This window comes from Panthera onca, chromosome A2 (genome assembly GCF_046562875.1).
Source record: "Panthera onca isolate mPanOnc1 chromosome A2, mPanOnc1 haplotype 2, whole genome shotgun sequence".
Taxonomy (NCBI): Eukaryota; Metazoa; Chordata; class Mammalia; order Carnivora; family Felidae; genus Panthera; species Panthera onca.
The window spans coordinates 131314457-132411909 of record NC_138340.1 but is presented as its reverse complement, the minus strand read 5'-3'; the positions used below and the strand labels follow the sequence as shown (position 1 = coordinate 132411909).

General features: G+C 36.2%; 5 protein-coding genes, 4 long non-coding RNA genes, 1 other non-coding gene and 3 pseudogenes across 22 annotated transcripts in view; 7 read left to right on the top strand and 6 right to left on the bottom strand.

Annotated features, from left to right (window-relative positions):
• The window catches only part of FOXP2 (forkhead box P2), a 566859-nt gene extending 509139 nt beyond the window's left edge, over positions 1-57720 (bottom strand). For 3 of the 7 annotated variants that reach the window (XM_060632922.3, XM_060632934.3, XM_060632931.3), the window contains exon 1: positions 57398-57720. The gene's annotated coding sequence lies outside the window, so the exon portion shown is untranslated. Of the gene's footprint in view, positions 1-28720; positions 28784-31938; positions 32018-35266; positions 35364-56127; positions 57328-57397 lie in introns of those variants that run through there. The other 4 variants (XM_060632923.3, XM_060632935.3, XM_060632924.3 and 1 more) reach the window with 4 other exon arrangements.
• LOC132679411 (uncharacterized) lies at positions 55746-87906 on the top strand. Its single transcript, XR_009610147.2, has 3 exons — positions 55746-55835; positions 82817-82872; positions 87797-87906. It is a non-coding gene; the product is annotated as an uncharacterized LOC132679411 (long non-coding RNA).
• On the bottom strand, positions 79659-108444 carry LOC132679410 (uncharacterized). Of its 2 annotated transcripts, XR_009610146.3 has the most exons (7): positions 108302-108444; positions 95243-95376; positions 93525-93753; positions 89948-90084; positions 84280-84398; positions 81894-82068; positions 79659-79910 (listed from the first exon to the last, which is right to left on the bottom strand). It is a non-coding gene; the product is annotated as an uncharacterized LOC132679410 (long non-coding RNA). The 2 variants fall into 2 exon arrangements; XR_009610143.2 differs by lacking the exon at positions 89948-90084.
• A 13633-nt stretch (positions 108445-122077) lies between these two features.
• LOC132680011 (U2 spliceosomal RNA) lies at positions 122078-122187 on the bottom strand (annotated as a pseudogene).
• Positions 122188-150924: 28737 nt separating this feature from the next.
• PPP1R3A (protein phosphatase 1 regulatory subunit 3A) lies at positions 150925-192538 on the top strand. Its single transcript, XM_060632919.3, has 4 exons — positions 150925-151768; positions 184031-184089; positions 184203-184327; positions 186247-192538. The coding sequence occupies exons 1-4, from the start codon at positions 150981-150983 to the stop codon at positions 188638-188640; spliced, it is 3366 nt and encodes a 1121-aa protein (XP_060488902.3). The 5' UTR covers positions 150925-150980; the 3' UTR covers positions 188641-192538.
• Positions 192539-202967: 10429 nt separating this feature from the next.
• Positions 202968-284733, top strand: LOC132679405 (uncharacterized). Of its 2 annotated transcripts, none has more exons than XR_013552978.1 (3): positions 202968-203253; positions 279235-279334; positions 284620-284733. It is a non-coding gene; the product is annotated as an uncharacterized LOC132679405 (long non-coding RNA). The 2 variants fall into 2 exon arrangements; XR_009610139.3 differs by lacking the exon at positions 284620-284733 and adding an exon at positions 280314-280814.
• Positions 261909-818527, bottom strand: LOC132679404 (uncharacterized). 2 transcript variants are annotated; one of them, XR_009610138.3, is made up of 6 exons: positions 818416-818527; positions 797672-797806; positions 463644-463794; positions 403994-404094; positions 306210-306289; positions 261909-262082 (listed from the first exon to the last, which is right to left on the bottom strand). It is a non-coding gene; the product is annotated as an uncharacterized LOC132679404 (long non-coding RNA). The 2 variants fall into 2 exon arrangements; XR_013552976.1 differs by lacking the exons at positions 261909-262082; positions 306210-306289; positions 403994-404094; positions 463644-463794 and adding an exon at positions 785608-785735.
• Positions 381851-381957, bottom strand: LOC132679928 (U6 spliceosomal RNA). Its single transcript, XR_009610414.1, has one exon. It is a non-coding gene; the product is annotated as a U6 spliceosomal RNA (small nuclear RNA).
• On the bottom strand, positions 627872-628318 carry LOC132679402 (guanine nucleotide-binding protein G(I)/G(S)/G(O) subunit gamma-5 pseudogene; annotated as a pseudogene).
• Positions 693899-694673, top strand: LOC132679401 (thioredoxin-dependent peroxide reductase, mitochondrial pseudogene; annotated as a pseudogene).
• An 8-nt stretch (positions 818528-818535) lies between the features above and the next one.
• On the top strand, positions 818536-820448 carry SMIM30 (small integral membrane protein 30). The gene is made up of 3 exons (XM_060632921.3): positions 818536-818616; positions 818989-819082; positions 819553-820448. The coding sequence occupies exon 3, from the start codon at positions 819598-819600 to the stop codon at positions 819775-819777; it is 180 nt and encodes a 59-aa protein (XP_060488904.1). The 5' UTR covers positions 818536-818616; positions 818989-819082; positions 819553-819597; the 3' UTR covers positions 819778-820448.
• A 21927-nt stretch (positions 820449-842375) lies between these two features.
• Positions 842376-847800, top strand: GPR85 (G protein-coupled receptor 85). 4 transcript variants are annotated; one of them, XM_060632917.3, is made up of 4 exons: positions 842376-842669; positions 843127-843779; positions 843944-844058; positions 845169-847800. In XM_060632917.3, the coding sequence occupies exon 4, from the start codon at positions 845339-845341 to the stop codon at positions 846449-846451; it is 1113 nt and encodes a 370-aa protein (XP_060488900.1). In that variant the 5' UTR covers positions 842376-842669; positions 843127-843779; positions 843944-844058; positions 845169-845338; the 3' UTR covers positions 846452-847800. The 4 variants fall into 4 exon arrangements, with proteins under 4 accessions (XP_060488900.1, XP_060488898.1, XP_060488899.1 ...); XM_060632915.3 differs by having other exon boundaries at positions 843941-844058; XM_060632916.3 differs by having other exon boundaries at positions 843917-844058.
• Positions 847801-983335: 135535 nt separating this feature from the next.
• SAMTOR (S-adenosylmethionine sensor upstream of mTORC1) lies at positions 983336-1073756 on the top strand. The gene is made up of 5 exons (XM_060632913.3): positions 983336-983615; positions 999912-1000053; positions 1014497-1014667; positions 1058511-1058625; positions 1070506-1073756. Exons 1-5 carry the CDS (start codon positions 983456-983458, stop codon positions 1071133-1071135), a joined length of 1218 nt encoding a protein of 405 aa, XP_060488896.1. The 5' UTR covers positions 983336-983455; the 3' UTR covers positions 1071136-1073756.
• The last annotated feature ends 23697 nt before the right edge of the window (positions 1073757-1097453 follow it).

Genomic DNA, 1097453 nt, shown 5'->3' with positions numbered 1-1097453 from the left:
AGCCCAGCTAGAAACACAATAGTTCAGCCAAGGAGAGAAAACTGATATCTAGGAAAACCCCAAAAGAGGAAAGTGACCACCAGTGACATAAACCTTTCCAATTTTAAGAAGTGTAATGCTCTTTTTGTTGAAGCAGACATACGATAAAGAATAAACACCTATTTTAAGCACATATTAGCAAAGCTTCTTAAAAATTATGATTTGTGAAAAGAAGATGTATCTATTTATTAAGGAACACAATGCAGCCGAAAAAAAAACAATAGAGTAGCACTGTATGTACTGACACGAAATCATGCTAGGGTTCTGCCCTAAGTGGATAAAAGCAGGTGCCTGTGTTTATATTACCAACTCTGAAAACAACAACATATAGAGATACATATGTTTATATATACATCAACTACTTCCAGATAAATACCAAGAAATCAACTATTATGATTGCTTTTTGAAATGGGGAAATGTATATTTAAGATAGTTTGCTATGGCACATTGCAACAAATGGAGAGCCAGCTGTCCCAGGCCCAACCTTGCTTTGCTGGGGGCTAAAAACATAACATCTCTTCACACCCTTAAAGTAACTGAGGTACAGCAGGCTACAAGGTATTATGTATTATCTGTTTTTAATAATGAAATTAAAAGTGAACAAATCAAACTGACCATTAAAAGCTTATCATTGGAGAATGGAAACTTAATTCATCTGCCAAATCTTACTGCAATTTTTTAAAATAGTACGCGGTTGAAATTTTAACTGCACTTTATTTTTTAATGTTTACTTGTTTTTGACAGAAAGAGAGCATGAGCAGAGGAGGGGCAGCGAGAGAGGGGGACAGAGGATCTGTGCTGACAGCAAAGAGCCTAATGCAGGACTTGAACTCCCAAACCACGAGAACATGACCCAAGCTGAATTAAGCCACTTAACTGAATGAAACACCCAGGCACCCCTCTAACTGTACTTGAAATGGTAGTCCAGTAATCCCTCAATCTTTCTTATTTATAAGGGCTGTGGATACTTATAGAATATATAGCAAGAGTACTCAAACCAGAGTTCTTGGCAGAGTTGTACCAGGATGTTTACTGCATCCTTAGTATTCCACAAATTTCAAAGGAAATTATTTTTATGTGAGATAGGGGTACTAACGTGAAGTCAAGTTTTAGCCATGATTCTGTTATATTTTATCTTTCTAATGTTTATTTATTTTTTTATTTTTAAAATTTTTTTTTAACGTTTATTTGTTTTTGAGACAGAGAGAGACAGACACAGAATCTGAAACAGGCTCCAGGTTCTGAGCTGTCAGCACAGAGACCGATGCGGGGCTCGAACTCACAGACTGAGAGATCATGACCTGAGCCGAAGTCGGCCGCTTAACCGACTGAGCCACCCAGGCGCCCCTCTAATGTTTATTTATTTTTGAGAGAAAGACAGACTGACAGAGACAGAGAGAGAGAGAAAGAGAGGGTAAGTGGGAGGAGGGGCAGAGGGAGGAGACACAGAATCCCAAGCAGGCTCCAGCCTCCGACCTGTCAGCCCAGAGCCTGATGTGATTCCTGAGAAATGACCTGAGCTGAAGTCGGACACTTAACCAACTGAGCCACCCATGCACCCCTATTTTTAATTTATTTTTAACACATATAAAGAAGGTAAGTCAAAGGTCTCACTTGTTAGCTGAAGAAGCTCCAGCTGACATTCATTTTTATTTGACTGAAAAAAAATGGAAACATTTGATTACTTTAATGAATATAATTTGTTAGCTAGATAAAAAAAAATTTAAGCATGGTAAGAATTAGTAATGAAGAGAAATTCTTGGTGCTAGTGCTGCTATGTTACTCTAGCCTCAGCAAATTGTACATGTGTGCTAGAAAGCACTTATCTGTAAAGAAAATAAGATTTGAGTCTATTGCACCTTTCGGTCCATTTTAGTTTGTTTTCATGGTGAAACTATGTAATAGCTTTTTTATTAGTTGGCATGGAAAAGCTTTTGCTGCTAATCATATACATGTGGCAAATATTTTTTGTGATAGTATGTCAGATGATGGTGGTGTTTCAAGAAGAAAAAAAGTCAAGATCAGTATTCAGAAAGTAGCAGGTAAATGATTGGGATGCAGAAAAAAAGACAAGAAGAAGCAGCTCCGTGTGACTAGAAAAAAAGATGGATTCAGCACTTTTCCCATCAGGAGAAACATCTGTTATGCCCAGAAAAAATTAAGTAGGATTCAGTGGCATTGGGATATTTAGAGAGTTCTGAATACTGATTCCCATTCTGCCTCTAAGGCCTAATCACCCAGACAAAAATATTTGCATGTGCACCTTGTCCAGACACTGTGTTCAGCAAGTTCAGCACTAAGAACTCACTGATGCAGTCTCCTGCCTGTTTAAAAAAAAAAGAAAAAAAGGTAGTGGATGCACGGAACTGGTGAACAATTGGTGTCAAATATTAACGGCATAAGAAGAGGAATGAAAGACACTCTAGGCATAAAAATAAATAAAACACAGTAATCCAAATAAGAAAGAATGAAAATCTGAACTAAAACAGTGGCAGAGGAGAAAAAGCAAACATCTAAATGGTAGATATGTATTTGTTAGTGTCTGTTTCATTTTGTGATTGACTAAGATAAATGAACAAAAGAGGGAAAACTGAAAATGGCTTTCAGAGTTTTTGGCTTGATTATATGTGGTAGACGGCATGTCTTTCAACAGATAAAGAATACAGCAAGGAACACACTGTGGCGGGGAGAGGTTATACTTGTGGTGGTGACCTCTAAGAAGGCCACCAATGATCCCCAACTCTGGTTTCTGTGTCCCATGCAATCTCCTCCCCATGAGTGTGGGCTGGACCTAGTGCTTTGCTTCAAATGAACAGAATATGGTAAATGATGGGATAATCATTTCTACGGTTAAGTTTCAAAATAACTCTGACTTCTGTCTTTCTCATTCTTTCACGTGATCACTATGATGGAAGTCATTTCCATGTTGTGAGTTATACTATAGCTAGGCCCACATAAAGACGAAGTGATAGGCCCACATCTTTTGAGTGAATACCACCGAAAAACTAAGGAAATTTTCTTCCAACCTCTAAAAACTATAATCTGGCTCAGCAAAGGAGTCACTCACACAAATGATGAATTATGTTAAGTTCCAATATACCTGTTTGTTATTTCACTCACATCATTCCCCATAAAAACAAACTACTAGCCAATATTCATGTTGGAACTAAACTCATACACTCATCAATTGCAGCCCTAAGGTGGCTGCAAGCTGTAGAGTTCAGCAAAAATCAATGAAAACATTCAAAACCTCTGACATGGGGCTTGAGTGTTCTTGAGCAAAGGATAAAGTAGTTTATAGTAGCAAAGCAACATTCTTTATATATGTATGTGTTTCTGCCTTTATATTGGTTTATGTCCAACAGTGTATTGTTTCTGCAGAGTGGTGAGTTTCATTTGCTTTATAGCCAAAGAGTTAAGATAAGGTAAACCTTGTATCTTCTAGACTTAGTTGATTTATCTGGACTCAGAAACCAACCCATTTTTGACAGTAGATCTGTTCTAGATACGATAGAACCCTACTGTTAGTTGCTTAATGAATACATGTTGAATTGACAGCAATGGATTCCTCCGCTTTACCACCCTGATTGCTAGTAAGATTACAAAGCTCATCTCATATTTTCTTGGCTTATAATAGTGCTCTGCTCATATATTCAATGAATGAGTTTATAGAATGAGTGAGTGGATGAATGAATGAGTCACTCTATTAATCAGGACAAGCAATGGAAGATTGAGGAGGGTGTGATTGATGAACCCTGCACGGAAAAGGAAGGGGAAGGAATCATGGATATTGCTTTAGGGTATGTCATTCATGAAAGTAATTTTATTTTCACACCTTTTAAAATGAAATTTTGGCAGCATCTTTAGAATAGATTTGAACATTATAAAGGTCAGAAACTTCGGGATCACTAATTGTTAATATGACACTATGATATAAATTTGTCATGGCATATAAGGAAAACGATACTTATTGCCATTGCTGTGTGACAGGCAGGAAAAACAATAGACATGTTACTTGGCAACAGGCAGAAACAGCATCATTATCACCACCACCGAGTCATGGAATCTCGAATTGGAAAGGATCTTAAAGGTCATCCAGTCCAACACCAAGCTCGACAGATGGCCATCTAGCCTCTGCCTAACCATTTCTAATCATTGTTACTTGTCATGGTAGCCAGTTATATAGTTGGATAATCTTAACAGATAAGAAGCTCCTAAAATCCAGAAAAAAATCTGGCTGTTTAAAACTTCTCATTGTCCCTGACTAAAAACAGAATTTACATAAAATGTATTTTCTCCGTAGATGGAATGTAGAGAAAAAATGGCACTGGACATGGTATCTGAGGATTTGGATTTGTGTTAGAAAGAAGCCACCTATTAGTTTATTCTTAGTAAGGTCATTTAATTTCTGAGCTTTATACACATATAAGATAGAGTTGCGATGGGAATCAAAAAAGATAATATATGGGATAGTGCTTTGCAAACTGTAAAATCCTAAAAGGTACTGCTTTTCATTTAGACAACATTTTGTATATTAAATATACTGTTTGTCATCTCCCAATGCAACCACAGTTATCTTTTGTAGTGTGATATGGTTTTGTGCAGAGGGCAGAAAACACACCTAACTATCCAGACCAATATGCTAATTTAAATCCTTCCATTTTTAGGATTAATGGTAAACTATCAAAGGAAACAATCTTATAAGAATCTTATCAGTGCTTTATAATATCACTCTGATAAATTATGTCTTTAGAGTAGTACTAGAAATCATATTTTTGGGTAATATGCATACTTTTTTAAAATTTATTTTTAGAGAGAGTACACAGCATGGGAGATAGAGAGAGAGAGAGAGAGAGAGAGAGAGAGAGAGAGAAAGAAAGAGGACAACCTTAAGCAGCCTCCATGCTCAGGGTGGAACCCAATGTAGGGCTCAAATCCACGACCCTGGGTTCATGACCTGAGCCAAAACCAAGAGTCAGACGCTCAACTGACTGAGCCACCCAGGCGCCCCTAGAAAGCCTATTTTTAAAATGAAGATTCCTCATCATTTTGAGAATACTGTGGGACACAGTTTGATTTCTCTATCCAAGTTGGAAGTAAGCTTTTTAAAAACAGTATTTTAATTTTTCATTCAGAATGATTTGTCCATAAAGACACCTCATAGTTATATTTAATTTTTATCTTTCATCAACAGCCACTTGCCTAATACCTCAGCCTATAGATGACTACTACTCAACACAGAGAAAAGAAGAGAAGGGTACTTATTTGTTGAGACCCAACCATACACAGCAAATAGAGTGCTTTGAGTTAAGATGGATATAATATAACAAATGCCAACCAATTCCTTTTGAAGAGACTTTTTATGTTAACATAAATGGTATAATGCCATGTAAAATTTAAGCTCTTACTTTTCCAAACTTGTCTACTTGAAATGGACCTTCTGGAAACTATACTAAAGGTTTCTGGATACTTGAAATCTCATCCACCTCCTGCTTCAAAATTTGGAACATACATTTTTAAATTTCTAATAGTTCTTTGAAGTTTATAATAACAATAACAAAATTGGTATTTCTGCACAAATAATAGTTTCTGAAATATATGTGCTTCCTAACATTAAAACTATCCACCAAAGATAGAAAAAGAATCTGATTTTTTAAATGATTTTATAAAACACATGAAAATTTCCTAAGTCATTAGTTGGGAAAATTTCAGTTTCAGGTACTCTTTTGGGAATTAACACCTTTTTTGAGAGGCTCTACTAAGAACCCCTTATAAGGCCCTATTTCTCTGTTGTCACAGTATTTTACTTTTTTCATAGCTGTCCAGGTAATGATGGCACATCACTTAATGACACTGGCTGAAATGCTTCTTCCCCACTCACACGGTTTCTTGAGAGTTTGCAGGGAGCTCACTCACAAACCCCTGCGCATTCCTGGTCTTCATTCAGTGCCTCAATATGCCTTGCCAAGGAATGAAGAATGAATCATCTCTTTGGTACAAATGGGCCTCTCTTTTATTTCTCATTTAATTCAGAACCTAGGTAGGAAAGAAGGGCGATTTATTGGGCCGTTTACGAGAGACACCCCACCCAGCATAATGAAATTGTCCAATGGCAGTTCTGAACAGCAAGATTCAAATCAGTCTCAGAAACTGTAATGCTGTCTTCTAATAACCCAGGGTTTGGTATAACTATTTTTCTAAAAATCTCATAAAACATTTTGTGTCAACTTTTTACACCTGGGGAAGACATACCTTGGCATGTCACAGAACAAAGTGCTGAAGCACACCATGTGTCACAAACACGTTATAGGTATGCCAAGACGCTGATCCCATCTGCCCTCAGGGTGGCCAAAAGGGCCTGGGGCAGCCAGGGTCCTCAGGCCAATCACCACCAGCCACAGCTTAACCCAAGGTGCTCTCCAAATACCAGCACTTTCTATGTGTGTCACTGTAGAAGTAGTAGCTGAATAAAACTCTGAACCACAGCAGCTTAGTCACCTGCCAGGAGCACGGTACGTCTCTGGTCAGGATGTAAACGGGCTGCAGGTATAAAACAGCAGACAACTTTGCTGTGGGTTGCATTATAGAATTTTAATATAATTCACAAACAAATAAACACTGTAATAATTTTTCCATGTCCCAAAATAAAGAAGTCTCACTGGGTCCTCACTACTTACTATGTGGAAATCCAGGAACTAGACGGTGAGGCTATCCTAAAGATTCAAGCCAAGAGCAAAGAGTTCACCTCAACTGACAGAACACATTTTTTTCAGGGCAGATATTTGTCTCTCCCTATGAGCATCACCTCTACTTGGATTGCAATTATGTAAATATAAAATAATTTTTATAAAAATAATAAAATTGAGCTTATTTCCAGCTGGGCTCCAGAAAGCTAAGAATTGCCGGGAACTAACTTCACGTTATTTCTATGTCGAAGAAAAGCACAACAGAAGTCTGCAAGATTACATGTTTAGAGTTTATCATACGTAAACTTGTCATACAATCTTGACTGAGTATTCTTAGGGCTCAGTTACTTTATCTGTTATGTGAGGATTACAAAGCCAATAAAATCCAAATACTGTTATAAAAAAGGATGGATTTTTAAAAAGAGAAACACCTTTAACTTCTATCATAAAACAGTGATGTTTAATAATGGCTATTTTGCCTAAGGTATACTAACAGAGAGTATTTGCCTACTCATCAACCATCAACCACCAACCTGGATGTTTCAGTCAGTTAAGCGTCCTACTTTTGATTGTGGCTCAGGTCATGGTCTCATGGTTCATATGATCCAGTCCTACCTTGGGCTCTGCACTGACAGCAGGAAGCCTGCTTGGGATTCTCTGTCTCCCTTTCTCTCTGCCCCTCCCCCACTTGCACCTGTGCTTCTCTCTCTCTCTCTCTCAAAATAAATAAGCTTAAAAAAAAGAAGTATCAAGAAAATGAGCATGAAATAATCACACACCATAATCTAAAGAAATAAAATTTCTAGTTTTATCTAATTCATATATATAATATATATAGTTACATATATCGTATACTATAGTATACTATATATAGTATATAGTATATAGTATATATAGTATATATATAGTATATATATACACAATATTTTATATATATATGTATGTATATATATATATATACACATATATATATATATACACACACACACACACACACGCAATTCCCCCCCCCCCCCAAAAATAAGCACTCTCAATGAAGCCTAGTGGCTTTAAAGGATCCAGACCCTAGGTATTCATGCTTAACCTTGGACCAATTATTTAACCTTTCATTTCTTCAGCACTAAAACATGAGAATAGTAACACCCAAGAGTTGTTTTAAAAAATTTAGACATATCAAATACTTAAAAGCATGCCTGGCCTATAGTAAGCTCTAAATAGTGCTGGCTATTTCTATTATTCAACAGTAGCACAAATCCTTACCTGCCCCTAACCTCCCATCATACCCATTTAGCCATACTAAGTCTATAGATGCAGAAATTCTAACATTAATTTATTTTTTATTTATTTTTGAAAGAGAGAAAGTGTGAGTGGGGGAGGGACAGAGAGACAGAATCCCAAGCAAGATCCACACTGTCAGCACAGAGCCCAATGTGGGGTTCAAACCCACAAATGGTGAGATCATGACTCGAGCCAAATTCAGATACCCCCTAACATTAATTTTTTAAAACATTAACTAAAGTCCACATTTTGTTTTTATTTTCTTAGTTTTTACCTACTGCCCTTTTCCTGTTCCAGGATCCCATCCAGGATACCTTACATTTTGTTCCTATGTCTCCCTAGGGTTGCTCCCCTTGGCTATGACAGTTTCTCAGACTTGGTTTTTGATAACCTTGACAGTTTTGAGGAGTACGGGTCAGGTATTTTCTACGATGTCCCTCAACTGGGATCTGCCTGATGTTTTTTTTCTAAGATTAGACTGGGGTTATGAATTTGGAGGGGTGGGGAGGAAGACCATATAGGAAAATTGCCATTTTCATCACATCATATCAAGTATATATAATACGACCAGGATATACCACTGTTGATTTTGACCTTGATGAGCTGGCCGGGGAGGGATGTGTCAGGTTTCTCTAATGTAAATTTGCTCTTTTCCCCCTTTCCATACTGTACTCTTTGGAACAAAGTCACCATATATAGCCCACAGTTAAGGAGTGAGGAGTTACGTTCCATCTCCTTCAGGGAAACATATCTCCATAAACTACTTGGAATTCTTTTGTATAGGAAATGTCTTTTCTCCCATTTATTTATTCGTCATTTATTTATATAAGTATGATACAGACTCATGGTTATTTATTCCACATACTGTGTTTTTGCTTGAACATAGCTGTATTCTCTGGAATTGCAAGAGCTCCAGGTTCATCTTGTATATTTCCTGCCCTAATCCACGAGTAACTCCCATCTCTCAAATGATCCCTGGCTCTTTTATTAAAGAATGGTTTTATTCTGAGATATGGCTGAGATACGGCTAAGTAGTGCTTGTTACTTTTAGGCCCTCTTAGCTAACAAAGGATGGAAACATGTGGGTGTAACTGACCAGTGTATATACAACCAGCTACAAACATTTCTATACGTAGCCATCTGATGTACATTAAGCTAAAATTTTTTGTTTTTGTTTTTGTTTTAATTTTTGAGAGAGAGAGAGCGTTAGCAGGGTAGGAACAGAGAAGGAGGACAGAGGATCCCAAGTAGGCTCTGCATCAACAGCAAAGAGCTGATTTTGGGCTTGAACTCACAAACCTCAAAATCATGACCTGATCCAAAGCTGGACACTTAACTAACTGAGCCACATGGACGTCCCAAAGCTAAAGTTTTTATTAAGCTAAATCTAAAGCTGATGTCTCCAACTCTAACCCACCACCACAAGGTCATTCTAGCCTCCTTCCCTTGTTTACCTGTAAACTCTAAAATAAAATTTTGATTAACACCTTTTCCCATTAAAGTATTTCATAAATAAGAAATTTTTTGCACTAAACCTGTTTTGTTTTGTTTTGTTTTGTTTTGTTTTGTTTTGTTTTGTTTTAAAAAGAGAGAGAGAGAATCTTAAGCAGGCTCCACACTCAGCGCGGAGCCCAACGCAGGGCTCCATCTCATGACTTTGACTGAGATCATGACCTGAGCTGAAACCAAGAGTCAGACACTTAGCTGACTGCCACCCAGGTGCCCCTTCACTAAACCTTCTTGAATTTCTCTTCATTCAAGGGATGGCACAAATCTACGGGGACTGTCAGATTTTTGTGGGTGAAATAACACAGATCTTGCAGATAATCAACTGTTTCAAAATCAAAGACAGATTTAAAACATCACAGGTTTCTCTTCGATCTACTATATAACACTACTGGGGTCACTGAATCTATTGCTTTATGTATTTGAAATGTCAAAGCTACTCACATCTGTATTTACCAACAAACTATATATTATCAGATCATATTTAAATTTCTTTTTTTTTCTTCTAAGTAAGTAAACATTTATGTCTCCATCTTGATACTTTACTTTTAGCAAATAAAAATGAAAGTATGAAAAAAGCTGGGCAGATAGAGAATATGTATTCTAAAAACTATAGTGTTCGTGATAACAACAACCAAAAAAAAGACACCCATACCACACCTTGCATAGCCAACAGCAATGAAAATAGCACCTCTGATTTGTTATTCTGGTTCCACTTATGTTTTCTTTGTCTTTTTTTTTTCTTTTCAAGTTTGCCTTTATCTACAAAACAGGCTTTAATCCTAACTTGAAAAATGGCACAGAGGATCAGAACCACAAGATTAAAATGCTTTCATCATGAGTTAAGTTTCTAGTTGGTCATCAAATTAGCAGCAAGACTAAAAACTAACATCTGATTCTAGTGAAAATCAGTAAAATATCCATACCTTGCCAGAGGGATTAGAAATTTGTATAACTTTTCTGGAGGAGAAATTTGACAGTGTTCCCCAGGTTTTACTCCATAATTCTACCTTTAGAAATATATGCTAATGAAACAGTCACAAATTGGGCAGAAATGTACACACAAACCCTGTGAAAAATAGCTTTGTTTATACTGGTGTAGAATTGAGAACAATGTAAGATTATGGAGAGACTCAGGTAACTGTGGTATATATTTATACATTGTATGTTGTATTTGGTGTGTGTATACACACACACTTAGAGTGTATACTTAGAGCTTATTAATCTAAGAATATATTTATGATATGTTAAGGTTTTTTTTAAAAGGTATGGTATAGGAGAGAAGACTTTTAGAATCTTGGTGTGAGAAAGTACGGGAAAGCTCTCACTAAGAGGCATCTATTAAGCTGGTCAAAATTAGTAAAAGACATAATTTGTACAAAGTCTCTGGAGAGTCATCAAAAGAAGTGTAACAACAGAGAAACTTACTCAAGAACATCTATGAAAATTCAGTAAGAACAGTGGGAGTTTGTGGCTTTCCGGCCAGGCACTGCACCCATCCTACACAGCTCTTTATTTCTAGGAGATGGCGGCCAAGGAACAGTGCCCATCTCTCCCTTCTGTGTGGATTTAGACATTGGAGAATGCTGGTGATCTCATTTTTCACATTCTGTGTTGCAGAAAGCCTACGCCAATCATGTGGTGGCAGCTGGCTGGCAGTGTCTGCTCCCTGTAGGTAGGGAAGATTTGGGAGGGGCAGTAATACAGTGTAGTCCCCTGTCCCTACACAGCTCTGTACTGTAGGAGAGCAGCTTCTGGAGGCTTAGCAGAACTGCCTCACAGCTTCCAAATAGTAGGGGGGGGAGGGGAATCCTCATTTCTAAGGAACTGGGGATCAATTTCTTATCTTTGGAGTGAAAAGAGGGAAGGGGGAAATGGCAAGAAAAGGGACCAGACAGCAAGGCAAAAATAAAATAACAGAGTTTTGTAATTCCATACTAAAGAATATATTTTGCTCCTTGAACATTAGAAGCCACAGGAAAAGTCTAGCAAGGGGAATGGTATTATTAGATTTATGTATGGAATTATTGTTCTGGAAACAGAGTAAAAAAATGGTGAGAAGAGGTGATGATAGAGAGAAGGTAAGAAATCTGATGGGAGGCCACTGGATTGATGAACTAGAGAAAAGACAGTGGATATAAAGAACAGTGGAGATAAAAGATATTCATCGTGTGGTCGTGTAACTTATCCTCCAAGAGGTTTCCTATGTAGAGAAGGGGGCATTCTTAGTTACTGTGGGAGTGTTCTGGCACATTATGAGGTGCTTGACCTGCCAGACCATGGACTGCTTCTTTATAAACCCTCTTTTGGTCTTACCCAGCCTCATAGTTTCAAATAACATCTATGTGCCAACTTACAATGTTTGCCTACAGCTCACATCTGCTCCAAACTCCAGGGTCTTATAGCAAATTGTCTACTTAACATCTATAATCAGATCTCGAATAGAAATCTCAAACATGGCCAAAATCGAATTTTGATGTCCCTCCCCAAAACCTGTTCCTTCTATGCTCTTCCTCAAATTAGAAAAGGGAAAGACCATCCTGTCAGTTTTCAGGTCAAAAACCCTGAACTCCTCTCTTTGTCTCAAAAGCACATTCAATCTGTCAGGGAATCTTACTGGCTAAACTTTCAATATATCCAGAATTTGATCTCTTCCCTCACCGCCATGACTATCAGTATTCTCGATCAAGCCACTACCATCTCTCATTTGGATTCTTGCAATAAATTCCTAACTGGTTTCCTACCTCTCTGTGGGCTATTTCTTTCTTTTTTTTTTTTAAATATAAAATTTATTGTCAAGTTGGTTTCCATACAACACCCAGTGCTCATCCCAACAGGTGCCCTCCTCAATACCCATCACCCACCCTCCCCTCCCTCTCACCCCCCATCAACCCTCAGTTTATTCTCAGTTTTTAAGAGTCTCTTATGTTTTGGTTCCCTCCGTCTGTAATCTCTTTTTTTTTTTTCCCTTCCCCTCCCCCATGGTCTTCTGTTAAGTTTCTCAGGATCCACACAAGAGTGAAAACATATGGTATCGGTCTTTCTCTGTATGACTTATTTCACTTAGCATAACACTCTCCAGTTCCATCCACGTTGCTACAAAAGGCCATATTTCATTCTTTCTCATTGCCATGTAGTATTCCATTGTGTATTTAAACCACAATTTCTTTAACCATTCCTCTGTGGGCTATTTTCAACAGAACAGCCAGAGTGGTTAAGAGGTAAATTGTACTATGTCACTCATTTGTTCAATGCCTTAGAGTAATCCACAAGGTCCTATGTTCTGTATTCCTCAGTCCCAGTCTATCTCCCACTACTCTTGGCCCTTTTTTATTCTGCATCAGCTGCACTGGCCTGCTCACCATTTCTCAAACTTGCCAAGGATACTTCTGCTTCAAGATCTCTGCCTTTGCTCAGCCCTTTCCCTTCAGATAACAACACAGCTCTTGCCTTCAACAATTTCAGATTTTCGCACAAATGTCATCTTTTCAGTGAAGTCTTCCTTGGCCCCTATTTGAACCCCATTCCATTTCTCTCTCATCTCCTCTCTCTCTCTCTCTCTCTCTCAAACATACACACACACACACACACACACACACACACACACTTTTTTTTTCTCCATGGCTTTTACCACTTCACATTCTTTATTTTTTACTAATTCATTTTATTGTTGGCTTCCCTTTATGAGACTACAGCCTACATAAGAGAAGGGATTTTTATGAGTTTTGTTTTCTGCTATATCCTCAGTGCCTAGAGTGCATGAGAAGAAGTAAGTGAATGAATGACCGAATGAAACAAGGGGTCGAGAATGTTTCCAAGCTTCACTTTTGCAACTAAGTGAATGATGGTGTTAAGACAAAGACTGAAAGGAAAAAAAAATTAGGGAAGGCAGGATTATGTTTTTAAATTAAAGTAAGATAAAACCATGTATTATTTTTTAGAAATGTCAACTTTGCTCATGTTAATACACTTTAATATTTATTCTTAAGGAAACAAGGATAATTTTTGGTCATGGCAAGTTCTGATTTAATATTAGTTTAACAAAGCTGATGGAAATTGAAATGTCTTTTTAATTCTTTTAAATTTCTTTTTAATTTTTTTTAAATTTCTTTTTCTAAGAAAACATGGGATGAAGGCTACCATCTACACAGTCATACTCTCCAAGAAAACTGTCAAGCTTTATTTGTGAAAGTAATGAGCTTACTCTTCCATTTTTATAAATCATATAAAATATTTAATATGCCTTTCCCCTTAGTCCCATCCTACAGGTATCAGACAATGCTGCCAGGTGACCACAGACACCGTTACAGAAGAGGGCAAGTACAATGTCCCTCAATGAATGGCACCTTTCCTCTGCTGTGCAACTCACACAGCTCTGGAGACTCTTCACAACTTCAGTCCTCTTTCTATGTACATGTATATGAATACTTTTTTCCCTAGAATCCCAAAGTAGGCAAGTTTTTAATGTGCCTCTATTTAAGAGTAAACAGGGGAAAGTCCTCAGTTCCATGATCAGCTCCGCAATTCTGGTTCGAAACGGCAGAACGATGCTTTTCCTTTTGGTACATTTCTCTTTTTACACATCCTTGATAGTGGACTGTACTGATACAGTTACAATATTTTAGGGAAGTGAGTAAGTTAAGAAAAGTCACTAATGCTATCCCAATAACCTTTTCCCAAGAGGTCACTCAGATGTTGTTTTCAAAGTGTGAGTGTGTACCTGTGTGCGTGTCTGTGTGTTTCTGTGTGAGTAACTGAGCGTACACACACATATATTTGGTGGGGGGGCATTCATTAGGAAGTTAAGAGGAATTTCCATTTTTAGATGGTCAAACAAAATCAAGATCTTCCCAATTTTACTCAGCATAATACTTGGTCTTAATAAAGTGTAATTTGTACAGTACTGAAGCAAATGGACTCTTCTATACTGATGGGGATAATTAGAGTATAAGAGCCTTGCAGACTAGAAATTCTAATGCAGCCTTTTATCAAAAGCAGTCACTCTACCTCAGCCTGACAGTTAACAACATATGATCTGGTAAACAAATACTTTCACACAGAACAAAAGTGCCATTAAAGGCCAAAACTGTCAACACAAATTCCATTCTTAGAAGAGAAAAAATACGTAAACTGTTGATCACCTCTGGTTGTCTTAACTAGCATGGAGGTTGTCATGGAAACATTTCTGCGAAGTTCACAGTGATGAAATACAAACACTTCCAGTTTAATTGCTATTAGGTTTAGCATACCAGAGTTTATTTATACTCAGTGTGCATTATGATAAAATGTAATATAAATAAAGCTTATAATGATCTAGCATAACAATGCCAGCATTTCCTTTTAAAAAATTAAATGAAAATGAAATTCAATGGCAGTTTAAAATTTTTCCCCAGAAAAAAATAAACTCCCAATTTTCTCAAATACCTACTCTGATATATTCTTTTTCTGTAGTACATGATTTATTAAAATATTTCTATATTTTTACTTCTCCAGCATGTGATTTATAAAAATACCTACTTCACACACTAAAATTCAATTTAACATAAAAGTCCCAGAGTGGCAGAAATGTAAATATTCTAAGTTAATTTTCATATCAATAATATGCAATTATTCACATTTAAGAATTTTGTTTCATTTTGTGATAAAATACTAAGAATGCTTTGCCAAGAAATTTTGTTTTCCTTAATTCTGCTTTCTTAAAAAAGAAATCTATGAAAATACTGAGGAAAAATCACATTATAGACATGTATACAAAATAACATGTTCACAGAATCCAATTAAATACATACTTGATTGTGTGGAATTTTTAAGAGCTAATCTTTCTGATGTGTTCTACAGAGAGATTTTCTAAAAGTTTGAACAAATTTTTTTTCCTCAAGAAAAATATTTAAGTTTACTTTTACCTCATTTTAATGACAACCAAAAAATATAATTTAAGACTAAAAAGTAATTTTTTTAAGTTTTTATGAAATGCCTAACATGTGCCCAGAAGTAAGATAATTACTAGGTAGAATACAACAAAAATAAGAAAGTTCCTGCCTCGGCAAAACTTAAATTCTAGTTAATGATGGACAAGTGAAAGCATAGAAGGCAATTGCAGAAAAACACTAAGCAAAATACTATTAGGGCTAAATTAGGAAGTTCAGCCTCTTCCATAGTGTTAATCAGTAGTAAAAGAGGAAGGAATTGGCATAGGCTTCCAAGTATTCACAGAAAAAGTCAGATGGCATGATTTGCAGTTAGACGTTATCAAATTAAAGGATACTTACTTGAAATACTCCAAAAACACATGAGGAGTAAAACTTCAATTTTATTATAATTTTCTGAAAATGCATGTTTTTTTTTTTTTTAGTCTGAAGTTACCTGCCAGTCAAAATAAGGTCTGCCATATGGCACTGACCTAAAGTTGTCTAATAGCTAACATATTGAGTGTTTGCAATATCACTTTAATACCCGATAATCAATATGCGTGATCATGGCAAAACGCACAAACAAGTTGATACCAATTGTGTCTCCAGGTTTCAATAGATGGCAAGCAGCACATATGAGATAATAGCACTATACTGATTCACTAACAATAAAATAAAGAGCTTTCAGTTCAAACCTTTGAATTTTAGTCTAGGGTTTCCCACTGAATATCTGTGTAAACTCTGACAAGTCATTTCTGCAAGGCTGGGCTATGTTATTCCTAAGGAAACTTCTTGCTCTATAATTTAACATACTATGTACTTGGCTTCCTCCCATCATTCCCGAATGGAAAGGACAAATGAGAGTGGAAGATGTGATATCTCAAACACAACCAAGTCAAGAGGAAAAGGTACTGGCAGCCAGACATAAAGATATTTCAGGCAACAGAAGAAGCACAGAGTGTTTTTTATGTCCTAATAAGAAATGGAGAGGATGAAAACAGACACAAGACTAAAGTCGCTGCGAGGCAGGAAGCCATTTCAGAATACTACAGAGTCTTTAAAAAAACAGTAGTATTCTCTATTTGATTGTTTAAAAATTCTGGATTTCCCCAGAGGACTTTTAACTGGGTTTTCATCATCAGAAAGCATTTATTGAATGCCTAATTGTATGAAGTGCTACACAAAAAGACTTACATAGTAATGGTCCTTGTATCCCTGGGGCTTTTTAAATCTGGGTCAAACAACACTAAAATGGACATGTCCAAGAACATACAAATAGTAGACTAAATATATTTAACCAAGAAATTTTTTAAAATTCTAGTTTTGGACTATCTTCATCCCAGGCTACTTATTTGAAGAGGGAGGGGAACTTTCTGAACTAAACAGAAAGTAAAGTTTTTATTTTTGTTGTTAATGTTTATTTATTTATTTTGATAGAGAGATAGAAGGAGTGCCAAAGAGAGACGATAGAGAGAATCCCAAGCAGGCTCTGTTCTGTCAGTGTGGAGCCCGATGCAGGGTTCAAACCCATGAACTGTGAGATCATGGCCTTGGATGCTAAACCAACTGAGCCATCCAGGTGCACCCAAAATAAAGTTTTTAAAGTAAATTTCATAATAGAATATTTACACTGAAAATATAAGAAAAGACACTTGTAAGAATCTGCTTCATAAACAAAAGGTGAGTCATTATAAGGGGAAAAATGAGCTTTACAAGGGTCTATTTAATAGTAGTTTACATTCAGATAAGAGGTGGTGACCTAAAGTTGAATTCCCTGCTCTTCATGACTATATCTCTTTCATTTCAGGGTCATGTTGGGTAATGATCAACCACAGATTATTATGTTAACCAAAGACAATTATGTTACGCATTGATGAGGAACTGGAGAAAATCCCTTAGGTTTAGTTGCATATTAAAACCGAGGCCTTTTATTGCCTCTGATGGTAAAACAGCAACAATTGTTAGAATATTCTTAAACTGTAAAGGATATTAAGGAGCAAAATAAGCATAAGACAGTTTACCACATGCAGTTCCCTGATCATCATTTAAACTAACTTAATCATTAACCCAGTGCCCCGTCCCTAATATCACAATGTATACAGATAAGGGGGGTCATGCACCTATCAATTCTCATTGCCAAAACCAGCCACAAATTTTGTATCATTACTATTTTGTTATTCATCAGATATTTAACAAGAAATATGTTCATTTTATTTCCATATTTCTTTCACTTATTTTCTAGTACTGACTATAAACATATGCAGCTACTGTGATACATCAAATAAGGAATACTCTGGAAAGGGGAAAGAGAAAAACAAAAGTAGAAGAAACCATGATTTTAAATTCTCTTTAAATCCCAATAAAGTGGTAATTACAAATAATCACTTGGCAAAACATCTCCAAACACAACTTTCACTACTCTCTATGCAGTTGAAGCAAGGAATATTTCCGATAAAATTCATAAACTAAAAAAATTAAAATTGAAACAACTGTCCTTTTCTTAGCATGTTCTACCTCGTTGGAAATCACTTCTTTCTGTTTATCAATCCAATGTCTTCTTAGACTCTTTATATCCTCTGGATATTAAAAAAGGAAAAGATCTGATGTCATTTGCAATTGTTCATTGACAAAATTAACTGTTGATGAGTTACATACTTCTGAATTCTACACCTTTTATCTTTCATTATAGGCTAGATCTATCCTACCCAAAAGAAATTTTAGGAATTATAGCAGGAAGACCTCAATGATCTCCACTCTTGGTATTTATGCCTTCACAAAATCCTTTCCCACTGAGTGTGGGCAAGACCTGTGACTTGCTTTTAACTTAGTGGGTATCACAAACGTGACAGGTTGCCACTACCATGATTATGTTACATAAGACTTTAACTCCCATCTTGCTAGCGGACTCTGTGAATCCTCTCCCTTGTTGACTTGGATAAAAGAAGTTTTCATGTGGAGATACCCACATGACAAAAAACCGTGAGCATTCTCCAGTCAACAGCCATCAAGGAACTGAGGCTTTCAGTCCAACAACCCACAAGGAATTGGATCTTCCAACAACCATACATGATTGGAAGTTGATCCTCTCCCAGTTGAAACTTCAGATGAGACTATGGCCTTGACTGACACCATGACTGCAGACTTGTGAGTGACCATGAAGCAGAATACCCAGCTAAGCCATGCCCAGATTCCTGACCCAAAGAAACTGTGAGATAATAAAGGTGTCATCTTAAGCTACTACATTTGTGGTAATTTATTATGCAACAATACATACCTCATACAGCATCAACAAAAAAGCAGAGATTTGGGAAGAGGAAACTGGAAGCATCTAAAAGACTCGCTTCTAACAGTCAGTAGGTTATTTAGTTATTTTGGTTTAGAGGGTTATTTTGGCTTAATCATTTCAAGATGACATGAGTAGGAATACATGACCTCCACACAACTCCTTACTCATCCAGGCTAAACCAGGCAAAGCCCATTACTATCTGAACACTATACAACTGCCAAAGTACTGGACTTAGGAGCTTTCCTTGCAAAATTATGTATGTCCCTTCATGAGCAGATTATTCTCAAAATCTGTCAATTATTTAACCTTAGCACATGTCCGTGTGTCACTATAAGAACTGTACAAGTACTATTTAATAATGACTACCAACAGTTTTGGTTGCTGAACCCAACATAGAAGTCAAAATAATATTCCAGTAACATCAATTAAGAAAGAATTATTTTATAAATAAACCTTTCTATATTTTCACATTTTATGGAAACGGAAGTATTTTAGAAGAGTACATGCTAATCTCATTTGATTACACATTCACACACACGTATACACACATCTACACACACCATATGCATCACATTACACTGACCACATTTACATATAAGTATATACTATAAATTCGTACAGAGAATGCATGCTATTACATGTTTGAATACTTACATAAGTAAACCTATGAGGCATCTGTACATTATTCAGGATTCAGGTCAAATGTCATCTCCTTCATAATTTCTTTTCTGCAACTCATATTAAAATAGAACGTTCCCATAGGCTTCTGGTTATCTATTTAACACTTAATTCATTCGATCTTACATTATACTTAGCTATTTACACAAGCATCTCCCTCAGTATATTTTAAGTTCCTTGAGAACGGTGCTATGTCCTCTTCATCTTTAAATCCCCCAAAGACACGGCACAGTACCTTCCTGCATGCAGTGGATTTCTAAAGGAATTCATATGAAATTCAAATTAACTGTTATTTCTTCATATTAATCTCACTAAAGAAAGGTAACATTCTTCACTGGAACCAAATATCTTTCGTATGTACAACTTTCATAGTACATATTCATGAGTGTTTTGTGAACTATGGATAACACGGTAATGGACATGTGACAAAGATGGCACCTTATCAATGTGGAAGCAAAAGAGGAATCCCTCTACTAGATAATCTGCTCTAAAATTGAGATGTGATTGGGCTTTGCATAGAAGGAGAGAGTTGTGGGGAGGAAGGGCAGGAATCTTGATTCACTGAACACCAGGGATCCAAGCTATGGTGAGGTTTCGTAGTCTACAGCAACATCAGATAACCCAGAGAAGATTTCTGAAGGATTTTCAGGGGATTTTTAAGATCTCTGAATTCTTTACAGTCATCAGTTATTATTCTCTCTCCTGGAAACTTCTAGGCCATGGAAGTCTAGGATCCTTGGCTGCCACTATGGGCTCACATTTTAGATTAATATAATATACATGCACTATAATCCAAGTGCAGAAGAGAAGATTCACACTGCACTTAAAGTATACAGTTATTTAAGAAGACATAATAATATTGTCCAGTCATTAACTTGCATTCATTCTGCACAGTGAATAGGAAAACTTATGCATTTCTTACTTTTTAAAATATTGAATTAAAAGATCTTTGACTACTCCAAGGGCTACCCAATAAAATGCAAATATGATAACCATTAATTCATTCATCTACTCATTTATTAAAACTTTTACTTAGAGTTAGGTAGGAGGCAATTTGAGAGATGGTCAAAAAAATTAAATACTGGGCCATGCATGTTTAGTGACAGAAATCCACCAAATTAGCTGAAGACTGCCCTGTGATTCCAGGATTAAATTCAGCAGTGGCTGTGAGTATAGAATTACTCTGTGAGTACAGATATTAGACCTGGGTTTGAGTTCTGATTTCACTATTAGTTATGCCTCACTGGGAAAGTTAATGTTTATATTCTTGTTCATTCATCAATAAAATATATGCTTCATAGAGTTGTGGTAAGAATTATGGTAATCATTAACTGTAGCAATTATCACGATTTGCTGCACATACTCAACATACAAGATAATGAAGACAACAACGATGATGATGAAGAAGAAGAAGAAGAAGAAGAAGAAGAAGAAGAAGAAGAAGATGATGGAGGAGGGGGAGAGGATGATGACAGAGAAAAAGAAGAAACAGAAGAGGAAGAGAATGAAGAGGAGGAAAAAGAAAGTGTATTTTATTCTGAAACTGCCTTTAACAGGCCAACCACACTCTTAGCTCACTGTCTCTTTATGTACTACTTGGCCTTGGGAAAAAAAATGGTAAAACATAATCCCTGACCATGAAGATTTCAAAGTCTATTGAGAAAAGTCTGTAACAACAGATTGTGTCATGTTATAATATAGATTAAAATCAGAGTCCTTTGGGAGACTAGAAAAGGCAACCTACCAGTGCAACCAAATAACATATCTCCAGATATTACAAGAAACCCCAGGAACCCTGGGCATCCACTCCAAAAGAGAATTTGGATTTTAAAAAATTATAGAATGATTTTAATGAAATCATGATTAGAATAAAAGTCAATGCTTTTAACATGCTATTGTATCGCCACTTTTCAAATCACAAAATTGGCATCGATAGAGTTTGACATGAAAATGGCCCTAGGTTTATTAAGCACAATCGTGTTTATGGTTAGAAATAAGGGAGAATAGACTGTGTTCCCAGTACTATATTCCTCATAAATGTACTTACTCCCTGCGGCCAAATAATCCACAAACAACTACTCTACATGCAATCCCTACCAAAATTCCAATGATGTTTTTTTTAGAGAAGTAAAAAAAAAATCTCTTAAAATTTGTATGGAATCATCAAAGACCTCGAATAGCCAAAGAAATCCTCAGAAAGAAGAGAGCAGAAGGCATCACACTTCCTGATTTCAAGCTATACCAAAGCAATAATCATCAAAACAATATGATACTAGCATAAAAACAGACACATAGACCAGTGGGACAGAATGAAGAGCCCAGAAATAAACCCAAGCATACACAGTCAAATAATATTTCACAAAGGAGCTAAAATACTCAATAGAAAGACAGTCTTTTCATTAAATGGTGCTGGAATAGTTGAATGTTCACATATAAAAAAATGAAACTGGACCTGTACCTTAGACCACTCACAAAAATTAACTCATCACAAGGATAAGGCATTTTCCTTTTTCCTTTCTTTCCTTTTCATCGTATTTATCCAAGAAGACAGATGTTAACTGAACCTATGGTAGTAATCATTTCATATTATATGTATCAAACAATCATGCTGTGTGCCTAAACTTGCAATGTCTATTAATTATTTCTCAACAAAACTGGGAAATTTAAAAAAATACCTACTCTGGCTATGGTTAGAAGATATGTGTACATTACACAAATTTTACAAACACACACACACACACACACACACACACACACACAGGTTGGATAAAAATGGAAGAGAAGCCCATAAAAGTAAAATCAAATAAAAAAAATTGATACATCAGTTGCTAAGCATGTATGCTCACTCTGTAAATTCTCCTGTAATTCCAAACAGAAGACCAATTTCATCTTCTTAAAAAGCTTTTCAATGTATATAAATTTCCCAGAAGCAGGCATTCTGTTATAGCTTAACGTAATGTCAAAAATCTATTTAATAAGAAAATGCTCTGTATAGTAGAAAACTCAAATAGTTTACAGTGTTTTTAAAAACATTCTACAAACATTTCTGTACTTAATGATAAACACAAGACCTTCACCAAACTTTTATACTCCATACTGAATGTTTTGTTTATACACGAAGCCGAGAGAAGTAGCAAAGTTGTCTATCTAACACAAATGTGTGATACGTAACTACTAATGAACAAATGTGTGATACGTAACTACTCACAGAGAATCAGATTATGTTCAAACAAGCTACTGACACATTAAAAACACTATGCTATAAATCAGTCTATTATGATAAGGGATCTTATCGATACATTTTATTAAGTAAGGGATAAACTTAGAGTTGGCTTTTCCATATTTATACTTCTATCACCTTTTTAAAAAAAATCATTATTTTGGTTACTATGTAACATATGTAGTTGATAACACAAAAAGTGGCAAAGCCTCAGAAAATCTTTTTATTATAAAAAATATAGGTAAGTTGTTAATTTCTTACTCTACTGTAAACTGTAGTTTCCCTCAGTTCAATGCTAATTGTCAGATGCAAAATAAAGCAGAATAATAAGACATAAAAAAAACTTGTAGAAAAAAAATCAAGAAACTTACAACATTAATCACAATGTTGTTAGTTATGCTTACAGGAAAAATCATGAACGAATGAGTTATTTCTGTAACAAATCTACAACTGATGACTACCATACGACTCCTTAAAAATTATGTGTATTCAAATGGTACCTATACTATACCATATAAAAAGTCTTAGATCTGCTAAGCTTTCATGCTGATCCATCAGCTTAGAAAATGTTTGTAAAAATTTTTAAAATGCAGTGTAAACATTTCAGCCCTGAACCTTCTTTCTATGCCTTTGAACCTTCTCTTTCATGTGCAATACCTGACAGCCCACTGAGAATAGCTGCTGAAAGCCCCAAAGATGGTAAAACAGAATTTCTGACTCAGGAAATAAAGATCAGCTGAATAGGATTCCCATATGGCAATCCAGATCAATGGAAACGCAAGACCAGAAATTTACAGTATCTATCCTACACAGTACAGCATGAGGGTTGTATTTCATTGCTGGTAACAAAACTCCCAGTGGCCAAGAAAAAAAGTAGATACGAAGATTATAAATCCAGTAATGAGAAACTACACTTTATTTTGACATTTTTCTCTAAGTGCAATTAAAAACTCTGCCACCTTATTTGCAATCACTGATATGGTAAATAATTTCTGCAACTAAATAACTGAATTCTGCTAAAACAACTAAAACTATCATGAGAGGTGGACTAGTATTTATGGAAAATCCTTTACAAATTTCCAGCAACTCTCATGTTACATGATAATGACTTACGTATTTGATGCCTAGGAAAATGGCTTACTTCAAATTCAAATTTTATGAAGAAAAACTCAGAAAAGACCTCTAAATAACAAAAGTTGATAATTTATAATCAAATTAAAAAACAACCTAAATTATTTCATTACGTTGCTGTCAAGTCTGATGGACTCAGTAATCCATGCTAAGTAAGAATTAGCTGTACAATACCCCTTTTACATGACACTCCAATTGGTATTTCAATATCTGGTAGGCACTAACCCATTGGACAATCCTTTCCCATTTTGGACATCTACATTTCAACAACTTGTATCTGTTTGGTCCTATTCTGACTACTGAGGCTACATAAAATAAATTCCTATTCTATGTAACTATTCTTTAAAACATTGTGCACCAACAAACCTCCCTGTTTCCTGAATTCTGCACTAAATAAGCCAGCAGTTCCTTGCCCAATCTTTTTTTTAAATTTTTTTAATGTTTATTTTTTGAGAGACAGACACAGCGTGAGCAGGGGAGGGGCAGAGAGAGAGGGAGACACAAGAATCTGAAGGAGGTTCTGGGCTCTGAGTTGTCAGCACAGAGCCCCACGTGGGGCTTGAACTCACAGACCGCAAGAGCATGACCTGAGCCAAAGCTGGACGCTTAATGGACTGAGTCACCCAGGCACCCCCTTGCCTTTCTTACGACCTTGTTTCTCAATTCTTTCAAACTATGGTTTTCCCTAGATATATTTTAGTTTCAGTTAAAATGTAACACTGACAACTGAATATGGTACTACAGATATGATTTAACCATTTCACAACACTCTCTACACACTAACCTAGCCACCATGTTTTTTGATTTTACATTTAGATTTTTATAGTCAGGATCTATATACTCACTGCCTACTAGATATTTTCACTTGGATTTCCTACAAACTCCTCAAATTTCAAACGTCCAAAACTGAGTCAGTCTCCCCCTTCACATTTTTATTTCATCACACTCCAAACACGCTTCACCTCCTAATTTTCCTATTCCAGTGCCTAGACCAGAAATGGCTACAAATCTGCCAGAATCCTACATTCCTCCTTCTCCCTCGTATCTATCAGCCAACTGACCGTCACATTCCATGAAATGGACCATGGGTTTAAGAATTGGGCTCTAAGCCAAACTGCTAGGGTCTAAATTCTTGCTCGGCCCTTGCCAGCTATGTGGTCTTGGACAAGTAACTTAGCCTCTCTGTTACTTAGCTTCCTCATCTATGAAACAAAACTGAAATCAAAATAATACAGGCATACCTCAGAGCTACTGTGGATTTGGTTCCAGACCACTGCAATAAAGTGAATCATCACAATAAAGTAAGTCAAATAAATTGCTTGTTTTCCCAGTGCATATAAAAGTTATATTTACAGTATGCTATAGTCTACTAAATGTGCAATGGCATTGTGTCTAAGAAAAACAATGTACATAGCTTAACAATGCCTTATCATTAACAAAATGCTAACCATCATTTGCACTTCCAGTGACTCATAACCTTTTTGCTGGTGGGGGGGGTGGGGTCTTGCCCTGATGTTGATGGCTGCTTGATCAGGATGGTGGTTGCTCAAGGTTGGGGTGGTCGTGGCAAGTTTTTAAAATAGGACAACAGTTAGCTTTGCCACATAGACTGACTCTTTCATGAACAGTTTCTCTGTAGGGTTTGATGCTATTTGATACCCTTTTACCCACAGAACTTCTTTCAAAAAATGGGGTCAATCCTCTTGAACCCTGCCACTGCTTTAACAACTATGTTTGTGTAACATTCTAAATCTCTTGTCATTTCAACAATCTTCACTGCATCTTCCCCAAGAGCAGATCCCTTCCGAGAAACCACTTTCTTTGCTCATCTATGAGAAGCAACTCCTCATCCATTAAAGTGTTATCACAAGATTGCAGCAATTCAGTCACATCTTCTGGCTCCACTTCTCATTCTAGTTCCCTTGCCGTTTCCCCCACATCTGTAGTTACTTCATTCCTTGTCTTGAACCCCTCAAAGTCATTCATGAGTGTTGGAATCAACCTCTTCCAAACTCCTAATGTTGATATTTTGACCTCTTCCCATGAATCATGAATGTTCTTAAAGGCATCTAGAATGGTGAATCCTTTCCAAAAGGTTTTCAATTTACTTTGCCCAGATCCATCAAAGGAATCGCTATGTCTGACAGTTACAGCCTTATGAAATATATTTATTAAAGAACAAGACTTGAAAGTAGAAATCATTCCTTGATCCAAAGGAAAGACAATGGATGTTGCATTAGTAGGCATGGAAACATTAATCACATAGTACATCTCCATCAGAGCTCTTGGGTGACCAGATGCATTGTCAGTGAGCAATAATAATTTGAAAAGTATCCTTGTTTCTAAGCAGTGGGTCTCAACAGTGGGCTTAAATATTCATTAAACCATGTTGTAAACAGATGTGCTCTCATCTAGCCTTTGTTCTGCCATTTACAGAGCACAGGCAGAGTAGATTTAGCATAATTGTGAGAGCCCTAGGATTTTCAGAGTGGTAAATACACATGGGCTTCAACTTAAAGTCACCAGCTGCATTAGCCCCTATCAAGAGATTCAGCCTGTCCTTTGAAACTTTGAAGCCAGGAATTGACTTCTCCTCTATAACTACGAAAGTCCTAGATGGCATCTTCTTCCAGTATAATGAAACTCTGTTTTTTAGTACAGCCACCCCCATTAATGACTTTAGTTAGATCCCCTGGAGAACTTGTTTACAAACAAGTTCTTCTACATCAGCACCTGCTGCTTCACCTAGTACTCTTATGTGATAGAGACAGCTTCGTTCCTTAAACCTCACAAGCCAACCTCTGCCAGCTTCCAACTTTTCTTCTGCAGCTTCCTCACCTCTCTCAGTCTTCACAGAACTGCAGTTAGGGATGTGTTCTGGCTTAGGCTTTGGCTTAAGAGAATGTCATGGCTGGTATAGTTTGTGGCATCCCCAAAACAATTACAACAGTAACATTCAAGATGACTGATCACAGATCAGATCACCGCAACAAATAATAATAAAAACGTTTGTAACATCGCAAATATCACAAAAATGTGACACAGAGACACAAAGTGAGCAGATGCTATTAGAAAAGTGGCACCGATAGACTTGTTCGACACAGGGTTGCCACAAAGCTATTGTTTTAAAAAAAAGAGCAGTGTATGCAAAGTGCAAAAAACTGCACAAAGTATGTCCACATTTTCATCATAAGGCTGCTGTAAGCACTAAATTAATTCATATATGTAAAGTGCTTTGAAGAGTGATCAGCCATAACCACAGTGAGTGCATAATAAATTTTAGCTGCTATTATAATCATTATTGTCACCTCCTTAATATCTATCTCTCCAATCTGTTTATCATCCTCACCACTACTCATTGAGGTCAGGTCCTTTATTTTTATTTCACCTATATGAATGTCACAGCTTTAAAACTATGGTTTCCACTTCTCTTCTTACTATATTCTTGTTTTCATAACTTTGATCATGTCGTCCCCCCAGTTCCAGTGCTTCAATGGTTTATTACCACCCTTGGGATAAGTGCAAATTATTGAGTACAATATACAAAATCCTAGATAATCAGGCAAATCAAGCCACATCTATCCCCTCCGTTCTTCTGGTATGTGAGGTTTGAATCTCATTGATCAATTTGAACTAGTTCAAAACCAGAGGCTCTCAATTTTTCTTTTAAAGCAAGTTACGAAAGTGGCCAAAATTTGCTCTGAGACTCTGCTGCCCACCACCTATTCATCCCCACTCATGTTTGCTTACCTCCCCGTTGAAAAAGACTAAATGACAGGAGATGCCATTATACAGGAATATATGCACGGGTTTCCTACATGTCTGCTTTAGCAAGAATCTGTTCAGATCCATTCTTTTCAAAGTGTGGTTGGAAGATCAGCAGCATCAGCATCACCTGGGAGCTTGTTAGAAAAGTTAATTTATCAGGCCCCACACACACCTACTGAATTAGAATTTCTAGGGGTGGGCCCAGGACACCGTTTTGTAATAAGAACTCTGGGTGATTCTTATTCATGCCAATATTTGAGAAGGTCTGATGAAAATGATGCTGATTGAGGCTTCATTCTTACATGCAGGAGTCAAAAATACTACTGACACAAATACGAATTACAAAATGTATTAAGCAAAGGGTACGATCCTGAAAAAAAAATTATGATGAATCTAAATCCTTTATAATTCACATGTAAAACAGCAGCATTTACTTTTTAAGTAATTCCGTGTTTTTTCTTAGTGTTTATTTATTTTTGAGAGAGAGAGAGAGTATTAAGCAGGCTCCAGGTTCTGAGCTATCAGTACAGAGCCTGATGCGGGGCTCAAACCCACAAACCATGAGATCATGACCTGAGCCGAAGTAAGACACTTAACCAAGGGAGCCACCCTAGTGCCCCAAGCAGCAGCATTTTAAAGTTATGACCAATTTAAGATGTCTTGCCTATACACTGATAACAAAACATTTTGTAAGAAAATGTTGGTAATTTCGGACACCTGTTCTTAGAGCATGACCAGTTGGAGCTACAACTTACCAAGTATTTTGTAGCATTCTGACTTCTAATAGAATATTTAGAATCCTTAGTAGACTCCCATAATTAGCTGGAGTTTGTTAATGAATGCTATCTTTTAGTAAGCCTTAATAAGTTAGGGTGTCAAGTAAGTAGCTCTTAATTGTTCACAGAAGTAGAAACCTAAGCATGGTTTGTTTTTTTTTTCACTTGTGAGAACGAAAACACGAACTTGTATTCAAGGATCAATTTGTTTCTAAAACAGACTCTCCTTGTTCATCAGAAGGTGGCCAACTACTTTGAGAATATCTACTCTAAAGAGCAAAACAACCTTCATCTCTAACCTTTGTACCTGAGTCAAACTGCCCATAACAATCCAGAATTCTCCTCTGGGAAACCTCTCCCCTCCCCATTCCCCCATTCTGAGGCAGCTGGACCTTCTCTGTCTTCCTCAACCATCCCATGCAAACCTCGATAACCATACTTACGGTGCAGTGAAATAATATGTTAACTTCTGCGCTTGTCAAGATCTTTTCAAAGCTTGATTCTGACTGGGTAAAGAAAGGAGTAGTCAAAGGAATTCTAGGTTGATATATAACCAGTCATTTACTATACCTGTCTATTCTTAGCTTTATCACATACTTTTTCTATCTTCAGTCATTCTGAAAACCATTAATTTTTCCCATTTTGAAAATCATGCTTTAATGATGACAAATTTCACAGAGAATAAGAAATTATGCATAAGGACAGTATGAGTGGCATAAATTCTCTATTAATTCATTCATAATCTGGAATGAGAGCACAGTTTCTATTAAGACTTCACATTCTTTTTTGCCATTCTCATTCATAAATGTTACAAAACATTCAACCACGGTGAAGTTAAGAAATAGTAAGTGGAAATATGGTAACAGGCTATGGTAAGAAAAGAACTACACTGATAATCAAAAGGTTCTGGTTTTAATCTCAGCTTGACTAATAAATATCAGGCTAAAATATCTTAAATTATCAGGGCCTCAGATTCCCAAACTTCAAAATAGAAGTGAAAGATGATTTAGATCCCTCTCAGTGGGAATAATAAAAGTCTCATGGTGTAAACATTCATACAGCATTATTATAATTCTAGGATAATCAACAAGGTAATATAGGGGAAATGCCCCAAAGTACAATCTATATGTGTAAAACCAAAGTTAAAATTTTCCCTGGAGACTATAAAATTATTTTCACCTGCCTGGTTTAGGGAAGCGTTATTTGGATGCAGGCCCTTGCTGTGGCTGCTGTGATCTTCTCCAAGTGCATGTAATAAAAACAACTGAAAGGGGGGGTGGAAGTCCCAACTTCCAGGTATTCTCCAGAAGATCATCTTAGATGGAGACTTGACACTCAGAATATGTAGAGTGTGAAAGGCTGAGAGCCCTTGAGGAATCAAAGGCAAAAGGCCTAAAGCTTTTGGAGAAGCTGTAAAGACAACCCCTCCTCAAACTTCCTCACATCACCTCCACTCACTCTTCTTCCAAATGAATACTTAATCATAATTAGCTTATACATTTTAAAATTTTAATCTCATATGCTTTACTATTATTTTTGCTTATTTTATACTCTATTCTCTTGTCTCCCTTTTTAGCTTCAATTGTTTAAGCATCACACACTTATTCTTGTAACTTTTCACTCTTACCTTTATTTTCTGGCATTGTAGTCTCATCTTTTCTTGCCCTACCATTCTCGTTTATGGCTATCACATTCAATTTCTTTAGAGCTTCAATTTGAATGTCTTAAATGTTTTCAATTTTTTAATTCAAATTCTGATTTTAATAATATTAGAATCATCCTAAATTTCTTTTCCCTTGGTCATTTATTTTATGTAACCTGTATTTATTATGGCCAGCAAAAAGCAAGTCCAGAAAAGGGCTAAAAGTAAAGAAAGTCATCATAAGCCAAAAAGCATGTCAGTTTTCCTCCTTGTAACTGCTTTTTCTGCCACTCTGGTTCCCCAGTAGATTCACTGGTCCAGTCCTGGGTGGCTCTCCAAGGAACTTATGCACCCAGGGACAAAGCCAACCCACAGACCTATTCCCTCTCCCAAGGCCGTAAGGCTCACTCTGCAAATGGCATCTGGGTTTGCTCCAATGGTGCTACTTGTTAACTTCTCAAACTATCCACTGTGTGTATTTTAAAATTCTTAACTCCAAAACACGCAATGAACAGAATTTGGGTCATTCCCCTAAGAGAAATGAGGAGCTATTATAACCAAAGGGATGGTATGAAAATAAGTGTTTTCTAAACATCATTCTGGCTACTATGCCAGAGCACCTGCCAACAAAGTATAAAAGTGTCCGTGAAGAACCAATCCATTCGTTCAACAAATATGTATTAAGTAACTACCACGTGCCTGCACTCTGACAGGCACTGATACAGCAAGGGGGGAAATGATAAAATAGGAAAAAAAACATACCAGAAATATGTATAGTTAATACATATTTTAAGAGACTACTGCATTAGTTCAAGCAAGAGTTGAAAGTGTCTTAGACTCTGATAGTGGTCCTGGAGACAGGGAAAATTAGAGTGAATGTGGTAATATTTAAAAAGTAAAGTGACAATATTCAGTGATTCAAAACAAAACAAGTGTTATGTTATCTTCTGTTTCACACAAAATTTATAAATTTTCAATTGCTAAAAGTAGAGAACACAATTCACTTTTATTTCGGTTCTTCTTCCATGATTTGTCTTTCTATTTGGTTACTATTTTCAGTCTCTTATACTCTAATACAAGTCAAAATTTTAGAATTCTATGACTGCAGTATTTTCAGGCAAACAGACTCGAGACCACCAACCATTAGTACTGGGTTCTTTCTGGGAGCTGAACATCAATAACTAGAAGGCAATGCAGAGCTAGGAAGAACACAATTAACCTCCTGGAAATAAAGCATTACCTTACATTCCAACCAAAAAAATCAAAGAAGAAAGAATATTCAGCAAGAGATGCACAGTGCATTGTTGGAGGCATTTATCTATAGCACAAGGGAGAAGTTAGGGATTAAAAACATAAATTTGTAGTTGTTTCAAAGGATTTAACTGAAATGAAAATAAAGTCTCACAGGTAACTATGGAACGCTGAAATAAGGAAGAGTACTGTACGTCTTAGTCCCTCACACAATCAAGCTCAGAGTTGTGCTTTAATAATATATCTTTGGGTTTTACAGAAACAGACATAAGAGGATCCTTCAGAAAAATCTGTTGCTGGAATGTTGGCAAGGATACAGCCCTCTCTATTACTCATTACTCCCATGTAAGGCCTGACATGAGAAATCTCTTAGAATTTAGTCCACGAAATGACATTCCCTTTTCTGAAGAATGCTATTCTTCCCTCTTTTTCAAAATGGATATTCTGTAACTAACTACATTCCACTTTAACTACCAGGAATCTCAGAGGCAAAACAGGAGCTTAACCATAGGTCTCTATGTCTTCGGTTTTAGTAGTTGTCTCTCATTGTGTTAGCTTTTCTGTACTGCATCATGCATCTGGAGAAGCTCCTGAATCCTTTAACAACTGCTTCATAACAACCCCCAGTTTAGTGGCTTAAAAAACAATTTATTATTTATCATAATTCTGTGAGTTAGCAGTGTGGCTATTACACTGATGGGGTATGGGCTCGCTCAGGCAGCTCCATAGCTCCATTCACCTGGTAGGGCAACTGGGGGCAGAACTCACTTGAGCCAGCTGGGCCTGGAACTGTCCAGATCTCCCCATGTGGTCTTTCATCTTCCCAGAGACTGGACCAGGTTTCTTCCTATGGTGACAGCAGCATTCCAAGAAGGCAAGCTCCAATGTGCAAGCACTTAGCAACTCTCTACTTGCATCACATTTGCTTAAGTCCCACTGGTCAAGGTCAGTCACAGGTGCGCGCGCGCACACACACACACACACACACACACACACACACACACCAGAGTTACTATGGAAGGGTGTGGATACTGGAAGGGGTGATTCATTGCAGGCCATTAACTTAACAGTCTACGATAGCAGCTCCTAATGGGGCTATTACCTCTTCTTCCAATCCTTCTAATACTTGAAGCATGTTATTCTTTAACAAAGTTTCCTTCCTATCTGCCCCATATCTTATCTTTTTAAGGGCTAAAATATCCTTTATGGGTGTTCTAAGCTCATACTAGTCCAACATATCAGTGAATGAATGCTTATCTAGGATTCAAAAGTATTTTAAAATTTAAAATGCACCATATGCCACAGCAAATGCTCACTCCTAAATTCTTAAAGCTCTCATGGAAGGAATAAAAATTCCTTTAAATTTAAGTGCAAAAGCCTTTAAAAACATTAGTGCCAATTACTTCCCCCACCATGAGAAAATGCATCATTCCACTGTTGATGTCCCATACTCATGTTATTGAGATACTTTGTGTCTCTAGTCAATATTGAATGTATTATCATACAAGGGTCCAAAATGTCTAGAATCTTAAAGTTAGAAAGAGGACCATTATCTTCTGGTTTCTACACTAAGTACACCAAAGAGCAAGACAAGAAGATGCTGAGAAGTATAAAAATGTTAAGCTAAAGAACAATAATATAAACAAAAGAGCAAAAATCACCAAAGAAAGGGTAAAGGAGAAAGAAATTCATTAAACTTGTTTCATCTTGCAAGATGTTACTATTTTTCAGATGTCCTATGATAAGACGAAGATGAGTTGAATAGGAAAAAAATTAACTTTTAAAGACATGACTATACATCTTGTGATTTTTATCTGTACTTTTTAATCTCATTGACTTTTTTAAAAACACCAGTTCAAATTCAATTTTAGACTGTAAGTTTTTGTGAAATCAATGTGTTTTGGGAAAAGGTGTGTGTACATGTGACTTGAGGGTGGCTGAACAGGTAAGGTGGGTCTCTTTGGACACATAAGATTTGCACTATGACTAGGGATAGCACACATAACTATAAAAAAGTCAAGAGAGCCCTTCTGGCTGTGATTATGATGCCAAACAAGATGTTGTTCTGTGAATAGGTGGCAAAATGCTTCAGAGATTTTCCACCAGGGGAGACAAAATGTAGAACTTTACTTATGCACAGAAGACTTTTTTTTTTTTTTTTTTTTTTGTTAAATTAGGCCAACAGCAGAGTTATTTTTAGATTACTTACTTCACTTTCTCTTCTTAATGGGCTGGTATACAAAATAGGACAGAAAATGCACCATATGTCACAGCAAATGCTCAAATCCTAAATTCTTAAAGCTCTCATGGAAATAAAAGAGATCTCTATCTTAAAATATGAGATTTCCATTCAGATGAAATTAAGACCATAACTATTCTGACGGATATTTAACAGTTAACAAATAAATTACATACACCTTGTTTGAAAAAAACAGGATTTCAGAGAATTTTTCCTTTAATCATTTTTAGGAAAAACAAACTGTAAGAGAAGAGCTAAGGTGTGAATAAATGTGTTGATTTACATTTAAGACTTAAGGTTAACATTTAAATCATACAGCATTTTCAAATTCTATAGTGACTAACAGAGCTCTTGATTTCCTAAAGTTACAAAATTTAGATGACTCATCTACTTGCTCTTTCATAAAATCAATGTAAAGTCTGTTCAGGCAGCCTCAATTCTGTAGAAAGACAAACTTTCAAAACTTATTCTTTGCATTTTGACATAATGCATTCTCATTTATGATTGCAATCATGCTCTACAAATACTTATATTGTTATTTTGATTTATATTATTACAAATATGACAATGAGATAGAATGTATGACCTTAACGACATCTATGTACATAATATATGATACTAGAATAAAAAATATAACTGATTAAAGAAATTGTCCCCACTTTTATCAATGACATAGATATAATTTAAACTATACTAGGAAATAATGAGCTTATTTTAAAATAGATTAATAAAGTCAACAAATATCACACAGCAACATATTCACTATGTTTTTGGAATGTCTCGATTTTACTGAGTAAACAAAATTGAAGGACAACAAAAGTTTTGGCACCTGTTTGGGGTTTAAACCACTGGGTCACAGTTTTCAATTAGGATGAGGAAAAAAAAGTGCTTATTTCCTCAAAAAAATCAAGTAAAATCTCTAAAGTTTTGGTATTCTCTTGTTTATTGTTTTATTAAATTATAATCTTGTGAGTGCTTCATATGTTAAATGTGCAGGTCTATTTGTTTTCCCCAAAAACAAGGGAGACAAATATTACTAGATACAGTTCATCATTGTACATAACCTAGTTTTAACAAGATTATATGTACCAATGAAATAAAACATCTTTAAACTAATATAGGTATTTAGATATATAGAAGTTAATTTCTAAATAACACAGGTCTGCTGATAAATTGTAACTTTTCAACAAAACAATTTTAAAATATAACCTTAATAGATAAAATTATGATGTAAAACTAGGAAATTAAAGAATATTATGATGATTAATGTTGCTAAATTAATAGTATTGATAAAATCCTGTGTATAGAGACTACCTTAAATACACATTCTAATTTTTTTTTAATTTTTTTTAAACGTTTGTTTTTGAGAGAGAGAGAGAGAGAGAGAGAGAGAGAGAGAGACAGAATGCAAGTCGGGGAGGGGCAGAGACAGAGAGAAGGAGACACAGAATTTGAAGCAGGTTCCAGGCTCTGAGCTGTCAGCACAGAGCCTAGATGCAGGTCTTGAACCCATGAACTGTGAGGTCATGACCTGAGCTGAGGTCAGATGCTTAACCGACTGAGCCACCCAGGCACCTCTCTAATTCTTACGTTTAAAAATACACTTGAATAATCTGCATTTCGATACAATCCTATACACCTTAATTCTAAGATATAAACCAAAAGAATAATCAGGTCTAATGGCTGGAAGAAGAATGTTACGCTGAATACAAAAACTAGTTCTTAAAACTTGAAATAAATCATATTATCTTGCCAATAAAAGTATTAACCAAAGCAAAAAAACTGAAGCACTAAAGTCATAAATGGCTGCTTTTAGAGGAGAGCAGACTCCAAGCAGAGAAGAACAAACAAGTTTACCTGCATTCAGAACTTCACCACACTTTGTGCCAGACACTGGTCTTGGTCCTGAAATAAAAATTCTTGTCTAAATTGTAGTTAAGTAATACTTTATAAAGTCAAGTCAATTAAGTCTAAGGAGACCAACCCTAAAGGTAACAAAAAAGAGATGAGGTCGCAAAAATAAACATTATAATTCTGAACTTTTATTGAACATTCAACCGGGTTCACACTTTTTTTTTTTTTGGTCCAGTAAGTAAACATGGTAAGTATGTGGAAAAAAACTTTAAAGAAGTGGCAAAATATGTTGACATTTTTATCAGGTGATGTGGCTGTGTCTAAGTAGTTTTATTTTTATCTTTCTCTATTTGCTAAATCCACATTTAAATTAATTAACACTAATTTCACCATTTACCTACTTTAGAATTTTACTGACGATGACCTCTAAGTATGTACAATGGATTCCCAACCTTCCATATTTTATGAATAGATATTTTAGGGCTGGATTAGATATTAAAAAACACCATTCCAAACTATGTTCTTTGGTTTTAAATTGATCCATTATTCCCACTCGAAATGAAGCCCCTCCCATGACATGATATTGTTTAAGAATAGTTACTACACACACACAGTAACCACTTTTTGAGCATGTGCTTTTTATTAGAGGATCACTAACACATGCTCCCAACATCAACGAGCTAAAGAATATGTACTACTTGCCAAACCTTTCTTCCACTGAGCACATATCGCCTCTAAATAATTATTTCCAGACAAATGGGAAAAGGGATTGTGCTTCTTTGACTAAATTATCCAACATATTTTCCTAGCACTGAAGGAGACAGAAGACATATGAGTATGAAGTATCTTCCAAACACTCTTCCTAGTGCTTCCTTACTGCCTGAAACCCAGAAAGTCCAATATTTTCCAACTAATTTCCTCTGTGTGCATGTAAAATGACAGCTGACAGAATATAGAGGCTTGTGTATTAGAGGGCCACAGCAGCATGCTGTGAAGAGCTCACATCATAGAATACAATGATCTGGACCATTAGATGCAAAGGAGAAGATTCCATTGCCAATAAAAAGTGGTAATTAACTAGACTTATCACAAAAATAGAAAATTACTCCATTTCAGAACCAGGAAAATTAGCTTCCTAAATTTAAAACCAGGCCAAGTTTAGAGAAAATTCCCAGGCCCAGGACGAGCTTCCCGGAACAGGAGAGCAGCAACCCTGCAAAAGAAATTACCTAACATACCAGATTTAATTATATGGAAATAGCTTTATCCAAATCCATCAATGGAATACAAGAAAAATACTAACAGGGAGTCAAAATTATACCTGGAAAGGATGAATCTTTTAAATTTATTGTATAATATTGCTTACAAAACATATTCCTCCAGAAAATGAGACTTCAATGGAGTGATGAATTTATTAATCTAAAGACATGTTTAAAAGCCACTCAATAAGGTCTAAGGCTTTGATAAATATAAAAAATAATATAAAACTGAGACAATCTTAAAATACAATGGACATCTACTTTTGCCACATCTAATAGCTTCAGAGAACTTCATGAATAAACCATTGTAACCTCACTTGCAAATACCACAAACAAAATTCAAAATTAATTTGTAAGTTTCAGGTTTCAAGCTTCCAAGGATATACTGATTCAGGCAGAGATAATATCTGACTTCTGAGCACATCCACAAAGTCAGATTTTCCTCTCAAGAATATTCCTACATCAGCTGTTTTGAACTTAACTGCCTGACCAAAGGGGGCAAGAAAATGAGGAACATAATATATTTGCTTTTGGTAAATTGCATACTTTCCTTTCTTCCAGTTCCTCAAAATTCACAGGGGCAGATATGAGGGATGCTCTTTTAGCAGAAAGGGTTGCCCCAATCCTAAACCTTGGCACCGTTTTTTTTTTAAGTATATTTATTTTGAGAGAGAGAGAACATGGGCAGGGGAGGGGCAGAGAGAGAGAGAGAGAGAGAGAGAGAGAGAGGGAATCCCAAGCAGGCTCCACGCTGACAACGACCCAGGGCTTGAACTCATGAGCCATGAGATCATGACCTGAGCTGAGATCAATAGTCAGTTGAATGCTTAATCGACTGAGCCACCCAGGCACCCTAGCACTGTTTAAGATGAAAAACATACAAAGTATAGCTGACAAACAAAATATTCTTTCAAGGAAAAAAAAAGTGGAAGGAGGAGCTAGGAAAAAAAGGCAGTCATAAATAAGATCAGTGCTAAACACTGAAGAGAAGGCATCTACTATCTGGCAGCTGCTGTGTGGGGATCTTTAAAAATATTTTTAGTTCATACAAGTAACAGAATTTTCATCCATATTTTACAATGAAAAATTTAGGTTCAGAGATCAGATAATTTGCCCAAGATCACACAGCCAGCATGGGGCTGAGCCTAGGATTTGCTCTCCGTCTGTCTAATGCCAAGCCCTCCTCTTGCCATGATGTCAAACCCACATCTTAGTTGACAAATATTCCTGCTGGGCCTCCACTGTGTGCACTCATGCTACAAAGAACTACAAAAGGAATAGAAGACATTGCCTTTGCCCTCCAGGCAGTTAACATCTAAGAGGTATTCTGAAGATTCAGATGCCCAATCCATGAGAAGAAATGTGGTATACACAGAGGAAAGAGCAGTAGTCTAGGGAGAGGGAGATGACTCACTCTTGGCTTCACTATATAGTAGCTATATAACCTTGGGTAAATAATAATTGCTAGTATTTCCTCATCTACAGAGATCTTGTAATATAATATCTGCCTTAATTATCTTACAGAATTAGTTTAACGATCCAATTAGATAATATAAGAGCCTTATTAGCTATAAAATGTTTCACAAATATGAAATGCTAGTACTGCTATTCACGTGTCCATCGTCAGGTCATTACAGAACTTTGGGTAAGTATCTGAATTCAGCAATAAAAAGATTAGCAGACTCACTTTTGTTTCCCAGGCCTTTTGTTTGGCTTTGTTCTGGCTGGTTAAGAGAGTTTGTGCTCTTAGAGTGAGGATTATTAACCAACTGGTTCTGGCTCTTGATCCCTGCACTGCCCAAGCATTCCAGCTAGCTGTCTGCTGAAGATAGGGTCTGTGACCAAACCACTTTCCCCCGCTACAACTGTGACCCCAAGACTATGCAGGCAGCACGCTTACTGCTAGCCCAAAGGTAAGATAGTCCTTTTTCCATTTCCTTCCTCCTTTATTTCCTTTTCTACCTTCTTCATCAGCCATCCTATACAATTAGAACTTTGGGGTGTCTAGCTCACCCCCAAACCCAAAGCTGTACCTCAAATTACAAATTCTTTCTCTCTGTCAACTGTATGAGAAGACCCATTTCCTGAGGGAGGCTGGAGGAACTAGGTTCAGAAAGAAACCAGGTGATTAAGACCTTCTCTGAGGAGGTGGAGAATTTGCAAAACAAAAAACATCCCAGAGCTGGCTGGGAAGAGTTTCTTGAACTAGGCTGTACAAACCACAAGCATTTAAAATAAATAAGCTAAATCAATTCTCTGTATTCAAGACAGTATTAGAACACAATTTCCTATCAATTTTCCCATTGTAAATTAATCAATGTTTAGAATATTCTCTTTCTGTGAGAATTATTACTCCCAATTCCAAATAGCCAACTGACAAACTGTGGATGGCTTACTACGCTTCAAATACATTTGACTGAAAAAGACTTACTGAAATTCTTTAGATAATCTTCATTTTATTTTCTGTAATTTTAAGCCAACCACTTTGATAATGCATAAGTTGAGCTCAATGAAGCAAAAGCAAACCTTACTGCAACTGAAATGTCACGGAAGCAACTTACACACAACTTGACCAACATCCCAGGCTTTAAATGCGTACCCAACACAACTACTTCTACCTATATCTTTCTCTCTCTCTTACTCTCTCTCTTCCCCCCCGCCCTCCCCCCCCCCCCCGAACTTCTTTGTCTCTGTCTTTACAGGAAGTTAATAGTATTCTCTCCTTCCTACAATTTGTTTTCCGGATGTGACATTGTAGTTTTGTTTTCAGATGAGTAATAGTAATTCAAAATGCTCACTGGATCAAGAAAAATGCCAGAAGTAAAACTCTTCATTAGATCTTTAGAGATTATTAATGTACTCTCATAGGAATAGTTATATATTTTATATTCTAAGTCACAATTTTATTTCTGATGACCAGTAGAGTTTGGGTTTCATTTTGATTCCCTATATCCCCCCCCCCAAATGCTTTAGAAATGCCATGTAATATTTTACTCCACTGTTTCCAAAAGCATGGTCTTCATACCACCTTATTTAAATCATGTACGATATTTTCTAAAAATGCAGACTCCTAACCCTAACCCCTCTCCAGACTACTGAGTCAGAGTAATTCATGTCAGACCTGCAAATAAGCATTTTAACAGCTTTCCCCAAATAATTCTTATAACCAGCAAAATTATCTCAAACGAATGTTTCACTTACTTATACATTTATACATCTGCAACAGCTTCATCTAAAACATTTTATAAACTTACCACGTGCAAACATATTACATCTCTATTTGAATAAATGTTTCTATCTTCTAGCAGTAAAGACAATTTCCTCAACTAATAATGTACTTAGCTTGGTGTGTCCTACTTTACCTAGGTACTTGCCAGAGGAGCATTCAACTGCCACATTCAAAAACACTCTAAACTTACTTTAACTTTTACCACCACTTACTGAAATTTAAATTAAGAACTAGTCAAAATGACTAAACGTTTTGTTGAAAATGGGATTAAAAGCCACAAATAACAGTATAGCTCTTTATTTACAGAAATAAAGTCTACAAATATACATATTAATAGTTTTTTTAACTCAAGTTGTCTTAAATTTATATCATCTATGTCATCGAACAGTATTTTTTTCCTCCAGTTGTATTTCATCATTCGCAATTAACATTTTCAAAAAACATCAAAAGAACACCTCACTCTCTGAGGAAGACCAGAATAGTTCATTAGCGATGCATATCCCAGCAGCCCCCATACCTGGCTGCATTAGGTCTTTTTGCACTTTCCGTTTTTTTTTAGGTCACACAAATCCTGTAAGTAATGTAATGAAACCACAGGCTTGTCTGTATTTTCTCTTACAGCCAAGCCCTGGCTCATAAATATTTCACTTATTGTTGTCTTAACTCTAAAAGAGATTTGCCTGTATTTTTCTTGCTTTATTTGAAACCTCTCTCTTCTGAAAGTGATTCTGATGATGACTTTCGTAAAGCAGTACATTCTTTTCAAAAGGGCTCTCATTCAAGATGATGGCAACCACCTAGGCCAGCAAACCAAAAATTTTTAATACTCAGAAATATAACATTCATATAATTCTGAACTAAAATATTTCTCAAGGAAATACAGTATCATGAGACAGAGGAATGTTCTCTATGCCTTAAAATGGTAAGAAAAGAGTTCACATAAGTACCTTTAGGTTACAGAAAACAAGGAGAATTCAAGATGAGGTCACAGGGAAATGTTAGGAGGAAAGGGTATTTTGAGTTAGGTGGGCAACAAAAATCACAAACTGCTTATTCAAAACAGTGAACAGTGGAAACAAAAAAGCATTAAAATTCCAAGAAAAAAAAATAAAGAAATGATGTTGTTCAATACACAACTCTTTCATATGATAAAGCAACAAATGTTACCTCAAATCAGGCCTCCTGTCAAAAAGAGAGATGTGTATTCTGAAGGAAAAAAAAAAAAAGATTCTGGCAGTCTACTAGCTACTGAGATTTGTGGACTTGCCCATAGCAAGGAAGAAAGAACATCAAGGAAAAGAACTATTCCTCATTCTTAGTCTTTTCATCCATCTTCTCATCTCCTCCAACTGAAACTATGTAATCTACAAAGTTTACACCAAAAATAAGAACAGAAGCACTCCCCAAGACAGACTCTGCAAGATTAGCTTTAGTTAACTTAAAAAATACAAATAAAGAAATGCCAGAACACATAAGCAGAAAAACCTAGCTACAGGGTCACCATAAGTAAATATAATAGGAAATCCTCTTTACGCAAAGACACAGGAGCAAACCTAGTTAAACAGTCATCTGACTGATGGAGGGCACTGATGTGACCAGTTTTCAAATTTGCCACTCCAGCCAAAGACTTCACTCTACATCTAATCTGTAATCTAATCTACATCACTCTACATCTAACTGTATCCTCGCGTTTGGTCTGCCCATATCCTCACTTAGCAGTGTATAGAAAAGGTTCCGGTTGTGCCAAAGCTTTGTCTCAAACTAAAGTTGCCTCTACTAGTTGTGATTCTTCATGATTCATGACTCTTCTACCTGTCTCGGAACCTTCCTGACATCTTTGTTTTGCCCTGACCTCTGAAAAATGTGAAAGACATTCTTGGTTCACTACCTAGACCCTTTGATGACTCGGCTGGTCACTGTACTTTATTATCTAGATTTATACTGTGATACTAATAATGACAATATTGAGCACCTAATAAATTACTGACATACAAATAATTTCTTCTCTCTGAAGGCTTAAAAAGCAATGAGGAAAATTACTACTTTGACCTTAATAGCAATGAAAAGGGAAGAACTATCATGAAAGATTTTGTCACAGAACTCTTAGAAGTCCATGTCAATTTTAAGGTCATAATTCCAAGCCAGTGAATAAATGTGGCATGGACTTTTGTAACGGAAGTAAAAACGATAAGTCTATATTTATATGAATAACTGTGTGTGTGTATGTGTCTGTGTGTGTGTAGCAAAATATAGTCGATAGGCTAAATGTGACTCAGAGCCTGATTTTGGATAGTCTGTTAGGTAAGAATGGTTTTTTACAGTTTCAAATGGTTGAATAAAAATCAAAAGAATATTTTGTGAAATATGAAAATGATATGAAATATGAAACATGAAAATGCAAACTTTAGTGTATATAAACAAACCTTACTGTCACACAGCCACATTCTTATTGTTCATAACAATATTGTTCAATATTGTTCATATTGTTCATTGTATACTACAATGGGAGAGTTGAACGACTGCGGCAGAGACCTATGGCCCACTGAACTTATATTTACTCTCTAGTCTTTTACAGAAAAAATTTGCCAGCTCCTAATATATATGACAGCTTGGCAAATAAGAAACGGCTTGGGATAAATATCTACTGAAATTATGAATTACTGAAAGTGCACTTATGGCCCTACAGTCAGCCTGAGAAGGCACTAAAAAGAGGGAAAAAAATTAGAAAATAGCTAAAAAATCAGAGTTACACAGGCATTATTTGACCTCATAAGTAATATTACCATAGCAAGGAACAGTCCAGAAACATGACTCAAAGCTTTAATAAATACTTGAAATGGGCTGAAGCAACCCCCTCCAAACCCTCAAAAAATCTAAGAACACTTCATGATCTTATTTAGATACTGGAAAAAATGTTAAAGAAGACATGAGCCTACTGTCTGATGACAGTGGTATACTATCATATAACTGAGATGAATCTTAGGTGGTTTTTACATTCTCCACCAAAAAGGAATGTGTTGAAACCTAAAATGGAAAATCAAATATGATTAATAAAGAATCAAAGTTCAGGAATTAATAAGAGAACAATGAGTCACTGTAAATAAGTTCATGTATACATGACCAATGGATTACAATCTCAGGGTATTAAAAAGTAAATGTTATAACAGAATGATAGCTGATAACCTTGAAAGAGTTACAAATAACAGGAGAGAGGACATAGCACCTAAGAGGGGCAAATACTGTTTTATTTTTTTAAGGTAAAAGGATTCTAGAAAATGAAGATCAGTGATCTTGACATTATTCCCCAACAAAACTAGAACAGGTTACTAAACAGATGGTTTGTGAGCACTTAAAATTTTTTTAAAAAAACCTGCCATGGATTTGTTAAAAATAAGCCATGCCAAACCTTGTTTCCTTTTCTGACACGCTACTATATGAGTGAATCAAAGAAATACATTAGCTGTATAATAGCTGGACCAAGAAAAATATAGAGAAAAGTCTCTCATGGCCAACTTGGGGTAAGTCCACTTACTATTTGTGTAACTTTGGGGAAATTTCTTAATATCTGGGATAAGAGGCAAATTTCATGGGTCTCTGAAGTGTCTGCATGTTTTGTGAGCAAAGGCACTGGCAGTTTTTGTGCTGGACTGTCTTTCCACAAATGTTTGTATAGCAAATAGCCTTTGAAGACAGAAATAGTATCTCCCTATGGAACAAAAGAAAAGTTTACTTACAGCCCATTATAAAAGATCTGGGTTCCTAAACTTGGCATTCCTCATGGGTGATACAACTCACCAAGTGTGCAGCATGAATCTGAGCCACTCTACAGAACTCCTGTGGGACGGAGTGGGGCAGGGGGACAAGGAACCAAAACAAAAAACAAAAAACTCACACTGCTGACTGTACCAGAGGTAATAAAGCTCTGTCTCTGACCCCAAAGTTGTGTGTCTTCCACAAGCATCTATAAAGCACTGGCTGGCTAATTAGTTAACCTGCAAATAGAATAAAATTTCATATCCTCCACAACTCAGCTTTCCCATTTGTAAAATGGGAAAATAACAGTACCTCCTTATAGAAGTATCATGAAGATTAAATGAATTAATGCATACAAACTGATTAGAGAATGCTTATTGAAACTAACTGCTCAAAGAATGCTAGCCATTATTATGATTAATTTCAAATGTATATAGGTGGGTAAATAATCACATCCAAAGGATCAATGACAAGTGAAAGACTCCACGTTCACTAACTTTAGTAAAGGTTCCATTCTTAACCCTGTTCTGCTCAATATTTTTATAATAATTGAATAGAGCTATAAAATGTATTAATCAAGATTATGAATGACACAATTACTAACAAATATAATAGAATCAGGAATTTTTTTTTAGAGCCTGACATGTTGAATAACTGAACTATAAAAGAAGAATTTAAAGGGTGCCTGGGTGGCTCAGTCCGTTGAGCGTCCAACTCTTGATTTCCACTCAGGTCATGATTCTAGGGTCATAGAATCGAGCCCCGCATCAGGCTCCGTGTGCAGCCTGCTTAAGATTCTCTCTCTCTCTCTCTCTCTCTCTCTCTCTCTCTCTCTCCCCCACCCCCCGCCCTTCTCCCCTACTTGTGCTCTTCCTCTCTCCAAAAGAAAGAAAGAAAGAAAGAAACAAAGAAACAAAGAAAGAAACAAAGAAACAAAGAAAGAAACAAAGAAACAAAGAATTTAAAAGACATATAAATCCTATTTTTAAAATAAACTCTTCAAATTGTATATTCATGCAACTTATCTAAAATTAATTAAAAATTTAGTAACAATGTAACATGACTAAAAAAAAATGAATCGCTATTAGATTGGAGGAAAAAAATGGAGACAAATTTTCAATGTGTTCTATGTTGGTCAGGCAACACTCTTGGTTTGGTATTTAGCTCTAGGTACATTTTAAAGGAAAACTTTGGCAAACAGAAGCATACCCAGAGGAGAGTTATCAGAACTGTGAGGAATGAAATACATCCAAATATTATATAAGGTATAACAGAAGAAACTTGACTTCTTTAGCCTAAGAAAGGAAAGATTTATTAGAAATGAAAACTTTCAGACATCTACAAAGTTATCAACGTGAAATACTCTGTGTAAATCCAAAGGGTAGAGCTGGAAACAATGGCTAACTGATCACAATTCAACGTAAGGAAAAACTTTTTAACAATTAAAGTTTTTCAAATCTTGGATGTAAAGATAACAAACTTTTCATTCGTGGAAGTTTTTGAAAGCCACTTGCCAGGTTTATGGCCTTGGGGACTACCTCCTTCACATTCAGATGTCTTTTCACTGCTCACTTCTTGTCTGAAAAAAAGCCACTGCACAGGAAGCTACTCCAGGCTTCTTGTCTATTTTCACTCCTGTCTTTCACTCCCTGGTTTCTGTTCCATTTCAGCCCAGCTAGCCCCTTCAAACTGACAATTTGTTCTTAGCACCCAACCTGCCTCTCTGATTTACCTCTTTGATTGTTCCCTTTCCATACACTACAGTCCATTGGCAATTTGACAGAGGCTCCTGGAGAGTAAACCCTAGCCCCGTCTCCCATCTGACTTGGAAGGGAGAATGGAAAATGAATTTCATGATCTGAAAGGATCTTTTTATTTCTAGGATTCTTAGATTCTTCTTACTTCTTTTGCCATTTGCAGAAATTGGTGGATGATCAGTAACTGAGGAATAAACAAGTGAATGAATAAATGACAAAACATTATGAAACAACTGATGACAAACTTCTTTCTTCTTTAAGAACTAGCTACCTGAATGGATCTTAGATCTTCCAATCAAACAGATGACAAGGAGTGAAAAGACATGACCAGTGAACTCCTGTGGAAACAAGGAAAGCAAGTTTGAAAGCAAGAGAGACTGGGGGTGGGAGCAGGAATGAGGGAAGAGAACTATGGTAAAGACCCCAAAATTAATTTTTAGAAATGACCTCCCAGTGAAGTCTCTTACTTATAAGCCATGCCAACTTATAAGGCAAAATAAAATCTGAGGCTATATAAAAATGTAATTAAAAAAATAAATAAAAATATATTTGAATGAAAAATGAGAGAATTCTAAACTCAGAAAAAATTATGACAGGAACAAGCAACTGCATTATTGCAAAGGCAAACAAGATACACCACAACAATATAAATGAATCTCATATGCATTATTCATATGATATAATGGTCTATACCAATGATACCTTGGTCTATATGCAAGACCAAGGTATTATATGTGCATATATGCATTATGCATACAATTAAAGTGAAAGAAGCCTAACTCAAAGACTACACACTGTATGATTCTATTTATAAGATAGACTTGAATGTGGTATATGTATACAATGTAATATTATTCAGCCATAGGAGAGGAGGGTATCTTGCCACTTGTGACAGCATGGGTGGACCCTGAGCACATTATGCTAAGTGAGATAAGTCAAAGACAAGTACTGATTCTTACATACAATCTGAAAAAGTCACACTTACAAAACACCAACTAAAATGGTGGTTACTCTGGGATGGGGTGTTAGGGATTAAGATTAATGTCACTTAAGGGTACAAACTTGCAACTTGCTTATAAACAAGTCATAGAGATCTAATGTATATGGGATATAGACAGCAATGTGGCACTACAGTTATGTAATGTGATAAATGTCACTACAATGGCAATCATGTTATGATATGTAAACATATCAAAGTAACACACTAGACACCATAAATTTATACAGTGCAAAATTTGCCTTAAAAAAAAAAAAAAGCAGACTTGAGAGAACAAAACTATAGGGACAGAAAACAGATCAATGGTTACCAGGGCCTGGAAGATGAGGAAAAAAGGGTGACAAAAAACCATATGGAAAAATTTTGTAACATGATTTTGTTAAAATATACAGAACTTTACACTAAGAAGGGGTTAATTTTGCCATACATAAATTATCTTTAACTAAAAATAGAAACTAAAGAGCTTAAAATAATTTTATAAAGATAATTAAAATAGTGTGTCATTAATAAGACACAATAAAAGGAGAAAAAATTACCAGAATCATTTCTACAGTATGATAACCAATATCTTATTATTTTTTAAAATTTTATTTCATTAATTTGAGAAAGAGAGAGAGAGAGAGAGAGAGCACACGAGTGGGGGAAGGGCAGAGAGAGAGAAGGAGAGAGAGAATCCCGAACAGGCTCTGCACTATCAGCACAGAACCCAATGCGGGGCTCAAACCCACCAACAATGAGATCGTGACCTGAGCTGAAATCAAGAGTTGGACATTCAGCCAACTGAGCCATGCAGGTGTCCCACCAATACTTTATTTTTACAGTGAAATGTCAAATGTATAGCCAAATAGGTTTTTAAAAACAATCAAATACATTTTTACTTCCAATGAAGAGTTCACATGTAAAAGTAAAATTATTCATCCACATTCCATCTCTTAAATATACTCTCATAAGAAACATAATCCTAGAAATAAGAAAATAAACATTAAATATTTTTGTTAGTTATGTATTCATAGCTTGTTACCATATATTCTCTTTCATTGTACATCTGCACTTAAAATTTGATCTTATATAGTCAGAAAAACAAGTTGTCTCTCAAAATAAAAACAAAACTTGTAACAACAATGTTCCTTTTAATACAGAAATATGAGTAAGCATGTACTTAGTCATATTTTAGAATCTGGCACTGTTGCAGCCTAGTGGAAACAACATATTTTCACGATACAATCAGAAGGATACCAAAGAGAATAGATTTGTAAAATCAAATACCAATAGACATAACAAATGACATTGCCTTTCTTCTGTTTGTGGAACGGTAGGAGCAACAGACATGTAGGGCGTGGGATAGTTTGACATTCTTAAAAATTACAAAACAGCAAAGAATTAGAACTTCACTTAAAAGCATACTTTTCCAGAAAGAAAGAAATATTACAAATTGATCAAAATTATAGATTTAAAATTATGGTATATGGGACAACACAAAGTCAAGCCGTCCAATGAATTATATTTTTAGTTACAGGAATATGCATTCTCAGTAACATATGACAAGGTAGAATTGAAATGGGAACGTCTGCAAGCTTACATCACAGCTAAAACCTACCACAATTTATAATCCTTTACATTCAGAGAAGAATGCTTTGTTGCTGTTCTCCTTGTTCGTCTGCATAAAGACAAACCTTGATCGCCACAAGAAAAGCAGCCAGAATAAAGAAAGGGACCACACTTTGCATTGGATGGCACACTCCACGGGGTGTGTATAGTTGATATGATGTATGTACTGCACAACTGGGGGATGGGGCAGCAAAGCAATAGAGGAATGATCTAGATGAGGCTCTAAAAACTTTTTAGCAGTGCCCAGGAGAAGAAGAAAGACGCCTCAAGAGATTTGGGGCAAAACTTCCTATGTGGCACACTGTATAAAACCGTGTCACTCCCTTTAAGCCAAACTACAGCAAAGACATGTAGTATTCCTACAGCTGGGAGTTGTGTTTCCTTTAATGCCGCACAATGCATAGGCTGGACCATGTGGCAGCCCGACATTTTATGTGGGTTCTAAAAATGTATGTCTGTGTGTGTGAAGTCCATCAAAAAGGGGAGCTCTAATTTTAAAAGACAAAGTTTATCAAACAGCTTATCCAACTCCACATCTTATTTCTGGACTGGTGACACTTCGAGCTAAATATATGAATGAGCACAGGACCAGACAAAATTGTGAAGAAATTAATATTGGGGAAAGTTAATGACGCACCTCAGGGGAGAGAACGCCAGGTGGTTATTTATTCTTCTTAACCCAAACATGATCACCCTCACATGCACTCTGCCTTCTCTGCTGTGTGAGCTTTCTGGTTAAACAAGAGGAGGCTCCATTCCCGACAGAGATGGGGGGAAGCAGTGTGAAAATGCCCAATGCGCTACAATAGTAGAAAAAAATTACTCTTAAATTTTAACTGAGCCCCCCTGAGCTTCATAAGCAAAGTTACGTGTGGTAATTGTTGTTAGTTTTAATTAGTTTTAATTGTTTTTATTTTAGGAAGTGGTCGTTTTCTTCCATTCATTCTTATGTGTGTGTTTATGGTAGTAAAGACAAAACATGTTCATGGCTTCAAATTTGATTCTACATATTTCAAAAAAGATTTGAGTTGAAAGTAACCTAAAAACTAATTCATGCTCCTTTTCATTTTGGAGGAACTAACCCACCCACCATCACACAACAGTTACAGACAGACCAAGTACCAGAATGCAGGTCTCCTGGCACTTACCATGGAACTCTGCATAGTAAACCAAGCAGCTATTTTACTAGCTGTGGTAATAATTATACTTTCCAGAAGGATCTATCTTCATTCGCATTCTAAAATGCATTATTACTAAAGAAGTACTTTAATACAAAATGTCCTTCTCAAGACAAGGAAAGGATTGGAACTTGGAGTAGCCAAATGGCAGCATGGAGGGCACTGGGTGTCTAAGGAGCAGGAGAAGAGGAGGAGAAGTTAGTAATTTTTTTTAAAGGGGAAACTGGGGTAATCATGTAACAAAAGCCCACTTTGCCTAGCTTCACAGTTTTCCGAGGGCTACATATTCACTGATGGTATAATAAAATATCAGAATGATGTAGAAAGGTTTCATAATTCAGTCTGGAGGAAGGAAGAGAGAAAAAGAAAAATGAGAAGAGGCAAAGAGGACCTCCTCCTTTAACATCAATAGAAAAGATGATAAATGCCTTTCTCTATTCTCAAGGTATTTCAAATAAAATTGCTGAACGAGTTACTGCATATTCCAAACATGGACATAATATGTGGGAAGGAGATCTATAGAGCATTAGGTTTGGAAGAAAAAAATCAATGGGGATTATGGAGTATACTTGTGAGGAGCATTGGGGGCTGAATGGAAGTATTGACTATAGTGATACAGTACACCTGAAACTACTACTATACTGTATGTTAACTAAGTGGAATTTAAATAAAAACTTAAAAAGCAGAAGAATCTGTGAATCTGTATGATGTTTTATGGAGAGCTGTATCACTTATTCATACCTTAGTTATAGATGTCCAAAAGCAATTCGGGCAAGCTCAAAAGTGAGATTTTAACTTTGGAGAGATGGACCTTCCAAAACTCATAAGTACTCAATCTGCTCTGTTTAAGTGTAGATACTGAAAGAATGAGGCAAAAGAGAAGTTGTAAACTTATGGTGTGTGTGCCAACACAGAGAGGAAAGCCATCTAAATCTAAAGGTTTTCAGAAGAGACCTTCGCTTAACCCATTTCCTCCTATTCTTCCCCACAGACAATCTCAGAAATACTTGGTATGCCAATGTTGTGTCCATAACGTAGCCATTAGAAATACCTATAGACATTATTTATATTATTCATATTAAGATGTGATTATGAAATATATGATGAAACGTCATTTGGACTGTCCTAAGTATTATCACATGGAAGCACTCAACTATTGAGCATTTGTTGTTGCCCAGAAAGAAAAACATCCATTCACACGTTTCGAAAGCTAAGTATACTATTGTTTCTCAGATCAGAATAAAATAGAGATAGAAAATATTGAACTTGAAGTGTATCCACCTGAGAGGGGAGCCATGTCTTGGTCAATACAGTAGTGAACATGGTTTACCAAATGTGACATGGTATAAAATAAGTGAAAAGGAAAAAGGAAGGTGAAAAGTAATTGCAGCTACACAAAAAGTGAGTTAATGATATAGACAGAAGTAATTTCTTGGCCCTCTGACAACTCATCCATTCTTTCATTCAATATTTAGTTTTATAGCTGCTACCCAGTGCCAAGCACTGTTCTACACATTGGATTAGAACGGTGAACGCACAAAATCCTTGGCTCCCTGCAATACACTTTCTCATCAGGAAAACGTGATAAATAAACAACTTTTTAAAATGTCAGCTGATGATGGTGCTGTGGGGAAAATTAATGTTGGGTAAAGGTGACAATGCATGACCAATGAGTATTTGTTATTTTATATATGACAGTCAGAGAAGGCTTCTCTAAAAAGGGTATGTTTGAGCAGAGACATGAAATTCATGAAGATATCTGAGTGTAGAGCATTTCAGACAGAGAACACAGAAAAAAATCTGTGGTGGGAATCAGCTTATCCTGTTTTGAGAAATATCAAGGAAGCCAGTATGTCTAGAGTTGACTGAATAAGAGGAAAATGTTAGGAAAGAATGTCAGATAGGTAACAGGGGTCAAATAACATGGACTTATGTAAGGTCTTTGTCTTTTATTCTCAGGGACATAAGCTATTGGACGGTTTATAGAAAAGAGTGACATAATCACATATTTTTAAAAGATCACTCTGCTGTGTGGAGAACGGACTGTGTTGCCTAGAGAGAGAAGAAGGGAGATAAATAAATAGCTACTGCCAACAACTCAGGTAGGAGATGATGCTCTACCTGATCAGATTGGTACCAGTGATGGTACTAACTAGATGTATAAAACGAGCTTGGGGGATGAGGGGAGGCACTTACCTAAACTAAAGGCAGACTCAGAAAGGGGCGGGGGGGGGACGACAAAAAAGGAAGTGAAGAGTTAGCTACAGGCATACAGATATAGATCAACTAAATCCTGGAACATAACTTTGGGTGAAGTAATGGTGAGGAATAGTCCTTAAAGATGTTGGGGATCTTTTTTTTTTAAATGAGATGATTTTATGACAGTCTACATATGCTAAGATGTTAAGCTATTTGGATTAGTGTACTATAAGTTTCTCCTCGCTATCTGCCAGTGAGAAATTTTATAAATGCTTTCTCCGAAATATGTCTACCGCTGATTTTTTTTCTTACCCCCTAAAATTCACTTTAAGAAAGTTTGTTTTTTCTTAAATTGAGATAAAGTTGTAAAATGATGGCTGTAGCTGTGTATGTCTACCAAAATGATACAAAACTAAAATAATACAAAAAACTTTGACAGAAAATGCCATTATAAAAGTTAAGAAAGAAATGAATACCAGAAAAACTTTACACTATTTCTAGTAGTATGCTTTATTTGAGGAACTCAAAGTAAATTTCCTTAACTTCCTTTAAAAAAAAAAAGTGTAACATTCTCATGGCATAAATCTTTTAGGCTTATGTTAGATAGATCTTTAAAAAGAAACACTAAAAACTTAAATAAATTTTAAATCAACATTATCCTCCACATAGTATATTTTAAGCCTTCCAAGATAGAAATCAAGAGAAATTAAGCAACATTAATAAACTAAAACTGCTGAGAGCTTTTAAACCCCTGGGGATTCATTTGCTTCACAGCCATATACTTTTACAACATTTAAATTTTATTTGCCTTTGCTAATAAAAATAATTTGCCATAGAGACAGGAATGAAGACATATTTATCAATATAATGGGAAGGTATATTCTAGAAGTCCTTGGTGGATTGAAGGAAGAGGGAGGTATACAACTGAATGGGAAACAGACTTATATTGGTAGAGTATAGGTCCAAGAACACATATTTCAAATATCAAGGAATTTAAAAGGCTAAACCTGGCCCTTCATAGATAATTTACAGAGAAAATGCATTTTAAATAAAATTGTAGATAAAATTATATAAGCAAGTGTAATTTAGAATTTCAGTTGTTCATAGAAAGCAAGTTGACAGGTGAAGAAATACAGTAAGAAGTAAGCAAAGTTAATAATTACAAAATGAAAAAGTATTAGGGTTCAAAGTGAAACAGGGGTGATACCATTATAGGTCATTTTTGAGCCATGATACTCTTAATTTAGCTGCCTGGCAAAAACCTGTATAGATAAACACAAATTCCTAGTCACTCCAATTACAAAGTTAACATTATTCTCCTAAGAATTAGGCCAATTCTTAACAATGCCGCATTTGAGAAAACCCCGAACTGCTGAAGCATCTATTTAGAGAAAAAACAGTTTTAGTAAATACTGAAAATAGGTCACCACATATATATAGGTTTACTTTTCATTTTAATATGAATAGTGTTGGAACATTATGAATCTAAATCTTCTTTAAGGACCTCCCCCCAGTATCTCAATGTTCTAACACTAACCTCTTAATTAGTCACAATATTTCTTTATATTTCACCAACGTTATTCCCTTTTTTGTTTTGTCTAGAAATTTGGGGGTGGGGGATGGATCAATACACTGAGCAGAGCAAAAGAATATATACAAAAATACATCAGAGGTAATGACAAGACAAAAGTAAATCAGCAAGTGGAAGTAAATGCCCATTTATTTTAATACATAAGAATACCTACAAGGAAAGAATATTCTACAGGAAAAAAATATTCTACCATATGAGTATTTATGTAATTCAATAGTAATGAATTTTCACATAAACAATGTGGGACTCAAAAAAAAAGTAATGGTACTTTTAGACAACTCCCCAAACTATACTTAGTTAGGGCGCTGAAAAACACAGTAATGGGGTCCACCTGGAAGTTCTGAAAAACAAATGAGGATGCTAAATTTCTGGAACAACTCCATAGAAAAATCAATGAAAATGACTCAAGCCACATGGGGGAAAAAAACAAGACCTAAGAACTTAAAGTACTTTATACAGACTATGGAGGTTATAGGACTGGAAACCAAGTGTATTAAGAAATACACAGTTGGATCTAGGAAAATATTTATGTCATCTAAAGAAAAAATAGAACTAAACTATGGCATATAACATTTGAATTAGGCACTAGATTATCTGTGGATCGTAAATACTGGAGTATGTTTAAGGCAAGTTGTAAGCACCTGTATTGCTTTTGCAGACCCTTAAGAAAATAAGCAGTTATCATTTTGGGTTGGGTCTGATCAAGTTTGTTAGAACTCCACGAATTAGGGGGTACATAAGTAAGGTTACTTTGAAAAGTCTATATAAACCTTAAGCTCTCACTGGGCCTAATTTAAGAAACAGGCTTTCTTTATTTAAAGGGCAGTGTGAATCTGGGCACTGGTTAGAACATTTTGGATCCATTAATTTATCACTAAGAGTACTTCCATCTACCACAAAGTTAAAGGGAAAAAAAAAAAAAAGTGTGAGTGTGCCAAGAATTAGTATTCAGTAATTGCAATGAAATTGTTATTATTTCTGAATTCAGTGGTGGTTTGCAATTTTGTCTAGCAACAATGATGTCAAGAGAACTTCTCAGTGACATTCTCTTACAAGTCAATGGCTTCTTTCTGATTTAATTTAGAGAGGTAGAAAATACGTGACCACTTCCATCATTCAGTTTTCTATCAGTATTACAACTAATAGCTGATCTAACATGAGACTATCAACACAGAAATAGACAAGGGTGATGAGGCACAGCCAGCTATAAATCCTTAAAAATATCACAAATAATATGCCCTTTATGTAATTGAGTTCTGTATCCCTCACATTTTCTCTTGAAATAAAAATGTCTGGTAAATTTGTCTGGCTATGTTCATTATACTGTTATGTGCCCTATGAGTCTCAGTCAAACCATGAAGATATTTTCACATATTTAAATATACTTTCATAAAGTATAATTCTAATAGCTCTACAAAGAGAATTGGTTTGTGTTTTTAAATTTTTGCTTGTACAAAAGGAACAGAACTTCTCATTACAAGTTATCTGTAAATTTAATGTTCACCTTTTTTCCTATTTTTACAGTGTGCCACATACAACAATTTCCCCCTATTTAGGTTTCTAGAATATTACAAGGATTTATTTTATTTTACTTGTAAAAGCAAAACCACTGTACTATCACCAGTGCAAATAAATAAAACTTCAATGACAGTTTACTTAGATACAACCATTAATAAATCTAGTCATGTCATAATGTGATTAAAGGTCTCTCTCCACTCCAGAGTATGAACTCTATGAAAACAATATTCAATTCTAAAATGTCCATCACTCTAAATCTCAAAATGTAAGTTGAGGAATTTTGAAAAACAGTTAAGAATAGTTCATAATTGTTATTTGTATATAATTTCTTTTGATTATTCTATATCCACTGTAGTGCAATTGTAACATTTTAGTTATCTGTATATAAAAAGAAAGCATGTACTGCACTCCTTAAATTGAATTATAAAGAAAATACTCTTAAAAATTCTTGCATTCTTGTACTGAAACGTGAACTTTTGGATGATCTTTTAAAATGGAGTGTCCTCCCTCACTTACCTACAGTGATGTATCATCAGGTTTCCAGTCTCCTCTTTAAAAGTTAGTAACTCAATCACAATTAAACACTTATTCCACTCAGTTTTGGGTAACAATGAAATAGTGGGGTTCTTAAGGAAGTACTGAATTGAACAAGGACTGAACCTGGGTCTCCTTAAATAACAAAACTGGGAGGATGGGAGAGGGGAAGGAAAGAAGGAAAGAAAAAATGACTTTTAAAAAGCTTCTAAACTAAAATGAAATCTTAGGACCCTAATGATCATCATATACATAACTTTATACCCACTTTATTAATGGTATACACAAATAAATCCAAACTGTAAATTAACAGTATTAAACAAACACTACATTTTAAAATTCCAGTACACCGAGAATATACTTATCCATAACTCATAGTGACAGAAAAGATAAACAGGCCCCTTGACAACATAAAACATTTCCCAAGGTACCGCACGATGCAAGACTGAAGAGGAGAATATCTAAAAGCTCATCTTGGCTTCAGTGTTGACCTGTGACATAGACTTGCTATTAAACACACCCCTCCTGTCTCCGCGGCTGCCTAACCAAACTATTTGAGTTAGGAGAGCATGCAAAGAGGTGCCTTCCAGGCAAACTTTTGTTTTCTAAAAGTTAATCTCTCCAAATACTTCCAGTTGGAAAACGTCCACTTCAGCTACTTGCCACCAGGGCGTCACTTTCTCCCCTCGGCTTACCTGCTACTACTTAATTATTCTTCCAAATAGACTCTGGGCATGTTGCGGAGGTAGCTCTTTAAGCACTTCTGAATCCATGATGACTATATATGTACACATCTTACACACTCCCACAGGTCTCTCACACCCTTTTTCCCTCCGGCCAGTTCTCAGCACTCACCCAGGCCACGTCCGGAATGCCAGCCCACCTGGGAGCAAAGAGTACTCGAGGAATAATCCTCAAGACCAAGAAACTGACTGGACTGCAACATGTGGTGAGAGAAAAAGGGGGGGGGGGGGGAATAAGCATTACAGATAGCAGCTGTCCATTAAGTGGTTTAAATCTGTTGGTTAAAAAGCCGAATAAACAAATACACAGATGGGGTCTCGTTCCTTGGGGATTCCGGAGTCTGAGGAGCCAGTGTCCAGTTCGGCCTCCCTGGAGTCGTCCCTATGCAAAACTTGCACCGGTTGCGCTCTCAAAAGCCCCAGGCTCGCACGTGTCTTTACCCTCTGGTCCCTCCTAATCGGTGTCACCCCACGCGCCAGGTGCCCTGAGAGACTTACCTAAGAGATCTCAGAGTCTGAGGATAGTAGGGCAACTTCTCCTCCCTGCTCTAGACGGGCCCAAACGCCCTCAACAAGCGAGGGTCCACAACGACGCTCGCCCAGAGGTCGGGGTGTCGGGGCGCGTCCTGGCCTGCAGGGCGGGGAGACGCGCGCGGGAGGCACGCGGGCGGCGCGCCCGGCCACCCAGTAGGTCCTGCCGTGCAGCCGCCGCCGCACGTGAGCCGCGGCGAGCGCGAAGGGCCGTCGGGACACGAGCTCTGCCCGGGTTAAAGCCAACCCCCAGCTACCGACTGCCCTCCGCTCGCCAGGGGCCTCCACCGACTTACAGGTAAAAACCAAGCGAGAAGCCCTCCCTTTCTCCGCAAGGTGCCCGCGCCCCTCCCACATTCCCTCCCTAAAGAACCGGGAGGCGCGAGTTCACCCTAAACCTACGCCCAGAGTGAGGAGACCTTTCCAAAGCAGAGTAAAAGTAAGACTAGGACAGATCCCGGGTGAAGCGGGTCGTGCTGTGGACAGGGGAAAGAGCGTGATGGGGGCAGCAGTCAAGATGCACCATTATCCCGAAGCATCACTAGGGGCCAGGAGTTTCTTTACTGGAGAAACAGTTGTGTCCCCTCTCCGCCTCTAGTTCCCAGAAAAGTACTTCTTAAATGAACGCTGAAGCGCCTAACTTAGAGACGGACGAGCAGCATGCACTTGCCCAATTGAGTAAATAAAGGTCAGCAGTTGGATCAATAGTGTGCTTCCAACCGCCAGATGTTTTTACTGTTGTTTCTCCTCCCAGGGGGAAGGGGGGAAGGGAGGGGAAGGAAGAGACAACAAACAATAAAAATAAAAGAGTAAACAAACACACATCTGGTGTTTCGACACACATTTTCCTCCAGCCGCGGTCTCTCTGGACGAGGAAAAATTTTGCATATTCAAAACTAAAAATTAAACGTGAGCCAAAGGCAATCTCCCCTCTGTCGATTCTCCCTTCCCCCATCACAATGCAAAATGAAAAGGAACAACAAGTGGTGATGTTAGGTCCGGAAGGCGACCCCGACGCGGAGCCAAAATTTGACACATGTCACACCCGCCCCGCCGCACCAAGCGCAGCGGCTGGGGCTAAACTTTGCAGCCGCCGCCGCCGCCGCCGCCGCCGCCGCCGCCGCCGCGGGAGGAGCGCGCAGTAGAGTAAAGTCGCAGCCCGGCCCGGCGTGGAGGTGGCTGGGACGGGGTGGGGTGCGGAGGTGCAGCGCGCCAGAGTGAGGGCGAAGAAACTTACCGCGACCTGGGACGCCTGGGCAGCGTCCCGGGAGGTGGCACCCGCGGCGCCGAGGCAGAAGCCCCCAAACAACACACCCACGAGCGAGTCCCGGCAGCTGCTGCCACGAGTGGGGGGCGCGCCCTGGGGGGGGCCGGAGGAAGCCGCAGCCAGCAGACGCGGCCGCCGCATAAATAACCGGGACGGGCGCTCGCGGGCGGGCTGCGGGTGGCGCGGGGCTCGAGCCGGGGCGCAGCGGCCGCCGCGGAGCTGCACGCGCCGGCGTGTCTCGCGCTTTCTCGGAGGCTCGCGCTGTCTCGCGCTGCCGCTCCCCCCACCCGGATCTGTGTGTGTGTCTGTATGTGTGTCTATGTGTGTGAGTGTGCGCTGGCGGGCGCGCGCACCCGGGCGCGCGCGCGTGTTGTTGGCAATGCAAACTGTACACACACTGCGCGCGGAGCCGCCTCTACTCGGAGGGGCGGGGTGGGGGAAGGGACGCCTCGGAGGATTCTGAAGTACTGCCGGGCCACTTGTTTGTTTTGTTTCACTTTGCGTTGTTATTGTTGGTTGTTGTTGGTCCCCAAAGTGGTTTGGAACCAGCCGGTTAGAATGCCTGTCGCCCCCATCTACCTATCTCCCCCGGTCCCCCAACTTCTTTAAAGGAGGGGGAAACGCGGAGCAGAATATTGTTCGGCTTTGCAGTGGAGCCTCCTGGCTGACGTCAGGTCCACCTGCTATGTAAACAACTCGCTGGAGAACTTGTTTGTTCTGCGCCAGATCTTCCCCCACCCCCACCCTTCTCCCCACCTCCTGCTCCGCCTCCTCCCGCTCGGCCCAGACGGCGCGTCGAGGAAGGGGGTGGGGAGGGAGGAGAGAACAAAACCGTATGCTGTATTGGCAAAGCCGAGTTGTGTCTGCTGCTTCTTGGCAGTCCCCAAAGTACGTCCTCTCAGCAGACGGAGCTGCTGGCAAATGAAACAGGGGATTCCACGTGAAGTGCAGAAAGCCTCGAAGGGATCCAAAGCCCTCGGTGGCAGGGAGTTAAAAGTGCATGGTAGTGAGACAGGGAGACCCAAGCGTGCGTTAAAATGCTGATTGGCCTTTCTTTTCACGGTGTGCGCCTCCGCGGCCTGGGCTGGAGAGAGGCCGAGTGTCTTTCTCACTCTTCATTGTTGTCGTGGCTCCTGTCTCACTTGGGCCCAGGAGTTCTTGGGCTTCCTCGTGGTGGCTCCGTCCGGGTCACCGGCGTGGGGCTGGGCGGCGGGCCGGCCGGGGCGGAGCTTGAAAGGAAGGGGCCGCCGACCTGGGACTTTTAGGGTTTGAGGCTTTCGAGACGGGCCCTATCAGTGACTGAGGGTTGCCAAAGTACCCGGAATGAAAGGAAAGAAGAAACTGCCACAGCCCGCTCCGCGCGCACTTCAAAGCCAAGGCGCCGGCGCGGGGGATGCGCGGGCCCAGCCTCCACAGCACCCGGGTCCCAGCTCCCGTCCGTGGAGCACGACCCAGCCAGCTGGCCCACGCGGGACCAAGGGGATGACGAGGGAGAGACCGAGGGAGGACCAGACAGGCCTGGATGGGACGCGGGACCCGACTGGGGGATTCGTCCGTGTAGTCTCTTCCCCAAGCCCGCTCCCGGCAGGCGGTTCCTCCCCTCCGTCTCCCGCCAGTCGCTCCGCTGCCCGCTGGCTGCGCGACCCTCCACCCGCCGCCTTCTCGGCGAGCTGCCGCCTGAGCCCCGCCGCTCAGCTGACAATCAGTGGCAAAGCGTGGCGTTCCGAAAGGCGCTGAAACTTTCTTCCAAATAGCTGCAGCCGAGAGGCCATTGCGAATTAGAGCCTGGCCCCCGGCTTCTTCCCGGCCAACTTTAACATCTCCGGTGGCAGAAAGGGGGGAGGGTGGCTGGGGAGACGGGCGAGCAGCACTAAACTTCTGCCTTTGAGTCTTTCTTTTCCTCAAAGAGCAGCGCGCCCTTTCTCTAAAGGGCAGACGCGAGCTCACACACACACACTTGGCACCAACTCTTCCCTTCAGAACCCGCAGTTCTCCCGGGGAGGAAGCAGCCCTGGCACCCACATCTGTAAACACACCGTCAGCTTTTCTAGTGAAACCAATTAAGTCAATAAGCCAAGGGGCTGGTCGTGGGAAGACGGCCCCTGCCAGGAGCACGAGGAACGAGGCAGAGTTGAGCTTTGAATTGCGGTGCTTTCTGCGAGCTTTTAAACTCCAGGTAGTCCTTAAGTGCTCTGCTTATGAATTGTGTTCTCACTGTTTTTAAAACTGTCTTTTTCGAAGTGCAGGCTGAATAGTGGACAAATAACCCAGATCTTTTTTCTTTTTTTTTTTTTTTTTCTTCCCCAAGATGGGAGCAGGGAAAGAAGGAGAGAGCATTCTTTAAAATTAGGAAACGCCAGACCCAAATGGCCCTACCTCGCCCTTCTGAAAGATTGGGGATAATTTCATGTTAAGTAATCTGCGTCTGTGCTTCATTGGCAAACCTACATAAAAAGCGGATTCTATGAATTAACCTGAAACTATTTTGCAAAAGACAAGGAGCAAACGGTGTCGAAATCCTTGGAGAGCTGAGGATGTCTTTCCACAAGATTTGTGAAAAAAGGTAACAGAATAGTCAAGAGGTCTACAGAGTCCCACTTTCCCCCTTTCTTCTTCCTCCCCCGCAGACACCGACTCGATTTACTTCTCTGTCCAGGGGTCTGGAGGAAGTGAGTGGGAAAGGTTTATTAGAGAGGAGTCCGGGCCACTTGGAAGAGAAGTTCAAGTTCCCAACGAGGAGAAAGAGGGTTACGCTCCAAAGACTTGGAGAAGAGCGGGTTTAGTTAGCCTTTCTCTTTCCTGTACACAAAGACACGTTTTGGTGAAATTCGCCGCCTCTGACGTTTCTCTCCTGTGAATACAAATAGCCAGGAGCCAAGGGGTGCAAAAGGATATCTCAGTCCGAGGAGCACTTCTTTCTAAGTGGGCTGTGTCCCCTTGACACTCGTCTTTCTAAGCGGGGCTGAGCCCGCAGCCCCCGGATGCCCCCGCTTAACTTCGCCCCATTCTGTCCTCGCCTGCTGCCATTCCCCGGGCCACCAACCCTTCCCGCAGGGAAGGCGCCCAGGGAGTTGAGAAAGCAGGTCCTGCCAAGAGCCGCTGCCCCGGGCGGACCCCTAGCCCGCAGCCAATGGGCTGGGCCCGGGTTCGAGAGGTGAAAGTTCAGGCCCAGGGCTAGCGGCTCGCTGCCCCTCTGCGCTCGCCTCTCTCCCAGCCCCCGCCCCCGGCCACAGTGCAGACACAGCCCGGCTACCAGGGGCTGCCACGGTGGCACGTAGTTTGTTGATGGGTGGTCATAAAATATATTTATTTGCAATTCCTTTAACTCGCCCACCACCCCCGCCCCAGCATGGCCCGGAACACTGCGGGCTTTGTTCGCCTAGCTGCTGCTGGAGCCGGCCGGGGTTTAGCGCTCTGTGCTAACAGACTCCAAAAAAAGTTGAAGTGTAATAATAGGAAAACCGGGTTTCCGCAGCCGAGGAAAACGCTGAAAGGGCAAACAGCGAACGAATAGTTTTCTTTTGCACAAGTCACTGGTCAGCCCACTGGATCGTGGCAGCCTTGCAACGAAACACTGCCTAACAGAGAAAAGGGGAAAGCCAAATCCTGTCCCTGTAGTCGCCGCGCAGGGTCGCAGCCACAGCTCAAGCCTCCTTTGCAGCACGTGGGGCTGCAAAAGTCATTTAGAAAGGTTCCAGGGGAAAGTTACATGGGGCTACCGGGTACCTGGGGAGTTTCACCAACTGGACCTCGAAGTCTCTCACGAAAATTTATTTGATTGCAAGTTCCTTTTACGATGAAACCGCAAATCAACAAATTCCAAGCCCCTGCTCTGGGACGGTCGAGGCGAAAGATAAATTCGTTTGAGATGGTCTCTGCGAGCGCATCTTACGCGAAATAACCCACCTCAACTGAAACTAACCAAGGCCAGGATGAAGGAAAGCAACGTACGCGAGTGACACGTATCAGAAATGTCGGTTTCATGCTTCCCCGAGCGGACTGCTTCAATTTGTAGCCATTTGTTACAAAATAGAATTATTCATACACGTAGGGCTACTTTCTCCCAAACTTTCAGTTAAACAACAATTACAGGTTTGTTTTGGTTTTGTGTTTTCTTCAGAGCCATTTCACTGGGGTCAATTGTGACTGATACTTAAATTTGACTGACTTGAAAGATGGCTGGGAGAAAGGGTAAGGGGCAGGTTGTTATTAAATTATATTTTTCTTGCTAGGGATACCGTCTTCAAAGTTGTACTACTCACTTCAAATAGCTTGTGACAAAAGTCTTCAAATGCAAGGTGAAATATGTTCCCTTTTCCACCTAAGAACGGGCACCTATCAGGTTCCTACTTTTCCCCGTCCTCTACAGTTTTTCTGAAGATGAGCAAATAAACAGACTCCCCTTAGACATTCCGCTATCACCACTCTCCTCCCTGACACATTTTAGGAAAGAGAGAAAATTCTAGTTTCACGGAAGTCAAATCAAGGGTAATCTATGTTACAAAGTCAAATTGAATGTTGGTGGAGTTACACCACCATCTGTCGTTAAGCTTCGGGACTACAAAATTTGGGGCCTATAATAAATCTTAATGAGCTTTCCCAACTTTTTGTTTGTTTGTTTGAAATCACAAACTATACTTTTCGTTTGTATTTTTATAACATGTACCCTAAATTTGCCTGAGTCCTAAAGCAACACATAGGCGTTCATGAATTCATGCTGCTACCCGGCTTCTCCAGTCATCTCATCGTCAGAAAAAAATAAATACCCCACTTCTGCCAGCTTCCAGATAAAGCCTTTAGAAATCAACAGTGGGACTGCAGACTTCCATTACCCCTCCCCTTCCCTTGCTTCTAGCAGGCTACTGATAGAAAGAGCCTCTGCTATAAGGGCCACCCATGTCCTGGAGCCAATAGACTTCTAATTCTCTCATGAATTTAACCCCATCCTTTGTTAGTATATCTAATCTTGAAACCCATAAACACAGCATATCTCTGCTAAGAGGTCGGCTGTGTCTTTAAAAATTGCTTGAAAGACAGTTAATGTCAGGTTCCAGTTCTGGTTGATATCACTGCAGAGACAAAGATCAATTGCTCTGGCATAAGATCATGCCAAGGAAGGCTTTATCCAAATGAATATAGAAAAAAAGACAACTACTGGATAAAGAATTCTAATGCTCACCCAAAAGCCTCCATCAAGCAATGAGAACTCCATTTTTTTTTTTCACACAACACTGTGGTGGCACAGTATATATACATTAGACCTATTTTTTTTTAATGATCTCAAAATATCTCGCCCCTCTCTGTGTTAGAGACTTGACTACCAAATTTCTATTTTCCAGAAAATAATTACTTTTTTAAAAATGTAACAGCTTGCTTATGTTGGTATGCATTCCCTGGAAATAGTAATATTAAGTAGAATCATACTAAATTATCTACATTTGAGCAACTTTGACCACACAAATCACAATTTCACATGATTCAAATTCATAGGAACTAGATTTTTCTGAGAAGTGGTCTATCACTGTAAGAATAAGTATAGCTAAATTGTTAAATCCCTGATGTTTACTTCCTGACACATTGACTTAAATATGTTGAATTGCTTGGTGCAAGAGCCCTTTGCTTGATGATGTTTCTACTATTACATTAGTTTTAGAGTTTGTATGTCTCTGGATAGCAATGAAATTTTGGAGCTGAAGGAAACTTCAGAATACTCTAGTCCAGTCCCTTCATTTGAAAAATCACAAAGCAAAGATCCAGACATGACAGCAAGATTATACCCCTCATTAGTAAATCTGGTAATTATTATTGAACTACTTCATATTTCTAGACATATAATAATCCTCCTTCCTCATACTCCACAAAAGGCATTTTTGTCACACCATCCCCCCCCACCCCCTGCCCCATCTCTTTACATTTTCTTCACATCCATCGAAACCGATACGGCTCATTGATGGCAATACCTTTGGATGTCAGTACAGTATTAAAGATGGTTAACTGTCATGTCATGTCCACTGTAATACACAGGAGGAAAAAAAAGTCTGATGACTTGTTTCTCTTGAAAGTCAATTAAAGTCTGCAAGATTTCTTCAACAGTGTAAAGAGGTTCATCACTGTTGATTGCAAGTGTTCATTATAGAAAAACTGATGGCAAGAGGTGCTAACACAAACCACGGTTTATGATGTTTTTCAGGGTTAATGATCTTCAGGGACTCCTAGGGGGCGAAACCCATAATCTCAGTAGCAGCTTGTCTTCACTACACTCCAGAAATAAAGGCTAACATGAGGCTGTGAGAAAAATACAACATTGATTTTTTTTAAGCTATGAGCAAAAACGAACTATATCAGGATCCTGCATCGGTGTAGATTTTTATTTTGGTTTAATAACCATAGGGCTGTAGTAACCATAGTCGTTTACCCAAAAGATGTATTGAAGTGGTTAATTGTAACAAATCATATAAAAGTTCAGTTGTTCACCATCTCCCTCTCCCCCTTCTCCTTCTCCCTCTTCTCCTTCTGTGTCTCTTTCTCCTCCTTTTCCTTCTACTTTTTCCTCCCTCTACCATCGTCTACATTACCACCCTCACAATGAAAACTTCCAAACTTCCCCACAGATACTCATCTCCTAAGCTCCAGATGTGTTGAATCAATTGCCTGTTGATAGCACCATATGAATTGTGAAAACGTACCACTTGCCCTCTTTTCTCCTTGGGCAGCTACTCCTCATGCCGCCTGGTTAACAGTTAGTAGTCCCTCAATCCAACCAGTTACTGAAGCCAAAAGACCCAAGTCACATGTGCTACCTCCTCTGTCTTCTCACAATTCAAGCAGCATTAGGTTTTGTTCACTGTTACTATTTCCTCTCCCATTCTCTTCTTCCATCTATCCCAGTGGTGTTGCCTCACTTCAAGATTTCATCACTTCTCTCCTGGTCATTCTGGATAACTTTCTAATCACCTTCCGTACTTTCGGTTTCTTTTTGTTCTACGTCATCCTCCTCTCTGCTTTCTAGAACACGTCTGAAACACGTGTGAATTACACCAAGCTTCCCTTGATGGCCAGTGGAGTTGAATCTCAAGTTCTATAGTCCAATAGGACAAATATGGCTAACAAACACGAGGTATTTAATCATCTTCTTTGGAATGAATGAATGAATGTCATGCCCCAGACAGATGTATTTTAGATGTGAAATATTTTCTCTCAGAATATATATATATGTATATATATATATACATATTTATATATAAATAAAGATATATTTTTAGCTGTGTATCATTTTCAGCAGATCTGTAAGTCTGTTTTGTACCCAATCATCTGGCTAAAATAGTTGTAACTGAAGATTTTCATTATTTTTTCATATGAAAGAACTTAGCAGATAGATATAAAAGTATGTTCAATCTGGCATTCCTATTCCCAACTGCATTATTTAATGGATCAACAAATATTTATATACTAAGCACTGTGGTAGGTATTCTGAGAATTAAAGATGTATAAGATTAGGTCCCTGCCCAGAACGTACCCTCTAGTGAGAACTAGAAGATATATAAGTGGATTATTTCAATAAAACATGAATTTCAATACAGCCTAAGATAGAGGTATATCCAGGATACAGTGAGACCAGGGAAAATATTTCTTGAGGCTACACTAACAAGTTATGCAGCCCTATGTTTTCGTGTGTTTGTGATGATAGCTTTAAAAAATAAATCTAAGAATACATCTTTTATTTTTTAAAGTTTTTATTTAAATTCCAGTTAGTTAACATACAGTGTAATATTCGTTTCAGGTGTACAATATGGTGATTCAACACTTCCATACATCACCTCGTGCTCATCACAAGGGCTCTCCTTAATCCTGATCACATGTTTAACTCATGCCTGCACCCATGTCCCCTCTGGTAACCATCAGTTTGTTCTCTATAGTTGAGAGTCTGTTTCTTGGTTTACCCTCCCCACCTCATCTTTTAACCAAATGTTTAAATTTTCCAAACAGCAGCCTCAGAAAACTTATAACCTTTGAGCAAAAGCACAAAGTTGTGGTAAAAACAGTTATACCAAGGACAATGGTGGGTTTAAGGACTGTGAGGAAGTATGAGACAGTTCCCTGAATTATCTCAAAAGTACAGAATGCACGTTTATAAAAAGATTACTTCTAATTTGTCCTGATTTTACCACAGGAAAATACTTTCATAATAGGCAAGAACTGAAAAGAAAGTAAGAGAACATTTTAAAATGTTCTCAGTTTAGGGAGAGATTCGCATGTTTTTGTTTGTTTTGTTTTGTTCTTTTCCCTCAGCATCCTTTCTGGCTCTCAACTGAGGAAAGCAGTTATCCTGGCCCCACGGGGTCCCCTAGGGACAGTCATAGGATATTGCATTCTCCAATTTTTCCCCCATGTCAATCACCTTTTTCTGTCCCAGCAAGGCATGGTGGTCCCCTGCTATCCCTCCCTTGTTAACACCACCCCGAGTTCAGTAAATATAGCAGTAGGCCATACTTTCTCAGTTACATATTACCTCCTCTCTAAGTTCTTTCCTCCCTCTTCTGCTTCTTTTTCATTTAACTTACAAAAATGTTTCTCACTAATTTTGTGCCTCTCTCTTTTTCTGTCTCCCATTCTTCCCAGAAAACACACACACACGCACACAATCATTGTTGCTATGTTTAAGAGCAGAGCTAGTAATGTAAGAAATGAAGAAACATGGAAATGAACATGAAAATAGGAAAAAAATTAAAAATTAGTCCTATTAGCTTTTAAAACCTTCAGATCCCCAGATAAAGGAGCAGTGAAATACTCTTATACCCCTCTGTGAGTTAAATTGATACGATTCAATTGGAAAGCAATTTGGCAACTTGTGTTACAGCTTTTTAAATTAGTCCCTTAGCTAGACTGCAATCCAAAAGAAATTATCTAAAATGCAGATGGAAAAGCTTCATGCAAAAGCTGTTTATCATAGAATTATTTACAATAGTGCATATATGGAAGTGATTATAGTCAACAATATATAATATAGCCTAACCACTAAAATAATATTATAGGATGTTTTAATAACATATAAACTGCTTTTGTTATACGGTGGAAAAATAGTATATAAAAATGTATCAAAAAAAAAAAGACTAGGAAGAAATGTACCATTGTGATATCCCCCAAACTGGCCCATAATCATCTCTACTTCCTGGTAGCTACATCCTTGTGCAGTCCCCTCCCACATTGTTCCAGGCTCCATCTATATGGCAGAGGTGATGGTATGTCACTTCTGAGCTTAGGTTATAAAAGATTGTGTGACTTCTGTCTAGGGTTTTGGATCTGTCTCTTAGATCACTCGCTCAGGCAAGCTGCCATATTCTGAGCAGCTCTGTGGAGAGGCCAACATGGTGAGGAAGTGCTGTCTCCGGGCAACAGCCGGGGAAGAACTAAGGACTGCCAACAACCATGTGAGTGAACTTGGAAACAAATCCTCTTTTTCCCAATTGAGTCTTCTTATGATGACTGCACCCTGGCCATCAGCTTGATTCCTACATCATGAGAGAATCTGAGCAACAACCACTCAGCAGACCAATTCTGGGTTTCTGACCTTCAGAAACTATGAACTAAAATATGTGTGTTAAATTAAAGCTGTTAAGTTTTTTTTTTCTTTTTTTGGCGGGGGGTGTAATTTGTTACACAGCAATAGATAACTGTAAAAACATGATAAAAAAGGTTATATTTAAGTAGCTTAATTTCAGGTGATATTTTTTTCCCTTTCCTCTTGTATTTTAAGGTTTAAAGGTTTATTGTAATTGGATAAAATTAAATAATTTATTAAACAACTATTTTAAATTCTGTATTTGAAAAGACAGTGCCCTAGAGTGCTTTTTAGAATTGCCGCAAATTTAGTACCACCTCCCCCACCGATCGACATCCTCTAATAAAACTGGATTTATTTCAAGCATAACTTAAATACAAAATTATATTTCAACTTTACTTTTTAAAATTTACCTAGAAAAGTGGTGTTCCACATTTTTTGAATACAAATAAACAACATAGGCACATATGACATGTGCATTTCATGAACTAGCAGGGTATCTGAACACCATTTACAACATTGTTTCTGAGAAGAGCCGATTCCAAGTTTAGACAAATCACTTGCAAACCTACTGTATTGTAACGCAGCATCTTCCTATATAGGCCATTCAAGAACTCATATAGGTAAAAGGCCTTTTCTTCCTTGATTATATATAACAGGAAAGCTTAAATGATTTTGTCTTAAGTGAAATAAGTGAAGTGAATAAAACAAACTGTGAACTGATAAAGTAAAACTAGATTCTCACTTTATATTTAATCATAAGAAACAACCATTGTCTCTTGAGGTTTTCCTAATTAGGTTATAGCACAGTTACAGTAGTTGAGTAGAGAAGGTCAAAGCAAGTTCTAAATTAGTTTAGCAAAAATTAGCAAGTCAATAAGTGTGTTTTTCTCAAATTACAGTAAACATGCTAAAACAAACAGATTGCCTAATCTGTTAATAATAATGCCTTCTGTCTTCATATTATAAAAACCCAAAACATTGATTTTATGCTCAGTTGATTAAAAAATTAAGTCATGAAAAACCATAGAAAACCATTTCTGGATCCTGATAATAGTTTTTGTATAATCAATTTTTATAATATCTAATTGCCTTGTGAATTTCAAGTTGGTAAAATAAAATAGATATATAAAATAATTTTCATAACATAAAATATATTGTGAGTATGTTAATTATTTAGATTTTTCAGGTTATATTTCTAAGTAACTGTGAACACCAAGTGCATTGTAGAGTTTACTTCAGGAAACTTATATAGAATATTATCATTGAGTTCATGATCATAAATAAATATGGTTCCTCTCATAAGAATATATTGTATGTACTAGACAGATAAATTTCTGCTAAAGTAAGATTTCATTTCCCTATCCAAAGATTCTCACATTTTCTGACTTATTTTTTGAAGTTAAAAAATCTTTTCATTACTTCTATGATCCTTTGTCCATAGTGTTGTTGATTCATCTTCTATAACAATCCTCTTTTCCACCTCCTCACTAAATTCTGTGAATCAGGATCAAAGACAAAGATGTCTGAACTGGTGAAAGAAATGTATGATATTTTAACCAATTGAAGAAAACTCATTGATACCTTCCATGGTTTTTTCAAATAACTAGGTCATTAAGGATCATAAATCATAAAGTATCTTTCCTAGAAAAAAAATTGAATATATGTTAAGCAAAAATCCATGTTCGTTAGTCCCTGATCCTATATGCAATCAAGTTCAGGTAATTTATTTTTAGATAAGAGATACGAAAACTCTATGTTGGGACATAATAATATTGGAGAAAAGACACTCTAAAATGAACCACTGAAGGCAATTTGACCTCTAAAATATGGTATTAAGATGAGCTCTACCTCGCAGATTTTAGCAGGAAAATGTGGTGAACAAATGTAAGACTTTCAAAGGAAAGGAAGTTCATACAGCTGTTTGACTGTGAAAATTAGATAACCTGCGGTCATAAAACATAGACCCTTTTACTTCCTGAATCCAACTCAGTTCAATTCCAACAAATATTTATTGGGCCCATGTAATTTGTCTGTCAATATTTAATATCATAGAATCATAATCTTTAGGTTAGATGTAGGCTTAGAGGACACCTAATCCAAGATTTGTCCTGAAGAATTTGGGTATGGATTTTTGTTAAGAAAGTAGTATTTCTTGGAGTCTTTTCATCAAGAGTAGTCAGGAAATAGGGTCCAGAGGTGACTGGCTACCCAAGCTGTTTCCAAAAATTCTTGCATTTCAGAGTAAATGTCCTCAGTGCTTTTCTTGACTGAGTATTAAGCAGTTCACCTCTAGAAATTTGTAACTTAAACTGAAGCCAGACATACCTTGGAAGATGCCCTTTCTGCTTCCCCCTCCACTGCACCATCCTTTACACTGATTTTCTAAGGACAAGCCTTAGTTCTGCCATAATCAAGTTCATCAAGGATTCAATGCCTCACAAAGATGCCTGTAATATCAAGAGCTAACTCAGCTGGAAGAGAAAACAGAGCTGAGCACACTTACCGGAACAGGCTTACCGGTCCGATCCTGTTCTACGGCAGAACCTCAGGAAGAGCTTCCTTGAGAATATCCTGGGCTGCGGAGGTGTTACCTTATTACCTTGTTCCTTCTAAAGCAGTGCATGCCTTTTCCTAGGGCAGGCCCTGGCAAGAGCAGATCATCTTCAGGTGAATATATAGGACAACTAGGTACACTTGTTTCTCCACACATACCTTAGCCATTAAGCAGGAGATGAAGTTTATGAGGCTTGCAAGAAGCATGCTTTTGTGTGGATATTTGGTGGAGCAGGCTCAATTAAAAATGTTTCAGGTGAATCCTGTCTTTACCATTCGTATAACAGAATAGGTGTCACTATTACTTTGCCAACTATGGACCGACATTTCTAAAATGCAAACTGAAAAAAAAAAGCATGTGAGAAGAGACATGATTGACCATATTCATTCTTGAATATTGTTTTTTGGGTAATGATGATATAAACAAAAATAATTTGACTGTGAAAAATGGTTCACCTTAATTAGAGAGATGTGAGATTACCATATGATCACTATAAAAAATTACTGAAAAAAGTATTCATCAATTGATTTGATGTGGAAATTTTTCAAATCACACAAGGAAAGTATATTACTAATATATTTTTTCTTGTGTGTATTATGACATTTTCTATGGTAAAACAAATATATTTTCAGTTTTTAATTACTGATTCTGGTTTTGGTAGTTTTCTGATTTTCAAAAAGATAATAAACTTATGGGTGTTGAGTTTATTAATGCTTAAATGATAACACAGTTAATTTTGGTAATATTTATATAAAGTAACCTGGTTACTTATTAGATTAGTCCTTTTTAGTCTAGGTTTAAATTGTTTTATTTATTTACAAAGTAAACATTCGAAAAGTACCCAGAAAAGGGAAGAGAGTTATTACTTGAAACAAGTTTAGTTTATATTGCTTTATAAAGTAATATATTACTAAAGTAATATAAACTAAACTGATAGCTTATTATGTAAAACAAAAATAAATTTGTAAATTGGACTTCATCAAAACTTTAAAAAAACTTTTTCTCTGTGAAATACCCTGTTAAAAAAGGATGAAAAATTCAAGCTATGGACTAGGAGGAAATCTTGGCAAGCCACATATGTGAAAAAAAGATCTGTGTCTGAAGCATATACTCTCAAAACTTAAGAATTAAAAAAAAAAAAAGAAAGAAAACAATTCAATTAGAAAATTGGCAAAAGACATGAGACATGAATCAAAGAGGATACACAAATGGTAAATAAACACATGAAAAGATGTTTAACATCCCTAGTTACTACACACCTATTAGAACTGATAAAATTTAAAAAAAAAATCGTGGCAATGTCAAATCCTGGCAAGGATGTGGAGAAACGCTCTCTCATACATTGCTGGTGGGAATGTAAAATGGTATAGCCACTTTGGAAAAGAATGTGGCAGTTTCTTAAAAAAAAAAAAAAATGAAACATACACTAATATAACCCAGCAATTGCAATACTGGGCATTTATCCCAGAGAAATGAAAATTTAGTTCCACCAAATACCTATCCAAGAACTTTCATAGAAGTTTTATTTGTAATATTCTAAAACTTGAAACAACCAAAATATCCATCAACAGCTGAGTGGTTCAACAAACTGTTTTGCATCCACACCATGGATTACACTGCTAAAAAGGAATGAATAATTGATACACAAAATACTTTGGTTGGATCAAGGGCATTAAGCTGAGTGCAAAACGTCAAACTCAAAGGTCACACAGTATATGACTCCATGTATATAACATTCCCAAAATAACCAAATTGTGGAGATAAGGAACAGAATAGCGGTTCCTAGGATTAGGACCCTGGGTGAGAGGAGTTGGTGTGACCAAGGGGGTAGCCTGAGAGATCATTGTTGTGATGGAATAGTTCTGGATCTTGATTGTTGTGCTGGATACACAAACATATACATGATAAAATGTCGTGGAACTGTACAGACACGTTGTACACAAGCCAATGTCCGTTTCCTTCTTTTAATGTTAAACTATGGTTGGTAATATGTAACCATTGTGGGGAACTGGATGAAGAGTACATAGAACCTCTCTGTGGCATTTTTTTTAGAGTTTATTTATTTTGAGAGAGAGAGAGAGAGCGAGCGAGCAGAGGAGGGGCAGAAGAAGGAAAGAGAGGGAGAAAGAGAAGCCCAAGCAGGCTCCACACTGTCAGCGCAGAGCCCAACGTGGGGCTCGAACTCACCACGAACCCATGAGATCATGACCCAAGCTAAAACCAAGAGTCTGACATTTAACCAACTGAGGTATATCTGTAGTATTTTTTAATATTCCTGTAGTCATATAATTCTTTTAAATTTAAAAGTTGAAAAAATATGTACACCTGACATAGAAAGCCCAGACTTACAAGAAGAGATAATGGGTTGTCCTGGCACATACTGCAAAGGTCTATTTATGTCCCTGGATAGTATTTAAGAAAAAAAATCCTCTTCTTTTTTTATTTAACATAGTTAAGCTTATTTCATAATGTCTAAGCAAATTACAGGTTAGATTGTCTTGTTCTAGGACTTCGTATGAATTGACTCACATACATGTGTCTTTTATGCCTGGCTTTTTTTTGCTAGCATAATGATTTTTTTTTAAATTTTTTTTTCAACGTTTTTTATTTATTTTTGGGACAGAGAGAGACAGAGCACGAACAGGGGAGGGGCAGAGAGAGAGGGAGACACAGAATCGGAAACAGGCTCCAGGCTCCGAGCCATCAGCCCAGAGCCTGACGCGGGGCTCGAACTCACAGACCGCGAGATCATGACCTGGCTGAAGTCGGACGCTTAACCGACTGCGCCACCCAGGCGCCCCTAGCATAATGATTTTAAGTGCATCCATGTTGTATGTATCAATAGTTCATTCTTTTCTGTTGCTGAATGGTATTCTACTGAACAGGTGTACTACTGTTTCTGACTCATTCACTTATCTATGACTTTTTGGGTTGCTTCCAATTTGGGGATGTTAGGGCTGTCTGAATTTTTCATTTTTCAAACAGTTGTGCATATGTTACATTATAAAAATCAAAACAAAAAACTGCCAGGAGCAACAATTGTAATAACAAACCCCAAAGCAAAAAGAGAACTCTTGCGTCATTCAGGAATTCTTTTGCTTTTAAGCAATAGCATATTCGAACAACAGTGGTTTAAAACATAAGAACATTTATTGTGCCTCAAGAAATCTGCAGATGCATGCTTGCAGGGTTGGTCCAGGAGCTTAAACATGCTATCTGTGACCCAGATTATTTTTATTTTTTGTCTATCACCATTGGTGTAATTCTTCTCTTTGTATTTGCGACCTGATGCTTGCAAGATTTTCTGCAAAATTCCAGGTCTTATGTTCAAAGCAAGAAAAGGGGGTGGGGGTGGGGTGGGACAGTTTCAGAATGTTCTCTCCTCTGCCTTTTTATGAGAAAAAAAAAAGCTTTGCCGAAAGCTCCCCAGCAGACTTCCCCTCATGTCTCACTGCTCTGAACTATGCCACCACTAGCTCAAGAACAGCTGGGAAAGAGGCAAAATTTTAATGACTGGCTTCCCTGAAACAATCACATTTCATCACTTGGGGCTGAGTCCATTGCCAAGTGAGACAAATTAGGGTTCTGTTAGAAAAGAGATTAGAGGGAATGGCTGATATATTGGAAACGAAGAGTGCCACAATACCTTCCCTTGATCTTATTAATTTCTATTTCTTTCTCATTTGAGGTCTCTTTTAACTTCTATCCTCTCAAGAATTTTTGAAGAAGTGCACTTTCCAAAGGCACTGTTACCAGTATGGGCTATGTTACGAGCATATGACGAATTTTTATTCATTTGTTTGTTTTAAAAGAGACTGTAGATGAACAAAAGTCTACATTTTTGGCAAAATATAATTCATTTTTTTCCCTCTAATTTTGATGTCTTGTCCATATTGAAGAGATGCTCTAGAAATACAGATTCCATCCCAACTTTACCATGTCCCAGGAATAAATGCTCCCAATCCTCAGTTCAACTTTTCCATACTTTTTAGACCATCCTTTCTTGATATAACTCAAAATATTATATTTAATATATACCAGCTGTATAAGAGTAACCTTGAATTTAAGATATGATAGACTAAAGAGAAAAGCTTTTATCACAACTTCCTATGTACATTTTCATCAACTCATATGGTACACATCTGGGCCTTTGATAGCTACGTGTTAAAAAAAAAAACCTGATAGACTCAAAATTAATTTTAAAGTCCTGTGTTTTTCTTGATTCTAGTCATTTTAAAAGATAAATATTATTAACATAATCATAAAGCTACCTATGAAAGTAATTTGAAGATAGTGATATAGGCACATTCTTAGAATCTAAATGTTATACGTTAAAAAAAATCTTATTGAAAGAGAAGACAGAAAGAAACTAACAACTATTGAACACTTAAGATATTCCAAGCAATAAGCTTGGTGCTTTTACAATACCTTTGATTTAGTCTTTCCCAAATATCTGTGAACTAGATCTTATTTGCCATTTCCAAATGAGAAAACTAAGGCTCAGGGAAGTTAAGTAATTTGTCTTAGGTCACATTAAAAAATAAATTCAGTTCTATGGATTTATTATCCAGGTTTTAAAAACTAATAAAGGGTGGGCAACCAACCAACCTAACATCTCAGAGAAGCCCATCAAGGCAAACATTGATAATAGCAGAGAACTCTTTATTTATGTTGGGCAAATGAAAAATAGAATTTAGGAAACCCAAGAAAAATAAAATTCAAATGTGAACTATGTCTCCCACCTTGTCATTTATTGCCATCATTAGTAAGAAGTTTCTAGTGATCTAGTCTCTACCAGTGTTCACTTTTATTCCACTGAAGGCACATGCCAGGTGGATTTAGAAAGGTTTAATTGAAGAATATTTGTTAAATAATCAGGCAATTAATTAAAATGGGCAGGAAAAACACAGAGTACCAGGATAGCAATGTGAAAAAATCACGGAATTTTGAATCCAGTGAAAATGTAAAACAAATCTAAAACAAAAATGTCATATAATTTGGGCAGAGGAAGCACTTGAAGAAGAATCATCAAAAGATTTAACCCCAGTGAATTTTATGAGACACTGTCAGGCAAAAAGGAACTGTGATAAAAGAAGAGACAATAAGAGTAAGAAAAAGGGTGAAGGGGAGTGAGAGTATATGTTGAAAAAAAAAGAATAAAGGGACTGGGCTGTGTGTATAATAATGGAAAAATGAGACTTTTTCCTTACAGATGGTGATCAGCGGCCAGAGCCTTGAACACAAAGAAAAGAAGTGATGATGCAATTATAAAAAGAAAGTTACTGGATAGATGAGAAAGCCTGACTATGGTCCCAGTAACAGGAGGGCAAAGCCACCTGGGCAGAGGCCTGTACCCCAGTATATAGCCCAGGAGCAGGTCTGTGCCTTGCAAATTGAACAGCAAGTAACCTCTGGGCAGAAGTCAGTGTGTGTGCGTGTGTGTGTGTGTGTGTGTGTGTGTGGGTGGGTGGGTGTGTGTTTGCATTTTGGAGGATAACGGCATCTTAAGGCATAAAAGAAATAGGACACATTTTCCTGAAACCTTAATTTTATCATCTGGTAAAAAAAAACTGAAATATAATTGCTAATCGTCCTATGCTTTAGGTTGTCAAATTTAGGTGAATTTTTAAAGATAAATTACTTTTCCAGGCTTTACTGATGTATGATTGGCATATAACATTATGTAAGTTTAAGGTGTTCAAAGAGTTGATTTGGTACACTTGTATATTGCAAAATGATAATCAACATAAGGTTATTTAAAATTTCCATCATCTCACATAATTATAATTTATTATTTGTGATGAGAACATTTAAAATTTACTCTCTTAGAAACTTTCAAATATATAATAGGATATTATTAACTATAGTTGCTGTGCTGTGTATTACATCCCTGTGACTTATTTATTTTATCTCTAGTGGTTTGTACCTTTTGACCTATTTTACCCATTTTCCCACCCTGGTAACCACCAATCTGTGCTCTGTATCTCTGATCATCCCTTGATTGATGCTTAGGATGTTTCCTTATCCTGGCTATTGTAAATAATGCTACATTGAACAAGGCAGTGCGTGTATCTTTTCAAGTTAGTGTGTCATTTCCTTTGGGTAAATATCCAAAAGTATAATTGCTGGGTCATATGGTAGTTCCATTTTGTCTACCATAAAGGTTGCTCTGGGTTACACTCCCACCAACAGTGCACAAACGTTCCTTTTTCTCCACATCCTTACCGATACTTGTTATTTCTTATGTTTTGGACATTTTCACAATATTAATTCTTCTGATCCACGAACACAGGACATCTTTCCATTTGTGTCTTCAATTTCTTTTATCAACATCTTATGGTTCTTAGCGTCCAGATCTTTCATCTCCTTGATTAAATTTATTTCTAAGTATTTTAATGCTAAGGTGAATGGAATTGCACAAAGTAATATGTGTGCTGTAGTAATGGAAAGGTTTGAGATCTGGGGAACAACATGCATCCATCCTTCCATCCATTTGTTCATCTGACACATACCTTTGTGACTGAAAACAAATATGATCTCACACATAAGATATTGATTTATATGATACATATTAAAACCCAAATAGGTTGGGAAGGAATCGCTATCATGTTCAAAATTTTCCTATAGCTCTGCATAGATGCAGAATGAAATCTAAAATCTTCTGCTCATCCCAAAAGGCCATTGTGTCTGCTGCTTCCACCTCTGGTCTCAGTTTGCCTTTTTCTAAACCTTGTCCTTTCTTTCTACCTCCACACCCAGATTTCACTCTTCAACATTACTGTCCTGCAGTTCCCAGAATTTGCCATGTGTATGGTGTATGCTTTGCCTAGATTGCACTCCCTCCTTGCTAACCTGGGGGCAGGTTTGATTACTCCTCCCAAGCCCCCACTGCACTTTGTTTATACTTATTAAGGAAAATATCTTCGTGTATTTTTCTGAATAGTTTTCATTAGATTCTAAGCTCCTTTAAAGCATGGACCAATTCTTTTGTTTCTCTAGAGGCCACACAGATTGTGTATCGTATATGGACAGGACCTAATAAATATGTATTGAATAAATGCATTTTAATAAATGAATGAGGCCATTTAATACTATATCGGGTTATAAACATAGTAGAAAATTTATTAAATGAAACCTATTGCAGAAAAAAAAAGGCCACAATTCATTGAAGACATGTGCTGAAAGAAAAGGATTTAGGTTAAGAAGAAAATTACATAAGGATTAATCATATGCCACATTTCGGTCCAGAATGTTTTAAAGAATGTTAAAAAATATTTAAAGCAGCAGAATTTTTCCTTCAAATCAAATCCCACTGAGGAGTGTAAACAAATGAGAAAAAACTATAAAAGTTTCTTCAAATGCATGTAGGCGAGGTAGTTTTAGGGTTCCAAGAGCTTTTTTCCTGGGGAAAGCAAATGAGAAATGCACTGTCAAAGGCACAGAATATTAAGATCTTACTTACATGGGACTTTTCAGTTTATAAATTGCTTTGACATTGTGTTTTCTGAGCCTCACAACAACATTGCTGAAGTTGGCAGGCAGAGGAGATACTATCCCAATTAACTAAATCAAAGCAGACTTAAGGGACTTGTCCAAGTCTTGCCAAGAATTGCGCTCACTGATGTTATATATATTGTAGCTACTCATCAAAACAAGATCCTAGGACTCCACATATAACTTATCTTCTGGCATAGAATTGCCATTTGAATGGACAAACATGCATGCACACATAAATGTCATAAATGTCATTATAACCCTGGAAAGCTCCCAATGAAGTCCCTCAAGCATAATTGTATATCCTCTGGGTTTCCAGCTCTTTTTTTCTTTGCTCTACCGGTACAGAGTATGCTCAGACAAAATTCTAGAAGAGCGACTGCTTCCTAGCCTTGTTGACTCCAGGCTACGCCATGAATCTTTATGCTGGTGGGTTTTTTTGTTTGTTTGGTTTTTTTGGTAAGTTCTATACAGGCCAAATACCCCTATATAAATGCCTCAATGTGATCTTTTACTTAGGATTTTAAAGTCACCGATCTCACAATGTACCATGAAAATTTCATACATTTATCATAAATAATCACAAAAAATAAAGAATTCTGAGGAGGTAAAGCCAACTGTACAATTAGAGGGCACTGTTTCCAAGGCTACCTTCATTTCTAACACCAAATATATGATCAGTGTGTTCCCAATGTCGCTCTCAGTTTTTTTCAAAGTTTATTTATTTTTGAGAGAGAGAGAGAGTGCAAGTGGGGGAGGGACAGAGAGAGAGAAAGAAAAGAAAGAAAGAAAGAAAGAAAGAAAGAAAGAAAGAAAGAGGGAGGGAGGGAGAGAGAGAGAGAATCCCAAGCAAGCTCTGCACAGTGTAGAGCCCCATATGGGGCTTGAACTCACGAACAACAAGATCATGACCTGAGCCCAAGTTGGACACTTAACTGACAGAGCCACCCGGGCACCCCTCAGTTTTGATAATTCACTAGAAGTACTAATGGAACTCACCAAAAACTGTTACACTCTTAGTTACAGTTTATCGTAGAAAAATAATATGGATTGAAAGTATTAAAATCAGTCAAAGGAAGAGACACATAGAGCAGAGTCCAGTAAGTTTCCAGATATGAAGCCCTCACTGTCCTCTCCCCATGGAATCAAGATATATTACTGTCCCAGCACTGATGTGTGACAATATACATGAAGCATTGTCAACCAGGAAAGCTTAAACAAGCATTGGTGTTCAAAATCTTTATCGGGACTTCATTTTGTAGGTATGATTCATAGATTGTTTGATTGATTTCCCATGTGCTAGACTTTGGTCTCGAGGCTAATTGATACTGTGTGATCCAAAGCCCCTACTCTCAGTTACGTTGCTGGCCTTTCTGGCATGGCCAGCCTGCACCCTAGGATGTTGTTTGTGCCCTAGACCACACATTAAGATCCAGTGTGGCCAGTCCCCACACTAAACAAGGACACTTCTATCACTTATGACATAGATTACTTCCTAGGAACTGAAGGCAAAGGCCCGACCTTCAGGCCATGCCAAATTCTTTACCACACAGGTCACAACCAGCATTTGGCCACAGCTGTCTTAAAACAAAACAATTATTTTTGTCTGGGCATCTACATTTAATATAGCAGACACAGCAATAGTATCATTATAAATATGCCTAACATTTGGAGGAGATGATGTGGGGGTAAGGATAAATTTTAAGAAAAAGTTAATCCATCTTATAAAGCCATTACATACATTTTCATATTTTTGTCCTTAGATTTACCACTATTTTTATCTTGTGATGAATTTGTGTAGAATAATTTAGGGTAGGAATTTGCTGATGGTTAGCTAAATGCAGTTCTCTCTCAGGCCAGTCATTTTCCACAAGTATTACATGCTGAGGAGGCTTTAACTAGTTTCCCAACACCCTTGACCATCAATATCAGGACTACAATCCTACCAACAGTGCCAGTGTCACAGCATTTCACAGGACGGTAGTAGATATGAACTGAAAAAACTGGTCGAGAGATATTAGCACAATACTGGACTACTACTCAGTCATTAACAATTAGTCCAGTCCATCATTATATATTGTATGACCAAAATGTCTCCCATCTCCCTGAGATGCCACTCAGGTTTGCAGGCTTCTATTCACTCTTACAAGATTCCGAAAGCAGAAGTGGCTTCACCCTTTCAGATATTTGGCATAATTAAATTAGGAGATGATATCATCTCTTGCTATGAGCCTTTTATCCATTTGTTCATTCTCTTAGTGACTACTTTTCCTTCTGTACTAAATTCAAATCTAAATTTTTTCACCTTTGGGAAGGATGTTAAGTTCAGCCATGATGCCAGTCCAGATTGCAGAAGCAATACTGGCCATCTTAGTCCAACAAGTGCCTCCTGCTCAGCCTACTTCTTTTCATATAGAGTAAGGACAGAACTAATGGGCTATCTTGACCACTAGTCAACCCAGTTGACTGTCAACCCAGTTTTGTCTGATGGGATAAATGCAAAGTTCACCTCATCAAGCCCTAGAAATTCTGACATAAATTTTATTTTTTTTTTAATTTTTTAAATGTTTATTTTTGAGACAGAGAGAGACAGAGCATGAACGATGAACGGGGGGGGGGGGGGGGGTCGGAGAGAGAGGGAGACACAGAATCCGAAGCAGGCTCCAGGCTCTGAGCAGTCAGCACAGAGCCTGACGCGGGGCTCGAACTCACAGGCCGCGAGATCGTGACCTGAGCCGAAGTTGGATGCCCAACCACCTGAGCCACCCAGGCGCCCCCTGACATAAATTTTCAAAGGTATAGTTCCAGTTTCTTACTGAGGGATCATCGCTCTTTCCAGTGCCCACAGCGACAGCCCTGGTTTACTACTGCATCTGGTAGGAAAAAGGAAAGTCGAAGTACTTTGGGGGGAGAATAAGAAAAGTATCATCATCCCAATACCCTCCTCCTGTGGGAAGGATTATATAGTCCTGCTAGTGTCCTCCCCACCTCCTCTTCCTCATATCCTTTAGAAAGCTGAGGAATCTAATGGAGATCCGCTCTTAACCTTCCCTCCTACTGAGTGTGAGCACACACTTGTGAAGTTGTGTAAGCCTGCCCTTTAGGTCTTTACCTGCCCTCCATTTCAGAAAACAAATATTTCAGTTACCCTTTCTAATTTTCTATCAAACCATCACTTGAAGGATGACATTTCTTTGCCCGTTATTGGACACTTATGGGCTGTAAAGTGTGCTTCTAGGTCTGAAGAAATGTGACTCGGCCCAAAATGGTGCAGAATTTTCTGTTGGGTTCTTTCTATATTACCCTGAGGACTTGCATCTACCACCAGGTAAGCAAAGCCAGGTTCAGAATATGTGTCTGTTCCTGTCAAGGTCCATTTGTGGCCTCTGGGGACTATTGGCATTAGTCTGACTTGACACTGAAGTGTTGGGCCTTCTCTCTGGGGCATCTTCACCATCACCACCTGTGGTCTCTGTCTGTCTTGTTGTGAGACAGAACAGTTCTTATTGGCATTTTGTGCCTCAGGAGGTATTTAGATTCAGTCCATTTATGCACTGCTGAAAGTTCCCAAGTTCATTTTTATAAACCCAGGTAAGTAACTAGGTCAAGGGAGCACAGCAAGATATATGCTTTCTGGTTCCAATCACCTACCCATCTTGGAAGGGCATCTTCTGATTGGGCATCTCTGTACCCTACTTTAAGATATCTCTTACATTCCCATTATCAGAAAAAGTCTCATCCCGCCAGAGGAAAGAGCTGAAAATAGATCATCATTATTTGAGAGACTTGATACTCTCTGTGTCACACTTTTAAGGGTCCCCTAAGCAACAGCATCTGTATTCATATATTTTACTCACTATGGATTACGTAAAAATGTAGCAAGGTGGTTCTCAAACTTTATCAATATCCTGTGGAGAGATTCTGATTCAGTAGGTCTGCAGTGCAAACAGAATTTGCAAGTCTAAGTTCCTAGGGGATGCTACTGATGCTGGTCTGCAGACCACTCTTTGAGAGCCATAATAGCACATTGTTTTAAAAATCATCTGTTTATGTCTCTTTCTCTGCTGGAAGGTGAGATTTTCAATTGCAGGAACAGTTTTATTCATCAGTATGTTCCCATATCCTAACAGAACATCTAGGAAAAATATAAATATTTGTTGATTTAATGAATGGTAATGATGTTTCTTGCATTATGCTACTTATATTTATACTGCTTTTATTGGTAAAATCACCTGCATATTTGACGATGGTAATATGACTTTATTTTTCATACATGTAGAGTTAGCCTTTTATTATTAGTATAAATATTAATAATAGAACATTATTATATTTTAATAATTTCAACATGATACATGGCTAATAGTCCTTGCAAAACATTTTTTGCTAAATCACTAGATATATGTGTGTGTGTATGTGTGTGCATGTGCTTGGATGAGAAGAATGCTATTTTTCTTTTATTATATGTGAATTGGTGATATAAAATTATTACATGAAATATTTGGCAGCTGTATATACCTTGCAGGCAAAATTAATGAAAAAGAAAAATTTATAGAATCTAGGCTAATTTGAAAATGTGATGAAACATGTCTTCACAAATTAAAGTTTGGAGAATGGTGGAAAGTACAAAAATGCACTGATAGCCTTTCTGAAGATGCCCCCCTCCCTACCGCATTCTGTATTCTGCTCATTAATTGTTAAATTAATATTCATTTGGATTCTGGTTGGCCTCTTTAATGCCAGGTTCCCAAACTCAAGTGGAACTAAAGGCAAACTACCTTAATTTTGCCTCTTTTACATCACTCCTAAAGTTTCCAGACTAGCACTAGTAATTCTAAGAAATTAGCAAACCAACTTACCCTGGGCCATGATTTAGTCCAATCTCATTAGCTAAGTGAGTCCCAACTTCAGTGTCGCCTGTCTTACTTCAAATATGTAATTAAGAGGGCCAATGAAGGCCAAACTGTGTTTGAAGGTAAAGCAGGACTCATGGATGCAATAATGAGAAACTGTGGCAACTAGGATTATTTAATCCTGCAAAACAGAACATAAGTAAATAAAATTCAATTACAACTTAATTAAGCTAAAAATTCTATAAAAATCATAAAATATGGAGCAAAAGCTGATTAGTCTCTTATTTGAAACCATTCAGTAACATGTTGAAAATAGTCAGTGGAGGACATTGATGGCCTATACATTTAACACCAATAAAAAGAGATACGTATGTGTCCATATAGTACAAAATCAAACTATGAAGTTCTTAACCACTGAACACTGAGTGTTAGATTCCACAGTTGGGTTTTTTAAATGGCTTTAAAACTTTAGGTTTAGTTTGAATTAAAAACTCACCACAGACTTAAAACTAAGACTTAACGGGTATGTGGTAAGTTTTGTCAACTCAAAAGAACCAGTTATTACACTGAAGATATTATGGCTTTTTGATAATTTTAATGGAGGTGGAAATGCCAGTCATTACTGATAGATAAAAGCAATGTGAAATGTGAAATGTCCTGTTTGTGTCCTATTTAAGGAGGTGTTTACCAAAAATGTCTAAACAAAAATCCCTGATATTACAAAGTATTTTTTTCATTCTTGCTGGGTCTCCAATATTTAGACCCAATTTCACCAGGTAATTACAACCTCAGAAAATGAAAACCATACCAGAATTGGGAAGGTGTTTTGCAATCTGGTCCTAGTCAAAACTGTGGACTAGGTACGGTTTTTCTACGGGGCTAGCCCACTTCCCTTTGGTGTCTAATACAGTCGTCTCATTCTGTTTCAGGGTTTCCCACTTCTGGAACAGGCTTCCAAATCCTGCAGGGACCAGATCTCTAACAGGTGATGATTTGCTAATCCTGTGAAGTAAACTGTGCTGATGTGTATAGTTCCTACCAATTGGAGAGGGTGCTAGAGACTATGACTTCCTAATTCAGTTAGTGCAAATTGCAGTCTCTAAGGATTGTAGGAGCCCTTACGGGTAGCTTTCCACACAGTGCAAGAATCTCACCCAAGTACCTCTTCAGTGACGGTTCAGTAATGGGAAGTCCAGTACTTCACCAGGTGGGGCAGTTTTAGATGTTAGAAAGTTCTGTTTTATATTAAGCCAAAACCAGGAAGGAGCAGAGGTGTCAGAGGAAAGAACGTTAGCTTTGGGAAAGGTTCAAGGCCAAATTCCAGCTTCACCATTCTCTATCTGTGGGAATCTGAGTGTGTTTTTTAACTTCATGGAACTCAGCGCTCTGATAAAAAGGAATAAAAGAAAAAAATATCAAAAGAATCATAATAATATTAAATATTTGTAAAACAGCATACACTTCTGGGTACATAGTGAAGGTCCAATACATATGAATTTTGTCTTTTCTCTTATTATTCCTAGTCTAGTTCTTCCTATATGAAACATAAAATTGTTCTGTTCCTTTTGTTTGGTGACAACTTTCCAAATTATCTAAACCTAGGTGCCATGCTTCTCTTTGCACAATTTTCTTTTATAATCCAAATATCAGCCTATCTTTGAGCCATTCCTTATAGGGCATCTTCTTCCAACCCTTCACTATCCTATTTCTTTTGTATAAGTGCATTCTACTTTACAAAAATCCATATAGAGTTAAGGTGCCTATAATTAAGGATGGTTCTGTAAAAAATGAGCTAAGTAAAATAATTTTCAAAGTGTTAATTTGTATTTCCACTCCCTACATCATCTCATCTTCTCACGCCCTTTGCTGGGCTTCGTAGCACCCTATCATTATCAGAAGTATCTTCTTCATTAGTTAGCTAGTTAATTAGTTCAACAAGTATATGTGTGCTTATTATTTCTCTCTCTTAGTTGAATGTAAGTCGCATGATGGCAGAGGTCTAGTCTGCCTCCCTCACCCTTTTGTAACTGGCACTTAGTACAGCCTCTGGCACACTAGAGATGCTACTGGATATTTGAAAGTAATGAATTCAAAAGGGCCATGAGAAATTATTGAGGCAGAGATGATGATGACTGTATACATGGAATTGCTAACTCATAATTCTTGCATAAAAATTTAATTGCTTAGAATTTTATATTTGTCTTCTTAATAAGAATACACATACGATAGGAAAAGGAGAACATGGAAAGAAATGAACATATCTATCCTTGATTCCACTGATCAGGTCTTCCTTTTGTTTAGGCTACAGGGAGCTATTCTCTAGCCATAGAGATTCTCTTCACCCAGAGACAGAGGAATTCCCTCTGCACCCCCAGCAGTAACCCTTACCCACCATTGAGAGAATTCTCCTCCAACTGCCAACTTTGGTTGACAGATACAAGGGAAATTCCTGTGCCCTTGCATGACACAGAAAAGCACAGTTGTGGCCACTTGTCCTTTGTGAAATGGAGACTGCAAAACAAAACAAAATAAAACCATTTGTAGAAAAGTACCTTATAATTCAAGGAGGTCACTGTTCAAGGTATTAAGGAGATAATTTAGTATACAACAAACAGTCTGTGAGATTTTAAAGTGTCAGTTAAAATAGTTTTGGTATTTGTTATTTTAAATGAGTGTCAAGTTTAAAATATTCCATCGACTTCAGTGAAAATGTCTAATTCAAATATCTTCAGTTGAATCTGGTTTTAATTGATTCATTTGTTATATATAGAAATAAAAGTTCCCAATAAAATATTGGTCATACATCAAAACAATTTGTATCATCAGAAAAACACAAAAGAAGTGACTCTAAACTATTGATTAACGCATATATATTCTTGGGACGCCTGGGTGGCTCAGTCTGTTAAGAGTCCAGCTTTGGCTCGGGTCATGATCTCTTGGTTCAAGAGTCTGAGCCCAGCATTGGGCTCTGTGCTGACAGCTCAGAACCTGGAGCCTACTTTGGATTCTGTGTCTCCCTCCTCTCTCTCTGTTCCTTCCCTGCTCATGCTCTCTCTCTTTCTCAAAAATAAATAAAAAGCATTAAAAAAATTTTTAAAAAGTATATATATTCTTTGAAGGAATCATCTGATGATACCATGTTTTCCACTTTTGCAAATTAAATGTGTTTGGTGACCCATTGGATTAATGGAGAAAGCAAACAAAAGGTGAAATTTTAATTTAAAATATTAGATTAAAATTTTATATGCTAAGGAGTAGTCAACTCAGTGGTCAAACTGTCTCAGGGCTTTGGAGGAAATAGAATTGAGAAACTCAGGCCATCTCAGGGCAGATGGGGGAAGGCACACTCCGTGTAGGTGGTATAGCCCTGCTTTATGTAAGTGTGCTGACATCATTCCACTAAGGAATATAGACTTGGTCGTGCCAGATCTTCTGATTTTAAAGATGAGCTGGAAGTCTGTATTTTTACCTTAACCTCTTAACTTAATGTATGCATAATACAAATTATAATATGTATATATTATACATATATACATATGTGTATATATATATATATATATATATATATATATATACATACTCTTAGGCCAACATTCTAGGAATCTATTTTATTTTATTTTATTCTTTTATTTAATTTTTATTTTAGAGAGAGAGAGAAAACACAAGTAGGGGAGAGAGGCAGAGGGTGAGAGAGAGAATCTCAAGCAGACTGGAGGCTGACGCAGGGCTTGATCCCACAACTCTGGGATCATGACCTGAGTCAAAATCAAGAGTCAGACACTCAACCAACTGAGCCACCCAGACACCCCCTATGAATATATTTGAAACAAAGACCCACTTGTGTGTACAGGAGTAATATGTATTAGAATGTCACTTTCTGATTTATAATAGAAAAATAAAAGTGAAGACACCCTATATGTTTGTTGAGTAGGTAAGGAATTTGAAATGTGTTGCGTCCGAATGATGAAATGTTAGAAACAGCTGAAAAAAATGTGGAAGATTCCCAAGGAAGATGTAAGACATAGTTATTAAAAATAATATTGGAAGAATGGGTATAGTATAATTAAGAATACATGAAAATGGTATTTCTATTGTGAATGGGTATTTATGTTCAGTGATCGAAGGGGTACTAGGAGAAATGGGCAAGGTACAATTGGGTTTTCAGAAAATATTTCTATATGTGTGTTAGTTCTCAGCAACAGGATTGAAATGGCTTACAACAGAATTTTGACATATGTTGTCTTTCAAATGGGAACTCAGACTGGAGAAGTGAGAGGGACTTTGATCTTTTATACCTGCTGCTTAAATATTCTCCAATAAGGATATATTCATGAATTGTTACATAAAGAAAAGGAATAGTTAAGATGAAATGAAAATGAAGTCAGAAAAAGAGGTTTTCATAGTGATGAACAGTAATAATATGAAAAATAAGGCTTTACCTGTTGGTTAAAAACCTTAATTACTGGTATGAAAGCTATGCTATTAAATACAGAACTCTATCTTGAAATGATTTAAAATACAGCCTCTCTTATCTGAATGTCTGGGTTCAAATCTAAGACAGTTCAGCTGTGTGAGCTGGCCAACATTTGTGTATGTAATAAATCCCAACTGATAGTATCTTGCAAATAATAATAGATAACGGAGGTAAGATGCTCAGTCTGGTTTCTGATACATTGAGTAAATTTTCTAAAAATATTAGCCATTATTCTTGGAAATGAAGTTTATGAAACAAAACCAAGAGGATTTGCTTTAACCATCTCTGGATATGTTTTTAATGATATGTTTTCAATCAAAATCCATGTTATTTTTGTAGTGGGTCAACAACAGTGCACAGATATTTGGCTATGTGAAAGTGATGTATTCAAGATGATGTTTTTGTGAAATTCCCCCTCTGCCTTTTAGCAGCTGTCTTAGTATCAGGCGGTTCTACACATTATAGGTATAATATAGTAGTAAAGTATATGGTTTGCTTCTGGGACTACAGACTTCGCAACAGAACAAATTTCATCAGTTGCTTTCTGCATTTTTATACACATGCAATACATTATCTCTAATAACGTAGCTCTAGAGAGGGGTCAGTGGCCATTGAAACCAATGCTCGTTAACACCAGCATTCTTCACAGAACTAGAGCAAACAATCCTAAAATTTGTATAGAACCAGAAAAGACCCCGAAAAGCCAAAGTTATGTGGAAAAAGAAAACTCATTATCAGTTTTTCTGTGTCCGCTTTATGTGGAAACAGACGACGTCCAAACTGAAGCCTAACAGTCTATCAGCTGGGCAACCCTAACAAACATGAGGCAGAAGTGTTCAAGGATGTATCTTGTGGGTACATTTCCATCACTCCTGGAAAAGCAGTTGCTGAAAGACATTCTGGCTGAAGAAAATCAGGAAACCAAATAGAAAGCTATTTTTGATTCAGAAAAGAGAAAAATACAAGTAATGACAGACAGTGAAAGGAGAGATGATAGAAGCAGGTGAAACAGAAGGGGCTTTAGAGTAGGTGTAGACTTCTTTTGTAGGACAGTAACTTAAAAGACTTAATATTTGAAATTTATTAAAATACACATTGCTTTTGTTTATGCAAAAATTTCTTTCCATCTTAAAGTTCTAACCTTTGTAAAAGTCATTCTCACTGGCAGTAAAAATATCTGTTTATTGTCACTACCACTGATTAAAGAAAACATACCTCTAGTATAATTAAAGGAAGTGTGTACATATTAACATTTCATTTCTCTTACTGCTGTTTCCCCAGCCATTATTTTAAAACCTATTTTTTTAAATGGTAAATGTAGATAGAGCCTTTTAATTAACTAATGTTTAAAAGTAGGAAATCATGAAATCTTCCCCAGATATGCTAGATTCTGATCGGGAGAATATACCCTAATTGACCTGCTTTTCTTTTTCAGGATGTAGAAGAAATTTGAAATGCATGCCCCTGAAAAAGGCACAGATTTGAAATAGAACACCTGCTAAGCCCTTGTTTTCTTCTAATCAGTAGTTTCTGATTGAGAAAATTACGCACACACAATATGTATGTATTATGTGTTAAAAATATTCAAGATAATTTATTTTTACTTATCCATACTGAATTCAGTTACCAGGTTTTTTAGTTGCTTGAAATATAGGCAAGTTTATTATCTTGAGGTATTTACATTTTTCTTTATTTTATATTCTACCAAAGCAAAAACTTACTTGGAAACATACTGTGTAATTCCAATAAAAAACTTGTCATTCAATCCTATTGTTTATATTTGTTACAATTATCCACTTAATAACTGTAGTTTTATATAACTGCCTCAGTGTCTTGCAATCTCTTATCTTAATCATACTCAACATTCAACAAACCTTTGCTGAATGACAATCAGAAAGAACTACGGTACATTTAAACTGGTTTTATGCTATTCTGTTAATTTCAGTTTTCATAATTTTTGTAATAGACACCTACTGCTAGAATATTTCCATCAGCAGAGAAAACTGAAATGACCCTGTGTTCTGCTAGTCCCTGTCTCCTTCCTACACAAGTAAACACTATTTATACAATCTAAATTAAGGACCCACATTTTCAAAAAATTCTGATCATGAAGAATGGCAGAATGAGTTCTTTTCAAGCCAGAAAATGAGATTGAGTAGTAGAGTCCAGGACCTCTAACTTTGAGCTCATCATCCCATCTGGGACAACCTGGTAAATTCCTTTAACTGCCAGGCTAGGGAATGAGGACGTCATATAACTTACTTACAAGTCCTAGGCCATGGAGAGCTTTATAAATTAAAATGAACACCTAGAATGACTGTTGGAAGCCAGAGCTATGCACAGAGCATCCGTATAATGTGCTCTGTGTGGTTGGCATTGCTAAACAGACAAGCTGTCACATTCTGTACTAGCTGAATATTCCAGGGCTTTTCCTCTGTCAACCAAGGTAGAGGACATGGCAGTAGTCAAACCTTGAGGTGACAAAAACCTAAAGTAGTGTGGTGAGCCCTGTATTATAGAGGGAAATTTACAAGTGTAGGTGGGGAGAAGCATCTCTTGCCACAGCACCTATATCATAATCCAAATGCATCCTTAGACTGAGAACATCACTATTAAAATAAAGGCACATTCTGTAATGACAGGGATTACATTCAGCAAAACTAGATCTTAAACACACACGCACACATGTCTAGAATGGGCCATCTTACATATTTTAAAACAAAATAAAAAATGAGTATTTCTAATTCTGAAATCATTTAGTAGAAGAACACAACACCATATTTTGAAATCCAATGAATAATGTTACCATGAATTTATTAATAGGCTACATGAATGAATACATTTCAACTTATTAAAAAGGAATCATAGTAAATTTTATTTATTTAGAAAAAAAATAGTTTTTCCTGCTTTTTCTAAAAAAAGAACAAATAATTTGTTTTTAATTTTTATAAATTAGAAGCAAAGAATGATAGTTCTTAGATAGCCCGCCTTTGGTTTTAGGATAGTCTATGAATTGTGGCTATTTGGTGCCACCTAGTGTCAGAGGCCTTTTAAAATACATTTAAGTTACCTTTGCTTTTAGAAAATTTGTGATGAAAAATAATTTATAGATGGCTGGATTGTCACCTAAAAGATATAAAAATTAAAATAAAATTTATTTGGCACTTATAAACATTAACTAATATTGTCTCTTACCCTCAACTGTAGAGAGGCTTTTGGTTTGACAAAAAAATGTTTTACGACTCTAAAATAGAGATCTGGAATTGAGAGTGTTTAACTCTATTGTATTTTTTATTTTTTGTCGGGCTGGTTTGTTGGTTTCTGAAGTCAAGGTTATATATCTAGGATTGGTATAAACTTAGAGATGATATTCCATCTTGAAATTAATTATCATTAATTATAACATTACCAACGTAATAAAAGATATAATCATATTTTGTGGGCAAAGTGAAACCTTATAGCATATAGAAGGTTTAAAGTTGACAGATAATTGTTTTCAGAATTAAGGAATGATGGAGATTTGAATTTGAGTAGTCACATCATCATAGCATCCTGTACCTTTTTACAGAGAACCCATTCTACTCACAGCATCCAGAAGTAGATGCACAAGGCCAAGTGGCCATCCCTGGGGTACAGTTGATTGGATATGAATGGACTGGAATGACCAGAACGGAAGTATTTTGATGCTCTCTTGTGATCATTTGGGATGGTGGCACTGTGGGGCTTATGAACAAAGGTAAGGGTTTAATGTGAAGATTCATGATAAGCCAAGGATGATGCCAATACAATGCAACATTAAAACCATTTTCAAGTTATGGAATCTACACAGAAACAGAATAAGCCAGTTTTAGAGAAATCAGAATAGTAGAGACATATGCAGGGAAAATCAAACATGAGAGACCCTATACATTATAAGAGAAAAGAGGGATCTTAATTCTTGACTTACAGTTCCGGCCTTCCCATGCCCAAGCTTCTACCTTGCTTTTTTGCCCTTTCTTAATAATACCCTCAATAATACCCAATAATGCCTTCAAATAACTTCCTTTTACTTGACCTACGAGTTTTTGATCCTTTCAACCAAATGATCCAACACTATAAAGTTATGTTTCAAATTTGGTGAAATAGGTTTCATCAGATGGGAATGACATCTTTTCCAAAATACCTGTGAATATCAGATACCACTAGGAAATTATACAATGTTTGACTGAAATTTTAATTTTATACTGAATTTCTACACCTTTAATTGTGGCTTTGATAACATTTGATGACATGTACTTTTTCTCCTAGATTTTCCTTTCCCTTCCTCCCACTCTAACCTAACTTGCTGCCTCATAAGAAAGGTAGAGGGTGAGCGTAAACACTGCTGTTGCTGACTTGGGTTCCCAGAAGCCCTGGACTGGACTGTGTTTGAATGGGGGTATGGGTTTAGGATTTTATAGCACAAGCCCCCGTCTTGGCAAAACTTGAAGTGTGAAAGACTTTATCTAGTCTAGAAAAACTGATATTGAAAGTGGAGAAGAAAGAGGCTTGTGGACCTCTCCTGAAGACAGAGGGGCAGTGAAGCCCTGCTTATTGAAAACAAATCTGGGGGAGGAGATGGGACAGGGTGACAAGACCCCAAGAAGGAAATAACTGCGTAGTAATAGTATAGACAGAGGGGACCACACGCAGCCATAAAATGTCTTCCTGCCTCCATAATACTTCAAAAGAAGCAGCAAAGGGCTCTGAGATGTACAGGGCCACATGGCCAGCCCTAAAGACCTGGACTGATGACTGTAGCCAGATGGACCTCTTTCTTCCATCCTTGATCCTGTGTAAAAACCTAGAACTGGTCCACCACCCTGGACGGATTCCAGGAAGGGCTGACGTTAAGTCTTCAAGATCTAAGCAGAAGGGGGCTAGGAGCTAGAAAATAAGTTTTTTTATGTAAAACAATAGTTCTTGGACTCCTTGGTGCATGAATTGAGATCCCACATTATAATTCTAAAATATAAAGTGTTCCATTCTTGTTTCACATTAACCAATATTTAAGTTAATTTCACGAACTTGTTTGGAAAGACTTTAGTCTCTGTATTTAAGGGTATCTCTAAACACTAGCTTCTTTAGCATCACCCAAATGTTTATCAAATAAATATAGATTCCCAGACTGCACCCCAGGCATACCATTTCCCCATCATAGGGGAGTAGGAGAAACCTTTTAAAAGAAGTGCCCCAGATTTTCTGAATTGTAACAAACCTGGGAACCAATGCTTAGCTGAGTGTAGCCTTTAAGAATCACTCCACGGTTAAACCAGTCTTTACTATTTAAACCTCTTTTGGTTAAATATGTTCATTTGGAGGACTTTTTATATAAGAGAATAAAAATTGTTATTTTCACCAAATTCACTTTAAAATCACTGTGTAAATCATGTGTTCGTAATCTCAATTATTACAGGTAACAGTTATATGGCTACATGGACTTCTCTGACATACAACATTTTCTGAACTAGAGAAAAACTATTTGAAACACTTAAGCAGAGCAGGTGTAGATTTCTCCTTAGTTGTGAGCTTTCCCTTGCAACCTATCATTAACCTTGTCCCAACCTTGAGATTTGAATGGCAGGAAAGATGGGGTGTTAGTTATTCATGGTTCTAGCACTTTCTACCACTTACCTTTCAGTATTGTGGGTAAGAATAAGACTACACAAATGATTTGAGGGGTACTACTGGCTCAAGCATATCTTTGGCACCAGAATATCAAAATATATACCTTAATTTTTTTAACATAAATTACTAAATTAAGATAAATTTTTACCCCCGGAGAACACAAGTTAGGAAAAGAAGGAGAAAGATAAATTTTTACCCCAGGAGAGCACAAGTTAGGAAAAGAAGGAGAAAGAAAATAAGTTAGTTACCACCCCCCCCCCCATTATTGGCTCATGGAATATAAACTAAAAGTACAGCATAAGAACATTTTAGGATCAACGTACAGGAGTGGATGGGTCCTGATATGAGTCATTGGCAGGGTGGGTGGTTACTGCTGGCAATGATCTCAGAGTAGACTGCTCACAGCCCAGGCACAATGCAAAGCTGACTTAATACAGAACATGGATAACAAATGGGGACAGAAAGCAGCCTTTCAAAGTTTTGCTCCTAACCACAGGGACTGGGTCTTCTCATGCTGTATTTGTAACATCTGTAAGGTACCCAATAAAAGTCTACTGAATGAAGTTGAATATGGGAGCTCCCAGGAGAGCTCACCTTCCTGTGCCTGAGGTGAGAAGAAAGTATCAGTAGTTCTGGGACTCTGCTCCTGCTTCCAATATTCATCCAACAACTTTTGCTTTCTTTTATGTGTCAGTTTGGTTCATGTTCACATCATTTTATTGAGAATCTAGTCATTATCTAGGCACTTGAGATACAAAGATGAAAAATCCAGTTTCTGTCCCCAAAACAAACATCACCAAAAGTCTCCAATATAACTTTATGCATACCATGCTGCAGTGATACACAAAGTACTTTGGATGCGTACAGAAGGGCCACTAAGCCAACTTGAGATTTTTGGGAAATTATTTGGAAATGATGGCAAAGAGAAGTGAGTTATGGAATTGATCTGGAAAAGATAGGAGCTGGACCCATGTAAGGCATCTCTAGGACATAGGTCTATGCAGGGCACAGGGTGGAAATCTGACCCTGTGCAATCTAGGTGAGGAACACTCAAGCTAGTGCAGGTTTCAAATGATGAGGGCTCAAGTCACCAGTAATAAAAATGGGAAGGTGGATCTCAGAAAAATTTAGAAGGCAAAACTGGTAGACCTTAGTAGTTGGCTGGATATTGGGAGGAGAGTGGGGATATCTCAGGATGTCTTGTGATTCTGCCTTACAGAGATGGGAAATACTTGAGGACAAGAGAGAGATTTAAGGCCCAGACAAGAAGGCATATTAGATGAACCGCATGCAAGGTGCCTAAGGGCTACAAAAGCAAGGAACTGGATACAGAGGTCTAAAGTTCCAAATAGATGTCAGGGCTTCAGGTACACATTTGGAGATTTTAAGCAAAAAAAAAAAAAAAATCATGAGAGAGGAGGAGTTCATTCAAAGAAATTTAGAATGAGAAGAGCAGTGGGCAAAGGGGCAACATCTCAGTTTTCAGGAAAGTAGCTATAGGGTGAGAGGTCACGTACCTGTCTGCAAGGGTAATGAGATTCTCTTGGTCAGTGTTGGAGGTGGTTTTGGTCTGTACTTGGTCACTGTCTGCCTGCTTCTCTTGAACTCACTGGCGCCCCAGGCACCCTTGAGCTGCCAGGACGTGGTCTGGACCACCTAGGCTGAGTCTCAGCTTTATTTGTGCGACCTCTGGCTTCAGTCTCTTGACTTCCTAGAGTGGGCAGAATTGCAGGAGCCCAGGCTTCCCTGACAAATACAGGGAAAGACACATGGTGAAATACAGTGTTTTGTAAACTTTTTCTTTTTAATCAGTGGGATCACTGATTCAAATGAACTCTGATAGATGAGAGATACCCCAGGGCTGTTGTAATTAAAGCCAAGTGTTTGTCCCAGAACAATGCTTTCTCAGATCTGCCCTCTGGTCCCTGAAGCAGCCCCTTAGGCATCTCCTCAGAACTGTTGTAAACAGCAAGCCCTTTCTGGAAACAAGGGTTTAAACCCCGATTCTGTGGCTCAAAGGTTATTTGTCTTTGGACTGATTGTTCAGTTTTTGTGATTCTTATATTCCTCAGGTATAAAATATAATTACTTCGTGGGCTTGTTAGCATCAGATGAGATAATGTGTCAATGCAAAGCTCAAAGGTCAAAGTAGTCTCAATAAATGTTACTTTTCTTCCTTGCACCATGTCTAGGCCCCAGTGGACAATTTATGGAATCAAAATAAAATCATTGAGTCTTAGAATGGAAAAGGGTTGAGAGTCTTCTAGTCCAACCTCCCCAGGGAGCTCCTGCCAAAATGTCCACATCAGATGGTCCCTTAGTAACTGCCTGGAAATTGCACAGATAGTGGGAGATTTGTGCGTACGTGCGATAGATTCTGTTTTACTGCTGTACGCCTCAGACTGAGTCCAATATTTGACCCATTATTCTAAATTTTATTTTTCAGAACAATACACGCAGTCATTCAAGTTTTAAAGCCAGATTATCAAACATTGTATAAGTTGTGATCCTGTTTTGGTTAAAAGTTATATAAACATACTCACATATGTATGAATATGTTTACAGACCATCTGTAGGATTTATATAAAAATTTAATAGTGGCTGTATATTGTATTACAGAAACAGTTTTTCTTGATAAGAAATTCTATATTAGGTGCGCCTGGGTGGCTCAGTCAGTTAAGCGTCTGACTGTGGCTTAGGTCATGATCTCATAGTCTATGAGTTTGAGCTCTGTGTTGGGCTCTCTACTGACAGCTCAGAGCCTGGAGCCTGCTTCGGATTCTGTGTCTCCCCTTTTCTCTGCTCCCCCCCTGCTCCCATTCTGTCTCTCTCTCAAAAAGAAATAAACATTAAAAAATAATTTTTAAAAATCTGTATTAAATGCTTTTCCCCCCTCTTAATTAGCATGTGCTTTCAAAGATATGATTTTTTTACCTTTTTTTTTTCCTCTGGTCTTGAGCCTCTTAACTATGCTTAAGGACAGATAGAGGAGATGCTATCTCCATTCTTCACCAGCATGTGAGTGTGTGCACATATACACATCCACACATGCGCACACACACACACACACACACACACTCCTGGAATCAGAGGGATGGAATGATTTTCTGGGAGTGATTTTCTGAGGTTTATTGGGAATGGTGGAATAAGAATTAACCTCAGATTTTCCCTTTTTCTTCCCACTGCACCTTTTATGTTTGTTTTTGTCTCTTTTTAGTCTAAATGTTCCACTTACCTCAGCTCTGTCACTTTTGACATAAACCTCAGACTTCCTATCATTCAAGTCATTCTTTTCTGAATGCATTCTTGACTGTTAATATCCGAATTAAAATGAGGTGTATAGGAGTGTGTGTAATATTCAGGTGTAATCTGAAAAACACATAAAGGAATGTATTACCTTCCTTGATTAGGACATTATTAAACCAAGATATAACACTTTTATTAAATATGTATGCATTTCAGCTAATTTTAAAATAATATTTTATATTTCCATTGTAATATATGTTCACTATAGGACATTTCATAAGTAGAGAGAAAGAATTTTAAAAAGTCACTCCTATAACACCCATAGTTTCTCTAAGCAAAAATAAGTTCTCTAAATATTTTATGTCTTGTCCTACCAGAAAGAAAACTCTTTGGGGGCAGGATTTTTATTTCTTGTGTTCAGCACTCATTTTGTGCCTAGATTAGTACCTGGACTATATTAATGGGCATTTATTCAAACTTTGTTGAAGCAGGGAATAAAATATTTATGTATATACATTTATATTTTTGAGTACAGAATAGAATCAGTAAAAGTTTGTATCTTCATTTTTTAGTTCATATTAAGTTGTTGAAAGCATATGAATTTTTTGAAAATGTTTATTTATTTATTTTGAGAGAGAGAGAGACAACAAGCAGGGGAGGGGCAGAGAGAGAGGGAGAGAGAACCCCAAGCAGGCTCCTCTCTGTCAGTGCAGAGCCCATCGCAGAGTCAGATTCAGAGCCCGAGGCAGGGCTCCGTCTCATGAACTGTGAAATCATGACCTGAGCTGAAAGCAAGAGTCCGATGCTTAACTGACCGGGCCGGCCATGTGCCCCGCATTTCTATGTTATAATAAATTCTTCCTAACTACCATCATGATTGAATAATGCTCTGTGGAGTGTATATGCTGACTTTTGAGAGGCCACTTAGGTGCTTTTCAGGTTTTGTTGCAATGACCAGTAATGCTGTTGCAAACATCTCTTTGTACGTGTTTTTGTAATTTTTGAGAAATATCTTGCGTAGGCCTTTCCAAAGTGAAATTCTTGATTCGAAGATGTGAAGGGTTCAAAATAAACACTCTTCTCCCCTCCTCTCTCTGTTATTTAGAATTTGAGTACATGTTGAATGTGTGGTCAACCACTGTCATTGAACTTACAATTTTTTTTCACTTCAAAATCTCCATAGACACCAATTCATGCATCTTAGGTGTGTTTTCAGGCAGGTATGAATCCACGTGACTGCAAAGTCCATGGCTACCTTTCTTCGCACTGCCCGGTGCCAACCACTTATTTCTTCCTGGTCAGTTGAGTGGTGGGCACACTTGTTGCCTCCACCTTCTGAGAGATGAAATTGTCAGCAAGACAAGTCAAGACTCTGTCTGATGCTCAGATTTTTAGTGTAATGAGATTTCTAGCAGATGTCTTTATAGTGGAAGTGCCCCCGTTACTGTTATATCTTTTCTCTGTGACAGATGTTTAATCTGTGTTAGGAAAAGTGATGTCCATATCTTTTATCAGACTGGGCAGTCTTAATTTTCTCTGTTTTCAGATGGTTTCATCTTTCCCTGCCCATAGATATCCATTAGAAGCTATCTTGTTAAAAACAAACACACAAACAAACATAAACATTTTCCATAAAAACAAGGACATAATGCCTGTTTAGGCCTAATTTTACAGGTTGTGCACATCAACTGTAGAAAGCCTAGAAAATGATACAAAGTATAAAGAAGAAAGTGCGAAAAAACCCATAATCCTGCAATTTTATAGGATAGTACTTGTTAATATTTTGCCATATTTCTTCTAGATTTTCTTCTGGGTATGAGTACGTGTGTGTTAGATGTAACTGGAAGAGGACTATAAATTTAACTCTTATCCTGAGATTATATTTAACATATTATAAGCATTTTCTTTTTTCTTTTTTTTTTAAAGTTTACTTATTTTTTTTTTTTTTTTGAGACAGAGAGTGGGAGCAGAGTAGAGGGCAGAGAGAGGGGGAGAGAGAGAGAATCCCAAGCAGGCTCTGCACTGACAGTGCAGAGCCCAACTCTGGGCTAGAATTCACTGTGAGATCATGACCTGAGCCAAAATCAAGGGTCAGATGCTTAACTAACCAAGCCACCCACACACCCCAGCATTTTCTTTTGGCTTTAAAAACTTAAAAAAAAAGTTAGTTTAATGATTATGTAAGTGTTATCTTGGAAGCAGGCTATAGCTAATTTAATCATGTTCCTGTATTTTTCATGTTTCCATTTGTCTCTGATAAAGATAACACCTCCACGAGCATCCTAGTAAATAAATATACACATATACACTTGTGGTGACTTCCCCCAGATAGATTCCTCCATGTGGGTTTGCCTGGAGAATGTGCCATGATCGCTTCAGGCTGTGTTCAGTGGATCCTGTGTTCCTACCCCTTTGCCAACACTCAGCTTTTGTAATCTTTGCTCATTTTATAGGTGAGATCGAAGGCGTACCGTTTTAATACTCACTACACGATTTGTGAGGATGAATTCTCTCATCTTTTGGCCCATTTTTCTTCTTTCTTAACTTGAGATTCATTATCTTTACTGTGCTTGTTCTCCCCATGTAGGAACTTGCTATATCCTTCCGTTATTTATAGCTTTTTTGAATAAATTGATAGTTTTTAAGTTGATTTTTATCTTATCCCATTAATTCATGCCTGGTGTAAAAAGTCCAATTGTATTATAAGGTTGATCGCCAAAAGCAGCAGTCCTCAGCTCACTCACACCCATAGTCAATTCCCCTTTATCAGAGGCATCCATGTTCACATCTCATAGCTCTGTCATCTATTTTCTTCCATTTTTCTGAATAATTTGCTAAGACAGCTATTTAAAATATTTAAAATTCAGACATTATTGACTTGCCATTATGAGGTGAGCTATCTTCTACACTCCCCACCAATGCATATTTGTTCTCCATCCCACCTCTCAAATATAGTTATAACACGGTTTGGGCTAGAATCAGTACATGTTTTCACTAGTATGTCTATATACATATTGCTCATAGTTGATTATGTTCTTGCACAACTTACATTTTCCTGTTTGTTTGTTTTTTGTTTAGGTTCACGTTGTTCATCACTAACTTGTTCTCAAATCATCTGGAGCTACCAAACTCTTGTCTATATGATCAAACACACCCGATAATTGTTTATCTCCGTTCTCTTGGTGGCGTCCTTTGAGGGACCTCCTGGTCTCATGCTCCAATCAGAAGTATTCATTCTCTGGTCCTGCTACATGTCTGTCACCCAGAGGTCCTTTTGTCCCTCTCTTGCCTGGAATTCCATCTTTCTTTCTTGATTTACCTCCTTCAGCAGTTTCCAAGAGGCCAGTGTATAGGATATGAATTTTTTGTGATCATCTATACTGTTGAATTCACTCTTATATTTGAGAATTGTTTTTTTAAAGTTTATTTATTTCTGAAAGAGAGAGAAAGAAAAAGAGAGAGACAGAGAGACAAAGTATGAGCAGGGGAGGGGCAGAGAGAGAGAGATACGGAATATGAAGCAGGCTCCAGGCACAGAGCCCTATGCGGGGCTTGAACTCACAAACCGTAAGGTCATTGCCTGAGATGAAGTCTGTTGCTTAACTGACTGAGACATCCAGGTGCCCCAAGAATTGTTTGTTGTTCTTTTTCTTTAATTTTTTTAATGTTTATTATTTGAGAGAGAGAGACAGAGAGCAAGCAGGGAAGGGGCAGAGAGAGAGGGAGACACGGAATCAGAAACAGGCTCCAGGCTCTGAGCTGCCTGCACAGAGCCTGACGCAGGGCTCAAACCCACAGACCGTGAGATCATGACTTGAGCCGAAGTCGGCAGCCCAACCAACTGAGCCACCCAGGAGCCCCGTTTGTTTTTTTAATATAACGCTCTATTGGAAATAATATACCCTCAGAGTTGAAAAAAAAAAAAAAAAAAGTCCCCATTGTGATCCAGGATTGCTACTGAGAAGTCTGTCATGTTTCTATTCCTATTTTTTATATTCGACCTGTATTTTTCCTCTGCAGGTAAGTTCTAAAATCTATACTTTACTCCCAGTGTTCTGATATTTCATCCTTTATTTTTGGTATGGTAAATCAGCCACTCCTTCAGTGGTTCCTGGAATTCTGTGTCTTTAACAACTCCAGAAAGTAAATGTCCTATGTTCTTCCAGGTGGGAAGGACCAGTCATCTCCCCAAGGACCACTTGTTGGTGGTGGTTGTGGGGGCAGGTGGGGGGGGGGGATGCTGATTTCTTCTGAATTTTATTCATTTGTTTGTTGATTCTTTCACTTATTTGTTCAGTCATTCATTTTTGTGTTCAACAAACACATAAGTATTGGCAATGTGGCAAGCGGAACCTGGCAATGCAGATACAGAGACACATGTTTTCTACACTTGAGGAGTTTATAGTCAGTCTGGTTCCTTTTACCTTTAAAAAAATGTTTATTTATTTGAGAGAAAGGGGAGAGGAAGGGGCAGAGAGAGAGGGAGAGAGAGAATCCCAAACAGGCTCTGTGCTGAGCCCCGAGGTGGGTCTCGATCTCATGATCCATAAAATCATGACCTGAGTCAAAATCAAGAGATGGACACTTCAATGACTGAGCCACCCAGGCTCTGCTTCTTTTATTAGCATTCTGATTATGTTTTTCTGTGCTATTACTCAACTATTGCATCCTAATATATGCCTACGTTTTGATATTAGTTTTAACTTTACTCCAACCACTTGGTACATCTTACTTTTTTCCATAACCTGATTTAACATTTATCGGTAGCACACTGTGCACATTCAGTGCTTGGGATTGGGGATACACAGGGGAGCGAGGATGAAATCTCTGCCTATATATTGCTCTTTGGTTCTCTGTGTTTGCCTCTCCTGTGTGTCAGAGGCTGAGAGAACTCTGCAAGAGATTTCCTTTCCTCCAGGGCCGCTGAAAGTGAGCAAAGAGCAAATCTCTTCTTCTCTTAGATTCATAATCTTTGATGGGATTTTATTAACTCAGCCCTCTCTGATCCCAGGATTCCACCTGAGGGGGTCCTTTATTCCTCATCCTTCCCTGACCAGGTGCATATGGAGTGTGTTAGTGGTGCTCAGAAGGTGGGAAGAAGGATGGATGCCACCATAAACATAAAAATCTCCTTAGTGCTGAGGCAACTTAAGAAGGCAGACATTTGATAACTTAGCTCTCTATTCTCCCTTGAGATAACACAGGTCAGGTTCAACCATGACCATGGGAAGTGTCCCAGGGCAAAAGTCATTGTCAATATCATTAATCAATGACATTCCATTTTTCTCTTTCAATCACTCTCTCCAGTTTTTGGCCGTAGAATTGAAACATGTTTGTCAATTACTTTACCAGCTCTGACCTTTGCAATGAAAACAGCACTACAAAAATTTCTCTGATTCTTGCATTTTCATTCTTTCTTACATGCATAGAAGTTTTGGGGATTCTTGAATTCTTCTTGCCTACCAAAATTTAGAATGTTTTCTCAGAGAATTCTTTTGCATATGTGTTTCAAAGGCCATCTGAGTTAGGATGATCTCATACCACAATTTGTGATCATCTCCAAACCAAAGATTTGAGACAGAATATATTCATTCTCATCACAGTTCATACAATACACATTTAAAATAATTTATTTATATCTGCCAACATTTTTGTTTCTTGTAGAGTGTTTATTTTTTATAGGGTTAACAGTTCAGAAAAGTTTTAATTTCACCCTCTTATGTAAATGAATTACATAATTGATTAAATCATATTTAGCATCAACACTCATATTTTCAACTATTTTCAACTTCAAAAATCCCTTCTTTCATCATGGGTCTACGATGGGTTCATCAAAAAATAACAAAAATGCCAAAGAGAACACAAGTAAATTCCAGTTCACAGTTGTGAGTGCAGATACATACTTTGCATATTAAACCAGTGCCAACTTTTTTTAAATCCTTTTCTTTTCTTTTCTTTTCTGAGAGATAGAGATAGAGAGAGAGAGAGAGAGAGAGAGAGAGAGAGTACAAGCAGGGGAGAGAGAGAGAGAGAGAGAGAGAGAGAGAAAGGGAGAGAGAGAATTCCAAGCAGGCTCCACGCTGCCAGCACAGAGCCTGGCATGGGGCTCAAACTCACAAACCAGGAGATCTTAACCTGAGCCAGAATCAAGAGTCAGATACTTAACCAGCTGAGCTACCCAGGTGTCCCAAGCCATTGCCAACTTTTGCTAGTAAAATCTCCACAGAGATTTGTGTGTGTGTGTGTGTGTGTGTGTCATTTTTTTTTATTTTTGAAAGACCACACCTGTGTAAGCAGGGGGAGGGACAGGAGAGGGGGCAGAGGAGCCAAAGTAGGCTTCGCACTGACAGCACAAAGCCCAATGTGGGGCTTGAACTAAAGAGCCAGAGGAGACGCTCAACCATCTGAGCCACCCAGTGCCCTGTAGTGTGTCTTTCTTGACAGGACTGGGGATCACTTATGGGAACTTTAAAAAAAAAAAAATCTACACCCAATGTGAGACTTTATCTCAGGATGAGTTCAAGTCACAAACTCCATAGAGTTTGTAAGTTTGTAAACAAGGAGATGCTTTTTTCAATCTTGAATTTAGTTTAAGACATGTTTTTAAAAATGGACTTTATATACCAGTTAAAGAATTTTATATAATGTGAAATAGAATTAGGAGAGTTGAGACAATTTCAATAAAAATTCTTTACAAATTTAAATACGACTGCTTATTTTTACTTAATCTTTTTAAAGTACCTAATTATACAATATGATAGTAATGATTCTATATGCCATAAAGTGTTAAACATCTAAAATGTTAGCATATATGTCATGATAAAACACCCTTTGAAGACTGCAAACATAGAGAAATTACTTTTATTTTGTTTTTGCATTCCCTACAACTTCAGCCAGTTAATCTTATCCACTGCTTTAGGCAGTAGTGTTTGCCCAGAGATTCTCAAACATCAATGTTATCATTGCAACTGAACATGGTCTTATGACTACATTTGGAATCTATTTTTAAACAGTAACGTCTGTTATAGTCCTTCTTTGTAGCTCAATACATTCTCCCCACAATTAATCCATTTTCACTTTGCTGAGAAATTCCTAGATACTTAATTACTGCTTCTTTGTTGCATTTACTATTTACTCATTCACTCCAGTCATTTTAAAGAAGAAAATGTTCTCCAACGAATGAGACCTAAATGTATATTCACGATTTTGTTTCACAGACCCAATTATTATTTCACACTTCCTTCTTTGCTATGATCAATAACAAATGTGACTTTAGTAACCATTGACAAACATGGTCTTAAATGTGCCCAATATTATTTTGAGCCAATAATATTGTTTTCCATATTTTCTGTAATCCATGAAACCACTCCATGATCATGACTTGTTATATAGATCTATTTCATTACCACCTTCTTTTCTATGTGATTAAACTACCACTTTCAATTGTTTTACCTGTTTTTACATGCATTTCCAATACCCCAAACCTTCAATGGTTTGGTGATACTTAAAATAATCATATTCTACTGATCGTTTTATGCCTTTATCAACTTTTCTCAAATGGTTTCCTCAGACTGATGGTGATTTTTATTTTTATTTTTTTGACGTTCATTCATTTTTGAGAGATAGAGAGACAGAACATGTAGGGGAGGGTCAGAGAGAGAGAGGGAGATAAAGGATCTGAAGCAGCCTCCACACTGTTAGTGCAGAGCCCCCATGGGCCTGGAAATCACAAACCATGAGATCATGACCTGAGCTGAGGTCAGACTCTTAACTGAGCCACCCAGGCATCCCTGATGGTGACTTTTAAAATTCTGTTTGGTACCTGAATTTTCATGTTCTCCAGTTGGTTTCATTAACACTTTATAATTTTGAGAATGTTTTCTCGTTGATTATATTTGGGAAATACTGTTACATTTTAGTACCATACTATATTGGTTAGGACTCTATGGTTGAAAGTAACGGAAAACAACTTAATTCAGTTTGAGCAAAACAAAGCAATTTATTAAATGGAGATAGGATTGTCTCCCAGACCTCAAGGGTAGGAAGGGACTATAACTAGAAACTGAAATGTTGTTAAGAACTCAGATCTCTTGGCTTCACTTTTCCCCTTTTGTGATCATTCCTTCTTCTTTTCTTCTCCTTCTACACTCTGCCCTTCCTCCCCTCTCTCCTCTCATCTTTCTCTCTCTGTTGGCTTCTTCTATTTCTTTATTCACAGGGCAGAGTATTGCCAAGCCACATCTCCTGAGTGTGTGTGTTCCAATTCCAATCACATGCAGGACTGCTCCCTGGTTCTCAATTCCTGCTCCAAATTACCAGAAGTACCTGACTTGTCAACTTGGATCATAGCCAGGAGGGCGGGGTCAATGTACAAATATGGCTGTTAAGCACTCAGCCTTGGAAAATTCCAAGAAAAAGAATGGGGCATTATAGATTGAAAACCCAAAGGGTTATAGTAATACACAGCAATATAGCAATTTATGAATCCTTGATTTAAATATTTTCTATCATATCCAAAATTTCACCATTATTTCTTCAAGTCTCCAGAAAATATTTAGGTTATGGTGATAAGTCAAAAATAAAATCAACCCTGATTTTCATTAATTTGTATAAAAGCAATTCACTTCTTGATTTGAAAGTAAATAATTAACATAAATTAATATAATTTAAGCATTTAAAATAATGTCCTGCACATGATAAGCAACATACAAGTGTTTGCTCTTATTTTTATATTCTCATATTTATTTATTCATTCTGTGTTTCTTATGTGCCAGAAATTATACTAAAGGTCAGGGATATAATGTTACATAAGACTATTTTTTTCTATCTTCAAGGAATTCAGTTTAAAATACACCTAGAAATATGGTAATTAAGCTTTTGGCCCAAGAGATTTAAGTAATATACATCAGACTTTATAATTAATGATAGGTATGTTATTTGCAATGTAAGATGGGACTGGGCATTGTAAATTAAACAAGATTTACCTTTGATGTTTCTCGTGCCATCTTTCTGCATGCTGCCTTCTCTTCAAATCCTTCTTCCCCACTCTAAATACTAATTTTGTGGCTCCAAAATTGCCACGCATGGGACTTGTCTTCTGCCTAGCCCTTTAGAATCTGAACCTTTTCAGAAAGATTTTCTCTTTCCTATAGATTTCATGTGTCATTTTGAAATTGCCTGGATAAATTGCTGGCTAAACAGTCAAAAACATTTTTTTTTTAATTTTAAAGTGTTGGGGCCAGAGCACCTGGGTGACTCATTCGGTTAAGCGTCCAACTCTTGATTTTGGCTCAGGTCATGATCTCACAGTTCATGAGTTCGAGCCCCATGTCAGGCTCTGTGCTGACAGCATGGAGTCTACTTGAGATTCTCTCTTGCCCTCTCTCTCTGCCCCTTCCTCCCTCTCAAAATAAGTAAGTAAACTTTAAAAAAAAAAGGTTGGGGCTCATTGCTCTCTTCTCCCACATAGTGGGTCTGATGGGCTACGGGAAGAAGAAGAAAAAAGGTGGAAGAGTCTATCCAAGAATAGGTGATGCCATAGAATTGAAGCCAGAAGCCCAAGTGGTGAACTCGAGGGAGGAAAAACCGATGTACATCAAATCACTCCCTGGATTAATGTGGCAAATTGGTCACTTTTGCAAAGGAGATCCCTGGAGTAGGAGTTAGACATTCTAAACAACTGAAGTCAAGGTGAATACAGTATGAGGTAGTAGAGTGTGCTGAGCACAAAAAGGACTGAATATATGCCTGCTCAAGACTGAATTGAAATCCTCTAAATAATCTTCTGCTTCCCTGCAGAACTTTAAGGTACTTTGAAAACAAGTGGCTCTGCTACGTGAATTTAAGAATTTTTCATAAGGACAAGATGAGGCCTACACTGAAGTCCTTTAGTTAAGATGGAGGATGGGGGAGAGGCGAAAGTGGGTGATGGGCATTGAGGAGGGCACCTGTTGGGATGATCACTGGGTGTTCATCCTATTTTAATAGCCTCCCAAAGAGTTTCATATTTTAATTCCTTAAATCCATCCTTTCTACTGCCTTCATGACATATTTATAAGATTTAAATCTGTTATATTTATAGGCACAGGAGAATGTGTGATACTTTAAGTTAAAAATGATGCTACAAAAGGCTATGGACACAATAATCCCTCTTTGGGCAAATTGTATATTTTAATATGCATTTATGGAAGAAAAAGTCTAGAATGAGGAACACAAAATCAGAAATGTGAAGAATAATGATTATTGGGTATGGATTCAGGATGTTTGTTTGAAAATTATTTGTCTGTATACTTTTGTAAGAACACACTACTGGTTTAAACACCACACACATATATACCATATGTATAAATTAAATGTAATAATACAGTATGGTCTTCATTTTATTTGTTCTTCCTCTTCACTAAGAAAGATCAAAGCCTTCAGTCAAGACAATGTTTCATCCTGATTCTGTCCTAATTCTCTTCTGCTCTTCTGTCACTGTTGAGTGTCACTCTATGGCATTAGCATTGCTGACTGCTTCTTCTTGGTTCTGTCCTCAACTGCTTAAACCTCACACAGTAATCACTGGATCTCTTTTATGTACTATATTCCACTTAACCAACTCCCTTTCTGCATTCAAAAATAAATGAAGTATTCAAGAGTTCATATATACAGAATGATGAAATATGTAACGTGAAATTGCAAGTGTACCTTCCATTAAGCTAAAAAATAAAACATTGCAAATACAGTTTTAAGTTGTGTGTATTCTCTGAGCCCATCCCCCCACTCACTGTGCCTCCATTCTCCTAGATCTCCTTGTTACCAACACACCGAATGCGATGTTTATTTATGCACTGTTCTTTATGTCATAGCTAGATTGTATGTGCCCCCAGATGAAAAGATGGTATTATTTAGCTTCATTGATAACTGGTAGCAGTTATCTAATTTTCTGCAACTTGCTTTTCTTCCTCAACATTTTTCTTGTTAGATTAATTCCAGCTGATACTCATAGTGTAATAATGTGATTAGACTATAGAAATATTACTCACTTTTGCATAATATTTAAACATACTGCATTTGGTTCACCTGTTCTCCCCTTGATAGGCTTTTAGGTTGCTTCTAATTTTTTACTTTTATAAATAATAGCACAGGAAACATTCTTGTAGCTATCTCCTTGTATTCACTTGTAAGAGTTTCTCTAGAGTACATCCCAAAGAATGGAATTTCTGGGTTGTGGGGTGTATGTACCTTCAACTCTCCCCATCTTGTCAAATATCTCTCCAGAGTGTTTATACCTATTTACATTCTTACAGCATAGAAGAGTTCCTGTTCTTCTTCTTGTCAGATTGTTTGCCGATGTGATGGGTGTGAAATGGTGTCTCACTGAGGTTCAGTTTTGTATTTTCCTCATACTGAGCTTCCTTTCATATATTTATTTGGGTTTCTGCTTATATCTGTTTTCTTATTTATATGCTGTTAACACATATTACTTTTTTAAATGAAAATAACAGTACAGGAAAAAATGCAAATAGAATAATGTAAACTTTCTCCACCACCCCCAAGCCCAGGAGCCTTATCAGATCAGCCGACCTTCCCTGACCTGTGCTCTTCCTGGCTTTAATTTGGGCCTCTGTTTATGCATTTCCCTCTGCTTGATTGAACCTCCAAAAACTCTTTCAAAGTGTGCCTTCTTGGTGCTCCTGTAGAACTGCTCTGTTAGTGTATGAGGCACATTATAGTAAAATGAGTTACTTTCAGGATTATTCCATCCTTGCCTTTCCCACCTCCCAGGAGTGGACTTTACTCTCCTGGTTGCAGGGGTCAAATATAACTGGTTTTTGCTTTCCCAAAGCTCAATCCATGGCATTGAATATGAGTTAACTTTAACTCCATGAAGAGTTTCTAAGATCCTAGAAAAAAAACATGTACCTGCCCCACAGTTGTTCTTTGGTGGCCCAGCAAGGAATGTGTGAATAGTTGCCATTTAGTGATCCTACTGAAAGGGTAATGCTGAGTAGTTAAACTGTTCATAGAACTAAGATTGTTCTAGGACAGTGGTCCTCAGACCCGGCTACATATTCAAATCACCTGGGAGCTTAAAAAACACTAGTGTCTGAGTTCTACCTCCAGAGATTCACATGTAACTGGTCACACATGCACCCTTGGAATTGGGAGTTTCAAAAGATTCCCAGCCAATTCTAATGTGACCACAGTTTAAAACAAAACAAAACAAAACAAAACCCAGCAGTTGTTCTCAGGGCACAGGATGAGAATTGGCTACAGGAGAGGCTATCTGTAGCTGCAATCCCAAGGAACTGATCCTACTGCAGAAGAGGGAAATGCCTCAGAGTGGTTGCAGCCGTGACCCATCAGGGGAAGCAGACGAATCCCTTAGGAGATCCACCCCATCAAGGGGAATTGCTGCCACTAGGTGGCCAGATCTTATTCAGGTATCACCTGAGGTTGCCGCCATGGGCATAAAACTGGGGAGACCAATGCACCAAAGTTTCTTTTCCTCCTTTCCATTCCAGGGAATTACACATAGCAAAGAGGAAAGTCTAGAAATCACATGCTTCTCTGGTGGTGGCTGATCCTGAAATCTGGGGACTATCTGGAGAGGTGTTTGAAACAGTAAAAAAGAACTTAAATCATAAGTCAACCTTTAGCAGTCCATGGAAGAGGATGAGTTTGGGGAAAACAAAGCACATTTAGAGCAGATTCAATTTAAATTCTAACACAATTCTTCAATAAATGTATCTGGTAGTTTACCTATGGTTTATGACAAAATTATTTTCAAATACTTGGCTATAGGACCCAGTTTTAAGAACAGTAAAGTTAAACATGAAATATTCCTTTCTCCAATATCTCTAGGCCATGTGGTAATTTTCTCCTTGCCTTCACCTGTGTCTTCATGTAACAGATGGAAGGGGGACAGGGGTATGCTATATGATCAGTAAAGTAGCACTTTATGTTCTGGTTATATATTGCTGAATAACCACTCCAAAACTGGAATGGCTTGAAACCGCAGTTTATTATTTTCTCTCATGGTTCTATGAGTTATTGAGCTTACCTGGGTGGTTCTCATTTGGTGTCTCCTGGTTTTCAGTCAGTTTGAAGCTGGGGCTGGCGTCTCTGAAGGCTGTATAGGGCTGGATGTTCAGATGGCTCACTCACATGCTGGCAAATGCTGCTGGCTGTCAGCAGGGAGGTCAGCTGGGGCTGATAATAGAAATGCCAACCCATGGCCTCTCCACGTGACTTAGTCTTCTCACAGCGTGGCAGCTGAGTTCCGAGAGGGAGTATCCTAACGCTGAGTGCACCATGAGGCTGGGATCGGAAGCTGCCAGTACTTTTCAGACTTGGGTTTGGAGTTCTCAGAATGTCATTTTTACCTCATTTTATTGGTCAGAACCATTACCTTGTCCACTCAGGTTCAAGAGTAAATAGACATCCCCCTTGATGGGAGAAAGGCAAGGTCACGCCCCAAGCGGGCAACTGACCATCTTGGGAAACATACTCTATCACACAACAGCTCTGTAAATTTTTATTTCAGTTAATAACTTGACCAAATAAATGTCATAGAATTATGGAAGAGTTCAATACAAATGGTGAAATTCAATAAGTTATTATTAAGACAGTATATGAGTGTAATGTGATGAGTTGCCCTCATGTTGTTATAAAATCGGGAACAGTAATTCCTAAGCTTCAGAATTATATCTTGGGGTCGGTTTTTATAAGTGAATCTCAAGTAGATATTTCTTTTATTTACTGAACTAAACTAGAAATTAATTTCTTTTCAGCAACATTATTTTAAAAGCTATGTTTATTAGCTTTTAAATGTTCAGTACAATATTTGACACATTATGGTGACTGCATTATCTTTCTATGTGGGAATTGGGAAATTTGAAATGTTTGGTGGGAAATTCAATTTACTGCAAATATACTAGTTTTAAAGATGAACCAGTAATTATAAACTGATTTATCTTCAGGTCTTTAGACTCTTATAAAGTGAAATTATGGAATGGCCTCAAATATATCTTTTTTGGATGAAATATATATACACACATACATTTTTGGAGATAAGTCTTCTTGGTATGTAAGAACAAATTTGTTGGATTTATTAGGCCAATAATTACACCATGTAGTCAACTTACTAGTGCTCTGGTATTTTATAATTGATGGGAAGCTACAAAATCCCCACATAACGTTATGTTGTGATAAGGCTGCAAAATGAAATATGTAATTGTTCAATGGACATTCCTACTTGCCACATTTTTCTGTCAAAAGAAAAAATAATGTAACTAAACTTTATACTCTTTTTCCCACACATCTCTATTTTGTTGATCCTCATGAGCTGAAGACATTTTTGTTAGTATATGAGGGGATGGGAATAGCATTTTGGCTATGAATATGTCAAAATAATTGTGGTTAAAAAATGGCAGTTTATGAGACAAGTGATTATTCTCTGAAGTATTTGGAATAATCTGGGAATTGGGAGTAGATAGGTCAAGAAGTCTTTTGATATATGGCAGAAATAGAGCCATACTTAAAACTAAATGTATTTATAGGGTCTAGCACTGTGGGAAGTGAGGGGCCAACCATGAAAACAATGAAATGGGAAATATCTTGTCTTTCAAGATATTTTAATTTTATTATTTATTTACTTTTATATGCTTATTTATTTATTTTGAAAGAGAGAGAGAGAGAGAGAGAGTGAGAGAGTAAGAGAGTGCCCAAGCATGAGTGAGGGAAGGGCAGAGAGAGAGGAAGAGAGAGCGAATCCCAAGCAGGTGCCCGTGCTGTCAGTGCAGAGCACAACCCCGGGGCTCAAGCTCACCAACCATGAAATCTTGACCTGGGCTGAAATCAAGAGTCAGAGGCTCAACCGACTGAGCCACCCAGACGCCCCCAAATTTTACTTTTAGTTAACCCTCTTTTACTCAACTGATTTCTCATTTCTTCTTCCAGCATAAATAAGCTTCAAACCATTGTGAAGAGCTTCCGTTGTCATCCCTTGCATTGGATTTCCCTCGGTGGGGCACCCGTGTGAATACCTGAAAGCAAGATGCCACACAGATGCACATTCAGAGGTGTCATTCCTGCTTCCTATTTTCAGAAGAGAGAAAAGCAAACTTAGTAACAGGCAACATCCAAATAGGTGATAAGAAAAAAATCATCAAATTAAAAGTTTGGCAGAGAAGAACATTTCCCAATCAATTTAAATGGGGCTGAGTTAGAAAACTATTTATGTTTTTAAAACATTTCTAACTTTTTGGGGCGCCTGGGTGGCTCAGTCAATTAAGTGTCTGACTTCAGCTCAGGTCATGATCTTGTGGTCCGTGAGTTTGAGCCCTGCATTGGGCTCTGTGTTGACAGCTCAGAGCCTGGAGCCTGCTTCGGATTCTGTGTCCCCTCTCTCTCTGCCCTTCTCTCACTCATGCTCTGTCTCTCTCAAAAATAAATGAACATTTAAAATTTTTTTAAAAAGTTTCTAACTTTTTGAGATTATCAAAGTGAATTTTGTTCCTTAGTGTATTCAAGAGTATGTAAATACATTAAACTTTTAAAATTATTATTGGTTTTAATAATAGCTTTCTTGGGGCGCCTGGGTGGCTCAGTTGGTTAAGCGGCCGACTTCGGCTCAGGTCATGATCTCACGGTCCATGAGTTCAAGCCCCACGTCGGGCTCTGTGCTGACAGCTCAGAACCTGGAGCCTGTTTTCAGATTCTGTGTCTCCCTCTCTTTCTGACCCTCCCCCGTTCATGGTCTGTCTCTCTCTGTCTCAAAAATAAATAAACGTTAAAAAAAATTAAAAAAAAATAGCTTTCTTGAGATATAGCTCACAAACCATAGAATTCACCTATTTAATATTTACAATTAAATGATTTTTGACATATTCACAATGGTGTGCAACCTTCACTACCACCAATTTTAAAACATTTTCATCACCCTTTCTCCCAAAACTCATACCTATTAGCAGTCACTCCCTTCTCCTGGATCTTCTCGCCCAGCCCCAGGCTGGGATTTGTCTATTATGGACATTTCCTATCACTAGAGTCATACAACATGATCTTTCGTGATTGGCTTCTTTCCTGCTGCATAAATAACATTTCCAAGGTTCTTCTATATTGAAGGATGTATCAGAACTTCATTCCTCTTTATTGTGAAAAAGTAGTTAATTGTAGAGATATACCACATTTTATCATTTCGTGAGTTAATGCACATTTTGGTTTTTTCTAGTTTTTGGCTATCATGAATAATGCTGCTATGTACATTCATGTACAAACTTTTGTATGACATGTTTTCACTTCTCTTAGGTATGGAATTGCTAGGTCATATGTAATTATGTTAAATCCTATGTTATTGCTATCGTAGTTGGTACTAGGATAGAAAAAAGTTCAAAGTTGGGAACCTGTATAAGGTGGGTGGAAATACTTCTAGTGTCAATGATGGCTGTAAACGCACAAATGGTTGCACACACGGTGATAGATAGAGTAAGAGACAGAGCTCATGATATGTGAAGGGAAATTCTGGAACTGAAATTATTTCTGCTGGGTAAATCTTAACCTCAGCATCAGTAGACAGAGGTTTTTTGATTTATTTATTTATTTTTTAATTTTATTTCCTTTAGGAGCACAGGAAAAGTTTAAGGCCTGTATGTCCACATAAGCATAGGGAAAATGTCAAGGCTCATTTTAAAAAGCAATTAAGTTCATTCATTTATTCATTCATTCACTCATCTATATATTCATGAGCACCTATTGTATGGCAATTCCTTTTTTAGGTGATTGGGAGACATCACTGAGCACGGCGGACAAGAATGCCTGCCCGCGTGGAGCTTACTTACATCCTAGCAGGGACTGCAAATAGGTGTTATGCATGCATCCTTCCAAAATGGTGGCTTGGACAAACAACATAGTTTATGGAAATCAGTAAAAACAAACAAACAAACACCTTTAATCAAATATTCAGCTGTATATTAAATTAAAATTAAAAGTGTGCCATTCATATGATGTTTCCTTGCTCTTCTATTCCATTTCTCAGCAATGTTTGCTTCTTTATATTTTATGTGCCTCAATAAGTGTGAACCATTATTCCTTGATTCTAGGAAGTCACGAGTTATAAAATATACCATTCAAATACTAATTACTTTAGCCAAAAATAATTCAATAAAAGAGACAGGACCAGAGTAAATGTCCACACTGATCCCAAGACACACTTCAAGGGAAAAATGCACTTAGAATTTAATAAATGGTATATGTGTAACCTGAAAACACTCATGTTCTTCACCTTTATTCTATATAGTATAGGAAAGGCTGTTCCCTTGCTACAGTCATCCCAAACTCTTTCTCTATATTTCATTGTTGATTACCTCAAGCAATCTCTGCCTCCCATCCGTTAGTAAAGACGTAGTTAAAGCTTACTGGCCACTTTCTACTGGAAGCAATGGCTTTCCAATTGTCACGTTACGCTGGCAGCTAGGGTCTATTGACTTCCTCTAGAAATCACTTTTTTTTTTATCTCATTGGTTTTCTGGGGCTCAGTGTCCTAATGTGCTATCTCTTATAAGTCTAGGGGGGCAGTTATTACTACTTTGTAATGTAGTTTAAGAACCTCCTTTGATTCAACTTTATTATATTGAGGCCTAGAAAAAGAAGTCTAAGTTGTAGTCTGCTTTTAAAGTATGAATTTTCCTAACTTCCATATACAAAGTTTTATATTTGTTTTAAAAAACAGAGAATGGAATCATGTAACTTATTCTGCTCCAATGCACATATATATGTGAATATTTTGTGTAGCAAAATATTATGATCAATTACTTTATTCATTTTACTAGGTTGTGTAGTGTTTTATTGTATGAATAAGTAAAACATTAAGTAATAAATACTTAGGTTGTTTCTATTTTATTATTATTATAATATTGCTACAAATAAAGACATAGGTGTGTATCTTTGTACTCTAATGTGAGTATATAAGTTGGATAAATAAATATATTTGTTTGTTAAATGAATTCCTAGAGCTGGATCTGTTCGGTCAATGAATACAGATATTTTAAATTTTGATATTTTTCGCCAAACTATTTCCCATATAACTCTGATGGCAATTCCAAAGTCCTTGGGTGGAAGTCATAGCTGATATTGCCACTTGCTTTGAAATATTTGTCAGGGACAAGACATAAGGTGAAAAAACATGTTTAAATTTGCTTTCTTGGAATAGTAGTATATTGATGAAAAATCATGGTGAATCGATAACTTTGGTTTAGTGATTTGGGACATCCAAAAAAAAAAAAAAAGCATTCTATTGGTATAGGTTCCCATGTGTCTATATCTCTAAGACTAAAGAAATGTTATTGTCATGGAGAAGTATTTGATAGAGATGGATAATATCCAAATGGTGATTTGGGGCATGCCAATAGCCATCATGAATAAAGATTGAGAGGTCACATTTTAGCCACATTCCCGCTTATTGGACCTATTTTTATTGCGTTTGCTGTGATTGTATACTACTACAAAACTTATTGCTAATTCCATCTTTTTCTATTTTCAAGTAATGCTCTAAACATGCAGATAATGGCAAAAAATCAGCTTGACGGAGATGTCTGTGCTTTTGCAGTGCAGCATACGCATCAAGCTGACTGCTGAATTATTTCCTGATAAGATAATTTTCCTTCAAGTCTTAATACCACAGAGGTCACGTGGTCTGGTGAAATTCATGAGGGAACTGTCACTTTCAGGCTCCTAATATCAGTCACTCTTCGATCTATATTTGGTTTATGGATTCAGGAAAGTGTGATAGCAGTTATTAGCCGCTCTCGGAAAGTTCTCTTGCAAGAGAGATTTATTTCCTGATTAATGATGGAAATGATCCAGTATTAATTTCAGTTTTTGATATCAACAATTTCATGTTAACATCATTCTTGCTATGTTCACCTTTCAAATTACTGTGATCATTCTAATGATTAAAAAGCTATTATTTGATTTAGGTTCACTCTGCAATTACCAGCTGTAGCATTTCTGACATTTCTTACTAAATTTGGGTATGTGAGGTTGTACCTCAACTAACAAAAGATTATCCTATGGAAGCTTTTTTTACATGCATTTAAGTAAATTAAAGCATAGAAAACTCAGGAATTAGTATTAGTCATAAATGTTATCCTATCCAAACATAATTTCTGACAGGAGCAGTGGAATTTGTTTTATTGCTTTTTATGCATGAAATTAGGATACCTTATGCAATCTTTTATTTGTAGTCATAGGTTTCTCAACATTTATTTTACAACAACACCAACTTGCCTGTTCCATTACTCTATTTCCTAAGGTACATTGTTAGGCTGTTCAACTTTCATAGTTCATATTATCCATTATGATTAGAACTAGAGCTTTTAATTACAGCCTAAGAAAAGTATTCTCAACCAGTTCCCACAGAATGTAGTAATCACCTTAAGGGTTCTTCCTTTTGGGGGTGCCTGGGTGACTTAGTCAGTTGAGTGACCAACTCTTGATTTTGGCCCAGATCACTGACCTCCTGGTTCATGGGATGGAACCCCACATCAGGCTCCACAGTGAGCATGGAGTCTTCTTGGGATTCTCTCTCTCTCTCTCTCTCTCTCTCTCTGCCCTCTCCCATGCTCTCTCTCTCAAAAAAAAACACATAAACTTAAAATGAAAATAAAAAAGAAACAAATTCTTCCTTTTGGACATGTTCTGATGAAGTAAATCAATGAAAACAGTAAATAATTTAAAAACTAGAAAGTACCATAGAAGATTTCATAGTCCCTTTGCTTAGTAAATTCTGTAAGTGTGAGTGACAATGTAAAGATACTCTTGAAGTATCTTTACTTACTGCATTTCATGTTTATATTCTATTGCCAGTCCTTTTTTTTGTCAATACCCTAAATTCTTCTCCAATAAAGGGTCTCTTTTCTATTGGTCATTTTGTTAGGGCGAATTCCAGTTAAAAATGATTTTGTTTCAGAAATCTAAGGACTGCAAATAATAAGACTACTTTTTATGAATATCCTTGGGTCATTTGCACTTTACCAAAATTTTAATATTGGCATTTCTTTTGGATTTTCATATTCTAATTTTAATTCATTAAATAAACCATCTATAGTGAATCTTCAACATGGGAACATCTGGGTTAACTTGGATAGTTGGATAGTTGCATAATCATTGAATTGAGAATTTAGAGTTTACTTTATCAAGTTCCTTTGAGTATGAGTCTTGTGATTAGATGTCCTTAAAGAAGCAAGAAACTAGATAAGAAACTGTAACTGCATTGAAATAGGAGTAGAAAATATATTTTGGGTAATTTGTTATCTAAGTGTATTTCTGCATGACAGCAAATGAGCGTGTCCTCAATAATTATCCTTGGTTTTACTCAGTAGTATCAGTGCCATTGGTTGATAACCCCTGAAATATTCTCTGAATATTACATGAGAAGTCATTATTTGATAAGAACTGGTCTATCTATGGAGACACTGTATCAAAAAACCTTCACTTAAAAAAAAACAAACAAACTTATCTCAAAGAGAATTTTCCATTCATGAGCAGTAAAGCAAAGGTCGAACTTATACTCTGTCTTATTTGAATATACTTTTAATCCCCATATAGATTTAAAAAGAAAGTGAAAATAGCCATTTAGATCACACCATAGAGGACAATTTAGAAAAAAATGCTTATTTAGTAAAGACATTTCATATTCAGAATTCTCTTTAGAGTTGATTGATTTCTAAAGTCCAGATCCAGAAGACATTACCCGTCCTCTTACATTACGCTCAGTTTATTGACTCAAAAGAATGGAATTGGAAATGATTGCAAAAGGCTCATAAACTTTAATAGATGACAAGCTGGGTTAGCTACTTAGTGTTAGAAGCAACCCTGAGAATCAGTTTCCAGCTTCTTAGTCAAGTGTTCTATTACAAATGCTGCTTTGACGCTTTCTAACCTTCCTCTCGCATAAACCTCCCTGGTTTGTTTCACACAGTCCCCTGAATCTCCCTTTGCTTTTGTGTTTTATCCATAAGCATCTATCATTAGAAAATACATTGAATATTAAATTCCTCATGATGCTACTAAGGTCATTTCTTTCCTTTTTGAAACACTTTACAAAGATTGACAATTAATATAAACTCAAATCTCTTATCTTCCTTTTATTTTATGATCCTGAACTTGCTTCACATTGCTTTTTCTTTTAGGGATTTTGAAATAAATATAGGAATGTTATTTAATAACGCTGAGTATAAAATATTTCACTCTTCTCTTTTTCTTCGTAAAATATGTGTAATACAGGTACCAGCCCCACATGTATGTTTATGGTAACAGAGACTAGATTACATATAATGTATTTTTACTTAATCTCTAGAGTATACTCTGGTTTATAGATTTTCTTTTTAATTTTGCTGTTTTCTCTTGACAAGATGTCACAGATTTTGATTTATTTTAAATAAGTCTCATTTCCTTCTACCAACATTTTCACTTGGTCCATACTTTGTGCTTTTTCAGAGAAGCACTCTACCTAGAAAGCATTCCTTCTACTTTATATAAATCCAGTGTTCTTGTCAATTGCCGCATTAACCTTTACAGAAAACGTACTATCACAGACTCCTCTGGTGACTCTTTCCTCCGCTCACCCTTCCCTCAGAACCTATGCGTTCAATTCATGCTCTGTTACTTTGTACAGCTGGTAATGCTGCTCTACACGTATACTTTTCATTTAGATCGTATGAACATCTTACATGGCTTCCATCTCCAAGTATATTATAAACTTTTTTTTAAAGTTTATTTATTTTTGAGAGGGGGGGAGGGGCAGAGAGAGAGGGAGACAGAGGATATGAAGCAGGCTGCACGCTGATAGCAGAGAGCCCCATGTGGGGCTCAGACTCACAAACCCCAAGATCATGACCTGAGTCCAATGGAGAGCTCATGTCCTGAGCTGAGGTTGGACACTTAACCTACTGAGCCACACAGACACTCCTAGATTTTAAACTTTAGATTGAATAGTCACATCGCCACATTAGTTTCTCTATGTCCTTTCTCCACATCCACCCTCCTGTTCCTTGTTTCATTACTCAGACATTTGACTTTTCAGTTTATTGAAATGTAGCTAGGATTTTCTCATTGTAGATCACTGTAGTTTATTATTCCAGCTGACAATGAAAGCCAGTTCCAGATTTGGGATAAATTGCCTAGACTAGAAAGTAACCATAGCGATGAACTAAAACGAATTATATAAAATACCAAGAAAAAAATACAGAAACCACATAACTCTCTTTCCCTGATAGACAAAAAGACGCTACAGATTCTTATTTTTTAAGAAAACGTATATTACAAGAGCAGTTAATCTCTGTTTTAAATGTATGGTGTTATTTCATTGTATGTATTCAGCGTCACCAGTATCACTGCAGAAATAGAAAAGGCAACCTGCAGTGCTGGCTCATCAGAGCACAGACAACCTCAGCCACAGGGCCTGGCCCTCGTGTCGCAGACGTTTCATGTGGGTGACGCTGTGAGGGGGCGTCCGGTGCCGTTTGCGGCTGTGCTGGGCCCACGTGCCTTCCTCTGTAACGCGCTATTTCATCAGCCTCTCGCCAACCTCAAAAAAGTTGCCCACTCATTAAAAGAAAAGTTACAGTTGTCACAAGGCAAGTTTTAAATATTTTATATTTTATTAGATTTTACCACATTGATTTGCTCTTAAAGGCAGTAGTGAATATTCCTAGGTACTATTAAGTCAGCTGTAGTCTATTAAACAGCTTGTGGGTACAATTGGTCCAGGTTTGAGACTAATTTTTCCTGACATCAGCAACTGAATGGTAAGATAATAATGAAGAGAGATTTTAAAATGTTACCTAACTTACAGTCTAATGGTGTAACCACACTGTTTACTACATGTTTTATTTATTAAAATAATTTTTATGCATTTTATTGAACAATTAACAGCACATGTTCTGTGTAGGGGGATCTATTTGCTTGTGTGTGCTTGGAAAATGTTAATATTTAAAATTTAGTATTAATGTTCCTATGGCATGCATTAAATTGGACCCTTGTTAATGCTCTAAATAACAGCACAGAAGATATTGAAAATAATTAAAAGCTAAATGTAGAATCAAAAAAATTATCTTTATATCTTTATTTTGTGTTATCTGACAAAATGACAAAGATATTTGTGAGGAATAAATCCTTATGGTTATTGATTTTTATTTAATTAAAAGGAAATCATTTTATTTAATTTTTATTTCTTTGAAGTTTATTTATCTTTGAGAGGGAGAGAGAGAGAGTAGGGGAGGGGACGAGAGAGAGAGGGTGAGAGAAAGAGAATCCCAAGCAGGCTCTGCACTGTCCACGCGGAGTCTGACACAGGGCTCGAACTCAAACTGTGAGATCATGAGCTGAACTGAGATCAAGAGTCAGCTGCTTAACTGACTGAGCCACCCAGGCACCACAGGAAATCATTTAAATCAAAACTATTTAAATGAATTTTACTCTACAGTCAAATTTTTATTTCTCTACCTCATTTGTAACAAATGTTCCAAAGAGGTGTATACTGTTTGAATCTTAAAAGATGTATATTTACACATAGGGAACATAAGAAAAGGAGTACAAACAAGAAAAGACCTAAGAGTTATACTTGACTATATGATTAGATTTCCTATTAATTATGGTAGGAAAAGGTTGGGTGTTAGGTTATATAGTTAATTAAAACTTTCACAACAAACAGTTTTTCTCATCTTCAATGTCCAGTGCTAATGATGATAACTTTATTCCATATAAAATGTAGTTGCTGTTACATTTGAAATACGTATTTTAAAACGTTGTCATCTTAAAACACAATTAAAATAAGTTATTTTCACATAGGATTTGGGAATTAGGAGGGCACTGGTGAAATAAGTCCTAGCATATATAGAGCAAAATTTCCCTAGAGAACCAAATAAATCTTCCAAAAAGATTCACATTGTCATTGTTGTCTCCACTTTCTGGATTTTCTCTCACCTAAAAATCCCTACAGAGAAAGTCAGTAAGGTCAGCTGGCGGATATTCCAGTAATTCCTCTTCCTGTCTTTACCTCTTTCCCTGCTGATGAAACAGTCATGCAGGAGATATTGTGCCTTCACCGTCTCTCCATCCTTGGTGCTGGTTCGGGTAGAAGAGAATGTTGTGCTCAGTGTATGCAAATGGAAGCTAAATTCATTTGATTTGCAGGTCAGGTGAAAATGGCCTTTGAATTAGGCCAACATAAGACAGAGATGACTTTCTGACAGAACTTCCTCATTTGTGCTCTTTGAGAGATATTGCTTTGCAAAAGATTCAGAAATGACACCAATAGATGGGACTCCAGAAACCATTTGAAACTTCTTTTTTATGAACACCAACTGCCTTTTGATCATTTAGAAGTGTATCTTCAGTCATAATAGACCTTAATTATCTGATTATACTGGATTTTCTAATGGTATAAAATAAATTTCTCAGACAATTGACTGGTTGAATCTAAAATACTAAAGAAGTCAATTTTGAACACCAGTGATTTAGCAGTAAATCATCCTCTTTATATAAGTCTTAAGTCAATGTACTAAATAATTAGAACTGCTAATATTAAAAAAACACTAATTGGCACTAAAAATTAGATTACAGTGAGTATGAAGATAAACTATTTATAACATTAGCCTTTCACATTTTTTTAATCTTGAAAAAAATGCTTCAGAATTCTCCATTAAAATCTCATGATTAATGACAAAAGGATTATAGATGTATAACATTACAAAAGGATTAAATTCTTCATAGATATGTAGAACAAATGAAAACCATTGTTTCCATTTCTGTATTCTACACCTAGATAAACATGTGTTTAGGAAAATACACATTTGTTTTACATAGTTAAGAAAAGCCACAAGAAGGGGGCTTGGGTGGCTCAATCAGTTAAGCTCTGACTCTGGACTCAGCTCCGGTCAAGATCTCACAGTTCATGAGTTCAAGCCCTGCATTGGGCTCGGTGTTGACAACGCAGAGCCTGCCTGGGATTCTCTCTCCATCTCTCTCTGCCCCTCCTGCACTCATTCTCTCTCTCTCTCTCTCCCTCTCTCTCTCTCTCTCTCTCTCTCTCTCTCAATAAATAAATAAATAAATAATAAATAAATAAACTTTAAAAAGGAAAGACACAAGAAAGAAAATATTCTGTCAAGTCTGTAACAGTTGTTGATTAAACATAATGGAATAATTCCCTTTTCTTGTAAGTACTACTATCTTAGTGCTTAAGATGTGATCTACAAAGTGACCTGAACCATTGCTCTACATATGAAACATTTCTTGGAGAAATCAAGAAACAACTACTACAAACCTTATATACTTAAGTGGCATTTGGTTTTGGAGTTGGTAATACTTTAGGACAAGATATATGAGAACCAGGAGATACACACACACACACACACACACACACACACACACACACAGAGAGAGAGAGAGAGAGAGAGAGAGAGAGAGAGAGAGAGAAGAAGAGAGGGAGACAGATGGAGAGAGACAGAGAAAGGGAGAGGGAGGGGGAGAGAGCTGGAGAGACAGAGGGGGAAGAGAGATGAGAGGTATTGGAGCTTAATTTCAGTTTTTAATCTTGAGGAATTAATATCATCATTTCTCTCAACCTTGTCTATTTTGGCCATTGTTAAACATGTAAGTGACTCATATACTCTCTTTGCCCCCACAATCCTATCACCATACTACTTTGTGTTTTCTTTCTTTTAAAATCTCATATTTCCCTGGCTTTCTCTTTTATTCCACCCTAAAATTGCCCAATTCTTCCTAAGCCCCACTCAGCTTCTACCCCTGTTCCTCCTGAGGTGCTTTGAAACATTGAATAAACACCTAAAGACTTGCTTTTAAAACATTTTACAGTGTGGCTATTTCAGATTTCACTTAAGAAGAATCAGTAAGAGAGAGTTTGTTGCTTTCTTCCTCTAATTCATTTTTTAAATTTGTTTTAATTTTTATTTATTTTTGAGCAAGAGAGAAGGAAAGCCTGAGCAGGGGAGGAGCATAGAGAGAGGAGACACAGAATTTGAAGCAGACTCCAGGCTTGGAGCTGTGAGCACACAGCCCGACGTGGGGCTCGAACTCATGAACCTTGAGATCGTGACCTGAGCTGAAGTTGGACACTTAACTGACTGAGCTACTCAGCTGCCCCCTAATCCATTTTCCATATTGCTGCTGCAATATTTCTGAGATGCAAAATAACTTTATTCCTTTGCTTAAAATTGTCAAAGGCTCCCAATATTCATTGAGATAAAACCTAAACTCCTTAGTATGACCTTGGAGTCATTTACTCAACAAATACTTATTGAACACCTACTATGTCTAGTCACTCACTGTTCCTAGTGCTTGAGATGCACCAGTGAACAAAACAGGGAAAGATCTCTGCCCTCATGGAGATTACACTTTAGTGGTGGGAGAGAGATAATAAATGATAAATATGATACGTAAGTAACTTATCTGGCATATTAGAAGATGCTAGATGCCATAGGAAGGAAAGTAGATCAGAAATTCTGGGAGTGGCCGAGGCAGGGTGTGTTTGCATGGAATGGTCAGGGTCAGCCTTTCGAGATTTGAGTGCATGTCACCACCACATGCACCCTAACTTCCCACCATACTTTACTATCTTCATTTCCATGAATAGCCCTTGTTCTATCACCTATTAGCATTTTAGTTTGACACAAAATGTCCAATTTTCACAGAAGCCCTTTCTTTGCCCAACCCCTCTCTACTTTCGATTCCCCATTCTGCTATGGCATCATCCCCTGAGTTCCACTTTCCTCCCAGATAGAATTGGTTGTCCCTCTTCTTTATTAAATCCATCTCAAAGGGGTTCTTTTTACAATTATTTGTTTGTTTTGTATTTGTTAATTATCATTTTTTTTGCTAGGTTATGCTATACTACACTTGATCTTAGCCAAAAGGCCGAGAAGCGATTAGGTTATGCTATAGCAACAACAACAACAAAAATCCCTAAATTTTAGTGGTTTCTCACCTACATTTTGGTTGCAGCAAATTCTGAAAAACTGTGGCTCTGATTCCTGAGTTCCCTTCATTCCAGGAGTAACCTACATTTGGGACATGTCTTTTTCATGGCAGAAGGGAAAACGACTGGTCAAAACATTCAGTGTCTCTTAAAACTTCTCATGTATAGCATACATCACTTATGCTCACATCTCAAAGTCAGTGGGGCAGAAAAGATTCCTAGAGAGAGTGTCTCTGCAAGTTTCGTGATGATGGTTGGGCAATGGAATCCTCTTACAAAAGGAGAGTAATTGTGAGCAATACAATCTACCACACTTGTGTATCTCACACAGTGGACTCTGCATACCATGAGTTCAAGTTTTGTGGCTTTCATCAGCAGACGTGTTTCCTACTACACCAATGTGGCTTAACAAAATGTCTTAGTGAAATAAGAAAAAGAGGATGAGAACTAACATCTGGTTAGTGTCATTGTACCAGGCACCACCACACTTTGTTACCTCTGTGTTACAAACGAGGCAAATGAGATTCCTACCTGAAATAACTTGTGCATGACAACGGTTCTGAAGCAAGAGATATAGCCTCTGTGACTCTAAAGCTGCTTTCTACCTCACCATCCTGCCTTTAGAGACATCTGTAATATACAACTCTTACGCATTCATTTCTTACTATTAAAGCAAAGAGAGATAGGGCTACAAATGATGATTCTATTTCTGCAGAGTATCTTGCATTTAACCTGTTCTTATCATGTCTCCCATCATTTTTCTATCTCTGGCATTTGTTACACACCATTTAGAGTTCCATAATAACCCTTTAATTATCCTCCTCTCTCTCTAAGTTCCATTCTATACCTAAATAATGTTCCCAAAGCATGTCTTGTACCATGTCATTCTTCTGTTTGAAAGTGTTTCAAGGTTTCTATTTTTGTATATGTTTATTTATTGATTTTGAGAGAGGCATTGGTGGGCAGGGGAGGGGCAGAGAGAGAATTCCAAGCAGGCTCTGTGCTGTCAGTACAGAGCCCTATGGGAGGCTTGATCCCACAAATAGTGAGATAATGGCCTGAGCCAAATTCAAGAGTCAGACACTTAACCAACTGAGCCACCTAGGTGTCCCTGTTTCAAAGATTCTAATGATCTGTACCACAAACTTGAGTTTGTGCTGTTACCCTACATGGTCTCACTGTTCTTCCTGAAATCCCTCTGCTGAACTAGGGACATCTTTAGGACCTAATCTTCACTTTTCCAAATATAAACTGCTTTCTTTGCTCACTCACTCCACTGGGACTAACCCTCCTCGTGCCTTCATTTATCGAAAAATGTTTTTCAATTTGAAGTCAAATGCTGCTTATTCAATTCATATCACTCAGGTCCCCACCTGATAGAGGTCTCTCCCTCCTGTGTTTCCTTGGAGCTTTGTAGTGATAAGACAACTGAAGTTATTGAGGATGCTGAGAGTGGATGCCGATATGAAAACTATCATCAGATATTTGGAGGATGCTCACCTGGAAGAAGGATAGGCTTACTCTCTGAAGTTCTAGAGGGAAGAATAGAGACAAGCATAGATGCACTATGGGGGAATAGTTGCAGCCACTTCAGTATTAGCCCCAAGACAGAGTAAGTCTTTCTTCAAAGGAAGTGTTGAAGCAAAATCTGGGTGCCCCATGATTGTGGCTATTGTAGGATTTATGATTCAAACATCATCATTTATATTAGTTTGTGCACAAGGTGTTTTCTCTATTAGACTTTAGTTGTTTAAGAATAAAGACTTTTTTTGGGTGGGGGGAAGCACTAAAGGGGTAAGGGGCATTAAGAAGGACACTGCTAGGGATGAGCAGTGGTGTTATATGTAAGTGATGAATCACTAAATTCCATTCCTGAAGAAACAATATTTTGATTTTAAAAATTTAAAAAGTAATGAATTAGGGGCGCCTGGGTGGCTCAGTCGGCTAAGCGTCTGACTTCAGCTCAGGTCATGATCTCACAGTTTGTGGGTTCGAGCCCCACATCGGGCTTGTGCTGACAGCTCAGAGCCTGGAGCCTGCTTTGGATTCTGTGTCTCCCTCTCTCTCTGCCCCTCCCTTGCTTGCACTCTGTCTCTCTCTCAAAAATAAACAAACGTTAAAAATTTTTTTTAAAAAGTAATAAAAGAAAAAAAAAGGAAAAAAGCAAGTTGCAGGAGAATGTGTTCGATATGATGCCATTCATTAAAATTTAAACTCTCGCCCCCTCAAAATGAATAAGGACTTTTGTCTCATTTATATTTGTGTTTCTCATCCTATTTATTGGATTTGCTTTGTTATGCAAAAGTAGGGGGACATACTGCTAATATCACAGGGTATAGCTATAAAATTAATTTTACTAAGACAAAAACTTTTAAGCAAAAAAGTAGCAGAGTGCATATATTTCTCTAAATTCCCACAACCCCAATAGAAGTGGATTTTAGACTACCCAGTTTGAGTGCAGACACCCAGCTGAAGGGACTTTAGGGATAGAATGCCTTCTATTCAAGTGTAAATTCCCTGCTAGAGGAATTGGCCTCAGAAAAGAGGAGTCTCTGGATCTCAACCTCTGTTATCAACAGATTCTCCCTGAGCTAATTTCTTGCTAAATTATCAAAAGGGAGGGAATGAGTCACCAGGAACTCACATCTGTTTCTTCTTATGCTTACAATGTCTTTGCCTGAAGACAAGTACTCCCTAACAGGGGTAATAAAAGAGAAGGAAAGTAAATAGATCTCTACCATTTTCATGTATTTATTTGGCACACGAAAAGACAGTGGAAAATGGAAAGAAACCTTTGAACTTTTGTAGCCAGTTAGAAACTAACAGTTAATGTGCCCAGTGGAAAGTATGTCAATTCGTCATCAATTGAAAGAAACACAAACCAATGATTAGCTCACCACTGGGAAAAAAGGAAACGCGAAAGACTGTGGGAAGAAGGGCACCGGACAGAACAGCTGGGATGATTGGAGGACTGGGCTTGTCAGGTGCAGAAATCCAGGCAGGAGCAGAGGAATAGAAACAGAAAGCTAGGAGAGGGCTGGGAGTAAGGACAGGCTGGTCAGTATCAATCAAGGCTACAATAGGGATGGAACTTTAAAATATTATGCCAAGTGAAAGAAGTCACATACAAAAGGCCACATATTATATGATTCCATTCATGTGAAATATCCATCATATGGAAATCCAATGAGGCAGAAAGCAGACGAGTGTTTCTTAGGGGCTGGGGAGAGGGGAGGGTGGGCAGTAACTACTTAAATGGGTATGGGTATGCCTACTGCTTTTAGTGTAATGAATATGTCCTGGAACAAGACAGAGGTGATAGTCCTACAACACTGTGAATGTACTAAATGCCAGTGAGCTGTACACTTTAAAATGGTTAATGGTTAATTTTATGTTAAGCTTGTAAAATTTTACCTCAATTACAAAAAAGAATAGACTGGTTGGGACCACTCTGGGAGGAATGGAATTCCAATTATTCTTTGTTACTTTCTTTGTTTCTGTTTCTTTCTTTCTTTCTTTCTTTCTTTCTTTCTTTCTTTCTTTCTCTCTTCTTCCTCTTTCTTTTTTTCTTTCTTTCTTCTTTCTTTCTTCTTCCTCTTTCTTTCTTTCTTTCTTTCTTTCACTTCAGTTGTCCAAGATTACAACTTTTTAGTTTTTACTTTAGCCAAATTTAGGTCATACACTTTCCTTCTTGTTGTATGGAGGCAATGTAAGAAAGTATCCTCCGGGGCGCCTGGGTGGCTCAGTCGGTTAAGCGGCCGACTTCGGCTCAGGTCATGATCTCGCGGTCCGTGAGTTCGAGCCCCGCGTCGGGCTCTGTGCTGACAGCTCAGAGCCTGGAGCCTGCTTCGGATTCTGTGTCTCTCTCTCTCTGACCCTCCCCGTTCATGCTCTGTCTCTCTCTGTCTCAAAAATAAATAAACATTAAAAAAAAAATTAAGAAAGAAAGTATCCTCCCCTGAGTCTCTTAGTAGGAGGCAGGCCCCAGGATTTCATGGCCCACCAACATAACAGAAAATGAGAAATGCGTAATTTCCCAAAATTGATAGCAATGCTGTTAGGAACGGATAGTGGATATTGAGCATACGCGGTATCCCTAAAATATCCCTATTAGAGGCAAGAAAAAAATCTAATCAGGCATAAAACAGTCTTTGTAAGCAAAACTAGTAAGATGTCTTGAAAGAGCAAACAAGAATCTCTCAGACATATTTACTACTATTTTTAGAATTAAACGTTTTCTTTAAAGATATATGTGGTTGCTCTGTACATAAAACAAGTGCTTTGAAATATACAAATAGTTGAAATAAAATTCTGTTCCCTTTGAAGGCACATTGTGCAGAAGTCAGAGGATAAATAGAGCTGGCATACAGGCCTTTTGAAGTCAACTGGAATGCAACACATATTTTGAAAATGGTACAGGAGAAGAGACGTCACAACTAGTTCTCCCCTTTTCTTTAATCAAAGTTCTTAAGATTCTTTGTGGGATTATGCTCTTGTTAAGACTTGGGAGTTTAGATGAATTTCCTTGAGGTGTTTGACAGGTCTGAAGAGGAATTATTGAGACACAGCAATAATAAGTTGACACTTGATCTTTAGAACACAAAGCTGTTCACGCCTGGGTCTGTTCCTATATCCAACGTGTACAGTGTGCGATGACATTCGTTCTGTGTGGCAACTGAGAAAACCTGTGCCAGAGAAAGCATTTAAATGTGCAAAATTGAATAGAATCAGACCAACGGGGCTGTTTGATGTGTTAAGGAAATAGCTCGGTTAGTAAAGATTCTTCTTTTTGTGGTTTTTATCACAAAAGGAATTTACCCGACACACAAATGACCTGTGTTGTTCACTTTATACTAAAATAAAATATCAGGCGAATATTCTTCCTCAAATGGAGAAAGAATTAACTTCAACACAATTAATTATTTTTTTTTACTGGCACACAGGTAAAATGTACAGAGTTGGATATAATTATAACAAAGTAGAAAGATCACTGGGTACGGATTCTGAAGACCTGGGTTTGAGTTCTGACTGCCAGTCTTTGTGCACCCAGGCTGGTCATTTGAATTCTCTATAACTTAGTTTCCTGCCTTACAGCGATGTTGTGGAGAGTATCAAACAAATGTCATTAATATTTCCTTTTTTTACTTTACAAAATCTGTTACGAGAGGCCACTGTATTTTCTCATGGTTTTAATGCTGTTTGAAATAAAATGAGGGACTACAAAAGCCGGTTAATGTCCCAGGCTACCCATTTTAAGAGCAATCTTGTCTGCAAAATGCTGTCTTTCCATTGACAAATCATACATTGGCGGCCATGGTGGGGCAGTGTCATCCCACCACGAGTAGATTCAACTGCAGCTGCCTCTGTCAGTCTTCATCTCTCACTGTCTCTTCACATACACTTCAGTCCCGGTAAGTTGATTTAACACTGGATCTTAGTTCTAGCCTGCTCATCTTTGGTTACACAATCCCTGATATGAAAACCAAATAAAAGCCAAAAAAACAAAAGCAGCATGAAATCTGTAGGTAGCGGGGTACAGCACTGGGACAGTGGGTATGGAACTGGTAACACTAGCTAATAACACATGGACGGTGGTGAATATTCACTTCCTCTATGAGATGGTGAGGAATGGGGTGGGACTTGGCAGGTGTGCGGTAGAGGGAAGGGACGAACAATAAAGGAAACCAGAGAGACTGGCTTAAGGTGAGGAATGGGGGCACAAACAGTATCTGTATCTAAGCACAATTGGGTGTACTTAGATTCTATTTTAGATTATGTCAAATAACACCTTTAGCCGTGTAGTTACTGGGAACTGACATTTAATTAGTGAATGACGAGCGTGAAATAGCAGGGTGACATGGAGCCACTTAAGAATAAAGCCACCATTATTTCTCTTGCAGTTTATACCTGCTAAAGTATTGTTTTGCCCTTTATTAATCCTTCACAATATTACTGCGAGAAAGATAAATAACAAGAACTAGCTATTCACTCTTTCCTGTGGACTAAACAAAAGGAAATTGGTTTAAATTGTAGTCAAGTAAAAATGTCTTGGCCAAAAGGCCGATATCTGTGCTAAAAAGTATTTCCTAAATGGGTTACCCATTTTAGTAAATGTCTACGGAATTTACGAAGTTGAATTTTTATGACACATTAGCTTAAGCCAGGGTGATTACACTGGAAGACCCAGGGTTAAACATAAACATAGAAGGCACATTCAGCTCTCTACATGGGATGCTTAATACTCCCAGGCCCTCAAATTTTCTCCCAAAGGACTATCCCATTTCCTGAAATTTTCACATTACTGGTTCTTTGGGAGGAGTCACTGAGGGCCCCATAATGGAAAAGAGTATATGGATTGCACCTTACATTAATTTTAGCCATCTACACTCAGATATTTTTCTCAAAATAATTCCCAATTATCTAGAAAAATTCCAAGAAAATGGAAAATGGGACAAATAATTTTCAACAGAGTGGGAAAGTGATTCAAGAATCATTTAAGACACGGTTACTGGCAGGGGCTCCTGAGTGGCTCACTCAGTTACGCGTCAGACTTCGGCTCAAATCATGATCTCATGCTTCATGAGTTCGAGCCCCACGTCGAGCTCTGGGCTGACAGCTCGGAGCCTGGAGCCCATTTCGGATTCTTTGTCTCCCTCTGTCTGCCCCTTTGCTGCTTAGATTCTGTCTCTTGCATTCTCTCAAAAATAAATAAACATTAAAAAAATTAAAAAAAAAAAAACATGGTTACTGGCAGAAATTCCCTGGTGATGGCTTGTGAACACGCAAATCCCTAAGTGAAGGAGGCCAGCCATTGTGACAACAAAAGACCCATCTAGAAATTGATTATTCATTCAACAAATATTTATTGAGCCTATATAATAATGCAACAGGCACTGTCCTTGGTACTGGGGCTAGAGAGTTAATAAAACAGGCAAAAATCCCTGTCTTCAGGGACCTTAAATTCTAAAGGGAAACACAGACAATCAACAATGAGAAATGAAAAAAATCCACAGTATGTTAAATATTGACATGTGCTAAGGAGAAAAGGAAGGCAGGGAGGGGCGATAAGACGTGTGTGTGCTTCCCAGAGAGGAGGTTGTAATTTTTGATAAGAGGGCTATTTTACAGTGAAGGTTAAAGGAAGCTGGGGAATGAGCCATCAGGTATCTGGGCAGAAGGTCCTTCAAACAGAGGAAACAGTCAAAGGCACTGGACGATCTCATGGGTACCAAAAGAAAGAGGAAAAGGAAAAATGAAACACTGACATTGCTTCCTTAATAGTTTGGTTTAATAGCAGTCTTGCCTCTTCAAGCGAGCATGCAGATGGCAGCCTCTGAATGGGCTTCCCACTCCCTTTGCCACTCAGGTCTTTGATGCTTTACTCAAAGTATTGTTGTCTGCAGGCAATCTTCTAGAACTTCTCAGCCCACATCTTCATCTCCTTCTATTCACCATTTGACTCTTGATTTCTCCATCTCTGGAGACTGATTCCTCTGTCAACTTTTATGTCTCCACTACTCTCTTGCCAGAATCCTTGATTTCCAGGTCCCTTACTCTTCTGGAAGAATCAGTCTCTGTCTGCCAACTTTGATCAGCCCTATCACCCTCATCTTAGATGAGGTTTTCATCTATCATCTGACTTATGGTATTTTCCTAACCAACTCCTACTTCCATTCTCTCTCCAGCTGGTCCTGTCCCTTCTCCCCATGTACCTGCAGTGGGCACTAGATGCACACGTTGTATGTGTGTGGGATGGATGGGCCAGCTGAGAACCCTAGAATTGCTTCTTGTTGACACATAGTGCTTCTCCCACGCCTGGTCCTCTTCTGGGCGAGAAGCATGCAGGTCCTGCATGGTGTCAATACCAGCTGCCTCAGATCTTGGACTCAGAGTCTTAAAGGGAAGATAGTCTCACTCTCTTCCAGGAGGTTTGGAACTCTATTCCCAGTTTTGTTGGCATTTCCAGTCTTCTGGTTGATTTCAGGAATGCCAAGTTAGGGTTAGTTCCAGAATTTGATGCCTACCTGGGTACATACCCCTCAGAGGAAGGTAATATTTCCTTCTGAAACTCTCATATATTTTTATCCAGATAATGGGTTGCTTGCCTGCTTTATCAAGGGAGACTGCCCTCATGGGCCCCATGGTGATTTGTCTTCTGAGGGCAAGTCTAGGTAGGAGGACTTGTTCAAGGATACAGAGGGCGTTCTGTGGCAAAACTCTCAGTTGAGAAAATGAGAGAACAATTTCCCCTGTCCCCCACCCAAACATACAAATTTCATCTCTCCTAGGGTGCCCAGCCTCATAATAGTAAAAAGAAGAATCGTTCAAGGTTTTTAAGGAGTTTACAATCTAGTCGAGAAGATCAGGGTTAATTTACTGTAAGGGGAAGAACATTGTCTTACATTTCTTTGGAGTCTCATTAGCCAAGACTCTCAGTCATTGCTAAGGTTACTGTTATGTACAGTAACTAAGAGAAGATAATATATTAAGTTTCAGATTTGTAAAATGAATAAAAGACCGTTCAAGTGGAAACATTCAAATTAATAAAGATAAGTAAGACATAGATGAGCCCTTTTGATTTGAAATGCAGATTAGGGTGTTACTGTACAGTGATGAGAGAAAAAATGGAGTACACTGCTGTCCTAAAGGAAACTAGCTCTAGGTGAAGATGCTGCTGCATGACGTTTTGATACATAATAATGGTAATAATAAAATTTGTTATTTATTAACTCCCCTGAAATTATTTAAACCTCTCAACAATCTTATGGGGTAGATGGTATTATAATCTTTGTTTTACAAATGGGGCTTACAGTACATTGGTTGTTTTCCAACATCATATGGTAGATATTAAGGTATATGGTAGAGATCAAATTAAAACCTAGAAATTTGGACTTCAGAGCCTTTGCATTGAAGAAGACTAATAACTGGTTGCTTCTGCAATTTTGTGCATTCCTGTATTTTGTGAATTTGTTTTATGTATGTATGCATGAATGTATTTACATATATATATAAATATATGTATATATATGTAAGTATCTGTTCAGTTCTGCCTCTGATCCTTTAACTAACCTCATCCCTAGTCAGGGGAAATTTATAAGGTCCTAGTCTCACAGCGCAGAGATTTAACATTATTGTTGTCTATTCTTGATTCATTCAAGTCTTACACCTAATTTTAGGGACTGAGCTTTTGCCTTGTGATTCACTCCCAGAGCCTTTTTGTCCCTCTACATTTCCATTTTGGTTACATGGACAGCATTCCAGTTCTGTCTTTTGCATGCTGTTCTGTTACGAGATTAAAGTATTCAAGTTTGTGAACTTGAATGCTTGAAACTTCCAAGTATTCAAGTTCACACATAGCTCAACTTGATTTACCTCTTCACTATCTGAAAGCTTAAATTCAAGACACTTTTCAGATGGTAATATCTACTGGCTCTGGTAATTGATTGCATCAGGGGTGGGGGAGTACTATCTACATTGCTATAATCATTTTCTCTCAAGCTAGATAGATGGGGTATTGGACATAAACATGCTGCACATTTCTGGCCTAAATCGTTGAATGGTTGCTGATGCCTCCATATGGTATACAGAAAGAATTAATAATTGAAGATGAGGCCAAGAAAAGAATTAACAATGAAACCAGCCTGATGGCTGGCTGGCTCCTGGCGCCATCAACTAAAATAGAAAACCTGGGAGAGGAAAATGTTTGAGGGGAATGTAGTTGAGTTATAAATATAACTTTGGATACAGTAAGCTTAATATACCTTTGAGATTGAAAGTAAATGTATAACTCTTGAATTTAGAAGAGAGCATTAGAGGGGTGCCTAGGTGGTTCAGTCGGTTGGGCATCTGACTCTTGCTTATGGCTCAGGTTGTGATCCCAGGGTTGTGGGATCAAGCCCCATATCAGGCTTTCTGCTGGGCATGGAGCCTGCTTGAGGTTCTCTCTCTCTCTCTCTCTCTCTCTCTCTCTCCCTCCCTCCCTCCCTCCCCCTCTCCCTCTCCCTCTCCCTCTCTCTGACTGCTTGTACTATCTTTAGCTACTAAGGAAAAGTGTAATAGGATCTCTATGTTGAATATTATTAACGTGGCTTACTCTTTTGCTTTTGTGAGCTGTAGTCCATTGAAGAGATCTTTCTGATTTGATGTAGGTTAAATTTCTTCCAAAAGAAATGAAAAGAAAAAGATAGAAGTAATAACTAGTGTTCAAGAGTAGAATGTACAGCAAGGCAATAGTCCGGATTTCAGTGATTGAGAATTGGACTTTCCATATTCCATTATGTCTATCGTTAGCATAGACTTAGGGATCTAGAGTATAGATTTTTGCATAAGCTTTCTAGACAGGAAGAGGATGGAGGACAAAAAAAAAAAAAAAAAAAAACCGTGTCCCTTTCTAACCCTAGAGAAATGTGACAAGAAAAAAGAGAAGTGGGAGAATATGATGAATAGATCTATCCCTTCTGTGAGTCAAGATACCACCGTGCGGAGTGAAGTCTTGCCCAATTGAGACTCTGGGTGGAGGGCCTCTCATACTTTTTCTTGTACCATCCTGGCTGGGGCTCAGCCATAACAGAGTAATTTTGAAGGCACAGCCTGAAATTTTATTTTTCCAATTCACTCTTACCCTTTCCTGTGTATTATAGGCCCCCTGGGTAGCTAAGAGTCTGATTGGCGACTTGCCAAGACTTGGCAGTGTGATGTATTTCTGTGAGTGGACCACCTAGGCTGGTACTGAGTGGGATACTCAGCTTAGTGTTTATAGCAGCAATACGAGCAAAAGTGAGGCTGAACCTGCCAGGGGAGCGATCTGCATATTGGAGAACCCAAAAGAATGGTACACCATTTTCTTGCTCAGTTTTTAGCATGGGAGGACCACAGAGCATCCAGAAACTAGACCATTAAGGAGCATCACCAGGAGGCTGGAGGAGCCAGAAAACCCCACCAAAGGAATGCCCCACTACTGTGACCCTTACCCCACACCCAGGTGTCATGTTGAAGAAGAACCTGGGAGGTGGTACAAAGAGTAAGAAATCTGAGAGACTAAAGTTTCCCAGAGTTGCTGAACATTACCCAAAAGTGTTATTTCAATTGTCATATTTGACTAAGTTTTAAAATGGATTGGACAGTTAGTTAATGCTTCTCCTAATAAACCACAATGGGGTCTCCTGAAGACCGATTAGCTATAGATGAAAAACTTAAAAATTGTATATTCCCTAGGAATTACATTTTGTAACCCACTTTCATGTTTATTAAAGTAACAACATTTATCCTTCCCATATATCTGTGCATCTATTAGTTCTTTTCCTAGTCTTTTATAGAAAATGATACATGTATCTGTCTCTGTATTAGTCTGCTAGGGCTGCTCTAAGAGAGTACTATGGACGGGGTGGCTTAAGCAATAGAAATTTATTTTTATACAGTTATGGAGGCTGGAAGTCCAGGATCAAGGTGTCAGCAGGGTTGGTTTCTACTGAGACCTCTCTTTCCAGCTGTATACTCTGCTTCCCATTGTGTTTTCATGTGACCTTTTCTCTGTGCATGCACACCCCAATGCCCTTTCCTCTTCTTATAAGGACACCAATCCTATCGGATTAGAGCCACTCTTTTGACCTCACTTAATCTTTCCTTTATTAAAATTTTTAGTATTAATTTATTTTTGAGAGAGAGAGAGAGAGAGAGAACATGAGCAGGGGAGGGACAGAGAGAGAGGGGACACAGAACCCAAAGCAGGCTCCAGGCTCTGAGCTATCAACACAGAGCCCAATGCAGGGCTCAAACTCACAGACTGCCAGATCATGACCTGAACTGAAGTCAGACACTTAACCGACTGAGCCACCCAGGTGCCCCTGACCTCATTTAATCTTAACTGCTTCCTTAAAGACTCTTATTTCCAAATACAGTCACGTTGAGGGTTAGGGCTTCAAAATATAAATTTGGAGGAGATATAATTCAGTCCATAGCAGTCTTCATCACTGTATTTGTTATCTGACAGAGACCTTGTCATTATTTCCCTAATCTCTGCCTGGTGACTGATAGGTAGTAGTACTTAATAAATGATGGGTAGATACAAAGCAAAGTAATACATACATAATCTAGAGTATAGTATGGTGAGTAAAGGCACAGACTTTTGAGACTTGTGTTCAAGGTCCAGCTACACCTCTCATCCAGACCCAGTTTCTAAATCTGTAAAGTAGGCATAATGATAACACCTCTTTTTGTTGTTGTTGTTGTTGTTGTTGTTAGAAGATTAAATGCTTGTCTAGTAGATTTTACATACTCACTAAATGTTAGTTATGATTCTTAACATTTAACTGCTTCATTTGATCAACCTACTTTTATTTGCATATCAGCTTAAAATTGGCACCTTTCAGTCTGATCAGCAGGATCAGAGCATCTGGGTTATAATCAAGGGCTACAGACATAGGGGTAGAGTGAGCATGTCACAGAGCCATCATCCTGGGCAGTTGTTCTCTAGGGATTGTTTCTGTCTGCTTGGGGGTGATGTTTTGGCCCTCGTGATGGGTAATATTCTTAGTATTTTCAGGCAAAGTTAGGCTGAATTAATTTTAGAACTGACCCACTTACATATTTTTAAACTTTAGACTACGGCAGCTGCACAGCTAAGTTGGACAATTTACAAACTGTATTATGGCTTATATGGGGCAGGCCATTCTCGAAATAGGACCAAGAGGCTCGAGAGCCCAAGTGATTGGTTCTTGACAGATTCAAAATATCAATTAAATCCTTAACCCTTGGTCATCTGATGGAGTCTAGCAGTTTAGGGGTGGGGGTGGGGTGGGGAAGGAAACATATCATATAGTCTGGTATGGAATCAAACCCAAAAAATGAAAATTCAAATCTAAAATGCCACAGAATGGTTAACAAATAAGTACAAATTTGGGCAAGTTTCCATTACACTGAACTATAATTACCTGCCAAATTTTTATTTTATTTTTTATTAATTTATTTAAAAATTTTATTCATTTATTTTGAAAGAGAGAGCATGAGCATGGGAGGAGGAGGGGGGGGAGAAAGAGAGAAAGAAGAGAGAGAGAGAGAGAGAGAGAGAGAGAAAATCCCAAGCAGGCTCTACACCATCGGCACAGAGCCCAATGCAGGGCTGGAACTCACAAACCATGAGATCATGACCTGAGCCAAAATCAAGAGTCGGACGCCTAACCAACTGAGCCACCCAGGGGCCCCACCAAATTTCAATTTTAATACTTGGATTAACTTGGTAAACTTGCAGGATTTTCATGTGTTCAGGAAATGGTATAAGAGTAATTATTAACCTCAAAACAATATTTGTGAAGTCTTTTTACCATTTCCTTCATGAATCTTAAAATAATTGTTTGAGCTAAAATCCCCTCCCCTAAACTGATTAGAACTTGATCTGTGTACTCCTCATATGTTACTGTTATCATTCAGTGCATGATGGTTTGTTATACCTCTTCTTCCTCCCTCTCCCTGCTGCCTTCCTTGAATTCAACAGTCGTAACTGATTGATCTTTATATCTCTTGCAATGATGTTCAGAGTCCTACACATAGTAGGTGCTGAATAAATATTAAGGAAATCCAATGTAACCAGTATCTATTCAGAGCCCGCTCCCTGCTTCATCCTCTCATTCACAATTCAACCATAACGTTTTTCCTACTAAGTTGAACTTGGACTTACAATTTTTCTCAACACAGTGCTCCAGGGAGCTACTATCTGTCAGTTATGCTTGGTATGAGAATGAAATGACTTTGCTATTCTGGCCCTTGAGTTTCCAGCCAGAGATTTTGCCTTGAATTGTGGTCATTCATCTAGGCTCTTGTTAAGGATAAATGAAGTGAGGGGTTTTTTAATGAGGGCAAAGCTATCACTGGTACCTAAAAAATAACTCTTATATGCTATGTGTATTGATAATAGGTCAGGAACACTATTTTAATGTGGGAAAGACAACCAGCTCTTATCAATAGTTGTGACCAAATAAGAGTGTAAGAGCGAAATAATTACTACTAAGTATCCTGAGTCACATTAGGCCAAATCATTTGCTTTGATAATTAGATATAGAGATAGCCTTATTTCCATTAGTGTTTATTCAGTTTTCATTATTCAGTGCAATGTGAAAGAATTCCAAGACGTTGCCCTACCATTCTCACTGAAGAAGTCAGTTTATTGACCACTTTTCTTTTTTTTAAAGAGAGAGGGCACACATGCGAGCCAGGGCAGATAGAGAGAGTATCCTAAGCAGGCTCCACACTCAGCACGTAGCCCAATGCAGAGCTCGATCTCAGACCGTGAGATAGTAACGTGAGCCGAAATCAAGAGTCAGACGCCTAACATTTCATTGACTACTGTTTTAAAGATTATGGAGTTCTCCTTTATTATTACCTATTTAGTTTAAATTATTTTTAAAACTATTTGACACTATTATGAAGTTTCTAAGAGTAGTTATAGACATGGGGTGCCTGGGTGGCTCAGTCAGCTAAGCGTCCGACTTCGGCTCAGGTCACGATCTCACTGTCCGTGGGTTCCAGCCCCGCGTCGGGCTCTGTGCTGACGGCTCAGAGCCTGGAGCCTGTTTCAGATTCTGTGTCTCCCTCTCTCTGACCCTCCCCCGTTCACGCTCTGTCTCTCTCTGTCTCAAAAATAAATAAACGTTAAAAAAAATTTAAAAAAAAAAATAAAATTAAAAAAAAGAGTAGTTATAGACCTTTGCTTCAAAATAAATGATTTCGCTCTTTTAGAATTTTGGACAATACTTATCTTGGTATTTACTTCTATGTGCATGGAAGTCTGTTTCTCTTATGTCCACCTCAGGGAAAAGTTTGTGATCATGTGTGCATGACAAGGGGAATTATGAACACTTGGCCACACTCAAGGAGATACTGGGGAGGCAGCCCTTTGTGCACTAGACCCTGTGCTCTCTTTTGATCAGAGTTAAGAAGACTACTCATACTAAAATTCTTCTGGTCAGTGAGAGGCTGTTTGGAGTAAAGCGGAGAAGGCCGGAGAAATGGTCAGTTACATTCCCCATTATGTAATTAATGCCTTTTACATGTAGACACTAATGATATTGTATTTACTAGTAGCTTTGATGCAAGAAAGAAATAAAGACAAAAATTACTTGGTCAAGAAAGAATAATGAAACCAGAATAAATGAATGCTCACAGTCAAATCTCAAAGTAGTAGTATTTCTTCAAAGAGCTGAGATATATGCAGAAGGTTTTATCCATTTTTCTTAGAAGATATATTACAAAACATAACTATAATAACTACATGTCTAATATCACAACAAAGCACTATATTTAGAAGGAAATTTAAAGATATTAGAATTTCATCTCATCAACCAAACTAAAGAATAAATTAACATCATTCTAAGATTTATTTATTGGCAAATAGTTTCTTCCTGTCAAAATTCTATCAGGATCCGATTTTCTAAGCCTATTAAAAATAATAGGTAAATCAATAATAATTTGGTGAACTTCTTTCCACTTCAACCTCCTTCACATAAAATGAATGAAAACATTCCACTTAACCACTTATTGAAAGAGAAATAAAGTCATAATTTGTTGACATGGAATCAATGTCTCCTGTTTTGCCTTGGTCTTGCTTTTTTATCTAAGATGAGATACTACCTTGTGAAAATATTTTGGTTTAAGCACACATATTTTAAAATTATTTGTAAGCCTTTCTATTCAACTAAAGGCAAGTCATAAAAGGGACACTATGGCTGCCAACATTTTGCTAATAGTGGGTACTGTGGTTAAAAAACCTAAAGTCAAACAAATATTCCTCAATATTTATCAATAGTATTCATTTAATATCTGATTATGGATCACATTTTGATAGCATGTTATGGGTAACGGCTCTACATAGTTCTAATATCAAGTAAATTGCTTAAAGGATATGTCCACTTATGGCAATTTACTGTTTATTATCTATATTGTGTGAGAAACATTTCTAAAATATTTACCAATATAGACTAATAATATTAATCACCAATGATTGATGGAGAAAATTGACTAAAAGTTTGCACTTGTCAATGACAAAACAAAAATGCTATAATTAAAAAATGGAAGTATAAATGCATTCAAAATTGAAATTTCTAAAAAATTAATACAAACCCTTCTCCAAGGGTAGCCTGTTTTTATTCTTACTGGAGAAATCATGGGATAATAATTGACTTCTTCATTAAAATATCAGCATCCCACATCTTTTATCTCTGTTAGAAAAATAACTGAAAACTAAAATCCCACCAGTTCTCAACTTTGTGTTTCTGTAACTGTTAAAAAAAAAAAAAAAGTACTACATTACTTGTAAGGCTCATGAGACATTTTGAAAGTTTTAATTTATACTAGTTGTAAAGTTCTATTTGCTTATTATGCATGTTGTTTTTACAATTGTTTAGGTAGGTGAATGAAATGCATAAAAGGCAGAAGGAAACTAAAGGACTCTAGAACACCAACATTCAACTCCTCTATACCTTACACCTTGCCTTGCTCTTAGTCCCAATTCTATTTTCGGTTTTGTCTTTATTCTTAGGACATATTTCGAACTCCATATGAAGACCTTACGGGGAGTCCATGCATGGAGCATGCCTGCCACATGCTGGGGAAATAGAACACACTGTAATTATCTCCATTTTATAAGGGATGAAACTGAGATGCAGAAAGGTTAAGCCATTTGTGAGAAACCACATATAAGTAAGCATTCTTTGAGATGGAGATAGAAACCTTTAATCAAGAAGAGGTTAAAATGTCATGATTCCAAATCTGAAATAGATGGTCTGAAATGGCAGATTCTTAAGAGAGAATAATTAAAGGAGTTGATGCCTCATTGTCTTTAACGATATTCCTTGCTGTTCCATCAAACCATTGAATAGATAAGAGGTGAGCAGTAAGTTTCAAGCTGATCTTTTGTATAGCCAGATAATTTAGACGAAAGCTCATAGGGATGGTGTGGAAAGTAAATTCACCTACCTGGCCTCCCAACTCCAACTTCCAGTAAATGGTGAATGAGTGACACCTGGACACATGGAGCAGAATAAAATTATTCTGTATATTCTGCTTTTCTTTTTGAAATTTGCAGTGTCGGGCCACTGACCGTGCATGCTATGATAATTGTAGTAATTTGCGCCTTGGAATCAGAGATTGCTATGTCTCTCCTGAATTTTAGACTGGGCAAATGAACTTTATTCATATTCTATTTTCACTTCACCTATGCTCAGAAGACTCAACCTACAATTATGTAAGATGGTTCATCCTACTTCTTTACCACAGTGACCATGATTTCCAGTGTTTAAAAAGTGAAAGAGAATACCACCTTCCAGGTAGGCTAGCACCTATTTTTTTTCCTTCTCTCTCCATTCTGGGAAAGTTCAGGATCAGAAACCTTATCAGGCACCTTCTCACCCTCGATTTAAATTCCAATTACTCTCCTGGGGTAAGGAAATAGGCCATTCCTAAATTTAAAAAATTTGCAACCAGGGGCAAATAGTGAAAGTATGTATTTATCACATCTCCTGTAGTGATTCTAATTCTCTGATATCAGTTCTTAATGGATCATTTCCCTTACATCTTTATATTTTATATGAAACTATACTTGAAAATGATCTAATGTTAGTCTACTTGTTCATGAATTCATAACTCTTTTCTTTTGCACTCTATTGTTCTTTAAAGTTTTTTTTCAAGTAAATCTGTATAATGCATGATGAAAATTTATCCTAAAGGGCTTCTTATATAAATGAGTGTGATAAACATCTCACTATGGTGACTGCTAATACATTAAAACCTTTTCAGTTGTTCTTTTCAAGAGGTTATTCTGAAAGATACAAAGCACTCTTCTTTAGACTCCATAGAGGCAGTGGAGAAATCACCTCCAAGTGAGGAGAAGCAGAGAAATGATGATGTATTAGTGATGAAGGATTCCTTTATCAATTAGGAAGCACCTTTGGACTTTCCATTGTCAAGGAGTGTGATAGTGATCTCATTGCAATTGCTTGGATAAAGAGGATAGATACTGCTTCCTTTTAGGGGACTCGACTGATCCTCAGAGTCAGATTTTACATACTATCCCAGTCTTTATTATGGATACAACAAAAATATCCAGAAGAGTTTAGCTGCTTATACCCAGGAGAACAACTTCAGGAGTGGCAGGGGCCACACTTTAAGCACTTCTTTTAGTTATTAGACAAGATCTACTTAAAGAGTTTGAGGGGGAAGACCATCAAATTGTGAGCTGAGCAACGGCTGGCTTTGCCTATACTGCTAGTGCTCTGATAACAAGAGGGGAAAAAATTCCCTTCTTCTTGTAAACCTGCTTCTTTTACAATAAAATGTAGTACAGTGTCTACTGGCTTTCTAGAATCCCTTCCAGTTTAAATGTGCTCTAGTATACAAACGTCTTCTGGTAAGCCCTTCAATACCAGCTCTTATTTACTTCATCCTCTGTGAAAATAGTACAGAAAAATTAAGCTGAAATTTTGAGCCAGTCTTGCAATATTATGCAAGTAATGAAAGGACTCAATAATGTCTGATCTGAATTTGGTGATAATTATGATACTATCTTCATGGTCTAGTTCTAGGACATGCAGATTGCCTGTTAAGAGTGAAATGCCATTTGGCGTGCCTGGGTGGCTCATTGGGTTAAGCATCTGACTCTTGATTTCAGCTCAGATTATGATCTCATGGTTCATGAGATTGAGCCCTGGGTCAGCCTCTGAGCTGACTGCATAGAGCCTGCTTGGGATTCTTATTCTCTCTCTGCTCCTACCCTGCTTGGCTTGCGTAAGCATGCTCCCTCTCTGTCTCTCCCTCGAAAGAAAAAGAAAGAAAGAAAGAAAGAAAGAAAGAAAGAAAGAAAGAAAGAAAGAAAGAAAGAAAATGTTATTCATCACAGCAGTCTAGTGTGGTTCAGCCAGTTGTTTATGTGATGTAGGCAACTTACCTAAATTATGTGTAGAAAGCTATCAACTGAAATTTTTAAAATTAAAAGAAAGTCACAGTCTAATAAACTTTTAACGAAGTAAAAGGATGAACATTAATCATTGTATCTGAAAATATTTCTCTAATTCACATTGGAGAAGTTGAGTTACACTTCCTGTGATAAATTGTGGTCCCCTTAAAGGCAAGAGCACTTTCTCATTCACCCTGGCACAGGGTAAAAGTATTAATAAGTATTTACTGAAGTGAATCTTATGAAATAGAACTTTAGGGAGTTCATCGATTGTGTGTGTTGGGACAAGCACTTTTATACACACAATGAACAAACAGGCACGATTCAGTACACAAGTTTAAGCACATTGCAGTAAACTTCATGAGGTATATAGAGTCAGAATTAGAAAATTAAAAAGGACCTTGGGGATTATCTAATTGTTTTATGATATTGAAATTTTATTTTAATGAGAGAACATGACTAGAAATCACATTCTCATTCTCTGGGAGCTGGGAATGTGAAAGAATTTATATTTAGCCTTTCTGAGGGAATTACCAAGTTAAAATAAGTTTAAATTCCAAAAGTGTAGAAAGGAGAATATCAGATCCTTCCTATCCCCACCTGTTTACCCTTTAGGCCTCTAGGAACTTCCTGTCTTCTGTTGTGTTATTTTGGTATGGATTGAGGGTAGCAGTGATTATTTTTCAGATGGGCTGATGAGACTGGGGGTGGGAGATAGAAAGATTGGGAGCTGAAATATTCAATGGAAAAGATACAACAATTACAACTCTTCTTTTTCTTCTGTGGTTATTCCAGTGTAAAGTGAACACTGTAAGTTACCTTAAAAGGAAGTTACACAAGCAGAAAGAGAAGAAAGTGTTTATTATAAAAGCAATAATATCTAACGAATTTGTGCTTCAAAAATATAATATTTTATGCAAGTTTAAAGCAATATATTACCTTATGTTTCATTTCAGTGTATGTTACTATAAACCCAACACCTGCTGTTTGCTAGGCACCGTGCTTGACCTTTAAAAACAAGATACCATCTTGGGGCAACTGAGTGGCTCAGTCAGTTAAGCAACCAACTCTTGGTTTTGGCTCAGGTGATAATCTTACAGTTGCGTGAGTTCAAGCCCCACATTGGGCTCTGTGCTGACCCTGCAGAGCCTGCTTGGGATTCTCTCTCTCTCTCTTTGCCCCTCCCCTGCTCAGGCTCTCTCTGTCTCTATCAAAATAAATAAACTTTAAAAAAAAAGGTATCATCTCATTTAATATTCATGGCATTACTGTTATTATTTTTGCTTTACAAATATATAAAGAAAATGAGGATCCCTTAGAACAGTCAAATGTTTGCTCAAGGTCACAAGACGGTCAATGTATGAGCTATGTTTTAAATAGAATTTTCTTGACTCAAATGCTGTTTTCATAATGGGCTGCTCTCTCCCCAGTGGACATCAGTTGAACTGAATCTAGTGTAAAACGGCAGGTAGATGAAGGGTACTAGCTTTGGGACTAATTCCATCCTTTACTAACTAGCTGTGCTGAAAAAATTTAGTTCCATCAAAGTAAAGCTCAAAAATCAGAAAACTCATCAGTGGTGTGAGAAATCATGATAGTGGTTACCTTTGCGAAGTAGCCACTGGGAATGGATATGAGACAGATCTCTGGCTGAGCACTGGTGATCTATTTTTTTAGACCAAGGGGTGGTTAAATGGCTAGGTTCACTTTGAGAAAAATTCAGTGAGCTGTACACTAATGGTTTATGAACTTTTCTGCACGAACGCAATACTTTAAAAGTTTTCTTTCAGTTGACATAATTTTATGAAGAATTTGATTAGCACAGTAAGTTTTTATGAGAATATCAAATGCTGCTTCCACAATAAAAATAAAAATAGTGGTGCTGGGAAAACTGGACAGTGATATGCAGAAAAATGAATCTGGACCACTTTCTTACACCATACACAAAAATAAACTCAAAATGGATGAAAGACCTAAATGTAAGACAGGAAACCATCAAAGTCCTTGAGGAGAAAGCAAGCAAAACCTCTCTGACCTTGGCTGCAGCAACTTTTTACTCAACACGTCTCTGGAGGCCAGGGAAACAAAAGCAAAAATGAACTATTGGGACCTCATCAAAATAAAAAGCTTCTGCACATTGAAGGAAACAATCAGCAAAACGAAAAGGCAACCGACGGAATGGGAGAAGGTATTTGCAAACGACATATCAGACAAAGGGTTAGTATCCAAAATCTATAAAGAACTTATCCAACTCAACACCCAAAAAACAAATAATCCAGTGAAGAAATTGGCAAAAGACATGAATAGACACTTCTCCAAAGAAGACATCCAGATGGCCAACCGACACATGGAAAGATGCTCCACATCACGCATCATCAGGGAAACACAAGTCAAAACCACAATGAGATCCACCTCACACCTGTCAGAATGGCCGACATTAGCAACTCAGGCAACAACAGATGCTGGTGAGGATGCGGAGAAAGAGGATCTCTTTTGCACTGCTGGTGGGAATGCACACTGGTGCAGCCACTCTGGAAAACGGTATGGAGGTTCCTCAAAAAATTAAAAATAGAACTACTCTACAACCCAGCAATTGCACTACTAGGTATTTATCCAAGGGATACAGGTGTGCTGTTTCAAAAGGGCACATGCACCCCCATGTTTATAGCAGCACTATCAACAATAGCCAAAGTATGGACAGAGCCCAAATGTCCATTGATGGATGAATGGATAAAGAAGTGGTGTATATATACACAATGGAGTATTACTCAGTGACCAAAAATAATGAAATCTTGCCATTCACAGCTACGTGGATGGAACGAGAGGGTATTATGCTAAGTGAAATCAGTCAGAGAGGGACAAATACCATATGATTTCACCCATATGAGGACTTTAAGATACAAACCAGATGAACATAAGGGAAGGGAAGCAAAAATAATATAAAAACAGGGAGGGGGACAAAACATAAGAGAACAATCTCTCTTAAGTATGGAGAACAAACAAAGGGTTTCTGGAGGGGTTGTGGGAGAGGGGTGGGCTAAATGGGTAAGGGGCATTAAGGAATCCACTCCTGAAATCATTGTTGCACTATATGTTAAGTAACTTGGATATAAATTAAAAAAGTAAAAAAATAAATAAATAAAAATTTTTAAAAAAGTAACCCTGGGGTGGGGTTACTAATATAAATTAGGTTGTGGCACAAAATGACAAAGATCTTTTTCTTAAAATTTTTAAAAGTGAGATGTGCTGCCTTATGATGCAGTGAGTTTGCAATCACTAAATTTATCTAAGGTAAAGATAGAAACATTCCTATTAATAAATCTTAAAGGGGAGTCTTTAAAGGGTGGAGGTAGACAGAATAACTTCCAAGGAACTTTCTTACTCTAGGAGACATAATTTTAACCTTATCATGAACAAACACAAGCTCCTGAATGTGTTCTCCCAAATAATTTTCCAAACACTGGTCATCAGTGAGCAAATCATTTAAACTTTCAAGCTGATTCCACCTGAAAGAACACGTATTTCTCAGTTCCTTGTATTTTTGACAACTCTTTTGTTATATGATTTAAAAATATATATGACTAAACTACTGGTTAAGCAAGAGATTATGTCCAGATTTTTTTTTTTATTCTTAAGAAAAATCTAAAATAATCCCAAACAGTTGACTACTCTATTGGTAAAAGATGATGTGCCAAGGGAAAATTTTAAATGATGCTAAATATATCTATTCACTGTTCCAGGAGTGCCTTGTGAAAAATTGAGCAAGTTCTATTTATTTCTCCCCTAAATAAATTAGATATGCATAATGTGTGTATGTGTTCACATAAACATCATCATGTATTTTTCATATTATATAGCAAAGAGATTTTTATAATGGGTCCTGATTCGATTTGTGCCCAACTTTAGGTGCATGAAAGGGACAGACTGGTACATGTTCTACTTTTAATTTACAGGACTGCCTCCTCCTGACTGTCAAGTCATTTGTGGATCCCAATAATTCTTAAATATTTGGTTCAGAGACCCAGGAAGTAAATTTGGTATAGTCAACACAGTAAAATGGAGACACGCACAAATTTAACATATACTTGCAGAGAATTTTCAGATCCTTTGTTTTCCATCCACTTACCCTGCAATGTCAATAGATCCCAGGTTTCAAGCTCCTAGCCTGGTAAACTAATATGTGCAGTAGAGGCAACTAAGTAATGCTGACAATGTTGCTGACTTTGTTAGAATGTTAAACGCTGTTAGGCATTGCACCCTGCATGGCAAATTCAGTTTAAGGTTCTTTAAGCTGTTACCGAAGCATTAACTATTTATCCTCATCCAAAACTGTGCCAAGCATTGCATAAAGTGAATATATATCTTTAGAACTTCAGGAGAAACTCCTGGTTGATGCTACATTTTTGGCTATATTAAGTGACTCAAATGGGAGAAGAGCCATAAAGGTCAATTAATAATTTACTAAGAAATTATTAAGTTATACTGGTCTTTGAGAAATTTATGATCTATTTTTCTTCTAGGGCTAATACTGGATTCACCCCCAACCTGAGTTAAGAATCCAGTTGACCACTTAGATTTTGATGTTTTTATATGCAAAATGAAGGGGTTAATGCTTGATTGCTTCGCAACCTTAGAACTGTAGATTTTTTTTTTAAAGTTGTATTTCTATGTATTTATTTCAATCAAAGGAGTTTAAAGAACATTATTTAATCCATAGAAAATAAGCACTTGGTGCTTGAATATTATACTAGTTTTTCTTTTGTAAATTAAGCTAAGGAATGAGGATGCTGCCTTTGGTGGCAAACTCTTTTCCTGTAACATGATCAATTACCTACACTGAATCATTCATCTCTCCATGGGATAAATGACACATACCTTTAAAAATTTATCTTCACCTGGCAAAGTTTCCACTTTCTGCTGATTTATCTGCGTGTCCTCTGTTGGTAGATGTGCACATTTGCAGAGGATTTTTTCCAGTAATTGGCATCTGATGAGCCAATCTGTGTCTCAAACTATGTTTGAAGTAGTGTCCTTTAACTAATAGTCCTTTAAAATACCAAGTATCAATATTAGTTCTAAAAAGATCATATAATTCATTTTTATAACTTAGATCAGTAATTCCCAAATAGGAGTATAGCTGAGTCTCCGAGGGAGAGAGAGGACAGTGTAAGATATTATATTTACCCAAAGCAGCAAAGGTTAAAAAAGGTTGAGTGACTCTGTCATGAAGAAAAATTATCTGGACACTCTGGAGATCTTTCATCAAATGGAAAAAAGAAAGTTCACAAAAGTTAATTGATTTTAAAAAATAAACTGGATCTAGAACAAATGAATTTTAATGACTATTTTTCAAAAAATGATTACTTTGTTAATTCTGAATTGTAAAGCTAAAAGTTGGTGTATGTATGGGATAATATGGAGAACACCAGACAGAAAGCAAGAAAGAGCTGGGTTCAAGTTCCAGCTCGGTTACTAAATGATGGGGCTTTCACTATTCCAGGCTTCCATTTTCCTTTATGAAAGTGAAGGGACTAGCCTACGTGATTTCTAAATGCCTTAAAATTCTGCTACTCTGTAACTCTACTAAGTTTTTATGCCTTTTTTAAAATAAAACTATTGTATAGATTCTATGTCAAAAACAAAAACAAAAACACCTAATACTTGAGGGATGACAGCTATGATTCTTTCTAACCAGAACACAAGTCCTTGTCTCTCTGGCCCACAGACTCACAGATCATGTACCTTAACCGATCTATACCGGAATCACTTGTGCAGTGTCATCAACCTCGAAGCTCTTATTCAGTAGATCTAATGGTGCACCTGAACCTGTGTCATCTGAACACCTCTCAGTGATGCTTGGTTGAAAATCACTCTTTCACGTTCTTTTGACAAAATGTCTCTTGAGTTTAAGTTGCAAAGATTTATGACAACAAGGGAAACAGATACAAAGTTATAATCTCAGAAAAGAGGGTTTCTTTCTTTGCCATCTGTGGATAAACTCAATATTTCTTATTTATGACCCTCACCGGATCAGAGTTTACAGATGTTAGATATTTGAGTATTTTGCTGTGACAACAAATTATCAGGGAATAAGAATTTAGTTGGCATTGAGATAGACTATGTATAAGGCAAGAGGAACACACATACGTATTTTAAATTATATATGCTTAAATATAGTGCATAAGCACATAATGATAACTTAATAATAAACTTTTAATCTCTGATACCTTTGTCCCTCTAGCTCCATTTGGCACTTTTTTCACCCTTCTCTACCCAGCTTCTTTGCACCAGGAGACTGACCTGAATGAACTGTAATTGTCCCCAAAGCCTCTGGCCAATGCCTAATTCTGGTAGGACATCATATGAAAGGAGAAAAGTAAATTAAGTGTATTTTTGTTTCTAGATCTCTCCTGGAAAGGTCATATTTGGCTGGCTGTGTCCCTCAACCAAAGATCATGGTGCTCTTTGCTTTCAAGCTCTGATGATTACCCCTTTCCTCATCCATTGAGGGAAGGTAACCAACGCTGTTGCAACTGGCTCCCAGTTTGTTGCACTAGCCCTGTGGCTTTTCTGCATTTACACTTTATAAATAGATCCTTGTAAATAAACCCTCCTGGAATTATCTTATTTTGAGCATGACATTGATTTCCCACTTACTGGGATCCTGACTGATACAGATGTTAAAGGTGACTTTGAGACTCTTTGATAAGTATGAAGTGGAATATGTGAAAACTCGAGCTGTAGTTTGTTAAAAAAAAAAAAAAAAGGTATGCCTATACAGTTGAAGAACAGGGTGGTAAAAGTCATGTTAAAATTGAAGTAGTAGTGAATATGAGAAAATGGGACGTTGGTTTGACCTAGGATATTAAGAAGAAGCAAGGAGATGTGAATTTCAACTGAATACAAATATGAAATCACAAGGCTGAAACCGGTAGTGTTTCTGTACCTGCTCCAGAGACACCTGATCTGTGATTAACAGAATACTATGGGCAAGCTGGAAGGAGTTCCTAGAGGAGTAACAAAATGATAAAAAAGTGCTGGAGGACTGACATGTGAGAAGAGATTAAAAGGATGAAATCACCGGGCTTTAGCTAAGTGACTAAGGAGCAACATTCAACTGTCTCCAATCTTGTGAAGGTTATAGACTCCTAAAGAGAGGCAGTGATTACTACAGATCAAGGGAATAGTGCTCTGTGTAAAGAGACAACTTAAGAAGGGAAAAGTTTACCTCAAATAACAAGCCCGTTTTCTAATGTAGAGCTATTTTGTGTCTTATAAAACTATGTTACAGAGTTAAGTGTTACATATTATAGTCTTTGAAAAAGACAAAATCAAACAAATTACAAATTATTACTTAATATTCTATATGTAGGTTCTCTATAATCTATTATCTATTGATGTATCTTAGAAATCAGCCTTCCATAGCATATTTAGAAATAAAAATAATGCCTGCTATTATTACAGTAAGTTTTGTGTTAGACATTTAACACACAGCTCATTTAATCGTTAACATTGCATAACAGTTATAGAAAATGAGGGTTAGAAAATTTGAGCAAAATTCTGAGCGTTGCCCAGCTACTAAGTGGCAGAGCCCGAATACAACCCATGGGTCTTTATCTCTGTCTCTGCTTATCATCCTTCAATAGTTAAGTTACTTCTGTATATTATTGTATCTATAAATTTTCATTCTTCTATTGTTTACATGACTGTAAGGATTATTGACTAATTCTTTAAATTATTTTGTTACTATTTTCCTTGAATACCTAGTGATATATTTAGGTAACTTGGATTATGTCTACTCAAAGTTTATGGTCATGAACTTTGCCAAGGATAGCCATTTCCATAGCCATTTTCCATTCTTGCACAATCCGTGAGGTTACCACTCCTTCTTGTTTTATGGGTAAGGTAAGGCCCAAATAACTTAATTTCCTTATTCTAGATCCTACTCATTTTTAATTAAAAAAATAATTTCCTGAACCACTATTTTATGCAATTCAAATTGTCCAATAAGTTATAATATACTTACAAAGCTATGATATTAAAGAAATGCTATTGGACAGCCCGCCTTTTTTAATTAATCACCTCTCACAATTTAATTAATTGAGGGGCATCTGGGTGGCTCAGTCAGTTGAGCAACTGACTCTTGGTTTCAACTCAGGTCATGATATCATGGTTAGTGAGTTCGAGACCCACATCTAGCTCCATGCAGACAACAGGGAGCCTGCCTGGGATTCTCTCTCTCCCTCTCTTTCTGCCCCTCCCCTGCTCTCTCTGTCTCTCAAAAGAGATAAGCTGAAAATTTATTTTTTTATGTTTTTAATTTAATTCATTGAGTCAAAGAGATAGCGAAAGATCTTGCTCATGTCTAATATTTCAAAGAGTACAGAAGAATATCAAGTCAAGAGTCTCCTCTACCCTACAACCCTCAACCACTATGATCAGAGATAACCACTGCTAACAATGTCTTCTGTGTCTTTCCAGGAATTTTCTGTGCAAATATCTGTACACACTTTCTTTTCTCACTTAGCTATTTATCTTGGTTATCTTTCTGTATCAATATATAAAGAGCTACTGTAGCCTTTTAATGACTACAAAACATTTTATTGTATGGGTGTCCCAGTATTTACTTTCTTGTTGATGGATGTTTGTATAGTTTCTAGAGTTTTAAAATAATTCTGTTATGAATACACACACACACACACACACACAAATTTATCTTTGTATACTTAGGTTGTACTGATAAGGCAATTTCTAGCTGGAACATTCCAGGGCCAAAGCTTATGCATATTTAATTTTTTTAATAGGTATTTACCTGATTGTCATCCCCAAAGTGGGTTTTACACGAACACAAAAATTCAGTGGTCTAAAAAGGCTGCTCACATTTTAAAACTCACATCAAACTCCAAGATTTCATGGTATTAACTTCTGCTCTGTGGGCATGAAATGGCAATTTGCCAAAGATGAACATTTTATTCTACATAAATATTTCACTCCTGGGCCAGGCTTACCATTGCTCATATATATTTTCAAGTCAATAACATATCACTTGTGTGTATTTTTCCATAGCTTAATTAAAAGAAACTCACTAATGTTTAAAATAACGGATTTGACTAATTATTTGTTCTAGGCCTTGGCTTAGGCCATTTCTCCCACCTGGAAAATCCGCTTCACTCCAACCCTGCATGTCTGTATCCTACCTACCCTTCATGCTTTATTTCAAATGATGCCTTCTCCATCTAAATCATGTTTCCTGAGAATTCCCAGCACCTCTATTTAACCCTTTTATAGTTCACATTTTACACTCACTGTAAGGCCCTGTTAAATAGTAGCTACCATTATTATTAGGCACTGGATTTTTCCAGTTCTACAAATGTTCTTATTTTTTTCCGTCTGCCCTTGTCTGCTCCAATAGATTGATTTAGCTCAAACTACATATTAGTATTGTGGTTGTTTTTATTTTTAAGATCAACTGGTTATAACAATTTTTAATTGTAAAGCTTCAGATTTTTCAACACAGTAAAAAATGATCTAAAATGTCTTTTTAGAACTCAGCTCATAAACAAATGCAACTTTAAAAACTGAGAGTTAAATCTGAAACATACTGGTGAGAGTAACATGGATGCTATCATATTAAAGGCCTTTGGAGGCGAGCTAGCATAGTTTACACGCCATTGGACCTATTTATAGAGCTGACTCCTTTCTGCAATGTCAACTGTAACATTATACTTATTTTAAGCCTCAGTATCTCAAATATCAGCCTCTACTAGTTGTACAGTTCTCTCTTATTTGATACCAGAGAGCCCAATGGAGTCTTCTGAAGAACCTAGTCAGATTAGCAAAGATAACTTTTTAGAAGTTCCTAATTTGTCTGATTCTCTTTCTGAAGATGAAGAAGTTAAAGCTACCTTCAAACCTGGTTTCTCCCCTCAACCTAGTAGACGAGGTTCTGATTCTTCTGAAGATATGTACCTGAGCACTCCGTCTTCAGGTACAAGAAGAGTTTCATTCGCTGACACCTTTGGATTCAATCTTGTGTCTGTCAAAGAATTTGATTGCTGGGATTTACCGAGTGTTTCAACCAGTTTTGACTTAAGTAAGGACATTTTCCACACAGAAGAATATGTTTTATCTCCACTCTTTGAGTTGCCTTCTTCAAAAGAAGATCTTATGCAGCAACTTCAAGTACAGAAAGCAATACTGGAGTCAACTGAGTATCCTCCTGGGTCTACGAGTATGAAGGGCATTATTCGAGTTTTGAATATTTCTTTTGAGAAGTTAGTATATGTGAGAATGTCCTTGGATGACTGGCAGACACATTATGACATTTTAGCAGAATATGTCCCAAATTCATGTGATGGTGAAACTGATCAGTTCTCCTTTAAGATTTTATTGGTTCCCCCTTACCAAAAAGATGGCAGTAAAGTTGAGTTTTGTATACGTTACGAAACTTCTGTTGGTACGTTTTGGTCAAATAATAATGGCACAAATTATGTACTGATTTGTCAAAAGAAAGAACAAGAGCCGGAGCCTGTAAAACCACGGGAAGACGTTCCTAATAGACAAATAAAAGGCTGCTTAAAGGTAAAATCAAGGTAAGGATATGTCTTACATTCATTACTCTTCATAGTCTTAAAGTATTTTATGTCATTCTTCATTTCATGTGTTGTAAGAAATAGCCATTCTGTTTAAAAATATACTGCTCATTATATAGAAAACAACGGTGCTAGGCTTTAACAACGTCAGTGCTATTCAAATAATAGCACTGTGTTATCTCTCCTCCAAATGCAAGGAAAAATATGGGTATAATATAATAAATGGAGAAGCAGGGGAGTACAATGTGCATATTGCCCGCCTAATGACTTACAAATTGTTAAATTCAACCATGGAATGTAGATTCTTAACATGTAAAACTTCTTTTTGACATATATAGTATATTTACTTTCAGTGGCTTTTAAATGTCTATGCCATACTTCAAAACATTTCTGATTCTCACAAAACAGTGTTTCAATATGCTCTTAGTTCTCAGAAATTTGTAGGCTTCCCTCCAAACTTTTTAATGACTGATTAAGTCATATAGGGGTGTTTGGAGTGATACGTGTTAAGTAAATCCTAACAGTGATGACTTTAACGACAAACTAAGAGAAAGACAAAAGTATATGAGTTATGTATGAATCACATAGAAGTTTATAATTATAAACAAATATAACATTATAGAACACAAAGTAGCATAAGTTAGTAAAAGCAAATGGAGCAGAATTAAAAAAAAAAAAAAATGACCCAAATAGAAATAAGGAGATTCAGCTTTATAGATCAGAGATTTGGGATGTGACTCCTCATTAGTAACCCTGCTCTCCTGTTAATATGAAAAAATAAAGAAAACTGCATTCGGCTGTCTCCACTGTAGAGTTGGCTAATTTCCATGACACTAGGTTAGTAGATAAAACATCCAGGAGGAGATAGATTCCTTCTGATCCTCCAAGTGTCTCAGTGGGAAAGTCGACATTGCTCCACAAGTCACAGGCAAATGTTTGATTGTCCTTTGGGTGGTCCATCCTAACTGTTACTAGACCTAAAGATTCTCACAATTGCACCAGAAATAGTGTAATTTGAAGAGGGAACTGTATTAGGAATCAAGACACTGAGATTCCAAGTGGAATTTAATAAAAAATATAAGGAATAACGTTGGAAAAATTTTAACCTCTTTATGCTTTAATGTCTTGATTTATTATATGATAGTAAATAATAACACTAAATGTGTTAGTCTAACACATTGATGAACTAAATATAACATAGGTGGAAGCAATTCAATCATATAAAATATTTCTATTTTCATTATCCTTTAAAGTCATTTGAAAGATTGGCTTGCTCCACTTTGAGAAGTTTGCCAACTTTCTCAGTCCAAATAAAACTTTCTCAGATTTTAACTGATGCTGTTAAGAGAACAGTATAACCATAATCTCTACATGTGCTAAAATAATAACTTAGATGTTTATGAAATTACTTGGCAACATGTTACCTATATAGACAAAATAAGTTCAACACTATTTAACAAAGTAATGTATATACACAAACATGCACATTGAATACTTTACAATATCTATTAAACGTGCTGCAACTTGCTCTCTCTGTTAGTGAAAAGCAAAATTTAGAAAGGTCACAACCTTATTGTCAACATGCTAATAGAAGAAGCAGTGTTTAAGTCCAAGGTATTTTCTGAAGTTTAAGATGCAGCTTTAAAAATACAAGCAGTGAACTATGGTATAGATAGAGGATTCTTTTGATAGATAAACCCTGACTTGAAACCAAGAACAAAAAAGGGCAACTGATAGGTCTAATCTTCCACCCCAGTTATGATATTATTGGAACTTCTCCTAGTCTAAGATATGTATAACTATATACATCCATACACACATTTGTATTCAGAACAGTAATCATTGGATTCATAGCGGACACCATTCAAGTTTTAATATTGCTTTGGGGAAAAACCTGAGAAGAACTAAACCACAAAATGGTCTAAAGGCCTGTAAAGTTTCCTAATGAGTTATAAAAATGGAAAAAATCTCTCTCCTTCAAAACCACAAATACATTTTCTGCACTTCTATAACTTAAAAATGACCAACATAATTCAAACCACATTTTGAAAAAAGCATTTGCCTCTGGAGGAGGCCTTTTGTGCTGAGTTTCAGTCCAACATGAATTTTTACATCTGATTTATATACCACTCAAAATGGAGTGTATAAAGGAAATCCTGACAGATCCTTAGAACAGCATGTGCCGTAATAGAATATTTATACAGCTTTTCCATGATATAATTTATATGCAATGGGGTTTCAAATATTCCTAAAACTCACACAAGAGAGCATTATCAAATTTCTAAATGAATATTGCAGTTGGATTTCATTGTGAAGAATTTAGTTAGGGAAAAAGAGCACACCTTATTAGTGTTATTTTGCAAAACATGTAGTTGGCTAAAATAAAAGTGAACTAATACTTATTTGATCAAAAAATTATAGTTTCTAAAATATCCTTCTCCCTTCAAAGAGTTATGGAATCTAGATAGGTTTTTTGTTGTTGTTGTTGTTGTTGTTGTTGTTGTTGCTGTTTTTAGTGTTTCCACACTTCCTCCATAGCTTAATTTGGAGGGCACTTCTTCCATAGGATAAATACAGAAGAGAAATTTATGTGGATTTTTGCTCCATACATGCAAGCAATTGATAATACTGTGTTATATAACTCAGAGTTAAAGTGAAAATAAACTGTCCTGATGCAGACAGTAACATCTAGCTCCAATTCTTTTTAAAACCAAAGTTAATTTCCTATCAGGGTCCTGGAGATTGTATCTTCTGAAAGTGTCAATAATTCCTTCTAATAAATACAGAATGAACTGTGGGAACACATTTAGTGAGGTAGGATTTCTGTTATGTCAATCACCCTAGGCACTATGCTTTTCCTGTGGAGATTTTTTTCAGGTCAGAGTCTGAAAATCTCTACATTGATATGGCTGTCTATTTGATGTTTGTTAATCTATCCACTTTGACAGAAAGAATTATCTAGAGGGAGAGGAAAGCAGAGTTTGTAACTCTCAGGCATGTGACTGAGAGTGACCCAAAGGTATTTAATTGCACGGAAAGTCATGCATCATGAGATACTTGATAAGTGTCACCACATATATGGCACAGGTGTATGTGTTAGCAAACAAACTAAGCAGATTTCTGATCTGCATTCCTTGGGATTTATTTCAAAATAAATGACCAAAAGAAATAAATGACATTGATATAAATTACATTAAATTTACAGAGATAAATAAGCCAAAAATAGCATGCATAAGCAGTTAAAATTACAGGCTTCAGAGTTAAACATATCTGGCTTTGAGTCCAAGCTCTACCATGCTGGCTGTGTGACTTTGGGCAAGTTAAGTTTGGTTTCTTCATCTGTTAATTGGGAATAACAGTAGTACTACTATCTTCTAGGGGTTGAGATTTCTGTGGCATGATACATATTAACTTCTATGGCACAGTGTCTGGCCATGGTAAGTTTTCAGTAAATGTTAACCAGCATAAAAAAAGACAAGGCTAACTTTAGCTTTAGGTGGATCTCAAAAACCCTAGAAAGGCTCAACCTGCCCCAAAGTCTTGATACCAAGACTTTCCTTTCAGGGTTCCCAACTTTTCAGCTTTGGAGAGCCATTCCTTTGTCTGTTGCAGGATTTTAATCAATAAACAAAACTAATTCAATTGCAAATTTTCGTGAGAAATGTGTCACCTTATATCTGAAACACCCTGAAACTGGGTTTCTTAATGAGTATTAAAATTTCCACATTTACTAGATGACAAAATGGAGGAACAGAAAGGAAGGGGTAAAAAAAAAAAAAAAAAGGCATGAATTTCAACATTGAACAGACAATGCATATTAATCCCAGTAAAATATATAGTTAGTAGCTAGGTGACTGTGGACATATTACTTTACTTCTCAGCGCCTCAGTTTATTCATCTGTAAAATAGGGGTAATGATGCCTGATATTGTGATGATTCAATTACCATAAAATTAGATACTTTTAAGGCTTCTAGTAGAGTGCTGGCCACATACAGAGTAGTCATCAAAAGCAAAGCATATTCGCCATGATTATCAAATCTTGTTCAGCTAATTTCCTGATTCTTGGACTTGTATGATTTCTCTAGACCTCATAGTCTACCTTGTTCAGGTTCCAAAACTCATTCAACAAGTGTTTATTAAGGACCTGTGTGTTGTCAGACACCAGTATCCATGAGAAAAACATGGCTGCAAACATGACTCTGAGATGAGGAGAGGCCCCAAAGAAAAGGCCTCCCAGGGGCTGAGAGAAGAGAAAGGGAAAGAGAGAGACCATCAGCTCCGATTCTTTGGGTATACGATGGGATAAAAAATAAAGTAAGAACCATTTACATTATGTTTCATGTTTTCTAGAACATGTGATCTATCACTGATCTTGTGCAAGGGCTAGAGGAGTGACCTTTTTGTTCCCCCACCAGCTGCTAAATGTATGTTCCCAACTGTTGGGTACACAGACTGACTTCATCTGGTTTTCTATTTTATTAAGTGAACCCAATTTATTATTTTAAGTAAAGAAATGGCATGATATAGGTGTTGGATGGTATTTATAACTTGGCCAGGTGAATGCAAATAAATTCCTGAAAGATTTCAATGCCAAAGGAGAAAATTGATCAGTCTTCAATTTTTGTACCCGAGAATAGAATAAGGCACATTCAAGAAGGGAAAAGAGAGAAATATTTTCTAAAGCATGATTTTAAGATTACAGAGAGTTTACCTTTCAGGGTGGTATAAAATCGTCAAAATGAAGCCAAGAAAAGCATTGGAAAATGGAGCATAAGATATGGTAATGTTGCATGTTCCAGTCAGGCCCATTGGATCGTGAGACTTCCTTAATTTACACTTACAGTATAATCTGGGATCCTGGAAATAGTCCAAAGAGGTGTAAATAGCCCCATGAGGCCTTTAGGACTTAATGTATTCCATAACTAACTTGTTGTGAGTCCGTACTAATTGTGGAAGCCAGGTCTGGTTAAAGCGGGGGGGACCCTGGCAAGGCCATATGGAAACATAAAACGCAGCTGCACAGGACCTGTCAAGAGGACCGTTTAGAAGCTGCCAGCTGGTTGACAGCAAGGAGCCAAGTAGCTTAGTTTCCTTGGAGATCTACCAGGGCTTTGTGGCTTCCTGGTTTTGTATAAACCCATAGCCCTAGAAGCCTAGATTCCATGGAGTAGTTTTGGAGCCTTTTCTGAGAGAAGAAGAACATGAGAGTCTCATCATTCAAGGTGTTTCTGAAGCTCTGGTTGAAGGAAATCACTATGGATCCCGTTTCTTACATGGATCCTCTGGATCTCCATGAGACTTTACTTCCCACCCAAAGCCCATCTGCAAGTCTACGCAAATTCTGATAGGGCCCAAGCATTCTGAGCCAATAAGGCTTCAAGAAGAAAAAATGATTATAATTTGGGACATTTAGTTTTCCACCTTCTTCCAATTTTGCTGCCTGTGGCTCTTGTCCCTCTTCTAAGTTTTTACCCCAACACCCCAACAGAAATAATATAGGGGAAGTGACCTCAGGAGCAGACACCTGAGGTGGGCCCGACTCCTTAGTGCCCTGGCAGACGTAAAAGGTCTTCTACGCTCTGACACTTCACCTTGAAACCATGCCTGAAACTTTTACACACACACACACACACACACACACACACACACACACACACTTCCCTTCCTTAAATGCAGACACATCTAGGATGGAAGGGACTATCTTTATCTTACACCTGATTAAAGTCAGCTGCACAAGGGGGCTTTAAGTGTGGATTGAAACAATGGAAATGGATAATTTTAGAGCAGAGAGCATTATGGGATACAAGGCAAGTTTGTGTACGGAGTTGTAGTAAAGGCTCCATAGAGGCAAGAGGACTCGGGGGGGTGGGGGGGGGGTCTGGACTGTATGTGTGTATTGAAGGGAAAAGGTGGATTCCATAAACAATGAGGCCTAATGGAAATAGCATACCATTTAAAGTCGGGCAGATTTGAGCTGTCAGTATAACTAATTACTAACTGTGCAAACTTGGATAAATTATATTTTTCATCCTTTTCACTAAGGCCAAAATAGGGATAATAATTTCTACTTGGCAGAGGTGCTATGAGAAATACATGAGTTAACATATACAAGCATCTGTCTCAGTTGCTGATACTTTATATGCACTCAAAATGGCATTGGTGATAAATTCCACTTTTTAAAGTTTATTTATTTATTTTGAGAGAGATGCAGAGAAAGTGAGTGGGGGAGGATAACAGAGAGGGTTAGAGGATCTGAAGCAGGATTCGTGCTGCAGACAGCCTGATGCAGGGCTTGAACTCATGAACCTCAAGATCACGACCTAAGCTGCAGTTGGACACTTAACTGACTGACCCACCCAGGCACCCTGATAAATTCCACTTTTATAAATCTTGTATATGGCTAGTTCTATGCTCAGGATTAATGGAGGCATGCTTTTTTTTCTTATAATAATTTCTGCTACCAGGACCCAGGCTAATACAAAGAGTTTCAATTTTAGTTGTATTATAGATTCAATAAGCTTTTGGTCACCAATCAGGGACACCAATATTGATGCCACTGCTGCTATGAGGAAAATTATTTCCAAATTCCAGCAATTTCTGGGTTACAAAAAAAAAATCTGGATTGCCTGTTCATAAGTTGAACACTACTTACAAAAAACTACAACGTGTTTCTTTTTAAGGTAGTTCTTAAAATAGTTCTTTTGGACTAAATAAATAAAGTTACCTGCACACGACTTCACCTTATCACTTTATACCTATGAATAGAAGATGAAATTGAATTTTATGTAGTTCTTTTCCTCTAAGAAAATATATTATATACCATTGCATTTCAGTCATTTCTTTGTTTTAAAGCATTCTCCGTACCCTACCTCTATATAAAAAAGAAAAAATCTCCTCAGGACATATGTCTCGGATCTTTTCAGGCTTTTATTCTGCTTCTCTAATAGTTTTACTTGGGTAAATGCCATGGTAGTGTTATTATCTATTATATAAGTAATAACTGGTTTTGAAAGCTTAATCATATCACCCTGCTGTTTAAAGATTTTATGACAAAATAGAAATTGCTAGATTGGAATGCTATATGGCATTGTTTAGTGACAGAGACCAACTGTACATTAAACAAATCTGTCTCAGGAAATTTTGCTACTCTCTCCCCCTCAAGTGAAAGGGTCTGAAAATGGGGTGTGTTGCAAATAAGTACCATTTACGTCACAAATAGAAATGGGATTCAAACTGTCATAAGACAATGACTGTCCTATGTGTGGTTGTGGATTTGAATTTTATTTACCCCTTTTGAAATCTGTAGTAGTAAAAAAGACAAAATATCCCCCAATTCAGATTTGTAAAGCATGCCAAATAGTAGGCCCTTTTCTTAATTATGTGAAACAGATTTTATAGCCCATTTAACATTGATGGTATTCTGATTTGTTTTACAGATTTAAGCTATGATACAAATCAAATAGACTATAACTTCCTAAGTAAAACCCCAAGCTTATTTTCATTCTTAAAAATTACTGTGGATGTCCATACACAATTACAAATCACATAGAAATGTGTAGGTAAATTTCAGCTTCATAAGCCATGTGTGAAATGAAACTGGGAACAATACTCACGTTTTACTAATATCTCCCTTTGAGGATTAATACAGCTGATTTTATAATGTACTGTCATATGTTAAATCTTTTGGGTATTTACCAATAGAAGCATTGCACAGATTTTGAAAATCACATTCAGGTGCAATAGAAAATATAATCTTCACATATATTCTAAGTAGGTCTCTATTGTGTTTGGTGTAAATAAAGTTACAATCATTGTTTCCAATGTTAAAACACACTTGATTTCTGAGTAATTTTCAACAAGTCGTATTGTTTTAGAAAAGACCGCTTAATTCTTTTGCTTCCAGGCAGACTTATGCCAAAAACTACTCGGGCCGAATGGTTATATATTCTCTTATTAATCATCTACCGGGAAATTGTGCTCTTCAGTAATGTATTCTATCAGGAATTCCTTGTCTTTTATGTCCCATTCATATTGTTCTAGGTCTTTAATCTTGCCATTTGTTTCCTCGGTTTCCGTGACTGATTTCTATTTTCTTTGTCAAGTAACCTAACAGCTTTAGATTGTTACCCTGCAGGCCTAACTAGTAAACTAGTTGGTAGTATTCTAATGCAAAAATCAAAGAAGAAAAAAAACCTCCTCACCAACTAGATTTTCCGAAGGAGTGAAGGGTATCACTATTCCAAGGATGGCACTGTGGGCACTAACATTTCAGGTGTGGCAGGGAACAGAAGGCTGCTAAACAGCTCTCCCGATCCTGCCATTAGTAGCTTTGAGTTCTGAGTTCTGGAGTGATTGTTATTATTACTGTACTTCCTATGGGAGTCACAGAAGAGAAAGATACTTAATTTACAAAATTACAAAGTTAGAGGTATTTCAGAAGATTACTCAGTGTATTTCTCAATTCTACCTAAAAAGATAGCTGTTAGAATCTTAGACAAATAATGAATAGTTTAGAATAGCTATGTACACTATTTTATAGATATCTAATATTTTAATAAAATTTCACTCAAGAATATAACTGTATAAGACAATGAAAAGAAATTTTGAATAGGTTTATAAAAGTCAAATGTAGTCTAAGCCAGCTGAAATTTAAATTGTTAAGTGTATCCTTTTGTAGAAAGGTTAATACAATGTCTACAAGCAGAATTCATCTGAATAGATGTTAAATTTCTTGACTGTGTGTGTGTGTGTGTGTGTGTGTGTGTGCTATTTGCTTTAATGAATATATGCAGAGGACTGGGAAAGCTAATCCAATTCATAATTTATTTAGTAAATTGAACATAGCGAGCAGAAGTAATACTGTCCATCTATATTCAAATTATTCTTGACTCAATTCCTTTTTGTGGAAAAATATACATACACGTATCTGTTTTTATGGGCTTTTTACTTAAACCTTATCTTGTTTGTGTATATGTGTGTGTAATACATAAAGACATTCTTCAGATAGATCATATGTTTGCTAATCGTGTGCATATTTTCTGTATTAGTAATATCTCATTTAAAGCTAACTTTGGCAAACAAAGTTAAATTTTTAGATAATGCTCGTTATATGGACATTCAAGACATTTGTTTACCATTCTCATTAAACTCATGTAGTTCAAATAGGATCCCTTTTGCCCTTATATTGCTTTGGGGTTTTATTTGTGTGTTTGTTTTGTTTTAAGTTTAAGAGAGAGAAAGAGAGCAAGGAAGGCGCAGGGAGGGAGGGAGAGAGGGAGAGAGCGGGAGAGAGAGAGAGAGAGTGAGAGAGAATCCCAAGCAGGCCCCTCACCATGAGCGCAGAGCCTAACTTGGCACTCAGTCTCATGAACGGTAAGATCATGACCTAAGCCAACTGAGCCACCCAGCTGCCCCTTGGCCTCATATTTCTTTGTTATTCTTCCTTTAAATGACAGTATTTCTGGCCATATTCTTTCATGGAGTAGTTGCTTCTAGGGTACAAAAGGAAACAGCTTTCCTTAAATGAAAGGATTGCTGTTTACCGTGTTTGTATCTGATGTAATTTATTTAGAGAGAAAAATTAACATTTAACAGAAGACTTATTGCTTATCATATATTTGTATGTCTGGAAGGAAGAGGACTTCTGTCATAGGGCTCTCGGTATCTGTTTAGTCAGAATGTTTACAAAGGTGGCATTTACAGTGGTGGCCTTTTCCTGTACTTAAAGAAAAACTCACGTGTGTGCCATCTTCCCAACTGGACTGCAAGTTCCTTGAGGCCAGGAATGATATGTTTGTCTAAGCGTGATTCCTCACTGTAACTAATAAAAGTATTTGCATATAAAAAGCTCTTAAAGATATCTATTAAAGGCAACTGGTTTTCTCATTGATAACCCTGAGGCCTAGTAAAATCCAAAAGCAGCTTCTGAATAATTGAAGAATGAATTATGCTTGTTACAGTTTAATGATGAGTACGTTTATTGTTTTCACAATCTTTAAAACTCAGATGCCTTCTGGACATTTCCATCTGGATATCCAGGTGGCAAATTAATTCCCTTGATGTCTCACACCAAAGTTACATTACTCCTTAAATCATAACTCTTCTTCCTTTATTTTATATTTTGTTTAAAATAATAGACAACATCCCTGCCACGCATATAAAAAACTTAATAAAAGACAACATCCCTTAATAAAAGACAACATCCCTGCCATGCAAATAAAAGACAGAAGAACTGATTTCTCTTTTGCTGGTTCCTATTGATTCTATATCCATATTATATTTTATGGCCATGAGGTAATGATCGTGTATTTGATCAAAAATAAAAATTACTTTAAAAATTAAGAATAGAATATATAAAGACTATAAATACATATTATAAAAAACAACAGATGAAAAGCAAATTTGTCTCTGCAGTAACTTTCTCAACAATTGAGAAATAAATTAATATGGTCTACTATGGGATTGTCTACTATGATGGTCTTTTTTTCTATCCCGAGTCTTCCCAAGACCTGATTCATGGAGTCACCATAATATTACTTTGAAGTAATGTCAAATAATCTTATCTCAAATAAAATAAATATTCATCGGTTGGCCTTTGACTTTCTTTATACCACAGTCCAGACCAGTGGGACCAGAGCCAGAAAAATTTAACAGGCTGAGTAATGAAAGACCAAAGGCAGATATTGTATGTCTACTGATCAGAATTGGGTCATTCATTCTTTTTTCTTGCCAGGGCTAGGACCGAAGCCAATACTCAGATTAGTGCTACTGTTGCTCGTGTGCTGCTCCCTCAGCCTGACACCTGTGGATTCTGGGCCTGCCTGCTGTCCTGTTAGCTTTTCTTTATTTTATTGTCTTCCCTTGACTGGGCCTTTTGCCTCTCCTGGATGCCTCCTGTGTACCTAAAGCTCAACTGTATTAAGTTGTTTGGCACTTTCAGCTCTGTCTTGGGACTGCAATCTTGGTCTTCCCCTACATGAAATCAAAAACCAAAAATATTTAAGGGGACTAATGCAATGCATCTAAATGTTTAACCTTAAACCTACAAAGGTAGTGTGATGGATCTGCTACACTCTATATAATACTATTTACATTTTTTTGGATATAATTTTAGATTTAAAGAAAAGTTACAGGAAGAATAGGAAGACTTCCCATATTCCTGTATGCAGATGTTTTGAAACTATTTAACACAGGGGCCCATTTGCACTGATTCTTATAGGCAAGAGCTTTAACTTTTGAAAACTTTGAGCAATGGAAAGTTTCTAGTTTATAGCTAATTGCTGATTTTGCAGAACATAAAATACCTTGAAAATACTTGCTGAAAATGTTAACAAGCTCAAAGTGAAATAGTACGGTCATCATCAGACAGTATAAAGTTTTAATTAAAATTTTTTTAAACATTAAAAATTAGAGTTTTATGACAGTAAGATTTGTGAAACAAACATCTATCTTAGGAAACTAGCATAAATAATTATATATTTTTATGGCACAAATACTAATATACTCCCCCTACACTGACACAGTAATTAGTTCTTATATCATCACCCTCCACTGACACCCCATAGTTTTCATTAAGAGTTTTACTATAATTTTCCTAATATTTTAAAGAACTTTATTGTATAAAACCTAAAGTCTTGACCCAAAGTGAAAATGTATTATTGAGGGAGGGAACGCATGGCATTTGTAAATAGTTCTTATGTTATAAGAAGTTTTTAAGTGCAGTTAGGTAGAAATTAAAGTTTTATTATTTAAACTTGTTGTTTCCCAATTAACTTTTTAAAAATGTTTATTTATTTATTTTGAGAGACAAAGAATCTCTAGTAGGCTCCAGGCTCAGCACAGAGTCCAACAGGGAGCTCCATCTCACAACTGCAAGATCATGACTCAAGCCGATATCAACAGTCTGGTACATAACAGAGGCCGCCACCCAGGTGCCCCCAGTTAACTTTCAAAGTACAGGTGGAGATGGGTTCCCACTGAAAATGTTATTTGGGAGACTGAATTAAACATTTTCTGGGTAAGGCATCGTTGTTGAGAAAGTTGGGGGGGTATTTTTTTTAGTACAGTCCAATATAATGGTCTGTGATGAATTGTAACCTCTAAGGAAATTAATTTTTTGAAACCCCTTTCAAAATTATGTTGGCATGATTATAAATGTCAATTGTGTGCGTGTGTGTGTGTGTGTGTGTGTGTGTGTTTCTCTAATTCCTAGGGAATTCCTTGGCCAGTTATGGTAATTTTTGATGAAATTCCTTTCATTCTTTTAATTTTGTACCTAAGGATCTGTAACATTAGTTAGAACTTGGCTACAAAACGAGGCGGGACTTTCATATCATGTATGGACTATATCACACTGACAACTTTAATTCTATGATATTAATATTATGATATTACTACTTTAATAAGTTACCTTGTCCTTTCATTTAGAAATTTCTAATTATATAAGCTTAAAGAATATGTTTTAAATCTATCACATTTCTATAGTGATATAAAGTTATCTCCCATTAGATCACTTTTATACATTGTAGTCAGCAATACCACTTCATTTCATATAAGAAATTGGGCAAAAGGGATCTATTTGATCAAGTCCAGAAAATATTTAAGAGAAGTCAGGTTTGTGATTTAAGCTCTCTAATCTGCTATGGCTCTGAACCAAAATGCCTCAAGCAGCCACTTATTCATAAAGAAATAAGAGGGTTCTTGTTTTATGTAGAACACTACTAGGTAGCTTCTATCTTCAAGCATGGATTTGGTTAAGGGATAATATTTATATACCTGAAGAGTTAGTTATCAACATAGTATGTGCCAAATGGAATGATGTACTCGGAGAAAATCAATGGAGACACGGAGCAATAGGCATTCCAGAAAGGACTGTACTTGTAGGCTGCCCTCATTAGGAAGGGCATCTCAGAGGAATTGAGCTTGACGTTGAAACGGTAAACCCCGGTAGGTGGAGGAGGAGCAGGAGAGTATTTACATAGAGTAAAAAATATTTGTGGAAAAGACAGTGTGAAGGACAACGGGAGGATTTTGTTGGTCAATCAGACTGCCTAGAATGGACAGAATTGTGAAAGTCAAACTTGAAAATGAACTGTGCCCTCTTGCTAGGCTGAACATCTGAACTTGAGTCTCCCTATTCAAAGATAAAGTAGTATTTCAATTATATTAATTCAGAAAGTATTCAGAATAAATAAATGAAAAGTACGAACTGGGTTGCTAACTGTATGAAATGATATTGATTTAATTGTAAATGTTGAGCATAATTGCCCTCATTTTTTTCTCCTAACATGTTTCTACTAATCGTGTTTTATGGAAGATCCCTTACTGCCTTGAAAAACTGCTTATGGCATTTATGGACACCATTACACTTCTGCTTGTGTTTTGGGTGTCTCATGGTTTAAAATCTTTTTTATGTTATTAACCATTTTTTTTTTTACTGTGTCTTTACCATTTTTACTATTGGAATGGTTAAATATAGGTTTTATTCCTTTCTCGTTATCAATGTTAGTTGTTTCATTTTGCTATAGGTCATCCTTAATATAAAAAGCAGATATGTATGATGGCACACGTTTTTAGATATTTCTAAACCTATTTCATGGTCATGCCTGGGGAAATTTTCTTTTTATAATTAGTTGATCCAAATTCTTCCTTTAAAATCTAAGGGTTATGTTTTAACTGAGTGAGAAAGATTAGTCCAGGCGTCTCAATGTTTATCCTTGTGGTTGGGCATATGGAAATTACCCTAGTATGGTCCCTTCTATAACACCAGTGACCTCAAGATTGACAGAGTATGAGTTCTGGTTAACTTGAAAGAAAAAAAATCAGAATATCAGTAGCAAAGGTCTTACTGTGCTCTTCAGCTTGTGCATGGATAGGGAATAAACAAACAAAAGACACTAGTGACTGGAGAAATCAATCAAGGGTCTTCATACATTCAACAAGTGATATTCAGCACATACTACACGTGCCAGATACTATTCGAAACAGCAAGGGTACATTAGTGAAAAAATGACAGTCTCTTTCCTGGGTTAGCTTACATTCTAATGGAGGGAAAACTAATAAGTAATTAACATAACGAATAAGTAAGTTATGTTAGAAGATGGCAAATGCAGCTGAGAATATAAAACGCAAAGCGGCATCAGAAGAATTAGTAAAGACGGCACATCGCTGAGGAAATGACAACTGATCAGAGACTTGAAGAGAGTTAGTCATGAAGAAATCTGGGGGAACAGAGTCCCATGCTGAACAAAGCAGCTGGGGCAATATTTGAAGCGATTTTAAGTGATGGACCTTTCCCTTTTGTCTACTTATGTCTCCTATAGACCGTTGGGCATATTTTCCACAGGACCAGTCACAACCTCATCACAGGGTCCGTGACAGAAAGGGAAGCGTGCAGTAAAGAGAAAACAGTTTCTCTTTGACACCATACCTTTCTAGGATCCCTTTCTCCTTTTCCTGGCTGCTTTCTGGCTGCCCAGATTCTCATATCTTATCTTTCAAAGGTCCATCTTTTCTACTGAAGGACCAAGTTGCAGCTTTGTTTTAGTGAAGATGGAGTTGTGTTATAGTGAATCTAAACAAAGAAGAAATTTAACACTGGAGTTATTTGAATTTAAAAGCACTAAATAATTGTACCTATCATTTTTACTTTCACATATTTTGATTATCCTGATTATAGACTACTAGTATCATATATATATATAGTATTGTACAAACTCGCATAAGTTTATATAAAATGAGACATGTGAAAAGAATTTTTTTTTCATAAAATCAACACCATACATATACAAACAAAGCAAACCATTGCAAAATGCCGATTCTCAAAGACAGCAAGTATAATCTTCTAAGTGCCTTCACTTGCGTATCATATCAGGAAAAAAGAAGACCAGAATATACCTGGTTGTGGTATTTTTACATGAAACATTCTCTTACATATGATAAACCCCAAAAACATGAAGCTATTAGCATTATCCATAAACTTACATTTAAACTATGAAATTGAAAGTTCTGCCTTTTTCAACACTGTTTTACTAGTCTGGGTCTAAAATTTTACAAACACTATCAGTTTTATAATAGCAATATGGTTCTTAGTGTAGAAATTATGAATGTTTCTTACCCTAAACAACATGTAGTTTTCCTTTCAGTTAAAAAAAAATAAGTAAATTTAGATTCACTGAAGTATGGATGGGCAATCTCCATGATGAATGAAAATTAATTGTTTTATAGACATAACAGTAGCAGAAATACAACCTATGTAAAATTTATATTAATGCTAGCATATTTGATTATATGTTCCGTCTCCTCTTTCCACCCCACGAAAACTCCAAGTATTTTTACTGAAGGAATTAATTTCACACTAACCATACCTTCACAGAGCAGCCAGTGTAGTAGCGTAAACCAGGGTTTCTCAAGTGTGGCTGCACACAGGAAAGGGGAAAAAAAGGCACCCATACGTAGGCGCCATGACAAAGAAGAATTGCACTTGTCGGGGGCTGGGCTCAGGCGCAGGTATTTTTAAAAAGCTCCCCAGGTGTTTCTGTTATGCCCCAGGATTAAGAATAACTGGTATAATCTGAAGACATAAACACAGGTGTTCTGAGTTAACTTTTTAAAAAAAAATTGCAATTCATTTGGTCTCAGTATCCACTAATAGAGTTTAAACGAAAAGAAAGTAAATCTAAACGAAGTAACACTTTTACAGGTATGGCACGTGAGAGGGTTAAGTAATAGTAGCAATGTTAAAGATAAAGTTAATTACCATTTAGAATGAAGTAAATTTTAGAAGTTTTCTTTTACAAGGTTGTCTTTTTGAGAATTGTGTATTTTATAAATCAGAAAATCAAGCTTTTAAAAAGTGTCTGTAATCAGATCGCAGGATCTCCTCTTCCTCCAGTCTGATCTCTCTTTGCAAGCCCATGTATCTACACAGCCAGCTCCCTCCCCTCTTTGAGTTTGGGTTAGTGCTCCTAGTATTTTTTTCTGTAGGACCCCAGGCTTCCCCAGTCGTGAATGGTACAATTGTGACTTTTAAACTGCTGGTTTTATTTATCTTTCTTTGCACTGTAAACTTTATGAAGGCAGAGTTTGTTTAATCTTGGCTTGTGTTCGTGGTTTAACTTCTAGTATAATGTCTAGCAAATATTAAATATCTGTCCATCGAAAACACACTGAGTTGTGTCTGACATTCTGAATTAGCATGATGTCCAATAAATGGACTGAGTCCTTCAAGCCCACTTGGTAGTACGATTCTTCAGAGTATTGACTCCAGAATCTTCCTCTGCCTTGTTGAAAGTGTGGCCGAGATACCACCTTTGGCAATGTGGCTGCATCTCAGCAGAATTTGGCTCTTGCACCCGACTCCTTCAGCAATCCCAGTCTGTGGCCCAACTTCTTTAGTCACCTGCTCCTTGCCTTTTGACTCATATCAGGTTCTCAACTAGTCCTTCCAAGCACCATATTGCTCTTGTACTAATCTTCAACCATAGTCTATCTTATTGAGCCCTTCTCACTTCATCTTCTTAGGATTTCCTAGTAATAAACTTTGCTCTATTTAATCAGGGATCCAAAGACCTTCAACCGGGAGAGTCATCTTGGCACTGATGAACTCCTCCATGCTTACTCTATCTCTTCTAATGGTAGGCTCCAGACAAAATAACATGATGTTTGTACTGTGAGCTTCCTAAATCAGTTGGACTTCTTTCCTTAAATCTACATATTCATTTGGATCATTTCTGTATCTGTTTACAACTACTTCAGTCTAGAACCTAGGTAGGACCAATGACTGTTGGATGTTTTCTAGCATTTGGTATTGAAATTAGCATTAGTGAGAATGTGAAGTATAATTAGTTGCTTGTGATAATTATATTAATAAAGATTATTTATATTAAAAATAATATTTTTCCCTAAAGAGATTTAATCAAATAAAGTCTATATAGGAACTCTCCAAGGTAGCAAAGACTTTAGGGCTAATAAAAATTACAGCCATCATCCAAATTAAAAACTTTTGCACTTCAAAAGACACAGTCAACAAAGTGAAAAGGCAACACACATAATTGGAGAAAATACAAATCGTATATCTAGTAAGTGAGTTACATGCAGAAGAATTCTTACAACTCAATAATAAAAAGAGAACTCAATTTTAAAATAAACTAAGGGGTGCCAGGAAGGCTCAGTCAATTGAGCGACCAACTCTTGGTCTCAGTTCAGGTCATGACCTCATGGTTTGTGGGATTGAGCCCCATTGTGCAGAGCCTGCTTGGAATTCTCTCTCTCTCTCTCTCTCGCTGCCCTCCCCTCTCTCTGCCCTTCCCTCATTTGCACGCTCTCTCTCTCCCAAAATAAATAAATAAATTTTAGAAATTAAATAAAATGAAACAAGCATTTGAATAGATATTTCTCCAAAGAAGCTATTTTAATGACCAATAAGCACATAAAACAGTAGACAACTAATTAATCATTAGGGACATGCAAATCAAAACCACAGTGAGGTATTGCTTCACACCCACTAGAATGATTATGATGGATAAGAGATAATAACAAGTGCTGGCGAGGACATAGAGAGATTAAAACCCTCATGCACTCACTAATGGTGGGATTATAAAATAGAACAGCCACTTTAAAGGAAAATAATATGACAGTTTCTCAATATGTGAAACATGGAATTATCACAAGCCCAGCAATTTCACACCTAGGTTTCTTCCAAGGGAAACGAAAACATATGCCCACACAGATACGTAAATGTTCATAGAAGTACTGTCCACAGGAGCCAAAAGATGGAACAACCCAAATGCCCAACAACTGGTGAATGGATAAACCAAGTGTGGTGTATCTATATAGTGGAATACTATTAAACAACGAAAAGAAAGGAAGAACGGATACAGGCTACAACACTGATGAGCCTCAAAACATGATGCGCTGTGAAAGAAGCCAGACACGAAAGAACACATACTGCATAAATGTGTTTGTATGAAATGCCCGGATTAGGCAAATATATAGAGACAGGAAGATTAGTACTCCAGGGCTGGGGGTGGGGAATGAAGAGTGATTCTAAGGGACATGAACTTTCTTTTTGGGGTGTTGGAAATGTTTTAAGATTAGGTTTTGGTGATGGCACGACTCCATCATGTACTAAATATACTAAAATGTACTGAAAATATACTAAATATACTAAAAATTACTGAATTGTACACTTAAAGTGGGTGAGTTTATATACACATTATACTTCTATAAGCTGTTAGCTTAAAAAAATTACTGATTTTTTATGGAAATACGAATTTCATGATAAACAGACTTCTGTAGACCCACTGCAGAGTTTAGGTTTATGGAATTTAGAAATAGAGTCTGTTTCTCCTGAAATGCACTAGAGAAGCTATTGTATTTTAGACAAGGCTAGAGTAATAAAGTGCAAGAAAATGAATATGGGTAGTATATAAAGTCCCACATGACAAGGTATATTATAACATATTTTCTATACATGAAATATGGATAAGTTTCAAAAAATACTTGAGTATCTCTCCATGAATTCTGTATTTAATTCTGCTGTAGGAATAAAGAATATGTTTGATCCCTTCCTTGTGGTATGTTAATTCAAAGACAAAGACAGAACAACTTTCACTCCATAATATTTTTTCGTATTGTTTCAATAGGAAATGTGGATAGTACCTTCAACTTTTTGCAACATGCAAAATGCCAACATAATAATACCAGCTAATACTTACTGATTACTTGCTGTATGCTAGACATTGAGTAGTGTAAATCCATTTCTTCATTTAATGTATTACATTGGTATGAATAGTTACTCTTCTTGGTTTAATTAAATGTTTTTTTTTCCTTGTGTCTTCTTTCTTGGGCTTTTCTCGGCTCTCTGTTTCTCTTTCCCCTCCCACTTTCAGGACAAATGATACTATTCATGTTTCAGAGTCTCACTTTTTAAAAACGACTTTGTTCACATTGCCCTGCCTTTAGCCAAAAACCAATTTGACCTTGGAGAAATATCTCAAATCAGGTTTTATGCTGAATTTTTACTGCTTTATTCAAAATGTTCAAGCGATTTGTATATGTAAACCTGCATTAAATCCAAGAAACATGGGCTGAAGGGGAGGAGGTCTTTGAATGTGAAGTGATAGATGCCACGTGAGTGCAGAATCTTTTGTGAAGAAATCCGCAACAGAAGATGGAAGAAAGAAAATAGTTCACAAAAGGGGTGGGTGAAGGGTGGCAAAAACATGTAATGCAAAATGTGGACATTTGTGAGGGATGCCTCAGTGCATTGCATTAATAATTTGCATATTAAGAAGTCACGAGTCTTTGCGTTAATGAATCCCTAACTAGTCTCTGACACAATAGACTGAACCGTCCCTAGAGGAGTCATTATGGCCTATCATGTCAATGAGCCGCATATTAATGACTCTCTTACATGCTCATCAACAGGTAGCCTAATAGGCTTCCATTGAGTTCTTTTTCATTTGCTTTTTAAATGTATCCTCTCCTTCCTTCCTTTTGTAATACTATTGTGAAGAATTGACAAAAAGGTGCATTAAGATGATTTTAATGTGTGACGTAAGTTCACAAAAGCATTAAATTTAGAAATAATGCTTTAAGCCTTACTCAGTCTGCCTGGAAAACTTTTCAAATGCAGCTAAATACAAATCCACTTGGATAATAGGGTTCTTATTTGGATTTTAACATAAACCATCCAACCCAATTTACCATATTTCTCTTTTCCCTGATATATCAATTTCTGCTGTGATTAGCATAAGTAGAAGAGCTAGTTTGGAAATATGTTGGTGAAACTGAATTGCTTGAGAATGGAAGTGAATTACAACGGACTTCATATCATAAACACTCATTAAAACTAAAAAACAGTGGCTGATAATATATAAAAAATTAAAAACATAGAGGAAATAGACATGTATAATTCCATAGCAAGGAAGAAACAAGCTAAGAATGACTTTATAGCTTTTAAATTTAACAAAGGTAGTCACAGGAAGGCACCGTGTGTTGGAACTTTTCTAACTTGCTTTGTCATGCCTCTGCTTTTGTTGGTCCCAGTTATTATATTTAAGATATCTGGTGACTTTTTACAAACATAAAACCTGTGATCTCCTAGAAGAAATACTGCAGAATTGTTCTTTCAGTATTTCTACTGAACTGTATACCATCTCACCCAACTTACTATCCAGATGAAGGAAAGAGTATTGACACATGCTTGAAATTCTTGGTCAGGAGACAGGAATGGACAGAAGCTGGGAAAAAAGTTGGAGAAGTTTCTTAGCACTTTGTTCCCCATAAAAAAAAATGAATTACTACTTGTCAACACTGCTATCTTGAGACACAGTTGAGGGCAAAGATGCTCAGGTGAATAGTTGCAGGCTGGTGCTCTGACTTCATACCCATCACCCTTACTTCGCAACAATTCCTTCCCAGAGGTGTCACTTCTGGAATGATTGGATTTTCAAGTCTGGAAGTCTCATGCTCCTTTGTATTGACTCCGTCTCCCAACCCTTCCAAACATACACTGGATATATCGATTTACACTTTAAAGTACTTTCTCTCTTTTTTTCTGTAGAAATATTTATTTATTTATTTATTTTTCCAGTGCTTCACACATTTATTTTATTTACTTTTAAGAGGTATTTTGGTCACTGTAGGGATCGAAATTGCTTTTTCTTAAAACAGTTTCCAAACGACACGTAACACAAATGCTATAGAGCCGGGATGTCAAAGCTCTGGATTTAACAAACCAAATAGCTTAGGCAATGCTTACATGTAGATTCCACAAAGAAAACACGTTGAATCAGAATTTCTTAAACTGCAATTAGCTGGCTCAGTAGTCAGGACTCTGTGCATAATGACTTTTTACACCACCAGAGACAAAATCAGTATCATTATGAAAAAAATAATGCCTGCAATTTAGTATCTTCTGGAAAAAAAATTCACATGACAACACTCTGATAATTTTTGAAAGATGGAGATGGTATAAAGCTCTTAGCACTCACTTTGCTGGGGAATTGTGGAGAAGAAGAATGTCAGACTTCTGAAGTAGCAAGAGTCTCAGCTGAATAATCTCTAGTTTCTTGTCACCCACCTACTCCATGGGTGACAATTACTTCCTTTAAAACTCAAGTGAAATAAGGACTGTGGGCCAATAAGTTTAAGAATATTTTCTGAAATCTCTCTGATGTGTATTCTTTAGTTTTTCCAGTACCTATCGCTTACAAACATTCACATTTCTCCCCCAGTGGAGTATAACGAGTATAACTGGCAGGACGTGGCAGAGGCCCCCCCTTGGGCCAGGTTTACCTATAAGCCTTCTTCACTTAAAATTCATGGATTCTACTTATAATTACATCTCCTCCCAAAGCGACCTACAATTTTTGGTTCACACTTGGACCTCCAAGATCCTCCTAGATCCTCACAAATTAGTACCTCTTTAGAAAATACACATTGCCACAAAATGGCACATGTTGCCCAGATGCCATCACAGAATTAAATCTAAGTAGTTGTTGTTTTGTTTTGTTTTGTTTTGTTTTTGTCCTGATTCCTGTGAGGTGAAGTGAGCAAGAAAAAAAAAAAAAAAAGCACCTAGTGCTTTGACATAACAAAGCAGATTCGAAGGGGCAATCCTGAGTAGGAAAAAGAGTGACAAAATGAAGAAACTTTGGAAAAGAAACTTAACAAAGAATTTTTCAGCAAAAGTATGTTTTTCACTTATTGAAATTTCCCGCATCAAGAAGGCACAGTATCACTGTTTCCAGTACATATTCACGATCAAGCAGTGAGGCAATGGGCAATGCTCTAACTGAGAAATAGAAGTAGAGATTTTCAGAAATGTAGTAAATGGAAAACAGGTAAATGACTCTATAAAACCATCTGCTCCCTAATGTCATGGTATGTGTTTAGTTTCTTGAATGCTTGAGCAGTTTACTAGAGTTTACGCAAGGGGCATGTGGTTTGCCATGGTTTACGATTATATTTTAAAAGTAATAAATTAGCTTATATGTTACGTATTATCCAATACACTTATTTATCCCAACCAGTTTTGATACTGGTAATGTTCCATTATTTGAAACGTTCTACCTGGACAAAAGCCAAATAATGTGGAAATACATGATTCTGTCATCTTTATTACAAAGAATAGAAGATGAGCTCACACACTGTGCAGGTAGGATTTCTATCAATTTGAACTGATACTGCTGGTCATAAGATTTTATCAAAAGTTTATTTTTGACTGTATTACAATTTTAGGTTAACAGCTATTTCTACTGATTCTTCTAGCATTTTGATTTTTTTAATTAGTTTAAGAAATTTCCAAATTAAACATGTCAAAATTATATTCATAGATACTCCCATTATTTATATAAATATAGAACTCTAAAACTGGAAGGCATGCTACTTAATAGCAAAAGTGAGAAGAGCAAATTCATTCCAATTTGAACAATAAAGGGGTTGACAGGTGGTGGATGCCAGGCTGTGCGGAGAAGGTTCGTGGAGCTCAGTGGAGTCTCAGCAAGGAAATCCCTTGATGCGTTATCAGTGCTTGCCATGGATGCTAGAGAGGGAGGCCAGCATGAGGGTATTGTATTTGATATCCCTAATCTAATCCAGAGCTTTCGCTTTAAAGATAAGGAATGTGATGTCCACAAAAACCATGTTCCTTACCGTATTAGTTATTCATCTCCAGATTCAGCATCGAACGGAATATAAAGCCATTTAAAAATTTTGAAGTTTTTCTTTAAGATGATTTCCTGCTTCTTTCAATCCCTGTTAATAATGCAGAGCTGTCTTCCTTTTACTGTCCTTTCTTTATCATCAAGGAACTGAACGTAACTCGTCTTTCAATCTAAATCCCTTCTGCATCATGCCTTTAAATGTTTTTCCTTAGATACGTCTGTGCACAATTAGAAATTTATCTCTTTAATTCTCTCTCTTTTGATCATATATTTCGCTTCTGTTTTCAGTTTTATTCATGATTAAGAGAAGACTCCAGGTATTGTAACACCAAAGGAATAGATATTAAGCGCTAGTAGTTAGTTAATGTATTACAAACTTTACCTCTCATTAAGTACAAGCTTTTGCTTCCTTTCTTCCTCTAGTTCAGAAATGGCTAAAATAAAAATGTCTGAAAGTCTTTTTGGTATTTCTAGAAGTAGCCATTTGTCTGTGCCAATGTCAAGGCTAATGTACTCTTCTTAAGTGTCTTTTTTAAAAAATCTCAATTGAGGTACATATTTTTTTTTCTAATTTAAAAGCTCTCCATTCATTTATTTTCCTTTCTTTCTTTAAAGGAGGATGATAGAGGAAATAAAATGAGGTCCCCAGCTTTGAACAAAAGGACAGGCTGAACTTCTCAGTTCAACTTTTATTTACTCTTTAGCTGTTTATCTCAGAGTGGAAGTTTGATTCTCTTTGAGCAATGCCAAGCATTTTCAAGCAGTGTTAAGGAGACACAGAGACAAGTCATGATTCACTTTGGAAGTGATCCTTTTTTATGCCAACTTTTTTATTCCTCTTGGAAAAGAGTTACACTTTTGCTGCCTACAACCTAATCGTGACATTTACCCTGATTGGTTAGGTAATTCCATCACATCAGACGTAGATTGTGTGGAATGGGTCTCCGAGACGTTTCACTCCTATTTTAAGAGACATATGAACTTTGAGCACAATGGCATTACAGGACCTTAGGAAAACCGTATGATTACTTACACAAAACCTACTACATTTTGACAGTGTTAAAGCAGAAGGTCCATATACCCAGAAACTGCAGTAGCATTAACTCAGTGCCCAGATCTTGACACTGAATAAAACAACTGGGTGATAGAACAAAGTGTGAATTAACATTCCCATGCACACTGTATTTGGAGAGGACACTTTTAAATAAAAGGTTACTTTCACTGAAGATCTGGTGATTTTTCTTTGGAGGATGGTCCTCTAAGAAGGGCACACTAAAAACAACTAAGCAAGTATGCTATCATGGGTTGCAAATTTTACTCTTGAAAGTAGCTTGTGAATTAAAGATATGAGAGAATAGGGTAAACATTAAAAAAATACAGGTAAGTCCAAGTAAAAGGAAAAAGATGGGACTTGGGTGCTATGGTATTATAAAACATATTTACCACACAGTAGTGATAATAATAAACTTATCAAACACTTACACATATTGAGACTATGTTAAATAATAGCCCTATATAAAGAGGAGGCAATATTTTGGAGAAAGTTGAGGCATAGAGAGGTTAAGTATCATGTCTGAAGTCACATGGCTAGTAAGTGGTGAATGAGATGTGCATCCAAGCCTTTCTTTTTCACTCTGGTTTGACCCTCTGTGAGAGAACATTGGCATGGTGACCAAGAAATCTGAACATAGTTCTAGTTTACTTACTAGTTAGTGTGCGTGACTTCTGCCATATTGTTTCACTAGGCTTTAGTTTCTCTGTCTATGATATGATGGGATGGGACTATCCAAGTATGAGGCCTCTTACAGAACTGAGGTCCTATGAATCGGAGGAGTTTGGCAAAAAAAAGTAGGATAACATTTCTGAAGTTACATGAGGCTAAGAAGTTGAGCGTCTGTAGAACTGACTCAAGTTGTGAGTTATTAACTGCTGACTCATAAACACAAATTATTGTTTTCTTGTTAATTTATTAGATATGTTGCAAATACCTTTCAATTTCTACCTTATCGATGTTTCATCATTTTATTCTATAAGATACCTAGACTGGTCTGTTTTCCAATGTACTTATTTTCTGGGTATATGTGATACATAAACAGTTATTTTGTACATAGAGCTGCAGCCATCCTTACAGAATTGGATGGGACTTGCTGAAAAGTCAGAGACATAAGGAGCTACTTCCTGCATCACTTTCCTGGATTCTTAGAGTGTCTTCCTGCAGCCCTTATATGAGCAGTGAGACTAGATGTTTTCAAACACTAGAACATCTACTAAAAAATGAAGTTCTACTAAAAAATGCAGTTCCAACTCCCCACTCCAGACATGCTGATTCAGAACCGGTTTTGGGCCTTCAAAGCAGCATTTGTAATGAGTACCAGGTCATTTTTTGAAGGCGCTCAGTGAACCACATTTTAAGAAGCATTGTTAGGATTTTAAGTTTGTGCCTCTTGAACTGGCTGACTACTATTTGATACCTAGGGTTTTGATCTTTCATTCTTCCTATATTGTATCTTAAATCGCTTGACATATTTAAAATAGCTCTTTTTTACTGATAACATACTTGTACATGACACTTTAAACTTAGAATTGCCACTCCCCTCCTCCCTAACTAGCGTTACTTCTTATTTTCAACTTAGAGGCCAGATCCTCCTGGAAACTATTTCTACCCCATCTTCCACCCCACTGAACACACACTTATTACACTGTGATTTGTGTAAAAAGTATCTGTCTTCCCACGGGTTTGGGAGCTCTTTGAGGGCAGGAACTCGGTCTTATTCATTGTGATGATCTAGTACAATATTTGGAAATTTGTGGGCACTCGAACATTTGTTAAATGATGCTTGACTGAATGAATGAATACGGATTACTATATATTTTGTTACTATTACATTTCATAGGGATCATTAACTGGAAATCATTAATTTCTTTACACATCCAAAACATATTTATTATCTACTTGAGGCCATCACATAAAATTTCAGTACTATATCCCATTTCTCTGAAGTGGGGGAAAATTTTTAAATGTAAAGATGCTGCAAGCCTTTGTGCAATGGTATTATGAGAGGTAAAAGAAACATAATCTGGGCATTTTTCACTCAATAAGAACTAATTTTCATTTCCCATTTTGTCAAAAGCCCAAAGGCTTTCTAAGCCTAACACATTTCCTTCAGTGAAACCCATCTGCTTTCCTTCACCCTTGCTTCGCCTCCTGATTTCTCCATCTCAGGTGAGGGTAGTTCCATCCTTTGGAATTCTGAAACTAGAAACCTCTGCATTAGCCTTTATTTCTCTTTACCCATACGTGTTTTCTAAATAGTAGGAAAGAGTGTTACAAAGTCTTATCAAACTAACACGGAGTAAGGGAACTGGGTTTGGGGCCAGGAGGGCCAACGAAAGCAGAAGAATGACTCTCTCCACTGCCTATCACTAGGGAAGGGGCCACCTGCACAACAAGACCCAATGGACTCCGTGCACTGACACACACCATGTCTATATTGGGGTTTGCAAATCTGCCTCGCATGAGATCACTTTAGGAGATTACCAGTAATATCATTGTCCATTCCCCCCACCCCACCTCCATGTGCAGGTCTATTAATTTAAAACTTACAGAGATAGGACCTGGTGCTTCTGATGTGAAAGGAGACTTGGGGAACTGTTGTTGTATCAAGAGCTATAGTTTTTATGGGAAAAGAGAAGGACAAGGCAGCAGGGCTCCTGAACAACTGGCATGCTTAAAGTTCCGTTATGAGCTTGATCTCTAGTTCCTTAGAAATTCATCAAGATAGAATGCCCAAATCTAGCAAAACAAGTTGGCTCCAACCTAGAGGCTGACTGGTAACTACTTAGAATATTATGGGCCCAGGTGAACAGAATGGATGAAGAGGCATTTTCTTTTTCCCCAGTGAAGAACTAGAATAATACCCAGAAAACTAATAAGCATAACTTGAGGGTCCCCTATCTAAGCATGTGAGATTAGAGAGGAAGGTGCTTCTCATGGGTACCTGAGAAGCAGATCACCCAGCCCATAAGAGATCAGAAACCACCCTGGAGACTAATTCAACACCGTACTGACTGGTAGTGCAGGAGCCCCAGTTAACTACCAGACTTAACTCTCCCTTACTTAGGTCTTAGGAGGAAAAATAGTAGATTTCTAAATCTCATGAGTGCATTAGCTTTAGTCATTTTTTAAATCTATCTACAGGAATTGATCAACAATCATATTGTTTGCTACATCAAAAGGATGTAGCATTTCATTCCTCTCCTCTTTCCTCTTGGCCATCGCCTTTAACCCTCATCATTTTGTGCCTGAAATACTGTAGTCATCTCATGGCTAGTCTTTTTGCCCCACCATGGCTCATTCTATCCAGGTTCTCCTTAGAAAGGTCCCTTAATGTACCTCTAGAGACTGGTTCTGAAATGGACATCTGACCATGTCTCTCTCCCATTGAATTCCCTTTACCCACCATGCCCGCAGTGGCTAAAAACATGCTTAAAGAACTCAGATCCACTTCCCCGCATGCTAAGCCCTTTAAAACATGCTCAAAAACAAACTGATGGTTACTAGAGAGGAGATAGGGGCGTGAGGAGTGGGTTGAATAGGTGATGGGGATTAAGGAATGCACCTGTTGTGATGAGCACCAGGTGTTGTATGGAAGCGTTGAATCACTAAATTGTACACCTGAAACTAATATTACACTGTGTGTTAACTAACTGATATTTAAATAAAAACTTTAAAAAAACGTACTCAAACTAGCTCCAGTTCTGTTCCTTGGCATTCTTCCCCCCCCCCCCCAAAAATGCAATCCAAACAATCCGAACATTTCATTTCTGAACGTGTCTCGTTCTTTTGTGCCTTCTTAAATCCCTTAAATACCCTTAAATCTTTTACCACTTGTTATTGCCTCTGTCTGGAATGACCTTGCCATTCTTCTCTCATTGCCAGGCTCCTACTTTTCTCAATAACTCAGTAACTCAAAATGTTATTTCCTTTGTAAAAAATCCCATGATTCTCCCACAGAATAACCTCATTGTTTCTGTCCTCTCTTTTTTTGTCTTAGAGAATATGTATAATATTCTATAATTTATTATAATATTTATCACTTATTATGATTATAATTGCCTATTGATGCACCTATTTTAGTCATTACATTATAGCTTCCTAGAAATAAAAGGCTATAGTTTATTTATCTTGAATTTTCCACTGTTTATTGGAAGTTATGAGAGTGGGTGATCAAAATATCTTCTAGAAGAATCAATGGCCCTTTTTTAAAAAAGTGTTTTATTTTTATTTATTTTGAGAGAGAGAGAGAGACAGAGAGAGGGAGTGGGGCAGAGAGAGAATCCCAAGCAAGCTCTGCACTGTCAAGACAAAAAGGTAAAGACCAGGGAAGAGTAGAAAGGATGCTATGCGTTTATTGAACAACATTTATTATGCCAATATTATGGGCCAGGCAGTGTGTTAGTCACTGGCATTACAAATAAATAAGAAACTTGCCCGCTTACAAAGGGCTCAGAGAACATAAAAGGGAGACTAGAAACATCCAATAATGCTTTTCATTTCTATGAAAATTGTGTATAGTTCTAGCCCTATCATCATCAACTTGTCTTTCTCCTCAATTCTTCTAAAGTTGTTTTAATTATACTCTTTAGATGTAATGGTCATATGACTGATACTTTGAGTTTCAGAGTGGGATTTGATCTATAGACATCCTCTAATCAAAAGAGCAACTCATTTGTCTTAACAAATTATCTGAAACTAGAGTTTAAGTAGATATTTTAAATAATGTAATAAGCACCTGCAAAACTACCACTCAAAACAATAACCAACTCCTAACCATCTCGTTTTCTCATTCCTTACCCCAAATTGTCCCACCTAATATAACCATAATCTTGAAAATCAAGCCTTCTTGATTATTTAGCTTTTTAGTATATTCTGTTTTCCTTCATATATGTATTCAAATTATTTCAGTAGTTTTTAGCATATAAAAAAGAACATCCTCTGATGTAATGTTTTTGGACTATTCACTTAATGTTATGTTACTAAGATTTATCCATATTGTTGTATGAATCTTTGGTTTATTAATTCTGAGTGCTATGTAATATTCTTTTTTGTGATATGCCATAGTTTTGTGTCTACTTTTCTGTTGATGGGCATTTGGGTTGTTTCAAGATTCTGTAGTTGATAGCAATTTTTATCAATTAAATAGATATAAAAGAGTATCTCCTTGTGGTCTTGATTTACATTTCTCTGTTCTCTAACCATACTGACTACCCCTTTATGTGCATATTATAGGCTTATATGAAGTTTCTCTTCTATGAAATGTCTGTCCCTCTCCCCTGATTCTATTGAAATGTTTGTACTTTCTTATTGATTTGTAGGAGTTCTTTATGTAGTCTTGATACTTGTGTTGATTTTGCATTCTTTCCTAGTTTGTAATTTATACATTTCTCTTATAAATATGTATTTTAATGAACCAGTTTTAAATTTCAATATAGTTAGGCTGACAATCCTTTTTATAGCCACTTTTTTTCTTAAGAAAATGTTTCCTACTTTGAAGTCCATAAGATATTCACATGCATTTTCTATTAAGAATTTCAAGGTTGCTGGGGCACCTGGGTGTTTCAGTCAGTTGAGTGTCTGACTTCAGCTCAGGTCACCATCTCACCATTTGTGAGTTCGAGCCCCGCGTTGCGCTCTGTGCTGACGGTTCAGAGCCTGGAGCCTGCTTCAGATTCTGTGTGTGTGTGTCTCTCTCTCTGCCCCTCCTCCACTCACACTCTGTCTCTCTCTCCTTCAAAAATAAATAAACATTAAAAAAATTTTTTAAGAATTTCAAGGTTGTTGACATTTCAGATCTTCATCCATCCAGAGTAGATTTCTGAATATAGGTTGTGCCAATTTCATTTTTTTTTTTCTCATAATAATAGTCATTTTCCCTGTCTCCATGTATTGGGAAATCTCTTATTACCTGCTATGTGACATACTATGATTGTCATATACCCAAGTTATAGATATGTGAGAATCTTTACTAAGCTCTCAATCTTTGTCTGTCTCTGTGCCAACATAACTGTCTTTTTAAAGTTTGTTTATTTTGAGAGAGAAAGAGAGACGGGTGGGAGAAGGGGTAGAGAGAAAGAGAATCCCAAGCAGGCTCTGTGCTATCAGCACAGATATGGGGCTAGAGCTCATGAACCATGAGATCATGACCTGAGCCAAAATCAAGAGTCAGACACTTAACCAACTGAACCAGCCACCCAGGCACCCACAACATAACTGTTTTAGTAACTAAAACTTCATAAGATCTCTTGAAATCAGGTAGAGCAAGTTTTCCTCACAGCTACTTCTCAGAAATATTTCTTCTTTCTTCAGTCCTTTGTTCTCTTTAAAATCATATTTTCAAATTTTATAAAAGACTGTTGTGGAATTTTGATTAGAATTGGATTGAATCTGTGGATCAATTTGGGAAAGAATACTTTCATATATCTTCTTATCTATGAACATGGTATGTTTCTCAATTTTTCTAGGTTTTTAGTATTTCTTGGTACAATTTTATTCTTTTCCTTGTAGGAGTCTTACACATCTTCTATTAGTTTACTGCATAGATATTTGATATAATATTTAAATTTCATGTAGTTCAGCTTCTCTTTCTTGTATTTATTCCTGAATCTAAGATCCACACCCCCCCCATATTTCTGTATTTACATGTTTTGTAAGACACCAGTGTAATAATACACAGTTTAGTAACTAATTATCCCCAAAATGAGTTAGAAGCAGGTTTATTTCCTTTTGATGCACTTATTTTTTTAAAAAATTGAATTATCTTAGAGAATTAATTTAGAAAAATGATTGAGAGCATTTTGGTTAGTAAAAAACAGAAGGCTTTAAATGTCTATGATTTTCCCTCTACAAATGAGATTTTTCAACACTGTTATGGGAATAAAGAGGAAGCAAGAACAATCAAATGATATTTAATGGTTTGGGTTTTTTTTTTTTTTTTAATTTTTTTTTTTTCTTCAACGTTTATTTATTTTTGGGACAGAGAGAGACAGAGCATGAACGGGGGAGGGGCAGAGAGAGAGGGAGACACAGAATCTGAAACAGGCTCCAGGCTCTGAGCCATCAGCCCAGAGCCTGATGCAGGGCTCGAACTCACGGACCGTGAGATCGTGACCTGGCTGAAGTCGGACGCTTAACCGACTGCGCCACCCAGGCGCCCCAATGGTTTGGGTTTTTTACAGCTCCTATATATTAGGTGTGTGGAGAAAGGAAAATGCATCAATTTGCAGTTAAATTCCATAAAAATAAATCTTTGCATATTTACTGGCCTCAGTAAACCATACAGATTTATAGATTCAGTATCCACTATGTAAATGTTATATTTTTTCCAGTGATACTATATTTATATAGAAACTTTATTTTATTTAATGGGCCCACTGGAAAATACCAAATCTTTTTGGTGAAGTTACAATTAAGCATCATAAATATATACAAAACTGAATTTCTTTCTTGCATAGTCCAGATGGAAGAATTTGCAGTTTTCTCATGATTTGTTGAAAAAGACTGGCTTTCCTGGAAATTGGATCAACATTATCCACGTAATGAAGAGTAGACTGTATTATACAACTTTATCAGACATTGCCAACTCTCTACGTGCATTTTATTCAAGAAAAGTCATTGAGAAAAGTCACTAGAAGAAAATTCAGCTGAGACAATACAAGAAAATGTGGACACTGGGCCAATCGTTTCTGATAGATTGGCTTGTGACATAGCTATACACAAAATGGGCTTTTTCAGTAACATTTTTCTTGCTGAGTGTCATGGACAAATCTAAATCCTAATGATTCCACAAATAAAACTACAAATGGAGTACATTTGAAATAAAAACATTTTTACCTTTCTTAATCACAATGCAGAATATTATTATAAAGGAAGTATAACCCAAATAATTTTAAAGAAAGAAAATATATGCTTTCATATGAGCAATCTGAAGTCTTGGTTGTAAAATCAGCCTTTGGCAATACACACATAAAGTCTTTAAACTGAGTATAAGTTTAGCTGCCTTTCAGTTTTTTAGTAAGTTTGTTGTTTTCTCCTTTCCTGAAAGGAGAGTTAATGTTGTATCCATCCAAATGAAAGAATTTTGAGTAAAGTAGAACACAAAAAATTAATCATTAGAACATTAAAAAACAATTTCCATGACCACAAATGGACTGACAGTTCATAAAACTTTAGCATTTAAACCAAGAGAAAAATGTTCTCACTTGCAAATATTAAATTCATGAATGATGGAATAATCAACATTTACACTTATTTTTACTTTGGTTATGTAAGTTTTAATATAGGCAACACAATCTTATTTAGAAATATAGCATTATGGAAGTTGTTTTTAAATTTTTCTACTACTAATATTTGCTACTGAATTATTCTAAGAAATCAATTTTATTTATAAAGCATACAAAGTAACGCAAGAAAATATGAAAGGTTATATAATACTTATTTGGCTCGCTATTTGTTTGACTTTCCCCCTGTACAAAAAATACTTAGAAGATGTAGTCCCAGAAAACATGTATAACATTTTGTTTTAAATTTGACAGTAAAGAAGAATCATTATTGACCTCAGATGAGAATGACTTTGAGAATTCAAAGATTACAGGTACTATTTTTTATTTGATTTATTCAAATTAATTTTTAAACAAAGTCTGTGTCTTTTGTTAAAGCCTATGATGATAATAATCTCACATAGATACAATTGTATTAACTTTGCAGATACCTACATCCCAACAATTGTTTGTTCCCATGAAGACAAGGAAGACTCAGAAACCAGTAATCAAAATGTAAAAGACGTAAACAGGGAACATGATGAACATAATGAAATAGAATTAGAGTTGATGGTAAGTGTTCTGGTTGCCACGGTATTAGAGACGATGAATCCATTTATGCTTCAAAGATGCTGCAACGCCTGCCTTTCGATAGTTTCAACTAATATAATTTGCAAATGTGAAAGCACAGCCTATTCTGTCCTCGCATCTCTAGCTTGATCAACAAGGCACTTTGATTTCAGTATGTTGCTTCTGGTCTCTGCAGTGGTAAATTAATGACATTCATTTCTTATCTCTTTACCAGCGGCTCTGAGTAATAGTTTGTAGGAATTACAGAAGAGGTAGCACTATCCTGATGTGCATTTCTAATCTTTGTGACAAGTGCACACTTAGCATAAACTCATCTCTAAAATGAGAGGGCTGGTCTAGATGATTGTTAGAGTCTGTCCAGCTCTTCAAGTGTGATTCTTGCATTTAGCAGCATTTTTAAAAACTTACTTCCATCTTTATGAGACCCTCACAGTTCTATGTTGTTGGAAAGTATTAAATCACCAAATGAGGAGAAAATAGCCTGTGCTATATTTTTTAAACAGGAAACAAATCCAGCACTGTACAATTTAGTATTAAATTTGTTATCATAAATTTCACACTTGGTGAACATTCAATCTATTTGGAATTTTTGGGGGGATGGTTTAGATAGCATTTTTATCACAAAGGAAGAAATGGGAGTAAATGAGTCACATAATGCAATTTATCCTTTACTGTATTTGGTTGGAGCTCATATCATTAGGATACATGGATTCATAATCATCTAAGATTAAAATGACATTTGCCTCTTCAAGTGTCAGAGCTGGAAAAGAAAAGAAATAGAGCTCATCTCTTTCCCTACATTTCCTACCTTTTCTATAGTGATATGGAAGCTGCATCACTAAAGTATGCAATTTACTTTGCTCCAACTTTAAGAAACTACAAAGTTGTCACCCATTGTGAGAATTCTCACCAGCTGAAAGTTAACATCGCCATTTTTTTTTCAAACCACAGAATATAATGAAAGGGCCCTGAAAAATCACATACTTCACCAATACACCTCATTACAATGAGCAGACTCAAATATAAAAGTTTGTTTAGAAGTTACTGAGATTGTACATCCAATAAATGAACAGGGAGCTGTAATTTAGATGCTAATTTGCTCCATGCTGACGTTAATGCATAAAACAATGAAGCTCTATAATAGATGGAAATACAACCAAATCTGTGGAACCCACAGGCATTGGCTTACAAGACAGCTGTGCAGTTGACAAGTAACATGAGCCTTATGTGAGAAGAAGGGGAAAACGTAAGATTTGCATATAATTATTGAGATCATGCAAATGTCAGTTATGAGGAGAAAAAAAAAAACACAGGCATCTCACTGTTAAATCCTGACAGTTGGCATCACTGAAGAGCTCAAATACATTTGAGTACCAGTTGGCAGAGGGTCATTAAAACAGAATTTGCAGAGACATTAACTCCCTCACTTTTCTTTGAGTGACGTTTTGCTATTAATAGTTTGCAGAGGCTTTGCAGAAAACATATTAATAAGAGAAACTGTAATAGGGGCACCTACAGCAAGTGTAAATGCAGCAAGGGGCACCCAGGAAGCTGCTCTCTAATTGATTAGCATGGAGCTATCAATGTGTATATCCTAAGTGAGGAGAAAGTGCAATGACAAGCAAGAATAGTTGAATAATACAATGTGATATTTGGAAGCTGGGAAGGAGAGTGATTAATTTTGGTCCCTTTTCTTATTAATCTCATTCCCAAGTCATAGCCTACAAGGATCCCCCCAAAACATCCGGCTTTGAGAATTTATACAAAATCCATAAATGAAACGAGCCAAGGAAACCTACCGGTTAATTGCTAGCCCCGTTAATGAAATATATGGAGTTCATTTTGTATATTTAAAATCACTTGGTCATTATTTGTTTTGTTTTTGTTCTTTATCCCCTAAGATAAATCAATGCTTAATAAGAAGTACAGCTTCCAGAGATGAAAAGAATACATTTGCGATAGATCCGGTCAATTTTCCAAATAGAGCTGAGGGGTTAGAGAAGAAGCAAATCCATGGTGAAGTGTACACTGACATGTTTAAAAGGCCTTTGTCTCCAAGTTCATCAGCAGGAAGCTCCTTCAAGGGAGATTTTTACTTCAATGAAAAATACTCCTCAGGAAGTAAGTGTAGTCATCAACCTTCAGAGACAATTACTCCAGATATAGGAGAAATCAAGCCACCATTGGGAGATACTAGTAGTGATGAATTAGTGCAATTACACATGGGCAGCAGAGAAGTACTGGATGATAATGCTAATCCAGCCCATGCGAGAGGCAGAGTGCAAATATCTTGCCCCTCCTCAGATCAACTAGTCACAGAGAATCTCAATAAAAAACATGAAGGAGGAGCTGAGAAAATTGAAGTGAAAGATTGGGAATGTTTAAGAAGAGGTTTCTGTTTGGATTTCCATTCAGAAGAAGCAGTAGGAAAGGGATCTTCTAAGAAAGATCATGCCAATGGTAAGACTGAGGAGGGGGAGCAAAGAACACATTCAGGTGTTAACGAAAAACAAAGCAAAAATTTTCATTCAGTCGTACATGACCAAGAAAGGAAGCAGGGCCACTCTGAAATAAGTATGGAAGGGACCGGAGCTGGTAACAGAGACCTAGCCGTTCGGCTGAGTAAAGACACCACAATTCCCGACCAGAGAATCAGAGCAGATACGTTTCATTCACCAAGGATAAGTCTAAGTCGGGAAGAAGCTGGGTTAACTCCAGAGCATGGTCTCTCGACTAGTGACAGCACCACTTTTGGAGGGATGCCTGATCAGGTTTGTTCACGAAGAAATGGAAAAGTTTTGAGGAATGATTGTCTTTTCCAAGTTGAAGAAGAAAAATCAGGTTGGATTAATCCTGAAGATCAGAATAAGAACGCACAACACAAACAAAGTTGGAATGTTCTGGAAAGTCAGGGAAAAGCGAGAGAGAGTAAGACAAATAGAACAGAACAGATCAAGGAACAAGCAGATTGTGAAGACGTGTGGGGAAAGAGAGATAATACAAGGAGTTTGAAAGCTACTCCTACGGAAGAATTGTTTACCTGCCAAGAAACAGTGAGCTGTGAACTGTCTTCTCTAGCTGATCATGGTGTTACTGAGAGAGCAGAAGCAGGTACAGCTTATATAATTAAGACAACATCAGAAAGTACTCTAGAAAGCATGTCTGCTAGAGAAAAAGCAATAATTGCTAAGCTACCTCAAGAGACAGCACGAAGTGACAGGCCCATCGAGGTAAAGGCAACAGCGTTTGATCCACATGAAGGGAGAAATGATGATTCACATTATACCCTTTGTCAACGAGATACAGGAGGTGTAATCTATGACAATGATTTTGAAAAGGAGTCACGTTTGGGTATTTGTAATGTACATGTAGATGAAACGGAGAAAGAAGAAACCGTATCTATGTACAATCCCAGGAAGACACATGACAGGAAGAAACGTGGCATTGGAAATATCACATCTGTAGAAGAATCCTTACAGGTCATTACAGGCAATCAAAAGGCAGCCTCAAAACTGGATTTACATTTGGGAATATTACCAACAGACAAAAAAACATTTCCAGAAAACAGAGATCATAAACAGGTCCAAGAATCATCAAAGAGAACGCATCTAGAAGCTGTTATTCATTCTGCTTTAAATTCAGACACTAATAGAGCTTCTCAGAATGGCTCTCACGTTTCCAATCACCATGCTAAAACCTCAGTGCCATCTCATGAACAGGCAACTGCTGTAGAGAATATAATTACTACCATGACTCTCCAATCTATTTCTACTAAATCAGAATATAATTGTAATCCAACAAGTGAAATCCCGGGTACCGAGAAGCACCCTCATCCTGGGTCTACACCTGAAGAAGTTTCTAAAAGTTCAGGAGTAGTGACATCAGGTAATAGCAGAGAAAGATTGACAAGCCAGATTTTTCAACAAGAAGAATGCAGTGAGGAAAAATCTCTATGGCCAAAGATTTCCGTCAGTGAAGCTGTGGAGAACATGGAAGAGGCAAGGCATGGAAAAGAAGGATTCAACTCTGGACAATCACCGGGCTCTTCAGGTGACAAGGAATCCGAGAGCTCTTCTTCTGCTAGTCTCCTTGCCCAGGAAGGTCAAAGTGAAAGCAGTGAATCTCTGATTTCGAAATACACCAACTCTAAAATACCTTATTTCCTTTTGTTTCTGATTTTTCTTGTAACTATCTACCAGTATGACCTGATGATTGGCCTGGCATTCTACCTTTTTTCATTGTACTGGCTATCCTGGGAAGGGGGGAGACAAAAAGAGTCTGTCAAAAAGAAGTAACCTCACCACTATTATTATTTTCTCTTAAATGATAAGCTTTTTAGCCCCAAATATTTGGATTGGTGAAAGAGACTATTCATTGTTCAAAGACCCAGTGCAGTTTTTCTCTTGAAGGATCATTTAAAAAGGAATGCGTATGAAGTTTGCTCCTTCATATAAGTAATTATTCTATATAGGACCATTATGTTTGGATCATTAAATGCCTATATGAATATGAGATCTGAAGCACGTCAAGTTGAAATTAGGTACAGCTGTTGCTCCTTAGCAGGCTATGAAGTTGCAATGCTTCACGTCTCTTCACTACTTAAAGTGCCATTTCTTGCATTCATTTCTTTTGCAGTAAAGCTTCATTTTTCCCCCCGAGAGTATTTTTCCCTCTATGGTTAAAAAAAAAAAAATAGATAAAACATGAACAATGGCAGAGGACTTTTTTTTTTTTTTTTGGTCTTTTGGTATTGACCATGAAATTTGCATTTATCACTGTATCATTTATCAGCACGTTTTGATAGATCAAATCTTTCAACTTTGATTCCATATTTTTAAGAACAATACCCATGTATATTGAAATGCATAAACTTAAAGAAAGACCTTGTTTGTTTGAATACTTTATACACAAATCCTTTTTACCTCCTTCACACATTCAAAGAGCACTCATAAGCCGAATCTGACAGAGACTGAAGCAACTGGGAGATAATCTTGTAATCTACAAAATTTTGTGGGTGGCCCGTCCTTAAGCAATGTTTTTCTCTTGTATAAAGAGAAAGCATAACACAGCTGAACAATTTTAATGTCAATTATTCAAGAGTCGAGGTTTTAAAGTTGTACAAGCATTGCTTCAGAATGAATTTGTACTTATAAAGCATAAAGCATTAAATGATAATAATAATTAAAAAAAGATTTCCAAACGAACTATTTTACTTGGTAGTATTTTTTTGTCTTCAAAAAAATTTTTAATCGCTTTTGTTATAAGACAATGAGTTATTTCCCAAGGTGCATATAGAGAATGAACAACTAACCATTGGTGATAGTTATAATACCATTAGGTTATATATCAGATAATAACTCAGGCTTTTCTTTCTTTCTTTCTTTCTTTCTTTCTTTCTTTCTTTCTTTCTTAAATTAATTTATTTATTTGAGAGAGAGTGTGAGTGAGGGAGGGGCAGATAGAGAGAGAGAGAGAGAGAGAGAGAGAGAGAGAGAGAGAGAATCTCAAGCAAGCTCTGCACTGCCAGAGCACAGCCCAAGGCAGGGCTCGAATTCACAAAACCATGAAATTATGACCTGAAACCAAGGGTGTGACGCTTCACCCACTGAGCCACCCAGGTACCCCGATTACTCAAGTTTGAAATAGGCAACTAAGTAGATCTAGAAATCTACTCAGGGAGAAATCAATATCCAATATAGCAGTGACATTGGCTGCTGTTATTATCTATGGCTAAGTATGTGAAATCATGGAACTAATCATTTTGATCACATAAAGGTAATGCAAAGATTTTTATACAAGATTTCAACAACCATTTATTGAATGACTGCTAGATGCAAAAATCCTGTGCTCTGGTCTATGGCAAAGTACTTCCTTTGATACACTGAATGGCTAATTTTCCAGAAGGAGGCATGGGTATATAGTTTGATACTTTTGACTTGGCCAGAAATATGGAAGAGAGTCACACTGAGGGAATCCTTTTGGGTGATTTCTTTTTCATAGGAACTTCTTTCCTAGAGCATGTAACATTGGTCTTCAAAGAGAAAAGATAATCTGTTTATTTACCTGTAAAGGTAAATTCAATGAGTAAAACCTGATTATCTCATCCCACAGTTCTAAGAAACATGCATCTATGGGAAGAAAAAATGAGAATGAAGCATTTAAACTGACTTTAATGTGGTAGTAAATCATTTCCCTAATTTTCATTAGATACACAACTATTTCCAAATCCTTAATTGTGTGCTTGTCTCAAGTCCCATTGAAACTGAATGCTTGACCTTAACTTTTTAGTTGAACAAATACAAACATCCTGAAGTAGAACTTATGGCAAATATTTGATTGCTTGAGAAAGCACATTTTCAATAAATACAAGTGGAACACTGTAGGCTGTACCTAGAATATTATCTCTAAAACTGCTATCCTGATAATTTTGTTGACAGGTCTAAATTACAGTGGAAATAAGGTTAGTATTTCTTCAGATCTTAATGGCATGGTTTTTGCATTCTACCTTTAAGAGTTTCAGTCAATACGCCATATCTTATTAATGCAAAGAATACTACATTACTTTATGAACACAGGTGCCTGAACTGTAATTATTCCCTTATACATAAAAGAATGTAATTTCTTTTATCTCTTTTACTTGACTTTTGGTAACATTAACTTACTAAACCTTCTCATGCATATTTGTAATATGACAATAGAAGTTTGAAAGAATTTAAAATATTTAATTATGTATTTCTCTGCATGCAATGAAGAAATAATTGGTGATTTAACTGACTTTCCAAACATTTCTTATGAAGAATCTGAAATAAAACCATAAACGCTTAGGAAAGTATTGCTAGGTGGAGAGGAAGATTTTTGCAACCCATTTTGATCACAGCATTATGATAAGCAACAGAAGTGGATCTCAGAAAAAACTGGTAGCCTCTGGTTAATAAAGATTCAACTGTGAATCACCATGGTAAGGTCATATTTATAAGCATAGCTGCCCTCACCATGTCTCCTGCCCCATCCCACCCGCGAGTATTGATTAAGGGCCAAAAGAGGGTGTGGCACGAAAATAAGCAAAGAGAACTGCACTACACATCTACTTCCTAAAGTGGCTAAGAAATGTGATAAATCCCCACCACCTTTTATTTTGCTGGGCTTCTATTAGAAAGAATATTCTAAAAATTAGTTAGCAAGTACAGGTAGTAGAATCAACGGTCTTAAAAAAATCGTATCTGTATAAGCCATCAATATCCCAATAGATTTTTCCATGTAAAAGGAAATGAGTCAATGATATGACTCACTCCTCAACATTCAAGAACATTGGGTTAATGCAGTCATGCTTCCCTGGGGAGTTCTAATATTTTGATAATGAAACAGTGACTGTCACCATTTTGTGAGAGAAACAGGATCATTTTTGCTTGTTATCTTAAGCCAGTCTGCTGGGTAAATGGAAAACTTAAAGATATCCAGACCAAATTTGGGGAAATAAAGAAACTATTTTTCCCAAATAGTATTCGTGGGACTTTCTTAACAATTTTTTTGTCTTGAATATTATCTCATACCACCAGGCTTGCTGCCTTTTGTATTAGGCTGATTTTTGCATATAAAGAAACCAAAAAAGCAAACATAGCAAAACAACAAAAAACTAGCAGGAGAAATAAATAGCAGGCGGGAGGACTGTCACCCCCAGGGCCAATTCATCCACTGGTTTCTGTCATCAGGGTCTCTGATCTTTCAAATTTTTACAGAGTGAATACAGAAATTGAACAATGTAATGGGGGTTGTCTTTTGTTATCTGAATCCCGTTTCAGCCAGTTCTTGTGGAACTGAGAATGGGGTCACCTTTGATTCCACGACAAGGTATGAAAGAAATATTGGGAGGCCATGCTCCTCCACGGTCTTCATAGTGGTACCTGTGTGTGAAGAGACCAGCTAACAAAGTTACTTTTATTTACTTAAATGAATTTACTTATTTTTCTTCCATTTTGAGAAACAGTTCATAATAAAAATCATAGCAACATAATCTACTTTTTGTCTTTTAAAAATAGATTTGGTCATTAATCTGTTGCAATAACTTTACCCAAACCTCTTTAAATAGTAAATTAAATCTTCACTAGCCGAGCTTCGAAGGATCATATGTTTTTGAGAAATGTCATCATTGTATTATGCTAAAAACTTATTAAACAAATAACTCCTTAACAAGTTCAGCATTTTTGTTTTGTGTTATTTCTGTATTTGCTAAATGCGTATATATTACCTTCATTTTTCAACATGAAACAATATATTATGTGACAATTTAAGGAAAATTCCCTAAGTTTTCCCCTAATGTACCCAATTCTTTATATTCATGATACTAAAGGGTGGTATGGGTAAATCAACAGTGGGTTACAGTGAATTCATTTTTATTTGGCTGAGATGCCTCCAAACTCTGATTCTGTGGCACATTTCATCCAATGCCTAATCAAGTTATTGGTCTTGGTTGGAATTCACCCACCATCCTTATCACCCTACCTGAACCATGAAGCCTTATTCCTCACTACTCTCTGCCTTAAGTCCTCCGTCAGGAAAGCAAGGCACATTGTCCCCAGGACATGCCATGCACATCTGTTCCTTTGTGGCTGTTCATATACACCCCTCTGTCTAGGTCACTTGCAGATATCTTTATTCTTCCTATCTAACTCTGCACATTTTTCTACGTACACCTCAAGCCCCAATCATTTTGAAGTCTCCTACCAGTTCAGTTTGTGCAGTCTCCTCGTTCTTAGATCTCTTATGATGCTAACTTTCTTGCATGCAGTGGGCATTTCACTAATTATCCTAACTGGACTGCCTGCTTGTTCAGGACAGGGACAATGGCTTCTTCTTCCCTCCCATCACCTCATAAGGTCTTGTTCGTGGGAATCCCTCAGTCAATACTTGTGGATAGAATTGAACTGCAGCAATGTCTCCTGTCTATCTTATCTCTAAAACGTAGACAAGCTACTCTGAGGTCTGACTTCACAATGAATAAATTTTATCAGAACAAAGCTGGGATGGCCTAGTAAACTACCACAGACCAAATAGAAAGGGGCCAAGAGAATGAGAAGACAGAGCAATGCAGTGGATTTGGGATGTGGGGAAGAAAGAAACAATCCTTTCTTTCCACTTCTCTTGAGTTCAATTGATTTTCTGTATTTGTGAATTCTTCCTAGCACAAGAAACACCCCCTTCCTTCTGTTTCATGGAAAATAACATACTGATTATATATTAAAAGAATAATAATGCATACTTCAATTCACTGGCTAATGTGAAAATTGATAGAACAAGACCTGGTTTCAGATAAAGTAGTGCAGCAGTTTAAAAACCAACAAACATCACAAGGTATAAAGTGTAAGAAACTCAATCTTCTGAACTGCTGCCATGCCCTTTGAAAACGGCTGATCTCTCAATTTCACACCTGTTCTGCATGTCAACTTTTCGGGTGAAGCAAATAGCACAACCAGCAAAAATAGTCACTGGATTTTTTTAAAAGAAAACATTTGCCCTATTAACATATAAAAGAGTAATATGTATTATATAATCTATATTATATATGAATATATTGCATATATTCAAAAATACACTCACATAAGCACGCACACACACACACGCATGTGTGCATGGTATTCGAACATCTAATAAGTGACAGTAATGGCTGTGAACATAATCTGCTAACAGTGTGTAGTGACGCAGTTGGTATTATCCTTTCCTTGAAGACACTCATTTTATCATATTAGATACGAAATTAAAACGGTAACACAAAAATATGTCTATTTTTGAGGCAGAGTCTAAAGCAAAGCAGGATATAGCCTGGAAATGTAGTATGAGGTCACACAACAGCTTGAGACCATCTGCAATTAGTGTCTTAAGAATTAAGTAAGATACACATTTACTGTATTGTAGAATTCATCAGTGCCATGTATTGGTTGACTTTGTTCTGAGTGAAAACAGATCTAAAATTTCTTAAAGACACTATAAAACATAATATCAAGCAGCAAAGAGGTAGTGCTTAAAAATCAGTATAATAAAAGGTTAGACATTTTCTTTGTAAACACTGAAATAAACCATAATCTACTTTTAATAATTTTATGTAGGAGGCTTTTAATGTTCAATTTATAAAATATTTTAACATGGAGAATTTATGAAAATACCACACATTTAAATCATGTTTATACATACATTCTAAAACTGGTATTGATACCATGTTTTCTATACATTAAATGACACTTTCCAAGTATTCCCATGAATTTTGGGGAAATTCAATTGTCATTTTCATTATGCACTTAAGTCCCCCATGTTCATGTGAAAACATTCTGAAGGGAGTAAAGGTTAAAGAAAAGATAATTTATTTCCCACCTTTGCAGATATAAGTGAAAATATTTTAAATACATTTCTCTTCTTTGAAAGTTGGAAAGGAAAATAGGAAGTAAAGGTAAGAGATTATAAATATCCTTCATATTTATTTCATAGTCTTCAATATTTGGGGTAAATCTTATAGATTTCAATTTAATTAGTTACCTTCTCCCATGTGAATTATTTGGCTTACCTGGTCTTACTCCCATCCTTAAATTAATATTTAAGTGCAACATGTTGATTTTTCATTACAGGAATGAAAAATTCATTCTTGCTTGGTACCCAGTTAGCCGGGATATTTGAGTATAAATCTATACCTGTATCTCCTTTGATCTGTGCATGTGAGGTTCATCATTTAATAATAACAGTATCAATAATAATATTTATCACTGTTATAATTATTATAATAAGGGCGATTGTTATTATAACAACAGAGCAATAGCCAACACTTGAGCATTTACAATAACTGGGCACTCTTTTAAGCTCTTTGTGTGCAACAACTCATTTATGTTTACCAGTCCATGAGAGAAGTATTTACTATTATTCTCCCATTTTACAGATAGAAACAGATACACAGAGAGTCTAGTTTTTCCAAGGTCACACAGCTAGTAAGTGGCAAAGTCTAGAGTCAGACTCCAGTAGACTTTCTTCAGAGTCGACCCTCTTAACCATTATACTGTTACTCCTTTAATCCAGATATACCAAATTATATTATGAATCACAGTTATATACTAGCAAGCTACAGGGTGTGATTCTAGTATATAAGTCCATTACCTGTAACACACCATCTTTTCCACAGATAATTATACCTTTTTAAAAGTATATTTATTTATTTTGAGAGAGAGAGAGAGAGAGAGAGAGAGAGAGAAAGTGAGCAGAAGAGGGGCAGAGAGAGAGGGAAAGAGAAAATCCCAAGCAGGCTCCACAGTGTCAGTGAGTGCAGAGCTCAATGCAGGGCTCGATTCCAAGAACCATGAGATCATGACCTGAGTTGACACCAAGAGTTGGACACTTAACCGACTGAGCCACCCAGCTGCCCCCACAGATAATCGTATCTTTATTAATGCTCCTTAAAAAAAATTTTCCTAAAACTATTCTGTTCTTTTCAATGAATCAAATAACCTCACTTAACAAAATATATATCAATTCCCTTCCAGGCCACAAGAAATGCACCTGTCCCAGGTCTTACCTAGCTTGAGTATAGCAAAGGGGATGGAGATATAAACCAGCAGTTGCAGTATCTTGTGACCAATTCAGTAACAGAGGTAATATTTAGGAAAAGAAGTGGCACAAAGGAAGGAATGTTTGGTCCTATAAACACTTTGCTTCTTGGATTTCAGAGATGTGGAATCTTTATAACTCTATAATTTTATGCATCACGAAAACCACAGTAAAAATCCCAAATACTTCATTACAATTAAATTTTACAAACATAATAACTACAATGAAGATACATCTTGATGTGATTGATATAGTGCTTATTTTTTCCTGATGTCCCAGTGTAATTATTAATAGTACTCCTTTCACTTTCAAAAGTTACACAATTTGAATGAAAAATGGTAAGGTCAGCCTAAAAATCCAACAAAATATTCTAGCTAGTAGGTGTAAATCACCCTGTGTCACATGAATAAAAGTAGAAGCTTGCAATATGAACACCTCTATAGCTTGTAAAATTCTTGTCCTTAGCGTTGTAGAATATAATATAATATACCACCTCTTGATCAGCCTCAGTAAAGAAGTCTAACATTTTTTTCAGATTCAGTATGCTGAGGCAAATGACTAAAAAACAAAAAGCAGGAACTTTTTAAAAGAATGCACTGGTCAAAAACCACTGGAAAGAAGTCATTTACATTTCTGACACAAGATAATTTTAACACTGTGGAACCAGATACTATAGCCTATACCCTATTCAGAGGGCTCAGGACATGATAACTCCATTATCCAGGATAGCCAAAGTGGAACTATGAAGATAGAAGAAACTTTTGCCAAAGGAGTGATGGCCACTGTATTCTACTCAAAATTGTAATAGCATATGTTGCTGTAAGCTATGTTATGAGTATACATTCTGCTCATTATCTGTAAGAGGAAGAAAAAATTTTTGGAAAGAAATTAGATCATATTATTGGCATTTAACAAACATGGCGTAGGCCAATAGCATTACAATAGAAAAAAATAGGTGGCTCAGTCAGTTGGGTGTCCAAATTCAGCTCAGGTTATGATCTCACAGTTGGTGGGTTTGGGCCCCACATTGGGATCTCTGCTGTCAGACCAGAGTCCTCTTTGGATCCTCTGTCTCCCTGTCTCTCTCTGCCCCTCGCCCCCACCCTCAAAAATAAATAAACATTTAAAAAAATTTTTAGAATAGCAAAAATAAATTAAAATATAAATAAATAGCCCAAGATATTCAGTGAGAGACAAAGACATTTTAAGGCAGAACCAGTGTCTCTCCATCGAGTTCTGGCCTTTGCAATACCTTAACTTTTGGCCTGACTTCACATAGGTGTTCTGTGCTAAGACTGTGAATGGCAGTAGATCAGCATTTCCTTCACTTCTGCTTAGGATATGTGTGTTGGCAATATTACCCAAGGAACTACTATCACAATTTAAGACCACAAAATATGTACATGCTGAATGAATGACAAAGGCTAGCATAGTTGCCTTAAAACCTTTGCTCTGCCTTTACTGACTTCAACCCAACCTTACCCACATAAGACATAGAGGAACAGTTTTTAAATACTGGTCTTTTTATGTATACTCTTTCCTCACATAAAAAATACCACTGGGGTCAATTCTATGTATCTATAAAGCTGTTCTATCATTGAAGGTGTAGAGCTCCTATTATTTTATAAAGTTGGGCATCATCATTTTTAATTGTTAAGGCCCATGTAAATTTGGTAATAGTCAATCTCATTCACTCAAAGTGCTTTCTCTGGAAATAACCAAAACCCCTCAAAGTAGTTTAAGGGAAAAAAAGAACAACATATCATAAGGAAAAAAGACAAACTATTCCAGGGCTAGAAGTGAAAATAGGCATCAATAGGAATAGAAGCCAGGACATGAAAAGCCATCAGAAATGGAGGGTTTTTTTTTGTTTTGTTTTTTGTCTTTCATTTTTCTGTTTTGGTCAGTGGATTTTATCTTTTGGCATATATATATATATATATATATATATATATATATATATATATATATGTGTGTGTGTGTGTGTGTGTGTGTATGTATATGATTCCTAAAACAGTATTCTCCAATAGCAGTCTTACATCTTGATTATAAATGTCCAAATGTTAACTAGTTAGAATTTTCTGGGTATCAGTTCTAATCTCCTAGAAGGGAGAAATTCATTTGCTCTGTCTGGATAAGACGTTCATTCCGGATAGAGTCCATTGTGTCCCAGTAACTGGAGGCAGAGACTGATGAGGAGTTCCTGTAAAGGAAATGTTTCCAGGTTCTCAAGATTAGGTAGGGATTTATAATGTCTAATGCACCAATTCTCATATTTTTTATGAATATGTTTCTGCCTCTCTTTTTCCTTTTGTGGATCTATAAGGCCCTAATTTCTTTCTTTTTTTTTAAGTTTTTACTAAAATTGCAGTTAGTTAACACACAGTGTAATATTAGTTTCAGGTGTAGAATTTAGTGATTCATCACTTACATAGAACACCCAGGGCTCATCCCAAGTGCCCTCCTGTAAGATCTTAATTACTATAGATTTATACTAGATCTTGATATCAGGTGGGATAAGGTTCCTACACTTTGTTCTTTATAATTCTACAACTCTTGGCCCTTTGCTTTTCCATCTGAATTATAGGATCTTGTGAAATTTCATGAAAAACTTGATTTTTCATGGAATTTTACTGAATATGCACACTGGAGAAGAACTGACATTGTGAAAATATTAAGCCCATCCATAAGAATAGTGCATTTTTGTTCCCAACTATGATTTATAATACTCCCTATGAATACATTGCACATTTACTATTAGATTTATTCCTACGTGATTTATTAATTTGGTGCTATTGTGAATTAATTATATTATTCCTATTATATTTCTTTTGGGAAATTATTGATATATAATTTATAATTATAAAGAGTTTATTTCTACATGCCATTTTTTCAACCACTTTTTTGAACTCTCTCACTAGTTCTACTAGTTGTTAGTTTGATATTTTGGTAATTATGCCAATAATATATAAGAACACTATTGATTTTTACATGTCCTTTTATGCATTTAGCAATAACTCTTATTAGTACAACTAGTTTGTATTATTTTTAATTATTTTCTGTGTTTTAAAAAACTTTTTAATGTTTATTTTTGAGAGAGAGAGAGAGACAGACAGAGAAAGAGTGTGAGTGGGGGAGAGAGAGAGGGAGACACAGAATTCAAAGCAGGTTCCAAGCTGTTAGCACAGAGCCCAACACGGGGCTCAAACTCATGAACTTTGAGATCATGACCTGACCCGAAGTTGGCGCTTAACCGACTGAGCCACCCAGGCACCCCAATTTTCCTTGTTTTTTTGAGATGAATGTATACCTCATTTATTTTTAATCCTTTTTCTTAAAAAAAAGTTCATATAATACTATGAAATAAACCTAGCATTTTTAACTGCATTGAACTGGTTTTGAAATAATTATCTATATCTCAAAACATGTATATGTAAAATTTTCCGTTCACTTCTAAATATTTCCTGTTCCCGTAATTCCCACTGTTATTTAACATAAGAATGTGTCATTTAACAGGATAATTCTTTTGTGATCTTTGATTATTGGTGTCAAATTACATTAGACTATGTCATAGAATATGATTTATTGCCAATTACTTGAACTATGATAACACTTCCTTTGTGATTTACTACATTATCAATTTAATTATTATTCCATGTACACATGTATTTTTTGGGTATATAATTCTGTACATATTTATTAAGTTGAGTTTCCTAAGTTTGCTGTTCAAAACCATATTCTTACTAATATTTAGTCTGCTTCAACCAGCATTACTTGAAATCTACTAATATTACGGAAGTATCCATTTCTTCTCGCAATTGTACCTATTTTGCTTTAAGTATTTCAATACTTTAGTTCTTAGTTACAAATAAGTTCATTATTGCTAGCATTTCTTAAGTGGATTTTCTCCTTTATTGTTATCCATGATATATCTTGCCTTAAATTAATATTTTGCCTTAAATTCTATTCCATTTTATATTAATATTGTTGTAGTAGTTTTCCTATGGTTAGCATTCACAAAATACAGCTTTCCCCATCATTTTATCATACCTCTTGCTAGCAACTTATAGCTATATTTAAAAAGAATCCATTCTGTAATCTGTCTTTTAATAGGTGAGTTTGAGCCATTCACAGTATTTTATTAACTAATATATTTGAATTTACTTATTACCATGCTATTTTAAGTTTATATTTTATATTTTCTACCTCTTTGTTCTCTATATTGCATTGGGGAGGGACAGAGAGAGAGAGGGAGACACAGAATTCCAAGCAGGCTCCAGGCTCTGAGCTATCAGCACACAGCCTGACACAGAGTTCGAGATCATGACCTGAGCTGAAGTCAGATGCTTACCAACTGAGCCACCCCGGTGCCCCTCTATACTGCATTCTTAATGAATTCCTTAAATTATTCCTCCAGTTCACTGTTTTTCTCTTCTACTCTAATGTAGAAATTATTTTTCAAATTTTAATAACCATGGTTTTTATTTAAATGTATAGAATTTCTTCCCTCTCATGCCCAGAATTTTTTAAATGTATTTTTAAATAATTCCTTGCCATTTAAAAAAAAACAAATATTCTTCCATTTACCAATTTGAGAATCATAAACATAAATATTCAAGGTCTTTATTGGAAAATTTCATAAAATAAATTTAGCTTGGAATGAATATGCCAATTCTTGATTAGGTTAGCTTTATTTGGTATTTGGTTTCTTTATGTGCTTTAGAATTTTTGTTTATAAGCTCACTGTCACTTTCTTTTTCTGAGTTTATTTCTCCCTGTCTTGATCTTAATTTGTGGTTGTTTTCACCTGGCTTCTTGATCCTCACATGCAGCTGATCTTATCATCAGATTTGGGGGCTTCTGTGCTGGAGGGTAATATAAACATTGCAGATTCTGTCAACTGCAAAGTCAGTTGGTTGTTTTGTGCTATTCTTAGCAGGAAGGCTATGTCTTTATTCTTCTTGGACCTGGAGCTTGTTCAACCTGCATTCTAGGTTTTAGTCTGTTTTCTCATGAGAAAGGGAGCTCCACTCCAATTGTTGGGTTCAAATTGTGAACATGCTTTGAGTCACATTATCAAATGTTGTTTGTATTTATCTGAGTATTGTATGTGTCATGTCCTAGGAAATGGCAGGAGTGGGGCTTGGTGGGAGAAAAATTCAGTCCTGTGTATTAGCCAAAAAGAGTATTAAAGGGAGAGGAAAAATATGTGTACTGGCTGTCTCTGTTTTAATGATGTTTATCTCATAGCATAGTTTATCATAGCTGTTCAAAATCATCATAATGATGATTATCTCATAGCATAGTTTAGCCCTAAGAATGGCTTTGTTTAGAAGGCTTGATTTGTCAATAGCAACAGATCTTGGTTGAGTATGTTGTCTTTTATTCTCTTCGATGAGTGCTAAGAAATTAATCAAAAAGAATTTAGAATTTTATGTTTGTACTGGAATTAAAATTTAAAAAACTTAATGAAATTTCAAAATTAAAGAATTTAGAATTAGATCAGAGATACTGTGTGAAATTGAATTTTCAAAAATATTTATGATTTATCTGTAAATCATACTACCACATATCCTTTTATGGAATTCAAAATATGTTTGAAAATTATTATGTTAAAGAGAAGGAAGTGATTTGTTATTACAGGTTCCGAGACATTTGCTAAAATGTTTGTTTCATTGTAATCCAAGAATTCCCTAGGGCTTGAAAGGTCTATGTTCAAATGACTAATGGAATCGAACCTCCTTTGTTATGGAATGCTGGTACGTGCATTTGAAGTAGTTGATATTATTTTTCTCAAAGTCTCCACGCTTGTAGCAGAGACACTGAGAGTGGTCTGTAGAAGAGATCATAATCTCTTTGAGAGGCCTGAGAGAGACAACCTGGATTTCTAAGCTTTTTTCTTTTCCACCTGCATTTTAATGATAGTCTTTTCTACCTTAAGATGATCTCAGATACTTAAATATACTTAAATACTTAGTATGGGAGAGATACATCATCTCAAAAGATTTTAGGACTGGTTAGTGTTTGCTATGATCTCACTGAAGTATGATGCTACCAAAATATATAATAATCCTATTGTATTCTCATTAAATAACTAGACAAAGAAATAAAAACTTATTTTAGTGCTAAAAACCACATTAGTCAATGACTAATTTAGACTACTTGTCATGTTTCAATTTCAAAAGGCATGACCAAAACACAGCAATAACAAAGTACATTGCAACCACTCCTCTGGTTATTTGTGTTGCTCTCCTGAACCACATCATGGTGTATAGCTGACCTAACAAGCTATCAAGTCCTGACAAGTGTAAAATCCCTCTCATCTTATTCGGGGAAAATGCCTACTATATATTTACTTTTCATTATAGGAAAATACATCTTTATGTATTACCTCATCAAAAACATGCTTTGATATAACCTAGAAAATTGAGTATGGTTCCTCAGATACCAAAACAATTCTTGTATGGGAAAATATTGAATTAAATTGGGATTTTACTAGCATATTGAGTAAACACTTCATCTTTCATATGTTAACGCTACCTGGAGACCTTGAGAGGTTGTGCCTTCCAATTTATAAATTAGAATTCTGCTGTAGTTGTGACTAAGTATAGAGTTTTTGTTTTAAATATTCCTACTCAGGTCTTTGAAAGTATTCTGCCTACCACAAGAACAGTTTTTACATGTTTAGGTGGGTCAAAACACAAAAGGTTAGACAATCATTTCTCTGTTATCATGAGAAAAAGTTGGTAACTCCATAGCTATTTCTTACATTATTGCTAACCATAGCTGATCCTAATTATTTCCTGAAACTAACAGGTGTTATAGTTAGATGTAGTAGAAGATTAGAAGAGTACCATACTGTGAAAGAATAATCTTGATGACATTGGGAAGGACTTCACAGAGGAGTTGGCTCATGGGCAGGTCCTTAAAGCTAGAATAGAATTTTGATAGGAGGTGAGAAAGTAAGAAGTGTTACCCAAGAGGGTTGAATTAATTTAACTCAATAAATACTTAGAAAAAAACTATAATAAATAGAGTTAACTACTAATCAGCACTGCTATGTGCTAGGCACTACCCTAAATATTTAATGCAAATGATCTAACTCAATCTATTTTAAAACCCGAGGTAGACCCTATTAATATTTTCATTGTATAGATGAGGCTCCAAGGCACAGAGAGATCACTCAGTTAGTAAGTGGTAGAATCAGGATTCAGTCCAGAGCAGCTGACTCCAGAACCTACACGGCTAAACACAAGGATACTGGAGTCGACTGCCTGGCTTCAAATTCTGACTCCATCTAGAGCACTTAGGTTACTGCCTGCCACCGGGTAAGTGCCTAATATAAGTTATATATTTTAATTATGTTTATTATTATTACTAATAAACTGCTATGTCATTGCTACTTCTCTGTGGCTATGTGTAAGTTATTCAATGTACTGCAGATGATACAAATATGAGAAATTGAAGGTCTCAGTCCTCAATGAACTTGCAATTTTTGTAGGAGCAATAGATATATACCCCAGAGGTATAATAGGCTTAGTATGGGAGAGATTAATTCCAACTGGAAAAGATTAAGGAAGGCCCCAGAGGTGGTTTTTTGAGCAGAACATAGGATGGATAAGCTTGCAGTTGAAGAGATAAGAGGGAAGGCGTTACAGGGTGAAAAGACAGTATGCACAAAGGCAGAATGTTTTAAAAACGTTCAGAATGTTTTTTGGAGAATAGCTTGGTTTGTGTTTAGTTTACATAGAGGGAGGGAAGGCAGTGAGGGAAAAAAAAAAAAAAAAAAAAAGGCAGGAAAGCAGCCTGAAGTTTAGATTTCATGGAGACTTGAACAGGTCTTTAAACAAGTCAGTGATAGATCAAAGGCATTTCTGGAAGATTATTTTGGGAGCAAGGCATAAAGAGGAGGGCAGGAGGGCAGAGGTATTACTATAGGCATGAAAACCAATTCAGGCTTGTTGCCATAGTTCATTTTGCCTTCATAATTCTACCAGCACACTCTATCACTGATTTCTGTGTGTGTCGCCGGGCAAGTCCCTTACAATTGTGATCCTCTGTTTCCTCATCTATAAAATAAATATATGATCACCAGCTTCTAGAAGTCATGGACTTTCTGTGCTTGACTTTGTGCTTAAAACTCTCACAAATAATTTTTGTTCATGACGGTGGTTGGCAGATATGAATATCTTTCCTTAGCAAATTCTTATTTTTAATATTTCCATTCATTTGGCACATAGATACTATATTTTGATCATTACTTTTACCTTACTTGCATTTCTTCTCAACTAGTGGTAAATTGAAAGACCACATTTTATACTTTTATATCTAAACAAAAATTGGTATATCACATAGGCTCAAAAAATATTTACTTATTTAATTCATTAATGGCAGTATGAAGTTCTATACTTTGATTATGGTACTTTTCCAGTAAGTTGAAAAATTTGCCAGATTCAGCTTTTAGACAAATTTGATATATAAAATTAAAATGATGATTTGTTTTCCTAATCCCTGCTATGTAAACTAAAAAATTCATATTAATTTTTATTGTGCTATTTTTATATCTTATCTCCAAAACCAGAATATATACCACAAGAGTGGAAGAGGATTTTTTTTCCTAAAAATAAATATACAAATCCATACAGTATGGGACAGTTACACAAAGATTATTTTTAAGATTGTGAAAAATATAAAGTTAAATGGCTTCTACTTGGCAGCTTTTGTTGTGACTTTCACATATATTTTCAATTGCTCCTTGGACTACAGTAAAATATATCTCCCTTGATATTTGAAGCCTAAATGTCCCCTAGATACCTTAAGATGCTACGGCAAACAAAGTCCTGTTGGTCTGAGAAGCCACTAGAAGTAATCCTCAAAACTAATTATGGCTCTCCTGCTGAGAGTTTCTTTTAAAGAGCCACTTTCCAATTTCTGTCAAACATTTGCAGTTCTAGTACAAATACATTTTTTTTCCAGAATTCACTTGCATTTCAACTTCAAGATAGTGTTTGCCTTTCATTGTGAAATAGAGAAAGGTTATGAAGAAATTTCCAAGGAATTAAAAAATTAACTCTTAAAATCCCATTTTAATTTTGCAAAAACCTGATGGATCCAGTTCTAACAATCAAGGAGTCACACAATTATCTTATGGGTTTGAGATGGTCTCATTGCCAATTTCAGCTTTGAGTTAAAAAAAAAAAATCAGTTTCTTAAAAATAAGCTCTCTGAATTGATTTTATTGCTACTCTAAACTTTAGTGGAAAATTACCAAACTTCCTTTATTTCTTTGGCCCCATTAATTAGTTTATTCCCCACAAAAAAAACAAACACACCAGCAATGAATTCCCTGTACTGTTCTCTGACCAACACAGCGGAGGTAAGATTGCCTGTGGATGATCACTCTCCCCAGTCAGCAGTTGCATGGAGACTTTCTACATTGACGGTGTCTCCCTGGCTGACATAATTTTTGTTTTAGAAAAGGAAATGGATTGGATTTAGTCCAATTTGTCTCTAAACTCCATATCTTAACATTTATTCAAAGAAAAGAATCAGATCAACAATAAGTCTAATTGGGTCATTTTCACCAATTAAAAATTATTATTTGAAGATTATTTATTTGATACTTAGGTAAATACCATATATGAAAGAAATAGTTATATGAATACAAAAATTGAATTTGTATTAGATTATCAGATGCTAAGGTTTATTGGCACTCTTATAACTAAATAATTGATGCAAAGCATCTCTTATAGTCTCTATTATATTAACAACCTGAATGAAAAGAAGGCTACTATTTAGAATTTACTAACATACCTAATAAAATGTATAAAGCTACTTTCATTAACTAAGTTTATATAATGCATTTTTCTTATGACAATCATACCTTTTATGATATTCAAGGATATATCTATTTAATAAATTTTAAATGAATGATTCACTTTTTTTCTTGGTTCATTGTCATTTGACTGAACCCCATAATTATATCCGATAAGAAGTAAGTTAAAAATGAAGTTTCTGTCAACTATTTTCCACTAGCAAACATAGTGACTCACCTTCCAAATAAAAGCATATCAACATGAAAGTTTCCCAAGGGTATATTCTAGGTCATAATCTTTATGTTAATGAATTCCTTACTGAATAGTAAATCGTAAGAATATATTACCTTATTCCTCTAATACATTACCTGTCAGCAGGTAATTACCCTTCAAAACCTCAACAGAGAGGAAGATTGCCCTGTGACACCAGTGACCCCTACAGGTAAAGTTAAAGAAAAGAAGTACAGTGTAAGTGGATGAAAGATACCCACTGCATATTAGAATATGGCTAGCTAATGCCAAAGCATAACATGTATCAGTAACTCCAATGAGACTTGTTATTATTGCCTCATTGACATTGGAAATTTTGTTACAGATAGAAAAAATCAAGCATATATTTTGGTATTTTGGGCTAATTTTGAACACATTTACCTTATGCATATTACCTAGAATTTCTAGAAGACTGTGTCCAGATAGGCCTTTAAGAGGTGTTTGAAGTTATTTGATTAAGGAGCTAGAAGAGATCACAAATGGCCATCTGTTCTACAGTCTGCCTGATAATTAGCTTCAGTAACCAGCTAACTGGGTGCTTAAGATGTATGAAGTATTGCACATGCAGTCTCAGGAGCTCCCACTGAGATAAGTAACGTTATAGAAAGAGGTAGCTGAGTGGCAATAAGTGGCAAAGTTGAGGAGCATGCCCCCAACCCCCTAATTCTGGGCATTATACTACAGGGTGAAGGTAATGTTTAGGAAAGGTCACAAAACAGATACGAATAGTTCAGATCTCAATTTAATGGCATGTATTTAATGACTACTCGTTTGTTTAATATGTATGGAGTGCCTATTTGACATCATTATGGGCTGGGTCCTGAAGAGATATGAAAAAGAGCCAACAATTATCATGGGGAATTTTTTAAAAGAATAATGTATCACATTAATGGTTTAAACAAATGCAGTTTTAATACTCTGATGGTAATAAAGAGAGTAGCCACCAATTCAACCATTTCATATATATAATTGAGTCATTATTTGTAGTACTTATATAAACATTAAAATTCCCCAGCAACCTATGAGAGGTATGAATAATTTTTATAGCTAAACATTTTTCATAATGTCTTATATTGTTTTTTGGGAGGGATAGTTATATATTTTTAAATTTGTGCTTTGGAAGTCAGTATTAAGTTTGTCTTTGTCTTTTATATTCCCAATTAACCCATGTCAAGTATGAGGCACACACAGGACAATGATGATTTTTGTTACCCTTTGAATATAGTGATGGAAGTATAATATGGTCGAATATTGTCTTTAGAAGAGCTTCCAATTAGCTATAAAACTCCTAAAATCAATGTTGTCACTCAAATACATAACAAAAAGCAAACATAAAAGCAAAACATCCCATACCTTGGTATTTCCCTCCATATAATAGTAAGCAGACTGCCAAAACCAAACTTATTAAAAATGTACCAAGATTTCATGGGGAAACCAAGTATTAAATGCCTATTCATTTTTTTCCATAAATATTTAATGAACACCTAATACGTGCCAGGCAATGAGGTAGAAACTGAGTGTACTGTGGTTAACAAAACAGATATATTCTTTGCATTCACAGAGCTTAACTGTCTAGAGGGGGACCTAGCAATAACAGGTAAACAAACAATGAAGGGTGTTTAGTGCTCATAAGAAAATAAATAGAGCAGAAGGTGACATGAAGGAGAATGACATGGGGCAATCTAATGGATAGAGTAAACAAGGCAGCATCCATGAAGAAATGTTCCAAATATGAGCTGAGGCGTGAATAAGTAGGAGGAACAGCCATGGAAAAGCAGAGGGAACAGTGCGAGTGGAGGATCCGGGGAAGGAAAGAACCAGCTCTTGATGAGAAATTAACCCCAAGCGAGTTAGGGTGGAGAGTAACAAGCAGCAGCACAAAGGAAACGAGTTCAGACCAGGATGCATCTCATGAACCACGAGGAGGAGCTTGGGTCTCATTTAATGTGTAATGCGTTTCAGGTAGGGACTAACAGAATCTTCTCTTGCTGCCGTGTAGTGATAAATCACAGATGGAGATGATTGGAATGGGGAGTCAAGAAAGGAGGAGGGGCGCCTGGGTGGCTCAGTTGGTTGAACATCCGACTCTTGATTTAGGCTCAGGTCATGATTTCATGGTTCGTGAGTTCGAGCCCGGCATTGGGCTCTGCACTGACAGTGTGCAGCTTGCTGGGATTCTCTCTCTCTTTCTCTCTCTCCCCCTCTCCTCCTCTCACATGCACGCTCTCTCCATCTCAAAAATAAATAAACATTTAAAAAAAAAAGAAAGGAACTTTCAGTGAATAAAAGCTAATCTTACCATTAGAACAAAGTCAATTATTGCCTCACATTCCTGTAAATTGACCAGTACTAGGGATATTGTCTTAAAAATATCAAGTTGCCATATTAATATGAAAATAAAAAATGCTTGTAGATTGCATTGAATTCAATATTGGTTATACCAGGTAAACACATGCATTGTATTGTGATATTAATAAAGGGTTCAAATGTTGAGTCTGTGCTCTACAATTAAATAAAATTATATCCCTTTTAATTTAAAAAAAGCAGAAAAACAATTACCAGTCTTCAAAAAGACTAGTGGAAAATATCTTTCATAAGGTAAATTCAGGGTGATTTTTTTTCCCTCTCTGTAATAAGCAGAGGCCAAGTTTAAATAGTAACAGGTCAGTCTGTACATAATGCCAAACAACCAGCCAAGTCAGTGAGGAAAAGTTAGTCAAGCCATTTATATGGACATGGGAGAATTCAAAAGGGTGGGTTTTCTGCATTTAACACTTTGTAAGAAGTGACTGACCTCACATAACTATAATTACTTTGTTCATTTATATGTAAAATGGAAAGAATAATGCCAACATAATGGGATTTAGGGAGAGTTGTAGGAAAAGTGTCCCGCCCAGAGCCTGGCACATAGTTGGCATTTGGTTTATAACCAGAGTTGGGGTCTGTCTGAAGAGAACTGGAATCATAGATAGATTGAGAGGTTTATAGAAACTTTGCTGATTTGTTAGCAGTTTTGCAGAAGATTAATTTTAGCAGTTGGCAAAAGAGAATAATTAATTTAAACTTATTTTAAAAAATTCATCAGGCAAATCAGAAACTAGGAAACTCTGTTTTTCAAACATTCTAAAATTTTTAAAATCTGTTGAAGGGAGAAGAATGTAGTAATAAGACTGAAGGTAAGAGACTCCGTGAAATTCAACCTAACTTTAAGTACTCTTAACAATTTTGTTCCTCACTGGGATGTACTTCTCACTGTCTTACATGTAAATAAATCATCCAAAACATATTTGTTCTAGGGGAAAAAACAATTGAGAATTGTATAGGTTAAACTGTGTCTTTCAGGGGCGCCTGGATAGCTCAGTCAGTTAAGTGACAGATTCTTGATTTTGGCTCAAGTCATTATCTCGTGGTTGGTGGCATTGAGCCTCAAGTTGAGCTCCGAGCTGACAGTGCAGAGCCTGCTGAGGATTCTCTCCCCGCCTCTCTCTGTCCCTCCTCCACTCAAGCGTGTGTGTGTGTGTGTGTGTTCTCTCAAAATAAACTTTAATAAATACATACATACACATGGAAATCAATCAATCATGTCCTTCAAAACCATATACTGAAGTTCTAACCTTCTAGTACATCAGAATGTGACCTTATTTAGAAGTGTCTTTGCAGAGGTAATCAGTTAAGATGAGGTCATACTGGGGTGGAATGGCCCTTAATACAATATGACTGGCGTCCTTATGAGAAGAGGAGAATACAGAGGCAGTGACACTCAGGTAAAAGATGGCGATGGGACAGCAGAGGCAGAGAGTAGAGTGATGTGTCTACATGCCAAGGAGCACCAAAGACTGCAGGCAAACAGCCAGCTGCTAGAAGAGGCAAGGAAGACTCTCCCCTACAGATTTCAGAGGAAGGATGGCCCTGCCTGTACCTTCGTTTCAGACTTTTAGCCTCCAGAACCAGGAGACAATAAATTTTGGCTAATTTAAACCACCCGGTTTGTAGTACTGTGTTTCAACTGCCCTAGGAAGCTAATACAAGAGTATAGCCACACAGAAGCCCAGCTGACTGGAGTTTTCACTCTAATTTTTATCCCATCAACAAGAGAAGCTAAAGACCACATAGAATGAGAGGGTTCCAACAGCACTGCATTCTTAACCTTAATTTTGGTCTGGCTAATAGCATGCCTTATCAAAAACAAAACAAAACCAAACAAGAAGGCAAACAAACAACCCCCCCCCCACCCTGCATGTTAATTATATCTTCTCTTCTGAGTCATTTATGCCTCATTTAAGTGACAGACAAATGTTTATCACTGACAGACCTCCAGAGCCTCTACAGCGGTAGAGAAATAGGGTCTATTCCATTGACTTCATGCATCTTTAACAAGGGTGCCATTGTGGTTGAACACCTGAAATCTCTTTTATTGGTGATGATGTACGTGACTAAAAGAACGCGATCTGATTTTTTTTCAGACCCAGGTACACGAAATCGAGCTTACTGTGCTGCAAGTTAGGAAAACCTTGTTTTTAAGGCTGTAAACTGCATATAACTTTGTGAATGTATTCATACACATGATATTAAAATAGCTTATGTGTGCCTAAAATCCTAGACTATAAAAATAGCACCCAGCTAAAAACTGGATTTTTTTTTTTTTTAGTCGCTCCTCTCCCTTTCTGTGACCATTATAGTTTTCTGTGTCCTGTCTTTCCTGCACGGTCTTATTTGCCATCAGTCTTAATTCATTTTCACAAACAAATTAAGGCAGAGAGCCAGATGAGGTATGCAACTCTCCTCTCTATCATTCACTTCCTTATGCCTCTGTCAGAATCAATAAATAGTCATTCAAAGGAGGGGGCCTAAGCAACTCATTAATCCTCCAGCTCACTGCTTCCAAAATATGGGTGGCTTGTTAGGTGCCCTCTGCAATCCACAGAGCAAAGTGTAGCTCTTGAGCACTGTCAAAGACCCAGCAGTACAGGTGTAGAGCATGAGAAGAGGGACTTACTAGTAATAATTACACTGGTGTATGTGCGCTCAGTGATGCATCAACTCACAGCCTTTTCCAACTAATGTTTTTCTCTTCATACAGGATATAGGTTGTCTTTGTTTTCAGAGACTCTTCCAAGCCTGATGTCTCCTCATTGTTTAAATCTGTCCTTGAACATAAACAACACCCTGGAAATTTCCAATTTTATACAACACTTTTCAACGCACATAAAAAGAATGTTCTTTAAACTTAAAGAGTGAATAGTGATTGTTGACTTGTTTAGAGTGAATACTGAAGGAGGTGGTATGTAGAAACTCCTTCAGCAATTCATGTGAGGAATGTGGACATCGCCACCATAGAAATTCACATGTAACACTGGGGGTTACAGGCAAAGGCAGACCCTGAATGGATCTCTATGCTTAGGTTTATCACTCTCCATGACCTTAAAGTTAGAAGTGTGATATCTTGGGCTTACTCTTTGAAATCTTTTGTTGCCTCCAGTTTGGGAGATTTTATTGTTATTCCTCATGAATTTTCTAAGTCTAAGAGAAGTGATGTGAAAAATAACATCAGCCTGAACTCAGTAACCTACTTTATTTTATTTTATTTTTTTAGTTTGACTTGACTAAAAGCCATTATAGCTGCTGTTTATTATTTCAAAACACCATTAATACTTACTATGTGATTCATTTCCATGTAAATTTTTCTTGTAGAGAGCTTTGATTTAAAGCAATGTATGCATTAGGAAGAACACATCATATAATTATTTACTCAAAAAACAAGAGAGAGGAGGGTTGAAGAGAGCATATCCCATGAGATTTAAGACTGACAGATTAGCAGTAGAAAACCTTTTGTCTGGAAAGTAAGAAAATGATCCCAAGAACTAAGCACAATATACCTCTTATCTTGTCAAAACCAAAGAAGATGCTTTACATGTGCAAAATGTCCAATTGTCTATTCTCATACACAACTCACCCGGAAATACAACTGCCTAGGAAAATAACCAAACTGCAAGCAAAATCTGTAATCATAAACACTTTTATAGATAAAAAATAAAACTATGAGATATTTTAGAAGGAGGATTTTGCTGCTTCATACTTTCAAATATTTATTCTAGTGTATTAACTTCTTGATCAAGTACAACAGGGTGATAGTTTATCAGTTAGAGAATATGGAGCATCAAAACTTAGGGATAATAAAAATAAGAGCTACCACCTGCTAAGGACTCATAATATCCCCAGCATAATGCTAAACTCTTTATTTAAAATGTTCCCTCTAGGGGCGCCTGGGTGGCTCAGTCGGTTGAGCGTCCAGCTTCGGCTCAGGTCATGATCTCGCGGTCTGTGAGTTCGAGCCCCGCATCGGGCTCTGTGCTGCCAGCTCAGAGCCTGGATCCTGCTTCGGATTCTGTGTCTCCCCTCTCTCTCTGCCCCTCCCCCATTCATGCTCTGTCTCTCTCTGTCTCAGAAATAAATAAAATAAACATTAAAAAAATAAAATAATAAAATAAAATGTTCCCTCTAATCACCACAACGAACCTATGAAGTTCACAGTATTATTTTCATTTAAAAGATGAAGTATCTGAGAATCATCAAAGTTAACTAATTTGCCCAACACGACATAACTGAAAAGTGGCAGAATTAGAGGTTACATGCAGGTTTGTCTACCCTAACGTAAGTATACTGTCCACTATGCCCAAGCAGCTGTGCTAACCAGATATTAGAGGTGATAAGTCTTACTAATTCACTGGATTTCCCAAACTCAAAATTATTCCCCTCCCTTCTAATCTCTCTCTCTTTCTTCTTTCCTCTCTCCCTCCCTCCCTGTTCTCTCTCTCTCTCCCTCTCTTTACTTCCATTCTATTCAAAAATAATAATCTGAAAAGATATATAATGTAACACATATATAACAGGACTACTACAACTCCCCCAAAGATCATATGTTCACAAGCTTATGTGATATATAAGATTAAGTGTTAGAACTCCTTTTGAAACACAATATTAACAACCAGTTCCAACACCTTATCCATTAATTTAGTGTTCACTCATTCAATACAGTATATTGAGCTGCTTCTATGTTCTAGGGATTGTGAGAAGTCCTGGGAATGGGAAGATGAATATATTGCAGGCCTTTCCTTCATAACAGGTATTGTATTACAGACAATACCCACAGAGTAATGTGTAAAGTTGATGGGAATAGAGAGCCTAGATAACTGTGTTCAAAAGAGTTGAAAAGGTTCCACAGAGAGAGCATTTCAGTGGGTCATAAAGAATAACGAAAAATTTTCTAGGAGAGAGAAGAGAAAGGTATCAGTATTCCTATAAAAGGATGAGAAGGAGGCTTGACCAGCTCTGGAACTAAAGCATGTGGTTATTTCAGGGAAGTGGGAAGATATAAGGTAACACACAAAACTGGAAGGTTTGTGGATAAGATGCTAACTAATTTGAATGTGTACTAAGCTTTGTGTCATTTCTAAAAATATAATTTGGAACAATCTCCCATTTACAAAAAAGCACAAGTAAAGAACAATAGCAACAACAAACTTTTTTTTTCCAAACTACCTGAGAGAACATTGCTGATGTGACACCCTTTGTGAGTTCTTTACTCTGCATCTCCTACAAATAAAAACACTTTTCCGGGGCGCCTGGGTGGCCCCATTGGTTGAGCGACCGATTCTTGATTTTGGCTCAGGTCATGATCTCATGGTTCATGGGATGGAGCCTCATGTCAGGCTCTGTGCTGACAGTATGGATCCTGCTTGGGATTCTCTCTCTCCCCCTCTTTCTGCCTCTCCCCCACTCATGCTCGCTATGTCTTTCTGGAAAAAAAAAATTAAATGCATAGATATATATTTTCCAACCTAACCATAATACAATCTCAAAATTAAACAATCAACATTGATACAGGACTGTAATGTAGTTTTCAGACTCCATTAAACTGTTCTCATGGTCTTGGTAGTGCTGTTTACAGCAACACATGCAGTTCAGCACCACATGTTGCATCCAGTTTTCCTGGTCCTCTTCAGTCGGAAACGGTTCTTCAGTCTTTCCTTGACTTTGACACTGTAATAGGCTAGCTTTCTGTCATGATTTGATTCAAGTGATGCATCTTCAGCAGGAATATCACAGAAGAGGGGGCCACACTTTTCTCATTGCCTCCTAATAGGTGGTATGAAATTTTAATTTGTCCCTTTAATGATGATCACTTTAATCACTTAATTAAGACGGTGTGTGTCAGACTTCCTCACTGTGAAATTCCTTTTCTAGTTTTGTAAATCATATTTGCACGAAGAGGTAATTTGAAACTATGTACATATCCCATTCCTCACTAAAGGTTTTATATTTAATCCAATGGGTTATATAATCAGTTACTTTCATTATATTTTTTGATGTCCAAATGGTTCCAGAGTTGGCCAACTGAGCTCCTTTAAGCTGATCCCTGTATCCTTTTGGCATCTTTCATCATTCTTTTGATTTCTGTCACAACAACTGGTTCTAAAATCATCTTGTTCTTTCCTTAGCTCTTGAATCAGCTATTTCCCCAAGGATCCCCAGTTCCCTATAATGAATGAAGAGTGATATTTGCAAGTCAAGATTTGGTTTCTAGATGTACTCAATGCTGTTGAGTAGGGCACAGTTATTCTCTTCGGGCCTCTCATTAGACAGAATTAGGGAATATGCATATACGCATATATGTATGTGCATATATGTATATGTGTGTATACATGTACATATAAGTTGGCAGATTTCATCTTCCAAGATGGCCATGACAAGGTCTCCTATACCATATGAACTACGTAATTATTTTACAATATAAAGTTAATGCTTCTCCCATGTGAAAATGAGACCTATGCCTGTCTCCTACCTTGAATTGGAGTTCAGTGCACTGAATTGTGTCCCCTCAAATTCATATGTTCTGCTAGCCCCTCTGTGTTATGGTATTTGTAACGGGGCCTTTGGGAGTTAGTTAGGTTACAATGAGGTCTTGAAGGTAAGGCACTCATCATGCAGTTAGTTCCCTTATATGAAGATACTCCAGATAGCTTGCTCTCTATCTCTCTCTGCCATGTAAGAACATAGAGAGAAGGCAGCTATCTTAACAGAACCCAACTATGCTGGCATCCTGATCTGATCTTCCAGCTTCTAAAGCTGTCAGAAAATAAACTAAACTTTGGTTTTTTAAGCCATCTAGTCTTTGGTATTTTGCTATAGCATCCTAAGCTAACACTTGTGACTATGACAGAAATGAGACTAAGGGACTTTCAATATAGGTCTTAAAAGATTATACAGCTTCTTTCTGGTCCTTTTGGAACCCAGGAATCATCCTTTTAAAAAGCAGAGAGCCACAAAGAAAGGGCAGGTGTACACATTCCAGCAATAGCCTCAGTAGAGACCCCAGCTAAGAGCCAGCATGGAACTCTAGACATTGGAGCGAGTCTTTGGATGATTTTAGCCCCCAGGTGCCAAGTAAGGCCCATATTTCAAGTCTTCCCATCTGAATCCCCAGGGATAAACTCTCTCAATGTGCTTTTCTCAAGGTCCTGAGACACAGAAACCATGAGAAATAACAAAATGATCATTGTGTTTCAAACCACTGCATTTTGGGATGTAAATGCATCAATACATAACCAGACTTCACACCTGCAATTATAATACAGTGCCACTGGATTCATTCTAGTTGCATCTCTTTGTGTATGTGGAACTCCCCTCTCAAACACTGGGAAAATCGACTCCTATTTTCCTTAATATCTTTTACTTGTTTGATCAATCCTCCTGTATATAACTAATCTATAATTTACATTTCCCTTTCTGTGTGGATGCTCTCCTCACTCTACTTGGACCTTGTTACCTGAGAGAGATCTCACCCTTATCAGACTCAGGCACTCAATACCAGATTGTCCCCACGTCTGTGCAGATGTCTTACTCACTCTGCTTGGGCTTTGACTCTTCACTCTGAGCAACCTCTATGCCTGTCATACTCTGCCTCACCAGATGGCTTTGTCACTGACTAGTTTAGGAAAGGAAGGGAAAGAAAGAGAAGGGAAGGGGAGGATAAGATACAGAGAAAGAACCACTTAGATTTTATCTTGAGGGCAAAGTGGAAATTTTGGACATTTTAAACAGACGGCTAATGTGATCCAAACTGCATTTTAGAAATATCAGCAAGACTGTTTTCTAACAATTTACTCTGTTAGTAAGTTCTTTCTTATGAACAGCATATGTGATGACTGAAGAGAGTAACTGGCAGAAATAAAGAAAGTAACTAAAACTGTGGTCCCTAGGCTACAAACTTTCTAATAATGCTTAATAAGAAAGAAGTAGGAAGTATAATATTTTTATTTGTTTATCTCTGCTTCTTTTGGTTTGCTTTTTTTGTCAAATACATACATACACATAGGTCAGGTTCAAAAAAAAAAAAAAAAAAAGGCACCTTTGAACCTGTTCCCTAAATGCCACAAACTGTATTTCTGCTTGTTTTCTTCGATATGTACTACAATTAAGGTAGAATTAATTAAAGGAATACAATCTCTCAGTATTAAGTTTACTGCTTCATAGTTTTAGTACATACTGTAGTAACTAATATATATATAGCAGGCATTCAGTATATTTCTTGAATGAATGAGACAATATGGCAATAAGACTGTAGATCAGTGATTCTTTAAAGTTCTTCAAATGGGAAGGACATCAGAAATGCCATAAAGATACACTGCAGGACAGACTCAAGTCATATACTTCAGAAGACATTGCAGGAGACAGGAGTCTAGTGATAATAACCTTGAGAGTTAGAAGCACTTTTAACTCTTAACTGTTTCTAACAGTGGAGATAGCATACTTCATCTCTATTAACACACAGACCATTCTTGATTTATCTTTTTGAGACATCTATTCAATTCCTGAGAAGACTGATGAGAGTTTAACCGATGTGTGACCCTAATGCCTTCCCTCGCTCATTCTTCTAAATAACCATGTAGATGTTTTAATTAAATCAATGAAGAATATTTACAGCATTTAGTCTGCAAATATTGTGCACTATAGAGCCAAGTCTTCTAGTTCCATTTCTTTTCATTTATTGTTTTACTTTTTGGTTTTCATGGTGTTACTTTTTGCATTTCCCTTTTCTTACACTACCTGTCTTTGTTGTATACATTTTTTTCAAATGCTCTGTCATATCAAAAATTCTATCAGATAACGTTTTCCCCAAAAATTTCTTTCCAGTTTTCCTGCTACCATAGGACTAACTGCTTTCCAGGTTTGTTGCCTAGCAGTGCTCTCATTTCACTGTCTCATTCTCTGTTTCTCATTTCACTGTTCTCTGGGGCTGCATCCACTTCTCTTGGGTCCTATGTCTTTCTCTTTCTTGATTTCCATGTCACTGAACCTGCTTGCTAAGGTTAGGTATAGGAGAAATTAAACTTCTGAGATCTCACATGTATGAAAATTTCTACAGGATCGTCTTTACATAAAAATATAAAGTAATTACTAGGCCACTACATTCAAATACATGTGTAATAAAGCAATCGCTTTCCCTTAACCAGTTTGATTGAATTATGGGCAATATACTAGAGAAATATTATAACTACTTTTCAAAACCACAGAAATCATTTGGAATCATTTTTATTAACAAACTTGGGAAGCAAACTTTAATTAATATCAATGCTTTTATTATATATTAGAATTAATTCTCTCTAGAAATGGTTTGTATATCTACTTAGCATAAGTATATACTTATGTGCATATACCTATAGTACAAATCCTTAACTTAAAACTAATTTTCACGTAAAAATAGTTTCCTCTGGGGCAGCTGGGTGGCTCAGTCAGTGGAGCATCTGATTCTTGATTTCAGCTCAGGTCATGATCCCAGGTCATGGGATCCGGCCCCTCATTGGGATCCACACTGAGTGTGCAGCCTGATTAAGATTTTCTCTCTCTCTCTCCTGCCCCTCTCCCCAACTCACGCATGCTCTGTTTCTCTCTTTAAAAAAAAAAAAAAAAGTTGCCTCTGAGTCATCCTCATACCCTTCTCCCATTGGTTTCTTCCTCCCCAATACCACTGTCAAGAGAGTAAGTGTAGGAAAAATGTTGGAGTTTTAAAGTACTGGTCAGAGGTAAGAAAGTCATAGAACTTTGAAAAGCAGAATTAATTTAGAAGAACTAATCCTGGCTACACCTGTATATGTGGTGATTCCCAAGTCACTTTATTAAAATGACTTGACATTCTATGGATTAAAAGCTCATTTGGGTTCATATGAATTTCTTTTAAAAATGTGAACATTTCTTACAGAGCTTAGTAAAGTGATGTCAGATTGCCACACTTTAAAGAGAATTATCTCTACCTTCACCCCCTTGATGTTTCTCTGATATCTAGCTGGGACTATCAGCATTGGGTCAGAGAAAGTAAAGATAATTTTAGTGAATGGTAGAGCATGCTCAGGGCAGTTCCAAGGCATCCAAAGTGTGCACTAAGTTAATGTGACTCTGGCATCAGTACCAAAAGGTGAAATTTGTCAGGTAAACTCACAGGAGACAGAAGAGATTCTAAGAGGGTGATTGATAGTTGAGGCAGCTGCTTCATCACAATAAGATAATGGAAGGTGGCTAGAGGTAAACAAGAGCTAAACTGGCAGTGATAAGGCTAGGACATTTCCACATACCTCAGTGGCCTCGTACAGCCCTTAAAATAAATTCAAACTCTTTACCAGGACCCGTAAGGCTCTACAGGATCGGGCGTTTGTTTGTTTCTTCAGCCCCATCTCATACTACCACTTTCTTCTCAGCTCACTAAGTTTCAGCCACATTGGCATTCTAGCTATTTCTTGAACATGCTAAACTTGCTCTTGCCTTAGGCCTTTGCACTTAGTGCTCTCTCTGCTGGGAATACCCAGCCCCAGATCACCTGGTGTCTTTTCACATCATTCATGGCCCAGCTCAGATGTCACTTCCTCAGAAAGGTCTTCCAATTTAAAATAGACACTCTCCACTCGCACCAGCCCCCCTTCCTGGATTCTCTATCTCTTCACTCTATTTATCTTCCCAGCACTTATCACTTTCTGAAATTATCTTGTTTATTTATATCCTATTGCCTGCTTTTGCCCTGAGTCTCTAAGCGCTTGAGAGCAGAGACTTTGTCTTGTTAACTTTGTGTCCTCAGTTCCTAAAACTACGCCTGGATTGTAGTAAGTATTCAATAAATATATGTTGAATAAATAACTAAATAAATGAGCTGCAGAGATGATGGAGTACGAATTAAAACAGAACATCAGCTTTTTGGTCTGAAAGGATGGAAGGACTGGGGGTAGGGAAAAGCTATGATGTAGCAGACAATGTGTTAGGATGGATTGGCCTTCTGACATGGAAAAGTTACTTACCCTTGCTGAACGTCACTTTCCTCAGCTGTGAGATCAAGATAATTATTGTAATATGTCCAACTTAAAGATTCAGTTAGGTGAAATAATGAATATATAAATGTATACATAAAGAGTAAGGAACAGAGAAGGTACCCAATAAATAGTAGACATTATTACCATCAACACTGAGCCAAATAAATTTCTGCATGCTTAGTATGCTGACATCGAGGATGGGAAAGCTTAGAAACTCCCTATTCAATTTTCTTATTTTTCTAAAATACGCCTTTTTAGGGGCACCTGGGTGGCTCAGTCAGTTAAGCATCTGACTTAACTTAGGTCATGATCTCACAGCTTGTGAGTTTGAGCCCCGCATCGGGCTCTGTGCTGACAGCTCAGAGCCCGGATCCTGCCTCGGATTTTGTGTCTCCCTCTCTCTCTGACCCTCCCCTGCTCACACTCTGTCTCTGTCACCTCCAAAAATAAATAAACATTAAAAAATAAATAAATAAAATATGCCTTTTTATACAATTTATAATATGTTTATAAAGGTAACAGTAACTTTAGTGTATTTTGCATATCAAATAAAATATTCATATAGACTCGGTTTTCAGATGCAGCCAAATAATAAATTGGACCATAAAGTATGAATACTGTACCTAGTGATGAAATAGTAGTATACATGAATAGAAGAGACATAATGGTTGGTCATAAAATATGATTAACCTAGTTGAAACAAAAGGCCTTAGTACCTCACAAGTGGTGAACTCATTAGTGGGTTATAGGAGTTCCACATGAGTGAAGAAATCATGTATAATGGTTGCTCATTACATACCCTATTTATTCTTAGGGTGCCTTTTTGAAGCTTGTTTTTTCAATTAAGTTTAAGCAAGAAGAGAGAAAAGTATGATATAAGAATATACCAACTATATTTAAAAACAGTATTATTATTGGAACGTGGTCTGTATCAATCAAAAAAATCTTAACCCTTAATGATAAAAGTGAGTTTGGTCTGTATTCCGTGTATGACCACACCATTTAACACTGCTTTCAAATAAAGACTTTTATGAAGCAGAACCATTTGATGGGCTATTTCTATTCCCTCTCCTTTTTATTACCATTACTGCTTCTGTAGCCTGTTTCCTCACCACTTCTGTGACTTTGGGTAGTATAATTAACCTTGCTGGGCCTCAGTTTCTACATTTGTAATCAGATAAGAAGGACACCAATGTTGCCAACTGTACCTCATAACTCAAAACATGACAATACTTGTGAATGTTGGAAGCACTTTAAAATATCATATGCATGCAGTATGTGATTACAGAGCATTTAGTATAGTGCCTTTTATAGAATGGGTGGTCCATAAATATTAACTGAATGAACAGAACCATTGTGATAAGTGGCCCAACCTTGTTACACAGAGATTGGAGGGTTAGGAGCCTGACTTACGTCTCTTACATATGTTTTATATCTGTAAGTGCCGGGTAATAAACAGGAAACACACAAATGATTGTCTCATATTTCTCTCCATTAAAATAATTTGAGAATTAAACGTTGACTATATTTCACCAATGCTAAGGTTTTTTTGTACACAGTAGCAAATGTTTTAAACGTTTCTTCATTTGAAAACTTTGTACCCTTTAAACTGGTTTTCAAGTGTTTATTTAAATTCTGGTTAGTTAACACACAGTGGTAATATTAGTTTCAGGCGTAGAATTTGGTGATTCATCGCTTACGTACAACACCCAGTGCTCATCACAAGTAAACTGGTTTTCAATAGGAATTAGTAATTTAGTTAGATTTTTAAGTGTATTGAAACAATTTAATACACTGCAGTATTTGCTCAAAATGTTCATATTTGAATAAAATTTTGTGCTTGCACCTTTAGACAACACTATAGTGTCATGAGAATGCTATGTACTCAAATTTCAAAGGCCTTGTTAAAATAATCACAGGAATAATCTCTGATAGTTTATGACCAAAGGGCACAAATGATAGGCTAAGCTAATTAAATTAGTGATCAACTTTTTTTTTACCCAATGAAATAGATTAATACAGGCTGTTCATTTGATTAATGCAGACCAAAATATGTTACTGTTTCTCAAGAGCAAAATTTCAATCAGAAGCACCCAGTTACCAAAACTTTCTTTTAATTTGCCAATTAATTGCATCAGTCACTCTTATGTATCTTTTCAACAATGTTCAGGAGAGTAGAAATAGTTAAGAGTAGTCTTCACCTGGAAGAGGTCATAGCCTCAATGGCAGTACTAATGGGGGAAAAAATTATACCCAGTTGATGAAGGCAAAAAGACTTCAAAGATTAATTTTCAAAGTAGCTACTAAGCAAATTCGAAACATCTTTGGGTTGGGTTGCTAGCCTAACTCTATACCGACATTTTAAATGGCTTCATTTCATATAGGTGTTTAGTAAAAGGCAATATAGGGTAAGGTTGAGAGCATGGACCCTGGAGCCAGACATGTGGGTTTGAACCCTAGGTATAATACGTAGGAACAGTGTGATCTTGATCTTACTACTTAACTCACTGGGTCTCAATTTCTTCATCTGCAAAATGTGGATATAAGTCCTCACCTAACAGGCTGCAGGCTTTAACAGTCAAGCACTTAGACACAGAATAAATTATAAATGTATCAACTATTACCAGAATAAAGAAAATATTTACTTAAATGAGCCATGATAATTGTAATCATAATGTGATACATGATAATTGTATGTATTACATAGATGTATGTATAGATAGATACAGAGATGACAAATGAAGCAGTGTTGTAGTAGTAGTAAACTGAAAATTATGTCTTAGATGAGGAATATACTGCTCGTACTGAGATGGAAGCATAAACAAGACTTCCTCCTTTGCCTTCCTGCCAAAAATCAAAACTTTACCTTTTTATAATGGATATGGGTTGAAGCAAAGCTGCGTTGACTTGGATTGGCACATTTTCGGAATCACTATTGTACTCCTTAAATACTGAGGATACAGGAAGGAAAGATATAAGTCAAATAGAATAATTCCTAGCCATAGACGTTTATATTTTTAATAACTTGATTCTATAGGATTTATTATCTAGCACTACAACACTTAGATCTATTCATAGAGCTTAAAAAATAAGTTCTACAGCTCTGAATCCAATTTAGGGCATATGAAAATTCTTGATGTTTAAAAAAGCCCTCAGAAATAGAGAAGCCTCCCTTATTGAAATAAAATACTAAGTCTTCCATGATTTGAGTCAGGTAATGTTTTAGTTTTAATAAAGTTGGCCTTTGTCTGAATGGGACAAAATAAACAGATTGGCTAGTTCCTAAACCCTGTTACAGACAAAAAATATTTCTTAATACATGCTTAGGCCTTAGAGTTCAAGAAAGCAGGCATTCCTGGCAGTTAGTGGTGGTGATCACTGAGCACCTCTAAGTAGGAGAACATAAAGGTAAAAACAAAAGCTCAAAAGAAAGCATCTATCTTCTCAATGAACAATCTCCTGCTTGGTTCTTAATTGCTAAATTCTTATCAAATGTGATTTAACTTCTTATCAGGTGTTGTTGTAATAGGATAGACTTTCCTTAGAAACTTTTATTTTTAACTATATAAAATTCATAAAAGCATTATTATATTTGCATACCTTCTTACAATTTTTCAAGGTAATAATACATATTCTCTATTACTATATTTAGCTATGATTTTTTTCCTGCTATATAATATTCCACTGGGAGAATTTAACATAATTTTATTATTTTGTGGATAGACATTTGTATTGTTTCTAGTTTTTTCTTGCTTTTATATATAAATTTTCTGTAATAATAATGAAGGCATAATATTTACTGAATAAAAACAAGGTACATTTGTCTAGATGACGTACTTGCATAAAGCTCAAGAACAAGAAAAACTTTGTGATAACTTGTTTGGAAGTATATGCATATATAAAGAAAACTATTTTTTAAGTAACAAAATGTTAAACATAAAATGCATGACAGTGTTGCTGCGGATAAGATGGGGAAAAGCACACTGATGAAAAAGCATTTGTAATATTCTTTTATTTTTTTTACTTAAAAAAATTTTTTTTAACGTTTATTTTACTTTTTTTGAGACAGAGAGAGACAGAGCACGAACGGGTGAGGGTCAGAGAGAGAGAGGGAGACACAGAATCTGAAACAAGCTCCAGGCTCTGAGGTGTCAGCACAGAGCCCGATGCGGGGCTTGAACTCACAAACCGTGAGATCATGCCCTGAGCCGAAGTCGGACGCTTAACCGACTGAGCCACCCAGGCGCCCCTGTAATATTCTTTTAAAAATATATTTATGGTGAGTTCAAGAAGGCCCCTTCTTAAAAATATGCTTTCTAACTTATGTAATATTTTTATGTGTAAAATGTAAATTTTTTTTATATTAGAAAATATTATATTTGTTCTTCAAACCAACTCTATGAGGCAGGTGGAGTAGATACAATTGTCCTTTTTTTACAGATAAGGGAAATGATATTTAAGTAATTTACCCAAGGTAAAATTGATGGTAAATTTTGGAGGGGGACTAGAAACATCTTTTCATTAATCAATCAATTAATTAATTTAATAAGCATATCCTCTGTTACTCCTCCTCTCTGGGAGAGGCACTACCTTCCATCTATAATGACTCAGCTACAAACCTGAGAATCATTCACAACGCTTCCCTATTTCTACTTCTACAACTAATTAGTTACCAATTCCAACTAATATTATCTCCTTAATAGACTTAAGTCAGTTCCCTTCTCATTATTCCCAGGGTCATGACCTTATAGATCAATCTACCTTCATTTTACCCTCAGATTGAGACAACCATCTTCTTACCTTGTCTCCAGTCAATTACTAGTCTTATCTCAATCAAATCCACTGTCAGAGTGAAAACCAGAGTGCCTGTTTTAACATTTGACTCTGACTTCCATTCCTAATATGCTTTTAATGGCTCCATATTCCCTCCAGGATGAAGTTGATGCTTCTCATTATGGCACTACGAAGCCCTCCACAGCCTGGCTCCTGCTGATGCCTCTAGATTTGTTCCTTACTATGCCACCAGCTCATGCAATACTAACTACTTGCTGATTTCCAGGACACAGACTCTTTTAAAGACACAGGCCTGGAAATAATTCCTTTTGGAAATCTACATCTTATCAGACATATTACAGCAAACCCACGTTCCACATGAAAAGGAGCTTACAAAAAACTAGGATTTGAGCAGAGTTGTGGTTGACTGGTTGACATAATACCTCATTTTATAAAATGGAATGAATTTCATTAATTCATTCAATACTTATTAGGTGGCTACTACAGACTAGTCTCTATTTTAGGTCCTGAAATACTTCGGTGAACAAAATAGGTAAGTTCCTACTTTTGTGGAGTCTACATTCTATTTTTAACTATATTTTGCTATAATTATTGATTCACTTAATTTAAAAATTTCCCCCTTTACTATTTCAGAACAACAAAAAAAAGTTTTTTTTTTTTTGGTGTCAAACATTTTTGCCATCTTTTGAAAGCTCACTGGCCTTTAGCACAGTGCGTCTAGTACTGTCTACTGGGTAAATCAGCCCAGTTAAGATATTATCATCACTCCTGTCCCCAAACCTTACACATGCTGCTGCCTCTGCCTGCTGCAATTTTCTACTCCATTCTCTACTCTCTAAACCCAGTTGAATTTATTTACTTAGCTCTAATGTATCTTTCCAGAGTAAACTCAGTCAGCCATCGCCAGACATCTTTGCCTATCTAATGCACCAGCCCTCCCCCCAAGTGCAGAGCAAATCCAGTAAAATTGTATCATATTGATTTCTTGCTCAAAATCTTCCATTGGCATCCTATCATGCTTAGAATAAAATCCAGAGTCCTTACCATGGTTTTTACAAGATTTTATATCATTTGGCCATTGGCCAACTTTCCTAGTTCATTTCCTTCTAGTCTTCTTACTGCTCCCTCTGTTCCAGTTATGCTGGCCTTCTTGATGTTGTGACACATGCCAAATATGCTCCTGTCCCAGGACCTTTGCATATGCTGTTGTTCTCAGCTTGAAGTGTTGTTCTTCACATACTAGCATGACTTGCTTCCTTACTTCGTTCTAAAATCTGCTCACAACTTGCCTTTATGAAAAGTTTTCCCTAAACCCCCTACCTAAAGTAGGGCTTTCCTGTTACTCTCTTTCTTCTTTCCAGACTTTTTAATTTCTTTGTTGTATTTACCATTATTCTGACATTGCCTTACATATTTGGTTGTTTATTGTAGGTCCCACTCATCATAATATAAACTCTATGAACTCTTGTCTGTTTTGTTCACTGCTAAATCCCAACACCTACAAGTGTGTCTGATACATAGTAGGTGATCAATAACTGTATTTTGAATGAGTGAATGAATGAATGAATGGCACCAACCACAATAAGCTAGAGTCCCTATAGGTATTAAATCAGAGGGACATGTATTCCTCTATGTCCTCTTATAGCAGGCTGCATTATTGAAAACCTGTTTATTTGCTTCTTTTCCCCACTTTACTGTCACCTGCTAATGCACAGAAACTGTCTTATCTTAATGCTTAGTATACGGTGGGACTAGAGTAGGCGCAATTAACATTTGCCATGAGAAAATGCATTGAGTGTTCTTCACTGTGCAAGGTACTGAGCTAGGTGTTCGGAATTTAAATTTGTTATCAGTCTAGAATAAGCGCCAGTTAGCAAACCAGATAGCCTAATCACATTGACCAACTTCCCCCTTAATGCTCTCCAGTACTTTCCAGTGCTACAGAGCTTAATAATTCTTCCCTCTGTTGTTTCCCCTACACTGAGTTCAATTTCTCTACCTTATTGCAATAGTAATGATCCCTGTTATAACAGTCTTAAATAAAGCCTTCCTTGTTTAACTTTCTTGAGTGCAACTTTCCTTTGAAAGTTCCCATCATGTGTCTTTGTTCTCTCTTCAGTTTCTGCTGCTCTGTTACATAGTAGGAACCAATTTGTTCATTTCCTTAACCAAAGCTAGTCTCAAACCTGAGTCATGGTATAGACCCCTTTTAAAAGAGGGGTAAAAAATAAACTTCTTGCAGACCTCTAAACCTATGGAAACATATTTTTCTTTAAAATGTATACCACAGTGGGGCACCTGGGTGGTTCAGTCAGTTAAGCATCTGACTTCGGCTCAGGTCATGATCTCATGGTTTGTGAGTTCAAGCCTGCGGGCAGCTCAGAGCCTGGAGCCTGCTTTGGATTCTGTGTCTCCCTCCTTCCCTCTCTGCCCCTCCCCTGCTTGCACGCTGTCTGTCTCTCTCTCTAAATAAATAAACATTAAAAACATTTAAAAAAATTAAAAAATAAAATGTATACCACAAAAGATAACTTTTATAACTGGTATCTTTAAAAAGATTATCATCAAAATGAAAAAACAAATTTCAAACACTATTGTGGAAATTTTGACCCTGAAGTTGCATGTCTTCTTTCCTTCTAAGTTTTCCAGAGATCCTGGGAAAACAGTTTGAGAAACTAGTTAGAACCATGACCAATTTTCTTCCTGGTGAGATAACTATTTTCATGAAAAATATGTGGTAAGAGTTCACCTTGAATTTTAACATATATATATATATATATATATATATATATATATATATTATTGTTTATTTCTTTTTGAGAGAGAGAGACAAGAGCGTGAGTGGGGGAGGGGCAAAGAGAAGGAGACACAGAATCCAAAGCAGGCTCCAAACTCTGAGGTGTCAGCACAGAGCCCGATGTGGGGCTCGAACCCACAAACTGCGATATCATGACCAGTGCCAAAGTTTGATTCTCAACCAACTGAGCCACCCAGGTGCCCTGAATTTTAACTTTCTATTCTAAAGAAAGTGCTTTAAGAGCCCACCCCCAAAAAAACCCCAAAAACAAAAAATGGACAGGGAGAATCACTGGCCCACAAAGGAAGTTTCTATTAAAGAAGACTGACCTTTAACATGTAAAGCTATAACTGAGAATTTCCTTTATTTGTTTATTTTTAATATACTCTCCGGTGGGCATATTTAAAGGCCTATAATTTTGCCCTCTAAGTGTGTGAGGTTGGCCATTGATACAAACTGTTTATCAGCCTCTCTACTCTCCTTTTAGAAAGGACTGTTTAATGGCTTTGATGTGTAACAACTGGCAGGTGACAGTCTGGGATTGCTGCATGCTACTTAAACAAATGATTTGCCCAAATAGACCCAGGGATTCATGGTATTAAGGTAGCAACATTTACATGAATACTAGGAAAAAACTACAAATAGGTTGATTTTGCTTAAAATGATTTTGCTTTACAAGGTGCTTTTTCAAAGAAAAGTTCCATCTGCATCTTAATTGGTATTAACTTTTAAATACTACTAGGCAGTGTTTTCTTGCTTATCTGTGTATAACATGCAAATAATATGTCTGAAAATTTCCTAGGATGAACTATGTAACATATCGTAGGAACACATAAGACAGTCAAATTCCTTGTAGATCTTTTCTCCCTCAGATTCATGTTCATTCCTTTACAAAGCCAATTACTCAGACAGGTCCTGAACAACACAATAGAGATAACTATTTAATATTTTCCAGCTAGTATTAATAATTTATAATTTCAAAGAACTCAAGCATAATGCATACACTATTTACAGCAATCTGGATGGACATATGGAGGGGAAACTTGCAGAAGGGTATTCAGCACCTAGGACTTTTTGTCAGAAACAGCAGAAGCTGTGGTAGGCAGGCAGGTGGGGTTGGAGGAGAACAGGACCACAGGAAGGCAAGAGCAACTAAATATGTATATTCTGTTCAGGGTTGTGAAAGCCAAGAATGCAAGCTGAAGGAATTCCTGAGATACCAACTCCTGAAAGATTTGTGGATTTCAGGTTGTTGATATTAAATCTAAATATACCGGGATGAAATAGTTGGTAGAGTTGGGGTTTTTTTGTTTTTTTTTTTTTTTGTTTTTTGTCCTTTATGCAGGTTTTTTTTTTTTTTTTGGCACGTTCCTGGTTGATGCATATAGTATGTGATCCATAAATGTGGATTAACTAAAATACAAGAATCTTCTGGCTCTAATTCTATTGCAAAGCACACATATGTTAGCTTTTCTACTCTGAAGAGAAAGGTAAAATCAGTGTCGTTTAAGGCAGCAGAGGCTTTAATGAGGGTGAGTCATAGCACTCAGGGAGGCAAACCTATTTATTTTTATTACACAACATGTTTAACTGGGACCATTTTAAAAAGGCCAAATGACAGACAGGGGCCAAGATTAGATGCATCCTCAGTAGACAGCTGGCATGCCCTGCCAGAACAGGATTTAGAGGAGTGTAGCTGGTAAGAAATAGCCAACAATTGGGGGAAGGGGGAAGTGGAGAAAAATAAACTCCCTGAAGAAAGTAAAAAAAAAAAAAAAAAAAAAAAAAAGAAAGAAAAAGAAAAAAAAAGAAAAAAAAAGAAAAAAAGAAAAAAGAAACAGGTCACAGTAATTTCCCTCAGGACTAAAATGTGTGACATAGCTTTTGCATTAAATCAGAAATTTCAGAATAAGAGGAACTAGGAAAGAACCTAAACCATGGGGAATAATGTCGCTATTGTCTTTGGGAGGGCTCAAATAAAAAGTTACTGAGTCTTTTCCAAACCAACTAGCTTAATGGTGTGCTATTTCTCAAAAAGAACTTGCTTCTAGGAAAAAGGAATTAGGTGTGTTTTCCTATTTCACATTTAATTACACTAGTGAATTTGATAACTAATCGGCTAAGGTGCATATGGTGAAAAGAAACTTCCTTGCACTGTAGCAAAAATGTATTCCAACACTTACCAGGTGACCTAATATTGTACATATGACATCATGGAAGCAAATTAATTGTTGGCCATTCCCAAAAGTTATGATGCTGTTTCTAGCTTCCTCTAAAAATGACTGTCCTATCTATAGTCAGTCTTTCCATGGACGTCACTTGAATTTAAACTAAGCAGGGCGCCTGGGTGGTTCAGTTGGTTAAGCCTCTGACTCTTGGTTTCAGCTGAGGTCAGGATCTCACACTTTCATGAGTTCGAGCCCCACATTGGGCTCTGCACTGGCAGCACAGAGCCTGCTTGGGACTCTCTCTCTCTTCCTCTCTCTTTGCCCCTCCCCAGCTCATGCTGTCTCTGTCTCTCTCAAAATAAATAAACTTAAAAAAAAAATAACTAACTAAGCAATAGTTTAGTGCATGAGCTTGCATTTGGGCTTTGAGGATCTTCCCTTGAACACATTTTTTTTAAACTTTTTTCCAGAAGCTATACAAAAAAATTGTCCAAGCTTAAAACAAGTGAAGAGCTACCCAGAAATGAATGGTGTACTTCTGAGACGCATGAATCCAAGAGTCAGAGGTTTCATGTACTAAATAAACATAGAAAAGAGGCAAAGATGTCTTCTGGATCCGAACTACGGAAGTTTCAGGGGAAGTTGGAGTTGCACTGTATACCAGAACACTGCGAGAGAGAGACGGGGCTCTGTGCCCAAGTCCTGAGGGATACAGGGGAAAGAGGCGGTGCCTCTGTATTGTCAGAAACTCAATAAATTTTTGTTGACATAATAAGGATGACTTTTGATATGGCAGTTATGAATAATTCTGCACAGTACAAAAGTTGCTACAGAAAGTTAAATTTAACTATAAAATCATACAGAAATTTTCCAATAAGTTGCAAGTTGTGTAGTTGTAATGTCTCAATGCATTACATTTGGGGGGAGGATGGAGGAAACAAAATGGAGAGAACAATATAAAGTGATTTTTAAAAATTAAAGCATAAAAGATGACAAGTTTGTTAGATGTTATATGATGACTTTCTCATTCAGAACTACTTAAAGATAATTGTTTCTTTGATGAAATACATATTTTCCACATATACATATATATTTGATGTATATCCTCATGTATATTTTTCCTAACAGTAAACGAGTCTTTATAAGTTAAAAAAAATCTAAATATAAACAATATAATGCATTCCTAGCAAACTGTTGCTGTGAAATATGAACGGTATAGGTCAATGACTATATCTAAAAAACTAAGATTTTGAGAATATGTATCTATTTAATACATAAATCCATATACTTATGGCACAGAGCATTGATTTAAATGTGGGGAAAGATCTCTTTAAAGCAAATAATTTCAGGTCACTTTGTGTGTAGAAAGATGATTCTTAGGGCAGTCGCTCAAATAACAAGGAGAGAAAAAGGGAGATAATTTAATTAAGGTGCTTTTAAAAATTTTTCAGTTTCCTAGCATGGCTGCTGAGAGAGGAGCCCAGAGTAAGTAAACAGAAAGTAAGGAGGAGAAGCGTGAAGAATGTAGGAAAAGAGGACCTAGGGAGCTTGTCTTAGCCATTGGGAAATTGCTAGGGAACGTGAAAGAACAAGGGATTTCATCTTGAACTAGAAGTTGTCTGTTATGCAATCCTAAAAACATAAACCTTATCTTTGTCTTCAGATTTTCAGGGTTCGGTAGAGACTTTGTCAGTTTTTTATCACAAAAATATTTTGATATACACTATAGTAAATTGAGCTTCAGAGGGACAACTATATTTATTTTTAACATACACTGCTTTGACAGTCCAAAAAAGTTTTTATTATGGAAAATTTCAATAACGTAACAAGGTAGAGATTAATATAATTAACTTATCATCTAACTTAAAAAATGGTCAACTCATAGTTGATTTTGGTTTACAAAATCCACTACATCCTCCACTGCCTGCCTGCTTTGGACTATTGTGAAGCAAATGCCAAACATCGTATCATTTTATTCATAAATATTTCAGTGTATTTCTTTAAAATATAAGGACTTAAAAAAAAACTCATGATACCATTATCCTGCATAAATTTTTTTATCAATATTTACCAAATATTTCACCAATAATTTCTTTTCATAATCATCTAGCCACTGTTCAACTTTTCCTAATTGTCTCATAAATGTTTTTAACTCTTTCAAGTTCAGATCCATATAAGGTCCAAATTTTGCAACTGATCGATGTATGTCTTCTCCTTCTTTTACTCCAAACCTTTCCTTTCCATGTCTCTCTTTTAATTCCTATAAATTTACATTTTTATGAAAATGGGCTATATGTCCATTAGAGTCTAGATTGTGCATGACTAGTAAATTATAACAAAATTTTGAATTTTACCAATCTATTAGATGAGAAAATATATCTCAGTGGATTTTAACTTATTACATGTGATACTGAGCATCATTTCACATATTGGAGAGCCACATGCCTTGATTTCTTTTTTGTGATCTTACTACTCATATCTCTTGTCCATTATTCTATTGTGTTGTTGATTATTTTCTTCTCTACTTTTATAAGTCTTTTATGTATTAAGGATATTAATTCTTTGGGACATAAATTGCAAATATTTTTGTCCAAGTGTATCATTTGTCTTTTATTTTGGTGTGGTGGTTGTGTGTGTGTGTGTGTGTGTGTGTGTGTGTGTGTGTCTTGATATACAAATAAAAGTTTATTTTTATGTAGTCCACTGTGTTAGAGGCTACATAGCGTAAAGAGCCTGGCTCAAATCTCTCTTCTCCTAGAGCTAAGATATTATTATCTCTGAGTTTTTCTTCCTTTCCTTTTTAATCTCAGTTTCATTGAGGTATAATGAACAAATATAATAATAATAAATCGTGGTAATTTGATACATGTATACATTGTGAAAAGATTCCTCCCCACCATCTAGTTAACTAGTACAACCATCACCTCACATATTTATCTCTTTTTGGGTGTATATGAGAAGAGTTAGGTCTATTCTCATTGCAAGTTTCATTATACAATAGAGTGTTATCAACTATATATATTTATTTGTGGAATGAATTTGATAAGTTGATGCTATCTACTGTAGCACTTTTGTGAGCATGAAATAAGCCTACCTGTGTAAAACTCCATCACTTGCTGGCTATTATAAAATAGCTGTTCAGTAAATACTAGTTCTCTCTTCCCAACACCCTTTTCTATACTATATGTACACAGCCTAATGATACAGAATGAATCATGTCTTTGCCTTGAGATTCTAGGGAAGAATAGCTTTTCCTCAGGTAAGGTCAGTGGATGTCAAATACTGTCCCAGGAAGCTGAGCTGCATCTCTTAACCTTTTCCAGATTATAAAAAATCTCCTTGGATTGCCAAAATGAACTGGGATATTTACTGGCTCTTATGAAGCATGACTTATCAGGTTAATTTAAGAGCTCAAGTGTTTCAGAGGACATTCGTCAGTTGGATTAGAAACATCTTATTAACCAGCAGAACTTATCATAGCATTACCTGGCTCTATAATTAGAGGTTACTAGGAGTAATGGGGAGAAATTAATAAGGTAACAATAAAAATAACAATGAAGATTACTCTTCTGATGAATGCAAAAATTGATGTACCTTTCAAGGCTGCAAGAAGCTCTAGATGATTGTGTAGGGCGATGTCTGCTTCTAAGGAGACATAATATAAATGCCCACCATCCACTGTGTGGATGAGTTATGAAAATTGGATCCAGGCTGATCAGAAGAGTTCTGGGAAAATCTCTAGAAAGAAAGAAACGTTGAGATAAAACAAATTAATAAGTGAGACATATATATTTAACTTCAGAAAATAATTATTTAGGGACAGTTATTAACACATATTTAAGAATGATGGAGATGGGGTGCCTGGGTGGCTCAGTCAGTTAAGTGTCAGACTTCGGCTCAGGTCATGATCTCATGGTTCGTGAGTTTGAACCCCGCGATGGGCTCTGTGCTGACAGCTTGGAGCCTGGAGCCTACTTTGGATTCTGTGTCTCCCTCTCTCTCTGTCCCTCCCCTGCTCGCTTTCTGTCTCTCTGTCAAAATAAATAAACATTAAAGAATTTAAAAAAAAGAATGATGGAGATAATTACATATGAATCCCTTCTCATTAAATTAGGTTTTGAAGGACCTTTACTTGAAATCTTCTTGTTATCAGTTAGACAGTAGTCTTTATTTTAGCCATTTTATTGATCACCATAGAATTAACCCCTTAAGTAATAACTTACTTATTCCGGGTAAGTATGGATTTACATTATAAACTACAAAAGTTGGTCTACAGACATGACAGACATGGCAAAAGAAATTAACACTTCAAAACACTACCAATTTAGTGACCTACTTTTAAGGAACATTAACCTATAGTGAGGATGTGAAACTAAATTAAATTCCAGTTAAATACAAATATTTTTCTTCACATACTGAGTCATCTGATTCAGACCCCGCAGGGTGCAGTGTTACCTTGCTTGGTGAACTGCATAATTATTTATAGAGTTTCTCAGCATAAAGCTTACCCCTTATCTAACTTTACACAGGCAGTCTAGTTAGTGACTCTCATAGAGATACCCTGCTGCATAATATGGTCCCACATGGTAGGTCAGGGCCCGGATGCCCCTTCTTCCATTCTTTGTTGATGGTTTGAAAATATCAGGACAATGACTGCATGCCACATTGGTTTCATAATTCCTAATCTAATGTCTCTACAGGGGGCTCTAATTCCATATAATGTGTATAAAACACAGAGATAATTGTTACTTATTATTGAGAATGGAGGTTCAAGGACCTATTGTGAAGCTTTGTACTTATTGATGGAATTCTAAAACTAGGTTATAAAAAAGTCATTTCTTGATGAAACATTAATGATAAATAACAAGCCTTCAGGAGGCTAAAATACTTAACACTCAAAGACATTTCCATTTGAAGCATTTTAAGAATATGAACTAATGGAATGCAAATTGTATTTCTCATAGGGTACAATATTAGTTCTACGATGAAACTGATTCAGTGTTAATTGAATGAAATCTTTTAAGTTCTTAAAAGTAACAATTTGTATGTGTTTTAAAGAGAATGATTTTTGACTTAGATAATGTATATGGTTGACATTAGGCCAATTAGACATGTTTCTCTTGCTTAAGAATAGGGGAAGAGAAAAACTTCATAGAAACAGTGGTGAGAACATTTTCTTACTGCCTAAAGTAGAAATGAATCAGAAAAGAGAAATACGGGATGCTGTTGTCATCTAAGGGAAAGCCTCCTGGAGCCAGAAAGAACCTGATAAAGTCAAGATTAAGTTGCCCATTTTCTTTGAAGTTTGTAACATTATCCTAAACATAGCTTTAAGAAAATTCTGTAGAATAACTGGGATGCATGAAAGTTTGAGGGACTAACTCCAGGTTGTCAATGTATTAATTTGCAGTTAGAATGGGGACAATCATATGGGACTAGAATACTCAATTGTATTCTAGTATTGTATTCTCTGTCTATAATCAAGCTCTATAGTTAAAACTAAATCATAATCAAGAAGATGTTATTTCAGAGTAGAATCTGAACAAAAAGAGTTAAATGAATTAAATATGGAATTGCTTCATACTAAGGTGTCTTAACACTCCCCTCTCACGAAGTAAGGGGTTTGCCAATGGCACTGAAATCAGTAAAGTTCATCAGCTATCACCACCTCTATCCATCTACACTGGAGGAATAGCCTTGCCATTTGGATTGAAGATACCTGATGGCTAAGGGCTCTTTCTCTACCATACAGAGTGTTTGAATGGGCACTTCTAGCAGCAGCCTATATGACTCTCTTTCTATTTCTGTGCTGATGAGTTTCCTTGTTGATGGACACATTACTTTTGTGTGTGTGTGTGTGTGTGTGTGTGTGTACGTGTATGTGCAATGCACATGTGTATAATCAGACTGGAGTAAGCCTGGTTGTATGGCCTATCAGTCATCTTGTCTCTTTCCAGTGACTGCTTATATCTTTACCAATTTATTACTTGTTGCTTTTAAAATTTACTTCTCTGTGGACAAGTTCACTTATTTCCAAGATCTTTGAGGGACATCTCTGTATAGCCCCATACTTACTAATTAAATGTTATTCTATACTTTCTCTTAGCAAAATAAACAAAGGATAAATGGCTGTGGCATAACAAAATTCTGACAATTAATAAAACTGTTCTACCTCTTCAGCAAATGAACTTTTTTTTAGTAGTGCTAAACAAATTTCCATTTGATGGTACAATGATTTAGTATAATGAATAATTTGAATTATCTGTGGTTGTAACTATCTGTTGAATGATTTAAAGCATATGAGCACCACTCATATAAATCTTATAAAATCATCATATGAGCTGACATAACATCAGGGAAAAAATTCGAGATTTGTTCCCAAGCTTGGGCTCCATATTATCTCCACTTAGTCCTTTGTCCTAGTTTGTTCTGAATGTAAGCTTTATAACATTATTATGAACAAAAAAAAATGCTATCTTCTTATTGCATATAAAAGAAAAGTGGAGTCTTAACCTGTAAAAAACAACCTATCCCATCTAATTTTTTCACAAACTGTGATCCTGGGATTTGTATGAAAGTATCACTGGACGATGCTGAACAATACTGCATGAGCGAGGGCTTGCGTGTAGTACTTTGAATTACCTCATGATATTTGCTTTAAGAAGATCAACTCTGCTTTCTAAATTCTATTAAAAAATCAATTTGGTTGCTAAAATCAGGACTCTCATTTAAAATTTTTTCAAGACATTAGTCAATCCCTTTGTGAATAACTAATTCTTTATGGGCAATATCAGCACTTTAGAAGTTACCTTATTGAAACCACAATGCTAGCTGGCAACAGAGTGCTTTCTTGCATCACCTCTAGTATAGTAGATAGAATCCTGAGCTAAGAGTTAAAAGATCTAGATTTTAATCCTGATCAACCCTATGATTGCAAACAAATTATTTAATCCTTGTCTATTGGTCTCTGTTGAATGGGTTGAATTGTATCCCCTCAAATTCATATGTTGAAATCCTAAGCCTTAGTACCTCAGAATACGACCTTATTGGAGATAGAATCTTTACAGAGGAATCAAGTCAGAAATGAGGCCATGGGATAGACTCTAATCTGATAGGATGGATGTTCTTTTAAGAAGGGAAAATTTGAATAGAGACATACAGCGAGAACTATGCAAACATAAAACTAGGGCAGAGCCCTGGATCAGATCTTTCCCTCATGGCCCTCAAAAGGAACTGGCACTGACAACAACTTGATTTCAGACTTCAGAAATTTGAAACAATAAGTTTTTGTTGTTTAAGTCACTCAGTTTGTGGTACTTTGTTATGGCAGCCCTAGCAAACTAATACAGGCTTCTTTAATGCCAAGAGGTAACAATGAAATCCTTCTAGATCAGCCCTCCAGAACTTTTAGCTTCTCTTGTGCTTTAATGAAATTATTCTCCTATCTCTGTGCTGTTACAATCATATTTCTGAAATGCAGATCTGGTCTTGTCCGTGTCTTGCTTAAAGCTCTTCAATGAAACACCTACAGAGTTAAGTAAGATTCATTCCCCCACATATGGCAGACAGTGCTTTTCATGGTCTGATCCAAAGCCACCTTTTCAGGTAAGCTTTTTGACCCCTAAATGTCATTGTTGTCCATTTTCTCCCTGAAGAGTCCTGCCCTTTCCTTCAGTTTGGAGATGGTGACCAAGTGCAAGGGAATTTTGGGAACAGGAGCCTCGATAGTGTTGGAGATTACAAGGGAGAGGAGATGTGAAATGGGAGGAAGAAAGAAAAAATGGTAATATCACATAGTCTTTGTGTAAAACTTCACTGATTAATGTTTTGGTCCAAACAAAATGAATTTGAAGGTATATACTCAGATTTTTTGTGTTGTCAAAAATTTTCCAAACTTCCGGTGGCATGAATTGCTACTCTGTGAAATATTTTTAAAATTAAAATGTAACGTTTTATATATGAAGGCGGATACCTTAATAAAGCTTTTCTATGTGCCCAGTCAAGACTAGTAAGCTTTGCTCAATGTTGACCTAGTACACTGTCTAAACCTCTTCTCTTCATCATGCATCACAGGAGGCAAATACAGTCCTCCACCTCACAAGACTGTCAGCTATTTGAAGTCAAGGATCACATTGTAATTATTTCTTCCAATTTACTATATATAGCAAAATAAGTAACTTTAATATAATTTTTAAGATATTAAAGTATAAATAATTTTCTAAGAAATTACTATAGTATTGTCATATACCAGCTGTTCATATACAAGTCCAAAATTGCATGGAAGAATCAAAACCTATCTTTTAAATTTTTTTAAAAATTGATTTTAGAGAGAGATAGAGAGCAAGCAAGCGGGGGAGAGGGGAAAAGGGAGAGAGAGAATCTTCTTTTTTTTGACATTTGTTTATTTTTGAGAGACAGAGAGAGACAGAGCATGAGCAGGGGAGGGGGAGAGAGAGAGAAAGAGAGAGAGAGAGAGAGACAGAATCTGAAGCAGCCTCCTGGCTCTGAGATGTTTGTTAGCACAGAGCCTGATGCAGGACTCAAAGTCACAAACTGCGAGACCATGACCTGAGGCTAAAGTCGGACGCTCAACCAACTGAGCCCCCCAGGTGCCCTTAGGAGAGAGAGAATCTTAAGCAGGCTCCACTCGCAGAGTGGATCCCGACACAGGGTAGAATCTCATGACTCTGGGATCATGACCTGAGCCAAAATCAAGAGTTGGATGCTCTAGGCTCCATGCTGACAGCACGGAACCTTCTTGGGATTCTCTCTCTCCCTCTCTCTCTCTCTGCCCTTTCCCTGCTCACTTGCTCTCTCCCTCACTCTCTCTTTCCCTCTCTCAAAATAAATAAAAACTTTAAAAAAGGGGGTCAGATGCTCAACCGACTGAGCCACTCAGGTGTCCCCTCAAAATCTTTCTTTAAATATAAAAGTCCCTGCTACTGCTCACCTATGGGAATGAGCACAAGAGAAACAGCCCAATTGCAAGTCAACCCCTGGTTCTCGGGGTTCACTGTTGAAATCACTGTTGTTTTTTTTCTTTTTGCATAGCAGCCCTAAAGGCCCTACTTTCAGCTGCCATCTGTGGAAGACTGCCTACTCTTTGGGATGCCCTTTATCACCACCACTGGCCATGATACTCCATAATAATTTTGTTTGTACCATCCCAAACACACCTTCCAAATACATCTAGCCATTCTCCTGTGACCCAATAACCAATATAGACAGAAACTTTATTTTAGAGATAAAGATGATAACTGGAGTATATTTAGGGAGAGAAATGGCTTTGTTCACAGTCTATCAAGTCCTTTATATTTAGGATCATGTGACAATGCCTTTGGAATTTTAGGGGACCCAGTTAGTATGCAATTATATCAAAATGGAAAAGACTATCAGCAGCGGAAAGGAATTTAGGGATAGAGTTGGGGAAGTACAGGGTTGGGGAAGGATAGGGTTGGGGAAGATGAAAAGTGTGGAGGCTGTAAATGGAAAAAAAAAAAAAAAAAAGGCAGAGCTCATAATTCACCCAGGTCCTGTGTATATATTTCTTGACTGCTCAGATGAAAATTAAATTATGGGTGGGGGGAGGTTATATTGAAGCACAAACCCTCTGAATTTTAGCAGCTTAATTGGTAGCTTTTTAAAAACTGGAAAAAGTTTTAAAATTACAAATCCAAATTCTATGAAATAGAACCATTTTAGTGCTTCCAGACCCTATTAAGTTTTAACATTTTTTCCTGAACTAAGTGTGGAAGATTAAGGTAACATAATTTGGCTCCTGGGTCAGCCTTGGCATTCTTCACCTTGCCCAGATGTATATGATTACATTTTCTATTATGTGAGCCATGGGGACATATGGTATTTTCATCAAAAAGTGATGAAAGAAAACATCTTTAGGAAAGTTGAAAATATTGCTTAACTTAGGAAACAAGTTTCTGAGACTGTTTTCTTTCTTTCTCTCTCTTTCTTTCTTTCTTTCTTTCTTTCTTTCTTTCTTTCTTTCTTTCTTTCCTTCTTTCTTCTGCTTGGCTACCTGGCAGTCTTAGTGTAGCATGTGTGTGTGGAGTGTTGACGGATAGGGTACAGTTAGAGAATAAGCAAACAAATCAACCAAAAATACATAACTCACAAGACGTTGTTGAATTCTAGATTATGATTTACACAAAAGGAATAAGGAAGGAAAGAAATGAGTAATACATGTAGAAACTGACAAGTTTTATTTCTGAAAAACTTTGGCAAATGGTAAAGATACTTGTTAAAAAGTCAGATTACTTAGTCTTTTTCCAGTGTTTCTGGACTTAACCCTTGATTAACTGGAAAGCAGGCTGAAGACTACAGCTGTTCTCCCTGCTGCACTTTGGGCGAAAGTTAGGCTTACATTCTCCCCTCTACCTAATGAGTTAGGAGTATAAATTGATAGTGACTAGCTGTCGCTTCCCACAGGGAAGTTTGAGTTCAGTCTTGACTAATGCTTTCTAAGCTGAGCACACAGTCCGTAAATTTTGGTTGGATGAAGAATCACTATGTTCTCATAAAATGTTTGCTTTCCTTTTGGGGATTTTAGTGTATGCTGGCTTCAATATCTGTACCCACATTCTAAGAAAACAAAGCATAGCATTTCAAAAATCAAAACACCGAAATAATTAGAGTGGAAGGACAGTATTAAGACTATTTTAACCACATTTTTTTTTTTTTGGTCCCTCTACAGCTAGGAGTATTTTTCCCCCTGAAAGCAAAACGCAACTAAAAGTTGTATCAACAGTGTATCCATTTAACACAATTGTCTAGGACCAAAGAGATGATAATCTCATTTTCTAGGGAACAGCTTTCACTGAGAACACATTTTAAAGGATTGATACTAAAACTAATCCACATGGTAAAATTAATGTCAAGACATTAAATAGGAAATTTATCTTGATATTACAGGATTAAAAAATGTAAAATTTTTGCTTTGAAATCAAGCGTTTTCCTATGAAGGAGACAGTCATTAAGTACAATAAGAATATGGCTGAAGAAGTATTTATCTTAGCAATTATAATAATGCTTTTATGTTAGCTACAAACACCAAGCACATTAGCATTTGGATTTATTTATTTAAATAATCTAATGAAAAATCTATTTCTAGTACTTTAATAGGCAGGAGCCATTTCTAAATAGAGAATTGGGTCTTCAAAATGGAAATACTTTTTTGTGTGTGTGCAGACCACTCTGTTACATTGCTCCTGAAATGATAAAGTAATTAGAAATTCAGCCCAATACAAATATTAGAATGTGCATGAAAGTACTTACTCCAGATGGATGTGTTCTCTGGAATATTTTCTATCTTTGCCTTCAAAATACATTTTTTTTCCTAAGAAGCAAAATGCTAGAAAATAAATAACATTGGTTAGGAAATACATAAATAATATGCCAAGAAATACAGAAAGGCTTGAAAATCTTTTAGAAAATAAGCAGATTTAAAGACAATAACCAAATAATAAAAAATAATAGAGGAAAATAATTTTCAAGAGTAAATATAAGAGGTGCAGGGAATATATTAGTAATAAAATTACACTGAAAAAAAAAACAATAGTCATTCTCTATGTCCATGATGTATTTGTCTTTACTGTATTAAATTTTAGTGACAGTTCTTTCTTTAGTACTTTTGTGAAATGCTCATGCTCCTGTGGTCTGAATTTATGTTTGAGTTTATTTCTTGTTGATAGTAAGTGATACTTATAAGCATAAATAGGTCCTTGGCACTAGTCTCATTAATTAATGCATACAAAGGGTGCATCCGTTTTAATCTAATCATAATATTTAAACCACTAGTTCATGGGTATGGCTCTTTTCTATTCAAATGCCCTTCTTTATTAGTGATAAAATTCTCAGCGACATTCTTTTTGAATAACTTCATTCAAGGCATAAAATATGAAATAGTACAAAATATGGAAGTTTATAGTAAGATCCACTCTTTATATGAGATTGGTTTGTTTTAAGAAGGACTAAGTAAGGATGTGATAGTAACATTGAAGGAATAAAATACAAACTACAACAATTTTCTCAGCATGAAGTGAAATGGAAGTCTGGTATTTTTCTGGTAAATGTGACAAGGCAGAAATATCTACACATCTTGCTCTTTAAAGTATGTACCTAGGGGCACCTGAGTGGCTCAGCCAGTTAAGCATCCAACTTCAGCTCAGGTCATGATCTCATGGTTTGTGAGTTTGAGACTTGTGTCAGGCTCCGAGCTAACAGTTTGGAGCTGGAAGCCTGCCTTGAATTCTGTGTTTCCCTCTCTCTCTGTTCCTGCCCCACTCGCGCTCTGTCTCTCTCTCAAAAATAAATAAACATAAAAAAAAAAAAAAAAAGAATCCAACAGCTGGGATGCCTTTTCAACTCCTAATGGATTTAATTAGTGGTAAAAGTTGAATTTTACAACATCGACAAAAATAAGGGCAGAGGAGTGGATGAAGAAGAGAAGAAAGCAACATAATGAGGAGCAAAGAGAAGAAATAATTTCAAAAAATATGTCTTAATTTCTTCCTGACTTTTTAAGAGAGCTAGAGTTTTATAAATCAGCTAAAACTATCTTGCTTAAACTTCCAAGAATTACTGTTGTGGACTGAATATCTGTGGCCCCTCGCTCCAAAATTCATAGGTTGATATCTAACCCCCAGTGTGATAGGGTTTAGAAGTGGGGCCTTTGGGAGGTAATTCGGTCATGAGGCGGCGGCCATCATGAATGGAATCAGTGCCTTTATAAGAGGCCAGAGAGCCAGCTCTTTCTACCACTTGAGGATACAAGAAGTTAGCTGTCTGGAACCCAGAAGAGGGCCCTCACTGGAACCCCACCACTCCGGTATCCTGATCTTGGACTTCCATCCTCCAGAACTGCAAGAAATAAATTTTGTTTGCTTATAAGTAAAAAAAAAAAATAATAAAAAAAAATAAACTGTGTGCCGAATATGGTTTTAGAATGTATTTGAAATTGTTCTTTTTACCTCACACTACTCACTGATTAAAGTATTATTCTAGAGACAATTTCACAAGAAATGTTTTCAAAATATAAATACTTACAGTTTACACACTTGATTATTTTCTTGGAAACATTCTGCAATTCATATGAAAGGCAAAACTTCAGTGATACATTTTTTAAACATTTATAAAATTTAATTTATAAAATTAAATATATAAGTTACATTATATATCATTAATATATATTAATGCTTTATTCAAAAATATAAAAATATTAAAATAGTAATAATATTAAAATAAAGTATTTATTTATATATATTGCATTTTCAAAGCAAATAGATCACTAATAAACCTAAAAGCCATTTTTGATGTTTATTATTTTCACATCTTTATAGTGTTTCCTTTAATTTACCAGCTCCTCCTATGCGAAATGCTGGCTTCTATCACATTAGAACCCTTGTGGTTTTTTGCCACTGTTCATTGCCTTATTTATTTATTTATTTATTTATTTATTTTATTTATTTTTTTTATTTATTTATGTTAACCTACAGTGCAATATTGGTTTCAGGAGTAGAATTCAGTGATTCACCACTTACATAAACAACCAGTGCTCATCATAACAAGTGCCCTCCTTAGCACCCATCACTCATCTGGCCCATCCTCCTCCCCACTTCCTCCAACAACCCCTCAGTTTGTTCTCTATTTTTATGAGTGTCTTATTTTTTCCCTCTTTTTTTTTCCCCTTCTTCCCATATGTTCATCTGTTTTGTTTGTTAAATTCCACATACGAGTGAAATCATATGGTATTTGTCTTTCTCAGACTGACTTACTTCATTTAGCATAATACACTCTAGCTCTATCCACGTCATTGCAAATGGCAAGATTTCATTTTTTGATGGCTAAGTAATATTCCATTGTATATCTATCTATCTATCTATCTATCTATCTATCTATACATATACACTATCTATCTATCTATCTATCTATCTATCTATCTATCTATCTATCTCTACATATACACATACTACATCTTTTTTATCAATTCATCAGTCAGTGAACGTTTGGGCCCTTTCCATAGTTTTGCTACTGTTGCTAATGCTGCTATAAATGGCAGGGTGCATGTACCCCTTCGAATCAGCATTTTTGTATCTTTGGATAAATACCTAGCAGTACAATTACTGGATTATAGGGTAGTTCTCTTTTTAACTTTCTCAGGAAGCTCCATACTGTTTTCCAGAGCAGCTGTACCAGTTTGCATTCCCACCAGCAGTGCAAGAGGGTTCCCTTTTCTCTGCATCCTCACCAACACCTGTTATTTCCTGTGTTTTTAATTTAGCCATTCTGCCAGGTGTGAGGTGGTGTATCATCATGGTTTTGGTTTGTATTTCCCTGATGATGAGTGATGTTGAGCATTTTTTTCATGTGTCTGTTAGCCACGTGGATGTCTTCTTTGCTGCTTCCTCTTTTGTGAAACACAACATGCACATTTCAGCTCCTCTTTCTCTCTGACAGCTGTGCTCATTCTTGTCCCCAATTACCTTGGAAGCTTCTTTTCCTCTTCCTTCTCTGACCTGTTTATGTCCTAAGGGGCGCTCTTCCCTCTTTCTTTTCACACAACTCACTCCCCCTTAGTAATCTTATCACTCCTATCACAAGCCCTAAACTGTGGCTACCAACCCATCTTTTATGTAGAGTAGAGGATGGCAAACTTTTTCTGAAAGGGCCAAATAGTAGACAATTTAAGTCTGGCAGTCCATACGGTCTCTGTCACAACTACCCAACTCTGCTGTTGTAGCACAGACACAGCCATAGATAAGACATGAACAAATGAGCATGGCTGTGTTCCAATAAAACCCTGGAATTTGAATTTCATGCAAATTTCACATGTGATGACATACGTTAGGGGCTGAATTGTGTTCCTCCCAAATTTTTATGTTGAAGTCCTAGCTCCTAGTACATCAGGATGTGGCTGAATGTGGAAATTGAGTCAATGAAAATGAGGTCATTATGGTGAGCCCTGATGCATTATGACCGGTACCCTTATAAAAAGAGGAAATTGGGATAGAGAGATACAAAAGGAAGACCATGTGAAGATTCAGGGAGAAGACAGTCATCTGTGAGGCCTCAGAACAAACCAACCCTCCATCACCTTGCGGACACCTCAGACTTCTAGTCTCCAGAGTGGTGAGAAAATAAATTTCTGTTATTTAAACTACCTAGTCTGTGGTACTTTTTAATTGCAGCCCTGCAAGTTAATGCAACATATTTTTCTTGTTTTGATTTTCTTCAACCATTTAAATACGGCAAAACTAGTGTTAGCTCACAGGATGTACAAAAACAGGTAATAGGCCACATAGGGCTTGCTGGGCCCAGTTTGCTAAGGCCTGATCTGGAGGTCTTTTTCAAGCTTCATTTTATTTTATTTTATTTTATTTTATTTTATTTTATTTTATTTAAAATTTTTTTAACGTTTATTTATTTTTGAGACAGAGAGAGACAGAGCATGAATGGGGGAGGGTCAGAGAGAGGGAGACACAGAATCTGAAACAGGCTCTAGGCTCTGAGCTGTCAGCACAGAGCCCGACGCAGGGCTCAAACTCACAGACCGCAAAATCATGACCTGAGCTGAAGTCGGACGCTTAACCGACTGAGCCACCCAGGCGCCCCAAGCTTCATTTTATAAAAGCGACCACTGTGTTACCTCCTCAGATTTCTCACACTCAACCTGTCTCAAGTAATTTGATCATAATTTGGCTAATACCTTCCCTGCCTTTGTGTTCTCTGCTTTGTTGAGTACAACTATCCTCTATTCAGTCACCCACACTGTAAACCTAGTAGTTATCCTAGATTCCTCCCTTTCCTTCATTTCCCACATCTTATAAAGGACCAATTCTCACTGATTTCACTTTTTAACATTTTCTCATCTATGTGACATCTTCTATCACTTAATCTGTTGTAATACTGTGCAAATTTGTCCTGATCTTCCGTTTTACTGTCCACACTGCTGCCAGAGAGATTGTCTAAAATCTAAATCTAATTATATTGCTCCTCTGCTTAAACTCTTTCAAAGGTTCCCTGGTATCTAAAACCTGAGCTTCTGAACATGATATACACTGTATTCCATGAGGTCTTACTTCATCAAATTCAGTCTTTGATGGGTTCTGCTTTCAACAACAGTTCAAATGAAATACTTGCCATTTCCAGGAAGAGGCATAAGGTGACCTGCCTCTCTGCCTTTATTTGTGCCTTTCTTGCTGCAATACTTCCCCTCTCTCTCTTCACATGATGAACATTTGCTCCTTGATCATGGGAGCTAGTTTTCTTTTTCAGTTCTCACACAAGACTTAGCAAAAGGTAAGCTCTTCAAAAATATGTTAATGAATGGTGATCAGAAAAGCTGTGTAAGAGATGAATATATATGTATATATATATTCACTCATATATACATATTCACTCATATATATATTCGCTCATATATATACATATACAAGTATACATATATATATATATATATACATATATATGTGTATATATATATATGACACTAACATGTCTGCATGTTTCTGTATACAAACAGAATTTTTGTGTGTATTTATGCACACAAAAATCTCTACTTTTTGGCTCAGCCAGCAGTGGTATAACAGGTGTGGCAACTGTTAAAGCCAAGTTGAAGGACAACTGGACTCCAAAGAGTCTGGATCCAGGATTCCATAAGTTCAGGGTGCATCCAGAAACATCAAGAATCACTGTCCATTTCCTGCTTACTCCTTGAACTGTAGCTTTGTTAAGGCCATCTCCCCAAACCAGACATGCACTGTCCTCTGTTTCTAATTACTTAAGCCCTACATGTCCTCCATGGCTCCTTAGAGCTGTATTTCTTCAGGGATCCAAAAGCCTGCTGCCTCTGTTCCAGGATTTACTGACGATTCCCTTCTCTCCTATAACATTTAATATCCCTCTATTTAGCAGTAACGTTTAAAATTTCCTTCTGGTTCTGAGGACCTTTTTCCTTTTCTCTGTAAAATCCTCTGCTAGTGGTCATCTCAGCACATAGCCCAGTTCCAAGCACCATGTGGGCAATTGAAGAACCAGGGTCCGAAAGAGTCCTTTGTTTGGATCTCTCTTACAGCTCTGAGAATCTACTCTGTACTGCACACATGACTTTTAATATTTTGGGGTGTCACTGAACTTTTTGAGAATCCAGAAGATAGTATCCTTCTTCTCAGAAAAAATATGAATGTGCACACACACACACACACACACACCACTGACCCACACAATTTTACATTGAATTTTAAGGATTCATCAACCCCAACTTGCCAGGCTATACATTTCTTTGCCTACAGAAAACTTATTGTATTTTTCAATACTTTGCATGGTACCTAGGTGCTCAATAAATCTTGTCTGAGATAAACAGAACTGAACTCCAGCTTTTACCAGACTACATTTCCTATATTTGTATTCCATGCAGTACTTAGCACGGTGTCTTGGCAATAATAGTAATTTAATAAATATTTGTTGAATCAAATTGAAATGTGCTTTCTTTGTATCTCAGAGAAACATCAATTACAGTGATATAGGTAGATGGGGCTAAATAAATATTTAGAATGACTCTTTCAACACTTAATCTTATTGTTTTAACATCCTACAGCCTGGAATCCACTAAAGTAAGTACATTAGTGTTAATAGATACACTTTTAATCTTTTTTTCATGAAGTGTTTAAATTTTGAAGTATTTAGGTGTAAAGCAACAAAGTAGAATTTATTCATCCTTTTATAAATGTCACTACATTCTATTTTGAGAATAATGTGAATAAGGACCAGGTCTGAGAATTCTAAAAAGAAGCATTTCTACTAGGGAAGGAAGAATATGAGGCACCTTTTTCTTCCACAATCAACCCAAATGTCTCACCACTTAAAACAGATTCTCTTCTGCTTGGGTAGCAATCCTGTTCTTAGCAGTTTTTGGAATAATGAACAACCCTCTTCATAATGACAGAAGTTTGAGCCTTAAAAATAAAATAAATAATTAAAAAGGAGAAAGGAGAGCTGACTGATTGGAACGACACCAAATTTTTATTTTCAATGGCATTTGTAGCTGCTAGAAGTGACACAATTTGTGTCAGTCTAGGAACTTGAGGTAACCAAACATAAATTGTAATTGACCAAATTAAAGTCAGAAGAATTGTAATTAGTTCATTAAATAAATGGTGTGGAGAATTTCCCAACTTAGTGGTGAGATACAAAACAACAGACCATCTATTCAATAGAAAATAAGATAAAAAGGGATAAAACAAGAACAAAAACCTAACTTTCTCTTCAAAGGAAGCAAAGAAAAGACAATAGAAAGAAACATTAAAAAAGGAAGATTCAATTAGCAAGGAAGGAAAAAAGGAGAGAAATCCAAGTGGGATTCTCTGGGAGGGAAAAGAACGTGATGAGAGTTTAGATCATCATCTATAAATAGCCTCTTATTTTATAAATCCTTCATGTGATGCATAGATTATACGGTGAGCCTCCCTTGTCCTTAATATGTACAGTCTCCCGGCACATACCTTTTAAGGCAATCTGCAATAGTAAGCACAAAGAACTAGCTCTGGAAAATGACTTGGGCTTCTCTCTTTAAAAAAACAAGAAGAAAATTGATGAGGAGAGAATCTGGGAACATTGCACAAATTGTCAGGAGGGCACAGAAGGGATAAGTCTTAGTAGACTATGAAATAATTCAGAGGAATTGTATGCCCCTCTTCTTCTAACTTACCGGTGTGAGGGATAATGTTAATTACCATCCTATAATGAACCTTCCTCCAAATAACACAGGCAACCCCTTTACCTGTCATTCTTCACAGACGTGTCAGGTCTTGTGTTCTGTTGGTCTCTTCTCACCCCTTTGTTCTGACTTTCAATTCTGCAAGATGCTAGTGGTGGTCGGGCTGAGGATGGAAAAGCAGAGAGTATGAAAGGGCAGATATTTTGTAATTAATTTTTTAATGCTTTGTTGTGTTTTCAAGAACTCCCTTCCATGTTTCTAATCACTTGAATGGAAGGAGCAGTCTTTGTAATCCTATACCAAATTTAATACTCTTTTTCAGGTTTTTAGCAGGGCAAAGAATTGGCAAAGGTACCCATCATGATAGTTGGCACTTCTCTTGAATATTCTTTATTACTGGCCATCATTATTTTTTAAAGAAGAAAAAAACCTTATTTTTAAAGAGGAAATAAAATATATCTTGAGACACCCCCTCCCACCCTGCTGACATAGGGATATGTTACACACATCTGTGTTCCTAGCCTACTCTTCCCACCTGTCCGAGAGAACCAGAGTGGCTGAATTAAAAGCATTCATCTGTGGCTTGATGGGCATGGTCAGTGGATTTCCCCTTCCACCAGACAAATTTCAAGACATTTAAAAATCTATGCCATCGTTTTCTAGGAAGATAAATACATCTTCCCTCAGTCAATTATCCCGAGAATAACTCTCTCCTACACATTTCTTCTACCCAAAAAGATAATGTAGAGTTTTGTTTTGGTATTTTTGTTACAAAAGAAAAGTGTTGTATCTTGAGAATTAAAAAGATATATAATTTATACTTCCCATTGACAATTTTTCACCATAAATCTCTTTGTACTCTCATTGAGTTTTTCAAAATGTCCATGGAAACAATGACTTAAGATGATAATGAGTGCCGATAAGAGAGGCTTCATTTCTCTAAGGACTGTCATCTGTTCTAAAACTCACTTTTTAGATTCAATACCCCTCCTTTTGTTCTCTAAATCTCTCCCATTGGCTACAAAAAAACTGTTGTTTTGTACATTTCCATTTTGGGGATTTTTGTAATATTTCATATGATCTCGCTGGGGAACCTCATTCTGTACCATAATTTGAAATATTTTCTATCAACAGCTCCCAAACCTACACCTCCACCACAGCCCTCCCTCTTCACCTTTAATACTAGAGGACATATCCACCTGCTTATTCAACACGTTCCTATGGAAGGCTGTTTTTCCCCAGTAACTGAAACTAGACCAGCTCATTCTCCCAGATTCCATCTCTCATGATAATCACAATTGCCCTGGATGTCATTTTTAACACCTTCCATTAACTCACAGCCTCCTTTCTTCTCTGCCTCACATAGTGTCATCCAATGATTCATCAAATCCTGTGAATTTCCCCTTTGATGTGTCTCATGAAGTCATCCCATCATTGCTATTATTACTGCCAGGTGGTATTACAGTGTCTTACCATCTCTTGCCTAGATTATTGTAAGGACATCCTAAATGATCTGATTTCAATGTCATCTGTATATACTTTCAGAGTTTTTACAAAAATATGATCGTCTAAGTCCCTTCAATGAAGTTTCCTGCTATATCCTTTTTAAATTCCTTCTAAATCTGGCCTCTGCCTACCTTTTCAGCCTCATCTCTTACCATTTATAGCACCACTTAACTATTCTGTGCATAGTTACATATCAAATGAAATGCCTGCAAATTTTAATAGCTCATATTAATATCTACCAATTTTGCATTATATATATATGACAAAATTTCTAATCTTTACTATTACAAACTATTATAAACAATGTTCCAAAGACCATCCTTGTGCATAAAGCTCTTCATATTTTCATGTAATTATCTCCAAGTCCACAGGGTACCTACAAAGAGGACCATATGACACCTGAACATGCAAAGGGTTGCATGGGAGCAAAGAAACCCTGAGATTATTGAGTCTGGATCTTCTAACATGGCTGAGAAATGTGCCTGCTTTTGGCTTTGGAGGGAGACATTATACTGGAGAGCAAGGATGCTTGTCCTTTGTTCTGGAGAAAGATACTATTTTCCAAGACTGTAAGCAAGCCTGCTCTTTGCTCCAGATGGAGACATTATCTCTATCTTTCAAAGCTGTTCACTAGACAAACATTCTTGAAATGATAGTTTGGAGCAAAAGGCAGTCAATGACTCATTTTTCAAGACAAGCAAAAATGTGAGAGACCCATGGATAACTGTCTTCCTACAAAATTCATCCTTTGTTTCTAAGCCATTTTGGCTTCTGGCAAATATTCCCATGAGTATGTGACTGCATCAGCCACTCTGATCTGACCAACAGAGGCTGGGGCCAGATTCTTTCAATTTGTCTCAGATAGAATTTAATTCAGGTCGATATCCATAGGACTTTAAGCAGCAGGATGATGCTAGCTTGCAGGATTGACATTAACCATAGCCCCCCAAATCCCACACCATACCAGCTGAATAAATCCCACAAAAGCATCATGATCTACCTTAGAAAGCCAGGTGGCTTTCTCAAGGCTGTATTTTGACTTTCTCACTAGATTGAAAGCATTAATTCAGGTATATGGCTACATCTAGATCAAAATCTGTCCTCTATAACAGCCCTGACCAGTGGTGTGATTAATCATTTCAGCTGATGCCAGTGACAAATTTCATGCTGCTTTTTTAATTAGATGATGACTATTAAAGGTGTCTCCAGGGCACACACAATAATGTAGCATTAATCCCTCCAGAAGTTTCCCCAGGTAATCAAGGATGGCTAATTTTGAGAGATCTTTAAGTCATCTAAGGGCAAAATAATCTATTGGTGGTGTTTCTTTAAACATTTGAAGGTCTTATGACCACCCCTTAGGCACAAGTCACCATATTTTGGGGAGGGAGGCAAGGTAATGTCTGGTTTCAACACAGAGAGTATAGTCATAGAGGTGTGTGTGGTGTCCGTGGAAAAAACATGTTGTCTCTAATTGTCAGTCTCCATCAGTAGTACTTACATCAATTGTGAGCCCAGTTTGACAGTAATCAAATATGGCCTCCCACTGGCTGGTAACCCTTACAATTCCTGGTTCTGTTTGAATTTTTTAATCTAGTTCTCAGGCAGTTCTTCTGACCCACCCTATTTGTCCACAGCACCAACCAGGTGTCACTTATCTGTCCCATGGAATGACTGACAGTTACAGCAATGGAGAAAGGCAAGTACCCCGAGGTGTTGATGGATGTTTTGTGTGCTTGTTAGCTGAGGTGGGACCATAATCTGTTCTTTTCCATAGTTTTTTAAGCTGGGTTCCAGGAAAGAGCAATCATATCTTGGTCAGGCCCATCTGACAGGGCATGGCAGATCTAGCAGTCAGTTTTTCAAAGTGTTTGCAACAACTTAGGAGAGCCACACAAGATATTTTACCCCATGAATAAAGTGGCAGGGGTGATTATGAAAGAAAGAATTTATTAATGCTCTTTTTCCCTCATACCTTTTGGTGTCTGAACTGTTCTTTCCCCAGAGAATAGAGATGCTGTTTTCCCTCAACTACCACAAAATCTGTGTATAGCTATATCTTCACCTTTTTTCTAACCATCTCCTACTCATACAGAAGGATCAGGTGAAAGAGAGACATGGGAATTTTTATAAAAATTATCAAAACCCTTATGCTCCCCACTTTGACAAATTGGCCATTATCGGAGGAAACTTAAAGCACTGCACTTGACCAAGTAGTTATTATCCTTATGTTCTAAGCCCATGGTTATTCAATCAGATAAGCCAAGTGGCTGACCAAAATTAAGTTAGAATTCATTAGGTCCCCTTTTGGCTGGGCTGCCACCAAGAGGGTTACCAATCAGGCCATCCTGAGGTGGATTTTAGGGACAAAAAAAGTCATTATGCCTAGGAATATCTCAGAAATATTAATTTGCAAAATAGATCTATTTAACCCCCCTTTTGTCCTGATCATTATGACAATTATCCAGGAAGTGGCCAAAGTACAATGAACATTTATGTAGATAGCCATATTCAGTGACCAAATTGTCCTTAAACTGTGTGGACCAGGATGAGGTGGGGAGTTAAAGTCAGAGAGCTTTGAAGTCAATGTTTTATGAGGCCATTCTAAAAATCAATAATATCAGAGGATTGTGAATGGTCAAGTACATGGAAGATAACCAAAACCTTGCTATCACCCCTTATTCACTGGATTTTGTGATAAGAGCTGCATGACTGTCAAACTGCACATGAACTGAAAAGCTGAAAGCCTGACACCTATTAGTGGCCAGAGTTGACTGATTGGACTGGAAAGGCAACCTCATAACGTGAAAAGTGTCAATAGTGGTAAGGTGCCATGGATAACCCTAAGAGGGGGGTCAAGGACCAGTTGTAGCCAGTCTGTCAAAAAGATTCCTACACTCTTCCAGACTATAGTTTTACAAGTAGCAGAACAAACATCTAGGCAACAGTCCAAGATTCCTTCAATCTATAAGTAGGTTCATCAAGGGTAGTAAAGGCTAAAGCTATGAAAGTGTCTTAAGCTCTGCCCACAGAGAGGAACAACCAGTCATTTTTGGTTCTGTATGGCCAGCACTAAGGTTGAGGAGCCAGAGCTGATCAGTAGACACTGCTAGGTTTCTGCTTAATCTGAATCATCAATGAACTAGGCCCAGATATTTAGGGGAAACTCTGTGAATTCAGGGCACCACTCAGGGCACATAGTCAGTAGCTTTATTTTAGGCTGCAGAGATGTCAGAAAGAGATGATAGGAAGAATTTTATGTTTCCCACTAGCATTTTTCCAGATGTGCTCTTACTGATCAGAAAAATCCCCCTAGGACTTTATGAACATTCATAGTACAAGCATGTGAAACATTAATATCAATTATATATTCAGCAAGGGAAGCCACAACAATATAGTACACTGAAATAACCCAAAGAGTCCAATCCACAAGTTCATTTTAACTTCCTTTCTCCACTGCAAACCTTTCCCAAACCCTGTCAGTTGAATTTGGGCATCCCTTTCCTCACCCTAGGATCATATAGGACAGTAACTTTCTGCCTGTACCTAAAAGAGCTATAAAAATTTAGGTCCTTACCCTCTCCAAAGTTCTGCATGTTACTAGGATGAATAGGTATGGACTTCAGTCCCCCTTGGGAACAAGGAAACTTTAGCTTTTCTCCCTAATTATCTTTCTTTGTAAAGCAGCTAAGATCAGGCTAGTGAGGGAGGGAGGGAAAGGAAATGCAGAAGGTGAGAGTACTCTTGTGCTATTAAGTAAGGCACACTTACTGTAGGTCTCCAGTGACACAGTGGTTTTTCATGGCTCAACCAAACAAAATTCCCATGTTAGTGGTTCACCAAAGGCCTTTATCAACCAGGTTTATCATCACTTACACACATACTTCAGCTTTGGGGACCCTCTGATTCGGTAGCCCTAGGCACACTGCTTTGAGATTGTTGCTTTCAGGTTTGTACACTTTGATTCACTTGGGATTGATTTGAGCAATAGTCATCTTTTTTTTTTAATTTTTTTATGTTTTTATTTTATTTTATTTTGAGAGAGAGAGCAAGAGAGAGACAGTGCAAGTAGGGGAGGGGCACAGAGAGAGGGAGACACAGAATCTGAAGCAGGCCCCAGGCTCTGAGCTGTCAGCACAGAGCCCGAGGCAGGGCTCGAACCCACAAACTGCAAGATCATGACCTGAGGTGAAGTCGGACGTTTTACCGACTGAGCCACTCAGGCACCCCTGAACAATAGTCATCCTTTTAAATGGAATCTATCTTAATCTGTATCATTTGCTATCCCATGGCCAAAATAGTATACCTTAGGTTTATACCCAGTTTCAGTAGAAAGGCTAGGGAGTATTCTGTGGTGTCAGGGCTGACTACAAAAATTTATCTAAAATTCTTTGGGTCAATTTTTCATTCTCCAGCAAGTAAACTCCTTTGGTATTGTTAGCCCAATGAGGGAAGCAAGAGTCCAAAGTCTAGTCAATATCTCACCTGTGGCTTCTCAAGGGAATTTATGTGTCCAGGAAATCTCCCTGGGAGGGCCTAATTTCCCTTAGTGCAGCCATGACCCACTGCAAAATAAAACAAAAAAACAAAAAACAAAACAAAACAAAAAAAACCTTGTGACCTTTTACTGTCATCTCTGAATGGAACTAAGTTAGTCATGTTAAACTATGGAGAGACTGAGCCATGAAACTGCCCAGTTGTTGCCATTTTTTCTTAACAAGCAGGAAGTGCCTGGCTTCTCATCCCTTCATCTCTTTAGTAAACCAGCCAATGTTCTATAATTTGCCTAGATCCTGCCCATACTATTCATGGATTATCCTTCTTTCAGCCAAGTGGAGTGGACACTCTTTAGTTATTATCTGAAATGGGTTGGAAATTCTATTTACTTAGTATGACTCATAGTATTAGTTGCTAGTTGTTTCAATGGGGTTGACCTAAGACTGACTGCGGTATTGTCAAGGAATCCTCCTCCTTCAACATAGGAGAAAAGTTAGCAACAATCAGGCCACCATTCATGTGTCTGTCTGTGAGACTACTTCCTGGCATTTGGCCTACAAACAACTCCCTAATACTTCCTCATTAAGAGGTAAGAAAACAGAGGACCATTTACTGCCAGGCTGGCCATACAATTTGATTGCTATGTTTACTATAGGTAAAATTCCTAGGGGTTTCTCTCAAATACCACTAATTTCCCCATAAGGCCCTAACTTTTCCTCTTCCAGAAAGTGTATCTTTGTCAGTATCCCACCACCAAACTGTTGAGATCTGTGATGGGTCTGAGACTTTACTCTACTTGGGAGCTAGTGTGTTAGCCTGCCACAATTTTATGGGTGCTCGTCATAGATGTGAGACTCCTTTTTCCAACCCAAAGAACTTCATTACTCATAGCACAGCAACCAGCATGGAAGTCAACATATATTGTGTTGAAGAACTGAGACCAAGCTCTCCCAGAGCAAATAAAGAGGGTTAGATGATAACTGCATATGCAGTAGGTTGTGCTCTAGGAGATGAACTCTGAACCTGGGAACCCAAATCTTTTATAATGGGCAGTAGGCACACCTGAATATGCCTTGGAGGGAGACATTATCTTTATTATACTGGACAGTAAGCAAATCTGCCTCTTCCTCTGGAGAGAAATGACATTTCTATCTTACAAGGCTGTTTCTATACAAACATCCTTAAAAATTCAGTCTTAGAACAAAAGGCTTTGCTCCCAAGACAGAGAGAAACATGAAAGACCCATGGAGATTTTCTCTTATCACTTTTCATTCTATACATTCCACCATAGTTCAGGAACAGGGCACCTAATTCCAGGACTCAGAATGCTTCAATCTATCTCATCTCACCATAGTTAATATATCACCTGGATAATAAACATTTCCTTTCAGGACTCCTGTTCTCTTGGGCCATATGCCGGTTTAAAGATTAAGGCATTCAAAGCAAAGTTATTTTTCACAACATGAATCTTTATTCACTTTTCTAGTTTCCTACTTCTTTTCACTCTACCTCTTACCCTCTTCATGGAAAATGTTTCTTATTTGATGGATTATATTCATAAAATTAAAGTACTTTTTAAATAAACAAAATAGATTTTATTGTATTAAATATTATACTCAGTATGTTTAGAACATGACTAGCAAAAACACCTGCCCTATACTGGACAGCGACTTAAAAACCTAGAAAAATACGGGCTGTACTTAAATTAAATAAAGATGGAGACAATATTGTTAAGGTTATGAGAAATGAAGATTTACACTGTGCATAGGATTTAGTATTGTGATTTCCCCTCAAATATGAGAACCGCATTATAGGGCGAAGTTGAACAGTGAGCAATCTGCCTCACATTTCATTTAGCTGATTAAGTTTTATAGAGGAGATAAAATTTCAATTCAATAACTCTAAGATATGTTGTTTCAGCCCTTACCTTAATAGCTTTAGTCAGGTTCCATGTAAGATGCTTACACAAAAACATAATGGAAAACCAGGGTTTTGGTGTAAGATCAAAGTAAATGTCAGGATATCTATAGCAGAATGCACTAATGGTTCAAATTAATTCATTCCAATGGGATGCACTTAAACTACATCTCGCTCAGTCATAGGAAAACATTAGAAGTATGGAATATATGCATATATCCAGCAATGCATGATGACAAAAAATACTCTTTATAAAATGAATTGAGGGCAAGTTTCTCTTCACCATTATAAAAGTATACTGTATTGTAATTTAGAGAATTAAAAAAAATTCTAACTAGTTAATATCAACCACGTGTCTTTTGTCAAATCATTCATGAGTAGGATGCCCATTTACAGAATAACAAAGCTCTAGAATAATCTTTTTGCAGTTGTCTTTTTAATGAAGTATTACCATTTTTGAGATGGATATATGACTTTAGGAATACTGACTATTTCTTTAACGATGAGAAATCTCAGCATTTACTGACAGTGAGAGGAAGGAATTACATTTTATACTATAAAAGTTGCTTTCTTTTCTAGAATGCATGTGATATGAAAGGTGAGGCCTATGACACGTCCTTTAAAGACACAGGAAAGAAAGTCATGTCATTTCCCTCCAATTTTAATTGTTCTAGTCAGCAACAATTTTCCAGCTCCCTGTCAAGGAAGGGAAAAATGGTAAATTAAGTCCTTATGTACAAACCTGTCCCAAAACCAGAATTCTCTTGCCTTCATATGGAAACCACTGGATCATCACAGGGTTCACCTGAGTCCCATGGAAAAAACTATTTAAACTCATGTCTGGATTGCACAGGTGATCCCATCTGTCAGTCTTGTGAGACCCTTTCTTCTCTCTCTGTCCTTAATTGTTCTTTATTTTCTCTTCTGGCAAGAAAGCAGTAGTCAAGGCAAGCTGGGAACCAGAGTGTTATCAACTTGTTTGTGATGCTTTATTACCTGGCTTTGTGCAAAGCTCTAATAACAAGGAAAGGTGGTATTGGCCTGTTAATAATTAATAGCACCCAGTGCAAATGAAGTACTTCTGTCATAGGGCTTCATCAGTAAGGTCACGGTACAATAGGGGTTGCGGGTTCTGTAAGCATGAGTGGTATTTGCATATGTCAGAACAGACCGTGCATGCTAACAGTACAAACACTTCACATCTGCTTCTGTTTACTCCCATGCTAACACCCCAAAGTACAGGAGTCCCGTGTTAATTGCTCAGTTACATATTGACTGTTGATGTGTTCTCCACAGAGCTTTTCATAAGTGCACTGTTGCAAATAAACTGCTAATGACTTTGCTTATTCCAGCCAACCTTTTAAGGAAATCTACAACATACATGCAGATTAATGATTCCTCTATTTAGCAGTGTGTCTTGTGACTAGGTTTGCATAGAGGCAGTATCAATTAAGTAGCAATTATCTGCAAAGTGGAAAAAAAGAGGGAAGATATAAATAAGTAATGAGTGTGATGGTAAAATCTCTGAGAACAACTAGAATTGAACTCTGAGGCAAGGGCACCGACTAGTGAACATTTTTCCCCATATTTTCTTATACCTGAAACCCATGGAGCCCCCATGGAAACCAGAATAACAGACACTTAAGTTCTTAGGAATTTTTTATATTTGATTTTCAAGGTGATCACTATATTGAAACAGCAAAGAAACAAGGAAAAGCAAGGCTGAACTTAAACACTATTAACAAGACAGTTTATAAAGAAAAGAAAAGAAAAGAAAAGAGAAAAGAAAATGAAAAAAGGGAGAGGAAAGGAAAGGAAAGGAAAGGAAAAGAAAGGAAAAATTGGCCCTATAAATGTCTATTCTCTGAAAGGACGTGGCAAAAACATAACAGATTTTCTATGTATTTTATCAACAGAGGTCAGCACAGAGTCCTAATTTATCCTTCTATTCTTGTCAAACAATGGCCTTTATCAGTATCTCATAAGACTTATCTGGAAAATTCCACATTATCTGGTTATAAATGAAAAGACCAAGCTGGGTTCTGAAGATATGCGAAACACCCAAATTGGTAGGGTTAGTAACAAATTTTACAGAATCTACTTTTGTTTACTAATGTTGGTTTATAGCAACCAAATAGGTTCTTCCAGGTCAGGCTTCTCTCAGGAGATAGTCAGAGAGGCAGAGGACAGGGCCACTTGGCTATGGTCCTTGTTAACCAAGACAGTTTTGACCTCAACAGCAATGGACTGAACAGGATGTGAATTGGAGCAGAGAGTCAAATGTTTCAAGGTTTCTCCAGAAGATCTAGAGCCCAACAGTTCCTTTGATAGCTTTTCTCCTCAGGGCTGACTATCATAGGTCAAAAAAAAGAAGAAAAAATTTAACCTATCGTAATCATATTTTCCAAATCTTAAACAAGGACAAATGGTTTGACAAATATATATGGGTAAAGACCATTAGAAATGTGAACTGCAATGGCTAGCATACAGTTAGAGTCTGAGACAAAAAGACTCAATAAAACAGAAGTTTACACAACAACAAAGTATATTTTGCTGCAATATTCCAATCCTAAGTGAAGCTCCTGGCTTCTGGGCTGCTCTGCTCCATCTGGTAAGCCAGGAATTGTGGAGGCCACTGAGGTACACCACCCAGATTTTATTAAAGAAAATCTGCTGTGAGACTAGCTGCTGTAGCTTCAGATCTGTACAGATATTCATGTTGAGGCCACGCTAATGCCCAGGCTACTCCTAGCCAATGAATAAGCATGGCAGGGGCACCAGAGGCAGGCCATTTTTGTCCAAAGCAAGAATCCTCTAGTGGGAGATTTTGGTCAGGGACTCCACATTGCCTTGACTGAGACTTCTCAGAGATGCTCTGCAATCTGGAGCACACCCCACTCCCGCCTCCTTCCTCCCTGCTCTCCATCCAGAGGTTTCAGAACTGACTGTAGCCCAAAGGCTCTCCCCATATCTCCTTCTCCCTCTCTCCTTTGCCTTTCACAAATTTTCCCTTTAGTATTTGCTGTAGGTTCAGGCTCATTTAGGTGCAGTGTTTTCTTGTAACTAAAAAGTCTTGGGGCACCTGGGTGGCTCACTCTGTTAAGTGGCCTACTCTTGATTTTAGGCACCATCTCACAGCTGGTGAGTTCAAGCCCTGCGTCCGGCTCTGTGCTGACAGCAAGGAGCCTGTTTGAGATTCTACCTCTCTCTCTGCCCCTCCCTGGTTTGTTCTCTCTCTGTCTCTCTCAAAATAAATAAACTAGGGGCACCTGGGTGGCTCAGTCGGTTAAACGTCCGACTTCGGCTCAGGTCATGATCTCACGGTCTGTGAGTTCGAGCCCCGCGTTGGGCTCTGTGCTGACAGCTCAGAGCCTGGAGCCTGTTTCAGATTCTGTGTCTCCCTCTCTCTGACCCTCCCCCATTCATGCTCTGTCTCACTCTGTCTCAAAAATAAATAAACGTTAAAAAATTAAAATAAATAAATAAATAAATAAACTAATTAAAAAAAAAAAAAAAAGGAAAGGAAAGAAAGTCTTTGAACAACTGGAGGTACCCATTCCCCTATCTGTAATTCTTTGGGTCAAATGTGATTCTGAATTCAGAATAGGGTGCATTCTACCTTATATCATATACCAACCCCATTTGGGGCACTCCACAGTGACCATACAGTAAAATCCAAACATGCATGCAAAGTAGGATAAATAGAGGCTATACATGATCTAACATAAACATATACACGATTGCACAAATTTTTGCCAAAAATACATAGAGATAATGCTAGGAATTATCTCTGAATATATTACAAAACAAACAACAAAATAATTAAGGAAATAAAGCAAAGGTTTTTGGTTTTCAAAGCTTTATAGATTTCAGAATTGTAAACTATTTAATTTTTGTACTATTACTACTAGTTTCCCCCTCATCACATTAATCAGCCATTATATCCTAAGCTAATTATTCTCAAGCTTCAATATCAAAAAGGATCTCCTGGGGGCAGTTTTCAACTCTCAAATTTTTATTCAGTGTGTCTAGTGTAAGGCCTAGAATCTGCATTTGAACAAGCTGGTTAACCCCATCTTCACTTGTGATCCTGATACAGAAAGTTCTGAGATTCAAACTTTGAAAATATTGTTCTAGACTTTGAGTTCACTTTTCACTATGATAAACTACCAATATCACTAGTTCCAGGCTTAATCTCATGAATTTTGAAGTTTGTTGCTTTTTTGAACATAGAACCAGCAAGCTAGCTTATTGTTCTTCCTCTTTGACTCTATCTACATTTGCAGCTAAGTCATACAGCATTTACTTCCTCGTGTGGTATTAACTTCATCAATAATTCTTCAGGGCTATTTATCTCGGAATGACAGAAGTTAATACTTTTTTTTTTTTTTTTTTTTTTTGGAACTGAAATAGAGCTGAATAATTTCTACTTATCTTTGAATATCTTTCTCACCAGAGTATCAGCTTGAGCATATAGAGTTGTTCAAGGAGTCCCCTGTTCCCATGATAGTTGGAGTTATAGGTAGAAAAACTATAGACACCTCTGGTAGGTAAGTGAATCCACAATAGGAATAGCAGGACAACTGACATGAAATATGTTTGTAAGTGTACTCTCACTCAGTACTACTTTTTAGCTTGGTTCTCTTGCAGGAACAATTTTCTTTTGACCTAGTAAAGCAAGTAATATTTCTAAAGTTTCCTTTCCCTTTCCAAAGATATTCTTATTTCTGTTTTAAATTGAGTGCTTCCCAAAATTGAAGACTAATCAAAGACTGTAATGGGATATGTTAGAAGGAAAAAAACAAGGTCTGTAAAAGGGTCCAGGTATTTACTTGAGTAATATGTTTACTGCAAACAAATGTTTGCTCACTCCTGAGTAGGAATTTAAAGTCCTCTGCTGAAAACAGCTTGAATGGCCATTGATATTAATATTAATAAGGGGAACACAAGAAAACCTAAATCTGAAAGCATTCTTTAGAATTACATGAATACCATTACTTCCATAGGTTTCATGATTATCAAACTGGGGAATATGACATTTTGCTAGAATTTAACCGGAATTAGAGGTTAAATGTGGTGTATATCCCCAGTGAAACAATTTTAAGAAAATGTTAGAAAAAAATGAATACTTTTTATGCTAAAATAAGCAGAGACATTATGGTACAGAATACAAAGTTTGTGTGCTTTAATTAGTAAAACACACATCTCTTTAGAAATACCATAAATAAAAATGCCTCTTTAGACTAAGACCTCATAACATACAGAGGTCTGTCTTCTTTCTCAGTGATTCAGGGTAAGTTGGTGGGAAAGTTTAGGAAACACTACAGTTGATTGTGACATGTGGGGTTAGGTATTTCCTGCAAGGAGTGTAAACGTGCCTACTTTATTATTCTAGTGCCTGCTCTTGAATTCTCCATCTCAACTTGCAATATATGGAGTTGAAAGCCGTATGAAAATCGTGTGTTTTAGTTGTGCTACCAAGGATATGCAACAGGATGTTAAAATTGAACTATTTCTGACTCTGTTTTGGCTAAAGCCCCAAGACAATATTTGCCATATTCTAAAGTTAGACCACCTATGAAGGACTTGCAAGGAAATAGAGGAAATAGAGAAGGAACCCACAAGGCCCTTTTCCCCCTTCAGGTAACAACCTATAGCAGGCCAACTTGGGGTGAGGAGAAGCTCTGACTCAGATGAAGTTTGATTTTACACGGACTAGACATTTTAATTGCTGAAACGAGACTTTCCTTTTGTGACAAGAGGTGGTCGGAGGACCTTTTATTACCTAAGAATGACCAAAAAGTCATAGGATTTCCTCTCAATTTCATCTGAGCAGTAGAGCAAATAAACCTACAGAGTGGGTCTGAATGGGCAAGTGGAAGGAAAATAATGGTGTTTTTTGTTGTTTTTTTTTTTTTTTTTTTTTTACTATATGCCTGTTTGCCTGTGACTGGGACATGAATCAGGAAGAAAGAAGCAGTATAAGGAAACATTTAGAAATTTCTACTGATTCTTTTCTTTTGTGTTTGTTTGCTTTAAGGGGCTATTATGCTTATTTTTATGAACTCTAATTTTTTTTTTAACAAAATCAGGACTTTTCCTTTCCATTTTACAACACATTCTCTGCTTACCTCTGCTATATGCCCTGAGCTCATTCTCCATTCAATTCTGTTGTCAGTGTTCACTTTATCCATATTTTGCTTGCTTTAAAATATTATAGTGATATTGTGTATCATATTCTATAGGCTCTATATTTTCCCAATTTCCAGGTTTTATGGGAACTGTCTTCTGATTTCCAGAAATACCTGAAGCTGAAAACAGAAGAGGAAATTACATTGTAAAGAACAGAAAAATAAATAAATACTGGTTATAACTTCCCCCCCAAAGTGTTTATCACTTGGCCTACAAATTCCTGACCTGCTTACCAATTTATCTAATCAGGAGAAATAGACTGGCATCCAGGATATATAAATCAATCCAGTCCTATTATTATGAGAACACTGGCTTCAAAATCATAGGGCAAAATCATAGGACAAAGTGAGTAAAGAAAGAATTCATTTTACCATCAAGGGAAATATTTTTTTAAGGAAGTCTTAATTATATGAGAATTATCTTACTCTCTAAAACCAGACAGAGAGATTCATACTGAGATACTTGTTAAAGGTTAAATCTCAAATACTGAGCGGTGTTAAAAAATGGATCTTGAAAAGGTGCTAATAATAGGTGCAGATATTTATTGAGCACCTTTTAACTGTTAGGCACTGTGCTGGGTTCTGGCCACATACTGATAATGAATGGATGCTTCCTGATCTCTAGATGCTCAAAGGGTAGAAAAGAAAACACATATAAGTAAATTAATACTTAGAATTATACATACAATAAGAGGATATATAAAAGATAAACTGAGAGATGACCACGGGAAAGAGGGTTATCTCTGTTAGAAAGGGAGGCGGGGAGGCGCTTCTGGTCAAAGGTCAAGTCAGCACTGGCTTTTGAAGAATAGCCCAGGAGACGACGGGCACCTCAAATAGAAAAAGCAGAAAGCACAGAAGCTCACATGCAAAGCAGTGTGGCGTGTTCAGGAATCCCACTAGCAGGATCAAGTAAGTGGAACATTAAATGCACATGGACAGGAGTAATTAGGGCCAGTAAAGGAGGCAAAGGTGGTAGAAAAGGGCAGGTTATAAAAGGACTTTGCTAAGGAACTTCATCTTGAGGGCAGTAGGAAGTCAGTAGAAGATTTTATATGAGTGAGAGATGAATTGGTCAGTGATTTAAAAGAATTCGTGTAGGGGTGCCTGGGTGGCTCAGTTGGTTAAGTGTCTGACTTCGGCTCAGATCATGATGTCATGGTTCGTGGGTTAAAGCCCCGTGTCAGGTTCTGTGCTGACAGCTCAGAGCCTGGAGCCTGCTTCAGATTCTGTGTCTCCCTCTCTCTCTGCCCCTCCCCTGCTCATGCTCTGTCTCTCAAAAATAAATAAATGTTGAAAAAAGTAAAAAAATAAATAAATAAAAGAATTCATGTAGCTAAAAGCAAGACATGCAATAGAGGGAAGGGGAACCTACAAATAAAAATAAACCATATTCCTAGTGGCTGAAGAAGTAGAAAGAGGAGAGGAAGAACAAGAGAGATTTTAGAGGAAGAACACTTAGGGAGAGGGGTGGGGGTGGGGGAGAAAAGGAAAGAGAGAAAAGAAGAGAGAGAGAGCTGCAAACAAGAGGAAGATGAGAAAATGTAATGCAATTAAAGATAGTTTGCTTGAAATTTTTGAATCTAGGTGTATTAGGCAAAATTATGCCTCCCTTACCTGCCTTCAGAAGTTCCATTCTAATCCCTGGAATTTATAAATATGTAACCTTACTTGGTGGAAGGGACTTTGATGTAATTAAGTTGAGGATTTTCAAATGGGGAGATTATTCTGGATTAGCCAGGTGGGCCCTCTGTAATCATAGCAGCACAGTCACTTGAAATTTTTCCTCTGATAGTTCTAACATCTAAGTCTGGTTCTGTTGACTTACTTAAAAATTTTTAAATTTATTTTTATTTTAAAGAGAGGTTCAAGCAGGGGAGAGGGGCAGAGAGAGACAGAGAAGAGAGAGAGAGAGAGATCTCAAGTGGGCTCTACTAGCACGGAGCCTGACACGGGGCTCGATCCCACGAGTGTGGGACCGTGACCTGAGCCAAAATTGAGTTAGACGTTCAACCCACTGAGCCATCCAGGCGCTCCTGGTTCTGTTGATTTCTTTATGTCTTGGAAATGTTTTATATTTTCTTGCTTTTTGGGCCTCACTTCTTAAAACTGAATTCCTATAAATGAACAGTAGGAACCAAGGTAAATAATCTTTATGTTCAGAAATTGTTCATCTCTCCTTTCATCAGGCCGTTGATGTGGGTCTGACTCAAGGTGGTCAGTAGTTTACTTAGAATTTGTTGAACAGGCTTCCAATTATTCCAGTAGTAGACACCTACACCCCGTGTTTAGTGTAAGGACCGTGATTGCCAAAAAGTTTTTCTGTGTTCCTGCTCTTCGGACAGCTTTCAGGAGCCCCTGCACACCTGTGTCACATATTTCTCTCCTTGCTCGTGCCCTCCAAAGGCAGAGGTTGTTGTTGCTTGTCACTCAGGCACAAATGTACGGCTCTATGGAGGAAGAGGTGTTCTACCTGTCCTCCATCCTCAGTGTTCTAAGGGGCTTGCACCAAAGCCTGCTGGGTGGGGCTTTTGCAGTGTTCTAGTTCGTTTACTTTCAGTGGCAGACAGCTTCCTCCATCTTAGTCACTTCAGGTGGCTAAACAGAATACTATAGGGTGGGTGGCTAATAGATGACAAATATTTATTTCTTACAGTTCTGGAGGCTGGAAGCCCAAGATCCAGGTGCTGGCAGATTCAGTGTCTGGTCAGGAATTGCTTCCTATTTCATAGATGGCTGTCTTTTCACTACATCCTCACCTCGGGGTCTGGGTGAAGAAGGGCTCTGGGGTCTCTTTATATGGGTGCTCGTTCCATTCATGAGCACTCTACCCTCATGATCTAATCACTCCCAAAGGCCCCACCTCCAAATTCTCTCACACAGGGGATTAGGACTTTAACATAGGAATTCAGTCTATAGCTCCCTCCACACAGCATAGATTCTAGAGAGCATGCAGATTTCCTTCTTTTGTTTTTTTAATGTCTATTTATTTTTGAGAGAGAGAGAGAGAGAGAGAGAGCAGGGGCAGGGCTGAGAGAGAGGGAGACACAGAATCTGAAGTAGGCTCCAGGCTCTGAGCTGTCAGCACAGAGCCGGACGCAGAGTTGGAACTCACACGCCGTGAGATCCTGACCTGAGCCGAAGTCAGACACTTAACTAACTGAGCCACCCTGGTGCCCCTCCTTCTTATCTATGACAGCCTAACTGTCTTCTATGAGTGGGGTAGTTAGCAAGCATAAATTTCCTGCCCCTCCCCAGCAGCCTTAGATATACTTTTGTATCAGTGCAGGATCCTGGGCATACATTTATTTCCTGAGTCCCTCCCAGCAAAAGATGGTTTTTCCTAGGATCAGTGGAGGATGGATGGAGAGGAGTCAGATTCTCTAACTTCTTCACACTCGGGCAGCTGAATTTTTCTTGCAACAGGGAGTTAAGAGATTTTCCTGCCCCTGGGTAGCAGTAACCCCCGGGTTTTTAAGTACATTCGACTCTTGAGCAATGTAGGGGTTAGGGGCACTGATCCCCATACAGCCAAAAACCCACATATAACTTTTGACTTCCCCCAAAATTAACTACTGATAGCCTACTGTTGACCAGAATCCTTATTGATAATATAAACAGTTCATTAACACACATTTGGTATGCTATATATATTATATACTATATTCTTACAACAAAGCAAGCTAGAGAAAAGGTTATTTAAAAATCATAAGAGAAAATATATTTACAATACTTTACATATACTTTTTGAAAAAAAAATCCACATATAAGCGGACCCATAGATTTCAAACCCATGGTTGTTCAAGGGTCACCTGTATTGTATACCACTTTGGCCTACATTCCACTGGTCTGAACCCAGTCAGTCAGTCACATCTAGCTCTAAAAGGGAGAACTGGGAAATGTAGTTTCCTGTGTACACAGGAGGAAAATGAAAAGGTGTGTAAAACACATAGCATTGTCTCAGCCTTACCATGATAATGGGAAAGGGACTAAATTGAGGACTCCCTGCGGTTTTCAATCTCCTTAGCTTTGTAACCATGACTCTGGATAATCTGGCATCTGTCTACATCTCCAGCTTTATTTTCTCCCACATCCCACACATATCCTGTGGTGCAGGATAACTGTTTTCACTTATCTAAAAGACTGTGCTCTCTTGAGCTATGTCTTTGCATATGCTCCTCCCCCTTTCTTCACTGAGTTTCCCTTTCTACATCATAACTTCAGGGAATATTCTCCAGCCTTTCTTCTGTGACCCTATAAATCTCCACATTTTTCTATTCCAGCAGTTACCACGCTGTAGTATAATTGATTATAAGTTCTTTGAAGATAGGACAGGAAAATGCAGAGACACGAGGATGGGTAGCAGATTTCATTTGCATTCAGGATGCTGTAGGTCTAATGGTCTGAAAGCAATCTGTATACCCAACCCTGACTACAGTATTGACTCAACTCCTTTGTTTCTGCTATTCTCTCATTCTCCTGCTTTTGTATACACCACTACTCAGCAAGTGATGTTCACTATAACTCATATTCTTTTTTTCATAACTCATACTCTTTATAAAGAAATATTTTAATAATATATTAAAGGAGAGCAAAATATACCACCCCAAAACATGCCTCTTTGGCACAAGGATTATTTTGAGCTGGTTATTTTTTAAAACGGCAGACACTAGAGAAGCTTAGAAAACCAACCAGAGGTTACCCTTTTGTAAGAGACATTTACATTGATAAGGGAAACATCCATTTGTATGGATCTCTCTCTCTGTGTACCAGGAAGAAAAGCATGACCAAATCTCTAGAAACTTCTCAACTGAGAAGGCAAGAACTGAAATCTCCATAACTTTATCCTTGTTTACTGTGCCTTTCCTGATAACTTCTCATGATTGGCCTTCCTCTCTCTCGCCACCACCGCCCCCCCCCCCCCCCCCCACATCTTTTGTCCTTAGCTGAAGATCGTATTTAAGGTGGTAGGTTGGACCATTTTGGAGAGTTACTTAGTTTTCCTGGGTATCTCCCATGTATACTGAAGGTATAAGGTTATTAAACTTCTATTTTTCTCCCATTAATCTGTCCCTTATTCCACGGTGGGATGGGGGTTCTAGCCAAGAACCTAGAAGGGTAGATATACAATATATAATATAGTAGCTAATACTTACTGATAATCATTATTCTAAGTGTTTTACATGTATCAATTCACTTAATTCTCACAACTTTATGAAGGTATCATAATTATCTTATTAAAATAAATGAAGAAAAGCACAGGGAGCTTAAGTAACTTACTCAACCTGACAAAGCTAGCAAGAGTTGGACTTGGGATATGGAGCAAGGTAGTCTGGCTTTGTGGCCTGAGTTCTTGGGACCAGCATTCATCCTCTGTCAGTTAGCTGTGGCAATATTGGTATCATTATTTGGTACCAAGAATGTGACTATATCAGTCAGGATCCAGATGGAAAAGCAAATTTCAACATAGTTCATTTAAGAGAGAAATATTAATATAGAATGTTGGCTAAACAGCAAGTTTAGAATGTTGGAGGACAAACAATACAGAAGAGAAATATTACAGAGGTTACGCAGAGGTTGAGTTATTAGAATCTTTTTAAAAAATTTTTTAATGTTTATTTATGTTTGAGAGAGAGAGAGAGAGAGAGAGAGAGATTGAGCATGAGCAGGGAAGGCACAGAGAGAGAGAGAGAGAGAGGGAACCAAGGATCCTAAGTGGGATCTGATGCTCTCTGACAGCAGAGAGCCTGATCCGGGGCTCAAACTCACAAACTACAAGATCATGACCTGAGGTGAAGTCAGACACTTAGTTGTTTGAGCCACCCAGGCATCCCAATTATTAGAATCTTAAAGCTTAGAGAAGGGACCCCAAATTGCTGGGACTCAAAACGCTAAGGAGATATTGCCTGGCTGGGTCTGTACCTTGGGAGCTTGGAGAAAGTACATTGCAGAGCTAGGAGCAGGACTTTTGAGCAGAGTGGGTTACTTAGCTGGTGATAGTACCTCAACAAAATGGAGGAAAGATCCTACAGAGCTAAAATTCAGACCTCTGTGGAGGGAGAGTGATCTAGCTGGTGCTCTGTGCTGGTCGTCTATCTTAAGATCATAAAGGAGGCTGCCCCAGAAAGTGGAATTCAGAATTCTAAGAAAGGGTGCCTGCCAACTGGTGCTAGTATTCTGGAGGGATTACATGAGTCTATTTCAGGGAGTGTGGGAGAGACAAGAACCAACAGTCACTACCAGGGGAAGAACTCTTGTGGAGATGCAGAGAGGGACAAGCAAACAGGAGTAAGGAAACTTCTTCTCTTGTCATCTTAGCTGTTGAAATAACCTAACAGGGAGCCAGCTGACAAAGAAGAAACGTGGTTTGCAAACAAAATTAAATGAGGATAGGTTTACTGATCTGAGAACTTGGAAGAAAGATCTTGCAAAGCAGGAATCATAATATTCAGAAGGTATTACTTGAGTTAGTGCTGGTACCAACCCTGAAACAGAAAAAAAAAAAAAAAAGGAAGAAGAAAATATCAGAAAATCATGGTGTATTTGAGTGTAATAAGGATGTTTCTGGAGATCAGAAAAAATAGTTCGATAATGCAACACATTAACTTATATATGCAGAGCCTATTAGAAGGTGTCACTGCATTTGGGGATGATCTAATCAAGATTCTTAGAAGGAGCTGGTACTAGCAACAGATGTTTGAATTATTTGTCTGAAACACTTATGAGCTTAACTTCTCTCTTAATTTCTCTTAATTTCTTAATTTATCTATCTTAATTTATCTTAATTTCTCTCTTAAAACAACTAATGAATTTTAATTTACCCATTTATTAAACATATTCTGGATATCGTCTATACTGCACCTGCTTCTGTTTGTTAGGGCAGAGATGGGACAAACTCCACAAACGAAATATGGTGTAGGTGTAAAGCAGGTTCATTGATAAAATTTACAGGCAGAGGGACAAAAAAACACATGTAGTATCCCCAAGTCTCTCCGTCTAACAGAAAGTTGTCCATGGGTGTGGTGTAACTGGATGTGCAGTGGGGGTGCTCCTGAACAGGCTATGCCTCCTGCCATCCCTACTCCTACCTTACATACACTCTACATTTTCTGGAGAAATTGGGAGGAGGCAAAAAGAATCATCGGATGGATAGTCTAATTATGGTGTACTGGAAGGAGTCCAGCCAGGGAACAGAAACTGCACCAGTTATCTAAACAAAGAAATTTAATATAAAGAATTGCTAACCCAGTAGGAACTTGTTAACTAGAAAATCTACAGGCCAAAAGGGAATCCTATGCTGTCACTGAGCAACTAAGGGATGAGTAACTAAAGGGTAAGAAGGGAAGTGGTTTCAATCAATGAAATTTAGAAGAGGGGTTCCATAGAGTTGAGACTCAAGAGTATAGAAGACGGTCCCCATGAGCCTAAAACCCAAACGTTTGAAGAAGAGGTGTCATTCTGCTGGTTTTGCTGTTTCATGGTGGAGGAAGTGGTCCATGATGAATCTGGTTTTGCAAGTGTGTGAAAATCTACAAACCAGATCCAGCTGTTACTACAGGAAGGAATCATGACTATCAGGATGAAGAATCATTGCTAGGATGACGCTCAGAGGAATAGGAATCAAAACAGAAGAGACCAAGACTCTTCTTAAAGCAACCTAGCAGAATCTCTCTAGTAACCCCTATTGGCAGAGAACAGGAGCCTTCACCACGGAGGTAAAATGTAGAAATGTTCTTTGTGGAGTCCAAGCACTAGCATCACAGAGCCTAGCATAAAACAGTGGGTTTAGGCCAAAAGACAATAGTTTGATAAGCAGCACAAACGGAAGGTCTTGGGCTACGTGTTTGGAGGAAGGGGCTTGCTAAAGAGAGAAACCTTCTCATTTCCACTGTAAGTCGGAGGCCTGAGGAGTTTGCCCACCCGCCTAAATCTCAGTTGGTCACTGAGCAGTCCATCCTGGTGAGCCAGCTGTTGTGGAGGATAGCTCAAGAGCACCATTCCACAGATGGAGGAGTCCATCACTTTAATGTTTTTGTAAGTTTCAGAAAAAAAATAATAAGGTGAGGGTGGGATGTAATAAGTGCACTCTCTCACATACCAGTGGGTATTTAATCATACCAACTAGTTTAAAAAACTTTTGAGTCCAATTTCCTTTAAAGTCCCCTTTTCTTAAGCAACTGGTGAAAGATCTCTTGCGCCAAACAGTCCATTGGAAAGATTAATCTAACAGTGATGTGTTGGATGAAAAGGAGGAGGGAGACAGGAAGGCCAATTAGACAGTTAAGCCTATGATCTGACCTATCATTGTGACATGGGAACTGGAAAGACAGAAACATAAACATCATGTGAAAGGAAAAGAAAAGCAAGTAAGATTATAGCAAATGAAACTTATCACATTGTTTTATAGCCAGTTGTTAATATGTCCCTCTCTTTTGCTAGATTCTGAGCAATGTGCTTACAAAGACATTTTCTCATTTATCATTGTTATGGGAGGTGAAGGAAGGCAGACTCTAACAGAAGGACTGTAACAGTGTTTAAAAATTGAGAGAGCAAGACTTCTCTGAAAGCAGCTTGGTGAGAAGGGCACCACTAGTGGAGACGTGGAGCAGGCCTGCCAAAATAAGTGTGAGTGGTATTGGTGGCAACTGGACAGTAACCTGAGTGTCATTAGCAGGCTCCAGTTGTGGCAATTGGCAAAGTCATGAGGTCCAGTGTCATCAGCAACTGTCATGCAATAATAGCTAAATCCGTGAGGCTGTCAAGTGGATGGAAAGGAGCATGCATTTTTGCAGCATGCTTATGATGGCTGCCAAGAGGAAGGCATCTGAACGCTCCATAATCCTGTTATTGGAAGTAACCACCTTCCAATAAGGCAGTTAGAGTGATGATGATGGTGATAATGTAGCATCTAAACTTCATATAAAGTTCCTTCTGTGAGCCAGAAACCTTGTCAAATATTATATATACATTATTTTCTTGATACTTACAGACCAACTACAAAGTAGGTACTATTATCATTATGCCCACTCCACAAATTATGGAACCTGGGCTTAACAAATTAAAGTGTTGGCCAAGATCACACAGATTTAAATGGAAGACCCAGGTTTACTGTTCCAAAAGACTATGATATGAACTATGAGGTTTTATAAAGAAGTTCAAGACCAAAAATGCCATTTATTACTATAATTACTCCTTCCATTGCTCATTGTTACCTGCCAGGCTCACATGGACTGGAAGTTGAAGATTCTATCTAATGGCTTATAAAAATTATGAACCAGGCTTAAGAAAACCCAAATTCCTAAATATATTTGGAACTATAGTGAAAAATGTTTATAATTTGTCAGAAATGGTATCACAGGTATTTTAGAACCCAAGAAATTATGACATAAATTGAATATAAGTTATCTTTGTTTGGTTTTACATGCAGATATGTGTTACATACAAGTTATAAAGTTCAAATAAATGAAAAGAATGGTACTTGTATCTTACAAAGGCAAAGAATTGGACATGTTGGGAAATAGCTTTGGCGTCTTTTTTTTGACCCTCATAATCACTTGTGACCCTAGGATGGCACTAAGCCATCAAATATAAACTGATTTTCTCTGGTGTCTGATTGCAAGCTGTAGGCCTTCATTATGAATATGGTGCTGAATATATCATTTCTTATCATCATCTGTCAAAAAGAAAAAGCAAAGTAAGAATTAAAGAGGTCCTTAATGGATAGGCTTAACACTGATGATGTTTTTATTGCCTCAGATTTTCCATGTATAACATTATACATCCTGCAAAGGTGTTGCCATCCTGAAGAACAGATGTGATAGAACTGGGAAAAATTCTGAGTAGTGATAGGGACCTTATCACTGAATGTAATATAAATGGCACTTAACCGTGAGAACCAACAAATCGCTTTAATCAATACCTAACAAAGATCAGAATGTCTTTCTTAACTGGAAATCGTACAACCTCTCCCCCACATGAAACTCACCCTACTTAAGAATTATAGAAAGGATTCCCCTATAGTTTTGGAAACTTGGTTTGGGATAGCAGAGAGAAGAGTGAGATAAATTGGTGTTCTCTACTGCTTTCCTTTTCTTTCTCCCCCTTTTTTTCATCCCAACACTTGCTCTCCACAAGAGACTATGTGACCTTGGATAAATTATTCACTCTTGGTTTTAATTGTCTCCTTACTAAAGCTAAGAGAGCTGGATTTGTTCTTCTATTACTTCTTCTATATCCTCATGATTTCCTACTCTGCAAAGCTGAAAGTGGCTTTAAAAAAACCATAGAGGAGTAAAAGATAGAAGATAGAATAAGTATGGCAGCTTGTTAGTCCAGGAAAATAATTGTTATTTGTTAAGCAATATTTGTTTAAAACATAAAATATTTACATAAAATACAAAGACAAAAATATTTGCTTCTAATTTTTTAAATGTTTACGTATTTTTGAGGGAGAGAGAATGAGCATAAGCTGGGAGGTGCAGAGGGGGGTGGGAGGGACAGAGGATCTGAAGCAGGCTCTGCCCTGACAGCAGTGAGCCCGATGCGGGGCTTTAACTCATGAACCACCGTGAGATCATGACCTGAGGCGAAGTTGGAATCTCAACTAACTGAGCCACCCAGGCACAGTTTGTTTTTTTAAACAACTTGTTTTCTTAAACATTAAGTAGCTTCTGTTTAACTGCTCATTTTTTATAGTATAATACTCTCTTTGAGGATAGTAATTTTACTTATTTAAAAGTCCCATTCTAATTATTCTATTAATTCTGTTTCCACAGGTGTAAATTCAGGTTGTTGGCTTTATTGTTTCATCCTTTATGGCATAGGTGTTTCCAAATATTTGTGACTTCTGATTCCTGATTATGAACTTAAGTTTGTAACTAATACTTCCCACTAGATTTTCCACTGCTGATTTAAACTTGCTGTAGATTTTTGGTAGATGCACATTATCTAGTTAAGAAGCCCTGTGTAGTCTTAGATTGCTAAAATTTTATCATTAGTTGGTTTAGTGGTTTTAACATGGTGGTTTTAACATGGTGGTTTTAACATCACTGACAATATTTTCACGTTTAGAAGTTCTATTTGGCTGTTTTTCATTTGTTCCCTGTTTTTTCCTTTATTTCTATCCTTTATTAGATTTCTATTACTTTACTATAATTTTGTTTTTCATCATTTTAAAATTCAGGACTCAGCAAGACACTTTGCAACTTTCTCTGGCTGTTGTGACTGTGTTTTCAAGGCCTCTTTACATGACTGCAACTGCCTTCAGGGCTGTAACGTGTTTGCAGCACACTTGTTTCTAACTATTTTCCTTGCACTGGTTTAAAGGTACTCTCCTAGTCTCATCTAAGGGCAAGTAACTCATTCCCCACTTCTCTGGAGCTGTGTCGTGTCTGATACGCCTGTGCTCTGTCATGGCATCAGTTACATAGGTGTATGGCTTTGACTATATCCTTCAGGTTTGACACCAGGAAATTTCCCTCTCTTTTATTCTGTCCCTTCCTTTTCTTTCTCTCTCTCTTTTTAAGCTTGGCTGTGATTTATTTTGTTTTTATTTTGTCTAGTACCTTATGTATTTCCATGTTTCTGGAAAGCATTATAAGATAGTAATGTTATAATCACCATTTTTCCATGTGTTCTCTACACGCTAGTTTAATTTCTTTTCCTTAGAAGAAACTAAAATATATGAATCTTTTGGTAGAAAAAAAAGTCATTTGAGCTTCTTACATTTTTTCCAATTGTCATCCAGCAAGTACACTGATACTAGTAGTGTCTGATAATATCTGTTTCTCTAAATACATGCTGGTTCTTGAAGGTTGAATAAAAGTTAACCAAATGTAGAAGGGAAGAAATTCCTTCCAAACAGAAGGAACAGTAGGTGAGAATGCCAAGAAATATGAAAAATATGTGTTTGGGGGTTATAAGAGGTTCACCACGACATGGAAGATCATGGATTTACAAATTGTAAAGGATTAAAATCCTTGCCCTGTTGCTTTCACATCCTGGGAAAGTAAGTTCATTAACATCTTAGGCCTGATTTTTGTCTCCTATGACATAATAGTTTTCCACTTTTAGTTTTCCAGTGAATATTAAATAAAATACTGTTAGTAGTGCACCTAGTAGGTGTAGATCACCTAGTAGGTGATCAGTCAATAGTAAATTATATCCATACCTAGAACGATAGGTCCATAATAGCCAAGTGTTGAGGGATGGATGGAAAATGATTCTGATTCCACGGTATGAAAAGTTCATGAGGTCAGAAAAAGAAAAAGTTTAGATTTAAACTTTAAAAAGTTTAGTGGGCTATGTAGGGTAAAATAAAACATTTTCAATTGTTAAATCAGCCATGCATTTCAGGAATAAATCTTATTGGTAACATATTATCATTTTTATATATTGCTAGATTTTATTAGCTAATATTTTGTTGAGTATAAATCAATTTTCAAAAGGGATAATGGCTATAATTTTATTCTTCTCTTGAAGTTGATATATTTTTTTTTTCAATTTTAGAATCTGAAAATGCCAAAACCATAGAATACTTTGATATTCTATGTTCTGGATGGGCTTATTTAGAATTGGCAACGTTTTTGTTCCTCAAATGTTTGTTAGACTTCACCAGTAAAACCACCTGGACCTTGAGTTTTCTCTATGTAAAGGTTTTTAACTACAAATTAAGTTTCTTTAATAGACATGGGCTATTCTGGTCATGTTTTCCCTTTTGAATGAGTTTTGGTAGTTGTGTCTTTTAAGGAATTGGTTCATTTCAACCAAGCTGTCTAATATATTGGCCTAAAGGTATTAGTAATAATTTATTTTTTCATTTAAATATCTAAAGATTCTTTAGTGATACTACCTCGCTCATTCCTGTTGATAGTAATTTGTGATTTCTCTGTTTTGTCCCTGATCAGCTTGGATAGAAGTTTAGCAATTTTATTGATCTTCTCTCACAGGGCAATCTTTTGTTTACAATGATTTTCTCTACTATTTTTTTTGTTTGTTTGTTTTATATTCTATTGATTTCTGCTGTTAATTATTATGTATTTTCTTTTGTTTCCTTTGGTTTTAGTTTCATTTTATTTTGTAGTTTCTTAAGCTGGAAGATGAGGTTACTAACTTGAGAACAATCTTCTAACCTTTGTAGTTTAGTGCTATAAACCCTTTAGTGCTATAAATTACTGTGTTAGCAGCATCTCACAAATTTCGGCCTGTAGTGTTTTATGTTCATTTCAAAATACTCTCTAATTTTCTTTTTGCTTTCTTCTTTGTTCAATTAGCTATTTAGAAGTAACATACTAGTTTCTATGTTTTGGGGGATTTTAAAGAGATCTTTCTGCTAATGATTGTTCTCTGACCATTGTAATTAGAGAATATACTATGTATGACCAAAATTCTTTCAAATGTATTAAAATTTGCTTTTGATATGTTTGGTAAATATTCCATGTGTCTGCTGTTGTTGGATGTAATATTCTACAAATGTCAAATGGGTCAAATCAGTTGATGGGGTTGTTCAAGTCTTCTATATCCAGACTGATTTTCTGTCTAGTTTTTCTATCAATTATTGAGAGTGTGGGGTATTGAAATCTCTGTCCTTAATTGTGGATTTACCTATGTCTCCCAGTTTCCCCCTGCCCACAGGAATTTTGGGGCTCTGTATCAAATGCATAAATGGTTAGAATGGCTTTGTGTTCTTGATGAACTGCCATTTTGTCATTATGGAGTAACTTTGCTCTGAAATCTACTTTGCTTGATATTAATATGGCAATTCTGTCTTTTTAAAACTAATGTTAAAATGGTGTAACATTTCTCACATTTTCATTTTTAATCTATTTATGTCTTTATGTTTAAAGCGAATTTCTTGTAGGCAGCATATTAGTGGTCTCCCTGTTTTATTCACTCTAATAGCTTTTATCACTGAATTGGAGTGAGTAGGTTATATCCATTTTACCTGGATATTGATACGATTGGGTGTAAGCCTATTATCTTGCTGTTTGCTTTCTTTGTCTCATCTGTTGTTTGTTTCTCTTTTCTTCTTTTTCTGCCTTCTTTTAGATTACAGGATATTTTTTATGATTGCATTTTATCTCCTTTGGTGGTCTTCATTTGGTTTGGTTATTGCATTAGAATTTACAGTAAACATCTATAATCAGAGAGTAACTTCAAATGATATTATACCTCTTCATATATAGTAGAAGAGCCTCGTAATTACATACTTCCATTTTTCTCCTGGTCTTGTGCTTTTGCCATGTATTTTATTTGTACACATGTTACATACCTCACACAATATTGTTGTTATTTTTTAAGCACTCCATTATCTTTTAAGGAGACTTAAGGAATAAGAGAACAGCTCACTTTTAAACTTTTAGCCTTATTATTTCTCTTTGAGAATGTTCTAAAAACTATGGATTGTCCCCTTAGAAAGAGTATACATAGACACAAACTATACCCTAAATACTGCTGATAATTACAGGGGGTTTTCTGAAAACTGAAGCCCATGCACAGATCCCTGCTTTATAAAACAGAGCATTCATGTAAGCAGTGAGGCTTCAAAAATACTGGGACTGAAGGTATTAGTCTTAATACGATTTTATTTGCCATAATATTCGTGAAGCCTATGGAAATTCTCAGTATGATATATTCATACAATGTTACATTATATAGCCATTAAATAACAGCTTTGAGGAGAATATATCAATATAAGAAAATGATAATAAAATATTATGTGACAAAAATAAGATACAAAATAAGATACACACTGTGATCATAATTGTATATATAAACATATGTCATTTACAATGTTTTTTGGCTGGAGGTAACAGAATACCTGAATAAAAGTGGTGTAAACTAAGTGCCTCTTTTTTTCTCAATGCAGTAAGTATATAAGTATATACCTCATTAGAGACATATTGTTTCTAGAGACATGTTGGTTTGACAATGTCAGTGCTGTGTCAGTTTCTCTTGGCCATCATCTCCTGATCGTAAGATGCTTGAACATTTCTCATTTCAAATTTTCACACATCTCTATTTTAACAGGAAGTAAAGTATTTCCCAGACAACACAACTGCCTTTCCTTAATCAGACTATCCCTCAGCCCTTATTGGCCGGGACTGGGTCACATACCCTTGCTGCAAAGAAGTCTGAGAAAACAGACATTTGATATTTTCAAACCTCTGTTGTGGAAAGTCATTTCCTGTAGCAAGAAAGTAAGTTTGGGAGACAACTGAGAGTCTCTGGCACGATCAGCAAGAGACAATATCCTGGAGATAAATTCAGCAAGGCAATAATGCATACATAGCAGGTTATGAGTGATTTAGAACATTTGTTGCACATATCCCAAATTTTCAGAACTATGATCATGATAGTTTCATGAGTAATTTATTTAACTGAAGAATAATTATCTTAGATTGAGCTAGACATAATACTCTAGAATAACTCAAATTCTTCTTTTTTCCTTCTCAATATAATGAGGTCACACTGGTTGTCTGCATTTCAATTATCTAACATTTCTGAATTGACTAAAACATTGATTTCTTACATTAGAAGATTCAAATGAGCTAGCCATTTGAATAATACATTTATTATTATAGAATAATAATAATATATAATTATATAATAGTATTAAATATTATTAATATTTGGTGTTTAATAATTGATATTAATTATTTAATTATTATTTCTGCTCTACTGTTCACATATTATTTATTTTTTAATTTTTTTTTTTTTCAACATTTTTTATTTATTTTTGGGACAGAGAGAGACAGAGCATGAACGGGGGAGGGGCAGAGAGAGAGGGAGACACAGAATCGGAAACAGGCTCCAGGCTCCGAGCCATCAGCCCAGAGCCTGATGCGGGGCTCGAACTCACGGACCGCGAGATCGTGACCTGGCTGAAGTCGGACGCTTAACCGACTGCGCCACCCAGGCGCCCCTACTGTTCACATATTATTATGAGCACCTGGTACAAAATAATTTATTAATTTTTAAATCCCTGCTTTAGTGTTAATAAATTAAAATAAATAAATATTACAGTATCATTATGTTTAACTGTAAAAGGTACATATACTACATACTACTGTGTAATTCAAAAAAATCCTTGTTAAAAATTTATCAGATGATAAAGTTGAATGGAAAGTTCTCATTCTTGAATCATTTATGTTTTTTTCCCCCTTCATATGTCTTAGAGTCATTTTGGTGAATCTTAATGAAGGGAGGAAAGAAATATAGGTGTTTACTTACTTTACTCACTTTGAATGAGAAGAACATTGATATCTTTGATAAGGTACTTAGACAAGACAAGAAAATTAGGGGTTTTGTGGACACAACGTCAATAGACAGATTATTCTTCTTCTCTTCCATGCAGTCCTGTTGTGTTTTGTTTTTCTTTATCATTTCTATGTTTAACTAAATACATAATTTTAATTTGGGGTTAATTTTAACATTTGGAAGATGTTGTTTTAGTTTAATATGTTCCTTAGAGCAGTTATAGGTAGGATCATTTTTAAGTCAACAAAACATATATTGTAATTCAAGTTTTAATTTTTCCTACTAACCAGTGAAGACTGGGTGGGAGAAGAAGAAAATGCATTACAAATGGAGCATCAGTGGAAAAGTAGCATTTCAAGTCCACATTGTGCAGTTAATGCTAATATTTTGCCCATATCCAGTTCTTAAGTCATTTTTTTCAGTTCAACATCATTATTTTTACTGTCTAATCTTTTAGTGCCACCAATATATTTAAAAATGAAAGTTCATCAGATAATTTTTAAGTACATAATTAAAATGACAAGAAAGTACTTTATTAAAAATAAAGATTTCCAGTTATTAATAAGTAGTCATGAAACTATACTAATATTTCTGGAAAAAAAGGGAACCATCAAATTAGCCTCCACATTTATTCTTTTTGAAACGTTTAGTACATATGGTTTAAAGCAATACCATTATCTACTATTCAGACTTCTGGAAAATGCAGTTCTTTACACCTTTATAAGATAGTGAAATATAGTGAAAACTTACATATCATGACCCATTTTATATTCCCTGCGAAAGTGGAATTTGATATAAGACTGGTTTAATTTATGCTACATTCAAGCAAAGTCATTACTGTCAGGACAGGAAAAAAAAAAAAAAAGAATTTCAGAGTGGTGATTCTTCTTTAATATCAATCCCGAGATTATACTATGATAGCAAGATCCTATTATACTCTCGTCTCCAAATGGATAGTGCACATAAGTAATAACAGTGGTTGTATATTAATTCTAATCTATACATTCCATTTCAGAGCAAAAGATAGTTTTTCCCCACTTCTGCTATCAATTGAGATTAGAGAATCCACTCTGTTCTGAGACTGATATCCTGACATGATGATGGAAATAATCAAGGTAAAGGACTTTGACATGCCACTTTCCTTAATTCACTTGGGATCCTAGTCTGTATTAGGGATTAAGCCAGGCATTTGATATTCAAAATTAAGTACAACGCAGTTCCTAATCTGACAGATCTTAGTATCTAGAATAAGGGTAGACATGCAAATTATATATATCAATTCATATATTTCTAGTACCTGCTTCAGAACCTGGGATACAGAAGGCACTTTAATAGTAATAGGAGAAGTAACACCACTACTACTAGTAATACTATTATTACTAATGCCTGATATTTAGTAAATACTTACTAACCAGGAACTTACTTACCAGGAACTTTCATAAGTGATTTATTCATTTCGTAGCTCTTAAAAATGTAATGATATAAGCGCATTATTTTCTCATGTTATTGATGACAAAACTAAAACTCAGATAGATATCCATTGAGTAAACATATTGATTTGTCATCATGGCCAGCTCTACCTAGTGATTACAGGGAAAACATCACAGGTGTGCTAAACCCTGAAAAGAGAACACAAGTTGACCAGAATAAGAATCAAGCACGTGGAGAGGCAAAGGGGACAGTCAGTGTAAAAAAGCTGGAGGAATACAAAGCAGAGGAACTATGAGTATTTCAGTCAATCTCAAGTTTAAGGTCAAGATAGAGAGCAAAGATGAGTATTGAAGGGCAGAGACATGGCCAACCAATGGAAGAAAATGTTACTTGCAATACTAAGTATGAAGGGGATGAAGGGAAGGGATTAGATGTAGGAGATATTTCAAAGACAGTGGCCGCAGGACTTAGTGATATAACAGGCAAGGGCAAGGGAGAAATCTAAGGAACTCCAGGGTTCTGGCCTGGGTGTGTGGGTGGATCCTTCAGAAGGGCGAGGGGGTTCTACGAGAAGATGCAAATTTTTAGTTTTAGATATGGTGATTTTGAGTTGTCTATTAAATAGTCAGCTGATATACTCAGTCAATTTATATTCTAATCTAGAGCCCAGTAGGGAAAGCTGCACAGGAAGAACAGAGAAATATTCCTAATATATTATCTCTGAGCCAAAGTCATGGAAATAGATAAGAGCACCTTGAGGGAATGTGGGATGAGAAGAGAAGAGAAGAGGAGAGGAGAGGAGAGGAGAGGAGAGGAGAGGAGAGGAGAAGAGAAGAGAAGAGAAGAGAAGAGAAGAGAAGAGAAGAGAAGAGAAGAGAATGTGGGAATGTGGTGAGTGAGAAGAAGATGGCAAAGGAAATGAGCCAGCAAAATAGAATAAGAAAAGATAAAAACAATATAAAAGAAATAAAAATGAAGAAGCAAGAGAAAATGGTATTTCTGAAAGCAAGAGAGCATTTGTCTTCCCTTGGCCATATCACAACTAAATCGTCCCTCAGTATGAAAATAGAGTACCATTCTTCTAGTTTTGGAATGAATAAATCATGGGAATAAAGGCACAGCATAGGGAATACAGTCAATGATATTGCAGTAACGATGTATTAGGACAGAGGTAAACATAGCATAATGCATAGAGAGGTAGAGCCACAGTGTCATATACCTGCAAATAATGTAACATTGTGTGTCAACTATAAAAAATTAGAAACTAAAAAAACTTCCTCCCAAAAACAACAACAAAAAGAAAATACACAACCAGGTGAAAAAAGATAAACATCTCGGCAGTAACAGTTAACACTTAAACAAACAAACCTATGTTCTTGTTTCACCCTAAAATTAACTTCTTTTAATTTAAATTGTATTATTCTGGATTCACTGATGAAATCTACAATTACTTGAAAGCTGCCATTCTTAGATAAGCTATTAGGCATTAGACATGCATTTAAATGGATAGTTTTAATTTTTTATTTCTTAGTCCATAATGAAGTATTCTGGAAAGATAAACAGTAGTACATTCAGATGCTGCTATACACAGCACATGCTTTTGTCATAGATATTGTTCAAAAATGGTTTTTGAAGAATTAATAAATGAATAAAACAGGGGTCTATGACTCTAAATCCTTTGAGGGTAGTATTGATCACAATTGCCTTTTAAGTTTACAAAACCAATTTTAAATAACTTAATTTGGCCTTGGAAAAATAAAATGAATGCTTAAAGAATGAAACATATTTAGGGTAATATGGTTCCAGTCCCTACTTTAGAATGATGTAAATCAAATACCCTATTTAAGAAAATTTAAATCTCACAATTCCTTTAGAAGTCAGAACACCTGGGAACAATAACAAGGTATTATATATTTTTGTGTGTGACCAGAAAATCACATGCATTTTAAATTTAGATATCTGACAAGGAAGTGTTAGATGTCCGTGGCAGGATTAATTTTTGCTCTGTCAGAACTGACCTGGTGCTATAGTTATTTTAAGCTCTAGAAATAAGGAACTGTTATGGTTGCCAAATACGAGGTGCCATCTAGTGGCCATTGAGAGTTAAGACAAATGTTCAGAAGAACTCCAAAGTATTCTGATTATTTACATTTTTTCTTCATGGTGAGTTGTATTTATCACTTTCTGAATGATATGATCCATCTCAACCAGGTTTCAAATCCTTCAAGTTCATATTCCTACAAGTGAATCTTGTAGGAATCTGGTTAGAATCTTGACTGGTTTAATATTTCAACTTCGTGTCAAGAGGTTTTCTTACTTGATTTTAGTGTAAGAAATATTACCACCTACTACATTACAATTAAAATAAGTATTAGAGATTATATTGTTTTCCAAGGTTCTCAAATTTATTTTTTCCTTTTCTTTCGCAAATTAAAGTTGAATATAAATTGAAGATGCCCTACAAAGCTAGACTAAGGGTCAAACAGAAGTATTTGAGTGATATTAATAATTCTCATAGTCATTTTAAATGTAAAAAAGAACAATAGCTTTGGATTTATACAGAAGGTAAGTGCAAAGTATCATGAAATCCCATAAAATGTTAGAATTTCCATATTTAAAACAAAATAGAAATGTAGACAAAACATAGTTCTCATGAATGTTTAGAATTGTTTCCAAGAACTCATTGGAAATAAAGATTAATAAATTATAGTATATCCAATGTTATGACCTTGATAAACATGATAATGTAGTGATGTACTACTTGATATTGATGCTTATTCTGATCATAACTAATATCTATAAAGATATAGTAAATGAGATTATAGCTCATATTACCAGGTAAAAGTGAAAATTGAGGAAAATTAACATTATCATCATCTTGACATCCAGCATTTATATACATTTACTATGGAGTTTTGATCTAACACATTCATTTTATTTTGGCAATAGTTATCACTCATTTTTATTGAGCAGTCATTTCCAACTTGGGAAATTCTACATTAAGCACTTGATAAAGCAAAGATTTATTAAGGTTCTCTGATCTGGCCTGGAAGGACATCATTTCTGTGTAGCAATCCTGGTGAGCTAATGGGAAATGAAATAGTTAGAATTTATGAAATGTCATTTGTTTAGTAGAAATTATATATAAAATGTATGGCAAAGGTTACATTCAATCAGCAAATATTTATTAAATATCTATTATAAGCAAGGAGCTGGGAATATATCTATGAACAACATAGACAATGTTATCACTTTTAAGGGGATAAAATTATGAGTAATATTTAGAAGAGATATCTGATAGACAAGTAAAAAAATAAATAACAAAAGTTCAGTTAGTAAAAAAAATCAAAGCAAAATGGGTTGGAGAACAGAAGACTAGGTGCAAACTAGAAAAATAATTAAGTGTGCCCTTAATTATTTATTTGATAATTTGAAAAGGTTGGAATCTACTTATGTAGGCACTTCTGTAAGCAGTTAGAGATTTATATTCAGGCAGTAGTAGGATATTGGTGTAATATCCTTTTGGATTATAACTTGTGCCATTATAATGAGTTACCAGCTTTCTCTGAGTTTTAAAAATCAAATACTAATGAAAACAATAACCCATCACTACAACTGTGCCTCACTATCTAAAGCTTTGAATAGATTTGTATAACCAGGATGCTGAAATGTTTAACTCAGTAGGACATAACATGAAATTATTTTGCTTTTTTCATCCAACCAGGACTAAGTTAAATCTCATTTCCTTGATGAGCAGCACATCTTCTAAGAATATCTGAGCAGACTTCCTTAGCTTCCCAGTCATCTACAGTTATTAAAACCTCAGTCACTCATCATCCAGTTTATCTCCTCCTAGCTAGAACCTGAGTCAGGGAAAAGGGAAGAAAATTGTTTTGCTACTTTACTCTTTATCATGCCTCTGATTCTAGCTTCTTAAATTTGGAATCAGGAAGAATGGATTATAGAGAAAAGGCAAAATTATTTTTTCTTAACTGGGCATATGGTTAGAGTGCTCTGCTGGGCAATGCTGCTTTTTGGGGTATTACTGATTAACCCTGTATGAGAAGTGACCCATGCTGGTCCTCTTCTAGGGAATGTGCCTTAGCAGTAGCTCCAACTTAGCCCTGTCCAACTGTCTTCTACTTCCAAAATAAACTTCTAGTTCCAAAAGCCCACTCTTAGCTTCTTGCTGCTGGGTCCCAAAAATACAATTGAAATTCAAGTATCCTTGGCTGTATCCATTTAATCACTAGGAAACTGATGCATGCTTTCCATACCAGATATTGGAAGCAGAAGTTTTGATGGTTTGGAGGCTGTTGGACACAACAAATGCTAAATTAGAGAGTGCAATGGGGGTCTCACTTGAATACTAATAATTCCAAAATTAAAGGGAGAATAGTGGTAGTTAGGTATTGTGGTGGAGATTAGTCGATGTGACACATGCCCACTTTATGATCAAAGGACCTTTGACTCCCCAATATTCTTAGGCCTTTTTAATACCCATCATAGCCCAGGAAACACAAAAGGGAGTAAATAGTGTCATTTTAATTATTTAAGTTGAAGACACCAATTGTTTTCCAGGTTCAAGATACAATATAAAATATCTAGGAGGTAAGAGATGGGAAAATGTTGAGTGGAAAAGGGAGATCGTTGAACTGAGTTAAACAAGTTAAAGTATGTCACTAACACTAGTAGCTCATCATTTAAAGACACAACTTGTTATATAGATGCTGCTTTAGGAAACATTCCACACCCTTTAAAATCATTTCTATAATACTGAATATTTTTGTTACAAAATACAGTTACCTTATTAAAGAGGTGATGAATAAACAAAATCCCTCTTTGATATTGTACCTGTTTTCTCTTTTTTATGTCTTATTGTAGTTGTGAAACATGCATATTAAAACTATGTTTTGGGTTGGCTGGGTGGCTAAGTCAGTTAAGTGACCAACTCTTGATTTCTGCTCAGATCGTGATCTAACGATTCCTGAGATCAAGTCCCGTATCAGGATCTGCACTGACAGCACCATGCCTGCTTGGGATTCTCTCTCCCTCTCTCCCTCTCTATCCCTCCCCACTCATACTCTGTCTCTCAAAATAAATAAATAAACATTTTAAAAAATAATAAAAATAAAAATAAAACTATGTGTAGAAAATTTTTTGAGTTCCTTGAAGAAAATCAGTCTATAAATACAAGGGTCTATTATTACTATATAGTGTGTGTTAGACAATAAAAAGTCCACATGACTCAGTTGTATTTGCATGGCACTTTTATTAATTTATTTTTAGCTCAATTGTCTTTATAATAGCATAAGGTGCCATTGTGTGAATAATGCTCTATTTATTCAGAGCCCACAAAAATCTGTGTGAATAATGTATTTAGCACTCTAGATCACACCTGATTAATGCCAGTATAAATTAAATACTGTTCTATTGCTGTGAGAAATATTGGCTCTACTTATTTATCATCATGTTTGTCTTTTTTTATTATGGGAGCAAAAGAAAAGAAGTTTGAATATGCATGATTATGGAGAGTTTGCTGGTCAAATATTTAAATTTCTATTCTCATTATTGGTATACTATCTGGCCAAGTGAGGAAACACATTGGTCTCTTTTTTCTGAGATGTCTGTCTCATTTGGGAACAAAGAAATGACAAGCTCACCTAAATGATATTTACAAATATGCTATGAAATACTACTCACTTTGTCTCTTTGGTGTATATCCTTCTAAAGTGGATTATACACATTCCAATATTCTTAAGACTAGATAAATACAGTTACATTTGCTTGAGACAAAAGCAATATAAAGTAAGATTACTAGAAGTAGTTATTGAAAGGAGAAAATACATTCCAGGAAGCAAAAAAGAAATACAATAAACTTAAAATTATTTAAAACAAAAGCAACTTAAACTTAGTGGAGATAGGTGCTAGGAAGGAAGAGGCATATACCAAGAAGTACAGGAGTAGTAGGGGAAGACAGGCAGGAGGTATTGAAAAAAAGACTTCCTCTTTTAAAAGTTTTCATACCCTCCTCTTTATTTGGGGACTAGATAGAAAGTACTGTATTTTAAGGCTACCATTAGGAAGGTTTAGGTACATTGGTTTTTCCCTTTAAAAATGAAATTACAGCATCTGCTTAAGTATAATAGACTAGCTTCTTCTGTTTATCTCCTATAACTACTCAAACTCCATTAAAGTTAAAGTAAAGAAATAATAAAGTATTAGACAAAAAAGAAAAAGTTGCAGAAAAGGTGAAAAATGAATGAAATTTTCCAACACAGTTTTGAAAGATGGATATCAGAAGGATGATTGGTAACTAACTTAAGGTAGAATTGAGGCAGTCTTAAGGTAAAACAAAAGAGAGAAAGCAAATCAGCACAATTGCTCCCAAGAAACCCTGAAAAACAGTGATTAAAAGCATGAGCTATGACAGGAGATGGAAAATAAGATGGTGGTCTTATTTAGAGCAACTAGGTCCATGGGGCTCCTGATTCTTCCTGTGAAGCTCGCTATGATAGCCTTTATCCCTAAAGGTCACACTCCTTCAAATATGGTGAATGAAAACAGACCCAGGACAGGGCACATAAGACATTTCAGGACACCATAAAGATTTTCTGAATAAAGGAGACCAAAAGAGTGGTGGACTCAAGACAGGTCACCAACAATAACTGAAAAACAGAATATAGTTCAGATTTCCTCAAGAATAATGCTGGAAATTAGAAAACAATGAAGCAGTATTTTCCAATTTCTGAGGGCAAATAGTTTAATATTTGGTAAAAATAACCAGCCAAACTATCCATACCCAGCAAAAACTATCAATCAGGTATGACAGTAGAATAGAGATACTTTCTAATGTCCATGGGCAAAAATATATATGCCCAGTATATCTTTTCTTAGGAAGCTAATAAAGGGTAAGTATCAGCAAAATATGGAAATAAACTGAGAATAGGGAAAATCTAGGATTTAGGTAATGGGTGATCCAACATAGAAAATTGTCAAAGTCCAAGGATGACAGTTTTATTCTAGGCTGAGACAGAATCAGTCCAAACTTGACAGAGGATGAAGATATAAGAGGAAAATCTTTCCCAGGAAAGGCAACGGACCTCAGATGAGATTGAACATTTGAAAAAATATTTTAGGTATTTGGTAGATCTTTGAAAGACTGGGTAAAAAAATTAGTGATAACTGCATCACTCATCATTAAAATTAAGAAGTACCTAGATAACTAAGCAAGTGAAAAAAATTAAATATAGCTTGTGAAAAAGATATTCTAATTCATTATTTTGGTCGGTTCAGCAAAGAAAAGAGTTGCACAGTCTTGACTGTATACACTGAGTATTGTTTAACCAAATATACTGAGAACAAAGAGGGAGCAGAGGTGAGGGAGGGAGGTGTACAGTAGTTTAAAAACATTAACTAATTAACTAGCCATATATTGAGAAATTAAGCTGGCTCTGTATAATATTGATAAATTAAGCATAGCTATATAAATATATTATTTAGGAATATTTAAGTTAATGCTTGAAGAAAGAGCTAAAAATGTTAAAAGATCTTGCCTTTAGGGAAGAAGTCTGGTGGTGGCAGTGAAAAAGTTGGGCAGAAAACTGACATTTTTGTAAATATAAGCAATTTAGTTATTGGTGACTTGTTAACTCTGTATTGGCACCTCTTTGATCAAAATACTTCATGCAATTACAATTCCTGATTTGAGCATCTCTATTTGGGAGCTATTTCAACCACAAACTCAATGGGATGTTATCTGTATATGTGAAAGCTTTCTAGTTTAGGCATTAAACATACCCACATAGAGCAAACGGCCAAACGCCCAGAATGGCAAAGTATTAGGCAATGTGTTTAATAATGTCATTGGGATTTTCTTCCTACACCTGGGAAAGTTCCATGAAGTAGACCTAGTCTATTTTTAGATTGATAACTTTGCCTGAAAATGCAATCACTTTAGAAGACTTCTTGATTGCCTTCTGGATTTTTTATCTATTCCTATTACTACTGGAGAAAACTAAGAAGTTAGTGTGAAAGAAAGGAGGTAATATTTAAAGATATGTTACACCTCAGGCTTCCCAAGAATTCCTCAAATTCTTGAAGATCTTATATGTCTCTGTTCTATTAAGTGTTTTCTGAGCATATATCGTCAAAATCCTCTGCTAGGAGGTAGGCTTAGGATACGCTTTATGGTCTAGAAATATGTTCCAAACATCACACTAGCTTGAAGAAAACCTCATTAAAAATATTAAAGAAATACAAATAATGTTTGAAATGATAGAATAAAGATGATCCTTTTGTTCCAGAGAGCTTACAGACTGATTTTTGTTAAGTTAATTAAACAAGGAGACCATTAGACTAAGGTGGCTCTAATGCCATGGCAACCTACTAAGCAAACCAAACTCTAAGCCTGTAAATAAATACAAAATCAAAACCTTGGGGCACCTGGGTGGCTCAGTCGGTTAAGCGTCCGACTTGGGCTCAGGTCACGATCTCACTGTCTGTGAGTTCGAGCCCCACGTCGGGCTCTGTGCTGACTGCTCAGAACCTGGAGCCTGTTTCAGATTGTGTGTCTCCCACTCTCTCTGACCCTCCCCCGTTCATGCTCTGTCTCCCCCTGTCTCAAAAATAAATAAAAAGTTAAAAAATTAAAAAAAAAACCTAAGAATAATCAATAATAAACCATCAACTAGGTTTTAAGATACAACCAATCAAATAGTTTCCTTGCTTTGCTTCCACCTTTTCTCTATGAAAGTCTCTCCCCAAGCCCTTGTGAATGGAATGCTCTTAGCCACTTCTTTGGCACTGCTATATTACAATCACTTGTTGCTCAAATAAACTCTTAAAATGTTTAATATGCATCACTTTGTCTTTTAAAATTCAATGAATTTCAGCTTGGTCAATTTTAATTTAGAATTTACATAGTTTGGAAAATAGTTCTTTGAAACTTTGAAAAAATAGTTACATTAGATACATCAAACTATGCAAAAAGGAAGACTAGTTCAAAAACTGTATGCGATAGCTAACATTACTGTTCTGTCACAATTCAGAAGAAAGCCTGGTGTCATATTTTTGCATCACTGTTCCACTGATAGATCTACTCGGTCCTAAAATATTAATTTGTTAGCTCATAAAACAATATATTTTTTTCTTTTTGCAGATAAAATAGCTAATCAGTGGGAAAACAATGCAGAATTTTGTGTAAGAGAAGGCACAGGTTGATTCAGAAAGATTCAAAAGGGTTATTTTCCAGAACAACCTTGGAAATAATTTATTTAACTGCCTTATTGAGTGGATGTAATGAAATTTTGGAGTGGTAGGAGGGTTTGGAGCTGACAGCCAAGAAAGAATTCTTGAAGACATCTTTGGTGCAAAAAGGTGACTTTATTAAAGCATGGGGACAAGACCCATGGGCAGAAAGAGCTGCACTGGGGTTGTGAAGAGTAATTGGTTACATACTATGGAGTTGGGGGAGGTAAAGTCAAGAGGAAGTTTCTTAAAAGGATTTTCATATACTAAAGAATATTCACAGGATACTGGAGGGCTAGCTATTGTCAAGCTAAGGTTGTTTTTCCCTCTAGCAAAGCATTACCATTAAAATAGTAGGGAGTTCCTGGAGAAATGTATACTCTGCATTTGCTTCAAGTATTTGTCAAGGGCTGTAGCTTATACGGAAATTTATTTTTACCTGCTATTTTCTTCTTCCCCATATCACTATAGAGGGGAAGGTGATGTTGGGGCTCCAGGAAATGGAGTCTACAGGTTTCTGGAGATTAGGCTATTGATAAGATTGCCTTTTTCTTGAAATTTACTAAGATATTTGTAAACTGAAGGAGACTCATGTCCTGCAGGACTCTAATCTCTATCAATCAACCATTTGTTTTCTTTCCTTTCCTTTGTTTTTGGGCAGCCAGGAGTTCCTGAGGAATATTACACATATCTCACCTTGGGGAGGGTGAGGGCAGTGTGCTAGCTTGTAGTTTGCCCTCAGCCTGCCTTATGCTCTCTCATCATATGCATTACTTTGGATTAGCAAAACATAGGGGTAAATAACCAATGAATAGTCAAAAAAATGTGGTAAGGCTAAAAATTTTTGCCATTTTGACAGTTGACTCAAAACATTCTCCTTAGAAAGGCGTTTTACCTGGTTATTGAGTAGCTTCTCTTAAGTATGCTAAAATGTTTGATTTTTAATTTAGTGCTATTTCTTTTTAAATAAGAGCCCACACAGAGTGAATGTAGGTTGTCACTTTCTGGGGCATTGTGTTAATTTCATAATTACATAGTCTTGTATGACCGTATTTCAAAAGATGTCAGAGTGATTTATTTTTTGTATTTCTGGTCATTGAGAATGTTCATTGCTTATATGAAAGACCTTAATGACTACAGCCAACTTCCAATAGAAAGGCAATAAATTCTACAGGTAGTTGTCCCTCCAACTCTGAATTATCTTTGTGTCAGTGATTACTTCTAATATACTTGCTTTATTTCAACCCACGTGTCCCTGATCTAAATCACTTTAAGAATCTCATTGGTGGAAGGGGCCTTGAAGGCCACCTCATGGAATTTCTATGTGAGACAGTAATCTCCTCTATCCAAGACTTATGTCTATGGAAGACAACTGGGACAGCTCACCTATGACGGAATGCCCCTCAGATGAAGGGGTTTTTGTTCATCCATTTCTCAATTCCTTTATTCACTCAATCATTTATTTAAGTGTTCAGTCTTACATTATCCAAGTCTCTTTAGAATTTTAAATTTAAAAGAGTAATTAAAAACAATCATGATCTCACAGACAGGTGATCCTGTTCACAAACCATCTTAGATGATGAGATTATGGTATGTATATTTTAGGAGCAAATACAAATTAAAAATAAAAAGCTAATTTTCCCTGTTAAAGTTAAGGGAAGATATGCAGCCTACCCATTTCTTAGGGCATTTTTATCAACTTGTAATTGTAAATTCTTTCTCTGCCCCTTTGAGAAGTATGTAACTCTTTTAAAAAGCCTCTTGCCAGTTTTACAACTCAGGAATGCCTTCCTCAAAGGTCTGCTAGCCATCCTTTTGGAATGTAAACACCAAGGCCTACAGCACCCCACCTCCCAGTTTTTGTGGGAGGTGGAGTTTCTGTGGGAGGTGGGAGCCTAGCTCCAAGTTGCAAAACTAATTGCCCCTCATAAAGATGTGAGGAATTCTTTTTCCTTTGTATAAACCCAGTTACCAGGTGAATTTAGGATAAACTGTGTGTGACAAATAGTGCTGTCAAGTTCTCTTACTTGAGGACTAATTATTGTTTATATTGAAAACATGCATGAAATGAGTTGTATCAGTAGGGCCATATAAAATGGCGAGATTTCTTTCTGTCTTTGAATCTCTTAGTGGGTTTCCTGTGATGTGCATCACATTCCGGTCTAATGCTTATTCAATAATAAAATTGTTTTCTTTCTCTTCTATCTTTGTGGAGAGGCTTTATGAAATGGAAAGATTTTGTTTTTAATTATATTATTTCCCCTACAATATTCGAATGTTTCCCAAATACAGCTGTGAATATGAGTCATTTGAGGGACTTAAAAACTAATTCCTTCCACAGATCTGCTGAGTTAGAATTTCTCAGGGCCTAAGAATTTGCGTTTAAAAATAAATGCTTCTGGTGATTCTGACGGATGGGTATTGAGATCTTGGACTAATTTGATTATTTGTATTGACTTACATAAATAACTACTAAGTTTGGGCATAGGAGACATTTTGTGTAGAACAAAAAGATAAATTCTTTGAGAATAGAGGCTCTACTTTATTTGGATCTTGACTCCTATACGCAATTAGGTGGTAATGGCACTTGGCATATAGCCGTGACTCAATAAATCTTGCTTTGTTTGTTGGCATTTTGAAAAGCCAAGAGGAAAAAATTCTATAATCTCTCTCATAAATTTATTCTAATTTCTCTCTTTTTTATCCATCCTTAGCTATTTATCTTAGATTCCCGATGTTCCCCTTAAAGTCCCATCATCCTTTGTTAGTATACTATTTAGCCTCCCATATTATAAACTTAGTAGTTTTCAAAACTTAAATTCTACCTTGAATTATTATTATTTAGGTCAATCTAGTTCATTCATACTTAAGTACATAAGAAAGCCAAGAAAAACAAAATTAAACTTTTGAATCATTGTCAATTTTCTTAATTATCACTTGTGAAAAGTGATAGTGCTATAAAATATTTTCAGTTGTATGGCATCTTTTATTAAAAAATTCACCCATTTATTAATGTAATATCATAGTTTGTGAGATTCATAGACACTATAATCATTTTAAGAGTAGGTAAATTTATTTTGCAGAGTAACACAGCTGTGCAATATTTTTCTTTAAATATTTAAACTAATTAAAACATTTGAACTGCCAAATAACTGTCAATACTCAAGTTTATTTCTAAGTTTTTCTCTGTCACCCTAACATAAGCCTTATTATGACAAACTTTTCCAAGTTAATGTATATGTTTATGCCGGGATTTATTATCAACAATATGCATTCATAATTCTGCCCCAACTCTTTATTAAACAATGGGCAACTGAATCTTATAAAAAGGATTGAAGTGTCACAACCATTTGTTAATTGTAAATAAACTACATTATGTAATTTTTTGTGGTTTCTTTAAAAGATTTCCTGGGTTGAGCTCATCAGAATTACTCATTGTTAAAGTAGCACCTCAGGATTTAGTTCTTAGACTCTATTTTATAAATATAAATATAAATATAAATATAAATATAAATATAAATATAAATATAAATATAAATATAAATATAAATATAAATACAAATATACATATAAATATAGTTATTTAAAACTTGGTTTCATTTGAAGTAAATGATAATTATCCAATTTTTGGCTGATATGTGTGTGTATGTATGTACGTGTTTTTATAAATTGTGTTTGTTTATGCAACTTCCAAAAAAATCTTCAAAAACAGTATTACCAAGTTGAATATTATCTAATTAACCAACAAGGTCTGTCTGACAGACTGGGAGGTTATCAGGAGATAATCACAGCCCTCAGGTGCTGTGAGGCATTGGGTGCAGCTAAGTGCCTCTAATTCCCCAAGGGCATGATTAGCTCATGATAACAATGCTCCCTTGAGTTGTTTTATTGCTTTTATAAAAAGCCTTTGTTATGGAGAAAATGTTTATTTTTATTCAGGAGGAGGATGGAGTTGACAGTTTAGACTGTTGAAGGAATAGCAGTTACTTCTGACTTATGGTACATACCTTGACAAATCTGCTCATTTAAAATGTTTCCCAGCCAGTCTGGATATTTTGACTACCTCAGTAATTCTGCAATACAGCCCAACTTCCATTTTGGACAGTTGTAAATTTGTGGTTTCAAGTTAATAGTATGGGCTCTCTAAAATTAGAAAGTGACCCATTTTGTAGAATAACTGCATATGAAAATTTAGCCAATAATTTTTGCAGAAAATCAGAAAAATATTGGGGGTACTCAAATGAATGGTCTCAAACTCCATGATCAAAGAGATTGGCTGACACAAATGAATGCAGGTGAAATTGTGAGACTGACATCAGAAAGCTTTACTTCTCTTTGATGCCTCTCTTTTCTCCCCAGAAATGCAACCCTGGTGCCTTTCCAGTTCAAGTAGAACAAAATCCAAACTTTTCATTATGATCTGGACATGAGCTAGTCCCAAAGGCTTCTCATATTCAATCTCTTACCTCCTTCATGACGTTGTAGCTCTGCCAGTCTTTCTCTCACTTGAAAAGGCCAAGCTTGTCTTGGGGAATTTGCACTTGCCTTTCTCTCTGAAATGGAACATTCTTTCCACAGGTCTTCACCTGGCTGTCTCTTGTGACCATTCCAGTCTTAACTAAAATATCACCATCTCAGAGAGGCCACCTCCCTAAAATGAGCATCCCCCATTACCCTGTTTCAGTTTTTTTGTTGCACTTATTGAATATTAAAGTTATTTTAATTTCAGTGTCTGTATTTGCCAATGAATGTAAGTTTGTGAAGGCAGAAACTTTCTTACACTAATAGACATGTGGATGTATGTTTAATATATGTCCAATTTTTACCATAATATACATTTTTAATTGCCTATTTTTCATTCATTCTCCTTTCTTCTTCCTAACAGAACTCATAGATTTTACCTTTTGTCCTCTGCCCTCCAGCTGACCTGTGTCATGATAAGTTGGACCAATGCCAGCTCCAGGCAATGCATTTCCTTGAACAGTGAGCAAGGAATGGGTAGGTGACCCAATTTGAGCCAATGAGACTTGATGACAGATTTGGTAGAGACTTCTGAGAGAGCCCTTTTTCACTTTGTGTAAGAACTTCAAGAATAGCTTTATTTGTGTTCCTCGGATCATTGTCAATGGGAATCACAGGATTCACACATGAATGAGTGAAAAGAAACTCCTTCATTTAATGAAGAGCTGTTTATATCATATACTGGATATAATTTCATCACAGCGAGGATAGTGAAACAGTTTTTGTGGGAGTATAAATTTGTTGTACGGTTATTTTATATACCCTCTAGGATGCTCCGATTTAGAAAAGCAAGGAGCGATCTTACCTAGAAGGTCATCCTACATGCTCAAACAAAACCAGGCAAATCAGATCATAAAAGGATGATTATATGTCACTATTTATTTATGTGAACAGTTCTTGTCATCCCAGTCTGTAAACTCTTAATGAGTTTATTTATATTTTGATTTCCCATTTTTATTAGCAGCATGGATTACTAAATAAACTATTTAAGAGTACTAAATAAACAGCTTTAACTGCTATGGTATACCAGGAATAAATATAAAATTCTCCAGGTTTTTAAGCCAACTTTTGAATCTAAAAGTCAATATTAACAGGGAAAGTTTAGGTATCAAGAGGCCTGATATCTGAAAACTAAACATGATGTGAATGTTGGTAAAATAAATGAGAACTGAAAGAAGAATGTATTTGGAAAAATAAATATGAACTCAGTCTTAAAATAGGAAACTAAGCATTTAATTTTGGGATATAGGGAAATATATATATATAATAAATGATATAAAAAAGGCTAAGCAAACTATGTAAGAGTACTTTTATTTGTATAATGCCCCTTTTCCCTTAAAAAGTTCTATGCCTTATTTGTCCACACTAAAATGTGACACATAAAATATTTACTAATAAAGTCTTGTAGCTTTGAACAATAATGATAGTAGTTAATAATTATTGAATACTTACTAGGTGTTGTTGTTTTAGGGTTCTATGTGCAATAGCTCAAAATATGTAGAAGGGACGTGACTTGGCAACTCGAAGGGGAAGGGCAAGAATTTGAACCCAAGCAATCTGGCTCCGAAGTCTACCTGTGTGACCAAATTGTGTGAAACTCAAGGCTTATTTGTAAACAACAAGTAACAAAGCAGATTATCAGCCAATGAAGAATATAAATGTGTCTTTGGACATGATCCTTACCATCTATCAGTCCAACTTCAGCAATTATTGCATTTCTCATTACCTTTTTCCTGATGCAGAGGCCACTCTAGTGAGAAGACTCATTGAACCTCGGTAGCTTATAAATAATAGACAGAATACAGTGGTCATTGATGTTATTTATTCTCAACTGAGTTGAAAAGAGCCACAGATGTCAATCAGCATGGCAGAGATGTCCAATTAAAATAGCATAAAATGACTCTAGCTTTTTTAACAACGATTCTCATAATTTCTTAGATCCTGTTAATATTCTGTTTGGTCCATAAAACTGTCTTGACTCCTTTTCCAACTTTTTCATTTATTCTTTTTAGGCAAGAAAGGCCAAGAACATGACTATAGCTTGCATACCCAGAGAATTATACCACACAAATAAGCTTCCCGTGGAAACCAATTTAAAGTAAATTTTAAAAGAAGGAGTTGGCCTCATACGATTAAATGAGAAGGGCACATCCGTGCTATGCTTCCCTCAAACCCCAAAGCCTTAATCTAGTCATGAGAAAATATCAGACAAACTCAATTGAGAGGCATTCTATAAATAAAAAACAATGACTCTTCAAAGCATCAAGGCCATAAAAGATAAGGAAAGAAGGAGAAGTCATCATAGATTAGAAGAGACTAAGGAGGTATTAAACTAAATACAATGTGGTAATCTGAACTAGATCCTGCAACAGAAAAAGATAATAGTGGAAAACTGGGAGAAATATGAATGAAGTCTGTAGTTCAGTAAATAGTGTTGTATCAATGTTAATTTCTTAGTTCTGATAAATAAAAGATTGTTATAAAAATGTCAAGAAAGTTAGAATGTAAATTTCACTATGTGATTCTGACATCCTATTTGTTCAGGACCTCAGTGCACATGCAATTGCGTATGACTGAATAAAGAGAAGTCGCTCTAAGAAACAAAGTCAGAGAATGCTTTTTATTTGCTCTTTATGTATGCACTTGATTTACATGGCAATGATTTGATTATTTTTTCTTGTTGTTCTTAAGGATCTAATGATAATACTACTCCTGGATCCTCCATAAAGTGGCTATAAAATCAGATTTGTTCATTCATATGACTTAAATGTTGGTAATACTGAAATACAGGCCTTTTTTTCTTCCTCCAACAACATCTCACTATCTAAATTGCATACTTCTGCTAAATTTACCTTACATTCCTTCTCTCCCACTTCATATCTATGTTTTTTCTGTAAGAAATCATTTGGCAAAAGTAAACTAAGAATACAACTTTCACCTTTGACTTTGATTTTATTGTTCATTTCCTTACACTTATTTTCTTCTTGTAATACCTAAGAAGAAATCAAAATATCACCTAATCACTTAAGAACTAAAAACTATCAAATAAAAATAAAATGCTATACATTTATTTTCAGGTAATAAGGGTTCAATGTCCAAATCCCATCAAGTTCTCATTTCTGAAATGCTATTGCTGAGAAACTCTTTCCTGCACTATTGTTAAGTGACCCTGTTTGATTCATGATTAGTCACAATTTACATCTCTTCCCAAAATGGCATAAAATAATGTGCAAATTCTCTAATGCATTTGCAAGAAAAATATTATTTTCTAATGACTCCTAATGAGCCCCTGTTTTATGCAGGGTGTGAAAAGTTGCCAAGATGTGTAAAACAATTAGGATGACAAAAAGCATGAGTTTTAAAAGCCATTTTGCTTGTGCAATGTGTGTGAAAATCCAGAATAAGTCCTACGGGAAAAATTAATTTTAATAACCTTTTCTTCTTGCTTGAGGACTGTGTAAATCTAAGGCACAAAGAACTGTGTATTAATGGGTCAGGCATAATAATGAGAGTTTGATCTCAGAATAAATCTATTTCATCATCAACCTGTTACTTTATACTTGAACTGTAAGGACATTTGGTTATTTACTAGAATAACTATATATTATGTCTCCTACAGGTGCAATACTAGGTAAAAAGCAAAAAAGATGAAACCTTAAATAGTTTTTCTTCATGTGAATTTATTTACTATTATGGAACATTGTTTATGCCATAAACTCATTGATAATTGAAACCTAATCTTTGAAACTAGTACCTTCATAGATTAAGAGATTGGCATGTGTTAAAAGTGCTTTGATTCCAAACCTTTAAATATAAATGGAGTATCCCACGAAGACTTAAGGATCTAATTCTAGATAGCATTTACTAATTACAAAGCTTGAAAATATTCCAGAAGGTACAATACATGATCTTCTCATTCAACAGTTATTCCTGTAACTAAATATCATATCTAAGAGGAAGTTTTTATATTATCTTAATATTAAAAATTAAGGATGTAGTCCATCATCTAAGGTGTAAGTCTTCATTAAAACTTCCAGAATATATGATTTTACTGGGCACATCATTTCCAGCAGCTTTCTTTTTTATCTTTGCTTCTACATTTAAGTTCCAAAAGTATCAAATGATGGAAGCAATTTTTACAATGAGCCACTGAATGTGAAACGATCGAAGCAAAATAAAGGAGAGAGTTTCAACAATATCAGATCTTATTGGTATCTGTGGAAGAGTGTGAGAATAAATTTGTGGTTAAGAATTTACACTTTAGAATCAGATTAATTTGCACTCTACTCCCTACTCTGCCACTTGTTAACACTAAGACTTTGGCCAACTCATTTATCCTCAGTTTCCTCAGCAAATGTGGAGTGATTACAAATAGTCCTTATTTTATTGAGTCATTTTGTGATTCCATATCATGTGTGGAACTTAGTTAAAACTGTCTTCACAGTGGCTATGAAATGGTTAAGTCTCAAGATTTTTAAGAGGCTAAAGGATAAGGAGTTTAATGCTGCTATATAATAAGAAAAATCATCATAGAATTCATAAATTGAGGAAATCATATCTTATCCTGGATTTCAAATAGAATGTTCTCTCCTACCAAAAGTCAGGGAGGGCATATAGCCCCTGCCAGTGTTGCACAGCTTCAGAATGAACATAGAATAGGGTTACCCTTGGGGCAGGTAGAAATGGTGCCTGGAAAGCAGCATGGAGCTCTCCTAATGTTCTGCTTCTTAATCTTGATGATGGTTATATAAATGTGTTCACATTGTGAAACATACATTAAGCTGTGCACTTATAATTAGTGCACTTTTCTGCATTTATGCTATACTTTTGTAAAGTTTACAGTTTGTACTCTGCAACTAAATTTTCCCATTCTTATCCCAACTTGTTTACCATTTTTTCCTCCTGGCATGTAAATTCCAAATCTTGGATTTTCTTGTCTGCATTGTCTGGTTTTTTGTTTTGAGTTTATTTGTTTTGAGAGAGAGAGAGAGAGAGAGAGAGACTGTGTGCATGTGTATGCATGAGCCGAGGAGGGGCAGAGAGAGAGAATGAATCTAAAGCAGGCACCTTGCTGTCAGCACAGAGCCTGACTCAGGGTTCTGTCTCACGAACCCTGAGATCATGAACTGAGCTTAAATTAAGAGATGGATGCTTAATTGAGCCACACAGAAGCCCCATTTGTTTTGTTTCTGATCAGATTCTGTGTCCAACCAATTAGGTAGCAGGGCAAGATCTAGACTGAAAAACCAAATACTGAGTCAACTGGTTTTGAGGCTCTTTAATACAGCTGACCCTCTTATTCAATCACTGATCACCAAACCCCATATTAAGATGTTATTTTTGTTTTCTAATATTGAAAATTCTTTTTTTAATGTTTATTTATTTTTGAGAGAGAGAGAAACAGAGCATGAGCGGGGAGGGGCAGAAAGAAAGGGAGACACAGAATCGAAAGCAAGCTCTGGGCTCTGAGCTGTCAGCACAGAGCCCAACTCGAGGCTCAAACTCACGAACCATGAGATCATGACCAGAGCCAAAGTCAGATGCTTAACTGACTAAGCCACCCAGGCACCTCTCTAATATTGAAAATTCTTAATGGGTGTAGCCTGCTAAAGCAGAGACCTAGGGAACAGGATCACAGGAGAAAGCATGAAGAGTTGGGTATTAAACATGGGGTGTGTTAAGGTTACCTGAACATAATGTGGTCCAATATAAACAGAAGAGGATGGACACATAAAATAACATCCTCTCACAAAGCTGAATGACATGAATTTCTTTACTTTGTTTTGCATTCTTTTTTTTTTCAAGTTTATTTATTTATTTTGAGAGAGAGAAAATGTGAGCAGGAGAGGGTGAAAGAGACAGGAGAGAGTGAGAATCCCAAGCAGGCTCTGCACTGACAGCATGGAGCCCTGCGTGGGACTCGAACCCACGAACTGTAATATCATGACCTGAGCTAAAGTCAGACGCTCAACTGACTGAGCCACCCAGACATCTCTGACTTGTATTCTTTTTGAGAAAGTACTTTACTGGGAAACTTCCTTACTAACTAACATTAATATTTAAATATTATATAGTATTCAAAACAAATTTATTGAGAGCATAAATTCAAATTAGAGTATTTTACTAATAAATTTGAAAAGATAAAGAATGTCACCATCAATGTAATTATTCATTATACTCTAAAATAGTGATGGGATGCAGGACATACTACCTTAAAATATGGCACTGTGCAATATTGAATAATCTAAGCTTAAGGAGTTTGAGAACATGGCAGAAGCCGAAAAGTTCACCTATCCATATCATCCTTCCCTGAAACAGGCCATAAAATCCTCCTGTGAGAGGTGCCCTTGTATTTACAGAGGAAAGGAGCATCTTTTTCTTCAAAGACAAAGGGACCCCAAGAAGAATCTTAACAGGACTGTCTAAATTTCCCCCAATGTAATGTATAATTACCTCCTACTCCTTTACCCAACCAACTCTCCACTCCCCATCAAACCTAGCATAAAAAGACAAGTCTGTGTCTTTGGGACTTCATTTCCTTTTGAAGGCTGCTGTATTATGTAAAACTTAAATGTATATGCTTTTCTCCTCTTAATCTGGCTTTGTCAGTTTAATTTTAAAACCTGACCCAGCATGCTAAGAGGGTTGAGGAAAATGTTTTCCTCCCTATATCAGCTAAAATCTAGCATGTATCAAGCACCTCCTAAAAGCCAGAAGCGGTGTTAATTGCCAGCATTTATTTAATTTTATTTCAGCTTCCTTGCAAAACTGTAGGACAGATATATCATTCTATCTGAGAGGATGAAAATAAGACCTATGTAGGATTAATGACCAGTCTATGGTCACATGGTAAGGAAATGGTATGATTACTATCCCATTCTCAAGCTGTCTAATTGTAAATGTACCTGTCCTTACAATACTGTTCTATAAGAGCAATAATATACATTAATTCAAAACAATATTCTAGACCTTCAGTGTGGCCTGAGGTAAAAGATTTTTCTTGAACTCAGGAAAATACAAGAGTAAAAATTTTTTTTTTTTTAAATTAAAAAAAAAAACAACTTTATTTGTTGAAATGTAATATTCCTATACAATAAAGTATATAAATCTTTAGGGTCAGCTTGATGTACTTTTTTTTAATTAAAAAAATTTTTTTTAATGTTTACTTATTTTTTTTTTATTTTTTTTTATTTTTTTTTATTTTTTAATATATGAAATTTACTGTCAAATTGGTTTCCATACAACACCCAGTGCTCATCCCAAAAGGTGCCCTCCTCAATACCCATCACCCACCCTGCCCTCCCTCCCACCCTGCCCTCCCTCCCACCCCCCATCAACCCTCAGTTTGTTAAGAGTAAAAATTAAAAGCAAAGAATTTATAGACATGTAGAAGACTAAATTAGGATATTTCTTTGTAACTTCTTATGCTAGTAACTTCAAAAATGTCAATGAAAAAGATGATTTGGGGGAGCTATACATTACATAAGTACATGTATTTTTACTTCGTATATCCCAGATTTGGAGCTGAGTTAGCAGATAACCTGGAAATGCCAAAGGATGCAGACAAAAATAGCCTCAAGGAAAGCCTGCTCTCTCTAGCCAATGGCCAGGGAAGGGGCAGCCTGGCAAGCAGAAAGCTTTTAGAAAGTAGTTGCTCTACTCCAGCTACACACGCTAATAAACACCACTAATAAAATGGTAGCTCCATTTCTACCTGCACTAGCAAAGGCCATGTGGGGAGCCTAGAATTCTACCCATGCCAAGGCTTACTGAGGTGTCCCAACTCCTCCCCAACTAGGGTGGTGTCAGAGAAGGCCAGGAAGGGAGCCAGGAATTTGACTACTGTCAGGGATGAGGCCTCCCATTGTGGAGTCAGTGGAAACCAAATGGGGAGCTGGACTTCCACCCCCACCAGCATAACTAGGTGCCCCTTCTCATCCTCACTGGGGTGGTGTCAAAGGAAGCCTAGTGGAAAGTCAGGCCATTCACTATTGCCAAGCAGTAACCACTCCCCCACGGTGTCAGTAGAGGTCACAGGGAATAGTAACAGAGGTACTCCTATCCCTCCCAGGTGGGGAGATATACGGGAGGCTGTGGCAGTTCTGTTTCTCTTGGACTGGTGGATGGTGTCAACCTAGAGATATAAAAATAATATTTAAGACTTTGCCTGCTCGTCAGATGCTAGAGACTGAGACTACTGGGGATCCGAAGCTTCTGACCTCTCCTGTCCCAGCTGCTGTGTAAGGGAGCCATACCTTAGGAGACAGTGCCAGTACTTGAAAACATTTAAACAACAACAACAGCAACAAACCAACACTTAGGAATCAGGAGTATGTGGCAAATCTTCCCAACAGTGACTTTTATCCGGATCTTCTGCTTTTCCTACCCATTAAAAACAATCTAACGATATATCCTTTTGCTGCTAAAAAGAAACCGTCTAGAAGAATGTAGCTTTAGAGCAGTGGTTCTCGAGTGGTAATGATACTGTCTCTCAAGAGAAATCTGGTGACATCTGGCGACAATTTTTGGTCATTACGAACTGGTGAGGGGAGAATTAATAGTGACATCTATCACAGAGAGGTCAGAGATATTACTAAACATCTTACAATACACAGAGAAATCCCCCCAAAAATAATTATCTGTTGATGTTGAAAAAACCCTGCTGAGAGGGAGAAACTGCAATATTGTTGAAGGCTCCATGTGTCTATATGATTTTTACATTTACATGTATACAAACTCTGAATCGGTTTCCCTGGTTTTCATGCCTCAGCACAAACACACAGACAGACACACACACACACACACACACACAGACACACGCACACACACACAGACACACACACACACACACCTTGGTTTCTTTTTAATATGTAGCCACTGGCACAGAGAAGTCCTTTAAATGAGGTTTTTTTTGTTTGTTTGTTTTTCTATTGTTTACATTTTAAAGCAATACTTGGTTTTAATAGAGATAGGAGAAATTCACAAATGTATAAACAATGATAGACTTGAGTAGTGGACATCCAGATATTTTTCTTTGTTTTTATATTTTTTCCTGAATTTTCCCAATTGGAAATTATACTGATTAATTAGTCACCTTTTTGCCATATTATTATTCTTTAAACCATGATTTTTATGGCTATATAATGCCCCATTACAGAGGTACTCATAATTTATTTAACAGATGTCATATTTTGGATATTTCTGTTGTTTTCAATCTACCCCCCTCCGCCCTAGAAATAGTGTTGTATTTATATCTTTTTGTGTCTCTCCTAATATTTCTTGAAAACAAAGTCTTAGATGTTGAACTTATGGGTCAGAGATTATGAAAAAATTGGAAATCTTCTTGTTGCTTATTACCAATTTACTCTGTATAAAGATTGTAGTAATTTAAACTGCTATTGAAATATGTGAAAATGGCAGTTTTCTATACAACTAGATAATAATATTACTGTAAAACACTCCTGAGCTGATGAGAGAGATCAAAGAGTAGACTATGATAAAAAAGATTAGATATTAGAAGTTTGCTTTCATTTCAGGTTGCATTTATTGGAGGTCGGCACTATTTCAAAATAAAGCAGGCTCAGAAGTCACCAGCTCAAACTTGTCAGGGGTCAGGCCGGCAATTTATGGATTGAGGAGGCCTTGGGCAGAATGAGTGCACCTGGCGCCTCTAGCGGGAGGAAAGGTGAAAGTGAGAATGGAAATTGACTGAAGTCAAACTATTTTTTCTCAATTCTGTTTACAGTATTCTCAACCCCAGAACTTTTGAATAGCAGGAAATTTTAGATAACTTAATCCAACTACTTCATGTTACGAACAAAGAAAATGAAATCCAGGAAACTTCAGAAATTATCAAAATTCTCAGTTAGGTAAGGGTAGAATTACAATTGCACTGTGGGCTGGCTGACTCACAGCTCTGAACGTTTTTCACTGGATAATATTTTGATTTGGCATTTGCTCTGAATTGTGAAAATAGGCAGTCACCACAAACCCAGAATATAAAAGGGTTCAGAGAAGCCCTGAAGGTAATCAAGTAGTTTACTTCAATAAGTTATTGCTAGTAGTCATTTACTGGTTTCCTCAAAAATATACTTGCATGATTTTTCTTTTCTCTTGACCTGGTTGAAGAGCCAAGACAGAGAGAAATGGGAACCATGGTGAGAGGTAACTCCATAAGTGGGTTAAAGAAATGGCCATGCTGTTTAAGATAAAGGCAATATATATTCCTAACTCATCAGACACATAGATTCATTACATAAGATCAAGTTAAAGGGCATCATTCCTTTGAGCAATATCAACTTTAGCCAAGAGACAATTTATGTGGAAAGAAACATATATAATATAGATATATGCTACCTGTAATTTAATACAGTTGACCCTTAAATAATGCAGGGATATGAGCATTGGCCCCCTAGCAGAGTTGATAATCCACATAAAGCATTTGACTCCTCAAAACTTAACTACCAATAGCCTACTATTGACCAGAAAGAAGCCTTACCAATAACATGAAAAATTAACACATATTTTGTATATGTATTATACACTGTATTGTTAGAACAAAGTAGAGAAAAAATGTTATTAAGAAAATCATAAGGAAGGGATTATACACCTATATTGTACTGTATTTATTTACAAACTTCCACATATTAGTGGACCTTTGGAGTTCAAACCCATGTTGTGCAAGGGTTAACTGTATATACCATATATAATATCTACAAGCAATGTGCACGCACACACACACATTTTTTCCTCTTCTTGCAGACAGAAATAATATAAGAAAGAAATGCCTGAACGAGATATAAGTAGAACCTAACAGCAAAACAGAGAATTTTTTGGCAAAGTCCTAGTAACCATTACTTTATCCTGTGGAAAAAGCTCAAGGGTGTTGCAGAGACCTCCAAACTTGTAGGTCAAAGAAACTAACAAGGGAAATGTTAAATTGCTTTGCTCTCATCTGCCCTAAATTACTATTCACCACACCCCACAAGAGAAAACAGTTATTAATAAGATTTTTCCATTATTTTCAAAATAGCTTAAATATGTATTGGACTGTGTTTGTCAAGTTAAATAAGGCTATTTTTGGAGGTGTATTAGACAGAAAATAGTTTAACTCTTTCAGTAAAAATTTAATGATCATGAAAGAGTCAAAATTGTTTCAGATTATAAAATGTTCTAAGGAGGACACCTAAATGGAAGCAGATTAATAATTCAAGAAATAGCTTAGTTTAATTTTTGACTATAGCACTTAGCCTTTTAGTGTTTAAATAATGGAACTATTATTGTCCATTAAACAAATCCTCATTAACATTAAAAATTTTTATCTGACTATGCTGTAGTTATATATCAAGTTTATTTAGGCAATCATATAGCTACAAATTCAGTTAAGCCAATTGATGGATACCTAGACTAAACATAATATGTTAATTAGGGTTTCTAAAATCTTGCTAAGTGAAAAATAATCTTTTAGGTAGTATACATAATTTATGCGAACATAACTGAAGGATGAGTCTCAATTTGTTATTGTCATAAGCTAGGACAGGGCTGTTCTGCTGTTGATGATAATCAAGGACAGACAGTTTGGTGATGACAGTACCTGGAGAGAATGGATGTGGGTTCAGACATATTTAGTATCAGGTAGCAGGAAGATAAATATCAACGGTGGGGATAAACTGTGGAAACTAACCTATGGTGAATTAGGACTAGAGAAAACTTTGATAGTTGCCTAAATCATGAAGGCTTTTAAAAATAACTGTAGATAATCGTGAGAACAGTAGAACTAGGCATAATAGGTAAATGATGAAATCTGCAAATATGAAAGCAGATTTTTAGATAATCATGGGTATACATGGTTGCATATACTGTTCCTGGATTAATTTTGAGAAAAAAATCAAATAATTGATCAATACTATCAAACAATGACTTTCAGAGATTATATTTGGTAATGAAATTATTTGAGTATTTCTTTTTCTTCTGTGGGGGATGCAAATTAATAATGAAATGGCCATTATTCAGGAGAAGTAAAAGGCAAACTGAAAAGACCAAACTATCAACTGAATCTTTGAAAAATAAAAATATGACCAGGATGGCAAGAGTAGTCATTTATCATGTCAGCTCAATTCTAATAGTTATATCTGTGAGTTAGAATGTTAAGGTCACCATTTGATATAGAAGAAATTGGAAACCACCAGCGAGAGCAAATGTTCAAGAGGTCAGTGCACATTAGATTTAAAGGTCTTTAACAACCATGTGCAGATCGCACGTACAAGGTGATGTAATATCATCCCCCAAGAGGTTACATTAATAAAGAGAGTCAACCACAAGTTGAGAAGCAAAACTTCACAGTGATATTTCAGAAATTGTAATGCCAATTCATCTGTAAGAGATTCACTGTGTTATTAGCTACATTTTTTTCTTTGCAATTAGTGCTGCTGATTATTTGTGTTGAAGGTTTTTAAGAGCATGTGGGCTTTTCCTTTTTCACTCAGCTAATCTTTTGCATGATATCGAGTCTGACCTCACAGGTTTCTGGCACTATTTCAGAAATAGGTATCTCTTCTAAATAGGTTGTCTGGATGGAAAGCCTCTATTAAACAAGTGGTTTAGATTGGAAACTCAAAAAAAAAAAAAAAAAAGAGTTACAGACTGATATTTTAGAGTCTCGATGGCTTTTATGAGTTTTTACCTTAAAAATGTCAGATTATTTCATATCCTATGCATTTTTAAAGTTGGTCATTCATAACAGGAGATTTAATACAATTTTTTCCCCACAAATGTTGAATGAGTACTTACAGGTCCAAGGCTCAGAGTAGGAACTTTAAAGATACACCAAAGGAATGAGAAAAAATCACTTCTCTCATGACGATCACCATCTGAAGAGGTAAGAAAATAAGACAATGCAGAAATACTTATATGCAGGGTAAAATTGGGATATTTGAGATTCTAACAAGGTTTATGTGTTTCACTATTGTATAGTGATTTTGGAGGCATCTTCATGAATGCTTTGATCAAAATTACAAAATAAGACACCTAACCAAATATTAAGTATCTAGGTCTCGGACTAGGAAATATATGTAAAATTCAAAATAGTGGAGAATTGGAAAACTGTTTATACTGGGTAACAAAATAATTTTGATTCATATGTATAAACAGTCCTCTTATACCCACTCTAAGAATGGATGAAACTCCAAACAAGATTTCACAGCCACGTCATAATACCCAACCTATAAGACACTGAATAAGTTGCCCTGGTGTTTCAACTTCCCCAGCTGCTCCTCATTCCATGATAAAGAGAGCAACAACTTTGATATCCATAGTATTGAAAGTGACAATATATGATCAACTTTGTGGTTTAAAAAGCCGTGAGAGGTTTGAGCCATAGTTTGCATGGGATAGTTAAAGAAATTAAATGCCAAGGAAAAGTGTCAATATACTCATAATTACATTTCAATAATATACAAAGGAAAAATAAGACTGTAGCAGACCTTGTGCTATGAACCATCTTCTCTTTGCAAATAACTTAAACATCCCTATCCCAGGAACAATATAATTTACCAAACTGCCAAGATTGGGCCAAACACATTTTTTTAATGCATGAGAATATTTTGCTTCATGTAGAATGACATGTAACTTTAATTTAGCATAAACAAAAATATTGCTCAAGTCTTGTTATTTTATTTAAATGACAAAAAAATTTACCCAGGGTAGAATTTTAGAGCTGTTATAAAATAGGCAAACAAACAAATTTAGGAAAATCTTAATGTTTATCATCAGAGAAAATTATATATGCCTACTTTAACCAAGGAGGGAATCTAGTGAGCCCCCCACCCTGAATAACAGACTAAGAATATTGTTTTAGTTTCATTTATTGCTGAAGTAATCTTATAAGTATGGATGGATTGATTCTACAGTGACTGACTTGATGATTTTGAAACTAGAAAATGAATTGAGGGTTTCTTTGAGGGAACTATTCATAAATGATAGAGAACAGGATCCCAGTGAAATAAAAAAAATAAGAAAAATGAAGGAAAATTAAAATAGCATATTTTAATATTTTTATTAGATAGATTTCAATTAGAGAGGTGGTAAAAAATAAACAGAATGGTGGGGCACCTGGGTGGCTCAGTCAGTTAAATGTCCAGCTCTAGATCTGACTGTTTATGAGATCAAACCCCACATAGGACTCCGTGCTGACAGTGCTGAGCCTTATTGGGATTCTCTCTCTCTGTGCACCCCCCCCGCAACTGCCCCAACTCATGCACTCTCTCTCTCTCTCAAAAATAAATAATTAAACATTAAACAAATAAACAGAATGAGATTCAATAGAGAAAGATATCACAAAGTCAAAATAAACAAAACGTTGTAGGAGTAAAGTTAAAAATTACAAGGTAATGCACAAAGATCCAGACAATACTTACCAATAATATTCAACCACTAGTCAACAATTTAGCCAGCTTAGATAAAAAGGTAAAATAAAAGAAGGAGCAAAGTTATTATTTTTTATTATTAATTTAGAAAGAGAGAGAGAGAAAGAGACACTGTGTGATCAAGAGAGAGGTGCAGAGGGAGAGAGAGAGAGAGAGAGAGAGAGAGAGAGAGAATCCCACGCAGAATCCCTGCACAGCACAGAGCCCATGCAGGGCTTGATCCCATAATCCTGGAATATGCCTCGAAATTGAGAGTTAGATGCTCGATTGATTAAATCACCTAGGCGCCCCAGGAGCAAAGGTATTTAAATAATAAAACTTTCTCCTTATTACTTCCAAGTCGATTGGGGGTCCATTCCTTCATGCACTGTAACAAACAATGGGACTATAACAGTGGATGAGACCAACACGGCACCTCTATTCATGGAGCTGATAGTCTACAGAGAGAAACAGTCAATAAAATAGTAATCAAATGAATACTTACGTAATTAAAAATACTGATGGGTACTATAAAGGTAACAAAAAGTAGGTGTTAGGATGAAGAATAACAAATGGCTGCCTATTTTAGCAGAGAGACAAGGGAAGACCTCTCTGAGGAGGTGATAGTTAAACTAATATCTGAATCAGAAAAAGGAGCTAGAAATTTAAAAGTCCATAAAAAAGGAACATTTGGGGTAGAGGGAAGAGCAAGGGTTAAAGCCCTGAGACAGAAACTAGATCGGTTGCTACAAGTAGGAAGAATTGCTATAGCAGAGTATGTATTTGAGTAAAAGGGAAAGCAGTTTTTTTTGGTAAGACGTAATTTACAAGAAAAAAACATAAAAGCCTACCTATGGGTAGGAAGTTATTAATACAGATACAATTAATCCTAAAAGTTGTCTAGTCTTCCCCTTTCTACTTAGTCCAGATCTCGTTTCTCCTATATGAGTAGAAGAATAATCTCCTGTGTCAAAGAACTGGATTAGATAAAAGAATTCTTGCAAGAGGGTATTTGTGTGTTTGGTTTTCTGTGTGTTATACAAAATCAATACCATTTAGTATTTCTGAAATTTATATTTTGTGTGAGGCACTGAAAGACCAGAAGCCTGTGTTACACAACTTCTTCAGATTGCATAAAATGTCAAAAATTGTTATTGGTTCTCAAATTTCCAGAGATGACTCACCAATTTGGGTGGCTATATCATATCAGACTTTCAAGGAAGTAGCCCAGGGTTCAGGGATCACATATTTTATTTTTATTAAAATTTTTACTTGACCATAGTTTAAGTGGTCTTATTATTTTTTTTTTTTTAGGTACTGAGGCCGGTGGGACTGTATTGATTTGCCAGTATGTCCTACTTAAAGCTGATTGCAGAAATAAAGTAATTTGTTACATTTTTAGAAACTAGGTGAATCTGCAGAACTGGGCCAGTGCAGAGTAAAATAAATGACTAATCAAAGTAAAACCAAAATAAATAGAGAAAGTGTGTGTGTGTGTGAAAGAGAGAGAGGAAGAGAGGAGAGACAGAGAGAGAGAGAGAGAGAGAGAGAGAGAGAGAGAGAGACCCCATTAACAAATTAGGATTAAAAAAATTAAGATCAGTGCTTGTCCCCCTTATTTCCCATGCCCCAACAGTCTCATCTGTGGTAATAATGTAGTAGGCTGCCTTTTTCTTCATATATATATACTCAAAAAGGAAATGCCTGAAGAGCAGGGACTTTAATTTCTATGTAGAGATTGAAATATTAGTATCCTGGAGTCTTGGAGTAGATGGCGTAGGACTGTCACACAGATGAACCCCCTCTTCCTTTAAAACAGTTGGTTTCAATACATCAGAGAAGAAATATTTTTAGAGACTACAGTCTTCATCGAACCTGTATTCTATTGATTTCTATTCTTTGGCAGAAGTTTCAGTATGTTACTAATAAGAGTAAATGCCACCAAAATTTCCGGCACTATGTTTCAAAGGAAAACCTTCAGAATCCCAGAGAAGGTTTATGAGATGGTGATGGGTAGTTAAGACTTGCAAGTGTCTCCCCACGCTATTAAGGAGGGTGTCTGTACTCTCCAGCAGTGGGACACAGAGCATGCAGCCATGGCTGCTGACTGCACAGGTTTCAAAGATAAAGTGGAGCATGTGGACATTTAGGCGCTGACTCCAGCTAAATTGGTTAATGACTAGTATCATCTAAATGAGGTAGCAAGCTGAAAGACTCATAATCTCTCCCCGTGCACAGATTTTAATTAAATAATTATAATGTCCTTGTTGTAATTATTTATCAGTAACTGTGCTCTTGAGTATTGCCTGTTTCGCCTTCATCTGTTCTGTCAGCTCAGCTGAACAATGAAACATTCACTTGGCGAAGATGAGGGGAAAATGAATGATTCTTATTCACCACAAAATAGCACTTGAAGAATTGTCAGCGAGGCAAGATTCCAGGTTCTGCATTTATAATTTTGTTTTTTGGAGAGGAAGCCCAGGGCCTGATCTGGGATATGATATGATTAGGCGTGATGCAGACTCAGTTTCTCTTCTAACATTCAGACATCGAGGCCCCTGAGGGGTTTTAAGAATATGAGGAGAAGGCATGTTTTCTCAGCATCTAGAACTTAACATTACACACTGAAACACACCTCTCAAAGAACAGCATTTAAAAATATGCTATTTCCTATTTGGGGACTGTAGAATCTATAGTCTATAACACGGCATGTGTCTCAAATAGCACAAAACCCAAAATTGACTAAGAAACAGCTTTATATTAATGATACCCATAATGATTCAGAAGACAAGTGACTGAAAAGATTCAGTAAGCAGTAAGGCTGATTCATGAGTCAAAAATGGGGTCGCAGTGGAAAACAGAGGTGGATTTAGACCATGTGAAAGGAAGCAAGATCTTCATAGCAGACTTCCCTTAAGGAACTTGCTTTAATAAAGCATCACTTTTCTCCATTCTTCTGGGAGTTCAGAAAGAAGAAAAAGGTTTTAATTGCCATATGAGAGGTTTAATTTTAATAAAAGGAAGTACACTGTGAGTGTGAATAGGGTTTGTAAGGCACTATAATACAACATTTGTCTTTTTATGTCCCCCCTCCTGTAATCTGCCCATCCTGCCTCCTCCCATTCTGCTAGGACCTTCCTTAACAGGCATTAGTAAAATGTACCTTCAGATTCCATCCACTGAAGAGATTTTGATTTAATGTGGAAATCTTAAAAATGAAAATGTTTCAGCAGCCAAAAGCAGATTTGGGAATAGTGATTTTTGAAAAAGCTGAGTAAGTTACATATTTGTTCAAGGAAGTGCTTTAAATTTGAAAGAACTTGTCACCAAATCTGACTACAGATATTTAAGACAAGTCTGACTTAGACGGTTATGGGCAATAAGGAAAACACAAGGCAAGTTATGAAATTTTATTTCCATGCATATTATGGATGTGTGTCTGTATGAGGCTTAGGACAGGAAAGACGTAGCTCCTTTAATCTCTCCTAATAATATCTTAAACTTTTTTTGTATAGAGTCTTATTTATCCTTTGCTAGGATTATTCCTAAATTTCTTTATTTTTAAAACTGTTACATATGGTATCTCAACATTTTCATTTTCTAATTGCTTGTTCCTGATAACTTTTTTTTGATGTTCCATAAAATCACCATGAACATTGAATTAGTGAATACTGAACCATGGCTCCCCTTGGGAAAAGAGTCAGATTTCTGTGAGCCTCCGTCTGGTCACATTTTCATCAAGCAATCAATGCATAACTTTGTTTTATTTATGTTTCTGCTTAAAGAAATCTTACTTAATATATATAATTGATTCATTAACACTGAATTCACAGTCAGCAGCATTATAACTCATGACTGAATGGAGTGTACCTAACACACATATTTTCTCTCTAAGGCAGATCACAGCCTTCTTGAGCATATGAGTACAGTACAACACTTCAGCTGCGAGCTCACTGGGGCTCATTTTAAACAGCAACATCACCAACAAAAAGTACAAAATGTGTAGAACTTGTGCCACAAAATGGACTGTCATTTATAGTGTGAGAGCTGAAATAAGAAGGCAGAATAGCACCTTGTTTGACCTCAGCTGGGAACATACACGTTGGGCAACTCAAATTTTTCACCCTCTTGTGCATGTTCACAAATGGTTATGAAAGTTTTCTGGGTATTGATTTTGGCATCACAAATCAATTTTAACAAATAGAAGAATTCAGGAATACTGAATTCATAAGTAATGACGATCAACTCTAGTGACTTTGCCATATTTTCTTGCTTATAATAGTTAAATTTTTTTGAATATATAATAGTGAATACAATTGTGAATATTAGCATTTTCTTCCCTTTCCAATCTTTATCAGTTTTACTTCTTTATCTTGCCTTACTCCACTAGATAGGAACTCTGATGCAATATTGAATATGGGAGGTGAGAGCAGGCATCCTCTTCTCAGGTCTAAACTCAGAAGGAAAACATAATATTCTATCATAAGTCTGGTGTTTGCAATAAGATTTATTGTAGGTCCCTTTATCAGATTAGTAAAATTCCCTTCTTAGCTTACTTAGTTCCATTCTTAGCTAACTTAGAGTTCTATTATGAATGAGTATTAAAATTATCAAATATATGCAACTGTAGGCATGTATATATATATATGTATGTATGTATATATATGTATATGTATGTATGTATGTATATATACATGTATATATGTATATGTGTATATATATGACATATATATGTGTGTGAATGTATGTGTGTATATAAAATGTATATTTTAGGGGCGCCTGGGTGGCGCAGTCGGTTAAGCGTCCGACTTCAGCCAGGTCACGATCTCACGGTCCATGAGTTCGAGCCCCGCGTCAGGCTCTGGGCTGATGGCTCAGAGCCTGGAGCCTGTTTCTGATTCTGTGTCTCCCTCTCTCTCTGCCCCTCCCCCGTTCATGCTATGTCTCTCTCTGTCCCAAAAATAAATAAAAAACGTTGAAAAAAAAAAATGTATATTTTATATATGTATATAAAATATATTTATACATATAATATATACAATGTATATAAATATAAATATATATACAATATATATTTTCTTTTGAGAAAGGATTTTATTTACACATTTGTTTTCTTAACTTGACCCAGAATTATTCAGATTTCTTGATTCTTCCTATTTCAGCTTTCATAAGTGGTATTATTTCAGAAGTTCTTCCTTTGCAAAAAGCCTCAGATTTCTTGGATAACTGTATTCAAGTTATCATTTTAGTTGTATCCCACAAGTTTTGAGAGATGATTTTTACATTATCTTTCAGTCAAAATATTTTCTAACGTTCCCTGTGATTTCTTCTTTTACCCAATGGTTATCCAAAAGTAATTTTTTAATATCAAAACATTTGGATCTATTTCTATTTGCCTTTTTTGTCATTGATGTTCAATCATATGTATGACTTCAATCTTTGCTTGAGAATTGTAATGTTTAAATTTTATTAAGTGATTCATATGCTCTCAAAAAATATTCTACAGTTGCATTCAGTGTTCTCTTAATGTTCATTATAGTCAAATTTATCGTTTTTAATGTTTAATCTACATGTTCTTTCAAATATTGAGGAAGGTCTTAGAATTTCTGATAACTTGACTGTAGATTTCACTGCTTTTCATTTATGTTATTTTCTTATTTTATATATTTTTAAGCTATTATTACGTGCATAAAAATTTAGAATTGCTATCCTTTCCCGGTAGAAAATAACACTAGGACATGAACTTTTTTATTTTTAGTAATTCTTCCTGCTTTAAAATCTACTTTTCCTGGGGTGCCTGGGTGGCTCAGTCACTTAAGCATCCAGCTACGCTCGGGTCATGATCTTGAAGTTCGTGAACCCGAGCCCTGAATCGGGCTCTGTGCTGACAGCTCAGGGCCTGGAGCCTGCTTCGGATTCTGTCTCCCTCTCTCTCTGTCCCTCCCCCACTCATGATCAGCCTCTCTCTCTGTCTCAAAAATAAACAAACATTTAAAAAATTAAAGAAATCTACTTTTGCTGATATCAATAGAGCTACATCAACCTTCTTAGGTTTCGTGTTTACAGAGCACAGCTCTTTCACCCTGTTACTTTAAATCTTTCTGTACTCTTATATTTAGGGTGTGTCTCTCATAAGTAGCATGCTTTTGCATTTTTCATCCAAAATAGCAACCTTTGTTTTTTTAATTGGAGTACTTATTTCCATTTTTTTAGTGCATTAGGATGAATCATATGCAACTGCCATCTTCACAAACACCTGAAATTTTATGTGACTAAATCTAATAATTACTAATGTACTTGCACTTAAATCTATCATCTTACTTTGTATTACTATTTTTATAAACTGTTTTATGTTCTTTAATTTCCAGAATCTTATCTTTTTTTTGGATTACTCTATTTTAATTATTTTGTTTTTAATTTTTCTCCTATATGAATGTGTTACTTACACAGTCTTTTCTTTTCCTGGCTAACCCAGAAATTACAAATGCTCCCTTGACTTTTAGATATCTAATATAATACTTTTACCACTTGTGAGATGAGACAACATCCTAGAAAACTCTGACTTTATTTATACACTTCCTCATCATCTTGTGTGCTGTTTCCCAGTAGTTTACATATCTTTTTGAGCATTTAAATAAACTTTTATTTTGGGATAGTTTTAAATTTATACAAATGTTGCAATAATATAAAGGTTCCATATATTCAACTGCCCATTTCCTTTTTTGTTACCATCTTATATTATTATGCTATTTTGTTATAACTAATTAACTGATATTGATACACTATTATTCAGATTTTCTTAGTTTTTACCCAACGTTGTCTTTGTGTTCCAAGGTGCTACCAGGATTCACATCTTTATTTACTTGTCATATTTCTTTAGGCTCCTCTAAACTGGAACAGTTTCTCAGGCTTTCCTTATTTCTGATGACATTGAGGATTTTGAGGAGTACAGGTCAGGTACTTCAATTTGGATTTGTCTGATATTTTTCTTATGGGTAGAGGTGAGTTTTTGGAAGGAAGATCACAGAGGTAAAGTGCCATTCTCATTACGTACCAAGAGTGTGAATTATAACTGACAGTGACAACTTCAAGTTTGTCACATTTCTACAATGTAAAGTTACTCTTCCCACCCCGCCCCCTCGCCCCCATACTTTTTAGAACTAAGTCACTATGCTCAGTCCACACTTAAGGAGTAGGGAGTCATGCATCACCTCCTTGACGGTGGAGCCCCTATGTAAACTATTTATAATTCTTCTGTATGGGAAATTTGTTTATTTTCCCCCATTTAGTTATTTATTCAACCATTTATTTATACACATACATAAGTATGGACTCACTGGTATTTATGTTATACTTCAGATCATAACTTAAAATTTCATTATTTTTAGTGCTCAAATTGTTCCAGCTTTGACCATTGGGAACTCTTTCATTTGGTTCTTGTGTCCCTTTGACATAACCCCATTATTTAGTGTTTTGAATAATTCCTTACTTTCTGGCACTACAAGATTATCCAGACTCTTCTTGTATATTCCCTGTCCTAGTCTAGAAATAGTCATTCTTCAAGGATTCCTAGTTCCTTTTATTGGAAAGTGCTATTAGGAATCAAGATCTAGACCCTAAGTATAGTTGTTGCTCCTGAGGATTCTGTTCCTCCCAGCAGACAGTGCTAGAAAATATATGTGGTGTACTAACCTATGTATATAGGTGTGTCTTTAATTATTTCTATATGTAATCATCTGTACCTATATTAAGCTAAACATGAGCTTATACTGAACTCTTTGACTCTCATCCAGCATCATATTGTTCATTCTAGCTTTCTTTCTTATCTATAACCTCTCCCTCTAGTTGTAAGAAACCTTGCTCCCGCTACCCATCATCTATTTGCATATTTTATTTGCTCAATCCTAGTATACATGTATCAGAATTGTTAGCCTATATACCCATGGGTATACCTATACACCCATGGAAAACATCTATATTAACTACAGCACAGTGCTGTATTAGTTCTTTTAGTCCTTAGTCTTATGGTGCCTACTCATCTCCTAAGTTAGGTAAATATTTCCCCCACTTGTTCCAATGTGATTGTCATACATCTGTACCACAGTATATTTTGTCACAATCTGTATTCCATCCTGAAGCCCACAATATGCTAATTAATTTTTTAAATTGAATTCATTTAAAGTCTTGGTCTTTGTGTCTTAAGGTTAAGTTTCGACAAATGCATGGTCCCAGTCTTTTAATTATACATGTATTTAAAATCCCACAAGATATTAGCATTATTTTGTATATTTGATATTCATTTTCATTTAACCACCTACTTGTACTCTCCCTTGTTCTTTATTCTTTATTGAATTTCCTTGTTTCCAGTTGCGATTTTTAATTTTCTGCCCGCCCCCACTCAATTCTTTTAGTATTTCCTTTAGTGCTGTTTTGCAGATGCTAATTCCTTAGGTGTTCCTCTTGCCATGTCTTTATTTCACTTTCATTTTTGAAGGCTATTTTTGATAGTTTTACTACTAGGCTAACCCCTCAGGGTTCTCAACTAAAACCCTGGAGTAATTACCAGGGTGCCTCTTTGTTCCTAAGATCTGTATTTCAGTTTTTGTCTCTCTATCTATAACTGTGAGTCTTCTGTAAGCTTTGCTCAGCTTCTTAGCTATTTAGGAATTGGTGTACTGCCTTGAAGGAAAAAGGAAAGTCAAATGTCAGACTCACCTCTGTGCCCCTCAAAACCTTTGTTGCTGCTTTGTGAACTTTCCAATTATCTGGCTTTTCTAATTGTTCTCAGTAAGAGTTATAACAACTAGTCTGCCATATAAAAATTCTGGAATAGCAATTTAAATTTCCTCTTGTGTAGAAATTTCTGTCTCATACTAAGCAGGGTTTGAAGTGTTGGGAATGTCACAACATAATCTTACTATTTACCTATGTGATGTCATCCTCAATTAGTTTGACGATAAAGTACTACCCTACTTATTAATTCAATACATATTGTTTAATATTATTGCATCATCAGTATATTTTTATGAGAGGAGAATGTTTGTGGAGACTATATCTTTTTTCCAGGATAAAGAGTTAAATTAAAATATTAATTTAATTGATATTTTATCTTCTGGAATATCTGGTTGTTTTTTCATTACACTTGGTTTGAGAATCTTTTCAAAGGTTGGACCCTGAGAGCCTCAGCCTTGGAAAAAAGGAATTCATTGGTTTTATCTCTTTTTATTTTCAAGGTCATATTGATCCTCAGTGCTTTGAAGATTAAAAGATATTATAATGGTATCTGTAGTGAAATCAATTAGGCAATGTTGACATACACAGCCACCCATTTCTCCCTACATATGTGGCCCCTACTTCTCTACGATTGAACTTAGTTTTGTAGGACATTGCCTAGAATGTAGGCTAGATAGTACAAACACATGATTGTGGTTGATGGCCATAGTAGAGATAATACCTTGATGTTAAAAAGATTTTTGGCTTTAAAAAAAGAAACACTTCTTTTTCCGTTTCTTTTAATTTATTTAATTTATATTTACTTAAGGGAAAAAAGTAATATATAGTGGACAGTTTTACATTTCAGATTACTGGAGCGTCTAAAGTAATTTTGCTTTGCTCTGAATTAGCACACTTAAAATTAAATCATCTGATTTTGAACTATTTTCAGCTTCTACTAGGATATGACTGAAAAAATTAGCTATGTTCCAAGAAACATAGTATTACAGATTAATCTTTGCTATCGTGCACTGGCCTGTTGAGCCTGGTCTATATGTTAAAATATTCTATAAACATAAAAAGCTAATTTGTTAAATATAGCCCAAATTTAATAAATATGGAGGTTGAAATACTGTTAGGGGCTGAAAGTATAGCACAATTTTGTTTTTAAAAAAATAGTGCCTATATCATAATAAGAAGACTACAAATATTAATATCGATGTGAATATTCTAATTTCAAGAAAAGTTCCTATTCAAATGATACTTTTAGTAGAATATTACAAATATATGTTGCAGCACCATCTAGCAAATTCCTAGTGTATTTACCATATCACAAATATTTTGTTCTTTTTCCAGTAGTGAACATACTTTTCTGAATATATGTAGAGTCATGGAAAATCACAGCTTTTAAGAAGCAGGGGGAAAAAAAAGAAAAACCTCAAATATAAATCATGAGAAACACATTCTATATTTATATTTTTAAATGCTGTTTATTATATATATACCTTTCATTAGAATAAAATTTACGTGCTTTTCTTCTTAAACAAAACTCCTTGAATATAATTTTAACATATGCCATTATTTGATATTCTCAGTTGTTCATTCCATAGGTCTGTAGACAAAATAAAATTAAAGCCTTGTCTATTATATCTAGGCAATATGATAAAAAAGGGAACAATACCACTATTTCTGCAGACAGTGCAGCCAGATTAATAAATGGAAGCAAGTGTTGAGAGTTTTGGAAAACATGAAGTTAGAGATAAACCCACTCACTACTTTTATGACCCTAGGAAAATTACATAGCCTCCCTGGATCTTAGTTTCCTGAACTTCAACACACCAACGATGGCAACACCAACAATAATAGAGCTATAGGGAAGTGCTTTGCACAGAATATAATTTAATAGATTATTCTTCATAATTTATCTCATAGTAGATCTGTGTTTGACTATTTGACAGGTTAATCTGTTGAGGAAGCAAACTGAAAAATATCATTTATCAAATACACAATTTGTTTTGACTGGCCTGGCTCATTTTGCATGAGCTCAGACAAAAGTTTAACCCATACTGCATAGCAACATAACCATTGGCAAATAGTCATTTTTGTCAGTTGAGAAAATTAGTTGAAAGTTTTTATTTAGAAAAAGCACCTATTTGATTAATTGAATTTTTCTATCTTTTCAATTGGTCAGAGTCTAAAATTTTTTCTAGATGAACATTTTGAAAGAAAAAAAACCTGATTCTAACAGAACATGTTGAAAATGATCAAAACTCAATGAACTTGTTTGATTTCACTGATTTTTAAAAGCATAACTAGCTTTACTAGTGAAAATAGTTTCCTGTCAAGCAAATGTACAAACAGTTTTTTATGTATAGAAACTGTTCTTATTGTTTGGATTGATAGCTGATTCGAAGCTTGGGTCTCAGGCTGGGTCACAAGCATCATAATGTCAGGCCGTCAACTATCACATTTCTCAAACACAGCATCCCATTACTTTGAACAGGGACTGGCCTGCTGGAACCTGACAGTTTAGTCACTGCCAGAAGTCTTATAATAGCTGAAAGAAACTGCACACAGTAACCTTTTCATTTAGCACTGACAAAGATTCTGTCCAGAAACCCAAAGTATGGGAGACACCAAAAGATATTTAGCTCAAGTCAGTTAAAGTTCTACTTTTATTTTATTTTATTTTTATTTTATTTTAGATCTTCTTTTCTCTTAGAAAATTAAAGGATATTTGCGACCAAGCAGACCATTTATAAACAAAGAACCCTGAAAGCAGAAGTCCTATGATTAAAGGTCCTGTGTCAACTGCTATGCCTCAAGCATTAACATCTAAATAACACCATTTTGATGACATAGGAATGAAAGGGTACCCTTTTATTACTGGACTATATAAAAGTGACAGAAAGAAATTAGCAGTAAAGGCTTTTCAGAGAAGGTTGGCCTCTTGGGTATAACTAAGCAACCTCTGAGAAACAGAGAGTGGTATTTCAACACTTGAGTACCATGCCTTGCTAGGGTTATTTCAGACATTACGAGTAATGTATTGTTTAGTTGTACCCATGTACACCATTAAAAGCATCACAGTGTGGCAGGGATTCAGCAAGTTTTAGTCATAACATGCCAGCTGGAGAATATTAAGGGGGAAAAATCCGTTTTCAATTTCTGCTTAATGTTCTGGTGAAAATAATGTAAGTCACTTCTGTGAATGTATTTACCTTCCAAACACATAGCTACTCTTTGATATATACTTACTAAAATAGATTTTTCAGTAATGTGGCATTTGCTCACTCTCTCTTCCTTACTCAGTTTTTGCATTCCTTTCTTACTCTTCACTGATGCATATAAGTTTCAACATGTTTCTTTTACTTCTAGAGTTAATTAACCTTAACACAAGACTGACATTTGCAAGGTTTACGGAGCAACAAAAGTGTCTTTGTAGGCAAGAATTATACAAACATCATGACTGTATTTCCCAATTGTTTTCCTAAACATTTTATGACTATTAAAGCCTCGTGGTCTTTCACAATAATTATGGAAGGCTATGAAAAAAATGTGTAATTTTCATTTTTGTCATAAAAGTAATTTTCATTTGCTTTGCTGCTCCAATCATTAAAATCTACCCAGAGGATTCCTCCTTGTCTACTGAGCAGGTCTACTAAGTACTGCTCCATATTTAACTCGCTCTTAGATCACACCATGGCTTGAGAATTCTTTTAATCTCTTTTCCATTTATAACTGTACTGCTTGACCTTTTTTCAGCAAGGTGTCTTGTATATAAAATGTCAGTGAGAGGATTACAGACATGGGACAAAGATATAGTTTAATTAAAAAAGGTCCTGTGAGATTGAAAAAGGTTACTGGCCTAGATCACAAATATTTAATGCCAGATGACTATTTATAAGGCTGAAATAAAAAAAAAAAGACAATCATAAAAGAAAAGATTTACTGGCCATTTGTAATTGGCCAGCCATTAAATTTGCAATAATGAGATTATACTCTGATTAAAATTTTTGCTTTGTATTTACAGTAAATGAAAACATTTAAGGTATGTGCTTCTAAAATGAAAATTAATTTAAGTTCCCCATAAGTGATACAATATAACAGGTCTATAGACATGGTTAGTTTTGATGTCAAGGTGTGACTATTTGAGAAATTCAGTTCATTGTTCAGAAGTCATATATGGGTTGATTCAACCAGCTGAATGCATGCAACAAGTGGCTTTCCCACTCATTTATCCTTCCATCCAACCTCATGTATATGTACAAACACGCAAGTCAAAATATTGAACAACCAAGTTATTTAACCACTGACTTGACAAGGATGCCAATTCTTCAGAAGGGATACCCAAACAATTAAAGAATACTACTATTAAAAGCTAGCTGGCTAAAATGTTTGGGACCATCAGAATACTGTCTCTCTCTCTCACACATAAACACAGACACACACGACCACACACACACACACACACACACACACACACACACACACCTATCAACATGAAGCTGAAGCCAGTATAAGATGTCACCAACTAGTAATGAAGCAAGGAGGATCGTTCTTTGACTTCAGAATTTGGTATAGAAATTTACATCCCTTAATGACTATGGTAGTACATAGGGATTTTGAAGAATGCCAGAGAGAGGTACCAGCAGTTTCATTTAAGCTCTAACATTAACAGTTTCATAATATTTTGTTATAAAAAGTAGAAACTTCTCATGCTATTTCTCTAAAATTCATTCATTTATTTATTTATTTATTTATTTATTTTTTTAATACTTATTTTTGAGAGACAGAGAGAGACAGAGCCTAGGTGGGGGAGGGGTAGAAAGAGAGGGAGACACAGAATCTGAAGCAGGCTCCAGGCTCTGAGCTGTCAGCACAGAGCCCGAGGCAGGTCTTGAACTCACAAACCGCAAGATCATGACCTGAGATGAAGTTGGACACTTAACCGACTGAGCCACCTAGGTACCCCAATTTCTCTAAAATTCAAGAGCTTCCTGGCACCAAACATCTCACTTGAACATTAAGACAACTCTGGCCTGCAGTCTTCCAACTTGAAATAAAGATCAAGTTTCCTAAAACCATGAATTAGAATCTCATTCCAGTTTGCAACAACCTCATGTCATTCACTCTGATCTAACCTTTCTCCATGAAGAGGAGAGTTTGCAATTCCTTTACTGGAGAAACTCATATACTTTGTGGACTTATAAAAGGCAACTTTTGGTGTTTTTACATGACTCCAACTACAAATTTTCAAAAACTCAGAAACTCTATAATTAGTAATATATCTTTATTTGGATATGTCAGGTATTTGAGTGTTTTAGCCATAGTAGCACCAATAATAGCAGATGTAGGAGAGAATAAAAAAGTTTCAATAATTCTGATCTATTCAATATCTGAATGAAACACATCCAGGAGAAAATTTTTCATGATTAGCAGGGCAGAAGGGTGTATTTATTTGCTCATTCATTTGGTCTACAAACATATTTAATTTAAGTGAATGACTTCTATATATCTGGCACTGTGCCAAGTGTTAGGGATTAAGTAGCGAACTAAAAACATATATTCCCTGTTCTCATGGAGCTAAGAGTCTATTGAGCGTAAGGGGGGTCACGTATTTTTGTCAAGTAATCGTACTAATAAAAGTATAATTACAAACTCAGAGAAGTGATATCAAATAAATAGTACTCTATGAAATTTTATAATTATGAAAGTTGATCTAGATGGCGGAGTGAGGAGTGGATGGGAATCAAGAGCAGTACACGGAGCCAGTGGTCAGAGAAGGTCCAAGAACGAGACATTTAGCTGAGAACCACAGAAACTCCTAAGACGTCAGGAGAAGCAACATTTGTAGAGACATTTTTATAACTTAAGAATCACAAGTCTTCAACAAAAAACCAACGCACTTCTATGAAGAATCAAACCATGATGAAGACTTAGCGGAGGCAACACAAGAAACTTTGCTCCTCCAAATCTGGATATGATCACATCTAAAAAATATCTCACAGCAACATCTAGACTAGTGTTTAACAAAACAAATGGGCACCTTAGCATAATCACATTAACACGTAAAATTAACCATCACAATGAATAAATATTAAGATACGTGGAAGATAAAATGAGAAAATCCTATATCTGTCTGAAAAGTATGCTAGGAGAGGTAGAGACTAGGAGTGAGTCAATATTTGCAGACTTATTGCTCGAAAGTTTGTCACAATTGTCACATGAGATTTTAGATTAAATTGACACAAAGATCCAGAGCAACAAAATAAAGTTAAATCTACAACTAGTCATGGTGTTGTGAAACTGAAGAACATAAAAGATAAAAAGAAAATAATCAAATATTTCAAAAGAAAAGACGGATCACCTAGTAAGGAAATGTAATCAGAATGACAAAAGATTGTTTATTATCATCAAAAGCTGCACAAGGTAATGGAAAGATACCTTCAAAAGGCTCAGGAGAAATGAGTGAACAGATTGGCTTTAATACTCAGCTAATTTGGTTAAGAGATTAGTTAAGAGAGATTGGTTAAGAGAGAAGGTAAAATAATTTTTTTTCAGATTAAGTTTGAGAGCTTTTTCAATCTGTGGACTTTGCTGAAATAAATATTAAATTATGTATTTCATTACAAAAAAGAGTATTCTGAGGAAAGAGCTACAATTCAAAAAGGAATTCTCTCCAAAGAAATGTTAAATATTTCGGTAAAACTAAATAAGCTTTAATTGCAAAGAAAACAAAAAGAACCCCCCCCCAAAAAAAACCACCTTATTTTGACGAGTTTAAAGAAAGCAGAATCTAAAATACTATACTATACAACTAACATAAAAGAATGAGAAGTGTGTTGGAAATTAAACTGTTCTAATCTTTTTTAGAGGACAGAGATATTCTTTAATTCTAGATTTTATGTTAGGAAAGGATATTAAAAATAAAAGGACAAATGTTATATGTAACTAAATAGAACACATGTCTAAACTAGTAAGGACTAAAAAGCAAATTAGAAAACTTGAGCAGAAAAGTTAAATGAAAAAAAAACATGTAAAATAGTAAACAAAATAAGGTGATGGAGGTAAGTCCATGTATATCATAATCACAAAAATGTGATTGGATTTGTTTAATTAGCTTTGCCTCATGACAATATCTCAACATCAAAACACAAAGGTGGTAGGCACCTGGGTGGCCCAGTTGATTGAGCATTGGACTTCAGCTCAGGTCATTATCTCCAGGTTCATGAGTTCCAGCCCCACATTGGGCTTGCTGCTGTCAGCTCAGAGCCTGCTTCAGATCATCTGTCTCTCTCTCTCTGTCCCTCTCCCATCCATGCTCTCTCTCTCTCTCTCAAAAATAAATATTTTTTTTAAAAAGTTAAAACAGAAAAGTTTAAAACAGAAAAGGAGAAAGAAAGATACAGTAAAAGATACACTGGAAAATACTAAACAAAGAAAGCTAGTGTTGCTGAGTTAACTTCCAATAAAATAAATGTTAAGCTAGATCCTAGAATAACTCACCCCTTGAATTATCATGAGTACCCATATTTATATTCACTGGAAGAGAACTAGTAGCTGAACTTACTAAGCTGTAAACTTCTAGGCTCTCTCTCTGAGAGGTTCTCAGGAAAGCTTCAGAACAGTATCTTAAGGAATGTCATTCTGTTTCTAAATATTTTTATATACCAAAATATACCCAGAAATAGCATTGCTCTGAGACACTCTGATACATTTGGGTGTCTTCTCAGTCTTTTAAAATCTTCTTTTATTAGCTTCTAGGACTCAGTCCTTAGTGTCTGGTTTGGAGAACTGAGATAATTTTTAAAAATTATAATTAAAAGTAAGAAGGAAAGGCATATTCAGGTTTTTGTATAGTATGAGAGAGGTATCTTGTGCCTGAGACATTTGGATAAATGTCTCATTGATGCGTTTAGTAATTAAGTTTTATGGGAATTCTGAATGTCATTCAGGTTACTTACCACCGAATGGCACGTTGCCTTTTTCCAAAGAGCAAGTGTCTCAGAACTATCAAATAAGCAACTATAAGGTGGCAAGTGGCATGGGGTGCCTGGGTGGCTGACTTCAGCTCAGATCATGATCTCGTGGTTTATGAGTTCAAGCCCCACATTGGGCTCTGTGCTGACAGCTTGGAGCCTGGAGGCTGCTTTGGATTCTGTGTCTCCCTCTCTCTCTGCCCCTCCCCCCATCTTAAAAATAAATAACATTAAAAAAGAGAGACTCTAAAAAACAAGGCAAGTGGCTTAATAGAAAGAAAGGTAATGAGAGAGAAAGAGAGAGTGATAGAGATAGTCTACCCATCAGTAGAATAAATATGAATGAAATGTTAGTTATGTACTTAGAGTTAAAGGCAACTATAATTATAATATCAATATAGTCTAATTAAAAGAGATTGGACTAGGGGCACCTGGGTGGCTCAGTCTGTTAAACGCAAGTTTGGCTCAGGTCATGATCTCACAGTCTGTGAGTTCAAGCCCTGTGCTGGGCACTGTGCTGACAGGTCAGAGCCTGGAACCTGCTTCAGATTCTGTGTCTCCCTCTCTCTCTCTGCCCCTTCCCTGCTTGTGCTCTGTCTCTCTCCCTCTCAAAAATAAATAAACAATAAAAAAATAAAAGAAAATGGACTAAAGAATAAAGGCTCTAGACTCTTTGCTCTGCTACAGTGTAATTTTTGGAGGAGTCAAACTTAGAATTTAAGTTCAATTTACTGTTTTACAAACCTATTTTAATTTTTTAGAAATTCCAGATATTTGGCAACCATAGTCTATGTTAGTTTAATCCACGCTTGGGTTTATAAGTTTTTTTGTTTTTTGGTTTTTTTGTTGTTTTTTTTTTATCTCTTAGTGCCAAAAGCCAGTTCAAAGTCTGTCTGAAGATGAGCTCTGGTGAGCAGTTTGGCAGCTTATTGTGAGATCAAAGACTTTGTGGACCCTTGGAATGCCCTGAGGCTACCCCTTCTCACAAAATTTGCACCCTCACTGATGTTTCTGAGGTGAGGATTCTATCCAGTCAACTAGCTCAGCACATATTTGTCCTTGCCTCTTCCATTTCTAGCATTTCTACTTTTACTCCAAGTCTTGACCTGGACAAATCACTTGCTTTCATTGAATCTCTGTCCCTCATCTGTAAATTAGAATTAATAGAACTTGCCTTTCATGGTTATGTGAGAACTAAAAGAGATAATATATGTAAAGCACCTAAAACATGGGCATAAGTGGACATATACTTTACAGAATTAAATTTCTTCAATTTTGGAGGAAAAAGTATTCAGAGAGAATATGAAATTCAGATGACACAATCTCAGACAAGCCTGATTAGGAATTAAGGTGAATACCTAGCAATGCTAGTGGGACTACTCAACTCTCAGAGGAGCTCAGAAATGAAAGGACCAGGAAAACTTGTTGCTGTAATATTTTAAAATAGAATGAAGTAAGGCTTGAGGAGAAAACTAGGAGTAAAATACCATTCAGCTGAACATTTGAAAAAGACAAAATTAATTAGATGATGATGAATACTAGTTATCAGGGTGATAAAGCTGACCAACAGGCTGTTACTTTAGACCCTATTAGAAGTAGATTCTATAAGGGAGATGCTAGTCCTAATCTATTTGGCTCAGGTCACCACTCATTCAGTTAAAGGTACAAACACTATCAAAAGATTACTGGCTGTCATATCTTAGGACATAGACACCTATAACCTGAATGAAGGGGAGGCAGGGGATTTCACGGAAATAGGCCAATTGGGGATGTGAGAGAAAAAGTCCAGTTTGAAGGTCATGGTTCATTATTTGAAGGTCCCAGAGAAGATCAATAGTCAAAACTGGGAAGTGTGTAAGACTTTCAGATAAAATATAGGATACCCAGGCAAATTTGAATTTCTGAATTAAAAATTATTTGTTGTAGAAGCGCCTGGGTCATCAGTTAGTTAAGCGTGTCTGACTCATGGTTTCATCTTAGGTCATTATCTCATGGTTCCTGAGATAGAGCCCCACATCAGGTTCCACACTGATAGTGTGGAGCCTGCTTGGGATTCTCTCCCCCTTTCTCTCTGTCCCTCCCTTGCTCTCTCCCTCTCTCTCTCTCTCTCAAAATAATAAATAAGTAAATAAACAAACAAACTTAAAAAAATATTTGTTGTTTATCTGAAATTGAAATTTAATTGGAAATCCTGTATTTTTGTCTGCTAATTCTGGCAAACCTATAGATGTGATATAAGAAAAGGGGTGCTTAACAGGCAGAAACACAATGGCAAGGATTTCAGAGGTTAAAATTCATAATAATTAATGCAATACTGTAGCAAAATAGCAATATGTCAACATTTAATTGGTATTAACATATTTTATTATTGACTTGTCAGAATTTTTAAAATTAAAAATTATTGACATTTAATATATTTTAAGTATTAAAACTTTTGAACATGAGAAAAGGTTCCTTTGCTGGGACCAGCCTGGCTATGTTCACTTATTCTTCAGTTTCCTGTGCGAGGGTGTATTCTAGCTGGGTATCCACAGAGCACAAAGTTGGGCTCCCCCTACTTCCCACTCTCTTGAACTCCCTTGAATAGAAAGAGACTTTGGTAACACTGTGCAAGGACAGCCAGCACTCTCTGGCACCTACTCGGCTGCCTGTCTGACAGTCTATCCAGCCTGGAACCTTTCTACTTACCTTCCCTAGACAAGATTGGAGAGACCTCTGAAGCTTACACTCAGTACTGGCCAGGTGAGTGGTAAAGCAGGAATGAGGGGCTTTGAGATTAAGATGCCAGTATTGTAATTGAGGCAGGGAGGCAGGAAAGGGGTTGAGAAAGAGATTGTACCAAACCACTGAAGATGAATGAAACTGCTAACTGATGTATGAAATGAAGATTCATGACAAGAAAAGTGAGCATTACACTATTATAAAATGTATGGAATCCTGGGATACCAGAGCACTAAAAACACACAGACATTTAGTATCCCAAAACTCTGAGAGTGAAGTATAAGACACTAACAAGTAGCAACTGAGAGCTCTAATGGTGACAAATTTTACAACTAAAGATAAGTGCTACAAGTACACAGATACACATATCTGTGTAGGTATATTAGGCAGGTTCTCCAGATAAACAGAACCAATCTCTACCTAAAGAGATTTGTTATAAGGAATTGGCTGTCATGATTACAGAGGCTGAGAAGTCCAAAATCTGCAATTTAGGCCAGCAATTCCCGAGACCCAGAGGAACCAATGGTGTGGATAAAGCCCAAAGTGTGGACTCCAGCCCAAAGCCCTGGAGACTGAGGACAATCAGTGGTGCAATTTCAGTCCAAAGGTCAGCAGGCAGAGATCCAGGACAGGTGACAGTGCAGATGAAGACATAAGGCAGTCTGCTAGAGGATTCTCTTTTGCACACAGAAACCAGTCTTTTTGTTCTGTTGGGACTTTAGCTGATTGGATAAGGCCTACCACATTATAGAGGGCAATCTGCTTACTTAAAGATCACCAATTTAAATGTTAATCTCATCCAAAAACCTACTCCAAGTTGACACCCTGGTCATCACAGTAGATACATACCACATTCTGTTCATCTGTGGATGGACATTTGAGTTGCTTTCACCTTTTGGCTGCTATGAATAATGCTATGAACATAAGTGTACAAATACCTCTTTGAGTCCTTGCTTTCAATTATTTTGGATATAAATCCAGCAGTGGATTTACTGGATCATATAGTAATCCAATGTTTAATTTTTTGAGGAACTGGCATAGTATTTTTCACAGCAGCTGCACCATTTTATATTCCCACAGGCAGTGCACAAGGGTTCCAGTTTCTCTAATCTTTGCCAATGTTTGTTATTTTTTGCCTTTTTAAAATAACAATCATTCTAATAGCCATCTTACATAGGACTATCTTACTGTGGTTTTTATTCTCATTTTCTTAATGTTAGTGATGTTGAGCATCTTTTTTGTGTTCATTATCCACTGGTATATCTTCTTTGGAGAAATGTCTATCCAAGATCTCCGACCATGTTTTAACCAGATTAATTTTTGTTATTGAGTTGAAGTTCTTTATATTTTCTGAATATTAGTCCCTTATCAGATACATGATTTAAAATGTTTTCTCCAGTTTTGTGGATTTCCTTCTTGTTCTCTTGATAGTGTCCTTCAAAGCCCAAAAAGCTTTTATTTTTGATGAAGTCAAATTTACCTAGTTTTTCTTTTGTCACCTGTACTTTGGTATCTTATATCTCATTCAAAAATGTCATAAAGCTTCCCCCTTATGTCTACTTCTAAGAGTTTTGTAGCATAGGGTCAGATGTTTAGAGCTTTAATCCATTTTGAGTTAATTTTTATATATGATATAAGTAAAAAGTTCAAATCTTGTTCTTTTGTATGTGGATATCCAGTTTTCCCAGGACCATATTTTGAAAAGACTCTTCTTTCCCAGGGTTGGGTTTTAGGAAGAAAACTCAGGAAGAAAATTAACCTGAGGTTAGGCTGAACCAATTTTCAATGCATAAAAGATCCCACTTCTCTATTACATCAGAAAACTGATTTATTGTTAATTGCTTTCCTCAGTCAAAAACAATCACATATATAATATAAATTAGTGCCAATTTTATATTGGATATTATATTTATACTCCTGTCTTGTGCTAAAATAGCTATAGGTAATATTGTATGTGTTTTCCTAAATTATTATTACTATTGTTTACTTAAGTAAATACTTCTGACTGTTCTTTTTGTTACTTTTTAGATGACCTTATTTTAGCTCATTTTTTCAATTAATCTTTTTCGTATCAAATTCATTCTTTTAACTTCTCAAGGTCAATTAGAATAGTTTTCTCATTTAACTGGCATAACTGGTAGGAGTGAAACTCCTACCTTTAGATTATGTGCAAGTGAATTAATGGGTTATACTCCCTCTCCAGAGTCAGTAAGGAAGATGCTAACGATGATTATTTTAGGAAATAGATAAGCCCAATGAATGATGGATATACAAAAGCTCTCTAATGCTGACGATATTTAGTTCTAGCAAAAGCTTATTAAAGCCACTGGTCAAAAGTTGAAGTTTCCCCTGATGTGAGGATTGGAGAGGTGTGGATTCCTTAAGATTAATTAAATTTATTCCTTAGACATTTGTATCTCAATCTCACTTTAGGATATGGAGTTGAGCTAGTCTTATTACCAGATTTTTTCTGCTCAAAGACACCAGAATGATTGTGTTTGTTCCTGTAACTTTATCCTCACTGAACAAAATGACTTACCATATTGTTAATAATGGAGTCCCATCATAGTTAATAAAATAAATGACATCACAAGTGTCTTGCCTTTTGCTATGCTTATTGGTTCTAGTGTATTTGAAAACAGAGTGAAAAAAAAGGAGGCCTAAAATTGTGTACATTATTTCAGCTGCTTAACTTTTTAAAAACACATCCACTAAGTCCCTTCATAGAAATCTGAAAAGTTCATTTCAGTACAATTCACCTGCATTTATGATTTCAGAGTAATCATACTTTAAATAGTTAATAAAGGGTACATATAGCCAAGAAGTTTGAGAAGCATGTATGTGTATGAATCTAACTCTGCAATCCAATGAGAAGTGCAGTCGTTAGAAATGGGGCAAGGTTCATCTATTCAGGTTTTGAAAAATCTATCTAATATACAGAGCAACTTAAAATTATACAATGCAAATTAGAGTTGAAACTTGTAGGTCAAACTCTTCATGGATGAAAACTGAAATATATTTTGGGGGTAGGGGTGTCCATATTCACGAAATTTCTATTATAGAGAGGAATCAGCAAATAAGAAATCACATGTGCACATATTTAAAAGTCAGCATTACTATATGCCAAATGAGTGTTTCAGAAACCTCAAAACTTTTTTTTTAATTTTATTTTAAAACTTAACACAGAAAGTCAAAATCTTACTCTAAAATTTTAAGCAACATAAATACATGCATAAAAATAAGAGCCAGAAATATGCTACAGCTCTTCTGGAATCATGACACAGTAGCAAATAAATCAGATATATAGCTACATTAATTCGGGTTGCAGTGATTAACAGATTAAGTACATGAATATTACGTTATAAAATTATTGGCACAAAAATTAAGTATTTCAATAGTCAGAAGGGGATACAAGCTAATTTGCAACTCATAGTAATGAGTTCGGAATTAGCTTTATCATGAGAAAGCATATATGCACTAGAAAGGCAATGTAATATAATAAAATAGTGACACAGGGACTCCCTGACATAATAAATCAATGGAAGTGATAGGCACAGTGAGCATTTATTATAAAAGGCTTGTATCCAGAAGAAAAGAGTTAAGCATACTCCAACAGTTTGTTAAATAAATAATAATTGTATAGCAAGTTAAAAAAATCTGAATATGAGGTATAATCTTACATCTGATTCTAGCTTATTTAGGTTTGTTATTTCTATTGAAATGTTGAAATGCTCACAAATTTTAAGTGTATATTAATAGTTGAACTAGAAATTGGAGGACTTAATGGGGATTTAAAGTCAGATATATTTAAAAGCGGATAATTATCTATTTTATTTCTATTTAAACTAAATCAAAGGGAAGGTATGTGCACCATGACTTGCCCTAACAGCACCATACATTGTACATAGCTGACATTCAATAAACAAAATATATTAACTGAATGAATGGATTAAAAAACAGTGCTTCTTTTCTAACACAATTGTATAGCTTTAAGGTTAATGTAGAAATTAACATATATTCTTAATATCTGGCTAGCCCAGTAAAATAAGTATTATTAAAAAGAGTGAACGTTTCCCTTCATTTTTTTTTTTTGCCTCACTCCCTTCATTCTCTTAAATCTTAACCCCTGCCATGCAATGGAGATAGATTCTCATGTTTTGGTTAATCTCTGTTAGCTGGCTATTTGACCTGAACTAGTATTAATTAAAAAGCAAATAGAAAGTAACCTGTTTGTTTTTACAAATGTTTTACAAACATTGTCCTGACGCTGGACAATTAGGAATACTCATAAGGTGACAGGAGTTGAAAAACAGCTGTGAGAGACAAGTAACATTTACTATTTAGCTCCATTTTTTGGTTACCCATCCCAGTTTAGAGTGGCAGCTTACCAGTGTTAAATAAGAACTTATCTACATCGAATTTTGGTTAGCAGTCTGAAGTCAGTATGCAGATGTGTTTGTTTGATTGAAAAACAGACAAGAAGAGGAAAGGAAAATAGACTAAAGCCTAAGATTCCCTCTTTTCTTCCTCTCTCATCCTTCTTGTAAATTTAGTCTAGTTCTCAACTTAAAGATCATCACCAAAAACATCTTGGATTTCTAGTCTGAGGTATAAAAGAAAAACACAAGTAACTTCTCTTGTTATAACAAGTTCAAATAAACCAAATACAATTAGACAATGATAGAAGATAATTATGGACAATACTGTCACTGTGTAATTTTTCACAATTTTGTCCCATGAAGTTCATCCTGAATTTCTTTCTGTGACAGCTATTTTTTTAAAGCAATGATTTCCAAAATGCAAGAAAGATCATAAAGTCACTTAGATCTGCTTAAAATATTTCTCCATCCTTCTTTCCTGGTTTCACTGATTTTATCAACCAGTCACGTTCAACAGACTTATTTTCTACAGAAATATCTTAAGCGCTTATTTTTTTAAGTCTATTTATTTATTTTGAGAGAGAGAGAGAGAGAGAGAGCGAGAGAGAGTGCCCAAGCAGGGAAGGGGCAGAGAGAGAGAGGGAGAGAACCCCAAGCAGGCTCTGCACTGTCAGCACAGAGCCCAACGTGGAGCTCAAACCCATAAAATGTGAGATCGTGACCTGAGCCAAAATCAAATCTTAATCTACTGAGCCAGACAGGCACCCAGTAGCTTATTTCTCTAACCCAACCAACTAGTATTCATGATTGATAAAGGATTAACCTTTGACTATGTATCAAAATCTATGGCAAGTGAATAAAAATACATAATTATTCTTCAAATAGGAAATCTTTGTCTATATTCAAAATAAAAGGGGCAAACTAACAATCAGGAAAGTAAATTTGATGCACTTAGAGAATTTCAACTGTTAATATTTTAAATTTTGGAAAAATTTAGACCTTTGTTTTAAAATCCAACTAAGAGAGGTGCATCATTATTTAAAGGAATATTGATTAAAAAAGCTTTAATCATTTGTTATGGAAATTGAAATGTGATACTTGGAATGGAGGAAAAACACTAGTCAATAATGCCAATTGAAATATTAGCATAAATTATAATATCTTTTATTTTGCTATTATATCCTGGTGCTATTATCCTGAATCACACATTCGTGAGGCACAATTTATCTTTATGGAGGAGTATGAATTTTCCTAAAATTACAATGCATGTGTTATGATGAATTCTGTCCTCCAGAGGGCAGTGCAGTACAAACTCAGAGGACACAGAGTGTATTAAAAAAAAAAAAAAAACCAAAACCCTAAACACCAAAAAACTTAGACACCAAATGTTAACCAATTTCATTTTATTCCAGCAATGAGGAAAGCATAGCAAAAACTTTTAGGATCTGCTATAATGCTGAAAGTCCTGGCTGTAAGACAGAAAGTATTGCCAATTATCCATCAATTACCCAATTATTTTGACCATGTATTATTCAATTCAATTTCATTAATGGAGATGGTTTTAAAAAATAAATTTATTGATTAAATTGATCTTCTATTAGTTGGATATATATCAGTAGATTTTATTTAAGAAGACAGTTGACATAAATAAGTTCTGAGACTCTGCAAAACTTTGCTTCAGGTTATATGAGTTCCTTAAAAACAAATTATTCCTCTCTATTCCCCCAACACAATAGAAAGTACATACTTGATTTTATGAACTTATTTTTTTCCTGCTTATGGGTCACCAAAAACCTTTTCAAAGCTAAGAGTTAAATCTACTTACAGCAAATTATAAAAGCAAATATAATTTTATACCCTCAAAGATAGTTATTGCAAAACTAAAACCTTTGTACTACTACTGTTGGGACATATTTAACAAATGCCAAGTGATATTAAACTTCAAACTCTGAGCATCCTAGGTGAGAACATTAACCAAGTTCTGATATCATGCTAAAGAATTAACATACTTGCCAGATGCTTTATATACATTATCTTATTTGATCCTTACAACAGTCCCATGATTGGGTACTAGTACCTCCCCATTTTCTAGGTGAGGAAAATGAGTCATAAAATTATACAACATGGTTAATGTTTCATAGTTATTTGGTGGGAGAATTAGAAAGGAAATCCTGGGGGTACCTAGGTGGCTCAGTGGGTTAAGCATCTGACTTCAGTTCAGGTTATGATCTCACGGTCCACAAGTTCAAGCCCCACTTTGGTCTCTGTGCTGAGAGCGCAGAGCCTGGAGCCTGCTTCAGATTCTGTGTCTCCTCTCTCTCTGCCCCTTCCCTACTCATGCTATGTCTCTCTCAAAAATAAATAAACATTAAAACAATTTTTAAAAAGAAAAGAAAGCCTGATCTTCTAATGTGAAGCAACCTTTTTTTCTGAGTATAGTTGACACACAATGATACATTAGTTTTAGGGGTACTACAACATAGTGATTCAACTATGTTCACTGTAAGTATAGCTACCATCTGTCACCATACAATGCTATTGCAACATCATTGACTGTATCCTCTATGCTGTGCCTTTTATTCCAGTGACTTATTCATTCCATAACTAGAAACCTATATCTCCCACTTCCCTTCACCCTTTTGCCCACTGCCATCCCCTTCCCTCTGGCAACCATGTAGTTTGTTCTCAGTATTTATAGAACTGATTCTGATTTTTGTTTGTTTATTCATTTGTTTTCCTTTTTTAGATTTATACATATAAGTGAAATTATATGGTGTTTGCCTTTTTCAGCCTGACTTTTTTCACTTAGCATAATACCATCTAGGTTTGTTCATGTTATTGCAAATGGCAAGATCTCATCCTTTTTTGGATGGTTGCATAATATGCACACATATGTGTGTGTGTTGTGTTGTGTTGTGTGTGTGTGTGTGGGGAGGGGGAGTTATCCATTCATCTATTGATGGCACCTAGAATGCTTCCAAATATTGGCTTTTGTAAATAATGCTGCAATAACATAGGGGTGCATATATCTTTTTGAATTGGGGCTATGCTTTTAACCCTTATGCTATTCTGTCTCTCAGTTTGGAGTATTAGTCTTATGGTGTGACTAATATTATACTCCAATCAGTTTTGGTAAGTCCAGTCAGATAAACTTTAATGAAGACATATCACTCTGAAGGTAAATGAGTCACATGTACTGTACCAATTTGTGTTCATAGAAATTTGTGTTTAACAGTGGTTCTCAGAGTGCCATCCCGGTTCACAACATCCTGGGAACTCATTAGAAAGACAATGTATGGGGATGTCTGGGTGGCTCAGTCAGTTGGCTCAAACCCCAGCTGTCTATTCCCCTCTTGCCCCATCTGGGCAAGCCATTAGGGAAGCCAAGACGTAGCAAGTTCAAACTACTCAGCAATAATCCCTGTCCTCTAACTACCCCCTAACTATAATAAAAGCAAAACTAGTGTCTCACCTTACTCTGTCAAGTTATTTTCAGTGTACTGGAGAGTCTACCCTGCTGTTCCCTGGAAAGTCCCATTATATGCAAAATAAATCTCTTCATACCCTCAGGGTGTGCAGCATTATCAACATAACATATTTAGATCAAATTTTGGGTGGGTTATTGATCCCCTTCCATTCCAGGCAACCACAGACCAGGTTTGAGATCTTTCTGATAGACTTCTCCAAATTCATTCATTTGCTACTTGTGAAACAGAAAGTTCACCTGAGATATATGGAAATTAAATTTTTGTTATTTTTTAATCCAATTATCTCCAAAAGTATGACAATACTATAAACTGGAGAGAATTAAAAATTTTAAGGCAGAGCTTATAACAAATATAATAATAAAATATTTTATATATCTGATAATAAAAATATTTTATATACCTGATAAGGGGTTAATATCCAAAATATAGAAAGAACTCATATTTAGTACACACATACTTAACAATAATAAAAAAACTGTTATAACAAAATGGACACAGGATGTGAATAGAAATTTGTCCAAAGAAAACATACAGACGGCCAACGGGAACATGAAAAGATGTTCACCATAACTAATTATTAGGGAAATGCAATGTAAATTAAAACCACAATGAATCCTCATACATATTACAATGGGTATTATCAAACAGACAGGAAATAACAAGTGTTGAAGAAAATGTTGATAAAAGGGAACCCTTGCACACTGTTGGTGGAAATGTAAATTGGTGCAGTCACTATGGAAAACATTATGGAGATTCCTCACAAAATAAAATCTACCATATGATCCCGCTATTCCATTTTTGGGTATGTATCTGAAGAATATGCACACTAATTCAAAAATACATATACACTCATCTATTCATTGCAGCATTACTTACAATAGCCAAGATATGGAAACAACCTAACCATGGATGAATGGGTAAAGAGGAGATATCTCTGTATCTATCTATCTATCTATCTATCTATCTAATCTAATCTAATCTATCTAATGAGTACTACTCCCCAGTAAAGAAAAATGAAATCTTGCCAATTGTGACAACACTGATGGACCTTATGTGTATTATACTAAGCAAAATAAGTCAGATGGAGAAAGACAAATGCCATATGATTTCACTTATATGTGGAATCTAAAAATAAAAAAAAAAAATGAACAAACAAAATAATACATAACAAACTCATAGAAGACACTGATGGTTACCAAATGGGAAGGGGATTGGGAGTCAGTGAAATAGGTACGTCAATAGGTAGGAAAGAGGGTCAATTTTATGGTTACGGATTATAAGCAGACTATTGGGGGTGATCACTTTGTAGTGCATACAGATATCAAGTTATAATGTTATATACTAATTTATATGTTATGAAATTTATGTTACATTCCAATTTTAACTTCAATAATAAAAAAAAGGATCAAAAATTTCTTTAAAGAAGCCTCACAAGAATCCATTTTCACAGCTAAATCTTCTAGTAAGCTTTAAATATTCTTTGATAGAAGACTCCCATCCTAATTTGCCTCCATTTTCAGAGATTTACTTTGTGGATAAGGACTTAGAAGACAGAGAACCAAAGTGAAGAATTCTTGCTGAAAGACTTTGACCTTGAATCTAATCTCTGCATCTGACCATAGACTTAAATACAGGAACTAGAAGAGGAATGTGTTAAAGAATACCACAAGAATATTCAAATTCAGAATGTGGGAAATTTTACAGCACAAATGACCCAATTTATTCAGCAAACACTTGGCATTAAAAGGAGAGAGGGAATTGTTATCAATCAATATGTAGTATATACAGATAATGAAGTATTATTCTACCTTCAAAATGAAGGAACTCCTGCCATATGCAACAACATGGATGAGCCTTGAGGACATTATAACAAATGAAAAGAATCAGCCACAGAACAAATACTACATGATTCAACTGATAACAAGTATCTAATGAAGGGTAGAATATGCCACCCTGAAAAATACATCATTGGCATAAGGATTACTTATGATTATTTTGAGAAACAGCAAATACAGGAAGGAGAAGCTCTGAAAACAGAATAGAAGTTACCCTTTTTTAAGGGAAGTTTACATGTATAAAGCAAATCTCCATTTCTAAGGATGTCTTCCTTCATGCCAAGGAAGAGCAGACTCTAAATCCTAGGAAAAATTTTTTAATGGAGAAGGCATCAATCTAGATCTGCATAACAAACCTTGCTTTTGTTTCTATAATTTTCTTGGTAACCTCCAGGTTACCCATAACTGGGTTTCCTGTCCTTCTCCCATCCAATCCTTCTCTCCCAGTTTTCCTTTTTTTTGTCTTTAGCTGAAGATAGTATTTAAGATGATGGATTAGGCTAACTCTGAAAATTACTTATTTTTCCCTGGGTCTCTCCCATGTGTACATTAGGTACACATGTTAATAAACTTCTGTTCAATTTTCTATTGTTAATCTATCTTTTATTACAAGGGTATAAGCTAAAAATTCAGGAGGGTAAAGGGAAAATTATTATTCCTCCTCATACACTAAAAAAGTCAAAAACTGAGGGTAGAATAGTGGTTGGCAGAACTTAGTTTGGCAGGTGGGTGGGTATTACTATCCAGTAGGTATAAAGTTTCAGTAATGCAAGATGATTAAATTGTAGAGATCTGTTCATTGTACCTATAGTTAACAAAATGGTATTATATATTAAAATTTTGTTGAGGCGCCTGGGTGGCCCAGTCAGCTAAGCATCCAACTTCTGCTCAGGTCATGATCTCACTGTTTGTGAGTTTGAGCCCCTTGTCAGGCTCTGTGTTGACAGCTTGGAGCCTGGAGCCTGCTTCAGATTCTGTGCCTCCCTCTCTCTCTGCCCCTCTCCCACTTGCACTCCCCCTCTCTCTCTCTCTCTCTCTTGCTCTCAAAAATAAAAAAATATTAATTTTTTTTAATTTTGTTAAATGAGTAGATTTCATGTTAAGTGTTCTTACCACAACTTAATCTTATATATATATATATATTATTGCCAGAGGGAAGGGGATGGCAGTGGGCAAAAGGGTGAAGGGAAGTGGGAGATATAGGTTTCTAGTTATGGAATGAATAAGTCACTGGAATAAAAGGCACAGCATAGAGGATACAGTCAATGATGTTGCAATAGCATTGTATGGTGACAGATGGTAGCTATACTTACAGTGAACATAGTTGAATCACTATGTTGTAGTACCCCTAAAACTAATGTATAATATATATATATATAAAGGGGCACATTAAATAAATGCTATTTGCATCTTGCATGAATTTTTATTTAAACTAGCCAACTGTAAGAAGATAATTTTGAGACAACCAGGAAAAATTGAAAAGGGACTGAATATTAAATAATAAGAATTATTGTTGTGATAATGATATTGTTTTTTTTAAATCCTTATCTATTAGAGATTCATAGTGAAGTACTCATAAATGAAATAACAGTATGGTGAGACTTGGCTTAACATATTCTATTCAAATAACAAAGAGAGATGAAGGATGTTGATCTTTTTTGAGGCTGAGTGAGAAGTATGTGGATTTTTATCATTACCTACTTTTGAATATGTTTGAAAATGTCCATAATTAGAGATTAAACAAACAAACAAACAAAAGACCCCTGGTTGACAGAACTCTTTGTAAATATGGCAAACTTATTAAAAAATGAACTATAAGTATGAACTTTATCGACAAAATGTTCTCAGTATATCATATCATTCCTAACGTCTAGTGAATTCAAATAATATGAAGGTGCAATAATTAAAAACTTAAAGTAGACTTATCTTTGTTCACAAGACAATGGAAATGAGCAAAACACACGGAGCTGATGTTAGTAAAGTAATAGTTTATTCCAAGTCACGGGATTTGAGAATCTAGATGAGAAAGATTGTTAAATTCAAAATTAGAAGCCATTATTACCACAGACAGTCTGCTTCTTCTCTAAAAACAAAAGGAGGAGAAGGGGGGATGAAGAGAGGAGAAAAGGAAAGAGAAGCAGAAAAAAAAAAAAAAGCTGGCATTACAAAGCCATCTGTTCATATCCCAAGCTGTTTACCTGGCTTTTTGCACTGCTTGTCAGAAAAGCATTTGTGTATTCGCACCATGGTGTGAGGGTCAGGCTACCCACCTGGTGTTAGTGACCCCATGGTTATTTGTCTTCTGTAGCTAAATTTTTAGCTCATATCAACTTGGGACTTGGAGAATTCGGCTATCCAGCCTCGCTATCTAAGCCATCTAGCTCCTTAGGGAGACATCCCCTCTTCCATGTCTCAGGTCCAACTCTGGGGTTCTTGCTAATTCAGAACTGACAGTACAAAATGTTGATTTGCATGTTACTCATAAATAACTTAGCCAGTATATTTTATATGTTTACTGATACGCTTCAGTATTTTCTATACATCAGCCTGAATTTAAAGGGCTGAAACTAATTCCAGCCATACAAAATTTATTGTTCTTATAGTTGTTATTGTTTCTGTTGGCTTGACCGTTTCTTTTTTGGTGGGATGAATACTAATGGATATTGTCCAAGATAATGTTACTTTAAATCTAATTCCATGCTTTACTAAGTCTTATTAAAATAAATACCCATGGGTTTATTTCTTTGCCAATTCAATTCAGTGCTACTGCAAAGAGTACCTCATACACACCTAACTTGGTACTAAGTTAATAGGAATAAGATTATTGAGACATGATCTCTCTTGAGAAGCTTATAGGTCATCTTCTTGGGATCAGGTTGATGGTGGGACATGGTAGAAAACAGCCATGTAAATGTTGGAGAAGAAGAATTTTACTTTCCCCTTCAAGGTTCTTCTCCCTGGTCTAAATGAAATTAGCACGAAACAGATTAACAGGAAAAAAGTCTAATTACGTGTGTATGGATGCCCAATAATAAAATTGAGACCCAAGAAATGACCAAGGCATACAGTTTATATAAACTTTAGAGAAAATAAATCTGTGAAATATTGACAGGAGAAATAAAATTATGTTATGCAGCTTCAATTAGTAAGGAATTCTAAACAGAATTTGGACTGGGATAGTAAATCAATAAAAGTAACAAAGTTTGTTCACATAGGTTTCTTTGGCCTTGAATTCCCTATCTTTGATAACAAGGATGACTCTCTATCATGTGGTACATGGTGGGTACTTTTCACATGTGAGATTTCTTTCCTACTTTCTGGAGACAAAGGAGGGTGAAAAATGTCCTGTTTACTTGGCTGTTTAAGTAGTCTTCAAATAATCAATATGCCAAAGTGGCATTTTGGGGGCAGCCTGCCCTGAGCCCCAACATAAACAAACAACTGTAGTAGAATACAAGAAGTATGTCCCAGGAATAGTGCAGATAATATATAAATAAATACACAAGATTTACAAGAATCAATGTATTATAAAGATCCTATAACCTTTGGCAAATGAGGTAAAAAGAACAAATGTCCCAAAGCTTCAGAAGGCATACATTGTTCCCATAAATACATTTGAATAAAAAGTTACAGCTGTAATGTAGAATATGGTATCCACTGGCCATATGTGGCTATCTAAATTTAAATTAATTAAAATTACATAAAATAAAAAGATTAGTTTCTTATTGGCACTAGCCATATTTGAAGTTCTTATAGTTATATGCAGTTATTGGTTACCGTACTGAATAGCACAGGGAATTTCCATCATTGTACAAAGTTCTATTGGACAGCACTCGTTTACAGTGCCAAGATTTGTAACAGTTGCTCTCAGAGTCTAATGTACATATGAATTACCTGGGTATCTTGTTTAAAGGTTAATTCTGATTAAGAAGGTCTGGAGTGGGACCTGAGATTCTGCATTGCTAACAAGCTCCAGGATGACACTGACATTACTGGTACATGCACCATACTTTGAGTAGAAAGGGTCTACCTTATTCCATTAGCACTAACAAAAAATGTAATGTGCCAAAGGGACTGTTTCAGCCCTCCTTTGCTCTGAAGGAATATTTCTTTTGATACATGGAAAACGTTAGATGATTACCATGCTCTTAATAGAAAGAGTTTTTTCCTCTAAAGTCTTCAAGGTTATAGTCTATAATTCAATCATATCCATTATAAGGTCTAGAAGTCCCTACATCTAAAAAAACTTTAGTCTTGAAACATAAAGTGTAACAAAAATATCTGTGCTTTAACTACACACAATCCATATCCTTCCCCTCTTATTCTTGGTATTCATGAATCTATAAACAAATCAAACAGGTCCCAAATCATTTTCAAATTAAATTAAATTGAAATTTACTTATCCATTTGTAAATAATTCTACTATATTTAACTACTGCTCTAATAATGCCACATGCAGTTTTTTCTTTTGATTGCTTCATTTCAAAGCTTTCCTTCTCTAAGTATTTTTTCTAGTTATTATAACTATAAGGGATTTCACAAGAAAAAATAATTTAAACTTAAATAGGGGACTCACTCTTGTTCCAATAAATAGGGTTGTTATTATTATTTAGGACAGCATGAAAAATGAAAATAGCCCTAATTCCTTGATACTAAAAGAATGTATGCCACTTCAATTCCTGTTCCCGTTTACTGTCTCATTAAATCCAACTGGGAAGTACCATTCCAATGTCAATTCAATACATCCCTTTCCCTAAAACAGATCAGGCATAATGTCAGTCCTCTATTTAGTATTTCAGTGCTGACATTGCTCTCTGGAAAATTCTTAATTACAGTTTGATGTTGCACATGAAATGTTGCCTCTAATCCCATGCAAAAACAAAAACAAAACAAAAAAAACAAACAAAAACACACAAAAACAAAACAACATGATCAAAACTGGGAACCTTTTCATTCTTTTTTTTTTACTTTGAAAGTATGTAAACATTTAACTACTCCATAATCTCTTAGAGACATTCTAGTTTCCTCACATTCGGCCTCAATGACTTGACATTATTAACTTAAATAGCCCATGTAATACTATATGCCTAAGGAAAAATAGTTTTACTAACCATTGAATCACAGGGAATTTATAAAGTTGTATTATGTGTTTCTCATCTCTACTGAAACTATCCAGATTAAAAAGCTAACACAAAAAGGAATCTTGTTTCCTACGAATACGCTTAAAAGATAATCCATTAGCCACTCTTTCAAATTGCTAACTGGCCAGTTAGAATCTTTCTGGTCCTATAATTTACTGATTTGGGCAGAATACTCTGAAGAGGAAAGAGTGAGTGTTCAGTTGAATAGCTAGACTGGGGAAGGTTAGGAAGTTTGCAGACCAAACTTCCTATGCTTATATTTGTCCACCTGAAACCATGGCACAAAGAGTTCCACTTTATTTGTTTCTGAACAGGCCATCTTAGTATGAAAATAAGGGGGAACAGTGATAATGGCAAGGCATAATGGAAGAGAGACCAGAGGTGGTGGGGAGCAAGCAAGCAAGCAAGCAAGCAAGAAAACAAACAAAACTCCTTGAAAAGTATATCTTTGTAGGTGAAAAAAAACAAACAAACAAACAAAAAACAACAACTGAGAATCAAGTGATTTACTAAGTTAGGTTCCCTGAGTAGTATGCTTTTTGTTCTTGAGAATGGGTAAAAGAGAAGGTCTGAAATTGGTAGAATTCCCCTTCTCTACCTGTGTTTGCTTGCTATTGTTTCAATGCATATTAATCATTTTATAAAACAAATAATTCTTGAAAGAGTATAATTTTAAAAACGATTGACTGTAATTTGTGATGCAGGGAGATGCTCTGTCAAGTTGACTGACTCACTAAAGGAGGTAAGGGTTCTTTACAATAAATTGTTATCAGAAAGCAGAACATGCAACAAAATGCTTCCCTCCTTCAGTGAATGACCTGGTTTGACAACCAGAGAACATAGAACAAGTGTGGATCAGCAATGACGATTTCCAGTATGATCTAATAATTTTTATATTAAGGGTACTTGTGAGCTACCATATTGATAATTTGGGGATTACAGTTGTCTTTTTTTTTCCTTGAGAAATGCCAGCTAGTAGGTTTCATAGCTGGTTCTTCTATGCAACTTAGCATCTGCACATAGTTTGATTTGAAGAGTTTCTCACGTTTCTACCTAGCCAAAAGGAATTTTCCTACTTATCTATCAAGGTGCTGCTTTACTTCCCCATTTCAGAAGTTTCATGATAAAGGAAAAGTTTACTTAGAAAACAAGGAGGGAGGCTCTCCATAGATATGATGAGATAGCCAAGATGTTTGGTTAAGATCCTGAAGCCAAAACCTATGTTTTTGAGAAAGATAAGAAAAGAGAAGAGTGGGTAAAAACCTTTTTCTTTATTATTAGCAAAGGGCTTTAACCCAAACTCCCATATATTGATAACTGGCTTAGATCACTTGAGAGATACCTGGTTTACATTTACTGATATGTGTTTTCAGTTCATTAACTTGTGCCTAAAAGACTTGGATGGTGACTTCTTTTTCTTGAGTGACAATCTGAATCCTGCCTAGCTTTCTCAAAACAGGCAGGAAGCCTCTCCCAAATAGGAAGTAGTAGCCTTAGTGTACTTTCACCTTACCTTACCAAGAGAGTGTAAAAAAATGTAATGAACAGTCATGTATAAATACTTTTTTGGATATACATTTTAACTTACTTAGGCAAACATCTAGAAATGGAGATGCTGGATCATATGGTAAGTATATATTTAATCTTTAAAAGATACTGCCAAACTGTTTTCTAAAGTCATTGTGCCATTTAATTAACCTCATCGGCAGTGTAGAGAGTTCCAATTGCTCCATATCTTCAACAACACTTGTTATATTAAGTGGTATTTGGCAACAGATGAATGATTAGACACATTTTGTATATTTATATAATGACAACTAGTCAGTAACAAAAGGAAATAATCTACTGAAACAAAACAACATGGATATATCTAAAAAACATTCTGCTAGATGAAAGAACCCAAACACAAAGGGACACACAGTACATGATTCCATATCTTTGACGTATTGAAACAGTCAGAACTAATCTATAGTAACAAAAAGCATATCACTGATTATCTGAGGCAGAAGGTATGTGGTGCATGGAGGGGAGGGGATGACTGGAATGGAAGGGCACAAGGGAACTTGGGTTGTTAAAAATATTCTGTATCTTGAACGATACAATAGTTACACAGGGACACACAAATGTCAAAACTTAATCAAACTGTATATTTAAAAGCAGCATATTAATTTATATACATTATATCTCAAAAAAGTTTTTAAATATCTAAAGAAAATCAATCTAGATCTGAAAGTAAAAAATGAGAAGCCAAAAGAAAAAATAAGTGTCAGAAAAAAAAAAATGCTTCATCTTGTAGCAGAGTGGGCCCCAAGGACCCTTGAACTTCCTCTCCTCAAATGTGGTATGGGGAAGGGAAGCCTAAGCTGTCACGAAGCCAACTCTGTCAGTATCAGTAGACAAGATGGTTGCCTTTGGCTACTATGGTAGGGAAGGCTCTAAGAAGGGTAGGAGGGAAAACTACGAAATCAGCTTCCTCTAGTTCACACATTTGCTTTGTCTGAACCTAGTGGCATTAAACTCTTCCACTGGCATTGTTTGTTCTTTTTGGTTTTAAATATTTAAAAACTTATGCTACTTGATTCCACACTGCTGTTCGCATTGTTTGGACTAATCACTTTAACCAGTATCTCTCCTTGGTCCTTTTTTTTTGTGTGTGTGCAATTTCTCAATTTGTCTTTTGGGATATGACAAAAGATCCTTGAAAATCTCTCTGCCATTAGTATATTCAAATGTCTATTTTCCTAAGGTGCCGATAATGCAAATCTAGTAATATACATTTTTACTATGACTAAAAACAAAAATTAGGGCTTAAGATGAGGGAATTTACAGTTACAGTCTTGAAATCATTCTTACCTTTAGCTAGAAAATATTGAGAAATATTTAGTTGTATACAGTTCAGAAATGCCTTTTCAGAAATACTCTTTCAGAAATAAATCTTAATTGAACACAGAAAATGAAGTTAAACAGATTTATATTTATTATATCAAGAAACAAGTATAAAATATTGACCATATATTTATATATTCACTAAAGGATACTATTTTCTGTGTCATTTGTGGTCTATTTACTCAAAGCACATGTGTGTATATGTATAAATATTCTTTTTGCATTTGTAAGTATCTAAATATGGACACATTTCCAACATAACATTATTTGGACTTACGATTATTTTCCAGTGTGCCTGGAAAATTACTTAAGATTAGAAAAAAACACTATTGATCCTTGTTCTCCTACTTCAGATTCTTAATTTTTCCTTGCATAATACATCAAGTAATGAAGTGAAAGGAAGAATTATTTTAGTTTCAAGCTCACCCTATTCAAAGAATTTTAAATCTAAGAATATCTAATTATTAAAACTCATCTTTAATAACTCTATGTATTTTTATATATATATAAATCTTATAATTATATATATAATATATATCTCTTATAATTTTGTATATATAATATATATACATATATGTATACAAATATATACAAAATATATATATATATATACATATATATATATATAAATTATATATATATTTTATACCAGTTCTCATTTTTCTTAAATGACATATAAATATCAAGTGATTGTAGTGGTGCCTGGGTGGATCAGTGGGTTAAGTGTCTGATTCTTGATCTCAGCTCAAGACATGATCTCACAGTTCATGAAATCAAGCCCTGCATCAGGCTTTTTGTTGTCATGCAGAGTCTGCCTGGGATTCTCTCTCTCCCTCTCTCTCTGCCCCTTCCTCCCTCTCTCTCTCTTTCCCTCTCTCTCTCAAAATAAATAAACTTTAAAAAGTTTAACTTTATTATTTATCAATTATTTGCTAAATAAGGTGGTATTGCTTGCATTATTTATTTCTAGTTCTGTCATTTTTCTTGGAAAGTCTAAGACTTGAAGAAATAAAAAAAAGAGAAACGGTGTATTTTCCCCCTCTACCCAAATACAACCCAGTCTTGATGACCGCTTAATGTTGAACCTGTTTTATGTACATATTATTTAATTATTTGAGCTTTGTGGGGACATTGAAGAAGAAGAAAGAAGGAGGAAAATATAAAGACAACATATAACCACAAATAAAGAAAACTGAGTCAACCATCTTTGCGTAGATCAAAGAATAAGAAATTTACCACCTAGACATGTCATTAAACTACAATGATTAAGAAATAGAAGAATTGGAGGGAGGAGCCAAGATGGCAGAACAGCATAGAAGTTTTTTGTGTTTCGTGTCGATGAAATACAGCCAGACCAACACTAAACCATCCAGCACACCTAGAGAACTGATCTGAGGATTAACACAACAATCTGCACAACCTGAACCATAGAATTCAGCAGGTATGCGGCATGGAGAGGTGAGCTTGAGGAGAGAGAGGCTGCAGTGGGCAGGGAGCCACTTTTGTGGGTGGAGAGAGGACGGAGACCAGGGGAAGAATACGGGAAAAGCACCCCTTCCCAAAAGCAGCTGGACATAAAGTAGAAAATTGGAAACAGCCATAGGGACTAAACTAAAAACGGAGAAAGGAGAAAGGAGAGGGTTTAAATTCCATTAAGACTGTAAACATGGGGAGCACAGAGTCTGCAGCTCTGCAGCTTGATACCTGGAGATGCTCTGCTGGGAAGGGAAAATCCCCAGGAGCGGAGTGGGGTCCAGGAGGTTCTTGGGTCACACGGGAAAAAGCGGTTCCCCTCTTGGAAGGACATTTGGTAGAGACTGTTGAGGCCACCTGGTCCCAGCAGACCCCAGAGAACAGCCACATTCGCTGGTGCTGGAACAAGGTCATTAAGGGTGAAGCCTGGTGTCAGATGTGTGTTGTGATTTTCCATAATCCCTGAAACGCTGCTGCTATACTTTTTCTCAAACTTTTTCTGGGGCTAGCTGGCACCTGGCCGCAGTCTCAGGGCACTGGCAGCAGCAGGGTTCAGCAAGCGTTCCTGGGTACAGCCGACATTTGGCCATTGCTCAGTGAGACCCCCCTGCAGAGGGTCAGAAAAGGTCAAAGCCACAGTCCTTCAGAAGTAAGGTGTCGGGGGAGGGGGGGAAAGAAGTAAGGGGCCAGGGAAAACAGCCACATCTGAGACAAAACTTGGGAAAGAGGTACTGCCTGTGGCTTGGTCATGGACAGTGAAAAAGTGGGGAGTGGACAAAAGCTGAAGACAGAGGACAGGTGCAAAATTGCTGATAAGGGAAAACAGAGTTCTGATACTAGAGATTGGGTAGCTGGGTGACGCCATTTTCACTGCTCCAGTGCATGCACATAAGCACCTAGGAGCACCACAACACTCCACCCCAGTAGGCTAGCAGCTCCATCTAGTGGAGAACGGAGCCATTACACTAAGCCCCCCCCCCCCCCCCCCCCCCCCCCCCGCCAACTGGGCCAACCTTGCTCTTGAAGAACACAGGTCTCACCACCTGCTTAGTTTATGGACTATAAAGTGCTTCATAGTCTGACTTCTGGGGAAAACGAAGTAATTTCAGTCCTATTTCAATCTGTTAGTAGGTCCATCTATTCGATTTTCTTTCTTTCTTTTTTTTCTCTTTTTCACTTCTTTTTTTTTCTTGAGTACAGAAAGAGAAAAAAATCATATTTTTAAAATTTTTATTAAAAATATTTTTCTTTAATTTTTTTCTACTACTCCCATCATTTCATTTTAGTCTACTTCAGTGTATTCAATTTTTCAAATTTCAAATGATCTCCTTTATTTTTCCTTTCCCCCTTTTTTCTCTAATCTATCAAATCACTTTCTACATCCAGACCAAAACACACCTAGCATCTAGCATCATTTATTTGCTTTTTTGTGTGTGTGTGCATTTAATTTTTAATATTTTTTAATTTTAATTTTTTTAATTTTAAAATTTCTACCTCATTAATCCCTTTTCTCCCTTCAAAATGACTAAATGAAGGAATTCACCTCAAAAGAAAGAGCACGAAGAAACGACAGCCAGAGATTTAACCAACACAGATACAAGCAAGATGTCTGAACCAGAATTTAGAATCACGATAATAAGAATACTAGCTGCAGTTGAAAATAGATTAGAATCCCTTTCTGTGGAGGTAAAAGAATTAAAAACTAGTCAGGATGAAATAAAAAGTGCTATAACTGAGTTGCAATCACAGATGGATGCCTTGGCAGCAAGGATGGATGAGGCAGAACAGAGAATCAGTGATATACAGGACAAACTTATGGAGAATAATGAAGCAGAAAAAAAGAGGGAGATTAAGGCAAAAGAGCACGATTTAAGAATTAGAGAAATCAGTGACTCATTAAAAAGGAACAACATCAGAATCATAGGGGTCCCAGAAGAGGAAGAGGGAGAAATAGGGGTAGAAGGATTATGTGAGCAAATCATAGCAGAAAACTTTCTTAACCTGGGGAAAGACACAGACATCAAAATCCAGGAAGCACAGAGGACCCCCATTATATACAACAAAAACCAACCATCAACAAGCATATCATAGTCAAATTCACAAAATACTCAGGCAAGGAGAGAATCATGAAAGCAGCAACGGAAAAAAAGTCCCTAACCAAGAAGGGAAGACAGATCAGGTTTGCACCAGACCTATCCACAGAAACTTGGCAGGCCAGAAAGGAGTGGCAGGATATATTCAATGTGCTGAATCAGAAAAATATGCAGCCAAGAATCTATCCACGAAGGCTGTCATTCAAAACAGAAGGAGAGATAAAAAGTTTCCCAGACAAACAAAAATGAAAGGAGTTTGTGACCACTAAACCAGCCCTGCAAGAAATTTTAAGGGGGACTCTCTCAGGGGAGAAAAGATGAAAATATAAATAAATAAATAAATAAATACAAAAGCAACGAAGATTATAAAGGACCAGATAACACCACCAGAAACTCCAACTCTACAAGCATCATAATGGCAATAAATTTATATCTTTCAGTACTCACTCTAAATGTCAATGGACTCAATGCCCCAATCAAAAGACATAGGGTAACAGAATGGATAAGAAAACAAGATCCATCTATGTGCTGTTTACAAGAGACCCACTTTAGACCTAAAGACACCTTCAGATTGAAAATAAGGGGATGGAGAACCATCTATCATGCTAATGGTCAACAAAAGAAAGCTGGAGTAGCCATACTTATATCAGACAATCTAGACTTTAAAATAAAGACTGTATCAAGAGATGCAGAAAGGCATTATATCATAATCAAGGGGTCTATCCACCAAGAAGACCAAATTGTAAACATTTATGCACCAAATGTGAGGGCACCCAAATATATGAATCAATCAATCACAAAAATAAAGAAACTCATTGATAGTAAAACCATAATAGTAGGAGACTTCAACACCACACTCACAGCAATGGACAGATCATCTAGTCAAAAAAAATCAACAAGGAAACAATGGCTTTGAATGACACACTGGACCAGATGGACCTAACAGATACATACAGAACATTTCATCCTAAAGAAGCAGAATATACATTCTTCTCCAGTGCACATGGAACATTCTCCAGAATAGACCATATACTGGGACACAAATCAGCCCTAAGTAAGTACAAAAAGATCGTGATCATACCGTGCATATTTTCAGACCACAACACTATGAAACTCGAAATCAACTACAAGAAAAAATTTGGAAAAGTAACAAATAGTTGGAGACTGAAGAACATCCTACTAAAGAATGAATGGCCTAACCAACAAGTTACAGAGGAAATTAAAAAGTATATGGAAGCCAATGAAAATGATAACACCACAACCCAAAACCTCTGGGGTGCAGCAAAGGCGGTCATAAGAGGAAAGTATATAGCAATCCAGGCCTTCCTAAAGAAGGAAGAAAGATCTCAGATACACAACCTAACCTTACACCTTAAGGAGCTGGAAAAAGAATGGCAAATAAAACCCAAAACCAGCAGAAGACAGGAAATCATAAAGATTAGAGCAGAAATTAACGCTATTGAAACCAAAAAAAAAAAAAAAAAAAAAAATAGTAGAACAGATCAATGAAACCAGAAGCTGGTTCTTTGAAAGAATTAACAAAATTGATAAACCACTAGCCAGTTTGATAAAAAAGAAAAAGGAAAGGACCCAAATAAATAAAATCAAGAATGAAAGGGAGAGATCACAACCAACACTGCAGAAATAAAAACAATAATAAGAGAATATTATGAGCAATTATATGCCAATAAAATGGGCAGTCTGGAAGAAATGGAAAAATTCCTAGAAACATATATACTACCAAAACTGAAACAGGAAAAAATAGAAAATTTGAATAGACCCATAACCAGTAAGAAAATCAAATTATTATTCAAAAATCTGCCAAAAAACAAGAGTCCAGGGCCAGATGGCTTTCCAGGGGAATTCTATATATGAAACATTTAAGGAAGAGCTAACATCTATTCTCTTGAAGCTGTTTGAAAAAATAGAAATGGAAGGAAAACTTCCAAACTTTCTATGAAACCAGCATTACCTTGATTCCAAAACCAGACAGAGACCACACTAAAATGGAGAACTATAGACCAATTTCCCTGATTAACATGGATGCAAAAATCCTCAACAAGATATTAGCCAATCGGATCCAACAATACATTAAAAAAATTATTCACCACAACCAAGTGGCATTTACACCTGCAATGCAGGGCTGGTTCAATATCACAATTAATGTGATTCATCACATCCATAAAAGAAAGGACAAGAACCATATGATCCTCTCAATAGATGCAGATAAAGCATTTGACCAAATACAGCATCCTTTCTTGATAAAAACCCTCAAGAAAGTAGGCATAGAAGGAGCATACGTCGAGATCATAAAAGCCATATATGAACGACCCAATGCTAATATCATCCTCAATGGGGAAAAACTGAGAGCTTTCCCCCTAAGGTCAGCAACAAGACAGGAATGTCCACTCTCACCACTATTGGAAGTTTTAGCCTCTGCACTCAGACAACACAAAGAAATAAAAGGCATCCAAATCAGCCAGGAGGAGGTCAAACTTTCACTCTTCACAGATGACATGATACTCTATATGGAAAACCCAAAAGATTCCACCAAAAAACTGCTAGAATTGTTTCATGAATTCAGCAAAGTTGCAGGATATAAAATCAACACACAGAAATCAGTTGCATACCTATACACCAACAATGAAGCGACAGAAAGAGAAATCAAGGAATCAATCCCATTTACAGTTGCACCAAAACCCATAAAATACCTAGGAATAAATCTAACTAAAGAGGTGAAAAATCTACACACTGAAAACTATGGAAAGTTTATGAAAGGAAGAATATACAGAAAAATGGAAAAAGATTCCATGCTTCTGGATAGGAAGAACAAAGATTGTTAAAATTTCGATACTACCCAAAGCAATCTACATATTCAATGCAATCCCTATCAAAGTAACACCAGCATTCTTCACAGAGCTAGAACAAATAATCCTAAAATTTGTATGGAACCAGAAAAGACCCCAAATAGCCAAAGCAATCTTGAAAAAGAAAACCAAAGCAGGAGGCATCACAATCCCAGACTTCAAGCTATACTACAAAGCTGGAATCATCAAGACAGTATGGTACTGGCACAAGAACAGACACTCAGATCAATGGAACAGAATAGAGAACCCAGAAATGGACCCACAAATGTATGGCCAATTCATCTTTGGCAGAGCAGGAAAGAATATCCAGTGAAATAAAGACAGTCTCTTCAGCAAATGGTGCTGGGAAAACTGGACAGCAACATGCAGAAGAATGAACCTGGACCACTTTCTTACACCATACACAAAAATAAACTCAAAATGGATGAAAGACCTCAATGTAAGACAGGAAGCCATCAAAATCCTTGAGGAGAAAGTAGGCAAAAACCTCTTTGATCTTGGCCACAGCAACTTCTTAGTCAACACGTCTCTGGAGGCAAGGGACACAAAAGCAAAAATGAACTACTGGGACCTCATCAAAATAAAAAGCTTTTGCACAGCAAAGGAAACAATCAGCAAAACTAAAAGGCAACTGACAGAATGGGAGCAGATATTTGGAAATGACATATCAGATAAAGGGTTTGTATCCAAAATCTATAAAGAACTTATCACTCAACACCCAAAAAACAAATAATCCAGTGAAGAAATGGACAAGAGACATGAATAGACACTTCTCCAAAGAAGACATCCAGATGGCCAACTGACACATGAAAAAATGCTCAACTTCACTCATCATCAGGGATATACAAATCAAAACCACAATGAGATACCACCTTACACCTGTCAGAGTGGCTAACATTAACAACTCAGGCAACAACAGATGTTGGCAAGGATGCGGAGAAAGAGGATCTCTTTTGCATTGTTGGTGGGAATGCAAACTGGTGCAGTCACTCTGGAAAACAGTATGGAGATTCCTCAAAAAACTAAAAATAGAACTACTGTATGAACCAGCAATTGCACTACTAGGCATTTATCTAAGGGATACAGGTGTGCTCTTTCGAAGGGACACATGCACCCCCATGTTTACAGCAGCACTATCAACAATAGCCAAAGTACGGAAAGAGCCCAAATGTCCATCAATGGATGAATGGATAAAGAAGAAGTGGTATAAATATACATATATATATATATATATACACACACACACACACACACACACACACACACACACACACAATGGAGTATTACTTGGTAATTAAAAAGAATGAAATCTTGCAATTTGCAACCACGTGTATGGAACTGGAGGGTATTATGCTAAGTGAAATGAGTCAGTCAGAGAAAGACAAAAATCTTATGACTTCACTCATATGAGGACTTTAAGAGACAAAACAGATGAACATAAGGGAAGGGAAACAAAAATAATATAAAAACAAGGAGGGGGACAAAAAAGAGACTCATAAATATGGAGAACAAACTGAGGGTTACTGGAGGGGTGTGAGAGGGGGGATGGGCTAAATGGGTAAGGCGCATCAAGGAATCTACTCCTGAAATCATTGTTGCACTATATGCTAACTAATTTGGATGTAAGTTTAAAAAAATAAAAAATAAAATTAAAATAAAAAAGAAACAGAAGAATTGAGTTAGCACCTTGGAAGTCAGATTTCCTCAAGTTATAATTATTTTTTGGTTCCCCAATTATGTATATTAGATTATTTATAACAGGTCAGCCAGGCAATAGTTTTGAAATAGCTGTCATTGTGGGGCGCCTGGGTGGCTCAGTCGGTTAAGCGTCCGACTTCGGCTCAGGTCATGATCTCGCGGTCCGTGAGTTTGAGCCCCGCGTCGGGCTCTGTGCTGACAGCTCAGAGCCTGGAGCCTGTTTCAGATTCTGTGTCTCCCTCTCTCTCTGCCCCTCCCCTATTCATGCTCTGTCTCTCCCTGTCTCAAAAATAAAATAAAAAATGTTAAAAAAAAAATTAAAAAAAGAAATAGCTGTCATTGTTATCAACATGTGTGATCTTGACAGGCATTCTAGGTGGCAAAACAGGACTGATGTAATACCTCAATGTTTTGAACAACAAGCGTGTAAGGTATGTGTTAGAGAAGTAGGTGCACGTGCTGAGAGTCTTACAGTCTATGAAGTGTATTCTGTTTTCTGGTTTTAAAAGGAAGAAAATAAATATATCACAATATGATTTTTGCATTATTCTTCAGTATTTAATATGACCTAAAATTAGTGAATAGATTAATGTTTTTTTTTAAGTTTTTTCCTCCATTTAAACCATACAATTTAAGCATAAGGGTAATTTTAATCAATCTTTGCATATTTTTTAATTAGCTCATCCTTCTCTAATTATTACATTACCTGAGGTTCTCATTAAAGTCTTCCTGCTCCTTATCTCTGTAGGACAGTGTCATAAGGAGGGTGAAGGACACTTAAAGGACTAAGGAGATAGTAATTTATAACTTATAATTTAATGTGACAAGCTGATATTTCATTTATTATTATAAAACCCTTTTGGAAATAAGGAGAACTCACATTAAAAAAATACATATATATTAGTAAGTGCCATATGTATTAGCAAGTAAATTTTAAAAATTGTAAGTTAATACTATTATGATTTGTATATTCCCAAACTCTTAAGCCTTAGTGAAGGGTAAGGATACTCTGCTTAGTACTCAGCTAAATCTCCCAAGTCTCCATCTGTGTGATGCCAGAAGTCCAATGCTGTATTTTATCAAATATTTGTTCACATTTCAGTATCATTGAAGTAGGATGTGTCTTACAGTCAATGGAATCTTGCAATCATTAATCATTTTCAGCCAGGCAACAGTTATAAGATCACTATCACTGTCACCACCCATGTGACTTTGGTAGATATTCCTGATGGCAAAAGCGGCCAATGTAACATGTGAACATTCTGAACATTTGAATGTAAGAACAATTTAAGGGAGGATCATAAGCTCTGTTTTGGTACAAAATCTTTCTCATGAGTTCCATAGCATGATGAAGAAAGCACAGTTTCAAAACTACTATCGTTGCCCTGAAAGAAAATTCCCAAATCAATAGTAGAGCACTCTGAAGATATGCTGCATCACTAAGATGGTGGTGGAAAAAACAAGGTATAAATGACTCTGAATTAAAAAACTGACTCAGAAGAGTCAGACTTATAAAAAAGAGATATAAAAATATAAAGAAGCTTTATTACTATCTTACTCATTTTGTTTTCTTGTACCTTTATGTAGGTACAGGAGTGATATGTAATAAAAATCTATGTTTAAATAAATCTAAAAGGGCTTTTCACTTAAGTATAAAATGAAAATATAAGTTATAAGAAAACTTTAACATTTATTTATTTTTGAGACAGAGAGAGACAGAGCATGAACAGGGGAGGGGCAGAGAGAGAGGGAGACACAGAATCTGAAACAGGCTCCAGGCTCTGAGCTGTCAGCACAGAGCCCGATGCGGGGCTCGAACTCACAGACCGTGAGATCATGACCTGAGCCGAAGTCGGGCGCTTAACCGACCAAGCCACCCAGGCGCCCCAGTTATAAGAAAACTTTATAGGGTAGTTGGCAATATGCTTTTCTGTCTTTGTGGCACAAAAAATAATGGTGCACCTTAAAATGATGACATCTTAAATTCAAAGCAATATATTTCTAGGAATTTCAAAGGAGTCATTTCATACTGTACCAATTAGTACTGACTATTGCTTGTCATCTTTCTTTTTAAAATTTTTATTCATTTTTTAAAAATAATTTATTGTCATGTTAGATAACATACAGGGTATACAGTATAGTCTTGGCTTTGGGAGTAGCTTCCCATGATTCATCACTTATATACAACACCCAGTGCTCATCACAAAAAGTGCCCTCCTCAATGCCCATCTCCCATTTTCTCTGTCCCCCCAACCCTCCACTCCCATCAATCCTCAGTCCATTCTCTGTATTTAAGAGTCTCTTATGATTTGCTTTCCTCTCTGTTTGTAACTTACTTTTCCTTCCCTTCCCCCATGGTCTTCTGTTAAGTTTCTCAAATTCCAGATATGAGTGTAAACATACGATTATCTGTCTTTTTCCGACTGACTTATTTCACTTAGCAAAATACCTTCCAGTTCCACCCATGTTGTTGCAAATGGCATGATTTCATTCTTTTTCATCACTGAGTAGTATCCCATTGTATATATAAACCACATTTTCTTTACCCATTCATCAGTTGATGGACATTTGGGCTCTTTCCATAATTTGTCTATTGTTGATAGTGCTGCTATAAACATTGGGGTACATGTGCCCCTGTGAATCAGCACTCCTGCATCTTTTGTATAAATTCCTAGTAGTGAATTTAGGACCTCCACACTGTTTTCCAGAGCGGCTGCACTGGTTTGCATTCCCACCAATAGTGCAAGCTCATCATCTTTCTAATGGTGCTTGCTTTCACATACATCATAGGGCCACTTCTCAAGGTCTGTGCCTCTTCCGTGGTGCTTTGTCATATGGGACACCAAAAGCAGTGTTGACATCAAGCCATGGCATTAAGAAACTTTTACTGGAACCTTGTGAATATGAGGGAAAATGTAAAGCCATACAAGAAATTTCAATTTGGAAAATTTGAGAGCATTGTGTTTAGAGTCCTTTGCCCAGATTCTCCACATAGAGGTCTTTTTTAGCTTTCTCCTAGGTTTTGCTTCTTGCCTTGGTTACAAGAAAGAAATATATTTAGCCTTACTGGAACCCTACTGATGTTTAAAAACCTTATTTAGTTTCCTCCCAGTTCAAAATAAAGGAGAGTAATTCTTTTGGAGAGTAATTACTATGGAGAGAATTAATTTTCTTATTGGCTAAACTTTCTCCCATCTAGTATAGCATTTTTGTTTTTATTTTTCATGACTAAAAATTTGTTAAAATGTGAGGTATGTGTTTTCCAAAATAAAAGACCATTATTGTCCTAAAGATAAAATTCTACTTCTACTAAAACAATAGAGAAAATCCTGAGGCATCTTGTTAAAATAGCAGCTTGTTCCTGATATATAAAAAATTTGCTGGAAGAGAACATAACCAGAAAAAAAAAAAAACTAAACTAAAATCTCAGACACCTGATGACTTGACTCTTGATACTATATTTGTACTAAAAGCTTAATAACACAAACAAATAGGTATGAACACATACTGATATCCTATGAAGCCGCAAGGGAGTGAAACAGATTTATAAATGGAAGTTGGTGAGACTGCAGCACAAACTCCACTCCCAAAGTCTTCAGAATGAAATAAATGAACGTTAGGCAGAATCACGAATTATTCAACATGATTAATAAATACTATAAATGAAATATAAAATATAAGCTACAAAGCAGCAGTTTTCAAACTTTAGTGCATCAAGCTTTAGAGAAAAAACCTTCTCTCCCAAGGAGACTGTTAAAAACTAGAGAGTTCTAGATCCTACCTCGTAATTATTCTGAGTCAGTAGGTCCAAAGAAGGTCTATAAATTTGCATATTTTGCTTACAAAAACATCAGGTGATTCTGATGCAAATAGTTCAAGGCATTACATTAAAGAAAAAACACTGCTATAAAGCCTATATCTCAAATAAGAAAAACAAAATCCAGTAGCATGCCACAAATGGTTTGACCATTTGCCTGGATATGTGAATACATAGTCCAACAATTAGAAGATTTATGAAAAAAATAATTTATAAAACTTTTGGGCACCAAAATATCCTTAATATTTAGTGATCTTCAGAGAGAAAAAAAAAAACCTCAGTATAATAATTTGATTACATTGCTTGGGAAATGTCAGTTATTTAAAATACATGTAAGCAGGGGCGCCTGGATGACTTAGGTAAGCGTCTGACTTCGGCTCAGGTCATGATCTCACAGCTTTTGAGTTTGAGCCCCACATTGGGCTCTGTGCTGACAGCTCGGAGCCTGGGGCCTGCTTCAGATTCTGTCTCTCCCTCTCTCTCTGCCCCTCCCCTGCTCACACTCTGTCTCTCTCTCTCAAAAAACAAATACACATTAAAAAAAATACATGTAAACAGAACATCAATTTTGGTTTATACATTAAATTTGGTGTTCAGTGGAAACTGAATTTCAATAATTATTATCATTAGAAAACTAAAACATTGTAGAATTGACTTTTCAGAATTATCAGGTCATGTTCGATGCATATAGATAATGTCATTAACATACAGTGTGTTCTGAGGAATTACATGTTTTTAACATTGAAAGGTATGTGCTACCATAAAAACATGTTAAGAATTTTATATATCTTTTATCCATTTATGTAATAAATAAACAATTCCATAATTATTTAATGTTTTCAAATAAAAGAGTAAGGTACACTATTTTATTCAAAATTATGGGGTACCTGGGTGGCTCAGGCGGTTAAGCGTCCGACTTTGGCCTGGGTCATGATCTCACAGTTCGTGAGTACGAGCCCTGTGTCGGGCTCTCTGCTGACAGCTTGGAGCCTGGAGGCTGCTTCGGATTCTGTGTCTCCCTCTCTCTTTGCCCCTCCCCAGTTCATGCTAGCATTCTGTCTCTGTCAAAAATAAATAAACTTAAAAAAAATTTAAAAAAACTTCAAAATTATATTTAAAAATTTCTTTTCTCAGTTCTGCATCAATATCAGTTTCCATATTTATTCATCAGGCTAATTTATTCAATTAGCCCTTTCTATGTGCAAGGCTCTGTGGGAGAATCTATAATGGATAAAATATCTTTGCTTATAATATAGTAGAAAAGAGAGGAATTTCAACATATAGAACAGATATTATGCTTGGCTTCTATAGTTTCTTTTTCTTATTTCCTTACATATAAGAAGTATAATTTTTAGAACATGAATTTGAAATTAGGAATCAATTAACCTTTTAGTCTCTCTATTACTTTATCTGTAAAACTGGAAAAGTATTACCTACTTCATAAGGTTTTTTGAGAATAAATGAGACAATGCATGTGGCTCATAGTACTATTGTTCCCGTTATTGTGTTGACTATTATTACTTTTATGTTCACAGGATATTTTGTGTTTTTATGTTAAATGCCAGGATTTAGGACTGCAATCATCTCTGGAGGAAATATGTGCAGTCTCTGGAAAATTATTCTTAGATTTCGAGAGGGTCAGTACAAAGTGGATTAATGAGTTGAGACATGAACAGACCTCTGAAGTACAGTCTTTATTTTATTTTATTTTATTTTTTTAACGTTTATTTATTTTTGAGACAGAGACAGAGCATGAATCGGGGAGGGTCAGAGAGAGGGAGACAGAGAATCTGAAACAGGCTCCAGGCTCTGAGCTGTCAGCACAGAGCCTGAAGTGGGACTCAAACTCACGGACCGCGAGATCATGACCTGAGCCGAAGTCGGCCACTCAACCAACTGAGCACCCAGGCGCCCCCGAAGTACAGTCTTTAAAAGGGAAATCTTAATATGTGCATTGAACTGTGTCACTGTGAAAAATGGCACAGTATCAAAATAAATTCGTTGCCCATGGGTTCATCAGTTTTGTTTAGCATTAACCAAACTTGGGGAGTTAATTTCTCTGTGCTGAGCCACTGTATTAAACTTCTAACCAATTCGCATTTTATAAAATGTAGTCTTAAAATAAATTATTCAGATTTCTGACTGATGGATATAGTATACCCTGATTAAAACACAAGAAATAATTTCTGAGTGTTAGCTTATTTGATACTACTTTTATATAACAAGAGGAATCATGTGGATTATAAATTATAACTTCGTCCTCATTTCTTAAGATACAGAATTGAAAGACAACTAATATTAAGTCAGTTTCAATGTTTTGGGAGACAACCTCTGGGAACTGTTGTCTGTAACCATTTCAGCTCCCACATTAGATTCCTATTAAGGACAACCCTGGTGTTTGTTGTTTCCCAAATGTAACACTGCTTAATAAATATTTCTTTTTCCTTTTTTAATTTTTTAAAATTTTAGTTCCAGGATATATAGCTAACCTACAGTGTTATGTTAGTTTCAGGTACACAATATATGATTCAACAATTCTATGTATTACTCAGTGCTCATCAAGATACGTGAACCCTTTTTTTTAAATGCTTATTTTTGAGAGAAAGAGAGAGACAGAGCACGAGTGAGGGAGGAGCACACAGAGAGGGTGACACAGAATCCGAAGCAGGCACAGGCCCTGAGCTGTCAAGCAGAGCCTGATGTGGGGCTTGAACTCACGAACTAAAGATCATAACCTGAACAGAAGTCGGAAGCCTAACCAACGGAGCCACCCAGGCACCCCCTAAGCTTTTGAGTATTTTAACTATGGTATCAAATATTTATATACTCATGCCCTCCCCCAAGGTGGATCCTTTTAAATCTCTTCTTTGGGAATATGGGCCTTATAACTGTGGATGTTTATATTTGGGCTGTTATTAACAGGACCTAATTCCTGTATGAGTCCAAAAGCAACTGAGAGGGTCAGCATAAAAATAATTGATTGGTTTATTGTGATAATAACAGTGCAGTTGACAGAAATAGAGAAACCAGGAAAGAGAACTGATGGTGGGGAGAAGATGGCAAGGGGGTTAAATGTAATGATTAGTAGCTGACTGGATTTAGCAGCAATGCTTAAGGAGGACAGACTGGAGTTTGGGACAAATTGCATTAAACAAGGCATCCAGCATTTAGCTAAGCTACTCCATGATATTGCTGCCTTGGCATCCATTTTGTTTAGCCAAGTGACCTTCAGGGGCCTTAAACCAATACCAGCTCCTCATGCAAGCACATCCCCTGATAACAGCCCCAGAGTTGCAAGCAAAGGTAAATTCTGGATTGACTTTCTCAACAGTTCGTATGGCCATCAGCCTTCTGTGCTTCCCAGGGCCTTGCCCTTGTGTGCCCCTTAGATAAAACCTCTGTGGAGCTTACTGAAGTACTCTATCCACAGACCCTAATAAAGGCATGTGCTCCGGGTCCTACTCTGTGTCTGCACTCTGTCTTGACCTCCCTGTGTGGCCCCCCTGCACTTCCTCCAAAATGTGTAATAATGAACTTCTCTATTTCAGGTTCTCTTGCAGTCTGTTGTCGACACTTGACTCACTATATGGCACCTTGTGCTCCACCTAACAAGTGTTAATTTAACAAAGTCATAACACAAGGTAAGGCTTTTTACCATTTTAAGAATCTTCCAGAATATATTCTGGAATATATCTACCTTGATCTATTCTACTATGTGTATTTATACCATAGTCATTAAACTTCATCTGTCTGAGTTTCAATAAATTTTCCTTAATATCTAACTCGAAGGCCATGATCTCTGACACCAGCAACACTGCTGTTGTACCAGACAGAAGTATAATGTTCTTGGCAGTTAATATTTTATCTTTTCCCAAAGTTTTATTTAATAATACTCTTCACTTTGGATCAGAATTAAAACTTCTTAAATTTTTTTTCCAACCTAACAATTCAGTTATTAAAGAAATTTACAATTCTATGGCACAGTGAAATGTAACTCTATCCTAAATACATACACACATACATACATATATACATACATACATACATACATACATACATAAAACACTTTCTCCTTTTTTATATTTAGGCTCACTTCATGTCTGCTCCATTGCTCCCAAATTCCTTGGGGTTTTTCCAAGGTTGTAAGAGGAGACTTGCTGATGAGTACACAATGTAATTATACTGTAACCACACATCTGCCCTCCCACTGCCTGAAAAGCAGACAAGGAGGAATGTCAAGAATATGCATAAGAGAGTTCAACTCATCATTCATGTACCTAGAAATATAAAGTTCCATATATACAGCATTACAGAGCTCATATAAATAAATACCTATAACAGGGCTACAAAACAAACAAAAACAGCAAAACAAAACAACACAACACAACACAGGAATTCATGTCATTTGAGAGGAGTTAAAGGACATTGCTGCTCCCAGCAGCTCCCAGCTCCTTCAACCCCTCCCTTGATTTTGCTGATTTGATGGATACGGTAGAGAGAAAATTGAAAGAACACTACAGTTGGAATTGCTTTATATTGGAAAAGGCATGGAGGTACCACTGGGAGAGAGGAGAGTGAGAGGGTGGGAGGACAGACATCAAAGAATGGGTGGAGTAGAGAGAGTATGCTTGACTGCAAGCATGAGAGGAAGAGAGCAAAAGAGAAGAAACTGGAGCTGGCAAGGGAAACGGAATTTGGGTGGAGAGATAAATTTGTATCACTGTTTTTAATTATATGACTGGATCATAATTTATTACTAAAGTGGGATATTTAGGTTGTTTCTCTTTTCCATACCCCACATGTTATGGAATTCTGTCTTCTTTTGGATTTCTCTAGAAGAAAACTCTGGATTTAAGGGCAATTAATTTATTTGGGTGCTGCAGCACAGTAGGAATTTAGTCAGGAAGTAAGAGCCACTAATTAATGGTATGTAACAAACCAAATACTACTGTAGTCTACTGGAGCTTAAATACACTCCACTCCATTTTGGAAGTGAGTGTAGAAATGGGCCAGAGTGATATTTCACCTGAAGAGTGAAGAAGCAGAAGAATCTCTATACCAAATCCAGATGATCATCAACTGAGGACTATTCCATGCCCTTTCCAACCTACTTCAGGGCTTCCCTGACAAAGAAAGTTCTCAGGCAAAGAAATACAGTCCTGGATGATGTAAGTCAGGCCAGAGTGTACATAAATGGTAACAGTGCAAAGACAGGAGCACAGTATCAGAAGCATCTGTGACAGTCAACCTCTCATACTACAAAGATCCACTCATGTGACACATTCATTTCATTCTATCCTGTCATAGATTATCTAATTTGGTGGCCAGTCACAATTCTTGAATAAAGAATGCAACAAGGAGGCCAGTGGTACAATTTACGGTCCTCACCACTACAACTGGACCTGAGACCACAATTGATATTCATTATCTCTGTCCTCAACTTCCCATTCTAGAATCTCTTCATTCTTGGCCAACACTTTCACTGATCCAGGGGGTTACCCAAAATCTTTATCTCTGAGGGGTTGGGGGTCCTTACATTTTATGCTTTAACAGAGTCATGGCTACTATTGTTGACCATTTACTGTTATTACTGGGTATACAAGCAACAAGAGGCACCTTAGTGAATCCCCTGAGTTCCAAACATACTCCTACCTGCTCTTATTATGTAGTAGTAACCCTATCTCCCCAGTATAGTTAGAGTCAGTTTCTCCTTCCAGCATAGTAACTCCTTTCTTTGCCTGTTAGTCTTTTTGGACAAGGAACCTAAAATGACCAGGTGGCATCTGTAACTTTAAGTTTGGTGGAGTTTATTTCTTTTCTTGGTAGAAGTTTTCCCCAATTCCTCCTCTGAAAACCAGAACATCTAGCCCAGAAGAGCACAAATTTAAGGGGATGAAAGTAAAAATTCCTCCAGTGGGTCACTGAGCAATATAGTAGGAGATGCCACTGTCATTTTAACCCTTTTGTCTCAAGATCTGTATATTTTATCAGTTAGGGACATAGTACCAGTAATAGTTCAAAGTATATACTATATCCTGAAGTCTCCTCAATATCCAAGAGTATTATTACTAGGCTGGTACCACTTAAATACTTATCAGGCCAGCAGTTTCAAGGCAATGAAATATATGAAAGAAATAGTGAATATCATATGCTTACTGTTGTATCTCCTTTGCCTTAAGAGAGGTTCCTTGGTACTAGGCAATATATTGTGGGTTCATACATTGATAAATTAGACACTCTGAGCCATTTTGAGTAGTGGTGATGGCCAGGGAAAGAAAGGTACACTGATTCTCAGAAAACATAAAACCCAGTAAGGGAGAATTGCTGCCTTCTTAAGAATAGAAGTGGTCAAAGAAAACCAAAACTGGAAGCATCACAATTCTGGATTTCAATTTATATTACAAAGCTGTAATCATCATGACAATATGGTACTGGCATGAAAACAGACATATAGATCAATGGAACATAAATGAGAATGCAGAAATGGATCCACAAATGTATGAACAACTAATCTTCAACAAAACATTGTAATGGGAAAAAAGACAGTCTTTTCAGCAAATGGTTCTGGGAAAACTGGACAGCTACATGCAGAAGAATGAAACTGGACCACTTTATTACACCATCCACAAATATAAATTCAAAACGGATGAAATCTCTAAATGTAAGACAGGAAAACATCAAAATTCTACAGGAGAAAATAGGCAACAACCTCTTTCGCCTTGGTCACAACAACTTCTAAAAATTTTTAATGTTTTATTTATTTTTGAGAGAGACAGAGACAGAATGCGAGTGGGTTAGGGGCAGAGACAGAGGGAGACACAGAATCTGAAGCAGGCTCCAGGCTCTGAGCCATCAGCACAGAACCCAATGTGGGGCTCGAACTCACAGAGCTGTGAGATCATGACCTGAGCCGAAGTCAGATGCTCAACCGACTGAGCCACCCGGGCGCCCCCACAACAACTTCTTACTAGACGTGTCTCAGGAGACAAGGGAAAGAAAAGCAAAATGAACTATTGGGACCCCATCAAGATAAAAAGCTTCTGCACAGGAAATGAAACAATCAACAAAACTAAAAGGCAACCAACAGGATGGGAGAAGATAGTTACAAATGACATATTGAATAAAGGGTTAGTATCCAAAATATATAAAGAATTTATCAAACTCAACACCTCAAAACCAAATAATCCAGTGAAGAAATGGGCAGAAGACATGAACTGACACTTTTCCAAAGAAGACATCCAAGAAGGCTAACAGACACATGAAAAGACGCTTAACATCACTCATCATCAGGGAAATACAAATCAAAACCATAGTGAGATACCACCTCATACCAATCAGAATGGCTAAAATTAAGAATTCAGGAAACAAAAGTTGCTGAGGAGGTGGAGAAAAGGGAACTCTTTTGCAGTGTTGGTGGGAATGCAAAATGGTGCAGCCACTCTGGAAAACAGTATGGAAGTTATTCAGTAAGTTAAAAACAGAACTACCATACGACTCATCAATTGCACTATTAGGTATTTATCCAAAGGATACAAAAATGTCGATTTGAAGGGGCACATGCACCCCAATATATATAGCAGCACTATCAACAGTAGCCAAATTATGGAAAGAGCCCAAATGTCCATCAACTGATGAATGTATAAAGAAGATGTGGTGTGTGTGTGTGTGTGTGTGTGTGTGTTCCATACACACACACACACAATGGGATATTCTACTCAGTGATCAAAAAGAATGAAATCTTGCTATTTGCAACAACATGGATAGAACTAGAGTGTATTATGCTAAGAGACATAAGTCAGTCAGAGAAAGACAAATACCATATGATTTCACTCGTATGTGGAATTTAAGAAACACAACAGATGAACATAGGGGAAGGAAAGGAAAAAATAAAATAAAAACAGAGAGGGAGGTAAACTGTAAGAAACTCTTATGTACAGAGAACAAAAACAGGTTTCCTGGAAAGGCGGTGGATGGAGGGATGGGCTAAGAGGGTGATGGGCATTAAGGAGGGCACTTGTTGGGATGAGCACTGGGTGTTATATATAAGTGATGAATTACTGGGTTCTACTTCTGAAACTACTGTTACACTCTTAGTTAACTAACTTGAATTTAAAAAAAAAAAAAAGAATAGAAGGGTCCAGAATAATCATCTAATAGCTGGATGATCTCATTGAAAAATGTTATCTTATTTACAGTTCAGCATTGGTATCTAATGAAGATAAACTGGATGTTAAGCAATCGCAATAGCTAGGTCACCCTTGCTGAAAATAAGCCCATGCTTTAGGGCCTGTGCATAGTATCCATCCTCAACATCATTGTGTAAGCACTATGTAGCTATAGACAACAAGCTAGCTGACCTCTACTTAATGAGTCATCCTATCCAACTCATTTGGTGTTTCTTCTGAGTCCCTACAATCCACACACTTTGAATTTACTCCCATAGCTCTAGCTAAATGCTTTTTAAGCTCATTCCAGACCCCAACAGACCAATCAAGTCATTCATCTCACCTCAGGCTACTTCTACATTCATACAAAGATGATGACCAAAATACATTGGTTGAGGCCATGCCTATTTAGAGGATGTTTCTGCCACTGTTGTCTTTAAGAGTCAATCTGATTGAGGCTATAGCGTGTAGCAGTGCTACATATCTGGTTCTTCATCTCATCCAGCTTTTCTGTTAACTCATTAAGTATAGTTAAAGTGGCAGTTTTAAAGTCTTTGTCTGTTACTTCTAACCTCTGACTTTGTTTACTTGATCATTTTTCTGTTAACTGCTTTTTCCTCTTGGGTACAAGGTACTACGAGTTTGGAATGCTTATTGTAATTTGGCTTGCAAAGCTCATTTAGTTAGTAAGTTTATTTATTTCAGTTTACAAACGCCAGTTGCATCTGGTCCAAGTGTTGAAGATGGAGAATTAAAAGTTTACAAAAGTTGCTCACCAGTATGTCTTCATTTATAGTTTCATCAAAATATTAAAATTTTAGTTGCTTACTAAAATTTTAGAAGGCCATTGTATACTAAAGTCAGAAAATGTGGTTCTAGCTCTTGCTCTGAACTTTAATAGTCACGATACCTCTGTCAAGTCTTTTAGCTAGGCAGAATCTCAGATTTTTCATTGCTAAAACTGGACATTTTATTCATTTCTTAGAGTTGTTTTGAGGGTTAATAGCTCTAAGATGGAAAAGTACTTGGTAGTGTGATTTCTTACATGGTAGGTGTTCATTAATATTAACCAAATTTGTATTAGGCAAATCCCAATGACAACACTACTTAACCTGCAATAATGTCATAATGAAACTGGATTTCATATGTAATTATTGAAAAATTGGGGAGTTTTAACAATATTTTCAATTAACTTAAACTAAAAAATTAATATTAAAATATTTCCCTTTTTCTAGTTGTTATAATTTTTATATTAAAAATGCAAATATTTTACAGTAACTTTTAATTAAAAATGAGGCATACTTTATTTCTTTGGTTAACGATCTATTACAAAAATGACCAAAAATGGTTCATTTATTTTTAAACTTCTGCTGCATTTCTAACTATAAACCACAAGTTGAAAATATTGAGCAATATTTTTCAGAAGAAAATTTATTTTTTTAAACATTTGTGTCTATTTTAATCTAATTTTTCTCTTTTACTGTATTGATTTGCAATTGAGAATCAGTGGCTCCCGGTGGTATAGAGGACTATGTAAATTATTTCCTGGCAGGCCTTGGTAGCACATATGCTTCTTCTAAGAATAACTAAGAAGCAATCTGCTGATGAATATAGTTTATATCCTTGCATCCAAGTCCTTCAGGAACATTCAATATCTGTGCCACCTAAATAGAACAAATACTCTGACTCCCAGCTACTCATTCTCGTTTCTCTTATATGCCATTAAAAATCTGTAGGACATAGGTGTATTTAAAATAAAAATAAATTGCTTATATTTGTTTTGTACAATACAATAATTTTAAACCAAGTATGAGTGGTTTTTAAATATCCACAGAGAAATTAACTTAATCTTAACAATAAAACTTAATAGTAAAGCTACTAAAATTTTCTGTTCACATAAATTAAACAAAAATGAATGAAAATATTACCCTATAAAGCTGAAAGAACACCAGCTAACTTCACCTTGAATATTATCTTAATTTATGTTTGTCATAGCAATGGAAATCATAACTTTAAGAAGAAAATGTTTTATGGATCTCTTAAAAACCATTTGATGAACAAATATTTGTCCAGCAAATTAAGGTGATTTTATTAGACATATTTAACCATGTATCACTAAATGGCATTTTCAAAATCACAAGAAGTAGCAGCATCTTATTTATGAGGGCCTCAGTTTGCCTTAAGATAAAAATTTTTATTAGTATATTTTTTTACACAGAGGTGCTATGTCTATCACATAGGTTCTTTTCTTTCATTTCTAAAGATTTTAGAACTTCAGAGAATAAAACATCCTCTCAGCACATCTGGTAGATTATCCATTTGTACTGTCTTCTCCAACAATGAGTACAGATGTGCATTTCTTCTCATCATAGTTTTAGTAAGATTTTTATACATTTCCTCTAAAATTCCACTTTTAGTTTAATGAAATAGTTCATAAATCTTATTAGCACTTAAAATATACATAGTATCTACAGTTGTATCTTCTTTCTTTATATCTAATGTCAAGAATTTGTACCACCTTCTCATATTTTTTTTCACCATCTCTGCCAGGCATTTATAAATTGTATCAGTGTTTCTAAGAGATGACATTTTGGCTTTGTAAAATTTTATATTACATATTTGTTTTCTCTTTTACTTTTTATTACAACTGTAATGAAATAAAATTGAAGTACACTAATTAAAAAAATTTTAAAAGCATATTTAAAAGCATATTTAAAAAGCAAATTTGATCACTTTTAGTATATGTACATATACACCTATGAAGTAATTGCCACATTCAAGATAACCATTTTTTCACCTCCACATGTTTCCTCCTGGACCTTTGTGAAACCCATTTCTTCCTCCATCCCCATCCCATACTATCACTGTTCTAATTTCTGTTAAACTACAAATTTCTTTTGTGGTTTTTGTTTTTTTGTGTTTTGTTTTGTTTTTTTGGCCTGGCTTATTTCACACAGAATACTTATTTTTGAGATTCATCCATGTTGTTGCCTGTATCGGTAATTCATTCCTTTTGTTGCTGAATAATATTCTATTTTATTGGTAAATCACAGTTTATTCCTTTAATCTTTCTATGTTCTGATATTTAAGATCATGTCTTATAACCAATATACAGTTGGGTTCATCTTAATCCAATATTACAATCTTGTTATTATTACTATTTCCTTTGTTTTTTAAATTTACCATTTTACTATTTTTCTAATTAACTCTTCTTTTCTTTTTCTTTTTTTCCTTTTTTTTTGATAAATTATACACTTTTTATTACTCCAAGTTTCCTTTCTATTGGTTTGCTAGTTTTATATACATAAAAAAATCTTAATGATAGGTTTCCTGGAGATTATACCATGCCATTTATGCTTGATATATTGATTATGATTAATATTTTTCCAGCTACCTATTCACCTGACTTTCTATGTGTATTCCTACTGATTTATACCTTTCATTCCTCTTCATTTATTCCTTCCTCAATCTCTGAGCTTCCTTCTAGTGTTCTTTTCCTTCTACTTGAAGAATGTCATTTAGAACTTTGTCTGGGTCTGCTGAAGGAGAATGGTCTAAGCTTTGATTTTTGAAAATGTCTTTGCTTCTCCCTTTTTTGGAAGGCTATTTTTACTAATTCTTGAATTTTAGGTTAGGAGCTATTTTTTTCAACCTTTAAACATGTCATTATATTATCACTGACTTCATTTGGGTTCTTCTATTGATAAGTCACCTGTCAGTCTCCATGTTGCATCTTTACCAGTAATACAATTAATTATTGCCAGATTTGGGTGCTTTATAGATTTTTTATTTGTCTTCATTTTTAGTACATCCCCAGTGATGTGCCTAACTATGATATTCTTTATGTTCACAAAGCTTTGAAGCTTTGGTATCTGTGATTTGATGTCCTTAATTGTTTTTAGAAAATTCTTTGTGATTATCTTTTCAAATATTGCTTCTTTTGCAGGACTTTCCCAACTTCCTTTAGACTACACATATCTCATATGTAACATATGCCCCTTTCTCCATTTTTCATCCTTTGTCTCTGTTTCCATCTGGATATCTTCTTCTGACCCATGCTTTGTTCACTACTTCCCTTTTCAACTTTGTCTAATCTGCTGGTGAACACACCTATTGGTATTCATTTTAATTCTTATATCTTTCACTTCTAGGACCTTCTGGTTGGTTTTTATAGTTCCCAGTTTTCTGTGCAAGCTTCCATATTTCCATTTAATCTTGTCAGTAGAAACATTAACTATAGCTATTTTAAAGTATAGCTCACTGAATCACTGCCTGCTTAAACTCCATCATGATTTTCCAATTACACACACACACACAAGCCAGAATCTTTTCCTTGGCTTAGATGGCCATGTGTGATTCTTCAACTGCATCTATTATGACATTCCCCAATGCCTATTCTTTATGCTGTGTATGACTTGGTAGCTGCCCTAATCTTTTCCTCAAATTAAGTCTTCCTCTTCCTCAATATTTTTGCATCTTTCATGTATCATATTATTAGTGACTCCTCTTAGACCACTGTCAATATTTGCCATTCCCCCTTTCCAGCCCACTCCTCATTTATGATGACATTGACTATATTTTCTTCCCGTTGTAAATCCAAGCCCGAACACATTACTTGGCACATGATAGCCATTACATACTTGTGAATTGATTCAGTAAATGAAAGCTATATTTCTCTTGTTTATCTGTTCTCTTAATAGTAAAAGGATGAAAACATCCAGTTCTTCACTTTATCTCATTCATCTTTTTATCTCCCAGAGCACTTAGAATATATTATGTGATTGTGTAATACATTTGACAAATTGAGTTGAACTGTACAATGCTCATGGCTATAAAATTCATAGAGAATATGAATAGATACATGGTATAGATATGGAGACATATATCTATATTATATATATATGAACTATATGATCATACCTATTACTGTGACAAAACTATTACTAACATTCTTAAATACTTACATGATTTTAACAAAGTAGTGAATTGACTTTTCCCTGATTTTCAACAATAACTTTTTCTACAATTTTGAATATCTATAATTATGGTAACAAAAACATAGTTTGACCATGATCCAAATACAGAAGCAGAGAGGAGATGTTTGATTTGTAAGAATTATTTTAAGATGCTATTTTCAAACCAGTTTATTTTTAATATATATCAAATATTTCTTTAAAACACCTACAAAAATTACTTAAATAATTAATAATTTCCCTTTGTCCAAGAGGGGGGTCAAGCTGGCAATTTCTGATACTGACTCTCCCAACATTTCCTGTGAACTTAAAAGAAAAAAGTGAAACCAGAATGGCACCAAAAACTAAGACTTGAAAAGCAACCTGGTACTAAAATCTAGATGGAACTTCTATTTAACAAAAACATACCAAGGAGTTTGGCTTGCACAAATCTGGCTTATACATTTTCTGCAACATAGTGGCCTACTCGCCAAGAAGTAGGTAGATGGAAATTTTCACTATTCTCTTTCTCTAGATGTCATCTTAGAATAGATATATTTGGCTGATTGTCCTAGACTCTGGGTCTGGAGTTCTCTCTTGTCCAGCAAGACAGCAGGACGCAGGATTGAAAATGCAAGAGAGGCTAATGTCTGGAAGGAGACAAGAGCCCTGAGTAAGGGTCCTTGGTCCATTTTTATTAAGATCAGAAGGCTTACAAGTGTGATGGATGTGCACAAAGAGACAATGAAACCGTGTACGTTAACTCATAGGCATGAGGAAAGGGGGTTTTGAAGATATGCAGTGTTAGGGGTTTGGATCAATACAAAACAAAATTCTGGTGCTACGTGGAAGGTTGTTTACATTAAACATGAGGAGCCACCTGTTTACCTGAACTGGCCTAGGGCACAGAAGGACAGAGCATGCTACCTCAGGGTCAACAAGGCACCTTTCTTTTGCTAATTAGCTCCCCTCTGGGCAACTTCACCCTGCTGTGGCTGAAAGTCCTGTTTTCCTATTTACCTATTTTTGTCCTTCCTTCCTGTGAAAGCTGCTTTCTGCTATTGCACTAAATTGTGGGGCATTTCCGCCTTGAATACTTAATCTTGTTTACCTCATCTCAGATGTTTTCATCCCGACATTCCTTATTCCTATATCTTTGTCCTATACTGGGGGCCTTAGCCCCATTTACCTAACCTAATCTTGTTTACCCAAACTTGTGTGTGTACATCCTATGGTTTTGTAATTCTTCATGCCTTCTTAACCCATCGGTGCAAGCTCAGGAAATTCCTAAGCGTATTCCCCATAGCTTATGTATACCAAGGAGATGACTGCCTCTCCTATTTAAAACTGCATGAATTGCAGAAAGAATGGGTTTACACTTGCACTCACCTACACCACAGTATTACTTTACTATTCTGTTTCTCTTCAGATACTGTGCTTGTGAATGAATGGTGAGGAAATTTGCCAGAAATGGCATACTACACTTTTAGAGGGTGGTCAGCTTAAGTGAGGGAAGAGACAGAAACCTGGTAGCAGCACAGTATGATGGGAGTGATAAATTTTTACCTATTGGACTGGCTCAACGCGCCCAAGAGCCTTGTCATGTGGACAGCAGGGGATTCCATCCGATTAGTCAGGGCATAGCAGTGAATGCCACTAGACACTGGAAAACCTGAGTACTGTCTAACAATAACAACCATTGTCCATTCCATCTTAGGAGTGAGGATCTAGCAGAATGATGCTAATAACCACAAAATGGAGACTAAGCTGGAATAAGAGTATTACTGACATAAAACAGGTTTGTTGGGAAACACCAGAGCTGAGATGCAAAGGCAAAGATGAATATGAAGCTTGTTGAAATAAGGTGAAGCTTCATGGATAAAAGAATACACTCTCAAAATTAAAACCTGCTTTCGGAGGTAATAAATAACAGTACTGATGTAGGAAAAAAAGAATCAAATATTACAGAATATAAACAACCAAAAACACCTCAACCAGAAGACGGAGGGAAGATAGTAAGTTTAAACAGTAATAAAGAATAGTGTCCATAGGAAGGCAATTGAATAGATTCTAACCTAAAATTAATTATTTATGTCTTAAGGAAGAAGCCAAAACACTTAAATAGAGTAAGTATTTAAAACATAATTGAAGAAAACATCCTGGAGGTGAAACATGCCAAACTGCACAGATGAAAAATGTTCACCATGGTTTAGGCAAAATTAATACAGAAACTAATGACAATCCTGAAAAAGAAATTTAATAACAAAATAAGAGAAAATAAACTATAGGTTTGCAGACAGAAAATAAACTAAGAGATCTGACTAAAAACCAAAAATCAAACTGGCTTAATGCTTCTCTCCAACCCTAAATGTTAGTACACCATGGTCAACATGTATAGCATTTTGAAGACAAAGCATCTTAACCCATGAATGACATTTTTAGCCAAACTGCTATTTATGTAAAACAGAGAGTAAGATACTCTCATAAATACAAGGAATTAAAAATATACCAACCATAAATTCTTTCAGAAAATAACACCATCAAAGACTTCACCAGCCATTCATGAAGTATATAAAAATTAAAAATTGAAGAATAGGGATTTGTGGTACAAATTGTTAGTAGCATTCACTAAAATCATTTAAATAGTAATTCAAGATTGTGAATATATAAAAACAGTTTTTGAAAGGAAACCTCAAGTTGTAAAAGCATCATTTAATAAGAATAATTCAATCTATAATTCAATCTATAATTCAAGATGTATAAAAAAGATGAAAATTGAAAATGCAGGGAGGGCAGATATTTTATTTTAAAAAGCCAATAATATTCTATTACACGGGGAGATGTCAGAAGACACTGTTTTATTTTTTTGATACTGTCTTATTTTGACTTGGGTAATTAAAAATTTTCATATTAAGGCATTTATAAAAAGATGAATTATTTCAAACATTCAGGAAAGCATACAGAGTGATAAAATATCCATGTACCTACCACCCAGATTAAAGAGATCTTGTTATCGATGCTTCACATCTCTTCTCCCCCCCTCCCCATTTTATTATTTTCTTAAACAAAAAAATACCATGAAGCAGATCATGGCACTTATTCCCCTCCCACCTGTTCAATCACCCCACTTTCTAGTTTCCACCACAATCCTGAAGTGTATCCTGCCTGTTTTGTTTCTATGGTTACCAAACATGTTTTCATCTTTCACCAAAGTGGAAAACTGATTTATGTGTTTTAAAATTCTACAGAATGTATCATGATTTACGTATCATTTTAAAACAATATTGAGTGAAAAATGCAAACTGCAGAATTATGGAAATCCTACAGCAGTTAAAATGAATGAACTTGATTTATATGTACTAACATCAATGAATCTTTTTTTTTCATAAATGAATCTGAAAAACATATTATACAGCATAAAAGCTGGGTTTTGTAATAATCTAGTGTTGATACATATAAATCAAATTTAATAACTCTTGCAGCTGTGTGGCTTTCTGCCATATAAATATACCACAATTTATTCATCTACTTTTTTATTAAAGGATATTTAGCTTGTTTCCAGCTATTTCCTATTACAGGTAATTATATAATGGACATCTTTGTACATATCTCTTTGTGTGATTACATGAATGATTCTTTAGAGTATATACCTAATAGAGGAAGTGTTGGAACACTGAGCATGTACATTTTCAGCTTTTATAGGTATTTTCAAATTATGCTCCAAAGGTGCTGTACTGGTTTACACCAGTTATATATGAGAAGTCCTACGTATGCATTTACTCACATTCTCATAATACTCTGCAGTGCCAGACTTTTATTTTTTATTTTTTTTAATATTTATTTATTTATTTATTTATTTATTTATTTATTTATTGTGAGAAAAAGAGAGAGAGTGCATGTGGGAGGGGCAGACAGCGAGGAAGAGAGAGGATCCCAAGCAGGTTCTGTACTGTCCGTTCAGGGACTGCAGAGCTCAATCTCACCAACCATGAGATAATGATCTGAGCTGAATCAAGCGTCGGACACTTAAGGACTGAGCTACCCAGGTGCCCTGTGCATTGTCAGACTTTAAACATTTGCCTCTCCCTCACTGCGGGGTGAAGTTCAATATCTTTTCATGTGTTTAGCCATTTTAGTTGATGTTCATGTTTATTCTTCTGTAATTCATATGTATGTGTAAAATATATATCATATGTATCATATATATATTGTATGTATTTGCCATTTTAAATTGGTGTGTTTGTTGTTGTTTTTTTAAATATAGCTTCCAGGAGTTTTTCTATGATCTGGATATCCCAAATTTATCTGTTATATATTTTGAAAATATCTTTCTGCTGTTAATATATTTTCACCATTTCTCTTATTTCTGTTTTATTTATTACTGCATTCTCTTTGTAATCCATGTTTTCTTGTCTTGTTTGATAAATGTGTCTGTACTCCAAAGTCACAAATATTTTTCTACATTTTCTTCTAGAATTTTTAATTTGTGCTTTACATTTAAGTCTTTAATTAGGGAAACCATGTGTCCCATTCTGCTAAACAGGGTCTCAAGTGTTTTAGAATTTATCCAAGATATTTCACTGTATAATGAAATATTGTGATTAATAGTTACATTAAAATAACCCATTATTTCCTTAGCAGACTTCCTCTTTAGATTTCCAACTTCTGCCAGGGTCTTGTCTGATAAGTCTTTTCTACTGTAGCAATGGAGTTCAAACTTTGAGTCATAATTAAATCCAAGAGATGGCCAATGATTACCCTTCTCTATTCCCAACCTTTTCCAGGTATAATGTTAGCAATTTCTCCTTTTCAAGGATAGTGTACAATGAGTGCTCTCCAATGTGAAGAAACAGGAACAACTTGCTCCCAGTGTTTTGTGTTTGTAAAAGTATTACTCTCCATCATCTTGCCAGCTACTTGGTGCAGCAGCCAGGTGTGCAATGGCCTGTGAGACCCAGTATCTCCACACTGCTATATAATAGGAGTTTATGAAATATACATATGGGAGACAGAGGTTGAGCAATTTTGCTCTGGTACATATTGAGAGTAGTCTGAATTCTCTTGCTTAAGTGGCTTTATAATATATCACATATTACAAATCTACAGTATTTGTTTATTGTTTGGTCATGCTTTTTAATTTTGCAATAAACCCTTTTGCATCAGTGAGCTGGGTATAAAAAGTGCATGTTTAATAAAAAAATAAGTATTAATTCCTATTTCTCAATAAAGTTGATGAAGACACATGATTTGAAGGACTATGGAGGCCCTAGTAATAACATCAACCACAAGAAAAACAGAAGATATAAATCTATTGAAGTATCAGTATCTACTTCAAAATGAGCAGTTAATTGGAGAAGATTAAAGATGATAATTTAAGATATGTAGATGCAGAAGGTGGATGATGTACAACTCTGTGAACACTGACTTTTCCCTTAGATCAAACGATTACTCTTCTAAATTAATTTCACTCATGTTCAAGCCAAGTTGTTTTCATGTTATGTGTGAAAAGTACATCAATATAACTGTTAATGTGTTACTTTAACTGGCAGAAGTAAAATATTAAAGAATTAAATGATAAGAGTTTTTTTTTCTTTCCAGTGTTATCAAATGCCTTAAATAGAAGATCACTTAATTCAACTTGAACCACATCTTAATTTTTCATCTTGTTAGTGAAATCAAAGTGAAGTTTTTGGAAATTCATTCTATCTGAGGCAAACAACAGATCTTACTTATATTCCTATTATGAATGCAGTTAAAATAATAAGCAGTGAATATAAGATTATTTATTTTGTGATAATAACATAAATAAAAATATTTCTGGAGCACAGAATAATGTAAAAAAAGTTATTATTAAATTAAGCACACTGTTCGTAGGAATGTAAAAGGGTGCAGCCTCTATAGAAAACAGTATGAAGGTTTCTCAGACATTAAGTATAGAACTACCACATGATGCAGCAATTCCGTTTCTGAAAATAATCTGAAAATAATGCGAAAACTAACTCAAAAAAGTATCTACAGTATCATATTCACTCTAGCATCATTTGCAATAGCTAAGATACAGAAACAGCTGAAGTGTCCATCAACAGATGAATGGATGAAGAAAATGTGGTGTATACAATGAAATACCCTTTAGACTTAAAAAGGAAGGAAACCTTGCCATATGTAATAACATGGATGAAGCTGGAAGACATTATGCTAAATGAACTAAGCCAGTTACAAAAGTCACAAAAGCAAAAAAACAAAACAAAATGAAAAACTGCATGATGCCACTTATATAAAGTATCTAAAATAGTCAAACTCATAGACAGTAGAATGGTGGTTGCCAAGGACTGACTGAGAGGGGAAAACAGAGAGGTGCTATTTGACTGGTGTCAAGTTTCAGATACACAAGATGAAATTCTACAGATCTGTTGTACCACTTAATGCCTATAGTTAATAATACTTAAAAATCGGTTGACCAGATGCCATATTGTGTTCTTACTACAATAAAAGAAGCTTATAAAAACATTAAAAATACACTTACAATTAGTTGTAGTGCAACAGTAAATGAATCACAAAATGTGATGAAGTCAATATTGAATAAAGCAACACTTCATACATAATTTATCTCACTGTTAACCATCATAAAATGAATTTTATAGGTATTAAAGCTTTAAATATCTACTTTCTGAACAAACTAGATGTCCTAAAATTGGGGGGGGTGGGGGATTTAATATGAATTTGATATAAAATTTAATATGAATTTGTCTTGTAAAGTTTGGCTATATTTTATTCAAAATTCTTTGGAAATCTTCAAAGTATTCCACAAAACGAATGCTAAACTTTAGGTTCTGATGATATAGGTAGATTAAAACTTCTAAAAACAGAGCTTGCAAAGAAGCTCATCTTTATAAGACCTATGGAGTACTCATTGAAAGAAATGTGACCTCCAATGGCATATAAGATTTATTTTTTCAATATATGAAATTTATTGTCAAATTGGTTTCCATACAACACCCAGTGCTCATCCCAAAAGGTGCCCTCCTCAATACCCATCCCCCACCCTCCCCCTCCCTCCCACCCCCATCAACCCTCAGTTTGTTCTCAGTTTTTTAAGAGTCTCTTATGCTTTGGCTCTCTCCCACTCTAACCTCTTTTTTTTTTTCTTCCCCTCCCCCATGGGTTTCTGTTAAGTTTCTCAGGATCCACATAAGAGTGAAAACATATGGTATCTGTCTTTCTCTGTATGGCTTATTTCACTTAGCATCACACTCTCCAGTTCCATCCATGTTGCTACAAAGGGCCATATTTCATTCTTTCTCATTGCCACGTAGTATTCCATTGTGTATATAAACCACAATTTCTTTATGCATTCATCAGTTGATGGACAGTTAGGCTCTTTCCATAATTTGGCTATTGTTGAGAGTGCTGCTATAAACATTGGGGTACAAGTGCCCTGTGCATCAGCACTCCTGTATCCCTTGGGTAAATTCCTAGCAGTGCTACTGCTGGGTCATAGGGTAGGTCTATTTTTAATTTTCTGAGGAACCTCCACACTGTTTTCCAGAGTGGCTGTACCAATTTGCATTCCCACCAACAGTGCAAGAGGGTTCCCATTTCTCCACATCCTCTCCAGCATCTATAGTCTCCTGATTTGTTCATTTTGGCCACTCTGACTGGTGTGAGGTGATATCTGAGTGTGGTTTTGATTTGTATTTCCCTGATAAGGAGCGAAGTTGAGCACATATAAGATTTATTTTTGAAATATCTTTAATTATTCTGATTTGTGGGAAGAATATTTTGATGAAGCACCTTTAAAAAAATAGATACCATTATATTCTCTGGGAATGAAATAAAATTGATAAAATCTATAATTGTGAAAATCTTAATTTGCTGAAAAATTCAGAATATTCGTCAATTTAAACAACTTATTTCATAATTTAAAAGGTGTTTGTCATGCAGCTACTCCAAATGGAGGTAAAAAAAAAATAGCATGAAAATACTCAGGCTAAAATTTTTTTATATTGTAATGAAAAAAAAAAAGAAAGTAGTTATTTTGTTGATCATATAAGCTAAACCAATGAATATACAAAACTGGGCTTATTGTATGTGCTAGGCAAGGGACATCATTTTGACAGCGTTTCAGTCTGTCTTAAATGGGGAAGTTAGGAAAGGGTTTCAGGAACTGGAGTTAGTTATGGATGGTTTTATGGCAGAAGTGAGCAAGCACGGTCTAGGCAAAGATTTGTCAGATTTATAAATAAGCAACTTGCTGGAATAGTCAGTGGCCTTTGAAATATAAGGATCTGTGAGCTATTAGTGCTACTGTTATCTTAGCTTGATACATGAGTCCTAAAATGCTACAACATTGTATTTGCACTTAAATTGTGTTGCAGTGTATCTGTTTGCAAGTCACAGTTGTTTTTTTCTTTCTTTCTCTTTCTTTTCTCTCTTTCTTCCTCTCTCTCTCTCTCTCTTTAATGTTTCTTTATTTTTGAGAGAGGAAGAGAGAGAGACAGAGTGCAAGCGGGGGAGAGCAGAGAGAGAGGGAGACACAGAATCGGAAGCAGGCTCCAGGCTCCAAGCTGTCAGCACAGAGCCCAATGCAGGGCTCGAGCCCACAAACCTTGAGATCATGACCTGAGCCAAAGCTGGATGCTTAACTGACTGAGCCACCCAGGTGCCCCTCTTTCTTTCATTGTCATGTTCTGCTTCAAGTTTCATTTCCATACCAATAAATATACTTCTACACACACACACACACAAAATTCTGACAGAATAACATTCTAAATGTTTGAATAAACCATAACTTATTTAACCAATCCACTATTATTGAGCACACAGGTGATTTTCATTTTGTTAATGTTATACAATGTTTATCCTTGTACATATATCAGTGAGCATTTGCCCAGTTATTTCCTTAAGATAAATTTTTAGAATTTGGATTGCTGGTCAAAGAAAGGAATTTAAAAAAAGGTTTCTGATAAAAATGATCAAAGTACTCTACAGAGGCTCTGTCAGCTGTGTATTGGCTTTTTGGTTTCTCTCTATCAGATCAAGACTAACTCATTCATTTATTAATTTAACAAATATTCTTTTAATGCCTATTACGTGCCAGGTACTAAGTAATACTGGTGTTTATGATTTATACAGTCCCAGTCTTAATGAATCATGATAGTAGAGAAGTTGGAAGGGCTTAACATGTGCCCTTAGAATGTGGTGGCTCCACTGCACTCAGTGAAGTGTGGAGAGGTCTGGCTAGAGCTGCCAATAACGCAGGAGATGGAGAGAACCACACAATGAGCAGCTGGCACTTCTACTGGTTAGCGCAGGGGGTTTGATATTTCCTGTGAGCCATACAGACACTGAAGAAGGCCAAGAGCTGTCTCAAGGATTGCTTGCATGGCTAAAAGGAATATAACAACAACAACAAAAAAGACTGGAGGAAAACTACCAGAGGTGGGAGCAAAGCTAGGATGGGAGTAGGAGTTGTATAAACTCAGGAGAGTGACTGTGTGCTTCAGGGAATGGCATAAAACAGTACAAAGCCTGCAAAGGGAATCTCAGAAGAATCCACAACAATATCTCTTGAAAGAGAGTTGGCTTGTGGATGCCTGACATGAAAGAAGGTACCACCAGCCAAGTTACAGCAGCCTCTGTCTCTGCCCACTCCCCCCCACCCCCCACGAGGCTGGAAGAGCAATGTGGGGAGAAGTGAAAAGGTGACCATGCCCCCATTCTTCACTGCATGTCACCGACCTGAAAGTCGGCCTGAGTTGGGGAGGAAAACAGTTTTGAATTAAATGAAAGTTTGAAATTTTAATTTCGTTGAGTCTAAAATTTTTGTTACCTGAAGTTGAGGTGATTTCCATAGCTGGGAATGAATTTAAAGCTACAGAATCTGCCTGCGGTATAGCCAAAGGGCAGTGAAAGAGATCTAGCAGAAGACATCTGATGGCAGTAAATAGGTAGAAATAAAGCTGTTTTACAATTGTATTTTAACAAGTTGAGTCTGTGCAATAAACTGGTTAAATAGGCAATTACAGTAAGATCAACAATCGCTACTGAAGTAAAGTCAGCTTTGTCAGCTATATATAATCAGCTATACAAGCAGGGTACTAACCTGGACTTCAAAGCCCATGAAGGGTCCTGTGAAATGTAATTTTGCAATTTAATTGAAAATTGAAAATGCAATTGAAAGCAGCCTGACTGTAGGAACTGGCTACTTTTATAGTAGATAGTGAACACGCCTCTTCTTTTTTCTGGGAAGTGACCAGCAAAGCAGGAGTGAGAAATGTAGTTCTTCAATGTAACATCCACATTCAAGAATTTCCAGATGCTTGGGTCCAGTTAACAGGAATAGATTAGGCCACTCACTTTCTTTGTTACCCTGACTGTGTTTCTACAATAAAATGAAAAAATGCATCATAAGCCACCTACTTCTGTAACTCTTTCATCCTAGTGTGGTAAATAGGATATGAGCAAAGAATTACAAAAAAAAAAAAAAAAAAAAAAAAAATGCTGGAGGAATGAACAGCAACTAGAAAATGAAGGCATTGAGACCCATATTTAAAGAATGCAGATGTTATCTTGAAGACCACAGGAGTCATTAGAAGATTTTAAGCATGGGAGTTGCCCTGATTACAATGAGAAAGTTGGAGAAAATATCAGAGGCAGAATGACCACTTAGGAGGTCATAGCAATAATGTGATTGAGAAATTAAGAGAATCTAATGTAAGGATATAACTGTGCCTACAATTGGAAGTAGAATCGCCAGGAACCTACGTGGCTAGCTAGAGATGGAGAATGCTTATAAGGCAACACTTGGCAGCAGGGTGCTTGAGGGGGTTCTGCTACACCTTACTCATCCCATGGCACAGAGTCAACAAAAACCACAAGGAGAAAGCCACACATTAATTTTTAACATAGTAATTCCTTCCACTTGTAAATATAGCCATATGGTGCCCTGGAATTTGACACAACAGAGTAGTATCCTTCTGTTGAGAGGATTAAGAAGAGGAAAAAGGGAAGATCTGGGAGAGCGAAAGAGGGTGTTTGAGGAAGGAAGTATGATGAGAGGGAGCTGTTTGGGAGCATTGCTTTCCCTGTGGTTCTCTGTTAATCCTTTCAATTACCTGCTTAGATCAAGTTTAAACCAGTTTCCAGGATATGAAACCTGGAATCATGTCATGACCAATTTTGTATTAAATTCTCTACTAGATTTTCTTCAACATCATAAGATATTCCTGGGAAAGGGGGTGGGTAGGGCTGTATGCACTGTGGGTGTGGTATGATCATGCTGTCAGAAGAGACCTCAGAGTAGAGGTCACAGTAGTCTGAGGTACTGATATCTGTCAGCAATGACCTGTGATGTTCTGCAGGTCTGTGATATAGGAGGAAGGAAGATGGTGAAAGGCATTGATAAAAGGGGCTTGTACTTGGATCCAAACATTGGCACTAAGTTTTGACCCTAATAGCAATGGCCACTTTATTATCTTTTTTAGAGACTCCATGAATTAAGCAAAAATTGTGGAGCGTGAGTGGATAGTTCAGGGTCCCTTGACTGTGAGTGTGCTCATTGATGAAAAAGGCAGGTTCCAGTCCTGTCACCTCAGCTCCAGATGCTATAGCCCATGTAAGTTGAAGGGCCAAGTTCAGGCTGGAAATGGTTAGGTTTGTTTCTTTAGTTTGTAGATAGACTATAAGCACTATTGGATGGGATTACATGCATTAATCACTCAGGATTCTGTGGGTACCTAAGAGCACTAACAGAAGGCTGATGCTGGCCCTGAGATTAAAAAAAAAAAATGCTCTTTTACTGTTTGTTTGTTTTTTTTTTTGGAAATATGGAATGCCTCATGAATTTGCATGTTATCCTCATGCAGAGGCCATGTTAATGTTCTCTGTATCATTTCAATTTTAGTATATGTGCTGCTGAAGTGAGCATCTCTTTCACTTTTTAATCAAGAAGTTGATTGGCTTTGTTGTCTTCATTTGGTTTTTTGACTTTCAGGCGCAATTGAAAAAAGTCAAAATATGTTTATGGCTCATTTTCAATGAATGAGAACAATGAACTTAAGTATTTCACCCTAATTTATCTATCTATCTATCTATCTATCTATCTATCCATCTATCGAGAGAGAGAGTGGGGGGGAGAGAGAGAGAGAGAGAGAGAGAGAGAGAGAAAGTGAGCACACTGGAGTGGGAGAGGGGCCATGGAGAGGGAGAGAGAATCTCAAGCAGGCTCTATGCCCACTCTCATCATCATGAGATCCTGGCCTGAGCTGAAATCAAGAGTTGGATGCTTAGCCAACTGAACCACTCAGGTGACCCTTTTATTTTATATTTTATTTAAAATTATATATTTACATAAGCATAGATAAGTTTTTTGGTGTGAATTTTAAATTTGATAAAAGAAGGAATCAAATCTTTTTATTCTGCAAAGCTGATTATATAAACCTCATATTAAACTTATAATTTCATTGTTTGCAAGGAAGCAGCTCACACTGAAGCTCCTATTGTTTTTATTTCTTTGCCAACTAAAAGTAAACAGGTTCTGGAATTATTTTTAGGTGCAATTTGCACATCCTGAAAAACAGTGACTAAGGAAAACATGCATGAACAAGCAAACAACAACAACAAACAAGCATGAAATAAGATTTCAATACTCCAGAAGTAAACTATCTCACAGGTCTTAGTTCATGACTTTTCTAATCATCACCTCTGCCAATAAAATCTTTTATTAGTCATTATCATTACATTATACCTTATATGTCTTCAAATATGAACAGTTTTAAAGTCTCTGAACTCTATCCTTCACACTTTACATATTCTTTTCTTTGGGACATCACATTATTTAATTCAAGAAAGAGTCACTTTGAACTTTATTATGAGCATACAGAGCTGTGATTCATGACTCATGAATCAAAATTCTAGGATCCTCTAACTGAGCTGTATAAAATCTTAAAACATCCCAAGATAATATCGTATGTTGCCAATTGGTTGAGGAGTGCCTTATTGATATTTTCATTCTACTTCTCCAGTCTGTCTACAGTGCCTTTTGCAATGGTTAAATTTATTGTTAAAAGTGTCCATGGATACCCACCAATAATAGGAAAACACATAGAATTTGGGGGAAAAACGGTAATATAACTGCTAGGTATGTTTTTATGTCTGATTGCATATTCTTTTCTGTCTGTAAATGTTATTGTAGGCTTATTATATTCTCAGTGGTTCACTAGGTTATATGTATGTGCATAAGAAATTAAAGACATGACATTGATCCTTCAATTGTTTAATATTTTATTTGCATAGACGAATACACAAGGATAACTATGTACAGTGACATATGTTGATATGTATATTATATCAACATTTAGGTTGAATGTTATGCATTACAGGTGTAGGCACTGATAAGAACGAATGATCAATGAGGGCAAGAGAAATGAAAGGAGGCTTCATTAAGAAAGTGAAGCTTGGGATGCCTGGGTGGCTCAGTCAGTTTAGCATCCAACTTCGGCTCAGGTCATGATCTCACAATTCGTGAGTTCAAGCCCCGCATTGGGCTCTGTGCTAGCAGCTCAGTGCCTGGAGCCTGCTTCAAATTCTGTCTCCCTCTCTTCTGCCCCTCCCCCACTCGCACTCTGTCACTCTGTTTCAAAAAAAACTAAAGCAAAAACAAACAAAGAAACCAAGGCTTAAAATTGACTTTGAGGAATGGATAGAATTTATGCAAGCAGAGTGACAATGGTTTATCAAGCAAGGAATCAAGCAAGTGCAAGGTGCTTTTATGGAGAGGCAAAGAAACCAGTCCACCTGTGGGGATGACAGTTATAGGCATGGTGGGAAATAACATCTAGAAGAATGAGGTCACATGTCCATATTGCTGCTAGCTCTGAAAAACAGGACTGAATACATTCTTTTCATCATTCAACTCAATAGACATTATGTACCTATGAGATAGGGCAATGTGTTAGGCAAAGGGAATATATGTGAGACAATGTGGGGGAAATGGTTAAGTAGTATGGCAGAATCAAAATGGTGTGTAGAACAGTTTTGCAAAATTAGCCTGCAGAAAATAGATATTTATTAAGAAATCATCACATAGAGCAAGTTTCTAGAAGGAACAAAAACATTTTAGAGTCTCAAGTAATGCACTGTACTAATCAGGATGATTTGTCATTTTTAGACCATATGAAGGTTCTCTAACAATTTATTCTCACTTCTGAATCATCCCTGCTCTCAGACTGCTCTCACTTGCTGATTTGTATGGAGTGAGTTATGCTCACAAATATATATTATGCTCGCAAATATATATTACTTTTCTTCTAGGGAAGGCTCCCTGGCCAACTATTTCTTTATCTTTGATTGTTCAGCTGTCATGTCTTCTCATTTTCTAATTTACATTTTCTCAAAAAAAAAAAAAAATAGAGGAGCATTCTCTTTCTATTGCTGAGCAAATTGTAAGTTTCTATTATGTTCAGGAATGTTTTTTTTTTCTTTTATATTACAAAGCTTTTCAAAACCGAGAAATAATGCAAACAAATGTATTTTCCACAGTCAGTGGAAGTAAGGATGAGGAAAGGGTGGAAGGGGTTAGAAAATATATTTACACAGCTGAAGCAAAAGTGCTTGAGATGCATAAAATATAAAGTAAGGAATCCAATCCTTCTTCAATTATATTTGTTAAGATCTTTTTCTTTTCTCATGAATAGAACTAGGAATGGAAGTGTAAGTTACAGAAATAGTGGAGCTATACCATTGCCCATGTTTTAGATATAAGTAGTAGTAAGTATGATTTCAGAAAGAATTTTCTCTGACATTCTTCAACAGTGCAAATATATCATGTATCAGGTTTCAATATTTCTTGATATTAACAGTGACCAACTGGGCATTTGTAGGTTTATTATAAGAAAATAAAATTTAAATGGCAGCCTAATAGCTACTGAGATACAACCTTAGAGGTTAGCAGGTGATGGGTTAATTTCTTACAGGAAAGAACTGCTTTCCATTTTTATTCACCTAGGGAGATGGGTCAGAGTAATTGGACAAGTCTGTAGTCCCTGGGCTTTGCAAGGGGCATAGGTGAGAATATAATTTGTGAAAATTGGAAGCTAATTATCTTCAGCAATGAAATAGTGACCAGATGTTTTCTTCTGCATAAAGTGAGAATTTGGGGACAGCTTAATAGTAAATAACACATTTTTAAAGGCTATACAATCCCCCAGATTATGCTGATTTGGGTTATAATTTCTAATTTGATTGAGATGTTCTTGTAAAATTTTTAAAAACTAGTAAAGTTAAACATCTAAAAATAACACACTTGCTTTAAAAATACTCTTTAGCTTTTAGTAATTTAGTAATCTCTGCATGAATGAACTATGAAATTGGTACCATTTTCATTGGCTAATTTATAAATTACTACCGCTGGATACTGCAAAATGAAAATAATTTTTGTTATACTCTTCAGGGTATTTTGTAGGAAAGAAGCAAAGGTGAAGCACCATTTCATTTAATGTTTGACCAAAAGGACCACTTAATGTGGCACTGTTACAGATCTTAAAGGAACTGGGTAAGTGAATTTTATAGCATAGTACAATGAGGAAACTTAGAATAACTTGAATATTCCTTTTCTAGTCATGTTGGTCATCTTAAATGGGCAGGGAATGAACAAAGACTTTTAAGAATAAGAGTTCCAGGCACCTGGGTGGCTGTTGGTTGAGCATGCAATTTGATTTCAGCTCGAGCCCAGGGTCATGGGATTGAGTCCTGGATTTGACTCCACACTGAGCATGAAGCCTGCTTAAGATTCTCTCTCTCCTGCCCTCCTCCCCCACTCACGCTCTCCCTCTCTCTAAAAAATTAAAAGAAAAAAAGACTAAGTTCCATTTAGGAAGGCAGAGAAGGAAAATAAAATTGACACATAAAATATCCTAAAATTAATATGTTTTATTTTTTATTTTTTTTAAATTTTTTAATGTTTTTATTTATTTTTGAGACAGAGAGAGACAGATCATGAGCAGGGGAGGGGCAGAGAGAGAGGGAGACACAGAATCTGAAGCAGGCTCCAGGCTCTGAGCTGTCAGCACAGAGCCCCACGCGGGGCTCGAACTCACGGGCTGTGAGATCATGACCTGAGCTAAAGTCGGATGCTTAACCAACTGAGCCACCCAGGCGCCCCAATCTAAGTGTTATAATTACATCTTTTATGAGTAAAAAATAACTAAATATATTTTGCAATAATTTGGCTTGAAAGTGACCAATTTGGGTGTAGTTATTAACTTTGTCCTATACCCATTAAAACAGTGATGTATCATTAAAAAAAATCAAAATCAGTTTTTGGGATCATAAAGGCCACCAAGTCTATTACTGATTGCTTTCCAAGTTGGAATTCTCTTCTCTGTCAATTTCTGTGTGACATTAATTAAATTTTTCTGACATTCACACATTTCAATTATCCATATAGGTGAATATGATGTTTAAAAATCCTGTTCTCATTAATATAAAACAAAATGTGAGTTCTGAAATGATTCATTAGCAGAGAGATTCAGGAATGGAAAAAGTACAAGCAGTGTTAGGGTCATGCGAACACATTTATATATCAAATATCAACTATTAATAATGCTTTTAAGGTTACTTTTATATAAATGAGGTACTGCCATGGAGGGAGACATACCAAAGTTCTCAAAAGATAATGAACTCCAAAATTCTTAGTCTAAAGGCTTAGTTTGCATTACCTAAATAAGTCAATAAGTGTACTACCAGTTCATTTGGCTTTCTAATTTGCAAAGTCTATATAAATGCTATTATCACTTCTTTTCACCTATTTGATTGGATATGATGTGATTGAATTAAGGAGGATTCAGCTTAATCATCACTTTCCTGGCTCTCTTGGCTTGTGGGTCCACATTTGCCTCAGTCTCTCACCCCTAAATGGAAGAAATCTAAATATCTTTGGTTTTATTACTCAATATTAAATCACAATTCTGTTGCATGTTTTATTCTTTCTTCCTTAGTTGCAATGATAGATTCTCCGTCTTATTCCTTGCAGATCTGCTTAGAACTTTGGATGTTGAAATTGTTCTTCATGGTTGTATTTTTGTATTATATACCCAATGCTACTTTGTATATTGAATATTTAAAAATCCATACATTACTGTCATAAATTCTATCCTTATTTTTATAGATGTCCCTTTATACTGTCTCTCATTTTATGCTATTTTCACAATATTTCTGTCTCATCTAGCAAAGGGGACAATTATTTTTTTAATGTTTATTTTTCAGAGAGAGACACAGCGTGAGTGGGGAAGGGACAGAAGAGAGGGAGACACAGAATCTGAAGCGGGTTCCAGGCTCTGAGCTGTCAGCACAGACCCTGACATCAGGCTCAAGCCCACAAACCGCGAGATCATGACTTGAGCTGAAGTCAGATAGATGCTTAACTGACTGAGCCACCCAGAAGCCCCACAAAGAGGACAATTATAAAACAAATATGCAAAATGCACAACTTTCCTACAAGCAACAGAACAACTAGTTAAAATACTAATGTAAAAGGTTAAAATATATCCATCATATAAAATAATAGCTTATTATCATTAATATATAAAAAGCACACTCATAATTTGAAAAAAGCCCAACCAAAAATAAGCAAAGAATAACAAAAGTAAGTGACAAAAGAAAAAATATAAAGCCACTAAAGATATGTTAAATTATGAACTGTTAGTTGGTGAGGGTTTTTTAAATGGTCAGTCTAATGTATTTCTTAGGAAAATGTAAATTGAGACAAATATTTTCTGAGGTGATTTGCAAAATATAACAAAAATCTTGAAAAGATCCATAAAATTTGATGAAATAATTCCATTTATGGATTTTTTTTGCTAAAGAAACCATGAATGCATACAAGGAATTCTGTATAAAAGCAAGAAAAATGTAAGTCTAAATACCCAAGAAAAAAGTATAGAATTAATACATAATATTGTAGTAGAGACTAGTACAACAGAGGAAAGGGCAGTAGAATCAGAATGCTTAAAATTAAATCTGAATTTCTCACTTATGAACTGTGCATCTTAGAGTCTTCATATAATCTTTATTTACCTTGGATTTGTCATCTATGAAATGTGAATAATCTCAAAATATTAAGAGGAATAATCTCAAAATATTGACAGGATTAATGAGATAATACTATAAGCACTTGGAACAATGTCTACCATGTAGAGGCACTCAGTAAAATTTATCTATTGCTGTTTGATGAAATATTATGAAGTCATAAAATCATGTTGTTAAATATTAGTAATATGAAAATTATGAGCATTATGTTAAGTAAATAAGTATGAATCATATAATATTTCAATATAATGAAGTCAATATTTTTGAACTATCTCCTAATAATGTTCCCTTCCTGTAGTCTAGTTTCTTTCCCAGCATCCCTTTTTCACTCATAACTTCAGAAAATGGGAGAGTGAATGCCACCAGAGAAACAGAAGCACAGGCATGTACTGATATGACAGAATTCCAGTTACCACAGTTTAGTTAGACAATACTAGCTCCCAAACCAATGTGGTTTAACTTTCAGTGATAATGGTATATTAACTGTGAGTAAGTGCATAAAGTATATACTCCACCACTAGTTCTGTAGTCCACAAATCACTATATAAATAATAGATATAAACTATGATCAGTGACCAATCACATAACTTCTTTCAAAGTCTGTTGATGATTTGTTATTGTGCAAATGTTAGTTCATGAACAGAGAGCAAAGCATGTAATTGTGTTGCCTCCTTGTGTCCAGATAATAAATCCATCTGACATAGCTTTAGCTTACATAAGCTTACTCCTGACTTCAAAAGCCACCTTGGGATGGAGGGAGGGAAAACATTTTAAAAGGGACTGACAGGGAGTTTAAATTTTGAATATACCGAACTCTTACCAGAAATATTTTAAAACCAGGATTGGATATAGGTTTTATTTTTGTACACATTTTTTTACATATTACATATGTATAACATTTGACCTCTCTATGATTATATAAAAAGGACCAGAAGAGCCAAAGTGATATTGAGGAAACAGAACAAAGCTGGAACCATTACCCTTCCCATTTCAAAATATATTACATAGCTATAGTAATGAAAACAGTTGGTACTGAATAAAGACAGACATATAGAACAAGAGAACAGAATAGAGCCCAGAAATAAGCCTACACATATACAAATCAATTGATCTTCAACAAGGGAGCCAAAAATAAGCAGTGGAAAGAGAATAGTCTCTTCAACATATACTGATAGGAAAACTGGATATCCACAATGCAAAACAATGAAACTGAACCACTATATTACATCATACACAAAAATCAACTCAAAATGGATTAAAACCTGAAATTTTAAAACTCCTAGAAGAACACATAGGGTAAAGCTTCATGACATTGGTTTTGGCAATGAGTTCATGAATATGACATTTAAAGCACAAGCAACAAAAGCAAGAACAAGTGGAATCACACCAAATTCAAAAGCTTTTGCATAGCAAAGTAAACACTCAACAGAGTGAAAAGGCAATCAACAGAATGAGACAAAATACTAATAAACCATATATCTGATAAGAAGTTAATTTCCAAAATACGTAAGGAATTCCTACAGCTCCAGAGCAGAAAAAAACAATTTAAAAATGGATAAAGGACTTGAGTACACATTTCTTCAAAAAAGACACACGAATGGCCATTAGGGCCATTTTTCAAAGGTGACCAACATCACTAATCATCAGAGAAATGCAAATCAAAACCACAATGAGAAATCACCTGGCACCTGTTATAATTAGCATATATATATATGATAATGATATATATACATAACTACATATGGTGTGAATACATATCATTATATATACACACACACATATATATACACATACACATACACATACACATACATATACATATACATACACATATACATATACATATACATATACCATGCAAACAATAACAAGTGATGGCCAGATTGCGAAGAAATTCTAACACTTACAAAAGAACTCTTAAATAAGAAAACAAATGACACAGTTAAAAACTGGGCCAAATACCTTAGCAGATACCTCACCAAAAAAGATATAAATACGGTAAATAAACACATGAAAAAAATGACCCATGTCATGCCATCAGGGAAATGCAAATTAAAATGACAATGAGATACTACCACACACATATTAGAATGGCTGTCACCCAGAACACTTGTCCATGCCAAATATTGGCAAGGATAGAGAGCAACAGGAGCTCCTCTTCACTGCCAGAGGAAATGCAAATATTGCCCCTTTGGAAGACAGTTTGGCCATTTCCTACAATAATAAACATACTCTCACCATATGATGCAACGATCTTTCTCCTTGGTATTTACCTAAAGGAGTTGAAAACCTAAATGTCTGCACAAAAACCTGCATGTGGCTGTTTATAGCAGTTTTACTCAAAATTGCCAAAACTTGAAAGACACCAAGATGTCTTTCAGTGGGTCAATGGATAAATAAACTGTAGCACATCCAGACAATGGAATATTATTCATTGTTAAAAAGAAATGAACTGTCAAGCCATGAGGAGACATAGTGGAGGCTTAAATGCATACTAAGTGAAATAAACTAATCTGGAAAAGCTACATGCCGTGTGACTTCAACTATATGACAGTCAGGAAAAGGCAAAATTATGGAGATGGCCAAAAGATCAGTCATTGACTGTGGTGGAGGAGGAGAGGTGAACAGGCATAGCACACAGGATTTTTAAGACATTGAATATGCTCTGCAAGATGCTATAATGATATTTGTCATTATACATTAACCCATAGAATGTACAACACCATGAGTGAAACCTAATGGAAACTATGGATTTGGGGTTATTATGATATGTCAGTGTAGGTTCATCCTTGGTTAAAAAAAAAAAAAATGCACCAATCTGGTTAGTGATGTTGATGATGGGGAAGGCTATGAATGTGTGGGACCAGGAAATATATGGGAAATCTCTGTACCTCTCTCTCAATTTTGTTATAAACCTAAACTGCTCTAAAAAATAGGTCTTTAATAATTTTTTTTTTAAAAATGAGGGAATAGATTTCCCTCCCCTCCTTTCCTTTAGGACATTTACTTTAGAAAACTTGAAATTGCTAAGTACTTTCTCCTCTTTTTGAAATGTATATAAATTCTTTTGAAAGCCAAGTAGGCCTTTTGTCAGCTTTATAACCAGGCATGTCTCTCTCAAGTACTTGGAATCCTTCTCTGTGAAATATAAGGATCAAAGGAGGTAATACCATTATCTCTGGATCTCTGTGGAAAGGTTGGTGCCTAACATATGTGGGCATCTTGCTTCAAGTTACAAAACTACCTCCTGTCATAAAGATATGAGAAGTTTGCTTCTCCTTTGGGTAAAGTTAATTAGCTAATCTCAATCACCAGGTAAATAAATTGAACTAAGTGTGAGAAATGGTTTTGTTAAATCTTACTAGAGGACTGGTTATTGGTTATCTTCACAACATGTGTAATGGATTGGATATGCTTGGTTATATAAAAGGTTGAGATTTCTTTCTGTTTTTGTAATCTCAGCAGATTGCCTGTAATGTGCATCACATGCTGATTTAATGATTACTCAATAACAAAAGTGTTCTCTTCTTCTATTACTTTTGTGGAGTGGTTTTCTGGGTTGGGAGATTTTTTTTTTTAATGTTTATTTATTTTTGACAGAGACAGAGACAGAATGCGAGTGGGTTAGAGGCAGAGAGAGAGGCAGACAGAGAAGCAGAAGCAGACTCCAGGCTCTGAGCTGTCAGCACAGAGCCAGACGCGGGGCTCAAACTCAGGAGCTGTGCGATCATGACCTGAGCTGAAGTCGGCTGCTCAACCGACTGAGCCACCCAGGTGCCCTGAGATTTGGTTTTAATTAGATTTCTCCAACACTACAAAATATTCCCCCACAAATGTTATAATTTAAATGATTTTGTTTGATTTGAATCTAAGTTACTTTCAAAATTTCACTAGTAATAACACTGTGATAAAATATAACATTAATATTCATCTGAATTTCTAGTTTTTCAAACGGCTTCAAACAAAGAAACTGAGGCAAAGATTAAACTTTATTTAGCTCTTTATAAATGTACAGTAGTCTCATGTACTATGTGTTCCTGAAAATATATATAAAAGTAAAACACGCAAAAATCAAGCAATAAATTTACATGTTATAATGGGGGTTCCATTCTCAGATCATTAGAAAAAGATAATATTCCTACTTGTTGTCAATGGTTACTTTCTTACTCCTAAGAATTAAGAAATGTGTACATAGTTATAAAAACATTAAGTAGATAAAGCATTAAATCCCAATAGGTTCATTTTCTGAAATAAATTTTACCTTACATTCTCACTTTTCTGCCTTCCTCAAAGTGACCCTTAATAGACAGATAACTTTTTAAAATGTATAATAGAAGGGCGGGCTGATGGTGATTTTTGCAAAGGAATAAAGAGCAGGAGATTATAATGCTGATTTTGATGCTATTTTATCACTTTTCCTAAAACTTTTCAAGTAAAGATTTAATGAAATGCTTGCTAAAAGTGCTGTTGTAACCAGTATTCATAAAAAAGCTCTAGGAAACTATGCATTTTCATCTTACTGAGAGCTATTAATTCTTACCATTTTATTATAGGAAAGTCAATCAAACTCAAAAGTAGAGACAACAGTTTAATGGACTCTCATATACTCAGCTTCAGCAATTAACAATTCTTACTTCACCTATACCTATACCCTACCCATTAAGCACCCCAAAAGTAGTTTTTCACTTAAAAATATTTCAGCATATAACTCTAAAAGATCTCTAAAAGAAATCTTTTACCAATGTAATCATATTGCCATTTTACTATATTATTATTTTCACATCCCATAATATTAAAAATAATTTCTTAATGTAATTAACATCTCCCTGGTTATCTTTTCTAATTTTTTAAAAATTTGTTCACATTGGAATCCATATAAAGCTCACATATTTTAATTGGTATATCTTTTAAATCACTTTTTATCTGTTGATTCTCTCTGCCCTTTTTCTTCCCTTAGCGTTTATTTGTTGAAGAACCCAGTTCATTTTTCTGTAGAGTTTTTTCTGTACATCCTACATTTTGCTGATTGTATCCTTGTGTTATCAAATTAACATACCACTCTGCTCCCTGGATAGCCTATAAAATGGTAGTTAGATCTAGAGGATTGTTGAGACTCAAGTTTGATATTCTAGGGGTTCTATACTTCCACCAGAAGATACATAATGCCTGATGTGTGTATGTGTGTGTGTGTGAGTATGTGTGTGAGTGTGTGTGTGTGTGTGTGTGTGTGTGCGTGTGTGTGTATATGTCCAAGTGTGTGTGATGTCAGCAGCCTTTGGTGATCATTATCTAGATCATTTAATTCAGGTTAAAAATTATGATTATCTTATTCTATAATTTCTGCTTTCATGTCTTAGCTAGAAGATTTCTATAAAAAGAAATTTTATGAATTATTTGATTATAGTAATATACAGTTCATATAGAAAAATTAAGCATAGATTCATTTATTTTATTTCCTGTATGATTGCTTCCCTACCATGTTCCAAAGGTGATCAGTGAACTTGTAGTGTTTATTTTATTTTGTGCTATTATCCTAAACTTACAGATTTAAGAACATTAAAAGAGTTTCAATACATTGCAATCAATATTCTTGCTAATGTTCAAAGATAACTGTACTTAACTATTCAGAGTCTCCTGGAGTTCGTTTTCTGAGTCCTTTGACAGAAAACCAGCAATCTGATACTTCTTTGTTTTTTTTGGCATAGTAAGATGTTCTCGGTTCAGTTTGCACACTTTTTGCTCTCAATCTAGAATCAGTCATTTCTCCAAGGAACTCTGGTTCCTTTTATGAGAAAAATATATTGGGGGCACCTGGATGGCTCACTAGGTTAAGCTTCCAATTCCTGGTTTTGGTTCAGGTCATGATCTCATGGTTCCTAAATTCGAGCACTCCCACATCAGGCTCTGTGCTGACAGTGCAGAGACTGCTTGGAATTCTCTCTCCCTCCTCCCTCTGTCTCAACACAAATGAATAAACATTTTAAAAAATGATTCTCTGTCTCCCCCTCCCTTTCCCCCTCCCCCTCTCCCATTGCAAGTGCACACAATTTCTCTCTCTCTCTCAAAAAAACATTATACACACACACACACACACACACACACATACACACACACACACGACGAACTCAATCTGGATACCAGGGATTCTCATTGCAATTGGATTATATATCACTTAAATATTTTCATACTGATTGTTACTTCTTAATTGTATCTCACCTTTTAGTCAAAATCTTTGAAAATATTTTTAGAATTTGGTATACTTTCTTTGGATTTTTTTCTCTATAAGTTAATATATAATATAGACTGAGATCTTGCAAGTCTCTAATTTTTTTGTATTGCATTAAGTTTTAGAAAACAGAAGACTAAATACAATCAAGTATTAGAGTAAATAGCACAAATTCCTTAAGAAATCCAAGTCATGAAATTTTCTTTGCAATAAGACACATACCTAGGTAATTGAGGGAATCAATTTTAGTACTTTTGATATGCAAGACACAGACTAATTACTCTTTAATATGATGCTTGATTTATTCACCATTACAATCCTATTATGAGGTACTATTATTTTCCTTTTGTTCTAGTTGTTGAATCTAAGCCCTGAGGGTGAAATAATTTGTCCATCATTCTCTAAGAAGTCTTTTTTAAAAATCATTGTCATACTGTTTAGAGATAAATATTACCAAAGTATAGTCTAAATATCTGGTAATTAGCTGATATATGAACGTCCAAATTTGATATAAGAAAGCATTTTGTGCTAATGATAAGACAGGATGGGTTCTCAAAATATATTATGTAACTTGAAGGTATGATTGGCTATATGTAGGTCTGCTGTATTGAAACTTGGAGGCTTGATAATGTAGTAAGAAATGGAAAGTGGTAGCAAGCAACTATAATACAACACTTTCCTTATATGAAAATAGAGTTAACAGAATTGGTCCTTGAGTACTAACGGGGTTTTTCTTCCAACCTAAAAATTAAAAAATAAATCATAAAAATAAACACATGGAGATAACTGACTGACTGACTGACTGACTGACTGACTGTTTGTGTGACTTCTGGTCTGTTAGATTCCTCACTCCCTAAGGTTACTAAAAGCATCCAACTTTAGGTCCACTTCAAACGAACAAGGCAGGTAGAGAGACACCAAGGAGACATTCAGGCACATTCTGAGTCCAGATACTTTTTGAAGACCTTATTTCTGGACTGATAACGACTAAAATGGCAATGGCCTAAGGTGATTAGCAGTTATCTTTCTTCCAATACCAGAACGTGGACCCATTTCTGTGGGCTGACTGGACAGAATGGACGGTGTAGCTCTTGATTTGACAGATAGCTCTAGCACCATATGTAAACGCCCATCTCACCAAATTCTCAAAACTGACAATTATGACTTTAATACCTAAATTTCCTTCTTTAAAAATATTCACAAGGATTATATTAATCAGTGAAAATGCTTATAAGTAAAAAAAAACAAAAACAAAAACAAAAACAGACTGCTGTATTAAGCAGTATTGATATGTAAAATAAACCTACATGCAGAGAACTGCTGATTCAACAGCAACCAAATTATCTACATTCTTTTTTTTTTATTATTAGCATGAAAATAAATGGTTGATATATTTTTGCTGGAAAGTTGAAGAGCCAATTATGTAGGGCAGTGGTTTTCAAAATGTGGTCTCCACATGAGCAAACTCAATATCGCAGAACAAAATCAAGTATAAGTAATCAAGAACGCACATAAACAAAAAATATTAAATGGCAATATATGATAGCATTTAAAAAAGAATGATGTTTCATGGCAATTAAATGGCAATATATGATAGCATTTAAAACATAATAATAATGTAATAAGACAGTGTGGAATAGAAAGTGGCATTGAACTATGGTAGGAAGAACGATGGTGTGACACCCTGGGATGAAAATGTCATAGTAAGCGCAAAGATCCTGAGGTTGGAATAATCCTGGCTTTTAAGGAAAGGGGGAATATTGGTGGGACTAGAATAGAACAAGCAAATGGAGGAGAGTGGCCAGGTGCTGATAAGGGGCAGATTATGCCCTTATTTTCCACAGGAAACAATGTTTTCTTCTAAGTACTTTGGGTTATAGCCCTAATAGCTTACTTTTTATCACTCCTATCATCTTGTCCAAATCACCATATTCTCTCTTTGTTAACTACTGTGATAATTACTTAACTGGCTCCCCTGTATCCTCTCTTTCACCCCTTCCAAGCTCTGCATTGCAACTACAGTGATATTTATATATGTAAATTGTATGTGTATTATGTCTCCTCTACTTAAAATCCCTCAGTGACTTCCTATTGTGTTTAGAATAAGTTCTAACACCTAATTGTGACCGGGGTAAAGGTCAAGTGAATTAACAGATATTGGCCACTAAGAGCAGTGCTTGGCATATGTGCAGGACTCAGGGAATGTGAATTAAATGTTTGCCTATACAAATATGGCATGGCATTTTTCTCCATGTCTAGACTAACTCCTCTTTTTCTCTTTTCTAGTGCTCTGTTAGTTACAAACAACCCAACTATGGAAGACAGCTGTGATACCTGGATTACAGGGCCCAGAACGGCAGTGGAAAATGAGCTAGGTTGGGTTGTAAAAAAATAAGGGATAGCTGGAGACTGGGAAGTTGGAAGATATAAGTAGAATTAAAAGGGTATTGCTACTACTGTATACAGTTCCAACTGAGTATTCCCACTGGGAGAGCTGTCCCATGGTTGAGAGATTTTTATTTTTTCCAAGGGAAGTAGAAATCATACTTTTATAAGAAATGTCTGAATCTAAGCTTGTAAATACTGGCATTTAATTAAACTTTTAACTGTACAGGCACAAAAGAACTCATCCACATGCCAGATTCAGCAGCTGGCTGCTAGTTTGAAGCTTTTACTATTATGGAAGGGGGGATATAAGACCAATAAGTTTTGATGAGGATATGAGAAAGAGATTTGGATCATCTAATTTTGTTCAAGAAGAATAGAGCCAAGGTCTTGAGCTATATATCAAATAATTCTGTTTGGTTTTTCTCAATAAAGATCACACATTTTCAATGCATACATAGGCCAGCTACTGTTCTTAAAGTGTTACACATATTAATACTTAAAACTACCCGAGAGATGGATACTATTTTTATCTCTCATTAGTGATGGAGAAATTGAAAACCAGATAAACTAAGGATGTGCCAAGGACCTCAATTCAAGAAAGAGATGGAAAAGGACCATAGAGGAGTGTACTATGAGGCTCTAGGTAATTTTGCCTGGGATCTGCTTTACACAGCATCCACTGATGATTACTAGTCCCAGCAGACCATTTCTAAGAATTTCAAAACATCACATAATGTGTCTGTCCCAGCTTTAATAGTAAATAGGCCAGCTTGTTCTGCAAATGCTTATATATATTTTCATCTTTCTTCCCTCATCTTCATGCTGTCCACACCAGCCCACCTGTTCCATCAACCCTCAAACAAGGGTGTTACTCCTTCCTTGGGGAATACAGCCACCAATACTGAAGCACAAGAATGCAATGACATAATGGTGATTGCTTTTTTTTTAAATCAAATTTACACAGAAAATGCATTGCCAGCAAGATCTCTGTCAGGTCACAGCTGTTTCACAGTGAGTCATCCATCACTCTCAGGACTATCCCACATGGACCAAAGCAATGAGATCCCACGCACCAGGGAATAAATAAAGTTATGCTAACTCAAGAATGCCTCTCATCTAATATTTGCAGGAATCTTTTATACTGGTTAGGTGAAGAGAATGCAGCATTGCTGCATCAACATACTATAAGTATTTTTAGTGAAACTCTAATATTAGAATTTTGAAAATGAATGATTACCTCTGCAAAGAGAGTACTGCATTCTACCAGAGTTTTGGGAATTTATACACTTTCCTTTGCCAAACAAGAAAAAAAATCAAAAAGTTAAATTGCTTTTAATAGGACCCACCAATAGGCCCTTAATAGGCCCAGTAGGAGAAATAGACAACTGTCCAATAGTAACATTTGAATTTGGTCCAAAACTTCTGATATTCACAGAATATATCCTCCAATTGCCTGTTATAAAGCCTGAAATTTCCATTCTATGCAATGAAGTATCATGCCCATGAAATAGTAATAAATGGTCATGAAATATTTGCAGTGATTGACTTATTCTCTTGCAAAGATAAAGCCTTTGTGTGGAGCTCCAAATGGAGAGCTTGGGTAGCCTAGGCATTAAATATACTGTCAAAAGTAGATAGGATATCACCAAGAGAGAAAAAAAGATGCCAAATAAAACACCACTTTGATAAATATGACCAGGGCTGGCCATGCTGCTCTATTTCCTTGGAAAACAAAATTAGGAAAACAAAGAAATAGAAAAGAAAGAAAGAAAGAAAGAAAGAAAGAAAGAAAGAAGGAAAGGAAAGGCAGTGATCAAAAACCAACCAACCAAGCAAAAAACAGAACAAAACTAAAAATATCAAGAGCCAGTAATATGTTTAACAGTTTGACTTGGAATGCACATGCTACCAACTTCTCTTATAAGGTATCGGTGTAGGTAGACTTAGTCCTTTGAAACCAGGAAGTTTATTAGAAAGTTTTTAGAAGATGAGTACTCATTTCTCTATTACCTATTACTATTTTATTTTTATGTATTTTTTAAACTAATTTATCTAAACCACTATCATCTCAATAGGTAGTTAATATAAAAATTTATCAAGTTGAAATTTATCTTTTTTTAACATACTAAATCTTCAAATCTTGTTTATGTTTTACACTTATAGCTCATTCTAATTGTAAGCTACATTTTCAATGGCTAAAGTGAAGTCAGTCCCATGAAAGCAATAAAGTTGTATTTAATGGAAAAATATTATTAAATAATTCATTTTTTCAAATGCAAATTAATTACAGTTAAATAGAAAATTAAGTTATTTGCTTGTTCCAAACATATTATAAGTTTTCAATAGATATTTGTTGGTTACCATAATGAGTAGCACAAATCTAAAGGATTGGGTCATGTTGAAGGGTTTACACATAAGATAAATACATTAACATCTCCCAGTAGACTGAAAGAAAAACATTGAAGGAAAAATTCTAATTCAAATTCAAACCATAATCAAAATGAAGCACTTCTGTGGGAGAAAATATCTGTCAGGACAAAGATCCTTCTATATGTCCAAGCTGACATATAGAAATGAAGACTACACCAGCTTTTTATTTAGACTATATGAGAATATTAGTTCTTCCATTCATTGTCTGGAGTGTCAATATTGGTAATGAAAAAGGTTTGCTCTTGAAAATCTAATTAGACCTACATGTTCTACCTATGACACTGGAATAAAATCAAGGGAAATTTATCTCTAAATGATAATAAAAACATCAATATGTTTATCATTAAAATAAATGGAGAGAATAAGTTATAGTATCATTTATAATGCCCACTTAGGTTATTCATATAATAATTTACTTAATCTGATTTTCAAAGTTTGAGGATAGCCATGTATAGAGATCACTGATTCAGTGACTTTATAATATTGATTCTTCTACCACATGAAGAAATAAATATATAAGCTTGTGTTTAGTTAAAGGGTATAACGGTATTTCTTGCAGTCACCATACATTTAGAGTGCAGTTAATTCTTCCCTATGAAATTACAAATAAACAAATCATGGTTGACCAGAGAAAAGATAAACATTATGCCTTAAATATTTACCCAGAGCACATCAACTGAAATGCTGTGGGAAATACATCCTCTGTTGTTTTAACCCAGACATTTCTTTCCCCTCTATTTGCAAATTGTCAATACCTGCTATGCATCCACATTCTCAACTGAAGGCATTACTGCTAACTTCATTGAAAAAATTGAAGTAATATAAAAAATTTCAATAGCCCTGACCACTATATCTACTCTCTGATGCATATTTGTACCCATTTACTCTATGTGAACATCCTGTGTTCCTAATGAAGGCTGACTTTTTCATTTTTACATTAGATTCCATCTTCCTTCATCTACTCTCCAGCAATTAATTCACTTTTTTATTATTAATATTTCTCTGACTAGTAATAAAGTTTCATTAACCTATATTTAATATCTTCTCCCATCTTAAAAGAAAAGGTCTGTCTTGACACAAACACCCCTATGGCTATTTCCCTATTTCACTGCTGCCCTTTACTGAAAACTTCAAAAAAAGTTATCCAGCCTCACTATCTGCAAGTCTTCTCCTATTCCTTCCTACTCTCTCGAACACACTTGAATGAATTTCACCCCATCACTTCCCCTGAAACTTGTCTTTTTTGTCAGTGACCTCTATATTGATCAATCTAATGATCAGTTCTCAGTTAATACCTTTCTGAGTTAGATTATTTCTCTTTTCTAAAACATTTCTTTTTTCAGGAAAATCACAATGTTCTTGTTTTCCTTCTATCTCAAATATTCTTCTCCTGATATCTTTACTTTTTCCCACACTCTGAACATTTGGCACACATTAGGACTGAATCAATGGAATTATAATTGAACATTAGAATTCAGTCTTTAGAACTATTTTACAATCAGTTGCATGATTTCTTCTAGTTTCAAGGCTTTGAATGTTGTTACTTTGTGGGCAACACGTGCCTTTACAGCTCCAGTCTGGAACTTTTTCCTATCTCTGGGCTCATACATCCCAACGACAAGTTGGCTTCTCTACTTGGATATCTTATAGGCATCTCAACTTAAAACCAGACTCCTTGGGGCGCCTGGGTGGCTCAGTCGGTTAAGCGTCCGACTTCAGCTCAGGTCACGATCTTGCGGTCAGTGAGCTCGAGCCCCACGTCGGGCTCTGGGCTGATGGCTCAGAGCCTGGAGCCTGCTTCCGATTCTGTGTCTCCCTCTCTCTCTGCCCCTCCCCCGTTCATGCTCTGTCTCTCTCTCTGTCTCAAAAATAAATAAACGTTAAAAAAAAAAAAAAAAAAAACGAAAACCAGACTCCTTGTCTTTCTCCCTGGGATGTTTCCCATGTTATCAATCACTAATCATTCTTCTACTTGTTCAGGTAAATAACCTCAAGAGTAATCCTTCACTCCCATTTCTCTCCTGCCCTGTATCCAAGTTGTTTTGTAATTTTGTATTTATCTGATTATTAAAGAGTTGACTATAATTCTAAATATATATTTACTTTATATTTTATCTATTAAGTGTTCACATCTTTTATCCATTTTCATTTTGGAGTGCTGCTCTTTTAGTTATTTTTTAAAACCTTTTAAAAAAATGTTTATGTATTTATTTTGAGACATAGAGAGTGCAAGCAGGAGAGGGGCATGTTTTTCATGCTGCCTGCACAGAGCCTGACGTGGAGCTCCATCTCACTAAGTGAGATCATGACCTGAGCCGAAATCAAGAGTCAGACGCTCAACCAACTGAGCCACACAGGTGCCCCATGTTTTAGTTATTCTTTATTGGTATGTACTACTAGTTCTTTTTGTCTAGAATAGAAATTGCCTTATTGCATTGTTCTAGAGTTTATAAATAGTATAGTGTCATTGTTTGAAAAGAGATGAAAAATACATAAATATAAAGCAAATTAATTATAATCTAAAATCCTACCACCCTGAGAAAAATACCATTAATATTTCAGCGATCATCTTTTTAAAAATACCTCTGATTAATAAAGATAATTTTAATAATAGGACCATAGCACATCTGAAATCCTTGCATTTTATTTTATTTATGTGTTCCCACTGGCGACATTTACCTAAAGCAGTTTCTTTCTTTTCTTACCTTCCCTTTTTCTGCTCCCTTCCTCACATCATCTCCTGAAAGAGTCACCCTATCTCCTACTGCAGGTATACACTGTGAACAAGCCACTGAGTATTCTTACATAGCTCTCTAGGCCAATATAATCAAGCCTCACGAAGGCTATATAATCTTTTTCTCTCTCTCTCCCACTCTCCCCCAACACAGAGATTTTTAATAATGACTGATTCTTGTCAAATACATATATAAATAAGGTACATCCAGAGAAGTTCTCTGTCTCGTCTTCCCTTGACCCCACTTAGGCAACAATTTTTCTTCACTTTTTACCTCATCCCCATCCTTTTTTTTAACTATAAACAAATATATTAATTGTCATTACTTCCTTCCGTCTTTTCTTAGATGCATGGTAGTATATTATACACATTTCCTCCAACTTGCATTTTTTTCGTCTAAAAAAGCTGTCCTGGATACCACTATGTAGTATGTAATATATAAAGTTCTACCTCCTTTCTTTTTAAAGGACCCTAAAACTTCATTGTGTGGATGTATTCTAATCATTCAACTACTTCTTTGCTGATGGACTTTTGGCAGTAATTGGAGTTGTTTATATGTTTTTTAATATTTTTATAGTGTATCATTCTGTTATATTCCTAGGAATGGTATCAATAGGTAAACTCATATATAATTTTTCTAGATATGGAATTTCACATTTCCACTGACATGAGAAAACTTTTTTTCAAATATTGTCGGCAAGTATTGTTTTGTAAAATATAGCAAATACCTCAATGTAGTATCACCTATTCTTATGAGTGCCACTGAACTCATTTTAATATGTTCAAGGGTCATTTGTATTTTTTCCTTATAAACTGTCTTTTGCTTATTTTTATATCAGGATGTTGTCCTTATTTTCTTGCCCTCTGCTTCTTCTTACATAGTTATAAATATCACTGGCTTCTTGCCACTCTCAGTGGCTGGACTCCATCCAGTTATACCTTATACTTTTGGGGATTTTTCATCTAATTTATTTGCTTATAAACGTTTTATTTTTGTATAATTTCAAATTTATAGAAAGGTTGCCAAAAATAGCACAATGAATTTTGTGCTTTACCTAGATCATCAGTTGGTATATTTTGCCTCATTTATTTGCTCTATTTCTCTCCAATTATCTATATATAAACACAAATACAAACTACTTCAGTATATATTTCTTAAGAAGGAGGAGGACATTCTTCTGTGTAACTGTAGTACAACTGTCAAAAATCAGAAAATGTAACATTGATATAATGCTATTATCTAATTCACAGTACATGTTTAAATTGTGTCAATTGCCCAAATATCTACTTCTTTTTTTCCACTTCAGAATCTAGTCCAGAATCATGCATGGCAGCTAGGTGTCATGTCGCTTTAGTCTCATTTAATCTTGTACAGCTTTTCAGTCTCTCTTTGTTTTCCTTGATCTTAACATTTTTTGAAGAGTATAGGCCAGTTATTTTGTACAGTCTCCCTCTATTTAATGTATCTGACATTTCCCTGTTAGATTCATCTTATGCATGTTTAGCAAGAATACCACAGAAAATATGCAGCCTCAGCATCAGGAGAAATATGAGGTTGGTTTGTCCTACTGTTGGAGTTGTTACCTTATATATTTACAAAGTGTCCACTAGGTTTCTTCACTGTAATATTACTTTCCCCCTATATAATTAATGTTATTTGGGGGAACATATATTATATAAATATCCTGTTACTCACCAAGCTTTCAACCACTAGTTTTAGTAACCTCTGACGATTTTCTAATTGAATTTTTTTCTTCTATATCTTATTAGTTGACATTCTGTTAAAGGAAGAACTTTCTTTTATAACCCTTTAATTTACTTATTTATATTCTTATTTATATAAGCATGGACAAATGGATTCTTATTTTATAATCATTTGTATCATTATTTCAATATATCCTCAAATAATCCCAGATTTTTCCAAAGGGAGACATTTAAGCTGGTTTCTTTGCCCTTTGATTATATCCCCATCATTCTTTTAACATTTTGTTATCCTTTAACAGAAAAAGATGTTGCAGATTCATCTTTTATCCTCCATGATCCATACCTGGAATCATTTCTTTTTCTCTGAAGTACCCTCTGGTGACCAAAGAGACCTACCTGCTTAGTCCATGACTGCAGAGAAATTCCAGAGCACTTCAGTAAGGGCTGTGGATATTTTTCAAAGAAGTTCCACCTGAGCTTTAACCTTCCGAGGGCCCCTATTGGAGAATAAAAAGAAAAAGTGAAGATAGGTGTCTTGGGGAAGAAAATAGGTTTTCCTGCCCAAACTGGGAAATGGATCTGACTCTATTAGCTTTTTAGAAACTCCATAAAATTTGCTGAATTTTTATTGTCATAATTTCATAATTCTTATTTTTATTTTAATTATTTTTATATTTACGTCTCTCATTTTGTGACTTGCTTTTACATATTAAAAGTATTATTCGTTTTCCCTACTTTTTCCTATATATTTATTATTCAATTTCTTGCTTTTTGATTTTGGCCATTTTTGTGAACTGGGGTATATTAAACCAACCCTCTTACCAAGAATAACTGTTAAATCTGTGTAAAACATTTAAAAAAAATCTATCGGAAGGCATTAGAAAAATTAAGAAACCAGCAAGAACCAGAGAATTAAATGTTCCAGAAAGGATGGACATGTAGATGAGTGAATCCAACATTCTACTCCTTGAGGCATTTTCCAATCTATAAAACATAGCTGAGAGATGGAGAAGTTGAGCAGAAAATAGTAGCTAAGAGGCCGAAAAGCTGAATAAAGCTTTTGGAAATCTTAAGAGACCACAAAAACAAAAATCAGAAATTAGAAATCACAAGGAGAAAGAACAATGATAAACAGCCCAGGATTCCACTGGTACCACTGAAAATTTGCAACTTGGAGACAGTAAGGGCAAACCAGAAATAAAACAGCCTTTACAAATATTGAAATTTTTGTTTGAATTAGGTTAATACCCTATTTTAAGAGTATCAACTCCTGTATTAACTTTTGACCAATAAAAAGGAAATCTTAGGTGGAGAATTATAACATCATCAGAACCTCAAATGATCTTTATAAGAATTCATGATCAGTGTTTTTTATTCTAGCAAACAACTTTGGCATACCAGACAACACCAAATGTCCAAAACAAAACAAAACAAAAATATAACATAAGAAAAAATTATTTGATCCAGAAATTGGATTTAATTATACACTAAATCTAAAATAAATAGTATATTGAAATAACACATTTGATAAAATAGCGAACAAGACGGAGAATTTCAGCTGAGAACTAGAATCTCTGAAATAGACTCAAATAGAAAATTTAGAAATAAAAAAACAAGGTAACTAAAATTAATACTCAATACATTGATTTGACAGAAGATGACCAAAAGTAAGGATTAGTGAAATGGATTGATAATAAGGATATAAATATCCATACTGGAATACAAAGAGAAAAAATTTGGAACATGTAGAAAAAAGTACAAGAGAAAGAGGAGAGAGAAGATGTGGTGTTACCAGAGCTTAGAACCCCAGGAGGTAGAATCAAAGTGAAGACTACCTGTAGGAAAGGGAGGTCCAAGCGGGATCAGGAGTCAGATATGATCTCTACGCACTACAAAGATGTCATACTGAGCAGACCTATGGTGGCTTCTATTTATCTTCCATCATCCAATATTTCACATCTCCAACATGGAAGCAACTGTACAAGAGAAGATGGGAGATGGAACTCCCTATGTTATAGAGTACAGATGTGAGGGTAAATGAATATGAAAGCAAATCATCAGTTAACCTCCACAGATGCCAACTTTTCAAGTTTCCAAGGATGAAGCTGATTCTCCTGCTCCTATTTTCTTACTTATCTTTGACCACTTTAATAGAAAACCAAAGAAAAGAGTTTAATGCCTGTGACTAGGATGATGGTTCATCCAGATTTCCCAGATAGAAGCTAATTTGAAAAAAATACATACATTGAGATTAGTCCAAAAACTACCAGTGAAACAAACAATTCAAGAAAGATAATGAATTAAAGCACTCTTTGACTATCTCAGTACTAGGGAGTAACATTCTTCTTTAGCAAAAATATGCAATCTAGTTTCTGTTCCTAGATACAATATACACTCAGTCACATCTTTCCTCACCAAAGGAAGTTACATTTATCTTAGCCCTTGGTTTTTGCTTTGTGGAATAGGATGCCTGAGAACATGTGGCTTCTCAGCCAGGCCTGAGAACAGCCATAGGAAAATGGCTCATTGAATTCTAAAAGGATGTCTTCAAAACTTTATTTCATAAATTATATAACATCCTCTTTAGTACTGATTATTAAATTTTAGGTACAAAATTAAATATCATTCAGAAATATTTGGCTTGAAAACTTTGGAGAAAATATTTTAAGTGAAATTGCTTTTCAGGTAGTAAAGAAATGGAACAAGTTCGGGAATTAACAAAATATATTATTTTTATCAAGTAATAAGCTCTAAAATAACTGGTAATGAAAAATCATGTCTTCCTGATTTTTGTGTAACTGTGCCTAGTTGTTAGTAGGTAAAGAGTTTGACAATGTTATCTTTGAGCTAGGACCAGGATTATAATCTTACAATCTAACATTGAGTAAAGAGTAATTATGTTCTTAAATTTTCAAATTTATTCATGAGTCCTACCATGTACCCATCATGGTACTAAGCATGAGACTTATGAAGAAGAGTATGACAGTTTCATTCTCAAATTGAACACAATCTAGTGGAAGGGGTAGATTATTAATAGACATTTTATAAGAAATAATTAGTACATTTTAATGAAAGATGTGTAAAGAATATTATGAGATTTTTGGTTAAGAAATTCTTTGCATAATAATAGAATTATTATAGAATAGTTATTAAAGAATAGAATAATTTCATTGTATATTAAGTAGAAAGCAAAGGAATGAAAATTAGATTCATAGCTTATTTCTTTTAAAAAATTTTAATTCCAGCATAGTTAATATACAGTGATATATTAATTTTAGGTTACAATATAGTGATTGAACAATTCTATACATTACTCAGTGTTCATCAAGATAACTATATTCCTAATCCCATTCACCTATTTCACCCATTCCCCCCACCCACTTTCCCTCTGGTAACCATCAGTTTGTTCTCTATTATTTCAGAGTCTATTTCTGAATTTTATTTTTTCTTTGTTTGTTTGGTTTCTTAAATTCCATGTATGACTGAAATCACATGGTTTTTGTCTTTCTCCGACTTATTTCACTTAGCATTATACTCTCTAGATCCATATGTATTGTTGCAAAAGGAAAGATTTCATTATATATATACACACACACACACACACACACACACACACACACACATATATACACAAACTTATTTATCCATTCATCTATTGATGGACCCTGAGGCTGCTTCCATAATTTGGCTACTGTAAATAATGCTGCAATAAACATAGGAATGCATATATCCTTTCAAATTAGTATTTTTGTATTCTTTGGGTAAATACTCAGTAGTGAAATTACTGCATCATATGGTAATTCTGTTTTTAACTTTTGAAGAACCTCCATACTGTTTTTACAGTGGCTGCAACAATTTGCATTCTCACTAGCAGTGCACAAGCGTTCCTTTTCTCCACATGCTCACCAACACTTCCTGTTTCTTGTGCTAAAAATCTTGTGTCACATCTTAGCTATTCTGACAGGTGTGAGACGATATCTCATTGTGGTTTTGATGTGCATTTCCCTGACGATGAGTGATGTTGAGCATCCTTCCATGTGTCTGTTGGCCATCTGTGTGTCTTCTCTGGAAAAATGTCTGTTCATGAACTTTGCCCATTTTTTAACTGGATTATTTGAGGTTTTGGTTGAATTGTATAAGCTCTTTATATATTTTGGATACTAACCCTTTTTTAGATCTGTCATTTGCAAATAGCTTCTATTGCTATTTTGTGATTTATTTTGTGATTGTTTCCTTTGATGTGCAGATGTTTTTTTACTTTGATGTAGTTCAAATAATTTATTTTTACTTTTGTTTTGATTGCCTCAGGAGACCTATCCATAAAAATGTTGCTACATCAAATGTAATAGAAATTACTTCCTGTGTTCTCTTCTAGGATTATTATGGTTTCAGGTCTCACATTTAGGTCTTTAATTCATTTTGAGTTTATTTTTGTGTGTGGTGTATGAAAGTGGTCCAGTTTCATTGTTTTGCATATTTCTGTCCAGTTTTCCCAGCACCATTTGTTGAAGAGACTGTCTTTTTCCTATTGCATATTCTTATCTCCTTTGTCAAAGATTAATTGACCATATAATTGTGGGTTTATTTCTGTTCCATTCATCTATGTGTCTATTTTCGTGCCAGTACCACACTGTTTTGATTACTACAGCTTTGCACTATATCTTGAAATTTGGAATTGTGATACCTCCAGTTTTGTTCTTCATTTTCAAGATTCCTTTGTCTATTTGGGGTCTTTCATGGTTCCATACAAAGTTTAGGATTATTTGTTATAATTATGTAAAAAATTCTGCTGGTATTTTGGTAGGGATTGCATTAAATCTGTAGATTGCCTCGAGTAGTATGGAGATTTTTAACAATATTTGTTCTCCCAATCCTTGAGCATGGAATGTCTTTCCATTTCTTTGTGTTGTCTTCAGTTTCTTTCATCAATGTCTTATAGCTTCACCTCCTTGGTTAAGTTTATACCTAGGTATTCTATTATTTTTGGTGCAATTGTAAATGGAATTGTTTTCTTAATTTCTCTTTCTGCAACTTCATTATTAGTGTATCGAAATTCAATGGATTTCTGTATATTGATTGTGTATCCCATGACCTTACTGAATTCATTTATCAATTCTAGTAGTTGTTCAATGAACTCTTTAGTCTTTTCTGTATATAGTACCATGACATTTGCAAATAGTGAAAGTTTTACTTCTTCTTTGCCAATTTGGATGACTTTTATTCCTTTGTTTTGTGTGGAGTCCCAGTACTTTGTGGAGTAAAAGTGGTAAGAATGGACATCCTTGTCTTCTTCTTGACATTAGGTGAAAGGTTCTCAGTTATTCACCATTCAGTAAAATGTTAGTTGTGGGTTTTTCATACAATGTCTTTGTTATGTTGAGGCTCCCTCTAATATATTATAATATATTATCTCTAATATATAATTTAATAATAATCTCTAATATTCCCTCTAATACACTTTGTTGAGGGCTTTTATCATAAATGGATGCTGTACTTTGCCAAATGCTTTTTCTGCATCTGTTGAAATGATCATATGATTTTTTACTGATACTGTTGATGTGATATGTATCACACTGATCAAATTGCGAATACTGAACCAACCCTGCATCCAGGGAATAAATACTACTTGCTCATGGTGAATGATTTTTAATGTATTGTTGGATTCGCATGATAATATTTTGTGGAGGATTTTTAAATCTATGTTAATCAGAGATATTGGCTTGTAGTCTCTTTTTTGTAGTGTCTTTACCTGATTTTGGTATTAGGGTAATGCTAGTCTCATAGAATAAATTTGAAACTTTTCCTCCTCTTCTATTTTTTTTGGAATAGTTTAAGAATAGGTATTAACTCTTTAAATGTTTGGTAGAATTCACCTGTGAAGACATCTGGCCTTGCACTTTTGTTTTTGGGAGTTTTTTGATCACTGATTCAAATTCAATTTCATTGTTGATAATTGGTCTTTTTAAATTTTCTATTTCTTCCTGCTTCAGTTTTGGAGGTAATTTGTATCCGGAATTTAACCATTTCTTCTAGGTTGTCTAATTTGTTGGCATTTAGTTTTTCATAATATTCTCTGATAATTTTAATTTTGTGGTGTCAGTTTTATTTCTCCTCTTTAATTTCTGATTTTGTTTATTTGACTCCCTTCTTTTCTGTTGTTTTCGAAGAGTGGCTGAAGTTTTATCTATTTAGTTCATCTTTTCAAAGAATCAGCTCCTGGTTTCATTGATATGTTCTATTGTTTTTTTTTTTCCTATTTTGTTTATATCTGCTCTAATCTTTTTTATTTCCTTTCTTCTACTGATTTCAGGTTTTGTTTGTTCTTCTTTTTCTAGCTCTTTTAGATGTAAGTTTAGGGTGTTTATTTGAGATTTTTCTTCCTTCATAAGCCTATATTGCTATAAACTTCCTTCTTAGAGCAGCTTTTGTTACATGCCAAAGATTTTGGACCATTGGGTTTTCATTTTCATTTGTCTTTGTGTACTTTTTTATTACCCCTTTGATTTCTTGGCTGACCTATTCATGTTTAATAGCATTTTATTTAACCTCCATGTATTTGTGCTCTTTCCTGATTTTTTCTTGTGGTTGATTTCTAGTTTCACAGTGTTTTGGTCAGAAAAGGTACATGGTATGATGTCAGTATTTTTAAATTTGTTGAAACTTTATTTATGAACTAGTATTTTGTCTATTCTGGAGAATGTTCCATATGTACTTGAAAAGCATTTGTATTCTGCTGTTTTATGGTGGGATGTTCTGAATATATCTGGTAAACCCTTCTGGTCAATATGTCATTCAAAGCCACTGTTCCCTTGTTGATTTTGTTTGGATGATCTACCCATTGATATAGTGGGGTGTCAAAGTCCTCTACAATTATTGTATTACTATCCATTACTTTCTTTATGTCTGTTATTAACTTTTTTATATATTTGGTTGCTCCCATGTTGGATGCATATGTATTTACAATTATATCTTATTGGATTATTCCCTTTATCATTATATAATGTCCTTCTTTGTCTCTTGTTACTGTCTTTGTTTTAAAGTGTATTTTGTCCAATATAAGTATTGATACTATGGCTTTATTTTCACATCTATTTGCATGATAAAGGGTTCTCCATCCCTTTGCTTTCAATCTGTGTGTCTTTAGGTCTGAAATGAGTGTCTTGCAGGCAACACATATATGAGTCTTACTTCTTCATCCATTCCATCACCCTACTTGATTGTAGTCCTTTGTTCCTTTCCTGTGCTCTTCTCTCATGATTAGTTGGCTTTCTTTAGTGGTATACTTGGATTTCTTTCTCTTTATTTTTTTGCCTATCTATTATTATTTTTTTTATTTTTGGTTACCATTAGGTTCATACATAACAACTTCTGCATATAGCAGTCTATATTAGGTTGATGGTATCTTAAGTTTAAACCCAATATTTCCTCCCCTCCCTGCTTCCCATGTTTTAGGTACATGGTGTCATAACTTACATCCTTTTATTTTGTAAGTCTCTTGACTGATCTTTATAGATATGCTTAATTTTACTTTTTTCATCCTACTTTTTCTTACTCCTACTGATGATTTTTCCTTTCCACTCAAAGAGTCTCCTTCATCATTATGAATTCCTTTAACTTATGTTTGCCTGGAAAACTCTTTATCTCTCCTATTTTGAATGATAGCCTTGTTGGATAGAGCATTCTTGGCTGTAGATTTTTCCCATTCAGTACTTTGAATATATCATGCCACTCCCTTCTGGCTTGTAATATTACAAGCTGAGAAAAATCAGCTGATAGCCTTATTGATTCTCCCTTGTATGTAACTATTTTTTTTCTCTTGCTGCTTTTAAAATTCTGTATCAGTACTTTTTGTCATTTTAATTACTATGTGTCTTCGTGCAGACCTTCTTGGGTTGATTTTGTTGGGGGGCTTCTCTGTGCCCCCTGGATCTGGATTTCTGTTTCCTTTCCCAGATTTGGGAGATTTTCAGCTATTATTTCTTCAAATAAATTTTCTGCTCCCTTTTCTTTCTCTTCTCCCTCTGAAATCCCTATAATGCAAATGATAGTATGCTTCATGGAATGTTGCAGAGTTCCCTAAGTATATTTTCATATTGTATTTTTTCTCTCACCTGCTTAGCTTTATTGATTTCCATTACTCTGTTCTCTAGGTTGTTCATCATTCTTCTACTTCATCTAGGCTACTATTTATTCCATCTTATGTATTTTTAATTTCATTTATTGAATTCTTCATCTCTGATTGGTTATTTTTTATGTTTTCTAACTTTGTAAAGGGCCTCACTTAGGTCCTTCACTCTTTCCTCAAGTCTAGTGAGTATCATCATGATCATTACTTTAAATCCTCTATCAAGCATAAGCTTTCTATCATTTTCAGTGTACATCTTTTACCTCTTTTGTTAGTTTGATTCCTAAGTATCTTATGTTTTTTTGGTGCAGTTGTAAATGGGATCAATTCCTTTATTTCTCTTTCTGCTGCTTCATTATTGCTGTATAGAAACACAACTGATTTCTGTACATTGATTTTATATCCTGTGACTGCTGAATTTACGTATCAGTTCTAGCAGGGTTTTTTTTTTTTTTTTGGTGGAGTCTTTGGGTTTTCTATGTAGAGTATCATGTCATCTGCAAAGAATGAAAGTTTGACTTTTTCTTTGCCAATTTGGATGCCTTTTATTTTCTTTGTTGTCTGATTGCTCAAGCTTGGACTTCCAGTACTATGTTGAACAATGGTGGTGAGAGTGGATATCCTTGTTGTGTTCCTGATGTTAGGGGGAAAGTTCTCAGTTTTTCCCTATTGAGGATGATGTTAGTTGTAGGTCTTTCATATATGGCCTTTATGATGTTGGGATATGTTCCTTTTATCCTTACTTTATTTAGGGCTTTTATCAAGAAAGGATGCTATATTTTGCCAAATGCTTTTTCTGCATCTATTGAGATAATCATATGGTTCTCATCCTTTCTTTTATTAATGTGGTATATCATGTTGATTGATTTATAAATATGGAAGAAGCTCTGTAGCCCAGGAATAAATCCCACTTGACCATGGTACATAATTCTTTTAATGTACTGTTGAATTTGATTTGCTAGTATCTTGTTGAGAATTTTTGCATCCAGGGTGTTTGCATCAGGGCTATTGGCCTGTAATTCTTTTTGGTGAGGTCGTTGTCTGGTATTGGAATCAAGGTAATGCTGGCTTCATAGAATGAGTTTGGAAGCTTTCTTTCCATTTTTACTTTTTGGAACACTGTATGTTAACTAACTTAAATTTAAATAAATAAATTACGTACTCAAGAAAGAAAAAGGAAGCATTAACAAACTCATTAAATGTAATCTCGAACTCTAAAAAATAAAAAAATACAAGAGATAACATGCTGGTGAGGATGTGGAGGGAAGGAAACCCTTGTGCACTGTTGGTAGTAATGCAAACTGGCACAGCTACTATGGAAAACAGTACAGAGGTTCCTCAAGAAAGTAAAAATCGAACATATGAGACAGCAATCACACTTCTTAGTATATAATCCAAAGGAAACAAAAACATTATCTCAGAGAGATATCTATACTCCCATGCTCACTTAAGGATTATCAACGATATCCAGGGTGCAGAAACAACCTAAGTGTCTGTGGACAGATAAGCAGATTCAGAAAATATGATGTATACATACAACTGAAGAAGTTTCAATCTTAAAAAAGGAAATCCTCCTGATTGGGAAAACATGAATTAACTTGGAGGGCATCATGCTAAGTGAAAAACAAACAAACAAACATCCAGGCAAAGACAAATATTGCATGGTATCACTTATATGCGAAATTTTTTAAAAAAGTGGAAATCACAAGAAGAGAGTAGAAAAGTAGTTGCCATGGGCTGGGAGTGTGGGAAATAGGAAGAGGTTCTGAGAATATATGTATAATATCATGAGCATAGTTGATAACACTGTGTTATGTAGTTTAAATGTGCTGAGAGTTGAACTTAGATGTTCTCTCTCTCTCTCTCTCTCTCTCTCACACACACACACACACACACACACACACACACACACACAACTAAATTTAAAAAAATACACTATTGGACCCAAAAAAGTTTTTTTTTTTTAATTCTCTATCAGGCATATTACTTATCTCCATTCAGCTTAGGTTACCTTGCTAGGTTTTGTCCTGTTCTTTTGTTTGGAACATATTCCTCTGTCTCCTCTGTCTAACCTTCTGTGTCTGTTTCTGTGTGTTAGTTATGTCAGCTACATCTTTCTCTTGAAAGTAGTAGCCTTAGGAAGAAGAGGTCCTCTAGTGCCCTGGAGGACGTGTTGCTTCAGGAGTGTCTCCTATATGTGTTGTGTGCATCCTGCTGTTGTGGCTGAGCCACATTTGCCTTCAGTCCAGTCATCTGCAATGGCTCTCTTTGCCTGTTGTGGGCATTGTTTGGTTCCTGGGCTGTTAGTGGCCCAGTCTGGAGCTGCTTTGAACTTGTGTTGAGTCAGACCAGGCATTTGCCAGAGATGCAGTAACACTAAACATCAGGGTGCTTTCCCTGTTTTGTCCTCGAGAAGCTTTCATTGGTCAGTAGAGTTCTGCAGTCAGATCATTTATCTGCCCCAACCCACTTCTAGGGCCACAGTGTGACTGGTGTGCATAGTTATCTTTCCCTCTGTCCAGGGCATGCATCACTTTGGGATGGTGCTGGCCCCTGTGGGAGCTGCTCGTATGCTGCCAAGCTTGCGGTACCATTTTGGATGGGCTCCTGCCAAGAGTTTACTGAAGGCAGTAGATCTGCAGAAGCATGTGGGAGCAGTGTGGGGGCGGGGGTGGGGTAAGTGAGACAGTAGCAAAGTTTGTACTGGTATGTTGGAGGAAAAGACCTGGAGCTGAGACCTGGCTGGAATGGGCATGTCCACAGGGGATATGTAGGTGGGGCACACGCTAGCAAATTAGGCATTGAGTTTCAGCCCTGTATGGAGTGCTCAGGCTGAGGCGCAGGGTGGGGGGAAATGGCTGTGGACAGCTCCTGTATTCCTGGAGAAGTCTCCCAATGATCCCTGATGCTCCAGCACAGGCTCCGAGATTAGTAAACAAATATCCCTCCTATATACCCTATAGGACATTCAAACTACAGCTTCTGTGCTGCATCTCCATGGAGATGTTTGTTATGCTGTCTCTTTAAGGGTGGGAACTCAGTTTCCTCTCCTCTTCCTGCCTTCTTGGCTCTCCCAGAGCTGAGACTACTGATTTTTAAAGTTCTAGGTTTTAAGTCCTGCAGGTTTTAAGAACTGGTGAAATATAGCCCCTCTGGTTTTCAAAGTCAAATTATATGGGGATTCGTCTTTCCCATGTGGGCTCACCAGCGTGAGAGTCTGTTTCTCTTCCCTCTCTGCACCTGTGCTGTCCCTTCGCAGGGACAGTCTCGAGGGGCTCTTTAGCTCCCATCCATGTCTCTGTCCTTCCACCCTCTTTGATGTGGCTTCTTCTCTTCACTTAGTTGTAGAGTTTGTTCTGCCAGTCTTGAGGTTGTCTTCTGTGGTTATAAGTAATATAGAAAAACATTCCCATATTTTCAAGTTATTTTCTTTGTTATCTTCCACAGTGATCATATATTAAATTTTTAAAAAATGTTTTAATGTTTATTTATTTTTGAGAGATAGAGAGAGGAAGGGGCAGAGAGAGGGAGACACAGAATCCAAAGTCGGCTCCAGGCTACGAGCTGTCAGCACAGAGCCCGATGCGGGGCTCAAACCCACCAGCTATGAGATCATGACCTAAGCCGAAGTCATTGGCTCAACTGACTCAGCCACCCAGGTGCCCTTCAAATATTAAATTTTAATTAGAAAAAATAGCAGCTATTTAAAGATGAATTTATCGTTCACAAAAATGTCATTTCTTTTGTTCTAAGGCAGGAATTGGCAAAGAAGACAAGTAGGCCAAATCCTGACTGTAGCCTGCTTTTGTTTTATGGCCCTTTGTGGATAAATTTTTCCAAAACTTGCCCTAAAGAGTAAAACCAATGAATGTGTATTTCATCAAGACCCTTTACTTTCCTCTAGTTATGAGAAGAGCCAGGGGGAAACCATCAAGATACACTACAAATTATTTAGAGTTCAAAAATTGCCTCAAGGTCACTTATTCAGGCTAGAGGTAACCTTTTGAACAGCACATTATGTCATGAAGTTTATGTAGATTGATTGGATTCAATTTTCAAAACAATATTATGCAGTATATTTTTTATTCTACTTTTATTGATAATCAAACCAAGGCATGGAGAGATCATACCCATAGCAAGACACAGAGCCAAAATATAAGTGCAGCCGAATGATTCCAGGACCCCAGTACAGCCTTCCCCCATGTAAGAGAATCTGAAATGGCACACATCTCTTAAATGGAATGGAAGTTGGCCTTGAAATCAGCCTTTACAAGGTGATTTTCTAGGAAGCCATCACCAAACTTCTATCTCTAATTGGAAATAAAATGCAGTTAAAATCACCTCTATAGATCAAAACTTCCATCTAAGGTTGGCTGCATTCTCCTGGTAGATGGACTTGGTAGTGTACTCTGAGATGATGGAATATAAATAAAGATGAGATATTTTTTCACCCTGGAGATTTTCAATTTGAAGTAGTTCATAAATTACAAAGGCTCACAAATCAAAATTATTAGAACTATTCTCTCATTAATAATTCATGTCTGATTAATGATAATAGAGAAAAGAAATTAGCATGATATTTAGTGGCTACCACATGCCTTTCCATGGAGATTTCATCACCTTTATTACAATCAACTGTAATAATAATGTGACTTTAAAATCCTTTGCTTACTATTTCTATACGCAACTTTTGAATTAAAAATATACTAGACTAATGCAAATCCACGGGGAGGTCTCACATTTCCTTGCAAAACCTTTTTTTCTAAGATCCCACCAAGATATGAGATGACTAGAATTATACCATAATATAGACAAATATTTTTTAATATGAAACCATAGTATGTTACCATGTTATGAACTCTCAGCTGACACAGCAGAAATAGAAAAGAGTTTTAATTTTTTTACATAATTTAAATTTTTCATATAATCCAATATTACTCAGTATAAAGTAAGCAACTAAGATGCTTCCATTTAGGTTACAGAACTTTCTTTTTATGAAGTGTGTATATGTTATGAGCCAAAGCATTTAAAATTTTTTTTCCCCACATTTTATCAGGCTATACTGGTATCATAGACAAACTATATCCTGGATATTCCTTAAGTATGCTCCATGATTCTTTTATGGGTGAGAGATACAGTTTGGCATTAAAGTGTAAAGTCATGAAAAAGAATTATCTGCTCCAAGGTTTAAGAAACATCTTTTTGAAACATTGTTAATATAATTTTTGCAACACATAACCATCTTCAAAAGTATCTAAGCTACAAAATTACCAAGACATATACTTCTCTTTCTTATAGTAATTTACATGGTGTTGTTATTGTCATACATTTTTAGCCATGTGAATGATGTAAAAGCCAATAAGACAATATGCCAAATTTCTGTGAATAGCAATAAATTGCATTAAGAAATGTTTTCTTCTAATCTGGTGTAAGAAAGTTGTACACCTTGGTTCTAGGGCTTTCTTTCTTATGATATATATCCACGATAAGTTCTGTCCCTATATTCTAAAAATATTGAGGGGTAAAAAATTATCAAAAGATTTATGTTATCAAAAGAATAACTCTTTGGTTTCCAAGCCAGTTTTCATAGGTTATAAATGACCTCACAAAAATAACATACGTTTGCTTGCTTGCTTGCTTGTTTGCTTGCTTGCTTAGCTAAGACAAATGATAATTCTGACACCCACTAATGATATTTTCAGATGGTCAAAGATTTATTATTATGAATAGAGCAGAGGTTGAGATTTCAAATGAATTTTACTCAGTTCTTAAAATCTATTTTTTATCTTAATAATCATAATCCATCTTATGTTCTTATTAAATTTTTATCATTACATTAGGATACAAGTACACACGTACACAATACACCTATCAGAGTGGCTATTATTTTCTATTATATGTTTACTTAAATATTTGACTTTTTAAAGTATGTACATTTGATACTTTGATAACATAAATTAAAGAAAAACTAGCAGTCTTAGATTCTGGTAATAAAGTCCAGATCACAGGAAAAATTAAGACTAAAAAAATGCCAGTTATTGTTTTGTTGAAGGTTTTATTTATTCCACAAGGGATAATTGCTTTGTTACCAGAGACTGCTACCTTCCTAAAAACCTTAGTTTTATAAAATAGAAATTTGTTTTTAATTCTTTAAATGTTCAAGGAGCATCATTTCATCCGTATTGCTGAAGCAATTTCCCATCTCCTCAACTATTTCAATAAATTCTTATTGAATGCCTCCCTTGTGCAAAGCAATTGGGAGAATACAAAGATGAATAGGACATAGCCTATTTCCTTAAAATGCTTAGAGGATAGCAGGTAAGATGGGTTCACAATAACTAGGATAGAATGATATATGATATGTTGTACATCAAGGATAAGAAGAATGAGGTACCTACAGATGTCTTAATGAAAAAAAATGTGTGAGTTGAGTAGGAAAAAGGCAATGGGGAGGAGTGGAGGCTATAGATGGACTGGTGTATCCATGAACTACACAAAGCCTTTCAAAGACATTTTGATAAACATGGTACCAGCCAGACAAACATAACTAAAAATTATTAGTTATGTAGCTACAAATCTACAATGTTTAAGGAAGAGTATGGGTGATTGTATTCTTACACTTACATACATATGTGTGTGTGAAATGTAATAAAAAAGCATTTTAAGACATAACTTGCACTTGAGTTAGTATTTATAGCACTTTGTAGAAGTGGCACATTATATATGGATCATTATTTTTATAATAAAACAGAAAGTGTAAATTTAACTCATGGATAACAAGATATTTTTCTCTTCCCAGAATATTTTTATGGAAATTATTTATAACATTACTAAGGTAAAAAAACAGACTTATTTATGGATTGATAAATATAGACTACAATAATCAGTAATGCTGATTTTACTTATAATGTTTAAATTAAACTCTTGGTATGTCCTTTACATGTTCCATCTAGCAATACAGAGTAATCCAAATCATTGGCAAGATTTATAATGTACCTGACATCTGCGGTCTCTGCTATTCAAAATATTTTAGGGATTTTACTGATGCTTACATGAAGTGCTATCCCACTTTTAAATATGTACAGTATTTGCCATCACAGTAACTGAAATACAACAAAATTGAAAATATTTTCTTTATATTAATAACATATAATACTAAAATTGGAATTTCTTGAATATATTATACAAAAGAAATGGTCAACAGTAACATATCTTAAAACTTTTTTAAATAGCTGGTTCAGACTCAAATACACCATAAAGTTCTCAAGAACAATAAAATAACAATCATAAAAAGAAAATAATTCTTCTAAGAGAAATTGGTGATTGGGAATTTTTAAAGTCTGATACTCTAACATTGTTGTTTTCAGGAAAATGTAAAGAAATATCCATTATATCAAAATACTATTAACTTTCTCCTTTTTTTAAGAACAACTCATTCATTGTCATTCATCCAATATCATTCAACAATTCACTCAATTTATTTCTGTCAGTTTATAAAACTATATATATATACATATATATACATATAATATATAATACATATAATATATACATATTATATATATGTACATATAATATATACATATTATGATACATATAATATATAAATTATTATGTGTGTGTGTGTGTGTATTCTCTGCCCCCAATTCCTGGCACAGAAACTCCTAAAATCCTTGTAATTTCCTAAGTGAGAGGAGCACCAAGAACAACTTTTGTTCTAATATTTGGTCTTTGATCTGGGTTTCTGACATAGCTCCTAAATCTCTTAGAATTTCCTGGGTGATAGTAGTGTCTTTGTTCTAATGAAGGGACTCTTGGTGGGCTCCTGAATGTGGGTAGTCAACAGAAAGAGCAAGCTGTAATTAGAAGCTTGGGATTTTTAGCCTCCCCATTCTCCAGAGAGGGAAGAGGGACTAGAAATGGAGTTAATGTTTGCTCATGCCTATGTAATGAACCTTCCATAAAAATTCCTAAAGTACAGGGTTCAGAGAGCTTCCAGGTGGGTGAACATATCCATGTACAGAGAAAGTAGTGTATCCCCACTTCTCAGGGAAAGAAAACTCCTGTGCTCAGAACCCTCCCAGTTCCCACCCTATGTATCTCTTCATTTGGCTGTTCATCTCTATCCTTCATCATGCACTTCATTACATAAGAAACTTGTGAATGCAAGTGTTTCCCTGAATTCTGTAGGCTGTTCTAACAAATAATGGAATCCAAGGGAAAGGAGGTCATGGGAACCCTGGGTCTGTTGGACAGAAGCTATGGGTAACCTAGGGACCTACTACTAGTACTTTCTATTGGCATTTGAAATGGGGGGGGGGGTTACTTTCATGAGACTAAACCCTTAACCTTTAGGATCTGAGCTTATCTCCAGGTAGATAATGTCAGAATTGAATTAAACTGTAGGACATCCAGCTTATGTCATAGAGAGTTGCATGGTGTTGAAGGGTTGTGAATGTGGTAGCAGTGTGAGAGTAAAGGAAAAACATGTAGGAGGAAGACTGAAATTTTCCTACCCACAAAGTATATATAATTGACATTTCCACCATTAATGTTCCTAGAAGAGTAGATCAATTACTATCAAGAAAGACACTGGGACAGGGGCGGCGGGGGAGGGGTGGGGATGTGTAACAGTAATTTTTAGTTGACCTTGACACCTGAGTTTGTAGAATTGGAAGTATGCACAAAAATGGTGAGGTAGAATTTCTCATAAAACACTGTTTTAATGTTCCCAAACCATCTTAGATGTCTTCCCATGCCAATGTAAACAATCATATGTACTACTCTTAAAGTATGGCTCTTGTCGTGGTGGATTATTCTATTGCCAACTTGGTGAGGCTGGCAACTACATTTTCCAGAATCCCCTTCCCTGTGTGGGTTTGGGTCTGAGTTGGCCAAAAGAGAAATCTGCATGAGCTATGGAGGCAAGAGCCACCAGTCTCATACTGGTGTATCTGTGTGTCATTTTTTGTCATTTCCTTTCCTTTCCTTTTATTTTATTTTATTTTTTGGAATAAGGGTTTTTTTTTTTTTCTTTTTACCCTTTTTCTCTTTTCTTCTGGTTTTTTTTTTCTTTCTTTTTCCTGGAATCAGTCTTATAGTTTTTGATTCTCTGTTTTGTTGTTCCCTTTCCTTTTCTCTTTCTATGGGATCAGGTTCCCTAACCTGCCATTTTTTTCCAAGATTACTTCAACAAGCAACTCAAAACATACCTAGTTAAAGGTGTAAACACTCCACCACTGCAAGCATGGAGGAGCTCTGCAGAGGAATAACCAGTGGGAAAAGGAGCCAGAACCAACAGCAAAGTACACAAAGCATACGCCAGAAACACTTCCTGGAGTGCCAGGGCCTGGACAGTGTATGACCTTTTTTAATATTGTAGTATTCTCAGGTGCAGGAAACATAACAAGCTTTTAAAGCACACAAAAGACAGAAACTTAGACAAAAGGACAAGACAGAGGAATTCTCCCCAAAAGGAAGGTCAAGAAGAAATCACAGGAAGGGACTTGCTCAAAACAGACGTAAACAATATATCTGAACAAGAATTTAGAACAGTCATAAGACTACTGGCTGGGCTTGAAAAAAGCATAGAAGACACCAGAGAAACCCTTGCTGCAGAGATCAAAGACCTAAGAACTAGTCAGGATGAATTTAAACAACGCTATAAATGGGATGCAAAATAAACTAGAACAGTGACAACAAAGACTGAAGAATCAGAGGAGAGAATAAGTGAAATAGAAAATAAAATTATGGAAAATAATGAAGCTGAAAAAAAAGAGAAAGGAAGTTACTATATGAGGGGAGACTTAGAGAACTAAGTGATTCCATGAAATGAAACATTATCTATATCATAAGAGCCCCAGAAAAAGAAGAGTGAGAAAAAGGGACAGAAAGTTTATTGAACAAATTTAGCTGAGAACTTCCCTAATCTGGGGAAGGAAACAGGCATCAAGTCCAAGAGACACAGAGAACTGCCTTCAAAATCAACAAAAACAGGTCAACGCCATGACATATCATAGTGGAACTTGCAAAATACAAGGACAAAGAGAGAATTCTGAAACCAGCTAGAAACAAAAGGTCCTTAACCTACAAGGATAGGCACATAAGATTAGTAGCAGATCTGTCCACTGAAACTTGGCAAGGCATAAGTGAATGGCAGTAAATATTCAATGTGCTGAACAAGAAAAGTATGCAGCCAAAAAACCTTTATGCATCAAGGCTGTCATTCAGAAAAGAAGGAGAGATAAAGACTTTCCCAGAAAAACAAAAACTAGAGTCTGTGACCACTATGCATAGCCCTGCAAGAAATTTTAAGGGGGACTCTCTGAGTAGAGGGAAAAAAAAGCAGCAAAAACTTTGTACAAAGGACCAGGGAACATCACTAGAAACATCACATTTACAGTTACACAATGGAATTAAATTCATATGGTCAATAATCACTCTGAATGTAAATGGACTAAATGCTCCAAGTCAAATGACATAGGGTATCAGAATAGATTTTAAAAAGCAAGCTCCATCTACATCCTGCCTACAAGAGACTCATTTTAGACCTAAGGACACCTGCAGATTGAAAGTGAGGGGTTGAAGTACTATCTATCATACTAACAGAGGTGAAAAGAAAACTGGATTTACCATACTTATATCAAACAAACTAGATTTTATAACAAAGACTGTAACAAGAGATGAATAAGGGTATTATATTATAATTAACAGGTCTTTCCAAAAAAGATCTAATAATTATAAATATTTATGCCCCCAACTTGGAATACCCAAATATGTAAATCAATTAATCATAAAGAAACTCAGTGACAATAATACCATAATAGTAGGAGACTTTAATAACCCACTTACGACAATAGATATATCATCTAAGCAGAAAATCAACAAGGAAACAATGGCTTTGAATGATTCAGATGGACTTAACAGATATAGTCGGAACATTTCTTCCTAAAGCAGTGGAATACCCATTCTACTCAAGGGCACATGCAACATTCTCCAGAACAGATCACATGCTGGGTCACAAATGAGCTCTCAATAGGTACAAAAATATTGAGATCATCACATGCATATTTTCAAATTACAACACTATGAAACTTGAAATCAACCACAAGAAAAAATTTGGAAATCCCTCAAATACAAGGAGGTTAGAGAACATCCTACTAAAGAATGAATGGGTCAACTAGGAAATTAAAGAAAAAAATACACGGAAACAAGTAGAAATAAAAACATGATAGTCCAAACCTTTTGGGATGTAGCAAAGGCAGTTCTAAGAGGAAAGTACATTGCAATTCAGGCCTATCTCAAGAAGCAAGAAAGGTCCCAAATACACAACATAACCTTATACCTAAAGAAGCTAGAAAAAGAGCAGCAAATAAAGCCCAAAGCCAGCAGAAGAAGGGAAATAATAAAGATTAGAGCAGAAATAAATGGTATAGAAACAAACAACAACAACAAAACAGTTGGAGAGATCAATGAAACCAAAAGTTAGTTATTTGAAAGAATAAACAAAATTGATAAACCCTTAACCAGATTTATCAAAAAGAAAAGATAAATGACCCAAACAGATAAAATCTAGAATGAAAGAGGAGAGATCGCAAACAACACCACAGAAATACAAATAACTATAAGAGAATACTATGAAAAATTACATGTCAACAAACTGGACAATCTGGAAGAAATGGACAAATTTCTAGACACTCACACACTACCAAAACTCAAACAGGAAGACGGAGGAAATAGAAAATTTTAGCAGGCCCATAACCAGCAAAGAAATTGAATCAGTTATCAAAAATAGAAGTCCTAGACCAGATGACTTCCCAGGGAAATTCTACCAGACATTTAAAGAAAAGTTAATACCTATTTTCCTCAAACTGTTCCAAACAATGGAAATGGAATGAACACTTCAAAATTAATTCTATGAAGCCAGCATTACTTTGATTCCAAAACCAGACAAAGACTCCACCAAAAAGGAGAATTACAGGCCAACAGCCCTGATGAGCCTGGATGCAAAAATTCTCAACAAGATACTAGCAAATCAAATTAAATAGTACATTAAAGAATTATTCACCATGATCAAGTGAGTTTAATTCCTGGGCCACAGGGCTGGTTCAATATTCACAAATCAATCAGTGTGATACACCACATTAATAAAAGAAAGGATAAGAACCATATGATCCTCTCAATAGATGCAGAAAAAGCATTTGACAAAATACCGCATTGCTTCCTAATAAAAACCCTCAAGAAAGTCAGGATAGAAGGAAATACCTCAACATCATAAAAGCCACATATGAAAGGCTCACAGCTAGTATCATCCTCAATGGGGAAAAACTGAGAGTTTTCCTGTTAAGGTCAGGAACATGACAGGGATGTCCACTCTCACCACTGTTTTTCAACATAGTACTAGAAGTCCTAGCCTCAGCAAGCAGACAACAAAAAGAAATAAAAGGCATCCACATTGGCAAAGAAGTCAAACTTTCACTCTTTGCAGATGACATGATACTCTACATGGAAAACTGAAAGACTCCACCAAAAAACTGCCAGAATTGATACATAAGTTCAACAAAGTTCCAATTTTTGTTTTGTTTCTATATAGTAATAATGAAGTTTCAGAAAGAGAAATCAAGGTATTGGTCCCCTTTACAATTGAACCAAAAACCTTAAGATACCTAACCAAAAAGGTAAAAAAGCTGCACGCTGAAACTATTGAAAAGTTACAAAAGAAAATGAAGAAGAAATAAATAAATGGTAAAACATTCTAAGCTCATGGATTGGAAGAACGAATATTGTTAAAATGTCTATATTACCCAAAACAATCTACACATTTAATTCAGTCACTATCAAAATAATACCAACATTCTTCACAGAGTTAGAACAAACAATCTGAAATTTGTATGGGACCAGAAAAGACCCCAAATAGCCAAAGTAATGTTGAAAAAGAAAAGCAAAGCTGGAGGCATCACATTTCTGGAAAAGCTGTATTACAAACCTATCATCATCAAGACAGTATGGTACTGGCACAAAAACAGACACATAGATAAATGGAACAGAATACTGAACCCAGAAGTGGACCCACAAATGTATGGCCAACTAATATTTGACAAAGCAGGAAAGAATATCCAATAGATAAAAGACTGTCTCTTTAGCAAATGGTTCTGGGGAAACTGGACAGTGACATTCAAAAGAATAAAACTGAACCACTTTATTATAACATACACAAAAATAAATTCAAACTGGATGAAAGACCTAAATGTGAGACAGGAAACAATTAAAATTCTAGAGGTGAAAACAAACAACAACCTCTTCGACCTCGGCCGCAGCAACTTCTTACTAGATGTGTCTCAGGGGGCAAGGGAAACAAAAGCAAAAATGAACTATGAAATCAAGACAAAAAGCTTCTGCAAAGGTAAGGAAAAATCAACAAAACTTACAGACAACCAACAGCATGGGGGAAGATATTTGCAAATGACATGTCATATAAAGGGTTAGTATCCAAAATCTATGAAGAATTTATCAAACTCAATACCCCTATAAATAATCCAGTGGAGAAATGGGCAGAAGACATGAATAGACACTTTTCCAAAGAAGACATCCAGATGGCTAACAGACACAGGAAAAGATGCTCAGCATCACTCATCATCTGGGAAATACAAATCAAAACCACAATGAGATACCACCTCACACTAATCAGAATGACTAAAATCAAGAACTCAGGAAACAACAGATGTTGGAGAGGATGCAGAGAAAGGGGAACCCTTTTGCACTGTTGGTGCAGCCACTCTGGAAAACAGTATGGAGGCTCCTCAATAAGTTAAAAATATAACTACCCTATGATCCAGCAATTGCACTACTAGGTATTTATCTAAAGGATACAGGAGTGCTGATTCAAAGGGGCACATGCACCCCAATGTTTACAGCAGTGCTATTAACAATAGCCAAATATGGGAAGTGCCCAAATGCCCATCAACTGATGAATGGATAAAGAATAAGTGGTATATATATACAATGGAATACTCAGCAATCAAAAAGAATGAAATCTTGGATGGAACTAGAACTTATTTTGCTATGTGAAATAAGTCAAGCAGGGAAAGACAAAATCCTATGATTTCACTCATATGTGGAATTTTAGAAACACAACAGATGAACATAGGGGAAGGAAAAGAGAAGATAAAAAAAGAGGGAGGCAAACCCAAAGAGACTCTTAAATACAGAGAATAGATTAGGGGCTGCTAGAGGGGAAGTGGGGGGGGGGAGCTAAATGGGTGATAGGCATTAAGGAAGGGACTTGGGATAATCACTGGAAATGTAAGTGATGAATCACTGGATTCTACTCCTGAAAGCAATATTGCACTATATGTTAACTAACTTGAATTTAAATAAGTAAATTAAAAAAAAATTATACTATACTTATCTACTCAATAAAGTCTTTTTCCACCACCCAAAAAAGGATAAGATTGCATTTTAATAGAACTAAGCTGCATACAAGATGCATACTTTTATTTCTATATTATAGTCACTAAAAATTACCAATAACATTAACATTTTTTATCCTTAACTTTACATAGAGAACTGTTCACTCTCTGTTCACTCACGGGGAAGGTTATGATCAATAAAATTCATCCCTTCCCCTTAGGAATCTCATATTCTATAAAGGGGAGTAATGCAATTAATACATACATATCTTAGAAACTACTCTGTATGATACTATAATGTTAGATATATGTCATCATATATTTGTCAAAGCCGTTAGAATGTACCATGTCAAGAATGAACCCTGATGTAAACTACGGACTTTGGATGATAAGGTGTCAATGATGGTTATAGATTGTAACAAATGTCCAACTCTGGTGTGGAATGTTGATAGCAGAAGAGGCTATGCATGTATAACATACATACTCTACATGCATATGGGCATGGATAGGGCCAGGGATTATATGAGAACTCTCTGTACTTTCTGCTCATTTTTTTCTGTGAACCTAAAACTGCTCTAAAAAAAGTCTATTAAAAGTACATATACAATGTTATATAAATGCCACCAGCAAAATTCTGTGAGGGGTTGGTCACTTTATGGGAGGAGGAGTTGAAAAGAGTTTGTGATGGATGGGTAGGACTGACAGGTATTCCAGTTAGGGGAAACAGGATGAGCAAACCTTGGCAGAGAGAAATTTAAAGGACATTTGGGTAGGAACAAGGGTTCTTGTACCTCTTACCCTCAATCCTTCTGAGGTAATGGCCTGTGGAATATACAGACAAGGATTTACACTGAAATGAGAACTAAAGCACATTTTATTAATCTGAGCACGCATCTTAACAACTCAGAAAATGCAGGCCTCCAGTAAAGTGTGTTGGAAAAAAATGAGTGGGTCTTGTTTTTACACCTACTCTGTCCCCAGTTGAATTATCAACCTATTTGGAGGCAGAAAATATGAAACAAGGGGCTCGTACAAACAATTGTTCATCTCCAAGTACGTGATCCTGCCCTCCAGTGGCAGAGAAACCACTGAGCACAAGGCTCTTTCAATGTCCCTTCAACACAGTCAGGTGAATTCACTTGTAGAGAACCTCTGCGCTCCTCATGGATTCAGGCAGAAGCAAGAAGTCAAATGAAGACTAGATCTTCCCAAGATCATACTCCCTTCCACCTTGACTCTAATGACTCAATATTTAATTTCATGGTAATCTTGCAGAATATAATAATTTTTTTTGTGCTTACACATCTATTCCCAATATTGATATATGCTTACCTAAACTTATTTATGTTCATTTTTAGACTTAACCTTAATAGAAATTTCCATTTATACACTAAGATAAACATCCAGTTTATCCTTTTGCCTTATAATCATTGCATTACTGAATTATTTTTCTTAATATGGGAAAACAATATTAGCGAAACCAAAAATGGCTGTTTTTTTTTAAGTCTGGTTATTCTGGATTCTAGACATGAAAGAATCTTACACAAAAATAATGCACCTTGATAAAGATACTTTTTAGGGTTAGAGCAAAATGAAAATAATTGTAAGGTTGAAAGTTAAGGCATAGAGAAGCAGCAAGTTGGGACAGAGAAATAGAGATGAGCATGGATTTTTGTTTCAAAGAAAAAGTCTGTAAGAGGGCACAGAGAATTGAATTAGAACAAGGACAGTTCTGAAACAAGGTTTTAGTGTGGAAGAAATGTTATTGCCTGGATTTGGAAGAGCTGAAAAGATCTGGGTAACTGAGAACATTCAAAAGCTATTTTAATAACATCAGCCACATGCACACTAATAAAAATGCCATTGAGAATTTGTTTTCCTACATGGATTTGTGAGCCAAAAATTAGTAGGATATAAGTTTCAACATACCCCAAGCTCCTTTGCCCTATTCCCCCAAATTCATCCAATCAAGCACCCAGGCTCCTAAGCAGCCTGCAAAATTTAGGATAATGATCCTTTTTTTTCCTTCCTGTACAGACACTATGAATATTCTAAACAAATAAATTCGATTGTTAAGCAAGTGAATGTGTTCATTTTAAAAATAAGTATTTTTAATACATACAGATGAACAATTTAACTTGTAAAATATTACAGCAAAAGGCTGTTTAAAAATTTGCAAGCACATAAAGATTAAACAAGCTGGCACTAGTTCAAGTATTTACCAAAACACAATGCAGATACAGAAATCAATGAAGGTCCATTAACTAAATCCTGTAAAACTACAATTCTGTGGTCAAGTAGTCTGGATAGCCTCATGTGTCCTCTGGAGCTACAGTGTATGGAATGGAGGGATGATACAGAAGACATATGGAGACAGGGTAGGTGCCCAGTGTGTGGAAGTCAGGAGAAATCATAACCAGGAAAGATTCTAGGGGGAACATCCCAAGCAGAGAAACCCTCATTCTTAACACTTACCTCCAATATCTTAAAAAGACCAACTAAAGAATAAGCCTGATTAGTGAGACAGACAAACATTACCCAGAGGTATCTGGCTTGCTGCATTTTCTATAACTGAGCTAGATAGGTTGATGAGTACTTTCACACCCACACATGCACACACACACACACACACACACACACACACACACACACACACACACCATCTTTATGACACTTATCCCCTCTCATCCCCACATACAATATATTTTCCCTTTTACACATGGAATCTAAAATGGAGGAGGCAAGAAAACAAATGCAGGGTTGCATAACACTAAAACTAAGACCAGGTAGAATGGTTCATTCAGCGTGGGTATGGGGGAAAAAAAGGTGAGTTTTGAAAAGTGTTTTACAATAATTGAGCTAGATGTGAAATCTGCTAGGGTGCAGAAACGGTTTTGATGCAGTTAAACAATACACCCATGAATGTTACCTTTAGGAGTTATTGCCCTGCATTTGCCTCATCTGAGAACTACTAGAGACCTGGCATACCTTCGCCTTCCATCTGGGATTCCCTTCTCCTCCTCTTCATCCTTCCTCATACTCTTTCTATTTAGTTTCTTCTAATCTGGAAAGGCCTTTACATTTCCTTTGCATCACTCTGTGTATTTGACCATCTCTACTTTGAGGACATGAATTTGAATTAATATAGAGGTCAGGAAGTTCAGCAATTCATTCTATTCCCCATCAATATTAATGGCATCTTTATTTTGCCCCCCGTTGCTCCACAGTGTAAAAGTAACATGCTATGGATTTAAAAAAAACACTAGGCATAAACATAATGTTTTATATCCTGCAATTTTTAAAATAATTTTTAATGGCTGTCAGGTTTTCCAGTATATTCATGTATTGTAACTCAGATCATAATGCCCCAAAATCTTATTGCTATAATATTATAAAAACATCTCTAGGTTTGGATTGTAATAATTATTGATTTACATCTCTCACACTAGAAAATAATCATAAATAATTATCCCATTTGTTTTTTCAGAAAAAAAGATCTTTCCCATCCAGGGATAGCTATAATATTATTCAAGCTTGCACAATGTTAGAAGGCATGTTGGGGAGTGAGGGTGAGGTCATGAGGTATACCAACTGAGTCTTTAAACCAGCAATTTCCAAATGGCTCCCAAGTCTCCCCAAGTGTTATAAGAACATAGCAGTGTGATGGCTGGAAAATATTTTTAGTATTTCAAAAAACTTAAGCAGAATATACACATGCCTACATAAAGGCAATATGATCTAAGTAAAGTATTAATTATTTTTGGCTTTGCTGATGCTACTTAACTCATGTTGTTTAGAATTTATTAGCACTTTTATATGAGTAGTAAAATATTTTTATAAGAATTGCTTAATTAGTTTGAGGTAGACAAACATCAAGTATCATAAGTCCATGCTGACACAGTAGCAAAAAGGTTCTTGATAATGAAAAGAAATTATTAGGAGTTACTAATTTAGGAAGATTTCTAAAACAAATATTCAGGTTTTAGCTCAGCCTTTAAATATGTTCCTTTGTGAAAACCTGGTTTAGATATTCTCTTGGGCCTCTTGCAGCAAAACTTAGAATGCATTTAGCCACCTGGTATAGCAGAGATACCATGAGGAATGGTACTCAAGAAAAAGGATGTGGAAAAGAAAAGCACAAAAAGTTGCTTGGAATAAAAAAAAAATATTAGTCAAGTCCTGGTGGACTTGTTCATATTGTCATTGAAACTCAAATGATTTCAGGGCAAAGATTGTTACATCCTTGAAAGAGAAGTAATCAACCAAATAACAGTAAAGTGTAAATGCTACTGTGGAAAGAGCACTTGGTCAGGTTAAATTCTAGGTTCTGAAATTAGGGTAACTGGGATTTTAACTTCAGATCCATCACTTACCAGTAATATGGTTTGGGGAAATTTATGGATTCATTTTGTTCTAAATAACCCCATTTAAAAAATGTAGATAATATATCTGATTTATAGGGTTCTGCTAATTTTAAATGTGTGCTTGCATATGTTAACTATCAAAAAGTTATTATCATTTGCTGGATGACCTTGGGAAAGTCACTTAATGTTCCTCATTTTCTAAATGTAAAATGAGAGACTTTGTCTAGATGATCTATCTGTAACTTCTGAGACACAATTACTGCATTATTTTAGAATGCTTATGGTTTAAAAATATTTAATAAATGAGAACATACTAAAATTGAAGTCCAACATGGATTAAGCTTGCAAGACTAAGAACTCTCATTATCTCAGTGCCCTGAGATTTATTTCCTTTTTCCTCGCTAGTGTTGTGTTTTGGGCTTTGAATCCCACGATTACAAATTTTTTTATAGATGGGTCATTTGTATCATTTTTCTGATTTCAAAATATCAGTCTTAGATAGTCAATCTTCCCCCCTCCTTAACCACCCAAAGTGGCTACATGTTTATGTATACAAGTATATAAGATGTACCAGTTCTTTTTTTTAAAATTGAAACCTTGAAACCTTGGATACAACAGCTGTCAAACAGAGATTAGTAATTGCTAGGTCAGGCTCATCTAGTTCCTAGAGACTGTCATAAACAACTCAGTTAATGTTAGCACAGTGAGAAAGGGGACTGATCCCTCTGCTTTACATGAAATAAAAAAAAGTCAATAGTGAGTCAGTAGTGTTATCTCTCTTTAAAATGACCAGCATATATTTTCCTGTTTAGTTCCATGACCTAAAAGTGTTTTCAGCCAGGTGAGACCCTAACAAGTCATGGACCATACACAGGGTAGTCATCAATCCTTCTTTTACTGTCTGAATGTTAGATTCTCAAACCTCTCCAGCAGAATAAAAGGTGAAATAAATTGCTAGGTTTAAATTTAACACCTAGCTCCCATGTTGAATAATTTGGCTGTGTTGGAAACCTTGATAGAGTAGCAATGAGTGGCCCAATCTATAATGTGTAATGTATCAACTAAAATTTTATACTGGATTCTTCCAGCACACTTGGCTCCTATGTGGCTGTGAAAGATGAAAGGCATTTGGCACAAAAACCTGAATACTAAAGTCTCAGCAGACTTCTTCCCCAAATATACACAACACACACACACACACACACACACAGACACACACACACACACACACACACACACACACAGAATAATAGAACAACATGATTTTGTTGAGAAAACATAAGCAAACTTAAATGAATAAAATGATTGACAGAAATGTAGACAAGGAGAACTTGTACATAGGCTTTCAACATAAAAGAGAGAAGAAGCAATACATAAATAAATAGCATTTTGAAATCTCCTGCATTTATACTCTGAAGCCAGTCTCATCTTGACATTCCTCTGCTTAAAACTCTTTAGTGGCTCTCCAGCACCATCAGAATGTTTAATTCCTACAACAAGCCGTGATTTCCCATCTTGTATGTCTGTAAGCGTATGGGGCACTTATAATGTACTAAATCATGAGCTAAGAGCTAGGACTGTAATGGTGAACAGATACACAATCTGTTTTCCTATATTTTAATCTACTCTACTGGGAATAATAGATACTCATCAAATAATGACCCAAAAATGTGAAAGTGGATAGTAGTCAGTTCTTTGAGAGATACGTTGTGCGTTTAATGTGGGGCATTCAACACAGTCTAGAGTTTTAAGGCAGAAGAAAAAGCAAATACAAAAGCCCTATAGCAGGAAGGAACATAATACATTTGAAGAATTGCAAAATGGATATTGGAATAAAGAGAGGAGGAAGGTATAAAAGAGACAGTGGTAGGAGACAGAGAAGTATATAGGGGCTAGATCTAGAGAAACCTCTGAATTATGTTTCGGTATTTATCCTGAGTATTAGGAAATCATTAATTTGTTTAATCAAGGGATTCTTTTATGAATTTGATATCTTAAAACAAGAGTTGGCAAATATGTTCCTCTGGTCCAATCTAACTTACTGCCTGTTCTGTAAACAAAGTTTTATTGGTCACAGCCATATCCATTTTTTAATACATTCTCAATGGATGTGTTTGAGCTATAATTAGAGTTGTCTAGTTGCAACAGAGAATACACGTCCGACAAGCTAAAAATATTTGCCATCTGCCCCTTTACTGAAAAATTTTGCTAACCTTTGCTCTAAATTATTACTATGGCTTCTGTGTAGAGAATAAACTTGAGGAGGCAAGAGTGGATATACAAGGATCAGTTTAAAGAATTTTGACTTTAGTAGTACAGGCCAGAAATGGTGGCATGAATTAAGTGGTACTGATGTTAGAGATACAGAACTACTGATGGATTTGAGAAAGATTTAAGAAATAAATTGGGTAGAAATCAATGATTTATTGGATATGGTGCATGAATCAGAGAAAAGTTTTAAGGATAAATTTTATGTTTATGTCTTGTACTGCTAGATAAATAGTAGTGTCATTTACTGGAAATGTACCAGATTTATGATGAACATTGTAAGTTTAATTTTGGACATGTTAGGTTTGAGCTATCTTTTAAACAACCAAGAAAAGATGGAATGTTTTCAGTTGTGTTTGGAGCTCAGATAAGAAATCTGAGGTAGGGATAGAAAGCTGTGATCATATGTGATTAGGATTCATGGGTGTAGATGGGATTGTCTAGAAAGATATCTTTACCTAGATAAATATAGTATAAGCCTTGAGAGCTCCAATGTTTCAAAGCTAGGTACAGTGACATGACCTGCAAAGGGAAATAAGGGAACATGTTCAAAGATAGAAAGAAAAGGTTATTATCAGGGAAGTCTAGGAAGAAGAAAGTTTCAAGAAGGGCAGGATGGTCAATAGTAGATGAGAACTGACCAAACAGTGCCTTGGATATATGACAATAGAAATCATTGGTAGCCTAAGGAACATCTGCTAAAAACAGTGATGGATGTTGGAGCCAGATGTAGAAAATATCAAAAGTTGGAATTGAAAATATACAGGCAATTCTGAAACAGTTTGTGAATAGGGAAAGAATGTTACTTGATATATCCCTCCACGAAGGCTAAGTGGTAAGATTAGACATCCCTTCTGCAAAGATTTCTCTGACACTCCACCTACTCCTCAAGACTGTATTAAAACCTTCTTACATAAATTCTCATATTATTAATTCTAACTGTGGCACATATTACACTGTTTTGCCACTGGCAGTCTCCTCTTATTAAATTGTAATCCATTTGAATGGCAGAGTTGAGTTTTATTTTACAATTGTACCCTCGGCACTTAGCTCTCAATAAGTAGCTTGCTTTTAAGAACAGAAAAACAAATAATGTAACAGACTTCCCAGAACTATATATAGGATAAATATATATGTTTTTGTGTATGTATGCATAGGTGTGTATACACAAAACACACATACATTGTATTTTGAATTAAAAAAATACACTGCTAAATCATAGGGATTATTATTAGTGTAAAATTTTTTTGTCTTAACAAAAACTTTATTAAAGAAATTCTTTTTTTTTTTTTTTTGCTGCTATGGTATCAATTTAAAAACTTAAAATTAACTGAAATTTAAATATTTAAAATTTAAAATACACAAAACATGATAATGGATGGTGATTATGTTTGGTTAACTCTATGTAAAGTATTATATTTTCCAGTGGACCTAGTTATTGGAAACAGAGGTAGTCATAAATATGTTTTAATTAACTGAAGACTATACATTTTTCCCAAATGTAAAAATTAAGTTAATATGTGAACATGCATTCTCTAGACTCTTTGAGCTGAGGTCAAGGTATTAAAAGTCAATATAAAAATGTATTTCATGAAAATCTAGAAGTAAAAATACAGAAAGAAGTATCTTTTAGTGAAATCTTACAAATTGCCAACCAAATACTAGTAGAGATGCGGTTCTGTTATTTTTGAAAGCAAGATGTTTTATACCTAAGAATAACATGTTGTTTTTCTTTTTACTGTAGGAAATACACTTCCTCATACATTAGAGGAATAGAAATCATCTACCCGTCAGCTGTCACTTCAGATGTGAGGCAGCATAATGGGCTCCCAGGCAACTGCTGAAAATATCTCAGAAAGGGCTTTTCAGAAGTTTGTGGCCTGATGCATACACAATGCAGTGGTGTGGCTGTTAATATTATTTAGGAGTAAATTAGTAATTTTTCCACCACAGAACAGCACTGGAAAGCTAGAAAGCAACTACAACTTTCCTTGACGTTGGTGAACATTCATCATTGCCTTATATATTTTTAGCTTTTAAAACACTTCTATTAAAGACTTTATTTTTTACAGAAGCTTTAAGTTTACAACAAAATCAAGAGGATTTCCTCATTCTTAGATGTAGATTGTAAATTTTGTCAGGAATATCACATAAGTGGTTTTGTGTTCTTCCCAGTACAATTTATCAGGAGGTACATGATGTTGATTTGCCACAATGCTGTTAATTTTAACCTTGATCAGGTAGTGTCCTCTAGGTGTACATAATGTAAAGTTAGTATTTTTCTATTTTGATTAAAATTTATTCATGGAAGATGTTTTAACATGATATAATGTTCTTCATAAAACTTTCCTCTACTATTAATATCTAGTGATTTTCTAGCTCCATCATTCCTTTCTCATTCAGTAGTATGCTTTCTAATACACATAGGAGTGTTTACTTGTTGTTTATTTTAGTCTGTGTATCTTTATGGATTTATACTTCATTCACTAAATTATAGTCCATTAGTCTCATTATTTATGTTAATGTACAAATGTCCCAGATGTGGGAAGCCAAAGTCCCTTCAATTGTGTCCCATTTTCTTTTGACATATTCCCATCATTGTTTGAGTTATTTCCTATTTTCTAGCACAATAAGAGTTTTGAGGCTCATTCTGAAATTTTCATGTCCCTAACTTTGGAATCAGTTATATCCCCCAGGGTTCTGATTCATTTTACTTAAGAATAATACTTAGAAATCAAGGTCTGCACAATTTAGTGTGGTACTTTTGATTGGTTCTTTAAGTGTGCTCATAACTAATGCTTCTAGATCCTCTTTGTTAGGAAATACACACACAAACATACATACTAAAACATACATTTACACATATATAATACCTATCATCTATTTATTATCTATCGTTCTCTCTCTAGGTATGTTTCAATTGATACTTCCATTGCCAATCCAACACCATAGCATATAATCTATTCCTCCACATTTTCTTATTTGTAACTTAAGTGTGGTTTTACCATCTTATACTCCAACTTGAATGTTTCAGAGTTCCAAATGTTCTACATCCTTGCCAATATTTGGTGCTATCATTCTTTTTTGATTTTAGCCATTCCAGTAGTTAAATAGTGGTATTTTATGGGGTCTATTTGGCATTTACCAATGACTAATAACATTGATATCCTTGTTAGTTTTTTATATATCTTCCTTTATGAAATGTCTGTTCATGTTTTCTCCCTTATTTGTTCAGTTATTTCTTTTTTTTTGATTGTGCTGTACAAATCCATTATACATTCCATATTCTGTATAATGTTCTTTGTCAAATGTGTCATGGATTTTTCTTACAGCTGTTGGCTGACCCTTCCAATTTCTTAGCACTGTATTTTGCTGAATGGAGAATTTTTTTAAATTTTGATAAAGTCTAATTTATCATCTATTGTGTTAACCTTGCAGATTATTGTTATTTGTGTTCTGTTCGAGAATTTTTTGCCTCCATCTGCCCCCACCTTATTTAAACAGATATTTTCCTTTTTTTCTTCAGTTTTTTTATGTTGATATTTATGATCCACATCAAATTATTTGGATAAGATATAAGATAGGGGTTGCTTTCCTTTTCCCCATATGGATGTCCAGTTGTTTCAGCACCATTTGTTGAAAAGATTTTCTTTTTCTCCATTGAATTGTTATGGATCTTTGTCTAAAATCAATTGACCATGTATGAGTACATTTCTGAATTCTATCCTTGTGTGAACACTACACTGTCTTGATTACTTTATTTTTATTCTTTAAATCAGGTTACTTAATTCCTTAAATTTTGTTTTTCAAGATTATTTGGCTTTCCATGTCTATAACATTTCTATAGGAATTTTAGAATCATCTTGTTAATATCTATTTTAAAAGTGATCTTTCTGGATTACCTATTATATTTCATTTTCTAAGAAGAGCAACAACAAGAAGTGAAATAAAGACAAATTTTACTTGTATCTAAGTTTAGAAAAAAAATATTTTTTCAATGAGTCCTGAGTCTTTTCAATGAAACTTCTTTAAGCTTTTCAAATTTATGTACTAATAGAGATATACATTCATTGGAAAATTTGAAGGTAACATAGAATTTCTAAATTCCATTAACAGCCATCTGTAACTTATAGTTCCTCAAAATAATTTCAAAGGTACAATACATTCTGCCATGATCACTTCAAAATTATATTGAAAATTTAGAGAAAAATGTTTGAAAACTCTTTACAAAATGGTTTTTGTGAAGTTTTTCAATAAAATTAATATTGAGCTAGCATACAAAAATTCACTCTTTAGAATTTTTAAAGAAGCTAGTCAAATAGGTAAAACAAGAAAGTAGCTAAGAAAATAGCTTCCTAATATAGATAACCTTGGAATCTCAGTATTCCCTCTTGGTTAATAGCTAAATCTCAAACCATATAAGCAAAACAAACAAACATAAATTAACACCAGTTCCTTATTGGTAATTACCAAAGTTTATAAAAGAACTACCTATGATATGTTTTACTTGACATGATCTTTTGCCAAAACCCTCTCTGTTCCCAATACTGCTTAGAAAAATGTCTTTTAAGTGAGGGCCTGAAAACTGAGATCAATACTTCAAAGAGATAGGGATGCTAACAGCACAACTTTATGGCATGGCAACTTTAAGTCCTAATCATCCCAACTAGATCTTGCCTTTTATTCTATCTTGTTACTGTACTGATAGTTCCAGGGTCATGACATCACAGGAATGGGACAATGAGGACTTAAAAATCATGCAGTTTGTAATTCCAAATCCTGTCTTCAATGACTTCTCCATGATAAACTTTGTTGGAGCCACAGAGAAAATGAGAAAAATTAGAACAAGGTGGCAAATGTTTCATAAAATTAAATTTATTAATCTTTTTATCCCATGCCCTTGTTGCTTTTATATTAAAATATCTTCTACTTTATGAAATTATATGCTATCTACATATAACACACACTTATTTAGTAAAATGAAAAACTGGTTGTAGGTCACTAAATTTAGGAGAGGAAAGCTCTAGAACTTCTGATTTTAACGCAATCTTTCCCTTCCTTCATTGAATTCTAGAATGTCCCTTATAATAACCATGACAATATTAGGTAGTTTACAATCTTAAAAATTTAAGGTTTATCTTAGATATTCTTATGCTATGAAGTAAGCTTATATAAGTATTGTGATAATTCTACCAGAGTTCACTTGACTGTCCAGAGTCCATCTAATCAATCATGTGTTTCATGAGCCAGATAGTCTCTAGGTAAGACACTCTATGGGTGTGTCATAAACTACAATTACTGAAACAGGTAATTCAGTTTTTAAAGAAATTAACCTGATATGTAAAAGCCTTAGCAAAATAGGAGAGTAAGAAGTCATCTCCAATCAGTCTAAGAAACAACTCAGCCCAAGGTAAGTGTTCTAAGACAAAGTGATTTTAAAACTAGAAAGAGAAACTAGAAAGTTGGAACCTGGGTAGTGATAAAGTAAGGCCAAAAATTTAGCAACGGAGAGGGAAGAGGGAAGGGGAAGGATAGGGTCAGAAATTAAATTTCTTTTTCTCTTCTAAGTAGCAACATTCTTCTTGGCAGGAAATTCTTTTATTATTAAAGTATTTTGAATCTTTGAAAGATGATTTCCCACTCTCCACTCACAGCATGGTTCACTTTGGAAAGGGATGTCAAAATAATGAGAGGACTATACATTTCTGCTTCAGAAAAGAAAGAAAACTTGGGAGAAGAGAATATGGGGAATAACATGAGAAATAGAGCAGGTATTGAGGTATGAAGAAGTGAGAATGTGAGCAACATGATGGCATATAGGCATCCACTGAAAATCATATAATAGCCATCATGGTCAAACAATTTTTAAAAACAAGTTCTATTTTAAGTAGTTTACATTGTGATGGTATTAAATAACTATCCTTTTTTTACCTCCATATCTCCAGTTTGAGGAAATGAAGACAAACAAGATAATTTCAAATCTAAGTTGCCACAGAGTGGAAAAGGACTAAAATCTTTCTGTCCGCTATCCGAAAAATTGACCTTTGGTTAACTCTAGCTTTGTTTCCTATAGTAACCAAAAAAAGGAGTATCTTTGTCAACCGTACTTCTGGGGTTGGTTATGATAGAAATGACATATGTTTGTTAAATTATGTCTAAACATGAAGAAACTATAAATGTGGTGACAGTCCTTTCCTCTGGAACATGTTCATATAGCAACACCTTTATCTCTTAGTTGATCAGAGTAGCTGACTTCCTCCAACAGGTACTTTCAGTTCCTTTTGACTTTAAGTCTTAGGGTTTCTAGGAAATAGAAAAGCCTTTCTATGTATTGAACATGATTATACAAAGAATCTGTTAAATTGGGCACAAGACATGGTCTGGGACCCAAATTCATAGGCCTGGCAAACAAATTTAATGTGACAGATACTATGCTTATTTGTAGGCATCATTTTAGTTTTTATAATGCTAGTGGTATTGTTCCACCTTAACCCCATAGATTGCTAAATCTTAGCCAAGGAGTTTTCTCCAGTTTGATTCATTCATGCTACTTTTTCAGAGGACAGAGGCTCATAGGAATCTACAAATACTTATATAATTCCTGGACAACAGTAGAAATAAGAACACCTTTTTTCCCTAACCAAGGCACTCTAATATATCAAAAGTGGGAATTTCACATATTGAAAGAGTTTTCTAAAAATCAACTTTTGAGGAAAGACTTCAGGCCATCCTGACATCATACATACCAGTAGACAAAATCTTTTACTTTCCACAGGCATGTATTCTATAAAAGCCACTGCCACCAGGTTCCTGGGAGATTTGGCTGGGGATTCCTGCATTTACCTTGGGAGTGCCCCATTAAAAAATTCTTCTGAGAAATAGCATATTTTTCAAAATACATTGTGAATCATTTCATCTTTTTGTTAGGCACAGTAAGAGTCTAATAATGCCTTTAATATCCCTCTTTTATTCAGATGATGTCATTAATACCATCACAACATTAACCAAGCAAATAAGTACTATGAACAGGTATTACTTCATTAGGTAATTCCCATGGTCCAAATTTCTTCTAGCCTCTTTTATAATTGATTTGTCCACTTCATTTTGTGAAGTGTGCTTTTGGAAACAAACAAGGCTTTCTTATTGTGTTAAAGAGTAGAGCTTTGAAGTTCAGAGTCTGACATGTTTTAACTACAACTTTTGTAGCTCTGTCAGCAAAATGAACTACTAATCTGAGCAGGCAGTTGTAAAGTTTCTAACAAATAAGGTATTAATTTATCATTAGTTAATTTTTAGTTCTTATTGAAATTAAAACTCTACTTTTAAATTTTTGCATGACAGACACTATATATTTATTTGTAGTAAATATATATTATGTATTTAAGTCTAACCAAGAATCATTCCTCTAGTAATTGCCATTAATTCATTTGCCTATGCAAATTTAATTCTAGACAAAACATAAACTTCCAGTGTCTTACAATAAATCATTACAGCATAGAAGGGTTTAAGTTGGCCATTTTCCCCAAGTACATGACACATCAGTAAACACTATCAAATATGCAATATGAAAAGGAGTATCAAGTAATTCCACCTGGGTTTTTCAAATTTTGAAATTCTGAGAGCTGGAAGGGAGACAATAGCAATTTCACTTGTTTAAAAGCCTCTTTAGATCCTAGGGACAGAAACAGATCCTAGGAAGAATTGTCCTGTATTTGTTTCATCAAAGATTTGGTCCATTCTGCAAAATCTGTAATCTTGTCTATAATGCTGTACTAGACCCAAAAATTGTCCAAGTTTTGTGTGTGTGTAGTAGTAGTAGGCCACTTTATCTGCAAAATTGGATTATTCCCATATTGTAACACTCTGTGGCCTATAACTGACAACAGGTGCCCTACATATTTATCTCAGATAAGTAATATTGCAATTTGTCTATTGAGGTCTTATGCATTTGTGAATCAAATAATTTTAACAAAGCCAAAGTATTAGTTTTGCATTGTTTTTTTAAAGTTTTGGAGGCTACTAGAAAGCATCTACATTTTGAATAATTATAAATGGCTTTAGTAGAACAAACTTCTCTAAGTTATCCTGTAAATGACTAGAGACAATAGTGAGGGAGTCTTGAAACCCTCGAGTAATTCTTTATCATAAATATTGAGGTGCTTTTAAGTAAAATCAAACAAAAATCTCAATTGGTCCACTAGAGGGACAGAAAAAGTAGAACATAGATCAATCATAGGAAAAGACTTTGCAGATAACAGTACTGAAATCAGAATAGTTGCAGGGTTAGGAACTACAGGGGTTAATGAGTTTTCTAAGATCTTGTACAGATCTCTATAGTGGCTAACCAGTCTCTCTTAGCTTTTTTTTTTATGGAAACATGGGAATATTACACAGTGAATACTCCCTTTTTAAATTATCTGTTCTTATTCTAGTTCTTTTTTACCTAATTTTATTCTTTCTAATTGAACATCTGACAATGGATTTTTATTTACCTCATGGCCATACCTTATCTTTTTGGAAAATTATTTGTATTAGCTTTATATTTTTAATTAAACCAGAATCATAGTTCCCTAGGACCCAAAGCTATGCATACAATTGTCTCAGCTCAGGGTGCTTTTTTAGAACAGTGTAAGACTGCCACTCTCTGGTATATCCCTTTTATTCCAGAAGTCAGAGAATAACCAATCCAAGTGCGTTTTTCCTAAGGTAGCTTCACAAACATTCCAACTGGAGTATAGAATATGAGCCTTTAATTTGCACAGCAAAGCTTTCCCCCAGTAGGTTTACAGGAGATTCAGAACAAAGAACGCCTGTTTCTCAATCAGAGCAACTATCTATAAGGGAATTGTGGAGGGCAAGAAACAAATAAAGGATGATCCAAAACAGCTACAACCTGCTCTGTTGCCAAGTGGAAAGTGAGAAATTTCCAAGGAAACTGCAGAATAAGTAACACCAGTAGTTATCAGAAAAGGCAAGGATAGATTAGCCTGAGAAAAAGTTATTGACACGTGGTTCACTAGTTCCCACTGTCAAGATTCCCTCCACGTTTCTATCTACTTTAAGCCATTTGCCAAGTATTTCCTAGCTGAGGGTTGTCCCTTAAACTCTTTTGATTCTCTTATCCTTATAATCCCTACATCCTTCAGAGTCTCTTTCTGCAATCCCCTTCCCAATTCCCTGGCTTTTTGCAAAAAGGACATAGATTTACTGTCTCTTTTCTTGCTTTCTTTCCTTCATAGGTTGGCCAGAGTAGGGATTATTCCCTTTAGTAGAGTTCTAACTGAGCAGCCAACAGAGCTATAAGGTTGTACAGTGTCTATAATGTTGCACTAGATTATTCTCAAATAGTAGCTACTGCTAACATATGAGTAAGAGTCTGTTCTTGCCATCTAACCACCTTTTCTGTAAACTGGGTTTAGATAATGGGCATGAGAGCCAACACAAAGGTAGTTAGGCCAGGAGGCAATTTTTCTCTCCCTGGGATCTATGAGGATAGATTTTGAGAAAATTCCAACAAACCAATGAAAGATATCAGCGGAACCTTACCCATCTTCTGAGTATACTGCTGCAACTTCTCCCAACTCATCTTTACCAGAAAGATATCAAGTAAGTGGCTGTTAGCAAACCCTCTCAGTGGATCTCTATTGCTCTTAGCTCATCCATATTTTGGGAGGAGGGGAGGAGCAGATAGTTGATTTCCCTTGGCCACCATACCCCTTGATGTGGTGACTGTCTGCACCCCAACATTTGCACTATCAAAGGATGAAATTACCAGTTTTCTAAAGTAAATACTCTAAGAAAAAGGATGGGGAGGAGTCTCTTCCCTTATTTTCAACAGGGATAATTAAGCTTCTTATTATTTATTTTATTTGCACTTACTATATACAGGGTTATTTTTTTGCAATAAAATAGAATTTTCCCATAACATGTAAATAGGAAATTTCACAAATTTCACTGAAATTATTTGTTATTGAATTATGTTGTATAATTTCTTTTCTCATCTTTACAATAGCAAAAACTACAGAGATGCTTGTGTATGTTAACAATTTTACTCCTCTGTGCATAGAGAAAACTGATAATCAACTTGATAGACTTAAGGAAAATGGCCTCCATGGTTTATAATCATCATTGCCAATTATTAAATTCTTATTCTAAATAGCTGATAACCAATGGCACTGTTTGTAACAGATCTCTTTCCCCTGTGCTGCTCATTATTCTCATCATCACTGCATGGACTATAACATGTACTCAAGCTTTGTAAAACTTGTACTGTCCCTATCCACAGCCATCCAACTAATTAATTCTCTTCAATCTCAACATTACTCATAGAAGCAACATATTTCACTGATCATAGTGGTTAACTCAGCCAATGATTCAATTGAAGCTGCTAAGGGAATATTTAATTTTTGAAAAGAGATCCTCCATGCAGCAAACTAGCAATATCAGAAGTACTTATATCCATATGATATTCTCTAGTGCTTTTTAACTTTGGAAAGCTTTCCTGGACTTCACAGCACATTAAGAAAAATGAGTGTGACATAAGGGAAAATTACCACAGGTTTCAATGTTTTGTAAGATGTAATGATATATTTTATGGCAATGCAGAGATTACTATACTCACTAAAGGGAAGTTATAATACGGTCACATATTTTTTGATGGATTGAAATAAATTGCATTAGATAGCCAATAATTCCTAAAAATTAAGTTTAGTATTTTTTAAAAAATAATATAAACTTGTTATAATGTGAATATATCTGGTCAACACAGACAATAGTCTAATCTTTTAGCCATTCATTAATTCATTCTGACTTGGTTATTACTTAGTGATATATAGAACACATGGCCTCTACCGAAACCACAGGGTGAAGGGTGTTGTCAGTGGTGCTAACTGGTAGTGAAAGTCCTGATTGCCCACCAGTCTTCTTCAGACACAATCCCAGGGAGTAGTAGATAGGGTAGAGCAAGAGGGCTAGTTGGAGGTGGAAGTCCAGACTCCTGACATGGTCTCCACTAACGCTGGGGGTGGGGCTTTAGAATACATTGCGAGGTTGAAGCCCCACTCCCTTACTTTTATGTCTTTGACACCACTCTAGCAGAAAGATTGGGTCCCCACTTGTCCTTGCCAGAATGGATGGGGGTCAAGGCAATACCTTTTCTGTAGTATTTTGCCTGAGTAAAATGGTTATTATATACAAATTTTTGGTCTTGCTAGTTTCTATCTTTCCTGGTGCTTTGATTAGAGACTGCAGGTTCTGTTGTTGTTTGTTTTGTTTTGTCTGTGTCCATTGGAATTTCTAAGTTGCCCACTTCTTGAACTCTAATCATGGGATATATGAGAGAAAAAGTATGGAAATATTGAATCACTATATTGTACACCTGAAACTAATATTACACTGCATGTTAACTAACTGAAATTTAAATAAAAACCAAAAAAAAAAAAAAAAGAAAGAAAGAAAAACCAAGGCATTCACTACCATACTGGTCAAAAAAATTAAATTTTGGATTATTTTGAGAATACCTTCTTGGAAATGTTTAATTTCTCAACTAAGAAAAATATAGGCTATATATAAATATATAATATTCAATATTTTATAATACTGAAGTATAAAACTTCAATTTCATTTATTTAGTTCCCAAGGTTAGTTACCATTTTTTGTAACAGCAAACCAGTCAGGAAACTTAATCTTTACCAGAGCAATTTTTTTTTCTCCTGGAAGGTGGCATGCTTACTTTCTTGAAATAATATTAAGTCATATCATTTCTCAATATTTACTGCTCATATGAATAACTTTATATGTTCTAAAGCCTGTAACTTATAACACATATAGTAGTGGGATATTGGGCCAACCATATATTGTGCTATAATTCAGGAAGTGAATATGAACAGAAATATCTGCCTTATGAGAGACCCTCCACCCAGCACCTTTACATGACTTCTCTAAGAAAACAAGGTATTATTAAGCTTCTTAATACACTTTTAGTTTTTTTTTTTTAATTTTTTTAATGTTTATTTATTTTTGAGAGAGAGAGTCAGAGTCTGAGCAGTGGAGGGGCAAAGAGAGGGAGACACAGAATCCGAAACAGGCTCCAGGTGCCGAGCCATCAGCACAGAGCCCAATGTGGGGCTTGAACTCACAAACCATGAGATCATGACCCGAGCCAAAGTTGGACACTCAACCGACTAAGCCACCCAGGTGTCTCTATACACTTTTAAATGATAGTAAAAGTAGAATAGATAGTCACTACTCCTAGTGCAAATGAAATGACTTGATGTAGAAATTGTTCAGTCTACTGAGTTTCAAGAACTGGCTTGAATATGTCACTGCATAGATGAGATGATGCCAGCTTGCTAGTTTCACTTCAAACTTCTCAAATAGATGCTTCATTTTAGCTGATGCCAAGTCATATGAAACGCCAATGTTTGGATTCTTTTAGATCTAGTAAATTCACCAGACTGTCCCTCCAATTACTAAGATTCCTCATCTGGAACATGTCTGGATAGTGTCCAAAAGAGAAATTAGCTCTTCTAATAAGTTTTAATAGTAACAACTGCTTTCTTTATTTTTAAATCATATTTGAGTTTTAAATATATTTTTTTCTCCAGCTAAAAATTAATAAGTCTTGATTTAAAAGAATGGCCACACTGATGTCTGTCAAGCTCACCCAAATAGCCACTTATCACCTATGAAATTAACATGTCCCTCCAAATCTTGTTTGTGTCCCTGATAAAATGTATATAAAACCTGTCCCTAAATTTTGATCACTACTCCAGAAGTGTTTAGATCTGTGCTTATATGTATTTATATGTCTTGGTTGTTTTTAAGTCTCTACTTATTCTATATTTCTTGATCATGCATAGAAGAACCCTTTGGTGAGTTGGATGAAGCCCTATTGAAAGTGTCTGTGAAATCAGTCATGCCCTTTGAACTATTTATCATCCAACATATAGATCAATTTTATTGGAAAGGTTTGATTAAATTTATTTCAGTGGAAGTTTATGGGAATCCTGAAATAGGATTTTATTTTTAGATCACAACATACTTAGCCTTATCATGCTTGCATTGGGTATTCATGACTAGGAGAAAATTGTCATTTTCTGTCATCTCTTCCTAAAAAACTGGAGACAAAAAAAGCATGCTGATGACATTGTTTTATTGTCAGATGTAGAAGTGGATTCAATAAAAACTGTTCTAGCTAATTACTGTCAGAATAATTTTTAAACTCAAATGATCATTTTTTGTAACTATATGCTAACATTTAATTGGTATATATTTATGAATCCTAGAGTAAATAAAATTGTTGAAATACTTGGAGACAGATTTTGAAATTTGGCCACCCATGGGTACTATATTAACCATATTAATGAGTGCATTGGGTATTTGAAATGCTTTTGACATTTCAAGGCTAAAATGTTCATGTAATACTTATAGCCCTAAACTTTGAAGTTTTGATTGCTACATAGTTAGTCTAGTATTTGAGCAGCTTTAGCATTACATTTTGAGGAAATACTGGCCTGCTCAAAGATAGAGCCTTGTCTTAATCTTGTACCATAAGTGAAATGGCTCTACACAGACATGTATCCTGACTAGGGCATCCTATTTTCATAAGATTTCAATACAAACTTCAATAAATCAACTGTTTGCCAAAGCAAATGCATGTGACCTGAATTGTCAGTTTAGATTATCTGTAATTAAGTTTCATGGAAAACTGCCTAAAGGAAAAGCAGTACATTTGTTCTAGGCATTTTAACTTTTATCCTTGAATCAAATTGTGCCTTCAACAACCTACAATCCTGAACTATGCAATCTGGATGGCATATTAACTAATTTCCATTAAGATATATCATATGTAAGATCCAAGTGTCACCAGTTCCTACAAAGGATATCATACATTGACATAAATTTCTAATTTTGCTGGCTATCTTAGTAGGCTTAGCTAGCCCAGCAACAGGTTCTCCAGCCCCTGCCAGTATCACTTTCGCAGTCTATCCTTTATCAACAGGTAAATCTTAGAGTATAGAGAAGGTGTGCTACCTATGCTGTATCCCAATAGCTGTGCCACTGCCAGGAGCTATCACTTACCAGGTATTATTCTGGCCATCACAATGCCATAGTTTCTCTGTTTGCTCCAGCAAACACAGCGTTTCTGTTTGTGTCCTGTGCCATCAGGTCCTCTATCTTACCCCTTCTGTTCCACATTAGGTTGCCAAAGCTGATGGGTAGTCTATAATACAGTACTAGAGAAAATGAGCCTCCTTTTTATGTCTTACATCATGTTAGAGGAATATCAAGAAGTATTGTGTGAACCACAACATATTACATAAATAGCTATTTGCTTTATTTACAAACTCCTATATTTTTAAGACATACACCCATGTTGATGTGAACAGGAACATTATTTTCAGTGTTTTTTCCACTTCAGTCACCTTGACAATAGTGTTGGCTGACCACTTGCAGAGTCATGTCTCACTTCTGTAGTAGTTTCCTATACACTCAGTGGAAACACTATTCTTGCTTCTCCTCTGGACTCTATACTCATTGTGGCAAAGCTTCCCTACAGCATGATGTGCAAGGCAGGGAAGAACAGATGGCTCTCTCCTTAAGTACTTGTTATGAAACCTAGAATTACTAATGCTTGTTCCCATAATCAAATGAAGTCATTTATGAACATAGCTCATGTGTATGCTGCTAACTCATCTCCATATCATGCCCCCAAAACCAACTCAAGAATGAGACAGTAGCTATGCCTTTCATCCTCCCTGTTGGTCTTACTGGCTGGTGTTCCTGCACCAAAATAAATCTCTTCCTAACCTCACAGAAACAAAAGCACCTAAGCAGAACACCACATGCAAATCAATACCAGCAAGGTCACAGACCCAAAGGCTTCCAGAAATAGTAATTCATTTTGGGCTCACTTAGAAGTCCAATCCTTGGCCAGAACACATAAATTGCCAAGTAGTGAATAAAGAAACCATAGTATGATGTCTGCTAATCTCGACATTAGCTGGGCCTGTCTCTCTGACCTCCTATTTGTTGTAATCCCATGCTTACTTGTGGAACCTACTGCTTTAATTTCTTTTTCCTGGTTTAACATTTCTCAGGCAATGCTCTCTGCCCGTGAATCTGCCTACAGGCTTCCCACCCCCCCCCTCCAACCCCGCCTGCACTGACCCAGAACTGCCCCCTAGAGGACACAGGGGGGCATTGCTGGGCCAGTCAGGCTTTGGAAGTTTCATGATCAAACCTGAAATGGCCCACACATAGTAGATGCCTGATGAATGTTTGCTGATGATTCTGAATTCAGTACCAATAATAAATTACTTTATTACAGTATCTCACTGCTCTGCAGCTGTTTCTCATCCATTTTTGTCACACTATATCATTGAGCCACATTCCCCAAGGCTTCGGCTAAGCTACAACTTGATTGTAAATTAGACATCTCTGGAAAAATGTGTTAAAATTTTTCATAGTTTGTTTTGTGGGGGTAGGTAGTGGGGACTGTTGTTGTTATGTGGCGGGTTTTGTGTGAAAATGAATACAGCTTTGCTAATATAAATCCAAGTTATGTGGCTCAAAATGCCAAACTCAGTGTGTGGTAAAGGCTAAGCCAGCACTGCACATAGCCAAAGGCTTTCCTAGATCTAGCTAAGTGCATTAACCAAAAAGTAGCTTACCTGGAAGAAATGTACAAATGAGAATTAAATCTATTCTAGTTAAAATCAAACATACTTGAGTCTTCAAATATGAATGACATTTCTATGTACTGCTTCTTAGAAGAAGTATCAATTACCCAAGAGTTATCAAAATTTACTTTTCAAAGAATAGTCTTTATATTTTGAAACCTGGTTGTAGACCTAACTAAGTATTAGTATACCTTTTGGGGGTATTTGCATCAACTGCAGACATGAAAAATGTCTCCATTTGTGCTATGGTATTAACAAATTCTACTATCTACAGGACAGTGGCAGCTGACCATTTTCCCTATGTAGACTTAGGCACTGCACACCCGTCAGAAATACTCCCCGCCTGAATTTAAATGGACCAAAAGCACTTAAGAATGTTAGGCAATGTCAGCATATACTACATCTCTAATTATAAACTCCTCAAGGACAAAGTCATTGTTTCCCACCCCTCTGTTTTTTTCACTCAGGCACCTACAACAGGATTATTCATTCATCAGTCTCCTAATAAATAGTGATGACTGTACTCCTTCTGAAACATAACACTTACCCAGATTAGGTATCTTCTAGTCGATTTGTCAAACACCATAAATCAGGGGTTCTTAAACTGAGAATGTAAGAAGATATGTGTTCTCGTATGGGAAAAGGCTAAAATTTTTATTTTCATAAATCCAACCTCTACTGAAATTTAGCATTTCCTTCAATTATGAAGTAACAGCACAGAATAGTATTAACGGTATCTATGACTATAAACAATAGAATTCAGAGGTGATTTTAAACCATATTAATTTTTGATGTTTAATTTATTTTATACTCATAATTATCTGAAATGGCATGAGTGATTGGGCAAGCCACTAAATCACACATGATTAGAGCTGTCTATTCATGGGCAACTCCGTGCCTGGTGATCATTCAGGCACCCAACAATAAAGGTGCATGTGTTTTCATCAGTGATTCAACGACATTACTTTACAGTACTCCATATCTACAGGTGTTTTTTCTATTCTTTTTAACACTTATTTATTTATTTTAAGAGAGAGAAGAGCAGGGGAGGGGCAGAGAGAGAGAGAGAGAGAGAGAGAATCTCAAGCAGGCTCCATGCTGCCAGTGCACAGCCCAATGCACTCTTCTTCTATAAAGAAGTATATATTTTAGTATATCACAAAAATTTTAAAACATCTTCTTAACTCTTTTGGTATGGCACAAAGCTTTCAATGAAGATGTCTTATGTAATAGAAAATAATGAAATTTAAAGTATGTCCAGGTATCTCATGTAAGTGATCACTGATTAGTAAACTTTTTTATTCTTCTTTCTATCTTCTAACTGATTAGTTTGTCTGCAATGTAGTAAAACTTTGTATTCATGTGTCGGTATAGTGCCAAAGAATTCCACGAAGACTCTCTTTTATGCTACTACAAAGATTTTCAATTTGGGGAAGAAGGAATTGCTCTTGGAACCTATTAATCTTTCAAAAAAGACTAGAGTAGTAAATGGTGAAAATAAAGTGTAACTAAACGAAGTATTTGACTTATGGACAAAAGAAACATTTTCTCAAAGAACTAAACCAAGTGAAATCAATTTGTGGGTATAGATAGTTTTTATGATCATTTTTATTGAATACACATTTAAAAATCCATTATTCAGGGACTCATTTCCAAGGTCTCTTTATCATAATAATATTTATAATTTTCCTAGTAAGAATTATCATTTATTCAAGCGGAATCTTTGAACTGAATTGACTCCAATGCTCTAAGAAACAAAGTCACACTTAGTAAAAGTCAACTGCTGAGCAATCAATGGAAATAGAAACTTAGTGTATGAGACCATTGATCATTTTGCTATTGGGCTGGATAGAAAAGACACTACTATAAATGGAAGATTTGGTCATACCTTATGGACATGATGGTTCTGTACAGTTATCGTGACAACAGACTTTGCCATAAATAAACAAAAAGGCAATTTATCTGAGGTATTAAGCTTCACCCCAGTAGAATACTGCAATTATGCAGTTTTTCTGTGACAGAATTGCTTTCATGAACTCTGAAATCTATTATGCATCATTTCCTATAATATTGCTTTCCCATAATTTTCCTTGGCAGGTAAGATCTCAGCTATACACTTAATGTAAACTGTGATAACAGCATCTACATTACTAAGAAGTTCCAATTAGTCTTTGAAGATTATAGAAAGTAAATAGAACTTATAATAATATTTTTAGTTATGGACTTTGTTTCTATTTTACCAAATGACTAGAAATAACAACTGGACTGTAGATTGACAGATTTTAGAAAAATATTCACAATGAGAACAAATTTTATCTTAGTATTTCTTGTATTTAGTTTCATTTACAATAACATGCCAGTTTAAATTACATCAATTTGGCTCATTTCACTTAATTTCACACTTAAGAGACAATGCAAATTTGGAAATCACACTTACATGTGGCATAGGCCTACACTTTAAATTTCATGCTTGTGTTCTTGTTTATTTGATTTCTTTCGAAGCTCCTGGCAATTAGCAAGCCATGGAGGAAGTAGTTTAAAGACAGAGCTCACAGAGTCGCCTAACAGGATGTATGTGGGATATAAGAGAAAGTGTGGAATACAGATGACTACACATTTTGAATCTAAGAAAACTGGATTTCCAATAAGGAAGATGAAGGAATGAGATTTAAAGGCAAAATCAATATGCCAGTTTTAGGTACCTTTAGATGCCTATTATATATCCAAGTAGAGATGGTAAGAGGAAATTCAATTCTAATAGTCAAAAAAGAGAGACCCATGTTGGAAGCTCACAACACATAGATATGATACAAACCATATCGATGGATAGGATCTCTTAGAAAGTGAGTGGTGAGACAGAGGAGAACAGGTTCCAGGCCTAAGATAGAGACCACTAGAAAATTTAAGAACTGAAAAGGTGAGGAATTTCTAGCAAAAGATACTGGGAAGGAGTGGTAATTGTGTTGAAACAAAAATCTGTTAGAATGTGATGTGAAGAAATGTTTAAGGAGGAAAGATGAAATCAAGAGTTTCAAATGCTATAGACAGGTCAAGTAATAGAAACTAAAATTTGCCCAATAAGTTTAGCAACAAGGAGGTCACTGGTAACCTTGATAAGAAAGATTTCAGTGGAGTAATTAAAAATAAAGTCTGATAGGAATGGGTCAATAGAGATTAGAAAGTAGGACGTTGGAGAGGGGGAATATATACAACCCTATCTAGGAGTGCTATCACAAAGAAGAGAGAAAGGAGAAGCCTGTAGGAAGATGAAGGTTTAGCATTTGTGCTTGTTATGGTTGTCTTAAAATGGGATATATATATATATATATATATATATATATATATATATAATGTTTGCACTGTGATGGAAATGTTCAGTACAGTGAAAAAGAAATTGATGATTTAATGAGTATGAAGATAATTGAAAGATAAAGGTCTTAAGTAGGTGATAAGGGATAGAATCCAGGGCACAAATAGAATGACTGTGGTTGGGGGGTTGGGTGGAAAGATTGTATTACGTATAAGAAAAGGCTAGATGTAGAAGTATACATAAAGGTCATGTGCAGGAAGATGTAAAGATTCTTTTAAAATTGATTCAATTATTTTGTTGAATTAATAAGACAGCTCAACATCTGAGAGTAAAGATGAAGGAGGGATAACAGATTAAAACAGAGTTGACATGATATGAAATAGTATTCTTAGAAAATAGGGATACAAACTGATTATGAAAATGTCACAGAAGCACAGGGTAGTGTTGGGGTTTCATTTGAATTCTGTGATTTAGAATCTGAAATGAGACCAGTCAGCTTGGCTGCATTTTCTTCAGCAATGTTGCTCTGATATACATCTGGAGTAGGCAGAGAGTTTGATTTAACAAGCTTTGGAGTTTTGCCAAGAGGAAGGGAGAAAGAATAAAAAAAAGAATTATGGGTATATGCAAAAGATTGATTAGAATAGTGAATCATGGAATCTAATTCTTTGTAAGAAAAGAAATAAGGACATAACATGGGTGACAGTGAAAAGCTAATAGAATGAATATATTGGAGTCTGAGTCAGGTCAAAGAATAGTTAGAAATAGGGTGCTAGAAAAATAATGGAAAGATGGAGTTGGTTGTCAAAGACAGGGATACTTGTGATAAACAATTTAGATGAGTTGTAGTTATTGCACACAACAAGACCTGGAATACATTAGAATATATGGCTGATATAAGAGGAGAAAAAATCACTAGAAGTCAGCAGGTTAAGAAACTAATAAGTCAGGGCGCCTGGGTGGCTCAGTCATTGAGCGTCCGATTTTGGCTTGGGTCATGATTTCGCGGTTTGCGGTTTGTGAGTTCGAGCCCTGCGTTGGGCTCTGTGCTGACAGCTTGGAGCCTGGAGCCTGTTTCGGATTCTGTGTCTCCTTCTCTCTCTGCCCCTCCCCCACAGTGCTCTGTCTCTCTCTATCAAAAATAAATAAATGTAAAAATTTTTTTTAATAAAAAAGAAATTAATAAGTCATTGTTGAATGTATTATATAGATAATATACACGGAATTGAAATTACTCAGACTGAGAAGAATGGTGCAGAAAAATATATTGAACCAGTATCATCAATAAATGAAGGCAAGTGACCATAAGTGATGAAGATGACTGGAACAGAAGGTGATAGCATGAGAATCAAAACTGGGCTTTTGATAGTGGCTGAAGAAACAATATCTGGAAGGAGCAATGAAGAAAGGTGAACTTACCACACCTCTAGTAATATGTGGGATGCCACCACCTGAGAAGGCTGTAAGAAAGCTAGCTCCCAATTAGAGTACAAATGAGAGCCCATTTATAGAATATGCAGAGCAATGTAGAAAAGAGATTCTGGGTAATGAGAGATGTCCATGCACCTTAGACTTCCTAAGTCTGTTGACTGAAGTAAACAGAAATGGGAGAAATCATGGATTATTTTCTTAGTGAGTAGTTCGATGTTAGTTTTCCACCTTGGGATAGTTATCAAGTAATTTGTGGTGGTAAATCAAAGTGTACATGATACTGATGAATATCCATCTTACCAGGAACATGGAGTAGTCTCTGTCCCTCTCCAGCTCTGTAAAGAGGGACTGTTAAGAGTAGGGACAGCCTTGCTAGGAGCATAAAATTTCAAAGGTTATAAAATATAGCATTTATGGCTCAAAACTCATCAGATCCCATGGGACTCTGCAATGACATTGAGGTGCTCTAGCAGAATATGGTGAAGATCTGTTATTGAATTTTCCATGAGAATTCTTAATTGTTAAATCAAAGGTTGCTCTTTTATGGAAAATAGCAGACTTCTGCAAAAGGAGGTTGAAATAAACTTCTGTTAGTAAAATTCATACTTTTTAATTACTGACTATAAGGTATAACTAAATATTTAGTGGAGGTGGCAGGAAGGAAATAGATGACCCCAGAGGAGAGTGAAAAGGCAACAAAGAAATCACTGTCCTAGAGAAAAAGGTGATTTGTATGCACAGAAATCAACTTCTGCCAAAAAAAATGCGATACTAAAATAAAAATTATTTCAAAACCTAATAATATGTGACTTAAGAAAATGTTACCAAGAATAATCTCTGACAGCAATGTACACAGTCTACTTCTCTTTGAACCAAATGACAAACTACAAGTCTAAAAACATGTCCAATGCTCTGTACCAATCTGCAGAAAGATTATCTAATATTGGATAGATCATAACAGATGAGGTACGACTATCAATCAACTGGATTTGTTGTTCTTAAAAACATCTGAACCTATTATTCAAGAGCTGGGATTTCTGTTTCCATTACTATCTTTCTGCCTACAGGTCTGTGTTGCTTAGAATACAAAATGTGCATTACAGAGAAACGCCCAGTTTAGAGAAATAGCATCATCTTCTCTCTAACTGTCTAGGAATAGGATGACAAAATTATCAGCAGAACATAGGGTTTAAAATAAAGTCTTACAAGCTTTATTTCTATCATTTATATAAAGAAATCCTATAATTTCTTTACTAAATAATTTTCCTAATTTAATTACGTATTCATGCATTCACTCACTTATTTTATTAGTGTCTACTCTGTTACTCTGTACCACACACTGTGCTAGGCCCTGTGAATATAACAGTGAATAAGACAGAGAGATAGCTACAAGAGAAATAGCTACAACAAATAGACATAATGAATACATAAATAATTGGAAGCTATAATTAATAAATAAAATAAATACCAGGTCCTCACAGAGACTATAATATTATGGGAACAAAGTTTAGATTGTAAAGTCAAGAAAGTGATATCTCTACAATTTACTTGTTATCTACAATGGGAGAAAAGATATCTTTCTAGTGGAGAAATCTGGCAGATTCTATCTAAGAATCAATAAAGTTATCACCACAAATATGCAACAACTAAAGTGGTACACTGAGATAGTATTTCTATAGTATTCCTGTAAAAAAAAATAATAACCTAAATCCAACCATCAGGCAATCATTAAAAACAACAACAACAACAACAAATAATTGGCTTGGACTTTTCAAAAATGCCAAAGTTGTTAATGTCAATGAAAGGTTGAGGGACTGTTTCAGATGAAAGGAGACTAGAGAAATATGAAAACCAAATGTGATGGAAGTCTAGATTGGATCCTAGATGGAAAGGTAAAGTTGCTATAAAAAACATGGAGTCAACTAGCAGATTTTGACCATGGAGTACATACTAAACAAAAGTATTTTATTGATATTAGTTCTCCTTAATTTGAAAAAAATACCATAGTTACATAAGAGAATGGCCTTACTCTTAAGAAATAGATGCTAAATTATTTCGTGGTGAAAGATCAAGGATCAAGGTGAGTGTAGATTAACCTAAAATGGTTTAACATAGACAGAGATGGGTAGAAACAGAGAGAGAGAGAGAGAGAGAGAGAGAGAGAGATACACATGGCGGTGCCTGGGCAGCTCAGTTGGTTAAGCATCCAACTTCAGCAGCTCAGGTCATGATCTCACGATTTGTGAGTTTGAGCCCAGCATTGGGCTCTGTGCTGACAGCTCAAAGCCTGGAGCCTATTTCTAATTCTGTGTCAACCTCTCTCTCTGCCCACCATAGCTCATGTTCTGCCTCTCTTTCTCTCTCAAAAATAAACATTAAAAAAAAAAAAAGAGAGAGATACACATAGAGAAACAGAGACAAAGAGAGAGACTGACAAAATATACACAAATGATGAAAATATTTACAAATGGTAAATGTACATTGAAGTTGAATATGTGTTCATTGTACTATTCTTACAAATTTTCTATTGTTTTAAATTTTTCTAAATAAAATCAAAAGCAATTTAAACTTATACCCGATGGAAGAAAGAATGGTATTACCTATATGGTAATATAGGTAATAAATTTCAATATGGCAAAGAAAAAAGATGTTCTGAGTTCAAAGTTCTGAGGCAGGAAAAAGAAAAGAAAATGCCATGCAGTCTAGCTGAACTAAAGAGGGTTAAGTTCTTCCCTGAGTTCAGAGAGATTCCTCTACTGGTGTTGAAGAAACAAGCCACCACAAACTGTACAGCTGCAAGGGAATGCATGCTGAAAATCAGCATGTGGGATTGGAAGAGGATCCTGATCCTAGGACTAAATTGATCCCAAGCTGACACCTTGATTGCAGCCTTTTGAGAACCTGAGCAGAGTACCCTGGACTCTGACTTGCAGAAATGATGAGATAATAAGTGGCATTATTTTTAAGTTGCTAAGTGTGTGGTAATTTGTCACACAGCTATAGAAACTAATACAGTTGACCCTTAACACAGGTTTGAAATCCATGGATCCACTCATACACAGATATTTTTTCAGTAAATATAGTACAATACTATAAATGTACTTTCTCTTCCTTAAGATTAATAACATTTCTTTTCTCTATAATAGGAAACTATTATAAGAAAAAGTATATAATACACATGACATATAAAATATATGTTAATTGACTGTTTATGTTATTGATAAGTCTTTCAGTCAACAGTAGGCTATTAGTAGTTAAGTTTTGGGGAGTCAAACGTAACACATGGGTTTTCAATTAGGTGGGGATTGGCTCCCTCAACCCCTGTGGTGTTCAAGGGTGAACTAACTGTACACTATGCAAATGACTTAGCACAATCTTGGAAAAGAAAAGTTGGAAGACGCTACCTGATTTCAAGACTTACTATAAAGTTTAATTAATCAAGACAGTATGATTTTGATGCAAATAGAGATAAACAGATCAATGAAACAAAAATAGAGAATCTAGAAATAATCACAAAAATAGACAACTTATTTTTGACAGTCACTAAGGCAATGCAATAGGAGGAAAACCAGTATTTTCAAGAGATAATACTAAAAACATTGAATAAACAAATAGGAAAAAAAATCAGCCTCAAACCTTATTTCAACACCAGGCATGAAAATTAATTCAAGTTGGATGACAGTTCAAATTTTAAAGCTAAATCTATAATGCCTCTAGAAGAAAACATAAAGGAGTGTCTTTATGATCTTAAGACAGGAAAAAGATTCTGTTTTTACCTTTAAGGTTTTAAAATTTTAATTCTAGTAAACATACAGTGTTATATTACTTTCAGGTGTACAATATAGTGATTTAACAATTCTATACATTACTTAGTGCTCATCATGATAAGGGTGCTCCTAATCCCTTTCTCCTATTTCACTCATCTCCCCACCCACCTCTACTCTGGTAACCATCAGTTTGTTCTCTAAAGTTCAGACTATGTTTATTGGCTTGTCCCTCTCTCTCCCCCCCTTTTTTTTTCCTTGCTCTTTTGTTTTCTTAAATTCAACACGTGAGTGAAATCATATGGTATTTGTCTTTCTCTAACTGACAGATTTCACTTCTCAACATACTCTCTAGATGCATCCATGTTCTTGCAAATGGCAAGATTTCATTCTTTTTTATGGTTAAATAATACATTGTATATACATATCACATCTTTATCCATTCACGTATTGGTGCACAGTTGAGCTGCTTCCGTAATTTTGCTATTGTAAATAATGCTGCAATAAATATAGGGGTGGATGTATCCCTGTGAATTATGGTTTCATATTTTTTGAAAAACACTCAATAGTACAATTACTGGAGAGTAGGGTAGTTCTATTTTTAACTTTTTGAAGAACCTCCATACTGCTTTCCACAGTGACTACATCAGTTTGCATTCTCACCAACAGTATATGAGGGTTCCTTTCTCTTCACATCCTCACCAACACTTGTTTCTTCTGTTTTTATTTTAGCCATTCTGACAAGTATGAGGAGATATCTCATTGTATTTTTTTATTTGTATATCCCTGAGAATGAGTAATGTTGAACATCTTTTCATGTATCTGTTGGCCATCTGTATATCTTTGGAAAAAAGTCTTTTCATGTCTTCTGCCCATTTTTAATTGGATCATTTGTTTTTCTGGTGTTGAGAAGAACTGTTGTATCAGTTCTTTTTTTTAAATTTTTTTTAAGTCTATTTTTGAGAGAGAGGCAGAGAGTGAGCAGGGAAGGAGCAGAGAGAGAGGGAGACACAGAATTCAAAGCAGGCTCCAGGCCTGTCAGCACAGAGCCCGATGCAGGGCTCGAACTCACAAACCATGAGATCATGACCTGAGCCGAAGTCGGACACTCAACTGACTAAGCCACCCAGGTGGCCGTAGTTTTATCAGTTCTTTTTATATCCTGGACACTAAACCTACATTGGATATGTCATATGTAGAGTGGGAGAGAGCCAAAGCATAAGAGACTCTTAAAAACTGAGAACAAACTGAGGGCTGATGGGGGGTGGGAGGGAGGGGAGGGTGGGTGATGGGTATTGAGGAGGGCACCTTTTGGGATGAGCACTGGGTGTTGCATGGAAACCAATTTGACAATAAATTTCAAAAAAAAAAAAAAAGGATATGTCATATGCAAATTACTTCTCCCATTCAGTAGATTGCCTTTAGTTTTACTGATTGTTTCCTTTGCTGTGCAGAAGCTTTTTATGTTGCAGTCCTAATAGTTTATTTCTGCTTTTATTTCCCTTGCATCAGGAGACATATCTAGAAAAATGTTGCTAAAGCCAATGTCAGAGAAATTGCTACCTGGGCTCTCTTATAGTATTTTTATGCTTTCATATGTTACATTTAGGTCTTTGATCCATTTTGAGTTTATTTTTGTATATGGTCTAAGAAAGTGGTCCCGTTTCATTCTTTTGCATGTAGCTGTCCAGTTTTCCCAGCACCATTTGTTGAAGAGACTGTCTTTTTATCATGGGATATTCATTTCTCCTTTGTCAAAGATTAACTGACTAAATAGTTGTGGGTTTATTTCTGGCTTTTCTATTCCATTCCATTGGTCTATGTGTCTATTTCTGTGTCAGTACCATACTGTTTTTATCACTACATCTTTGTAATATAACTTGAAGTTCAGAATTGTGATGCCTCCAGCTTTCCTTGGCTTTTTCAAGGTTTCTTTGACTATTCAGGGTCTTGTGTGGTTCCATACAAATTTTAGGATTGTTTGTCATAGCTCTGGGAAAAACGATGGTATTTTGAAAGGGATTGCATTAAATGTGTACATTGCTTTGGGTCGGAGGGACATTTTAATATTTGTTCTTCTAACCCATAAGCATGAAATGTCTTTCCATTTCTTTGCATCATCTTCAATTTATTTCATCAGTGTCTTATATTTTCAGAATACAGGTCTTTTATCTCATTGGTTATGACTATTCCCAGGTATCTTATTGTTTTTGGTGCAATTGTAAAAGGGATTGTTTCTTAATTTCTTTTTCTGCTGCTTCATTATTGGTGTATAGAAATACAACAGATTTCTGTACATTGAGTTTGCATCTTGTGACTTTCTTAAATTTGTTTGTCATTTCTGGCAATTTTTCAGTGGAAGCATTTGGGTTTTCTATACAGAATATCGTGTCATCTGCAAATAATAGAAATTTTACTTCTTTCTTGCCACTTTGGTGCCATTTGTTACTTTTTGTTGTCTGACTGCTGTGGCTAGGACTTCAAGTAATATACTGAATAATGGTGGTGAGAGTAGACATCCCTGTTGCCTGGCCTTAGAGGAAAAGCTCTCAGTTTTCCCCCATTGAGGATGATGTTTGCTGTGGGTTTTTCATATAAGGCCTTTATGATGTTAAGGTATGTTCTTTTTGAGCCTACTTTGTTGAGGATTTTTATCATGAGTGGATGTTGTACTTTGTCAAATGCTTTTCTGCATCTATTGAAATGATCATATGGTTCTTATCCTTTCTTTCATTCATGTGGTGTATCATGTTGATTGATTTGTGAATACTGAGCTACCCCTGCAAACCAGGAATAACTCCCACTTACCATGGTAAATGATTTTGTATTTTATTGTTGGATTCAGTTTGCTACTATTTTATTAAGAATTTTTGTATCTTTGTTCATCACAGATATTGGTCTGTAGTTCTCTTTTTTAGTGGAATCTTATCTGGTTTAGGTATCAGTGTAAATTGTTCTTATAGGATCAATCTGGAAGTTTTCCATCCTTTTCTATTTTTTGAAATAGTTTGAGAAGAATAGATATTAACTCTTCTTTAAATGTTTGGTAGAATTTGCCTGTGAAGCTGTCTGGTCTTGAATTTCTGTTTGTTGGCAGTTTTTGAATTCTGATTCAATTTCATTCCTGATAATTGCTCTGTTCAAGTTTTTGATTTCTTTCTGTTTCACTTTTGGTAGTTTATATGTTTCTAGGAATTTATCTATTTCATCTAGGTTGTCCAATTTGTTGGCATACAATTTTTCATAATATTCTTTTATAATTGTTTGTATTTTTGTGGTATTGATTATTTTTCCTCTTTCATTTGTGATTTTATTTATTTGGGTCCTTCCTCTTTTCTTTTTAATAAGTCTGGTTAGAGGTTTATCAATTTTATTAATTTTTTTCAAAGAACTAACTCCTAATTTCATTGATCTGTTCTATTCGTTTTTGTTTTTAGTTTCAATGTCATTTATTTCTGCTATAAACTTTATTATTTCCTTCTTTTTTCTGGCTTTAGGTTAGGCTCAATTCATTATCCTTTTTCTAGTTCCTTTAGGTGTAAGGTTAGGTTGTTTGAGATTTTTCTTGCTTCTTGAGGTAGGCCTGTAGTGCTATCTACTTCCCGCTTAGGACCACTTTTTTCTGTATTGTAAAGGCTTTGGACCACTGTATTTTCATTTTTATTTGTTTCCATGTATTTGTTTATTTCCCCTTTGATCTCTTGGTTGATCCATTCATTGTTCAGTAGCATGTTATTTAACCATATATTTGTGCTCTTTCTAAATATTTTTGTTGGTTGATTTCTAGTTTCATAATGTTATTTTCAGAGAAGATGCATAGTATGACTTCAGTCTTTTTGAATTTGTTGAGACCTGTTTTGTTTCCTAGTATATGGTCCATTCTAGAGAATGCTCCATGTGCACTTGAAAAGAATGTGTATTCTGCTGTTTTAAATCCATCTGGACTAGTGTGTTATTCAAAGTTGTTTTCTTGTTGACTTTCTGCTTGGATGATCTGTCAATTGATTTAAGTGGGTGTTAAAGTCTCCTACAATTATTGTGTTATTATCAATTTATTCCTTTATTTTTGTTATTAATTGTTTTTATATATTTGGGTGCTCTCTTCTTGGATGCATAAATATTTACGATTGTTAGATTTGGTTGGATTGTCTCCTGAATGATTATATAGTGTCCTTCTTTGTCTCTGATTACAACCTTTGTTTTAAACTTTTATCCAAAATAAGCATTGCTACCATGGCTTCCTTTTGACATCCATTTGCATAATAAATATTTTTCCATCCCCTCTCTTCCAATCTGCAGGTGTCTTTAGATCTAAAATGAGTCTCTTGGGGCTCCTGGGTGGCTCAGTCGGTTAAACGTCTGACTTCGGCTCAGGTCATGATCTCGCGGTCCGTGAGTTCGAGCCCCATGTCGGGCTCTGTGCTGACAGCTCAGAGCCTGGAGCCTGTTTCAGATTCTGTGTCTCCCTCTCTCTGACTTTCCCCCATTCATGCTCTGTCTCTCTCTGTCTCAAAAATAAATAAACGTTAAAAAAATAAATAAAATAAAATGAGTCTCTTGTAGGCAGCATACAGATGGGTCTTTGTTTGCTTTTTTTATTGAATCATCTTTTGATTGGACCATGTAGTCCATTTACATTCAAAGTAATTATTGATAGGGACACCTGGATGGCTCAGTCAGTTAAGTGTCTGACTTCAGCTCAGCTCATGATCTCATGATTTGTGAGTTTGAGCCCCATGTCGGGCTCTGTGCTGACAGCTCAGAGCCTAGAGCCTGCTTTGGATTCTGTGTCTCCCTCTCTCTCTCTGCCCCTCCCCCCACTCATGCTTCATCTCTCTCTCTCTCTCTCTCTCTCTCTCTCTCTGTACGTTTCAAAAATAAACATTTAAAGATTTTAAAAAGTAATTATTGATATATACATATTTATTGTCATTGTATAATTTGTTTTGTGGTTGTGTTTGTAGTTTTTCTATGATAGTTTCCTCTTTTGCTCTCTTTCATAGTTTGTTGGCTTTCTTTAGTGATATGCTTGGATTCCTTGCTCTTTATTCTTTACATATCCATTACTGGGCTTTGATTTCTGGTCACCATAAGGTTTGTATATAACATCTTCTGCATGTAAGTTGATGTTCACTTCTATATTAAGTTGATGTTCACTTGAGTTTGAACCCATTCTTTTCTCCTCTCCCTCTTATGGTTTAGGTATATGATATCATACTTTACATTCTTTTATTTTGTGAATCCCTTAACTGATTTTTACAGATATACTTATTTTTACTGCTTTTGTGCTTTCTACTTTTCACATTCACATATGTCTCTCCTTTCCACAAAAAGAGTTCCCTTTAATATTTTTTTGTATGGCTGCTTTAGTTGTCATGAACTCCTTTAGTTTTTGCTTGTCTGAGAAATTTTTATCTCTTCTTCTATTCTGAATGATAGCCTTCCTGGATACAGCATTCTTGGCTGCAGACCCATTCAGCACTTTGAATATATCATGCCACTCCATTCTGGCCTGCAAATTTTCTGCTGAAAAATCCACTAATATCCTACAGGGTTTCCCTTCTATGTAATCATCTTTTCTCTTCCAAATTTTGAATTATTTATATATCACTAATTCTTTGCCATTTTAATTACTATTTGTTTTGGTGCGGACCTCCTAGGGTTGATTTTGCGGGAGGCTCTCTGTGCCTCCTAGATCTGGATATTTGTTTCTTTCTTCAGATTAGGGAAATTTTCAGCTATTATTTCTTGAAATAAATTTTCTTCCCCCCCCTTTTCTCTCCTGTTCTTCTGGGACCCCTATAAATACAAATGTTATTACACTTGATGGAGTCACTGAGTTCTCTACATCTATTCTTATTTTGCATAATTCTTTTTTCTATCACTTGTTCAGCTTAATTACTTACCATTACTCTGTCTTTCAAGTCATTAATTCATTCCTCTGCTTTCTTTAGCCTGCTATTTATTCCATCAAGTGTATTTTTTATTTCATTTATTGTGTTCTTCATCTCTGATTACTTTTTTTTATCTCTTTATTAAGGGTCTCACTGATATTGTCCATTCTTCTAAAGTCCAGTGAGTAATGATGATTACTTTAAATTCTCTTTCCAGAATATTACCTATATCTGTTTCACTTATGACCCTTTGCTGTGGTTTTGTCCTGTTCTTTCATTTGGGACATATGCCTCTGTCTCCTCAGTTTGTCTAACTCTGCGTCTGTTTCCATGTGTTAGGAAAGTCAGCTGCACCTCCTACTCTTTTTTTTTTTCTATATATTTTTGAGAGAGAGAGAGAGAGAGAGAGAGAGAGTACAAGTGAGCGAGGGGCAGAGGGAAAGGGAGAGAAAGAGAATCCCAAAGTGGGGCTCAAGTTCACCAGAAGTGGGGCTGTTTGTTATGCTGTCCCTCTCAGGGTGGGGACGCCACTTCCTAACACCCTTAGGGCTCTCCCAGAGCCAAACTTGCTGATTTCTTAAAATTCCAGAATTTAAGTCCTGCTGTTTGTAAGAATTCAGACAATTTGTCCCCTCTCACTTTCAAAGCCAAATGTTATGGGGATTTGTCTTCCCCATGTAGGCTCCACAGTATAATAGTAGAATACTTTTTTTTGGCCTTCTTCCCACCTTCAGCTCCCTCCCCACCATGGATGGCCACTGTCTGTTTCACTCCCAAACCACATCTTCACCCTTCCTACCTTCTTCAGTGTGACTTCTTCTCTGCCTTTAGTTGTGGAGTCTGTTCTGTCAGTCTTCAGGTCATTTTCTCAGTTATTTATACTGATGTGTTATCTAGTTGTATCTGTGGGACAAGGTGAGCTCAGTGTCCTCCTATTCCACCATCTTCCCCTGCCAACCACAAGGAAAAGATTTCTTAGATAGGATATAAACTGCATTGAACACAAAAATGTAGTAAGTTGGGCTTTATCAAATAAAATATGCTTATGAAAAGACTCCATTAAGAGGATTAAAAAGGCAAATTGTGGCCTAAGAAAATACATCCAACCAATACATAAATAATCACAAAGCAATAATAAAAAGACAAAAATCTAATAAATAAGTAAATAAATAAACAAACAAATAAACAAACAGACAACAGCAAGGTACTCCCAGATATTTTCTCAAGAGAAATAAAAATATATGTCCAAAAATAGCCTTGTACAAAATGTTCCAACATCTTTATACATAAGATCCAAAAGCTGTAACAAAACTAAATGTTCATCAACATGAAAATAAGCAAATAAGGTACTAATACATGCAAAAACATGGATGGATTTCAAAAACATTATGTTAAATGCAAGAAGTCAGAAAAGAGACAACATATTCTAAGATTCCATTAATATAAAATCCAAATACAGGCCAAAACTAAATTATCTCCACAGAAATCAAAATATCTCCATCCCCAGTGGGCAATGGAAATAAGCACAAGGGAACTTTCTGGGTTATGAAAATGTTTTATATCTTCATTATAAGTGTCAGTTTCACACAGAGGCATACATTTGTCAAAACTCAGTGAATATACATTGATCTGTCCATTTTACCGAATGTGAATTTTACCTCAATAAAAATGTATTAATGAAAGTGATAGAATACGATATATTTAAAAGTGCTAAGAAAATATGATCAAAGACATTAATTCTGCTTGAGGAGATTAGGGAAAGGTTAATAGTAGGAGGGGCATTTGTGCTCCTGCTTTAAGAATAAATAGGCAATGCCCCGGCAAGCAAAGTTGACAAGGAAATGAAAGGGATTCGCTTGAGAAAGGCTGAATGCTATGCAAGTACATAGAGTGGGAGCTCCATGCAATGGTACAGAATTTGATACAGTTAAACTGTACACCAGGGGAGGTATCAGACTGGAGAAAGTATAGGTAGAAAGTTAGGCAGAAGCAGGTTATAAAGGGAAGTTTACATTTTGCTAATAAATTTCAATTTATTCTACTGTGAATAAATTATTAGCAATGGCATTTAAGTAAAGCAAAGTACTGAAGAAAATTAATTTGTATTTTAGAAAGGTAAGCCTGTCAGTATCCAGTATAGTTGGGTTATTTTATATGGAGAAGAAGCAGTGAGACCAAATAGGAGATGAGTATTATAATTCAGCAAGAGTTAATAATAATCTGGATTGTGTCAATGGTTATAAAAGAATGACAGGTATCAGAGATGTTTCAGATACACGACTATAATGATTTGAGGATGAAGAGTCAAACAATTTCAATTAACATGGGTTGAACAACCAGATTTTACATTAACCAGATGTAGGTGGAAAGGGGGTAGATTCAGGGATGGAAATTAGTTCAGTATTAGATGTGATAATTTCAAGAGGCCTATAAAGGAGTTCTAAGTGGAGTTATTTGATGCGCATTTAAAATGGCCCCTTGTTGGCTATAAAGCAGAGTTGAGCTATAGATTCATTTGCCTAATTTTTCCTATGCTAATCTTTAATAAAAAGAGAGAGTAAATAATGTAACCCAGGATTGCACCTGGCACTAGCTTTGGCACAAAGTATGGAGGTTTAGTGTTCTGGGCATAGAAATATTGAAATAGATGGCTATTAGGTGCTGAATGTGGTAGCAGCACAGATAATCCATGCGGAGAGGAAAAAAAAAAAAAAAGACCTGCTTGAAATGAAAGGATTAAGTGATTAGAAATTGTAGTGCAGGTATGGAGAAGATCTTTAAAGGAGGAATAAAAGAATGCTTGGCTGAATAAAAGAATGCTTGCTTAGGGATACACTAAGATAACTCACAAAGATCAAGTTGATGTTACCTTTTATGGCTAATAAGGAGCTTGTGATGTAAACAAAAAGGCAATAAATACACAGACTGGTAAATCCTATAGTAAGAGTAAATTGTGGATATTATGTGAGAATGTAGGAGTCCATCTAACCTAGTCTTTTATAAGTCATTTTTCTCATTGGAGAAATAGACTGCTTAGCTAAGTCCACATAAGTGGCTAATATATGTCAGAATGTAAAATCAATTTCCTCAGCCCCACCACCCAAAATACACCAAATCTAAAAAACAGTGGTAGTAAGGCTAGTTCTAAATTTTCACAGTTCAGGACTTTGTGTACCACTAAAAAATTTTGGCTACAAAACTCCTATATATTAAACTAATTAAAAAAAAACACTTCATCTTTAATACATAGCTAAAATGTCCTTGATTTCTGATTCTTTATTGTTAATGGTTTAATGACCAGGGCATATGAGCATCCAATTTACTGAATTAGACTCTAAATATATTTCTCATGAACATTAAAATGCAGCTTTCCTGTGAATTTTCTATTTTAAAAGTTAACTTTCTATCCTATCATAAAACAAAAATATTCTAAAATATGGCCTGATTCAGTGATTGATTTTAGTTTTCAGGTACTTTTTTAAAAAGGAAAGTCCTCTCTCTCTTTTCTCCTCACCCTCATAAGAGTTTAACTTAATACTAAAGATTCTACTAATCACATCAAGAGTACACAAATCAACTAAGATGCTATGGATACAACCATACCACACTTTGAGATGAAATTGAAACTCTAATGGGCAGAGTGGGATGAACTATTCTCATGCAATCACTGACCAGTTTTGGTTGCAGTTAAATAATTTTTAAAAAATCGTCAGATACTAGTTTTAATATTGACTTCAACCACTTGTCATTTGTGATATCATGATGTATAATAAAAGACACATATTTTGGTTTTGTCCCCCACTTCTGCACAGATATTCCAAAGCCCTTCGAATTTCCTAAATGAGAACAGTGATAAAGGTGTCTTGATACTCATAATAAATTCCTGTCAACTACACTTGAGTTTATGTTAATGAGATAGTTTTTAAGGTTAGGAAAGCACATAAGGATGGGGGCTAGTTGCCAGGGGAATCAACCATGTGACTGGAGGGTTGAACTTTCAGTTGTACCTCACTGACCTCCAGAGAGAGGAGAGGGGCTGAAGATTGCATCCATCAACAATGACCACTGATTCAATCAATTCTGCCTACATAAGGAAGCCTCATAAAACCCAAAAGGGCTGGACTCAGAGAGCTTACAGGTTGGTGAACATGTGGAGGTACTTGGAGAGTGGCATACCTGAAAAGAGCATGAGAGCTCCATACCCCTTTCCCCCATACCTTGCTCTATGTATCTCTTCCATCAGGCTGTTCCTGAGTTATACATATTATAATAAACTGGTAATATAGTAAGTAAAATATCTCCCTGAGTTCTGTGAGTCACTGCCAAGGAGGGGGTCACTGGAGCCTCCAACCCATAGACCTCCAATTAGAAGCATGAGTCATAACCTAGACTTGCAACTGCCATCTGAAGTTTGGTGGGTGGATGAGGCCGACTTATAGGACTGTGCTCTTCACCTGTGGGATCTGACACTATCTCCAAACAGTGCCAGAACTCAGTTGAATCGTGTGCCAGAAAATTACTTGTGGAAAACAACATACATTGTAATTGAGAGAATTATAGTATTATATATTCACATCCAGATTTTTATGTACCTGAACCTACTACCTAGTTGTGTCAATATTTTTTCATGACAATATTTATTTACATATGAGACTATAACCTTCACCAGAGAAGAGTCTATGTTTACTTTACACAAGAATGATTCCTGGTATTTGGTAAGAATGTCTGGCACATAGTGAACAGTCAGTAAATGTTTATTGAATGAATGATTTATATTTAAAAAGAAATGGAAGTATACAGTTACCAACAATAATTATTGAAAAAAATCTCAGGCCGGTATACTGAGTTTTTTCCCAAATGACTGGTCTATCAATATAAAGGAAATGCAGGACAAACTATTATGCATGACACAGTTATATAAGAAGCTGAACTTGAAGGACTAGTCTTCTTAGATAAAATATTTAAAATAATGACCACAAGAATGGGGTCAACATGTGCCACGGTTCCTGGCATTTGATTTTGGGACGTTTTCAGGCTTGTTGCCTCCTACAGGAAACAAAACTACTTGTGAGTCAACTCTCCTCAGAAATGTGTTCCATTTCAATTCATAGGCTGATTATTTTCCAAACTTTCTTTTACATTTACAACCCAAATTCATATTGATGACCTATATGTTACCCAACGACACTTTAGAATAATAATTCCAGACCTGAGTGCCACAAAAAAGCGTAACATGTCATATATTTGAGATTCTGCTCTTAGGTTGCTCCATGGTAGTTTTCAAATAATTGTCATTAGGGAAGGGGGTCCAGATGGCACCAGGAAATACACACATATGACAAAGACAGTAAGCAAAAGAATGAGTAGTTGAGAGAAAATCAAATTACTATACATTATAAACAGCAAGAACAATAGAAGGTGCCATGAAAAGAAGAGAGTCATGATCACCATAGATTTGTCAAGGCTTCAGATGCCAAACCATCTGGTCTACTCTGTCATTTAAGTAAAACACATTATCTTTATAACTCATAGAAGTCTCATTAAAGTTTTTATTAATTTTACTAAATTTCTGACCAAAATGGCAGGATGTTTCTGGACTCCTATGGACATGAGCTAAAAGAACAAAAACTAGAAATAAAATAGAAAGTCCAAAAATCAGAAAACAATCATACTTCAATTGGAATATAACAATGAGCTAGCATCCTTAGCTAAATGGTGCACTGAGACAATCTACAAACTCTCAGGTGAAAACTGCAGGTAAATTTGATCAAAGCTCACATACAGAGAATGTCAATAAAGAAAAAGATCATGAACAAATTCCCTGAAAATGGCTCAAGGAAGGAGCCAGAAGGAGAAAGAAAGAATTCAAATAAAATTAGTAAAATTAGCAGTGTTTAAAAGCAAAGAGTGAAAAGACATCAAGAAACTTGCAGGGATGAATATGTTTGATATCTTGATTGTTGGTGATAATCTCAAAATTTACTAGATTGTACACTGTAAATATATTCAATTTATTGTTTGTAACTATACCTCAGTAAAACTTTAAAAATCAATACATTTGTATCTTCTTCTATCACAGAGACTTTACTTGTGAAACATTTGGCATAAATTCTCTGTCTCCTCTGCAAAGCAAGTCAATACTTTAAAAATGCCATAATTCTAATGAGATAAAAATCTATGCCTTTTAGAGTGAGAGCTCTCATGATGGCTGTAGATTGATAGCCTGAAAAGTTACAGAGTTGCAGGAAAATATTCTTTCCTTAAGCAATCTTCAGAAAGTTATGCAAAAGAAAAATAGAAATGTGGTTCACGAAGTTACCTCAGAAAAATGTGTTTAAAGATAATATCACAGACAACATTTCAGATGAAAATTATGGAGTTTTAATTGGTCTGCAAGCTTCCAAAATTCCCAGTAGGTAAAATGCAATAGCAACAGATGGCAGACAATTTGGAAATCACAGTGGAAAGCAGAGCATCTTAAAATGTAGATGTATACCTAGAAAAAATTTCAAGAGAGCCTTATATGTAAGCACTCCGATCCAAGGCACGTGTTTTAATATAGATTATTTATCACTGATAAAGTCACTTTAATGTGGACTTATACAAGATAAGCTTACATCATTATTCTTTCTGATTCTTCAGGAAAAAAAGTGTCTTTGTACATTTGGTGCCTTTCATGATGATGAGTAATTCTTGATGTGGAAATTTTCGTTTTCTTGGTTTATCACTTAATCAGAAGCCCTGAAAGAATTTTTTAAAAAGCTAGCTCTATATCACTTGCAAACTGACCAATGACCCACTGAGTAATTAAATTGCCTGACTTTTTTAAGATGACATCTGAGATAATTACAATGAAGCTCACTGATTCATTCATTCACATATTCCTACAATACTGTTGAGTATTCAATATATATCAAACACTAGAACAGACAGCGAGGATTCAAATAAGAGCCAGAAAGGTCCTGTGGCAAAGCAATCTGCTTTCTATTGTGAATTTAGAAACTAAATAGAAAATATTATGTGATAAGCACTATGACAGAATTCCTGCACATAGCATTGAGTAAACGCAGCCAAGTGCACCTATCCATGGACTGGGGGGAACTCAGAAAAGTTTTTCAAAGAAGTCATATTGGAATTAATGAGGCAAGGAAGGTGTGGTAGAGGATAGAGAACATGCAAAGGCAGGAACTGAGTGAGCATTTTCTCTCTCTTTACAGTGAAATTTGGCTGATTTTATACTAGTTTTTCTATATTGCTTACAGATAAGCCAGTGAGTAAGTTGAGCTAAACTTAAAAGCGGCTGATACATCCACTTAGACTACTTGGTCAAAACTTCATTGACAAAGCAATATAAGACATGTTGTGTCTGAATGATTAAATAGATACGCATTTAAAGCTTAGGGCAGAGGACATTCTGGAACTTCTTTATCTCATATTCACTTCAATCAATTCTCAATGAGATCCCATCATATTTCCTTCAATGAAGCATGTCTTGAACATGGGCTTTGGAGTCAGAAAGACCTGGGTTTGTCCCCAATATTGTGTTTGTACACAATAACTAGCTTGAATTTGGGTTTAATTTCAATCAGTCTCAGTGTTCTCATCAGCCCTGCAATGTGAGTTTTAGCAGTATCCACTTCACGTTGCTGTTCTAAGAACCAAATGAGGTGAAGTTTGTAAAATACACGAGAGGTTATTTAGTAAGAACTCAGCGAACAGCAGTAAAAATACATACTCTGCAAAATGCACAGCTGCATATCCCCAGCCCCAAAGCATGTGTTTTCACATAGTATTTTAAAATTCAGATAAAAAAGAAATCACTTGAGAATCTTTTCCCTGAGGTGGAAGGTCCAGCCTAAGGAGTTTGCTGTTTCACAGGGACATTTAGACTTCCACCTGAAACATCTGAAGCTCCACCACATTTGTGCCAACCTAGAAAAACTGCATTAACTTGACTCTCTGCCTGTGCTGAAGATCAGTAGTGCAGCTTGTAAGAATTAATTTATCATGTGTTTCTAATCTACACGAAATAAGTGACAAAATCAAGGCAATATCATAATCAAATGCACCCGTGTCAAAGTTCATCCTTCCACCCCAGCCAATGCCCTCTCCTGGGGCTTGAGTGCCTACCTAGTCCTTATATTTCATCAAGAGAAGTTATTTGTGAAAGAAAAGAAGTTTCCTTAACCAGAGTAATTGTTCTACAATGTAGAGTGAGGATGCAAATTTAATTCACACTACAATCTGTGTATTTCAAGAAAAAGCAAATTCCTTTATTTTTTTATAGATTATCTGTACTTCCATACAAGTCCACCCAACCTTTAGCAGGGAAAAATTCACTAAATGCCTAATATAATTAACATTTATCATATTTTAAATAGTAACTAAGGGAATGTAAGATTTCCTAGGATTAACTCAGTTCCTCAGGTGGTCTTCTCTCCTTGCCTCTCTTCTAAGATGGCATCTCAGAGCATGCCATATAGAGGAATGTGTGATTCATGAGATCACTAAAAAGTGAATTCCTTGAGGTCTCTTTGTATGGTATTTTCTGACCTTTTATGTGATGCTCACATATGATCTCTGAGCTCAAGATTTGTATATCTCTGAGTTTACTGGCATTTTATATGACTATATAATAAGTACCACAAACTAAAATGTTCAAAACAGAACACAAGTTTTATTCCTGTCTGAATCCTCCTCATTAATATAAATGATCCCATCATCACCCATGTTCTCTTGGCAGTCAGACTGATCTTGAAAATGTTATTCAAACCTTCAATCTCCTTCAAAACCATTGACTGTTCCCATTGCTTGTAGTATGCCTTAGAGCCTTTGTAATTCACTGTTCTGTGTGCCTAGGTTTCTGGCAAGCAAAAATGTTACTTCAACAGAGACATTTGTGACCACATTGTCAAGAGTGGCAAGAATTGAGTTCTCTGCTTTGTATCACATAGCTTTCTTTGGATTGCATTATTTTTTCTAATGTATAATTTTTATCATTAATTAAGTAATGTTTTTTTTTTACTAGTTTATAGTCTCTTTTCCTTGGTTGTAAACTCCCTATAGGACTCTATTTGCACTGTTATCATCATATCTCTGTCACTTAATTTACTGAGCAGAATAGATTAATGAAATCACTGTATGCAGCAGTTTGATCTACATTTAGTTATGCTTAAAAATTATTTGCCAAGTTATACAAATTCTTTCATAGTTGGCATATTATGGCTTCAGTCATTTTAAACTACTATTATTATTACCAATACTCGACTATGTTATCACTATTACTACTGTTGCCTTTTAAACATTCCATAATGAAATAACTGATGTCTCCTAACATACTTAGAAACAAGAGCCTAGTGCTTCACTGGGAAGACCGGGTAATAATTACTGGAGCGTTGGCCATATCTGCCACTATCACTTTAGGACTCTGCCAGGAGCATTTTAGAAGCTAGCGATGATGATTGCCTTGAAGATTCAGTCATTTGAAAAGTTCAGATAACCTACATTCACTTAGAAGAAATGTATAGCTCCTATACATAAATTGTTAACTTCTCTGGAGTGTGTGCCCTTTTCTGTAACCATGCAGATCTAAATTTTATGCCCAAGGTTCTGATAAAACACATAGTCCAGTTATCCTTTGCATTTCTATGGTCCTGGGCCATGAAGCATGATATTGCATGAGACCAGTATCACCCAGAATTATCACTTGTCCTGAGGCCTGAAAAGACCTAATGAAATTTAATTTGTTTTGCTGGGAGCATTATTGGCTCAAGCATATTGCATTCATCTGGAAGCTTATCTCTGAAAACCTAGAAATAGCTGCTTTGACATTAACTTTTTCCTTCTGTTTTGTATCATCGTGAGTATTGTGGATATCTGCAGAAATTACTCAAATTTGTAGCCATGGTGGTTGAAACTGTACATTAGACTTTACAAACATGTGAACTTTCCTTAAATTTATGCACAGAAAGAAAATTCAAGAGTCTTTCTCCCAGGAAGCTTTCTTAGAAAATCCTTTTAAGTTAACCAATAGAATACTTGTCTTCTCTTTTATTAAAAGTTCTCAGAATTAATTTCACAGACATTTTCCACCTTTACCTTTTGCTGAAACTTTTTTCAAGTCTGATAAATATGTTAAATCGCTCAAACTAGCTGATACTAGTGTTGAAACTTATATCCATCAGCCCTAGCTCCTGTGTTTGCTGTGTTCTGTGTGACTTTGGCCAAGTTTTTTGTTTTTGTTTTTGTTTCTGTTTTTGTTTTTTAACCTTGTTAAGTCTCTATTTTTCCACTGTAAAATAAGAATACTAATGACTTATATTGTATATGATTCTCCAGGGTTAAATTAGATAAAGCAGTAAAAGGCCTTAACCAGGGGCTTGGCACTGTTGTCAATATATGGTAATTACTATTAATAGCTACCTTGATGGCTATTTCTTCTATCTAGATAATTCTTTGTGTCTAACATATTTGGCTGAAAATTAATTATTTACTTCTGCAGAAAGTTTGTTGTGTTTTCAATGCTTAAGTGCCATAACTATCCATTTTACTCACTTCCCCCCATTTTTCTTATTTTACATTTTACCTCTTAAATAGGTAAAATATAATTACAGTAAAAACTTGGATTGTAAGTAACTTGTTCTGTAAGTATTCTGCAAGATGAGCAAACATTTCTAATAAATTTTAACTTGATAAGCGAGCAATGTCTCAGAATATGAATAGTATGTAACACCAAATGTCACATGATCACAACTGAGCCAATGGTTCTCGAAATTCACTTTGACGTACAAGTGCTTTGGACTACAAGCATATTTCTGGAACAAATTATGCTCACAAACCAAAGTTTTATTGTATAAGGGCATTATATATTTTGAATGTCTTTATTATGCTTGGCTAAATTTTTAAGACAACTCTCAGTATCACTGCATTGAGTACGGTTGTCTAACAGGGACCATTCTTCCTTTTGTTCATGTTTCGGCCTTATAAAGCACCTCTGCTATTATGAGAATAGATGTTTCACACCTTTTTCCCACTTAAAGGCATATTACAGAGACTTCTTTCAACACTATATATGATCCCTTATTAACTCCTCACCAAAGGAGGGTTGGTGATATAATTGATTAGAGTCTGAGACAGTCTTTGTGCTTTCCAAATGATAGTGTTACTGTGCCTTGAAAAGCAACCACATGGGAGCCTCTCTTCCCTTTCATATCATCTGCCAAGAGGATTTACACCTTCTTTTCGTTACAACATTTATCTTGGTTTTTTTTTTTTTTTTGGTTTTTTGTTTTTTGTTTTTTATCCCCCTTGTAGAGAGCAGACACGAAAGTGTTTCTCACCAAGGCAAAGATGCCGATACAGGCCCTCTCTGTTTTAGTGTCTCTCCCTGTGGATTGGTGGGTACCTCCAGCTCCATGAGAGCGACTGGGCAAGGAAATTTAGAGTCTGTCTGAAAGACTCAGGTGTTCTAAATCCCAGGGAATAGTGAGTACAAAGCTTCTGGGTCTAGCTTTTCAGGGAAACTCTGATTTCAGAAAATTCTAGCTTGTCAAGGAATTAAGAAATGTATTTGGCTATTGTTTCTTGTGTATGGTATAACTTCAAAGGATACCCACAAAGACAGAAAAAGTGAACAAAAGCTTTAAGTCATCTACAATCCTTAGTGTTATGCCCCTTCTTTCAGAACAATTCCAGGAATCGTTTCATAATGTAACATAAAGAATTATAAAAAGAGAAGTCAGTCCATTGGTATTCACAGATTTTCACTAAATATTTTCGTTTTCACTATTCATTTTTTCCCTTCAATTCCACCTAGAAAAGGTTTTCAGAGTGTAAAATTTTGTTAAAAAAAAAAGACTCCTAACTGTGAAATAAACACTAGTTCTAAAAATAACCTTTATGTTCTTTAGAAAAAGGCAGCCACAATCTCAAGAACCCAGTCGTGTAACTTGACCATTATTTGATGTCACATGGACTTGCAGGACCTATTTATATAAATTGGCAGACGCTGAAATGGTTTCAAATATATCTCTAAAACCCCACATAATCCCATACTTGTGTGCTATAAATTCACAATCTCATAAGGAAAAAGAAAATCAATTTTAATTTCAAAATTAAACTTGGAAGAAACCAACAAATTTAGTAACAATAAAAAATGTTTGACTTGGTGTTCCCAGAGTTTTTAGTAAGAAACTACTAAAAAAGCTTATTTTTAATATGAATTTTGGGGAGCAAACTACCACTCCAGTGAAATCTAATGATGAAGTGTTTAAAATAAAGGCATAGGCTCTGGAGTGAAACAGAACTGGGTTTGATTCCTTAGCTAGGTGAACTCAGATTTTTATAGACTTAAGTTTCCACCTGAGTAGAAAATGAGTGAAAACTCCTTCCCCATAGGGTCATCGTAAGTATCAATGATAAATTTGTCAAGCACATAGGATAGCAGTAATCTACTAGATTACTAATCAATCTGGTTAGTGACTACTAATCAATAAGTAAACTCAAAATAGAAGTGGGACAGTACAAGAATATTTTTATTTTCATTTTAACACATATTTTATAGCTGGCTGCAAGATATTTAAAAAATATTTTCATTTTTATAAAAGGAGAGAGTAATAGTGTAACCAGATATTTATTTGGACATATAGGGATATTAAATGAAATTAACAACCTAATTTATTTCCCAACTTCTGTGTTGTCATTCTCTCTCTGATTGAGAGTTCTGCTGAATTAATCTTTCTAAAGTATAATTACCATCTTGTTACTCTCTTTTTTTTTTTAATTTTTTTTTTCTTAACGTTTATTTATTTTTGAGACAGAGAGACAGAGCATGAATGGGGGAGGTCAGAGAGAGAGAGGGAGACACAGAATCTGAAACAGGCTCCAGGCTCTGAGCTGTCAGCACAGAGCCCGACGCAGGGCTTGAACTCACGAACCGTGAGATCATGACCTGAGCCGAAGTCGGACGCTTAACCGACTGAGCCACCCAGGCGCCCCCATCTTGTTACTCTCTTGTTCAAAAATCTTCACAGATTCCCCACTGACCACTGAATAAAGTCCAAACTTCTTATCGTGCTTTTTAATACACTCCACAAATGTAATCCTAATTTATCCTTCAGATATTACTCCCTACTATTTTCCTCTGTAAATCTTATGCTTAATTCCTCAAATTCAGAGATCTTCATTTATTCATCTTTGCAACCCTACCATCCACTCTACTGCAATGTGTACATGCCCTTCCCAGTCAGTACCAATATGGTTGTTTCCAGGTTTGTGATTCTCACCTCCTCCAAAATTTACATTGTGATTTGTCATCATTTTGAATGCTGTTTTGGTCTTTTGAAATGTTAGTGATTCCCACAGAACTCTAGAGCACACCATTTCAACTGCATCATCAAATGGTTATTTATAAAACTAAGATAGATGATCCCTTCTGGGAAATATATCACTTCCAGTATAATGTTGATGCCTTCTTCATTTGGGACCTAACCCATGCCTTCACCATCTGAAGATATGACTATCAAAGACATTAAAATCTTTTGCTTAGTTCAGTGTTACAGAGAGTAGATGTTCAGATGTTATTAATTTTTTCTTTTTAAAATTATTCTTAGATGTTATTTTTTGAATAAAGAAATGAATTGAAGTTCTCAATGAAGGATACAGGCTATCTACTTTTTCTCACTAGTCTATAGTATGCCACTATTGCAAAGAAAGAACATAGTCAATACAAATATTGTCCTAAAGGCCATAATGCTTTCCAGCCAGTACACTGTGATTCTTCATATGATTACACATTAATTTTTCATAGACTTGTTATAGCTTCTTACCAAGAATGGAATGTCTATAATTGTCCTCTGTTTTCTTTAAAATACTGAGAGCTACCATCTTCATTCTGTTGCTCAAGCACTCATATTGTTACTAGCAACTAACAAATATTACTTAGAATCCCATATGCATAGAGCACCTTGTTAGGTACTATAACAAATAGTTAAAACAATAATTCTCAAGAAATGTATCTATACTTGATGCCTATACTCCCTTATGACCATTCTCTTCTTCACTCACCATACATGGGCCTTGGGCTGCTTAAGCACTCTGCTAAAATCACTGTTGTCAAAGCCAATCACCTCTCTCTCACAAAATCTAACTCGTATCCCTCTTCTCATCTAGGCAGCATCTGCCACAACATAGTCAAGAGTCTCTTGATCTCCCCTGTGCCCACCTTTCTCCAAACATTTCCCTAATTCTTCTTTGGCTCAATAAAAATCACTGCCCTATTATTCAAGAAAAATTAGAAATCAGTCTTATTTTTTTTCTTCGTTCACTTGCTGCATTCAAACTAATAGAACCGAGTTGTATTAGTCTTCCTACAGAATATATTCTGAGTCTATTTCCCCTCATCTCCACTGCAACCATGTTAATGACAGATTCACATAAAGTGTACTCCATCTGTGACTGAACTACTACCATTACAATATCCTTCTAATTGGTCTCCCGCCATGTCTCAACCCTCTTATAATAGATTCTAAAGGTAATAAAAACTTCTCACTTCCCTCCTTAAAATCTTCTAGAAATTTTCTACTGGATATAGAACAGCACCCCAAAACCTTACCATGGTCTTTGTACAAGGCCTCCACGAGGTCCTGCCAACACTAGAAATCTCTCTTATCTCTTCCTCTACTAACAAGTTACTTATATAAAACAATCGTCTTCACAGTACAGGGCCTTTGACTTGCTTCTTCCTTCTCAGAGAATCTTTCCCTGACCACCCAATATTAAAGAGAATTCTTAGTCCTTTGCTGTTATATTATCCATTTCATTGGCTTCACAACATTTGCATTTACAACAGCAATGAAATGGGTCATAATTCTGGTCATTTATTGATATGCTTCTTTATGTTTTGCATAAATTGTCCAAATTACAAGTTATCTGGGGGCCAGGAATTGTCTTCTTCTTTATAGGTCTAGCACACAAGTTAGCAAACAGTTGCTTCTGAGCCAACCCAGACACTGCCAATTTTGTAAACACAATCTTATTAGAACACAGCCACACCCATTGATTTAAGAATGGTCTATGGCTGCTTTCATACTATAAGGATAGAATCAAGTAGTTGCAACAGAGACTGTATGACCCCCAACCAAAAATATTTACTATGTAGCCATTTCCAGATAATGTTTGCCAAGGATTTTACTTCAATTACAGAAAGCCAAGGTGGTTGGATCCGTTATAAAAAAACAAAAAAACAAAAAAAACCCAAAAAACAAAAAACAAAAACCTTACCAGTTATCTAGCCAAGGACTTAACAAATTTTGGAGCCTGAATTAGGGTATTTGTAGTAAAGTCTGAGAGAAGTAAAGAAATCATTCAGAGAGAGCATATATAGATTTTGACACCTGCCGGAGTATAAGGAATGAAGGAAGAGAATGGCATGACTCCAGGGTTTTAAGTCTGGGTACCTTAGAGAATGTTGATACCACTAATGAAAACTGGGATGTAAGGAGAAGGATGTGATCTGGAGTGAGGACAAAAATATGATAATGGACATGTTAAATACAGTGCTAGCAGCACCTTGGAAGTTAGTGGAAGAAGCTGAGAAGAGGGATTGAGATGAGAGAACTGCATTTCAGACTCATACATACGTGAGCAATAACAATATTTGAAATACTTCATGGAGATAAAGATTCAGAGAGAGAATCTTTTTAAGCAAGAAGATACTGAAGGACAGAACTTTAAGAAATATATATATGTAAGGGTGAAAGAAGAAACAAAGGAGAAAAAATAATCATCTAAGAAGGAAAATTACAATCGTTTCCAGAAGAAATGGTTTTTGAGTCTTAACTGCTAAAAAAAGAAAGTTAGAAATGTAAAAGGAAAAGCACAAAATAGGAAAATTTTTTGCACATTTATAACAAAAAATTATTCATATACTTCATGGAGATGTATAAATAAAATTATATGCATACACACATACAGAATTCTTATAAATTAAAAACCACAATTCAAACACCTTATATTGGTAAGGATAAAGGCATCATGGTTACGCGAGCTGATCAAATGACAGTGACTTAAGAAATATAGAAATTAACTTCTTCCTCATGTTGCAATCTGAGCATGAGCATATCAGAGCTGACATAGCAGCTCCATGGGATGGTGGTAAGCACCAGGCTCCTTCTAGCTTGTGATTCTATTATTCTTAACATACATCTTCTATTTTGTAGGCTATAATGGCTGCTCCAGTTTCTGCCATAATGCCCTTATTCCAGCTGAAAAGGAAGGGGGAAAGACAGTAGACAACACCTCACTCTTTTTATGGACCCAGACATCACACACATCAATACTGATCATATTCCATTAGCCAGAAAACAGTCACAGGGCCACTCCAGCTACCAAGAAGCCTGGAACTTGTTTTTATCTCAATAACTATGTGTCCAGATAAAATGTGTGGGCTCATTCCCAACTAAAGAAAGTGAAAAGATACCAGTAATAGCTGGTAGTTTCTGTCCAACACCGCCTCAAATGGGGGGAGGGGAGGAAAGACACAGAATATGAGAAAAAACACAAAGAATATAAATAGCCATTAATGATCATCAAAGAAATAAAAAATGTAACAAGATACCAGACAATTCTATGACATTAACAATAACCAAAAAAATGCTAATATTTACAGGTAAACAAGCCTAACCATCCATCCCTGCCTAAACCCAGACCAGACCACTTCATTGTCACACCTACACTCGTACAATTGCCTCCTAATTTACATGCTCCCTTCAAATCTTGTCATTCTCAATCAATCCTCCAAAGTGCTCTTAAGTGATCTTTAAGAAAACCCAAATCTTCATCAGCTTACTTTTTCCATAGGGAGAAAAAAAATCCAGGATTCTGACCTGGTATTAGACCTTACAGATCTTCACCATTACTCTACATGCCAGGCATGAGGAAATGCTGACAGTTCCCCTAATGGACTTTAATAGTTCACACTTTTGCTGATTCTGCTTGCTCAGTCTGGAATGCTTCCTTCTGGCCTCCCTGGCAAATGCCTACTCATCTTTGGACTCAGCCCAAATGCATCTTCTTCTGAAAATTCTGATATCTTTTTACCACATATAGAATTGATTTTCTCAGCTCTGCCCAGACTGCATCCTGTATATATTTGTACTACTTTATCATGAATTTTTGTCTACTTCTGTCACTAAAAAATTAAGCTTTTTAAAACACAGGATTGCATCATCTCTTTCTTTGATCTCCTTTAAATACCTTAACTCCTGTCACATAATAAACCTTCACTAAATGTTATTGGTGAAGGTACCGGCACCCATCCTTCTAATAACAATGTCTCTTAAATCTTGGACTTGAGTAGAAGGGACAAATCTTACCTGAAGGCTGACAGGAAATTTTATTAGACATAGATGTCCCCATACCTTGACACTTGAATACTGTCCTGGCCTAACCTTGCATAGAAAAAACCAAAACCAAAAAACAAGACTTTTCTTTCTTTAAGTTTTAAGAGGCCTCCATTGCAATATCTTGCTGTCTGTTCTCAAATGTCAACCCCTCCCTATTCTGTGGAAGCACAATGAAAAGAGGAATTAAGTTGTTTATGTTGTTTATGTTCCCAGAATCTGGTCTCCACCTCTGATACTCATTTTTTTTTTAACATTTATTTATTTTTGAGACAGAGCGAGAGCATGAACGGGGGAGGGTCAGAGAGAGAGGGAGACACAGAATCCGAAACAGGCTCCAGGCTCTGAGCTGTCAGCACAGAGCCCGATGCGGGGCTTGAACTCATGGACCGCGAGATCATGACCTGAGCCGAAGTCGGCCGCCCAACCGACTGAGCCACCCAGGCGCCCCTCCACCTCCGATATTCAAAATAGACAATGGATAGATTCCTCCATGACCTAAGCTATTTATCAATTACAGGAAAAACCTACATTAATTTTCCATTTGTTGCCTTTCTCAATCCATAGTCTCTTTGGGGGAGGGCACATGGGAAATTTAAAATTAACTAAATAATAATATTCCCAAATCTAAGGAGATTTTTTCTTTAATTCCATTTTTAATGTTTATTTATTTTTGAGAGAGAGAGAAAGAGAGCGTGTGTGTGTGTGTGTGTGTGTGTGTGTGTGTGTGTCTGTGTCTGTGTTTGAGTGGGGGAGGGATAGAGAGGGAGACCCAGAATTCAATGTAGGCTCCAGGCTCTACATTGAACTGTCAGCACAAACTTACAAATGAGATCAGGACCTGAACCAAAGTTGGACACTAAACTGACTGAACCACCCAGTTGCCTCCAAGGAGATATTTTTTAATGGCATTGAAATTAAAACCAGGAGAGCCATCAGTCAGTTCGCTGACCAGTCATAACTTCTTTCCCAAGGATGTAATGTCAGATGTTTAGTATTGAATCTGGGATAAGGAAGATTCAGAATCCCTAAGAATTTTTCTGCCACTCTTGAGTTCTTTCTGATTTCATTTGTATATTCAGCTGCCACATGACTAATATAGGTCTTTATACCATTAGGCCTCTGGAACACCACTACTTGCTAATGCTTCTCAATAAACTAAAGAATGATAAACAAATTTGTATGGCAGGGTAGAGGATAAGAAGGAGGGCATGTCAGGAACAAATGACTAAGATCTCTACCAGTTTTTCCAACTCTAACCAAATTCAATTAGAGAAATTATATTATACTTTATTATCTCGTAATTCATCTGTTCACTTTAAAAATTTTTTGTTTAATGTTTATTGATTCTTGAGTGAGAGAGAGACAGAGTGTAAGTGGCGAGGGGCAGAGAGAGAGAGAGAGGGAGACACAGAATCCGAAGCAGGTTCCAGGCTCTGAGCTGTCAGCACAGAGCCCAATTCGGGGCTCGAACTCATGAACCATAAGATAATGACCTGAGCTGAAGTCAGACGCTTAACCGACTGAGCCACCCAGGTGCCCCCATCTGTTCACTTTTTTAAAAAGTAATGTACTGTTTCTTCATAAAGTCATTAACTTTCTTTAAATTAAAAAAGTTAGAGAGGGAGGGAGCCAAACCATAAAAGACTCTTAAAAATTGGGAACAATCTGAGGGTTGATGGGGGCGGGGGCGGGGGTGGGGGGGTAGGTGGGTGATGGGTATTGAGGAGAGCACCTGTTGGGATGAGCACTGGGTGTTGTACGGAAACCAATTTGACAATAAACTTCATATTTAAAAAAAATAAAAATAAAAATAAATAAATAAATAAATAAATAAACATTTAAAAAAGTGTATCTTTCTGTTTTTTGGAATTACAGTTTTCTTTACAGTGACTTCTAAGCATCACATAGGATTATAAACTAATAAAATATTATCTCTCAGAATAGAAGCATAATCTGAATCTTTACTTTTGCGTTTGTCAATATTTGCTCTGGCCCAAGGCATTTTTAAGTGACTAGTCAGAGACCATTCCTGTTCTCTTTTTCGTTTGCTTTTTCCTTTGAATATTTCCCAACTGAAGTTCAGAGAGAAGCATCTTTCCTCTCTAGATACAAAGCTACATAAGGGAACTCTGGAGCTCCTGGAGGGCAAAACCTTTATTTTATGGCAAAAACTGACTTAGAACTGAAAACACAAGAGGAAAAGAGCTAGGAGTGGGAGGTGGGAGAATGGGAGGGAGAAAGAGGATGAGAGCACAAATCCTGAAACATACAAATTCCTTGTTCCCATCATTCCCTACAGTGACTTCATTCTTGCTCTTTTTATAATTTTATTATGTGAACCACTTATTTCCGTTTCGCCAAATCTGCTTTGAGTTTAGTTTCTATTCCTTGCTTGAGAGAGTTGAGAGAGTACTAATAAGCACTAACCAGTCTCTGACCATGATAATAAAATTCCAAATTTTGGTTTTCTTCTCAGAATTTATGGATGCAAGAGGATTAATTCAGAAATGAATGAAGAATTCCCTTGGTTTTATGAATTCAAAACATGTTAGCCACTTCTCTGCCTACTGCTTTGAGAATGACTATGGAGGAAGTAAAACTGGGGAGAAAATGTATGACCACCTTCCTTCCATAATCTTAAAATTTGCTGAAAGTGTTAAAATTTCCCATGTAAAACATTTCCCATTTAAAAAGTAAAATTTAGAAAATGTCTAACTCTTGCTATTCTGCTTTCTGGTAGGAGCTGGCACACAGCTGTATATGCAGAAGCTGTGAGGAGGACATTCATGTCTTTGCCTAATTAATGTGCAGCTTGGCTGGACTTTTGTCCAATCCCTGACAATGCCAACAGTGATAAGGGACCATTAAAGTCTAATGAGCTTGGAAAAATTAGAAATCTGAGTCTTCTGTAGAATGTTAAAGCTGATCTACTTGTGTGGGGGAAGAAAAAATCTTAAGACTTTCGTTCTATTCATTAACAATGTCCTTTTGAATTAGTAAAGAAATGTTCTTATCATTTAAAGCTCTATTATGTAAGTGTTTCTTTCATTTTTTAAGCTGCAAACTGTGTTGACTAACTGCAGCAGGGAGAACAAATAAATTAAATCCTTCTTTTCATCAGAAAGCAAAACTGAGTGTGTCTAAATCAAGTTTTTTGTCTTAATAAATAAAAGGTTCCTAGAGGAAGTGTTATCTGATCTTAGCAATCTGATGTAAAAGTAAAATGTACACAATTTTGTGCAATGTGAACACAGATTAGTTACTGATGTTCACTGCTAGTCCATTATTAATTCACATGTTTCATTAATACTTAAACTATTACTTTTAGTTGGAAAATTATAGAGGATGCCTAATAAATTTCTTAATTCTTCTTTATCCTTGACTTCAGCCATCATAAATTGAATTCATCCATTCTCCAATTAATGTATGTTCATACACATGTGCATATTACAGGATCACTTTAATACTATTAGTACATGAGTACATTAGTAAACAAGACAGATACTATCTCTACCTCTACCCTATATAGGAAAGCCTTTATGGAAAGTCTTCTTGTAAAATACTTTTTAATATAATGGATTCATGCAATAAGTAATATTGTGTGTTACTATGATATACTCCATATTCTAAGCCTCCTTGAATAGATCAGAAGAATACCATTGCTAGCCTGAAGTCCATGTTATAATGAATATTGTTATAATGAAACTTCTGTTTGCTTCCAGAAGATGAATAACATTCAAATTAGAGAAAAAGGCTTTCCTGGAAATGACCTAACAAGACATTTAAACTCACCATCACTTCTGCATTCTGAGGTATTTTCCTCAGAAGTTCACATACAAATCATTAAGGTCTATATATCATTCCCATTTATGCAAAGGACAGTGACAATACAAATCAGTCATTTTGATCATCAGTAAAAATCAATAACGACACACTCACTGCCTGGATATTTGTGTAAAAATTTGTGATTTTTTTTCTTTCTGAATCATTTCCCCTGAGCTGTTTCTACTGACAGAGTATGTCTACTCACATTAGTGACAGGAAGACATAATTAACTGTATGTTGTCACTAGTGATTGGATGATCCATGAAGTAGGGCACACTAAGTGGGGCAGATGAAATCCAGGCTATCCTTCCCCACATCTGCTGAAACAGAATTAAGAAATAATCTCTGAAACATTTCCACTTCTCATTTCCAAAGTTTATGAGGATAAAAATGATGATAATCTATATTTTATAGGATCTGTAAGGGGAAATATCCTACTCTACTCTCAGAATGTGTCTGAGATAAAGATAAATCTATGTAATTGTAATTAGGGTGAGATCTTAATAACTGGTAAATGTTACTATGCCTGATTGTTAAGTGTGAATTGTTAGTAAAAAAAAAAAAAAAAAAAAAAAAAAAAAATGAAATCATTATATGGTTCCTAATCATTCACTCAACAAATATTTAGTAGGTGCCTTCCATGTATCACAACTTTTCAAACAACTGAGAAAAGAGAGAAGATTAAAATATAATTATTCTCCTTGGAGTAATATCAGCCTAAAGGAAATTAGAAAATTGATGCTTAAAATAAAGCAGTATCAAAGCTATAGAAACAAGAAGGTCACAGGAGAAGGATTAACAGATGTGAGGAAAGGGGCCTCAGAAAAGCTCCAGGAGCATGTAATACTTGATCTGAACCTTCTATGATACTTGGAAGATATCTAAAAAACTAAGAGTAGAGGAGTTTACAGGAGTTAGGTAAAATGTAGCAACTAATATATAATTCCAGAAAAAGGCCACCCAACAGCAAAGTCAAGTAGATGTGAGGTCTTAACACTGGTGGGAAGAAGCAAGTAATATGGTTTATTTGGAGAGAAGGGAAAGGAAGGAATATTGTAGAAGGTGAGCCTAAAAGAGACAGCCTAAGGTCAGATCATAAAAGACCTCAAATGCCTCCATGAGGACTTTGAATTTTATTCTCAAGTTTGTAATAAAAATTTCCAAACATGGCTAGTTTTGTATCTTATTTTTATTTTATTTTATTTTATTTTATTTTATTTTATTTTATTTTATTCTATTAAAAATTTACTTTAGAGACAGTGAGAGCATATGCACAAAGTAAGGAGAGGGTCACAGGGAGAGAGAGAGTAAGACTGAAGGCAGGAGATCATTTTGGAAGAGATGGAGCAGGAATGGAAGATGTCCCTCTCATATCAGTTAGAAAACTAGAAAGATGGCTGTGCTTCTTCCCAAAAACGGAAACAAAGAGGAGTTTCCTTCTTTGAAAGGTAAATGATAAAGGAAAGCCCAAGTTCAATTTGGATATTCCAGTTTCAAAGGCATGTACAACATATGAAGTGGGCAGTGGAATAGAAAGAGGACAGGAGCTTAGAAAAACTATGGGTGAGAAGTAGACCATGGGCAGTATAATCATATGGGTATTGGTTTCATCGGTCCTGGCAACCTCCTCTTCGATAGGCGCATGCTGCACTGGCTATTGTTATAGGTTTGCTCACCTTCACTGATGATAGCCTTAAGTATTCATTAAAAGAATTTTTAAAAAGAAAAGAAGATATTTCCAGCTCTCTTCCCAGAATGACTAAGAATCTTCAAGGAAAAGGTTGGAGGCCTGTTTGTCTCATTTTGTTTTAAAAATAATACCCTTAGAGGATTCTTACTGGCATGGAATTCTAGGATCTGCTAATCTAGCAGCAGTATTTGTTAAGCACCTACTATGTGTTAGCATTCTACTCTAAGCTTTGTGCACATATAGTCTCTAGGCCTTACAATAATATAATACAATAGATATTATTATTGCCATTTTAACATGAAGAAACTGATGTTCATGGTCTTGCTCAACGTCTCAAAGCCAATGAGTGGAAATAGCAACTTCTACAAATTCCAGTATCTGTACACTTTACATTAAAATATACCTTGCCCTGCTTTGTTTTGAAGAATGCCCAGAATTACATGAAAGGTATTTTATTTTGGTAATGAACCTACAGCATTGGAGAGAAAATGAAGAAAGTGCCAACAATATTATCTCTACGAGTCTAACACCAGACCATCTTTAGTGTTGTCAATCCCAAACACATCTTTCCTTTCTTGCACCAATATTGCTTGCTAAGCAGCAACTGTAGGTGCTTAGGTGCATAGCCTCACACCCTTTAAACATGTTCTCTATTATTTTTTCTTTTCTTCCTCTTTTCTCTTCATTCTCTTGCCTGAAGATAGAAACCACTACCCTCTGAATTCTGGCCAACTTTGAGTCAAAAGATGACTGAACAAAATGAAGATAATGAGAAGGGAGGCTATCCAAGTGGGAATGGCAGGTGGGAGGAACAGCAGTGATATCAAATATAAATAGAGTATAAGAGTAAATACAAAATGCTTGATTAAGCTATATTTCAATGGTAAATACTTTTTTGCTACATTAGTCTTGTGTTCAGCAAGTACAAATACATTTTCCTCAACTACAGGTGTCCTACTCTGACAATTAATGATCCTAGGATCCTCATCCAAAATCATGTGCCCTGCGGGTCCTTGTGGTGCTAACAATTGGAAAGGTTAAGTCATTTTTTAGCCTGCTATTCTTCCTGAGGTTTACAATGCAGCAAGCTTTTCTGTATATGACCATCAGTCAACCACTACTTAATAAAGGCCCAAAGGATGCAGCATCATACAGAATCCCATGCCATGGTAGATTTAAGAAAGCAAAGATAATAACTGATAGGCTTCAAAATAGATGATACAGAACACATCCAAGCAGGGATACTGGAAGCACAAAGGAGGATCCAGAAGCCGGTGAAGATAAAGTTAACTAAGCATTATGATGTCCTTGTAGAGACAAAGGGTATCATAAAGGGACAGCAAAGGCCAAGAAGTTCCACAATACAAACTATGAAGCCAATGAGTGAAACATCTTACAGTGCAGGACAGTAATATAGTACTTAAATAAGAATGGAAACATGTCAAAAGATCATAAGAGTCAGCTTAAAAGTGTCCCACTAATTAAATCTGGGACAATTAAAGCATCAAAATAATTGCCTTAACAAGTTAAAACCCATTAAATAAGAATCCATGAGTATATGCTGATATTAATCAATCAATTAAACAATATGAAAGAAATGCTCTTTCTTATCATAGAATGCCAGCCATTAAATGAAAAAGGTATGATAGAAAATCATTTGGCAACCATCAACACAATAATTGAGTCAGGCAAAAATCGTCAATGGATGCTAAAACTAGGGGGTGAAAATTTAATGGGGAACAGGATATTTACATAGCCTCAAAGTATCTCATACAAGATATTTATTAATTACAAACTGAAAAACAGTAACTTGAAATGTTGTTTATTATATTATCATTAATAAAAAATGGTTCTATTCTAATTTTATGTCACTGTTCTATAGGAAAAGTCTTTAATTAGTATGTATTTGAACTAAAAGTTAAATTGAAGCCAATTTTTCTGATATCAATTTATTTTGCTGTCTTCTCTCTAACTCCTCTAACTATTGCAGGGAAAGAATTCTGGGTAATTGGTTTTTCTAATCAGTTGCATTTTTATCGATCAAGATTTTATTGACTTTATGGTCCTAATTTCAGTGAATTTATAAAAATTATCCATCATTTTTCTTTAACTTTATAGTTATGGTATACTCTCTCTCAGAACAGATCTCTTAGAGGTCTATAAGGAAAATAGCACTTGGAAATCATGTTGTCAGAGCTATGGAGAAATGATCTGGGTGAGACAGATGAGAAAATTATTCTCAACCCCACATGCACCATACTGGATAGAGAACCTATATTTAGCCTGAGCTCAGCAGAGCGGGAGGGATTGGTGCTCAAGGAAATGAAAGAAACAGATGTAGCACTCTCATGAAAAGGCCATTCAATCATAGCACTTTAGAAGGATTATTTTCATTCTAGCCTTGGTGCATTTAAAAGAAAACACTTCTTTCAAGTACTGTACAGCATAGCTACAGGGGCTTCCAAGTCATAGTATTATGTTTGGCCTGTCCCAAGTGAATTCCAAGGAACACAAATCCTATAAGATGCCAACACATATTCCAAAAAAGGTGGTATCTATGGTCAAATAAACTTGGAAAAAATTGGGTTAAACTAGGTTAACTGAATTCTTTTACCACACAAACATTTTGAGAAACTCTTAGTTATTCATCTGTGTAGAATGCCAAATTTCCAGAAGCTGTGTGATACCCTACACATTCAAAATTATTTGATTGTGAAACCTCCCTTCTTTCTTGCAGAGCTTCTTACAGACCTTGTGTTCCAGTAAATAAGAAAGAAACACAAAATACCAAGAAAGTTTGCCCTTTACATCAAGGAGAGAAAAACAGGCCTTCCCTGAATGATTGAGAACAAATTCAACAAAGAAATGGTAATTGATGCATGGAGAATACCTTTATAAAAGTTCTACAAGACTGTATTTAAAATAACTTGTTCCATCTAGCACCCAATCTTAGTTTCTCCTATAAAATGACGCAGGGCTCCTTGGAAAACTGACTAATTCTAGAGTTGGGGCAGGAAAAGTACAAGTTGACCCTGGCCATCATGTAATGACAGAAAAAGAAAAAGTGCTAAAAAATTAAAAACACAACTATGGATACATGTCAAAAGGATATAAGGTGAGCTGAAAGAGTTCCCTGTGGCCAAAGCCATAACAATTTGAGCAAAAAAAAATGAATAAATTTGTACTGGATTATAACCCAAAGTATAAAATAAAAAGACATGAGTTAATATTGATATAAATAAACAAGTGAATAAATAAATAAATGAGGAGAAAAGACAAATAAATCTTTCTTACAGAATTCCAAATGGTACTTTCTACCCAGAAGGTGGAGCCAAACTCTCCCTCAATCCACTCCTGACCCCTCCTGTGTGGGCTACACTTAGTAACTTCCTTCAAAAGAACAGAGAAGGAAAAAGCAATTTACTACAGAGAAACTAGAAAAAAAAAAAAAAAAACTACCTGGGGTAAAAAATCATGGTTCACATCATCAGTGGTAAGATAGGTTGATAGTGTATTACCTGTATTGCTCAGGCTGCCATAACAAAATACCACAGATAGGGTGGCTTAAACAACAGAAATTCATTTTCTCACAGTTCTGAAGCCTAGAAGTCTAAGATCAAAGTGTCAGCATGTTTGGTTTCTTCTGAGGCTTCTTTCCCTTGGTTGGCAGAGGGCTGACTTCTTTCTATGTCCTCAATCTGTATTGTCTGTGTCCTGATGGCTTCTTATAAGGACACCAGTAATACATCACAGCCCACCCACATATAAGGAATTAGATTGTAATAGCAGTAATTTATTAAGGCATAAGGAAATATGGAAGGAAGGAGTAGAAGAAAGAAAGCAACACATTATGAATGGGATAAACCAAGACCAGTCTGTATGTTCTGAAAAAAGACACAACAGTATTATACAGTGCTATACTCAGCACAGGTGTCAAGTATGACACTGATGTAGTAAGATGGACAACACTCAGGAGAAAGGAATAGGAGGCGAAGCAAGTGTAAAAGAATTCACCTCTCCATCTTTCATGGAGAGCTATCCAGACCAAGGGTAGATATGGAATTTAAAATGCTTCATACTTGGGGCGCCTGGGTGGCTTGGTTGGTTAAGCGTTCGACTTCAGCTCAGGTCATGATCTCACGGTCCGTGAGTTCGAGCCCCGCGTCGGGCTCTGTGCTGACAGCGCGGAACCTGGAGCCTGCTTCAGATTCTGTGTCTCCCTCTCTCTCTGCCCCTCCCCCACTCATGCTCTGTCTCTCTCTGTCTCAAAAATAAACGTTAAAAAAAATTAAAAAAATAAAATAAAATGCTTCATACTTACATATTTTTCCATATTATTTTCTTCTATTTTAAATAATTGAAAATACTTTGGCAAAAAGAAACATTTGTCTCAAGTTTAATAATTCCTTCAGTTCTGCTTGTTTCTTGTTCTGTTACATTCAAATAGAATTAAACATTAATACTTTTTATTTTTAAAACATGTAGACTATCATTCAATTATTATAAAATTATATTTGGCTCCCTTTCTCTTTCCTTCTGTGTATACATAGACAGATATATCTGGGGAAATCCTTCCCAGATGTAACACTGGTCATTTCAAGGTGATAAAATTCTGGATGAATTGTCTCTTTGTGTTTCTCTATATTGTTGAATCTGTTTAAGAAGAGCATGTATCACTTTATGTAGAAAAAAATGCTGTTATCTTTAAAAAATACAGTTACAAGGAAGAAAGAAATATTTATTCTTTTTTCTACTTTTTTCAAGGCTTTGAAAGGGGGAAAAAGCAGTGAAATAAAGGGAAAGGGAGTTTACAAACTGGTTTGAGATGAGAAAGCCAATTTCTTTGAGAAGAAGGATTCGTTATCTGATGAGTGCTGAGTCCTATCTGAGAAAGCCACACAATGAAGCACTCTCAGGGTAAATAAGCAACACTTAAGGACACCATATGGGCTTTTTATGCCAAAAACTAAAATCAACTTCTTGGGTGATGATGAATGAACTGAGAGTGGAGGTTCTATACTACTTAGAAAGATGAAGGAAAAAGATTAAAATCAAAACAAAATAAAAGGTAAGCAATAATTGATAGATAATGGGCAAGTTTAATGGCAAACTGTACTTAAAGTTATCAAGAACCAGTATTTGAAATTTATTGCAAAGAGATTTGTAATTTTTATTAAGAATTCCAGTAAACCCTAGACTTCTGGGTAATGTGAATCATTGAGAAGGAATCTGCTATTTTCAGGCCAAAATCTGATCTTTTAATGATGTAATAAGGTCAACAGATCATGAAGTCTCCATTAACTTACCTTATATTGAACTCTTTAATGACTTTGAAATGTATGAATTGGGCTCTGTCAAAGATTGGATGAAGATTATTACAGTTTTGATTGCCCCACTCTTTTATTAAGCATTTAAGGTATATCTGTACACTGTTTTCACAATTCTCACCTTTCTTCCCAACAATCCATTATCCCTCTACACTCCCTCTCCTTAATAGAATGACTTGCATTCTCTTCACATACAGAAACATCAGTATCTATTCCTGAATAATCACAGGAAATACATTCAAATAATTGCCTAGTTGAGAAAATCCCCTTTTAATAATCTAAGAAGGACTATTTCAGTTGTCTTCTAATAAAACTGAACTAAATCTCTGCTAACGGAAGGTTGCTTTCAGTACTAAGACTAATTCTTTCCAGATCAATTCCACTAGATATTTTGTGCAAAAATGATTTGATGGCCAAATAGATCTAGGGGGAAAAAAATCATTCCATGCACTTCCATTGATAGGCCCTAAGGCACTATAGTATATTAGAAGCTTTGAAAAATTCTCAGGAAAGACATAGTTATGATTTTGTTCAATCCAGTGTTTCTTGCACTTGTTTCACTGGGGAACTATTTCCCTGCTCCCACTTCCCACACCATTTTAGCAGCAGAACATGTTTTGAAGTTTCTTGCTCTAGGACTTTATTTTTCCATGTTGTTATTTTTTGTTGTGATAATTTTTATTTTTCAGTTTGTATTTTCTGTTCATGATGAATGGTTTAGAGCTAATATTCTGCCTTTCAAAGGGAATCAACTGTCAACATGGCTGAGCTTTGTCTGTTCTTTTGACTTGGTACTAACAAAGAGTTTTTGCTTAATAAGGCATATTCTTCATCACTTCTTACTCTATCTGAGCCAATGCTCTTATTTTATGTAAATTACCAAACACTTCTTTTAGATTGATATGATTGTGTCTGTTTTTAGAGACAGAGAAAACATTATCTGGGTCATAAGGATCGAATCACAATCTTCTCTAAGCTCCAACTCAATGTGAGATCTTGTTAACACTTAACATTTCTACCATTTAAAAAAAGTCTCTAAGTCACCAATACCAATTTTTATTCAATCAATTCATTCAGACAACAAAAAAATTAATAAGCTTCTAAGGTGTACCAAATATCCCTTTACTACTCAAACATTTATGAAACATTTGCCATACTGCAGCCACTGTGCAAGGTGCTGGGGATAACACAGTAAAACGAACATATAAGGCCCATATCATTACCATCTAACATGGAAGATAAACAGTAATTATAAAAAAGTAAACTATTATGAGGAAGTAGAGAGGGCTACAGGCCATATAATGAGTAGATCTACTATGGCTGCAAGAATCATAGGCTTCTTGGAAGAAATGATGTTTAAGTTGAGAGTGTCACTCATTTAACAAATATTTATTAAGTACTTACTCTGGTACCATGCTAGAATTGGAGATGCAATATTGAAGCAACCACTGTCTTCACGGAGCTTAAAACTTTGTGAGGAAGACATAACATGTAAGCAAATAAATTACAAGTTGGCAGCTATAAGAAGTGATAGGTAGTGAATAAACAAATTACAAGGAAATCTAGATCTGCTAAAGGAGGTCAGAAGAGTATTCTCAAAAGAGCAAAATCCAAGCTGTGAACTGAGGAATAAATATCTAAACATTTTTATGTTTGGAGAAGGGAAGTTCCTGGCATAGGAGTAGCAAAGGCAAAGACCCTGAGGCAGGGAATACATGGGTCTGCTCCAGGAACTGAGAAAACATGAGCATTATTAGTCTAGTGAGCAAGTGATGGAAAGAGTGGAGTTGGATGAAACTGGAGAGGTTATATCCCTACAAAGATCATGGTTAAAAAAATGCATATTTTACTCTCATTGGGGAACTACTGTAGGCCTTAATAGGAGTGACATAATATGACTTGGGTTTTAAGAAGGTAACTTCAGTTTTTGCATGGAGAATGGAGAGGAGGAAGCCAAGAGGAGAACAGGAAGGCCAATATGGAGGATGTTAAAGAAATCGAGGAAAGACCATAGAAAATGAGATGGAGAGAATTAGATGAATTTGAAATACCTTTGGCATTAGAACAATGAAATTTCTAGGGTTCTGCTTTAGTAATTGGGTGGATGATGATTTCATTTGTTGAGTGAAGAAAGTCAGGGATATCAGGTTTTCTGGAAAAGAGAACTAAATAACTGTTTTTGACCATGTTAACTTTGAGTATGTCTAAAACATCCAAGTGCAGATGACATGTAAGATACTATACTTTTAACTTTGGATCTTAGAATAGATACTTATGGATGAAGATCCTCATCTGGTACTTTAAGTCGTGAACATTGCTGAAATAACCTATGAGAAACCATAATAAGAGAGGAAAATGGGACCAAGCACTCAGTCTTAGAAAATTCCAGCAAATAGATTTTGGGGTAAAGACAGAACCAGAAAAAGAAGTCAAGAGAAATGGCCCATGAGGTAGGAGGAAAAAAGAGTATATATTTTTTTTCAGAAAAAAAGATAAAGATGTTTAATAAAATTACATATTTTATTAAATATTTCTAGGAGATCATGATGAGGGCAGAAAAGTTTCCATTTGATTTGGTCACATGGAGGTCTTTGCTTATCATGACAGAGGTGCATATCTGGGAAAAAAAAGTATGAACAGTAGAGGTGAAAAGAAGAGCAAGAAAACATTACAATCAAGAGAAATACCATATATGAAAGTGTTACATGGGAGAAGAAGGACAAGGACCAGAAATCCTGTATGGTTGAAACATGGGCACAAAAGAGAGCAACAGGACAGATAGGAGGCTAGAGAGGAAGAAAGAAATTTTATTAGGTGCTGAAGATATAAATGTCAGGAGAGTACAGGCTTTGTTAGTATAAATGGCACTAACAAAGAATTAAAAATTCACCACGTAGAACTGTGGTTGTAGAGGAATCAGGGAGGCTATTCCAGAGAAAAGTTATGCATATACAAAAGGCCAAAGCTAAGGAGTAGTATGCTACCCTTGGAACAATGAAATACTTAGCCATGCTGAAGTAGAGGGTTTCACAGCATTTAGGGGGAAATAGTTAGAGATCAATCATGAGGGGCTGTGTATGGCATGCTGAAAGTTGGGCTTTGTCCTGCAGACAGTGGGAAGACTGAGGAATTCTAAGTCGATAGATATGATTTACGATGATTCATGCTTTGAAAAAGTAACTCTGGTAACAGTATGGAAAAGAATTGGTGAAGATGACTTGAAGTAATAGACCCAAATTAGGAGACTACTGTAATAGCACAGGGAAGAAATGTTGTGAGGAGGGAAAAGACAAGTTCTCAAGATTTTAAAGAGGTGGAAATGAAAGAATTTAATGACATTTGGAGGTAAGGGACTTTGGAGAGAGACACTTAAGATTGTTCCCAGGTCTCAGGCTTGGGTGATAAGAGATCTTGATGTCACTTTACCAAAATAGGAAATGAATCTATAAAGTAGCAAGTAAATAAAATAAAGCATTCCATGAGGTCAAAGAGCAGATATAATAGGAGATTAAGTGATGGCAGTATAAATGTTTGTAGTCTGAAAGTAGGATAATGGAATTTGGAGTTTTAAAGTGGGAGCTTCCATAAGGAATAAAATGGATCAAGATACATTACAGAACAATAAAAAAGGCAGAAAAATTAAATGCAGCCAAATATAAGATTAGAATAAAAGAATTATGAGATGTCAAATGGCTCTGAACATATGTTCAAGATGGTTGATAATTTGACTCGAAGCTTTCCAGAGGATAGACTGAATCAGTACAATGTTCATAGTGTCTATTCCAAAAAGCTGTTCCTCAGAAGTCTGGCTTTCCATCATTATAGGACATGAAAAATTTTTCCCCCATGAGTTCTTAAAAGAGGACAATGCCTTTGCTTTTAAACTGGATTGTGCTTACCTCTGAGAGTTATGCTAAGGGCTTGGTGGTACTTAAATCCTAGGATAAACAGTTTGTCTCTGTGGAATTTTAACTTTATTTGAAAATTTAAATGAGAATAAGAATCATTATTTGTAAAATCCACACTGATATGTATATAATGGCAAAATAAAACTCAGTGAGCTTTTAAGATAAAATATGAGTCTATAATTAATTTCTACACTTAACATTATATTCCAGAAACTGAGAGACATTAATGTATTCTCATCTACCTTTTGAACGTTATAGAGACTCAGTGCTTACCATTTTTTTCATTAATTTAAATACTAGATAGGTAAGAATATAATAGTAACTATAATAATGACTTTTATATAGATTTTGTTCTGTCAATGGAAGCTGGTGATCTAACGTTAATAAAAGTAATGCTCTAGGGGCCAAAACTATGCAGAATGTTACTCAGCTCTCTTTTGGTCTGACCTGATCCAAGAATAAATTATACTAAGGATTGAAATGATACATTTCACATAGTCCTTCAAGACTATTATTTATTTTAACACAGTTTTTATAAATATTAGATGGCAGAGAGATCAAGATAGCATTATTTGCTAGGTATCTGGAGTGTAATTATCTTATACAGCTAGTTATACTTGATTTATATTCACTAATGATCAAAATTTTAGATATAAATTTAGGTTAGCAGAATCTAACACATAAAGAATATGTGACTGAAAAGAAGGACATATTAGTTCTTCAAGGAGATGAACTGAGGCATAACAGAAAGTTCAATTTAGTGTAAATGATTCAGTAGGTAACCATGAACAGAGATGAGCTATCCCTGGAAAACAAGTTTGCAACCATTCCAATTTATAAATAAATGGATAATCAAGTTTCCAAAGGATATATATCAAGAGCATGGCTATGATAATTCTAAAATGGAAAAATAATTTAAATAAGTGCTACTAAACACCTGTTATAGACATGAAAAAAATACCAAAGTGTTTCTAATGGCTATTTATATTTGGATCAAGTGACTTCCTTCATGACCCTCTAATGTAAACTGATTGCACAAGGTATTTGTAAATAATGAGCAAGCTGGCATGCTGAATACAGTAGTTACAAAACCTGACTTTGCCTTGGCATCACTTGAGAAGATTTTCTATATCACAAATCCTCAGGTCCTACTCCAACACATCCACTAACTGAGAATCTCTGTAGATGGGTTCAAGGAAACCGTATGCCTAAAATGCTTCCTAAGCAATTCTGACACATCAAAATTTGGAGAACACTACAAGCCTGTTCACTACAAACTGGATGAAGACTAGATGTTCATTACTAAAAATGATTACTCTCTTGCAATGGTTGATGATTAGCCATTCTATCTGACATTAATTAGATAGTACTTCTAACACCGTTCCTAATTTGTAACAGTAAAACAGTGTTCCCAAAATACACAAAAGAGATTGTTTTTATATTCTTTCTAGCTGGAGAGCCAGTGGGTATCTATGCCAAACTACTCAAAAAGAATATCAAGTTATTAAGTAACTAGTTGAAAAGGAAGGATTCCAATACACATCTCTGTTTTACATGCAGGAAATTATTATCTGACTCATCAGGAGACTATTTCTGAGTGAAGGTTATATCAAAGCTGCTGGCCTATAACATATTCATTTTATTAGACGTATAGCTGATTCATGGATTTGGAGTCAAAGGTTATGAAAGATCCATAAAAGCTACATGCAATCCTATGTTGTTCCTGACAAATTTGTCCCAGAGATGATAAATATAATAATAGAGCCCAAATCATCATCTGCCCCTTTCATAAAACACTGTTCTCAATAGCTTCAGTTTAACTGTAAGCCTAAAAACCTGAAATTCAGACAGTAAAAGTTACCCACTCTTTTTGTTTGTTTTATTATAAAGACACTCTATATTAAAAGGAAGACAATAACAGAGCCCAGAGTGGTTAATAAACTGACATGGGATTTAAATATAAAACATAATATTTTTTTTCATTCATAAACCTGTGGAAGTAAAGGTACAGCTGACAGGCACTTAGGAGGCATAATGGAAGATGACGTGGAGAAAACAAAGGGACACTAAAAATCTCATCAAATAGGGCGTGAGTGGTCAACAGATGCTGTCTGCAACTTTATGGAACAAGAAACAGTTTTTTACTCAAGACTATTTTTTAAAGCAGTTTCAGCATTAAAGTAAATGGGAGGATACAGAGATATGCCCCTTACCCCTACACAAACATGACCTCCTCCATTATCAACATCCCCTACCAGAGCAGTACATTTGTTATAACTGATGAACCTACATTGACACATCATTATCGCTCAAAGCCCATAGTTTACATTAAGGTTCACTCTTGGTATTGTACATTCTATGAGTTTGGATAAATATACACTACAATGGCATATATCCATCATTATAGTTTCATACAAAGTATTCTCACTGTCCTGAAATTCTTCGGTCCTCTGTGTAGTATGCCTCTGCCCCATATCCCCCAACCCCTGACAGTCACTGATCTTTTCACTGACTCCATAGTTTTGCCTTTTCCATAATTTTGGGATCACACAAATGTAGCTTTTTCAGATGGCTTCTTTCACTTAGCAATGTGCATTTAAGATTCCTCCATGTTGTTTCATGGCTTGAAACCTCATTTCTTTTTAGTACTGAACAATATTCTATTGTATGGATGTACTACAGTTTATTTATCCATTCATCTAATGAAGGACATCTTGGTTGCTTCCAGCTTTTGGCAATTTGAATAAAGCTGCTATAATCATTTGTTTGCAGGTTTTTTAGTGAACGTAAGTTTTCAATTCCTTTGAGTAAATACCAAGGTATGTGACTACTGGTAATATGGACAGAGTATATTTAGTATTGTAAGAAATTGCCACTCTTTCAAAGAGGCTGAACCATTTTACATTCCCACCACCAATAAATGAGAGTTCTTGTTGCTCCATATTCTCACCTGCACTTATTGTTGACAGTGTTCCAGATTTAGCTATTCTGATAGGTGTGCAGTGGTATCTCATTGTTTGAATTTGCATTTCAGGAGTTTTGTGGAAGTTTTTTTAGTTTTGGGTTTTATATTTAGGTCTGAGTTATATCCATTCTGAGTTAATTGTTGTGAAGGGTTGTTAAGATCTATGTCGAGATTCATTTTTTTGCATGTAGATGTCAGTTGTTCCAGTACCATTTATTGAAAAGACTATCTTTCCCCCCATAGTATTGCCCTTCCTCCTTTTTGAGCTAATGCTGAAGTTTCTATAGGGAGGCAAAAGACCCAGAATAACCAACCCCATATTAAAGGAGAAGAACAAAGATGGAGGACTGTCACCCCTCAACTTCAAACTTATTACCCAATTTCAAGACTTATTATAAAGCTAAGTATTCAAGACAATGTGGTATTGGCAAAAAAACAAGATAAAACAAAATAAAATAAAATAAAATAAAATAAAATAAAATAAAATAAAATAAAATAAAATAAGCAAGCAAATGGATCAATAGAACAGGACAGAGAACCCAGAAATATATTCCTGTAATACAGTCAACTGATGGTATTGAGTTTAACTGTGTCCTTACTAATATTCTGCCTGCTAATCTGTCCATTTATGATGCAGGGATGTTGTAGTTTCCAAGTATGATAGTGAATGCATCTGTTTCTCTTGCAGTTCTATGAGTTTCTGCCCTAAAACTCTGACACTCTGTTGTTAGGTGTATACATGCCCAAGACTGCTATGTTTTCTTGGAGAACTGACCAACTTTCAGCATGATGCAATGCCTTTCTTTATCCCTTATAACTTTCCTTACTTTGAAATTTGCTGTCTGAAATTAATATAACTACTCCTGCTTTCTTTTGATTAATGTTAGCATAGTATACATTTCTCCATTCATTTACTTTTAATATATATGTGTCTTTATATTTAAATTGGGTTTATTGTAAGTAACATATAGTTGGGTCGTGTTTTGGGATCCACTTTAACAATCCGTCTTTAAATTTGTACACTTAGTCTACTGGTATTCAAAGTGATTATGGATAGAATTAGAATAATATCAACCACATTTTTACTGTTTCTATTTGTTGCCCTTGTTCTCTGCTCTTGATTTTGTCTCCCACTGTTTTTCTGCCTTTTGTGGTCTTCATTAAACATTTTAAATGATTCCATTTTCTGTCTTAGCATATTAGTTATACTTCTGTTTTTTATTTCTTCTACAGTCCTCTGCTATACCAGCTGAGCTATCGAAGGGTGCTATACTTCTTTTTAAAAAAACTTCTTTTGGTGGTTGCTCTGGAGTTGGCAATTTACAACCAATGCAAGGCCACTTTCAAATAACAGTATATTGCTTCACAAGTGTTTGAGTAGCTTATAATAACAAAATATTCCTAATTCCTCCTTTCTGTCCTTATATCAGTGTTGTCACTTACCAAGCATGCATAAACATGTTTATATATACAGATGATATATACATAAGCATACAATACTAAATACAATGTTGGTATCATTATTTTTTTTTCAATATATGAAATTTATTGTCAAATTGGTTTCCATACAACACCCAGTGCTCATCCCAAAAGGTGCCCTCCTCAATACCCATCACCCACCCTCCCCTCCCTGCCACTCCCCATCAACCCTCAGTTTGTTCTCAGTTTTTAACAGTCTCTTATGCTTTGGCTCTCTCCCACTCTAACCTCTTTTTTTTTTTCCTTCCCCTCCTCCATGGGTTTCTGTTAAGTTTCTCAAGATACACATAAGAGTGAAACCATATGGTATCTGTCTTTCTCTGTATGGCTTATTTCACTTAGCATCACACTTTCCAGTTCCATCCACGTTGCTACAAAGGGCCATATTTCGTTCTTTCTCATTGCCATGTAGTACTCCATTGTGTATATAAACCACAATTTCTTTATCCATTCATCAGTGGATGGACATTTAGGCTCTTTCCATAATTTGGCTATTGTTGAGAGTGCTGCTATAAACATTGGAGTACAAGTGCCCCTATGCATCAGTACTCCTGTATCCCTTGGGTAAATTCCTAGCAGTGCTATTGCTGGGTCATAGGGTAGGTCTATTTTTAATTTTCTGAGGAACCTCCACACTGCTTTCCAGAGCGGCTGCACCAATTTGCATTCCCACCAACAGTGCAAGAGGGTTCCCGTTTCTCCACATCCTCTCCAGCATCTATAGTCTCCTGATTTGTTCATTTTGGCCACTTTGACTGGCGTGAGGTGATATCTGAGTGTGGTTTTGATTTGTATTTCCCTGATGAAGAGCGACGTTGAGCATCTTTTCATGTGCCTGTTGGCCATCCGGATGTCTTCTTTAGAGAAGTGTCTATTCATGTTTTCTGCCCATTTCTTCACTGGGTTATTTGTTTTTCGGGTGTGGAGTTTGATGAGCTCTTTATAGATTTTGGATACTAGCCCTTTGTCAGATATGTCATTTGCAAATATCTTTTCCCATTCCGTTGGTTGCCTTTTAGTTTTGTTGGTTGTTTCCTTTGCTGTGCAGAAGCTTTTTATCTTCATAAGGTCCCAGGATTCATTTTTGCTTTTAATTCCCTTGCATTTGGGGATGTGTCGAGTAAGAGATTGCTATGGCTGAGGTCAGAGAGGTCTTTTCCTGCTTTCTCCTCTAGGGTTTTGATGGTTTCCTGTCTCACATTCAGGTCCTTTATCCATTTTGAGTTTATTTTTGGGAATGGTGTGAGAAAGTGGTCTAGTTTCAACCTTCTGCATGTTGCTGTCCAGTTCTCCCAGCGCCATTGGTTAAAGAGACTGTCTTTTTTCCATTGGATGTTCTTTCCTGCTTTGTCAAAGATGAGTTGGCCATACGTTTGTGGGTCTAGTTCTGGGGTTTCTATTCTATTCCATTGGTCTATGTGTCTGTTTTTGTGCCAATACCATGCTGTCTTGATGATGACAGCTTTGTAGTAGAGGCTAAAGTCTGGGATTGTGATGCCTCCTGCTTTGGTCTTCTTTTTCAAAATTACTTTGGCTATTCGGGGCCTTTTGTGGTTCCATATGAATTTTAGAATTGCTTGTTCTAGTTTCGAGAAGAAGGCTGGTGCAATTTTGATTGGGATTGCATTGAATGTGTAGACAGCTTTGGGTAGTATTGACATTTTGACAATATTTATTCTTCCAATCCATGAGCAGGGAATGTCTTTCCATTTCTTTATATCTTCTTCAATTACCTTCATAAGCTTTCTATAGTTTTCAGCGTACAGATCTTTTACATCTTTGGTTAGATTTATTCCTAGGTATTTTATGCTTCTTGGTGCAATTGTGAATGGGATCGGTTTCTTTATTTGTCTTTCTGTTGCTTCATTGTTAGTGTATAAGAATGCAACTGATCTGTACATTGATTTTGTATCCTGCAACTTTGCTGAATTCATGTATCAGTTCTAGCAGACTTTTGGTGGAGTCTATTGGATTTTCCATGTATAATATCATGTCATCTGCAAAAAGCGAAAGCTTGACTTCATCTTTGCCAATTTTGATGCCTTTGATTTCCTTTTGGTGTCTGATTGCTGATGCTAGAACTTCCAACACTATGTTAAACCACAGCGGTGAGAGTGGGCATCCCTGTCGTGTTCCTGATCTCAGGGAAAAAGCTCTCAGTTTTTCCCCATTGAGGATGATATTAGCTGTGGGCTTTTTATAAATGGCTTTTATGGTGTTTAAGTATGTTCCTTCTATCCCAACTTTCTCGAGGGTTTTTATTAAGAAAGGGTGCTGGATTTTGTCAAAGGCCTTTTCTGCATCAATTGACAGGATCATATGGTTCTTATCTTTTCTTTTATTAATGTGATGTATCACATTGATTGATTTGCGAATGTTGAACCAGCCCTGCATTTCAGGAATGAATCCCACTTGATCATGGTGAATAATTCTTTTTATATGCTGTTGAGTTCGATTTGCTAGTATCTTATTGAGAATTTTTGCATCCATATTCATCAGGGATATTGGCCTGTAGTTCTCTTTTTTTACTGGGTCTCTGTCTGGTTTAGGAATCAAAGTGATACTGGCTTCATAGAATGAGTCTGGAAGTTTTCCTTCCCTTTCTATTTCCTGGAATAGCTTGAGAAGGATAGGTATTATCTCTGCTTTAAACATCTGGTAGAACTCCCCTGGGAAGCCATCTGGTCCTGGACTCTTATTTGTTGGGAGATTTTTGATAACCGATTCAATTTCTTCGCTGATTATGGGTCTGTTCAAGCTTTCTATTTCCTCCTGAATGAGTTCTGGAAGAGTGTGGGTGTTTAGGAATGTGTCCATTTCTTCCAGGTTGTCCAATTTGTTGGCATACAATTTTTCATAGTATTCCCTGATATTTGTTTGTATCTCTGAGGGATTGGTTGTAATAATTCCATTTTCATTCATGACTTTATCTATTTGGGTCATCTCCCTTTTCCTTTTGAGAAGCCTGGCTAGAGGTTTGTCAATTTTGTTTATTTTTTCAAAAAACCAACTCTTGGTTTTGTTGATCTGCTCTACAGTTTTTTTTAGATTCTATATTGTTTATTTCTGCTCTGATCTTTATTATTTCTCTTCTTCTTCTGGGTTTAGGCTGCCTTTGTTGTTCTGCTTCTATTTCCTTTAGGTGTGCTGTTAGATTTTGTATTTGGGATTTTTCTTGTTTCTTGAGATAGGCCTGGATTGCAATATATTTTCCTCTCAGGACTGCCTTCGCTGCATCCCAAAGCATTTGGATTGTTGTATTTTCATTTTCGTTTGTTTCCATATATTTTTTAATTTCTTCTCTAAGTGCCTGGTTGACCCACTCACTCTTTAGTAGGGTGTTCTTTAACCTCCATGCTTTTGGAGGTTTTCCAGACTTTTTCCTGTGGTTGATTTCAAGCTTCATAGCATTGTGGTCTGAAAGTATGCATGGTATAATTTCAATTCTTGTATACTTATGAAAGGCTGTTTTGTGACCCAGTATATGATCTATCTTGGAGAATGTTCCATGTGCACTCGAGAAGAAAGTATATTCTGTTGCTTTGGGATGCAGAGTTCTAAATATGTCTGTCAAGTCCATCTGATCCAATGTGCCATTCAGGGCCCTTGTTTCTTTATTGACCATGTGTCTAGATGATCTATCCATTTCTGTAAGGGGAGTGTTGAAGTCCCCTGCAATTACCACATTCTTATCAATAAGGTTGCTTATGTTTATGAGTAATTGTTTTATATATTTGGGGGCTCCGGTATTCGGCGCATAGACATTTATAATTGTTAGCTCTTCCTGGTAGATATACCCTGTAATTATTATATAATGCCCTTCTTCATCTCTTGTTACAGCCTTTAATTTAAAGTCTAGTTTGTCTGATATAAGTATGGCTACTCCAGCTTTCTTTTGGCTTCCAGTAGCATGATAAATAGTTCTCCATCCCCTCACTCTCAATCTAAAGGTGTTCTCAGATCTAAAATGAGTCTCTTGTAGACAGCAAATAGATGGGTCTTGTGTTTTTATCCATTCTGATACCCTATGTCTTTTGGTTGACGCATTTAATCCATTTACATTCAGTGTTATTATAGAAAGATACGGGTTTAGAGTCATTGTGATGTCTGTATGTTCTATGCTTGTAGTGATGTCTCTGGTACTTTGTCTCACAGGATCCCCCTTAGGATCTCTTGTAGGGCTGGTTTAGTGGTGACAAATTCCTTCAGTTTTTGTTTGTTTGGGAAGACCTTTATCTCTCCTTCTATTCTAAATGACAGACTTGCTGGATAAAGGATTCTCGGCTGCATATTTTTTCTGTTTAGCACACTGAAGATATCGTGCCAGTCCTTTCTGGCCTGCCAAGTTTCAAAAGAGAGATCAGTCACGCGTCTTATAGGTCTCCCTTTATATGTGAGGGCACGTTTATCCCTTGCTGCTTTCAGAATTTTCTCTTTATCCTTGTATTTTGCCAGTTTCATTATGATATGTTGTGCAGAAGATCGATTCAAGTTACGTCTGAAAGGAGTTCTCTGTGCCTCTTGGATTTCAATGCCTTTTTCCTTCCCCAGTTCAGGGAAGTTCTCAGCTATTATTTCTTCAAGTATCCCTTCGGCACCTTTCCCTCTCTCTTCCTCATCTGGGATACCAATTATGCATATATTATTTCTTTTTAGTGTATCACTTAGTTCTCCAATTTTCCCCTCATACTCCTGGATTTTTTTATCTTTTTCTCAGCTTCCTCTTTTTCCATAACTTTATCTTCTAGTTCACCTATTTCTCTCCTCTGCCTCTTCAATCCGAGCTGTCGTCGTTTCCATTTTGTTTTGCATTTCGTTTAAAGCGTTTTTCAGCTCCTCCTGACTGTTCCTTAGTCCCTTGATCTCTGTAGCAAGAGATTCTCTGCTGTCCTCTATACTGTTTTCATGCCCCACAATTAATTTTATGACTATTATTCTAAATTCACTTTCTGTTATATTATTTAAATCCTTTTTGATCAGTTCATTAGCTGTTGTTATTTCCTGGAGATTCTTCTGAGGGGAATTCTTCCGTTTGGTCATTTTGGATAGTCCCTGGAGTGGTGGAGACCTGCAGGGCACTTCCCCTGTGCTGTCATGTATAACTGGAGTTGGTGGGCGGGGCCGCAGTCAGACCTGATGTTTGCCCCCAGCCCACCGCTGGGGCCACAGTCAGACTGGTGTGTGCCTTCTCTTCCCCTCTCCTAGGGGCAGGATTCACTGTGGGGTGGTGTGGCTTGTCTGGGCTACTTGCACACTGGCAGGCTTGTGGTGCTGGGATCTGGCGTATTAGCTGGGGTGGGTAGGCAAGGTGCACGGGAGCAGGAGGGGCAGGCTTAGCCCGCTTCTCCTTAGGTGATCCACTTCAGGAGGGGCCCTGTGGCAGTGGGAGGGAGTCAGATCCGCTGCCGGAGGTTTGGCTCCGCAGAAGCACAGAGTTGGGTGTTTGCGGGGAGCAAGCAACTTCCCTGGCAGGAACTGGTTCCCTTTGGGATTTTGGCTGGGGGATGGGCGGGGGAGATGGCGCTGGCGAGCGCCTGTGTTCCCCGCCAAGCTGAGCTCTGCCGTCTGGGGGCTCAGCAGCTCTCCCTCCCTTCGTCCTCCAGCCTTCCCGCTTTCTGAGCAAGCTGTTAACTTATGACCTCCCAGATGCTAAGTTGCGCTTGCTGTCGGAACACACTCCATCCGGCCCCTCTGCTTTTGCCAGCCAGACTCGGGGGCTCTGCTTGGCCAGCAGGCTGCCCCTCCGCCCGGGCTCCCTCCCGCCAGTCCGTGGAGCGCGCACCACCTCGCCGCCCTTCCTACCCTCTTCCGTGGGCCTCTCGTCTGCGCTTGGCTCCGGAGACTCCGTTCTGCTAATCCTCTGGCGGTTTTCTGGGTTATTTAGGCAGGTGTAGGTGGAATCTAAGTGATCAGCAGGACGCGCGGTGAGCCCAGCGTCCTCCTACGCCACCATCTTCCCTATTCTCCAGCACTATCGTGGTATCATTATTTTGAATAAACTACTAGATCAGTTAAAATAAATCAGTTGAAAATAAAAAATAAAAGTTTTATCTTATTTCCACTTATTCCTTCTTGGATGTTCTTTCTTACTTTATGTAGGTCTGAGTTTCTGGCCTATATTATTTTCCTTCTCTCTAAAGAACTTCTTTTAAGATACCTTGCAAAGCAGGTCTACTGGCAACAATTCTCTCAATTTTTGTTTGTCTGAAAAAGTCTTTATTTCTCCTTCAATTTTGAAGAAAAATGTTACTTAGTACAGAATTCTAGGTTGTTGGGTTTTTTATTCTTTCAACACTTTAAATATTTCACTCCACTCTTTTGCTTGCATTTATGAGGAGACAGATGTCATTCTCCTCTTTGTTCCTCTACAGGTAAGGTATATTCCTCCTCTGGCTTCTTTCAGGATTTTTTTTCTTTACCTCTGATTTTCTGTTGTTTGAAAATGATAGATGTAGGTATAGATTTTTGGGGGGTTTTATCCTGCTAGTGTCCTCTGGATCTGTGATTTGGTGTCTGACATTATTTTGAAAAAATTCTCAGTCATTATTGTTTCATATTCCTTTCTCTCTTTCTTCTCCCCTGGTAGTCTCATCACATGTATATTACACTTTTGTAGTTAACCTCATGATCCTTGGATATTCTGTGTTTTTCTTTTGGTTTTTGTTCTCTTTGCTTTTTTAGTTTCCAAAGTTTCTATTCATATATACTTTAGTTCAGAGATTCTTCTCTCAGTCCACTAATAAGCTTATCAAAAGCATTCCTTTCTGTTACAGTGTTTTTTATCTCTAGCATTTCTTTTTGATTCTTTCTTAGGATTTCCATCTTTCTCCCTACATCATCCATCTGTTCTTTCATGCTACATTATCCATTAGAACCCTTGGCATATTATTCATCGTTGTTTTAAATTTCCAGTCTGATAATTCCAACATCTCTGCTATGTCTGATTCTTATCTTGATTTCTCTGTTCAAACTTTATTTTTTGTCTTTTAGTCTGCATTGTAATTCTTTCTTGATATTTAGACATGATGTACCATGTAAAGGGAATTATTGTAAGTAGGCCTTAGTAATGTGATGGTAAGATGTGAAGGGAGGCAAAATATTCTATAGTTCTTATGATTAAATCTTAGCCTTTAGTGTAGCTATGACTCTGGACTGTAGACTTCAGAAGTGTTACTCGGGTTTTTTTTCCTCTCCTTGGATGGCTAGAGTTGGCTGGTATTGGGTATTTCCCTTCTGCCAGAGAAGTTAGCCTCTGATAATATTCCAGCAGATTAGACTCTGGTTTACTAGTTTCTCCTGAGGGCAGGCCTTCTTAAGAACAGAATGCTCTGGCATATATCAAAATGATTCTTTTCCCCCTCTCCCTGTTGGAAGTATAGAGGATTTTTCTCTAATATTTTCTCTAAAAATCTTGTTGAGTTCTAGAAGGTAAAACTCACAAAAGTTTAGGGGATACCCCCTCCAATTTGACTGGGTCCCCTTGGAGTTTTTAACTTTCAGAGTTGTCCACATTAAGTCCCAAGCAATTTATCAGTTATAGTTCAGATTTTCCTACCTTGACACTGGTTCCCCTGGCAAAGTTTCCACTTGTGAGTCTTTGCTTTGGGAAGCCATGACTCCTTGTACTGGCCTGTCTCTCCAATCTTGAGGGCAGTGTGTTGTCCTGTGTCCTTCCCTCTCTTATGGATCCAAGAAGAGTAGTTGATTTTTAGAATAGTCAGCTTTCTACTTGTCTTAAGGAAAGAGTAACTTCCAAGATCCTTACAGGTTGAACCAGAAACTGGAAGTACAGAAACTTAGTTTTAACATTACAAAAGAAGCCAATACACAAATGAAAAATTAATACCTATAAAAATAGAGAGGATTTCATTGAAATAAATCTTCAATTTCCATAATGCTGAATCAATAAAAATCTTAAATTGATAAAAATAAAATTATGTCTATGATTTTGTTGCTTGGTAATAACTGGTATAAAAGTTAAAAGGAGGTTGTTTCTTTCTGGGAGGCAAGACAAGTCTCAGTATAACTTGGTGGACTGAAGTGAATGGTAGACAGTGATTCCTTATTATTACCTCTTCTGCACTATTTGACCTTCTTAACCATATGAAAGCATTACTTTAGAAAAAATTACAAGGGGAAAGAGAAACAGGCCTGAATTCTATAAACGTTATCATTGGTTTTGGTTTATACAATAAGCATAATTAAGCATAATATCAATTCAAGAAGTGGCTCAGTCAGTTAAGCATACAACTCTTGATTTTGGCTCAGGTCAAGATCTCAAGGTTCGTGAGTTCAAGCCCCACATCAGGCTCTGGGGGATTCTCAGAGTGAGAGGGATTCTTTCTCTCTCTGCCCCTCCCCGATTCTCTCTCTCTCTGTCTTTCCCTCTCTCTCTCTCAAAATGAATAAACTTTAAAAAATATCAATTCAAACTCAGGTTTCAATGACCTCTCTTACAAAATTCAGGAAACTGAGTCTTAAAATCTTCCACTTAAGCTTCAACTGCAATATTGAGTTTGTTATTTGTTTTTGAGAATATAATGTTCTTAATACTTAGTTTAATAAGCTCTAATATGGCCTCTTTGGAATTTCATTTTCTACATTGCTTTTCTAATCACTAGCATTTTCTTTTGATAGCTGAAATTCCATTTCAGAATAACAGAAGGGCAAACAGGTGATTTTGTGATGATCCTCCCCAATAAGTGTAATCATCTAGACAAGAGCAAAAATGGATGGCTTAGATGGAAAGACATGTCCCTAATTAAGGAGGAAATTCCTTAATTTGATTGCTGAGTTTCCTACATAGTAATTTTTGGTATCTCCTGTTTTAGGCTGTTAAATATTCTTTCCTGAAGTCCCTGTGGTTTACACTCCTGTGCATGTCACCTGTGATTCTGCAGCACATTATTCTGGATGATGCCTCAGCATCTGTTGGAATTCCTTTTAATGAGGTTTTATGAAGAGATGTTATAAATCCATAATTAGAGGGTTTTGTAAAATCTAAACTACTTAATTATACATCCCAATATATGGTGTTTCTGTATGACCAGACCATTCCTACAAATCCCCTTAAAATTTGAAAGTAACTTAAAGCCTCAGGAAAAGGTGAATCAGCCACCATGTTTAATTGTACCCTACTAACCTCACTCTCCCAATTCTGAATGATTTTATATTTCAATGGCAGTAGAAAAAAAGAGACTATAGGAAAATCATATTACCAAAACTTAGGTGAAGGGTGGGGAAGAGAGAAGGAAACCTGGAAGAAGCTTAAATTCATATTAGTAAGTGAAAAAAAAGCCAATCTGAAAAGGATACACACTGTATGACTAATTATATGACATTCTGGAAAAGGCAAACTATGGAAACAATAAAATGACCAGTGGTTGCCAGAGGTTGGGAGGAAGAGAGGGATGAATAGGAAGATTTTTAGGGCAATAAAACTGTATGTGTAGACATGATACTACAATAATAGATACATGTCCTTAGAGTTATAGAATATACAATGCCAGGAGTGAATCCTAATGTTAGGTGATAATTATCTGTCAGTGTAGGTTCATCAATTAAAACAAATGTACCACTATGGTATAGGATATCAATAGTGGAGGAAGTTGTACATGGGTGAGGACAGGAACTATATGGATACTTTCTGCTCAGTTTTGGTGTGAACCTAAAGCTACTATAAAGAATTAACTTTATTAATTAAAAAATAAAAGAGGGGCGCCTGGGTGGCTTAGTTGATTGAGTGTCCGACTTCGGCTCAGGTCATGATCTCACTTTGCGAGTTGCATTGGGCTCACTGCTGTCAGCGTGGAGACTGCTTTGGATCCTCTGTTTCCCTCTCACTGCCCCTCCCCTGCTTGCTCTCTCTCTCTCTCTCTCAAAAATAAATAAACTTTCAAGAATAAATAAAAATAGGGGCTCTTGAGTGGCTCAGTCAGTTAAGCGTTCGACTTTGGCTCACGTCATGATCTTGCAGTTTGTGGGTTCGAGCCCAGAGTTGGGCTCTGTGCTGCCAGCTCAGAGCCTGGAACTTGCTTCGGATTCTGTGTCTCCTTTTTCTCTGCCCCTCCCCAGCTTATGCTCTGTCTCTCTCTCTCTCTCTCTCTCTCTCTCTCAAAAATAACATTAAAAATTTTTAAATAAATAAAAATAAATTAAAAAAATAAGAGAGTAATTAGTGATAAGTTACTATTAACATTTTAAGATAAATTTAAGAGAAAAGTTGCATGTAAAATACCATAGAAATATTGTTTTTACTTATTCAAATTTCCAACCACCCTTTCACTACATGTTTGGCCAATGTAATTGCTTCCTGGCCTACAGGAAGCATTCTTAATACTCATTCTCCTTATTGAAATTTTATTATTTACCATTCTACACAGCTCAACACTGTGAGTATCAGTTATGGTAAAAGTACAAACAGGTAAATATATGTGCAAATGGCATGTTTCTCAGCAATTAGAATAGGAGGAAATGGGATTCTGCTTTAGCCATTATGAGTGAGACCTCAGCTACATAAATGTTGGGTCTCAATTTCTTTCTTAAACAGAATCAGAGGGATGGACATGAATATTTTATTTCTAAGGTGCTTTCTAACCTATTATTTAAGTCTTCTATAATTTTTACATTTCTTCTATACAAAATTCCTTCATTGAATGAAAACAAAAATTGCCTTTGGGAGCGCACCATCAGCCAATGTTTTACAAACAAACTGACATCCCATTTACTTGAGTGAGGATGGCCCTGCTTCCTTGTTCCAAATATTTTAAAGCCAATAAAAGTTGTGGCTCAGGTATGTTTAGATAGACTGAATTTTCTCCATGCATCCCTACTCTGAATTCTCTGACTACAAGACTCCATGCGGGCATGAGCGGTAGAGAAAGCATATTTAGGGTTGTCAAGCATAGCTGTGGTAATCAAAGATATCACTTGAAATGGAGAGCGGAAAGTCAGGTATGAAAAAAGTTTAGGAAGCAGTGTGAATTCTATGGGTAAAGAGTCAGAAGGAGAGGAGATTTTCCCTTTCCACAAAGCAAGCCAATGTCATTGTGTCCTGCTGCCCCAGGCAGAAAGTCTGTGTAACCAAAAGATCCCATTACCTGTTAAGTAGAAAAGTATGTTACCCTTGGACAATTTTACTAATTTAACATGTTATAGCAAAGCCTATATAAGACATTTCTTAAATCCTTATTTTTTTTCATGACTAGTCAAATCTATAAACCTATGGTTTATATCTTACATAAAACATTTTATTCCTCAAACAGTTCCTTTCTTGGTTCTTTCAAAATTACAGTGAGGGGGCTTCCAGAGACTTGATTTTGCCTTTACTGAGGAATTAATTTCATGCATGAAGGGACTATGCAATATCCCAGCAGGGCAGATCATCACTAATAGTGCAGCTACAAGTCCTATAGCAGTGGAAAAGAGTAAGGGACTCACTGAAGCTTTCTGGCTTGGGATTTTTTCTTTTTAAATAGAGACTGAGAGTAAGGATTCTGAGCCCACTAGTGTCACTCATCCTTAAGCTTTCCACTTGCTGGTAGAATGATTTATGGGGGAATGAGTAGGCGTGGGAGTGAACTTGGGTTACCATACTTGTGCATTTCACACCTATATGGTAAAAATGTCTTTGTCATCTCCTTGGAAAGAAACAAAATTGACAGAGACAGATGGAAGCTTCGCCTTCTTTCTCTGAGGAGGCGAATTAATACAATTAAAATGAGCGATGTGCTTACATTGACTGGCTTGCTAAATAGACTAGCCTTGATGATAACCACAAGTATATTTAAAATACAGATAAATATTTATAGAGGTTCAATATTAAAGGGAAAAAAACATCTGGGTTGATGAAAGTGGGAAGGGAAAAGATCCTCACTAGGTTTCTAAATACCAGTGAGATATTCATTTAAAAACACAGCTATAACTTAATTAACTAAAGGACAAACACTAACATTTAGTAAAACAGAAATAAATAACAGAGAGCTCTAACAACAAGAAATAATTAAATCACTCAGCAGTGGGGGCGCCTGGGTGGCTCAGTCAGTTAAGTGGCCGACTTCGGCTCAGGTCATGATCTCGTGGTCCGTGAGTTCGAGCCCCGCGTCGGGCTCTGTGCTGACAGCTCAGAGCCTGGAGCCTGTTTCAGATTCTGTGTCTCCCTCTCTCTGACCCTCCCCCATTCATGCTCTGTCTCTCTCTGTGTCAAAAATAAATAAATGTTAAAAAAAAAAATAAAATAAATCACTCAGCAGTAAATGAAATTAACAGCATTTAAAAAATATGTTTAATGTTAACATAGAAAATAAGGTTTGCTGATAAAGATAATAAGAATAAAGCCCTCCTTATTAGTAAAAATGTAAAACAAAATTTTAATAAATGAACGGTTATTAGGGAGAGATGAATTCTAGCTTCTTAAAGTAACATCTTAAAGAGGAGAGTTAAAAATTAAACTCTATTTCAAATGTCAGAAATTTGAAATATGTAAAAGCCTTCTTTTGCATAAATGGGACATTAAAGATGAATGTCTTGTGTGTTTACCTAATCTCTTCAAATATACAAACTACAGTTTTAGGTGTAAATTATGAAGCTTTAAAACATCATGGGATGCCTGGATGGCTCAGCTGGTTGAGCATCCAACTCTTGATTTTGGCTCAGGTCATGGTCCAGGGTCATAGGATCGAGCCCCACATCAGACTCCACACTGAGCATGGAGATCTTCTTTTACTTTGCTAAGCCAGATAGATGTACCTGGGTCCCTAATCCCATCAACACTAGATTTTTAAAAACTGTAATTTACAGTTAAATGTTATTTATTAATTATCTGAATCTAGAATAGATATTTAATATAAGCATACTTCAACATGTCTGGTGTTGCAGAGGGAAATATAATAGGTCTTTGAAAATTAAACAAAGCAGGGACACATGGGTGGCTCCATTGGTTGAGCGTCCGACTTCGGCTTGGGTCATGATCTCACGATTCGTGAGTTCGGGCCCTGCGTTGGGCTCTGTGCTGATGGCTCAGAGCCCGGAGCCTGCTTTGGATTCTGTCTCCCTCTCTCTCTGCCCCTCCCCCAACTCATGCTCTGTCTCTGTCTCTTTAAGTAAACATTAAAAAAAATTTTTTTTAAAAATTAAAGCAAAAACAAAACAAAACTGAAATGTGATTCTATAAGAACACATTTCCAAATCAGTTTAACTTTCTTCTGTTAAGAAATATTAAATAACCTTCATGAATTCCTCAATAAGTGGATATTTATAGAGTTACATTATATCTGTAATGTTACATAAAATAAGTTACTTCACTGAAAGTGATAACCATAAATCAATTTATATAATACAAACATACTGCAATAAGCTCTTTCTCTATTATCTATTTAGTAAGCAATAAAACTGTCTAATGCATTTGAGTTTATATATTTGTTTTTCTACTTATGAATACTAAAGACATGCATACCAGTGATTAAATGAGCTTTGTGCAGAAAAGTAATTCATAGGTATATCAAATAGGTAAAACATTATTTAGAAAGGAGTATGATTATGAATAAAATTCTTTTAAATAAGCACTGGTAAAATGTTCTTACTCATTTAAGTTTTCTTACTCTTTTTTTTTTAATTTTTTTTTTAACGTTTTTATTTATTTTTGAGACAGAGAGAGACAGAGCATGAACGGGGGAGGGTCAGAGAGAGAGGGAGACACAGAATCAGAAGCAGGCTCCAGGCTCTGAGCCATCAGCCCAGAGCCCAACGCGGGGCTCGAACTCACAGACTGCGAGATCGTGACCTGAGCTGAAGTCAGATGCTTAACTGACTGAGCCACCCAGGCGCCCCTAAGTTTTCTTACTCTTAATTTATTATTATTTCATTTCAGGGGGTAAAGATTTTCCCAATTCTTTTTCCCTCTTCTTTTCACAATCTCCCAAATGAAATGGTTATGAAACAGAACTCAGTATTTCTATTTCCCCTATAGCAGTTTTCTTGGAAGAAGTGGACAGATCTTAAATTTATGATGATAGTGAAGGTTCTACCTGCCTAAAATATACTGGTAAAGCCATTATTGTGACACTACTCTCTTTGCACTTTCTGGGTCACTGAAAACAGGGCAGAAGGCTCTAAGCTATGTGCTCTAAGTGGAACTGTTTTGTTTACATGCACCAATGCCCCATTTGTAGGGAACCACAATGTAACCAGAGAAAGGTACATAAAGGATAGATTTATTTTATAGCCTGGCTTTAAAACAATAAAGATAAGCCCTCTCAGTTTCAAACATTTAATTTGTTTCATCAAATGCTAAGAACTATATTGCTCAATGGTTTTTATCATGTTTAGTGTCCATGAAGGACAGAATTCAGGCGATGTCTTCTCCTTGTCTGTTTAGTAGAAGTATTCAATACATGACATATAATTTAAATACACTATTCAATAATAACGAGGTTCTTGTAATGATTTCACACAGATAATATTCTTGAAAAAATGTTAAAATATGGTAAAAATATGCATCATTAGAATAATAGCTATTTAAAGAATACCATATGACTGAATTTTGTCTTATGCAAATAAGGAAAAAGAGCCACTCCAAAAGAGAAATAGATTTATCCAAGTGCATGCAAGTAGTTGTATAAAAAGTCATCTAATTCTGCAACTGGTATTCTTTCTATCACACTTCATTGCAGACAATGAAATGTAATATTTACTTTTCTAGATCTCTAATCTCTATCCTGAAGTCACATTTTCATGTAAACTAAAACATGAAGAAATGCACTAGTAAATAGGGTCAGCTTAAGTAAAGGTGCAGTTTTCTACATGGTGTGTTTTTAGACCCACCGAATGAGCTCACAGTCCAAAACTATTCTCCACATCTATTGAGCTATATGAATATACTGTCATTATGGCCACTGTTAAAAATTAAGTCATAAGTGGTATTATGCATATCAAATTGCATAATATGCAAATTTGTTTATTCCCCCATTACAAAGCATAGATAAGATCCGTTCAATAGTGGCAAGAGTGTAACAGAAAAATTCTGATTATAAAATATGATGTTCATGGAGGTTAAAAACAGGGGCAGGGTTTAGGGAGTTGGGAGGAAGGGGTAATTCAGTCAACAAAATAAGGCAGAGTGTACCCAAGACTGGTTGGCATGAAAGAAGAATCAAAGAGTGTTGAATAAAACTATCTACCAAATTACTCTGCCTAGAGCCATCAGTGCTCTGTACATATTTTTAAGCTTCTTTCCCTGAAAGCATGTGTTTTTCAAATTGTTTCACTCCTCTGTGCCCTATTATATGAAGGGATAATTTTCAGTCAAACCTTTTTGATATGTATCCAACCTCAACTTGCTCATTTTGCAAAGATCTAAAATACAAAGTCATGGGATCTAAACATTTGCCTTTAGAGTTATAATTCCTTACTACATGTGTATGTGGTTAACTGTCTTTAAAATACTCCCAATTTAGGGGAGCCTAGGTGGCTCAGTCAGTTGAGTGTCCGACTTCAGCTCAGGTCATGATCTCATGGTTCATAAGTTCGAGCCCCACGTAGGGCTCTGTGCTGATGGCTCAGAGCCTGGAGCCTGCTTTGGATTCTGTGTCTCCCTCTCTCTCTGCTCCTCCCCCACTTGTGCTCTGTCTCTCTGTCTCTAAAAAATAAATAAATGTAAAAAAATTTTTAAAAAGACTCGCAATTTAATAAAAAAATAATAAAATAAAAGACTGCCAATTTAAGATTCCTTATCTGTAAGCCCATTTCTCTCTCCTCTACCCTGATTTCCAATTAACATTTCACCAATGGGTGCCTGGGTGGCTCAGTCAGTTAGGCATCCAACTCTTCATTTCAGCTGAGGTTATAACCTTAACAGTTTGTGAATTTGAGCTCCTCATCAGGCTCTGTGCTGACAGTGCAGAGCCTGCTTGGGATTCTCTCTCTCTCTCTCTCTCTCTCTCTCTCTCTCTGTTACCTCCCCATATGTGTTCTCCCTCTCTCTCTCTCAAAATAAATAAATAAACTTAAAAAAATTAAAAACAAACAAACAAACAAACAAACAAAAACACTTTTCACCAAAAGGCCAGAGACTATAACAGAATACTGCCACATGGATAAGGTAAAGGCAGGTCCTCCTCTTCTGGTCTGAAGGTATTAAGAGAATAACAGAGAAAGAAGAAAGAGAGAAAATAACATACATATGTTTTTATGAAGAAGGACAGGATTTAGCTTTCCTGCACTGCTCTTGGGTTGCTTGTGTCGCGGACAAGACCCAGAAGTTCTCTGATCTTAAAAGGAGCAGCCGAAAGCAGCTGTTTTGTGAGCTAACAGGCTTGCCGTGGGATTTATTAGGCCACAGGAAGGATGGAGGACATGGCAGAGGTTCAGTAGGTGAAAGGCAATGGTGGGAGCCAAGTGAGGGAAGGCTGCCAAGCTCTGCCCATGCCAAGAGAGGCCAGACCAGATGTGTATACTGATCCCCAAGTTCAGTCCAAGTGCTGGCAGGCTGATCAGAGCACAGGCAGATGAGAGACATCTGCATAGTCCAGAAAGACCAGGGGACTCCATGGAGAGCACCAGCTTCCCCTGCTGCAGCAAGGACGTGGTCTGTTCCCCACATTCCCGGCAGATCAGTAAGTAGAAAGAGAGGCTTGTGGAAGATTGAGTGATTTGACAAATGAAACAAAGTGAAAACTAAAGGGATCACTTAAATGACTAAGTTGGACTAAATCATAAACTGAAATGGACTACATGTATTTTGTTTTTGTTTTCTTGCTGTCCAGATCATTTACATGAGTGAGGTGTAGGTAATCTGCAATGCTGCCACACATACACACTCAGTCAGGATGACTATGGATTCATTGAAACAGATTCTATCCCTATTGTTTAATAAGGCAAAACGGTTATCACATTAATTTGTACCTTATGGCCCCTCAGTGCAACACTAGGATGATTGTGCCCCTAAAAGAAAGCAACAAATGGAGGTAAAGTATATTTAATTAATTCTACCTATTTAAATTGCTTTGTTTACATAAACTCTAAAATAGGCATTTCAGAGCATATTCTAATTAGAAATGCTATAAATCAGATGTTCCCAAACCTTCTTAGTTCAAAGCATCCTAAGAGTCTCACTAACATTTTTTAACAAGTTACCAAGATCAAAACAAAGAAACAAAACAAAACAATTGGATAAAAAAAAAATCTAATGGTTCTTTTTCTTACGTAGTTAGGTACAACTTAAGAAATTTTATACTCTAATAAAACCATTGTTATTTGAAAAAGTAATGCAAAAAATTTGAAAGAAAAAATTTTTAATTTTATCTTTAAATAGTTACAATTATTTACTCCTGAGATGTTTATCTCTGCTGAGTACTGAACAATTTCACAAATCGTGCAAACTGGATATGGCCAGTCACCCTCTTTATGGGCTTTTATTTTTAAATGAGAACTTTTTTTTAGTTGAAGCATACTTCAGAATACATGGTTCTAAAAGATATATATAAAACATTCCATCCAACAAAAAGAGAATACACATTTTCTTCAAGTGCATACAGACAAAACCCCTGGTTAAATGACATAAAAAGAGACATAACAAATTTTACAAATTAAAGAGAACATAAATCACATAAGAAGGTTAAATCACATAAAAAGAGACAACAAATTTTACAAATTTACAAAAATTAAGAAATCCTACCAAATATATTTTCCAACCACAATGGTACAAAACTAAAGATCAACAATAAAACAAAGCTAGAAAATTTACAATGTAAATATTAAATGTTTAATATGCAAATATTAAACAACACACTACTACACAAGCAATGGGTCAAAAGAAATCAAACGGCAAATCAAAATATGTTTCAAACAAAAGAAAAAGAAAATGCAATATTTTGAAACATATGGGGGTGCAGCAAAAGTGATGTTAGAATGAAATTCATGCTATAAATGCTTGTGTTAAGAAAAAAAAGTTCAAAAACAAAAAAGCTGCTGGGAGAACTGGACAGCAACATGCAGAAGAGTGAAACTGGACCACTTTCTTACACCATTCACAAAAATAAACTCAAAATGGATAAAGGACCTGAATGTGAGACAGGAAATCATCAAAACCCTAGAGGAGAAAGCAGGAAAACACCGCTCTGACCTCAGTCATAGCAATGTCTTACTCAACACATCCCCAAAGGCAAGGGAATAAAAAGCAAAACTGAACTATTGGGACCTCATGAAGATAAAAAGCTTCTGCACTGCAAAGGAAACAATCAACAAAACTAAAAGGCAACCAATGGAATGGGAAAAGATATTTGCAAATAAAATATCAGACAAAGGGCTAGTATCCAAAATCTATAAAGAACTCACCAAACGCCACACCCAAAAAGCAACTAATCCAGTGAAGAAATGGGCAGAAGACATGAGTAGACACTTCTCTAAAGAAGACATCCAGATGGCCAACAGGCACATGAAGGAGGAGCTCAACGTCGCTCCTCATCAGGGAAATACAAATCAAAACCACACTCAGATACCACCTCACGCCAGTCAGAGTGGCTAAAATGAACAAATCAGAAGACTATAGATGTTGGAGAGGATGTGGAGAAACGGGAACCCTCTTGCACTGTTGGTGGGAATGCAGACTGGTGCAGTCACTGTGGAAAACAGTGTGGAGGTTCCTCAAAAAATTAAAAATAGATCTACCCTGTGAACCAGCAATAGCACTGCTAGGAATTTGCCCAAGGGATTCAGGAGTGCTGATGCATAGGGGCACTTGTACCCCAATGTTTATAGCAGCACTCTCAACAATAGCCAAATTATGGAAAGAGCCTAAATGTCCATCAACTGATGAATGGATAAAGAAATTGTGGTTTATATACACAATAGAATACTACTTGGCAATGAGAAAGAATGAAATATGGCCTTTTGTAGCAACGTGGATGGAACTGGAGAGTGTGATGCTAAATGAAATGTCATACAGAGAAAGACAGATACCATATGTTTTCACTCTTAGGTGGATTCTGAGAAACTTGACAGAAGACCATGGGGGAGGGGGAGGGGAAGAACAAAAAGAGAGGGAGGGAGGCAAACCATAAGAGACTCTTAAAGACTGAGAATAAACTGAAGGTTGATGGGGGGTGGGAGGGAGGGGAAAGTGGGTGATGGGCATTGAGGAGGGCACCTGTTGGGATGAGCACTGGGGGTTGTATGGAAACCAATTTGACAATAAATTTCATATTTAAAAAAAAGAAAAATATTCCAATAAACATCATTATATCACAAGAAACTAGAAAAAAAAGAAACTTAGCTGAAATTTAGTAGACGAAGGAAATAGCAAAGAAAAATCAGAAATTAATAAAAGACACTAGAATAAACAACATAACACTGAAAGTAATGACCAGGTTTTCAAAAACAAATAAACAAAGTTGGCAATGCTTTAACTGCATTAAATAAGAAAAAGGAGAAAGAAGACTCAAAAACCAAAATGAGAAATGAAAGAGAAAACAATCCAATGGATAACCACAGAAATATACAGTATAAGAGATTACTATAAACAATATATACTAACAAAGCAGATAACTTAGGAAAAAAACAGATAATTCCTAAAAATTCCTAAAAAATATATGATTTTAATCACAATTTAGTGCAAACTAATGTCAAACTGTGAAAGTATCTCAAGCTAGTATTCATACAATGTCTCATAGTTATTGGGTAACACTATGTTTCCCTTAAAAAGCAAATATGTCCTGGGGCATCTGGGTGGCTCAGTCAGTTAAGTATCTGACTTTGGCTCAGGTCATGATCTCATGGCTTGTGGGTTCAAGCCCCAGAATGGGCTCTGTGCTGACAGCTCAGAGCCTGGAGACTACTTTGGGATTCTGTGTGTGTGTGTCTCTCTCTCTGCTCCTCCCACACTAATGCTTTGTGTCCCTCTCTCTCAAAAATAAACATTATTATTTTTTTTTAATTCTTAAAAGCAAATATGTCCCATGTTTCTCTGAGTTTGCTGTGGTGCCTGAGGGCACCTTGGTGCATAGTTTGGCAACCACTGGTATAGCAGTTATGTTCTTTTAGCTCATTGATGTAAACTGTATATGGATAGGGGGATTAATATTGTCTTAAAAAATTTTAGGGGCACCTGGGTGGCTCATTTGGCTAAGTGTCCAACTTCAACTCAGGTCTGATCTCACTGTTTTTGAGTTCAAGCCCTATATCAGGTTCTGTGCTGACAGCTCAGAGCCTGGAGCCTGCTTCGGATTCTGTGTCTCCCTCTCTCTCTGAGCCTCCTCCACTCATACTCTGTCTGTCTCTCTCCCTCTCAAAAATAAATAAACATTAATTTTTTTTTTAATTTTAGAGCACTTCACAATTGGTAAGAACATTTATTACAATCTAATAAGTGGTACCTACAACAATTACTACTTCTAAGTAAGACTTTACTGGAAACCAGCATATTTTAGTGATCAAATGCTGAGCTTTTGCTTCATCTCATTTATGGAAAGATATCCCTCACTATTCTTTATCCAATGATCCTAGCACTTGGTTCACATACCTAGTGTAGTCGTTATAAAGAGCTGAAGTGTCTTTATGTCTGACTCTATTTATAAGCAGATCAAGGGCAAAGAACACTCTTTTTAAAAAAAAAAAATTTTAACGTTTATTTATTTTTGAGACAGAGAGAGACAGAGCATGAACGAGGGAGGGTCAGAGAGAGGGAGACACAGAATCTGAAACAGGCTCCAGGCTCTGAGCTGTCAGCACAGAGCCCGACGCGGGGCTCGAACTCACAGACCGCAAGATCATGACCTGAGCCGAAGTCGGCCGCTTAACCGACTGAGCCACCCAGGCACCCCATAGAACACTCTTGTTCATCTGACATCCCACTGTGCTTGGCATATGCACTTTGCTTGGCATAAAAATATGTTACTAAACATGCATTGAATGAATCAATGGTCAAATGCAGAATAGTAATCCTCATTGGTACTAAGTACTGAATCATAAAGAACATGACATATTTAATTATCAAAAACCACTCGATGTTGTAAAGAATCTTTGTGTGAAGAGTTTTTGATCTTAGAATATGAGGTCTGACTTACTGAGACTAGTCATCTAAAAGAAGATCATACCCAGAAAAATGATTTAAGCTTCCAGATTGTAGCACTTAATTTTTTTCTAGAACACTAAAGAAATCAATATGCTTGTCATAGTGATCTTTATGTGGTCATATCAAGTGTTAGGATCCCTAAAAATCTGAGTATTAAGAATTTCATAAAATATAAACTCAGCTCTAGAGAATGTGATAACTTGGCTCAATATACTTCTGAGGTAAAAGATATGCTTACTATACTATCTACCCGCAAACACTTGCTCAACTCAGGTCAAGGAATTTAACTAAGGATTTTCATTCCAGGCATGTTCAAATTTATAAGGTTTCCCCAGGAATTTTAAGTAGAATGTTTTTGATGCTCATCTAAACTGAGTTTGACATAGTCAATCTTTGATAAATATTTCTTGGTATTATTTAATAATAAATTTTTTGAGTAGATGAGGAACATAAAGCTAAATATTGCTCAATTTATTTAGTTGTAAAAAATCTGTAAGTGAAATATATCAAAGTGAAGTATTTTTTTTTTTTCCTTTTGGAAAACAAATCTGGCACAAAATTGCTAGGAAGTTTTTTAAAATTATTTTTGAATCCAATGGTGATACAACAAAACATTAAACTAAACCAATTTTAATTTTCAACTGAAATGTTTGAGCTCTCACTCGAAACTATTGTCAATAAAATAATGACTCAGTGAGGGAACATAGATGAGAGGATTATGGAAGTGGGAATTTGTATCCTTATTTTCTAAGGATACATTGTACACTTCCACACAGTATATAGTCAGAAAATACATGTTGAAAAATATTATAAAGATCAAAGAATAAAAATAATGGATATTGGAAAATAAATCTTCCCACTAGAATTAAAGGTCTATAATAGATTGGAATTTAATGGTATATGAGCTGTTTTAGAAGTTCTTTTAACTTTCAACTAATGATGCCCAAGTAAGTATAAATAACATCATCATGTATTGTTTCGGGGTACACAGAAATTGCAAAGTTTATACTAGCAAATTGATGTGGTTCTCTCTTTAAGTTGCTAAGCATTTTTCACATATCCTGAAAAATGAATAAAGCAATAAAACCAAAACAATGCCTAATATAGACTTAAAGTATAACCATGAAAATAGTATTGTATGGTGTGTTTGTTCTTTGTGATTTAATATTATATTGTTATGAAAATAGTGATTTTCTAAACACTTTAAAATTCTACTGGTATTTTTTTTAGTAAAATATCATTTACTAGGTTTTTCTGCTTGCGACTTTGTTTTATTTTTAAAGCATTCTGGTTTTAAAATATATTCTTTGATTTAAGAATTTTTAGATGAATATGTAGGTATTAATATAATTGTAAGATTCAATATTTGAATCAATAAATATATGGCTAAAAATTAGTAATTTGGATAGGATAAATGCCTTTATGTTTGCTGGAAAAATTCACTGTTATTTATAAATAATATAATATTGTAGCATACGGTAGCAGATAATGTTAGAGAACCCAAATGTTAGCTTATTGCCTTGCATTTAAAAAGGCCTATAATTTCATAAAAATAAAATTCGTAATATGATTGACTATCTAGAAAGTCTCTATTGATGACAAGATATTTAGCAATTATTCATGAATCCTGAATCACTAGGTTATAAAGTGACTGGGCAATAAGAATACCCCAGATAAAAGAATCATTCCTTCCCTTATCTTTAGAGCTTCTTTCATTACATAGCTAACTCCCTGGAATGGGCTGGACGTAGAGCTGAGCTAGATTGATTCTGGAAAAGCTGTGAGAACCACAGAGCTCTGACTTCCCCTTAGTGCAGAAAGTCCTTAAAACCCCATAATCACACAATCTTTATAAGTCATCTTAGAAAGCCATAGACCTGATCCTCCAAACTGAGGGATGTATTTAGGCATTTCAGGATGTCTCCAGTTGTGGGGATCTGCCAACTACAATTATTCACTTCCAGGACAGAATGAAGAAAAATATTCCTTTGACTTGAAGAATGAAGATGTACTTTATCCCACAAATTATATGGTTGCTACACTCCTAACATAGTAAGAATAGTATGAGTGATTTTAATGGCTAGATCTCATGCCAAGTCTTTGCCGCAGATACTTCTAGAAGAGTGGCACATAATATGCATGATAATCGGGTTTATGGTTCTGCAGCCACAAAGAAGTGGAACCATATCATGTTGGATAGCCAACCAGCTGGATTCCTTCCTCTTTGCCTCATTATAGGACATACATCCTAGTGAATTAAAAATGTTCCCTACATGCTCATGAAAATCACCAATGTGTGTAACAAATTTGCAAGTTTTTACCAAAGGAAAGAAAAATTAATGTTATGTTAGTTACTGTTCTTACTTTTGTTTTTGAAAAGACACTTATCTGAAGAAATGCTATAAACACTGAAGTTAATTCTTAGAAAAATCGACCCTCTCAGACAAAAATATTTTTTAAATACCTTAAAATACCTGAACAATGAGGATAATCTAAAATTAGAGACAGCTTTGTGGAGCAGATGACATAAGATAGTTCTTGGAAGATGGGTAGAAATTTGACAGGTGGAGATAAAGAATAAGGATATTCTGGGCTAAGAAACTGACATGGAAAATGCAATATGTTCAGAAAATGACGAGTATACTGCTATGCAAGGAATGTAGGGCATTTGGGGTGGAGGAAGGAATATATGTGTGTGTATATATATATATATGTGTGTGTGTGTGTGTGTGTGTACATATATATGAATATATAGAATATTATATACATACTCAATATACATAAATAAAAGAAGCACAAATAAATTAAATACCCAGCTTTTTCAAACTTTCTACACATTTTTTCAGTAAACATTTTTGATACAGAATCATCTGTAACAAATTGAAACACACACTTACTATTGATAGTGTTTGCTCAGATATTTGAAGATGAAACATATAATTACCATGTAATACAGTGTCAATCTGCACTGAAATAACCAGGTTAGCATCATCATCTTTTCCTCCACTAAGCAAATACCAATACAGCAAAATGACATACTTTTTTAATTGCCTATATTTTTTACAAACTTATTTAAATCTCAATAGCTGATTGCTTTTCTTGAAAAAAAGAAAACATTTCTTAAACAGCTTTTAGAAAATAACTATTGAAAGCCTCAAGTTTCTATAAAAATACTAAATATAAGCAATATATTCTGAAAGACTTAATTTGAATATAATGGACTCTTGTCACTAAAATAAGTGGCCAAACATTGTCTTTACATTTACTTAGACTCCATCATATCTCATTTGTTTCTACTTTTCCTATATTCCTATTTTCTGTCGTTTTCTTTTTTTTTTCCTTGTTTTTTTTTTAATTTAATTTAATTTTTTTATTTTAGAGAGAGAAAGAGATTGCACAGTGGGACAAAATAGCAGAGGAAGGGACAGATAGAATACCAAGCAGGCTTCACACTCAGTGCAGAGCCCAACGCAAGGCTTGACCCACAACCCTGGGACCTACGTCCTGAGCTGAAATTAGAGTTAGACACTTGATCGACTGAGCCACCCAAGCACCCCATATTTCCTGTCATTTTCTAATTACTGTTTTTCACATTCCTTCCCATTATTTTTCTTATTTCTTCTTTATGCTAGGTTAAAAAAACAATGTATGGAAGGAGAAAAAGCACTTTTGTAATATATAATTTTTAAATGTGATATGTGTACTTTGGAAAACTACATTGGAAAATTCAGAAAAATAAAGAAGAAAATAAAAGCCAATCATTCTCCCACCGCAGAGCCATATAGAGACAACCACCGAGAATATCTGACGTATCCTCCTAGAATATTTTTTTTAATGTATGAATGCATGTAATATTTTACAAAATCAGAATAACATCATATTTTATCTGCTTTTTTAAAGTTTATTTTGAGAGAGAGAGAGAGAGAGAGAGAGAGAGAGCGTGAGCAGGGGAAAGGCAGAGAGAAAGGGAAAGAGGATCTCAAGCAGGCTCCGCATGTCAGCACAGAACCTGACAAGGGGCTTGAACCCATGAACCATGAGATCATGACCTGAGCCAAAATCAAGAGCTGGACGCTTAACTGACTTAGCCACGTAGGCACCCCTATTCTGCTTTTTAAACTTGAAAAAGTATCAAATGTTTTATCAATATTTAATCACTAAATATTTGTGAAATGAATTTAAATAGTTTAAGCCTTCTGCTTAATAGACATTTATAATTGTTTCTTCTTTTTAATAGATAATTCCAATTATTCTGTAATAAATCTTTTATAAATATTTTATTAGTTAATTTAACACCTTAAAAAATTGTCCTAAACTTCATAAAATGTTACATACATTTTAAAATGATAGTGATTATTTTATGTTACAAAGAAAATATATTTATCATAAAATAAAATATAAAAGGCAAAATAAAATAATAATAGTCAAAGATAAAAACTTATAATTTTGCATATTTCCTTTAGGTCTTTTTTACATGCATATTTTATACATATGGTTTGCATACTGCTTTCTTGATTTTACATTATTTTAGGATAGTTTTCCTATAGCTATCTATTACCTAAAAACATGATCAAAGTGGAAAAAAACATAGAATTTACTATTACTTATAATTCCTTTAACTTGAGGTACCATTTTTACTGTGATACACATCTTCATAGACTTTTCTTTCTTTCAATTTGCACAGATTTAGCAATAAAAATTAAAATGCTAGTATACTGTATTCAAGGATTTTTTTCTTCCATCTGTATGTGATCTCATGTGTGACTTTTAATAGCATCTATGTACTAAAGTCTCCAAGAGCTATAGTTTCAGATTTCAGAAATGCCTCTGTCCCTCATAAATTTTGAAAGAATATCTCTGAGACATATATAATATATAATTATATACATATAATTTTACATATATATGAAATAATATATGTGATTATGATATAGAATCAGAAGTTAGTTTTACTGCATTCTACTAGATTGGTTTCCCAAATTGCTATGCAATTGTATATGCCCAAACATGCAAAAGGACCCCACCTTCCTACATTTTCACCAACATTTGGTATTGAATTCCTTCCTAGCATATTCCAATTCAGCCTGCCTATTTGGCCTGTGCAGAAGTTAGATGACTCTTGGAGAATAAAGTGAATTATCATAGGTACAATCAGGTGATGGTGACTCAAACTATAGCTATAGTTCCAGATGTGGTTTCATTGCTTAAACAAATTAATATATCCCCTGACACCCGGTATGCAACTATTGATCACATCAAGGCTTTTTTACGCTTGTTCTAATGGTTTATAAAGATCATCTGAAGGATTTTTCTTTCAGTTGGCAAGGCCAGCAATATACCTTCAATGTGTTACCAAAGAGGTATATAAGCTCATCAGACTTATGTCATGTAGTCCACAGGGAAGAAACTTGATCATCTTTTTCCTCCTTCACTTTCTCCACTATACTGCTCCAAAACATTGATGATATTCGGACCTGGTGAGGAGGAAGGAGCCACTACTCTACATACATTGGCAAGATACTTGCAGTCCAGAGGGTGAAAATAAAGCCCACAAAAATTTAGGGAGTTAAATTTCAGTGATCAAGGAATTTAAGAATAACAAAGACAATATTAAAATTATAAAAGTATATAAAGAAAAAAAGTAGATCACCTACAAACAAATAAAAGATCGACATCAAATATCTCAATAACACCACTGGAGGCAAAAAGAGTAGTATATTTAAAATACTGATAAAGAAAACTTTATATTCTCAGGCATATAAAGTCTCAGATATTTTGCCACATATAAAGCCACATGAGAATACTCTTGGAAGAAGAAATAAAATAAAAATGATGCAAATCAACATAATGAGTGTACCAAGAAACAGGGTATGTGCTAGATGCTTTATAATATTTGTTGAATACAGTATTGAAAGTTTAGATGAGTATAGTACATCCGTGTTTTAATATAATCTATCCTGGAGTCTTTATGGCACTGTTTTAATTATCGTAACATTATAATGTGTTTTAATATAATGAATTGTAACACTATACCTTTTTGTTTTTCTTTAAAAATCTGATTGGGGCACCTGGATGGCTCAGTCGGTTAACTGTCCAACTTCAGCTGAGGTCATGCTTTCCCGGTTCATGAATCCGAGCCCCATGTCAGGCTCTATGCTGACAGCTCAGAGCCTGGAGCCTATTTCAGATTCTGTGTCTCCCTCTCTCTCTTCCCCTCCCCTGCTCACACTCTGTCTCTCCCTCTCAAAATTAAAATAAAACATTAAAAAAAATTTTAATCTGATTAACTTCTGTTTCAAATAATGATGGGAAAGCGAATATTGGATTTACCCCTTACATACACACATTCTATGTAACTATGAACTTAAGAAAACATATGAAACAATAGTTTCTAGGCATTACACAATAGGCAGGATAGAACTTGAAAAAAGGGAAACCAACAAAGTGAGGTAAACACCATACTCACTTAGGCTCTTTGCCTGGAAACACACTACCTACCATAGCTAAGACATATGGAATGAAAGTAGAGAAGCACTCTTGCTAAACTGAGGAGGCAGAAGTTGGGGTTAGGGCATTTAAAAAAAAATATATATATATATATATATATATATATATATATATATATATGAGATGCACAGATGTGCATATATATATCTCATATATATATATATATAAAAATATATATATTTATATAAAATATATATATATAAAATATATATATATTATATAAATATATATATAAATATATAAATATATTTATAAATATATAAATATACAAATATAAATATATATATAAAATATATATATATAAATATTTATATATATATATTATATATATATAAAATATTTATATATATATATATATATATATATATATATGAGATGCACAGATGTGCATATATATATCTCATATATATATATATATGAGATGCACAGATGTGAGACCTGGAAGTCATGGAGATTACTCTTGAGTCTTTCACCAAAGTCTAAGCTGTACACCTACAGAGAAAGATTTCAAAAAGCCTATTAGAAAGCTTCAAAACTAAGAGATGAAAAAAGAGGACACCTGAAGTTTTGCAGTTCTGGGATATACTGGAGTACTGGCTATGTCAGGGTAAAGAGATCTCATTTAACCCTTCAGGCATTCAACTGAGACCCCAGAAATGGAAAAAATAGAAGCAAACATCAAGTACTAGAAATAGGACCACACCCTGAGATTAAAAGATAAAACAGAATCAAAACAAAACAAAGTTTAAACAAAACATAAAGCTAAGAGTGAGAGATTCAAGAAGATCTAGTAAGTTAACTGCCAGCCAGGACAAAATTCAATATTCTTAAAAAGAAACCAATATTATCAAGAATCCCTACATTCTGTCATCCACAACATCCCCCTTATAATCTAAAATTATTGTACCTTCAAAGAGCAGAAAAACAGAAAACATAATTAGATAAAAAGTAGTCAATAGAAAAAAATACTTGAGATAACCTAGATATTGAAATAATCAAATAAGAACTTTAAAATAGCTATTATAAATGTGATTAAAGACATAAGAAATGTATTGATAGAATAAATGAACAGATGAAGTCTTCCAGAAGAGAAACTGTAAATATACATAAATAGCCATATAAATTTCTACATGTGAACAATATATGAAATAAAAAAAATTCACTGGTTATCTTATCAAAAGTGTGAATATAGAAGAATAAAGGGTCAGTGAAATTTAAAAAAAATCAATAAAAAAATACCCAAACTAAAGAACAGAGAAAAAAGAAAAAAGATTGAGGGAAAAAAACAGCCTAGTTTAACAATATATGATATCAATCAGTCTAAGAAACATGATTCAAGTCACAAATAAAGAGGAGGGAGAGAGAATTTATGCTTCCAAATGTTGACCCAAATCAATAAGAGGAAGTACAAGCAGTACATTAAGCAATGTTAGTAGTATTCCTCAGGGTGTCCTCCATTTTTGTCTTGGGAGTACAGACTCATTTTCTTGTAGTGAAGTGGTTGGGTCAACCTACAACCATGGCCACCAGTCTTCACCTGTCTGCTACTTTCATGGACTTTTCCTAGTTTTCAAAGATGCTACATGTTTCTCCTTATTTCCATATTTTGTTGATCATTGCATTAGCAGTGTGAGAAAGAGATAGTGAAAATCCTGTAATCACACTGACGCTGAATTCAGAAATCTTTGTATCTCTTACCTCAGACTTTTCTTCCTCATTTAAAAGGAAGTAGAAATAATAAAGCAATCAAGTTCACCAGCCAGTGGACAATGCACTCGGCCACGTGCTTGTGGCTGACAAAAAGAGATTTAGTTCCAAATTAGGATCCAATGATTGACCATATATTACGAAAAGAATGCTATAGGACAAATAGCATTGGGGAATTCAATGTGGAAACTGTCCTGCTAAAGTGTTCTGGGTGAGGGGATTAGCATGGACTCTAGAGATGGTCAATGGTGTGATGATGCAGATGTTACTGTCTACTAGTAATTGCTTCTCACCACAGATGTGTATGGTACATATCTATTCTGAGGCATAAGGAGCAGTGAGTACCTTTCAAAGTCTTCCCATCAAGATCTTTGATGGAAGTCTAAGCTTTTCAGCCTATACATTTTAGACATCTTTAGATATGCAATATTTTTCCTCTGAAGTACACTAGACATTTATGATAGCTTTTAGTCATTTTTAAACAAATAGCCTTTTTCAAACCCTTAGGCTTTGTATTTGTTTTCATTACTGCTTCTACTAAAATATAATACATGCAGGAAAGTGCACAAACCACAAATATACAGCTCAATGAACCTCGACACACACACACACACACACACACACACACACACACACACACACACGTAACCAGCCTCCAGATCAAGGCATTTACTATTACCAGTATTCTAGAACCCCCTCATGCCTTCTTCTAGGTACTATTTTCCACTTTGACTTCTAACATTCTAACATTAGGTTTAATCTGCTTTTGAATTTTATGTAAATAGAAGCCTACAGTTTATACTCCATTGAGTCCAAAATTGTTGAGTCTAATAGCTTCTTTTTCTCAGCACTTTATACTATTATATATAATATTTATATGTATCTATTATATATAATATTTTCTTATTCATTCTACTACTGATAAACATTTGATCCACTTCCCAGTTTTCAGATATAACAATGCTTCTATGAATACTCTTGTGCATGTACTAATAATCATAGGTAGTAAGTATTTCTGTTTAGTATATGATTGTTACATCAGAGAATATGTATATGCTGAGCTTTAATAGATGCTGTAAAACAGTTTTATAAAGTGGTTTTACCATTTTCTATTTCTACCAGCTGTGTATGAAATTTGTATCTGCTCTAAATTCTCATCAATACCTGCTGCTGTCAGTCATTTTCATTTTAGCCCTTCTAGTGGATATGTAGTACTAATACACTGTGAGCTTAATTTCTATTTCCTTTATGGCTCACAAATATATTCATCTTTTCATGTGCTTTTTGGCTTCTTGGATATCCTCTTTTGTGAAGTGCTTGTTCAAATGTTTGCCTGTTTATTCACATAAGTTATCTGTCCTTTATGAATTTATAGGAGCCCTTTATTCTATATAGGAGTCCCTTGTTAGATGTGTGCTTTAAAAATATCTTCTTCCTTTCTATCACTGCACTTTCTCTTTCTTAATGATGTCTTCTGATGAGCATACATTCATAATTTTAACATATGATATACTTAAAGGCAAAATATTGAAAGATTTACCCTCAAACTGGAAACATGACAAAGATGCTTATTATCACCATTTCTATTCAACATTGAACTGGACCTTGTAGCCAGTCCATAAAGGTAAGATGAAAAAGGAGGGAAGAGGAAGAAGAAAATGAACAGGAGAAAGGAGGGAGGGCAAAGATGGAGAGAGGGAGAGGGAAATAAAAGTTATAAGAATTATAAGAATTAAAAAGAAAAAATAAAAGCTGTTATAATTCAAGGGCAAAAATAATAATGTGCTAGAAGGTCCAAAAGAGTCTGCAAGCTATGAGATAATGGGTGAATTTAACCAGGTCACTGAATGCAAGGTTAATATTTAAAAAGTCAACACTTTTTCTCTCTCTATAAGCCATGAGCAATTATAAAATGAAATTTTAAAACAATACTATTTATAAGAGCTTAAATAACAGCAAATAGAAATAAATCTAACACAAAAGATGTGTAAGACCACTATATTGAAAACTACAAAAGGTTATGGACAGAATTTAAAGTACAAAATAAATGGAGGAAAATGCCATGTTCATGCATTTAAAGACACACTATATAGAAAGGGCAATTATCACCAATTAAATGTAATCTACAGATTACATTTCAGACACTCCAACTGGAACCTGGTAAGTTAATTCTTTAAATTTTTTATTAAAATGTAAAGGACCAAAAATAACCAAGGTAATGTTAAAGAAGAGCAAAGCTGGAGGTTGCAAACCTTGAACTTTTCTAGTATAGCAGAATTGTATCACTGCTGCATTTACTTTATCAGTGTGTTCCACTTGGCTGAGATAAACTGCTGCATGGCCTAAAGCCCTCCAGTTGCTTGAACTGAGTGGTCCTGCCCCTTGTTACTACAGATCTCTGAAGAACTGTTTATCAGAGAGTAGTTGACATCAGGATTATAATGGGGGACCCAACCCTTCAGGAAACTAGACACACCAGGAGCTTTGTTTTAGGCACAAATGCCTTATCTGCTTTTAGTGAGTTTTCCTTTTGCTTTTTTTTTTCTCTTATAATCTCTAAGCTTTTTGCCTTTCCTCTAGCCTTTAATCTTAATCTTTTAACTCTCCCTTAATACATTTAAATCCATTGGCTGCTAACCTTTTTTTTCTTCCTTTTAAAGCCCAGCTACTTTGTAGCATAATTATTTTCAACCCAAAATTGGGGAATGAGAAGTTTGCTTCCCTGTGGGCTATTCTTTCAGTTACTAGTTCCCACCAAACTCATCTGTAAACAGAACCTTGTGGAGCTGAATGGTAAACAGTTTAATTGAGAAGTCTTATGCTCATTAAGGTGTAAAAATAGAGTGGTTTATTTCTCAATATCTGCAGCCTACTGCATACTACATAACCTCCTCCCTGCTGAGTAATGAGAATTCTAATTATTCCTGTACTTCTCTGGTCAATATTCAATCAATCAATTTAAAGTATTAGCAATACCATAGATGTTCCAATTCCTTTTCTTAACTGCTTTAGTTCACAGATAAGGAAGCTTGGGCTAAGAAATTTGGCCAAGATCTAGTAAATGACACTGTTTGAATGCCAGCAGTATGGCTTTAGAGCCAATAACCCTTATAAAAAGCCCATTGAGAGGAAAAAATTACTTATGTAAGATAGCTCTGAATATACTCAGTACATTCTTCATCAAGGGCTCTTAAACAACATACAGTGAGAGACCATATAAAATCCCTAAATCTGAAGGCAGATTTGGGGTATATACAGTCAATTTTTGATACTTGCAGCAGTTATATTTTATAATGTCACTGAGAACACAGAATTAGTGAATACTAAATCATTGCTCCTAAGGAAGATGAAGAATTTCTATCCTTGGGAAAACAGTGATAGATTTCTGCAAGCCTGTGGTCACAATTTTTTTGTCAACCAATTAATATATAACCTTGTTTTATGTGTTTCTGTTTTTATTTAATATATATATGTATATACATATATATATATATAATTAATTCATTAACACTGAACTAATGACCAACATCACTATAACTTATGCCTATATTAAGTGTATCTAATACACATTTTCTGCATATCATGTATCACTGCCTTCTTATGCTTAGAAAAGCAGTTCAGCACTATGCTTGGGACCATTTTAAACAGTGAAACCACAAAAAAAAAAAGCAAAAAAAAAGTGAAAAACATGACCTTGAATATACTGTGATATTGATACTTGTTTGCAGTATGAAACCTGAAATAAGAAACCAAAGCTTGGTTTTACTAACTTCAGCTGTGAATGTCTACATCAGGCAACACAGATTTTTCATTGCTTTGCATGGGCACATACCTGAGAATGACCAGGAAAGGACTTGAAATGCTGACTTTGGGGTCACAAATTCTTCTACTGAGTAAGCAAAACCATAAATTTGGAATTTGTGAGTAATGATGCCCTATATATTATTTTCTAGGAAGATGCTTAGCTATGACCAGATCCTCAAAAACAGTCTGTAACCTCTTAGAATAACCAAAGAAAGAATGAAGACAGAGAATAATTTAAAGTTTATCTCTGACTCAAACCCCAACAAATTGAGACCGACACTGAACAATGTGGTATTTGCCCATTGTATGGTTGTTTCTACTGCATTTTGGTGGACATCAATGATTCATGCTGAAGCCTGAGGAACCACCTTAATACACGCTGAAATTCATTAGAAAGAAAGAAAGAAAGAAAGAAAGAAACTCTAAATGATCCAGTGACCAAATGACCTAGTATATTAATGTTACTAATTGAGCCTAAATTTGATCAACAGAACATTTGTCTTCATTGCAACAAAAATGATGAGAGATGTTATTCTCAGTGTTATATAGCATCATCTTTGAAAGTAAACATATAGGAAGTTCTCCTCTGATGTCAGGATAGGGATAAGTATTTTTATCTGAAGCACCTGGCTTGTTTTCATCTCAGGAGCACTATAAATCTTATCATGATTTTGTTTCCCTGTTCACTGCTAGAAAGCTTAGCCAAATTTATAGCTCAACATCAGCATAGTACATATGTACATTACCCTTTTAATTTTATCTTTCCAAACAGTATTTTACTCATGTTCTAATTTTTTCACCTTCTTTCCATATTTTTATATTTTCTTTCATTGCACCTTAAATCACTTCTTAAATAATAAGTTTACATAAATAATAAATGCTGAACATATAATTTTTTATTTATAATCTTTTCAAAAAATTCCAATGGAAAATGAGAAGCACCAGTAAAAATGTAGATGCAGATAATTTCTGCCCCCATAAAAGACAAGAGTTATTTTTCCCCAAAAGTCCTTTCTATACCCTATCACAGCTCCTTTCAAACTGTGGTCTCTGGACCAGCAACATCAGTTTAAACCCGGAATGTTAAGAAATGCTAATGCTTAGGCATCACTCCAGACCTTCTAAATTAGAAACTCTGAGCGAGGGGACAGCAACGTGGGTTTCAACAAGCCATCCAGGTGATGAGGATGCACACTCCACACTGCTCGACAGGAAATTGTGTCACATGAAGCCCACTTATGCTCTCTTTTGCCATAATGATGCGCTTATAACCTTACACTTCTCAAATATAACTGTACTGGAATCCTACAGGAAGATTTTTATAATCACGAGGGGTTAGGACCAATTTATGGGTATTCTTTATACCTCTCTACATATCCTGATAAGCAAATGTGACAACGATTCTCTAAGTCTAAAGACAGGTTCAGTCATGAAATCAGTGATTACTCCTCACATCTTAGAGCATTTCAGGCTAAATCTTGTTCCAAGAAGTTCAAACTAGTATATTGCTACAGTATCATTTTGAGAAATCAGTAAACTGGGTTCCTGTCTTACTGTGTACACCAAAATAAATATCAGATTAAGTCCAAGATTTAAATGTTTAAAATGTCAGTCTATAAAAATACTAGAAGAAAATGCAGATTAAATTCTGCAAAATCTTGAGGTGAAAAAGACTTTAGAATAACCATGACCTAAGCCCAGAAGCAAGAGCAGGAGGATGGGCAAGTTTTTCTACATAAAAATTGGTATAGGATGACATCGTTAAATGTAAGTAGGTAGATTATTTCCTGTGCTCCCTTTGCACTACTGTGTCAATCTAAGCATTGACGCAAAGAAGAAAGACAACCTTAGGGTAGTCAAAGAGAATTGTGTCAGTTTCTTGGCCTTTGTATGGACCAGTTTGAAGACAAAAAAATATGGAGAACAATAAATCAATTTTTGTTTTCCCAAAACAAAATAAAAATTCTCTGAAGGGTAGGAGAAAGAAGGTTAGAAAAGACCTGTACCTCGCTTCCTATCTGGAAGTCTAAGCAGGAGAGTTCTTCACAAGAGTCCTAGTTGGCATCACCACAGTAGAGTGGGAGCAACTGGGATGCCTGTATGGAGAAGCTGAGGCAATCCCACCAACTTTTTGTAGCCCCGGAGAGTAAAAGAGATTAAATTACCCTGAAAAGTATATAGCTGTAAATTCCTAGAGTGAGCTAGGGGACCTGAAGAGGTCTCACAGTTGTAACTAGAGGAAACACCAGCAGATGGCAGCATGGACTATACTGTACAACTGGGGACCACAGCCATTTTAGTGAAGCCAACCATCAATAGGTGTTAATAGCCATCACAAAAGATGCAAACATGAACAGAACCCAACTGAGGGACTAATCACATTCTGCCAACACCATGACCCTCTAGAAGATCCCCAGAATTTATATGCCTCTTTAGGGACAAACAGGTAAGGGAGTGAAGTCCCTGAGTTGCCATAATTTAAACTTGAAGTAACTGGATTTATACAAGTGAATAAAATCCACCTGTTATCACGTGGAACAAGACGGGTGCAGAGGGGTTGCTGGAAAGGTAAATATTCAAAAACAAAGGAAAATATTACTATATTTTTATTTTTTGCACTCATGAGTATAGCTTAAGAAAATTATACATTGGAAATTTCTGCATGGCAAAAAAAAATTGTAAACAAAGTCAAAAGATAAGTGATCAAGTAAGAGCAAATAAGGAACTTATTTGCCAAACAAGGGGCTAATTTCCTTGATATACAAAGAACACTTAGTACCAAGAAAAAGTTCATTTTTATTAGACAAAGAGAACTATACAATAAGAACTGCAATTCATTCACCTGAAATGTGCAACCCTTACTGGAATTTTATGATGGGATAAAAAGAGGGGGGAAATGTGGTAAAGAATTACCTTGAATAAAGAAAAACTTACAATTAACTGACATATTCATTATTGAAAATGAGTTTATTGGATGATTTGAATCTATGATATATTAGTTAAAATCTAGATAGTCAATCATTCTTGCTTTTACCATATTGCAATGTCACAGGATCCACATTATCAGCTGCCCTTTCTTTCCACAGGCCCCTAGGAACTCTGAATATAGATCACTCACTGTTCTCAGGAATTTCCTCTCTAATAAGGCTGACTACAAAGCCAGACCCATTCTAACTAGCCCTCCTTCACTTTTCTCCCCATGTATAAACAATCCTATTTTAATGTTAAAGGCTTACCTTCAAATTAATTGTGGGAAGCAGACAAAAACTAACATGAAGAGAACAGAACTATCAAAGCCACTACTCCATATTCCAGGCTTCAGGGCACCATTTCTAAGTGAGTATTTTCAACGTAGGATAATTACTACATATGAAAAAAAAATTTGTTTTAGTGTATGTGGTGGCTTTCTTATGTATAGTAAACTTGGAAATTATAGAGAGGTAGAAGAAAGAAAAAGTGTCACTTGTAGTTCTCCCATGTAACATCACTACAGTCAACATTTTGCTTCATTTTCTCTAGCCTATAGCACCTCATTTTTAAAAAATGTATGTTTCCCATTTTTATAATTTACATTTTTACATAACAACAAAGGTCTTTCCAGAGAACTTTAAAATTTCCTCAAGTATCCTCTTTAATGATGCAGAATGGATAATTTACTTGAATATTCTTCACTCTTATGACAGGTTATTTCTACTTCTGACTTGCTGAAAGTATTGCAGAAATTGATATTTTTGTAACAGATTTGAGCATTTTTTTTTCTGGAACTGAAAGTTCTTCAGGAGAGTTGCCCAATGGAGGAATTGTTAGATTAGAAGCATGTACATTTTTAAAGCTCTTGATTTATTCTGCAAAACTTTCTTTCCTCAAGTGTTCAACCTATCTGTCACTGAAAATGCACAACAGTATTGGCAGTTCGATGTCACTCTCAGTCACACTGGGCGTCTCCTTTTGTTTTAATATTTTGGTAAGTTAAACGGTATCTAGTTATTGTTTTATTTTAATTGATATATCTTTCTTGAATTTGCTTGTCATTTGTATGAAATATTTGCAACCTCTCCTTTTCCCCCCAATGTGACCCTATGCTCAGCCAAACCCATTCGGTTAAATATATTATGTAACAAGTATTATGTGTCAGGCATTGTGATATATATTGGCAACACATTAATGAAACTAATTTGTAGCTCTCTAATTTGCAGCTCTCTCAGCACGTGACACCTTTACTTGTTCTGGGCCTTTGCACTTGTTATTGTTGTTACCTGGAATGTTCTTTCTTCTCTGGATAACTCCCACTTGCCTGTTGGATCTCAGCCTAGGTGTATTTAGAATTTCAGCGTACATGTGTTCCCTATGTCTGCCCATCCTTTTCATGTGTAGGCATTATCACTTTGAACTATAATTTCATATTTACGCTGTACCTTCCACTGGATTGGCAGCTCCCTGAGAACAGACAGTGTTTCATGCTTATATTTGCATACACACTATTTAAAATTGTTGGGTACATAGTAACGAACTAATGAACAAACAAATACATTTCAGTGTTGAGTAGATGGATTACTAGCCATGCAATTTGCTCATTTTAACTCAGTGTCTTCATGTGTATGAGTGTGTGTGTGTGTTTCCAGTTCATTTTCCCTTCTACTTAATTTTTGGGGGAAGTGTTAATTTTGTATATTTTGGTAGAATCTACCCAGTATATCTCTTTTTTCCTTACCATGTTTAATTATAAATTCAACAGATGTTTCTGTTTAAAACTTCAAATAGCACACAAGGATCCAAAGTACAAGGTAGACACTCTCTCACCCTCCCTCTATGTGATCAATATAAAGTTTTTTGTGTATTTTCCCAAAGACTTTCAATGTATATATACAAAAATGTTTATGTGTCCTTTGTTTCTTTAAATAAGTGAGATAGTACTATGAATATTGTGTTCTGAAACTTGCTTTTTGTTCCTTAATCTTGGTCATATATATTTATGAATGGTATGTTTTGGTCATGGTAAGACATTTGTACTCATTATTTAGAACATTAGATACTATTTAATAAACTTACCATAATTTATCCAGTTATCCATCAGATATTTAACAGGTATGCATTTTTTTCTCATTAATGTACATATAATACTTAAAAAAAAGAATTACCCTTTCCTTACCTATATTAATCTATTCTATTTTTATCTTATTTTAATTTTTTCATATAATCATAAATCTTTTTCATGGGATGAAGATAGTCCTATTTTGCCTAACATCCCAGCCACCATCAGCATGTTCAAAGACTTTGCCCCTATTATGTCTTCTCTCTTTTGCATCATTAATTCTTCCTTCTTTTATGGATCATTCCCACCACCACCACCACCACCACCAAAAATCATGCTATAATAATTCTTTTCTTAAAAAAAGAGAAAGACATAAATTTATCCACCACTCACTGGTTGCTCCTTTTTATTGCAAATCTACTCAATATAGTTGTTACTGTTCATTTTCTACCTCCAATTTTCTTTTGAACCCACTCTGATAAGATGCTCATTCATACTACTCCACCAAACCTATCCTGGTCAAATCCACCCATCACCTCTATATTAACAAATCCAATTTTATGTATGCATTTATTTGAGAACGAATCTCTCTCTTTAAAAAACATTTCCTGCTATAAATATCGGGGTGCATGTATCCCTTCAAGTCAGTATTTTTGTATCCTTTGGGTAAATACAGAGTAGTGCAATTGCTGGATCCTAGGGTAGTTCTATTTTTAACTTTCTGAGGAAACTCCATACTGTTTTCCAGAGTGGTTGCAACAGTTTTCATTCCTACCAGCAATGCAAAAGTGTTCCCCTTTCTCTGCATCCTTGCCAACACTTATTGTTTCTTGTGTTGTTAATTTTAGATGTTGAACATCTCTTCATGTGTGTTAGCCATCTGCATATCTTTTAGTTTTGTTGATTGCTTCCATGGCTGTGTAGAAGCTTTTTATCTTGATGAGTTCCCAATAGTTCATTTTTGCTTTTGTTTCCCTTGCCTCCAGAGATGTGTCTAGTAAGAAGTTGCTACTGTAGATGTCAAAGAGGTTGTTACCTGTGTTCTGATTTTGATGGTTTCTTGTCTCATATTTAGGTCTTTCATTCATTTTTAATTCACTTTTGTGTACGGTGTAAGAAAGTGTATGGTCCAGTTTCATTCTTTTGCATGCTGCTGTCCAGTTTCCCTAACAGCATTTGTTGAAGAGTGTCTGTTTCCCACTGGATATTCTTTCCTGCTTTGCCAAAGATTAATTGACCATAAAATAGTGGGTTTATTTCTGGATTTTCTATTCTATTATACCAACTTTTTATTCTTTCAAAGTACCTTTAGAAACATTTTGTCAACATGGAAAATATTCATTGGAATTTTCATCAAAACTATAATTGATTTGGGAATGATTGATACCTTAAAGCTATTTATTCTTCTTAGTATAAGCATCTTTTTATTAAAAAACCATATAGTTATAGAGCGTTATAGTTCTCTTCATATAAGCTTCACATATTTTTCTAACATTAAGGCTATTCTTTTGTAGTTTATCTCTTCATTGGAGTTGAAAATGAGATTTCCAAATTATATATTTTTTACTTAATTGTATGTAGGTATGCATGTATTTATAGTGGTGGAATATAGAAAGGCTATTGATTTTGCATTTAAAAGAATACTCAGTTGTGTTATCTTCATACCCTGAGCTAAAGTCAACCAAAGAAAACACAGTTTAGTCATGAAATATATATTTCACAGATGAAGCCTATTTTAAAATCAACTTTCTGATGACAAAATAACAGTGGTAACCTCTGCAGTTTAGCAAATGTAACAAAACAGAATTCAGTTTTGGAGCTTTATATATTTTTTTCTTAAGATGTTACATAATTAAACAGGATTGGACTGGTCTTTTATATCATAAAAAAAGTTCATATCCATAGTCTAAATGACTATTTTCTGGATTATCTGAAGAGTCTTTCTCACATTTCCCCCTTCTCTCCTTCTCTACCTAAAAATTGGTTACCCTCTCTCCTAATGATTCTGCAGCCTGATTTACTCTCCATGATTCCAAACTAAAGCCACTGTACCTGGGGGTAAGTGTGCTAGAAGTGAGTGGAGGTTAGGAGTTGTGGAAAAACAGTAGGTGCTTTTTGGTAGGTTCATCTTCTCTCTGATTCTTCTTCAGTGAAAGGATAATCTAGGCTTGACTGTTACTAAGGATGTCCCTTCCAATGATAAATGTTATTTATTTACATGGAAAAATATATCTTTACATTTGTTTTCCAACATTTAAATAAATCATAACTTTCACAACAATGTAGAGATAAGGGGCCAACACAGCCCTCAGCAGCAACACCAACTTAACCCACTGGCATTCATTAAGACACATGAGTTTAAGCCACAGCAATAGTTGTAATCTTGTGACAATAACAACAATAACAGCAACAGCAACAACAAAAACAAAAACACATCAGATGAAATACATTAACCAAACTAACCATGCATTAAACATCTCTTAATCTCAGTTCAGTTTTACTAAACAAACCAACAGTAACTAGCTTAGTCCCCTTTAAGAAAACAAAGCAGCAAAATTTCAATGTGCTAGGTCAATCAGTTACTATGTGCTTTTTATTCATGACTACCACATCATCATTATGTTGTGTGTGTGTGTGTGTGTGTGTGTGTGTGTGAGAGAGAGAGAGAGAGAGAGAGAGAGAGAGAGAGAGAGAGATACACATAGGAAAGGGTAATTTGAAGGAAAGACCTGGGAGACATCATCAATCATCAATTTATTTTTAAACATTATTAAGATAAATTTAATCTCAAGATATAATAGATTCATCAATCCAATGTTCCATTGCTTGCATGCTGCCTCTACAGGGAGATTTTCCTTATAATTACCCCAAGGGTAAAGAAAGAAATCCCAGAGGAGCTGTGACTAAAGCAGAAGTTGAATTATTACTCTGCATTGTCTTCCTCACATAAAGAAGCTATCATAGCCTTAATTATGTCCTCCATTAATATACTGAAGCCATACACTACCCCCCCCCCACATGTGGCTGTATTTGGAGATAGCTCCTTTAGGAAGGTAATCAAGGTTAAATGAAATTAGGAAATCAGGGCTCTAGTCCAACCGCATTGGTGCTCTTATGAGAAGGGCAAGAGACACCAGAAATGGATCTCATTCTCTCTCTCTCTCCCTCTCTCTCTCTCTCTCTCTCTCTCTGGATCTCATTCTCTCTCCCTCCCTCCATATGAGTACAAAGGAAAAGCCATGTGAGCACATAGCAAGAAGGCAACTGTCTACAAGCCAAGAAGAGGGCTCTCACCAGAAATTAAATTTACTGGCACCCTAATCATGGACAGAACTGTTAGAAAATAAATGTCTGCTGTTTAAGCTGCCCAGTATGTGGTGTTTTTATGGCAGCTTGAGCTAGCTAATACAGAAGTTCATCATCTTTTAATTGTTATTCTCCTACAGTCTCTGAACTTCACCTGCAGTGTCCTACCATCATCCATCAGTTAACTTCAGTGTCCTCCCAAGGTGAGGAACTGAGAGATTTAGACACTGTTCATGTTTCTGTCTGTGATGTATTTGTAAATGTGTTTTATTGATTTATACAACATGTGGCTTATTATTTTCTGCTGGCCATTAAAACATACCTACTTTGGATCCATGTTTTCTGGTTTTGCCTCTGGTCGTGCTGCTTCCACTGTTGTCAGAGGTGCCAAATGCAAGTTGGACTGTAAATGTGTATTTATTTTTCTCACTGGGATTGTAACTGGAAGGCTAGAACACCACAGATTAATCAAACTCCCCTTTTGCTTCAATACGGTGCCAGGTTCTTCACTTTAAAACATGCATTTGGTCCGTCAGATTGCCAAGTTTTAGGGTGATGGTGACGATCTTGATGAAGGGACCTCGGAATTTGAGCTTGCACTGTGGTTTGATGCTCAGGACACGGTCCATCTTTACCATATTCATCCACAGCAGTAGCATCACTGGCTGGGAGACTCGTGAGAGACCACATTTGATGCTGCTGCTGATGATAATAATAATGCCTGTGTTCCTGGGTCATTTATGAGGTGAGAGGAGGGGGCTGTGTATTCATCTTGCATCAATACATTTCATTTTACTTTCTTGTTAATTCTCATAGTTCTCCATTTCATCCTTTTCTGCGTTTCTCTGTATATAATTATACCATATGCAAATAAAGATAATTTTGCATTTCCCTTATAATAATGATGCATCTTATTTTGGTTCCATATCTTATGGCTTTGATTAGCACTTCCAGAACAATTAGATAACAATGAAAATAACAACATTTTTGTTTTCCACCTGATTTTAACTGGATACTATTAAGAATGAAGTCAGCCATTGATTTGAGATGTTATAGAAACAACACATGTTAACGCAAATTCATATGTGATTTTGGAAAGATTTAAAAAAATATGAATGTAAATTTTTTTTCTAGAATTTCTCTAATTTTATTGAAATTACCAAATGTTTTTTTTTCTTTCCTGACCTATTGGTAGGAAGTAGTATACTACTTGTTTTCCTAATATTGAACTAACTTTGTATAATGCACAAGATTTTGAGTCAAGAAAGTAAACCAGACCACCCTCTGAGGAATGTTTAATCACTAAACACGTTGTACACATTTCTGTCCTATAAAAGATTCATGTTCAACTATGATCCCAATCAGCAACTTTCTCTTCCCACTAAAGGGAACAAATTATAACCCTTTCCACTGCTGCAGTAAACAGCAAACAGATTGCTGATTATACAGAAAGGGAAAAAACAGACATAGGACAGAGCATACAGATTAGAAAGAAGCCATTCCATCCTTAACACTAAGTAAATAACAGACATTTTGCAAAGTGCATTAAAGGGAGCAGACTGCTATAGAAATCAATTAATACAGACTTGTTAACTGAGAGCAAACTATGAGCAATTATATTATCAAGTAAATAGAATAATCTGTAAATAGCAGTAAGGACCCCACAACAAAGAAACCACATGAATTGGCAACCTTTCCTTTTGTGTCCATAGCCTTCTGAGCTTGTCTCTCTAATTCAGCAGTATATCTAGTATTGGAAAGGAAAAAACAGAACAATAGGACTTATGAGAGGCTGTTAGGAGAAGTAACTCAATGGCATTAAACAAGAAGTGCCCTGACACTGTACAGTGGGAGAAAATTTGTCTCCAGCTGAGACTCCAGCAAGTAAATGACTATTCTTGCCCAGAGGAGATCTATTTAACTCTTCCTGTATTAAAAGCATAAAAGAAACTCTGGACAGAAAGAACTCTCATTGTGGTCAAAATGCAAAGGGCAGAAACATTGAGTGGAAGGTGACCTATCTGGCAGTTATTGGAGGTTCTCACATGGGGCTGGCACCCTATAGAAAGTACTGAAAACACCAATCTGATAAGAAACATGTGATAAAGATTTGGGAGGAGATATCCTGTAGTGAAAAGATGGTGGGAATTAACAGCAGGGAGCTAGATCTTGCTCAAGATATTTGCCATGTGGCCATGAACAGTAACACAAATTCTGAGACAATTTTTCTTCATCTGTAAAATGGAGATATTAATACCCACATGGAAAAGATATCAGAACTAGATGAAATGTATATGTATAGCATAGAGCAACACACAGTAAATATTTTAAAAGATGGCTTGTTACTTTATTAGTTTTGGAGCAAACCTTGAGAAATATAACAGAAACTTGGAAATATATTTAAGATACAAATAAAGACCCTAACACAAAGACAATTTCATGACAGAACACTGTGGGGCAAGAATTATGTGGAACACATAAATATATTAATAAAACTTAGGAAGGAAAATCTCCATATGCACATGGATGGGAAGGGAGACTACCCCCTAAGCTCTATCAACTGTCAATCAAAAATAGCTCCTCAAGGAGGAGAATGGGAAATGTTTATCAAAACACAACACATATACTTTACAGGTATTTGGATTTATGTTCAAGTTAAGGCATAGTAATACAGGCACTGTTTCATTTTGAAGGATGGATCTTTCATCCATCTTTGAAGGATTCTCAGTGAATCCTCTTTTGGTCTTTATAAGATTCCATATTAAATAACCACATACAGAGATAACTTCACAGGGGACTCCAGAAATTCTGGAGTACAACTTGGGCAAACCAAGTTGGCAGTACCTCTTACAGAATCATGTTTTAACAAACTTCTTTTTTGCCTGGCTAGATTATTCATCTTAACACTCATCACACTGTATTTCACATGTTTGTTTCAGTATTTGCGACTCTTATTCGACTGCGAGCTCCCTGAAAGCAGGTATAGTTTTATTCACCTTTGTGTTTCTTAGGACCACATACAGATATAGAGCTGCCTTAATGTCACTGTAAGACTGAGAAACTTCTTAGAGGCCCCACTCCATGTCATCTGAAACATGTTAAATTTTAGCAGTCACACTATGGCTCATTTTTACTGTATTTTACTGTAAAATTTTAAAGATATTTGTAATTTTTTTTGAAATTTGGTGATAAGCCAAACACTTTATGATTAGCTCTAATTTCTCTAGTCTCAGCTCATAATGCACATCCAGGAATTCTTGCAAAGTAAAATAATCTAAATTACAAATTGTTTTCAATGGTCATAAAATTTTAATGGACATGATGGACATGAACCTTAACAATGAACAAAGCTGGAGCAATATTAACTTTTGTAGACATTTAAACATTTATTACTTTACAATTTTCAGGGTTTTTTTCTTTTTATATTTTAGAATCAATGGTTTGTGGTTTTTTTGTTTTTTTTTTGTTTTTGTTTTTGTTTTTTTTTGCTTCTTCAGTTCTTAAATGTTGTCAATGGCCTTTGAAGAGCAAGAAGGCCTAGGCACCAGGCCTATTGGCACACCAGGGGTTAATCAACCCCAAGTGCATACAGTAGATGGTCAAGTAGTGTTTGTGGATTTGATGGGTAATTTGAGAATATGCACATGCCACGGGTATGTAGCACAGTTTGTGATGCAGCTTTATTTTACTAGTGGCACCACTAAGCCATTTTATACATAGCAGTGGCTGGCTACATCAGTCATAATGTTGGAAGTTGAGAAAGAGGCATTTTCAGAACTGAAGGGTTAAGTTGGCTGTCAGAACAGGCCAACAGCTGAGATCACCCCATAGTTATCAGCACAGAATCTCAAGCAGACAAGTGGAAGTCAGACAACCTTAAGACTTCAGAGAGATGTTGGGCTTCACAGACATTGGCAATACCACGGTCAGGCCTTACTGCTGATATTCATGAAGGGAGGGAGACTGGCAGATGAGTTCACGAAAATAGATTGCTCTGATGCCATCTTTTCTAGGGAAGCCTGACTTCACAAACACTGTTCTCCAGACTATGTGTGAATGACTGCAATGAGCAGATGCTCCTGGGCTCAAGGGGCAGTCATTCCTCAGATGTATTATGGCAGAAAGAAAACAACTTTAAATATGGTAGTTGAGAAAGGCATTCAAAAGAGCAGTTGGATGGGACCCCAAGTTGAGATGGCTCATGTGTGCTTAGTCATCACCCCAGTGGCAATTACACCTGACACACCTGGACCTCTAGGTCTCAGTCGAGGTACTATCTGCCATGGTTTCATGGCTGCACTGTAATAGCTAAGCAGGATGGGAAGAGAGTTGAGAGTTTTAAAGTCTCAGTATGGATAGATATGATTCCTAAAAACCTCTGAGATTTCCACATCAGATTATTCTTTCAGGACTTCTCCAGGGTGAGAATCCTAAATGCTAGACCTTGGTAGACAGTTATTTACAATTGAAATTTCCATTTGCCTTAATGATTCCCAAGCATACTTGAACTATAATTGAATATCTAACTCTGAATTATGCTTATATTTTCATCAATTATTCAACTTTTTCCTTAAAATATGTTGGGTATAGAATCTTTGGCATAACAATTAACAGCTGCACAAAACACATCTCTTTTAGCCATATTGCCTCCAGGAATTTGATGATCATATTCATGTTTGGATGCTCTCTCTTACAAAAGGTTTTTGTAAGATAGACAAATGACAAGTATCATGTTATAGCTACTTTATTTCAGGGAAAATGACCATGCACTGCAGCAAAACTAACTAACCCAAAGGCACAAAAGTCTTAGAGAGGAAGGTTGGGAGCTAACACATAATGAGGATCTATTATGTGCTGAGAAGTTTGTATGTATACATATCTTTTAGTAAGCATTGCTTCACAATTCTGTTTATCAGATCCATAACTCTGACCATTTTCAAACAAAGTCTGGTACCATGAAAAACGCAAAGAGGGCTCTACATGACTTTGGAGCATTTATTCACTTGCTTAATAACCTTCAGTGACTCCCTATCTCCCACTAGGTCAATTTTATAATTCTGCTTGCTTTTCAAGATCTTCACTGGTCTCCCTACTAGCCTACCTTATTTTTTCTTTCTTCCCACATATTCCCTCTGAGCAACATAGGTCAGTATTTTTACTAACCTACAAACATACTTTGTTCATTGCCTGTTCCAAGCATCTTTCTTTCCTCTTCTGCCACCTATGTAAATGTTACCGATTCTTCAAGGATCCCTTCACAGCTCATTATTTAGCAGAGTTCAGGGACCAGAAATGCTACAGAGACTTTGTTAAACACGATCTTAACTATAATATGGTAATTCGCAAAGCACAGACTTAAAACAATGATGTGATAATGTAGTTAGTGCACATTTATTTATGGTGAAGGGAGCTCTGAGGTTTCATCTCCTTGGAATAAAGCAAAGTGCTAGCTGATTCCAGCAACTTCAAACTCTAAGTCCCTTGGAATATAAGAGGTGGCATTTTTCATGGGACCTGAGTTCAGTAATATAGTTTTTAATCCTCCATTGAACTACTTGAACATAAGCTTGACAAATTTCATTTTTAAAGTTATCAGGCTCTAAAGTACATTCCACAGTATTTGAATTTGCAGGGCTACCACTTCCATAATAAATACGAGACTTAGGATAAATAGGATGCCCACCTTCCTTTTCTTTTCATGAAGGGAGACTGCTCTATAATCCAGAATGGAACTCATGGAGACTAAGTATAACAGTTCATATTTTCTTTATAGGCAATACAAGAAGCTTAACTATCAAAGTCATACAACCTTTTAGTTTTGAATGACATTGTTCAGCAGAGGTTTTCACACTATCGTTTTATGAACATAGGCAGTTGTTAGAATTCTTTAAGGAAAATTTTTTATATTTAAGAATGTTTAAACACAATTTTTAAAAGTATCACTTTAAAGAGATTTATGATAATGGAAACTAAATGATACGCCCATTCCAAGAGTAAAGAGAACAATACAGTGCATTAAACATGGTCAGGTCAGAATCTGCTGCTTTTGATATAAGGTTGTTGATCTGGTAAAATTTTCCTTCTAAATACTCTAAAGTTACTATTCAGTCAATAAAATTTAAGAAGTATGCACTAAGTATTATTATATGTGAGCCCTGTGCTATGTACTAAGTGGCCAAAATCAGACATAGTTTCTGTCTTCATGGGAGCTTTCTGTTTGTGGAACAGACAGACATGATTGAAATGATCACTCTAATGACTGTATAATTACAAACTGAGCTAAGTTTTCTGAAAAAAAAATGAAGTGTCCTAGGAAACTTAGTTCTGAGATTCCAGGTTCTCTTCCAGATATATAATAGCCAAAATAGACATATTTCTGCCCTATAAGAACTAGACTACAGTTAGGGGGATAGGCATTATGTAAGTAAGTAAGTAAACAAATAAACAAATAAATTCAAATAATACTTGGTCTTATGGAGAAAACAAGGTGTACAGTGATGAAGAACAATAAGGAATGGGGCTGATTAGATAAAGAAATAAGAGGTACTTTTCTTAGGAGAGATACGTATGCTGAAGACTAAGGAATGAGAAGGATCCTGCCATTTCAAGGAGTATTGGGGAAGACAAAATCATGTATAAAAGTCCTAAAACATAAAAATAGATTTGTTTGTGAAAATATCAGAGAGTATGCCACAGTGGTTGGAATAGAGGAGGGAAGAGAAGAGAGACATAAAATAAGGTGATAAAAAAACAGGTAGCAGTCCAATCATTAGAACCATATTGGAAATATCAAGGGGGGTTTGGATTAGATTCTAAATGCAATGAGAGAGCATGAAAGAGGACAAAATGATTTAAAGTTCAAATTGTTCCCCTTGGTAACTAAATAGACTATGACAGAAGGAATTGCAGTCAGACACTATTGCTGTCCTCCAAGGAAGAAGGGGTTATATTGTACCAGAGTCTTGGCAGAGAAGATGAATAAAAATACAGATTTCAAGATATTTTGAAGGAAAACTCAAGGAATCTGTTGATGCATTAGCTGGGGGAAGGCAGGAAGATTAGGAAAAGTAAATTAAGGATGACTCCCAGGTTTCTGACTTGAGCAACTGAATGGATACATCAATAGATGTGATGACATCTCCTAAGTTGGAGAAGTGCGAAAGCAGAACAAATGTGAACTTAGGTGGGGTGGGGTAAGGTGCAAAGGAATTTGGTTGCAGCCACATAGATTTTGATATGCCTGTAAGACATCCTAGTTGAAAGGTCAGGTGGGCAGTTAAATATGTATATGAGGAGACATTTGAAATGGACATAATTGAGGGATCTTCAGTCTGTAGATGATTTATAAAGTAATGGTTATAAACAGTACCACCAAAAGAGAGAATATAAAGAGAGAGGAGAAGGGGATCCAAGACCAAGTTCCAGAGGAAAATGTTCTAGGGAAAACTAACAAAAGAGATTGGGAAGGAGTGGTCAGTGAAATCTTGGACACTAAGACATGAAAACTAAAAGATAAGAGTGTTTGAAGAAATGTGTAATGTTATTGAGAAGTCAGGTACTCTTTTGGCTTTTACTCATTTATTAATTAATATCTGTGATTTTATTTTTAAAAAAGATAAATGTATCAAAATAACATCATGTAAAAATAATAATCCATAACAGAAAGAGTTGGTAAAGTAGTTCTATACACATTATCTCACTTGATCCCAACAATTAAATATATTTTATTACTGACTGTATTATACACTCAAAAACACTGGAGCTTATAAAAACAAGTAATATTTAATAATAAAGTCAACATTTATTAAACAAGTATGGTGAATTTCTCCTTTGAGAGGCATGTTCTAGCCTCTGTGGATATAGTTATAAACAAAAAAATCGTATCCTTGAATTCAAAATGCTTACTTTCCAATGAATATTGTACTATACTGATTACAATGTAGCACACAGGGCTTAGAAAATTATTAAGAGGTACAGAGTTTTAGTAATTCAAAAATATACATTCTCTCCAATGTTTATTGCAGCATTATATACAACAGCCAAGACATGGAAGCAACCTAAGTGTCCATCAATAGACAAATGGATAAGGAAGATGTGAGATACATGCGCGTGCACACGCGCTCACACGCGCACACACACACACACACACACACAGTGGGATATTATACAGCCTTAAAAAGATGAGATCACACCATTTGAGACAACATGGATGGACCTAGAGGGTATTATGTTAAGTGAAGTAAGTCAGACTTAAGAAAGACAAATGCCATATGATTCCACTCATAAGTGGAATCTAAAAACAAACAAACAAAAACAAATAAATAAACAAAAACAGAATCAGACCTATAAATACAGAGAACAAACTGAAGGTTGCCAGAGGGGATTGGGATTGGGATGGGGATGGGCAAAATGGGTGAAGGGGAGAGGGAGATACAGGCATCCAGTTACAAAATGAATAAGTCAAGGGAATAAAAGGCACAGCATAAGGAATACAGTCAATGATACTGTAATAGCAATGTAACAGGACAGATGGTAGCTATACTTGTGAACATAGCATAATGTATAAACTTGTCAAATTACTAAATTGTACATGTGAAACCAATGTAACATTGAGTGTCAACTATATTCAGATTTCGAAAGTGCAGAATTTTGACCCGAGAGGTTCACTTTTTAAAAAATCTTAATTACTCATTAAAAAAAATTTTTTTAATGTTTTATTTTTGAGAGAGACAGAGAGAGAGAGAGCACAAGTGAGCAGTGGGGGAGGGGGAGAGAGAGAGGAGACACAGAATCCGAAGCAGGCTCTAGGCTCTGAGCTGTCAGTACTGAGCCAGACATGAGGCTCAACTTCATGGACTGTGAGATCATGACCTTGGTGAAGTCTGACACTTAACCGACTGAGCCACCCAGACACTCCTTAATTACTCATTTTTTTAAGAGTTCATTAGTATTGGGGAGCCTGCGTGGCTCAGTTGGTTAAGCCTATGATTCTTGATTTCCACTCAGGTCTTATCTCCCAGTTCCTGAGATAGAGCTCCACATGGGGCTCTGAGCTGACAGCTGAAGCCTGCTTGGGATTTTCTCCTGCTCACTGCCCCTCCCACACTCATCCTGTCTCTCTCTGTCTCAAAATGAATAAACATTTAAACAAACAAAATAAAACAAGAGTTCATTAGTATTAAGCATACACATATTGTTGTGCAAGAGGATCACTTTTTAAAATTCCTGCCAATGTTATAAATCTAAAAATAGTACTTTTTTGAATTTGAGGTAATACTATCTTTAGTAAACTAAATATACATGTTTACTCTTTGTCTATATTGACATATTGAGGGGTCTGTATCTTAAAACTTTTCAAAACCTTACCTACGCTCTGAGATTTCTTAATAATATTAATGCTTGCCAAGAATTTAAAAAGCATTAAAATCTGTACTGTTTGTGTCTAACCAAGTCTTTATCCATTTGGGCATTGTCCTGATATTCTACCAATGTAGTCACTGGAGCATATAGGCTTCCTGATATCCCATAAATATTGTCTACTTTGTTTTCATGGATTAAGTGAGTCTTAGAACCACCTTGACAAAATAGAATGTCACTAAGTTTGTGCTTTTTCAAACAATACAGAAAAAAGAAATTTCAATGTATTTAATAGCATACACTTTATCTTCTTTTTCTTATCCTCTTTTCCTCTAGGAATTTATTCCTGTCTAAAATAATCTATGAATGCTACAAAAAATGTGGCATCTTATCTGTGAAAGAGTCAGATAACATTAGTCCTTGGTAGATTTATCAATATGTCTGGCACTTAGGAGATTTATGTGTGGGTCATTCTGACAGGACATATGTAACATTGATTTTTTGGCTGGATTCGTGCTAACTGGACTTGACTGTATAATTTTGTGTTAGAGCCACTGACCCTCTGAAAAACTGCTTTGCATTTGTACTTTTGTTTTGGATAAAACCCGGTTTAGATTTCTTTGGCCTTCAAAATGACCACGATGGTCTCTATGGCTTTTTCTTTTTTTTTCTTTTTCCCTTCTGGAATTTACACTGGCCAAAGAACACTTTTCTTTTTAAAAACTGACTTTCACTGTTGCCATGGCTGAATCATTCTTAGAGCAACTTCAGTTTTACAGAGAGATTTTTGTTTAATGTCTTCTCTGGCATTTTATAAGGTTAAAGAGGCACTTAGCAATAACCTTCGTGTGCAGTACATATAGTCTGCAGTCATTGAAACATGAGTGCAGATGAATAGCTATGTTATTCCCACTAAAGAAAAGAGGAAAAAAAAGACTTAAATTCTATTGAAGCAAGTGACCAATGGTTCTCCATGTGGTAGTACCTCCTTGTAGGGTGTGTTTTGGGAAAGCATGGGTTATTTGGGGTTGTCACAATGAGGGTAGGCTCTAGTTTTTCAACAGAGATAGCCAAAGATATGTTCTACAGCATGCAAAGCAGTCCACTAACAAAGAATCGTCCCACAGCCCACATGACTTTCAAACATCCCACTGGTCACTTACACAGATGAAAAATCTGTTTATTATCTGAGCCTAGAAGCTAACTACATTTTATAGTAAGCACAATGTGTTTCTGTATGGTTTTCCCTGAGGTACTTTTTCCAGGAACGCCAGTACTAAGCAAATAGTGGGAAGATTTTATTTTGTTTTTTCTGGACTTTAACCAAAAGTTGCCTATAATTTTATAAAATCATGTCCTGATAGCACTGTCACTTGAGAGATTCAAGTCACCAGTACAACCAATTCAACATACCTGTATCATCTGCACTTACAACAGTCATATGTTAGGAATTCTAGGTATATACATGAAAACATCTCACCACTTCATTTTATTTTCTTCTGTAGTCATGACTGAGTTTTTTCATATTAAACGTATAATATTTCATTTTATTCTTTCTCCTATTATGAAACCAGATCATTGTACTGATTAAAAAAAAAAAAATATTAGGGGTACGTGGGTGGCTCAGTCAGTTAAGCAACCAATTTTAGATCAGGTCATGATCTCACAGGTCGTGAGTTGGAGTCCCACGTTGGGTTCTCCGTTGTCACCATGGGGCCCACTTCAGATCCTCTGTCTCCCTCTCTCTCTACCCCTCCCCCACTCTCTCTCTCTCTCAAAAATAAAATAAAACATTAAAAAATATATTATAACATAGGATATACTATCTAAAGTGTCATTTTAGGATAAAAAGGGAACATTATAAAACATTTCTTATAAAAAGAGTTATTGGCTGAACACTAGAAAGAACAATTAATTTCTGACTTCTGAAACTTAAGAGAGAAGGGGAACTATCTCATCTCTTCTCTGGGGGGTTTTAGATGATGTTAATCTGGACAAATCACAGAGGCTTTCCTGGCAAGCATTTTGGAAGCACTGACCAGTTATGTCAGACAGATATAGACAAGGAATTCACCCTTTAGCATCACTGTTTATGTGGTATAATAGTCTATTTCATGATAGCCCTTAGCATGAGAGCCCTAACCTCAATCTCTAGAATCAGATCATAGCCTGATACAGTAAGTAAACATATCAGAAGCAAAACACTGGCCCTATTTATTCAGACCTGCCTTGGTCCTTGATTTGTACTTATCCCCTATATAGCCTGAGGGTCCTACTGCCTCAGAGAAGCCAACAATAAAGTCTTTCCCCATAGATGTACATCAAAGCTTTTTTCCCCCAAGAAATTTTATCACTGATTTGTGAACTTTGCAGTCTGGCCGACACTCCCTCTGTGGTCCAACCTAGTATTAGAGCCCGAGGAAAATTCAGGTAGGCTGTGTGTCCTTAGCTCCTCTCTGCCCATGCCCTACCCCCTCCTTCCAGAGGCTTCCAGGACCATATGCAAATATGTCCTCTAATGGTTGATGATCATCTTTTATTATTTTTTGACATAGGCTCAGCTATTTACTGTAATCATTGAGCTTTTAATGATCTGAAATGGACATAATAAAAAGTAACTAACTTTACAAGGTTGTGATAGAATCCTAGGCACAGGCAAGAAGAATTTTTTAAAAAGTTACCCAAATACACCTAGGTACTCAGGTGTGATGGTTTTTTGTGAAGAATCTATACCCACCATTCCCAGGTTCAAATGCCAGCTATGCCATTTACCAGCTCTGTGACCTTGGTCTAGTTATTTAACCTCTCTGGTTTAGATCTTCTGTACAATGGTGATAATAATAGTACATACCTACCACACAGGATTGTGATGAGGATTAAAGGAGTTAATGTATGCAAAGTTCTTAGGACAGCGCTTTGCACATAGTAAGCACTCAGTAAACACTAGTTATTAGCCCTAGGATTGTGTTTCTGTTTCCAGAGAAAATAAATGCAGACATTTATTTTCCCAGGTGTTCAAGTTAGAAAGAGAGCCAAACGCTAATATGTTTGTTCATCCTCAAGTTTCTCTTGTGCTTTAAAAAAAGGTAGGAGTCCTTTCTTTTTCCAAATCACAAGTATGTGATAATTAAAATACATTCCCATGACCTCATGTACTTAAAAATGTGCATTATATCTTTCTTGTAATATGTGAACCAAGAGGTGCTTTGGGCAAAGGTGGTTCCACTTAGGGGCTTAACCAGCAGGTTTAATTCTGATCCTAATGTTCCCTAGCTTCATCTATGAATCTAGTGACACAACATAGAATTCTTGCAACCATACAGCTTTTTCATTATTCTTTTTTGAATATTTGGTTTTTCCCTGTTGGAAAATAAAATTTCAAACCGCTATTCACATTGTTACTCCAATATGTCTAATGTGTCTTCATTACTGTTCACAGCACCAGTGATTACCACCGCGCCCAAACATCAATTAATGCCTGATGATGATTATGATGTTGATGTAGTCAGAACAGAGGAGCCCTTGATTATTCTCCATCTCTGTGTCAGATCTTCAGTGTATATCTAAATATAACCCCAGATCATCCATTTGGACTGAATTGCTTTATAATCAGTAAAACTGAATTTTCCCCCTGAATTTACTGAAACTTTTTGTCTCACATAGGAGTCATAGCCTAAAGGTTATGAAGATTCTAGCCTTCTCTGCTTGTGTAAATTAATAATACCAGGATCAACATTTCCTTCTATTTATTTATATTTAAAGCACCTGACATGAGAATTTAGGGGATTCACCCAGATTTAATCCTTTATTTCAATAGTTTACATTTCTTTACTTTTACTATTTTTTTTCTTTTTCTATAGCAATCACTTTGTGGTTTTTATTATGTTATGGCTGGATTTTATGATATTAATGGCCAGATTCCAGCTGATTGGTTAGAAGGGGGAAAGGTAATGATGACAGGTAAAGATGAGATCTGCAGGGCTTGAAATCCTGTTCTCAGCAATTTTTTTTCTCTTTTCTCCTGGGATCCATTGTAAGACAGCACCATTTCATAAAGTGTCAGGTAATTGTTAACACTAGAAATATGTACTTAAATTTTCAAAGAACTAGAATAAATATTCAATCCATACAGACATAATTAGAATGATACATTTTATGTCTACCCAATTCCCTTGGATACATTTGCTCTATTTCCCAATAGAAAAGAAAACACATCCTATGAAATCTGTCAGGGAGTTGCCAAAGGACATTCTGCTGCTTCCATTAAAAGCACTGAACTTAAGAGAAGCGTATAGCTGTCCGTAACTCAAAGGATTCCTTGTTCAAAGACTAATGGCACCGCGGCTGCACATCATTGTGATTTTCTTTCATAACAGAGGATTCAAAGGTATTAAAGAGGCCTCAGTAAATTAGCATGCTTTTATGATCAATTTTAATTAATCATTTGAGTAAGACAATGTGTCACTACATACATCATATGGAGGAATTTATCACAGTGTCACTTGCTTATAATAAAAAATAACCCTTATTATCATAAAAGCTCCTTAAAATGGAGGAGGAAAAGACATTAAAAGTGGCAGGATAGAGAAAAGAAAGGAAAAGAGATGGATGGAAAGAAAATAGATAATAAAGACAGAGAAGCATTGTAATATTTAAATGCTAACAGTGAGTCTATCTTTGTTAACTTATCGTGTTTGGCAGTACAAATGAACAACAGAGTAGGGAAAGGCACGATATGTTAAATTATTATGGGTATGTCAGATAAGCATTTTGTCTGATGTTTCCATCTCTGCTGGAAGGCTGGCTTAAAACTGTGTGACCTATTCTCCAGGGAGTCAAAGATAAACACCAGCAATTGTGTAATTCCTCCCACTCTGATAAAGATAAATATGTTCATATTTTTCCCAGCTAATCCTCCTTGTTGGATGATAACATAAGGCTGCATCCATGTGACATACAGAGATTCAAGATATCTGCACAAGCATCCAGCTATCTGTAATACTGTCTGCCCACTAGGTCATCTTGTTATCAGGGGCCCTTTCAGATTAAACAAGTTTGTGGTAAATTAATGCAAAAATAAATCTATAAACCTGAATCTAAGGCAGTGGTACCAGTCTTGTGTTGCACAAAATTATTGTAGGAAAAGTTTTTTTAAAATGATGTTCAGGCACTATTAAAGACAAATTAAATACGTTTCTTTGGGTTTGGGGTCTGGGAATCTGTAAAAGCTTCCCAAATGATTCTAAAAGTGCAACTTGATTTGAGAATAGTATTAAAGCTTTTGAGAATAGTAAGTATACTCAAATCTTGTCAGATTTCAACCAAATAAATATCAGCCTTCCTAATTTGAAAATATGACAGGGTTATTTTCATTGGCTCAGACTGCAACAAAAATATATGTGTTAAAAAGTGACACGTTAAAACCCAAAGCAAAAGTAAAGGGATTGTGGAAGAAACAACTATGAAGATAGGAAGTTGAACTCAATTCAACAAATGATTATATGAGCAACTCATAAGTGTAGCAGGTCTTATTTTGGTTAAATAATAAATGGAGGTAAATGAGGTAAATAAATGAAGTCACCAAATAGGATTACTTAACCAAGGATAGTGATTGACATTTACATATACTTTCTGAACATAGGATGAAATGAGAAAAGTGTATATCATAGGGAAGTGTTAAGGTAGGCAAGTGTTAAGGAAAACATTTTGGAAGTAAGACCCTCAGCTCTTAAATAAAAAAATACTGAGAACTGTGACTCTCTTGAACTGGAATGTTTAAAAATCAAGTAGACTTGCATCTGTCTAATGGAGTCACATTGTGTTATACTTTTACCATCCTATGTTTTTTATGTGGCTTCTCTATTCCTGCCTTTCTCCAAGTTCCCCGATAATCTATTGTTGACTCTTCATAATTGAGAGGAAATTCTACTTTTTAAGTCTGACTCAGGATTCTGTGTTATGCCCTTATCTCTGTACTTCATGTCATTAGCTTCAGTACATTTTAGCCCTGAACTACAGCTAGCAGGGTTTTTGTTTTTTGTTATTTGGATTTACCTAAGAGAATGTATTTCTACATATTGTTTTTTATATAATATTTTTACATAATATTTTATGTAAAAAACATTTTATAAAATGTATAAATGTATAAAAATACATAATATTTTTAAAATCGCTTGAAGAACCCAACCTATAGTTTCATCTTCAAATTAAAGTAGTTTTCATAAAGTATGATGGGAAAACCTTAATTGCAAATGAGGTATTTTTGTCTCCCATTTTTATTGAGTTCTTAAGAACCTTATAGATGAATTAGTCCTTAGGAAGTCCCCATAGAAAGGAGAGTATAGACGTCTCATTTTATCTTATTATGTGCTTTGTTCTCATAAATCACTCATTAAAAAGAAAATAAAGCTAAGCTACTAATATGTTCCAGAAACTGTGCTAGGTGCTGAAAATATCACCATGAAAAAAATATTCTAGGGAGAAGAGACAGACTATTAAAACATAAATAAATATTTTCAGTTGGAAATAAGTCCAGTGATTAAAAATAAGCAAGGTGCAGGGATAGAGAGTCAGGGTTGCAATTTTAACTGCAATGAACAGGGAAGGCCTCAATGAAACTGTGACTTTAGGGCATAGTTTTGAAGAAAGTGAAGAGGCAAATCAAGCACTCTTCTACCAGATATTTTCAAGAACTAGGTAGAGAAAAGAGCAAGTATGCAGACCTGAGGCAGAGAAACACTCCATGTATTTGAGAAAGAGTGAGGAAATGAGAAGGCTAGAGAAATGCTAGGAAGAAGGCATGTATGGAGGAGGGGGTAGAACAATTCTTTTCTCAAACATACTTATGATGAAATCAGTTATCCCTCCTTCTATGCTCTGCACTTTGAGTCCTGTCCCTAAAAGTAGGCATTTGAGGAAGACTTGGAGCTCCTAATTTTGACAGAGTCTGAATAGAAGGAGAATTCATGCATTAATAAGGGCCCTGGCAAGAAACAAGGTACACTCAGGTAGGATTGCTAAGAGGATTTAAGTAAGGGAATATTTATAGAGGAGTGGCCAGCAGCTAGCAACAGCAGGAAACCATCACCTGAATGGTAAAGGGAGAAAATTAGGTTAAAGAATTTAGTAGGAGCTATAGTCATGCAAGAGGAGTCGCTCACCATGAGCTGTAGACATGGATTGAGCAGCCTCTGACAGATTGGAGACCCAAAGAGGGAGCAGTGCAAGTAATGCCTAATTTCTCTCTCTTTCTATCCTCCTATCTTTTGTCAATGGCTCGCATTGGCCCAATTCACTTGGAACCAGAAGGCAAGGAACCCTGGTAACTTACTCTATAGGGTTCAATATCCTCAGGCACAGAGAAGAGTAGAAAGTGGATTAGGGAGAGAAGCAAATACAGAAAAACCAGCACACTATATAAGACTGCATTTCATTCACATTTTATTGAGTGTTTAGTCCAAAAGCAATTACAGCAGTATTGGTTAATAAGAATCAAAAATGTTAATATACTTTGACTTACAAGTAGTCGATAATTTACTGCTATTCATTAAAAACTGAAATGCCTATGAAGCTTCAAAGCAATTTAGATATTTTTAATCTACTACTCCAAAAAGGGGTTTTTGTTCAGGTAAGGATCATGTAATTTTTTTAAGTCGTATATGTATCTATGTCTATCATATTGTCTTGAAGGTTTGAAGAAACTGCTATTCTGTTCAAGTGAGTCATCTTCAAAATTACTTGTTGATCTTTATTCTGGACATCAAGCACTTTTTGGAGGGCCAGATGCATACAATTGAGCCTCCCTCTTGTTACATAGCAAGAAGCCATGTATCTGGCTACCCTGTGCCACACAGAGATCTCTGCATATTTCCGACTAGCCTTCAAGGATGCTGTGTTGCCTGAGATTGTGCTTGAAGCTGTCATATTCCACTCTCAAAACACTTATACGGAGGCTACTGAAAAATAGAGATGATGTCAAGTGATGTATATTCACAATATTCACTAGAAAGGATTCTGGTTGACAAGAATTTGAACTGAATTGTGTTATTGTATCTTATACTGCGATTTTAACCAGACAGCATAGAACCTGTCTTGGCAAGAAAGTATCTATTCTCCTAATTCTAATAATATCCTTCTAATATTCTTCCAATATTGTTACAAGCCTCTAGGTAGATGCTAATTCAGATGATTTGCTGGACTGTTTTCCATCATGAGAGGTTCCATTTATGCATTCTTTAATGATTATGCAGGATATAAAAAAAAAAAAGACAGTGAATTGTTTCCTCAATAATTTTCCAGAGTTAAGGAACATCTGAGATGAGAACACTAACCTCCTCCCCAGTAACAGGACCAATATTATTGGCAAACCCTAGGAGTTAGGAATCATCAATACATTCATGGCTCCATTGCTTTAAGTAATGGGCCTCCTCACTCTGGGGTGCATACACTCAAAGGCAGAAGAAAAAAATATCTAAAGAAGAAAATCAGAATTGAATGGCAACTTAGTCATTATCAATCTGCTTCAAGTATCAAAGATATCATCATTAAAGAATCCACAGAACATCTGGATCAGAAAGGACCTGCTGATAGAAAAAACCTAATGCTTTTGCCTCTCCTAAAACTAAAATTTTAGAGCTCATTTTACTAGGAAGGACACTGAGGCTAGTAGAAACCAAGCATCTGGGGTGTGCGTGTGTGTGTGTGTGTGTGTGTGTGTGTGCGCGCGCGCGCATACTTATATATCACAAAGTTAATACATAATCAAGCTAAATTAGGTTGGCCTCCCTAAAGGCAGAGCCTGAGACAGAGATTTGATGCTTGGAATTTACTGAGGGAGCGCTCTCAGGAGATACTTGTAGCTGCCTGAAGGAAGTGCAAAGAGCCCAGCAAGGATGTGTCACAGGTAAGTCTAACCTTGGCCTGATCCATGAGGGTAACTGAAGCATTAAGCACACTGATCTCAACCTTGGGCAAAGCTGCTAAAGTTTGGTACACATTGGTCACTGCATGTGAGCCACCTGGAGGTGGAAAACAGACATAACTTCTTGGATGAGGCAGCTCTCTGGGGCCTGCTGTGAGCCATTTGCAGCCAACTCTGAAACTGAGGGGTGGAGTACCAGTCTAGTAAGATGGTTCCAGCATCTTCCATGGAATCAAAATTTGAATTCAGATCCCCAAACAACTACATACCTTCTTTTCAGTATGTGATGTTGACTAGAGCCTACCTATCGCCCCCCATTCAGTGTACCATAACTCATTCTCTAATGTTTTCTTCTCTCTCATTCTAAAAGTAAATAAGGTAAGACAATAAACTCCCAAAATTATTTCATCCTGCCCCTTTGTTTCTTCAGTTATTCAGATTTGTGAGAAGTGGTGTCAATGTCTGTGACAACATGAGGGCATTGCTTTGGCATGCTATACTATTTCATGCCCTTGAATTAGTATGGATTTTTGTATTGTGTCAATAGTGATAAATCTAAAATTCACTTTCTAAGCCTAGGTACCCAATCTACTACTTCTTCCTTAGCAGAAGGCACTGAACAAAGTATTTGCACCAAATGAATCCACTTAAAAGGAACAGACTGAAAATGTAAGGGTAATGGAAATAAAAAGCTAGACCACAGGGGGAAGATTCAAGTGATCACACACCTTAAATAATAGAAGTCTGTGAATTCATGCTGGCAGACCTAAGTAGGTCACCTAATCGGTTGTTTACTGTGCTGTTGGATATGAAGCATGATAAAGTAAGCAGGAAAGAAACTGTATGAGCTTCATCTCCATAACAACAGAGAAGAGAACAAGAGACCCTGGCCAACCACCTCCACAAAAGCAGTTTTAACCTCAGAGCAATGAGGAGTGACATAGCAAACTGCTGCTAATGTCTGAATAACACAGGGCATTGAGCCAGGTAAAAACTTTCCCTTTTCAGAGGACTGAAGACTTTGATCCATGGACAGATTTGCTGAACTAGCTGAAACCTTGAAAGACTGAGCTAACTACTGCAGGAATAATGTAAGATAGTAGTAGAATGAGAGTTTATTAAAAGTAATTTAATTGTAGTATATACTATAATAATGTAAGACAACAACACATACTAGTAAATATTAAGAGATTGGTGCACTGTCAAAACTTATCTGTATTATGAAGAATACATCTTGTCTTAGACATGGTACTGTAAATGATAACTTGTTATTATGGCCTAAATAACATTTTGAAATAAGCGTTTTTTCCTTTTCTTTATCTTACTGAAATAAAAATTACACTAAATTTAACCTTTAACTTCACTTTTTCAAGGCATGACTGAACAAGTATTCAACATTCTCTTCAATAACCTTTTCAAAGCAATCTAGACAATTTTCTTATATTTATTATCATTTTTTAATGCATTGAGGAACTTGTTTGGGAGATTTGTTCACAGAGATTTTTGCCAGTGGATTAGAATTTTCATCTCTCAGCATAACCAATGGATCCGCTTTTTAGAAACTATAACCCTGGGACATTTGAACCTGATCTTTGATTTTACATTTCTGGACATTCTCCAGATGACCAAGTAATTCTCTAAGAAATTTTAAATCTGGATTTTTTTTTTTGCCAATATAGAATATATTTGAAAGACTTGTTAATAGCAAATCCAATGTATCAGTAATTATATCTCAGCACCTAATAAATTCTTCCCAACAGAATTCAAACTTCTGAGAGTTCTTTTCTCCCTACTTCCCTCAGACCCCAGTTCTTTATCTCTTGAGTGTCTATAGGCATGGAAGTTCCACTGTGTTGAGCAGCAGGACTGGATATCTTAGACTGCAGCCACATTCTACAGACCATCAATAGAAATGTATGTAAAGGAGTAGAAAACAGCATTCAAAAAAATCTTTGCTGGTTTGAGTGGACATAGCCAAGATTTGGATGCCTCTCTTTGCAAGTCAAAATTTATGCCAGAAAGCTCTAATGAAAATTACTCTGCTTAACAAATCTACATGTAAAATCCTTCTAAACTCTGAATGAATTCATTCGCAACATGTGGAACATTTTTCATTTCTCTTTCTTCTTTGCAACATACATAATTAATTTAAGAAATTATGATTTAGGTCAGCCTATTATAAAGAGACAATTTAATGTAAGCAGTCTTTAAAACAGACCTGTTTCTAGTAACTTTTATTGCCCCTTCAAAAACATTAAAACAGTATCTGGAGTGGTTTAAAGCACAGCCTGTGATGTTGGGCTAGAAGCCTAGCACAGCCCCCAGCTACCACTAGCTGTGTATGATTTGGGTGAGTTACTGAACATCTTGAAGCATTGGTTCTCTTATCTCTAAAAAGAAGTCATAACAATAATAATTACCTCACTGGGCATTAGGGAAATCTGATGAATTAATGTGAGCAATAACCTTTCCCTAGTGCCCCACACAAGTAAGTGCTCAACAAACAACTGCTTATTGTCATGTTTGAAAGAAAGCTGCAGAATATTTTACTATATACTGCTCTGTTACCAAAATGTAACTGTGTAATTAATGTTGAATGGAAATGCTCCTATCAGTGAAGACTTCTGATATTTCTAGAATATAAAGCTGATTCTACTTCCTTTCATAAAATCCTTTTGTGATTTCCCATAATCTTGCTAATAATATGCAAACCCTTGTCATGCACGATACACAAATTCTCTCATCATCTTCTCCCTCCTTGCTCCACATTTCCTCAATTTTATCTACTACCACTTCTGGCCTCAATAAACCCAACAGTCCTACAAAACCACTCACAGCCCCTGAATATGCATGTCGTGCTGTTCAGGCCCCTGTACCTTTGCCTATGCTGTTTCTTCTATCTTAATCTTATTTGTTTTAATTATAAGACATTAAAAGAATGTCTTTTTTTTTAAAAATAAAAGCATGTGTTTATACGTCTGCCTCCATTAAGCTACGAGTTTACTGATTACAGGCATGGACTTTGTCCTGTTTACTATTTCTCCAGCAGAAAATATTCTGTTTGGTTCATGTACCTGCTCACTAAAATTTGTTTTAATGAGTGAATTACTGACCAAATGTATTCACTGACATTTTTACCAGTTTTCACCACCTCTGTTATTTCACCCTGATTCAAATTGTCTTTGCCTCCATTCTGGTTTCTCTGCATCCATCGGCTTTTCTAGAGTCTGTTCCAAACAAAGTAGCCTGTGATAACCAATAGCCTCCAATAGTTTCTATTTACTTCCAGAGAAAGTCCAAAGTCCTTACAATACTTTAAACAGCATGAAGAATCAGGGCACCATTGTCTCATGAACACTTTTTCCTCCTACTTTTATCCTCTACCACATCAGTATATCCATATAGTGCATTTCTTTAAACACAGTAAGTAAGCATGCACTTGCCTCAAGGCCTTTGCTCTATCTGGCAAGTCTTCACTCACCTATCTGTACAGTTCTTTACCTCACTTTGTGTGAGTCTTGCTCCAATATCAATTTATTTTAGAAACCCATCTGGTCACTACATATAAAATAATAACAACATATAAAATAATCCTACAACCAACAATCTTGCCCCAGCTTTCGCAATCCCATTATCTTCCTTCTGTACTTTTCTTCCTAGCACTCATCTCCATCTTATTTATATGCATATGTTTACTTCTGCATTTATTTATTGCTTGCCTTTCCCACTTGTATTTAACAATTGCAAAGTATGTATTTAATAAATTAATATTACATTTAGTGTTATGCCCATTGTAGAATAATATTCTCTTTTTCCTGGCTAATTAATAGTCTAGGTTTACCTTCAGCCACCCCTATTGCTTTTCTCTGCTTTCCTTAACAAGGAAAGAAGAAAACTTAGAATGTATGTTTTCCTTAATGGCCAAAAATGAGAAATATATTTAAGTTGAAGAGCCATATTTAGGAGGTTATTCTGTGCATAGCATGGAGGCAGGGGGCCTAAGGAAACTTTATAAAGTAGGCAATTGGACTTTGAACCTCAGTTCTTTATTCTTTTTTTTTTTTTTTTTTTTTTTTTTTTTTTAATTTTTTTTTTCAACGTTTTTTATTTTATTTTTGGGACAGAGAGAGACAGAGCATGAACGGGGGAGGGGCAGAGAGAGAGGGAGACACAGAATCGGAAACAGGCTCCAGGCTCCGAGCCATCAGCCCAGAGCCTGACGCGGGGCTCGAACTCACGGACCGCGAGATCGTGACCTGGCTGAAGTCGGACGCTTAACCGACTGCGCCACCCAGGCGCCCCAGTTCTTTATTCTTATATACATTACCTTCCCCACTCATATCATCTGCCTTTCTCATTTCAAGTAGTCAGTACTTTGTCTTCTTTCTCCCCAATTTGGAATTCTGAGTGACTCTCCATTCTGATCACTGACCCCTTTCTTCTATATTAGACACTCTCAAGGAAGGGCTTCTTGCTTTCTTCCTACTGTAGAGACTTTTCTCATAAAGCATTAGAAACTCACGCAAGCTAAATCCTGAGAGGATTTGAATTTTGCCAGAGATTAAAGTCTTAAAATAGAAAACTGAAATTCGACTGTGGATTATGAAACACCAGCAGGAATGAGCAGAGGCTAAATTTTTTTTTATATTAAGTCTTGTTAACCCTGAAATAACACTTCTAAGAGGTCACTCCCCAATGCTAGGTCCTAGGCAAAACAGAAAACTAACCAACCTTCTCAAGAGTTGAGACCTAGCTTTTGTTAAATATCTAGAACTGGAAGAATATACAGCATGTAGTGGACACTATGTAGACATGTATTATTTCTTTAAAGATTTTTGTGACTTAGTTGTAATCTAATAAACTTGAAAAGAGATAGGGGCACCTGAGTGGCTCAGTCAGTTGAGCGTCCAACTTCGGCTCAAGTCACGATCTCACGGTTCATGAGTTTGAGCCTCACGTCAGGCTCTGTGCTAACAGCTCAGAGCCTGAGCCTGCTTCAGATTCTGTGTCTTCCTCTCTCTCTGCTCCTCCCCAGCTCACACTCTGTCTCTTTCTCTCTCTCTCAAAAATAAACATTAAAAAAAATTAGAAAGGGGAATTTTACAAGGTTTCTACAATTATAGTTTTACTAAATTGCTTGCTTTACAGCTTCCTTTCTATCTTCCCAATGTTTTTCATGTCTTTTCCTGGTCCAGAATGCCTAGCAATTTCTAAGTACGTAGACCATAATAAATTAACACCTTCTCCATGCCCCAAAAGGACATTTTTATAGAACTTTCAGAAGTTCTTTCACATGGTTACCCAAGTTTCTCTTGGCCCTCAATAGAGAAGTTAAGTGATTCGCCCAAGGTCACAGAGCTGATGGGTGATAAAAGATGGATGAATCATATCCAATGACCATGAGGGAGGGTTCTTGGTGCTATATTATCCTCATATACAAGGATGATGTTACTGACCTACCATTGTCACACTCACATTTTAAGTTGCTATACTAATGACAATGATGGATTTGCTTTGATCCACCCATATATTCCTATCTTCATTCATGACCTACAGAGTATGTTGTTGTTTTTTTAAATATTCAATTAATTATGTAAGATCCAGCAATTACATAAGATGCAGGAGTGGCCAATTTTTAAATCTCTACAATAAGATTCTCTAACCAATTGATTGATTTTTAGAGAGAGAGTATGCAAGCAGGGAAGAGAGGCAGAGGGAGAGAGAAAATCTTAAGCAGACTCCATGCTCAGCACAGAGCCCAATCCAGGGCCCTATCCCATCATCCAAGGTGCATGACCTGAGCCGAATCAAGAGTCAGATGCTCAACTGACTGAGCCACCCAGGCACCCCTCTAGCCAGCTAATTTAAATAGAGACCTGTCATGGTGGACATCAATCAACAAGGCACCAAGTAATTAGCTCCAGGAATATTTATATAATGAGTCAGGCCTGGGCCTAAGTCTTGACAGGTGTTCAGTCTTATTTGTATTTTGGTAATGCTATTTGTTGTTGTCTAATGTTTTAATGTATTTTTATTACACAAAGGTTTCTTGGTGAAGGGCATGGATTTTTTAAAAGCAATTAGTAAATTATGAATCGTCTGATACACATTTTATGATGACTGAAGTGACCAAGTCAAAACTACATTTATGTATCATGTGTTTTTAAAACAAACATTTTATTTAATTATTTTTTATTTCTAATCCACTGAGAAATCTAAGAAAAAAGCATGAAGGGACATAGGAACAGAAGCAGAAAAGGGCAATCAATGTTAAAAGACTTGGACTGGATTACTGAACAAAAAGCATTTGGACTGAATCACTGAACAAACCAGAGGTACATCTTTTTCCTTTCCTAATCCTCCCTTTGCACTTGCCATTTGGTAATGTGGATCACTACTATCACATTAACCCCTGTGGGTTATAAGTGGTATCAGCAGGCTGAATTAAATTTCTATTAAATGCATTTGGAGATTTGTGTCATATGTCTTCAGTTGCAGTTAGATATATACCTGTGTAATTTGGGGAGGTAAGGATCAAAATGGTCCTGAATATGTTTTTACTTTAGGTAATGAATTATAGACAGGATATGTATTTGTTTAACCAGATCTTAAATTCTCAAAATGCAAGAATCACATAGAATATTTGGAGGAGGAATATTAATACCAATACTCAAAATAAATCGCTACATGTTTTTCTTTATTATTCTCTGTTCTCTTTACATTCAGAAATCAGGAGGAGATTAACAGTCTACAAGTACATTTTTTGATCATTGGTAAAAGATAACTTCAAATTAAGCCAAGCTGTTCTTTTCTTACTCCTATGGTACTTAGTTGACATGTCGCCTGACACATCATGTATTAGAACCTCTTTAGGAGATGACATTGTAGAGGAGACTAAGCATTGAACACTGTAAAACAGTGTTTTAAAAAGTGTGTTCTGTGGCGCCTGGGTGTCTCAGTCTGTTAAGCGTCCGACTTCGGCTTAGGTCATGATCTCATGTCTCATGGCTTCAAGCCCTGCATCCAACTGTGTGCTGACAGCTCAGGGCCTGGAGCCTGCTTCAGATTCTGTGTCTCCCTCTCTCTCTGCCCCCTCCCCAACTCATACTCTGTCTCTCTCGCTCTCAAAAATAAATAAACATTTAAAAAAAAGTGTGTTCTGAGGAGCAACAACAGAATTACTGGAGTGGTTATTAAAGTGCCAATTTCTGGGTCCCAGACTACGCCTCCTAAATCAGATTTTCCAAGGCCAGAACCCAAAAACCTGACTTTTCAGTAAGCTCCAGAGTAAATCACATGCTAGAGAATTAGTGACTTACTGGAGGCTAATTTCTAACTCTCATACAGCTCATTCCCTTGGTGAGAAGTAAAAAAAAAAAAAATGAGAATGGAAAAGTTGGTAAAGAAATAAAAAAGCAATTGATCATTGATCTCATATAGCAGAGATAACTTCCCCTACACAGTTTTAGTTTTGCTTTGTGTAGATCATGAGTCTACACGAATGTGTTTTAAAAACTGTATTTTTCCTGAATTTGTAATCTAAATTCCTAGCTGTGAAAATAATTAATTTTTAATTGGGATAATTCACCAAATTATATCTTGAGTTAGTGTAACATAAATCCTTAGACTGAGTTAGGATGAATTTAAACAGTGTGTACAATAAGAACAAAAAAATGGTATGAAGGGGAAAGAGAAGGAGGTAGAAAGAGATATAGATGAAAGCAGATGAGTAACTCTTCTTGGAAATCTACTTCACACCTACCTGGCAAGAGATTATAGAGTATCATTTTCCAAGAATGAAACAGTCCTCTTAAATATTTTTCCATATTAGACAAAGGGATTATGCAAAGGAAAACAGTACCTATGTGCCTCTGAGATGGGGGTGGCCAGAAAATATTTAATAGGATGAAACATTCCACTAACCCTAAGCAATGACTGTAATAAAACCTTGGCACTTATGAATTTCACATTCATGATTTTCACTATTGTAGAGTGACCTGGGCTCCTTGCATGCAGTAATCTGTAATTTTGATGAGGCACAATTTGAACTGCATGTGTTGAAAGGATAGGATGTCAGAGGGAGTCCTTCAGTCTGTCAGGGCACCTGGGCAGTAGCCTGGCAGTGGAGATGTGACCACTGTTACATATGTGCAATAAGGCTTATGCATCATCTCCCACCACCCAAAAGTTAGCTTTTAGAGCTGTTGATAGAAGTAGGGAAAAAGTCAAAAAGTCAAAGAAACAGACATTTTTGAAAAGGCAGAATTTTAAAATTAAAGAATGGCGTATCATTGATAAGAAGAAACTCAGTTTATGCTCCTTATGAAAGAGTATAACATAATGGTTAAGCCCATGAACTTTGAAACTAGACTTCTTGCATTCTAATCAAATGGATTTCTAATAAAGTCCCAGCAGTGCCTGCCTCAGTTTTCTCATCTGTCAAGTGAGGGGTAATTATAGTGTTGTTCTCAAAGGATTATCATGAGGGTTGAAATTAGTAAATATTTATAAAGGGCTTACAACCGTACTATATCAATGTTTGTTTAAACAAATTTCAGTAAAATTAGCATATTGTTTCAGGGTATGTTCAAGCCAGGAGAGACAGAGCTCATCAAGTGAGAAAGTCTTAGCAACATGTGAAAAGACCTTTTGCATAAAAGGCATGTGTACCTGGATGGAAATACAACTTCTAGGAAAGCCAGGACTGTATAAACAATACTGCTTTGTGATTCTGGAAAATTTTTTACAGGAGCATCATGTCTCAAAAGTAAACACCCACTATATTGAGCTGATAAAACAATAAATGATTTCAATGGGGGAAAGCTTCGCGTGAATATGGAAACAACTTCATCTAATACGTAACTGATTTAAAAAAATAATGAAGGATATCTGTCTGAGGACTCATAGAAGCTTTATTTTCCTGTAGTAACATCATCTATGAGACAGGCATATTTGTCTTGATCTTCCTTTTTTCACTTTGTCAAGTGTATTCCTTGGCAGTTGGCAAGTAAATGAGCAAAACCATAATCATAACTTCTCTGTATATAGTCCATTTCCTCAAAAAGCTGTATGAGCATAAAACATACATTCTCCTCCTATATCCTGCCAGAATGTCAGTGAGGCTGGCCTTCAAATAGGACTCTGGTGCATTCCAATTTACAGATAAGCATTACTTATTGTTGGGAATGCACTGTAAGGATGAAGAATGCAGGAACTGCACTGTTAGGAAGAATAAAGCAGCTTTCAAAGAATGGTGACATCACCCAGCAAACTTGCTGTCACTAGAATGAAATACATGGGAGAAGTTCAATTAAACTCACAGTCTGAAAGGTAATTTAAAGGCCTCTTTCTCCAGATTGGTGTGCATAAATGCCCAATTTTCATTCTTATCTTTGCTAGGATCAGTAACATCAAATACATAAATAGAATTGGCAACTAACAGCTTCATTTGTTCAGGGCAGAATCTTTCTATGATTCTATACTCACAAACCACTCCACCCCCATGTCAAACTGCAATTTCCCTTGCAAGTAATTCACCTTAAGATAATTATCTCCCTGCAGTTGTGTTTAAATTCCAGTTTTAACAGGTGCATGTGGCTGGTTCTAAAAAAAAAAAAAATTGTAACTTGAGATATAAATGATACATGGTAGCTGATCTCACTTATCTTCATAACAAAGGTATCTCATTGTTCTTTACAAAGAAAAATAAATGTCATATGAGACCAGTTACCCTAGATTTTCCTCAGTAGTCATCGGATGCTTGCTATTACTACTCTTCTCTGGAACCAAAATACTTTTAGGAAATTATACTGAATGACATACAATCAGGAGGTATGATTGTATACATTCAATGCCCTCCATGGCTAAAACTGCCCTCCATGGCTAAATTCCTGTTGCCACTTCTATGCAGTTAAATGATTAGCCAATGGCTAATGGCTACCAGCTCACTGGGCTGTCGGCTGCCCACCTGGTTCCACCACTGCCAGTGATGTGCTGCTCTGAAACACCAAAATGGCAGCTGCCATCTTGTCCTTTGAGATTTAAGTAAAATTCAAGGTTAAATGTAATGCCTTCTCTACGTTTCTGAGCATTTCAGGGACCTAAATTTTCATTGCAATTTCCTGCTCTGAATTTCTTCAGTTCCCAGTGGATTCTAAGTCTTTGATCTTGCAGCCATTCTCTTCCTGGAATCTGCTCTGTGAAGGCCTAGAGAATTTAGGCCTTTCTCTGATTTATCCCAACCTATTCACCCTTCACTAGAGATAATCACATGGAGCACTCAAGGTCTGGAGCACAAGGATTTTTTATTTTTTGTTTATATATTTATATTACATATAAATATACATATATATGTTATATATATTTAGTAATTAGTAAAAGTTTATTGTGCATACACAAAAAAGACAGTTTGCAAAACCAGGAGCACTGAAAACAAAAATGTTTTATATATATATTTTAGAGAGAGAAAGAGACAGAGAGAAAGAGAGAGAGAGAGAACAAGCAGGGGAGAGAGGCAGAGGAAGAGAGACAATCTTAAGTGGGCTCCACACTTAATGCAAAGCCCGACATGGGGCTCCATCTCACCACCCTGGAATCATGACATGAGCTGAAATCAAGAATCAGATGTTCACCCACTGAGCCACCCAGGTGCCCCAATTAGACCCTGCTCAGCTTCTGCTCTTTTCACCTTGTAGACACCCTTTATTTATTATGTATAGTAACTGAGCCAACCATTGTCAACTCACTCCATGGTCTGATACCAGATGTCTGCAAATCCTGCTAAAGTAAGGGTCCTCGGCTCTGGCCCTCATTGTTCACTCAGTAGCACAGAGGAACCAATGAATGGTTTGAGGTTTTACAATTTTCTTTTTCCCATAATAGTCTCTGTGTATGCTTCCTTAACACTCACACTCTTGTGTATATTCAAATCCTATCATTCACACTGGGGTTATTAAGTCACACTCTCTGGGGCCAGTTGGACTAACACAGTAATTTGACTCCTTTTATTTACCTGTTGAGTCTGTTAAAAAAATATTTGAGATGGTCCAAAACTAATTAAATGAATCAACCAAACAGCTAATTTGGTCTGTTTGTCTTTCTCCTAGCCTCCCTTCCTTCCTTCTTGCCATGATGGCTACAAACCAATTTGCAAAAAAATCATTCTACTTTGTGATAGAGAAGGAAATCTGGGTCATATAAATTTATACCTATAATTTTAAAGCTCCCAGATCCCTTCAAGAGTATTACTGTTAATATTTTTCTCTAAATGCATAAAGCCTAGAGTTGGATATTGTGTTATGTATCTTTGTGAATTGAACTTTAATCTCTAAGTCCAAATAGGTAAAATAGAATCTGAATTGTTCATGAATACAAATAAAGTATTCAAGATTGCACATAAATTAAATGTCTTATACCCTTCGTTTGCCCAGGTCATGGACAATAAAATAGGGTCACAATTACATAGGCAAAAATAATATTCTCTAGTTCTACTTCAGTTTGCTTGATAAAAAAAAACTCCAGGCCTCTCAAATCCCTTCTAAATAATTCTGAAGTCATGTCTTACCTTTGTTCTCAGCAGCCACCAGACAGGGAATATTTTTATCCTTTCCTGCTCAGGCCTTGCTTCCTAAAGCAATGGCTGCTGTTGAGGATCCCAATGTTAGAAACAAAGGTGTCACGATTTGTGCCTGGACTCCTTGCTCTGTTTTATTGTTTCTCAATTTCAAATGTAGATAAGCATGGTTTCCTGTTCAGACGTCTGTCATCTGTCCTCAAACAGTACCCCTTCTCTGATCTTGAAGTGAATCTTTATGACATAGTCGACAAGTAAGGTTTATTGCCTTATGCTTTTTCTCTCTTAGTGTGATTTTAGTAAAGCAGTTCTTTTTAAATTCTCAAATGTAATTTCCTCTCTCTCAGACACACAGTGCATTACAGGCTGGGATCCAAGTACAGATGTTATACTCACCTCCAACTGGTTCACTGCTTACCTTTCTCCTTATTTAGGTAAGTCCTATGCCTTTCAGAGCTCCCCAGAGATCCTTCCCCTCCATGAGACTTTAAAAATGCCCAGACCTTGAATCAATATAGCAAAGACTCAAGCCCAGCTTCAGCAGATTTGTCAACAGGTAGGTATAGGAGAGGGCAGAATAGAAGCTAGAGATCAAGTCTTTCACTTACCCTAAGTCTCTAAATTTCTAAGTCTTGGAAAGAAGAAAGCTATTTTTGATTCTTTCCCTCACCCTATCCCTCATTTCTTTCTTTCTGATTATCTGTGCTGCAGGGTACTGGCTTTTACATACTTTATCCAAAAAGTAGGGATAGGTACTAAACTAAACCTGATCAGGAGAAAAAGGTACTAAATCAGGATTAAAATTCTGAACCTGAGGAGCACAGAGGGTCTTCATAAACAACTTTGCTGTAGTTTCAGTTCATGGTAACAGCCCTGCAGTTTAAAGGAATCTGTATGTTTAAAACCATGTGTTAGTGATTCGTAGATAATCACTATTTTTGTAATTTCCACATTAACATTGGTATCTCGTAAGAATGTAGGTGAAGGTGACAGAATAAATAAAAATAAAATATCATCTGTGCAGGATATTTTTAACCCCTTAAAATTACTCCCGAAATACAAGATAGCATTTGACTTCCATTATTGCCAGGCTCTGGGGTGAATGGCTAGAAGGGCTAATTGCCTTCTTCCTCACCCCTTTGCCTTTTGCAATGGAACGAACTTCTTCTGAGAACTGCAAGCCATCTGGCATGCTGCCCTCCTTAAGGTTAAAGTGGATCCTTAACTGTCAGGTACTGACTGGTGGGTTTGAAGCTAGGTGACATTTTGAACAAATTAAAAGGTGATCTGCTAATGCACACCTTTCATACAGGTTTTTGAATTGTTTCTTTTTATTCTTTTTGATTTCTCCCTAAATATTATGTTTCTTTTGATCTACTCCGAGGAGAGTTTTTCTTCCTAGGGTCTCTTGATTACCTGTCCACAACCTCCCCCTTCAAATGAACCCTCAGATTAAGTCTTGACTACCTTTAGCACTGTGAACTTAGATAAAATGGTGAGAAGGGGAAGTTGCCTAGAATTAAAGCTTTCAAAATGCTTCTTCACATCACCTTGGCACCATTATGGCCTATTTAAACCATGGAAATTATGTGTATCACTGAAATGTATCTATTTTTCTTCTTTACTGTCAATATGTATTGTAAATGTATTTAAGTAAGTAAATGTCAGAATTATAGAAATGTTTATACTTTTTCATTCTTTTCTGTTTTCCTCTTGGCAGTCTAACAGGTGTGGTCTCTCCACATTTACAACATTCCTGCTTTTTTCTTAAGAGTCCCAAGAGACTATAGTGGAGTCTGTGTCTAACCACACCTAAACAAGTGATAGATTAAAAGACAAATATTATCAGTTGTTTGGATACCTTGTTTACCCTTGCCAAAACTAACTGATTAAATGGCTACGTATTTAAGAGAAAAAAAGAGGTAAAGTTAAAACAAAGTTAAGAGAGTAATAAAGGACTCATTTTTCATTTCCAAACATTGGTCTATATAGATAGGCAATGTTGAATGTGTCAAAAGATTATGCCTATGTAACATCTTTCAAATGCTAATCAAGGGATTATATGCATATTCTATTATTTGTATGTTCAGGAGGCAAAGGATATTGTCTACACATTATGTGCTTTTGTCAATGTCATTAAAAGTAATCTCTTCCTTGGGGCGCCTGGGTGGCTCAGTCGGTTAAGCGTCCGACTTCAGCTCAGGTCACGATCTCGCGGTCCGTGAGTTCGAGCCCCGTGTCGGGCTCTGGGCTGATGGCTCAGAGCCTGGAGCCTGCTTCCGATTCTGTGTCTCCCTCTCTCTCTGCCCCTCCCCCGTTCATGCTCTGTCTCTCTCTGTCTCAAAAATAAATAAACGTTAAAAAAAATTTTTAAAAAAAAGTAATCTCTTCCTATTCACTTAACATGACTACTAATTTCAGGTAGTTAGATAATAACTATTGTATCCTATATGAAACTCTTGTATAAAAGATACACAGATTTTAAAGTGTATGAGTAAGAGTAACTTTACAGTGGAGAAACCTGGTAGACAACCCCTTAACCAAGTAAAAAGTCATTTTGATAGCACCTCCACAGGGTGTGACGACACGAGCACATCATGTCTGTGGTATTCTTCCCCAAACTCTGCAACTTCAGTCTATTCATGAGAAAACATCAGGCAAACCTAAACTGAAGGACATTCTACAAAATACTTGATCTCTACTCCTCAGAAGTATCAAGATCATGAAAGACAAGGAAAGAGCAAGAGACAGTCACAGATCAGAACAGACTAAGAACACATGATGCCTAAATGCAATGTGGTATCCTTTGTACCCAGAAAAATAACATTACCAGAAGAACTGTGGAAATTTAAATGAAGGCTATAGTTTGGTTTGTAATATCATACCAACATTCATTTCTTAGTTTTTTGTTTTTTTTTTTTATAAATGTACTGAAGAAATATAAGAAGTTAACAAAAGGAAACTGGGTGAAGGGTATACAGAAACATTCTGTGCTATCCTTGCAACTCTTCTATAAAGCTAAAATTATTTTGAAAGAAAAAGTTTATCTAAAAATGAACTTGTAACTCTGAGAGCTTATTTATAAGTTTGTTAATTCAACATACTTAAATAAAATAGAGCAGAGCAAGAAGTTCCATTCTGGTATATAGCTATATCTAAAGATCGTTATCTATATTTATATCTGTATCTTCATCTAAATATAGAGATAGGCACACACAAATACTCACACACACACATAAGCACACATACACATAAGCACACATACACATTAGCTTTCTCAGTAAGGATAAGATGACAGGGATGAGAAGTGTATTCTGGTTTACTGTAGACAATAAGATGCACAGAAACTATCAAGTCCCAATGAAATCTGGGATTTGTTTAATATTCATATCTCTTTCTCTCCTAAGCCCATTAGCTCACTTCTCCATAATGCATCAGTTCATAGTGACATCTATAAAAGTGTTTCTTGCCAGTTTGTTCCTTCTAAAATTCTTACTCCTTTTCCCATCTGGCTTTGCAAATACATAAAATATCTGTGTTGCATCACATTATTTAAAGCAGCCTCCAATGATATACAGTGACTTCAAGCGTGGCTTAACGGTTCCAATATCTGATGCAAATGGCTTCTTTAATACTCCTCAGATCAAGCCACCCAACTTTGGGCCTAACTGTTGTTTATCATCATCTGTGTAGCAGTCTGCTCTACTTTTCTTCCGTCTGTTCAGGCTTAGGCAAGCTTACTGTTGAGCAATTGCATTCCTTACTATTGCCAAAACAGGTTTTATTTTATGTAATTTTACACAGCCAAACTGCTCCCCTGACAGTAGCCACCCTGCTAGATGCAAGCTCATCAAGCTCACTGGTAATAGCATCCGAGGAAATATAGTCAAGAATCATTTAAGTGTTGACGTCAGGAAACAAAGAAACAAACTTTCAGGGTATATGTTTCTGATTGTTTACCATCCAGGACTGGATGACCAATTCAAAAAAGTAGAGGTATCTTTTGATCTTCTATGATATTTATTCAGTGAAATTTAAAATGCCATTAAGTAAGTGATCTTGACCATAAGTGCCATACATCTACCTATGCTTTGGGACTATGAAATTGTAATGTTTTTTAAGAAGACATACAAATCTCTTGATAAATATCAAGTTGAGTCTGTGTGTGTGTGTGTGTGTGTGTGTGTGTGTGTGTGCACGCGCGCGCGCGCGCGCGTGTGCACACACGTGCACGAGCACCCCTCTCTCTTTTTGGACAGAGGATGGAAGTGACTGCTCACTTTTTGCATTACACTTTGAAACTTTCAAAATGATTTGGTAATATGTATATAGGCATACAAAGAATTTGGGAATAAAATATTTTCAGAATTTAGCAAATGACTAGCAGCTCTGAGAGAACATATTGATGTATAGATACTCTGTTGTACTAAAGATATTTAAACGAAGAAATATGGAATAATCTCACTTTCTTCTCTGAGACAGGGAAGGAGACTCCACTTTATTCATATTTTTTCTTTAACAAGATGTAGTAATAAGTGTGAGATCAGAAAAAATATAGTGTTGTCATCTGTAAAATATTATTCTTTCCCTTTGTCTACATCATATCTGAAAATAATCATGCTGTACATGTCATTTGTTTTGTATTTTGTCTCACATTTATACTTAAATTCTCATATAAGAGATTTTATACTTAGAATCTCATTTTATGTTGATAATAAAAATATAATTCAGACAAATAAACCAATGATAACATAAATTTCATCAAAATGAACATATGATACTTTATATATGACTCAATAACTTTCTGGGAGAACACAGAAATATTTCCATGGGCACAGATTCTCAATCTTAGGGTAAACGCTCATGTAACTGGAAGGCAGAATAAGAAATACAGCAGGGATGTTCTTGTGGAAGAGAATGTCCCAGCAGTGTGTGCTCTTACTGAGTTGGCCTATCTTACCCAAAGGAAGTGAGCTAAAATGGGAATGGTGTACCCAATACATTATTCATTAACAGGGAGCACTTCCTCTCCATCTATGCCAAAAGCAGAACCAACCAATCTGCCTGCCATTCTTTGCTATGCCTTTAGAAGGAAACAGAAGCAAAGTACTCATCAGTCCTATAAAGAAATCATATAAAAGATTTCTTTAAGGACATAATGTAAAGCAATTGGGGAATTAGCATTATATAAAAGAAGCTTAATATGGATAATTTTGTGATGCAGAGATCACATTAGAGTATGAAAGTGAATACTTTTATTATACTATTGGTCCATGTGGCACACAGATGGCTAGAGTCCAACAATGTTTTAAGCTCACATTGGAGTAAGAAAACGAATATTTCTATTATACTATTTATTATTGATTAATACAACAGAGATAGCTAGTGTTCACCAAAATGATGCTCCCCTTCCATATGGAAGATTCAGTATTATGAGCCACTGACTCACCTAGGAACTACATTTCCCTGATTCCCCTTTAATGTAACAACCATATACCTAGTTCTCACCAGTAGATGTGGGAAAATATGTTTGTCACATTCATGCTAGAATCTTTTAAAAGCAAATGTTAATTTTCCACTGTCTCTTTGTTTTTGACCTAAGAGCCCCAAGGGATGTCAAAATCACAAGACGGAGGGGCTCTTGGTTCCAGAATTACCACATGTAAGAAACTTCCTCCTCACCACGAACATTGATAGAACTATTAAGTTTGTGGGAAATAAATTTTCATCACATCAAAACTAAATTAGGGGTTAGTTGTTCAGCAACTAGCATTATCCCATATTACACAGTTGGTCCATTATCACATGAAAATAGAGAAGTAGAAAGAATATCATCAATAATTATGCCTTACAAAGGCATCAGATTAAAGGAGATACAACAAATAAAAGACTAGCTCTCTTAGCCGAGTTTGGGTTTTTATACCTGATATTCTAAGTAGAAGAAAATTAGCAGACCTGAAAAACACTCAAAAACAATGTTCTTTCTGAGACAGAAAAGATAACCAAACATGAAGTTTTTAAAGGAAATAAATTAGTTACATTAGAAATAATGGTTCCCTATACTATGAAAAATTATATGCCAACAAACTGGACAACCTAGAAGAAATGGACAAATTCCTAAACACCCACACTCTTCCAAAACTCAATCAGGAGGAAATAGAAAGCTTGAACAGACCCATAACCAGCGAAGAAATTGAATCGGTTATCAAAAATCTCCCAACAAATAAGAGTCCAGGACCAGATGGCTTCCCAGGGGAGTTCTACGAGACGTTTAAAGCAGAGATAATACCTATCCTTCTCAAGCTATTCCAGGAAATAGAAAGGGAAGGAAAACTTCCAGACTCATTCTATGAAGCCAGTATCACTATGATTCCTAAACCAGACAGAGACCCAGTAAAAAAAGAGAACTACAGGCCAATATCCCTGATGAATATGGATGCAAAAATTCTCAATAAGATACTAGCAAATCGAATTCAACAGCATATAAAAAGAATTATTCACCATGATCAAGTGGGATTCATTCCTGGGCTGAAGGGCTGGTTCAACATTCGCAAATCAATCAACGTGATACATCACATTAATAAAAAAAGAGAGAAGAACCATATGATCCTGTCAATCGATGCAGAAAAGGCCTTTGACAAAATCCAGCACCCTTTCTTAATAAAAACCCTTCAGAAAGTCGGGATAGAAGGAACATACTTAAACATCATAAAAGCCATTTATGAAAAGCCCACAGCTAACATCATCCTCAATGGGGAAAAACTGAGAGCTTTTTCCCTGAGATCAGGAACACGACAGGGATGCCCACTGTCACCGCTGCTGTTTAATATAGTGCTGGAAGTTCTAGCATCAGCAATCAGACAACAAAAGGAAATCAAAGGCATCAAAATTGGCAAAGATGAAGTCAAGCTTTCGCTTTTTGCAGATGACATGATATTATACATGGAAAATCCAATAGACTCCACCAAAAGTCTGCTAGAACTGATACATGAATTCAGCAAAGTTGCAGGATACAAAATCAATGCACAGAAATCAGTTGCATTCTTATACACTAACAATGAAGCAACACAAAGACAAATAAAGAAACTGATCCCATTCACAATTGTACCAAGAAGCATAAAATACCTAGGAATAAATCTAACCAAAGATGTAAAAGATCTGTATGCTAAAACTATAGAAAGCTTATGAAGAAAATTGAAGAAGATATAAAGAAATGGAAAGACATTCCCTGCTCATGGATTGGAAGAATAAATATTGTCAAAATGTCAATACTACCCAAAGCTATCTACACATTCAATGCAATCCCAATCAAAATTGCACCAGCATTCTTCTCGAAACTAGAACAAGCAATCCTAAAATTCATATGGAACCACAAAAGGCCCTGAATAGCCAAAGTAATTCTGAAGAAGAAGACCAAAGCAGGAGGCATCACAATCCCAGACTTTAGCCTCTACTACAAAGCTGTCATCATCAAGACAGCATGGTATTGGCACAAAAACAGACACATAGACCAATGGAATAGAATAGAAACCCCAGAACTAGACCCACAAACGTATGGCCAACTCATCTTTGACAAAGCAGGAAAGAACATCCAATGGAAAAAAGACAGTCTCTTTAACAAATGGTGCTGCGAGAACTGGACAGCAACATGCAGAAGGTTGAAACTAGACCACTTTCTCACACCATTCACAAAAATAAACTCAAAATGGATAAAGGACCTGAATGTGAGACAGGAAACCATCAAAACCCTAGAGGAGAAAGCAGGAAAAGACCTCTCTGACCTCAGCCGTAGCAATCTCTTGCTCAACACATCCCCAAAGGCAAGGGAATTAAAAGCAAAAATGAATTACTGGGACCTTATGAAGATAAAAAGCTTCTGTACAGCAAAGGAAACAACCAACAAAACTAAAAGGCAACCAACGGAATGGGAAAAGATATTTGCAAATGACATATTGGACAAAGGGCTAGTATCCAAAATCTATAAAGAGCTCACCAAACTCCACACCTGAAAAACAAATAACCCAGTGAAGAAATGGGCAGAAAACATGAATAGACACTTCTCTAAAGAAGACATCCGGATGGCCAACAGGCACATGAAAAGATGCTCAACGTCGCTCCTTATCAGGGAAATACAAATCAAAACCACACTCAGATATCACCTCACACCAGTCAGAGTGGCCAAAATGAACAAATCAGGAGACTATAGATGCTGGAGAGGATGTGGAGAAACGGGAACCCTCTTGCACTGTTGGTGGGAATGCAAATTGGTGCAGCCGCTCTGGAAAGCAGTGTGGAGGTTCCTCAGAAAATTAAAAATAGACCTACCCTATGACCCAGCAATAGCACTGCTAGGAATTTACCCAAGGGATACAGGGGTACTGATGCATAGGGGCACTTGTACCCCAATGTTTATAGCGGCACTCTCAACAATAGCCAAATTATGGAAAGAGCCTAAATGTCCATCAACTGATGAATGGATAAAAAAATTGTGGTTTATATACACAATGGAATACTATGTAGCAATGAGAAAGAATGAAATATGGCCTTTTGTAGCAACGTGAAAGGAACTGGAGAGTGTGATGCTAAGTGAAATAAGCCATACAGAGAAAGACAGATACCATATGGTTTCACTCTTATGTGGATCCTCAGAAACTTAACAGAAACCCATGGGGGAGGGGAAGGAAAAAAAAAAAAGAGGTTAGAGTGGGAGAGAGCCAAAGCATAAGAGACTGCTAAAAACTGAGAACGAACTGAGGGTTGATGGGGGGTGGGAGGGAGGGGAGGGTGGGTGATGGGTATTGAGGAGGGCACCTTTTGGGATGAGCACTGGGTGTTGTATGGAAACTAATTTGACAATAAATTTCATATATTGGAAAAAAAAAAAGAAATAATGGTTCCCTACTCATTAGAAAATTTTCTAAAGACAAAGATAATAGAGAAGAATTACAGAAGAAAAACCAAACCTACAGTGATTTGCCTATATGTGCATCCCTACAGATTTCACTCCCTACACTCATATATTTCCAAGGCTGAGAGAGGTGTGCAATGTAAAAGGGCAGGGAATCATTCACACTCCTCTTAAATTCTCTCAATCTTAGTCAAAGACACCGTACTTCTCTGTTAAAGTATCAGTTCATCAGTGAAGCATTCCTAATTTCTCCGTATGTTCCCTCCCCCTGTCCACTTTGGGCTCTTTTGGCATCCACAGAACTTTGTGTAAGCCTCCATTCAGCACTAATGAATTATGGGTGGGCTGTTTCTCTAGGAGTGCTCTCTCACCCAGCAGTACTGTCACCCAGCAGCTTGAGGACAGAGGCCTTGTCTTATTCTTCTCTGTATCCCCAAGAGTCATTTATTCATCAAATATTTATGGAGAATTTATATTGTGCCAGACTCTATGATAGGTACTGAAGACAAAGACCCTATGCTAGGTACTAAAGATAGAATGGTGAACAAGACCAATAAGGTTTCTGGAGATTACATTCTATAAGAAAGAAAAGAGAAGAGAAGAGAAGAGAAGAGAAGAGAAGAGAAGAGAAGAAGAAGAGGGGCGGGGAGGAGAGGAGAGAAAATAAAGCGAATTGGGGGAGAGGGAGGAAGTGAAGAGGGGAGGGGAGGGTGGAAGAAGGAAGGCAGACATTGAATTATCTCAAGTAATAATAATTTCTATGGTAAAAAAGAGGCAGGAATAGGGAATGACAGAGAAGGGCCTTCTTTAGGTATAACAATCAAGGAAAGTTACTCTGAGGACAATTAAAAGATGAGACTTAAAAAAAAAAAAAGAAATAGCTACCTATGCAAAAAAGATGGGTGGGCATCTCAGAAGAAACAGTATGTACATACGCTCTGAATCAGAAAAGACTTGGAGTATTTACATAATAGGCTAATGAGTGTGAATGTAGTGAGTAAAGGAAGCATAGCCTGGCATAAGCTGGGGAGGTAGACAGTCTTCGAAACTTGGATTTTATTCTAAGTAAAAGAGAAAACCATTTTTGTGCTATAAGCAAGAAAGTGACATTACCTAACCTGAATTTTGAGAAGAGCACTTTTGTGCAGGGAATGGACCGGTATGAGGGAACAACTTAGGTTATTTAAATGAACCCAATGAGAGATGTGAAGAATTGGACTCTGATGAAGGCAAAAGATATGGAGAGAAGGTGGCAGACCCAATATGTATTTTAGCTCTTAACTTCACAGAATGTACTTAGAGCTTAAATGTAAGCATTGACAGAGAAATTAAGGAATACAGGATGACTCTCGGGCTTGAGAAACTGTGAAGATGGAGACAATGTGTTGGCATGGTGGAAGGTACAGATGGGTGGTTGAGAATGGTGGAGTAAGAAGAAGTCAAGATTTCCATTATAAGGACCTGACCAATATACAAGATCTACAAGAGCAGATGCCAAGAAATACATAGGCTAGTCTGGAGCAGAGAGGAAATCTGAGTGGAGTGGAACATTTGGGGTAACCAGCATAAGGTATAATTAAATCTATGAGAATTACTCAGAAATAGAGCATATGAAGAGAATTCAGTACCTTTCAATGTACTTCCTGTACACTTGTTGAATAAGGACAAGAATCCTGACCTAATTTCCAGTGCTCATGAGTATAGAGTGCCTCTACACCCTGCCTACTGCACCAAATTCCACCACCCTTCTTTTTCAATGCCAATTGGCTATTCCTGCCTAACTGCCCAGATATTCCATCCATTCAGCTCAAATTTCTCATACCACATCCTAAGGAGACCCTGTAGAACACGCAGCTTTATTCCCTACTGCCAGAATTCCTATCCTTCATATTTTGATCTGTCTTGCTGATAGTGGGTTTTTTACTCTGATAACATAAACAAAAAAATATATGTCCAGATGGTTCCCAACACTAAGGGAGATGGTGAGATCCATTAGCAAGTATGTATAAGGAAAGAAAAAATAATAATAATAAAGAAAAACAGAGTCTAGAATAGCCTGAGCATTAGTATGTGCTTGGATATTTAGGGAAAAAAACCTTTATAGGTAGAAAACATGATTGAATATACCTCAAAAACTTCTGTACATATTCCATTAGGAAAAAGTCACATTGCATATTTCTTAATTATGTGACTCTGTGTTTTTTTTTAATTAAAGATTTTCAGATCTTAAAGGTTAGACTCTACTTCCCAAACATACTACGTATTTAAAGAAACAAAATATGATGTATGAGTTATTTAATATAAAAGAACATATTATTCTTTACTGGCATTATAGTTCTTGTTAAAAACTTCACTGTAAGTGATCTGAATTTTTGAACATTAGCTTTACCTCATTACCATAAAATCATGATCTTTTAAAGGCAGTTGAGAGTACAGCTAACCTTAAGAAAAGGATGTCATCATTTTCTGATTGATTATCTCTGCTTTCAAGAGCCAGTCACCCAGAACTTGTGTTTCTAATAAAATGTGATTTTTTTTTCAGAAATGGGATCAGATCTGTATTTTCTTGGCTTTCTGAATACAAAACAGACTTTGTGGGATGCATGTCTAATGAGTCATCCTTGTTTTTCATGAAAAACATGATTTTCCAGTACTGTAGCATTTTGCTCTTTACTGATGCATTTGCATAAAATGAATATATTACAACTTGGATGTTGTGATTTAGTTAATTATGACAGTCACACTGATGCCTTGGTGATTTCATGAATCTGGAATGAACCTGAGTTTTTTTTAGGGGTCTTACCTCTAATATAAAAAAAAATCCTGTAGAGCAAAACTCTTAATTGTATTTGATTATCTTAATAGTCTCTGAGTCTTAGAATGGACACATATTTACCATGAATAAAAAAAAAAAGTACAAGGTCTTTTACCATGAATAAAAAAAAAAGTACAACCATGATTTAATACTTATTCACTGGTTTTCACTTTAAGAAAGCTTCAAATTAGTTATCAATTCACAATTTCAGTGTTTTTATACCAGATATGTACATAGGCACATACAAAGTAAGAAGTTCTGTCACTGACACAGTTGCTAAAATCATCAATATGCTCAGAATATCTCCACAAGCTCCAACTGCCTCTGTGCTTACACTCATTCACTTATTCATTCCATTCTTGAGTAGAGACTATGTTCTAGGCACTGCCTTATGGATTGAGGATACAATAAAGATAAGGCAGCTAAAATAGTTGCTCTCATGCCTCTTCTAGTGGAATAGACCAAAAAAAAATTCAATAAATTAACTAATAATTACTTTCATAAATATTTGAAATAACTGGAATCCTGTGATACAGTGACCGAGCATAATGGCAACCAATATTGCCTTAGCACTCCCCTCAGTTTAACCAAACTTTAGACAGGTTTTTTTCCAGACTACAGACCCCTGAATTTCCTTTTCTTAGAGGATTTACTTTAGAAAATTTGCAATTGCCAATATTTCCCTGACTCCTTTACATGTAAATCTTCTCCTAGCTTCTGACCAGTTTTACAATGCAGGAATGTCTTTATCAAGGACTTGGACCATCCCTATGAAATACAATCATCAAGAAAGAAAGATAGGACCCCTTTCTTCCAGTCTCTTTGGGAAGGTAGGAGCCTAACTTCACCACTTATTGAACACAGCTGGCCTAACTGGCAATCTCACTGTTAATGTCTCCAGTAGTTTTCTACTACCTGAATCAGCACTTAAATACTCTCCTGCTTTTTGTTTTAGTGGGGTTGAGTTAAATATCCCTCCTTTACTGCAATAGACTTGAGCGAGTCTTTCTTGTCCGTTTAACTTGTCATTGCAGTTTTTCGCTGACAATAAAGGGAAACTCCATCATCTACTTTAAGTAGAGTGAAGGAAAAGTGCCCATAAAAGAGATGGCATTTAAGCTCTAATCTAAGTAATGAAAAGTAGCCACATTGTGTAAGACCAGAGATGATCACTTCAGGTAGATGGAGTAGGGGGCATCAAAACTCTAAAGCTGGAAAGAGCTTGCCATGTTCACAGAAGACCAGGGTGACAATGACATGGGGATGAGGGGACGGTGGGGGGCAGACTGATGGGCACACAGAGACCACATCATGCTGCACATTGTAAGCCAAGGTTGAGAGTTTATATTTTATTGCAGGAGTACTGGGAAACCATTGAAAAGTTTTCAAAAAAAGGAAAAATATGACCTGCTTTAGGTTAAAAAAAAAAAAGTGCACCAGTTCTAAGGAAGATAAACTGGACAGGGTTAAGAGTGGTCCACAGTTATGGAGTCAGCCTTTCAATCTCACTTTGGAAAAAGTGTTTTCAAAGAATCCAGATCTGAGGAGTCTAGATTAGGTTCCTGGGAGTTTAGAGAATTGGGAATAAATGTAAGATTTGAATTTCTCCCTGAAGAAAATTCACTTTGCATTTGGTCTTCTAAGATAAAACTACAGAGAACTTAATTAAAATTAAAGTTTCTCTGACTGTATTAAACCAAATACAATGATAAACTTTTCCAGTTATTATCTAGAGCACTAAACAGGAGTTAACTCAAATGACTCTCAGTATTGATGGGGTTCTACTGGAACATTTATGGACCTGACTCACAAAATTGTGCCTGGCATGAGAATCAGACACTCTGTTTTGTTTCCAATTTCCCCCTAAACTTTATCACTAACCTACAGCTAACAAAAAATGAAGGGGGCGGTGTTGTTAGCAGGATAGATCTACATAACTTATTCATGAATTTGAAAACTGTAGATAGCCATCCAGCTAACACTTAAACTGAGTTAAACCTATGGTCCACATTACCTCATACTGCCTTTCACAGTCTCACTCAAAACAATTTGCAAAGGGCAAGTTTTCCTCTATAACAACAACTCTAAAATTTAAGCCTGAATTTGACCATCCTAATTTCTCTAGCTAGGACAAAAAGCCATAATTGCTTACACTAGGCATATAATGAATGTCAAATGATTAAATGAATGAGTAAAATAAACAATACCCTCCAGATACTGTGAGTGAGAACATCCAGATCCTCTACAATTAGAAATTGTGAACCAACATCTAAACAAGGTTTTGCAGAAGTAGCCCACCCCAAAAGATGTTTTAATTAAACATTAATTATCCACTGCAGGTTCAGCAATTTTTTTCTGCAAAGGGCCAGATAGCAAATATTAAACTTTGCCAACCATATGGTGTCTGCTGCAACTACTCAACGCTGCCATAAATGACTGTATCCCAATAAAACTTTATTTATGGACACTGAAATCTAAACTTCATATAACTTTCACATGCTGTGAAATATGTCATGTCTTCTTTTGATTTTTTTTCAACCATTTAAAAGTATAAAAACAATTTTTGGCTTGCAGGCTGTACAAAGCAGGTTTCTGACTAGATTTAGTGTGGACCATAGTTTGCCGACCCCTAGTCTCCTGCATATCAGGCATGGGAGAGACCAAGGTGAGGAAGATAGCTTTGTAAAGGTGTTCATGATGAGACTAGGTACTCACCAAAACCAGTGAGTAAGGATTACATTTAGGTAGACCAGTCAGATATAACCTCAAAATGTTTGCATTAAGTTCATTCTTGTCTTTCATGAGGTTATGAAATTCTTGATGACTAACAAGGAGAAGTTGGAGAATAATCATTTCAGTGTATTTAAGGGCTGTTATGGGGAAAACATTATAAAATAAATCCATTTTTATATAAGAATGATGTAGAGTGAAGGAAAAGCTTAAGTCTTCAGGCAGTTCCATTTGTGAATGAAACCATTCTACCATCTGTTCAACTCCTTTGGCTCTGGCATCATGCTCATCAGAAACTCTGGTTTCCAATTCAGTTTCCCAGGTACTTTACAAAGGTACTGCTCTAAGTAGCAGATATAATTATTTCTACCATTAGAAATAAAGTTCCTCCCTATAAATGCATAAACTGGTAAGCTTAGTTTCAATCAATTCCCCAGAGTCCAAGGTACAAAAATAACTTTTGAACATGGAATACAGAGAACTAGATCCTGGCCCCTTACTGAGCCCACCAAAGTAGTGGTGTCCCTTGAGGCCCTGCCTACACAGCAGGCACATAGCTCTTAACTGCCAAGTTCTCAGTCAAGCATTATGTTTCTCTCCTGTAAAACTTTCTCTTAAACACTTTATGAATCTATTTATATTTATTTTTCATTTTACTGTGAATATTTCAGTATGTGTCTCTATAAGGACTCTTTTTAAACATAAACACGGTGCTCTTATGTTTAAAATAAATTAATTCCACAATATCAATGAATAGCCAGCTGGTGTTTAATTTTCAGCCTCATAAGTATTTTAAACTTATACTTTTCTATTTTATTTAGTGTATATATCTCTTTTAATTATTCCATATCTGCATATATTTATAGAGAGGCAAATGATTTATTTCTATTGTAGAAAATAGAGCTTTTTAAAATTCAGTGTAATGCTCATCTTTCCATCCTCAATAACAGCCTTTCTCATAGTAAACAGGCTGCTGACTGAGAATTAAAAGATCAGGTTTGGGGTCTTTCACTGCCACTTAATATATGAGATTAGGATATCACCAAAACTTCTCTGTGACACATTTCTTCACCCCATGAAATGAAGAGGTTGAATAAGCGGATGCTCTCAAAAATCCCATTCCACACCAAAGTTCTTGGGCTATACAATTCTGTAAGAGCACTTTGTCTATACCATTTATAAATATTCAGATAGGTGACACTCTCAAGTCTAGGATTTCATCTATTGAAGAGTGACAAATTGTATCCTCAATCTTTAAATGGAAAGAATTATGTTCATTTGACAATTTAAGTAATTCACATAGACCACATATCTTTTCTAATATATTGGATGATTCTTCTTACTCGTTTGTTTAGACAGCACAGAAAGAGCTAATCTAACCAAAACATCAATGTTAATGGTTAAAATAATTGGATCTTTTCCTAAAAACTAAAGAGTCTTTCAGCATGAGAAAACAAAAACAAAATTAGTATTGGACAATATGCATTTTTAAGTCCTTCCTTTCTTTGAACTTTAGTAAGCTAAATAAATAGCAGCCAATTGTATAAACAAGAACAAGATATATGATGCAGCTTTACAAGAAACTGTATTTTCTGCATGTATATTTAATATAGAAACCTCAACTTGAAGTTTCTCTTTTATAGTTTAATATATTTCTCTACCACATTCTTCTTAGAAGGTAAAGAAAATTCTCTTTTAAATGTTAAGATCAATGATAGCCCAAAGGCTTCAAGAAATCAATGTTCCAGTGATAATTAAAGGTTACAATTTAAAGGAAGACTCACAATATAATAAGTTGAAATCCAATAATGAAGGCATAAGAAGTGGTCTAGATTATCAAAGCTAACATTTATAAATGTAACTAATAAAAAAACTTTCTAAACAGCTTCTTAAGATGTTAAAAATTTTATTATAATTTAACATTAGATATGAAGCCCATAAGTCTGCTCCAATTACTAACTGAATTACACAATTACTTAAAAGTGATTTTAGCCAACTGTCCATGCCTATCTCTGTGTTTCATATAGAATTAAAGAATCTGATCTTACTCCCTTGTAAAAGATGTATTTTTTTCTTCTTTTAACACAGTTCTTAAGTTTAGAAAATAAGTGCTATAGAAATTTGACAAAAAAGTAATTTGGTAAATTTGGTACAACATAAGCAAGACTAAGGAAACACTCTAAATATAGATAGATGATATGGATATAGATAGATATAGACATAGATGATGATATAGATATAGACAGATATAGACAGAGACGGAGACGGAGACAGAGACAGAGACAGAGACAGAGACAGAGACAGAGATAGAGATAGAGATAGAGATAGAGATAGAGATAGATACAGATGCAGATAGAGATAGATACAGATGCAGATAGAGATAGATATATAGACACACATGTTTGTGGAAAGGAATTCATTCCCTCCTACACTAAAGAAGGCTGGATGGTGGTAGACTGGCTATATTCTCCATCAATCTATACAAAAATATCTTCTTCAATGCCCTGCTACAACTACATCTGGGGAAATGTTTATGATACAAAAATGTGGCGATCAGAGACAATTTAAGATTAGATGGACAGGGCCAAATGGGCTTCAACAAATGAATACCAAATTTATAATTCCATAGTCATGTTGGCAGGGCAAGAATTCAGAGTGAAGTTATTTCATTCAACAGCACAGCTCTCAAGCAAATGAAATGTTAATAAAATGATGAAGTTCAAAAATGTTCTGAGACTTATTGCTCAGCCTCTCAGTAGATGTCATAGTGTCAACCCTATGCACACCTTCTGCCTATTTCCATATTCTCTATCATATTATTCCAACTCTCATCACTACTGCTAAGCATAGGTGACCACAGGGAGGTTGAAACCTAATCCAAAGGAAGTTATTATATGGGTTGATGGTGACTTATATCTTAAAGTGTATACCCTAGTATAAAAACCTGACTAAAAAATCAAGTTTTCTCAGTAATCAAAAAATTGGGATACTGAGGCAGTTAGCAGTAATGGCATAAGCCAAAAGATTACATCCAGTGATACCATGCAATAGATAATGCATAGCAGCAGATGATGCCATGCAGTAGATTCTGCCCTGAATGAACTAGGACAATCCAGAGCCATAAGAAAGATAGAGTTCTTTGAAGTCCATGTAGAACACTAGTCCCTGGAGTTGCTCCTCTTCTGATGATTTCACTTAAACAGCTAGAGTGTCTGTTCCCAGCAATTATATAAAACTGACACCCACCAAAACTGTCCCACTCAAGGTCACCATTATCTCTAGCTTGAAAAATCCAATAATTGCTCTATCTTTATTTTGCTTAATCCATCAATAGGTTTGATCACTCCTTTCTCTTGCAAATATTTCCTTCACTTGTCTTCCAAGACACTACATTTTTTTGGCTGTCCTCCTTTCTTGTAGTAAGTTTCTTCTCAGTCTACATTACCAGTCTCTCTGGCTTTTTAACAAGAAATTCCCAAGGTTGGATCCTACACCCACTCACTTGGTGATCTCACCTAATGTCATGGCTTCAAGTAGCATCTATTGGCTCAAAACTCCCCAAATTATACCTTCTGCCCATTTCCCTTGAATCCCAGACCCTTATTTTCAAATGCCTACTTGGTATTTATACAAATATACATCTAAAAATCATATCATAATATTCAAAATTAATTCTCAAGTATCCACCTGAAACATGCTGCAGTGGCATTCTTCCCCTTCCAGTAAGTGGAAACTTCTTTCTTTCAGTTGTTCATACCAAAAACTATGGCACCATTCTCTTTTTTTTTTAATGTTTATTTATTTTTGAGAGAGAGAGGCAGAGAGAGAGGGAGACAGAGAATCTGAAGTGGGTTCTGCACTGACAGCAGAGTCTGATGAGGGGTTCACACTCATGAACCACGAGATCATGACCTGAGCTGAAGTCAGATGCTCAACCAATTGAGCCACCCAGGTGCCCCATAAAAACTATGGCATCATTCTTGACTCCTTCTCTTGACTCCACATCTTCAGTCCATCATAGAATTGTGACTTAATCTCCAAATACATAACCAAAACCTGATCACATTTCACTACATTCAAACGATCACTTTGATCCAAGTGATGTGTCTCAGTGCACCAGTTTCTGAACCGGTCTCTGCGTTTCTGCCATTGCCCACAACATTATATCCTCAACACAAGCAGCCAGAGTATTATTTTAAACAAAGTTTGGTCGTATCATTTCTCTACTCTAAACCCTCTAATGTTCTCCTATCTTATTCAGAGTAAAAGCCAAAGTCCTTATAATTATGCCAAAGGCTCTGTACCCTCTGGTCCTTCCATCATTTATCTCCCTGACTCACTCTATTTCAACCACATTGCCTCTTTGGTCTTCCTTGAATACACTATTTACACTCATGTCTCAAAATCTTTGCATTTGCATTTGATTTTCCCTGTATATGAAATACTTGCCCCTGTATATCTACATGGCTGGCTCTCTCGCCTTCTTCAAGTCTTTGCTTCAGGTTACATTATTAGTGAGGACTCTCCAAAATAAACTGTTTAAAAATTTACCCATCATCTTACGGTTCCCCATCTTTCTTCTCAATTTTAATTTATTTAACTTATCACTTATTTATTTTTATTTATCTGTCTCCACTCCCTATAGTATCAGGTCCAAAGGGCAGGGATTATTTTTCCTCTTGCTCATGTAATTCTGTACAAAGAACATGCTTAACACATAGTAGGAACTCTATAAGCTTAATGGGCCTATTCCAAGCTCTGAGGGACACTCTATACCATACATACTACTTATTTTAATTTCCCATAGTCCATATTTTCCTTTTAGATAGATTATTGGTCCTTAGACTACATACAGTGGCTAAAACATAAAAATATGCAAATGCTTTTCTGGTTACCAATCCATTTGTTCTATTCCTAAAGGTATTGCCAAGTATACACTGGACAATTCTTGACTCCAAATCTCTACTTTGACCCTGTGCAGAAAAGAGCTAACATGGGCCTGAGACTGTGATCTTTCTAGGGGACTGCTTGCAAGGTTGATTCTCAACTGGCATCTGAGAACTTAGATATTGAGATTTCACCACACTGATAAGAGTGACTCACTGTGCCTAACTGATTGTGACAATAATATGCTTTATGCTAAACACCTGCCTTCCTTCTAGCAGTCTGAAATGCCAGGCAAGGGCTAAGTGACCAATCCTCAATTAGAAAAAAACTCTGGAAACTGAGTTTAATGAACTTCCCATTTCACATGTGTTGTCACAACTCATTCCTGGGACAATTAAGCACATACTGTGTGACTCCATTAAGGAGGACTCTGGAATCTTGTACCTGGTTTTCTCCACATTTTCCCCCATGCACCTTTTCCCTTTGCTAATTATGCATTATATTATTTTAATGTAAACAATAATAGCAGTGAGTAAAACTATATACTGAGTCCTGTGACCCCTCTTAGCAAATCATCAAACCTTGGGGGAGGGTGTCTTCGGAGCCTCCGATCTGGGCACTCATAGAACTCTTACTGAATGCCTTATATATGCTGAACATTGTGCTTCAACACTAGTGACCTGAGATAGAGCATAAATGAGCTTGTGGGCTTTATTTACTTATTGTTTTGCTCTAAAAACATGTTTTTCTTTTTTTTTTTAACTGAAACAGCCTATATCCTGCTCTAGGATTCCTTCTCCAGAGGCATCCCTTTATCAAGAAGCATTTCCAGGCACAGACACATGACAGAAATAGTGAAGAAAGAAACCCTGTGGAAAAGAAAGATCCACAATAGCAACTGGGTTCCAGTGCCAGCTCCAATAATTTCATTGCAGTTTTCCAAAATGAACAAGTGAGAGGCCCTGACACAGACTAATGTGTGCCCTGTATAAGCTGTACTCCTGGAAAGCTAAAGGAAACCCTACTAACTCTTTCCAGTTTGGGATCACAGGGCTTTTTTTTTTTAAGACATGGAGTAAGGCGGTATCTTATCAAAGCTTCAATGCTGATTTTTAGAATCTGCCATTAAATCTAGTATTTGAACTTGAAACACTCAACTATACAGTCTCATGAAGAAAGCTTATTTATATGGAACATTTCCTATGAAAAACACAATAGTAAATGTAAAAATATTATCTTTTATAGTAAATATAATAGTAGATGTGCTTTTGGTAGGAAGAAGTCTGCCACTTATACTAGACATAACCTTTTAAAATCTCATTTCTTTCTTTACTTGAGAAAGACTATTTTTCTTTTGTACAAAATCCTGACTTGTGTATCACATGCATTCTTGTTCAAGTCTAATCATTGTTCTTCAAGAAAAATATTTTTAAAAGACCACCTAGTCGAAGGAAGATGGCGGCGTAGGAGGATGCAGGGCTCACCGCGTCCTGCTGGCCACTTAGATTCCACCCACATCTGCCTAAACAACCCAGAAAACCACCAGAAGACTAGGAGAATGGAGTCTCCGGAGCCAAGCACAGACGAGAGGCCCACGGAAAAGGGTAGGAAGGGCGGAGGGGCAGTGTGCGCTACACAGACTGGACTGGCGGGAGGGAGCCAGGGAGGTGGAGGGGCAGCCAGCCCACCTGGCAAGGCAGACCCCCAAGTCTGCTTTGCAAAAGCAGAGGGGCTGGACAGAGTGTGTTCTGACAGCCAGTGGAACTTAACACCTGGAATGTCATAAGTCACCACCTCTGCTCCAAGAGCCGGAGGGCTAGAGGACAATGGGAGGGAGAGTTGTTGAGCCCTGGAGGTCAGAGCTCGGCTTGGCAGGGAACAAAGGCGCTCACCAGCGACATCTCCCTTGCCCATCCCTCAGCCAAAATCCCAAAGGGAACCAGTTCCTGTCAGGAAACTTGCTTGCACCGCGCAAACACCCAATGCTGTGCTTCTGTGGATCCATCCGTCCAATGAGTCTGCCTCCATCCCAGTGCCACAAGGCCCTCCCGAAGTGAACCACCAAAGGAAAAGCAAGCTGAGTCTGTCTCTCCCGCCCCCGTGCACCTTGCAGATCCACCACGGCTAATAGGCCAGATCCCATCGAAATAGCACAAGCCTGGCAGTGTGTAAGTAGACCAGACAGGGGCCACACCACTCCACAGTGAGTCCTGTCCCGGGAGAGGGGAAGAGAAGGTACACACCAGTCTGACTGTGGCCCCAGCGGTGGGCTGGGAGCAGATATCGGGCCTGACTGTGGCCCGCCCACCAACACAAGTTACTCTGGACAGCACAGGGGAAGAGCCCTGCAGTTCCACATCACTCCAGGGAATATGCAAAATGACGAAATGGAAGAATTCTCCTCAAAAGAAACTCCAGGAAGTAGCGACAGCTAACGAACTGATCAAAAACGATTTAAGCAATGTAACAGAAAATGAATTTAAAATAATAGTCACAAAAATAATCGCTGGGCTTGAAAAAAGTATAGAGGATAGCAGAGAATCTATTACTACAGAGATCAAGGGACTAAGAAACGGTCAGGAGGAGTGAAAAAATGCTATAAATGAGGTGCAAAATAAAATGGAGGCGACCAGAGCTTGGATTGAAGAGGCAGAGGAAAGAATAGGTGAATTAGAAGATAAAATTATGGAAAGAGAGGAAGCTGAGAAAAAGAGAGATAAAAAAAATCCAGGAGTATGAGGAGAGAATTAGAGAACTAAGAGACACAATTAAACGTAATAATATATGCAGAATTGGGATCCCAGAGGAGGAAGAGAGATGGAAAGATGCTGAAGGTGTACTTGAAGAAATCATCACTGAGAACTTCCCTGATCTGGGTAAGGAAAAAGCACTGAAATCCAAGAGGCACAGAGAACTCCCTTCAGACATAACTTGAATCAATCTTCTGCATGACATTTCATAGTGAAACTGGCAAAATACAAGGATAAAGAGAAAATTCTGAAAGCAGCTAGGGATAAACATGCTCTAACATATAAGGGGAGACCAATAAGACTAGTGACGGATCTATCTACTGAAACTTGGCAGCACAGAAAGGAATAGCAGGAAATCTTCAATGTGATGAACAGAAAAAATATGCAGCCGAGAATCCTTTATCCAGCAAGTCTGTCATTTAGAATAGAAGGAGAGATCAAGGTATTCCCAAATAAACAAAAACTGAAGGAATTCATCACCACTAAACCAGCCCTACAAGAGATCCTAAGGGGGATCCTGTGAGACAAAGTACCAGAGACATCACTACAAGCATGAAGCCTACAGACATCACAATGACTCTAAACCCATATCTTTCTATAATAACACTGAATGCAAATGGACTAAATGTTCCAACCAAAAGACATAGGGTATCAGAATGGATAAAAAAACAAGACCCATCTATTTGCTGTCTACAAGAGACTCATTTTAGACCTGAGGACACCTTCAGATTGAAAGTGAGGGGATGGAGAACTATCTATCATGCTACTGGAACTCAAAAGAAACTGGAGTAGCCATACTTATATCAGACAAACTAGACTTTAAATTAAAGGCTGTAACAAGAGATGAAGAAGGGCATTATATAATAATTACAGGGTCTATCCATCAGGAAGAGCTAACAATTATAAATGTCTATGCGCTGAATATGGGCGCCCCCAAATATATAAAACAATCACAAACATAAGCAACCTTATTGATAAGAATGCGGTAATTGCAGGGGACTTTAATACTCCACTTACAACAATGAATAGACGATCTAGACACAAGATCAATAAAGAAACAAGGGCCCTGAATGATACATTGGATCAGATGGACTTGACAGATATATTTAGAACTCTGCATCCCAAAACAATAGAATATACTTTCTTCTCGAGTTCACATGCAACATTCTCCAAGATAGATCACATACTGGGTCACAAAACAGCCCTTCATAAGTATACAAGAATTGAATCATACCATGCACACTTTCAGATCACAATGCTATGAAACTTGAAATCAACTACAGGAAAAAGTCTGGAAAACCTCCAAAAGCATGGAGGTTAAGGGACACCCTACTAAAGAATGAATGGGTCGACCAGGCAATTAGAGAAGAAATTAAGAAATATATGGAAACAAATTAAAATGAAAATACAACAATCCAAACGCTTTGGATGCAGTGAAGGCAGTCCTGAGAGGAAAATACATTGCAATCCAGGCCTATCTCAAGAAACAAGAAAAATCCCAAATACAAAATCTAACAGCACACCTAAAGGAAATAGAAGCAGAACAGCAAAGACACCCCAAACCCAGCAGAAGAAGAGAAATAATAAAGATCAGAGAAGAAATAAACAATATAGAATCTAAAAAAACTGTAAAGCAGATCAATGAAACCAAGAGATGGTTTTTTTGAAAAAATAAACAAAATTGATAAACCTCTAGCCAGGCTTCTCCAAAAGAAAAGGGAGATGACCCAAAGAGATAAAATCATGAATGAAAATGGAATTATTACAACCAATCCCTCAGAGATACAAGCAATTATCAAGGAATACTATGAAAAATTATATGCCAACAAACTGGACAACCTAGAAGAAATGGACAAATTCCTAAGCACCCACACACTTCCAAACTCAAACAGGAGGAAATAGAAAGCTTGAACAGACCATAACCAGTGAAGAAATTGAATTGGTTATTAAAAACCTACCAACAAGTAAGAGTCCAGGACCAGATGGCTTCCCAGGGGAATTCTAGCAGACATTTAAAGCAGAAATAATACCTATCCTCCTCCAGCTATTCCAAGAAATAGAAAGGGAAGGAAAACTTCAGACTCATTCTATGAAGCCAGTATTACTTTGATTCCTAAACCAGACAGAGACCCAGTAAAAAAAGAGAACTACAGGCCAATATCCCTGATGAATATGGATGCAAAAATTCTCAATAAGATACTAGCAAATCGAATTCAACAGCATATAAAAAGAATTATTCACCATGATCAAGAAGGATTCATTCCTGGGCTGAAGGGCTGGTTCAACATTTGCAAATCAATCAATGTGATACATCACATTAATAAAAGAAAAGATAAGAACCATATGATCCTGTCAATCGATGCAGAAAAGGCATCTGACAAAATTCAGCAACTTTCTTAATAAAAACCCTCGAGAAAGTCGGGATAGAAGGAACATACTTAAACATCATGAAAGCCATTTATGAAAAGCCCACAGCTAATATCACCTTCAGTGGGGAAAAACTGAGAGCTTTCTCCCTGAGATCAGGAACATGACAGGGATGCCCAGTCTCACCGCTGTTGTTTAACATAGTGTTGGAAGTTCTAGCATCAGCAATCAGACAACAAAAGGAAATCAAAGGCATCAAAATTGGCAAAGATGAAGTTAAGCTTTCGCTTTTTGCAAATGACATGATATTATACATGGAAAATCCGATAGACTCCACCAAAAGTCTGCTAGAACTGATACATGAATTCAGCAAAGTTGCAGGATACAAAATCAATGTACAGAAATCAGTTGCATTCTTATACACTAATAATGAAGCAACAGAAAGACAAATAAAGAAACTGATCTCATTCACAATTGCACCAAGAAGCATAAAATACCTAGGAATAAACCTAACCAAAGATGTAAAAGATCTGTATGCTGAAAACTATAGAAAGCTTATGAAGGAAATTGAAGATATAAAGAAATGGAAAAACATTCCATGCTCATGGATTGGAAGAATAAATATTGTCAAAATGTCAATACTACCCAAAGCTATCTACACATCCAATGCAATCCCAATCAAAATTGCACCAGCATTCTTCTCGAAGCTAGAACAAGCAATTCTAAAATTTCTATGGAACCACAAAAGGCCCTGAATAGCCAAAGTAATTTTGAAGAAGAAGACCAAAGCAGGAGGCATCACAATCCCAGACTTTAGCCTCTACTACAAAGCTGTCATCATCAAGACAGCATGGTATTGGCACAAAAACAGACACATAGACCAATGGAATAGAATAGAGACTCCAGAATTAGATGCACAAATGTATGGCCAACTAATCTTTGACAAAGCAGGAAAGAATATCCAATGGAAAGAAGACAGTCTATTTAACCAATGGCGCTGGGAGAACTGGACAGCAACATGCAGAAGGATGAAACTAGACCACTTTCTTACACCATTCACAAAAACAAACTCAAAATGGATAAAGGACATGAAATGTGAATAGGAAACCATCAAAACTCTAAAGGAGAAAGCAGGAAAACACCTCTCTGACCTCAGCTGCATCAATTTCTTACTTGACACATCCCCAAAGGCAAGGGAATAAAAAGCAAAAATGGACTATTGGGACCTCATGAAGATAAGAAGCTTCTGCACAGCAAAGGAAACAATCAAAACTAAAAGGCAACCAATGGAATGGGAAAAGATATTTGCAAATGACATATCGGACAAAGGGCTAGTACCCAAAATCTATAAAGAGCTCACCAAACTCCACACTTGAAAAACAAATAATCCAGTGAAGAAATGGGCAGAAAACATGAAGAGACACTTCTCTAAAGAAGACATCCAGATGGCCAACAGGCACATGAGAAGATGCTCAACGTCACTCCTCATCAGGGAAATACAAATCAAAACCACACTCAGATATCACCTCACACCAGTCAGAGTGGCTAAAATGAACAAATCAGGAGACTATAGATGCTGGAGAGGATGTGGAGAAATGGGAACCCTCTTGCACTGTTGGTGGGAATGCAGACTGGTGTGTCCGCACTGGAAAACAGTGTGTAGGCTCCTCAAAAAATTAAAAATAGATCTACCCTATGACCCAGCAATAGCATTGCTAGGAATTTACCCAAGGGATACAACAGTGCTGATGCGTAGGGGCACTTGTACCCCAAGAGCCTAAATGTCCATCAACTGACGAATGGATAAAGAAATTGTGGTTTATATACACAATGGAGTACTATGTGGCAATGAGAAAGAATGAAATATGGCCTTTTGTAGCAACGTGGATGGAACTGGAGAGTGTTATGCTAAGTGAAATAAGTCATACCATATGGTTTGACTCTTATGTGGATCCTGAGAAACTTAACAGAAACCCATGGGGGAGGGGAAGGAAAAAAAAAAAGAGGTTAGAGTGGAAGAGAGCCAAAGCATAAGAGACTCTTAAAAACTGAGAACAAACTGAGGGTTGATGGGGGGTGGGAGGGAGGGGAGGGTGATGGGTATTGAGGAGGGCACCTTTTGGGATGAGCACTGGGTGTTGTATGGAAACCAATTTGACAATAAATTTCATATTAAAATAAATAAATAAATAAATAAATAAATAAATAAATAAAATATAAATCTTTATTAAAAAACAGCTAAAATAATCAAGGAGGTGGATGCTTTTCTGCATGCAAACAGACTAAAGTGATTAGGATCCTTGGGCCTAGAAATACAAAGCTTTAACAAATATTTTAGTGCTATGAATAATTCATTTACCAAATCCCTAAGTCATCAGTAGTGATCACTTAAATTGAAAATAATAGTAAGTTTTAAATAGAAAACAGCCAAAATTATTTTCTATAGTGTGGTGTACATTTTAAAATTCATCACAATAAGCAACACAGACTGAAAGTTTTCTGTCTGGTTGTTGTTGTTTTTGTTTTTGTTTTTTTTAAATCTGTGTTAGTTTCTTACTGCTGTGTAACAAACTACCACAAACTTGGCAGCTTAAAACAATACCCATTTCTTTTTCCCAGTTCTATGGGTCAGAAGTCTAGGAGTACCTTGGCTGCACTTGCTGTTCATGGTGTTAGCCAGGCTGTGATTTTATCAGACTCTGGAGAATAATCTGCTTCCACAATCATTCTAGTTTTTGGAAAATATAATTCCACACAATTGTAAGGAGGTCTGAGGTCCTTATTTTCTTGCTGGCTGCAGTCTAGCAGTCATTCTCAGCTCTTAGATATCACCCCAGCATTCCCTGCCACATAGTCCCCTCCATCCTCAAAGCCAATAACAAGAACAAAATCTCTTTTGCTTCAAATCCCTCTCACACTTCCAATTTCTTTGAAAGAAGAGTCCAGTTCTTCTTAAGGGCTCATGTGGTTATACCCACTACTTATAAACTCCCAATCCCAAGAACATCTTAAGATTTGGGACTTTAATTACTTCTGAAAAATATCTTCCCAGCAGCACTTAGATTAGTGTTTAATTGAATAACTGGGAGGAAGTGTGTATATAGCAGGGTACTGATAATCTTAGGGGTCATCTTAGAATTCTGCCTACCACAAATCCTAATGCACAAGTCTCATAAAGTTGGGATTATGTAAATGTTTCTAATCTTTGAGATTAATATAAAATAAGAATATTCTTTCTCATCAGAGCATAGCTGTTTGTGCCCATGTTAAAAATAGAATTTGGAAAAAAAAAAATAGAATTTGGGCTGGGGCACCTGGGTGGTTCAGGCAGTTAAGCATCTGACTCTCGATCTGGGCTCCAGTCATGATCTCACAGTTCATGTCAGCCTCTGTACTGACAGTGTGGAGCTTTCTTGGGATTCTCTCTCTCCCTCTCTCCCACTCATACTTTCTCTGTCTCTTAAAATAAATAAATAAGCATTTAAGAATTATTATAATTGTGGCTAGGGGCACCTGGGTGGCTCAGTCAGTTGGGCCTCTGACCTCGGCTCAGGTCATGATCTCACAGCTTGTGGGTTCAAGCCCCACGTCCGGCTCTGTGCTGACAGCTCAGAGCCTTAAGCCTGCTTCAGATTCTGCATCTACCTTACTCTCTGACCCTCCCCCACTCATGCTCTATCTCTCTCTCAAAAATAAACATAAAAAAATAATTTAAAAAAATAGAATTGTGGCTAGATAAAACATAAGTCTAAACCAGAATGGCAATCATTTTCATGTTCTAAAATTTCTAACTTTAATAACTATTCTTCAGATTTTTCTCATTTGCTTAATCATATCACCAATAGTTGATCTCTTTTTTATTTTTTTATCCTTCTTTCCCCAGGCTTAATTAGTAATCAAACCTACCTGATCAAAATCCATATGGATAGACTTCTATTACAAATAAGCTTTGGGGAGACACACTGTCAACCAAAATAAATGTGTGATGTCCTCAAAAAGTTCTCTATTGAATAGAAAAAGCAGAACATGAGAGAAAGATACACAAAGAAATGTACAGAAATCCCACTATCAAATGTCATGCACTGACAAGAGCAATTTCTTCATGGGCTACAGGACTAAAAAAACACTGCCTTGAGGTAGATTTACCCTGTAATAAGAAAACAGCCTTTGGGGGTGACAGACTTGCATCCTTTTCTGCTTATTTCACACTTATCTCACTCAATAATTATGTGAATGGCAAAACGGTTCTGACTTCTTGGACCCTTAGATTCATCATCTGTAGAAATGAGATCAAAAATAGTTCTAGCCCCCAAGTTAATGTAAGATTTAAATGAAATAATGCACATATGGCACTTTGTAGTGTACCTTTACTTGGTCCTTTACATACAGTAGATGATAATATATGTCCAGGATTATTATCATCATTTGCCTAGAGTAAATTATGGAAAGTTTCATGAAAAGCATTCTTTCTCTGTGTACCATAAAACTTAATAAGGTATAATTTTCTTTACTCTTGTCTCTCCCTACTAACAAACTGGCCTTCTGAAAGACAGACTCTGTGTACTCCTCTTTCTGTTATCTATCTATCTATCTATCTATCTATCTATCTATCTATCTATCTATAATTGGATAGAAGGACTGCATAAATTCTTACCAGTATTTTCAAAAGTGGAAATCGTTAACCTTGGCATAAGATAGGGAAGAGCAGCTATGGTAGACAGTAAAGAAGATATATCCAGAGATTAAAGGGAACAAGTAGCTTCCTTGTGGGAAATGCCAATCATCAATGAGGATAAGTGATGTGTTACCCACTAGTTTCAAAGAGGAGTTTCAGGTATCAAGTTTTGACAAATTTATAGAGTGATATTGGGGAAATACCCAAATGCCAACTTTCTTATTTTAAAAAAGAAATCAGTTCAATTTTAATACTTCAGTTAGGTCCGATCCATGTTTCCTGTTTCTAACTGTGTCAAATGGATTTATCCCCTTTACTATCAAGAAACATCAAAGACAAACAATTTGAGTTGAGTTCTTTAATCCATTCAATCTCCATCACCTTTAAATCTTTAGTAAAAACAAAAATATTCAGCACAGTCTGACCCAACAGGAAACATATTCTTTTTACCTAACTTCAAATTGGTCAGTCAAAAATTAAATTAAATAGTTTGTCAATTGTTTAACATCTATCCTGCTATATCAGATGTATAAAATTTAGTTACATTTTGATTTCAGTTTAATAGAAGCCAAAAATTATTTTAGAAGTTAAATTTTAAATATCTGCCTTATAGATAAATTCTCACATGCCATGGTAAAGCCTAAAGCAAAAATACACTGCCAAATTTTAAACTCTTCAAGGTAGCCTCCTTTGATAGACTCTAGGTCACAGAGTAACATTTTGTTCTACATCTTCCCTTTTAATTAAATGTCCACAGCATAAACTTCAAAAAGGACACTTGTTCCTAGAATAGGTTATGTTCTGCAAAGCAAAGCAAAGCAAAACTCAAGGGTGAGTGATTTCTGGAAGCACAAATACGCAAAACCAGTACTGTAGTTGACCCAATTATTTTAAATATTAAGAGAAGAGGCCTGATGCTACTAATCTAACTTCCTAAAACTTTCACAAAGGAAGAACATGGAACTTAGGGTCAGATATTCCTGCAACCACTGTGACAGGGACCAGTTTGCTTAAATTTCATCTGTAAAATGGAGATAAAATCTCTTATACACTGATATTGTGGGATAAAATGATATACTACATGTAAAATTCTTATTGTAGTGTGTGGCACAGTATAAATGCTAAATAAATGATAAATATCATCATGTCGTCAGTGAAGAAAATAACTTTAGCAAATTGGCACATAAGCTACTATGTTTTGGAGAATAGCTAAATTTAACTGTACTGCTGTGTTATGACCAGTAGCCTAAGTTTTATAAGGTGAGCTGCCATTTTTCCTGAGCTTGTGTTTTCTTAAGGGTACACAGATCTACTGATAATTTGTGGGCTGATAATCTATGCTGATAATTTGCTATAGACAATAAAGTCAAGTCAATAATTCAGTCAGGGAAAAGTAGGTCTATGCAGGTTGAAGTTGAAGAAGCTGTTTTGTTACCCACTCACTGCACGTAGAACGATCATCTCTGTGAAAAAGCTGTAGTCCTTAATTCTGTCCCAGTTTATAATTTCACCATGTAATTCCTTATATTATTCTATTGTTGCTATAGCAAATTACTAAAACCAGGTGTCTTAAGCAACACATATTTATTATCTTGCAGTTCTGGAGGTTCAAAGTCTGACAGGGGTCTCACTGGTTTAAAGTCAAGCTGTCAGCAGGGCTGGTTCTTTCGGTTTTGGTTATGCTAATTTTGGAATTGTTTGCTTTCTATAAACAAATATCAGCTAACAGGATAGAGCTGTTTGCTGAACTTTAGAGGGAGCCACACTTGGGCTAAACATTTACTAGGATACTTGGGTTAATTCTTTCAAATGTATAGGCTAACAACCATATCATTTCAGTAGAAGAAATTGATTTAAAAAAAAAAAATCCTTGTGCCTGAGAGTAGCATACTTGAACTATAATCATTACCTTCAAACTATAATCATTACTCTGCTATTTTTCTCTTAATTTACAAAAGGGATTGTCAAATCTATAACTTTTTTTAATGTTTATTTATTTAGTTTGAGAGAACCCACATGCATTCAGGGAAAGGGGTTGACAGAGGGGAGAGACAAAATCCCAAACAAGCTCCACGCTCAGGGCAGAGCCCCACTAGGGGCTGGATCTCATGACCATGGGCTCACCACCTAAGGAGGTATCAAGAGTCAGACACTCAACCAACTGAGCCACCCAGGCACCTATCAAGTCTATAACTTTGATGTTAGACTCCTTCTTCTCAACTACAGCTGAATTGTTACATTTATTTGTGAACACTACATACTAAAGATATAAACATAAATACAATCAAGCTTATGCAGCAGAGTATTAACAGGAACATGAAAGATTTGGAACAAAATCATATGTGGAGCAGTTGGAGGAATTTGGATTATTAAATCAAGAAAAAAGTACTTGATGGGTCTAGAAAGCAGGGAAGGATGGAAACAAGTTTAAAATGATTTAATATAAGACTTCTTAAGTGCTTACTATGAGCCTGGACAGCACTAAGTGTGAGAATACTCTAATGAAGACCCATACTCTTCCCTCTATTATCAGTAGACCATACTTTCTTTTCTCTGGACCCTTGCATATTCCATTACCTCTGTCTGCAAAACTTTCTCTTTTCTTTGCTTAGATATTACTGCCTTCCTTCAAAGAGTTTGAAAGACATTACCTGTGATTGCCCCTACATTGCTTTTCTCCAACGCAGGGCAGAAAACATGTTTGTCCTGTGCAATACTGTGTCTCTGGCGCTTAGTATAGCTCCTGGAAATTTAATATGTGTATAATATATATAAAATAAATAAATTGATAAATATGAACTCAAAAGATAAAACCAAAAATTTATAAGTTTATATTATGACAAATTCACTAACTTTATTAAGAGAAGTAGATTTTCTCGGACAATTGAGTTGTCCAAAGTTCACAGGAACAAATAAAATTAATTAATTAATCAACAGGATGTAATGAGTTCAACATTATAACTGTTGCTGCATACCTGATGATATTACATATTACCTAAAGGCACCGAGAGTACAGAAAGATCTTTCTCTATTATGAATTGACTTTTCCTAGTTAAAAATGTATTTCTCTGTATTATGTGTCTTATAAAATGAAATGTTTGCTAGATGGATGAATACATTTTAAAATTTTACAGTCTGTCTCCAATTATCAATTATATTTATTTATATAATTGTAAATATCCAGACAGTAACAGAAAATCTTCAGCTGGCCCTGTGTAGTTGTCAAAATTTTAAGTACAGTAGCCTTATTAATGCAGAAAATGTTTACTACATCTTAAAACTGGTCCCTAGAAACATGGACAATTATAAATGAAGTTGTCTGAGCTCTAAGAAGTTCTAAAGTAAGAGAATAAAATCTTTTTTTTATATGTTTACTTATTTTTGAGAGTGACAAAGACAGAGCACAAGAGGGGGAGGGGCAGAGAGAGACACAGAATCCAAAGCAGGCTCCAGGCTCTGAGCTGTCAGCAGAGAGCCTGACTTGGGACTTGAACTCATGAACCACGAGCTCATGACCTGAGCGGAAGTCGGATGCTTAACCAACTGAGCCACCCAGACACCCCAAGAGAATAAAATCTTTAAAAATTTTTTGCCAGGTGGGGATAAAAGTTGGAGTAGCCTTTGTCCCCTTGTGATAATCAAAATAGTTCTATTTCTTCCTATACTTATATTAAGAAATCAGATATTTTCAAAAAGAAAACAATTAGATAAGTGAAAATCAGACCAGAGGGAACAGGAAGGCCAGGCTCTAAAGTAATCTAAAAGAACAGGTTTTATGCATGTTTAGCAGCAATTACTCTAATTGACAGGACATGATTTTAAAAGTACTCCTGCAATTTTTCTTCTATATAATACTATGTTGAAAAATTATTTACTTATGTTAATATGTTCAGAAGATAACACAAGTTAACAATTTGCTTGCAAGGATCAAAAAGAGTAGACACCTGGGGTACCTGGGTGGTTCCGTCGGTTGAGCATCCAACTCTTGGTATTTGTATTGGCTCAGGTCATGGTCTCATAGTTTGTAGGTTTGAGTCCTGTGTCAGTGCAGAGTCTGCTTAGGATTCTCTCTTTCTCCCCCCCTCTCTCTCTGCCCCTCATTTGTTCCTTCTTTATCAAAACAAAAACATAAACATTTAAAAAAAAGTGAACACTTAAGGAAAATATCATTTTCAAACAGAAAATGTTATTTTCTCATTCTCAAGAAAATAGAATAGCTCACCCTACCATTGCTATGCAAAACTAAGAACACACTGACTATTCTTCAGCATAGAGGTCCTATATCTAAACAAGAAACTTGAATATTTTTATTCTAGAGAGTCAAAACACATGCCTTTAAAAACTCCACAGACTTAAATATATGTAATCTTTGAAAGATGGAGAGAATCTTCCACTAGTCCAAGCTTTGGTTCAATAAAAATAAATAAATTTTGCTTTCAGAGAAGCAGTATCTTCGGGGCAGTCAGACCTACATGGGTGTAAATCATAGCCATTACCCCTCTCACTGGCTCTGCAGGCAGAACTTGTAAGTCTCATGTTGGCAGACAGTAGTCCTTGAGGTCCCTAGCAAAGGGATGCCGGTGTTTACTTCCTCTGGAGTTGATGGCTAGAGAAGAAAGAGAGAGTATGAATACTGACTCTGAAGGTCCTTTAGAGGGCAAAGTCAGCAATCAGAGAAAGGTAAATGAATCAGAGAAACAGCCAAAATGTTGGAAGAAAAACTTCTCAATTTCACCTATGGCAACACAGACACAGAGCAGACTGTGGAAGGCTGTCACTCTTAAAAGTGAAATGTGCAGAGAATAAAGAGAAGAGTTGAAGCTGAAAGTTCCTGACTGTCTAGAAGTGAATGTACAATGATAACACTGAGGGTGCTGACTTAAACAAAAGCATGGGTTATGAAATCACAGAGGGATATGGAAAAATGAAAGGTAAACAAATGGGGAGGGTAATAAGTACATTTAGTATACATATCCTCTAAGACATGCAGGTAAATCCCTAGGGAACAGTAATATTTCAGGGGTGGTAGGAGGAATAATAGAAACTAGAAATAATTAAAACTAGAATAAAATAAAACTAGAAAAATAGAAGCAAGTGCGGACAGTGGTTAAGATAGGCATGCTTTTAAATTTCAGCAGAGAAACCACGTAAAAAGTTTGTCACTAATATGCAGAATCTAAAAAATCTGAACTCAGAGAGTAGAGTGGTAGTTATCAGGGTCTGGAGGTAGGCAAATTAGGGAGATGTGGTTAAAGAGTACAAACTTGAAACTAGGTGAGTAAGTTCTGGAGATCTAAGGCAAAGTATAGTGATTATAGTCAATAATACCATATGTATACTTGAAAGTTACTAAGAGACTAGATCTCACTATTAGCTAATGCTATGATGATAACTAATAATACCACAATATATAAATGTATCAAATCATCATGTCATAAACTTTAAACTTACACAATGTTATATGTCAATTATATCTCAATTAAAAAAAAAAAAACTGCCCAATGCAGCAGAGAGAACTGGCAGATTTCAGCTTATAAGACACCTTCTAATTTGATATAGGCTGATCTCTGGTGACTTGTGAGAGCAATGACAGGACAGTGATGGGGCAATCAATCACACTACGGTATGGAGCAAAGGAGATGTGAGAAAATAGAGGCAAAGTGTGTATAAGCCCCATTAAGATGGTTGGCAGGAAAGAAAAGGAAGGAGTTGCCTTGGTAGCTTGAGTTATAACAAAATTAGAAACATATTTCTGAAGATTGCCAAAAAGTCTTGAGCAGCTTTTAAAGCTGTAAATTTTTAAAAAGGAAATTTAAGGTGCAAGAATATGATGAGAAAGTTTCAGAGAATTATAGAGATTGGTATCAAGAATCTAGGAAATGAAGTCAAAACAGAATTAAAATAGGTGAAGTTCCTACCTTCAGACAAGATATAAAAATGTAAATAAGTTTGTAGGATCAACCTCTCATTCTTTAGAATGATTCACCAGTAATAAAGAATACCTACAATGTTTACTTGACTTAACTCTTTCGTTTATACTTTTATTAACTAAATTCTATTTAAGACATATAGATTTGAAATTTTATAAGGCTGCCATAAGGTTAATCTTCCAAGATAAATAATCTTCCTGGAAACTTTGTAGTAATTTTTATCTCAATAGTTCAAGGCTCTTAGAAGATTTTACCAACTATCTCTTAAATACAGTGTTATTTTGCCTATTAACAGAATAAGACCTTAAAAATAGAGGAAAAATAGCTTAATTTCCATGAAAATTGCAAAACCAATTTACTCATTACTTATGACCATTAGAAATTTTCATTCTATTTCTTAAATTAATATTTTCCCAATAAAAATACAGACCATGAGCAAGACTTTGTTACAGAGTGTAAATATCAAGAAAACAACCTAAGGCTGAACTCTACTCACTGCTATGTAAATTTATTCAGCTTTGGATAAATAACAGATGGTTTTTCTATATTCAGTGTTTATTATCCTATAATCCTTGCTAAAATGAATAAGTATTTTATATAATATTCCATCTAGAAATATAACCAAAAGGTAACAATTCATTCAATTTATAGTCTAATTAAAATTCCTTATTAACATGCATCATTTTTAAAGGAAAATGAGCATTCTGAAATCTAAATGGATTAAGACTAGCATGTTTTTTCCATACATGTTTTTGTACATGTTTGTTTCATAGACAAAATACTATGTAAATAGATTATATAAAGCATTTTTAAAGTACCTACTTACTACTGGGCATTTTGCTGATTAACTCATTTATTCCTCATGACAACCATCTGAGGGAGAACCTGCTATCTTTATTTTACAGATGAAAAAGTGAGAAAAGAGGTTAAGTAATTTTCCCAAAGTCATACAACTACTGGATGACAGAGTAAGGATTCAAACCCAGACTGTGTGGCTACCAAGTGTGGCACTGTGGATGCTGTGCTATTCTGTCTTCACTGGTTTTGACTATGGATTAAATACCTGGCTTGGATTAATCGCAAATAACACCAAAAACAATTCACTGAAAAACATGTATTCAATAACTAAACAATCTTGTCTATATAATTTGAAACAGGCTATTTGAATTCAGTGAAATTATTGCATATTCTGAAATTGTGTAGACAAGCCCTTTTCTAGGCACAAATAGACAATCACTAAAGGTTAGCTTCTCATTTCAGTAAGCAACTATTGGGATTTGAATTCATATTCCTATGAAGATTGCATTAACTCCTTCAAGATCTAAGAGTTATCACTTAATATGTTAATGTATTGGGGGGCGCCTGGGTGGCTCAGTCAGCTGAGCGTCCAACTTTGGCTCAGGTCATGATCTTGCGGTCTGTGACTTCGAGCCCCGCATCAGGCTCTGTCCTGACAGCTCAGAGCCTGGAGCCTGTTTAAGATTCTGTGTCTCCCTCTCTCTCTGCCCCTCCCCTGCTCATGCTCTGTCTCTCTCTCTCTGTCAAAAATAAATAAACATAATTTTTTTTTAATATGGTAATATATTGGAGAAGTTATTTATCTTGCCTTTCTCCTTAGGAGTATTTGAATAGAGAATCTAACAATTTTTTGGGTATCTATACCATATTAACCTCTTTCTGGAAAAAAAAAAAAAACTGTGAAATTCTCTAGGACTATCCACTTTGATAGCAGATTTTTTCATGTACCCAAAGAAATATCCCAGCTCATTGCTGCTTTGGTAACCATGGACTCCAGAGCAAAGTATTCATAAACAGGAAGCTGAGTCTCTGTGGTGTCTATCCCCTGACTAGCCAGGCAAGAGATAAGCTCTCTTTAACAAACAGCCTTCCTGTACATATGGTTGGAGAGACATGAGCAACCCATTTTTATACAAGTTCTTAGCCAAACAGACCTAACTTGAACCTCTATTAATCTTGTATGTATGTTTTATTATTCAATTTTTCAAGGGTTCTAAACAAAACCATTTTCATTAATCTTTATTTAAGGAACATAGAAAGAGCTTTCATGTGTCACAAACTCTAAACCATTTGATTAAATTCCATTGATTGATTTTGATTGAAGGCTTTTTCTCTTATCTTTACCGATCATAATCTAACATTGACAGTACTGTAACTTCAATTAATACTATTTAATATAGATACAAGTGTTATTTGAATCCATCAACTACCTGTAGTAATTTTCTCTTTCTTTGGGGGAAAACATAATTCGTATCAATGGGAAAACCTCTATATGCTCCTTCTCTTTGTAGTGATGAGTGAGAGAGACAAAAGTTAAGACTCAGGGTTAAAGGGAAATTGCTTAATAAAGCATTTCACTAAATTTTTGGATATAAAATAGAAGTCCAAAACTGATCTTAGACTGGGCTAGAGGACTCTGAGTTACTCTGATGACAATTAATAAAGCTAGAGACAAAGTTAGCAACAATGACTAAAACACTCCTTTTAGGAAGAGAAATGTCTTATATTCAGTTACAAGTCTCTTGCCCTGTGGTTTAAAAACATTCTCATTGCTTCAAAACATCAAGGTTCACTCTTTACACCTGAAAACTTGGTCTACTGAGAATGTGTGAGTGTGAGTGAGTGAGTGAGTGTGTGTGTGTGATTTAAGGGATGGAGATCTGTCTAGGCATGTCATGAAACAGAAAAAGGAAAGCATATGTGACATTTCAAAGTGATCCAGAAAGAGACCAATCTGCCAATAAAGAAAGTGCAGCCCAAGATGTCTAGGAAAAAAGGTAAACAGCCCCATTCAGCCACACTTCATTTGGATTTTAGGAACCAGTGCCCCCTGGCAATCATCTGAGTAACCCCAAAAAACCTTGGTGTCTGTAGTGTTACTGTCACACCTGCTATAAATTTGAACTATACGAACACTTGTGTACCCAATACCAGGATGACAAGAATATATATTTTATTTATATTCATCAATTCTGATAGACTATTTTGTTAAAAGAAAATCCTTTAATATTATTTAAGAATGAAAAATAAAGTCATGCTAAATTTATTTTCACATTTGTCCTTCTTCTAGCCTCTAATATTACTTTTCTCTTGCATATAGAGAGTTAGAAATCAGAAACAAATGATCAGTCCTAAATTATATAATTTTAGTGATTTAATTACTTTGAGACAAACTAAACATGTTCATTCTCAACCTTCACTTAATTCAATTTATGAACCATTCATTGAAAAATAAAACTAAGAGTGATCTATATAACAATAATCCCAACCCTAATTTTATATCCCTTCCTTCTTTTATTTTCAGAAATATTTGTTAATAGCATATCACGTGTCTGGAACATTATACACCAGTGGGAAAAGATCCAGAATAGGGTGTAAGTATGTACAATCAAGGGAGGGCTTACTCCTCAGACCATCTTAACCTAATGAGCTCCAGCCAAGTGGACATCACACCCTCTACACATCAATCTCATATTATTTTTCCTGCACTTGTATTGTTTTAGGTTTCTACAAAAATCTCTCTCAAAAGAGTACATCAGGTGCCTAAAATTCTTTTTTCCCTCGCTTTTCAAAAATTATGATGAAGATCTAATTGGTACATTTATATTTAGTCTTTTAGAATGAGTGCCCCTCCTATGGCATTGACTTCATAGGGATAGAATCAAATGTTCAAATTTGATTCCAAAATTACTGAATTATTTTAGTTTTTCCTTTCCAATATCATTTCAAAACTGAACAGCAATAATAATATCATCACTCTATATGTTCATATGAAAATTCCACTTAAAAACTTTGGGCTATATTCCTTCTAGACAATGGACAAACATAAAACTCATTAATCCTGTTCTACAGAACACTGTCATTAGAAGCGCTACAATGAGTTGCCATAGTGGCAAAGAAATATTCAAGGTTTTTTTGAAAATACCAATTCTAAGATATGTTGAATCATCTCTAAAACACTATTTGGGGTATTTTCAGAATATTGAATGTGTTCTTGTTCATACAATTACCTGAGGCAAGTGCTTCCTTAGTGGTCTGGTGAACACAATTCTGTCACATGAATGGGATGATTCACATTCACAGGTCTCTTAAATCAGAAAAAAAGCACGACCTTTTACAAATCCCAATCACATACATTTTCCCTCCATCTGGAAATTACATATCCTGTACCAATACCCTTTGCTTCTAGTCATTGTTAAGAGAAGTGACAAATCATTCTCTTTATGATTTATATGGCCTGGAAGGAACGATGATTATGTTTCTTCCCTAGTTTAACTCATCAAGATGGATTTAAAAGTGCCTGTGCTGAAAGTGAATACTACAATGATGTCACAAAATGAAAACAAAACCCCCATAGCAGGGATGATAATTTAAAAGAGGAATTTCCTTCTTAGATTTAGTCTTTTTTATCTTTTATAAACACACATTTCAAAATTACCATTGTGACAGACAGAATAATGGCCTATGAAATTGTCCACATCCTAGTCCCTGAAACCTGTGAATATGTTACCTTACATGGCAAAGGCAACTTTGCAAATGCAATTAAACTAAAGACCCTGATATGGGGGGATTATCTTGGATTACTCAATGTAATCACAAAGGGTCCTATAAGAAGGAAGCAGAAGGATATGTCACAGAAGGAGATGAGACAATAGCTGCAGAGCTTGGAGTGATGTGGGTCCACTCCAAAGAACGCAGGCAGCCTCTAGATGTTCTAGACATTATAAAAGCAAGGACAAAGATTTTCCCTTAAAGCCTCCGGAAGGAATGTAGCCCTGCCAATCCATTTTAGATTTCTGACCTCCAGAAACACAAGAGCATAAATGGGTGTTCCTCTAAGCCACTAAATTTATACTAATCTGTTACAGCAGCCGTTAGAAACTTATGAATCCATATTTCGCATTTAAAAATAAAAGAATGAATTCTGCTGTCACATTTGTAGGAAAATATTATAGTTTTAATATATGTGACAAAATACCTAGAAGTATCATCTTAGATAAATTGGTTTTACTTAATTTAATAAATTCTCAGACCATCTGTATCAGTCATATAAATAAAAAGTCAATCTACACCATTTTCCTCCCTTTTAAGAAGAAATAATAGAAGACTAAGATGTTGTCCAACCTTTAAAAGGGAGACTTTCCAATGGCCTATTCTTCTTCAACCTCTAATAGTAATAAAAGATTTTCCTTTAAAGTGAGGGTAAAATTTCTTGCTCCATTGGGGAAAACATAAAAGCGTTTGTATATTACCACTTATTTCTTTAGAACAAGTGTAATAGCATTTCATGAGCAGAGTAAATGCATAAATATGTCTTGACAAAAGGAACCGAGATTGGTAGTCCTTCAAAGAAACTTGCATTCATTTTGGTGGCAGTAAAATATTGCATACCCTCTTAAAAGCTGAAATAATAATGTCTGAAATATGTACGTGAAAGCCCTTTGAACATGCATCACATGGAAGGGATCACAACCACAAAAACAGACAGCATTCAATTCTGAAGTGCTCTGGGTTTTGCAAATAAAAAAAAGAAGAGAATTTATTTTTTTAATGTTTTTATTTATTTTTGAAACAGACAGAGACAGAGGATGAGCAGGGGAGGGGCAGAGAGAGAGGGAGACACAGAATCTGAAACAGGCTCCAGGCTCTGAGCTGTCAGCAAAGAGCCCGACATGGGGCTCGAACTCACAGACTGTGAGATCATGACCTGAGCCAAAGTCAGACACCCAACTGACTGAGCCACCCAGGCACCCCAGAAAAGAGAAGAGAATTTAAAATTTTGAATGTATGCAGACCTTTTTCAGGGAAGCACTGGAAAATGTTACAATGCTGATGCATGTGAACAGAGATGAGATAATTCATTGTCATTGGTAAGCGGAATAAAAGGTACTATATGAAGAAAAACAAATATGTTTCCCAAAGCAAGTAATAATTCTAAAACTACATAGTCAAACTGGTAATCATGACCAGAACTAACTGCAGGTACCAGATAGAAAATTAGTAATATTTTGAACTCCTACTGCCTTTTTCTGATTGCCCACCCCCATTTTAAGTACATACATATATTAACCTTTTATAACTTTATTTCTTTTGTAGTAAACTAACTGTTGCCCTGCAGAGGAATGCCCTTATCTTCCTGCAAAACAAAACTTCTCTCTCATAACTAAAGGAACAGCCAATCTTTAAGATCCTTTCTTGGACTGCTATTCTAAGGCACCAGTTAAGCAAAGAGCATCTCAACTGAATTACATCATCCTGGTAAAAAAAAAAATATAGTTTGGGAGTGTAAGTTCAAAACAGGCTTAGCTAGATATACTCTTTTTCAAGCATTTACTATAGAAAATGGCTCCTCCTTTTGTGCCTAGTCCGTACTAGAAGTTAATGTAGAGATAATAAAGACATTCAGTATAAATGTAGAATTCACATGGAAGCCAATTTTAGAGAGAAGGGGAAAAAATCCAAATATCTTTAATCAGCATATCACCATTAGAACAACTGTTTGCAACCCTGACAGAATTATAAATCAATTACTGGGAATTCTCTCAGTTTACCTCTGATGAGCATATGCATGTGAAATATAGGAGAGTAGACCAAGCTGCTAAAGATAATTGTTCACAAAGCATTTTAACCTACATTTCAGCTGATTATTATTTCAGCTGATTCACATAACCACCTTCTTAAATGTATGTCACTAAACTTAAAACAGACTAAGGACCCAAAGAACTTAATTCAAAGTCACATATCCAGTAATTATAATGATCTAGAGGCAAACCATACATGTGGACTTCAGGACCCGTTTTCAAATTTCAATTATTTATTCATTGTATTAGTAGGCTGTTTTAACATAACCAGTGCTGTCAAATTAAAATGCCAAAATAACTATACAATCCCAAAGTTGCTAACCCTTACAGAAATATTGCAAGGAAAATTAAACAAAAAGCATGAAAATGTATTGAATATTGCAGTACCTAACAGAGTAGCCCAAATGTTGGATGGACTCAAGGTCAAAAGCAGAAAATTAGATTGAATAATAATGACAGGTTGCTTTTTCATAAGTGACCCGAGCACAATGCTATATTCTGGTATCATAAATAGTTCTGCAGTATAACAGCCGTAAGCCTCATCCATGACATTGATAATGACATTGGAAAGTGATAAACAACAAAAAAAAGTTGATTTTATGGAAGGACACATTCTATTGAGTTGGCTTTATGTTCTGTTATTAATATTTCATTGGAAGATAGGATGGATCAATTGTGGAAAATTTTGCTGTGAGCCAATGCCAAACCTGCCAGGTAATGTTTAGTGATCAGGGAGCTTCACAGAGGGGGTGGAAACTGTGATGAGGGTTGCAGGAGAACTATATCCTTTAAAAATACAGTTCCATAATCCATTTTGTCTCTGTTCATTGTCAGGATCAATAAAAATGAATGTCACAATCAGTTTGACTCAACTAGTTTTAAAATAAACTCTCCATTCTAAAAATACTTACAGAAGAAGTCTGCCAGTTATAAAACAGAAAGAGAGAGAAATTAAAAGGATCATTTGATACAAAAGCATTGCAATAATTATCACAATGCATATCATTATCTTTTTCATTACTAATCACTGTTCATTTTGGCTGGTTCACTTAACTGACTATTTTCAATCACTACATTTTTTCAAATTTAATTTAACTAAATGTAGTGATGTCAATTATAAGCAGTGAATCAAGGAGAAACTAATGATTATAGATAATGCAATTGTCCTGGTTAGTTGCTCCAGGAGAATGTGCTAAAGCTTTATGAAGAGGAAAGCACAAAGCCAAAAAGCAGTTAATATGAGTACAGTAATATTTCTTCTTTCAAGTCTCTTGTATTAACATTGATTAAATACCTAGAATGTACTAGCATCTGGTTAGATCATGTAAAACTTCACTGTTTTCACCACTAAGGGCATTAAATAAGGGCCATAAAGATCTAAGTTACAGATAGCTACTGATCCTGAGCTTTCATCTCTAAAAGTAAAAGTTGTTAAAAATGTCTATTAGGGATGATATTATGCTAATCACCATTAGCTCAAGGGCACAGTTATCTTTAGCATAAGGGTATTGCATTATTTACAATACATGTAAGATATTATCAATTAATAAGAGGATCTGACCTGATTTTTTTTCTGGTTAAAAAAAGAATTTAGGCACTGACCTTAGTTACCATATTCTCTATTCTACTAGCTCAATAACTTGCCTCAAATCTCAGTGTAATCATTTAATAAATTGGGTAATCCCAGAACCCCGACATTCCCCTAATGTTTTGCCAAAGCTAGAGGTGAGGTTGGCTAAGAGTCCTCTGCAAGTTAGGTTCATTCATATATGTTGGCCCCAATAAAGGCCCCTCAGTTTAGGTCATTAATAATGTCATGTTCTTTATATACACAGCTGCAGTTCTGATTATATATCAGCAGTGCATGCTCTCAGGATTGATTTTCTAGTAGAGGCAATAGATTTTGTATTAACCCCAACTGTATTTTCTCTCCTAAGCGAGACAGCTGACCTGGGTTGGAAATGCAAATTGTGGTTCATATCAAGCCAGCAAATATGTTTTGACTCAAGTGCCAACTGAAATGTCTCAATACTCAAGCTCAGTTGGAAAATGCTCTGTAACTGATAATCATTATCTGCCAGGAGCTCAGGAGGGGACAGCAATTGCAAATGCACAGCACAACTTATTTATCATTCCTGCTGAGAACCCAAACTGTTAAGCTAATCTTATTTTTATATTGTTTTAATCAGTTGAACCTACCAGTAACATCAAGAAATAACCAACTAACCAATAAAAGTGGTCTCTGTAAACACTGAAAAACTAACCGGGGAATTTTTGAGATGTTGATTTAGCATTCCTCTTCACACGCCTCCCCGCCACCACACACACACACACACACAATATAGGGACATAGAACTTTAATTTTTTCTTAGAAATACTAGGGGAGAAGAATAAATTTGATCAAATTGAAAGAACAATAAAATTTAGTCCTAAAGGTTACTACTTCATTAACAATACTAGCATTACTAAATAAATCTGTATGCCTGTTTGTGTATATGTATTTTGAACTTCAGATTATCACAAGGAGCACGCATCATAAAGTATTATAATTCCATCCTACATAATGATTTAGAATTCTTAGGGATAAAACGCTGTCACTACTATTACTATGCTTTAAAAAATTATACAACCTAATTTGGAGTAATATGTCTGCCATCTAAGGGTAGTTTCCCAAATATAAAATTATTCCTGCACCAAAATATAGTGAATAAAAATAAATTTACTTGCCTATTTTAATTTAAATCTGGGAAAGGGAACAGAAAATGGTGTTTTATTTAAAAACAATGAGACAATTGGGGATTTAAAACTTTCTCTGCCTTCTGCCTTTGTTGCAACATGTATAAGGAGTAGCTCTGTGTTTTATTTTTTAGTAATCCATTTTTTTCAGTCTCCAAAGCCCCATACAGTTGCTCAAGGCAAACAAGATGTTTGTACATCCAAACAGATCTCATTCTCAGATTTTACCCCTAAGGCTATCATACTTAAAATCTGCAGTAAGAAGACCTAAAGAATTTGCTAGTACCACAGTTCATTTACATGAGTGATTACACCAAAAATAAAACCTAAAAATTTGTATCATATCTCTGATGACAAGAAGGCAGTAAAAGCACATTTAGTAGAAAATATGCAAATAACGCTAATTGCATTAGCGTTCCTGTTTTTCTTCATTTTATATTTCTTAATGTGGCTATATTACATATACAATGAAAATGTTATGCAATTGTTCTAAAAATGAGTCTTAGAAATCTAAGTTACTTGATACAGCTTTACTCTTTTTAAATCATTCTTTCAAGAAGGTAAGCTGGTCCCAGCCTGCTACTCCCAAACTGAGGTACCTAAAAACCATAAAAGGATTTTAAGGAGGAGAACATGTCAAAATCCAGCTGATGAACCAGAAATGTCCATTACAAGTGGCAAGATTAGTTCCTTATTAAAGACCACATATCTTACAATTTTTTTACTAAATATATCTTATAATTTCCTAATAAGAAAGTTATATCCTAGAATTGAAACATGGCAACCTTTTTCTTTTCATCAATCCTATGATGTATTACCATAAAATGAATATTCCAAGAATTTGTTTAGGTATATATTCTTGTAGCTCTCAGCTGGTAATACACCCATCCCAGGAAATGTAGCAAACTTCTTAGTTCAGATATTTTTGAAATTTGCCTCTGGAAATAGATGATTTTCTAAATGATGTCAGCTGTGATGAGCTTTGAAACTGGAGGCCTGGAGTTCATCACCAATATTGTCAACAACTCAAATCAGTACAAATAACTAAACAACTCCTGTGATCAGGTATTTCCTACCTGCTGGGACATAAAGAAGTATGAGACACAGACTCTGTTCTACTTGCTGTCCGTTTGGGAGTTGTCAATTAGGCTCTTTTCATTTGCAAGAATCAGAAAACTCAAGATTAAGATAGTTTATTAATTAATATCAATGGAGCGTATACAGATAAATGAATTTCAATTTTGATTAGGTATCTAAGTTGACTTAATTCTCATGCTGCCTTTTCTTACAGTGGTAAAATGGCTGCAGTGTCTCCAGGTTCATATCTGCACACCACAAGAAAGAGAAGGGCTTCTTCATACTCAACTATCAAACAAAGTCCTATTTGGACCAAACCAAAATAATCACTGTGGCTATGAAAATATCAAGTAATTAGTTAGGCTTCAGTTACAGTCCATCCTTGAACCAATCAATAAGATTATATTGACTGGCAATTATCAATAGAGTCAACCACCGAGGCTGAAGATAAAGTTCATATCATCCATATTCCGTGGATACCATACAAAGGCAGAAGACTGAAATATATGCTAGGGAGGAAACTTCAAGTTTTATTAGAGTGGTCAATATGGTAATAATGACAAGTAGTAACAAGAAGTCAATAGAGTAATCTAACGAAAATATTGTGGACAATTTTGGAGTATAAAGTCTTAACATTTGTTTTGTTTTTTTATATGAATATTTGTTGAATTATCATTCACTGAATTTAATTCACAATTAATTGCTAATATAATAATAAAAAAATATTTTATATTTCAGAAAGATAAAAGGATATCTGTTAGTTGTGGTAATTCTGGAAAGGCACCTGAATAAAAGGTCTTGAAGAGGTGAAGGTTAAAGATACTCTGGCTTGTGTAATTGAGAAGGCACCCTAGTGGAAGGAAAGGCTCCAGCAAAGAGAGGTGTGAAACAGAACATATTTCCTAGAATAATCTAACCTAAAATAATAAATTGCAGTGCCTTGTTCAAGTCTTATATTTTTAAAGTACCTATGTACATTGACTCCTATTTTTGGAAGATGCTACAATAACCATTAATGGAGACTTGCAGTTTTTGCTGCAATTATACCTTCTTACCAAGACTGAATTAAATTCAAACTACACAAACTACACACACACACACACACACACACACACACACTTTTCTATTTTTACGATAGTTCAAAAGGAGATTTGAGAACATAGTCACATTGGCCATCTCATGTAATAATTTTAACCAGACAATATAGAAGAGTAACTGAATGTAACTCAAGAAAACCTGGGACTCTCTAGTTGCAAGACTATGCTACCCAGTGTATTTTAAATTGTAAAGTATATTCTAGGTAACGTTATGTTAGAAAATCTTGTCAGGTGGAGTGCGTCTGAGTTTCTTTTTCCTATTTATTCTCATATCAAAAGGAAATGGCAAAACCTGAAACTCCTGTACTCTCTGACCTCATCATTTAATATTATTCCTTCTACACAAACCAATGTTGACAAAGTTACCAGCTTCTAACTAGAAAATTATTGAGTTCATTGACTCCTCAGATAAACTCTTCCTAGAAAATAGGATAAATCTGTAAGTTTCAATTAACTACAGTCTAACTATAAAGAATCCTCAACCAGAGGATCTCTGTATGGTGTATAGTTTATTGAGGGGACAAGAGAATTATGAGGAAACAAGTTTTCATAACAGATCAAGGAACTACATCACTTTCAAAGTAATGTCCAAGATAATTTACTCAGGCCTCCATTCATTTATTCAACAAATTGTTTTTGAAAGCTTACTATGTATGTGCTAGGTATCATGCAAGATATTGGGTGAACACAAAATTAAGATTGATATGGATTCTGCTCCAAAATAGGAGAGATTAGCTGGGAGAGACAAACAAATTGGCAATAACAATACCATAAGATGCATGAAATAATGGGAGCAAACAGTATAGGTATCTAGCTTGGAATTACAGAATTAAAGAAGCCATCCTAGAAAAAAAATTTAAATGCCTAAGCTGAGAATTAAATGATTACTAAAGTTATCTAATCAAGGAAAAGGGATCAGAAAGAAATAATATGCAAGGGCCTAGAGGCTAGAGAGGATGCTACAAACTCTAGAAACTAAAAGACCTCATGAAAGAGAGCTAGCCAAGTATTCATGATATATAGCGAATTATGGCCTGATAAATTAAAAAAGAAAAAAATTAAAAGGAGGAGGAGGAGGAAGAGGAGGAGCAGGAGAAGGAGGAGAACAACAACTAGGTAACCATGCCAAGGATGTACAGAACACCCAACTTTTGCATATCCCACTAACTAGTACAAATAGGGGTCTTTATTATAGAAGTAATTTTTCATTGGTTCAAGAAATAAAAGGAAATAGACTGTAATTGTTTAAGAAGAGACCAAAGCTTGAGCAAGTACTAAAGAATGACAAGACAGCTACATCTATAATCACCCCTTAACCAAAGGAATCAAGTCCTACTGGTGTTCTTACAATTCTAATGCAGAAATCTGAGAGATACACACCAACTATAAACATTCTTGAAGATAGATTCATTCCTTTAAATGAGCAGATTCATTCCTTTAAAATACTGGAATGTCAAAGATAATTTATTTAGGCCTCCATTCATTTATTCAGCAAATTCTTTTTGAAAACTTACTATGTATGTGCTAGGCATCATGCAAGATATTGGGAGAACATAAAATTAAGATTGATATGGATTCTGCATATTGAGATTTACATTCTCGAAGATCGATTCATTCCTTTAAAATACTGGAACCCTTAGAGAATCACTGAGCCAGTCCACTAACAAATAACTAGATCAGTTTAAGAGGTCTTATTCCAAACTTAGCTCTCAAATAAGAAAGAGTAAGTCCTCTTTTCTCCTCTAATATTTTTGATCACAAAATTATACAGAATCTATAGAATTCTAAGATTAAGTATATTCAGATTCTAAAAAGTTATCTCTATTCTAAAATCATTTACAAAATAAGATAACAAGCCCAATGTAAGGGAAAAAATAAATATATGTCTTTATTGAACATTAAAAATAAGATATGATATATTGAGATACAATTTAAGACTTATTTTGAGTTTCAATTATCTCATTTTTTTCAAGTTTTTATTTAAATTTTAGGTAGTTAACATATGGTGTAATATTAGTTTCAGGTGTAGATTTAGTGATTCAACACTTACATACAACATCTGAGGCTCATCACAAGTGCACTCCTTAATCACCATCACCTATTTCACCCATCCCCTCACCCACCTCCCCTCTGGTAACCATCAGTTTGTTCTCTATAGTTAAGAGTCTGTTTCTTGGTTTTCCTGTTTTCCCCCGTCCCCATGTTCATTTGTTTTGTTTCTTCAATTCCACATATGAGTGAAACCATATGGTGTTTGTCTTTATCTAACTTATTTTACTTAGTTAGTCTAATACTGTCTAGCTCATTCCATGTCGTTGAAAATGGCAAGATTTCATTCTTTTTTATGGCTGAGTAATGTTTCATTTTATATAGATAGATCTCACATCTTCTTTATCCATTCATGAGTCGATGAACACTTGGGCTGTTTTCCATAATTTGGCCATTGTAGATAATGCTGCTATAAATATCCGGGCTCCTGTCTCCCTTTGAATTAGTATTTTGTATCCTTTGGGTAAATACCTAGTAGTGCAACTACTGGATCAGAGGGTAGTTCTATTTTTAACTTTTTGAGAAACTTCCATGCTGCTTTCCACAGTCTGCATTCCCACCAACTATGCAAGACTTACCATTGCATTTTGCAATGGTTGGGGCATTTTAAGGAACTGTTTCTAGCTAAAAGGACTGGTATCCTTCCAAGTCTAGCACTTGGGGTATGGAAAATTGTTGTGGTGTGCAGTAAGGTTTTTGTTTTGGTTTTGGTGGTTTTTTGGTTTTGTTTTTGTTTTGCTTTTGCGTTTTCTTTTTCTTTTCCTTTGGTCTCCTCGTTTTTTCCTAACCCCTTCTTTTCTCCTACATTGGCCAGCTTGGGCCTTCTCTCCATGTCATCCCCTTACAAAGGCACCCACACCCCACCCTCTGTTTGCCTGTAGCATGCATCCAAGGCCAGAGCTCAGGACTGCCTCCTCTGTCTTAAGGGCATGGGAGCTAGGGAAGGGGCTTTTACAAAATAACAAAAGGAAAAAAATAATAAAGTCTTCAGCAGTTTCCACCTACTCAGATCCTCAAAGGCTGCAAGGTTTTGATGATCTAGATTCATTAGGAATGTCTCCTTGCCAGCTAGGACCAAGCCCCAGGCCTGCTGAGAGCCAAAGGCCCTCCCAGTGCCTAGGTTTCCACCACCCCAGGGACCTTGTCTTACAGAGGCCCAGGACTGAGGATGCAGAAATCTGGGGCAGGTACCATCAAGAAGCCCATCTTAGGAGCCAGAACTCCTTTGCCAGCATAGATTCAAGTCAGGATTGCATAACTAAAGCATTTGCAGTTTTGGGGTTTTTTTTTTTTGTTTTAGTTTTTTTCCCAAATATAATCTGTAGTTGTGTGTGTAGTGCTTTGCCCTGATATGTGTGCTCTACAATAAAAACCAAATCTAATATATTTAGAAACAGTTGTCCTTTTCCCTACATACTTGAAAATACCTGTTGTTTCTTGTATTGTTGATTTTAGCCATTCTGACAGCTGTGAGGTAATACCTCATTGTAGTTTTGATTTGTATTTCCCCGGTGATCAGTGATGTTGAGCATCTTCTCATGTGTCTGTTGGTCATCTAGATGTCTTCTTTGGAAAAGTGCCTATTCATGACTTCTATCCACTTTTAATTGGATAATTTGTTTTCTGGGTGTTCAGTTTTATAAGTTCTTTATAGATTTTGGATACTAACTCTTTACCAGATATATCACTTGCAAACATCTTCTTCCATTCCATAGGTTGCCTTTAGTTTTGTTTAGTTTAGTTCCTTTAGTGCTTCCTTCACTATGGAGAAGCTTTTTATTTTGATCTACATATTTAATGCAATCCCTATCAAAATAGCACCAGCATTTTTTTGCAGAGGTAGCAAACAATCCTAAAAATTGTATGGAACCACAAAAGAGCCCCAATAACCAAAGCAACCTTGAAAAAGAAAAGCAAAGCTGGAGACATCACAATTCTGGACTTCAAGTTATATTACAAAGCTGTAGTGATCAAGATAGTATGGAATGGCATACAAATAGATACATACATCAATGGAATAGAATAGAAAACCAAGAAATGAACCCACAATTACATGTTCAGTTAATCTTTCACAAAGCAGGAAAGAATATCCAGTGGAGGGGCGCCTGGGTGGCTCAGTCAGTTAAACGTCTGACTTTGGCTCAGGCCGTGATTTCATAGTTCATGGGTTCCAGCCCCGCGTTGGGCTCTGTGCTGACAGTTTAAGCCTGAAGCCTGTTGCAGATTCTGTGTCTCCCTCTCTCTCTGCCCCTCTCCTGCTCATTCTATCTCTCAAAAATAAATAAACATTAAAAAAATTAAAAAGGAAAGAATATCCTGTGTAAAAAAGACAGTCTTTTCAACAAATGATGTTGAGAAAACTGGACAGCAACATGTAAAAGAATGAAACTGGACCACTTTCTTACACTATACAGAAAAATAAATTCAAATTGGATTCAAATTATTTTCTTACTGTCTAAGGCTTCCCCCACACACATTATGCAATATGGAAAATATATGACAATAGTTAAGGCTAAAAACCTTGATTCTCAGGTTTATTTTTTCAGAAATTGGCTAATGTGATTATTCCAAAATTTTATGATTTCAACCTATGTTTACCTATAATTTTTAAATTAAGCCACATAACTACCTATGAAATACAAGTTGGAAAAAGAACACTGACCTTTTTGCCAGCATGCAGAGAATATGTATATATATATATATATATATATATATATATATATATATATATATATGAGCGTGTGTGTGTATACATATATCTTCTTCTAAAGCCATAAAATTCAAACTTGGCAGGTTTACAGATTTCAGTAAGGAAAATCAAGCCAACTTTTAGTAAAGCAGTTGAGCAATTTTTAAGCAACAAAGTTCTGAAACAAGAATATGAACATATAAAACTTTTCTGCAAAGGTTCAAGGGAAGTTGAGTAGATATAGCTATTGCTGCTCAAATAAACATTATATGTAACAACCCAAAATATAGAAAGCCAGCTCTCCAGCTCACCTGGACTCAGGTTAGATAGAAATGCAACAAATGAGAGAAACAAGGCTTCACTGCTTTACTTCCACCCATTCTTCACAAAATCAGCCTATAGTTTTGAGACCAAACTATAAAGGTCAAGTCCAATAGAAGTGTACCAATTGTTAGAATTAGCAGCCTTAGAAATTCTCTGGGAGATGAATTACCCCTAGAGTACACTGAATAAAAGTTAAATGCTTTGCTGCCCATGATATCAAGGGTTCTTTTTCCTACATGAAGAACTTCAAAGATGGGTTTCTAAAAGCATGATGCATTTAAATAGCCACACCTACACTGCAGTCCTGATAATGAATGAACACCTCAATATATATTAGTATTCAATAACTCCCTGTGAGACACATTTGGCACCCACTATCTCATTCCTCTGTACATCTTGTTAACCAGGAAATGTCCAGGTATTTATAGCATGTCTTTATAAAGGCCATATAAATATATAGGAGGAACCTACTCTACTAATAAGTCCATCAAAGGTTATTCTTCATTTCTCTCACTGTATTTTTGATCTCTAGCATTTCTTTTTGATTCTTTGTCAGGATTTCCATCTTTCTGCTTACATCACCCATCTGTTCTTGCTTGCCATCTCCTTTACCCCTTAGAGTAATTAGCATATTAATCATAGATGTTTTAAACTCCTAATCTGATCGTTCCAATATCCCTGCCATGTCTGGATTTGGTGCTTGCTCTGTCTCACTTAATTGTATTGTCTTGCTGTTTAGTATGCCTTGTAACTTTCTCCTGATAGCTGGACATGATACCCTGAAAAAAAGGAGCTATTGTAAATAGTCATTTAGTGATGTGATGGTAATCTGTTGAGGGAGGGAAGCAGTCTATAGTCCTATAATTAAGTCTCAGTCTTTTATGAACTTGTGCCTCTGGATTGTGGACTTCACACATGCTTCTCATTACCTCCCCCCCCCCCCAACTTAAATAGGACAAGATGGCTAGAGTAGATTAAAGTTAGATATTTCTCTTCTCTTATATGGAATCTAGATCTGATTGGAATTATTTCCTCCCCAGCCAAGTAAGTTAGGCTTTCATAAAACCCCAGCACAATAGACACCAGATGATTAATTTCTCCTGAGTGCTCTGGTGTATTTCGAAATGGTTCCTCTTCCTTGTCCCCTGCTAGAAAAAGGAAGGAATTTTTCTCCAATATTTACTGTTGAGAACTGGTCAAGCTCCTGGAAGTAATATTCACAGTGACCTAGAGATCCCCCTATGACAGGGTCGACCTGGAGTTTTTAACTCTCAGAGTTGTCCACACTGAGCTTCCAACAATCTGTCAATTACAGTTCAAGTTTCCTACCCTTATACTTTCCACTGGTAAGTCTCTGCTCTGAGAAGCCATGATCCCTGTATCCACCTGCCTGTCTCTCCAATCTTGGGAGCATCATCACAGGGCACAGTGATTTACTCTGTGTTCTCCCATCTCTTACAGATCCAAGAAAAGTTGCTGACTTTTCAGTCTTTACAGATTTTTACTTCTTGTTATGATAGAGTGGCGACTTCTAAGCTCCTTACATGCAGAAAAGGAGTAACCGAATCGGAGGATGTTTCAATACTTGTATGCATGACAGCATTGTTTATAAAGCAGAAAAATTGGGGAAAAATGAAGAAAAAAACAGAAAAATTGTGGTCTAATCATAAAATAGAAGACTCTGGGGGCGCGTGGGTGGCTCAGTCGGTTGGGCGTCTGACTTCGGCTCAGGTCACGATCTCACAGTATGTGAGTTCGAGCCCCGCGTCGGGCTCTGTGCTGACTGCTCAGAGTCTGGAGCCTGTTTCAGATTCTGTGTCTCCCTCTCTCTCTGACCCTCCCCCATTCATGCTCTGTCTCTCTCTGTCTCAAAAATAAATAAACGTTTAAAAAAAAATTAAAAAAAAAATAATAAAAAAAAATAAAATAGAAGACTCTGAATAAGTTAAAATGAATAAACTAAGAGGTATATGTATAATCATGCATTAACCTTAAAAATATTTTGAACTTAGCATGCCATTCACATAACATTTAAAATTTTAAAAATGATCATATATGATTTTGATACAATAGTTTATGGAATAAATTTATTTTTTAAAAATAATCTTGCACGAGGCTAACAAATACTGAATTCTTAGTTTTTCCTTCTAGGAAGTGAGGGAATTAGGATCAGGAAGAATTCCCAGAAGGCAGTAACTATAACTATATTTTCTTTAATTTGATGATGTTAAACAAATGTAGTTACAATATTAAAATTTCTTAAGCCTGTGCGTGAGAGTGAAAATATTCTATATTCTTGTTTCTGCATGTGAAATATTTTATCTTAAGAATTATTAAAGCTGTGTTAGTTTTGGAAGCTAATTATTCATTATTCCTACATACTATCATTTAGTCTTTTGGCCAAGAGAGCCAGTATAGCTTTATGATTAAGAGTCTGTACTCCACACTTGTCTTGATGAACAATGAGTAATATATAGAACTGCTGAATCACTATCTGGTACACCTGAAACTAATACAACACTGTATGTTAGCTACACGGGAATTAAATTTTTTTAAAAATGGGCAGAGGGGAAAAAAATGAATCTGTACTCCAAACTAAAAACACCAGAGTTCAAATCCCAGTTCTACACCTAAACATTTTTGTGTCATTAAGCTAGTTAACTAAGATAGCTAACCTTCAGTCTATATGTAATTCTGGGAAAATAATATATCTTATATTCTATGGTTGTTAAAAGTGCTACGAGAGGCAGTAAATGAAAATACCCCTTCCTTCTTACTTGAAAAAAGCATTTTAAAATGTTGACTGATATTAGGGACAATTTAATGTGTATTTCAAACCTTCCTCTTTTCCTTTCGTCATCACAATCTAATGTATCTTTATAATCTCTTTAGGAAAAAGATCTCTTTAATCACGAGTAAGTATATATTTTCTCACTTCTTTCAATACATTCTTCATACCAGCTGACCATGTATTTATCTTGCTGTTCCCAATCTGCTCAGTTTAGTCTATGAGGCTATGATCATCCTGTTTCCTCTACCTTTAAAATTTTCTTTCTCCATGGATTATCTCTTATTTTCTTTGCAGCCTACATCAAGACCAACTTCCATAATGAAACTTCCTGAAATCTTACCAGTATACCTTGCTCTAAACAGCCATGTCTGAATAAAAACATATTACTATCAATGACAAACAATAATTTCAGGGTCTCACATTTTATGACACTCTACAGTTTAAAATCACTTACACATTATGTCACTCATATGACATTCAGGTGAAGTAGAGCTACTGTGCAGAACTAATTTTATATCTGCTGACTCTAAGTTTAATAGTTTGCATCACTTCATGTATTTAAGTACTAAGATCTCTTCAAAAAGTTCACAGTTAAAGCTGTACCTCACTACTACTTTTTATAAATACTTTCCCTATATAAGGCCTGTTAAGAAACTGTCAACCAGAAGATGTGTTAGCTACAAGCATAAACTGACCAGTGATAATAAAAATGAACCATCAGCTATCTTGTAATGTCTTGCCGGAGTAATGTGTTCAGAGACCTACCTATCCAGATTCATGCCCAATAGTGGGTTAACATGTAACAGAAATATCCCATTAAAAAAAACATGGAGAAGGGAAAGGTGGAAAGTTTGAAATTATATTTATGCTACATAATCCCTCTAATAGAAATCCCCATCCAAATTGGTTGCAAGTATTATAGATAGAAGGATCCTACATAGAAGGATCCTATACAAAAGACCCTGACTCTCCAAGGAAGACCTGTTCACACTTCAATCAACTCATTGTCCATAGGGTAAACATCTCATAACAGCCTAAAAAGAACTAAACCTCTGCCTACATAGTGTTCCTATTTGTTGGATTTACATGACCAAAAGGCCTGACCTTGAGGAGCCCTATTGGCCTAGGATCAAGGAGTAGGGGGATAGAAGTCTGGGGATGATGAGGAAAGCAGAGTTGTACTCTTTCTTTTTCACTAATGAAATCTTACATAGAAGCTTTGGTTTTAAAGCCTGAATGTTAATTAAATGTTAATTCAATCAATTCCATGCAAGTGAAGGCATACATTAGAAATTTCAGCAAGAGAACTAAAAATTTCCATGTCAACAAAAACCTACCCAGGAGCCATTTCTTCATAGTATTTGGTCCTTATTCTGCTTTATGTTGTTTTTCTAAATTAATGTGCCTGCTTTCTTATATTTCTGATTAGTTTGCGTATTACTCAACAGTAAGTCATGTAGCATATTTCTTTAACATCCCTCGTATTGCTAATGTAAAAGTAGCTTAAAATGTATAAATTTTTAAATGCTTATTTTTTTATACAACTTGGACTACAAGAAGACCATGATAATTTTCATTGTCAAAACCTATTTCTTGGGGCACCTGGGTGGCTCAATCAGTTAAGCATCTGACTCTTGGTTTTGGCTCAGGTCATGATCCTGGGGTTGTGGGATGGAGCCCCATATCAGGATCCACGGTGAGTGCGGAGCTTGCTTAAAATTCTCTCTCTCTCTCTCTCTCTCTCTCTCTCCCTTTGTCACTCCCCCCTCCCCCCCCCCCCCCGCTTACACTCTCTCTCTCCCTAAAAAAAAATTTTAATTAAAAAAACCTATTTCCAAATGCTAATTTGTGATAATTGAGAGACTGATTGGAAAAAGAGAAAATAAGTGGATACCATGTTGAATCCATGTCCCAGTAAAGGGGATAAAGTAAACAATACAGAAAAAAAGAAGAAGAGATAAATCAGGAAGAAGGAAAAATATAAAGAGTAGTTTAGTCAAGCAGAATTGACTACAAAAATAGATGCAGCCAGGTTAAATGTAAATATAAACTGGAAACTGAAGAAAAACTAGGCAAATTATTCATCTTGAAACATGAAAAGTGGATCCAGTTATGTCCAACACACACACATATAGTTGGACTCTGCCAATAAGTTAATAAGGCTTTATAAACTATAGATCTCTGTCAAAAACCTTAGAGACTGTAATGCAGATAAAGACATTATGTATGTAAAAGACATACTTCACTGCCAACATGACTTGGAGTGCAAACACCTAAGAGAATAGGCTTTCCTTGACATTCGTGGGTTAAACTCAAGGTAAAGTCAAGAACGTAAACTGGATGTTTGAGGATCCACAAAAATTCTGACTGAGAGCTCTCATTTATAAGAACATGGATGGACCTAGAAGATATGATGCTAACTGAAATAAGTCAAACAGAGAAAGACAAATACCATATGATTTCACTCATGTGGAATTTAAGAAACTAAACAAAGAAACAAACAAGCAAAAAACAGACTCTTAAAAACAAAACAATCTGGTGGTTGCCAGGGGCATGGGGGTGGGGGATGGGTGAAATAAAGGGGATTAAGACTCTTATCTTGATTAGCAGTAAGCAATGCATAGAATTGCTGAATCATAGTCACTATATTATCTACTTGAAACTAATATAACATTGTGTGTTAATTATACTGCAATAAAAATTTTTTCAAAAAAGCAGGGTTATCAAGGCTGACTCTATCTTTTTACACTCAGTACTTTATTGAATGCTGCTGCCAGTGTGTATAAAAGAATTACCCCTGTGAAATAGAAATTTATGAAAATTTAAAGTAGATGTTAAGGACTGATAAAAGTAGAAGTTTGTATAGTATAGCATGTGTTATAGGGATAAGCTTTTGTACAGGCTTCAAATTTAGTCCTCTTTTGAATATTCACTGGTTCATGAAAAGTGGTTTAGAAAACCATCCAAAGATTCATACAAAAATGAACAGACATTCTGGAGTCTGAAGAAATTTATACTTGAAGATACTCCAGTCAGCAGGGGGTCATGTTGAGCATTCTGCAGACAGAATTGTTTCAAATCTGTAGCTGCCTAGGAAACCTTCACGTGGTTGAGCCTGACTAGGCTACCAGTTAGAACTGTTGAACCATTTTCTTCATGGTGGTGATGGTGGAGGAACCAGACATTGTGCTCCAGAGAGCCAGTAGATTCATCAGTGGTGGACACATAGGTCAGGCAAGGCTGACTCTCTATCAAAGGAAGCCAATGACTTCAACAACACAAAACTATCCATGGTTCTGAATTTCCAGCCTCTACACCTGATTCACCAAGGATGATTAATTGGGGAGCTAGAAATGAAAAGACTGAATTTCAGAAGTTAACAAATAAATAAATATGACTACTTGTGAGAATTTACGTATGAATGTGCTCAAAGCTTAAATAGAAAATACAGGTAGGCATACAGTAAAATAAGCTCCTCCTATATCAAAAGGCAATAATTTCACTATAGAATTTTGGGGGTTAGCAAAATTTTTCTGAGCAGAGGGATACCAAGATGGAGGTAGTACTTAAGAATTTTAATTTATGTTGGTATAGAGTGAAAATTGTGCAAATTATGTTTTAAATCACTGAATCCATAACAACATAATCCAATTTCATTAGGACCTTTGTCAATGCTTTGTCCCTAATGACTCAATAATAACCAGAAAGAATATAAATGCTGGACTTTAGATATAAGACATTTCAATTGTCTTCATGCAGCGGAATTAGTGTAAATTGAGCTTTCCTTGGAATTCATACACAAATGTTAAGTTTCCAAATGATTCATTTTAATGATATTAATACCTATGAGTTCACAGATCACATATGACCAAAGATATTTATACTTAAAGATATAGAAGTTACTCACATTGGTTATATGGGATTATTACAAAATTCTCAAGGGTGTATTGACTGATACAAAGATTAATAAGAGCAAAGACAAATAGATATAAATCAGATGCACACACAATGTTCCTTATAAATGAAATAAGTAAACTACTTTTTAAACCATTATTTTTATCTTTTCTTATCTAAATTTAGATAAACATCAAGATATTTTTGGTAAGGTTAAGAAACAATGATCACAAATATCTCTGAAATAAACTCTATTTATCTTCTAGTGACATATTTCCCTTAGCAATGGAATACTCTCTTTGGGGGGAGACTCTCAATTTAACAAAATTTTCTTTTCTCATTTAAAATTGAATACTAACTCAACTAATCTGGACACTAGGGATGATGTGATGTCTTTAATTTTTTCATATAATGATATGTATGTGTGGTAAGAAATACATCTTTGCTAAACTTCAAGTTTTGTTTCAGAAGATAAAAGTTTATTTGGGCACTGTTCCCAGAAGTTCCTTTGGGGGAAAATGACACATTTCAAAATTGCTGAGTTCCAATTGCATTTGGTTAAAATAATAACTTTGGAATAATAATTTTTTGTGTCTCTGTTTAAAGAACTGTCCTGTGTACCTGAGTTCAGATTTCAGAAATGGCAAAGTATGTGGACTCCAGGATGTAGAAAGTCATAGCTAATAATAAGCTTAAGTGTTGAATTGTAACATCAACCAAACATACTCACATGTCTTTCTTTATTTGAGTTTAGGAACAGTGCTCTCCTCATCAAAAATAATGAAAACCAGATACCTCGGTAGCACAGCTGGGTTTAGGACAAACATGACACTAAAAAATATCTACTTCTATCCTGAAGCAGAAAATGATGTCTTCTTAAAAATAAAATCCTCTTATGGCAGCAAGATATACAATTATATTGTAGTGTTAGTTGCTACATCCACTTCCATAAGTAAATTAAGAGAGACAGAAATGATCCCAGAAGAAATATAAGGACTGAGTCTGGTAGGGCTGAAGGATGTAATTGTCTTTCCACATGACACTAACATTTTTCACAGAAAAGACAATATTGAAATATTTGCCCATGATAAACAATGTTAGTTAGAATTCAGTGGTTGACAAAATATCAGTTTTAAAAGTTGCATATAGAGTCAGGGCACCTGGGTGGCTCAGTGGGTTAAGCATCCAACTCTTGGTTTTTGCTTAGGTCATGATCTCACAGTTCATGGGTTTGAGCCCCACATCCGGCTCTGTGCTGACATGTGGAGCCTGCTTGAGATTCTCTCTCTCTCTGCCTCTCCCCTGCTTATGCTCTCTTTCTCTCTCAAAATAAATAAATATTTTTTTTTAAAGTTGCATATATAGTCAAACATTTCCTAGCGAAGGTATAAGTAGGATGTTAGGAACACTCTTGAAGGCTTTTACTCTCCAGATATAAAAGCCACTTAGAATGTATTATAAAACTTTGAATTCTTAACATTTTCCAAATAAAACAAAAATGGCAAAGCATTAGATTCATTTTTATGCCCACTTAGTCAAAATTCAGTAAAAAATCTATTCTCCATTGCCAAGAGAAAGATGTTGAGGAAAAGGAGTGCATAAGTCATGATGTTTTAATGAAGTGTTTGCTCCTGGGAATTTTTTCTTTTTTTTTAAAGGGATATCTGAGGATTAAAGGGTTAGATCAAACTCATAGTACTAACAGTGTTTAGCTTTTCTGTTAGGGATTCTGGTCTAACATTAGTGATGTTGTTTTCAATGGAAAATTAAGTTATTACTGACATTAAAGAGAAAAATATAACACTTTAAAAGAGTTCAAGTATTCTGTTTGAAATAATGCCAAAATAATTACATTCTATACATCTGTATCTAAAGCACACAATACAATCAAAATATTAACTGTAAATGTCAATAACTCATTCAAAGATTTTTTTCCCCAAACTCAACGTCAACACCAATTCTTATTCAAAATACAGACTGCACATGAAGATCATTTTTAAATGCCTATCTGTTCAACTTTACTATTTTCAAAATAAAGAACATATACCTTGTTTCAAACAAAATTTGGCTTTCATTATTTTATAGCTGTGAAAAACTAATTTCAGTTGTTTCTTTTCTTTTTCATTTGTACTACAGGTCTTTGAAATATATTTTTTCAACCTTTCTAATAGCTAGAATATCTACAAAAGATCAATAAATATCAGATTGGAAACCCTGTCAGTACAGGCTAAAAATATCCTATACTTTCATCTTCCTAGTAAGCCCTAGTATGACAGAAAAATCTATTTCTTAGTGAAATTCTAAATGAAGATATTTTTATAACTACTCACATTAGAATCAATTAGAACACATTATGTTTGGAGTAAAATTTGGTATAAGTGAAATTGTCATGAACATTATGATAGTTGAACAGTCTTTGATGTGCCTTACCATTAAGGAAATACAAAATGAGTAAGACATAGTCACTACTCTCAAGGTGTTTAAAATATTCTAAAGACATACAGAAGTACAAATAACTTTTAAAAAATAAAGTTAATTTCATTACAGGGTATTTTTACTTGACGTGGCCAAACATTTTAGACCTGGAAATAGCAAGATTTCTTTGTGTTCCTAAATATTCAGATACAGTTCTTTCTTTTTTTTTTTCAGATACATTTCAAACATATCTAGGAGTGAAGTAAAATAGTGGTCATCAGTTTTGTATTCTGACATCATTTCTAAATTATTTAAAAAAAAACAAGGAAAATTTTTATATAGGTTTATTCTTTTTTTCTTCACCACTATTCTCCTCAAATAAGACAATAATTCTAATGGGAACACATTACTAAACAAAAGTTCATTTACTATATTATTGTTTATTCCCTTTTATTTGCATTTTAGTTTATAAATATGAACTTTGACTTTTGGAACATTTCTTGAAATCACTTAAGTAAAATCATGCTAAGAGATTTTAGTCTTCAACCAACGTATTCATGACCATCCAAATGATAATGCTAATAAAAACTAGCAATGTGTCAACTAGATAAACCCATTAAAAATGAATACCATATGAATACTGTGTTATCTATATATCCACATTGCTGAACCTGGATTACCTAAAGCTTTTTTTTAAAATCCTGCACCCCCTTTTTTAGTAAGAGTGAGCAGGGGAGGAGCAAAAGGAGAAGGAATCTCAAGCAGGCTCCACACCCAGCACAGAGCAGGACAGAGGGACTTGATCTCAGGACCATGAGATAATGACCTGAGCTGAAATCAAGAGTTCCCACACTTAATCAACTGAGCCACCCAGGTGCCCCTGAAAGCTTTTGAATTAGACTTCTTGAACTGGATAAAAGTTAGAGGTTTTTTCCTCCTCATTTTCACCACAAGATGACTTTGTAACTGAACGCGAAATTGTTACTTTTTTTTTATTTTTTATTTTTTATTTTTTATTTTTTTTTTTTATTTTTTAATATATGAAATTTACTGTCAAATTGGTTTCCATACAACACCCAGTGCTCATCCCAAAAGGTGCCCTCCTCAATACCCATCACCCACCCTCCCCTCCCTCCCACCCCCCATCAACCCTCAGTTCGTTCTCAGTTTTTAGCAGTCTCTTATGCTTTGGCTCTCTCCCACTCTAACCTCTTTTTTTTTTTTTTTTCCCTTCCCCTCCCCCATGGGTTTCTGTTATGTTTCTCAGGATCCACATAAGAGTGAAACCATATGGTATCTGTCTTTCTCTGTATGGCTTATTTCACTTAGCATCACACTCTCCAGTTCCATCCATGTTGCTACAAAAGGCCATATTTCATTTTTTCTCATTGCCACGTAGTATTCCATTGTGTATATAAACCACAATTTCTTTATCCATTCATCAGTTGATGGACATTTAGGCTCTTTCCATAATTTGGCTATTGTTGAGAGTGCCGCTATAAACATTGGGGTACAGGTGCCCCTATGCATCAGTACTCCTGTATCCCTTGGATAAATTCCTAGCAGTGCTATTGCTGGGTCATAGGCTAGGTGTATTTTTAATTTTCTGAGGAACCTCCACACTGCTTTCCAGAGCGGCTGCACCAATTTGCATTCCCACCAACAGTGCAAGAGGGTTCCTGTTTCTCCACATCCTCTCCAGCATCTATAGTCTCCTGATTTCTTCATTTTGGCCACTCTGACTGGCGTGAGGTGGTATCTGAGTGTGGTTTTGATTTGTATTTCCCTGATAAGGAGCGACGTTGAACATCTTTTCATGTGCCTGTTGGCCATCCGGATGTCTTCTTTAGAGAAGTGTCTATTCATGTTTTCTGCCCATTTCTTCACTGGGTTATTTGTTTTTCGGGTGTGGAGTTTGATGAGCTCTTTATAGATTTTGGATACTAGCCCTTTGTCCGATGTGTCATTTGCAAATATCTTTTCCCATTCCGTTGGTTGCCTTTTAGTTTTGTTGGTTGTTTCCTTTGCTGTGCAGAAGCTTTTTATCTTCATAAGGTCCCAGTAATTCACTTTTGCTTTTAATTCCCTTGCCTTTGGGGATGTGCCGAGTAAGAGATTGCTACGGCTGAGGTCAGAGAGGTCTTTTCCTGCTTTCTCCTCTAGGGTTTTGATGGTTTCCTGTCTCACATTCAGGTCCTTTATCCATTTTGAGTTTATTTTTGTGAATGGTGTGAGAAAGTGGTCTAGTTTCATCCTTCTGCATGTTGCTGTCCAGTTCTCCCAGCACCATTTGTTAAAGAGACTGTCTTTTTTCCATTGGATGTTCTTTCCTGCTTTGTCAAAGATGAGTTGGCCATACGTTTGTGGGTCTAGTTCTGGGGTTTCTATTCTATTCCATTGGTCTATGTGTCTGTTTTTATGCCAATACCATGCTGTCTTGATGATGACAGCTTTGTAGTAGAGGCTAAAGTCTGGGATTGTGATGCCTCCTGCTTTGGTCTTCTTCTTCAAAATTACTTTGGCTATTCGGGGCCTTTTGTGGTTCCATATGAATTTTAGGATTGCTTGTTCTAGTTTCGAGAAGAATGCTGGTGCAATTTTGATTGGGATTGCATTGAATGTGTAGATAGCTTTGGGTAGTATTGACATTTTGACAATATTTATTCTTCCAATCCATGAGCAGGGAATGTCTTTCCATTTCTTTATATCTTCTTCAATTACCTGCATAAGCTTTCTATAGTTTTCAGCATACAAATCTTTTACATCTTTGGTTAGATTTATTCCTAGGTATTTTATGCTTCTTGGTGCAATTGTGAATGGGATCAGTTTCTTCATTTGTCTTTCTGTTGCTTCATTGTTAGTGTATAAGAATGCAACTGATTTCTGCACATTGATTTTGTATCCTGCAACTTTGCTGAATTCATGTATCAGTTCTAGCAGACTTTTGGTGGAGTCTATCGGATTTTCCATGTATAATATCATGTCATCTGCAAAAAGCGAAAGCTTGACTTCATCTTTGCCAATTTTGATGCCTTTGATTTCCTTTTGGTGTCTGATTGCTGATGCTAGAACTTCCAGCACTATATTAAACAACAGCGGTGACAGTGGGCATCCCTGTCGTGTCCTGATCTCAGGGAAAAAGCTCTCAGTTTTTCCCCGTTGAGGATGATGTTAGCTGTGGGCTTTTCATAAATGGCCTTTATGATCTTTAAGTATATTCCTTCTATCCCGACTTTCTCAAGGGTTTTTATTAAGAAAGGGTGCTGGATTTTGTCAAAGGCCTTTTCTGCATCGATTGACAGGATCATATGGTTCTTCTCTTTTTTTTTGTTAATGTGATGTATCACGTTGATCGATTTGCGAATGTTGAACCAGCCCTGCATCCCAGGAATGAATCCCACTTGATCATGGTGAATAATTCTTTTTATATGCTGTTGAATTCGATTTCCTAGTATCTTATTAAGAATTTTTGCATCCATATTCATCAGGGATATTGGCCTGTAGTTCTCTTTTTTTACTGGGTCTCTGTCTGGTTTAGGAATCAAAGTAATACTGGCTTCATAGAATGAGTCTGGAAGTTTTCCTTCCCTTTCTATTTCTTGGAATAGCTTGAGAAGGATAGGTATTATCTCTGCTTTAAATGTCTGGTAGAACTCCCCTGGGAAGCCATCTGGTCCTGGACTCTTATTTGTTGGGAGATTTTTGATAACTGATTCAATTTCTTCGCTGGTTATGAGTCTGTTCAAGCTTTCTATTTCCTCCTGATTGAGTTTTGGAAGAGTGTGGGTGTTTAGAAATTTGTCCATTTCTTCCAGTTGTCCAATTTGCTGGCATATAATTTTTCATAGTATTCCCTGATAATTGTTTGTGTCTCTGAGGGATTGGTTGTAATCATTCCATTTTCATTCATGATTTTATCTATTTGGGTCATCTCCCTTTTCTTTTTGAGAAGCCTGGCTAGAGGTTTGTCAATTTTGTTTATTTTTTCAAAAAATCAACTCTTGGTTTCGTTGATCTGCTCTACAGTTTTTTTAGATTCTATATTGTTTATTTCTGCTCTGATCTTTATTATTTCTCTTCTTCTGCTGGGTTTAGGCTGCCTTTGCTGTTCTGCTTCTATTTCCTTTAGGTGTGCTGTTAGATTTTGTATTTGGGATTTTTCTTGTTTCTTGAGATAGGCCTGGATTGCGATGTATTTTCCTCTCAGGACTGCCTTCGCTGCATCCCAAAGCGTTTGGATTGTTGTATTTTCATTTTCGTTTGTTTCCATATATATTTTAATTTCTTCTCTAATTGCCTGGTTGACCCACTCATTCGTTAGTAGGGTGTTCTTTAACCTCCATGCTTTTGGAGGTTTTCCAGACTTTTTCCTGTGGTTGATTTCAAGCTTCATAGCATTGTGGTCTGAAAGTATGCATGGTATAATTTCAATTCTTGTAAACTTATGAAGGGCTGTTTTGTGACCCAGTATATGATCTATCTTGGAGAATGTTCCATGTGCACTGGAGAAGAAAGTATATTCTGTTGCTTTGGGATGCAGAGTTCTAAATATATCTGTCAAGGCCATCTGATCCAATGTATCATTCAGGGCCCTTGTTTCTTTATTGACTGTGTGTCTAGATGATCTATCCATTTCTGTAAGTGGGGTGTTAAAGTCCCCTGCAATGACCACATTCTTATCAATAAGGTTGCTTATGTTTATGAGTAATTGTTTTATATATCTGGGGGCTCGGGTATTTGGCGCATAGACATTTATAATCGTTAGCTCTTCCTGGTGGATAGACCCTGTGATTATTATATAATGCCCTTCTTCATCTCTTGTTACAGCCTTTAATTTAAAGTCTAGTTTGTCTGATATAAGTATGGCTACTCCAGCTTTCTTTTGGCTTCCAGGAGCATGATAAATAGTTCTCCATCCCCTCACTCTCAATCTAAAGGTGTCCTCAGATCTAAAATGAGTCTCTTGTAGACAGCAAATAGATGGGTCTTGTTTTTTTATCCATTCTGATACCCTATGTCTTTTAGTTGGCGCATTTAATCCATTTACATTCAGTGTTATTATAGAAAGATATGGGTTTATAGTCATTGTGATGTCTGTATGTTTTATGCTTGTAGTGATGTCTCTGGTACTTTGTCTCACAGGATCCCCCTTAGGATCTCTTGTAGGGCTGGTTTAGTGGTGACAAATTCCTTCAGTTTTTGTTTGTTTGGGAAAACCTTTATCTCTCCTTCTATTCTAAATGACAGACTTGCTGGATAAAGGATTCTCGGCTGCATATTTTTTCTGTTTAGCACACTGTAGATATCGTGCCAAGCCTTTCTGGCCTGCCAAGTTTCAAAGGAGAGATCAGTCACGAGTCTTATAGGTCTCCCTTTATATGTGAGGGCACATTTATCCCTTGCTGCTTTCAGAATTTTCTCTTTATCCTTGTATTTTGCCAGTTTCACTACGATATGTCGCGCAGAAGATCGATTCAAGTTACGTCTGAAGGGAGTTCTCTGTGCCTCTTGGATTTCAATGCCTTTTTCCTTCCCCAGTTCAGGGAAGTTCTCAGCTATAATTTGTTCAAGTACCCCTTCAGCACCTTTCCCTCTCTCTTCCTCCTCTGGGATACCAATTATGCGTATATTATTTTTTTTTAGTGTATCACTTAGTTCTCTAATTTTCCCCTCATACTCCTGGATTTTTTTATCTCTCTTTCTTTCAGCTTCCTCTTTCTCCATAACTTTATCTTCTAGTTCACCTATTCTCTCCTCTGCCTCTTCAAGCCGAGCCATCGTGGTTTCCATTTTGTTTTGCATTTCGTTTAAAGCGTTTTTCAACTCCTCGTGACTGTTCCTTAGTCCCTCGATCTTTGTGGCAAGAGATTCTCTGCTGTCCTGTATACTGTTTTCAAGCCCAGCGATTAATTTTATGACTATTATTCTAAATTCACTTTCTGTTATATTATTTAAATCCTTTTTGATCAGTTCATTAGCTGTTGTTATTTCCTGGAGATTCTTCTGAGGGGAATTCTTCCGTTTGGTCATTTTGGAGAGTCCCTGGCGTGGTGAGGACCTGCAGTGCACTTCCCCTGTGCTGTGGTGTATAACTGGAGTTAGTGGGCGGGGCCGCAGTCCGACCCGATGTCTGCCCCCAGCCCACTGCTGGGGCCACAGTCAGACTGGTGTGTGCCTTCTCTTCCCCTCTCCTAGGGGCGGGATTCACTGTGGGGTGGCGTGGCTTGTCTGGGCTACTTGCACACTGCCAGGCTTGTGTTGCTGGGGATCTGGCGTATTAGCTGGGGTGGGTAGGCAAGGTGCACGGGGGCTGGAGGGGCAGGCTTAGCTCGCTTCTCCTTAGGTGATCCACTTCAGGAGGAGCCCTGTGGCAGCGGGAGGGAGTCAGATCCGCTGCCGGAGGTTTGGCTCCGCAGAAGCACAGAGTTGGGTGTTTGCGCGGAGCAAGCAAGTTCCCTGGCAGGAACTGGTTCCCTTTGGGATTTTGGCTGGGGGATGGGCGGGGGAGATGGTGCTGGCGCCTTTGTTCCCCGCCAAGCTGAGCTCTGCCGTCCGGGGGCTCAGCAGCTCTCCCTCCCTTTGTCCTCCAGCCTTCCCTATTTCCGAGCAGAGCTGTTAACTTATGACCTCCCAGACGCTAAGTCGCGCTTGCTGTCGGAACACAGTCTGTCCGGCCCCTCCGCTTTTGCCAGCCAGACTCGGGGGCTCTGCTTGGCCGGCGAGCCGCCCCTCCGCCCCGGCTCCCTCCCGCCAGTCCGTGGAGCGGGCACCGCCTCGCCGCCCTTCCTACCCTCTTCCGTGGGCCTCTAGTCTGCGCTTGACTCCGGAGACTCCCTTCTGCTAATCCTCTGGCGGTTTTCTGGGTTCTTTAGGCAGGTGTAGGTGGAATCTAAGTGATCGGCAGGACGCGCTGTGAGCCCCGCGTCCTCCTACGCCGCCATCTTCCCTCTCTCCCTCGAAATTGTTACTTTATTTAGAGCAAAATGAGCCCATTTTTCCTGACTTTACTTTTGATTTTATACAGTAAATAACTTTTCTTTACTGAAACTCTGCACATATTTTTGCTAAATAATCAGAAGTTAAAACATTGAGCAATTAACATGTGGCAGAGATTGTGAATTGTCTCAATGAATTCTTAAAACCTGCCTATATATAGGTAGCATTTCACTCCCCATTCTAAATGTAAAGGAACTGAAAGCAAGACTAGGTGGTAACATTCCTAAAGTTCAAGCTAACAAATGGCGTATTCAGGATTGGAATCCAAGCCATCTGAGAGCTGAGACAACACTCTTAGTCACTATTATATGACAGTTTCCAAAGGACATAAACATGACTTTAATTTAACAAATATTAACTACTTGCCAACATGCCATATGGGAACAGGCCTTGCTCATATATCATCAGGTATTGCCCACCTTGTATATACAATTGCTACAGAATCTAACCCATCCAGGTAAGTTGGTAAAAGATTACTTGGAATATCATTTAAAATTTTTTAGTTATGAAAAACAGAATCTACACACTAAAATCTATATTTTGTAATTTTTATACTATATATCTTAAATGCATATAGATAGACATAATAAAATTTTAAAAATCACACATATAAAATACAGTTGTTAGAGAAGAAACAACACACACACACACACACACACACACACACACACACACACAGTAATATAAAAAATAATAGGCCATGATTCTGTTCTGAATCACATATCCCCCACCACTGACCAGAGAAGCTTATAAAATGTCTGCTCCATGTTGGAGATTTCTCTGTGACAGCTGTTTCTACACTACGCCCTGGCCCACTTTTAGTATAGCACCCCAGTCCATGGCTCATTGTCATCTCTGCCAGTTCAGATCTTATTATTCAGTTGTATCAGGCCTCCAACTCTAACTTCAGTGCGGTATCTTTCCACACCTTTGTAACTGCTCAAAATTAAATCTTTAAATAAAGACCTCAAGTACTTCTATTCCTATTTGAAGATTCATACCAATGAAATAACCTTCAAAAGTGTGACTATTTTTCAACTCAAGTCTTGAAAAATACTTACTATGAAAATATTTTTTCTGGGTACACCTGCGGTGAAAAGGTTTTTATAAATCTTCCAGATTGGGATGTAACAGAACAAATTCCAGATTGAATACTACCTGAGAGTTCCTCAGCACTCTCAACTCAAGTGCCACGACAATCTAGTTGCTATAATTACTTGTGAGGCTTGCCACACATAATATGTTGTTTACAGCAATGAAAGTTCTAAGAGTGTCCTTCCCTGACCATTCCAGCTACAGCCCTTTCTTTCATTGAGTTTCTAATTTCTAAAGGGTATATATTTGCTTGGTTTTTGTGCACCTCACTCCACTGGAGTGTGTTATTCTTACACTCCTAGGGCTTCACACAGTGCCCATTCTCTAACACTGCTCAGAGAATATACAAGGAATGAGTAAATCTTGCCCCATATGGTTATATCTACCACAGTGAAAATACAGTTATATTTTTGAAATGCCAATCAAATCCTATGATTTATCTTAAACTTTTCAATGGCCACCTACTTTCTAAGGTAGAAGCCTAAACCTTGGAAAATCTTTGACTACTGGGCCTATTCCAATCTCCAGCCTCCTTTTCTTCCATCTCTGCACTCAAATTTCTGCTCCATGAGTCCAGAAATACTGGAAGTTCCCCTAATGCTTCAAACTTCCGTATCTTCTCAGATTTTGGACATGCCATTTCACACAACTTAAAAACTCTGCTCTCCATCCAATCCTTAGCCCCTGATAAGTGACTAGCAAGACTACTCCTTCTTTCAGGGGTTATTCAAGGGTTCTGTATACTTTTTCAAGGATGTCTCTCCTAATACTTCTCAATACAATTAGGTTTTCCTTTGCCTGTGCTTTTGCTGTATTATGTCCACACCCACATTATAGCATTATTTTATTGTACTCATTATTTACTTTAGCTTCTGATTTTCTATCAGACTAAAATTATGACTATATAATCATTTTATAGTCAGGAATTACAGGTTTCATCTATGTGTTATCAGTATCTAACAGCGCGCCTATATTAAAAGAGGAGGGCACTTGTTGGGATGAGCACTGGGTGTTGTATGTAAATGATGAATCACAGAAATCTACCCCCGAAACCAAGAGCACACTGTGTACACTGTACGTTAGCTAACTTGACAATAAAACATATTTAAAGAGAGAGAGAGAGAGAGAGAGAGAGATCTTCTATAGAGATAAAGTGAATGACTGGAAGAATGGAGGTCTCACTATTATTTAATTAATATCCATGTTAGGATGGCTGAAAAATCTTTCCATACTTTGTGTGTGTGTGTGTGTGTGTGTGTGTGTGTGTGTGTGTATTTGTTTGTGGTTTTGTTTTGTTTCGTTTTTTTCTCTGCAGGATGGAAATAAACTCAACCTAACTCAGAGTATTATTCTAAGTGGATATAAACATACCCGCTAAACTGAATGTTCTACAAATGATTCTTCAAGACATTTACATATTAAAGGCGATTTATAGGCATGAATTCTAAATCAGAGAGCTTACAAACAGTATGATTTTAAGTTGTTCATCACACTGCACAAGAGAGAGAAGATTCTTTTTTTTTTCCAGGAAGCATGTTACAAAGACTATGAAGGCTTACCATATCTCACCATTCTTGGTTCTATGCTAGGGAACTGCCATATAGTGATACTTCAGTTAGAAAATCTTTTGGGACAGAATCTAAGACAGATTCACCATATACTAAAGGCCCCTTTAATAACTGATACTAAAGACTCATTGAATTTTAAAGCTGGAGGTTGCTATGAGAGAATAACAAGTTTCAAGTATATATATATATATATATATATATATATATATATATATATATATATTTGTCATAAGGCAATTCAGAATTTTAAGAAAAAAAACAAAGATAACTATAACGTCTTTATCTGGTTCAGGAGTGATGAATATAAATACCCTGAAGTAAACGTTGAGAATTAACTGAGTATTTCAAGGTCTTTATCACCACTACCAGCTCATCTACATAAAGATGACTTTGTGGCAACACATTTCTCCATTATTTCTATAACAAAATGACTGCAAAGAGGGAAATGACACTGACTGCATTTTTGAACTGTGTAGCACAAACATGAAAGTATAATAGATTTTCATAGCACTTAAAAGACATTTCTCTTCGTGCTAAAAGCAAAGTTCAGAAAAAAATATTTTTCCTGGGGAAAAAAACGTACTCAAAATCCCACCATTCAGTAATAATCTCCCCTTAATGTTAGATTTTCATTTTTAATAAATGCTGTTGAAGAGCTAATGATGAATAACAATGCTAATAATGAACAGCCTAATCAAAATGCCAGTCCCTTTCTCCAGCTCAGACATTAAGAGAAATGAAAATTTTCCATTAGTACCTTCAGAGAAGACAATATTACACTGTTTCTAGAAAACTTTGATTTTAGAAACAAAATTAAAAACATATGTAGAATGTTTCCTATTCTAGAAGGTCCTCTGAAATAATACATAAAAGTCTTTTTTTTTAATTAGATGAAAAGTAATGTTATTTGTTGTCCTGCCTTTAGTCAAATTAGTAAAATTCGGTGTGTTTCTTAAATGGGTTGGGAATTATATATGGTTATTATAAAGCTTTAGTGATTGTCCTTATATATTTAGCAAATATTTAAGCATATAGTTTTACTATCAATTTTAAGACTTAATCGGTATTATTCCAGTGGCATAAAAACCTAAACACCCTGAAGACCTTTCCACTGAAAACAACTAAAATTCTGAATAAAATAAGAAGAAAATGTTTAATGCTTAAGATAGCATGAAAATAAGAATCTATCATAATTAGTTTGGTTTCACTTAGGACAAATGTAGAAAGCCACAAGAGAATGTTGCTTTCACACTAATAATAAGAGAAAGACAAATAATCTACAAAATCATAACTTTTCCAGAACCCAGAAGAGAACTGGGATTTCCATGCAACCAAAGAAACTAAATTCTACAGAGTGACAACCCTCTTAGAGACAGAAGACATAAATCATTTCACCTATGTAAGGCACAGAAGAAAGAGATGGCCTTCAACAAGCAGATAAAAATAAATAAGCTAAAATTTTAACAAAATTTTACAAGACAAATATATTCCAACCATTGGATAAATTTGAAGCTTATATTGCACTGAAGGGATCATAAAAAAATCAAAACTCTGCTCAATTCCTGACTAGATTGATTCGAACCAAGGATTTGACCACAGAAGAGACATTTCTGTCATAAATACTACTAACCTCAGTCTCAATTATTCTACATATAATAAAAGCATTCAATAAAAAATTATGAGACAAGCAACAGAAAAAAGCATGAACAATGACTCATTGTGAAGAGACAAAGCAATCAATAGAAGCATACTTAGAGTCAATCCATAAGTTGGAACTATCAGACAAGAACATAAAAATAACCATGACAGATACATTAAACGATCAGAAGAAAAGATAGATAATATGTATGAGCAGATAAGGGATTTCATCAGACAGATGAAAACTATGAGTCTAATGGAAATGCTAAAATAATAATAATAATAATAGTAATAACAACAACAGAGTAACAGAGATGACATATTCCTTTGATGTACTCATTACCAGAGCAGAAATGGCTAAGTAATCAGTAAACTTAAACATGAACCTAAATAGATCATCCAAACTGATTTTTTTTTTTAAAAATGACTGGAAAAAAACAAAATAAAGAATTCAAGAGCTGTGGGAAAACATCCCCAAAACAATATGACACAAAACTGGACATACCATAGTCAAGCTGCTGAAAAATAAAGAGAAAAACTTGAAGCAGGCTGAGAAAAATGAAACATTTCATAGAGGGAAACAAAGATAAAGTTTACCACAAACTCCTTACCAGCAGCTAAGCAAGTCAGAATACAACAGCATGGTATCTTTATAGCACTGAAAGAGAAAAAATCTGATTCTGAATTCCATTCCCAATATAAGTATTTTTCTAAAATGATAGCAAAATAGTTTTTTTTCCAGATCAGCCAAAGATGAATTCATTGTCAACACACACACACACACACAAGAAATGTTAAAGGAACTTCTTCAAGCAGAAGAAATGTGGTACCAGATGCAAATGTCAATGTACACAAAGAAACAAGGAGCCCTAGAAATGGTAAAACGAAGGTAATCATAAAAGACCTTTTCCCCTTATTTTCACTCACTTTAAAGATAACTAACCATGTGAAGCAAAAATAGTAACACAAATGTGGGTAAGATATGAAGAAGTAAAATGTGTGACAAAATATAAGATAAAAATGAGAAGGAGCAAATGTAAGTATAGTGTTGTAAGCTGCTTAAATTATACATGGAGTGACATGGTAATATTTTGTGGTTGACAGTGATTAAGTTACAAATATACACTGCAAATCCTAGAGCATTCGCTAAAAAATGATTTTAAATGTATTAGTAACAATCCATAGTGGAAACTGTAAAAATCACACAAATAATTTAAAAAAGCAAAAAACAGATGGGACAGACAACAACTAGGTGGCAGATTTAAAACAACGTAAGTAACTATAGGTACATTACAATTAAATGATGTGAAAATCCCAATTAAAAGGCAGCATTTGTCAGATTGGAAGATATAAAAGAATTAATTATTAAACCTGCAAAACATTTTTAAATATAAAGGCATACATAGAGTAAAAGCATAGAAAAGATATGTCCCATAAGTACTATGTAAAAAAAGCTGAAACAGATAAAAATAGATTTCAGTAACAAGGAATATTACTAAGACTTACATAATTTTAAGGAAAGCTATTTATCAAGAATTAATGAATTATATAGATTCACTGCCATTATACAGATCATAACAATCTTAAATGTTTATGTACCCAAAAGCAAAACTTCACAATACATGAGGGAACGCTGATAGAACTGAAGAAAAATAGACATATCCATAGTTATAGTTGGAAACTTCAACACTGCACTCTGAGTAAATGGCAGAAAAAGTAGATAGAAATTCATAAAGATATAGCCAACCTGAAGAATACTATCACACTAGTTGATATTTATAGAACACTCTCCTAATCAGAGCACAATGAACATTATTTTCAAATACAATGTTCACCAAAACAGACCACATTCTGGGCCATGAAACAAACCTCAACAAACTTTGAAAAGAACTGAAATTGTACAAGGTATATTTTCAGATCACAGCAGAATGAAACTACAAGTAAAAGAAAGACATGTGAAAAAAAACAAATATTCAGAAATTAAGTAACACATCTACAAATAACATGATTCAAACAGATAAAAGGGACATAAGAAAATATTTTTAATATAATGAAAATATAAATCTAATATATCAAAATTTGTGGGCTGCTATAAAAGCATTAAATTTAGGGGTGCCTGGGTGGCCCAGTTGGTTCAACGTCCATCTTTGGCTCAGATCATGACATCACACTTCATGAGTTCATGAATTCCAGCCCTGCATCAGGCTCTCCAGTCTCAGCATAGAGCCTACTTCAGATGCTCTTTCTCCCTCCCCCTCTCTTTCACTACCTCTTCCCACACACGTGCATGCTCTCTATCTCATAAACAAACATCTCTTTAATGTTTATTTTTGAGAGAGAGAAATAGAGCATGAACAGGGGAGGGGCAGAGAGAGAGAGGGGGAGACGCAGAATCCGAAGCAGGCTCCAGGCTCTGAGCTGTCAGCAGAGCCCAACATGGGGCTCAAACTCACTAACTCCGAGATCATGTCCTGAGCCAAAGGCAGAGGGTTAAATGCCTGAGCCACTCATGATCCCCTGTTTTTTTTAAAGGAAGAACAAATTTGAAGAACTAAGTTTTCACCTTGAGAAAGAAGAGCAAATACATTCAAATTAAATACAAGAAATAATAAAAAGGATAATAAAAGGATAAAAACAGAAATCAATGCAATACCAAAACCAAAGCACAAAGAAAAAGTCAGTGAATCATATGTGCCAGAAAAATAAATTGTTTCAGTGCCATAATACTTAAATCAATCTTGTACTTTATAATTAAAAGAAGATAAATATGATATAATGCTTAGTAATTATATTTTTCACATGTAACAGAATATGCTATTTCTGCAAGATCTATGTTTTAGCATTGTCTAGTGACATTTTTCCAAACAGTTATTTTAAAGAAAGGGAGTACATCTAGGTAATTTATCTTTTATCAGTTTCTTTACACTTTTTCTAAAATTATGGTGGGAAGTAGTGCTGAGAAAGGCATGCAGCCTTTTGGCACTCCCTCAGCCAAATAAGACTGGGCATTGGAACACTTCCTTACAAAGAGATAACCCTCATGATTTCTTTTGGGCTTATAACCTTGTGTGGGAATATATTTCCCCTTTATAAGCCCAATATATGCTCTTTTGTTCTGCATAAGCATATGGTACCTGGTATATCTGCCCTCTGTGGGGAGTGTACAGAGTCCTTCTACTCGGTCATGAGAGGGGTGAACATAGGCCAACTGCCCCGCATCTGTTGCAGGGAGAGAGAGACCCATCAGCCATGGAGGACCGATGGCCACTACTGAAGTAACTTCTCCAAAGTAAGGTAATATAAGTTACTTCCATTTTTAAAAAAATAATTGACTAGTAAATGTATTAAATCTAAATGAATTAAATCTAAATCCTTAAGTAAGGAAATGTGATATTTATTAATAATCTATTATGTGCTGTACATTTAGCAATGCCCATCCATAAATCTCATTCCAGAATATATCCTAAAATTAAAGGCCATCTACAACTGGCTGTTGACTTTCCTTTCTAGCTTTATCTTTAGCTGCTTTCACTCTTGAAGCATGACTTAAAACTAGACTGGAGTTTCTCCTCACCAAATTCAACTCTGTATCTTTTGGACTCTAATTAGAATTCAGCCCTTCAAATTCTTACCCATAATTAAATGTTCAGATTAGTGTGTCTACACTTTCCTGTTTATTAATCCATAATTAACTTCTATCTTTTTTGAATTCCCAAACCACATTGTTTAATAATGACTATCACATTCTTCTTTACCTCATAGTCATTCTTCAAAATGGCTTATATTTTCTTTGTGGAAATATACTCCCCGCCTACGTTCAATAATATAATCTTTGAATAGGCTTCCCATCTAAATACTACTTTCTCATCCTCCCTTGAATGTAGGTGTTGTCATATGACAAAAATCTCATCAAGGGTATGCAAGCTTAAGTGATATGAGTAATTTCCATATTGTGACCTTAAAGAGAGTGATATGTTTTCCTTCCATCCCTTCTTCTGGCATTCTATCATCCAGATGTGACAGTGTTTGTGAAACAATTTGGTCCTAGGAATAGTAAAGCAACTAGATAGACAACTAGAAGATACCTGGGTCCTTGACATCATGGATGCACCATATCAACCCTGAACCACTTATACTAGATTATAGCTTGAAGAAAAAAAAAAAAAAAAAAAAACAACTACGTTATCTTATTTAAGCCACTACTATTTTGGGTTTTGTTATAGTATATAAATCTTCATCAAAATTAATATGTCCTACAAGTTCCTTGGGAGCAGGAATCACATCTTCTTTACCTTTATTTATTTTTGAGAGACACAGACAGACAGACAGACAGAGTGTGAGCAGGGGAGGGGCAGAGAAAGAGGGAAGCACAGAATCTGAAGCAGGCTCCAGGCTTTGAGCTGTCAGCACACAGTCCAACGCAGGGCTCAAATTCATGAGCTGTGAGAACATACCTGAGCCAAAGTTGGATGCTTAACCAACTGAGCCACCCAGGTGCTCTACCTTTGTAGATTTTGTATTCATACCTTGCTTAGCAAAATGCCTTATAGTTAATAAGCAAGTACTCAATAAATATTTATTGCATTGAACATACTTTCCAAAATCTTCATTGGATAACATCTTTATACAACACACACACAGCTTAGCATGCACACATATATTTCATTGCTCTGTTATCTGAGTGGATCTAGAAGCAATGACACCCCAGCAGCAATGTACACCCAGAACCCAGATTTTGGTTTCAAATATACTCTTCAGTAAAGGGAGTCAGAATTAACTGGAGATATGGCTGATCCTTGCACTGGAGAAAGAACCATAAAAGATGAGCCTAAAGAATGTTACAGTGTCAAAAATTAAGAAAGTGTTCTCTCACTTGCTCTCTCTCTTGCCCACCTACACACACACACACACACACACACACACACACACAGTGGTATGTCAAAGGAACTAGTAGACAACTTAAAGAGTCCCCAATGGTTAATGCTGAAACAACTGAACAAAAAAATCAGGTATTATTGGAGTTTAATCCAAAGTATAAAATATCCATGAGTCCATACTGATATACATAAATGATAAACAGAGATACAAGACAAATATCCCATAGAGAAGAATTCCAAATAATTTGTATAGATACTCAACCCTTAAGGAAGTAAGGCATAACTCTATACTCCTTAAATGTGGGCTGATCGTTGTGCCTTTCTTCCAAAGAGTATAGTGCAGAAAGGGAGAAAAAAAAGAATAAGTTTACAGTAGGGAAATTTAAAAAAACTACCTTAGCCAAATGATTAATTTTAACATCAACTATGATAAATAAGTTCACTGTATGTACCCTTGAGGTAATGTAATGAAAACTGCACTGTACCTCCCCAAAATGGGAGGTATTCCTCCGGAAAACATGTAACTCCAGTCTAATCATGAGAAAAACATCAGACCAATCCCAACCAATATCCCAAGAGTGACATTCTTCAGATTAACCAGTACTCTTTAAAACTGCCAAGGTCATCAATGAAAGTCTGAGAAACTGTCACATCTAAGAAAAGTCTAAGGAGACATTACAATTAAATGTAATGTAGTATCCTGGATGGGATCTTGAAACAGAAAAGGGAAATTAGGCAAAAACTAAAGAAATCTGAATAGACTATGAACTTTAGTTAATAGAAATATATCAGTATCAGTTCATTAATTGTAAAAAATGCACAATACAAATAGTTAAGATGTTAATAATATGGGAAAGTGGGTGTACATATATAGAAACTCTGTATTCTTTATAATTTTGCTGTAATTCCAACACTATTCTAAAACTGAAAGATTATTATTAAAATATTACAATCATTCTCGTCTCCTTTCTTACTCTCACATCTAACATCTAACCCGTAAGAAAAATCCTGTTCATTCTACCTTCAAAATATAATCATAATCCAACTAACTCTCCCGCCTTTCACAGCTTCTACCCTGACCAGATCACCTTTCTCTTACTCCTGATTATGGAAGTATTTTCCTATTGATCCCTCTGGTTCCTCCATTTATTCCTCTTTGGTCTATTTGAAGCATAGCAATAATGGTAGTTTCTCTAAAACTATAAGCAAGTAATGTCCATGGACTACTCTAAACCCTTCAAAACCGTATCTGCCAGAGCAAGAACCACAGTCATAAAGGTCTACAAAGCCCCATGAGATTTGGCACAGTTTCCTCTAGATCCCATTTCCCATTGCCTTTTCCTCTCACTCACCCTCCCCCTAGTGATGACTCTAACATTTCTAGTAAGCTACCATCTCAAGATCTTGGCTCTTGCTGTTTCCTTTGCTAGAATGTTCCTCCCTAAGAATTGATATATTTCATTGTCTCACCCCCTTTAAATTTTTACTCACTTACCCTGTTGGTGAGTCCTTTCCTTATCCTCTAAACACATTTGCTCTTCCCCTTCCTTACCTTACTTATTTCTTTAGCCCTTATCACCATCTAACATAATATTTTCATTTGCTTATCTTGCTTATTTTCTGTCTTTTCTCATTAGAGAGTTGGGAATGTAAATTCAATGACAGTAGAAAGTTTGTCTGTTTTGTCCACTCCTTTATCTTCAGTACTCAGAATAGTGCCTGTCACCCAAGGGCCATTATTAATATTTACTGAATAAATGAATGGATATAAATATATATTTGGAAGGAAAGGTGTGCTTAAGTTCACATGGCTTACAAGGTTAACTACCCCAGCCAAGACAGTTTATAACCAGTATTATGCCAAAAATGTTTTCCTAGAGATTAATGTTTCATCAGTTTTTGTAGATGGAGATTGTTTTCATTTAAAAGGAATTCATTTTTAAGAACAGTCAAATCTCATTAATTTGCACAATACTAATGTAAGATTTATGATCACTAAAACTGGGGCGTATGCTATGAAAAAGCAATTGTTTCAAATTAACAGTATAAACAAAATTTTGGGAGATGACATTAGATTCCTAAATAACCTAAGAAGAATTATTTATAGATTTTTAACAAATGTTGATATATATATATGGATGCTCTTAATTATAAGTCAGTCTCATTAAATCTTTAAATAAAGACCCATAGGAGTTCTGCTTAAAATGGTTTGAGAACAATTTGTTTAAATAACTGTGTGTACCTAAGAAAAACAAGAATGTATGTCTTCAGAAATAGCCTATTATTCAGGCTTTTTATGAATTCAGGCTAGTCTTTCCTTCTATTAGTCTGAGATGTAGAGTCTTAAAACATGTGTCTGGTTTCAGTTTCTCTGTTACATATTTTTTTCAATTTGCTTGGGTTGTAAAACAAACCTACTTGTACTACTTTAATGACATAAGACCTCAACACCTCTCAAGGTATTGGAAGGTTCTAGAGCTGATAGAGAAAAATTATATCTAGCATAACTTTTTTTTTCATGTGCTCTAATTGCCTTTTACTTCATATTTCCTCAGAACAAAGTTTGGAAACTATTTTCAATCCTTCTTTTAAAATTATTTTTCATTATTTTTAAATTATTTCAGTTATTTGAGTCCACTTTTTACTCTGTTGGGTGAATCTTACAGAATGTAAATATCAAAAAAAAAAAAAAAAGCCACAGCTTGTTTGATGTTAATGGTATACCTTCTTAGTGTCTACACTATTTTTAACCAGTTTTCATGTTCTACAAAGCAAAATTGTTTTAGAAGATAAGCTACTCAATATGGAACTGTGACCTACTACCATAAAGAGGGATGGGTTTACCCTGTATGTAGGTATTGTACCTCAATTTTTATGAGTGGATTTTAATGCTACACTTTTCATGGTTGGTAACAATTAAATCTTTCCTTTAACTGACAATATAGAATCTGGCTGCAGTACACCAGTAATGAAACAGCTATTTATTATGACCAGTATCCATTCCGATTGTTCTACCTATTTGGATTAGTATATGCCAGTGAAATACTATTTGTTAAATATTTTTAATATCATGCCTATATAAAACATATTTGTTCTAGGTTCTTTCCAAGGGGTTCTTGATAATTTTTAATTATCTTATCAGAAAATCCTAAGCAAAAGGCTATTTTAGAGAAAAAATATTTATAAATAATTCCCCTAAATCAGGAGTTCTTGGTATCTGGGACATACATCCTTTCAGAATCTAATAAGAGGTTTGTATCATCTCCCTAGAAAACTTCACAGAGGCCCATAGACTCAAAATTAAAATCTCAAAAGTTTTGAAAGCCCTTTGATTGAAGCCCAGGTTAAACTCCCCTGAATATATATGCTAACATTGACCCTTCAATCAAGCTTCAGAGAGATGCATACTTAGATGTCATTCTTATCACTTGTAGAATTTTTTATATTATCTAATATTATGCCTTTCTACTCCCTTTTCTACTTCTCTCCTCTCTCCTCTCCTCTCCTTTCTACTTCTATCCATCTTTAGCATTCTAGTCCAAGTCACTAGTGTATCTTGCCTAGACCCCTGAAGCAACTTTCTAACTTTTTTCTTCCTTTTTCCCCCCTTCAACTCTATTACAAATAGCAATCAAAGTGAGATTTTGTAAGATTACACTACCATTTATGTGGAACCATTTGAAATTTTTCCATTGTCTTCAGAACAAAACTCATTCCTTACAAGGTCAGCCAGGTCTTAAATGACCTAACTCCCAATTTTTCCTAGTTTCACCAATGGAAGTCTCCCCATTCCTACTACACTCCAATGATACTGGTCTTATTTCAGTTCTTCAGAGGTATCAAGTTTTCTCCTACCTTTATAGACAATGGTCTTTCTGTCTGAGATGTTCTTTCTTACCCTTTAAGATGGTGAGTTCCTTCTCATCAGCTTAAATATCACTTTCAGAGACAGGGTTTTCCTGAAAAACTCTGCAATATAAAATCAGTTCCCCATCCTGTAATTGTCATTTATGTGTATGAGTATTTACTTCTGCATTTCTCCCCAACTAGACAATAAGGTCTAGGAGAGTGAACATTATTCATGCAATACAGATACTAACACATTGTCTAACATATGTGATTTTTCATAATTTTATAAATATAAAAAAGTAGTTAATGAAATAGTGACATAATCTAGGAACAAAAAATACACAATTCATTACTGAATAATTACAGAGATAGGATGCTATCTACTGCAACACTTAGTTTTCTATATATGAAGAACATTGGATAAGACATCTGATCAATATGCTTGACATGTCATGCTCCAAACATATAAAAATGTTAGATAAAATGTATTAAAAATATTTCTAATATATGGTCAAAAGAAGGAAGGAAAGAAGGAAAAAAAGAATGGAAAACCCAATGTTCCAGAAACAAGAAGTATGCAAAGCAGTAATTTGAAGCAAATGTCAAATAGTTCATCTGGATCAAAGTATATAGTATATATAGGATCATAGTATATAGATCTTAAGGGCAAGGGCTAAGAATTTAAAGCTTGCACATGAACACAGCAGAGGTATCAGGAAAATATTAAGTAGAGAGGTGAACTTTAAGCCCAAATATTATTTCAGTTCTTCAGAACTGAACATTTCTTTGCCCATGAATAGGAACTAGAGAAATTCTGTCCTCTGGTTCTTTAGGCATCATCAAAATTTGATATCATTATTTGATAACATCAAAATTTGTTATCTATTCCCAGCATGGGTGAAAACAGATTTCCAGGAGCAGAGAATTGAATAAAATACCACCAGACTCATGCTTCTACAGTACATGACACAAGTCCTCCAATAAAATTAACCACTGTTAAAAATGAATACTAGCAAGAAGAAGGATGCAAAACAATACAAACAGGAAGATTCTAATTTCAAGATCTGAATAAAATTAAATAATATACCTGAAAAGTTAATTTTAATTTGTACATATAAATTTCAAAAAGATGAACAATGGGGCACCTGGGGGCTCAGTTGGTTAAGCAACTAACTCTTGATTTCAGCTCAGGTCAGGTTGTGAAATAGTCATATCAGGCTCCACACTAAGCTAAGCATGCAGCCTGCTTGAGATTCTCTTCTCTCTCTCTCTCTCTCTCTCTCTCTCTCTTTCTTCCTCTGCCCCTCCCTGCCACTCTCATACTCTCTCTCCTTCAAAACAACAACAAAAAAAGGATGAAAAAAGAGCTCAAACTTTTATAAAGCAATTAGTTATGAAAAAATAGCAGACCGATTTGAAAAACGGTCAAATAGAAATTCCAAAAATTGCTTATTTAATTAAAAAATAAATTTAATTTATTTTTTTTTAATTTTTTTTTTAACGTTTATTCATTTTTTGAGACAGAGAGAGACAGAGCATGAACGGGGAGGGTCAGAGAGAGGGAGACACAGAATCTGAAACAGGCTCCAGGCTCTGAGGTGTCAGCACGGAGCCTGACGCGGGGCTCGAACTCACGGATGACGAGATCATGACCTGAGCCGAAGTCGGCCGCTTAACCGACTGAGCCACCCGGGCGCCCCAAAAATAAATTTAATTTAAAAAGTTAAATTAAATTAAAAAAAAACTAATGGATGTATTCAATGGTTGGGTTAGTAACTAGAATAGGAGGCTAAAGAGGAAATAAGGTAAATGGAAGTTATAACTGAAAAAATGATCCAGAATACCACACGATAATTTAAAGAGATAGAAAATATGAAAAGTAGGTTAAAAGTCATGGAGGGTGAATTCAGAGGAAACAATTCAATGTCCAATAGGAATTCTGAAATAGGAAAACAGAGAAATAAGGAGAATCATTATTTAAAGGAATACTGTATTAAGATTTTTCCAAAATGAAAAATGTTTTTAAAAGAATACATGCTCAGATTGGAGAAAACCACCACATACTTAGCAGAAGTGATGAAAACAAAACACAGAGAATTTAATGGAATTTAAAGAATATAAAGTATCTGAAAACTATCAAGTACAAAGGGATATTGTTAAAAAATCGTATCTGCAGGAAAAAGATACATGGTGTGTCCATGCTTCCAATGGACAGAACACTTTTTATTAGTATCAAAAGAAATCAGAAGGCAATGAAATGTCTTCAAAACACAAAAGAAAAATCACTGCTAAAACTAGAATTATAATCCCAGGTAAAAAAGAAATTCACAGAACAGCCAAAATAAAAAAATTTTTTGACAAACACACTATGAACACTTTCTGATATACTAAAAGACATATTCAATAGGAAAGAAATTGATCCCAGATGGAAAGAGTAGAATATAAAAATTAGTAAGAAGATTAGTAGATCCAATTAACTATGTAAAATATATAAAAATGGTTAAATGGGGAGAGACAAAAAAAATCCAAGGTGGCATGACGACAATGGCACAAAAGGTGAAAGTGTTATAAAGAAATATATAAAACATTATTGAGAGCAAAGAAGTTTTAAATAAATTAAAGGATATGTTAATGTTCATAAACTGCAAAATTCAATTTGGTAAAGATTTCAAGTCTCCCCAAACTGATCTACAAATTTAATGATTTTTTATTCCAATCAAAATCCTAGCATGACTTTTTTTTTTTTAAACTGGCAAGATAATTCAAAATTTAGGTGAAAACATAAAGGGGCAAGAATAACCAGAAAATTTTTTTTAATTTTATTTTTTATTTTTTAAAATTTACACCCAAATTAGTTAGCATATAGTGAAACAATGATTTCAGAAATTCTTAAATAATACAAGAACAAACTCGGTCTCGCTAAAGCTAGAGTAATTAAGGCACTGTGGTATTGGTGCGAGACAGGCAAAAAGATCAAAGAACAGAAGAGATAGTCCTACATTTATACAGGCACTTGATTTATGAAAAAGATGGCACTACCGCACAGAGAAGAAAAGGATGACCTTTTCAAGAAGATGAAGCTAGATTAATTGGATATTCGTACTCAAAAAATAAACTGGAGGCGCCTGGGTGGCTTAGTCCATTAAGCGTCCAACTTTGGCTCAAGTCATGATCTCACAATTCCAGAGTTTGAGCCTCACGTCGTGCTCTGTGCTGATAACTCAGAGCCTGGAGCTTGTTTCAGAATCTGAGTCTCCTTCTCTGTCTCTGTCCCACCCCAACTTGTTCGCTGTCTCTCTGTCTCTCTCTGTCTCTCTCTCTCTCTCTGTCTGCCTGTCTCTCTCTCTCTCTCAAAAAGAAATAAACACTAAAAACATTAAAAAATAAAATAAAATAAATTGACCCATGTTGAACATCATGGAGAAAAAAAATCACTTCCAGGTAGATTGTAGACCTTAATGTATAAGGTAAGACAACGAATTCTCTAGAAGATAAAAATGTTGGTTTGTCTATGTAAACAAAACAAAATGATAAACTGGATTACTTAAATAAAGAACTTGCTATGAAAAGATACCATTAAGAGAATGAAAAGGCAAGGCACTAACTAGGAGAATATATTTGTAACATATTTATCTGAAAATGGACTTGTATACAGTATATAAAACTTCAAGAAATCAATGATTAAAAAAACACAATATATAAAACAGGCAAAACACTTTAAAATAGAGTTCAAAACAAAAGATAAGCAAATGGCTACTAAGTATTTAAAAAGGTATTCAATGTTATTATTCATCAGGGACAAGCAAATTAATAGCACAATGAAATACAACTATATACCCACCGTGGCTAAAATGAAAAAGACTGGAAATACCAAATATTGGCAACGATCTGGTGCAACTGATATTCTCAAACACTTTATGTAAGAGTGTAAATTGGAATAATCACTTTTGAAAAACTGGTTGGCAAAGTCTGGTAAGTTGAACATATGCTTCCCTATGTTATAGTAATTCTACTCCAACAGAAAAATGCACACATATATGCAACCAAAGACATATGTAAAAATTTTCATAGCACTTTCATAGCATCAATGGTATCATACTGGAATAGCTGATATTAGTATCAGCTAAATACTGGAGACAATCCAAATACCCCTCAGTATTAAAATGGATAAATATATTCATACGCTTTACAACAATAAAATAAACCCACTGTCACATACAAAAATATGGATAAACCTCACAAATAATACTGAGTAAAGATGCCAAACACAAAAGAGCATTTATTACATTTTTTTAAATTTATTCTACTTAAATAAAGTTCAAAACCAAAACTTAGTCAAGCTAATCAACAGTCAAAACTGTGGTTACCTTTGAGAGAGGTAATGATAGAGTATACAAGTGTCTCCAGAATGCTATTCTACTTCAGAAATATTCTATTTCTGATCTTAGTAGTGATTACTCAGCTGTGTTCACTTTGTAAAATCTCTGCAAACTTCACTGAGCTGGAACCTTAAGTCTATTTTTCTCTGTGTGTATTATACTAGGAAGGAGGATGGGCTATATGGGTAAGGGGCATTAAGGAATCTACTCCTGAAATCATTGTTGCGCTATATGCTCACTAACTTAGATGTAAATTTTTAAAAATAATAAAATAAATAAAAATCCAAAAAAAAGTTTATTTTAATGAGACAGCTCAGTAGGTTAAGTGTCCGACTTCAGCTCAGGTCATGATCTCAAGGTTCATGAGTTCAAGCCCTGTGTTGGGCTCTCTGCTGTCAGGGTGGAGCCTGTTTCAGAATTTCTGTCCCCCTGTCTCCCTGCCCTTTCCCCATTCCTGCTCTCTCTCTCTCTCTCTCTCAAAAATAAACATTAAAAAATAATAAATAAAAGTTTATTTTCATAAAAAAGGTAGCACTTAAAATGCTAAATAAAAATACATGGAAAATAGGAAGAGAAGATTTACAGTTATAGTGATCTAATGGGCTTATGTTATTCTAAATGAGGACAGAAAGAGTAAGATATTGTTAAGAATGCATATTAAAATTCAAGGGTAACAATGACAACAAAAAAAATAGTAATCATATGTTAACCTTCCAAGCTAGAACTGTAAAAATAGAAGAAAAAGAGAAAATCCCTACATGTATAATGGAAGAAAGAAGATCATAGTACAACAATCTGTAAGTGAACATGAAGGACATCATGAGACAATAATTTGGAAAAGGTAAAGACCCTCAATGTTACAATCTCAATGAAATGATGAACTTAAAATATGTACCTACTGGCAAAAGTCAGTGGCTGGAAAACTCTTCTGTCTCCTCCCAGACTTTGAATTCTGGGGTACTGAGGGAGCCAAAAGTCACTCTTGGTAATTTTAGCAACAGATTCATCCTTAATGATAATTCATTTAAAGGGCCTCAGACTGGGGGTTTTCCAGGGTACCTGGCTGAAGGAAACTAAAATCCTTTTCTACAGGAATTATCTCATGTTAGGTCACTGAATCAGACCAAACTGAACATATACTTACATTCCAAAATTACAAAATGTATGAAGAAATAAGGCACCATGAGGAAGAAACAGCTGAAAACACATGTTACAAAACCTCAAAGAATCAGATATATTTTTATCAGACATTATATTTTCAGATTATTCTGACATTTCAGAGTTATTCTGATAATTACTGAATTATCAGAAACAATTTTAAAATGTGTTTAGGGGCACCTGGGTGGCTCAGTCGGTTAGATGTCCAACTTCAGCTCAGGTCATGATCTCACCATTCGTGGGTTCAAACACCACAATGGGCTATGTACTGACGGCTCAGAGCCTGGAGCCTGCTTTGGATTCTGTGCTTCTCTCTCCCCTTCCCCCACTCGCACTCTGTCTCTCAAAAATAAATAAACATTAAAAAATTTTCTTTAAATGTGTTTAAAAGTATTTAAAATAAAAGATGAATTTGAAAACATGAGTAAGGAACAATTTTTTTTAATGTCCGGCAGATTTGAAAAAAGAACTGGAATTTCTAGGAAAAAATCATAACTGTTGATATATAACATACAATAGACAATTTAAGCAAGCATAAGAAAAGCAAATGAAAAGATAATTAGTAAATGAGACAATGGGACACAGGGAACCAGAGATGGAAGCAATACAAGAGAAGTTAAAAAAAAAAAAAAAAAAAAACAAGAAACAAAAAACTGAAGAATATACTAAGAAGGCCAAACATATTTAATCAGAGTTTATGAGGAAAAGACAGGATTGGAAATTGACACTCTTCTGTTGGGATTTTATGCACTTAAGTAAACGTGATAGTGTTGAAGAGGGAAAGAACCAAGAGAATGCCTGCCAAAGTATCTATACAAGCCATAAAAGCTGACAAGAAGACACAAGACTCTCGGGTCACAGAAAAGAGATTACAGCAAAAACAATATAAGGATTATCAGTCTAGTTGCTATTGTGGTTCAATGAACCCCAAAACAAAAAGCCACAAGGAGGGCTTGTAAGGATGTGCTACAGGAGATGAAGCCTGAGTTTAGACAATTCACCATTTTTTATAGCAAGGGATTTGTAAATCAAGACTTCTTTGTCCAGAGGGACAACTAGTATGGACAAAAACCTTACTTTTCAAGATTATGTTCAGGAGAAAAAACAAAGAAGTTGGTCAGTAAAGGCCTTACAATTTTGGTGTTTTTGGTCTAGCAAGACTCAGCAAGACAACAAGATGCACAAGAGGCCCAGAGCAGACAAACTCTCAACATCTCATCCCAACATAAAAGTAATTTACCAGAAAAGAGCAAAGACACCATTCCACTAATGCAGCAATCACAATGAATCCAGGAATTCCTGCTTTTATTTCATTTTTGACTTCTGCAAATTCCTAAGTTTCTTTGTGATATCAATTCATTTTAAAGCATTTTTTGTCTAATCACCTTAAAAAAAAACTTTTAAGACTATTTTTGAATTTACAGAAAGACTGCTTACAATCTAGCAATATAGGAGAGAGGCAATAAACAAGATGATTTCAAATTGGGATAAGTGATGGAAAGAAACTAAACAGAATGATATGAGAGTATGACTCTGGACTATGGAGGCACTTAGGTAGGGCAGTCTGGAAATAACTCCCTGAAAAGGAAATATTAAGGAAAAGTCCTTAAAAGATTTAAAAAAAAATCAGCTATTATAAAAAAGAGAAAAAAAAGAGGAAAGAACTTTTTAGGCAGGGCTACAACAACAAAACCCAAAAGCTAGGAAGACGTTGAATATTTGAGAAACAGAAATGAAGCAGAAATGACTTTGACATATTTGAGGAGTCAAAAGAAAGCTAGTCAGCAGTGTTGGAGTAGAATGGGCAAGGAAGAACAGTTCACGAGACGATAGGGACGGTAGACAGGGCAAGATGTCACAGGGCCTAGGAAGCCATGGTAACATTTGATTCTATTCTAAGTACAATAAAAAGCATTTTGAGCAGAGACATTAAATGATGACCTTTACTTCTAAATGATCCTTGTATGGAGAACAGACTAAAAGCAAGAATAAAAGCAGAAACCAGCTACAAGGCTACTAAAGGAGTCCAGGCAAAGCTGATGGTGGCTTTTATGAGACTGGTAGCAAAGAAATGAAGTGAAATATTTATTACATGTCAAAGATGAGATTAAAAGAACTCAATGGAAGGGAAAGAGCTAAATCAAGGATGACAGGTTTTTTGGGGTTTTTTTTTTGGATAGACAGTGGTTGAAATGAGAAGACAAAGGAGCAGTTTTGGGTATTTTAGACATGTTAGATTTGAGATGTTTAAGAGAAATCCAAATAGAATTATTGAGGAAGCTATTGAATAAATGATTGTGAAGCTAGAAAGACTTGGATTGGAAAGATATTTTGGAAGCCTTTGGTACATCGATAATATTTTAAGTAATGGTGATTGGGGCGCCTGGGTGGCTCAGTCGGTTGGGCGGCCGACTTCGGCTCAGGTCATGATCTCGCGGTCCGTGAGTTCAAGCCCCGCGTCGGGCTCTGTGCTGACAGCTCAGAGCCTGGAGCCTGTTTCAGATTCTGTGTCTCCCTCTCTCTGACCCTCCCCCGTTCATGCTCTGTCTCTCTCTGTCTCAAAAATAAATAAACGTTAAAAAAAAAAAAATTAAGTAATGGTGATTAATGCAATCACCCAAGAAGGACATGTTGTTCACAAAGAGGAACCAGTATGCCCCCCTTCCAGCATTTGGAGGTCTAATAAGGAGTGCCAGCAAAGAACATGGTGGAAGAGTCACTAAAAGAAGCAAAAGGAAAACCACAAGTGGTTGATGCCCTCACAACTAAGAAAAAAGTGAAGAGGGGTCTGCTGTATCTAATGGTACTGAAAGTTTCTATTGTATTCAACAATCTAGAGTTCACTGGGGCCCCAGACAAAAACAATTCAGATGAAGCTGTAGGGCCAGAAACTGCAGTGCAACAAAGTGAAAAGTGGCCACTGTAAGAGAATCACCAATAGCTCTTATCTCTTTTCATCTTTTCGTGTACTTTATATGAACTTTTATGTTTTATACTCTGTTTGAAAATTTATAACTAGGTGCCAATACCACTGTACTGAATATTAAAACTAGAAATCTATGACAAGTTTTTTTTAATTTCAAAATGCATCTCTTTCTGAGAATTCTATTTCTTCCTTTGGTGAAGTTTATAATTGTAAATTAAAAGAGATGTTCATGGAGTCCACTTAAATTTTATTCTATTTCAATTCCATTTCTATTCTAATTAGAAGTGTTGCTTCTTCCTGCAAGGGGTAAAAAAAAAAAAAAGATGTAGTAAATTATTCTGAAATCTAGCCAATCTGAAATTCATAATCACTTCACTTGTATGACATTAAAGCAAATATTTTGGTATGTTAAAAAAAGTCATTTTTACTTTTAGTAAGGAAAGCAATAAACTAATGCTGAAATTAATTAAGAGCAGAAAAGAAAGTGAAACATTTAATCAATGTCTAGTGTACTTTAATGTGAATTATTCCAAAATGATTGAGATCATGTGAACCATACAATGGAAAAAATACTCTTGATCTAGAAAAGTCAGAATACTGTACACTGCTTTACCAGGATATACTAATGATTTCGAAGTCTGATTGTGTTTCCTTCTCTTGCTGATGGGACAATAATGGGATGATTAGAAGCTGTGGATCTCTTCTCTGAGTCTCCTGCAGAGAATGGAATGGAATCCTCATTCCTATGCCACTTTATCTTGCATAAACCTAAATCCCTTATTTAATCTTTCTGAGCCTCAGTTTCTTCAGTTAAAATAAGGACTGACTGATTTATGTAATATCTACATCATAATACCTATGTCATAGGGTCACTGTGAGAATAAAATTTCCTGGCTCAGAGTTAATACTCAAGCATCATATCACTTCTCATTTTATCCTACATCAGGGTCTTGGCACTTGCTGTTTCTTCCACCTGTAATACTGTTCTTCTCCTTACTTCTCAGTTTTGCCTGCTAACTAATGTATCCTCATGTCAGCCTTGCCTGTCCCTCTCATACTACAGGAGGTCCCTCAGTTACACAATCTCCTAGCACCCTGTGCTTTTTCTTCATAGAGTTTATCACAATTAGAATTATTTGGGGGATTATTTGTTTATTGTCTGCCTCATCACTATTTTGTTTACACTGTCTAGCACATTATTGGACACCTAGAAGGCAATTAATAAATATTGTTGAGCAAGTGAATGAATTGGAATTTCATTACAGGAAAGGATGAAGGGGATAATTCAAAGATGATTCTAAGATTTCTAGACTGAATAATCTTATCATTAATACAGAAAATAGTAGATAAGGAGAAAAGATAATGAGTTTCTGTTTTAAACATGTTGGAATGAAAGTGCCTGAAGGGCATCCAAGGGAAGACACTCAGGAAAACGGAACTGTGGTAAAAGATGAGAACTCAAGCTAGAAGACCTCATATGGTAGGTTAGCCTTAAAGATAGCCAAGGAAGGCCAAAAACAACATCCTAGAGAAAATAATAAAGTACACATGTAGGGCTGTGTGATGGTTAACTTCTGGGTCAACTTAGGCCATGGTACCAAGACAGTTGACCCAAACATTATTCCAGATGTTTCTATAAAGATATTTTTTAGATAAGATGAACATTTAAATCAGATTGCCCTCCATAATGTGAGTGGGACTCATCCAATCAGCTGAAGACTTTACTAGACAAAAACTGGCCTTCCCTGAAGAAGAAAGAATTCTGCCAGAAGACTGCCTTCTGACTGAAACTGCAACTCTTATTCTCTAGCCTCCTGGCCTATCCTACAGATCTTGGATCTGCCAGCCTGCACAAGTTCATGAGCCCATTCCTTAAAAACAAAACAAGACAAAACAAACAAACAAACAAACAAACAAAAACACACACAAAAAAACCCAACCGATAGATACATACGTACGTACGTACGTACGTACATACATACATACATACATCAACCTATAGTTCTGTTTTTCTGGAGAACCATAACTAATACAAACTGATTGAAAAAGAGTAAAAGGGATTATTAATTTAATATAATTCCAAATCACAAAAGAGGCAGAAAGTAAAATTTAAAATATTGACAATCAATCCTCTGTGGACTTTCTTAAATAAATTATGATTTTTCTACGCACATTTACCTATACTTAAAGTGCTTTTACTGTTAATGCTTTTTAGATCATTTAACATACATTGGCCTAATCTCTCAAAACTGTAAAACATTATAAAAAGCATGAGCAACAATATTAACAGGAAATAGAACTGTGATTGCTCAGGAATCATAGTCCTTTCAAAAGCAGAATGGCATTTGGAAACTTTCTAATTTTTACCTTTGGGATAGATTACTGTGGTTCAGAATTTTGAATTGTTTATGTTGTGTTTCTGTGACATTAGTATGTAGTTTCTGTGACAAGTCTTTCATGAAAACAGAGGAAAAAAAAAAAAGAAAGGGTTAGTTTAGGTATTGGTTTAACTGATAAAATATTTACTCATAACTCTGCAAGCCTCAGGCGAAAACAAGCAAGAATCCTGACGACCAAAATAGAAAGTACTTCGTAACAGAACCTGTAATATGAAGATAAACTGGACAACAAAGCCAATGATGGAGATGATCTCAGTTCCATTTAGCCACATGCAAACAGGAAATGTGGAGTCCTAAGGTCTTTTCTGTGCCTGCTGTCCCAGATTTCAATACAAAGAAGGAGCAGTGTGAATGTGGTAAAACAGTGGAGGACTGGATTGAACATTAAAAATCATCTACTCTGATTCCTTTATGTTTCTATAGAGTACACTAATATTTCAGGGAGGTTAATTGAATAACTAAAGATCATACAGGCACGATCTTCAGAAATAAAAAATATTACTAGCAGATTTTTCACAAAGCAGTTTTGTACCACTAAAACCAAATTCAGGTAGTCCCATAGAACTGGAAGAACTTATTGAACATAAAGTATTAAATCTAGAGCTCCAGTGCTCTGACTCCAGTCTAATGAATGACTCTAGTCCACTCATAGATGAAGGAATATCATTTTCCACTTCACAAAAGATTTACAATATAAATTTTAATCTCACAACATCCTGAGGTAAGATATGATGATTCTCTAAAGTCACACAGTTTGTAAGAGCTGAACGGGACCCAGATTTTCTGACCTTTTTAGCATCCTTTTTGACACACTCATAAGGTCATACAATTAATCCATATGAGAGGATAAAACCTCACGCTTGAGCAATGTAAACAAGTGGTTTACTTTCCTGACGGACTTGATAAGAACCTCTAGCCAGTTTTATCATTTTGGTTTTGAAGTCTTCCAACACCATCAAACTTTAACCAGCAAAAGCCAACCCTCTGTGTTTCTGAGTTATAAGAAACTAAGAAGTAACATTTTTTAAAAAGAGCAATGGCTAAAGGCAGAACAAAATATGTGTAATTGAAGCACATGTTTATTATTGCAGTCAAAATCTCATTCCAGGTTATTAGGAAATATAAACTCATTATTTTAAATTTTTTATTTAATTTAAGTTCTTCCTGTGGTTCCTAATGAAGCAATAAATCCTTTGGGACCAGGCATACCCACAGATTGTGACACATTGCCTTCAGACTCACATAGCATTCTGATAAATCCGTCAGTATGTGCAGTGATGACAGATGTGATAAAGAGATCATTGTGGCTCTCACTGCCTATATTTTATTGTTTGTTACAGCCATCTTCTATTTCTGGAAAACATTCCCAGCTGCCTGCAGCAGAGCAAGGAGCCAGAGTTGGAAAAATATGTTGTTTTTCTCACAGTTTACAACCTAACTTGCCTACCACTAATTATGCAATATAGATAGGTAGAAATAATACTAGAAAACATGTCTTGAACACTTGTTTCATTATCTGGTTTTATTATAATAACCTTATTTCTGATCTTTCTTAGTTCGGGGTTCCAAAAGACTCATTAAAAATGTTTTCTCCGCAGTGTTTTATAACCTTTTGACATTTTCTTCTTACACCAGTCACGGCAATTTTTTAAGTCTATAAATAGGAAGGTTGAGAGGGAAGAAATGGACACATTAACCCCCTGTACATTTGCAGCCTGACAATGAGATTCAAGGTGGGAAGGTTATATCAATACCTTGGTTTTTATTTTCTTTTGAGGATATACTGTGAGATAACTAAAGTATTCTGTATGCATTCTGTTAGCTATCTTAATCATCATTGAAATACACATGCATTTCATATATAAACTATTTACAAATTATATAAAAGTAATAGGGAATTGTGTTCTTTTGCATGAATTTCTGAGGACAATTTTGGCTGCTTTCAAAGCAGTAAAGAATTTTCTTAGTGGTTGGTATGAACTGCAATTATTTTATACTCTTCAAGGGACAGAGAAGATGTAAGTGACACAAAGCCTGTATCCTTTGATCATTTATACCTAAGCACAGTTTAACCCTAGTTCATTAATTATCATTGTTATTTGATATGTCCATGTTTTAGTTATTTTACCTTGTATAAAATGACAAAAAGCACTATAATACTATGCTTTATATATTATTTGTATATTTATTTGTAAAGCTTATAAATTCCATATAATAGACTATTTCATAAATAACCTATAAATCTAATATTAATCAATCAATATTTAAAAACCTCTAAGCACTCATCCTTTACCATAACTGTTCTCAACTTTGAAAATATGTTGCCTGCCTTGTCCACCATTTCTTACAGGTTATATTTGATCAAACAAATGCAAGAAAGAAAAATAATGAAGTAAAATACTTCATACACTAATTGGCCCTAATTAAAAAGTAACTATCATAAGAAATGTATTAACTGAAAATTCACATCTATTATTAGAGTAATCTCTGACTATCAAATGCTCTTCAAAGATCATTTTACTCATAGAGGAATGGTGCATTTTTGTATATCTTATAAATTGTCCTTCTTGATAAATGTATTATGATAGAAGATACCCATAATGATGCTTTATAGAGAAAGTTTGACATTTAAGATTAACTGACAGTAACACATCAAAAAATAAGTTGGAGAAGCTGGAGTAGAGAGGCTTACTGAGTGTACTATTTAAACCATTTGATGGGGCGCCTGGGTGGCGCAGTCGGTTAAGCGTCCGACTTCAGCCAGGTCACGATCTCGCGGTCCGCGAGTTCGAGCCCCACGTCGGGCTCTGGGCTGACGGCTCAGAGCCTGGAGCCTGCTTCCGATTCTGTGTCTCCCTCTCTCTCTGCCCCTCCCCCGTTCATGCTCTGTCTCTCTCTGTCCCAAAAATAAATAAAAAAAACGTTGAAAAAAAAAAAATTTAAACCATTTGAACTGTTGCCTTCACTGATGGAGTAGGCATTGCTTACATTAGCAAAGCTACACCAAACATCACTTTTGTGGTGGAAAATAGAAGACATTTCCATTAAACTAGAGGTCTGTAGCTATTTAAATGTCTTTAATACAAAAAATAACTGATAAATTAATTGTACAAAAGACTCCTATCTAAAATTAAGGTGTAACAAATAAATGAGGCTTCTTGTGTATTTAAAATAAATTCTTCAGGGGCGCCTGAGTGGCTCAGTTGGTTAAGTGTCCGACTTCGGCTCAGGTCATGATCCCATGGTTCGTGAGTTTGAGCCCCGATCGGGCTCCAGGCTGATAGCTCAGAGCCTGGAGCCTGCTTCAGATTCTGTGTCTCCCTCTGCAGCTCTACTGCTTGCACTCTGTCTCTCACATTGTCTCGAAAATAAATAAATGTTAAAAAAAAAAATTTAAAAATAAAATAAAGTAAAATAAAATAAAATAAATTCTTCAGAGCCAAACAAGGGCAAGAAAGAAACTGATTACTGATTTGGACTCCAAAAGAGGGTATCATTTAATATGCTCTAATAGGTTTTATTCCTCCAAACCAACTATATAATATGTTGTAATCATTTCCAGTGCAGCATCTAAAAATTTTCAAGTCAAATAAACTTGTTACTCTTCCTAGATTTATAAAACAATGGGGATTAACACAAAGCATTATGAAATGCATAATTTAACCTCAGGATGCCTCTTAAAGAGATATAAGCTTCCACTTATATGATGACTGAGACAACATATCGACTTCATTTATTCATTCCTTTCTAGGGGATCCTTGAATCTGAGTTGGTATTCACTTTTCTTATAATCCTGTGTGACAATTCAAATAGCTAGCTGACACAGGTGAGCAGTCGTTTCTTCAGAATTTACAACAGTATTTTAGGACCAAATTCTTCCAGTATCTTAATAAGACAAAGTGCATTAGTTTAGTAAGGCTGCCCTAACAGAATGTCACACACTCTGGGTGGTTTACACAACAGAAATTTATTTCTCACAGTTGTGGAAGCTGGAAGTTCAAGATCAAGGTATTGGCAGATTTGGTTTCTTCTGATGGCCTCTCTCCTCATCTGGCAGATGGCTGCCTTCTTGCTGTGTTTACACATAATCTATCCTCTGTGCACAAACATCCCTGGTTTCTGTTTATGTGTCCTAATCCTTTACAAGGACACCAGTCAAGTTGGATGAGGGTCTACCTTTAAAGTCTCATTTTAACTTAATTACCTCTTTAAAGGTAGTCTCTTACAAAGAAAGTCACACTCTAAGATACTAGAGATTAGGACTTTAACTTATGAATTTTGAGGGAACTCAATTCAGCCCATAAATACAGTCATATCCAGTAATAAAAGTTATATTGCTTTCAAAATACCTCATCAACTATTTTTCACATTAATAAATAGTGTGTATGTAAAGGTGTTCCTTAATTCTTAAAGTACAATAACTACATATGCCACTAGAGTCAAAATGAAACATCACACAAGCAATATTTTCATCAAGTTTTTAATTCGAGTGAAAGCTCTATTTCTTCATGTTTTGCTTATTTGTTTATTTTTGCTCATTCCAATTAGAGAATCATTCCCAAATTATGAAGTCTTTTCTAATGGTCAAGCATTATGAGTTCTTACATTTTTTAATTTTTTTTTATTTAGTTTAAAAAATATTTATTTATTTTTGAGAGAGAGAGAGAGAAAGAGAGAGAGCAGGGTAGGGACAAAAAGAGACACAGAATCTGAAGCAGGCTCCAGGCTCTGAGCTGTGGGCACAGAGCCTGATGCAGAGCTCAAACTCATGAACCATGAGATCATGACATGAGCTAAAGTCAAATGCCTAACCGACTGAGCCACCCAGGTACCCCGAGTTCTTAGTTTTTCTTAAAGATGCAACAGCAATCAATCCTGAGCATTCTTTTGACATTTTTCAGAATGCCTTTATACCTAACCTATAATAATGGAAGTCATTCGCATAATATGCAGACAATACTCCTTGCCGCTGTGCTTCCTGTGTGTGATAATTTTTCAGCGACACTCTTTCAGATCAGAATTGTTAGACCACCTTATTCACCTGGCCTGCCTGCTTTGAGCTGCTTTTTCAATGGAGCCCTATGAAATTCACAGGTTATTATAGCAAAACTACATTATGTGAATGAAGTCAAGATCACAAGTGTAACATTAAACTATTATACCGAAAAAAGAATATTTCACTGATAGGGAAACCAGATTAAACCATGCTTAGCTGAAGATGCATATACATTGAAAATGTAGGGGCGCCTGGGTGGCTCAGTCGGTTAAGCGTCCGACTTCAGCTCAGGTCACAATCTCACGGTCCGTGAGTTCGAACCCCGCGTCGGGCTCTGGGCTGATGGCTCAGAGCCTGGAGCCTGCTTCTGATTCTGTGTCTCCCTCTCTCTCTGCCCCTCCCCCATTCATGCTCTGTCTCTCTCTGTCTCAAAAATAAAAACGTTAAAAAAATTAAAAAAAAAAAAAGAAAATGTACGTGAAACCATAAAATATGTCCTTTATATATTATTTACAATGAGTTATTTGTGTATGATATAAAACACTTAATAGTACTTACCCCTATTTAAAAGATACTGTTTTTTTTAATTATTTCTTTGCTTGAAACTTCAAGAATCACATTTGTTTCACCTGCAACCATGTGACAGTGAAGTACATAATTAATAACTTTCCAAAGAGCACCATAACAATCACTTTGAGAGTTAATGCCTAAATCCAGAGAAAAAGATAGAAAAAAAAAGTATTAAATTTCTATCTGGTTTGTTTTCTACTAGATTACCTTAACTTCAGGAGAGATCTGCAAGAAGGCTAACTGACAATGACCCTATATAACAATGCGGTACCACATGTTTGTCACATATGTTTTTCATGCAGCTTTTGCCACTTGAAAAAAAAATGACTTCCTCCTTAGGTATTAAATGATAAATTCTCCAAACATCATAAGACAAAGTACTTTTTATGAGGACAATAATTCCTCTGAATGGTTATGTAAGTGTACAAATCGCAAGGGACTTCAAAAATATTGGTTGGAGAATGCAGAGCCAATAGTCTTTACACAATAAGAAAAACATTTTAAAGATTTTTGCAAGTTCTAGTTTCCTTGCCCCAAGAACAATTAAAATGTTTGAGAAAGCAAGGACAATAAACAAGGAGCAGTATGTGCATTAAAGAGATACATTTTAGAAGCTAGAACTTGGTTCCATTTCTGCCTGAAAGAATTCATTCTGGCTGAATAATCAGGAATTTGCAACTTAAAAGGGACAATTCTGTTGTGATCCATTTGTTGATTTTTGGTTTTGGTTTTTGACTATGTGTGATCAGAAGCATTAAGTTTTACTTGGAACCACAAATCACTGCAAAAGTAATGCATAGCCAAGCACATCATAGTTTGAAAGGTGGCTACTAGTGCTTCCCAGATCAATGATTGATGAGAAAAAAGAATTCTCACTAGCATTTCAACACACCTAATATGCCTAGAATGACTTAGATGATTCTCTCTGTACTATTTCTATAACTTAAAAAAAAATCTCCCTTGAGTTCTTGCTCAAGTGTTAATTAGTTGCCAAGAATTAACCATTCCAACTATTCTCCATAGTAATGAACAGTTTTTGAACAACTGTAAGTTGATTTGCTCTTTAGGAAAACTTCCAAATTTGAAAATTAACTAAAAATTCATTAAGGGTATACCTTTTATATTTTCATACACAGGACTCTTTTAATCCAAATAAATGAAAAGATCTCAACTGATCTTCCTTTTGAAAGGATCAGATTTCCCATAAGAATATCCCAAAAAGATAAAAGATGGCTCAGGAAGGGCACAAGCCTTTTCACCTCTATTTCAGTGTCCCTCCTAGTTTCTCTGTTTCCCTCTATTTATCTGCTCTGTTTTCATTTAACTACTCAAGTTCTTCATAAGCCTGTTATCCCCTATTTCTTACCCTGTGTTAGATCAGAGACCTCAGGTGACAGCCATGAGCATCCCTGAAGGATCATATAAACTTCTGCACATACATAGTTTTAGGAGTTCATTGGCCTTACTAGATCTAACCAATGAGTCCCTCTTACTATATCCCATAATAGGTATAGGCCTTTGGAGTCAATTATCTATAGTAAGAGACATCTTCTGTGTCTCAATTCAAGATTTTGATCACGAGGCAGCTCCATCCAGTTCTTCTTTTCAAACCATATCCTTAAAATTCAAGATTTTGAGCAACTTCATAGATTACTCCATAGGTCAGGAGTTCACCTCTAGCTCAACAAACTATCCCACAGTGTAGGGTCACATGGTACTCTACCAGTTCAGCAAGGGCAGTGGTAGGGATTTTTCAAAATGGGGGGAGCAGGGAGTAGAGTGGGCAGTACTGGCATCTAACAGATATTATACAAAGACTTAAAAGTTACATAAATTTTTATTGCATACAAAGGAACACAGAATAACGAGGTTATAAAACATGGCAATAAAATAAACACTCATGAATTCACCATCTAACTTAAGAAATGGAATAGTACAAATAAAATAGAAAATGCTTCTTGATCTCATTTCCTAGCCTCCTTATCTCAAATTGTGTCTTAATCCATCTTCCTTAGTAAGGCATCAATTAACAAGACCTAATACCAAGTCTAATAACTACTGCATTTTGAAGCAGTAGAGAATATAAACATAGTGAGATATATATACCAACTATAATGTGATATGAAAACATCTCTGATTTATAATGTTGACAAAGTCATAAGTACTGCTAATATTACCATGATTTATTACTTTCATTCATAATTAAATAATAAATGTCAGAGTATAAAAATAAAGATTTTTTTTCTATAGGAATTCTGTATCTAGCCCCAGGTTAAGAACATGTGCTCTAGGGGTGCCTGGGTGGCTCAGTCGGTTAAGTGTCCAACTCTTAGTTTTGGCCCAGGTCATGATCTCATGGTTTCATGAGCTCAAGCCCTGCGTCTGGCATGCTGACAACATGGAGCATGCTTGGGATTCTGTCTCCCTCTCTCTCTCTGCCCCTCCCCAACTTGCGCTGTCTCTCTCTCAAAATAAATAAATAAATAAACTTAAAAAAAAAAAAAAGAACATGTGCTCTAGATAGAGCAGAACTAGTAAAATGCCAGCTGATAAAAAGAATTTAATCCAGAGATTTGACTTCTTTGGACACCAGAATGTACCAGTGTTGAAAAAGAAGTACATTTCTTATGCCTCTAAGTGGGTCCTTCAGACTCCAGTAATAAGCACACCACTCCCTATTTCATAGGATGCCTTCTCTACTGAGCCCTCTATATTTCATATATGAGGTGTGAGAGTCCTGCTCCAGAACAATTTTATAGTATTCTAGAAGGAAAGGGTGTCCGGTTATAACAGAGAAGGGAGGCAGCCTGACAAAAGCAAGTAAACACACATAGAATAATGTTAAAAGGCTGAGTAGAAGTTCAAAATGCTATTGATTAAAGAGACAAATGATCTTTCCTATGTCAATTCGTTAACAGAAATAAATTATAAACAAAAAATTTTAAGCATTTTAACTTAAAATAGCACAGAAAACTTTAGAAAACATTGAACATGTAAGTCTATTATATCAACATTAAAAATTCTTTTACAATTTGTCCATATTTATTTAAATGATGGCAGTCATTATATACATAACTTTCATATTTTACTTTTATCCCTTATATTTTATATTTCTCACTTGTATTTATTACAAAGAATAATAAATGGAAAATCAGAAACAAAAGGGAAGTAAAACTTCTATAAAGTTAAGAAAATAAAGCCATTGGTTGAACTCAGTTACATTTCCTGAAAGAAACCATGCAGAGTTAAAACCCACTCTCCCTTTGTGCCCAAGGCTGTCACCAACGATTAAAAATATGGTCCATTGGTTGTCCTACAAGGAGTAGGTATTTATTTATAATACAAGGAGGTATTTATTTCAAATTAGGGTTTGATTCTAATAATGGTAACAGAAACAAACATTTTTTAAGATAATGGAAATAAAAACAATACTGGAAATGATATTGAAAAATATCCACAACCTCAATTACGTTGGAGGGAGCCAAATATTTATTTAGTATCTACTCTAGATCAAACTATTACAAACTTATGATCGAATCAACTGTACCATACTGCTGTTAAGTAACAGAGTTGGGATTATATTTATATGTTATGTTGGGGTCCATTCATCTGACTCTAACATCACTTAAGAACAGAATGCTTTACTTTAATAACTATAGGCAATGGAGAAAGAAAAAACAAGATACAGTCCTGTACTAAGTCCATTATACTATAGATAGAGAACAGTCATATACACAGATCCTTTCAATGTATGCTCAAGTTGCTATGGGAACAAAGAACTTCCATATGGTTCTCCAAAGTCCTCTTTCTCTACATTATGTTGCCATTCACCAGAGAATATGCCTGCTAATGTATGCACTACAGTCTACAAAGAATAAAAATAATTATGCTTCAATCATAAGGTTCCTCCAGAAGGTGCTATTCTTCTTAAGACGATACCAGTAGTGATACAAAATGGAAGATATATACATTTTCATTTATCCTATGGTCATGACTAAATTCAATCAAATTTCTAATAAACTTGGAAATCTCAGCAATGTTAGAACTATAACACATTTGCTAACTATTTTCCTATATTGTAGTAATCACCTAATGGTCTCTCTTCAATCATGACAGATGTAATTTTCAAAACTGCACTTGATTACATAAAGACATAATCTTTTTTGACATATCTTCATATAGATTGTTTCCAAGACAGATGTCACATATGGAATCCCAAGTAACTTATATTCTAGGTATGATGTCTGATATTGTTATAAATATACGTATTTCCATCTTTAATTTAAAAATGTTCTACCTTTGCTTTTTCCCATTATAAAGTCTTCAGATGGTTTGTCCTTTTCTTGTTGCAGTATTCCAAATGGTATTTTAATTGATTTTGTTTGGTATGTGTAATTTAAAAAAAAGAAAAATGTACTGGCATTTGTTGCAAATTGTCTTTGATCTGAGCATGGTATCAGTTTCTTTGTTCTAGCATGGCACTGAATTAAATTGAATGATTCAGAAAGCATTACAATAGGAATAAATTTTTACATACTTTTATTATAAATAGGAATAAATTGTGATATACCAATAGGAGAGATTGCCTAGCCAATGCATTTTTTCAATTAACTAGGAACTATCTTTTAATTAATATTTCCCTAGTTTTCACCTAATGTTCTTTTTCTATTCCAGGATACCACACAATATTTTGCTGTCATCTCTCCTTAGGTTGCTCTTGGCTGTGACACTTTCTCTGGCTTTCCTTGTTTTTGATGAACTTGACAGTTTTGAAAAGTATTGGTCAGGTAATTTTTAGAATTTCCTTCAATTGAAATCGCTCTGATCTTTTTCTTATGATTAGATTTGGATTATGGGTTTTACAGAAGACTGCAGAAGTAAAATGCCATTCTCACTACATTAAAGCAAGGGTACATACTATCAACATGACTTATCATTGTTAATTTTTAACCTTAACCTCTGGCTGAGATAGTGGATTGTCAAGTTTCTGCTCTGTAAAGTTACTCTTTTTCCTTCTTTTCACTTTGGAAGAAAGTCATTATCTACAGCTCATATTTAAGCCATGGGCGGTCATGTGACACCTACTTGAGGGTGGAGTATCTACACAATTATTTGGAATTCCACACAGAGATGTCTCTATTCCTTCCCCTTTTAAAATTTTATTCAATCACTAATTTATATCAGGGTGTACCTATGAATGCAGATGCGATTTTTATATCATAGTTTCCACAGAAAAGAGTGATTTGAAGTTTAAAAGTAAATTATCCTTTAAAACACAAACTGATACCAATAACAAATTCAATTTTTAAAATACTGAAAGAAAATTTTGAGGAAAATGTAAATCTACTAACTCAGAAGAAAATATTTTGCTACAATTTAACATTTATAAAATATAATAAGAAAGTGAAAAGATATAACATGCATAGCCTAAAGTGGAGATTTAAAAATTATCTGGCAAATACTAAGAACAAACATGATTGCCAGAGGGGAGGTGGGTTGAGGGATGGGTGAAAGAGGTAAAGGAGATTAAGAGTACACTTATCATGACTTCTAGGGAAGATGGCAGAGTACGAGGCTCCTAGACTCACCTCCTCCCCAAGTGACACCTAAAACAACATGCATATCAGAATAAATAAACCAGAAAACGACCTGAATACTGACAGAACAGATTCCACACAGCTAAATGTAGAGAAGAGGCTATATTGAACAGGGGAGGAAGAGTGGAGATCCAGGGGAGGTCAAACTGCCCTTTGACCACTGGAGGAAGGGACACTGCAGCAGGCATGGAGAGAAGATAGGATCAAGTCCTACACAAGACACCCCAGGCACAAGGGACTCACACTGGGAAGATGAAACCCCATAACATTCTGCTTGGAAAACCACAGGGGTCTAACTTTGTGAGTTCTTACAATCTGTGGGTCTTAAAACCTGGAACTTTTATTTTTTATTTTGTTGTTGTTCTTTTCCCCTCTTATTCATTGTTTTTACTTAAATTCAAGTTAGTTAGCATACAGTGTAGTATTGGTTTGAGGAAGAGATACCAGTGATTCATCACTTCCATATGTTCATCCAAACAAGTGCTCTCCTTAATGCCTGTCACCCATTTAGCCCATCTTCCCACCCAACACCCCTCCAGAAACCCTCAGTTTGTTCTCTGTATTTAAAAGTCTCTTATGGTTTGCCTCCCTCTCTGTTTCCATATTAATTTTCCATCCCTTCTCCTATGTTTATCTATTGTGTTTCTTAAATTCCACATGAGTGAAATCATATTTGTCTTTTCTGTGACTGACTTATTTCACTTAACATAATACACTCTAGTTTCATCCATGTTGTTGGAAATGGCAATATTTCATACTTTTTGATTGCTGAGTAATATTCGTGTGTGTGTGTGTGTGTGTGTGTGTGTGTGTGTGTGTGTGTATCTCACATCTTCTGTATCCATTCATCAGTTAGCTGGTGGAAATGCAAACCAGTGCTGCCACTCTGGAGAACAGTATGGAGGTTCCTCAAAAAATTAAAAATAGAGCTACCCTACAACCCAGCAATTGTGCTACTAGGTATTTATCCAAGGGATACAGAAATGCTGATTTGAAGGGGCATATGCATCCCAATGTTTATAGCAGTGTTATCAACAATAGTCAAATTATGGAAAGAACACCTGGAACTTTTCCAATAAGTAGCTGGGCTCTGGGAGAGCCAGAGGGCAATGGGAAACTGAGTCCCTGCCCCAAAAAGGAAAGCACAACAAACAGCCTTGCTGAGATAGAGCAGAGAAGCAGCAGATGGAAAAACATCTCGGGTATCCTGGAAGGTGATTTATTTACTAATGTGAAAGTGTGTGCTGGAGGGGCTAGGATCTTTGGGATCTTTGGCAGGGACCCTTCAACCCCATAATCTTCTACAGACCAAACCCTCCATCTTGGCAGGGGTTTTCCAGGACACTGGCAGGTTCCCTCCACCAGCAGAACGGTACGGACCTTGTTGTCCACCATTCAAACAGCCCCTCCTTATTCCTGCAGACATGCCCCTTCCAACATGACCTTGGCAGAAGGCCACCCAAAGTATCACCACGAGCCTGGAAGAGGGCAAGCAGCCCTGATAGGGGCCATTACCACTCCAAAGTGACTCCTGCCCCAGGAAGAGAAGAAGGTAACCACATACACCAGTCAGACTGTGGCCCCAGACCACCAATGATAGTTTCTCAGAGGACATCACTGGGAAAGTACCCTTCAGTTACCTGCAGTATTACTGCAGCTCTGGCAAATGCCTGATATGACTAAACTCAAGCCCAAAGCAGCCTCAGACTGACCCCACGTGCAATAGGCAAAAAGAGCCATTGCAGATGACTGGACTGAAAGCAAACAGGTCTCAGCCACAACAGCAGGCCACAAGCAACACACATAGGAGATACCTCTGAAGCACCACGTTCTGGTGACCAGGGGACATTGCACTACAGGGCAGTACAGGGCCTTTTCTGCATAAAACCACTACTTTCAAGAGCAGGAAATATAAATGGCATCCTAACACAAAGAAACAGGCATATGGAGTTGGACAAAATGAGTTCACAGATGAATATGTCCCAAATGAAAGAAGAGGACAAAATCACAGCAAGAAAGGAAACTGAAATGGAGATAAACAATATGCCAGATAGAGAATTTAAATTAATAGTCATAAAAATACTCACTGGACTTGAAAAGAAAGTGGAGTCTCAATAATGTGATAGAAAATACAAAACAGATCCAATCAGAGATAAAGAATTCACTGAATGAAATTAAATATACACTACAGGAAATAAACAGTAGACCAGGGGAAGCAGAAGAACAGATCAGCAACATAGAGGACAGAGAAATGGAAAGCAATCAAGGTCAACAGGAGAAAGAAAAACGAATAATAAAAAATGAAGAGTAAGGGAACTCAGTGACACCACCAAATATAATAACATTCACATTATAGCGACTCTACAAAGAGAAAACATTAAAAAGAAGGAAGAAAATTTATTTAAAGAAATAAGAGCTGAAAATTTCCCAAATCTAGGGAAGGAAACAGAAATACATATCCAGGGGGCAGAGAGAGCCCCCAATAAAATCAACCCAAGGGGGTCCACACCATGACACATAGTATTAAAATGGCAAAAACGTAAGGATAAAAAAAGAATCTTAAAAGTAGCAAGAGAAAATACAACAGTTACATACAAGGGAAATCCTATAAGGCTTTTAGCTGATTTTCAGCAGAAACTATGCAGGCCAGAAGGAATGGCATAATATATTCAAGGGGCAGAAAGAAAAAAAAAACTGCAACCAAGAAGACTCTATCCAGTAAGGTCATCATTCAAAATAGAAGGACAGATAAAGAGTTTCCCAGACAAAGGTTAAAAGAATTCATCAACACTAAACCAGCCTTATAAGAAATGTTAAAGAGTACTTTGAGTGGAATAGAAAGACCATAAGTAGGAATAAGCAAAATAGGAAACACAAAAGCAGTGATATTAAATATAACTATAAAAATCCATGAAGAGATTCAAAAATAGTATGATGTAAAGCATAACACTATATACCTAAAATGAGACAGGGGGTAAAGAACAGGTTTAAACTTAAGCAACCATCAACTTAACATAGACTGCTATATGCAGAAGCTTGATATACAAACCTAATAGTAACCACAAATCAAAAACCAGTAATAGGGTCACCTGGCTGGCTCAGTCAGAGCATGGGATTTTGGATCTAAGGATCATGAGTTCAAGACCCACGTTGGGCATAGAGCTTACTTAAACAAACAAATAAACAAACAAAAAACAGTAATAGATATGCAAAAAATAAAGATAAAGGAATCCAACCAAGTTCTAGGATCACTAAAGAAATTCAGCAAATTGTAAGAGAAGACAGCAACAGAAAAAAGGAATAGCGGAAAACTACTAAAACAACCACAAAATAAGTAACAAAATGGCAATAAGTATATACCTATCCATAATTATTTAGAATGTAAAATGAACCAAACACTCCAATCAAAAGACATAGGGAGAAGGAATAGATAAAAAACAAAACCCATCATATGCTGTGTACAACAGACTCATGTCAGACATAAAGATACATGCAAATGGAAAGTAAAGGGATAGAAAAGCATTTATCATGAAAATGAAAGTAAAAAGAAAGCCAAGGTAGCAATAATTATACTGAACACAACAGACATTAAAACAAAACAGTGAAAGAGCCTGGGTGGCTCAGTCAGTTAAACGTCTGACTGTTGGCTTCACCTAACGGTGTGTGAGTTCAAGCCCCACATCGGGCTCTGTGCTGACAGCTTGGAGCCTGCTTGGAATCCTCTGTCTCTCCCTCTCTCTCTGTTCCTCCTTGCTCTCTCTATCTCTCAAAATAAATAAATAAACTTAAAAAAATAAACACAGATCAAAGACTGTAACCAGAGAAAAAGAAGAACACTATATAATCATTCAGAGAAAAATCCAACAAGATATAACAATTGTGAATATTTATGCACCCAACATGAAAGCACCAAATACATAAAGCAGCTGATAACTAACATAAATAAAGTAATATATAGCAATAAAATAACAGTAGGGGACTTTAGCACCCCACTTACATCAACTGATAGATTACCCAAACAGAAAATCAACAAGGAAACAGTGGCTTTGAATGACACATTCAATAAGATGGATATGACAGATACATTCACAACATTCTATCCTACAATAGTGGAATAAACACTCTTTTCAAGTGCACATGGAACATTCTCCAAAACAAACTACATGTCACCCTGAAAAACAAGTCTCAATACATTCAAAAAGACTGAATTTTGCATCTATTCTGACCACAATGCTATGAAACTAGAAATCAGTAAGAAAAAAATCTGGAAGGAGCACAAATACATGGAAGTTAAAAAACAAGCTACTAAACAATTAATGTGTCAACCATGAAATCAAAGAAGAAATAAAAAGTTACATGGAGACAAATGAAAATGAAAACACAATGATCCAAAATCTTTGAGATACAGCAAAAGCTATTCTAAGGGGAAATTTATAGCAATACAGGTCTACCTCATAAAGTAAGAAAAATCTCAAATAAACAACATAACCTTATACCTAAAGGAGTTAGAAAAAGAAGAACAAAACCCAAAAAGAGTAGATGGAAAGAAATAATAAAGATTAGAGCAGAAAAAAAAACAACAAAATAGAAACTAAACAAAAATCATGCACACAACAGATCAATTAAACTAGGAGCTGATTCTTTGAAAAGACCAGCAAAATTGATAAACCTTTAGCCACTTAAAAAAAGAGAGAGAGAGAGTACTGAAAAAAATCACAAAGAAAAGAGGATGCAAAAACAATAGACAATACAAAAATATAAAGGATTACAGAGAAATATTATGAAAAATTGCATACAACAAATTGGACAACCTAGAAAACAATGGATAAATTCCTAGAAACCTATAACTTCCCAAGACTAGATCAGGAAGAAATAGAAAATTTGATCAAACCAATTACCAGCAATGAAGTTGAATAAGTAATCAAAAAAATAAATAAATAAATAAATCAGTTTAAAAGCAAAAACAAAACAACTCCCAACAAACAAAAGTCCAGGACCAGATAGCTTCACAGGTGAATTCTACCAAACACTTAAGGAAGAGTTAATACCTATTCTTCTTAAACTATTCCAAAAAAATAGAAGAGGAAGGAAAACTTTCAAATTCATCCTGTGAGGCCAGCACTACCCTGATACTTAAACCAGATAAACATTACAAAAAAAGAGAACTACAGGCCAACATATCTGATGAACATAGATGCAAAAATCCTCAACAAAACACTAACAAACTGAATCCATTAATACATTAAAAAAATCATTCTCCAGGATCAAGCGGGAGTTATCCTGGGATGGAAGAATGGTTCAATATTCACAAATCAATCAACATCACACATCACATCAACAAGACAAAGGATCAAAACCACATGATCTTCTCAATAGATGCAGAAAAAGTGTTTGACAAAGTACAACACCCATTCATGATAAAAACCTTCAACAAAGTAGGTTGAGAGGGAACATACCTCAACATAATAAAGACCAGCTATGAAAAACCCACAGATAACATCATACCTATGGTAAAAAACAGAGAGCTTTTCCCTTAAGACCAGGAACAAGACAAGGATGTCCACTCTCACCACTTTTATTCAACATAATACTGGAAGTCATAGCCACAGCAATCAGACTAAGAAAAAAAAAAAGGCATTCAAATTGGTAAGGAAGAAGTAAAACTTTCACCATTTGCACATGACCTGACTATATATATAGAAAACCAGAAAGACTCCATGAAAAAACTACTAGAACTGATAAATTAATTCAGTAAGTTCGCAGGATACAAAAATCAATGTACAGAAATCTGTTGCATTTCTATACACCAATAATGAAGCAGCAGAAAGAGAAATTAAGAAAACAGTACCATTTACAATTGCACCAAAATAATAAAATACCTATGAATAACTTAACCAAGGAGGTGAAAAACCTGTACTCTGAAAACTATAAAACAATGATAAAAGAAATTGAACATGACACAAATGGAAAGCTACTCCATGTTCATGGATTGGAAGAACCAATATTGTTAAAATGTTCATACTACTCAAAGCACTCTACAGATTCAAAGAAATCCCTAGCAAAATACCAACAGCATTTTTCACAGAGGTAAAAAAAATAACCCTAATATTGGTATGGAACCACAAAAGACCCCAAAGAGCCAAAGCAATCTTGAAAAATAAGAACAAGGCTGGAGGTACCATACTCCCACATTTCAAGATACACTACAAAGCTGTAGTAATCAAACCAGTACGGAATTGACACAAAAAAAGACACATAGATCAACAGAACAGAATAGAAAACCCAGAAATAAACCCACAATTATATGGTCGATTAATCTTCAACAAAGGAGGAATGAATATACCATGGGAAAAAGTCTCTTCAACAAACGGTTCTGGGAAAACTGGACAGATACCTACAAAAGACTGAAACTGGACAACTTTCTTATACACAAAAATAAACTTAAAATGATTTAAAGACCGAAATGTGAGACCTGAACCATAAAAATCCTAGAATAGAGCATAGTCAGTAATCTCTCTGATAGAGGCCATGGTAACGCATTTCTAGATATGTCTCCTGAGGCAAGAAAAACAAAAACAAAAATAAACAATTGGGACTATATCAAAATAAAAAGCTTCTGAACAGCAAAGGAAACAATCAACAAAACTAAAACACAACCTACTGAATGGGAGAAGATATTTGTAAATGATATGTCCAATAAGGGATAATATAAAAAATATATAAAGAATGTTTACAACTGAACACCAAAAAACCCCAAATAATCCAATTAAAAATGGAGAGAAGACATGAACAGACATCTCTCTAAAGAAGACATACATATAGTTAATAGACACATGAAAAAATGCTTAACATTATTCACCATCAGGAAAATGCAAATCAAAACTACAGTGAGATTTCACCCTATACCTGACAGAATAGCTAAAATCAAAAACACAAGAAACAACAAGCGTTGGTGAGGATATGGAGATAAAGGAACCATTGTGCACTGTTGATGGTACGCAAACTGGTGAAGCCACTGCGATGAACAGTATGGAGGTTCCTCAAAAAATTAAAAACAGAACTTTCCTACAATCCAGTAATCATACTACTGGTTATTTACCCTAAGAATACAAAAAAAAACAAAAACAAAAAACACCACAACACTAATTCAAAAGGATATATGCACCTTTGTATATGTTTCTTACAGCATTACTTACAATAGTCAAATTATGGAAGAAACCCAAATGCCCATCAACAGATAAATGGATAAAGAAGATGTGATAGATATATACAAGGGAATATCATAAATCAGCCATAAAAAGGAATAAAATCTTGTCATCTGCAACAACATGGATAGAGTATAATGCTAAGTGAAATAAGTCAGTGAGAGAAAGCCAAATACTATATGATTTCACTCATATGTGAAATTTAAGAAACAAAACAAATGAACAAAGGAAAAAAAGAGAAACAAAAAAATCAGACTCTGAAAATATGGAGAACAAACTGATTGTTACCAGAGGGAAGATGCGTGGGTGCGATGGGTGAAATAAGTGAAGAGCTTTAAAAGTACACCTATCATGATGAGCACCAAGTAATGTGTGGAATTGTTTAATCACTATATTGTACAGCTGAAGTTAACAGAACAACACTGTATGTTAAATTTAAAAAGGACAAAAAGGCAAATAAATACCTATAAATTAAAAAATATATATCTGCCAAATCCAATCAGTAAGAAAAGCACATGATTCAAGGGTCAGAATGAAGGTTTGAGCCTCCTTTTGCCTATTTATTGATCAAGTTAATTTATTAACTGCTAATTATAACAATTATTTGTACAGAGTGCAATAGTCCTAATTCTACCTCATCATATTCAAATACAACAAAACGTCACTGAATCAGAAAAGAATACATCAAACAATACGTACATGAAAAAAATCTTAGAAAACTCTAAACTATTGTGATATTATTTATTTCAAATACAGCTGATAAAGTACAAATGCATATTATGGTGTAAAATGACATAAATTAATGCAAAATTACAAGTGCCACTTGTTCCAAAGTACATAATCATGTATCCTAAAAGAGAAATATCTTAAAAAATAGAAAAGAGAATATTAATTGCTTCACTTAGAATTTGAAATTACATTGAAGGCATAATTAGACTGTTGACCTTTTTTTTAAGCTACAAATGTTAGCCTAGTTCTCTTTTATGATCAAAATACCAAAATTTTGAGAAGAGAGACATAATCTCTATTTTCCTGCTAAATAAAATTGCATGTTGAAATCAAATTAGAGATAGGGTATCTTTTTTAATGAAGAGACATGTGAATGACTAAAATGTGCCCAAAACTTAGGATTTATACTTTACTATACATGAGAGTGACAGTTTGCTTGCTTCTATTTTAATTAATTTAAATCAAGTATTACTAGAATACTGTCTACTTCCACAACCACTTGAGGAGAAATATGCCAATGTAAACCTCAAAAGCAATATTGAGTTTCTGTGAATACTAGATGCTATACATTACTCCAGCTCTTTTTGCCCTCAAAACACTTGTTCGCCAATACCACAGCATAAAATGGATCCCTTCTCCAGATCCTCAAATTCTCCATCGGCCTCCATCCATGAAAATGCTAATTAGGATTTTATACCCAAATGTCTTCAAGTTACCCTATCTGAAAAGCTATTTTTTTTTTCTTACCCAAGATCTTGAGGACACCACCACTCGGGTCTTTTCTCACAAAGCTTAAACCAAAAATTGGCCTAAATATCCTTTTCTATGTCCATCCTGTTAGGCATCATCATACCTTTGTCTCTCCAAAACTCTGACTCTCCAAAACTTACCACTCAAATGAGAAGGGGAGAGAAAAGAAGCGTAGAAAAGTCTTTCTTCCTACCTACCTTTCTTCTTTCCTTCCTTCCAACCTTCCTTCCTTCCTACCTAAGTCTCACTCTGGATGTTTTTTTTTCTTCTTGGTCCTCACTTTTGTCCCACTTGAACTCCAAGATGAAGATAATTTTTTCAAATGGGAAGAACCATTTCTCAAACATGGTAAAAACTGTTTAAGAAGGTATATCGCCTTAGCCATGAAAAAAAAAAAATCACTTTAAAAAAGACCCACAAAATGTCTAGCTTCCACCAATGTAACTTCCTAGTGTGTCTTCCAAGATAAAATGATTGCACACTAAATTAAATATCTTCCTAGAGCAGGGTTCTTGTGTGATGTCTACCAAAAAGGATTTCTTGGTTCAAAGTTTATCTGTGGTGCTCTCAGATAGTATATAGGAGAATGTTAGTTTTTCTATTCCTTAAGTCAACAAATATTTTATATTTAACAAGAAAAATAACCAATAATTTAAAAATAAGATTCTTTTGATATAGTTTTGAATTCTAAATAATTTTTGGAGGAGACAATTTCCTATGGGAATGTGCATGTAATATAGGTCTAGTGAGATATAAAACATTTATAGTGGTATTGGCATAAAAACAGACACATAGACCAATGGAATAGAATAGAAACCCCAGAACTAGACCCACAAACGTATGGCCAACTCATCTTTGACAAAGCAGGAAAGAACATCCAATGGAAAAAAGACAGTCTCTTTAACAAATGGTGCTGGGAGAACTGGACAGCAACATGCAGAAGGTTGAAACTAGACCACTTTCTCACACCATTCACAAAAATAAACTCAAAATGGATAAAGGACCTGAATGTGAGACAGGAAACCATCAAAACCTTAGAGGAGAAAGCAGGAAAAGACCTCTCTGACCTCAGCCGTAGCAATCTCTTACTCGGCACATCCCCAAAGGCAAGGGAATTAAAAGCAAAAGTGAATTACTGGGACCTTATGAAGATAAAAAGCTTCTGCACAGCAAAGGAAACAACCAACAAAACTAAAAGGCAACCAACGGAATGGGAAAAGATATTTGCAAATGACACATCGGACAAAGGGCTAGTATCCAAAATCTATAAAGAGCTCATCAAACTCCACACCCGAAAAACAAATAACCCAGTGAAGAAATGGGCAGAAAACATGAATAGACACTTCTCTAAAGAAGACATCCGGATGGCCAACAGGCACATGAAAAGATGTTCAACGTCGCTCCTTATCAGGGAAATACAAATCAAAACCACACTCAGATACCACCTCACGCCAGTCAGAGTGGCCAAAATGAAGAAATCAGGAGACTATAGATGCTGGAGAGGATGTGGAGAAACGGGAACCCTCTTGCACTGTTGGTGGGAATGCAAATTGGTGCAGCCGCTCTGGAAAGCAGTGTGGAGGTTCCTCAGAAAATTAAAAATAGACCTACCCTATGACCCAGCAATAGCACTGCTAGGAATTTATCCAAGGGATACAGGAGTACTGATGCATAGGGGCACCTGTACCCCAATGTTTATAGCGGCACTCTCAACAATAGCCAAATTATGGAAAGAGCCTAAATGTCCATCAACTGATGAGTGGATAAAGAAATTGTGGTTTATATACACAATGGAATACTACGTGGCAATGAGAAAAAATGAAATGTGGCCTTTTGTAGCAACATGGATGGAACTGGAGAGTGTGATGCTAAGTGAAATAAGCCATACAGAGAAAGACAGATACCATATGGTTTCACTCTTATGTGGATCCTGAGAAACATAACAGAAACCCATGGGGGAGGGGAAGGAAAAAAAAAAGAGGTTAGAGTGGGAGAGAGCCAAAGCATAAGAGACTGTTAAAAACTGAGAACGAACTGAGGGTTGATGGGGGGTGGGAGGGAGGGCAGGGTGGGTGATGGGTATTGAGGAGGGAACCTTTTGGGATGAGCACTGGGTGTTGTATGGAAACCAATTTGACAGTAAATTTCATATATTAAAAATAAAAAAAAAATTAAAAAAAAGTAAAACATTTATAGTAATTTATGCAATTATGATGAATATATAATATGTTATGTACTTTGAAGAAACAATATGGAATTCTATGATGTAGTGATAACAGAGAAGGAAGGAATTACTTTTACAACTCATTCAACTATGGCATAAGTATAAATTAAAAAGAAAGTCTTGACCATGTCTCTATTTTAACCTATTAGAAATTATGATCTGATTTGTCAAAATACCATCATTATTGACCTTCACTTTAGCATTACCCTATGACTCAGCAATTGCACTACTAGGTATTTACCCAGAGGATACAAAAATGCTGATTTGAAGGAGTACATGTACCCCAATGTTTACAGCAGCACTATCGACAACAGCAAATTATGGAAAGAGCCCAAATGTCCATCGAATGATGAATGGATAAAGATATGGTATATATATGCAATGGAATATTACTCAGAATTCAAAAAGAATGAAATCTTGCCATTTGCAACAACGTGGATGGGACGAGAGTGTATTATGCTAAGTGGAATAAGTCAGTCAGAGAAAGACAAATTTTAAATGATTTCATTCATATGTGGAATTTAAGAAACAAAACAGATGAACATAGGGAAAAGGAAGGAAAAACAAGATGGAAACAGAGAGAGAGGCAAACAATAAGAGACTCTTAATTAAATACAGAGAATAACTGAGGGTTACTAGAGGTGCATTGGGTGGGAGGATGGGCTAAATGGGTGATAAGCATTAAGGAGGGCACTTGTTGGGATTAGCACTGTGTGTTATATGTAAGTGATAAATCACTAAATTCTACTCCTGAAGTCATTATTACCCTATATGTTAACTAACGTGGGTTTAAATTAAAAATTATATGGAAAAAAATTTTTTAACTGACAGCATGGAACCTGCTTGGGATTCTTTCTCACTCTCTCTCCCCCTCTCCCTCTCTCTCTCTCTCTTCCCCTCTCCCACTCTCCCACTCTCACTCTCTCCAAATAAATAAATAAACTTTAAAAAAATAGTGCAGGCTCATCTAAGCATTATTAATACTTAATAAAAAGGAGGTCTGTACTGTGTTCACCACTGCATCCTATAAACATACTCAAAGCAAAGCTATTAAACCTTTCTTTTATTATTAACAGTGACTGACAATTATTTTTTATCTTCTTGCTTGTTGTTTACCAAATTAGATCTTAAAACATGGCACATCTTTACTCATTCAAATATATTTTCCAGTAAATGTATATTTAATGTGAAAATTATTTCCATTATTTTTAGTTTCCTCAGTTTAAATTCTGCCTTTTTCTTTGAAGAACATGCAAGTCCCTTTTATTATTAATCTGTTTAAAGGATTATCCTCCCACATGTTTACTAATAAAATCATCTGTAAGTTTCTTCCAGCTTCTCTCTAAACTAAAGCTGCATCTACACTAACAAAATTGCTTAACTGAGTTGGCCGGTTGGAATAATTTGGTGTTATGTCTTTAGTAACCCAACCAGTCAGTTTATAATTCATAGATAGGGGCTTAAGCAGAAATATGAATTTTGTGCCTACATATATAAAAAGAAAAAGAGAATTGAGGCAACATGATTTTTACCCCAACAATGCAGTTATAAGGGAAATACTGAGTTATTCAAGTAGAAATCTCTTTTATTTTAATTCAAAAGAGACACCTAAAATTATCTTAGTATATCTTTAAGAAAGTTCCACAAGTATGAAAGATATGGAATTAACGACTCCTAAAGGGAGCTGTTTTCATTCACCATGCTTTCAAATCTAAAACATGATGAATTAGCAGATGTTAAGACTATATATACAATGATCAAAGAAACAATATAACATGATGTCTTTCTAATACTTGCAATGTGAAACACAAAACATAAAAAAAAATTTATATCAGCCATTTTAAAAGTACTTCTTATTGAAAATAGCAAATCAACTTTCTCCAGTTAAAACCTTGAACTTGAGATCAAACCAAATGGTCTGAGAAATAAAATATGCTTTAATATTCTATTAGATTTTTAAAAAATTTTTTAACGTTTATTCATTGAGAGACAGAGACAGAGCTTGAGTGGGAGAGGGGCAAAGAGAGAGGTAGACATAGAATCCAAAGCAAGCTCCAGGCTCTGAGCTGACAGCACAGAGCTTGACCACAGACCTCAAACTCACGGACCATGAGACTATAACCTGAGCCCAAATTGGACATTAACCGACTGAGCCACCCAAGCAACCCAATATTCTATTAGTTTTAAGTCAAAACAAAAAGTATATATCAGAAATAAGAAAAAAAAAACTCTGTACTTTTAGGATTAAATGAACATTTTCAAATTTTGCACTGAATTAAAACTTAGATATAATATATTCAAAGGAGTTTAGATTTTTCATTTAAATTCATCCTGTTTGAATGCAGCCTTACTTCTCTGCATATCTTTTTTCTTCCCCATGAATGAGTTGGTTGGAATGCCACATCCATTCTGATTAGCCAGCAGATAAGTAATATGAAAACTGATTTAAAGTCTCTACCACTAGAGATGTCAAAACAGATGTTACTTTCCTACCGGATGACAGCACTGGGCCTGAGATGTCAAACATAATTAAAAATTTTATTTTCAAATGTACTCCACAGTTTATACATACTAAAAGTATGTCTTACCTTTTGAACTTGTAGAGTGCTGTGCTCTGCAAAATCGAAGAGGCTTTATTTTAGTTTAGACTCCATTTGGGAGTGAAATCATTTCATCAATCGGTACCCAGAGGTTTCCTTCAGGATTTGGCATGAAAAGACTGGCATTTCATTAAAATGTGCTGACAACTGAAAGAGCGATTCTAGCAGGACTGATTTCTCTCACCCTCCTATCTATGACTATCAAGGTTTGCTCCTAGATTATCCAAATCAGAGAATAAATTAAGGAGTCTTTCTTTTTTATGATGATATTGCTCATTTCATTGTTTGAAAGAGTAGAGGGTCAGAAGTTGCATGTTACTTAGTCATATTTATTTATTATTTACTAAGTTTCTCCCAAAGTCTTTCCCTTGGCAACAGAAATAATAAAATGCCTGGGGGCGGTGGGACGAGTCCCGTTGCCTTTTTTATGATATGCACTCAAAACAGATTAAAAGTTCAGAACTCACCATATACTTCAGAGAATATCATGTCCATAGAGGGAAAATACAGAATTCCAAAAGCATGGCTGCTCCAAAGAAGGTCCTTTGCTTCCACATCCCTGCATGTTATCTGAGGAGCCTTGACCTACCCACAACCATAGCCAAGTACCCTATATTCACCTTTGAAGTGTAATGGTTATTCACGTGTATATCTCCTCTACTACAGATTAAGTCTCCTGAGGGCAAGGAAAGTGTCATATTCATGTGGTTATCAACTACAGAGGATTCAAGATGCCATGTGTAGATGACTTTCAGTATATTTTTTGAATCAATTTAGTTGGAGAGTGAGAAACCCAACATGGAACATCTGCCTTCTAAAGACCAGAGCAGTGCAGCATTGTACATGAGTAACAGATTGGGCACTCAGCTGCTCGATTTTGAATCGCAGCCCCACCATTTACTAGCTATGTGAGTTAGGCTCATCACTGAGCCTCTGTTTCTCCATATGTAGCATGGTTATTGTGAGGATTAAATGAGATGATACATATATCATCAGAACAGTGCCTGGCACATGGATAAGCACTCAATAAATATGAACTACCACTATCACCTTCCTTTAAGGTGTCAGTGATGTGATAACTTATTGAAAGACTCATTGCTGTAATGTTAGTGATTAGGAGTTAGTGACACCTGCGCCCCCTAAGTATATGCATAAATGCTTGTTAACTTCAACAGATCTCCAGGTAGTGGAATTTCAGGCAGTGATTACTGAGTTTAGGAATTTGGAGTTACCTGCTGAAAATCTGAGTGATGCAGAAACTTTCATCATTCTGGATTATAGAGATTTGCTACTGTTTGTAAGGGGTTCAGGCAAATTTTCTTCTAGTTGCTTCTCAAAAACTGACCTCAGAAATGTTCATTTGATACTAGCTCCTGTAGAACCCTTGTTCCTTCTTTAGACATGCATACTGATGTTTCCTCTAACCCTAATTATTACCAGAGGATTTAGGGTGTTTCTTAGTAGTAAACCAGATTCCAACTAGTCTTTTTCCTGATTTTACAGAAATTACTTCTTGGAGTCCACTGTTATATATGTGCCCTGCTGGTTTCTGATGCTCCTTAGTCTATTAAGGGAGTTTTCTTCTATTCTTAGGTTACTAAGAGTTTTTATTAGAAGTAGACCTTGAATATTATCAAGTGCTATTTTGGATGGCTATCAAACTAATTATGCCTTCACCTCTTATTAGAGTGTATTGCAGTAGTAGACTGCCTATTATTGAGCCACACGTGCATTAATAGCATAAAGGGTCTTGGTAATGGTGTATATTCCAATATACTACTGTGTTCTATTCGATAACACCTTAAGATTTTTCACATTAATATTCCCAAGTGAAATTAGAACCAGGCCTAGTTTTCTTTTTTTGGATTATCATAGTCAAATATAAGTACCAATATTATGATGATTTTTAAAAACACATCAGAAGGTTTTCTTCTTCCACAATACTTGCAAAAGATTAATTATCAGAGTTATCTCTTCTTTGAAGATTTAAAATAAATCACCTATAAAATCATCTCAGTCTGTTATTTCTAAGGTATAGTTTTAGAAAATGTTCTCAACTGTCTATGATTATTTATATATGTCACTTCTTTCTTTTCTTGAACCAATCTTGGTATTTTTATTTTTCCTTATCTTTGTATATTTTATTAACATTTTCAGTTATTAGTATACAATTGAAAATTTTATTTTATAAATCTTATCATTTCCTCTTTATCTGTAGTTATTTTTCCTTACTCAGTTTCTACATATGTACATTTGTGGTGTTTTTTTTGGTTGTTGTTTAACTCTAATGGTAATTAATCTGGTGAACTGTTCATTTGTCATATTCCATTTTTTTAAACCAGATCTGTGCCTAGTGTATTAATATTAATTTTATCAACTTACCTTTTTTTCTACCTAATAAAAAAATCTCCTTCTCTTTTTACTTCATATGTTATCCTACTTTCCTCAGTTTTAATTCATTGATTTCTGCATTTATCCTTGACTTTTTCCTACTGCTTTCCTTAGATTTATTTTGCTCTTGGGGCACCTGGGTGGTTCAGTCTGTTAGGCAACCAACTTTAGCTCAAATCATGATCTCATGGTTCGAGAGTTCAAGCCCCGCTTTGGGCTCTGTGCTAGTGTTTGGAACTTGGAGCCTGGAGCCTGCTTCATATTCTGTGTCTCCCTCTCTCTCTGGCACTCCCCCACTCATTCTCTCTCTTTCTCTCTCTCTCTCAAAAATAAACATTAAAAAGCTTAAAAAAGATTTATTTTGTTCATTTTTAACTTCTAAAATTGGATGTTTAATTCATTGTTTTCACTCATTTTTTATATATTGAAGATGTCAAAAGTTATAAATACTTCAAGTATAACTGTAGAAATCTCATATGTTATGATAAATAGTGCTCTTATCATTAATTTCTAGATATCATAATTTACATTTATTTTACTTACAAGTTGCTTAAGAAGTTTTTAAAAATTTATATTTATTTAGTTTTCTAAATGTCTGATATATTTATTTTTGTAAATGTTATTTCCTTTTTCAATATTTAAAAATTTTTTCACTGTTTATTCCTTTTTTGGTCATGGACTTTTCTTTTTATTATGGACTTCTAATTTTTATTACACTGTGATCAAAAGACATCATTGCATTCCTTCCACTCTAAAGTATTTATTAAGGTTTTCTTTGCGACCTAATGTATGGTCATTTTTGTAAATGTTTCATAGCCCATAAAATAGCTGGTTTCTGGGGTTTTTTTAAGTTTATTTAGATTTTGAGAGAGAGAGAGAGAACAGGGAGGAATAGAGAAGGAGAGAGAGACAGAGAGTGAGAGAGAGAATGAATCCCAAGGCGGCTACACAGACAGCATGGAGCCAATACAGGTCTCAATCCCACCAATAGTGAGATCATGACTTGGGTCAAAACTAAGAGTCAGATATAACCTACTGAGACATCCAGGTGCCCCAAAACTAGTTGGTTTCTGTCTGAAAGGCACTAAATATGGAATATTCTATTAATTAGTATATAACTGTTCAAGTCATTGTCTACTTTTTAAATCTTCTTGCTCTGTGGGCTTACATTACTGATGTAATACAGCTCTCTACAAACAAGAATGCAATTGTTATCATTATTTAAACAAAAGCTATATAAGATAAAAAGACTAACTATATGCTAACAAAATGGTGAGAAGAACAAAAATAGACATTTGCTAATTCTTCATCTTTTATATGAGGGCGGTCAATATATGCCATTTCATTTCTTAAGCTGTAATATAAGAATATTTAAATTAATGGAGATAATTACTAATAGACCTAAAAATATGCTGCAGTATATATTTTCAAGTTACTGAGATATGATGAAGGACTTGGGAGGAGGCATAAAGGAAAGAGATATCATATATCAACAGAAAGGAAACAAAACACAGCAAGAAAACCAAAAATAGGATCATACATAAATAAACACTGATACAAGAGAATTAAGTCTAAATATGTATCATAGAAGTTAAGATAAGAGAGATAAAAACCATGTTCTAAAATAAATTGACTCCTAAATTGAAAGAGGTAAAAGAAATAAGTTCCAATCACATACTGTATCCAAGATGATATAAAACAATGTAATCTATAGCTTTAGTATAAAAGGGTAGGCAAAGGAAAATGAGATTTACACAAATAAAAACATAACAAATACAGCAATATCAATGTTGGGCAAAATAAACACAATACACAGAACATTAAACAAAACAGAGTTATTCTTTTTTTGATGAAGTTTTCCTTGTTCAGGTAAGTTACTTAGAAAGAACACACAGATGATATATTTTAGGATCCCTTGCATATTTAAGTTTATTTTTAGGTTGCCTTCATACATAAATGAAAACATAGCTGACATGAAATATTGGGTTCACATAGCTTACCCATAGGACTCTTTGTGTATTGCTTGGTTGACTACTGGTATCTAATGCTCCCAAGAAAATACTGAAGCCACCTTGATTTTTTTTTTCCTAATACTTTTGACTGACGTTTATCTTCTGCTTGGATACTGCATCTTTATGGCATAATTTTGTTGTTGATTTATATCATATGCCTGGCATACATTACTGCCATTAATTCTTAGAACAACTCTGTAATATTTGAGGTTTATTGAAATCCACTGAAAGTGATCAGTTCCAATGTTAGTGATGGGAAGGCAGACTTTATAGTATTTTAATAAATACCCCTGAACTGTTGTAACTCTAAGGCACTCTCTTAGGCAAATTCCAAGAAATTTGTTAAAACTCTGCTGCTAATTTATAAAGATCTTCTTGACATTGCATTTTATCAGAGTTCATAATATCAAGCTTATATGAATATATCAAGATAAGACTTAAGACATATCATCCCAAAAGCAAGTTCTTATCTACCAATCAATTCTTCTAGAAGATTATAGTCACTCCTTTTAAATATTATGATGTATCCAAACATACAGAAAATTACAGTATAGCAAATACCAATGTAACTGCAATCCAGGATTAACAATATGCTAAAAAATTTTACTATGTTTGCTTTAGGTCTTTTTTAAATTATTATTAATAAACTAATCATTCCAGACTTTAAGTCCCCTTAATACATCTCCGAGGTCTCATTCTGCTACCTCTCTTCTCAGAGACAACCACCAACCAGCTCATCTGGGTTTCTACATTTTATTACATATGTTTATATGTATACTAAGTTTGCACTGTCTGATTTTTATTAATATATATTGTCTTGTTCTATACTTTGTATCTACAACATTTTGTTTTTAAAATCTATCACTTTTGAAACATGTTAACATAATAGAAAACATTAATCTTTCAGTACTTGAAAAGAATGTGCCTTCTCTATTTGTTATGGTCAGGAACTATATGTATCAGGTCTCACACATATCTCATATCTATTAGATAAAACGTGGTAACTGAACTGTTCAAACCTGTATCCTTGAAAACATTTTGTCTATTTATTAGTTACTAAAAAAGGCATATGCATATTTCCTGCTGTAACTATAGGTTAGTCAAATTTTCATTACAACTGTGTCCATTTTTGCTTTAAATATTATTTCTACAAAATTTTTTTCTTGTGATAAGAACTTTTAAGACCTACCCTCTTAGCAACTTTCAAATATAGAATACAGTATTGTAAATTATAGTCACCTTGCTGTATATTACATCCCCAGGACTTATTTATCTAATGATTAGAAGTATGTACCTTTTGATCACCTTCACTCTTTATTTAATATTTAAATATGCTTTAAATGTTTTGAGGTAATGTTATAAAAGTTTTAATTTTATTGCTTCTTGGTGGAATATTCCTTTTATATCTATATTGCATCCCTTTTCATTCCTATTAAATCCTTTGCATGTTAAATATTTTTTGTTTATTAATCAATAAGCATTTACTTGACTAATATTTTATGGTACATTTTTCCAGAAATATATTTTACCTTTCTGGGTCATGATACAGTGTTTTGTGTCTATTTATAAATGAAATATATCTACATTGTGTTTTTTGACTAATATGAGTCTCTTTTACATATGTGAATTTACTATGTTTATTTTTAGAATGACTCAGATTGCTAGGGCACCTCCCAGTCTGTGAGTAGTTTTTCTAGCCTCTATTTCAAGGACTAGACAACATTTGATGGTTCTAAGCTTTATGTAGAAAGCTCCCTACAAGGCACAGACTTAGATTTCATCTCTGATTTGAGTCTAGATCTTGGAACCTTAGCAGCAGTAACACATGTCCAGTTCTAAAACCACTCAGCTTCAGCCTCCCTCACTTGCAACTATGGCTTTACAATATTTCTTTATTTCTAGTTCTTAGGGCCTTTCCACGTACTTTCAAGAATTGACATGTATTTTTGAAAGTTTATTGTTAAATTCATCAACATGTGTTTCAGATAGGAGTATGATTTTCTACATCAGTTTAGCATACCGTATTGACCAGAAATCTTATATACTATTCCTTGTCTTTGAAATTCAGTAACTTCCCTAAATCTTATCTTAATGTGGTTATCCTCTGTTAGTTTTTCCTAAAACATAATTAGCCTTACTGATTTGCTTTAATTTAGTAAATACTGAACTATGAATTTGAATGTTGATTCTATTACCACTAGCTCCATTCTCTACTTAAGTATTTCATTTGCTACATACTGTATTTGTGTTTGTTTTCTAATTTTCATATGTATCATCTTCTTTCAGGTGACAACCACTTCTTTATCAATGGTAATTCTTTTCACCCTGTCCTCAGTAACCTTGAGTTGTGTTTCTGCTGTGTCAATGTTACCTCTAAGACCGGAGTAAACAATTATCATGTAAATGTACTTAAGTATTCAATTGTTCAGAGGTCAATTCTCCTCCAAATTTATCAATGAAATCCCAGTCTGCCTCACAAATCCAGTGTGCATTGAAGATGGCAGCCAAAGTGGGAAGGTTTCTCCAGGCTTGGATTACCCAACATGTGAGTGCTATTCCTTGGGGGCATCTATGCCTCTGCAGCTTTAGACCTGCTGTTTCCTGAAGGACAGCTTGACAAATGTGTTATGATTTGGTTCTGGTCAAGTAAAGTTTGCTCTTGGCACCAATTCCTCATACTATGCCCTTGCCAGCACGTAGCACACACCCTATTTAAAGGGTATTGCAGTTGTAAACAGAGAGTTCCAAGACCTAAGGCTTGATGACTTTAAGGGGAAATATTGGCGCTGTTCTTCTATCCTTCGGATTTCACTTTTGTTTGTCCTACAGAAATTGATGCTGTTAGTGACAAAGCCAACGAATTTCATGATATAAACTGTGAAGTTGCTGCAGTTTCAAGATTCCCACTTCACCTATCTTGCCTGGATAAACACACCAAGGAAGAATGGCAGTTTGGGCAACATGAACATCACACTCTTGTCAGATTTGACTAAACAGATATCCTGAGACTACAGTGTACTGTTAGAAGTCCCTGGTGTTGCTTTAAGACATCTATCTCTTCATAACTGACCCCAGTAAAGTCGTCAAGTATCTGAGCATCAGTGATTTCTCAGTGGGCCAAAATACAGAGGAGACCCTCCACTTGGTAAAGCCATTTCAGTTTGTGGAAACCCAATGAAGAAATCTGCCCTGAAAACTAGACACTGGATTCTCCTACAATCAAGCCAAACCCAATTGCTTCCAAAGAATACTTTGAGAAAGTAAATCAGTAATCATCCCATGCATACCTGTAGCTTCTCACATCAGAAAAGAACCACAGTTGGAACTCACTTTTAGCATTTGAAGACATTATATAGCATTTGAAGCATTATATAGCATTATATAGCATTATATAGCATTTGAAGACATTGAAGACATTATAGAAGACAGAAAGCAATTATGCTTGTACTCATAAATAATATGCTAAATGTTTTGTTTTTGTAACAGTGGCTAAGGCTTTTAAATGTACTCATATACATCAAGAGTCTTTTCTTAGTAACTTCTGGAGGGCTAGCTAGTTTATGGAATGCTAGTTTCCCTATTTCTTGGATTGTATCTTTAATGGGAAGAGGAAACACTCTTCTTTATTAGTATAACTTAAACTTTTATGTACACCAGAGTAGTACAACAATCATCAAAAGCTTCTGATCAAGGGTCCTGAAATTTTCTTCTTGAATTTCTTTGTACTGAACTGAATTTTCTTTTAAGATAACAAAGATCATAGTTTTAAGGTGTTAACATCAGCAGTCTAATTTAACTCTTACAATGGATGTACACGTACTTGAAACAAATATGAATCATGTTTTTCTAAAAAACAGGGTGATAAAGTGACTTAAGTGATCATGCATGTTTCTCATCCCTGAGATTAATATAGCTATTTTACTTGTTAATTGTCTTAGGGTCTACATACAATTCTAGATATTGATTGGATGTAATCATAAAAAATATTTATTGAATCCAGGAATTGTATTTTGAAATCATTGTAATTATTCTCTTTTCTGAAGTGCTCAATGTAAAGTACATAATAAACATATTTTAAAAGAAAAAAAGATTCAACGAAATCCCAATAAAATTCCTAGTATACTTTTTTATGGAACTTGAAAAGCTGATTCTGAAAATCACATGGTAATATAAGGGATCTAGAGAATCTAAGAAAATTTTGAAGAACAAAGAGGATTTACAGCATCACATTTAAGATTTACTATAAAGCTACAGTAAATAGGACAGTTTGGTATTGATGCAAAAGAAAATATACAGATCAAGGAAAAAGAGAGATAAAAATACCACATAATACATATGATCAATTCCTTTTGACCAATACAATTCAGTGGTTGGGGGGTGGCTTTTTCAATAAATTATTCTGAAACAACTACATATCTGAGAGAACCTTTATACTTAATCTAATGTTATATACAAAAGTTAATTTGTGAAGATATGGTGTACATTGCTTTAACATGCAGTCTACTCTAAAGCCTTTATGAGAATATTTTCAAGAACTTGTCATGCATTATAATTCATTGAGAAGGATACAAAAAGCATTAAACATAAAAAGAAAAAGTTAAGTTGGACTTCGTTAAAATGAAAATCATTTTCCCACAAAAAAAATACCATTAAGAACCACAGACTGAGAGAAAAATAGTGTCTATGTATTGATCCAACAAAGAATTCATATTCACAATATATAAACAACTAGTGTACATCATTAAAAAAAGACACCCAAGTTTTAAATGAGCAAAAGAACTGTATAGACACTACACAAAGGAAGATACATAAATGGCCAATAAACAATAAAACAGTGCTACAGATCATTACACTCCCTGTGTGGTTGGAGGTTTGTGAGGCACATCTCACTGCTGCCATAGTCCAACTTTTATGCTATTCCCACAGGCCTCCCTTCCTAAGGAGAAACCCAAAAGAGGGAGGTCAGTGGCATGAACCACAGTCCCATCACTCAGTTGATCTTAGGACCATATTGTCACATATGTTCTCCCTTCTCCAAAATCCATTCTAAATTCCCCTCACCCTCAGCTAACACCTCAGTTGGCCTAAGTGGTGGTATGATCCAAACATTCAAAAGATACCATTACAGGAATAAAAAGACAAGCCACAATGTGGGAAGTGATGTTCCTAACACATGAAACTGATAAAAGGCTTGTAACCAGAATACATAAAGAAAGTCTAAAAACTAGTAAGAAAAAGAAAGACAATCTAATAATAATATGGGTAACAGACTTTAACCAAATACTTTATTTTTAAAAAGATATCCCAAGGGCCAATAAACATATGAAAAAGATCAAATTCTTTAGTCATTAGATAATTCAAATTAAATCTACTGTGAGATACTACAAACTACATACCAGAATGACTAAAGTGAAAATAAGAGACAGTGCCAAGGATTAATGAGGATATGGAGCAACTGGAACTCTCTTACATTGCTGATAGGAGTAAAATTGATACAGCCACTTTGGAAACCTCTATCCAATATCTATTAATACTCAAACTAGCAAGTGTACTTCTAGATATATATTCAACAGAAATACATACATGTGTTTCCTAAAACACATCATAGTGGAAATACTTGGAATAGCCAAAACCTGGAAATAATCCAAATGTCCATTATAGAATGGACAAATAAATAGCAATGTTTTCACCTGTGCTATCTCAGTTATCTGTTGCTGCATAACAAATTAAACTAAAACTCAATGACTTAAAACTACAACACATTATTTTCAGAAACTGTAGGTTGGCTAGGGGTTTCTTCTACCACTCTGTCTGGATTCACTCATGTGGTTATGGTCATCTGATGTTTCCCCTAGATATGCAGATGCAAGATGGTCTCTGGAACATGGTTCTGGCTATCACTGGGCTCACTATTACTCTTCTGTCATCCTACAGAGCCTTTCATCTTTAGTAGGCTACTTTAGGCTTCTTCAGAGCATGATAATAAAAGGACATAAGAAGGCAAGAGAGGAAACTGCAAGTACTCAGGGATAAGAAGCACTAGAAGATGCATAATATCATTTCCACCAAAATCTAAGTCAAAGAATTTATAAAGTCAGCCCAGACTCAAAACAGTGAAAAAACAGCCTCCATCTTTTGACAGAAGAAGCCAACAGCACATTACAGAGGGCATATACACAGACAAGCATGATTTACTGGGAGCTATCACTGCAGCAATCTACCACAACCAATATATAACAATGACAATGAATGAATTACTGCTACAAGTAACAACAGGAATGAACTTCATGAGTACACGATGCAAGTAACAAGAGGATATATGCATCGTGTTCCATTTATATAAAATACAAAAATCTGCAAAACCAATACATGGTGTTAGAAGTCAAAAGAGAGTCTAAGGAAAACATCTTGGCACTACAAATGTTTTATCCCTTGATCCATGCAATGGTTACGTGAAATTTTTCACTTTGTGGTCATTTCTTGATTGTTTTGTTCTTTTGATTTATGTAATTTCCTACATGTTTGTCATACTTCAACAGAATTTTTTTTTAACCAGAATAAAAATGAAGACAAAACTAAAATATAATGGAAGTGAATTTTCTTCAATTCAGTTCAGTTACCTGAGTGGTGTTTCATGCCTTTTCTGGAATATCTGCTGATGTTACACATTTACTACTAAAGGAATAAGGAAGATTCCAAGTCTATGCTGGGGAACTCTGTCTCTGTTCTTCTGTCTTATTTTGTTTAAACTCCTACATCAAGGGTCAGTTCACTGGTCACCACTTTTGTTTGACGTGCAATTATTTTCCTCTGCTCAGATTCCTCTGTTTACTGCTGCCAGTCCTAATAATTGGCTAATACAATTATTCCTAGGAGATTGTGTCTTCCTGTTTCATCTGTTGCAAGGTTGGGTAGCATCCCAGTCCCAATCTTTAGTCCTGCTTATCGAAACAAGTGAGGAACATTTTTCATATTTTTTTTCCTGGTAAGCCAGATTCTTCATGTTCTCTTAAATAGAAAATACGAATAAGATTTTTCAGGGCTTCCTCCACTTACCTTGCTGTCATACAGGGCAATTCTTCTCAGAAATTCAAACCACTTGGTATATAGATTATATTGTATAGGAGTTAACAATGTAGATGCTGGAAACAAAATGTCCAAGTTCATATCCTGACCTTGAGTTAGGGCAGATTATTTCCCTTACTAGTCTCAATTTGCACATTTGTAAAATGGGAGATGACAAGAAGTACCTCTTAGGGCTGTAATGAGGTCTAAATAAATTAATCCATGTAAATTAAAAATGTGCTTAGCCCTTTAAGTACTCAAAAAATATTCTCATTATTATTAAGCATAGTTATTAACAGGGCAGAATGTTGACACATTTCCATGATTATTAACACTGATGATTTTATAGCCTTTGATACGTTAATTATCTTTTAATCATTTCTATCGGTTTTATAACCCTGAATTTATACCATCATTTGGGGGAGGTAAGGATATCTGTTGCCCAACATTCTAAAAATGAAATACCAACTTTTAAGAAAAAGATTTAATGATTACATTAGCATTATAGTTATAAGGAAATATTACACAGCCATAAAAAAAGATGAGACTGTCCCATCTGAGATAACATGGGTGAACCTATTTGGTATTATGCTAAGTGAAGTAAGTCAGCCAGAGAAAGACAAATACCATATGATTCCACTCATAAATGGAATCTTAAAAAAATGAATGAACAGGGGCGCTTGGGTGGCTCAGTCGGTTAAACGTCTGACTTTGGCTCAGGTCATGATCTCACGGTTCATGGGTTTGAACCCCATGTCAGGCTCTGTGCTGACAGCTCAGGACCTGGAGCCTGCTTTTGATTCTGCGTTTCTGTCTCTCTCGGCTCCTCCCCTGCTCACATTCTGTCTCTCTCTCAAAATAAATAAAGAGTCAAAAAAATTTTTTTTCATAAATAAAACCCCAAAGACTTAAAAAAAAATGAACAAAAACCAGAATCATAAGTATAAATACAGAGAACAAACTGAGGGTTATCAGACAGAAAAGAGGGTAGGGGATTAAGCAATATGGGTGAAGGGGAGTGGGAGACACAGGTCTCCACTTATGGAATGAGTGAGTCATGGAAACAAAAAGCAAAGCATGAGGAGTCAATCAATGATACTATAATAATGATATAATGGGACAGATGGTAGGCATACTTGTGGTGAACATAGTAAAATGTATAAACTTGCCAAATCACTAAGTTATACACCTGAAGCTAATGGAACATTGTCAACTATACTCAAAACAAACAAACAAACAAACAAAAAAAAAAACCAGCATCATATGGTAGTATGGGGATGGGAAAAAAAGAATTGGAGGTATATGTAAATGATAAAAATGTATTTGCATTTTCTCATATTCACCCCATTTTTGATCTAATCATCTGCATTTAAAATCTAAAACCTCTCCAGAGATAACTGTTTGCTCCCAGTCCTTCCAGGTACAGTTCTGCTAGTTATTGCACAGGCTAAATGCAGGAGTGGAGAGAAAGGCACAACATCATCTAACAGGAGTCAGCCCTGAAATCATCCTTCTAAATCTACTCTCTCCCTCCTCAAGTAACTGCATATATCTTCAATTGCTAACTTTACATTTCTTGAAATGGGGGTGCAGGAAGAAGAGTTTCCAGGAAAGCCATCAGTATAAATAAGAGTTAAAAAATTAAACTGGAGGGGTGTCTGGGTAGCTCAGTCAGTTAAGTGCTAATGTCAGCTCAGGTCATGATCTCATGGTTCATGAGTTCGAGCCCCATGTCAGGCTCTGTGCTGACAGCTCAGAGCCTGGACCCTGCTTCAGATTCTGTGCCTCCCTCTCTCTCTAGCCCTCTCCACTCGCACTCTGTCTCCCTCTGTCTCAAAAATAAAAAATAAACATTAAAAAATTTTTTTAAAAATTTAAACTGGATCCATAGTCCATGGGCTTCTCTAAAACTCTTTCCTTCTCTTGCCTCTATTACTATTCCAATTCCCTAAACCACTCTAGATATGGTTCAAAAAACTGAAAGTTCCTCTGATGACAGGAATTCAGCCTTGAGTGTTTTTTTTTTAACTTTTGACTGGTTTTATTAAACGATGATTCAAAAAATAACCCGGTGTACATTTTTGACATGTTAAGAATAAGGGGTACATCACACGGTTCAGGTAAGACTTAAACAAACTGCATTCCATAATTCTGATTAAATGCAATCATGGATTATAATTTATCATGCAAGGCAGAAAGGTTAATTACACAGACTATGTAAGCAGCATATAGCTGCATGTTTATCAATTCAGATTTTATCTGGTGTATGTAATTTATAAGAAGAAAAAAAGATTGATTTATAAGAGTGGGCTGAATTTACCACTTTGGTCCCCTATACTCTAGTTAAATAGAGCTCCTCTCCTCAAAAATAATCTCAATTTGTCCTGGTTTGACAGATTATAATGAATATGCTCTTTCTTGTGCTGTTTGAGAATTATCCCATTTGGGGGGAAACAAATGCAGTATGGCAGTGAATGCTAACTTTAGATACAAACTAGAACCACTTGAGAAGCTTTAAAAAAAATCCCATTGTTCAGGCCATGCTCCATGTAGTCAAATCAAAATTCCTAAAACTAAAGCCACAGCATGAAGCATTTTTTTAAAGGTCCCTCAGGTGATTCAGAGGGCAGCCAAGGTTAAGAACCACTGAGGTGGAGCTTCTACCTCCACTACCAACCTTGACAATGTTCATACAGGTTATTGATATTGATCAGTTACTAGTCAATCACCTCAATTGACTAAAATGGTCATGCAGGCAAAATTTTTTAATTATTAAAAATACTTTGTTAGGGGCACCTGGGTGGCTCAGTCAGTTAAGCGCCCGACTTTGGCTCAGGTCATGATCTCACCATTCCCAAGTTCGAGCCTCACTTTGGGCTCTGTGCCTCCCTCTCTCTCTCTGCCCCTCCCCTGCTTGTGCTCTCTTTCTCTCTCAAAAATAAATAGACATTAAAAAAAATTTTTTAATACTTTGTTAAGTGTCTGCACAAGAAGTGTTTGCTCAAATCTGCTTAAGTAATTTGAAGAAGCAATTAAATATATATTTGCACATACATATACACAGATTTATAATATATAGATTATATATATAATTCAATTCAAATATACAGGTATTATTATTTAAAAGTTCAATTCATTACTGTAAACATAAGAAACCATAATTTGTTAATACAACTTCCAGGAAAAGAGAACTTTTGAGTGTTTCAATTAAATTTATCCTTTACCATGTAGGTTCAATCCCCTTTATGCATATTTAATATTTTTAATAAGAACATACGCCTTGGATAAAGGATTTTGAAATCAAAAGAAATATATATACTAACACTGAAATACACACAGTAAAACCTCTTTTATAAAAGCTGCTTTAGAGAACCGAATCAGTATGCAGAGGGCAGATGTTCCTTTAATATAGCTCTGTGGTTCAGGACATCTCTAAAACCCTGGATCTATTTGTAAAAAAAAAAAAAATGTGAAGTGTGTGTTTCCACATAATTCCCCAGTAACATGCATTTTTGTTGAGAGGAATGATGGCTTTGATGAGGTACCTAAAATCAGTAAGAGGAATCTACTCTGTTAAGGGCAGAATGTCATTCTGCAATTGCAGGTGTTACACATTATAGGATGGCATTTGACACACAGCATATCTCCCATCTCTGTGAAGACAGTTGAGCATAGTGGACTATATCTGGATTCTGACAACTTGGATTTGAGTTTTAGCTCTGCAATTTACTTGCTGAGTAAATGCAGCTTTTCAAGTTTCAGGTTTCTGGTCTATAAAGTGATAATAATAATGTGTCCTACCTACATAATAGAATTGTTAAAAAGTTTTAAATCAAACAATTATTTGTAAATTCTAATCCTCAAATAAAAGACAAGAAAAGATTCAGCATAAAAAGCAAGCTCTGCTTTGAGTAGACTGTTAGCTTCCAGGCCAACCTTCATGAACTCCTATGTAAGTAAAAAAAAAAAAAAAAAAAGATGCTCAAGCAAGATGCTGAAAAAATGTTTATGCATGATTTAAGTGAGTTTGGGGGAATAAAATTGACATGTCTGAGACTTTTGTGACAAGGAATGACACATAGATTTGTGTGCTTGGAGGTATCTTTCCCTCTTTAAAAGAACAACTTCAGTTGAGAGAGATCCTGGTACAGTGGTGATTAACAGATAATAGTAGGAAACAAACCAAGAAGCAGGGAGAGACCAACACTCCTTCATGAATCTTCTTGGTGAAATCTCCAAAAGAAACATGGACCAAAAGAAAAAGAAACATGTAGTCACTGAGAGCATCTATTTGGGAACACTCATAAGATTCTCTCTGGGGACTTCCAAAAACAGCTGAGGACATTTTAGGTGTATATATGGACTAGTGGTGAAGTTTATACTCTCTTAGCAGGAAATATGGAGGGAGCAAGAAACCCTGCTACATCTAATATCATCACTGAAGAAACAACAATGTTATAATGCATTCTGCTCTATTTTTCTTCTACTTCATATCATGGGTGCTTGTTTGTATGCAAAAATTCTAAATAAATTCAATTGTTTATATACTTCTGCTATTTGTAGTTTAACCAATTAAATAATTACTGTATTTTCATATAGAATGAAGCATATATCCCTGTGAAGATTATGCATGTTATATCTGCCTGATATGTCCTTCTTAAAAGAGTATTTCTAAAATCTCTCTTTCCCATTTCTCCCTCCCTGCCTTTCTCTCCCTTTGTCCTCCCCCCCACCACACTTGAATAAATATTAAAAGTCTTAAAGATTGATTTGACACTTCCTAGATTAAAGAAGGATTTGTTAATTGCCATACTTTAGACAGTATCTTGTTCTACCATAGCATAAAAGCCACAGGTTGAATGAGGTTTACCCCTTACTCCTTATTTTTAAAACTGATTTGTGCTTTTCTTTCAGGAAGAGATTTTATTTAACAGGATTATTATCAATGTTATAAGTACCTTTTTTCTAATGTCTGATGACAAAAGATTTCCTGTTTGTAGATACTTTTATAAGGTTTTGGTCAAAACATTGTAGTATCCATGTATATAACAATCAAAAATGTTTTCAAGGACAAATGAATATGACTTGAAATCTTAGCATTGTCTTTAATACCATTTTCTCCTTCTTCCAAACTCTAATTTTTCATCAAGCATTTAGTTTTCTCCTTGATTTCTTGCCTGCCTCATCTCTGTGTGCACACAAACCACAATGCTCCACATTGCTGTGCCTCACACTTCCACTTCATCTTCCATGATTGATATCTCCCCTTTGCCCAGGGAACTGTCATGATTAAAGCAAGTTCAAGCATTATGTCTTTTATGAAGGTTTCTTAAATTTCCATCTTCACTATCAGGTAAAATTAACCACTCCTTTATCTATGCTTCTTTGCAACTGCCTGATCAGTCTTCTTCCCATGTACGGACAAAAACCTCATGAATTCCATAAAATGTCTGGTATCCAGACTGGAACATGTGCCAACCAGCAATTTGATACTTCATCAAACTCACATTGTTTAATATTTATTTTAAAATAATAGGAAGAAATTTCCATTAATTAAACTGTATATACTTTATGTTCAAAATAAAGACTTATGTCATATGCACATAACATTTTAACTCATACATAATTGGAATTGTTTCTTTAAGCCTTCTCATCACTTATAATTGAATAGCATCAGGCAACATGTTTACATGTTCAGCAAACTTCTGTATCTTCCTAATTCTTGCTTCCTTTTGTTCAATCATTTAATAACCAGATTTTAGCCAGGCATTATATTTCTTAGACTGGTATACATATAGATATATGGCTTAGACTGGCTACATATAGATATAACAAAAAGCCTTGTCTAAAATATCCTATTAAAGTTTTTGTTCTGGCTTTCATTATGTTTCATCAAAATACTTTCTAATGAGTCTATGGTTTTAATAGTTGCACATCCAGATAACACCACCAAAGAATATAAATAATTATCAACAGGATAAATAGTCACTCTTAATTTTAAATATGTAAAAAGCTATATATGACATTATTTTCAAGATTCTCGATGACCATTTAGATATTCACAATAAAATATATTTCATACTTTATGTATTTCTAACTGTTTAGGTTTTTATTAAAGAAGTTTTTAGCATAAAATTCAAATGGTATCAGTATGGAAATAAAGTCATTCTAAGATAGCCAGTTCTTTTTTTTTTTATTTTTTTTTTTTATTTTTTAATATATGAAATTTACTGTCAAATTGGTTTCCATACAACACCCAGTGCTCATCCCAAAAGGTGCCCTCCTCAATACCCATCACCCACCCTGCCCTCCCTCCCACCCCCCATCAACCCTCAGTTTGTTCTCAGTTTTTAACAGTCTCTTATGCTTTGGCTCTCTCCCACTCTAACCTCTTTTTTTTTTTTTTTTTTTTTTCCTTCCCCTCCCCCATGGGTTTCTGTTATGTTTCTCAGGATCCACATAAGAGTGAAACCATATGGTATCTGTCTTTCTCTGTATGGCTTATTTCACTTAGCATCACACTCTCCAGTTCCATCCATGTTGCTACAAAAGGCCACATTTCATTTTTTCTCATTGCCACGTAGTATTCCATTGTGTATATAAACCACAATTTCTTTATCCATTCATCAGTTGATGGACATTTAGGCTCTTTCCATAATTTGGCTATTGTTGAGAGTGCCGCTATAAACATTGGGGTACAGGTGCCCCTATGCATCAGTACTCCTGTATCCCTTGGATAAATTCCTAGCAGTGCTATTGCTGGGTCATAGGGTAGGTCTATTTTTAATTTTCTGAGGAACCTCCACACTGCTTTCCAGAGCGGCTGCACCAATTTGCATTCCCACCAACAGTGCAAGAGGGTTCCTGTTTCTCCACATCCTCTCCAGCATCTATAGTCTCCTGATTTCTTCATTTTGGCCACTCTGACTGGCGTGAGGTGGTATCTGAGTGTGGTTTTGATTTGTATTTCCCTGATAAGGAGCGACGTTGAACATCTTTTCATGTGCCTGTTGGCCTAAGATAGCCAGTTCTTAAACATTGCCTTTGAGAGATGCGTTTTTCTAATTGAATTTAACCTGAAGTGTTGATAATCAACCTAACACAAATCTAACTGTAATCAGAAAGCTCCCTCTATTCTGATAAGTTTCTCACTTCACACTCCTTTGATGACCTTGGTCTGCTCCATCTCTAACATAAATCTTGCACTTAAATAACCTTGTGACCAGGTCATGAAGCTAAATGGCATACTGGAACAGGGGAGCGGGAGAGTTCAGCAAACTTCTGTTATCTTCCTAGTTCTTGCTTCCTTTTGTTCAATCACTTAATAACCAGATTTTAGCCAGGCAGTATATTTGTTAGATTGGTATTTTCAAACTTACTCCTATTGCTTTACTTTTCCCAATTTAAACAAAAATTAATGTAATGTTTAATAATGTTACATATTTAGTATCCATAGTCCTTCAAAATATAGATTATCTCTCTCCACATGTAAGTCCATCATTTTGATAGTTAACAGTTACAAGTCCTTAGTGGCATGGCTGGCCACACATTTGGCACAGATCCTGAAAATCCCAGAACTGATGCAATGGAAAACTACCTAAAGTTCAAAAGTACAAGTTATAGAATTCTCATATGTGCCTTAAAGCTTATCTAGTACAATTCTATAGGATATTCTGAGGGCATGTGGTGGGCAGTGTCTGTGTTGTTATGAGACTTTGACAAGGAAAAGAAGGGAGTGGTTGGAACATACAGTTTTGGGAAAGGAGATTCTAAAATTACAAAGTATTTTTAGTCACATAGCATTTTTTGGTCACATCACATTTCTTAAAATACCAAAATAACATTGGAGTAAGACATAAAATGTCTGTTTATTTTTAGAGGTTTTTTTAATTAGTTTTAAAGTTCAGTTATTTCAGTGATCTGGTTTAGACTCAATAATTTTCATAGATCAAGAGACTAGACTAAGATCCTGACCCTCTTGAGTGATGTAAGAGTCACAAACAGAACAGCTAAGCACCTAGGCACCAAGAATTACTGAGAGATTTCTGAGGAATGAAATGCCTCTTCACCTCTCAAAAATTCTGATGAATAGTTAAAACAGATAAGATTTTACAGATTATACACTGTGGCTGCAGTGCACATAGATTGTTGGTATACTCAGAAAACTGGGAACATGGCCAAAATTAGAACTGAGATATACTTTCTGCTATAGCATACTTTCCCAATATAAGAGTTAAAACCACATACTGTTTCAGCATTTATACTAGAGGAAGATTTTGAGGTAAAAATAATTTATTATTTCCCATTTTACATATAACAAAATATAATCTCAATGGATGAATACATAAACAAAATATGGTATATACACTCAATAGGATATTATTCAGCCTTAAAAAGGAAAAAATCCTGTCACATGCTACCACATGGTAAACCTTGAGGACATTACGCTAAGTGAAATAAGAAGCCAAATATTGAATGATTCCACTTATATGAAGTATCCAAACTAGTCAAATTTATACAAACAGGAAGTAGAATGGTGATTACTAGGGGCTCAGGAGATGGAGAAATGAAGACTCCATTTAACAACACTAAACTACACTTAAAAATGGTTAAGGTGGTAAATTTCATGGTTTTTGTCACATAAAAATAAATTCAACCTCAATGATATACAAAACTAGTTAGTAACTGACAGTTAAGACTTGGACTGTGATTGAAAATCTCGAATTTTTTTACCCTGGATTCCTCTGTGCCAATTATTTCTCCAGTAATCTCTGTGTGGCTGACTATATTGCCTACATGACTGTAAACCTGTGTCAACCATGCATCAGCATTCCTATGCAGGACAATCAGAAATGGGCAAATGCCCTTGTAGAACAAAACCTGAGGAAGCAAAACCCCCATCTTGCCATACTTGGAACCCAACATTCCAAAGGAAAACATTAAAACTATCTTTTTTTAACACTGAAAACAAGTGATCAGTATGGTGTGATCACAAAAATAGGTCATTGGTCCACTGACTTGACCATTTCATTCCCTTTTATAATGGTTACTTTCTGTTATGGAGAAATAGCCATTAAAAGGTAATGCTTGGTAGGTACACAGCCATCTCCAGGAAATGAGGCCTGAGGACATGCTTTACTCATGGGGTGAGAAAAAGTTAATTTTCACAGCCCTCCACTCAAACCAACATTTTATCTGTTGGCATGTTTACAAGGAAAGTTGGAAATCAAATAAAGGATAATTGCCCATTCTCAACAGGATGTGGCAACTTTCATCTATGATCCTTTATTTTCAGGCTTCAGCAAGGCTTCCCAAATGAGCTAAATGAGGAAGGATTCTGATGGAGGAATGATGTTAAGACCTTAGTCTGTGTTCCTCCCAGATGCTAGATTAATTGCTGTAATATAAACGCGCAGCACAATGTGTTCTCCACTGATTTCATCCACTTATCTAGGGCCTGTCTGTGATGATTTCCACTAATAGCCAAACAGTGCCCTGAATAACTCACTGAGTTGTACAAGATTGATCCAAATTTGAATAAAGCTTGTATCTGGTAAAGTTAAAAAAGTATTAGGATCATTCCAATAAATGCTGATAATTTTCTCCACTAGATAGTAGAATATGACATTGTTCAATCTTTCTTGAGTGCTTAGTAACATCACTTTTCTTACAAGGATTTGTCTTTGGGGTACACAGGTTTTCTAATAAGGGAGTAGGCATACCTTTCATGAGGACACAAGTATTGCTACATTGTGTGTTTTTGCTGTTGTTATTGTCATTACTGTTTTCTTTTAAATAATTTCTGTTTATGATATCCAACTTCCCTTGGAAATTTTGCCTCACTCCATGAGGTTGGGCTACAGGGAAACTTGTGTGGCATGCCTAAGCTACATCCAAAATCAGATTTCTTTTCCAATATTGACCAATATTGATCTTTGGATCAAGCCAGGGGGCTGAAGTTCTTTTTAAAACTGAATCTGTTCCTTTGAGAAACTCGATTCCTCAAATAAATATAACAATACTAGATCCACCCTGCCAGGCCCCTGGGTACAAACACAAGAATTCTTTCAAAAGCCTTCTACATAGGGATGTAGGACCTAACTCTGGAACCATTGGGAGGCTGATGACTTTTTAAGTAGAAGGAATCTAACAGCAGAAATTAGAATGGATCAGAAAGGGAAAAGTTTGGAGGCAGCGAGGCAACTTAGTAGGCCATAGTAATCGCTCAAGAAAATGAGGTCTTGAACTAAAATAGTGACAGTGGGAATGGAGAAGAAGAGATGGATGAAAGGGCAATCACAGAGATAAAACTGGCAGGTTGTGCCAAACTAGTGAATGTAAAATACAGAGTAGGAGGAATTTTATCAGTCATCTTCCTAAAGTGGAAGTAAAATCATATTCCTCATCTGCTACATCCCTGCAATAGCTTCCCAATACACTTGGAGTCTAAAAGTCTTAAAAGGCTTAATATAATCTGGCCCCAGCTCATTTATTCAACTTCACTGTTCCTCAACTTCATTGCTGTCCAATTTTTTTTTATATATAAAGCTCTAGCATCACCGGATTTTCTTTCCTATCTCAGTGCCTACGCACTTGCTAGTCCTTTCTGCTTGGAACTCTTCCCCTAGGCTTTTGCATGACCATCATTTTCTTTCCACTGAGATCCCAACTCAGATCTCTTTCCACCTCTTCAGAAAATTATTCACTGTTATACATCCACATCCCAATAGTCACTTTTTACATTACCAGATTTGTCCTCTCTAGAGAACCTATGTACCTGAAACTATCTTGTTTTTGACATGATTATTGTCTGTCTCTCCATACTAGAATGTCAACTCCCTTGGGACAGGAATCCCCTTTATCACCAGTGCCTACCATGTGATAGGTTCTCAAAGAATACTTATTACTGATATACAGATATACATACACATATACATATACACTTAACATATGTGTAAATGTGCATGTGCACACATACCATATTTTTAAATATACTTCACGGTAAAAAGTTATAGCTTGATATTAAAACTATCAGACTCAGATAGCTTGTGAATTCTAAGTGTGATTCCTGTACTGAGGTAAGAAGTATTAATTTATAAGTCTAATAATATAATCGTTACATATTGAACTCTACAAGAGCTAAAAATACTTTTGATAGAGGAGAATCTGATTGAGATAAAATACTCATCTAGAAACAAATTTCTAACCCAAAGCATCTAAAGAGAAGCAAAACGAATCTCAATCTCAATTTTAGCCCAATAATTTGTAAATTAAAAATCATATTTTGGAGACATGAAAATAAGGGAGGTGGCACGTTCAAACCACCCATGACCATATTATTCTGCTGGATTATTAAGTAATAAAATTAATTTCTCTAGTAGCAGTAGTAGGTAAAATTCAGATAAAACTAATTTTTGCAGAGGACCTTATTACTCCAACTAGATCTGATAGAGTCTATTTTATGAGGCAGAGGAAAGGACGTTCAGGTTCTATAGCCCAAGCCATGTTCTTTATATACATCACAGGGCTATCAAAAGAGTTAAATGAGTTAATCATTTTTTTTATTCTTAAAAAATTTTTTAATGTTTTTATTTATTTTTGAGACAGAGAGAGACACAGCATGAGCAGGGAAGGGGCAGACAAAGAGGGAGACACAGAATCCAAAGTAGGCTCCAGGCTCTGAGAGGTCAGCACAGAGCCCGACGTGGGGCTCGAACTTAACTGCAAGATCATGACCTGAGCTGAAGTCGGACGCTTAACCGACTCAGCCACCCAGGTGCCCCAATGAGTTAATCATTTTATATCAACTTTATACCCCATTTTCAAATAATTTTTGATTTGAAGTTTCATTGACAGTCCAACATGGATCATTCTGAGTTCCACCTATCATCAGCAAAGTTCCAGGGACCTCAATGATTACTTTGTGTTAAAAGTAGCATTGGATGTGCTGGGGACATGGGGTAATTGATCATGACTGAACAATGTGAGCGCTACACAGTACCCACATTTTCTTCCTAATTTAGAACTCAATCATTTGAAAACAATTATATTAGTTGGGGGAAAAATGGCTCCTACTCAAAGAAAATGTATTCCATCAAAAATGGACTGGGGCGCTTGGGTGGCTCAGTCAGTTAACTGTCCTACTCTTGATTTAAGCTCATGTCATGATCTCTCAGTCCTGAGTTTGATCCCTGCATCTGGTTCCTGCTGTCAGTGCAGAGCCTGCTTGAGATTCTCTCTCTCTCCCTCCGTTTCTCTGCCTCTCCCCTACTCTCTCTCTCTCTTTCTCTCTCAAAATAAAAAAAAAACTTAAAAATTTTTTTAATGGACTCCAGACGGGGCACCTGGGTGGCTCAGTGGGTTAAGCTTCCAACTTCAGTCCAGGTAATGATCTCATGGTTCATGAGTTTGAGCCCTGCATCAGGCTCCGTGCTTATAGTGCAGAGCCTGGAGACTGCTTCAGATTCTGTGTCTCCCTCTCTCTCTTTCTGCCCCTTCCCCGCTCACACTCTGTTGCTCTCTCTCTCTCTCTCAAAAAAAAAGTAAACATTAAAAAAAATTTTTTTTTAAATTGACTCTGGGCAATAGAATAATTGCTCATCAGATCTATGGATCTCACTACTGGGTCGACACTTTCCAATGCTGCCAAAATTGGATGGGCACATGACAACACCGACCAATCCTATTGCTTTTCTTTACCATGGTGCACCTCTGCCTGCAGGGCTTCTTCAATGATCTTTGACTTACCGAGGCTGTGGCAGCAATGGCATGAACATTAAAGAGAGGAATGGCACCTGTCCTCAGGGAGACTTCAATGAAAATAAGCCTCTTGAGCTCTGTTTAATGGTACTTTCTATTTCAGCGCCAGTAAACATACACTAAGACTATGAATTCTGAGAAATATAACTTACATTGAAGCAACTTGAAGATGAGGTAAATCATTCCAGTGATGTAGCATTAAGTTCAAATGAGGAAAATATACAAGGTTATTAAAGAAGTTTTTTTTTCAAAGAGTCACAGAGGTAACCACTTTGAGTATTTGATAATCATTTGAACCAAAATTCAATTCCATCATGGACTAGAAACACAGTTTCATTAAAATAATATTACAGTGATGCTTTTGTATAAAATGTTAGTTTATCACATATCAAAAGTAAAGCAGTAATGTCACAATTGTTTGCAAAAAAAAAATATTTTCTTTACAAAATCTTTGCAGAGGCTGGCATTTTATTCAAAAATGTATTATTTCAAGTCAGTCATTATAAAAGCAATTTACTCTTCAGGATAAAGAATTACAGGAATATTAAAATAATTTAATACTTTTAAAAATATTAGTGAACTATCCTCGTATGCTCATATTATCTTATATGTGAACATATGTTTACATAATTTATATAATAATTCACACATTTTCAGTATTATATATTTTACCTAACATTACTCATTTTCAATAGTTTTATGTAATCTTCATAATTTTAATAGCTCCATGCTATTTTATTCTTCAAGTTTTTCTTTTCATATATGTTGTCCTTTTCTAATATGGTTTTGAAATATAGATCATATTCTCTTTTGATGTTTTAGAATGAATTGAAATATTTAGTATCATTCAGATTAATATAACATCTGATAGGCATTACTCATTATTTATTAACTTATAACCACATTATCAACCACAAACTTATTTTTGTTCTCTTTATTTAAATAAAAAAATTCAATTGGGGATTTTTGCATCTGAAACCCATTCCACTCCAAGCTTACTACTTTGTGGTAGGTAATAAAGTTTAGTATTTGCATAATAAATTTTTTATCTCTTATGTTCTGCTTTTGTTATAACAAATAAGTGAATCAGAAATAATTCCTTTCATTTACTAGGGTCATGTAAGTAAACATTAACTCACACATACATACACCTTTTATCATGTTATCTCTAAAATGAATGGTTGTTTTCTTTTGTAATCTTAAAACCACATTCCGGCAACCTTCCTAATCAAAATTTTTCTTTCCCCTTCTCCACATACCCAACTACCTCAACCTCACCTCAATTTCACTTTTCTTCTGGAATTCTAAGATTTCCTTTAAATAACAGCCACCAAAAAAAAAAAAGATATGTATATAGTAAGTATTCTGAAAGTTTTTAAGTCAGAGAATCTGTTTCACTAGTCCTCACCAGCTGAAGAGCTTTATTGGAATACGCTTTTTCCTTTAAAGGTTTTTTTTTCTAAAAAAATTGTTTTTAATATTTATTTTTATTTTTGAGAGAGAGAGAGAGAGCACAAGCTGGGGAGAGGCAGAGAGAGAGGGAGACACAGAATCTGAAGCAGGCTCCAGGCTCTGAGCTGTCAGCACAGAGCCCAATGCGGGCTCAAACCCACGGACTGTGAGATCATGACCTGACCCAAAGGTGGACGCTCAACCAATTGAGCCACCCAGGTGCCCCTTTCCTTAAAGGTTTTAAAGTTATTATTCCATTTTCACTTTTACTGATTGGTGAAGAGAAGAAATACAACATTTTCTTGACTTTGGTTCCTGTGATGGTCATTTGGTTTCTTCTGTACAAAAGCGTAAATGATGATTTTGTATTTTAAGTTTAGAAACATTTAAAGACTGCATTGCTGGTGAGATACTTATGTACTTATCTTCTTAAAGACCCATGTTTAGACAATGTCATAAACTTATCCCACCTGCTCAAAAGAAATTAACTGATGATCACAGATATCTACAAAATATGACAGGGCTTTTATTAGTAACTACCTTCACTGCATTATATATGCAAAGTTTTGGTTCTCTGTCAATGAAGGTATCTTCTCAAATACTTTGTACGGTTTCATAGTTTCTTTTATTCCCACTTTTTGCTCCATATCTTCCCAGCTTTTGTGAGATTGAGGAAATACCCTTACAACAAATACCTCTACAAGTAGAGGTCTACAGCTTTATTTCTCTTAATGAGTAATAAAAACAGACATAGAGAAATGAAGAGCAAGGATGAACCATTGGGTTACATACCAAGGAGAAAAGACCCAGCTGTTAAAAGGACCTATTGATTAAACCATCCACAAATGAAGAGATCAGTGGTCCAGGGTCAATGTTTTGTGTCCCAGACACATTATCATAGGCAGAAATGCTTTCTTCGCTACCAATTTTGCTTTTGTTGATTTTCTCCTCCACTGGAGAAGCTAGAATAGAGGGGCTACTTTAAAGGTTGGTATGGTCAGAGGTGCCTGGGTGGCTCAGTCAGTTAAGCATCTAACTCTTGATTTCAGCTCAGAACATGATCTCACAGTTTGTGGGATTGAGCCCTGCATCCAGTTCCACATTGACAGCATGGAACCTGCTTGGGATTCTCTCCCTCTTTCTTCCCCACTCTCCTCCTCTCTGTCTCTCTCTGTCTCTCTCTCTGTGTCTCTGTCTCTCTCTAAAAATAAGTAAACTTAAAAAAAAAGGTTGGTAGGGTCATTAAAGCCATCTACAATAGCCTTAAAAACCTATATGTACATTATCTCTTTTCCTCACAAAGTCTAAGTCAAGCACAGAAACTCTTGAATAAGAAATTTTCAGTAGGATAAGAGATCATAGTACTGCCTACTTCTCTCATTAAACGATTACAGGAAAAACTGAGCACAGAGGTCTGAAGAGGTAATTGAGACATTTCTCTACAACTGAGATGAAAAATATTCAGTGTGACCTTCAATGCTTTTCTGGAAGACTTCTGAATTTCCTAAATACAAAACATATTACAATATAAATATAATGCACTTGCCCAAAGTTCCCAGAATTATAGGGGTTCAAGTAAAAACTGTAAGATTTCAGGTAGATTTCATTTTCAGTTCACCTAGTCTTCTCTAACTACCATCAAGTCTTGCAACAATAATGTGGATATGTCAAGCCAAAACATTTATTAGACCAAATCACTTATATTTCATGTATATTTCCCATGTACTCAGTAACAACTGAAGGTGTCGCTGAAGCAGAAAAAAAGATTTAAACATCATTCTAGTTTTGAATCCATTTTGGGGGAGAAAACTGTGATTGGAAGAGAGGAGTAAAAGGAAGCTGGGGGTACCTGGACCTGAAGAAACTGGAGAGAGAAAGGAACTACCAATAAAGGTTCCAGTAAAGGAACAGGATCTTTGGCCACAAGACCCAAAGGGTGAGTGGAAGAAGCTCCGTACTTGGAGATGCTTGAGAGTGAACCACCCTAATTATTGTCTGAAAGCCACTCAGTGTCCAATAGTCCTGGATACTTGTAAGTGCCCCACCGTGAAGGCACAAATGCTTTGTATTAAGATGGGAGCTTGAAGAGAAAATCTTTCCCCTGTCCAAGGTAGGTAGAAGTTAATACCATTTAAGAAACTTCCTGATGGTAGAAGAAACCATGGACAAATTGCTACATTTTCAAACACATTCAAACATTTTTCATAGTTGAATCTTTATTGTATATATATATTTTGTGTACTTTTTTAAAAAATAAACACCTTTTCTCACTATCAAAATTTCTTCCTATAGCATGCCTAGTGGCCATATAATGTTCTATTCCATCAATTACTAAAAACTATTGCCTTATTTGGCTATTAACGAACATAAAAGCCTGAGATGAACACTTTAAAACATAAATACTGGAAGATTTCTCCAAGGTAGGTTTTGGAAATTTAATTACTGGTGAAAGAGGATGTACAACTTTATACTTGCCAAAATGTTTTCTAGAAGAGTCTTAAGAAATTCTTCTCCCATCAGGGCCTATGTGAATGACCTTATCCTATCAACATAAGCACTGAATACCAGTTTCTTTTAATATTTTTTATTAAGTCAAAATGGTATTTCATATAGTTTTAATTTATAATTATTCATGAGATTGAATATTTTTCATACATCCATTATATGTGTGTATATCTTTTCTGACATGTTTCTGCACAAAGAATCTCTTATTGATTTATGTGAGTATATCATATATTAAAGGATAGAAATTCTTTGCCTATTTTTTGTTATAACATTGCCCCATTTATTGTTCAAACTTTAATTTTATGACGGTTTGACATCAAAGAGTCCTTTATCCCTTGACATTTTCTCCTTTTGTTTCTTTCCATTATACTCAGACACCAAGTAAATGCCTAAATAATTATTACCCATACAGAAATCAAATAAATACCTAAATTAAATAACAGGCTTTGCTATTTTTTTCATGCTGTAACTTAATTTACCTGGATTTTTTTATGTATTAAATACTGTTGTATAACAAACCACACCAGGGTAACTCATCTCTGCTCCAAGTAGAACAGCAAGGCAGCTAAGGAGATGCACTACCAGGATCCTGTTTTCAAAGGATTGGCTACCCAGTTGTGGGTTATGCAGTCAGCAGACACCTCCAGCTGTCAGCTCCTTCAGAGTCTACCTCAGGTATAGAAAACTACTTTATGTGAGGTCACATCCTTTCCAGAACAGCTCAACCTGATGACTGAGCAAGGGAAGGACCTGAAGGTCTGGCCATTTTAGCTCTATCATGAACAAATTTGATGGGCAAAACTCACTATAGAGTTTCACATTTCATTGGCAAAGGCTTCATCAGATCTTTGCGGTAGTTTAGATTCTTCCTGTGCCCAAACCCCCCTCTCACACAGATGCTGAACTCTACTAACTACCTGCAACATTAATTCTATTTTGGTGTATGCTTCCAGAGAACCTAACCAGCAGCAGGCAGCTCAACTGAGTGTGGAAGATCCTCTTTTAAGATGGCTCACTCCTGTGGCAGATAAAGTAAAGCGGCTGATAAAAGAGAGCTCAGCTGGACCTGAGGACTGAGAGCTCTAATTTCTCTTAATGTGGTCTCTCCAAGGGCTGTTTGGGCTTCCTATGGCATGGTGGTTTGTTTTTATAAGACACAATATGAAAATGCATATTCTGTTTTTGTAAAGTACAAAGCTGAAGTATTTTTCATCACTGTATCAATTATATTGTCCAAAATCTCTATACATTTTTGGCTGCCCTGTATAAAAGAGAGAATTTCTGCTTTTCAGCTTTAGAATGTATTTGATATGTATATTCCCTACGAATGTATATTTCCTACGAATGATACCCATTTGATGACAAACTGAGCCCTTTGACACAATACTATAAAACTAAAGTAAAACTGTGTTTGTGGCAGTTATCTCCAGTTACATGCATAATTTTTATTTAAATCTTCACCTGTGTTAAATAATTTTAATGAGTTAATGGCAGAGAATGAATGTTTATTTCATATTTAATATTAAATATAAAATTTCCAAAATGGGTATATAGGTTTTTGTAATTGTCACAAATCTTTGAAATCCCCGAGCATGTGTAACTGAAATCAAATGAATATTCAGCAACACACCTACTACACACAGATTGATAGGATGGGAATACTGCTCTTAACACACTAGAGGTATTACAAGGAAAAGAATGAAGTCCTTCGTCTTCACATGGGAATGTCTCCCCAGTACAGTGACTGTCATATTATTATGATTAAAACATAAAGGATACTTTATCTGCATTGTAACCAATATTATAATTCAGAATTTGAGATCTCAGCTTATGTATGCTGCCATTATTTATGAAGAGTCTTAATGGGCACAATACCTTCAGGAATCTTTCAGGGAAGATTCATGAAATTGAAATATCAATGGAGTTTTACTTCTTTAGCTCATAACATAGTTTTCAAGTTATCTCATATAATTATATCATTTAGCATGAGGTAGACTATAACCATAAATGTTACTCACTACACTCGTTTTTAACATCTCCTGGGGAAAATACTCTGTTTTCAAAAGACACCATGTTGCTAACTAATGGTAGCTTATGTAATTCATTATGACTTATAGATGTTTTTCGAAAAAACTCGGATCTAGCTCCTCATTATTCATTTTATATTTTATGATGTGGTTTTTGTTCTTTGAGTGTACTAGAATGTCCTTATATTTGTTTCTTGCTCATCAAGGTCTTTTAATTCTGTTCCCAGTCTCCAGGAGGCTGATGCTTCTGCCCACCACCACCCATGCATTCCATCCTACCTTATCATCAAGATGTTCTTTCATGTAAAACTTAATGAAGGTGCTGACTTACATGCAAGTCAGCCTAACAATGTCTTTGAAGTACCTGCTGGGTATACAGCATAGTACTGAAGTTAAAAGAAAATACAAAGGAAACAAAGGATATAGTTCAGCTCTTTAAAAAGACTGTACTTGAGATGAAGAAAATAACAGAAATTGAAGCATATTTTCCCAAGGCAACAACTTCATCCATTATGTCTAAGTGCAGATTCCAAGTGAAAACTGAGTATACATTAAATGCTAAGAAATTAATGGTATCATATGTGAGATCTGTCAGGGGAGGTCAAAATGCATATTACTGATGAGGGTGTTGAAACTAAGACAGGACTAATTCCTTCTTTAAAAGCTACTTATTATGCCCCGTTTCATTTTGACTCTGAACAATAAGTTGCAATCCTTTTTGTCTAAAGCCTACACAACTGTGCATCTATAAAACTGTTCTTCAAGATCCTCATGTGCTATAGAAAACATGCATATATTATATGTATGTATATATAAAACTAAAGTGGATAAGTTAAGAGAAATAAAGAACTAATTGTGAAAATTTCCATACACTATCCTAATTCACTAGAATAGATTGTATAATATTGATACATTCTATAACAATTAACTGTAATTTTAGGCATTTGGAATGTTAAAAAAACATCTTAACAGTGCTTGTCCTGCTGAGGTTTCTGAGATGCCTCCTCCAGCTCAGAATTTAATGACTGCATCTTCATGTGCCAAATTCTGTTAAAGATTCAATTCCTAACCTAGTAAACTCCCAGACTATACAGTTTGGATTTGGAACTGTTCTCACCTCTAAGACAGAGGCCAACCAGTTCTCACTGGATTATATGTTGTATATCAGTCTGTGAATGAAAGGTTTTGTGCCCAGATAATTCTGGAATCTGTGAATGAAAGGTTTTGTGCCCAGATAATTCTGGAAATGCTAAGTACAATATTTTTCTCTTAGAGAACTTTAGCATTTAAAGCTCTGACAAGCAACTCAGCTTTTAAAAAATGTATTTGACTCTGTTTAGCCCAGTATTTTCCAAACGTCTTCAGCCAAAGAACTCCATTTAGTATAATAACTGCTGACATTCTACAGAAACAGAGTTCCAAAGGATATTCATAGGGAAATATTGATCTATCAAACCTCCACTTAATAAACACTTAGTAAGCATTTTCTTCATGAAGTTAGTGTTTTTTTTATCTATGCCATGGAGGCAATTAAGATGAGTTAGGCATCACCTGTGTCTTCAAGAAACTTTCAAAGAGATGGAGGAAACGGAAGATTAAAAGCTAACTGCACTCTCAAGAAGAAAAAGTTCAGGGCCATGGTAGAGGTCCAAAAGAGCATGCAGTTGGATTCCAAAGAAGGAAGCAAGTCCAATGAGATCAGAGAGAGCTTCAAAGACAATGTGGAATTATGAGGTCGGCCTCATAGGAAGATAATATTTTGCTATGTGGGAAGGTGATCCTACAAGGAGTTGATACCACGGGGAAAAGCCAAGAGGTTTTGGAAGGGTCAAAGAACAGATGCACTGGAATGTGCATAGAAGGGAATGAAGTAAAAAGTGAAACTGAATTAAGGTCAGATTGTTTTGGCACCCAATTTTCATATTTAAGGAGCACCTACCATATAACAGTGACTTTTGGGAAAGCAATAGTTGAAATCAAGACTGACCATGTAAGCATAGTAGGTCAATAATTAAATCAAGATTTACAACACATTTTGATAAGATTTTACAACAGGCAAAGACTAAAAATCCTTAAGAGCAGGGAACCTTTGTACCACACACAGTGTCAAGATATGCATCCTAGAAGAATTCATAGTTGAAAAACGGAATGCTGAATTTTATTCTGTCAACCATGGAAAGCCATCTTAAGTTGTTTGTTTGTAAAGGGGGCAATTGGATTAGATCTCTCTTTTCAGAAGAACTCAGGGGCAATGTGAAAGACAGACTGGCAGAACAGACAGGAGGAAAAAGACCCAATTAGGAGTAAGCTATTGCATTACCTAGTAAAGTTTCTAGGCACCGAAGTTAGGGCAGGGTCAACAATTGAGAAGAGGAACAGATACATATAAAAGAAGCTCACCATGTTCTAATGACCAATTAGATGCAGAGTTACAGAAGAAAGGAAAAGAAACATTTTCCAATTTCCTATCTGTGATAATCAATTACAATTAATTTATTATTAGAAATGCATCTGATATATCAGAACAAAATATCAGTAGACATGGAATACAAATGGTCTAAAGATGCATCAATCACTTAATTTCATTCAGAGACACATTTTTTCCCACACACACAGACATATTATTTTGTGTAAACAGTTACTATAATCCAGAAAGCCAGTCTGGTCATGATGAAGCAGAAGAAAACAATATAGTAGTTTCAATGAAATGCCCCAACAAGTTTTATTATCTCTGACCTGTTATTGAAAATCCATGAACCTCACTAGATACCTTTAGCTAAGAATATTTTCCTTTCAAATGCCATCAATTGATCACTGCCCAACAATTCCTAGGTACGTTTAATTTTGTGAGTGTCACAGCTTTGTAGAATATTTTATAATGTTTAATTTTCAGCTTCTCTATCTTCATCCAATTTTTTCTGTTAAATGTATATAAATTTAGATTCTTGTGATCTCTTACATGTAAATCATCTCCTCTTTCTACTCAACTAACCACGAGCATTAACTCATTTAATGAATATTTATTATGATTCACTAGAAATATAAAACCTATTTAACAACTTTATTTTGGAATCAGACTGGTTCAATTCACTTAATCACAATAGTGGTTTTAGGACATCAAGGGTCAGAAATCTGTTAAAATTAGAATTACATGAGTTAATGCTTATAAAGGCACAGCCTCTGACAAATAATAAACAGTCCTTAGGTGTTAGCTATCCCCTATTCAAGACTATACTAAGCAATTAAGCACTGCTTAAACTGTCTGTGTAGGGTAGGGTTTCTTTCAACACTCAAATATCCAGGAAACCAGAGCTGGCATAGCTCATCTGAACAAAGGGGCATTCACAGCAGAGCTTGCCTAAAGCTGGTAGTTGAACTCCATGAACACAACTAAGCAACTTAGAGGGAGAGTGTCAAATGACCCTTTTTACTACCTTACCAAGACAGCAATAGAGACCTGAGGTGATATCTAATCATAAGTCTCTTACTTCATTTAGGACATTAAGAGAGAATTCCCTCTCTTAAAATTTTTAATCATCAAGTAAGCATTATTCCTGAGTAAAGAAGGATTTCTTCTACAAATTTGGCAGGCATTACAGTTTTTCCTGTCTTACTACAGGAAGGGGCACACACAGCTTTGCAATATCTTGCTTATGAATAATGGCCCCACTTCTATTATGACTTATGAGAAGCAAGAATTGCCATATGCCAATGCTGAAGAGCTCCTAGCCCCTTAGATTTTCTGAAAGATTTTCTATCACATTTCACTCCCTTGTGTCTTCCTATCAGCTGGATCAAATGAATTCAGTAGTCTCTGAAAAGTCATAATCCTTCATGCAAAGTTAAATAGAAGTAAGGTGTGTGGGCTAGGCACTGTCTTCCTTGACAAGAGCTGGGAAAACAACCCACCCAGTAATCATGAAAAGGCATGAAAACCCAAAATTGTGAACAAGTTTAGATTTTCCTCAGTGGTACAGAAACCATCAATCACACATTTCACATTGGTCAAGAATGTGTACGATACATATGCCTTGTCTGTTTTTAATTTAAGCATGTCTACCTGATCTTTAATTAATTTTTTTGCCTAATGTCAAATAAGATGGAACCATTTTAGTTCAATCAAAATGACCAAGTTCACAAATTAAGGAAGATTCCAACCTATCTCACTGTCTTTCAAGTATGATAATTTCACCGTTCATAAGCTTTGTCCTCCCAAATTTATGTCCCTTTGTGAGAGGGCCTTTAAAAAGTAAACAAAGTTAGGGTCTTGGTGTTCTTGTGTGCTGGAGCCCTTATGAGTTAAGTTTTTTGACTTGTTTAGTCATTCTTGGCGAACTAATTCAGTGATAGAACTCAGTCTTGTTTTCCCCTCTTATAGTTCTAAGAGCATGTTTCAAATTATTTTTATGGTCATGGGTTCCAGTTTATAACTGCTGTCCTTTAAGACAGAATGACTTGTTTGACAGTTTGGCCCAATACAGTCACATGGTTTCATGAAGGTGCCTCACAGGCTGGGAGAAAGAAAGAGAGGGAGAAAGGGGCAGAGGGACTGAAGGAAGGGTGGGAAGTGAGAGATGGACAGGTTCTCACCTTTTTTTAGCAGATTTTCAGGTAAAAATTTTTGTTGGAAAAAAAGATTCTAAGAATGAAACAGTATACAGGCCCATTTATAAGAAGAATATATTTCCTTGGCCCCTTCTAGTTCTAATGCTTGGTTATTCTGTGGTTCTGTGATACTCTCTCTAGTGTATGATTCTCAGTGTAGCATAGGAAAACACATGTTTCCAAGGTAATCTGTGTATAATTCTGTAGTCTGCTCCTTAATCTGGGTATTTACCAACTGGTCTTTTCAGTTGATGGTTGTGTGTGTGTGTGTGTGTGTGTGTGTGTGTGTGTGTGTGTTAACATACATAAAATATTCATATATCTATAAATATTAAGTTGTCTTTTTTATCGTGAAAGAAATATGGGTTCCTATCTGACGCCTTCACATCTTAGGGATTTGTCATTGTTCAGTTTCAATAAAGGGTAGCAGGGTAACAGCATCCCTGGAGTGATTTAAAGTGCTTTCTTAAGTAACCCTGGATATAGAGGATCCATGTATGCACATCTGAGTGGAACTAAGGTAATCAGAAAGTATTTATCCATTCTTCACTGTTGTAGCTTGTTTGCCCTGAGGTTCAGAGCCATGTTCAGTCTAGTTTAGATGACAGATTTCAGCTCTCCCTGATAAAAATATTAAAGTCTTTTTAAACATTAAAAAATCCTTAATGCGCTGTTATTGGCTCTTTTCCCTTTGTTAAGAAGAAAATATATTCCCTTATTATTTTTCTTTATGGAGTGGCCTACTTACAAGTAGTAAGTTCCCCAGAGCTACAAAAGTTCAATTTGTGGGTGGATGATCAGTTTCAGCAATGTTATAAAAGGAATTCCTGTATTATATAATGAATTTTACTTAATAATCACTAAGATCCCATTTGTTTTATGATTCTATTATCCACCTTTTGTTTCTGGAAGTTCAAAAACTCCCACTTTCTCTCCATAGGTTGCATCTCTTCTCTCACTCAGATATTAAAACTCTGTAATTTTATACTTTATAGTCCTCAGTGAAGACAGAGCCTCACTCCTATTTTAACTACTTTTTTCAACTGTACTTGATTTTTACTGATTCTTTTTTTTAAGTCACCTTCTATACCGTAAGGTATAATATTAGATTTTTTCCAACATCCTTAATACTTTTTTCTTTGTTTTCTTGGATTTTTTTACCCTAATGTAATTCTATATCATGAGAACCACATGATAATGTGGGAAACCCCATGAGATGTGCTGGAAACTCTGCCAAAAAGACTGAAAGGAGTAACTTATTCTGAAAATAACTGACTAGCATAAAGGCCAAGCCCTTGTCCCAGGCATGCAAAAAGTTACTTACACATCCCAAAGTATTTCTCACAGCATCTGCAGGATATTATCTGGGTATATGGCTAGAGATACAAAACAATAAACAATGCTCAATATTGGATGAATGTCTTCATCCCAATTGTGAAAAATAAATTATTTCTGAACAAGTCCCCAGCCAACTGCAGAAGTACTGAAAATAGGATTCAATGGCAAACATCAAGAAGTGTGTTGAAACAACAGCTAAAAATGAAGGGCTCTCATCCTAGCTGGAAACCAAAGAAGGTAATCCAATGAAGGCAGAGGCAATACAGGGAAACAGTGTGATCTGTTGGGCACAGGGTACACCAGTGTCACCCCAGGTATCATGAATATGATCTATCTAATTCCAACCAGGCATCCCATGCTCATCATGCATTCCCTGCCCTGGTAGAACTGACTCTGGGCACTGCTCATGTCTGAGCCTGGAATGAAAAACATCTGTGACTATAACTTTGCAAAATGTTTAAAAAAAAAAAAAGGATTGAAAGTCTGCCCTATAATTTCACATGTTTGCCAAAATCAGCTTTCTAAACACTCATTTTATTTTTCAGGATTTTTTTAGGCCTTCTCTCAGAATCTCTAATTCTGCCAATTCATGATTGCTTATCTGAAGATTATGTTCCAATTTTAAATCCTTAAGCATTTCCCTGTTTGAGAAAATGAATTTAGGAATGACATCTGGACTAGTTGGCACTTCTATGTGGTCTTTGCTGCACTGCAGGAATTTACTGACAGGATTTGTGACCTGGGGCATCGATTTTTGACAAATGTTCATATGGTAAAAAAAACTCTCATCAGCACCAAGTTCTATGCTGAAGAAGTCTCAACAAGCTTCTCTGAAAAGGCTGGCTCATTTTTTCTCCCTTTATAGTTTTCCAATTAATTATAAACTCCAACTACAAAGTTACCCATTCTCTCCTCTCTTTCCTACCCAGAGTGGAATTCTCTAAAGTTACTTCTCTAGTCTTGATATAAAAAATCATATTAATAAAGGTTTATATTCTTTTTTAACCAGACATTTCAGTACATCTTCCATTTTTGTACAGGAATGAAACATCAGACTGTACATTCCTTATTAAATTCTTTATGTAAAAATTTATAACTATTTTCCTAAAATTATTGTTAGTATGATGTTTAACCTCTATAAGTCTCAGCTTTATGATCTGTAAAGTCAGAATTTTGTAGTCGTACCTATCTCCAAGAGTTGTTGTGAGCATGAAATGAAATAATGTATGTAAAAAGGCTTAGCTGTCTATAATCTGTAGTATTACCATTACTACTGGTTCGTTTATCTCTAAAGTATGAACTAATTGGTTTCTCCTGCTATTGTCCCTCTTCCCAGATGAAGCATGAGAGTGGGTTACCAAAACAGTGTGATGCAGCTATCCTGCATAAAAAGAAAGTAGCACTTCATGGCTGATGTTGGGAGGCTCACATGCAGGGCCAAAAATCTGAGACTCTTCTTAAAGGGTCATAAACCCAGTCCTAAGTGGCACAAACTGAGAAGAGCAAACAAAAATGAGAAAGCAAGAAGGTCCAGCATCATGATGAGCTGATGGGTTTTGCTAAGCCAAGGAGAAAATAGACAACGTTCTTATAGAGTCTCTGCTCACAAGTGAACATCCATCCTATATCATCCCTAACACTGAAAGATTAGAAAATTCCTAGGACTTCTTTATCATACATAGAACAACAGTAGAAACATGTATAACCTAGAATAGACAAGGCCAACTTTATGTTCTTAGCTAACCTTGACTCTTGGAGACATATACTCTTTTATCTTTAAACTTCTACTTTATTCAAGCAAAACTTGAGTTTTGAAAACTGGAGATTTCAGAAGCACTCAGCAGGCCTGAGGCTTGTTGATAGATTTCAAGATCTTGTTGAGTACTTCAAACTGCAATTAATTATAACTCACTGTTCAGAAATTGTTATAAAACACCATTTTGTAATTGAATTGTATAAACATATATCCAATTTGCATTATGTTTGTTTTTAATGGTCTATAAATACTTAAATTCCATACATTTTCAAAGGTTTTACCTAAAACCTTAGTATCAATTCATCCATACTAATGTTTATAATCTGAAAGTTGTTGTATATACACCATCTAATGGTATTTGATTGTGGTTATCCCCTACTTACCCATGACCAAACCTTAAACGTTGAAAGGTTACTTTACTAACTGGCCGGAGAGTCAACATTAGAACCAGACAAAAATAGCCAGTCTTTTTCCTGAGTCCCATTTATTTTCTTTTCATGTTCAAATATTACTTATAATATGAAGAAATTTTAGTAATAAATGTAGTCAAGCAACTACCATACCATATTGTAAATGTCTATCTCTTGTCCACTGTCCCACTGCCCTGTGGGATATTTGAAGTTAGAGTTTTACTCCCTGGGCTTAGCATCATACCTGAAACTTAGTCATTATTCAACTAATTAATTAGGAAATTGAAAATACAGAATTGCTTCTAAACTATTAAACATTTAAACATTTTGAAATTTAAAACCAATTTATAATATGAACTCTGGAATTGGCATGATATCAAATGATTTATCTTAAATTTGTATTGCTTATGTTATATATACTCATATATGTAAATAGGAAAAAATATTTATTGGAAAATACATTTAAATGGAAAAGAGTTATAAATCTTTTAAACAACTCAAGAAGTTTTCATTTTTCACACCTTTCCTCCCATTTTTTTCCATAAAAAAAAAAATCTCGAACAAGGTTAGACAGAAAGGCACAGATAATCCAAAGATAGCCTCACTATTCTCTGTACAGATAATGATAGCAAGGAAGAGAGAAGAAATAGAATCTCTCTGTTGATATACCAACCCAGTCTCAAGGATTTTTTAAAAAAGATATCACTAGGTAGAGAAATCAGTGCTTTTAAATTCAAAATCTGTTTTACCAGGATTGATTTAGATCAGAACAGAACTTGAAATGCCATAATATAGATTTCTAACACTTAGCACTATCTTGGCATAAAATGTGTCTTTTCACAGAGGAAACAAATAAGGGCCTTTTAAAAATTGTGTAAACAATTGTTAAGAAAACTGTCCCTGTAGGTATCTTCTGTGACTGTAAGCAGGAAAGCTGACTACAGTGTATCCACATGCTCATCAGGGCTGCCTTGATGGGGCTAGACAGAAACTTTTCCCCATGGGAAGCTGAGGAAGGCCTCTTGGGTCACTGCTCCCTGGAAGACTTACTGAGACCTCTATCACAACTACATAACAATCTTGGTCATTCCCTCTGCCCAACCTCCTTCCCTCTGTGACAGGTGCTATTCCCAGGGCCCTTCTCGGTAAACCCACTGTACACGGGTCTCCATCTCAAAGTCTGATGCAGGAATCCACCCTAGGCCACCTGGCAAGCCATGTATTTCCTCCCACAGGTAATATTGTTCACTCAGCACTCTAGAAAGTAACAATTTGCCTTGTATGAGCCTGATAAGGCTCTGAAAAACTTCATTTTCTGGCATTAAAAGGCAGACATGAACAATTACCTAAGCATTTTGGCAAGAATCAACAAAAACATTGCATTAGTATTGACACTGCTGTCAGCATGTCAGGGATTTGCTTTTTAACATTTTGAAATTAAGCAACTTTGGAAAAACTTTTGAGTGTCTTTGAAGGAACTAATAAACACAGGGCAATATCATTCTCAGGAGATCACATGTAAACTTGCTGATAATAGTGTTCATCAAACTTAGGAATTACAGCAAGACAAGTTTAGACATTCTTCCCATGGCATAAATGCTTTTTTATTTTCTGCATGGTTTATAAATGTCCTCCTGCAATGTGGCATACCATCTATAACATTAGGTAAAATGCTACACATTGGAGACTTAGTTCTCATTATGGATGCATTGCATTTACATACAAATGGAAATAATTTGGCTATGTCTTCCAGCTATTGCAGGACCCTATCAGCTCAGCACCAAATGATTATAGCATCACAGCTCTTTATCTAGACAGACTCCACAGGGTAAGATCCTCTGGAAATATTCTGGAAGGCAAAAGAACTAAAGGCTGTTTGTGGTCCCTGTGTCTTTGCCCTATGTCTTTGTTGGTTTAAAATAAACAAAAAAACAAGCACTCTGGAATTATCCACTGCCTTGTGAGATGCCCCACTTATGGTTCAGCTTCCCTCTTCCCCAACCACATGACTCTACCACAGACACACTTTTACCTGTATTTATAACTTCTATGTAGCCTGTTCTTCCCCCCCGCCCCCCCATTTATCTCTTAGCTTTTAATATTATGGGACTTTGCTTTACTTAGTGGTATAATACTCTTAGATTTCATATTAACTGAGACTTTTTAATATTAAAATATCATCATATATGTAAAGGTTACTCACATTTTATTAAAATATTTTTTAATGTTTATTTATTTTTGAAATAGAGCAAGAACACAAGAGGGGTAGGGGCAGAGAGAGAGTAAGACACAGAATCTGAAGCAGGCTCCAAGCTCTGAGCTGTCAGCACACAGCCTGACACAGGGCTCAAACTTACAAACTGCAATATCATGACCTGAGCCGAAGTCGGACATTTAACTGACTGAGCCACCCAGGCACCCCTTATTAAAATATTTTACAAGTACATTTTCCCAATTTTCTAATTTCATCTTGCAGTTTTCTACTAACTTCAACATTTATGTATCATTTTCAACCTCATTTAGTTTATTACGTTCTTTTCTTTTATACTTCTACTGTGTCTTATAATTTTCTTTCCTTTAATTCTCAATTTTCTTCTTAACTGTTAATTTTTAGTGTAAGGCCATCTTAACCTTTAACCTGGCAAATTTCCATTTGCTTTTCTGATAACCTACAAGGATTCAGACTGCAGGAGCACAAATACTGGAGGACTGGATCAATAAGAGCTGGAAGCCTCTGCTGCAACTATAGTATGACACAGCAGGACCACCCAGGCTGCCTCTGCCCCAGAATCTCTGGTCCCCCTAATCAATGGCCTTCTGAAGTCAAAGGAGGTATTCCCAGAGACTCGTCTCTGCACACTCACATTCCAGGCACCTATTCTGCTACCTTACTGGCTGAAAATGGTTGTAAGAAACAGGAGAAACACCCTATCAAAACATTTTTAAGAAAAAGGAAATAACAACTCTACAGTTCTACTTTCCCTTCATAGTACTTAATTTAATCATAATCATATAGCTATGTGTGCCATTATTTACTTAAAAATTATATCTCTTATGTTTCTCTTCATCACTGCTGAATGCCTAACCCAAGGTTTTATGCAAAGTACAGTATCAAAAAATACTGTTTAATGTGTAAATGAACAAATGAATAAACTAAATGTCAAATATGCTAATTAGGCAGTAAATTAACTGATTATTTTCTTACCTTTGGATTTTTTTTTATTATTGCTGACTTTTACTTGGCACAGTGTCTTAAACCAAAATTTTGAAGTCAGTGACTATTTACATACAGTTGTAGTGCAATGGCTTAAAGAATAAATTTAAAAATAAAAATAAAAAGGAAGGAAGGAAGGAAGGAAGGAAGGAAGGAAAAAATAAATAAGGTGAATTTTGTTCTACAACTTTCTTTAAAACAATACTTTGTCCAGAATTGTATGAGCAATAAACTGAGTACCCGTGCCCCCTCAAAATTTGTGTTGAAATATAACCTCCAGTGTGATGGTATCAAGAGGTAGGGACTTTTGGAAGTAATTAGGTCATAAGAGTAGAGTCCTCATGAATGGGATTAGTGCTAGTGCCCTTTATAAAGGCAGCTGCAGTGAGCTCTCTAGTCCCTTTGCCACGCGAGGATACGATGAGAAGTTGGTAGTCTACAGCCTAGAAAAGAGCTCTTACCAGAACCCAACCATACTGGCACCCTGGTCTCAGACTTCTGGCCTCCAGAGCTGTGAGAAATAAATCTCCTTTGTTCATAAGCCAGTCAGTCTATGGTATATTTGTTATAACTGTTCAAACTAAGACAGATTGTTCACAATGTTATCTTGGTTTGGTGTTTGCTTCTTAAGCTAAATTTGGAGTCTCTTTTTATTTCTCCTGTTATATTTTTTATCTCTGTGTTTTTATATTAAATGCTTAGACAGATAATCAGACTATTTCATAGTCCAAATGTTGGTTAATATTTTAAAATTGTTCTATTCACTTTCACATTTACCTCCTGCAAACATACTGTTAGATAATTTGAGAATAGTATGTCATTTGTCTTGACATAACTACAGATCAAACTTTTAATTAATGAAAAAACAGAGAGCCTTATAATACAATGTAATTCATTTTAACTCAGAACAAATGTAGGATTTCTGCTTTTAGTACATCTTCAATTTAAACTCCTGAATGTCTCTTTATTAGGAATGAATGCCAACATGCTGTTACACAGTGTTTTTTTTTTTTTACTTTAAGCCTTTATTATTAGATATAGGAGAATATTTATATTAACTCCATTTGGGGGAAATATAAATAAAGTGAGCTGCATTTTACCTTCTTGGAATCATGGTTGAATAAGATTGCAATATTTAATGAAAAAAAAGTTTCAAAAGATACTTGCCCCACGAAGAAATGAGTGAAAAAAATTTTTTAATGTTTGTTCATTTTTCACAGAGAGAGAGACAAAGAAAGAACATGAGAGAGGGAGGGGGGAGGGCAGAGAAAGAAGGGGACAGAGGATCCGAAGTGGGCTCTGTGCTGATAGCCCAATGCAGGGCTCAAACTCACGAACCGGAATCGTGAGATCATGACCTGAACTGAAGTCAGACGCTTAACCAACTGAGCCACCCAGGTGCCCCATGAGAGTTTCTTTTTACATGAGGTATTCAAAATAACAACCTATATATGCAAAATCCTAAGAACAGATCATTCTCAATATTTATTTTTTTTAAATTGCAACATAATGCCCACAATAACTGACATTTAGTCCCTTGCTTTAGGAAGAAAGAGCTCTTAAATTTAAGATAAGCATATGGTAAAAGAAGCTCTTTATATGTTTGGAAAGCTTTGCCTCTAAAATAAAGGTTTGGGCCTGAGGTCCTACACACATTTCTTTCAATTATATTGATTACATATATTGATTACATAGGTTAGAACTTTGCAATCAAATGTTTTCTGTTTGGAATAGCAACAAAAACTCTGTGTGTGGTCAGTCACAAAAATATTAGTAGCCACTATTTTCTTGCATTCTTAGTTTTCAGGCAGGGCTTGAGGGGGAAGTGAAAAAGAAAGTGGGAGGCTAAAGAACCCAGAGGAAGATGATGGTGACAATTAGCAAGTCAATATCTACCTATATTATCATAGTAGTTATAGCATTATATAAACTACTTCTGGTCCTCATTAATTTAGAATAGGTATCTTAAAACAATTTGTAGCATATATATATATATATATATACACATATATATATATATTACATACAATTCCTAAAATATATTTTGATAAGTCAATATCTACATAATTATCAAGTCAATATCTACCCAAATTATATAGTAGTTATAGCATTACATAACTACTTCTGGTCCTCATTAATTTAGAATAGGTATCTTATAACAAGATATATATATATTATATATATAAAGTATATATGTATATATATATTATGTATGCATATTATATATATATTATATATATGTATATTGTGTGTGTGTGTGTGTATATATATATATATATATATGGGTTTATATATATATAAAATACATAATATTACATACAATTCCTAAAATATATTTTGATAAGTAGGATATACTGTTAAAACATCAATATTTGTGCCAAAGTTAGTATCATCATATTATTATATGAAGGAATTCATACTTCCCCAAACTATCAAGTAACTGAAAAATGCACGCTCTAACCTTATAATCCTATATAGTGTCAAAGAAAAATTGCACTGAGAGGAGTTAAATGGACAAGGAAGACTTTATTCAAGTACACTGCAATAGAGGTCAAAACTATCACAATAGAGGGAGAGATTAAAATCTACTCCTCTAAAACAAAAGTTGGGATGGTTTTTAAGCACTGGGGTGAGCTAGTGAAAAAGTACTGGAGGATGTTGTCAATGTGAGTAGGCCATCTATGTATGCTAATTGACTATAGAAGTTAGGCTCCTATCTTCCCATAGGGGCTCTGTCTTCCTTGATGATTACTTTCAAAGGGAGAGCTCCCTGAGAAAGACATTTCTGAGTTCTAAAACCAGCAAGAGACTGGGAGAAGATTTATATCTCAAAAAACAAAATTTACAATTGTAAGTTTAAAATAAATGTTCTAAGAAAGGGAGGTCAGGAGCTGGTACGAAGAAACCCGGCCAAAGTTTAGTCAACCTGAGGGGAACATTAAAAGAGGCCATGTTGGTCAGTAGATAAAAAGAGGACTGTGGTAAAACAAGCTGCAAGGTGCAATGCCACAGGAAGCAGATGTTGGTGGAAGGCAAGGAAAATCTGTGGATACTTTATATTAAAACGATGGGGTTCCTACTGCAATTCTCTTAGCAACAACTCAGTAATTCTTTATACTGATTTCTAAAAGGTGGTTCTGGTGGAACTATTGAAAGAAAGGCAGGTGAAGGTCAAACTTGACCACTTATAGGTTGTATCTGTCAGGGTTCAAACAGAGAAACAGAAAAAGATATACATTAAGGGATTTATTGCAAGAAATTGGTTTACAGGATGTGAGAGGCTGACTAGGCAACTATGAAATCTACAGAACAGACTGTTAGGGACGGCAGGCCAGAATAAGAATGAACTCAGTCTAAGGCATGAGCAGAATTTCTTCTTTCTCCAGAAAATCTCAGATCTGTTCATAAGGCCTTTCAATTGATTGAAGCAGACCACCCTGATTATCTAGGATAATCTCCCCTACAATTGATTATGAAAGTTAATCACAGCTACAAAATACCTTCAACAACACCTAAATGACTGAATAATTGGGTACTATAGCCTAGCCAAGTTGATATAATAAACAGATTATAAAGTCATAAGGTTGAATTCAGGCAATATCAGAAAGATACAACCAAAAAACATCACCAATTAAAACAAAGTGGTTGGTCATAGGGTCCAACTGGGTATATGTGCTTAACTTAGAATATTTTAATCAATTAATTTAGAACATGAGGGCATATATGCCACATGGTTTTCATTGATCCCAGGGCTTTATTCCCTAGGGGGGGAAAAATGTATGTATGTGTGTGTGTGTGTGTGTGTGTGTGTGTGTATAAAATATTGTATATATGTTAATATTTTCTAAATAACAATTTTTAAAAATGTTTGTGCAAATCTATAGAGTCAAATGTTGAGCATTTTGTTTATTTGTGCAAATCTATAGAGTAAAATGTTCAGCATTTTAGGTTCTAATCTACATCTTAACTACAAAAAACTATAGTGTGATACTTAAATCAAAAGTTTGTTATAAAAATGATGATTAGCTACGAGGGCATCACAGAAGAAATGATACCCAACATTCACTTTACAACAGCAATCAAAATTACTGAACATTTTCTAAGTGAATTAAATATATATTTAAATATTTATTATCTCATAACAATAAATTACTTTAACACCAATTTCTTAATCATATTGCAAATTTTTCATGAGTTTGACTAAAATTTTAATGACCATTTTCATGATTCTGTATTTTGTTTTGCATATGATTTCTGCAACCTAATTTTTATGATTTTAAGATGTAAAAATATGATTGAATTGAGATTCTTAGTTTTATGTATTTTTTAATGTAAATAAGACTTCTCTTCTCTCAGTCTCTATTACCTCAGTATAATCCCCAAGACTCATAAACACGTGAGTAGCACCGACACTAGTGACATGCTGTTAACAAGAAAACCACTAAGAGATGTTATTTAATCAAATGCGCTTAGCATATAAGAAGTGTTATCCTAGATCTCCTGGCCTTCACTGCCTGCTATAGTGTTCTTATCTGACACATTCCAAAAATGAATATTTTATTATGATTAGGTTTCAGTGAATACTATTTTCTCCTACTCTTGCCTAGATGTGAAAATTGTCATCTGCCATGAGCTAAGGTTAAAATAGTCACATTTCTGATAAATAGAATTGGCCCTTCTGTTAAGTGTTGCTTTCAGCAAGCTTCTTGGATTTCATGTTTCATTTCTATTTTATATTCTTCAGTCCAGAGCATGGAAAACCTCCTAGATGTGTGTGAGGTATGAGAAGGGTGTATAAAGCAATAACCCCCCCACACACACACACAGGCACACACACAGAATCCCACACACACTTAACAGAATAGGTTCCCGTGACTCTGGAGAAGGGTAAGGAAAAGAGTAGGTTCGCTTAAGATAGAAGCAAATAGTCACATGAAGGGGATGACAGCAATAGCTGTGAAGCTGAGGTAGCATTCATTCTGACACTCTAACTCATTGGAAAGTTGCCAGGGAAAACTAGGAATTCCATCTGAATCACTTTAAACCTCTCAGAGGAAATGTGCTATAAAAATTCAAGACAGTGTTGCCATTATTAAAGCTATTATTGCTAACATTTCTCATTATGAATACAAAGTCAGGAAGGGGGAAAAAGGCTGGTAAAGAAATCAGACAGAAAATAGGGAGGAAGGCTGACAATTATTATTCACATAGGTAATGAATTTTGTAACGTCTAACCTATATAGTACAATGGATCTGTTACAATCTTTCCTAGATTGTGAGAAGTAACAATTTTTAATATAAATGTAGGTATTTAAAAGAAATTACTATCTCCAAGGCTTAAATATTAAGCCTAGGTCTCATATATGTGTGCTATACTACTGTATCAATCAGTTTGTGCTGCCATAACAGGCAACCATAGACTATATGGCTAAACAACAGAAATTTATTTCTCACAGTTATGGAGACTGGTAAATCCAAGATCAAGATGCCAGCAGGGCCCATGTAATTCTGAGACATTTCCTCTTGGGTTATGGGTAGCCACCATCTCCTATGTGCTCACATGACCTTTCCTTTGTGAGTATTCAAGGAGAGAAAGAGCAAGCTCTCTAGTGTCTCTTCTTTTTTAGATGTTTACATATTTTTGAGAGAAAGAGAGAGAACGGAGGAGGGGCAAAAAGAGAGGGGGACAAGGGATCCGAAGTGGGATCTGTGCTGACAGCAGAGAGCCACATGCAGGGCTTGAACTCACGAACCATGAGATCATGACCTGGGCCCAAAGTCGGCAGTTAGCCGACTGAGTCACTCAGGCACCCCTAAAAATTAATTTTTTTTAATGAAGCATAGCTGACATACAACATCACATTACTTTCAGGTGTATAACCTAGTGATTCAACAACTCAATTATGCTATGCTTAGAACTATAGGTACCATCTGTCACCACACAACTATTACAATACCAATGACTATATTCCCTATCCTATATCTTTCATCACATGACTTATTCATTCCATAACTGGAAGCCTGTGTGGCCTATTCCCCTTTACCTCTTTTTGCCCATCTCCATCCCCCTCCTCTCTGGCAACCACCAATTTGTTCTCTGTATTTATGGGTATGTTTCTGATTTTTGTTTGTTCATTTGTTTTTTATTTTAAAGTCTACATATAAGTGAAATTATATGGTATGTGTCTTTCTCTGATTTATTTCACTTAGTATAATACCCTCCAATTCCATCCACATTGTTGCAAATGTTAATATCTCATCCTTCTTTATGGCTGAGGAATATTTCAGTGTGTGTGTGTGTGTGTGTGTGTGTGTGTGTGTGTGTGTATGTGTGTGTGCGCGCGTGTATGTGTTTATACACACGTGTATACCACATCTTCTTTATCCATTCATCTATCAATGGACACTTAGGTTGCTTCCATATCTTGACTATTGTATTATAATGCTGCAATAAACATAGGAGTGCATATATCTTTTCAAATTAGTGTTTTTATTTTCTTTGGGTAAATACGCAGTAGTGGAATAACTAAAACATGTTTTATTTTTGTATTTTAAGAAACTTCTATACTGTTTCCATAGCGGTTACATTAATTTGCATTCCCACCAACAATGCATGAGGGTTCCCTTTCCTCTACATCCTCACCAAAACGTGTTACATCTTACCTTTTGGATACCAGCCAATCTGACTAGTGTAAGAGCCCACTGTAGTTTTGATTTGCATTTCTCAGATAACTAGTGATGTTGAGCATCTTTTCATGTGTCTATTGGTCATCTGTATGTCTTGTTTGGAAAAATGATTATTCAGGTCTTCTGCCCAGTTTTAGGTTAGATTATTTGGGTTTTTTTGGTGTTGACTTGTATAAGGTCTTTATATATTTTGCCTATTAATTCCTTAACAGATATATCATTTGCAAATATCTTCTCCAATGCAATAATTTGGCTTTTTGTTTTGTTGATAGTTTCCTTCACTGTGCAAAAACTTTCTTTTTATTTTTCTGTAGTTCCAATACTTTATTATTGCTTTTGTTTCCTATCTCTGACAGAACATATCTAAAAAAATGTTGCAAAGGCCAATGTCAAATATATCATTTCCTATGTTTTCTCCTGAAATGTTTTATACCTTCAGGTATCACATTTAACTTTGATCCATTTTGGGTTTATTTTTGTGTATGGTGTTAGAAAGTGATTCAGTTTCATTCTTTTGCAGGTAGAGGTCCAGACTATCTTTTCCCCATTACCTCCTTTGTCATATATTAACTGACTGTATAATGTGGGTTTAATTCTGGGCTATCTATTGTGTTCCATTGATTAATGTGTCTCTTTTTCTGTCAGTACCATACTGTTTTGATTACTACAGCTTTGTAGTCTATCATGAAATCTGGGATTGCGATATTTATCAGCATTGTTCCTCTTTCTCAAGATTGCTTTGGCTGCTGAGGGGCTTTGTGGTTTCATGCAAATTACAGGATTATTTGTTCTAGTTCTGTGAAAAAATGCTATTGATATTTTGGAAGAAATTGCACTGAATCTGTGGATTGCTTTGAGTAGTATGGACATTATAATAATATTAATTCTTCCAATCCGTAAGCATGGAATATTTTTCCATTTACCATGTCATCATCAATTTTTTTCATCAGTGTTTTATACTTTTCAGAGTAAAAAGTCTTTTACCTCATTGGTTAAGTTTTTTCCTTGGTATTTTATTCCTTTTGGTGCAACTGTAAATAGAATTGTTTTCTTAATTTATCATTCTCTACTACTTCATTATTAGCATATACAAGCAGATTTCTGTATATTAGTTTTGTATCCTGCAACCTTATTGAATTCATTTATTATTTCTAATAGTTTCTGGTATCTTTTCTTATAAGGGCACTTAACCCATCAAAAAGGCCCCATATTCATAACCTGATCTAATTATTTCCCAAAGGCCACTTTTCTACCATAACACTAGGGCTTAGGGCTTTCCCATATGAATCTGAGAGGGACACAAACATTCAATCCATAGTAAGTACTATATATACAGTTTCCAGGTTAAAAACATCACTTATTTGGGCGACTGGGTGGCTCAGTCGGTTGAGCATCCGACTTTCACCCAGGTCATGATCTCACAGTTCATGGGTTCGAGCCCTGCATCAGGCTCTGTACTGATGGCTCAGAGTCTGCAGCCTTCTTCAGATTCTGTGTTTCCCTCACTCTCCGCCCCTCCCCCGCTCACCCTCTGTCTCTCTCTCTCCTTCAAAAATAAACATTGGATGCTCAGAAGATAGCACTGTAGGAGGACACTGGGCTCACCTTGTCCTGCTGATTGCTTATATTCCACCCACATCAGTGTAAATGACCCAGAAAACCACCAGAAGACTAGGAGAATGAACTCTCAGGAGCCAAGTCTAGACAAGAGGCCCACAGAAGAGGGTAGGAAAGGCAGAGAGGCAGCACATGCTACACAGACTGGCGGGAGGGAGCCAGGGCAGTGGAGGGGCAGCCCGCCGGGCAAGGCATAGCCCCCGAAGTCTGGCTTGCAAAAGCAGAGGTGCTGGACTCCATGAGTTCTGACAGCCAGCAGGACTTAACATCTGGAACGTTAAAAGTCAACAGCTCTGCTCTCGGAGAGCTGGGAGAGTGAGAGGACACCAGGAGGGAGAATTATTGAGTCCCAGAAGGACAGAGCTCAGCAGGGGAACAAAGGCACTGACAAGCACCATTTCCCTCTCCCATCCCCCAGCCAAAATTCCAAAAGGAACCAATTCCCATCACCAAACTTGCTTGCACCACACAAACACCCAATGCTGTGCTTCTGTGGATCCATCCCTCCAACTTGCCTGTCTCCCTCCCGGTGCTGTAGGCCACCCCCCACCCCCCACTGCAGGGGGCCACCAATGGCAAAGCTAGCTAAGCCTGCCCCTCCCACCCCTGGGCAGCTTGCGGATCCACCCCAGCTAATACCCCCTTGGCCAGATCGCATAGAAGCAGCACCACAAGCCTGGCAGTGTGCAAGCAGCCCAGACAGGGCGACACCACTCCACAGAGAGTCCTGCCCCTGGGAGAGTGGAAGATAAGGTACACACCAGACTGACTGTGGCCCCAGTGGTGGGCTGGGGCAGACATCAGAATGACTGTAGCTCGCCCACCAACACAAGTTTCTCTGGACAGCACAAGGGACATGCCTTGCAGTTTGGAGCCACCACAGGGACTACCCAAAATGACGAAACGGAAGAACTCTCCTCAAAAGAAACTCCAGGAAGCAGAGACAGCTAAAGAATTGATTAAAAACGATTTAAGCAATATAAAGGAACAAGAATTTAGAGTAATAGTCATAAAATTAATCGCTGGGCTTGAAAAAAAGCATAGAAGACAGCAGAGAATCTATTGCTACAGAGATTAAGGGACTAAAAAATAGTTATGAGGAGGTAAAAAATACTATAAATGAGGTGCAAAATAAAATGGAGGCAGCCATAGCAGAGATTGAAGGGGCAGAGGAGAGAATAGGTGAATTAGAAGATAAAATTATGGAAAAAGAGGAAACTGAGAAAAAGAGACATAAAAAAATCCAACGGTATAAGGGGAGAATTAGAGAACTAAGTGATAAAATCAAATGGAACAATATCCTTATCATAGGAATTCCAAAAGAAGAAGAGAAAGAGAAAGGGGCTGAAGGTGTACTTGAACAAATCATAGCTGAGAACTTCCCTGATCTGGGGAAGGAAAAAGGCACTGAAATCCAAGAGGCAGAGAACTCCTTTCAGACGTAACTTGAATCAATCTTCTGCACGACATTTCATAGTGAAACTGGCAAAATACAAGGATAAAGAGGAAATTCTGAAAGCAGCTAGGGATAAACGTGCCCCAACATATAAAGGGAGACCAATAAGACTAGTGACAGATCTATCACTGAAACTTGGCAGCACAGAAAGGAATGGCAAGAAATCTTCAATGTGATGAAGAGAAAAAAATATGCACCGTGAATCCTTTATCCAGCAAGTCTGTCATTTAGAATAGAAGGAGAGATAAAGGCCTTCCCAAACAAACAAAAACTGAAGGAATTCATCACCACTAAACCAGCCCTACAAGAGATCCTAAGGGGGATCCTGTAAGACAAAGTACCAGAGACATCATTACAAGCATGAAACGTACAGACATCACAGTGACTCTAAACCCATATCTTTCAATAATAACGCTGAATGTAAATGGACTAAATGCTCCAACCAAAAGACATAGGGTATCAGAATGGATAAAAAAAACAAGAACCATCTATTTGCTGTCTACAAGAGACTCATTTTAGACCTGAGGACACCTTCAGATTGAAAGTGAGGGGATGGAGAACTATCTATCATGCTACTGGAACTCAAAAGAAAGCTGGAGTAGCCATACTTATATCAGACAAACTAGACTTTAAATTAAAGGCTGTAACAAGAGATGAAGAAGGGCATTATATAATAATTACAGGGTCTATCCATCAGGAAGAGCTAACAATTATAAATGTCTATGCGCCAAATATGGAAGCCGCCAAACATATAAAACAATTACTCAGAAACATAAGCAACCTTATTGATAAGAATGTGGTAATTGCAGAGGAGTTTAATACTCCACTTAAAAACAAGGGATACATGATCTAGACACAGGATCAATAAAGAAACAAGGGCCCTGAATGATACATTGGATCAGATGGACTTGACAGATATATTTAGAACTCTGCATCCCAATGCAACAGAATATATTTTCTTCTCAAGTGAACACGGAACATTCTCCAAGATAGATCACACACTGAGTCACAAAATAGTCCTTAATATGTATAAAAGAATTGAGATCATACCATGCACACTTTCAGACCACAATGCTATGAAGCTTGAAATCAACCACAGGAAAAAGTCTGGAAAATCTCCAAAAGCATGGAGGTTAAGTAACACCCTACTAAAGAATGAGTGGGTCAACCAGGCAATTAGAGAAGAAATTAAAAATATATGGAAACAAATGAAAATGAAAATACAACAATCCAAATGCTTTGGGATGCAGCGAAGGCAGTCCTGAGAGGAAAATACACTGCAATCCAGGTCTATCTCAAGAAACAAGAAAAATCCCAAATACAAAATCTAACAACACACCTAAAGGAAATAGAAGCAGAACAGCAAAGACACCCCAAACCCAACATAAGAAGAGAAATAATAAAGATCAGAGCAGAAATAAACATATAGAATCTAAAAAAACTGTAGAGCAGATCAATGAAAACAAGAGATGGTTTTTTTGAAAAAATAAACAAAATTGATAAACCTCTAGCCAGGCTTCTCAAAAAGAAAAGGGAGAGGATCCAAATAGATAAAATCATGAATGAAAATGGAATTATTGCAACCAATCCCTCAGAAATACAAGCAATTATCAGGGAATGCTATGAAAAATTATATGCCAACAAACTGAACAACCTGGAAGAAATGGACAAATTCCTAAACACCCACACACTTCCCAAACTCAAACAGGAAGAAATAGAAAACTTGAATAGACCCATAACCAGTGAAGAAATTGAATCATTTATCAAAAATCTCTCAACAAATAAGAGTCCAGGACCAGAGGGCTTCCCTGGGGAATTGTACCAGACATTTAAAGCAGAGATAATACCTATCCTTCTCAAGCTGTTCCAAAAAATAGAAAGGGAAAGAAAACTTCCAGACTCATTATATGAAGCCAGCATTACTTTGATTCCTAAACCAGACAGAGACCAAGTAAAAAAAAAGAGAACTACAGGCCAATATCCCTGATGAATATGGATGCAAAAATTCTCAATAAGATACTAGCAAATCGAATTCAACAGCATATAAAAAAAATTATTCACCATGATCAAGTGGGATTCATTCATGGGCTGAAGGGCTGGTTCAACATTCACAAATCAATCAATGTGAACATCATATTAATAAAAGAAAAGATAAAAACCATATGATCCTGTCAATCAATGCAGAAAAAGCATTTGACAAAATTCAGCATACTTTCTTAACAAAAACCCTGGAGTATGTCGGGATAGAAGGAATATACTTAAACATCGTAAAAGCCATCTATGAAAAGCCCACAGCTAATATCATCCTCAATGGGAAAAAACTGAGACCTTTCCCCCTGAGATCAGGAACACGACAAGGATGTCCACCCTCACCACTGTTTTTTAACATAGTGTTGGAAGTTCTAGCATCAGCAATCATAAAACAAAAGGAAATCAAAGGCATCAAATTTGGCAAAGATAAAGTCACGTTTTCACTTTCCGCAGATGAGAGGTACTATGCTATCGGGAAAACCCAATAGACTCCACCAAAAGTCTGCTAGAACTGGTAGATGAATTTAGCAAAGCCGCAGGATACAAAATTAATGTACAGAAATCAGTTGCATTCTTATACACTAATAATGAAGCAACAGAAATGCAAATAAAGAAACTGATCCCATTCACAATTGCACCAAGAAGCATAAAATACCTAGGAATAAACCTAACCAAAGATGTAAAAGATCTGTATGCTGAAAACTATAGAAAGCTTATGAAGGAAATTGAAGAAGATACAAAGAAATGGAAAAACATTCCGTGCTGATGGATTGGAAGAATAAATATTGTTAAAATGTTAATACTACCCAAAGCTATCTACACATTCAATGCAATCCCAATCAAAATTGCACCAGCATTCTTCTCAAACTTAGAACAAGCAATCCTAAAATTTATATGGCACCACAAAAGACCCCCAAATAGCCAAAGTAATTTTGAAGAAGACGCCGAAAGCGGGAGGCATCACAATTCCAGACCTTAGCCTCTACTACAAAGCTGTAATCATCAAGACAGTATGGTATTGGCACAAAAACAGACACATAGACCAATGGAATAGAATAGAGACTCCAGAATTGGACCCACAAAAGTATGGCCAACTAATCTTTGACAACACAGGAAAGAATATCCAATGGAAAAAAGTCTCTTTAACAAATGGTGCTGGGAGAACCGGACAGCAACATGCAGAAGAATGAAACTGGACCGCTTTCTTACACCATTCACAAAAATAAACTCAAAATGGATAAAGGACCTGAATGTGAGACAGGAAACCATCAAACCCTAGAGGAGAAAGCAGGAAAAAATCTCTTTCACCTCAGCAGCAGCAATTTCTTACTTACATCTCCAAAGGCAAGGGAATTAAAAGGAAAAATGAACTATTGGGACCTCATGAAGATAAAAAGCTTCTGCACTGCAAAGGAAACAGTCAACAAAACTAAAAGGCAACCGATGGGATGGGAAAAGATATTTGCAAATGACATATCAGACAAAGGCTAGTATCTAAAATCTATAAAGAACTCACCAAACTCCACACCTGAAAAACAAATAATCCAGTGAAGAAATGGGAAGAAAACATGAAGAGACACTTCTCTAAAGAAGACATCCAGATGGCCAACAGGCACATGAAAAGATGCTCAACGTCGCTCCTCATCAGGGAAATATGAATCAAAACCACACTCAGATATCACCTCACGCCAGTCAGAGTGGCCAAAATGAACAAATCAGGAGACTATAGGTGCTGAAGAGGATGTGGAGAAAAGGGAACCCTCTGGTACTGTTGGTGGGAATGCAAACTGGTGCAGCCACTCTAGAATACAGTGTGAAGGTTCCTCAAAAAATTAAAAATAGACCTACCCTATGACCCAGCAATAGCACTGCTAGGAATTTATCAAGGGATACAGGAGTGCTGATGCACAGGGGCACTGGTACCCCAACGTTTATAGCAGCACTTTCAACAATAGCCAAATTATGGAAAGAGCCTAAATGTCTATCAATTGATGAATGGATAAAGAAGTTATGGTTTATATACAATGGAATATTACTTGGCAATGAGAAAGAATGAAATATGGCCTTTTGTAGCAACGTGGATGGAACTGGAGAGTGTTATGCTAAGTGAAATAAGTCATACCGGGAAAGACAGATACCATATGTTTTCACTCTTATGTGGATCCTGAGAAACTTAACAGACCATGTGGAGGAGAAGGAAAAAAAAAGAAAAAAAAGGTTAGAGAGGGAGGGAACCAAAACATAAGAGACTCTTAAAAACTGAGAACAAACTGAGGGTTGATGGCCAGTGGGTGGGAGGGGACGGTGGATGATGGGTATTGAGGAGGGCACCTGTTGGGATGAGCACTGGGTGTTGTATGGAAACCAATTTGACAATAAATTTCATATTAAAAAAAATAAAAAAACAAAAAAAACAAAAATAAACGTTAAAAATTTTTAAAAACATCACTTATCATCAAAGAAATGCAAATCAAAATCACAAGATATCACCTCAAATCTGTCAGAATGGCTAGAATCAAAAACACATGAAACAAGTGTTGGCAAGGATATGGAAAAATGAACCCTTGTGCACTGTTAATGGGAATGTTAATTATAGCAGTCACTATGGAAACAGTATGGAGGTTCCTCAAAAAACTAAAAATAGAAATACCCTGTGATCCAACAATTCAACTAGTGGGTATTTACTCAAAACAAACAACAACATTAATTTGAAAAGATATATGCACTTTTATGTTTGTTGCAACATTATCTGTAATAGCAAAGATATGAAAGCAACACAAGTGTCCAACAATAGATGAATGGATAAAGATATGGTATGTATATATACATACATATACCTACAATGGAATATTATTTGTCCATAAAAAAAGAATGAGACTTCGCCATTTGCAACAATATGCATGGACCTAGAGGGTATAATAATAAGTGAAATAAGTTAGACAGAGAAACAGAAACATCAGATGATTTCACTCATGTGGAATCTTAAAAACAAAACAAATGAACAAACAAGGAAAAAAAGAGACAAAAAAGACTCTTAAATACATAGAACACACTGGTGGTTGCTGTGTGGGAAGGTAGGTGTGGAGGTAGGTGAAATATGTGAATGGGATTAAGAGTCCACTTATCATCATGAGCACTGAAAAATGTACAGAAGTGCTGAATCATAATGCTATATATCTTAAACTAATATAATACTAAATGCTAATTATACTTCAAGAAAAATTAAAATAAAGAAAACTCTAAAAATAAAGAGAGCTTGAAAAGTGTACTTTGCCCTGTGTATATATGCAAACACAGTATTTAAAAATAAAGAGACAATCCTATGTATCAGTCTACTGTACCTCACTGGAGTCACAGGATTTATTAGATACTCTTCTTATTATTAAACAAAACCTGTACATATATAAAATAACTCAAATGTTTTATTAAAATATTTAATTTTGAAGATGTATTTGAGGATACTTTAATAGCAAATAAAAATTTAGAGGAAAATAAAATATTTAAAGGGGAGGAAATAAAATATTTTATAAGTACAAATATATACATGATGACACTATGAAGACAAGGAAGACTGGGGGAAAAATCGTCACACTGGAGTAATTAAGTCACCAGGTTTAACCAGGTAAAAACCCCTGTTGAATAGCTGCCCAAACAGAGTTTATTTATCTGTTCATCAGGTCCAGTTTTTCCCAAACAATCAGATAGCAAACAAAAGAGGTCTAAAGAGGAGTGGAAAAAATATCACTGATAGCTGAGGACTCTGTTTCTAGTTAACAATTTTGAAAATTTAAATCACCAACTTGCCCATTCACCTTTTTTCCCCTAACAAAACACTTTCTCGTTACAAAATTAATAAACCTGCATTATCACTCATCCTCAATAAATCTCTATTTCTAGATCACTTTATATCTAAGAAGGATGTGCTTGCTCATCAAGGCACATCTTGAAGAGCCTTGTCATAAGTAGTAAGAGAGGCAATGAATCAAGTGCAAAGAGAACAGGCATTTCAATCATATGGAGCTAGATACAAATTCTACCTCAGCCACTTACTACACTGGAGATCTTGGGTAAATATATAATCTTTCTTTATTATGATAGAATACTCACAATGATTATTACTCCATTGTATTTTCTAACACCACAGAAATACAAAGGATCATGAGAGACTGCTATAGACAATTATATGCCAACAAATTGGATAACCTAGAAGAAATTAATAAATTCCTAGAACCATACAACCTATGAAGACTGAACCAGGAAGAAACAGAAAATCTGAACAGGCCAATAATGAATATGGAGATTAAATCAATAATGAAAGACATCTCCACAAACTAAAGTGCAGTAGCAGATGGTTTCACTGGTGATTTTACTAAACATTTAACAAAGAATAATATGAATCTTTCCCAAACTCCTCTAAAAACCAAGAAGGAGAGAACACTTCTAAACTTAGTTTACAGGCTAACATTACCCTGATACCAAAGCCAAGCGGAACACTACAAAAAAAAAAAAATAGTAGTAAGAAAGAAATAAAGAAAAAGAAATATTGCAAACCAATACCCCTCATGAACACAAATGTAAAAACTCTCAACAAAATACCAGCAAACCAAATTCAAAGCACATTGAAAAGATCATACACCATGATCAAGTGGGATCTATTCCTGGGATGCAAGATGTTTCAACATATGCAATCAACCAATGTGATATACCACATTAACAAAATAAAAAATAATGATCTTATGATCATCTCAATAGATTCAGAAAAAGCATTTGACAAAATTGAACAACCTTTCATGATAAAGAATTCCCAACAGTTTAAGTAAAGGCCATATATATGACATGCCTACAGCTAATATAATACTCAATGCTAAAAAGCTGAGAGCCTTTCCAAGATCAGAAACAAGACAAGGGTGCCCACTCTAACTACTTCTATTTAGTCTAGTACTAGAAGTCCTAGCCAGGGCAATTAGAGAAGAAACAGAAATAAAGAGCATTCAAATCAGAAGACAGGGAGTAAAATTGTCTCTGCTCGCAAATGACATGCATACACACACACACAAACACACACACTAATTTATTTAAATTTATTCATGGGATTCATGAGATCAAGCCCTGCATCAGGCTCCATGCTGACAACCAAGGGTCTGTTTGGGATTCTCTCTCTCTCTCTCTCTCTCTCTCTCTCTCTCTCTGCCCTCCCCCAACTCATGCTCTGTAAATAAACAAACAAACTTTAAAAAATAAATAAATACACACATACACCTCCCTAAAGACTCTACCAAAAAATGTTAAAACTAGTAAATGAATTCATTAAACTTGCAGAATAATCAACATAAAGAATCAGTTGTATTTTTGTACAAAAATAATAAACTATCCAAAAAAGAAAACAATCCCATTTATAATAGCACCAAAAACAATAAAAATACTTAGGAATAAATTAAACCAAGGAGGTGAAAGATCTTTATAATGTTTTATCAACAAAACATTGATTACAGAAGTTGAAAAGGACACAAATAATTGTGTTCCTGTGTTCATGCACTGGAATAATTAATATTGTCAAAATGTCCATACTATCCAAAGTGATCTACACGTTTAATGAAAAATGCCTATCAAAATTCCACTGGTATTTTTTTCAGAAAAGTAAAAAAAATAATCCTAAAATGCATTTGGAGCCACAAAAGACCTCAAATAGCCAAAGCAATCTTGAGAAAGAAGAATAAAGCTGGGGCATCACACTTCCTCATTTCAAATTATACTACAAAGCTATGTTACCAGCATAAAAACAAATATATAGACTAACAGAACAGAATTGAGAGCCCAGAAATAAACGCACACATTATACGGTCAATCTTTGACAGAGGTGTCAAAAATACATAATGGGAAAAGGATAATCTCTTAAATAAATAATGATAGGAAAACTGGACATCCACATGCAAAAAGAATGTAACTGAATCCCTACCTCATACCATATATAAAAACTCAAAATGGATTAGACTTACTGTAAGATCTGAAACTTTTCCCTGTAAAGCATAGGGAAAAAGATCTTTGACGTTGGTCTTTGCCATGATTTATTGGCTATGACAACAAAAAATATAGGCAAAAAGACATAAATAAACACATGGGGTTACATCAAACATAAAGCCTTCTACACAGCAAAGGAGACAACAAAATGAAAAGAGAATCTACAGAATGGGGGGAAATACTGGCAAATCATATATCTGATAAGGGGTTAATAACCAAACTACATAAAGAACTCATAAACCTCAACAGCAAACAAATAATCTGATTTTTTAACATACAAAGAACCTAATAGACATTTTCCTGAAGAAGACATACAAATGGTCAACAGGCATTTGAGGCATCAATGTTACTAATCATCAAAAAAATTCAAAACAAAACCACAGTGAGAAATCACCTCACACTTGTTAGGATGGCTATTTATCAAAAAAACAAGTGTTGGTGAGGATATAGGGAGAAAGGAACTCTTGTGTACTGTTTTGTTAGTGGGAATATAAACTGGTACAGCCATTGTATAAAACAATATAGTGGGTTCTCAAAAAATTAAAAATAGAACTATCATATGATCCAGCAATCCTATTTCTGGATATTCAAGGGACATAAAATCACTATCACAAAGAGATATCTACACTCCCACACTCACTGCAGTATTATGCATAGTAACAAAGATGTGCAAACAACCTAAATGGCCACTGATAGATCAATGAATAAATAAAATGCAATATATATATGATGTATATAAAATATATGGCTGTATAAAATACACATATATACATATATTTACAATGGAATATTACTTAGCCATAAAAAAGAAAATCTTGATACTTGTGACAACATGGATGGATCTTCAGGGCATTATGATAAGTGAAATAAGTCAGAGAAAGGCAAATACTATATGATCTCATATGTGGAATCTTAAAAAAAAATGATACAGAGAATAGACTGGTAGTTGCCAGAGCCAGGAGCAGGTGGGAGGTGGGTAAAATGAGTAAATAGGGTCAAAAGGTACAAACATCCAGGTATAAAATAAATAATTCATGAGATGTTACATACAGCATGGTTAGTAATACTGTACAGCATATTCAAAAGTTACTATGAGAATGAATCTTGAAAGTTCTCATCACAAGAAAAAAATCTTAAGTATGTGTGGTGATGGGTGTTAACTAGACTTATCATGATCATTTTACAATATGTACAAATATTTAATAATTACGTTGTACACCTCTAACTGATACATTGTTATATGTCAATTATATCTGAAAAAAAAGAGAAACAAATCCTGTCATTTGTGACTACATGGATGAAAGTACAGAACATTATGCTAAGTGAAATAAACCAGACAGAGAAAAACAAATACTACATATGATCTCACTTATATGTGGAATCTTAAAAAAAAAAAAAAATCAACTCATAGTAACAGAACAGAATAATGGGGTTGGAGGATGGGAAGAAAACGGACACAGGATACAAATTCCCTTTCCATTTCCCCCGCCACTCTCTGTTGTAAACATCTCATTTTAGACATTGTGTCCTCTGGGATACCTGTCTGGTCTACATGTCTGAGTTCAGTCACCCTCTTTTCTGCTTGTACTTTGTTATACTTCTCCTTATTAACCAATTACAAGTACTTATTTATGCAACTACTTATTTATTTCTGCATATCTCCACTAGAATGTAAACTCTATGTCTTGTTCATTCTACTAGGCACTTAATGAATATTTGTTGATAAATAAAAAAAAAATGATTTCACATTTAAGGATGTCTCTTTGAAACCCTCAAAATGTAGACTTTCTACCTATGCACTTAGTTTTTGCAACCTTCTCTCTCCTTTACTCTTGTGTAACTAGGCTAATTTCTTGTTTATTATTTCATTGAATTGTCTTACTTTTTCCAATATGTCGTTTCAAAACATACTATGCTTTGTAAATCTTAACATTGACTATTAGGAGGCCAGGAAAAATTATGATAATCAATAACTTGATGATTTTCAGTGTGGTGGAACAATCACCTAGATTGTGAGTAGCAGTCCAACTCCTGTTGTTCATGACTAAAATAGCCTATCTGACCCAGGCTTCAAAAGACAGAAAATCAATCCCATGGAATTATTTTGGTGGTCAGTTCTAAAATAGATCCGTTGTTTGGACAAAGAACTGTTTGGCAATCAGTAGTCTGACAGATTTAAAATTTTAATAAAGTAACTGAAATGTTCCAGAAATACAGAACATAAAATGAAAGTTAGTCCTCATGTAACAGACTCAGGAAGATTAAGCCAGAGTAAACAAAACTAAGTAGACTAATGGCAAAAGTAGACTTCAGGACTTAATGACATTTGATTCCGTTTTCTTCCCATGCCAATGTTATAGCAATAGTTAACATTAGTTCTTGTAGTGATGCAGTCTTTCCAATCTATCAAATCCATCATCTGCTCCTTTCATGTTTCTATTAACAGGTTTGTATCAACACAAATTCCTCCGTGGCAGGAAACATACTTAATTTTGTCCTTCAGTCCCTAGCCATATAGGCACATAATAAACTCTCAGATAATGAAAGAATAAGACAACTCCATCAGTCAATCTCTCTTTTATCTATCTATTTCCCCATCCAACCAGGTACAGGCAAGCCTTCTTATCACAGAAGAGATACAAAAAAAAAAATTTACTCAGAAATCTGTTCTTAAAAGAAAACTGATCTTCCAGATAATCCTATTCACTCCATTCTCCAGCATCTATCTCTTACAACCCATGTGAACCAGTGCCCTCAACACCAGAACCACTTGCCAAATCAAGGAACTGTTTTTATTTTCATTCACATCGAAACAAACTGGCACTTTTCTGGGTCGTTATTCCCTCGATCAAAATTTAGTTTATAATACACTAAAATTCATGTTAGATAGACAGATAATGCATTTGAGATTTAAGTTAGAAGGTTGTATACATGAAACTAATGTAACATTGTGTGTCAACTATACTCAAAACTGTTTTTTTTAATGTTTAAATGAGAGCCATGTGGGTATTTGTACAATTAGTTTTGTGTACCTACTTAAAACTCCCTATGTTAGTCTAGCAAATATTGGATGTTGTATTCAATCCTATTAAGTTCTTGGTCTTTTTGGATTTTGACATACTCACTATTATTCCCAGGTTTGTGTTATCTGCATATTTGATAGGCATGTCCTAAATGCCTGCATCAAAATAACTGATGATAATGTTGAACAAAAATAAATTTATGTTTTATAAACTTTCAAGGATAGATGCTAGTCACCAAAGAGAGGAGGAAGAATTCATCCATATCACTGATCTAAGAAGACAGTGATTTTAAAAAAGCTTGCCTTTTCTACAGAGATATACTTTTTAACTTTAGGTTGATTAAAACTTTATTAGTCTACATTTTATAATACAATTTTTCATTATTCAATGAATTCAACATTTTTTTCAATCATATCTTCAATAAAATATATTCCTCACATTTCCTTCAAAGATAGCATATGGCCATCCTGAAGAGCTGCCTGCAATCCTGAAGTTGAAGATTTCCACACCTTCTGAAACTGAGTGCTCAAAACTATCAAACTTCTTAGGGCAATCTCCCTGCGAAATCAGAGATTACCAGGAACAGGGCCCAATATGTACTAACCCAGAATATTATCAATAGTGTTTTCATGATTTTTTCCCCTCTGAACAAATATTTATTACATCCTTATTGCATACTAAGCACTGTTGGAATGTAAAATGTATATAAATATTAAAAACATGTCCCCTATCTTCAAAGTTTTCTCAATGTACTTAGAAACACAGAAAGACATGTAGATAAACAAAATAATAAATAATGTACATACAAGTATTCACATGGTACAGAAAGTGTACAAGGTGAAAAATTATCAATTGCCTCAGAAAATATCAGAAAAGGATATATAGAAACAGCAACACTTTAATCAAGTTTGAAATAATAGCAATAATAATAGTGCCAAGATAAATGAAATATACATGCTTATCTCAATCCTCTTTTGAAAGTTTTTATTTAATTTAAGAGAGAGAGAGAGAGAGAGAGAGCATGAGCATGGGGAAGAGGCAGAGAGAGGAAGAGAATCCCAAGCAGGCTCCACGCCCATTGCAGAGCCTGATACAGGGCTCAATTTCACAATCATGAGCTCATGGCCTGAGCTGAAACCAAGAGTCGGATGCTTAACCAATTGTGCCATCCAGGCACTCCTCACTTAATCCTAACACTATGTATGGTAGGTACTCTTATTATCCCAGCTTTGCAAATTAAAAATTTAGTAACAGTACAAGCAATAAACATTAACCCGTTGCAAGTAAACAATGGAACTAAGATTTTAACCCAGGGTTTTCTGACTCCAGAGTTGACATTCTTAAGTATTGTACCATCAGTATTTCATATGACACTTATATTCTAGGAGAGGGAAACTTAGGAAAGAAATCTAAAGAGAGCGTTGGGGGGGGGGGGGTGCACCTGGGTGGCTCAGTCAGTTGAGCATCTGACTTCAGCTCAGGTCATGATCTCACAGTTGGTAAGTTTGGGCCCTGTGTCAGGCTCTGTGCTGAAAACTCAGAACCTGGAGCCTACTTCAGATTCTGTGTTTCCCTCTCTCTCTCTCTCCCTCCCCCTCCCCAGGTTGTGCTCTCTCTCTCTAACAAATAAAAAATTTGAAATAAAAAAAAAATGAAATAAAAATTAAAAAATAAAAAGAGAGAGAAACATTTAAGAAACTGGAAGAGGTTAGAGGCACCTGGGGGGCTCAGTTGGTTAAGCATGTGACTTTGGCCTAGGTCATGATCTTGCAGTTCGTGAGTTCAAGCCCCGCATCAGGCTCTCTTCTGATAGCTCAGAGCCTGAAGCCTGTTTCAGATTCTGTGCCTCCCTCTCTCTCTCTCTGCCCCTCCCCCACTCATGCTCTTCTCTCTCTCTCTCTCAAAAATAAATAAACATTAAAAAAAAGAAACTACAAGACGTTAAAATAGCTATAATAATTTCTAGAGCAAAATGAGGAGAGCAATGAGAAACGAGACCACAGAACTGGACAGAAACTTCAACATGATAGGGTTTTTTTGCATATAATACCTTCTCCCTTTAGACTGTAGCTGATAACAATTCACCAAAAGGGGCCAATTGATTAAAGGAGATAAGAACAAAGAACTAAATATAATGCCAGATACATGGCTTGGCTCTGATTGCATGGTAGTATCCTTCACAGAACATGAAATATAAAAAGGGAAGCAGTTTTTGTTGTGAAGAGAAGAAAGACAATGTGCCCAGTTTTGATCATACCGAATTTTAGTGTCTGTGAGATATCCAGGGGCAGTAGTTAGGAGACAGAAAATATGCAGGTTAGAATTTAGGAGACACACTGAGTTCAGGCATGGGGCTTACTCTCCAGGTTCTAGATGTGTCTTACCTGCATACAGATTCGAACTATGCAAGTGGTTAAAACCATGTTTCCAAGAAGAATGTACAGCAAGAGAAGAAGAGCAAGAATAGGGATATGAAAAATATCACTATTTAGACAAAATTAGAACAGTAATTAAAAGTCCCCTTTTATGAGCTTCACAGTCTCTGTATACCTTCTCCTTACAATGTTATCATTGGCATGAATTTACAATTGTTGACTTCTTATTTGAATATTGTCTTATCCTCAACGAGACAAGTCCCTGGTAGCAGAGCTTTGGCTAACCATTGTATTCAAGTACCAAATCATGATGTCAGCACATAGTAGGTGTTCAATATAGAATGAACAAACCAGGCAAAGAAACAGACAAAACTCATCATAAATGTGGAAAGAGAGGAAGGAGAGTGCTGTCAAGGGATTCCATGAATAGAGCATAAAATAAGAAAAGAAATTAATCTGTGAAAACTGTTTGGCATCCTCACAATAACACAAGAAGGAACACTGTAACAAGGGAGCCAAAGCCCTAAAAGGCACTAAACTAGATGAAAATGAAAAAGAACTAAATAAAATAAAAGTGAGAATTAAAAGAAAACTAAAAATACAACACAAGTTCAATATTTCTATTGGGAGCAATAAATGGAAGAACAGACACTGCAAAAAACTGGAACTGAAATGTACAGGTAAACATGAGAAGTTTCATCAAAAATATAGAGGAAAAAGAAAAGCACCACATCTATGCAAATAATAGGAATTAAAAAATGTACATCTAACATAGTAATTGCGGCTATTTCTTAAAATAAGCAAAACAATTAAAACCAAAGCAATATCAAAAATACAATTGATGAAACTTTTCTGAACCGAAAAAAAAATGAATATATGCAAGCAGATGTGACTCACCAGATCTAAGTAAAATCAAAAGTATTCTACATAAAAATACTCCTGGCAGGGGCACCTGGGTGTGTCAGTCAGTTGAGTGTCCAACTCTCGATTTTCGGCTCAGGTCATGATCTCAGGATCATGGGATCAAGCCTTCTATCAGGCTCTGCTCTGAGCATGGAGCCCACTTGGTATTCTCTCTCTCTCTCTCTCTCTCTCTCTCTCTCTCTCTCTCTCTCTCCTTTTGTCCCTCTGCCCCTCTCCCCCACTCATGCTCTCTCTCTCTCTCTACAATACAATACAATACAAATACAATACAAATACTCCTGGCAAATTCCTGTATTGCTAAATAAAAAAACCCTCTGATAATCCAGAAATGTCCTTCAAGTGGAACTGAAAAAAAAATTTTTAAATAAAATGAACATAATGAAAAATACATAAATTAATGATGATAAACTGTATCTAATCTCTACCGTATCAACTGGATGTGTAGTGAGGGGAGGAGGAGAGTGTTTCAGATGGAACTTCAAAAAGTTTAATCAAATTCTGCATCTCACTCTCAGGAAATCTCACAAATCCCATTTCATTCTTGACTCTGATAACTTTAAAGAAACCCCCTCCCAAACAATTCCAAAAAGCAGAAACTACACAGTTTGATTATAATTCATGACAGCTTGGAACTTTTTTTTAACATTCAATGGAGAAAAATTATAACTTATAATTGAAAATACTCTAACACTCTCCTAAACAGCCATTAGTTCAAAGCAAAACTATAATGAGAAACTATTTTAAAATAATAAGAATGAGGCCATCATATAGAAAACCTATGACTGATTTCCAGATCTGATTTCAGACATAAGTTTAAAGGTTTAAATGTCTTTTTAATGTTAGTTATAATACTAAAAATTATAAACAACAATCAAGCAATAGTTATTATCCAAGTATTAAAAGTCATATTTTTTATATATTTTTAAATGGCATAGAAAACAGTTCCAGCATAACATTATATGAAAAATGTAGTATCCAAAACTAAGTATATTACTATATGTGGTTAAATGAAAGGTGATATGCAATAATAACTCCTCTGAAAATTTGGAGAGAAATAAGAATTAAAGGAATAGAATAATAATGGCATAAACACATGTAAGAAAAGCAAAATTTGAAGACCAAATATACTTTCTATGTGTCAAACCATCTTTTAAAAATAGTTTAGATCTGACTGATATATAATTTAAATGTATTACCCTCAATACAATTTTCTAAGTAAGCATATCAAAGTTTTAGTACTCAATGTGTTATCATTTTCTTTCCAATATGCTAAAATTAATCTATCATTATGACCAATCTTAGGAAAAATCATACATCTAATCTCTATGGAGTTGTAACATGGACAAATGATTTGATTTTCATGGACACTGCATATTCTCAAGACAAATTTTAAGAACAATAAGTAACAATGGGTAGGCCATATTAAGCCAAATCTCACTATAAGTATCTCTAAAAAAAAAATCTATGTATGAGACAAAAGTGAAAGTTAATAGTAATACATGAGTAAAAAGAGAAATTGGATTTTCTAATGAAATAGAATTCTGCAGTTCATATCACTTGTGGTAATTATCTCACTTCAACCTAGTAGAAAGCCTTTGGCAACCCATAAATTAGATATGAAAATTAGTGCTATCATATAAAGAATCCAGAATTCACAATAATACAGGCTTTTAAAAAACACACCAAGCACTGAACACAAAGGTCAATGTCAGCTTTTATCCATATAAAGCTGAAAACTAAATCAGTTTTATTAGAGATCTATGTCAATAGCATACTTTGTGCCTGACCAGGATTTTCAATGTTTATTTTTCTCTTCAATGGGTAACAGCATCATTATTGCTAAGTAAATAACGTATAGCAAGGCATACATAAAACAGAATATGATTACAGAGTACAGTATTGTGAAAGTTCATAATTTGTAACACTTTTCAGGAGTATATGTAGATTTTAGTGACCACAGCAGACAAATGTTACTTCTGAACTATTTGCATGAAACTTCACAAAGACTCAGCCTATGAAGAAAAGCTTCAGAAGCATGAATTTCTTTTCACTGGCATTATGTCTTCTTTTCCAATTATTAAAAGAAATGTCCTTAAAAGAACTCACAAGAAAAAGACCATCACCTATCTATATACAGTAGGCAGATAAAATTCACTAATACTGATTTCTTCTCCCTTCTGAGTGTGACAGGCTGAATAACTGCCACACAAATAGCATATCTAACTGTGAATATGTGAAGTTATACAGTAAAGGGGAATTAAGGTTGCTAAGCAGGTGACCACAAAATGGAGATATTATTCTGGATTACCTGGGTGGGCCCAATATAGTCACAAGGGTCCTTGTAAGTGATACAGAAAGGCAGGAAGGTCAGAGTTAGAGAAACATTTGAGGATGCTATGCTGCCAGCTTTAAAGATGGATTGGGAGCATGAGCCAAGGAATGCAAGGAGCTGAAAAGACAATGAAATAGATTAACTGCTATAGCCTACAGAGAGACTCAGTCCTACCATCATCTTGATTCTAGCTCAGTAAGACATGTGTCAGATTTCTGACCTCCAGAACTGTCAGATAGTAAATCTGTGTTGTTTCAGCCAGAGTTTATTGTAACTTTGTTACAGCAGCAATAGGAAGCAAAGTAAGGGCCACACTTAAGGAGAGAACTAATAAAAATCCTAAAGAAATTTCCATTAGGTTTCCCTTCTCCTCAAACAGAAACTATGAAAAAAGAATGGGTGTTTCTTAGAGTTATGGCTATTTTGGAAAATTAATAAGTTTATAATTTTATATGAGAAATCAAGTAGTATAAAAACATTTTATTTTAATTATCAGTGTATGTATTCAAATCCAGGGCTTATCTAAGGTTAAACTTCACATACAGGGTCACATTTATAGATAAATGGATTGCAAGTAAAATTTTGAGGTACCTTAAATAAATTGTTGCTCTGTTTTAAAAATTTACTATTTTGTAGGTTTCTGTATGAAAATGTTGTCTTTACTTTCCCTCTATATTTTTGTGCCTTCTCCCATGCCTTCTCTTGTGTCCTTGCTCCCAAATTTTCACCCCAAGACTCCATGCCCATATCTCCTGAGACTTTATTTACACCAATAAACTTCTCTCTTACAGTTTCGGACTTCCCCTTTTACTTCATACTTCCTGCTCATGTTTCCCTGATCCTGCATGCATCCCTTTGGCATCAAACATGGTTCTCAGTTTTGGTCAACCAATAAACAAACAAATTTTGACAGATTTAAAGAGAAACAACTTATCAAAAATGTATGATCAGAGATAATACCAAGTGTTGGTGAAGATTTTGAACAACTGCAGCTCTCCTTGGAGGGGAGGTATTAGTTGGTAGAAATATTAATTGGTAAAATCACTTTGGCAAATTGTTTAGAAATATGTTTGTAGGCTATGAAGGAGAAACAACATCTAAAATCATGCGGAAAAGCTACTCCTATGAAGACACATCTGTCATTAGCCCTGGGTAGCAACAGGAGAAGCTGCAATACCACCACTAACAACTCAGCATTCTAGAAACTGTCCATGAAACAAGAGTCATTGCTGCTCCTGAGGCCTGCATGTAGCTACTGCCTCTAACACCATCTCACCAATGGTCCCAGAGACTGCCCCATAAGAGACTAGCACAAGAAGGAGTTTCAGAAGTCAAGTAATCAAAAAGCAACTAAATGTTCCATATTTCTCCTACCACATCTTAAATATATTCTGCGACAATCTCAGGGTAGCCATCTTTCTACCTCAAAAATTTATTCCTCATAATCTTATGTGTCTTTGCAGAATCAATATGTACCTATATACCAATGGCTCACAAATCTGTGCTTCTGACCTGCCTATCATAGGCAGAATATTGGGACTTCAAGCAAGTTTCAGTGTGGGTTCTTTTTCAGATCAAATATTGCTTTCTTTGAAAAAACCAACAAGTTCCCTGGCCCCGCTCACAGATGGTCGTTCCCACACAGGTATATACTGACCCTCTACAGAAGCAAAATATAAAGACTTTTCCTTCACAAGATGTCTTGGCCACTCATACAAATATCTAGAGGACACGAATTTCCTTTCAATTACAGAGATCACCTGCACTTCAGTTCTTGCTGGAGACCTGAGTCATGACTAACCTGCTACCTGACTATTTTCCAAAGACTGGCTGAGACAACTAGTATTTGAGAAAAACATTCTGAAGGGTAGACAATATTTATTCTTCAAGATTCTTCAGACTTCATCTTTATATTAAACTACCTATCGAAAGCAATGACATTCTGACTTCCTAAAGAATTGTGTTTTTCTTAATTTATTTATTTAAATTCAAGTTAGTTAACATACAGTGATAGTATTGGTTTCAGGAGTAGAACCCAGTGATTCATCCCTTATATATAACACCCCGTGCTCATCCCAGCAAGTCAAGTGCCTTTCTAAAGAATTGTTTTTAATTAGACAAGACTGATTTGATAATAATGACAACAACATAAGGAAATTTTTTGTTAAAATTAATAAATTTATTCCATGCCCTTATATAAAATTTCTCATGATAAATTTTTCTCAGAATGTCCAGGAGTAAAGGTTGTTTCTTGTGATAAAATTTATGCTTGTTACAACACAATGAAAACTATGCAACCCATTTATTCTAATTGCCCATTTTTGTACTCAGTTGCATTTAGTGTTCCTCACCAGTTGTGGTGTTTGTATCTCCTGCTCTACCTTTATTTCTTAGTTACTATTTTTTAATTTTATCACTTAATGAAAAATATTTACTGTACTATTATAATAAGCCAGCACCCCTCTAGCTGTTAAGATACAACAGGTAAGAAATAATAGACTAAAATCCCTGCAAATGCAGAATTTACATTCTAGTACGGTGAAAGACTGAAAACAAATATGTAAGATATATATAAGATGTGGGGATGCTACGGAGAAAAATAAAAGCAGAAAAGGATGAATGAACATATAAGAGCTGAACAAATTTTACACACGGTATTCAACTGAAAGGTAACAACAGAAAAAAGAACAGTATGTAGGAAAGGAGAGAGCAAAAACTAGAGTGGAGAAAAACATGAGGGCCAGATCACATGAGGTCTTCTACTCTGTGGTGGGAAACCAAGGGGGTTTTGTACAGAAAAATAATATGGTAAAACTTGAGTTTTAAAAGAACACCATATTGAAAACAATCAGTGGCACATGGAGACAGATCAATTAGATGGCCACTGCAAATCAACAGTGGCTTAGATAAAATACCAGGATATTATCAAGAGGACAGTTGAATAAAATAAAAAATAATGAATGCAAAATTTAAGGACAAGTGAGACTTGGAGAGAAGGGAAATATCAGAGAACCAGAATAGCATGAGATTTCTCTACAACACTGGATGTAAGAAGAAAATGGAGAATGACTTCAAAATTCTAGAAGAATTTTTTTAAAACTAAACCCAACCCAAAAGCAGAATAAAAGATACCTTTAATATGGTAGAACTGCCTTGCAACCCCTCTTGGAGAATGTGCTTTAGCAAAACAGGAGATCAAACCTAGAAAGTAGAAGACACGGGATTCAGGAAATGATGGGAGAATGGGAAAGAAGACCCATAGCTTCACAGCAGTGCAGCACAACAGGCCCAGAAAGCAACAAGGCCAGATTCAAGCAGGAGGAAGAAAATCTCTAAGGTCAGGTTTACAGGAAAAATACCAACTTGATAAATAGATACGATAAATGATATAACATATATGGAAAAATAAAAATACATATTTTTAAATTAGGCAAATAAAAATAAAGCAACTATTAGTGCAACTTTACTATAGTTCTTAACTCAACAAACAGTATTTACATTGTCATAATGACATAAACACGGATTACTGCTTCTACTCAAATGAGTGTAAGAACTGCATTAGGACAGGGAAAGGGAGGTGGAAGTCCAAGGAAGTTAAACATACAAATAATAAAAAATTGTCACTGCATAACAACTAAAACGAAATCACCAAACAACAAAACAGTAAAAACATTATACAGAAAAAGATGGATATCACAGGAAGAAAGAGCTAAAAGCTGTTAACCGTGAAAACTGAAATTGGATGGAAGTAAAGGCATATACCATTTTTCATTATAATCACTTTTGGGATTATTTGATTTTTAATAAAACAGTGTGCATTCATTAATTAAATAAAATTAAGTTTTTAAATTAAAAATAGTAATATCATATAGTCCAAATGTTTCACTACTGGGTATTTACCCAAATAAAATGAAAACATGAATTTGAAAAGATATACACACCCCTAGGTTTATTTATAGTGGCCAAGATACAGAAGCAACTCAAGTCTCCATCGATAGAAGAATGAAAAAAGAAGATGTAGTATAGATATTGTGATAATGTGGAAGGACCTGAAGGGTATTATACTAAGTGAACTAAGTCAGAGAAAGACAAATACCATATGATTTCACTGATACATGGAATCTAAAAAAACAAAACAAAGGAATAAACGAAAAAGCAGAAACAGACCTATGAATACAGAGAATAAAATGATGGTTGCCAGAGGGGAGGAGAGTAGGGGATGGGCAAATGGGTGAAGGAGAGTGGGCAATACAAGCTTCTAGTTATGGAATAAGTCACCTGGGATAAAAGTACAGCATAGGGAATATAGTCAATGGTATTGTAATCATTGCATAGTGATACATGGTAATTACACTTGAGGTGAGCATAGCATAACATATAGACTTGTAAAATCACTATGTCGTACACCTGAAACTAATATAACATTGTGTATCAACTATACTTCAATAAAAATTAAAGTGTTGATGTGTATATACACATACAAATTCACACACATACACACTTCTAGGTAAGCTACTTAGCATAATTGTTGAATCTTGGGGTAGGGGAATACTATTATCATATATATATATAGATAGATAGATAGATATATACACACACACACACACATATATATACACACACACTATATATATATATATGTATGTATATAATGTATATATATATAATGTATATAATGTATATAATGTATATATGTATATATATGTATAAATGTATAATGTATATATATATATATATATATATATATATATATATATATGTATAAACTGAACAAATGGGTTTGATACAGATTTTCCCCTGGTAGCCACCTCTCCACAAGAAAATAATAGTTTTCCTACACTAAAACCTGTAAGTTATTTTTCATCTCCATGTGAATTTTCATTACCCTAGTATGAAATATTGAAAATGAGACATTATTATAGAAATACTACATAACTTTCTCCTATCCAGCAGTGTTTAGAAATTTCAGAATGATTTTTGAAAAAAGATGTGATATTAGGTCAGCAAACTCAGTCATCTGTTGAATGCAAATGCGACTAAAAAGCCTTGCATTCTCCCTTTATGCTATGAAGGCAGACATTCAGCAAACCTCGGTAACACATCTTAATATCATCAAAAGCAGACTTGGAAAATTTCTCCTTTCCTATGGAAAATTAATCCCCTCCAAAGAGATCCTGTGGGTTTTCACATGGTGGTTTTGTAAATGTTAGAACAGCACAGGTAAGAGTAACAGGAAATCTAAAAACAACAACAATAACAAATAGCAACAATAAACTGACTTATACAATGAGAAAATGTATTAGTTCACATACGTAAAGGTCTAAAGACTGACAAGGGTCAGGATAAACTAAACATAAATTACTCCAACCTGTTGTGTTGCGATGCTCTTATATCCACCTGCCTTCCTGACCCAGCTTCATCCTCAGGATGGTAGCAAGACTGTGGCACCAGTTCTAATTCTCACATCTCCAAAGACAGAGAAAGGGCAACACTTCCACAACTGTACCAGAAGCACCAGGAAAAAGCATTCAGATGCCTTGTCATTTTATTAATCATGTGTTTTTGATGCTTTGCCATCTGACACAATGCTGACCTTGGAGGGTACTAGCTAATTCCTGAAGATAGCAAAAGACTGGCCTGCAAGTACTTTTTACATACAAACCAACCAATCCTAACCCCTACCCTCAATCACCTCTTTTACTGAGCTCTTCCATTCAAGGCCATTATTCCCCTGCCCTGATCACCCCAGGGCTGCTACAGGACAACTAAGGATAGACCCTAATGCCCTAGCACCCACTAAAATTATTCAAACTGGCCAATCCTAAACCTGCTTATACTGCCTTGTCTGTTCCTCCATATGGAAATCACAATAAAGGATCTTGCTCACATTTTCCCCCTCATTCCCTCTGCCTGACCAAACCTGATGCTTTCCCCATGTGGTCCCCCATGGCAGTGTGTGCCCCCTCCTCTTGGTATCTGTAAAATAAACTATCTTTTCAACAATCTGTTGGCCTCACCACACAGGAATAATAATTTAAATCTACATTTTTTTAAAAGGTCACTATTTCTGCCTTAGTTGCTAAAATTAGACCACATACCTACTCCTGAACCAATCCTTAGCAAAGAGTACAGAATTACACATAGACATGAGTGTACCAAAACTGTGTGAAAGAGCACTCCTGAGTAAACCCAAAAGGGTACTACAATATATTTCATATTTTTGATAGCAATACAGGGATACTCAACATCTGCAGGACACCACATAAACTGTTAGCTCAAGGTAATTCACTAGTTCAACATTACATCCCATTACATTCTTTTCAATGATGTCATATCTTTGAGAAGCTGGGTTCTTAGCAGTTACTGTTGTAAGAAAAACAAGTATGGCATGAAAATCAATACAGCTGAGGTAATGAAGGTGGTGATATATAATCTGATTCCAGGTTGAAGAAGCTGTGCTTGGAGCTGTGAGGTATTCTTTTCTGCCTAGAGACATTATGATAAAATTACTTAGATACTAAGGGCCCTGGGAATCAAGAAATTTGGGAGTCTCTAACTTAGACAAACAAGACCCAAGTTTGGTTGGGGTGAAGTCAACTTCCCCTCAGGAGCATGGGCTTCATGGAGCACATCCAAAGAAAATTGTAGTTCTGTCAAGGAGGAAGAAATAAGTGTCTACAACAGTGTTCTCCTTATGGAATTACTATTATTTCTCTTCAAATTATCAGGTCTGTTTCCTCAGCTAAATTGTTATGAAAGAAAGAAAGAAAGAAAGAAAGAAAGAAAGAAAGAAAGAAAGAAAGAAAGAAAGGGAAAGAAAGAAACCAAACACTTTATCCTTATAGTTTAGGTTGCTTAAAACAGTCTGAAACTTTTCTAGAAGTCAAAAAAATTTCAGTTATGCTTTATTACATGCCAATTATATGCAGATACATTATATTACCTCTAATGTCAACAATAATCCTAAGAAGTATATATTGCCACCATTTTACAGATAAGTAAAAACAGCCAAGTAAGATTAAAGTCATTTAGCTAGTAAATGTTGGGGCAAGTCTTCCTGGTTCCAAATACGATGTGATGCCTTCCCATCTTAATTAGTACATTTTTGAAGCACTAGTTCACTTTTTTGCTTCAGATTTTACCAATTCCTCTGTGAATGCCCTCCCCCTTTATCCTATGTGACCGCAAACTCTTCTGATTGGTTCTCACTTTAAGCCTGTTTTATACTGTCACCTTTAATGTTCTATTCAAAATACCCCCATACCTATTTTTATGGTCCTCTTTCTACTCCATCCCCCAAATTAAGATTTTCCTTAAAATTCATCCCCACTTTCTTTTTCATTTCTGTGTTTGTAATTCTCAAATCTCTAACTTCTGTCCTACTATATTCCATACTTCTAACCGAACATTTCCATTTGGATGTCACACTTTTACACAGAATCGACATGTCTACACTGATCCCATCGCCTTCCTTCCAAAACCTGCACTTGTCCTCAGTCTCCCTTTTTATGATCACATTTATCCCAGACATCTATTCTTGAAACCTCAAAACTAGAGTCAATATTCCCTTGCCTCTCACCCTCCCCAAGTTCATCCTCACTATGAATCCATCAAGCTTCCCCTTAGAATCAACTTCTCCTTTATTCTTCTTTATAGTTTTTATTTATCTTAACAATTTTATTGTTAACATCATTATGAATTATGGATTATTTAATTTATAATTGACTAAATATTTCCTTTATTTTCTCACTTACTAAAAGAAAACAGGTTAATGCTTAGTACCTACTTCTAGGGTTCATAACAATAGGGTATAATGGTGCCATGACTCTCAAAATAGGTAATAATGCTATATTGGCATGAACTATAATGAAGAACAGTTTAATTTCCTTATAAAGTAAAACTTTCATATAGAGGTATATAGGTATAGAAATAGAGATGGTACTCAATTATATGTTAAAAGAATGACAGAATTAATTTAAAATAGTTCCCTTGGGGTGCTTGGGTGGTTCAGTCATTTAAGCTTCTGACTCTTGATTTTAGCTCAGGTCATGATCTCACGGTTCAATGAGTTCAAGCTCTGCATCAGGCTCTGTACTGACAGTGCAGATTCTGTTTGGGATTCTCTCTCCCTCTCTCTCTGCCCCACCCTTGCTTACACTCTCTCTCTCTCTCTCATTCTCTCTCTCAAAATAAATAAATAGATAAATAAATAAATAAATAAACAAACAAACAAACAAAAACTAAAATAAATTGGTTCCCTTGTTTTCTTTAAAGGACCTTCAACTATTTGAATTATTACATTGTATTATTGTTCTCTGCTTTCCTCCCCAATATTATTTTAATAAATATAATTGCAATGTTTGAAGTGTGATTTTAAATCATCTATAGAAAAAAATTTAGTGAGTCTACTTCTGTTTAATTGATAATGTTATCTTTTGTCAGATTAGTTTTCTGCATTATATTTCCATTTTTGAACTATCAGCATTTTAAAATTCCCCCAGTAATTAAATATCTATTGGATTACTGCCTTACAAAAATATGTATTTGTTTTTCTTACCTCACATTTACCACTCATTAGGAAAATGGATGCTGTATATGATACTGTATATGATCTAATCTAGAAATTAGAGTAGATTATTTGCTTTTTACAAATCTCCCACAATGCACCTCATTCTGGTTATGGCTAAGTAGTATTTCCCTCAATTCTGTCATTAACCAGAGGTGCAAAATTAGATAATATACAACTTCAGAGGGCCTAGGCCTCTTGAATTATAAAATGAGTGTACTTTTTAATCCTAATGACATTTTTGGAATGAAGGCGCTGGAGGAGAGCTCTCTTTCAAGCTCTAACAAAGTCTTAATTAAATGAAATAAAATTTAATGTCACTTTATTAATGACATATGATCCATAATTTAAAACTCTAATATAAAGAGATATTCTTTTGAAGAAACCAGGTATCATCAGACTTTCTCTTTAACATTACCTGTGCCCTTTTAAATGCCTTCAAATTTTGACTTCCAAGACTAACATGGTTCTTTTAGGATTCTTCTGTACTGATCAGATAATTATATTTTGGCTTTTTCAGAGTATAAAGACAATGGACTTTGAGGTCAAAAAGACCATGTTTTTAATCCTAAACTTTCCATTTAGCAAGGTGCTGATGAATTAGCCTCTATGAACCTCACTTTCTTCGTATATAAAAATGAGAATAATATCTACTTTCAAGGGTTTTTATAATTAGATAAAAAACAAACAAACAAACAAACAACTCATGACACAGGAAGGCACCTAGCTCTTCTGGGTACTCAGTAGACATGTCATAAGTATAACACACCTGAACAGATTACTGGGACAAAATGTGAAATGAGGTTACGACATGGAGCTTTTGTAAAGGCCACAAGAAGAGCATAAAGCCAAAGTTATACAATTCATCTTTGTCTGTTTTTATCTATCCATTGCAATTAGTCAATAATTTGCTGAGTGCCTTATGTGTGTAAGACTGGGTGCTAGTGCTAAAACTCCAAAGATAATATATAAAGAAGAAAAAAAGTAGTTGTAAGAACAAATGCATGAGAATAAAATTATAAGAAAATGTAGTAAGAAATTCTTATTCTGGATACTTCATTACACTGACCAGATATTTTGGCCTTATGTGGTCATTTTTCTATTCAAAAATCACCTAATCACACCTCAAGACTTATGTGTACATTGTACAGACTTCTGGTTTTCAAACTGAGGTCCTAAAAGTCAGTATTACTCTAAGGAACTACAAAAAGGATAAGCAGGTAGGAATCTGGTTCCTCACTCCTCACTCCATCCCACTGCAACCAAAGCAGTCCCAATTTTATCGTTTTTACATAATAGGGTTCAATAGCTTATTGACAGAAAAGGTTGTCCAGAGGAAACAAATAAAGCTTGAAAGTCACTGATAAGAATAGTTATTTCACTAAAGCAAAATACTCGAGTTAAAATACCATATAATGGTGCACATGTAATTTTTGAATTTTAACAAGAGTATAGTGAGAAGATCTCTCTGCACAAGTAACATTTGCTCTAAGACGTGCAGAATGAATGAAAAGAAATAACTATTTAAGAACTCAGGGAACAGCACTCCAGATGGAAGGAATAAACAGTACAGAAGCTCTGAGTCAATAAAAGGTAGAAAATAGTTTCAAGGAGAAAATAGGCACCCAGTCTGGCTAAAGCATTATAGGTCAAGAGGACAGTGGGACAAAACCATGCTGGAGAATGAGGTAGGTTTGAAATCAGGCAGGACCTTGACAGCTACTGTAAAGATTTCGAATTTTTTCTACAATGAGAAATCACTGAAAGACACAAACAGGGAAGTCTTTTCAAAAAATTACTGTGGCTTCTAAATGATAATGGATTAGAAAGGAAGAGAAGGAAGGAAAAAAAAAAGAAACAAGGTTAGAGTACTGGTATAGTTAAAAGGGGAGAACATGGCATCTTGGATTAGGGTGATAGTAATGGAATTGCAGGTATATATCTTGAAGGTAAAATCTTCACAAAAATTTTGATTAATTTTGGTTAATCCAATTTTGGCAATGGATATGGTGGGTCAGGAAAGGGAGGAATCAAAGATAATTCATCTAACTTTGTGAGAAATGGGTAGGGTGTCATTTACTGAGATGGTGAAGACTGGAGGGGAGACAACTACAGGGTGGGAAATCAAGAGTTCTGGTTTGGCTATATCAAGTATGAGATGCCTGTTTGACAACCCAGTAGATCAAGTAGATAAGTAGATATTGTAATAATAACATTTCAGAATTATTGGGTACTTCTTCTACATATGAGGTACTATTCTAAGTGCTTTGTATATGTCATTTACATTATGATTTACCCGTCAATACTTAAGAAGTACTGTTAATATTATCCTTATAATAAAATAAAGATTTATTTTATAAATAAGAAACTCAGATGCAGAGATGCAGAGAAAGTAAGTAACTGGATCAAACAATGGGTATATGGTAGAGCTGAAAACCAAACCCAGATGGTCAGGCTCCAGGGCCCATCATTTTAACTTCTACCCTCTATGGCTTACATGACTGAGGCCCAGGAGAGTAGTCCCAGTTGTAAATAGATATTTATGAATTCTTTATTAATGTATAAACTTTTTCATTCATTCAACATGTACTTATTGAACACCTGCTATGTACCAAGCTCTGTTCTAACGAATAAAACAGATGTTCAGATCATATATTCAGATCAGAAGGCTCGTAATACATCAAATGGTGATATGTATTACAAAGAAAACTAAAACTGTATAAGGAATATAGGAGTACCTGGAGCTTATATAGCATGACCAGGAACAGGCTCTCTGAAAAGGTGACATTTGGGCAGAGAGATGAAGGAAGTATAGGTGTGAGTCATGCATATATCTGATCGGTAAAAGCATCACAGACAGAGAGAACAGTCTCTCTGTCTTAAGTGCAAAGGCTCTAGGTAAGAATTAAAAAGAATACAGAGAATGAGACTGGTCCCGGTGAGTGAACTTGTTCTCTTAAGCAGAGATGACCTAAAGCACATAGAACCAAAACTTGAAAAAAAGCTGTTTTCCTACCATTGTTTGACCATGTGTCCCTCCAAAGAGAGAAATGCCAATCCAGAGTCCATGTCTCCCAGATATAGATGTAAGAGAGCCAAGGAGACATGGGAAGCATTCTCCATTGTACCTCTCCATGGCTGATGGGGCAGCTGTTGGTAAGAGGAACTGGGAGTGTAGTTTCCAAATCGGAATTACTACAAACCTGTGGGAGAGGAAAAGCATCTAAAGAGAGAAAAAATAAATGGCCACAGATACTTTGAACAACTCATGCCTAATTTTCTGGAAGGAATAAACAAGAGAATCCATGCCCATCTGTGCTCTGTTTTCAATTCTTTTGAAAGTTCTACTTTCTAGTACTATGATCTAATGAGGGCCCTTAAACTTGTTCTATCTCTTTAAGGGGGAAGAAACAGTTTGGGAGCTGGGAGTTTAGGGACAAGTGGAGAGTATAATAGAAAAGAGCCACAGGCTCCCCCTAGAGGTATGCATGCCCCAGTTTGCCTAACCAGTTTTCTGCCTTGTTCTATAATGACTCAGTATTGATCTTAAAAATATTCTTAGAACTAGAAATATGCCACACTCCCTCCATTGTTTTCCCTTTCCACCTGACCAAGATTAAACTTTCCCCTACAATCCAGCTCTGAAACCATGCCTTGCTCACTTCAAGATTTGCTGGCAAATTTCTTGGATGCCAACTGCCTGCCTGCCCGGACATGCGAGATTAGTGATCTTGAATTATCTCTCACTGCACGTTCTCACTGATCACTGTGTTAGACTCTCCAGAAATGACTGTTTGCCTACTTGTTGCCAGAGATTCCAGATATCATTTTTGCCTCATAGGCTGGATTTCCTCCCAGCACCTGCAACTCTTTTTGTACCCCAACACCTGCTCCACTCCAATTGTTGGATCTAATTTCAGATTTCTGTTCCTCCTATACAACACCATCCTGTGGCAGTGGATGAGCACTAACTGGCCATATCCTAATCTGCATCTATCTCTATTCTTGGAATTGATTTGAATATGTTATTTACCATTAATGAAAACAGTATAAAGCAACTATTACTTTAAATTGTGAGACCCTGGAAAGCAACGTTATGTTCTAATTGCCTTTAATCTGCAGGACCTAGCCCACCACCTGGGATATAGCAGATGCTCAGTAAACATCTTTGGATGAACAAAACAAATGAATGACATTTCCAGGCATGTACAGACTAAGCTAAATGTCATGGGAATAATAGCACAATCCTGACTATCTGACTTTATTTTTGAAGTAATTAATATTAGACCAGTGATTTTTCCAAATTTTAATCCATCAATCTAACTTACTAAAGGCTTTTGCTACTGCCCTTTCTCAAGAAAAAGCAAGAATGGTCAACGTATAATTTAGAGGTTCAAGGGCTTATATGGTCCTTGAGAGAAGAGAATTTATTTTTTTAATTTTTTTTTACGTTTATTTTTTTTTGAGACAGGGAGAGACAGAGCAGGAACGGGGGAGGGTCAGAGAGAGAGGGAGACACAGAACCTGAAACAGGCTCCAGGCTCCGAGCTGTCAGCACAGAGCCCGACGTGGGGCTCGAACTCACGGGCCGCGAGATCATGACCTGAGCTGAAGTCGGACGCTTAACCGACTGAGCCACCCAGGCACCCCAAGAGAAGAGAATTTAAAGGAATGAGGCTCCGGGCACCTGGGTGGCTCAGTCGGTTAGGTGTCCGACTTCGGCTCAGGTCATGATCTCACAGCTGGTGAGTTCGAGCCCCGTGTCGGGCTCTGTACTGACAACTCAGAGCCTGGAGCCTGTTTCAGATTCTGTGTCTCCTTCTCTCTCTGACCCTCCCCCACTCATGCTCTGTCTCTCGATACGGAATAAATGTTAAAAAAAAAAATTAAAGGAATGAGACTCACATAGCTTTGAGTAAACAGAAAACTAGTTGCAAATGACGTACAGTATCATTCCATTTTTGTGATAAAAAGAAACTAACAAGCTTGTGCTGGTTTATGCTTAGAAGAAGTCTAGAAGGATACTGATGAACCATTAAGGAAGACTCCCTTTGAAAAATGAGACTGTGGCATGACAGGGTAGGAACAGGGCTATCTGCATTGTTTCATTTTTATAAATGACTATTATTTTACATTTTTTAAACATTCTAACCATTCTTTTCTTCTTCTCTACCAACAGAGAAGAAAAAATTTTTAATTTGATAAGAAACTGAAACCACATGCTAAAAAGTACTTCTCATAATCTTCAGGCTATACATCTCTGCACTGATGTACACATGTAAAGTCTCTGCACTCAAGTGCCATGCTTTGAGAATTGTGAAGAGTTTATTGCTGCCTCGTTTGCACTTTGAGAAAGTTGTATGGCATTTCTCAACATGATCACTACAAATTGACTAACAACACTACCACAAACCTCCTTGGGGCGGAGTGAGGGGAGAGGGATACAACATAGCACACAGCCAGGTAAGAATATGGAGAGAAAAGAACATCTGAAAACATACCTGAAACGGTGGTATCCTGTATAAGCATTAATTTATTCACAAATGCTAGGCTATATTTAACCATGAAAATTAAGAAATGAACAACTCAGGACACCTGGGTGGCTCCGTTGGTTGAGTGTCTGACTTTGCCTTGGGTTATGATCTCGCAGTTTGTGAGTTGGAGCCCCATGTAGGGCTCTGTGCTGACAGCTCAGAGCCTGGAACCTGCTTCAGATTCTGTGTCTCCCTCTCTTTCTGCCCCTCCCCAACTCCGTCTCTCTCTCTCTCTCTCTCTCTCTCTCTCTCTCTCTCTCTCTCTCTCAAAAATAAACATTAAAAAAAAAAGAAATGAACAACTCATGAACTTAAAATTGTGTGAGAAGAACCCATTTCCATATAGGAACAAATATGCACAAATAATAGAATTGTCTTTAAATCTTCATAATTTTCCTCTTCTCTGTTATTTTAAGCTTTCCTACAGACATTTTCAGACAAACAGATCTCTGTTGTATAGAAATCTAAAGGAAATGTGGCTGTCCTTTGAATCTTAACACTTACTTTAATTTAATTAAGAATTCTTTGTCTTCATTACATTGTAGATAGATTTTTTTCAGTCCTAACCAATTTGTGGTACGGTGTTCATGTCTTGATCTACATTTGTCTTGGTATTTTGACTGAGAAACAAGTGATTATGCCAAGAAAACTCTAGAAATCAAAAAGATTGGAGTTAAAATCTCGACAGGGTATCTTTTAGCTGTGTATTTCAAACAATGAATGTATTCAAGTCTCAGTTTCCTTGATTGTTATATACTTAATAGTAGTGCCTACTTAATTGGGTTGCTATGTGGATTCCCTGAGAGAATACAGTTAAAGGGCCTGGTGTGCAGGAAATGTTTACTGCTAATATAACTACTCCCCTCAACTAGAGAATGTAACTTTTGTATATGTTTATTTCTTTGGAGAGAGAGAGTGAGCAGGGAAGGGCAAAAAGAGAAGGAGAGGGAGAGAGAATCCCAAGCAGGCTCTGCACTGTCCGTGCAGGGCCCAATGCAGGGCTGGAACCCACAAACTGTGACATTATGACTTGAGACACAATCAAGGGTCAGATGTTTAACCAGCTGAGCCACCCAGGCACCCCAGGATAATGTAATTACCTAATGTTCATTAGTTCACACAGGGATATTATATTGGTTAGTCTTCATCTTAAATAAGTAATGCAAAACATATTATACAAAAATAAGAGTTTTTTTTTTAAAAAAGAAAAACTTTAGCTAATTGTTTGAATGCTTTAAAATACCAGAGAGAAAGAAAGAAAGAAAGAAAGAAAGAAAGAAAGAAAGAAAGAAGGAAGGAAGCCTAGAAATACTTGCTTCTTAAAGTTTAAATGTTGGCAAGAGATACATAGATGAATCACTGTCTCTGAAGAGGCAATAATATACCTCCCCTTTCATTTTGACTGATTTACTATGATCCAGGCTTCTGAGATATCTACTCCTTCCCAGCAGGCCCCCAAATCTGTTCTCAGTGGATCTAAATTAGAAAGAAACAAATAAGACAGGCAAATGTAAACAAAATTAGATGACAGGGTTAATTTCCATTTCCCAAGCCTGGAAATAGTCAGCTGCCTTGTTCACATTCTCCTCCACAGGCAGCTATGTCCTCAAGAATGGGAGAGAAATTAGAGTTTCCCTCCAGCAGTTGGCCCAGCTGCACTCCCCAGGATCTGCTGTTTCACTGTTCCTGAGGTATGGAGTGAAATGTTATACCCTACAATGGGAGCCACAGCCAAAAATTTCATCAACCAATTTGATGTTACCAAAGATTCGATAAGTAGGACACAAAAGACCCCAGCAACCTTATCCTTTTGAAGCATACTTGAGGAATTTATACACAAACACATTTCTGATTTGTGGAATTCTCCTTTTAAGATTATAACAAGATGGCTTTTGTGAAGTATTTTTTTAGGCTGCTAGATATTTTTGTCTAGAAGTAATCACCTGTAAGATCTTAAGGTGGGCAAATTTATAAATTTCTTCCTTTAGCATCTTAAAAAAAAGTCACGTGTTCTTTTTTCAAATTCCATAAATTGACAGGCACATTGTTAAGTTAAATAACATCAGCCTTAATAATGTGCTTGTCAACCATAGGATTATTATTCTAAATTTTACTTTCTTCCTGAGAGCATCATGAGTGATCAGTACAATATATCTGGTGTCCAGAAGTTTACTATCTTCCAGGATTTTCTTCGATATTCTATACAAATTATTATAAAAATAGTAATAGTGGCTAACATTTATTTTGCAATTACTGAATGTCAAATACTATTATAAGCGCTTTATATAAATTAGCTTATTTAATCTTCATAACAACCCTACCACGTAGGGACCATTATCATTCCCATTTTACAAAGGAGAGAACTAGGCACAGAGAGTTTTAATAACTTCCCACAGTTACCCAGCTGGTAATTGGGGAAGCCTGAATTCAAAACCCAGAATCCTGGTTCTAGAGGCTGCACTCCTAAATTCTAGGCCATGCTACCTAGCTATCCACAAACAAGTCGCATGTGTGACCAGACCAGGGTCTGAGGAAGGTGAGCCGTATAGTGTTGGTATTTGGTACATCACAAGCTCTGCTAACCTCCACTTCCACATGACTCAGTCCCAAAAATGAGCAAAGAAGAAAATAAGAGTGCATTTCAATGATGTCTACTTAAAAACTCTAACATTTTCTGAATAGTATATGGTTTTGCCATTTTGATTCACATATCTACCTTCTAAGAATATAGCAGTCAGACAAGCATTCATTTTTTAAAAAATTATTCTGAATTTTGTAAAAGTCCAAGATACAACACTTTATCCAACATATTTTGAAACCATAAAAATAGCATTAATATTTAAGATCAATTATTCTGATTCATACTAATGCTCAGAGACCTGAGGCTCAGCATACACTCTTCTCAACATTTCAGGGAATCTCCAAATCCTTGGAATCTTCCAAATCAGAGGTTGCTCACATGCACACCCACAGGTTCCAGACAGGTAGGTTTAATATATAAATTCTGTGAAGTATAATATAATCAGGAGTGGGGGAACCTGTGATCAACTGGAGAGGGCACACCCTTCTCAGAACATTCAAATTCGATTTTTTTTAAATATTGTGTCAGTTACATAAAATACGACGGAGACTATATTCTGCTCTAAATGGAAGAGCATAGCAATGTGCCTCCTGACCTGTCCAATCTTGTCAATACATCTGAAATGATGTACTTTTTCATTGTAACCATTTGTTTATTAGTTATAAATTCCCCCAATGTAAGTTTCCTGAAGGTAGGGGCACAGTCTCTCTCTTTCATCCTCACATTCATTTAATCTTCAAAAAATAGTCTCTGAGCTCCTAATAAATACTATTATTCTAGAAGCTGGGGACCAACAGTGAACAAAGCAGGCATACTCTCTGTACTCATGCCCTGATGATCTTATTTTAGTAGGGAGATAGAGAATAAATTAATAAATAAGTAAGGAAAATTAGAATATGTTCAATGGTGATAAGAAATATAGAATATAAAGTAAATAGGGCAGAGGATTGTCTTGTGGGAGTGAGGGTTGGTATTTATAAACAATAGCAGAGAAGACCTCACCAAGAAGGTGACTTGCGACTAAAGACATAAAAGAAATGGAGAGTAATACATGTATATATCTGGAGAAGAGCTTTCTAGACCAAAGGAACAATGAGCACATATGTCCTCAAGTAGGAAAGTGCTTTGCCTAACTGACAGCAAATAGGCCAGGGTGGCTAAAGTGGAGGAAGCAAGGTGAAGAATGAGAATGCATAGAGAAAAGTAAGAGAAAAGGGTGCCATTCATTTAGGTATTATGATGATTTTGGTTTCTTCTCTTAATGAGATGGGAAGCCATTGGAGGAGGTACATGATCTGGCTTATGTTTTAATATCACTCTGGCTATTATGCTGAGAAGGAAGGTAAAGGTATAGACCAAGGGGACCAATTAGTTAGGAGGGCACAGCCATAATGAAATGTGAAAAAAAGGATGATGGAATGGACCAGGGTAGTATCAGATGAGATGGCAAAAGGCTATGAGATTCTCAATATGTATTTTTTAATATATTTTAAATGTGGAACCAATGGGATTTGCTGATGGACTGGATTTAAGGTGTGAAAAATGGAGAGGAGTCAAGATTTTTGGCCTGAGAAACTGGAAAAAGGAAGTTGTTAATTTACTGAGACAGAGAAGACTATGGGAAAAATAGGTTTGTGGTGGGAAGGAAAGGAAGAATCAAAGCTCAACCCTGCACAAAATTCACAATGCTATTAGGTGCCCACTGGGGATATCTAGAAGCAATTGAAAATTTATGACTCTGAACTTCAGAGAAGAGGTCTTAACTGGAGATATCAATTTAAGATTGTTCAGAGCATAGGTGGTATTCAAAAACACAATATAGGAGGGACCCCTGGGTGGCACAGTTGGCTAAGGGTCCAACTTCGGCCCAGGTCATGATCTCTTCACTCGAGTGAGTTCCGGCTCCACGTCGGGCTCTGTGCTCACAGCTCAGAGCCTAGAGCCTGCTTTAGATTCTGTGTCTCCCTCTCTCATTCTGCTCCTCCCCCGCTCATGCTCTCTCTCTCTCTCTCTCTCTCTCTTTCTCTCTGTCTCGGATAAATAAACATTAACACACACACACACACACACACACACACACACACACACACACACAATAGGTTAGAATTACCAAGAATATTATTGTAGAAGGAAGACAGGTCCAAAGACTCAGAACTTGCCAAGGTTTAGATGTCTGGGAGATAAGGAGAAACCAACAGATAAAACTGAGAGGGTCAAAGTAAGTATAGTACCATGGAGATGCACCACCCAAATTTTCCTTCAAGGAAAGACTTGTTTCCCAGTTTAAGAAAGTACAGGCAACAGACAGTCACAGCTATCAGATACTTTAGGATTAGCTCAGCAGCAGTGACCACCTTGGCCAAAAGCATGTCCTTCTCTGACAAGCCTACTTGAGAAAACAATATCTTCTTTATTGAAAGCCTATTTTGGAAATTTTTCCTTAAACAGTCCTATACTTAGTAACATTGAAGGACCACCAGATGAAGAGATTTAAATAATAACCCCTAATCAAATTCAGCTCTCTTCCTTTTATGAATTGTAATATCTTTAAATAGCTCTTTAATTCCAGTAAGCTTTACATTTTATATTTAATTAGTAACTATAAGTACTTCCCTAAATATTTGGGAGGTTCTATCACTTCCCCGGTCATGCAATTATAGCAACAGAAGCAAAAATGCAGATAGGAAAACTTCAAATAGTTTATTTTACCCAATTGCAATTATTTGCTAATTCGTCTATATTTCTGATACACAGTCAAAAACTATGCATCTTTGTATCTATGGTATCTAAGCATGTGCTAGTTCTTGGTTTCTACTTAATAAACCCTTGATTGATTGACTGATTGACTAATTAATGTGTCCTTACAGAGCAACTGAGAAGAAAAAGAATTTTAATTTTACTTTCTTCTCCTTCTTTATAATAGAATCTAATAAAGAATGAAATGGCAGAAAAATAAAAAAAGAGGGGCAGGAAGCATCAAGATAATATACAGTTAATTAATGGTTGATTATAAGATTATCTCTTTCACACTTTCTCACTTACATATAATCCTAAAGTGATGCATGGTCAAATAATTTGTGAAACAGAGCACAGTACACCACCAGTATATGCACCATCCACCAGAATTTAATCACAACTGTTGGAATGTTTCCTTCACTTTTGAAAAATTGTGTTTCACATCTATAACTTCACACATTTTTATATTAATTGAAGTTATGTATTTCTAATTGATCTTTTCTACTCTTCACATTTTTTATAATTTAAAATGCATTAGTTGCCATGGAAAAAATGTCATCAAGTAAGAGCAAACCTTGGTGATATCCACACATGAAATATGAAATCAATTAATAAAATGGCTGTGCAATTTATAATAGTTACTTAGAATGGGCTACCTGACCTAATGTGAAATAAATATTATATAGGGGAGAGGGAGGGTATAGCCACCCACCAGAGTTTTTTCTTCTAAAATCTCAGGTGAGTTCAATCATCATACCTTTGTAATATATAAGCTTATTTTGGTTTTCTTGTTTTGTTTTTTCAATTTGTTTTATTTACTGGAGGAGGGGAGAGGGAGGGAGAAAACACATGCAAGCAGAGAAAAGGGATAGAAGGCAAGAGAGAAAGAATTTTAAGCAGGCTCCATGCTCAGTCTGGAGCCTGACCCAGGGCTCAATCTCACAACCCTGGGATCATGACCTGAGCGGAAATCAAGAGCTGGAAGTTCAACCAAGTGAGGCACCAAGGCACACCTATAATCTTATTTTGGATACATTTTGCCACATGAATCATCTCAGAGATGGTCCATAGTCTCAGTTAACTTCAGAAAAAAGGGAAAATGAAATTAAGCAATCCAAAGACCATGTAGAGCTCCTCTGTTCCAGGATCTTTGTCTCCTTCTAACCGTGCCTTACACTGAAGTTCTTTTCTCCATCTGATGACTCCTTTGCAGATGCATCTCACTCAGCTCAGTAGAAGCCACAGGTAGATAACTACTCAGGTGATAAGACTTTAAGGCATCAGGAAGATCTCTATATAAAAATATTGTCTCTCACCCCATGGTCTCTTGTGCATGAAATTCTACCATTTACTTCCATTTTTTTTTTGAGCACCATCTTCCCTAGAAGATCCCTCTTAACCCAACAGATCTGAACTGCAGAAATTTGAAAGCAGAACACATCCCAGAGATCCTAATAGTTTAGAGATGAGTAAACTTGAACCCCTAAGTGAGGAAATATTTTTGCTAGTATCAAAATCAAGTAAAAAAGCTGAGCTAAAGGAGAATCCCTGTCTCTTAGCATGATAATAACCCTGGAGCCCTGGAAGCCTGAAAAAGGAGTGTGCAGAGAGGAGAAATGAGTGAAAGTAATTTATTTGCGAAGTGATTCCAGTGAATAGGGGTGAGGAACGAGGTAGAGTAGGAAAGAAAAGAAAGTCAATATAATAACCCTTAGTGAATGGTTTGATATGGAATACCACACAGCAGTGAGAAAGAACCAGGCACTAGCCTCCAATATAGGTGAACCCCATCGGCATAATATTGAGTGTAAGAAGTCAGACTCAGATCAGGATATGTATCTATATAAAATTCAAAAACAGGAGGAGCAAAAGCTAACCTTCTGAGGTGCTCAGAATATATCTTGAACTCGGTGATGGCTACACAGATATATACATACATAAAATTCATAAAGCTATACGCTTAAGATTTGTGAAGCTTGAATAGAGACTTCTCCAAACAAGGCATCCAGATGGCCAATCGACATATGAAAAAATGCTCAACATCACCCATCATCAGGGAAATACAGATCAAAACCACAATGAGATACCACCTCACACCTGTCAGAATGGCTAACAGTAACAACTCAGGCAACAACAGATGTTGGCGACGATGCGGAGAAAGAGGATCTCTATTGCATTGTTGGTGGGAATGCAAGCTGGTGCAGCCACTCTGGAAAACAGTATGGAGGTTCCTCAAAAAATTAAAAATAGAACTACCCTACAACCCAGCAATGGCCCTACTAGGTATTCGTCCAAGGGATACAGGTGTGTTGTTTCAAAGGGACACATGCACTCCAATGTTCATAGCAGCACTATCAACAACAGCCAAAGTATGGAAAGAGCCCAAGTGTCCATCGATGGATGAAGGGATAAAGAAGATGTGGTATACATATACAACGGAATATTACTCGGCAATCAAAATGAATGAAATCTTGCCATTTGCAACCATGTGGATGGAACTAGAGGGTATTATGCTAAGCAAAATTAGTCAGAGAAAGACAAATATCATATGACTTCACTCATATGAGGACTTTATGACACAGAACAGATGAACACTAGGGAAGGGAAGCAAAAATAATATAAAAACAGGGAGGGGGACAAAAATATAAGAAACTCTTAAATATGGAAAATAAACAGAGGGTTACTGGAGGGGTTGTGAGAGAGGGGATGGGCTAAATGGGTGGGGGCATTAAGCAATATACTCCTAAAATCATTATTGCACTATATGCTAACTTGGATATAAAAAATAAAATTAAAAAAAAACAGATTTGTGAAGCTTTATGTCAAGTGTGCTTCAATTTTTTTTAAAGAGAGAGAAAGAGACCATGAGCAGGGGAGAGGGCAGAGGGAGAGAGAAAGAATTTTAAGCAGGCTCCACACTCAGCATGGAGCCCGACACGGGGCTCAATCTTATGACTGGGAGATCATAACCTGAGCCAAAATCAAGATTTGGATGCTTAACCAACTGAACCATCTAGGCACCACTGCTTTAATTTTTCTAGGTCTTTTTTAAAAAGAATGCTTTATTGGGTTGACCAACACTGTTATTTCATTGTGTTATTTAGAATGAACCTTAAAAGTGCTCACCTGAGGGGAACCTGAGTGGCTCAGTCAGTTAAGTGTCCGACTCTTGGTTTCGACCCAGATCATCATCATCTCATTCATGAGATCGAGCCCTGTGTCAGGCTCTGTGTTATCAGCCCAGAGATTTTACTTGAGATTTTCTCTCTCCCTCTCTCCCTGCCCCTTCCCCACTCACTCTCACTCTCTCTCAAAACAAATAAATAAACATCTTTTTTTAAAAAGTGCTTACCTGAGGAATGAGAGGGAGAAATATTTACCCATCACACCCCAGTGCACATCAGTTGAGGTTTACCTGATGGGTATTAATTTCCCCATACCTGGATGAGTGCCAAGTGGCACCCCCAGGTGTCCACACTGTGGACGCAGAAAAGCCCAAGGCAGAAAACAAGAAATGGACAGCTCATGTTTGAGATGGGACACTGGCAACCCAAGATATGGAAGTGTGCTAGCAACTGTTCTCCATGGCTATGGCAGTCAGAGGTAAAGCTGAGGAAGATGTGAAACACCAATCAAGATATGTCTGATCCACACAGACTTCCCATGCATGCCAGGGACATGGTACTATAGGTGAAGCATAAACGACAAATCCTGGTGGGTGTAAAAAGGGTAACCCTAGTGAAAACAATGGACAAATGATAAGAAAACATGATTATATCTCAAATAAAATATATCCCACTTGGTCTTGTGATGCCTTTTTTTAAATTTTTTCATGTTTATTTATTTTTGAGAGAAAGAGAGACAGAGTGTGAGTGGGGAAGAGAGAGAGGGAGACACAGAATGAGAAGCAGGCTCCAGGCTCTGAGTTGTCAACACAGAGCCTGACGCAAGGCTCAGACTCACAAACCGTGAGATCATGACCTAGTCCAAAGTTGGATGCTTAACCGACTGAGCCACCCAGGCACCCCGGTCTTGTGATGCTTTAAATTCATTGATCCCCATAGGGAAAAGCACTGTATATGTATGGGAAAGAGAGAGAGGCGGAAGGGGTGGTATTGCATTCTTCACAGCCTTCCCTTTTCACAACGAGGCACTAACTAGTAGGTCCAAAATTAGAGCAAGATCAATATCAGTGGAGATAAATTGACCAATGAGAAGATGCCTTTAATGACGGAGTAAGAGAGCTGAGAAAGAGTTTTAGATTAATGTCGGGATTTCCCAATAATCAAATACGCTGCAGTGCAGGCACTAAAACTTCATTAACTACTTATAAAAGTTCCCTTTCGCAGCAAGTAACTTTGAGCACTTTGTAACTTTCTTTAGAGTAGGGGGAAGGACTGAGAAATGTGTTCCTTAGCAATAAAATTAAGTACATTTATATAAATTAGTCTCTCCAAGGGATCCCAATTATATCACTGCCTTGACTCTCTAGCAGGACTCAGCTGCTAGAATAACACCTTAAATCTGCTATAGCAAAACTTACCACAAGCAGAAAAAAATAAGAGGCTGTGTGAATCACACAAACCTATGTTATGGATACTGTTCTTACCTGACTGTAACCAACCTCTATTCATCCCTTCCTCCTTTCTGTCAGGTAGCCCTCTTCCACAAACAGCACACATAATTCAGTCCTGATATGACTCTTATATAGCTTAAACCAAAGAGAACATTCCATTTTCCTAGGCTCTATTATTAGTTCAGTGTGTCATTCGAACATGGTACACCAGCATTTCCTCTTCCTCCTTCGAATGTTTTTCTGGGTGATTAGAAAACCAGAAACTGAGGGGTACCTAGGTGGCTCAGTCGGCTGAGCATCTGATTTTCGCTCAGGTCATGATCTCATGGTTCATGAGTTCAAGCCCCAGTTAGGTTCTGTGCTGACAGCTCAGAGCCTGGAACCTGCTTCAGATTCTGTGTCTCCCTCTCTTTCTGCCCCTCCCCCGCTCACTCATGCATGCGTGCTCTCTTGCTCTCTCTCTCTCAAAAATAAATAAAAACATCAAAAAAATTTCTTTTTAATTTAGAAAAGCAGAAACTGTGGTCATCATCTTGTTTACAACCTGAGGATGCACCATAAATATAGAGGAAAGGAGAGTGAAGAGAACACGGGCTGAGGCAATGATGAAGCCCAAAACACCTCTCGACTTGTAATATGGGGCCAACAATTGTCTGTGTTCTTTAAAAGAACTCGCCCTGTGTTTTATGTTGTTGCTGACTCATGTATTTTGCTTTGTTTTGTTGCTATTTTTAATAACTTTGACCCTTCATCAAATAAAGACTGGATGAGCCAAATACCAACTGCTTCCATGAAATACAAGCAGGACACCCTGGCATTTCCATTCACTAATGAGGTTTATCATCATTTTCTGTAATTTTTGGAGTTAGATGGGATATTTCCAAATTAATTAGAATAAAATACATTTATTTTCAGATAACTGACTTGCTTACCTATTCCTGTTTTGTGCAAATATTGTTATAAATTCCAGTTCCAGTAAGGGGCCGCTGAAACTACCCAAATTCATCCAAAACAGCTCTGAGGTTCTTATCTGCGGCAATATCTTGGCCTAGAATTTCATCTGAGCTAAGAGACTAGACAGTAAAGGAAGTTGCATTATTCTGTTTTTCATTTGTTTTTAAACAATCTGAGTAACTAAACACATATAAGCATGATTCTGGGTAATGATTGAGTTTAATGTAAAAGGGAATTTTGTTTCTCCTCTTTATTGCAAAGCTTTTCACTTAGGAATTTTTTTAAATGCTGTTAAACTAAAGTAGAACAAACACCAAAAAGCCTCTTACCACCAAATCCTTATTATAAGTGTGTGTATAATACATATACATGTTCATATATATATGTATATGCAGTTATATGTATTGCAATTATTTTTAACTGGACATTAGTTATCTGTTAGTTATCTGTTTAAAGGGTTTTACAAAACCACTAGCTTTAAAAAAAACTGCATTTCACATATTTTTAGCATGAATCAGCTCTGGTTTTCCATTGTCTTTCTCTGTGTCCTTAAATCTCTAATTGTGCATTGATGTTTTGGTAGAAAAGCAAGTTTTCTTGATGTCTTCAGGAACTCACAAGTCCCTCCTTCACTTTGTATGTCTCTCTGTGCTATGCTTTTACCTGTTCTTCTATGGTAATTTAGAAAGAGGATATTCTAAAGTTGATTTTTAGCAATAAAGTTTTGCTTTATCAATGGCCTGCTTTTGCTTTACTTTAAAACAACTCAATACAACATTATCTATTTTACAGATTTCTAAAAAGCTATTTTGTGTTGTTGTAAGTATGAGTCATTACCACTTCTATGTGAAGAAAAATTAAGATGCTGAAATAAGTGAACATATTGGTCATTTCTTCTGCCTCCAACCAAATGTATAAAATTGGTAAGTGTGACTGATAAACTAGATTGACTTTAAAATAAACAATAATTTCACTTTAGAGCTCAGCTTAGAAGGATATCCCTTCTGGCTTCTCAGAGAGAATACAAGTGATAATTATAGTTCGAATAGACTAGGTTATGCTACATTAACAAGTAATCTTGAAATCTCAGTGGCTTAAAAAAAAATCTCAGCTTATTTTTTGCTCACACTATATGTCCATAGTAGCTCACCTAGGTCTGCTCTTCATTGTCCTCAGGAGTCTGACTAATGGAGCAGCCACTGTTTCGAATGCTGTTAATCCCTTTGGCAAAGGGAACAGAATGTGGCAAATTACCCAGTGGCTCTCAAAGTATCCATCCACCTAGAAGGTTTTGTTCACATTTTAATGACCAAAGCAAATCTCCTGACCACTCCAAGAAGACAAGGAAATGTAATCCCAAAATGCCCTGCAGGAGAAACCAAAAATAACTGGCAATAGCATTAATGACTACCACACCACCACACATAAATTCCTTCATTTTCCTGCTACAAATCTATAAACTTTCTTCTCCAGCCATCTTCTCATCCTTCCCTACCATAACAGAAGTCCTTCCTCTTAACAAGGTTTACCCTTCCTCATCTGCCCCTATCATCTCAGGACCCAGCTCTATGGATTATACCCTCTCTCCTATATCTTCAACTGCTTGTGTTCTACCTCCTCCCATTAGAATTTATATTTGCTTTTTCTAATTTAAAACATAATAATTCACCCTTCTCATTTCTTTTTCTCCCAACCATCACTCTGCCTCACTCCTCTCACAGTCATGTTTTTTAAAAGGGATGCATACCTTCCTACAGCCATTTCCTCAACTCCTATTCACACCTCAACCTGCTAGATCTGATTCTACATTCACCACTCTATTGAAACCACTTTTACTAAAGTCACTAATGACTTCCTTGTTGCAAAACCTCAAGTGCACATTCTAGTTCTCATATTACTCAAATCTTGGCAGGGACATCCACTCCCTCCTACTCCTGAAAATGCTTTCTTGATTTGACTTTGTAATACTACTTTCTTGACTTCCTTCCTACATCTCCAAGGGATTCTGTCTCAGTCATTCTGAATGAACCTCATTCTCCACCTGTTCTTGGGCTCTTGCTCTTACCCAACATTAGTCTCATCAACATGGGTGATACCATTCATTCCCATGATTTCAGTTATCATCTATAGACTGAGGACACCCAAATCTGGCCACAAAGTACTGGTACAATTTCAGTTATCCTGCCTACAACACTACCCTTTCAGTGCTTGCCTCTGTTCATGCAGCAAATATTATCTAATTTCCAGATATAACAGATCTGATTCATAAGAAACCAGTCAACTTTGAAGCCAAAAATGAAAAAATAAAAACTAAAATATAATCTTTTATTAGCACTTATCTAAATAATAACCTATCTGGTATGTTTGTTTAATATCTCTTTTTCCCTGGGCTATCAGATAGTGATAATGGCCCCTCTCTCTCTAGGGCCTGACACAGTGGGTGCTCAATAAACAGTTGCTAACTATTGTTGAAATTCCAACTTCTCACCTAAGTATCACCCTTTTCAAACATCCTTTCTGGATAGTCTGGTATACATATGCAGGTGTACCAGAGTGCAGGGCCTACTAAAAATTGTCCTATCTTATTACACAGAACAATATGCTGCTATTCAAATAAAAAAAAAGATAAGCCACAATTATTAATCTGAATAGACTAGGCTGCACTGCAATAACAATCAATCCTAAAATATCAGTGGCTCAAAAGAAATCAGGTTTATATTTTTTCAGGCTACATCTCTACTGATGCCTTCCACCAACAGAAGCTGCAAGACAAGTGTTATATACTGAATTATGTCCTTCAAAATTTGTATGGTGAAGCCCTTAATATAACTAAATTTGAAGATAGGGCCTTTAAAGAGGTAACTAAGGTAAAATGAGGTCAGAAGGGCAAAGTCCTAATCCAATAGGATTTGTGTCCTTATAAGAAGAGGAAGAGACACTAGGGGTATATGTGCACAGAGGAAAGGTCATGTCATGGCAAGAAAGCCACTTGTAATTGAAAAAGAGGGGCATCAGGAGAAATCAAACCTACTAGCACACTGAATTTGGCCTTCTAATCTCCAGAACTATAAGAAAATAAATTTCTGCTATTTAAGCTGCCCAGTCTGTGCTATTTTTAAATAACAGCCCTAACAAACTGATATGAGCAGTAAAAATTAAAAATTCACTGGTGCCAGTAATCCTATTCATGCTGGGAAGCTGCCCTGCTCCTCTGAAGTTCCAAGGATCAACACAAGGAGCAATTTTCTTCCATTGTCATTGACAAGAATGTGATGAAGGACATGGTAGATGATCTCGCTTTCCAGATGAGACCCAAGACCTTCCAAATAGTCATTCTACCCATTAAGACCACTCTTCTCCTGGGGATAGTACTGAAAATGCCTGAGGGAGGAACTCGATAGAAGGCAAACAAGACCTAGCAACAGGACATAAGCAGATCTTAACTTGAGAGGGAGAGAATTGCCCTGGAGGATCTAAATATTCCTCCCCTTAAGAAGAATTTTTTGAAATACTCCATTTCCTCACTAATAGGAATAATAAAAGTGTTTGGCCCTTGGTCATAGTCCACTCCATCCCTCTCCTGGCCTACCTTCTTTTTTTTTTTTTTTTTTAACCTTCTTCTTCTGGGCTTCCTCATGCTTCTCCTGACTGTACAGGCTCTACACTGAGACATGCTCCACCAGTGTCACCCGGGGAAACCTTATCTGTCTCACTGATCCCTTTCAGCTCTAGATTAATGAGTTAGTTTTTCTACACTAGACTTAGCAAATCACACCTCCAATTCTGGGCCAAAAATTGAATGCTGTCTTTTAAAAATAGTAAGTTATCATATGTTACTATATACTCTGTCACTGCATTTGTACCAAAAATATGACAACTTTTCATTCTGCATATTCTTATATAAGGCATAGATATTACCTTAATTATGCTACAAAATAGAACAATACTATTGATACATTGTCCTTATAAGGTCATCTACATTGAACATCAAAAAGCAAATGCTCTGACAGATCAATTTTTTGAATCCTGTGATAAAATAGCAATGATTTTATTATCACTAATAAAAAAAAACTGAAATATGCAGTTATGATTTCCTTTCCTTGGAAAGACAGAAGAATCTCAATCTAAATTCTATCTATGTGAGCCCAGACATAAGGAATGTGACCAACAGCAGTTATCATGAAGACTCTTTCAAATCAGCTCCCATCTGGTTCTGGTGAAGTCTCTGGTTTACTCAGAAGGTACTATTGCCTCCCAAAACAGACTCAGGAAACTCCTGGACCAAAGAAGATATAGTTTGATGGAACAACAGCTCTGGGGGTGGGATACTGGGGAAAGCACCAAGCTTCCCTGATAAAATACTTGATTTATTATCAAGCTATTGTTGACACATCTCTACTCTTTGAAAGTTATCCTAGAACTGCCTCTAATCCCGGTGCCTGCTGCTCCCTTACCTATTTTGCTTCCTATTTGTCTTCTCATTTTGTCTCATAACAACATTATTGATTGTCGCTTTCTCTAGCCCATTTCCTTTTTTGAACTTTCTGTCCCTAAGAGATTGTCTAGTGTGTCCTCTTTGTCTCACAAGTGGTTCAGGTAGAGTTCAATGACTCACATGAATCTACCTGTCTCTGAAATCATTGCCAATGCTATCTTTCCATAAATTCCTTACCATAGTGTCTTGGGTAACAGCTGTTCATCCCCATAACTGTGGGGCAGGAGAGAAAAAGGATGCTTTATTATGACTGACTTTACTTTGGTGCTTTTCTTTCTATCCCTGGCACTCTACTCTGAAAAAGTGGTTTCAGACATCCTTCCCCTCTTCCTAACCAGGACAACAGTTTCGGGCTCACATCCTATCCCAGCTATCTCAGCCATGACCACACACTACCTACCAGCAATGTCCCACTCCTTCTGCCAAAAAACTCAGCCACTTCTGCCGTGAGTTATGTCAGTAAAATTAACATGAATCGTGTTTCCTTTTCAACTTTGCTTACATCAGTGACTTTCCATTTCTCTAAACTCTCTTGCACTTAAACCCATGTTGTAATGTTGTAGGCCATTAAAGCAAAAGAAAACAAACAAAATAGCTTCAGGGTACTACTTCTTTAAAGCCTCAAGAATGAGGTCAAAACCAGAGTTTTGAGAGTGGCTCTTTGGAGGGGATCTGCGGTGGCTCTTATCTTGAAGCACATACAAATTGTCACCCCACCTCAGAAAGAAGCATCACATAATAGCTCCTCTCTGCAGCCGCCTCTCTCAGTTGTTGCCTCCCCTGCAATGCTGCCTGCCACCTTGCTTCTGCAGGACCTTGGAGGAGGTCTCTGCCCCTTCCCTCAGAGGCACCCATTTCAGGTTGCCATCTCACAGTGACTGAGGTTTTCAGCTGTCACTCATTCACTCCGTGCATCCAGGAGTGTGATTACAATGCAGTTCTCTCTGTGAATAAATAATGTCGATCTGCCAGTTTCTGAATTTGCCCTGTGGAGGTCAGTCCCAGAAAAACTTTTTGCTCTCTCTACAAAGCTTCTTTACTCAGACTTGTGCAAATAGCTACTACTTATTATCCCTCTTAGTAAAGGAAGGAAGGAGGAAAATAAAGAAAAAACTATTACATACATGGATCTGAACACATATATTGATATCTGAAGCCAAGAAGTATGCTACGTGTTCGCACATGCATTTTTATTTTTGCAGAAAATAAGTCTGATTTGAGCACTGTTCTGAATCCAAAATCCATATTCTTCTGAATACATCATGCAGCGAGGCATCATATAGAGCTGATGTCTGTCCCTTTAAGAAATGGAGGAAGAAAAATATGGGATGAGCGGCCACTGGGCTAAAAAGAATTGTGTGTGACAATTCTATGGTTATTCCAGTTTCTCACTAACTTTGCTTCAACAAGTCTCTTGTTCATTTATCTTTTGCCTATATAGTATGATCTGAGGGACCAAAAAACGTCTCTTCCACCTTTTGATGCCAATGCCTGAAACTTTAGCCTCACTCCCCTCCATTCTACTTGGATAAAGGATCTGTAGTCATCAAGAATTCCCACGTAAAATAAAATGTTACATCGATCCTGGGATATATTCGCCAATAGTCAACAGTCACCTGCTTAACTGCTTAACTGATGACTTAACTGAATGTGTATTTGTTTTACTATTTGATACAGTGAACCTCAGTAATAGGGACTCACTAGATAGCTTACTTTTCGTGAGGAGGAAGAAAAAGAAAAGATGGAGGAAGTGAAAAATCTAAAGCCCAAGGCACTAAAGAGGTATGAGCAGCTTGGAGAAAACGGTCAAGGGCAAGTACAACCCAATTACCATCAAGGTGGGAGAAGGTGGTAGAAAGAGAAAAATAGAAGGGTACCAAACTCCATTTTAGCCCAAAGGACAACCCCACCCAAACTGATTGGGGGAGAGGAGCTAGAACAACTAGCAAAAGGGAAGAGAAACTGGGCACAACAGCCTCCTGACCTTACCTCTATTACAGAACACATACCATTCTCTGTCGAAATTGTCCATTTATTTGCCTGCACCAACCTTTAGATCATGGGTTTTAGAAGACAGGAGCTCTGTGCCTGTTTCATTTGTGTGGGACCAGAGCCTCGTACACTGCCTGGCACGCAGCAGAGGTTCAATGCATGTTCAGAGGATGAATGAATGAAATCAGTTTCCCTTCTTCCCTATTTCTCACACATAAAATCTTTGCGGTGAAGAACCAGATATACTTCATATGTGATGGAACTTCAGTTGTGTGTTCAGGATTCTTAGAGGTTCTAGGACTCTTTGATAAATATAAACTGTGTCATTTATAGAAAAGCAAATATTTTTCCCTAGAAATGTGGTAATGTCCAACATCTAACAAATACTGTTTTGGTGATAATTATTATTATTTGTAATCAGCATTTTACTAATTTTAGGGGTCTTTATTTATGGTTAAGCATGCTTCCTTACATATTCTAATTTTATATAAATCATTTAACTCAAACTCTGTCCTGACATCTACTACATTATACTTTAATATACATAACACAGATGTAGATGAAATATAGCTAATGATTCCAAAACAGTTCCTCTAGACACGCTATATATTTTAAATTTAATTTCCTTCTTATGTACCAGGGGAAAATGTATGAGTTTTTTTCCCATGCATCTCTCTTTCCTCATTATCAAAGTGTTCACACGGAATTATTTTTAAAAGGCAGCATTTAGTATTCAATCAAATAATAAGGAGAACGTGTTCCTTCCCAGTGGTTTAATAATAATTCTTGCATCACCAACCCTGAATATTCATGTTATGGAAATGTGTCCTACTTCTATAGATTTCATCACTGTCAGCTGGTGCCACAGCAGAACACAGGAACAGTTAGTCAGTCTAAATACATTCAGGATTTCAGCAATTACCAAAATGTCTTCCCTGACTTACTATCAATAATTCAACTTTTGAGGAATATAATACTGAGACAAAGGAGGCTAACCAATAAATATTCTGCTATTTTTCAGAAAACAGCAATCTAACTGCACAAAATTGTGATATCACTTGACTCAAGTCTTACTTCAGCTATATCTGTATGACATAAAGATGACTGAGCAATTCAGTGGGGGAAATAAATCAATCAGGACAGTTGTTTTGGTTTTTTTTGTCTTTAGGTAAAGTGACTTATAGCATATTTATTTTCCCCCATTTTGCTGTTAGAACACAGCTTGTCAATGATCTGATATTCGTCATCCTCATTCCTCAAAACATATATTAACCAGACTTTACCCTCCATTCTGTTGGCAGTATGATCTTGGGCTAGTCACTTACTCTCTCTAGGATTTAGTTTACTCATCTGTAAAATGTCAAAGTTGGATTGGGTTGGGGTCAACAAACTTGTTCCATAAACAAATAATAACTATTTTAGGCTTTGTGAGACATACAGTCTCTGTTACAACTATTTAACCCTGCCATTTCAATGCAAAAGCAGCCACAGATAATATGTAAATGTATGAGCATTTCTGTGTTCCAATAAAATATTAATTATAAAAGCAGGCAGGCAGCAAAACAAGGTTTGGCTTTGTACAGTAGCTTGCCAATTCCTTTCAGGACTTTTTCAAATCCATGATTCTACATGTTAGATACATATAAGGCCCCTTAACACAAGGGGAAATGAACTCATCTAGTCCCTCAGTGACTTAGAATTAAGGAGCCTAGAAATTCTCTGCTACAGAAAAATTCCTTTGAAAAAATCAAGTAGCCCTAAGTAAACCCAATTGATTAACAGATGGACAAAGATTCCTCAATTCTGGCTAGTCAGCACACCTTTTATTGGTACCCCAGGATACAGACTCTATGAAATCCAGGCCAAGTCTCCAGGATGTTTCTTGATGAGGAGAGAATATGCTTACAAAAATGACAGGATTTCACTCCAGGTTTTGTTGATTTTGACTGCACTGAAGGAACTAATCAGCAGTAAAACAAGTATTAGGTCACACTATAGTTTCAAACTTAGAGGAAAAAAAAGAGAACCACTTTTGAATCTCTATAGAGCACCTATTTCACTGAGTAGCCCAGGTGGGGAAAAGTCTCAGAAGTCAAGGTCATAAATTAATCCCTTGTGAATGTCTGTCTATGAAGGTCTGTAGCTTCATCCTATTCCACCACTATGAAACAACACACACACGCAAAGGACACAGCTTGACATTGCTTGTCTGTGGAAACCTAGTAGATAAACTCTATGCTGAAAGATGATTCTGTCATATTCAAATAAGTTTACAATGTTTATAGGAGTATGATAACTGCCCAAGAAACGTGTCCACAACAATCACAATGATCAAGAATCCCAGAATAATAAAAGAAAGGACAGAGTCCATTTGGTTTACAGCAGGGTTTCTCAATCTTGGCAGTACTGATATTTGGACTGGATGATTCTTTGCTGCAGGGGGAAAGACGGCCTTTGCATTGTAGGATGCAGAGGGTATAGATGGAGTAAAAGTAACTCCTTTCCCCTTCCCTCAGTCATAACAAACAAAAATGTTTCCATACACTGATAGATGTCCTAGGCTGGGGGAGGAGAAGGCAAAATCACACCTAGTTGAGAATCTGGGATTACAGAAACGTAAGATATTGAATTTGCCATAAATCATCATCCATGCTATAGGAGTCAAGTAGTACCCCAGACCAAAACTGATATTCACAAATATTTTATTACAATGACTTCCCAGGTCCTTTCTGACTATGTATCTCAGAATACCCAGACAACAATGAAGTGGAGGGGACATTATCTGGAGAAAGAGCACGACTGTCTTTGTCCTTTGTCCTTAGCATTATCTAACCCTTGCCCAGTGGCAGTGTTTCCAATTCTAAATTTTACTCACATGGAAATCAGACCCAACTCACTATGTATCCCGCTTAACTCTTAGATTATTGTTCATGATTGCTTGCTCCAGTTACTGGTAAAAAGACCTACAGAGCCTTAGGCCATAATTCAATGGCCTAGCATGGAGAGCCTGTATGAATCTGGGTTCTTAAATCCCTAATCTCAAACTCTGTCCCAGGACCTGCATCTCTTTTAATTCCTGCACTACCTAAATCCCTGTCTGGCTTCCATAGTCTTCTTAGGCAATACTGCCTATACTCTAGACCTCACTTCTGGGTCCCTACTACCTGCTACACACTTCCCAGCTACCACAAACTATTTGTTGAGACTTCACTGGGTCATTTCCTGCTAACATCTCTTTTCTGTCCTTGTGGGTAGAATCTTGTGGTTCTACTCTATTTCTGTGTTCCACTTATCTCTGTTCTGTGGGGTTTCACTGTTGGGTTCTGGCTATAAAATCAAATCGTTTATGTCAATGGAATAATAATCATAGAGGAAAGAGGGGAGAAGCAGTTGTGTAGTTACTTCCAAGGCATGCCACCTTGAAAAGCTTCTTGGTATAACTTGACAACCAGAACTCTGATTATTAAAAGAAAAATCATCACAAGATATACTGTTATAGATATGAGGCCTTCCAACATCCTAAGTCATGCAGAAGTTTCTACTAGTCTCTAATATTATAAGTAAAGAGAATAAAATCATAAAGTCACTAAGGTAAAATGACCTATGAATGGTTCTTCTCTGCATGGAAAATAAAAATAGTAGAGGGGCACCTGAGTACCTCAGTTGGCTGAGTGTCTGACTCTTGATTTCAGCTCAGGTCATGATCCCAGTGTGTTGGGATCGAGCCCTGTGTTGGGCTCCGTGTTGCTTAAGAGTCTCTCTCTCTCTCTCTGCCCCTCTCCCCAATTCATGCTCCCTCACTCTCTTAAAAATAAAAAAATAGAGAGAGAGATAATAACAAATGGAAACAAAATACAAGATATTAATTTTAAGTCTTACACAAAATCATATTTAACTTCAATATGAAGGGCAACAATATTCATTCATGTTCAATTACAAATGTAGGTGTGTATATTAATGCACCCTTGTTTCAACAGTCACATGTCTAGGAAGAGTTTACTCTTCATAGTGATAAAGATCACTAAGAATGGTTTAAACACAAAAATCATTTTTAGTTCACCTCTGAGGTGAGATTAAGGACAAAGTCTGCTTTCTTGCCTTGTGCTGCATACAATAAGGACCAATCCAAAATATCTGAATTATAAACATCCTAGACAGTGCAGCCATAACCATAGACATGTAGAAACCAAAAGCTGGCAAAGAGAATAGCATGGGCCAGGATCCCAGGGGGTAGGGGGCTGGAGTGAGAGCAGAGACAGAGGGGGCTCACCCAGCTGAATGCCAAGAGTATGCAAGGTTGGCTGCTAATTAAATCCTAATGACAGAGGTACTTTCCCAATGCTCAGGGGAGGTTACTTCCACAGAGGCATCTAGGATGGAATCCAGCAGTAGGTAGAGACGATGGCAATGCTACGGTTCAAGGAAAATCCACCTGGTTGGAAGCACATCCCTAGCCAATAGCTCAAAGGGTGTAGATAGTGAAAGGAATAAGAAATGTGAGATTGACAAGTTCTAGAATGGCCGTCATGCCTCAGTCAAACATCATGGGTTCCAAATCAAGTCTTGATGGGAAAAGAAGTACAAATCACCAATAAGGTCACAAATCCAGGAAGTCAGTTTCTAGAATCCATTCACTGTAAAGAATGAAGCTCTAGTTGAGTCTTATTCATTCACTCATTTATCCAATCCTTTGCTCACTAAATGCATACTAATAACATCTACAAAACAATGCTAGACACTGTTACTAGCCCTATGGATTCAATGGAGAAAAATAAGCATGGTCCTTGTCCTTACTCAAGAAGAGCTTTGCTAGAAATGTTTGGGGCTTAAGTAATTGTAAATATATAGGTTAAAAAAAGTTTATCAAGATAAGGCAGTAAGTGCTAGCAAGATTAAGCTGCCTGTGCCTTTGAAAGAAATATGCTCCAGGCCACAGACAGCCAAATTGGTAGCAAGAAAAGAAATGTGGTCCCACTACCTTATACATAACAAACGGAGGGGCGCCTAGGTGGCTCGTCAGTTAAGCATCCAACTCTTGGTTTCAGCGCAGGTCATGGTCTCACTGTTCTTGAGTTCAAGCCCCACATTGGGATCTGTGCTGACAGCACATAGCCTTCTTGGGATTCTCTTTCTCCCTCTTTCTCTGCTCCTCCCCTACTCATGCACACTCTCTCTCTCTCTCTCTCTCTCTCTCTCTCCCCCCCCCCTCACTCTCTCTCTCTCTTTCTCTCCCAAAGTAAATAAATAGGGGCGCCTGGGTGGCTCAGTCAGTTAAGCGGCCGACTTAGGCTCAGGTCATGATCTCGCGGTCCGTGAGTTTGAGCCCCGCGTCGGGCTCTGTGCTGACAGCTCAGAGCCTGGAGCCTGTTTCAGATTCTGTGTCTCCCTCTCTCTGACCCTCCCCTGTTCATACTCTGTCTCTCCCTGTCTCAAAAATAAATTTTAAAAAGTTAAAAAATAAATAAATAAATAAATAAACTTAAAAAATTTTTTAATTAAATAAAAAATAAATGGAGGCCATGATTATGATGATGATGATGATGATGATGATGATGGTTATGTAATTGTTTCAGGCTCTGACCAAAAGATTGAAATCATATTAGTTATTTAAACACAAAGAAATTAATAAAAAGAGTTGTTAATTTGGTAAAAATTATAAATTAGGTACTAAAAAGATAAAAAAAAGAACTCTAGGGTATCATAAATACAGTAACTGTAAAACATAGCTGCCATCCCTAACTTTGCAGCAACAAAGAAAATTTGGAATTATAAACAGTCAGAAGCCTGGAGGAGAGACTTCATAGTGCTGAAACTCATACTTCTGAGGAGGTGGGGATATTCAGAAGGGTGGGGAACCTGAGCTCAGAAGGAGAAGTCTTAAAGGTCTGGGCCTTTAAGAGGGGGAGGGGTGCTGGGGTCTCTAAGGACTGGCTCTATGGCCATTGGGGAAAAGCTATGAACAGGACTCAAACTGCTGATAGTGGAACTCACTGCTGCTGCAGGGGTGAAGAAGTGTTGCTGAGGTGTTATTCATGGGAAAAGAAGGCCAACAGAAAGTAAATAGGAAGAAAAACAGAAACAACAGCAAAGAGGAAGGAGCCTGTTCCATCCACCTCCTCCAACTTGCAATCTCTCTCTAGCACCCCCCACTGTCAGAGCTTAACCAACTGACAAATCAGAAACATGACTTGTAGACACCCAGCCCAGTATCAAAAAGCAAAATATGGAACAGTGGGTTTAAAGCTGAGAGATGATAGTTTAATAACCAGTCCAACCAAGGCAAGTTCTTTATGTTTTTGAGACACAGTTTGTCAAATTAGGACACTAATGTCTACCACAAGAAGATGTCTTAAGAATTAGACAAATGTATATAAAGCACTTTACACAGTGCTTGACAAAATCCATTATTTCACAATTAATGGTTTCCACTCCTGATTCATCCTCCCAAGTACATCTGCCACCCCCTTAAACAACGACTCTGTAGAACTCCATGTGTGGCCTCATCTATTGCCAGAATATGTCACAGCAGGAAAAATCTATTTATAAGACCTCAACCAACAGGGAGCTCTTCTAAGCTGGGGACCATATTTGGCTCTTATATTTTCATTTCCATTCCTCCCTGTCATTCTGGAAATCTGGCAAAAAAAACCAAAATCACCTATATTTCCTTGCCCTTGCCACCATCAATTCAATAGATCAGCTTTCCATTAAGATATATTCAAATTCCTTCAGTATACTTCAAGAAAAGTTCTAGAAAGATTTCAAACTTGATTCAACACACTTTACTCTAAAGAACAGTATTCACTATCTTGTGTCCTGAAAGAATCGCATGCCCAAAAAGCAAACACAGGAACCCACTACCATTTTTCTAATGTTCTCAATCCCGCGGCAGCATTCCAGACAACAGAGACCTTAAGACTAGGAAGGAGAGTTATTAAAGGTAGAGTTGATGCTTTATGGCACATTTTAGAAACAAAAGTCACCATGTCCATGAATGGCCTAAAAACCAACTCCTACATAAAAGAAAAATACAGCTCTTCTGCTATCTTGCCTAAAACCATGGGTTCTTAATAGTTCATTCCCTTCCTGATCCAAGGCTCATGTGGTTCTATCTTTATTAATTATAAGACCTTAGGATATTTTCTTCAACCTCTAAGCCTCATTTAATTAAAATAGCATTCTTAACATTATCTCATAAGTTTGTTGTAGGAATTAGATAAAACAATACATGTTCGAGGCAAGACAGGAAACAAGGAGTAGTTGTTTACTGGGTACACAGTTTTAGTTTTGCAAGATGAAAGAGTTCTGGAAATCTCTTGGACAGCAATGTAAACATATGAACTGTACATTTAAAATGGTTACAATGGTAAATTTTATGTTCTGTGTTTTTTCCACAATTTTTAAAACTGTTTATTAAATTAATGTATGACTAAAAAGTTCCTATCACATGCATAGGTGCACACACACACACACACACACACACACAGAGAATAAACATTCATCACTCATCACAATGCCTGGCACATCATAAGCATTCAAATATCTATAAGGTTCTGTCTCTTTCCTCTTTGAGCCTTCCAACAATCTCCTGACTTCAACTTCACCTGAATGAATTTCTAATTTCTCCCCCTCTGAACACTGTATAGGCTTATTTACATTCCGTCCAGTGCTGTTCCTTAACATTTCAGGGTGGGCATGCTTTATCTTGCCAAGTAGATTGTCAGCTCCTGCAGAAAAGGAACCATCTTTTATATTTCTTCTATGTTCCCCTCCATGTCCAATTTAATCTTTGCATTAACTGTTGAATGAGGGTCTACTTAAAATGAGATGGACTCTCCCAGAGCCAAAACATTCAAGTTACCCCTGCCTGCTCTTGGGCTTCCCACTCATCATTATCAATCCACATTTATTTATCGATCTGTTAGCTTATATTAGGATAAGTGGGGAAAAGCAATGAACAGGGAGATAGAAAGAAAATAAAAAGATATATAAGACATGATTGTTGTCCTCAAAAGTCTTTTTACCTATTTTCACAAAGAAAACATAATGATATTGGTAAAACTGCAAGGAAAAATGCTAAATGTCCACTGAGTGTTAACAGACAATACGGGAATTCAGCAAGCCATGGAGACTCCAGAGGAAATTCAATAGGAGATTAGTTTTTGAAAAACTTAAGTACTAAAGTATATATTCTTCAGAGTTAAGATGATTCTCCAAGGGGTAAAAAGTATATCTGTCTACTAACTCTAAATTTGAGATAAAATTATTATATATTTTCAGGAAAATAATAACAACAACAATTTCCATGCACTCCAGTAGTGTCCAACAGACATACTATCACTAATCCTAAAAGCAAGGGGTGCATCATCCCTATTTATACGTAAGGAAATAGTGTGAAAAAAATTAAGTTACCTGCTAGTTGATGTAGAGATAGTAAGTATTATATTTGAACATATCTGTCTGATGCCAAAGCATGAATTCTTCCCACTATGCAACTCATTCATTCATCAAACATTTATTGAGAATTTATTCTGAACAAGCATTACACTAAAGATATTAAATTAAAGAAAACATGATTTCTTCCTTCAAGAGACTCACTGTTTGGTGAGAAGGAAATTACATAAAGAGACCACACAAAATGTGCTGAGTCCAAGAACAGAGATACACAAAATGTTATGGAGCATGTAGGAAGGAAACCTAACCCATCCTGGGAAATCCTAAAAGGTTTCTTAGAGGAGTAGAATTCTTTAAGTCTTAAGGAATAAAATAAACAAAAGCTTACATTTATGTACTTACTAGGAAGATACTATTATTATTCCTGATTTACAGATGAGACAATTAAAGCACAGAAGGGTGAGCAACTTTTCCAGGCTTCAAGAGTTTATAAATAGGTGGTAGAACCAGGATATGAATCTGTTCTCTCTTAATCTCTATAATTTGCTGCACACGAATAAGAGTTTGCCAGAAAAGTGAAGAGAAAAAGAGCAAGACAAAGGCAAGAAACTGCACTGTATGGAACAATATATAAAGCATAATATGGCTAGAGCAGAAAATCACGAGAGGAAATTAGAGAATTATGGGCCAGGTCACAAAAGATCTTGTGTAACATTCTAAGGATCTCATAATTTATCCTATAAACTATGGAGAGATATTAAAAATTTGTACATTAATAAATGATTATGGGGGCGCCTGGGTGGCTCAGTTGGTTAAGTGGCCGACTTCGGCTCAGGTCATGATCTCGTGGTCCGTGAGTTCGAGCCCCGCGTCGGGCTCTGTGCTGACAGCTCAGAGCCTGGAACCTGTTTCAGATTCTGTGTCTCCCTCTCTCTGACCCTCCCCCGTTCATACTCTGTCTCTCTCTGTCTCAAAAATAAATAAACGTTAAAAAAATAAATAAATAAAATAAATGATTATGTCAGCTATTTGAAGGATGGATGTGAGTTAAGACTAATGGGAAATGGGTTGTTGTTGTTGTTGTTATTGTGATAAAAAAGAAAAAAAAACACATTAGATAAATTTACCCTCCTAACAATTTTTAAGTGTACAGTATGATAAAGAGACAGTTTTAATATTCAGCGAAGATGAGAACCTAAACTTGGGTGGAGAGAGTAAGATGGAAAACTTGGAAATAATACATGTCTAGATGGCAGAAGAGGCAAAACTTGGTGATGAACTAGATGTACCTATCTCCCTACCCATCAGACTTGCCTGTTTTAAATAATCTGTCCAAGAAAACAGAAAGCATAAATATATACATGTATCATTACGGAATTGGCTAGGCATGGTGCTAGGCACAGGAACATTAAGAATGAGCAAGACACACTTCCCATCCCAGACGGACCTATATTCTGGAGTGGAGGTGGAGAAGAAGGACGAGTGCAATAAAGGATTATGTGGTTATAAAAGAAATAGGTACAATATTTATTAGGGATCCAAGGCTGGAGTGGTTAGCCCTAACCAGGGGATATCAGAGAAGGGCTGAAGGAGGATATGCCTCAAATTGAATCTGAAAAGACACTTTCCAGTGGATCACATATTTGAGGTGAATGTTTCTCCAGTGGCAAAGTGGCAAGAATACAGCAGAATAAATAGTTTCAAAGTGAAGTAGGTAAGGAGGGACAAGATAAATACGTGGACCCCTGAAGGCATCAAAAGCAGAACAGGAATTTATTGGCTGCTAGTTCCTCCATTAAAACACCTAAGCACAAGAAGGCAATTGAGGTCACAGAAGAATGAAAGTAGGAGACAAGATAGTGATCTACAATAAAACTGTAAGAAGTGCTGTGGTTTTATAGCACTATCTGTGGCCACGTGATCACACTCCATCTAGCCCCACCTGAGGTACAGAACTGATGCTCATTATGCTTGGCGAAGTGTATTAGTATATTAGAAGTCTATTAGTTCTACCCTAGACTCTAGCATTTCCTATAATGATATCCTGTAGGATATCATCTTGAGATTCACAGTTAGGGGTCTGTGCATCAGGCACTTCCTACCGCTCTTCTAAAGGATTTTAAATTGCCTCATAATATCTTATGTTTGGAAGCCTCACTGCCTCAGTCACAAGTATTGATATTGTAAGCAAAAGTACATTTTTTTAATCGATGTGTTTACATAGACATTATTTTTCCTAAATGTAATGCCTAACGTCTAAAGGACAATATTATTTATAAATACAAACTCTCAGACTTGAAGAAGAACACCTTTGTTTAACCTGTTTAATATGTAACATCTACATATTACTAACACTTCTACATTCAAGAATCTTCCTGGAAATAGTTATTTATCTCTTTCCAAAGTCAAATTTCTACTGCTGTCCCGAAGAACCAATTTAAGAAAAAGGGAAATTCCGTTACTAAAACTGATCACAGACTTTCTAGCTCATTAAATGTACTGTCTTCAATACAGCAGCAGAGGCTATAAATCTAGTTCTTTGTGAATAATCTCAATATTCCTTATAATGAGGCTTAAAAGTGTTTTTTATTAAGAAAAATAAAATTATTTAGTGGAAAAAATATTTAATAAAGTTATTTTAATTAGATGTACACATTAATCATGAAATTTTACAGGATAATTATAATGATATTTCTCTACTTATTATGATGAAACTTGTGAGAATGGTTAGAACATAAACAGATAAGAGAGAATATGCAAGTCGGTATTATTTGGGGTAATTTTTAAACAATTTAATAAAGACTGCATCTCCTAGGATAAAATAATTCATTACATGAAGGTGACTTACTTGGAATTGGGAATCAAAAACTCTTAACTTTCACGATCAGCCATGATCCATCCAATCCCCACATCCAGAAGTACCAAATCTGTGATCACAGGCCAGACTGAAAATAGATGGCCAGAACTTTCACATATTTAATACCTGCAATAAAATAAACTGGAGTTACGACATCAGAAGACAGTGGGCTAAGGGCTAACGTAAGTCCTGCCTTTTCACACCTGATAGCATGTTTATTCATCCCATTGTACCCCTCCTATTGCCCAGAGGGAAAATAAAGTGTCTGAAGTTTCAACTGGGAAAAGATGACTCGCCCTGAATCTTTTTGAGTAGCTTATTAGGGTTCACAATGCTTGTGGACTGCTACTTGTGTTTTATGTGTGGAGGCTGTGGTCAGGATGAAATGAGGCAAAAGACTGAAAAAACAGAAAATAAGTGGTTCTATAGCAGTCATATATTGAAATGACAATGTATGTATCATAAACCTTTACACAAACATTTTAGCATATGGTATACAGGTTCTAAGTAATGTATATGCAAAAGAAAAGGCCTCTAGTACCATTTGACTAGCTTCAACACTGGAAAAATACAAATTAATGATCTCATAAATGTTTCAAAACTGAAAACACTCCTTTCTCCCCAACAAAGGAAAGAAACAATTTCTGGTAATAAATTCTACCAGATATTTTAGTGGTGGTGCTATTTCTATTGCTTTTAAAGATGTATTTTTAATTGTCTTACAGATATCCTTAATCATACAAAAAGAAATCAGAAACTCCCACTTGTCATAGAAAGCCATCAAAATAGGCAATACTATTTCCACTGCTAAAAGTATTTGAAATATATACCAGCATACCCGACATGTCAACTGTTTCCTACAATGTCTTCTCACCAAACTGAGGTGTTTTCACAAAACAACAGGATTCAAGACAAACAGAAGTAGAACTGCTGTGGCAGTAAAGCGTTATCTATGGAGGAGCTCCCTCTCTGTGTCATGCAGGCTGATCCTTACTGGTAGCAATGATAACATTAATATAATGGTCATACCCATTTAATGTTATTTAAGTACCTCCAACTGACATCTAATGAAATAAGGTGCTTTTTTCTTATAAATTCTAATTAGGTCCCCTTACTTCTTTCCTTTCTCTCTCACACTTTCCCTTACTCCAGCTCTCCATCTTGTCTTTTCTTTTGCCCAATGGTAAAAAATGGATGCTAATATGTCTACATGTACTCCAATCTCTACCTCAGGCTGCATTAGAATACCAATGGATCTTAAACAGAATAAACCTGTCACCTCTCCAACCCACCTATCAGGAAGAAAAAAAAGTCCATTTCTTCTCTATGTGCCTGCATCAAAAATTTAGGCAGGTCACCTTTCTTGTTATCCTCCCACATCCAGTAACTTGCCAAAACCCAACATTCTTGCTAAAAGCCTCTCAAATCTGTTCATTCCCCACCCATCTCCCTGTGTCTGCACAATCTGGGGCCCCACAGTTTCTTCCTTGTCTCTTCAGTGGTCCTCATGCCTTCACTCTGGGCCCCTCCAACTGCTTTCCACATTGCAGCTAGTTATCAATGTAAAATGTAAATCTGGTCAAGGTACTACTCTGCTGGAGACACTTCAATGGCTCCCCATGTTCTTAGGATAAAGTCTTGTGTGCTCATAATATATGTTTTTATAATCACACCTCTGCTTATGTCTTAACCTCCTTTCTCCTTAATGATTCTTACAAAAATAGCCTGTGTTTTAGCCATCATGAACTACAGACAAGTTCTGAGACCTTTGCACCCATTGCCCCTCTTAATTAGAAAACCCTCCCTGTCGTATCCCTGCCTTTAACATAACTGATTTTGAATCAATTTAAAGGATTCATCTCAGATGTTAGTTCCTCCAGGACACCTTCTCTCCTACCCACTTGATGTTCCCATAGAAACTGGTTGTCACCAAAATGGGTGTTCACGTTTACCTTCCCCAAAGGTTAGTAAGTATTTGTTGCAAAAAAAATGAAAAAATTCAAGTCATTTTGCTGCACAACTGGTTTGACTATAGTATGTGTATATGCAGATCCAAGATAATTAACAATGTATGAAGCTGCTCAGCTTTGCATCTCACATTCAAATATTTGGACATACATACACCCAGACCATTTTAACTCTATGCCATTAAGGGTTGAGATGGACCTTATCAAGGTCTATAAATATAAAAACACATGGGTTTATATTTCTAGAAAACCAAGTCTTGAGTTTGCTAGATCTAATTTTATTAATATAAAAGTCAACCTTTATTGTTCCAGAATCATCTCAGTGACACATAATTGTCTGAAAGCTGATCAACTGCTTCCTTCTCAGAACAGTTAGGTGGGCACCTGGGTGGCTCAGTCGGTTAAGCAACCAACTTCAGCTCAGGTCATGATCTCAGGGTTCATGAGTTCGAGCCCCATGTCGGGCTCTGTGCTGACAGCTCAGAGCCTGGAACCTGCTTCAGATTCTGTGTCTCCCTCTCTCTCTCTTCCCCTCCCCTGCTCATGCTTTGTCTGTCTCTCTCAAAAGTAAACATTAAAAAAAATTAAAAAAAAAAAAAAAAAGAAACAGTTAAGAACTGTCTGGTTAACAGAGGGTAGAGAATCATCCAGCTCTAACACTCTTAATGTTATCCAAATCTAAACAAGTGTGATAACTAGAAGCAAACTCAGTCAAAAGGAATATCACTTTCTCAATGATTAACATGAAACCAGCTATCTAACAAAAAAATATTTTCAAGCTTAAAAATAAGCTTTATTTTTTTTTAAATTTTAATGTTTATTTTATTTTTGAGACAGAGAGAGACAGAGCATGAACGGGGGAGGGGCAGAGAGAGAGGGAGACACAGAATCAGAAGCAGGCTCCAGGCTCTGAGCCATCAGCCCAGAGCCCGACACGGGGCTCGAACTCACGGACCGTGAGATCGTGATCTGAGCTGAAGTCAGACGCTTAACCGACTGAGCCACCCAGGCGCCCCGTAAAAATAAGCTTTATTTTAGAACAAAAAAATTAGAACCCATTTGAGGTGACTCAAAACTTAGAAATTCATAATGTTAATGCTTAATTCTGTGATAAGCAATTGGCATCAAGATAAAGTATTTTTCCAATTTACAACAACCTCTTGGATAAGAAATCTAAGGTTCAACTCTCAAACACAATATTTAAGCTTTGGTTTTGTGTGATACATGGGGAAGGGGGTAATGTGTGAATATTCTGTGCGTGCCCTGATGGTTCATAGGTAACAGGTCTTATAAGCAAAGTTTTAATTAATCTTGCCAGTAGAAGAAGCCATAATCCACAAAGACTCACCCTCCCTGCCAAGCTGCTATTCTGTATTTTGTATGGCTGAGCACAGAATACTGCGTTACCTTATTAAGTGTAGTTGCTACTGGATATTCCACCCAGACTCCCTCCTTCCCTCGACTGTCAGATATACCATCTGTTGACAGTTCACAGTCGTGTCTCTTGGCCACAAGGAACTACCTGACTTAAGGTTAAGGCCCCTCCCAGGGGAAAACCAACAGTCAAGGACCAATTCATACAGAGGAACAAAGGCTCCCCTGCTTCAATTTGGAACAACTCTGAAGGGACATCCCAGCTCCAGAGCTCGCTACAGATTCCACTGATGTTGCACTATATGCCAGCTTCTCCCTCTTCCCAATCCTCTTTCTCATTTCCTTTCAGGTGCATTTCTGGAGACCAGTTCTCAAAAAAACTTTTACATGCAACTCTTCATCTCAGAATCTATTTCCAACGCAACCTAATCTAAGACTCTTCCATACTTGTGTAATGCAAATACAGCAGTATATAGTAGTTTTGCTGACTTCATCATAACTTTGCCTTGGTCTTCCATTAGAGATATGTATCTATTAATTGAGGCAGAGGCAAGATCTGGAACTTAATCTATCCTAACTGATTCCAGTTGCCTTTTAATTGCAACAAAATTTAGGAACCAACTCATTGGCATTAAAAGCTACCTAATTTCTACCCTTTATCCTGAATAATTTTGAACATTTGGCAAAAGTTGTTGGATAATTTTATCATCACCCAATTTTAAGAAGGATAATATTCTAGTGTCCTCAAAGAGATGGGAAATGTATTTTATTGGACTTATAAGGACTCAGGTATTTTCTGATAAAAATGAAAAGAATTAGAATAGCATTTAGTTCTCATGTTCTCAATCTTTTAAGATCTGCTTTCGAGGGGCGCATGGGTAGCTCAGTCAGTTGAGCATCCAACTCTTGATTTTGGCTCAAGTCATGATACCAGGGTCAAGGGATCAAGCCCCACGTTGGGTTCCACACTGAACATAGAACCTGGTTAATATTCTCTCTCTCCCTCTTTCCCTCTCCCCCACTTGCACTCTCTCTCTAAAATAAAAAACAAATAAAATAAAATAAAGCAAAACAAAACAAAATACTCTCCTTTTAAAATGAATGAAACGTTGCCATTGAATCAAATGACTCTTTTATCCCATCCACTTCTCAATCCAAATGATATGAAAGGATTCTAGCTTTGGAGGTCTTTGTCTTTTTGAGTTTTGTTGTTGTTTTGGTACTACCATTTTGAAGAGTAGAAATTAAATCACCTGATCCACCTAACAGCAGTCCCATTTGTCTCAGACTTAAGCTTCTCTTCCAGAGCATATAGACACAAAGAAAACTCCTAAATAGATCAGAGTACAACAGCAGACAGATTCAGATGGGCCATCTTTTTAATAAAATACAACTTTTATTACATGGTCAGAGTTTGCCACACAGTAAAGGCAACTTGCCCACAAAAATCAAACTTCTGTCATGAATAGAAACTTTTCTAAAGAAGATATCCAGATGGCCAAAAGACACATGAAAAGATGCTTGATGTCACTCATCATCAAGGAAATACAAATCAAAACCACACTGTGATACCATCTCACACTGGCTAAAATTAACAACTCGGGAAACAACAGATGCTGGCAAGGATGTGGAGAAATGGAAAACCTCTCGCACTGTTGGTGGGAATGCGAATCAGTGCAGCTGCTCTGGAAAACAGTATGGAGGTTCCTCAAGAAATTAAAAATAGAACTATCCTATGACCCAGCAAATAGCACTACTAGGAATTTATCCAAAGGATACAGGAGCACTGATTCATAGGGGTACATGTACCCCAATGTTTACAGCAGTGCTTTCAACAATTGGCAAATTACGGAAAGAGCCCAAATGTCCAGCAACTGATGAATGAAGAAGATGTGGTTTATACACACAATGGAATACTACTTGACAATGAGAAAGAATGAAATCATGCCAGATGGAACTGGAAGGTATTATGCTGAGTGAAATAAGTCAGTCAGAGAAAGACAGATATCATATGTTTTCACTCATATGTGGATCTTGAGAAACTTAACAGAAGACTGTAGGGGAAGGGAGGGGGAAAAATTGTTACAAACAGAGAGGGAGGGAGGCAAACCATAATAGACTCTTAAGTACAGAGAACAAACTGAGAGTTGATGGGGGGGTGGCAGAGAGGGTAAAATGGGTGATGGGCACTGAGGAGGGCACTTATTGGGATGAGCACTGGGTGTTGTATGTTAAGTGATAAACCACGAGAATCTACCCCAAAAACCAAGAGCACACTTTACACACTGTATGCTAGCCAATTTGACAATAAATTATATTTTAAAAAAATGAAACTTCTGTTTATTTAAGTATAAATTCCTGCCAAGTACAGAAGAATCACTAACTTGACAGTGATTTCCGATAACTGAATGACAAAGCCCTGCTCTTGTTAATGGAAAGGAACAGATGCAATGGGGTCAGAGACCCATTCTTTTCAGGTTTTCTGGAAAAAGTAAAATGATATTATGTCTTTCCCTTTCCCCTTCACTTCTATTGAATCAAATCTAGACCAGTGTTTCCAAATGTTTACACCATACACCTTCTGAGGGCAAATATTTTCAATATTCACATATATGTACATAAAATATACAAATTATACCCATGTTATTACTGTGCTAGTAGATACATTTCAAAAATACAATAGTAGAAATATTTTTAAAATGAAAAAATAAATTTAAACTTTATATAAATAATGGCCCAAAATTCTTTCTTCACATTAAAATATTCTTAAGAATAATTTTAACAATTCAGTCAACAACAGATGTTGGTGAGGATACGGAGAAAGAGGATCTCTTTTGCACTGCTGGTGGGAATGCAAACTGGTGCAGCCAATCTGGAAAACAGCATGGAGGTTCCTCAAAAAATTAAAAATAGAACTACCCTACAACCCAGCAATTGCACTACTAGGTATTTATCCAAGAGATACAGGTATGCTGTTTCGAAGGGGCACATGCACTCCAATGTTTATAGCAGCACCATCAACAATAGCCAAAGTATGGAAAGAGCCCAAAAGTCCATCCATGGATGAATGGATAAAGAAGATGTGGTGTATATATACAATGCAGTATTACTCGGCAATCAAAAAGAATGAAATCCTGCCATTTCCAACCACGTGGATGGAACTAGAGGGTATTATGCTAAGCAAAATTAGTCAGAGAAAGACAACTATCATATGAGGACTTTAAGATACAAAACAGATGGGGAACCTGGGTGGCTCAGTTGGTTAGGTGTCCGACTTCAGCTCAGACCATGATCTCATGGTCTGTGAGTTTGAACCCTGCATCGGGCTCTGTGCTGACAGCTCAGAGCCTGGAGCCTGCTTCTCATTCTGTGTCTCCCTCTCTCTCTGCCCTAATCCTGCTCACTCTCTGTCTCTAAAATAAATAAGCATTTTTTTAAGTTAAAAAATAAGATACAAAACAGATGAACATACGGGAAGGGAAGCAAAAATAATATAAAAACAGGGAGGGGGACAAAACAAACTCTTAAATATACAGAACAAAAGAAGGGTTGCTGGAGCAGTTGTGGGAGGGGGAAGGGCTAAATGAGTGAGGGGCATTAAGGAAGCTACTCCTGAAATTATTGTCGCATATGCTAACTAACTTGGATGTAATTAAAAAATAAATTATTAATAAAATGTAAAAAATACTCTTAATAATTTCAAAGTAGAGATTGATACAATCAAATATACATCATTTCTTTTGATCTTTGCTTACCATTTATTGATGCTGGGATTCAAAATCTAGTTCTGAATTCACTCATTGTTATCATAAGCTAACAAAGACAATGTTGCTCAAAGATAAATAGATCCAAACAGATGAAGCTGTTTGAAGATCCAAACATTATTGGCTGCATTTATTAAATCATGACATTCATTTTACAATCCTTTGAGTGATTAGTATTATATTCAGTCCATAGTTTTTGTTAGGAACTTTGAAGTTTAATTAAGCTAAAACTGGGTAGTACCATATGTTTATGCACTTAACCCGACATACAAACACTAAAATAAACTGTTGTATGCTGAAAATGACCTCATAAATATGGGCACTATGGTTGGCTCCCACTCTTCCCTAGAATTGCCAAGGGACTCTTCAGAGCACATGACTGTTTGACATGTGGGCACTACAGGGCACCAGTGTAAAAACACATGGTAAATTTCAGTAAATTTGTATTTATTATCTAGGGGGAAATAATTATAGAAAGAATTTGAATATTTTGTTGCAAAATTCTCAAGCAATCCAGGGAGAAAAATCTCTGACCTAAACAACAGATTCCAAGGAATTGCTTAGAAAATACAATACCACAAGTTTAGCCAGTATCTTTTCTTCAGGTTTTGCTTCCCTGAGTAGCTAAGTATCTAGGCAGTATAATAAACAGTGTCAACATGTTTCCAGTTCTATACACTGCACATATTTTGCTACCCACATACCCAAAGCCAAATAGACTTTTATGTTCAGAGTTTAACGTATTAACTCACTCAGAAATTAAATGAAAATAGTTAATTTCCCAGAAAAGCACAGTATGAAACTTAGAACAATAATAAATATGAAAACTTACTTTGGTCTAAGACTTAATCACCCAGAAATGTACAGTACAATGACTTCATATTCACAAATTTGTTAAGATCATTACAAATGATGGCAGGAAGCATTCTGTAGGTATTTCATAACAAATTCATTTTAAGGACACATCACAAAAGCTTGACTAAGTTTATATACTGATCCTCAGACTATAAACTTTTGTTAGTCTACATAAAATATACAGAACCATTTTTCATCTGTTCACTTCAGCCTACATGATAGTTTATGAAATAGTACAAGTTACACAGGCTGATAATAAAATATGAGCAATATAAACAATATATCATGTATATTTATTTATAAATATTAAAAAGTTATTAAAAAGGTTTCCTTTTCAGAAATAGAAAAAAAGTATATTATTTCCTTCCAATTTGAAGGAAAGAAGGAAAGAAATACTAAGAATTCTTTCAGAAAGATAAATAGCAGTGCCCCCAAGACTTGAAATGAACCCTTATAATAAGCACCAGACTACTAGCATAAGACTTTGGGGTTGTGAAAGGAGGAGATAAGAGAATCAGAGAATGTCAGGTTCAGAGAAAACCTTTAAGGACATCTACTAAGCCAATCATCCTTGTGAAGTCTGATTCCTCTCTACAACATCATGCCAAGTAATCATTAAGCTAGCCTATTCTGATCAAGAGTTCACTGCTCACCAACACAGCCAATTCCCTCTTAGACCATTAGAAAGCTTTTCCTTACATTGTGCTAAAACATGCTTCTGTATCACTCTCACCCACTGGCCAACCTGAACAAGTCCAGTTATTTTTTTTTTGTATGTCTCCTATGGAATGAATCACCAAAAATACTGGTTAGTCTCGCTGAGTCTTCTCATTTACATCCATAGTCTTTCAACTACGTTCTTCAACTAACAATTCTAGTCTTAACAGAGTCCTGGTTAATATCCAGTTTGTTACTGTTTCTTGAAAAGCGGAGAACCCATAAAAACACCATTTTGCGAGGTATGGCCCAAACTGGAAAGAGCAAAGCAGAACTTACCTTTCCCATTCTAGGTACTACATATGTATTCCTGTAACCCAAGATTATACTCGCTGTTTTCATTGCTATGTCACACATGTTGATTCAAACTGGGCTTTATGTAGATTAAAGTATAAAGTCTTAGTTGTTAATTTACTCAATATATGTTTACAGAATGCTGCTACACAAATACCATATTATTAGGGGCAGTAAAAGAAATCAGTGAGATATAACTGAAACACCAAAGACCCTGGGCCCAAGTCCCAGTTTACCCAACTATAGCTGTGTGGCAAGAACACCTGTTAGACCTACTCAGTTTTCATAATAGAATAACTATCTTGCTTGCTGGTCTCAGTTCTAAAGCATATGGATGGGCCTTTTGCCAGCAATTTAGAATACCAGCACTCCAGGTTATCTAGCTCCCTTCCAAATACCTACTGAGAGAAGAAATGTTTAGGAAAAATAGGTCCAAGACCTTACATACTCAATCCTTGGTTAATGTTGAATCACAAGAAAGCTATATATTAGGAACCCACCACACACCTTTCTAAGCACCTTCAGTGAGTTGCATTTAATTGTTTGTCCTAATCTTTAACAGAAGAATGTTGTAAGAAGTAACCATGTTACTTATGTTTTAAACTGAATGGGAATGTTTTAAAACTGAGGCTATTGCCCATTTTATTATTCAGAGTCCCTTTCACTCTTGGTTTTCTCTGAGGAATGGGATGCTTCTACATTCTGAAGGTAGAAATCATCAGAATAGTTTTATACATTTTTAAAAATAAGTTTTAGAGAAAGATGAGTCTATGAGAAATAATGAGGAAAAATGCCATTTGATATATGCACAAATGGCAAGAAATATTTGTATTTTCTGTTTCATCAATAACTGAAAAAGGGATCCATAAGAGTAAGACAGGTAATTCTAACTGGGTCTTATTAAATATTTATTGTTAATTAAGTTAAAGATCATTATTCAATTGCCCTTATGTTTCCTCTTCCCAAATAATCAGCCTCCGTAACATTTTCCCCAATGAAAAAGGTTCTAAGATCAGGTAAACCTAAGAACTACCTTGAGAACTTGTTTTAGAAATTTGCATTTTTAAATAAACTACCTATGTAATTGGGAAGTGCACCACAGAACACATGTTGAGAATACTCTTCCAGGACCAATTTTTGGATCACTTTAATTAACTCTGCCATTCACCCTCAGGCTCTCTGCTGTCTCTCTACATCCCTTTTAAAGCCTGGTGACCAAAGAAAGGTAGGTAGAGTACTCTCCCCAAGGGTCCTCCTACTAAAGCACAGCAGATAAAAGGAATAGGTCTTTGCTCTTATATAGCATACTACATTCTAGCATTGATAGGTATACTTACAAAAGCAGTGCTTCAATTATGACTGTCAGATTGAGGTCAACTAATTTTGACTATCCTGAGAAATGAGAGCTTAAAATGCATGAAAACAGGCCCAAATCACAATCAAACTAAACTGTGAAAAGCACTTATAGGTCTTTTTCCTCAATTGAACCAGTTGCAATCATTTTTTAAAATAACTTATTCTACTTTTAAAATAAAGAATTTTCCTTTGAAGGAAAAATCTGCCAACCTCCTTGAGTAAAATCTTCTTCCAGAAAGTAAGATCACTTTGTCATAATTTTTACTAAGAACTTTAATTCTAATAATACCACTTTAAGAATATCTACAGACAAGTAGCCTGTTGGCATAATGGACTCATGGAATAGATTTATAAACAATCAAAATATTACAGGCAAGAGTAAAGAAACTTTATTGTTGCTCTCGAGCTCACCATTTCACAGACAAATAAATCATTCCATGACACAGCGACTGATGTTATACCATAAAGTTCTGTACCTGGACCATCTATATGATTTAGCAATAGAAATAGATTTAAAAACTACAAGTGACCAATCACAATATGTCAACTGAAAATTCACAGTAAATGTCTACATTAAAGGTTCAGGTACCCATTCAAGTTTCCAAGCTGAGTTTACAATCATCACTTCCCAGCTATTGCTTACTCTGAAAACTCTAGCTCTATATATTCTATCATGTATAAATTGACTCTAGATAGACGGCATTATCAAATGAACAAGTTGAAATATTCAAAGCAGAAACTCAGGGACTGAAAAATAAGTGATTTACTCAGAAAATTACTCGGATATAAATTTTATAAGTCTTTAGATTCAAGGGAAATCAAGCTAAGACCAAGTGGAGTATGATTCATTCTCCTATGTCATTTGCATTTGCTATCTGCTATTTTTTAATTTTATAAATTTCATGCTATTTCCATGGTTACCAGCTCTTAATCATAGTGAACACCTGGTCTATACAGAGGAGTTAATATTTCCTTATGAACTGCATATACTAAATTGTTAATAATTTCTCTATACTTTGACAGTGACTAGTTTAAGTTTCTGACCTATAAGCAAAGATTTTCAAATGGTTCTTTTGACTTTCTTTTCTTTCTTTTTGAATTTTATATATTATATGGACTTCAGTGGTTTTGTGAGAGTTGAGATTTGCCAACACATCACAATCTATATTCTCTGACATGTAGTATCTATACCTAGGAGTAGGTATGTTTCTCATCCTGGTCAGACATACTCTATTTAAAAAAAAAGTTTTTTTGTACATATTCATTAAATCTAAGCTAAAATCAGTTGACAAATGAGGCAAATACTGGTACTCACTCATTCACCAAACTAGGGCGTGGAGAACAGTACACAAATACCTATAATTCCTCAGTGATTCACCATGGATAGGTTTCCTAAGCAACAATAGAGCACCTTATTTCACAGAAAATTAAAATGGCATTTGATCCTATGGACATTTCCATATAAAACCATATGGGTTTGTACATCAACTAGACTTTAATTAGAAATTTTTTAAAGCATATGTTCAATGATTAATAGTAAAGACTTTGTCAGATTTCCTAGGTTCATATCCTGACCCTACCATTCAGTAGTTATGTAACCTTGAATAAATAATTTAACTATGTCTCAGTTTCCTCATCTGTGACAGGGGATAATATAGTATCAGCTTCAGAGAATTATTTTAAGGAGTAAAATATTTCACTATTTTAAGAAATTAGATAATTTGTACAAATTCACAGAATAAGTAAGTGGAAAGATAAATTTGGAGCCATCCAATGGCCTCTCCTAAGACAATGCTCTTAATCAGTCCATTAGGACGAATAAAGTGCAATATACAGAAATAATCTCACAACTTTTCAAAAGTATAAAATTTGTCCCATCTAAGAATTCTTAGTCTGCTCCTGGAAACCCGGCAGTGTAGGTAAAATTTGAATCTGTCAGTACCTGTGGGTGGGGTTCCTCTACTTCCCTGGACATCACAGATGTGTGTGTATAATTGATTCCCACTGATTACTGAGGTTCATTGGTGGAAGTGAGTGACACATCCATAATGGGCTCTAGATGGTGCATGGAACAATGGCATTTGCAGCTTGCCCATACACCTCTGTAAAATCCTGGCACCAGACAGTTTAGCCTCAGCAGATGTTTTTTCTGCAGCAGCTGACCAGCTCTGTAAGGTCCAGTTTATCTCATCCTGTTAACCTAATGATTAATTAGCACTAATGTAATGATATCACTGATAAATGTCCTATTATGGATGTAAAATACTGACCAGCTCTGGGTTGGTCTTTTTTTAATTATGAAGCTCCAATAAAATGCCTCTATTAACTTGGCTTAACTCAATTACTAGTAAGAAAATCTCAGTCTTTATGAATTCCCCGACACACATACCAATGACCGCAAAATCCTGATGTCAACTCATCCTCCTGCTTCTGATGGATCCCAGAAGTGCCTTCCTTCAGGGCCTACCAATGACTCACTTCCAATAGTTATAAAATAAGCAGAACCACTTCTCCATTCTTCTCTGAAACCATTTCTTGGTAACTACTGACTTGGTAAATTTTCTCCTCCACCACTCTATTTTAGTAAAGGATGGTATAGGCTTAGGTTCTCTTGAATTGAGACACTAAATTCTGAATCTGATAACCCTAGATACTTAATGCTAAGGAGGAACTATACAGAAGTCTGAAGAAGCATTCAGACAGCTTGAGAGAGAAAATGGAATGTGGCAATGCTTCAGAAGAATTGTGGTTCATGTTGCTTCCAAATATGTTCACAGGGAGAACTTGTTGCTGGCAGATGCTGGGCACAGAAGAAGCTGCTCATCTCTCTAGCACTGCTAAGGAAATGATGGGTCTCTTTTAGAAGAAGGACTACATATGTATAACATGGCAGTTATTGTCCCGATCTATGATCTAGACAGAATATCTAAGCCTGAGTTACAGCTAGATAAAAATAGTTCATTAAGATGGTTTTTAGGCATGTTAAAAATCAAAAAGGAGGTTGGAGTCAAAAGAGTTGAAGATATTATTATATTTATTATATTCCAAAAATTAATCCCTGCCTCTACATCACTTAATACTAGTAATCCCTGGGCTTACATTTCAAATTACAGTGTCCCTCATAAACTAATGAAAACCATTTTTACAACCCTTGACTTATAAGTCAAAGACAAACTTTAAAAAGGAACAAACATGATTTTTTGTAAGCTATTTGACAAAATAGAGCTCTTTCATCTGTGGACTAGAAGCAAATGAATTCTAAGCAGGAGTTACAAGGAGAATATTTGTCCTCTTCAGACAGTCGACCTTACTGAAGCCAAGGAAGTAAGGTAAAACATCTTGGTACCATGTTCAACCACTGTGTGAAGTTCCGTTTCTCAGGCATAATATATAAGTCTTTCTGTCTGTCCTACAAGATCTGTAATTAATTATCCCATAACAATCTATCAAAAGTCATACATTCCTCTGAGCCCAGCATCTCAATTATTATAATTCCCTTTTAGCAAAGCTTATAATGCTGCCTTTTACTTTGCTGTAATTTATGAGAAAAGCAGTACAGAATTACAGATTAGCTACTGTAATTGGAAACAGAATTCAAAACAAATTAAGAGTGTTTGCTCCTTTGTTTGTTGCATTTTGTTAAGGCTACCCTAGAGATCATTCCAGCCAAATGATTTCTTAAGGCTATTCGCCCATATCGAGACCCTCTTAAACATAATTTTAAAACTTCCGGAACTCAATATGATGAATTAATGATACAACACCACCTAGGTGGATAATATGTTTTAAACATAAACGTAATCCCCAATGGGTATGAAATAGTTCAATAGAAAATGCCATCAGGGCAATAATTGGATGTTTTTTGAAACAACTACCACAGATTTAAAGTAGTAGGGGAATGTGTCTAATCAGTCCTCAATCCAAAACCTAGGGGGCCTAAAATGTGTCTGCATCCAAAGTTTCCACAGCCAACTTTTATTTATTATGTGCATCTGCAGAATAGCACATTCACAATAGAGAGAAAACCACATCCTAGAGACCTCATATTTCATGGATGTAATTAACAGAAACTAGTAAGAAATTAAATAGTTAATATTCAATGAGGGCTTACTACATGCCAGCTACTAATTCCAGGAATTAATTTATTTAATCTTCGTACAATACATATCAAGTAGTTACTATTATACCCAATTTTATGAATAAATAAGCTAGTAAGCAGCAGAGGTAGGATTCTAACCAAGCAGTCTGACCCCAGAGACCTTAACTCTTAACCACTAATCAGAGATATATAAATACAATTAAAGGAGGAATTGAGAAGTACTGATGTCTGGTCCGTTTTTCAGTCACTTTAAAAACATTTCATTTAATCCTCACACAACATATTTTGTGAAAGAAAACTGAGTCTCAGAGAGATTAAATAAATCCAAAATCCCAAATCCACAAAGCCACCAAGGGAAAAACTAGTATGCCTTGTACTATAGCATATTATCTCTCTGCAACTTTAAGACTAAACTGAGTGGCAGATATAAAGGCAGAAATCTCACTTCAATCTACATATCAGTGCTGTCATAAGAAAGTGACCACTGGAGCCTATCTGGCAGAGAGTTGGCAGGAAAAAGAAAAGAGTCTGTAAATAGCCCAAAACATAAAACCAGCACGCTTAGAGGAAGAAGTTCTAAATCATTAAGACACTGCGGTGCTAGTGTGTCTGTATATATGTTTGTGTGTGTGTGTGCGTGTGTATACACATAGACACGTGTGTGTGAACTCTTTGTTGTTTTATTTCTTTCTGCTCTCAACTACACCTTTCATTTTGTTCATGAAACCTGGAATGGTTCTCAACTAGGAACAGTATCTGTAACAAAAGAGTATTTGGCAATGTGTGAGGGCAGCTGGTTGTCCTGGTGCCTCGGTGATTCTATTGACATCTAATGGAAATGGGCTAGAGATGCAAAAGATCCTGAAATATTGTGTCTGCACAACAAAGCACTGTCCCACCAAAAACGCCAATACCATTCATCCAACATTAAGAAGTATTTAAAGGAAACATTTCAAGTATTGGGAAGGAAAAAATACACGATTCAGGTAGACTTAATCAACATTTGTTGTCACGATCCTGATGCTCCTAATGGACGGAGGAAGTAAGTAGGGGCCATTACAGACAGGTTCTTGAACAAAGTTGTTCCTGTTTTAGATGCTACTACATCTTATATATACATAAATGTAAATTCTTGTTAATAGTATCATGGAGCAAATACATAAGACTAAATTTTGAATGAAGACTCAAAGTAATCGCAGTCTAGATAATCAAGTATCTTCATACTTTAGCCCAAATTCAGACTTCCTACTTATAAGGTAGTTTCTACCATGAACAGTATAAAGGCAAGTAAATATTAATCAAATTACAGTCTTATACTAGCATCATTTATTCATTCACAAAATATCTCCTAATTATCTATCATGCTAGACACTGTTGGAGAAGCTGGGAACTCAGTAGTAAATAATAGGACAGAAATATTTCCTGCCCTTCATGGAATTTTCACTTTCCTGTACTTGTTTACTTACTACGTATATAAACAAATACATACATAATATAATTTCAGTTAGTGATAGGCACTATGAGGAAAAAATTAGGCAGGAAAGTGTACAGATTGGAATGGAAGAGATAGTTTTTGTGATGTGCTCAGGGAAGAGGGTGACATTTGAGCAGAAACTTGAACGACACTGAGAAAACAGCCATTAAAAAGTCGGTGGGAATTACTATTTAACATGGTACTGGAAGTCTTAGCCTCAGCATTCAGACAACAAAAAGAAATAAAAGACATCCAAATCAGCAAGGAAGAAGTCAAACTTTCACTATTTGCAGACAACATAATACTCTATGTAGAAAACCCAAAATCCTCCGCCAAATAATTACTAGAACTAATACATGAATTCGGCAAAGTCGCAGGATATAAATAAACGTGCATAAATCTGTTGCATTTTATACACCAATAACGAAACAGCAGAAGAAATCAAGGAATCGATCCCATTTGCAACTGCACCAAAAACAAGAAACCTAAAAATAAACCTAACTAAAGAGGTAAAAGATCTGTACTCTGAAAACTATATAACACTTATGAAAAATTGAAGAAGACACAAAGAAATGGAACGGCATTCCATTCTCATGGACTGGAAGAACATTGTTAAAATGTCTATACTACCCAAAGCAATCTACACATTTAATGCAATCCCCATCAAAATACCAACAGCATTTTTCACAGAGCTAAAACAAACAATCCTAAAATGTGTATGGGAACCGCAAAAGACCCTGAAGAGCTAAAACAATTCTGAAAAAGAAAAACAAAACTGGAAGCATCACGATTCCAGATTTCAACCCGTATTACAAGTCTGTAGTCATCAAGACAATATAGTACTGGCACAAAAACAGGCACACAGATCAGTAGAACAGAATAGAAAACCCAGAAATGGACTCACAACTATATGGTCAACTAATCTCTGACAAAGCAGGGAAGAATATCCAATGGAAAAAGATAGTCTCTTCAACAAATGGTGCTGGGAAAACTGAACAGCAACATGCAAAAGAATGAAACTGGACTATTTTCTTGTAAGTTCAAAATGGATTAAAGATCTAAATGTGAGACCTGAAACCACAAAAATTCTAGAAAAGAGCACAGGCAATAATTTCTCTGACATCAGTCATAGCAACTTTTTTCTAGATATGTCTCCTGAGGCAAGAGAAACAAAAGCAAAAATAAACTATTGGGACTACATTTAAATAAAAAGCTTTTGGGGGCACCTAGGTGGCTCAGTAGGTTAAGCATCTGACTCTTGATTTCGGCTCAGGTCACAGTTTGTGGTTTCAAGCCCCGCTTCAGGTTCTGTGCTGACAGCACAGGGCCTGCACAGGATTTCTCTCTTTCCCTCTCTCTCTGCCCCTCCCTCCACTCACACTCTCTCTCTAAAGATAAATAAATAAACATTTAAAATAAATAAATAAACAGCTTCTGTACAGCAAAGAAAACAATCAACAAAACTAAAAGGCAACCTATGGAATGGAAGAAGACATTAGCAAGTTACATATCTGATAAAGGGTTAGTAGCCAAAACCTATGAAGAACTTATCAAACTCAACACTCAAAAAGCAAATAATCCAGTGAAGAAATGGGCAGAAGACACGAACACTTTTCCAAAGAAGACATCTAGGTGGCTAATGGACACATGAAAAGATGTTCAACATCACTCATCATCAAGGAGATTCCAATCAAAACCATGATGAGATACCACCTCACACCTTTCAGAAGAGCTAGAATTAAAAGAAACAACAGGTATTGGCAAGGATGCAGAAAAAGAGGAGCCCTCTTACACTGCTAGTGAGAATGCAAACTGGTGCAGATACTCCAGAGAATAGTATGGAGGCTCCTCACAAAACTAAAAATAGAACTACCATATGATCCAGCAATTGCACTACTAGGTATTTACCCAAAGGATACAAAAATACAGATTGGAAAGGGTACATGCACCCTGATGTTTATAGCAGCGTTATCTGCAATAGCCAAATTATGTAAAGAGCCCAAATGTCTATCATCTGATAAATGGATAAAGAAGATGTGGTATATACATATGGTGGAATATTACTTAGCCATCAAAAAGAATGAAACCTTGCCATTTGCAGTGAGATGTATGGAGCTAGACCATATTATGTTATGTGAATCAATATATAAGTCAATCAGAGAAAGACAAATACCATACGATTTCACTAGTCTGTGGAATTTAAGAAACAAAACAGATAAACATATGGGAAAGGGGAAAAAAGAGGAAAAAGTGGAACAAACCACAAGAGACCCCTAATGACAGAGAACTGAAGGGTTATAGAGGGCAGTGGGTGGGGGATGGGCTAGATGGGTGATGGGTATAAAAGAGGTCCCTTGTTATGATGAGCACTGGGTATTGTATGTAAGTGATGAATCACTGAACTGTACTCCTGAAACCAATATTGCACTGTATGTTAACTAAACTTTAAATAAAAAGTAAAAAGAAAAAAAGAAACAAAGAAAATGCCCGTGAGAAAAATATTACTGGCAGAGACAACAGCAAGGGCAAATTCAATAGGAAACAACAAAGATGGCATATTTAAGAAAGAGCAAACAGATGAATGTGATTGAAATGGAATAAGCATGGGTGAGTGGTGGACTGACATCAGAAATGCAGAAAGAGGCCAGAATGCATAGGGTTTTGTGAGCCTTGATAAAGAGTTTGCACTTCAGCTTAATGTGTTGGAACTGGAGAGTTTTAAGCAAAGGAATAAATTGATTTTTGTTTTTAATCACTGGAGTAGTAAGAAAAAACAGAACTAGAATACCATACGACTTTGATACTAGGATTGGAAAAAGGTCACAAAAGCATATATAGCAATTCGGGTGTTAAACTGCCTGCCTGGGGTGGGTGAATGGTTAGGGAAATTTAACCAACTTTATTTAAAACTACTTGGGGGCACCTGGGTGGCTCAATCAGTTGAGCATTTGACATCTGCTCAGGTCACGATCTCACCGTAGATGAGTTCAAGGCCCTCATTGGGCTGGCTGTTATCAGTATGGAGCCTGCTTTGGATCTTTCTTTCTCTCTCTCTCTCTCTCTCTCTCTCTCTCTCTCTTTCTTTCTCTTTCTCTCTCTCTCTCTCTCTCTCTCTCTTTCTCTCTCTCTCTCTCTCTCCCCCCCCACTCATGCTCTCACTGTCAAAAATAAACAAAAACATTTATTTAAAAATTAATTAATTAGGGGTGCCACTGTGGCTGAGTCAGTTGAGCATCCAACTTCAGCTCAGGTCATGATCTCACAGCTCGTGGGTTCCAGCCCCACGTCGGGTTCTGTGCTGACAGCTCGGAGCCCGGAGCCTGCTTCAGCTTCTGTGTGTGTGTCTCTCTCTGCCCCTAACCCACTTGCATTCTGTCTCTGTCTCTCTCAAAAATAAACATTAAAAAAAAATTTTTTAAGTAATTAATTAATTAAAACTACTTAGGCCCAAAACACTGCTGCGCAAACTTCTGCCACCCTTTTTCAGATGATTCAGGTCATTAAGTGACCTCTTAATATTTTAAAGAAAAAGCATTTTACCACCACAGACTCTTGAAACTTAAAACCAAACCATTATCTTCAATGTTGACACATCTAGAAACAAGCCTGCAATAACACTAACTTTAAAATAGTCTGCTGACTTTAGGTAACTTTAACAGACATAAAAGGAAAAATAATATCCCCAAAATGTTCACACTAGAAAGCAAGAGAATATCTTGTAATATATTTCAAATATACTTGGTTCGAAAGGTACAATACTAAAAGTTCAAAGCAAATGAGACAAAGACAAAACTTTACTAAAACAATCAAGTTTAGAGAAGCAATGCTACCAATATTACTGTGTAGTTATCCTCAAACTTCTACTACGCAAGGGGCCTTGGTTTGGTTTATTTGGCACTTCTTGGTCTCATGAAACCTTGTTGGCACAGGTATCTATTCAAATAATTATGATTAGCCCACTTCACTGCTGGGTTTGTGTTAGGAGACAGGAATATAAAGTTTTGCTGTAAGTTTAGAGAGATTGGTAACATTTAGGAAAAAGCATAAGATGCAATACAAGATTATGTGCTAATTACGGGCACCGAGCTGAATGTACCTGCTACACCGGAGAGACTGACTTTCAGAAAGCGGAGTGACTTTATCCCTAACACACATCATTAATAACTTATCATGTGACGGTGCCAAATAAATAGCCGAATCAGCAAATCAGAGTTCAGAAAACTGGATGACTAGAAAGTTTCATTTAAGGACTTCACAGGTACTAGCACTCAAGAGTATCTTTCAGAAAGGATTGACTTACATATGGAAACAATTCACTTACGGTTTAAAAGTAATAATTTCGTATCTTTTCATAAATGTCTGGGGGCAGCTAGGGTGGGTATCATAAAAACATAATTGAAAAGAATTATTAACATTCTTGAACTAATGGGGAAACTCAATCCTAGAACCTTCATAAATACTAGGTATCTTCCTATAAACCCTTTTTATTTTCCTAAACTTTTTTTCCCTGCAAACGGTTTTAACATTTCCCAAAATGTCTAATTAAACGTGTTTTCCCCTCTTGATTAAAAAGAATTAACAAAACGTCATAAGGTACATTTGGAAGATGGTGACGGGATTCCCTGCTTCAAAATGTTGGAAGCCGCTAGTTTAAAAGCGCCCGAAACAGATGACTCTGCTCGGGTGCTATTTTCCCGCTGTTGTGTCTCCATTTCAGTCTAAGAAAAGACATAACTATGTGTGTGTCTCGAAACCTTAGGGTAAAAACCACCTACTGTCATTTCTTTATCACATTTTTGAGAGAGCATTTGTACAAACCCACTAAACCACTTTACCAGTAAAACTCTGCGCCCTGTGAGGAACACCCGCAGAGGAGCTCCTCCTTGTCTCCAGTAGCGCGTGCTCGTCACTCCCTCAGCCAGTTACCGAGGAGCGCGCCGGCGCATCCTGGGAGACGTCGGCAGCGGGGATTGTGGGAAGTGTAGTTTGGAGACCCCGGCCTCCTCGCCATTCCTGTAATGGCTGCTTCCCGGAAGGTAATGTAGGAACTCGTCTCCAAAGGATACTTAGGGTTGCCTCAGTGTATTTGTAAAACAAGGATATTTGCACCTCTCCGGGACAAAGCAGGGGTTCTTTTTAAAATCTTAATATCAAATCCTGGCACAAACTTGCTCTGGATTCGGTTTATTTTTAGCTTTTCCTGTGCCGGCGAACTGACCAACTTTAAGTCTAGTTCCCCTGCCTGAACACTGTTTCCTCTAGTTATTATCCATTCCTCTCTTTTCCGAACGACTTCCTCCTTCTGCACTGTGGTTGTATCTTTAAAAAATGATGATGATGATGATGATAATGCTGATGATAATGATGGTGATGATTAATTCTTAAATCCTACCCTTTTCTGATACTAGGCTCTGTCACGTGGAACCTCTTAGCCTCAGCATCCGGAACTCCAGGAAGGGAGTATTTCGAATCAGATAGAATTATACATAAATACTTTCTTTGGTAAGTGTTACTAATTCCCCACAACTTCACAGACGTACATATTGCGTGACTTTTGCCAGATTTGTCTGCATTTCCTGGGTGGGAGAAATCCTAAGAAAATGTAATTTTTACTCAACATTTACTCAAAATACTAGGATATTTAAGTTTCCGAGTGTCTGGTGTGTTTTCTCTTTGTTCTCAATTATGTTCTGTTCAAGTTGCTTAGTTGATTTACACGGGGTTGGCATGATAGCATGTGGAAACATTGCTGGAGTCAAGGAATTATCATGGGAAGGGGGGATTAGCCTCAAATGACCTTCTTTAAACTGTTTTATAAACTTAACAGTTTTTTTTCTACCTTTAAAATGGGGAAATGGGTCTGAAATTTAAATTTAAAAGGTTATATGGATTGTTATTTATGTATTCATGCTGTCATTTGAAAAGGTGGAAAATTTTAATGATTCCTTTTTGTTTCCATGTTTGATTTCTAGAAACTTTCTGCCCTCAAGATTGAGATACCTGAAAATCCCAACATCATGGCTTCAGTTTCGGCACAGTTGTTCTTGGTCCTCATTTCACTGCTTTTGGTGCTGCCTGTTGTTGAAGCAGTAGAAGCTGGAGATGCAGTCGCTCTCTTGTTAGGTGTGGCTCTCAGCATTACAGGCATTTGTGCTTGTTTGGGGGTATATGCACGAAAGAGAAATGGACAAATGTGATTTTGACGGGCCTTCTGAATCAGACCTTGCCCAGAAAACCATTGTGAATTATTGAGGTTAAAAACTGATCTTTAGTGTCTGAAAGTTCCCAAGAAATAGGGTATTTTCACATTTTTAATTGTCTCCCTGTAAATGGAAGCAAACTGATATATGTTAAATGGGAAAAAAAAGTTTCCTTCACAACAAATAATGCACTGAAAAAAAGCAGTCTAAAAGTCATATATGTTAGTTAGAAAGAGGCTCAAAGAAGTCAGATGACCGAAATTTACATATTATTTCAAAGTTTTGGAATTCTCAAAGTGCATGAGATAGGAAGAAGGAAACCCTTACCCAGAATCCTAGGAAATTGCCACTGCCTCCTGCATCACTGAGGAGACTTTTCTCCATATTTTTATTAGATTTTTGTTTTGTTATCTCCCAAGTTAGTATTGTACTTAGGTATCAAATACATCCAGAAATTAAAATTTTTATTTCTTTGGTTGGGGGGAAGAGGTAAGAAAAATGTACTCAGTGTATCTAATGTTAAAATGGAGAAAATATTTAATGTAAAAAAATACTTTATATGGACATTTAAATGGAGAAGAGATTTAATGTTAAAAACCTTTATATTAACTGAATAACATCTCTATAGTGAGAAGTACTATATTAAATACAAACCCATTATGTTGTAAGTTAATGTGTGATATTCATTTCTGTTTATTTCAGGCTGTCTTTACTTTCTGTGGACTTTTATGTCAGCTAGGTGACTTCCTTTAAGTGATCACACTAGCTTGTAGAGAATACTATCAATCATAAGTGAGAAATGGGCAGTATCAAGGTAGAAGTCCCTGTTAGAGACTCCACAGATACAAAAGGAAAATGTAATGGCCTATACTGGTTTATACACTAACCAGATGAAGCATACCCTCTCTGATCATACTACTCAAAGTGTCCTCAAAGTAACAATATCACCTAGGGACTTGGTAGAAATGCTGAGTCTCAGGCCCCATTCAGACCAATTGGATCAGAATGTGCATTTGTTTCAAGAGCCTAGAATAATTTGTATGCATATTCAAGTTTAAGAAGACTACTCTAACCTGCTTGAGCTCAAGAATCACCTGAAGGACTTGATAAAACTTTCAGATTCCCAAATCCTCCTAGTTGCATTGTAATTTGAGGCTGGAACCTGGAGTTCTCTGTTTAACAAAGGCCCTTGGTGATTCTTTTGATTCTGTAGATAGAGCCAATGGGGAATAATCTGAGTGAATCAAACTACTTTAGGGTCCTGAAAGCAGGTAATCAAGTTTTTACTAAAATAATGTATTATCCAATTTCTAGTTCTCCAGGTGACATTGGGAGCCTGAATTTTGATTGAAAACAGGCTGTAGCAACCTAAAACCTTCTTTATAGTGTGTTCCTGCGGATGAACTCACCTAACTTGCGTGAGGGATTGGGTAGAAGATACAAGGAGTGAGGGAAAGCCATGCTATAAAGACAGAAACTGAATGGATCTGTGTTTGTCGTAGCTGTTTTATTTTTTCACAAGGGAATGCACTAACATGTTTTGTTTTGGTAAATTGGCAGTTATACATTGTATAATTAATAGAACTTCAACATAGATTGTAAAACAGTTTGCCCTATGTCATAAACCAGCACATTGGTACTGGTGTAGAGATGCTGCTGCTGCTGCTTTGTATGTCTGAACTTTTCCATTGGCATTGGGAGAAATCAAACTTAAAGTACATTTGAAATCACAGTGCATTAGCCATTTAATCACCTCCAGGTACTATTTTTAAAACGATCAAAATAAGACTGCAGGCAAATATTCTTTAATGAACATGTATTTCCAGAAGTGCCTAGAAGGAATTAGGAAACCATTTTCTTAGTTTCCCCTTAAAAAATAGAGAATTATGAGGTAGCATTCAGGAATTTTGATGGATATACTGAAGAGTACCTTCTCTATTTTTAGCTGCTTTTCTACCTAGGTTGGGTTATATGGGTTAGCCTGAAAAGAACGGAAACTTATAATGGCTCTTAACCTTTTTAGGGCCACCAACTCCATCGAGGATCTGATGAAAATTGGTCCTTTTGCCTGGAAAAATGCACATACATGCTGGCATTTTTAGATTAATTTCAAGTAGTTCACAGAGCTGAAGTCCATCCAGAACTTCCAAATTAAAAATATGTGCTTGATGGGTTTTTTGTTTGTTTGTTGTTTTTTGAGGTTCTTTCAAATTCTGCAATTTCTTGATTTGCTCTGATGGATAATAACTGCCGTGGAGCAGTTATAAGAAGAATGGGATTAATACACATCCCCCAAGTGCCAGCATGATTTATAGATGTCTAGTAAATGCCCTATGCATGTTAGTTCAGATAAGTTCAGTTACCGAGGCAGAAGACTAAATTGAAATCAACAAGAAGTGCTGGTAACCCACCCATTTCTCTAATGCCAAACATCAGTGCATTTCTTGCATCTCTTCTTTCTGGCTGCTTTCCAGAATTTTTTTTCTCTGTTCATAGTTTTCAGAAGGTTGACGATGTGTCTTAGCATGAATACATTTGGGTTTGTCCTGTTTGGGGTTGGCTCAGCTTCTTGAACCTATGGGTTTATGTCATTTCCCAAATGTAGATGATTTTCAGCCATTATTTTTTCAAACAGTATTTCAGCCCCATGTACTTTATCTCCTTTACTCCAGCGACTCCAGTGACCCAGTAGTTAGATCTTTTGCTGCAGTCTCACTTGCCCTATAGCTTTTTTTCTTTTTAGTCTTTTTTCTCTCTGTTCAGACTGGGTAATTTCTAGCGTTCTATCCTCAAGTTCACAGATTATGCCCATGTATTTTTTTAGTTCTAAGTTTTCCATTTAGTTTTCTTTGTAGCTTGTAATTCTTTGCTGAGACTTGCTATTTTTTTTCATTTGTTTCAAGCATGTTTGTAATTGTTCTTTGGACTTTTACGATGGCTGCTTCAAAATCCTTATCAAGTAATGCTAACGTATGTGTCATTTCAGTATTGGCATTTGTTGATTGTCTTTTCCCTTCAAACTGAGATCTTCCTTGGAATGATGAGCGATTTTCCATTAATACCTGGACAATTTAGGTATGGTATTAAAAAGACTGGGTCATCTTTGAAGGCTGTATTTTAGCAGGTCTTCTCTGACCATGCTGCCTCAGAGCAGCGGACGTTGTTGCCTCAGTACTGCCACATAGAGGTAGAAGTCCAGGGACACCTCATTACTGCTCCGCTTGTGCCCTCCCCTGACCCGGAAGGTGGGGTGCCATGTGGCTACTGGGTGGGAGTGAAAAGTCCAAACTTCCTCTGTGGTCTCCGCTGTCTCGTGGCCATGTCTGAGCCCATTGACATTTCTGGGTTGCCAGCTTCAGAGTACCTAGTAAACTATGAGGAAAAAGAAAATCCAGAGAATTCACCACTAGGTCTGGCTCTGGTCCTGAGGTCCCTGGCTGGTCTGCCTTCTTTCTACCTTTCAGAATCTTCTTATGTTTGTCTTTTATACATAATGTCCAGGGTTTTTAGCTGTACTTAGTGGAAGAAATAGGAAAAAGGATGTCTACTACATCTTCCTGTAAGCAGAGGTCTCCAGTGCATATTTAAGAGTGAATTTTCTGGAGAGAGAAATGTCAGGTAAAGAATTGATTCAAGGTATTTCATTTAACAGACCTTTGTCCTGTGGTCCACATCTGCCCTTCCCTCTTCACCCATCCAGCATATTATTTATTTTTGTCTTTACTCAATAAGCTCAATTAGAGAGTATGATGACAATCAAGAATGCAGGAGTACAGTTGAAGTTTGAAAAAAGTGATCTGTATCTATATTTTGTCTCAGCAATAAGAATGTGAGGGCAGCTTCTTGAAAAACTGATGTGATACCAAATGTACCAACTGAAGGAACCAGGTAGGCCCAGGAAATCTCAAAAGCTAAACATCACATGCACTTTTACCCTCTTAGGTTTTCTAAGCTCTGCAGAAGCTTGTCAAATGCCATTTCCAAATTTTGATGTAGGAAAGATGATGTAGCTATATAGCCTGAAGCACATAATAAAGGGAGAATTCTGAATACAAACCATCTCCCTTGCAAAGACTCAAATATTCTTTTTGGTGGTATCACAATATGCATGAAGAGCCTAAGCTCTGAAGTCTAACAGACATAGATAACCAGGCTCCATTACTTAAAATTTGATGTTGAGCAAGTCATTTTTAAATTTCTGTCTCCCTCTTTGTTAAATGGCAATAATAACACTTTCTACCTCATAGATGGATGAGGAATACATGAAGTAATAAATGCAAAAGACTTGACATGCTTGAGATTATTATTGGTATTTGGAGATATTTTCTAGACATGGAAGGAATTAACTACTCAGTAAGCATCAATTTTGTATTTATATGTTAAAAGAGTTCTCTTTAGAAAGTTACATAAGCAAATCCCCTATTAAACAGTCACTATGTATTTTGACCTTTTCCCTGAGTGTTGTCTTTATCATAATTGACTTCGACCATTATAGGCTTACAAACTGATGAAACTCAAAGACACCCGTGAAGAAAATTTGGCTTCCCTAAAGCTTCCCCAAATTTTGAAGAGAAAGAAAAAAAAATTGATTCTGTTTTAGTAATTCCTAACGTGTTGACCATGGGTCTTTACTAATTGACACAAAAGCTTAGCAGTAACTGCTTGGTCATTTAAGAAGATTCAAGGACTTTTGGTTTTGCTTGTTCAGGAAAATAGATCTGGTCTATATTCCATCAGGAAAAGAACTCTGATAAATCTCATCTCCTTAGAAGTCATAAAGATAAAAGCAATATAGAATGTGTTCAGTGTTTCCCATGGTAGGGAATAGAGCTGAAGCCCTGACTGAGACTTACTAATTCTAGACAGGATTTTTATTCTTAGGTGAGAACAGGGCCAAATCAATAAGTATGTGTATAAAATGGCATATTTAAAATTTTTCTAATTTTTAATAATTTAATTTTTCTAAATCATTTATGTGATTAAATAATAGACATCTAGCATCTAAATGCAAAAGACAGAAGACCACAAAAATGTGATTGCTGCAAAATACTAAAATGTGGTTTAATTTCTCATTGATTTATAATATCACAGCTATGATACCCCTCTCACATATTTCCACCGAATCTATTATATATGGGTGATTAAAATTTTGAAAATATTAGTTGGCACTTGATAATTTGAAATGAAATTATGAAATTTTATATATAAGAGGGTTCATTATTTTTAAAGGACTAATCATGTAGCACTTTGTTAAACACTGGGATTATAAATACCATATTTCTCAATATTAATCAAGATAATTATGCCCTGGATAAATGTGCATAAATCACTTAACAAAAGAATGTAAAAGCAGGCATGATCACCAAGAACAGAAACTATACCATAGTCTATTTCAGATGATTTGTCAGAACAGCCCTTTTCATTTTTCCACAAAAAATTACCAGAGCATTTCGATAGCAACATAAAACAATTCTGTGGGTCCTATAATGACATATGCCTGCTTCCACTCATTTAATCAACATTTTTCAAGACATCATCACTGCAATTTAGAGACAAAAAAAGTAACTACCAGGCAATTGCCCTTGAGCCCATAATTTAACCTAGACAATTTCTTCATCTGTAACATTATTTGTGCAAACTCTAAAAAGGTTTCCTAGTGGTAGAATTCTGTAGCTCCATAAAGAGTTTTACTAATTTCAAAACTAATAAAGTGGAATGTGTTAAAAATATTGTAATTACCCATTTTAAGTCAGCAGCATGAGGAGCTGATTTTCCCTTTGAACTCCACTAAAAACCATAGTCTAGTCATTTGGTACAGTTTTGGATGTCAATTGAGTGAAGCGGGGGCAGCTCATTTTCTGTACTGAACAAGTATGATTAGAGATTGTCTCAAGAAGGAAGAAGAAAAACAACCGTAGCCCTGCCACTCCCACTCACAGCAAACAGCCCACATGCTAATTGATGTCGGCCTGGCAGTATCCAGAAACAAGCAACCTCGCAGTTTCGTGTGCTCAGTCTTTTCTGGCACTACTGATGGGACTCTGCTAACAGCCACCATCATCCCAGTGGCCAAGACAGACAGATGAGAGGATGCTGAGCGCCTCCCTCTCCCTCACACTCCACCTCCAGGCCATGTCTAGGTCTTATGGAATCATCTCCAAGTTGTGCCTGGGATTCACTCACTTCTCTCCATCCTCATGGCTCCTACCCAAGTTCAGACCACCATCACACAGGCACCCCAGCTGGTCTTTTGACCTCCCACTGTAACCCTCTGTGATCTCTTATAAACACAACTAGAACCCCAATTTCTCCATCACCTACCTTACACTGTAGCTTTCAGCTGTATTGTTTTTCACTTCCTAGAAAGCATCATGTGTGTTCCCTCTCTCTCTCTCTCTCATTTTCCATACTTCCTCTACTTTACAGATCTACATGTTACTTCCTCTGCCTGGTGTAGTTTTCCCAAGTTCACCTGCCTCATTCCTACCTTCCTAGGTTTGAACAGCACTTCTTTAGGACCTCTTCCCTAACCCTTCCTGTCTGAAATACATATTCTGTGTGCTCACACAGCATTCTTTACATCCCTTATCAATAAGGCACTCTGTATTTGAATCTCTGTTTGCTTATTTTTATCTCAACCAACTTCAACCCCATCTCGGTATTCTAAGCTCTTGAGGTCAAAGACTGAATTACTGACTATTATATTCCTGGATTTTAGCACAATGCCTGGCATATAGAAATTACTGCTCACTCAATCTTTTATAGAATGAATATGTGATAACAGAGTTAATGTAGCAAAGGGACACCCCAGCCCAGAATACATAGTGGATCCTAGCATCCCTTCACTAACCCTATATGTGCCCTTACTGTACTCAGTACAGCTATACCAACCTTTCAGATTTATATGGGCTAGGTCTGAAATTCAATGCAAGATTTTATCATTTTTTTGGACATCTAATAATTATAGAATATGATTTTAATAAGTATTAACATGTATTCTAGTTAGCTGATTTGAATGATTATATACACTATTTATAAAAGCTTGCATTGTATATGCATATTTAATGCTTTGTTGTTTAGAAATGATCTACCATTCTGAAACACAGGATGATCCTCTCCTTCATCTCCTTCTCATTCTCTTACTCATGCTATACTCCAGTAACACCAGACTGCCTGAAATCAAATGCCTTGCCATACCTCCGTGTTCATCTTTCATTTGCTTTATAAAGAAGCCTTTCCCCAAGAAAGCCATTCCCCAAAGAAGTTAATGATATCTATCCTCCAGAATCCACAGTGTATTGTTTATACCTGTAGTAATGTATTTCATGCAACCTTGTTTTATAGTTATTTAGATACTTATTATCCCTTTTATACCACTACCCCTACTACCCTTTCCCTTCCATCCACCTATCCTCCATCACCTATATCATAATCTTAAAATCAAGATCGTGTCTTTTAATTAGTGCAAGTACTCACACACCCTGTCCATGCTGTTAGATGTTCCAGCGGATACTTGTTTCTGTATTTGTGGATGGAATTCAGTTCCTAAAAACTCCAGAAGAACACATCAATATAGTAGCATTGAATAAACAGGTCTATATGCTGACGGAGATATAATATTGAAGATAATATTATTGCTTTTTTTAAATGTTTTTATTTATTTTTGAGACAGAGCATGAACAAGGGAGGGACAGAGAGAGAGGGAGACACAGAATCCAAAGCAGTCTCCAGGCTCTGAGCTGTCAGCACAGAGCCTGATGTGGGGCTCGAACTCCCGGACAATGAGATCATGACCTGAACTGAAGTCGGAAGCTTAACCTACTGAGCCACCCAGGCACCCCTATTATTGCTTTTTAATAACACTATCAGTATGGAGTTTTCCTTGTTTTTTTTTAATGTTTATTCATTTTTGAGAGAGAGAGAGAGAGGCAGAGAGAGAGGGAGACAGAGGATCTGAAGCAGGCTTCACACTCAGCACAGAGCCCATCGCAGGGATGGAACTCAAACCATGAGATAACTACCTGAGCCAAAGTCAGATGCTTAACCGACTGAGCCACCTGCCTCGAACTCTATCTTTCAGAAAGCAGTTGGCAATTCATATTTACTCTAAATGTCATCCATTGAAAAACATCCAATGTGAAGCAAGCACAAGACAGTTGTCAAACACTGTAGTTCTTAGATGATGCTATAGGTGATATCAAGTGACAGGTGATGTTAGATGACATGTGATGTCAAAGCCTGCATTTCATTCAGGTGAAAAATCTTAATCAGAAAAAATTTAAGAAGAGGAGAAAAGATACCTGGAGCCCCAAGTCCTTCTACGTTTCCAAAGAAAACTCTCAAATAAAGAGCTCCAAATAGGGTCCCACTTCTGATCCTTAGTCATGGCAAGTGGACTGTCACATAGCCACTCCATAATTCCACCCTGCTGTTCTGCTGGATCTTTCACTCAGGTCCTATGACTTTCCACTTCTGAAGAGTAAATCAATTCAGTACCAGGTGTGACTAAAGTACAAAGAAGCAACAAAAATCATCTTTTTTAATATCCACTTGTTAATCCAAATATTTGGGCCTCTGTAAAATAGTTCTCTTAGGAAAATGTGGACCTAATTTTATTTTGCTGCCATTTTTCAAAGCACATTTGGTATTCATATTTGGCCCATGACTTGCTCCTTCAAATAGCCCCAGTGAAGAGAAGACTTCATCATTGAACTTTTGGTTTTAGAAATGAACCAGAAGTAAATCACAGCTGAGCCCTGTGTATGAATAAGCAAGGTGACCAGAAATAGAAAGAACAACCACTTGGTGAGCTAATTCTCAAATTGTATGAGAGCTCTGTGCTCTTGCATTTTACAGATGAAGACACAAAAGCTTGACCTAGGGAGGTCAAGTTACTTGGAAAGTAGTTATACAGTTTGATAAAATGAATGACAAGTGACTTCAAAGTAAAAAATTTTTTCTGCAACTTATAAACCAAATTATTGGGTTATTACACAATGTAATGTACCACTTTTTTGACTAAAGAAATTATGAATAGCATTAAATAATGATATAGCATGATAACAAAATGACCCATACTTCACCTGCCCTCAACGTAGAAAACTACTTTCACTTTTTTTGCAGGTCACCTTCCACAGGCATAAATTTAAGAGAACTAGAATAAATCATACATACCATTTTTCCAGTTTTTTTGTTTAACCTTTAAGTATTTCATGTATATTTTAACAACCAAATAATATTCCATCCCATGTACTTGTCATCACTTATTCAAAATCTATTCCTTTAGGGGCGCTTGGGTGGCTCAATCAGTTGAGCATCCGACTTTGACTCAGGTCATGATCTTGTGGTCCATGAGTTTGAGCCCAATGTCAGGCCCTGTGCTATCAGCACAGAGCCTGGAGCCTGCTTCGGATTCTGTGTCACCCTCTCTCTCTGCCCCTCCCCCGCTCACACTCTGTCCCCCCCTCTCTCTCTCTCTCTCAAACATAAATAAACATCAAAAAAGATTTTTTTACATCTATTCCTTTAATAATGCTGGACCTATCAGTGCTTTCCAACATCTTGCCATTATTGGTAACACCAAACTGTAATAAGCAAAATAAGTCATTCTTAACAAGTGCCAAATAGACATTCATGTCCTTTGAACCTATGGTTCCAACTTAGAAATTAAATTTTAAATATTAATTTTCATATTATAACTCATCAGACATAAATATGTACACAAACATATTTATAAAGTATCTGTTGTCCTGAACCTCTAAAGAAGCCATGTTTTCCAAACTGGAGGGTAATTAAGGTTACTATGCAGTAGCCTACTAGAAATGCTAGAGGTCTAGGATTATAAAAGGCTTTGAAATCTAGGTGTAGAAAGGAAGGTTTCTATCCAGGGAAAGAAGATGACAAATCTCTTTTAGCGAAAAGGCTCAGAGTCACTGTACACCTTCATGATAAGTAGTCGATAAATGGGAGCATATGAAGTGAAAGTAAAAATCATCATATGTTCTTGAGTATTCATTTTCAAAATTATTCTTATGGTTTTCATAATTGAAAGTAAGCATTACTTGTCCAATGACCCCTACACTTATTATTATTAGTGATCAGTAATAATGATAGTTATCGAGAAATCTTATTAATTTAATTGTTGTTACAATAATAAGCACCAAACCATACAGTGAAGTGTTTCTTTCCTCAGTGCTGTTGCTACATGACAGAAGTATATGAAGAAGTTTATGAAAACACAGCACAGAAAGGCTGTGTGATATAGTGAAAAGAACACTCAACAAAGAGTCAGAGGTAAGGATCCTAGTTCTGGCTACACGGCAAACAGGTTATAGGGCCCTGGGCAAATCACTTACAAATTCACCTGAGCCTCATTTTCTCAATCTGTAAAGGAAAACACAAATGAGTAGAGGGGTACCTGGGTGGCTCAGTCAGTTAAGTGTCCAACTTCGGCTCAGGTCATGATCTCATGGTCCGTGAGTTTGATCCCCACGTCGGGCTCCGTGCTGCCAGCTCAGAGCCTGGAGCCTGTTTCAGATTCTGTGTCTCCCTCTCTCTCCGACCCTCCCCCGTTCATGCTCTGTCTCAAAAATAAATACACGTTAAAAAAAATCAAAAAAAACCCACAAAAACAAATGAGTAGAAATGGTCTACTGAACACACCTATTCCACTTACAGGCATTTCAAACAAGAATTCCTCTTTGATGAAGGATGTGCAAGGTAAAGTAAGCCTTGGCAAGCAGGGTACCCAGAAGTGGGGCCAGCCTTGAATAGACAGAAGTAGGCCCTTGACAGATGACATTACTTAAGGAAAGACAGCAGGAAACACCCAAAACCAAAATGCCTACGGGCTATACTCTCTTCAGTATTTTTGTGATATCTGCAATTCCACTGTTAATGGTGCCTCTTCTAGGTCTTGAAGACTTCCTCTGTTGAATGTTAATATGACTTGCTGTCTGCCCCTTAAACTAAAAAGAAGAACCTCAAAATGGGAGTCCAAATTGGGGTTAGACTATTGAGATTGGGACTAGGAAGAGGACGATGGATAAAATTTCCTGGGGAAGAGGACAAGGGTGGTCAATGCTCCCAAATACATAGAGAGTTAAACTGTATGACTGAGGTTTGGATCTGCTTAAAAGAATGTCTAATTTTTTGCCTTACAGTCCATTAAACTAATCATGTCAACCTAATAGCAACAGTCTTAAAGCAGAAAATTTGTCTTTTTATTTTGTATTCTTCTTGAACAACCAAGATAAAGCATATAACACAATACACATTCAATACACATTTCTAGGTTGACTTAAGGACTCTGTCCACAAACAAACAAACAAAAATCCAAATGGTTTAAATGACAAAATAAAGTATTTTATAGGAAAAAATATAATCTACTTTGGTAGCCTGACAAAAACCAAGTAGAATCAAATTAAATTCCAATTAGTAGCATCACCATAAAAATATGAAATCAAAGCAAGAGAAGAGCACTGCATGATTTTATACTATGATGGCTGTTTCCAATTTGTATGTTTTATTTTTCTATATAATATTGGCATAAAATTGTCAGTGTAGTGGTTTTTTAAGTGAATGGCAGCACTCCTATCCCAAAGAAGAGGTTCCCCTCCCACCTTGAGCTTGACAAGAGAAACTACACCTCAGTGTACTCAAATGACAGGGCTTAAAAAATAAAAGAAGGCAGGAAGGAAGAAAGGGAGGAAGAAAGGAAAAAAATTATTCTATTTAAGGGAATCCATTTTAAAGACCTTTTAGTACAATGAAGAATTGTATGGGTAAAATGAATTTTCACTTATATTTTTATTTTTAATAAAAGCAAGAAATAAAAGATACAAGCTTGGTCCAATTAGAAGCCTATTGCATTGGTTTTAGGAAGAGATGCTAATTGTTTTGTCAAGGGAGACATAGGGAAGGGCTGAGAATGGCTGGATCATTTTCCTCCTACCTCTCTGCTATTCCTTTACCATCTTCTTAACTGGTTTCTCTTCTCTTCTGATATCTTAATGTTCATTCATTCTTCAAGTGTCAGATGTTGGCCTTCTCTTCATACTCTTTCTTAGAGAATTCCTCTGTCTCCACACTACTTCTGCCTGTTTTGGCCCCACGGTTTCCATTATGAGCAGACAACTGCCATATGACTTCTCATGTTCCAATTCAAGACCAACTAGCACTTATAAATGATGCCATGTGAATGGCTGTCACCTCATGTTCATTTGGTAAAATTAAACTCCTCCTCCTCTCAAAACTGAATGCCTTGTCTGATTTCTCCTGTGTGTGTGTGTGTGTGTGTGTGTGTCCATCAATCCACTTGCCAGCCAAGCTTGAATTTGTTCTATTCGCATAACCAGGCAATAATTTTGGCCTACCTTGGTTCTTTCTTATCACAGTTCTTTCTACTGACTGTTCTATCACTCTAGTACTCATGCCTGGACTTATTTTTCATAAATTCAAACATTTTCGAATTGCAAGTCTCTGGCTTCATCAGCCTGTCAGGGAGAAAAAAAATGGGAGTGGGGATATGAAATAAATCAGTATTTTTCAGCTGTATTAATTAGGCCCCTACACTCCACAGGGTGGCCTTCACAGCTGCCGAATCAAACAATAAAAGACCAAGAGAGTATGGCTCCAGTCCCCAGACCCACTTTTCCCACAGTAGCTCCATCACTGTCTGTTTCATGTATGAATTTCAAGTATGATCTCTTCTGAAAAAGACTTGTAACATTACCTTAAGAAAAATAAGTTTGAAAGCCAGTTAGGTGACATTTTTAAGATCCTCAACTCTAAAATTCAAATCCTATGGAATCTGTTAATGTAATTATTAATATAGTATTAAAGAAACTCCTAGTTTAGGCTCCTACTTATCTTTAGATCAATTCTGGCTCTGGTAACCTGAAGAATTTGAATGCATTTAGGATAAAAACATAGAAATTATTCTGGGTTTCCTAGCAGTCAACAGGAGAATGTAGTAAGCCGAAAAGAGCCCACAGCATCTGTGATAAAGCAGGGGAATGCCTTGGGGTGCCTGGGTGGCTGAGTCCATTAAGTGTCTGACTTCAGATCAGGTCATGATCTCACAGTTTATGAGTTCAAGCCCTGCATGGGGCTCTCTGCTGACGTCTCAGAGCTCAGAGCCTGGAGCCTGCTTCGGATTCTGTGTCTCCCTCTTTCTCTGCCCCTGCCCCACTCGTGCTCTGTCTCTTTCTCTCTCTCTCTCTCTCTCTCAAAAATAAACATTAAAAAATTGTTAAAATTTTTAAAAAAGAAAAGTAGGGGAATGTCCCTAAAACAATACTTTCTGAAGTCCTTAGGATCCCAGCCTTCTTCCCAGACTGAAGCACATTATGATGATATGCTTTTGAGCCCATCTGTATTTCATCTGTACATAAAAAGAGGGAGTTTGCAGGCTCCTATGTCTTTGCAGATTCAAACTTTTTGGCTTTTTCTTTCTGTTTTATGTCCCCTTCGCAACAGTAAATAGTGTTTAACATGTGCTTCCCTGGAGAATGAAACCAGCTGACCTGGCCGTCAAGGTGTGGGAGATGAGACGCAGTACAATGGGTTCTGTTATTTCAGTTTGGAGACCAGCTGCTGAGACGACCATGCAGGAGGGGTGCCTCAGAGCCACACTTTACACACAAAGCAGCAGAGTCTTTATCCCAGCTTCAAGTCTTGGCAATTGATTTTTCTCTTCAAGTCTGCTCACCAACTTGACGTTTAAGCACCTGATTAACTTCAAGCATGAGGATTCACTTCTCCAGACTTATTATTCTTATCTCTATACAAAGGACTTAGGCCTAATGGCTCAGACCTGGTTTGAGCCCTGAAAGTGTGGCTAGTCTGAATTGAGATACCAAAATACACACTGGATTTGGAAGACTTAGTGAGAAAAAATATATATATCTCCTTAATATTTTTGTATTGATTATGTGTTGACTTACGTTTTGGATATTATTTTAGATACACTGGTTTAAATTAAATGTATTGTTAAAATTAGTTTTACTTGTTTCTTTTTACTTTTATATTTTGGCTACTGGAAAATTTTAAATTACATATGTGGCTCACATTAAATGCCTATAAAGAGACTGGTTTAGACTCTAAAGGCACTGTGGTATACTGAGAGTGCCTAAGACCTACTGGCAAAAAAAAAAAAAAAAAAAAATCGAAATCAAGTTTCTGATTTTACCACTTCCTGAGGTAAGTCACTCAAGAACAAATCCCAACTTTTCCATTGACCTCAGACAAGTTATTAGATCTCTCTGTGCCTCAAGTTTTTTTCATCAGTAAAATGAATCCTAATACCTACCTTACGATATTTTATAGAAATCAAATAAGTTAATAAATGTGAAGAACAATACCTGTAACATTATAAGCACCATATAACTATTAATTACTCGTATCTCTAAACTTGTTTTTTTATGACCTTAAGAGAAGGATAGATACTTCACAGAATGAAATTAGAATCTGCTCTAATCATGTATTTAAAATTAATTTAGGGGCTCCTGGGTGGCTCAATCGGTTGGGTGTCCGACTTAGGCTAAGGTCATGATTTCGCAGCTCGTGAGTTCGAGCCCCATGTCAGGCTCTGTGCTGACAGCTCAGAGCCTGGAGCCTGCTTTGAATTCTGTGTCTCCCTTTCTCTCTGCCCCAACGCACTAACATTCTGTCTCTGTCTCTCTCAAAAATGAATAAACATTAAAAAAAATTTTTTAATAAAATTACTTTATAAATCATAAAAACTGGGTAAATATTAGTAACTGCTCAGCTCTAAAAGTCATTAAATCTATGCACGCCTGATAGTGATGACACAGTTTCAGTTCTCCAGGGTAAATATGAGTTCAACATTCATACCCCTTCATCCTAAATTGTCAGTAGGTTGGCCTACTGTGCATATTTTTGTATCTTATTAAGACTATGCTGAGAATGACCTTTTAGCAAAACATCAGAAGAGCTCAGGATTGATGCCAACTTTATTCTCAAAGTCATGTTTACACACATATATCAGGGCATTTAACTTGCTCTCTCAATAATTTTGATACTGCAGAGTTTTTAAGTTGACATGAGACTTTCCAGAATATACTTGTACTTCAGAAGTATTTGAGGGTTCCTGTGTGGCTCAGTTGGTTAAGTGACCAATTCTTGATTTTGGCTCAGGTCATGATCTCCTGGTTTGTGAGTTCAAGCCCCATGTCAGGCTCTGCGCTGATTCGAGGAGCCTGCCTGGGGTTCTCTCTCCCCCCCCCCCTGTCCCTTCCTTTGCTTGCTCTCTCGCTCTCTCTCTCTCTCTCACAATAAACAAAAACATTTGCTTAAAAAAAGAAGTATTTGAACATATTGCAAGAAAAGATTTCAGGCACAATATATGGCACAACTCCTGAGGATAAGGAAGAGATTATTTTTTTAATTTCTTTTCAAAATACCATGCATACTTGGAGACTTATTGGAATAATAGATGTAAAAGAAAAAGCATTTAATTCTTAGGATGATTTTTTTCAATGAAAACATTTTTTTCATTTATTTCACTAATAGTTACTAAGTGTCTATTATGTGCTGGGCACTGTTCTAGGTACCAGGGACATAAAAATAATCAACATAGACAGACATTTTGCCTTCATGAGGGTATGCAGTAACAAAATTATTGAGAAAGCAAGTTAAATATCAAACATATGTGTATATATAACAAAGTTAGATGGTTATATTGGTATGCATCAATCCTGAGCTTTTTTACTTTTTACTAAAACATCATTTTGAACTTAGTCTGCAAGTAGAATCAAAAATTCAGTCCATCTCTTCACTAAGTGTTGGTGTCTGTATGATCTTCTGCAATAATAAGACTCATCATGAAACCCCAGCAAGAATCTCACCTATTCAATGCCAGATGGCAGAAAAGCAAACCGTTTATAGAGCAGATTACAAGTAGGCTATATACAAAAGTGCTGTCTCCACATGATTCCTAGGCTTTCAACCAAGTGCCAAGGATTTATGTGCTTAATTCCCATTAGAATTTATGAGAATTAATAGAGCATGAATGGGGAAAAAAGATCCTTAACTGAAAAGTAAAATCTTGAAGATCCTCAAGATAAAAGTTCAAATTTTGCACATATTTTTGATAAGAGTCTTTTGAAGTTAAATTTTAGAACTGTTTAGATTGTAAGTGGGGGACAGATTAGGCATGTGCTGATTTGGCTTAACAGAGGTGCAATATTGGAAAGGTGCAGTGGAAAACATTCCCTGGGCTGGGATTCTGCAGGCCAACTAGGTTTTAGTCTCTAGCTCAAGAACTCATAAACTTTCTGGGAGCAGAAAGGCCAGTGTACATGAACGTGTTTTGTATAATGCTAAGCAGAAAATGCTCCAGAGCCTGTATCCAGGACATATCTGAATGAGTAAATACCTAATTGATAGAGAATTTTTAATTTCATATGATAGAGTTGTTGTTTTTAATTAACTGACTAGATTTACTGTGAAAGAAATGAAAGAAACCCACGATTCCCTTGAAAGAAATCTGCTAAAAAAAACAAAAACAAAAAACAAAAAACAAAACAAAACAAAACAAAAACTGGAGCTTAAAAAGAGCCATGGTTGTCAAGGGATTTAATATCAGCCAGACAAAATGACAGCAGTCCTGCCCTTGTATACCGGCAATGTGATAGTAACTAAAGCAGACACTACACTAGCTAATACCACCAGAAATTGCTACATTAAGAATTCTCACAGGAAAACAAATTATTTCCCTGGAGGCTTACTACTGGTCTTCATCCCTCCAGCTTATTTAAGACAACTGCTTGCCCAAACAATCAGCAACTACTTCTCAAAATGTTAGAATCATACCTCTATTCTACAGTTTTAATTGGGATTAGATGATATGAAATCCATAGTCAAAAAATATTTCAAGTATTAGAATTCTTGGCATAGAAACACTTCCACATCCACCTCTTAAGCCTGTTCACCGGCCCAACTCTATGCAGCACAGTAACATTCCAAGAGATTATGGGTAATAGCCAGAAGTACAAATTATAGAGTTTGTAGATGTAAGGTATGTTGTATTTTGAATCTTTATAAACAAAGCTCACATGTGTCATAATACATGCATACAACAGTATTCCTTATACTCCATGGAAATGCTTAATGATCCCTCAACAATACCCACGCCAGAAAACAACTGCTGTAAATCACATACCAACTGCCAGTACAAAACTCCATAATTCTAGATCAGGTAAAGGAGAAAGGCAATCCTGACCAGGTTCTTCTACACAGTGAAAGTGTGTACACCCAGCCCTAGTCATCACTGCCTTCTGAAAATGAGCTACCATCGTGTTTCAAGTTGTTGGAATCATTGTCCTATGTCCTCCTTGTTCCAGAGATTACAAACTCTATCATCAGCTCTGGCCTTTGTTCAAGCTAAGAGGACTTAAAGAGTGATTTGGCTCGTAGCTTTTTTATTGTATTCAATTAGTAAGATGAATCAGCCCTATTTGATACAAGAACTTCTTATATTCAGCTCTAATTTATGCTTGGTAAAGAAGGGAAAGAAATATCTTCTAAAAAGAAGACAAAAAGCAAGGAATATAATCCAGATTTTTACCTAAGAGTAACATCATCCTTGTGAAGTCTTTTTCCAAGTAGCTAACTGGCCAGTTTCTATTTCAACCCCTTTCCTGTTTGTCCTATAGATAATTGTGAATAGCCCATAGGCAAAACTAGAGCAGAGGGTATTCATCATTTAAGATTTTCTTTTTTATATTATTGAGCTTTTTTACTTCTGTACTGATAAATGAGTTTCAATTTTGTTTTCAGAATATACCACCCTTTTGGCTATTAAAAAACTAATTATCAGAAGTCCTAAGCCAGATAAAAGCTGCAGATATTATGTCACATACCTGAGCACCAGGTTACGGACTCAAAGCATAAAATATCTGCCCTCGGCTTACAATCTGCATGGGAGTCATTAAGTTACTAGAAATTGGTCTGAAATTACTGAATAGTAAGCCAAATAAGGAATCATGTAAATGCTAATGTAATAAAGCTAAGAAGCAAACAAAATTCCCACAAATCCAGAGTAAATCCTTGGCCAAGAAAACTTTCTGCCCATAACATAAATAATTATCCCAAGCTTATTAAATTAAGAAAAAAATAAGAGTTCACTTGGAGCCTGTGTCATTGTTTTTTATTTAATTTTTTTTTATATCCTCCTCATAGTGCCCAACACGCACTCTTTATGTGGTAGATTTATAATCACACATTCAAACAAAAATGTGTGGAGTGCCCTCTCTGTGCCTGGTTCTGTTTGGGCACCAGGGAGGAACAGGGCAAACAAAATAAGACAACGTCTATATTCTCGTAGGGTTCATATTCCAGCTGAGACTAAGAGTTTGCTAGGTGACTGAAATAATGTTGCCCCAGAACGTATTCTTAAATCCTTTTTCATGTAAAATCAGGCAGATAATATCACACTTTTACTCTTAACAAGTGTTAACCAAGTTTAACTAGTAACCATATTTTTGAGATCTGGGAATTTTGTTTTGTCTTTTGAAGGATTACTCTGTAAAGAGAAAATTATGAAGTTTAAAGAATTAGGAGAAATGAAAGTAGAAGAGCTAACTAGAAAATCAGAATGCAGGACTGGACAGTTAATATGGGAAGCTCTTAAATTAGAATTTAAATTAACATTCTTTACTTTCAGCCATGTTTTAATTATGCCCATTTGTCAAAAAGCTAAACACCACAAAAGCTTAAATAACCATAATCTGCTCATATTATCATATAACTGGTGCTCATAGTAATTGTCTTAATGCACTGTAAGACTGAAGTAACCTCTGAATAATCAAAGAAAAAATGTCCTATATGTCCTGAGTTTTAAAAATTATATTGCATTTTTATTCCGTGAAAATTCACAATCCACGTAAAATATGTATGACTCTCCATTAACCTGAATATTAAATTAAATTTTCCATTCCTTAATCATTTTACCAACACTTAACTTTGCCTTCCCATCTCTTCCCAATACATATACACACACGCAATCATACCCACACTCATACACACAAACACACACACACACACACACACACACACACACACACCACCCACTCTCAAGCCACACCCACACAGGTCACTTTGCTTTTTTCATGGTTAAGACTGACTTCATTTAAAAAAAATAAAGGTAAAAGGTAATGAGATTCTTTCAAATATTTTAATAGACCAAGGCTTTTGATAAAAGCACTTTTACCAGACATTAGTAGGGAAACTTGCATTTGCTGTGTTCATTCACAGTATCATATTTAAATAATGTATAATAGAAGAAGAGTTTTAAAGACTTCTAGAAGAAGAACGCATGCTATACTTACTTAAATAACTATCACTTGGTTCTTAAAACATCAAGGGAATTCATTAAAATCTTTATCATCAAGATACTGCTGTCATTAATAGCAAAATATTTCTTAGCCTGACTTTATAAATCTTTAAGTCTGCACCCCTCACTTATTAATCCCTTGAGTCTATGACACTGATGTTCCTCCTTCTCAGTTTTTCTATTTCTGATTCTTCCATGTACCTTCCTGTTTCTTAAATGCAGGCATTCCCTTCATTTTTCAGTTTTCCGAGAGGAAGGGGAATGGGCATGTGGGTTGTTTTTTTTGTTTGTTTTTGGTTTCTTGTTTTTTTGATCTATTTACCTCAACCTTCTCTCTCAACAATATTCCTTGGCAATGTCACCCAACACTTACCCTAGCTCTACCATCATCTCTGGGTACTTCCTAAATTTGGGCTCGTCACTTCCAACCACATATATGACAACAATACTTGAATGTTCCACCAGCATTTCACATTCAATATGTCTAAAATTAACTCAGAATCTTCCCTACCAAACCAATGCTCTCTTTTTTAACTTATGCTCTCCCAGTTAATGGTGTCTTCTCCCAGCTCCCCAAGCTCCAGACCTTAGATTACTTTGCAATCTCCTTTGCTTCCCTTTATTTAATCACTTGATTAATATATATATATATATATATATATATATATACACACACACATATGGCTTCTACTTCCTATTAACAATCAGATCCACCCCTTTGTTTCTGTTCATCCCACACCCTCCGTTTGTACCATCAGGCTTTCCCTACATTGATGCAACTACCTGCACACAGGTCCTATCTTTTGATTTTTCATTTCTTGCAAGATCTAGCACTATGACTCCTACAGAGTAGAACCTCAACAAATATTTGTTAAAAGAATTCAATAAAGGAATACATTTTCAGAAAGAAGGGAATGGTCAGCATAAAGGTCAGAGAAGGTAAATCACTAGATTTTTAAAAGCCTGGATCTTAAATTAAAGAGAAGGTCTTAGAGATGCTAGCCTTAGAATTAAAAATGAATTATATTAACACTTTGAAACCTGTTTTGTGACAGAGTAGAGAGAAAAATCTAACAAATGAACTTTTTAGCATTTTGGAAAGGAACATGCCAGATTCTTAATCTTTATAAAACTCATTAAAATTCTGAAGAAATCTCACTGTTTGAGGTGTTCACCATTACAGTGATCCCGAGGCACGATTTTTAAATCTCCCGAGGCACGATTTTTAAAATCTGGTGGCAGTTTTGGGATCTAGAGTATTCTTTCACGATGTTGTTCCCCAAGTAGGTGGAGCACAGAGCCCTTGAAAACTGTGTTACTTAGATGTCTCTATGAAAAAGGTCAATTTGTGCCACAGACTAGGAGGTGAAACCCATTATCAAAAGTAAATACATAATCTCCCTTTCTGTTGGTCACTTTTTCTAGGTTAGTGAATTTTTTAAATAAGTTCTTAGAAAATGTTTTTATGTTAAGTCCCTAATGGGAGCCTTTCTTATCAAAATAACTTCCAGAACATTTATAAAAAGTCTCTTTTTCATGCATAGTTTTAGATTTTGGTATGAATTGAGAGTACCAGAGATACATGTTTTTGAAGTTTTAAAGAAAAGCTTTCAGTGGGAAGGGCAGCACTTTAAATGAATGATTAAAAAATTTTTTCTTAGAACATTTTATCCTAGCCTAACTTCTCTGCATTTGCCAAGGATTGGTTACTCCCTGACACACTTTTTTACATAAATGTGTGGAACAAAAATACCATATTTGCCCATCATGAGATGTGCATCACTTGGAAAGATCTGATGTGTCTGTCTAATTTTGAGAAGATAATCGGTGCTTTAAATAAAATTGGGTGTATTTATTATAAGAACCAAATTAAGCAAATTACATTGGTCTTCCTAATGCACTGATCAATTAGAGTTAATGTAATATGCAAAGAACTTGAAAACCTTTAGACTCCTTCAAACCCAGGTGTATAATATTTCGCTGTGGTTTGTTCTGTCCCTTTACTCCTAACGTTACAATTTTTCTAGGTTTGGTGATGTAAGAAACGAAAACAGAATTAGCTAAGAACAAGTAAGGTTATAATCTGACCCATTTGAAGCAACAGCTTTACATTTAAGAATTTATAGATGATATGAAATTTTGTCAGCTGTTAAATACATTTTTAAAAATTCCTATTGATTGAAGATGCAGACTTCCATGTTTTCTCCAGTGGAGTTAATGAACTGAATGGAAAATATCTCATTAATATCTTGAGCCCCCTTGTGAGGCAAGAAAATGACACTCTCATCTAACAGCTGGAAAAGCTGAAGAACTAGTGGATGAAACTGCTCTCAATTGCAAAGGAAAATAATAGTTCTAATACCATACCCTGAGATGTAGATATGAAAGAATATTGCATACACACATACTCCCTCTCTTATTTTTAAGGAATCAATACCTGCATCTTAAAGTCTGAAGATAGTTAAACCCTTGGATCTTGGCCCTATACCTTTTGGCAGAGTAAATTATTGCCTCATGGCCTGGCAGTGCAGTTGCCCTTTTAATTTACTTTTAAATAGCTTTTCCCTAATCCATAACTAAGATCTGGCCAATCATGAATCTTCAGTAAACTTTTTTAAAAGATCTTATTCTAAAGATATTTTAACTGTAAAATTTCAGGAAATAATAACTCTTTGCAAGGTACATTGAGACACTAATCGGGAAGTAAAACAGAACAAATTTGCTTTGATCTGTAGTTTCACAAAAATGAATTTGACATTTCACATAAAATTTGCAAACCATCATATAGTTTTGCACTCTTCTCAATTTATTTGTTTTGCAAAAAAGTGGAATGTTTCACTTGAATGGAAATGCCCTTAAGTTACTTCCAGTATTGCTGTAGGATTGATTTTTCTAGGTTAAGGGAATGCAAAAGTTAGGTGTTTTATATTCCCTCTTTTTTTAATCTTTTTAAACAAATCATTATCTTTTTTTCTTAAATGGGTTTAGGACATCCCCAAACAAATCAGGAAAATGTAACATCATTTCACTATTACCAACATAGGGCTTTGTGTAATGACTGTGACACCATGACAGTGAAGTATTCATTTTTAAGCTTTAAACAGAGAAAGCTTTACCTCAGTGTGTCCAATAGAAATACAATATGTAAATTAACCCATATTATCTGTATGCTGATTGGCTTGAGTTCCCCCGAATGTCACAATCTCACCACCCAGCAATGAGGTATTTTACTGCTGTCTGGAGATCAAATTATTACTGTAGAGAAGGTCTTTATTTTTCTGTTTCATTAACAGATTATTATAAAGCAATAAGCAAGCGGGAGGAGAAGCAGACGTTTCACACTGGGAATTGATGAAAGCATATCTGTTCGTTTTTTGGAGGTGGGGAGTTGTTTAAAATCTTATAACACCCCACAAACAAAACTCTTCGGAAATGGTAAAATAAGGAAATTCATGATTCCAGAGACATCCCTAAGCACTCAGTTGTCAGGCTATGTGGTGCCTTGTGATATCATCGGACCTTTTGGATGGGTGTAAGTTTTATGAATTCGTTATATTCCTAGTATTTTTCTTCTGTAAAAACAAAGGGGGAGGGAAAGGAAACTCACACACACAACTGCTTTGACATTACCAATGTATTGGTCAGCAGTACTTGCAAGAAAGAAAAAGAAAGGCTGTTGCTCGGTGGGGTGGAATGCAAGGAATAGTCACTTGAAATTTTTGTAAACCTGATTCTATCATCATATTCGTTATGGTAAAATGCATGTAAATCATTTTGCAGTTGTCCTCTGAACTTAGCTTCTCCCTACTTAACACATATTTGCGTGCATTTGAGAATAGAGCATGACTAACAAAGACAGGGCTGCCCCTAACCTGCTTTCTTCCCTCCTTCCCCATTGACAAGATTTTTCTTGACTGCGCTTTTAAAAATATACATATTTAATTTCTATTTTTTCTTTCTTTCTTTCTTTCTTTCTTTTTCTCTCCCAGCTAACCTGCAAATGCAAAGGTCAGCTGAGGAAATCATTAAAGAGGAATTCTAAAAGAAGCTTCCAAAGCGTTGGACCACCCTAAAAGAGAAAGGAAGGAAATGTTCGGGGAAGGCTAGGGTTCCGGGTAGCTGAAGAAGGGGGCGAGCGCCCCCGACACCGTGGCTTCTCCCGTCGCTGCCCTAAGGGAACAGGGTGGGCCTGAGGTCCTGAACAAGCCTTTCCAAGCCCCCACTTCAAATGTGGGGAGGGAAAAGTTCAGAAGCAGCCACAAGGGGACAAAAGCCTCATTTTGCCAGTTCAACAGGACAGGACATCCAATAAACAGGGCCAGCTCTGGAAACGGGTCGAGACTCCCGTTAGCTCCACAGAGCCCGAAGCAGCCCCTGCCGCCGCCCTCGCCTTCCTCGCCGCCCTCGCCGCCCTCGCCGCCGCCGCCGCCGCCGCCGCCGCCGCCGCCGCGGCCCCTGCGTTACTGGGGGAGACGGTGCCGCTGCGACAGGGGAGGACGCGGCTGGAGCTCAAGGAGGCTCCAGCGCGCAGGCGCCGCCGAGCCCTGCCTGGATGCTCAGTCAAGGCACTAAGGCAAAAAAAAAAATCAGCAATTTATAGAAAGAAGAAGCTATAGTCTGTCGGGATATCCAACACCAACAGGTAGGAGGATATACTCTCGGTTAAGTTTGGGGGGAGGGGGGCGCACAGTGTTGATGAAACTGCAGGTTCACCGGCACCGAGCCCTCCCTGAGGTTTTTTGTTTTTTGTTTTTTTGACAATAAACTGCATAATGGAAGTACATTCAGACAATGCATCTTCAGTAGGGCTTATTGAGAGCTCCATTTCTGGAAAGCGTTGCAAGACTGAGGAATATCAGACTGCGAATCACCGGGAACAGTTCCCTTGCAGCACAGAAGCAATCTCTCTCCCCATCTTCGCGTATGTAATGCATGTCTCTCTCCCCCTCCCCCTCCTCCACCCCACATTATAAATCCAGGGGTGGCGGATTTCAGGTTTCGTAATGTTGCATGATGTGATCGGTATTTACCCGGGGATGAACCGGTGGGGAAATTAAAATCATCGAACGCAGTTTTGCCTGGGCTTCCATCAGCATATTCCGGGCTAGTGAGAAGTGGCAAAGGGAACATGCTTCTTGGGAATAACAGAGGAAGCCGATTTTCCTGGTGTGGCTCTCAGGCACCTAGGAGACAATGTGCATTTTGTTTGAAAATGAAGCCACTTGCGATTTGCCACAAAGATTATCAGTGTAAATAGGAAAGGCTTAATTGCCCAAGAAATACAGGTTCATGTTAAATTCATTTGAATCCAGGCAGCCAAGGTTTACAAATGGAAGTGCATTATTCCTCTGGGTGTGTTTCCCTGGCCAATATTTACATTAACCATTTTTAATAGTCATGTGGGTTTAAAAGAGAAAAGATTTACCAATAATGGGGGGTAGGGTGGGGAGGAAAAGACAAAAGATTAAATCACATCAAATCCTGGATAAGTTCCTGTTAATTTCGAAATCTAGTGTTGAAATTATGCTTTAAGATGAATCAACAAATACTCTTACAATGTGCAGCATGAATAGTGGCACTTGAGTTAAAGACATATTTTGCAAGGGCTCTTTGGATCCATATCAGCAGAAAAGCTGCCTGTAAAACACTGACAGATACTAACAGAACTCAAATAAATGTAGGTATTCTCATCTCTGTCTCCTATTAGCAATCTTGTAGATTCCATTGCAACATTAGTGATTAATTCCTGGACTGGCATATTTTATGATTGTGGAACATTTTATTCCTTCTGTCTTAAAGGTACCCTATCAAATTTATGTTCTCCAAAATGGGGACATTTTTAAATTCATCTAGTTCAGAAAACTAAACAAGCCAATTCTCTGAAATCTCAAGCAAAAATAGTTACTAAAGCAAATAATATTATTCAAAATTAAAACTTTATTTGCTTCCCCATAAATGAACAGCTTTGTGTTAGCACTGCCTGACATCATTACTTGTTAACTTAAGAACTGATAGCTCATTTTTTTTCCAGATATTCTGATGGCAAATCAAATGGAAGAAAAGAGGAAGCATGACTGCAGATCGCATCAATTCTCTTTGTGGATTACATTTTCAGTAAAATGTATGGATCTATCTTTTCCTTGTTCTTATATCTAGATCATGAGACTTGACTGAGGCTGTATCTTTATCCTCCATCCATCTATGGCGAACTATAGCCATGCAGCTGACAACATTTTGCAAAATCTCTCTCCTCTAACAGCCTTTCTGAAACTGACTTCCTTGGGTTTCATAATAGGAGTCAGCGTGGTGGGCAACCTTCTGATCTCCATTTTGCTAGTGAAAGATAAGACCTTGCATAGAGCACCTTACTACTTCCTGTTGGATCTTTGCTGTTCAGATATCCTCAGATCTGCAATTTGTTTCCCATTTGTATTCAACTCGGTCAAAAATGGCTCTACCTGGACTTATGGGACTCTGACTTGCAAAGTGATTGCCTTTCTGGGGGTTTTGTCCTGTTTCCACACTGCTTTCATGCTCTTCTGCATCAGCGTCACCAGATACTTAGCTATCGCCCATCACCGCTTCTATACAAAGAGGCTGACCTTTTGGACGTGTCTGGCTGTGATCTGCATGGTGTGGACTCTGTCTGTGGCCATGGCATTCCCCCCAGTTTTAGATGTGGGCACTTACTCATTCATTAGGGAGGAAGATCAATGTACCTTCCAACACCGCTCCTTCAGGGCTAATGATTCCTTAGGATTTATGCTGCTCCTTGCTCTCATCCTCCTAGCCACACAGCTTGTCTACCTCAAGCTGATATTTTTTGTCCACGACAGAAGGAAAATGAAGCCAGTCCAGTTTGTAGCAGCAGTCAGCCAGAACTGGACTTTTCATGGCCCTGGAGCCAGTGGCCAGGCAGCTGCCAATTGGCTAGCAGGATTTGGAAGGGGTCCCACACCACCCACCTTGCTGGGCATCAGGCAAAATGCAAACACCACGGGCAGAAGAAGGCTCTTGGTCTTAGATGAGTTCAAAATGGAGAAAAGAATCAGCAGAATGTTCTATATAATGACTTTTCTCTTCCTAACCTTGTGGGGCCCATACCTGGTGGCCTGTTATTGGAGAGTTTTTGCAAGAGGGCCTGTAGTACCAGGGGGATTTCTAACAGCCGCTGTCTGGATGAGTTTTGCCCAAGCAGGAATCAATCCTTTTGTCTGCATTTTCTCCAACAGGGAGCTGAGGCGCTGTTTCAGCACAACCCTTCTTTACTGCAGAAAATCCAGGTTACCAAGGGAACCTTACTGTGTTATATGAAGGAGCATCTGGAAATCTTTAGCCTTGTGAAACACTAACCTTCTCTGCTAAGCAATTGTGGCCTGTAGCCATATCTTGAGAAGAAAATCAAGAAGGGGATCAGCAATTATAAGGATTTGGGCAACATTCTGCAGTCTTTGCAATAGTTCACCTATAATCCTATTTTAAATCTCAGAGTGATCCTGCTGACTGCCGGCGAAGGTTTGTAATTAAGAAAGGACTGAACCACTGCCCTAAGTTTCTTTACGTGGTTGAAAACTAGATAATGAAAGTAGCAGGTGCTAAGTATCAGTGCTAAATGCTGTGTATATCACTACTTATGAAAAAAAAAACATCAAAAAAAAAACAATTAGCATTGGACATCTTAATAAATTAAGTTGACATGAGGTAAATGTGTTGATAAAAACTAATTTTAGAAGTTTGAAGACTTTAAAACATTTCATACTATTATTGTTTTGCAAAGACTAAAATATTTGGGGACTTAAAGTACTGTAATCCACTAAAGATGTGCCATGAATTATTGGATTATCACACTTTTAAAAATTCGCCTTGTAAGTTTTGGGGAGCATTCCAAAGCAGTATATTGGTTCCAATTAGAGTTTACTCTTTTTTTTTTTTTTGTATTAATACATTACTATTTCTAAATGCCACTTTCCTTACCTACTAGTGAAATTGCTAGCATTGAACTGTACTATGTGGTTTTGGTTGATTTGGTATAAAGTTTTTCCAATTCATTTATATTTTACAAATGCTAGATATTGGTCTGGGAGGCAACATTAATGGTACCAACTGGTCACAACTGAACAGTTTTAATAATGCAGAATAAACACATGTTGCCTTAAAGGGTTATCTAGTATCTTTCATCTTATTTAGCATTGGAGCAAATAGTCAAGGGAAATCGAACTAGTAACTGGTCATGGTCATGCAACTGGAAGTGCATGGACGATCATTTAATACTCTTTTTCCTTTTTCCTCACATGGTTTGAAAATTAAGGTGCACATCACTGGGATAATGAGATTTTCTTCCGAGGTGTGCTACCCATTCTAGCGTGTTCTAAGAAGCGGGCAGTTGATGTATGTTTATATTTTGAGTCAGCTGTCAAGGGGAGACCACAGCCTTAGTATGACATCCTGCACAATTTGTGAAGCGTTTATTCTACTGAAGGCACAGTCTTGTTTCTACTTTCTGCACATTCAGTGTATTGGTCGTTTAAATTATTTCAGTTTTAACTTGTGAAAGCTTATAATATGATTTCTGGTATTTTAGAAATACATTAGAGTCTGTGAGTCTCATTCTTTAAGATACAGATGTGTGAATTTCAATATAAAGTTGCATTTGCCAAAATTTACCCGTGTAGCCTGTTACTTTCCTTGGGATAAATTTTACATTTTTGGCAATTAACAATTTCTTTTGACCTGGGAGGCAAGCACAAACTAGGAAGGCTAGCTTTATTATGGTTTTGCTTTTTGATTTTTGTAGCTATTATATTTTTGAACTGGAAATGCATGAGTAATAGGGAGCATAAAGCTGATAAACTGACAAATAGTATTATCTACAAAAGCATTATTTGATAGTTTATCGTGATTACCCTCTATTTATTCTTGTAAGGCAGTAATATTTAGAAATATATACCTGCTTAGTTGATTGGTTCATAATTTGAATACAAAAATATCACATTTTAATTTGGATCATAGGAGAAATTTTGGGTTCTAAATATATAACATCTAAGAAGAATAGCTTACGATAACATTATGACAAAACCAGAAAACTTACTGTTTTTGTTTTCCATTGTTTTCATTTGTTTTTGTTTTTGTTTTTGCCTTTTGGTACTTGAAAAATAAGATTAGGAATCTAATGGAACAGAATTCTTTATTGCTACAGTACTTCTGTAAAGAGAATATCAATATAAATATAAATAAGGAAAAATAAATCACTGGAATGTCTCAATGATATATGCAACTATTCAGTTTTGCTCATATAAGGATAGCTCAAGCCATGATTTAGCAAGCACTGTGTTTGACCTCATTTTACTTTATACCAAAGTTGATCAGATCTGAGACAAAGTTTAATGTACAACAGTGAGTTGAATCTAGCAATAAAGGCCCCTCGTTGGTACTAAAATCATTATCCAAAATACAGTAAAGGAATGTTATCAAAAGATATTCTGATAACATTATGTTTCCAACTCAAAATAATTTATAGTAGAAGCATAATTACAATGATTGTATTTATAGAGAACTTTGCTTACGGGGTCAGATATCACCAGCAATCAGTAAAACATTCAGCAATTGTCCTGCAGCCAGAGATCAGGTTTTATTACTACTGGCCTCCATAACATAGACAAGAAAACTGAGGCATATATTAAAGGTGGGGGATTGAAGACTCAAGAGCAAGAGCCAAGTGAGATTGCCTGACTCCACCTAGATATTTGGAATAACAGATTCCAACCCCTTTGGTAAGTGATCAGTGAATAATACAGAACCATAGTGACTTTCATTTGAGCCTACTTTTGACTAACTTGGCATTTCAAGTCAAGGGGCAAGCAGTAGGTGAGATACATCCCCAGTTAATCAAGGCCATTCGTAAGTCAATGAGTAATGCCAGCAGTCATATAAAAAGTCTGCTTCAGTAGTATCTTAATGACCAAATCACATTATCTATTTTGGCACCCATTCCAATATTCAATACTTAAAAATAGTTGGTAACTAACCCAACTTGAAAATATTACTAATCTTCAACCCCTAAAAATATTCCCACTGGGGAGTTCAACTTCCCTGTGAGAAAGGCTCATTATCAATAATAATGTGTCCCTCTTGGACTAATCACGTCTGAGCTGACAGTCTTTAAATTGTTTTCCTTAATAGTGGTGATATGTTTGCATGAATGTGTCTATACTACCTCATCTGGTTCCTTTGGTGCACAGTGGATTTATTTGTGAGAAGCCTGGTTGGAACCAGGCATTCAGTCTGTGACTGTGGAATCCTATGCAGATATTAACTGAGACAGAAGGAGGTGAGTAACTTGCCCAGTTTTCCACAGAGGCCCCATTTAAATAACATAAAATTAACCAAAGTAATTAGAAAAAAATTATTTGTAGGACAGTCTATTGACTGAATCACCTTCAAGTGTTAGCTGGATGGATTTCAACACCAGCATTTTTCAGAGGTTAGCTGATTTGCCATTGCTCACACACGGATATGGCTACATATCCATTTACCTCTACTTCCATGAATGCTACCTGAATTGCTTATTAATTTATTTATTCATTCAACAAATATGTATTGGACACTGGGCGTGGTGCTGGGAGCACAGTGGAAAACAAGACAGAACAGTCTCTCATGAAGATTTCTTAGTCTAGTGGGAACAATTAAACATGTAGTACCAACAAGTTACAAGGGTTACGATAGTAATCATTTCTAAGATGGACTTGGTATTAATGGCCATTAATAGACTGTTCTCCATTTTTCCTTCAGTGCCTTACCTCCTATCTTTTCCCAGTATTCCTTGGGATCTTTTATATATCATATTCCCTCTATTCAGAGGGAACCTCCTGTTCTGCTCACACTTCATTTAGATGAATCACCATGTTACTTTGGGAACCTGAGTTCCCACGTTTTTGATGCTAACTACACAAAATAACGGCAAAACCTGAGTGTTAAAGTTACTCCTATGTCCTGACTGTCCACTTCCACAAGTGAGATATTTCAGTTCCTTCAAGAAACATGGAGGTGTCTTTTCTTACATGTTCATACCTTCCCACAAGGTAGCTATGAGAATGCCTGGGTAAAGTGTCATCAAAGAAGGCACTAAGAAGCCAATTCCTGGGGCTCTCCCATGGTGCTCAAGCAACGATGGGAATAACCTGTGAAACAGGGTATATATTCTTTATTGTTAAAGCATGCCACTGCGAAGTTTCTAATGCTCCTTATTGTAGATACCATAAAACTCCCTAACCCCATAATCTGAAAAGTTTGTTTGGCCTCCAAAAGTTATTTCTATTGCAAATACAATTAAACATAATTACAATTATAGAGACCTATTTCTTTTCAGCTAAGCCATGTAATAGTGAGTTGTGTTGTTATGAGGATTACTGTAGGACAGTTTGTAAATAGAACCAAAACTTCTTCTGTGTATTCACCATTAGATAAATTTACTTTGTTCCAGTTTTTTTTTCACTCTACAGTGTTATTTAAAGAAAAATACACACGCACACACAGTTTATATGAATTCCATATTTAAAAAGAAAGGAAAGAAAAGAAGATGATAAATGGTAATGTTTCAAATACTGGTTAAACACATTAATTAAGGTAGATGGTTGCCACAATTGTGGGTTATTTGCAATTCCAAAATCTTGTGAGTTTGTTTTTCTATGTAAAAATACATCATTTTCATGTTTGTTAATATTATCTTCTAAATGTTTTGAATGGAAATTGCAGGGTCTACCAGGATAATTGTTTATTGCTGACTTTTTTATTGTTGTTCTCAAATCTGGGCATGCTAGTGTTCTGTAACTTCCCCCAATTCCCTCAGAAACTCTTTTTTAAACCATATTAAAATGATAGAATTGCTTAATTTTGAGGCACAGGTTCATAATTAGCCTAAATAGTGGTTAAAATGAAGATATTATTTGTAGATGACTGGATTATTTTTGCCATAAGTCAAACAGTCAAATAAGTTAAAGGTTTATTGAGAACTCGGGCAACAGAGGGAGGATGGTTTTTTGTTTTTATTTATTTATGTATTTTGGCTAAATGTTTGCCTTATACTGCAATGTAACAGGTTCTAAAAAATGTATTAAGACCAAGAGGCTTTAACTTTATAAAAGGCCTTATTACATAAATAAGGCCTAGTTTTTAAAATGGAGAAGGAGCTTTTATATCATCTCCTTTCTCCAAAGGGATGATGTCCATTAGCTGCTCAAACCTTTTGGGTGAAAAGGCTTTTAAGCCAGTTTTCCTCCCACCAGATCATGAAGTTAATACAAGGGCTGGAGTCCTATAAATCCCCGGAAGAAAGCAAAGAGAATATGTTTTCCTCTCAGCAATTGTAGAAAAAGGCCTCAAAAAAAAAGCTACAGGTGGTTTGGGGCTTGGAATTACTCACACTTGACATTCACAACCAGCCCATAATTCCTTCTGATGCCACTGGACAGCATTACCCTCTGAAAGACATAAGTTTTTCAAGGTTAACTTGGAAGTGGAAAGCAGTTCTTTTTTTTTTTTTCCTCTGTTTGCTTGGAAAATAATAGATTCTTGACACAAAAATTAAAATTTATGCTGTAATGCACGTCTTGGTTTATGGGGTTTTGAATAGACAATAAAATAACATATACAGGTTTTCAGGATTATGGGATGAGGAAGTATTATAATACTTTGAAAAATCTATTATAATATTAAAAAACTTTAAAGCTGAATTGACAGTCAAGCTTCAACTAGCTAAAGTTAATTAGTTGTTTCTTCTCATGGCTTTAAGAAAGTAAAAATCTGACTAGATGAAAGAAGAGCTTGTCTGTTTCTCCTCCATCAGAAAAAAAAAATGTTGAATTGGGAGAATGCATTTTCTCCAGGGGAAAAAATAACTTGGGTCATTTTTGGTAAGCATTTTTCTTAAACATAATTCAACAGTCATTTACTGTGTACCTACTGCATGTACAATCCTGGGCAAGTTACTTAACTTTTCTATGCCTTATCAAGAAAAAGGAGATGATAGTTCAAACGTAGTGGAGTTATTGAGAGGATCCAGGCAGTCCACCCTTGTGAAGCCCTTAGGAGAGAGTCTGGCATCTTAAATAAATTTTACTTCTTGCTGGCTCTCGCATAGTTCACCATCTAGCAGCAGAGACACAAACAAATTATGAGACAATGTGATAAGTGCTGTGAGGGAGGCATGTGAGGTAAGCGTTAAAGAAACACAGACAAACAATTATCTCTGTGAAGATGGTAGAAGGAAGGTGAGACAGAAAAGGTGGCAAGTGAACTCAGTCTTGAATGATCATTTTAATTTCATCTGCTCGATAAAGTTGGAAGAGCCATTTCAGACAAGGGAAATAATAAAATGAGCAAAAGGCAAAGAGAATCCTAAAGCTCGTAATGTGTTCAACATAGGAATTCACTAATCAGAGAAATTTAATGTTGCGGCTGGAGCTTAGGTCCCTGGAAGGGGAAGGGCAACGTGGTGTAGAGGTTAAAAAAAGCACAAGACTTGAAAGTTTAAGTCGTTATTCTGTGCTTTACTAGCTTTCTGATTTCGAACAAATTAAACTCGGAGAATCTCAACTCGCTTATCCATCATGGCAGGGGTAGGGATGCTAAGTGATAGCAACCATTATTTTTAAAGAGTTGCTTGAAGATTAAATGAGATAATATAATAAAACAGATAAAATAATAATAATTTATTAACTACTATGTTCCAAAGACGGTTCTAAACACTTTGCATATACTAACTCATTTGGTTATCACAATGAGTAGGTGCTATTATTATCCATAATTTACAGATGAAGAAACTGAAGCCCAGAGAAGTAACTTACACAGATTAGTAATTGGCAAACATGGATGTAAAGCACTTAGCACAGTACCCAGTTCAGAATGAACATTCAATAAATGTTAGCTATTGTTGCTGCTGCTGCTGCTACTGTAGATTTTCACGCAATAACTAGGAAATTAGAGACTGACTAATGGGAGCCGAAATGACCACAGAAACAGAGCTGCAGCCTCAGACCTTGGCTTCACCTTGCTCTTCTCCTCACTTTCCCACCGAGAATCTAAAGGAAGCAAAGAACAGTAGTTGATTGCTTTCACAGAGGATCATATTACTGTGGAAACAGGAGAATCCATCTAATCTTTCAAATGACTTTTTAGAAGGACATTGCTCAAATTACATCACTCAGATTTTCAACGTGGGCTGCTCCCACTGCATGGAGAGTATCTTTTAGATCTGGCTCATATTCTTCAGTCCTAACTCAGTTTTGTTCCAGTCTATGTAAGTGGATGATTACCACAGTCTGGGTAAAATCCTTTCGTGGAGTCTCCCTTTGTCAAGTTTCCCTTTAAAGATTACCTTTCAAGATCACCATTCCCAACCATTTTGCAATGACTGACATTTACTTCCCTGCTCTGAAATCTTTCCAGAGACTTCCATAGCCTCTGCATTCATAACTATACATAGTAAAGGGATAATTAATGGAGAATAATCCAATGGCAGTACTACCCCATGAATCCTGATTGCTTGGTATTCATCCATCCACAGGGTCCCCACAATTTTCTGACTTTTGACTCATAGTTGTTTACACACCTGGCCATCCTTCACTGCATTTTTTAAAGCTATTATTTTGCCCATTTGAGCCCCTCTACATTCATCCCAACTGAGCTTCAAATCTTTTCATTCGACCTCTTACTGTACCAGTAATTGTACTGTAATTGTACCAGTGATTTCATCTACAAAAGTGACAGCTGCTGCCATCTCTCCACTGAGTTTGGTGCTGTTTGTGGTCTCAGTAAACGTAGCTTTTATTTCATTATCCTGTGCAACATGAAAAAGGGTGCTAGCCTGGGTGTCAGGAGCTGAGCTGTTGACCAGCTACAGGTCGTTGTCAATTCACTTGACCTCTTAGCTCCCTCAACTGTATAATGAAGGGGTTGATCTCTCAAATTCCTCCAGCTTGGAAAAATCTATGGTTTGTCCATCTGGGTCACTGGTATCCTAAGGACATTAATGACATGTTATTTCTAACAAACATAACTTTCTCACGGCTCACTCTGGTCCACGGAGAGTCACTTTCTATGTACAATATTTCAATTAACTAGGTTCTTACCTAAGCAGCTGTAGGCCCAACCTGATCCCAGGTTGTTGACACAACACTAGAGAATATCTATAGCATATTAAAATAGTCTTCCACTGGGCATCCGCTTTCTTCACATGCTAACTTTGTAATAGCACTTTTAATTTTAATCAGACAGTCTTGATGCTTTGCTTCCATTTCAAATGACCAAATTATGGATATTTGTGCCCTGCTTTTCCTTTTTATGTTCTATTCTGAATTATAAATAATTCATGGATTTCTTTTAGTGGGCACCAAATTTATTTCAAGCTCCTGTTGCAAATATATGAAACATAAAATTTAGGAAGATATTTTAGTACCTCCACAGTTTGCAATTACAGAATGATCCATCTTTGAATAGATATTTAATAAGCACCTACTGTGTACAAGGAGCTGTACAGGGTACTCAATACATATTTTAATTGAGTCTGGCTTTGGTTGAGGTTTTAGTCTTAAAAGACTTGGAAAATATACACAAATCTAGTTTTCTTTTTTGCCATTGTTTTTCCTATGCCTTACATACATAAAGACATTGTTTTGTAAATTCCTCCCAGTACAAAAGTGTTTTCCTATTATTTTTAATCACACCCTTGGCTTAGATTTAAATGGCTAAATTAATGGTGCATTTTTTATTTACAATTTCTTATTTGCAGCAACAAAACTATATAGTTACCATAAAACACCCTTTTAAAATGTATTTTGAGTCTGGTGGCTTGTTGACTTTTAAGAGAATGAACTGGAAAGAATAATATTTTTATCAAGGTAGTAACTTTTTAGCTACTAATAAGGAATTTGGTAGATACCGTGGGGAAAATATTCATGTATCCTAGAATTCATCATTCAAGGAAACAAATGTTCCCATGTTTATGTGGCCCTGATACACTGACAGTGCATTGGGAATTCTGTACAATTATTGCATCAATGCTTTTAGATATGATGCCACTCAGTTCCCTGATGCAGAAAGAAGCCATGTTCTTCTCAGTGGTGCTATTATTTGTTATGCCTGGAAGGTCTGGAGCATTTTCTGCAGTGCCAGAGCTTTAGTGCTTTGCATTTCCATCACGGGCATGAGAAAATGTCATTTTCAGGAAGAAAAAAATGAGAGAGAAAGACACGTTCTAGTGTATTGAGTTTTGCTGAAGAATAGTTGCTCTCTGTTGTAATTTTCAGACAAACTTAAATTGTATGTACGTGATAAAACATCCTCATAAATATTCAACTAAGAACTATTCTATTCTATTCTAGATGTTTCTGTATAGTAGGAGACTGTTAAAGACATTTCTTCATTAGTAGTAGCAACGAGATATAGCAGGACACATGTATGCAGCGACCAAAGCGAAGCCATGTAAGAAATAAGAGGGAATGGCAAGGTTGTTCCAAGTGATGGGAACAAGCGACACCAGAAAAAAAAATTCATTATAGGAAAGTTTGAGAAGTTTGAAAGTAATAGGAAGAAAGAATGGGGCTAATAGTTTAAGTGGTTTAGAAATTGACCCTACTATTGAAGAACCTTCACTGTCTCTCTATTGTATACATAAGATCAAATTCAAAGCTCTTTATTAAGACCTTTTATGACACAGCAGTGTTCTCATCTATCCATATTCTTCTCTCATCCTTTTCCATTTTCCATTCCTTGTCAACATCACATATACACACACAGACATCTCCCCCAATATACAGGCACATGCTTATACCACAGGCTATCCAACTCAATTCATGTCCTCACACGTTTCACCTTTGATCACTTTGACCCACATTAATTTCTCATTTCTCTGCATGCTTCAATTATATTTAATCTGTGGGTGGTTTTATTTGATACAGTGGTGTTCTCTGATTCCTTCAGATTCCTCTAGTAAGATTCTAAGCTCATGGGCCTTGTCTTCTATATTTTCTTTTTTTTTTAATTTTTTTTAAATGTTTATTTATTTTTGAGAGAGAGAGAGAGATAGAGGCAGAGCACAAGCAGGGGAGGGGCAGCGAGAGAAGGAGACACAGAATCCGAAGCAGGCTCCAGGCTCCGGGCTGTTAGCACAGAGCCTGAAACGGAGCTCAAACCCACGAACCATGAAATCATGACCTGAACTGAAGTCGGATACCCAACCGACTGAGCCACACAGGCACCCCTCTTCTACCTATTTTCTACCCTCACAAAGTCCCCTATCTTACTACTAGGCAATAAATAAAATGTTTAAAAAGTAGAAATATTATACTTTATACATATAAGAACAGAAGAGCAAAAATGTTAATTTTAGAAATTTTTTATTAGAAATCTCTTTGTCCTTGTCCAAGTTGAGATGTTAATTCAAATGTTTTTTCCAAAACAGGAAGAGAGAAAGAGAGCGAGAGAATCTATAATCAAAATCTATGTAATCTTGCCATTTCCTTTGTAAACAAATATACTACTAATCTTTTAAGGGCCAATGAACTTTAAAGTTTTTTTTTAGTGGTGATGAATTTTCAACTGCTTACACTTTCTCATTTGTCTTCCTTGTGATCAGTTTCACACAAATGGAACATATAATCAGAAAGGCTATGTGATATATTTATAATAGCTCTGCAATTTTAATATAAACATGCTAAGCAATATTGAAGCTATGGTTGCAAATTTTTAAGACATTTTTATTTTGGAATAATCTTCACATTGAACAATATTCACAGGTGAGCATACTGTATTAATCAAGGATATCTCTTAATCTATGCTTCAGTTAGGACTTAAATTAGAATCTGGTAGATAACTCATCACAACTTCAAAAACATCATCATTTAGAAATTAATTAAAGTATAGTGAAATTTCTTCAAAAGACACACTAATCTAATGTATTTCACATGACTAAGAACAAGATCAAGAATGAGACTTAGGCTTATTGAATATAAATGAATATTGTTTTAACATTGGTATACTTCCCCAATAATTAAAATAAATTTGTAAAATGTATTCTAGAGTAGCCTAATTTTTTCAGATGATTCAAATGCAGTGATTATAAATCTCTCTGAAATACTGTTAAGACTATGACCCTATAATTTTATATTCTATTTTTTTATGTGTTGAGAATATTAACCTTCTAACAACAACTAAATTTTTAATGTATATTAAACAATGTATACTCTTAAAATTATTTTAGAATAATTTTGTTTAATTTCAAATACATGATAGGCTGTTAACAGCAACATAAATACTATTGAATTTGGCGTGTGAGGGCACTTATTTTATCAAATTATTTTTATCATGATTATAGTTATTTTAAATCAAAATAAATGAAGACAAATATGTGTGTCAGTTGGACATAGGAGTAATAGAGCCTTTAAATCTCATTAGTTTCTCAGAGAAATTAACACTCTGGGTATTTATCAGTGATAAATAAAACTGAATGACTACATTTTTAAATTTACAATTATTTAAGAGAAATATGGACATATGTCTACAAAAGCCCATTTCTACAGCTCATACTTAAAAATAAATACTAAACTGAAACCTTTAGTTTAAAGGTTCTTTTGAGAATTAAATGATTCTAAGAGTCAGAGACAAATAATCATAACACTTTATTTTATTAACTCAGAATAATGAAAGTGTTCAGCTAACTGAACTTGGCTAGTGGTTTATTTCTTAAGGAGAGAGCATAAAGAAGAATGTTTAATTATTATAAGTCAATTTTCAAACTAAATCATTCGTTTATTCATTTATTCAATGAATATTTATGTACCACCTACTATTTCCACCATACATATTCAGTACAATGATTTTATGATGAATAAAACACACAGTACCTGCTTCATATAGAACAGTTTTTATAAATGCATAATAGTTTTTACACATGGTTTGCTAATCTGGACAGCTGATTATCTCAACTCAAAAGGAATTTTACCCCTTTAAAGGTATCACCACAACTAATGTTTTCACCCTCACTTTTAAATCTTAATGAATAAAGAAAACAAAATCATCCCACAGATTCATACCTAAAACAGCTTATTTCCCCAATCAGGAAAGCAAATGCTCCACCCTACCAAAAAGGATTGAATTCTGGGCACCTTAACATTAGTGGAAGATCAGTTATATCATAAAACTGCATTTCACAGATCACAGGCACTGCTAGGGGAATGAGACCATTAGCTTCTAAGCTTAGAGCAGTTCCCAACAGGTGGGTATATGATTTTGTGCAGTGATTCAATGAAGTCATTTTGCTGGCCAGCTCCCCAGGCTTCCCAGTAAAAGTCAAGTTTCAGCATTATAGCAAGAGTATTCATCAGGGCTGTGTGATTTGGTATATTCTATATTTAGTAGGAAGGGAATGAATTACTATTGATTTGATTTGCATTGGTTTTTAAATTGCAAGGAAATTTTCCAACAAATGGACAGCATGGATTTCTTTTTTTGGCTTAGAAATATCTACCCCCAAAGCCACCTTTTCCATTAATATAGACAGTGCTGGACAAGCCTAGGAGAGGAGTAGACCTGTGATTGGAATGAATTCACTGCAAATGATATTATACTACAATGGGCCTGGGAGACAGAGAGTGGTCCACTAGCGGCTTTGATAGTCAAGTGAGTTTTCATTTTTGAAAACTTGAATAAGCCAGCACTGTAGTGGGAGTAAGATGAGGGAGAAATTAGTCTCTTTGGAAAGCAGAACATATTTATAAACACCTGTTATTTCTCTAGGACTAGCTCTACCTCTCCACTCCACAATTCACCTGCCATCCTTTCATAAAAAGGCTAAAGGCTAATACTAACCTGACTCTGTCATGTCAATGCCAAGCACATCAGCAATAATAGGAAATGCTTTTTCGGTCAAGAGATTCAAATGACTGCTTTGAATGCCCATGACTAACACAGACATTTCTCTATTGATTTTGCTTTTTAAAAGTTGCATACTTCTATCTTACACAAGTTTGTATTGCATTCACTTTCAATTTCTATATTATTTGAAAACTACTAGTATTATTTTTGAGAAATTCAGATACAATTACACTGCATTCACTTTAAAAGAAGGCAAATAAAAATGCAATTTTCTATTCCTCTTTCCTCATCATCATTGTACAGCTTTGAAATTGTGAGGTGTTTCCTCTTTGTAAAGGATTTGCCATAAAGTTAAGATTTTCTAGGTTATTTTGGCGTAAGGAATTTGAATAAATCCATTTGTGAGTGGATGCCCACAGAAGGGCAAACCAGGGGCCACAATACCAAGGCTGTTTACCCCACACTGCCCTCAGGAGCCCAAAGACTCAGTCTCATGCATCTACCAAAGTAATAGAAATAAAAACACAAAACAAAGGTCGTGATTCCTGCTGATGAAATAAATGGCACCCTGGGATGAATAATACAAACAGCTATTTTAAGTCTGCAAAATAAAAAGTCGTTTCTAAAGAGTAAATACCACATCAGGGATAAGTTAATAGGGAAATGGGGTCTGAAAGGCTCTGAAGAGGACAGACCTAATCGTGTCTAAGCTTATGAGTCTGATGAATATTCCTAGGCAATAATATCACAACAGATTGAATTCTTATTATAGCACATCATATTGTTTCAGTGAAATAAAATGAATTACAAAGTCATTGGATAGAGTGTAGTTTCAGGGGGAGCAGGAAGTGTTTTGTTGGCCATCCTGAAAGTCTTTCCTGGAAGTATTTGTGTCTTCCAGTTTCTATATGTTATCAATTCACAGTAAGTCCCTAGTTTGCTTAGTAAGATAGAACAAAAAATGTCTATGGGGAAAAAAATTAGTTAACCTATTCATAGGTAGCCAAAAATACATGTTTATTATTTATATTTTTCACTTTTAAATTGAAAATACTGGCATATTTTAGAAAGAATCAGAATATGTGTTTTAAAATATCATAAATCTATTGAATTTGGACCTCAGCTTCATCATTCTTAAAACAACCTCTGAGACAAACTCTTTCTGGTCTGACACTTAACCAGTTTCCTTCACTGTTTCAACTATGCTTTTTTTTTTCTACTAAGACTATCATGATGAAATTTTAATTCACATACACTGCATTATTTCCTTCAACTAGGTTAAAGAAAAATGGATCCAGGGGGCCTGGGTGGCTCCGTTGGTTAAGCATCCGGCTTGGCTCAGGTCATGATTTCGGAGTTCGTGAGTTCAAGCCCCACATCGGGCGCTGTGCTGACAGCTCAGAGCCTGGGGCATGCTTCAGATTCTGTATCTTCCTCTCTCTCTCTCTCTGCTCCTCATACTTTAGCTCTCTTTCAAAAATAAATAAACATAAAAAAATTTAAAAAAAAAGAAAAATGGGTCCATTGAATAACAATTAGCCCTATTTCCAGAACTAGTACCCAAATTGTCTAAAAGAAGTTATAGGGATTCCAAGCATGGTAAAGGATGTACATTACACATATAGAGCCCTCCATCTATAGAAAGAACCTTTAAACAATTTTTATATATACATATTCTGAAAGTTATACAAGCTATAAAATGACTAGAGAGAAAATATTGTTTATATTAGGAAGAAAGATAATGAATCTTGTTACTTTGAGACGTGTGAGGAGATAGACAGGGAGTGACTAAAATAACGTATTAGACAGACAGGACATGCAACACATCCAGATTCAGATCCCATAGGGACTTGGACGCTGGAAGCCAGTTATTATTTTATTTATGGTTACAGTAACCAAATAGTGGTAGAAACTAAGTGTACAATGAAAGCTCAGGAGAATTTATATAACTTAGAAATAATTGCAGCTTTATTTGGGACTTACAGTTTAAAATCAATCATCTGTAGCAAAAAAAAAAAAAGTATGTTATCGATCCAACCATAGAGAGCAGAACTATTGAAAGTAACAGGTCAGCTTATAATATGGCAACTGCTGGCTAAGACCAACCTTACACAGAGTAGATGACCATCTACAGTGTATAATTTGAGGGGCTACAAGATTCTTCCCCCAAACTAATTTTTTCACTTACTTGCCCTGCAAGAGGAATAGCCTTCAGTACACTGTTAAGGTGTACATGCGTACCACTGGAGATTGAGGAGGGTGTTATTTATCACCAGTAATATCTTGGCTACTAATCCAATGGCACTTCCTGATCCTTAGGTTGCCTGATTTCTCAGCAGCATCGGCACAGTTTGCCACCGTGTCCTTCATGTTACGTTCTCTTTCTTTGGCTATCACAATAACATGAACACCTGGCTTTCCTCCTTCTCTGGCTGGGTCCTTTCAGCGTCCTTTGTGGGCTCCATTTCTTTCTTAAATGTTGTTGTTGATCCTTATGGTGTTATTCATGCCTGCTTCTCTCTGGACACTCCCACCTCAGGAAATCTCATACCATAAGTAGTACTGATGATCAACTGGATAAGGGCCACTGTTGACTATTTCAGCACCTTTGTACAGACTACAAAAATACACTCTTTCCTTGCTTACATCTGCCAGGAATCTGTTGTAACAAGTATACAAATCTTTAACACCTGTGATACTTACGGTGTCAACTTGGATGTGGCATCTTTGTGTCATGCACAGCTCATACAACTGTATATACAACTCTAGCTTCAGACATAACAATAGCTAGCACTTATTTAGGACTTACTGTGCCGTGCATTGTTCTAAGCATTTAATGTATAGTAGCTCATTTAATCCTCATGAAAACCATATAAGATTGGTGCTATTGTTATCCCGATTGTACAGATGAGAAAACTGAGGTATAAGAAGGCTAAATAATTTGTCTAAAGTAACGGAGCTTGCATGTAGTGGAGTCAGTATTTGAACCCAGGCAATCTGCAAACAGAGCCCAAATGTATAACTATTTTACAATGCTGTTTACTGAAGAATTCTTTTTTTTTTAAGTGACAAATTCTTGTTTGACATCTCTTGGGTACCTCAGACTCAGTATGTACAAAACTCAGCTTATCCTTTCTTACCCAAACCTGTTTTATCTCCTGAATTCTCTAGACAATTTTCCTGCTTTGTCTTTCTCACCTTTGGTTATCAATCTAGCCCCATCCCCTATTCTAGCTTCCTACTGATACTCATGAATCAGAAAACTAGAAAGGAAGTTTGCACTAAAATGTAAGCCCCATGACCTAGAGAATTTGTCTTTTTTACAGCTATATCCCCCATGCCAAGAAGAGGATTTTTTGATACACAATAAATATTCAATAAATATGTTTGGAATAACTGGATTCAGATCTGAGTTTGCCTTTTACTTATTTTACTTGCCTTTCAGTTGACTCCTCCAAGTCTCAGCCAGATACTTGCCCTGTGATACCTCAGTACTCAGTTCTAGCTCTTATTACAAGCAGTCAGAATCTCCCACTAGAGCCTGGGACCCTCTAGTTTCTTCCATTCACCATTTAATCCTAAAAACCCAGCATAGTACCTGGCACAGAGTCAATATGTATTTGCTAAATTAATAAATAAATGGATACATGAAAGACTCCCTATGTCCTCTATCTCTCTAGCTCAAGCAATCTCCTGGTTCACATGAATCACTGCAGATGCTTTCTAACTGGATGAACTGTTTCTAGAATTGCCCTCCTCCCAGACCATTTTCTGTAATTCAGCCAAAATGAGCTTTCTAAAACCAAACTTGACAATGTATCTGCCCTAGTTAAAACCCTTGAATAGCTCCGTAATGCTTAGGATAAAGTCTAAGCTTGATGTATCTTAAAAAACTACTCTTAACCTGGGCCCTGCATACTTCTGTCACCTAATCTACCTTCAACCCCTATTTACACTCCATTCTCCAGCCATGTTGAATATTTCCTATTACCATGAGCAAGTGGTAATGCCTTATTTTTACTCAGAGTTCTCTATTTGCTTTGGCCCAGAACACTGACTTTCTCTTGGTTAAGACATTTCTCCTTCCAGGAAGTCACCCCTGACCCCTCAAGCCTGGATTAGGTATACACCCTATGTGCTTCCTTTGTGCAGGAATCTTCAGCACACAGTATTTTAATTGTCTGTTTATTTTCCCATATTCTCCCCTTGACTGTAAGAGCTATGGAGGCAACTACTGCATGCATCTAATTCACCACTGACTTCCACAGAAACTACTACAGTGCCTGGCACATGACAGATATTCAGAATATTGGTTGGATAAATACCTTTCCCCATCAGTTCAGAATAGTTGATAGAATTAGTTCTTTTTCCTGTTGGATGGCACAAGAACCTGGATCTGAAAGAAGGAAATAAGGGAGGAATAAGTTTAAGGAGGAGGAAGGGGTTGAGCATTTGTTTAAAAGAAAAAAGTTGTGGATTAAATGTAGAGAGTCAATCGGGCACAAGTAGAGAGGACAAGGCTCAGGGGGTCCATGGCCGTGCAATATGGCTCCAGTAACCAGAGAAGGACAGAGTAGACCGAAAATTGCTTCAAATTAAGCCTACCCAGTAAGAAATGGGAGACTTTGGGGTCAGTCCTAGCTGTCAGTTCTGGGAGGAAGTCCAACACAGAGGTGAAAGAAAGGATGATAATTGTTGAATGAATAAATAAATGGATGGGTGAATGAGTGCAGATTTCCTCCAATGTTCTAGGTAATGTGCTCAGCTTCTGGGAGGCCCACAAGACAGTAACAGAATCTTTATTTATTTTTTTTTAATGTTTATTTATTTCTGAGACAGAGAGCGACAGAGCATGAGTGGGGGAGGGGCAGAGAGACAGGGAGACACAGAATCCGAAGCAGGCTCCAGGCTCTGAGCTGTCAGCACAGAGCCCGACACGGGGCTCAAACTCACAATCTGTGAGATCATGACCTGAGCCGAAGTCGGTGGCTCAACTGACTGAGCCACCCAGGCACCCCAGTAACAGAATCTTCTGATGGAAAAACTGACCCGACAGTGAAGAAGTCACAGAAGGCAATATAGTACAGTATGAACTTGTTTCTTGCATCCTCTCTCCAGATATAACATACAATGTCAAATGATTTAGACCTATTATCTCACTAAAAACTCTGTGGAGTAGGCATTATTATTCATTCCATTTTGCAAATGAGAAAACAGACTGAGAAGAAAATAACTTGCAAGAAATGGATGGTATCAGGATAAAAATACATGTCCTCCTGCTTCCCAAACCCAAGCTCTTACTCTCCAGTTCTCTTCCCTTGCATCAGAATAAACACTGTATATTGATGTTTACTCTCTACCAGGTTGATCACATTAATTATCTCATATAGACTTCCCTACAACTCTAAGAGGTAAAAACTGAGACTTAGAAAAGTACTTGCCTAATGTCAATCGATAATAAGTGTTGAGTTGGATTTTAAATCTAGGTCTACTTGTTTCCAAAGTCCAAATGCTTATGCTCTGCATGGTTACCCTTCTTCCAAAAAATTAATCTTTACCACGAGAAGGGGCCTGGGTTAGGGCCAGATGATTAACAAGGGTGAATCAAAATAGAGTCTTTCAGTTCTGAGCTAGAAGAGAAAAGCTTGAATCCTTCTTGCAGCCCGGACATAACTGATTCTAGTAGGGACCAGCCAGGTTAGGATAAGGAGTGGCTAGACTAGTGGGGAGAGGTCTACAAAGGGAAAGGGAGTGCCAGGCAATCTGGACAGAGCCTGCCCAGAGGACCAAATGGCTCCAAGCCTGCAGAGTTGATGGCTAGATATCAAGCCAAGAATGAGTGGTTGCTAATAAAAATAATAAAGCGAAAAGGAAGGAAGTGGAGAAAGCAATATAAAATCATCTTAACCAACTGAAGTTTGATTAGCGAAAGCTTTGGCTATAAACCGAGACACATTTCCACATTTATACATGTCTCTTTTTCTGTGAACTTTATATTCTATAACTTCATCTTTCAGCAATGTTGTGTTGAAATAGAACGTTCACTGCTATAATCATTTAATATAGAGCATTTCTTTTAGGTTATGTGGACACAGTCATATACCAAACAATCCAGACGAAGAGACTAGGGGAATGATCTTTCTTTTTAACGCCAAGAAAATATCCACACTGATTTAGAAGAGATCAGCAGTGTGGTGGTTTTCTCTCTCCCTAAGCTTGCCTTAATTGTTTTCTCCGATGTTTGTAGTGCAATCGGATTATATTAAAAATAATAATGACTGTTAATTAGAAGATTTAAATTAGGCTGCAAATATTTTTCCTTTCTAATAGGCTAATTGCCAAAGAAGAAAGTCTATGTGGAAACTCACGGGAGAAACTGCCAAATACAGAAGAGGTATCTTGATGCAAAAGTACCAACAGGCAGCTATTTCCCTTGTTTGTCTGTCAGTTTCACAAGTTCACCCTGTAGGTGGAAAAAGTCAGCAGATGATATTTGTTAAGAGTGGCAATATAGCATGATGGCAGGAGTCATAGATACAGAGTCAGGCATCTGGAGTTGAGCTGTGGATATACCACCAATTAGCCATAGAATTTTGAGTAATACTCTTCCCTTCTGTAGGCCTGTTTGGGTCTCATCTATAAAAATACAGTTTGGGGGTAGATGATTGCTAAGACACCTTTCAGTTCTGAGATTCAGTGATACTAAGCTAATTGAGTCTAACAGCTCTAATATGTTAACTGTTTGAATATTGAAATGGTAATTGCAAGGCTAGCTACACCACAGTAGTGGTTATGGTCGTCATTCATATCACAGGAATTCCCAACTGGTGACCATTCACCCCCCTCCTTCAATCCCTGGCTTTTAGCTGTTTCAAAATAAGGAATTATGTAGAATGGAAATAGAAGCCAAATCCTCATGGTGCCCTGAGAATAGTCCTGTAGCACCTGCTTCTCTATCCTGTTCATTAAAATAAAAAAATAAAATCTCCCATGTCCATCTGGCACCATTCAAAGTTTGCCAACCTGGCATCTTTCATGGAGACTAAATTCACTGACTCTTATCTAAAACAGATTTTATACTTTTTGTTCATAGGCTCAGCATGAATGGAATCAGCAGATTTTGCTGTAACTAGTTTAATTCCAATAAGCAAACCACAAATTCCATACTACTAATTTTGCCCCATGTTCTTCAAAACAGATTACAGAAACAGCAATTTAAATGTGGAGGAAAAATAGGACAATCCTATCAGTGCTTAGAGTTTATTTTAGAATGACTAATATTTTGAGATCTAATGTCATAATAAATGACTCTGTTAGAAAATAAGATAAACCTTCAAAAACAATCCTGGAAATTATTATTCAATTGGATGCACATATGTACATTATAAGCTACTGAATCTATAAAATAATGGCCAATTAACTTTTTAAAAATAAAAAGTGACTGTGGCTATATACACAATCTCAGGAACCTTCATTATTATAAAGGCAATAGGGAAACAGAATAACACTGCATATTCATTCCAATAAAAATTGTACCCTGAGTATGTATCACCAACCTAATGAGCTGGCGAGATGTTTCTGTAACCACTATCACATGAAAATTAAAATTTCTATTTATTTTTAAAACATTGCCAAATATTCATCTGGGCTCTTTTTTATAATACTTTTTCTGAAAACTAAAAGTGACGAAAACCACTAAAGCTCTTGATGCTTTTCATCTGTGCAAAATTCTGTAGTGTCTCTTACATAAATTGAAGTTGAGATGTCCTGCAAAACTTTCTTCCCCTCAAATGAAAAGAAGAAAATCATTCTTGAAAATGTTATAATGCCAATGATCTGGAAAAGCAGGTTAGGATACCTATGAAGGTTTTTCTTAAGAGAGTCATAAGTAGCTCTTTTTCCAAGAAGAGAAGTCCATGATGATGTCCAATCCTGAATAGAATCAAGACTTTTGGGTGAAAGAAGATACAATGTCCTTTGCCCAGAGCTTCACAGCATTGTTCCTTGCTTGGCACTACAGAAAGTTTTTCCTCAGCAGTAATACTTGGGGAGATACAAGACAGAAAAGTCAGTGAAATATGGGCAAATTATATAAGCATTACATGGAAAAGATAGGCTTTAGTCCCTCCACTCTACCTATAGTGGTTTGTCACCTCTGGGGTCCATCTCCACCTTCCCAGGGAAACTACCTTCCAAAAGTAAGTTGGAGGGCCAAGTGGTGGAGGAGTCATAGGGTAACCTCGATTCAGTTATGAATTGTTCGCATTATAACAAGAGAATTTAGAGCCAATTGTATTTAAATGAATATTATCAGGGCGCCTGGATGGCTCAGTTGGTTGAGCATCCAACTTCGGCTTGGGTCATGATCTCACGGTCTGTGGGTTCCAGCCCCACGTCGGGCTCTGTGCTGACAGCTCAGAGCTTGGAGCCTGTTTCGGATTCTGTGTCTCCCTCTCTCTGACCCTCCCCCGTTCATGCTCTGTCTCTCTCTGTCTCAGAAATAAACATTAAAAAAATAAAAAAAAATAAATGCATATTATTGTATGTTTCCCTACATAGAAACAGAATAATACCTACCATTTATCATGCACTATGTGCCAGTCACTGTGCTATGTGCATTACATATACTCTTTCACTTAAAACTCGCAACCACTCTGCAAAGTAAATGGCATTATCTCTTTTTTTAAAATAAGGAAATTGAGGTTGAAGGAGATTAAGCAATTTACTCACGAGGGATAAATGGGAAAACTGGAATTCAAATTTAGGTTTATCTAATTCAAAAGCACATGCTCTATTCAACAAAACAAAATGTGTTAGCAAGTCCACAATGTATGACTCAAGACCATTAAAAAAAATTAAATGTTAGGTGTTACAGTATTCTAAACAATTCATTTGCAGGTCCTCTAGTTCCATCGGTCAACTCAACTAGACAACAAGAATAAGAGAGAAGTTACAAACAAAAGAATTAGTAGACAGGAGAGGAACTAAGATTAAATGGGGGAAAACCTATACTAGCAATTCCTAGGCATAACCTTAGAAAAAAAAATGTACCTAATTAATGCGCGAAAGCACTAGACACAGTGGCTATTGCTGGGTTTTTGGTTTTTTGTTTTTTTTTTTTTTTATTAAGTGGAACAGAATGTTTGGCATGAATCTCTTTCTGTGTTCCTGAATGACAGCATTTTATGCATTGTTGCCTTTTTGAGATTATAGAACAGAGAAGTCCAGGATTTAACCTCCTGGTTTTGTATTTGCATTTCTCAGAATTATGTTAGTGTGGCTTGCTGTAGACAGGGTAAAGGTAAAAAATGCCTACACTGAAAATCCTCTGGGAAACGATAAATAATATTCAGAGTAAATCTACAAAATTTATCACAGACATACACACTAAAAGAATGCTTTTGGCAGCTTGGCACACCTTTATTCACCTACATAGAGAGAAAAAAACAGGCTTGTTTTCTCATTTACCCTCACAACGTTCCTTTGAATTAGGAAATACCTCACAGTAAGAAAGACTAAAGCACATTGCTTATAAAAAAACTGAACTTCATGTATTAGATTCCCTAGTGTTTTTGTTTTCCTTTTGTTTTAATTTTGGTTTGGCTTGGTTTTGGAAGATTATTTTATCATCTCAAAAAGATGAGATTTCTATGTTTAAATATCTCCAGATATCTGGATAAATAATTAAACAGGCAGCTAGTTGTCTGGTTATAATTATTCAACAGTCATTTTAAAAATTATTTATTTATTCAATGCTATTTGTTTTACATCTATTGAATGCGGACAACACGGGAGATTGAAAGATAAATAAGATTGCAAACCTGCCCTAAGGAAGCTTAGAATTTATTGATATAGAAAAGGTTAATGTATATATAATAATGAAGTAATTACCATAATACTTGTGGAATCCCATAAAAGGGGAAAAGATCACTACGCAGTAGGTGATAAGGAATGGCCTGATGGAGAGGCAGCATCTGAGCTGGGTCTTGAACAGTGGAAATTATTTGATAGAGACAAGATGGAGAATGAAAAATAGCATTCAGAAGCATACAGTATTAGCAGAGGCATGAAGTTGAGATATTTTAAAGCCTGTTTTAGAAAGCCATATATTCTACTTGAACTATAACCCAAGATGTAAACAAAAAATATTCCCAGGAAAGTAAATTTGAGTTGACATTTAGAGTCTTGCATTGACTGACTGCATAGAAATTATGAGGAATACTAAGAGTGGAATTCTTCATAGAAGGAATGCAATGCATTCATTTTTAGATATTGGGGGCACTAAGTCATATAGGCTGAACCCCAACAAAGTGAAAGCTAAGATGGCTTACCTGAGATTACTCTGATTAGAGAGGAGACCAGAAGAATTACTATGAATATACCATAATGGTTATGCAGTAGTGAAGGCCCAGATGAAATTAGATAGCATGAATAGATGTTGAACCCAACAGCAGAATTTTGTCACTTTATCCAACAAAATTGGAACAAAGAAAGGGGCAATATAAGTGATTTATTGTTGATAATGGAACTATGCAGAAAGTCAAGACTGCAAAGAATCTTAGGATGCCACAGGAAATACTGAAGACACACACACCAAGAGGTCCAGCCTGGTTAAGAAGGCAAGTGAATACACAGGATCAGTGGCCTGGCAGAAGTTTGAGAAGTCCAGGACTTGGGGATCACAAAAGGGAATGACAGAAAGAGCAGGCATGAGAGAGGAGAAAAAATAGTTGTAGACAGTTGGAGGAAGAATCAGAGACAGAGTATTGGTCACAGAACATTACTTCATGGTGATGAATATCAGAGTATGTTTATGCCAATAGTTAGGATTAAAATGCCAGTTTTTATTTAAAAGTTTGGAAAGCAGGGGCGTCTGGGTGGCTCAGTCAGTTAAGCATCTGATTTTGACTCAGGTCATGATCTCACAGTTCTGCTAGTTTGAGCCCCGCATCGGGCTCTGCACTGACAGCTTAGAGCCTGGAGCCTGCTTTGGATTCTATGTCTCCCTCTCTTTCAGTTCCTTCTTTGCACACGTGCTCTCTCTCTCTCTCACACACACACACAAAAATGAGTAAACATTAAAAAAAAATTAAGTTTAAACAGCAGAAGAAACAGTCAAAGAAGATGGAAGGATTTTTTTTCCAAGGCATAGTGAAAGAAACTAGTAGAGGATGGGGAGGAGAGGTGATCAAGCAGATGGGCATGGGAAGGGCTGAAATGGAATAAGTATATATTCCATAAGAGTCAGAATGGGGAAGAGGCACTGAATGTCACAAAGGTGAAGGAAGCTGGAAGACCCAAGCAGAGAGCTGTTAAGCAGGTAAAATGTTCTTAATTAAGGGGTTTGGAAACTCAACCAGTCCCAGTGGACAAACTAAAATGTAAGTACATAAGTCTGCTAGGGCTGATGTATCAAAGTACCACACACTGGGTGGCTTAAGCAACCGAAATTTATTAGTTCACTGTTCTGGAAGCTAGAAGGTCAAGATCAAGGTATGTCCAAGGTTGGTCCCTTCCGAGGGCTATGAGGGAGGATCTGTGCCATGCCTCTCACCTAGCTTCTGGTGGTTTGTTGGCAATCTTCAGCATTCCTTGGCTTGAAATGTCACCTTGATCTCCACTTTCATCTTTATATGGTGTTCCGTGTGTGTGTGTGTGTGTGTGTGTGTGTGTGTGTGTGTGTAAATTTTCCCATTTTATTAAGACACCATCTTTTTGGATTAAGGGCCTACCTTATTATTCCAGCATGACCTCATCTTAACTGGTTCCATCTATAATGACTGTATTTCTAAATAAGGTCACATTCTGAGACACTGGGGACTTAGGAGTTCAACATATGAATTTTGAGGGAATGCAGTTCAAACCATAATGAGGGACTTAACAAAATACTGTTGGAATCAGAGCTGTGAGATTCAGTCTCCCTAGGGGCTAAGCTTGGTCTGGATGTCTTCTCACAGTGTTCAGCAGTGGAGAGAAAGCAGGTAAAGGCAAACTTCTACATGTTGGCTTCATGAAGACAAAGCTTTTGCTTTGCTTTTTGTCTGGATGCTTAAACATTCATATATTCATAAACACAGCCTGTGTGCATATAACTGTCTGATGAAATGACTGTATACAAGTCATTCAAGTGCAAGTTTAGAAGTGGGAATAATGCAAAGGATGGCAAATTTGTGATATGATCATCCACAAGACAAGCATTACCATTCTATCCTGAATTCTCACGGTGTTCTCTCTGCAAAGCTGGAAGTTCAGCCTGAGGCCACAAGACAATCAATAAAAGGTTGATGAACCACAATTAAAACATGTCAAGATCTAAAAGTTATCGAAGACAAATGGTCCTTCATTGAAGATGTTTCTTACAAATAGAATAAATGATAATCCTCGGAGACCAGAAATCAGTTCTAGAAAGGTCTTAGCCTAATAATCCTTCAGGAAAAGCTGACAACATTCAAAATGCCAAGGTTTTTTGCAATCCAGAAGAATTCTCACCTTTTATGACTTTGGTTTTCCAAGGAATCCCTAAAAAGGATCTGAGAATTTAATGATAAGAAAACTTGCCCTTTAGTGTTTCAAAAAGCAATAAAAGAAGACTAAAGTGAAAATTTTATGCTCAATGTCACAACATATGAAATTGTTGAAGGTACCTATGGAGGATGACATTAAAGATTTTACTTTGATTTTAATTTTCATTTTTTAAATGATTCCTAATTTTGTGATCTATGTGACAATTTGACAGGTGCCCATTAATTTCATTTGTAATTTAGTGTTTAGAAAAAGAGATTAAGTCAAAACAAAATGAGCCTAAAATATTCTACTTCTCACTTCTTATCTGGCTGACACCTACTCATCTTTAGGTCTGGGCTGACTTCCCATTACAAGCCTTGCCCTCAATTTAAGTAAGGTTTCTTGAACTTTTCCTTCAAAATATTAGAGTACTGGGGCCTGGGTGTCTTGGTTAAGCACGGACTCCTGATTTCAGCTTAGGTCATGATCTCACCATCATGAGTTGGAACCTCACCTCAGGCTCCAAGCTGAGCGTGGATCCTGTTTAAGATCCTCTCTCCCTCTCTCTCCCTCCCTGTGTATGTGTGTCTCTCTCTGTGTATATGTATGTATGTGTGTGTGTGTGTGTATATATATATGTTTATATATCTCAATAATATTAAAGTTCCAACTTGCATCTGTATTTATGAAAATTTTTTAATTCCTGCCTCTCCACACTAGTTTCTAAACATCACCAGAGCAACAATGATGTCTTGCTCACCACTGAATCCCCAGTCCAAATAGGTATTCCACAAATATTTGCTGAATAGATGAATGAATAAAGACTTTAAGGTAGAAGAACCAAGCAGTAAACAATATTTACTCTAAGCTTCTTAACTAGTTCTGGTAACAAAAGGAAGATAATAGCATACCTAATTTATAATATTCTTGATGGATCTACTTGTTCCTACAACTTTCATCTTGCCAGGCCCTCAGCTCTCCCAGGGAGTGGAGTCCATCCTATGGCTACAAGGGAGAACTTTGGCCCAATCACCGCTCCATCATTAGGAACCAAGTGTCCCACTCAAACATCCAATTGCAGATTTTCACACAACCTCAAAATTTTACAACCCCCTATTAGAGGACCAAAATGGGAGAGAAAATCTCTTTTCCCAAATCTTAGTAGCTAAGTATTTAAAAACAGATAGACTGCCCACTAATTCTAAAAAGAACACAGAGACAATGTTCATCAACATCTAAAATAAGAGTAAACAAGGCTTTGCTCCACTACTTAAGAATATAAACTAGACAAATAGTCTCTTAACAGATTCATGTAATTCTTGTTTGGATGGAAATGACTTTTTGACTAATGAAATGCCTTTCTCTGTAATTTAAATGAATCATTCATTTCCTATGGAAACATCCTACACTTCAAATTGGATACACAGTGAATATCAAAAATTAATTTCCCCTAAAGAGAGAAATTTAATATTTATACACACCACACACGAGTGTGCACACACACATACACACACACACACACATACACTTTGTGTGTGCGTGTGCAATGCAATTTTGAAACTTAGGAAAACATTTTTATATAGCAGGGTTCTGCTGTAATTTCTCTCTAGGCACCAGGAATCACTTTCCAAGCTGTGAGGAGAAAAGCAAGTGTTTAAGGGAAATATCTAGTCTGGAGTGAGCAGTCCACAGGCTCTGGAGGCATATAGGACCTTTGTAATGCAATTACACTAATCTGTGGTGATGGAAGGGTGGGGAGGGAGCAGAAGTACTGATCTAATATGTAAAATGGAACAGCATTAACCCAAGGCCAATAGCAATATTTTCTTTAAAATTTGAACAAGTTAATTGTAAATATAAAGGAATCATATTTGAAAAGTGCTTCCAAGATACTCTGGCATTTTAAAATATCATACGTAGTGTATACTTCATTTAAGTGTCAAAAAGCTTTAGGACAGGTTAGAATAAAAATAGACCATAGGTATATGGGTCTTTAAATATGGAAATAAGAGAGCTTGTGAGTCATGAAAAAGAAAGATATTTGCAGAAGAGTGGTTGAAAAATAAGACAATTACAATTAAAAATTGAGCACTGAATCTGACTCTGAGCATCCCTTTGGCAATGCAAAAATGGAAACTTAATTTGTTGTTTAGCTCTCCTTCATTAACAATCTCATGCCAATTGCACTAGAGGAAAAAAAATCTTTCTTATCCTAGTTCTAAAAGAAATTTTATACATGCCTTCTTACTTAAAATGGATGTGGAATAATAATATAATGGACTCTTCCAAAGTGCTTCTGAAAAATGTAAAAATGTTTTCCTTTGATTATTTTTTATTTCACCCCTTATATAAACTGGATATTAGACCATAATTCACTAAAGACATTTCTAAGGGTAGCTAAGACAATGCAGTCCAAATACTTTTGAGTGATCTAAGGGATAGAACTGAAAGACCATAGAAAACTGTCAAATTCTTTCAGACCAAAGAAAACTCTGTTTCAACTATACCTACCTCAGAAGGCAGACATAGAAGACGGATCAAAGTTTAGCTGCTTTGCTGAAGAAGGGACAGGGGAGGCCTGGGACCCTATCTTTAAGTTACCCCTCTTTACATCACTCCCTGCCCTATCTCTTGTTGCTGCCAAAGGTTGGGTAAACCTCCTCAGAGCCCTTTTCAAAAACCACTGCCCTAGAAAAAAAGATTGGTTAACTAGTCCTTTGGCTACCTCTCAAAGCTCATATCAGCTAGCCTTTGACAGGTTCTAAATAGCAGTCAGTTTAAGCTTAAGTCTGTGGCAAGATTCTGGAGTGAAGATGCACTGTGTTGTTGCAGGAGACACTCGCACACAAGATACACAGCATAGGGGAGCAGGGTGTCCTGCTGGAAATCGTTACCAACTGGCTGCCAAAGAGAAGTGTGTTTCTAAAAAGTCGCCAGTATTGGAACAAAATAAATCAGAATCAAAATAGTTTCCATGGCAGGTCTCAAGAGTTTGTGAAAAGGTTAAAACAATTTACTTAAGGGGTGCCTGGGTGGCTCAGTCAGTTAAGCGTCTGACTTCGGATCTGGTCGTGATCATACAGTTCTTGGGATTGAGCCCCACGTTGGCCTCTGTGCGGACAGCTCAGAGCCTGGAGCCTGCTTTGGATTCTGTGTCTCCCTTCCTCTCTGCCCCTCCCCTGTTCATACTCTGTCTCCCTCTGTCTCAAAAATAAACATGAAAAAAACTTTTTTTTCTAAAAATCTGTATTTTTTTCTCTAAATTGTTAAGAATTTTCTGATTATTGCTGGAAATTTAGAAAACTGTGAGAACACAAAGAAAAAACTAACATTCTGTATAAGTTTATTTCTTAGAGAAAACCAATGATAACACACTTCCTTTTTATCTTTTTTGTATGCATTGATAAATACTTTGGGAAAAAAAAGAGATGATACTGAATATACATCTTAAAAATCTGCTATTTTTACATACCACACCATAAATATTTTTCTACTTTATTAAATGTTTTCCCACAGTACTATATTTTTAGAAATGCAATTTTTTGAGTCAAAAGACAAGCCACATTTAAGCCCTTTAAAAAACAAACAAACCCATAATCAGTTTGCGCTCAAAACAGAACAAAACAGTTTTGGAGCTAGAATGGCTCCTCAGACTTGTCCTGAGGTAGTCCTGAGATGACTAGGGATTTATACCTCCATACTGATCTATCACCGGACACGGGCCACCCAAGGAAAGGATGTGTCTTTTGATGATGTTTTCTTCCAGTAAGGCAAATGCCTGGATCCCTGTAGGTAAGATGACCCCAGCAGCTGGATCAGTACTTGCTTCACTGAAGGAGGACCTGAGCCATGCATAGTGTCCACCATAAGAATACTACCGGTACTATACAAAGGTGCCTGGCTCCCCTCACCTTGATGGCACTTGCTATCATTACTTATCTCATATTTGTTGACTGAATGTCTTGCTTCTTGGAAATTTGTATTTCTTTTTTCATAAGTTGCCTTTTCATGATATCTGCCCAATTTTCTATGAGGGTTGTTTTCTATGAGGGAACGGTTGATTTGTTCTTTAAAAAGCCATTTTTTTTTTACTAATAATACTAAAACTTTTTTATAAATACTGCAAAAATTCTTTCTCAGCATGATATTTTTATATTCAATTTTTTAAATGTATTTGATAGCAGAAGCTTTTTGTTTATGTGGTCAAATATTTAAATCTTTCTCTTTATAATTTCTGACTTGATAATCATGCTTAGAAAGCATGATTATATCCACCCCAAGATTATATAAGTATTGCTCTGTATTTTTATTAGTAATTATATATATATGTGTGTGTGTGTGTGTGTGTGTGTAAATATATAATGTTTAATTTATCTAGAAATTCTTGGTATATATAAGATAAGGAAATTATTTTTTCCCAAATAATCAACTGTTCCGACATCATTTCTTGAATTGTCTATCTTTTTTGACATTTTAAAATGCCATCTTTATCACATTCTAAATTCTTATTGTACTAATATTCAATGGATCTTTAATCCATTTTCAGGGCCCTTGTTGGAAAATTATTCTTAAAAAAAATGTTCTCTGACATGGCATGCTGCTTAAGATGGTGTTGTGTATAAATATTTTAGCCAGAACTTCCTACCCTTTCTATAAAGAAAGAATAATTTGATATAAAGGAATTAAATTAAATATTAACAGGAGTATATTTTCCAATTTTGAATGATGACTTTTAATCATATCCAGCAAATGCTTTACCTATAGAATGTTAATATTATTTGGAATCCTTATACACCACTTAGGCACATTTTGTTTAAATAGCTGAGATGATTCTTTCTGTATTACTCTAAACCCATGAGATTAAATCCTATTAAAAGTAATTCACATTAGCATCATTAAGAAGATAATCCTATTTGGCCTACATACAGTTCATTTCTTTCTTTCTTTCTTTCTTTTTTCTTTCTTTTTAAACAGTGCAACTTAGCTATGTGTTTCTTTTCACTGAAAGAGAAAAAAAATCAGAAAGATAATGGAGCTAATCTAGAAAACAGTCTCTATTGTTCTTTCTATCTTTACATCCAAGTATTCAGAAGCATGATTTACATTGCAGCCCATCCCTACACAATAAACTGATAAAATAGAAGCTAGACATCATTTAATAAAATAATTTAGCTACTGAAATTTTATCCCATGAAGAGCATTACATTCTGCCCTTACGTAAATATAACAGTGCTCTGTCTTCTACATTGGAACATTTCAGTTGCAGGATGGGAAATGAGTCTGGTTTGACTTCAGGTCTTAGGTCATCTGGAAAAGTCTGAGATGTGTCCCCTCTCAATGGCTCATAGTTCCTCAGTGTAACAAGAAATTATTCTGTCCTACTCTACCAAAATATAAACTCTGTAGTTGGTTCAATGTTAGTACTCTTTCCCCAAACAAATTTAATTCTCACTACAATAAATTTTTCAAAATTAAATTTAAAAAGTTGTTTCAGATACACTTGGTTAATACTTTTCCTTTTGTGAAAATGTGCAGGATAATCATGTCCATATTTCCATGTGTATTACACCAGTTTTCTGGTGTACGTTATCACATGCCAAGAATGCATAACTAAAATCAGGCGGTAAAATCTCCACAAAACTATAGTTTCCAATATATAGTTATCCAGTTTGGGGCTGGGGATGAGGAGAAGATAATTTGAACAATTGTTTTCTAATAAACAGAAACATATTTATTTGCATCATAGATACAAATGTAGTGCTGGTAAAGCTACAAAATGAGGTCATCAGCTCTGAACCCAAGCATTTTCGCTCCAGGCATTCCATTCTCCACCCTCCAGACTTCCTGAAAATCTACCTCCACCACACTCAGCCTGCTTTCTCTACTTTTGTATCGACAAGATACAAAACTTCTCCTACAAAAACTTACTCTGTGCTCTCCGTGATGCGTCTGCATGGGACCTTACTCCAACAATGTCTGTCTTCTTCCCCCGCCTTCCCTCAACATAGGATCCCTGCTTTTAGACTATACTACTCATGCCCTCATTTCTTCCAGTTTATCACATATTATTTCTGTCCTTCAAGCTTCTAGAAAGAGCTGTCTATATTCTGATTTCATTTTCTCACCTGATTTTTCTTCAATTCACTAAACTCATCTGTCGTTAGCACACCAATGAAACTGTTCTTAATAAAGATCAAATGACTAAGTCCAATATATTGTTTCGAGCTCTTGTAAAGTTTTCTCTTCCCCGTAATATTTAACACTGATAACGCCATGCTTCCTAACATTCTCTCCAACCTGCCTACAATGGCTCTCACCCTGATTCTGCGGCCTCACTCACTCCTCAGCTACTTTGGATGACTCCTTTACTTCTGCCTGCCCATTATACAGTAATATCACTGAGGTTTTGTACCAGGCACTATTTTGTCCTACACACATTCCCAGGAGGTCCCATCTATCCCATGATTTCAAGCAGGCAAACACTTAAGGAACACAAATCTTATATTCAATCCAAATCTATCTAATCCTAAGCCTTAGACTACCAAATAGCTCCCCCAAACCGTCTCATTATTTCCAAACATAACCACAAGAGAATAGGTTACCTGCCCACATGAGGCTATGTGAACATGTAGCAAACTTTGCAGTTTTAACTTCATGAGGTACAGGATTTGAAATATATGCAAATAATTCATGTCATTTAATTCATAATGTTAATGTATATATAGCTATAAATGGAAAAAACGCTGAAGATTTTTTTACTCTGCCTAACATGAAACAATTACTTTGACTTAAGGGAAATAGGACATTAGAAACAAATGGTCAAGTGAAATAATACATAAAATTTAATAATTCAAAACAGATGCATTAGGTAGAAACTCTCATTTGCATATTTTTCCAGTTGTTACATTCAGCTTTCTTAAATTGGTAGGGTCACCTACCCTATTCTTGATAATAATACACTATGTCTTTAATGTGAGTATAAATGCTTGACTTAGATAAAATGTCACCAAAAGACCAGATTCTTTCTTGTGGATAATAGGGCTTGAGATGACTTCATCATCTAGAAATAACAAAACACAGTAGAGTTCACCGCAACAAAAATTGACACACAATGTCCCACAAATATATCGTGCAGACATCTTAGATATTGATCATGCCTTCTTGGTATAAATGAAGGCTGGGTGAGTAATTTCTAGGCAGCATTATTTAGGTCAAACAGAAAATGGTACTAGCAGAAAGCTGCTAGAAGCATTCAAGTTAAAGAAATGCAGATTTTTAATGTGGGTTTTATTCTCAGTGAATCAATTCAAACCATGCTTGCTTTGACTATATAATTATTATGATTTTTTCTACTAGAGCCTCACTATAATATCTGCTGTCATATGTCAGCTAATTTTGATGGCTCTTCCTTCAAAATATATACACAGTGCAACTACTCCTCATCCCTTCCTCTGTGACTACCCTAGAACAAACCACAATAATCTTCCTCTGATCTGGACTATTGCAATAGCTTGTTAATTATTTCCCTATTGGCCTCCTTGCTGCCCCTTCAGGATATTCTCAGGTAGAGAATACTAGAATAATCTTAGCTATACAGCAGCTAGAATATCTTCAGAAAACATAAATAAAACCATATAACTCTTCTTAAACCCTCACTTAGAATAAAACCCAAAACTTTTCTACAGACTATAAGGTTCTACACAGTCTGTGCCCCTCCCCACCACCACCCCTTCCACTTCCTGGGCCTCATCTCCCACCACTCTCTCTCTCTCTACATCCCTGTGCTCCTGCCTCATTGATTTCTTTGCTTTCCCTGCAACACACGAAAGACATGCTCTCCTAAGGATCTTGGCTTTACCTGGAAAGTTCCTTCCCCAGAGAAAGCTAAGTCTTCTCTGTACATCTCTACACCTTTCTGCCGACCAGGGTGCAAATCCCCACACGATCCCGCACCAGTTCTGTGACTCTGCCATGGTTACTGCTCTTGCTGCCATCCCAGTCTCTTTCTCTGGAGAAGTGGAAATAAATACCACTTACTCAGGCCAGCCATTGATTTTCCAGTTCTCTTTGCCCGATATCATTATACACAAATTTCTACTTAGATCTACCTCATTTCCTTCAGGCCTATGTTTATATTGTTTCCTTATCCAAATTCTTCTCGGATCATCCCATATAAAACAGTACACATACCAGCCCCCAGCCTCCATCTCCTTCATCCAGCTCTACTTTTCTTCGGAGCACTTTTCACCACCTGCCATATTATACGTTTATTCCTTTGTTTATGGTCTGTTTTCCCTCACTAAAACATAAAGTTTATTTTTGATAAAAACTTTCATCTAGATGCTGAACCCCAGCATCTAGAATTCTGCCAGGAAAATACTCAGAGCTTAACAGGTACATATTTGCTGAGAAAATTAAATAATGAATGAACATGCCTTTCACTCAGGGTGAATCCATTCTGAAAATTAATAGGAGAGATTATTTATGAAATGCTACATGGATTTCAGTATGACCTAAGTTTTGCTTGTGTCACACAATGTATGTCTGCAGAGTACTCGCCTTTACTTCAGCATGATTCACACTATGTATGCTCACAAGATAAACTAGGGATGTAGCAAAATAAACACCAATCTAGATAATTCTGGCCCTCAGAGAAATTACAGAGTGGCTCAGAAATACACATTTGAATCATCTACAATAATGAAATTATCTAACAACCTTCGGAAACCTCTACTCCATCTGTGTGTGTGAACAGTTCAGGGCATTAAATCCAAACTGGAGGCTATCTGATCTGATTATAAAAGCCAGGCAAATGTGCAGGGTTCTGAGTTTATTGGCTCAAGGACTGAAATGATCATAGTTCTCATGCTAAGACCAGTTAAATTTCTTGTCAGCAAGTCAACTCATTGTTTTTCATGAAGAAGCCCTTGGAGGTTACATATCTTTAAGTAAGAGACTCATTTTAATAAACTCTTTTCCGTATTTAAAATGGCCCCACCACATTGTTTGCAACAAAGAGCCAAATGAAATTTAATCATCTCTAAGATTATTTGCAAAGTTTTGTGTTGGGGATATATAGGGGATACATTTTTATATTAGAAATATATCCTTGTTAGAATTAAAAGATAAAACTCTTTCTCTGGAGATAATTTCCTTGGCTAAAGCAATATGAATTCCCTAGCTGCTTTCTCTAGCAGCAAATCTATAAAGCTCAAATTAAATAGTGTAAAAAGGGCCAACTTTGTTAGATGTTTAAAATAGATAACTTCAAAAATAGATTTTCTGGGAAAATGCTAAAAATTCTTTAAAATTGAGAATGGACACCTTGAAGATTAGGCATGTTTGTTAACTAAGGTACATTAAAATGTGCCATATCATTTTTTTCTATCCAATGAAACTATTCAAACTATTTATAATAGACTGCAAAATTCTGAATGAGTAGCTTGGAGACTGGGTGTTTTACGATAGGCTGAGTCTGTAAAGAAAATATAGGAAAGAAAAAATGATTTTCATATTCATGTAAAATAGAGAAGAGGGCTAAGAGTTGTAACTCTGCGTATATTACTATACGCAGTATGTTTCCGACTGGTATGTTGTGTATAAAGTTGGATTTTACAACGTGAATCCACCGTCAAACAAATCACTTTCATGCTGAAGACGATGGAGAGAAAATAAATCAAGTCCAAATCAAATAAAACTTTATTCCATTCTTTCCCTCCAGGAATATCAGAATTCATTTAACTATCCATTTGTCCTCATGAAATCTTCTGTTGTACACGTAATACAGGTGAACCGAGCAGCATCCCCAGGTTGATCTGCCCTCACAAACCAGCGCAAACTAGACCGGTGGGGCAGAAAGCACTGCGGACCCAGCTACAGCCCTGGCCCAAGATGCTCAATTCTGTGGGTTAAATCTGTTTCCTCTTACATCACATAGCAAGCAAACCAGACATCTTCTAGGGTCTCTTCCAGCTTTAAGTTGGTGTATTTTCCCCCTTAAAATAAATATCTCTAAAAGGGTCAGGGAGAGTTTGTTTCTTCAAATGATTGAGCCAATCACATTTTTTTCTAAGACCACAGAATTTTAGAGCTAATGAGATTTAGAGATTGTCAAAATGCAACAGTTCATGCTGTTGCCCATCCTATACTTCCAGAACTTCTATCAAGTTTTGCTTCATAAAATATGGTCAGGCCATGCCTCTGGTTAAAAGCTTTTGCTTCCCTACTTGCTCAATGGCTAAGCTGAATATCTTTAGACAAAGATCCACATAATTTGGTTCTCTGAACTGCTGCCATCCCATTTCTGTCCATCCTTAGACATACATCCCAGAAGACAATATCCTAAAAAGGTCTATGTGTCTGCACACACCATTCCTCTACCTTCAATGTCCTTTTTCCTCTTTCCCATTGTCAAATTCCTATGGGGATGCCCTCCACTGAGAACATACAGCTATTTATTGCTATTTCTATCACAGCCTTTACTACATTGTATTGTAACTTCTCTGTTAAAGTTATGTCTTATTCACTAAACTATTTCTTCTTTGGAGAAAAAGATCATGTCTTACTTATCTTTGTGTTGCCAGTCTCTAGCACCATGCTTGGCACATAATAAGTGTTCCATATAGATTTGCTTTGTGTGAAACTGTAGATAGGTTTAGGAAAAAAAACAAAAACAAAAACAAAAAGAACAGTAACTGTTATGAGCTAGTTCCAGCCCCAGCTGCGGCCCGATGTTACTAGAGTAACTTTAAAAGTTACAAAAACATGCCAAACATACATAATATTCCTCCTCATAGCAAATATAAGGGTCAAAATATATTCCTTGGGTAGGTTTATCAGAGAAAAATGAGCACGTTCTCTACTGTGCATTTTTAAAACAGAGCAAAGAGTGGTTATAGACAGAAACTCACTCATAAACACTTGTTTGTTCTCAATGAATGAAACAACTCTACAGAGCTTGCTTAGTAATGAGAAATATGGAAGGTTTGAGAGGCGAGTTTCCTCTAAAACAAATCTGCTTCAGGACATCCTTTGTCACTTGCAAGTTTCTTTCAGCCCCACCATTTGTCTGCTGCTGTTGAGGTAAAAATGTCACAGAAGAGAATCTCTCCCCAGAGTCAATGAACTCCACTCAAGGACTGACCTATGACTAGAAAAAAGTTACTATAAATCCGTGTGTTGAAATTTATTGACACAAACTGTTACTTATTGTAGTAGGAGGAGCAGAATTACTCTATTTTAAGAAAAATTCTCCCATAAGCAAAAAACTCTTCCCCTGAAATAGTTCTGCAACATCAAAATGGATTCATAGAGAGCCCAGAAATAAATCCATATATCTACAGTCAACTAACTAATCTTCAACAAGGATGCCAAGAACACAAAATGGAGAAAGGATAGTCCCTTCAATAAATGGTGTTGGGAAAACTGGATAGCCATATGCAGAAGAATAAAATTGAAACTTATCTCACACCGATCCAAAAATTATTGCAAAACTGAACTTAAGCATAAAACCTAAAACTGTAAATCTACTAGAAGTAAACATAGGAGGAAAGCTTCTTGACATTAGTCTGGGGAATGATTTTTTGGATATGACACCAAAAGCACAGGCAACAATAGCAAAAGTAGAAACTACAAACTAAAAAGCTTCTGCAGCTCTCAGCCTTAACTCTGTCTTCTTAGAAACCTCCATGCCCTGAGAGCCAAGTAGAGGAAGAAGAGAATGGGCAAGCTGAAGTGCAAAAGAAAGATGAGGCAGAGGTCCAAGTAAACCACTAGCTTGTGCACTCAGGGAAGCCCCAGGAGCAGAAATATGGAAAGCAGGAGGCCCAGGACACAAGTGGGAATTGGTGGACTGCGTGCTACTCTCTAGAATTTGTCTCAGTGCATCCTGAATATCTATCACCAAATAATCGCCATAACCACCTCTGAGAGACCCAACTTGCTCACACCAAAACAATCCTTTTTGGTTGTTTTCCCTTGACCTGTGACATTCTGGGATAATTCTATTGTCAGTTGTGGCTAAATGTAAAATGTGTACAATAAATCATCTTTTCTGCTGTCCTAGCTGAAGAAAAAAAAGCAATCAACCAGCCAACTCACCTATCAATAAAAATGTTCTCCACAGCAAAGGAAACAATCAACAGAGCAATAAGGCAACCTATGAAGTGGGAGTAAATATTTGCAAACCCTGTATCTGATAATAGATTAATGTCTAAAATGTATAAGGAACCCACACAGCTCAATAGCAAAAAACCAAATAACCCAATTCAAAAATGATCAAAGGGTCTGAATAGACATTTCTCAAAAAGAGACATATAAAATAGCCCACAGGTATATGACAAGGTGCTCAACATTACTAATCACCAAGGAAATGCAAATTAAAACCACAATGAGATATCACTTCATAGGTATTGGAATGGTTATTATCAGAAAAACAAAAGATAACAAAAGATAAAAGATTGGCCAGGATGAGGAGAAAAGGCAACCCTTGTAAGCTGTTGGTGGGAATGTAAATTGGAACAGCCGGTATGGAAAACAGTATAGAAGTTCCCCCAAATTAAAAATAGTAGTGCTACCTTATGATCTGTCAATCCTACCCAGGTCAAATATCTGCACTCCCATGTTCATTTCAGCATTATTAATAGTAACCAAAATATGGAGACAACTAACAGTGCATGAATGGATAAAGAAAATATAGTATATACATACAATGGAATATTATTCTGCCTTAAAAAGAAGGAACTCCTGCCACTTGTAACAACATGGATGAACCTAGAGGATATTGTGCTAAGTTAAATAAGCCAGACACAAATACTGCATGATCTGACTTCTGTGTGGAATCTAAAATAGTGTTCCAGAGTAGAGAGTAGAACAGTGGTTACCAGGGGCTAAGAGAAGAGGAAAGTGGAGAGTGTTAGTCAAGGGGTACAAAGTTTCAGTTATGTAAGACGAATAAATTCTGGAGACTGAATGCAAAACAATGTGACTATGGTTAACAATACTTTATTGTATGCTTGAAATTTGCTAAGAAGGTAGATTTTAAGTGTTCTCATCATAAAAAGAAGGAAGAAAAGAAAGAAAGAAAGAAAGAAAGAAAGAGGTAACTATCTGAGTTACAGATGCATTAATTATTTTGATTGTGTGGATAATTTTACAATGGACATGAATATCAAATAATCAAAATGTATACCTTAAATATATACAATTTTAATTGTCAAATATATCTCAATAAAAAACCAATATAGATTCTTGCCCAAGGCTTCTCGGTCACTTCCTATGCAAAGACAGAAGAATTACATATATTATAAAAGGTAGCCTTTTACAGTCTTTTCAATATCTGATTTAATTCAACCTACCAAAAATAAAAGCTAGCAAATATTTTCTTATAAGAAGCTCCTATATGAACCACATTTGTTATAATTAACATAATGTCCATCTAATAACTTCTATACCAGGACTAAATTGCTTATCATGTAACAATTCAATTAATTTCTGGGTATGGGTTATTATTGCCATTTTTCACTTGAGGAAACTGAGGCACAGAGAGACTACATAATTTCTCACATTATTTGGCTAGTTAGGGTCAGTGCTACATTACAAATCTGGACAATCTGACCCCTGGATTGACACTTGGATTTACCCTGCCCCACTCTTTAACACTGGACTATGCTATCTTCTATACAAGAACAATTTTTAAAAATAAATAATTCTAATTGATGATTTTTTCTGATAATAAAAATGTTTTCTATTGTAGGATATTGTTGAAATCAAAAAATCATATTTCAATAAAAAAATCATCAAGAAAACATATAGAACCCAAGGAGGTTGAAACAATGCAAATTGTAATGTTGTGACAGTGGAATTAACTGTGGAATGTTAGGACCCACAGAAAAAGAGTAGACCTCATTATCAATTTATGAATCATGCTCCATTCTGTAGATGATACTCTTCTTGACCAGAAAGCAGCTACTACCTCAATACCATCTGATATTTTATGCACAGGCCCAGCTCCCACACCAAAGGAGAGGGCAGCAGTGGTCAGAAACACTTCTTTATAATTACTGTTCTCTGCTATGATTCACAAGATAGGAAGTGCTTGACATAATGGAAGACGTTTTTGTATCAGAAAAGCATGTAATGACTTTTTCTGGTAGATTTCTCAATTGCTTCATTTTAAGAAAAACATGGAAGAAATTAGAGTAGCCTCAGGAATGCTCAAAGCTTTTCCTGTATTTTTGGAGAAGATGCACCTTTGATTTTACATAATATATCTTGGATAGAGTGAATATAAAAATTGTTAATGCCATGATGAAGAAAAAGATACTAGAATTGTTCTAATTATGCTTTTCTTTTTTCATTCTGATATATTGAGTATCAAAATCACATAGAAACTCCTAAACTTTTCCTGTAAGTTCTAAATACATTGGTCTTACATGAAATATGAATCTACCTTAGAATGCTAGAAGGCTTCCATAAAGCACTAGAAAATTAAAAGAGCAAAGCTATAAAATTCTAAAATATTTCATATTCACCACATAATTCACATCTTAACATCAACTGTGTGTTCATAGTGACCTTAACAACTTAGGTAAGTATCTTGTGAAAAAAAATATTATAGAAGATATATGTGTGTATTATATGTGTTTCAAAATATTAAAAGAGAAAAATATATGCTTATGTATTCATCCACCTAACAATAGAATGTTGAAGGAAATAACAGTCTATTAACATCCAGCAAGTTGTAGGACCAAAATAAATATTATACAATAAAGGTAGATTTTTCAAAGTGACACTTTCATTATTCTTTATTACAAAGGTTAAAATGAGACAACAGAAATTGGTATGTGTGATATTTTCAATAATCTGAAATAGATTAGAATTGATTGAATACATCTAAATGACATAGGGTAAAGCATCTCCATTTATAAACTGAGTTAGATTAAATCTGCATCTAAATCTATTTAATGCATTCTCTACTGGAAATGAAATAGTGGACATGAAGTTGTAAATCATGTCAATATTCCTAGACCTTATTTTTTTTTAAACCAAGTTCAAATAGACCCTTTGGTCAGAATCAAAACAGACTAAAAATCAAGTTTGATGGATTTCAGCCATTTGTCATGAGTGGAGGTATTAGAATACTTAACAGAAAAAAAATTTCAAATATCAAGAAAATAACACCATATGATTTTTGATGGTATCTTTTGATTTATCTAAAATCAATGCAGTGAGCTACATTGATTATGCTGTTTTATCAAAATAATTAATTACAGAATGTGTCTTATCTTCAGAGAATCCGCCACTTAACTTTACCAATCTTACTCCATGCATGACAGAGAATTTAATTCTAGATACATCCAAAACTAGTTGTATAGAAATAAGTATTTTTGTTAACTTCTACCTCTTCTTTGTATGTATTACAAACTGGTGCCAAGCTATCACAGATTCTGAGCCTTTCCTGCTTATGTTTTCTGGAGTTCATGTAAAAGAAGTTCTTAATCTTTTAGGAATCATGAATCTATTCAGAATCTGATGATAGCTGTGATATTGTCCTTTGTAATAAGTGTACATACTCACAGTTTGCATCTGATTTCAGGGCATTGATGGATCCCGGGTTAAAAACTTGTGTCCTATAACAAACTCTTGATTTTTTTCTGATGGACTACATGAAATGCATTGGATTTCTCAAGAGAAAAATTCATCAGTGGATTTATTGAATGGGATCCTAGAAGATTTGGTGGCATGATTACGTACAGCATTGGAGGTGGAGTTTATCTGTCTATGGAGAAACAGAACTCATTTCCATAGGTAAATGCTTTTATTAGTGTTGGGAGAGCCTCTATTGGCTTTTTCATCTCTCTGGTAAGGTATCTTCCCCAGGTCTCATCATTGCCAGTTCAAGTATCTCAGGGTTGTCAGTGCAAGTAAAATAGTTCTTCCCCACACTCATTCATTTAGTAAACTGATATTTATTGAGCACCTATTCTATGTTGGGGTCCCACTCAGAACACTGGTTTTAAGAATACAGTCACAAACAAGAAATACAAGGTCCTCATTTTCATGACGCTTGCATTCTGGTAGAAAGGAAAATTGACAATTAGTAAGTAAATAAGTAACCAAGACAATTTCAAATAGTGGTATGTGCCATGAAGATGTAAAAGAAGGCCATGTGATGAGTCACTGAAGGAAGGGAAGACATTCTTTGGAATGTGGGATTGACTGAAATCTCAAAAGATGAGGAAGAGCCAGCTGTGTAAAATTTGGCAGAGAGTATCTAGCAGATGGAACATCAAGTAAAGGTCCTGAGGGGAGAGCATGCTTGGCTTGTTCAAGGAACATACATATGACAAGCTCAGCTAAAGTATACTGAGGGTAGAATGAAGTCAGATACTTGGGTGGGGTGCAATCTGTAGGACTTTGCATATCATTAAAAGGAGTGGGGATTTTTATTTTATTTAAAACCATTTTTAATGTGTATTTATTTTTGAAAGAGTGAGAGACGGCATGAGCAGAGGGGCAAAGAGAGAGACACAAAATCCGAAGCAGGCTCTAGGCTCTGAGCTGTCAGGACAGAGCCTGATGCAGGGCTCAAACTCACGAACCATGAGATTACAACCTAAGCCCCTGTCAGACACTTAACTGACTTAACTGACTGAGCCACCCTTGGGCCCCTAGTTTGAATTTTATGTTAAATGTGATGAAAAGCCATTACAGAGTTTTAAGCAGGAAAAGTGTGTAGTACAACCAAATCTTTATCTTTATTTTTATTCTTTCTTTATTTTTTATTTTTTTAAACACTGTCCAGGACAGCATTCCTTTTTTAAAATTTTTTTTGAGGTTTATTTATTTTTGAGGTGGGGGGGCAAAGAGAGAGAGAGAGAGAGAGAGAGAGAGAGAGAGAATCCAAAACAGCCTCCAGGCTCCAAGCTGTCAGCACAGACCCCAACTCAGGGCTGGAACTCACCAACCGCAAGAACATGACCTGAGCCGAAGTTGGAAGCTTAACTGACTGAGCCACCCAGGTGCCCCGTAAATTTATATTTTTAAAGGTTTATTTTGTCTACTCTGACCTTGGACCCAATAGTAGCCACAATAGAAAATGCAGCAACTTCCATTCAAGGCAGATATATGGAAATTTCTACCACTGACAACCAACAAAGCAAGTTATAGTCTGCAACTAAGAAGTATCTTATGACTAGCAACATCCTTTTTTGAAAAGATTTTTTAAGACTTTTAAAAAGATTATACAATTAATGTGTAATTGTGTGAGACTTCAAAAATCTCTGATTCTGTCTATACCTTATTGGGAGCTTGAACCGTCCATCTGTTCAATTAATAATTATTGAACAACTTCTGTATGCCAGACATTGTTCTAGCCTAGCGCTTTTCAAACTGTCTGTGGTGAAGGACCAGTTTTTTGCTTTTCTTTCTCAATTCATGATTGAGTAATATTTTTATATTAATACAATAAAAGTAAGTTATTAGAATAATTAATTTAAAAGGCATAGAAAACACAAGTTTAAGTTATTATTATTTGTTTTAACAGACATAAAATTAAATTTCAGTAGATATAATCAGAAGAAACATAACCAAAAGGGTAAAAAGAATTACAAAAAATTGCAAAACATGTTTAAAAGTGTATGCACAGACAATTCATATAGAGAAGTTTTAATACACCTGCAACTTTTGGTCATTTCACAACAATAACTAAAGAGTATGTAAGGAAATAGCGATGCCCCATATTAAAAGCCTCATCACACACTTTGAACAAACTCTAGCATATCAATTTCAGCTCAATAAATGAGCTTGCTTCTTACTTGTTAAATTATTTAATCAAAGTTGGATGGACAACAAAGTATTTCTAACTGGTTTCTGTTTTAAAAACACTCAAAAGTAGAGAAAACTATTTCACAGAATAATATTGATGAAATAAGAAGAGATTTTAAGGCAAGCTCAGGATATTTTTAACTTTTATTCAAAAGGAGACAATTGATATAATTTCAGAATTTATCTTCAATCCTTCATCATAGCCATATCTAACAAGTTACCCATCAAAGAACAGTTACACAATTCTTAACACCCACACCAATTTGTGAACTACAGTTTGGGAGCATACCCTACAGGACCCTTTCTATGAACAAAATAAAGCCGTATGTGTTCAAAATCATGAAATTCACAGTAGATGGTTGTTTACTCATCATTGTAATAGATAGCAAATATTAGAAATAGCAGCATTAAAACTCAGTGTTAACCTGGAGGGATTGCTCTCCAGATGAGAAAAGATTTGGGATAATTTATGTCTCTGACTGGCACTATTTCTGATGACTGGAATTTGTCCTAACACAGAGTTTCCTCCAACATTCATCTATTTGAAGTACTTGGTTCATTTTCTGGCTTTACTCCTCCTAAATAAAATAAAATAAAATACAATACAATGTAACAAAATTTATTAGGACTTTTATGAAACTTAACTTAAGGGGCACTTGGGTAGCTCAGTTGGTTAAGTGTCTGACTCTGGATTTCAGCTCAGGTCATGATCTCAGGGTTCATGGGTCTGAACCCCGATCAGTCTCTGCATTGACAGTGTGGAGCCTGCTTGGGATTCCCTTTCTCTCCCAATCTCTCTCTCTCAAAATAAATAAATAAACTTTAAAAAACTTCACTTAAAATCATCTTATAATTTCAGCTTTTATTAGGTCAAATGATTATTTATAAATGGGATTATGAATGAAATTATAATCAGGAATAGGCTGGAGTTGGCTCATACTGGCTTGAGAGAACCAATTATATGCATCTGTTTCTACTCAGCATTAGATGATATCAGGCTAGCAGCTGAAATCCGCCTCGGTGAAAGTATTTACACCATGGATATCAGCAAACACTACTACTCAGAGCTCCTGCCCCCACCCCCTGGAGAGCTAGTTATTGAACATTTACTAGTACAGCACCTGTTGAAATTAATGTTAATTTCAAATTTCTTTAGGGTAAGAAGAATTAACAAAATGAAATTATAAAATTTGAAATATTTCAGGCACTATTTTCAAGATGGTCTCATTTATGTTCTTCAGCACCAGACTAAGGAAAAAAAATAGTTTTTCTGGACTATATGAGATAATCTATTTTTCAATATAAATGTGTATCACTGTTTCTGTTTGTCCACACAGGCATACATGCACCAAATCACAAGGAGTAGTAGCAATCGGGATAGAAGAAGAATAATAGTATATGTATGTTGATGTGTATAAAATTGTTTTCAGATGTGATTAATAATTATCTCAATATTGGCCAGAATATACTAGCAAAACTCCAGTAATTTCTCCTAGACAACAACAAAAACAAGAACTGGTGAAAACTTTCTGAAACAATCATAGAAGTAAAAGCCACTGTACCAGTTGGAAGTTGTATTATTGCAAATAATAATAACATTATTATTTCCAATTATTGTATTAGTAGAACTCATTAGTAGAACTCATCTATAAACAAATAGCAGACTACGCTGAACAACTGAAATCTATCACTGACAAATTATATTGTTTTTTGAGAAATTATATTATTTTAAAAAACAAAGTCATCTTGGGAAGAGGACAGATAAAACGATGTAATAAATGTTTGGGGAATCAGTAAATAAATGGCTACCAAATAAATATTTAAAGAAATGAGCAAGTTGCCTCATTGGTTAGAGTGTGGTTCTAAAGAAGTTAGGGGTATGTTAGGTCACTCTAATCTGTGATCCCAGACTGAACATTTAGTCTGGCTGTTGGTCTTGAAAACAAAAACCTTAAAGCCACAGGAGAAAGCCAGTAAATTCAATGACTCGCCAGTTAAGACATCCTAATTCAATGTATGTGACACCTGGGGGCAGTGGGGGGTTAGCTCTAGCTTTTGACACCGGGGATTTCATAAATCATTAACATCTATTTCATTTTTATTAATTTTTTCTCCTAATCAAGCAAAGGTGTAGTGAAAACCAAACTGGAAATAAGAGTCATGCTAAACTTTAGGATAAACTGTTTTTCAAAGATTGTGAAAGATGTTTATAACAAAAATGTTTAACACATTAGCCTCATCCCCACCTTGCAATATCATCTGTTCAAAAGAAATTTTCCTAAGAATTGCTATATTTTACCTTGGATAGTTACCTTTTTTATGGTATTTGAATCTGACATAATTTTCACAGCACAGCAAAAATAGGATCTTATGGAGAGATAAATACTACTTTAAATAATGAAATAGAGTATTAAGGAGATATTCTATTGAAAGGTATCTTTTTAGTAACAAGGAATTAAAAGTTCTCTGCTTTTTAAACTATATGAAGGGATAATCCTCTATTCTGTTCCTGGCTTTATTTTCTTGTTAAGAGAGGGAAAAAGCCACATCATAGTGCTGCTCACAGCTATTTAATATTCTTTTCTTAAGCGAGCTGTGTCAGGTGATGGACTATACTTACAGCCCTTAAATCACTCTCATTGATGGCTTAGTACCCCATGGATTACCCATTATCTACATCTTCCTTAAACATGTCTTACTTTCAAAGACAAAATAAAGTTTATGTCAATATTAACTTCAACAATATTCATTTAGCAGCTACAAAAAAATCTTTCTTAAAATTAAAACATAAAGAATGTGCCAAATTTCAATCAATGTATACACGACAGAAGAAAAAACAAAATGCTCTCTCCACCTCTTGATCTTTCCATTATTGATTCACAAAAATTTTTAATTAAAAATCACAATGACAAGTATGATAGCATTCTTGGGGCTTTCAAAAGTCTGCATAATTGTAGTTTTCCGGATAAGAACTTCTTCACTTGAGATGGCTTTCTTGTCATAGAATTAGAACACACTTGCCACTAAGCAATAACACTAAATAAAATGAAATATTAATAAAAATCATTTGTGTTCAAGTTTTGAGAGGGATGCAGTCAGGCATAACTATATATTCATAAGTCACACACTTAACCTCATGTAGTTCTTTACATTTTTGGATCCAATGAAAAACAACTGTATTTCTGTCCTGCATCAACACATATAATCCTTACATGAAAAATGACCTGTTATTATTCCAATTTAATAGATGAATTGGGACAGGAGACAAAAAAAAAAACCCCAAAAAACAAACAAAACTAAACTAAAAGTTGTTTGACCAATGCCACACAGTTTAGACATGGTAGGGACTCCAAATCAAACCTGAGTCAAAAACCCATGGTCTTTGTCTTCAGGATAACAGATAACTGTCAAGAAGTTTTGAAATGATTTCTTTTTCTCAAGTTTTAAAAATCTATATAAATATAGAGTTTTTAAAACATATTGAAAACATAGTTCATATGAATAATGATAATTTATACGTATACAATTGTTTACAAACATTTCTTGCACATTCTTTCATTTAAGCATCATTCAATAAAATTCTTTCTAATCTGAGTGTTATTTTAAAACCTCCTTGAAGATAATACATTCAGAACAATATTTAGGTTAAATTCCACAATGTAAGTCCATGACTTCTCTGGGGAGCTATGTTGCCCTAACACTATGCACTTCACTTAACTCCAGCCAGTGACCGGACAGAATCATGAGAATAATCTTGAAAGACTAATGAGCAGCTTCCAATTTTGAGCCCTAAGAGGAGTTATGGAAAGTTTATTGTGGCCTGATTGTTCCACTTCCAAGATTTTAGAAGTTTTACTATAGATGGATAATTTCCAGGCCAATACTTTGTTTTCTATAATGTGAATCTGGCTATTTCAAGAACAGGAAGAAAGATAAAAAACTGTCATTACTTTCTACAAAAAGTCAGGAAAGTTCAGGCATTTATCTATCTGTGTGACCTTCAGCAAATGTGTATGTAACCTTACTTTTCTTCACAACCAGAAGAAAGAATCTCTCCTGACATCACTCTGTATAAGGAAAGCAAATAACCAGAGGGAAATACTAGTTGGCTATGCAAATCTAATTGGATGAGCATCAAAAAAATCTTTGCAGCTGTATTTTCTTGATGTGCTTGCTGTTTCATGCTCTATATGTACTGTAGCAAAATGATCCAGGTCAATCTTTAAGACCAATTCTAAGTGAGCAGTGGAACCAGTTATATCCATGTAGGTCAATCACAAAGAATTGATGAGAACATCTACTTATAATCTGATTGCATTGTCCTTGACTGTATCTAAATAGCCAATATGCTACAAAAATAATCATACCAGCAATTCAGTACTTATTAGGTAAACCAACGAAAAAAACAGATTTATTTTGTCTTGTTCAAGTTACTTTCTTGCAACTAGACTAAACATTAATTTGAAAACATTTTTTCTAAGAGAAATATTTTTTCTGTTATAAAGTAATTCATGCATCTTGTAAAAAATTCAGACAATAAAAAAGTACATTAAATACAAAGTTAAAATCATCTTGTAATATTAACTTTGTTTCTAGTTTTCCTGGGAAAATCTTACTTTGCCCTTGTAAACTTTGCATTTTTAGAGGATCTTGTTTCCAAGTTCCTAAACTATCATTTAATCTCAAAATTATAAAAGGAAAAATCAATAAATTACGATCTTTAGGCAAAACCAATGCTTGTGGAGAGAGAAAAAACAAAACAAATTCCCCTGCCATTTGACAGAAAGTACATCCTCTTCACTCTAGCTTCTCTAACACACATGTTTATTATTTTTTAACTAATTACTTTAATCTACGGCTATTTGGTATTACAAAAAGTTGTGGTTTTCCCAAAATCATTGAATTTTTATTTTTAAATTTAATTTACAGATAAGAAAATAACAAAAAGTACATGCTTTACTTGCAAAAATAACAAAAAGTACATGCTTTACTTGCTGGACTTAGTTTCAAGAAAATAGATAATAGATCTCTATCAGTGGTTTTCAACTTTAAGTGTGCTTCAAAATCACCCCTGAGGGCTTGTCAAAACAGAGTGCTGAGTCTCCACCTTTAGGCTTTCTGAATCAATGGATCTGGACTGAGACAGGAGAATTTGTATTTTGAACAAGTTCTTAGACAATTGTGGTAGGGCTGGTCCAGTGACCACATTTTGCGAACTATTGATCTGTATAAAGGCACTAAACATCACTTCAGAATTCATCTTTCTAATATTAATCATCACTGAATTTTGATTTTAATGGACAGTTTAGTGCTGTGTACATAGTAGGTTTCAGTGAACGCTGTTGACTGATCTAAACTTAGACATAAAATAAATTGGATTACAAACCTACCAGTTATTAAATAATCCATCTTTTTCCCTAACTTACCAATAGAGAAAATCTTGACCTAGTTTTCAGAGAGCTGAGGTACATAAAATGGCCTTTAGATACTGAATTTTTCTACCTATTAAGTTTCTTTTCAATGCACTTTTATTTTATTTACTGACAACAGAAATCACACTCATCCTGGTGAAGGCAATCTAATAGTGAAATGTGTTTCATTAACATCAATGAAATTAATGAATTGATTCCAGGAATTTTTGGCAACAGTGTTTTTTTTAGCAGAAAGTGGTTTTTGGAACAAAAGAGATCACAGTCTGACTTTTTAGTTTCAGTATAATGTTAAGCCTGTGTGTTAAAAATCTGGAATGTGTCTGTTAGTTTGATTTGAGGTTCATCTTTCACCCTGCATGACTAATCCAAGCAAGATGGGTTTTTTTTCTGTTGTCAACCATACAGTGAGATATGGAAGCCCTTTTCCATAGTGACACCATTCTACCAAATTCTGAATGCTAAATGCAACATCAATGGAACTGGAAGAAAATATTCAATGATTTTTCCTTTGTCTTTGTCATGTTATGGTATTCATATGACTCCCTCTGGTGGCAAATGTAGCATGGAATGTTAATCGTTTTCAAGAAATATACATGTTTACATTTCTTTTCATATAAAGTCAATGATTGTTTCCCTCTTGCCTGAAGTTTTCTTTTCTACCTTTCTCCCAATGCTCTCCACAATCTGATGTAATCACTGGAAGCTGTCAAAAACGATCAGTTCAATCAATACATAAATTGACTGAATCTCTTTGTCAAAATTCAGCCTGGAAAATTTTGTCAAATAGCTCATGCAGCCTTTTAACAATCAAACCAGAATATAAAAATTCTACAATAATTAGTTAAAGAAAATGCATCCCCAAAATTCAACCTCAAATCCTAGTCCATTCATAGTAATATGTAAATTTAGTCTAAGTAAACTTGAATATCTGCATCCAGAAAATACCCTCAGAGCTCCATACAAATAAAGTGTATAGTCATCCTGAGATGAATTTGAATCCTACCACTTGGTACATGAGTAACCTAAATAAAGTTACATAACCTCTGTGAGATATGGTTTTCATATCCACAAAATGGAATAATGCTTAATCTACGAAGTTGTTGTTCAGGTTAAACAAGACAATGTATTTAAAGACCTAAAACTATACCTGACATTTTTTCAGACTCTAGCTAATATTATAGTTATTTTTTTTTAATTAACAAATTGAAACAAAGAAAGAAAATTAAGACCTCTATCTGATTTTCATTTGAATCTTTCAGAACAACAGCCTTGGATGAGGTAGAGAGATAAGGCTCCCATCAGACCAAGCTCACAGAAGCAAGGAATGGCATCCATGAGCCAACATCACAAGTGATGGTTAAGCCAAAGCACACACTGAAGAAATGAAGCTCATTTGTTATACATGCATGTAGAATCGTATATACTATCATGCCTCCTCTAATTGCAGCAGTGGAATGCCAGAGAATCTCTCCTCTCATTCAAATTTGCCTATATCTCAGTTGCTCAAGTAAGTCAATATGCCAATGCTTATTTCTGAGCTAAGAGATAATGTGAATTTAGGGGAAACAAAACTTTTCTTCTCAAGAAAGAAAATATCTTTTTACATTTACTGTGACAGACAAAGAGTAGTAAAGGTATTTTTATATCTCCTGGTAAAAGCTCCTTGTACTTGTTAACAAAATAATTGGCCTATATAACATGAGAAATTGATCATGACTTACATGATGTTTGTGAGCACATCTGTTTTAACAGTTTTGATGGGTCCGTTAAAATAAGTTATTTATCCTCATTCTTGTTATTGTTGTTTTGTGGTCATGTTATTAGTATTGTGATGAATTAATTATACATATACATAGCCACAGGTGTACATGTTTAAGGATTTTGCTGCAAATCTTATTTATATAGACATTTTGCATTGCTATTATTTAACTTGCCTTCCAAAAAGTGATGTTAATATGGACTGGTCAGGGACAAGAGGACTATCATGTACCATAGTGTTACAGACAGGGTCTGTCCTTCATCTGGGATTCTATTTCTTGAGAATCTCATATTGCCTTTTTGGATGCATTCCAATGAAGCTAAAATAAGAGGGACCAAGGCTGCCCTGTGCCCCCATCATGTCCTTGAGTTCTTGTCATTGTTCCTTCCCCTAGCACTTTTTTTCCACCAGAGAAGTACAATCCAAGATGCAAGTATGAATTTAGAAAAGAAAAAGCAGAGAAGGCTACTTGGCCTGCTTTGCCTCCAGCCCAATTAAAGCCAAACTGTCAGCCAGTAATAAGAGTTTGCCTGACCAGCTTTCTGTGCAAATATTCCCCTTGGTGAACTTGCGAGAAGGATTGGAAAGTATTCCTGGGTTACTATGTATTACAGATGGAAAGGTGGAAAGAATAGGCAAACATAGAATTCTGCGCTTTTGAAAGCAATATATGCAAATTAGTTAACTTGTTGTGAAAGGACTTCACAGTAATATAGCCTCCTAGAGTTAATCATTTCTGCCACTACCCCAAACTGGTAGCCAGTCCACTGGTCACAAACTATGAGAAAGAATATTATCAAGGGTGACTTACATCTTCTACATATATTCAGTGACAGGATCATTTGGGATTCCTTCTCTTCATTGCACCACACATTTATTCACCAAGTCTAATTGCCATTCCCCTCTTCAAAACATCTCTCAACTGTATTACCTACAGGAGTTTTCATCAGCAACTGCTCCCTCTCCTGTACTCTGTCTCACACAGGATCCTTTCAATATGCCATTTTAGTTTCCTATATTGATCTACTCTCACCGTCCTTTTGATCACCAGTCAGAGCCCCAGAGAAAAACAGGTGATACCTTGAAGCCATGTAATGTGAGTAGAGTTTAATGATGAGAATACTTACAAGGTATTAACAGGGCTGAAGGAAGCCATAAGAGTAATGCAGTGCCTTGGGAGCCTACACACCTAGCCAGAAGGGGCAAGAGTAGTAAGCGCTTGCCGGACCCAGAGAGGAGAGCTATATAGATAGGGCTTCCAGACACTAACTGGCCTCTGAGAGGGATATAGCCAACCTGCGGTGGCCAATATGGGAGGAGCCTGGGGGATGAGAGGAATCAGTATCTCAACCTCACTCTTTCCTCTCCTCTGATCACCTGCAGAGATCTCCCATTGGTCACATCTAACTGGGAGCTGGAAAAAGGGTTAAAGTAGCCCATGTGGGGTAGCATCCCCAAGGGCCCATGTAGCAGCAAGAAAGGTAGAGAGGGGATCTGGAGATGCAACAAAAGAATTCAAGTACATCCTGCCATACCATGATTTTACTACAAGTGGCCATCATCTCCTGCCTAGATTATCACAGGCTCCTCCTACCTGGTCTCCACGCCTTTAGTCTTGCCTTCTTCCAGCCCATTCTCCATACTAGACAGAGTGACAGTTCTAAAAGTGCAAATGTGATCATGTCTCTTCCCTACCTAAAGCCATTCAATGGCTCCCCACTGTTCTTGGGACAAATATCAAACTCTTTTAACATGTGTTTTATGAGGACTTTGGCAATTTAGCTCTTAAGACCTTTCCAGTCTTGTTACTCACTGTTTCCCTGGTCACACTTCACACAAAGACAAATACAGGTCTTTTAATATTCCATGCTTACTTCCTGATCTATCTGCATGATGGTCCTTTTGCCTAAGTGCCTTTGCCGCTGTTTGCTGGTTGAGCTCCTTAGTACTAACTCTCAAATGTCCCCTCCTCTGTCTATCCTCCAGAGTTAGGTTATATGTCTTCTTGGCACAGTTCCATCTGCTCCAGACAAGGCACTAATATGTTATTGTAATTGCCTCTTTACTTCTTTATTTCCCCCTAGAGATTACAGACTGCTTGAGTACAAAGGATTACATTGTTCATCACGGTCACCTCAGAACCAACTGGGACCTGGCATCATGTGGGACATAGGAAATTTTATTGAATGAATAAAGAAACGAAAAGTAAAAAGTCCAGTCTCATCACCATGACTTCCCAACTCTCCATAATCTACCTGACATTACCTAATCACCCTCACCTCACATTATCCTGTCTTCTTCAACATCTGTTCCCTCCCCATCATGGACTCATCTGTCCAATCATTTTTCCTCCTAGAAAGAAAGTTAAAGTTCCCCTTTCCTTCCTTATACCCTCTCTAAAAGTGGGTGAGAATGTAGACACTACAATCCATCTCACTTAGACTATATACTACAACAGGGTAGAGTACTAAAAAGGACTGAAAGATTATACAGATGTAAAGAGAGTTCTTTGAGGCTGTTTTCTTTCCAAGGGAAGGAAAAGTAAGGCAGGACCCCAATCTCCCCATTTCTGTGCAGCTAGGAAGACAGGCCTGGAAGTGTTTCCCTCTCCCCAAATCATACCCGGGCCTAAAGGCATATTCCTGGTCTCTTACACATTCTTCTGTTTCTTGCTGTCACATTGACTCACAAACCATATTCTTTTTAGGTAATCTTAGAATCCAGCTTCCCAGGGTCTAGCTCACTGGATATGGAGGTATAAAGTTAAAGCCTCAGCTTACAATCAAGGATTAGCTTACTTTGCTTCCTTTGTATGAATTGCTGTCTTGGGGATCTCAAGGGTCAGATATCTCATTTGGGGTAAGAATTAGGTATTTCTCTGCTGGAAAAATACCATCTTTTTGGTATTTTAAGTTGTCACCATTTCAATTTTCTTTTATTTTACATTAATTTTAAATACTATATGTACATGGTATAAAATTCAAAACTCTACAGTGAGACATGTAAGTGTCCCTCTTTCCCAGATTCTGTCTCCTGGAAATTAGCACAAGTATCTGCTAACTGTATTTTACTCTTATAATATCACCTCTCCCTCTCAGAATTGGGCTTATATCACAGGTATTCTGGTGCCAGATAACATGTGGGAAGATGGACAGGTGGCCTAAGATACATTAACACAGGAAGTAAGTCTCCAACTTTGATTTTGGAAGGACTGTAATCTCTTTAACCCTGGAAATGGGTTATAAGGCTGACAGAGCAGATAACCAGGATGCAAGGAGAGTCTGGGAAGTCCCAAGGCAAAAGGCAGATCCATTTATCAGATTAAGGGTATTAGTCCAAAACTTGACCAATCTCACTGTTGGACTGACCCTGAATCCCACCACTTGCTATCAGCCAGCTACTTCTTAAATTCCCCTAGATCAGGAATATGATTGTTTCCAGACCACAGATGAGAGCTAAGATAAGTTTCACAGGCTAGAAAAGGTAGAAGGAAAAGTAAAGCATTACAGAAATGGTCATTTTTGTACTGATATATGGTTACTACAATATTTCCTTTTTCATGTGTGCTCCTTACCTAGCTATTAAACCATGCACAACTTGAGGTTAAGTACCAAGGTTTTCCCTGTGTTTGTATGCAATAATAAATTATAAATTTACTTAAGTTCTGTGTACTAACCATGCTACTGAGCTATGTGAGAATTTTACACATCAAAAGATTTACAGTTCATTAGAAGTTTACTTTAAGAAGTAGAATACTTTCCCAGAAAGTTAGAAGTGTTTCTGAAAACTAAAACAAAATTATTTTTCTGGTATACAACACTGCACCTACAAGTTGTGAAAAGCAATCAGATTACTTGGCACTTAAGCATCAGAGTCAAACTGAGCCTCTCATTTTGATCCAAAATCAAACAGTATAATTAAGTGACTGTTAAGAAGAAAAATAATCAATTCTAAGAGGTCCAGTATTATTAAAATCTTATTGTTCTTCACATTTTTGCATTCTTTTCTGGGATTTTTATGTGTATTGTGATTGGATACACTGGAACAGTAGGATATCATATGAACCTCAGTGGAACCAATTAGACCAACACACAAAACTTCCCATGAAGCCTGAACTACTTGTTAGGTGTACTGAATACTTCCTGAGGAATGTGCACTTTAATGTTTAAGCTATTGGAATTCTACTCAATGAAAGAGACCTGATACTGTAACCCATTGCCTCCCTGACTTCATCTTCTATTACTTTCCCCTCTGGTTCATTCCACTTACAGCCTCAAATAGGTCAGATAGACCTCAAAAAGGGCTGTAAGGCCTTTGCATTATGTGTTCCCTCTTTCTCAGGCACTCTTCCCTCAAATATCGACATGGGTAACTTTCTTCATTCCACCTTGATGGAGCCACCTCCCCTGACCACAGAGCACCTATTATTATATGGCATCTACCCCTATTTGCATTTATTCATTATTTACATTGTATGGTGTGTGTGTGTGTGCGTGTGCGTGCGTGTGTGTGTGTGTGTGTGTGTGTGTAACTGAACTGAAAGTGCTGTGAAGGCAAGGACCATGTTTTATCCCCCACTGTCTGTTGAACAAATAGCCATTTGGTACCAACTATGTGCCAATTATTTTAAGGGACACAGCTGTGAAAGAGTTTACATTATAGAGGAGAGTGACAGAGACAGGCGATAAACGAATACACAAGGAAAATAATATCTCAGAAGGTGACCAACACTTTGAAGAAAACAGAACAGGAGAAGGTGATAAAGAGTGACTAAGGGTGGGCAGGTTAATTGAAATTGGCTGACCAGGGAAGGACTCTCCAGGAAGTAACATGGATTTTGAGGTAGGACTGAAATGATGGAGGCAGCCATGAGAAGCCATGGTGGCTAAGGACTCCAGCAAGAGGAAACAGAAAGAGCGAAGGAACTAAGGCTGGAAAATTTTTGACATAAAGGGGCATAAAGAAGTCTATTGTATCTGGGGGTTTCTGAATGACAAGGATGAGGTTAAATGGGAAGAGCAGGCAGGGGCAGATCGTACAGAGCAGTGCAAATCATGCCAAAGCATTAGATTGCTTTGTCTCCTATGTGTGGAACAGATGAAAGGAGAGCAAGAACAGAAGCAGCAGGGAGGTTTTCTCCGGCAGACAGAAGAGATGACAGTGTCTAGGCCCAGGTGTAGATAAACAAGTGGAAGAAATGGTGATATGAATAGAGGTGGAATTGACAAGTCTTGCTGATGGACTAGATATGTACACTGAGGGAAAGAGAGGAGTCAGGGACGACTTGGAGACTTTCGGCTAGACCTGTATGATGGATGAATGCATCTCTCTTTACCGAGGCATATATTTAGTGCTTTGGCCCATAATATGTACTCAATAGCTGTGAATACAGCAGTCAACACAGAGGTTCTGGGTGACATTTTGTTTGATTGAAACAGTTCCTATGATGAAAACCAATATAATTGAAGTGATCAGAGTTGTCCATAGTTTTCAATCTCATCTGGGTGGGTTTGAGGCAATGGCTGTACTATTACAATTTCCCTTGACAGGGCCCCAGAAATGAAATACCAGTGGGGGCAGGCATACACAGAACTGGTTTCTAGTTTGGCTAGGCTAAGGCTAGGATTGAGACTCATAGACTTTGAGAGGTTTGAAGAGTATTCCCCGTGAAGCTGGGGAAGTTTGTGAATGAGTTTTCAGTTGTGAGACCGACGGCTTGATCAAATACAGTAGAGGGTCAGAGCTTGGACAGGGTTTCCAGAGGGGATGTTAGTTAGGTGGGATGGCCTAAGATGGAGAATTCAGAGCTGAGGGCCTTTGGTAGGGGGCTTACCTGGCTAAAGCAGGAGCACCAGCTAGAATAAGTTTCGAATTTCCCTCCAGAACACTGAACCTAGATAGTGGAAATAAGAGAGAAGAGAGGCTGGTGTTGTTTAACAAGGAATTGTAAAAACAAAGAGGGAGCAGAAGTCTGAATTTCATCCAGGGAAAATTACTATGCTTCCCCAAATCATTTAAATCACTTAAATCTTTTCTTTATAAAGAAATCTGAGGTTTTCTGGGCATTGCAAGTTTATAGGAGATTAATCCCTGGCAATTGGATAGGGAGTAGCCAAAGAGTGTGGTAAAATATATACAAGATCCTTTGCTGGGGGTCTTGTAAATCACACAACAGAAACAGTTACCTTCCCTAATTACACTCAAGGCCACTCTTAGGTCTGGCTGAATAAAGTAATGATGGTTTGGAGAGATTATCTGCTTTGCAGAACTGCTGGGATGAAAGGGTGGAGCAGAACCAAGAACAAACAAACGCTTTATCTCCTGACCAACACTGGAACTTTAGGTTGCTCAGACATTGGTAATCTAGAAACTGCTGCCACTCACACTGCCCAGGCAGCTAATAGGAACCAGCAGCAGCCTCACAGCTGTGCAGGATGAAGACCTGCTGGGGCGTCTGCAGTTGAAGGTTATAGATGTCTGCTGATGTGGCCTCTGGGAAAGCTGTAGCTCAAAATCAACAGGATTATGAGGTTTAATTGATTAGTGCTGCTAAAGTGTACCATCTAGTTGTAGAGTTTGTAGTCTTAGCCTCATAGAATTGAGTTAATTTCCTCCCAAGGGAGGCATTTTGCAATTTTCTTAAGTGATAGCTCTAACCTAATACTCTCAGTGGTTAAAAATCTTGACTGTTAAAAGTTAATGGTTTTCTAACAAGCTATTCCTGGCATATGCATAATTTGTTTTCTTTTCCATGCATAATCTCAGGTTGATGGTTGAACTGGATGAACCAAAAGAAATGTAAATCTCTTCTTTGGATATGGCTTCTGAGATAATATCAAGCAACAGACAGTATTTTTAAAAACAATAGAATTTTCATTTTCATTGAAAAATGCTATCATTTTCTGGCTGTAAGAGTTCACAGTAGTGAATTAAAATTCTATCACTTACTAGTATGTGACCTTGGGCAAGTTACTTAATTTACCTAAGCCTCAGTTTCCTCACCCATAAAATAGGGATAATAATAGTTGTACTATCAAATGAGATGATGAAGAAATAAGACTTCATGCTTCCTTGGAAGCGAAATATTTTCCACCAATTTTTTATTATTATTAAGTGTCTCAAGAGTTGGTTTTATCCTGCAGTTAAATAATTATACATGTGGGTATTTAATTTGCAGAACCAAGCTTGAGCTTTAAAACTTGAGCAAAGACAAACACTTTAAATGATTTTTCAACTTATTTTCTATTATCTTTTATGTGAAATCTGTCTGACAGAAGACCTTCTGAAATGAAGCCATTATTATCCTGACAATTCCAATTACCCAATCTTTTAAAGATCTTAATATGCATATATTTTTCACGGCAATCTGGATTTTTTCAAGGTTATTAATTAGTTAAAAATGGCTTTTTGGTAAGATAGTTCTTTGTCTATGTTTATAAAAGAAAAGGGCACATGCAATGCTGCTGTGTGATTGAAATAACCTGGGTAAAATTCTAGTCTTACTGCTAGGGTAGTCTTAAGGAACAATGATACACTTACATTCAACTTTTGTGTTTAACCAGTATTCACCACTATCCTGCTCTGTCCAAAGCCCTAAAAATACAATAATAATTAAGTCACTAAGAAGCAATAGAAACAGCCGCATTTTCTGTACTGTTTGTCTATACCAGAAGCTGGAGGTCTTGAGAGAAAGCTGTTTTAACAAGAGAGCTTTATATAAAGTAAGGAGAGAATGAATGAATGTGTATTGAGAATACACCACCAAACTAAAAAAAAAAGAAAAAAAAATCCATGAAAAACTAAACCAGCATTTAAAGCTAACAATAAAATAGTTTTAAAGGCACAAAATGTGGGTCTTATTTTTGTGTTGAACCCTTAAATTTATGTTAGGGTATACCTCTGACCACACCTAATCAAGACTAAGCCATCCTCTGTCATAAACATTAGGAAACACTGAACAATAGGCTCCCCAGTAACAGGGTAATTAAAAATATTTGAAGTAGAAAAGGAAGCTTTGATTGTGTTTGTCTTTTGGGCCATTGAGCAAATTTATTTTTCCTATTTTTTTTTCCAAATACTTAGATGAGGAAAAAAAAAACCACAACAAGCAGCATTTAAAACTATAGAATTGTGTATATAAAACTGAGTATTACAATGAAAATATAATTTTGAATAGCATAGAAATTAACATCCACAGTTAATTCCCAAACCTCTGTTTACCTATCAATTATTTCTTTCTTTTCACAAAACATCTTGTTCCTTGTGCTAAATTATTTACTTTATAAATGAGCAATTTTCTCTGTAAAGAAATAGGTGATATACTTAATAATTTTTTGGATTTTGATATATATATACATCAGAATCATAATCAAAATGTGCTGTTTTATTTATCAAAAAGCAGTAAGCTAATAAGTTAGCCTTCCACAAGCTAACACACTAGCTACTTTCAAGTTAACAAGTTAGCCTGCCACAGTTTTATGGATACTGGAAGAAGACATGAGTCTCCTGAATCAGAGACAAAGGATGATTTATTACTCAGAGTAATAGCTAGAGTATCAGTACCTTCACTGATACCCAGAGCTGCAATTCCATAATAAGAGAGGAGTCCTAAATTTAGGGAACTCAGATCTTTTATAATGAGCAGTAAAAGTACCTTCCCATTGCTCCAGACAGAGGTACTATTTCTATGTTCCAAGACTATAAGCAACCCTATCCTTTCCTCTGGAAGGAGACAGTATCTCTATCTTCCAAGACTTTTCTCATTACAAACATTGTTGAAAAGATGGTTGAGAACAAAGGGCAATCAGTGCTTTGCTTTGCAAGACATGTAGAAATGAAAGAGACTCACGGAGTATTGTCTCTTAATTGTGAGCAGTGATTTCTGGGGGAAGAGTTTGGAGGAACAGAGAATCCTTTCCTGATGACTTTTCTGGTGCTGAGGGAGACAAGACCTCTTTATACTAGGTAGTTGTTGAGAGTTTAGTTTGGGTAAGCTTCCACTGGCACTTCTAGTCTGAGAATAAGAAGGTTCAATGTCTATTCTTCCTTTTTTCCTGTCCCAATCTCTTAATTTCCTAGGACATTTGCCATTTTTGCATCTTGAGCCCTGACTTGGAAATCAATTGCCTTAGGAATAATTTATAATGGCAGTCAGATTCCCTGACTATTCCTCTCACTGCCTCCAATCTCAGTCTCCCCAAAGGCCCTTTAACCCATAATATATCTGATTTATAGAACATTCAGTTTCAACTGCATTGTGAATTGAATAAACTTGGCAGGCTATCTGGAGACCATAACCACCACTTATGGAGTCTCTAGTGTGAGAAAATGTGTTTTATTAGTGAATGTGTTTAACAAATGACTTTATGGGCCATGCCTCTCATTAGATTGCATCTTTGTATTTAATAATCAAATTTTTAGAATGTTATTAGAGGAAGTTTACTTTTGCAGCTGTCTATGAAAATGGCAGTATTTTCGTGGCAGCAAAAAAGTTATCCCAATCCAAATGTCTAGAAAAAAAGTTGACTTAAAAAGCAGGAGATTAAAGTTTAGGATGTATGAGCTAAAATGCTCTGTCAGATTATCAAATTCTCTCCCTAGAGAAATGTGGTGGCCAAAAAAGCAGGAAGTAAAAGAAAAAAACATTTAATGACATTTCATAAAACCCTTCAAAAATGAGGAGTTTGTAATATGTCAGGAATTAAAAACAATCAAGGAATGACCTCCCTCTCACTGGAAGAGAACTGTACCTTTGAGAACCTGAGTATTCCCAGTTTACCTTCAAATTCTCTTGTGTTATGGGGCTCTTGCTATGCAACAGACATTACCATTTGTCATCAAAATGTTCTCTGTGATATTCCACTTTCAAGTTTGCTTTTGTTTAACCTCACTCTGTTAAACCCAGCAATCAAATATTTTCTGATGTGCATTCCCATTTAGAACTTATCAAACTTTTTTTTACCATTTTATCATTTTATGTCAATTTTTACATAATTTTCTTTAGAATTTATGCTCCTTTTTTTTCTGGTTGAAAATGATCCAGTTAGTTATATTTTTTTCCATTTGGAAAGACTGAAAGCAGACTAGCAAAGCCAAGTGTAATTTGCCTAAGTTGTAGTGAAAGGGGCAATCGCTATTTCTATGCTCTAACAGATTGCTGACCATTTTTGTTTATCAAAGTGAGGTTTTTCTGCTAACAATGCCACTTTTTTTATGTTTATTCACTTATTTTTGAGAGAAAGAGAGGCAGAAAGACAGAGAATCCCAAGCAGGCCCTGCGCTGTCAGCACAGAGCACAGCAGGGGCTTGAGCTCACAAACCTTGGGATCATGACCTGAGCCTAAATCAAGAGGCAGACATTTAAACAACTGAGCCACCCAGGTGCCCTAACATTGCTACCTTTAATTGTCCTTTACTTTTGCTATTCTCATAGGATCTTATTTCATGTTGATCTGGGGGAAAACACTTTTTGGTCCTTTTGTAATTATAGTTCTCCATCTCTTAATTTATCTATCTTACTGTTGAATTTGTGTCTGGTGTTTCATATTTCTAGAGCACACTCTTGAAATTTTACAAAATACGATTTTAAAATACCAAATTACTAAACGATTCTAGGAAGTAATTTTGAATATTATAGGAAAGTTTACATTAATTAACACCCAAAACTTAAAAATCTAAATGAGTATTACCTCCTTAAATATGAGATGCCTTAGGAATTTCTACTTTTATTCCATCAATCTTGCCGTTTTTTAAAACAGGTTTTGAAACTCCTCTTGTGGATTTGCCTTTGGAACCGGCTGCTTTGTTTTAATAAGCTCAGTGGAAATAAATCTTCATCCTTTAAGTGTGGACTTCACTTTTTTGATAGAGATCATTGTCAGCCATTGCCTGGTCAATAGGTTAATCATCAGACTGGGAGACTATTTGGGAGAAAAAGTATCTGACTATAAGGAATGAAGGGTGGCATTCTTATCTGACTAAAATGGCTCTGAAGACAACTTCAGAATGGACTTCTGGAAGGTTTTTGAGCTTTGTCCAGAGCAACTGTTTGCCTGTCTGGCTCCTGTGCAGATCCTTGGTTCAGGCAGTGATAGTGATATATCATATAGGTCCTGGCATGTCATTGTCCTGAACTCACCTCATAGGCCATTTTACTCTAAAGTAAATGGGAAGTTATTTGAGGGTTGTGAGCAGATAAGTGCCATGAACTGACATGTTTTAAAAGGATTATTCTGGATGCTGTATTGAGAAGACACTGAAAACAAAAGGGTAGAAGGTGGGGCAAACTATAGGAGTCCAGTTAGGAAGCTATTGCAATAATCCAGGCAAGAAATGATGTTGGCTCAAAGATAGAAAGTGGAAGTGGTGACAGGTGGTTGGATTCTCAATATATTTTGAAGATACAGCCAATAGGATTTCCCAATATTGGACTAGGGTGGGTCTCAGCTAGGAGCTACTTTTCCTCCTAAGGGTTGTTTGACAATGTCTGTGGACATTTTTGATTGTCATGACTAAAGGCATGCTATAGGCTTTGAGTGAAACGAGGTCAGGGTTGTTGCTATGCATCCTACATTGCACAGGACAGTTTTCCACAAGAATTACCCAAAAAATTACTGAGTCCAAAATGTGAATTGTGCTGAGGTTGAGAATCCCTGCTCTTTTTGCACTTTGAGCATTACCTTGAGAATTCCCCCGGCTATCTGCTTTAGGAGAGTCCACTTCAAGAATTTTGACACTAAGCTAACACAATTGTTCAAATGCCTACAGAAGAGGACAGACTGTGGCAAAATTCATTCTGCCAGTAGACCCAAAGTTTAAATTATGAAGAAACTTCCCCAGTGGGAATGTTCTAGGAATAATGAATAGATCTGTTTAGAGGTGACTTTATCTACCAGTGCATCCAGATGGAGGGCAACTAAAGTCAGGATTTCTACTTAGACACCCAGCATTCAGCCTCTACAGGAGCCACTGAAGTCTACATTTATGAAAGTCTCCTCTGATTGTCCTAGCACAGAGGGAGCAACAAATAGGAGCAAATCTAAATGGAGCCTGCCCTACCAACTGTCCCAGTTTCACCATGCCAGAGGAAATCTGTTGCCCACTACAGCAAGGCAAACACTGGACAGATCCATTGTGAGCATTCATCTAGTTGGGTGTCCTCACTCAGTAGAGATTATCAACTCTGTAATATGTGTCAAATCATTACAACTTAGAAAGCTACCCTATGAATATAGGCACCCTTTTACTTTAGAAACATTTCATTTGAGAAAAGAATCATCAAGTGTCTTAATCCTAATTCTTGGAAATTGAGCCAATATCAAAGTAATATGGGTGTTTTTATTGGCAATAACACATTAGGAAGGACAAAGCCACAAGACTCTTTCTCTGTGAAGACAACAAGATTATACAGGTCATCCCTGTTATTCACATACTTATGATTGAAGTTCTCAAACTTATAAAGTTTATAGACAAGCAAAAGTATGCCACAAAAATATTTGATAGGGAACTACCACATATAGAATTTGTTCATATTCTAAAATTTCTTCCTACTTCCTACTAGCTTTTATACTATGTAATACTTTGATATTTTTGTCATTTTCTTTAAAAATTATGACATGTTATGGGGCGCCTGGGTGGCTCAGTCAGCTGAATGTCTGACTTTGGCCCAGGTCATGATCCCATGCTTCGTGGGTTTGAGCCCCATATCGGGCTCTGTGCTGATAGCTCAGGGCCTGGAGCCTGCTTCAGATTCTGTGTCTCCCTCGCTCTCTGCCCCTCCTCCACTTTCTCTGTCTTCCAAAAATAAATAAATATTAAAAAAAAATGTTTAATTATGAAATGTTATATAATTAGCCATGAAACTGAAAATCTTACCAAAGGTGCAGGCTTTAGTGAAGTCCATAAAAGTTAAATTAGAAAACAGCTAAGCTACTGAAAAATAAAGATCTGAGGACAAAGTAAATCTCTCAAAAGAGGCCCTGAAAAAGCCTTTGAATATTTTGCAAACAGAACTCTTTGAGCATGCTACAAAAGTCAAGGGAGAAGTGAAGGACGCCCTACTATGCTATTCTACAAATTTGTTAGAAAAAAAATTAACCCCTGAAAAAGACTGACTTATTTTTCGTGCATCCTAAGAATTAGCACAATCATATACAGACTGTAACCTAGATGTTGTTAATTAGGAAATAAAATAGGCATACTTTATAGTTTACAGACTAACATCTTAGCTTTTTTCTTCAATGTGAAAATACACAGAAAATTTTCCTCCAAATTCCCTTATTTCCTATCATTCCCACCACTCACATTACAAGCTCAGATCTTAATTAAAACTACAGTTGGCTTCTGTCTGCTTATTAGAGTCTAACATGTACCTTCTACCCAAGACTTGTACAACTTTCTTTTTTGCTCAGTGGTTAAACTGGCTGGATTAGTCACTGCCAGTAGATGGACACTTAACTCCAAAGAGCTACAGGGACACCTGGCCCAAACCTCGAAGTACCTCAAAAAGCTCCAGAACCCACTGAAATGTCCCATTAGATTAGGTTAGGACCAAGACCTGTTTGAGAAACTTGCAACCTAAACAAATCGATGATCCTCTCAGAAGGCCAGGATACCCTCAGTCTGAAGAAGCCTCCCAAAGTGACAAAATAGCTTACCCAAGTATGTCCCAAGCTTTGGATGATTGTGACTTGATCTATAAATTGGCCAGCTCTCCTGTCACTTTTCAGAGCCAAACAAAACCTAAAGGGGTTCTTCCTCCTTTGAACTTAACAAATTAGCTTGCTTCCAGAATGGCTTTATTCTAGTTCCCTGACCTGCCCATCACTTCAGCCCAGCTTCTGCAAACTTCCATTTTACAGATGAGAAAACTCAGGCCTAGAAGGGTTAAGCAATTTTTCAAGCTCACAAACCTAGTAAGTGGCAGAAGCTGAGATTTAAACCATGGCAGCTGGATTCCAGAATCTACTCATGTCACCATTCTGCAACACTGACTCTATTAGCATCGGAATATCTGTCAAAAATAGGAAAGAGGACTAGTGTTCTAGGATTCCCCTATGAGACAGATTTAATAATAATGACAGTCTTATGGAAAGTTGGAGCACACCAAGAGCAACTGCCTGCAGCACCTACCTGTGAAGATTAACTCAGCCATCTAGAAATCAACACATTTAATCCCTGGAAATTCCTTCCAAAACAAAGGCTGCTAGAAATCTTACGTAAAGAAGAGAACAAGAGATGGTATTTAAAGCTAGACTAAAATTCAGGGTGCCTGGGTGGCTCAGTCGGTTAAGCATCTGACTTTGGCTCAGGTCATGATCTCATGGCTCATGGGTCCAAGCCCCACGTCGGGCCCTGTGCTGACAGCCAGAGCCTGGAGCCTGCTTCAGATTCTGTGTCTCTCTATCTCTCTCTGCCTCTCCCCCGCTCATGCTCTGTCCCTCACTGTCTCAAAAATAAATAAAACATTTAAAAAAAATTAAAGTTAGACTACAATTCAAAACAAACAAACAAGACAAACTGATCCTAACTCCCCCTCTAGTACCAAGCATTGGGAACATCATGAAATCATGAATGTCCATCTTAAACACACAGCAACATAAGTAATAATGCTTGGCTACTACCTCTTGGTGGCATTGTGAGTGCAAATCAATGAGTTTTAATTGTCAATATTTTTTGAGATCAACAGAAAAAGGCTGTCACATAATTCCAACATGCATTACCTTTTGCTTACTTTTACCCACTCGTGCTATTTCTATACTCATTTGTATTACTCATATGTTTCTTGATCCCTGAAGGTCATTGCTTATACTTTGCGCTATGTATATTTACATTTACATAAGAAATTTATTCACTATTACTCACTCATCATTAAATTGGTTTTAGCATTGAACTAAAAAGATGTCATAAACTAGCTAATCCATGGAAAACTAGATTGCTTCCTTAAAATCAGATACAACTGCTGTTGTATTATATTAAAGTCCATACCAATTATCTTGTCCTCTGTTATATAATTTTTAATGTAACAGAATAACCATTATTGTTTTTTATTCTTTTATGTGTTCTCTGATGTTTATGTGGCTTTATGTGGGTATGAACTTTGGTATTTTATTATGTGTATATAATTTAGTTCGAAGTGACTTTTTTCCTGTGAATACTTTTACTTGTGTTTCATTTTCTCTCCTTTTTTATGGGTATTTATTTTTGTTGATAGTACACAAAATGTCATTCACAGTCTTCAAAGTGGTTTCATCTAGTCCCATCTCTTCATTTCTATTTAAATATATATATATATATATATATATATATATATATATATATATGTCAGAAACATAATTACTCTATTCCTTTGAAGTTCTCTTTTAGAGCCTATGTTAATTGTGCAGTCTCAACTGACTACCTAAAACGTTCATATTTTTATCACATATAAGCAAACAATGCCTTTACAAATTAAGATTTCTAAGATTTAGGTTCTCCTTTTGCTGCTGCAAAGCTTCCATTATAATGATGTTTTTCAAAGTGTGGTCCCAGGACCAGTAGCATCAACATCCTCCAGGAATATTTTAGAAAATACAAATGGTCGCCCCCCCCCCAACCCCCACCCATACCTCAACCCCCTGCCCATACCTACTGCATCAGCAAATATAGGCCTGGTGTCCAGCAACCTGTGTTTGAATAACTCTCCGTGTGATTCTGGTGTTTGAGAACCATTGCATCATACGGATTATTTTTAAGGTCCTTGAGAGCATGAATAACGTCTTGTCATCTTTCTATCACTCCCATGAGTATCCAGTACTATACCTAGCATGCATTAGGTACTCAGTAAATATTGCTTATATAAATGAATCCATTATTAGTCGTTCATAGCTAGGGTTAGTTTGGCATTGTCTTCTCCTGACTTCTCTCTTCTTCACATTTGTCATCCACAAAATGGAGGTAATATTATGAAGAGGCTTACGTGTGGACTGAACATGACTCTCACTGGGCTCTGTCACTGTTTTGTCAGCACAATGCTGTCATAGTGCCCAGTGTTACTTTTAAGTTCTCCACCATCAGTGGTTTTTCAGGATGCTGGGAAGCAACTTGCATACCAAGCAGGAAGAGCACCAAGAAACTGCAGGAAATGGAGCTGTGCAGGGCACTGCATTGCACTTATGTCATCACAGCATCTTATTTCCCTCCCTAATGTAAAAGGGGAAGTTTGTCATCAAATAAGCATTCAGCAGTTTCTGCCACATTGTACCCATAATATAAAGCCATGATATCTGAACCATGATATCTGAACCATGATATCTGAAACTGTAGGTATAATTCCATGCTCCAGAAGTAGTATTTGCCTGACTTGAGAATTATGTAAGGAAAATAGTTCTTGATTGTTTTTTTTTCCTCAAAGAGCTTCTTTGTAAAGCTATGAAAAAATACAGTATTTTTATTTCTGTATTTCATGAAATATTCACAGATAATGACAGTTTTGCTGAAATTATGTAGCCAGCCATTCCTAACCTGGTGCCGTTATAATTAATGTTTATTTGAAAATCCTCAGAGAAGGACAGAAGATACGTCTCCAGTTTTGTAATGATCAGAGGTTATTCTCCTGGCTGCTCTTCCAAACACCTGGGCTAACACCTATGTAAATCAGTTAATGCTAATGTGTGCATATTTTTTTTTTTTTTTTTTTTTTTTTTTTTATTTTTTAATATATGAAATTTACTGTCAAATTGGTTTCCATACAACACCCAGTGCTCATCCCAAAAGGTGCCCTCCTCAATACCCATCACCCACCCTGCCCTCCCTCCCACCCCCCATCAACCCTCAGTTTGTTCTCAGTTTTTAACAGTCTCTTATGCTTTGGCTCTCTCCCACTCTAACCTCTTTTTTTTTTTTTTTTTTCCTTCCCCTCCCCCATGGGTTTCTGTTACGTTTCTCAGGATCCACATAAGAGTGAAACCATATGGTATCTGTCTTTCTCTGTATGGCTTATTTCACTTAGCATCACACTCTCCAGTTCCATCCATGTTGCTACAAAAGGCCATATTTCATTTTTTCTCATTGCCACGTAGTATTCCATTGTGTATATAAACCACAATTTCTTTATCCATTCATCAGTTGATGGACATTTAGGCTCTTTCCATAATTTGGCTATTGTTGAGAGTGCTGCTATAAACATTGGGGTACAGGTGCCCCTATGCATCAGTACTCCTGTATCCCTTGGATAAATTCCTAGCAGTGCTATTGCTGGGTCATAGGGTAGGTCTATTTTTAATTTTCTGAGGAACCTCCACACTGCTTTCCAGAGCGGCTGCACCAATTTGCATTCCCACCAACAGTGCAAGAGGGTTCCCGTTTCTCCACATCCTCTCCAGCATCTATAGTCTCCTGATTTCTTCATTTTGGCCACTCTGACTGGCGTGAGGTGGTATCTGAGTGTGGTTTTGATTTGTATTTCCCTGATAAGGAGCGACGTTGAACATCTTTTCATGTGCCTGTTGGCCATCCGGATGTCTTCTTTAGAGAAGTGTCTATTCATGTTTTCTGCCCATTTCTTCACTGGGTTATTTGTTTTTCGGGTGTGGAGTTTGATGAGCTCTTTATAGATTTTGGATACTAGCCCTTTGTCCGATGTGTCATTTGCAAATATCTTTTCCCATTCCGTTGGTTGCCTTTTAGTTTTGTTGGTTGTTTCCTTTGCTGTGCAGAAGCTTTTTATCTTCATAAGGTCCCAGTAATTCACTTTTGCTTTTAATTCCCTTGCCTTTGGGGATGTGCCGAGTAAGAGATTGCTACGGCTGAGGTCAGAGAGGTCTTTTCCTGCTTTCTCCTCTAAGGTTTTGATGGTTTCCTGTCTCACATTCAGGTCCTTTATCCATTTTGAGTTTATTTTTGTGAATGGTGTGAGAAAGTGGTCTAGTTTCAACCTTCTGCATGTTGCTGTCCAGTTCTCCCAGCACCATTTGTTAAAGAGACTGTCTTTTTTCCATTGGATGTTCTTTCCTGCTTTGTCAAAGATGAGTTGGCCATACGTTTGTGGGTCTAGTTCTGGGGTTTCTATTCTATTCCATTGGTCTATGTGTCTGTTTTTATGCCAATACCATGCTGTCTTGATGATGACAGCTTTGTAGTAGAGGCTAAAGTCTGGGATTGTGATGCCTCCTGCTTTGGTCTTCTTCTTCAAAATTACTTTGGCTATTCGGGGCCTTTTGTGGTTCCATATGAATTTTAGGATTGCTTGTTCTAGTTTCGAGAAGAATGCTGGTGCAATTTTGATTGGGATTGCATTGAATGTGTAGATAGCTTTGGGTAGTATTGACATTTTGACAATATTTATTCTTCCAATCCATGAGCAGGGAATGTCTTTCCATCTCTTTATATCTTCTTCTATTACCTGCATAAGCTTTCTATAGTTTTCAGCATACAGATCTTTTACATCTTTGGTTAGATTTATTCCTAGGTATTTTATGCTTCTTGGTGCAATTGTGAATGGGATCAATTTCTTCATTTGTCTTTCTGTTGCTTCATTGTTAGTGTATAAGAATGCAACTGATTTCTGCACATTGATTTTGTATCCTGCAACTTTGCTGAATTCATGTATCAGTTCTAGCAGACTTTTGGTGGAGTCTATCGGATTTTCCATGTATAATATCATGTCATCTGCAAAAAGCGAAAGCTTGACTTCATCTTTGCCAATTTTGATGCCTTTGATTTCCTTTTGTTGTCTGATTGCTGAGGCTAGAACTTCCAGCACTATGTTAAACAGCAGCGGTGACAGTGGGCATCCCTGTCGTGTTCCTGATCTCAGGGAAAAAGCTCTCAGTTTTTCCCCGTTGAGGATGATGTTAGCTGTGGGCTTTTCATAAATGGCCTTTATGATCTTTAAGTATGTTCCTTCTATCCCGACTTTCTCAAGGGTTTTTATTAAGAAAGGGTGCTGGATTTTGTCAAAGGCCTTTTCTGCATCGATTGACAGGATCATATGGTTCTTCTCTTTTTTTTTGTTAATGTGATGTATCACGTTGATCGATTTGCGAATGTTGAACCAGCCCTGCATCCCAGGAATGAATCCCACTTGATCATGGTGAATAATTCTTTTTATATGCTGTTGAATTCGATTAGCTAGTATCTTATTAAGAATTTTTGCATCCATATTCATCAGGGATATTGGCCTGTAGTTCTCTTTTTTTACTGGGTCTCTGTCTGGTTTAGGAATCAAAGTAATACTGGCTTCATAGAATGAGTCTGGAAGTTTTCCTTCCCTTTCTATTTCTTGGAATAGCTTGAGAAGGATAGGTATTATCTCTGCTTTAAATGTCTGGTAGAACTCCCCTGGGAAGCCATCTGGTCCTGGACTCTTATTTGTTGGGAGATTTTTGATAACCGATTCAATTTCTTCGCTGGTTATGGGTCTGTTCAAGCTTTCTATTTCCTCCTGATTGAGTTTTGGAAGAGTGTGGGTGTTTAGAAATTTGTCCATTTCTTCCAGGTTGTCCAATTTGCTGGCATATAATTTTTCATAGTATTCCCTGATAATTGTTTGTATCTCTGAGGGATTGGTTGTAATCATTCCATTTTCATTCATGATTTTATCTATTTGGGTCATCTCCCTTTTCTTTTTGAGAAGCCTGGCTAGAGGTTTGTCAATTTTGTTTATTTTTTCAAAAAACCAACTCTTGGTTTCGTTGATCTGCTCTACAGTTTTTTTAGATTCTATATTGTTTATTTCTGCTCTGATCTTTATTATTTCTCTTCTTCTGCTGGGTTTAGGCTGCCTTTGCTGTTCTGCTTCTATTTCCTTTAGGTGTGCTGTTAGATTTTGTATTTGGGATTTTTCTTGTTTCTTGAGATAGGCCTGGATTGCAATGTATTTTCCTCTCAGGACTGCCTTCGCTGCATCCCAGAGCGTTTGGATTGTTGTATTTTCATTTTCGTTTGTTTCCATATATGTTTTAATTTCTTCTCTAATTGCCTGGTTGACCCACTCATTCGTTAGTAGGGTGTTCTTTAACCTCCACGCTTTTGGAGGTTTTCCAGACTTTTTCCTGTGGTTGATTTCAAGCTTCATAGCATTGTGGTCCGAAAGTATGCATGGTATAATTTCAATTCTTGTAAACTTATGAAGGGCTGTTTTGTGACCCAGTATATGATCTATCTTGGAGAATGTTCCATGTGCACTCGAGAAGAAAGTATATTCTGTTGCTTTGGGATGCAGAGTTCTAAATATATCTGTCAAGTCCATCTGATCCAATGTATCATTCAGGGCCCTTGTTTCTTTATTGACTGTGTGTCTAGATGATCTATCCATTTCTGTAAGTGGGGTGTTAAAGTCCCCTGCAATGACCACATTCTTATCAATGAGGTTGCTTATGTTTATGAGTAATTGTTTTATATATCTGGGGGCTCGGGTATTTGGCGCATAGACATTTATAATAGTTAGCTCTTCCTGGTGGATAGACCCTGTGATTATTATATAATGCCCTTCTTCATCTCTTGTTACAGCCTTTAATTTAAAGTCTAGTTTGTCTGATATAAGTATGGCTACTCCAGCTTTCTTTTGGCTTCCAGTAGCATGATAAATAGTTCTCCATCCCCTCACTCTCAATCTAAAGGTGTCCTCAGATCTGAAATGTGTCTCTTGTAGACAGCAAATAGATGGGTCTTGTTTTTTTATCCATTCTGATACCCTATGTCTTTTAGTTGGCGCATTTAATCCATTTACATTCAGTGTTATTATAGAAAGATATGGGTTTAGAGTCATTGTGATGTCTGTATGTTTTATGCTTGTAGTGATGTCTCTGGTACTTTGTCTCACAGGATCCCCCTTAGGATCTCTTGTAGGGCTGGTTTCGTGGTGACAAATTCCTTCAGTTTTTGTTTGTTTGGGAAGACCTTTATCTCTCCTTCTATTCTAAATGACAGACTTGCTGGATAAAGGATTCTCGGCTGCATATTTTTTCTGTTTAGCACACTGTAGATATCGTGCCAAGCCTTTCTGGCCTGCCAAGTTTCAAAGGAGAGATCAGTCACGAGTCTTATAGGTCTCCCTTTATATGTGAGGGCACGTTTATCCCTTGCTGCTTTCAGAATTTTCTCTTTATCCTTGTATTTTGCCAGTTTCACTATGATATGTCGTGCAGAAGATCGATTCAAGTTACGTCTGAAGGGAGTTCTCTGTGCCTCTTGGATTTCAATGCCTTTTTCCTTCCCCAGTTCAGGGAAGTTCTCAGCTATAATTTGTTCAAGTACCCCTTCAGCACCCTTCCCTCTCTCTTCCTCCTCTGGGATACCAATTATGCGTATGTTATTTTTTTTTAGTGTATCACTTAGTTCTCTAATTTTCCCCTCATACTCCTGGATTTTTTTATCTCTCTTTCTTTCAGCTTCCTCTTTCTCCATAACTTTATCTTCTAGTTCACCTATTCTCTCCTCTGCCTCTTCAAGCCGAGCCATCGTGGATTCCATTTTGTTTTGCAATTCGTTTAAAGCGTTTTTCAACTCCTCGTGACTGTTCCTTAGTCCCTCGATCTTTGTGGCAAGAGATTCTCTGCTGTCCTGTATACTGTTTTCAAGCCCAGCGATTAATTTTATGACTATTATTCTAAATTCACTTTCTGTTATATTATTTAAATCCTTTTTGATCAGTTCATTAGCTGTTGTTATTTCCTGGAGATTCTTCTGAGGGGAATTCTTCCGTTTGGTCATTTTGGAGAGTCCCTGGCGTGGTGAGGACCTGCAGTGCACTTCCCCTGTGCTGTGGTGTATAACTGGAGTTAGTGGGCGGGGCCGCAGTCCGACCCGATGTCTGCCCCCAGCCCACTGCTGGGGCCACAGTCAGACTGGTGTGTGCCTTCTCTTCCCCTCTCCTAGGGGCGGGATTCACTGTGGGGTGGCGTGTCCCGTCTGGGCTACTTGCACACTGCCAGGCTTGTGTTGCTGGGGATCTGGCGTATTAGCTGGGGTGGGTAGGCAAGGTGCACGGGGGCTGGAGGGGCAGGCTTAGCTCGCTTCTCCTTAGGTGATCCACTTCAGGAGGAGCCCTGTGGCAGCGGGAGGGAGTCAGATCCGCTGCCGGAGGTTTGGCTCCGCAGAAGCACAGAGTTGGGTGTTTGCGCGGAGCGAGCAAGTTCCCTGGCAGGAACTGGTTCCCTTTGGGATTTTGGCTGGGGGATGGGCGGGGGAGATGGCGCTGGCGCCTTTGTTCCCCGCCAAGCTGAGCTCTGCCGTCCGGGGGCTCAGCAGCTCTCCCTCCCTTTGTCCTCCAGCCTTCCCGCTTTCCGAGCAGAGCTGTTAACTTCTGACCTCCCAGACGCTAAGTCGCGCTTGCTGTCGGAACACAGTCCGTCCGGCCCCTCCGCTTTTGCCAGCCAGACTCGGGGGCTCTGCTTGGCCGGCGAGCCGCCCCTCCGCCCCGGCTCCCTCCCGCCAGTCCGTGGAGCGCGCACCGCCTCGCCGCCCTTCCTACCCTCTTCCGTGGGCCTCTCGTCTGCGCTTGACTCCGGAGACTCCCTTCTGCTAATCCTCTGGCGGTTTTCTGGGTTCTTTAGGCAGGTGTAGGTGGAATCTAAGTGATCGGCAGGACGCGCTGTGAGCCCCGCGTCCTCCTACGCCGCCATCTTCCGGACCCCCTAATGTGTGCATATTAATGAAGGTCAAGCTTTACCATTCCCATAGCTAATTTTTTTAAAAACTAATTTCCTCCTTTTAACAGTATTATTACCAACAGATTCTTATCCTTGCAGATCCAAACATAACACTATAGAAACTTCCTCCATTATGCTTCTAATCCCTCATCTGTCTTATTTTAAGATACTCTCAATTGCTATTTAAGGTAGTTTGATCTGATATGATGTGAAAAGCCTGCTATAGCACAAACAACCTGGATTGTTCTGGGTTTCTTTTTTCCTTCAGAAAACCTGGGTTTCAATCCTTTAGCTACTATTAAAGGCAATCATTTTTGCTTGAAGTATAATTTCCACATCCATAAAGGAAAGATGATGGCTTGGTGAAAGCCAAATTTAAGAAGTCAGTTGCTATGGCTGCAATCAAAAAACAAAAACAAAAACAAAAAATCAGAGCAACAACCAGAAAATAACAAGTGTTGGCAAGGCTGTGGAAAAACTGAAACCCTTGTCCACTGTTACTAGGAATGTAAAATGGTACAAACACTGTGGAAAAGAGAATGGTGTTTCTTCAAAACCTTAGAACCAGAACTACCATATGATTCAGTAATCCCACATCTGGATATATTCCCAAAAGAATTAAAAACAGCATCTTGAAGAGGTATTTGTCCAGCCACATTCATAACAGCATTATTCACAATAGTCAAATGGCCAGTCATTGGTAGATGAATGGATAAACAAAATGTGATACATACATACAGTGGAATATTATTCAGACTTTAAAAGAAAGTAAATTCCAACAAACATTACACATAGGTAGACCTTGAGAACATTATGCTAGGTGAAATAAGCCAGTCACAAAAAATATAAATATGGTATGATTTCACTTAAATGAGGTATCAAGAACAATCAAACTCAGAAACAGAAAGTGGAATGAATAGTTGTTGCCAGGTCCAAGGGTCGGGGTGGGGCGGGGGCGGAGAATTGGAGAGTTATTGTTTAATGGGTATAGAATTTCAGTTTTGCAAGATAAAAATGTTCTGGAGATTGGTTGCACAACAATATGGATAAACTTAACACTAGTGAACTGTACACTTAAAAATAGGTAAGAAATTAAAACAAAAAGGTACCACTGCGCACCTATTAGAATGGGCAAAATCCAGAACACCAATTTGTCACACCACATGCTGGCGAGGATGTGGAACAGCAGTGGGGTAGTGCTCATTCACTGCTAATGGGAACACAAGTAGTACAGTCACTTTGGAAGACGGTTCAGTGGTTTCTTACAAAACGGAAATACATACTCTTACCATACAATCTGGCAATTGATCTCTTTGGTATTACCCAAAGGAATCAAAAACTTACATCCACACAAAAACCTGTATGCGGATGTCTATAGAAGCTTTCTTCACAATTGCCCAAACCCGAAATTAACCAAGATATCCTAAACTGTGGTACATCCAGTCAATAGAATATTGTTCCGCATTAAAAAGAAATGAGCCACCAAGCCATAAAAAGAGACGGAGGAAGCTTAAGTGCATGTTAGTTAGAAGCCAAACTGAAAAGCTACTTACTATATGATTCCAACTACATAACATTCTGAAAAGGCAAAACCATTGGAGATGGTAAAAAGATCAGTGGTTGTCAGGGGCCAGGGGAGGAATAGATGAATAGGAGAAACATAGAAGACTTTTTAGGGCAATGAAACTATTCTGTGTGATATTATAACGGTGGAAATTCATCATTATGAATGACATAATAAATTAAAACGTACAACACCAAGAGTGAAACTTAAGGTGAACTATGGACTTTGGGTGACGAGGGTATGTCAACTGTGGTTCATCATTGTAACAAACGTACCCCTCTGGCGGTGTCAATAATGGGAAAGTCTATCCACCTGTGAGGGCAGGGGTACATGGGATCTCCCTGTACCTTCCTCCTAATTTTGCTGTGAATTTAAAATTCCTCCAAAAGATGAAGTCTTTAAACTAAAAAAAAAAAAAAAAAAAAAAAAAGGGGCGCCTGGGTGGCGCAGTCGGTTAAGCGTCCGACTTCAGCCAGGTCACGATCTCGCGGTCCGAGAGTTCGAGCCCGGCGTCAGGCTCTGGGCTGATGGCTCGGAGCCTGGAGCCTGCTTCCGATTCTGTGTCTCCCTCTCTCTCTGCCCCTCCCCCGTTCATGCTCTGTCTCTCTCTGTCCCAAAAATAAATAAAAAAACGTTGAAAAAAAAAATTTAAACTAAAGAAGAAAAGTTAAGATAAATTTTATGTTATGTGTATTTTGTCACAATTAAAAATAAAAATATAAATCAGCTGCTTTATAAAACTTCCCTTGTTGAAAGGATTCTGTATCAATTCGCTATGGGATTATTATTATTATTATCCCTCAGAGTTCTAATCCTCCTAAAAATGTAACAATAAAAGTTTAATATAAGTTTGTATCTATGTATAGTAGTTCATTTACATGGAAAATGCACTGCAGCACTAGATATGTTACAAATCTGCTTTCATTCCAATTGACCCCCAGACTCTACACTGGAGACCTGAGTGAGTGGAGTAATTCTGTGAAAAAGAACTTGTCTCCAGTAGCAGAGGAGGGCTCTTTCTCTACTCTGCTAGTCGTTTTTTTCCTGCCAGGCCGAGGGAGTACACGGTACACAGTTCTCAGCCCTGAAAACCCCTGAGAAAAGGAGGAGAGGGCACTTGGAGGAAGCAGGCCCCACAACCATGTTAACAGATTATTTGCCACAGTCTTCTTCCTCATCTCCTCCCTTGGCTTCTTACAATCCCCTTCTTTTTCCCCAAAATCTTGACTGAAAGCTTTGTGAATATATAAACCAGGGTAAGGAAGTGGTTTTTTCTCAAGGCCCCGAAGGCTACTACTGTGACAGTTAAGCTGTTCTCTGGAGAATTCAATAAACAGCCAGTTAGAAGTAGTTTTTCTGCTGTTTTTTTTTTCTTTTCCTTTTTTGCCCTCCTGGTCATAAAGGAAAAAACAAAGTAAGTAAATCAGGCTGGGTCTCTTTCTTTCACAGGTGGGCGAAATCGTAAAGGAGATCAAATTTATCCTCTGTTGCCAGTTACCACTACCCACCATCACCACAGCTGCTGGCACTTTCTCTGTGTTGGCCCCATTTTCAGAGAGGCTCTCCACCCGCGAGGCCAGCCTCTCCTCACTGCTCCATGTAGTCTGAATACAAACTCCAGGTTCCGAACCTTTGCCACCTCCATCTCTCCTCCCTCTGCCCCAGAAATCAAAACGTCCTCTGTACTGCATCTCTCAGACTGATGACAAGCCAACTAAACTGCCATCCTGGTTTACACTAGGTGTTGATTGTGGACGATGACTTATCTCCAGAATAATTTCCATTTTAGAGCATCATTCAATGCCCAAACATGAGGTATTCGTAAACCTAACATGAGGCTCCCAGGCACTGTATTATATCTGCCAAATTAAGGGACCAGGCAGCCTTTCTAGTGCCTTTCAAATCATGTCAAGTGATTAGCAGCCTGCTCTGCTATGTGAAGAGCCATCTTTGCTCTTTAAAACTTTGCTTATGCAGTTGTTCATTTAATAACCAGTCCCTAAGTCTGTGCTGCTACAGGTGCTGACAAGAGTTCTTCAAGCATTTCCTTGGCAGCCCTACATGCAGCCTTTTACTTAAATGCCCATAAAGACACAGAAAGAAGAAAGAAACTTATGACTACACTAATATTAAGATGGAAGCCAGTCTAACTCTCGTACGTGGGAAAGAGCAATATTAATTCTAAAGCAGAGTGAGATTGGTAGAAACACCTTCTCAGAGAGAAGCACATAGCATTTCCCTCTTTCAATCCATGAAAAAGATGTCCCAAGACAAAGGAGGGGAAATAATAAATAGTGCATTGCTTTTGAGGCATGGATCCTAACATAGAGTTTAGAGCACAGTCAAGATTTTACACAAGTCATTATGATTCACGATAAAAAGTGTTTTCACACTTAATGTTGCTTTTCTCCCCACATGGGTCTGGTTCTTCAGGCTTCTGCATACACAGCATTCGTATATCTCTGGGTTTAAAATATAGTGCTGTATTTGAACAGGCTTTAATTTCTCCATTTTTATATTATACTTTTTAGTGACTCCTTTAAGTAAAATGATAATAAATTCAACATATTATTGCAAAATTTGCATAGATAATTGCCTCATTTATGCATTCTCTTTTTTGATTTCACAGCATTTCACAGCTGACTCACATCGAGTTTAAAGTATGCGAGCGCTCCCAGAGCTTACAGAGTTATTTTCCAATATTACCACTAAATATTCTACTTCCGTAACTGATTTTCATTGGTTTCTGCCAGTCCTAGATTTTTAAAATAGTATCTGAAGTGTAGAGCAGTTGTATAATCAATAAAATTCAAGTAAATTTGTTTTTCAAACGGAGAGCACCTAAAAAGTGCGGTGTAAGTAAAAAACAAAAGCTGACCTCTGTTCTCAAGCAAATTCTACATTCAAAAAAAAAACTGTCTTTATCTGGAAGCATTTGAATCAAATTAACAATTACTGGAGACGACAGTAAAATGACATGAAAATTACCTGAATTATTCCATCTGGAGAAAAGAAAACAGAAGACAGTCATAATTTTAAGATATAAAAGATTATGTTTAAATGTATACCCAATAGCAAACTTGTTCAAAAATGTATCCTCATTTATAGATGAAGAAACAGAAGTGTTCATCATTGATCCATACAAGGAAAGGAATAGAGAGCTTTCTGAATTTGAGGGGGTTTTTTGTTTGTTCATTTTAGGTCTTGGCTCCAACCAGTATTCCACTCCTCCATTTCAAATATATCCCCAAATAAAAAGAATGCAAAAAAATAAGGACATGAACAGAGACCTCAGGTTAAAATGACAAAAGAATAAAACAGAACATATAAATGAGTAATTCAAGCATAGCTGTATTTTCAAGGAAAAAAATTGTAGAAAATAAATCATCATATGACTACAAAGACCTAAATGTTCAGCAGCTGATTCTAATACTATGGAAAAATTTATTTTTTACAGCACTATGTCTTTTATTAAACATTATGTGCCATAGCCCAGATGTAAATCTGACCTACCTTTTTTGCACAAGATAGCCCAAGAGAATGCTAGAAAAGCTAAATATCAGGATTATGCAGAGCCAAAATTAGCTGAGCATGGATAAAAGTATGAAAAGAAATACCCCCAATTGCTAACAGTGGTTGCCACTACAGGATGGAATTCGAGATGGGGAAAGATTAGAATTTTAAATTTTATATCATGCATTTTCTGCTTAAATACATTTAATTGGTTATAATGGTTATATATTACTTTTATAATTTAAAAATTAATTATTAAAACTTTTGGCCAGATGTCAAATAATGCTGCTTGTCAGTTAAAGCAATTTCTGACTTAGAGAAACAGCACTTCCTAATGACCCACAAATTCCAATCCCTGACTCCTACCACTACCCTCTCTCCCTTCAGTTGGACACACGCAGCCCCCACAGAAAAGTCTCAGAACTATTGCCAAGCAGTCTATGGAAGAGTGTAGAAAAGGAAGAGTTGCAGGTAGGTGGATTTTTTAGACAAGCCGTGTATTCGAAGTAAGGGAAAAAGCTGTGGGAACTAAAACCAGATCCTGAATCCAGATTCCCAAACAGAATTTCTGGCTTAAATGTTATCCCATATGCCCCAAGGTTTTCCTGGTTTGCTTGGGTTTTTGCACTTCAGTTTTACACCCCATAGAATTTTACCAAAAACATCGTCTTTTCGTTTTGCATCTTTAAAATATAGATGCCTCTTGAAAGAGAAAAATGCTACCCCCTATGCTATTAGCAGATACTATATTATTAGTAGTAAATGGTAGCTTAATTTTACGACCTCAGAACAGCCAGCTGAAGTTAGCCTTGCTGAGTGGAGAACAGGCATTTGGTTTGTAAGCATATTGGCTATGGGAGACCTGGATATCGAATGGAAGAGGACTGGGGACAGCAGACAGCATGTAATTCTGGGAACCACAAAAGAACCCCTGAAGTCATAAAGGAAGACGGGTCTTAAAGGAAGGTGGTAGATACCAAAATACTGTGGGCTACTTAAAAAAGCACCCAGTGAGAAAAAATAAATTCATTTTTCTCCTTTTACCTGCTTCTCCTCTGTCCTCTCCTTCCCTCTTTACTTCAAATACTAAACAAGTATTAGTATCACAAGTGAGTTACATATAATGGCCCAAATAAATATTGGAAGAAGCTCTCTCCTCCATCCCTCCACCCCCAGTGTCTCCCCACCACTTCCCACAGCCTAAATACTCAATAGTTTGTCCACTGTCCATGACAAGATTTGCAAAACAGCTTATTGAAGCCCGTCAATCAGAAGTACATTTGTCAATGCTATTTCTCTGGACTGAATGTTTGTGTACCCCCCAAATTCATGTTGAAATCTAATCTCCATTGTGATTTTATTTGGAAGTGGGGACTTTGGGAGGCAGTTAGGTCATAGGGATGGAGCCCTCATGAAAAGAACTAGTGTCCTAAAAAAAGGGACCCCGGAGAGGTCCTTGTGCCTTTCCCCCACTGAGTTTACAGAGAGAAGACAGCTGTGTACGAACTAGGAAGCAGGCCCTCACCAGACACCAAATCTTACACCTTGATCCTTGGATACTCCAGCCTCCAGAACTGTAAGAAATAAATTTCTGTTGTTGTAAGCCATCCAGTTTACAGTATTTTGTTACAGCAGCCGGAACAGACCAAGACAGGTATGAAATCTGCATTGGGGAGAAGGAAATTACACCCCAGAGAGGCACACCTGACCATAGCTGATTCTTTCGCCAAGATGGAAATGAAAGCCCAGGTGAAGAGCTGAATTGCCAGGGAACACCAGGGGTCGAGTGGGGGACTGGAAGAGAGAAGAGACTGGGGAGGAAAGAGGGGCACTGAGGTGGGGAAGGAAATGTTATCAAGTCTCTGTTGTATCCTGTACAATCTGAGTTCCCTTCCCAATTCCCTCCTAAATCCTCAGGAAAATATCCACTCCTCGTAATTGGAATTAACCCCCTTTTTGCAGGTAAATTAACAGAGTTGAGTGAGGTAAATGTAGAGCAAAATAAAGGCTTCTTCTCAGGACCCACTTACATGTATAAAAGTAGGTATGCTTTTGACAAAATAAAAATTGTTTTGATTGAGTGGTGACAATCTATTTTTTTTTTCATTTCCACTGTTATTATCATGCTGTTGTATAATACATAAATATTTTGTTTCCAAGAAAGGACTTTAAGTTCAAGAATGTACATACCAGAGTGGGGAAGTTCCTGTAAATTCCCCTTTCCAGCCTGGCCGGAGTCACATTGCCTCTGCCATAGACTCATATTATGCCTCCCTGCAGGTTTTAGAGCTCTTCAGAATGCAAACCCCACACAGAATCAGGGCATCAGAGATGAGCCTTCTGTGCATCCTGAACACAAAGCGAGCCTGCCAGTAGCAGAGAAGGCTGTGCCATGGCTACAAAATTCAAGCAGCACAGCCAGTGGTAGAGAACTCACTATACAGGCCATCAAAAATGGTTGACAAAGCTAGCTAAATGAAGCAGTGACATTTACGAGCAGTGTTTCTTGGTTTTCCAGCATGGTTTCTCAGTTCAGGGTTTCTAATACTTTTAAAGAGGACTGTGAAGATAAGTGAGATAGCATATAAATTGAGCACTCTGAAAAGCCCTCAATTCAATGCCATGTATCCTAGAGTTAGCTAGGAAATATGTACTAAAAGCAGGGGGGCCTATATAAATTCAACATTTAAAAATAGATTTCAAGTATCATTAAACAATTTTTAAAAGTTTGCTTATTTTTGACAGAGACAGAGAAAGAGTGCGTGCCCATAAGTAGGGGAGGGCCAGAGAGAGAAAGAGAGAATCTGAAGCAGGCTCCTTGCTGTCAGTGCAGAGCCCAATGCGGGGCTCAAACCCACGAACCGTAAGATAATGACCTGAGCCTAAGTCAGACGCTTAACCACTGAGCCACCCAGGCACCCCTCACTAAACAATTTTGATCACCAATTTGCACTTACTTCACTCATGATTTCCCAGCTACTTCACTTCTTTCTTCCTTTCAGTATCAATGCATTAAAACAACACAAACATCTTGCTGAAGCAAAAGTTAAAACATTCTTACGGGCAAGTGTTATTTCATGAAAACAAAATACAAAGGATCTGGGAAAAACAAAGTTTATATAGCTTCTTTTGGGTACACATTGGTTTCTCTTGTAGCCTTTCTGAACCTAACCTCAATTTTTCTTTCATAGTTTAATTAACACTATTATTTGGAAACTTCACTGTCCATCTAGCTTATTTAGGTGGTGGGGATGATAACTTGAGTCTCCTAATGGACCAACGATAAAAACATTTGGAGATCACAGGAGTTGTACAGTAATTGTTAACCCAGAGCCAGATTGCCCAGATTCAGACCCCAGCTCTTCCCCTCATTCCCTGTGTGACTGTGGACAAGTTACTTCACCTCTCTGTGTCTTAGTTTCCTCATTTATAAGGTCAGGATAATAAACACCTGCTTTATAGAGTTGGATAAATTGAGTAAATGCACTCAAAATGCTTAGGACATTGCCTAACATATAGGAAGCCCTCAGTAAATTTGACTGTTAATATTGAAAGGATCAAATGAACTTTTGTGGCATGTTAGGATCCCTAGTAGCCTGGTTTATTTGAGTTTGTCATTGGAAGGTAGGAGATCAGGCTGCAGAAAAGAACTGCCTTCACTTTCTTGATCCTTGGAGGACAGTTTAGCTTATAAATGGAAAAATATAAAGGTTTTTTAAAAATAATAATGATTTTATAATAATAATGCACAAAAGTTATAATTTACTGATGAGTCAATAAGATTAAATCAGTGAACTCTAGAGGAAAGAAAAGGAACAGAAACTTCATTCTCTACTAACCATGTGGATTTTAGTGCTAGAATGACTTTTTACTTGTTTGCATAACTATAGCAAGGGTATAAACTTTAAAAGATTTCTGGTCTTGCATAACTTTTGGTTCAACCACAGTTAAAGGAAACAAACAGAAATACATGAGGATACACGATTACAAACTGCAATGAGAAAATATCTATTTATATTTCAACGAGAAAAGAATAACTTTTAACACTAGAAAAATCACTCATTGTACCTGAAAGTTGAATATCCTACATAAGTGAGATAGAACCTCACACCTGCAGGTAAGACAGAGTGGGCCAGAGAAGCTGATATTATACAATTACATAAAACGACACTTGGCAAACAGAGAAAAGCAAAGAATGACTGCAAATGTTCCCTGGCTGGTAATTTGATACTGCAGTAGGAGTTAAATACAATTAAAGAGGAAAATTGGGAGGCATGTGAGGAGTTCCTGAAATAGAGCTATGGGTCAGGAATATGAAGTTGCTTTTTAAAAGCATCAGAAATTTTCCAAACAAGCTGGATTCCCAAGTATTGCTTAATAACAACTTTGGATGCAATCATACTAGTACTTTAGCAAAGAGGACTCATCTCTTCAGCTTCAAGCTTTCTTGCTGTCTCCGAACAAACACAATGGACTTCTGAAGGGGATGACAAAACCAAAATGAATGGGAAAATTATAGAGGTTAAGAAATCTTGTGATGTTCATAGGACTATGTTTCAGGCTCTTTGATTTTCCCAGGGCTACTCAATCTTTAGCCCATGTCTCTCACCTTGAGGGAAAGGAAAACAACAATCCTTCATTGAAGGACTCCTATGCAGGCCCAGTCAAGGAAGGGCAAGGATCTGCTTACAACAGGTGACTACCAATTCAGTATGTCTCCAACCCTCATGAGAATTTTGCCTTTGGGAAACTTTCCTTGCAAGGAATTGCTATTTCCAATTGATCACCAGTTTGAAATACATTATATATAATTGCAATATTTATTATTTATTTTTTAAAAATGATGAAAAAGCTGGATGTAGTCAAGTTCAAATAGTCTAAACTATGCTCCTGAACTTCAAGTTGACTTGAATTAAATGATGCCTATGGAGTTTGAAATAGGAAGTACAAGTGCAGTATTAGAGTGGATTTTAGTTAAAATATCTCAATGAAATCTAAAAGTCAAATGTAAGCAAAATAACAAAACATCTAAATACTAGAGTAGTTTTCTCTTTAGTGTAATATCATGTTGATGTTTTAAATCTACATAGTATCTTTAGGTTTGTGAACTATTCATCAACACTCTGTTCTCTATAATGTTTTGCCTATTTTAACTTAAATTTATAAATGTAGTATTTTAGATTTAAAATTTTTCCACTGTCACATTTTTGCAATTCTTTTAATCTGTCATTGAAGTTGAGGAAACTTCAAAAATATTTTCACACCGATTGACACCTGGGAAGATGGCAGTGTAGGAGGACACTGGACTCACCTCATCCTGTTGATTGCTTAGATTCCACCCACATTGGCCTAAATAACTCAGAAAACCACCGGAAGACTAGCAGAACAGACTCCCCTGAGCCAAGCATAGACAAGAGGCCGACGGAATAGGGTAGGAAGGGCGGAGAGGTGGTGCATGCTACAGGGACGGGTAGGAGGGAGCTGGGGCGGTGGAGGGGCAGCAAAAGTGGAGGGGCTGGACTCTGTGAGTTATGACAGCCAGCAGGACTTAATATCTGGAATGGTAAAAGTCAACAGCTCTGCTCTCAGAGAGCAAGGGGGGTGAGAGGACACCAGGAGACAGTCGTTGAGCCCGGGAAGACAGAGCTCAGCTCGGTGGGGGTACAAAGGCGCTGGCCAGCACCATTTCCCTCTCCCATCCCCCAGCCAAAATTTAAAAAGGGAACCAATTCCCATCACTGAACTTGCTTGCACGGTGCAAACGCCCAACACTGTGCCTCTGTGGATCCATCCCTCCAGCGGGCCTGCCTCCCTCCTGGTGCTGCAGGGCCCCTCCCTCGGGGGACCACCTACAGCAAAGCAAGCTAAGCCTACCCCTCCTGCCCCTGTGCACCTTGCGGATCCACCCTGGCTGATACGCCAGATTCCATCGAAGCAGCACTACAAGCCTGGCAGTGTGCAAGCAGCCCAAACAGGGGCCACACTACTCCACAGTGAGTCCTGCCCCTGATAGAGGGGAAGATAAGGTACACACCAGTCTGACTGTAGCCCCAGCAGTGGGCTGGAGGCAGACATCGGGTCTGACTGCAGCCTCGCCCACAAACACAAGTTACTCTGGACAGCACAGGGGAAATGCCCTGCAGTTTGGAGCCACCGGAGGGACTACCCAAAATGACAAAATGGAAGAATTCTCCTCAAAAGAAACTCCAGGAAATAGCGACAGCTAACAAATTGATCAAAAATTATTTAAGCAATATAACGGAACAAGAATTTAGAATAATAGTCATAAAATTATTTGCTGGGCTTGAAAAAAAGCATAGAGGACAGCAGAGAATCATTTACTACAGAGATCAAAAGACTAAGAAATAGTCATGAGAAGCTTAAAAAATGATATAAATGAGGTACAAAATAAAATGGAGGTGACCACAGCAAGGATTGAAGAGGCAGAGGAGAGAATAGGTGAATTAGAAGATAAAATTATGGAAACAGAGGAAGCTGAGAAAAAGAGAGATTAAAAAAAATCCAGGAGTATGAGGGGAGAATTAGAGAACTAAGTGACGTAATCAAATGGAACAATATCCTTATCATAGGAATTGCAGAAGAAGAGAGGGAGAAAGGGGTTGAAGGTGTACTTGAACAAATCATAGCTGAGAACTTCTCTGATCTGGGGAAGGAAAAAGGCATTGAAATCCAAGAGGCATAGAGAACTCCCTTCAGACATAACTTGAATCAATCTTCTGCACAACATATCATAGTGAAACTGGCAAAATACAAGGATGAAGAGAAAATTCTGAAAGCAGCAAGGGATAAACAGCCTATAACTTACAAAGGTAGATATATAAGAGTAGTGGAAGACCTATCTACTGAAACTTGGCAGCTAGAAAGGAATGGCAGAAAATCTTCAACGTGAAGAACAGAAAAAATATGCAGCCAAGAATCCTTTATCCAGCAAGTCTGTCATTCAGAATAAAAGGAGAGATAAAGGTCTTCCCAAACAAACAAAAACTGAATGAATTCATCACCACTAAACCAGCCCTACAAGAGATCCTAATGGGGATTTTGTGAGTGAAATGTTGCAAGGACCACAAAGTACCAGAGACATCACTACAAGCATGAAACCTACAGACATCACAGTGACTCTAAACCCATATCTTTCAATAATAACGCTGAATGTAAATGGACTAAATGCTCCAACCAAAAGACATAGGGTATCAGAATGGATAAAAAAACAAGACTCATCTATTTGCTATCTACAAGAGACTCATTTTAGACCTGAGGACACCTTCAGATTGAAAGTGAGGGGATGGAGAACTATCTATCATGCTACTGGATGTCAAAAGAAAGCTGGATAGCCATACTTATATCAGACAAACTAGACTTTAAATTAAAGGTTGTAACAAGAGATGAAGAAGGGCATTATATAATAATTACAGGGTCTATCCATCAGGAAGAGCTAACAATTATAAATGTCTATGTGCCGAATATGGGAGCCCCCAAATATATAAAACAATTAATCACAAACATAAGCAAACTTATTGATAACAATGTGGTAATTGCAGGGGACTTTAATACCCCACTTACAACAATGGATAGATCATCTAGACACAGGATCAATAAAGAAACAAGGGCCCTAATGATACATTGGATCAGATGGACTTGACAGATATATTTAGAATTCTGCATCCCAATGCAACAGAATATACTTTCTTCTCAAGTGAACACAGAACATTCTCCAAGATAGATCACACACTGGGTCACAAAACAGCCCTTCATAAGTATAAAAGAATTCAGATCATACCATGCACACTTTCAGACCACAGTGCTATGAAACTTGAAATCCACCACAGGAAAATGTCTGGAAAGCCTCCAAAAGCATGGAGGTTAAAGAACACCCTACTAAAGAATGAGTGGGTCAACCAGGCAATTAGAGAAGAAATTAAAAAATATAAGGAAACAAATGAAAATGAAAATACAACAATCCAAACGCTTTGGGATGCAGTGAAGGCAGTCCTGAGAGGAAAATACATTGCAATCCAGGCCTATCTCAAGAAACAAGAAAAATCCCCAATACAAAATCTAACAGCATACCTAAAGGAAATAGAAGCAGAACAGCAAAGACACCCCAAACCCAGCAGAAGAAGAGAAATAATAAAGATCAGAGCAGAAATAAACAATAAAGAATCTAAAAAAAAAAAAAAAACTGTAGAGCAGATCGACGAAACCAAGAGTTGGGTTTTTGAAAAAATAAACAAAATTGATAAACCTCTAGCCAGGCTTCTCAAAAAGAAAAGGGAGATGACCCAAATAGATAAAATCATGAATGAAAATGGAATTATTACAACCAATCCCTCAGAAATACAAGCAATTATCAGGGAATACAATGAAAAATTATATGCCAACAAACTGGACAACCTAGAAGAAATGGACAAATTCCTAAGCACCCACACACTTCCCAAACTCAAACAGGAAGAAATAGAAAACATGAACAGACCCATAACCAGTGAAGAAATTGAATCATTTGTCAAAAATCTCCCAACAAATAAGAGTCCAGGACCAGATGGTTTCCCTGGTGAATTGTACCAGACATTTAAAGCAGAGATAATACCTATCCTTCTCAAGCTGTTCCTGAAAATAGAAAGGGAAAGAAAACTTCCAGACTCATTCGATGAAGCCAGCATTATATTGATTCCCAAACCAGACAGAGACCCAGCAAAAAAAGAGAACTACAGGCCAATATCCCTGATGACTATGGAGGCAAAAATTCTCAATAAGATACTAGCAAATCGAATTCAACAGCATATAAAAAGAATTACACAACATGATCAAGTGGGATTCATTCCTGGGCTAAAGGGCTGGTTCAACATTCGCAAATCAATCAATGTGATACATCATATTACTAAAAGAAAAGATAAAAACCATATGATCCTGTCAATTGATACAGAAAAAGCATTTGACAAAATTCAGCATCCTTTCTTAATAAAAACCCTCAAGAGAGTCGGGATAGAAGGAACATACTTAAAGATCATAAAAGCCATTTATGAAAAGCCTACAGCTAGTATCATCCTCAATGGGGAAAAACTGATCAGGAACAGGACAGGGATGTCCACTCTCACTGCTGTTGTTTATTATAGTGTTGGAAGTTCTAGCATCAGCAATGAGACAACAAAAGAAAATCAAACACATCAAAATTGGCAAAGATGAAGTCAAGCTTTCACTTTTTGCAGATGACATGATACTATACATGGAAAAGCCAATAGACTCCACCAAAAGTCTGCTAGAACTGATACATGAATTCAGCAAAGCTGCAGGATATAAAATTAATGTACAGAAATCAGTTGCATTCTTATACACTAATAATGAAGCAACACAAAGACAAATAAAGAAACTGATCCCATTCACAATTGCACCAAGAAGCATAAAATACTTAGGAATAAACCTAACCAAAGATGAAAAAGAACTGTACACTGAAAACTATTGAAAGCCTATGAAGGAAATTGAAGAAGATACAAAGAAATGGAAAAACATTCCATGCTGATGGATTGGAAGAATATTGTTAAAATGTCAATACAACCCAAAGCTATCTACACATTCAATGCAATCCCAATCAAAATTGCACCAGCATTCTTCTTGAAGCTAGAACAAGCAATCCTAAAATCTGTACGGAACCACAAAAGACCCCAAATAGCCAAAGTAATTTTGAAAAAGAAGACCAAAGCTGGAGGCATCAAAATCCCAGACTTTAGCCTCTACTACAAAGCTGTAATCATCAAGACAACATAGTATTGGCACAAAAACAGACTCATAGACCAATGGAAAAGAGACTCCAGAACTGGACCCACAAAAGTATGGCCAACTAATCTTTGACAAAGCAGGAAAGAATATCCAATGGAAAAAAGACAGTCTCTAACAAATGGTGCTGGGAGAACTGGACAGCAACATGCAGAAGGATGAAACTAGACCACTTTCTTACACCACTCACAAAAATAAACTCAAAATGGATAAAGGACTTGAATGTGAGACAGGAAACCATCAAAACCCTAGAGGATAAAGCGGGAAAAAACCTCTCTGACCTCAGCCACAGCAATTTCTTACTTGACACATCTCCAAAGGCAAGGGAATTAAAAGCAATAATGAATTATGGAAAGAGCCTGAATGTCCATCAACTGATGAATGGATAAAGAAATTGTGCTTTATATACACAATGGAATACTACGTGGCAATGAGAAAGAATGAAATATGGCCTTTTGTAGCAACGTGGATGGAACTGGAGAGTGTGATGCTAAGTGAAATAAGTCATACAGAGAAAGACAGATACCATATGTTTTCACTCTTATGTGGATCCTGAGAAAATTAACAGACCATGCGGGAGGGGAAGGAAAAGAAAAAGTTAGAGAGGGAGGGAGCCAAATCATAAGAGACTCTTAAAAACTGAGAACAATCTGAGGGCTGATGGGGGGTGGGAGGGAGGGGAAAGTGGGTGATGGGCATTGAGGAGGGCACCTGTTGGGATGAACACTGGGTGTTGTATAGAAACCAGTTTGACAATAAATTTCATAAAAAATTTTTTTCACACCTTGAATGGTAGTATTTCTCTTATTAATAAAGGGTCTTTAATATAATTGATAACAGAATCATATGTTTGAGGACCCAAGGCCCAGAGTACTAAATGAGTACATTTACATTTTATGCAGTTCATTACAGAGTTCGGGGAGAGCGAGTAAACACTTAATGAAAGCAACTAAAATAAGCTGACATAATGATTAGTAATAGTGTACATTCATTCTATCCTATGGTTCATAACTTTATTCTGAGCTAAATATTTTAAATTTAGAAACTTATGATTAATGTCATTTGGTCTAAATAAAATTTATCAGACCAAATTAAAGTATCAATATGATAACAAACTTTAGTAACCAATATTTGGCTCATTGCAGCTATCAAATTATTTAATCATGAATGATTTAAACCAATTACAAAGAATATCTTTCAACCATACATTTCCCAAATACATGTGTTCAAAAATAATAGTAATTGTTCAATGTCCTACTAATATAGTTCCTATATTACTTGGGATCACCATCAATTCCTCCTCCTAGGCACTTATCAAAGTGTATACAGCAAATGATTATTTGCCAAAGTACTCAAGATTCTTAAGGGCAAATTTAATGTTTCCTCTTATCTCTAGGGAAAAATAACATACTCCATGCAGAGAACTCAAAACAGTAATTGTTTACAAAAGAATAAAAAAATAAAAGCTAAATTGTTTTAAATCCTACTAACAAATAGCATGAAATGCTAAAATGTGTGAATAGAATGTCTCCTTTTAAGTGCAAATTCTGCTAGAGTTAGACAATGATGTCTCATCAAGCCTTGATATTTTACAAGTAAGGGCTCTCCCGAACCTGTGCAGCCAATAAGCTTCCATCTCTACATATCCTACACCTTATATCCATTAGATCTGGGTCAGAGAAGATCAATGTGTACCAGATGCAGATGGACAACTCACACAGGTGCAGTTTTTAAGGTAATTCTGATTGGTGCTATCCTGAGGGTATGGAAGGAAGAGGAGGTTGCACGGAGCACAAAACCAACTGACTGGACCTGCATGGCTCTCAGATGCTTTATGATGCCACTGAGTGCACAAGGGCACACACAGAGGAGCATGAACAGAGGGGGCAGTGATGTATGTGCAAGAGCTCATTGGCTGTTGCCATGGAGGCAGCCAGTAATGGTGTATAGGGAACAAACTGAAGGACATAAAAAGAGATGACTGTGCTACAAATACTGAGAAGGAAACCTGCGAAATCCTCTCCTCTTATTGGCTATTACTATGGAGATAGCCTTTAAAATCCCCTAGGAGATGGAAATTAGATTCTGATTTAAACACACACACACACACACACACACACACACTACTCATAGTGGGGAGTATCAGCATGAAAAATATTTAAGGTATTCTCCACAACACTTGCTGACATATAGCAAGAAAATCCTCCCTAGGCACAATATTGGCATTATTTAATAATGATTAAGAATATCATTTTTCCTGCCCTGGCATCCATTTCAAAAAGTTATCCAGCTCATCCAATTTTATGTCTAAGTTGTATGTCAGATTCCCATACCATTGGGTCCCATCAACAGGTCACCCTTTCAGGTAATGAATACAATCCCCTGCTGCACAGAAAGTGCTTAAAGACCTTGACACCCTGATGTTTGGCAGAGAGATATATTTTATCAGCTCCTTATAACTTGGGTAAATGTTTTCCAGCGCTGCATTATTAACAAGGATCCTTGGCACCCTGTTATGTTAAGATATCAGTTGAGCTTTAACCTGCCTCTCATGAAGCATAAAGGAAATCGTTGTTTCTTAAATTATTCTCTTCCGCTTCTTTTTGCATGATAGTATTTTGCCCTGACTCAATTACCAGAATAACCATCATCTCTTGAATCCTTTTCAGTGTTTCCTTTGCTCTAAACTCCTGCTATGTGTGGTAGCTAAGCTACCTAAGACTTAGGGTAATCCATGTTCCAAAAAATATGTAGAAATATGTAACTCAGTCTAAGGAAAATGTATAGTATAGGAAAAAATATGCCTTTAAGGATATGGAAATTAATCACCATTAGTTATATACCAAGAAAAGTACCGAGCATATTAAAAAGTTGAATAGTTGTGTATGTAAAATAAAATACTTTTTTCTCCTTTTCTAGGTAACAGAATGAGAAAGAGCTAGGGTTTGAACCTTCTAGACACTAAATGTTGAGGTAGAATTGTCTCAGTGGCTGAATTCTTTAGGAGGTATGAAACAGGTGTTATGAAGGGTACAGTTGAAGTGGCATAGAGGGTCATTGATTACTCTTTGCAAGGACTGTTCTAGTCACAGTATGGAGCTTGAGAGAGAGTCACAGGTAGCAAAACTCTCTGATTTACTCCTGGCAACATTATATGAAATTCTGCAAGCAAGAGAGGCACATGCTTTTATTGCAAAAGTCAAAATATTAATAGAGGTATAAATTACTATGGAATGTTCTGAGTCACCACTCTAGCTGGGTGAAAGGATTATGTCTTCTGCCAGAGGAAGAGAGCATTAGAGAAAGGCCAAAACAACCCTAGACAGTACACCAGTTCCCCGCAAACATTTAACACAAATCCTCCTGCCCTCCAAAGGCATAGCCAAACAAGCCAGCCTATGGGAACTTAACTGGGTCCTCATTACAAGTCAGGATGCTCTAGAATTATAGATTTTCTTGGCAAGGGATCAGTCTGTATTTGGAAATGGTAAGGTTCTATCTATGCACTCAGTGTCAGAAGCAATCCTGAACCCAGTGTACCTTAACATTTGTCAAATACATCTGCTGCAAGCTGCCTACACAACTGTATGACAAATAAAAGAATACCGGAACTATTAAGATGATAGATGTCATCAGTGAGACAGAAAGGTGTGCTTACATGGTCTCCGAAATATTCCACAGTACCTCACTTTTGCTTTCTTTAATGCTTAAAAATGTGGTTTAGCCTTCAAGCATTACTGATTTGGTATTTTTAAGCAAATGGGGAACTCTGGTTCACTGTAAATATTAAATATTTGTATTTACAAAGATCTTTTTATAGCAGGATTTGACCTGAACGTTTCACAGGATGTGAAGTACGGTATCTCATTCCTTTGACCCTAGGCAGTATCCTGAGAAATTCCATTTGCAGAATGATTTTCCTGAGGGGTCTAATGCTCTTATTTTAGGTTATTACACACAGAGATCATTCATTTTTTTTAAGTTAATTGATTTTTCATGCTACAATTTTAGTGCTACTATACAGATCTTAAGTTGCAAGGAAGGCCCTCTAAGGATTACTTCCTCTAAGTTACATACGTGACTTCCTGTAATTAGCCAGCCAATGAATGTGAGCACCTAGACTTTGGCCTCCAGATACAAGTAGTCTGACTGTCTGCGGGCAATTGTGATGAAAATATAACATTTATTTGTACTTGATTATGTTATTTTTTAAAAACATTTACTCACATTAGGATATTATATTTCAGAAGTAAAAATAGCGAAGTGTCAACATTCCTACAAATATGTTCATCAAATTAGTAAGAAAAAACGTAAGAACCACAATAGGTGAGAATGGGCATGAATGAATCAGCAGGTCACATGAGGTGATGGCTGAAAAAAATGTCCAACCTCACCTGAATTCAAACACGCAAAATAAAATGCAATAATATGTTAGCATATTATAGTTAGATTGCCCAAAATAAATAATGATATATCTTAATGATGACAAAATTTAGAACAATAAATGAAAACCATCTACTTTAACGATTAGATCATTTTGATCAAATTTTAAATGACTATAAATACTTGGGCATAATTTGGGAGCATCTTCATTAATTTGTAACAATCATAAATGTTAATCCAATTTTTCTGTTCCCTTCTCATTTAAATAAAATGTTGTTTTTCTAAAGTTTGGAAAGTCCAGAGTTCCTCAATTGTTGGAGTTAAAATTGTATTGCACCTTTTTTTCATTTTAATAGTTACCTATGATCTCAGCCTACCTTTGACTTAGCAAGTGAAGTAATTCCCCCAAGGTCTAACTCCCTTGACTTCAGAGTTCTAACTTTTCCTTCCTTACAGTATTTGACAGAAAGAAACTGGGTTGAATATGTCCTACATTTCCCACTATAACTTCCATATGACAGCATTTTTCAAATCAGCAGAAAAATTTCCTCTTCTGACCATGTTTCTTTTTCATGCCCATCCTTCTCTGTTTTTGAAGCCAGGGCTGGTTTAAATCTAAATTTATAATGTATACTTAGGCTCACATTGCATTTTCCCTTGGTAATAGGAATAGCAGGCCTTAGCTCACCTATTAATCTACTTGTTTGGTGGTTGTTATTTAAAAAAACATGCCCTTGGCATTTTGGAACAGAGTATAACATAATTTAAACAGATACATAAGATTATTTCCTTCTCTATACCAACTAAACTGCCCTCACAGTTGTTCAAAAGCACAGATTTAATGTACCACAACATTTTCCTAATTCAGTGCTGCTAGAAAACAAATTATAATTTTCAGAAATTTCTTATTTCTTAATGATATGACATATTAAGCTTTTGATAAAAAAATGTTTCATGTCCGGAACTGATAAAATAAAATATTTGTGACCCCATACTACCTTACAAGATGCTTTCAGTAATTAAAATAAATCCTCTACATTTTCAGCAACTAAATTACTTTTTTAATGTTTATTTATTTTTGAAAGAGAGAGAGAGAGACAGAGCATGAGTGGGGGAAGGGCAGAGAGAGAGAGGGAGACACAAAATCCAAAGTAGGCTCCAGGCTCTGAGCTGTCAGCACCAAGCTGGACACAAGGCTTGAATTTACAAACCGCAAGATCATGACCTGAGCCTAAGTCCAATGCTTAACTGACTGAGCCACCCAGGTGTCCCTAAATTATTTTTTAAATTCCTATTTAGATAGCACCTAAGGGTAAAATTAAAGATTCTAAAAGTAGTAAGTAAATTTGATATATTTTTCTGCAGTTTTGGTTTAAAGGTTTTTATTTTGATGGTTTATTTTTCAAGAAAAAAAATCTAGTTTTGTTATAATTACGGGAAAAGTATCATGTCTCCAGCCTCATTTACTGCTAACCCTTCCCTGCCCACTATTATATGATCTGCCTGAAATGCTCTTTGGATTTTTTTTCACATTTGGCAGATTCATATCATATTTTAGGACTAACTCAAAGATCCTGTATGAGACCATCAACAACTAGATTTGAATCACTCATTGCACTATCTGTAAACCCCTAAGTCTTTGTCCACACTTCTTTTTAAACACTTAGCATCATTTATGATATGTAGTTCATTTCACATATGTCCATATCTCCTTCTAGAATATCAGATCCTTAGGGGGAGGAAGCTGGTACAAAATAAATGCCACATAGGCGTTGAATGAAAAACTAAATCAAACCAGTAGTATTGAGATTAGGAACACGGGCAGAACTATAAGACATAGAAGGAAAGTGAAATGCTTCTTCCTTGAAACAGGAGGAAAGAAGTTGTACGTATTGCTCCTTCATGAAGGTATTTTCTTTATTTCAAAAGTAAGGTGGGGTGCCTGGGTGGCTCAGTTGGTTGAGTGTCTGACTTTGGCCTAGGTCATGATCTCACCGTTCCCAGAGTTCGAGCCCCATGTTGGGCTCTGTGCTGACAGATGGGAGCCTGGAGCCTGTTTCAGATTCTGCATCTTCCTCTCTTTCTCTGCCCTTCCCCCACTTATTCTCTGTCTGTCTGTCTGTCTCTCTCTCTCAAAAATAAATAAACATTTAAAAAAACAAAAACAAAGCAAAAAAAAAACCCCACAAAAATAAGGTAAAAAATCTTGGGAAGAAAACTGATTCCTCTGATTATGAATTTGTGTCCAAGGCACCATAGAGTTTTGGCCAAACTACGAATAGTTGTGAACAGATTTCACAAGATATTCTCGAAGAAAGCAAGAATAAACAAAGAAGAATATGATTGAGAATATTAGAGAATATGTTTACTAATGAATTAAAATAAAAACTTAATCAAAATTAGAGAATAGTTCAATGGGGTGATTAACATCCCATCCATCATCAGACTAGGCTGTCCTGAGGAAGAACACACTCAGCTTAATCCTATTTCAGGAAAAGAGATGAGAAACAAGGGTCTATGAAATTTTGAATGTCTGCAATATCCAAATGTACAGGTATCTTTTTCTTCTTCAAAGGTACTGAGTATAGTCTTTATTGTGGCTGAAACTTGGGAGTGGGCTAGAAAGATAATACAGTGATTTATAATAAGAAACATATACTAGGTTATTTGTCCCCATTTCTGGTACAGAGCTCCTAAAATTCTTGGAATTTCCTAAGTGTGGAGAACCTTACAGATGTCTTCTGTTATGTTAATGAGGCGGAAAGCTCTTAGGTAACCTAAGTGTGATTCTGAGACCCAGTGATTAGAGGGTTGGCCCTTTTAGTCCTCCTCCACCCTCCACCTCTGGGGAAGGGGGAGGAGCTGGAGACTGAGCTCAGTCACTAAAGGCCAATGATTTAGTCAGTCATACCTATGTTATGAAGTCTCCATAAAAACCCAGAAGGACAGGGTTTGGAGAGCTTCCTCGTTGGTGAACAGGTGGAGATTTGGGGAGAGTAGGAGCCTGGAGGGGGCATGGAGGCTCTGTGCCTTTCCCACATTCTTTGTCCTATGCCTCTCTTCCATTCAGCTCCTGAGTTACATCATTTTACAATAAACCCGTGATCTAAACCCGTGATCTAAACCCATAATCTAGTAGCAAAATGTTTCTCTTAGTTTGTGAGCTGCTCTAGCAAATTAATAGAAACCAAGGAGGGGGTTGTGGGAACCTCTCATCCACAGCCAGTAGGTCTGAAGTACTAATAAATAACCTGGGCCTGTGATTGGCATCCTGATTTGGAGGGGTTTGTTGGAACCTCCAATTTGTAGCCAGTTAGTCAGAAGCACATGTAACAGCTTAGGCTTGGGACTGGCCTCTGAAGTGGGGGTGTTGGGGGAGGGGCAGTCTTGTAGGACTGAGCCTTAACTTGTGGAATCTGATGCTGTGTCCAGGTAGATAGTGTCAGAATTGAGTTGAACTGTAGGACACCCAGCTGTGTCCTGAGCTGGGGGGAACACCCCCCCCCCCCACAAATACACATGTTCCAATTGGGTCCAGAAACCCAAAATGAGAAGATTCTGGGTTCTGATTAGTTCTTATTCCTCAAGCTAGTTAGAAGTCACTGTCCAATACAAGCAATTAAAAGAACTAAACAGATGCTTGGATCAGAGTAAGCAGAGTTTGAGTAAACACATATAGACTCTTGCTCCTGCTCTTCTTCAGGACCCTTCAGATAAATATTCCTTCTTCTGTAAACCAATCTGTCTTCAGATATGTGTTAATATCATTCATTAGGCTCTAGCTCTCACATTTAATCATATTTCAATGTATTTCTAGACCCAAATTCTAATTTGGACTAATAAAACACCCATAAATTTGCTGATTTAATCAATCATGTGAAGGTGTTAGTCATTTAGCTCTTAGAATTTCATACTATTTGTCCCAGTTCTGAGATCATCTCACACTCTAGCCTTCAGTAGTACACTGCCTCTCATTCTCAGTGGATTACACTCGTTGTATGTGTACATGCCTAATGTTAGAACCCTTCACAAAGACTGCAATTGTCAAAAATAAGGTCTTCAGGCACTTCTCATAACCATTACCCACAATCAATTCCATTCTCCCTGAGGGGGAAGATTTTTGCAAAACTTGACAATACACAAGTTAGGCAGTCTGTTCAGCAATGAAGTGTAGGACATCCAGTCGCCATTTTTTTCAATGTTTATTTTTGAGAGAGACAGAGAGACAGAGAGGGGGAGGGAGGGAGGGAGTGGGGGAGGGGCAGACAGAGAGGGAGACAGAGAATCCCAACCAGGCTCTGTGCTGTCAGCACAGAGCCCGATGTGTGGATCCAACTCACGAGTTGTGACATCATGACCTAAGCCAAAACCAAGAATTGAATTCTTAACTGACTTAGCACCCAGGCGCCCTAAGACATCCAGTCATCATTAACTGAGGAGTCTTACAGGATTTATTTGTTTAGTTTGGGCTTTCTAACCCTTGGAATTTTCTGATGCATCATGGAGATGCTGTTTTCTGGGGCTCCAGAAGCAGGCTTTTTTATAATATATGAGCTATAAGATCTACCAAAGATAAGTTATCTTAAAAGCCTCTGCATCATTTCCCTTGGAATCATCCTGACCCTCTCATTCTCCATAGCCACATACAATCTTCAGAAAATTGTAATGGCTCTGCCCTCAAAATATGTCAGAATCAGACCACCTTACACTCCTCCCTTACTCCCATGGTGGTGTGGGCACAGATCTAGGCCACCAGGAGCTCTTATGCTCTGAATTACAGCTGCCTCCAAACTGTTCTGTTTCTGTCCTTTCTATGCTATAGTCTCTCCACAACTCAAAAGCCAAAGAGATCATTCATTTTTTTTCATTTTTAAAAATTTTTAAAGAATTTATTTATTTAAATCCAAGTTAGTTAACATACAGGGTACTATTGGTTTTAGGAGTAGAATCCAGTGATTCATCCCTTACATATGACACTCGGTGCTCATCCCAACAAGTGCTCTCCTTAATGTCCATCATGCATTTAGCCCATGTCCCCACCCACCTCCCCCCTAGCAACCCTCAGTTTGTTCTCTGTATTTAAGAGTCTCTTATGGTTTGCCCTCCTCCCACAGAGATAATTTTAGAACATTTGTCTGCTCTCCTCTGCTCAAAACCTTACAGAGGTTCTCTATTTCACTCAGAGTAGAAGCCAAAGTCCTCACAGGGGCAGCAAGGCCCTAAGTGGTCCACTTCCCACTCTACCTCCCACGGGACCTCCCTGACTCCAGCTCACTTCTTCTAAACTACATTGGCCTCCTTGCTGTTCCTCAAATATACCGGCCATTCAGTCACTTGGGCCCTCCATGTAGCCTGTGCCATCCACATGCCATGATTTTGTACTTCCTTCAAGTCTATGTTTAGTATCACTTACTCCATCAGGCTACATGAATGCACTGTTTAAAACGGCAGCTTTACCTTCTCCCTGACACAGCTGATGTTACTAATGCTGCTCTACGTTCTCTCTCATAGCACTTACCGTTTTCTAGTAAATGAGGTAATTAACGTATTTATTTATTTATTAGGGTTTGTCCACCATTTCTATAGTATAAATTCTATACTACACACACACACCACACACACATATACATACCAAGTTACCTAGGTTCTGTGCAACCATATTTTCCAAACACCTAGAACTGTAGCTGGTACACAGTAAGTCTACAACAGATATTTGTTGAATTAAAGAATTAAAGAACTATGCTTGGGAGCCAAGATGGTGGAACAGCATGGAAGTTTTTTGTGTGTCTCACATCCATTAAATACAGCCAGACCAACAGGAAACCATCCTACACACCTAGAAAACTGATTGGAGGATTAACACAACAATCTGTACAACCTGAACCACAGAATTCAGCAGGTATGTGGCACAGAGGGTTGAACTTGGGGAGAGAGAAACCGGCAGCAGGCAGGGAGCCGCTTTTGCAGGTGGAGAGAGGACAGAGACTGGTGGGGAGAATACGGGAAAAGCACCCTTCCCCAAAAGCAGCTGGAGAGAAAGTGGAAAAGTGGAAACAGCCGCAGGGACTGAACTAAAAAGGGAGAAAGGAGAAAGGAGAGGTTTAAATTCCATTAAGAACGTAAACAGCGGGAACACAGAGTCTGAAACGCCGCAGCTCCATACCTGGTAGTGCTTTGGTGGGAAGGGTGAATCCCCAGGAGCAGAGTGGGGTCCGGGAGGTTCTTGGGCCACAAAGGGAAAAGCGGTTCCACTGCTGGAAGGACATTTGGTGGAGACTATTGAAGCCACCTGCTCCCAGCAGACCCCAGAAAATGGCTACATTCGCTGGTCCTGGAATAAGGTCGTTAAGAGTGAAGCCTAGTGCCAGATGTGTGTTGTGATTTTCCATAATCCCTGAAAAGCTGCTGCTACACTATTTCGCAAACTTTTTCTGGGGCGGGCTGGCACCTGGCTGTAGTCTCAGGGCACCAGAAGCAACAGGATTCCGGAGGCATTCCTGGGTGCAGCTGGCATTTGGCCATTGCTCAGTGAGACCCTCCCACAGAGCAGCAGAATGGGTCAAAGCCACAGTCCTTCAGAAGTAAGGGGCCGGGGAAAACAGCCGCATCTGAGACAAAACTCAGGAGAGAGGTACTACCTCTGGCTTGGTCATGGACAGTGAAGAAGTGGGGAGTGGACAAAAGCTGAAAACAGAGGACGGGTGTACGACTGTTGATCAGGGAGAACAGAGTTCTGATACTAGAGCCTGGATAGCTGGGTGATGCCATTTTCACTGCTCCTGCGCATGCACAAATGCACCTATGAGCGCAGCAACAATCCACCCCAGTAGCCTAGCAGCGCCATCTAATGGAGAATGGAGCCATTACACTAAGCCCCGCCCAACCAGGCCAACTTCGTTCTCAAGAACATAAGTCTCACCGCCAGCTTAATTTATGGACTATAAAGCGCTACATAGTCTTACTTCTAGGGGAAAATGAAGTAATTTCAGTCCTATTTCAGTTAGCAGGTCCATCCATTCAGTTTTCTTTCTTTCTTTTTTCTCTTTTACACTACTTTTCTTTTTCGTGAATACAGAAAAAGAAAATTCATTTTTATTTTCAATTTTTATTAAAAGTATTTTTCTTTAATTTTGTTTACTATATTTTGTACTTTTGTGTAAATTTTTCAAATTCTACCTTACTTTCATCATTTTATTTTAGTCTACTTCAGTGTATTCACCTTTTCAAATTTTCAAACGATTTCTTTTTTTCTCTTTTTTCTCTTTTTCGTTTCCTTTCTTTTTCCTGAATACAGAAAGAGAAAAATTCATTTTTTATTTAATTTTTATTAAAAATATTTTTCTTTATTTTTTTCTACTATATGCTTTACTTCTGTGTAAATTTTTTCAAATTCTATTTTACTCCCATCATCTCTTCAGTGTATTCATTTTTTCAAATTCTCAAACGATTTCTTTCCCCCCTTTTTTTTCTCAAATCTGTCAAACTACTTTCAACACCCAGACCAAAACACACCTAGGATCTAGCATCTTTTATTAGATTTTGTGTGTGTGTGTTTAATTTTTTAATTTTAATATTTTTAAAATTTTAATTTTAATTATTCTACCTCATTAATTCCTTTTCTCCCTTCAAAATGGCAAAAGGAAGGAATTCACCCCAAAAGAAAGAGCAGGAAGAAACGACAGCCAGGGACTTAACCAACACAGATACAAGCAAGATGTTTGAACCAGAATTTAGAATTATGATAATAAGAATACTAGCTGGAGTCGAAAATAGATTAGAATCCCTTCCTGCAGAGATAAAAGAAGTAAAAAATGGTCACAATGAAATTAAAAATGTTATAACTGAGCTGCAATCACGGATGGATGCAGCAGCGGCAAGGATGGATGAGGCAGAACCGAGAATCAGTGATATAGAGGACAAACTTATGGAGAATAGTGAAGCAGAAAAAAAGACGGAGATTAAAGCAAAAGAGCACAATTTAAATTTAGAGAAATCAGTGACTCATTAGAAAGGAACAACATCAGAATCATAGGGGTTCCAGAAGAGGAAGAGACAGAAATAGGGGTAGAAGGGTTATGTGAGCAAATCATAGCAGAAAACTTTCCTAACCTGGGGAAAGACACAGACATCAAAATCCAGGAAGCACAGAGGACCCCCATTAGATTCAACAAAAACCCACCATCAACAAGGCATATGATAGTCAAATTCACAAAACACTCAGGCAAGGAGAGAATCATGAAAGCAGCAAGGGAAAAAAAAGTCCCTAACCTACAAGGGAAGACAGATCAGGTTTGCAGCAGACCTATCCACAGAAACAAGGCAGGCCAGAAAGGAGCAGCAAGATATATTCAATGTGCTGAATCAGAAAAATATGCAGCCAAGAATTCTCTATCCAGCAAGGCTGTCATTCAAAATAGAAGGATAAATAAAAAGTTTCCCAGGCAAACAAAAATTAAAGGAGTTTGTGACCACTAAACCAGCCCTGTAAGAAATTTTAAGGGGGAATCTCTGAGGGGAGAAAAGATGAAAAAAATAAAATAACAATAATATTAATAATAATAAATATATATATAATATATATAATATATAATAATTATAATATAATACATATTATATTATATTTTATATATAATATACTGTATATAATATATATATTATATATATATATTTATTTATATTTGATATATAAATATATATCAAAAGCAACAAAGATTAGAAAGGACCAGAGAACACTACCAAAACTCCAACTCTACAAGCATCATAATGGCAATAAATTCATATCTTTCAGTATCACTCTAAATGTCAATGGACTCAATGCTCCAATCAAAAGACATATGGTAACAGAATGAATAAGAAAAGAAGATCCATCTATATGCTGTTTACTAGACACCCACTTTAGACCTAAAGACACCTTCAGATTGAAAATAAGGGGATGGAGAACCATCTATCATGCTAATGGTCAACAAAGAAAGCCAGAGTAGGGGTGCCTGGGTGGCTCAGTCGGTTGAGTGTCTGACTTCGGCTCAGGCCATGATCTCATGGTCTGTGGGTTCGAGCCCCGTGTTGGGCTCTGTGCTGACAGCTCAGAGCCTGTGTGTCTCCCTCTCTCTTTGCCCCTCCCCTGCTCAGGCTCTGTCTCTCTCCCTCTCTGTCAAAAATAAATAAACATTAAAAAAAATTAAAAAAAAAAAAGAAAGCCAGAGTAGCCATACTTATATCAGACAATCTAGACTTTAAAGTAAAGACTCTATCAAGAGATGCAGAAGGGCACTATATCATAATCAAGGGGTCTATCCACCAAGAAGACCTAACAATTATAAACATTTATACGCCAAATGTGAGGGCACCCAAATATAAGAATCAATTAATCACAAACATACAGAAACTCATTGATAGTAATACCATAATAGTAGGAGATTCAACACCCCACTCACAGCAATGGACAGATCATCTAATCAAAAAATCAACAAGGAAACAATGGCTTTGAATGACACACTGGACCAGATGGACTTAACAGATATATTCAGAACATTTCATCCTAAAGCGGCAGAATATACATTCTTCTCCAGTGCCCATGGAATGTTCTCCAGAATAGACCACATACTGGGACACAAATAAGCCCTAAGTAAGTACAAAAAGATTGAGATCATACCGTGCATATTTTCAGACCACAACACTATGAAACTCAAAATCCACCACAAGAAAAAATTTGGAAAGGTAACAAATACTTGGAGACTGAAGCACATCTTACTAAAGAATTAATGGGCTAACCAAGAAGTTAAAGAGGAAATTAAAAAAGGATATGGAAGTTGATGAAAATGATAACACCACAACCCAAAACCTCTGGGACGCAGCAAAGGTGGTCATAAGAGGAAAGTATATAGCAATCCAGGCCTTCCTAAAGAAGGAAGAAAGATCTCAGACACACAACCTAACCTTACACCTTAAGGAGCTGGAAAAAGAATGGCAAATAAAACCAAAACCAGCAGAAGACAGGAAATAATAAAGATTAGAGCAGAAATTAATGCTATCGAAACCAAAAAAAACAATAGAACAGATTAGTGAAATCAGAAGTTGGTTCTTTGAAAGAATTAACAAAATTGATAAATCACTAGCCAGTTTGATCAAAAAGAAAAAGGAAAGGACCCAAATAAATAAAATCAAGAATGAAAGAGGAGAGATCACAACCAACACAACAGAAATAAACACAATAATAAGTGAATATTATGTGCAATTATATGCCAATAAAATGGGCAATCTGGAAGAAATGGACAAATTCCTAGAAACATATACACTACCAAAACTGAAACAGGAAGAAATAGAAAATTTGAACAGACCCATAACCAGTAAGGAAATCGAATTAGTAATAAAAAATCTGCCAAAAAAACAAGAGTCCACGGCCAGATCGCTTTCCAGGGGAATTCTACCAAACATTTAAGGAAGAGTTAACACCTATTCTCTTGAAGCTGTTCCAAAAAATAGAAATGGAAGGAAAACTTCCAAACTCCGAATAGCCAAAGCCATCTTGAAAAAGAAAACCAAAGGAGGAGGCATCACAATCCCAGACTTCAAGCTATACTACAAAGCTGGAATCATCAAGACAGTATGGTACTGGCACAAGAACAGACACTCAGATCAATGGAACAGAATAGAGAACCCAGAAATCGACCCACAAATGTATGGCTAACTAATCTTTGACAGAGCAGGAAAGAATATCCAATGAAATAAAGACAGTCTCTTCAGCAAGTGGTGCTGGGAAAACTGGACAGTGACATGCAGAAGAATGAACCTGGATCACTTTCTTACACCATGCACAAAAATAAACTCAAAATGGATGAAAGACCTAAACGTAAGACAGGAAGCCATCAAAATCCTTGAGGAGAAGGCAGGCAAAAACCTCTTCGATCTTGCCCGCAGAAACTTCTTACTCAACATGTCTCCTGAGGCAAGGGAAATAAAAGCAAAAATGAACTACTGGGACCTCATCAAAATAAAAAAGCTTCTGCAGAGCAAAGGAAACAATCAGCAAAACTAAAAGGCAACTGACAGAATGGGAGAAAAATGTTTGCAAATGACATATCAGATAAAGGGTTAGTATCCAAAATCTATAAAGAACTTAGCAAACTCAACACCCAAAAAACAAATAATCTAGTGAAGAAATGGGCAAAAGACATGAATAGACACTTCTCCAAAGAAGACATCCAGATGGCCAACCGACACATGAAAAAATGCTCCACATCACTCATCATCAGGGAAATACAAATCAAAACCACAAAGAGATACCACCTTACACCTGTCAGAATGGCTAACATTAACAACTCAGGCCACAACAGATGTTGGTGAGGATGCAGAGAAAGAGAATCTCTTTTGCATTGTTGGTAGGAATGCAAGCTGGTGCAGCCACTCTGGAAAACAGTATGGAAGTTTCTCAAAAAAACTAAAAATAGCACTACCCTATGACCCAGCAATTGCACTACTAGGCATTTATCCACGGGATACAGGTGTGCTGTTTCGAAGGAACACATGCACCCCCATGTTTATAGCAGCACTATCAACAATAGCCAAAGTATGGAAAGAGCCCAAATGCCCATCGATGGGTGAATGGATAAAGAAAATCTGATGTATATATATACAATGGAGTATTGCTCAGCAATCAAAAAGAATGAACTCTTGCCATTTGCAACTACGTGGATGGAACTGGAGGGTATTATGCTAAGTGAAATGAGTCAGTCAGAGAAAGACAAAAATCATATGACTTCACTCATATGAGGACTTTAAGAGACAAAACAGATGAACATAAGGGAAGGGAATAAAAATAATATAAAAACAGGGAGGGGGACAAAACAGAAGAGACTCATAAACATGGAGAACAAACTGAGGGCTACTGGAGGGGTTGTGGGAGGTGGGATGGGCTAAATGGGTAAGGGGCACTAAGGAATCTACTCCTGAAATCATTGTTGCACTATATGCTAACTAATTTGGATGTAAATTTTAAAAAATAAAAAATAAAACAAGTTCAAAAAAAAGAATTGCTAATAGGAAAATATTTCAGTCAGTAGAATCAGTTAAAGATTTAGAGTTCAGATGTATGTAATAGAAACATGACTACTGTGATTTACAAAGGAGTTATTTTTCTCATGTAAAGTAAGCAATCCTAGTTAGTTCCTTATTTCTTATGCCTTTTCCCTCGTGACCCCTAGCATGGGGTTCCTTACTCACAACCTTGAGAGGGTTGCTTCACTTTTAGGCACTAGCCACTTTGTGCCTTTCCTTTCCTGTGATACTTTGTGTCTAATGAGTTCTAATTACATCTCACCAGCCAGAGCTAGAACACATGGCCATTCATGGCTGCAAAGAAAATTGTGGTGTCCATAGTTTTAAGTGGACACATTGCAGCCCTATAACAGAAAATTGGAGCTAACACATGGAAATGCTTAGAAGCACATATGGCATAGAGTAAAAGGTATATACATATTAGCCATTACTATCACCTTTGCCTTTTATTTAAATTTTTTTTTAATGTTTATTTATTTATTTTTGACCACAAGCAGAGGAAGGACAGAGAGAGGGAGACACAGAATTCAAAGCAGGCTCCAGGCTCCACGCTGTCAGCTCAGAGCCTGATGCGGAGCTCGAACCCACAAACCAGGAGATCGTGACCTGAGCTGAAGTCAGACACCTAACCGACTGAGCAACACAGGCACCTTGTCTTTTATTTTTTAAATTCAGAAAATATTCTGTGAGTACTTAGCCAATAAGGAAATCAACATATTATAATATGACTACATTGAGTTAATGTAGTTAATATATTAAAACTTTCATTTTTAAATTAAAGGATGATTAAAGTAGTTAAAATGAATTTGCTCTAAAGAACACAATTGATGATAGGATCTTAGAATTTAATTATGCAAAATATGTACAAATTAAATGCTACTTTGTTCTGAATCAGGCTCAAATTTATCCAGATAAAATCATACTTATGTACGTTTTCCAAATGTTGCTGATTCATTTATGTCTAAATGCCTCTGATGTGCTAAGTACAATTCTAGGCACTGTTTTATGCTCTGTGGACAAAACAATAAAAGGGCAAAAAGGTGTTTCCAGAGTTCACATTCTAATGATTCTAAACATGGAGTTTATAAAATTAAAAACTCTGTCTATACTCCCAGGTTTCCAAATGACTTCCTAAATTAATTTGTCTAATAAATGACTAATAGGAAACTAAAGTAATCCATTTATTTAAAAATTAAGTTTCTCTATACCATAAAACTTAAAAAAGAATATCATGCGAAGTTCATTTTCCTTCTTCGCGTCTACATTACAGGCAAGCTATTTTTCCCCCATATACATATAGTGTACTTGCACCTTTACACTGATTCTTAAGGAAGTTGTTTATTTCTTGCTTCAGTGTACCATTCCTAACAAATTTCTCGGATGTCATTCGTATCTGTAAACATTTTAAATATAAAGAGCCTGTTGGTCTAGGCTGAGGGAAATTTTGGAAATTAGTTCACAGACACAAATATGAAGTACCATTCCTTTATATTACAGATATATAGGATGACTTTAGCAGTGCAGAGAAAATTGAAAAAGGCCACCACATGAAAAAAGTCATCATTTTGAATTCATTACTATCTGAAACCATTTTCTATCTTAGGTCAAGTCTGTAGAATGGGAAGCAAACATTTGAGAAGGAAATCAGCAACACATCTCAGAAATCCTGTGAGAAAACATTCAAGAAAATGTTTATTTCAAAATACTATGTTCCTATATTCTGGTGGGGAATGTTCCTTACAAAGTTCTACTTCCTGGCTTTCCAGGGACTAGGGTCACTTCCTAGTCGCTGCTTCTACCCAACTTTCTGGGTGCCACTCCTAAAACAACAGTCTTTATTTTCAGTATGGTCACTTGAGGCCTGAAAATTAACGCTCCCCATTATAGACCTATTTGGGAGAGATTGACAGAGGTGTGTCTGGGCTGTTTTCTGTTATGAGCTGGGTGCACAGTTTCTGCTCAATTTTTTTTTCCTGTTGCCCATGATAAAAGCAAAAAGGTTTTTTAAAAAAGGCTCAAACAAAAATTCAGAGTAAGGCTAATGACCCAAATATGTTATGTTATCAGACTTTAATCTTGAAATAATACATCAGAAACTCTGTAAAACTGGTTAACCTGTTACCTTTTCCCCAAAATGTTCACAAAATCGCAGTGTTTCAATCATTGTTATAAATCCTAAGACGTTCAGAGTTCAACCACAGTAACAATGCTGTAAATAGCCGTAAATCTTTTTCTCTTTTGTCCAATACAGTCATTGCCTAAATAACATATGCATATCTGGTCTTTCCATTCTGCTTGAGGTAGAAATAAACTTTTGCAAGATACTCTAATCATTTGACACTGAATTTTGTAGAGATTCACTAAATAATATATATGTCTATATCTCTACTATTTCCAATTAGGACATTTGCGTGTGTGTGTGTTTAAGGGTAAGGGAAAACTATTAGAAATAATAAGAGAATTCATAAACCCATGGATTACATACTTAATATTAAAAATACATAGCTTTTTCAATATTCAAGTAATAACCAGGTAGAAAATATATGGGAATAAATTATCCCATTTATAAAAACAATAAAAAGAAAACATCTAACTATAAACTTACAGGAAATATACAGAACCTATATGCCCAAAACTTTAAAACGATACTGGGGAATATATAAAAAGATATAAAGAAACTACAGTACACACATGCACTTGTATACAGAGGAGACAATATTGTAAAGATACCATTTCTCCTGTAGATTACTCAATAAGTTAAATGCAATGACAAAACACCAAAAGAATTTCTTTTCTCAACTGGACAAAATTATGCTAAAGATCATCTGGAAAAGTAAATATGCAAAGATAGTCAGGCAAATTCTAAAAGGGAAGAATGAAAGGAACTAGCCCTACTAACTCTTAAAGAAATAGTATTTCTTCCATAATCAAACAGTTTGGAACTTGAGAAGAAATAGATCAATGGAAGAGACACAACAAATAGAGCACACTTATGGAATAGGATAGAAGTGTTAGCTAATGAGAAGGTGGTCATCACATTGCAGTATGTAAATGTATCAAATCAACACCACCTTGTACCTCCTAAACTTAGACAATGCTGTATGTCAATTACATCTCAAAAGAATAGGGGATGGGGGCTAGGGGAGAGAGAGTATAATAGGTAAAGAGATTTCCTTTATGTTAAAATTGTGTTTCAAACTAATGTGGAAAAACTTCCATATGATGAAAACTAATATCACAACTATAAACAAAGTCAAACAATACATAAGGGAAAAATATTTGTAACGTGTAAAAATGGATTAATCTCCTTAATTTAGAAGTATCTCCTGTAAATCAATAAGAACACGATGATCATTTGTGAGAAAGAAAGAAGAATTTTTTTATTCCAAAAGAGAGCAAGAAAATGGTGCCTACTCTGGAGTATGACCAAAAAAATAAAACACAAACAAAAACAAAAACCCTGGAATTCTGAGTGAAGATGTTTGGAGGGAAATCGGAAAGTGAGGCTTTTACTTTCCAGTTTGTATCTTTCTCTGCAGTACGGATTTTTCTATCTTCCAAGTATTTATTTAATCAACATGTCAACATATTACCTAGGTGATGGAATTATATGCCAGTATTTATTTTCATTCTTTTATTCACCAATATTAAAAATAAAAGCCAAATTATTGTTATTTTAACATTTTAAAGAAATTGTTCAATCTTGTCTGTAATTTACTCTAGGATGCTCCAGTGTAGATAGTCAGATATATGGGTTTCAGTTTAATTTTACCCTACAAGCCAGTAATTATCATCCAAAGTGTCCTCATCAGAAATATATACTTCATGGGTTGTTAGGTACTTAGAGTAGCTCTAACTAAAGGCTACAATCCAAAGGCTGTTACACCAGCCTTTCAAGTATCTTTATCTCCAATCAACACCAGAGGCTTTGTTAGAGGCAGAAGTGATGTTTCCACAGGTGAAATGAATGGTATTCAAGATTTCTAGCATTAGCTAAAAATATTATACAGATATTCCCATTTTTGAATGAATAGCCTAGTATTTATGCAACTCAATATCCTACACCTTTTAGAGTAAAGACTTGGTTTAGGATTATGAGTAAACTATTTGGCTGCCTAATGGAAGACTGCGTCACCTGGCTGCAACTAAAAGGTTAGCGTTTTTTTAACAACAAAATCAACAACAAAAATCCTACCTCTTTCATACTTTCTCTTTTATATTCTCAGATTGCCGTTGCCAAGTTGTCTTTGATCTCTGTGAAATCATCATATAAAATTAGGAACCCTTAAGATCTTGCTCTGATTGAGCCATTCCTGAATCAACCTTTTCTTTCTTTCTTTTCTTAATTATTCAAGTATAGTTGACATACAATGTTCTGTTAGTTTAGGTGATTCAACAATTCTGTACATTACTCAGTGCTCACCACAATAAGTATAGTCACAATCTGTCACCATACAATGTCACAATATTATTGACTAGTATTCCCTATGCTGTACTTTTCATCTCCATGATTTACTTACTTATTTATTTATTTTAACATTTACTTATTTTTGAGAGAGAGAGAGAGAGAGAACAAGTGGGAGAGAGGCAGAGAGAGAGGGGGACAGAGAATCCGAAGTGGGTTCTGTGCTAAAGGCAGAGATCCCGTTGCAGGGCTCAAACTCCCGAACTGTGAGATCAAGTCACACACTTAACTGACTGAGCCACCCAGGAGCCCCATGACTAATTTATTTTATAACTTGAAGTTTGTACCTCCTAATTCCCTTCATCTAGTTTGCACATCCCTCCACCCACTTCTTCTCTGGCACCACCAGTTTCTTCTCTGTATTTAAGAGTCTGGGTTTTTTTAACCCTTGAGAAAGTTGGGATAGGAGGAACATACTTAAAGATCATAAAAGCCATTTATGAAAACCCCACAGCTAACATCATCCTCAATGGAGAAAAACTGAGAGCTTTTTCCCTGAGATCAGGAACACGACAGGGATGCCCACTCTCACCGCTGTTGTTTAATATAGTGTTGGAAGTTCTAGCATCAGCAATCAGACAACAAAAGGAAATCAAAGGCATCAAAATTGGCAAAGATGAAGTCAAGCTTTCGCTTTTTGCAGATGACATGATATTATACATGGAAAATCCGATAGACTCCACCAAAAGTCTGCTAGAACTGATACATGAATTCAGCAAAGTTGCAGGATACAAAATCAATGTACAGAAATCAGTTGCATTCTTATACACTAACAATGAAGCAACAAAAAGACAAATAAAGAAACTGATCCCATTCACAATTGCACCAAGAAAGCATAAAATACCTAGGAATAAATCTAACCAAAGATGTAAAAGATCTGTATGCTGAAAACTATAGAAAGCTTATGAAGGAAATTGAAGAAGATGTAAAGAAATGGAAAGACATTCCCTGCTCATGGATTGGAAGAATAAATATTGTCAAAATGTCAATACTACCCAAAGCTATCTACACATTCAATGCAATCCCAATCAAAATTGCACTAGCATTCTTCTCGAAACTAGAACAAGCAATTCTAAAATTCATATGGAACCACAAAAGGCCCCGAATAGCCAAAGTAATTCTGAAGAAGAAGACCAAAGCAGGAGGCATCACAATCCCAGACTTTAGCCTCTACTACAAAGCTGTCATCATCAAGACAGCATGGTATTGGCACAAAAACAGACACATAGACCAATGGAATAGAATAGAAACCCCAGAACTAGACCCACAAACGTATGGCCAACTCATCTTTGACAACACAGGAAAGAACATCCAATGGAAAAAAGACAGTCTCTTTAACAAATGGTGCTGGGAGAACTGGACAGCAACATGCAGAAGGTTGAAACTAGACCACTTTCTCACACCATTCACAAAAATAAACTCAAAATGGATAAAGGACCTGAATGTGAGACAGGAAACCATCAAAACCCTAGAGGAGAAAGCAGGAAAAGACCTCTCTGACCTCAGCCGTAGCAATCTCTTACTCGACACATCCCCAAAGGCAAGGGAAATAAAAGCAAAAATGAATTACTGGGACCTTATGAAGATAAAAAGCTTCTGCATAGCAAAGGAAACAACCAACAAAACTAAAAGGCAACCAACAGAAGGGGAAAAGATATTTGCAAATGACATATCAGACAAAGGGCTAGTATCCAAAATCTATAAAGAGCTCACCAAACTCCACACCCGAAAAACAAATAACCCAGTGAAGAAATGGGCAGAAAACATGAATAGACACTTCTCTAAAGAAGACATCCAGATGGCCAACAGGCACATGAAAAGATGTTCAACGTCGCTCCTCATCAGGGAAATACAAATCAAAACCACACTCAGATATCATCTCACGCCAGTCAGAGTGGCCAAAATGAAGAAATCAGGAGACTATAGATGCTGGAGAGGATGTGGAGAAACGGGAACCCTCTTGCACTGTTGGTGGGAATGCAAATTGGTGCAGCCACTCTGGAAAGCAGTGTGGAGGTTCCTCAGAAAATTAAAAATAGACCTACCCTATAACCCAGCAATAGCACTGCTAGGAATTTACCCAAGGGATACAGGAGTACTGATGCACAGGGGCACTTGTACCCCAATGTTTATAGCAGCACTCTCAACAATAGCCAAATTATGGAAAGAACCTAAATTTCCATCCACTGATGAATGGATAAAGAAATTGTGGTTTATATACACAATGGAATACTACATGGCAATGAGAAAGAATGAAATATGGCCTTTTGTAGCAACGTGGATGGAACTGGAGAGTGTGATGCTAAGTGAAATAAGCCATACAGAGAAAGACAGATACCATATGTTTCCACTCTTATGTGGATCCTGAGAAACTTAACAGAAACCCATGGGGGAGGGGAAGGGGGAAAAAAAAGGAGGTTAGAGTGGGAGGGAGCCAAAGCATAAGACACTCTTAAAAACTGAGAACAAACTGAGGGTTGATGGGGGGTGGGAGGGAGGGGAGGGTGGGTGATGGGTATTGAGGAGGGCACCTTTTGGGATGAGCACTGGGTGTTGTATGGAAACCAATTTGACAATAAATTTCATATATTGAAAAAAAAAGAGTCTGGGTTTTTTTGTTATTTGTTTTATTTTTTAGGTTCCACATAAAGGTGAAACCATGTGGTATTTGTCTTTCTCTGCCTGACTTATTTCACTTAGCATCATGGAGGTATCACAATCCCAGATTCCAAGATGTATTGCTATAATAATCAAAATAGTATGGTACTGGCACAAAAATAGACACATAGATTAATGGGACAGAATTTAAAAGCCCAGAAATAAGCCCATCCTTATATGGTCAATTAATCTTCAACAAAGGAGACAAGCATATGCAATGAGAAAAAGAGAGTCTCTTCAACAAATGGTGCTGGGAAAACTGGACATTAATATGCACAAGAATGAAACTGAACCACCTTCTTCTACCATACACAAAAATAAACTCAAAATGGATTAAAGACCTATAGGTAAGATCTGAAACCATGAAATTCCTAAAAGAAAACAGGCAGTAAGTTCAGACATAAGCTTTAGCAGCATCTTTATGGATATGCCTCCTTAGGCAAGGAAAACAAAGGCAAAAATTAACTATGGGGACTGCATCTGAAGCATCCCTTTCACATTTCATTCTTTGTATAATAATTTTGCTTCTAGCAGTAAAACTGTTTACTTCCTACCCTGTCTTTTTTTTCAACTCTACATGAATTGTCAAAGAATAAACAGATAGGTCCATAAATAAATGCGACTGTAAAGTGCATTCTTCTATCTTGAAACCAAAATAATTTTTCAGTTATGTACATTCAATGCTTTCTGATAATTGGCAAAGAACCTGAATGGTACTGCATTCCAATGAGTAACTGACTCCATAGCATCAGAAAGTAGAGTGATAATATGATATATGCCACCCAGAAAAAGCAAGGGTTTTATTTTTCCAAAATTATGTATGAAATCTAACATCTGTTAGAGTCATGCAAGGTGCAAAATAACTTAGTTAAGATATACAATAACTTAGAAACATCTAAATACTGTTGAATGTTGTTGATTAAATTTTAAAAGAGCTTAGCATTTTCTTGTTTTCTTTGACCGTATGTTTTCTCTGAGCTTCTTAGTACCCCTCTCTAAAAACTCAAGGTATTTCTGCTATCCAATCTGCACTCTGAACGCAATCCCATTACTCATTCTTAGTTCTCATTTCTTACTCTCGGAGTGTAGTTTTTTCTTTATTAATTCAACTACCAGAAACAAACATTTAACGTATGCAAACAGAGGGCTCTCTCTGAGTTTCTACATACATGGGACATGATACACTTAGAGAAATGATTATCGAAGAGGTGTGTTTACAATCGAATTGAAATGGAGAAACGAAAACAATCAATTTTAAAATATGTTTTTTTCAGTTCTTTGGGGAATCTCTATGATCAGCCTCTATGAACCTTTCCTCATCCATAAAATAGGGATGCTAAACCATCCAGTCTAAGGTCTAATTGAAGATTTACGTACTCGTTTATGACGTACCATGGTAATATATCACCAGATAATAATGTGACCTAGCAATTTGTTAGCCAGCAAATGTATCTCCCCTTTCATGCTGCATATCTAAACTTGGGTTTTCAATAAACATATTTTCCTATAGGCCTATAAGGTCTAGTTATGAGATTTTTCCCACTATGGTTGCAGGTCTCTAGAAGAATGAAGCCATAATCTCTTTAATTATAAAATCACAACACATGTGATATGATGGACATTGTGATGAACCCAATCAAACTACTGGAAAGTATTTAGGATTTTAAAGGCAAAATAAGGTAGCCATTCTCTGAAATTGCAAGTGTCTGATACATTTAAATGCCCACCTTTTCCCCACAGATTTTAAACTATTTCCTTTGTGTGGCTAAAACTGAATTAAAAACTGACAATAGATCAGCGTTACGCTACACCATATAATGAAACACTGAGTAAGTACAATATTATACATTGCTATTATAAAATCCTATAAAGTAAATTAAACTGTTGGGCTATAGATTCTGATAAAATGTGTTTTTGTTTTGTTTTGGCTTCGTTTTGTTTTTTGGCTTCTTTGTCTGTTTGCTTAGCAACACGAAAAACTAAAAACCCAGGAATGAGAGTGACAATTCCTCAGTAAACCCAGAAATGATAGTGACAACTCCTTGCTCTGTCTCATGTTTGGAGTTGCGCGATGTCTACCTTTGAAGAGAAACTCAAGTGGCACATGTAACATCATATGAAGCCAAAGTAGGTTTGATGATACATTTTGAAATACGATGACTGAGATACTGCTTTTCACTATCAGCTTTGCCATCTTTCTTGAGAATTTTTTAATCATTCAAGAAATCCTAAAAATCAGCTCCTATCTTATTTATAAACATGAAAGATCTCAAAATAAAAAGAAGAAGAGGAAGACAAAATTTAAGGAAAAATAGTAATCTCTGGTCAAAGAATTCTAAATAGCTATTAGCTATAAACCTTAGTAATTAACATCATAAGTTTAAAATGAATAGTCAAGATTTCAATATTGATGTATTAGACTGCTCAAGCTGCCATAACAGAGTACCACAGATGGGGTGACTTAAACAACAGAAATTAATTTTCTCACAGAAATCTGTGATGAAGGTGCTGGCAAATTCAGTTTCTGATAAGAGCTCTATTTCTAGCTTGCAAAACGATGCCTTCCCTATGTGTCCTCACATGGTCTTTCCTCTGTGTGGACGTGCAGAAAGAGTGAGACAGAGACAGAGAGGTCTAGTGTCTCTTCCTCTTCTTGTAAGGACACCAGTCTTATGGGATTGGGGTCCCAACCTTATGATTTCATTTAACTTTAATTACCTTCTTAAAGACCCTACCTTCAACTACAGTCATACTGGGGACTAGGGATTTAACATAAGAATTTTGTGGGGACAGAATTCAGTCCATAATACTTGATATCCATTGTAAATCCCTCGAAATATTGGTTTCTCTACTTCGGATCAAGTTAGAAATAATTGGCATAAGATGTTCATTAATTGTGACAATCACAAGTTTATTCTTATTAGTAGGAACATCTCCACATTCTTATATTATGATTTTATCCTTTATCTCCAGGAAAGACAATACAGGAGCATTATAACATGAACTTGTTGGCAAATTTATGTTGAAATGAGAATTTAGCTACTCCTTTCTTTAAATAATATCAGCTTCCTCTACTAGGACCATGCTTTCCATAATTCTTGCTATTTCATGAAGAGAGATTACAAAAATATAGCACGTATAGGGAAATTTATCCTTATAATAATGGTAACAGTACTGTAATATCAGGTAGCTAGTATCAGAATAAATCTCTTGTAAATATTAATTACAAATTCTGAAAAAATACACATACACACTATTTGAAGGCAATGTATAATGATCAAATGCAAGCAGGAACTAGGGAAGAATTCAACACTTGAAAGAAGAAGGAAACTCAATGAGATGCACATTTATACATTTCCCCCACTGAGGATATGAAGCAATTAGAACATAAACAGGAAGCCACAGTCTTACTTCCTTAAATATCACAGGGCAGAATTTGGGGCTTCCAAAGTAACTGGAAATTGAGAGGATAAATCCAGAAAAGGGAAGGCCATGAAGGCCAAGCTCCAAAGTCTTGATACAAATTACCTTCAAACCCTTGGGTAGCCCTCAAATGACTTACATTTAGGACTGATAGAAGGAGACCAGGAAAAAAGCAACAGCTAAAAGTTATTAAAAAAAAAAAAGTGAGCAAGGAATCCAGCTATTGCCTACCTCAAGAAAAATGGACTTTGGAGTTTGAGTCAAGTCAAAGTGAAATGCTTTGTAAACACCACAACTTTCCACTGAAATCCCAGAACAATCATGATCATTGATAAAAAGACTATTTTCTAGGAATAAATCATTATTCTAAGATTAAGAGCAAAGCTAATCCCTAAGATAATGGGCAAAATCTTCCCCAACAAAGTATAAAAATTAAGCCTCCTCAAGTTCATGGTGATCAGCCAGTAACTTAACTTGTCTGGTCATCACACAAAAACCAACACTTCTCTGAAAACTATAACGAAATCGAGAGTCTTGGGGGTGCCTGGGTGGCTCAGTCAGTTAAGCGTCCAGCTTCACCTCAGGTCATGATTTCACAGCTCATGGATTTGAGTCCTGCATCGGGCCCTGTGCTGACGGCTCAGAGCCTGGAGCCTGCTTTGGATTCTGCATCTCCCTCTCTCTCTCTGCTCCACCCCCACTCATGCTCTGTCTCTATCTCTCAAAAATAAATAAAACGTTAAAAAAAGTTTTAATAAAAAAAGAGTCTTTACAATGCATCATTCACAATATCCCATGTGCAATCATAAAGTATTAGACATGCCAAGAAACGAGAGTGAAACCCCTAGTCAAAAGAAAACAGACATAATAGAAAGAGATCTCATGTTGACCTAGATGTTAAAATGAGCAGACAAGGACTTTAAAGAAATAATTATGAAGATGTTCATGACTTAAGAAAAAGATGATCGGGGTGCCTGGGTGGCTCAATCATTTAAGCATCCAACTCTTGATTGAGGGTCAGGTCATGATCTCAGCATTGTAAGATCAAGCCCCTTGACAGGCTCCATGCTGGGTGTGTTGTCTGCTTAATATTCTCTCTCTTTCTCTCTCTCTCTCTCTCTCAAACAAATGAAACAGATTCTCTCTCTCTACCTCTTCCCCTCTCTCTTGCTTGTGCTTTCTCTCTAAAAATTAAAAAAAAAGACGATCAGAATGAGTGAATAATGGACAAATCTCAGAAGAGAAATGAAACTACATAAAAGAACTAAGTGAAAATTTTAAAACAGGAAAGTACAATAGGCATATGAAAAAGCACTCAACTTCATTAGTCATCTGGAAAATGCAAATTTCAAACACAATAAAATACTATTTCACATCTTTAGAATAGCTAAATTTAAAAGATGACAATACCAAATATTGACAAAGATATAGAACAACTGGAACTTTCAGATATTGCCAGTAGGAGTATAAAATGATGCAGCTACTTTGGGAAAAATTTTTGGCAGTTTTTTATAAAGTAAAATGTATACCTATCCTATGGACTAGCAGGTCCATTCCTATGTATTTATTCAAAAGAAATTAAGACATATGTACACACAAATATTTGAAAGCAAACATTAATGGCAGAAACAACTCAAATGACCATCAATAGGTGAATAAACTAATTACGATCTATTTATACAACAGGATACTACTCAACAAAAATAAAAGAATATACTCTTGTACAACATGAATAACTATGAAAGACATTATGTCATTTTAAAGAAGCCAGACACAAAGGAGCACATACTGCTTGATTCCTTTCATAGAAGCTCAAGAACAAGCAAAAACATTCCTATAGTGATACAATCAAAACGTGAATTACATATGGTTAAGTGGGGACCAACTAGAAGGGGCACAATGTATCTTTCTAGAGTGATGAAAGTGTTCCATATCTTGTTTGAATTAATGCTTACATGACTGTATTCATCTGTTGTAACTCACCAAATTGTAAGTATATTTTACTTCAGTAAAGATGGTTATCAGAAAGTATCTACAGATACCTTATAAAATTTAAACTTCTCAGTACCATCAGAGAATATGGACCTATGGCATTTACTTATTCTCCATGAAAATGTATTACTGTATATAGTTTTCTATGCAATCCAATATAAATACCAAATGTAGAAAGCAATGAGGAAAAAACAAAACAAAACAAAACAAAAAAAGGAATAAGACATTTTCCAATCTTACAAAATAGTGTTTACTTGGGATAAGGAAACTACCAAAAATATTTTCTGTTCCTCCTTAAGATTCTTCTTGCCTTCAAGATTCAAATTGACATTCTAGGTAGGAGAGACTTCAAATTGGTTCACTCCTTTAGAATGGATTCTGTGCCTAGCTAAGCAGAATGAACTGCTCCAACACAGCATTTTATATTGCATATTCATTTATCCTGAAATCTTGTAAGTTAAAAAGCAAATACTGTAGTGACACGTTGAAAGCTAACATACCCTGATAGGAAAAGTTGTCACTAGAGATGCATGGCTTAAAAAAAATAAAAAAAGATTGAGTCATCATAAAACAATGGCTCTCAACCCTACCTGTACATTGAATCAGCTAGGCAGATTTTAAAATGCTGTATACTAAGCCTTATTAAAACAGAATATTCTCACTGAAATATGAACTTCATGAGGAAAGTTTTCAGGTTTTTTTTTTTTTTTACTTTGTTCATTCTTATACTCCCAGAGCTTAGAAAAGAGCCTGGCACATAATAGTATTTGATGAATGAATAAATGAGTAACAAATTAGTTATTACAAGTCAAGGAAAAATTTTGGTCTTGTACATAGTGGCAGAATTCCTCTAGATGATGCAGAGCACGGCAGTGCAGAGCAGTTATTTCACAAAAAAGTTTGATAATTTGTATTAATTTTAGCTGAAAATTATTAATCATTTATCAAGCATCTCCTATGGTTCAGGAATTATGCTCAGATTAAGGGATATGAATGTGAATAAAACATAGTCCTGCATTTGAGAAGCCCCTAGTCTATTAGGGATTAGTGGTAAAGAGAAAGTTTAGCATGTAAACATTCGTTAATTTATTCATTAATTCATTACCCATTCATTAAGCTCTCACTACATGCCAAGCACACATGTGCCAGGGTCTATAGTAGCAAGCATAGCAAATGTGATGCCTGTCCTCAAGGAGCTTACTGTCTAGTAAAGAGAAAGATAATAAACTTAGAAATAATTTGTGATCATTATTATGAAGGAAATGATTATAACGTTGTAATAAAGAATTTTGGTCAGATGGAGGGCACTATTTTGTATTGAATGGTCATAAAATACCTCCTTAGGGAGGAAATATTTGTGTTGCAACTTTAATGATGAGAAGAATGCAAAGTTCATAGGAGGTTTCCAGCAAAGGAAATAACACGTTCAAAATACTCAAGGTTGGAAAAAATTTGACATGTTCAAGGGCCTGAAAGAATCCAATGGCTAGAGCATAAATGGAAAGTAGAAAAAGTTGAAAGTAGAATAATAAGAATAATTTAATAATAGGTGTTAAATTCACAGCCTGGTAGGTCATGGCAGAGAGTTTGGATTTTATTCTAAGTGCAATATGAATCTATTAAATGATTTTAATCAATAAAATGGCATGATACAACTTACATATGTAAGATTATTCCCTTTTCCAAATGGAAAATAGATTTTCCAGCCTGTTTATTTCTTCTTACATTCATAATATTAAAATACAGTAACCCAATAGCTCATAAGTATACTTTTTATAGGAGGGAAAGTGATTGGCCCAGTTCAGGTGTCTGCTCCTGTTTTAATCAACTATGACTGAAGAGTGGGGAGTTGTTTGGAATAAATATGGCTTCTGAAGGCTATGTTGAGAAGCCAAAGTAGGTGTATTAAAGTAATACTATGAAGACTATGACTTGCTGAATGAAGAGACACAAGCCACCCACAGGGCAGTTGACAGGTAGCTTCCTCAGCATCCAAACTCCTACTTTGGGAAAGCGCAAAACTTGGGGTCATTTTGATGGAAGGTACAGTTTCAATACACTCATACAAGAGAAGTAAAGTCACAAGATTTGTAATTTACAAATGTCAGAAATGGGGATGGGCAGGGCTGGGAGGTAGTGCAGCTGCCATGACTGGGGAAAAGGCAGTCATCTGTTCCAGGTCATGAGTGAGAAGGAGGTACAGAGCAGGGGAGTAAAAACCTGTAGCTTACGAGGTGGTTGGGGCAGAGGTCACTAACTTTTGGGGGGCTTTATTCTAAATGGTTACTTTAAGAGGTGCTCAGGAAAAGCAAAGCAGGAACTTTTGGCAGAAATACTAAACTCGGATCCTATTTAAATGTTCAGACTCTGGCTGTGAGGAGGGCTGTCATTATGTAAAATGCCAAGGCAGCAACTCAGAAAAACAAAAGTTGTTTTTCAAAAGTTTCAAAAACTCAAAAAACGAAACAAAACAAAACAAAACAAAACAAAAACTGAGGTGTTTCTTATCACAGATCCATTTTTGTGCATCAGCGGTCAAACTCAAAGAAGATAATTTTTTTTAGAATGTAGGCAGGCACCTCTCAAGCCATGAAGGTATGGGAAGATTTTTTTTTCAACACGGAAGGAATATGATCAAATTCATCATTTAAAAAGTAACTCTGTGGCCAAAATGAACAAATCAGGAGACTATAGATGCTGGAGAGGATGTGGAGAAACGGGAACCCTCTTGCACTGTTGGTGGGAATGCAAACTGGTGCAGCCGCTCTGGAAAACAGTGTGGAGGTTCCTCAAACAATTAAAAATAGACCTACCCTATGACCCAGGAGTAACACTGCTAGGAATTTACCCAAGGGATACAGGAGTACTGATGCATAGGGGCACTTGTACCCCAATGTTTATAGCAGCACTCTCAGCAATAGCCAAATTATGGAAAGAGCCTAAATGTCCATCTACTGATGAATGGATAAAGAAATTGTGGTTTATATACACAATGGAGTACTACGTGGCAGTGAGAAAGAATGAAATATGGCCCTTTGTAGCAACATGGATGGAACTGGAGAGTGTGATGCTAAGTGAAATAAGCCATACAGAGAAAGACAGATACCATATGTGTTCACTCTTATGTGGATCCTGAGAAACTTAACAGAAACCCATGGGGGAGGGGAAGGGAAAAAAAAAAAAAAAGGTTAGAGTGAAAGAGAGCCAAACATAAGAGACTCTTAAAAACTGAGAACAAACTGAGGGTTGATGGGGGGTGGGAGGGAGGGTAGGGTAGGTGATGGGTATTGAAGAGGGCATCTTTTGGGATGAGCACTGGGTGTTGTATGGAAACCAATTTGACAATACATTTAATATATTAAAAAAATAAAAATAAACAGATAAATAGATAGATAGATAGATAGATAAATAAATAAATAAAAAGTAACTCTGGCAACGGTATAAAGAACAGATAGGAATAGAGACTAAACATAGTCAGAGAGGTTAAGTCCATTAGGAAACCAATAAGAAAAATTCCAAGTAAAAAAATTAGAAGAACCCGGACTGGGACAGCAATAATAGTAGCAATGGAAAGGCATAGACAGATACCAGACACATTTCAGAGGTTGAATGGACCAGACTTAGTTATAGGCAATGAGGAAATGTGAAAAAGAAAAGATTATCACAAGATTTCTAGCTTGAGCAATAGGGTAAATAGGATTGCTGATAGTCGAGACATGGAAAACAGGAAAAGAAACAAAAAAGTCTGAGGGGGGCCACACCAATCATGAGGAGTTACTGTAAATCTAGTGACAGATTGAAAGCTCAGGAAAGAGTTGAGAAATCAATGTTTGAGAGGAACATAGATGATAGTTAGAACTTTAGGATTGCATGAGATCATTCAAAATGATAATGTAAAGTGAGAAAAGATACGTAGCTCCCTAGGAAAACTCTAGCAGAAGAGATGGAACTAGGAGAAAAATAAAGAGCAATCCGAGACATATGGAAAGAATGAGATAAACATGATTTAGAAGTCAAGAAGGAGCTTTACAAGGAAGGAAATGATCATCAACATCAAATTCTGTTGGGAGGAAAAGTCAGCTGAGGGCTGAAAAGCAGCTAATGTATTTGACAATCACATCATGGTTGACCTTCTCAGAGCAATTTCAGCAGAGTGGTGTGGGTGGATGGCAGACTGCAGTAGATTGAGAAGCCACTAGAAGAAGAGGAAGTAGAAGCTGTACTTATGACCTGCTCTTCTCAGAACTTGTGTAGAAACTACTAAATATGTCGGTATATAATGACTTATTCTAGTAAAACTTATTTTATCACAGTGTTGGGTTGGACTAAACCTAAATTATTGACAAAGCTCTCAGTTGAACCACAGACTCCTGACTCTCAGATATCTAGAGCTCACCTAATTTTTTGATAAGTTAATCCCGTGACCTTTTAGCGAGGTAGATCCAGTAGTATTATATCTCATCTCTATTTGCACTGGTTTTCATGGCATTGTTTTTAAAATGATGTCTTCCACCATCCTTCCTTTTTATTCCATCTCAGATCTCAGATATGTGACCTTTTTGCAAGCCCATTAACGTTTTGCTCATTTTCTCCAGTTTCCTATCTGTTGGGGTAATTGCTTCCTACACAAAACCCAGTCTCCTATTAACTGGCTCATTACCTTAAGTTAAAAGTTCAGAAACTTCTTCAGACTGAAATCACTGCAGTGTCCTGAAAAGAAACTACTTTTGAAGATGCTGACACGTCTGTAAGCCAAGACATTTTTTGGATTAAATTCACTGTTTTACAGATTCAACTTATTCCTTTTCAGGTTTCTGTTTGCACCAGTTTTCTTCTCTCACTGCAATGGTACATTTATTACTTTCCAAGTCATAATAGTGGCAAACATACAGAGCAGTAGAATATAAAACCATTTAGTGTCGATCACAGCTCTGTCTGTGTTGATAGAGCTAATTTGGTTCAGAAAAGAAATACTATTAAAGTTCCTGTAGTTCTCTCTCCAGTTGAAGACAATTAGGTTTATAAACATTTATACTCATTATTTCCATGCTAACTAGTTTTATCTTTGCATTTTCTAGTCTTACCTCACTGATGCTGAATGTCCTAAAAAACCTTTACTTCTCTGGATCAGTGAGAAAAACCAGGAGATATGAAGTGTGGGGGGGGGGGGGAGATTTAAAAAAAATGTAATAAAATAAATGATATGAATTCATTATACCTAATGAGTAATTTAAATTCTTCTTTGGTAGTATAGGTAAACATCTTCTCGAATATACTTTTAAAAGGATCTATGTAAGTTCAAGGACATACATCACTCTAAATGGAATAGTATCTTCCAAAAAAGAATAAAATGCCCTAGTGTACAACTGTCCTTACTGTCAACTTTTATTTAGCACATACTAGATTGGAGGGCACTGACATAGAGATATGGGCCTTGATTTGTGTCCTCAAGAACTATACCATGGGTTGAGAAGACAGGACATGCTATCCATAGGAAAGTAAACGATAATATGAAATAGCACATTTTCAGTGAGAAATAAGCAGTACAGATAGTAAGACCTATCAGATTTAAAAAGGAAAGAGCTGGGGCGCCTGGGTGGCTCAGTTGGTTAAGCGGCCAACTTCGGCTCAGGTAATGATCTCGCGGTCTGTGAGTTTGAGCCCCACGTCGGGCTCTGTGCTGACAGCTCAGAGCCTGGAGCCTGTTTCAGATTCTGTGTCTCCCTCTCTCTGACCCTCCCCTGTTCATTCTCTGTCTCTCTCTGTCTCAAAAAAATAAATAAACATTAAAAATTTTTTTTTAAATAAAAAGGAAAGAGCTACAAAATCAATATGGAATAATTAGAAAATTTTTCATGAAGGAAGTGCTCCTTGTGCTGGATCGTGGAAGAAGTATAAGGTGTGGGTTAGCAAAAAGGCCTGGGGAAGGTATTAGAAGCAGAAGAGACAACTTGATGATCCAAAGGAGAGGGAAGAATTGCTTAAGATTTGTTAGACCAATATGGTTGGAAGAAGGCCTGGAAGTGTCTTTTGTGTTCTAGGGGAAGTTAGCACCGTGTAAAAAGTGAACATACCATATTGTAAGAAGCCCAACCTACTCATGTGGAGAAGTCAGGTAAAGAGCTGAGGCCATCTGCACCAAAGTCCCAAGTGAAACAGGCCAGACGAACTTGCCAGCAATGTGAGTTGAGGCCATCTTAGAAGCAGTCTTCCAGGACTGGCTGAGTTACCCACCTGACTACATTGTTGAGCCCTGCCTGAGTTTCAGAACTTTGAGCAAATGAATGATTAATATTGTTTTAAATCATAAAATTTTGGTGTGAATTGTTCCAGATGGAACCTGGTCTAGATCATCCAGCGGAAGAACCAAGCAGCACATGGAGATCTTGGAAGGCATCGGATTGGCAGAGGTTATCCCGGAAGGCAGGAGGTTTATTTGACACTGGCACACTTGGAGGAGATCACTCTCTAGAGGTCTGAGACCTGAGCACAAACACGGGGGACAATTTATAGTCTGTTACTTCTGCAATAGTAGTAATTTGGCACGCATGGCAAGTGGGGTAGGAAGAACCCAGAAGGGGAGTCTTCGGGTGGGGACTGAAATTCCCCTATCAGTCCTTTCGGCCATATTGTAACAATTTTTCCCTATCATTCCCTCCTTTGATGCCCCTTTAAACAGATCTAGGCTGTATTAGAGGGCATCATATTTATTTATTATGGGATGGTCCTTTCCCTTAGTTCTCTGACTTGGTTGTGACTACTCCCTACTGGTCTCCGAGGAAGATGCAGGTATCCCCTTTTTCGGCAGCGAGAAGGTCAAGGGCCCATCTGTTCTGGAGGGCAACTCCTGCCAGGGAACTTATTTGGCTTTGCAAGGACACTAGGGAGTTGACTACTCGTTCCATGTCTTCATTGAGTTCTCGGGACAGTTTACGATATAGTCCCACAGAAGAGCCTATACCTCCTATGCTTGTCCCTATCCTTGTGGCTATTCCTGCTCCTAGGAGGATGGTAGCAACACCGCTCATTTAGCCTGGGCCTTAGGGCTAAAGGTTTATAAATGAGGACCAGATTAGAGGCAACCAATACCAACAAAACATCTTCTCCATAAAAGGAAGGTGAGCACAAACAGTGCTGTTTCCCCAGCTTTCTGGGACAACATCTGCCAATCCTCCGATGGCAAGGAGTATTTTATCGGACTGGCGATTTCTCAAGCTTCTGCCATGCATAGACCAGCCAGCTTCTGGGGTGTGGCTGGAGGGGGGCTGAAGATCCCTCCTGGGGTGTGGCTGGAGGAGGGCTGGGGCTCCTCAGGTTTGGCCATCTTGACTCTGGAGTGGTGGACCCATGGAGTGATGTCTGTGACCTTGAGAGCAGTAGGGATGGTATGAGGCCCAGTTCACTGTGGTTTGAGAGGGTCTTTCTTCCAGTTTTTGACCCAGACTGAGTCTCCTGGTGAGAAGGGGTGTACAGGGGATCCTAAAGAGATTGGGGCCTTCTCTACGGTATATCGTTGTAACTCGTTCAGAGTGGCCCCTAAAGCTTGAAGTTGTTTTCTTATTCCTTTGTCCCCTATTTGGTGTAGGTTTCCTGGGAGGCTCCCTAGGCATGGAGGGGGCCTGCCATATATTAGTTCAAAAGGGGAGAAACCTTGAGTTCCTGGTGTGCAATGGACACGCAGGAGGGTCAGGGGCAACAGGTCTGGCCATGGGAGGTCTGTTTCCTGACAGAACTTGGCTAAGGTTCCCTTGAGGGTGCGATTCATCCACTCTAACTTTCTTTGAGCGCTGAGGCTGGTCACCACAAATGCAGGTCCATTATCGCTGTGGATTGTGGCCGGTAAGCCAAACCAGGGGACAATTTCTTTCAGGAGGACTTTAGCTACTTCTTGACTCCATTCCTTCCTAGTTGGGAAGGCTTCAACCCATCCAGAGTTTGTACAGACTATCACTTGGAGGTATGTAAGTCCTCGGCTTGGCTGGATATCTGTGAAGTCTATTTCGAGGTCCTCAAAGGGGATAGCTCCTATTCTTTGGACTCCTGGTGGGGGTTGTGATGCGGATCAGGCATTATTCTTATGAGGGCATGGGGGACTTTAACATGCAGTTCTTGTCCCAGGGGAGAGCTTATCTGCCTCTTTAATGAGTAGAATTGTTGCCGCTAATGCCCTAAGACATGGCAGCCATCCTGCTGCAACTGGGTCCAGTTTTTTTGACAGGTATGCCACTGGCTGCTGCCAGGGGCCAACAATCTGTGTGAGAACCCCAAAGGCAACCTTTCCCTTCTCGTGCACAAAGAGGTTAGTATCTCTATATCTGGCAGGCCAAGGGTTGGTGCCTGCCCGAGGATATCATTTATTGCTAGGAAGGCGGCCTTTGTCTCTTCTGTCCAGACAGGGGGTTCTTGATCCAGCCCTAGCAAGAAATTATAGAGGGGTCTTGCTATTACCGAGAATCCAGGAATCCAGATTCAGTAGAATCCCTCAGCCCCCAGGTATTCTCATAGACCCCTCTTAGTTTTGGGCTGGGATAAGGAGGGGATGACCATCCTTCTCTCTGGCCCTAGTCTGATGCCCTGGGCCTGGTTCAGTCCATGCAAAGGCAAATAAGGGTCGGCTCTGGGGGGCCAAGTGGAGGCAGAAGAAGGCATCCTTTAAGTCTCGACAGGTAAACCAGCTGGCAGAACCTGGGATCTGGCTGAGGATGGTGTACAGGTTCGGGACCACTGGGTGCAAGGAGACAGTCACTTTGTTGACAGCTTGTATGTCTTAAACTGGTCGGTACCCTCCTCCCGGCTTCTTGACTGGCAAGAGAAGGGTGTTGCCTGATTGTGGGAGGGGGTATTGCTGCTGTCTCTGCAGCTGAATCCCTGGGATTAACTCTACAATGACAGAGTCCTGATTGTGGGCAAGTCCGGGGGTGTTGTCCTTGGCCCATACAGTGGGAAAGGCAGTCCTGAATTTGAGCGGGTGGCTCAGTTGGGCCTCGGCGCAGAATAGACTCCATTCTTCTTGTCTTGGATCCAATTGGAGGCTGGTTCATCCCGTTAGCTCAAAGGTTATTTGGGCCCCCAGCTTTGAGAGTATATCCTGGCTGCGGAGAGAGATAATGCACTCAGGAAGATAGAAGAACTCATGTCGTAACATGTGGCCCCCAAGTTCACATTGAAGGGCTTGGCAGAAGGGCTGTTGCATTGCCTGTTTCCCTGTGGCCCTGAGGATGGTTACAGTCTTCTCGTTAAAGGGGACCACAGAGGAGGTGACCACAGAATGTTCAGCCCCAGTGTTGACCATAAAAGTCATGGTTTGGGCCCCCTACTTTCATTTTGACCATGGGCTCATGGGGGCCAAGAAGAAGTGAGCCCAGTCCCCCAATCTGAATCTATTCCTGCTAGGTCTATAAGGTCTTTTCCTCATAGGGTTCTTCTGCATATCTTCTGCATATCTGGGTTTCTGAGACTTTCCCCAGCTGGGACATTCATTCTTCCAATGTCCTTTCTATTGTCCTTGCAGTCCCCTGCTAAGGAGGCTGTGGGCTTCCTCCCTTTTGGCGGCTGGACCTTCCCCATCCTTTTGTCATCCTTTTCCTTCAGAGCAGCGGCGAGGAGGCTGGACTTTTTTCTCATCTTTTTTTCGGCTTCCCTCTGGGCAGTGATCTATCTCCCTGTTCATGCAGACCTTGTTAGCAACCTCAATCAACTGGGTGGTGTTCATTCCAGCAAAACCTTCAAGTTTTTGGAGCTTCCTTCTGATATCCAAGTGGCTTGGGCCACAAAAGAGGTGTTTACCATCTGTTGGCTTTCTTGAGCCTTGGGATCAAATGGGGTGTAAATGCGGTAAACCTCGCATAGCCTCTCATGATAATATTCATGGGCTTCTTAGCCCCTGCTCAGATCCCCCAGAGGAGAGCCTCTTGGTACTGGCGAATGTGGACTTGTCCTTGGCCCAATTTGCCAAGGCGACTAAGACCCTAGCCTGTCCCTGTTCATTGCAAGTAAATCGCACCCAAGGGGGAAGGGTTTGGGCAATCTCTAACCAGGAGTTGATATATGGGAACTGATCGGGATGACCTGGGTCTACGGTGACAACACACCAGAAGCGGTGGACCGTTGGGACATCTAAGGTTCCCTCAGAGGGCCATCCTACTCCAAAAGTGGGCCATTCCAACTCACATAGCGTCCTTAACCTGCCTGGGCTCATCTTAATTCCATAGTCTCCTGAAAATCCCTTTTTGAAGTTCTTGATCATAGTTTCGAGAGCTGTGGGTTTGCTCTGTCCTGACCATAATGTTACCGTGAGACGGAGTGGCAAAAACAGACAGAGGGGTAGGGGAGCACCCTCTAATGAGGAGACCAGTCAGATGTGCATCTGGCCGTGTCCTGAAGGAACTTTGGTGACGCTTAGCCATGGCAGTCTCAGCTTTGTGACTTATGATCGGAAACTATTCTGATGCCGCCATAGACTGTGTGCTGTTCACCACGGAATCACAGATGGGCCCACTCAGACTCTATGGGCTTTTGGGGACCATAAGGGCGCCCGCCCGTGAAGCCACAGATTCAGTCCCAACTGGAGGACAAGGTTGGGCTGCACGTTCACTCATGCATTCAGACCAGATGTTAATACGTTCCCTCCCTAGGAATCTACCTGTGAGACCTCTAAAAGGTCTCCAGGAGGTGATCAGGCTCAGGCTCCCCTGTCACCCCGACGGGTGGGTCTGACCGGGTCAGGGGCCAGGCCTTACCAGTATCTGAGGTCGGGTCCATATCCTCACCTACCAAGTCTCCCGAGTCCGGTGGGAACGGCACAGCGGGGCTGGCCTGAGACGACCGGGCAGGACACTGCAGAATATCAGACAGCTCGCGCCTTCTCTGTTGCGATTCCTCATTCGGTCACCACCTTGCCATTTTTCCAAACCGGCGACAACAATGGGCCGGCGCGGTTTCCCGTTCAGGGAACCAAATGTTACAGAACCTCGTCTGGATCACCTGGTGGAAGAACCAAGCGGCACTCGGAGATCTTGGAAGGCAGGAGGAGGTTTATTTCACACCGGCGGGCTCAGAGGAGAACACTCTCCAGAGGTCTGATCCCCAGCGCAAGCATGGGGGACAATTTATAGTCTGTGACTTCCGCATTAGTAGTAATTTGGCGCGCCGGGCAAGTGGGGTAGGAACAAGAACCCGGAAGGGGAGTCTTCAGGCGGGGACTTGAACTCCCCTATCAGTCCTGTCGGCCATCTTATAACATAATTTTTTCCTATCAGAATAACTTCCTTTTTTCTTGAAATAGGTTAATAGCATGATACAAGCAAAGTTTACCCATGAGGACCTCTTGCTTCACTATTATTCACATTACCAACTTTGTCTTCTCTTCCATTTCCCCATAAATGTTTATCTTGAAATCCTTGTCATACGATAACTGGTTAATTAATTTTTTAAGTTCAAAGTGTGCCTTTGGATGTTATTTATCTTTTAATAAAGAAAGATAGGAATATCTTTAAGATGCAAGTGCTGAAAAGGATGGAGGGTAGGGGCAGGTATGTGATAAAGAAGAAACAAAAAAATGTGTAAAATCACTATACAGGAGCCCAAAACATCCCATTTAAGCTATATTGCTTCAGGTTACCTAGTTCACAAATTTTCTTTGCGTAATTTCTCTGCTTACAGTATGATGTCACTTACTGAAGTTTTTTTTATATACACATACATATATTCTTTCATTATTCTTGTGTAATTTTTTTAAAATTTTTTTAACATTTATTTATTTTTGAGACAGGGGGAGACAGAGCATGAACAGGGGAGGGTCAGAGAGAGAAGGAGACACAGAATCTGCAACAGGCTCCAGGCTCTGAGCTGTCAGCACAGAGACCGACGCAGGGCTCGAACTCAAGGACAGCGAGATCATGACCTGAGCCGAAGTCGGACGCTTAACTGACTGAGCCACTGAGGAGCCCCAATTCTTGGGTAATATTTAGGAGTGGGATGGCTGAATCATATGGTAGGCATAAGTCTAACTTTTTAAGCAACTGCCAAACTGTTTTCCAAAGTGGTTGTACCACTTAACATTGTACCTGCATTGTATGGGAGTTCTCCTACCTCTGTGTTCCAGCAAATACTTGGTATGGCCAATTTTTAAAATTTTAGACATTGGCATAGGTGTGTAGTTGTATTTCATGTACTTTTAATTTGTTTTTCTCTAATGGCTAATGATATTAAGCACTTTTTCATGTGCTTTTTGCCATCTGCACATCATTTTTAAGGAAGTGTTTCACATCTTGTTCCCCTTGGTGAAGGAGGAAAGTTGTTTGTTTTCTTATTATTCAGTTTTGAGAATTCTTTATATATTCTGGATACAAGCCCTTTATGAGACATATGATTTCAAATATTTTCTCCCACTCAGTGGCTTGTCTTTTTGATTCCCTTAGCAGTGTCTTTCAAAGAGCAGGCAATTTTAATTTTTGTGAATTCCAAGTTACTAATTTTTTCTATTGTGCACTGTACTTTATGTCATATCTAAAAAATATGTGCCTAACCCAAGGTCATAAAGGTTTTCTTCCAGGACTTTTACAGTTTTAAGTTTTATATTTAGGCCTATGTTCCATTGTGGGTTAATTTTCATATATGGCATGAGACATGGGCTAAAGGGTTTTGTTTTGTTTTTTGGCATAAAGATGTCCAGTTGTTCCAGCATCATTTGTTGAGAAGACTATCTTCTCTCCATTAAATGTCTTTGCAATTTTGTGAAAAAATCAGTTGTCTGTACATGTGTGGGCCTATTTCTGAATGTTCTCTCCTCTTCCATTGATCTACTTGTTTATTTTTATGTCAGTACCACACCATCTTGATTATTGTGGCTATATACTAAATTTTGAAATCTCCAACTTTGTTCTGCATTTTTAAAATTGTTTTGGATCTTTTGGTTTCTTTGTATCGTCATATGAGCTTGAGAATCAGCTTGTCAATTTCTACCAACAGTATCTTGTTCCAATTTGACTGGGATTGCTTTGAGTCTTTAGGTTCAATGTGGGAAGAACTCACATCTTAACAATATTGAGTCTTCTGACCTGTGGCTGAGCACATTTTTAGTGAATAAAAGAAAACAGGTTGGAAGTTCAATTCTCAGTAATTTTCGAAAGCTTTAGATAAATTGGAAATACTGAATTTATTACAATTTTATGGTAATGCAGATGATATGATTTCACACAGAAAAAGTTCTAAAGACCCCACCAAAAAACTGCTACAACTAAACAATGAATGCAGTACATTTGAAGGATACAAAATCAACATACAGAAAAGCAGTTGTGTTTCCATACACTAACAACAAAACATTTGAAAAAGAGATAATCAATCCCATTCACAATAGCATCAAAACAATAAAATATTTAGGAGGAACTTTTACCAAGGAGGTGAAAGATCTGTACACTAAAAACTACAAGACTTTGATGAAAGAAACTGAAGAAGACACAAACAAATGGGAAGATATCCTGTGTTTTTGGATCAGAAGTATTAATATTGTTAAAATATCCATATTACCCAAAGACATCTAGAAATTCAATGTAATCTCTATTAAAATTCTAATGACACTTTTCACAGAAATAGAAAAAAAACAACAAGCCTAAATGTGAATAGACCCACAAAAGACCTGAAATAGCCAAAGCAATCCCGAAAAAAGAAGAACAAAACCAGAGACATCACACTTCCTATTTTCAAGCTATATTACAAAGTTTTAGTAATCAAAACAGTATGGTGCTGGCATAAAAATAGATACATATACCAATGGAACAGAATTGAGAGTCAGGTAATAAATTTCCACACATATAGTCAACTAATATTTGACAATGGAGCCAAGAAGAGTCAATAGAAAAGAAGAGTCTCTTCAATAAATGGTATGGGGAAAGCTGGATAAGCACGTGCTAAAGAATAAAATTGGACCCCTCACGAAAATAACTCAAAATGCAAAGACCTAAATTTAAGATCCCAAACCATAGAACTCCTGGAAGAAAATAGAAAGAAAAAGTTCCTTGACCTCGGTCTCAGCAGTGATGTCTGCTGAGTGCTTTTGATATGGCATCAAAAGCACAAGGAACAAAAGCAAACCACATCAAAACTAAGTTCTGCACAAGAAAAGAAAGCATCAACAAACTGAAAAACAACTGACGGAATGGGAGAAAATATTTGCAAATCATACATCTGCTGAGGGGTTAATATCCAAATACATAAGGAACTCCTAATTCAATAGCAAAACAAAACAAAAACAAAAACTAACATCCAATGAAAAAAAAAAAAAACACCAAAACTAACATGCAGTTAAGAAATGGGCAGAGGTGCGCCTGGGTGGCTCAGTCTGTTAAGCCTCCCACTCTTTATCTTGGCTCAGGTCATAATCTCACAGTTTGTGAGCTCGGGCTCTGTGCTGATTGCATGAAGCCTGCTTGAGATTCTGTTTCTCCTTCTCTCTGCCCCTCCCCTACTTGTCCCCCCACCACCCTCAAAATAAATAAACTCTAAGAAGACATGCAAATGGACAACAGATATATGAAAAGCTTCTTAACATCACTAATCATCAGAAAAATGAAAATCAAAACTATAATATTATTAAAGGATATTAGGTGGCTGCCAATTTCCAGAAAGACCAAAGGGGCACACTTGGAGACTATCCAGTCTAGATCAACACCTAAGTCAGACCCAGCGACTACTCTACCTGGTCCAACCCCACTGACTCTGTTTCTTGGCTTTCAGGGCAAATGTTGGACATTGAAAGATGGAATTTCAGTCGCTGTAATACCAAAAGACCCACACCTCCACAGTCGCCCTCAACAGACCAAAAGATTCCTTGTAGCTTCTGCTTCATTGTTTTGCACTTTTCTGAGTGCACTTTTCACTCCAGAGAATATAATTAGCAGAGTCTAAGTCTTTTATCTGAGCCTGCATATATACTGGGGGAAATCTCCCAGATGTAAACATGATGCTCAAAAGGAGCTGAGTAGTTTCTGTGTGGCAAGATACATCTCACAAAGTGTTCTCAAAAGTAAAGTGAGTCACAGAATTACAGTGGTTTGGGGGCTGAAAGGGATCTTTTAAATTGCTGGTGTTTTCCAAATTTTAGGCCAATACTCAAGAGTGGACCATAAAAATCAATGTAGTACGCTCCACATTTTTAAAAACTAAAATAGAATTGAAAATATCACCACGTATTATTGCACTTAGCAAATGAAGGTATTCATTCAATGAAGTGTTGTCTGGTGGAAATTTTACCCTGATATGTAAGTGTCTATATGTATATATTTATATGTATAGTATATGTTTAAGTATCCTGAGCCCCAATGTAAAATGTATTACTTAAAAAAATTATTTCTTATTGTGTGTCATGGTAAAAAAATAATTGAAAAACACTAGTCAAATCTAACATCACATTTTACATATGAAGAAGAAAAAATAAAGTTTAGAGAAATCAAGTGATTAATGTTCTGATGTTTAATGAAAAGTTGAAATCAGGATGTAGAAAAATCTCTTAGTCTTATGCTTCATTATAAGAACAACATCTATCACCTGGAAAAATACTTCTCATTTTCTATGTAGATATCTTCCTACATTAGTCCTGCTGTGAAAATTAAATGAATTTAATTAATTAGTATATCACAAAAATATTGTAAATTTTACCATTGCCTTTGGAGTTAGGCATTAATTAATGTTTTTCACTTGCTGTAGTTAATACTAGTTTTAACATGATTCTGCATATTGACTCTAGAAAGAGAGGGTAATCTGTATTATTTTAACGATTTTTACGTTGGCAGATATGTTAACAACGCAGTGGAGACATTGGACTAGTAGCTATAAACAAATTCTTTAAGAAAGTAATTCTATTTAAAATAAATTGAAGGAATTTTAAAGTTGTAATCCACCATACTGAATGAAATCTATCACTGAAAATATTTCTTTGCTTGCTAGTTCTACTATTATTTTAATTAATAGAAGTATTAATATTAAACTAACATTTATAAATGTACAATGGTATACATCAATAGTGCAAAGAGACTTGATGTATCTTTTTGATGTATCTTTTTGGAAGATAGAGATACACTCCAAGCTGGCCAAATCTTTGGCTCATGGCTATTTAGAAATAGAATTTTTATTTTTTATTTATATTTATAGTTGTATGTTTTTTTATTTTAGAGAGAGAAGGAATACAAGCGGGAGAAAGGGGCCGAGGGAGACAGAGAATCTTAAACAGCCTCCAGGCTGAGCATGGATGGACATTGGGCTCCATCCCACAACCTTTGGATCATGATCTGAGCTGAAATCAAGAGTCAGATGCTCAATGCACTGAACCACCCAGGCATCCCTAGAAATAGAATTTTTAGAAATTCAGTTAAAATGAAGACTGGAAAAATAAAACCTAATTGTTTTTAAGATTTGGTAACAAAGAAGGTCAAAGAGGAGTAAATAATAACAGGGTACAGAATAAAAATAAATGATCAATGCTTTAGGTAATTTAAAGACTCTCAATTTCTTCTGTGTAGTCTTCTCCCACTTACAGGAATATTCAGTAAATAATGAAAACTACACTATGTAAAATATACCCAGAATCTTTTATTCAGTAACTTGGGGCCGTCACCCAGATTTTGATATGGATTTTAAAATTTTACTTTTCATTACCAATTAATATTTTTTAAATTCTCACTGAAAATAGAATGTATTTTTACATGTTGACTCTTACTGCCTATAGGAATTTGTTTCCCTTATAAAGACTATAACTGCAAACAAACAAGACAGGTATTTTTCTTTCCAAAGACATTTTTCCTATACTGAGTGGTTCTTTGACATAGGAAGCTTACTATGATGCACCAAATGTGCATGGGGAAGAGTACAAAAGTTGGTCTGGTAAAGCAAAGAATGAGGATGAGAAATTTAGTTATTAGGGGTTTAGTGCAGTCATTAGAAATGCCTCTCCCTCCCAGACTGGTTCGTCCTGCTCAGTGAATACTGTTTTATTCCAATATCCCTTTTTCCAACAGCCATTTAAAATATTCATGAGAGGGGTGCCTGGGTGGTTCAGTCGGTTAAGCATCATACTCTTGATTTCTGCTCAGGTCAGTGCCTCAGGCCTTGCACTGAGTGTGGAGCCTGCTTGGGATTCTCTCTCCCTCTCTCTGCCCCTTTTCCCTCGCACATGTGCACGTTCTCTCTCAAAAATAAAAAAAAAAAAGCATTAAAAAAATGAGAGAATTAAAAAAATAAGGTATTTACAGTAAGTGAAATCCTGTCATCACATGGCAAAGGAGGTACTCATATTTTCCTGCACATAGGATATGTTTGTTGAGTATGGCACCAAACATACTTCCTGCAAAGAATCCCTTTACCAGCAATTAGGACAGATATTTTATTTACATGGAAAATCCCATTACCATCCTTCTGCTACCTTAACAGATAGAAAACTTTTTCCAATATTACTAATCACACCAGAGGAAAGTTTTAAGCTTCCTTTTACGTACTGTGGTTAGTCCTCTTAAGAAAAGTCAGTATTGGTCATATTGGCCTTAGCCCTATTTGAACTCATGAAAATTCAGAATAAAATCCAGCTTTCCAATTCCTATTTCTTGAGTTGCTTCTCAAGAAAGCATCAAACTGAGATGCCTGGGTGGCCCCGTTGGTTAAGCACTGGACTTCTGCTCAGGTCATGATCTCATGGTTCATGGGTTCAAGCCCCATGTCGGGCTCTGTGCTTGACAGCCCAGAGCCTGGAGCCTGCTTTGGATTCTATGTCTCCCTCTCTCTCTGCCCCTCCCCTACTCACACTCTGTCTCTGTCTCTCTCTCTCTCTCTCTCTCTTTCAAAAATAAATAAACATTTAAAAACAAAGCATGAAACCAAAAACAAACTTAAAATATGGAGCTCTTTAATTTGCTTAAAAAGTGACAAGTGAAGAGTCTTGAATAAGTTCCTTTACTTGCTCTTATATTAATATTTAATGTTAATATTATGCCAACCAGAATAGCTAGGTAAAAATAAAAAACAAACAAACAAACAAAAAAACAAAACAGCAGAAAAGTACCACGTTTCTTAAAAACAAAGACCTCTAAAAAATCTCATTAATGATTTTGTAAATTGTAATACTTATATTCGGTAAGGGTGGAGTGAAATAGACATACATACTGTTGGAGGTGACAATAAAGTGCTACTATCTTTCAGAAAAGGCGATTTGACAATATACATTAAAAACTTCAACATATTTGACCCTTTGATTCAAAAATTTGACTTTTAGAAATTTAGCCTAGTGAAATGTACAATTAAAGAAATGGACAAACATTTGTGTACCAGGGTGTTCATCACAGCATTATTAGGAACACAGAAAAACAACACAAACATACTATAGCTAGTAATTGGTTACTAAAGTGAGAGGCTATTCATATACTAAATTACCTTACATCTATCAAGAAATATCCCAATTTAAATAAAGATACACAAGCAAAGAAAAAAAATGTTAACAGTTGTTTTATCTCTCAGTGATGTGTTTCCAGGTGGCTTTTACTCTCCCCTCCCCCCCCCCCCAGCTTTTTTGAGATATAATTGACACATAATATTATGTAAGTATCAGGTGTACAAGATCTTGACTTCATATGTTTATAGGTTGCAAATGATTACCACTACCAAATCAACTACCATTTCCATCCCATTACATAGTGATCATTTCTTCTTTGTGAAGAGAACATTTACGATCTTTTCTCTTAGCAATTTTACTTTACTCCCTTCTGTGTTTTCCAATTATCCTTCAGTGTACATATTTACTTTTAAAAAGGACCTTAAAATTCATTTGCTACTAGTAGCAGGGAGGAGAGTTTTTTATTCCTTAAGGACAATTCAGAACAAATGAAATTTAATGCCCTCTTCACTATGGTTGTAACTTCTAAATATTTCCACCTCTTTTTGCCTCCTATATATGTTAAATTATGGAAAGAGCCAAAACAGTGTGTCATTTAAAGCTCCCTTTCTTCCCAAATGAAAACACTTCAGATAAGACCACCATATCCTCAAGTTATTAGGCATGTGTGTGTAATTTCAGAATTATAATTAGTTATTTTGAAGTTCATCTGTTTTTGATCTGCCTCTTCACTGTGCAGGTAGGGACACACCTTCCATCTTTATATTCCACCAATCTTCTCCGTTCATTTACCCCCTTCCTGTTCTTCCTATGTTCTGGAGAATGTGTACAATGCTTTGCTCTTCAGGGTCTTCGTTATTCAGAGGTGGCATATAAAAGTTACATAACGCAAGCTTTATTTGTATTCGTAAAATCACTGATCAAAAAGTTTTTGCAACAGTTTATGAGAAACATCATGTAACCAACAACTTCAGTTCAGGGGTACCCTACAGCCTAACACAATCCAATAAGAGCTCTCAGCCTGTTGAGCAGCAGCCTCAGTACCACCTCGAGAACGAATACAGTCTACCACTCCCTGGAGAGCAGCATTTCACCTTTCTGGGACAGAGATCAGCAACCACACTCCCTATGCAGGTATAGGTTGCCAACCCCACTTAGGCACACTCCCCACAGACTAACCCACCCACTTAAAGGACAGGAGAACACCCAAGCCGGTTTTAAAAGCACTCAGGTCTGATGCAAATTAAATCAGGGCAGGCTTCCTGTGACACCTGGGGTCCCCACATAAGTTCTTGAGGGCATGTGCTGTGGGTTCTCCATCTTTCTTTCCCTTTACCCTATTATCTTCTATTGATTTTCTTGGGCCTCTCCTTTCCTCGTTTTCTATTTCCTTCGCCCAGCTCTGGCACTAGAGGCATTAACTACTGCCGGCCCGTGAATTAAGTCACCACTTGGTAGACTTCTCGTGCCAATGAAAGCATCTCTGCTTGGGTCCCTCGAAGTGTAAAATTCCTGTGCGGTCGAGTCATCTCAAAAGCACTTCCCAGAGCCAAAGACAATCTACAAGCGACAAAGTACAGCAGGGGTTCAGGTAGAGGACCCTAACCGCTTCTCTCTAGAACGCAATTCACTTGTGATGAACAGCTGGAAGACGTGAGAAGGCTGGGCAGCGGAACGTAGCCCAAACTACAACTCAGACGCGCAAGCGCGTGGCTGAGAGCGCCTGCGCACAGAACCCGGCGAGGGGCGGGGAGCAGAGGGGGGCTTTTGGGCCCAGCGCTCCCACTGCCTCGGCTTCCCTTAGCCCACAAGCCCTGCCTCCTCCAGCTGCTTGCGGTCCCAAACAACCGGGTGCGCCGCCAGCGCTCTCCGTCAATTGGCCCTTGGCTTTTTCCGTTTCCGCCCAGCCCTCCACAGTCCACCAATCAGCTTGTGCGTTTGGGTAAGGGGCCACCTCCGAGGCCGACGCTTCGGTTCCTCTGCCTCCTCCGGCTGCTGCCTCCGCTGCTGCCTCCTCCTTCCCCACCTCCTCCGTCAGGCGGGCGTCTGCGGGGGCCCGAGGGGCGGCGGCGGCAGCGGCGGCAGCGACATGGAGCCGGAGGCCGGCGACCGAAGCAGTGCTGGCAGGCACAGGGCCGGGCCCCCGAGCACTCCGCCGCCCCGGGAGCAGGAGCGGAAGCTGGAGCAAGAGAAGCTCTCCGGGGTGGTGAAGAGCGTCCACCGGAGGCTTCGCAAGAAGTACCGGGAAGGTAAACAGCGAGCTTGAGCGAGGGGGGAGGGGAGGCCTCATCGCCCCCAGCCCCTTGTCACCTATCCCCTCCTCCAAGGGGCCACCATTACAACCTGAAGGAGCCGCACGTCAGCCCCTGCCAGTGCAGCTCTCCCAGGCCCGGACGCCCCCTTCTCGGTCGAGTCTTCAGTGGCGTCTGGCGCGCTCCTCCCGCCCCTTTTTCTTTTAGGGCCCTTCGGGAGAGTTCCAGGGCTGTGCAGGAACTGAATCCCCACCCCTTCCAATCCCTTGCCCCCAGTCGGGGTGCTGAGCTTGTTGTCATTACACACAGAGACGCGCACACCCCCAGGAGAGGTGGCCGCTAGGCACGAGAGAGGTGAAGGTAAAACACGAAGGCAGGTAAAATCTGTTTGTGAAGACAGATTGAAGGAAGCCTGAGTTGCCACTCGCACCCTCGCGCTTAACCAGCCCGTTCGATTTGCTGCCCTCAAAGACCCCTCTCCTGTGGGTTTAGCCAGGCGGTGAGGGAGCTTCCTCGCATCGGTTTCCAGGGCTGCGAAGTCAGCAGGCCTTTCTAGCTGACTGGACTTCGCCTTGTTGGAAGGGGGAGGGGCGCCATCCATCCCCTTCAACCCCCGCCCCCCGCTCCCGCCATTCTTCAAAAGCTTGATCTTAGTGTTTTTTTTCGGTGAGGTAGGAAGAGATCTGGGACAGGTTCTCAAAATACTATTTGGCTTTGAATAGTCTATGTAACCGCCAAGCCTCCTAAGGACACAGATGCCAGTGAAGCTGGCCATCGCTGGGGACCTAGCCCTATGGAAGATCTTAAGCAGAAGAAGCCTTTAATAGCTCTTGCTTCTTTCTGCCTGAGGGGTGTTTATAGTTGGAGTGTACGGTTAGCCTTGGTGTTTTTAAATACAGGCTTTTTTACAGAGCTGTTTTATAAGATCGGCATTGAAAATTCTGGTTTTTCACACGCTCAGGAGAAATTTCTTCTGAGTATCAAAATGAGGGATAAGCTACTTGCCCTCACTTTAGCTGAATTGCAAACTGGAAAACCTGCAGTCTTCTGGTGTTTTATACTTCTTTAAATTTAGGATTAGACGCAAAATTATGACAGCGAAGGAACTGGCATGTAACATCATGTTACTTTTGATTTACAAACACTTTTCAGTTACTCGAGAAGATTAAAAAGTGTATTTTGTACCTTTGGATGTAGTTAATGTGTTTCATTTTTCAAACTTTAAGTTCAAAGTTTTCCTCCCTTGGCAACTCAAGCCTAGCTTTTAAAATAACTGCTTGAATAGTCATCCTCAAAGATGGCCTATAGTTATTGTTCAGTAGCTAGCAATAGAAAGAGATTTATCAGACATAGTTAAGACGTTGAAATTTGTTTTTTAAAAGAATGTTTTAACCCCCAACCCACAATTTATTCAATAAAATGTGTAGTTGTCATGGCAACCATTGCATCATTCTTGATTTTCAGAGAATGCACTTACATAATGGCATTCACTGTAGATTGGAAAAATCCACTGGAAAAATGAAATAAGTGGACACACTTTTATCATGCTATTTTGTATGACTTTAAGCAAATACGTCTTTTTAAAGAAAAAATGACTATCATATAATTGTTTCCATATTTACCTTTTTATAATATTCATTTATTCATAAATGAATAGGTTTCACTTAAATCAATACACTACTAGTTTGTCATCATGTCTTTAAGTGCTGTTTATACTTGATTAGTTCCCACATGTTTAAACATGTCTTTAAACATGAATATTAACCAAGGGAATATTTGTTCATAATGAGAATTGGTAGTTGGAAGTTACCAGAGCTAGAATAGATACATGTAGTTCATAAATGAATGATCTAGTGTGCTTCTGGGCAGGTGAAGCCCTGATGGGCTGTAGATATTTGAGTGATACTGTTCTTTTAGCATTTTAATGCCCTGAATTCCATCAGTGATCCAGAATTCTCTAGGCTTTATTCCATTGATACACAAAGGCCCATCAGTGAACTAGCAAAGTAAAAGATCCTAACAAGCATGCCCTTTCTTCTTTAATTTCTGACATGTAGGTCAAATCTTAGTTGTGATTGAACAAAAATCTGTGAAAACGCCATCTGTGGGAAAGTCTAATTATGCACATAATCCCAAGGAAATAATTTTTAGTGTTTGCCTTTGAGGTTTTAGTATTGTTACAACACTGGTGGTCCACAGTCTGTAAACATATTTTGCAAGTTCATCTGCAAGTCACCTGTGGTAATGAAATAATAAATAGTGCTTAGGTGCTAGGTTAGGTTACAAAGGTTTATTTAATCAGTAACTGTAATACCAATAGCTATGGAAACTATACTCCTTTTATAACAATATTCCTATCAGAAAATGGAGTGATAATTCCAGCTTAGAATATTGGAATGTTAGACTAGAAGAAACCTTAGCATTTATCATGGATTCCCAAATATGACTGATCAGTAGATTCATCGGGGGTGCCTTTTGGAAAATTCCTGTCTTCATCTTGGATATATAGTTTCACAGTCCTTATCACTGAGGCCTGGAAATTTGTCAGCCAGATTTTGAAGTGGTGATTTAAACTAGTTCCTTCCTTTTACACTTGAGTGTGCCAAATCCCAAAAATATTAAAACAACTTGCTTGAAGTTTGGATAGTTCATCATTAGTACTGTACATATTTTATAGGAATAATAGTTTTTTCTTCCCAGTTGCACACCTAATGGTGACCCCAGATGTTGGTGGAATGGGAGAGAAAATGGAAAGCAGGAAGTAGCCCTAGAATTTGTGTTAGGTAAAAAAGGTGTAAATTGATGATAATGGAGTAATCCATGGGATGGGTATGATTAGCTGAGTTGGAACTACATGATGTATGGGGCTTTAGGGGGAGAGATGTCAGGGAAGAAAATAAGTGGGGGTAGAATGAAGAAGGAGGCAAAACATTCACAGTAAGGACAGGAGTGAGCACTGGATAACAAGCGTAGGGTTGGATAATGTAGTTTTCACTTCCCTTATATCTGATACTCCAATTGAAAATGAAGCAGGAATAACAATGAAAGTAAGATTTTCCTGCTGTGGTAGAAAAAGATTTCTCTCCATCCTTCCCAATCCATTTATCTACCTGATGCTTGTTGATGGGGATGAGCAGGCTTGGGGTTTGAGGGGGTAGTGGATAAAATGATAAAGACTAGCAGGTGGATTTAGTGTACTCTTTCTTTTACCGCTTTTCCCTCTCTACTCCATTTACTGCTTGTCCTTGGTCACCACTTAGAGATCCTTTGCAGTTTTTTACACATTGAGAATTGGAGATAATTGGCAGTGTTCTAGGCCATGTTGATGTCTTAAGTAGTTACCAAGAGGAAATGTTAGGGAAATGTCCAGTAGTGGTGATGAGAAAGGGTGTTTCTGGTCTCCTCAGCCTTATAGATAGGGACAGTCTTTTAGACTGAGTTTATATAAATGGAAACATGCTTGCAGATATAGGTGTTTTCTGTCTTTGCTGTACAGAATTTTAAAAATTGACATCCATGTAAACTAGAAATATTTTAAATGTATCATAACAGTTGTGGACAGCTTCTTAATGAGAAACAACTAGTTTTGCTTTCCAAACAGGGAGTTCATTGTTTAATCAGATGTGCCTGGTGAGTACATATCTAATTGAGAAGTGAAGTAGAGGCATGTATATTTTCAGTTGTCTTTGTATTTTTTTTTTTCCATAATCCTATTCTTACGATGATTATTACTATGCTTGGCATCTTTTTCAAAACTTAAGGTATTTTTGTAAACATTCTGAGAGAATGCAGTTGTTAGAAATAAAAGTGTCATTTCTGTTCCATTTAGTTTTGATTTTTTAACCCATCTGTGAATGCTTTTAGCAAATTTCATCAATTTATTCACTCTCTGAATTTACTTATTCTTTATGCCAAAACAAGTTAAATAGTTAATTACATAAACCCTATGAAGCTTACAAGTCAATCAGAGAAAAGTAAAAATACATATTAACCTGTTAACAGTGGTATTCTCAAGGTCACGGGGTTATGGATGATCTTTATTATAGTTTCCTATATTAAAAAAAGATCAGTGTTATAGTAGCAATGATGATCTTATAAAACTAGTTAAAACAAGACAGATTCTTACTGACACTGAAACAGAAAAGAACACAGATAAGGTTCTGTAGACTAAGTCCAGAAAAAATTTTGTTTCAAAGATCGATGGGGCGCCTGCGTGGTCAGTCGGTTAAGCGTCCGACTTCGGCTCAGGTCATGATCTCGCGGTCCGTGAGTTCGAGCCCTGCGTCGGGCTCTGGGCTGAGGGCTCAGAGCCTGGAGCCTGCTTCAAATTCTGTGTCTCCCTCTCTCTCTGCCCCTCCCCCGTTCATGCTCTGTCTCTCTCTGTCTCAAAAATAAATAAACGTTATTAACAAAGATTAACAGTTGTGAGCAGCATATTAAGAGTGAACAGCTAAATTGTCTAAATTACATGTTTAATTCTTATTGATTACTCAAATTCTTCATAGTTGGAGACAAAGGGTGAGCTAGAATAACAGTTTCAATAGGCTGAAAAGTACATTGTGATTGTTATTCTTTAGCAAACCCCTCAAACGAGAGAATTGGCACGGAGGAAAAAACCTTTGAATTAGAAATAATTTTAAACTAACACTAAAAGGTCTAAAAATGAAAGAATGAATGTAATGTTAGTGTTTTTCCTGAAACAAAGTTTTGAAATTGTTTTTAAAATTGGGATAATAGACTTTTTAATTGAAATTTCCTAATTTTTTTTCTTCTATGAACTTCAACATTTTTTTAAAATACTGACCAACTCCTTAACCCCCAGAAACTTTGAACAGGTTTTCTTTGTTTTACTTTTTTTAAGTGACGTTTTACTCTATTTTCTTTACATTTTTTTTCAGTCTCTCATTCTGATATAGAGTTAGAAAGTGCTGCTTTGTGATAGAATCTTTGTTCAGTCAGCAAAATAAGGTGAACACTGTCCACAGAAGGGCTTGTTAACTTTGTCCTAGGAGAGTTTGAACTGCCATTCTAGCAGGGAGAAAAAAATGAAAAGAGTTTAATGAGTGGTAACACTAAAAGATTAAGAGAATATTGACTGATAAACAGCTCACTGAGATGCACATAGTAGATTAGCTATTTAGTTTTGTTATTTTTATTCATCTTTGTAGTAAGGTATGTTTTTAGGGGTTTTGTTTTTGTTTTTGTTTTTTACATTTCAAAAGGTACAGTAAAAATTAAGTAGATCCTTTTGGTTGGTGTAGATCCTTTTGATTGTTTTGTGGAAAAAAACTACAATAACATATGCAGTGGATCTTAGCCTTGGTTCTGCATTGGTATCATCTGTGGAACTTCGTGGAACATAGGCATCTGTATTATTTAAAAGCTCCATAGGTGGGGCGCCTGGGTGGCTCAGTCGGTTAAGCAGCTGACTTCGGCTCAGGTCACCATCTCGCGGTTCGTGAGTTCCAGCCCCGCGTCGGGCTCTGTGCTGACAGCTCAGAGCCTGGAGCCTGTTTCAGATTCTGTGTCTCCCTCTCTCTCTGACCCTTCCCCGTTCATGCTCTGTCTCTCTCTGTCTCAAAAATAAATAAACGTTAAAAAAAAAAAAAAAAAAAAGCTCCATAGGTTATATCATGGACAGAGCAGTGAAGGAATGCCGATCTAAAGTATAAAGTACTATAGATTAGAGTAGGAAGGAATCTGGAAGAAAGGACTTCACCTAGGAGACTCTTAAACTAATCTGATTTAGAGTTACTAATAGCATAAATAACAACAGTAATCATGAAAACAGAAAGTTATATCAAAGACTTTTTGAAGGTCTGAGTGAGCAGTTTTAGTGAAAGTAAAAGGGAAGAGTCAGAGATGATGTCAAGGTTTGTTGTCTGGGAAAATATAAGTACCCATTTTCATTTAAAAAAAAATTTTTTTTTTTAACGTTTATTTATTTCCGAGACACAGAGAGATAGAGCATGAGAGGGGGAGGGGCAGAGAGAGAGAGATGACACAGAATGTGAAACAGGCTCCGGCCTCCGAGCTCTGAGCTCTGAGCTGTCAGCACAGAGCCTGATGCGGGGCTCAAACCCACAAATCGTGAGATCATGACCTGAGCCGAAGTCGGTCGCTCAACCGACTGAGCCACCCAGGCGCCCCTTCATCCATTTTAGAAATGTATGTATGTTGGGATAGGGGCAGAGAGAACAGAGTAGACAGGCAAGTTGAGAGAGATGGTGTAAGGGTTTAGTTTGGAATATATCCTTTGCAAGTGTAGGATTGGAAGCCCTCTGTGGAAATTGAAGTTTGAGGGCAGATGAACTGCCCAGCAGAGTGATGATAATTTATAAATGAGGACAGATCTTAAAAAACAACCAGGTGTGTCCAATTTTATGTAAGTAAATGCTCCTCTTTCTGCCTTAAGCTCCAATACCACAGTTGTGCTTGCCTTTATTGTATTTGTCACTTATCAGTTCACTAACCTGTCTTTCCATTAAACTTCGTTCTTTGAGCAGGACTCTGCCTTTTGTCTTTGCGTCCCAAGCACCCTGCCTTATAAATTTAAGACACACTCAAAAAGAAAGAAGCTAATATAGGTATTTCCAGATAGTTGAGTTCAATCTTTTATATTCATTCATATTTTTAAATTGTAAATTTTGGGTACAATTTTTTGTAATGAATTTATTGTCTTCTTATATTAAGTAGTTAGATTAATTTTACCCTTTTAGGGGTTCCTGCGTGGCGCAGTCAGTTAAGTGTCAAGGCTCAGGTCATGATCTCACAGTTTGAGCCCTGCATCAGGCTCTACACTGGCAGTGCAGAGCCTGCTTGAGATTCTCTGTCCTCTCTCTGCCCCTTCCTCGTTCATGTGCGTACTCACTTCCTCTCAATAGAAATGAGATTTTTTTAAAAAAATTGTTCAGACTATCATTATGAACATCTTATTTTGCTATAAGTCAAACTGGAAATAGCAGAGAATATAGATATTGTAAAGGGCCTTGCCCTTAACATTTGTTAAGTATTTGTTGCATCAACTTGCCTTATTTTACTATATGCTGTGAATTCTTTTCCTCTTCTTATTTGCTACTCCCCTTTCCCTACCCACTGATTCTCACATACCAGTGTTAACTAGAGATTAAAAAAAAAAGTTTTGCCCACAGAAATATGAGAACTAATAAGGATATTTTAATGTGTGTCTGTTTGTGTTAGTATTAGAAGATGATAATAATTTTGTGTATTAGTGTATATTTACTTATATACTCTAACTTCATAGTTAAAAATTTTGCAACCCCAGTACCAATCTCATAAATTCTGGGGGTGAAATTTGTACAAGTGGCAAAATCCAAACATCTGAGAACCACTGATAGACAGTACTAATTTATTGTGCTTTAAGTGTAGGTATATTGATGCCTATTGCAAGGGTTATTTTAGAATAGATGGCTAATCACCATACCTTTAAAGGGGCATCTGAGTACACCCTGTTCTCATTTATACATAAATTCCTCTAATTAATACAGAAATTCCTAGTCTCATTTATACAGAAATTAGTTCTCAGAAGGTTTTTCGTAAGTCCTTTGTTTACACTAAATAAGTAAACTCTGTAGTTGTACCCATACCAGTAAAGTTTTTTTACAAGGAAATAGTAGATGTTGATTCCATTGATTCTGACTCTTCTTAATTCTTTTCATCTCGTGTGTGGGGATGTATTGAAAGAGTTTTACATTTTGAATTAACTACTTTTATCATAAATATGTTTATAAAAAGAGAGTGCCCCAAACACAGGATACACTGTTGGCTAAATTGTATTTTTAGGTACTGAGTTTTATCCATGCAATATTTTGTTTTTTAATGAAATTTGACTCTTCAGGTTGCCCCAAGCCTTGCTGACCTGTATATTATTTCACCGGACATTTGAGTTTACAGTCTTGCACAGACCTGTGGTTTTGAGCCATCGCTGTACAGTGACTTTGCTTGGGGAGCATTAAAATACATGACCAGTTCCCACTCCAGGTCATTTAAATGAAACTTCTGGTTGATTCCAGTGTGCAGCCAGAGTTGAAACCACTGCCAGAAATCTAACAATGCGGTTGTAGAGACTAAGTAACTGCATTTGACTGAGAGAAGACCATTTGTGGCAAGTAGAGTCAGTGTACTTTGCTCTGGTGTCAAAGCTTTGTTCATATCTGTGAAAGTTCATAAATCAAAAATTTGTAAAGAGAGGCAAGGCGGTATGGTGGTTATAAGCATGGCCTTTGGCACTTGACTGCTAGGTTTGATGTATACCCTTGAGAAGTTTACTTAATCTCTCTGTACCTCAGTTTCCTTATCTGGTAAAGTAAAATATCTTCCTCAATGGGTTGGTATTAGAATTAAATGAGTTAATATTTGTAAAGTACTTAAAACAGTCTGTGCAACATAGGAAGCATTAAATTTGTTAAATACATCATTTAAGAAATACTAGAGGTGTATCATTAGCTACACTGCCTGGGTGCATTTAACAGCCATAACATTGAAGATTGGCTGGTTCCTGGAATTTCTACCTAGATTGCTCTGTAGTCTCTTGTTCAGTCAGAATGGCTGTAAAAACAAAGGTTTTTTTGGGCCCCCCTTGCTTCTTATATTTCTATTTTTATGTGAAAATAAAAAAATAAAAAAATAAAAATCATTTCCCTTAACAGAGAAATGACTAGTCATAGCATATTGGGTGTAAGATGCAGGTTTTCAGGTGGTTCCTGTGTTTGAATCTCAAGAACTGCTTCAACACCACACACTGTGGATGTTTTGTTCCACTTTGGGTGTGTCAGTATATCAGGTGCTCAAGAATGCTGAGAAGCTCCTTTAACTCTATTTGTGAAACAGTCTGGTCCTAAACACTTTGTTAGCCTTAGAATGGCTGTTGGACTTGTTTCCATTTGGTCATGACTTTATCTGTTTACCTCATGTTAGAGGAAATGATCTTGAAAGGTTCTTCGAACATGAATTTGGTAATCTGATCATTTATAGGTAATGTGTCTTACTGCCCATATTTGGTAATATACCTAAGTAAAAATCAAATAAATTTTTAGTTCTGAATTTCTAAAAGTTCAAGATTAGTTTTGATACTCAAAGTAAATTGGTTTTGATTTTTTTAAAGAATTTGATGGCCCTCAGGTTTAATAAAATGCATTTTTTTTTTAATTTTGTAACTTTTACTGTGTTCATGGCACATAATTTTTTTAGATGAAACTTACTGAGGTACAATTTATGCACAATAAACTGCACACATTTGAAGTGTGTAATTCAGTGGATTTTGACAGATGTGTACACCTATGAAACATTACTGTAATCAACATTTAGGATGTTTTTGTTGTCTCCCAAATTTCCTCATGCTTCTTTATAGTCACATCTCTCTCTCTCTCTCTCTTCCTCTCTCTCTCTTCCTCTCTCTCTCTCTTCCTCTCTCTCTCTCTCTTCCTCTCTCTCTCTCTCTTCCTCTCTCTCTCTCTCTTCCTCTCTCTCTTCCTCTCTCTCTCTTCCTCTCTCTCTCTCTCTCTCTTCCAGGTCCACTGATCTTTTCTCATTGTAAATTTGTCTGCTTTTTTTTTGTAGAGTTTTATGTACATGGAATCATGTGATGTCTTCTCTTTTGTATGCCATGTGAGAACCACAATAATGCAATGTGAATCTTTGGTATCATGGCTCACAAGGGTGAACCACTAAGAATAATGACAAGCTATTCTTGTTTTAAATTGGCCTCAGATTTATACCTAACTAAAGTTCTTCTGTGCTTCTTATCTTTTTAAAGTGAAATTAGGAGTTATTGAGAAAATAATATTATTTCTAACATAGTTGTAAATATCAGATGGTTGTGGCATGTAAAAATGCATTCACTTTAGCACCATCTAGTCATTTTTTTTTCACATAAAAATAACTCATCTATTTAGTGTTGTTACCAGTAATTTCTCCTTAAGTTTAGGGCTTTGCCTTTTTTTAAAAAATGTTTTAATGCTTATTTATTTTTGAGAGAGAGAGAGAGAGAGAGTGAGCAGAAGAGGAACAGAGAGAGAGGGAGACACAGAATTCGAAGCAGGCTCCAGGCTTTGAGCTGTCAGCACAGAGCCCGATGCGGGGCTCTAACCCACGAACTGTATGATCATGACCTGAGCTGAAGTCAGATGCTCAACCAACTGAGCCACCCAGGAACTTTTCCTAAAAAAGCTAGGACTTTTCCTAAAAGATAGATGGACTGTTATCAAAGAATTTAATGGAGTTGACTGCACTTCAAGCTGCAATTTTGCTTTAGACAATAGTGTAAAAAATATATATATAAATAAATCATGTGTGTATGTATATATACATATATATGTATGTATACATATATACACACACATACACGTAGATCTGTATCTGCTTAAAACAGTGGTTAAAATTTCTGGAAAATTGACTTTGAATCTATTGTTTTTCTAAGCCTCTTATAACTCTTATTTTTGAGAACGCTCTTTTGAAGTATTCAAATTGTACTTCTTTTTCATCACTACTATCTGTTGACAGTTGTCAACTGTAGTTTGAATTTTACTCTGTGCATAATTTAATTTGTAATTTTGGGGTTTCCTGTATCTTTTGAGCATGGTGAAAATTCAAACATTTTCTCTCCCATTAATGGGGCACCATGACTAACCTTGATAGTTTATAAAAGTTCTAAATCAAAATGTCTTTTGAACTAATGAATTAATGTGCTATTAATTTTTTTCCTATTTAGTTGTTACTGGCTTCTCATAGGAAGTAGTAGCTTGTATTTTTCTTTAGTTGTGACATATAATGTTTGTGGAGGTGAATTTAGTCAATAATTAGGATATTGTCTTGATATTAGAACCAGTCTTCAAAATAACTTGGCTCACTGATTTCTATTATTGAACTTGGTTTGGCAACCTAAGTTGGCATCACTTGTGTTTTAAATTATTAATTAGTTTTTTTAAGTTTATTTATTTATTTTTGAGAGAACACACACACACACACACACACACACGTCCAAGTCGGGGAAGGGCAGAGAGAGGGAGGATCTGAAGCAGGCTATGGGCTGTCAGCACAAAGTGGGATGCAGGCTCCAACTCAAGGAAACTGTGAGATCATGACTGAGCCCAAATCTGACGCTTAACTGACTGAGCCACCCAGGCACCCTTTTTAGTTAGTTTTTTAAAATTAATGTTTAAAAATTTTAAATATAAGGAGAATATAATAAATGGAAGTCATGTTAATATGAACTTTGTTCTAGAATCTTGTAAGACAAATTGATGACTTTATCTTTTAGACAAAGCAGAGTTTTAAGTTGATCTTTAAAACTATGTATTTGAACAAATGATTACTGATTTGTTCTCTAAATTTATTATTTTAGTTTGACCATAAAATGTTCATTAACTATTAATTTCAAGTTAAACTGGAGTACATATATATTTTTAATTGTGCTTTCTAAAAGTAATTTTTGATTTCTCTGTATTCGGGCAAAATGAAATGTGTATGTTTATTGTAGATTTACCTCTCCTTCACTCCCTTCCCTTTTTTTAAAGATACATTCACATTTTCGTAGGATGTCTGTAACAAGTAGGCAAAAAAATAGATATTAATCACAGTGATTTTGAGTCATCACAAATGCCAATATCATTGTAAAATCATTATAAGATTAATTATTAGGGGTGCCTGGGTGGCTCGGTAGGTTGAGGGCTGGACTTTCGGGATTGGCTCAGGTCATGATCTCGTGGTTTCATGAGTTCGAGCACTGTGTTGGGGTCTTTGCTGACAGTGTGGAATCTGGGATTCTCTCTCTTCCTTTCTCTCTCTGCCCCTCCCCTGCTCACGTTGTCCCTGTCTCTCTCAAAAATAAATAAATAAACTTAAAATGAAGACACATTGTTGGGATGAGCGCTGGGTGTTGTATGTAAGCCAATTTGACAATAAATTATATTAAAAAACAAAAAATTTAAAAAAGACTATTCATTGAGAGCTCTGATTGAGCTTAAATATTTAAGCATTTCTGGTTCTGTTGACTATGTCTTTGATGTAGACCTCAGGAAGTTCGTAGTTCCTGATTTGCCTTTTGGTAATGAAAAAATATTTTTCTTTTAAATAAGATAGTCTTTTAAATATTGGTTGACTTAATAACTAAATGATAACCAAAAATTCTTAGAATCAAGTTTTAACGTATTTTTTATGTATGCAATTTGACCAAGTTAGCAGAAGAATTCTGAATATGTTTACTGGGCACTGGTCACCCTTAATTGGTTTTGGCTTTTAGGATCCAAATCATAAATTGTTTTGAAAATATTTTGCTTAAAGGAAAAATACCATTATTTTAATATTCTAAAAACAAAGAATGGGCTATTATGAAAAAAAAAGAACTAAATTTACCCCTTCTATTTTTGTTTGATGACTTTATTTAAACAATACTTTAATAAGCTTTCAAGGGTATTCTAGAAAGTAGAATTTTCTCATAACTGGAGGCTATGTTTTTGTTCAACTTTGCAACCACCATTTAACATAGTGTATTCCTAATAGACAGGGTTTTATACATTCTTGTTGAATAAATACATGATTTAAAAGTTCTGGGTCCAGGATACCTTACATAGGATATGGGGAACATAGCACATTCTTATCTTAGAGCATCTTGTTACATATCTTCTTTCCTTTCTTTGCCTGTGCTAGCTCATTAGCTTTGTTATTCTGGGTAGCATTTGAAATAGGTTTGGTTTTGTTTTGTTTTGTTTTCCAGCAAATCCAATGAAAGAATGAAGAATATAGAATATATACAATTGTGTTGTTTAATCTCAGTTATATATACGTGTACTACTACACTTTACTAAACACATCTGTTTGAGTATCAGCATACTTGGGGAGAGTTTAGAGATTTAAATGTTAATGAAGACATCAAGTTGAAAGTGTTCTGCAGACAGTTTGAGTTCAATAGGCTTGCAGACAAAATTTGAATCCTTCCTCTAAACTTCATTGGAGCAGATAGTAAGGTTTAAAATTCTACAAGAAATTGATAATATTGGAACAAAATTTTGTTAAATGTGCAAAACTACAGGTCTTCTTAAAAGCTGAAGGGCAGTAGGTTTCTGTATATAAACAGTTATCTTTGCATCTCATAGCTAATAAAATAATTGTAAAGTAAATTGAATTTCACAGTGTACAGTGACATAGATTTGTAGTAGATGCCTTTGGTGTCCCATATACCTTACCTTGGTCTTCAGCTGTGGTGGGCAAACCCTGTGAGCTCAGAGGAACCCAGCCCTTACAAAGTCCCACTTTAAATGAGTGCTGCTTTCTTTTCTGCTCTGCACCTTTCTCCAACACTGCTGGAACCCACTAAGGATATCCCCTTATTCAGTGCCTAAATGAAAACTAAAAGTGCAGGTTCTTAACAACTCTCAGTTAATTGGGGATTGTAGCTGATGCATAAAACATCCTTGCCTCCTGTCTTTTAGGTGCCCAATTCCAGAGGCTTTCTGTATGCTTCTCTTATCCCTAGGAGCAAACTCAATAATGCCCTCTGTATTACCACTTTTTCCTTCCTAGGTTCATTCTCCCTATTCCCTCCACTCCTGTTTCCTAGGATTCTCTCCCAAATAAACTGCTTTCCCAAAAACCCAGGTCTTTTCCCTACATTGTATCTTCTGTAGAATCTAAACTGAAAAGTTGTACAGAAAGGAAATCTGGGGGCACCTGGGTGGCTCGTTGAGCGTCCGATTTTGGCTTGGGTCGTGATTTCGCGGTTTGCAGTTTGTGAGTCCGAGCCCTGCGACGGGCTCTGTGCTGACAGCTCAGAGCCTGGACCCTGTCTTGGGATTCTGTGTCTCCCTCTCTCTCTCTCTGCCCCTCCCCTGCTTGCGCTATCTCTCTCACTTTTTCTCAAAAATAAATTAAAAAATTTTTTTAATTTAAATTAAAAGGTATCATTAAATGGGGTGTCTGGGCGGCTCAGTCGGTTAAGCGTCCGACTTGGGCTCAGGTCATGATCTCACAGTTCATGGGTTTGAGCCCCGTGTCAGGCTCTGTGCTGACAGCTCAGAGCCTGGAGCCTCCTTCAGATTCTGTGTCTCCCTCTGTCTCTCTGCCCTTCCCCTGCTCATGTTCTGTCCCCCCCCCCCCCCGAAATAAATAAACATCAAAGAAAACTTTTTTTAATGTATCATTAATCAAAATATTTGTTTTAAAGGTTTTACTTCCTGTAGTTCTATTTAGAGAGTTGGTAAATAACTACATCTGAAAGATGTTGCTAATACTGAGGAGTTTTTCTTTGAGAATTTGGGAAATAAATTTGCCTGCTTGTTTTTAGTGGACAGTTATTGCCAATCTACTATATAACAAATTGAAAGCTCTCATCACCTCACAAATATTACCAGTTAATGAAAATATTGTTCTATAAGAACATAACCCCCAAGAAGAGAACTTTTCATTCCTTTGGGGTTTACAGTTGGTATTCAGACCTAGAAGGAGACTGTGATATATACTCCTTTTTAACAGTGTGTGTGAGGGCATGTTTGTACCTTTCTTGCTATTTCTTAATTTGGTCAAACTAGAGGGCTAATAGTTTGATTTTCAACTAAGTCCTTGTTGGACTGTGCTTAAAATATAGTGTTTCAAATTTTGACTAAGTCTAGATATATTTAAACTTATAATTATTTTTTCTTTGTTAAAAAAAAAACTTTTTAAATACTAGAATCTCATAGTCTCACCTCTGGAGAGAATTTGGGTAGAATGATTATCTTCAAATTTGGTTGTTTTATCTATATTTTTCAGCCTATTCTGCCAAACAATTGCCTACATTTGAACATGAAGCAAGAGAACCTAAATCTTCCCACTAAGGACATTGAGTGAAGCTACTTTGATAATTTTTGTTTACTCTTTTACCCTTACAATTATGTTAATGTCATCTATTTGGCATAGCATCCTCATACCATTCTTTATTGGAACTCACATTGTTGTTTCAGATTTCATATTAAAAGTGAGAACTTATTTAATGTTTTTAAAACGATAGTAGCAAGGGGTGCTTAGATGGCTCAGTAGGTTAAGCATCCAACTCTTGATGGATGACTCAGGTCATGATATCACAGTTGTGAAATCGAGCCCCACCTCTGCTTGCTGTCTTTCTCTCTCTCAAAAAACAAAACAAAAACAAAAAAAACCCATAGTAGCCAGAAGTAATATCGAGGCTCAGTAATATACTCAGCTTATGAGGTGCCTGGGTGGTTCATTCGGCTAAGCATCCATCTCTTGGTTTTGGCTCAGGTCACAATCTCACAGTTTGTGAGTTCAAGCTCCACATTGGGCTCTGTGCTGACAGCATGGAGCCTGCTTGGGATTCTCTCCCTCTCTCTCTCTGCCCCTCCCCTGCTCATGCTTGCTCTCGCTCTCTCTCAAAATAAATAAATAAACTTAAAATATATATATAGTCAGCTTATAATGTTTATTCAGAACATTTTGTAAAGACTTAAAACTTCAGAGAGGCTTCTAAGGTAGTTTCTCTAGCAACATTTTTGCCCTATAATTATAATTTTTTAAAATACAATATGCCTAGAACACATCCAAGTGAGTAAATAAAAATATTTATCTTGCTTGGTAATTTATGGTGCCATCTCACCTATCAACCCTTTTTTTATTGATTGATTGATTTGCTTATTTTTAGAGAGAGAGAGAAAGAGACAGAGTATGAATGAGGCAGGTGAAGAGAAAGAGGAAGACACAGAATCCAAAGCAGTCTCAGGTTCTGAGCTGAGCTCTGCACAGAGCCTGACGCAGGGCTTGAACCCATGAGCTGTTAGATTATGACCTGAGTTTAACTCGGCCCAACCGACTGAGCCACCCAGGCACCCATACCCCTTTTTAATATAGGGAACTGATCAGTATGTAGAGATCCAAGAAAATAACAGGCAAGAAGCAGGCTTAAGTAACTTTGTGCCGCAAGGTCAAATTGCCCAAGGGTACCAGGATAATTAATGTTTGAATACCCAGCCATAATTGTTCCCTACCAGTGTGTTTTTGGTTTATAAACTGATAACTCCTACTTATGTGTGTTAGTTTCATTCAGCTTCACAAATCCATCTGTTTAAATTGGTGAAAATTTATTTGATTATCAAATCATCATAGTTAAAGTGATACATCTATTTGCATAAAGGAGCTTTTAAAATTCTAGTTTAAACTTGATGCAACTTGACTTTATAATTTTGCTTATATTCATCTTTAAGTAATTTTAGATTACGCAGAAACTTTTAAAAGCCTGAGACATTTGTAAGTGAAGTTAACTTAATTCGTCTTTTCCCTTGTTTTTAGTGGGAGATTTTGATAAGATCTGGCGAGAACATTGTGAGGATGAGGAAACACTTTGTGAATATGCTGTTGCAATGAAAAATTTGGCAGATAACCATTGGGCAAAAACTTGTGAGGGCGAAGGTCGTATTGAATGGTGTTGTAGGTGAGTGTTTTTATGAACTAACATTTTTGGTTTCTACTATATCGTTTAAAGTCTGAAATCCAAGTAATGCTTTGTATAATTTACTGTACCAAAATAGGACTGTTTTAAAACAGATTATTTTTTTAAATAACTTCTCCCTCTTGCCACACTTTCTCTAAGTTTATATCATTCATCCCTTTTTAATCAAAATGTTTTTCTTTGACATAACTTGAAGTTTTGTTTCAGCCTTTCAAAATTATAGCTTTAAAAAATAAAAATAAAAGTATAGCTTTAAATGCATCAAATATACTTAAACGTCAATACATTTAAAATATGAGTTTTAACACTTAACTTCATTGATAAGTCATAGTATAGAAATTTCTTTTTATAATTCTCCATATTTGGATTCAAGTAAACGTGATTTTCTGTATTTTAAAATTTGAAAACCTCTTAAAAGTGTCAAAATCCTGAATTTTGGATATATAATTCAGAGTATTCCAGCACTTAAATTTACTTTGGATAATGCTTATTTTCTCATTGTATAAATTTAAGACATCAAAATGAAATACTCTTGGTCATTTCTCTCAAGGTAGTAAAATTATTAGAACGGATATATGTATTGATTGAATTTATAAATGAATTCTCAGAAAACAAAGCATTATCTTTCTGCATGGACAATGAATTTATGATAATTTCTGGTTTATATTTCATTGCAGTTATTTTTTATCCAAAATTTCTGTTTTAATCTCATTTAAAAGTTATGTTATAATGCATATTTCATTCATTCAACAAATAGTCCAGAGAAAAATGCATATTTAATTTAGTTATTTTATTTATTCATTTAATAATTTTTAATGATTGTCCACAGTGTACTAGTCACATCACAGGCACTGGGAGTACAACAGTCAGCCAAACAAAATCCATGCTTTCATGGAGGTTACATGCTCATGAGGGTTAGAGGCAAGAAACAATACATAAATTAAAGATATGCTGGGTCAGATAATGGTAAGTCCCATGAGAAAAACAAAGCAAGGAAAAATAAAACAATTTTAAGTATGGTAGACAGGGTAGGCCTCCCAGAAATGATGCGTGTAAAAAACATTAAAGAAGTGAGACAACAAGCCCAGCAAGTCCAAGTCCTAGCAAGGCCTTGAGGTAGGACTGTGCTGACATGTTTTTGAAACAGCAAGGAGACTAATGTGGCTAGAGCGAAACATAAGAAGAGTGGTAGAAAATAAGATACTGACCAGCTAGATTTCGTAGGGTCTTGTAAACCATGGTTAAAGACGTTGGCTTTTATTCTGTGTGAGATGAATCACTGGATGTTTTAAGAAGAAGAGTAACAGGATTTTATTAACCTTTAAAGTGTGTCAAGAATTCTTAAGAATTAATTACTGTGTTAAGATAGACTATAGGAAGGGGAGTATGTAAATCAGGAAATAAGTTAGGAAGCTAATGTGATAATCAAGGTGCAAAGTTATAGTGAGGCAGTTTTCTTAGAGAGTGAGAAAGTGAATGGACAGAACAGTATAATAAAATTAATGCTCAAGTGAGTATAATGACTCAAGAGAAGGGGAAGGGAAATGGTATGTATGTTGTATTGATTATAGTGATACATAAGTAGGGAGTTGAAAATATGAGGTGAGTGAGGAGGAGTGAAAAGGTGTTATCAGTAGATTGCGGACCCCAAGAATTGTGGAGTTGGAGAAAGAAAGGAGCCAGAATAATAGGAAATAAGATTCTTGAAACTTAAATGTTTGGTGTTTTCTGCTTGGCTCTAGAGAGAAAAATCTCTCTTTTAGAAAATATACATTTTCTCCCTCAAGCTAAGAAATGCAAAAGGAAATGTATTACTGAACCAGTTATTTCCCTTGTAACATGGAGTAATGACATAATCCAATCAGGAAATCAGCACCATCTCTATTTAAGACCATCATTCTTGGCTTTTAGCAGCACTGCTTTAAAATTAGTATTCGGGTATATCAGGCAAGCTCTCAGACTGCTTCTTAAATGGACTTTGATGTGTGATATTCTCATAGGAGCATTTGCTTATACCTTCCTTAAATAATCTGTGCTCACACTTCTCTCTTCTTTTTCCTTAGATGTGTGGTTGTTATCAATAGTTATTGTATCTACATGTGTTTGAAAAAGGTCATTTTTAAGTCAAACTGCTGAAAGGGAACATTCGTAAGAATTTAGGTCAAACTGCAGGAAAAGAACAGTGGCAAATATTGTAAAATAAATTTACTATGGAAAGTAATCCCATGAGGAGTTTTATAATGTCTTTACTTTAAACTTAAAACTAGCTTGAGAGAAAAGGCTACAAAACAGTTTTGAATTTTGAAACTTGATTTATCTATAATTTTAACTTGAGTTTATATAATTCCTTTCTCTATTGACAATTCTAAGAAAGCAGTAGTACTTTGAGAGCTAAAGTGGGCTTTTAAAACAGTTTGACAGAAGTTTCTGTTCAGTTAGTTATACTTAAAACTTCATAAGAATTTGGTATGTAAGGTAAGGCTTACTGACATTACCCTGCTAAGATTTTGTTGGCTGTTTAGCTTGAAGAATTCCACGTATGATTTCCTTCAAAAGATAATTAAATTTGATTTATAGCATGAAATACTAAAAACATAACACAAAGGCATAGCTGTATGATTAATAAAAATATTTGCTTTTTGGGGCGCCTGGGTGGCTCAGTCGGTTAAGCGTCCGACTTCGGCTCAGGTCATGATCTCACGGTCCGTGAGTTCGAGCCCTGCGTCAGGCTCTGTGCTGACAGCTCAGAGCCTGGAGCCTGTTTCAGATTCTGTGTCTCCCTCTCTCTCTGCCCCTCCCCTGTTCACGCTCTGTCTCTCTCTGTCTCAAAAATAAATAAACGTTAAAAAAAAAAAATTAAAAAAAAAAATATATTTGCTTTTTCTAACTCTTTGTACACACAGAGAAACAAACACGGTTTCCTGGATTTGCAAGTAAATTGCAGATAACATGATATTTCATTCCCACACATCTCCTAAGAATAAGGACATTCTTCAGCATAAGCATAATACCATCATCACATTAAGATAATTAACAGTAATTTCCTCATTTCCTAAAATACTTAGTTCAAAAATTCAGATTTTTTTATTGTCCCCAAAATGTGCTTGTAATTTTTTTCTTTTAAATCAAATTAGGGCTCATGCATTGCATTTGGTGGTTGCATTTCTTTAGGTTCTTGGTTTTGTTTTCCACAACATTTAGTTTTTTTTGAGAAATGACAGTTTATTTGAAAAATATCCCACATTCTATATTTTGTGGTTTTTGATTCAAGGTGGTTAATAGCACTGTTCAAATAATCTGTGTGTCCTTACTGATTTTTCTTTTTGGCTTTTTGTTCTGTCAGTTACCAAGAGAGATTTTCAAGATACCATTTTTCTCAATTTTTGTATAATTATTTGGCTCATCTTTAGATTATTTAATTTTTCTCTTAAAGTTCTCTTAAATTTCATCTTTTTCTGAATTAGAAAGATTTATAGGGTTGCCTGGATGGTCAGTAGGTTAGACATTCAACTCTTGATTTCTACTTAGGTCAGGATCTCACGGTTCATGAGACTGAGGCCTGCGCGTGGAACCTGCTTGGGATGTTCTCTCTCCTTCTCTGCTCCTCACCCTTGTGCACACTCTCTCAAATAAACTTAAAAAAAAAATACTTATGGTAATTATTATAAAGTCCTTGTTTGCTTATTCCAATATATAGTTTATCAAGATCTGTTTCTTTTGGCTGTTTTTTCTTTTGATTACGGATCATTTTTTTTTCCTGCTTCATTATATGTCTGGTAATTTTTAAAAATATATACTAGCATTATGTTTAGAAGAGACTGGCATAATATTAGTTTTTCCTAGAAAGGGCATGCTTTTTGTTTTGTTTTGTTTTGTTTTTTCCCTCTAACAGGCAGCCAGTGAGACAGGGACACACTTTGATCCATCAGGGGTTAAACTGAGTTGAAGTTGGATTACATAGTTGCATTTCACTTGTGTCTTCAAATGCTTTGAGGGTGAGTCCTGTTTTATGTATATTATAGGCACAGTCCTCTAGCAAGACTCTGGGACCTAGGTCCACAGAAGACTGCAAAGAATTTTCTCTGCTTTTTAGTGCCACTCCAAGCCTCTAGTACTTCCCTTGCCTTTTTCATATTTGAAAATCAAGACCTATGGAGGAGGGTGGGGGTGGGATGCAGGAATAGAACAGGGAGAACAATCTTTGCATTTGGGTTTCTTAAAGATTCCAGTCTGTCACACCATTCTAAGCAACCATTAAAAGCTCTGCTGGTTTCCCTTTAATCAAACAAAATCCCTCTACCCTGGAAGACATGATCCTTTGCTGCCTATACACCTTTTCAACAAATGTACAAAGTGCCTGTGATCTCTTCTCATCTAGGCCTTTCTTTAGTTCCTTTATACCTTTTGTATCCTCAGCAATCTTGATTTCTTTTTAATACATTGTTTTTTTAGAGTGTATAGTTCTTTTTCCCCCATAGCTACAGCATAACCAGGGGCCCTTTGTGATTTTCTATATCCTAATCCAAAACTAGTTTTGTGTCCTGTATTTTGGATTTATTTGATTGTTTTCTCATGGAGCCATTAACTACTTTTCCAGTGTCCTTTATTTCTTATAAACTGATCTAAAGTGTTGAATCAGGTAACATTATTTTTGACAGAATATCTGTTAGGTGAAACTGCACACTTACTGCATTACATTAGCAAGTGCTTATTGTCGGGTTACCTGCTAAATTTTGCCATTTGGTGTAGGTGGTCCTTCCATTGTAAACTTATATTTTCCCTTTGCAATTAGCAAGTAATATGTAGAGGGACATTTTGGCTTGTGGATCAATCCTGTCTCCTGACAGTCTGTCAGCTAACAGGTTTACTTCTGTTTATTAAATAAACTATTTCATTTGGGATTGCAGAGTGATTTTTTAAATTTTTTTTTAATGTTTACTTATTTTTGAGAGAGAGAGAGAGAGAGAGAGACAGGGTGCGAGTCGGGGAGGGACGGAGAGAAAGTGAGACACAGAATCTGAAGCAGGCTCCAGGCTCTGAGCTGTCAGCCCAGAGCCTGACGCAGGGCTCACAAACCGTGAGATCAAGAGCAGAGCCGAAGTCTGGCGCTTAAATCGACCGAGCCACCCAGGTGCCCCACAGAATGATTTTTTCAACTTGTATCATTCTTTTTATTTATTAGCTTCTGTAAATAAAACCTTTTCTTTATGAACAGGGAATGATTACGTGTTCTCCAGAAAGGCTGGGTAGAAATAAACATATACGTATCCCTAATTCTTTCTGTTTAGTCATCAATTCTTACAATAAGGAATTGGTGTAGTAATTCCAATTGTGATAAGTATGTTTTTTGGTTTGGGGTTTTTATATCACAGTAGCCTCCTGCATTGTTATTTATTCATTCTTTCCATCAGTCTTTGTTTTTTTTTGAGGGGGAGTATATTCAAATTATTCCATATTCCATATATAGCTGGCTTCTGTGTTCTGAAATCACTTTTGAGCACTTTGTTACTATGTGGTACAAAATAACCCTTTGGTTTTGCCACCCAAGACTTAGAATCAAACTATTTCTTCATAGGGCCTGTTTCTTTTAGTGAGAAATGGCATTTAGAAATTAAGATCTGGGCACTAGATGTGCTGCTAAAGGACTTAGTTCTGAATAACATTAATACATTTGCTTTGTCCTACAGTTCACATAAAATAGTCTGAAAACTACAATGTCAATTTTACTTCTAAACTTTACCTAGCAGTAAAACTGACTGGATGAAGTTTAAAGTATCTCTGTAGTTCTTCTGTCTTTAGAACATAAACCACTAAGTGTCGGGATACTGTGTTTAAAAGTTACTTGAAATAGTTCTTTTGTATATGGTTATGTTCACTTTCAGCTTTATGGGTTTCCCCCCCTATTTTATTTTGTAAGAATATGAAACATTTGCATGGTTCAGAAGTCAAGACTTTATAAAAAGGTGTATTCAAAAAAGGTTCCCGTCCAATTTCCTCATTTGTTACTTGTTTTATCCAAGTAACAAATTATTTTCAGGTAACATTATTTTGTTGTTGTTTTTTTGTTTGTTTGTTTTTTGCAGAATTAACCAAATTCACATACACACACATAACCACCCATTATCTATATTCAAATGGGATATGGTATATGCTGTTTTATACCCTTCTTTTTTACTTAATATGTCATGGAGATCACTGTTGTATTAGTCAGGGTTCTTCACAGAATGGGTTCCTGTGTATGTGGAGGCTGATAAATCTTGAGATGCAGTGGTGAGTTGACATGCTAGAGACACAGGAGAATCAGTGGTGTAGTTCCAGTCCTAAAACTGGCAGGCTTGAGGCCTAGGAAGAGCTGATGTTTCAGTTTGTCTGAAGGCAAGAAAAAAATCAGTGTCCCTGTTCAAAGGCAGTCAAGCAGGAGGAGTCTTTCATACTCTGGGGAGGAGGGTCAGCCTTTTTGTTCTATGCAGACCTTTAAGTGATTGGATGAGGCCCACCCCTATTATGAAGGACAGTCTGCTTTACTCAGTTTACTTATTTAAATGTTACTCTCATTCAGAACCATCCTCACAGAATCACTCAGAATGTTTGACCAGATATCTAGGTACCCCTTGGCCCAGTCAAGTTGACGACATGAATTGACCAACTGCAAGTAAATAGATACCCTCTTCATTTTCGTAAGTTATTTACAAGTTTTTCCTGTTAAAAATAGTGCTGTAACGGATAACCTTGTGCATATTCATTTTGTACATTTGGCATTGTATCTTTGTAGATTCCTGGATGTGCAATGGCAGAGTAGAAGAGTAAACGTATATGTGATTTTGTTAGATTTTGTCAAATCACCCTCTTTAGAGGTTTTATCATTTTGTAGTTCCGTCAACAAAAAACAATACCTATCTCTTCACAGTGTCACCTACCTTTAGAAGTTTTGCCAGTTTGATAAGGTGGGAACTGATATCTCTGTGTGGTTTTAATTTATGTTTCTCTTGTGAGTGAGGTTGAGTATGTTTTTATATATTTAAAAATTATTTGCCCCTTGTGAATTATGTTCATGTTTTTGACACTTTATTTCCATTGGTTTTGGTCCCTTTTATCTTGATTTTTTCATAGCTTTTTATGACTTACAGATATGTGCCCTTTGTCTTCATTAATACCTTTTGCCATGCAGGTTTTTGGTTTGCCATGTAGAAATCTTTGTTTTTACGTAATCACATATGTATCTCTTTTATTGCTTCCAGATTTCTCTTACCTTAGAAAAGCTTTCCTGATTCCCAGACTATAAGAATTCCTAATAGTAATTCACTCATTTACTCACTAGTTTTCTTATAGTACTTGAATGATATCATTTTCTACATTTAGATCTCTGACCTATTTGGAATTCAGTCTAGTGTTTGTTGGGAAGTATAGATCTAACTTTTCCCCCAATATAATTCCCGTTTCTCCAACATCATTTATGAAAAGCACCACCTTTTCTACAGTGATTTGGCATGACACTTATATGCCATGTTAGCCAACTATATGCTATGGTTGGTTCTTTTTTAGGACTTTGTTATGTTTCATTGTCTATATCATTTAATCTATGTTATTCTGTAACATCTTCCCCTGCTCCACCACCGCTCTTCTTTCTCAGGGTTTTCTTGGTTCTTTCCTTTTTTTTTTTCATGTGTATTTTAGAACCAACTGGTCTAACTAAACTTGCAAAACTTTGTATTTTTATTGGGATTTCATTAAATTTTTTAATAACTGGAGAAAACTGACATCTTTGTAATGTTGAATCATCATGCCCATGAAAAAGATAGTATTTTTCTGTTTGTTCCAGTCTGCTTTTGAGTTGTTCAGTAGTGTTTTAAGGTTTTCTGAATACTGGTTTTCTGAATATGTGCATTTTCTTGTTACATTTATTCCTAGGTGTTTTATCATTTTGAGCTGTTGTAAATGTAACCTTCACTTCTGTTATATATTCAGATAGGCTATTGTTTATATATGCACATATATATGGAGGCTTTTGATTTTTGTATTTTTACATCTATTGGTTTATGATTGATTCTTTTGGGTTGTCTAGGTTAACTCATCTCTGAATATACATTTTTCTTTCTTTCCAGTTTTTTTTCTTTTTTCTTTTCTTTTTTTTTTTTTTTGACTAATACTTTTTCTTTTGTCTGCTACATAGCTGTGTCTTATTCATTTAGCAATGTGTGCATTGTGTCCCCGTTAAAAACGTGGCTGGCTTTTTGGCTGATATATATGTATAATTTTACTTTTAGGAAGTGTTCACCGATTCCTATTTTACTGAGTGTATTGTTTTGTTTGTTTTTTTAGGAATAGGTGTTGAATTGTGTTGAATGTCCTTTCAGCATCTGTGGAAGTGTATATGAGTTTCCTCCTTAAATTTATGAATATATATGTGAATATATTAATGGATTTAAATTTCCAGGTGAAAGGGATTTTTTTTGTTTTATTCTGTTACACTTTTATTGTGTTGTAATAGGATGATTTTTATCTGTTTTTCTGTGGCTTTTACTGTGGTTTTCTTCATGACATAGTATATGTATATGGTAGTTTTGTGAATATTCCATGTGCACTTGAAAAGAATTTATACTCTCTTTAGAGAGCAGAGTTTGTTATGTAGATAAGATAAACCTCATTATACTCTTTTTGGCTTCTCTAACCTTACCTAATATTCATTCACTTGATTGAGTCATGTATTAAAGTTCTCTATTGTTAGTTGTGTCTGTTTCCCCATGAATCCCATGGAGTTTCTGCTTAGTGAAGATGGCTGCTATGATAAATGGCACATAAATATTCATAACTGTTATATCTTTGGAAATTGTGGTCTTCAGCATTATAAAGTTTTCCTTTTTTTATTCATTTAATGCTTTTCATTCATTACTAACTAGCCTCTTTATCAACATTTCTCAGCCATCTCATGGATGAACTTCATCTTCTAGTAAATCCTTTAAAACCAGCTTGCAACTATGATGTTCCCTAAGTTCTTACATACAAAAAGCTGTTTTTCTATAGTTTTGTTACAAAATGTGCAGCTTGGCTGGATAAAAATCGTTGACTCACACTTTCTTTCCTTCAGCTTCTGAAAAAAAATGTTTCTCTATTTTAGTCTTATTTTGTATCTTCTTTCCATTTTCTCCCTCCCCCCCCCCCCCCGCACCCCTTCTCTCCCCTTTCCCTCTCTACTGAACCATTTGGTAGTCAGTTGCAGAAATCACAAGACTTTCATTCCTAAATATTTCAAGGTGTATCATTACACTTAGTTGAGGTAAATTCTCTAGCTTTCTCTTTATTTGAAGTTTTTATTTAAATTCTAGTTAGTTAACATAGAGTGTAATGTTAGTTTAGAATTTACTGATTCATCACTTACATGTAACACACAGTGCTCATCACAACTGCTCTCCTTAATGCCTATAACCCATTTAGCCCATTACCCTGCTCACCTCCCCTCCAGCTACCCACAGTTGTTCTCTGTAGTTAAGTGAAACAAGTTGGTCAGAGAAAGACAAATATGATTTGACTCATGTGAATCTCTCTCTCTCTCCTTTTTTTTTTTTTCTTTTATGACACAGACATAAAGGTTTATAGACTCTCAATTTGGATTTGTATGGTTTTTTTCTGATTAGATTTTTTTAAATGTTTTTTATTTATTTCTGAGACAGAGAGAGACAGAGCACGAGTGGGGGAGGGACAGAGAGAGAGGAAGACAGAATCAGAAGCAGGCTCCAGGCTCTGAGCTGTCAGCACAGAGCCCGACATGAGGCTCAAACTCACAAACCGTGAGGTCATGACCTGAGCCAGTGTTGGTCGCCCAAAAGACTGAGCCACCCAGGCACCCCTCTGATTAGATTTAAGTGAAGCATATTAGCAAGAATATTACTTAGGTGATATTGTGTTCTTCTCAGTGTATTACATCAGGAGACACATGATAACTGTTCTGACCTGGGTTTTTTTTCCCTTTCAAGTAGATTCATTTTTTTGGTGCAGTTTTAGGTTCATAGTAATATTGAGCAGAAAGTACAGTTCCCATAAACACCCTGCCCACACACATGCCCAGTATGCTCCCTGTCAACATCCACCCAGAATGGTACATTATATTGTAATTGATGAACTTCTTTGACACATCATTATCATTTAAAGTCCATAGCTTACATTAGGATTTGTTTTTGGTGGTGTATATTCTGTGGGTTTTGACAAATATATAATGACAAATATTCACCATTATAGTATCATACAGATGGCTTCCTTGCCCTAAAAATCCTCTGCTTTGCTTGCACATCCCTTCTTTCCCCAGTCACAGACTCTTTTACTCTTTCCATAGTTTTGCCTTTTCTAGAATGTCATAGAGTTGGAATCATAGTATATAATCTTTTTATGTTGACAGCTTTCACTTAATAGGCATTTAAGTTTCCTCCATGTCTTTTCATGGCTCGGTAGCTCATTTCTTTTTAGCACTGAGTAAGAATCTATTGTCTGGATGTACCACAATTTTTTTTCTTTATTCACCTGCTACAGGACAACTTATTGTTTCCAAATTTTGGCAGTTATGACTAAAACTGCTGTAAGCATCCATGTGCAGGCTTTTGTGTTGAAGTGAGTTTTCATTTGTGTGTGTGTGTGTGTGTGTGTGTGTGCGTGTGCGCGCGCGTGCAAATACCAAGGAGTGTGATTGCTGGATTGTATGGTAAAAGTAGAGTTAATTTTGTAGGAAACGGCCAAATTGTCTCCAAAGTGATTTTATCATTTTGTATTCCCACCAACAATGAATGAAGAGTTCTCGTTGCTCCACATGTTCACCAGCAGTTGGTAGTGTTGATGTTATTAGTGTGTAGTAGTGTCGTGTTGCTATTTTAATTTGCATTTCCCTAATGATATATTACCTGGAGCATATTCCATAAGCTTATTTGCTGTCTGTATATCTTCTTTGGTGAGTTATCCATTTCTTTTGCCCATTTTTAAACTGGGTTGTTTGTTTTCCATTATTAAGTTTTCAGAATTCTTTGTATATTTCAGATAACAGTTCCTTCATCAGATAAGTCTTTTGCAAATATTTCTCCCAGTCCATGTCTGTCTTCTCATTCTCTCCCATTCTCTTTTGCAGAGCATTTTTTTTATTGTAATTAAGTCCAGCTTCTCAATTCTTTCTTTGATGGATCTTGACTTTGGTGTTGCATCCAAAAAGTCATTGCCAAGTCCAAGGTCACCTAGATTTTCTCCTAGGAAGTTTATAAAACTCTCCAAGAGTTTTATAGTTTTGTGTTTTACATTTATGTCTATAATCCATTTTAAGTGTTGTGAAAGGTGTGGTATCTGTTTAGGTTCATTTTTCTGGTATGTAGTTGTCGTTCCAGCACCATTTGGTGAAAAGACCATCTTTACTCCATTATATTGGCTTTGCTCTTTTATTGAAAAATCATTTGAGTATATCTGTGTGGGTCTACTGGGATGTTTTGTTCCATGTGTCTAGTTGTCTATTCTGTCACCAGCACCACCCTGTTCTGATCCACTATATAAAGTAAGTCCAATAGTGGCCAGTCCTCCAATTTTGTTCTTCTTCAAAAATGTGTTGGCTATTTGGGTCTTTTGCCTCTCCATATAAACTTTAGAATTAGTTTGTTGGTCTCCACCAAATAATTTGACTTGATTTTCATTGGGATTGTACAGACTCTATAGATCAATTTGGGAAGAACTGACATTGTGGCAATATTGCATCTTCCTATCTATTTTCATGGAATATCTCTCCATTATTCATTCCTTTTTGTTCTCAGCTTTTTAATTTCAAATTTGAAATGTTCTTTCATATCTGCAGTTGCTTTATTATATATAATTAATACCAAAATGTTACAGTTTTTTTCTCTTTTATAGCTGTTTTTGAGTCTATGTTTTTGATAATTTTCATCCACTGGTTTTAATTGTTTTTCTCTTCCCTTCTATTAGGACCTTGTTTGGTTTCTGTATTCATTGAGCATTTATTTTATGGGTTTGTCTATTCTATTGGAGTGTCTGTAGGGGTTTGGGTGGCTTACTTGGTTCTTTAATTCTGAAGAACCTTGTTTGATTGCCACAAATACAAAAGTAAAGTGCCTTTAATATATATTGTCCTCTTTTGGTCTGACTTAACATTTTTTAATATATGGTTTATAACATCTCAGTAGGCTCATTATCCTTAATTGCTTAATTTTTTCCTTTTATCACCAAACCTCCAGAGATACCTCCATTTTTTCAAAGTGCCTCCTTTCTCCCCCAGAAGCAATATCTTTTCAAGGCTCTCCTTTTTGGTGGCATTTACTTTTTGTACACTTTTGCAATTAGCCCCAGCCCCAGTAAATCACTAAACTACTGTCAGATTTCTAAATACCACATCTTTACATTGGCCTTGGAGTCTTGTGGGATCTGAGGCTTGCTTATCACTCCAGTGTCACCTAGCCACCTTTCCCCACTATATTTGTGTTGGCCTCAGGATCTTTTTACCTGTGAGTCCATCCATCTGTTTTCTTCTCGGCACCTTACATTTCACATATCTTGAATGGATGTCCATCTCTGCAGGATCCTTGCTGTGTTTATCTACTGTGCCTTTGCTCATGCTATTCTGCCAGAAAAGCACTCACCTCCCACCTAGCATTCTTCCTTGATTATTCCTACTTATATTTCTAAAGTCAGCATATATTACTGACTCTGGATTGATTGGGTTATCAGTTGTATATTATCTTTATCAGTTGTATTTTCTTTATTATTGTATAATTGTTGTCTTATTCACTAATCTGAGCTCCTTGAGAGCAGCAATCCCTTCTCCAATTTGTTTTCTCATCACAGATGTGCCTGGCACATGGGGGCTCTGTATTCTTAATACTTAATAAATATTTGATTTATGAAGAATGGGTTTCAACTCCTATATATAAGAATTAAAACTAAATCTACATAGGAAAATTAAAGAAATCTTTTTTTAAAAAAGTCTTAATAGTAATTACTAAGAAAAAGTGAAGTTGAACTGATAAGCATACTGTAAGTATGAGGAGAGATGGGCATTGTTCCCTTACATCATAGTTCTACTTGCAGAAATCAGTTTTAAACTCTTTTTTTAACGTCTATTTATTTTTGAGACAGAGAGAGACAGAGCATGAACGGTGGAGGGTTAGAGAGAGGGAGACACAGAATCTGAAACAGGCTCCAGGCTCTGAGCTGTCAGCACAGAGCGCGACGCGGGGCTCAAACTCACGGACCGCGAGATCATGACCTGAGCCGAAGTCGGACGCTTAACCGACTGAGCCACCCAGGCGCCCCGCAGAATTCAGTTTTAAATTAATTCTTCAATTCTTCTCTTGCCATATGTTTCTGGAAATTCACCAAGCAGAGTCTATGGAGAAAAATAGTTTAGCTTTGTTTAAAGTATGAGCTATATGTACTAATAATGTGTTGTAAGAATCTAAAAAGAAAATTTGTTTAGATTCCCTTCTCCTTCAAGTAGCTTGGTAATTGTATCATTTATTGTTTTCACATGTAAACTATCACATTGTAAGCTCAAGGGCCTGAACTAGGTCTTGTTAGCCTTTCTTTACCTTAAGATTCCTGGCTTTAATAGCTAATAAATATTTGAGTTGATTCTGTGGTTTATGTTTGTTTTTCCTGTTATATACCCAGGCATGGTGTCCTACTACTCTAAAATTGTATTCGGTTTGAAGAAAATTGTTTATAAGATTATGTCAGCCATCAGTTTCTGGTGCTGGATGGCAACCTGATCTGTTCTAAACTATATGAGCTTAAAATGAAACATGTTCAAAAAATCTGCATTTTACTAATGTAAGAATTCAGACAAACAGGAACGGTCTCTTGATGGATAAGAATAATTTCCAGGTGTTACAAAAACCACCGTAATGTTCAAACTTCTGTAAATGTTTACCTATATGATACAGTACCATTTTTACCTGAACTAGATTTGTATTCCCTTCCCTCAGAGCAAATAAGAATATCAATAAGTCTTAATATGTTGACATCCTCACTTAGTTTTCATAAACCAACAGGGATCTAAGAAACAACTATTGGGGTATCTGTCTGCTACCAGCAGACCTGGCTCAGAATTAACTGTAACGACTGGTCTTTTTGTATGCTGTCACTGAATAGCAGAGTTACCTAAGATTTTCTAGAGGAACTTAAGTTTTAGTTAAGAATGCAGTTCAGCAAAACATATAGGCACATCTGTACCCTTGAAAACATACTTTTTACTTGTTAAATATAATCTGTGATTATGCTTTATTGTATGTGCAGTGCTACAGGTACTCAAACTTAACCTCTGTGTGACGTTTTCACAGTAAGAATTTGTAATTGAAAGTTTCCCGTTTTGAATAATAAAGGCTAATGTTTTTCCATTTTATTTTATATTCCTGCCTAGTATTTTAAAATATAACTACATTTTGCTTCGTAGTGTATGCAGAGAATATTTCCAAAATGGTGGAAAGAGAAAAGCACTTGAAAAGGATGAAAAAAGAGCTGTACTCGCCACTAAGACCACTCCAGCCTTAAGTACACATGAGTCTTCTAAACTTGAAGGTCATTTAACCAACCTCAGCTTTACAAACCCTGAATTTATAACTGAGTAAGTACAGTTTTTCTATTTCAATTACTAACGTCATCCTGGATAGCTCTATTAATAATGTAAAATAGTGTAATGATTTACAAAAAGTAGTGGGCTGTTTGCTTGCTCCCCTGATAATAGATTAGGCTGAAAAATGCAGATTTATAATATTAGTAGGTAGAAAACTAGCATAAAATTTTAAGGGATATCAGGAAAACTAATGGTTCTATAGCAGATTGTGTTCAGGAAACATAAGAAAGAATTGTTTCTTAAATGTTGTAATAATTATTCTTATGGTAATAAAAGAATCAAAACAGCAAAATCCATTTTAAACTATGTTTAGTTTAAAGTGGCTGTCTCTTAACTGAAAAATCACAAGGAATAATGGAAGATTATTAATGGAACCAATTGCCATTATTCTATTGTTGATGTGAAAATTTGCCTACCAGTAGTTTATGTGTGCATAGGTACAAATTTTATTTAATAAATACATGAATATATTTCCAGTTTAATTGAGCTATAACATTGTGTAAGTTTAAGGTATACAACATGATTTGATATGTGTAAATATTTTGAAATGATTACAAGTTTGGTTAACATCCATCACCTCACAGTTAAAATTTTTTTTCTTGTGATGAGAACTTTTTAAATTCTTTTTTTTTTACTTGTTTTATTTTTTATTTTTTAAAATTTACATCCAAATTAGCATATAGTGCAACAATGATTTCAGGAATAGATTCCTTAGTGCCCCTTCCCCATTTAGCCCATCCCCCCTCCCACAATCCCTCCCATAACCCTCAGTTTGTTCTCCATATTTATAAGTCTCTTCTGTTTTGTTCCCCTCCCTGTGTTTGTATTATTTTTGTTTCCCTTCCCTTATGTTCATCTGTTTTATCTCTTAAAGTCCTCATATGAGTGAAGTCATATGATTTTTGTCTTTCTCTGACTGTGATGAGAACTTTTAAGATTCATTCTCTTGGCACCTTTGAAATATATAGTACAGTGTTAACTATAATCATCATGTTGTACCTTACATCCCCTTAACTTCTTATAACTGGAAGTTTGTATCTTTAACTCAATTTCTCTACCCCACCCCACTGCCATTTCTGACTACCAGTCACATCTCTTGTTTCTATGGGTTTGGTTTTTCTTAGATTCCACATATAAATCAGATCATACAGTATTTGTCTTTCTGTCTCTGACTTATTTCACTTAGCCAAATGGCCTCAAGGTCCATCCATGTTATAACAAATGGCAGAATTTCATTCTTTTTTATGATTAAATATATATATGTATATATAATATACACACACACAAGTATTATAATCCAATTAATTATTAGTAGTATTAAAATTATTTATACACCTTAGTACCAGAACAGATTTGTAGTATCAAGTAATACTTTATTAATTTCTTGAAAATACTGAACTTGAATAATTCTAGAAACATTTTTGATAGACACTGAAAGCTAACCATGAAAATAAAATTATATCAACCTCTTAACCATTTAAATATGTAGTAGATATCAAACATAGCATTACCGCTGGTTACTTTGATTTTACATAATGTTGAAAATACTATAAGCAGTTTTATTTAAAATTTAACATACTTTTGATTAGTTCAAAAGGAAAGGAAAGGATGAAGCAAATTCTTTTCAAAGATTACTATAAAGCTTACAAAGCATATTGACTTACTAAACATCCTGCAACTCAGGTGTTATGAACATTCTTGAATATTTTTAAAATGATGACATTGTAAAAAAAATATATAGTTATACCGCTATCAAAGACAGGTACATATAGAACATATCAATCCTAGAATTTCTGTATGGTTCTTTTTTTTTTTTTTTTTTTAAATAAGTAGGCTCCATGCCCAATGTGGGGCTTGACCTCATGATCCTGAGATTAAGAGTTGGATGCTTTACTGACTGAGCTACCCAGCCACCCCACTATATGGTTCTTTTTTATAGTCTCTATTTTACTGTTGAGATTTCCTTATTTGTTGAGTCACTGTCAGCATATTTTCCTTTAACTCTTTTAACATGTTTTCTTTTAATTCTTGGAACATTTTTATAATAGCCAATTTGAAGACTTTGCTCCAGCATTTGAGCTCACTCAGTCATTTTTTATTTAATGCTGTTTTTCTTGAGCATGGACCACACTTTCCTGTTTTTCTTTGTATATCTCGTAATTTTTTGTTAAAAACCACCCAATATATTTTTGATAATATATTGTGGAAACTCTTGGTTTGGATTTTCCCTCAAGGAGGGGGCGGTGGTGGTGGTGGTGGTAGTTTTTTACTAGTTTGCCTGGGCTGAATCTGTGGGATCTGCTTTCCTTGCAATTTGCCTAGTATTGTTATTTTTATTTTTTAGGCTGGTTTCCTAGAGTCTGTCTGCTTAGCTTAGTGATCAGTGATAGCACAGGTTATACTCCAGTGCCTTAAGCCAGTTAGGCCTCCTCCACCCTCTCCCAGTGGATGTGTGTTGATTGGGGAGTGCTTTTAACACTTAGGCAGTTTTCAAGTGTGCCTCACCATTTATTTTCCATCAGACCCTCTTGGGTCTCCTGTGCATGTTCACTTAGCCTCCAGGTCAGTCAAGACTATGTGGAGACCTTACCTAGCACCTCTATGCCTTTCTCATTTCCAGGATTTTTTGGGTTAAATTTCTGACAAGTTCTCCAGTCTGCAGCTCAGCCCAACCCAAACTGCAACCTAAGGCTAGCATACCTGCTGACTTTCTGTTTGTTTTCTACTTTTACTGATGGTGCTCTGTGTGGGTTTTTTACCCTTTGTTCCAATAAAGTTAGCTCCTTCCAGCTGTGAAGCTGCTCTTTTTCACAGCCAGCCCTATTCTTGAAGAACTTCCACACCAGCTGAGCAAGGGGTGAGGGTGAGAAGAGTGGTTTCAGGCAAGAGCACCACAAATCCTCATTGTTCTTAACCTAGGATCAGCTGGTTCTCACGAATAAACATTCTCCAACTTGTTTGCCTTTGTTTGAGTCCCAAAATGGTTGTTTTTGATGATTGTGTCCAGTTTTATAGTTGTTTCTTGAGGAGTAGATTTGCCAGCTCTACCCTGGCAAAGTCCAGAAATTCCTGTCTCTGGTTTAATTTTAATGGAGAGAAATTAGTTTGGCTTTAAGTATTTTAAAGAAAGTATCCAAATATGATTGTTACAGGTCAGGATTTACTTAGTATTGAAATTAAACATTGAAATGAGTTAACTAGCATGGCTAGGCTTAGACTTTCTTTATTCTAAAAACTCTGAACTCTGTTATATACCATCTGGCCCCAATATGTGTATGTAGACATTACTCTTCCTGCTTGTCTTACCATTTTTGCAGCCTTTATTCTAGTCATATGGAACTGTTTAAATTCCCCTCGTGGTACATGCTTGGTCTCAATTTCTGGTTGCAAGTACAGTGTATCCTCTTTCTGATAAACTATTCCTCTATTATATTAGGCTATATTTGAAGCATCTCCCCTTCCTGAATTTAACTTGAACTTCCCAGAATTGATACTCTTTGGTACTAATATTAAACCTTCTTTATAAATAACTCTATTAAAGTACTTATTATATTACAGTCCCTATTTAATATTTCTCTTAACTGCAAATGAAATAAGATCACATGTAAATTTGCATGTAATGAATGTTATAGATGTAGAAAAATTATTGCTCAATCCCAGTTACATTTAGGCACATTTCTTTCCAGTCTTTTTCATAGACATTGTTTTTTACGCAATAGAGACCATGTAGTATAAAGAATTTTGCAAACTGCTCTTCCCATGCTATTAAAACACTCATTCTGCATTATGTTTCACACAAAAATCTACCACTGTATATGTCCAAATATAAAGTGATTCTGAATACAAAATAATACTCTGTTTTCCCCGAGTGAATCGTAGTCTCGTCTCATCTCCTTTCCTCTCCTCTCTCTTTTTCTTTTTTTCTCTCAGACAGGTAGATGAAATATTCAAAAGTCAAATGTTTATTTATTTATAGTTATTAGTATATGGAAAGATACACATCCTTTACCATCCAAATCTATTTGGCTTCTGACTTTGGAAAGCAAGTTTAGATAGCAAGGGTTATCTTTTTCTCAGTCTCATCTCAAAATATGTATTCAGATCATTGTGATTTCTAGGTGCAGATAACAAGGACTAACGTAGCAAAAATACCTGCTTTTTTGTACTTATATTTCATGAAAACCAAATGTTTGTTACTGCTAGAGCCCCGTTTTAAGTCCTCTATATCTCAAATTTGAGATGTGATACTTTTTTAATCTGGATATAATGTGATTGCTGGAAATTTTATCCCAAGTCCCAATTAACACCCATTCCTCCTAAGGTAGCTATGTCCCAACTGTCTTTTATCTTGTACATATATACTTGTAATTGATACAAAATAAGTACTTACTTTGCTGCCTTTTAAAAGTATTTATATTTTTTGAGAACATTCATCAAATAGACCATATTCTGGGCCATAAAACACCTTAACAAATTTTAAAAGGTAGACCATCATGGAAAGTATTTTCTCAGACTGTAGTAGCAGAAAGAGAGCCAGAAAATACCAAAACATTGATAAATAACACATTTCTAATTAGAAATTAGAAAATTTCAAAATATTGTACACCAAATGAAAATGAAAATGCATCCTAGCAAATTCATGGCATGTGGTGAAAGCGGGGCTTGGAGGGAAATTTATAGTATTGAGTACATATATTTTTTTTAAAAAGATTAAAATCAGTTCTCTAAGTTTCTACCTCAGGAAACTAGCAAAACAAGAACAAAATAGATCCAAAGTAAGCAGAGGTAAAGAAAATTACAGCAGAAGTCAGTGAAATTGAGAATAGGAAAGTGGTTGAGAAAATCAGTGAAACTGAAAGCTGGTTTCTTTGAACATTAATAAAATTGGTAAACCTCAGACCAAGCTAACCAAGAAAAACAAGAAGGAGAAACACAAATTACTAATATCAGAAATAAAAGAGCAGCCATCACTACTGATCTCATGGACAGAAAGGATAATATTAGGAATATTATGAATAACCTGTGCCCACAGATTCGATAATTTAGATAAAATGGACAAATTCCTTGAAAGACGCAGTCTACCAAAACTCACACAAGGGGAAATAGATAATCGGAATAAGTCTGTATATGTATCAAAGAAGTTGAATCAATAATGAACAGCCTTCCAAAACATAAAGCACAAGGCCCAATTAGTTTCACTGGTGAAATCTACCAAACATTTAAGGAAAAAACTGATAACACTTCTCTGCTGTCTGTTCCAGAAGGTAGAATCAGAAGGAACACTTCCTAATTCGTCCTGTGAGGCTGGCAGAATGTAGTTTAAGATGTTGAACCAAATTTCCTATTATCCGTTCTGAAGTGAAACTGACGTGTTCCTGACTGACTGTATAAAACATGATTAAATAATGACTGTATTATTATCTGTATTTGGGGGCTAAGTTATGCCTTAGTTGGCTTGTAATGGAAACAAACCTAAGGTGAGAAGGAACCTGGAGAACTCCTCTAGTTGATGATGTTGCTTTTTAATATGATCTTTATAAGAAAACATCTACCAATTAAAATTGTAAAACTGTACTTCGGTGTATAATTACGAAATCTGTACTAAATTTTTTGCCCCCTCCCCCCCCCAATGTAGCTTGGTTTTATGTGAAGTTACATTGTGTGAAGTCGTTTTGAGATGGTTTTTCTTCAGTACTACTTTATTGCTCAAAGGAAAGAAACCGAGAGGGCTCAATAATGTAGACTTTGTAAGAACTCAAATGCCCTTTTTTGAAGGCTAATATGGTATAAAGAATCTTGCTTTATATACATTATTCTTTTGTTGAACATTTAGGTTTTCTTTCTTACATTTTATCTCAGAATTAAGCATCTTTTTGTGCTTAAATTGTTATGCTTTGGGGATGAATTCCCAGGAATGAATTGCTGGGTTAAGAGTACAAGTGACTCAAGGTGGTTGTACATATTACTGAATGACTTTCCAGAAAAATAATACTAAATCCATTACTTCTGGAAGTATGAGTGTCTGTGTTGCCAAGACTTATGGGCATGGAGTATTTTTATTTTTTTAATTCTCTATTAATGTGATGGAATAAAATGACATCCCATTGTGTGAATATGCATTTCTAACAGATACATAAAATAAAACACCAGGGAAAGGAAATTTATAAAATAAAAGAAAGTCTATTAAATCAGGAAAATAACATTCACTCCATGACATTCTAGTATTTGACATAGCAGAAACATGGCACACATGCTGCCATTATACTTTCCAAAATCCATGATAGATGAAGCTAAGTGGATCTTTCCTACAGATCTTGTACTTGGCCTCAGAATCTTTTTCACACAGTACTTAAAAAGCCATTACCAACTAGTCAGTATGAGAGAAGAAACTCCTCTGCCATTTATGTCCATTACCCTTGCTGTACATAGGACCATAGTTTTGACTCTGTGTTTCTTAGCAGCTGGGGCCATCTGTAGGACCATGTCTTTGTTTCTTTTTTTGAGAATTACTGTTTATGTCATTTGCTTGCTCAAGTATATCTGAAGTATTTATCAATTTGTATGATCTCTTTTCACTACTCAGTAACTTGATATTTAGTTATTGGGGTAGGGACTTAACATGTTTTATGGGTGGAAGGAAAAGAAGGAAGAAAGGACATATTTAGAACAGTACAATCACGTTTTTATAATTATCTACTTGGAACTTTGTTAACTGGTGGAAAGCGGGATGGAAAAGGTGGTGTCACTGAGTGAAAGGAAAGACTGTAAAGACTATTAAATGATTGCTCCAAAACCAAGAATCTTACTATAGGCCTTATCTCTATTCTGCCTTAGGAGGTAAGAAACTGGACATATTCTTAAAAGGTTTGTGACAGAGGGAATATAATACTAAAGAAGACCTAATTAGATCTATTAATACTGGTTTGGGGAGTTCAGTTTATCACAATTAAATAGTGATTTTGAATACCATTTTGATATTCTTTTTTTTCCCTTAAGTGTTAGTTTAGTTTCTACTCAGTTTTTCCATTCACTTAGTTTATTTTCTTGAGCTTTTTATTTTTAATTTTTTTAAATGTTTATTTATTTTGAGAACGAGAGAGAGAGCAGGGAGGGGCAGAGAGAGAGTGAGAGAGAGCATCACAATCAGGCTCCACACTGTCAGCACGGAGCCTGATGTGAGGCTCCATCTCACAAACCATGAGACCAAGACCTGAGCCAAAATCAAGAGCTGGACAGTTAACCAATGGTGCCACCCAGGTATCCCTGGGCTTTTTAATATTGAAGGTTATTTTAGTAAGTAAAAGGTTTTATAGTGGTAAAGGAAGAAGTTAAATGTCTTCTGAATGTAATTCAGTACATAAATTAAAAATTTGAAGTGTTTCATTTGTGGTTTTTAATAGTGTTTTGCTTTTAGTTTGAAATGTATTACATATCAAAGTACGTATACAATTACAAATTTGAACCTGAAAATAAAATTCATTATTTTACTGAAATATTAATAGAGCAAAATTATGATTATACATATCAGATCTGGAGTTTTAGTAATATTATCAAGTCCCATTTAAAGCCATGTATATTATAGTGTTTCTGAGCTGTTTCTATGGAAACAATGTGTATTACCAATTCCAAATTATAAAGTTTTCCTCCATAGATTTTCTTGGTTTAAAATAATGTATCTTGAAGATTATGAATAAGCTGACTGTAAATAACCCATGCTTATCAGTTGCTCCTTTCTAAAAAGTCAGAAAGATAGCTCCTTTCCCAATTTTAGCACTGGCTCAGAGAATAAACTTGAGAAAATATCTAACAATCCTGGGTCTCCTTTTCTTTATAAAAATAATACTCTATAATCTTATAGCTATTTGAAAAAAAAGTGGGAAGAGCTATGTATAAAATCCCCAAAGCTCTGAGCTTTCAGATAATGATCCAAAGTACTAGATGTTGAGAATGAAAGTAGTGAGGATTATATCAATTCAAAACATAATTTGGATAATAGTTCAGTTGACAAATCATCATGAGAATACCATGATCTAGAATTCTATAACTTGACTGTATGTAAAAGAAAATGATGACTACAAAATGTTTTCTATCAAAATAAATTCTGTCTGGAGAGATTCTTAAAGTAAATGTGCTTCCTTCCTTACTAAAACATATAGCATTCAAAACAAATTTTTTCTGTAAACCTTAGTTTATAAGATTCTTAATGTAGTTCTATATACTGTGTGTTTTCAGCTATTAAACATTTAGCATCTATCTAAAACAAGTTATTATTTTAGTAACTGGAATTGAATCTAATGTGATCTAATAAAAATATATAAAGCTAATGAGATTTACATGTGAAATTTAAGAAAGATAATTTAGGAAATGGAGTTTTCATTTTTTAACTAGCAAATTACTATTTTCTAATGAATTACCTAAAACCCCTTCCTGAAACAAATATCAATGACTGTTATTCATTTTATGGGAGTGTCAGAGGCATGTGCTGTCATTATGTACTTACGAGTCTTAATGGTAATTTGGTGGTTATTGACAATCAACTTCTTCCATATAACTTCTCCTTATCACTGCAATGTTATCTTTCAAAAATGAAGTCTTCATGGGGTGCCTGGGTTGCTCAGGAGGTGGTGTCCAACTCTTGATTTTGACTAAGGTCATGATCCCACAGTTTGTGAGTTTGAGCTCTGCATCAGGCTCTGGGCTGACAGCATGGAGCCTACTTACGATTCTCTCTCTCTGTCTCTTTCAAAATAAATAAACTTAGTTTTCATCTTAATTCATGTGCTATAAGAACATGTCTTATCAGTCCATTTACTTGTGCCTTTCTCTTAGCAAGCAATACATTCCCTTTCTCTGCCTGTCTCTTAAGTGCTGGTCCTGGGGCTCTCCACACTTAGCATATCCTGCCATGAAAGCTTAATTTACTCCCATAGCTTTGGTTAACATATGTATGCCGATGATTCCAAATCTGTATCTCCACTTCAGATCTCTTACCTGAACTTCATATATCTAGTTACATCTCTGTGTTTGTGCCTGTGAGATATCATGACTGAGCTAGTTTTCTCCCCTTTCCTGCTCTCTGAACCACCAAAATCTGTTCCCCTTCCAGTGCCCACTGTTTCATTAAACGTATCTGTATGCCCAAGCCAGAAACTTTAAGATGTGTTCTTGACTCCTTCCCTTCTCTGACTTCCCACATGTAGTTAGTCACCAAGTCTTACTCTCAGTTCTAAGTATCTTAGATACTCTCAGTATCTAAGCTGTCAATATTATGTCGGCCTCTTATCTCTACCGTCATCTCTTAGCAGGGTTATTGCAGTAGTCTCCTACTTGCAGTTTTATTCCAATCCATTCTCCACAGTACAACATGAGAATTGTGTTGAAAAACACAAATCTGATAATACCAACTCTCTTACTTAAAATTTTTCAGTGATTTCCCTTTTCCCTTGAGATAAAGTTCAAACTGCTATTGTGACATAAAAAAATCCTTCTTGATTGACTTGTATCTCCCTCATTTCTCAGTACTTTTTTCTTTTTAACTCTACAACTAAATAATAGCAATCTCCCTTTTATTCATGTAGAGTTCCAGCTCCTGCCCTGTTGTTATTCCTTCCGCCTAGAAATTGTCTCAACCCTTCATTCATGCCTATCACCTGAATAATTTGCTGTTTATTCTTATCGTATTTTTTTCTTAAATTTTTTTAACTTTTATTTTATTTTATTTTATTTTATTTTATTTTATTTTATTTTATTTTATTTTATTTTTTGAGAGACAGATACAGAGCACAAGGGGGGAGGGGCTGAGAGAGGGACACACACACAGAATCCAAAGCAGGCTCCAGGCTCTGAGCTGTCAGCACAGAGATTGACATGGTGCTCAATCTCAAAAACCACGAGATAATGACCTGAGCCAAAGTCGGATGCTTAACCGACTGAGCCACCCAGGCACCCCTTACAATCTTAAACATCCAGCTTTCTCAGGAAGAACTTCCTTTACTCCTAGACTGACTTGATATCGTCAGCAAAGCCATGTAGTCCTCTAATATAGCAGGTCTGAAAGTATGGTCGGTCCATGGATCTCTAGGAGTCTCTGAGACTTTTTGGGAAGAGCTGTGAATTCAAAGTATTTCCACATTAATATACTTGCTTTTTTTCCTGTGGTCATTTGTACTGACAGTCCAAAAGCAATGGTGGATAAAACTGCTGACACCTTAGCACAAATCAAAGCATTGGCACCAAACTATATTAATAGTCACTGTATTCTTTACTGTGCACTCACAATTTCAAAAAAGGCCACTTTCACTTAAGACTGTCATGGAGGGGTGGGTGCACCTGGGTGGCTCAGTCAGTTAAGAGTCAGACTCTTTACTTCAGCTCAAGTCCTGATCTCATGGTTCCTGAGATTGAGCCCCACATCGGGCTCTGTTCTGAAAAGTACAGAGCCTGCTTGGGATTCTCTATGCCCCTCCCCTGCTTGCGCCCTCTCTCCCAAAAATAAATAAATAAACTTTAAGGAAAAAAAAAAGATTGTCATTGATGCAGCAGTAAAAGTTATAAATTATATGAAACAACTTATGAGCAGTCGTCGCAAATCATCTGTTTAACATGCCATGTGATGAGAAGTAAACAAAAAGTGCTTTTGCTGCATACTAAAATAAAACCATGATGTCATGATGATGATCCAGCTATTTTCTTTCCAGCCAAACATTAGAAATTTGTAAAAAAAAGGAAAGGAAAACACTTTTTCTCACTAAATTTTTTTAGGAAATTGGTTGTTTTTTTAAAAATAAGTATATATGATTTTATTGTTGCTATTTTTATGAATAATTTTTAAAATTGTCAGCTATAGTTTCTAATATGATTAATATCAATAATTATAACACACATTAACAATGATTCTTTGGGGTCTTCAGTAATTTTAAGAGTGCAAAGGGGTTCTGAGACTAAAACTTTGAAACCCCTGCTCTAACACATTGTATTTCCCTGATTCTGTTCATGGTTTCTTTCCTCTTAGACCACACTGTAAACTCTGAAGATAACATCCACACTGCTTTGTGGATAACTCAGCTCCTAGCATAGTGTCAAACACACATTAGGCCCCCAATAAGTATTCCATTAAATTAATGAATTCAACAAGCACGTGTTGATTATTATTATCTTGCATATTGTTGAAAATGTGAATCTAAAGGTAAGAAAGGAGTTCAGAAATCAGGAAATAGATGTAGAAGTCTAATCTGCAGTTGGGATTTTTTTGATTGGTGGAATGACACAGTGCCATTTGGGTATACAGAATATCACCAGAATCAGTCTGGAGAAAGATGGTAGAGTAAAAAGAGAAGAGAGGAAAACCTTAATTATGGAACTTTAGGGAATGCTCACATATAACAGGAATGAAAAGGAAGCTCCAGTGAACATAAGAATTGAGAAAGATAATCATCAATAGGATGCTGATTAAGAGGATTGTTCATTGGAAGTTTATAGAGTAATGATACTCTAAGAGAAGCGTGAAAGCAAGTAGAAGGGTTAAAATAGGGTATCTTTAGGGAAATTCAGATCATTTCTACCCAAGTGACTACAATACACATTTTATTTTGTACCTTAAGTCTACAGAGTAAATTTTTTATTATCTTGGATCACTGAAATAAGAACTCAACTGCATTTATTTTTAATGTGAATACAACAGCATTAACAAAATTGGGGAATGGAGAAGAGTAGCACTTGGCTAAAGCCAAGGAAGAGAAGTATGTGTGTTTGGGTGTGTGTGTATGTGTGTAGTTGGGTGGGTTGAAGAATAAATCATGTTTTTAGTGCTACAACTTTAATCATCACCTCCTTCTTATCTTTAGAAGGATCACTTTCTTAATAAATAACCTCCTGTTTAGTACTTCTCCAAAAGAAATACTTTTCTTAAAGGCTCTGCTCTTATTTCCCATCATTTGTATATAAGTCTTTCTGGTCCATAATTTTTTCCTTTAATTTCTTAAAATTACTAATCATACTCAGAGAATAGATTTTCCTTTAGTTATTGCCATCCTGTCTAGTTAATTAGGATAACTTGGTTTCTTAGTATTAAACTTCAGAGAACATTTACTAATTTTATATGGAGTGTTGGAGAGTGATACTATTTATGTTTTGCCTTTTTTAAAAAATTAAATCACTTGCATTTTGATAAATATAACTCCTTCTTCATCACAGGATTTTGATATGGAAGTGTCAAAATATTGCTGTAGTAACTGTCATGATTAAGGATAGTCCTGTGCAGATTTTTGGTAGGGATGCAATACATATAATACCAGTTTTCAGAGATTTTAGATAAATCTAGATACATTTCATGCTAGAGTATACTGAACATAGATGGATACATCTAACCAAGACAATGAAGAATCATACTCAGTTATTAAAAGAGAAAGTCAGGGGTGCCTGGGTGGCTCAGTCAGTTGAGCTTCCGACTTCAGCTCAGATCATTATCTCACAGATCGTGAATTCAAGCCCCAGCTCAGAGCCTGGAGTCTGCTTCCAATTCTGTGTCTCCCTCTGTCTGTGCCCCTCCCCTGCTCACACTCTGTCTGTCTCACAAAAAAATAATAATTATTAAAAAAATGCTTTTAAATAAAAGGGAAAGTCAGTTAAGACATAGTTTAACTGGTGGAATGTTTGACCATTAATTTGTACTATAAATTTTACTTTGTTACCCTGCCTATCAGTAGGGTGACCTTATGCCCTGGTTTGTCTTGTACAGTGCTGGTTTATGCTTATTAATAGTGCTTCCTTTTATTTCAGAAGTGTCCAAGTTTGGACTATATACTATATGATGATCCTACTTATTAAACACAGAGCCCACCATATAACCATAGCTTCATTAGAAATATACAGTAAGAAGGGATAGATTTAGAGAGTAGACAAAAAAGATAAGTAAATGGACATCATGACTTAGCTGATGACTTCACTTCTCCCAAGAAGTGAGAGAATTGGGTAATTTTTTTTCATGGCTTAGAAGAACAAGCAAACAGAAAAGAGAGAGACTATTGGAATTGAACACAGACATTCAGTCTGAAAATCTATAAGTGAAAGTGAAAGAAATACAGTGGAGTGACACATCATGTGGCCTCAGCAATCAGAACACCTGAGCAGGTATATTTCTAGTCATTCAAAAAAATATATGCTGAGTGTTACTGTATTTCTAGTTCTTTGTGCCAGGTAACATGGAAAATAGAAGAATAAAGGTAAGATTTTTTTAAAAAACATAGCATAACACTAAAGGCGATAAATATGTAAAAGTACTAGGTGGTTTAGTTTACATTTAATTCTTCAACTGCATACGTTTGTATTTGTTACTCATGGTTGCTTAATAGTAAATGCATTAGTTTGCAAGTGTAAGGTGTTCTTACAGCAAAATCATAATTTTCAAAGTTTTGCTTATAAATATTAACAATAGTCAAACTAATGGATTTGTTTGCATTTCAATTTAAACAGTTCTTTTTTGCTGAGTGCAGGAAAAAAAAGATCTTGTGCTTTTGAGAATCATTGTGCCATGTTTTATCATTTTCCCATCCAGGAGTATTATTCAAAAAAAGTTTTGACACATGGAAATCACATTACAGTAGCAAGGAAAAATATGTGGAACAGATTAATTTTACTTAGACTCCCAGTGTACTAAGTGGCATTATGCCTATAGACCTATAACCTCTTTTATACAGGTAGTTCTTTTTAATCCATATAGAATTCCTGAAAAATGAGTCAAATGAAATCATGTAAGAGTTGGACAGTTAGAAGAGGGTTTTTATTCCTGTTCTCTTAAAAAAGAAAATTCTTAATTATACCTCATGCTTTAAGCAGAATTAGTGACAATATATTTCTAGTATGTTACACATGTTCTTTAATAATTATAAAATTGAGTATACAGTTTAATTTTAACTTCTCAATTATATATCCAGTTGATATAAAATTGAGAGGTTAAAAATTCACTAAGCAGGCTTAATGAATTTTATCTTTGTCTCAGTTGTACTAAGACTGATAACTTAGTTCCTTATCACTGGCATTTTAATTTTCCCTCTATGTTTAAAATAATGGACGTGCAATAAATTGGATTTAATTGACAATGGCATATGTGGGGGGAAACATGAATTCCAGATTTTAGATACCTTCATTTAGTGTTATTAACAGTCTCCCTACTTATAATTTCATTCTTTTGAGAAAGTATAATTGTAACATTGTTTGAAAGCCATGGTTTGGAGGGGGAAAAAATGTATGGATAAATTTGAAGGTTGCTGTTAACTGTAAAACAAAGAAAGGAATTTTACAACTCTTCTGATAGCTAGTACTCATGTCTGGGCAGGATCTCTTGTTTGAGACCTAGAAGAAAGAATAGGGTTAGTGTCTTTTGGCTTCCTAAACCTTCTACCATGAAGTTTATGGGGAAGCTGCTATTTAAAGAGATACAATAAGAGCTGAAATTCTATAATCAGTATGAAAGCCTGTTTCTTCTTAGGTTTCAGCCCATTCCTTTCTTGACCTCTTCTGTTTCACCAGGCAGCAGCTGTTGTAGCCACAGGTGGCTGACCATTTGAGCTCATTCCCTTCCTTCTCTGGCTCTCTCCATTCTCTGCTTCACTTGGCCTTGGGAGACTACCTACCTGTGGATCTGCCGGTCAGAGCTGGCTTCTCTTTTCGATTAGCCACAGTGTTGCACAGAATTCTGAATGATTTCCTTGTTGAAGTGGTATTCTTCATGTAGTACTATATATTCTATTGGGTATGTTTCCCATTCTTCAGTTCAGCAGTACTTATAGGAAGATACGTGAAAATAATTCGTAAAACATTTTCATTATATAGCTATTACCAAAATTATATTCCAGCTGTGTAAATTTAAGGATAATAACTTTGGCTTGTTTGTCATTGACACCCATGAAATACCTGGCACATAAATACTCAGTATATATTTGAATAAATGAAAGAAAAAATGTGGAAACTATTGAATAATCTAATGTAGAATATTTGAGGGTAATTGCTTTACTTCTGGAGAATATTTTAAAATTAAGAGCATGGCCTTAAGAACTTGAGAGAGAAAATGTGAACTTCAGGTGGAAGGAAACCTGTTTGAAATATGTAAGTTATCAAAGAACCTTGGATTCTTGCCCACCTCAGTTTTCCAAAGTAGTTTTTAGACTTGAAAGATATAGTTACATGTGTTAATTTTTGTCTGAAGTAGCAGTGATAAAGGTCACCGCACAGAACTTTTAAGCTATAAATGTGAGTATAGAGTAGTCAGGTATTTCAAAATTACATTTTCTACCTCATTCAGTCACTAAGCGTTTCTAGGCAATGTTTATTTACTTTAAGAACCATTTGGGGCTCCTGGGTGGCTCAGACTGTTAAGTGTCCGACTTTGGCTCAGGTCATGGTCTCATGGTCCATGAGTTTGAGCCCCACTTCGGACTCTGTGCTGACAGCTCAGAGCCTGGAGCCTGCTTCAGATTGTGACTCCCTTGCTCTCTGCCCCTCGCCCACTTGCACTCTGTCTCTCTCGCTCTCAAAAATAAATATTAAAAAAATTTTTTTTTAATAAGAACCAGGTAAGAGGAAAAGCCTATTTCTCCCAAGATCTCAGTACCATTATAGATTAACTCTAGGTTGATCTGAATACATATTCTCAAAGGTAGAAACAAACATGAAAACCTGGGAAAGTCTTTAGTTTGACAGGATTCACAGAATTCAAGTAAATTAATCCACTCTGTCATAAAGTCACAAGAGAACCTGTGTCTAAGGCCAGGTTGGACTGTGGTTGAGAACTTAAAGTGTCAGAGAATTCTAAAAGCATTAAATTGTTTACTTAGTTACTGGCCCAAGGGGCATCATAATTTTTCTCACCGCTGTAATTTTTGCAAATGGCTGTACTAGTGTATACAAACTTCATGAGCACAGATATTGCAACTCTTTCATTCTCTGCTATAATTCTGGGGCCTAGCACAGTAACCTTACATATAAAGAGCTTAGTAAATCAGTCAATGAATGAATTCTCTGTTAGAATGGACTGTAGAATTAATTTTAACCAAACCCTCCAATAGTACCAATCCAATGATTAATTAAACTCTGACTTTAGAACATAGAAATGACTTAATTGAAATGGAGAATGGAAGTTAGAAATGGAAAATTAATAGTACAGTTGACCCTTGAACAATGTAAGTTTGCACTGCATTGGTCCACTTATATGCAGATTTGCTTTTGATAAATACTTACAGTATGATAAATGTATTTTCTTTATGATTTTCCTTAATTACATTTTCTATAGCTTACTTTATTATAAGAATACAGTATCTAATACATATGCAAAGTATGTGTTAATCTTCTGTTGATTTCATAATTAAGGATTCTGGTCAACAGTAGGCTATTAGTAGTTAAGTTTAGGGAGAGTCCAAAGTTATATGTGGATTTCCAACTTCCAGGGGGGTTAGTACTCCTAACACCTGTGTTACTCAGGTGTTAACAGTATTCTGTTTCCTTTGTTTTCTTTTTATCCCTAGAATATCTTTTCACTTCTCTGTATCATTAAGATAATGTTGGCCCAAAGTATTTAAAGTAGGATGGAGCCATAAATGCAACAGATTATAGATGATCCCAAGAAGAAAAACAATTAAGATGTTAGAAGTAGACAGAGGTTTTAAAAAGGAGGTGGAGGGGAGGCACCTGGGTAGCTCAGTCAGTTGAGCGTCCAGCTTTGGCTCAGGTCATGATCTCACGGTTTGTGGGTTCCAGCCCCGTGTCTGGCTCTGTGCTGAGCATTCAGAACCTGGAGCCTGCTTTGGATTCTGTGTCCCCACCTCTCTCTCTGCCCCTCCTCTGTTCATGCTCTGTCTCTCAAAAGTGAATAAACATTAAAAAAATTTTTTTAAAAAGGAGATGGGAGGGAGGGCTTCATACCTTCAGAAAACATCAGTAATCTAATATCTTTATACCACTTGACTTCTTACCTTTGTTAATGTAAGAAAATATATCCAGTTTTAGCCAACTTGTATTTAAACACCTTGAATAAGGATGAGGTCGGTTTAAGTAATTGCCATATAACTAGGGCCTCATACACAACAGTGAAGAGGAAGAAACAAAAAAGGAAGTGGAGAATTTTTAAAGCTTAACAGATTAGAGACCTTAAATAAGAAGACAGAAGAAGAGTCAGATAATAACAAAATGTTATAGTGAGAGAAAAGACCAAGTAAAAAACAATCACTAATTCCAGAAACATAGGCATATTTATTGTAGGGGCAGTCTTACACATCTATAACAATTATTGATAATCATGATGAGTGACCCTATTGTCAAGAAAAGACTGTGTTCATTAAGTCATTTTTAAGAAGATAGATAAATCTATAATAACTCTCAAAAGATTTCCATTACATAAAAAACACATTCTTATTCAGGCACTAGATCCTTGCCCTTAAAGAATCACAAAGTTGTGAGTCATTAAAAAGTACTGAAGTGGAGACTGTCAATAAGTTGTTTGTCATAAATAATAACAGATGAAATAGTTGAAATAAACAGTATTTAAAAATATCTTAATTATAATAGCTTCCCTGTGATGTTAACTGATATCTCAAGACACAATCACTTAGAACAGGGTCATTAGTTAATATAAATCTGCATTTCAGTTAACTTTATAATTTTGAATTTTTCCAACTTTTTGCCAGAACTGATATAGTCATTTTTTGCTTTAGTATAGCTAAAAAGTATTTTTATTAAGATACAAATATCAGACCTGTTGGGATTTTTTTGTAATTCCCTTGTATTTGCATTTTTACATTATCTTCAATCTTTAGTTTCTTTGCCAGGAATTTTAATAAGGCACTCTTCCATGGGGCTTAGTTTAAAAGTAGTAATTCGGTCTGTCTGTTCACTTACCTGGGAGCAAGGAAACTGTGTGTGTTGTGGTATGCTGCTAGCCAACAAATAGTAGAGATGTGCTACTGTAATTCCTCCATGTTGTGGAACTCCTTTTCATCCCTCAATCCTACACAACCATAGGAAACTTGATCACTAAACACAGACTCTGAGGGGCTGTGTATTAGAGTTTTCCAGAGGAACAGAGTGTGTGGGTGTGTATATATATAGAGAGAATTTAAGGAATTGGCTTCTGTGGTTGTGGGGGCTAGCAAGTCCAAAACCTATAGGATAGTCCATGTAAGAGGTGATGTTGCAGCTTGAGTCTACAGGCAATCTAGAGGCAGAATTTCCTCTTCTTCAGGTAACCTCGGTCTTTTTTTTTTTTTTTCTTTAAGTTTATTTACTATCAGAGAGCATGTAAGTGTGCAGGGAAGGCTGGGGTGGGGGGGTGGGCAGAGAGAGAAGGAGAGAATCCCAAGCAGGCTCCGCACTGCCAGCATAGAGCCTGATGCAGGGCTCGATCTCATCAACCAGTAGATCATGACCTGAGGCGAAAAAGTCTAGGCCTGGACGCCCAGGACGCCCAACCGACTGAGCCACCCAGGTGCCCCTGGGTCTTTTTCTATTAAAGCCTTCAGCTTACTGTATAGAGAGTAATTTGCTTTACTCAGTCTGCCAATTTAAATGATAATGCCATCTGTAAAAATAACTTCCAGTGATCTCTAGACTAGTGTTTAACCAAATACCTGGGTACCATGGTCTAGTCAAGGTAACACATAAAAATAATCATCACAGAGTGTCCATGCCAGTTCATGTATCAGTAAAGTTTAATTTGTTATGATAGAAATAAAAATCACAGATCAATAGAAATTCTTATACTGGCTTCTTCTACGGACAGATGATTTTATATTTTCTCCAGTTTTAGGAACACTGTAATGGATGTCCTTTACAAATAGCCTTACTTGTTAATGCTCAAAGAAAATACTTATGAATGTTTCATTAAAGTGTATGAGCTTTCAGAAGTAAATCCCTAACATATAATAAAACCTCATTAATTTGAAATTCATGGTTATTAACATCTCATCAAAAATTTATCTTTGCTATAACTGGAAAAATGATTTTTAAACAAATAAATAATGTAAGAAGTATTACAGTTTTAAACATTTAAAAATGGGAACTTCATGGGTGCCTGGGTGGCTCAATCAGTTAAGCGTCTGACTTCGGCTCAGGTCGTAATCGCACTGTTTGTGAGTTTGAGGCCTGCATCGGGCTCTGTGCTGACAGCTCAGAGCCTGGAGCCTGCTTCCTATTCTGTGTCTCATTCGCCCCCTGCCCCTCCCCCACTTGTGCTCTGTCTCTCAAAAATAAGTAAATGTAAAAAAAAAAAAAAATTAAAAATGGGAACTTCAGGCTTTGTTTTAAATGTCTACAATAATTTTTAAGTCTGCAGTTCTTTAATGATTTTACCATCTCAAAATTACTGTTACCTTTCATTTGCATGTATGTTTTTACATTGGTGCTCGCAAGTGTGTGTGTGTGTGTGTGTGTGTGTATATACACACACACACGCACATTCACTGGCAGGGTAAATATAGTATCTGCTATGGTCTTTGTTTTTAAGAGTTGTATTATAATTCATCAAATTCTTGCTTGATACCTTCTGTCATATTATCCTTAAAATTTATAGTACCCACACACTTATAGATAGCATTGCCTGTTTTATCAGGCATCCATCCCAGGCATCCCAGGGGTAACCTCCCTTTCCCACTTGCTCTGGAGGCCCAGTGTTTGCTCACCTCCCACTCTGACACTGAGCAGCTCATCTCATTAGAGGTGCCATAGAGGTTAGAATAGGTTACTAGCAGTGTGTGCAGGTGTTTGCACATATTTTCTCAGCCTAGTTTCTTCTCTCGGGCTCTGGAAAGTGTCTCTGGGCAGTCAGGCTGGGCCACTGCATTCAGTTGTTTAATTTGTGAATATATTATCTTAATATCTTTTTATTTGAAGGTTACCTTTTCTCTAAATCACAAAAGACACCATATATAGACCAGCACAGCTCAGAAATTTTATCATTTTCCTTTGTCATTAGTGTGACAGTCATGTATATAAACTTTATTTTGATCTCATTAAGTACAAAATAATATTTTTTATAATTTTTGCAGTCTGCAACTTTGTTTTTTAGAAAGAAAGAGTGGGGGAGAGGGAGAGAGAGAGAATATTAAGCAGGCTGCACGCCCAGCATGGGGGAGCCCAACATGGGGCTCAGTCACACAACTGTGACATCATCACATGAGCCGAAATCAAGTCAGAAGCCCAATCAACCACGTCACCCCAGCACCCCACAGTCTACAACTTTAGGTGTATTATTTGTTTGTGCATGTTTTTTTTTTTTTTATTGCTAGTGTGGGTTAATATTAATTGACTTTTAGTTTACTTTTAGCATTTCCCTCATTTATATCATTTTTTTCATTTATATGTAAAAGTACCTACTCATAAGAACTTCACTGATGTGTAGTGGCCATTGTTACACGATTACAATGATCACCATGATGGCAACACAAAGTTGTCAGTAAGAGCAGGAATCTGGACATTCCTGTGAAGCCATGGCTTAGAGCTTTTCACGTCAGTCTTTCTACCCCTCTCTGATCTCTGTATAAGGAGTTTCTGGGTTATCTGTTCAGGTTTTTTTAGATGTTTTGCTTAGAAACTAGATCTGCATGTCATTCCCATGAAAATTCTGTACTCCTGTCTCCAGGCTCAAAAGTTTCCCAGAGAAGTTCTGTGAAATAGGTAATACATAATTCAAAAGGGAGTTTGTCAACAAAATAAATTTGGGAAAACATTGAAATAAATTAAATTGACTTTGTTAATTATAGAGTTACTATACAGTTAAATGCCTGTACTCTAAAAAGAATATATTTCCCCCATTCACTAACATATTGACAAAGGCACACTGTGGAAGACTATTTCATGAATTATACTTTGGGAAAAACCATCCCTTTAATTATTAACTCCATGAGCCAATGACACTTGTCTTCTCTTTTCCTTGTTAATGCTCAACTTCATCTATTTAGTGCAGATTATTTAGACCATAAACAACTTTTACTCACCACACTTAATCTCCCTCCAATACATTTTTTAATACTAAGTGGTAAGAATGTGTCACTAAATAAATGATTTTCTGATCAGAGTCAGAAGTTGTCTATTTTATCTACTTTTTCTGCTGTTTCTTGAAATGATTGAGACAAAAGACAGTTGGAATTAATGATTCTCATGTGATCCAGGGTATTTAGTATTTATTTGTCAACTATAAGCTCTAAAAGTTGGCTTTAGAAAACTTCATATATTTTTGACTCATGAATTCAAGGCATGATAGTTATTTATACATTAACTCTAAGTCATTTTCATCTTGTGTTTTTCCCTCAAAAAGATAGGAGATAGAAATCTATTTTTCCCCTTCCCCTACTTCAAACCAGCAGGGTGAATAATGCCTCGATCATTGACTTCAACCATTTTAACCATAGAAACTTTGGTCTTATCAAAGTTGTAGCCTCCCAGTTTCTCCCATGTCTGCCTTTGTTGTCCTTTGATTGGACTCTAGAAAAACCTGCAGCTCTGTAGAAGGCACTTTGTAAAAACCACTGTTGTAAACTACACACTTGGGTAAATATTGCCAGGTTCTCTTAGGTAATGAATAAAAAATTTTACTTAAGAGTTTACATCTCCCTCTTAATATGTCTTGAGAAGTTTAAGATGCTGTTATTGACACAGGCAGCATGCCAGAGAGAAAATTATGTAGGAAATAAAATCCTGTATTTCCTTATTAAACTACTTAACCAAGCAAGGTGGGCCTTGAGGGGGAAGGAGTAAAGAAATATGATCTTGTACTGTAACTGTTTTTGGAAAAGAGAACAAAGACCATATTGAATAAAAAACACAGGTAATTTAAATAGAAAGTTATTTGAACATGCTATACCATTCTGCATATATTAAGATTTTTCTTAACACTTTTCTATTGTGTAAAGAAGGAAAAACTATCAAATAAAGTTAAACTATGTATTCTTGAGTTCTAAAAATGTTTTCAAATAATGACATTTTTAGATTCCCTATATACATTTTTATAAAGAAACCAAAAAATGGTAATTTACTGAGGAATGTAAATGAACATTTCAAAGCAGCATTAAGATGTAGAGGATGTGTAACAGGTAAGTTTTTTAGCCAGATTTTGTTTTCTAATCAGTGTTTTATTGCCTGACAGAATGTAAATGAAAAGAGGTAGTATAGATATGCTGAAAATAGAAACCAGTCTAACAGTATTTCAGTTGTTGAAAATAAGTTGTCCTTTAAGAAGTCCTTTGATTCCTAATAACCTCTTGACCTGTTACATAGAAGTAAGAACTACTTATACTTTAATAATATGATCCAGGGATATAGGACTGTGTACTTGAGCTGTTGGGAGTCCAGAAATTTTTTTATAGGCAACTGAGGCAGCTTTCTGGAAAGAAAGGAGGCAGGAAAGTATGTGTTTGGTAACTTTTCTCTCTCATGAAGACCACCTGTGCTCCTTAAAACGGAATTCCATAAGATATCTTTTCATATTTAAAGTAAATCTGCATTTTACTTAGTTTAATGGTTTTCTGTTCCTTGCAACTAAACTATACCAGATCAAGGTAGTGATTCTATAAACCCTTGTCTTCATTATCACTGCCTGTGTATGGAAACTCAGATGATCCAAGTGGAGCCTATGAACTACACTGAATTGTATCAAAATGTGCTCTGAGTATCATATGTGTGTTGTTTGTAGAGGGGTGGGGAGCCATGAATTTCATCAGATACTCAGACAAATCCATTACTCAAAAAGATAAGAAACTACTGGTAGAGAACATGGAGGCCCTTGCCTCCTAAGTGAGAGTCCCTTTCTGTTCTGTCTCCATGTTGACGCAGTAACAGCCTTTGGTTTATTATCTTTGGATCTAACAGTGCCATAGTTATGCCAGTTTATATCCTGTATCTGGCATATTGAAAAGGCAGCTCCTTAGAGCTTTGCTGCCATTAGATATATAATCTGATAGATGTTTATAAAATTTGGCCCTTAAATAAAATTCACTAGGTAGTAATTTTTTTTTCTAATGAGTCTTAATTTTTGTTCATTTAATTACTTCCAGCTGGAGGTTGATATAGACAATTTTATTCAGGCAAGAGAATGGTACTGTATTCTCTCAAGAACTGATCTGAAGTTTAGAATGGCCTTTGAAGGTCATCTACTACAACCCTTTCATTTTATACATAAGAAAACTGAGATGCAAAAATAATAACTAAAATTTCTAAGGTCATTTGTTAGTTAAACATGAGTAAACGTGGTCTGTTCGTTATCTGTTTGCAGATTCTTTTTTACTATACCAGACTTTTGATACTGTTCTTTTTTCTTTTTTCTTTCTTTCTTTTTTTTTTTTTTTTTTTTTTTTTGCTTTTAACTCAAGTACAGTTAACATACTGTGTTATATTAGTTTCAGATGTATAGTGTAGTAATTCAACACTTGGATACATTACTCAGTGCTCATCATGATGTGTACTCTTAATTCCCTTCACTTATTTCACTCATCTTCCCACCCACCTCCCTGCTGGCAACCATCAACTTATTCTGTATAGTTAAAAGAATGTGTTGCTTTCTTTTTTCTTTGTTCATTTTGTTACTTAAAATCCACATAGAAGTGAAATCATATGGTATTTCTCTGACTTACTTTGTTGAGCACTATACTCTAGATCCGTGCATCTTGTCACTAATGGCAAGATTTCATTGTTTTTGTTTTTTGCCTGTGAAATATTGTATGTATACACCACATCTTCTTTATCCATTTATCTATTATGGACACTTTGGTTGCTTTCATATGTTGGCTGTTGTAAAGCTGCAATAAAAATAGGGGTCTTTTCAAATTAGTGTTTCATATTCAGTGGAATTACTGGATCATATGGTAGTTCTGCTTTTTAATTTTTAAAGAACTTCCCTACTATTTTCCACAGTGGCTGTTCCGTTTGCATTCCTACCAGCAGTGTGACAAGGGTTCTTTTTTCTCCACATCCTTGTCAACACTTAAGTTGACAATACATTTGTATTTTTTATTTTAGCCATTCTGACAGGTGTGAGGTAGTATCTCATTGTAGCTTTGATTTGCATTTTCCTGATGATAAGTGATGTTGAGCATCTTTGTATGTATCTGTTGGCCATCTTCTTTGTCTTCTTTGGAGAAACATTTGTTCATGTCTTCTGCCCATTTTTAAATGGGCTATTTGATTTTTGGGTGTTGGGTTGTATAAATTCTTTATATATTTTGGATACTAACCCTTTATTGGATATGTCATTTGCAAATATCTTCTCCCATTCCATAGATTGCCTTTTAGCTTTGTTGTTTGTTTCCTTTGCTGTGCAGAAGCTTTTTATTTTGATGTAGTTCTAATACTTTATTTTTGCTTTTATTTCCCTTGCTTTAGAGGACCTATCTAGAAAAAAGTTGTTATGGCTAATGTCAGAGAAATTACTGCCTGTGCTCTTTTCTAGGATTTTTATGGTTTCAGATCTAGTGTATGGTGAAACCAGAAAGTGATCTGGTTTCATTCTTTTGCATGTAGCTGTCCAGTTTTCCCAACACCATTTGCTGAAGAGACTGTCTTTTTCCCATGGGATATTCTTTCCTGCTTTGTCAAACATTAATTAACCATATAATTGTGGGCTTGTTTGTAGATTTTCTATTCTGTTCCATTAATCTGCTTGTGCCAGTACCATACAGTTTTGATTAGTCAACTTTGTAATGTAACGTGAAGTCTGGAATTGTGATACTTCCAGCTTTGCCCCCGTTTTTTTCAAGATTATTTTGGCTATTTGTGGTCTTTGTGGTTTCATTTAATTTTAAGGTGCTTTGTTCTAGTTCTGTGAAAAATGCTGTGGTATTTTAATAGAGATTGCATTAAATATGTAGATTGCTTTGGATAGTTGGACATCTAAACAACATTTGCTCTTCTAATCCATGAGCATGGAATTCCCTTTGAGTCATCTTCAATTTTCTTTCATCCATGTTTTATAATTTTCATAGTACAGGTCTTTCCCCTCCTTGGTTAGGTTTATCTCTAGGTATTATCTTTGGTGCAATTATAAGTGGGATTGTTTTCTTAATTTCTCTTTCTCCTACTTCTTTATTAGTGTATAGAAATGCAACAGATTTCTATACATTGACTTTATATCCTGCAACCTTATATTTATCAGTTCTAATAGTTTTTTTAGTGGAGTCTTTATGGTTTTTTGTATATAGTATGTCATCTGCAAATAGTGAAAGTTCTACTTCTTCCTTATCAATTTGGATGCCTTTTATTCCCTTTTCTTGTGTGATTGTTGTGGCTAGAACTTCCAGTAGTATGTTGAATAAAAGTTAACATACCATTCAGTATGGTGTTTGCTGTGGGTTTTTCATAGGTGGCCTTTATTATGTGTAGGTATGTTGCCTCCAATCTCCCTTTGTTCAGGGTTTTTATCATGAATCAGTATTATACTTTGTCAGATGTTTTTTCTGTATCTATTGAAATGATCATATGTTTTTTACCCTTCTCTTGTTGATGTGATATATCTTATTGATTGATTTGTGAATATTGAACCACTCTTGCATCACAGGAATAAATCCCACTTGATCATAGTGAATGATTTTTAATGTTTTGTTGGATTCATTTTGTTAATATTTTGTCAAGATTTTTGTGTCTGTGTTCATCAGAGATACTGGCCTATAGTTTTCTTTTTTTGTAATGTCTCTATCTGGTTTTGGCATCAGGGTAATGATGGCTTCATAGAATGAATTTGGAAGCTTCCTTCTCTTCAATTTTTTTTGTAGTAGTTTGAGAAGAATAATAGGTATTAACTCCTCTTTTATAGAATTCACCTGTGAAGCCATCTGATCCTGGACTTTAGTTTGTTGGGTGTTTTTTGATTTACTGATTCAATTTTATTATTGATAATCAGTTCAAATTTTCTATTTCTTTGTGATTCAGTTTTAGGAGGTTATACGTTTCTAGGAATTGATCCATTTCTTCTAGGTTGTCCAATTTGTTGGCATATAATTTTTTTTTCAACGTTTTTTATTTATTTTTGGGACAGAGAGAGACAGAGCATGAACAGGGGAGGGTCAGAGAGAGAGGGAGACACAGAATCAGAAATAGGCTCCAGGCTCCGAGCCATCAGCCCAGAGCCTGACGCGGGGCTCGAACTCACGGACCGCGAGATCGTGACCTGGCTGAAGTCGGAGGCTTAACCGACTGCGCCACCCAGGCGCCCCGGCATATAACTTTTTATAATCTTAAAATTGTTTGTATTTCTGTGATGTCAGTAGTTCTTTCTTCTTTTTTATTTCTGATTTTGAGTCTTTTTTTTTTTTTTTTTTTAATGAATCTGGCCAGAGGTTTATGTTTCCAAAGAACCAGCTCCTGATTTCATTGATCTATTCTTTTTTTTGTTCATATTTTATTTATTTCTGCTCTAATCTTTATTATTTCCTTTCTTTCACTGGTTTTGGGTTTTGTTCTTGTCTAGCCCCTTTAGGTGTAAGGGTAGATTGTTTATTTGATATTTTTCTTGCTTTTTGAGGTAAGCCTGTATTGCTATACATTTCCCTTTCAGGAGAGCTTTTGCTACATCCCAAAGATTTTGGAGTGTTGTGTTTTCATTTTCATTTGTATCCGTGTATTTTTTTTATTTCTTCTTTGAATTTTTGGTTAATCCATTCATTGTTCAGTAGCATGGTATTTAACTTCTCTATTTGTGTTCTTTCTTGAGTTTTTTGTTGTGATATCTAGTTTCACAGCTTGTGGTCAGAAAAGATACATGGTATGACTTCAGTTCTTTTTGAATTTGTTGAGACTTGTTTTGTGGCCTAACGTGTGCTCTGTTCTGGAGAATATTCCCTGTGCAGTTGAAGTGTGTATTCTGTTTTAGGATGGAATGTTTTGAGTATATCTGTTAGATCCTTCTAGTCCAATGTATCATTCAAAGCCAGTGTTTCCTTGTTGATTTTCTGTTTGGATGATCTGTCCATTGATGTAAGTGGGGTGTTAAAGTACCCTACTATTATTGTATTACTTTTTATTACTTTCTTTATATTTGTTATTAGATGCTTTTATTTATTTGGGTGCTTTAATGTTGGGTGCGTAAATATATACAATTGTTATGTCTTCTTATTGGATCATTCCCTTTGGTTATATAGTGTCTTTTCTTTCTTCTTCTTCTTTTTTTTTTTTTTTTTTTTTTTTGTAATCTCTTGTTATAGCCTTTGTTTTAAAGTCTATTTTGTCCAATATAGATATTGCTACCCTGGCTTTCTTTCACTTCCATTTGCATGATAAATGCTTTTCCATCCCTTTGTTTTCGTCTACATGTGTCTTAAGGTCTGAAGTGAGTCTCTTATAGGCAGCAATAGATTGGTCTTGCTTTTTTATCCATTCTGTCACCCTCTGTCTTTTGATTGGAGCATTTAGTCCATTTACATTCAGAGTAATTATTGATAGGTATGTACTTATCGCCATTTTGTTACCTATTTTATGATTGTTTTTGTAGTTCTCTGCTTCTTGCTCTTTTCTGTTTTTTTATGCTTTTCTTTAGTGATATACTTGTATTCCTTCCTTGTCTATTACTTGTTTTTGATTTGTGTTTAACATTACGTTAATATATAATATCTGCATATAGCAGTCTATATTAAGTTGTTGGTCACTTAAATTTGAACCTATTCCTTACCCCCTCACACATATGTTTTAAGTATATGGTGCCCTACTTTGTATCCTTTTACTTTGTGAATTCCTTGACTGATTTTTATAAATAATAACTTATTGGAGGGGGGGGCACCTGGATGGCTTAGTCAGTTAAGAGTCTGACTCTTGATCTCTGCTCAGGTCATGATCTCATGATTCATGAGTTCGAGCCTCACATCACTGTCAGTGCAGAGCCTGCTTACGATTCTGTCTCTCTTTCTGCCCTTCCCCACTTGCATGTGTTTGTTCACTCACTTTCAATAAATAAACTTAAGGAAAAAACACTTTAGGGGTGCCTGTGGCTCAGTCAGTAAGCATCTGACTTTGGCTCAGGTCTTCATCTCACGGTTCACGAGTTTGACCCCTGTGTTGGGCTCTGTGCTGACAGCTTGGAGCCTGGAGCCTGCTTGGATTCTGTGTCTCCCTCTCTACCCCTCCCCCGCTCGTGCTCTCTCTCAAAAATAAATAAAACTATTAAAAAAGAAAAGAAAAAACACTTTAAAAAATATACTTATTTGTATTGCTTTCATGCTTCTTAACTTTTCTTACTTCTACTTATAGTGTTTCCTTTCCACTCAAAAAGTCCTTTTTAACACTTGTAGGGCTGGTGTAGTGGTCACGAACTCCTTAAATATTTGTGTGTCTAGGAAACTCCATCCCTCCTTCCATTCTGAATGAAAGTCTTGCTGGATAGAATATTAGAGTATTGTTGGCTGCAGGTTTTTTTCCTTTCAGCACTCTGAGTATATCATTGCTCCTTCGGGCCTTCAAAGTTTCTGCTGAAAAATGAGCTGACAGCCTTATGCAGTTTCCCTTGTATGTAGCTGTTTGGTTTGTTTTTGTTTTTTTTTTTCTCTTGCTGCTTTTAAAATTCTCTCTTTATCACTGCTTTTTCCCATTTTAATTACCATGTGTCTTGATATGGACCACCTCCCTGAGTTGATTTTATTGGGGGCTTTCTGTGCCTCCTAGACTGGATTTCTGTTTCCTTTAACCAGTTTCAGGAAGTTTTTAGTTACTAGTGTTTCAAATAAATTTTCTGCCCCCTTTTCTCTTTTTTTTCTCCTTCTGGGATCCCTGTAATGCAAATGTTATTATGTTTGATGGTGTTGCTTAGTTCCCTGAGTCTTTCTCATTTTTTTATTATTTTTTTCTCTGTCCTTTACAGCTTGTTTTCCATGACTCTTTTCTCCAAGTTGCTGATTCCTTCTTGTGTTTCCTCTAGTCTACCATTTGTTCCTCTAGTGATACTGTTATCTCTTTAGTCTTTGTCTTCATCTATGATGTGTAGTTAATTCATTTAATTTTTATACAACACAATATGGAATGTGCTGTTATTAGTAACTTCTCTGGGTAAACAATACAGTGATTGCTATATTAAAACATATATCAGTTTGAAAAATACTGCCATATACATATATGTGCTTATTCATGGAGGTGGTATTTAATTTTTAAGTCTTGGATAAATCTAGGAAAGAGCCATTTCAGATATTTCTTATCTTTTTCTATGAAATGTGATAAGAGGCTTATTTTTTTTGTTTGCTTATTTTTAAAAATCAAAGTGAGTTTTAAAACAATGTTAAAAGCATAAGAAACAAAAGTTAACACTGTGGACTTAAAAAGAGAACTAAATACGATGAAATAAGAAGACATTTCTACAGGCACTTTGAACTTGAGATTCTGTGGAAAATCTGTACTTACTTAGAAACATACCAGGGGTGCTTGGGTGGCTCAGTCAGTTAAGTGTCTGCCTTTGGCTCAGGTCATGATCTTACAGTTCGTGGGTTCAAGGTCCATGTCAGGCTCTGCACTGGTCGCTCAGAGTCTGGAGCCTGCTTCAGATTCTGTGTTCCCCTCTCTCGCTCTGCCCCTCCACTGCTTGTGCACTCTCTCTCTCAAAAAAACAAACAAACAAACAAACAAACAAACAAACAAAAAACCTTTGTATTTGCCATACTTTCTGAGTAGGATGACAGTCACCCATCCTTTTACTTATTCTCTACTCTCTCCCCATTTTCTCCTGAGAAAAGTGTGTTGATCCTGCAGGTCCCAGCAGGGTTTCCCCTTCTTTTTCACCAGTGTTCTTTTACTTTTATAACATTTGTACACTCCTCTAGAATGCAGTCATTGCATTATATTTTGCTATATATTTGCATGTGTCTTCTTCATTGCACTGAATTCCTTGGCTCTTACTCAGCTTGTTATCTCATGTTCTTAACCAGAGGCACACTGGTACAATAGGTATTTATTAAAAGTTTGTCATATTATAGATGTGTAAACATTTAAAGCTGTTTTTTAAATGAAACCAAAGGTCCTCGGCTTTTTGTGTGTGTGTGAAAGTTTTGCAATCTCTTAAGTAATTTTAAATGACTTTTAAATTAATATTAAATGGTCTTCACAATGTATTTATGATTATGGCTGTTTAATATAAACTTTTTTAAACTGCCTTCCAAAATTTATTCTGATTTTAAAACTTGAGGTTTTAGGTTGACAGTCCCCATATTTTCACATCAAAAATTAGAACATAATCATCTGGCAAAATTGTTCTGTTTTATTTTTTATATTCTGTGAGTAAAAGGTACCCTGAAGTATAGTTTGGATGCTAAGATACTGGAATTTCCAGATCCTTCAGCTTCAGTGAGGGAGAGTAGTTCCATTGGTAAATACAGAAAAAAATAAAATCAAATCTTGTTATCTTGTTATACTCTTTAAGTATTTCTTTTGTTAAGTGACTTATTCTTTCTTTGGTTAGGCCAATTTTTCAAATTCTAGATATTTAACCACCACATTAACCACCCACCACTTAACTTGGAAATAAAAGGGGCTTTCCTCCAAATAAATTTATACTATGAAAATTTGCCAACCTAGTAATAATGCTTGTTGTTGAATTTGGAAGTATTGGTGCTTCAGATATAGTGGTATCAGAAATAGTGGTATCAGTATTTAGTCTTTATCAATAAAAATTACCTGATGTAAAAGTAGTGCTTAAAAGATTGATTTATTTTGGACCATGTGATTAGTGATCCCATAAGAATTTATGAAGGGTAATTCTTAGAACAGGGGTAGCTGTACATACTATTAACATGGAAGAATTGTCTGTTTCTCTTGTGGTAAAATTTTAATTAGTGAGAGAAAACTGCAAATCTGTCATTTATCTGTTTTTGGTGTTTTAACTATTGTGTTTGCAGAACATTTCTAGAATGCCCATAATCCAAAAAGGATAGTGCCTTACAAAAATGTACAACAGATAGTTTTTAAAATATGAAAGAATGATTGAGGTAAATAAAATGAATAAGGAATAATGTGGAAGTATAGGCGAGGTTAACCTACTGAGAATTCCTGTATACTTGTTAGATGGGAGTTACAAATTTAGCTCATAATCACCATGAATTTTCTAGAAAGGAAGTACTCCACTCCTTCAAATGTCATCTGATATATGAAATGAACCTTTCCAGGCTTAGTTTATTTCACACTTAACCCTTAGGTGGGTTTATTTAGTCCCTAAGTAGAATTCAGAAGGATAATTGGACTTGAATGAGAAAAAAATTCGTCTTTATTTTCAGTCACTTATAATTAAAATTTAGTAGTTTTCTTCTATTAATATGGGCAGCTAAACCCATATGACATTTTCACTCATAAAAATTAAAGATTTGGGTGTTACAGTTACCATCTATACCTCAGAATATTGATTCTCATTACTGTAAAATTACCATAGTTATTAGATTCACTGCTACATCCTCATTATTTAATTTTACTTAAGAAACATGTTACTATATCAGTGTTTTAAGTATTTTGATAAACATGTTTCAGTGTGTAATTTTATTGTATTCCTTTGTATTTCAGTTTATTTATTTAAAGCATTATTTTGAAAAGGTATCCGTATACTTCACCAAATTGCTAAAGGGATTTATGATCCAGAAAGTATTTTAGAATCTCTGACTTAGAGAAAGAAACTACACAGGGGTTGTGTGAGGTTAGATTCTTCCTTTCAAAACTCATATTTATTCAATAATTGGATTATTTGAATAGTCACTGAAATTCAACATAAATAATGTTAAAGTCATAAATATTTTTTGTAGAGAAGTTAATAGTTATTTGAAAACATTATTTAGTAACAATAAGCATGCATTTCCAGGGAGTTCTTAGAACTTGTGTTATTACAGCTAGCACAATACTGTAGTTTTTTTGTTTAATGTATTTTAATTATTTAAGGAACAATTGATTCTGAAGTTCCCATATTATATGTATTGTACATACTAACATATAAGTAAGTAAAGTCTGTCAGTTAAGATCACTTAAGGTTGGCTGTCTAGCCTTTTTTGGTGAAGAAACTTCAGTCATTTAATAGATTATTCAGAGCCTACTTTTGCCCTTAGCACACCTGATGGTTTCACATATTATAGTACTGTCATATCCATTAATAGTAATGAAATACTACTTGTGTTTATTGAAATATCTTTTATAACTGTTGGCTCTCACAAGCTGATTTTATGCCAACCACTTACACTAATTTTATCTGTTCATATATTCTACTTTAAAAGTTATAGAGTATGGCTACCTGGATATTGTAATTAATCTCTCAACCTTGAAAACATTTTTTTTTACATGTTGGGTAAATCTTAAAAATGTCAAAGAACTGATAAAGCCAAAATGCAAATTCTGACAGGAACCCAGAAAAGTTATCAGAGCTCAACGTTGCCTTTGTCCTGAGAGTGTTTGTCCAAACTGGCAAACTTAAACTTTGGTTTTCATGCTCCAATGATACAGTTGAAGCTCCAAATAGCTGCTTTCTCAGTTTAAGGGTGATCCAGAGTAAATCTACCCCATTCGCCCAGAGTGTGACAGGCCCCAGCAAGTTGAAACTACAGGACATCCCTCTGAAGCATACTCATAGTCCAAATTTACATCCCTAGGGTAATCCAAAAATCTTCAGACCCTAAATTTATTTAATTGAAAGTGGCCCTACACTGGTGGTACACCTGGTTGCTGGACAGAAGCAAAAATAAATACCTTTGCTCAAAAATCTTCATATGTAATATAAGAAAAATAAACAGTTCAGAGTAAAAACTAAGTGGGGGAGCCTGAGTGGCTCAGCCAGTTAAGCGTCCGACTTCAGCTCAGGTCATGATCTCGCAGTTCGTGAGTTTGAGCCCCACATCAGGCTCTATGCTGACAGCTCGGAGCCTGGAGCCTGCTTCGGATTCTGTGTCTCCCTCTGTCTCTGTTCCTCCCCCGCTCATGCTCTGTCTCTCTCTCTCCTTCAAAAATAAATAAAAACATTAAAAAAACAAACAAACAAAAACTAAGCGTGTATGGAAACAAAGTGCAAAGATCTAAAGCCAGCAGATAGCAAGAACAGATCTATAAAGGCCTCAGATACTAGAATTTATAAAATTTATAAGATTTTTTATAACATAAACTACATTTTAAGAAGAAAAGAATTACTTGAAAATTTCTATAGGGACTAGAAATTTCATGATCTTGTCAGCCATTTGCAAAGTCACAATTAAAAAAATAGGACTTCTGGAAATAATAAAATAATTAAATAACTTAGTGTATAGCATGAATTGAAGAGTAAATTATTGAATTGGTTGATACAGATTGTGAAATTATCCATAATGCCACATCCTGATAATACAGTATTCAAAAAATAGAATTAAAATGGTTGAAGATGCAGAAGATAAAATGATGAGAAGGTCTAACTTGTTACTAGAGTTGCAGGAGAGGAGAGAATGGGAAAGCAAACCCTTAATAAAAGAAATCTAAAGATGTATTTCAGGCAGAAGGAAAATGATCCCAGATGGAAAATCTGAGGTCAAAGAAGGAATTAAGAAGTAAAAAAAAAAAAAAAAAAAAAAAAAAAAAAACACACACAAAAAAAACTGGTAAATATGTTGGTAAATCTAGACATTTTTACAATAGGATACACAGAAAGACTAACATAAGTTGTGTGGTTAACAGATTTTTAAGTGTCCTGAAAGCCTTTATTGGTCTAAGAGAAGGCTAAGGTTATCAATAAATACACATTTTCTTGAAAGAGTAGAAACTGAAATTTTCAAATCAGCCAAATGAAAAAATATATATATAATTGTTAAAATTGTAAAGGAAAAATGTAAAACCAGTTCTCAACCTTGGCTATACAATACATCCACTTGAGGAACTGTTAAAAATCCTAATGTTCAGACTTCATCTTACACCAATTAAATCAGGATGTCTGAGTGATTTTAGAAGCTCCCAGGGTGATTCTAAGCAAAGTAAGGAATGGGAGAAAAGAAATAGAACAGATAGAGGAGATGGAAAAGTGTAAAAGAAGATAACAGCAACAAATGTCAGTAAATCACTTTAAAAGTAAATGATCTAAATACTCTAGTTAAAAGTAGATTGTTAGACTGGATTTAAAAATTCAATTTATACTGCTTTTGAGAGACAGGTCCAAATCATGAGACTTAATAAATATTATTTTTATAGATAAAGGAGATTTTTCCCAAAATGATAGAAGGTGTGAATTTATAGGAAAATAGAATAATGTTTAGTTTGTATGTGCCTAAGAGTGCAACTTTAATATACATAAAACAAAAATTGACTGACAAATCTACAGTTGTTTTCGGACAGATTTATTTTTCCCATTATTATAGTTTGATAAATTTCAAACCTCTAAGGAAAATTATGAGTATTACAACCAATACCTTTATATTCATTACTTAAGATTCATTAATAGTAAATATTTTGCTACATTTGTTTCATATCTATGTATGTAGACACATTTTTCCTTTTTTTCCCCCTGAACTCATTTGAGTTACTTCATCACTAAATACTTGAGCATGTGTCACCAGAGATCAGGGGACATTTGCCTACATAGCCACAATACAATTGTCATCACGGTCTGGAAATTTAACATTGGTTAATATAGTTATGTAAAAAACAGGTCATATTCAAATTTTCCAGATTGTTGTAATAGTATTTATAACTGTAGGTAGGTTGTTTGATCCAAGAACCAATCAAAGTTTACATAGTTAGTTGAATTATCTCTTAGGCTTCATTAATCTAGAAAGTTACCTGTGGCATAGCTTCATATTAAACATATATGGTACACAGATGATACTGTGTTCTCAAATGTATCAGTAAGAGGGACATGTCAGTTTGTCCCATTCTCAGTGATGTTAAATTTGATTATTTGACTAATGTGGTGTCTATCAGATTTCTTCACTGTAGAGGTTTCTATATTCTGTAGGGCTATACATGAAGACTGAGTGAATTTCCTGTTTCTTGACAATTTTCACCAGTAGCTTTAGCATCTGTTAATGATTTTGCCTGCATCAAGTTTGTTTTTGTTTTACTGTAGTTTTTAGAAAATGGTAATTTTTCAGTATCTAACTAGCTTAAACATTTATTGGTTCACATTCTTCTGTAAAGAACAACTTTCCTTTTGGCTGTGTCAGTACGACAGCAACATCCTAAATAAATTCAGGATTTCTTTGCATTTCTTTCTGTCCTTAAAACATTACCTATTGAAATTATTATAGTCAGAATGTTATGTTAAGAAGCTACTGATTTTTTTTCCCCTCCCTGTTACTTAATATATAGCTAAGTTCCTTAGTTTTTCCTCTTTCTGTGTTTTTAACTACCCCTGTGATTTAATTTTACTTTTTGAATATGTAAAACATTGACTTTAAAAGTCTGAACTACAAAGTAGATACACAAAGGAAGGTATACTTAGATGTCCCATACTTTGCTTAAAACATCCACCTAGTTTCCAGATCCTCTGAGGTTTTGTTAATTCTGGTTTTCCATTCTGAGTTTCTTCTTGCAAAAACGAAAGGAATAATATCCTTTCAAACCAGTTTACAGAGATCTTTCTTTTCTGCTTCTTTAAAAACAAATGGATGACTTTTTTTGTTGTTTTAATGTTTATATATTATTGACAGAGACAAAGCATGAGCATGGGTGGGGGGGAGGGGGGCGGGGCAGAGAGAGGAAAAGACACATAATCTGAAGCAGGCTCCAGGCTCTGAGCTGTTAGCGGGGCTGGAATTCACAAACTGCAAGATCATGACCTGGGCCGAGGTCGGACACTTAACCGACTGAGCCACCCAGGTGTCCCACAAATGGATGACTTTTGACACACCTTCTCAAGAACTGAGAGAGCAAGCACTCAGAAGCAGTAAGACTACAGAATATTTGAACAACATGATTAACAAACTTGCCCTAATGGCCAAATATAGAAAGTATACCCCAGAACTGCAAAGCAATATTTCAACTGTACATGTAACTTTTGTAAAAATATTTTATAAAAATTTATAAAACAGATGTCAGTAAGATTCAGATCTTTGAGGGGCGCCTAGGTGGCTCAGTCGGTTATGCGTCTGACTTCACCTCAGGTCATGGTCTCGCAGTTTATGGGATTGAGCCGAGTGTCAGTTCCGAGCCTGCTTGGGATTCTCTCTCTCCCTCTCTCTCTCTGCCCCTCCCCTGCTCATGCATACCTGCACACTCTCAAAATAAACTTTAAAAACAAATGTTGAGGGGTGCCTCGGTGGCTCAGTGGGTTGAGTGTCTGACTCGATTTCTGCTTGGATCATGATCCCAGGGTCATGGGATTGAGCCCTGCCTCAGACTCTGCACTGAGTGTGGAGCCTGCTTTAAGATATTCTCCTTTTCTCTCTCTCTCTCTCTCTCTCTCTCTCTCTCTCTCTCTCTCTCTCTCGGCAATAAGAGACTGTTAAATACAAAGAATAAACTGAGGGTTGATGGGAATGGGGGGGGGTGGGGAAAATGGGTGATAGGCATTAAGGAGGACACTTTTTGGGATGAGCCCTGGGTGTTATATGTAAGTGATGAATCACTGGATTCTACTCCTGAAGCCAAGACTACACTGTATGTTAACTAACTTGAGAATAAACTTAAAAAAAAAAAAAAAAATTCTCTCTCTCCCTCTCTCTGTCTCTGTCTCTCTCTCTCCCTCTCTCCCTCTCCCCTCTGCCCTGTCCCCCACTCTTGGGCTCTCTCTCTGTGTGAAATAAAAAAAATAAAATAAATTTTTCAAAATGTTGGAAATTTCAGAGTATATTCATTTTTTTTTAAATATACCTGACACACAGTGTTACTTTAGTTTCAGGTGTATAGCATAGTGATTTGACAACTTTATACCTTATGCTGTGATCACAAATATGCCTACCATCTGTCACCATGCAATGCTATCACAATACCATTGACTGTATTCCCCATGCTATACCTTTTATCCCTGTGACTTATTCATTCCATAACTGGAAGCCTCTGTATCCCCACTGCCATTTCACTCATTTTACCCATTCCCCTTGCCTTCTCTGGCAACCATCAGTTTGCTCTCTGTATTTATGGGTCCATTTCTGTTTTTGTTTATTCATTTGCTTTTTAGATTCCACATATAAGTGAAATCATGTGGAATTCATCCTTCTCTGTCTGACTTACTTCACTTAGCTTAATACCCCCTAGGTCCTTCCATAGTGTCACAAATGGCAAGGTTTCAATCTTTTTTATGGCTAATATTCCTGTGTGTGTGTGTGTGTGTGTGTGTGTGTGTGTGTGTGTGTGTGCACGCCACATCTTTATCCATTTATCTACCAATGGAAACGGGAAACAGGTTGCTTCCATATTTTGGCTACTGTACATAATGCTGCAGTAAACATAGGGGTGCATTTTTCTTTTCAAAAAATTATTTTCATATTTGGGTAAATACTCAGCAGTGGAACTACTGGATCATATGGTAGCTCTATTTTTAATTTTTTGAGGAATTTCCTTACTGTTTTCCACAAGGCTACACCAGTCTGCATTCCCACCAGCAGTGCACAAGGGTTCCTTTTTTGTCCACATCCTTGCCAACACTTGTTATTGTTTTTTTTTTGATTCTAGCCATTTTGACAGGTGTTAATAATAGCTCACTGTGGTTTTGATTTGCATTTCTCTAATTAGTGATGTTGAGCATCTTCCAGATGTCTTTTGGTCATCTGTATGTCTTCTTTGGAAAAATGTCTCTTCAGATCCTCTGCCCATTTTTTAATTGGATTATTTGTTTTTTGGTGTTGAGTTGTATGCTTGAGGAGATGTATCTACAAAAATATTGCTTGGACCAATGTTAAAGGGTTTACTGCCCAGGTTTCCTTTGGAGGGTTTTATGGTTTCATGTCTCACATTTTAGTCTTTAATTAATTTTGAGTTTATTTTTGTGTATGGTGTAAGAAAGTTGTCCAGTTCTATTCTTTTGCATGTAGCTGTCTAGTTTTCCAAATATTTCTTAATGAGATGGTCTTTTTCCATTGTATATTTTTTGCTTCTTTGTTATAGATTAATTGACCATTTAAGCTTGGGTTGATTTCTGAACTCTTTTTTCTTACAGTGATCTATTGTCTGATTTTGTGCCAGTAACATACTGTTTGATTACTACAGCTTTGTAGTATATCTTGAAATCTGGGATTATGATACCTTCAGCTTTTTCTTCCTTCTCAAGATTGTTTTGGTGATTCAGGGTCTTCTGCGGTTCCATACAAATTTAGTATTTTTTGTTCTAGTTTGAAAAATGCTTTTAGTATTTTGATAGGGGTTGCACTGAATTTGGGATCGCTTTGGGTAGTATGGATGTTTTAGCAGTATTCTTCCATGGTTATGAAGTATCTTTCCATTGGTCTGTTTTATCTTCAGTTTCTTTCATCATTGTTTTATAGTTTTCAGAGGACAGGTCTTTCCCCTCCTTGGTTAAGTTTATTTCTAGGTATTTTATAGTTTTTGTTGTGATGGTAAATGGGATAGTTTTTCTGCTATTTTATTAATAGTGTAAGAAACATAACCAATTTCTGTGTATTAATTTTGTATCCTAAAACTTTACTGAATTCATTTATTCTAGTAGTTCTTTGGTATAGTATTCAGGGTTTTTTATTTATACTGTCATGTCATCTGCAAATAATGAGAGTTTTGCTTCTTCCTTACCAGTTTGGATGCTTTTTATTTCTTTTCCCTGTGTGATTGCCATGGCTGGGACTTCCAGTACTATGTTGAATAAAAGTGGTGAGAGTGGACATCCTTGTCTCCTTCTTGATCTTAGAGGAAAGGCTTTCATTTTTTCTACCATTGAATATGATGTTAGCTCTGGGTTTTTCATATGTGACCTTTATTATGTTGAGGTTTTTCCCTCTAAACTGACTTTTTTGAGAGTTTTTATCACTAACAGATGTTGAATTTTGTCAGATGCTTTTTCTGCATCTATTGAGATAAGATTTTTATCCTTTTTGTTGATGCTCTGTATCATGTTGATTTGCTGATATTGGAGCATCCTTGCAACCCTGGAGTACTTCCCACTTGATCATGGTGAATGATCCTTTTGGATTGTTGAATGCAAAGATTTGCTAATATTCTGTTAAGGATATTTGCAGCTGTTTATCAAGAATGTTGGCCCATAGTTTTCTGTTTTTGTAGTGTCTTTAGTAATTCTGGCCTTGTAGAATGAATTTGGGAATCTTTCTTCCTCATCAGGTTTTTGGACTACTTGAAGAGGAATAGATATTAATTTTTCTTCAAATAATGGTAGACTTCACTTGTGAATCCACATAGTCCTTGACTTATGTTTATTGGGAGTTTTTTTTTTTTTTTTTTTTTATTGCTGACTGAATTTTGTTACTAACAATCAATGTATTCCGATTTTCTATGTCTTGCTGATTCAGTTTTGGAAGATTGTGTATTTCTAGGAATTTATCCATTTTTTTGTAAGTTGTCCAATTTTTGACATATAATTTTCCTAATATTGTCTTTTGTTTCTCTTTCATTTCTGATTTATTTGAATCCTCTTTTTCCTGGTAAGTCTGTCTGAAGGTTTATCAACTTCATTTATCTTTTCAAAGAATCACCTCTTGGTTTTATTGATGTTTTCTTTTGTTGGGTCTCTTTAATTTATTTCTGCTCCAATCTTTATTATTTCCTTCCTTTTACTAACGTTGGCCTTTGTTCTTTTTCTAGTTTCTTTAGGTATAAGGTTAGATTGTTTCTTGTGGTATACCTGTGTCACTCTAAATGTCCTTTTAGAACTGCTTTCCCTGTATCCAGATTATGAACCATTGTATTCTTGTTTTCATTTTGCTCCATATACCTTTGATTTCTTTATCAACTCATTGGCTGTTTAGTAGCATGTTGTTTAATCTCCACTTGGGTTTTTTCCAGTTTTTTTCTTGTGATTTCTAGTTTCATACCTTTGTGGTCAGAAAAGATGCATGATATGATTTCAATGTTAAATTTATTGAGACTTGCATTGTGGCCCAACACATGATCTGTCCTGGAGAATGTTTCCTGTATACTTGAAAAGAATGATTATTCTGTTGTTTTTAGATGAAGTGTTCTGTGTTTATCTGTTAAGTTCATCTGGTCTCATGTGTTACTCAGAGGTTTTTTTTGTTGATTTTCTGCCTGGTTGATGTATCCATTGGTGCAGGTAGGGTGTTAAAGTCCTATTGTTACTATGTTATTCTCAGTTTTTCCATTTATATATTCATATTTGCTTTATGTCTTCAGGTCCTCCAATGTTGAGAGCATAGATAATTACAATTGCTAAATCCAGTTGTTGGATTGACCCCTTTATCATTAGATAGTACCTTTGTGTTTTGTTAGTCTCTGTTTTAAGGTCTACTTTGTCTAATACAAGTATTGGTACCCATGGCCTTCCCCTCCCCCTACCCCCCCCCCCTTGCTTCCATTTGCATGGAATTTCTCTTCTCATCCTTTCACTTTCAGTCTGTGTGTAAATCTAAAGTGAGTCTCCTGAGGGCAGCGTATAGATACATCTTGTTTTTTATCCATTCCACCATCCTTTATCTTTCAGTTGATGCATTTAGACCATTTACATTTAAAGTAATTATTATTGATAGGTGTCTCCTTATTGTCATTTAGTTAATTTTTTCCTGGTATTTCTAGTTCTCTCTCTTTCCTTCTTCTTCTCTTGGTCTGTTTGTGACTGAAGACTTTCTGTAGTATTCTTGATTTTTTTCCCTTTATTTTTTGTGTAACTATCATAGATTTTGTGTTTGTGGTTACCGTAAGGTTCATATAAAGCATCCTAAGTGTTTAACAGTCTTAAGTTAATGGTCACTTAAGTTAGAACACATTTTAAAAGAACTTTTTACTACCCCCCCACCACATTTTATATATATGTTGCCATATTTTACATATTTTTATTGATAATTTTCTTCTTATGGCCTCTTCTTTTCCACTTAAAGTATTCCCTTTAACATTTCCTATAAGGCTAGTTCAGTGGTGATAAACTCCTTTAACTTTTGTTTGGGAGACTTTCTTTCTCCTTCAATTCTGAATGATAATCATGCTGGAAAGAGTATTCTTCATTGCAGGTTTTTTCCTTTCAGTTCTTTGAATATAAGGATTGCCTTATGGGGTTTCCATTATATATAACTTTTTGTTTCTCTCTTGCTTCTTTTCTCAGTCTTTAACCTCTAACATTTTAATTACCACATGTCACAGTATGGACCTCCTTTATGTAATCAGCAATGAAGCATGAAACTTTTAAAAACATTTATGCAAGAAAGAAGAATGTCACATAAGCAAATGTGTAGTACAAAACTATATTATTTAGGCATGTGGCCATAGGTTAAGACTGTAAAAGGAAATGAAGAGTATGATTACCATGAAAATCAACATAGTGGCTACCATTACATGAAGGGCTGAGGGATGTCATCAGGGAGTGTCATGCTTCCAGGGTGTAGGCAATGTTTTATTTCTTGACCTGGATGGTAATTACTTGGATGTTGACTTTGTGATTATTTAAACTGTAAATATGCTTGATGCAAATAAAAAATTAAGGAGCTAAACCAAAGAATTTGAAATGAACTTAGAGCATACTGATAATTAATAAGTCCATGGTACTGCTATTGGTGGTTGTTATCATAATGTTGAATTAACTTGAATGATTTAGAATACTCCATCCAGATAGAAAATTTAATTTACAAGAAGCACTTTTTAAGAGACTATCAGAAATGTTTTGCTATCCAGTTTACCAGAACCAACTATTATATAATTTAATATGAGAAAAATTCTACTTTTACTATGTTCAGGAAGATCACTAGTGGATGAGCCACAAAAAATTCCATCTGTGGCATTAACAGCTAACAATATTTACCACTTTTTGAGCACTTGCCATGTGGCAGATATTGGTCAAGTATTACAAATGTGTGATCTCATTTAATCTTGGAAATAACTCATTAGTGTGGGTACCCCATTAGTGTGTCCCCATATTACACGTGTCAAGGGCAGAATCTGGTTTTGATCTTAATCTCTCTGATTCCAGAACTCTTGTTCTTAGTCCCTATAATCTTGAGGCTAGGGTTATCTAATACTGTATATATAATGTTACTATTGTTCTAGATTTTCATTTATTCTAACTTGTTATGATTTGGGTATTCAAGTTTTTATCAATTTAGCAACAAACGTCAGCTAAATACCAGGTATTTCTGTGGCCGCTATCTACTGGATCTTTTGCTCTGTTTAGCAGCTTGGAACCTGTGCCACAGGAGTTTACTGGCCTTACTTCCTTGAACCTAATGTATTGCACTATTTCAAGTATTACCAAACTGAATTCTCAACTTTACACATTTTTTGTGTTCTATGCATCACCCAAACTACATACTAATTTGTTTCCTGAGTGGCTGTAGTACATGAAATTACGTCTTGAGCCCTATGAGCAGCTCTTTTCACTGGTGGAGTTGCTAGCTATTCCTTTCAAGAACTAACATTCATCTGGAGGTCATTGTCAGAAGTATTGAGGTTTTCTACAGATACAGAAAATGAAGGGCCTCTTAGTTAACTTCCTGTTATAACCCTAGACCCTTATAGCTCTTCTTCACATGAGTTTTTAAAATTTATTGACAAAAATATTTTAATTAGTTCATATTGTTTTTATGTTGCTATACACTGCCATGTACTCTGTGAAATGGTGAGTATGGCCATTTCTATAAAATGTTAGGACATGAAGCTCTTGGTAAAAAATGTAATCCCTAGTTCTTGCATTCCTTTTCTGGAAAAAAAAATCAACCTTGTTACTTTAACTTCTGGTACCTTTTTCAGCTTAACCTTCTGTCAATAGTTTAATGTCTCCCAGTGGATCCAAAGGAAAATGGTAGCCAAGATGTCAGGAAGAGAACCTGTACAGGTTTTCTCTACCCTTACATTTCAAATCAAGATTCTATTTTTACCCAATTATTCTCCTATATTTTATTTTTCCAGTATGTTCTCATAAATCTTGTAAAGGAAATTGTATTATCACTGGAAATGGCATATTGTCTCCTGCTTAATTTTATTATTGCTTTACTGTCTGAACACTGGGAGTGTGGGCTTGGGTCCAATAAAAAATCCACTGTTTTCTTTATTCTTAATTGCTGCTACATAGATTGTTATAAAGTTGGTTGCCTGCATTGAGTATCATAGTTATTTCTGATTTCGTTTACCTTCTTTTTCTACCATTTTTTGGGCATGAGCACACAATTAAAATTTTTCCTTCAAAAATATGATTTGTGATTTCCTCTTTGATCTCTTGTAATTTACAGAGACAAATTAAACTGAAGTCCAAAGATATTATTATTGACTAATGAGATTTGATTGGTGAAGGCATTCTTTATCTGTAAGGAAAATTTTCAAAGAGTGGTCTCGGGATTTTAGACACTTGAGGATTTCTGTGGGTGAAAAATTATTTTTACAATAATACTAACTTTATTTATTCTTTCTCTCATGAGTATAGAGTTTTCCAAACTATAGGGTGTGTGATGTTACAACAGCCTGAACACAAAAGCCCATATGAGAATTCATCTGTCTTCTATTATGCCAGGCATTAAAGAGACTTGAAAAAATGTGAAACATCTCTTCATTTTTTATTATCTTTCTAATCTAGATTTTTCATTTAAGGAGTATAATATACATTTTTAAAATCCCATTGCTTATGTTAAATTGTTTTTTCACTATTCAGTTTTCATATGGTATTATTGGTACCTACATCCCACATGTACGAAAGGTCTGTAGGTCCTCAGTTATGTTTAAATGTGTAAAAGGATCTTGAGACCAAAAACTTAGTCAATGATTTACCTTATTTTTTTCTCAAATGTTTGAATTTTTTTCTTATATTTGGTTTTATCCTATAAAAGGCAAACTGAAAATAATCTATTTTTAGGTTGCTACAGACCTCAGGAAAGATCAGATTACTTGATGTTGGCAGCTGCTTTAACCCATTTCTGAAGTTTGAAGAATTTCTAACTGTTGGCATAGATATTGTACCTGCTGTAGAGGTATGCATAGTTCTATTTTGTTTTGAGACTTGAAGATCTTACGCATATACTTACCAAGAAAAAAGCATTGTCTTTACATTACTGAAATAGCAAGTATGTTTCCTATGCACAAGTTGATAAATTTTTAGTCAAAAGCGAATTCGTATTCCATGAAAATTGTTGAGCATTTAGTTGACAAATATGGTACTGGTTAAAATAATACTGGCTTTTATTTTGTTTCCTGGTGGTCTATTTTTGTAATCAAGAGACTAATAAATTGCAAAGATTTCCAGGTAGCTATAAGGTTTGGGCTTTTTGTTTGTTGTATTTATCCTTTTTTGAAGTGTACTGTGAAATGGAGCCATTATGGAATAATGTCCAGAGCAAGGACTTTGGAGACCATCAAAACTTTATTAAATCGCAGCTATTTGTACATAGATGAAACTAAATTGTTTTCTCTACTTTTAAAATAGTTTTTCTCTTCATGACATAATTTGTTTGCCATTTTACTTTTGATAAAGCATTACACACCAAAAATTGACAAATTGAATTTAAAAAAAAAATGTCTTAATGTTTATTTTTGACAGAGAGAGCAAGGGAGGGGCAGAGAGAGACAGAGAATCTGAAATAGGCTCCAAGCTCTGAGCTGTCAACATAGCACCCGACCTGGGGCTCAAACTCACAGACCATAAGATCATGCCCTGAGCCAAACTCGGAAGCTTAACCAACTGAGCCACCCACGTGCCCCACAAATTGCATTTTTAATGTTTTAAAGAGAGTATGTGTTACAGTGTAAACTGGGTTAGGGATTGGTTTTCAGTCTGCTATATGCCTCGCACCTAGGAATGCCTAGTACATGAAGTACTCATTAAACACTTCTTGAACAAAATAATGGAATCTTATGTTCAACCTGGGATTCCATCTCTGAGCCTCTTTCCTCATCTGTATGGTGGAGTTAGTGATGGAGCACATTTCATAGCACCATTGTAATATGTACTTGAGAAGAAGTATTTAAAACACCTAGCACAGTGCCTGTTACTTAAGTGAGTGCTAGATGGTTGCCATTATTATTGAAAAGTTCCTGCATGGAGATTCAACTTTCATTTGAATTTTTTCTTGAATTTTTAATGAAGAAATGCTAATAAAACTTACCATTATCTCTACTTCTGAAAGGTGGACAAATGTTTGCTTTATGGTAAAACAGCTGTTCTTAGCTTATGACTGCAGAGAATTCCTGTGCCTTCAGGAGCTATACTGTTAAAATATATTGGGCTTTGTACATGGATTTTCTTCTTTCCTGAAGACACACATTAGAGATGTCCTTTAGGGACCCATTTGCTCTAAACCTTGGGCTTAAATATTAAATTTGTTTGTAGATAGAGCTATAAACTTTCAACTGTAAAGTCACTGGGGTAGGCAAAAGAACTAACTATACAGAAGTTCAGTAGTAGCATCAGGCTTCCACAGTTCCAGAATGCTGTAACTAATTTTAAGATGAAGGGCCTTTTACTTCCAGTCAAGATGGAGTAACCTACCTCAAACAACACAAAGTGGACAAAATACACACAATAATTTACAAGTCATTTGATATCAGGTAATAAAGGACAATGATCAGTGAGAGACAAAAATAAATGATTTGAGCCCTACTATTGTACCATCATTCGGCCTTTAGAGTGTCTAGGACATGACCCAGAGAAGGAATCCCAAGCAGGGCCCAAATGTTTCCCTGAGTTGTGGGGACAGAGCTGAGAGTCCTGGGGAGAATAAGGCAGCTAGGGTTCCTAGGAAAGAGTACCAATTATATGAGAGCTGCACAGAGGGGAAAACTCCAGAGACCTGGAGGGCCAAGAGTCCTCCTTGAGTTCTCAGCTGAGTACTCATCAGTTTATGACATGAATGAGAAAACTACAAGAGACTTTAAGTACCACTCGGAAAGGGTAGAGGTTTTAGTGCCTGGTACTCACATAGGGTGGAAATAGTACCTGTTTCCATCAGCCACACTGGAAACCTAAAAAATCACAGTGCATTGGGTCAAGTACAAAGAAGAATCTTGCCTGAGTACCAGAAAATAATTAGCTTTAGACTGAATAATGTTCTAGTCCCACCTAACAAATCATAGAAGACCCCAAAGGATCAAAGTGTTTCCAGGTAATTTAACTGCATCCCAGAACAAAGCTCAAGAATATTTATAGCAGTACAATGCCATCCAGCACCCAGAAAGGTAAAAATCCACCATGTTGGACATCCAATAAAGAAATAGGCAGCCATAGGACCCATGGCGAGGAGATAAATCAATAGAGACCAACCCTAAACTGACAGAGATGTTAAAATTAGGAAACAAGGACATTAAAATAGGCTCAGTATGCCTGTATCCTATATGTACAAAAAGTTTAGAGACACAGAACATACTTTAAATACCAAATGTAACTTCTAGAGATAGATACTATCATACTCTGCCCTCTTGATCTCCTGGCTCTGTAGGCTAAAGGATCATGTGTTCCTTGTACCATGGCAATGTAATAGTATAGTCCATATCACCCAGAAAGGAGCTCATACTCCCTGTCTGGCACCTCAGTTTTTGTGACCACTGTCAGAGTAAATCTCTGTATCACCTGGCTCTGGTGGCCAGTGAAACTTAACACTCATGGGTCCCACAGAACTGTTATCAATGAGGAAAGTTCCTAAACAGCTGTCACCCCTAGGGCACAGCAAGAGGCATCAGACCCAGGAGCTCAGTTTTACTGTGAAGGAAGATTATTAGCTAATCACCACGACTGCAGCCTGAGTGGCAGACTTCTAATTAAACACAAGTCATGTGGCTGACTATAATCCTTTCCAGAGATTTCTGAGGGTGGGCACTGTCTTTGAGCTCAGTCTCTGCTGTGCTAAGTGCCATGGTCTCCTGGAGGGGAGCTATACACACATCTATTGTGCCAGTTTTTGCAGCTGCCTCCTGGGGAACACCCCTTGGTCACCTGGCTCTGGGATGGGGGTAGAGGACTTGCATTCTTGGGTCCCATGAGACCCTGGCAGTTGGAGAGATTGTTCTTGGCAGGTTAGCAGGCTCCCACCCCGAGAGCACTGCACAGACAGCAGACTGAAGCACATTCCCCAATATTTCTGTGAAGGAGACCTCTTTGCTTCTTCTGGGGCTTTAGCCTGGAGACCTGTTTCAGGTTTGGCACACATTTAATGTCAAACAGACATGCTCTCAAGAAACATAGACTGAGGATGCCATCTTGCATTCCCCCTCTACCTCGCTCCACCTCACTACTGTCACCCAGAAAAGACCTTACACACTCATCTGGAGCCCTGATCTCTTTGCCACCCGGGGGATGCCTCCAGATTGCCTGGTTCTCAAGGCCGGAGGGGGCTTACATTTGTGGTCCCACAGGACTGTATATATTTGCATATTTTTAAAACCTGATGCCTGAAGGTCTGGCTTCTAGTCAGCCTGAATCTAGGTGCTGAGATCATCCCCCACCAAGACACTGACAGGTCTTAACACATCCTCAACTACTGGGAGCTATTAAAAATGTAATAGGCTGCTTGGACAAGCATAAAGGTTTGAAAGACAACCAAGATCTGAGGCAGGGTTGAATAACAAGTTTCATCTCCTAATAAGACCACCCCTTCAAGACTGGCTTCAAGAGGCTATGGTGTCATCTGCTATATAGAAACCAACAGAGTCAAGTAAAATGAAGAAAGAGAGGAATACATTCCAAATGGAAAAAAACAAGTTACAAGTACAGGAGGAAAATATTAATGAAATGGAGATAAGTAATTTAGATTCATTGTCAGGTAAAGTAATGGTCATGAAGATGCTTACCAAACTGGGGAGAAGAATGAATTAACACAGTGAGAACTTCAACAAAGAGACGGAAAATATTAGAAGATACCAAGTAGAAGTCACAGAGCTTTAGAATATAAATACTGAATTAAAAAATACACCAGAGGCATTCAACATGAGACTAGAAGTAGCAGAAGCATCAATCAACTTGAAGACAAGGCAGTGGAACTCACACATTCAGAGCAGCATAAAGAAAAAGAATGAAAAAAAGGAGATAATATTAAAAGCAGCAAGAGAAAAACAACTTACTACATACAAATGAACTCCCTTAAGTCAAGTCTATAAGCAGATTTTCCAGCAGGAACTTTGCAGGCCAGATGAGTGTAGCATTTTATATTCACGGGACTGAAAGAAAAAATATTGCCACCCAAGGACTTTACCTGGCAAAGTTACCATTCAGAAGTGGAGAAGCCATTACAACACTGATGAAAAAAATTGGAGACGACACATACGTTGGGAGAGCAAATATTGTTTAAACATCTACACTACCGAGAGCAATCTACACATTTAACGTAATCCCTGTCAAAATACCAACAGCATTTTTTCATGGAACTAGAACAAAGACCCCTAAAATTGTACAGAACCACAAAAGACCTGAATAGCTAAAGCAGTCTTGAAAAATAAAAATAAAACTGCAAGTATCACAATTCCAGCTTCAGGTTATAGTTGAAAGCTGTAGTAATCCAAACAGTGATGTACTGGCATATAAACATAGACACTCAGATCAACAGAATACAATAGAAAAACTAGAAATAAACCCACAATTATGTCAATTAATCTTTGACAAAGAAGGAATGAACATCCAATGGGAAAAAAAGTCTCTTCAGCAAATAACATTTGGAAAATTGGAAAATTACATGCAAAAGAATAAAACTAGACAACTTTCTCATTATACACAAAAATAAACTCGAAATGGATTAAAAACCAAAATGTGATACCTGAAACCATAATTAAGTTCTAGAAAAGACTATAAGCAGTAATTTCTCTTATGACATCAGCCATAATAACATTTTTCTAGATTGGTCTCCTAAGGCAAGAGAAACAAAAGCAAAGGTAAACCAGTAGGACTACATCAAAATATAAAGCTTCTGCACAGTGAAGGAAACAATCAACAAAACTAAAAGACAACCTACTGAATGGGAGAAGATATTTTGCAACAAATTCCATTAATGGTTAGTACTCAAAATATAAAACTTATACAACTCAACACCCAAAAAATAATCCAATCAAAAAATGTGCAAAAGGTATGAACAAACACTTCTCCAAGAAGACACACAGATGACCAACAGACACATCAAAAGATGCTCAACATCACTTACAAGGCAAATGCAAATCAAAACTACAATGAGCTATCACCTCACACCTGTCAGAATAAATTGTGGAAGCAGCCCAAGTGTCCATCAATAGGTGAATGGTCAAAGTGGTGTGTGTATGTTTGTGGGTATACATACACACACACACATACATACATACAATAGAATATTAGCCATAAAAAATGAAATCTTGCCACTTGCAACAGTGTGCATGGAGCTAGTCAGAGAAAGTGCTAATGCAAAATAAACCAGTCAGAGAAAGACAAGTACCATATGATCTCACTCTTATGTGGAATAAGAAACAAATGAGCGAAGGAGGAAAAAAAGAGAGAAAGCAACAAACCTAGAAACAGACTCTTAACCATAGAGAACTGACAGTTGTCAGAGAGGAGGTGGATGGATAGGCAAAATAGGTGATGGGGATTAAAGAGCCACTTATGAAAAAAATAAAGCATTTTGGGGATAATTGAGGACATTTGGGTATGTACTGCATATTTAAAATCAACAGTAAATGTCTAGGTGTGAATAGAAAAAAAAAAAGGAGAAAGGGAGTTTTCCAGACCAACAAAGCTAGAGGAGTTCATCACCACTTACCTGGCCCTTGAAGTTATGTTAAAAGAACTTCTTTAGGGGCGGGCGCCTGGGTGGCTCAGTCAGTTAAGCATCCGACTTCGGCTCAGGTCATGATCTCGCGGTCTGTGAGTTCGAGCCCTGCATCAGGCTCTGTGCTGACAGCTCAGAGCCTGGAGCCTGTTTCTGATTCTGTGTCTCCCTCTCTCTCTGACCCTCCCCGTTCATGCTGTCTCTCCCTGTCTCATAAGTAAATAAATAAATAAATAAATAAATAAATAAATAAATAAATAAATAAAACTTCTTTAAACTGAAAATAAAGAGCACTAATTAGTATTTTAAAAATATGAAAGAATAAAACTCACTGCAAAGGTTAACATATAGTAAACATAATAGTTTAGTCACTTACAAAGTATGAAGATTAAAAGACAAAAATGGTAAAAAAAAAAAAAAAGTGTGATTATAATAGTTAAAGGGCACACAAGATTTAAAGATACAAAATGTGGTATGAAAATGTAAAACATGGGGATGAGTAATCATGTTAAGCTTCACAATGGGATCAACCTTAAGTTGTCAACTTAAAATAGACTCTTAGAGACCTGAGTTGCTGTATGTAATCTCATAGTAACCACAAAGCAAAAATTTATACTAAATATACGAAAGAGAAAGAAAAGAAAATAAGCATACCACTAAGAAAGTCATCAAACCACAAAGGAAGAGAGCAAGAGAAGAAACCAACAGAGTAGAACTACAGAAAACCATAAAATTATCAAAATGGAAATAAGCACACACCTATCAATAATTACTTCAAATGTAAATGTACCAACTTCTCTAGTAAAAAGACAGATTGGCTGAATGGATTAAAAAAAAAAAAACACTCCAATAAAAGGCAGAGACTGTCAAATTGAGTAAGAAAATGAAACAACAAACAAAAACAATGGCCAAATATATTCTGTCTGTAAGAAATGCACTTCAGGGGTGCGTGGGTGGCTCATTTGCTTAAGCCTCCAGCTTTTGATTTCCACTTAGGTCATGATCTCATGGTTTGTGAGTTCAAGCCCTGCATTGGGCTCTGCTCTGGCAGTACAGAGTCTTTTTGGGATTCTCTCCCTTCCTCTCTCTCTCTCTCTCTCTCTGCCTTTCCCCCTGAGCTCTATCTCAAAATAAATAAAACTTTAAAAAAATGTACTTATAAACATACAAATAGATTGAGAGGCTAAACAAAAAGAAAGTTCATGTGGCTACATTATAATCCGACAAAGCAAATGACAGAGCAAAGAATATTACCAGCAATAAAGAGGTTATTTCAGAATAATAAAAAGGTCAACTCATCAAGAGTACAGAATAATCCTAAACATTCATGTACCTAAAAACAGCTTAAATACATAAACCAAAAACTGATAAAATAGCAAGGAGAAATAGACATTTATAAAATTATAGTGAGATATTAATACCCATGTCTCAATAATGGATATAAAAATTACAGCATCAAAGAAGAACCCATCAGGGAAATTAGAGTATATTTTGGAATGAAGAGAAATAAAAACTTAAGAGATCAGAATGCATATGATGTCACTAAATCACTGAAGCACTACCTAGGGGAAAATTATAGCCCTGTACACCTTTATTAGAAAATAGCAAAGGTTTCAAAGCAATGACAACAAATTTCCAACCAGAAACAGACAAAAAAGGCACACTAAATTCCAAGTATAAGAAAGAAAACAAGTTATCAGACCAGAAATCAAGGAGATAGAAAACTTGGAGATAAACACCTTGGAAAATTGATAAAAGGAAAAGCTAGTTCTTTGAGAAGTTAAACAAAATTGATAAACCACTAGCCATAATAAGAAAAAAGAAGTTATATCATTACTGATTTTACCAATAATAAGAGGATAAAAAGGAGATATTGTTAACAATTTTATGCCAATAAATTCCACAACTTAAATGAAATGGAAAAATTCCCTGCAAGACATACTACCAAAGTTTATTCATGAAGAAATAAATAACCTGAATGGCCCTAAATGCATTAAAGAAATTTAAATAGACAGTTAAAAACTTGTCCAAAAAAGAAAATTTCAGGCCTACATGGCTTCACTGGTAAAATCAACTAACAGTAAGGAAGAAATACCAATTCTACACAAACTCTTTCATAAAATTGAAATGGATGGTATATTACCCAACGTCTTCTAAAAGGCCAGAGACTTTATGAACATACATGCAAAGTGTTCTATACAAAGTTATAACATGTTGAATGCAACTGTATTTCAAAGCAGGTAATGTATCATGACCAAGTTTTGTTTGCAAGATTGGTTTAACTTCAAAAAACTATTTTTTCACCTTAGCACACTAATATAGATCTCAATAGACATAGGAAAAACATTTGATAAAAATCCAAACATTCTTTCCTTATGAAAACTCTCAGAAGGAATTCAGCTGAATTCCGTCACCCTGGTAAAGGCTGTCTGAAAAATCTACAGCTAACATCATACTTAATAAAATAAAAATGCTTTCCCCACTAGAACAAGGAAAGAATATGTACCTTCGCCACTTCTATATAGCATTCTCTGTAAATTCTATCCAGTGCAATAGAGACAGGAAAAAAAAAAAAAAAAAAGGCAGTAATAGGCATCAAGATTGGAAAGAACTAAAACTATTTATTCATGCATGACATTGAACATATATTATTCTATGGAATCTAGAGAGAAGCCAATAGAATAAATGAGTTTAGCAGAGTTGCAAGATAAAAGATCAATATACAAGAGTCAACTGTGTGTATACACACACAAACTCACCTACACACACTAGCCACAATCAATTAGAAATTAAACATAATACCATCTACAATAGCATCAAAAATATGAAATACTTAACATATAAAATATTTCACATAAAGCTGATAAAAGATGGGAGAAAACATATTGCAAACTGTAAGTTATTTTAATGTTTTTAATGTTTAATTTTGAGAGAGAGAGAGAGAGAAAACGATTGGGGGAGGGGCAGAGAGAGAGACACACAGAATATGAAGCAGGCTCCAAGCTGTCAGCACAGAGCCAGCCCTGGGGCTCGAACTCATGAACTATGAGATCATGACCTGAGCCAAAGTGGGATGCTTAACTGACTGAGGCACCCAAGCGCCCCAAAAACTGTTCATTATTGAGAGAAATTAAAGAAGACCTAAGTAAGTAGAGAAATATACCATGTTTATTCATGGAAGAACTCAATATTATAAATATGTCAGTTTTCTCAATACCTATTCATAGATTCAGGGCAATCTTGATCAAAATCCTAGCAGGCTTTTTTGTAAAAGTTGAAAAACTCTAAAATTTGTGAGGAAATTCAAAGAACCTAGAATAGCTAAAACAACTTTTTAAAAGGACAGTGTTTGAGAGTAACACTACCTGACTTCAAAATTTTAAAGGTACAGTAATCAAAACACTGCAGTATTGGTGTCGAGAGTATCAATGAAGTATAAGAGAGGGCCCACAAATAAGACCAAATTTATGGACTACTAATTTTCAACCTAGATGGAAAAGATAGCCTTTTCAACAAATGGTTGGAACAACTGAATATCCATATACAAAAGAAAAAAACTTTAGTCCATACCTCACACCATATACAAAAATAAACTCAGATTATGTACTTCAATGTGAAACATACGGCTATAGAACTTTCAGAAGAAAACATTGAAAAACAAAACTTCCTAACATTGGGTCAGGAAAAATTTCTTAGATATGACACCAAAAATAGTCCATTATTAAGGAATAAATTATAAATTGGTCTTCATCACAATGTAAAATGTTTCCTCTTCAAAGACTGTTAAAAGAATAAAAGACAGCCACAATCTGAGAGTATTTTTTTTAAATATGAAATTTATTGTCAAATTGGTTTCCATACAACAATCAACAAAACTAAAAGGCAACCAACGGAATGGGAAAAGATATTTGCAAATGACATATCGGACAAAGGGCTAGTATCCAAAATCTATAAAAAGCTCACCAAACTCCACACCCGAAAAACAAATAAACCAGTGAAGAAATGGGCAGAAGACACGAAGAGACACTTCTCTAAAGAAGACATCCAGATGGCCAACAGGCACATGAGAAGATGCTCAACATCACTCCTTATCAGGGAAATACAAATCAAAACCACACTCAGATATCACCTCACGCCAGTCAGAGTGGCTAAAATGAACAAGTGAGGAGACTGTAGATGCTGGAGAGGATGTGGAGAAACGGGAACCCTCTTGCACTGTTGGTGGGAATGCAGACTGGTGCAGTCACTGTGGAAAACAGTGTGGAGGTTCATCAAAAAATTAAAAATAGATCTACCCTGTGAACCAGCAATAGCACTGCTAGGAATTTACCTGAGAGTATTTTCAAGTCCTACATCTGATTAAGAACTCGTGTCCAGAATAACGAACTCTCAGAGCTAATAAAACAGGTTTTTTTTTTTTAAATGTAAAGCAACCCAATTATTAAGTGAGCAAAAGATTTAAATAAACACTTGACCAAAGAAGATATCCAGATGGCAAATAAGTACATGTAAAGAAGATAAATATCACTACCTATTAAGAAAATGCAAGTTAAAACCACAGTATACCACTACACACCTCTGTTACAATGATTTTAAAGTGTAAAAGGCTAGCTATCCCAGGTGTTGATGAGTATTTGGAGGAACTGGAATTCCCATACACTCCTGGGGGGAATGAAAAACTGTTTACTTTTGAAAACAGTTTTGGAGTTTCTTTAAAAGTTAAACATACACCTACTAGTATATGATCCAGCCACGCCTTTCCTGGATACTTACTCCAGAGAAATGAAAGCATGTCCATTGAAAGTCAAACAGGAATATTCATAGCAGCTTAAGTTAGAATAGCCAAAAGTTAGAAATAGCCCAGATGTACATAAACAGTATGTGAAGAAACTGTGATATATTCTTGATGCAGTAGCATACCTTACAGCAATTAAAAAGGAACTGTCAATACATGTAAAACAGTGGATGAATCTCAAGAAAATCGTACTAGGTGAAAGAAGCGAGACAAATCAACAATACATTATTGTGTCTTATTCCATTTATATAAAATTCTATGAAATACAAACTATAGTGATAGAAATCACATGAATGATTGCCTAGTGGTGAAGAAGAACAGGAAGGGTACAAGGCAGGGATTATAAAGGCTCATGAGGAAGTTTTCAGGAGGTGTTAGGTCTATTCATTAACTTAATTGTGGAATGGTTTCATGAATGTTTAAATGTCAAAAACTTATCAACGAGTACCTTTTAAATATGCTTGTGCATCAGTTAATACTTGTTTGTACATCAGTTATACTTCAGTAAATAGCAAATCGAAGAAAAACATACATCTTTTTCTGTGTAATAGAACTTTACATCTCACTTTGCCTAATCTGTAGTGCACATACATGACCGGCTTGTCCAGCTACTAGCAAGAATAAGGCACTATTCTATGAAAAGGGCAACTAATTTTTATCTAATTTTAAATTTTTATTCTGGGTCATTTTCATGGAGTTGTAGTATTCAGCAAATTATGCAGTGCTGTTTATTCCCTTAGTTGTGGTGTTTCCCATGGCCATTGAAGTTAATTTTAATGTGTTGTTTTAAACCAGGTATTAACTTTTTGATAGAATAAGTATAATAATTAAAATTACTTTTAAGATAGTTAATGGTTTCAAAGACATTTTTCATTATTTCAAAAGTTTTGGTGTTCTTTTACCAATTTATAATGCCCCTTTCTTTTATTATCCTCTTTGATGTCCTTGATTCATCTTTATTTCATGGTATTTCTTGTTTAAAGTTTTTACAATGACCTGTTTTTGATAACTGTAAATGTTGAAGTGAATGTAAATATGATTAAGTTTAGATAAATCATTCCTGTAAACTCTTATGCAAATTAAATTTCAAATTGTTCAACAGAAATATTTAGTTTTTTAATGATGAATACAAGTTCTCCAGGCTTGATTACTCTTCAAGATTATTGTGAGTAAAAGTTTAGGTTCAGTGTCTGTACAAGTGGAATAATTTAGAAGGGAAAGGTTCAAAAGTAAAGGTTGGATTATGTAGAAATGCTGTGAAATAGTTCGGTGTAAAATCTGTGTAATAGGATGAAAGTAATTTTCAAATTCTTAATGAGTCCTTTTTTCCCTTTCTGCAGAGTGTATATAAATGTGACTTCCTGAACTTACAGCTTCAGCAGCCACTCCAGCTTGCACAGGATGCTATAGATGCCTTTTTAAAGCAGCTGAAAAACCCTATTGATTCTCTTCCTGGAGAACTTTTCCATGTGGTTGTTTTCTCTCTCCTTCTTTCTTATTTTCCATCACCTTACCAACGATGGATTTGCTGCAAGAAAGCCCATGAACTGTTAGTGTTAAATGGTTTATTGCTTATCATCACACCTGATTCCTCCCATCAGAACCGTCATGCTATGATGATGAAAAGCTGGAAGATTGCTATAGAGTCCCTGGGCTTTAAACGTTTCAAGTATTCAAAGTTTTCACATATGCATTTGATGGCATTTAGAAAAATCTCCCTAAAGACCACAAGTGACTTGGTTAGTAGGAACTACCCAGGGATGTTATATATTCCTCAAGATTTCAACAGTATAGAAGAGGAGGAATATTCTAACCCTTCCTGCTACGTTCGATCAGATATAGAAGATGAACAACTAGCATATGGTTTCACAGAGCTCCCTGATGCTCCATATGACTCAGATTCTGGAGAAAGTCAAGCCAGCTCTATTCCTTTCTATGAGCTAGAAGATCCCATATTACTTTTAAGTTAATATCAAAGTAAAAGGCCCTTTCAGTCCAGACTCCTAAACTAATTGCTTACACTAATCAGAAATACTAACATGAACTCAGTACTTAAAACCTGGTTTGCATAGAAAAAATGCAAAGGTTTACAGAGTTTGCTATTTTTTTCTACTTCTGGATTTTAAAATTTATTCTTATATAGAAAGCTTAAAGTTTCATGCAGAGTGACTCCTGTCATAGCAGAAACCACTGTTACTTTAGCATTTAGCACTAAGATATCATAGAAAGGTACCTTTTTTTCTTTAGTGCTATTGTGAAAAATGAAGCATAACTTGCTATGTATTTTCCCTTTTTTAATCTTCTCAGTGTTGACTTTAAACCATTGCAATGAGAAAAGATATGTAGAAAGCTGTAGCTTGCACTTTGATGACTCACAAGTTAAATGTGACACAGATAGATTGGTTTAGTTGTTTTGTGATGCACTTACTCTCTTTTCTAGCTAAATTGTTATCTGTTACAGAAAGCCATTTTCTGTTCAGTTTTGTCTGATGACCAGCATTTCTTCAACTTTTTAGAATTCATCTTTTTTTTTTTCTCTCTCTTGCTCATTTGGCAGCAGACACTTGGGGAAAGATTTCTAATCTTTCTAGTCCCCCAAGTATTTCTAATCCCCCAAGTATTCTAATTCCATTAGTACAAGACAATAAACACCATTGCCAAAGTAGAATGATATATTCATATCTTTCATATTGATTTAGGCCTTGGTGTTAAGTGTATCTAACTGTGATAATTCACTCTTTTTTTAATTTAGGTTTCATTTCCAGAATTTTCTATTTAAGCAAGGGGCAATACTCAATCCTGACCTGAAACACCTTGGTGAAAGGGTTTGCACTTGTCAGAGTTTATGTTCTGTCTAGACCAACCATGTTAGGGTCCTCACCTTTCCATTAAGGAGGTGGCTGCACTACTAGTCTGGAATTACATAGAAAAATTTTAAATTAACCCTCTGCTAGTGAGCTCATAACATGGTTTTGACCTTTCGGTATTCTAATTTCTATCAGAATTCTAGCAGAAAATTTTCTTTGAATACATAAACCATTAGTTGGCTGTGGGAATTTTCCCTTTCCACAATAAGTGACTTTCTGTGTTTCTGAATCAGAAGCAAGTGATTAAGGAGAAAATTATGTCCAAACAAGACAAGATTAGTTTAAATAGCTGAGAACATTTAGTCCACATTGTCTTGTCAGCCAGCAATTGTCATGTAAACTATCATTTTTAAGAGTGCCACTGTGTGGATTTTTTTTCAAGTGGTTGATACATTAAAATTACCTCATACTGAGGTTTTTGCACTGAAATATCACAGTTTCAGAATTCATGGTTAATGTTGTGTGTGTGTATGTTTGTGTGTGTGTGTGTGTGTGTGTGTGTGTATGTATTTTTAAAGGAAACTTGCATTTTCAATAGTTGATCCTAAATTTCATAAACTGCACTTCTTTGGTAAAACTGACGTTTTGTGCTTATTGTGAGTTGCCGTAGTTAACTTTGAATGTCAAACTTTATTTAGAAATACAAAATTTACCCTTTAAGATATAAATGATTGCGTATATATGCCCAATATTTCAAATTAAATTTCACATTCTAAATTAATGAAAGTTACAGGATTGTAATTAACCTACAAAGGTCAGTTGACTAAATGTAATATCGATTACTCAAATATGTGAGAAATAACATGAAATGTTTCATTTACTTTCAATAGCTTAAGAGTCAATAATTAGGATTGACTTTTCTTTCCAATTAAGCACTATGAGTCACATCTTGTAGCTCCCACAAAAGAAGGAAAAAAAAAAAAAAAACAGCATTAAGGTAACACAAAACTGTGTTTTGGTAGTACCTCTTTTACCTTACTGCCCATTTCCTTTGGTTTGGCTAAATACTATCTTAAGGGCAAAGAAAACAATGCATCTCATTAAAGTGCTTTGAAAGTAAATGACAACATTGGTTTTGAGAGGCTGGTGTAAGTATGACCTTGGAGTCAGCCTTTGTGTTACAGCTAAAATGTTGGTGCTATAAATTCCTCTGATTGTTTACAGATGTTGATTCTGCTTATGCTCCAAAGTGTGCATGATGTATTTTAAGTAGTACTTTAAAGAAAAGTCTGTTTATAAAACCTACTCCCACTTAGTATAAATTTGTTTGGATTTATAAATATCATTTGTTACTGTAAATTCAGCTTCAAATTAGGTTGGTACAGAATTTAAACTAATACATTTTCCACCAAAGCCAATTAACGTTTAAGTGTTAAAATATAAGCAGTCCTGCGGCTTGCTGCCAGATTGTATATGTAATGAGAGGAGACGTTAACAGAGCCTTCTAATACTGTATTGGTACTCCCAAGAATGATTTCATTTGGATCCAAGTTTTAAGGGGTCTCCTGTCTCACAACAGGAGTCTCCAAAAGAATTTGGAGTTTGAAAAATAAATGATCATTTGGTTAGATTCTTCAGGATCATGACTAGATCAAAAGTGGTTTATATCATAGTTGCCAAACAGTGGGAGGTGGCATACCTGAAAAATGTATGTTTGTGTTTGTTGTATTTTTTCACTTTTTGTGAACAAAGCACATTTATTAAAAATTTTAAATTTTCTAATATTCATTGTGTACTGCTTGTAACCGGAAAATTTTGTGGTCTTTGACCCATCTTACTAAATGATTTTGGAATTGGGATGCAGTTTAGAATCTGAATCACATCTGGAATTTTCCAGCTGCATTCATCTACCCAAATTTCTTAATTCCATAAATTCATTCACCAAGATCCAGAAAGTTAATTGACTACCAGATTGATAAGCAGCATGACAATACATGACAAACAAGTATTAACAAGCATAAATTCTAGTTCATTTTATGTCTACTTTCCTTGAAAATTAATGATTATATGAGAGAGAAGTGTATTAGGTATTTTAGTGCAGCAAATGGCTTTCTCATGAGATCAAACAGTTCTTTATGGAACAAATGTTTGAAATCTACACAGTATGCTGAGGAAACATCAGGATTGGGGTGGTCACAGTCCCCTGTTTCTGTGGAATTTATGATCTAATGGAGAAGAAAAGCATTCTACATGGGGTTAATACCTCCATCTAGGAATGATTGCCTACTGATAGATCTTTGACCCTGCTCAAGTCCCTTAATTTGTTTACCAAAAATGGAACAAAATACAAGAAAGTTTTAAACACAACTGTATAACAAATTACAAACACAATGCAGATAAGAGGGCTATATTGTTCATCTCTCTAGAAAAGTGCAAGCTACAAACCAATTCTCTGATGGTAAAAGGCAGGTAAAAAAAAGGGGGGGGAAATCAAGCTTTTACTTCATTTCCCCACATTTTTCTGAGCACAGTGCTGCAATGGTATTCCTCTTCAAGGGCCCACACACTAACATTTGGTTCCTTTTAGGTGTTACAAATTGTTAAATGATAGCAAAGGTGGAGACAAAATTTTCTTAATTACTAGTCCAAAACACAATGTTTTTACAAAGAATGTTCATATTATGAAAATTTGATATTTAACTTCAGTAACCTCCATGATGGTTCACAATAAAAATTTCATACCCACAATCCACTACCAATGAAAATTTCCCCAAGATTATTAGTGGTGGCCTATGTTACACAATACTCCATAAAAAATCTACAATAGCTAACAATTTCATTAAGGAACTCTAAATATTATAGAAGGAAGGAAATACTGGGTTTTCTAAGTCCTATTTTTCTTATTGGAGGAATTCATAACTACATAATTGAGAAGACTTTATCCTAAACTTTGATTCGAATGTTTTATCATCCTAAATTTAACAATGAGTTCAGTAGTTTTGTATGCATTTTTTCAACTAGAAATCTAGTTACATTTGGCACTGTTGAGTGGTAACTTTTGGTCAACATCAGCAGTGTTCGACTTACTTTGTATTTCCGTAACACTTGTTCAATGAATAGAAAGCTATTCTGCTTTTTGCAATATAAAACACTGGTTATTAATGTCACTGATGTTTATAGTAATTAGAAACATTGACAACTATTTTGTCATAGATTTTAACTATTTCTAAGATTGGATCCTTTGGTAGTACCAAGATCATACATATTTGTGTGTTTCCTAAATTAAAGTAAAATCCAAAGAATTCGGTCATAGATACTGGCTGCAGATTTGTTTCTTGAATTTGTTATAAATAATTAGAGGGCTATAAAACAAATTTGTTACTATTACTAGATTAGAATGCCCATGTAAACCATAAAAAATGGTACTGAGCCTTGCTCAAAAGACAATGCCAATAGTATTTCCTAAACCCAGGCCTATATGCAGCTCTTTAGGGAAAAAGCCAGGCGAATATACTTGTATACTTTAATTGTGTATAGGTCTTAATTACTGAAGGCAGTCACAAACAAGTAAATCCTTTAGTAGTGCCTAATATTCTATAGTTCTCTCAGCTGGTGTGGAGAAATCAGGTATCTAGAAGACTAAAATGATTTGTGGACACATTTTTTATAAAGCTATTGTAGAATCCACATTTAAGTCCTTTATATTTGTTCCCTACACCTACATCTACGAATCTTTTCTACAGCTAATGCTATGCTTTAGCTATGCCTGTTGTACCCAGGAAGAAGGATACAAACGTGGCCAAGGCCAGTATTTAGTTCTTCGAACTCCTGTAACACATAACTGGATGACAGAGTCTACAGAGACAGGTTAAATGTAAAAATTAAAGTCAACAAAAAGGACCAGTCTCCCAATTGCCATAGGCCTTTTCATTAGGAATCCAAGAATTAATGTGTTTGTCAAAGGCAAGGATGGATGAACCATTCCCTGGAAATAAGGTAGATGGATGATTTCTGGGAAGAGGAGAGGTAGGCAGACCAAATTCCTGGAGCCTTCCTGCAAGAAAAAAGATGCTTAAGGAAACAGACCTGAGACAAAAGAGGGGCTCTGTATGGCTTGGCTATAAAAACGACCCTTATGTTTTCTAAACTCACTGAAGCATTAGCACAGATTAACATTCCAGAGAGATTACTGTGGAAACAATAAGGACCTGGGAATTTCAGAGTTAGAAGAAAACATTTCGACAGGAAAGGTGATCTTTTGGAGCTTGTCTAACCACAAGTATTACCAAGATGGGGGACCCTGGTGGCCTGGAGAATGGTTCCGGCTGGAATGAGGAGCTATGGAATGGGAGTTAGGAGGTGATAAATCATCTCTTTGGTAGTGACTGGACACACAAAAACTGCTAACATCAATTTTATACTTTAAAAAGTCAAAAGATATTTTTTAATGAAATGAACAAATGTTTTTCTCCCTAAAATTCTCAAGTGTAAAAAAGGAACATTTTAACATCACTCGTGTAGAGATAGTATTATGAACAAACATAGGTGGATGATAATAACTTCTATAATTTCACTTCCCAAAGAACGTGAAATTTAGAAGAGAGCGAGCTCAGATCTTGTAAAAGGTCATTTTATTTTTTTATTTTTAAAAGATAGCAAGGCTTTTTTTTTTTTTTTTAACGTTTATTTATTTTTGAGACAGAGAGAGACACAGCATGAACGGAGGAGGGGCAGAGAGAGAGGGGAACACAGAATCAGAAGCAGGCTCCAGGCTCTGAGCCATCAGCCCAGAGCCTGACGCGGGGCTCGAACTCGCGGAACGCGAGATCGTGACCTGAGCCGAAGTCGGACGCTTAACCGACTGAGCCACCCAGGCGCCCCTAAAAGGTCATTTTAGATTGTATACGGTATTACTTAGGAAATAGAGTTGTTTTTGAGTAATGAATTGTCACTGATCAACTGGACCTTATGGTCCCTTTTAGTAACTATGAGGATTATTTGTGAAATAGCTAGTTCAAGTTAGCAATACAGTTTGTAGCAGTGATTAAAAGCCAAGTTTTTTTTTTTTTTTTGTACCATTCACTCAAATACAGATTCATTAGTTGAGGCCTAATTACTGCACTATTACACTGGACTAGGTACTGTAAGGAATAGATGCCTGTTGTGCTCTTCAGGGCTGACAGTGTAACTTAAAAAAAAAAAAGGTAAATGCATTAGCTTTAATAGGAGGCAACAAAAAATTGCACAACAGCATACTGCATGGCAGCATCTGGTGGTACCTATCAATGAAACCTGTTCACATGACCTTTTGGCACAATGTTCATAACCAATCTAGATGGAATTTACTCAAATATGGATATCCCTCATCATGCAAGTGCCAAATGGCAATAATGTTGCCCCTTCCCGCCACTCCAAGTCAGCTTCCAACATTGCTCTCCTTAACCTTCTATGATAAAGCCCCAGGGGAAGAGGGGTTGGGGTTTGGAGAACAATCCTGTACCCATCCTTGCACCAGCTAGTCCCTCTACCTAGAATTTCTTCCTTTCATATTGGATTTGTAGGACTAGTTCATTTTTGTTATTAAGATCTTGGCTTACACATCACCTCCTCAAGGTGTCCTTCCCAGTCCACGTAATCAAGTAGTCTCTTCACATCACTGTAAAGCCTCTGCATAACTAATTATCTGAAGGTTATCTTTTTCCTTGTCTGTATATATGGGCAAGTCCCTCATCTATCCTATATCTTCAGCCTAGCAAAGTGCCTTCAACAAAGCAGATGATCAATAAATACTTGTAAACGAATTCATCTTACCTTATAAAATGCAACGGAGAGGACAGGGGACCAGGGCTGATGGTTAGTTCATGAAGCTTCTGGGGTGATTTGTTTCGGTTATTTTATTAATGTATTCTCAAAATCAGGATGTAGGTCAATTTATACTTTAGAGAAGTCTGAATTGGCTTATATAAAATATTGCTTACATCGATACGTAGTGATTTGGAGCCATATAATTTTTCTCCCCTCTACTTACTCCTATCCATTTAAATTTGTTCTATCTTAACCTCAGATACTACTTTCTTACCATGCCCCTGTCAGTGCTATCCAATCCCTACCTCCCTCTCATTGCCAATGAAAGAATTTAAGTTTGTAGACAATCATTAGCTACTACATCTAAGGAAGATTGAATTTATTGACCTCTTTGGTTCCCCAAGAAATGTAGCACTCCAGCAGTTTCTTAATTCATGTAAGGGAAACATTATTCCAACTGCTTTCCAGATAGGTTCCTACCAGTAACTACTATGAGATTTTGGGCAAATTCTTCCCAGGACCTGTTTCTTAATCTACAAAATTCATTTGCAGGGTTACTCATAGATTTCTAAAGTATCTGTAAAACAAATAACACAATCTTGTCACATAGGATAATACAACATGTAGTTTCTATTATTTTTTTTTTTTTTTTTTTTAGCAAACAGCCATCAATAACCCTGTTTCTATTTTCTTTGTCCTGACTATACTGTGCTTTCCATGCACACTGACCATTTCATCTCCACCATCACCACCAATTGAAAATCCATGCTATCTACTCCTTCAGCTCATACTAAGTTAAATAGTGTTCAATTTTCTCATCTTTGATTTTCTCCCGAACGAATTCCCAGGAAAGGACATAAAAGGTACCCAAACCATTACAACCTACCCTGCAAGATTTCATTGGAAACTACAAAAGAAATCTCAACACAAGATTGTCTTTTCTCTCTAAAAGATGAATACAAATGGGTAACCACTGCTTCAGTATGTTTGATTCAGCTATCTTATTAATCATGAAAGAGTTTCCATGAAGGACAACAGTTAATATGAAGTAGTTATTGGTTCACAACCCTCTTGAGAGCTTTCTGGATGTAATCTGAAATAGGCCCTGGATGTGAAGGGCAGGGAGAGACCAGAGAAAGAGGCCACTCCAGCCTGGTAGGTGGCAGTTTTAATAAGCAAAGAGAGCTTCTATATAAGGTTTGTCGTGGGCAGCAGAAAGACAAATGGATCCCTGCACTGGCTCATTACATCTTCAAAGCTTATAAAAGGCCTTAACTGGGTTCAGTCATGTGTATCATTCAGGTGTTCTCAATACCACATCCTTATGTATAGGCTACGTCCTTGCAGCAGCCTCTGGGAGCGGGAAAGTCAAGCAGAACCCACATTCCAAGGACAGGGGAATGTGGGAAGAGTCTCTCATCACCCAGACCCTGTTCATGGGTCAACTGGCAGTCATATTTTTTTGATGACCTTCTCCAACAGGAATATAACCCATTTTACTTAAGCGTAGGAAGAGATTAGGATTGTTTCATCAAGTGGGAAGAAAACCCTTGAAACATAGTACAGTTTCTCAAATTCTGATTTCTCTAGCTCCACAAAAGCACACCTCCTATTACTTCTATCACATTCCAAGTTATGAATATAAGCTCTTCCATGGGAATACTTGTCTGAATCCATCCACTAAAGTCTGACATTACAGAGGCCTTGAACAAAAGAACAGATTGGAGCTTGACAATAATAGTCTAGAAAACTATAACAATAGCAACAAAAAAGACACATTTTTTAAAAAATACCATTATTCTAAATAAAGTCCTTTCAATAGTCATGGTAACAAGCATCACTTATTAAGCAACTATTATGTATAACCTGAGTTGCCTAATCAATGTGGATGTCTGAAGCAGTATGTTTTTGAAGCTAGTTCCACAAAAACTGGGCACAAAATTGAATAAAATATGCTTATGTTAAGTGTTTGCATTATACTGTTGTAGGTATTCTTTTATGTATTGAGTTCTGATCCCCAGCTAAATCAGATCATGCCTTCAGGAGGCTTCTATCTAGTAAGAAAAACAAAACGGATACACGAAAATTGTAATGGTAAAAAAAGGGATGTCACAAAGAAATTGAAAAGGGAGTCAAATAATTTCTCCTTCAAGAAGGCAAGAGAACCAGAGTATTACAGGTGAGTTTTATCAACTTCTGGGAGAAGGTTTTTTCCTACAATTTATTCCAAAGCATTGAAAAAAAAAAATGAAAAAGAAAAAGGGAACTTCGAGCTAGAATTGATTCAAACTTGGAAAGCACACAAAATCACAAGTTATACTAATTTTCTATTGGTGCTATAACAAATTGTCACAAATTTACTGGTTTTAAAAAATAAAACATTATCTTACAGTTTTGTAGGCCAGAAGTCTAACATGGATCTCACCGGGCTCAAGTCAAGGTGTTGTATTCCCTCTGGAGGCTTGAAGGAAAATTCCATTTCCTTGCCTTTTCCAGCAAAAGACTACCTGAATTCCTTGGCTCATAGCTCCCTTCTTCCATCTTTAGAACCAACTCAAATCTTGCTCATAGCATAGCTCTGAATCTCCTTCGATAGTGAGCCTCTCTCCTCTGTCTCTCCAACTGCAGCTGGAAAAGGTTTTCCCCTTTTTAAGGACTCGTGATCAGAATGGGCCAATGAGAATAATCTAGGATTATCACCCTAGCAGAAGGTCTTTAACTTAAAGCACATGTGCAAAACTCCTTTTACCAAGTGAGGTTGTCTATTCACAGGATTCATAAATCAGGAAATCTTTGGAAGGCCAGTATTCTGCCAACCTCACAGGCAATTTCAGCTGTAACTATTAATGCAAAACTAGTAAATAAAATACTGAGGGGAAAAAACAACTAAAAATCATATATTGACACAATACAGTAATACCAAAAAGAGTTATTTTTCTTCCAAGGATGAATTCAGGCAAGTAATAATGTAAGTCACTCTATTCACCAATTAAAGAGAAAAACCAATGATTATCTGGATGCTAAGAAAAGCATTTCTTTTATTTTTCTATTATTATCTTTTTAATGTTTATTTATTTTTGAGAGAGAGACAGAGCATGAGCAGGGAAGGGGTAGAGAGAGAGAGAGCACAAGACACAGAATCCAAAACAGGCTGCAGGCCCTGAGCTGTCAGCACAGAGCCAGACACGGGGCTTGAACCCATGAACCATGAGATCATGACCTGAGCCGAAGTCAGGTGCTCAACCGACTGAGCCACCCAGGTGCCTCAAGAAAAGCGTTTATTAAATCCAACACCTATTCATAAATAAACTCTTAGATTAATAGTTGAAAGAAAGCCTTCTTAACATGACAAAACAATCTACCAGAAACCTATAGAAAACTTCATAATGAAAAAACACTAGAAGCCTTTCATTAAAGGCAAAAGAATAACAATGATGCATAGTTGCAATATGACTATTTGATGTACAGATGTAATGTAGTAAAATGAGATAAATAAGTGAGGTCTAATACTGGGGAGGAAGAGATAAAACCCATTGTCTATACATATCATTGACTAAAACGTGTAAGAGAAATGACAAAACTACTAGAAAGTTTGGCGGGTTAGCTTTCTTATACATGATCAAAAAACCAATTAGCTATTACCATGGAAAAAATATCCCATTCATGGTTGCAAAAATAAGCAACGACACAAAAAACTAGGAAAAATACTTAGCAATAAACTAAATATTTAAAATATATATATTGAGACCTATACAAAGAAAAGACTAAAACTTTACCAAAGAACATAAGACTAGCTACAGACACTGTCAGATTCCTGATGGGAAGACCAAATATCAGAGATAAGTCTGTGATTTGGGGAGACATCAAGATTTGGAAAATGTCAAATCTCCCCCAAATTACTCAATAATCCAATGCAATCTCAACCAAAATCCAAGTAAGATTTTTGTATTGATTTAATAAGCTGATTAAAATTTCATAAGAAAAACGGGCAAGAAAATTTTAGAAAAAGAATAGAGAAGATATTGATATAAAAACATACAAGATATAATAATATAAATAATATGGCATAGATGCAAAAAAGATTAATAGAGCAGAATATAAAGTCCAGAAGCTCTCCAGTGTACATATAGGTATTCAGCACAGAACAAAAGTGACATTTCAAATCAGCAGAGAAACAATGGACAAGTCGATTGTGCTGGTAATAGACAATTCGATAAATGATAATATGAACAAAACAGAGGAACAGTTAACATAAGGGAAAAAATAAAATGACAAGGGGCTCAACTTACTAGTAATGAGTAAAAAGAACAAATTAAAATAATAAGTACTATTTTTCATCCATCAGCTTAAGACAAGTAAAGAATGATAATATAAACTATTGATATGGGTATGGGGATAAGAATATTCTCTTTCACTACTGGTAGAAATTTGTTACAAATTCAAAAAGCCCTTTTGGTGAACAATTTACCAATATAAACATTCTGAATATGCACTTTATCCAGCACTTTCTAATCCATAAGCATATCATCATGTTTGCAATTTTTACATTTGCACTGAAGCATAAATCTAAAGCAAAAAACCGGAAAGTCTAAAAGTCCTTCAATAGAAAAATAGCCAACATGAAACATAGTACATTCATCCCATACAATTGTTTAAAATGTTTTTAACAAACCAAAAACTCCACAGGAATCTCTGTGTCCTGTCTTGAGCACATCTTTGAGCGCCAAGATAATTGCTAAAAACACAAAAGCAATTCAAATAACAGCAGAAGTAACATAACAACCAAAAGACAAAATTATACATTTGTATAAGAACTCCTACTGATACTCATGGAAAAAGGGTAAGATCAATGATTCACAAAATTTAGTATGATGGAGAATGACCAGAGGTGCCTGGATGGCTCAGTCGGTTGAGCGAGCAACTTTTGCTCAGGTCATGAGTGCGTTCGAGGTGGGGATCAGGCTCACTGCTATCAGCTCAGAGCCTGCTTTGGATCCTGTGTGCCCTTCTCTCTTTGCCCCTGCCCTGCTCATGAGCTCGCTCTCGCTCTCTCTCTTTCTCTCTCAAAAATGAATAAGTACTAAGAAAAAAAAAAAAAAAAAAGAATGACCAAAGGGCATCGTCCTAGGAGATACTTCCATGAGATTGTGATTCAGTAGGTCCGGGCTGATGCCCAGGCACCTGCCATCTTTAACAAGCTCCTAAGCGATTTCAGTTTGAGAATCTATGGCCAGAATCTTGAGAAATCAGGACTCAGAAGGATACAGTGTATCAAAGGGTAATACTGCTTTTTTGCAGTCTCAGTAGTGGCTTTGGCAATGCCCTCACTGAAAGTGAACTTCTGAACTATACTACTCTGTATAGCGTAAGTTGTTTGCATTGTGCAAATTAGTATACTTTGTGCATTTTAAAGCAAAACAACAACAAAGACAGGAAAATACAAAAAAGAGAGGTATCTTTAGTCACCTAACATAAAATGTAGGAGAAATCTAAAGGAAAAAATATCGTCACTTGGGCAGTCAAGGAAGGTTCCCAGAGGGAGTGGCATTTGAAAGGGGCTTGGAAGGAAAAGTTAAAATTCGAACAAGTAAAACTGAGGAAGAAGTATTCTAGGTAGAGGAATGATACAGGAACACACAAGGGGGAAATAAGGGCTTTCAATTAGGGAATATTTCCGTTTTCATAGAGTTTAGGGCACTGAAGAGAAATTATTAGGAATTAAGAGTTTCATAGTTAAGGCAGTGTTTTTGGACGATTTTGGTTATCAGGCTAAAGATTTTGACTCTGCAAATAGTGAAAATCAGTGAAAGGTTTTAAGCCTAAGCATTGTGTAATGGTAGAATGACGGCCTATGAAGGTTAACTGGATACCCGGATGCACTGAAGGGCAGAAACTGGAAGCTGGAGGCTATTATCCTTTCCAAAAGAAATCAGCATGAATTGTGGTAGAGACATGGAAACAGAGGAAAATGGAGCCAGGGCTATTGAGGAGAGAATACATGAGGGACGGGTGAGGAGAGGAGTTGGGTCTGAGAGGAATACATTCAGGCAAGTTTAAAACGTGGCCAGATTTCAGGAGAGCTTTAAGGACAGGCTTGGGAATCAGCTGCAGAGAAGTCAAAATTAACATCAAGATCTAACTAAGGGTGCAGAGGAAAAGAGGACCAAAGTGAACTTTAGAAAAAAATCTATTCAGGAGGAACTAGACTAGTTGTTAAAACAATTCAAATAAAGCAAAGAGATATAGGATGAGAAATAGAACACTGGTCTTTCAAACCAAGGGAGAAGAGATCTGGGTCAACCACACCACCACCTCTCCACCTCTACCCACACTGGTCTTAAATGTTTAGTTCATTTTTCTATTGGCTAGAGAAGTGATTCCCAAACATAGCAGTTAATCAGGATCATCTGGGAACGAGGACGTTAAAGAATATTAGTATGTAAGCAGTAACCGTGCAACTTAACATTTAGTAGGTTGTATGTGGCATCTCAAAATCCATGTATATAAATAGTTCTTAGCCAGATACAATTTGGGTTCTGGAATGAAAGGAAAGGTAGCGAACACTGAAAGGGAATAAATCCACATAAGTACAGAATAAATAATTTTCATAAAAAGTACTACAAAATTCAAAGAAAACTATTACATTCTTAGGATATGTGGGAAAGTAACCATTGGATAAGTAGGAGAAAGGCAAAGCTGAACTACATTTCTTCACTTATAAGAGTCAAAAATTATTGTTTTGTCTTTGTTTTTATAATTAGATGCGACAAAGTAAAAGAAAGGATATTATATTTTGAGTATTTGTAGCCTTCCTTCCCTCTGTTTCCTAACAAGGTTTCTGGCACTGTGCTGAGCTCTGGGTATTAATTAAGCAGCTGATCTGAAAAATTAGAGAAGGGGAAAACTGAATGAAGCCCTGAGAGGCTATACTGATCTGTATAAAAATGAAAATGGCTAACAACCAAGAACTTACTAAGTGTCCGGCATTGTTCCAAATACTTGACATATATTAACTCATTTAATCCTCATAGCAGCCCTGTGAATACTACTTCCATTTTACACATGGGACAGAATTACAGATAGAATCCAACTCAGACAGTCTAGCCCCAGAACTCTCAGTCCTACCCGCTACCCTCTACTGCTTCTCATAAAAAATATCAAACAGCTAAGCCAAGGAGTGAGGCAGAGAGGAGAATAAACCAGTGGAACATTTCGGATGAGATATTTTGGAAAAGTATATGGGGAACAGAAAAATAAAAGATATCAAATAGCTTCTTAAAAATTAAATCCATAAGTTAAAAATATGAACTGATAGGGGATACTTTTTAAACTAACAGAAAATTTTGATTCACGGGTCCCTATTTTGAAAACATATCAGTTACTAAAAGAAACTCAAGAAAGAATAAAAATTTGAAAGACCAATGAGCATAGAATATGTTATGATATCAAAGAATTATCCTTCAAAAAACAAACCACCTCCAGATCCACATGCTTCAGGATTTAGTTCCTTCAAACTTAAAGAAAAGATGATTTCCACACCAAATAACCTGCTACACAAAATAGAAGAGAGAGAGAGAGACAGCTCTCCAGTTTGTTAAATAGAACAAATATACCACTTATACCAAAACCTAAAAAGATAATACTACAAAACAAAACCATGTACACTTCTCACTAGAAAATATATCAATATCCAAAATAAAATATTGAATATTGAATTTAATAGTTCACAAAAAGGTCAATCAGGATTTATTCCAGAATTATAAAGATAGATAAATAGTAGTAGTCGATATGAGGTTAACATATGAGTGCATCAGAGGTTAACATAGCATAGTGCATCAATGAAGGAAAACCATATGAACATCTCAAAAGACCCTTAAAAAGAATTTGAATTCAAAACCAATATGTGAAATAAAACACACAATGTTAAATAAGAATGAAAGAATATATTCTTTAAATATTCCCTTTAAAATAACCATCAAGATTATGCTTAATAGTGAAAATACTACAATTGTTTCCATTAATGTTAGGAACATGCTAACAAGACCTACTTTCACCACTTACTTAAACAAAAATTATTACACAATACTTTAAAGCTGGATTCAAAAGTGAAAAGTATCACAAATGGAAAGCAAATAAATGATCATTATTTTTAGAAAAAAGTGGTTAATATTAAAAAATGTAGTGAGATGGCCAATTTTTTTAATGGAATATATCTCCTATAAAGTAATACTCAGAAAATATAAAACAAAATTCAAGAAGGCCTATTCAGCATATGTAATAATAGCCTCTTCCTACACTGAGTCCAGAGAAATAATAGGAAATATGTTTTAAATCATTAATATAAGTAGAGTTGCCCTGAACATTAGAAGGTCTCCCGAGAACTATAATCCCTCTTTAAGTACAGAAAATAAGGAAAACTTTTTCAGCCTCAAAGTCTAAGCCAGGAAGACTCTGAAACCACAGCAAGAAGCTGCTGGGGCCACGCAAGACTTGGAGAAAGTCAACACGATGAAGGATGATGAATCTAACAAATGGAAGAACTTGGAAACTGGTGATATGGAATAAAGTAAGCATTTGTGGGGCACCCGACTGGCTCAGTCTGTGTGAGCATCTGACTCTTGATCTCAGGTCATGAGTTTGAGCCTCACATTGGGCGTGGAGCCAACCTTTAAAAAAAAACAGCATTCAGGGCACCTGGGCAGCTTAGTCGGCTAAATGTCCAACTCCTGATTTCAGTGCAGGTCATGATCACAGTTCATGGGTTCAAGCCCTGTGTCAGGCTCCGTGCTGACAGTGTGGAGTCTGCTTGGGATTCTTTCTCCCTCTCTCTCTGTCCCTTCTCCACTCTCTCTCTCTCAAAATAAATAAGCTTTTAAGAAAAATGAGCATTCAGAACACAAGTTAAAACATGTCTATTTAATATCCTCAAAGGAGAAAAATGCCATAAAATAAGAAAGAGATCATTAAAGGATAACAGATTATTTGAAAGATTTTTTTCAAAGAAAGAAAGAAAAAGAAAAAACAGAGGCCTAGGAAAACTTTTTAAAAATCGCTTAAGAAGTAAATTAGTAGCTGTAAGATTAAACTGAAGAATTCTTCCAGAAAAGAGCACAAATAAAGATGTAAAAAAATATGAAAGAAACATGAATATTAGATATAGCTCAAATGTATCTTAGAAATAGGAGTTTCCATATAAGAGAATAGACAAAAAAATGAAAGAAAGGAAACACTGAAAAAAATAATGAACTTTTTCCAGAATTTAAGAATGATTAGAATACTTCAATAAAAAAAAGGATTGCTAAATAAACATATAGGGTTTTCCTAAACAACAGCACACAAAATTTCAGATTTAGGATAAAGATAGTTTCCTAAAGCTAAGAGAGAAAACAATTTACCTACAAAAGAATGGGAATCAAATTGGCGCTAGACTTTTTACCATCATCTTTAGATTACAAGAATCTATGTAATGAAAATGCATTATTTTCGAAACTTTGAAGAAATACTAGCAAGAAAAAAATTTAAAGACAAAGCTCTCTGGTGACAAAAATGTAGTTAACTAACTGACAGTGGGACCACAAAATGTTTCTTTCTGGTAAGAAAATCAGTGGTATGAATTAAGAGTCTTAAAAATGTTCATATTAGTTAACCTATCTAGGAATCTATTCCAAAAGGATGGTCAGAAATGTAATATACCACAAGTGCAATGAGCCAAAGTTATAGAATTTGATAACAAAAATCAAAAACATTATAAATTTTCCAAGATTAAGGAAAAGGTTAACTAAATCATGGCTCAGCCATATGATGCAATATTTGCCATTCTTAACACAGTGTAAATGCTAATGCAATAAGTGCAAAAGGGTTCAGACAATAATAATGACATTTATTATCTGATTTAAGAATTTGGGATGTAAGAAAAAAGTGTAGTTAAGCTCTGGCAAACATGGCTTGTTGTCATCCATCATTCTTTCTTCTTCTCAAAAAGAGAACTCTGATTTTTACACAGGCATATGGCCACCCCAAAACTTACTACTTTTCCCAGATTCTATAAATACTCAATACTGGACAGTGTGATATAAGCTGAAGTGTTTCATGTAACTTCCGAGAAGTGTCATTAATGTAGGGGTGAGGGGAGTACATTTGCCTCTTGTACTTCCTCCTTTCTGTTACTGGAATTCAGAAGCCACAGCCAGAAATTAAGCAGACATCTTGCACTGTGAGAAAGAAAACCATGTTCTGAGTGGAAGGGGAACAAGAGAGAAGGAATTAGGATCTTTGACACCAAGAAGCACCATATCTGCTCTAGAACACCTACTTCTAGACTTTTTATGTGAGAGAAATAAACTGGTATTAAGTCATGGTTATTCGGCTTTGTAATACATACATCCTAAAATCTGGGCTCTACCCTTAGAGTTTCTGATTCTGTAGATCTGGGGTGGGGCCTGATAATTTGGATTTCTAACTAGTTCCCAGGTGATGCTGATGCATCTGGTCTAGGGACCACACCTGTAGAACCACTACACAGATGGAGATAATAACCCAGTGGTTCTCATCCCTTGCTTTACATTAGAATCACTGGGGAGAGAGGCAAGGAGGAGGACAGGGAAAGTCTTTAATAAAACACACCATCTACCTGGCACTCACTCCAGAGGAGACTGACTTAATTGATCTGGGTTGGGCCTGGGTATTGGTATAGATTAAAAATCTTCAAGATGATGCGGGGTAGCTCAACTGGGTAGCTCAGTTGCTTAAGTGTTAGACTTCAGCTCGGGTCACGATCTTGAACCCTGCATCAGGCTGTCTGCTGTCAGCACAGAGCCTGCTTGGAATCCTCTGTCCTCCTCTATCTGCCCCTCCCCCACTGGTTCTCTCTGTCTCTCAAATATTTTAAAATTAAATTAAAAAAAAAAAAAAAACTCTGTTTGGGGCACCTGGGTGGCTCAGTCGGTTGGGTGTCTGACGTCGGCTGGGATCATGATCTCATGGTTCTTGAGTTCGAGCCCTGCATCGGGCTCTGTGCTGACAGCTCAAAATCTGGTGCCTGCTTCGGTTTCTGTGTCTCCCTCTCCCTCTCTACTCCTCCTCTGCTGGCGCTCTGTCTCTATGTCTCTCAAAAATAAATAAAACATGACTACCCAGGGAAGATGGCAGTGTAGGAGGACGCTGGGCTCACCTTGTCCTGCTGATCACTTAGATTCCACCCACATCTGCCTAAATAACCCAGAAAACCGCTGGAAGACTAGCAGAACAGACTCTCTGGAGCCAAGTATAGACAAGAAGCTCACAGAAGAGGGTAGGAAGGGCAGAGAGGTGGTGTGCGATACACAGACTGGTGGGAGGGTGCCGGGGTGGTGGAGGGGCAGCCCGCCCGGCAAGGCAGAGTCCCCGGAAGTCTGGTTTGCAAAAGTGGAGGGACCAGACTCCTTGAGTTCTGACAGCCAGCGGGACTTAACATCTGGAATGTTATAAGTCAACAGCTCTGCTGGGAGTGGGAGGGCAAGAGGACACCAGGTGGGAGAGGTGTTAAGCCCTGGAAGACAGAGCTCAGCTTGGCGGGGAACAAAGGCCCTGGCAAGCTCCATCCCCCTCTCCAATCCCCCAGCCATAATCCCAAAGGGAACCAGTTCCCCTCACCAAACTTGCTTGCACCGCCCAAACACCCAACGCTGTGCTTCTGTGGATCCATCACTCCGACAGGCCTGACTCCCTCCCAGTGTTGCAGGGCCTCCTCCCCACGCCCCCACCCCGCAACTCCCCCCAACCCCCCACCCCCCCTGCAGGGGACCACCAATAGCAAAGCTAGCTAGGCCTGCACCTCCCGCCCCTGTGCACCTTGCAGATGCACCCTGGCTAATACGCCAGATTCCATCAAAGCAGCACCACAAGCCTGGAAGTGTGCAAGTATCCCAGAGTCCTACCCCTGGGAGAGGGGAAGATAAGGTACACACCAGTCTGACTGTGGCCCCAGTGGTGGGCTGGGGACAGACATCGTGTCTGACTGCGGCCCCGCCCACCGACACAAGTTACTCCAGATAGCACAGGGTTTCCTGAAGTGCCCTGCAGTTTGGCGCCACCCCAGGGACAACCCAAAATGACAAAGCGGAAGAACTCTCCTCAAGAGAAACTCCAGGAAGTAGCGACAGCTAAGAAATTGATCAAAAATGATTTAAGCAACATAACGGAACAAGAATTTAGAATAATAGTCATAAAATTAATCGCTGGACTTGAAAAAAGCATAGAGGACAGCAGAGAATCTATTGCTACAGAGATTAAGGGCCTGAAAAATAGTCATGAGGAGCTAACAAATGCTATAAATGAGGTGCAAAATAAAATGGAGGCGACCACAGCAAGGATTGAAGAGACAGAGGAGAGAATAGGTGAATTAGAAGATAAAATTATGGAAGGAGAGGAAGCTGAGAAAAAGAGAGATAAAAAATCCAGGAGTATGAGGGGAGAATTAGAGAAGTAAGTGATGCAATCAAACGGAAAAATATCCATATAATAGGAATTCCAGAAGGGGAAGTGAGAGAGAAAGGGGCTGAAGGTGTACTTGAACAAATCATAGCTGAGAACTTCCCTGATCTGGGGAAGGAAAAAGGCATTGAAATCCAAGAGGCACAGAGAACTCCCTTCAGACATAACTTGAATCGATCTTCTGCATGACCTATCATAGTTAAACTGGCAAAATACAAGGATAAAGAGAAAATTCTGAAAGAAACTAGGGATAGACAGGCTGTAACTTACAAAGGGAGACCCATAAGACTAGTGGCAGACCTATCTACTGAAACTTGGCAGCTAGAAAGGAATAGCAAGAAATCTTCAATGTGATGAACAGAAAAAACATGCAACCGAGAATCCTTTATCAAGCAAGTCTGTCATTCAGAATAGAAGGAGAGACAAAGGTTTTCCCAAACAAAAACTGAAGGAATTCATCACAACTAAAGCAGCCCTACAAGAGATCCTAAAGGGGACGCTGAGTGAAATGGTGCAAGGACCACAAAGTACCAGAGACATCACTACAAGCATGAAACCTACATACATCACAATGACGCTAAACCCATATCTTTCAACAATAATGCCGAATGTAAATGGACTAAATGCTCCAACCAAAAGACATAGGGTATCAGAATGGATAAAAAAGCAAGACCCATCTATTTGCTGTCTACAAGAGACTCATTTTAGACCTGAGGACACCTTCAGATTGAAAGTGAGGGGATAGAGAACTATCTATCATGCTACTGGATGTCAAAACAAAGCTGGAGTAGCCATACTTACATCAGACAAACTAGACTTTAAATTAAAGGCTGTAACAAGAGATGAAGAAAGGCATTGTATAATAATTACAGGGTCTATCCATCAGGAAGAGCTAACAATTATAAATGTCTATGCACTGAATACGGAAGCCCCCAAATATATAAAACAATTAATCACAAACATAAGCAAACTTATTGATAAGAATGTGGTACTTGCAGTGGACCTTAATACTCCACTCACAGCAATGGATAGATCATCTAGACACGGGATCAATAAAGACACAAGGGCTCTGAATGACACATTGGATCAGATGGACTTGACACATATATTTAGAATTTTGCATCCCCAAGCAACAGAATATACTTTCTTCTCGAGTGCACATGGAACATTCTCCAAGATAGATCACATACTGGGTCACAAAACAGCCCTTCATAAGTATAAAAGAATTCAGATCATACCATGCACACTTTCAGACCACAATGTTATGAAACTTGAAATCAACCACAGGAAAAAGTCTGGAAAACCTCCAAAAGCATGGAGGTTAAAGAATACCCTACTAAAGAATGAGTGGGTCAACCAGGCAATTAGAGAAGAAATTAAAAAATATATGGAAACAAATGAAAATGAAAATACAACAATCCAAATTCTATGGGATGCAGCGAAGGCAGTCCTGAGAGGAAAATACATTGCAATCCAGGCCTATCTCAAGAAACAAGAAAAATCCCCAATACAAAATCTAATAGCATACCTAAAGGAACTAGAAGCAGAACAGCAAAGACACCCCAATCCTAGAAGAAGAAGATAAATAATAAAGATCAGAGCAGAAATAAACAATATAGAATCTAAAAAAACTATAGAACAGATCAATGAAACCAAGAATTGGTTTTTTGAAAAAAGTTAACAAAATTGATAAACCTCTAGCCAGGCTTCTCAAAAAGAAAAGGGAAAGGATCCAAACAGATATTCAGATCCAAATCATGAATGAAAATGGAATTATTGCAACCAATCCCTCAGAAATACAAGCAATTATCAGGGAATACGATGAAAAATTATATGCCTACAAACTGGACAACCTGGAAGAAATGGACAAATTCCTAAGCACCCACACACTTCCCAAACTCAAATAGGAAGAAATAGAAAACTTGAACAGACCCATAACCAGCAAAGAAATTGAATCAGTTATCAAAAATCTCCCAACAAATAAGAGCCCAGGACCAAAGGGCTTCCCTGGGGAATTCTACCAGATGTTTAAAGCAGAGATAATACCTATCCTTCTCAAGCTGTTCCAGAAAATAGAAAGGGAAAGAAAACTTCCAGATTCATTCTATGAAGCCAACATTACATTGATTCCCAAACCAGACAGAGACCCAGCAAAAAAAGAGAACTATAGGCCAATATCCCTGATGAATATGGATGCAAAAATTCTCAATAAGATACTAGCAAATCGAATTCAACAGCATATAAAAAGAAGTATTCACCATGATCAAGTGGGATTCATTCCTGGGCTGCAGGGCAGGTTCAACATTCGCAAATCAATCAACATGATACATCACATTACTAAAAGAAAAGATAAGAACCATATGATTCTGTCAATCGATGCAGAAAAAGCATTTGACAAAATTCAGCATCCTTTCTTAATAAAAACCCTTGAGAAAGTCAGGATAGAAGGAACATACTTAAAGATCGTAAAAGCCATTTATGAAAAGCCTACAGCTAACATCATCCTCAATGGGGAAAAACTGAGCTCTTTCCCCCTGAGATCAGGAACATGACAGATGTCCACTCTCACCGCTGTTGTTTAACATAGTGTTGGAAGTTCTAGCATCAATAATCAGGCACCAAAAGGAAATAAAAGGCATCAAAATTGGCAAAGAAGAAGTCAAGCTTTCAATTTTTGCAGATGACATGATATTATACATGGAAAACCCAATAGACTCCACCAAAAGTCTGCTAGAACTGATACATGAATTCAGCAAAGTCGCAGGATACAAAATCAATGTACAGAAATCAGTTGCATTCTTATACACTAATAATGAAGTAAAATAAAGACAAATAAAGAAACTGATCCCATTCACAATTGCACCAAGAAGCATAAAATACCTAGGAATAAACCTGTAAAAGATCTATATGCTGAAAACTATAGAAAGCTTATGAAGGAAATTGAAGAAGATATAAAGAAATGGAAAAACATTCCATGCTCATGGATTGGAAGAATAAATATTATTAAAATGGCAATATGACCCAAAGCTATCTACACATTCAATTCAGTCCCAATCAAAATTGCACCAGCATTCTTCTCAAAGCTAGAACAAGCAATCCTAAAATTTGTATGGAACCACAAAAGACCCCGAATAGCCAAGGTAATTTTGAAGAAGACCAGACTTTAGCCTCTACTACACAATCCCAGACTTTAGCCTCCACTACAAAGCTGTAATCATCAAGACAGCATGATAGTGGCACAAAAACAGAAACTTAGACCAATGGAAAGGAGACTCCAGAATTGGACCCACAAAAGTATGGCCAACTCATCTTTGACAAAGCAGGAAAGAATATCCAACGGAAAAAAGACAGTCTCTAACAAATGGTGCTGGGAGAACTGGACAGCAACATGAAGAAGAAGAAAACTAGACCACTTTCTTACACCATTCACAAAAATAAACTCAAAATGGATAAAGGACCTGAATGTGAGACAGGAAACCATCAAAACCCTAGAGGAGAAAGCAGGAAAAAAACCTCTCTGACCTCAGCCGTAGCAATTTCTTACTTGACACATCTCCAAAGGCAAGGGAATTAAAAGCAAAAATGAACTATTGGGACCTCATGAAGATAAAAACTTCTGCACTGCAAAGGAAGCAATCAACAAAACTAAAAGGCAACCAACGGAATGGGAAAAGGTATTTGCAAATGACATATCGGACAAAGGGCTAGTATCCAAAATCTATAAAGAACTCACCAAACTCCACACCTGTAAAAGAAATAATGAAGTGAAGAAGTGGGCAGAAGACATGAATAGACACTTCCCTAAAGAAGACATCCAGATGGCCAACAGGCACATGAGAAGATGCTCAACGTCACTCCTCATCAGGGAAATACAAATCAAAACCACACTCAGATACCACCTCATGCCAGTCAGAGTGGCCAAAATGAACAAACCAGGAGACTATAGATGCTGGAGAGGATGTGGAGAAACGGGAACCCTCTTGCACTGTTAGTGGGATTGCAAACTGGTGCAGCTGCTCTGGAAAACAGTGTGGAGGTTCCTTAAACAATTAAAAATAGATCTACACTATGACCCAGCAATAGCACTGCTAGGAATTTACCCAAGGGATACAGGAGTGCTGATGCACAGGGGCACTTGTACCCCAATGTTTATAGCAGCACTTTCAACCAATAGCCAAATTATGGAAAGAGCCTAAATGTCCATCAACTGATAAATGGATAAAGAAGTTGTGGTTATGTACACAATAGAATACTACATGGCAATGAGGAAGAATGAAATCTGTCCTTTTGTCGCAACGTGGATGGAGCTGGAGAATGTTATGCTAATTGAAATAAGCCATATAGAGAAAGACAGATACCATATGTTTTCACTCTTATGTGGATCCTGAGAAACTTAACAGAAGACCATGGGGGAGGGGAAGGAAAAAAAAGGTTAGAGAGGGAGGGAACCAAAACATAAGAGACTCTTAAAAACTGAGAACTGAGGGTTGATGGGGGGGGGGGGGGAAGGGAGGGGAGGGTGAGTGATGGGTATTGAGGAGGGCACCTGTTGGGGATGAGCACGGGGTGTTGTATGGAATCCAATTTGACAATAAATTTCATGTTAAAAAAATAATAAAAACAAAATAAAATAAAATAAAATAAAATAAATGTTTTTAAAAATAAATAAATAAAACATTAAAAAGTACGTAAGTAAATGAATAAATAAATACATAAATAAATGAATAAATATCTTCAAGATGATTCTAAGGTGTATGCCAGGCTGAACACTGTAACCCTTTCCTGCTGTTTACAGAAATAATGAGACTGAAATACCTGCCTTCACCCACAAAAGGAAATGATATTTAGAAAGCTGCATTTGATATCCTAGAACTTGAAGCCAAAAGACTGAAGTTTAAGTGCCTGCCCTGGGTCGGTGTAGTTTCTCTGGACCTTGTTTATTTTACATATAACATGATGATGAAGATGATTACTTCATTTAGATTTATAGAAATCAAATTATATGATAGAGGTGAAAGCACTTTGTAATCTCAAAGTGTTACAGAGATATATCAAGGGAGTAGACCCAGCAGATCATCTAGGGAGATGTTGAGTTCGTTCGACTCTGGAACAGAATTGAAGAATTGGAAGAAATAGGAGGAAAACAAGAGAGAACATAGGAAGAAATAATGTAGGACTTATCTGTGACTCTCTGCCACAGAGGACTGAGAAAGATACAACCATCCATTTCTCTGCCACAGGTGCCACCTTCCCTCCTTTCCTTGATTTTTAAAAGATATTTTCAACAGCTGTTCCTAGTCTGAAATAATTCCTCTGGGCGAAATCTTTGGCCTGGAGCACACAGACCTTGCCTGCATAGAAACAAGTGTTGGAGAATGGATGTTCCTGCTATTAGGATAATTACACTGCCATCAGTAACCGCAGCTTGAGATCTCCTGTCACTGAAATGGTACCCAGGTGGCTGCTTTATATCCAGGTGTTTGGCTGTGGATGTGCTAGATGTCAGGAACTGACCCTAATATTTATAATTTGGGGACAAATAGTACCCGGCAAAGGGGTGTTTAGTTCATGCTCTGGAGGGCCTCAGGTGCCAGGCTAAGGAGTTTGGACTTTATTCTGTAGCCTGTAGAAATCATTGGTTTTAATCTAAAAAGTGACACAGAACGGTGCTCTGAGAATATCAGTGTGATGGATTAGAGGCTGGATGAGGCTGACGTCAGGATGACAAACCACAGAGGTTACTGAAGTAATTCAGGGTTAGGACCTCAACTATGGTAGTGGCAGTGGACTTTGAAAAGAAATGATAAATGAAAGAAATGTAGTGAATGAAAACAAAAAACACTTGGCCTTCACAATTGTGAGGTTCTTTTTTAGTCAGTACTGGCAGCCTTCAACAACGGAAGACTGATGAGAGTTACTACCCTCTCGTTTACTAATAGGTCGTGTCCTATAGTGAAAGCAAGTCTCAGACTTCATGCAACTACACACATAAATATGCATCAACAAGCAAGCACACACACACACACACACACAACACTACACAAAAAATATTTTGTGCCAAAGTACTAAACAGCGTTCTAGACCCAGGGAGCCATTCTGAAGGCTGTTAGGGTGCTATATTCAGAAGACTCTTCCACATGCTACATTGAGGCAGGAACAGAAGTACCTGCTCAGTATGCTAGCCAGCCACATATCCTGAACACCTGTTCTTTCCACAATGAAAAATTATTTATAATCTTTTATGTTCATTAACATACCTCTAGTGCAGATTAACAGTGATGGTGGAAGCACTTGTGCAGCCAGCGTTAGAGTGAAGATGCCTGATTAGTCTTTCAAATGCTAATTACCCACCCTGGAGTGTGCAGATTAAAGTTAACTCTCAAACACATACATATCTCACTGAAGTATTCTAAAGTATACCGACAAGATAACAAGCATCAAAGATAGTTTCAAGGTCACAAGGCTGTGGATCATCTTTGAGGAAGATGAAAAAGCAGTGTTTTAATGAGGAGTCTTAGTGCTAAGGAACAGGAAACAACTGTGGCTGATTTAAGCAGAAAAGAAATTTATTAGAGGATACTGGGTAGCTCAGAGGGTTTCTAGAAACGAAGCCTTGGACCTGCATGGTCAGAGTCTACAACCAATAATAACAGAGCACTGAACTGATGGGAGAGGGCTCTAGAGTTGCTGTAGGCACACAGGCATCTTGAATTACTGATGCCACTCATCCTGAACACTGGATGTCAACCACCAGAAACACTCTCCCTACTGCCTCGGGAGCCTCCCTTGCCACACTCCTCCAGTTACCCCGGAAGCACGGCTTTCTGTTTGCTTTTTTTTTTTCTTTTAATTATTTATTTGTTTTGAGAGAACATGCAAGCAGGGGAGAGGCAGAAAAAGAGAGCAAGAGAGAGAATCCCAAAGCAGGCTCCATGCTGTCAGCCAAGAGCCCAACGTGGGGCTCAAACTCATGAACTGTGAGATCATGACCTGAGCGGAGATCAAGAGTCTGATGCTCAAGCTACTGAGCCACCCAGGTGCGCCATGGTTGCCTTTTTGAGTCCATAGCTCCCAGCTGGTACACATGATTGGTAGAACAAGTATGTGGCATTTCAGTTTCAGCTACTACTAGACTCCTCAAGTGGGGAGTTCAGATGGTGGGAATGCAAAACAAAAAAACAATATACATATGTATAAATAAATGC

Bases quoted from the DNA above. Each gene is read 5' to 3' on its own strand.
- SAMTOR (XM_060632913.3), top strand. From the start codon at position 983,456: ATGGAGCCGGAGGCCGGCGACCGAAGCAGTGCTGGCAGGCACAGGGCC. The intron at 1,000,054-1,014,496 runs GTGAGTGTTTTT...TTTGCTTCGTAG, and splicing joins CGTATTGAATGGTGTTGTAG to TGTATGCAGAGAATATTTCC. The intron at 1,058,626-1,070,505 runs GTATGCATAGTT...CCCTTTCTGCAG, and splicing joins ATATTGTACCTGCTGTAGAG to AGTGTATATAAATGTGACTT.
- GPR85 (XM_060632918.3), top strand. From the start codon at position 845,339: ATGGCGAACTATAGCCATGCAGCTGACAACATTTTGCAAAATCTCTCT.
- SMIM30 (XM_060632921.3), top strand. From the start codon at position 819,598: ATGGCTTCAGTTTCGGCACAGTTGTTCTTGGTCCTCATTTCACTGCTT.
- PPP1R3A (XM_060632919.3), top strand. From the start codon at position 150,981: ATGGAGTCTTCTGAAGAACCTAGTCAGATTAGCAAAGATAACTTTTTA. The intron at 151,769-184,030 runs GTAAGGATATGT...TAAATTTGACAG, and splicing joins TGCTTAAAGGTAAAATCAAG to TAAAGAAGAATCATTATTGA. The intron at 184,090-184,202 runs GTACTATTTTTT...TTAACTTTGCAG, and splicing joins TGAGAATTCAAAGATTACAG to ATACCTACATCCCAACAATT.